The sequence below is a fragment of the Orcinus orca genome, chromosome 8 (assembly GCF_937001465.1).
Source record: "Orcinus orca chromosome 8, mOrcOrc1.1, whole genome shotgun sequence".
Taxonomy (NCBI): Eukaryota; Metazoa; Chordata; class Mammalia; order Artiodactyla; family Delphinidae; genus Orcinus; species Orcinus orca.
In genome coordinates this window covers 101,523,340-102,676,772 of record NC_064566.1, presented here as the reverse complement: position 1 = coordinate 102,676,772, position 1,153,433 = coordinate 101,523,340, and the positions used below count along the sequence as shown (strand labels likewise).

General features: G+C 47.0%; 8 protein-coding genes, 2 long non-coding RNA genes and 1 other non-coding gene across 38 annotated transcripts; 3 read left to right on the top strand and 8 right to left on the bottom strand.

The window, feature by feature from the left end:
* Positions 1 to 325,119: 325,119 nt before the first annotated feature.
* On the bottom strand, positions 325,120 to 328,059 carry LOC125965238 (putative uncharacterized protein KIRREL3-AS3). Its single transcript, XM_049713843.1, is given in 4 exon segments — positions 325,120 to 325,186; positions 325,188 to 325,221; positions 325,468 to 325,708; positions 328,024 to 328,059. Coding segments are annotated over 4 exon segments (378 nt in total).
* Positions 325,514 to 874,318, top strand: KIRREL3 (kirre like nephrin family adhesion molecule 3). 4 transcript variants are annotated; one of them, XM_004280470.3, is made up of 18 exons: positions 325,515 to 325,837; positions 328,289 to 328,717; positions 747,493 to 747,570; positions 776,608 to 776,757; positions 781,543 to 781,692; positions 827,476 to 827,633; positions 836,339 to 836,489; positions 842,644 to 842,749; positions 847,814 to 847,962; positions 849,423 to 849,550; positions 850,661 to 850,787; positions 854,209 to 854,309; positions 856,212 to 856,410; positions 857,688 to 857,723; positions 860,955 to 861,062; positions 863,084 to 863,193; positions 866,915 to 867,001; positions 867,465 to 874,318. In XM_004280470.3, exons 2-18 carry the CDS (start codon positions 328,663 to 328,665, stop codon positions 867,906 to 867,908), a joined length of 2,337 nt encoding a protein of 778 aa, XP_004280518.1. In that variant the 5' UTR covers positions 325,515 to 325,837; positions 328,289 to 328,662; the 3' UTR covers positions 867,909 to 874,318. The 4 variants fall into 4 exon arrangements, with proteins under 4 accessions (XP_049568789.1, XP_004280518.1, XP_033262845.1 ...); XM_049712831.1 differs by having other exon boundaries at positions 325,775 to 325,922; XM_049712832.1 differs by lacking the exons at positions 866,915 to 867,001; positions 867,465 to 874,318 and adding an exon at positions 864,827 to 864,922 and having other exon boundaries at positions 325,514 to 325,837.
* On the bottom strand, positions 698,036 to 698,107 carry TRNAN-GUU (transfer RNA asparagine (anticodon GUU)). The gene has a single exon. It is a non-coding gene; the product is annotated as a tRNA-Asn (tRNA).
* Positions 773,953 to 781,596, bottom strand: LOC117196844 (uncharacterized). 3 transcript variants are annotated; one of them, XR_007478587.1, is made up of 7 exons: positions 780,941 to 781,596; positions 779,577 to 779,688; positions 779,080 to 779,293; positions 777,928 to 778,214; positions 776,585 to 776,708; positions 775,929 to 776,017; positions 773,953 to 775,510 (listed from the first exon to the last, which is right to left on the bottom strand). It is a non-coding gene; the product is annotated as an uncharacterized LOC117196844 (long non-coding RNA). The 3 variants fall into 3 exon arrangements; XR_007478588.1 differs by having other exon boundaries at positions 775,929 to 776,014; XR_007478586.1 differs by having other exon boundaries at positions 775,929 to 776,708.
* A 2,524-nt stretch (positions 874,319 to 876,842) lies between the features above and the next one.
* ST3GAL4 (ST3 beta-galactoside alpha-2,3-sialyltransferase 4) lies at positions 876,843 to 950,793 on the bottom strand. Of its 12 annotated transcripts, none has more exons than XM_033406956.2 (15): positions 950,562 to 950,793; positions 949,001 to 949,175; positions 928,216 to 928,361; positions 922,244 to 922,357; positions 919,846 to 919,956; positions 884,831 to 884,903; positions 884,473 to 884,581; positions 883,973 to 884,053; positions 883,679 to 883,776; positions 883,441 to 883,501; positions 882,842 to 882,937; positions 882,556 to 882,745; positions 881,730 to 881,873; positions 877,758 to 877,901; positions 876,843 to 877,505 (listed from the first exon to the last, which is right to left on the bottom strand). In XM_033406956.2, the coding sequence occupies exons 1-15, from the start codon at positions 950,760 to 950,762 to the stop codon at positions 877,419 to 877,421; spliced, it is 1,830 nt and encodes a 609-aa protein (XP_033262847.1). In that variant the 5' UTR covers positions 950,763 to 950,793; the 3' UTR covers positions 876,843 to 877,418. The 12 variants fall into 12 exon arrangements, with proteins under 12 accessions (XP_033262847.1, XP_033262848.1, XP_033262849.1 ...); XM_033406957.2 differs by having other exon boundaries at positions 884,485 to 884,581; XM_033406958.2 differs by having other exon boundaries at positions 884,473 to 884,557.
* Positions 950,794 to 956,290: 5,497 nt separating this feature from the next.
* TIRAP (TIR domain containing adaptor protein) lies at positions 956,291 to 973,022 on the bottom strand. Of its 4 annotated transcripts, none has more exons than XM_049712830.1 (6): positions 972,260 to 972,380; positions 967,056 to 967,240; positions 962,821 to 962,933; positions 962,454 to 962,612; positions 960,381 to 960,974; positions 956,291 to 959,297 (listed from the first exon to the last, which is right to left on the bottom strand). In XM_049712830.1, exons 4-6 carry the CDS (start codon positions 962,518 to 962,520, stop codon positions 959,278 to 959,280), a joined length of 681 nt encoding a protein of 226 aa, XP_049568787.1. In that variant the 5' UTR covers positions 962,521 to 962,612; positions 962,821 to 962,933; positions 967,056 to 967,240; positions 972,260 to 972,380; the 3' UTR covers positions 956,291 to 959,277. The 4 variants fall into 4 exon arrangements, with proteins under 4 accessions (XP_049568787.1, XP_049568786.1, XP_033262844.2 ...); XM_049712829.1 differs by lacking the exon at positions 967,056 to 967,240 and adding an exon at positions 964,164 to 964,284 and having other exon boundaries at positions 962,821 to 962,944; positions 972,260 to 972,377; XM_033406953.2 differs by lacking the exons at positions 967,056 to 967,240; positions 972,260 to 972,380 and adding an exon at positions 972,570 to 973,022 and having other exon boundaries at positions 962,821 to 962,944.
* A 2,697-nt stretch (positions 973,023 to 975,719) lies between these two features.
* Positions 975,720 to 983,219, bottom strand: FOXRED1 (FAD dependent oxidoreductase domain containing 1). 4 transcript variants are annotated; one of them, XM_004280467.4, is made up of 11 exons: positions 983,060 to 983,219; positions 980,861 to 981,081; positions 979,930 to 980,040; positions 979,560 to 979,678; positions 978,281 to 978,375; positions 977,901 to 978,002; positions 977,446 to 977,522; positions 977,137 to 977,297; positions 976,909 to 977,038; positions 976,567 to 976,671; positions 975,720 to 976,383 (listed from the first exon to the last, which is right to left on the bottom strand). In XM_004280467.4, the coding sequence occupies exons 1-11, from the start codon at positions 983,142 to 983,144 to the stop codon at positions 976,129 to 976,131; spliced, it is 1,461 nt and encodes a 486-aa protein (XP_004280515.1). In that variant the 5' UTR covers positions 983,145 to 983,219; the 3' UTR covers positions 975,720 to 976,128. The 4 variants fall into 4 exon arrangements, with proteins under 4 accessions (XP_004280515.1, XP_049568782.1, XP_049568783.1 ...); XM_049712825.1 differs by lacking the exon at positions 977,901 to 978,002; XM_049712826.1 differs by lacking the exon at positions 979,560 to 979,678 and having other exon boundaries at positions 978,281 to 978,371.
* Positions 983,220 to 983,376: 157 nt separating this feature from the next.
* Positions 983,377 to 989,421, top strand: SRPRA (SRP receptor subunit alpha). Of its 2 annotated transcripts, XM_004280465.4 has the most exons (14): positions 983,432 to 983,670; positions 984,293 to 984,376; positions 984,673 to 984,836; positions 985,018 to 985,181; positions 985,414 to 985,573; positions 985,705 to 985,858; positions 986,086 to 986,177; positions 986,282 to 986,400; positions 986,525 to 986,611; positions 986,913 to 987,085; positions 987,186 to 987,399; positions 987,794 to 987,957; positions 988,047 to 988,145; positions 988,312 to 989,421. In XM_004280465.4, the coding sequence occupies exons 1-14, from the start codon at positions 983,554 to 983,556 to the stop codon at positions 988,438 to 988,440; spliced, it is 1,920 nt and encodes a 639-aa protein (XP_004280513.1). In that variant the 5' UTR covers positions 983,432 to 983,553; the 3' UTR covers positions 988,441 to 989,421. The 2 variants fall into 2 exon arrangements, with proteins under 2 accessions (XP_033262834.1, XP_004280513.1); XM_033406943.1 differs by lacking the exon at positions 984,293 to 984,376 and having other exon boundaries at positions 983,377 to 983,670.
* A 255-nt stretch (positions 989,422 to 989,676) lies between these two features.
* On the bottom strand, positions 989,677 to 1,035,799 carry FAM118B (family with sequence similarity 118 member B). Of its 4 annotated transcripts, none has more exons than XM_033406949.2 (8): positions 1,035,712 to 1,035,799; positions 1,013,641 to 1,013,733; positions 1,009,604 to 1,009,856; positions 1,000,413 to 1,000,640; positions 997,722 to 997,850; positions 996,161 to 996,446; positions 990,452 to 990,532; positions 989,677 to 990,199 (listed from the first exon to the last, which is right to left on the bottom strand). In XM_033406949.2, exons 2-8 carry the CDS (start codon positions 1,013,724 to 1,013,726, stop codon positions 990,186 to 990,188), a joined length of 1,077 nt encoding a protein of 358 aa, XP_033262840.1. In that variant the 5' UTR covers positions 1,013,727 to 1,013,733; positions 1,035,712 to 1,035,799; the 3' UTR covers positions 989,677 to 990,185. The 4 variants fall into 4 exon arrangements, with proteins under 4 accessions (XP_033262840.1, XP_012392447.1, XP_049568785.1 ...); XM_012536993.3 differs by having other exon boundaries at positions 990,452 to 990,529; XM_049712828.1 differs by lacking the exon at positions 1,035,712 to 1,035,799 and adding an exon at positions 1,034,729 to 1,034,750.
* Positions 1,035,800 to 1,035,838: 39 nt separating this feature from the next.
* RPUSD4 (RNA pseudouridine synthase D4) lies at positions 1,035,839 to 1,042,577 on the top strand. 2 transcript variants are annotated; one of them, XM_004280464.1, is made up of 7 exons: positions 1,035,839 to 1,036,080; positions 1,036,459 to 1,036,624; positions 1,037,895 to 1,038,096; positions 1,039,174 to 1,039,267; positions 1,039,342 to 1,039,486; positions 1,041,347 to 1,041,444; positions 1,041,910 to 1,042,577. In XM_004280464.1, exons 1-7 carry the CDS (start codon positions 1,035,895 to 1,035,897, stop codon positions 1,042,147 to 1,042,149), a joined length of 1,131 nt encoding a protein of 376 aa, XP_004280512.1. In that variant the 5' UTR covers positions 1,035,839 to 1,035,894; the 3' UTR covers positions 1,042,150 to 1,042,577. The 2 variants fall into 2 exon arrangements, with proteins under 2 accessions (XP_004280512.1, XP_033262831.1); XM_033406940.2 differs by having other exon boundaries at positions 1,035,863 to 1,036,080; positions 1,041,913 to 1,042,577.
* On the bottom strand, positions 1,037,622 to 1,048,079 carry LOC117196841 (uncharacterized). Its single transcript, XR_004477231.2, has 5 exons — positions 1,047,877 to 1,048,079; positions 1,046,537 to 1,046,742; positions 1,044,852 to 1,044,973; positions 1,039,135 to 1,039,361; positions 1,037,622 to 1,038,173 (listed from the first exon to the last, which is right to left on the bottom strand). It is a non-coding gene; the product is annotated as an uncharacterized LOC117196841 (long non-coding RNA).
* Positions 1,048,080 to 1,153,433: the final 105,354 nt, after the last annotated feature.

The window sequence follows — 1,153,433 nt, the reverse complement described above, 5'->3', positions numbered from 1 at the left end:
AGTGGCTCATGAAATGCTGCTTCTGGAACCAGTGACAAGGTCGCCTGCTCTGGGATAGAGGTCTGACTGGAGAGTATAATTTTGTACGGGATTGCTGAAGACAAACTTACAATGCTCATGCTCTTCCAAACCTAGGATGTAGCCCAAGACAAATATTGCAATTTGAAGGAGAAGGGGTGGGAACTTCCTATTATTAAATAAGGCAGGTGTTCTGATAACAACTGGATAGAAGCATCTCACAACTAGAAAGCACAAAGGACACTGGCTACTTAGCAAGAGAAAACAAAAAGATTACTAGGCTTTTAAGACTCTGAAACCCAAACTTTTCATTTTGTAGTTGAGGCTGGGCCTTGGGCCCTTCAGTGACTTATTTAGGACATACAGTCGGCTAGTGGCTGAGAACTGTTTTCTAATTCTCAGACCAGGACTCTTTATGTTTTCTCTCCTCAATACCCTCAACTCACTCCAACTTGCTCTTCTCTCCCATAAGAAGGAAAGTCTCCCTAAAGGTCATTTACTGAGGCTGTGCCCTCATGCAAAGGCCTCCTCCATCTCAGGTTAAGATTGTGCCATATTCTGAGATCTAGCTCCAATGTCACCTCCTTAAATAGGACTTGCTGATTCTGGGAACCAGCCATGGTGCTGTCCCTCTGCTGACCTCACAAAGCCAACTACCTGTAGCTCTGATTGCTCTGGTTCTAGTCATGTCCTGTTCCTAGTCACTCATATACTTGTCTCATCTTTGGGATTACAGATCTTCCCAGGATGAGAACTTTGTGCTGTTCATCTTGGTTCCCCCTCTCCATTCAGCACAGTGTCTTCACACAATAGGGTCCCTAAATACTTAATGAATATGTGGAACTATTCTAATGAATGAATTTATGTCCATCAGTAGCTATTAAACACAAGGTACCTGAGCCACAAGTAACATGGCAAAGTATAAAATATAGCTAAGGATGAGGCCTCTGAAATGCATTTCAGAGCATTTCCTAGGAGAGGTAGTCCGAAATATAATAATTATTGTTACTGTTATTGCCTACAATGTGCTAGACACTCTGTGACTTGGAGCATTACAAATTTATGGGCATCCTGCCTATAACAGAGCTTCCAGTTGAGACAAGATATCTTGTCCTCAAGACTCACTCTGTGCTGGCAGGTCTGATGGATTTGCCAAGCTAAGCTGGACTTGGTGGGAAGTGAAACAATTTGTCAAACTCTAAGGGGCTATGAGCATGAATGTGAATGCGAGTGGAAGTTTAATATTGTCTGGAATGTGAATCCAAAACTTCTAGCCAATGCCAGACAAACCAGAAAGGAAATAGCCTAAGGATACTGAAGTGGGCAACACAAATTCCTGTGCCATTGGCTCTGGTTAAAGATTGACAGGAGAGAAGATTGACATCCTTGATTTATAGACAGGGATATTGCCAGGTTCCCGTAGAAATGGGCCCCAGCCTCAAATTAAAGCAGTTATTTATAGGGATGAAAGGGGAATTGAATCACTAGCCCTTGGCCTCTGTTCTGAAGTTTCAGTGCTTGGGGGAAATGTATGCTGAACCAGCAAGTACAGTGAATGGGAGCATAGCGCATAAGGGCAAACTGGAATGCCTACTGATAAAATAGCCATGGTACCGGGGTCTCTGTCCTCAAGGAGATTGTCACCAGCAACAGAGGCTGAGCTCATGAATGAAGAATAAAATCTGAAATAATGTGAAAATGCACTTGGAGTAGAGGGAAACTGGAATTAATCTATGTGATCTAGACAAGGATTTGAGGATGGTGATGTGCTGACTGGGAATGATGCAGGAACCCTGGAACTTTCACAGTCTGTCCACTGTCTGCCTACCTCAGGCACCTAGTAAGTGTGAGCGCTTTCCAGACTGGTCCTTCACATTGTGTTTCCCAGCATCATGATGTTAATTCATCAGAATCTTTGCCTAATCCTCCCTAGATTAGTACTGTGGTTAGAATGTGAGGATGGCTTATTAACATGCCTCTGTCAACCCCAGTCAGCAAAAAGAAATAATAATAGATAATATTTATGAGATATTTCCTCTTTGATGAACATTGTTCTCAACTTTTCACATATACTAATTTGTGTAATTCTCATAAAGCTGCCAAGAGGTAGAGAATACAATTATCTCCCATTTTACTGATGAGAAAACTGAGACACAGAGAGGTTAAATAACATGGTTGAGGTTGCACAGGTGGTCAGTGAGGGAGCAGGGATCCTAGTCCAGGTGGTCTACTCCAGATCTTTCTCCCTGAAACTGTACAACATACACTTGCCAGAGCCGGGACTGCCAGGGGATGCCATGGTCCCCGAGGAAGATGTGTTCATGGCACACTCTCATGGACATCTACAGAGACTGGGCAACTGATTCACTGAAGCCTAATCCAATATAATCAACACTTCAATCTTCGTGCCAAGGTCAGACCTCTTTTTCTGCCCTGACTCTGTGGCAGGTGGTCTTCTCACCATTTGGGAAGACAGGGTAGTCCACTGCTTCTGTCCTTTTGCTCGGTTTCCTACTTGACTATACAGGGGCTTGGGCAGGGAGGAGGGAAAAGAGAGGAACTGCAAACTCATAAGCACAGAAAAGTTCTTATCTCATTGAATACTTAAGGTGGCAGATATCTAAGCTGATTTTTAGCCTGTGGCCGTCTTCCTGGGTCCTGAGAGCCTCTCCTGCTGTGGCCCTACACTCAGTTCCCAACACGACTATGTGCATTCTATACCTCCAGCTGCTGCTCCCTCCTTAGCCCAGGTGTACAGTATTGTCCACTCCACACTGGGTATTCCTGTTGGAATCTAAGTGCCTTCAGCGTCCCCTAGGGCAGGGTTTTAAATAATCCCAGACTGACTCTCCAGCTGTGAGGCCTACAGTCTTGTTCATAATCCCAGAGCAGCTGCTGCCTCTCTCCTTTACCCACAGCAGCTCACCAGCCCTCCGCTCTGGCCCTCTAGGTTTTCTAAGAGTGAATCAGGCATTCGTCCTCCATAACCTGTAACTGCACAAAACATACTGGAGCTGCTGGGCATGGGCTGGCAGGAGATTTCCCAGCACTCGCGTGGCCATCTCAAAGTTTCTCCCCACCAAAACCTTCCAAAGATTTGACTCCTTTCAAATGGCTCCGTCGGTGAGAAGAATTCAAGGGTCACACCACCTTTGCAGAGAAACTCAACTTGGTACCTGCCTCAGAGTGCACTGGCATCTCACTTTGACAATTCTGTTTCATCTTGGTGCTTAAGTCAAAAGTTCCAATACAGCATCATTTATTGAGCATTTATTATGTGTCAGGCACAATTATAAGTGTTCTGGATGTACTACCTAAATTAAGCTTCAAATTAATTCTATTGTGTGTTACCAATATCCATATTTTAAAGATGAGGAGACTGAGACTTACATTCTAAATACGGTTTAGTACAAAGTATAAGCTCTTAGCCATTTCAAGCAAAGGACCTGGACTTCTACATTTGCTATCTGCACCATTTTACTCTGAAATTTTACTTTCATTCCTCCCAACTCCATTAAAACAACTTTTTTGAAAGCACCAAGCACTCCCTCACCACCAGATCTCTTCATCCAATATAATTGAGCACTCCTGTTTTCTGGAAACACTTTCTTCTCTAGGATTCCAGGACCACACACTCTTCTGATTTGCTTCCCACCCTACTGGCTGCTTTTTCTCATTTGCCCCATTGCTACTTCTTCAACTGGACTCTACTTGGTCTTTGTTGTTGTTGTTGTTGTTGTTTTAAAGAGAACTAGGTGTCTCTCTTTTTTAATTATTATTTATTTATTTATTTGGTTTCACCGGGTCTCTTAGTTGTGGCATGCAGAGTCTTAGTTGCAGCATGCATGTGGGATCTAGTTCCCTGAGCAGGGATTGAACCCAGGCCCCCTGCTTTGGGAGTGCAGAGTCTTAATCACTGTGCCACCAGGGAAGTCCCTCGCCTCTACTTGTTGAAATGGCCTAAACCTCAGTCCTGGATCTCTTCCCTTCTTTATTTACATTCTCTCCTCAGTGCTCAGAGTGCTGCCTTTAAATGCCATGCTGATGCCGAGGACTCCCATATCTAAACCTCCACCCTGACCTCTCTAAGAACTAGATTTGTACATTTTCACTTGGAGATCTTAATACGTATATTAAACAGAGTTTGTCTAATATGGAGTTTTTGAAAACCTATCCCTATCCAAATATCTTCTTCCTGCCTCCCACCCAGTTTTTCTCATTAAAAAAAAAATTGCATCACAGTGCATCAATCCAAATACTATTGTTACATCCTCCACAAAAACACTGTGACTTCCATCTCCACATTTCCTCCATCATCAAATCCAATTGGTTTTATTTTCAAAGTATATCTCAGTCCTCTCCAACTTCATGGTCATCACTCTAATCCAATCCACCGTCTTTTTTTCTCCAGATTACTGTGATAGACTTCAAATAATCTCCCTAATTTACTTTTGTGTTATTACAACTCTTCACATGGCAGCAAAGGTGAATTACAGACCAAATTGCATTATTCTTTGAATTAAAACTTCTCAACATTTTTGCATTGCACTTAGATTAAAAAAGCCAAACTTGGTTCCATAGCTTACTTCTTTTTCCTTTTCAGCCCAAAGTCTTCATTTTGCTAACTATGCTTCCATTCCACTGTCTATCTTTTATTTCTGAGTATACCAAACCCTTTCCCACCACTGGAAACTTACGTTTGCTGCACATAATCCTTGAAACACTCTTCCTCAAGCTTTATGCAGTACTGGTACATTCTTCCTCAAAGGCCAACTTGGATAGCACCTTCTCAAAAAGGCCGTTGCTGACCATCTTGTTTGAAATGGTTTCTCCACTTGTTTTCTATCTCATCTCTCTCTTTTTGGCTTTCCTAATATGACCACCATCTATAAATAAATAAAATATTGTTTATCCATGAGTTTGTCTAATTGTTGGTCACCTCCACTGGTAAGTAAGCTTTAGGGGAATACGAACCTTATCTATTTTTTTCATTGCTATAGTCACATAATCTCTCATACAGTAAGTAGTCAATAAATATTTTTGATTGACTGGATGAATGAGTGAATGAAGAGATGCATGTCCGAAGGGATAAAGTAATGAATCATGATATGTGAATCGATTGAATACACTATCAAGTGGGCAACATATCAAGTCCTTGAATAAAATTGGACAAAAATGGATATCCTACAAAATATGAAATGGAAAAGTCGATCCTGTTTTCAACTGACCCCCAACTTTTCTACATATAGGTTGGCACCTGAAACCACAATATTCTCTTTTAAGGGTTCAGGGGGAAGGCACAGAGAGTGGCACTCCGGACATCTGATGAACCTGAGGCAGCCTCGGATGATGGCAGTTGGAGGGAAATGCCCTTTCCATGAGAAAAAAAATCTCCAGTAGGCCTTTAGGATCCTGCATGATCGCAACCCTGTAGACTCCACTTGGAAGATTTTAATCTGAGAAAAATGGTTTAATACATAACATGCTGTGAGCATATTTGTTCTGGAGCAGATTGAGCTCAAGTCAGATACTCCTCATGTAGAAATCCAACTGATTAATAAACAGCCACAAAATTTGGCTCTTTCTCTACAATACACTTAGGAAAATGGATGAATTTTATTATTCTACTTATTATATTTTATCAGCAAAAGTAAAAAAAAAAAAAAAAGCAGTGATTTCTCCAATCCCTCCTAAGCTGTAAAAGGAGAAAGGCAGAATGATTATATATTGCTGGAAAGAGATGCAATTGTAGAGAATTATAAATCATATTCTTTTGTTTGGTTGGCATTTTTTATTTATTTGTGTTTATGCAAAGAGCAGGAAATTTACCATAATTTACGTTCTGTAACCTGCAGTATATGTGACAGGAGAAAAAATAATCTATTAGCAAAAATGTGTTTTTCCTTTCTGGGCCGAAAGCAAAATAACACCAGATTGAAATATTCATCTATTTCTCCTGCCAGGTTTATTCCTTTTAGTGACAGTCCTCTACCCTTAAGAAACAAACAAAAACTCTTAGGGATTTTCTCAAAAGGTATTGGTCAAAATACAAAGCTTTGTCTTCTGGCCTGCTCTTTACAGATCATTAATAACTCTAGTGATGCACTTCTTTCTGAGGAGGAAAAAGATTACTTCTCTCAGGTTTGGTTTTGCTTGTAAAATAAAATGTGAGTGACCAAATATATTTTTCACAGACTCTAAGAGGGGAAAAATATGGCTAGGAAGTACATCTACAGCATTATATGCACCCATGGTAGGAACACTGTGTAGGGGAGAACTCTTCAAGTGGGTTTGCATATGCTCTGCCTTCTGAAACCACATTTAACGGCAGAATTCAAGTCTGTAAAGGAATAATGCTTGAGTGTATGATAAGGTTTTGTGATCATTTTCTCTGTATCCATTCAGAGCAAGTCAAGATGATATATATTTAAATGTTAGTATAAAATCTTTAATCTAGGCAATCAGAAAGTCATTTATATGCTGAGGGTCATAAGATGTGACATTGTGTTCCTAGGGGAATCTCGATATCATGATCCTTTCCATACAATTTTAGTTTTGTGTTACATAACCAATCCCATACTTAAGGGCAAACACAAAACAAGTAAACCCACATGTCTCTTTGTGTGTGATATATACAGTTACATAAAAAGATGCACTGAAATATTTATGCATACAAGTGGTAAAGATACAGATAATAAATAAGGGATAGAAATATTTGATATTTTATGACTATTTTTTAGAGCAGTTTCAGTTTCACAGGAAAATTAAAGAAAAAGTACAAAGATTTCCCATATGCCTCTTTCCTCCACACATGCATCCCCTTCATTACCAACTTCCTCCACAACTGATAAACCAACATTGACACATCATTATCACCCAAGTCCATGGTTTACATTACAGCTCACTCTTGTTTTTTTACCTGTGGGTCAGACAAATATATAGTGATATGTATCCACCATTATAGTATCATACAGAGTATTGTCATTGCCCTAAAAATCCTCTGTACTTTGCCTACCCACCAACCTCTGGCAACCATTGACTTTTTACTGTCTCCGTAGTTTGCCCTTTCCAGAATGTCATCTAGTTGGCATCATACAATATGTAGCTTTTTCAGGTTGGCTTCCTTCACTTAGTAATATGCATTTCAGTTTCTCCATGCCTTTTCATGGTTTAAGAGTTTATTTCCTTTCAATACTGAATAATATTCCACTGTCTGGATGTACCACAGTTTGTTTATCCATTCACCTACTGAGGACATCTTTGGTGCTTCCAAACTTGGCAGTTATGAATAAAATAAAGTTACTATAAACATCTATGTGCAAGTTTTCATGTGGACACAAGTTCTCAACCCCTTTGGGTAAATACCGAGAACCACAATTGTTGGATCATACTGTAAACTGCCAAACTGTCTTCCAAAGTAGCTGTACCATTTGGCATTCAAACCAGCAATCATTGAGAGTTCCTGTTGCTACACATCTTCACCGGCATTTGGTGTTGTCAGTGTTCCTCACTGTAATTTTCATTCTATTTCCCTGATGACATATGATGTGGAGCATCTTTTCATATGCTTATTTTTGTGTTTGCCGTCTGTATATCTTCTATGGTGACATGCCTATTAAGGTCTTGGCTCACTTTTTAAATTGGGTTCTTTGTTTTCTTATTGTTAAGTTTTAAATGTTCTTTGTATATTTTGGATAACAATCTTTTATCAGATGTGTCTTAGTAATATTTTATTCCAGTCTGTGGCTTATCTTCTCATTCTCTTGATATTGTCTTTCACTCAGTAGAAGATTTTAATTTTAATGAAGTCCAGATTTTCAATTATTTCTTTCATGGATTGATCACAGCTTTAGTACTGTACCTAAAAAAGCATCAACCTACCCAAAATTATCTATTTTTTTTTCCTTTCCTTTGTTATCTTCTAGGAGCTTTATAGTTTTATGTTTTACATATAGGTCTCTGATCCATGTTGAGTTTAATTTTGTGAAAAGTGTAAGTCTGTGTCTAGATTCATTTCTTTGACATATGAATGTCCAGTTGTGCCAGTATCATTTGTCAAAGAGAGACTATCTTTGCTCCATTCACTGCTTTTGTTCCTTTGTCAAAGATCAGTTGATTATACTTACACGGGTTTATGCTTCTGTGGGTTTATTTCTGGACTCTCTGTTCTGTTCCATTGATCTATTTTTCTGTTCTTTTGCCAATACCGCACTGTCTGATTACTGTAGCTTTATTGTAAATCTTGAACTCAGGTAACATCAGTCCTCCAATTTCGTCTTTCTCCTTCAATATTATGTTGGCTATTCTGGGTCTTTTGCCTCTCCATAGACAATTTAGAATTAGTTTGTCAACACCATAAAATAACTTGGTGGAATTTTGACTGGGACTGCATTTTATACATAGGTCAAGTTGGGAAGAACTGATCTTAACAATAATGTCTTCCTATCCATGACATGGATTATTTAGGTCTTCTTTGATTTTGTTCATCAGACTTTCATAGTTTCCCTCGTCTAGATTTTGTACATATTTTGTGAGATTAGCACCTATTTCATTTTTCAGGTGATGATGTAGATGGTATTTTTTTTTTTAATTTTACATCCCACTTGTTCATTGCTGGTATACAGGGATGTGGCTGTCTTTTGTACATTAACCTTGAATCCTGCAACCTTGTTATAATTGCTTACTAGTTCCAGTTTGTTTTTTTCTTTTGTCAACCCTTTTGGATTTTCTAAATAGACAATCACATCATCTGTGAAAAGTGACAGTTTTATGTCTTCCTTCCCAATCTGTATGCTTTTTATTTCTTTTTCTTGCTTTATTGCACTACCTAGAACTTCCAGCTCAGTGTTGTAAAGAAGTGTCAAGAGGGGACATCCTTATCTTGTACCTGATCTTAGTGGCAAAGCTTCACGTTTCTGACCATTAAATACGAGATATTAACAATGAGAGAACAGTTCAGTAAATCAGAATGACAACCCATGGTTCCCTACTTTGGGCAGCCCCATCTTACCACATTGGTGGGCTATGCTTAAGAACCAAATTACTGAAAGGCAAGGGTGGATTTACAGCTTATTACTTAAAGTTCATATGTATACACTTGAGATCATGGAAGTAGGAAGATGCAATATGCAGACTTCAAAAGAGCCTGATGCCATGATGAAAACTGGTAGAAAGAGTTTAAATGGCCATATCATTTAAAGAGAGGCAAGGCCCATTGGTATAGCACACACTAAGATACTTGCCCCTCCCACAAAGTCACTGAGGGATAGACAATATGGCTGATGGTCTTCATATCCACCACAGGCAAGACCAGTATCCTGGGAGACATGAATGCCCAACTGGGCCACTTCCTCAACATCATGGCCTTTCAGTCTCTTGAATTCATCCTCTCCAATGACATTTTCCATTCCATTCATGCTACCCATTCCTATAGTTACATCCCAGAACTTGTTATCATCCATAATTGTTCTACCTCAAAATCTCCCATCCTTCTCTTACTATTCATGTTCTTCAAATTGAGAATTTCAGTCTGTTAACCATATACTTTCACCTAATCCATCATCTCTCTGTTTTCTTCTCTTTTTATCAATGTTAGGTTACTCCTTTGTTATCCATTTCAGATTGCATGGTCTACGTTTTTAATAATATTCTTACCAATGCCCTTAAACACTCTTTTTCTCTTTTTAAATCATTTATTCTCTGAAGGGCTTAGTCTTTTGAAAACCAAAACCAGGAAGACTCCTTTGTTCCTACTCTTCCATAAGCTCTCTTGAGGTAATGTTTGAATTGGGAAAAAGAGAGAAAAGAAGAGCACTTACTGAAAGGAAAAACAAAGTTGGATAATATTTCAAAGAGAATATCTGGCCATATGAATATTTTAAGGGTTAATTTTGCTAATTAATGGGAAGGAGAAGTTCAGCTCACTCTCAGATAATGTAAAACTAATCGTAAGTCTCCCCTCATCAAGGGCCCAAGGAATAGGGTGAAGGCTTCTGATTAGTAAGACAATGATGCCCATCTCTTCTCTTGATATTTACACTTCAAGATGTCACATCTGACTCCCATCACCAAGGAAATATAGACGGCTTAACCTTCACTCCTCTTATACATACTTCTAAGCATCCTGTCATCTGTGACTTATTTTTTGTCTTTAGGGCTTCCCTAGACAATTGTTTACTTTCTTATAATTTTGTCTAAGAGTGACAGATTGTATATGCATATGAGGATGGGGTAAACTGAGGGAGTGAAAAATGTTCCCAAACCCAGCCACCCCTTAGGATGAATCCTGGCTCTGCATTTCCACCCCAGCACCCCCTAGCAGTTGCAGCTGCAGAAATGACCATGTATGCAGGTGATGGTGTTGAACAAACCTGACATTCATCCTCTGCTGGGCTTTGACAAAGCACATTAATTTCTCAGCGTAAGTAGTCTTTTTCTGGAAGTTAATGAGAGATGATGATTGTCTTCAAAAATAGAAACAGATACAAGGGCAATGTCCTAAGTTACCAGTAAGAACTAGCAGCAAATCCTTAGTTCTGACTCCAAATCCTTTTTCAATTTTTCCACCAGGTGATCCAATCTGTCCACCCTCGCTGACCATCAACTGCAGATCATTGCATTGTTCTGTAGCAGAGTCAGTGCCCATTGGAACTCCTTTCCCTCATCTGGGTGCCTGAGAAATGTCTACAACCTTCTCCCTTTCAAGCTCCTCTCTTGCTCATTTATCTCCCTGCACCAAATCTGCGGGTCTCCAGGAGCCGGGGGGAGCAAGATAACCACCTGCCCCATCATCATGCATCATCTCTCAGTTGTCAACATGGGTTCGTGGGGGCTTGCCCTTCTATTTGTATTAAAAAATCATAGCAATTCATTTAGGCATCACTGTTCCTTGCAGGCAAATGTGCGGTAACGCAGTCGACCCAATAACATGGCAGCTGCAAAGCAAATTACTGACTTGTGCTTTGCCGCCTGGTTAAAACATCCACAGCCACTTACGGAATTAGGGGCTGGAGCTGCTGCAAGGAGTTGGCACACTGTTTACAATCGTTTCCCAGCACAGACAACTCGGTCTTAGTTCTCTGTGTGGGTTGAGTGTCAGAAAGCATCTTCCACAGAGTTGGTACTTTCTATGCAGCTCTAGAGGGAGGAAAAGAGCCCAGTTGGTCCTCTTTCTGCTCTCCACTGGGACTCTCCACTGAGAAAACATGATGGCCTCTCCCAGGAAAATAGATTGATAACGTCCTCAAATAAACTATGGATTTCAATTTGTTATAACGGATCCTGAAATCTCTACAAAACAAGAACTTCTTTATCGCCCTTCTGTAGCATTCAACATTAGGGCATATGCTGTCAGGCTCTTTGCTTTTAATTTATCCTGAGAAAGACCTTCTTCTTTTATACAAATATTTCATAGATATCTACATGTAAACATTTTTAAGATTTTAGGATAAACAGAATACAAACATACAGAAGCTACTTCCATTTTTACTACACATATTAAATGTGAGGACAAAATGATCTTGGCACAAAGGCTGAGTGTATTTTCAAACCTTCCCTAGAGCTGGCTTCTCTGACCCTCAGGATTGTGTAAGGCATGATGGGAAGTAGCTTCAAGGGCAAAAATAACTAATAGCAACTGAAGGAGTTGGGCCAAAGATGACCAAGACCTTGTCCTGGGCTGTAAGCTGAAAGCTGATCACTTTTCTCACATTTCTATGAGATAGTGCTTATTAGAAAGACAGAGAAAATATATTTAAGAAGCTTCCAGTAAATACACGTAGGAACCTTCTTAAATGTGTCGTCACAGCCACGTTTGCCGATACGCCTTAAAATGACGAATTTGCTTCTGTTGCCTCAAGACATCGCATATAGCCCTTGAATTAGTTCGCTAGGGCTGCTATAACAAAATACCACAGTTTGGGTGGCTTAAACAACAGACATTTATTTTCTTGCAATTCCTGGGGCTAGAAGTCCATGACCAAGCTGTCAGAAGGTTTGGTTGATTCTAAGACCTCTCTCCTTGGCTTGCAGATGGCCACCTTCTCACTGTGTCCTCACGTGGTCTTTCCTCTGTGTGTGTTTGTATCCTAATTTCCTCTTCTTATAAGGACACCAGTCAGATTGGATTAGGACCCACCCTAAAGGCCTTATTTTAACTTAATCATCCCTTTAAAGGCCTTATCTCCAAATACACATTCTGAGGTCCTGGGGATTAGGTACAGATGAATTTTGAGGAGACTAGTGTCAGCCTATAACAGCCCTTCACAGGTGTAGGCTTCATACTACACAGCAGAGCAGAGAAGATATTTTCCTGGGGACAGGTTAGCTCATTGCTTTCAGGACTGGCTGCCCTTTAGAACCACCTGGGGAAATTTTAAAGTTATCGATGCCCAGAGCTCCACCCCCAGATGAACTAAAGCATCTTCTCATCTCACGGGTGGGGCCTGGATTTGAGCATTTTTTTTAGATGTCCACTAGGTGATGATAGTGTACATCCAGCATTGAGATCCACTGGATTCACTCAAAAGAGACAGAGGAAGGAGCTGAGGGGCACCAAAATTCCTTCTCCCAGTCTCACCTATGGTATGAATTGCTTCCCTTCTCAGGAAGATGAGTGAGTAAGGAAAGACATTGACCAGCCCTTAAGTATCCCCTTGCAGATGTCAGAGTACCTCGAGACAGGTAGCCTGGCTCGGCAGAGACACATCCATCTTGCGTGGTCGGGGGTGAGGTCTCTCCCTCCTCAACTTTCCGTGACATCTTCAAGCGAGTCAGTGGCTGGTTTCTAGTAACCGAGTCTCATTTTGCAGGGTTCGACACAACCCTGTCAAACCTTCACTCAGACCATCTCAGTGGGGCAGCACATCATTCCACCCTGTCTTTGCATCAGATATTTATGGACCATGGGAAGCTTAAGATTTAGTTCTCCATCCCCTGCACCCCTCTGGCTACTGGACCTCAATTCTGGACAGTCAGGCAACACAGCAGGAATCCACTAAACAAATCATTTTGCTTCTCCCCTGGAGGCTGATTTAAGTAACCACCAAGAATTCATTACCGCTCTGGTTTGTTTACACTCGCTAGGAACAGATAGTGCTGTGAATTATTTGGAGACACCATTTTCCCGATAAATTAGTTTCAATCTATGCTTCAAATGGATGGGCCAGCTTCAAGAGTTTCTTTTTTTTCCTCCCCCCCATTCTTTTTTTTAGGCAATTGGGTATTCAGGCATGCCATTTTATAGAGTGCAACTAATCAGGGAAATCAATGCTGAATTGGTAAAGAAATAAATAGCTTAGACCTCAGCTATATGGATCTGAAGCTGAAGGACTCCTGGATCTCAGCCCCAGCACCACCATTAACCATCTATATGAAATTTAGAAAAGTCATCTCATCTCTAATAGGATGGAAGTATTAGACTGGCCATGATTTGTACGATGCAGAATCTCTATATGAATAATGACAAATGAAGAGAGAAGAAGGATGCTGGATAGTTTTCATCTGATTGAATTAACTAAAGTGTTACTGATTGTCTGCTCTGTGCCAGGCACTGTGCTAGCCTACAAACACAAGACACAAAAATAGATGGACCAAGAAGGTCACTTTGAAGCACAGATCTTGGTTAGCACGGTACAGAATGAGGATACTGACAGGTGGTGGCACTGGTAAGGATGTCTTAATCAGATTCTGTAAAAGAACAAAATATTAGGGTTCTAGCTGCATTTATGTATATTTCTTTGGAGAATGTAAGGAACACCCTTTCTCCGGAGAAAACACAACCATAGCAAAGGTAAAAAAGTAAGAGGGAAGCCCAAACTGAACGAACACCATCAATATTTAATCACAGCCAACTAAGGGTTGTTGAAGCAATAGATATTAAGTGTAATTAAAACAAAGTATCCTGATTCCCAGCAGGGAGGTGGGAGGCAGAGGAAGGGCCTGTTCTCTGGGTGTCTCTTTCCCACAACCTGCTGGAATATTCCCTACACGGATTGTGCTGTTAGGAATACATCAGATCAAGAGCCTAGGAGCCGAAGCATGCCTTGGGTAATTTCACCTCATGTAACACATCGGTCTCTTAGCCCTATAATACATACAGAAGCATTGTCTTTCTACAAAATGGACAGCACAAAAGAGTCATCTAGCTAGCATACTAATACATGGAAATAAAGGTGCCTGGGAAAGCTTTTTGAAACCTCAATGGCTAATTTGGGAATTCTAGACTTTGTGTACTGGAGAGACACAGTAAAGATGTTATTAAACATCTCTAATGCATGAGATGCCTTACATGGAGCACGCACTCCTGTTTTTGTAATTGCTACTTATCTCAGACCTTGCATTCATGATCTCAGAGGATATTGCCAAAAGCTAATACTCTCACTGTAGCCTGGTCAGGGTTATGTGAGGCTTTCTTTTTCTTACAGAAGGATTACCTTCCCGGTCCCTTCTCCCAAACACTCTCATTTAATAACTGTGTCTCTTCTGGGCACTGTTATTAACCTGGGGTTTATGATCCCTTCTCTTGAGCCTCAGTTTAGTAATATCACCTACCATGAGCCAGGGACAATGGCATCTACATTATTTATTATGTCCATTTTGTGGATGTCAACCCTGTCACAGCCTTAACTATGGTTGTGTGTGTATGTGTGTGTGTGTGTGTGTGTGTGTGTGTGTGTGTGATAGATAATTGTGATGATAGATAGATAGATACATACATTACATACATGCATACATACATACATACATACATAGAATAAGGTCTCAGATTTAGGGCTACCAGTTCTCTATCCTCTGTTTCTAAAGGTTATTGACCATGGCCATATTCTTGGCTCACCTCTACAGGTACAAACAGTTTCTGCATCCATACATCACCATCACACACTTCGCAGAACCAGATACAGACCAATATAGAGATACTTACAGGTAAAGGTAAGCGACATTGTGACATGCCACCCCTCAGCCTCAGGCACAGCCACATGGTAGATGGTCCTTTCGTTAGACACAGATCCTCTCAAACACAGGCAATGGCCCTTGTGGGCAATCTGAGGACCCCGCAATCTATTGCTCTAGTAACATCAAGTGAATCAGAGGCAGAATTTTATTTCCCCATAACTTTTCTCTTTACCAGAATTGTGGTCTGATGTGATATTCAAAATATGCAGCCAAAAACATGTTCTGCAATCTGCTGGACTAAAGTTATTTAAGGATTATTTCTTCCCAAGAAGGAAAAAAAGTCTAAGGAAAGGGATGTATGCCCCTTAGCACAGTACATTTCAGTTTGTTGAGATCATCTCCATCATAACAAACATTGAGACACTAGGCAAGGCACAGAAGTTTTTTGTGCCTCTATTTCCCCATCTGTAAAATAAAGCAGAAATTACAATTTACGGGTAAGAGAATCTGTGTTTCATACACATTACAATATAGTGGTCAAAAATTTGCACACTGAGTTGGGGAATATATGTTCATTTATTTTAAAGAAATTCTTTGAGTAAGAAAAATAACAATGAATGTTTCAGTAATATGGGTTTCTAAATTTCCCATCTTCCATTTATTATGGGAGGGAATCAAATTCTGCTGAGTCCCCAGTGCATGCTAGTTTCCACACAGATGCTGTGGGGCTCTAGCAGGTATAAGATTATCTTGGGAAAGAGAGTCTTCAATTGTCCATAAATTCCAGAGTCATCCAGAGTGTTCTTGGTGACAGTGATGTCTACAGACATTTTGCCTACTCTTCCTGGGACCTGAGGTGGCTCAGGCCATCACAGGATGGGTCCAGGGCCTCTTCCATGGGTAAAGGGACTGTCTGGAATGCAGAGGTGTATGTGGTCTCAGGCTGGGGCAGACTGGTTGGGTGGAGAGAAAAGTGCTCCAGGACTGTCAGATAAAATTATTAGGCAGGAATCTGCAATTTAAAGTTGAGTTCAGAGTGGGACTTTCCAGAGGACAATCAGACATTTGCTTGACAGAAAATCCAATCATCTCATTTTATAGACTTTAAGGATGATGTCATCCAACCCATATTGGTATAGCTTGGTCCAGGGATGTTAACTTACTTGCCAAATCGCATTCTTAATAAATTGAAAGGGAGGAATTGATACCAAATTCTGTTGCTCAAAATCCAGTATCTTTTCTCACTGTAATGTGCTTCCCACAGGGGACTGAAATCTCTGCAGGGTCTGTCTTTGGGAAGAGTTGCTCTGTCTGCTCCATTTGTTCAAGCACAAATGAGCCATCTGAGGAGAAACATCACATTGCCCGTTTCCCTGCTAACTTACCCTCTGGACTCACAGTTGTTATGACATCTTTATTCACGTGCTGATTAGCTCGACAAATATTTCTGAGATATGTGCTTTCTATCAATTTGCGATATTGTGATTTATGTGACACATATATTTGGTCATTCAGATAACCAAAGTATATTTTTTCACATATATTTATTCCTCATCCAAGATTGCTGGCTCACAGCTCCCGAAACCTTTGGAATTTTCTGAGTGGTAAGAGCAATGAGAACATCTTCTGTTATAATATTTGGTTACTTGTCCTCAGTTTCTGAAGAGCTTCAGAGCCATAAAGGTGAAATGGGTGTCTTGTTATACAATCCATAAACTACTGGGTTTAATGTTAATCAGGTGACTTTTGAAAAACATCTAAGGATGCTCTAAGGGTGGGGGCTGGTTGCCAGAGGAACCCACCATGAGCAGAGGAGTGGAATTTCCAGCCTCACACCCTGATTTTCAGGGAGGGAAGAGAGGCTAGAGATTGACTCAATCACCAATGGCCAATAATTAATAAGTCATGCCTATGTAATGAAGCCTTCATCAAAAAACAAAAGGAAGGGGTTCAGAGAGGTTCCAGCTTGGGGAAGCAGAACACATCCGTGTGCTGCCGTGCTGGCCCCAAACTCCACGGGGACAGAAGCTCCTTCCTTCAGGACCTCACACTCTGTGTCCCTTCATCTGGCTGCTGACTTACATCCTTTAATATCGCTTGTAATATATTGGTATTCTAGTGAGTAAATGGGTTTCCTGAGTTCTGTGAGCCACTCCAGCAAATTAATGGCGCCCAAGGAGGGGGTTGTGGGTTGTGGGAACCTCCATGCTTTAACTGGTCAGTCAGAAGCACAGATGACAACCTAGGCTTGTGAATGGTATCTGAAGTGTGGGGGGGGGGGCGGGGGGGCGCACAGGACTGAGCCCTCAGCCTGTACTCTGATGCCACCTCTGGGTAGGCGGCATAGATCCAGGATATCTAGTTGGTATCAGAGAATACCAGGCCTCCAACCCTCTTGCCCTCCGCCTGTGTGCCTGGACCCAGTCTCACCACGCTCTCCTTTTCTCCTGTAGTGCTCACAGCTCCTAGCACCCATGGCATTCCCTTTGCCCTGAGTCTGCAGCGAGTCCCTTGTGTGCTTCCTTCCCCTCAGGTGGCCTCTCTCACCCTGGGCCACTCCTGGGCGTGAGGGGGTTACCCCTCCCCAGTGTTTTTTTATTCCTGTGGTGCTCACCCCAAAGTATTAAAAGTAGCTTTGTAATTCAAAAAAAAAAAAAAAAAAGGATGTGCAGGAGGAGGAAATGCCCACACTGTAATTGGTGACCCTGAACCTCTTACAGTTACTGCTCTAGACTTGAGGATACAACGTTGAAAAAGACATAACCCCCCACCCTGAGGAGATTTCAGTGTAATGAGGGAATTTGAGCAGCTGGGGAACTTAGGTGAGATTTACCAGGGGAGATGATGCCCAAGCTGAATGTGAAGGGAGGGAATAGAAGAGAAGTAGGTGGAGAGGAAGAGGATCTCATTGGTACCAGAGACAACAGAAAGTTCAAATCACAAGAACGTGAACAACAGCGCAATGTTCAGGAGAACGAGTATTTGGAGATGGGCTGGAACATGGGTGTGGTGGAAGCTGAGGCGTGTGAAGTATGTAAGCGACAAAATGTGAGGGAACTTTATACCATATTGTTAATAGCTTCAATTGTAATTGGAAGGCAATGGAAGCCACTGAAATGAGGAAGCCACTGAGATGATATAACAAAGTATCTTTTTATAAAAGTTTCACTTTAGCAGTTGTGTGAGAATGGATGGGTTGGGGAAAATCAGTTAGGAGGTTGATTCAGTGATTCAAAAGGAGTGTGGTGGATACTACGCTGTGTTGTCCTGATCCCTCTTTAGGGACGAAGAACTTATGCCCGCAGCAGCTGAGAGAGCTGCCAGGAGACAGGCCTCAGCTGTCAGCTTCTTCGAGGAAGGCCTTGGCTAAGAAAACTGCTGTGGCCAAGGCCACACATTCTCCCAGGAGCAACTCACATCTAATGACTGTTCAGGGTGGGTGCAAAGGCCCAGCTTCCCCACCCTGACTTGGGACAAAGATGAAGGACCATCCCAGCTCTACAGCTCCCTCAGGGGTCCCTGAAGCCTCCACTAGGACCGCACTGTGGCCCAGCTTCTCTTTCTGCCCAGTCCTCCTTCCTTCTGCTCAGCCCCAAGGTGTTGATCCCAAAAAAACTCCCTGATAAATGTGCACTAATTGCTAACCTCCGGTCTCAGGGTCTGCCTCTAGGAAACCAGCCTGTGACAATAAGCTTGAAGACCTGTACCAGGGTACTGGTATTAAGAATTGGGGAAAGTCACATGTCATAGACATTTGAATATTTAAGTTGACTGTTGAACCACAGAAGAAAGACCCAAGATGTTTTATTCACACACACACACACACACACACACACACACACACACACACACACACACACACACACCTGGCCTTCCATATCCACAAGTTCAGCATCTGCAGATTCAACCAACTGTAGATCAAAAATATTTGGAAAAAAAAATTTTCAGAAAGTTCCCAAAAAACAAAACTTGAATTTGCCATGTGCAGACAACTATTTACATAGCATTTACATTGTATTAGGTGTTATAAGTAATCTAGAGATGATTCAAAGTATAGGAGATAATGTGCTTAGGTTATCTGCAGATTCTGCAGATTTGTTCTGGAACCAATCCCCCACAGACACTGAGGAACAAGTATATATATCCTACATATATATGTAGGGTTTTTTCCCCCCTTTGGAGCAATCCTATCATATACTAGATGGGATTTAAAGCTATTTCAGTAAATGAAGCCACCAGGAGAGAAGAAAGAAGTCTCAGGACTGAGCCCTGAAGTTTTCCAACATTCACGCAGATCTCCCAGGGGCAGAGGCACTGGCAGGAGAGACTGAGAAGGACCAACCAGAGAGAAAGGAGGGAAATAAAGAGACAAAGGAGGGAAATAAATAGACAAAGGAGGGGAATAAAGAGACAAAGGAGGGAAATCAAGAGACAAAGGAGGGAAATAAAGACACCATGATGTCACGAGAGCTAAGAGAAAAGAGTGAAGCTGCTGTGACTTAAGTTAGAGCCTGCTGAAGAGTCTAATGAGATGAGGGGTATAATTTTCCATTGAATTTTTCAATATAGAGGCTATTGGTCACCTTAGCAAGGGCAGTTTGGGTGATGTAATGAAATGGGGGCCAAATTAAAGTGGGCAGAAGAGTGACTGTGGAAGATGTTTGTGAATAAAGATACTCACATGGGTGAAAGATGCTGACATGAAACAAGCAACAGGCTACACTTCTACACAAATCCATAGAAATTATAGAAAATGTTTATTTTAAAATATTTATTTTAAAAATCTATAATAGTACTAGAAAATGAGAAGGGGTGTCGTCAATAGGCCAGACAGTTTGAAGAATCTCTCAATAATGGAATGCAGGTTGGATTAGACCAAAGGAGGATACCAAATCCGAAACTCATTCAGAGGAGGGTTAATAGGCAGGTGGGAACAGGTGGAGAGTTGTTGCTCTACAATGGTGGATACAAAAAGCAAGAGGCAAGGAGACCAGTGGGTATTTGGCTGGAGAACAACAGAAAGAATAACCTGGGAGTTTGGCCTCTCCCTCCATCCTCCTCCTGCCCCCTTACTCAGGTACCAGGCACCACCAAAGGCAGGGCTGGAGAGGCGGAGCAGTGTCCCGTACCTGGACACAAAGGAGAGCAGTAACATCGTCTCACCAGAGTGGCTACCTGAGAATCTACCCAGTAGCAATACCTTCCCATCATCACAGAAAACCAACATTTTAAGATAGGAAAAAAAGTCAATCCACAGTGAGACATCAACATCTGAGGAACAGCAGCATCGTAAAGATAGACATTTCCACAGAGATCAATAAATAGAGATATCTTTCATACATCAGCCTGATATGATAGGATTCATGGCATGAGGCATTTAAGCACAAGTAAAGGTACCTAAATGAAAAGGCAATGCCAACATGTTAAGGAAATGAACAGAGTGCACACAGCTGTGGAGCCAGCTAGTGACACGGCACAGCTAGGTGAGGAGTAATCCCTCAATGCAGGAAAAGTTAGGAGCCATGGGGGACAGACTGAAAACTTCTAGCATATATGTAACATCAAATTGAGAAGGAGAAAGTAGAGAAATTTCAGAAGACTAAAGGATAAAGAAAATCCTGGTAGCTTACAGAGATTGAGAAGATAACCTACAAAGGAATGAGAAGAAGATGGAAATAAGATGTATCACTGGCACCACTTGTTTCAAGAAGACAATGGAGATTATCTCTAAAGTAATGAGGAAAAATAATTTTTCAATGACGATTAAAAAGTACTATTCCCAGCCATATTATCATTCAAGTCTAAGAACTAAACAAAGATATCTTCAGGAATGAAGACCCTCAAAAATGGTACTGCTGATGTGACGTGTACTACTAATTCAGGTGAATTGAAAATCAGAGAGGATGGGGTAAGATGATATATGGGCCACGTACAGCTACTTCTATTCCCTCCTGAAATCTCACTAAAATAACTCTAATGCAAACCCACCGAAGATATGAAAGAAGAAAACAGTAATGAAATTCCAAATGGTACAAATCAGACGGACAGTGAGGAAAATATCTTTGAGGCTTGAGAAAATTGAATCCCAAATGAGGAGGGAAAGCCAGGAGCAAACCCAATTTGTACCAGAATCTTCAAAAGACTCAATAACTGGGGGAGCCGGGCACGCTAGAAGCCAGTTTGAAGGGAAGGAGCTAAATGAATGAGGACTGGTTGAAAATTGCTTTAAGAAGCAGTCAGATCCTCTCCCAACCCGATTAGCTTGCTGACAGTCTTTCCCTTGCCCGAGTCCAAGACTGGAGATTTGTCTTTTGAGAGAATACAACAGCAGCTGTCTGTTCTGGTGGGCACCTGGCACAATTAGGGCAGGACTCAGTGTACTAAAAACAGAGGACTTGAGAGCGTGTGTAAGTCCTGGATACTGACAACCTTATACTATTTTTCAATTCAGCTCCAAGAAGGCTGGCAAGCAACTCTTCACCACTAAGCAGGAGACTAGTAGTCTTCTCTGGGGAATCTGACCCTGCCAAGAAGAAAGACCTATGGAAACTGACAGGAGAGGTTTTCCCACATACTGGTCTGGCCAGATCCCTCCAAGACTGTGTGCCACACACTCAGAGCTTCCAATGAGTTTTGAAAGAATGACTCTGAAAATAAGAGCTGGAAATCGAGGTCTGCGAAACATCTAAGGATAGTTTGTAACATGAAAAATAGAGACCAGAAGAAAAATAAATAAATATGGTCCAGAAAAAAAAGAGATGATGCAACGAGAAAAAAAAAATCCTCTTATCTCTCTGCTTTCATGTAAGAAGAATTGCAACCATGGAACGGGAACGAGATGTCAAGTAAAGAAACACTGGGAGCTTCAAAAGGAGGCCCTGGTAGTTATCAAAATAATGATAATAATAATAATATAGGAGAAATGGGAAACTAAGGAGAAGTTTGGAAGACAGCATTGGGGTAATCATTACCCCAAGTACCCCAACATTTTTCTGAATAGCTAGGCTCTTTTATTACACTGAGTTGATACAATTTTAGTCAAATGCTGAAAGCCACAACTCCACCACCCCCAAATGTTAATATTCTTTTCAGAAATTTGGGGAAATATAAAAAATACATTTAAAGACTTTTATGGACTCCAAACAGATAGGAAACATAGTTCAGGACCTATGGTCTTAAGGGAATTTACAGAAAATTTTCTTTTTATTCTAGTTGTTATGTATTTGGGTCTACAAATAACTCATTTGGAATCTTACTTGAATAAAGAAGTATCCAATACCTCAATTAGAATTGAAAAAGAAAATCAAATTTGTTCTCAAGAGTTTAGAAACGCACTGAATTTTAGGGCTGGAAAGAAACTTGGGAGTCTTCTACTTTAACTCTCACACAATGTGTAACAAAAAATTTTAAAAGGGATGGAAAACAGGAAAGCAAAAATGAGGAAATCAGAAGACCAGTGGAGGAGGTACAAATACAGATAAACATGGCCAGGTCAAGGGAGGGCGGGGCCTCATGAATCCAAAGGATGCTACCTAGAACTATTTGAGCAAGTGAGTGGAGAGAACAGCGTGTGAGAGGGAAACCAGCCAAGGGTCCAAGGGAGAGGATTTCTCCTCAGCAGTCTCGGACATATAAAATAAAGATGGAAAAGCAATCATCAGATTTAGCATTTAAGAGGTCCTTGGTGGTCAGCACCTTGACAAGCAAAGTTCCACAGCAGTTATAAAGGCAGACTCTAGATGGCGCTAGCCTGAGAAATGGTTGATAAATAAGAAGGTGGCTGGTGGCTCCTTTTTAAATGTTTATTTTTAAGGATGTAGGTGTGAAAGGAGTTTGCTGCACAGGTGATCTGTGTGACTTCGTGACCACCGCAATGCAGAGGGAGCTAGAAAGGTGTAGCCTGGAGGAAAGATTACAGAAGCCCACCTCCCAGGCCTGTAGTGGTTGAAAATTTTCTCAAAAACACAACAAAACTACAACAGAGGAAGAAGAGTCAAAGGCCACCAGTGGCGGGCGTCTGAGAACTCGGCTTTGTCAGAAACACCTCAGAACCTTCCTCCTCACAGGCTCAGCCACAGACATATCATAAATACTTCTGTGCCTTGAGTATGGTTGCCTTTTGGAATATTTCCCCCTGAATCTCCTCTGAGGGATCCTGACAATTGAATATAGTCGTCCCTCAGTATCCACGGGGGATTGGTTGGTTCCAGGACCCTCTCAGATACCAAAATCTGCAGATACTCAAGTCCTGTCTCTAAAATGGTGTAGTATTTGCATATAACCTAGACACATCCTCTCATATACTTTAAAGCATCTCTAGATTACTTGAAATACCTAATACGTAAGTGCTGTATAAATAGTTGCCTGAGGGCAGTGAATTCAAGTTTTGCCTTTTGGAACTTTCTACTTTTTTTTCCAAATATTTTCGACCGAGGTTGGTTATGGATGTGGAACCACAGATAAGGAGGGCCAAGTATGCTGCAGACTTTTTAACCTCAGATCTCGACCTTCTCACATTTTCTCTTTGTTATTTCAGACCTTCCCTTGTTCTTGGACTCACTTTCATTAGAACAGTGCTGAGCCCTGTGTTTCATGTCCCCAAAAAGCAGAAGCCCCACAACCAATCCTGGCAATTAGAATCCGGGTTTACGGGAAGTTTACCCCTTGTCCTGCCCAGGAAAGGAGGGAAGGGACAGGAATAGGAGGGAACAAATGATAGGAAGGGGATGGGGGGGTATGAATAGGGAACTACTCCCCTCTGTGTCCCAGATGCTAAGAGGGTAACAAGAGCTCATCCACATTCAGCGTGGTGCCTGGAGTGTGGGAAGCTTAAAAGTCTTTCAATGTTTCACAGTTTTGTTCCTTTAATAATGTGCATAGATTAAACCTAAGCAACAACAAAAAGAATCAAATATGTTATTTCTTACGGAGATTAAGAAGTATTCTCCTTGAAGATTTATTAGATTATCTGGTATCTTTGTATAAACTCAGAATTTCTTGAGATACAAATAATAAATATATTTATGAAAATTAAAAAAATAGTCAGTTGTGGCGATGGTGGTGGTGAGTATTCAGACAGAACACCAGCTCACCTGCCATCAGTCACAGCAAAAGGGAAGTGGTCCTGAAGAGGTGGAGTGGCCTGACCCCCAGTTGTGTGCCAGGCTAGTTGCATGTGGTTATTATTTCCTCTAATCTTTGCAATAATGCTGAAGGCACCAATTCACCCCAAATTTCACAGCTGATGAAAATAAGGCTTAGAGAAGGAAGAAACTTGCCCAGAGCTATTCAGTGGCTGAGGCAAGATTTGAACCAGTCTATCTGCTTCCACGCCATGGGGGAAGGCCCTTACAGCTGATGGAGAGGCCACTCCAGCATCGTAAGGCATTTGCTTTTCTGATTAATGTCACCTTCTAGAACCAGATGCCCCATCCACCATCTGAACTGAAACACACTGACTAGTCTTCAGCGTTGAAGGAGCAAAAGGTATTCCTGGGGCATTGTGCTCTCCTGTCTCCTCCTAGGAAGGGACGATCAGATTTCAGAATTTGGCGCAGAGGCCTTCTTCTCCTCCCCTTTTCCATTCTCTCCTAAATTAGTTTTCATTTCATAACAGTCATTAGCTGAGCTTTGGGAATGAAGTGTAAAAATTTCCCCTTACCTCAGAACCCTAACTGGCGGCGGTCCCTTGAAACTCCTGCAACCAGAGATCCATTTGAGCATTAAAACTTCATCAATTAGGCCTCTTTGTGCGGGGATCACGTGGTCTGCCCTTCACGCTGAGCCGGACCCATGCGGGGCAGGAGCAGAGGCCTCATTACCGGGCCTGGGCTTTTGTGAAATTCCTGAATAAGCAGCCGTGGAGTGTCTGCAGAAGGCTGCGTTTTCTTTTTCTTTTTTTTTTCTTTTTCTTTTTTCTGGTTTTAACAACCGCTTTTACGGACGATTTAACACTGTGGGTTGCCAGCTGTGTTAATGCCTTACCCCCTTCCCTTGTGACGTCCACCTTGTGAAATGGCCATCAGATGGAGAGTCCATGCCTCCCTCTTCCCAACAAAACTGCTCCTTTCTTCACACCCGGAGCCAGGGCTCCTCGCCAAGGACAAAGAGAGGTCCTTATCCTGCTTGTACCCAGAAGCAACTAAGTGCAACTAAGCAACATAGTTCATTGGTTATTGAGAAAATGTTGTAAATGGGAAGAGGGGGTGATGCCTCTAGGCTCTCTCTTGGTGGCAGACAGGGACGCAGATGAGGAGGGAGAGGGTAATCTTAGTTTCCACAACTGTCTGCAGCCTCTACACTACAGGGGCTATTTCAGCGTATTCCTCTCATCTGTTTTTGCCCCAGTTCTTGCCCATCTTTACCCAGATGTCCATGTCTTGGGTATCCTCGGGCTGTTCAAGGCTGAGCCTCATGTAACATGACCAACTCAGATCTGAGGTTTCCTTCGTCCTGTTAAAGATTGAGGAAGTGAGTTCTATCAGTTTGCTCCCTGCTAATTAGTTTCTAGGGACATCTACTATACTAAGTTCCTGTTATACATACTGATAAACCAGATTCTACCGATACCCATTAATTTACAGCTAAAAATATTAGAATACCATGTCCCATGGTCAGTATCCTCTCTACCCTCTACTGTTAAGTAAAATAGAAAACACACACACACACGCACACACACACACACACACACACACACACACATGCACACAGACTTGAAATCTATTTCAAAACTGTTGAAATACTCAGAAAATGTGAACCTGCAATTCCACCTAGAGAAACTTGAACTATGAAAATCATTAGAATTATATACCAAGATTTAGTCATAGAAAGTGCTGCTTATACAAATCTAATATTTTGAAGAAAAAAAAAAAACCCTAACTGTTCACAAATAGAGGATTGACTTAAAAAATTGATTTAGCCATGCATATTAAACTTAGATTGCTATCTATGCTGTAGAAATAGAGCATGACAATTTAAGTTAAACAAGGTGCAGTAGACTTCATTTTTTAAAAGTATGTCAGGCTAAATAACCTGAACTACACTTCTGCAGAAAAAAAAAAAAAATATATATATATATATATGCTGGGTAAAATATATATTACATGTCTCTTGAAGGCCTATAGAAAATGAACAACCAAATAAAAGAGCACTTATATTGCTCAGATTGTTTTAAATTATGATTTCCTGCTAAAAGAAAGCAGAACTTCTTGGAAAAGTAGCTGATTCTAAGTCTGGGGCAGAAGAAATAGAAGATGGGTGTGAACATCTGGGGTCCTGTTGAAATGACTTTGGAGGCAAAGCCCTTGAAGAGGCTCTCAGTGGCCAAAGACAGAGCAATTTTTGCTTCATTGAGGATACCTTGCAGATATCGTGGGTTCTGTTCCAGACCACCACAACAAAGCAATCATTGCAATCAAGTGAGTCACATGAGTTTCTCGGTTTTGCAATGCATGTAAAAATTATGTTTATACCATTACTGTAGTCTATAAAATGTGCAGTAACATTATGTCTAAAAACATAATACTTTAATTAAAAAATAGTTTATTGCTAAAAATGTTAACCATCGTCTGAGCCTTCAGTGAGTAATAATCTTTTTGCAATAGTAACATCAAAGATCACTGATTGGGACTTCCCTGGTGGCGCAGTGGTTGGGAGTCCGCACGCTGATGCAGGGTACACGGGTTCGTGCCCCAGTCTGGGAGGATCCCGCGTGCCGTGGAGCGGCTGGGCCCGTGAGCCGTGGCCGCTGGGCCTGCACGTCTGGAGCCTGTGCTCCGCAACGGGAGAGGCCGCAACAGTGGGCGGCCCGAGTACTGGAAAAAAAAAAAAGATCACTGATCACAGATCACCATAACAAATATAACAATAATGAAAAAACTTGAAATATTGTGAGAATTACCAAAACGTGACACAGAGACACAAACTGAACAAATGCTGTTGGAAAAAAAATGGTGCCTATAGGCTTGCTTGACACAGGGTTGCCACAAATGTAAATTTGTAAAAAACACAATATCTGTAAAGTGCTATAAAGCAAAGCACAGTAAAAAAGAGGTATGCCTGATATCTTTTCATTGGATTTAAATTTATCAAATATATTTAAACCTATGAGTTCCTTATTATATACACAGGTCATATGGTCTCTGCCACAACTACTTAACTCTGTCATTGTAGGTGAAAGCAGGGATAGACAGTATGTACATGAATGGACATGGCTGTGCTCCAATAAAACAGTTTATAAAGACAGGTGGCCTATTGCTCACAAATTTATTGGGATTCTGTCTAAATAGTATAAAAGCTGCCAGCTTTGGCCACTTCCTAAGTCCCATTTCTATAAGATCTCTGTGTGCGTAAATTATTATTTTTTTCTTTTTCTCCTGTTAACCTGCCTTGTGTCAGTTTTATTATAAGTCCAGCCACAAGAATTCAAGAGGAGTAGAGAGGGAAATTTCCCCCTCCCTGACATTAACCCTATCACAATATATGTACATCAAATCATTATGCTGTACACCTTGAACTTGTACAGTGCTGTATGTCAATTATATCTCAATAAAAAGAAAAACAATGGCAAGTTAAATTCATGGAAAGTAGAGGCAAGGGTTAAGGAAAAGTGTAAAAGTTAATGAAATATTTAAAAGACAAGCATCAGAGAAAATTAACAAAACTGCAAGTTGGTATTTGGAAAGAATAATAAAATTGACAGAACTTACAAAAGTGGAAAAGTAAATAGAGAGAGAAGAAAGGCATAGATTGACAGGATCAGAAATGAAAAGGTAGATAGCATCAACAAATTTTAATACAGTAAAGATGTAATAATATGATATGTTAAATACTTTGTGATAATAATTTAGAAAATTTTGATGAAAAGAATAATTTCCTGCCTGGAGACAGCTGATCTTTCTCTTCTCACACTTGACCTAGTCCACCCTCTTGCTCCTACACGTGGATTTCGGGCTTGGCCTTGTGCTTTGAATTGGCCAATGAAAGTTGAGCTGACAGTTAGTGAGCAGAAGCTTTAAATTTGTTTGCATGGCTTGGTTTTGTCTCTTGTCCTTTTCCTATCCACTGAAGAACGCCCTGTGTAGACTGAATAAGGCTTGTGGAGCTGACCTGAACTTTACGTACAAGTGGGGAGGCACCCCAGCTGAGTTCAGCAGAACCTACACATCTGTGAAAATCAACAACAAAACAAAAGCTTGTGGCAAGCCACTCAGTTATAAAGTTGTTTAGCATTATTACAGTAGGTTTTGACTAATATACCCTTGAAAAAATAAAAAGTTTACCAATATTAAAAAAGAAGAAATAGAAAATTGAAATATCCCTATATCTACTAAAGAAGAGTGTGATTTAAATACAAAATAATAATTTAAAAATAAACTTCTTTAGGCATTGATAATTTCATCAGTAACTTCTAAATTATTTAGAGAAGCATTATCAATTTTGCAAAATTTCTTCCACAGAATAGAAAAAGTGTGAACATTTCATAATTCATTAAAAAAAATTATTACCTGGATTACAAACCCTGACATGGACATTACAAGGGAAGTTAAGCCTAATGTCTCTTATAAACATGAAACAAAAATAATTAATAAAATGTTAGCAAATATAATCCAGTAATATATGAAAAGTATAATCTATCCTGGACCAAATGGAGTTTATTCCAGTTATTCAGCAATGGTTAAACTTCAAAAATCAATTATCATAATTCACCATAGGAGGAGAAAACAAGAAAATTATATAATTTTGAGAGAGGCAATAAAAGCACTGGATACAATTCTGTCTCATTAATGATTAAAAAACAGTAAATTAATAGAAGGAAGTTGCCTTATTCTAATAAATAGTATCTTAAAAAATAACTAAAAGCAAATACAATTTTATTTGTGGAATATTAAAAGTTTTCCCTGAACTAGTGACCATTGCAAGTGCAATAAATAAGAAAAAGAAACCAAAAGAAAGTATAAAAATTAGAAGAAATAAAATGATAATGGTTCAGATATGGTAAGCCTCTGTACAAACAATGATCTATAGACAAATTATTAGAGTTAATAGTGAATTCAACAAAATACTTGGATAAAAATCAATCAAAAATCTATTTTTGTACAAACAGATATAAGTGAAAATTTAAAATAAACAGTAATATTTATAATAGCATAAAAATTCAAAAAAGTCTAGTAATAGATATGCAAAATTCTACAATAAAAGCTACAAAACATTATCTGTAGAAATTAAAGAAGACCTAAATAAATGGTTAAATAAGTCATGTTCAAAAATGGGAAGACAAACTTATAAAGATGTTAATTCTACTCAAATCGATCTATAGATTTTTTTGGAAATTTCAATTAAAACTCTAGCAGAATATTTTTTTCTGGAAATGGACAAGTTTCCTTTGAAATTTATGTGGAAATGCAATAAAATTTTCAATAATAATGTGTTAGGTCAACTGGATAGCCATATGAAACAATGAATCTTCACCCCTACCTCACACTATATGTAAAAATTAATTCCAGATGGATCATAGCTTGAAAGGTAAAAGGTAGAACAATAAGATTTTAGAAAATATAAGAGGATATTTTCACGACATCATGGTAGGCAAAGATTCCTTTAATGCACACAAGCACCAACCATAAAGAAGAATATAATTGATACATTATACTATATTAAAACTAAGAAATTTTATTCATTGAAAGACACTGTTAACAGTGCGAAAATTCCATAGAGTGGGAAAAGATATTCATAGTATCCGATAAAAACCTTGCATCTAGAATATTTAAAATACTTCTATTTGTCAATATGAAAATGCAGACTACTCAAAAGAAAAATGGTCTAAAGTCTTGAACAGGCATTTTCCAAATAAGGATCCCCAATGGCCAATGGAAATATGAAAATGTACTTAATTCCTGTGGTATTGTGACTTATAATAAAAAATATATGCTTAGTCTTTGTCCTTGTTTCTGGTACAAAGATCCTAAGACCCTTGGAATTTCCTAAGTGATGGGAGCTATAAATGTGTTTTTTTATGTTAATGAAGTGACTTCTGGAAAGCTCCTAGGTAACCAAAGGATAGGGCTGGTTACCAGGGGAACTGGAGGCTTAGAACTTTCAGACCCATCCCCTGATTTCCTGGGAGAGAAGAGGGGCTGGAATTTCAATCAGTCACCAATGGCCAGTGATTTAATCAGCCATGCCTAGGTGTGAACCCTCCATAATATCCCAAAAGGATGGGTTTGGAGAGCTTCCAAGTTGGTGAACCAGAATGCTGCCATGTGCTACCATCCTGAGCCCCACACTTCATGGGACAGAAGCTCCTTTGTCTGAGGTTCTTGCTCAATGTATCTTTTCATTTGGTTGTTGATTCATACTGTTTAGTGCTCTTTGTAATAAACCAATTAGCTGGTGAGTAAATAGGTTTCCTGAGTTCTGTGAGCTGCTATAGCAAATTAATCAAACCCTAGAAGGGGTCCTTGGGAACCTATAATTTAGAGCCAGTTGGTCAGAAGAACAGGTAAAACCAAGACTTATGACTGGCATCTGAAGTGGAGGACAGTCTTGTGGGACCAAACACTTAACCTGTGGAATCTGATGCTATCTCTGGGTAGATACATAGATATCTTTTTCTAGTTTTGGTATGAGGGTGATGGTGGCTCTGTAGAATTAATTTGGGAGTGTTCCCGCTCTGTAATTTTTTAGAAAAGTTTGAGAAGGATCGGTGTTAGCTCTTCTCTAAATGTTTGATAGAATTTGCCTGTGAAGCCATCTGGTCCTGGACTTTTGTTCGTTGGAAGATTTTTAATTACAGTTTCTATTTCATTACTTGATAGGTCTGTTTATATTTTCTAATTCTTCCTGGCTTAGTCTTGGAAAATTGTACCTTTCCAAGAATTTGTCCATTTCTTCCAGGTTGTCCATTTTCTTGGCATATAGTTGTTTGTAGTAGTCTCTTATAATCCTTTTGTATTTCTGCAGTGTCAGTTGTGATTTCTCCTTTTTCATTTCTAATTTTATTGATTTGTGTCCTCTCCCTTTTTTTCTTGGTGAGTCTGGCTAAGGGTTTATCAATTTTGTTTATCTTCTCAAAGAACCAGCTTTTAGTTTTATTGACCTTTGCTATTGTTTTCTTCATTTCTGTTTCATTTATTTCTGCTCTGATCTTTATGATCCATTCCTTCTACTGACTTTGGGTTTTCTCTGTTCTTCTTTCTCTAATTTCTTTAGGTTTAGGGTTAGATTATTTGAGATTTTTCTTGTTTCTTGAGGTGAGATTGAATTGCCATAAACTTCCCTCTTAGAACTACTTTTGCTGTGTCCCATAGGTTTTGGGTCATCATGTTTTCACTGTCATTTGTTTCTATGTATTTTTTTAAATTTTTTCTTTGATTTCTTCAGTGATCTCTTGGTTATTTAGTAGCACAATGTTTAGCCTCCATGTACTTGTGTTTTTTACAGGTTTTTTTTCCTGTAATTGATTTCTGATCTCATAGTGTTGTGGTCAGAAAAGATGCTTGATATGATTTCAATTTTCTTAAATTTTCTGAGGCTTGATTTGTGACCCAAGATGTGATCTATACTGGAGAATGTTCCATGTGCACTTGAGAAGAAAGTGTATTCTGCCACTTTTGGGTGGAATGTTCTATAAATATCAATTAAATCTATCTGATCTATTGTGTCATTTAAAGCTTGTGTTTCCTTATTTATTTTCTGTTTGGATGATCTTTCCATTGGTGTAAGTGGGGTGTTAAAGTCCCCTACTATTATTATGTTACTGTCGATTTCCCCTTTCATGGCTGTTAGCATTTGCTTTATGTACTGAGGTGCTCCTATGTTGGATGCATAAATATTTACAATTGTTATATCTTCTTCTTGGATTGATCCCTTGATTATTATGTAGTGTCCTTTTTTGTCTCTTGTAACAGTCTTTATTTTAAAGTCTATTTTATCTGATACGAGTATTGCTACACCAGCTTTCTTTTGATTTCCATTTGCATAGAATATCTTTTTCCATCCCTTCACTTTCAGTCTGTATGTGTCCCTAGGTCTGAAGTGGGTCTCATGTAGACAGCATATATATGGGTCTTGTTTTTGTATCCATTCAGCCAGTCTGTGTCTTTTGATTGGGGCATTTAATGCATTTACATTCATGGTTATTATCGATATGTATGTTCCTATTCCCATTTTCTTAATTGCTTTGGGTTTGTTTTTGTGGGTCTTTTTCTTCTCTTGTGTTTCCCACCTGGAGAAGTTTCTTTAGCATTTTTTGTAAAACTGGTTTGGTGGTGCTGAATTCTCTTAGCTTTTGCTTGTCTGAAAGCTTTTGATTTCTCCTTCAAATCTGAATGAGATCCTTGCTGGGTAGAGTAATCTTGGTTGTAGGTTTTTCTCTTTCATCACTTTAAGTATATCCTGCCACTCCTTTCTGGCCTGCAGGGTTTCTGCTGAAAAATCAGCATTATGGGGATTCCGTTGTATGTTAATTTTTTGTTTGTTTTTCTCTTGCTGCTTTTAATATTTTTTCTTTGAATTTAATTTTTTTAGTTTGATTAATATGTGTCTTGGCGTGTTTCTCCTAGGGTTTATCATATATGGTACTCCCTGTGCTTCCTGGACTTGAGTGACTATTTCCTTTCCCATGTGAAGGAAGTTTTCCAGTATAATCTCTTCAAATATTTTCTCAGACCCTTTATTTTTCTCTTCTTTTTCTGGGACCCCTATAATTAGAATGTTGGTGTGTTTAGTGTTGTCTCAGAGGTCTCTGAGATTGTCTTCAATTCTTTTCATTCTTTTTTCTTTATTCTGCTCCTCAGCAGTTATTTCCACCATTTTGTCTTCCAGCTCACTTATTCGTTCTTCTGCCTCAGTTATTCTGTTATTGATTCCTTCTAGTGTTTTTTCATTTCAGTTATTGTGGTGTTCATCTCTGTTTGTTTGTTCTTTAGTTCTTCTAGATCTCTGTTAAATACTTCTTGTATTTTCTCAGTCTGTGCTTCCATTCTATTTCTGAGACTCTGGATCATCTTTACCATTATTACTCTAAATGCTTTTCCAGGTAGATTGCATATTTCCTCTTCATTTATTTGGTGTTGGTGGTTTTTACCTTGCTTCTTCATCTGTGACATAATTTTTTACTGTCCGTTTTTTTTTTTTTTTTTTTGATGAGTGGGATTGTGTTCCTGTCTTACTGGTTGTTTGGCCTGAGGCTTCCAACACTGAAGTTTGTAGGCTGTTGGGTAAAGCTGGGTCTTGTTGCTAAGATGAGGACTTCTGGGAGACCTCACTCCAATGAATATTTCCTGGGATCTGAGGTTATCTGTTAGTCCAGTGGTTTGGACTCAGAGCTCCCACTGCAGGAGCTTTGGTCCAACCCCTGGCTCATGAACCAAGATCCTGCAAGCTGCACGGGATGGAAAAAAAAAAAAGAGAACAATAACAAAGTAAAAAATAAAGTTAGACTAGGAAACTAACAGATATGTTAGAAAGAATATAAAAATAAAAATATAGATGAAACAACAATCAGAAGGTAAAACAAAACCACAGTAGTAAAAAAGAGGAGAAAACAAAAAAAAAGGTGGAAAAGGCCTTGGCCTTGGAGGGTGGGGCCTAAGTGGGGGCAGGGTTTGGTGGGTGGGGCCTATGCTTAGGACCCCACAGGGCTGGAAAAGGCCATAGGGGTGTGGGGGTGTGGGACTTAGGCTTAACAGAACAGAAGGGACCCAGGCATGCCTCATGCTTCTGGTCTCAGAGGGCAGGGGACCCGGCCTGGGCATTCAGCAGGTTTCCCAGGGTCGAGTGGATGGGGCAAACATCTTCCACTCCTCTCCCTCTCCTCTGGTCCTGGAGAGACCCTCCTGCCTGCCTCTCCTGTTCTCCCCTGGCCTCCCTCCTATGCCTCCAGGATGATTGCTGGCCCCGAGTTGGCCTCTGGGGGCCTAGGACCCGGCCCGAGAGCCAGGCAGACTTCCCTGGCTGACTGGGCAGGGGAAATGCTGGGTACGCTCCCCCATCCAAGGCCCTGAGGGTCCCTCCAGGCATGGGAACCCCTCTCCCCTCTCAGCCACACTTCCGGGGCACTGGTCCTGTCTGGCCACCACTTCTCCTCCTCCCTAAGTCCCCCCACATTCTACCAGTTTGCTTGGGGGTTCCTGCCATCTCCTTGTGTGTCAAGGTCCCCCACCAGCATTCATCAGGTGCCCTAGTTGTGGGGAGATGCGAACTCTGCATCTGCCCACACTGCTATCTTGACCCTGCCCGCCCCCAGTGTTATTTTTAATACTAACAGATTAAGGGTGGAAAAACCATATGATCACCTGAATAGACAAAAACAAACAAACAACAAAAACAACCACTACTTAATTATAACATGTCTTGGTAGATCAGGAATAGAGAGGAACTTGGAACTGTCTCCATCTTTCTAGTAGTATTTGCCAAAAAACAAAAACTGTCAATGTCAGGTTTAATTGTAAATCTTGGAAAATATTTACTTCAAATTCAGGAAAACTAAAAGAATTCTCAATCTTATACTTTCTTGTTAACTTTGAGGCTCCACAAGGAAATAAAAGAGAGATAAGGACTGTGAAGAAAGAAATAAAACTGCTAACATCGACTGCTTAAGACTGTTGATCTAGAAAACCAAAATAATATAGAAATACAGAAAAATCAATAACATTTGAATTAATAAAACTTGTCCACATTTTCTGTATGTTATACACAACTCAATTATATTTAGTATACTGGTTAAAAATGATTGTGTCACTTTTTAAAAGATATCATTACTGGAAAAACCAAATATATTAATTACTTAGGTATAAAACTAACAAATTATGAGAAAACTTTATGGAGAATATCACATACACTGATTGAAAGAAATTAAAGAAAACCTAAATAAATATATAGATATCGATTTTGTGAAACAGCAGACCCAGCATTGCAAAACTTTCAGATCTTCCTTTATTGACCTACATAACAATTTAATTCAGATGAAAATCCCAACAGTTTTTCTTTTCCTGTTTTTAACTAATGGTGCATTTAAATTTTTGGTAGAGCAAATCTCCAAAAATGGACAAGACATTTCTGAATAAATCAAATAACTTAGGAGATATTCGATCTTCTGATATTTGATATTTTCTTACCAGATATCAAGACTTATAAACTATGATAAAACTATACAGTATTAAGTGAATAGACAAATAGTAGGGAGTGAAAGACCAGAAAGTGATGTGCACATAAATGGAAAAGTGGAGTTTCATTCTGTTCCAGAGCTGGTATTTCAATTAGTGAGGAAAGGCTAAACTTTAAATCAGTGATTTTGGAGTAATTAGTTTTTCATTTAAAGGAAATGAAAATTGATTCCCATCATCTCATCACATGCAAAATATTTTTGTAGTTGGATTCAACAGCATAAAATTTTTAAAAGACAATATAGTCTATGAAGAAAATGAATAGACAAGCCAGAAATAGAGAGCTGATATTTGCAGATGTTTGTAATATTTGACCCAGAACTAGTGTAGAGAATCTGTAAAGAATAATCATAAAGTATAAACAAAGTAAAGTTAGGCAAAGGGTTTGAATTAGCATTTCATAGATGAGAAAAATGATTGGCCACAAACATAAGAAAATACGCTCAACATTATTAATAAGGAGATACATGTAAACTCATACCACGAAACAATGGGATTTTATTCTCCAAAAATTAGTAAGTCTGACAATTTCCAGTACTGAAAAGAATAGGAAATAATAAAAATACAATTCTCATGGTGACATTGATCATTTTGGAAAACAATTTAGCCTTACCTGGGCTCCAGGAGTGCCAATTTGAGGCATACTCTGGTATGTGCGCACCACAAATAGAAATTTTTAAGGAAATGTATAAATGACTTGCAGTACACGTATATAGTGGACAAACGTAAATATATATGAATGAAATCCAATTATATGATGAATCTCAGGAAAATAAAGCAACATTAAATGAAAAAAAGCCAGGTACAGAAGAATATATTCAGTATGACTCTTCTTATATAAAGTTCAGATCCATGTACATGTGATTAACCATAAAGAAAATCAAAGAAATGTAAAACAAATTTCAGGATTGTAATGTTATAATTATTTGAGGGGGGTGGAGGAGAAGTGATGCAAATGGATCAGAGTAAACTCAGGCCTTGAAGGTCCTGGTAATTAAATTTTATATGTGGGTAGCTGTTTTATTGTTTTTAAAGCCTGTATGTTTATTAAAGCATTTTTGTATAAATTAAATATTTCAGAAAGTTTTGTTTTAAATCAGGCTATAAAATACCACATAATTATAGAAAAGGAAGGAAAGAAATTATGTGGATTGTAAAATTTTCAAAAACAGCGAATTGATCATTTTAAACAAATATTTATTGAGTAAATAATAGGTGCCCCAAAATACTAACTTATGCTTAAGTAATGAGTATGCCTTTCACATATTTAATAGAAGTGAGGCTCAAAGAGGTGACTTTCCACATGTCACCTAAATGCTAAACCAATGCTTTGAACCAGGTCTTTTGATTTCAGAATTTGCTCTCTTTCTTTAATGCTAGCCTACTTTCTATGAAAATGCAGGTCTAAAGTTTGGAAAATTTGGAAAGTCTTTAATATTAATCAATATCCTCCATTATAAGGGTGTCTCCTATCAAGACAAAGCTTTTAAAAATTGTTATTAGGTGCATTATAATTTTTTTTTAATTTTGTAAACTAACATCCTACAGTGATCTCTTGAAAAACAAGATTATTTTCTAAAAATATCATATAATAATGTAATAAGAATAAGAATGATATAAAATACAGAAACTGTAATTTAGACTACATCTATTTTTTTAACTTCTATGTGAAAAAAAGAAAATCATCATAAACAAATTTAAAAAGCAAGTGGAAATTAGAAAACAAAACTGTTGATACCAGACAAAAATTTTATATCCCCAATATATAATGATCTCTGGGGGAGAAGAACAACAAAAAAAAATAAACCTCCCTCAAAAATAAATAAATAAAAAAGAAGCAAAAGATAAAATCAGGTAATGAATATGTCAATAAAGGTTAAAAATCCAAAAATGCTAATTAATCAAAGAAACACAGATAAAGAGGAGCTTTTTAAATTATTTGTTTAATCTATTAGTTTGTGAAAGACTGGAAAGATTTACAAAGTATGTATTGTAAAAGTTTGGCCATATTTCTATTTCTGTGCCCTATTGGTACTAAGGTAACTTGGTTTAAGATTTCAAGAGTGCATGTGACAATATTTTTCAAAATACAAAATGCACACACCCTTTGACTAAGCAATTATATTTCTAAAATATTTTCTAAGGGAAAAAAACCCAACAGTTTTCAAAGGCATACATATTAGGTAGTTTATCACAGCATTATTTACAATAATTAACATTTGAAAATAATATTCATCAATAGGATGTTGGTTTAATAAATTATGAGATTATGCAATGGAATACTATGCAAAATATTATGCATTTAAATAGTCATATCAATATTATTGATGCAGGAAATGTCTGCTTGTTAATTGAAGATAGATTAAAGAATTTATACCGGTTTCTCTGGATGATGAAATTTTATGGGACTTTTACTTTTTTCTTTACAAACGTCTCTATTTTATTTAACAATGATCATATCTATACATAAATTAGCAAAGAAAAACAATATTCAGAAAAACAAGAAAGAAAATAAATCCTCTAAAACACTTGCGTATTGTTAGCAAACGAGTTTTCAGGAATAAAACAGCTATTACCACTTATCAGATATCCCTTTTATGTCAAGTATGAATTTCCCTAAATTCTGAAAGGTATGCCTTAGTTACGTGCTCAAGTGTAAATAGCAAAGGAGTGATGTGGTTATTATTTTGAATGCAGTTACCTCTGGCTCTCATCAATTCATGCTCTTTCATAACACATGGGGCTCTCCACTTTGAATCAATGGACCAGATCACCATGGACAGGTTTCAGGGGATCTGTGAACCTCCTGAAATTGTAAACAAAATTGCATTTGTATATGAATTTTGAAGGGCAAGAGTCTACACCTCTTATCACAAAGTTCTTTTATATAGTCTCAAAGGATAAGGGACACCTGCCTTTGAGGGAATATGGAATCACATAAGATCATTAACTCCTTGTTATGGTGCTAGTACAGCCATACCTCATTTTATTGCCTTTCACTTTATTGCTCTTCACAGAAATTGCATTTTTTACAAATTGAAGGTTTGTGGCAACCCCTCATCAAGCAAGTCTATAGGCAGCATTTTTCCAACAGCATTTGTTCACTTCATGTCTCTGTGTCACATTTTGGTAATTCTCTCATCATTATTATTATATTTGTTATGGTGATCTCTGATCAGTGACTTTTATGTTACCATTGTAATTGTTTTGGGCCATCAAGAACCACACCCATATAAGATGGTGAACTTAATAGATAAATGTGTGTGTTCTGACCAACAATTCCCCCATCTTTCTCTCTCTCCTTGGGCCTCTGTATACCCTGAGACATAACAATATTGAAATTAGACCAAGGGTGCAAGTGAAAGGAAGGGTCACACATCTCTCACTTTAAATCAAAAGCTAGAAGTGATTAATCTTAGTGAGGAAGGCATGTTGAAAGCCGAGATAGGCTGAAAGCTAGGCCTCTTGTGCCAAACAGTTAACCAAATTGTAAATGCCAAGGAAAAGTTCTTGAAGGAAATTAAAAGTGCTGTGGCAGTGAACACACAAATCATCAAGTGAAACAGCCTTATTGCTGATATGGAGAACGTTTGAGTGGTCTGGATAGAAAAATCAAATCGGCCACAACATTCCCTTAAGCCAAAGCCTAATCCAGAGCAAGGCCCTAACTCTCTTCTGTTCTATGAAGTCTGAGAGAGGTGAGGAAGCTGCAGAAGAAGAGTGTGAAGCTAACAGAGTTTGGTTCATGAGGTTTAAGGAAAGAAGCCATCTCCATAGCATAAAAGTGCAAGGTGAAACAGCAAGTACTGATGTAGAAGCTGCAGCCAAGCTATCCACGAGAACTAGCTAAGGTGATTCAGGAAGGTGGCTACACTAAACAGCAGACTTTCAGTATAGACAAAACAGTCTTACATTGGAAGGAGCTGCCATCTAGGACTCTCATAGCTAAAGAGGAAAAGTTAATTCTTGGCTTCAAAGCTTCAAAGAACTGACTGACTCTTTTGTTAGAGGCTAATGCAGCTGATGACTTTAAGTTGAAGCCAGTGCTCATTTACCACTCCAAAAATCCTAGGGGGTCCTAAGAATTATGCTCAGTCTACTCAGCTGGTGCTCTATAAATGGAACAACAAAGTCTGGATGACAGCACATCTGTTGACAATACAGTTTAATGAATATTTTAAGCCCACTGTTGGGACCTACCTACTGTTAAGAAGAAAGATTCCTTTCAAAATAGTACTGCTCATTGACAATGCACCTGGTCACCCAAGAGCTCTGATGGAGAGGTACAATCAGATTAATGTTGTTTTCATGCCTGCTCACACAGCATCCTTTCTGTAGCCCATGGATCAAGGAGTAATTTTGACTTTCAAGTCTAATTATTTAAGAAATACATCTTGTAAAGCTATAGCACCATAGAAATCTCTCTAGTGGATCTGGGCAGAGTCAATTGAAAACCTTCTGGAAAGGATTCACCATTGTGGATGCCATTAAGAATATTAACAATTCTTGGGAAGACATCAAAATATCAATATCAACAGGAGTTTGGAAGAGTTTGATTACAACCCTCATGGATGACTTTGAGGGGTTCAAGACATGGGTGGAAGAAATAACTGCAGATGGGGTGGAAATAACATGAGAACTATAATTAGAAGTGGAGCCTGAAGATGTGACTGAATTGCTGCAATCTTATGAAAAAACCTGAACGAATGAGGAGTTGCTTCTCATGGATGAGCAAAGAAAAGGGTTTATTGAGATGGAATCTACTCGTGGCGAAAATTTTGTAAAGATTGTTGAAATGACAACAAAGGATTTAGAATATTATGTAAACTTGGTTGATAAAGAAGAGGCAGGGTTTGAGAGAATTGACTCCAATTTTGAAAGAAGTTCTACTGTGGGTAAAATCCTATCAAACAGCATTACATGCTACAGAGAAAATGTAATTTATGAAAGGAAGAGTTAACCAATTCAGCAAACTTCATTGTAGTCTTATTTTAAGAAATTGCCACAGGCACACCAGCCTTCAGCAACCATCACCCCAATCAGTCAGCAGCCATCAACATCGAGGCAAGACCCTCCACCAGCAAAAAGATTATGACTCACTGAAGGTTCAGATGATGATTAGCATTTTTTATCAGTAAAGTATTTTTTATTAAGGTATGTACATTTTTTAGACTTAATGCTATTGCACACTTAATAGACTATAGCATAGTGTAAACATAACTTTTATATGCACTGAAAAACACCCAAAATATGTGTGACTTACTTTATTGTGGTGGTATGGAACCAAACCTACAATGTCTCCAAGATATGCCTATACGTCTCTACTGCAGAAGGCAATTTGTTTTCCCCATTTTCCTACCATCCTGTCCTGCCACCCCCAGGCCCTCGTCTCTATAAACTTAGAAAGCTTTCTCTCTTTTTTTTAAAAAAATATTTATTTATTTTAAAAATGTATATATTTAAACTGTACAACATGATAATTTGATACACATATATGTGGTGAGAGTTTTCTTTGAGAATTAACAGGCAGCTGCTCTGGGAATTTGCTTCCCCTGACTGTGCTAGGGACATTTGTATACATAGCAGAGGTCCAGGCTTGGCTACCTGGACACAACTTACTGAGTCCAGTGTGTACCTATATAACCAGGGCTTTGACCTTGGTGGAGGACACCAAATGGGTCAACACCCCCTTACATTTACATTTTTTACCTTTGTTCGGTCACCAACAATCTGGCCACACCCTGGAATACTCCAGTTCAGTCCTAGCACTACCTACCCCCAGTCAGTGCAGACTCCACAGATTGAAGGTCACTTTCATAACAATGGCCCCTAATGGGACAGCCTAGAGAAGAGACACATAGGGCAAGGCCTGGGAGGGCCCCAAATGCAGAGCTTCCATATCCTTTCCTCGTAGAATCAGGGTACATCACACGCCCCCAACCCCATCATATTGATGCATTTACCAACCAGGAAGCTCACGGAGCCAGTGTCCAGAGTTTTGACTGGGGTTTTATTGTATGGATTTGATTCATTAAATCATTGGTTGTATGGTTGAACTCAGTCTCCAATCCCTTCCCTCTCTGGAGGTTGAGCTGCCTCAAAGCTCAACCCTATAATCACCTGGTTGGTCCTTCTGGTGACCATACTTGAAACTGAGCAGGACCCTGTGGGGCTCCAGGGCATGGAAGACTTTCCATGTCCCCAGTTTCTTGTTTGTAGGTCCAAGGATACACATAATGACTGTGTGGGAGTCTGTCCGCTTTGCCCTCTGCACCCCTGTGGCTGTGCTCTCCTCCGTGGCTCCAAAGCTTCCCCCCTCCACCACCCTGTCTCCACCAGTGAAGGGGCTTCCTAGTGTGTGGAAACCTTTCCTCCTTCACAGCTCCCTCCCAGAGGTGCAGGTCCTGTCCCTGTTCTTTTGTCTCTGTTTTTCCTTTTTTCTTTTGCCCTACCCAGGTACGTGGGGATTTTCTTGCCTTTTGGGAGGTCTGAGGTCTTCTGCCAGCATTCACTGGTGTTCTGTAGGAGTTGTTCCACGTGTAGATGTATTTCTGATGTATTTGTGAGAAGGAAGGTGATCTCCACGTCTTACTCCTCCACCATCTTGAAGGTCCCCCCACCAACTTATTAAATTGTTTATTTTGTTGGAAAATAGTGTTTTTAAATTTTAGGGCACATGCAAATCACCTGGGGACCTTGTTAACATGCAGATTCTTATTCAGTAGCTCTGAGCGGGACCCTAAGTGTCTGCACAGGGCCACCTACATAACATCTGGAATCCAGTGAAAAATGAATATTCAGGGCCCTTTGTTCAAAAATTAAGACTTTCAAGATGGCAGCAACAGTGCATTAAACCAAGCACAGAGCCCTTCTGAGCACAGGTCACATGCCAACGGTCCCTGGATGTGCATTTCTAACAAGCACCCTGGTGAAGCTACTGCCCATGACCCAGGGTCTATCATTTGAGTAGTAATCATGTAAACGTTCTAAATCACCTGCCCTCCATTTTGGATTTATAGTTTTGTTTATTGATTCACTTCCCTAAAAATAAAATACTTATTTGATTAATTAATCAAGAAATGTGAATGCTAACATTATCTCAGAGACCAATATTTTTGTTTGTTTGTTTGCCTTTGATTTCTGTAGGACAGTCAATAGATGTTTGTTAAATTAGTGAATAATATGGTAGATGGACATGTAAGAAATGTGTTCTTATTTTCTCTCCTTCCCTCTTTCTATTCCTTTCTTCTCCCTTCCCATCACTTCTTTTCTATCCCAAATTCTGGACTTTGAATCACCTTCTCCCCTTACTTTCAGTTCTAATCACACTCATTTCTTCAAGGAATTCCATGCTCCTGTCAAACATTTCTGTCTCTCTATGTGCATGTAACTGTCTGGATCACTCAGCAGATCCACTCTCATAACAGAAATTTGTGAGTGATACGTCTCCTTTCTAGAGAACAAAGGATTTCATTTTTAAGTATCCATAATTTGTTCAACCAACCTGTTATAGAAAATTTTCTAAAATATATTAAGCATATATATTACCTTTCAAAGAGAGGATAGAGTCTAGATCCTGGTGTTCAGCTAATATTTTATGGAGTGCTGTAATATGGTAGAACGCTTAGAGACATTATGATTGGTGAGACTACTTGCTCTTACACAAAATGACCCAGGCCACTGAAATGTTGACTTCTTACTTTTATATTTTCATGTTTTAAATATTTCTTCACAAATTGTCACCTAAAACTTCTTAGTATTGTTATTTTGTTTGGCTAAAATACAACTTTCATTGTCAAACTGTGCTTTTTTTTTTTTTTTTTTTTGGTACGCGGGCCTCTCACTGCTGTGGCCTCTCCCGTTGCGGAGCACAGGCTCCAGACGCGCAGGCTCAGTGGCCATGGCTCACAGGCCCAGCTGCTCCATGGCATGTGGGATCTTCCCAGACCGGGCACGAACCCGTGTCCCCTGCATTGGCAGGCAGACTCTCAACCACTGCACCACCAGGGAAGCCCCAAACTTTGCATTTTTAATGTGGTTTTGAAAAAATAATATAGCTAACCTTATTAAGATAATTCTTTGCCATTAACAGTAATTTATGTAGACTGACTGTAGATGTACAGAATTCACTTATGAGTAAAGAATTGAACCTTAATTTTTGGTACATGGCTTCTGTAACATCAATTTTGAAGAGTCAGGGAAATGTTTTTTTTCCTTCTGTATTCTTGATGAATCTATCAGTGATTCAGATAGTTATAGTATTTTCATGAGTTTGACTACAGTAAGGTCCCCAATTTTAACTTACATTTGGGTTCCAATTGATCACTAGTTCTCTATGTATATTTTTCAATGAATTAGTCTTCAGTTCCCAAGTTTTTTATGTTTTTAAACTCTATGAAATAGCTTTAGTCCCTGTCCTTAAATGTTTCTAAATTCACATGTAATAAATCACTTTGATACTCGACTGTTCAGAGATTGGTCATCCAGCATATAGATGATTTGGTAGCTTTTTATCTTCACTGCAACTCTCTTATATAATATCCATACATATAGAAATATACGTACACACATAGGCACACATATATACATATCACATTAAGGAGAAATTGGAAGAGAAATGAAAGAGGAATTCCTATGGTGAGCAATTTGGAGAAGAGAGTTGAGATGCCAACAGTGGTGAAATCAAAACACAGCACAGATTCCTCCTCCTTATGAGCTTATGTTTCCATCAGGATTACTGAGGCAGCTAGTGTTCCTTTTGACATTTTCTTCTAGAATACTAAAAATTTCAGACAACAGAAAAACCCTCCAGATTGATTTAGGCAAAACAAGCAAAATGTAACCCATGAAACAGCAAAGCACCTTTTTGGGCTAAGGCAGGAGGAGGAGTTGCTGGTGGGGTTTGGGAGGAGATGCTTGGTAGAAGCATTCTGTATCAATGACCCCAAAACCCAGAACCACGAATGTAAAAAGGCATCTCAGTCCAAATATGTTTTCTGTGCTAAGAAGGCTAAAAATTCCTAAAGTTACTAAAGCAGAGAAGGAAACTCAATGCAACTACACTTGGATCAGATGCATTTCAAGAGCACCATTTTCTCTAGATAATTCTTAGAGTTTCTTATCAGAAGCCCTGTTGCTTTCCAAATCCCTCTGCTTTCTCCCTGACCTCATCTACTTCTGGGCAGGTACATGCAGGAAGAGAGAAATGGCTTGGTCAGAGGCCTAAAATGGTGCATAATTCTGTCATGAATTCATCCTAAATCAACCAAGAGCAGCAGAAGAAATGCCTTGGAAAAAACCTAGAAAACACCAAGTCCTTTTTTTTTTTTTCTCATCCATGTAGCTTTGGAGCCACCAGATGGCAATGTTATAGACCAGCGCTTAGAGCCTCCAGGTGCAGTGGAAGTGTGGAAAGGGAAGGATGTATTAAAGAGAGTCCTGGAGTGTGTCAGTTCCTGGATCTCTAACTGAAAACCAGATGCAGTGCAAAGAGTAACAATGACTTAAAGGTGGATAACTTTCCTCCCAAAGTTCATTCTGAAGCAGCAGGATGCTACAAAGCAGCTTCCATGGGGTTAGATCAGTTTAACCTCACCAGCCACATCATCTGTGAACAGAAAGATGTTTTCAGAGAGTCAAGCTTTACTTGATGACTCCAGAGAAAAAGACAAAACACAATGAAACCAGTGAAACCAGTCAAAGCAAGGTCTCAAGAGCTTCAAAACACCACTATCCTCCGTTTAATTCTTTCCTTTGACAGCACCCTTCCACCAGCTGCCTCTCGTTGCAACCCATCTTCACAGTGACAACACATGCACACTCTCACATTCTAAAGGCAAAGGTTGCAGAATTATCAATAACCACACTGGCCAAACAAAGAAAGCTTTCATTGATTTCCTGTGTTGTAAATTGATCCAGATAATTTCTGTGGTTTAAGGGGCTCATAAACTCACTAGTTTGAAATAATTCGAGCATCAGCTGAGTTAAAGTTTTCTCTCTCCCTGTGTCCAGACTCATTTAACTCAATGTTTTGGAGCACAGTACAAAGGAGGTCAAAGCTCAATGGACACTTGATTTTACTGTGCTCCATTGACATATGTCTTGCTCTCAACTTTGGCTGTCTGTCTAGAATTGAGGTCAGAAGAGGAGGTTAAGGAGCAGGAACAGAAAAGAGAGTGTAAATGGAGAAATACAAACATGCTCTAATTACTGGTGGTGGGGGGGCGGGGCGGGGAAGAGCCCAAATCCAATCTCTGGTTTTGGTTCCAGGTAAGATGGAGAGAACAAAAACATACTCTCTCTCCCATTGAATGCAGCTGTACCTCCTGTACAGGATGGGTGAAGCATCATTTTGAAGACTCTAAATAGTAAATAGTGGCAGGAGGGTTGGGGAAGAAGATGAAAATGTGAAGTACCACTAAATTGGCAGGGAGTTTCATATTTTAACTCCTCTCTTCCCTAGTGTGGACACATAGTAGCATAAAATCCAGAAGTGGGCATTGACCTATGGGGAGAATGCATGTCAGGAGAAACCTGGAAAAGAATGAAAACTATCTCTATACAGAAGACATTATTTTCTATGTACAAAACCTCAAGAAATCAACAAAAAAAGGCTCCTAGAAATAATGAGTTTAGAAAGTCATGGGATAGAAGACAACAAGCAAAACCAGTCTTATTTATACGTAGTAACAATAAACAGTTGGAAACATTTTTTTAAAATAAACATTGCTTACAAAAGCTTTAAAAAACATAAAATACTTAGATATAAATGTCATGAATCCTGTACTCTATGTCTATGCCGAACACTATAAAATGCTGATGAAAGAAATCAAAGAAGGTCTAAATAAATGGAGAGTAATACAATGTACATGTATTGTATGCACATGAAGACAACAGGGTGAAGGTGTCAATCTCAAATTCATCTATAGATAACACAATTCCAACAGTAAAAAACAAACAACCCAACTGAAAATGGGCAAAAAACTTGAACAGACACTTCACCTAAGAGGACACATGAAGGGTAAAACAAAACACACATGCACAAAACGATAATCAATAATACCCGAAGACAGCCATTGTGGAAGTGCAAAATAAAACCACACATGATGCTTCCACACACCTACTAGAATGGATAAAATAAAACATACTGACCATGCCACGTGCTAGCAAGGACACAGAGCAGCCGGAGCTCTCACACCCTGCTAGTGGGAATTCACAATAGTACAGCCACTCTAGAAAAGTTGGGCAGTTTTTATAAAGTTAAACATGTATTTACCATAGGACCCAGGAATTCTACTCCTGCATATTTTACCTTAGAGACATGAAAATTCACATTCACATAAAAAGCTGTACATCAAATGTTTATAGCAGCTGTATTTATAATTGCCAACTCTGGAGACAATCCAAGTATCTTTCAATGAGTGAATGGCTAAACAAGCTGATTTCCATCCATGCACTGGAATGCCACCCAGCAATGGGAAGGAATAAAGTATTGATCAAGACACAACCACTTGGACGAATCTCAAAGGCATTATGTGGAGTGAAAAAAGCCAGCCTCCAAAGGTTATATAGTGCATAATTCCATTTATATGATACAAAAAGACAAATCTATAGTGATTGAGTATATATCAGCCTTTGCCAAAAGTTAGGGGTTGGGGGGATGTACAAAGAGGTTCACAAAAGAGTCTTTTGGGGAGATGAAAAGGTTCTGCACTCTGTCATTACAATAATCTATAAATGTGGTAATATTCATAGAAGTGCATACCCCTCAAAAGATTTAGCTTTAGTGCATGTTAATTTAACATTTATATGACAGACATTTTATAGACATTATCTCATTTAACCCATACAGCTCTCCAATTGGTTGGGTTTTATTACTCTCATGTTAAAAATGAGAAATGGGCATTTCGAATGGTTAAGTAGATAGCCAGTAAGTTGAGGGATAAAAATTTGAAAAGACAGTTGTCTGCTTTCAGAGACCATATGCCTGCCTACCTGCTCTACTATAGCTTCCCCATCATTTAATTAAAGGAGATAGGTGAGTGCTACTTAAAATATAAACTGTCTAATCACTTTTAAAACTGTATTTACAACCTAAAACTTATTTATTAAATCAGCCCTAGTAGGAGTACTTGGAACTATCTTATTAGCTGTTGGTTAGTTTTTCTGTATAGTTTTAGAAAGTCCTTCCCCAAATCCTATAATTCTGGTCTCTATTTAATTCTGATCGACCCTACCTCTGCTTATTACACATGGATAAGGCTTTTACTCTATTACATACCTTTCACAGATGAAAGGATTCATTTCTGAGGTTGTTCTATCTCGAAGCTGAAGTCTTACTCAGGCTGTAATTAAACATGGCATTGCTATTTAAACTCTCATTTTAAGAACAAGATGTAATAGTGGCTAAATCCTTTGAAGTAAAATACTACTGCATATGCAGTTAGTAGAGCTGTAGTGATACATGTCTGTGTGTGGAACCCATTGGCACAGCCCAGAGAGGACTGCCGTAGTTCTCTCCTCCAAAGGAAAAGAATCAAATTCCCACCATCAACTTGCCCTACATCATTCATGCCAAAAAAAATAAGTCTGACCCTAAAGCAAATAACTATAACACCTTCTACAATAGGCATGATCATTTTTGCCTCTTGACATGCTCACCAGGCCCTGGACCTGGCATTCCACGTCCAGGAAGTAAAACTGTCTAAAGAGAGAACACATCCAAGTTCCAGTGAATAAATCCTATATATGCCATTATAGTTGTCAGTGTTGAGCCCCATTCTAACTCACCTGTAAGAGAAAGGATGAACAGCAAGGAGCTCTGATTTAGGAATCTAAGTAAGGAGATTTGTTAAAACATACAAATTGTTCCTAACTTGCAACCCAATGAGTAAAAAGTGCCAGGGATGCATAGAAATGAACTTCCAAACATAGTTGAGTATATACTCAATTTCTTTCGCTCTACAGCCTTTCTTCTATTTGAGGATGGGTGAACATAGGAAATTCCATCCACGGCGACCCCTAAGAGCTACAATAAGATCTTTCTGAGGAAAGAAATGAAGTGCTACTTATTTTTCCAGCACTTATTGTGGACCCTAGCATATAGTAGGTGCTCCACAAATGTGGAGGGAAGAGAAAGGAAGAGAGAGAAGGAGAACAGGGAGAAAAGAAAGAAGAGAAGAGAGGTCACTGGCCAGGAGGTGAGTTATCTCCCAATTATGCAGAAAGACTGAGCCTACAAAGAACAGAAGAGATTCTCCAAGAAGGCACTGGTAGTGTCTATAATGGCTGCGCTTCTTCTCACTTTTCCAAGGAAGCATGTTTAGGAATCCTCTCACGATTACAAGGAGCTCTGAGGCACTGGTAAATGTTTCACCAACTAACTGCCGCCTCCTCTGGCAGGAATTTAAGTGAAAATAAACCCACCTCCCACCATACCAGCCTCTGTGATTTCCTGGTTTGGTCTGCAAGCTAGATGGGTGGATAAGACAACCACCATGGAAATTTCTCACTATTTTCTGCTCCTTTTCTGCACATCCTAAATCAATGACTATAACAATGATTAGTATAAATAATCTCACTAATATGATAAGAGTGTCCATTGGGCACCTACTGCATACACAGGCACTGTGCCATGTGCTTTCTACAAGTTGTATCAGAGATAATGGACATCCAGGCACAATTTATGTTTCCATGAAATAGGAGTCATTTTCTTTTTTACTAGTCAACACAGATAAGTCTTAATTCTGGGCTCAAGAGAAGCAGTATCATATGGAAAGAGAGCAGTATGCCTGGAGAAAGTGGAAGAGTGGACTCTGATTTGTTGTTGTGTGACCCTAGCTAATATCTCCCCAGATCGGGGCCCCAGTGTCCCAGTGATCGAAAGCAGAGCTTTCAAAACTTTCATGTGCATATGAATCACTTGGGGATCTTGTTCAAAGGCATGATCTGATTCAGCAGGTCTGGGGTGGGAATTCTACATTTCTACAGGCTTCCTGTGACATCAGTGCTGCTATTCCTTGGGCTGCATCTTCAGTAGCAAAGATGCAGAAGATTTATGAGGTATATTTGGTTCTACAGTACTGGACTCAGGGAAAGATTGTCTGGAGGCTGTATAAAGGTCTTGGATTACAGTTTCATAAATTAAACCCACAGCGAGAGCCAGGAGGGAGGGGTGTGTCACCTTCCAGAGCCCATGAGTCAATGGATCCCATAAGTCAATGGATCCTATGAGTGAAAGATGCCACCAACCAACCTTCAAGAAGAAAAGTCATTGAAGAGAAAGTAGTTATGAGAATGTCATGGAATCTGCATAACTTTCAATGATTTCCAGCCACATTCCCTGCTGTGAAAATGCAACATGTTTCAAAAGTCCTGTTTCATCCTAAAATCCTCCTTTTCCTTCCTGCCGCCCGCCCACACTGCCACACAAGTCAGTTCTGGGGAAAACATCCCTGTGAGGCAAACCAGAGCTCAGAGCAGGGTTGAGAGCAGGGGACTGCCAACATATGAACAGCTCAAACTCAGGTTTCTTTTTTCTTCAAATCTCGGCCTGTTCTAACATTCGAGAGACTACAGCTCATTAAGAAAGAAAGAAGAAATTCTGAGCAATACTCCTCATTCAGTTCCCCAAACAGTAGCTTTCCACATTGTATGATACCACCAGCTTTACAAGGAGGTAAACACCTGAGTGAAAAACAACAACAGCAACAAACAAACAAACAAACCTGGATTCAAGAATATTCCTGAATCATAAAATCAGTCATGTTAGCTTATTATACACCCTAGGAGTTAACTAGAAACCAGTTAATCTCTAATCTAAGGAAATAATATCGCATATCTTACTTTAATATGTTTGAGCTTTGACTGATATTTCATTTGTTCAGGAGGATTTTTTTTTTTGCTCTTTCCTGTCAAGAGACATTGGCAAAGCTATGTGTAATCAACTTTTTCATTCCTCCTGGCAAGGACTATTAGATATTAAGACAGGAGATGTGCAGTGCCTCTGTCATGGATTTGGATATAGAGCACATGGATATACAGCAGTAAAACAGGAAGTTTTTAATGAGACACCTCAGCCCCCAAATGTGACCTGTTTGAATGTTGTTCAAACTCTAGTGCCTCCACTGCTCTCCACTGGCATTTGCAAGGGGAAAGGAATTAAGCAACAGCACAGCGTCTTTCTGAGTCTGCAAATATCATCCCCCTGTGAGGCGCCTCCCTTTCCCCCTCTGGAAAATGGTGATGGGAATGACCTACCTTGTTTAATCAGTGTTTATGGTACTTGATTAGCCCCTCAGGCCAAGGCAGCTAGGTTAGCTAAGAATGGAAAGTCCTCTACACGGGCTTTTACATACCCTGCTTCTGGGAGAGATTCCATGCGCAGCTGACAATAGCAAAGTGACTTTCACTCCCATCCGCCCAGGTAGATGGAAAATAAGGAACTAGGGGAGGGAGTTAAAAATGAGCCACTGTTCCAACTAGGCTCTCAGGAGAGCAGAAAAGGGAAAATGGGCCAAACAAAAGAATGTGTATTTTTAAATCATAAATAGGCCAGCAACGTTGTATTCAGTCTTTATAAAGTGCTCTGGTACAAATCTGGCCACTAATATCCTCCTTGGCCTGACAATCTCCACATTTCTTAATGCATTTTATTTTACTACTTGAAGGATATAATAGGAGGCTTTCTTAGGTAATGACTCTACATTTGAAAGGAATTGCATAATATAAGTAATTATTCTGCTTGTTTAAAAGATGATGGCTACTTAATTCTAATCACATGGGTATTTCAGGAAAGGTTTTATGTAGCACCTTGCCCCCTGCCCCCAATAAAAATATCTCCGGTAAATATTGCTGTTCTTCTAGACCCTTTGTGTGGAGATAAACTAAGTCCTCAGCTTTCTTACTTGGAAACCAACTATTAAATCTTTCTAGCACCCAGATTCTATGAGTTTTAAGTCACTGCCCCACCTTTAGAAATGTACAAATCAAAAACTCGTTCATTCACTCTATTTTTTTTCCCAAGAAGAACTTATTGAGTATCAATTATTTGCCAGGAATTGTGCTATATATATGGCACACACGGGTGACCACTACCAAACAGCTCCTCCCTCATGGGGATTACACTCTGCTGGGGAAGACAAAAGTCAAACAATCAAACAAATAAATATCAATTAGCAAATGTACTAAGCACCAGTTCTATGAAAGCTTAAGATCAGGGTACTTAATCGGTTCTCTGAAAGTAGTATTTGAACTGAGGACTGAAGGGTCAGGAGGGATTGCAATCAGAGAGAACAGCATGTACAAAACCCCTGTGGTAGGAGAGGGCACAGATGATTAATGGAATTGAAACAAGACTTCAATCTAACTGTTGTACAGTTGCACTAATTGTACCAATGAGCACTACAGAATGTGAGAGGAGAGAGGATCTCCATTCAAGAGCGGTAGTCAGGGAAGGCTTCCTGGAGAAAATGGGACTTGGGGCTAAACTTTAAAGAAAGTGAAGATTTTAGAAAGGAAAGTATTAGGTGTTTCTGGCAGCTGGCACAGCAAAAACAAAGGTATGGAAGTATGATAGCATAAAGTATTTTATCTGCCTTTTATTACCTTTCTTTTAATTTATGTATATGTGAACTTGTTCATTTGAAAATCAAAGATATACACTGCTATATTTTAAAATTGAATTTATAAAGAGAAGGACTTAAAAAGTGTCAGTTTTTCTCATACAAAAATTAACTCAAAATGGATTACAGACTTAAGTGTAAAAGGTAAAATTTTAGAAAAAAAAATAGAACAATTTCAGGATCTAGGGCTAGGTAAAGAGTTCTTAGACTTGACACCAAAAAAAAAACAATCTACTAAAGGAAAAATTGATAAACTGAACCTCATCAAAACTGAAAGTTTTGGGCTTCCCTGGTGGCGCAGTGGTTGAGAGTCCGCCTGCCGATGCAGGGGACACGGGTTCGTGCCCCGCTCCGGGAAGATCCCACATGCCGCGGAGCGGCTGGGCCCGTGAGCCATGGCCGCTGAGCCTGCGCGTCCGGAGCCTGTGCTCCTCAATGGGAGAGGCCATAACAGGGAGAGGGCCGCGTACCACAAAAATAAATAAATAAATAAAAATAAAAAACTGAAAGTTTTGTTCTGCAAAAACCCATGTGAGGAGTATGAAAAGACAAGACAGAGACTTGGAGAAAATATTTGCAAACCAAATATCTAACAAAGGACTTGTATCTAGAACATATAAAGAACTCTCAAAACTTAACAACAACAACAACTAAAAAAAGGAGAAAATGGGCAAAAGACAGGACGAGACAGTTCACTGAAGAGGAAATACATATAGCAAATAAGCACAAGAAAAGATGCTTTACATATCAGCCATCAGGGAAATGCAAACTAAAAAGCATGATGAGATATCACTGTACACCTATCAGAATTGTTAAAACAAAAATGTGACAGCACCAAATGCTGACAAGGATGTGGAAAAACAGGATCATTTGCACATTGCTGGTGGGAATGTGAAATGTCATAGACACTCCAGAAGACCGTTTGGCACTTCCGTATAAAAATTAAACATTTAATCACTGTATGTCCCCACAATTGCCTTCTTACGCATTATCTCAGAGAAATGAAAACATACTCACATAAAAACCTATGCATGCCTGTTTCTACCAGCTTTATCTAGAATAGCCAAAAACTGGGAACAGCCCCGACGTCCTTCAACCAATGCATGGTTAAACCGTGATATATACCTACCATGGAATACGATTCAGAAATGAAAAATAACTATTTTTTTAACGCTTACAAGATTTTTTTTTAATTTTAATTTTATTGGAGTATAGTTGATTTACAATGTTGTGTTAGCTTCAGGTGTATAGCAAAGTGATTCAGTTATACATATATTTACATATATTCATTCTTTTTTTAGATTCTTTTCTCATACAGGTTATCACAGAATATTGAGTAGAGTTCTCTGTGCTATACAGTAGGTCCTTGTTGATTATCTATCTTATATATAGTAGTGTGTGTGTGTTCATCCCAAGCTCCTGATTTATCCTTCCCACCCACCCCCTCCCCACGTTTCCCCTTTGGTAACCATAAGTTTGTTTTTGATATCTGTAACTCTGTTTCTGTTTTGTAAATAAGTTCATTTGTATCTCTCTTTTTTTTATGTTAGATGTCACATATGAGTGATATCATATGATATTTGTCTTTCTCTGTCTGACTTACTTCACTTAGTATGATAATCTCTAAGTCTATCCATGTTGCTGCAAATAGCATTATTTCATTCTTTTTTATGGTTGAGTAGTATTCCACTGTGTATATACGTACCACATCTTCTTTATCCATTCCCCTGTCAGTGGACATTTAGGTTGTTTTCATGTCTTGGCTATTGTAAATAGTGCTGCAATGAACATTGGGGTGCATGTATCCTTTCAGATTATGGTTTTCTCCAGATATATGCCCAGGAGTGGGATTGCTGGATTGATATACACAACAATTTCATGAATACCCAGGGAATTATACTGAGAAGTAAAAAAACCCAAAGGTTATGTAGTGTATGATTCCATTTACATAACATTTGTGAAATAACAAAATTTTAGAAATGGTGAATATACTAGTGGTTGCCAGGGGTTAAGGACACTGAAGTTTGTACATTAAAAATTATAGGGGCTTCCCTGGTGGCGCAGTGGTTGAGAGTCCGCCTGTCGAAGCAGGGGACACTGGTTCGTGCCCCGGTCTGGAAGGATCCCACATGCCTCGGAGCGGCTGGGCCCGTGAGCCATGGCCGCTGAGCCTGTGCGTCCGGAGCCTGTGCTCCGCAACGGAAGAGGCCACAACAGTGAGAGGCCCAAGTACTGAAAAAAAACAGAAAAATTATAGAGATATTTTCTACAGTGATATTATCTTCCCTCAGAACATTTTCTTCTGACAGGTAGCTAGGAAAGTAGCAATCCAAATCACCTTAGCCCAGTAAGAATTATATATGCTTAAAAGCTAGGTATCAGTCCTTGTAAAGTCTGGTTCATTTAAGATATACCCTTAATCTCAGTGTCCTAACCCAAAGCATATGGGATTCACCAAGGACCCTCTCCTTGCAGACTGTGAACTTCAACATTTCTTCTCAAGTCATTTGAGTCTTCAGAATCTCTGCACAGGTATCCTTCTTAAATCCACAAATGCCCCATTGTTAAAAGCTTACCTCTCTAGGTTTTCTTCTTAGGGAATTTTGGCTTTATAATTCTTCACTGCTTTGTTAATTCTCAATGCTTCAAAAAGATTCTTTCCTCCAGATTTTCTAGTTTTTCTCATTGGAAGCTGTGCGGTCTGCCTTTAGTGGAAGATGAAGTCTCAGTTGCTTTTTTTGTGTTGATATTTATATGTATATATTATCTATTTATATGATTTATATATATTTATATGATTTATGCCATTTTTTTCTTTCGATATTATCACCCAGACACAACAATCCTGCTCCAATCTGAAATATTTACTCCCGAAACTTGAAAGATAAAAATTCTTTGTCCTCAGATGTCTTGAAAATATTTGTATCCCCTTTGGTTGGAATTTTTTCTGGCTGTGGTAGTTTAGTTTGCCCACTGTTTTCACTCGGATGTTTGAAGTCATTTGCCGTATTATCTCCCAGCACTCAGAGTAACTGAGGAGAACACAGCTTCATTGGATCTGGGATGTTTCTTCTTTCTTTTCCTCTTCTTCCTTTGCCTCTTTGTGTCCTTCTCTTCTTCCCTCTCCTTTCCCATTCCCGGTCCTCTTCCTCTGCCCCTCCTACCTTTTCTGTTGTACCTCCTTCTTCTTCTTTGCTGATAAGTATTTCCCCTCTGTTTCTCCATCCTGCATCTCCTATTGGTTAGATGTTGAATCTTCATTATCAATTATCTATATTCTTATTCTTTGCTTGCAGGTTTTTATCTTTATAGGTTTTCCTAATAAATTCTGAACAGTATTTTTAATTTTTATGTTTTATCTGTTCTATTACATAGATACATATATATTTCGGCAATCATATTGGTGAATTTTCCCTTAATTTTTAGGAGTTTCTTCTTGTTAGCTGACTATTCTAGTCTTATAATATTTTGTATTTACTTTAGAAGTAAAATGTCTTATCTAAGAATATTGATTTTTGTATGTATCTCTACGGAGTGGTTTTAAAATATGTCCACAAAACATTTTCCAGTCAATCCCTCAAAAGATAGAGACAAATTCCTCTCCCCTTGAGTATAGGCTAAATTTAGTGACTCACTTCTAAGGAACAGAATACAGCAGAAGTTGTCACCAGTAAAACGGCAAATTAAACAGTTTAAAATCTAGAAGTACAAATGTATATATCTTCATAACACATTTATCTGCACCCATAAGTTGTGAAATAACTTCTCTATAACAATGCTTGAGAACATGTTTAATTTAAATACAAGTTGAAATATTTTATAAAGATAATATGGCATTTGAAAATACAGGAGCAAGTTACTTTAAATTCCACAAGCTCCTCAAGGTAGCTTTTCTACAAGGAGGTAAATTAAGCATTTCTTTTCCAGCAAAGCATGACTTGCCATAAAGGACAAGGCAGAAAATAGACATAATATTCATGTCGTGGGATATGTAAGTCCATGTGGGAGGGACAGAGAGATCGCTGGCTGACGTTGAATCAACCCAAACCTAATGGTAAAAATATGCCATTGGGAGCAATCTATCCTAAGGCTTGATACATAATAGGATAAGAGGAATCCTTGCTAACTTAGTGGGAGAAATTACTAGTTCCTGATTCTATGGATATTAACACACACGGTGCTTTTTGTTTGTTTGTTTTTTAGTATTTGCCTATGTCAGAAACTGAGCAAGATTCTAGAGATATAACAGTGAGCAGAAAATAGACATGGGGCCTGATTGGAAACATATTTTCTTGAGAAAGATAGAAGCATTAATCAAATAGTCACACAATTTGGAACACAGAATTTATTAAAAATGAAAATGTATTGATGCAACACCAGTATGAGATCATAAGATATAATGTGCACATGAATGAAAGTAGACAGCAAGAAGCAGTAATCCCCACAGATTACTTAATTACTGTGAGGAGTGATAAAAATTTGATTTGTGTGGGGTTTTTTAGTTCTATAATAGAAAAATGAAAATTAGAGAGAGACATATTTTATTAAGGAGAAAAATAAACAAAATAACTCACTATCACAATATATGTAAAAAAATAAGACACTGTGTTCAAGATAGGCCAGCAAAGACAAAATAGACCACATACATCAATATGATAGTTAGTTTGTAAATGATGCCTATGCATCAATGCACAAACTGAATGTCATTTATATATGCATCAGGTGATCAGTCATGCAACATCTTGGCATTCTTCATGATTGCACCCTATTCCTTAAAAGGCAGACTACAGCATAGGAAAGAAAACAGTGATATAAATATTCTTAATATTTTTCACACATGTATTTTTAAAATACTTTTTATAAGAAAACCTATTCCATGCAACACTTTCTTTTTTCATGGACACTCCTTCTCACTAAGTATTTTTTGGGATACTCTGTATAAGCTCCATTGGGGAAATCTCTGGGGGAACATATTTTAACTTTTTATAGAGTAATAAGATAATAGAAAGTTAAGAATAGGAATGGACTTCAGGGATCATTTTAGTTAAAAATCATAATATTATAAAAGGAGAAATTCAATTTTTTTCCAGAAAATTACAGTGTTTTAGAAATTAAAAATATTCTAAAGGATATGTAACTAGACCTCTTATTGAAATTGGCACTGCACAAAATTCCTACCCAGCATTCACGTAGTGTCTGCCTTGAAGTTTTCACTATTATGTGCATTGCCATATCTGTTTGTTCAGTAAATATTAATGGATTGTTTTTGTTATGCTAGAGATAATTGCAAAATCTCAGAAAACGGGTTTGTAAGACTTCAAATAACTGTAATTAAATAAAGGATCATAATAGCAATGAGGTCACACTTGACACGTGACAATAGAGGGAAAAAAACTAAATATTATTGGAACTTCAAATATATTAAAAATTAGAGACAGTTTTCAATCTCAACTTTATAAAAATATGTTCTTTTTTTTCATGTGCAATGACTGGGATACAGAAGGAAATTGTTTTAGGTTAAAAAACATAGCTAACAGTTATAGAGGCACACTGTAAACAGCAACCAAGTATTATCAAATGTACTCAGTTGCTCAGTCTGGCTGGGGCTGATGGAATGTCTTCATTATTAAATTCTATATTTTTTCTTTTAACCAAGATAACTAACACATTCATAAACCCAAAATATTTTCTTGTGCTCCTTCGTAATTCTTCCCTCCTTTTCTGCCCTTCCACTTATTCTAGGCAAACATTTGTCTGCACTTAGCCAATATATATTTTAGTTCATGTTTTCTAAAATTTCACATATGTGGAATCATACTGTGTGTGCTTTTATGTTGCCTGGATTCTTTCAATAGGTGTAATTATTTGGAGATTTATCCACACAGTTGATGTATCAGTAGTTCATTTTTTATATTACCACATAATAGTCCATTATATGGATATAACACAATTTATTTATCCATTCACCTGTTGATGGATATTTGGATTATTTCCAGTTTGGAGCAATTCAAACAAAGCCGCTATGACCAATTCTGTACCAGTCTTTGCATAAATATATGTTTTTATTTTTGTTACATATATCAGTGGTAGTAGAAAGACTAAGTTGAATAGCAGATGTACAGTTATCTTCTCAAGGAAACTTCCAAACTCCTTTCCAAAGTATTTATAGCAATGTATGAGTATTCCAGTTGTTTTACATCCTTGCCAATATTTGATACAGTCAGTCTTTAATTTTAGATATTCTACTAGATATGCAATAATATCTCATACATTCAATTTGCATTTCTCTAATAACAAATGATGTTGATCATGTTTTCATATGCTTATTTATCATTCATATGTATTTTACCCATTTTGTTATTGGACTTTTACTGAGTTTTCTTATTATTGAGCTTGAGAGTTCTTTACATATTATGAATACAAACCCTTTATCAAACATGTGATTTGCCAGGATTTTTCCCCCATCTGTGACTTTTCTTATTCTCCTAACAGTACCATTTAAAGGGTATAGTTCTTAATTTTGACAAAGTGCAATTGTCAATTTGTTCTTTTGTAGACTGTTTTTTACATTGAGATGTCTCTATGGCCTAAAACAGAAGTATACAATTTTTTTCTGTAAAATGTCAGAGAGTAAGTAATTTAGACTCTTGGGCCACACAGTCTCTGTCATAAATAGACTGCTCTACTGTTTTAGTCTAAAAGCAGCCATAGACAATACATAATGAATTGGCATGTTTGTGTTCTCATAAAACTTTATCTACAAAAATAGGCAGTGGGTCATATTTGACCTGTGAGTCATAGCTTACTGACTCCCAGTCTAAAGCATTGTCTATCTTGGTAAATGTTCTGTGTACAATGAAAAGAATGCATATTCTATTGTTGGGAGGATTGTTCTTTAAATGCAGTTAGGTCAAATTGGTTGATAGTGTTGTTGAAGTCTTCTATGGTCAGGCCATCTTTCTATTTTAATTGCTGTCTGCTTTCTCTATCAGTTATTGAGAGAGGAGTATTGAAATCACTAATTGTCCATTTCTCTTATCAGTGTTGCTTCATATATTTTATAACTGTTACTGGGTGAACACTGTTTAGGATTATGTTCTCTGCTGAATCAATCTCTTCATCATTGTAAAACGATCCCCTTCATCTCTGATAATAATCTCAGTTCTAAAATCTATTTTGTTGGCTATTAATACAGCCACTCCAGCTTTCTTTTAATTTTTGTTAACGTGGTTACCTTTTACATATTTTTGCTTTTAACTTATTGTGTTTATATTTAAAGTAGATTTCTTGTTGGCAGCATACAGTTAGATCTTGCTTTTTTTTTTAAATCCAATATGACAATCTTCACCTTTTAATTGGGGTGTTTAGAACATTTATATTGAATATAATATGGATGGTTGTATTTAAATCTACCATCTTGTTACTTGTTTTCTATTTGTCTAATCTATTTTTTGTTCTTTTTTTTTCTCTTTTCCTGCCTTGTTTTGTATTAATTAAATATCCCCTTAAGATTCCATTTTTGTTTGCTTTTTAGTTACAACTCTCCAATATATTCTATACATATTTAACTTCTCAGAGTCTACTTTTAAGTAATACTATATTGTACCTCTTCATATAAAAAACTTACAAGTTTACTTTCATTTCAACTCATCCCATCTTTATGATACTGTTGCCATACATTTTCCATCTACATATGTTATAAACCTCACAATGCGTTGATATTATATTTGCTTTAAGCACTCACTTGTTTTTTTTATGAATATAAGCAGGCAATCTTAGCTTTAGTATTTTTTTTTTAATTTGACAAATGGTATTTTTTTAATTAATTAATTTATTTATTTTTGGCTGTGTTGGGTCTTCGTTTCTGTGTGAGGACTTTCTCTAGTTGCGCAAGCGGGGGCCACTCTTAATTGCTGTGCGCGGGCTTCTCACTATCGCGGCCTCTTTTGTTGCGGAGCACAGGCTCCAGACACGCAGGCTCGGTAGTTGTGGCGCATGGGCTTAGTTGCTCCGAGGCATGTGGGATCTTCCCAGACCAGGACTCGAACCCGTGCCCCCTGCAGTGGCAGGCAGACTCCCAACCACTGCACCACCAGGGAAGCCCTCACTTATTTTTTAAATAGATTTAAATAATGAAAATGTCTTTATATTTATCCACATAATTGCCATTTTCAGTGTTCTTCATTCTTTTTCATAGTTATAGATTTCTACACACTACACTTTTTCTTCCCTTAACATTTCTTATAATGCAAGTCTACAAGTAATGAATTATTTCAGTTTTTGTATGTCTGAAAATTTCTTTATATCACCTTCACTTTTTAAGACTATCATAGGGAAAAAATTCTAAGTTGACATAGTTTTTTTCAAAATTTGTTTTGTTTTACTTTTAGTACCTTAAAGATGTTGTTCCACTGTCTGGTTTGTGTTGTGTTTAATTTAAATATTAGAATGTATATAATAGACTAATTTTATGCTCTCAAATTCTTTAAAATGTATATTATAGTTAAAAACAAAAACTATAACATTTTTCAAGGGATATTCAATTTATGTTGACAAGTACAACATAAAAGAGGGAGGATAAAAGGACCTATATGGTGACAAAGATTTCTCTGTTTCAGTTAAGTGGTAAAATGTTAATTCTAAGTAGGCTGTGAAAAGTCAAATATGAATATTTTATCCCTTGAAAAACCCCTGGGAAAACATATAGAGAGAGGTAAGTGAAAAACCCAATAGAGAGAAGATATAAACAAAAGATGAACCATTGCTTTTTCATGAATTGGAGAACTCAATATAGAAAAGATTTAGAGTCATCCCTTGGCATATGCAGGGCATTGGCTCCAGGACCCACTGCGGATGCTCAAGTCACATAGTCAGCCCCTCCGTTCTTATCTGAGGTTCTTCACCCACAGATCCAATGAACTGAGAATGCTGTCGTACAGTATGTATTTACTGGAAAAAAAAAAACTGCGTATAAGTGGACCTGCAGAGTTCAAACCCTTGTTGTTCAGGGGTCAACTGTATATTCTTCCTAAATTTATCTGTAGATTCAACACAATTCCAATCGAAATCTCAGCAGGATTTTTTTTTTTTTGGATAAACCCATACTCTTAAGGTAATAAAGAAAGGAAAATAAGCTAGAATAGCCAAAACAATTTTGAAGAAAAAAAAGGAAAAAATTTAGAAGATAAACACTACCCAATTTTTGGACTTAACTTTAAAACTACAGTAATCAAGACAGTGTAGTATCGATAGACACAGATCAGTTGAACAGTCTAGAGAATCCAGATATATACTCACACAAACATGAAAAAATAATTTTTGAGAAAGATACAAAAGTAATTCAGTGAGGGAAAGGATAATCTTTTCAAGAAGTGGTGTTTGAACAATTAGATATCCATGTGTTAAGAAAAAGAACCTAAACCTATACCTTACACCTCATAAGTTTATTTGTAAATTGTAGAACTATAAAACTTTGAGAAGAAAACATGGGAAGAATCCTTATACTTTTTGTGTTAGGCAAATAATTTTAAAATATGATCCAAGGGTACAATCCATAAATGAAGAAATCGATTATATTTCAGTACAATTAAAAAAATAGTTCTGCAAAAACACTGTTAAGAAAATTAAAAGTCAATAATTATTTGCATTTCACATATTTGACAAAGTATTTGTATAGGCATACCTAACTTCACTGCATTTAACTTTATTGAGCTTTGTAGTTATTGCACTTTTCACAAATTGAAGGGCTGTGGCAACCCTGCATAGAGCAAGTCTATCAGCGCCATTTTTCCAACAGCATTATTTTTTAATTAACGTATGTACATTTTTTTAGACATAATGCAATTGCATATTTAGTAGACTATAGCATAGTGTAAACATAACTTTTATGTGAACTGGGAGACCAAAAAATTTGCGTGACTTGCTTTAACATAATGTTTGTTTTATTGGGATGGTTAAATCCACACATCTAACCCACAATATCTCCAAGGTATTCCTGTATCTGGGATGTATTAAAAACTCACAGGACTCAGCAATAAGAGATCGAACAACCTAGTCAAAAACAAATGGGTAAAAAATTTTGATCAGTCACTTCTCCAAAGATTTATAGATGGCAAATAAGTACAGGAATAGGTATTCTACATCAGAATGTCAGGGAAAAACAAATTAAAACCATTCTACATCAGGGAAAAGCAAAGTAAAACCATCGTGAGACTAACGTACACTTATTAGAATAGATAACATTTTTTTTTTTAAATGCGACTAGCAATACCAAGTACTGGTGAGGCTGCAGAACAGTTAGAACTCTCATACATTGGTGATGGGTATGCAAACTAGTGCAGCCACTCAGGAAAACAGTTGGGCAGTTTCCTATAAACTTAAACATACAATTACCATATGATCCAGAAATTATACTCCTGTGTTTTACTCTAGAAAAATGTTAACTTATGTTCATACAAGAACCTGTACATCAATGTCTATAGCAGCTCATTCAGAACTGCCAGAAGATAGAAACACCTCAAATGCCCTTCAACGGATAAATTAATACCCTGAGGGGCATCTGTATAATGGAACACTACTCACAAATAAAAAGGGAGTGACTATTGAGGCACTCACAACCTGATGAACCTACGTGAAGAATCCAGTCTCAAAAGGTTGCATGATTCTATTTATATGACACTTTGGAAAATGAAAAACTGTAGCTCCTAAAAATTGATAAACAGTTACTAGGAGCCAGGGAGGGAGGAGGATTTGACTACAAGAGGGCAGAACAAAGAATTTTCTTTTTGATTGATAGACCTGTTTTGATTGTGGTGGTGGCTGCATGAATCTATGCATGTGTTAAAACTCATAGAACTGTCCACAAAAAGGTTAAATTTTACAGTATGTTTATTAAAAGAATAACATTACAATCTCTTTAATGACTGCATCTCTTATTTATACCTCTGGCAAAACCAAAATCACTGAAGATCATGCTAAGCACAATTTCACTGATTTCTTTTAAGATTCTGGATAGACAACCATGTGAAAATTGAAACAATTTATGACAATGAAATACATATGAATATTTTATCAGTGTAATCAAGAAAATCATATTAAATTAAATTCATAACCAAGTTCATTTAACATGTATTACTGTTATGAATCATTATTATTGGGTAACTTGATCTGTAGTCTGTTTAAATGAGTGTAATTAGTATTACTTTTATAGTCAACCCATTTTAAAAATTTCACTAGTATCTGCAACTATTGTCAATGTTTTAATCCTGATAGTCATTAAACACAAAAGTCCCATACATATCTCATAGTTTTGGGCCTTAGTAACAAGAGAAAGAATTGTTTGGAAGTTGCATACTTGAAACATTGAGCTACTCAAGAGAAATGTTGGAAGACTTCTACTAACCCACAGTGATTTACCACATACCTATTGCATACAATGTAGTGTGTTGGAAATTTTGTGAACACAATTGCAAATAATCCAAGGTCTCTGACCCTCAAAGAGATTCTGTCTGAGAAAGACAGAATCCATGAAATGGCAGATGCAAATTTGTGAATTCTAAAGTGTTATGTGTAATACAAATAATACAAAGTAGGCTTTGGTACATAGGATAACCAAAATAATAACAAAATGCATTAGGTTTTTACAGGAGGAGGAGATTATTTGTAACTGGAAAGATCTAGGGCCTTCTTGGGAAGCTAACGACTGGGTTCCACAACAGTTAGAGACAAGGACATATTGAGACTGAGCAATGGACTTGAGATGTCAGTAACCGAGCCAGGTAACATAGGACCAGAAGCTGAAAAAATGAGACATGTCATTGGGACAGGTTGAGTTTGAGGCATGGGTTAGATGGAAATGCCTACTGGGGAAAAAAAAAATGAAATAGATGAGATTGTCAAGAACATGGATAGAATGAGAAAGAAGAACTGTGAACAAACATCTAAATCGTATGGGTTTTAGTAGGAGAAGGAATGAAGGATATAGGCTGAACAATGGCTGGAGAGGTGGGAGAGAAGACTGTATTAATCCCTGAAGGATGCCAGTGAGATACTTTTCATAGGCTGGTGTCAAGTGATGCCAAATTTTGGATAAATGAAGACACAATGAGAGACAAGAAAGCAAAAACACAAAGTAAAGATGTTTTAGGTTTAAATGCCAAGTGTGAAAATTTCAGCAACCCTGATTCTCTAGGACATGATTTAGTCTCAAACAATGGTACCACCTGAACAAACATCTGGATTACATACAGAATTGCCCCCATTTCTTCTTGGAACAAAATATCTGCTTGTGCACTGCCCCAGTCTAGAGCCATTAAATCGATACCTGTAATGGTGTCTGGACAACACCAGAGCCCAGGAGGTCATGGGAGAGACATTATTTTTCTGATGATTTGCAGTCTTCTAGGGAAAAATCACTGCAAAGAGAAATGTAGTAAGCAGGGTTTGTCTCCAGCTGTGACCAATTTCCCCACATTGCATTAAGGCATTCAGCTCCGAAGTAGCAAAGTCAGATGACTTGATCTCCCAGTATATCTCACTGGGCAGGCACGAGGGGATACACAAGTATGACGTCTTTTTCAGATCATGATTTTCCTTTTGTCTTTTTGGGCACATTGCTATCCCATCCATAACTGAGTCCTTGGAAAGTCTGTCAACAAGGTTTTGTGGAGTTTCTTTCCTTGGAAAGTTTGTCTCAAGGTTCGGATTCTGGACCTATTCTCACAAGGAATTTCTTATTTGCTATGACCTGCTCTCTAATCAATGGGCATAGAATACTCATCATGTCTGGGGGAATTATGGGTGAGTAAGACAGACTGGAGAAAGTGGAATAGGCATCTCTCTAGAAGCCCTTGTTCCATTGTTTTCAGTGGTCATACATGATAGTGGCCCCATGGGATGGACTATGACATTTCATGACCAAGAAAACACATAACAAAAATAGCTTTCCTCTTTTGCTACCCTTGCCTCTTCTTCTGGGACTTATTTACTCTCAAGACAGTAAAATACCCTCATGGAAACAGGCTAAGTGGGTTGTTCTGGTATGTGTTTTTGTTTCATTTTACTGAAGTTTTATTCTATTGCTGTGGAGACCTGGCTTGAGGGTATTGGATAAATGCTAAATAATAATCAGGTTGAGAAAAAAGAAATGGATTTGCCACCATCATGGGTATAAAGAGAACAGGCTTAATTATTGATTCTCATTCCTGCCTTGTTCACGCCTTGGCTCACATTCCAATAACTTGAGGGAGAAAAGAGTTCAGAATCTAGTAAAGCAGAAACTATTCTAAGGCTGTTATAGTGTCAGTTCCATCTTTCCTTTAATTTGGAAATGCGTTTCTATGCTGTTGTACTAGATCAATAAAGAAAATACAGGAAGAAAGTTTACCGATGTATAGTCTAGTGGCTGAAGTTGTGGCTTGCCAGGTGGAAGATTAAGCACAGGAGGAATCAGAGGGCCTGGCCCATGGGAGGTTCTGAGGCCACCTAATGCTAACTACCAATTAGAAACCTCAAGGAAGTCTTGGGGGAAGTGCTTTGGCATTTTGTAACAGTGAATTTTGAATCACTCTAGCTTTTTACTAAAGGTAGCATATTAAAAATTAATGTCTTTCCAATTTACGAAACTATTTCCAAACTCTCTCATGGTGTATAAGGGTCAAATATTCAATGAGTTAATTTAGATGGAAAAACATGTCTGTCCAATAGGCATATTACCTTTTCCACTTTCAACATGAAATAGTTCAGCCTTTTCAGTGAAATAATAAAAATAAAAAGCTTGAGCCACATGAATAACAGGAACATATTTGTAATTGTTTCACAAGGTTGACTTTCAAGATGTTTCTACCAAAGCACAGTGAAAAAGAGAATTGAGGCAATTATACATTCAATCGAGACATCCGCTGAGGTCATTCTGTCCTTCGAGACTTACATAAAATTAACTTCAACCTCTATTCTCATCTTTAATAAGAAATTCAATATCTTTGCTAAGATTTTTGCGCACATCTTAAATGTACCTTCTCATGGCTATCTGTATTTTAATTAACTATTCCCATTGAACTTGCACTTCCCTTGCCATGATTGTTCTCTTCTTGTTGTCCAGTGCTAACTTACATGCCAACACAGTCCCTTTATTCCCTGAAACTCGATTCTTAGAAGACATTTCTTTCTTTCTTTCTTTTTTTCTTTCTTTTTTTTTTTTTTTGCGGTACGCGGGCCTCTCACTGTTGTGGCCTCTCCCGTTGCAGAGCACAGGCTCCGGACGCACAGGCTCAGCGGCCATGGCTCACAGGCCCAGCCGCTCCGCGGCATGTGGGATCTTCCCGTACCGGGCCACGAACCCGTGTCCGCTACATCGGCAGGCGGACTCTCAACCACTGCACCACCAGGGAAGCCCCAGAATTACTTTTTAAATGAATCTTGCCATAATTCCTCCAGCAACCCTTACCACTGGGGAATTCTCGTTGTCCATCATTTCTTGATGGAATTCTTCCCAGTTACACCTGAACGGCTCTCAAGTTGCTTGGTCCTGTCTCATGTTCTCAGAACTCTTCCCCTCTTTTAACTTTTTGCTTCTTCAAATAAGTGTTAACATTCATGCAAAGCAATTTAACTGTCCCTTCATTTCATGGTCTTCTTCCAGAATTTCATGTTCTTAGAGTTTCCTCTTTCACACGTATGAGCAAGGCATTTTGCTAAACAGAACAGAAAGCCATCCCCTTAGGAAAGAGTCATGCTACTCCCCTAGGAGACAAAGAAGCAGTTATTTATTGTGCTTTTTAAGATTGTTTTTTCTGTATTACATATAAGTAAAGCAGGCCACATAATCAAGAATACCTTTATGTCTATATCTTAGACCATTAAGGTAGTGTCAATTAACAAATGATGCTCTAACCCTTCATTGTATATGTCATGCTTATGCCCAGCATCAGCCAGCAGCTGTGGTTACTTGACCCATGAAAATGACACTGAATTTGATGTGAGTTCCTATTAAATACAAATTAATAAACATGTGATTCTTTTTCAAAAGCTAAGCAGATTTTAAAATTTATTTATATGGGATATAATAGGGTGCAGAGTTTTAATTTGCTAGATAAAAAGAATATGTCTCACTCCACCTAACATGCTTATGGTCATACTGGGATAAGGAAACTTAAGAAATATTTCAGCCTCTGCCCCAGCCTCATTCCCTAAAGTATGACTGCTAGCTAACAAATCTTAAACTCTTAGTACTTGAAGAGGGCTTAGAGGATATCAAATATTGTCTTCCCTGGGATTCCTTATAAAATATTTTATGAATTTTTACTAGTAGAATGACAATAGTGTACTGGGAGAACATTTAATATTAGAAGTAAGGTGTATATAAGACAGGACTATGTCTTGAGCATAATATAAGCTCAACAAAGAAATGTTAATTTCTTCCCACTCTTCCCCTTAACTCTTACTGAGATGAACATTCCTCTTTTGAACTTCCACTCACTGGACATGGTTCTACACAATAATGATAAAGGAGAATATGGGTTTCCTCTTCCACATGAGAACATTTGATACTTAAAGTATCAAATCTCTTTTATATATCTTTCTCTTTTATATATCTTTCAACATGATTTTACACCCTTCACTTTCTAATTTTCCAACTCTAACGGTGTTCCTTAGTTCCTAAGATTTTTAAAGGAAAAGAACTCCAAATGTTGTCCATCTAGCATAAAACACAGTGAAGATAGCCTCTACTTTGTGCTGACAATCAAACTGTTAGTACAGCCCAAATTTGCATTTACATTTTCAGTAGCCATATCACACCATCAGCCTCATCCCCAAAATTGAAGCCATCCAAATGTATAGATATGTATATATTCTTTTTTTTCTGATGGATTGCTGTGAGGCCCTATTTCCCCCATTCTGCATTTAATGCATCACTTCTCTTACGTATAGGAATATATACATATAAATAAAGGTTTTTTCAAACTTACCCTATGCTATTGGCCTTCATAAGTCCAACCTGTCAAGATATTTTAGACTTCTAATTTTATCCAGAATATTATTTAATCCAACTCTGATTTCTCTAACTCTATGCCTCTTTTTAAACATTTTATATGATATTAATAATAATCATAATAAACAAGATAGGCAGCAGTGGAATGTTATGGCAGGCTGTTTTAAAATGTACCAGGATTTGTTTTAATCAGATACGGTGAGACACACAGACACGGACATGACTGTCATGAAGGAAGAAGTTTATATTCACAGATCCCTGGAAGCAGGAGGCACAGCACGCCAGGCAGGGCCACCCGGGGAAGCACCAGTGTCAGTAGGGAGTGAGGAGAAAGCATGGGGGTGAGACTTTGTTGTGCTTTTCATGGGAAGGAATGGACAGGGCAGGGAAGACAGAGCAGACAGGTTTGGGATTGGCTCATTTGAACAATTTCAGTGTGCTCTGGGATGCAGGGGTGGCCTTGAATTCTCTAGTACCCAGTCCTGGAGTGATTTAAGACAGGGGCATAGTGTACCAGGCTGTAGGCACCTGATAAAAAAAGGCAGGTGGGGATATGGGCCCTGAATTGCTGGCTTGGCATTTAGAGAATGTTTGCTATCTCTAGGAATTAGCTAACCCTGGGAGGGGTAGTCTCCTCCCAGTTCGTTAAGCCTCAGATGCCAGAGCATCAAGAATACAAAAAATGGGAAACTATGGTTAATACACATGCCATTAAGGTTTGCTATTCAAGCCACCTAAAGTAGCCATTAGAACAACAACAGCTTCTTTTGCACTGTGCTGTACACAACCAGCACTGTCTCCAGAACTTTCTATGAATTAACTTTAATCTTCATTATTTCCATGTAGAGTAAATATCCTTATAGAAAGATGAGCAGAAATTAAGTAGCTTGGGCAAGGCCACAAACGTTGCTGTAGAACTGGCCTGGTAATTCAGAGCTCACCTGGCTCTGACACCTAAGCTCTTTCTTTTGTGCTGTCTTAACCATGCACAGCCTGGTTTAACGTTAAGTAGCAAAGAAGATAGTGGACATGAGTCAGGTTCTGTCTTTTTCTTTTTTTTCCTTTGTTTTCTAATGGGATCACGTTTAGTGTTTTGCCATCAAATATGATGTTAGCTGTTGATTTCGGATAGATACCCTTTTGCAACAGAAGGTTTAATTTTCTAAATCTAGTTTCCTTCATGTGTTTGTATGTTTGCAAAAAAAATATTAAGAAACATATTGATTGTTATCAAATATTTTACAGCATCTTTTAAGATTATTATGGGATTTTTTTTGTATTAGAGATATGGCACGTTATAATCATATCTCTTTTGATAATATACCAGCCTTTCAATCTTAGGACAAATCCTACTTGGTCATGGTAGATGATTATGTGAAGATACCTTGAATTTGATTTGCTAATAGTTTAAGAGTTTTGCATCATTTTTTCTCAGTGAACTCACATATAGGTTTTTGTTTTTTCTTTCCTGATGGGTGGGAGTGTTCTTGTACAAGTCTTTTTGTGGCATTTGAGCTTAAGAAAATGAAGTGGAAAACACTGTCGTTTTCAATGGTTTAAAATAGTTTATGTAGCATGGAAATTATCTCCTCTTTGAAATTCTAATGGTAAAATTATTTGATTATGGATCTGTTTTGAAGACTTTGGTAATTTATTTTATATGATTGTTCAAATCAAATTTTCTACTTTTCCTTAATTTAATTTTGGCCAATTGATATTTTTTCCTAGGAAATCATCCATTTAATGTAGTTTTAAAGTGATTTAGTATAACTTGTGTGTAATATTACTTTGTATTAAAAACAAATCTCTCCTATTATGTCCTCATTTAAAAATTTTTTTGTTTTCTCTTTTTTGACTTGATGGGATTTGCTTTTTGGCCATTTTCATTGGTATTGGTGTGTTGTGTTTAAAGAAACAGCTCTTGGATTTACTGAGAAACTGTACTATTTTGTTTTGAATTCATTAAAAATCTCTCTTTATACTTATTACATGCTTTCCTCCATTTTCTTAGGTTTATTTTGTGGTTGTTTTTCTAAAGTATTGACTTTGCTAAATTTCTTTATTTTATTATTATTTTAATAATGAAAACATTTAAGATTATTGCCTCTGAGTATAACTTTGGTTGCATTGCTTTAGAATAATAAGTAATGTGTTTTTTTTTATTTCTGTTACTTTCTAAATAGCCTATTATTGTAATTTCGATTTCTTTTTTGTCCTAATAGGTTTTTTTTTTTTTTTTTTTTTTTTTGTGGTACGCGGGCCTCTCATTGCTGTGGCCTCTCCTGCCGCGGAGCACAGGCTCCGGACGCACAGGCTCAGCAGCCATGGCTTACGGGCGCAGCCGCTCCTCGGCATGTGGGATCTTCCCAGACCAGGGCTTGAACCCGTGTCCCCTGTATTAGCAGGCAGATTCTCAACCACTGCTCCACCAGAGAAGCCCCTAATAGGTTTTTTAAAGAATGTTTTAAATTACCAAATTTCTGGGTTTTATTTTTGTTTGTTTGTTAACCTCTGGCTATTAATTTACACTTTGTTATATTGTGACTGGATAACATTTTCCTGCTCAGTTTCTGACTTGAAGATTTTTATTTGTGATCTACAATCTAATCAGTTTTTATAATTAAAATTTGAAAATAAGATATATGCTCTGCGTGTAGTATACAAGGTTCAATAGATCCAGGAATTAAAATTTATTGTAATATTAAAATTGTCTATGTCTTCAAGATACATTTTAATGCTTCCTATAACAATTGCGTTTCAATAAATTTCTCATTTATTCATTTAGCAAGGGTTAATAAGCACCTTCTTTGTACCAGGCTCATTTCTAGGTGCTGGGGACACAGCAGTGAAGATAATGTGAGATGACCTCTAGGGGAGGATCCAAAGTCACACAGCAAGAAATATATGACTTGGTTATATGCACATATATACATACAGATGTCTCCCATTTTTAACATAAATTGAAACACTTCCAGAAATACAGTGCTTTCTATACCCATTGCTTTATACTTTGATTTTTATTATTTTTCTTTTAATCTTAGTTTGACAGCATCTTATTTTATTGTGTCTTCATGGATGTCACAGGGGGAGAAACTGGGACCAACAGTCAGACATTTTTTAAATGGCTTCATTTCCCCTTAATCATGCTTGGCTTATCCTTCACAGTTTCATTTTTTTATCCCTTTAAGAGAGACGTTGTAATTGAGCCATTTTACTTTCCCTTCTGCTCTCTGCATCCACGATCTTCCTCAAGCAGATTGCTTGCTCTTCCCTCTTGAACAAACTTCGGGTCCTCTGGGCTCTATCTCTCACTACAGGATGGCTGCAGCAACCCATTCCAAAAAGATTTCTGCCAACATGAAACTAGCGCCTCTGTGCTGTGCCCCTCTCATTTACTGCCCAGGTCTACCCTGAGGGCCAGGGTAGCCAGTGTGGTCCTCACCCAGTCACCACGCAGAAGTGCAGGGCAGCATCCTCAACCACTGAAGGATGAGAATTGATGGATAAGACATCTCACTTTATTCTAGGTCAGACAGACATGAGGCCCACCTCAGAAGGCTCCTCAGAGATGGGGTCCAGCCCCAGTCTCCCTCAGCAGTGACTGATTCTATAATGCATCCTTGTATTGGCTTTCCCTCCTTCCCTGTTTTACTCCTCTGCCTTGAGGTGTGATTTTTTTTTTTGCGGTACGCGGGCCTCTCACTGTTGTGGCCTCTCCCGTTGCGGAGCACAGGCTCCGGACGCGCAGGCTCAGCGGCCATGGCTCACGGGCCCAGCCGCTCCGCAGCATGTGGGATCTTCCCGGACCGGGACACGAACCCGCGTCTCCCGCATTGGCAGGCGGACTCCCAACCACTGCGCCACCAGGGAAGCCCGAGGTGTGCTCCTTGAGATTACCTCAAAATATACAATTGCACTTGAGCCTTTGTCTCGGGCTCTGCTTTCTGGGAAACCCAGGCTGGGACATCTTTCTTGCCCATCTTGCTCTGCACATAGCTTTTAAATCTCTTTACACTTTTTAAAGCATCTTTCTCAAATCTTTGTTTCATTTTAACATTTAGGCTACCTAACATTATCCTTACAACCTGGTGCTGCTCTTATGTATTCTCTTGATGTTTATTCTTCTCCTTCAATATTTAATATATATCCTTTTAAAATATGAACTTGACTTTCAGCGAGACTCATTCCTTTAGATTTATATCTTTTTTCCTTATCATTAGAAAAATTTCTCATCATATGGGTTTTTTCCTGAGTTTTTTTTTTTTTTTCACCACCCTATCGCTCCTAAGCTGTGTTATCTTTCAAGCCTCTTTCCTTAGGATCACACACCCACACACACATTCTGATTATTTTTAACTTTGCTGTTCTGAAGTCATGTCTGTGTCTTTCTAGGCTTCTGTGAATATCACAAGATTGCTTTCTCCAAACACCCTCTCATGACAGTGACCAGATTTGTTTCAATGGTCAGAGTTAAACTAGTGCAACAATTTCCCCCTTGTGACTTTCTTTACCATTTAAAATACAAAATACCAGCAAGTCATGTCATGGCTTTAACAGGATATTCCACTTTTAGAAGTTTCAGGTCTTCAGGGGATGCCTGATGGTCAGAATATTCCATTAGGTCAGTATCTTTCCCCTGAGGAGTTTTGTACCATGTTTAAGGTACATATATATGGTGGGTTTAGAGAGACTGTAGCATCCCTTTGCTATCGTAACACTTTTATTTATTTCTGATTTTATTCCATATTCAGATATGTGCCATCATGCTCCAACCTTAGGGTAAAGATTTCTGCTGATATGTGTATCTTAACATGGTCCTATTCTCCAGTCATTTCTATTAGATTAGTTTTGTTGATGCAAGGTGTCCTCCTCTATTACTACACTGTAGCCATGTTCAAATTATATATATATATACACACACACACATACATATCATTTTGTATTGAAATATATAGCCATATTTTATTTACTGACAGTGTTTGGTGTCTGACATATAGATATCTGAGGCCCCCTGATACTGTTCCTATTATATTCATTATTTTCTCATTGTGTCCCCACCCCAGGCACACCTTTTGATTTCCACAGTGTTAATTTTGCAGCTTAATCTAGGCTTTCCTCTGTCTTTTCATAAAATATTTATTTATTTTTTATTTTGATCACATTGATGAGTGTGTTTACATATTCTTCCAGGTGTTTGAGTGATGTCCTCCATCATTTCCTCAGAGAACATTCTTTTATAGTAAATCATGATGCAGAAAACCAATTTTTTCCTTATTATTAGTGTAATCAGACGATTATTTCTCATATCCTCCTCCTAGTAATAATAAAAATAACAACTATAGTTGTAAATAATTGAGTTTCTTTGATGCACTAGGCTTAATTTTTTTTATGTATATTGTATCTAATCCTCATAACAACCATGGTAGGTGAGGACTCCTGGCCCCTTTCCCGATTAAGAAGATTGAGCTCCTCTAACTACTAGTGGTGGATCCACCATTTACCCTAAGTTTGTCTGATCCCAAATCTTTTGCTCTTTTCTCTACTTCAACACATTTACTGATTATGCCTCCAAAGTTGTTTTAATGTCCGTTGGCTGCTATAATCACAGGGAAGATAGGAAAGAAATATATTTTTAAAGCCCAGGTGTTCCTAGTCATATCTCTAGTCAGGTATGCTGATTCAGTGAAGACATTTTCTATTTCTCTGTACCTCTTCTTTATTCTCTTGTGAAACAGATGAAATAAGTTGTGCTCTGAGTGCTTTGCAACACAAGTGCACAAGGAAGGCAGTCCACTTTGTAATGCATGATGTCATGTGTACAGTGGCCATTTCTGTGGTGCTCAACTTTATACATTGTGTCCTCTTGGACCCAAAATGGGATTCCCTACACCTGCTCTATTTCTCTGGTAGCACAATATGCTGCCACTTCTGCAACCATCCTGGCTTAGTCCGCTATTGGAAAATGCCCCCTTCACTTAGGTAGACCTTTCATAGTTGTTATATTTAGTACCCAGTGATGGAAGAACAGACAGAAAGATGCACTACAAATGAGTTAATTAGTAATGAAAATAGTTAAACATTGCAAAGACGTTCAAGTAGAAGACCTGAGAGTTAGATTCCTCCTGCCCACTTGCAAGTGCTTGAGAAGATGATGGAGAATTACACTCATCAAAATGAATGCCATTATTACTTAAAATTTCATTTAACTCATGCTTCCAGGAGTCCAGAGTCTGGCATGGATGATGGCTACACTGTCAAACTGAGTCTCTGTTGAGTCAAGTCAATACAAAAAGTCAAGGGACCCTGGTTCTTTTTGTGGAGCTGATTTAAATCAAAGGGATTTGGATATGATTCCAAGTTCCACCACTTACAAGCTCTGTGTTCTTCAGCAAGTTACTTAGACTCTCTGTGCCTCAGCTCTCTCATCTTCTCCAGAGTTGTACCTTATTTTCCATAGCTACCACGTAAGTCCACAGTCCCCTTGGAATCTCAAAAGTCAATGACTGGTGGGGTTTGTAAATTAGCGAGGATTTTTGTGGATGCTCTAAAAATCTCTGTAAACTTTATATCTCTGACCCCATTGCTATGGTGACGGTGAGATGGCTATTAGCTCACCAGTTTGCTCAACTCTGCAATTACTTTTTGGACAACAGTATTCATATAGTCCCAGACCTTGAGGTCTGTATCTGAAATGGCTGTAGGATATAACCTTCTTTTCCTTGTGAGAACAAATTCTTGATAGCTCAATAAACTAGTTGTTGGTTTACTTTTCTTTCCAAAAAGAATAGTGAATTTATACTTTTGTGTTTTAGATGAAACCAGAAAATCCATCTAAAAGGGACTAAGAAACTTTCCCAAGGTCATATGGTGACTTAGGTGAGAAAACTGGGGCTTAAACCCAAGTCTTCTAGACGCTAAATGTTATGTTTTTAATCTCTACACCATTATTCCCATGGGAAATATATACTTGCAAGTATATTTATTAACATATGCAAGTGCCTTATCATAAAGCAGATAAAGTTTAAGAGAGAAGTAGGGGTTTACGAGAGTGCTAGAATAAGATGTGAGGAGTTCTACATGGAATTCCACACAAATGAGCTGGGAGTGTAATATGTAACTCCGAGGAAGAAGGTTCCAAGTGGAGAACAGCAGCACCAAAGGGGTGCAAGCTCTCTGAGGACAAAACTAATCAATTTTACAAATTTGTCTCAGGGTGACAGTATATACTCTTGGAGTTCTTCATGGGTCAATACCCAATATATCATCTATTATCCAGGAGAGATTTGTCTCTGTTGTTGATGCAGTTACGATCCAATCTTTAGAAATAAATAAATATATATATATATATATATATATATAGAGAGAGAGAGAGAGAGAGAGAGAGAGATTAAAAATTGTGGTAGCTGGGTGATATATATATATATATATCACCCAGCTACCACAATTTTTAATGAATATTAATGGATGAGGAGAGGAGAGAGGAATAGAGATAGCAATGATGTTTGGCCTTGGGACATCATGCAGAACCCACCTCTTTAGTTTAGATATCCCCAGTGGACTAGATACTAGTTTTGCTGCATTGATCGCTGTTTCATAATATAAAATTTAATTATCTCTATTAGTTTACAATAAGCTTTTCTGCCTTGGGGCCTCTGGCACAGGGCACAGTTAGTAACAAATCTAATAAATAAAGAAATAAAACACGTCATTTCTTTTTCAAAAGGAAGCTGTGTTTTTCTCTATATGCTTTGGGCTCAGGGGAATTCACTTTAGCGTTCCCCAATATGCTTGTTCTTTGGCTGAGATAAGGTAGAGGTATCATCCAGAAGAAGTTTCAGAAGGGCTACCATCAGAGGCTCTAGGACTTTAAGCCGTGGGAACCATTGTGCTACTTCCAGCTGGGACCACAGTAAACAAGTCGCATCTCCACACGTGCTCTCAAGGGATTTTCTTACTCTTCATGCTTTTATTACTGGATTCCCCCTCATTACATTCCTTTAGTCCAAGAAGCATAGAATTAAGGGTCCTAACTCTGATTAATCCCTCACCTACTTACATTTTGCTTACCCAATTGTTTTCTTTGGAGCAAAGATTTCAATATTAGCCAAATTCAGGTTAACAGGTACAAAACACAGATTTTGAGAGAGAAATAAAATGTTATTGAGGATGTAATTGAAACCAAACAGAGTGGATGATGAACAATGGTTTAGTAAGATGAGGAATAGATGACATATATTTATTATTAAGCCATCCAGACTTTGGAGAAGGTGTAATAAAGGGTCCAAATATATGCTGCAGGTCTCAACAACATGCATTAAATAAGCATCTTATAAGCATAAATTATGTATAATCACTAGGTCTAGTACTTTTTAGAATACAAAGAGATCTGAGACAAACATTTTAAAGGACTAATAAACCAGGAATAAATATGAGAGATGCAAAATTATATTACAAGGGAGAATATAGGAACTTCTAAAAAATAAGGAAAAATTAAATGTTCTGTCAAAGAGCATATCGAATCTGGTAGAAGGATTGGAAAGACTTCATGGAAGAGATGGTCTAGAGAAAACCGAATGCTCTACAAACAAAATATTGAGCAAAGAAACAATTTCAAAGAGTATATTCAATATAGTCTATAAATTTCAAAAATTTTAATTAAAAATATGTTGTTTATAATATATACACAGATGAAACTAGAAAGAAAGGTAAAGGGATGATTAACACAAAAATTAAGAAAAAATATTTTTACTCTGGGGAAAGGCAATAAGATATAATTGGGTTTGGTATCCACAGTGTCTTCTGGAAAATAGGCAATAGATATGTATATTCTTAACCAGGTTGTTAGTTGATGGGCTTTGTTTTATAAATATTCTTTAAGTTGTATATAATGGTATATATGTCTTATGTAGACTCTTCTGTATTTATGATGCACTTCAAAATAAAAAGGTTAAAATATACACTTATAATTGAATTTTTTTAATAATATGGTAAAAAAAAAAGGGAAATGGCTTGCCATTGTAGAGATCAAGCTATTTGGGACAATGAGATTTTATTATAATTCTATTAAGCCTTATACAATTAAATGAAACTGAATTAAAAATAATAAGGTAATCTATTAATATTTCAGCATGGAGGGAGGGCTTTAACATCTGAAGTAAGTTAATGGCAATAGAGATTTAAAAAATAAAAAAGGAGGGTGTTTCTGAGGCTTTGAGGATGGACAAAGTGTATTGATTAGAGGTTTTTTGTTAAGCCACAAACACCAGTTCATCTCTCTTCCATAATTCAAAGGTCAAAGTTTTGGAAGAGTTGTCTGTGTTTGGTGTTTCTCATTTCCATGATTGAATCACATAACATTGCACTCCTGAAGGCCTCCCTGTATTCTAAGATCTTCCTGATTTTTTTCAACCACAGCCAGGCTGGGAATATGACAACAGCCAATCATCTCCTTTCTCCAATCTTCATACATTAGGATGAAGATGTAGGTATGGACCAAAGCAGTAGCAAGGTTAAAAGTTGGACTTTGATGCTTTAGAATCAATTGGAAGTATCTTAATAGTTCTCTATTGGCTCACTCTGTTCCAGCCACAGTAGCCTCTCCTTACTAGCTCTAGAACACTTCAAGCTCTAGCCTCGGTGCCTTTGAATGTGTTATCCTGGCACCCCTCTTCCTCCAAATAGTCACATAATTCAGTTTCTCACTTCACACAGGTCTTTGCTTAAATATGCACTCATCAGAGAGAACTTCTCAAACACCTTATCTAAACTAATACTTCTGTCACTTCCCATAACTTCACCTGACTTTTTTCCTTGATTGACATTTTTATACTTAATATCTCATATATTTAGGTGTGCATTTTGCTATCTGACTCCCACATGGAAGTGTAAACTCAATGAAAGGAGGGACATTTTCTCCATTGTTTGCTGCTATGTCTCTAGAATTTGAAACAAGGCTGTGGCACACAAAAGGGCCTAATAATTATTTGCCAAATAAATGTGTTTGTGTTTGAAAGATCTTAATAGATTCAATGGCTCTTGTGACCAAAGAGTTGGCAGGAAACTTGGCAAATGAATACCATGAATATCCTTCTTCTCTACTCTGCCTGAAGGCCATTAGGAAACTGCATGGAATGAGGACTGGATCAAAAAATTAAAGAGAACAACAGAGCTAAAAAAAAACTTCCTTTACATTTCAAGTGAGCGTTATAAGGAATCCAGAATCCCTAGTTAATCTGAGAACAGCACCTAAGGTGGGAGTTTTAATCATCCTTTTAAAGCTACCCCCAAACAAACAAATAAACAAACACAATCAATAAAAAGTGGGCTTGCAAAGCATGAGTAACATCAGGATAAGGACCTCCCCAGCCACCCTTCCTGCCCTGTCTCCCTTTCAACAAGGTTATCCCTCCAATATAAAAATGCAGTAAAAGATACGTAAGAGGTATTTTGATTCAGCTGGGCATGGGGAAGCTGTTTCAAGATTCAGATATAATAGGAAGGTTAGCTCAAGTGTAGGGGTGGAGAGGTTCTGCTTAGTTTCCCTAGAAGAAAGAGAGTCGGCAAGGGTGGAGTAAAGATGAGAAGAGATTAGGGGAAGAAGAGAAGAAAATTCAAGGGGTATCTAAGAACCAAGATTATGAAAAGGTGAGTGAAGAAGTCTCCTACTTATGGATGCTGTTTTCAACCTTGAGCTCTGCATACAATAAAGACTCCAGGAGCTTCCCTCTGGTGCCCCCATGACAGTCTGCTCCTTCCAGCAGCATCACATATGAGCAACTGATGCATAGGCTCATTTTCTTTGAGCTTCTTTGAGGTTTTGCTTAGTGAGATCATCCCACTGTGTTCATATTCTGTTTACCTATAATACTACGATATGATACTGAATTGAAGATCATTTGAAAAGCGGGATGAAAGAAAATGAAAGCTGGTCCTTACCTTGAATCACATATCAGGAGCTGAAATTAGATCCCACCTCCTGGGAAGGGAGAGAGCCTGTGTCACCCAACAAAGCTCAGCCCCCTTGACACATCAGAAGCCTCATGTCACTGCCCCCTGGGCTATGGCACCAGGGGTTCCACGGCTGTGCCCAGGATGAAAGTGCTGTCCCCAGCTTGCTCTCAGGCAAAGACAGCCTGTTTTTAATTAGGAACAGGAGCCCTTGTTAGAGTTGTATTTTTCTTTCCCTCTTTTATTTTTTTCCCAGATGCTTGATGGCAAGATGTGTGTTACATATTTAATTAAAGAGGACCTAATGAGTACTTCTAACAGCCCTGAGGTCAGAAGAGCCACTGCAGAGATTCATGCAAATGAGATGGGCTTTATTGCTTCCCTAGTGAGCAGCAGTGATGTGGTCCAAAATGGCAGAGTCCGTGGGAGCCCATCAGCTTCCAATGTCCACAGGAAAACCCCAAGGGAGGCAGGCAGAGAGGTGGGGAATAGAATTTGCAGGCCTCCGTCTGGGCTCAGAAATAAGTCTAAATATATAATGGGCGTAAGTCTAAACTTTGTGAAGAAAATGTACAAATGAACCAGCTGGGTCAGTGGGTTAGGCCCAAGAGCAACTCAAGCGGATTAAGACTCTTAGGCACACACTTTTGGGTATAGGAAAATGAATGAGGAAAAGAGTGAAGGAAGGAGAGGTAAAGCAAAGTCTGCGAAGGCTTTTGTACTTCATTTGATGGGAAATGGGTCATTAAATGACTTTATATGTCCCCTTATACCCGTGAGGAGGGCCACTGTGAAAAATGCAGAAAATAAGTGATGATGAGGGTGTGGAGAAACTGCAACCCTTGGGCACTGTTGGTGGGGATGTAAGATGGTGCAACCACCGTGGAAAATAGTTTTGTTGTTTCTCAAAAAAATAAACATAGAATTACTATATGATCCAGCAGTCCCACTTCTGGGTATATACCCAGGAACATTGAAAGCAGAATCTCAAAGAGATATTTATACACCCACGTTCTTTGCAGCGTTATTCACAACAGCCAACAGGGGGAAGCAACCCAAGTGTCTATCAGTGGACAAATGGTTAAACAAAATGTGGTCTCTCCATACAATGGAATGTCAGCCTTAAAAAAAAAACAAAAAAGGACATTTTGACGCAGGGTACAGCATGGATGAACTCTGAAGACATTATGCTAAGTGAAATAAGCCAGTCGCAAGAGGAAGGATTATTTAAAGACAATATCAAGAGTGTAAGAAATTTCGTCTACAGTAGAATAATGGTTCCAAGGTTCACCCTGGTTCTGTTCTTCAGGGGAGCAGTGGCCTTCAAGAGGAGAAGGGGACAGCTGGTTAGGGAAGTGACCAGGAGCTGGGAAAGGAGGGAGGGGTTCTCTCTGGAGCTACAGCAACGAGAGTGAATTATACAGTAAAGGGAGCCTGGGGTCAGGATAGACCTGACTCTTACATAAGGCCCCTAGAGGAGTCACATTCACAGAAACAGAAAGTAGAATGCGGTTGCCAGGGGTTGGGCGGGGTTGGGGGGATGGGAAGTTATTGTTTACTGGGTAGAGAATTTTGGTTTGGGATAATGAAAAAGGTCTGGAGATGGATGGTGGTGATGGCTGTAAAACAGTGTGAATAGACTTAATGCTACTGGATAGACTGTACACTTAAAAATGAAAAAAAAAAAAGCCTTTATATGCACTTTCTTTACCATGCTGTATTCTTATATCTGTTACAGCACTTTTCTTGTGATTTATCTGCAGACACGTCTATCTCCCTATTAGACTCTGAACCAACTCCCCTAGAGTGAGGACCTATCTCTCTGTTCTACCAAATATTCCACTGTATAATAATTGCCTACTGAGTTTCTGTCTACCCTGCCTAATTGAGAGTTGACTGAGTATGAGGGGTTTTTTGCATATTATTTTTGTCATTCATGTTTATATACCTAGCATTTAGCACAGTGTCCAGAACATAGTATGCCCTCAAAAAGTCATTGTTAAATGAAAGAATAAATAAATGAATGAATGAACCAACTGTCATCGGTTTGATTTGAGGCCAGTCTTGTTTGTTAAGCAGAAATAGTAACGACAACTGTCTTTGATATTTTCTGGAGATGCTAAAGAACAGAGACATGAAGTGCCATACCTTTACCTTACTTTTTTTTTGCGGTACGCGGGCCTCTCACTGCTGTGGCCTCTCCCGTTGCGGAGCACAGGCTCCGGACGCGCAGGCTCAGCGGCCATGGCTCACGGGCCCAGCCGCTCCGCGGCACGTGGGATCTTCCTGGACCGGGGCACGAACCTGCGTCCCCTACATCGGCAGGCGGACTCTCGACCACTGCGCCACCAGGGAAGCCCTCTTTACCTTACTTTTAAATGGTTCCCCCCAAATGTGGACAAAGACAGCCAGATAGATCGATCGATCGATCACATTCAGTACAGCACTGGCAATTATCAAATACAGATGGTGAATAGGTTGATATTCATTGAGCTGTTTTTTCTACTTTTCTATAAGCTTTAAAATTTGTATAACAAAATTTTATTTTTAAAGTGTTTTTAAACATCTCTTTCTTTCCCAGAAGTTCCATTCCTCAGGAAAACCTCAATGTGTCTCTCACATATCTGTCTGATAGCTCACGAGTCTCTTGGTACAACTGTCTTTGAATGGGCCCTGCCTCTTCCTCCTTCTGCCTGGTGGTTCCAGTGAAGAGCACGTAAACCAGTGCCAGCAAAATCACTTCTCTGTTTTGAGATCTGTCATTTTCCAAGGCAGAGAAAGGGATTAGGATTGTAATAACTAATACTTTAATAGGGTTCCTTTCAAATTAATGACATAATTTTTAAAAAGATTTTTAGAAACTGCTCAGCTTAGTAAAAAAAAAAAGAACAGAAGACCTTCATTAAATTGAATATTTATTGGTAAATCAAGGGCAAAATGCTTCCTGCATTCAAACCTTAATATTTCCCAAGCAATGTTATGGATTATTATTCTCATCAAAAGAAAGCAAAGCATTTTTCTAACTCATTGTAGGGCAAATCAAGCCAAAAAAGGGAACATTAAATAAAGCTTTGATCAGAAGTGTTTCTGCCTCTATCCTGACTCTCAACCGCAGGCTCCCTTGACTGTATAATTCACTCTCGTTGCTCCAGAGTGAACCCCTCCCTCCTTTCCCAGCTCCTGGTCACTTCCCTAACCAGCTGTTCCCTTCTCCTCTTGAAGGTCACTGCTCCCCTGAAGAGCAGAACCAGGGCGAACCTTGGAACCATTATTCTATTGTAGACAACATTTCTTACATTCTTGATATTTTCTTTAAATAATCCTTCCCATCAGCCTACATAAAAACAGAAATCACTTTTCTCTCTGATGAAATTACTTCCTGTACACTCTTTCCAATAATAATAATAATAATAACCATAATAACAACAGAAACAACAGGAAGGTTACATTTATTGAATGTTTACTATATAATGGGTTTATACTACTTTTTTTAAGGGTTAAAATATTACATATCTTTTAAAAAAATATTTATTGAAATATAGTTGATTTACAATGTTGTATTAGTTTTATACTACTCTCTTTGATTAATTATTTCAGTTAATCTCCACAGCCATCCCATGAAGTAGACACCATCATTATTGCCATTTTAGAGATGAGGAAACTGAGACACAGGGTGGTCGAGCAGCTTACCCAGGACCACCAAGCTAGGAAGGGACTGAACCATTATGGAAACCAGGAGTCTGACCAAGAACCCCTGCTTGTAACCCTCATGCATTCTGCCTCCCCTAGAGGCCTTTCAACAAGCCTCGTTTCTGCACCCTCCCACCCCTAACACCCAGAGCCAGAAGAAGTAGTCTGCTTGCACACACTGCATCATACAAACCAGTGTCCCTTCACCATGCCGAGACACCTGCTCATCTTGGAAGCCCACACCCTATTGTCCTCGTTACATATGGAGCACCAGGACACCTACATGTTCCTTGACTTCAACACGTGGAAGCCATTATACTTCTGCTATTGTCTCCTGATCCTATAGGCCAATGTTCATGCTGATCATCTTGTAACTCTAGGATCTTCAGAGACCAGCTAAACTCCTTATTGGCTCACAGTCACACATCACCGTTGCTCAGAACTGACTCTTCAACCTCCAGGGTCTTGAACTTGCAACAGTTCCTTTCTGACTTCTCTTTCTTTATCCTCGATTTCCCTTTTGCCTTTGCTTCTAGTAAAGCAGTCCTTTGTTTCAGCCATAAGCCCCAGTAAGCAGCCCATTCCTTGTTCCCCTGTAATTCCAAGGCTCCATAGCTTGCCTGTCTCCCTAGGCACCTCTGTGTTACGCTGAGTAATTTCACCACCTCAAACGCCTTGTCCACCTTGCCTTGTTTCTCCTCGACAGTTCTCAACTTTGGGAAACTACCCTCTGCTTTTTCCATTCGTCCTCCTAGGCTATGAAATGCAACTGGAGGGTTTCATAAAAACATGTCTAATCTTTGTGAAAACAAGTCGTTTTAATTCAACCCAACTGGCTATTTCATCTCATCTGAAACCTCATCACCTACTTATATCAATTCCACATCTCAGCTCCCCTGAAAGATGCCTGAAATGTACTTCCAGACCCACCCAACCCACCCACACTTCAGCAGATGACCCTGAGAATAGGGATGCAATCTGCCTTCCTTTGCAAAGGATAGCAAAAGAATGCCTTCCTTTGCTCACCCTCTCAATCAAACCTCTTATAACAGAAGCAGTGCCCTGCTTCTTCCTAAGACCAAGCTCACTACTTGGGTTCCTTTCCCACCACTTTCTCTTTTCTCAGAGATCTTGTCTTACCAAAAATCTCCTCACCTTCTGTCTTATAGCTTCAGTCATTCTTTCTTTTCTGGCTATTTCTGCTCTATTTACAAACATGTTTTTACTTCTTCTCAACTATAAGATAAAATGTCCTTCTGCTCTCTTGCTAACCTATCTTTTCAGTACCCTTAAGCTGCTACCCTATTCCCTCAACAGAGTGTATGTATGTATGTTTTCAGCCCCTGCCTATTTTGTGCTGATACCCATTCAAGAATTTCCAGATGCTCCCAGATGTCTTCATAAATTGCACAGACCCAATTTCAGAACCAACACATAAAGCTGAAAGGCCAGAGTGAGCACCTTACCACAACTAGCTGGTCCCTGTTTGTTGCCAAGTCCACTAACTACCTTAGCATCCCATCTCTTACTGAGTTAGGTCACAGATCTTCTGACTGGACACCGATAGTCCACAGAGTGCAGCTCTCATCACGGTGTGCCTCTGTTCAAGGGCCCTGAAAGGTTCTCTACTGCCATTGAATCTAATCCAGCCTCTTTGATCTGGCAGTCAAGTTCTCCCATGCTCTTAGGCATCCTAATTTTTGAGCATTATCTCTTCTCCTGTCATATATCTATTCATTTATCTGTTAGGCCGATGTGTGAAGAGCTTAAGTTCTTTTCAAAAGAGCATGTCATAGGTACATTTATAAAACAATGGTGCTAACCTCACCATGCCCTAAATACTCTGCAGAAGAACATAGTGATTAAAGGCATGAGCGTTGTGGTCCTATTAAAGCATCTTAGAATAGAACCCTAATTCTGCCCATATGGACAAATCACATAATTTCTGCAAGTTTCAATGTTCTCATGTATAAAATGGATATTTTAAGAACCAGATGAAATAATGCAAGCAAAAGCTGTCCAGAGTACCTAGCGCACAGGTGACATTTTAAGCGCTTCTATTTTTATTTTATCACACTGTTTTACAATGATGGATCTCTACTTCAATCTGGGCCCCACCCTAAGACCCTTTATTCCAAGCCCACTTCATAAACAAGCAATGCATTGATATAACAAAGAATCAGAACCTCAGCGTTTAATTGTCCTTGGTTAGAAGAATCTGATCAAGCTATTTAGGTAAGCTCTCACTTTCCTGGAGGACACTTAAAACTGTCCAAACCAACTGAAACTAGAAAACGAGCACTTGGGTTTTCTGAGCAGCCAAATAGAAGTCCAAGAACTCATTTACTAACTGGAGGTTCTTTCCTTTGTTTTCTCAGCTCTGACTCTCTGACCCAGCTGACCAGGTTCTTTCTGAACTTGGAATACAATATCTGGGTTCTGGTTCTGAATCTACCAGGGGGTCTCCCTGTGACCAGGGTAAAGTACACACATTTTCTGGGCTTTGGTTTTCTCAACCTCAAAATAAAATAAGAATTCTCCCTACCCTCACCTAAAAGCCCAGGGAATGGCACATATTAGGTGCTCAGTTAATAATTTGTTAAATGAATAAGTGAATACATGAATGAACAGCAATGAGTTATTAGATGCAATCACACTTCTAAAAATGAAATAATAATTTAAATTTACATAGCAAATTATTAAATAGCAAATGACGAGTACACCAACCACCTAGGTTCAAAGGCTTAAGGACCTTTCTTACACAGTCGACTCTCCATATCCACGGTTCCGCATCCGCGGATTCAACCAACCACGCATACAGATGGCCGACTATACTAAGCTATTGTATATAAGGGACTTCAGCATCCTCGCACTTTAGTAAATGCGGGCGATCCTGAAACCACTCGCCCGCGGATATAGAGGGATGGCTGTAGTCCCCTAACTTCCCCCCTCCCCGCACGCACCCACCCACCCCCGCCTCTCCGAGAAGCCTTCCCCAAACACTCCACAATAGCAGTGCGCTTAAGAAAAAGCACCGCAGCCATCCTACCCAGCAGCTCTGTGTGTATTGCCAGCACTTGGGAACCTAACTAAATATAAATAATTTCTCCAGGCTGTCTGTTACCAGTTCCTTTTAGCAGCAGATGAGGCCAGAGCCAGGGAGGCCCCTGGCGCCTGTCCTGGTCCCTCTGCTCTCCCGGTGACCCCAGTCTGCAGGCAGCCCCCAGAGGCGCCTCCCTCGCACGCGAGCCCCGGAGCTCAAGCCCATTGGCTCGCAAGCCTCGGCCCTCCCGGCTGAGAAGCAGTGACTGAGGTATAAACCTTGGCATCACAAAGCCCACAGCCATAAATTTCACTTACATCCAGTAAAACACAGGCATCCAATTAAACCCATAATCCTATAAACTTGCCAGCAATCAAGCTCACAGTTAAAAATGAAGACGGACAGGTGCACTCAATCAATACCACCGAGGTTACAGCCTGCAGTTTGTAGGCTGTTCCTACATGGAATCTTCCGCTGTTCGGGCTGCTGTTTGTTTTCTGCCTGGGTAGAAATAACAAATGTTCTTGCTTACTCTTCCATTACATTGTCCTGTGCACCGGAGCGCGGCTGAACCCTGAGGCCGACCAGATGTGGACACGCAGGAGAAGAGCGGTCCCTTCCTGCGTGTAGCCCTGCTCTCCACCCACCCCGCCCCTACCTGGATGGTGCCTTTCTGGCCAGACCACAGGTTTAGACCCTAGTGCCTAGAGAGTGGCAGAGAGACCCTGGGGTGTGGCCTCTGCTTCAAGGGTCTCCTCTGACCTCTGCGTCATTCCCTTGACCTTCTGACCACCACCACTGACTGCTGCCCCCTCTTCCTAGGAGCAAGTTACAGTCTGCTAGGTTGTTATAGTTATCCCATTTACAGGGGATCTAGTTTCAAGGTGAACACATTTGAGTATGAAGAAAAGAGTTAATCAGTTAACATTTCAGCAGGCTACAGCCCTCTGAAACTACAAGGGTGGTGAGTTGGGGGTGTATAACTTCCAGCACTTTCCTCCACCCTCATCCCCTGTCTCATCATGTATCTTCTTCCTCCCTTTCCTGTGCTATGTTCAAGGCTCTCTCCCCGTGTTTCTCTTCAGCCTGCCTGTCACCCTCTCCCTCCCTCGATCAATCCCTTCCTTTTCCCTTCCCACCCTCTGTGCATCTGCTCAACACCTACTGTGTGCATGGCCCTGTCTGCCCCTGCCCCTTTTCCTTTTCTTTCTTCAGCTGCACCATGTAAACCAACCTTAACCGATTGTTAAGTGAAAGTGAAGTTATAGTTTTGTCTTCAGTGTGCTCTAATTTTTCCAACAGCAAAGAAAGCGGCCACAGAAACCTCTCAATAGATTTCTTCGACTATGAATTAATATCTCCCAAAGCTTTCCTTGCTTCTTTTGCCAACTGAAATAAAGATGCGTAATAGGAAATTTAAATGATCAGTAAGGAAAATACATCTAAGCAACAACATCTAGGGCCTGTCCTTTGTTAGAATCCAAAGAGATTTTGGTGACTTACCACCATTTCTCTGTGCAAATTCCTGATGGAGTCTCTAGTTGGGCCTTCTGACTATTAGCATCTCTGATGTGGACGGCTCCTGTTAGCTCAGGTACCAGGGCCTGGCATTTGCCAAGTCTTGTTCATTATCCCGGGGACATGAGTCATCACAACACATAGAAGAAATGTTTCTGACAGTGTGCACGTCTGATCTCCACAAGCAAAAACATCAGGGAGATAGGAAGGCTCTGGAAGAAATTCAGGTCTATTTCTCACATAAGTATCTATGCTTCCCTTGTCCAGGGATAACACAGCTCTTGAAATCACAGGAAAGGGGTGCATTGGTAGCATAAAGAGGATTATTAAGAAAACCCAACCACATAGAAATGTTCTTTCCTTAAAAACCATTGCAACTCACATTCATACACACACACACACACACACACACACACACATCATATCTATGTATCTATGTATTTTATCATACCAACATGGTATTGTAGAACACTGGGATTAGCTCTATAAACCTCATTGGCTGGAAGAGAACACGAGGTTTTCTTTTACACACTTTACCTCCCAGCAAGGCTGCACGTGGACCAGAAAATAAACCCCACCTGCTCTAAGCCAAAGCAGCTGATTTGGCAAAGAAAAAGAAAAAGCTACAAAACAGGTTTTCATCCATCAGAGATATCCAGACTGCTACAAATAACAACAAGAACTGGGGTCCTGGCACTTGACCGGGTGCTTCCACTTATAGAGTCTTGTTTAATTTTCAGGACAGCCCCATGACTTGAATATTACTGTTTTTCCGCACTTTGTCAGTGAAGTGCCGTAGCTAGAACTGAGACATAAACGTGGGTCTTGTGAGTCGGAGGTTTGATTCTGACCCCTGCACCATGCCATCCCTGCTGGGTTGGGACTGACTTGACACAGAAGATAACAGGTCTACATGCCACTTGGCACATGGGCAAAGCAGACATTATCCGCAGACTCAGACCCAGAAGGGTGGCAGAGCGGCCGTTTCCCTCTGCTGCCTCTCCAAACCTGGTGACAGGAGTAAACCCCACGAAAAGGGTAGGCATTAAAATAACCCTGTTTTTCTAAGCTGCTAATAGGATTATTCAAAATGTTTAAAGCAAAATCCCAAAGCCTGTTACTGGGTTGCCAAAGAAACTAAGTCTTTTCTTTATTTTTATTTTTTTATTTAAATCTTTCTATGAATGTTGATTTTGAGTCAGGCAAACAAATGCGTACCGGTTTCTGGGCTGTGCCCATCACTCAACATGCAGGGATTTTCTGAGTAGATTTCACCAGCCCAGAGTCCCCGGGCACCAGTCCCTCCCTTTAGTTGCCCCTTCTGCCTCCCACCGCCCTTCTCTGAACCATTACAGAAACACAGAATGCATCAAAGCTGGCTCGGCAACCTTCCTGAAGTAACTGGGCAGATGAGCCATAAACAGTAATTGCGTCTTCTTCCACTTAGCACTCAGGTACTCAGCTTGGTACTGAGAACTAGTGGTTTCTGAGGGTGATTTTGTAAGTGCTCTCAAGTCACTTCAAGTCAGTACATTTTCTCCTCGCAATTAGATTTGAAGGAATGTGAGGACGCAGGCAGATTTCTTTTCTCTGTTCTGGGTTTCTGCTTTTTCGCCTCCATCACCACCACACCGCACAAAAATCCCATGCCCTGGCATGTGCACCATACGTAGTACTGACGGATGAGGGGACAAGGACCCGATTGAGAAGTCAGCCTTGGCAAAGAGAACTGCTTCTGTCAGAGGGACCAGTTAGCATAGGACCGAGTAAATAGGGCACATCTTTTTGACAAAGACACCTAGGCAGATAAAGATTGAGGAGGGAGATGCATAAAGGTGCAATATCTAGAGTAGACAAACACTTATAAACATAGGTTTACAGGATGTTTATGAAATGCAAAGCAGAGCATCTCTCCAGATAGATGAAGAGCTCCTGCATGCTTTTGCTGCTTCCTTGCCTCTACTCACATCTTCTTCCCTCCCATCTGCACCCTCCTCTTTACCTATATACCCCATGCCATGGCCACATAATATTACTGAGACTGGACTTAAATATCACCTCCTTTGTGAAAGCCTTCCCTGACCATGAACTGTACAGCCCACACCTCCGACACCCCTACTCAGGCTGCACGGCTGTCCCTCCCAAATCAGAGTCCCCGGGACACCTTGAGGTCAGCACTACTTTCTCTTCTTCTATAAAATTAGTTCTTAATTCGTTTTTCAAATTTCCAGTGCCAAGAACATATGGTGAGGCCATGGAGCACACACTCAGTGAACATCTAAGTATGGAAGACAACGAATGACTGGATGACTCAGATTGCTGAGTCCTATTTCCCCTCGGCCAAGTTTTATCTACACTTGTCATTCTTCCATATTTTTCTACCCTAAATACAAACTGCTGAAACTGGAGTTTTCTCATCCCTCTACCTGGTTTTTCAAATAATGGTAGGAAGTTACAGTGTAATAATATGATGATATTTATTTGTAGAATATCATTTCCTCCTATAACCTCATGTTCTAGCTATATGCTATAACAGACACTAGGATGATAGAGTTGCGATGGATCTAGTTGCATGGTGACATCCTCCATGGATTGTGTTTGGAGGGCTGGGTCATTTATCTGAGACATATGGGAGGAAGAATTAATATTATGGGGAAAGAGACAATTAGCATAATAGGGTCATTACATTGACAATGGTGTGGCTGCTCCACAGCCCCACAAAGCAATCAGGGTGCCCTAAAATGGGAGACTGGCAATTATAATAAAAGAAATTGAACCTACTCTACCTCCCTTTTGTAGTTCCCCTGAGTCTGGATTTCAGTCGAATTTGTATGTGGGGAAGGCTCTGAGCATATCTGCTGCACTCAGATGCCTGCATTCTTGGAGCTGAGAGACAAATGGAAGCAAGAGATGGTAGAAATTCTAGGAGGGGCAGGAGGCAGTAAAAATGCTAAGAGGCGGAAATTGGAAGAATGGTCAGTGAAAATTTCTAGGCCAAAAAATATTTGGGAGGGCTCCAAGGGGAGCTAATTGTTTTTGCAAATTATTTTTTTCTGCAAAAATTTTGATCAGGGATCTCACCTTCTATTGGAAAAATAGAAACCACTGCACGTGAAGTCTCTCACTCTCCAAACATCAAATCTACAAATGTTTCCCTTCATTTGTCTTCTTCATCCCTCATGTTACAAAGGGACATTCCAGCCACTCATTCACTCAAGTGGAAAAAAAAAAAAAAGAGTTGTCTTTGATTCCTCCTGTTCTTCCATCCCCCTCAGTCATGGAGCAGCAAATTCATAATATCTCTTGAATGTATCCACATGTTCCACCTCCCCACCATAACCCTTATCAGGTAGCACTTCTCTCTTACCTGGACAAATGCAATAACTTCCTCAGCGGTGTCTGCTTTCCACCCCAAACCTCCTTAACCTATTCTCCACACAGAAGCCAGAGAGATCTTGTCCACTTCCAAGTTGTATAATGTCCCGATAAAAACCCTCGGATTACTTTCTCTTCCACTTAGAATAAAGTCCAAGCTCCTTGCCATGGTCTTCTATGTTCTGCAGGATCTGGCCCTCATCCCTCTGTTCAACTGCTGACCACACTTTTCCTTGTTCACTAGCTAATAGGCGCTAGCCAGTGGGATTTCTTATGGGTCATGGAAAATACCATGCCTTTTTATTCATTTACTTATGGCTGAAATGCTCTTCGCTGCTATCCACTTTGCTAATTGTTATCCTTCCCTGAAGGCTTCTCTGTCTAAAGTAGACCCTTCCATAATTCTCTCCCTTATTGTCACCTGATTGATTCTCATCAATCTCTCTGATTGATTTCACAGCTTGCAATAATTTAATACAAGCGTTTATTTACCTGTTCTTGGGTCACTCCCTAGAATGTCAACTCCATGAGGGCATGCACCATCTGGGACAGTTTTGTTCGCTGGGTTTCTCTGGAGGTTCACTGTCATGTCTTGAACATAGTAGGCTTTTGGTTAGTTGGGTGGACTCCAGCAATTCAGATGAATTTAGAAATAAAAGAGGAGAGTGGTCTAATTATGAAGAAATGCACTTTTATGACTTTCAGGACATAGAACATGTTCCTGACAAGGCCTCATTTATTGAACAGATAAGACTCATTTGTAGCTAGCAGCATCTATTTGTACCCATCAGCATGCTAGTAATTAATGCCAAGTTCTTAGAAGCAGTCTGTTCCCTTAAGGAGGCAGAATCTGTGTTTAAATTTGATGGAAGTGGCCTGAGTAATAGGAGAACTTGACTATATTGTCTTGAATTGTTCTCTGATTTTTTTCACATGTAAGAGTCTTTTCAAACCAATTGTTAAGACACTTAATAGGGAGGATTTTGCCCTATATTTTCTCTCTTTGTTAAAACCCTAAAAACTGCAAACTTTTCTTTCAGTTAATTCTAAACAAAGAATACATCCTTTGTGCATGACATGATGGGTGTGTGTGTGTGTGTCATTATCCTTATCATGCAATGAATAATGTGTTAGAATCTCATATCACCTTTTAATTCAGGTGAAGAATGTATTTGTGCTGTCTCCCTCTTATTTTCTGTTGCCATTCAGAATATAATTGGAAAGAAAATATGATTCAATTCCATATAAATAGACTAAAATATGAGTTCCACAAGGGCAGGAGACAAGGTCTGTCTTGTCCGTTATTGATTGACCAGTTAGCACAGAGCACCATGTCTGCTGCATTGTAAGTGCTCAGTAAGGCCTGAATTGATATAACAATTCCTATAGGTTTGGATCATTTCCATAGGCTGTTTCTTCTGCATCTTCTTCCTGGCCCGTACTTCATTGGGCTCATGGCAAGAACCCGCAAAACAAACACTTGCTGATGATCCTTGACAGCGTAGGTTGCCCCAATTCCTCCAGCTAAGCTCTTTTTGGAAAATAATATCTTCCCAGCAGTTTCAGTGGCCACGTAGTTTATCTGCAGGCAGTTTTTTAAAAGACAGCCAAAACAAGCAAGGACTCTGAGACCCAAAAGGAGAGTTTAGTACTGTCCGGCTCATAGGGGATCCCACAGCTCTGAGCCCTGCAGGGTCCTCAGGGAAGAAAACGCTCCCATCTCGGTTCCCTCTGGCACTTCCAGAGTTAATGCTTCAAGCAGTTATCCCTGTACCTTTTCTGTTCTCAGATAACTCAGAAATGGCTGGATTAAGAATGTCAAACTTGGCCTTTAGGTAATCCTCAGTGCAGAAGGCAGCAGAGTTAAATTTGAAGGGAAAAATGGTTAAAAGATAAAGAAGTCCTGAAGCAGCAGGAGTCGGCACTTCTTATTTTAGGGACATGGAGACATTTTCAGAGCCCTTTTCATCAGTCAAGTGCCTGGATATTTTCTGCGTATTCACCACAGCCAGCCCGTCTGGTGTGGACTGTAGGAAAGGCAAGTACGGAGGGAAAGCCCGAAGACCCTCCCACGTTTGGCATCTCGCAGCTGGGGGCATCTCCATGCTTTCAGCTCTGTGTCTTTGCTCAACCATCTGGGCTCAGATCCTGTTCCTGCCACTTGCAGGCGGTGGGAACTTGGACAAATGGCTTAACCTCTTGGAACCTGTTTCTCTTCGGTCACCTGGAGGTGTTGACAGTGTCTGTCTTACAGAGCTGTTGTTTTGAGTTTGTCCATAACAATACTTCCTACAGGGCATGGTACCTGGTAACTGCTGACTACACATCATCCCTCTCGTATCATCGTCATCTTCATCTTCATCCTTAAAAACACTCATCCCTTTTCCCCTCCTCTCAGCATGACTGGGTGGCAGATCAGAACCTACCATCCTCCCCTGGCAATAATGTGGTGGCTCACCCCTCACTGCCTTTCCCTCCCCACCCTGATGTGGGCTCCTACCAGCTATTGCCTGGATTAGACACTAGCTCTCAGGCTGGCCAGTGGCCTCCAGAACGTCTCCACCCCAAATTCCTCCTACTCGCCACTTCCTTTTTCAAATAAACTCTGGTCACTCTACTAAGTGAATCTTTACTGTTGTGGCCAGTTTGGGTGTCTCATTGCCCCCATTTAGCTTATACCCATCACTGGCTCCTTGCTTAGCCCTTTTTAACTACCTAGTTTGTCTTCCCTCACATTCCCGCTTCCTCTATATAATAAATTCAGTTTAACGACACTTTCTCCATGAAGCTTTCCCTGATTATTAGCTCCAATATCTAATCCTGAATTTCTCTAACATTTTATAGCCTATTTCTCTATTTCAGGGGCATGGCTAATCAGACACTACCTTATTCATGATTAATGTATTATCCATACTAGAAAGCTAACAAGCCTTGGTTCTGTCTGTGTGATGGGGGAAGTTATTGAAATTCTCTGGGACAGTAGAACACATAAAATGGAAGTGATTGTATACACCTTGACTGGCTATGTAAAGGAGCAAACCTAAGAGAAGTCACGTTAACACAGGGCCAGATTCATTTTAGGCATTTAGTAAGCAGCAGATGCATTGTGTGGAGCTTATGCATGTCTGGAGCCCCTTCAAAGACAGGACTTTGTATTTCTTTGCCTGCTCGTGTTGCCTAGAAAAATGCCATACTTGTTATATACCCTTAGTTTATGATGATTAATACCTACTTATTGAATGAATGAATGAATGAAATATACTTGTATCCACAAATCTTTTCTATCTCAATTAATGTGTTTGCCATCCAGCTATTTTGGTGCTGTGTGTGTGTGTGCAATTCCTCTAATAAACCCAGTCTCTAAAATAATTAGAACTCTCTGGAGATATTCAAATAGACTTCCAATACCAGGTTGTCACGAAGACTGAAATTTCACCATTAGAGAGATTTTCATGTGGGTTAAGCATGGGGCTCACCCTGTAGTCTTTTTCTGTAATGCAAAAACCCCATTTCAAGGTCTATATCCATCAGCTCAAGCTGCCATAATAACATACCACAGCTTGGGAGGCTGAAACAACAGAAATTTGTTTTCTCACAGTTCTGGAGGCTGTAAAGTCAAGGATCAAGGTGCTAGCAGGGTCACTGTCTGGTGAGAGTTCTCTCTGTGGGCTGCAGATGGCCGCCTTCTCACTGTCTTCACATGGTCTTTTCTCAGTGCATGTGTGCAGAGAGTGGGAGCTCTCTCCCTCTCTCTCTCTCTCTCTCTCTCCCTTCTTATAAGGACACCGAGCCTATCCAATCAGGACCCTTAATTACCTCCTAAAATACAATCACATTGGGGGTTAGGGCTTCAATATATGAATTTGCAGGGGACACAATTGGGTCCATAGAAAAGTGATTCATATCTTTTTTTTTAAACTTTTTATTTTATATTAGCATTGATTAACAATGTTGTGTTAGTTTCAGGTGTACAGCAATGTGATTCAGTTATACATATACAAGTATCTATCCTTTTTCAAATTATTTTCCCATTTAGGTTGTTACATAATATTGAGCAGATTTCCCTGTGCTATACAGTAGGTCCTTGTTGGTTATCCATTTTAAATATAGCAGTGTGTGCATGTCCCTGGTGGTCCAGTGGTTAAAACTCTGTGCTTCCACTGCAGGGAGCATGGGTTCCATCCCTGGTCAGGGAACTAAGATCCCTCCACATACCGCACAGTAAGGCCAAAAAAAAAAAAAAAAAGTCATTCATATCTTAATGTAAATTCCATTTTCAGGTACTTTTTCCTCCCTGAAAAAGACAGCAGGCTAGGTGGGGAGTAGGGTCCTGTAAGTGGGGAAATGACTGCAGACAAACTTGATCTGGGGCTTCCTGAGCACACATTCCTTGTTGCAAAAATAGTGTCCTTATCCAAATATATTGTGCCGTCACCGTAAATTTGTTGAAGCAGCTCAGACCCCCACCTGCCAAACCTTCAGAGCTGTGAGAGAGGAGGATGAGGGCGGGCCACTTACATTTCTTCTCATGACCCCACCACTGCCATTAAATCCCAGCCCTCCAGCAGCTGCTGGAGATGGAGGTCACCTACCTACAGCTAATGGACAGTATAATCAGTTTCAAGTAACTGTCCCCATGCGTGATGGGATACTGTGAAGATCAAAGCCATAAGCTCTAACCTCTGCTCAAAACACAGAGTAGAGAGCTCTATAAGGAAAAGGACGTTCAAAACGAAGGAAAACGAAAAGCGAGTTCCCAAAACTCAGTGTGAATAAACTTCCATAAATCACTGCCAGCCCAGAGGGGTTTCTTTATTATTGTTGTTCTTTGTTGTTCTTTGTTTGCTCTCTAGTTGCTCTTAAACTAGAATCCTCCTCCTACCTTTATGTCTGTTGCTTTTTAGGATAATGATTTTTTGAAGGGTACCAGCTTGTTGCCTTGTAAAATGTTCCTTGTATTAGTTTCTTGTTGACATGAAAAAATTACCATAAATTTAGCAGCTTAAAAATAACACCTTCCCTGCCTTCCAGTTTCCATGGGTCAAGTGTCTGGGCTTAGTTACTTGGTTTTCTGCTCAGAGCTTCACCAGGATGAGACAGAGGTGTTGTCCGGGGCTGAGATCTCATCTGAAGCTCAGGTTTTTCTTTTTAGCTCACTGGTTGTTAGAAGATTTCAGTTCCTTGCAGTTGTTGGTCTGAGGCTCTCAGGTCCTAAAGGCCACCATCTGCTTCTTGTCCTCTCTACAGTTTCCTTCTTCAAGGCTAAAAGGAGAAGGTCTGCTGCTGCTTCTCTCCCCAGGGAGAGGGCTAAGCCCTTATTTAAGCTTTTCCTACTGATTGAGTAAGGTCCACCGAGCAGAATCTTCTTCCAAGTAATTGTCTAAAAGTCAACTGATTAGGTACTTCAATTACATCAGCAAAATTCTTTCACTTTTGCTATATACAGTGGGCCTTCAGTATTCAAGGGGGATTGGTTCTAGGAACCCCCAAATTCACAAATGCTTAAGTATCTTATAAATGGGCTTACACAAAATTGTCTAGTGCAGTTGGCCCTTCATATCCACCGGTTCTGCATCTGAAACCCATGGGTACCAAGGGCCAACTGTATGTAAATAATCAAGGGAAGGACTGTCCATCATCCACAGGCCCTGCCCCTCCAATGCAGGTGGTTACACAGGGAATGCACAACAGAAGGATCTGGGGTCCACCTTAGGAATATGTCCATCACGTCCTCCATTCTGGATTTGCCAGATTTGTCTGTTTCCTCATAATTAAAGTCAGGTTATAGTTTTTTGGAAAGGACACTGATAAAATGGTTTAAACAGGTTTTCCTGCCTCTAGTACCTCTGGTTCTCCTCTCACCACATTCCCTCTCATGAACACACTCTACTCACCTACCAGAGGCCTCAGAGGACATTCTACTTCTCCTGAAACATGGCAGGAGAGGAAGGCTAACAATGTTTGTCTAATGTCTCTAATCCCATCAGGATATTAGTGGACTTGGCACTTCCCCAGGGTGCCCACCCCCCAAGAGGAAGAACCAGATATTGGTTGAGTGCATAGACCCTGAAGTAAGGCTGCCTGGATCGAAATTCTGACTTCAGCACTTACTAGCAAGTGACTAAACTCTCCATTTTCCATTCAAAAAATATGGATATTCACATCCCTACATAGAGCCCACCCCTAACATTTTTAGGGTCCAGGGGAAAAGTACAAATGGCAACTTCTAAACCAGATGTCAAAATATTCAAAAGTAAACACTAAGCTAATAAATCTCTAAAGAAAACATGTTTTATCCTCCTACCTTGATAAATGCATGTTTACAATGACCTGGAAGCACAAGGTCTAAGTTCAGAATTCTCAGATTCCAAAGAGGTCCTTGCTGAAGTGAGATGCTGTAGGGGAGACCGTGAACCGTGCTTCTGCTCTTGGCGCACTCTCCTCCCCTTCCTGTCTCACCCCTGGCTCTGTCCACACTGCAGGTCACATGGAAGTAAGTTTGCTGATGTCCCAGCCCCCACAAAATGCTCCCTGTGTCCATCAGCCACGCAGAGGCCAGCCCTGGATTCGGCACCCGGATCACACTGTGAACACAGCCTGACAGCAGGGACAGACCCAGGTATAAGACCTGCTTGGAAACTCAGTTTAACTCAGGGATATTAGGGAAGGAAACCAGGGTCCCAGGTGCCTGGTAGATATGTCCCCTTGTCCTCATAGAGCAGCTTCTTACCCTCTTGGGATGGACACACCTGGAGGAGAGCCAAAAGAGATGCACTAAAGCAGGGAGTCCAGGTAGAGGCCTCTCTTCTCTGCATCTAAAGGTGAACCTGACCTATCTCATAAAATTAGAGGAGAAACGGATGAGAAAATGTGTGTTGAGTGCTTAGACCAGGGTCTGGTATGAAGCAAGTTTCAATATAGGCTAACTCATTATTCTCAGATGCACTATAGATTGAGAGAGGGAGAAATTCCCAGCTTCACCAGCATCTGGCACTGGATTCTCTTGCACTCTTGCATTTTTTAGCATCTTCTCAAACCTAAAGGCAAACAGAGAGGAAAAGCTGCAGGCAAGTTGTATTCTCAAATCAATTTCTGCAGCCAGAGATGACATCGTGTTCTAAGCCACATGTGTCAAATTAAATTCCCTACATATTCCTGGACCTCAAATAGAGCCTGCCTGACCAAACCACTGATCACAGACAGGGACAAAACACACATCTCACCGTGTCTGACAACCCGATTCCTTCTTCATTTGGACAGTATTAATTCGCCGTCTCTCTGAATCCTCATTCCGTTTATGAGTTATCCTTCATTACAGAATAAATCACGAATACATGATAATCTGGAAGATCTTGTATTTGAAAGGCTTCTTCCTGCCTTCCAAGTTTTCAGAGAGCTGTGTTGGGAAGGCAAATGCATCCCCGGCTGGCAGGCTTTGTCTTCCTTAGAATTTAGGTGTGATCTATATTCAAATGACAGTTTAATGAGCCTTTTCCTATTTCTAGAAACCTTATCACATCATTAAAGCGTAGAAATGAATAATACATCTAGCAGTTGGATTAAGCTGAACTTGAGACCTGATGCATCTTCAAAGAGAAAAAAAAAAATGGAACAGAGGCAAAATGGAGGGATGCTGAGCCTAGGAGAAGGGGTTAAGCGAGGGGTTCAAGAAGGAATATTTTTATTCTCATGCACCAACATAGGTAAATGTCACCAGCATTTTTCTAAGTCTTAATGTGTCACTCCTATTTCTCTGGGCATGGACTGGAAGAGGATTTTGGAATATGATCTGTTGCCAGGCTTCGTGGCTGAGGATGAAGGGTTCACCTGCTATGACGTCATTGTGAGCAAGACGTAAGCCGCCTGCATTAGTGTCCACACCATTCCCACCCTCCCTCTCAGAGGTAGGAGAGCTCACAGCGATTCCAATCCTGAGCCCTGGGGTTAGAACTCCTCCCCTGTCTCCAGCTGTGTGACCTTGGGTTGAAGAGCTTGACCTCTTTCAGCTTTAGTGTTTTTCATCTGCAAAATGAAAATAATAAGTGCACTCACTTTGATGGGTTGGAGAGAGGATCCAATGAGTAAGCCTAGATCCAATTCTTAGCACAGGGCTTGGTAAGCAGGAAGAGCACAATACCTTGTGGCTATTGTTTTTCATTCCTTGGCGTCTTCGCATATGCTATTTCCTCTTGCTGGGAATGACCTTCTACCTCCCTGACCATCACCCAAGTCTGCTCTCCAGCCTCAATTCCCCAGCTCTTTCTCTTCCTGAGAACGCCTACTCATCTCTCAAAACCCAGTTGAAATGTTCCCCACCACCATCTTCCCTGACACCCTGGTCAGATCAAGTGCTTCTTTCTGCAGACCGCCCTAATACCCTTACACTCATGATCAAAATAACACTTGGTTGAGATTTTAGAGTGAGTTCTTCAATGTTGGTTGAATGAATCTAGATTCACTTTTCTCTCCTTCCTGATGTGTAAAAATACAGAGGTGAGGGCACCTTTCCAGGTGGCCTCAGGGCTCTCTGTCCAATGCTGACAGAGGCACAGGTTGGTGATAAGAAATTTTCATTGGCCCAGAGCAAAGCCGTATGACAAATTCAGCCAAGACAGCACACATTTTAACCCAAACACACCCCACCCAGAGTGTAGGCATGAAAATGGCAAGTTAAGTCCACCCTAGTACCACTGCTCCGGACACAGTCTCCTAGAGATATTGGAAATAAGTAAGTCATCATTGACAAACTCCCTTTCTCCCACAAACCACATTCAGGAACTGCCAGGGTCGGTAGTCACCACTCTTGGTTCTCTCCTCCACCCCCTCTGCATCCCGCTCATCACTGGGAAACTGTTTGGCAGTTCTACCAAAGCTGATCATTGCATAACCTGTGACCTAGCAATATCTCTCCTGAGTATATACCCAACATAAATCCATATATAAGCTCACCTAAAAAGATGTACAAAGATGTCAGAGCAGTGTTATTTGGAATAGCACCAAAGAAAACTACCTAAATACCTGTAACGATGTAATGGATAAATTATGTTATATTCACATGAGGAAATACTATACAGCAATGATAATACATTTTCTACAGCTGTATGCAATAATATGAAGGAATCTCACAAGTATAATTTCGAGAAAAAAAAGCCAAGTACAAATAGTACAAATTCTATGATTCCTTTTATGTAAAGTAAAAAACAAACAAAAAAAGGTAACACTATTAAGAACCAGGACAGTGTTAACAGTGTTGCCCTTGGGGAAGGTGTGACTAAAAGGGGACTGAAGTGGGTTAAACGGTGCCTCCCAGAAAAGCATGTCCACGGCCTGACCCCTGACACTTGTGAATTCGAGCTTATTTGGAAATGGGGTCTCTGGAGATGTAATCTAGTTAAGGATCTCAACATGAGATCATCCTGGATTAGGGGGGCCCTAACTCCAATGGCTGGTGTCCTTAGAAAGGAGAGGGGGATTTGAGACACACAGAAGAGAAGGCCACGTGAAGGTGGAGGAGAGGTTGGAGTGATGCATCTATACACCAAGCAATGCCAGGGATTGCTGACCAGCACCAGAAGCCAGGAGAGAGGCATGGAACAGATTCCCCCTTGGAGCCTCAGAAGAAACTAACCATGCTGATACCTTGATTTCAGCCTCCAGAACCATGAGGGAATAAATTATTGTTGTTTCAAGCCAGCCAGGTTTTGGTAATCTGTTACAGCAGCCCTGAGAAACTAATATAAGGCATTAGAGAGGTTACGGGGATGCAGGTACAACTCTGTTTCTTGTCCTGTGTTCAGTTTATGAAGATTCATTTAGCTGTACATCTTGCTATATGCACTATGCAATGTGTATATTATACTTCAAAAAAGTTAAAAGTATATAAAATTGCTCTTTATTACACTTTGAAAGAAGCCTTCTTATCACAGTTCAGCAGTAAGAATAAGATAGGTTGTTGTCTAGTAACAAATCATCCCAAATGACCATGACAACAAAGGCCTACATCACACCCATGCGACACATCTTTTGGGGATCAGCTGTGGCTTTACTTCACATCATCTTTATGAACCAGATCAAATTTTCACTCCTACGTGAGGCTTTTCCAGAGCTCTCTAGGCAGATAAGTCATACCACAGAAGTGTCTTTCTCCAACGTTATTACTTTTATTTTGACTACTTGCTCGCACATTTATTTCTGTCGCTAGGTGTGAATACCCAGATTGCAGGAATATCATCTTTATAGAGCCTAATGATTGGGAGCACAATTTTGTATAAGACTTGATGTCAGACAAGTTTGGATTTTCATTCCATCTCTAGTGACCTCGGGCAACTTAATCCTGTTTGGTTTCAGTTTCCTCATCTGGAAAGTAGGGAGAGTACTACTACTGGCCTTATATTATTGTGAGGATTAAAAACTATAACATATGTAAAGATCTTAAAATAATCTAAGGCATATATGAGGTGTTCATTAAACATTCCCTGTATAGTTAATATGATTGCATAACTACTGCAGGTCAGGATCCTGATCTAGGGTTCTAGGATTAGTTGTAAACAAGACAAAATTCTGACCCTTAGTGGGGTAGGCTGCTACTGTTACTATTATTAGCTGTTATTTGTATGCCTCGTAGCTAGGGTGGTGCTTGACCCATAGTAGGTCCACGATATATTGTTGAGTAATTCATATTCATCCTCTGACTCCAAAATGCCAAGCTTACTCCTAACTTTTCACCCTTTCAGGCTTTTCCCTTAATATTTTTTCTCTCTTGATTTTCATTCTCATTTTTTTATGAGTCATTCCTTTTAAAAAGTTAGCTTTTTGGGTGAGTGTTTGAGCCTAATCACTTTAGCATTGCATACATAATAATCCATGTTAACAGATGCCCTATTTATGGGGAAATGTAAAGCCATGATGTGGGGAAATTATTCATCTCATGTTTTTGTTGAAGAAGCAAAACACACAGTAAATTAAGTCTGGTCTTCCTGAAATTCTGCATTTTCAAAAAAAATGTGATAGGAACTGGGGAGCACACTTGGTACAAGGTGGCATTAATTATTTAGTCATTCTGAACAGGTTTCAATTGCATTACATGGAAAAATGTAAGAGCCCTCCAGTGGCCAAATAATCCCTCTCAAATCCCAAGGGTTATTTGCCACAGACGGCATCTCCAGCTGAATGAAATGCCTGCTTCATCTTCTGTAGGGAAAGAAAGAGGGTGAGACCCTCTTTTCTTTTTTAATAGGACTTATTAAAGTCTTATTTTCCCATTTTAGAAAGGACTCTTGTCTGATTCCAAACACTGAGACAAGTTTGAAGCAAATTGTTTTATCCCTTAAAGCAGAGATAATACCTTCTCTCTGATAGCTAAGCATTGCAATCAAATAACACTTTTTTATTGAGCAGCTACTGTAGGCCCAGCACTCTGCTGGACTTTGTGGAAGGAACTAGCCTATGGAGGGAGAGGGAAAGATGAATAGAACACATAGTTTCTGTCCTCAAGGGTCTTATGGTCTGTTGAGGAGACAAGACTAACTCCTTTGGACAAGAGGGGGATCATGTATAGTGATAAACTTGACTGTTCTTGTCTGAAACCATGTTTGGCATGGTTTAGGGCAGGGGAAAGAAAGTGCCTCATAAGAATAAATAAAAAGGTATTTGCAATTTACTGATGGTAAGTACTTGTCTAGGTACTGGAGGGGCCAGAATCAATACAGACATGGCCCCTTGCTTTCTTGGCCCTTACAGTCTACTGGGGGAGAATAACCCTGAAGAAACAATTGTAAAGAGACCTAACAAACTATTCAATATCCTGTGATAAACCATAATGGAAAAGAGTATGAAAAAGAATGTATGTAGATGTATAACTGAATCACTTTGCTGTACAGCAGAAATCAACACTACATTATAAATCAACTATCCTTCAATAAAATAAATTAAAAAAAGAGAGAGATCTGACAAGTGCTGGGACGGAAAAGGTATAGGAGTTAGGAGGGCACACGAAGGACACGTCTAACTAAAACTGAGGAGGGAATAGTGGTCAGGGAAGCTTCTAGAGGAAGTGACAGTTAGGCCAGTGACTGAAATGAGCCAAGTCATGAGGTTGGGGTTAGAATGTTCTAGGAGGAGAGAAGAGAGGATGTGAAGAGCTGACAGGGGTGGGGGTGATGGGCTGTAAGGCAGAAAGACCTTCAGTATGGCTGGAGCTGAGGAAGGGGGTGTGGGGAGAGAAGGGATGGCAGCCGCGTTTCACCAGTGGGAGCTACGCTGAATCATGCAGCCATCAGATCTCAGTCTAGGCTCCAAAAATGCCCCTTCCTCCATTATCTCCCTCCCAATCACCATTCTATCTCAGCAGAACTTATTTTTCCTGGTTCTCAAATGGACACCCAATTTTATTCTTGGCCAGACTTATCTTCCAAATCTGCTCCTTGGCACCAACCTGTCTCCGGTTCCTGGTCTTTACTCTCTCATCCTATCAAGAAAATGCAATTCTTTCATGTGGCCATTTTTCAATCACTGTTCCCAATGCTATTTCCTCCTGCCTTGCAGTCCACACCCTGGTTGAGCCCCTGTGCTGGGTTCAGTCAGTTCCCAGAGGGAGTCATCAGCCAGGCTTGGGTCAGGCAGGAAGATGCTGGAACACCTGGGAAGCCATCCTATTGCTGCCTCAGGTATTTGAGGGGCCTCTTGCTGCTTTCACTCTCACCTGCAAGAATCGCCAAACAAGGAGGTGGGCGGGGGTGGTCCAACATCCAAGTCTGGACAAGAGAAAACCAGGGGTGGTGTGGGTGTGTAATTTGCTGATGGGGTGAACAGAAAATCTGTGCTGAGCCTGGGACTTGGCTGTGAAATGATATTGTATCTAATGTCACTGTGCATAAGCCCCTCAGAATGAATCCATCCATACAGACAACAAGAGAGGGTGACACCCTGTTCTGAATCTGACCCAGTGCACATGAAGCCTTGTCCCAGTAACCTGGCAGGACTCTTCCTGGTGGCCATTCAACCTTCCCATGCTTCACTGCCACCCTGCAAATGACCCCTGGACTTCAATACGGGAAAAGAATGATTCTCAAAGGGAAGTAAACACACTTTCTTTTATCATCACAGAAAACACTTTGCAAGGGTGGTAAGGAAGTTTTAGACCTTTTAGACCTTGCATTAGCCTGCAGGGCCAGGATGGCAGGCTCATTGTTTATACTTGTGCAGAAACTAACTTGAGCCCAGAAGACTTTTGCACAGTAGAGGGCAAAGCCACAGGTTCCATCAGCCAGGATCGTATTGTTACCTGCTGGCGGGTTACCTACTCAGGTGGCCACAGATCCCAGTGAGGTGAACGCGCAAGAGGAGACGCATGCAAATTTTGAAACTGAGGATGATCTTGAAACCATTAACAACATCCCCAGAATGTGTGCATCTTCATACCGAGATCACCTAGAGTTCTATGCAAATCCAGCTATTGTTAAACTTCCTGCACTTGCAACTCATTTCTTTCAGGACACATCTTCTTCAACATCAGGGCTTGTTCAATCTTTGATAACAAGATGGAGAAGGGTAAAATATATAGAGATTCCAGTTCAAACAATTCTAGGTTTTTGTTTCCTGTCTGAGGATCCTGAGAAACAAACGCAGTGTAAATTCCATCATCCTCCTATTGTGCCCATCTCCTCCCCCCTTACTTTCTTCTTATCCTCTTCTTTACAATTTTTATTTTTTATTATTATGGCAAGAACACTTAACTTGTGATCTCCCTCTTAACACATTTTTAAGGACATATTTCATTGTTAACTTCAGGCACATGTTGCATCTCTAGAATTTATTCATCTCCCATGACTAAAACTTTACACCCATTCAATAGTAACCCTCTTCTCTCCCCACCAACCCCTACCAACCACCATTCCACTCTGTTTCTTGAATTTGGAGGAATTCCTACAACTCAATAGCAAAAAAACCCAAAAAAACAGAAATCCTAATTTAAAAATGGAATTGAATGGACATTTCTCCAAAGACAGCATAAAAATGGTCAACAGGTATTTGAAAAGATGCTCAACATCACTAGTTATCAGAGATGCAAATATTCCCCCTTAGTTTCTGAATCATCTTTAGGCCTAAGGAGAAGGAAGAACAATGTCCTAGTGTATCTCCAGGTCCAAGGGTGCCAACACAGCGTGTGTGTGTTTTTGTGGGGGGAAGGGGTGTAGAAGAGGGTCAGGGGAAAGAGAGTGGGACATTGCGGTGGGGAGGGCAATGGCATCCCAGAGATTTTATTATGTGTGGGTGGAAAGAGTAAAGCCTTTTCCATCTGCTAGTCCGAGGTCTGAGTCCTGCATCTGACACTGACCATCTACGAAACCTCAGCCAAATGAGCATTCTGTCAGAGCCTCAGCTTCTTCACCCGTAAAAGAAGGAATACTAACCATGCCTCCCCAACAGTCATTGTGTGGGTTCACAAATGCAGCAGAGTGAGAAAACTCACATGGCACTAAGGCCCAGGATATAAAGGGCAATAATATAAAAGCTAGACTCAGCTGGGTGTAATAGCATAGGAAGCCAGGGACCAGAGCACACTGGCCAGTGAACATCCCATATAAAGCATTTTCATTCCCATTTAAAACAAACCGATCTGTGTGTTTCTGGCAGTCAGATACGACCCATAGCCCACCTACCTTTATTCCACAGGAAAATATCTGGCCCTGAAATGAGATTGTGGTTGTATTCTTATGGTTATTTCCTCCAGGGGAAACCCCGGCTCGGACATTCCAGATCCCTCCAAAGATACCTGGCCCGCTCTGGAGCCGGCTTTCTATTTCCAGTGGAGCCAGAGGCTCCCTCACCGAGACCGAGGAAAAACTGCTGATTCACAGCTGGAAACAATCTCTGTTTCCAGATGCTTCCATAGCTTCCTTCTACTGAGGTGGCCCTTCTTCCTCCCTGCCCTCCCCCGCTTCTGCTGCCAGCCCCAATCCAGGCACCGACAGGATGGCTGGGAAGGACCCCGGCTGAGGAGGCACCGCAGGAGACAAGCGTCTGTCTGCTCTGTCCCCTTTGGCATCCTCTCCCCTGCGTTTCTGCAGGTAGGAGCCTAACCACAGCATGATTAGGCTTTCAGGAGAGAAGCTTGCCCTATTCTAGCTGTTCAGAAGCTGGACTGGAGTCTCGTAACAGCAGACTGCTGGCCTGTGGCCCAGATCAGGAGCAAATTAGGTGGAATTTTACCTTTCTCCATGGGAGAGCCTTTTATCCTAGAGGTTAGAAACTGCAAATAGCCTTTGACTCATGCTGACCGTCTCTGCATGAGAGCCACGGGCTGCCTCCAACTCAGATTTATCTTCCAATGTTAGGTCTGAAACACAAAGTAGAGAATCAAGTAGGATGCTTTAGGATGCATTCACCTTTTGACATGAATCACAGCATTACGGTTCATGCTTGGGGAGAGATCCAAGCATCATGTGACTGGTCTTCCCCTGTTATTTTCCCTGGAAGCCCTGAGGGCCAAGAGACGAGACCAGCTGGAATGGATGATTTTTCATATAGTAGATGTCCTGGTCTCACATCCCTACAGGCAGATGTCAAGCAGGATATTTCCCAGGTCAGATTAGGAAAGAGAGTAATATGAGGTCCTCTTCTGTCCTGGAGATTTCCTCCAGACAACCATAGAAACTCACTCTCTCCACCTCCCTCTCACCAGCCAGACTTCATTCCTTTTTCTGACCATCCTGGTCAATCATCAGACTGTGGTAGAGCTGGGACTCTGAACAATTGTTTTCCTCAAATCCCCCTGTGGAGGGTGTACAAAATGCTCAGGCCTCAGTCTTCCCCACAGAAGTTCTTATTCAGTTGTTGGGGGTGCCTTTTTTAAAATGTCCTCTGGTAGCTACGTGGAAGCTCCTGGCTCAGAATCCCTACTTTAGAGCGTAGAGGGGGAGCAAGTGTGAGGCGTGAGGCCGCTTATCTTCTGGGCACCAGGAAGCGGGGACCATGTCTTCTAACTGCTGTGGTCATTAGATTCTAGCCCACCCAGTGCACATCAAGGGATTGTCTGCATAGCCATTGCCTAACAGATGCACAACACAAATACCCAAATATGCCCATTGAATCTCTGTTGCCTGTGGAAATCATGAGTCCAGGGAGAGGGGAGTGCAGAGCACCACGCTGAGATATCTGAGTCCCAGGCTTCATCCTGTCACCACCCGTGCAGATGACCTTGTGCTAGACAGACACTCTTCTAATCTGTTTCTTTACCAGTAGTAAGATGGGGTTGGAATAAATAAAAAGTTCCCCACAAGCACCAAAACTATGTAAACAATTATGTGATGGACCTTTAATGAATTCAATATTTTTTTCCTTTGGAGCCTCCATCCTTGTTTCATGGTCTAATAGTTAAACCTAAAGTTATAAGAATCAAGAATCGTAAGAGTCAAATCAAACGATAAGAATGTTAACTCTGTCATCAATTCCTATATGACTATGGCTTAGTCTCTCCTTTTCTCAGTGCTCACATGTCAAGGGTATTAAGGAAAGAAACAGGTGCTGGTGAAGTACCCAAGCCCCAGAATTAGGGATGGGACTGGCAGCTCTGAAGTTCATGCCCCGACATTATCGACAGGGCCCAAGCCCAAACTTGGTGACTACGGTTAAGGATAAAAGAAAACACTGCTGAAACTCTTAGCTACACAAGGGCCTTTTCCCTTGCAAAGGTCTTGTAAAAAAATAAGGGAGGGGAAGGAGGGGAGCAAATGGCTGTATTTGAAGTAGAATCATGAATCTACAAAGAATGTTTCCAAGATTTCTATGATGCATCAGCAGCTTCTTAAAATAACAGCAAACATTTTAGATCCATTATTTAGATTCCCTGGAAAATAAACAACAGGGTCGTATAGAATAGGAATGGTGGATTTAGCCCTCCGTCCCCATTCATGTTCTGTGTCCATGCATTTTTTTTTCCCTGTGGTACGTGGGCCTCTAACTGTTGTGGCCTCTCCCATTGTGGAGCACAGGCTCCAGACGCACAGGCTCAGTGGCCATGGCTCACAGGCCCAGCCACTCCACGGCATGTGGGATCTTCCCAGACCGGGGCACGAACTCGTGTCCCCTGCATCGGCAGGCGGACTCTCAACCACTGCGCCACCAGGGAAGCCCGTGTGCCCATGCATTTTAAAGACAGGAAACATTTTCCCAATTATAGCAGGAGCAGGAAGGAGGAGAGCTAAGTGGGCCGGCTTGGGCTTGCAGGATGCCTTGCTTGTGTGTCTGGGGTGTGCGGTCAGAACGGATGTGCTACTGGGGGGACAGTAGCTGAGCAGTCTGTAGGGTCAGGGAGGCCAATCCCTGTCCAGGCAGAGGTTCTAGAGCTTCACGAGCCCACGCGGGCTGTGCTATAGCAGCAGAGATGTTCAGAACCGGAGTGCCTTGTCCCCCAGGCTTTGTGCCTCATGCCTCAGAGTACCTCCCTGACACCAGGGCAGGGGGCTTGAGGGGTGCTGATGTGCCCTATTCAGAAAGTCTGCAAAATGGGCCCACAGCCCAGCACAAAGGCCTCACCCTACCCTGTCATAGCTCCCCCTGCAAACCAGCACAGTCGCCTCCTGGAAAACAAGGTGGGGGGACTGGGCAAGCTGTGTGTGTCCCGTGCGCCAGAAGAGCCACTAGAGCTCCTGAATGCGGGCTCTCGTGTCTCACCACACTGCCTCACTTCAGAAATGACTTCACAAACCCAAAATAGCAGCAGCCACGAAACAAAACACAGCGAGGTTCCAGCAATAAGAGACAAATCCAGAAATGAAACTGTACAGCAGAAATGAGCACAACACTGCAAATCAACCATGCTTCAACTTAAAAAAAATGAAAACAGAAATTAAAATGAAACATACCCACCAGGTATCCAAGGTGGGGTTAGGGTCTTCTCGTGGGGCTGGGACAGGGTGAGTTGAAGATCTAGGACTGGGACCCCCAACATGGCTCTGTTCTAATGAGGCAGCAGAGAAATCAGATGGAATTTGTCTCATAGCCGGCTTGGCGGTTTTGTAAAAGCATTTGGAATATGTCAGTGTTAGTACTGGACGGAGTTGTTTGAGACATTTCACCCATCAGGACACAAGGCACCTAGAATTCCAAAATGCATCCCATTCCTTTAGGTCCCAAGGGATGCACCATATTCTGTCCATGACATTAACCATGGGAGAGAGAACCAAAGTATGTCAGCTCCAATCTCTCTCATCTCACCTTTCAGACTAAATTCCTGTCTAGTAATTACTGCCTGTGATTCTGAGCGGTAATACATAGTTATCAGCAAGCACTCATCAGAGAGGTTAGCAGAGCAGGGCTTCCCACTGTAGCCTCAGAGAAGAGGTTTCATTATGTTTTTGCTGAGTTACTTCACCCTGTGGCTGTTTACAGTTATCTCCTCTCTGCAGAGCTGTTCTGCTATTCCAGGCCTGGATTACAGACCATTTCCCCTTCCTCCACTGGAAGCAGGGAGAATTCACAGGCCAGACTCTCCCCTCGAAGCGGTAAGACAGAGACCTCTGGCACATTCTTGGAGTAAGTCCTTCACTCGGGTTTCCCCTCCCAGACACACGGATCTGTGCAGCCTGAATCCTCACTTTCTAACTTTGGAGCTGAATGACCTTAAGCCGTATATGGAATCCCTTTAGGGCCCGATGTCCCCTTCTATACAATGGGGATCAATAATACCTACCTCATACTGCTTTTGTGAAGATGAAATTAAATGATATAGAGAAAATAAATAGGTCACCTAGTTAAATTTGATTGAGCGTAGCATCTTGGGTCTTGTTGAAGCTCGGGAAATGGTAATGAGATTATTATTGTTTTCTATTGAGGTTTTGTTGTGAAATTTGAAAGTAACTGATATTATGACTGAAACAATACTCAGCGAACCTGTTAGCTGCCCTCCTTCCTCCCTGGACCACTCCTCCCATCTCCAGCAAACATGCCCCACCCCTCCTCCCACCCTGGGGAGGGAAGGCCTGAGTCCGGGTACCACACCCATCTCTGCCCTCTGTCCTCTACGTCATCTCTCTCACTTCACCCACAGCATCAGTACCTTCCATACTGTGATTTCTGAGTGCTGAGGAGAGAGTACTTTTTCTCTCCTCAGCTTGTCTCTTTCTCAGCTCTCACCAAACGTACCTCCAAGGAGAGTAGTTGGTTGGTGAGAACCTACACATTCACTCAGCCCTATTTATCAGCCCATGGACTCCCACACTGACAGACACAGAAGTCTCTCCTGTTTCTGTGTTTAACCTTCTTACCAGCCCTGAGAGGCAGATAATATTATGCCCATTTTACTATGATGTCTAAAAGCCTGGTCTGGTTTAGCAATCTGTCCTAGATGACCTATGTGTGGTGGGAAGGATCAGAGAGGGTCAGGCAAGGTGAGGTAACATATGTGGAGGGCCCAGCACAACGCTGATATATAATCTCAGTAATCTGATCTTTTCCCTTCCCGTTGTCACCTTCCAGAGTAAACCACGGGGTAGAGGTGGTCCTGCCAAAATTTCACCTACCTCACCTCCTACCTCTGCACGCCTCACAGCCCATGCTGCAGCCATGATGAGCTTCTTGCCAGTACGTAAGCGTGGTCATTTTACACCTGTGCATGTTGTGCGGAAGCCACCCTCTCCTCCCTCCAGGTGCATTCACATCTTGCCATATTTTTAAATTCCTCTGATAAGAAACGTGCCCTGCAGAAGACCTAAATAGACATTTCTCCAAAGAAGACATACAGATGGCCAACTGACACATGAAAAGATGTGTCTAATTATTAGAGAAATGCAAATCAAAACTAATGAGTTATCACTTCACACAAGTCAGAATGACTATCATCAAAAAGTCTACAGATAATAAGTGCTGGAGAAGGTGTGGAGAAAATGGAACCCTCCTACACTGTTGGTGGGAATGTAAATTGGTGCAGTCACTATGGAAAACAGTATGGAAGTTCCTTAAAAAACTAAAAATAGACTTACCAAATGATCTAGCAATCCCATTCCTGGGCATATATCTGGAGAAAAACATGATCCAAAAGGATACATGCACCCAATATTCACTGCAGCACTATTTACAAGATCCAAGACATGGAAGCAACCTAAATGCCCATCAATCAACAGATGAATGGATAAAGAAGATGTGGTGTGTGTGTGTGTGTGTGTGTGTGTGTGTGTGTGTGTGTGTGTGTGTGTGTATGTAATGGAATATTACTCAGCCATAAAAGAATAAAATAATGCCATTTGCAGCAACATGGATGGACCTAGAGATTATCATACTAAGTGAGGTAAGTCAGAGAGAGAAAGACAAATATTACTTGACAGAATTTATATGTGGATTCTGAAAAATAGTACAAATGAACTTACTTACAAAACAGAAACAGACTCACAGACATAGAAAACAAACTTTTGGTTACCAAATGGGAAGGGTGGGGAAGGGATAAATTAGGAGTATGGGATTAATAGATACACACCCATCTATAAAACAGATACACAACAAGGACTTACTGTAGAGCAAAGGGAACTATATTGAATGTCTTGTGATAACCTATAATGGAAAATGATTGAAAAAGGATATATATATTCAGAATATATGATTCTGAATCACTTTGCCATAAACCTGAAATTAACACAACATTGTAAATCATCTATACTTCAATTTAAAAAAACCTATCCTATTTCCCCAAGAACAGGTGGGCATTATCTTCCTTTGCTCCAACAGCAACTCGCTACTCCATACCTCTGATTATAAATTCCATCTTTGTTTGACTCTCTCTTACTAGATTCAGAATCTTGAGTGCCAGAGTTTATGGCTTATTCTTTTTTGTATTCCTGACATCTAGCAGAAGGGCTGGCATATAGTCGGGATTTAATAAATAGTTGTTAAATGAATTAAAGCTATTGGATAAAACCCATGGAATCCCATTATGTGCTGGTACCCTGCTGACTCCCTTGAACACAGATGATGAAGGCTGAGGTTAGAGGGACAGCAACTGAGAATCTGGAAAGAAGCACACGTAAAATGAAAACCCTGCTTAGACTGTCACCAATTCAGTGCCTTGTCTCTCCGGGAGCAGGAGGGATTTCAGGTCTTTCCAGCCCCTGAAAACTCTGGCCACCCCCTGTGTAGCTAAAAAGAATGGAAGGTGTTCCCATTGGCTGAGGCAGCCTGAAGACAGCAGGACAGAGCCCTGTGTGCAGAGCTCCTCTAGGTCTCACTCTGTGATGGGAAAACCTCCACAGGCACTTCCAGGAGGCACTTTGGATGGTGATTCTGGTCCAGTTTGTGCACCGCTGCAGAGAGCTGTGTGGGTTCCATGAAGCTGCACTGGCATAAATGTACTGGATTTCCATTTTTCTTCTTCTCCTCTCTGTACATATTCTGTGACAGGACAGGCAATCGTCTGACTAGTTGTTCACAACTGCCCAGGAGCATGGCAAAAAGCCAGACCAAGAAAGCAGGGATTCTTCAAAGGCCAGGAGAAGGAAGATAACAGAGTTTCAGCCAAGTAAACAACACATGGTGGGTGGGAGGGAGCGTATGGACATAACCAACCCAGGCTGAGTCTAAAAAGAAGAGGGTGGTCTAAACCCGTAGCCTGGGAGATGGTGTACCTGTAGATGTGCCAGGGTCTGACTCACCCTCTCTGGATGAACTTGGACTTAGCAGAACTCTCATCTGCAGAATCAGGAGAATCCCATTTCATAGTCACACTATAGGAAGGATCTCTAGAGACGTTAGTCCAAAATCCCTCATTTTAAGGATGAGAGGACAGAGGCTGGGAGAAGCCAAGCGATTTGCAGGGGATCACGTGGCCACTTTGCCTTAGAGCTGGGGTGAGGACCCAAATCTCTTTCTCCAGCTTGCAATCACCCTGTTTCTTCTGAACAGCATTTCAGATTCTCAGAAGACAACTCTCTGTGCCAGACAGACTTCTAGGCTTGCTCTATGTTGAACCTGGTGACCAGGAGTTACGTACGCGCTCTGGAAGGCTAATGGCTGCTGAGATCATTTGTCTAAGGTTTGTGTCTACGAATTTGTGTTTGTGGCTTGATGCTGCATTGAATTTTAAAGTCAGGGAGTCTAAGGAAAGTGTAACAGTCAGATATGCCTTCCCTTTTTCATGCTTTCTAACCCCAAACTTGATGAGATCCCCAGGGATTTTTTCCACTATGCTTTCATTCCTGAAGCCTCCACAATTTGACTTCCTATCAGCTCCTGTCCCTTGACTGCCCTGGTTCCCCATGCCCGCATGCCCACTCACACTTACCAAACAGAAATAATTTTATCAAGTGGCCATGATGCAGATTGCTTCTAAACAGCTGGGCTCAGGAAAAGCTCTGGGGATGAGTTGGGATCAGGAGTTATCTGCCCTGGCACGTTGTATCTGGATTTGTATTCACGTGGGCTGAACGTTTTAATTAGTGCGGGCAGCCAGTCTGGTCAGAGCTCCCCACCAAATGCTTTGCTTCTTAGGTGAGTGGTCGAAAGCTGTTCTTCAGACGCTGAGTGCTCTGGTTGCTAGAAAAGGAAAACAACACCTAGGTGTCTGCATCTTATTTGTTCATTCATGTTCAACAACTCTTCATGGAGGATCTATTAAGTGTCAGGCATTGAGCTAGAATGTGGGGATTCTAAGAGCAACAGGACATAGCTCCTGCTCGTAAAGAGAGCACAGATAATGGACGTTAAATGAACGTGCTGTACAGCCAGTGGCTGGTGAACGAGAACATGTGATGATACCGAGATGCACAGGTTGTCAGGAAGACCAGAGGAGGAGCGCTTTATCCAGCCTTGGGTATGTGGCGGGAGGGAGCCAGGGAGTGGTTTCTATTGCTGAAAATCAGGGAAGTCTTACTTGAGGAGATGTTCAAAATGAGTCTCAAAGGATCCACAGGAGCTAATAAGACACAAGATGATGTTGGCAAGGCTTTCTTAGCAAAGGGAACAGCACAAAGAAATGAAGATCAGCAGCATGGAGGGGGGTGGATACGCAATACAGGTGGCTTCGTTTTCTAGAAGGGGCTGGCAGCTGAAAATCGTGTTTGGGAGTGTGTGATGGGTGGAGAAAGGAAAGGAGGAGAGATGTAGGCAGGGAGCACATACTTGATGTTTGTCCAACATTTCACAGTCTACTGTTGTCACATGTGTTGGTTCATCAGCTGACAGAGCAGCCTCATAACGTGCATAGGGGAGATGCTAGTTCTTTGTGAGTCTCCATCCCGTTCTGTCACTCACTGCCCATCCTGTCAACCTCCAGGATCTTACTCATTCTTGATCTTCCTTAGAGCTCTCTGGTCTTCCCCTTCAGTCTCCTCCACAGCTAATCCACTTCACTGTAACCCCCAGATGTTCCATTCCCTCATATCCTTGGTCCTCCTTTCTCATCCTTCCCGTCACTACAGGTGCACCCACATCTTTGTGATTACCAAATCCAAACCTCCAGCTCCAACCTTTCTCTTGAGATCTGGTCATGGATCCCCACCTGACCAAGTGGACAGCTCCTCCTGAGTAATAGGCACCTCACTGAATATGTCCAGATGTGAACTCAGGAGTTCTCCATCAGACCTTCTCTTCTTTGGAAAACTAGAACCCATTCTGCCTTTCCCCCGAGTCCTTCTTTTATCCCCAAACCTCATCAACCTGTAAACTGCATCTTCTATCAGAGCCATATCCTGCGTCAGCTCTTCTCACTCTGCCAACCCACCTGCTGTTCCCATTGTAAGAACTTCCTGTATGGATGTCCTACTACCCACACTCTCTCCCCTGGGCTGTTACTTCCAGTTTCAAAGGAAATAGATCCTCTTCCCCACCAAAAGCTCTCATTTGGTCTGTTTCCCTGATTAAAGTTCTCCATCACATCAGGGTAAAATTCTAACTTAACTAAGCATGCGTGACCCTTTACTGGCCACCCCTTAGGTGGTTCTTCAGCCTTACCGTCTACTTTTTCACCCAGCAACGCAGCACTGGTGCCCTCTCTGCATCTATCACCTTGACACAGCCATTCCCTCTGCTTGAAATTCTCCTCCTGCCCCAGATGAGATGGAGGTGCTCCTGTGTAAGCTCAGTGTAGTTTTTAATGTTTCACATTGTAGTGACTTCACTCTCTAATCAGACTAAACATCTTAGAGATAGGATATTTGTCTTATTAACAGTTGCACCCAAAAGCTAGCACAGTAACTGGTACATAATAGAAACATACCCACACATACAAACACGCACACACACAAACACAGCAATTAAACTGAATTGAACTCCCCATCTGGTCCATTTGTAGGTCTTCAAAAGTTGATTCAAATGTCACCTCTTCTGTGAAGCCTTCCTTGATTCCACTAGGCATCCAAAAAGGTTTTCAGTCCATATTATTCCACTTGTTTCAGTGAATTATTATTCCCTTTTTAATTCATCTGTCACTGGATTGAGTTCCTAAAGGGTAGAGAACAGCCACCCACCACTGAACTAGTCTAAGGTTGAGACTCAGACAATTGTCTGGTGATGGAATGAATCACCAATTTACAGAAAGGAGAACTGAGGTTTGTAGAAGCCGAGCACCTTGTGAAAAGTCAAACACTGGTACATCTGGGACTAAAACTTGGCTCTGGGTTCACAGATTTTTCGTTTAAAGCCAAAACTAGCATCTCTGATTCTACCACGTGGTGCCACGTCTGGGAAATCTCTCCATAAGGGAAAACTCTCCATCACCTCTTTCCTTGGGGAGCCGAACCTCCAGTGGTTCACATCCCAGTGCCCATGGAGCAGCCAGCCATCTACCGTGAGCAACGCCAGCAGTGACAGCCCTCATGGCTGTGCAGCAAGCTGCTTTTCCAATGATGCTTAGGAGCAAGTGAGCCGCTAACAGAACAGAAACACTCAGCCACAGCCTGAGCTTCTCATCCTGAGTCAAACCTGCACTTGACTCCAGCTTTGCCATTTCCCAGTTTTGTGGCCTTGAGCAAGTCACACTGCACAGAGCTTTATTCTCAACAATTGGAATAAAGATAACCACCCTCCACAACTGTTGTGCAGAAAACAACAGTAGCAGTGATATACACATTTTTCATATGCCTTGTTACTGTATCTCTGTGAAGATACTGACATAGCAGGGGCTCCATAAATGCTCCCCATGATGACATCAAGCTACATTTGGTCTCTACAACAGTCCGTTCTCTTTTCAATAATTTCTCTGAGCCCTGGATCCTCCTTAGCCTTCTTGGTTGGCCTTTTAGACCTTGATAGTGCAGAGAAAGAAGAATTCAAATTCAAATAATAATTTAGAGCCTCTCCGATACACAGTAGGCCCATCATGGTCCTCTTTTGCATGGTTTTTGTAATCCTTTTTGTTGTCACTTTTAACCAAATGTTTTGATATCCCCAGTGGGGGGAAAAAGACACTCCAGAGAAATCCAAGATACATGAGAGGCAGAAGAAACCTACGGAAGAGGTGTTCCTGAGGGCTCAAGCTGTTTTCCCAAATGGTCCTGTGTGGATTCCACAGTTTCCATGCTTCTCTTAAAGAAAAAAATGGTGCACTCCTGGAATTAGAAATTCAGACAAATGGTCCAAGCATCCCAGAAAGTGTTAGGTCTATTTCTGAGAATTTTCACAGGTTTAGTCACCCAAACTTTTATTTGCCTATATAAATCAAAAGTTTCTAACCTGCAAGCCAAGGGCCCTTGAAGGATATAAAGTTGCTGCAAGCAGTTTCAAATTTGTGCATTAAGGGTCATCTCTCCCCTAAAAAACAAAACAAACAAACAAACAAAACAACCAGTGCTTTGCAAAAACATCCACACTTATTTTATTTTCAAGTGCATTTCATATTGTCATAAATAAAATATGTATCTGTATAAGATCATTACTGAATTTATAATAGCTGTTTGTCACTATGCATTTCCCTACAAAATACGTATTAAAAGGGTTAATAATACCTTAACATTTTGTTGTGGGGAAATTGGCAAGAGCTGTGTTCTGCAAAATGTTTGACATAAAAAGCAATGCCAATACTAGCAAAGTTTAGGAATCACTCTTATAAGTCAGAACCCCAGGGTCTGAGTGGACCTGGCAGTTGGCTTCCCAGAGCAACTCAGAAACATATGTGTGTTGCAGACTGACCTTGAAAAACCTTCCTGCTCCCAAAGATGAAGCTTTTCGGGTCTGTCTGCCAACCTAATCCACCACACAGCCCTGGCACGAGATGCAGGGAGAGCTAATCTTTCCTCCTTCCATCTGGGGGGCCCGGGCTGGGAATGCGGTAGCAGCTGCCAGCCCAGGGCCAACAGGAGGATGAGCAGAAAAGGGCAGTGGGGCTTCCCTGGTGGTGCAGTGGTTGAGAGTCCGCCTGCCGATGCAGGGGACACGGGTTCGTGCCCCGGTCCGGGAAGATCCCACATGCCGCGGAGCGGCTGGGCCCCTGAGCCATGGCCACTGAGCCTGCGCGTCAGGAGCCTGTGCTCCGCAAGGGGAGGGGCCACAACAGTGAGAGGCCCGCGTACCGCAAAAAAAAAAAAAAAAAAAAAAAAAAAGGGCAGTGGCAGCGGCCCCCAGGAGCATCTCTGCTCAGTTCCTCCCAGATCCCTCTCCATTAGCCCTCATGACAAGGCACTGGCAGAAAGTAAGTCTGGCGAACACATGGCCAGGAGAACACAGCGGTGACGAGCAAGGTGACTAACCTCAACAAGCTGTCACAAATTAAATACTGTCTGTGCAGGAGAGTTCACCTCCCAGCTTGCTTTGGGAACAGAAAGCTGAGATTTTCCTCGCTCTGATTGGATAAGAGGCTGCAAGCCAGCTAGGTCCAGTGAGCTACACTCACAGCAGGATTGTGTCAGTTTGGCAACTAATCAGCAACGGTACACACCAGTCACCCAGGGAGGTCACTGACCACCACTTCGGTGACACAGACATGGACACTGGTAAACTGACTGAAGGCTCCTTTCTTCCCCACTGGGCACAGTAACCAACCACTGGATGAGCCACTGAACTCCCCCATGCCTGGGTCCCCGCAGGAGGAAGTGTGCTGTTAACACCTGCTTACCTTCCACAGGGAGCCTGAGCCCTAATTAAGCACAGTTTGTGAAGTGCTCTGAGGCTGCGGGAAGAAAGCTGAGCTCCAAGGGCAAATTATTATTGCTAATTAATTATTGTCAGCAGAACGATTTACTCTGTGTTTTCAAAGATAGGAGCCCTTGTTTAGTGGTCAAAGAATGCTTTCCTTGTATATTTCCCATCCATTTCTCCCACCCACAGCTCTGGCCTGTAATCTCTCAGTCTTTCTCCCCTCTTTTCCTCCTTTCACCTTTCTCAGGTCCCTAACTGGAAAGCAAGGTATCCAGCCTCCCCCTCATACCCCAGACATAAGCAGATTTTCATAAAAAGAGGATGAGAAATCCTTAAGAATGTGAATGTAAGCTAGAAAATAAGGGGGGATCTGAAAAAAATATCTGTAGTGTTGGCTGGGAAGACAGAGTCCCTTTGGGAAAAATCCATGATTAATCCTAGACAGAATATAGAGCTGAAATATGGGAGTCTTTCTGCTAAGACGGTTTCTGCCGGTGCATGATTATGACCTCTGAGGGGCAATGATACACATGATCAGAAGGAAGCATCGGAAATTCTTGGAGCAGTGAGCCTATCAAAAAGACCAGCAGCCCTCCTTTTTTTTTTTCTTGGTACGCGGGCCTCTCACTGCTGTGGCCTCTCCCACTGCGGAGCACAGGCTCTGGACGCGCAGGCTCAGGGGCCATGTCTCACGGGCCCAGCCACTCCGCGGCATGTGGGATCCTCCTGGACAGGGGCATGAACCCGCGTCTCCTGCATCGGCAGGCGGACTCTCAACCACTGCGCCACCAGGGAAGCCCAGCCCTCCTTTTTACAAACCCTTCCCCGAGCCACCCTCCTCCCCAACGAAAAACCCAAGGCCTGTTCAACTTTAATTTCTATCTTCAATTAGTTAGGATAACAATCCTATAGAATTCCTAGAATAAAGTGCGCCTATGAGATTAAAAAGAAGGAGACCAGAGGCATTAGGAGAACAAAGCAACCAAGATGGAACAATGCGTGTCTTCCCATCTTGCTGCCACCTGGCGCTCACCATGCTGGCATTTGAATCAAGGGCATTGTGGATGCAAGACAAGAGAATCCCCAGTGAACTGTAGCTTTTATGAATAAATTGTACTTGCCAAAATTGGTTGGTTGTTTGTGGACATTGATTTATTTTCTCTGATTCTTTCTGATTGTTATATTTTAGATGGTGCTTACTGATGTGAAAAAGCCATCTAGTATTGCTGATAAATCTAGAGATAACGGCAGAGGTCAAAAAAGGTAGAAAGGAAAGAAAGGAAGGTGTGCTTGCCGTACAATGGGAAAACTTTATGGGAATTGCGACCCTCTATGCCCATTTAAATGCCATTTCACCCCATTTTGTAATTGTACAATTAGCCACGTCATTTTCTGCTTTTTTTTTTTTTTTCCCTTCTGGAGTTAAGGATAGAATAGAGAACACAGCGAAAGGGTATGTTTTATCTGAGTGCACAGACATTTTTGCTGGATTTCTTTGTTATTTCTTTGCCTTTTACTCCCTTGACTCTGCACATTTGTGGGGGGGGGGAGAAAGAGAGAGAGAGAGGGATGTGGGCAAGGGCAAAGAGAGAAGGAGTGAGGGAGCTTTTGGTGTAGCAATGATTAGCATCCTGGAGGAGGGGACATTCTTCTTGAACAGCACTGAGTGTGCACACCTAACATTTTCAAGGTCATGCAATGGGAGCATTCAGAATGTTCAAGATGAGCCCAACCTGCTCGATCCCCTGGGTCTCAGTGCTCTCCGTACCGGCATCCTAGTGCCAAGTTTACATCTGGCAGGCTTTCTGAAAAAAGAGCATTGAACTATCCCAGGGGGATAGTTAGGCATGAAAGTTGAAAATGTGAGGGCCCGGGGAGGGAAGAAGGAATGGGAGGGTAGCCAGAGGCTGCTGACTGACTCTGTTTCCACCTTTGGATCACAACTCTTGAAACATTACACCTAAAATAGGTCAACAGGGATTTGGGATAAAGTGGGATAAGCTTTAGTTAATTATCCCAAATGTGCAGAATGCCTGCTTTTAAATCCTGAGTTGGATTTAATCTCAGAAGCTGAGAAGATCTTCTGACATCCAAATCCATTTGAAAATTGACTGGAGGGGCAGTCTATGCAAAGAGATAGCTTGTTCAATAATAAGGTAACAAACGCAGCCATCGCACGGGGCCAGGAAATTACAATGGCTCATCTGTGGGCTGGTTTCTGATGTCACTGAGGGAGCAATACAGCAGACAGAATGAAGGAGCAAGTGCTGGCTCTGATCATTTTCCACATCCTCCCTGTGAGGCTGGGTCTCCTCGGCAGAACAAGCCTCGTATTCAATACAACAGAGACATGAGAAGAGACAAAACATCTGCGATCGATTGGTAGGGAGACGTGAATAACAGAGATGCTGAAAATGGGGGAGGGAGGATACTTTCAACCTCACTTTTAGACACACCTTGTATTTAGAGTTATCTTGACTTTTCAACAATCTTACATGAGTGAGAGTCCAGTGGGGGTCCATTTTAAGGACGAATGTGAGCCCTCCTGAGGTATATTGTTAAAAAGACTAACTTTTGCGATAGGTCTAACAGCAAGTTGATTTATTTCAAGAACAATCTGAAAACCATCCTAGAAAACGCTTTGGGTTAACCTCTACTGATAGCTTTCTTTTAAAGCTTTCCATGACTTCATGAAGCAGATCCAAACAGACCTCCCCAATCTAGATTCTTCCCCCAACCACAAATCCATCTCACGCCCTCCACTCACAAGGCATTGCCCATAAGCGCTCTGATGCTAAAACTCTACCCTCAGGTCTCATATGGTTCTGGTAGCTTTGCATTTTAACTCTTTCTTTTCATTTTTCTTCCTCCTTGCTACACATCCCAAATCCCATGTTTGCAGAGGGCAAGAGTCATATCCATTTAGGTTTGGGGGTTCAAAATCTCCAAGAGTACCAAATATGGCTGCTGTTCAGTAAGTGGGGGTAATGAACTGATCTAACAAACATTTATTGAGTGTCCAATATGCAATGTTGCTGTTGTGTTGTTTGTAAAAGTTCAAGAGTTCTTTACCCTCAGGAACCTTGTGAAATGGTGGAAGGGAGGAGTAGAAGCAGAAGACGTAGGAACAACTCCAATAGAAGTAAAAAATAATGAGTGCCATGTCCATTGTATAAATAACATGCTGGAAGAATACAGAGCAAGAAGGGTTTCGCAGACATGACAGGCTTCACAGAGAAGGTGGCATATGAGTTGGATTTTATGGGAAGACTGGGGCTCTGCTGGAATAGGACAGGAAAGGAATTCTAGGCTGAGAAACTCTATGAACAACAGCATAGAGAGGGGAAAGTGATGGTGGTGTTAGACCACCGCCAATAGACTAGTGTCTGCTTTGACATAGGTTGCCTAGAAGAATGTGGAAGAAGCAGATCCAAGGTTCCCTGCAGAATCACTTTACTCGCCTGCTTCTAGAATGAACAAACTCTCTTCAACACCCAGGAATCAGAGAAATAAATTTCACTTGCAAAATCACCTTATCACTCCAGGGCAGAATCTACAAAATGATCCTGGGGTCCTGGTTCCCAAATATCACACAGATGAGGACCCTGAGTTTCCCAAATCTCACTCTCCTGAAATACCTAACACCCGGCCCCAACCCCACTCCCATGGGTCCTTTGAGAGGCTTTACATAATCACAGACACAGAGCTTTCTGCCAGATTGTAAAACAAGAATTTCACCTCGGAGGTGAGAACGGATATGAGAAATTTCAGCCCAAAGAGTGATTTTCCCCCCAAGGCTGTCATGAGCATCTGAAAACAGGGGTTTATAATGGAAGCACCATCGCAAATGTAACTACATTGCCGCAAAAGTGTGACACTGTCCCCAAGTATAAGCACTATAATAAGAAGAAGCATTTAAATGATGCTTGGAAGGACAACCAGGATATGCAGTTGTCTTTTTCTAGATTATCACTTCTCCCAATCTCTTCCATTTCCAGCTAAAAAGACACACAGGTTCATGGGGGAAAAACTTAGTGCAAGAACAGGAAGTTTTGTAACAAGAGAAAAATCAGTTATGAAGGGCGCTGGTCTGTGACTTGAGGCAACTGTCACCAGGATGCTGTGATAACTTCAGGGGTCTGGGAGAGTTCACCAGCATTGAATTCCTTTCTGGCCAGCCCCTGAGCCTCTCCAAGCAATTCCCAGGGACGGTCCCAGAGCCAGTTATCTTAACATTCCGTTCCAGTTTAGAACCAAGGTGATGGCATCAGGGCCTCCTGGTAGACAGCACAGGATAAAATGCAACTGTTTGCAAAGAAGCTGTAGCCTATATTAACACAAGGGAGGTTCTTTCTTCAATAGTTCTGTAAACTACTTTATCGATCTGCTTCCATAGACCATATTCTGAGATCATGCGGAATTTCATCAAATTAGTGAAAAGGTCCCAAGTCACAGAGGGGGAAAAAAAATGAAATTCTCATGCTCACATGAGACATCAGGGAGAAAAAAGCCAACGGAAAATGAAAACTACCCTTTCATCATCAGGAAACCGTAGTGTGTGTGTGTACATACATTATATATTATACATGTTTGTTTCAAAGCTATAAGCAAGTTTCCACATTACACGTGCCTATATGTATATGCTCTTGATAGAAAAGAATACCGCACCAGAGCAATGGGTCTCTATCTTCCCCTCAGGATAAATGGGGGCAATTTAGCTCATTTTGCATGACATTCTTTCCATTAGTAAGCTTCCAATCCTCTTTGAATGACTTGTTAGTTTAAAGAATAGCTAACCTTTCCCTCTTCCACATTTAGCTTAAGACCTCTTTTATCAAGGTGCATTTGGTGTCTTAAGACAACAGGTCCATCAGTATGGGCAAGTCTGCCTGGTAAACCAACCACTCGGACGCTTGCAGTGCCTATCTGTACACTTAAGAGCTCTGAGAAGTCCAATATTGCAAAAGGAAAACACAGACTTTCCCAGACTTGTTTCTCCACCACAGTGTTTAGTATTCCCCGCACACCCTAGTTATATTTTCCTAACATGACAATTATTCCTTGGAGCATATTTGGGACATGCAGGTGTGAAGTCAATGTGCACACTGCATAGAGTATAATGCAGGGTTAGGGGCCAAGGTCACTTCCCGGGCTTGTGTTTCTATGTGGAGGGTCTTACATTAGAGAAATGCAACTGGTCTCCCTCCCTCCCTCCTCTCTCTGGATCTGCCCTCTTTCATGCCCCGATTGGGGCACCTGGGGCAAAGACTGAGGGTGAGAGACGTTAAGTCCATCCAGTTCTGCGGTGAAGTTTTAGCAAGTGCCCTTGGCAGTAAGTCTAATGCTATAGTTTCCAAACTGTTTCATCTCCAAACAATAATGTTTTTCAACTCCATCTCTGACCTCTGTATCTATCCTTCAAATGATCCCAAACTTGGGATAACAGAAGGGTAGTTTATATGGTCCCTAAATTAGCCATAAAAGTGTTTTATCTTCCCTAAAGCCAATATCATTGATACAGTGTTGAGCTCTCATCAGAGGTGGTTTCTTTCCCTATCCACTGAATGTTCTCAGGACAAACCTGGTGAGTAGACTACAGGCAAAGATCTCCAAGGTAACTTTGCTAATTAAATACATAGTTCACTGGCTTATTAACGCTTAAAGCAAATCCTTTGACTTCAGGTCTTTTCATAATTTTCAAATGTACCTGTGAAGAGTACCTTGTAAGCTCTACAGACATCCCTGTTCTGACACGAAACTGGTCAGAGCCTGTCCTAGAAGCAGGTCCGGAGGAGGAGGAGAAAGCAACAAAGCCCTAAGAAAGTAGTGGGGGGATTGGAATAGATGGTACTACTCAGCACAGGGATGGAGACAAGGAAGAGGAGGCCAGAGTACTCCCAATAGATAGCTTGACTCACGCAGGCCACAAGACAACGCCCATTCTCAATCATGTGTCTGCAGGTGCTTTGGAGAAAATTCATCACCACTTCTTAACTAGATGCCTGGGGTGTATATTCTACAGATGGTGGTGAAGCAGGGTCACCTTTACATTCAAAAGTAGCATTAAGCTCGTGCTCTTCACATAAAAGCAAATATCTCCTGATCACATACCACGTGTACCTTGCCCTCTGTTTACTGTGTTATGTGCATTATCTCATTTAATCCACACAATAAGGATAAGGATAAGTAATACCTATGAGGGAGATGTGCTTATTATCATCCCCAGGCCACAGATGAGGAGACCAAGGCTCAAAGAGCTTAAGTAATTTATCCAAGGTCACTCTTAAATGGTTGGGGAGATTTTGCCCACCAGGGAATATCTGAGAACGCCCGGAGACATTTTTGGTTGTCACGACTGGAAGATGAGGGTATATGTGGGGGAAGGGTGCTACTAGCATCTAGTGGGTTGAGGACAGAGATGCTGTTTAAAATACTGTAATGCACAAGACGGCCATCTTTCCCCCAAACAGAATGATTTGGCCCAAAATATCAACAGGGTTAAAGTTGTGAAACCCTGTGTTAATATGATTTCTAGAAACAGCAGATATTTGTAAACGTACTTTAAGACTTACAAAAGGCTTTTGACCGTGTTCTCTCATATGCTCTTATAATACTTCTCTGAAGTCAGAAGAAGAGATTTCACCATGTTCATTCCTTTCACAGACAAAAACCGAGGTTCAGGTGGTGGGGACTTGTCTGAGGTAGCTGGGATGCAAGGCCAGCCCTGGAACCCCTGGGACTTCACGTCCCAGTCTACTTCTCTAGTGAGAGCCATGCTCTGATACAGCCAGGGTGGGGTGCAGGTTAGGTGTGACGTAGCCACCTCTTTCCAGGAAAGTTTATGTCCTTACAAACTCTTCCAATAGCCTATGAAGATAACAGGGACCAGATGTTTATTTCCTTCTCCAAGATATGATAGAGACTAATAATTTGAAGTTTGTGAGGCACATCTTACATAAATAAAAGTGGTACAATTTATCCTTTAAATCAATGACGATGACCTTAGCGGCAAACACACACAATTTACTAGTTGTCTCTCTTTGTTCAGTAGCATGCAGTGCTGGCAGATGACAGAAACTATATTCATCTATTTACCTGTTGTTTTTTTTTTAATTTCCTCCAGCTGCGAAAAGAGTTTTAGTTTTAAAGGAAGCTCAAGTATGCGTCCTTTGTAATTACAATCCACACCCCAGATTTCACTTTCCTATAACCAGCCCATACTCATCCTACCGGAATAGTTGGGGAAACACGGGGGGAATCATAATGCTTTTTCATCTTCCCACGTGGACCAGAACTCCCTTTAGAGGGAGTCCAAAGGAGAGAAGGGGAGCAGGGAGGAACTAACACAAGAGCACCATGAAATGTAATTGCCGTGTTTGTGATGTGCTTTGAGAATTACATCTGGATAGTATCCACCAGGAGGTAATTCTCATTCCTCAAAACTGAAGTTCTGCCCTCAATAGCCAACTGTCTAAGCTCAGATTTTCACTTGTAAGAATCTCCTCAAAAATATTCTCAGAGAAGAGGATTACAAATTTAATCTTTAACAAATCTTAATGCTAGCAAGAGACTCCATTAGACAATTCATGGGCTTTGCAATCAAATGGACTTCAATTCAAATCTTGTGTCTCTCACTTAGAGTGAGATTCAAAATGCCTACAATGACACAAAAACGTGTATGGATTAAGTTACCTAAGACATGTGGCAGCGTGACCTCCACTCCATGATATTAACATGAACTAACACATCAGGTTATTGAAGTCAGTGCCCCATCCTCCCCCTAACCCTGGGTATAAGAGAAAGAGCAGAACATTCACACTGGAAGGAGAAATGAGTTCAGAGGAGGACCCAGGCCAAACCCACAGGGCCAGAGAGAGTGTCCCTACATGGGGCAAATGGGAGAGACCCCTGGCGAGGGGTCTTTGACACTAGATACAGGTCCTGACTGTCTCCTCCACTACTCAACTTTGAGTCAATTCTGACTAAATAAGTCCCCAGGCTCCTAATCCTCTGGCCACTAGGGTATTTCTTAGGACACAAAGAGGCTGTGACAGGTACAGGGACTAGCTCCAAATCCTGCTCCAAGATTCCTCTAAATATGGCCCCGTGCCCAGCAGCTCCTGCCCAGGCCCCAGGCAAGCCAGGCCAGCCTCAGGGCCTCTCTGCAGACACCCCTTCGGTGCCTTCAAGGGCAGCAGCAGCCCCATTACGGACAAGCATTGCTTGAAGTGTACGTCATTTTAAGTCAGCCCCATCTGTTCTGGGCCCTCATTACGAATTCATAATGAACATATGTGACAATTACATCTGCAAAGGGGAAAAAAAGTAGGAATTTTGTGATTCAGGTCCAAGTAAATGCTCTTTGTGCAAGCAAGCATACTTTTGAGGACTTTACCTTTGTTTTTATCTTTTTTTGTTTTTTTTCCTGGTCCCTGAGAAACTATTTGCAGCAGATAAGGTTTAGTTCTAGGCTCAGCTTAGAGTGACCCAAAATGGGAGACTACTGCTCCCTGCACTAAGAATAAGAAATAAAATAAAGTAAAAACCAGGATGCTCCTCAGGGATGACACTGGAGTCAGGATTCAGTGAACACCTGGGCTGGAGAGCATGGACCATGGCCCTGACCTCCTCTCAACTCTGACCTCAGGCAAGTTCCTCGAAGTCTGTCCCCTCTACATAACAGGAATAATAACAGAAACTCTGCTGTAGAGTCAGGAGGGGGAAGGAGGGGTGTCAGGCAGAGTGACCCACACAGCACACGGTGTAGCTTTCAGCATTGGGTCCCAATTTTACCAAACTTGAAGTGGGAGGAGGGTTGACATCTTATAGACAAAGAGCTGGAAATAGATCTGGCCCTCTTTACAGTGGCCAAGAATCCTATAGTGATAAACTAGAAGCTTTGAAATATGGAGAGTTATTAGTGAGTGCGTGTGTGTGTGTGTGTGTGTGTGTGTGTGTAGATAGATAAATGATAGATCCATAGATAGATAAATATATACATAGATTAGATACACAGATAGCTACACAGATACATAGATTAGATAGATATACAGAGATACATAGATAGATACACAGATACATAGATTTCATAGATATATAAATAGAAGATAAATACATAGATACACAGATATATAGATAAATGATAGATAGACATAAAGATGTGTTTCACACATGAAAAATTGGGAAACCATGTTTATCATTTTAATAATGATTATCTCTGATAGCGTGATTGGAGAGACAGGGGAGGGAGAAAGTTTAGAAAAACAAACAAAAAAATAACCTGAATAAAGGCTATATGAAGACCCTGGGAATTAGTGTTCCAAAGAGTCATCAGGGGTTCAACACACGGGTGAATGTAACTAGGAGGGATTCTCTGTTCCTGACAGACAGCACAGGGAGACGTTACAGAATGTTCTGGATTTATCTGCAGGTATGTAAGCCAGGTTAGGTTAAAGTGAACAGTTTTGAAATGTGGGAAACAGAATTCATCACCTGGCTCACCCACTCCTCGGGAGTATCCGATGATGTGGAAAAGCGCAAGTTAACCCGCTCCTACTAGCAGGCAGAGGGCACCATGAACATGGCTGGGCGTCTGGCTGCATAGCCACCTCGGCAAAGGCAGTCAGAACGTGCAAGAGTCCAGGAAAGCACTTGTGTGCAAGGCTGTGGAGCTACTTAATCCCATCTGAGCACGGCAGAGAGGGGAGCTGTTTGCCTCCTGAAAGCAGTTAGAAAAAGCCCCAGGACGTGCTTATTCCACATGGGGTGGATTTAATGAGCTTAACACTTCAGTCACTTGCTTCTGCCCCCAAAAGCAAAGAAAAAGCTTAGGGCCACCTGGTGAATGGTAACTGCCAGCTCTGCATCTGGGAGCAGATCAGGTACAGCAATAATAGATTTCTTTTTTCCTAGAAGAGGTAGCAATGGACAGCTCGCAGTGCTCAGCCAGTCCAAGCTCTGCTTAGCCAGGCGTGCCGTGGCACCCATTAGCACAGGGAGCACTGATTGCCAAGGCGTGGGGACTTGGCATGGCACAGAGAGTCTGGAGGTATGCTCGGTCCCATGGGATGGCAAGAGTGCTTGGCAAATGGGAAGTCAGGCTGGGATTGATCCATGTAGAGGTACAGTGATATGTGTTAGAGGTTTGATGTCTCCTACTGTTACCCTTCACCTTGTCCCCTCCAGAGACCTGGAGACACACACAGATACCAGCTACCTGAGAACTGAATACTCCCCTTATTAACCTAAGAAATTACCGCATGGCCCTACAATGCAGGGCTTTGGGTCAACTCAGTTGCACAATACAGCTTTTTTCCTTTTTCGTTGACATCAAAATGCAGCATCTTACTTCTCACCCTATATACAAGCCTTGTCCAGGTGTGCCTACCTTGGAGAGATAGGAAATGAAAGCACCCCACTGAACCTAAGCCCAAAAGACCACGATTAAGGAAAAGGATGCTGCTGGACTGATCCCTGCCCTTTAGGTATGTAACTCCACCCACTAGCAAGGATGACCTGGTAGACCTCCAACGCTAAACGTTTGGCTTTGCTGCTTCTCCTCCTGTGGGGAGGAGGGACTGGACAGGGGGTTTAGAAGTGGTTTCTCCAACATTCCTCTGGAGCGGAGAGAGACAGCAAATGATCTCTCCTTTCTAGAAGCAGAAAGCAGAAAAATGAGTCTCCCTTTTTAATATGGTCACCCCAGCTAGTATGCAATTAAGAAGATGGGGATTCAGCTGGGGCTTCCTTTCCTCTGGGCCACCCAGGAAGGGATGCCAAGGAGGCTTTGCCACCGATGGAGCTATTTCAGGCCTCTGCATTCTGACCTCCACTGTCAGCTGAGCCCCTCACCTCCTTTTGAAGTGTCTTCACTGTGCAGCCAAGAAAATGGGAGCGTGGGGAGAGAAGCCACAACTCAGCCAGTGCTGAGAAGACTGACATTTCAGAGTAGCTCTTGTTTGTTTGGGAACAAATTAAAAGGTTAATTTAAGGAGGACTTCTTGATATGATCACCCGCTTGTACGCAAAACCTACATCATCTTTTTTTTTCTTTTTAAACTGAAACTTGGGTGATTGCATCACAGCAACTTCTAAAAATCCTCTAGTTCAATCCTCCTTCCGCATTGTATAGATAAGAGAAATGAAGGAATCCTCAAGGGTACAGGCTTTCTAAACTCTGTGGAGTGTTTTGCCTGATACCTTGTTGATGAATCAATGTCTGTCTCTTGTTATTACCTTTTTGGTATTCATTTCCTTTTTTTTTTTTTTTTTTTGCGGTACGCGGGCCTCTCTCTGCTGGGGCCTCTGCCATTGCGGAGCACAGGCTCTGGACGCGCAGGCTCAGCGGCCATGGCTCACGGGCCCAGCTGCTCCGCGGCATGTGGGATCTTCCCGGACCGGGGCACAAACACGTGTCCCCTGCATCGGCAGGCGGACTCTCAACCACTGCGCCACCAGGGAAGCCTCCATTTCCTATTTTTGCTTTATTTTATTGAAGTAGAGTTGATTTACAATATTGTGTTAGTTTCAGGTGTAGAGCAAAGTGATTCAGTTTTATATGTATGGATTCTTTTTCAGATTATTTTCCATTGTGGGTTATTACACAATATTGAATATAGTTCCCTGGCTATACAGGGAATTCTTGTTGCTTATCTATTTTATGCATAGTAGTTTGTATCTGTTAATCTCATGCTCCTAATTTATCCCTCCCTGCTTTCCCCTTTGGTAACCATAGGTTTGTTTTCTATGTCTGTGAATCTATTTCTGTTTTGTATATAGATTCATTTGTATTTTTTTTAGATTCCACATATAAGTGATATCATATAATATTTTTCTTTCTCTGACTTACTTCACGTAGTATTATATTCTCTAGGTCCATCCATGTTGCTGCAAATGGCAATATTATATTCTTTTATATGGCTGAGCAATATTCCGTTGTGTATACATATATAGATATATATCTATATATATCTATATCCACATAGATATCACATCTTTTTAAAAATTTTATTGGAGTATAGTTGCTTTACAATGTTGTGTTAGTTTCCATTGTACAGCAAAGTGAATCAGATATACATATATATATCCCCTCTTTTTTGTATTTCCTTCCCAGTGCTGTCACCACAGCATTGAGTAGAGTTCTCTGCTCTATGGGGAGGAGGTGAGATATCACATCTTCTTAAGCCAATTGTCTGTTGATGGGCACTTGTGCTGTTTCCATGTCTTGGCTTGTAAATAGTGTGGCTATCAACTTAGGGGTGCACATTTCTTTTGAATTAGAGTTTTTATGTTTTCAGGATAAATTGTCTTACTTTGTAATGTTGCTCAGTCATCAGTCCTCAAGTTCCTGCTCCCCTAACTTGCTGTATTTCCTCCTCACTCAGGAAAAAGATGAGGTGTGTGACCTGATTAATTTGGGGAAGGGTGGTGAGGAGAGAGGATGAAACCTTACTGTCCTCTCTCAATCACAGTTTAAAATTATAGCAGAGATGCACTTAAAGGAGCCCTGGACTGGATGCGTTCCTACCTAGTTCCCTTGTCCCCGGTATTCCTCCCCTCCACACCATGCATAGGTCTGATCCTGCTGGTTCCCTGTCTATTGATCTTTGGTGATGCCCCATTTGAACCCAGGTACCTGACACCTGGGGGCCTTCAGACATAATTCAATAATACTGGGGATTTTTAATGTATGTTTTTATTTCTGATAATATAAAAATTAACCCAAGCATCTTGGGGGTCACCAAGATGCTCACCTTGGAACAGAAAACTGCCAAGCAATTAAAATGCTTGTGTCTGTGTTTGTGTTTACAATGGTGATGGTGACAAGTTGTACTTCTTTCATACTGAAAGCAAATGAGAAAAGAACAGAGGCAGACTCAATACATAAATTATGCTTTCTTTCAAAGTGAAGGTCAAATGACCTCAATGTTTACCATATAAATGAAGATTTCCCAGTAGCTTGAATAGAGAGATATAGTGGAAAAATTGAGTTATCACACTGCACAGGGTAGTAAAAGTATGACAAACACAAAAGCTACACTATGGTAGTCAGTCACCCACACATAACTGCAATTTAGGCAAACAACCCAGTGTGCCATATTAACTTTGTTTAATTTTTATTTTATTGGCTTTTAGTTTCATGTGTATTTAGTTAAACATTTCTTTTGATATTTTTTTAGTTCTATTAGAGCTACAAGGACTGCATCCTTGAATGTGTTTGTACATATAAAGCTATGTAATAATAAAAATATTTTTGTTAACATTAATGGTTGATGGGTATATCAATCAGGGTGTCACCCAGGAAAGAGCTGGCACGTGTAGAAGGGTTGACCTGAAAATAATTTAATGAGGAGGATTCAGGGCACCAACAAAAGCTGGTGAGGAATCCAAGAACTAACAACAGTAGGTTCAAGAAGCAAAGGGCAGTCTCCTGGAGAGTAGATTGGAGCCAGGGCAGCTGGAAGAGGGGCTGCCTGATGGTAGCTCTATCCTAGAGATACTGGACCATCTCCAGAACACAGCACCAGAGCAGGGAGGGGACGGGAGAATAAATACTTGTCACTCTCCCCACCACCCTCTGATCACCCCAGTGATCGCCCCAGTCATCGAGAAGCCAGAGGGCAAGGGAACCTGGAGGATACAAGGCAAAGAAGAGTCGAGACTGGATTGCAGAGGGAATGAAGAATAACCAGAATAATGGGGATTTTTATTTTTCCTTTAAAAAGCAGAACATATGTTATTCCAATTTAAGAAACACTGTCTTGAAAGCTGAAGCCCGTAAGACAGTCCCCAGGACCCTCCCTTGGCTGGACTTGGCCACCTCTCCATCCTAATCTCCAGTGCCATGAAATCACTAACAATTCATAATAAACCATGTTTTAAGTTGATATCCCTTTTCTAAAATTAAACTCCCTGCCCAAAACATCCCTCTTAATCCCACCTGCTTATTTACCATCAACCTGTAAACAGCAACTCACTTTGCAAGATTCGACACAAATGTCAATCCTTCTATAAAACCCCTCCCGACTCCCCTTAGCACAGATGAAACAATTAACTCCACCCTTCTCTGAACTCCTAGTATAAAATCTGCACACTTCAACTGCACTAGCCAGCTAATTTTCTCCATGGAGGGAGATTTTAGACCAGGCAGAGCCCAAAGGACTCGCTGGTTATATGGGAAGGAGCAGAAAGAAGTCAATACCTGTTGCCTAAAATCAAGTCAAATCAACACAACCATTAAGCTCCTACCTACAAGGTCATTCACAGCTCAAAGAGAATATCTCCACAACAACCCCAAACCAGAATAAAACAAATTGAAAGAAGAAGTACTATGAGAGATCCTAAGGTCTTTCACAAGTTCCGGCTTTCTATGTAAATTCCCAGATATCCAATGGACCTCTATTCTTTGATGCATTTCTGTCCCTAAATGAATGTCAAGTGTCTGTCAGCTGATAGAAAGGGATTTTCTCCCAGGCTCATTCTGTTGGAGACATTGGCCAGTTTTGTGAACCTCTGTTGCCATGAAACAACTCTACAAATTCCAATGTTATATTTTAGTAGAAACAACATAGTACATCTCAAACATTTTTGCATTCTCATAGTAGGAAACTTACTAGTTTATATGACTTGAATTCCAGATGTGTGTACTTTACAGGTAAGCCAACAAATTTAACAGTGGCTCCTGTGAAATATGAGTTTTTCTGAAGCTCAGTTTCACCTAATGTCGTAAATGAAAAGAGGAGGGAAAAAACAATCTGAGCAAACAGGGTAGAGGCGAAGACTCTCCAGGGATGGAGGAAATTCCTCTGACCCAAATATTTATGAGGTTGCCTCTTTTAAAATTCTCTAATTTTTCTATAGCTCCTTTAAAATGCAATATGTAAGGGGTCTTCCCTGGTGGCTCAGTGGTTAAAAATCTGCCTGCCAATGCAGGGGACACAGGTTCGATCCCTGATCCGGGAAGATCCCACATGCTGTGGAGCAACTAAACCCGTGCGCCACAACTACTGAGCCTGCACTCTAGAGCCCGCGAGCCATAACTACTGAGCCCACACACCTAGAGCTCGTCCACACGCCTAGAGCTCGTGCTCTGCAACAAGAGAAGCCACCGCAGTGAGAAGCCCAAGCACCACAACAAAGAGTAGCCCCCGCTTGCCGCAACTAGAGAAAACCCGTGTGCAGCAACGAAGACACAATGCAGCCAAAAATAAATAAATAAATAAATTTATTTTAAAAAACGCAATATGTAAAATCCTAATTGCACAGGGCAAGCTCTTGTGGAAAGATTACTTTAAACTTTTACAGTATCTTAGTACTTTTATTTCCATCTTATTATAGCATCTTATTGTGATTTATCTGCAGCTGTGATTTGGTGTCTTTTAGATGTTTCCTGTGAAATTTCCCAGTCTTACCATATCTTATATATTCTGATTTTCTGGCTTTAAGCGTATTAGCTGGTACCTCTCCAATTTGAGTTTTACTATAGCTTGCCAATGTCGTTTGAATGACTTGTGAAGGTCATTTTTCATTTTCTCTTTCTTTGAAGTGAGGTACGTGTTAGGATTATTTTCACATTTTCTCACTCTGTACTTGGGACCTGCAATCATTTAACCATCATTAGGACCTCTCTCTAAAACACCACTTGAAAAGCACCTCTGTTCTGCTTTCAAGCTGGCAACAATTACCATTTCAAAATGGTCTTGATCCAGCTAACAATCAAGAACATAACTTTTAGCTTATAGTTGAAAATATCATTTATACAATTTAAAAAATCTTATTGAGGTTAAGAAAGATAATCTTCTACTTCATCTAAGTGTCAGGAAACCATATTGGTCTAGAAGCGTCACTTGTCAAAGTGTGGTCCATGGACAAGCAACATCAGCATCATCTGGCATCTACTTAGAGATACAGGATTGCAAGCCCTACCTTGTGCTTAAATAAAAATCTGCATTTAACAAAATCTTGGTAAGCTATATGCACATGCAAGTTTGAGAACCAGTGCTCTAGATAAGTTATTTTTTGATAAAGGATCTTATGCTTTCCTAGGTGATTATAATTTGATAGGTTAATGCTTTGCCTTGAGATTGCCCACATATTGATGGGGCTGCGATTTCCAGGGTAATAATTTTTCAAGGATGTCACCACATGTGCCCTCCAGCAGCCCTCAAGAATTTTCTACTCCTACATGATTTCTCTATAGAAATATTTAGAAATTACATTACTGCCTCAATATATTTCAAACTTTACTCTCATTTCACACTCAAAGGAAAAACTTTGAATAGTTTAACAGGTTATATAAAGGAAAAATAAGATTATTGGCTTTCTTTGCACAGGTACCAAGTACCAAATTCTTAACTGATTTAGTGCAATGTTTAAAAAAAAATAAGCATAAACACATATTCAGATTTATACACATAGTAATTTGATTCAGAATACACTAAGTCTTGTAATAAACTGTTCTATGATCTCACGGGCAATCTCTCTAATTCTCTGGACCATGAGACTTCACTGTGTAATGTAAAAAGTATGGGTTGGGAGTTAGAGTGGGGTTGCAACACTAACTCTATTTATTACTAATTATGCGGTCATTGGCATGTTACTTAATCTCCTTCCGTTCAGATTTAGCATCTGTAAAATAGAAACAATAATAGTACCTATTTCACTTACACTTATGAGAATCAAATAGAACAATGCATGAAAAACACCCTCTGGGCCATATGGAACACTCAGTAAATAATTGTTGTTATTGTTGTTGTTATTGTTCTTATTGTTGTTGTTATAATGAAAAATCAAATATTATCAAGGTTTCTAAAGACTGAGACTCCCCTCCCCCCAGCTAACTCAAAATTTTGTTCCCAGTGCCTGGCATATAGTAGGGTCTCATTAAATATGTGTTGAATTAATGATTTAATAAATGGATGGGTGGATGGATGGATGGATGGGTCTGGATTTCCTAATATGTATGAAAGACTTTAACTAAATGCTTACCAAATTATCTTCTAACTTTGAAATTTTGACCTATGTTATAAGTAATCCGTAGATTTGCGTTTAGCACTGATTTCCAGATATGCCCCAACCTTAAAAACAAGAATATGAGCATGTTCAGGAGAAAAATTGTGCTGTGACCAAGGATAAAGTTACTAAGAATCCTAGGGGAAGCCAGGGGGAAAAATTGTGATATCCCTGGGCCACGTTCAGCCAGTCATTCTGGTTGTGAATGTCATCCATTGTTGCTTTCAGCAAACCAGGGATCCAGAAAATAGGTAAGTGCTAATGACCCCAAGGAAAAAGCAGCCTATCTATTTTCATACACACACCTAGAAGAAATTACACCTTCCTGACAACTTGATTTAGATGAAATGTCATGAGAAAAAGAATGTGCTCAATTTTTCAAGAGGGAGAAAAAAAAATCCAGTAGGAAGCTCAGTCAGGTCTTGGGGGTAAGATTTTCTTGATACTAAGCTGACGATGCCCTGTGTATAATAACTGTCCCTTTGAATTTATTTGTATAAAAATAGTTTTCTTCCCAGGCTCAATCATTTTTAATCACTGCTGGTGCTTGGGACCTAATCCTGTGCAAAGCAAGAGCTTGGAAAGTATATCTTGAATGGAATAACCTTATTTAACCCTCACCACAACAATGCTGGATGGTGGATACAACAGGTTTAGGTATTTTTATTTATAGATGTCAAGGCTCTGAGAGGTTAAATATTGCTCAAGTGCATTTGGTAAATACTAGTGAAGTTAGGTCTTAAACCACTGATAATTGTCCCAAAGTCACTGCACAGACCAGAATACCACACAGCCTTCTGCAGCTGCAGAAGCTGGATTGAGACCAAGAGTCATTCATTCAGTTAATATTCATTGGGTATATGCTAGGTACTAAACATAGAATGATAAACAAATCAAACATAATTACCGCCCCAAGTTAAGTTGTTAGCGAGCTATATAGGCTGAAAAAAGATGAAGAAATATTGCCTACCTCCCACCAGGGCTATCCTTTAGCTATTAGATAACCCACTTAAAATATTTTGAAAAAAACATTAACCACTCAGAGTATCCAGTGATAGACTTTCAAATAGATAGGCTTTGTAATAAAGCGGATTTCCACGCACATCTGTCCTCTACTGCTTAGTTGGCTAAATGCCCTTGGGAATGTCAGGAGGTTCACTTTTCTGAGCATCAGTTTCATCATCTGTAAAAACTGAGATATAATGTACATTTGGAGGAATCATGAGAATTCAATGAACTTTAATACAAGAAAACCTAGAAGGTAGGGTTTATGACATAAAAGGAGCCATGATTTCACATCTAAGAGCTTTGTGGATGGTTATTCCCAGAAACCAGAGTGAAATGGACAACCACCAAGTGTCTGTGGTTCCAAGCATTTTATAGACACATGAGTGTCTATAAAAACTACTGAGGACCTTTAATGAAAATATAGCTATTAGAAATTATTGTGGTGCTTCTATGATTTGTTCCCAATCTGCCTCTCTATTCTGGCCCACTATTCATTTCTCCTTAAACATTCTATACTCAATCCAAACTGAATTATGTGATTTTCCTTCAATTTGTCGTGAGTTTCCATGATTTGGATGATGATGTTTTCTCCCCATAGAATGACTCTTTCCCTTCGCTACCTCAAATCTTAACTATCCAACCAGACCCAGACCAACACTCCTTTTCCATCAGACTTTCCCTGAAATACCCACCTCCTATCCCGCTGCCAGCTAAAATTCAACTTTTGCAACTCTGATGTCTCATTACAATTCATATCTATTTCTCGCTGCACTCTCATTTTCTATCTTGTATTAATGTTATTTCTGTATGTGTCTTATCTTCCCTTTTAGATCTGAACTTCCCCGAGGGTGGGAACCACATTGGATTCATTTTTGTGTCCTGATGGAACCAAGCATGGTGACTACCATATAATGAAAGTGAAACAAGACCTCATGAGATGAATGGACATAATGACGGCAGTGATGATGATGATAATGATGATGATGATGAGCAACGGATATTAATTAAAGGTTCCTATGTGTCAGCTCTTATTTTTGGGGTTCTTTCTATGGCTTATCTCATTGAATGCACTCAGTAAACCTATGTAGTAGTAGCTGCAGTTATTATCTTCATATAATGGATTACAGAATTGAGGCTCAGAGATACCAAATTACCTACCCAAAACCACCTAACAAGAACAAGGATTTTAACCAAGTTATTTTTCTTCAGAGATAGGATATAAAAATTACAATGATCATTTTTTGTGTCAACTTGACTGGGCAATGAGGTGTCCAGATTAGATATTATTTCTGGGTGTGTCTGGGATGATGTTTCTGGATGAGCTTGCATTTGAACCTGTGGACTCAGTGAAGTAGATGTTCCTCCCCAGTGTGGTTGGGCATTCTTCAGTCCATTTAGGGCTGACAGAGAGCAAAAAGGTGAGGGAGGGGGAGTTTGATCCTTTTCTTCCTGCTCCTCTGCTTGAGCTGAAACATCTCATTTCATCTTCTACCCTTGGACTGGGATTTACACCATCAGCTACCCCTGGTACTCAGGTCTTCAGACCTAGACTGGAATTACAATTTTCCTGAATTCCAGCCTGCAAATGGCAAATTGTGGGATTTCTCAGCCTCTGTAATTGCAGGAGCCAATTCCTCATGATAAATTATATATATATATATATATATATATATATATATATATATAAAATCTGTATCTATATCTATCAATATCTCCTATTGGTTCTGGTTCCCAGAGAACCCTGACAAGTACAATTACCTGATTTACCTCCTTTTTTTGTTCTTACAGTCCCATAATTTTAGGACAGCATGCCTATAATTTTAGAATTATGTAGCCTCTGAAGAAAACTTTCAGATTCATTTCTTCTTTATATTCTTTTTCCCTCCTATCGTTCAAAAAGGAGGCTTTTAACAACCACTTAGTGAGAGGGCATTTGGGGTTAATCCTGACCAGGGCAGAACTAAAAGGACACCCCCAACTGAGTGGATGCAAATCGTTGATGCATACAGAGTCTTGACTGAATCAAGTGCTTTCAACTTCCCTTTAAAAGGAGTTACTCCCCCAGGATTCTATTTAAAGCCCTGCAGACATGAACAAAAGCAGATGGCATGAAGTAGCATGACATCCATTGAAGATGGTGGGACAGGAGGGGATCCCCAAGTTCCTCCCTCATCCCACAGGTCAAGGTAATGCGGTAAATGTCGTTGCAGGGTGTGGGCACCCCAAAGAAGCAAGTATCTCTGCACCAGTTAGCATCCTACCGAAGAGATGCATGGTACATGTGATCAAGGACTAAAATGGGTGGTTCCAATAAACCTCAGGCAGAGTAACTGGGGAAAGGGAGAGAAAATAACAAAAAACAGCCTGGGGTCTGGCACAAGTGAAGGTGTAATGATGAGAGAGCAAGATGACGGGACCCTAGAATCTCTGAGCTCTCTACAACTCCACTTCCCCGTCTGGAATGGTCCTCGTGGGTTCAAAGGCAAACGGAAGCAGTACGATTTGGGGGTTCCTTAAAGTGGCATGAGCAGCATTTCTATTAAAGTTCTTAACACATGGATGGAGAGAAGGATCTCGGTCATTTCTTGACTTCCCCTGACCTTGCTTGCACTGCCCTAGCCCAGCGTCTCACTTCCACTGGGCTCCCTTTCTGGTCCGGGGTCCCATTTTCTCTGTATCCTGAATTTCCTCAGCCATTTCTTTGACACTCTCCACACATGAACACAGCACATGGCCTTAACACCTTATGGGTGCTCAAGAAACATTTATGGGGGGAGGGAGTGATTTGGCAAGGATATCTAGTCTTTGCATCTTTGGCACACAGCTAGTCAATCAATGCTGATTGGAGTGGAATGAGAGGTGTGTGGCCAAAAAAAGGTTTTTTGAAGCTCAGTGAGCTCAACTGCTTGATTTGGATAGCTGTTGTGCTTTGGCAAGAAGGTGTCCATTTCCAAATTCGAAGTGTAAATTCCATTTAATTAGTGATATGAACTAGATGGCCACAGCTGCTGTTTCTTGCAGCGGCCAAGGGCCTGGGGGGAGAAGAGCAGCAATGAGTGCAAAATGACTCAAATGGGCAGGGACTGAAGATGGTGGGCATAGATGGGCTCTGCAGACCTCTCCCCACTCCACTGGTCCTGACCTCGCGGAAGCGACATCAGAGATGCAGAGATGCAGCTCCTGGTGTATGGCCTTTAGGAAGCCCAGGAAACTTTCATATCTTTTATTCTCACACAAATATTCAAAGAGAAGCTGTGAAGCAACATAGTTTAGTGGACTAAACATATAATTTATTTTATTATTTAAACATAGAATTTAGAATCAAAAGACAGAGCTTAAGAATTTTGTTATGTTGAACAGGTAATTTTTAAAAGCTTTAAAAAAAGTCTACCCTGATAGATGAATGGTATGGGGCTTGACAAACGTTTCTGATGACAAAGTCAACTCTAAAAGAATATCAACTGGTGTGCGTAGTAAAATAAGGCAAAATGATATACATTTCATAATTACAGATGTAATTGGGATGGGGGGAAATGTAATGCAAAATTAAGAATTTATGTACACTCAGAAGTTCTCTCTTTAAGGGGAAAATAAAATCCAAGTGAATGGCTAAATTCAAAAATAATAATAATAACACCTGACTCCATCTGCAAACGCTAGCCTGTGCCATTAAGTAACCTACTTGTTGGCTTTGAGCCTTAATTTTCTAACCTGTTTAATGGGAATGACAATTCCAACCCTACGTACCTCATCAGTATACTGCAGTTATCAAGTGAGTTCATACATAGGTAAGTGTTCAGTAAAGTATCATATAAGTGCAAATGAGTTAATAAATACCAAACAAGCACCATGGCCTACTAAATGTCCCATGGTTAGGGACATTTGTGCTCAATAATCCCATCCAGTTTTCATAACACCTCTGTGCAGTTGGTATTATCCTCAATTTACAAGGCAGGCAATTAAAGATAGTTTTTATATTTGCAAGAGGTTACAGACCTCACACATCTGGATCCACAATCCCTTTTTATCTTTCAACTATTTTCATCTACTTTTTGTCCCTACTCCAGTGTAAAGGGAGCCATTGGGCCTGACTCTAATTTTCCCTGTGGTCCACATTTGGGCTTAAAGCTTTAATCTGCAGTATATTTACAGTTAGCCCTCTGTATCTTGGGTTCCACTTCCAGGGAACCGACTGTGGATCAAAAATAGTACGGACTTGAGGATATGGGGAGGGGGAAGGGTAAGCTGTGACAAAGTGAGAGAGTGGCTTGGACATATATACACTACCAAACGTAAAATAGATAGCTAGTGGGAAGCAGCCGCATGGCACAGGGAGATCAGCTCCGTGCTTTGTGACCATCTAGAGGGGTGGGATAGGGAGTGTGGGAGGGAGGGAGATGCAAGAGGGAAGAGATATGGGAACATATGTATATGTATAACTGATTCACTTTGTTATAAAGCAGAAACTAACACACCATTGTAAAGCAATTATACTCCAATAAAGATGTTTTAAAAAAAAAAAAAAAGAAAGAAATTCTGGAAAGTTCCAAAAAGCAAAACTTGAATTTGCACAGCTCTGGCAACTATTTACATAGTATTTACATTGTATTAGGTATTATAAGTAATCTAGAGATGATTTAAAGTATACTGGAGGATGTGTGTAGGTTATATGTAAATATTATGCAATTTTATATGAAGTACTCGAACATCCTTGAATTTTGTTACTGTGGGGTTCCTGGAAGCATGTCCCTCGGATACCAAGAGACAAATATACTATCCTCTGAACTACCAGATGATGCATTCAGCTCTTTAATCCACATGCTCACTGTATTTGTAAGGCATTATTTTAGGTTCTGTGGAATATTTTTAAATGTGTTAGTGGCAGTATCTTCCTTCATGGAGCTTGCATTCTAGAAAGAGAGACAAACTGGGAAAAATATTCATCATGTCATATATCACAGACAGATGACAAGCTGTGATATTGAACATTGACTATGTTTACTATATAACAAACTCTCTGCTAAGCATCTTACGTGTACTAGTTGTGGAAATAAATAAAGACCACCCAAATGAAAAAAAAGCTGGCTATGGCAAGGAGACAGTCACCACCACTTCATCGGGCAGAGACTCAAATGCAGGCAACTTTAGAAAGGGAGAGAAGGGAAGGCTTCAAGTATGCCCTGATTGGAAGTTGTTGGTATGTGCAAGCTGGCCGGTGGGCCAGCTAGAAGTGGGACACCCTGTGTGACTGGTTAGGGGAGCGTATTTGACATTCTCCAATTGGTCCTAAGTAGGAAGCAGTAGCCAAACTCAGGCAAGCTGGAAGTTGTTGCCACAGATGTTGTGGTTTGGACTAGTCACTTCCTGTATTAGTCACTGAGGAGTGTGTGTGTTCTATTTTTAGATATGTCCGGCCATTGTCCATTCGTCTATCCAGTCTCTCATAATTCACTTACAACTGTCCTATGGTACAGACACAGTATTAGCCAGTGAAAACTGAGGCACAGAGAGATGAATTAACCTGCCCAGAATCACACAGCTACTAAGAGGCAGAACCATGATTCTAACCCAAGTTTCCTCCAGAACCCCTACCCTCACCCACTACACAAATACAGTTGAATAAAAAAAAAAAGATCAACAACGTGAAAGGAAACGGGTAAAGAACCAGAGCAGACAGTGTACAAAAAAGAAATGCAATAACTCGGTATTAAAAAGGATGCTCAGACTCCACCAAATTAAGGGAAAGAGAAAATAAATTACAAGCAGATACTCTTATTATTTACCTATCTGGTTGGTAAATATCAAAAAGTTTGATGGCATACATTGTGGGTGAACTTGTAAATTAAAAAAAAGCTGTGAAGAGGAATTTGACAATAGCTATCAAAATTACAAAGACAGGGCTTCCCTGGTGGCGCAGTGGTTGAGAGTCTGCCTGCCGATGCAGGGGACACGGGTTTGTGCCCCGGTCTGGGAAGATCCCACATGCCACGGAGCAGTTTGGGCCCGTGAGCCATGGCCGCTGAGGCTGCGCTTCCGGAGCCTGTGCTCCGCAATGGGAGAGACCACAACAGTGAGAGGCCCGTGTACCGCAAAAAAAAAAATTACAAAGACAACTCTCCTTGTCCCAGCAATTTTATTGCTAGATATTTATTATACAGATATAAACCCATGAGTGAAACGGTATACATACAAGAATATTCATTGTCACGTTTATAAGAGCAAACCCTGGAAACGACCTAAATGACCATCGTTTAGGGCTGGTGCATCCATAAGAACAGGAGCGTATTTATACCACATACGGGGCACTTACTGCTCTCAATGCTTTACGTGTGTTAACTCATTTCATCCCCGTAACGATCCTATGAGGTGGGCACTCTCTATATCAGTTTACTAGATGAGTCAACCAATGTACAGAGAGGTTGAGTAAGTTGCCAAAGGTCGCACAAACAAGATTCGACTCAGGCAGTCTGGTTGCAAAGTCTGTTTTTAAACACTGTGCTATGATGACTACCCCATGGCAGTTACAAGACTGATGTCGTTCTATATGTACCAACATATAATAATCTCCAAGGTATAAAATGAGAAGAAAACACAACACAGAGCAAGCTACAGAATGGCATATATGTGTGTTAATTTTATACATAATATATAAATATATAAAATATTATATACATGATATATATGATATATATTCAGAGGGATAGACAATCTGGGAGGGGAAAGGGAACACAAGGATGAAAAGGAGATACTTCCATCATAAAAGCTTATTTTTTTGAATTTTGAGCCATAGACATGTTTTTCTATTAAAAACATAACTATAAGCACCGAATAAGCTCGTATCACTTTCCTGCTGGATATCCTTTAATTCCTTCTATCGTGCTTAGAACAACCAAATCCAGACTCTGCAGGACAATCAACAAGGCCCCACCTGATCTATACCTTCTCCCTCTGGAGTATGCAAATCTCCTTCTGGCTCACTCTGCCCAGCTTCTCAGGCCTCCTTTCAGAGCTTAAACATGATGAGCTCTTTCCTAGCTCAGGGCCTTTGCACTTGCTGTTCCTTCTGCCTAGTTTCTCTTTTCCCTCATTTTGCAGCCACTTGACTGTTTCTCATCCTACAGGCCTTGCCTTAACTTCCCAAGCAAACAATTTAAAGTTGTTATCCTAGTTCCTGTAATTTATCAAGTACCTTTTTTTATTTCTTTTTTCAATTAACACTACTCATAAGCTGTGATTCTACCTCCTTCATGCCTTTTTACTTTATTTCCTTTACCAGAACAGGACTGTATTTGTCTTCTTCTACATGACAGCGCCAGCACATTTCACAGTTCATAGCAAATAGTAGCTACTCAATAAACACGTGTTTAATTGTTTAATGAATTAACTAATTAGCCCTGTCATTCATGCAGAATGAAACCCAGCACATAAGGGGATTTGAAGGACAGGATTTTCCATTCCCAGCCTCCAGTGCAAGTAGGAGACAGGAGGGTTTCACAAGAAATCTTACGTTCACTTATTGAAAGGGGTCCCCAAAATCTTGAAATGAAGCTGTTGCATGATCTGTAAGGGAAAGATAAACGCATAAAGTTATATAGGTCGGAATTCAAATTTCTGTCTAGCTGAGAGTTCTGTGGCTTTGGGTAAAAATTATTTAACACCTGTGAGCTTGAATTATGTCATCTACAAAACTGAGATGGTGAAAATATTGTGAGGATTGAATAAAACAAAATGTGTAAATCTTGGCCCATAGTAGTCCCTCAATTAATGGTCATTATAAGTACCTCCTAATCCCTTTCCTAAGTGCCTTCAGAGACCAGAGACGACAGCAAAGGCTGCTTGAGGGTCCAGCGTCCCTCAAAGTCTGGGAGCAGGGTCCTTCCCCCAAGACTGCTGTTACTGCTATTGCTTTGAGCCTGATGATGACATGGGACAGTAGCAAACCCTAAAGTGTCATAGTCTGGCATGCATTCAGACCCCATTGTATTCTCCTTGCAGACAAAGTTGCATTTCCATAAACAGTGCACTGTGTTCCCCATGGATTGCAATTTCATTAGTATTGCCCAAGTTCTGCTGTAGTAATAAATTTGGAGCACAATATCTGCATGTTGGGTCCTTTCAAATGCTTTGATTAAAGAGGATTTGGACGTCATTTTTTTCTTACTATTCCATTTCTGCTTGGGTTGTGGAACCAGAGTTGGCTGGATCCTATGAAGCAAACAGATTATCACTGACCTGCCTCTTCCCCAGGTCCCAGAAGCTCAGAGAACCTGCATGCACCAAGGAGCAGCAGACCCCGGGACTCCAGGCCTGCTGGGTACCAGGACATGCTGTGCTCAAAATGGGCTTGAGACACAAATCACGATTCCTGGATAGACTGTCTGTCATGACTCACGTGATCAGAAAAAAGAGCTCTATGTGGCAATGTCCTTGGAGATGGTATCCTTCTAGCCCACGTGAAAGGGTATGATAAAGACTAAGAGGAGAAGAGGGAAGTTGAAATGTCCTGAGTGGCTTCGCCCAACTCACCCAATTCCAGAGGAAAGATGTGGACTCCTGGGCTACCGTTTTCCTAAGTCAGCCTTCCAGGCCCCTCAGACTTTGTGCCACCATTCCAGGAGGAAAAACTAAGTAAGGTAACCAGCCAAAGAAAGAGAGAACTCTGCCAGACAAACTCATCAGTCTGTCCTTAGGTTCCAGGAGCATGAAATGGAAATGGATGGTATCCAGTGAGCTTGCTCGGATTTTATTATTCCAAAACGTTCTGGACACTGATTGACTCTCTTTGCCTGGTGTTTAGTTTTACTTCCTTCTCTTTCTTCTTCTAGGGAATGACAACAAGATGCTCAGGGATGATTTCATTGGACAGCACTCTGTCTCCATCACAAGTCCTCAACTTGCCTCTCTCATCCCTTCTGGATGGAAATGTTCCATCTCAGAGCCGTGCCCCTCGTTGAATCAACCCAAACACACTCCTTTAATGCCTCCTCAAACAGCCAAGCTACACCCGTCAGGGAGCAGAGAAGAGAGAGCCAGTCAGTGTGGCTCTTCCTCTCCATGCTGGGGTGGACGGTATCCATCAATCTCCCAGCAGCGCTTCCCATCCTGAATGGGTTTCCATCCACTTTACAATAATACAGATGGTCTCTCTCTGGCAATATTTAGCTGCTTTGCTCCCGGCACCTTGAGGAACCCTGGCAGGAGGTGGGCCACCTACAATGAGTGCTGATGTTGGCCTCCTCCAAGCTGTAACTGAGGGATGTCTCACTAAATACTCCAGACACCATCTGTCCAGAGCACAGATGTCCAGGAAATAGACAGCTCATCCTGCAAAGTAACCATGGTGGCGCAAGGGTTAACTTGAGTAAGGCGGTGCTGGACAGGAAAACACCTGAGTCCTCCTCTTCCAGTGGTAAACTCTCTTAAGTCACTGAGCACATTTGTCAGTCTTAGTTTCTCCATCTATGAAATGGGATGACTGCTTACTGAAAGAATAGCATCCCTTTTTTTTCACATTTATCGTACACTGTTTTGAATCCTTTGGCTTCTTTTAATATGTGCAATATCTTCTCTTCCGAGGCAGCATGTTATAGCAAAAAAGCAGACAGGCTACAAGAGAGTACCAGCTCAGCTCTTTGCTGTCTGACCTTGAGCAAGTTGTTTTACTTCTTTTTGCCTCAGTTTTCTCATTTGTAAAACAAGGATTAGTGCTCTCTACCTTGGAGGAAATAAGATAATGATTTGAAATAGCTTAACTTAACATATGTATTGAAAAAGCTGTAGCCACTCCTGCTGTTACTAACAACCACCAGGAACTCACATGGCATAAAAGTCCTTCCCCTTGCATGCCTAGCACAACATTGGCAGATAGCAGACACTCAGTAAATATTTGCTAATTGATACACTTTCAAGCTTCAAGGCAGCACAGAACTGTATCCACTAGTGGTGTCATTCTTGCAGAATGATTTTATAACCCCATTAGCTTGAGAGGTAAATGGAGCTAAAAATGTTCACACCAAGAGCCATAGTATCCAGGCCCCTAAAACATTTGATTTTTCTCCTTTTCTCCATCAAGTGCCAACATGTGAGTGAATTCATCTCTCCTCTCCATTTTGATGTCTGTCTTGACGTGAAACCCATTCTGGGAATGAGCTGATGACACCCAAACCGTAGCCTATTAACACATCTTCCTCTCAGAAGCTTCTGCTATTTTGCAAAATGCCTTTGGGTGCTCTGCAGAGAAAATGCCTGCGACAATGGAATCCGGGCTTTGATCAGAGCTGTTTTCCTTTGCACTTTCTTTAGGCACTGCAGAAAGTTTATTCTCACAACAGATTGACACAGTTATCAGTGATTCTTACGGAAATCCGGTTGAAATATTGCCTCTGTTGTTCCTGCATTTCTGGTCCAAAACACTGTTCGCAAGGCCGGCAAGCCACACAAGCGCTCGTGTCCTGGCCTGTGTGCTGTCCAGCTTTTATCACATTGCATCTGAGGCTTTGACAGTTTCGTAAGGACTGGTCTATTGACCGGGCCCTCAATACCCCTGATCTGTGAAACTAGGGCCACTTTGCCACTTTCTGCAGGTCCAGCTCTACCCCGGCCTCTGAGACTGATCCTGTCCCCAAGCAGGGGGAGTACAAGTTCCCTAATTTAGCATTGAGTCAGAGTTTCTGCAATTTCCATCCTAACAACATATATTGAATCACGTAGTCTGTAAGCAAGTGGCCTGCATTATGTCATTTATTCTTCTCCACAACCCTATAAGGTGGGTAGTGGTAGGATTCTCATTTTACGTATGAAGAAACTGAAGCTCAGAGAGGTTACATCTTTTGTCAAGCTCCCTTCGCCAGGAAATATTGGAGCCAATGGTCAGGCATGGGAGCCCTGCTTTTAACCCCTTACACACTGCCGTTTCCCAGGGCTGCCTCTGGTGGTCCTGCCATGTCTACCCACTACTGTAGTCTTCTTCAGGACTGGACTTCTTGATCCTGAAGTCTATGCAGAGCTGCTCAAACTTTAACGTGCATATGAATTACTTGTAGGTGACTTGAGGAAGGAGAGGGCTTCGTAGAGAAATGAGTAATGGCAGGGGTTGGGGGGTGGGAGTGAGAAGGCATCCCAGACAGAGAGGCAGCAGGTATAAAGAATAAAGGCAAGACGAGCACAGTCACCGGGAGACCTGCAAGTCTGGCGTGGAGTCAGTTTTTCCGCAGTTCCCATCCTAATGACATCCTGGATTGCCAGGACTAGAATATCCAGATGAGGCAGGGCCTGACCATCAGAACTGTAGGCCACATAAAAAGAAGCTGGAGGTAGGCTACCTGAAAAAGGGGACACGGAGCCACAGGGCAAAGTGAAAGGACAGACTAGAAGGAGAGAAAACTGGCTTAATATAAAATCTATGTTACGTTCAAAGGTTCGGATTAAATCCAAGATGCAGCATGTCTGTCCCAGTCATGATGAGCCAAGCAAAGTGCTGGGTGGCACAAAGCTCCTGGCATCCTTGGTAGAGACACTGGTTCCCAGTGTCAGCATCCAGGCCCACATTCATTAGAATTTTGCTCTTCAAAACATGGCCCGGGACACAATATCACCTCTGTGGTCTTCCTACCAGTAACACATAACCTGAATCTAATTGTGAGGAAACATCAGACAATCTCAGATTGAGGGGCATTCTATAAAATAACTGCCCTCTGCTATTCAAATCTTCAAGGTCAAGAAAGACAACAACAGTTGAGCAATTGTTCCAGGTTGCAGGAGACCCCAAAGTCACAACACCAAATGTAATGCGTGATCTTGGATTGAATCCTGGACCAATGGGGAATAGTGCTATAAAAGACATTACAACTGAAAATTTTTGAATATGACCTATATTAGATAATAGAATTGTATCAGTGTTAAATTTCTTGACTTTGATGAATGGAAGAGAATATCTTTTTCCTTAGGAATTTAGGGGGAGAGGACACATTGTCACCAACTTACTTAAGTACTTCAGAAAAAAATATATATATCATATATTACTATGAAGAGAAAGAATTATAAAGCCAATAGGGCAAAATGTAAACAATTGTTGAATTTGATTTTGGATACAAGTATGTAGTCTTTCTGGTGCTATTCTTAGAATTTTTCTCTAAGTTTTAAGTTAATATCAAAATATTTTTAAGTTCCAAAAAATAAAATAAGAAAGACTTAAAATATATATAGTATAATAAGAAATATTGGGCATTTAACCAGTAGAATAACAGACTCAGAATTAGAATGACAGACTCTCAGGTCTCATACCAGAGCCACGGAATCAAAACCTACATTTTAACAAGATCCCCATGTGATTGATATTCACATTCAAGTTTGGGAACTTCTGCCCTACCACATCCTGGGCTGGGTACCTGGTCCTGGCTTTCAGATGTCTCAATCACAAGTCATCTCCAAGCTATGTCCCAAACTCCTGTTCATCCCTGAAAACACAATTCGGAAATCATCTTCTCTATGAAAATGTTTTGTACCCTTGCCTATGGCTCCCTTCCAGAATAATGTGCTGTGTTCAGTATTTTTCAAGGAAAATTAACTGTGTCCCCGTTTTCACATTATATTGGAATTAAGCTTCATTTTCCTGTTAAGCTAAGATACTTATTTTTTGAGTGCCCTCGGCACTCAGTCAGGCAAATGCCTGTGCTCGAGAAACTTTTGAGTGAATGAATGGATACATATTTGAATGAATAAATTCAACTCTGTGTTGTCAACCCCCATGTATATTGATGGCTCCAGGACCAAACTGCTGGAGTCTCAGAAGGAACAAGTGGTCATTTAGGTTTGAGCAGCCACTGGGGTCTCTCACCAGCAGGGAACAAAGGAGTTGGCGGGAAGAGGAATCACAACACATCGATATCCAGCCGCTAAGCCAACACTGCTCCTATGCACCACAAAAAACAAGGAGCTTCAAGTTTCCTCACAAGCCTTAGCAGTCGTATAAATTGCTGCTGGCTTTATGACCCAGTAACACATTGTTATAGTAACAATCCATTGGTAATATCTACAAGATGTGTGGGAGTTAGGAAAATACAATAAATAACAAAAGATAAGCCTAGCCAATAAAATGGTTGAATCATGATTCCTAGGAATAAAGAAGAAAGGCCAAAGAGACAGATGTCAGTGCAGGCTTGTTTGAAAGCATGTGACCGTGTTATTCTAATTGCTTTGTGCCTATAAGAGGCAGCCCTTTCTCTCGCTCTGGCAGGAGCAGGTGGGAATACAGGACAGAGCATCAGAAAGCTCAAGTGACCGAAAGGAAAGGAGAGCCTTTGGTTTGGGAGGCATGATCTCCCCACTTGCCTTCAAATGCACAATAAGGAATGGATTTATAATGAGCTGCTTCTATTCAAGAACAAAAGCAAATTTAAAAGGACCTACTAGTTATAATCCAGCATCCCAGTGTTTTCAGTGAAAGGATAATTTCGGATATCAAACCAAAGCATCCTTGGCTACGTAAGGCTGTGTGGACTTCAGGTCTTTCAATACAGACAAGGCCTACTACCACAGTACTCGCAGAAGAAATATTTTATTTTAAATCAACATGAGACTTTTTAAGAGTTCTCCCAGGAACAGGGTTTGGCCAAAAACTGGAGCTTAATTTAATGAAGGTGAAAAGTTTAAGGAAGACATATAATAAAAAGAAAGTCCTGAAAAAACAGAAGGGACTTGGAGCAGGAAAGCGTGTGCCACTAGTTGAAATGTATCGACAAAGGCAGTGAGCATATTCAAGCAATTATGAGGCTCTGAGCATCTCAGGGGATTTTCAGCAAGACTCTCCTCTGGCTGCTGCATGTGCAGGAAGCCTCTCAAATGTTCAAAGAAGAGCCATGTAATAGAATTGCTTGAGGGAATTTATTTATTTTAATACCTACTATGTGCTAGATAACCTCAGAGGCAGGCAAAATACCTTTGTTTTGCAGATACAAAGGCACAGATTTCCATGGTGTCTGCCCAAGATCATAGAGTCTTCAGAAAGGTCCTCAACCCCAAACTTGAGTGAGGCCATGACAGCCCTTTAAAAAGCTGTCTCTTTGTTTGCAAAGCAGTCAAGTCACCTCTCCTGGTATCTCTTCCTACTTACCCTCTGAACCTTCCAGCCCTGCTGGCTTGCAGACACCTGCTGGGATCTTCACTAGGGACCATTTGCATCTGCTGGCCTCCTATAGATTTTTCACTTCAATCCCCTCCTTCGATTCCAAGCCCACCTTCACTCAAGAGGTGCCTTCAGTTCCTTTTGGTTCCCATTGTAGCAGCCAAGAGCCCATACACCCAGCTCCTTTGTCTAGCCCCGGCTCTCATAGCACCAACCAAGAGAGTACAGTTTCCTAATCTACAGCAGAACCAGAATTTAAATCCAGATGTCTAACCCCAAAGTCAAAACTCATCCTCCTGTTCCATGAAACTTCTGCATAGGGGGTCTTTGTTTCTAGACATAGAACAAGAGACTCAGTAATGCCAAGTAAGTCTGACAACATAGAGATTCTAATGAAGTACTGAGATCTTCAATTTGGACTCCAGTAATTAAGAATGTGTGATTCCTCATGCCTGATAGAAAGTCCATGATCAAAAACATGAGAGATAACAAATGCTGGCATGGATGTGGAGAAAAGTAAACACTTGTGCACTGTTGGTGGGAATGTAAATTGGTATAGCCACTGTGGAAAACTAGAGGTTATAGAGGTTCCTCCAAAAATGAACAATAGAACTACCATACTACCCAGCAATTCCACTTCTGGGAATATACCCAAAGGAAATGAAAACCCTAACTCAAAAAGATATCTGCACCCCCATGTTTCTAGCAGCATTATTTACAATAGCCAAGATATGGAAACAACCTAAGTGTCCATTGATGGATGAATGAATAAAGGAGTTATGGGATATATGTACAGTGAAATATTATTCAGCCAGAAAAAATAAGGAAATCCTACCACTGGCAACAACATGGATGAAACTTGAAGGCATTATGCTAAGTGAAATAAGACAGACAGAGAAAGATAAATACTGTATGCTCTCATTTATATGTGGAATCTAAAAAACAAATGAACAGGGCTTCCCTGGTGGCGCAGTGGTTGAGAGTCCGCCTGCCGATTCAGGGGACACAGGTTCGTGCCCCGGTCCGGGAGGATCCCACATGCCGCGGAGCGGCTGGGCCCGTGAGCCATGGCCGCTGAGCCTGCGCGTCCGGAGCCTGTGCTCCGCAACGGGAGAGGCCACAACAGTGAGAGGTCTGCGTACTGCAAAAAAAACAAAAACAAAAAAAACAAAAAAACCCACAAATGAACAAAAACCACCAAACTCGTAGAAAAAGAGATCAGATTTGTGGTTACCAAATGCAAGGTGTGGGGAAGGGGATTTGGAGGAAGGTGGTTAAAAGGCGCAAACTTCCAGTTATAAGATAAATAACTACTAGGGATGTAATGTACAACATGATGGCTATAGTTAACACTGCTGTATCACATACAGGAAAGTTATTAAAGAGTAGATCCTAAGAGTTCTCATCACAAGGAAAAATGTTTTTCTTTTTATTGTATGTATAGGAAATGATAGATGTTAATTAAAACTATTGTGGTAATTATTTCACAATATGTGGAAATCAAACCATCATGCCGTGCACGTTAAACGTATACAGTGAGGTATGTCAATTATCTCTCAATAAAACCAGAAAATATTCAAACAGGAAAAAAAATATGTAATTATTTCAATGTTGGCAGACCTGAAAATTACTTTGATGTCACTTATAAGCAAATGAATGCTACAAACAGAATCAAAGAGAAGAGAGAAGAAAGGCCCAGGGGGAAAGACTCAGCCTGGTTTCCCAGGTGATGGCAATCTGGAAGGGGCCAGAGAAGTACTGGATGAATAAAAGGGTCCACACTGGAGTCTGATAAGATTACAAAAAGGACAGTTAAAAAGGAGGAAATCAGGAGCAGCTTCTTCACTTATTTCAATGAGAAAACAGTTTTTAAATATTGTGTATTATTAAATATTATTTAAAATTTTTTTTTCTAAGCAGGTAACTGAAGGTTTTGATTTGCACAGTTATTCTCCTATTCTGAAATATGTGGGTGCCCCTAAGTGCCCACAGTGCTTGTTGGTCTGAGAGCTGTGATCTAGCCTGTTTACAACATTGTGCTGTGCCTGGCACATAGTAATTACCCAATGAACATGTGGATTAGTAAATATGTCATTATTTAAATTATATACTGCTTAACTATGTTGTGTGTTTAATTATCTTTCTTTATATAGACCACAGCCTGTAAGCCTCATGAGGTGAGGACCCATGTCCCATTGTGTTTATCTCCCCAGAGCCTGCCAGAGTTACTACATAAGATAAAAGCTATTTGTCTTACATGATAAACCCCTAGTGACTAAGCCTGACATTCAAGATACTTAATAATCTGATCCAATCCAGCCTCACTAACATAATTTCTCATTAACTCACTACCCAAAGATTGTGCTTTGCTCCAGCCAAATTAGTCTCCTCCTTAGTCCCCAAGTACACCACGGACAGCTCCATTCCAGGCATCCGCATGCTTTACTATCCCAAACTAATGGACCATTTCCACTGTATTCTGTACAGCAAAGTCCTACTCTTCAAGTTTCACTTCCATTAGCTTCCCAGGACCACTCTTTTCAACACCTTTACAGCTAAGATCTCTTTGGCACCTAGTTTAACCTGCCTTGAAACATTTTTTTTTTTAAGTGCTCTGATTTTCTCAATGCTGTGGGAAGAAATATGGCAACAAAAACCATTCCTTTTACTTCTTTATACAATACCTGAAATAGAACAAAGCAAAACAGTAAGAACTGAATAACTTTATGGGGTTGGAGATGACAATAATAAAACCACACTTATGTAATCATAAATTCAGAATGTTTTTCATCTAATGTTCAAATTAAGACACCTAAGTTACTGTAAATTACTCAGTGGTTCTAAAGAAGGGATAACAGTTAGAGACATTTATTTGCAGTGCTGCTCATTGTTTAAATATACATTATTGTTAGTTTTGTGTTTTTTTAAGTTCCACACTCCTCTTTTCCCTTCTCCTCATTGTTAACTGAGGATGTGCTGTGATCTCTCTTTTCTGCGGCTGAGTAGTTAAACATATTGAAATGTCTACTCTCAGAAGTTTGTTTTCTAAGCTGAAAAGTGTAATTCTTTCAAAATTCACAAATCAAATCCAAGAATTCTCCTGCTCATATTCCATTGTTCCACAAAACGTTTAAGGACCAAATGAAGTTCTATCATCGCTGAATGGTAATATACCATTTAATGTAAGCCCTGACACAGATTCTGCAAAACAAGATATAAAATACTCATCTCTATTAAATATTTTTTTTAAAAAGAGCGCATTTTTACTCAAGGTAAGGAGTGGGCAATTGAAAAGTAAAATATTGTCAAATTGGGAGGAAGACTGATACGTCAAAACTTGTTTGAATCAAATTCTTTTGCTTTCCAAGGAACTCAATTAAAACAAACTTAAGCAGAATGGGAAGTCATTGACCGATTATAAGACCATAGACAGAGGGTGTTTTGCAGCTGATCTAAGTCAATTCATCCAAAGACTGGATGCTGACTGGGCTCTTGCTCTCACCATGCTTCTTTATGAATATCACTTTCAAATTTTCACGCTAGGTTTCTCCATGAGGCTGGACCCATGGCCACTCTCTTTACTGCCAGGGTGTAAGATAGTCTATTTCCTTAGATTTATTTTAAAAGAAGTTTGCAGAGAAAAATTCTGATTAGCTTGGCTTGGGTCTCATGACCCACCCCATGAACAGTAGGACTCAGTAGCATGGTAGTTGCCTATGGACAGAATTTTCAAAGAAGTTTCAAAGGAGAAGAGAGGTGAACGGTCCAGAAAAATACAATCGACCTCCACTATATACTTGAAGGAGAAAAAAAACCTTGTTTTCAATTCAGAAGAGTTGTTGGTTAGGATAAAAGAAAAAGGAAGAAAAAGCTTTACAATAGTGAATTCTTTCCTTTTCTACAGTGAGCCCCAATACAGAGATGAAGTACTTTGCTATAATTAAAAAAGCTCAAATCAATATCTACCATAGCTCCATCACACTGCATTATAACTTTCTATGCACAAGACTGTAGTCCCAATGACAGATGAGTGCTTTAAACTCAAGACCCTGTTATATCTTTGCTCTTGAGGCCAAGGCCAACGCCAGCATATAGTAGAGGATTTTCTACAAGTGTGTAAGTAGGGAGGGAAAAGGAGGAGAGGGAGAGAAGAGATCCTTTACTCAAGTTGCCCACCATCCAGTGGAAGATCAGGCATGATGCAAGCAACTACAACTCAAGACAGAATAATCTGTGCTAAGTAGAATTATAAAAACATCCTTCAGTAATTTAGAAGAAGTGATTTACTCTCCTGAGGAAAATCAGATACAGCTTCATAAGGAAGTTGCTTTTGAGTATTTCCATAGAAACTCTATTCAGTAACCCTGAAAAAAGAAATGGGTGTTCAGACAGAAACAACAGGTGGGAACACTGCACCACAGCCTTAAATTGCTTATACATAGAATAGGGTGACTTCAGAGGTTCAAGAAAGGACTTTTTGCTCCTTATCTCCATTAAAAAGATCTCCCTCGCCTATTCATATTGCCTGAGAATTATTCATAAGGAGCAAAGCCTTTCACTTCCTAATTAAGGATAAGTTTTCAAAATGCAAATATTCCTTGGTTTACAGTAAGGAGTAAATGACTAATAACTTGGCCTTTCTTGGAAGCTAATTGTGGTAGAAGGAAAAAGAAGGATAAAATGGAGGCATTAGGTTCTGCAGAGCAAAAAGACACTGCTGAGAGAAGGCAATGAAAGGGGAGACAGGACCCTCACAAGGTTGGAAGTTCTTGCATTGTATATTGGACTGGAAACGCACAGCGACAGTCCTCCTGATGTCGGGCCCTCTGTTAGAAAGTAAAACAAGCAACCATTGGCTCTGTTTTAGCACGTCTTAGTTTTAGTAGATTAAACTTAGGTGGGGGCTTGGCTTGACACTGAACTCTGTGCTCTACCATGGCAGTGGAAATAAGTTTTTTTAATGCAAATCAAATTAGCTCGTAAAAAGGGAGTATTTTGGATAACTGATAACTGATTTAGTATATCAGTCATCTTTTGAAACAATACACTAACAATAGTGCTATGTACCAAAGCCAGGGACTTGAGAATACATTTTATCATTGATCACTGGTACATGGTCTGATGGTTAATTTTAATGGTCAACTTGGCTAGGCAGTGGTATTCAGCTGTTGGTCAAACACCAGTCTAGCTGTTGCTGTGAAAGTATTTTGTAGATGTGATTGACATTTACAATCAGTAGGCTTTAAGTAAAGCAGATAATATGGGTGAGCCTCATCCAGCCAGTTGAAGGCCTCAAGGGGAAAGACTGAGGTTCCCTGAGCAAGAGGGAATTCTGCTTCAAGGTGGCAACATAGAAACCCTGCTGGAGGCTCCCACCTGCTGGCCCATCCTACAGATTTTTAGACTTACGACCACAATGTCAATTCCCACCAGAATTTCTAGGCTGCAGCCCTGCCCTACAGATTTCAGACTTGCCAGCAGCCACAATCATGCAAGCCTGTTCCTTAAAATCTCTCTATAGATAGATAGATAGATAGATCGATCAATAGATAGATAGATAGATAGATAGATAGATGATAGATATTCTATTCCTCCATAGAACCCTGACTAACACACATAACTGGATAGCTGGGCAATTCTTTGGGGCTCAGCTGCCGGCAGGCTGGTCTTTCATGTTCCAGCAGGTGAGACCAGGCTTGTTCTCAGGGAAGTACAGGCATGTTATAAGAGTGGAGGTAAAGCAGCAAAAGAGGGAATGGAGGATTTCCTGAGATATAGACTCAGAACTAGCACACCATCACTTCTACCGCTTCTGTGGACCAAAACAAGTCACAAGGCCAGTTTGGATTCAAGGGGTGGGACAATAGACTCTACCCTTTGATGGGAAGAGTGGCAAAACCATTGCAGGAAGACCATTTACTGGGGTGATGAATGTAGTCAATCTAAGACTCTTGGAAAACAGGCCTGCGTAGTCTTGATGATAATACAGTTATGATGTGCAACCTAATATGATGACTGCTAACCCCCTCTTGAATGAGGGCATGTGACTGTCCTCTGAGTCTCAATATTTGCCCATGCAGCCGGGCTGTTAAAAAGAGTAAATGCTGTCAGATCAAAGTATCCTGAATATAATAATAGATATAATCAATATAATAACATATAGATTGTATAGTTCTATCTATGCAGCACTCAACAGTTTACAAACTATTGTTTCATTCATTATCAGAATGAATACTTAAGTCCAGGGAAATGCTAAAGGTATAAATGGAATTAAAGGAAAAAATAAACAAGAGGGAGAAGAAGGTATGAAGAAAGAAGGGAACTGAGTCTTAGAAGTATTTCGGCCTAAAGACAAATGCTAAAAAGAGTATTTCTTTGCAGAATTCTGGGCACCTAGGGGACAATTCTGAATTAGATTTGGAGATGGATAGTAAGTAGATGAAGATGACGTATGATTTAGGAGGGATATATGGGCACCAACTCCTGGAGCAAAAGAGCAAAACAATATCTTTGGAAGATGAATTTAGGGAAGAAAGTCTTCCTAGGTGTAAGTAAAAGTATATTAAATATGGATATGTTTTTATTTGTTTGAAATGCATTTCTTCCTACCTCTCCCCCTTCTTAGAAACAGGGAGCAATGGTGAGGGAAGGAAAGGGACACAATAAAGAGTACAGGAGAGGAAAGGAGAGGGGAAAGACATGGAAGGGGGCCTCCCCAACCTTCTTCAAAATCCCCAGGAAGCCTGGAGGTGGAATCAGGGGTGTGTAATACGAACCACGAGGGTGAATGCGTGAGCTTTCCGTAGCACAACTAGGAAAACAAAAGCAGCCTGGAGATAGTCACAGCCACAGTTCACTCTGAAATGACAAGAGATTTAGGCAGATGTACTAAGATTTTGAACATCACTGCCCATCTTGGCGTGATGACAGAACTCCCCTCACAGCTGTCCCTGGAGGAAGGTCAAGTGTTAAAACATACCCAGGATTGAACAGTCTGATGGCAGCACGCAAGCCCTTTCAACTTCTCAGGGATATCAGGACAGCAGTTGGATATCTATCAAACACCAGCAGGGTCTCTGGTAGAGTACAAATCCCTGTGAAAGCACAGGTCCCAGCTCAGAGAAGTTTTAAAGGCATAAAGCCAAAGGGAGGCGAGGTCTGGGCAGCCACCATCCTCATACAGTCAGGCTGAACTTTTATAATCTGGTCACTGTGGGCAGAGAAGGAGTCTGCTTTCAGAGCAAGGTGTTTTATTAAATCTTCTCCCTCTTGGAAACGTTTCTACAGCCAGCCATCAGAGAAAAATCAGAAAAGGACGAAGTATTTTCTGGAGTGGAGAGTGTGAAAAGAGATTGGAATAAAAGAGGTAGAAGGCAGTAACAGCCGCAATCCGCCCACTCCAGCATCTTTGCCAGTCACGTTCGCTAGAGAAAGTCTCTAGCCTTGAGGGAAGGGTCTGACTCAGGACAAATTGAAGGAAAACAAAGACTAGGCTAAGTGAAAGCCGACAGACAAGGAAATCCACAAAAGAAAATCCAAGGAATGAAAGTAATTTGAAAAATTATACCTAACACTGCATATCAAAACAAATATGAATGCACATGATTTGGGGAAAGAGCACAAAACTGAAAATTAGAAGAAACTGGTTCCAGTTCTGGCTCTGCCACTTACCAGCTGTTATTTGATCTCTTTGAGTCTCAGTTTCCCCCTAATAAATGGGATCATAACCCTAGCTCACATGATTATTGTATCAAGGAGAAAAGTCCTAGGAATGTGCCTATAAATGTAGCTTTTCAAATGTTAATGTCCGTAATTGGTATTATCATCATGTTTGATAAGAAAAGGTGATTCCAGCATATAAATTTGCATATTCATTAAAAGCTAGGAAAATGCTGATGTTATAACTACAGTCACTGCTGCAGAACCTGTCACCGGCTAGATCTGTCAAAAAGAAAATTACAGAAACATGCCTGAAGTTGCCCTGCCCTCCCTTTCATGCTGATAAGAGAAATGAAAAACGGACTATATGCTTCGCAGGAACATCACTTTTACTGTCTTCAAACTAAATATTCATACTTGCCAACTCTCAAAGCTATTCTGAGACAAAGCAGAGATCACAGTTTATCTCTTGGGCTTTTAATATCCCTCATTTATATGGATAGAAAAGTTGAGGTGCATGAAGAGGGGAAGTGGCTCGCTCCAAATCCACATGTGCTGGGAACAGCTGGCCTTCCCCACCGTACAGCAGCCCCAGGAGAACGTCCCAGCTTCAGGCTAGCGGCAAAACACAGGGAAGATGTAAAATATTAAACTAATAAAGACCAAGGAGGGAAAAGGAAAAGATATATTCTGGAACATATTTTCAAAATAAGAGAGATAAATTCTGAGAAGGAAACATGTTGGGAGAACAAGACAACTGCTGAAATAAATATGAAAAGAAGACAAATTTGGGCCAGACCAAAAAGAAAACTTGAAAATATTAGGCAATGGTTGAAGAAAAGGTAAAACTGGGAGAGTAAGATAAACACCAAAGGGCAATAAATCATAGAAATAACACATCTGAGAATTATTATGAATAAAACACATCCCACAGAGTAAGTCTGCGAGAAGTAAGACAAATGCAATGTGACTAAAAAATATAGATATCATAAGGATGGAAACCCTGTTGGAAAGATAAATATCCAAAAGAACAGTGGCCTCCCTGGTCTTCCATAGGGAATCCGAGTTACATGCATTTCCTTAAGCTGTTCCTCTTGGGTTGTACTCCAGTCTCTTTCTATTTAGTACTGGAATGGAGGTCACCTCTCCCTTACCTGATAGGAGCTCTCATTTACTCTGTAAGTGACAGATGGACTGATCCCCTTAGGAGTGACACTGTTCTCCTTCTGTCACTGATAACTCCTCCCTGGGAAAAAGCCAGAGCACTGCTCTCCTATTACCAAATCCGGACCTCGTCACATGTAGGTGAGTAGCTTCAAATACGGTGTGCGTCACCGTCACCAGCAACTTGCCCACCTTTCCCCAGCTTCCCACAGTCGTCCAGATCACCTGACTCTCCTGTGAAAATCCTTGGACAAGATGGAGAAACAGTAGCTTGTCATCATGAACTTGAGGCAGGCTTTGAAGTGAGACCGGAGAAGATTTGAAATTCTATAGCCGTTGTAGATCAGCTGTGTGATGTTGAACTAGTTAGTTTAACTCTCTGCGGCCCCTACTGCCTCGTCTGGGAAATGGGAATAACAATATTCTGAGATAATTAGGAAAACGCATGTGTTTTCCATAAAAATCTAGCTGCTTTAAGGACTCAAAAAGTGGTAGCTTGTGGAATAACCACGAGTCATGACAAACATAATCTTCACCTGCACGTGGGTTCTGGGTTCTGGTGGCCTGGGATCACGCCACCACGGAATATATCAGCCAAGGCAGAGATGAGGATGGAGAGGTCCAGAGTCTCATCTCTGAAAGCAGGAATGAGTCCAATTAAAGAAATACTCAGCGTCCAGAACACAGTGATAGCCATGATGCTCACATCTGTATCACACATTACAAACGCATCAAGGGCTTTCACTCAAAGAGGGGCTTAGATTTTGGATACTGGGCATAAATGACAGGATGATAAGGCTACTTACTCTCTTTATATAACAGTTTTTTTTTTTTTACTTGCGAAGTACAATAGTTTCACATCTATTGTCTAACACAATCACTTCCACACAGTAACGAAAGTTGTGTAGGGGATGTGCATCTCGTTCTCATACGCGAGAAACCTGAGGCCAGGAGACGTTGTGACTCACCTAAAGTCACGCAAGGTCATGCAACCAGTAGGTGGCAGCTCATGGATGGCTCCAGATCCACAACAGAGGATGTAGTGCTCCCAGCCAGCCCCTCCAGAAAGAGAAACATTCATTGCTTCCATCAAGAGGACCCTCTTAGCTAAAAATACCTCATGCAAATGAATTCTCCTTGAGGGAAGAGAATACACAACCAAACATTCAGTGGGGGAGTAAATGCAGTTAATATTAAAACGGAAGCCTGGAAATTGCCTCTCTTCTCCAACCAAAGTGTGTTCCTTAGACCAGCAGCACCGTGCCACCAGCGTGCTTGTAAGAAATGCAGAATCTTGGGGTCCACTCCAGACCCACTGAAGCACCATCTGCATTTTAACAAGATTCCCAGGTAATTCATATGCAGATTAATATTTAAGAAGCACTGGTCTAGGTAATTCAGACAGGAAATCATTTCGCCATTGAGGTGGCCTGAATTCACTTTGTCGGGGAAGAGCTCTACTTTGCACAGCTGAACCAAGATGACTTTTAGGATCAACCTACCTAATTACCTACCCTCACCCCCTACCTGAGCACATCCATCCAACTGTCTATATCAGTTTGTCCACCTCAACCCCAGTTGGCTCTGCTCCTGACAGGATGTATAGAGAGACCATAGTTGGGGGAAATCTTTGCTTCAGAAACAGACTTCATAGAGCTGGAAAGGGAATGAAGTAGACCCAACCTACATCATCGTGAAGGTCTCTTGCATTCCTAAAATCCCATGATTCTGTTTCTACATTGCATTCTTGGTTTGAGCTCCTGGTTCTATGTAGCTTTCAGAACTTTTGCTTACCCTGATCTCTGACACATCCCTACTTGTCAGATATTTACCTGGGGATAAATTTACTTTTTAACCTATTTACGTGGGGATAAAATTTACATCATAGTGGACTGCTCTCCTGATTACTTCTGACCTCTGTTATCCAAAGAGTCCCCTAACAGCAATTGACTCTGCATGGTCACTCTTATTTGAACGGCTACATAGGGAACCCAGAGGAACAGTTCTTTCAGAATATTCTCGGGAGAGGCATGTTCAGTCTATGACCCAGTTTCATCTGTTTTGCAAAAGTAAGGCAGCTATACCTGGCTCTTTCCCTTGGAGATGTGGGACCACATTACATCATGCATAGGGAGGTCTCTAAGGGTCCCACACAAAGGTTCACCATTATTGAACAGTATTATTACCCTATTGCTCCTCAATTAAAATAAGTGGCACTTTAAAATGCAGTAACAGCTGCTCCCAGCAGTGTCTCCTTGCAAAGCGTTTGTGTTCTCAGTTTTTGCTTTTCCCTACAGCCTTTTACATCTTTGTTTAAACTGTGCTTCACACTCACCATTGTGAAATCCACATAATGCTAAATATGAAATGCCCAATTCAATCCAAAACCAAAAAAAAGAGCTCAAAGACCAAGAGAATGCCATACAACTCTCATACCTGGACCCTAAAGTCCCTTTACCATAAGAGTATTTTGCAGCAGTAGCTCTATGGGGTCTTCCTGTGATGCAATCAAATCCACAGGCATCACACTTGGGCCCTATAAGGAGCAAGTGGCATGCAATGAAAGGCAACACAATATGTCAACTACATATGCTTACCGTTGGAAAAAATTCCAAGTGCATCCAACTCAAAAGAGAAGGATGCTTGTGCTTATTTGCTATGGTATATTTCATGGCATAAAATAGTGTCAAATGTAGAAAACAATAAAAATCTCCAGCATAAATTAATTCTTCATAACTTCTATTCTCTTCTCAAACTTCCAACAACTCTTTCTTCTTCCTTATTCTTAGCTAATGACCTTCCTTCCTATTTCTCTGAGAGCGAGCAGAGAAGAGCTTTTATAAAGCTGTATCTATTCACATCTGAGCCCTTACTCTGCCCGCCCTTACGTTAATCACTGAGGAACAGTGCTTACTACTAGCCAAACCCAGCTCCTAACCCTAGACACCTGATCCCATCACCTCTCCCTACTCAAGAATATCACTACAGAAATTCTCTTCTCTCTCACACATCGTTCCTCATTTCTTAATTCTTCTCCACTGCTGGGCTGTTTCCATTAACATCCAAGCACATTGTAATTTTTCACACAAAAAAACAGACTCTCTTTAAATTATAGCTACATCTCTCTCAATCTACTGATCCTTTTTTATTTTGTACATTCCTTTAAAACAAAACTCCCTGGAAGTATTTGTCTATGTACACTGTCTCAATTTATCTTTTATTCCCTCCTGAACATTTTCCAATCTGGCTTTCCCTCCTTTTGCCTGTCTCCAATTAAACTGCTCTTGTCAAGGTCAACAGTGACCAACATGTGGTTAAATCTAGCTTCTAATTTTCAGTCCTTATTTCATTTGATCTATTAGAAGCATTTGATGGGATTGATCACTTTTGCCCCTTCACTAGGCTTCTAGGACTCAAAAGAACATTCTTGGTTTCTTTTTATGTCACTGGTGGATCTTTCTCAGTCTCCTTTTCTAGTCCTTCCTCAGTTCCCTGATCTTTAAACATTTGAGTGCCCATGGCTCTCAAAGGTTCATTCCCTTGATGAGTTCATTCAGCACGATGACTTTAAAATGCCATGTTTACATGGGTGACTCCCAAATTTAGGTAGCCAGCCCTGACACCTACCTTTAACCACAAATCTTGGACATCTAATAGACATCTCAGACTTAACATGCCTTGAACTGATATCTCGATCTTCCTCCTTGAAGCCACTCCTCCTGCAGTTGTTCCCTTGTCAGTTAAAGGCAACACATCCTTTATTTGCTCAGGATGAAACCATGGTTTCATCCCTGATTTCTTTCCTTCTCTCAGAGCTAATCCATCAGAACTTTTTTTTTTTTTTAATTTCTATCAAATCACTGAGAAAGTGACCATTTCTCATCAGTTACACTGTTCCCACCTTGGTCCAAGCCATCATCATTTCTCACCTTCTAAATGACCTCTGGCTTTCTGTCCCTGTCCCCTGAAGTCCACATGGCAGTCAAAGTGATTCTTTTAAAATATATGAATCAGATCATGTCACTCTTCTGCTCAAAACTTTCTAATAGCTTCCAATCTTGCTTAATAGCTGAGTCAAGTTACCACTTTCAGGACTCCATTCATGCATCTATGAAATGATAATAGTGGTACCTATCTCATAGGATAATTGTGAAGAATAGAGGCAACAGTGTTCACAGCTTGTTTAGGAGAGTTCCTGGGATGAACTAAAAGCTCAGAAATGTAAACTATCATCATCATGATCACAAATGCATTGATAATATATTTAATCAAAAGGATCAATAGTATTGTAGTCCACAAATTATAATAAGATCTAAAAGTGAAACTAGAAACTCTGTTCTACTCTCTGTCCATTATTTCTAAGGAGGCTGACTTTACATCAGGCACGCCACAAGCCCTTTTGGCCACAGGGCATCAGAAGGGATAAATATGATTACTCAGCTGGCAATGAAATTCTCTAGCAATGAAGACAAAAAGGTGATGATAATGGTAACAACCAAGTCAGTGAGGAAGGAAATGTCAGTGACAGCCACCAGAAATTCTGACAGGAAATCCATCCTGGCCATCCAGAACATCCATGGGCATCTGTCTTTCTGGCTTGTCTTCTGCCAACTTCAACTAATGGCAGCTCTACCTCTGGAGTAGAAGGCAGCCAGATATTTCTGAGAGTCTGCAGTTGGACCCTTCAATCCCTCAGGTTGCCTTACCCCTCCCCTGCCCTCTGGGGCCCCCATTTCTGCCCCTTTCCCCAGTCCTCCCTGTTGAGACCTCTTCTGCTGTTCCATGCCTGCTTTTTAAGGAGAGCTGTGTCAGCTCTGTACCGGCTGGCAGAGAGACCCATATGAAAAGGTGAGTGCATCTTTGTGCTGGCGTCTTGTGATTTTTCCCTGTGTGTGTGGTTTCCTTTTTCCCCCTAAATTGACTATTACCATTTTCCTTTTTTTTTCTTTCCCGTTTGAATAGTACCACTAATGCGATGAGAGAGAAAAGAAAAAAAGAGCCAAAGCCCATTAAAATATAACAACAAAATAACCCAAGGCTCAGGATGCTGAGGCGGCTTAAAGGAGTCCCCCTTCCCTTTCTCATTATCTCTCTTATTCAGCCACCTTCCCCAACAAAGCAGTCCCCTCCCTTCTCCCCCTCCTTGGATGCTTTTATGTTCCCCATTCAGCCGCCTAGATTCTTATATTCTCTTTCCTTTCCTTCCACTGCCCCATCCTTCTCTCCATCCCTCCTTCCTGAAAGATTTTGCTTCACAGCCTCTTTTTTCCTTTCCGCCACTTCATAGGCTATTGTTACAGGGTCCACGTACTATTAATTCTCAGCAAGAACAACATCCTGAGGACATGGTGAAGATAGTGATGGATGAAGGAAGACCAAGGGAAGCAGGAGACTAGCTATTCCTCCCCACAGCAGCCCACTAGCCAGAGGGACCAGATGATGAAAGACAAGTAAACAGTCGGAATGCAGACAGAGAGCCCTGCTGGGGGAGCAGAGAGCAGAGGGTTAAAGGCCAGCAAGGAGGACAGAGGAAACTGCCACCTTGTTGCTTGGTAACTATACACAGGTCATTAAACTCTGTGAGCCTCATCTGTAGAATGGGCATCATGAATTCTACCTACCTCTTTGTGAAGATCAAATGAATGGAAGAAGTTAGCAAAACTGCGAACTGCTATACAAAATAAAGTGGTTGTTGTGATTACTGTGGAATATCTTTTGAGGAAAAGATAGTTGTTTACTCATCCTAGTGGCCTCAGAATCAAGAGATGACCTTGCACATGTCCAGTAGCCAGTGAATTATTGTGGAATATAATTAAATGGAATTCCCATTCTTTTCACGTCTTATGTCACCACCTACATGTTTTATTTCAACAATAATCATTTCTTCTACTTCTCAAAATTACCGGGACTAAATAAAATGTGGCACTGTCCTATAATGAAATACCTCCTATGTAACCATTAAAAATTACCTGTTTAATGAGTTTGCATAGCCTGACAAAGTGCTCTGTTATATTGTTAAGTTTTAAAAGCAAGATACAAAACTGCCTAAATAGTATGTCCAACTATTTGTGTTGTATGTATATACTCCAAATATTAATATTAATATCCAAAATATTAATACTCCAAAATATTATTACTCCAAATTTTGATAGCAGTTGTTTCTGGATTGTGAAATTATGGTGTGTATATATATATATATATATATATATATATATATATATATATATATACACACACACACACACACATATATATATATAAAATAATATATATACCATTTTATATACCATAATATGTATACCATATTATATAATATATATACCATATATATACACACACATATATATTGTTGTTTAAAAGTCTTCAACAATGATTAAGTAATATTTTAATAATTTAAAGAAAACATAAAATGTTATATTAAACAAAGACTACAATGGCCAGGAACAACTTCATGTACCCTTTCCCCACTCCCACCTTACCAAGAGTACTGAGTTCTTCTAAGACAATTAGAAACTGTAGGGACAGGAAATCCATAAGAAACCAATGAGCATATGAGTTACATTGTTTCCAAGATATCATACCTAAAATCCCAATGCCTCCATTCTCTCAAATACAAACAACATCATGTCTCCAGGCAGAAAATCTGGGGTGGGATTTTATGTTAGTGAGTCCAAAGACGAGATACCATGGAGTAGCAGGCAGAGGAAGGAGATGGCCACATTCATAATTCACCTGAACTTTCTAGCATCTTCTCTCAATCATCTGGCAGTGAAGGTCTACAGGTACTAATTCATTTTTACGTCTCCTTGAAGGAGTTGTGCCCACTGATCACTGAGGGAGGTTTAACCAGTTGTTTTAACCAGTGCACAATTGACGGAGCTAACACATCAAGGTCTTGATGGAATCATGCAAAGAAGTACAACCCAGGTAGAATACAACACTTGGTAATAGCAAAGAATGAGGTGAGGTTTATGAAGAACACCACCTTTCTGGGCAAAATCTGTATTTTTATGTACTTATTGATCTTCTAAAACATATATCTATCCAAACACTGACTCATTCAATATCAAGCTCCTGAAATTCCCAAAGACAATGGGGACAGCCCCCTCACACTTGTTTTATTTATATACCAACGACTTAAAGACTCTCAATCTAACCATCTTGGTCCCATTATTTGTTGGAGGGGGCTTTTGTCTGCTCGTCTGGGACTTTTCCTGTTAGGTGAGGTACACTGAAGGTTTCTGCTTTGAGAAAAGTAAACAAAGGTATCCTCCCAAGGAGAAAGTTTAAGTATTTTAAACTTTCCAAACATTGTGGACTGAATCAGAAGGAAATACAATTGGTAAAATGTAAAATCATGGTCAGAAAGTAGGTCTCCTATGAAGCTATGACTGAAATTTAATTCAACAACTTAATGGGGAGCTAGTGATTAGCAAAATGAAGCAAGAGCTCGGAAGATAGAGAGAAATTTCTTGGGTTCCAGGACTGAACGTGTTCCCCAGAGGCAGAATTTGTGCAGAGAAAATTCCATTATTGGACCTGCCTTTCCTGGAACTCCATCACTGGAAGATAATTTTTAAAGCATGTAAACAAAAATGTGCCTACTTTCTGAAGAACCATATTGGCCTCAGATTTATATCTTTTAACCAGAAAAAACACCTCCAAATAAGAGAATCTCAGGTAATTATCCTTCAGTGTTTGTGGGCATTTTTACAAAGTTTAATTTTCTAAAAGAGCTTTGGAAAGGGTACATGGTTTGCAATATGGACCTAAGATTTATCCTAGGTCTTTAATTTTACATGGCACATTTTTGTCTGGTATGGCTACATCTCACTGAGCACCCCACCTCACCTGATCCTTTTCTAATCATGAATTAATGTATAGGACATCAAACAAAAGTCCTGTGCCAGAATCCCCCAGCCCCAGTGATGATAAAAAACATGGTGATCATTTTCTGTTAGGGTATTTAATACTAGATCGATAGATACATACATACATACATACATACATACATAGATACATAGATAGATAGATACCATTCCTGGTGTGTTATTTTTATTTCAAACTATTACCTGGGTTCACTCAGCTCTCACTAATACCTGAGTCATTTATCTTAGCTTGAACTGCAACAAAGAATTTTTTAAGGGTATAAGCTTTCGAATTTTGGTTGAATACTGCTCCTTGGACAAGTCTGAACCTTCAAAATAAATCTTTCTTTTTGATGTTGGGTCACTGAGTGCCTCATACCTTTCCTACAGTGCCATTTATCTTAGCGAATGTATTTTCTCATTGGCTGGATAAATACATACATGTTTTCTTGTTTTATTCACCTTGCAGTAGAGAGGGGAAAAATGAACTCTGACAATATAACTTGGTTATTCCTCTTCTGCCACAGTTCCAGGAAGAAAAAGTAACACAGAGAATGTCAAAACCTGGAGAATGCCCAAAGTGCAAAGACTTTTATAACTAGCTTTCACAACATAAACCACTTTGAGAAGCTTCCAGAATGGCAAGCACCATAGTAAATCGACAATGTCATCTGCCAAATGGCCTGGAGATGCAGACAACCGATGGGCTCATTAATTATGGATGACGATCAGAGTCAATTTGACTTCATTATGGGCCAAGAAGAGGAAATCATTGAGAAGCTTGTTCCTAAGGGGCCTCAGTGTAATGGGGAGTAGACGGGGGTGGGAGAGTCCATCACCCCACTTCCTCTCTCCATCTCTTTGAGGGCAGCACTGTGACCAGAACTACATGAAGTGTCTAAATAATTTAGGCCAAAGTCAAATGGTAGGAGGCCCTGAATTTCCAAAACTTAATATCTATCCGTATGGCTCACAGTTCATCAGATAATTATACTAACCTCTCTGGCAGGGAGGGAGACTGCTTAACCAAAACTGGGCTTCTTCAAGAATTTTTACCCCTGTTTTTGTGGTCTCTTTTCAGGGGATGATGCCAGCCACCCCTCTTAAGATAAAACATGCCATTGGCCTGTGGAGATGGAGGGAGGTACAGGGCTACACTGAGGTTCTCCATCACACTCACTCAGCTTCCCGGATCTTCAGCCCACTCCTTGTGTGCAGCCTCTATGTACCAGAGCACAAACTGTAGAAAAGGAATGAAGCTGAGTATCACATCTGATTGGACCTGCAGGGGGCTTTCGAGAGACAGGATGTAATTACTCCACTTGGATTGCAGCCAGAGCAAACACTTGTGTGATCACTCAGCCTCCTTTGTGTTTCTCTAGCACCTTCTCTAGCATAACCCACTGCCATTCTCCCATTTGAGCTTCAGAAGAGCATCCGTGCTTCTCCAGCAGCCTCTCTTTTAATCAATTCAATTTAACTGAACAAAATGGAGGCTGTGATATCCCCAGTGATGTGCAAGTCATTCTGGGAGTAATAAGCAAAGTCTAAGGTATAATCTACGTGATCAAGAAATTTAGCCTATTTGTGGAAACAAAATATAAATGAAAGAAATAATCAGAGAGCAATAGAAAACATATGCAAGTACAAAAATAAGGGTCCACAAGCCAATGTTATTGTTATAGCTAGATAGAAAAGGGAAGCATACACTCTCTCCTTGGCTACAGGGGACATAAAAAGTCATCTTGAATTTAGCTAATTTGTTAATGACCATACCTGTACATTGAGAAATAAATTGGGGTAGTTTAGGCGTGGTTTGATTATCTACACTATTCCAATTCATTTCTCAGTGCATAGATGTGGATTTTCTCTCCATTCTAAACCAGTTTTTTTTTTTTCAATCATACTTCTCAGGAATCACTCTTTAGCAAGAGGCTCTGTCACTATGATACTCCATAAAGCTCGTCTTCACTCGGAAATGGATGTGATTTTAGCTTCTGAGTGATACGCATCCCCCTTGATCCTTAGCGCACTGGCACTTAGCTCTGATACATACTCATGTACCTTTCTTATTAGGAGCTACAAGCAATAAACTCGTAAAAATCTCTTCTGCTCCTGTTTAAGTGTCCTGTGCAGTTCACTTATATTTATTCTTTGAAATGATTGTTTTGGACTTCTTTTTAAATGGACATGAAATGATTTGGACATTATTATTAAACCTAATAGGAGGCAAATCAAATGCAATGTTGAGAAATGCACAAGTTCATTAGTGCACACTATGCGACTAGTGTGGTCCTTCCCAAAATATATATTAGGAAAAACAGGCTCCTTTGAAGAGTATGGTAAGAAGACTACTATTTTTCAATACGATAAAGTACCTTCGCTACAGCTCAGGGTACTTGCACAAGTATTATCATGTTTGATTCTCACAGAGTTACCCTGAGGCAGATGAAGCATATTTTCTTAGCTCCACGTTCCTAGTAAAGAAACTGAAGTTTAGCATGCTCATGTGACTTGTCCAAGGTCACACCACTAGGAAGTATCACAGCCAGCTGTTTAACTGACTCCTGGTCCAGGGCTCTCTCTGCCACAATCTCTTGTGAAATTTCTAGATACCAGGTGTCAAAAACTGAGAAATTAAACGGGATAGATTTTACCCTATTTGCAAGCTGACAAATTAGACTGCCACAGTTTCATGGATGCTGGCAGAAGACATGAAGCTCCTGGTTCAGAGATAAAGGACTGTTACAGTAATCGTCATAGACAGAGTAATAGCATTTTATCCCCAGTTCCTATAGCCCAGTTCCCTTAGTGAACTGGACCAGGTGACTCCTGAAGAATGCAATAAGCTCCATTATAGAAGAGTAGCAGTAACTTTAGGGAACCAAGCCTTATATAATGTGCACTAAGCATATGCCTATCTTTGCATGTTATCTTTTTTTAAATTGAAGTATAGTTGATTTTCAGTGTTGTGTTAGTTTCTGGTATACAGCAAAGCAACTCAGTATACATATATCTATTCTTTTCCATTATGGTTTATTACAAAATATTGAATATAGTTCCCTGTGCTCTACAGTAGAACCTTGTTGTTTATTTTATATTTTTTATTTATTTATTTTTTTATTTTATATTATTTATTTATATTGTTTATATTATATATTTTATATAATAAAATATATATTTATTATATCTTTATTATACTGGACAGTGAGAAACTTCCTCTTCTCTCCATAGGGATATTTGGTATATATATATATATATATATATATATATATATATATATATATATATATATATATCCTTTAAAAGGGGTCTAAAACAAAGGCAGTCAGTCCTCTGTAAGATATGAATAAGTATAAGGGACTGATGGTGAATTGTCTCTAATTCTATATACTAATACTATGATGAGCAGGTATTATGGTTTACTTGAGTTTAGGTAACATATTTCATGTGTCAAAAACTAGTAACGGTTGGATTAGTTCCACATCTTTTCACTCTATATTCCACATTCTACTATTCTATGCTGTCTGTCCAAGGTTGAGGCAATATTTGGGGACAATTAATATCTCTACAACCATCAAATCATACCTTCTGGTCAACAACCTCTCCTTCAGTCCTGGTGTAGTAGAAATACCAAACACCTATTTCCTATGCACACATGCTACCCCCTATATATAGCAGGAAATGTATCCTAACTCTAAAGGGAGTGAACACGAAACAGATTGACTTTGATCCGATGAGCTACTTGACAAGAGTGTGAGTCCAAGATTTGGAGCCAGAGAGAATTAGATTGCACTGAATAAAATAGTAAGCAGACATTGAAATGGGTGGATGGGGACCAAGAAAGGAAGGAGAATGCTTGTGGAACCTGGAGGCTGAAGAGAGTAAAGGCAGATACATAACAAAACAGACTTATCTAATAGGATGTTTACTCTTATGTTGCACCCTAATGTTTTGTGGGAAAAGAGTCTTTGGGAAGAACTGCAAAGGTACTGAGTTTCATTGGTGAGTCTCTATGGTTTAGAGATAGTGGCAAGGCAGGGCCTCTGAGGGGAAGGGAATAAAAAAATCATACCTCTCCAGAAACTCACCAAAGTCTCAGGAAGACTTAGGATGTTTCCAGAGATGCTTTGTGCTACAAAAAGTTGACTTACATGGTCTGTATCAATTGACCCTTTTTCCCTCCAGCTTCTAGTTGGGTTCAGCCAATGGGAGGAACTGACAGAAGATCCAGAGGTGAAGTCTGCCACCAGAGTATTAATTTCCCCAACTCGCTCCTCTAACTGACTGTCTCATTCTACCTAAGCTCACAATTCTTATCAGGCCATGTTTCCCACACAACTACTCCCTCTAGCTTCATCTCAAGGAAAACCCAATTACCATCAGCGTAGAGCAAAATGCTTTCTCTTGGATTCTTAATTAGACTTCACCACTTGCTAGCTGTGTGGTCTTGGGTAACTAATTAACTTCTCTGTGCCTCAACTTCTTTATGTGTAAATTTGGGCTAAAAATAGTGGCTACATCAGACGGACGTGTGAGGATTAAATAAGAAAGTCCTCGCATAAGGTTTGGCATATAGTAAGTAGTTGATAAGCATTAGCTAATTGTTATCGTTTTATTATTGTTGTTATTGTTATTTTTCAACATCATCAGTGTGGAAAAGAAGAAGTTTTGCTCTCAAAGGCCCATTAACTTTTAAAACTGAAAGATCCAGCTAGAGATCCAGTCAGTGGCAGTGAACGAATGGCCCTCCTAAACTGGGAAAAATCTAGAACCGATCATATTCAGAGCATATTCAGAGCAGAAGTTGCAAATATTTCAATTGGCATGTCAAATATTAACAGCCCATGTTTGACTATGTCCATTCAGTTCTAGAAAAGATGTCATCTCCATATCAAGGGATTAAAATCATTGCGTGAATGTTTCCTCTATGCTGAGATTTCTCTCATATTATAGGATTCTCTATTATTAATCATTTTCTTTCATATCTTAATAATGTGATAGAAAAATCAAATTAGGCTGGTAGAAATTTCCCATCAAGCTGTATTAACTTGGTCTAGTAGAGACTTCAGTTTTCTTTCTAATGAGAATGCTAACAGCCAGCTTAGTCTGCACAGTGCATGGGTCAGACAAGCTCCTTCTTTTTTTGGAGGATGTGTCAAGAGTCATATTGAACTCATTCCCCTTTGTTGACATTTACAGCCAATCAGTTTCCAATGTTTGTCAATTCTGCCTTTGTATCAACTTATTCTCTGTTCCCGATACCAACTGCATAAAACCCTCACTAACCCTTGTCTAGACTATCAGAGCCTCCAACAAATGCTCCTACCTGGTCTATTAACACTCTAATTAATCTTCCACATTTTTGCTATATTCATCTATCAAAGGCATATTTATGGCTATATGATTTCCCTGTTCAAAAGTCTTCTATGATACCCCATTACCTACCAAAGGCAAGCGTTAGGGGACAATCTTTTAGCATGTAAAGCACTCCATGTGCTGGTCCTAAATTACTTTTCCAACCTTATCTCACACTATTCTCCTCACTAACTGTCTTTGGTAGCCAAAATGGATTTTTAAGCTATGCTGAATATTTTCACTTTGCATACTTGTGCAATATTTCCAAATGCACTCTCTACCTTCTTCACGCTGCTCTGTACATTGGGAAGCCTGACCAAAGGGGTCTTTCTTTCTCTCTGGTTTCTAGCTGGTTTAGCCATTGGAAAGCACAAACAAGAGATCGGAGAGCTGGAAGAAAGTATTAAGGTCCCCAAACTTTTGCAGAAAATCTCTTTGTTAAACTCTCTTCAACTACACAGTTTGAAGTAATTTGCACTTATCTGTTTTCTGCTGGGACCCTGGCTGATAAAGTAACAACTACAGGAGTAACATCAAGAAACCAACCCTCCAGTGTAATTCAGGGGGTGGATTTAAAGAGCATGTGGATAACCTTGAAAGAGGGAAATAGGACATTGGTTACCTGGCTTTCAATACAAATGAACTTACTTACAAACAGAAACAGAGTCACAGACTTAGAGAACGAACTTACGGTTACTGGGGGGAAGGGATAGTTAGGGAGTTTGGAACTAAGGGGTACACACTGCTATATTTAAAATGGATAACCAACAAGGACCTACTGTATAACACAGGGAACTCTGCTCAATATTATGTAACAACTTAAATGGGAAAAAATTTGAAAAAGAATAGATACATGTATATGTATAACTGAATCCCTTTGCTGTACACCTGAAACTATCACAACATTGTTAATCACCTATACTCCAATATAAAATAAAAAGTTAAAAAAACAGAGTACTCAAATTAATAACACTGGCAACATGGGACAGGTAGAAATCTGGAAGCTCTGACACTAAAATGACAATAGCAATTCTTAAGCTGTGAGGTCAGATGACACTGCTGCTGCCAGACATAGCGATAGTACATGGGGGAAAGGGCAATTCCTAGCTTAGTGCTTGGGTGGAAAATCAGAAAAATGCCATGACAGCTTTGAAGGTGGCTCTCATCCCTGTAGTTGCGCAGCAGATACGGCTGAACAGAGAAAGCTAAATATCAAAATTTTCCAGATATCTTACGTCAAGGTAAGGCCACCGGTAGGAAAGGAGTGGAATACCAGGACAAGAGAGGGGACATTTAGGCAGATGAATCAGAAGAGTCTGCGAACTCTGAATCTGCTAATCCCTCCGAAACTCCTGAATCCATGGAGACAGAGGCCCCTTGTTCCCAGCCTTATCTGATAGACTTTACCTTCCGCTGCATAAAAACTTTTAGTGATATACATGAGGCAATTACTTTACAAGGCAATACTGATTCTCCTAAGGAACCAAACTCTCTAACCACCAGCCACCCTGCATTGCCTCCAGGACCATAGCAAGAATTAGATCCCAGACAGAGAAAGCCTGATCCTGGAAGCCTCAACCTATGCAGGGGAAGAGTTGAGGACTTTGCCTGTTTGTATTACAGACTATATTTTAAAAAGGATAAAATCAGATTCTATGGGTGTTAGATCAAGTTTGCCGTTAGTAACGCCACCCATCTACAGAAGTTACAGCTCCTGTCAGGCAACCCTCTGCCTATAGCTCCCCTCTCTGGATTTCCGTAATCCCTCCCTCCTCTCAGTCTTTCAGGCTCAGGGGTAGTAAGGGCTCTCCATTGTTGTGAGCCCCAAGGTACTGCATTATAACCCTTGTTAACATCACTTGACCCTGCCCACAGCGTTGAACTTTCCTTAATTATCCTGTCTGAGTAGGCTGATTCCTGCCAGGACCCTGACCAATACACTCTCTGGTTTCATGTTTTCTTGTCATGATGCTTTTTATTCGTGCCATGCCCTCTGCTCATAATTCCTTCCTACTCATCCTTCAAAGCCCAAATTTAAAATCAGCTTTGAAGTGAAGCTTCCCTATTCCTGAGTGATATTGATTTATCCCCCCCTAAGCCATACTGCCCTTCCCACATACTTCTTTAACATTTCTTAACAATTTCTTCTTCGTATTGTTGCTAGTTCTAAACATGATGTATTTCCTTTCTCCATCTATCAGCATCCTGTGGGCAAGATTCATGTTTAATTCTATGTTCATCCTTCACTGGCCTTATCAAGCTGCTGAAAAATAATAATAACCACCTTTAATTTAATTATTTCTGTGTTTCAGGTACGATTCTATGCTCCTGTATATATTAATTTATTCAGTCATCCAACAAAGTTTTGAAGTCACCATTATTACAATGTCTATTTTACAGAGAAAGAATTGAGGTCCAAATAACTTGCTCAGGGTCACACAGCTACCAAAATGGCAGAACAGGCTTCAAGCCCAGCATTCTGGCTCCAAAGCATATACTTTTTAAAATATTTATTTATTTATTTATTTATTTTTGGCTGTGTTGGGTCTTCGTTTCTGTGTGAGGGCTTTCTCTAGTTGTGGCGAGTGGGGGCCGCTCTTCATCGCAGTGCGCGGGTCTCTCACTATCACGGCCTCTCTTGTTGCAGAGCACAGGCTCCAGACGCGCAGGCTCAGTAGTTGTGGCTCATGGGCCCAGTTGCTCCGCGGCATGTGGGATCTTCCCAGACCAGGGATCGAACCCGTGTCCCCTGCACTGGCAGGCAGATTCTCAACCACTGCGGCACCAGGGAAGCCCCGCCACCATTGCTTTTTCACCTTTGGTGCAAATGTAACACAATGAAAAAGAGAAAGAATGTCATAGAATTATTCTGAGAAGAGCTGTGACCTCCCAGAATGGGGAGTTAATTGTTTAATGAGTATGGAGTTTTAGGTTGGGAAGATGAAAAAGAAGATAATGGTGGTGATGTTTGCACGACAGTGAGAGTATGTTTAATGCCAAGAACTGTACACTTTAAATGGTTAACATGGTAAACTTTATGCTATATATATTTTACCACCATATGTTAATCAATTAATCAGTTTTTTTTTGAAATGAGTGGAAAGAATAAATGAACAAATTAACAGACTAATTAATTAATGAGGAAATAGATTTTAGAGTAGATAGCAGCCAGCCTGACAGTTGAGGTCAGACCATCTCTTTGCATCCAGTTTCATCAAACCATCCAGGTTGATGTGACCTTGGTGGCTGTGGTTTAGGTTTCAACATACAGGCACTGAACTTTCTCATTTGGGGGCCCTAGTAATCACACAGAGCTGACATCACATAGCTTGAGGGGAACCCCAATCATCTATCCCCAGCCAATGATGTAAACGATTAATTGCGCCAAACTATACAAGAACTAATCCAATTATATCAGCTATTTCTAAGACGCTGGTGTCATTACTAGGACTATGGTGAATGAGAAGGAAATTTACTGACTTTTGTGAGGAGGCTCCCTTAGGAAAAGAGAAAAACCCCTAACCCTAAGTGGTGGAAGATCTGGGCTCCACCTTACCTCCCTTCTCTTCTGTTATTTACCTTATCTCCCCAGATAAAATAATCCTGTCCTGAGTGTCAAATACTCTCTACCTGCCAGTGTTTCTTCAAATTTGACCTCTCCCTAGTTCACACTCCTACTTCAAATGCCTACTTGACATGTCCACACAGATGTCTAATAGCTATTTGAAACACAAAATAACCAAACAGATCTCAAGTCTGCCCCTTATAGAAATCTACTCCTCACCCCAGTCTTCCCCAATAAAATAAATGGTACCACTTTCCAAACAGTTTTGCAGGCTTTAGGACTAGATGTTATTCTTAATCCTTTTACTCACTGAATCAACTCACTCCTGTGTTGTGATACCCAAGTTATCTCTACTCCCCAAACTTATCTGAAATTCTACTACCATCACCTTTATCCAACCCACCTCATTTCTCCCCAACGACTGCAGAAACACCTCATTGGTCTTCCTGCTTCCACTCTTGCCCCCTACAGTCCATTCTCTACACACAGAAGCCAGAGATGCTGTTTGAAACATAAAGAATATCATGGCGTTCTCCTGCCTAAAATCTTCCAATGGTGTTCATTTGAACTTAGGATGTAATCCAAATTCCTAATGCTCTCTTACAAAACTGCATAATTTGGACCTCACCTACCTCTCACACTTCAGCTCTCATCACTTTTCCTCTTGCCAGTTACACTGCATCCTGGCTGCCTTCTTACTCTTCTCCCAATAAGACAAGCTCATTCTTGCTTTAGGGCCTTTACACTAAACGTTACCTCTACTAATACTACACTTCCTCCTGATTATTCCAGGCTGACGCCTTCATATTATTCAGACTTTAGCTCAAATATTACTTCTTCAAAAAGCTTTCCTTGACCACCCAGTCTAAAGTAGCCACTGACTTACTCATCAATCTTCATTAACTTCATTGCTTGCTTTTTTTCTTTTATTTATTTATTTATTTATTTATTTTTTTGCGGTACACGGGCTCTCACTATTGTGGCCTCTCCCATTGCGGAGCACAGGCTACAGACACGCAGGCTCAGCGGCTATGGCTCACAGGCCCAGCCGCTCCGCAGCATGTGGGATCCTCCCGGACCGGGGCACAAACCCACGTCCCCCGCATAGGCAGGTGGACTCCCAACCACTGCGCCACCAGGGAAGCCCCTGTTTCTTTGACTTTGTTCTCCCTTCCTTCTTTCCTTCCTTCCTTCCTTTCATCCTTCCTTCCTTCCTCTCTTTCTTTCTTTTTCTCCTTTTTTTCTTTCTTCTCTTTCTTTCTTCTTTTTTTCCTTTCTTTTTGTCTGTCTCCCCAAGTAGAATGGGAGCTCTAAATGAACAGAGACCACTTCTATGGTAAGTGTATTCCCCACAATAGGGAATGGCTAATACATTGCAACAATATACAGAATTACTATTTTTTTTGCGGTACGCGGGTCTCTCACTGTTGTGGCCTCTCTCGTTGCAGAGCACAGGCTCCGGACATGCAGGCTCAGCGGCCATGGCTCACAGGCCCAGCCGCTCCATGGCATGTGGGATCCTCCAGGACCGGGGCATGAACACCTGCCCCCTGCATCGGCAGGCGGACTCCCAAACACTGAGCCACCAGGGAAGCCCTAAGTGTACTAACTCTTTATTTTGCTATTTTTTTTTAATCATTGTCAATATACTGTTAAGTTCACTGAGTGAATTTTTTTATTGTAAAGTTTTATTTTACTATATACTTTAATTCTGGAATTTTCATTTTATTCTTCATTATAATTTCATTTTCTCTGCTTCAATTTCCTACTTGCTCATTCATTACTGTCTTGTTTTCTTTTATGTTCTTGAAAATAAACATAAAATCTTCTTTGAACTCTTTCTCTGCTAAATCCAGCATCTGAGTCAATCTCTATAGATTGCCCTTTCTCTTGAATGTAAGTTGCTACAATTTTGTGTTTTTTCCTATACTTAGTAAATTTGTTTTTATTTTTACTTGGTTCCAGATTTACTGAGATATAATTGACATATAACATTGTGTAAGCTTAAAGTGTACAAAACATTGAATTGATGAGCACACATATTGCAAAATGATTACCACCCTGGCATCAGCTAACATTTCCATCCTGTCGCATAATTACCATTTCCTTTAGTGGTGAGAACATTTAAGATTTACTCTCTCAGCAATTTTCAAATATATAATACAGTATTGTTAACTATCAACAGAGGGCCTGAGCTGGCTGCTCATACAGTTCCTGAGCTTGGAGGATGGGGTGGTGAGCAGATCAGGATGCAGATGAAAGGTGTTAGCAAATGTGAATACTTGTGGAGTAAAAGCTGTTGAGATTTGCAGGGAGTTCATAGCAGCTGTGCTGGCCATTGGCTTTTTTGGTGGTGAAATCTGCTGGGTTTCTCTGCAGAGCAGGTCACTGGGAACCACAATTGCTCCCACTGTGTGATTACTACTGGCAGCCCATGCTTTTCTTCCTTGTCCCCAGCTGTATCTATACATCTCAGCTTTGCCAGTCTGGGTGGGATGAAACCAAAGCAGGATCTTTGTGCAGTGACCTGAAAAGCTATGGAAACTCTTCTTTTCTTGGCAAGGGGAACCCTTTCTAGCTAGGAAGTCCCTCTTGGCACTGAGCAATGCTGGCTTCGGGGGGAGGGATAATGCAAGCAAAATAAAGCTGTCTTTCTTCTCTCCTTGTGTGGTTATTCCTAGGCTTTATGTCCCATTCTGTTACTAAGTTTCGTAAGTGGATTCCAGAACTCCCCCAGAGTTGCTTTTGCTCATTGATATTTGTAGGGGGATGGAGGCTGGGGTCCCCTATGTCACCATTTTTGTCTGCATCTAGTAAATTTGAATTGTCTTCTAAACACTGTATAAGGTATGTTGCAGAAACTCTGGACCCAGTTATATCCCTTTAAAGAGTCTTAATGTTTTTATTCTGGTTTCAGTGGCCAATTAACTTAAATAGACACACAGACTCAAAGCTGAATCTATTTTTTGGTGGGAAGAGGCTGAAACCTCTGTCCATTCTTTGTGTTTTAGCTGAGATGCTTGGAGTCTACCCTGTGAATGCATATTTCAGGGGTTAGTCACAGATTTGGGCAGTTTGTTTACTTACAGAACATGGGGTTCTCCCTCTCTGGAGCTCTCCTTCAAGAATTCCTCTTCTCCTCACTTCAAGACAGTATGATTACAGTCTTCCATTTAGTTTTTCCCACTTTGCCTAGTATGTACTGGGGTCTTTGCTCAGGAGACAAACAAACAAACATAAAACCAATCACTTGAGAAAGGATTGAATAACATTGCAGAAATTAAATTGACAAACCTATCAACTAATTAGCTATAAGGGGGTAAGAGAGAAATCAAAGATACACACAGAGTATTTCTCTTATCTGGAAAGCTTTCCTCTCCTGCACACATCAAAAGCCAATCCATCTTTCGAGGCACAGTTGGAGTTGCTTTTCCCAGTCCAACACTTCTCATTTCCACCAAAAACCAAGCAGGCACTGCTTTGGTTTGTGTGGGGCTTTGTGGAGTATACACTTTGCACTACCCAAGTTGATTTCAAGCTCTATGAAATTAAAAACGTGCTTTATGCATTGTTGTATAGTTATGGGGACAACCATAGGGTAGGTGCTTTATAAATACTTTGTGATTAAATGATTCTCCCACTAATCTCATCTCACAGTGTCTCTGATAATAGAGAAATAGCTCCTAAGCATCTCGAATCCTCACCTTGCTTTCTCACTACTTGCTGAACCTCCACTCAGAAGAAACTGCTACTCTAGCTATCAAGTTTGCTGATCCGTTTATAATATCAGGTTTTGCCAAAGTTGTCCACTTTAAAGGGACAGAAGAAATACTGCATTGAGAAGGGGGAACTATACTTTCTGAGTAGCTAAAGACCTGAAGAAATATACTGGACTGGTAAATATGTCCCTTTGAATGGCTCTAGCTTATCTTCAATCAGAAAGATGGGAAGGAAAGAAAAACATTGTCTGTGGCCATAGGGCACTCCTTTTGGCCTTTACCTCTTGATATCGGTGCAAAGAAAATCCTGTGCAGCTATTAAAAATGTTGATGCCCTAGACTGCCGGCATAATAAATGTTAATATGCAGCTGCTCACACGCAAAGGCTTCTTAGTACAAATAACAAAATGCAAAATTATAATAAATGGAGCCTCGGTACTTCTGGAAAGTTCCCAGAAGGCAGCAAATTGAAACAGCACAAAACCCCAAAACAATAGTAACAGAAAGGAAAGCCAAGTTTTCTTGGATCCCAGAGCTCCAAAGAGCTCCCAGCACAGACAGGCCAAAGAAGAGGGCAGCTGGAATCCCCTGGGAAGAAAGCCCAGGACTAGTTGACAATTTGATGGAGTCTGTTTTAAAGCTACACACACACACACACACACACACACACACACACACACACACACACACACACTTTACCCCCTCATGCAATGAGCAGTAAAAGGTAAGTCTTAAGACACAGAGAAGTCTCCAACCTTTATTCACTATCTCTTCAGAACTACCACTGCTATAGTCAGCAGTTATGTAGCTGCAAGCTTCCGCCCACTGTTCTGATAGCCCTGTACCTCGATGTTATATGTAGGCAAGTTCTTCAATATAAAATGACATTGTTCCTGCACTGGTTGTGTGTGTGTGTGTGTGTGTGTGTGTGTGTGTGTGTGTGTGCATCCACTTATGTGAACACAGGCAGGAATGGCATATGCAGAACTATTCTACCCAAGAATACCCCTCTGAACATCAGAATTATGAAGATACAATGTATTATGCCCATTTTACAGGTAGAGAAAATTGCCTACAGAGTCTTACCCAAAGGTCTTCCCATAGGCCAATCCTGAGGACTCTGTCTCCTACTTACGCACCTGTAAATGGGTTGTTATATGCTGATGAGTAGGCTTGCCATGAGAAACACTCAGTAACATCTTGAGAAAAAAGTAACAGATTTTCAAGGAGCAGCAATTGTAGGACCAACATAAAACGAATCAGGTCCTACGCTCCTCCCAACCCCACCTCCATAGAAAACCCAACCCGAACTCTAAAATATTGCACATTCCCCAAAGAGCCATTTAACACTAAGGGCCAGAAATCCTCCAAACAGGAAAGATTACCATAAAAGTCCCTGGTGTTACATCTAAAGATGCAAATGAGACCTCATATATAACATCGCGTCTGGCTTCACTGATGGTAGCCAGATTCCTGCTCGCTGCATCCCAGCCTGGTGAGGACCACTGCTCCAGGCAGTGCCCTCCTTCTTTGTTCTAAGTGCAGGGAAGATGAAGAAACCCGGCGGGTATTTTCAATCATTCGGCCTCCTCACCTCCAAACTTAAGAAAAAGAACTGGGGGTAAGGAGAAGATTAACATGCCAACGTTTTCCTCCTACCTTTTTTAGCTTTTCAGATGGAGAGAAAGGAAAAAGGTGAGATGTTTTGGGTGATATCCAAGCCAGGAAAAGTAAGATCTGAGGTCCTGCTAGGAGGAGTGAAGACTCCCTTATATCCAGAGGTGAATAATAAGACATTTCTGCTTGCCAATAGAATCTGAGGCAAATATTTATTTGCTGAGAAGCTATTCAGGCCTCTGGGGTTCTTAGGAAGAAGAAACAGGTTCTTCACAGGTTAAGGGCTTAGTCCCATAAGACTGCCCCCACCATGCCCAACACCAACACACACACTTCAGATGCCCATCACAAGTCAAGGTTACTACCTGTGCTTCTGATCAACCAGCTATAGAGCAGAGGTTCCTACAACACTTTCTTTGTGTTCAATTAATTTGCTAGAGCAGCACACAGAACTCAGGGAAACACTTACGCTTATCTATAAAAGAATAGATAAAGGATACAAAAGAATGCCCTGAAAGAAGAGGTACACAGGACAATGTATGCGGGTGGGGCATGGAGTTCCCAAGCCCTCTCTGGACGCACCACTCTCCCAGCACCTCCACGTGTCATCGACCCCAAAGCTCTCTCAACCCTGTACTTTGGGGATTTTTATGGTGCCTTCAGCGTGTCAGCATGATGGATCATTAACTCCATGTTTAACCCTTCTCCCTTCTCAAAAGAATGGGGAGCAGGGCTGAAAATCCCAAGCTTCTAATCATGTCTGTGTCTTTCCGGTGGCCAGCCCTCATCCAGGAACCCACCCGGAGTCACCTCATTAGAACAAAGGATGCTCCTACCACCCAGAAAATTACAAATTTTCCTGTGTCAGGAACCAGGGTCAAAGAACAAATATTAAAAAAAAAAAGATGCTCCTAGTACTCTTATCACCCAGGAAATTATAGCAATTTCACGAGCCCTGTGTCAGGAAGCAGGGGCAGAGACCAATATTTACTTTCTACTCTCTCACGCCATGGCACCATTTACTACTCAAAATTGAAAGGTCCTTGGACCAAAAGTTACAGATATGGCCTTCCTTAAAGGCCATAACACATGTATCCATCAGACTTAAGGGCTGCACTCTTAAGGCAGCTTTCAGAGAAAGGCAGGGAATTTGTCCGAGTTTCTGATCTCATGGCATCCCTTTTATGTGTGCCTCCATTATTTGATCAAAAACCAAATGATATCTTTGTTGCACAAATAAATGAATAATTGAATGAGTGAATGGATAAGCCTATAAATGAATTCATGAACGAATAAACAAAACAGCAAAGTGTGATAGACTATAATTAATCAGCTGAATTGTTCAAACTATCAATTCTATACTTTTATAGTTTAGAGAAAAAAGATGCTGAGCGTTGCTTAAAGTAGTCCAAGAGTTTTACTGCAGTAAGAACATTTAGACTTCACTTCATTATCTTCCTCATACCCTGATGTCACTTGTCATTTTCATGTACTCTAAATTGAAGTCACCAAGACAAGGGAAGACATAGGGAGAGGACCCAGGTCTCTGACTTCCCAGACCAATGGCTCTCCAACACCCCAGAGCCTCTCCCCAGCTGGAAAGTCGTCAGATAATTTTTTTAACATATTTATTGGAGTATAATTGCTTTACAATGTTGTGTTAATTTCTGCTGTACAACTTGAATCAGTTATATGTATACATATATCCCCATATCCCCTCCCTCTTGAACCTCCTTCCCACCCTCCCTATCCTACCCCTCCAGGTTGTCACAAAACACAAAGCTGATCTCCCTGTGCTATGTGGCTGCTTCCCACTAGCTATCTATTTTACATTTGGTAGTGTATATATGTCCATGCCACTCTCTCACTTCGTCCCAGCTTACCCTTCCCCCTCTCCATGTCCTCAAGTCCCTTCTCTATGTCTGCGTCTTTATTCCTGTCCTGCCCCTAGGTTCATCAGTACCTTTTTTTTTTTTTAGATTCCATATATATGTGTTAGCATACGGTATTTTTTTTCTCCTTCTGACTTACTTCACTCTGTATGACACCCTGAGAAAACCATAATTCAAAAAGAGACATGTAGGGCTTCCCTGCTGGCGCAGTGGTTGAGAGTCCGCCTGCCGATGCAGGGGACACGGGTTCGTGCCATGGTCCGGGAAGATCCCACATGCCGCAGAGCGGCTGGGCCTGTGAGCCATGGCCGCTGAGCCTGCGCGTCAGAGCCTGTGCTCTGCAACAGGAGAGGCCACAACAGTGAGAGGCCCATGTACGGCAAAAAAAAAAAAAAAAAAAAAAGACATGTACCTCAATGTTCATGGCAGCACTATTTACAATAGCCAGGTCATGGAAGCAACCTAAGTGTCCATTGACAGATGAATGGATAAAGAAGATGTGGCACATATATACAATGGAATATTACTCAGGCATAAAAAGGAATGACATTGAGTTATTTGTAGTGAGGTGGATGGACCTAGTGTAAGAGAATTTTTGAATCTAGCTGTGCAGGCATTCCAATAGCCACCTTGCAGCTCTGTTTTTAAGATACTCACTTCTTTTTGTTTCCTAATGCGGAAGCCAATCTATGAGGGATAATGCACCTTTTAAACAAAAATTTTGCCTGACACTATATTCTCAGAGAACAGTCAATAAATACACATTTCTCTAAAACACATATAAATGGCAGAAAAATGATTATCTATCAAGCAGGTTTGGCACCAAGAAGAAAGGTTTGCATTATCCCTGATGGTCAATCGCTTGGAGTCATTCAAAGATCTGAAACCTTAACCTCAAAATTATGATCCTCTCCAAGGACAAATGATTGTTTAACCAAAAGACAGATGGTAAGGAGCAGAGAAAACTGATATGTCTGGTCTCCAAGTGTTTCTGAGACTGAGGGAGAGTTGAGCAGGGGAGGTGATCAACCATTTGGCACACTGGAAAAGAAAGTTAAAGTTATCAAGGTCATCTGGTCCACTAATCGCTGTTGGCGGGTCCTCTCCACCACCCACCAACTCCAGAAAGGCCACTGTGTACCCAGAGCCTTCGAGCTGGTCCGGGTGAACTCTGTGGTCCCTTCACAAAGACTGACAGCGTGACAGACAGATGGCTCACATATTGACAGCCCTGCCACCTCACTGGTCATCCCTCAGTATGCTCAGAAAGGATGAAAAATGTCTCTTAGAGGAAACAAAGGAAGGAAAATAGGGAGGAACACGCCCTCCTAAAGAAAGGGTCATAGAATTTGCTTTGCTTTGATCCCTGCCCTTCCTTCCCTGTAATGCCAGTCAGATTTGGGCTCTCCTGCTAGTCTGACCTTCAGTAAGGCTGTTTTACAGTCTGCAGACCAGTACGGGCTGCTCAGCACCCAACCAGTCATCCTGTGGGTGGCTCTAGCCTTGACCGCACCCCTCCTTCTCCAAGCTGTGTCAGTCATGCCCCAGAAGCATGGACTTCACTATGAACTTGCGGCCCATATGACTGAGCTGTGTTCTCCGAGCCTGTGGCTCCTAACTCATCACCCTGAGCAAGGAACCCTCAAGATCCCAAGAGGCAATCTGTCTCTGATTTGATCAGTTACACCCAGTGTCTAAAAGACTGCAGATAAACAAGGCATTCGAATATTTCTTGAGTGAATCAAAGAAAGAAAGGATGGATGGATGGATGAATGAAAGAATGAAAATTCCTGGGACATGCAACAGTAAACCACTCCAGAAATCTTGAACTCACCACTTCACAATAAAACCAGAGCTGGATGGAATATCCCTCTTCCAATCCCTCACTTTCGCTATAATTTATGTGGCAGTTGCCACTCTGATTTATTATAGTTAGTTATTTTTAACTTAATAATGAGCTCTTTAGAGCAGAATCTGTGCTTGCTTCACCTTCATATCACTCATCCAACACATATTTATTGAATACTAAAAGTTCTGAGAGTTTTAGAGAATAAAGGCATAAATGAGGCCCAAGCTGCTTCCTCTAGCACAGATGTTGGTCGGGAAAGGATGTGTCACCAGAATCAAAGGTGTGGGGAGTGGGTAGAAGTGGATGAGAAGTAGACAGTCATTATAAGAGCTCATGTTTATTGGGTGCCTGCTGTGTAATAGACACCTTACTGAATGCTTTACAGGCGTTATCTCCGTCCTTACAAGGCACCCATGAAATCAGCATCATTATTATTCCTACTTTACAGATGAAGAAACCATTTCAGGCTTAGAATGGTTAAGTAACTAGCAAAGTAAAAGAGGCAGATTAGGGGGAAGGATAAATTAGGAGTTTGGGATTAACAGATACACACTGCTATATATAAAATAGATAAACAACAAAGACCTACTATATAGCACAGGGAACTATATTCAATTTTTAAAAAGGGCCAGGAAGACCTTTCTGACTCAAGAACCAATTTATTCCCTCTTTATCCTTCTCCCTCTCTCTCTCTCTCTCTCTCTCTCTCTCTGTCTCTCCCTAACTCTCTCTCTGACACACACTTCTGGTTGAATTTATATTTTAGTAACAATAGCCTCTATATTACTTGGAAACCAGTCTCACATGTAAAACTATTTTAGTGAATGAACTGGATGGGATAAAGTGCAATCAAAAAGAGTAAATTTATTCTTTCTTCCAGAGTCCCTACAAAATCACTCTGGATTAGTCTTCTCTCTCCCTGGGATAAAATTTCAGGAAAGTCTTAAAGCTGTCCAAGCTCCTTTTAATCACAAAAGCAGTCTCAGTTCAGTCATTGAGTCCAAAAGCATCCAGTACACTATAACCATTGGAATGCCAAACTTCATTCACGTTTAGGATTCTCCTTAAGCCCAAGCCTGAGCCCCTGGAGGCTTGCAGCCCTAGGTGACACAGTGGGTGTGCACGGCTTCCTCTCTGCTGCCCACCCTGATCTCTTCCTATGCTCCTCCCCCTGCCCAAGACCAGAGGGAATTAGAAGGAAACTACCCCATTTTCATGGAAGGCACAGTTGTAATCTGGAGACGGGCACACTCTGGATAGCAGAGGTACAATTGTTAGCCTTTTTACTCTATTTTGTTTGCTGTCTTTTGTGTTTAAAGCCCCCTGCGGAGACCTCTCACTGCCTCTCCCTTGATATGAGCAAAATCATTCCTCCTGAGACCACCTAGGGCTTCCCTTCCAGAAACACAGCCATCTAGCTCTCTTTGTGGAGGTTTTGCCCGTTTCAAGCAAAATCTCCTTCAAACATCTCCAGGCCAACTCCCCCTGTGGGATCCACTTGTGGCCCCTGGGACACATCTCCCTTTGTGTTAGAAGAGACACGTCACTCCCAAAAGTTTCTTTGTGTTGGCACCAGGCAACCAGTGCCAGCCTCAGCTTTAGTCTTCCTAAGGTGGAAATTAAATACCAGTCCTTAGGTTTCCCAAGCTCTTACGGGCTCCTGACAGGTGTTCTGGGTAGCCGCCTAGAAGCTTCCCGCACTCTGCCTTGAAGAACAAGAAATGCCTTAGTATTCCAAAAACTCCTTCCCAGCCTCTCCAGTAACTAGCCCTGTTGGGTGGAGGAGGGTGGTCCCTACCAATGAAGAAGCCGTTTCAGAAACTTCCCAGCAGCTCCTGCATAGGTGGGCTAGCACTCTTTTCTGCTTGGTCCTTGTGGTATTATTCTTCTACTTCCCTCTACTTCTCCTTTTGAACAGGAAGACTTGGAGTTTGGGCTCTACCACTTTCTTTCATCTCCTTTTTTTTTCTGTTTCAATATATATCTTAACAACAGGTAATAACAGCAACGACAAGAAGATCAGCTGTTCTGTCCGCATACCTGAAATTCTGTTCAGTGTGATTTTGTCTTTGCCCCTCCACCCCACCGCACCCCCAAACAATGAGTTTTAGAACTTTCTCTTTCCTTCGGAGGCAGGAACAAGCTTCAATTTGTCCCCGGTACTGAATTTGACTTCCGGGAAAGAATATAAACCTTCAGCCTCTGATTCTCTCCCACTCCTTTCTATTAGTGCCTGTGTCAGCAGGGTGCTGTTATAAGAGACTTTGTTACATCTTATCCAACTGTTGGCAAGTTCTGAATCTTAAAGAGAACTGTTTTGTAGTACAAAGATTAGAGTGCTTCATCGAACACTAAAAAGGGAAAGGGAAAAAACGAAGTCATCAAGAAAAGTTTTTAAAAACCCTCTCTGAGTAGGCTTATTTGAAGAGCCTGTATTATGCACTTGGAATTTACTTTAATTATTAACATTGAAAGAACACGTTCCTTCTAAGCATAGAAACTTCAAAGGGTAAATAGTGATTGGGCTTCACGTACCTTTTTCTTAAAGTGCTGTCATAACAGCAGTTGCAGCCACGCAACTATTCGGAGGTTTGGTGGTGGTGGCAGCTTGTTTTGTTTTGTTTTACTCGGTAATTGCAAAGGGCTTTATAAGGGAAGAATAATCAATACAGCTTCTACCCAGCTGGAGCAAACTGGGGCACAAACTATGACTTGGTCCAGGGTCATTCTGCCAGCCCTCAGAGAATGTCCTGCTCTGTATGCTCATCAGACTGAGGAGCTGGCTTCCATGGGGAGAGTAAAAGAAGGCATCTCTGTGTGGCAGCTTGCTAAGCGATGAATATCTGAGACATGCCAAGGATCTCAATGCCAATGCCAGGAAGAGATGGATTGATTAGTGAGACTCAAAGGGAGGAGGATACAAAGAGCTGGTGGAAACTGCAAAGAATCCAGCCAGATACTTATATACTACCTTGGATGTCCTATCAATGGCTTGGAGACCCCAAAGCAATCTTCATCATTGGTTCAGTTTAAACCTAAACTCTAGGAACACCAACCCTCCTTCCCCGAGACAAGAGAATAACCTGCTAGTTATTTGCTAGTTTCACCTCTTCCCATCTGCAGTACTGGGTGGCTGCAGTTAGACTTTCTGGTGTGAAACAACGGTTCAGAAGTCAAGGAAGCAGAGTCTCAGGTAGCACTGACCTCTTGAAAAAGGTCATCATCATTTCCTAAGTGATGGGGTAATTATTTTCCCATGTAGCTCGTATTTGGCCAGGTTTCTTTGCATTCCTTAAACAGCCATTTTCACCTGGAGTGCCCTTCACCTTGTTACCCATAGCTGAAAAGTTTCTTTACAACTGTAGTCTCATGACCTTGTCTCTGCCAATTAGATTCCATCCGGATCTCCAAGAATAACCTACATAGGAGGATGTAACATTTATGCTCATAAATCCCTGCAGGTTGCCAAGAGACCTGTCACTAGACATCCTGGAAATCATCTGCTTGGTTCGGTTGGGAGATACACACACACACACACACACACACACACACACACACACACACACACACAGAACATACTCAACATTGGTGCTTTTCCGTGATTGGACTATTGATGGATTATTCTGAAGGTGACAGAAGAATGGAGAAGAAACACGAGGTTTAGACGACACTGAGCATTTGCTCACTAATTGATTCATTCAGTAAAAATTTATCGAGTTTGTAAATTCAAAACACTCATTTGTACAGCTTCCTCCCTCAATGAACTTGATTCTATTCAGAGTTCAGCAAAACAATTACCTAATGAAATCAAGCTTCGTTGATTGACAATCTCAGCTAAGCAAACTCTGTATCCTCTTTTCTTGAATATTTTGCCTTGATTTTAGATAAATGCAGAATCTGAGGCCCAGTTCTCCTTCCAAGATCACACATTCAGCCTGATTTCAGGCCCCTCATTCTTAATAATTCCCATGTAACTGGTGTCATCATTACTGCTCTCATTGTCATCAAGAAAAATTTATGGCGGGACCACTGGGGATCTAATACTGAACCAAAAGCCTTAAGGATCTTATATTGCAGAGGATGTGCAGTCCGTGCTGCCTAGAAGCTTCAAGAGGTAGGTGTTAAATAGATTAGCTAATTAATGGCAGAGGGTTGTTTAAAAGCTACAGAGCTGGACCAAATCTGGAAAAAAGTTCTCATGCATAATCAGTTATTTTTGATTTATGGAAAATATACTCTCTTCCCCTCTAATAACAAGCAGGAAAATAGTTATTTTCTGGTTCGCCCCTGGGGATCTCTGCATACAAATAATTCAAACAAAACTAAACTTTCAAACTTCACGCTCTCCCAAGGGAATCTTCTTTTATTAGAAATAGTCACTTCAAAGGTTTGAATAAATGTGGGTCTTTTTTTAAACACTGCAAGCAATTTACATTTTTGTGTGTACATTCACTAAATGATTCTGATCAGATTCAGGGAATTTATCCAGCCAGAAGTACTATGAAAGTGTGAAACTTCATAGCACAGCGATGTCAAACAATTAGTGACAGAAATTGGCTGGGTGTTCAAGCCCCCCAAGTAAACATTGGATCAGATAAATTCCTGACCCAACTCAAGAAATGATAGTAGGAGTTTGTGTTTATGTGGGTTCCCTGCACTTCTTCAGCAATATCAAAGTCTTTTAAAAGCATACTGGTTTCTGACAAATGTCAATTTTGACAATAATAACCTGACATTTTTTTTAACATCTTTATTGGAGTATAATTGCTTTACAATGGTGTGTTAGTTTCTGCTTTATAACAAAGTGAATCAGTTATACATATACATCTGTTCCCATATCTCTTCCCTCTTGCGTCTCCCTCCCTCCCACCCTCCCTATCCCACCCCTCCAGGCGGTCACAAAGCACCGAGCTGATCTCCCTGTGCTATGCGGCTGCTTCCCACTAGCTATCTATTTTACATTTGGTGGTGTATATATGTCCATGCCTCTCTCTCGTTTTGTCACAGCTTACCCTTCCCCCTCCCCATATCCTCAAGTCCAATCTCTAGTAGGTCTGTGTCTTTATTCCCATCTTACCCCTAGGTTCTTCATGACCTTAATAACCTGACATTTTCTTTAGCACCTTATCAAAGTTTACAAAATGTTTTCTCACCCAATATTTTATTTCTGTCCTATTTAAACAGTCCCCATGAGTTTGATCTTGTTACCTTCTTATTTTATGATCAGAAAACTGAATCTCAAACTCTACAAGAATTGCACAGCTAAAATGTGGAAGAACAAGATCTTGAAGCCAGATTTTATTTGAATATATTGGAATCTGTCCTAAGCTGTTTGGGCCTGAAATTTTCAGATGGTTTTATATCAAATAGTATGAGGAGAATAATGGTGATGGTAAAAGGAACCTAATTAACCAGAATGACAGTATGTGCATTACAAATATTCTAGATTAATAGTGACCTTTCAACATCCCTTGATGCTAAGCAGAACTATATCAGTAAAAGACTTAAATCAAAATGCTAACTAGTCCTACCTTTCTAACCACTAAAACCATGCAATGTGACTAAACTAGCAAAACCCTGAGACTCAGTTAATATCCAGAGCTGATAATCATGGGTCTGCACTGGTACAGCTAGTCTAGTCATTAATGACTAGCATCCTTTCTCATGCAATTAGATATTAAATGCTTTCTATAAGCCTGACTCTAAGCTGAACAGTTTCTGATACTGTAGCTCATGGAACACTTACAGCACCATTCTGTGATAAGCATCAGCTTAAATTTTTTGTTCTTCTTTTATTTTTTGGTACATCTTAAAAAAACTGCAGAATGTCTGAAGATGATGTTCTGTAACTCACAGAGGCTTCAGCTATCAGGACACACACTAGGAAAAGCAAAAGCCAGCTATATTTAGATGGAGGGGAGTGGCAGTAGGTATTTCATACTAGGGGCAATTATAATCTACTGTATAGCCAATGTAGGAGAGATTTTTTTCTTAATCTGCTTATCTTCCATTTAGGCTTTATTTGCCTTTGACAAGACCTCTCTCTTAGCATTGTCTTGCATAATACACAGCAGAATGCCAATGAAGCATGGAGAGCTCCGTCCTAGGAATCCTTAGGAAATCATCAATTCCCCACAGTGACTGGAGTCATTGATTCCCTCCTGGGAACTGCCTTTAGAAAGAATGATCTCAGAGGAATTTAGAAGCGTTAGCTCTGTCAGTAAGCCAAGAGGGATAAAAGTAGAGACAAATTCCATTCTCAGTTCAATTTAATTCAGCGAGCATTTATTGAGCCTCACACAGTCTTTGGGATATAAGAGTAGAAGGAGACAGCCCTTGTCCTCGAGGAGTTTGCCATCTGAGGGTGAGACCAAGGGATGCTGACCTGAACAACCTGAACAAGGTCCCCAACCTCTTCGAGGCTGTTTCCTACAGAGTGGACCTACTTTGCCCCCAAAACAAGCCTTCTGCTCCCACTTGGTCCACGGAACCAGCTGCTTATGCTTGCCACCCTGTTCCCTGTCATTGGCGCTGTGTCTGGGGTATATCTCAGTGTGGTCCACTGATATTTCCCAGCGGTTCCCTGCTGAAGTCTTCCCCATTCATAACAGTTTGTCAGCTCCCCTTTGCTATGCACATTTGCTTAGCACCGCAAACACAGATAACCATAGCACTGGGGTCCCTTCACACTATCCTGCTTTTCCTAATACCTCACTGCCTTCTCTCTCTTTGTTTTTTTGTTTTGTTTTATTTTTAGAACATTTTTAAATTTACAGAAAAATTGAGAAGATAGTACAGAGAGTTCTCATATACCTCATACCCAGTTTCCCCTATTATTAACATATTACATTAGTGTGGTACATTTGTTATAATTAATGAACCAACATCAACACATTATTAACAACTATAGTCCATAGTTGTTTCAGATTTCCTTAGTTTTTGTCTAATGTCTTTTTCTGGTCCAGGTTGCTACATTATAATTAGTTGTCATGTCTCCTTAGACTTCTCTCTGCTATTAAACTTTCTCAGACCTTCCTTGTTTCTGACGACCTTGACTGTTTTTTTGTTTTTGTTTTCATCTTTATTGGAGTATAATTGCTTTACAATGGTGTGTTAGTTTCTTCTTTATAACAAAGTGAATCAGTTATACATATACATATATCCCCATATCTCCTCCCTCTTGTGTCTCCCTCCCTCCCAACCTCCCTATCCCACCCCTCTAAGGTGGTCACAAAGCACGGAGCTGATCTCCCTGTCTCTTTGTTCTCTTTTTCTTGGAAAGGGCAGAGGATCTAGATTCACTCTTTTCTTTGCAGTCATTTTAGGTCTGGTTTGTGTTGTGCCTACACATGAATCAAATTTCATAATAAATAAAGCTACTAAAGAATGAGATTCAGTAGAACAAAGAGGTCTGCCATGCAGGAGCAGTGATTTGGAAAAGAGGCTTAAGGACCAATTAAGAAGGATGATTTTGGGCTTCCCTGGTAGCACAGTGGTTGAGAGTCTGCCTGCCGATGCAGGGGACACAGGTTCGTGCCCCAGTCCGGGAAGATCCCACGTGGCTGGGCCCATGAGCCATGGCCACTGGGCCTGTGCGTCCGGAGCCTGTGCTCCGCAACGGGAGAGGCCACAACAGTGAGAGGCCCGTGTACTGCAAAAAAAAAAAAAAAGAAAAAAAGATGATTTTGAAGATGGAAAAAAATGACAGCTTACTTTCTACCAATGAGTGTGAGATGTTTGTGCAGTTCAGAAAATACTTGTTAGATTTTCTTTATTTTCCTGAATTGGAAAATACTAGTTAGATATATGTCCATTCCACACACACACAGGCACACACACTCACATACTCACACACGAAAGACACAAATTATATCGGCCAGAAGTAATATTGCCTCTATGGGAGAGGAGAAACACATATATGTCTAAATATTTCAAAGCTTTAAACCAAATAATAAACGAGTAAAATCTGTACTATTCTCTTCCCTTAATAAACATAATCCATATTGACCTAAAAGATCAGCTTTGAATTTAGAATTGTTGGACTGCTCTGAGTTCTATGTTGCATGCTGGCAGCACAGAGAGAACTGGTACCTAGCCTGTACTGCACCTTCCCACCTCTAGCTCTGACCCACATCACAGAGAGCCTCATACACACAGCCTGCACACCCAAGCAGCATTCCTACCCATGGCCAACAGCCTCCCTTGGTTCCCCACAGGGGTGTGCACATCAGAGGCGCAGAATATGCTCAGAGGGACAGACCAGAAAAGAGGGCCTTTCAGATGCAGTGAGTGACCTAAAAGTCATATGGATGGAGAATTTGGGGATCCTGGGTAGCCAGAAAATGATCTAGAAAAGGGATAAATGCTCAGAGTATGCAAGTCTCTTGGCGCCATGGACTCTTTGCCCCATGGGGAGAGGTAGGACTCTACCTCCTCAAAAAGTGGTCCATGAATTGGCATCATCCGCATCATGTGGGAGATTCAGATTGCATTTTCAGGATATCCCCAGATGAACTGAATGCACAGTGGTGTTTAAGAAGTGCTGCTCTGAAGTGTGGAGCCTGAACGTGACCTGTTCCACCTGGGTCTAAGGTCAGTGGTGGCCAGAAGCAGTGTGTATCCTTCTGTCCATCTCCTCGCACCCATGGATATCATGGAGTACAGAATCAATGTCCCCAGATTCTTCGCTTGTTGCCTGACCACCCCCTGTTATTGGTTGGCTGCTAATGGTAAATCTGATTTCATCTGCGAGTCATTCAGCCACAAATGAGGCTACCCAGTTATTTCAAGGCCATTTCCCTGGCCCGTGAATGGATGTGGAAGAACCTCAGAGATTATCACAAGAAACACAATTTTGGTACCGAAGAGTGTGCCTCCATTGGTGAGCCCAATACAAAGTAGGTCAAGAGACTCAATGATAATCAAAGCATTCTAAACTGGAATCAGCTCTCAGGTACTCCATAATGGTTTGCAAATGCAGGCTTATCTCTTCCCTGTTTAATTCCTTTCAGTAGGTGCAGGTAGAGAGAGGCTTACTTTATTCCCAAATATCCTTGAGTCATAGCCCCTGGACTCCAGTTACTAAAAACATTACAGCATTGATCAGGGCTATGATTCTGAGCTAAAGGGTGTCTATTATTGGAGGACCCCTCTGCCAGGCAACATTAAGAGTGCTAGAGGGACTTTAGAAAGATATTAAGAGGCCCTAAGATACGAAAGAGTTCCCTTGGCTGTCATGACTGTAATACACAGATCCCTGAATGAGGAAAGGTAGAGAAAAAGTGCAAACACCCTGTTAGAAAGTGAAGACACTGACTTAGAAGATTCTGTATTTTAGATAAGTTTCTTCCAATCTATGGAATACTTGATTCTGAGGTTTGGGGAAGGATCAAAAGGAAGTGACCTTGGGTCTTAGAAAATTATCTTCTCTGCCATGGGTACCTCTTCTGATCTAGGTAAGGCAGAAAGGCTATTTTTGACATCTCTGTGTTTTTATCTTTTATAAGAACTTTATACGTGTTCCCCAAAATACAGGGTTTGTCATCTGCATTTTTCCAATTCATAACCAAATAGAGACATTTGGAAGATTGAGTTTTTGTTTTGATATTTAGAGTGGGAAGGCATGTTCCAGAAATCCCATCTTTAGAAAAATGACTATCTGATTAGAGTCATTACTAATAGAACAAGTTGACATAACTCAAAGTGGAAAGTAGAGAATTATCAAGATAATTTTTTTTTTTTTTTGCGATACGCAGGCCTCTCACTGTTGTGGCCCCTCCCATTGCGGAGCACAGGCTCTGGAAGCACAGGATCAGCGTCCATGGGTCACGGGCCCAGCCGCTCTGCAGCACGTGGGATCCTCCCGGACCGGGGCACGAACCCGCATCCCCTGCATTGGCAGGCGGACTCTCAACCACTGCGCCACCAGGGAAGCCCAAGATAATTTTTAATTCAGCCCAAATGTGAACTAGAATGCCTGCCTTAAAATCACAATCCACTACATCGGAGGTTCTCAGAGATGGACCCCAGACCAGCAGCAATAACATCACTGAGAAATTTGTCAGGAAGACAATTCTCAGACCCTACCTCATACAGCTTCAAAGTCCCTGGGGACAGAGCCCAGCCGTCTTGTATTTTAACAAGATGGATCACTGGCTCTCAAATTTGATAACGAATACCAATGCAGGGCACACCTTAGACCAACTGAGACACAATCCTTTACATGGAGCCCAAGCTTCTCAGTCGTTTTTGAAGCTTCCCAACCTGTTCTGATATACAGCCAACAGCTAAGACCCACCCTGTACTGGATAATTTTAGTTTTATAGACCTAGCTCTCATGTACCTGCAAGAAAACTTTAATCCGAGAATCGACAGGCCATTTACAAACAGGGGCATGTCCTCAAAGACCTGTGCCACCAAAACACGCTCACAGAGTCAAGCTGGGGTTTGGACATATCCAGCTCAAAACTCCTGTATTTCGGGCTACCGAGCATCATTTGCACAGCTACAATTATTTCAACCACTGTTAAAAATGAGAAAGGAATTAAATTAGCTTGCAATCTTTTTACATGTTTCTAGAGAACATGTCACCTGTCACTCGGAATGAGAAGTGCTTCTCCCTGTCTCAGGATGTGGTATAATGAGGTCTCTCTCTGAGCTCTGAATGCAGAAATGTATTTATGGCACAAAGGGAGATTTATGTATTTTCTAAAAATCCTGGCAGCCAATAATTGCCTTGACTGACTCTCTAGGGCTCCAAATGCAACTAGATTGTGTTTGGATATAAATCTGGATGCACTGTAGTCTTAGCTCTGTTTCCCTCCATTAGAGGCCAGATAGGGCAAAAGGGTCTGAAGGGGGAAAGTAATAAAATTATTTATAGAATGCATAAAAATAAAATACTAAGCCAGAGAAGGCCATTTTGGTATAATCTGTGCAAAATTCTCAAAGATATCATTCATAAGTACCATCTTGGTGACTATGTTAATGAATTCTAGGATAACAAGTATTCTGTACAATCACAGCTTGGTGGGTAACCTTTTATTTTCCTTAATGTTGTAGAAAGTTGTAAGGAAAATATATTCACTAAAGGATTTGTCCCAGCATAAGAAAGAGATTCAAAACTGTTTAACATCTTCCATCTGATATTTCCTCTCTGCTCGATCATTTTATCATTCAAGAAAGTATTACTGAGAGAACGAAAAGTTGGGAATGGAATGAACATACTTCTTTGCCCAGCCTGTAACTGATGGGGCATTCTCAAGAACACTGGGGTGAAGTCAGGTGGTAAACAGTTTTAAAATCACTCTGGCTCTGAGTTGTGGCATGTATTCCAACAGTTAAATATTATAAGTGCTCAACAAGAACTTAAAAGAGTGGACACAAGTTGATCTACGAAACTGTGCTAAATAAGTTGCCCAGTCACTTTAGGAATTCAGAGGAGGGAGGCTTGGGCTTCATCCTAGACAGTACCAGAAGTTCCAGGTTCCATTAGGCCTGTCCCTACTCCAGGCCTGAGAATGCTTAGAAATAATCTGTTCTTAAAACTAAGCCTTCTTCTGCACTGTTGAATCTTGACAGGTTGTATCCATTACCCATCATTTGGAACCAGCTATAGATCATGGCCATGGGCAGGATACCAGCAGAGGCCCATATCTATGGAAGCTGGGTGAGAGAAAGCCAAGGGCCACTGTAAGTGCTCTGACAGAGGATGGCAGATCAGCACTGCCATCAATTCCTATCCTCTTGGATAGGCGAATTCATTTTGGCCACTTTGGGAATTTGACAAAAAAGAAAAAAATATTTTTTAAGTATCTGTCCTATGGAACAGAGCCAAGAGGAGCACAAATGCCCTAAAGACATTTTTTCCAACTAAATTACATGCATTTATTTTTCACCATGGGGGGCAGAATCGAAAAGCTAACAGGCTCCAGAGGGACAGAGCATACTAATTCCACTCATATTAAAGGTCCTTTAAAATGCCACTCATGCCCGAAGCACTGATGAGTTTGCTAGTTGCCCAGCTGGAGGGATGTTGCTCCGCTCCCACTGGAACCCATTAGACAGCCTATAGATAGATGGACTCTGCACGGCCACGCACGCAGCCACGCCATCCCAAAGTTTTAAAAAATTACTAAGCAATTACACAGATTTCCCAGCTCTAACAATACGACTAATGGCAGCCCATTTGTGATCGATTATTTGGCACAAGGAAAATGAAACTGTTTAGCATCGGGCTCAAAGCTCCCATAGAAATCACATTCAATTGCAGTTCATAGAGAATTGTGGGGCAGGGTTGTGTTTTGTGGTACACACACTGGGTACCACCCTCACCCATGTAACACCGGGTTTGGTTACTCATAAGGAAGCTTACACGTTTAGAGCTGAAAGCAAGCCTAGTGTGCCTACCTCTTATTGCACAGAGAGGAAACTGAGACTTCCAAATTTATGCATGAACGCATACACATGCACATATTTGCACACAGGTGTGCATGCATGCACATGTGTTCATGCACGCACACACACACACACGGTTGACCAACTGTCTCAGTTTGCCCGGAACTGTCCCGGTTTCTGCACTGAAAGTCCCATGCCCTGAAAAACCTCTCAGACCTAGGCAAACCAGCACTCCAAAACACACACATCTTTAATGAACACTATCTAATCTAAAAAAGCTACAAAGGCTGAGGACTATTAAGGACCCTTCCAAAGAAGTGTCATGCCAACAAAATTCTCTTCACGGGAAACCTAACCTAATTACCTAGGTCAGCTTGCCCTTGGAAGCAAAAGTGGAGAGACTCTCTGGATTTCTACCTATTGTCACAAAAATCAGAGCATCATAGCACTTATCACAGTTGTAATTAATGATCGATTGTACAATTGCTTGTTTAATATCTGTCACTTGCTGCTGAAATCTTCATGAGGGAAATGTGTGACCATAGGCTTGTTCTCTATCTGATGCCCACTGCCTGAAACAGTACCTGACCCGTGATAGGCATTCTATAAATATTTGTTGAAATCAATGAACAAATTAAGAAGAAAACTCTGTGGATGTGACGGTAGGGTGCTGGGTGTGTTTCATCTCAGCTACCCGGCGAAGCATTCCTCTCTATAAACAGGAAGCCCAGAGAATATGTAGTTCTCTCCCACAGGCAAAAGCCACCACAACCCATCCTGCCACCCTGATCTCAATCTTTGATTATTGTGAATACACTATTACATCTGATCGTGATAATAATAGCTATAGTAAGAAAGTCGAGTGCTTTTTGTATGTCAAGAAGTATAAGGCAGGGGTTTCATCCTGCCTTTCATCTCAGGGCAGAGTCACCGTGCTCATAGCAAAGGATATTTGGGGAAGGTTTGTCATGCTCCACTGTGTCATCATCAGTCAATGGCAGGGACTGGCGGGACTCATTGCAAGGAGGTTAAGTCCATCACTATCTTGTGATAAAAACATATGGCGTACAAGCCAGGCCTGCAGCTGACCCAGGAGGCTGAGCTCTTCCCGAACAGGACATTTGCCATGACCGGCATTGCCAAAGCCTGGAAGGGTGCCTGGCACTGAGCTCAAGAAACATCTGTTGATGGAAAGTGGATGCGGGGTAAGAAAGGATGATGATTAAAGGAAGAAAATACATGAGTGACAACAGAGATGGTGTCTCCAGTCCTGGCACAGGACATAGAGGATGGAACATGTCAAGGACACAAAGGGAGCACGTTGGGGATTTCCACACTAAACTCAACCGCATCTCAGGGGAAGAATCCAGAGTGACAGGTGCTGTGTTTCTTCACATCAGTGAAGGAATATTACCTGGCCCCTTCAGTTCAGCAACTCAGCGGAGGTCTTCGAATATGACACAAGTTCCACATTTGACTCAGCTTGTCCCCTCCATCGCCTCTACAGGAAACCTCCCAATCCAGGGGCAGCCTGTCCACTTTACTTCTCTCCTCGTCTGTTTAATTTCCTCCTACAGGACCAGGAGCAGCTCAGCTGTGGACTATGTAATTCAATAGATTCACAGATATGTCCTGAGTCAATTTTAATTCTATTTAAAGGACAGTCGATAGAGTCATCTCTGCGGCTTTCTGAGATGAATTTCATATTTCATACACTGAACAATGTGGACAGGAAAAATGGACTTCTCTTTAAAGATATATGACTTAGGTTTCTAAAGTGTTCCATGTCTGTCCCACTTCTCCATTTCAGTGAAACTAGGCTCAAACTTGGGAGCTTATTTAGAAAATCTGAATGGCAAAGGAGGCATGCATCTATACATACAGAAAGCTTTAGACTGACTGCTTTCTTTTGGGTTTGCCAAAATAGAACTGGAAGTCACATCTTTCTCTGGGATTTCTCACCCTTGTGCCTTTCCCTGAAGTCATGCTATTCCCTCTTCCTGGAATGCCATTCCTTGCCTTCCCGTATATTCTCATCTCTCCATGCTTTCAAGATCCAGCTCAAATGCCACGCCCACCATGAGGCTTTCTCTTACCCTCTTCCCTCCCACTCACCTCCACTCCCCCACTGGAAGGAACCTCCCAGGAGCATGGCCTCTCTCATCCCATTTTAGCTCATATTTTTGCTATGAAATGTATCTGTTTGTTTTCCCAGCTCATCTGCAAGTTCCTTGAGGGAAGTTTATATATCTAATTGATTTTGGTATCATCCTGTATTAGTCTTGTTTTGTTGGTTATTAGTTTGCTATTCCAATGAATATAATAAATATACCCAAAGTTTCACCAGCATACAACAACAAACATTGATTTTCCTCACTTGTGAATCTGACAGTCATCTGGGGCAACGCTTCTGAGGTCTGAGTTCAAGTCTGCTCACTTGTCTCAGCCTGGAATCCAGGCTGAAGAGGAAGCAGCTACTTGGGGGAAGCTTTCCTTCTGGTGAATCCCAGGGAACAAGAGGTCAGGCTGAGCCACGCAAGCAAGCCTCTGAGGGTCACATCTGCTCATGTCACATCTGCTTTCATGCCATAGGTCAAAGCACATCACATGACCAAACTCAAAGTCAGGAGGGAGCGGGTGAATATTCTGCACTGCAAAATCAAGTGGCAACATAATTCTGTCCCATTGGCTCTGTCTCACACCCTGCCAGCTTCTCACGATGCTTGTCTGAGTGTCTAGGAAGTTCAGTACATGCACACCCCTGTACTGAACTTGCTGTATTTCCAGCAAGCTTAAGCAGGCTGCCCACTGCTTGTCCTTGGCCCAGCACAATTCTGGAAGTTATTTGAGAATTTAATATACACGCAAGTGAGTAGGATCAAGAAAGTGACTTTTTGTGTGCAGCACAGTCTAGCTCCTGGAGAGCTCCTAACCTGGTGGGTATCCACAAAGGTCCAAAAGGGCTGGGAGAAGAAAGCAGACAGCCATTGCTAAATGATGGTTGGAAAGTTTGGGGGAAAGTCATTCATTTCAAAACATTGGTACTAGTGAGAGTATTGCCACTGGCCTTTACTACTAGAGTTCTGGAGATGAAAACAAGATCTTTGTTCTTTAAGATTTTCATCTGCTCCCACTGCTTTTTCCCACCTGAAGTGCTAATAGTCTTCTGGCCACGTCATAACCACCTCTGTGGCAAGCCTCTCTGCAGTGTCCGAACACCCGCTTGAAGGTTCACCTGGTGAATGACCAGCAGGTGTGTCTGAAACAGACAAACAACTCTAACCCAGATTTCTCTGGGACTATAAAAAATTAAAAAATGAGGGAAAGGAAAACAGATTCTCTAGGGAAGAGCCTCTTGTATATATACTCAGCTTAGCCAAGTTCAAAGTGTTCTCCATACATTAATGCATGAATACTGAGGAGTAAGTAGTATGGAAGGAAGGCTGGCACACATCTGCTCTTCCTCAAAGGATGTAAAAGAGGGGACCAGAAGAGGCCAGTCCTTTCTGGAAGGTCAACAGGGTTTGGGTTGTTGGCCAAGGTCTAGAATGCCGAGATGCTGGTCCCCAAGGCTTTGCGCTTGTCCCCAGACCTCACTCGAAGAGTGTTATTATGAAAGCACTTATGCGCTATTGGATTTCATTCCAGTCAGTGTTCAAGTAGGTTTTTAATTGTACAATAAAGTCCGTTTGTTTGATCCACGATCTCAGCTTTCTAAATTGTTTTCTCCCACACATTGTAATCCACGCTGCTCACTGCACAGTAATTAGGCAAGTCGATCACAGCCCTCGGTGCAAATTAACGAGGTTCTACCAGAGTGGGCTTCTGAGGTCTCCATGAGATACAGGAATGGTTCTCTCTATCCTCCTCCACTCTCCTGACAGATGATCAATTTCTTTAACTGGAATTGCATGTTCATTAACCCTCTCTTCCCAGAGTCAGCAAGCCCACTGTGACTTACACTTGACAAAGTGAGCCAGTGACAGGGCCATGTGGCTGGAGAGAAGCTGGGTAGAAACAGAAGTGGTTTTTGCAGGCTGCTTTGGAGAAGCACAGTGACGTTTTGAGCAAAGACAACAGTGTCAGCGGTAGCCACCATACTCCTCAGCCAGGAACAATTATCTGGGGATCGTGTGCTGCTCAGACTTTCTGTAAGTTTTCCTGATGTGATGTTAGTGGAATAACACTAACTAATTCCACTAATTATTAGTGGAATAATTAATGTATATCAAAGTGAAGCATGGCCCAAGTGGATATTTAAACAGTATTGTGTTCCCTTGTCAGATGGTTTCTTTTGCACTGCATAGAAAGCCCAAGTGAACATTTAGTTCCCCATTATGCCTTGGAAATGAACTTAGACGGCACTAATAATAGCATCACTTGAAGACATAAAGTTGAGAGACCATATTCTCCTGTGTCACCAGTATGGCATATTTGTCTTCTGCTTAATTTGCCCTCACTGTGTATTATTAGGAGTTAACACTGTAGTTTTGTTTAATAACGGGCTTCGCCGCCCATGGCTGACTCCAAACTGATCACTCAGGCCTGCTGATGAAAGTCCTAATTCATCCTTGTTAGAGCAATTAGAGGGAAATTGGATAACCGTGCGTCTTCTTGCAAAAGTCTACGTGCAGCTCTAGCCTATCCCCCAAGAGGTTAAACAAATGCTCACTATGGCTGCAAGTGAAATAGATACTTTCCTTGTAAGTGAGATAGACCAAATTAATTTAGACTTCAAGAAATTTTTAACTGGGAGCTGGAGCTCAGCCTCTCTTCTCCTCACTCCATTCCCCTCTCTGCACACGGCCAGGTTCAATGTTCTCTGCCATTAGAAATCAATTATGATGCTCTGCTGTACTACATATGCTGCCCTGGCATGAGCGACACCCCAGCATCCTGACTTCAGTTGCCTTTTCTTCTTGCCCTTGACATTTGAGTAGTCACTTGGAAGTGGAAAACTTATCAGAGCATTACAACACATCCTGTCTCCCACCGATTCCATTTGCCTGTTGGAAATACAGCCACATACGGCTTGCTTCTGCCTGGGAAGATGGTGTTTCTTCTGTGGATGGATTTTTCACCACATGGGAAAGGTTTTGGGGTAGGGAAGAGGGTTATAATGGACTAGGGAAACTAGAGATGGGAGGAAAAATGCAAAACTTACATGAGATGTGAGGAGAGATATCTGTTGTGTTACAGCAGAGTTGGTTTGGACCCAGAGAACAAAGACAAACAAGAAGCGAGTGCCCTCAAAGTATCGCAAAATTTCTAATCCCTATAGGCCGACGTTTCTGTTCATTTTGCTGTGAGTCTCAACTATGTATTTAACTTTTTGGGTCTCTTGTCTGTTTTCTTATCTGTGAAATGAGGTCCTTGTGATCTCAAAAGTTCCTGCTGACTCTGTAACATGAAAGTTTTTTGCGACAAGTAACAGAGCAAATGGAGTTTTTTGTGTGTGTCACATCATGAGAAATCTAGAGAGAAGATGCCGTTGTCGTTGGTTCAGAAGTCTGTAGTTACCAAAATCAGCGTCTCTGCAATTCTTTGGGGCTTTTTTCTCATCTTGCCACCTGATGGTCACCCAGATGGCTGCTGGCTTCCAGGTGTGACAATCACATTGTTCCATAACAGAGCGAGGGGACAAGCAAGGAAACTCCTCTTCCTGAGGCTTTGCCTCTTTTTAGGAAAGAGACGCTCTCTCCATAGATTTCTGCCTACATCTGGTTTCCCCAGGACTTGTACTTGGCCAGCCCTGGGGGCAGAGAAGCTGGGAAGTCAAGTATTACATTTTCCATCCTCTGTTGAAAAGGAGGCAAAGCAGGAGGGTGTTGAGATAGGTTCTGAGTCAACCTGCAAATCTGCCACAGGCTTTGAATCTTGAAGCGTGGTCGCCTGAAGCTTGCCTGTCTCAGACACAGAGAGGAAGGCAGTGGGCAGGCATTATTACTGCCCATAAATATTCCCATTTCTTCTCCCTTTCCAACCACACTGAGAGACAGTATTTCGCCACCACACAAAGACAGGTATAGCCAGGTAACTTTCTCTGGCCGATAACATACATGCCAAAGTGGTGTGTTTATGTCCCAAATGAAAGCATTTATGAACCAGCGTGAAATTCTTAGTGTCTTCTCATCTCCTATAGCTAGAGATGTTCCAGGGGTCAGAAGCTCCGTTAGCTTGGGTCTAGATGTGAGGATGAAATGGAGCAGAGCCCCCTGATGGCACACGAGGGACACGTAGTAGGAGTGGGGTTCGGGGAGTTGCTAGTTAACATAGTATAACTTAGAGTGTCTGGACTAAAACACATGGGCAGAGAGGATGTACTTATTGTTGAAAATTCCATAGCTACTGTGAGACCCCAGCCTAGAGCCTGGCATCTCCACCTTTTCCTGCACTTCCTTTGCACCTTCCTTCGCACCTTCCTTCACTTCTGCCCTGCAATCTTAAGAGCTCCCCCAAATGACCAAGTGCTATTCTGGCCATGGAGGTGTGATGATGGAAAAATCTGTGGAGGGGAGCGCCTTTTAGAGCTCGGTGGCTTTGTGCTGTGATGGGGACCACCTGCAGGCATTCCTTTTAACATCTGTTGATTAGATTTCTCTCTGGCTCCTCAAGGAAGGGGAGAAGGGGGATCTTTCCCAGGCTGCAGCACTTGAAATCATTTTTGTGCTCTGGCAAATGTGATGATAACAATGGCCATGGTTTTGTAACAAAGTTTCGTGGGATTCATTTTCACCATCATCATTATCATGGCCACCATGGCCATCATTATTAGGATAGTTGCCTCTACCAACATTTCAGGTTTAGGGAGCACTGCCGTTGGGCTGGGGATGGGAAACACATAATCTCTTCTCATTGAACCTACATCTTTTAAAAAGCCACCGGGATAAGCAAGTCATAGAAACCCCAGGAGAGATGGATTATTCTCACCTACAAATGCAAAGCAAGGCAGTGTAGGAGTGTGGAGAAGGGGTAGATTAGACATTCAGGAAAGACATTACTTGCTCATTTATGGACTTCCCTCTGTGACCTAAACAAGGCTCCTCTCTTGTTAGGGTGCCACTTACTCCAATTTACTATTAAATATAAAGAATATATGTACTCAAATCCTTCCTGTATTTTAATACATCCATAGAGACAAACATTGATCTTAGAAAAATCTACACAATGGTCATCCTGTCCAAGCCACGTCTGTGGGTGTGGTGAGTGTCCTCAGAGGCACCAGTTTCTCTAGACCACAGGGGATCTGATGCTTTTCCAGCCCTGTAGGAGAGAAATGGACAGGCAAGCAGGAAGGGCTAAATGGCACTAGGCTATTTATTTGCAGATATGAGCAGTCCTGCGGTGTGTGTTTATACAGGAAGACGTTGGATGGGGAAGAAGCAGCAGGGCTGGCCACAACAGTTATCAGCCTGCAACTCCTCATTTCTGGCTACAAACTCTCACACGCCACTTAAACACATTAGCACTCAGCGACCTTCCCTATATAACTTGGTAATGGTCTGAGCTTCGCCCCACCCCCACCCCATCCCCCGCCGGGGACCTGTCACATGCCCGTACAAAGACGACAAAGAGGTCCTCTGAGCCATCTGAGGAAGGGACCTCTTCCCCATTCTGAGTTCCAGGGGCTGGCATCTTCCACGGATGGATAGAACATACGGCTGGTTGAGTCCTCTAATGACTTACAAATATCATTCGGAGGTCAGTTTCACTTTGAAAGGAAATACGGAAATCAGGACTCCTTCCTGGGAGGCTGCTCTCTCTTAATCTGTTTTTTATCAGTTTTTTTTCATTCGTGTCCGTTTTCTGTTGAGAAGTACCACACGGCATTTTGTTGTCATGTCTCCTTTGTCCTCTCCAGTATGTGACATTATCTGGCTTTCCTTGTTTTTCATGATTTGGGCAATTTCCAAGCATACCAGTCAGATAGTTTCTAGAATGCCCCTCAATTTGGATTTATCTCAAAATTACTCTGGAGTGATGGGTTTGGGAAATGAATATCACAAGAGGTGAAGTGCCCTCTTATCATGTATCAGGGGCAGTATGAGGTCAACATCACTATCACTGGTGATATGAACCTTGTGATATCTTGCAGTTTCTCCTCCTCACAAAGTCACAACCATTTGTTTCCATACACTATGCTTGGGAGGGCAAGAGAGAGGGGAGGGGGAAATAAACTCCACCTCCTGGAGAGGGTATTGACATGAATTGTTTGGAATTTTTTTTTAAGGAAGATTTATCCCTTCACCACCATTTATTTATTTGTACTAGTATGGACTTATGTATATTTGTTTTAGACTCTGGGTTGTAATTCAAGGTTATGTTATTTCTTGTTCAAAGTGTTCCAGGCTTGGTCATTGGGAGCTCTTTCAAGTTGGCTCTGTTTTCTTTTGATATGCTTCAATTTCCCTTCCTCCCATCCATTCCTTCCTTCCCTCCTTCCTCTCTTTCTCTCTCTCTCCCCCTCTACCTCTTTCTTCCTTTATTGCTTTTTATAATGTTTAGCACTTTCTTGCCTTCTGCCACTGCAATATACTTCAAGCTCATCCTGCATTTTCCCTGCCCAGCCCTAGAGCAGGCATTTCTCCAAGGAGCCCTAGTTTCTTTAATTGGAGAATGGCATATAGAGACCAAATCTTCGTATTGAGTGTGCTCCTTGCTGCTGAGGTGTCACTGCTTTTAGGCCATCTCAGCTAACTGAGCTAGAAAATATACGTGCGTATACTAACCCATGTATGCCCACATATCTGTATATGTGTGTGTGCATCCATATATGTGTGTATATATAAACATGAGTTAATACTGATGTCTCTGACATGAATCCAGGATCACAGGGTTCATTCTAGCCATCCTCTGCCCTTATTGGACACTTCTTTCTCAGATGGTTATCTCTCATTTTTAATCCATTTACTTATTTGTTCAGCTCTTAACCTCCTTCTAAGTCTCCCTAATCCTTCAGTCTCTCTTGGGATCTTATGTATAATTTCGCAGCACACCATTCACATCTCATTCATAATATTTGGCACAGAGTGACTATGCATTTGATGTCTACCGCTGCTGCCAGGTTCAGTTGCCCTGAAGGCAGGACCATGATGCCTTGCTCTCCACTGTGCACTGTGCAAAGATTTACTGAATCAATCAAAGAGAGAAGTAAGAGGACTAAAGCGACAGCTGCTTTTACACAGGCCCTTCCACTCAGTCCTCATTTGTACTGTTGCTGCATTAGACAGATGGAAGGTTTCCTGTTCCACTCTCCAACACTCAATTGCTTCACCCAGTTTTATCATCTTCCTAGCAACTACTATTATCTGCCATCATCTTGATTGTTTTCTGTCTCCCCTACTAGACAGTAAGCTCCACATTGGCAGGGACCTTGCCTGTCTCCTTTACCTAGAACAATATACAACGCAAAGCAGGTACTGCATAAAAATCAGTAAATAGGAATGTTATTAACATTGTTGACTGTCTTACATTGTATCAACACAGATATCAACCAGATGTGTGATTAGTATTGTTATTTTTGAAATGTTTTGGTGACTTTATCACAAATAAAAAACCTTAAACAAAGAAAAAAAAGAAAGAAAAGAAAAATAAATGAAAACCCAAAATAGCCAATGTTAGGCTTCAATAACAAAACAACTTTTAACAGATAAATAGGTTTTGGAGATCAAAGTTGGAGTCATTTACAGCCTGGTTGGGGTTTTCTGACATTTTTCTCTAACGTTTCTTATATTTATTTGCATAACATTGTCTGTGCAAATGGCTGGTGTATGCTCTTTCCCATTTCCCCTCCATCATCTGTCTTTCCCTCCCACAAAACTTATGAAAACTTATGAAGAAACATAAATCATTCTAAATACAAACTATCTGGAGATTTGTTGGTTGAAGCAAAACAGGAGGTTGTGAGCAAGTGTGCAAAATTCCCGTGTCGATAACTCCAGTCTGTGGTCCTCCACCCATGTCCTCTTTGTCAGTTTCACTTCATTTATCTGTAAATGGCCTCACTTTTAGAATCAAAGCTTATTAATTTGGACATTCTTAAATTCACTTTAAGAAACTTTGGAAACACCCCAAGGTAATGATTGCTTTACCACCATCTGAAGAAATTGTTCACTGCTCTGGAGGTGTACAACCCTGGCCATGCATCAGAACCACCTGAGATACTCATTAAAACACAGGTTCCTGGAAATCAGACTCTACAGAGGGTTCAGCCTTAAGATATAGGCTCTAAGCCCACTCCCCCTGGTAATTCTTATTCCAGCAACGCAGTTTTGGGCTGGGCCAAGTAATATCATATCAGTGTAAACAAGTTTGTAATGGCACTGTTTAAACAATAAGACAATCTATTTTCTAGAGTTGGAATTCTGCTTATTCAAACCTCTAGTCAATTAACTTTTTTCCTCTTTTTATTTTTTATTATTTATGATTGTCAATTTTTAAATATGCTTGTTAAATAAAAAGAAGTCAAACTTACTTTTTACCATGACCCACAGGAAGAAATACATTTTAAATTGCATTCCAGTATACAGTACAAACATACATATGTGGGCATGTACATGTATATAAACCAATAGAAAATTCATAAAATAATATGATAAAGTAAAATGTAATTAATATTATATATGTTGATATGGTCAAATATCAAATAAAACATAGAAATAGCCCCAAATAAATGATACAAGAATAGTCTAGTAAAAACCCATAAATATTGACTTTGTGACCCACTAATGAGATTCAGCCTGTGATGCGAAAAACACCGAACTAACTAGTCACTACCCCAATAGCCCTGTTACCAATACTTAAGAGACATTTCAAGGACTTGAAAAATAACAAAACTGCAATTTTTTTCAATCCAAAATTTAGAAAATGAGCCCTAATTATGAGGTGCTAGTGGATTTATGAAACTGCCTTAGCACTTTGGATAAAAGGAAACGTACTAGGTACAATGTTTCACTGTTGACAGGACTACTAACTTATTCACACTAAAGCCTAACTTAACAGTTCTCTGGTTTCCCACCCTGGTTTCCTTGCTCCTTGGTGCACTTTCTCAGTGTGGACCCACCGTTCTCTGCTATTATTCACTCTGTAAGGACCAGAGTAGAACGGCCTCTGACCACACACTTTAGACGTAGGCTGTAATGAACGAATGGCGTTCTCTATTAACGGTCCCTGCACTTGAACTCGGACTTTTCTCATTTGCATCATCTCTGTAAAACAGGCAGCAATAGCCCTTCTGATGTCACCTGTCTCCTCTAGAACTCAACTTAATTTCTACCTATTCTGCAAAGTCTTGACCAAACAACGTCTGTCCAAACCAACTACCCTGGTCACAAATCTTTTCTTTTCACTTCCCATTCAAACACTATTTTGTGTTCCTGAAGGCTGTTAAGTCCTCATCTGCCTGCTCACTTTTGATTTTTCTGTCTGCCCTCATGCTGTAAAGTTCACGGGATCAGGGATATTAACTTCACTTTGCTAAATAGTGTAAATGCTGATAATGACGAGGATACATTAAATTCCTTTCAATTCCTCCTCCAGCACCTGGGGATGCCCCAAGCTTACAAAAACACTATATACAGAAAACTCTCATTCTTTTAGACTAGAGGAAGGGGGGAAAGAATGATGCATTCTTTAAAATCTGAATGAGATGCAAATAATAAAGAAGTTCAGCTGAATTTCTTTTAAATAGAAAAAAACTAAAATCAGTTTTAAAAATTGGTGTTGAATGTAGGTTCTGAGGGACCTATTTTCACAAAAATAAATGTTATATATCTGGCATTTCACATTTGATTCTAAATCAATTTTAAATGGCAGTTTTTATAAGTAATCATGGAAATAGCTAACTTTGACCAGATGTGTGTTATGGATTGCTTCATTTGAGAGTAACCTACATTGCATTAGAATTATGCCCATTTACAGAAGCCACTGAGATGTCAGGAAGTTACTTGCCCAGAGGGGCACAGCTAATAAATGCTGGGACACAAACTTTAATTTCGGAGCCCTGCCCTTAACCTCACTTTCTAAAACCTTATTATTTTTATTAACTTGCTTTGAAACCTCTGTAAAAATTAAACCTAAGACCAAATCTTTAGGAATTCAGAGGGTGATCAAAGGTGGAGAAATACTACCATACCTGCCTGGGGATATTGGAAATAAAGGAATGAACTGCTATGAACAGCTCCATCATTTTGGGCTCTGAAAACAATTCCCCTGTAAACCTTTATTTTCAACTCTTATAAATCTTAGCAGATCAATTCTGCGGGGATGCCGCTTGCTCCCACCTCACTTTGACTCAGAAGAGAGTCATTTCGGAAAGTTTCCGCTGAAACAGAGGTGCCCTTTGTGAGTTACAGGCCTGAGAAAAATTAACGTGTTTTGGTTTGCTTGTTTTGTTTTGTTTTGAAAAAGTCAAGACCTTTTTTCCCCAGCTCTCCATAAGTCACAAATAGCTTTTCTTTCAAAGTTCAACCTTGTCAGGCCGTTAATCCTCCACAAGGAAAAGTGCATGTGATAGGCTTAGAAAGGTTTAGCTTTCAAAGAAGGAAGTTATTAACTTTTACATTCCTGGTTGGCACCTTCTGGATGGCTCTGGAAGTCTCTTGGGGACTAAATACCCGAGGAGCTGCAAGATTGATGCAGCTGGGCAAACCTTTTCCTCTGTGACCCTTTGCTCTAGCCCTGTACTTTCTTTATTAGGAAGAAAGGTGTCCTGATGCAAAAAAAAAAAAAAAAAAGTCATCATAGAGCACAAGACAAGATGGAAAAACGGAGCAAAGTCCCGACAGAACACTCAGGTACTACCAGTCTCTGAGGGCAGTGGTCTCAGCATCTGAGCCCCAACTCACCAGCTCACAGGGAAATACTGTTTGTGTAGGTTGAAGCATGAAATTTAGACCTCAGATATTCTTGGACATATCAAGAAGTTAATAGTACCCTTCAAATTCATTATCCACCAGTAAACTAGATTTCCCAAGGCAGCTTTGGAAAGAAGGTAGAAATAGAATGGGGATTTTAAGTCAAAAGATCTGGCTTCGAATCCCAGCTGCAGTTTAGGCAAATCAGTGCTCCTGAGATGTTTGGTGTTTCCTCACCTATGAAATGGGGATAGTTTGGGGATGCAAACTATTATATACAGAATGGATAAACAACCATATCCTACTGTATAGCACAGGGAACTATATTCAATATCCTGTGATAAACCATAATAGAATAGAACATGAAAAAGAATATATATATATGTATGTGTGTATATATATATATATATATATATATATGTATAACCGAGTCACTTTGCTTTACAGCAGAAATTAACACATTGTAAATCGACTATACTTCAATAAAATAAATTTTTTAAAAAAGAAAAAAAGTTTAAATAAAATGAGGATAATATCCACACTTCTTCAGGTACTTATGAAAAGAGTAATAACTGGCATTTATTGAGTGCTTACTATATGCCAAGCACTGTGCTTTATGTGAGTTTTTTATTTAATCCTCTCAGAAGGCACACACTGTCATTATCTTCACTTTCCAGATGAGGAAGCTGAGGTTTACAGAGATTAGATAACTGTTTGCCCAGAGAACGGAGAAAGTTTCCCAGCTAGTATGGCTCAGAGCCCATTCACCTAGCCATGGAATACTCTGCATCCTAAGGTAACGGGTGTCAGAGCATTCTGTAAATTCTAAAGAGTGGTACAAATGTGGTTATTTGTACTGTCTTTATCCATATATGACATCCTGAGTATAATTCCAGGCTTTCCAAGTGACCTCAAAATAAACCCATGAGAGAAAGAGCAGCCATGAACCCCTGGCAGATGAGTGTGTGTAATGCAGTGATTCAGACTCGAGCATACTTCAGAATCACCTGGAGGGCTTCCTGAAACACAGATGACTGCGCCCCAAGCCCAGAGCTTCTGCTTCAGTAGACCTGAGGTGGGGTCCGAGAATCTGCATCTCTCACAAGTTCCCAGATGCAGCTGGCGTTGCTGGCCTGGAGCCTACTTTGAGCACCACTGGTGAACGGTTGAAAGCACAGTCTTGAAACCAGAAGTCAGTTTTGCCCCTTGCTGACGGTACCAAGTTTGCTGTCTCAGTCTTCTCATCCACAAAATGTAAACAATACTGATATCTACCTTGTAGATTTTCTATGAGGGTAAAATCAGTATAGCACACGTACAGGCCTTCGACTCAGACTTGGATCATAGGAAATGCTATACTGGCTGTTGCGTGTGTAGACATCAACACCTTCAGCTCCTCTGAAGCTTTCTGTCTGTCCTTGGAGGAGCTTTACCACCAAACCCTGCAAGAGTTAAATAGACCATGAAAATTTTATGTCTTTTAAAATCTGCAATTTCATTTTTTATCGAAAGGGAAATGAAGTCATACTAACATGTATCTGTCAGGGTCCCAACAGGAAACAGATGGTACACTCAAAATAGGAAAATTCCAGGAGGGTTTATTTACAAAGGGACTGTTTATGATGTGCGGATGTTGGGGAACCACAAGGGATAGTATGGTGACCTGGGGCTTAATAGCGGTTAAGCTGCTATCGCTCCTGGGCCCGAAGGAATGAGGAGGAAAGAGGCAGCTATTGGAGCCTGGTGAGAAACAATTCCTCAGTGTTGGCTGCCTTGAAAGCAGTAGTCTCGGATCAAGGAACACAACCAGCTATGTAGGCTTCCTGGGAAGAAGAGAGACCAGGGGATTAATGCTCACTCTCCTCCCAACCTCCATCCCTCCAGGGCTCCCAAATAAGAGCAAAGTTGTTTTGTCCAACAGAGACCAAACCCAACTGCAAGACAGATGCGTAGGAAATGGGATGAATCCACCAGATGTGTTGACATGAGTATATCAGTTAGTCCTTACTCCAGCCCTATACTCTCCCCATTTTACAGATAAAGAAACAGACTCAAACTAGTACAAGTAACTTGCCCAATGCCCTACTGCTTGGAAGTGGCTGGGTATTCAAGCCCAGGCAGTCTTACTCTAGAACCTGTCTAGTCAACAACTATAGTAGAGGAAGCCTCTGGAGAGAAATAACAGAATTGAAATGCTTACTCTTTGTTAGTATAAAAAATAAATACTGTAAAGGGTGAGTACTATATAGTTGTCAGAGCTAGGGCCCCAGTGACCTCATCTGTCTTGTTAAGTGTAAAAATAAAAATAAAAATAAAAGGAGACAAACTTACCTGTTACACTGCGATTACACGTTGGTAAAATATGCATACGGCCATTGATAATGTCGGCTATAATACAACAGTAGGATGATGGATGATTTTCTTTTTATTTCCTCCCTTTTCTGAAGTTCAGTAATACGGCCAGATTGAACTTACATCTTTTTAGCATAAAGGCAATCAAATAAAATTTTTAAAAATAAAGTAAAATGAAGGGCGAACCAGACAATCCCCAAGTTCCCTTGAATGTTTTATCAGCCTACAATCTCGATGTCAATCTCTTTATCTCTCCTCCTTTAATATTAAGGCAATCTTACACTTATGAATAAAGGTCCATAGACTCCACGTCAAGCCTGCAGACATCATGCTTTATGAAAACTGGGGTGATGGGGGTGAAAGAAGAGAAGTATCTCAAAATTGCCATGAAGTCCTCCAGAGCAGAAACGTTTTTTTTGTTTTTTGTTTTTTACCTTCTAGCTGCATCTGATTCAACTTCTGTAACATTTCTATGACTTTTGGAAAGATCACAGAGATTTAGAACAGGGCTGGGCAGAACCAATATGGGGAGGTATCTGCTTCTGAGGGATCCCTGTGGAAGTTCTCACTAGAGTCTTCGTTCTTGAAATGAGAGTTGGTGTGTCCCAGGATGGGCATCTTGCTTGGTATGTGGACATTGGTGGCAATGGGGAAAAAACCTGAGAAGTGAGAGTAGGATATCTCGGAGATGCCCCTGAAGAGTCTCCTCCAGGCTGTGGATCATCTTCCACAGGTATCTCCCTACAGGTGGGTCACAGAAAGTCACCCCAGTGCTTCTCCCCTGAAACAAAATTGCCCCATAAAGACAACATAGAAGGTCAAGTTTCTGCATTTCTGATTGTGATGCCAAGTTTCATAGTCACAAATAGGGGAGGCTAACACAAGACTAACTATCAATTCTTAATACAGAGACGACATCTTCTTCCTTATGTTCTCACTTGTCCACCATCCATGTCTAAAATGGTTTAGCTCTATCCTAAGCAAAGAGATTATCTAATCTATCCAATCACCCAATTTCTACTCAGCATCTCTTCGAGGTCACTGAGTCAACGATCCCTCGTTGACCTTTTGCTTTGTAACTCTTCTCAAACCAAGTTTATATAAGAACAGCAAACTCAGGACTTCCCTGGCAGTCCAGCGGTTAAGAATCTGCCTTCCAGTGCAGGGGATGTGGGTTCGATCCCTGTTTGGGGAACTAAGATCCCACGTGCTGTGGGGCAACTAAGCCTGCACACTGTAGAGCCCGAGTGCCACAACTAGAGAGAAGACCGTGCGCCGCAATGAAAGATCTCACGTGCCACAACGAAGAGCCTGCGTGCTGCAACTAAGACCTGAGGCAGCCAAATCAATCAATTAATTAATTTTTAAACAAAGAACAGCGAATTCGCTCTCAACAGGCAAAGGGAGTGCCCTCTATTTATTAAAGCTCTGAGGAGTTCCCAACATAAGACTTTGTATTGGGGACAGATAGAGGTGGATAGACAGAAAAACTAATAAGTCTTAAATTTCAGGGCCTCTCACTTGCAAGACCCCATTCCTAGGCCCTAAAACTGATGTTATGATTGTAATTTTGCATTCTTCTTTTTGAAGAGAGTCCCCCAAATTGTATACATTTCAGACATTGCAAAACCTAGATCCACCTTGTGTGTAAATGTAAAGCTTTCAGATTATTTCAAGCTCTAGAATTCACCTAGGTTTAAATCACAAAGCCAGGGATATGTTTTCTTCTACCTCTCCTCACTACCTCACAACTAGTCAATAACTAGAAGGAGAGGAACTTGGTGCCTGAACAGTTGAGAACTGAAGGGTGTCCACACTAAGGGACTGTACTTCAGTAATGAGGTGGGAAATAGGTTCAGGATGAGGGACAGTGACAGGACAGAATGATGCCAGAGCAGAGCTGTCTACCAGGCACCTGGCTCAGCACAGGGACGGAGTCCAGCAGGGTGGTTGAGACAGCATGCTTCGGGTATCCAAGGGCTTTCCTCCCTACCAAGCCTGTGATGTTGAGCCTCACAACTCAAACGCTGTGAGCCTCAGTTTCCTCATTTATGAAATAAGAATGGTAATACCTATCCCTTGAGGGATCTATGAAGACAAAATGGGATAATACCTGTAAGATGCCCAGTGTGTAGTCTGGTCCATCATAACTGCTCTGTAGACAATAGCTACTTCCCTTACCACTAAACCAGAAAAAAATAATAATGATGATAAGCAGATCATCTCAGTGAAATGTGATGTACAACGTGATGCTTTATTTAACATCTCATATTACTCCTTTGCCCCAACCTTCTCGTGTCTTTTAACAGTACATCATTATAACTACTATAATTTTAAAAATCTTATAAATGGGAAAATATGTCATGGAATTAAGAACAGATACGGAAAATGACTTGTTCAAGTTGGCACAACAATGAATTATAAAGCAAGAATTGTGAAATATTCCTAGGGAGCCCAAATAGTTCCTGATGTCAATAAAATTTATTTCAACTTATATTTATTGAGCACTTACTATATAATAGGCATTTTGCTTGATACTATGGGGGAGTCAAAGATAAGAGAGATTCTCTACTTTCAGAAAGCTTGGAATAAACCAGAGCAGATTTCCCAAAATGAATTGTTTCCATAGAATACTAGTAGTCAATAATGTTATATGAAAAATTGTTCTATGGACAAATCAATTTCAGAAGCTTCAGGTTAAACAGTTTTCTCGACTCTACAACTTCTTAGAATCTTTATAAGGATGATTTTCTTTACAAAGCTCTCAGTGGGGGGGGGGGGGAATTGTCTGCAGCACTTTCCAAACTTATTTAACCATAGAACTCTTGACTACTGTAGAATCCCATGAGTCTAGTGTTCCTGGAATATACGGAGGGAAATACTGGATTAGGGAATTAGAGACCTGCAACTAATCTACAAGTGACTCTAAGACAGATTGAGGGGCTTCAACATATTATAAAAGCTGGATGGAGAGAGCAGCTGTCTTAGTTAGTGAGATTCTGGAAAGGCTTCCAGGGGAGGTATGGTTTGTGATGGTCCTTAAGGGCTGGATCAAATGTTGTATGATGGATACACAGACAAGAGAATTCCAGGTGGCAAGACTAGTGCAAGCCGGGAAAGAAGTGAGGCCAAAAGTCTGGAATGATGGATTGGCTTCATTGAATTAGCTCATAAAATGTCTGTAGATATTAATGCATATATGTGGAAGCTAGAAAAATGGTACAGATGAACCTATTTGCAGGGCAGGAATAGAGACGTAGACATAGAGAACGGACACGTGGACCCAGGGTGGGTAAGGGAGGGTGGGATGAATTGGGAGATTAGGATTGACATATATACACTACCCTGTGTAAAATAGATAGCCAGTGGGAACCTGGTGTATAGCACAGGGAGCTCAGCTCGGTGCTCTGTGACCACCTAGATGGGTGGGATGGGGGATGGGGTAGAGAGGTCCGAGACGGAGGGGATATAGGTATACACATAGCTGATTCACTTCATTGTACAGCAGAAACTAACACAACATTGTAAAGCAATTATACTCCCAATTAAAAACAAAATGTCTGTAGATGATGCAAGGGAAAAAAAGTCAGAGAGATTGGGTGGAGACTTGTTGTGGAGTAGCGCGAAAACCACAGCAAAAAAGTCCTTGGAAGTGACGGGACTGCGACTGATCTGCACTCCCAGAAGAATATTCTGGCAAAATGCGCAGCCTGCATTGGAGTGGGGAAAGTTAAGACGTAGGGAGACCAGACAAAGGTTATCTCATTAAGCTCAGCAAGAAGCAATATGTTCTGAACTAAGGCGGCAACAACTAAAAGGCTGGGGCTGAAACATTTCTGAGATAAGATCTAGGCGATTTGACAGCTTTTGTGTGTTTCATCACATCGAGTAACATCTTTTTATAGTCATAAATGGTCAAGTTGTGTGTATTGAGTTTACAAGATTGAACTCAGTTTATGTGATTCTCAAAATGGGGTGAGCTATGAGAACATGAGCAAGTTGCTAATGGACAGGTATGTAAATTCTCACAGCAGAAGACTTCACTGGCAAGAATTGGTGACACCGGATGTGACCAGATGATGACAAACTATTCTGATCAGCCAAAAGGTGATTGCTGGGTGAAACTGACCAGGAGGCAGAGCTGAAATCCCACATGCATTTCTTTTCCTTGACTCTTAGGGCTACCAGTATCCATGTGGGTCCCTGAAACACCACTCACTTAGAATTCAAGATTCTGCAAACCTGAAACCATATTTAAAATTGTTCGCCCCGCAGTACACAAACAGACCCTCAGAGCAGTTAAAGCCCGGGGCCTCTGCTTTCTTGCAGACTAATTGGCCAACGTACAGCCCGTGACGTTGTGAGTCTAACTGCTCAGGGAGCAGCAGGCTCTCTAGGCCTCCTGACCTGGACCCACCACACAAAGTGTGCCCATCCCCGCCGTCTCTGGTGAGCACATGTGCACAGAGGCCTGTGCTCCATCCGTCAGATCCACACCCTGGTCATCCAACCTCTGAGAGGCAGATGTTTCCCTTAATTGTTGAAGATTAAAATTTGCGAACCAAAAAATGAAAACACCTCCCCCAGGCAACAATAGCCAATCAAATCGCAGGCTTTGGGAAGAAAGCTGATGATGGTGTCCTCCCCTCTCTGAGTGAGTGAATTGCCCTCCCCTGAGTTCCTTTGGCCACACAGAGGCTAGACAGTCTGTCCTTAGGGACTTGGTGCTATTCATCCTCTCACTTAGTCAAAAAAACCTATCATTTACTGTCCCCATGCAAAGCACCGTGCTAGGCACAGTGAGAGAGATTCAAGAGTAAAGAGATTCAAGTGTTGAAGACACCTCATCCCAATGAGAAAAATCAGGAAAGTCATCTCTGAGCCTCATTTGAAGACCAGGAAGGATTTGAACAGGCAAAGATGAAAACCAGGGCATTCTTTGGGAGAGAAATTGTCTAAGTAAGAAAACATTAGGCCAATAATTAAAAGCCATGTTTGGGTCTTTGGGTAAGCCAGACTGAAGGCATTGTAGAGCAATTATATGCATTTTATGACTGAATTATGTGAATAGATGAATAGATGGATCTTGGATTATTTGCATGACTGATATAACAGTAATAACCCTTTTGTATTTTATGGAAAATGTGCACGATCTAAAAGGCTTCAAAGAATTAACTTCGTCGCAGAACAATGTGCAAAATCCAATGCGAATTTAAAACACACACAGATTCTAATCGCCCTGGGAGAGGAAAGAGTCGGTTTATCAGCAATTGTTCCTAATTAGACAAGTCCACTCAATTGTCTGGCTACCCAGCTGGCAGACGCAATCTTTACACATCTACACTTGGCAAAAATGAACTACAGTTTATTTTCAATTTCCAGGTTTGTTTTGGACATATACGTCCCCCTTTGGATATAATGAGATACAATCCGAATGATAAATATCAGTTGATTAATGTATACAGGGCTTCAGTTTAATAACTGTTTAAGGAAAAATATTTGGCTATTGTTAAATCTTAATAAATGTTTTAAAAATAAATTGGCTTGTATTAACAGCTGGCTATTAGCTTTCATACTTACTATGTACTAACGTAGTGCTTTAGATTTAATACCGTATTTATCATTGTTTATTTTCACAGTTATTGCTTCGACCTAATACTGTATTTTTATTCCTCCAGATTCTCAGAGTCCTTTTCTAATGTTAACAATGACTTCTCTCTTTTTCTAAACTTCTGATGACCTCCACCCAAACACAGGTGCACCACCGGCTTCATTCAAGTGCCTACCTACTCAAATGAAGACTCTGTTTCCAGAATTTTCCAGACTCTTGTCTTCCTAGGTCATGGTTTTGACTAGGTTTCCATTTCAATGAAGCTTTGGAACTTACTGCAACCTATGACTCCTGGGGATGAAGAGCACCTGTTGAAAAGACTCTCCATGGTGTGAATTCCTCTTCTGTCCTCTTATCCTAATGTAGGGATTGAAGAGTACATTTAATGAGAAAGAACCTGAGGTGTCACAGCAGAAGGAAGGGTCGACAGTGCGTGTGACACTAGAGCCAATGATGGTAGGGCCCAGCCTCCCGCTGGAGCATCTTTTCCACTTGAACCCCTGGAACAGGTCTCGGATCCTTTAAGAGCCTCCAGTGAGAATTCAATAATTGTCTCTGTGGAAAGTACGAGTTCCCCCTAGTGCAGTGTGATAATCCTGGATAATAATAGCTCTTTCCAAGATAATCCTTAGGCAGAAGCAAAATCCAACTGAAAATGTTGTTCAGAGTCAAAACATGAGACCTGGATCTGTCTTCTATTTAGCTCTCTAAATACATCGAGTGTTTCTTTTGTCACTGCTGTTGGCATAATGTATTAGTATTACTATTCCGCTGTTATTCTCTTAATGCCTATATTTTTGTCTCTTTATTTCCTGCCAAGCCTTCATTCAATGGGCCTACTGTCCACTTTTAACCCTTACTTATCTGCCAACCAGATTACAGTTCTAAGCCTCTCCACTTTTACTACCAAGAGTCAGGACCAAACTTTAGGGATATTTCTAGAAACAATATCCTAGTGTGAATGGAGTAGATCCAGGTTTCTAAATTGCCCTGATTTTCACTCCACTGTGGTTGGACTGATTAGGGATGGAATTTCTTTTAGGCAAAATCCCCATCATATTTGTTAAGTCATTTTCACAGTATAAGAAAAAGTTGACCTTTATATGTCTATAGGCAAGAGCCCTCAGAGCAACTTCCAGTGTTGTTCTGATTATAACTCACTGTGAAAGCTCATCTTATGCGTCCACTTGCCTGGGGTGAGGATGCCCAGATAGCTGATGAAAGTTGTTTCTGGATACATCTGTGAAGGTGTTTCCAGAAGAGGTGAGCACTTGAATCAGTTCACTGGATAAAGACCTGCCCTCCTCAGTGTGGGTACCATCCAACCTACTGTGGACCCGAGTAGAACAAAAGTGCTGTGGAAGGGTGAAATTTCTCTCTCCCTTCTGGAGCTAGGATGACCATCTTCTCCTGCCCTTGAGCATGAAGCTCCTTGCAATTTAATTGGAAGAGATATAGAAGTTTTGTCAGAAGATTGTTCCAACAGAGAGTGACTCACCATGCAGTTCACATTCATGGCTGTTAGTGGTACCACAGCACTGCATGGAAGATCGGGCACCCCATCCTGAAGACCCATGCCCTCTCCATTTCTGCATACCAAGTTCCCCCTATTCTCTCAGGTGTCAGAGCTACCCATAGCTCAGTAAGTCAAGCCCCATCACTGGGAACTTGAACTAAGCTTCTAAGACTCTGGATATTATATCACCCACAAGTTCATGCTTTGCTTCTTTTCAATTTATGGGACAAACCAGATTCATAATTCTATTTTAAAATATCATAAGGCATATTGTTTCATTTTCCTTCTTTAGAGTGTAATTATTCCTAATTCCACAATTACTTTGCAAAGTGACAGTGTAGTGATTAAGAATGCTTGCTTTTAGAAAATTTTTCTTATCACCAAACTCTATAAAAATTTAACTTCCTCCCAAAATTATGACGTTGTTGGGTAGTTTTTATTAGACAATTTTGGGACTTGAAAGTTCTTTGTGACTAGTTCTCTCATATTCCAGCACATATATAATTATAATTAATTGCTTCTCTGCACATTTCCTTTTTCTCTGGAAGGAAAGAAACAGTTTTGGGGAAAATAAGAACAGTAGGAAAGGCAGGGAGGGGCCCTTTTCTTTGTTAATTGTATGGTGCTAACTGCCTGTCTGGTATACAGTCAGCATTTCAAAAGTGCGTCTTTTCAAGTGGTGTTTCTGAACAGCTGAAATACGCTATGAGACACAGGCCAGGATAAAAGGTTAGGGCAGTACATGGCTTCAAACCAGCAGCCAGTCTATGTCTGTCTCACACACGCATACACACGCTCACACACACAGACTGGGAACTGGACTCCCCCAGAGTCTGTTGTTCTGCTGGATGACATGTGCTTTGTAAGCATATGAATTGGCAAAACTATGCTCTTCACCTCCTCTGAATCCCAAGTGAGGTCTGAACCCAAAGTGAAGAAAAACCTAGGAAAACCTAGTAGCCTCATCACTCAGGACATGTCTCCCAGGGACCCCATCATTGATCATGTAGGCTCATGGTTTGGGAAATCAAGCTGCAGGTCTCAGGAGCCTCACCCTAATGTGAGCCTGGGAAAGAGGATGAGAGATAAGGTTCAGATGCCCAAAGAGCTTACGGCCATCATAGGAAGAGACTTTCCTGGTCATTAGTTTTCTCCCATTACCACAGCTCAGTCAGCCTCTTTTTGGGGACCATTGCTACAAGTAAAGAAGAGAACAATATGCCCTTTTATCCAACCGCAGTGGAAGGCTGATAGAAAAAAATACGTAGCCTGGCATTTGATGGAGACCAGAAAGATACATAATCCCTCATACGTGGGTCTCTTAATTATCCGAGGGTCAATGAAGTCTACCTAACCTTCCCTTCATTATTTCTGACTTAGGACAATGGAATTGGAAACTGAAAGCTGGCTGAAGGGCAGGGAGCAGATCCTCAGACTATTTCCAGGAGGAAGTGCCAGAAAGAGCTTGTGAAACTTCCGTTCTAGCAAACCCAAGAGGTGGGGATAATAATAGCTCGGTACTCTGTGTGCGAGTGTGTGGGTGGGTGTGTGTTTCTCAAATGCGCTAAGTGCTTCCTAGATATGAGCTCATGCAGTTTCATGGCTCCCTGGTGAGTCAGGTGAAAAGCTCTGATGTCTATTTTGCATGCGCTGAACCTCAGAGAAAGTCCCAAGTACTGAGGGACTTGTTTCCTTTGATATGCTAAGATCTGATGGACAAATATGGACTACGTCCCTACTGTGTGCCTCGAATGGTTCTGAGTGCAATAGACACACCCGGAAAGTGGGAGATACAGCCTTTCTTCGTGAAGATCTAGCACTTTGAGATCAGGAACTAAATCAATACACACAGGAAAAGAGGGCAACATGGCCCGTGGGGAGAGCCGGGCAGCGACTAAAAGTGCAGCTGAAATCCCCCCATTTCGCATCTCAGGGCATCCTTGATGGGAGACTGTTGTAGCCCTTTGGGCAATGCTACAGATACATCATTTGGGATGTGTTGGTCACTGTAGAAAACTGCCATCATGGCTTCAACTGGAGGAAGACTTCGGTGGTTTTGTTTTTGAGACTCTGGATCTGTTCTCAAGACTTGATCCACCTTGTAGTCCTCCAGCCCAAACAGCACAAGGACAAATGCACGTCCTAGAAATGCTGATGGCCCCTCAGAGATGCAGTCGGAGCCCCTAGATGCTCTGGGTGGGACAGCTGATTGGCCTGCCGTGGGGAGGGTGCACTCCTTCCCGTGAACTTGCGGCCGCGGTTCTTCCATTAACGAGCCCGTGGGTCAAACCGAGAGGCAGAGGTGGACTGGGACCCCCGCACCGCCCTGGCCTCCCGCCTGAGGGTTGCGGAGGGGAGCCTGGAGGGTCCGGCTGGGCAGGGAGAGGCGTTCCCCCCTGTCTCTCTGTCAAAAATAAAATAATAATAATAATAATAATGTTGAGGCTGAAAAGCCCATTATGGCTGGAGGGCGAAAGTAACATTTTCATTCTAAAGTCTATATGAGACATCTTCCCATAGAAAATGATGAACTTGCACATCGGGAAGTGCAAAGACTATTTAATCAAAGCCTTTAAGAAGATCAAACTTAATCATGAGATGTTAAAAAAATATACAAAAGCAGATAAGAAGAGGTTTTGGCTGCGTGACCAGAATCTGAAAATCAGAAAAGAGCCCTTTAGGTCCTTCCACGGCAAGGGAAATATGTCATTTTTTTTTTCTTGCTCAGCAATCCAATTTACTCACCCCACTGGTACGAGATGGGACTTAAATAGCATGGCCAGTCAGACAGCCTTGGAGACCTGCAATGCTCTGCCAGGGTCTTGTTCTCCATGTGGTCCTTGCTAACTGTCCCCGTTTTCTTATTTTGATTCATCTTAGGCACGGCTTTTAAAAGAAAGAGAGATAGTAGAAACGTTCCACAAGATACGAATGAGTAAGTGCCATAGAAGGAATAAACAAGGTCAGAGAAGGAGGTGGGGTTTGGGGTTCCCGCTTGCTGACCCCAAGAAAGTCCTGAGGGTTCACATCTTCACTCTTAAAACTAGACCAGGACCAGCTCCACTGAGGGCCCCATGCAGACAGTGGGATGCAGGAACACAAAGAAAGCCCGTAGAGAAAATGCGGGTGGAAACAACACCGTGAGGGCTAGATCAAGGACTGAGGATAGGCCAAGATTTTTTTTTTCCATCATGCCACACAGCTTGTGGGATCTTAGTTCCCCGACCAGGGATTGAACCCGGGCCACGGCAGTGAAAGTGCTGAGTCCTAACCATTAGGCCCCCAGGGAATTCCCAAGGTCAAGATTTTAATGCAGTTTTGATGTGTACTTTTGTCGATTCAAAATGAAGTGCACTGGGCCCAGTGTACATGGGGAAATAGTAACACCAAGAGCTACCACTGAGCATTTTCCAAAACAGGCATTTTGCCCAGAGTCAGAAAGGTGAAGTCACTTGATGAATTGAAGTAAGTCATAGCTAGAAAAAGCCAGACCTGGAATCCACCTCAGATCAGCATAATTACAGAAGCTTTGCTCTTTTACTTGCTGAATAATTCCCAATTCTTTTCAAATATAAAAACCTTTTTTTATACATACCTCTCCCCCAAAAGAAAAATTCTAGAAATTTTACAGAAACATTGCACTCTCACATGTACAGTCTGCAGGCGATACTTGGTATGCACTGACCTTCAGAGGCCCTGAGCAATCCCTTTACAGCCCCAGAGAATCCCTTTTCAGGCCTCATCTCAAAGAACTTACTATCGAAACCATTCTGAGGAAAGCAAACGTGAGCGGTGGGCAAGGATTCACACATTTGGGCTCCTACTTCCCTAGTGAAAACGGAAAGAGGTCAACTAGCAAGTAGGCTACAGGAGGTGGCAGCAGCCTCCAGCCCCCCTGGCAGCCCCTCAAGCCTCTTACACTTTTGTAATATCTTCTTCCTCCCACATGTTTGCCAGATGACTACTTTCCTGCTGTTTTCTCTCCAGGCTCCCTTGATTAAGATGGCACTGTTATCTAATCAGATTCTACCTGTAAGAAAATCACAGGGTATTCTCCCAGGTCCCTCACAGCCTGCTAGAAATGGTTCCGGGTACAGTTTGATGGACCGGGCAGACACATGAAACACACAAACACACACACAAATACAATGAGGTATCAGTGCATGAAACACACACACATAAAACACAATGAGATCTCAGCGCATGTAAGGAATATATATATATACACATGTATATACATAAGATATATATTAATAGTACTAATTATTATAGCATAAAAATGTGCAGATGTAGTTAGAGGATGGGACAAAATAGAGGAATGGTCGCCGTATGAAGTTATTTAAAGAGGTTTTATGTATGGAAGGAAATGAATTAAAAGCAGATTTTGAACAGAGGAGAGAGAAAATCAAACAAACACTCCCACGATAAGAAGTAATCATTAAGTAGTAATGAATCAGGGAGAATATGAGTTTTGATATGTCTACAATGTAGCCGAGGATAAATAATCCACATTAAAAAAGAAAAACTAAAGCAAACACAATAAGGCGTATAAAATGCCACTGCTGTTTTGCTCTCTCCATGACCTCCCAGGGGAAGGACTGCTCTAGGGAGGAAAGAAAAGGTCCCAGGACGAAGGCTGGGCTTCTCTTCCTTGGCTTCTGTCCTGGCTTCTTCTGAGCCCAGGCAGGCCCAGGAGAACCCAGCAGGAGACACGCAGGGCACACACTTCTGTCCCAACATCGCTTTGACTCCTACTTGGTAAAGGATAAAAGGTGAAAATAAGAGATTGTATAATGTCTGCATGTGCCTTTGTCTCTCTCTTGTTCAAACCTGTCACCTCCAAAGAAAGAAGTAAAAACGGGTAACAAGGAGCCTTTCAAAGGGGAGCAGTGCTGTATTCTGTGATGCACCTGGTACCTGGACTCCCCTCCCAGAAGGATATGGCCTTCTGCAACCTTGGGATAGCCATTTCCATGCTTGTTAGAGCAACTCTATAATCAGCAAATACATCTGAGGGCTCCAGGCTTTAAGCAGCCTCCCACTACTTTGGTGAAATTGCCTTTAATCTTCCCATATCACATATACATAATCGGAGACGCTTAGGGATTATGGATCCAAATCCTACAGGAAGCCACTGGGACTCTGGTGACAAGAGCAGGGGTTTTTGGATGCCAGGATATTTAGACGGTTATCTCCATAGGTTGTCTCGCTACTTTCTCATCTCAGTAGCTGGATGTGGCTTGGGGACAGAAGTCTACCCAGGTTTACTGAACACCCCTCCTCACTAAACTCTTCCACATTCACGATCTCACTTAATCCTTACAACAAACCTTCAGGGTAGACAGCTTTATTATTATCATTACTTTATCAAGGAGGAAACTACCTTGCCTAAATTCAAACAGCCAAAGGGGTTTGGGTCAAGGGCAGATGAGCCTGATCCGCACCCCAGACTTTGCACCACAGTGTGCTGGAGGCAAGAACACTTATCCCAGACACAGATAGAATGAAGGGAGGCATGCTCTTTGGAAAGTACTTTGGAAAAGGACTGTGTAGATAGTGCAGGTGTGATAAGTCAAGCATCCAGCAGACGTTGGCTCACGTTGTAAAACGAAAACTGGTCCTGGTGCTGAGGGTGTGGGGCAGAGTAGCGAGGCTGGCTCCAGCCATGTCCTGGGGACATGGTGATGCCCTGCTGGGCACACGTATACCCATCGGGCCAAAGCCCTAGTTCCTTTGGCCTTCAGCAGAATAGCAAAGCAGGAAAGCTTGACCTTGGTGTGCCCTTCTGTCCATCTCAATACCCCCTTTTTCTCTGCAGTCCTCCCTCCCCACCAACGATTTAAAGATACATCCCCAGTAACATCTTCATCGGGTGATCTTTTCATCAAAATTTTACTTAGTTAGCGGTGCCTGGCCTTTGTTTGTGCTCTCCTCCTAACCTTGGATCTTTTCTTCATCCTTCTCTCTATTCTCCCTTTTCCTTTCTGTAATAGTCCCTTACTTCCTGCTCTAATTTCTCATCTATTTTTCACTCCTGAGATAGCAAAGAGAACAAAAGAATGAGAATGGAAGTGGTACTTTGCATCTCCCTGAATGATTCATTATTTGATTTTTTTTCATTACATTCTTTGAATGAGCTTCATAAGATCTATGGTAACTAGATACCCCATTTGTGTCAAATGTTCTTTTGATATTTTGGCACTGACTAAATAAGCATTTCAGAGCATCTTCATTTCCCTTTCTCTGTTTCACAAGTCTGATGGTTGGGTTTCCCGCTAAAGAGAGGAGAAGAAAGGAAAGAGAGAAAAGATTTGCAGAAAGGCAAGACACTCAGAGAGCCAGCCCTTGTCCATTGCCAAAGGACTATTCAGGCCTTTGCATTCCTTTGAGCAAGAGGGAAGTGATCATGGAAGAAGTTTGGAACATGCCACCCCAAAATATGCCACTTTGACATGTTGATTATTTTGAGCTGAAGGCACTTGAGAAACAGCAAGTACTGGAAGGGCCCTCTTCCCTCCTCTTTTCTACTGTTAAATAACCAAAAAAAAAAAACAGTAATTTAAAAATTTCAAGATCTAATTGGCTTTATTGAATGATTCATGAATAGGGCAGCATCCCATCTAGCAAATAAAGAGGAGTTCCAAGGAGTTATACAAAATGGAAGAGGCTTTTATAGGCAGAAGAGGGAAGAGAGTGGGTTGTTTCAGCCTTAGGTAGCCTACCTACAGGGGATGGCAGGGAGCTATGTGGCAAATTTCCTCACTGGTACTGACCAGAAAATCCCAGACTGACTTGTTAAGACTACACTCCTGGGGGAAGTTGTGACTGCAGTTACATTAGGTATTAAATCTTTGTTTGCTGACGTGGGGCTTAGCACAAGTGACTCCACATTGGGCCTGTCATTTCCTTTTTGAAACTATCTAAAAGCAGGTCATAAAATTTCCTGTGAAAAATGTGCCCACTCTGGACTAGGAAGGAAAGAACATTCTTATCACCAGAGACTGGGAGTCAGCACCAGAATGGACCCATACAACCAGATCTACCAAAATAACCCTGATCTTTCCTTATATCCCCCCATATAGTTCCTAGTCACTTTCTCACAATTTACCACCCCTAGAAGCTTAACCCCCTTTTCCTTTGTCTTGTCACTTCCCCACAAATTTATCTTTCCTTGTTAAAAATGTATATAAGCTCTCAGTCCTAGCCTCTCTTTTGGATCTTCAGTTTTCCTATGAAGGCTCCCATGTGCATGAAAAAAAAAATTAAATAAAATGTGTATGCTTTTCTTCTGTTAAACTGTCTTTTGTTGGTTCAATCCATAAGCCCCAGCCACAGAACTAAGAGGGTAGAGGAAATTCTTTGTTCTCCCCTACAACATCAATTCATTGTTCTGTATACACACACACACACACACACACACACACACACACACACACACACACACTTCATTTTCTCTGGGAATGTCAGGGTTGGAAATGTACAAAATCTGTAGACCACCCATTCATTTTGGAGCTGCAGAAACTAAGAGCCAGAGGAGCAAAGTGACTTGATTAAGGTCATAACATCTGTTCCTGTTTAAACTGGGACTAGAATCCAAGCATCCTGACTCCCATTTTACAGTGTTCTTTCCACTGACCCACCTAGAAATGGAGCTAAAAATCTTTCTGCCTTTCCCTATAGTATTCATTTGGGGCTCTATTTTCCATGAACTTGTCTGAAGTCTTCTTAACGCTATCTGGTTTCAGTGTTATGCTCCCAAGGAAGAGCCTGAAGCCATAGGAACAGAGGAAGATGGGACCAGGAAGGGTTTTATTTGTGTCCTGTCTCAGATTCATGACCTCTTTCCTCCTGAGAGAGTCATAGGCCTTACCACTTAGGAAAGCGGTCTAGAGGCGAAGGACTTTGTTTTGGGGAGGGGCCTCATGGCAAGCTGTTAGATTTCCCCAGAAATGAGTTATCCTTCCTCCCACAGGTAGAGGTTGGCAGCTGACAGAGATAGAAAGGGTGATCTGGTCTGACTCTGTCTTGGACACCTGTCTAGATCTCCCACTATAGCCATCAGTGAGCTTAGAGTTGGAGTAGCTAGTCAGTGGATGTCTCAGCCGGGCCCCCACTTGCATCAAAACCTTCATTAGCCCCTGGCAGATGGACCTGGGGCCAAACTACTCAAGAAGCTCCTAAATATTATAAAGATAGCCAGTGAAAAGCAGCCAGTTATCTCTAGCACAAGATCATGGGAGAGTCAGGAATAGGACCCAAGGGTCCAGATTTCCAGGCAACAGGGCAAGCTCAGCTTTGTTCTTCGCCTCATTTTGTTTTCTTTGCCTCTGCCAGCTGTTCAGAACGGAGACATTTTTCAAATGTCTCTTGAAAATCAAAAGTTGGGAAAGGTCTTCTTTTTAATGATCTTGGCCCCCTCCTGTTAATTTCCCAGCAACGGGGCCTTTCATTTTACTTGGGGTTCAATATAAAAGGGCTTGGCTAGGGTGGAGAAAGATAGAGGAAGAAGATAATGCAGGGCTTGTGGCTGGATTCTTTCCCTTCAAACTTGGAAGATATCAGCTGCTTGGGGGATTTGCATAATTAGAGGAGCCTATGGATGCAAGGAAACTGGGGTGACCGGGGCTGAGGGAGTCTGAGGGGTGGGGGGAAGAGTCAGGTGGGGAGTGCTCCAGTGAAGAGAGATGGGTTCCTTTCTTCTTATGGAAATAATCATTTCAACTTTGCTCTGTCTTCTCTGTGACCATTTAGAGGAAGGAGGGCTCCCAATCTGCATTTAAATGAAATGATTTCAGGAAGCACAGAATAGAGTGTAGGCTTTTCATCCTCCCATCCAGGAGAAGGCCTTAGATGCATTAAAATTGACAGTTACTCTTTGCAAAAGCCAAGGGCAGTTCCCACCCACTTCCAGTGCCCTGACAGGCCACGGGCTTCTGTGGTTTGGTTTCGGGGATGGAGAAGGTCCTTTGCTCAAAGGAAGGGTCGAATGTTGTCTGAAATTCCACCATTGAATTGAATGGAACTTCCTCCCCTGTCGCTTTCATCTGTTTTTAAACTACAGATATCCCAGAAGAGGTAAAGCTCTAAGTGATTATCAGTCGTTTACATCTAGGGATGACTGGGGTCTTTGATAAGAGGTTTCCAGTCCTTTAACAAATATCTGAAAAGCGGCTGTTGCCAGGCAGGTGCTGTGCTGGTCCCCGGGAACGAGGCTGGGCATGGCCGAAAGAAATCCCCAGTCAGAGGGTGGTTTTGCTGCTCAGGACGAGGTGAGAGGGCACCCTGTGGAGAGAGAATTTAAGCTCAGTGGAAGGGACGGTGGTGCAAGAAAAAGGAAGCTGGGGAGCCTTGACCATGCACGTGTATAACATTTTTATGATTTTCCTTTCTTGTCCTAGGCTGGTCCTGTCTCTCATAAATGGCTCCTTGCTTGACTTCCAGGATAGGAGGCACCTGCCCTTATCCTGCTATCACTGAAGGGAGAGCCAGGGGCCAGGAAGGAACTGTTTCCATAAACCAGGATATCATTTTCTAAGTCTCCTCCACCCCAAAACCCCAGGGCGGCTTTGCCGCTGCTGAGAGTCCCATCCTCTTATTAAAATCTCCCCTCCAGTCTGCTTGGTCAGCATGTGAAGGACCAAGGAATATGCCTTTTCATTAAGATTATTTCTATTTCTGACAGGCCTCCGGGTGGGTCACGGGACGGACTCCTCAGGCGGTGCTGACAGATGTAGTCCCAACGCCATCGGTCCTGGTAATTACTTTTGGAGCTGGCACTCCACACACCTGCATTGCCTGGGGGCCGGGAGACCCTGTAAACCCTGCAAGTCACAGTTGGAGACAGTGTGTGTGGCAGGAGGAAGCTGGTGGCAGGTGGGGGATGGGATGCGGGGAGGGGCCGTTTAGGTGAGAGAACCTGGCGAGCACCGCATCCTTGGCTTTAAGAAGAGATGGAGGGCTTCCCTGGTGGCGCTGTGGTTGAGAGTCCACCTGCCGATGCAGGGGACGCGGGTTCGTGCCCCGGTCCGGGAAGATCCCACATGCCGCGGAGCGGCTGGGCCCGTGAGCCACGGCCGCTGAGCCTGCGCGTCCGGAGCCTGTGCTCCGCAGCTGGAGAGGCCACAGCAGTGACAGGCCCGCGTACCGCAAAAAAAAAAGAAAAAGAAAAAAAAGAAGAGATGGAGCAGGGCTTCTTGGTTTGGGGGCGGCGGGGATACAGGCGGGGGTGGGGTGGGGTGGGAGGGGCGCGTCTGTAACAGCCTGGAATATCTCTAGCTCAAAAGCAGTACCTTCGGAACAGAACCGGCTTCTCCTGTCACTGCATTTGCCCCAGAGCAAAGATCGTCACTCCGTTCTTTTCTTCTGAGAAATGACTTCTGGGTTCTGGCTTTGCTACAGAGCACTTTGAAACTTTTACAGGTACTCTGGGGTTGTGCGTGGGAAAAGGCTTGTTGTCAGAGGATGGTGGAGTATTGGAATGTCCAAGCAAGGACCCCCTTGCCCCTCACCATCTGCGGGAGGGACATTGCAAGAATTTAGGATTTGCCAGCTAGTTTAGTAGACTTTCTGGGTGGGGACTGACAGTCACATGGATCAACAGCCAGGCTAAAGCACTTCTCCCAGCCAGATAGCACTGACTGGATCTGCCTTTAGGAAGAAAATGTCCTTGTTATGATTTTTTATTTTACAGCTAAGTAAGGTCCTAAGCAGCTATGGGATTTTCCCGAGGGCCCTCAAGGATAGAAGAGGCCACCAGAGCCCTGGTCTTCCTCCCACAAAGCAGGGATTCTGCTAAGCTTGTGTTTAGGGCTTGGATACAGGACCGATGCCGTGCCTGCCGGGAAGCCATGCTCAGATTCTGGGAGGAGGGGGCAGGCTGAAGTCCTGCTGCCTCGGCTCCTAGCCTTGTGCTTACCTTCGCTGGGCAACGGCTGTCCAGGCTCCACGGGGAACACAGCACTGGACAGCGGGGACACAGTCGGCTCCACTGGAGAGACGTGACGGAGCTTCTGTAGCAGCTTTTCTTGGGGCCAGAAAAGACACTTCTCACAGTTGCTTCTCCTACAAGACATCTCTGTCTTGGGACAGGTGCCGGAAACTTGTGGCCACCAAGCCAGCTGTGCATATTTGTCTATACATTCACTTGTTCTTTGGTGTTGAACACAGCTGGGCTGACTACCTGGGCTCCCCGAAGTGGGATGCAGAGATAGACAGGACCAGACCCTGCCCGCAGGGGGCTTTCCACCCCTCTCAGGCTATGCATCCCCAGCTCTCTCCATCTTTATGGAGCAGCCCCGTCATGGTCCTTTATGTTTCACAGTTGTCATGTCCTAACTCAGAGCAAGCCCATGGGGTGGGCGCTGAGTGGCCCAAGGTCACACAGGTGGCTGGGGCCAGATGCCAGCAGAGCGCCAGCCTTCAGCTACCACACTGAACATAGATACCCGGACCAGGCTAGGAAGGGGTGTCCAGGGAGTGCTGTGGTGGCCTCTCAGAGAAAGGAGCCATCTCTCCTGCTGCCACGGACTCCTGCCAGGTGTCTTTGAGAGCTGCTTCCCAGGTGTCTTTGAGAGCTGCTTCCCGATGCTCCACCAAAAAACCTGGAAGCTTTCCTAGGACAGCTTACAAACAGGGACAAGAGGATGCTCCATTCAGATCGGCCCCTGAGTCCAAGAAGAGGAAATATTCCCCACTCCTGGCTTCTGGATACCAACCAGGCTTTCTGCCTCTAGAAGTGAGATAAACAGTGAGGCTGGGAGGGGCCTTAGAGATAATCTAGTCAACTAGTCCACCCCCATCCCCTGTTTACTGGGAAGGAAACAGAGGCTCAGGTCAACTTACAAAGGGTCACAGCCAGCAGAAAAGCAGGAGCCCAGCCCTGTTCCCCTTTGTTCCAACACTCTGCTACTTCCCGGGTTGGAGCTTACCAGGGAATCACCAATTCTGTCTTTTTTTTTTTTTTTTTTTTTTTTTTTTTGCGGTATGCGGGCCTCTCACTGTTGTGGCCTCTCCTGTTGCAGAGCACAGGCTCCGGACGCGCAGGCTCAGCGGCCATCGCTCACGGGCCCAACCGCTCTGCGGCATGCGGGATCCTCCCAGACCGGGGCACGAACCCGTGTCCGCTGCACCGGCAGCCAGACTCCCAACCACTGCGCCACCAGAGAAGCCCCCAAGTCTGTCTTTTTAAGGAGAGGGACTGACTTTAGCTTGTAATATCTATTAGGTGAAACTGGGGATAAACAGAGAAACACTGATTTGGGGGTCTTATCTTCTGTCAATCTCACCTCTTTCACAAGCCTGGTATTCGCTGAACACTGGATTCTGAAAACTCTTTTAAAGGAAATCTCTCTCTGCTGATTAGTGCTGTGCTTTGTCCTAACCAACAGCCTTTATTGAGCACACCCCACTAAGCTAAGGGTCTCCGGGGAACTGATTGTACAATCCTTGCTCTCCTTGTCGAGGGACTGAGTCTCTGGGAACACCTGGACTGGAGTTTCTCTCCACACTCTGGTTTCCACATTCTGTCTTCTCAGCTCCATCAGTGAGGGTACAGCCACAAGCATCTCGGGGATATTTTGAGACTGACCACAATCTGGGGGCTGGGGTGTAAAATTAATTCCTGCTGCCCCAGGTTTTATGAATGAGGACCCAGAGTCATGCTGGATTTTGAGTTTGAGGAGGATGCATTAGCGAGGGTCATCTCTGAGTAGGAGAGTTTACACAACTAGCAGGGGACCCGAATGGGATGGCTCTGGCGGAGATAACATCTCCAACCTGAAGAGCAGGGGCTTTGATTTACAGGCCTGGGAGTCAAATGCCTGATTCAGCAGAAGCCCTCTGTTTTATTGCGCCAGGCGAAATTCAATCATTCCCAGGGAGGGCCTTTGCCCGGGAAGGGGGAGATTCAGGCCCTTGTTAAGCTAGGATTAAATTGCTGATTTCAGCAAATGAAAACTAATGACCACTGCTGATCTCCCATTTGCAGGGGGTGCCTGCAGAGGAAACTCAGCCTCCCCAGTGAAGGGGGCTTGAACAGGATGAGGGTTTGGATGAGTTTCTGGGGATGGCCATGCTTTAGGGCAACGTTTGGGGTCTGACAGTTCAAAGGACACGTTTCCTGCTGGGGCTTACCTTCTTTCTGAGCTGGCACAGAGGGGGGAAAAGGGGTGAAGATGGGAGCCCAGGTTTCCCAGTAAGGAACTGTTACTTACCCTGGGCTGTCTTGCGAGCTTGTGCATAGGTGGCAAATCAGTTCACCTCGGCCCCTGGCAATGGTGTCACCTGTCTGAGTTTTCTTTTTGGGAAGCTTGGCAACATCTCCACCCTCTTTCCCTGATCGCGCTGCAAGGGTGTGCCTAGCCCTTGTGGTCTTTGTATATTTCCTCCCAGGGAAGGTGCGGGACGGCTGCCCCCACTTAGTGGCAGTACACATTCTCCTCTTCAAGCAACTCCAGCTCAAATGCAAATGTAACTTAGGCTGATGCCTCATCAGACAGCACGTTAGCTTGGCTTGGTAACAATCAGCTGAGACTAAAAATGAGGCTTAGCATGCACAGTAATGATAATATCTATCATCTATTGAATAATTACTATGTACCAGGAGCTATGCTAAGCTTTCTACAAACAATATCTTTCTGCCTTCCTTTTTTTTTTTTTAATCCCCAGCTCTGAGGCAGGTGTTACATTTCACGTTCAGAAAGGTTCAGTCATGTATCCAGGGTTACACATTAAATAGTCAGTTAGGAGCCAAACCCAGGCCATCTGACCGTCTCCCACATTGCTACGGGTGCTGAGGGTTGCAGCAGAAGCTGGGGAAGGAAACTTCAGAGGCGGGGAATTTTGCCTCAAGGGGAGCTGGAGACAACAAAAGAGAGCATCACGTGACGGAAACATGCACGTCCTTAGAGTGGCACAGACACCGACTCCCATCTCAATTCTGACAAGCCTCCCCCGCTTTGTGTCATCTTAGGCAACTCACTTGTCTCTGATGGTCAGTTCCTTTATTTCGTAAATAAGGATAATGATGCCCTCTTTTAGCTACCCATCCTCGGGTCTCTGCTTACGGTTTCTTTGGAAGGCTCCCTGACCTTTCACCCCACACCTGCTCTAACTCTTTAAAGGCAGGGATGAATCCAGTTACATCTGCAGCATCTCATAAACATTGAACGAATGAATGAATGAGCTCACAATGAGGCATAAAATAAGCTGGAACACAGAAGACATTCAAGAGATTGGCTCTGTTCGCCCCTTTGGTGATTTTGCCTGGGGTCAGCTTCCTTGTTAAGACTTGGAATCACCACCGTGTGCTCCTGTAAGAGAAGATGACAGCCCTCCAGGACAAAGAGACTTTTATTAACATTTCTCAGTGTCAGTCACTCTGGCTTTTGGTCTAAGGCAGCAGCGTTCAGTGCAGAGACAACATGGTACTCGAAGAGTTGAGCTTCTCCAAGGCAGCCGGGGTCCTCCTCAGCCTTCGTCTAACAGCCGTTGGGTGAGTGTTGAACAGTCTGGGGAGGTGGTCTCCCTCTCTTGGCTCACGTCCACCAGAGCACTGACCTCACTCTGAGCCAATGTGGGGTCCTCAGGGGCAGAGCTGAGAGAGAACAGCTCTTCTGTGAAGGAATAACCACAGCCCTTCCAGGGAGTCAAGTGCAACCTCTGTGAAAGTGGATGCAGAGGAGCTTACGGGAAGGATCCGATGCGCAGAGCCGTCCAGCCAAGGCCGCGGCACTTTCTGAAAAGGAGGGGGCTACATACAGCATCTCGGGGAGGTGTGGGGGAGGTACGTGGGGACGGAAGGTTGGGTCAGGACAGGCTCTATGACCACTGCCTGTCCTGCAAGAGTCCCTGCTGCTGTCATGCAAGCAGAGCAATCCCTCCAGGACCAATCCCTCCTCTCCCTCCCAAATCGCTCCTCCAACTCCCAGCTAGTTCACCTCCACATTGTGCGCTTCCCGTCAGGCTCTCTGCTCCACAAAGCACTATGTGGCAGCAGTAATAATAAAAGCGACTGTAGACAGAGATCACTCTGTGTCAGGTCCTGATCTGAGCTCCCACAATAACCCCCTGAGAAGGTACTATTATTCTCCCATTTTGCAGATGAGGAAACTGAGGCCTAGCGAGGTTATGTAACTGGACCAAGGTCACACAGGTGGAGAAGCCTGAAATCAAACCCAAGCAGTTTGGCTTAAGGGTCTGTGACCCCAGGAGACAGAGGAAGAGAGGACAGGGAGGAGAGAGGGCGTGCTGGGCAAACAGGAAAACAAGAATGTCCTGGTGGGCAGCGGTGGCCCCCTTGAAAGCATGCCCTTCACCCTCAACCTCTGGTTTCTGCGCATCTGTTTCTCCCCCTCACTACCTAGTGCTCTGCTGCTTAGGGAGCAGGACATCAGTGATGAGCCCTCCACCCGGAAGGCAACTGACCGTGTCCTCTGTCCTCCAGGTGAATGTCAGACCTGTTCGCTCACCTGGCAAGTCCAGTGTGTGGAGACACCCATCTTCCAACTGGCCCGTGGGTTCTTCAGAGCAGGATGGAAGTGAGCTCAGACATCGAGCCCCCTCCACCTACCGTTCTCCCCAGGTACACACACACACACACATGCACGCGTACACACTCATATACACATGCAACACACTCATGCAGTACACACATGCACACATACACATGCTTGTACACACACGCGCATGCACACTCACTCATGCACACACCTCCACCTTAGGGCCCCGCCACAGACCTCAGCTACTCCCCCTCTAGGGAACCATGAGGTTGCCCTGTGTCACAAGGACAGCCTCCTTCCTGTGCTCCTTCCTCGCCCGCACTGGCTTTTGACAACCCGGCAGATATTTTTCAAGCCCCTTTTGTTTTTTACTGAACAAAGAAAAGAAAAGTGTTCCTGTCATTGCTCACTGTGCTGTTCCTTCCCCCTATTAGCTCCACTAAGATGCACCCGAAGAGAAGAAAATACAATTGCATACAATTAGCCATGGGAATTATTAATAGGAGCAAGAGATTCAATCCATTCTACAAGCAATTCTGTAGTGATTTAGTAATTGATAGTAATTAAACACTAATTAATTCATTTCCTAACTAACGTATTTACTTTATTTATGGGTATTCACTTTAATTACACTTGTTTGCATTCCTTGGGTTAAGTAATACATTTTGCCATGTTTTCTGAAAATATTTATTTGAGCTTCTTTGAGTCATGCTTTGAGAACATGAGGGAACACAGACTAATTGTTCCGGATTGAGCTGAGCACGTGTCTCTCATGTTGGAAGGCAGAGCTGAGGGAAGGTGACGATTTGTTACCTCCCGGATTAAGCCTCACCTCCACCCTCACCTCCACTCCCCGAATTTTTCGTGCAGCTTTCTGACAAGCACTTTCTGAGTTCTTCTTTGAAAAGATCAGAATCTTGACTATGGGAATATGTTCCCCATGGACCTGAAATGTCAAGGAATGAAAATCCCATCTTTGGGCCTCATTTTGGAATGAGTGTAGTGACCCTAAAGAGACATGGCAGGCATGTGTCTATTCTCTGGATGCAGTGGGTTTTAGCTAGGTTAGTTAGACTCCCAGACTGGAGTACAGTGTAAGGCCCCCGCAGTCCAGCCACTCAGCTGATGCTCATGTGTCTTTATCAATTGGCCATGCAGCCAGTGTTCAGATAATTTCATTGAAAGGACATTATCCCCAGTATTCCATCTCTGAACAGTTTCAACGATTAGAAATTCTTCCTCACACTGGACCTCAAACTGTTTCCTTAAAAATATCTTCCTCCCTGACTACCCCCTACCCACAAGTGCTCTACCCACAGGGCCATAAAGAGTAAGTCCACTCTCATCCATCAGTCCATCTAATGCTTAACAATTAACATGGCAGCTCTAGACACTCCAATCCATTTACCATTCTCATGTAGAATGCATTTGTAGCCCTTCAGCATCCTGTTGGCAGAAGGAAATCTAGCCTCTTTTCATCACCCCTAAAATATGTGAATGGCTGTTGTCTGACCATCACAATGAAAAATGGAAATGACCTCACTCAGTCAAGATTCTGTACTTCTGTTAATGAGTGCATTAGCTTGGGTTGACCATATAGCAATAATGACTCACTGAGTTGTTGGTCCTTTGAGGAGCAACAGGTGGTGTGCTGAGTGTTTCAGGGGACTGTTATGAATAGTGGGTAGGTCGCAAGTATGAAAGAGACTTTTTTTTTTTGCAGTACGTGGGCCTCTCACTGTTGTGGCCTCTCCCATTGTGGAGCACAGGCTCCGGGCGCGCAGGCTCAGCGGCCATGGCTCACGGGCCCAGCTGCTCCATGGCATGTGGGATCTTCCTGGACCAGGGCACGAACCCGTGTCCCCTGCATCGGCAGGCGGACTCTCAACCACTGTGCCACCAGGGAAGCCCATGAAAGAGACTCTTGGTCATAAAAGAAGGTCTGGAAATCCCAGCCCTGGCATCAGCTATACAGAAGGAGAGGTTTTCCTCCTTGTGCTTACCTTTTATACAAACTATGTTTTACTGCAGACTGGCTGGGAGCAAATGTGTGTGCAGTCAACAGGGGAAGCAAAACATGTAGGATGAGGATGGCAAGCAGGGTCACACTCGTGATGGATTCTTCTGGCAGCAAAGTTGCCCTTTAAGGCCCCATCCTTCTGGACCCCAAACCTCCACTCTATTTTGGGAGGGAAGGAGGATGAGGTAGGGCAGCAGTGGTTGAAGTAGGAAGGGTTGGGAGAGTTGGGGGTGACCCTGGGCAGAATATCTGTGAGAAGCACATGATCCTGAGAAAAAGTGAAATCCCCTATATACTTAATTCCTATATTCAGGGCTTTCCATAAGACCATGATTGGATGTGTCATTTTTTCACTGATGGGTCTGGATGAAGACAGGATGAGAAGCTGCGGCTGTACAGCCGGCTCATTGCCCCTTCGCTGGCCTATGGAAGGGAGCTGAGCTCTCAGGCAGGGAAACTGCTGGATCAGCCCTCACCTCCGAGCACAGAGGGTCTGTGAAAGTTGCTGCCAGGGCCTGACTTCTGCTAATCGACCTTTCCAAGGAGGGCAGGAGGCGATAAAATAGCCACACAACCAAATTGTTAACAGAACCCTATTTAGGGTTTGAATTGCTAAAAGAATTGTGTTGGAGAAGGGATTGGGGGAGGGTCGTGGAAGAAAACCCGATTCCTGCCTAGACGACACACGCGCTGCGTTGGATAGTGAACACCTGGGTACACAAGTGAGGCTGCAGGAATGAGCACGCTCCCTTCCATGGATGACAGAGCATCTTCTTCCATTGGGAAGAGAACCCTCCACTTCCAATTCCCCTGTTACTGTTTGGTCCCTTAAAAACTCCTTTCATCCTATTAAGTAACTCCTGCCTGACTATTTTTGAAGTTGCAAAGTGAAGGATTTACAATTGTGTAGAAATGAATGTATCAGTAATATGGACAGATGTGGATTTTTATGACAATGGTGTGTGTGTGTGTGAGAGTGTGTGTGTGTGCACACGCACATGCCATCTAGAGATACACAGATGTGTGTGGTTTAGTTTCATCGGCATGCAGTGCAGGATTTGCATCTGCTAATCAGTTCAGGATCCAGAAAATTCTCTTCCAGTAGAAGAATTCCATTACCAGTCAGCCAGCTGTGAAATACTGTACCTGTTCCATACCTTAAAGAGAAAGGCCTGTTTTCATCTCCTGCACAGACACACACACACACACACACACACACAACACATGACCCTAGCATACCACAAGGGAAATCAGGTAAGAATTCATGAAAAAGTCTCTGAAAGGAAAAAAAATCAAGGTTCTTTGACTTTACTTTTTCTATGAACTGAAATGAGATTTTCAGGACCAGAATCTTTAACATGCTGTTTTATAATTAAGGAAGGAAGGAAGGAAGGAATGGAGGAAAGAAGGGAGGAAGGAAGGGAACTCTTGCAGACACAGAGGAGGGTGAGCTCTATAAAAAGCTGTTAAATGAATTATAATTACTATGGGAATAACAGGCATACAACAAATATATAGGCGAAATTGTCTCACCCTCTCTCTTCTCATCATCTTTGGAGAGGTGACATTTAAGCGTTGACTGGAGTTACATCCCCTGAGCCATTGGTCACTGGGATTTGGCTCTGAGAGTATAATGTTAACTAAACTTTAAGAAAATGAGAGTGTGAACGAGAAAAGAAATCAGATGGAATATAAGGGAAGAAAAATAATGAAACATTATTGAGAATGTAAGTCTAGTATCCTATTTGTTGCTAATAATGATCCTTTGGTTTCTTGTCCCCAAAACAGACCCTCTCTACATTCAATGTGAGTTGTGTATTTGACTAAATTTAGGTAAGGAGATTCCTAACCCAGAAAAATGTGTGACGTAGCCACTCCTCTTTGAGGGGAAGAATTCAAAATGGCACTCAAGCCACCCCACCACTGTGGGTGTGTACAGTCTGGAACAAGCCCGTTGCTCTGACCAGCTTTCTAAAGTGAAGTTCATAATTAAGAGTCTAATTACCGGAAGGGTCTCATTGACATGAGATGGAAGCTGGAGCAAAGTAAATGACCTGACAATTCCATACCAAATAAAAGTCCAGAAGCCTAGAATGAAGCAATATTAGCGAGGATGCCAGACAGAGTCTAATCAAGGTTCAGAACCAAGTTAAGGGTTTGAGGAATCAACATAACAATCAAAAAATATTCAGTTGGATGTATATATGTTCTGAAACATGATGATTCCACTTAGTGCATGCTCTCTCCCTGTTAACAATTTCACTTGATTTCTATTCCCTGCTTATGCAATTCTTTCCCCTCCAAACAGTCTGATGTACATCCCTAGGCATGCACGCGCTTGCACCCCAGTGAGCATACCACCTTCACCTACAAAGCCAGCTGTGTATCCATCCTCATGTATTGATCATTCCTCTCCCCTTTGTTACTGAGACACGACCTCTCACGTTTACCTCCAACTATGTGGAATCGAATGTACCAGTAATCTGGATGTATGTTCATTTTAACCTCAATGGTGTATGTACTCATGATAGCTAGGGATACAGCTTATTTTTCTTTTTCTCTTCTTTCTTCCTGAATATAGAGATTTACTTCCACCAGCCCTTTAGTCCTTTCTCTGTATGTTCCCTCATAGCAATTGCTTTCATTTATAAGCCTTCAATTATCACCTCTACACATATGATTATCAAATTTAAATTCTGTCCTGAAATCAGTCCCAAGAGCCCCTTCCAAATGTCCAATGGCTTGTGACATCCTCCATCTGAATGTTCCCACCAGAACTTTAAACTCAGTACCTCCCAGACTAAACTCACCATTTCTCCTATAGTTCATCAAAAAAGAAATGAGCTTCTCTGTGTACAGCTGTGTTGATTAAGACCCCTCTATCATCTCAGGGCCCAAACCCTCATCATCTCCCTTCCTCTTCCTCTGCAGCTGATTCATTTTTTGAGCTTTGTCAATGTCGGCTCCATGATGCTTTCTTTACCTGCCTCTGCCACCACCCTATTCAGACACCCATCACCTGCCTTCGGGGTTACCGTAATAGCCTCTTAACTGCTTTGATGCCTCTAGTCTCTCACATCTTTAATTTGACTTACAAATGCCTGCCAGAGTGATCTTCCTAAAGCACTGCTCTGATCGTCTTACTTACCGTCTAAAAAACTTCCATGTCTCCTGACTCACTCAGTCCACACACACACACACAAAACAGCTTCCTAATCTGCATCCACAGCCCCCCTCCAATATCACATAAATTGACCACATCACCCACTGATCCCTTCACCTACCCTGAGCGTTTCAGTCGGACTGGACCACCTGCTGTTCTCTGCACACTGCCATTTCTGTCTCTATGCCTTCGTTCCTGGCCTGGGGTGCAGTGCCTATTTCCACAGACACAAATCTCTGACTCAAATGCCATCTCCTCCTAGAAGTCATCCCTGGTCTTCGGCTGAAAGCAATGTTATATTCATCTGATCTCATTTATCTGTTTTTTTCTTTTTTCATGACCCTATCAATTTCAACTTTGTATTAAAGTTGCATGATAGCATCTCATTTCTTTTAGAAAACAGAAAGTCCTTGAAATTGAAGCCAATATCTTCACACACACAGCAGTTGTTTATCACACAAGCACTTACCTCGTGCCTTCTGCACAGTCAGTGCTTAATATGCACTGGATTAATGATCCTATATGAATAAATACAGGTGTCTGAATGCTCACACTTGCTCACTAAATACGCAGCCATTCATGACGACAAAAATATGAATCAATCACTCTATCAATTAATCTCTCAACCACAAGTTTACAATGTTCCCATGGTGAGAGCTGTGTGTATATAATTGCCTGCCCACATGCATTCATGCTTTAAAAGACAGAAAAACGAACTCCTTGAACAAATGGGCAATGACTCTTTCTCCAAACACTGTGAGTCACCCTAGCATGGGCACCTGCATAAAAGAAAGTGGAAACACCGATGTTTCTCCGAGAATACAGACCAGATGAAAGAGCTGCGGGGACTGGAAGAAATCCACATGCGTTGGATAGACGTGAGAGCAAGGACAGGGGCCAACCCAAGCTGTCGCTGAGGGGAGGAAGACACCCAGCCCAAGAATGTGCTTTAGAGGGAAGAAAACCAAACTGCAGACAATCCCAAAATGGCTCTACATGAAAATATACAGCAAACAACATTAACGTGGCTGGCATGGAGCTGTGTGTGTGTGTGTGTGTGTGTGTGTGTGTGTGTGTGTGTGTGCATAGAGTAGGGAGGAATGTGGGAAGGAATGAATGAATGAATTCAGGGCACCCTGATAAATTCCCCCTGGGATAAAATCCAGATGTCTGCTTCTAAGAGATAAACAGAAAGCTCTGCTGCTCAGAACCACGGCCAGTGGCTGAACATCACGCTAATCTTCTCTGCACCAGGTCCCAGGCACCGCGGCAAATGTGTGTCAAAAAAAAAAAAAATGGAGGCAAAGAAGAGAATCTCACTAAAGGCAATAACGTGAATTCAAATACTCTTTGCAGTCTGGATGAAAGGAACCCAAATTGATGTTGTTTCAAAGAGGGTATGGGGTAAGAGCAGAGCAGCAGATTCGTTTGGCTGGAGAGATGGGGAGACCTCCCTGACTAAAGGGGCAGGGACTGGCTAGCTGCCAGTGAGCAAATGGTGCCTAACGGTTGCCATGCACTCTGTCCTCCGCTGAGCTTTTTTCCATTTATTGTGTCCTTCGATTTTCTAAGCATAGTGGAGAAAAGCAGCACAGGTGCTAATACTCCCTCTCCAGGGAAGAAGTTAACTGAGGCCCAAGGGAGCCCCAGCTTGGCCTCCATCTCCTTTAGGTTTAATCCAGGGCTTTAGGCTGCTGCTTCTAGGGCATTAATGTAAACATCACCGGGAGGACGTATTGAAATCCAGATGCGAGTCTGAGGTGGAACCTGGGAGTCTTGCATTTTTCACTCTCCCAGGCGAGGCCGACGCTGCTCGTTCAGGATCACGCTTTGAGTAGCACGGCTTAGGACGCCGTATCTGGGGGTGCTGGGTTGGAAAGGCTTGAATCAATAAAACCAGACCATTAGCTCTTCATTTGAAGGACGTTATTTCATTTACACTATGAAAATTCTAGAACGTGTGTCACCTGGAGAGCCTGGGTAGGACTGGTGATCTTCGGCTCCGACAGGCGTGATCCTTCCGGCGTCTACGTGGTGACCCTGCAGACGTCACAGACTCCCTAGATCTCTGCTTCTCCAAGTGAGCAGAATCCAAGCTCATCCTCTCTGGAACCTCACTGTCACCCAGATGAAGGAGCCGGAGAAGACTCCTTGTTTTGATTGATTTGACTCTCGCAAACCCCCTGAAAGTCCCAGAACATGGAGCCCCCAAAGCAAGCTGGTCTGCAGGACAACACAGGCAAACTTGACTCCTCGTGTCCCTTCAAGAATCTCACACATGTCAGGATGGGACTCCAAGGCCCCATTGCTGACCCCACACTCTGGATCAGAGTTTAGAGAAAAGGCCAGCTTCTCAGGGACCAAGCATAGCACCTACCTGCATCCTGTCATTTAGAACATATTCCTTTGGGACTGTAGGTCCTTTTCAGCTTCAGAATGTGGTATATACACACCATGGAGTGTTATTCAAACTTACAAAGGAAGGAAATTCTGACACATGTTACAACACGGATGAAACTTGAGGACATTATGTTAAATGAAATAAGCCAGACACAGAAAGACTCATATAAGATTCCACTTATATGAGGTACCTAGAGTCATCAGATGCATGGAGACAGAATGTAGAAGGGTGGTTGCCAGAGGCTGGGAGGAGGGAGGAATCAGGAATTATTGTTTAATAGGTACAGAGTTTCAAGATGGAAAGAGTTGTGTGGATGGAAGATGGTGATGATTGCACCGCAATATGAATGTGCTTAATGCTCCTGAATTCTACACTAAAAAATGGTTTAGACGGTAAATTTTATGTTCCATGTATTTTATCACAATAAAAAATAGGGGGAAAAAGGCTTGCTCTAAAACTATAATCATTCTTGGGAGAATTGTTCAACACTTTTAAATTCTAATCACTTAACAACATCAAGGGAACTTATGTATTAGATTTCTTGTGACAACCAGCTGATACAAAGGTACCGCTAGGTTGAGGCTCAGGAGGGGTGGGCGAGGACCCCTAACGGCAGTGGTGAGAAGCCGCCAAACGCTACCATTGCCGGCTTCCCAGCTTTGCCGAAAGCCAGGTCTGTTTGTGTGTTTCCACCTGTATCCTCTGGGCTCTGCTCTGGGTGCCTGGACTGACCTCCGAACTCTCATGACCTCCAAAGGCTCCCTGGCCAGATGTGGTCCTTCTTCCCCTGCCCCTGACCCCACCCCCATGCTCCGTCTGAGCTGTGATTGGTTCACAGAGCAGCAGGTCCCTGGAGACTCCGTGCTGTCTCATTGGACATGACTTAGGGTCACTGCAGCAGTTGGGCACTGAGCAGGCTGTCTTCCCCCGCCCGTACTCAACGGGCTCACCAAGGAGATGACAACAAAGAAGAACTCCGATATCCTGCCACCCCACCCCAGGGCCTGCTACTCTTCATGGCCTCGCTGCCGGCCTCAACGACCCTTCAGAGACAGCAAACCTCCAGGAGAAATTAAGTCCTCACCAAACACCCTTTAATTTTATCCACTCGGCTTAATGAAGGTTCCAGTCTTAATGACCTCGGAGGCTTTTCGTCTGACGGTTCTGCTAGTAACTAAACCCTATGCTATTTTTCCCACCCACCACAGCCTGAAATCTCAAGCATTGCCTCTGATCTTATTTTCTATTTCTGGGCTCTGTTGCATTAGCACCTTTTTATTTCTCCTGGCATGTTTGACAGTGAGTTCAGGCTAGTGAGAATCATCTCTTTGTGCCGGAAAATGGGGATTGCACTGGTTTTCTTAGAATAATGACTTATAGTTAAAATTACCCCCAGGATGCCATAATTACATGGATGCCACTTTCTTGTTTGACAAGGTGGAGAGGCAGAGCTCAGATGCCTATAGGAGGTTGCTTGGGGTAGGGGAGAGAGAGAGAGAGAGAGAGAGAGATAAGCAGATGTGTACCCAGAGCCCCCCCAGAAAGCATGAGGACAGGAAACAGAGGCTGAAGCTTGTGACAGAGAAGAAAGCTGTTCACCTGCATCGCCCCCAGTAGGTGCCTTCTGCCCATCCAGGATGGACGGGGAAATTTGCAGGATTCCCCCAGACTTCCCACAACCATGAGTATCACACACTATGGGCATCACCACAGTATCTGAAATTCACAGAGGAAACTTCCATTCGGCCTAACTCATTAAGGAGAAGGTCTCCGCTAAAAGGGAAATGTTCTTTGGGAGGGGGTCCCACATTAATGATACAGGCTAAGTTAATTCACAGGTGCTCTACTGCAATTTTTTTTTTACATTGGTTCTTAGTAGTGAGATAAACACGATCTCACGTGAAGCGTATTGTAGAAAGCAGTGGGATATGGTGCTGTGTATCAGCCTCTGCCCACTCAGCCCGCCACCCCTGCCCCCCGACTGTGCTTCCAGTGATGGGGGCTGGGGACCCCTGCTTGAGAGCCACTGCTCCGCTCTGTCGACCTCTAGCAGGGCCTCAGGGGGTGATATCCAGAGACCGGAAGGGGGAAGATTTAAAATGCTGATTCCTGCCAAGGTAGGAGGTCAAAGGGGAAGACCAGGATGATGAGGGTTCAGGACCCCGGGGGGAATCCATGTAGGGTCAGAAACGGAGCAGAAATGGGACAAGGGATAAGATAAGTGCACCCTAAAAGGGGGCCAGTCACAGTCTAATCTCAGCCCCACCACGAGGACCTGTGTGTCTTTGGGCAGATTCCTTAACTTCTCTGGGACTCAATATCTTCGTTTCTAAAATGAGAACAATAACAGGACTTAATGTCCAGAGAGGACTATTGTGACAACTGCTCCCCCAGACCCCAAATTGCTATCTTGCTCTTCTCGTTTACAAGTCCCCAAGAGGCTGTGTTCAGCCCCTGGGGAAGGGGTCCGGAAGAGAATCCAGGGTGGCTCGGAGGCTGAAAGTGTTCAGTCTGGAGGAGTTGCCGCTGTGATGGGCCAGTGGGGTGAGCCAGGCGGGGCCCCAGCCTGCATCTGTTTGTCAGGCGCGTGAACGGGAGCCCAGCCGGGTATGTGGAAGTGAGGCGGGACCCTGAGAAAGCTGATTTTTTTAAAGCCGACTTCTAATCTGTGTAATTACTGCCACGGGGCCAAGGCACCAGGGAGGAGAAAACTTGTACACCATCTTCTCTTTTTGTTTTCCTCTCCATCAGAGAGACCTTGAGACCTCCCCAAGGTTTTGAAGCAAAATTACATTTTTTACTAGAGCAGGGCCGGCTCAGCCTGCAGGAATGAGGCTGCATCCCAGCCTCCCAGGTCGCCAGCTGAGGCTCCCTCAGAAGCAAGTATGCAACGGGCCATTTCTCAAATGACACTAATTAATGTGGGGTTTATTGGAAAAGCAAATCTACGTCAGCTCCTTGATTAAAACCCTCTGTGCTCCCCGGTGACACCATCTGTCCAATGGGCTTTTGGTAGGCGCTTGTGCGGGGGCGGCTGAGGAAGTAAGCATGTGCTTGGTCTCCGTCACCATCCCAGTCTGCTGCTCGGACTAGTCTGTCACCTGAGAGCCTGACTCAGGTTTCACCTGATCTCATGATACAGAGGGTGTGATCGGCACAGAGGACTAGAGCACAGAGACGGTATGGTCTCACGCAGGGCCCAGGAGACGTGAGTTTAAGGCCAGCTTCATCTTTTACTAGTCAGGGTACCTGACCTTAATTTCTTGGACTGTTGTAATAATAATACTGACACAAGCTTGTGCATCCTATTGTAATGGATGCTAAGGAGGCTTCTGAACCCCAAAGCCTTGCACAATGTGGCTATTCAGGATGGGACTCAGAGACACGGAGGAGTGGAAAATCGACCCAGCAACACCACGGCATGCAGTGCAAATCTTGTACAGCGATGGGGGAGAGTCCCCATCTAAACGGGAGCTGGGATCACACTGAACTCCTCTGGTGACAACTATGGAATGTGGTGTCAGAGAGATCGCCAGGTCAGGCCCCTCAGCCGCATTTTCTGACTCTTACAATGCACATGGGGGTCCCATGGAAATCTTCCTAAGCCCCACCCATCCGTGATGCCACCCCAGGGATCCCAGACCACAGAGACCTCCTAGAAGACCCCCTCCCCTCTGTGGTCGCTCAGAGCTTTCTCAATGCCACATACTCTCCACCAACGTGCTGTTCGTTTCTTTCTTATGTGCAGATGTCTTGCCTTCTGACACGCATGGTAACATCTTTGAGACTCTCGGCAGCGCACAATTTTGTGTCTGACTGGCCTGGAGGCAGAGTGCCCACAGCCCGGTGCAGCTAGTGGGCTTTAAAGTGGGTTATTGACCATTCGAGCTAGGCTCTCCCCCTTTCTCTCAGTGCCCGACTTTGTGGGGAGCCCCTGACTTCTTCATTTCCTGAGACCTGTCCCACCAAGGTTCTCCCTGCCGGCCGGAACCTTGCTGAGGCCCCGCCCCATCCTCTACCAGGATGCCTGTGCTCCATCATTCCCAGGGCCAGGCTGGGGGACCCCAGAGCCCCACCCAGGTCCTCTTCTCTTGAAGAGAAGTGACACCTTCTCCCAACCACCCACACCCACCAAAGAAAGAAACAGGGCAAAGTTTTGCAGGGTAGACATATGAGGAGGCTGCCATAAAAGATGCACCTTCAAGTCAGCAGAGCTTGTTTGTCATTCTCTTTCTCTCTCTGGGCCTCAGCTTCCTCATCTGTGAAATACAGGGCCTGGACCAGGTGACTCTGCAGCACCTCCCACCTTGAAGACCCTGCAGTCCACCAAGGAAGACAGGAGGGCAGCAGGAACCACAGGAGAGAGAGTGAAGTGCTGTGTCTGTCCCCAGACCGCGGGGCTTTAGCTCTGCAGGCCTCCCCATTCCAGTCTCTTTCCTCAAGGACAGCGCAGGCAACCAAGAACGTGTGAGGATAGCTGAGCAACTGGATCTGAACCCACTTTGTGCTGGTGCACTCACTGTAGGACGGTCACACCTGCCCATGTTTTGCACGTTGCTTTACACACATCCCCTTTAATATTTGTCAATCATACCTCAACAAAGCTGTTAAAATTGGAAAAATCTGGTTGTAAGAGAGCATCTACTTTTTTTTCCCATCATTTTTGCAGTATCATTTTGCTGTTTATATACAGGAAAGAAAAGGTAGGGGATTATGCAGGTGGATTTGTCCATGCCCTGTTTTCTTGCTTTGTTACGTCTCTGAAATACATTCCATGTTATTCTGGAAAAAAAAAAAAAAAAAGAGGGTTAAGCCCTTTGATTGGAGAGTTGGCGGTTTGTGTTCAAGTCCTGACTGTGCCTCTTTCAAGCTGTCTGATTTGAGCCGGGTGATAATTGTCCCGATCCTTAGCTCGCTCGTTTGTAACATGACATGTCTACGGTCAAATGCGACTGTGGCGGGGATTAAGCTACGCCCTCGGCACCTGGCATGTTGTAGGTACCCAGTAAGTGATAGCTCAGGGATTAAAGTAGGAGTCTGAATTGCACGGGGAAGTCACACCCAGGACCATGTGGAGTTTTACCCCGCTTCTGCGTTCCAGCTTGGCTTTGTGAACTTGTTTAGGTCATTTTGTTTGAAAGGGAAGAAATCTCCGCAATGACTCTTCAGGATCCGACGTCACGAGTGGTGACCCTTCGGGGTCCAGTGCTGGCTAAGTGGCTCCAAGTCTGATGTCCCGGGGCTTCTCTGTGCTCTAGATTTCCCCCAGTACAAGTTCTTACTCCATTTTTCTACGGGAGGACCTTAGGCCCTGCCTCTCCCTGGCCTTCCCAGCCACGCTGCCTCTGAGGCACCAGCTCCAGGCTGCGACCCCAGATTCCAGGGGGTACAAATACAGTCTGATTTCTTGGCCTCTTAAAGCTGCGTCCTGCCACTCGCCTGAGAAGGCAATTTCTTTTCTGTTGTTCTGTTGATACAGTTTCAAAGAAGTTTCCCTCGGCCGCCGCTGCCTCGCTTTTCTTTGTGGGTAGATGCAATGACTAGGCTCCTGCACGTACGTACAAGTCAATTTTCCTCTAATGATGATTTTACCTGCTCTGAAGCTTATCAGAAGAAGGGTTCACGCACCCGGGGTCTCAGCTCGGAGCTTTCAGTGGGTCTCGGCAGCTGTTCTATAGGCAGATGCACCTGTTCTGAATGTCATCAAGGTAATGCGAATATGCAAAGCAATTTGTGATGCAGGAAACCAGAACCAACAGTGGAAAAAACCATGTTTGGGATTATAAATCACTCTCCCATCAGCCACTGAGCTTTCTTTGGGATTCAGCTGAGGAGGTTCTGCAAGCAGTGGGACACTGCACCGTCCCCTTAACTGAATTCTGTTCCCTGAGAGATGGGTCCAGAGCGACATTGTTAAATCTTGCAAGAAGGAATTAGAGGGGGTTCAAGTGGAGGAGAGGCCTTAGGCAGACGGAGAGAGCGAGGGAGAGAGGGCATCTGTTGGGCAAAAGGTATCAAGGAAACATGTTTAGATCTGCTTCTATCGCTACGGCTGGCAGCTTCGTAGAGGTTTGAATGGAGAGTTCTGGAAGGGTCACTGTACATCTTACCAAGAAGAAGGGCTCCATTAGGGCTCATTAGAAACTCAAGTCTATAATCTCCACCTTAGCCAATCCTCCACTTCAAAGGGTTGCTCTTATGACTTTGAATTAACCTCTGGATGGGCGAAAGCTCAGGCTCCAGTAAGTACTGGTGATGGCCGGGCGAATTCCAAACTCGGTTTCTTGACTTCTGTAGTCCCAAGGCTGTCTCCTGAAATGCAGTCAGCACGGGGCTGCACATCTGTGTAATGGATCCAAACCATCTACTGAGATGCCGGCCCTGGAGAGTTTCTCTCTAACGAGAGCTATGCTGTTATCACTGTTCCCTTGTTTTATTTCTCAGAAGGAATGTGGATGGATACAGCATAAAACAATGCACGGCCATGCGACAGAGCTCTAAAGACAGTCACCACCCTTTCTCTTTATGACTTACTTCTCTCAGTATGACAATCTCTAGGTCCATCCATGTTGCTGCAAATGGCATTATTTCACTCTTTCTGATGGCTGAGTAATATTCCATTGTCTATATGTACCACATCTTCTTTATCCATTCCTCTGTCTCTCTCTCATATGTGAAATCTAATTTTAAAAAAATGATACAACTAAACTTATTTACAAAACTGAAACAGACTTACAGATATCGAAAACAAACTTACGGTTACCAAAGGGGAAACACTGGGGAGGGGAAATAAATCAGGAGCTTGGGATGAACATACACACACTCCTATATAGAAGATAGATAACCAGCGAGCACCTACTGTAGAACACAGGGAACTCTACTCAGTATTCTGTGATAACCTATATGAGAAAAGAATCCAAAAAGGAATAAGTACATGTATAACTGAATCACTTTGTTGTACACCTGAAACTAACACAACATTGTAAATCAACTCTACTCCAATAAAATTTTTTAAATAAATAAATTTTTAAAAAGACAGTCACCACCCTTTTACTGTCACTCTAGCTGTGTGTTCCTCACAACTGAAAACAGTTTTGAGACGAGGCTGGAATTCTTTAGGTCAAGCCATAGTGTTCACCCCAAGTTTGATAATGCCGGTAACTCAGAATTTTCTGGGAAGTTGCAGAGAAGATTTGGGTTTGTGGTGACAGGGGACACCAAGCTGGGGGCAGGTGTGGGTAAGAGAGGCCACTTTCTGTCTAAGATGCTTCTATCCCAAGGGTTTAAGGGAAGGTTCCTGCAGGATGTTGGCCCTGCGGGATAAGCAAGCCTGGGGCATCTGCTATGTGCAGGACACTGGTCAACGTCCTGCCCTCGAAGAGTTTATGCAGCCATAACAAGCTAAATAAAAGCACAAGGTGGCATATTCCAAACATAAGATGTCGGTGTGTTGAATGCCGCAGGACCTCAAGGGAAGAACTTATAGTCGGGGAGGCAGGCAAAGCCGCAAAGCAGAGGTGAAACTCAACCTGGAACTCAGGAACTGGAGTGGTAGCGGGGAGGGCATTCTGAACAGAGAGAGAGGCATGGACAAAATGTGGGGTTAGGAATGAGCACAACAGGACAGGGGGAGAGGGAGACCTCGGGGCACGTTAGCAAGCGCGCAGCAGAGTCAGCACAGAGCACAGAATGAAGAGACCCTGAACTTCAGGTCTCACTCCTGCGACCTGAGACACAGGAGATGGAGCACTGGGGTAGGGAGCCCACTGAGAGTCTTACCACCAGAGCCTGCAGGTTCTCTTCTCACAACTGCAAATGATCCATTTTCATCGACACTAGAGGGGGTTAGCTGCCAGCGTGTGAGCCCACAGGTGTGTGCAAAAGGGTGTGCCCTGGCACAGCTCTCTCCCAGCTAATTCCTGCGAGTGTTTGGGGACCGCTGAGTCTCCACTGACCTGAGAACAATGATGAAAATCACCCAAAGAGTTAGCGTGTGAATATCCCCTAGTCCCTTTCCTGATATCATTGATTTTGCTGAATGCCTCCAGACAACAGTACAAAAAAATATTTTTAAAAGCATGAGAATTCAATTAAGCGGAGATACAGATGTACCTCCAGCAAGTAGGCCAATGGGACTGTCCCCAGTAGGATGGATGAGAGCCCAGATATGAGATGTCCTCGCCTGTGAATCAGTACATCCAGGCTCCCTAAGACAGCAGCAGGGAGAGCCGTGGAGATATAAATGTCCACCATGTAGTTTCCCATCTTCCTGATCTTTCCCGTTCCCACCTGGGGCTTCTAGAGTGGTTCTCAGACTGGGCTTAGTGTCTGTGATGTGACCGGGAAGGAATGGGAAGGCTCAGGTAGAAACATCTAGGAAGGGGATTTGGAAAACGCAGTTAATTAGCTGCCTGTATATTATTTTGTCTACTTGCTCAGCTGTAATCTGAAACAGATTTGTGGTTAGGCTGTGACTATTCCTGCAGAGATCTTGTGGGGCAGGTAGTGATCTTTCTGAAACTCAAATGGGATGATGTCCATAAAAATCTCCATGGGTCCCCAATTCTTTAGGGTCCAGATCCCTTCTTAACACAACTCACTCCGTTTCCTGTACAAGGGAAATGCAGACTTCTGGGTTCTTCCAGCTGAAGAATACGGGAAATCTTCATCCTAATCATCTAGGGCAGTGACTCCGAATAAGTTTGCTGTAGACACATTTGTTTATATCTGGAAAACATTATAGCCAACTGGGAGTTGGCTACTACCTAATGAAATGTCATCATATCAGCTCCTTCCTAACCCTTCCTTTCTCCATTATAAAATAAGGATTTGGGAATAAATTACCTCTATGGTCCTATCCATGTCTAAATTTCTGTGCCATATATGTGAAATAAAACAGCTAATGCATCTCAAAGTCAACATTGGTCTTGGGTTGCCCACTCTTGGATAACACACACCTCTGCTTCCCTCCTTGGGTTTAGATCATCAAAAGCTGTCAGTGCATTTCTGCTCTCCCCCAAGGTAAGGTCATGGTAGTGACATCAGCCACAGGGAGAAAACATTCATGCCAAACAACGATGGTTCGAGTCTCCCTGAGCTCCATAGGTCTCCTGGGGAGAGGGAAGCAGGTGCAAGACCCAGAGCCTGCATTTTCTCCCAGCCCCCTGCCCAGAGGGAAGTCCGTCTCTATCCCCCAAGTCCAGTGAAGAGCTTATCCTGGAGGAAGAGACACTTAATAGAACTGACACCCTCCCAACAGCTGCATACGAGATTGGTCAGCTGTTGGCACAGCAGTTGCTACTAAGAGACCACTCTCTGCTGGGGATCGCAGCTGTATTTGCATGAACTGTCTAGGGTGACCTGCCTTCCCCAGAGGCTTCTGAACACACGCAGCCTCAGGGCTCAGTGCAGAGAAGTCTTCGTTTTCAAGGAAAGGAGGCTGTTTACCATCGATGTGATCATGCAACAGGGAGCCTGAGACTTGCTTGGCTTCTGCTGCAGCTGTGTAAATGGCTGTCATAAACTTTTCCCTGTCTGGCCCAGATCACCTAGAGGGTTACATAACCCTCTCTACTTACCAAGTGTAGAGTCAGGGAGCAACCGTAAAGATGTCACCTCCACCACAGGTGTCCTTTATTCACCCAAAGAGAAAGCCCAGGTCACAGGCACCACCACCACCACTCAGACAATGATCAGATGGCTTCATCTCCTATCACCACATTGGCATTTATAGCACCCACTTCACAGGTTTGTTGTGAAGATGAAATGAATTAGTACATTGAGAGCCCTGAGAACAGTGTCTGGCACAGTGTAACTTTGCTACAAGTGTTCACTGTTTTTTATCCATTCAATCCAATGAATACTTAGGGGGGCACCTACTCTGTACCAGGTACTGAGCCAGGACTGGAGATATAACAGTGGGTAATGAAGACCTACTTCCTCTCTGCTCTCCAGTTGCTTAGACTCTATGAGAGGAATCCATGGGCTGTCTTGGGGACCTTCTCTAAAGTACAGAAACCTCCCCTATGAGGTGGGAAGAGCAGTCTCTCAAATTCCCACTCTTTAAGGTGGTATGTGAGAAAGGTCACCCAAACTGACCTCTGCCCGAGAAGCAGAGCAGGGGACCCACCCTCTGCACCTCCCCTTGGGCTCTGCAGGGTACCATTTGTCAAAGCCAGCCTCTAAAACTATAAGCCTATCACACTTGGTTTCAATCCCATATTTACCCACTGAAAAACTAACTTTCATCGAAAACTCCAGATCCATTTTCTAACAGAGCCATTCCAGTTAGAATTAATCCCCAACTCAACCCTTTCAGTAAATTGTCCTTCATCTGTAAGAAACAAGAACAAAAATATAACGTTGAGAAAATGATCCCTCCGCCACCTTCAATCAACTCATTCTGGTACCCCAGAAAACCTTATTAAATGACGACCTAATAGTAAATGGACAGTCTCCCCAGGGCAACTAAAGCATCTCAGGCTTGCCCCCTTCTCTTCAGGCGTGGAGAACAGCTACTCAACATACTCAATGAATAACCCTGGGAGGGGCACCCAACTCTGTGAAACGCCAAGCAGATGTAGTGAAAAGTCTGGGATTCCTTTTAGGAATTAATTTTAATTGATCCACCATTCAACAAATATTGAGTACGTAGTATATGTTAGGTACTAGAGGTAAAAAGAATAATAAGAAACATCTCTTCATTCAAGGAGCTCACAACCCTGTTGGGGACACAAATTTAGAAAACGTACAATGCAGATGGATGAGCCTGAAAACAGAAATATGCATTCAGTGGCTCTTTACTGCCAAGTAATTTGTTAAAAACAGTATTCCATTGCTAACAGGCTTTCCATCCTCAAAAACCATTCTCATCTACTCTCTGGAAATTTCTTCGATATACTATGTTGATTAATGCTTTCACCTGCCATGCCCTTACCTCCTACTTCTTGTCCATAGGGTGAACTCCTATTCATCCTTTAAAATCCTTTTCAGACTACCCCAATAATTTTAAGCATTCCCTTTCCTCTACTACTTCTCTACCTTTTTCATATTCCTCTCTTTGCACATATTATTCTATAGTCTGATAAATTATTTGTATGTCCATATTCTTTACTAGACCATGTGTTTCTTTAGGGATTAACACAGTACCTAGCCCATACCAGGTATTTGTAAATGTTCATTGAATTAAACTGTGTATAAGAAATAATGGTATTACTACTATGACCACTACCATGACTACAATTTTTGAGAACTTTTATGAACCAGGCATTGTGATAAATACTTTACATACATGTCCTCAGTTTTTCCTCAAAACAACTTTGAAAGCAGGAAGTATCACAGATGGCTTCTCCAGCAAGTGATACATTACAGAAAGAATGTATTGTATGAATTACTATTTTTCCTCCATTCTTTTTTTCTCTCTCTCATACACACACACACACACACACACACACACACACACACACACACACACATGCATGTACACACAGAGAATCTTATAAGCCATCGTTGAACCTCTGTTACTATTGTTTGGAGTTGATAATTTGACTTAAGTATCTCATTTCTGTATTCCCATAGTGCCCTGCGAATGTCCATTTGAACATATCAATCTAGCATAACTATTGATATGGCTGTTTGCTTTCTTCATTAGACTATAAATTCCTTGAAGTCAGGCATGCCTCATTCATTTCTCTTATCTGAAATAAACATCTTGGTGCCTAGAACACAGTAAGTGTTCAACGAGTATTTATGGTAAAAGGAAGGGGAAAAGGGAGGAAGAAATGAAGGAAGGAGGGAAGGAAGGAAGGAAGAAATGAAGGAAGGAAGGAAGGAAGGAAGGAAGGATGGAAGGGAGGGAGGGAGGGAGGGAGGGAGGGAGGGAGGGAACAGAGGGAGGGTAGGCAATATCTGCCATGAGCCAGAGGAGTTATTTAGATAGAAAACGTTGTTCCTCATAAAACCCAAATACTCTTCCGCCAAGCAAAGGAAAAACACCATCAGTGAGCACACTGGAGTCTGGAATTGCTGAGTTAACCAATCACTTGATATAGCACTCCCATCTTATAAAGAGAATACTAAGGAATCTTGGTGAAATCGATGGCCTTTGCATCTTCAGTTGAGTTTAGGCAAAGTGATCTTTTGCTTCTAGCCCCTTGCTTTAACTACTGGACCCAGTGCTTCCCAAGGATGACCCCACTGGCCTCTCGTATGCTCTATTTCCCCAAGCAAAAGTGAGCAATACCAGTGGGAACTGAGGATCCATTTATTTAATAAGACTTTTACTACCTACTCGGTGCCAGGGCACTGGGTTCACAGAGGCCTGTCCTCTGAAAGCTCATATGTTTAGACTAGGTGGTCACACCACCATCTTCATAAATCCTACAACTCAAAGCACCCAAGGTCAGTACATCAATGGTGGTAACATCTGTGTACTCAGCTCGCCGATAAAGCTTTTAAATCTACTTAGAAAGCAAGGAGAGAGAAATAATAAACACCTGAAATTGAATTGACCTCTGATTTTAACCTAAGAATTGGAGTGACTTTGGGGAAAAATGTTATGTGTAGAACATAAATGTAAAATGTGCCCATTTCATTTTCTTCCTGCATTGTATTTAACAATTATCTGTGATAAATGCCTTTCCAGAGAGACTCTCCAGGTTTATTAGAAGCTACCTGTAGACTAGAGCCAGGCAAGCTGCATTTCCTCCCTCCCCTATTCTGTTATCTGACTGGGAGCCAACCTCCTGCAGATCCCAGAACCCCGTGACAAAACTCATCCTTCTCCTAAGACGCCGAGGGAGGGGTTGTCTGTGCTCAGAGCTCCCTGTGGATGAGGCTGCTCAGAGCAGTCCACAGGTCTCCTGGATCTCTTTCCCCATCTTCGCCACTAACAGGGACATGGTTCTCCCCCCACTTCCCAACTTCCAGGGGAGATAATTGCTCAAGGTCGGTCTAACCACCAAAGGGCCACCCATTGACTCTCAACTGGTAATAGTTTTACAGGATACGCCAGATTCCCACAGGCTGAGGAGAGGGAAATCCAGCTCCTCTGGGCATAGAAGTAAGCATTTCCCCCCATGCAGAGACCGCTGCTCCCCTTAGCCTTCACCCTGCAACTTCCCAGACACCTGTGGCTACAAAGCCCCAGGCAAGTGTTAGGTTGTCACACCAAACCTTGATGCCCCAAGCACTCCCCACCCACCAGGGCTGCTCAGGCAGCGGGAAGGGGATTATAACCTGTAATTTCTCATCTCCGTTAGTAGGTGACAGGCTCCCATAACGTGACATCCATATGGCATCACCCCTGCTGTTGAGCACAGTTTTAGGGCAAGATTCATACCACTTCTCTCTGTGCTCAAAATAGATGCCCAAAATTGGGATAGAATTTACATAAATTGGCTGAAGAGACTGTGTTCAATTAAAAAGCTTTTGTTGCCAAGGAATTTTTTTCGTTGATACATATGCTCCTTTATTGCAGTCCTATGAGGGGAAAGATGTTGGTTCTCTCTCTCTCTCTCTCTCTCTCTCTCTCTCTTCTTCCTCCCTTTCTCCATCCATTCCTCAATAAATAAAGAATGGGGAGGTGGTGTGTATCTGCCCTGAAGGCTGAATGAGCAGCGGATAATGAAGCAATCTGTATGGAAATAACAGGGAACCCAGCCCATGAGAAATAGCACGTGGTGCCCTCTTGCCTAGCCTGGGGCAGGGCAAGCTGCAAAGCTCCTCTCTGTGTGTGTTCTGGGCTCCGTCCCAGGGTGAATGGGCTGTCCCACTTTGCAGTCACCATAAATTCAATGGGATGTGTTTTCAGTTGCACTGACATGAAAAACATGCTTTTTAATCATGAAATAATCCTGTTCTTGCACAAAATTGGGCAACAGAAAAGTATAACAGAGGGGAAATTCATAGGTAATTTGATCAGTCAGTGACGAACCCTGTTAATGCCTTTCCTTCCAGCCTTCACATCAATTGTGTATATTCATGCACATGTGGGATCAGAAAATATAAATACTTTTGTAACTCAGCATTTTTAATACTGTATTCTAATTTCTTGAGCATTTTTCCATATCATACATTTTAGGAACATCACTTTTAATGGAGGTACTATAATGTATTGAACACTTTCTTTTGCATATTTATGTTATTTCCAGTTGTGTTGCTATCCCTATGTAAATATTGCTGCAATTAACAGCCTTGACTTGGTATGTACCTCTGATTACTTCCTTAGGATACCTCTGCATGGGTTGAGATTTAAGGTGTATATTTGATAGTGAAAGAAGTTGAACTGAGCTTTTCACGTGCTTTGGGACTGATTCATCTTATGATTAATGCATGCATTTTTTACAAAGCCTGTTTAGCATCAGAAATGAAGTAAGACCAGCTCCAGGCTTCTAGAAGTTTAGAGCACAGAAAACAGTCTGGAGGGCAGGACATAGGACCATGAGAGAGGAACCACTGGGTGTTTCAGTGGATGGGCAGGTCATGCCTTACTTAAAAGTAATAGAAATAATTTTGTTTTGGTGGGATTGAACTTGAGCCTTGAAACACTGGTAGAATTTTCATGGGTGGAGCCCGAGAAGGAGGGAATAGTTGTCAAATAAAAATGGTGTGAGCCAAAGGGCAGAAGCAGGAAAGCACTAGAGGTTGGGTAACTGCGAGTGTGGAGACTACCGTGCCTCCCGAAGTATCAATACGCCATTAACTGAAGAGGACTCGCCATTACCTGTAGTGCTGTAATTATGGAATCATAATTGTCCTGAATTACATGTTGCAATGATATATTCCAACTGTGTCCTCACCTCTGAACTGAAGGCTCCTTGAGGCTGGCACAGCCTTCTCTCTGCACACCTAGCTCCCGGAACATCGCCCTGTATTCTGTGCATATTCCCAAAGACTCACTGACCAAAAAAATAGCTTAAAGCTAATTGCAATGCTTGATTGGACATAATCTAACAGACATTGAGATATAACATCCTCACCTGGTGTCAGTACCTTCCCTTGGAAGTAGGTCAGACAAGGGACTGCATCCCTTGTTTTAAATCACTAAATGCTCTGCATCTCTGATAACTGGCTCTTTTGTTTTCCATAAGGACATTCCTGACCCAATATGCAGGACCTACCAAGATACCTTGCTCATAAATAAGGACTCAATACCTATTTGGCGAACTGAATTAATAAACCCTAGACTTTGCTTTGTTTATCCTCCTGGTCCTTTGAGCTAGACATGCCCTTCTGCCTACCATTCATGACCTTATTACATATTCCCGGACAGTTAGTCCAATATCAGACCAGGTGCAAAGCTGACTGATGGGGACTCTTGGCAGAATCTTCTGGTGCAAGGTTTGTTTCTCAAACTATCCTGATCATGAGACTCACCAGGGGTGCTGGTTAAATACACAGATCACTGGGACTCTTCTCTGGGAATCCTGATTCATAGGATTGGATTGGGATGCAGAAATCAGGGTTATGAATAAGCACCTGAAATCATGTTTGGAGCAAGTCTGAGAAACCTTACAAATCAACAGAGCTCTCTTGGCTATAACCAGGATATAATGGACAATGTTAATTAGCCATACTCACAAACAACTAGCTGGCATATAGAAAAGCAGTCCTGGAAAGTGGAGAGATCACTGTCAAGGGAATTCAGTATCCTGGACTCAGATCCTGACGCTAACACTTGCTAGCTGGGTGGCTTGGCACAAATGATGTAACCTCTTTGAACCTGTGCTTCTGCCTTTGTAAAATAAGGAAGGCACTGCTTGCCTCTTTCCCTTCAAAACATCTAACTGGATGATGCCTGTAAAAGTGTATCGTACATGGGAGGAATTCAGTTTGATGTCTTGACTGGAAACAAAAGCCGTGAGATGATCTGTTTGCTGGGGGAGATAAGCTTTGTCACTGTCACAAGCTATTGGTAAATATTCGCTCCACAAAAACACTCCTTGCATGCTTGTCCTATTTTGTACCGATACCATAAAGCTGGGAGGTCATCTCAGTAAATAACAATTAGCATGAATTGAGCACTTGCTCTCCATCAGGTATAATTCCAGGTGAATTACTCAGATGGACCAATTTTATCCCCACACAGCTCCATGACTAGGTGCTACTTTGATGGACATTTTTTAGTTGAGGAAATTGAGATGGGAGGTATCTTTAAATAACCTACTGAAGGTATAATGGCAGCACATAGTTAAATAACTTGTCAGAGGTCAAACGGCTACTAAGGAGCAGAGCCAGACTTTGAACACAGACAGTCTGCCTCCATGGTCCCTATTTCTGACCCCCTAAACCACATGATTCCTCAAGATGATGGGTGGTCCCCACAGTGACAGGGAGAAGAACCAAGGTCTCCAGTTACTTACTCCACTTCCCCTTTTTAAAAATGCAAAAGGGATGAGCGGAAGAGGTGAATAGGAGGAGCCTTGGGGATTTTTAGGGCAGTGAAACTATTCTGTATGATACTGCAATGGCGGATACTTGTCATTATGCATTTGTTCAAACCCATAGAATGTCCAACACCAAGAGCGAACCTAAAGTAAACTCTGAACTCTAGGTGATAATGATGTGTCAGTGTAGGTTCATCGATTGTAACAAATGTACCATCTGCTGGGGATGTTGATAGAGGGGCAGGGGGTCTACGCAGCTCTCTGTACCTTCCCCTCAATTTTGCTGTGAACTTAAAACTGCTCTAAGAAAATTAAGCCTATTAAAATAAAAATGCAAAGTGTAGCAGTTTTCTTATAGCTCATGCTATCGATGTCCATTTGCCCTCTATGGCGTTCAGCATTATCCTACATAGTTTTTCTGTGGCAGTCATTACAGAATATTAAGTCTTGCTGGAAGGCTGACAAGCACAGAGTCTAGGGGGCTCTCAAGCCAGAGGCCCTGGGGCAAACATGCCACCACCACGTTGGGGTGCTCCTGTTGGGGAATGCCTTTCGCCAAAGCGCACGCTAGGCACCTTGGCGCTGCCTCCACCTGGCCATTTCACACCTGAATGACCTGCCTAGTCCCTAAAGGCACTAGAGCTTGCTCCTGAAATCCGATCCCACCCCTCTAAGAGGAAACAAAGAGCCCAGACAAATGAAATGGATTGCCCACGTTCAAGGCAAACTAACGGCAGCGTCTGGAATAGATCCCAGCTCTCTCAACTCCCAGACCAGTGCTCTTCCAAACCACAGTGAAGGGGGAGCCACAGTGGCATCCCGGCCATCAGAGAAAACTAACCAACAAAACCCCATGAAGCACAGTGCGAAAGAGAGCCTGACGGTGACTGGAGACAGGAACAGAATGGCTCCCAGCACAGCGGCGCCCCTCCGAGGACTGCAAGGTGCCCAGGGCCGCATGCTGCCCTCCCAGCGCAGGTGCTGGCGCTGGCGCCAAGTCAGCACTGTCCTTCCCGCTGCCTGGAAGGTGGGGTGCCTCGGAAGCGCCCCCACCCCCACCCCGGAGAGGCGGGAGAGGCGAGGCTGCCGCCGGGATGGTGGCGCCTTAACTGAAACGGGCGCAGAAGAATAGGGGCGACCGCCCGCGGTCTCCTCGGCCCCGCAGAGAAGGGATGGGGGCCAGAGTCGCACAAAGCGCGCCCCGGGCCGCCTTCCGATTGCCGCCTCCCAGCGCCTTGTAGCTCTGGAGAACTTTTAATAGAAATCTGCAGAATGAAATGGGCTACAGCTGTTTGCCTTGATAAATATATTTTATGCTACATGCCTCAGCCGCCATCTGTTTGCTGATACGAGCACTTCTTCGTGGCAGCTAAGGAGAAGTCATCAAAAGGAATGGCAGGAGATGAGTTTCCGAGCAGGTAGAGGGGGAGAGGGGGGCAGGGCAGGGGGGCTGCTTCCAGGCTGAAAGGGGCCGTCCTGGGGGTGAAGGAAGGGAGCGCAGAAGCAGAACGGGGGCCGCAAGGACCAACCCACCCAGGGAACCCAGAGAACAAAGCCAGAGAAGCGGCCCACCCACGCCTCTTCAGCCATCTCCCGGGACGCTCTCACTGCATCCCAGAGCTCCCAGTCTTTCCTCCCTCCTCCTCTCACCTTTGGCCTCTAATACTAAAAGCAAGGTAATGACAGGAGTTACAAAGGTGCCTGCCTCTGAGCTACTGGTGAGTGTGCCCTGCAGCCCCTGGCATGAGGCTCCTGGCCTGTCAGTCGCACAGGAGGAGCCTGGGGCCCCTGCACCTGATGCCACTGTCCCCTGAGCCCACCTCCTACCTCCTCTGATCCGGGCTAAGTGCAGAACAGACCCGGAGAGGGACAGAGGCCAGTGCCCTGAAAAAATGTAACCCATTCCAGGACCAAACCAAATCAGGGAGCAGTTTTAAAGCACCCATGCTGGGCCCTGTGGCCGCACAGCTATCCAGCCCTGTAAGGATTGCAGAAATGGTCCAGGGGTGCTTAGAACAGGTATGGAGGAGGAGGGATTTACCCGTTCTGGAACTCTAAAATATCTTCATGACAGGCAACAGATTTGCTCACTCTCAAACCCTCAAAGCAAAAGAACAGAGGAGTCAGCATAACAGATAACGGGGAAGGGCTCAAATACTTGGAGATTTCTGATTTCTGAGAGCAGAAAGTCTGTGAAGGTGTCTTCCTTCCTTCCTTCCCCCCCTCCCTCCTTCCTCCTTCCTTCCTTCCTTCCTTCCTTCCTTCCTTCCTTCCTTCTTCCCTCCTTCCTTCCTTCCTTCCCTCCCTCCATCCTTCTTCCTTCCTTCTTACTTCCTTCCTTCCTTCCTTCCTTCCTTCCCTCTCTCCCTCCTTCCTTCTTCCTTCCTTCCTTCCTTCCTTCCTTCCTTCCTTCTTCCTTCCTTCCTTCCTTCCTTCCTTCCTTCCTTCCTTCCTCAGGGAGAGATGGGAGAGGCCAATATGACTCACCACTGTTCTGAGTGGCTCCTGTTTCTGGCATCCCACGGCATCACTTACTCCTGTGTACACCCACCACCACCACCAGTGCTCCTGCTGCCCCGACTGAGAGAAGCGCAGCCTGGCTGGGAAGTGGAGTCAGCATGTGTGGACCCCACAAAGCCCCGCACAGGAGCAGCACGTCTCCCTGGCCCACCTCCTCCCTCCACCCCCACCTGGATGCTGCCAGGGAGGAGGCCATGCTGGCCCTCCAGCTGGCAATGCAAGGGCCAGTGTCACCACCAGCTGCCTCCAATACCTCCTTCCCCGTCCTGTAGGGCTGTAAGCCTCCAGAATGAGGAGCAGGCTTTGGTATTGGAGGGCAGAGCCAAGAGGCCGAAGCGAAAGGAAAACTGGATCCGTCGTAGCAGAAAAGGGGGGACAACCTTCCAAAAACATATTAGTCAAAACAAACAGGATGGAGCTCCTGCTGCCTGGTGCCACCTCCTCGCAAGCACGTGGGCAGTGTACTGTTGGTGACATGCTTTGAGATGCTCTGACAGAAGGCACTGAATCATTGTGTACTGAAGATTGTGATGTTTGGCCCAAGAAACCAAGTGCTTTGCACGCACTTCAGAACTGCTGGCTGTTCACTGGAACCAGAGCAAGCCTCAGGCTTCATCGGAGCCCCAGTCCCAGGTATGAGGTGTTTCCATGGCACTTGGTATTTTGCAATTATCGTTTCTAACACGTCTGCCTTAGCAGAAGGAGCAGGCCGAATGTACATCCTTCTGCCCTCTGTGATGCCTGCCAGCCTCTGAGGAAGAGGTCCTGACCCCGTCATCCGCCTTGGGAGGAGACTAGCAGGGCCTGCCAGCTCCCCCAGTTTGCAGCCTCTTCTATCTACACTCGGTTGCTGGCTCCACACTCACTTCTTCTGTTACTTATCTGTCCACGTTTCAAGGCCAGCTCAAAACAGACTGCATCCATTTACTCATCCATTTATTCATTCCTCAATTATTTGTTGAGTACCTACTATGTGCCATGCACTGTTTTAGGCACTGAATATAGAGCAGTGAATAAAATAGGAAAAAGAAAATCCCCTTCCTCATGTAACTTACATTCAATAAGGAGGTAGATAAATAATAAGCAGGGACTTCCCTGGTGGTGCAGTGGTTGAAAGTCCGCCTGCCGATGCAGGGGACATGGGTTTGTGCCCCGGTCCGGGAAGATCCCACATGCCGCGGAGCGGCTGGGCCCGTGAGCCACGGCCGCTGAGCCTGCGCTTCTGGAGCCTGTGCTCCGCAACGGGAGAGGCCACAACAGTGAGAGGCCTGTGTACCGCAAAAAAAAAAAAAAAAAGGAAAGAAGTAAATGTTAACACAAGAATACAAATAAAAGACCATGAGAGATCAGAGGACAAATCAATTAATTTTCCATGAATTCCTTTCCAAAGAAGACAGGGAAGGCCTTCCAGGGAGAAAGACGTTATAGGCAGGCATTGAAGGATAAGTAGGAGTTTACCAGAGAGAAGGAAGTAAAGGACATTAGAACCGAGTTTCTCAACTAGGGGTGATTTTCTGTCCCCGGGACATTTGGTGATGTCTGGAGAGATTTTGCTTGTTGTGGCTGAACTAGTGGTGTTCCCGGCCTCTAATGGGTCAAGGTCAGGGATGTTGCTAAACATCCTACAATGCACAGAACAGCCCCCAACAAACAACTACACAGCCCAACTGTCAGTAGTGCCGAGGCTGAGAGATCCCTCATTAGAAGTAAAGAGAACAACATGTAAAAGGGTATCAAATGGTGCCAGGGTCATCTGGAAAGTCTACAGCACAGTAGAAGAAGTTCAAGTGTGAAGCAGAAATCTGGAGTCAGTGGAGGCAATGGCAGGGGATGGTGCTGGGCGGGAGGTCTGAGACAGAGAGAAAAGTCTCAACACCCCAAACTATGAAGTTTGGCTCCACAAACAACAAGGAGCCGATTAAGAGAAGCTGCAATAGGTGAAAACAACGGCTGCCAGTTACGGAGCCTCTACTCTGGGCTGGATGTTTGCTGCATCACCTCTCATTCTTAAAAGAGAGAGACAGAGAAACCCAGCAGGCAGGTATTATTATTTCTACTTTACAGATGAGGAAACAGGGAAATCAAAGCTCAGAAAAGGGAAGCTCCTTGCTCAAGGCCAGCCACAGGGACAGCTACAATAAGAGATCTCGGTTAAAGTGAGATCTACCCATCTCCTGAGCCAGTAACCTTCCTGGCAAAGCAGCCTCTCCCAGTCTGACCTGCACGGCTTCCCTAGAGCCTTCCCGCCCCTGGGATGTAAGCACAGGGCTCTGAACACCCAGTGCTGAATAAAACCCTCCTGAAGGAAGGGAAGACTAGCTAACACGTACAACCAATTGGGAATCCATTGACATCATTCCATTCTTTCTACTCATTGCCATATTTTGCATCCCAGGAAACATGCCTGAATAATCTCTAGAGAACAACTTGAGCATTTGAAAATCTTTCCTTCCTTTCTCTTTTTTTTTTTTTTTTTTTTTTTTTTGCGGTACGCTGGCCTCTCACTGCTGTGGCCTCTCCCGTTGTGGAGCACAGGCTCCGGACGCGCAGGCACAGCGGCCATGGCTCACGGGCCCAGCCGCTCCGCGGCATGTGGGATCTTCCCGGACCGGGGCACTAACCTGTGTCCCCTTTATCGGCAGGTGGACTCTCAACCACTGCGCCACCAGGGAAGCCCATCCTTTCTCTTTCTTCCTTCTTGCCTCCCTCCCTTCCCCTTCCTTCCTCCCTCCATCCCTCCGTCTTCCTCCCTTCTTTCCTTCCCTTCTTCCTTCCTCCCTCCATCCCTCCCTCCCTTCCTTCCTTCCTTCCTCCTGAAACAGTGTGATTGGCACACTTTGAATATTTACCAAAACCCACTTGCTTTCCTCCTGAGCACATAACCCGCTGACATTTCCTGGCCACCTTGTGGCCAAGTGACAGAATTCCGGCCACTGAGATCCGGGTGAAAGCGGCCTGTACCTCAGCCAGGTGTGGCCCATGAAAACCACCCATAGGCTATTCTTGCTCCCTCTCCGCATCCGCTTCGTACAGAGGTTACAGAGTTCAGTGGAGATGCAGAGGGAAGGAGCACAGGCCCTGGGGTCCAGGAAGTCTGCCTGCCACCCCATTATTTCCACATTGGGCTTGATGGGGATGGCAAGCTTTTATTGGATTAAGATACTGAGATTTGGAAGTTTGTTACAGTAGCTAAATTTACTCGCCCAACCTAATACAGGGAGGGTGGAGGACGGGGAAACAATGTAGAACTGAGTTCAAAATTCAAACAAGTGACTTCTCAGGCAGAGTCCAGAAATAGTCAGGGAAGACAATCGTCCGGGAATCAGAATCCTCCTGTGCGTCTGCCTCGCTGCCTCTGGTATGTGACACTGACATCCTCTAGATCCAGGCAGAGGCCACACTTTAGGCAGAAAGAAGGACAAAGGACAAAAGAGAAGTGCCCCTTGGTGAGTCAGCGCGGTTGAGGGGCTTGCCTAGAAGCCTCACCTAATGGGCTTCCCTGGTGGCGCAGTGGTTGAGAGTCCGCCTGCCGATGCAGGGGACGCGGGTTCGTGCCCCGGTCCGGGAAGATCCCACATGCCACGGAGCGGCTGGGCCCGTGAGCCATGGCCGCTGAGCCTGCGCGTCCGGAGCCTGTGCTCCGCAACGGGAGAGGCCACAGCGGTGAGAGGCCCGAGTACCGCAAAAACAAAACAAAACAAAAGCTTCACCTAATGACCTCTGCTCACATCTGGAGGTCTTGCCTCCTTGTAGAGGAGGCTGGAAAACATCACCCTTTTACTTGGCACCCTGCTTCCTGGGATAAAATCAGGGCTCTGTTGGGAAGAAAGAAGGGAAACCAGGTGGGTGGGAAACCAGGAGTCTTTTTTAAAAGAAGGGAGAGGATAGTGGTTTTGAATCAGAAGATACTGCCTGGGCTGGTTATGTGATGCTGGGTCCCCTTTGTGTGCTGGGCCATTTCTGGCTTTTGAGGCCTAGGAGGTAAAGGTGTGGGTGTCTGAAATGGCTCCACCCCAGGGTGCACGCACCTGCACCACCCTTTCTCAACTGCCTCTGAGACGGGTTGTGCCGCCCCCGTGTCCCTCACACGCAGCCCAAATCCTCTGCACACTCACTCCCGCCTCATTTCCCAAGAGCCCATCCTGCAAAAGATGGAGAGCATCTCTGCCTTCTCCCTTAGTGCTCTTTTCAGCAGAATCTCCCACGACAGGAAGCAAGGGCTGTGTGCCAGTGCTCTTGAGCACCCGCTGCTTCTCCCCCTTCACAGTTAACACCAGAAACACACACATTCTCCTGCCATCAGACCGAGCCAATTTCAAGTCTTGTGTGGGGTTAACGCCAGTCTCTCTGCCTCTCCTGCTTGGTGTTACTAAACGCTGTTCCCTGTGGCACTCAGCACAGGCCTGCAGGGAGAGAACAACACAAATTAACCTTGAACATAGGTGTGGGGCTGAAAAGCAGCTTTACCATAAATGAGAATTATAAAGGGCCAGGAATCGTCCCCTTGACGTTCGCACTTTGGCGTGCCACGTGGAAAAAAAAAAACAACTGTGCTGGATTTTCTGACTTTCTAACAGGACTTACTGAGGTTGATTAGACCCTCTTCTGCCACCTCCGTGCCTGGCAGCAACAGAGAAGAGGCAAGCTGAAGAAACGGAAATCAACCTGCCCTGGCATCTGTGCTCTGGGAACCAGGCAGGGGAGAGGGACCACCTAACTCAGCAACATAATGACCGTGAGCCACGGCTGGCTCCTGTAGCCTAGGCACTGGCCATGTGCGTGCTGGGATCTTAGGGATAGACTTTACATAGTTCAATAGATAATTCAGTGTCTTCCCAGAAGGTCAAACTCTCTCTTTCTGTTTTCCTCTGCTTCTATTTCATTGAGTCTGATTTCTTCCACTCCCTCTTATATGAGAAATATCTTATTCAAGACCCAACAAGGGAACTTTGGTAATCTAGGGCAGTGCTTCCTAAATGTTAATCGGTGTACAAGTCGTTGAGGAATCTTGTCCAAGTGGAGATTCTCATTCAGTAGATCTGGGGCAGTTCTGAGATCTGAACTCTAAAGAGTTTCCAGGTAATGCCGATGCTACGGGTCCAAGGACCAGCCTTTCACCTTGGCATTGCTGGCAAACACGCTTTGATTGCGTTAAGCACTGAGATTTGAAGGTATGTTTGTTAGAGTGTATCTAGCACATGATCAGGACCTTGGATGGAAGACCCTAGGACTTTTAGAATTGCTGATCCCTACACCTCAAAAGGTCATGAGTCTAGGACTTAGAGGCATATTCAAAGGCAGAGCACTCCGCCAGATGAACCCCCCCATGCAAAACCAAGGTGTATCTGAGAAGCATCCATTGTTCCAAGAGGCACCATTGACTTTACACAGGCTGTGAGCAGGTGACTCTTCATTGTGTGGTACACCTGCAGAAAGTTCTGCTTGCAAGTGGCGTCCCAAGCAGAGGGGGCAGAGAAACTTATGCTTCCTTCTTTCTTGATATCAACAAATGACTGTGTCAACAGCATCCCAAACACTGATGACCTGGGGCAAACAAGGCAGGCCACAAGGTGTTCACCAGAGGACAAATCTGAAGGTGATTTCCCTTTAAACTAGCCTCTCAATGATCACCTGACTGTGTTAGGAATGATAGTACCCAGGCCAGCACTGCTTTTCAAAGTGTCTGTGACCACCTTCCAAGCATATACCAGGTACCACGTGAAAGCGCTCTCGAGTGTAGAGCATCCTCAACAACAAACGGAGCCACTTCACCTGCCCGGTTCTTCGCCTCTAGCTTAATCTCTCCTTCTCCTAGACACTTAACTACCTCCTTCTCACCTAGATTTTTCCAGTCGTTCTTAATTCTGTCCTTGCTTCACCCTTTGGATATGATGCTTTCTAGTGCCTCCCCAATTACAATTGTGTAGCTTTAGTTTCTCTTTTCTCCATTTCTGACTTTGGATGCAAAGTACATCCTTCACCCCCCTTAGGTAAGACTCTTCCCCCTCCAGACTCTCTTCCAGGTGGTCTCATCCACCCCATGGTTTCAACTACTACCTGTGTGCTGGGGTATCCCAAATCTATATCTCCAGACCAAAGCTGTCTTCAATGTTCCAGACTCAAGTATCCACAGGCACATCAAATTCAAGGTGTTCTGGATGGCACTGATCACGGGATCTGAAAGAATCAAGGAAAGAAATAGGAAAGGACCTGCTTTTCCATTCCCTAGCTCATGAAATGACACAGTCACCCACCCAGCTGTCTTAGCCAGACACCAGGGAACCACCATTAACTCTTCTCTCCTTCTCATCCTCCCACAGCTCAATCAATTTTTAAGTCCTATAACTTCCTTTCTCCAAAGTGCTGTAGAACCTGTCATATTTTTGACCATTTTAGTGTCTTCGCACAACGTTTTCCCCGAGCTTGGGTCCTTGTCCTTCTCTTCTTCAATGGCTTATTGTTAGCAACGCTGAGGACTACGCCCCAAACTCCTTTGACTCTCCGATGGCGTATCACCATCTGTTGCCAAATGAGGGCTATGAGGAAGTGGTACATGAGTGCTTGAGTTAGGAAGGGCTCCTGGTAAAAGTTGGGAGTTTTACCTGGAGCTAGATTGCCCTTGGCATTCATGTCGTTTAGGCAACACTGTTGGGGACACTAATATTTCCCCAGGAGAATGATTCCCAGTTATTCCAAGAAAGAAGAACTACCCCTGTGACTCAGCAGAGAACCGCAAACTCTATCCACTCGTGATGTCTTTTCCCTCCAGAGATCATGTCCCTGCAGGTGAAAGTTTACCACACTCATTCCCCTCTGACTCATTTCTGGTCAACAGGGAGATGGGAGAGATGAGAGATTGTTTGGAAGAGGTTAATGAGCCCACGGGCTGCTGTTCCGGTGGTTTTCTCCCTTTCTTTTTGTCTCTCCTCCTTCCTAGAAAAGCTTGTCATGCAAGAATGCTTCACGACTAGTCTGTGAAATGCAACTCAGTTTTTGACATTGCATCCTTAAACCACATACCCCAAAATGCTTTACAGGAGCTGATAAACGATGTGAGCAGGTTGCACATTGTGTGAACTAGAATACCAAGACTTGATTCCAAAGTCCTGGATCTGCCACTTGCCCATGACACGAAGGTGGCAAGTTACTTAAATCTCCAACCCTAGGTGTCTGCGTTTGTGCAATGGCTCCCTGCCCATAATTTCTATGCTAATTATTGGAAGTAATATCAGCATTTATAAACTCTAAATCAGACTACAAAAACAAAGGTTACTACTACCGATAATAGTAAGTAGTTATAAACAAGGTGTTTTTTGGTGGGGGGAGGGCTGGTTACAAATGACTCCAAAATTATAAAATATTATAAAGAGAAAAAGATGAAGCAGAGGGAAGCTCACATGAGTCATAAAATGAAGATGACAAAGTCTTGAAGACAGGAGAGAGTTTGGTGATGAGGAGGGTCTGGTACTCAGATCTGGGGGTGGAAGGTGACAAGAGGTGGGTGCTGGGATTTAAGCCGCATCCCTCCATGCAGACCTTTGGAGGTCACGTGAGGGAGTTTGGATGTTTTTCTGAAAGACCATGGAAGTGATAAATATGTTTCAAGCAGAGAAGCACTTGACAGACTTTGCATTTAAGAAAGTCATTTATGCTGCCGTTGTGGATACTGGACCTTAGTGCATCAAGACTGGAAGTAAAGAAACCAACTTAGGACTGTGTGGCAGTGACCCAAGTAAGAGACGGCAGGGCTCAGTGCCATGGGGATGGAGAGCAGTAGATGGATTCAATAACTAAATGGGTAGTAGAGTCCAAACGCCACAATCTCATCTCTGAAACCTCAGCTCATCGACCGCAAAGGATCCCCTCTAGGAAGGCAGACTGGATCAGCAGGAAGGCACCAGACTTCTAATCAAAAGATCTGTATTTAATTCCTAGCCTTGCCATTCATTAGGTAATTAAAATTAGCTTCATGGATTTGGGCAAGTCACTTAACCTCGCCAAGCCTCAGTTTCCTCATCTATAAAATGGGGATAATAAGCATTATCCCACCTCGTCTACTGAGTTGTGAAGCTCAGATCAAATACAACACAGGAGACGTGCTTTGTGAATTGTCAAGCACTGCGTAATTGTAAAACACCATTCTCCAGAGAGGCAGTCAAACCAAACACACAAGGGATAGACATAACAGAAAAGAACGTTCAGCTCCTCATTGGAGCCTCCTGCCTGATGCTTCCTTGGCCTGCTTGACTTATATCAGGCCAGGGCTTATTTCCATGGTTCCTTAAACTTTATAAAGCCCTTCCATAGTGAGAAAACTTTGCGAGAATCTTGTTAGACACAGCAAAGACCGAAATCAGCACAAAGCTCACATATAAAAGCATTAGGAAAAAATAAGGATTTCTCCAGAGGCTCTATGTGTGCTTAAATGGCGCAGAGAGCTAAATTGTGAAATTACAAATGAGATGTGGAATGACATATTTGATTATACAGAGTTATCTGCAATGCCTCATAACATGTAAGAAATGTGACTGTTTATCTGGCACGAGCTCAGAAAGAATCTGCAGAACTAAATGAGCTCTAAGAGGACGTTCCCAAGACAGAGGTGTGCTTCTGCGGGAACCGTGGGACCTCAGGGCCTCATCCTGGTGCCTGAGACCCCCGGTTCCACTTTCTCCTCCATAAAAGGCTCACATGGACTTCATTTGACCTGACCCATTCGAGGAGAAATGAAAAGTTTATCCCTGTTTCACAGGTAATGAGACTGTGAGACTGTGTCCTAATACAATCATAAGGCATGGTCTCTACTCTCAACCAGCTGACAATCTAAGAGGGTCCCTAAGGTAGTCTGTGTGATACAGATCCCTCCCCTGTGTGGCCCAGGGCTAACCCAGTGTCCTTCATACTGTGGGAGACAGGAGAGCACAGGCTTTGGAACCAGGCAAATCCTGACTCTGCTGTTTACTAGAGGCCTTGGATAAGATCTCTTTGCCTCCCTGATCCCTGATTTCCTCCATCCTAAAGCAGGGGAACAATGCCGGTCCTGGAGTGTTGGTGGAATTAAACGAAACTTTCACACAGGGCGCAGAGCCCATGCCCCTCACACTGGAAGTGCTCCATAGCTATTAATACTCCATTCATGTTGTGGATGATGCTACGATTAAGGATGGATAGAAAGTCATCCAAGGAGTCAAGGGGTACACAGAAGGACTACTTGCCTTCCTCTGTCCTAGGTCAGCACTAAGCTCTTCATCGAAGTCCCTAACATCATTGAGGTGCACCTGAGTCCTAGCCACAGTATCCCAAGATGCAGATGTTACAGTAACAACCTAGGACATCTGAAGGTAAGAGGATCAGACAAAAGCAGGTGTCCTGTCTCTGACCCAAATTCTGCTGAAGCACCCAGAGCCAGTTTTCTATCTCCAGCCCAGCCAGCCCTACTTTGCCAGGGCCCTTTCAGAAGGAGCCCCAGCCCCCAGGTTGCCGACGTGGCAGCTGTGCCCAGCAGGCAGGTGTGCAGGCAGGAGGCACTCACAGGAGAGAACAGATTGAGCAGCACTTCGGGAAGTCTCCAGCACAGATGTCAACACAGAAGGGAGACTCTTCCCTGTGCTCCATCTTCCCACCTGTCCCAGCAATCCTAGGAGAGGGACAAGAAATTTGAGACGGATCAGAGCTGTTCATTTGAATCCAGCAAGGACCAGTGCCTCCTCTTCAAATCCAGGCAATTGAGGCTGTGACCCTGGAGGTCAACATTGAGGCACATTTATTAAAGCCCACGGGTGGAGGTCCACACCACCCCCCAGCTACGAGCGTTTGTAATCTGACTCTAGGAAGCGCAATAAGTTTTGCACAGGTGACAAAACAAATGCATAATAAATCTGTGTGTGTGTGTGTCTATGCTTGTGTGTGTGTGTCCATGCATGTGTGTGAGTGTGAGCATGTGTTGGGATAGATGGGATGAGAAGATAGGAATCCTATACATTTTAATTTGATTTCACTTTCTAATCATTATCAAAAGAATGAGGATGGGACTTAGAATAAAGAAATAGGACCTCCTGCTTTTCCTCATGCCATAAATAATTCCCAAGAAGAGTCTCTAACAGCATTTCCTAAAATGGTTTCATTTTGTAATTCTTACACACACACACACACGTGCGTGCACACACACACACACACACACACACATATACACACACACAAGATTTAAGTAAAATTTCTCAATTGGGGAGGCATCATTTGTCTAACCTTTTATCTTAGACCTTGTCATAGAAATATACTCTGGGAAACCCTGGTTACAAGATCCCCCTGGATAATCAGGTCAGACATCTTTCAGATTCTACTTAATGTCTCACCAAAGTCAATCAACAGATAGGTGTTAAACACCCACCATGTGCGGTATCCTATATGAAAATGCCCAGAAGATACGGGAAGGTCTGAGATTATTTTCTCTGCGACTACCATCATCACCACACTCTACTGATTGGCTCTGCTAAGTATGTCTCTGATCTGCCAGTCTCTCCTTGTCCCATTGCCTGCATCATCTTTTTCCCAGACCTCTGACAGGTCAGCTCAGGTGCCAGGTCCTCCAAGACTTCCTTGATCTAATCCCTAGCTTGACTCAATGTTCCTCATCTGTGTCCTCAGAGCAAGTTTACATTTTTTGTAGCACTTACTGTATAGTATTAAAATACTGTGCTTTTAGATCTGCCTCTGACACTAAACTGATTGTAACCTCTGACAGGGCTTTATAACCCTTTAGCCTATGACAGTGTCCTCCTCTCAGTAGATACTCCAGTGGCATTTACCTGCCAAAGCTTAGCCTCCATCACAGCAGGTTTCATCTGTGTTGTGTTTGCCTGTGTATCTGCTCATCTCACCTAGCAGACTTTGGGCCCCTTAAGGACAAGACCTGATTTATCTTGGGATCCCCAGCGCTGAGTACAGTGCTTGGTACCTAGTGATGAACAAATGAAAGAATGAGTGAATTACGTGTGAATGAATATATCTCTAAATTCCCTCTGATTTCTCTGAGGCTGTTTCTAATTCTAAAATAAGAGTCGATGTGTACCACGTGAGTGCACAGACAATACGTGCTATTACATCTCTCAGGAGGGGAAGATCGCTTTCAGCTAGAATGGTTGGGAAAGGTTTTAAAGAGAAAATGTGATTTAGGCTGAGACTGGAGAAGGCACAGTGTTTGGTTATGTTGATGGAGAGGGAGGACCTTCTGGAAGGAAGAGGGAGCAAGGGGACAGAGCTGAGAGAGAGCAGTCCCTCTGGCTGCTGGGCTCCTTGCCTGTTTCTGATCTGTATGGAAAAAGGAGAAATGAACTTGGCTTTTTTTCTCTTTCTTCCTGGGCATCCACTTCAGAATTCTCAGAGCAAGCATGTTCTGAGAATTCTCTGATTCGCTCTTCACACACGATCCTTCACAACTAAAGATTCTGGGGTGGGGGTGGGAGGGTCATAAGGTGACCAGCTGTCCCAGCTTGTCAGGGACTAATGCTTTCTCCGGAATCCCAGCAGTAAAAGTGGACAAGTCCCAGACAAATAAGGATGAGGTGGCCTCCCTAGCCCTTCTGAAGAGATGGAGAAAACTGAGTAGCCCAGTGAAGCTTTTAGAAACACCCCTTCCCTACTATAGGCCCTACTTCTGATTTATTTTCTCATTTGAGGACAAAAGGAAATGGTTTTCCAACTGAAGGAAAATGTTTCACCCTCTTCAAGCCGCTTTCTCTCATGCCTCCCCTCCTACTTTAGGTGGACCGCTTCAGGGCCATCATATGAAAATTGCTGCCATGCATTTACCGGCTATCGGGTTGGTAGTGATCTGAAGTCCATGTTGCCCCAATACGCAATAAACTCTTTGCTGGCCTTGGCTGGGTCTCATTTACCCTCTCAGCCTCAGTGTAGAGCACAGAGGAAACTACCCAGTGCGTATTTTTGAGCTAATGGCTGCTTTTGTTGGTTGTTTTTTTGGCCGGTGAGATAATTGTGACTCATTATTTAAAGATTCCACAGTAACTAATGGATCCATCCAAAACTGATGAGTGTAGACCCTTCTCCTGGAAACAATCTATTCCATTTGCAGTCCCCCATTTGAAAAGGAAGATGAGCCCACTTTTGCTGTTGAGCAGAAATCCACCATGTTACACCAGTTTTTAGTCTCAGGTATCAGCTCTCTAAGGCTGAAGGGCTCAGCACACCTTAGGCCACTGAGGCCCCATAACTCTCCAGACGTTCTCTCAGGGTCACTGAGGAACCAAACAGCAGAGGCCAGAGGTGGCAGTGGGTGGCCAGCCCTCTTCCCAGGCTCATTGGAAGCCTTGGCCCCAGTGGGCCATTAGGCCCCCCAAGCAACTCATGCTACATCATGCTGAGATTTGGGGGAAGGGATGAACTGACAGGGGAGGAATTCCAATTCAAGTCCAGGAAAAAGAGAATTTATGGATGAAACAATGTCAGCTGACTGTATTTTACCCAAGTTTTCATTTTTAAAATTTTCAACCCTACTGAAGTTTGAAAGTATAAAATACAAATGAAAATGTATATACCTTACCTTGAACTTCGCTCTCCAATTGCTAACATTTTGTTCTATTTGCTTAAGATCGCTGTCAACGTTTTTGCTAAACCGTTTGAAAATTATAGATATCTTGAAATTCGACCCCCGAAATACTTCAGCATGTATATCCTAAGAAGTAGGTATTATCCTACATAAGCACCATGGTTTTTTTCACTCCCAAGACATTTACCTCCTAAGACAGTGATACAATATTATCTAATATGTTGTCCATACAACATTTTCCCCAATTGTCTTAGTAATGTTCTGATTCAGGATCCAATCAAGAATGATCTACTCCATGTAATTGACATTCTCTTTAGTCTAGTTAAGTCTCTTTAATCTAGGACAGCCTCCTACTTTTTTTTTTTTCTTTTTTGGTCTTTTAAAACAGATAGTTTTGGAGTGCAGGCTAATGTAGAATATTCCGTAGTCTAAATTTGGGTGTTTGTTTCTTCACTATCAAGTTCAGATTAGATATTTTGGGGATAAATACTACGTAGGTGTTGTATCCTTCTCATTCCAGCGTATCAGGAAGCTCATAATGTAATTTTGCTTCAATATTGATAATGATGTCCCTGGCTTCAGAGGTTTAGGTAGCAAGAACAAGTGGGGCAATCAGGCAGGACATTTTTTCTGTCACTTGGTTAAGGTGATGTCTGCCAGAATTCTCCATCATAAAATCTTTTCTATCCTTTGTAGATAATAAGTAACCTATGGGGTGAGGCCATGTGACTATCCCATTCTCTAATGGAATTCATCCAGTGGATTTATCATCCACTGATGATCTCTTTCTGAACAAATCATTGCACTGGTACCTACAAGTGGTGATTTTTCTAATTCTATCATTTCTTCTCCATATATAGGCTAGCATTCTTCTGTAAAGAACACTACCTCACCACCCATGCATATACATGCTTATTTGTTAACTCTTCATCTTGAAATAATTAAAGACCCATAAGAAGTTGCAAAAAAAAAAAAATTACAAAGAGGTTCAGTGCACCCAAGCCACACTTTCACTCAATGATAACATCCTACATTATCAAAACCAGGAAACTGACACTGGCACAATGTGATTAACTAGACTACAGACTTTACATGAATTTCACTTTTTAAAATTTTTAAATTTTATTTTAGTTGTTTAGCATCCCTTTGAACTCATTTTTTTTTCATTGTGTTTTAATCTATTACCATCCTTACTCTTTTTGCTGCTCAAAATGTCTCAAGTTTGACTAGTGGAGAACCCCTTCAAGCCAGCTTATATATCTTACTGATAAGCTACCATCAGTTTTTGAGCTATTCTGTGGTTTCTGGTACAAGATATCCCAGACTCCAGATCTGTAATTAGCCATTTCTCCAAGGGGCCTTGGTTCCTTTTTTTTTTTTTTCCCCCTTGAAACTTTGATCCTGATTCCAAGCCCTGGTTTCTTTCAGTGGGGAATGTTATTTAAGTATAAGTTCTAGGGGCTAAGTGAGTTATTTGCTACTGGATTTTAGCAGAAGGTCCTTCCAGTGAACAAACCTGAGTTCAAATTGATTCCCCTCACTCAAACCCAGCATCCCAGAACTCTTCCTCCTCTTTTCATGTACTATATCTCTATACCCCTTCTCCCTGGCCCTATCACCATCAATATATTTAACTCATCTGCTCAATCCTACAATATATTCAAAACTGTTAGAATTACTATATCAATACCACTCACTGCCAACACCAAACCTACTAAGTAAGTTCAAGGTGTCTTTACAGTTCTTTTTTTTAAATAACCCATTAGGATTTACAGTTGGAACACTGGGCTCAAGAGTTTGTGAATTATTTATTTTCTGCATGGTTACATTATCAATTTGATGTGTGGTTGGCTTCCTTTGTTTCATTTAATTCAGTTTTAAGATTGCTTTGTGTTCATCCTTACTGATTTAATTTTATGTTAAAATATATGAAATGTTTATATGATTTATAAGTCAAAACTATATGAAAAGGTATATTCAGAGAAGTCTTACTATCATCCCTAATAATCTCTGCCCCTCCTCTTTCCACGTACCCCATAATGGGTAACCATTTTTGTTAGTTTGTGGTTCACGCTTCCTGCATTTCTTTTTGCAAAGCAAGGAAATAACTTTGTTTTCTTGGTTTTTTTTTTATATGTAAAAGGTAACATACTATATGTACTCTTTCTCACCTTACATTTTGCTGTCAACAATATATCCTGAAAATCATTGTGTATCAGTTCATAGAGAGCTTCTTCATTCTTTTTTACTTCGTGTGTACTCTCCTGTGTAGATGTGCCATAGACTATTCAACACATCTACTGTAGAAGGCATTTTAGTTGATTCCAACGTTTTCTTACAATAAATAACATCACAGTAAATAACCTTATCACAGTGGTTATATTTGTGGAAGTGTATCGCAGGATAAATCCCAAAAAGAATAATTACTAGCTCAAAAGGTAAATGCCTAGTTTTGTTCAATATGCTAGATTCTCCTCCATGGAGACTCACCATCTTACTCTTTGATCAGCAATTTATGAGTACCTGTTTCTTTGCCCAGAGTGTGTTTTGTCAACCTTTTCAATTCTGCCAATCTGATAGGTAAAAATTAGTAGCTGAGTGTAGTTTTATTTTGCATTTCTCTTATTAAGAGCAAGTTAGAACAGGTTTTTTTCAAGACTATTTGTGTCTATTTTTCTCTGAAATGTCTGTTTCTTTTGCTCATGTTTCTTTCAGGTTTTGGACTTTCATTTCTTGATTTTTTTTTAATTCTTATGAATACTGGGCCCTATTTTTTTTATATAAATTTATTTATTTATCTTTTATTTTTGGCTGCGTTGGGTCTTCATTGCTGCGCACAGGCTTTCTCCAGTTGCCGCAAGCGGGGGCTACTCTTTGCTGCTGTGCACGGGCTTCTCGTGGTAGTGGCCTCTCTTGCTGCGGAGCACGGGCTCTAGGCACGTGGGTCTCAGTAGTTGTGGCACATGGGCTCTAGGGTGCAGGCTCAGTAGCTGTGGCACACGGGCTTAGCTGCTCCACCGCATATGGGATCTTCCCGGACCAGGCCTCGAACCTACGTCCCCTGCACTGGCAGGCAGATTCCCAACCACTGTGCCACCAGGGAAGCCCCATTTCTTGATTTTTGAATGTTCTTTATATATTAGGGAACATGTATTATGTTCCCTATACATGTTCCCCAATACATGAATTATGTATTAGCCCTTTATCAATGATATATATCGAATATACTTTCTCCAAGTTTGTTGCTTGTCTTTTGACTTTGTGATTTTTTTGCCATGAAAGAATTTTGTCTTTTTTTAATATGGTCAAATTTATCAATCTTTTTTCTTCTTAAATCTGGATTTTGAATCATGATTAGAAAGGCTTTCTCCATACCCAGATTATGAAGAAATTCACCCATGTTTTTTCAAAAAAAAAAAGTACTTTCTTTTATATAAGAAACTACTTGTGTGGTTCTTTGTTTGTTTGTTTGTTTTTACATTTAAATCTCTGACCCATCTGGAGTATATTTTGGAAGATGGTGTAAGATATGAATGCATTTTTATCTTTTCCCAAATAGCTAATTTTCCAACATTTTACTAAAAAGTCCACCTACTTCCCAGAGCTTCCTAAGTTTGGAGGTCTTCTACACTAAATAAGCCCTACAGTCAATATTAGTCATGTCAAGACAGAAATGGATGGGTTTTCTTTTTGTGCCTTTTCAGTGTGATACTTCCAAGCCCTGAAAGACAGACATTGAAAAAAAAACAAAAAGGACCTAGGGTTAGAAACTTAGAGTTTCTAAATATACATATTTTGCTTATTTTTAGGAAATACATGCTAATGACAAATATATTTTCAAAGAAATACATGTTAATGACAAAAATTCAAATAGTACAAAAAGTTGTACGATGAAAGGTAAAATCAACCTTCTATATCAGATTGCAACCTCTCTAGAAGCTACCACCGTTACCAGTTTCTTATGTATCTGTCCACATAATATATGTCTGTAGAAAGAGAAAAAATGAGAGAGAGAGAGAGAGAGATGTGTTTTAAATGAAAGAGGGGGAAAGTGAGCTCATACCTATGAAAGACGCTTAAGTGTCAAGCATGTGCAGGTTATCGAGAAATCGAAGTTCAGAGAGGCAAAGTGACTTGTGCAAAGACCTCAGCTAGCAGGGAGAGGATCTGGATTTGAATCAACACTGTCCTCTCTGTACTGAGCTGTGGACAGGCAGGGAGCGCTGTGGCTACCACATATAAGGGGCTACTTGGAACTCCTGGAGGCACACTGTCACCCCCCAAAGTGACTAGGCAGTGGGAGCAGAGAGACGTCCAAGTTGTGACAAGAAGTGCACATATCGCGTCACAGTCATGTGCTCCTTGACAGGACGCCCGCCACGGTGGGAAAGCAGATTCATGCAGCAGGGCAAAATCACCCATCTCCAAACACTCTGAAACTTTTCTCTAGGCCCTGATACCAGGAGAGAAAAAAAAATCAAAGGAAAAACTGGATTGTGTCAAGAAACATTAGCAGCTGTGACTCAAAGATACATGGAGGGCAGTTCTGCTGACTCAGAAGGGTCCTTTTCTGAGTCACTTTGCAGCTTTTACCACACTTTAATCTTTTAGAGAAAGAAAGTGATTTACAAAGTGGAGGGGGGAGGTAAAAATAAAAGATTGCAACAGAAGGATTTGCTTCGCAACAGCAGTTTGTGGCAGCATGCAAGGAAAATACAGAGAAGAGAGCATTGTTCTTCTATTCCGGAGAGAGGGTTTTTGAATACCCAAGTTGATGGGTGTCAATTTCTGTGTATTAAAACATTCAGAACACAGCTCTTTTACACAGAAGTTCCTTCTATTGTAGTGGAGATGTATTTTGTTTTCCCATCTTTAGGGATTACAACTCTGTAGAAAAGCACGGGCTAAAAGGGGAATGGAGGAGTGGAGGGGTAGCTCCCCTGGAAAGTTCACAGGCTGTTTTTGGTTCCCTGGAAATTTTACTGCTTCTGTACGAAGGTCCTTGGGCTTCTCCATTCCTTGAGATCCTGGAATGTTGGATTGGGATGGGCCCTTCATCAGTATATGGCAGAGTTCCAGCTCATGATCAAGCCTACGCGTTCCCACTCTACTCTCTTTCCAGTACCCGCAATTATCACCTCCACAAAAGATGGGGGAGGCACTAGAATTCTGGATTCTGCACCTGAGCTAGACATGGGTACAGCCAAGGACAAGTTCCACCCCAGCACCTAACCTCTGACCTCCCAGCCTTCCATGAATTCTCCTCCTTTTCTCCATTCCTTTACCTAATTCCCTTCAACTCCTACTCTACTAAGATTCTAGCCAAGGAAGTATGCTGTTCCCACTCAGATTTTCTCATTTGTACAGTCAGGAATATTCCTCTGCTCTTCCTAGCAGGTTTCCACACCCCTTCCCATTTAAAAATTCTATTAAAAACCCATGATTTATAGCAAATCTCCCTTGAGTTTTTCAAATGTTTCAAATAACTCCATTCTCACCCTTTAGCATCTGTCTACCCATCCATCAACTGGTGTCTTTATTAGACACTTGGTATGTGCTAGGCGCTGTGCTAATAGGAGGGAAAATGACATTTGTGTAATGCTTTACAGTTTGCAAGGCATTTTCACATCTGTTTTCCTATATGATCTCCACAATAATCCTTAAAGTAGGAAGGGCAGAAATAATTACTAATCCCATATTGCAGATTAGAAAACTAAGGCCCAGAGAGGTCAGGTGGCTGCTGGGAAGTGACAAACCCCCAAATTCAAACAGAGCTCTGTTCAGAAGCTTAGGCACTTTGTATTAAACATCAAGATACATGTGTGTGCACCTGCGTGTGCCCCTCGCCCCAGTCCCCATACACAGTTGATCTTTACACCTGTAATTAGTTGTAAGCATCTTTTTCTCTGCTTTTCTAATGTGTTTGCTCTGCTCTCCTTTTAATCAATAAGGTCCCCCTAGACTGGAGCCCAGAGTGGCTCTCCGAGCTTGGTGCCCAAAGGGGTAAGGAAAGTCAAATAAATCCACGATTCTTTTTTTTTTTTAACATCTTTATTGGGGTATAATTGCTTTACAATGGTGTGTTAGTTTCTGCTTTATAACAAAGTGAATCAGTTATACATAAACATATGTTCCCATATCTCTTCCCTCTTGCGTCTCCCTCCCTCCCACCCTCCCTATCCCACCCCTCCAGGCTGTCACAAAGCACCGAGCCAATATCCCTGTGCCACGATTCTTAGGAGCGAAGCTGGATAAAGGTGTCGATTTGCGTAGATGCTGTCTCCTCTGAGATGGCAGTGAAAGGTATTGAGAGCCCTTGCAGGTGGGCTCCCTGGAGCTTTACCCCTTGAATAAGTATTAGCATTTTTTGGAGTCATTTCCATTCTGTCAACACAACCCGGAATGAATCATCTCTGTGGTCTCCATCCCAGTCGCTCTCCTGCCACTCCACACAAAAGCCAATGCAGGTGAAAAGCCCCCATAGTGGGCATCTAATTATCATCAAACTGCAAACCCATTTCTCAAGGATCCTTCCCCATTGCTAGAAAACTGGATTAATCTGCAGGGCTCACAGTGGTTTTTGCATCTCTTAATTTACTACCAAACACTCCTTGTCTCCTGAGAGGAGCTGTTTTGTTACGTGTAATTAGACCATGTACACAATCTTATGTGGGACTTGTTATTTTTGCACAGGAGGATTACGGAGCTGTCTCCAGGTGGGGAACGGTGACAAAGGGACAAAGGGACGCTGGCTGCATGTTCGTTTGCAAATCTCCTCTCGCCCAGTGCCCGAGGCTCGGTGGGGAGATGGTGGGGCTGGAGACACACGTGGGCTCAGCTCCTCCGTCTGATTGTCTGGGGCCGGGAGTCTCCAAAGATAATGGCTGAAGCATATGGTCTCTCCTGCTCCTGAGATTTTCTACCTCCCAAGAGCAAAGCCAGCAGTAGTAGCCACCACGGGGCTGAAGGGCATGATGGTGACTTTGGAGCCCCTCCTTTCCAGGACACACGCAGGGGACCAGGATATCTAGGTAGAGCTGCATCTGATTTTAGGGAACTGAGAGGTGACTGGGCTTTGAAGGCTGAGGATCCCTCCGGGCCTTAATCTCCAAGCTTAGGTCTTTTCCTTGTGAAAGCCTGATTCCCTGTAATACTCAGCATCACCCTCAAGGAAACTCTTGAAGCTCTCAGTCCCACCAGAAGCAAATGAAAAGAGAGCACTCTAGCCTGTTTCAAAACCTTTCCACTCACTCGCTTAGAACTTCCAGTCCTCACTCAGATTGTACCAGAAAAATCTGTTTCGACTTTGAGTCGATCGGTGAGAAACATCCTACATTTGTATTTGTCCTCAGCTGTCTTTATTTTTCTGTTAATGATGGAGAAGCGGGGTCTTTCGGGATTACTTAGGGTCAAGTACTTCACAGGAGCAAGAGGCGTGCTAGTCAGGAGGAGAAGGACACTTGACACTAACCCTAGACCATGGTTAGGAGGCCCTAGAGAGCGGTCATGCTCTGGATCAGAGGTCCCGGTTCCTGCTTCATCACTTACTGGCTGTGTGACCTTGGGTAAGTCATCAGCTCTCTGAGCCTCCATCTCTTCAGACATCTGAGGATGATAATAGCAGGAACATCTGACCTACCTCCCAGGGCCTTAGTGAGGATCAAATGAGATAATGGACATGAAAGAGCTTTGTAAACCATATTCCACTTTACAAAGGAAAGTTGTTGTTATTAATGATAATGACTCTTCCCGCTGGTAATGGCTGTCAGCTGGGAGTTGGGGGGGATGCTCTGCCAGCTCTGTTAAGGTCCTTTGTAAAGGACCAGACTGTGCCCTGTCACTCACCGGGAGATACCTCAGGGGACTCTGTCGGAGGTGCTGGAGGAGAGTGGCCAGGGCGCCCTGTCCCTCAGGTTTGACACAGCATAATTGTTTTGACATACGATGGAATTTGTCCTCGCATGGGTCAGAAAAAAAGCCCAATACTGATTCTTTTCATCTAATTTCAATTACAGTCATTAAAACCCTTATTCCTGAGTCAAGCCTTTCCCAAAAGCCATCAATGACAGCCCATTACAGGAGAGTTATTTATAGTGGCGCATGTTAATTTTACAGTACCACAGACCAATGATTCATGGCTTGGCATTAGTGAGAGACATTATTCAGGGGGCTGAGTGATCTCTGACATAACAAGCACTGCTCTGTATCTCTGCAGGGATGATTCAAGGCCTCAGACTTGGAGGCCAGACCCTGTTCAGAGCAGAATGCCCAGAGCCTCTTCCCTTGTCCCATTCCACCAAGGAGACCTTTTGTACTAAGTGGGGAGGAAGGCCACAATCTGCTTTGGGATTGGAGGGTGACATCTATAGGATTTCTGGCTGAGATGATATCTGGCCTGGGCCAGAATTTCAGCTTTTCCTTCTCATATTTACAGCTATTAGCATGAGCATTCATTAGACCTCGTATTATTTGCTGCTATTCGATAACTCTAAGGGGATATTTGATACTCACCTGGACTTGATGGAAAAAGATGGCTCTGGGGCCATCGCAAGCCCAGCATCCTTTTATCCAAACTACTTCAACCTCAGGGTTGTAAGTGCCACTTTGACCAATCAATATTGGGCCTTTTGATTCTTGGTCTATTTGTAGCTGAAATTCTCTCCCTTGATTAAAAATTCACCAGGAGGCAGCCTGATGTGACATTTATGAGTTCCTGGAAGTCCATAAATGTTGAATGTTAGAAATTAGCCTGAGTTGTTTAGATGATAAGAAACAATAAGCAAGTAGGAGGGCTAATATTCAACACTCATATTTTTATTGTCTATCTGTGGGACCTCACGGCAAAGTGGAACTCAAGTTCCCAGCTCTATTTTAACACAGACCATGATAACAAGTATTGAAATTGATTATGTTTGCTCTATCTTCATATAATAGTAGCTCTGCAATCATTGAGAGGATAGATTGGCAAAAATAAATGTGTGACTTCCTTATTTTGGAGTTTTCAACCACAGAGTTTTTACACTCTACCCGTGATTATTTCTTTCGCATTATTTCCTGCCCACATCCCAACGCTATTCTGAGTCTCTGTTTCCTTCTTTTAAGTGACTTCTTCAAACATTTCTACAATGTTCCCTCTGTAGGCCTTTCTGGGCCATTGATCAAGGTTCTGGGAGCTTTGTACGCTTCCTAGAAGGGCTTGTCTAGTCTAGGCTGAAGTCAATGAAAGGACAGAGAAGGTTCAATGACTGAAGCTCTAATCAACCAGTCTGAGTGCTGTTCTACTTCTTTTACTGCACGGTCATCCAGAGAGCAGTTTGTACATGGAATTCCAATTCTGTCCAGTGGCTGGTACATTTTACAAAGTACAACAAGACTCTCGAATGGGGAAACCTAGAAATGTGCTGTATTATGGACGGATGAAGGAAAGTGCGGTGGAAAGAGGACAGAGTCTAGAGCCAAGTGGTTTGAGTTGACTCCAAGCGCTATCATTTATCAGGTTTATGACCTTGTGCTTTAACCTCCTTATGCATCCATTTTGTCTTCTGTAGAACGGAGGTAATGATGATCCCTGTCTCAGAGGGTTGTTATGAGAAAGTAAATGAGTTCATGTTTGAGGGCATTACCTAGCATATAGCCTATGCTGTGTATGTGTTTGTTAAAAGAGAGACATAATTTTTATTGGAGTAGAGTTGATTTACAATGTTGTGATAGTTTCAGGTGTACAGCAAAGTGATTCAATTATACATATATATTTTTAGATTCTTTTCTCATATAGGTTATCATAGAATACTGAGTAGAGTTCCCTGTGCTATACAATAGGTCCTTGTTGGTTATCTATCTTCCATATAGTAGTGTGTGTGTTCATCCCAAGCTCCTGATTTATCCCTCCCCCTCACATTTCCCCTTTGGTAACCGTAAGTTTGTTTTCAATATCTGAAAGTCTGTTTCTGTGCTGTGAATAAGTTCATTTGTGTCATTTTTAAATTATATTCCACGTAGGGGTGTTATCATGAATTTGCCTTTCTCTGTCTGACTTACTTCGCTTAGTGTGATAATCTCTAGGTCCATCTATGTTGCTGCAAATGGCATTACTTCATTCTTTCTTATGGCTGAGTAATATTCCATTGTATATGTGTACAACATCTTCTTTATCCATTCCTCTGTCAATGGACATTTAGGTTGTTTCCATGTCCTGGCTATTGTAAACAGTGCTGCAATGAACATTGGGGTGCACATATCTTCAGATTATGGTTTCCTCTGGATATACACCCAGGAGTGGGATTGCTGGATCATATGGTTGTTCTATTTTTAGTTTTTTAAGGAACCTCCATACTGTTCTCCACAGTGGCTGCACCAATTTACATTGACAGACATTTTAATTTAAGAAATATTTACAGAATATCCACTGCTCAAAGACACAATGTTAAGCAACATGAGAATGGAGAAAATTAACAAAATATGCCTGCCTTTAAGGACAGTGTTTGGAGAGATGTAGACATACTCAAAAAATCAAGTTAGCAGAGCTGGTACATGATCTATGCAGGTGTATTCACATGAGAGATCCAAGAATGTTACCCAAGAGATATTTGAAGGGTTCCTTAAAGGATAAGTAGTATTTCCAAGGGCAGATAATGGGGGGCAGGTGGCTGAAAGCTGTCCCACTTGCACCCAGCACAAGCCCAAAGCCAAATTGCTACCCTGCAAGTCCATCAATCCCATATCTGTCTCCACTGTGGGCCTCATTTCCCAGGCCTACCTGCCTTTCTTCCTCTTTTTCCATCCCTCCCTCTACTTGCAAATTTCTACCATTGGCCTCCTCCATTTTCCTCCAATTACTTTCTTCTTATTTTATCTTTCTTTTAATCTCAAAAATAATGCAAACAATGTAAATCAATCGAAAATATAGGACACAAAATGAAAAGCAAAATCTTCTTCCTCTACCCCATACTCCCTAGAGGTAACAATGGTGTGGTGGTTTTGAAACACAGCCACAAATTCTTGAGGTTTCTCCATCTGACGGGGGCATTTTTACCCATTCCCTTGAAACTGAGCAGGCTTACAGCTACTTCAACCCGTAGAGGAGTGCAGAAGGGGAAGTATGTGCCTTCCAAGACTGAGGCATAAAAAGCCATGCAGCATCCTCCTTGTTCACCCAATACCCTCTCTCTCAGAGCCCTGAGCTGCCATATAAGAAACTCAGCTTCCCTGGGGCAGCCTTGCTGGAGAGTCTACGTGCCCACACTCTGGGCAGTAGTCCCAGCTGGGCGCAGCCTTCCAGCCTTCTCCAGCACTTACAGAGTTAACAGACGCCATGGCACAACTGATTCAACCAGCCTTTTAATGATAACTCCTGTAGTAGCCTCCAAGTTTCTGGCATTATAAAAACCAGCCATGGACATTCTTATCCATGTATCTTTGTGCAATATATGGGTATGTCTGCAAGACAAACTCCTAGAAATAACATTGCTGAACCAAAGAGTATTTTTTTTGATAGATATTACCAAATTGCCCTTCAAATAGGCTATGCCAATTTAGACTTTTCCTGATGGTGCATAAGAGTGCCTATTTCACTGCAACCTCACCAACACTGAGTTTTATCACTTTTTCATTTTTACCACTCTGATGTCATCTCTAGAGCCTTCCTTATGATGTGCCCCAGATGTATGCAGTGTCAGCGAGCGATCCCAAGTGTGACTTGTCCCCGCCTGCAAACCCAGGGGCTGAGGGGCATGTAGAAGTGGAGAGGGAGCGTTCAGGATGGTAAAGGACAAAGATAAGGCAAAAGGGCAAACTATTAATGAAAACTAAGTTAACACAAAGGTGAGCCACAGAACGCCACAGACCTGCAGAGCAGATGTTTCAGAGTATAATGAAATTCAGCTCAATGACATTCTGCTAATGGCAGGTGTTATCTGAAGTCCAGAATGACCCAGTTGGAAGAAGAGGGTTGGGGGCTTACAGAATGAGGAGGGAGGTTTGAGGAATGAAAGGAAGTTCTTTCAGTTAATCAAAGGGCTCACTGAACAGCTGGCTAAAAATGGAATATTTTATAATGATTGATTTCAACCTGGACGATTCCAGGGCACAGTCAAGAATAATGGGCCCCAAACCTAGCTGCCTAGCAATATTACCTGGAGTGCTTTTTTAGAAAAATATAGATATTTCATCATCCTCACCATCGCTTCCAAACACATACATTGTCACCATAGATTCTGATGCAGTCGGTCTGCCCTTCTAACCAGCCCGTCAGGAAATTCTGAGGCAGAACAAGGTTAAGGAACAGAGTTTCTCAAATTTACACGTGCATTGGAATCACCAGGACCTATTAAAACACAGGTTTCTGGGCCCCAACACAACAGCTTCGGATTTGGTAAATCTGGAGTGGACCTGGAAATTTGCATTTCTAGCCAGCTCCCAGGTGATGCTGGTCCAGAGGCAGAGCTTGGAGACCGATGCCAAGGCATCAGGAGCACTGGGAGCTTTCTGGAAATGCAGAAACCTAAGCCCCACCTCAGATCTCAGGAATCAGAGTCTGCATTTAAAAAGAGCCCCTCCAAAAAGAGTCATGTACCCCAATGTTCATTGAAGCTGTATTTACAATAGCCGGGACATGAAAGCAACCTACGTGTTCATTGACAGATGAATGGATAAAGAAGATGTGGCACATATATACAATGGAATATTACTCAGCCATGAAAAGAAATGAAATTGAGTTATTTGTAGTGAGGTGGATGGATCTAGAGTCTGTCATACAGAGTGAAGTAAGTCAGAAAGAGAAAAACAAATACCATATGCTAACACATATATACAGAATCTAAAAAAAAAGAAAAAAGAAAAAAATGGTCATGAAGAGCCCAGGGGCAAGATGGGAATAAAGACGCAGACCTACTAGAGAATGGACTTGAGGACATGGGGAGGGGGAAGGGTAAGCTGGGACGAAGTGAGAGAGTGGCATGGACATATATACACTACCAAATGTAAATAGATAGCTAGTGGGAAGAAACCTTAGCACAGGGAGATCAGCTCGGCACTTTGTGACCACCTAGAGGGGTGGGATAGGGAGTGTGGAGGGAGATTCAAGAGGTAGGAGATATGGGGATAAATGTATATGTATAACTGATTCACTTTGTTATACAGCAGAAACTAACATACCATTGTAAAGCAATTATACTCCAATAAAGATGTTAAGGAAAAAAAGAGCCCCCAGTGATCTGTGTGCACATTAAGCGCCACCCTCCTAGCTTACCTCTTTTGTCTCGGATACGATGCAAGGGGAAGAGGCCTGAAGGAGTGGAAAGCTGCCTGGAAGACCTGGGTTCTGGTCCCAGTACTACTACTAATGACCTTTGTGATAAAATAAATCCCTTCATCTCTAAGAGCTTCTTCTTCCTTATAAATAAAATGGCGATGCTGAGCTAAGTAATCCTGTAGATTCTTTCCTTCTTTCCTACAATTCTAATTTGGTGCTTGGCACATTGTTATGGGCTGAATTGTGTTCGTCCCAAAAGACATATATTGAAGTCCTAAGCCCCAGTACTTCAAATTTGACCATATTTAGAGAGAGCGTCTTTAAAGAGGTAACTGAGGTTAAATTGGGTCATTAGGGTGGGCCCTAATCCAATATGGATAATGTCTTTACAAGAAGAGATAGACATGCATAGAGACAGTGAGAATACATAGTGAGAATACAGCCATGTACCAGCCAAGATGAGGCCTCAGAAGAAACCAACCCTACTGATACCTATATCTTGGACTTTTAGCCTCCAGAACTGTGAGGAAATTAATTTCTCTTGTTTAAGCCTCCCAGTCTGCGTTTCTTCATTGCGGCAGCCCTAACAGACTAATATACACATATTAAGCTTTGTAACTAAATCTAGATTAGAGTCTAAATGCATCAATCTGATTTCTTATTACAACTCATTTCACACTGGACCCATTAGTTCCTGTAGGCAGATTCACCAAGAATGCCAGGGCTTTCTACACGGGCCTCAGATTTTCTAGGCAATACCAACACTGGTGCAAATTCATTTCCCTGGATTCCATATCCAAGAACGATGGAACGCTCATTTACCACCAAACACTTATCCCAATCGAATTGTCACCCCGAACCGGCGCTCCCACCAGCCCTGCCCACCCTGCATGGATTTAGCTTTAAATTTTGATCTCTGACCTTGATCTCCTTAAATTCCTCTTTTCAGGAATCAAGTAAATTACACTTCTACATCATGGTCCTGGTTGTTTCATAATTCCTTTACCCAAGAACAGGTTTACATTTATTGCATTTTCATTCAGATCTTTTTTTTTTTTTTCTCAGCTAAGCCAAGGTACTCTTATAGAGCAAACATACAGGAGAAAAATGATGAAAACAGGAACCCTCCAATAAGTGCATTCAGATGATCTCCTCACTTCACTATAGTTACTAGTGTAATACAGCTAGAAATAAGGATTCTTCTAGAATTCCTCTAGTCAAATGCAAAGACTCCGGCCTCCAAACATTAACATAAGAATTGCCACTGTTTTGGGCTTCCCTGGTGGTGCAGTGGTTGAGAGTCCGCCTGCCAATGCAGGGGACACGGGTTCGTGCCCCGGTCTGGGAAGATCCCTCATGCCGTGGAGCGGCTGGGCCCGTGAGCCATGGCCACTGAGGCTGCACGTCCGGAGCCTGTGCTCCACAACAGGAGAGGCCACAACAGTGAGAGGCCCGTGTACTGCAAAAAAAAAAAAAAAAAAAAAAATTGCCACTGTTTTGAGAGCCCTAAAGGTAAGCCTATTTTTCACAAGCAAAGGATGTATGTACCTTGGACATTTTTCAGTAGAGACACAAGTAGTCGAAGTCTCACAAAAGCAAAAAAATTTAAGACATTTCCTGAGCAATGGAGAAAATGGCAAAACTAAATTTTTTTCTTTTTTCCCCATCAAGGTAGTATAAAGCTGTGTTTCTCAAATGTAAATGTGCATGCATGTCACTTGGGATCTTGTTAAAGTGTTGATTCTGATTCAGAAGCAGGGGGGCCTAAGCCTCTACATCTTTAAGAAGCTCCTAGTGGAAGACCGCGCTGCTGTTCCATTGACTACCCTTTGAATAGCAAGGATCTAATGGCAACAGAGATCACTGGTTTCTGCAATTTCATTGATACTAAAGTTGAAATTCTAAAATTTTCTCTAGATAGGTTAGGCCACCTCACCTTAGCCAAGGTGGGGGTTTGAAAGACAAAAAACCTGGACCCCACTCACTTGGGCTCTTAACATCTTTGAAGAGGCTGGCAAGACCAGGAGAAGGCACCCAATTTGTTGACTATTATTACAAGTGGTCTGTCCCAGCTCACTCTTCTGCACTGACACAAGGAAAGGAAAGCAGATGATTGAGGCAACTGTGAGCTTAAATTGTAGAGTCTGATAAACATCCCTTCTCTACCTTTCCATGTCCCTGGAGACATTCCCTAGGCCTGGTTATAAAAGCTCAGCGGATTTCTCGCCTGGTCTCAGAGGGCACAGCAACTACAACTATCACAACTTGTGGTACCCACCAGAAAAGGCAATCACAGATGTCCCCTATGGTTCACCAAGTTTCTGAGTAAAACTATAGAACAATGCTTTCCAAACTTGTCTCTACACTTGGATCACCTGGGGAGCTTCAAAAATTTCTGATGCCTGGTGTAACCCCCAAATATTGGGATTTAATTGGTCTGGAGTGTATCCTGGGCTTTAGAATTTTTTTAAGACCTCACCCTTATCCCAAGGTGGTTTCAATGTGCAAACAAGTCTTGAAATCACTGCTATAGGGTATATTGATTGAGTGCAGGGATTGAGGTGAGAGGGAAACTGTAGTTTTCTGAAGGACTCAAGAGAGCTGTCTCTGGATTGATTGTTCATTCATTTATTCATGCATGCATGCGTGCATGCGCATATGCAACAAATAATTACTGAGAACAGACTTTGTGCCAGTGCTATGCTGGGACCTTAAGATTCAAAGAGGAAGGACATAGCCCCTGCCTTCTTGGGGTTTATGGTCCAGAAGAGATGTAGAGAAGTGAACAGACAACTCAAGTACAGGGTGGTGGTTCCAGGGTAGTGGGACTACGGCAGCAGTAATGAGGTCGTGGTGCCGTGGAATACATGAGGGTGCCACTGATGACACAGAACCATACATCTCGTGCAAATACCTCTCTGAGAATCAGGAAACCAGGAAGCAGTTCTGACAGGAAGAACAAACTGTATTCACTCATTCAACAACAATTTAGCAGCGAGCACGGTCGCGTACCTGTCATTGGGTGCATTGCTGAGCAGATTGTAAATGAAGTAGTCAATTCAAGAAATACAAAGCGGGCTTCCCTGGTGGCACAGTGGTTAAGAATCTGCCTGCCAATGCAGGGAACACGGGTTCGAGCCATGGTGCTGGAAGACCCCACATGCTGCGGGGTAACTAAGCCCATGCACCACAACTACTGAGCCTGTGTGCTAGAGCCTGTGAGCCACAACTACTGAAGCCTGCACGCCTAGACCCCGTGCTCTGCAACAAGAGAAGCCACCACAATGAGAAGTCCATGCACCACAACGAAGGGTAGCCCCTTCTTGCTGCAACTGGAGAAAGCCTGTGCACAGCAACAAAGACCCAACGCAACCAAAAATTAATTAATTAATTAATTAAAAAGAAAGAAACACAAAGCCTCGCGCTCCTCTATGAATTTTTGGATTTCCTAGTAGAGTAGATATTTCTTGTCTTTACTTGCTGGTAATCCATTCTCTCTTCTGGTACCAGAACTCAGAACTTCCTCTGAGAAACAACCACTCTGTCTGTTCTGTCTGGGGCACCTCCTCTAAGTAGAGCACCAAGTCTGCCTGACTCCGATTTTACCCTTGGACTTAAACCTGGTGTGTATGTGGACATGGAGCTGTTGGCTGCCGTCTTGCGACCAATGAATAGAGGCTAAGGATGCAGCCAACCTGGAGAAGAGAGCCAGGAAGTACAGACTGCTGTCTGATGATACTGTTTCCCTGGATGAAGCCATGTCTTTATCCCCTGCTACGTAGGCTCATAATTTTCCTTTGGGGCCTAATCCAATTTGACTTAGCTTTTCTGTTATTTGCAACCCAGTGTGTCGTAACTACTGCACCTAAAGTGGACTTTTTTCCAGGACTATTTTTTTGTGTGATTGGAAAAAAAAAAAATAGGCGCATTAATAACTGTTCATGAATTGCTCAGTTTCCTGTTTTGTGAAACTGTTTTTTAGAGATTCTATCTAACATATCTTTAGGTGTACAAATGGAATTCTGTAAAGTAAGTCAGATCATGAGCTTAGGATGTTCTTTAGAAAACTATTTAGGGAGATTGGGATTGACATATATACACAAATATGTATAAAATAGATAACTAATAGGAAATTGCTATATAAAATAATAAAATAAAATTCAAAAAATAAAGAAACTATTTAAATAATGCTACACCTAGTTAGCAGTGTAGCATTACTAACTAATGCTAGTTACTAACTAATTAGCTAACTAATTAGTGCTGCCAACTAAAGCTCAAAGAGCAGATGGAGAGAAATATTCCAGGTTGTTCTATTCACCTTCTAACAAGTACCTGAGAAAATCTTCTAGGTTTGAAGAGCCTGGGATGGGGATTTTCACTCTCTGGGTGGTATTGCTGTGTGGTTGGGGATCACAGGTGTGGAGGAGCTGGTGAGGTACAGGAGGTTCTGAGCCACAGAACCAATTAGCTTGGAGTCCCAGCAGAGGGGTGTGCTCAGCTCCTGGAGGGCCAGGATGTTTTGGGTCACAAGGTGCACCGTGATCACCATAAAGGTAATGAAGGTTATCAGGTGAACTGGAGGAGAGGTTGTTAAGCTAAGCCTACCTCTTCACCAAGTACTGTTGGTCCTTCTAAATATCTCTTAAATTGTCCTCTTCCAAATATCTTGACATTTTTGTCCAAATTCTCATCATCACTAGCCTAAACTAATGCAACAAACTCTTAATTGTTCTTCCTACTTTTAATAGCATTTCCACCTCCAGGTACAGAGTCAGTCCATCCTCCACACTGCTGCCTAAGTGGTCCAATCATGCTACCTATTTAGAAACCTTCTCACTTGTCCCATCACTTACAGAAGAAGGTCTAAGATTTGTGTCAAGGTACCTTTTGCCTCTATCTACTTATGAAGCCTCTACATCTAGTTCCCAGCATGGGCTAGGCTGATTCAAGTATTTGTTTCTATACTTACTACATTCCTTCTGTCTCAAAGTCTTCTAGGAAAACTCCTCTTCATACTTCAAAACCCAGTTCAGATATTCCCTTCTTCAGGAAGTCTTTCCAAGAATCCTCATACCTTTAAAGCCATTTTTTTCCTCCTCTGTACTGTATTTATAATTTGTACTTACTTTTATCCCCTAACATCCTGTTATTATGTTTCCCCTTCTGTCTAAATATGAGCCTCTTTAAGATAGGACCAGTTTCTTATTCATTTCTTATCTCTAATACCACGTATAGTGCCTGATGTATAGTAAGCACTCGGTAAATGTTCAGTGAATTGAACTGATTACATTTGTCTCCAAGTCAGTGTTGAGGGTGATTTAGAAAGAATCATCCTGATGACCAGGGATGAGATCAGAATTAGGTTAAGATATGATGGGGAATAGCTAAAAAAACAGTGATCAAACTTTACCTACATGTTGATGTCTCCTGTTAAAGTGTATCTAGTTTAATATCCATGTTTAGCTTTTGCATTAGAAGTAATATATTGTGACTAATACCTGAAAAAAATATATTTATAAAGTGTGTAGGTTTGAGTTGAAATCTCCATAGAAATCTCAAACACTAACTCTGACTTATACCCAAATACCTTCTCGTTTACTCTGGGAAAAAATAAGATTCCAATTACCTACCCTACATTAAGTAAAAATGTCTAAGAGAAAAAGGAATTATTTAAAAAAAAATTAAAAGACATTCTTTAATCCTAATTAGGCAAAACTAAAATTAACTAATGGAGATGATCTAGGCTAAATCCCAAAGGGTCAGAGTAGGCAAAGGGAGAGAACAAAGCTTCATCACCAGCCCACCTTTCCAACTCAGGTGACCAGGTTCGTGAGCAATGATTTCCAGACAATCCAGCACAGAGCCAGGGGCATGAAACAGATGGCCCCTCAATTTTGTTCTGAGTCTACAGTCACCCTTTTTGGATAAGCCCTGCTTGAGCTGCGTTGCCTTTATTCCTAGTAACCATTAGAGTTAACAGCATCACTTTAAACTAGCTACAGTAAAAGAAGAAAAAAAGCAAGAGAGAGGGAGCCGGAGATTGCCTTGTAAAATTGGCAAGAACTTTCACTTGCTTTTTGCTGGTACTCTTAAATTCAAGACTGGTTTCCACGTTCCAGGAGCCCTGTTTTGTTACTGACTGACACTCAGCAGAAAAGGTAGGGGGCAATGGGGCAATTCCCCCCCCCCACCATTTTACCTCTTTGCTTAGCAATTTCCTCGTTAATATAACAAGATTAGCCTTCCTGCTGCAATGAGTGTGGCTTCCTTCATGCCAAGGACACCATCACGTTCACAAGTAAAATAAATCCTTTTAAAAAAATCCGGCAATCAAGAGACAAATGTAACAACCTGGAATTTCTGGATTCTCCACCAATTTAATTACCATGGCAACAAAAGGACATGTGCCTAATTAAACTGTCAATCACACCTAAATGACAGGCATCCTATTTATACAAATGTTTACTCCTGTGGCTTGAATCAGCCCTTCTAGCTCAGGAGGCAGCAAGTGGTGATTAAAAACAAGTGACATCAGAGATCTCCACCAACTAAGTAAAGTAACTTAGCTTTACTTCGCTGCTACAATACATCTGATTCTTTTTTTTTATTAAAATTTTATTATCCTTTTAATGAAAATGCACATAATATATGTGTGTGGCTTGATCAATTTCCCCATATTGACTACATTCATTTACTAGTACCAACCACAGAACATGGTCAGCACCCCTGAAATCCACCACTTACCCCTTCCAGTAACTTGTCCCTCTCCTCCGAAGAGTAACCACTGTCCTAACTTCTCTCCACAGAGCTTAGTTTTACCTGGTTTTGTGCATTACATAAATGGAATCATTGGGAATGTACTTCTTTGTCACGATGCTGTGAGAGTCACCCACAGTGCTGCGTTTTACATGGTTCTTTTTTATTGCTGGGTCGTGTGATTGTGTGGCTACACCACACTCTGATGATCCATTCTGCTGCTGGATCCTGTTGTTTGAGTTGTTTCCTGTTGGGTTATTATGAGTAGTGTGGCCATTAACGTTCCAGTGCATGCCTCTTGGTGAAATATGTTCATGGGCCTATTGGGTTTTAATTGCTGGATCATAGGTTATGTGTATGTTGTGGATGCTGCCACATAGTTTTCCACACTGGTTGTAGCAATTCACACTTGCTATTCACACTGTCATCATGGAGACGCTAGCTACCAGACTTGAAGCCTCCCCACATGGCCAAGATGAGGCAGTGTGTTACTTAGTCTTCACAGCAGCCCCATTTTTCAGATGAGGAAACTGAGGTTAAGAGACTTGCCAAGATCACACTCAGTGACATCTGGGGCTCCACCCCAGGTCCTTGTCACCCGAAAGCTGGAGCTCTTACTCTCCATACTCAGGTCTCTCCGGTGTTCTGACTTGGTGTAGGTACCAAATGCACTGTATTCTTAACAGAACTCCCAGGCTCCTATTGTCCCATGTGGCAGAACATTTCAATGCTGGACACAAGCCTCTTCAGAACCCTCTTCTCCCTCTGACCACTTTGTCAGCATGGGTTGTGAGGAAATAAAGAGCAGAGCTCACCATCGACCCACAATGGATAAATAGCATAAACAAGGAAGAAAAATGAAGTTATAAGTCACTAAGATTTGGGAGGCTAGGAAGTTTTTGTTACTTAGAATAACCAAGCCCATTCTAACTGATACAATGAACACATTTAGTTTTGTGAAGTTAGTTATAACCTATATTTTGACAGTTCCCAAATTTTATCTCTTGGCAGATCCTGAGTCCTGAACTCTAGAACCAGTTATTCTACCATTTCTCTAAACCTTCTCTTATAAAATTATTATATATCTCAAACTGGACATGTCCAAAATGGAATTCCTGATCTCTCCTCTCCCCAGAATTGGACCACCTGCAATCTTCATATGTCAATTAATAGTAGTTACAATATTCCCATGACTCAAGACAAAAGTCTTGGAAGTATTCTTGTCTCTTCTCTTTCTCTTATACTGCACATTGAATCCATCATCAGCAAGTCGTGCATGCCTACTTTACTTTTTTATAGTTTTTATATTTGCAAAATGTATTTCAAAAGATGTTCAACATCACTAATTATTAGAGAAATGCAAATCAAAACCACAATGAGGTATCACCTCACACTGATCAGAATGGCCATCATCAAAAAGTCTACAAATAATAAATGCTAAGGAGGGTGTGGAGAAAAGGGAACCCTCCTACACTTTTGGTGGGAATGTAAATTGGTACAGCCATTACAGAAAACAGTATGGAGATTCCTTAAAAAATGAAAAATAGAGTTACTATATGATCCAGCAATCCCACTCCCGGGCATATATCTGGAGAAAACTCTAACTCAAAAAGATACATGCACCCCAATGTTTATAGCAGCACAATTTACAATAGGCAAGACATGGAAGCAACCTAAATGTCCATCAACAGATGGATGGATAAAGAAGATGTGATATATATATATACAATGGAATGTTATTCAGGCATAAAAAAGAATGGAATAATGCCATTCATAGCAACATGGATGGGATTCGAGATTATCATACTCAGTGAAGTAAGTCACGAAGAGAAAGACAAATATCACATGATATCACTTATATGAGGAGTCTAAAAAAATGATACAAATAAACTTATGTACAAAACAGAAATAGACTCATAGATATAGAAAACAAACTTATGGTTACCAAAGGGGAAAGTGGTGGGTGGAGGGATAAATAAGGAGTTTGGGATTAATGGATACACACTACTATATATAAAATAGATAACCAACAAGGACTTATTGGATAGCACAGGGAACTATATTCAATATCTTATAATAACCTATAATGGAAAAGAATCTAAAAAAGAATATACATACATATATGTGTGTGTGTGTGTGTGTGTGTGTGTAAATGAATCACTTTGCTGTACCCCTGAAACATTGTAAACCAACTATATTTCAATAAAAAAATTAAAATTTACATATATATATATATATATATATATCTCTTCAGAATGTGACCCTCCTTTGGTTATCTAATTCTAGATACCATGGCTCTTCAAAAATTCATTCTTCTAGATATTAGTATTTTTACTACCCTTTCTTTGAAATTTTCTCACAACACCCCCTCTCACCCCGCTCCCAACCTATTTGCCATGACGCTATATGGTCCTGTTTCTCCTGTACTCATCTCTTTCTTTGTAATTCACTGACAACATTTTCTCTCCCACACTTTAGCTTCCTGATCTTCTCGCTATTCTATTTCCATGAGAAAAGCAATGCTTCTTATGGCTTTTCATTTTTATTCACATTTGACAAAATGTATGTATAACAATGGTGATACTGGGGATGATTTTAGGAGGTATAGGGATGAATATTTCTCTTTTAACAGTTATCATTTTATTTTACCGTGTATTAGACAAAATATAAGTAGCACACAAAGCCTGAAATTTCACAGATATTATTGCTTAGGTGAAGCCAAAAAAATAAGTTGAAGTCAAATTACAGTAAAATATTAAATAAACAATACTATAAGAGTATGAGACAGAGGGAAACAATGTAAGTAGCACACAACTGAAGTGTAGGTAATGTACTATGGATCCTCAAATAGTAAATGCAGTCAGTTCTCTTTGAATGAACACTTGTGACGGCCACCTGGAGAGTTGCATTTGGATGGTGGTCCACCATACCTTTAACATTAATAAATGAATCTCAAATGGATTTTCACCCCAAAACCAGTTCCTCTGTTTATTCAACGATGCCCACTCTTCTAGTAGGCCAAGTCCAACAACTGGACATCACTTTTTATTCATCTCTCTCCCTTGTCCCCTTTTTTCACTAAATTTTTAAATCCTGAAATGACTGTCACATTTACCCTTTTCCTTTTATTCTCATTTACATCATCCCAAGCCATGACCCCATTATCTCATACCCAGATCATTGAAATGACCTCCAAGCTATTTGCCTGGCTCCATCGAAATTCAGTTGCATTCTGCCAATGTCCTAAAATCATCATCCTCATGTTAAAAACCTTCAGTAACTTCCCCTGAAGGCAATGTCCAAGATCCCTAACCCCATGCTAATAATAACTAGTGTATATTGAGTTTTCTGTGCTAAAGGCCTTACAGGAATTTTCTTGTTGAATCCTCATGACAACCCTGTAAGGTAGATACTACAGATGAGGAAACTAAAGTTTAGAGGTTAAATGACTCAGCAAGAGTTAGTAGGTGGCCAACCCAGAATTCCATCCCAAATAGCCTAATTTTTTCATCTAAACTGCCATGCTCCACTGTCTATTGACAAATCTAACATTCTTTCTAAGTATGTATAATCTTTGTGTCCTCTGCTCTATTTCCTTTTTCCCCTCATTTAGGTGAGTCTCATTCTTAAATATTGGGCCTTTATCAAGCCCCCACCTGGGTTTTGATACTCTACCCTGCCCCCCACCAACACACACACATTGCAAAACCACCATCTGCTACAATATCCAAATTGTACCCCTCCTTTAGGACCCAGCTCAAGTTCAGGCCCTTACTCTGACACTAATGCCAGAATTATGCTGGAAAGAAATAGATGGCTGTTCTTCCAGACTGAAAACTTATGTGCCCAGGCCCTGAATTGTTCACCGTCAGTCCTGATGTGAACCTGGCTCTGTGGATAAATGACTCCAAGGAAAGAAGCTGACATCCCCAGCCCACCCTATGAACAGGGGGACCCTTCATCTCTGAATTAAGAACATTCCAAAGTAACGCAAGTGGATACAGTTCAAGGCATTGCTTCTCAGCTTTTTATGTGCCCAGGGCCTTTTCAGCCCACTCTTTGTGTTCCATAGACATTCAGTAATCGTAATAACACAGGCTGATTTCCAAATGTGCCAGTGTTTCAGAGACAGAGAGTCAGGTATGAGTCCTGCCCAGAGAAATCATGGCCTCAGTGAGCAGTTGGTCCACCAGGATTTGTTTTGCTCACTGACCTTCTTTCAATTGTTCAATTCATTCCTTGAGCTCTTGTCCACAGAGAAACCAGAAAAGAAATAGAACTGGCAAAGATAAGCTGTCTCTTGTGTTCTTTTTGTATAATAGAAGGCCACACACGCACACACAAAAACCCTTAGAATTAGATGGAAACTTAGACATCATCTAGTCTCACCCCTTCATTTCAGAGATGACAAAACTAAGGCTCTAATAGATAAAGTGACCCACAGAGGGTCACATAATTAGTGATAATTAGAGGCAGATCTGGGATTGGAACCCAGAAATTTGAGCCCCAGTGCAGCTTTTAAATCCTAGCTCTCTTGATAGGGTTATAGCCTTGCAAACATGGACAAGTCACTTACTCTCTCTGGGATTCAGTTTTCTTAATTCTGCAATGATGCTAATGTTAATGATTACACTAACTTTGTAGGATTGTTATAAGAATCAAATAAAGTCAAGTGAAAAAAGTAGGGAGCAAGCATTTAACACATAATAGTTGCTCAAGAGACGTTCATTTATTCACCCAAATGGTTGCTGGCGGACATCCAGGAAGAATCTAGCAAAAACATATTTTCAGAGGATGACTAAAACGTTGAAGACTTAATCACACAAGATTTCCAAAAATCCAGAGAGAGCCTTGAAATCGGGATGGGGAGAAGGGAGGCTGCTGTGAGAGGGGAGATGTTTAATGGCAAAGGTGTCTCCGTTGTTTGTTTTTTAAAGGAAAAGTTGTGTGTCAGCTAGGTGACTCACAAAACATTAATTAAATTTTTTATTATTTTTATTCCCATAAAACAAACAAAGCACTTTTAGCAATGCCGAGCTTTCTGGAGACCCAAGAAAATAATTGCCTGGGTGGAACATTAATTGCTTTAAAAATTTATTTTATGTTTTAGCTTTGTTTATCAGCATGTGAAATGAGTGTTAGAGCCAAGTCTTAAGTTATGTGACACCTAACCTGGCAGGAAGAGGCAGAACTGAGGGGGATTGCTCCCCAACCTTCCACACTGCTAAGTTCAGACCTCAGCCTCCTGCTGGGTCTCTGTTTAACACGGTGAGCAAGGGTGCCTGGTCCCCAGGCTATGACATCACACCCCAGCTCTCCCCTGGACCTGCTGGCTGTCCTTGGAAGACAGTTTCTCTGAGTGCATCTTTCTGTCCTTGTCTGTTTGCTCTGAAGCATGTATGACTGACTATAAGGCTTAGACTGGGGCTGTGAGTGCTGAAATCAAATGATCAGGAAAATTCTGATCTTGCAGAAAGTTTTGGGTTTTTAAATTCTGAAAAATTTATATGCATAAAATTACAGAAAATCATTTAACAATTACCCATGGACCATCCAGATTTGCTATATGTTAATTTTTTTCCTATCTGCTTTAGAAAAACTTTTAAAGTGAAAAAATTCACAGACATCATTGAACACCCCCAAATCGTTTTTCTCCCTCCTCAGAGGTAATCACCACCTTGAAGTTGAATTTTATCTTTATATCTCTATTGTTTATATCTGTATATATTTGTATTGTATGTATTCACAAGTAATATACAATATCAATTTGTTCTTAAATTTTATATAAATCATACCATCTGCACATGTATTTTTGTAACTTGCTCTTTTCACTCAACATCATATCTTCAAGAGGTATATATGTTGATACATTTAAATCTAGTTCATTTTAACAGACAATATTTCATTGTATGAATGGACTACACTTTATCCATTACATTATTGACAGACATTTAGCTTTTTTGCAATTACTGTAAGACTGCAATGGATATCCTTGATCATATCTGCTTGTGAACATGTGCAAGATTTTCTCTAGGATATATCAATACATCTGGGAGTCAAATACTGGATCATAAGGTGTGTATATCTTCAACTTTACTAGATATTGACAAATTCTTCTCCAAAGAGGCTGCACTAATTTATATTCCAATCTCCAGTTTATGATAATTCCTGTTTCCTCTTCAGTGCTTGATATTGTGAGACTTTAAATTTTTTTTCCTAGTCAGATGGGTATAAAAATGACCTTTGCTTTAGAAGTTAGTCCTTGAGCACTAGTTTGATACCATCTGTATTTTAGGTGACCTGTTTTACCAGCAGGCCTGTTACCCTCCATGACTAACTGGGTAAGCACATGCTTATAATGGAATAAATTAATTTTTTAATGTATTTTCTTTTTTACTAACAAGTTTGCACATTTAAAAATGTTTATTGGCTTTTTGAATTTCCCCTTCTGTGGACTTCTTTTTTTTTTTTAATGTGGGTTGTTATTTTATTATTTTTTATACAATTTTTAAAGGTTATTTTCCATTTACAGTTATTATGAAATATTGGCTATACTGCTGTACAATACATCCTTGAGCCTGTCTTACACCCAATAGTTTGTACCTCCCAATCCCCCATCCTTATTTTGCCTCCAACACTGGTAACCACTAGTTTGTTCTCTATATCTGAGTCTGCTTCTTTTTTGTTATATTCACTAGTTTGTTATTTTTTAGATTCCACATATAAGTGATATCATACAGTATTTATCTTCCTCTGTCTGAGTTATTTCACTTAGCGTAATGCCCTCCAAGTCCAACCATGCTGCTGCAAATGGCAAGATTCTGTTCTTTTTTATGGCTGAGTAGTATTCCATTGTGTCTATATGTATACCATATCATCTTTATCCACTTATGCACATGGGTGCATGTATCTTTTTGAATTAATGTTTTTGGGTTTTTCCAGATGTATATCCAGGAGTGGAATTGCTGGGTGAAATGGTAGCTTTATTTTTAGACTTTTGAGAAATCTCCATATTGTTTTCCACAGTGGCTGCACCAATTTACATTCCCACCAAAAGTGTGCCAGTGTACAAGAGTTCCCTTTTTTCCACATCCTTACCAACATTTATTTGTGTTCTTTTTGATGATAGCCATTCTGACAGATGTGAGGTGATATCTCATTGTGGTTTTGATTTGCATTTCCCTGATGATTAGCAGTGTTGAGCATCTTTTCAAGTGCTTGTTGGCCATCTGCATTTCCTCTTTGGAAAAGTGTCTATTCAGTTCTTCTGCCCATTTTTTAATCAGGTTGTTTATTTTTTAGATGTTGAGTTGTATGAGCTGTTTACATATGTTGGATATTAATTCCTTATCGGTCATATCTTTTGCAAATATTTTCTCCCATTCAGTAGATTGTTTTTTTCATTTTGTCAATGGCTTCCTTTGCTGTCCAAATGCTTTTAAGTTTAATTAGGTCCCATTTGTTTATTTTTGCTTTTATTTTCTTTACTTTAGGAGAATGGTTCCAAAAAAATATTGCTGCAATTTATGTCAAAGAGTATTCTGCCTATGTTTTCCTCTAGGATTTTGATAGTATCTGGACTTACATTTAGGTCTTTAATCCATTTTGAGCTTATTCTTGTATATGGTGTGAGACAGTAAGTGGTGCTGGGAAAACTAACAGCTACATGTAAAAGAATGAAATTAGAACATTCTCTAACACCATATACAAAACTAAACTTCTGTGGATTTCTTGTTCATGTCTTTTGCCAATTTCTCCCTTGCTTTTTTATAACATGCTTGTAGAAAAATATTTTCAATATTTTGCAAATGAATCCCTTGTTGACTATGCGATATTGATTTCCACATTCCTGAACTCTCCATTACTTCTATTGGGCAGACTTGAATGTGAAAGCAGCCATGGAGAAGCACTCATGTTCAGAGTTTCCCAGGCACAGTCTGTGTTGGGTAATCACACTAGATCTGTAAAGCAGTATGGTGGAAAGACTGGAAATCAGATGCCCTACTTTCTACCTTCACCTTGACCCTGGATTATCCAAGAATTCTCAGGCTTCTTTTTCTTCAACTGTGAAATCATAGTATTAATGCCAGCCTCCAGAGCTTTTGTGAAAAGCAAATAATATACATAAAATCACCTTGGAAAATGCTGTGCAAATGCTAGCCATTATTAGTAGCAGCAACTCAAACATAAGGTTATTGTATTAGTCTGCTTGGGCTGCTGTAACAGAATATCACAGACTGGGTGACTTAAAAAATAGAAATTTATTTTCCCACAGTTCTGGAAACTAGAAGTTCAAGATCAAGTGCCAGCATGGTTGGTTTCTGATGAGCATTTTTTTTTGTGACTTGCAGAATTCTGCCTTTTTTTTTTTCTTTTTTAATTTAATTTATTTTTTATAAAGCAGGTTCTTATTAGTTAGGTATTTTATACATATTCGTGTATATGTGTCAACCCAATCTCCCAATTCATCACACCACCACCACCCCCACCACTTGCCCTCACCTTGGTATCCCTAAGTTTGTTCTCTACATCTGTGTCTCTATTTCTGCCTTGCAAACCAGTTCATCTGTACCGTTTTTCTAGATTCCACATATATGTGTTAATATATGATATTTGTTTTTCTCTTTCTGACTTACTTCACTCTGTATGACAGACTCTAGGTCTATCCACCTCACTACAAATAACTCAATTTCATTTCTTTTTATGGCTGAGTAATATTCCATTGTATATATGTGCCACATCTTCTTTATCCATTCCTCTGTCGATGGCCATTTAGGTTGCTTCCATGACCTGGCTATTGTAAATAGTGCTGCTATGAACATTGGGGTGCATGTGGCTTTTTGGATTATGGTTTTCTCTGGGTATATGCCCACTAGTGAGATTGCTGGGTCATATGGTAATTCTTTTTTTTTTTAATTTTATTTTATTTGTTCATTATTTTTGGATGCATTGGGTCTTCATTGCTGTACGCAGGCTTTCTCTAGTTGCGGTGAGCGGGGGCTACTCTTCATTGGGGTGCTTGGGCTTCTCATTGTGGTGTCTTCTCTTGTTGTGGAGCACAGGCTCTAGGCACACAGGCTTCAGTAGTTGTGGCTCACAGGCTCTAGCGCGCAGGCTCAGCAGTTGTGGCACATGGGCTTAGTTTCTCCGTGGCATGTGGGATCTTCCTGCACCAGGGCTTGAACCTGTGTTCCCTGCATTGGCAGGCGGATTCTTAACCACTGCACCACCAGGGAATTCCCTCATATGGTAATTCTATTTTTAGTTCTTTAAGGAACCTCCATACTGTTCTCCATAGTGGCTGTATCAATTTACATTCCCACCAACAGTGCAAGAGTGTTCCCTTTTCTCCACATGGTCTACAGCATTTGTTGTTTGTACATTTTCTGATGATGCCCATTCTAACTGGTGTGAGGTGATACCTCATTGTAGTTTTGATTTGCATTTCTCTAATAATTAGTGATGTTGAGCAGCTTTTCATGTGCCTCTTGACCATCTGTATGTCTTCTTTGGAGAGATGTCTATTTAGGTTGTATGCCAATTTTTGGATTTTTTTTTTTTTTTAATATTGAGCTGCATGAGTTGCTTGTATATTTTGGAGATTAATCCTTTGTCAGTTGCTTCATTTGCAAATATTTTCTCCCATTCTGAGGGTTGTCTTTTCATCTTATTTATACTTTCCTTTGCTGTGCAAAAGATTTTAAGTTTCATTAGATCCCATTTGTTTATTTTTGTTTTTATTTCCATTACTCTAAGAGGAGAGTCAAAAAAGTTCTTGTTGTGATTTATGTCAAAGAGTGTTCTTCCTATGTTTTCCTCTGAGGGTTTTATAGTACCCAGTCTTACATTTAGTCTTACATTTTATAGTGTCCAGTCTTACATTTGTATGGTGTTAGGGAGTGTTCTAATTTCATTCTTTTACATGTAGCTGTCCAGTTTTCCCAGCACCACTTATTGAAGAGACTGTCTTTTCTCCATTGTATATCCTTGCCTCCTTTGTCATAGATTAGTTGACCATAGGTGTGTGGTTTTATCTCTGGGCTCTCTATCCTGTTCCATTGATCTATATTTCTGTTTTGTGCCAGTACCATACTGTCTTGATTACTGTAGCCTTGTAGTATAGTCTGAAATCAGGGAGCCTGATTCCTCCAGCTCCACTTTTTTCCCCTCAAGATTGCTTTGGCTATTCAGGGTCTTTTGTGTCACCATACAAATTTTAAGAATTTTTGTTCTAGTTCTGTAAAAATTGCCATTGGTAATTTGATAGGGATTGCATTGAATCTGTAGATTGCTTTGCATAGTATAGTTATTTTCACAATATTGATTCTTACAATCCAAGAACGTGGTATATCTCTCCATCTGTTTGTGTCATCTTTGATTTCTTTCATCAGTGTCTTATAGTTTTCTGATTACACGTCTTTTACCTCCTTAGGTAGGTTTATTCCTAGGTATTTTATTCTTTTTGTTGAAATGGTCAATGGGATTGTTTCTTTAATTTCTCTTTCTGATCTTTCATTGTTAGTGTATAGGAATGCAAGAGATTTGTGTGCATTAATTTTGTATCTTGCAACTTTACCAAATTCACTGATTAGCTGTAGTAGTTTTCTGGTGGCATCTTTAGGATTCTCTATGTATAGTATCATGTCATCTGCAAACAGTGAGAGTTTTACTTCTTCTTTTTCAAATTGTATTCCTTTTATTTCTTTTTCTTCTCTGATTGCCATGGGTAGGACTTCCAAAACTGTGTTGAATAATAGTGGTGAGAGTGGAATTCCTTGTCTTCTTCCTGATCTTAGAGTAAATGCTTTCAGTTTTTCACCATTGAGAATGATATTTGCTGTGGGTTTGTCATATATGGCCTTTATTATGTTGATGTAGGTTCCCTCTATGTCCACTTTCTGGAGAGTTTTTGTCATAAATCGGTGTTGAATTGTGTCAAAAGCTTTTTCTGCATCTATTGAGATGATCATACGATTTTTATTCTTCAGTTTGTTAATATGGTATATCACATTGATTGATTTGCAAATATTGAAGAATCCTTGCATCCCTGGGATAAATCCCACTGGATAATGGTGTATGATCCTTTTAATGTGTTGTTGGATTCTGTTTGCTAGTATTTTGTTGAGGATTTTTGCATCTATATTCATCAGTGATACTGGGCTGTAATTTTCTTTTCTTTGTTTTTCTTTTTTTTTTTTTTTGTAGTATCTCTGTCTGGTTTTGGTATGAGGGTGATGGTGGCCTCGTAGAATGAGTTTGCGAGTGTTCCTTCCTCTGTAATTATTTGGAAGAGTTTGAGAAGGATGGATGTTATCTCTTCTCTAAACGTTTGATAGAACTTACCTGTGAAGCCATCTGGTCCTGGACTTTTTTTGTTAGAAGATTCTTAGTCACAGATTCAATTTCATTACTTGTGATTGGTCTGTTCACATTTTCTATTTCTTCCTGGTTCAGTCTTAGAAGGTTCTACCTTTCTAAGAATTTGTCCATTTCTTCCAGGTTGTCCATTTTATTGGCATTGATTTACTTGTAGTAGTCTCTTATGAAGTATTTCTGTGGTGTCTTTTGTAACTTCTCCTTTTTTCATTTCTAATTTTATTGATTTGAGTCCTCTCCCTCTTTTTCTTGATGAGCCTGGCTAAAGGCTTATCAATTTTGTTTATCTTCTCAAAGAACCAGCTTTTAGTTTTATTGATCTTTACTATTGTTTTCTTTGTTTCTATCTCATTAATTTCTGCTCTGATCTTTATGATTTCTTTCCTTCTACTAACTTTGGGTTTTGTTTGTTCTTTCTCTAGTTCCTTTAGGTGTAAGGTTAGATTGTTCATTTGGGATTTTTCTTGATTCTTCAGGTAGGATTTTATTGCTATATATTTCCCTCTTAGAACTACCTTTTTTGTATCCCATAGGTTTTGGATTGAAGTGCTTTCATTGTCATTTCTCTCTAGGTATTTTTTGCTTTCCTCTTTGATTTCTTCAGTGGTCTTGGTTATTTAGTATCATATTGTGTAGCTTCCATATGTTTGTGTTTTTTATAGATTTTTCCCCTGTAATTGATTTCTAATCTCATAGCGTTGTGGTCGGAAAAGATGATTGATATGATTTCAATTTTCTTAAATTTACCAAGGCTTGATTTGTGACCCAAGATGTGATCTATCCTGAAGAATGTTCCATGTGCACTTGAGAAGAAAGTGTAATCTGCCATTTTCAGATGGAATATCCTATAAATATCAATTAAATCTATCTGGTCTATTGTGTCATTTAAAGCTTGTGTTTCTTTATTAATTTTCTGTCTGGATGATCTGTCAATTGGTGTAAGTGAGGTGTTAAAATCCCCCACTATTACTGTGTTCCTGTTGATTTCCTCTTTTATAGCTATTAGCATTTGTCTTATGCATTGAGGTGCTCCTATGTTGGGTATATATATGTTTATAATTTTTATATCTTCCTCTTGTATTGATCCCTTGATTGTTATGTAGTGTCTTTCCTTGTCTCTTTTAACATTCTTTATTTTAAAGTCTATTTTATCTGATATTAGTATTGCTACTCCAGCTTTCTTTTGATTTCCATTTACATGAAATATCTTTTTTCCATCCCCTCACTTTCAGTCTGTATGTGTCCCTAGGTCTGAAGTGGGTCTCTTGTAGACAGTATATATATGGGTCTTGTTTTTGTATCCATTCAGCGAGCCTGTGTCTTTTGGTTGGAGCATTTAATCCATTCACATTTAAGGTAATTATCGATATATATGTTCCTATTATCATTTTCTTAATTGTTTTGGGTTTGTTTCTATAGGTCCTTTTCTTCTCTTCTGTTTCCCACTTAGAGAAGCTCCTATAGCATTTGTTGTAGAGCTGGTTTGGTGGTGCTGAATTCTCTTACCTTTTGCTTGTCTGTAAAGCTTTTGATTTCTCCATTGAATCTGAGTGAGATCCTTGCTGGGCAGAGTAGTCTTGGTTGTAACTTCTTCCCTTTCATCACTTTAACTATATCGTGCCACTCCCTCCTGGCTTGTAGAGTTTCTGCTGAGAAATCAGCTGTTAACCTTCTGGGAGTTCTCTTGTATGTTATTTGTCATTTTTCTCTTGTGGCTTTTAATAATTTTTCTTTGTCTTTAATTTTTGTCAATTTTATTACTATGTGTCTCAGCGTGTTTCTCCTTGGGTTTATCCTACCTAGGACTCTCTGTACTTCCTGGACTTGGGTTCCTACTTCCCTTCCCATGTTAGGGAAGTTTTCAACTATGATTTCTTCAAATATCTTCTTGGGTCCCTTCTCTCTCTCTCTTCTCCTTCTCGGACCCCTATAATGTGAATGTTGTTGTGTTTAATGTTGTCCCAGAGATCTTTTAGGCTGTCTTCATTTCTTTTCATTCTTTTTTCTTTATTCTGTTCCATGGCAGTGAATTCCACCATTCTGTCTTCCAGGTCACATATCCGTTCTTCTGCCTCAGTTATTCTGCTACTGATTCCTTCTAGTGTATTTTTCATTTCAGTTATTGTATCATTCATCTCTGTTTGTTTGTTCTTTAATTCTTCTAGGTCTGTGTTAAACATTTCTTGCATCTTCTTGATCTTTGCCTCCATTCTTTTCCTGAGGTCCTGGATCATCTTCACTCTCATTTTTCTGAATTCTTTTTCTGGAAGCTTGCCTATTTCCCCTTAATTTAGTTGTTTTTCTGGGGTTTTATCTTGTTCCTTCATTTGGTACATAGCCCTCTGCCTTTTCATTTTGTCTATCTTTCTGTGAATGTGGTTTTCATTCCACAGGCTTTAGAATTGTAGTTCTTCTTGCTTCTGCTGTCTGCCCTCTGGTGGATGAGGCTATCTAAGAGGCTTGTACAAGTTTCCTGATGGTAGGGACTGGGGGTGTGTAGAGCTGGATGTTGCTCTGGTGGGCAGAGCTCAGTAAAACTTTAATCCTTTTGTCTGCTGATGGGTGGGGCTGGGTTCCCTCCTTGTTGTTTTTGTGGCCTGAGGCAACCCGGCACTGTAGACTTTGGTGGGGCTAATGGCAGACTCCAGGAGGGATCACACCAAGGAGCACCACATTAAACCTCTGCCACCAGTGTCCCTGTCCCCACGGTGAGCCACAGCCAACCTCCACCTCTGCAGGAGACCCCCCCCAACACTAGCAGGTAGGTCTGGTTCAGTCTCCTATGGGGTCACTGCTCCTTCCCCTGGGTCCTGATGCACACACTGCTTTGTGTGTGCCCTCCAAGAGTGGGGTCTCTGTTTCCCCCAGTCCTGTCAAAGTCCTGCAATCAAATCTCACTAGCCTTCAAAGTCTGATTCTCTAGGAATTCCTCCTCCTATTGCTGGACCCCCAGGTTGGGAAGCCTGACATGGGGCTCAGAACCTTCATTCCAGTGGGTGGACTTCTCTGATATAAGTGTTTTCCAGTTTGTGAGTAACCAACCCAGCAGTTATGGGATTTGATTTTATTGTGATTGTGCCCTTCCTACCACCTCATTGCAGCTTCTCCTTTGTCTTTGGACGTGGGGTATCTTTTTGGCGAGGTTCAGTGTCTTCCTGTCAATGATTGTTCAGCAGTTAGTTATGATTCTGGTGCTCTCACAAGAGGGAGTGGGAGCACGTCCTTCTACTGTGCCATCTTGAACTAATCTCTCACTGTCCAGACTTCCGCCTTATTGATGTATCCTCACATGTCAGAGAGTGAGCTCTGGGGTCTCATCCTCTTCTCATAAGGGGACCAGCCGTATCAGATTAGGGCCCCACCCTTATGACCCCTTTTAATCTTTATCACCTCCTCATATCTCCCAATATGGTCACATTAGTGGTTAGGGCTTCAACATAAGGATTTGGGGGAGATACACTTCCATCTATAGCAGTGATGGTACATTGATATCCACTCATTTATTTTCAAATGGATCTAAGTTTCTTAATCTTTCATCAGGGTTTGGAGATCTAGATGGGAACAAACACCATTAATTTTGTAGAATTATCTCCAGCTTGCTCTATTCATAAGTATCATTGTTATCAAACCAAAGTTTGACCATTTCTGTGATTATCATTCAAAAGGAACAAACCCTGATGGTCAGTATTTTTTCCAATAACATATTCACTTAAAACCGATTGAGTAAAGAGACTAGACCAGTACCATCCAGTGGAACTTTCTGTGGTGTTAGATATGGTCTATGAAATCTACACTGTCTAATAGAGTAGCCACTAGACCCATGTGGCTACTGGGTACTTGAGGGTGAGTAGAATGATGGAAGAAGTATATTTTTTAAAAATTATTATTGGCGTATAGTTGAATTACAATGTTGTGTTAGTTTCAGGTGTACAGCAAAGTGAATCAGTTATACCTATGCATATATCCACTTTTTTTTAGATTGTTTTCCCAGATAGGCCATTACAGAGTACTGAGTAGAGTTCCCTGCACTACACAATAGGTCCTTATTAGTTATCTATTTTATATATACTAATGTGAATATGTAAATCCCAATCTTCCAAATTATCTCTCACTTCTTTCCCCCTGATAACCATAAGTTTGTTTTCTGCATCTGTAACTCTATTTCTATTTTGTAGATAAGCCATTTGCAGCAACATGGATGGACCTAGAGACTGTCATACTGAGTGAAGTAAGTCAGCAGAGAAAGACAAATATCATATGATATCACTTATATGGGGAATCTAAAAAAAGAGTACAAATGAAAGAGTATATTTTTAATTGTACTTAACTTTAATAATGTAAAATTAAGGAGTCATATGTGGGTAGTAGCTACTGCATCAGCCATTGCAGGTCTAGACCTGCTCCCCAGGCATGAGTGACATCTCCACCAGCTGATTTCTCCTCTTTTATTGTGTGGTCTTAGATCCCAGACTCTGCACAAGATGGTGCCTGGTGTCTCACTCTCCTCTAACAGGAATATCTGATGACCAAAAAGACAAAGAAGAGAAGCTTGAAGCTCATATGAGAATTCCAAACTAGGGAATGGGTGTGAGTGTCAGAGAATGGCATAAATCACGTGGAAAACATCAAGTTTTCACCTTTCCCATTTTTCTTTTACTTTCAGGAAATCTGAGAAATAATTCTTAACTATAGAGCATTTCCAGATTTACGATGGAGAGGTCCCCTGACAACCATGCTGAACTAAAATTCAACACACCTGAAATGAGAAGAGAAAAAAGCAGCCACTTCTTACTTCAAACGTTTTCAACTTTTAAAATTATTTTCCCTGGGTCCCAAATAAAAGCAGTTCACAGAAGGGGATTGGGGAGCACAGACAATTCAATTACCAGCCAGACTGTGAGATCTGCCATGTTAGTCCCACCTCTTATTAGGATATCTCAAGGAAAGTCAAGTTCCCAGAGTATCTGAACCTAAGAGCAATTAGTTCAAATAAGCAAGGTCCCCTAGGCTTGTCGATAAGAGGAAACAGCATCACAGATTTATGAAGCCCATGATTCCGAATTATTTGTCAAAGTAGAAGATAGGTCCAAATCTGTCCTGGAAAAGCAGGTTTGAAAATTCCAGCTTTTTCACATGGTGTTTAGAGTCTTGAAAGCTGTTTCTCCAAACTCTAAATCTGAACTTTAAACCACCAACTCATCTCTTTCACTCACTCCTGCCACTCACACACTCTCAAATTGTACTTACTGTGCTTGTGATTTAGCAAATGCCTTTGTGTGCCTGACAACATAGGCGTTCAAATGATGAGAGATATCTATCGTGCTCAAATCAATAGGCCAAACCCACACTTACTTCTTAGCTCAGAAAAAGCTTTCCATTTTCCCCTGTTAATGACCTTTAACATCTGTGCCAATAACCATCAAGCCAGGACTAAATGTCCCTGGGCTAGAGTAGGGAGGTGAGACAGGAGCCGTGAGGCTGTGGACACCTTCATACAACTCGCCAGAATCTTAAAGATTCAGAGGTCCCCGAGGAAACTGCATCCTCCCAAGTCTCCACTTCTTAGTGAAGTCACTCACCTGCTCCCACCTTCACCCCGCCCTTCTGTGCCCTTGCCCTGAGTCTTGCATGTCCTGTCCATGTGGCCCTCCAAGGTGTTGGATGTCAGGATCCAGGTTTCCATGGTGACACAATCTGGGCTCCCACCAGAGAGGCACAAAGCCAGGAGGAATCCCAATGCCTTTGCAAGAGTCTTGCTCTAACCCTATTATTCACTCAGTGGGCCCAATTGCTGTTGTTATTCCTCACAATACAGGCTGGTCTCCTGTCTAAGAATCAGAATAACAGGTGATCTGCAATGAACATCACACTTGGTTGGGAATGGATTCTAGGGCCACTCCACTCAGCCCCCACTTGGGCTCCAGAACATCCCTGAACCTCTCCCAGCCCCTCCTTTTCACCACACCATGGGGATCATAATCATAACAGACCTACGGTTACTAGGATATCTGACAGAGAATTCTCCTTAAAGGACCACCACAGGCCCAAATGGTCCTGACTCTGATTCCCTGGCTCTGTTAAAACTTACAGCAAGGAGTGAAGTAGGCCTGTTTTTCTCACCTGCTCATCTCTCACCTAGTCTCAGGAACAACAAATCATAATAGGTTTAACACTATCCATGGTGGCAATGGGGCATGTCTTGCACCTATAAATTTGAAAAAAGGAAATTAAAAAAAAAAAGTCTCACTTGGGCTATAACACAGAACAGGCAGAGGAGAGCTAGGGGGTTTGCAGTCTCTCAAAAGAGCCCAGTCTGGGCGTCTTCTGCATTGCTCCAGATTCCCTTACTAACTCGCTTTTCCAATGACAATGTGAGCCCCTAAGAAGGTCCTGCCTTGCAGGGCCCAATGCCTCTTCCTGGGTCACACTGACTCCTTAGCTATCCCTGAAATCCAAGATGCCCCTGTCTGACCCACAAACCCGCACGCCCACACACATCCAGTTTTGCCCTTTCAACCTTGTTGATCTCACCATAACAAGCAGACAGCAGGGGAAGGTAGGAGTGACTAGGCCTTACTTTTAAAGATAGGTGAGTCCCAGTGGAGGTGAGAAGCAGAACTGTTTTTCTTTGGAAGACTTGACCCTGTCCTCCCCACCTCCTATTGATGCTGAATCTGGCCTCTGTACCCCAACACTGAATTAAACCTCAGAGACAGAGTTTTGGGTGAAGTAGAAAAGAAGAGCTTTATTGCTTTGCCAGGCAAAGGGGACCACAGCAGGCTAATGCCCTCAAAACTGTGTCCTGACCTGGAAGGGGTAGTGAGGAGTTTTATAGTAATGGTTCACATAGGACGTGACCAGCTCATGGACACTCTTCTCATTGGCTGGTGGGGAGAAAACGGGGAGTCAGCATCATCAACCTTCTGGTTCCAACCGGGTCTGGAGTCTGCCTGCTTGTGGGCAGCACACTGTTAACCTCTCCCACCTGGTAGGGGTTTCAGTATCTGCAAAACAGCTGGAAGATATTGTGTGTGTATCCCTTGAGGGGGAACTAGGACCCTGCCCCAAGGCTGCACTATTGTTTCTCTTGACTGTTCCTCCCTTGTCTCTGCATCCCTTCCCTTCCCTAATCAACAGCTGTTTGAACCTGTCCGTTGGAACTCAGGGAAGGTCAGGGAGGCTGAGTAAATCCTATTTCTCAGAAATGGGGGACACAGAAAGGCTTTTGTACCCAGGCACCCCACAGGGTCCTGCTCAGTTTCACTATCATAAGCTTTGGGGGTAACTGACCAATGGCTTACTTGGTGATTTTTCCTGGAGGTTCCTGAGACCCTGCAGGGCCTACTAATGAACATGCTAGAAATCCTGTCTGTGCTGAGCAGGACTGTTTCCACCTACTGGTGAGAAACAGGAAGAGACCCTCGGAAGGAGCCCAGCAAGACAGGGCTAACGCCTGGCAGGAAACAGTCAAGAAAACCAGCCCTGGAATCAGCAGAAGAGAAAACCAGACAAAGAAAGGCACTTTAAAAACAAAAGATGGTGTGTTTGGGGGTAGAATTTGCTTCAAAGTATCACTGCATGTGGGGGATTTAGAAGGAATTCTTTCCAGAAAGGCCTGAATTTTAAAGCATCAGAGTCAAATGTTAAAAAAAAAAAGAGAGAGAGAGAGATGGGAAAATCAAGTAACAAAATAAACACGGGTTTTAGTAAAAACTGAGCTATCTCCTTAGGATTTCTTCTTAACTGGATAAAAATCGGATGTAACTTTGCTTTTATGGAAGTCTAGCCACCAGCAGTGATTCACAGCCCAGTCCGAAGGACCCAGTGCACAGCCTCCGACGTATATTCATCCCAATCCCTACATCCCTACAGCCTGTAGGCAAAGCTGCTCCCAATGGCAGAGCTGCAAGGAGTCAGAGCTATTTTCCCCAAGCATATGTTGATATGCAGAAAAGCGGACAGTCTTTCTCTATGCAAGCTGTCCTATTGAAGGCTCATTTCCTGTCAATCTTCCTTTTTTTTTTTCCACAAAGCTTTAATTTTTTGCCACAGCACTTTCTACATTTTAGTTTCCTGCAAACCTCAGGAAATAGACTGAAATTAATATCGTCAGATGCTTCTAAAAGTGCTGGCTTGGCGGCATTGCAGAACGCTTTCGGATGCCGTTTTGGGATTAAAATATACCAGTTATGCCCCCATTGTTTGTAGGAGAGATCTGGGAGAGAGATTGTGTCTGAGATTGGACCGATTTGAAATTCAGGTTTAAAAAAAATGGGAAGGGAGCCCTGTGATTTCAGACCAGGCCAAGGCAGCAGGTAAGCAAACTGGAGGAGGAGGTGAAGAACCACACCCGACTCCAGATCAGGGCGTTTTCCCAGCACCCCATCAGCGGGGGAAACTGAGGCCAAGACACCTTGTTCTTATTTTCTGTGCAGAGCTTTCAAGCTTTGGGTAAGACATCCGTGTTCTAGGGCCTCCAGATCTGACTCCAGGAGAAGCATCATGTGTCCTGGGAAAGAAGAAGAGGCGGAGCGATCTTTTATTAGCTATGCATCCTGAACCAGCAATGAGTTTTCGGAGGGGGCAACCAACTCCTAGCTTTCCTCATGTCTCTGGCCCCGAGGAGCCCAGGCCAGGGATGAGGCAGACTTATTGTCGAGGGCCCGCTGTGCCCTGACTTTCAGCAGATCCCTCTCTTTCCAGATTGCAGGTTCTCTGTCAGTCTAATGGGGAGAGATGAGTCTTCCCTCCCTTTCCGCACAAGGACATCGCAATGATAAACTCTTAACAACTATGCAAACATGCTTTGGGTTCTTGAGGGGGAGAGTGTGACATGAATCGAAGTTATTTTTATTATTGTTGGCTTCTGCATCTATGACTTCCTAAGAGTGTTAGATGAGGCCACGCTATTTCAGTATCTCCAAAAATCTATGCGAAATCTTGGTAATATTGAAGAATACTAAGGCTTTTTACACTCTCTGGGTTTCGTTCACCTTTGGAATCAGCTGCAACTTCGTCTACACCACACAGCCTCTGTTCGATCCATCCAGGAGACCTATGTATTGCACACCTAACTCGTTTCCTATCTGTCTATACCCCAGGTTGAAGTCCTCAGCACCTTCTTTGTCTCCAAATCCAACAATCACATGACTGACTGGCTTTTCTGCTCCCGGCTCTCCCTATTCAGCCAGCCTCTGCATTGCCTCCTGCTGCCTTCCTAATGCATTGCTCTAATCAGGAGACCTCAATGGTCTTTCAGAGCTCTTCTAAGAAAACCTGTATTTTATAAATGAGGACACTGTTCTCAGAAAGGCTAAGGGAATCACCCTGAGTCACCTTACTAGCCAGGGGTAGAGCTGGACCGAAAGCCAGACAAGATCACCAAATCCTAGGTCTATACTATCGTTTATCACGTTCAGGGGTCTACACTATTGCTTGTCAGCCTTCAGGGGTTCCTCAGAACCTACAGAATAAACTCAAGCTCTGGACCACTCTATGCAGCTTCATAAAATGGAAACGTGACTACAGAGGCTTAAAAATTGGGGCTCATTTTTTTCACATAAGGAGAAGTCAGGAGGTAGGTGTTTCAGAACAGATGCTGCAGCTCAAGGAGTCATCATGGACCAGATTCCTTCTCATGCCCTTTCTGCCCTCCCAAGCCTGGGCCTTTGCTTCGTGGTCACAAGATGCCTGCTCCACCTCCAGGCCTCAAGTTCACACTCTAGACAGGAAGAAGGAGAGAGGAGCAAGGGCAAAAGGCATGGACCAGATGAGTCCTTTTTCATCAGTCATCCAATGGCTTTCCCAGAAACCTCATCTAGGAGACTTCTAGTTACATGAAGGTGAGAGTTAGGTCACGTGATGCTCCTCTAGCTGCAAGGGAGCTGAAGAGGTTCATAGTTTTAAATGGACATAATGCCACACTGAAAAACATTGAGGCTCTGTTAGTGAGGAGAAAGAGAAGCAAGAATATTGAAGAGACAACTGGCAATCTCAGCCCCAAAGCCTAGTATTGACCTTCAGATGCCCTCCAGCCCCTCCCCAGCAGACTTTCCTGGTCCCACTTCCTCCTGCCTCGGCCACTCACTCCATGGCCCAGCCATCCCAGGGCTCCCGTTGCCCTCCCAAGCACAGGGTGGGTGTTTTTCTACCTTGTTACTTTTATATACCTCGTTGCCCACTTCTTTAAAACCCAGATGGAACGCCACTTTGCTTTTCCTAACGCTTGCAGTCAGAATTAACCTCCAACTTTTCTATACTCCAGTAACATATTGTACTTATCTCTATTAAAGCAGTAATCACATCCCACTCTGAAATGTCATTTACCATGCATGTATCTGCCTCATTCTTCTGTAAGCTTCAGAAGACCTAGGACCCTATCCTGTTTATCTCTATATCCAGTGCAACGTTTAAAATGCTGTATGTTCCTCAGTAAATGCCCAAGTGTTTACAACTGGAATTATTTTTTTCATTTTGCATGCATGGTTAATGATGGATGAAAAGGAACATCTCATAAAGCTGTGGAAGTAGAAAAGCTGTGGAGGTAGAAAAGTTGGGACCTTCCATCTCCCTGGAATAGTCCAGTGCTACCCTCTTTGGAGGCAGAAGGATGACTTCTGGGATCTCTCCAGCCCGTGGGCTTTGTGATGATGTCACCATCCAGAGGATCAGGGCTCTGCAGCATCAGTGACTGGTGGTTTGTTCTGCATCCTTCAAGCTCTGAACACACTAGGGTGAAACAGACAACTGTTTCTTCGCCCTTTTGGTTTGAACCTGAGCCTCATGACACTCTGCCCTGTTTTGGCTTCCAGGCTGAATCTTCATCAGGCTGAAGTGATGGCTGTTCTCTGTACCCACCTCACCGCCATCACCACCACCAGGGTTCAGTCTCTGACCTTCTCCACTTGGCTTTCTGCCCTGATGCACTGACTCTGTGGGATTCACCTCCAGATTCCTCTTCCTTCTGATTTCCAGTTGGGTTCAGCCACCAGGAGTCACCAAAAAGAGGTGAGAGAGCAGGAGGAGAGAGAGGTAGGGGTATGTCTCCCACTGCTCCCTTTCTGTTTCAGGGCTGGGTTCTGTTGTTGGTGGCATCCTGTCCCTCCAGGATTCAGCTCCAGCCACGTGGCCCCGCCCCTCCGTCTTCAGTTCACAGGACTCCACCCCCCCACCCCACCCCCACCCCCATCTTCAGGTCACAGGGCTCCACTTAACAATGGTCCCTCCCTCTGTGCTTCAGGACTGGGGTAGGGGTGGTAAAGGTATTCGCCTCCCTGAGTGCCTCAACATCACCTCTTCTTAGCTCCTGGAACCCAGCCCATCCCTCCATACACAGTTTATGAAATTTCCTTCCACATCCCATCCAAGTGCCCCTTATTTTATGCCAGGATACAGACTGGCGTGGCCGCCAAGGCCCTTGCTCCGTGTCCAGTATTAGATGTCTTCAACATGATAAGGACTATTCAGAATTTTGAACTGGCTCCACACACACATATGTGACAGTCTCCAGAGAAGCCCTGGCTAGTGTTTTCCTTGTTTTCTGAGGACAGAATGAATCTTCACCAAAGACCCGATGTCTGTCTGTTTCCACAACTGACCTACACTTGCACGCTTCAGAATGAATCTCCTTCTCTGATACAAAAACGTTTGTCCTGTCGGACGGGATTGCTTATGTTTGGGGAGATGGGGAAATGGAGAGAGAGGTGGGGATAAGGGCCTAATGGATATTAAAGTCTCTGATTAATTGTGTCTAGAACCACATAAATTAAAGAATGTTTCCCCAAAGACCTCATCCCTCTCCAGAGTTGAAAGGTATGAATGTACAGAGAGCTATCAAACAGTCACACTGTGAACTCAGAATAAACCCTTTTCTGCTTTGTCTGTGTGTTCTGGATGTGCTGATAAGATGGTAGCTTCCAAACTCTCCCCAAGACAGGCACCCGAGAAACTCAGCCTCAAGCTTGCAGAGGGCAGAGGCATTTGACTTGTTTCTTTCTCTCTCCTCCCTCCCTCCCTCCCTCCCTCCCTTCGTTCCTTCCTTCCTTCCTTCCTTCCCTTCCCCACTCACTCACTCCCTCCCTCCTTCCTTCCTTCCTTTCTCCGTTTCTTTCTTTCTCCCTTCCTTCCTTCCTTCTTTCCTTCCTTCCTTCCTTCCTTCCTTCCTTCCTTCCTTCCTTCCTTTCTTTCTTTCTTTCTTTCTCTTTCTCTCTCTCTCTCTCTCTCTTTCTTTTTCTTTCGTTCCTATTCCTTCTGAAAATGGTCAATGATACCCTAAAAGAATACCACTAAAGCACTCGTACATATTTGCACATAGAAAATGATGAATACTTGTGGACTTCAGAGTGATTAGTTCAAGGTCAGGGCTGTCTTCCTCCCTGAGGCCAGCTGAATATCGGTTACCTAAAAGTGTCAAGAGTTAATCTTTGGTCCTGTTTCCCTTCCCTATGTTTGGGCCACATTTTAAAACCTGGAGACTCAATATAGCTCGTATTTTCTCCTGTGCCCTCACCTTTTCCTTTCTGCCCTTTTACCCTGACCACGACAGCAATTACTGCTTCACTGAGAGCCTGGATCAGACATGGATGAAAAAAGCAAGTCTTGCCTTGGAAAGCAGAAGACAAAAGCAAATGAATGCTTCAATTCTTGTTTCCTTCAGGCATATTAAAGCAGACTATCACTGGAAAAAGTCTCTGAGATATATTGTTAAGTTCAAAGAAAATGTAATTGCAGAATAACATATATCATGTGTGATTCCCATTTATGCATTTGTGCAGAGTGCTTGTTCTTTTATATGTATATAAACGCATAGCAAAGGACTCCAAATGCTAATAGCAGCTACCTCTGGGAGTAGATTTGGGGCGAGGGTTGGTAAAGGAAGGTGTTCACACTTTATGTGCTTCCATAATATTTGGTTCTATAAAATTAGAGTATCTTCTTTAGTTTTTGCTTGCATAAGTAATACATGGATTCAATCACAAATAGCGAATTCTTTAACAATTTTTTTAGGTCTTTTCTTTTCCTTCTGTTCTACCAAATTAATTTTCTCTAAGTTTTAAAAATTGAGATTTCTTCACTTGAAATACATCCTCTGTCTTTTCAGGGTGTCATTGTGCTTCCTGATCATGATTTAAAATAGGTTGTAATGAATCATCTTCCACAGCAAGTTTGACTAAATCAAGTAAAAATGGTTCAAAGGAAATCAAAATTATGAATTAATCTCCTCTTCTATTACCACAATGATGCCTCTCTTATTGAGTTTTATTGCTTATGTTCTGGAAGATGGAACACAAGAGGAGAATAAGGAACCACTGGGTGTCAGGGTCTCTGATTTTACTGGGACTCATGTCAGGTTTAAGTCTTGTCTCTTCCTGTTCCATCTCAGGCCCATTGTGAGACCCCCCTGCCCACCCAGCCCACAGCAAACACTCCCTTCTCAGAATATCTGTATCTCTGAGTCACTTTCAGCTTCTCTCAAGGGCTTATACGGTTGTCCTATATGTCTCAAGAGACCATGACAGGCTCCTTGAGGACTGAATGTAAATCTTTTTCATCTCTGTGTTGCCAGAGCCTGTATTCAGTGCCTGACACAAAGTAGATGCTCAATAAATATATGTCAAATGCACATCTGAATGAATGAATACATGGTTGGTTGTGTCAAACCATGTGTCTGTTTTGTGTCTTCAACTGCATTGGAAGGTATTTGAGGACAGGGGTCAATGTCTTAAATCTTCTGCATCCTCTTACAGTGCCCTAAGAAAAATTAGCATCCAACAAATATTTGTTGATTGATTTCTCCTATTTTAAAGGATGATAAAAAAAATAGTCATGGAGATTTAGATCTTGATTTTTTTTTTTTTGCCAGCTTATTGACAAGCAAGAGGAGGAGAGGTGTATTTTTTCCCTTATTTTGTAGATAATTCCAATGAGGCACAGAAAGGTGAGACAGCTTGACAATTTAGGAGAATGGAAATATACCTCCTGACCTTTCCAGGCTAGTCTCTGAGGACCCTTCTGGCCCCCTCAAGAGCCCATTGTTTCCTGACTGTGGACTTTCCCTTCCCCATCAGGGAGCACGCCAAAGCTCAGTAGACAGCCCGTTGCTGACTGATCTCTGAATTTCAGGTAGTTAAAGTAGAAAGTGGCACTTCATAATTAGATGGTAAAGAGCATAATTATCTGAAGGCACCTTATAATTACATTCATCCTCCCCAAGCTCCTTCAGCTGCTTCAAATGGGATTTTGGTTCCTGTCCTCCTGTCCCCTTGGTTCCTGTCTGCTTCCTGTCCTGTATCAGTTCAATGCCACTGGGCCAACGTTGTTTACCGGGGATGGTTGTACCTTAATAAGGGAGGAACCCTCCAGTGGATTCTCTCCAAAACTCAGAACTCATGGGCTCTCAGTGCTACTACATGGCAAACCCTACTTCAAATCATTCTGTATATGGTGCCAGATAAATGAGATGGGAGGTTGAGAGATCATTGTGAAGCCATTAAATCTAGATGCCTCTTCAATATTTATCTCAAAAGGACTCTGTGACCTCAGTAAACCCTGCTGAGGTTCTCACCTACTGCATTAACGATTCTTCCTTATTTTGTAACCTCCAGTCCCATGACAAACAGATTCCCTATTGGTTTAGCCTTGAAAGCAAAGAAAAATCACCATCACCACCCTCCACCAAAGAAAAAGATCTGTGTTTTCCTTTCTCTTGAGGTGGAGTATATCTCCAAACCATCAGTTTCTGAGCAAGCAACACACCCAAATATAATGGCAGAGAGTGCAAACAGTAAGCTCAGCTGGAACAGCAAGGAGACTTTCAGTCAGTAGCGTAAATTGCCCACTTTGAAAAATGGCTGACTCAATGAACACCCTGTCTCAAGAAAGAAAGGAGCCGAGAGAGTCCTTAATGAAAGCAAGAAACTCAGTGTTACATCTCATTCCAAAGATGGATTCACGGTACTCCTCTCCATCCAGGTGGGTGAGTTAGTTTAGTGTGGAATTTGTCTGCCCTCCCTGAAAACTCTGGTTAGGTAATGAATTATTCCAAGTAAATTAAGTGTATCGATCCCCTCCCCTTTCTGACACTTTGCAGATATTGCTATCAAATCATGCTCTATGCAAGTGTCAGTTTTTGCCACAGACATCTGAAAAGGGGAACAAATATTCTTTTGAGTTTCTCTGAGTAAAATAAGGACTCGTGGGGTCTACCAGGTGATGACAGAGCCCTATGACGAAACCGGCTGTTTACTGTGGAGAGCTAGCACACTCGGCTGATAAGACCAAGGTCATGGCTGTACTCCCCTGTATTTCCCAGGTAATATCAGATCACAGTCACGGGTTGTATCTTAACTGGCCAATTTTCATACAAATGCAAGTGGGTCAGAAAGAAGATCAGACCACAGAGCATGGACAAAAATTGTGAATCTATGACAATTCTGGGAAAACAATCAGACTATATACCCTATGAATAGGATGTAGCACAAAACTTTAGAAACTGGAAGGAGGCAGCCTCTTTCAAGGCGAAGTCCTGCATCACTTTGTTAAGGACTTGCTTCATTGATTTGAATTCTTCTTCCCCATTATAATGACCAGACTCATCCTTTTCTAAATAATAAATTCTTAATCTAAAAAAAAAAAAAAAAAAAAAAAGGATCTTTCTCTGTCTTATCTAATTGAACGTTGTTTTTTATTTTTTTTTGGCTGAAAACTACCATATTAAGGCTGTTGAGTGTATTCAAAGGATGAATTGTCTAAGATGAATAGTCGGGCCCAGATGGCTAACAAATGTATACTATAAAGTGTTACTTTCATCCACATTAAAGGCCCTTATCGCAAACTGAAATTCTTATGGATGAAAGGATATGAGGTCTGAATTTGCTTCAAAATAATCCAATGAGCTGGGAGGAAGCATGGAGGATTAGTGAAACAGACTGGGCCATGGCATGGCTTGATCATTGTTGATGCTGGGTGATGGTACAGGGGAGTGCTAATAGCACTGGTTCTAACTTTAGCATGCATCAGAATCATCTGGAAGGCTTGTTAAAACACAGAGAGCTGGGCCCCACCCCAGAGACTCTGATTTAGGAGGTCTGGGTGAAGTCAAGAATTTGCATTTCTAGAAAGTTCTCAGGGGATGCTGATGTTGCTGGCCTGGGAACCCCACACTGAGAATCATTGTATTAAATGGAGTTCCTACCTCTGCCTGCTTAGAATCTCAAACAGCAGGAAAAAAAGGCAGAAAAGAGACACGGACAATGGGAAAAGCACTGAACCATCAACACAATTCCAATTGGACTGAGTCTGGGAAACAATAATGTTGGTTTTCCTCATTTACTCTGAACCTCTATCTGTATAATTGTTATGGAGTATGCTTTGGGACTGTGCCATTAAGCAAAATGAATAACCAGGATCTCTAACTCTTCTTTTAATACAAGACTAGAGTTAGGTTGTGGTTTATCTAGATGGGTGGCACCACTCCCCGTATTTGCCCGAGATTCAGAATGGGTTTAAAATGTGTGGTCAGAAATCTTTTCCTTTGGTCTTTCAGATGCGCCTAGTTCCAGAAAGTAGATGTGGAACTTTCTGCATCTCGTTGGGTCTAGAGGCATCAGGTGATGAAGAAAGAAAATTTCAAGCTTGAGGCTGGATGGTCACAAGGAGGCAAGTAGGACTTTTGGTCTAATTTTATTTCATTTAAACACCCTTTGGCCAACGATTGCTGCATGCCAAGCATTGAGCAACAGACTCTGGGATATGCAAAAATAAATTCCAAAAAAATGGTCCTTGACCCTGAAGAGCTCACATATAGTTTGGAAGGTAGACATGTAAATAAATAATTATACTATAATATGAATCATTATATAACTGTGGTTGTTATGAGTATGCTGTTCATTTTCAACTAAGTGGGGAAGGAAGTGAAGAAACAGTCTCAAGGGATGACAGTTCAACTGGTTCTTGAGCAATGAGCACCTGTCTATTAGCAAAGAGATGCATGCAGGGGAGAGGCACACAGGAGAGGAAGCAGTAGAAGTGTGGGAGAGTGAAAGTGGCTCCTACCTCCAATCAAAGAGTCATTTGACAGGATTAGAGTGTGGGCTGTGAAGGAGGAGGGGGCTGGCGAAGACACAGAAAAGGTATATTTGTTTGACATGCACTACACACAGCAATAAAAAGTTTATACTCTATCTTGGGGACCATGTACCCCAAGGTGGTGTATGGGGAAGATATCACAGAGCTGAATTTCAAACAGCCAAATGCGGTGGGACAGTGGGTTAGACAGTGGCAAGAGGTTTCTTTAGTCTGTAGACCAGGCAATGAGTTCAGGAGGCCATGAGTTCAGGCAGAGATGATGAAAACTCGGTCTAGGGCTCCATAGTTTAGAATATTTGCATAGGAGGCCCGTTGCTAGCATGCCAATAGAAAAGTCATGTGTGTGTTTGTGTGTGTGCACGTGCATTTGTGTGTAGAGGTTTGAATATACATAAACTTATATAACTTTATAAAGATAGATAAATATGAAATTTACATATACAACTTTTATATCACCTATCTGGACATAATATGGAGAGAATAAAAGAAGGAAGAAAGGAAGGGAGGGAGAAAGGAAGAAAAGAGAAAGGAAGGAAAAATACTGTATCTATAATAAACAAAAAAGAGAAAGTAAAGTTTGCCATCTAGGAAAAGAGCTTAAAGGGCTTCAAGTGAGACCAAGCCGCTCCCTTGGCTGCTATAAAGGTTTGGTAACTTATAACATAGGCTTAGGGTGTGTGTGTATGTGTGTGTGTTGGTGGGGGGGGGGGGGAGGAGAGGGTTATGAAAAAGAATAATGGAGAAAAAGAATAAATGCAGTATAATTTTTAAGACTTTGAATACCACAAATGAGTCACAATTTGGAATTTCACTTTCTCTTCCAATATTTTCCACATAATTAGCCCATTCATATACACAAAAAGAACACATGGAATATTCCAAAATGACACAGGACTCACTCCGAGCACTGAAGGGGGATGCTGAGACTTGCCTCCCGTACCATCCCTGGAGCAGGGATGAAGATCCTGGCCTGTGCATTCAGCTGGTGATGAGACAAGGCACAGGGCACTGCCACCTCCTTGTATAATGTTTCCCATATCTTTTCTTCCCTGTAAATTACACATGCCAGGCCTTTGCCAAGGGAGATAATGCTGCTCCCATGTGAATTGGATACTCAGTGCCCTGTATGCCTGAGTGTGTCAAGGCTAAACAGGTCTATTGTTCTTAAACAATGTTGCCAGAGAATTGTCTCCTTGTGCAGAATGATGCTGAAGAGATAAAAATATCTTTCATTTCTGTAGTGCATTGCATCTTACAGTGTGTTCCACATTTTGCAAACTATATATAGGCTCAATTCATTACCCACCCCCATAAAATACAGCCAGAGCACTGGCAGGCACATGCCAGATGTTTGACAATGGTTTAATAACAGAGTAAAGAACAAGTTAAATTGGACTCGGAAAACAGGAAATGGGATGTGGGGCACTAGGTAAAACTATGCCCTTAATCCTACATTATGTATTGAGTGCCTACTGCCTACCAGGGTAAGAGCCCGGCGCCATGGGACCTGGAGAGGCACCACTCTTACCCTCAGGGGGCCGCCAGGATATCCAGGAGGATGCACAATCAGATAGATGCTATGGTCCAGTCTGATTCATGTTAAAATCGAGTTAAAATACAAGGCGCCATGGTCCTTACTGCCTTTCAAGGGAGGTGTTTACCATTAGCCACCCTGGCATCAGCTTTCCCTCAGTTTCCTAAAAGGCTTGCATCCGATAGAATTATGGAGTGTATGTTGAAGAAAAGCTGTTCTGGAGCTCAGAATCCAGGTTGGAGGCGGAGCATGGTTCTGGGGGGAATAAGGAAAGAAGAGAAATCACAAGTTGAGCAAGTTGGGGAAAGACCGAGGGCACTCAGAGTAGAATGAAAATCAAACAGTTTGGAGAAAATACATGACCAATGAGACCAGAGGAGTCTGTGCAGATTCCAGGCTCATCGCTAGTGTTCCTGGTTGGGGGGGGGGGGGGTGTCACTGGCAAAAATCTGCCCTAAAGCCGAAGTCACTGAGTCACTGGGGAAGCGCTTCCAAATCTCTCCAGGCTGAGAGCTGTGGCTTCTGGAAAACAGACAATAGGATTTTAGGACTGGGGGGATCCCAGGGAAGTACTGTCTTATTTCATAGATGAAGAAAGATACGCCCAGGTTTATTAAGTGGTTACAAAAGGTAGCAGTTCTCAGGCCAGAACCCGGGTCCAAAGGCTCACCCTGACCCCTCACTCAGGCCCGGCCTTGGGTGAATCAGTGGTTCAGTCTGGCCCTACCCTTTGGGGGATGCTTCTGAAAGCTGAAAACCTGGTTCTTGGGGCCTTTCTGCAGGACTGCAGAGAGACTGACCACAGTGCACAGGGATTAAGGTCTTATAACCCACCTATGCAGATGTGAGCAAGAAATTTGGTTCAGATAAATGAAAAAGAAATAGCTTAGAAGATTGTGACTGCCCAGGTCAGACAGGCTGCCATCCAGGGAGAACCTCTGAAGCCCATTTGGTCTCTGGAATTATATGTAACTTCCGGCCCTTATTAACTTATCCAAGATGGGAGAGTCAGGTTACCCTGAACTCCCAGGAGGGGTCTGTTCAAAACGTGTTTAAATCCCTGAACAAGGAGGTTTTCACCAGCACTGGCAGGTTCTAAGAAAAACAAAAAGGAATGTGGTTTATAATGTATCTGTGCAAAAAATATTGCCAAGAGGCATTAAACAGGAAATTCTCCGCTCATAATGACTGTCCCTCTCATAAAACTGCCTCTCCCTCTCCTTCGTGCTATACAGGGGCCCTGGTGAACACAGGAAGATGAGGGCACATGAGCACTGCAGGAGAGCAAGGGAGCAAGCAGGACAGTGGAAACTCTAGCTGAAGGTTGGGGCCCTGTGCTGCATCTCGACCCTGCAGCTTCCTGTAGGGCCTCAGGCAAGTGGGCCCAGAAGGATTCCACTAGAAAGGATTCCAACTGACAGATGACCCTCCAGGGTAACGTCTGTCTTGTTAAAAAGCCAATGAGAAGGTTCATAATTTTTTGCCATGTATGCACCTGTGTACGCTTCGCCCCAACTAGAGGGCAAACTTTCCAAGAACAGGAGTTCACGTATTCATTCCACACATCTTCATTAAGTACCCAAAACAGGCCTTTGCACAAATCGGGGGAATAATAAATATTACAGACATTGGATGAACAGCCAGGAGGAAAGTCACTGGAAAGTGGTGATGAGTCAGAGTCTGAACTCCCACCGGCTCAGGACGCTGGACAGCGGTGCCCGGACACCCCTGTACCTGGGCCCAGAGCCTCCTGCCTCACTCTTTGTTCCTGACCTCAGGAAACAGCGGGGTACTCTTGCTGCCCAGAGACCAGGGCTTGGAAGCTGTCCGGAGGAGACTTGCACTCCAGAAACTTCTTGGCCGGGGAGCAGCAGACTCCGGAGCCAGCCCCCATTCTCGGGAGGGAGATCTCGTTCCTACCCGCTGGGCTGGGGGTTCGAAGGACACAACACCTGGCCCTGAAAGCCTGGAGGGGGCGGGAACTGATAAAGGCGGCCACGGGCTCTGCGCCAGGTGAAGAAACTCTAGAGAGGATGCCACCTGCTGGCGAGGGGCCGCGGCTCGCGCGGTGGGCGCAACGGAGACCCGGAGCCTGGATGGGCAGAGAACAAGAATTCGGGCAGTTTTCCAAGTGGCCGGTTTTCTGCTGTCTCTTCAGGGTCGCCACCTCCTCGGGTCGAGCCCAGAGACCCGGTTCTCCGCGCGGCGCGCTCCGGACGCCGAGGTTCCCAGTGGGGGCGGCGGGCGTCCTCCCCCGGCCCCCTCCCCTCGCGGCGCTTCGAGGTCTAAGCCTCCGCGCTTCTCCATCAGGTGGAGCCGTGCTGCTCGCCGCCTCCCTCCTCTGCTCCCTCCTCGCCGCGAACTGCGCGCAGGCACCTTACAGCGCCAGGAGGTTAACCGAGACCCCGGAGGAGGTGAGGCCAAGGATCAGCCCAGGCGGAGATGGCGGGGCCGCCGTCGGGGCTGGCGCCAGAGCCCGGCCGGCTGTGGGTCCTGCAGGTACCGCTGTGGTTCTCGCTGCCCCACGTGGTGGCTGCCGAAGACTGCCCTGATTTTTCCGGCACTTGGGCTTGAAAGGCCTCCTGGTCCTTTTAGAGGCAGGCAGCTCACCACTTAATCCAAGCTTTTTTCCTTTCTGCCGGAGACCAGAGGCTGCGGGGCGGGGGTGGGGGGTGGGGGGGTGGAGGGGGGAAGGAGAGGGGGATGGAGAAGGGAACAGGCCTAGCTGGCTGGGGGGTGGAGGGGGTGGGGGATCGGAGCCAGATTGAGAGTCAGGAGGCCAATCTCGGGACCATGGGGCGAGGGAAGCCAGGTCCTTCCAACCTCGGACTCCCCCCACCCCTCTTCTCCTGACCAAGAGTGAGTGTGTGTAGTTTGAAGGCACCTGTAGGTGGGCCTGATTTTGGTGGGTTGCACAAGTCGTGACCCTGGCCTCTTGATCCTGGTTTGTAGTATTTCCCTCTGGGGCTGAATTAAGCAAGTTTGGTCCCAGGCCACTTAGGAATTAGCAATCAGAATTAACAACAGTTTAAAGGGTAAATGTCAGTTAAAACATCAAATGTTGCTTTGTAAGGCACAATCTACATTCTTTAATTATTAGTCTTATTCACAGGAAGGTTGGCTTTAGGAATGACCCCCAGACCTGAAATTTCTTCCCACCCCTATAGATTCAATTGGAAAGCTCCTACTAAAGTATATTTTCACTCTTGATTATGTTATTTGACATGTTATTTAGAATTATTATTCATCTTTTGCACGTGTTTCTGATTTGTCTCTTCTATTTCATTACGTTGTCTATTATAGCAAGTCCCTGGACTAAGGTAGTGCTGACACTTTGCTTCTGTGCCTTGTTTGCTAATTTAGCTGATGGGGTGCCTCTTTTGGGTCCTCTTAGTTTCTGTTGCTCAGCATTGCTTATTTTCCCCCAAAAGTTTGCTTACAAATTTCCCTTTGATGTGTTTAACAGCCTCTAAGGGATGCAGTTAAATAAACTATTAAGAATAGAAAAGTCAACAGGGCAGACACCTACTAATTTGTAGATCTTTGATGTCAACAACCAGGTGTAAGCTCCTGATAGCACACATGTGCCCCTTCTCTCTTTCTTGTTCATAAATACTAAGGGATGTGTTTTTTAAAGTTAAGATCCACATGGAAACTTGGAATGTACCTTGCAATCAGCAAAGTCCCCAAAATATGTAATACTGTTGGAAGAAAAGCTAAGAGTTTCCCAAAACACCTCCCCAAGGTCCAGTGACTGATGAAAGTAATGATTGATTTTATAATTGCATGCCACAAATCGAGTGAGCATCTTTCATTTCCCTCTCCTTACTCATTATGTCCCCTTCTTCTGCATAATGCTGTATATTTTTATATGTTGCTTTGTAACTATCCTTACAGTTTGTATCTTATGTGTGTACTCTGCTTCCACACTAAATTATGAGCTCCTGAAGTCATGGACAGCGCCTGCAGTTTTATTTCCCCCAATGCCCTGCTTATACCAGGCATATCTAAATGTCTCTCAAATAAATAGACCTAGATAAATTTGCTTTGATATCCGGGAGGAAATAGAGTTTGATTTGAGTGTGAGTTTCATGACAGGTGAAAGACCTGAAGGTTCTTAGGAGGCAGTTGCCTGTGACCTTGGCCTCTCCTTCGCGGTAGGATTCACAGCACCTCTTGGAGAAAAGACACGCTCAGAGTGATGGGGTGCTCCTTAGAGGAGAGACTCCAAATGCAAAGCCAGCCTGCTCCCCTATCCTTAGTAGGAAATGCACAAACCAGGATAATAATAATAACAAATGGGTATGTGTCATAAATCTACCTTTTTTCCCTCTAGTTCCTTCATTTTGTTTTCTAGGAGTATGGCAAAGCAAAACCAAGGTGCAAACGTTCCCAGCTTATTACTTAGCCCCCTCCTAGGAAAGTCTCAAAAATTCAAAGCATGCTTATCTTTTCCCCAACTCCGAGACTCCTGCTGCACATACTGGCCAAGTCTTTCCTGGGGAAAGATGTACCCCCCCTTGCCTCTTGCTTTTCCCCATCCAGCCCAGTTTCCAGTCCCCCGTGCAAAGGCAAGGCAAGCATATTGTAGTATGGGTACGTGCATCCAGCCATCCTTCACTCCTTTAAACAACATTATGTCCTGTGGACAAAAAGTCACACCTCCGCTCCCTGTTCAAGATGTCTTTTGGTCAATAATGGTGGCAAAAGCTGAATTTCCCCCTATGTAGGGGGAAAAAAAGAAGGAAAGAAAGAACAGAGCCTCCCCTGCACCACCGCCACCCTCCGTTTTGCATAGATCGCCTTTCACCAAGTATTTCCTCTTTAATTATGACCTGTTTCCCCTCCCTCTCCCTCCGCCCCAGCTTCAGTGAAAGGAGCCCTTCTGTCACTCGTCACTCGCTCCCTGGCTCGCTCGCGCGCTGGCTGTGGGAGGAGCCGCCGGAGGAAGCTGTGTGCTTGGGATGCCGAGCGCCAGAGGATGGAGCTGCTCCGAGAGGGCACGTCGCTGACAAACCCGGCTTCCCGAGGCGGCTAGAAACAGGCGACTTGCCTCGGCTGGCTGCGGATCCCCTGAGGCACGGAGCCCGAGGCCACCCGGAGGGACCGACGGACAGACAGATGGTCGGCGCGAACCCGGGAGGACCGCGGCGGAGACAGGGCACCACGAGCCGCCGAGCAGGAGAAACTCACCGCGAACCCAAGTTGCCCCGCCGGCTTCCCCTCGGCGCGCGGAGGAATGAGACCTTTCCAGCTCGACCTGCTGTTCGTCTGCTTCTTCCTCTTCAGCCAAGGTAGGACCCGTGCGCCGCTGGAGTTGCAAAAAAAGTCGGCGGGGTTGTCAGGGCGCGCGAGGCTGCGGGCAGGAATGTGGGCAGGGTTCGGAAACTCGAACTGATGGATGCGTCTCCCAGTGCCCGGCCGAGAGGCACTGGCATTGCCTCTTTGCCTTTGAAAATGCAACAGAATGGTACTGTTTATTTTCCTTTGGAAGGCAGGGATACCGGAGGGGAGGGTGACTTTCTCCCCTCACTTGTCAACATCCAGCTCAAACTCCCCAATGCAAATGAGTTCTTTATGCTCCCGGTATGTTAATTAGGCGGCATCGTTGTGGCTGTGCGGCTCTGAACTTCTGGGCGCCTCCTCTCCTCCAGACGCAGGTTGGAGAAGAGGGCCGGGAGGGAGAGCTTTGTTTACGTGGCTATTTCAGCACGAATAAGGTCGGGCTGGCACGGGTGTATTCGGAAGGGAATGCGTGTGGAGGGGTCTGCGATGACAGAATGGACCGTGGCGTGATGTGCAATGTTTGGGAAAAGCTTCTCAAGAGTTTCATTGAATGTAATCGGCTTCTCTGAATACGACTGCATTCTGAGTCCTACACAGCACTAGATTTCAGGGCATACAATGAAATTCCGCCCGTGATGCTGACTGCTTCCTTTCTGCAGCTTAGCAGGGGCAGAGAAGCTGGTGGACTCTCCGAAAAGAACTTGGCCACCTCGGGCTCCCTGCCCCTGGGAGCCTTGGGGCCCGTGGGGGTGGAGGGCAGGGAGGGCCATTGGGGAGATGGATGGCCAGTGCCCGCAGAGCCGGTGGCATCCGAGTCACCTGTGGAATTGAGTTTGAGGGACAAGTCAGTCGTTTCCTTCCCCCGCTTCTGGAATGCCGGCACTGTCTCTGCCATCTGAGGCGGCATTTGTGCCAGCCAGCACAGCTCTGGGAGGAACAGGCCTCTCAGAAAAATCCACAACAGAGCACGTCCATCTGTTGATTAAATGAAGGGTAAAAGTTTTTGAGAAAGCACAGCACCGCCATGGGTGGCTGGTTTTGCAAGCAAACAGCATGTCTCCCTTTCTTCCCCTGTCAGGGAGAAGCTAGATGAGAGCAGAAACCCACACCTCCTTCCCCAGCTCCTCAGCTGCTACTTGTGGTCACTGCAGATTTTCCCGCTGTCAAACTTTGCTTCTGACCATCCTGATTTAACCTGGGGGCCCTTCCCACACCCGAGTATGCGTGTATCCCTGCTTGTATGTAATTCTAATGTACACACACGCACACACACACACACACACACACTCACGTATTCATGTGGTTTTGTGCCTCTCACCAGGGCTCCCTACAGCAGCAGGAAGATAAATTGCCTTCCCCAGAGTTTTTGGGCTGAATGAATAAGAACTGTCTCAGAACACTGGTATAGAAACATTTGGGTTCTATTACCGTCTTGTGAGATGACCCTCTTTGTTGGATGTGTGTGCTCTTGCTTAGGGGTCACACCTACACCGACACACATGCTCACTCTCATCCTCCTTTGCCTCTTACCAATTCATTCACTCAGGGAGTTACGCGTAGAATCCCTAAATAGAGGATCCAACCGTCCCTCCCCCCTACACCCAGGTTCATGGAACCAGTGCACGTTTTACTCTCTCCCTTGTTTATGTTCTTAGAAGCTTGAGCCGAGACTCCTGTCTAGATTGACACAAGAAGCCTATAGGTGTCTAAGTGCCTCTCTGGCTGTCGGAATCATCACAGTGTGCAACTCCTACTTTGCTTATTCCTTTCTCAGTACAGAGCTGTTTTTGATTGCCTCATATAAATCTTTAACTATTTACCTATGGAGGTTAGATGCTCTGCTGCTTCTATCCTAAGCCCCAAGAGCACTAGGAAGGAACCACAGCATCACGCAGTTCAGAGTTCCTTGTTGTTCCTGAGTTTTCTGAGCTTGGCCAGCTGTGCCCACCCTCCTAAATTGTAGATGCATAGTCGACGGGACTCCAAAACAAGTCTAAAGAAAGACAAGGAGACCAAAGTGGACGTAGCCAATCAGAATCCCCTACATCACCGGACATTGTAGGGTAGGTTCCTCGAGTAGATGGTGTCTCGCTGCAGGAATTAAGGGTCAAGCGGGACAATGTTTAATGGACTTCACTGGAATAGAATACCTTTTGACTTGATCCCGGGGCATTGATTCGAATGTGGATGAGTATTGTGAATTCCCCAGAGGATTCCATTTGACCCTCTACACATGTATGCTTAATTCGTATACTGTGCCCAACTCCTGCCTGGTACCATATGTGTACCGAGCTATCAGATAGAGAGGATGCACCTTCAACAGGTCACGAGAGGACTAGCCCACAGGCTTTAGGTGGCCCCCGCTCTCTCATCCCCCGTCTGCCGTTGCACCCCACCTGACACCCCCTCTGAGCCACCCGTCTGATCCCGCCTCCCGCGTTCCCTTCCTCCGGGGATGCTTTCCAAGGAAATGTGCAGAGGCTCAGGGATGGCCCTCCACTCGGAGAAAACAAATGCCCAGGGCTCTTTTGGGGGCCTTCTCTGGCCCTCTAGTGACACATCCATCTGCTGTCCGACGCCTCTCACGGCGGGAAACTGCATGTCATTTTGAAGTCGCTGGAAACACAGTTCTCATGCCTCCCATACAGAGGGGCTGCTCCCAACAGCGCGCCGAAGACTTTTAAAGTGAAACATTTAGGTAAACTCTTAACGTAAGTCATCTCAATCATCCTTTCTCTTCTAAGTTGTTAAATATTTACTCACCTTTCCTTTGTTTTCATTCCCCTTCAGAGAGTAAAATTAAGGTATAATTAATGTTAGTGATATGCTGTATCCCTTATCTTGTAAACTTTGGGCGTTTCGTATAGGTTGAGATTAAATGTGTATTGATCGTTCTTAAGGTGGCAGTAGAAAGGCCAAATGGCATTCCTCCGTTCCCGCCGTGGCCAGTGTCCCCGGGCCTGGCTCCCCACAAGGACGTGGAGAGCTGCCGGTGTGCGCTGTTTGTGGGTTTCTCTCTTGCCGGGGATGCCTCTTCCCCAGCTGTCGGGACGGCGTGCTCTGTACAGAGAGGGATAATGTCACAGCACGCTTGGCCTCCCGCAGGGAAGAGGCATGTTCTGCGCCTGGGTGAAAAGGAATCTATCCTCTTGTCATCCATACACTTAGAACTTGCTGTGTTTCTCCCTTGCTCATTTCGGTTTGCCCACAACGATTTCCTTCTGTGCCCCTCTTCATCTTCAAGACCCGCGCTATCCAGCCTGCACAGCCACGTCTTAAGTTGCTTTGGGGGGTTGATGTTCTAGCAGGACGGAGGGTGCTCTGCTTCCCGTCAGATCTCTGGTTCTGAGACCGTTCGGGGAGTGTGCAGTGGTACAATCTCGGTGCCTCCTATTCAGCCGCTCCTAGGAAAAGTGTCCTCTTCTCCACTCTCTGACGTTTTGCTCTAGCATCCTAAAGTGTCCTGTCCTGCCTTAGTAACCTTGTGGGCCTGAAAGTTCCGATTCTGGGGAGTCCAGCTCCCTTGATGGCTTTACATATGCACCACACTGCTCTGAACATGTTGGGGTGAGAGTGAAAACTTGCATTTACCTGTCAATGGCATCCCTGAGTTGAGGATTAATCCGGGGTGTCATCTCCCTGTTGGGAAGAATCTAAGCCACTTGCTTTCCTAACTTGCTGGCAGGAATCACCGAGAGGAGCTGTCAGATGGCCATCAGAGGGGCAGAGGTTCTTGGTGACACAAATCTCCAAGGGAACAGGAGAGCATCAAGCAAACAGAGGGTAAGATAGAGTGTGAGTGGAGAGAGGTAGCCAGGGGGAAGGGGACCTGGGTGGGTGACAGGAAGCATGGGAAGGGATAAGCAAGGGCAAGAGGCTTCAACTTGCAAGAAACTCCCTTGGGGAAGGCAGGGAGGGGTCTCAGAAAACAGCACGAGCACAGCCGAGGCAGCCAGAAGTATGGAGGGGATCCGAGGGGGGTTACAGGCTGAGAAGGTATTGGAAAAGGAAATTGGGAGTGAACGGCAACTTTGGAAACATTTATCCTTCCCCAGAAATATCACAGAACAAAAGACGGAGCAAGTAATAAGTGTGAGACTTCCCCCACCGGCAACCCATGTGATCTGATGGCTTGTCTAGAGGGGGAAGAATCACTTCTTTTGTCCTGGAAGGTCAGGGCACAGCTGTCAAGGGTGTGGGACCCCTTCCTTCACAGATCGCCTGGGTGAGGAGAGCTGGGACATGTCTGTTGGGCTGGGGGTGGTCACTGTGTCTGCTGCCCAGCAGGGAGCTGTCAGTTGCCAGCCAGACCTATAGAGGAGGGAGGAGATATGTCCCAGGGGGAGAGGGGTGTGTGGTGGGGTCAGGGCCTCCCCGCTGCGCTCAGAGGATCCCACAGAGCCTCCCTCTTGGGTTACAAAAGGCAGATCTCACTTGGAACATGGCAGCAGTGAGCTAGGCATGCTACCAAGGGGCAGCAGCTCCGCCTGGGGTGCCAGTGTTGGTAGGCTCCTTCCAAGCCCTGATAGGAGCCAGGGCCAGTGGGGACCTGCGGAGTAGGGCATTAGGCCTGAAGATGCAATTTTTCTTTTTTGTTCAGCCCGGTGGGGGTGACTCAGGAGGCATTATATTGCAGACCCAAAAAAGCCCATGAGTAATCCTGAGAGAATTTAAGAGATTTCAACAGCAAAATAATAACAACACTAATGATTCCTTTGATTTGCAGAGTACTTTTCTTCCAAGGAGATAAAAAGATAAACTGTTTTGGAAACACGAAGAGGGAAAGAAAATTGCCTGTGATGGAGGGTTGGGGAGGAGGCCAGGAGCATTCATTCAGGGCCTCCATGTAATTGGGGTGGGGACAGTTACACAGCCTTAGGTATCATTTCTCGGCTACAGCCCTTATCCTTGTAAGCTGTTGAGATGACTTCTAGGTGTAAAACCAGTGCAGGCTTTTTTAATCAGGGTCAACCTAGAAATAACGGGGTGCCGAATTCCTTCCCCCCACCCCAGGAACAGGGCCGTTCTAATTCAGCAGTGGAGGGGTCAGTGAGACCATGAGCTTGCTGGAATCCACCCTTGGAGTCTCACCACGGCACCGATCCTGACCTTAATGGTGGTTCTCTCAGCAGAGTGATTGGGGCCCCAGTCTTCCCTCAAGGTCAGTGGACTGTCCAACATTCATGGTGCAGGGTCTGGCTGGAGCTGCTGCCCTGGGGATGTCTGTGCCCGCCGGTTTCATATCCCATCACTTCTAGTCACAGGGAGCGGGGAGCAAAGCCTGCCAGCATCCTGTGCCAGGTTGTGATAGCTTTGCCCGGTATTCCAAATGGAGTGGGATTTTATTTCCAGCTAGGGGAAGGATGCAGAGTCTACTGCACTGAGACGGTACAGCTCTGTATGTCATCGTGGGTCAGTTTCTGTTCCCCAGGGGAAAGCCAGAATCCAGTAAGGTCGGCCCGTCAAATAGGAATATAGATATGCCTTATGGGTCATTAGAATACTTCTGTCACATTCACGCAAAGAATGCTGTGTCCTGCTCTCTGCTGAGCTTGAAGAGTATACCCAACCCACGCAGTTGCCATAGACTAGGGATCTCCACCCCACATTAACCTTAACTTTCATTAACTTTCTACTTCTAACCCACTGAAAGAGCTAGGGATCAAATATGGCGCTTTTTTTTTTTTCCGTCCTCTCCCAATGGTAAAAATGAGTATTCTGGCTGTATACTTCTAGAAGTCAGTAAATGTCAACATTAGGTAAGTGTTTCCTTTGTGTAGTTGCAATTTAGCATAAGCTGCTTGGAAACAGATGTTTTCCCTAAGCATACAATGTTTCCGTGAGGACACAGGCCATACCGCTATGAGGATTAAATAAATGTCAGCTTCCCCTGGGCACGTTGGTAACAAGTTAAAGCCACGGAAACAGTGGCCAGCACGAGTGACTCCTGCTCGTTGTAGAGTTATTGTGTTGCAGCCCTGGCTGGGGCATGGAGCCTGAGAGACGGACACTCGTCCTCTCCTGGCTGAAATCAAGCAAGGAGTAGCCACATGTAGACACCTCCCGACACGCCGTGGGGAGGTTTCTCCTGGCAGCCAAGAAGCCGTACCGTGCCCACTTTCAAGCCTCCTCCCATCCGTGAACCCCCTCTCCACACACATGCATGCCTGCCCGCACGCACGCACATACCACTTATTGCTACAGTGTAGTGATATCCAGAACTTAGAACGAATCGGCCATTTTCCTCAAATGCAGGAGGAGCTTTTCCCCTAATCTTCCACCTGGTGTTGGTGGCCTCCTGAGCAAAGTGACAGAGATTTGCCTGAGGTTGTTTTTCGATCATTGAAACCAACGCTGCCATGGCATGCATGTGTCCTCATTAAAAGGAGGTGTGCCCATCAGGCTGGATTATCTTAGGTGGTCTGCTTGCTTGGCCTGTGTTCACCGGACAATTGTTGCAAGTTCACGTTCTTTCTAACTAGTGCCTAGAAGACAGGAATTTGAAATCTGACACTGACAGCTGCAGCAGTGACAACCAAACATCATTTTCGCCTTTCCACACTCTTCCCCAGGGGCTCCAGAGGGTCTGCGTCTCAGAGGGCCACATTTCTTCCTCCTTCCTTTGTGATTAAGTAGCATTTTATGACACCAGAGCTCAGCCTGTCCACTCAGCCAGCCCTCACTGGGGGCCTCCTACGTGGTGAACACACTGTGCCAGGGACTTTTGATGAAAAGATGACTGAGGCTGTGTTTCTGCCCCAGGGGAGCTCTCAGGCTAGTCAAGGAGCAAACAGTCGGACTTGTCGTTACAATTCAACAGCTCAGAGTAGTCAGAGTGTGCTGAGAGCATCAGGAATCGCTGAAGGTATTAAGAAGGGCTGTGCAGAGGAGGTGACTTGATCGTAAAAGGTGTGTAGAGTTCTCCCGACGATGCAAAGAAAGATGGTCCCAGATGGTACCTCAGATGTGTGCACAGGTCAGAAGGCGGGACAGGATGTCAGGGTTCAGAAGCAGTGGTTTGTTTGGGGGCTAGACTTCTGGGTGTTGAGGAAGCTTGTGAATGGCCGTGAGTGCCATGCTAAATGTTTTGAGGATGGATCATCAGAATTAAGTCTATTCTTTAGAAACATCGTTAGTAGCTTATGGGTCTCTAATGCTCTCTATACCATGGGTTCAATGGACAAAAAAAAAAAAAAGAGAGAGAGACAGATCAACATGTTATTTATTCTTGGTATTCCCTGTGTTGCACATGGGGCTTAAAAAATGTAGAATTGAGTGGAAATAGCCTCACTCATCTTCCTACGTAGTAGTGTGTATAGGGATGGAAAGTGGACAGGACCACGGAGAACACAGAAGCAGGGATGGCCGAGTACATGCAGGACTGTTAGTCGGATGGAGTGCTCTGAGGAATGGGAGTTTCCAGTTTCTGGGGCCCCTGGAAGGCTAGGCAGAGGTGGAGGAAACCTAACATTGAGGACGAATGGTAAATCAGAAAGGCAGATGGGGGCAAGGATGAGACAAGCAAGAGGTGCCTGGGGACGTTCTGCTGAGGACTTCTTTCCTGTTCTCAGGAGGAAGCTAAGCTACCCTGGCTCTGGGGGAAACAAGGTTACAAGCTAACTGATTTTACTCGGAGATGCTTACAAGTCTCCAGCACCCAGTAACCTTTCATTCAAGAGTAGAGAACATCATCAGATCACATGCTCCACACTCTGGCCCGCTCTCTTCAGGAGATGGCGGGGCTGGCGGGACAAGCTCAGGGGTGAAGCCAAACCCTGCACTGGCGTGCAGGAAGAAGACAGTGACATCTCCAAGACTGTCCACAGCTAACCCTACTGTCGAAGGCTGGCTGGGTAGATGGCCTGCCATTGCTGCAAGGCTATGAGTGGAATTCGGGCCATCGAGAATGGAAGAGTCGAGATGGACAACAATGTCCTACTGTACAGCACAGGGAACTTTAGTCAATATCCTGGGTTAAACCATAATGGAAGAGAATATAATAAAGAACATATATCTATGTATACTTGATTCACTTTGTTGTACAGCAGAAATTAACACAACATTGTAAATCAACTATACTTCAATAAAAGAATAATAATAAAGTGAGTCTCCTGAAAAAAATAAATAATGATAATGGAAGAGTCAGATTGGAAGGTAGACTAGATAACATCGAAATTCTCTCCAATTCCAAGATTTCCTAAATATTATCTATTAACAACAAGCTATTTATTTTGGATAATACACTCTTCTACCATCCTCTATCATCTAGAAAGTAGATGATGGGTTATAGATCTCTTTGTCCAGCTCATTTTCTTGCAGGTGCCAGACAGATTCTTTGGGTTGTTGTTGGTGGCAGCAGTGGTAGCAATGATTATGGTATCAGAATGATGATGATGATATTTAGCGTTTGTGTAAAGCTTCCCACGTTGCACATGGCTTTCCACGAGCACTGCTTCGTTCGTCACCGTGATAACAGTGAGAGGCGGCCACTGTCACCATCTGGCCCTCAGAAAGGTTCCTTTGCTGACCGCGCTCACTCCCCATCGTGCTCACTGCGTTGTCGAGAAGCCTCAGTGCTTCTCAAGAGGCTGGCGGATCCGCATCAGCAGCGCTGACAAACGCATGAGAGGATCCTAAGCTGGGGCCTGAGATGAGCCACCTTCTTAGAACTTGTGCAAATCCTCAGTGTCTAGGCACAGGCGAGGGCTTCAGGGGGTGTCCCCTATGAAAATTGGGGAGTTGACCTCTGAACTGTGACCCCGCATTGCAGCTCTGTCTCTTTTTGATCGACTCCAGACTCTTCCTGAGCTGGTCCCTTCCTCTGTCCGGCCTTCAGCTTTAACTTGAAGGCCCGAGGTTTCCAGGCCCCTCCACCTGGGGAAATGACAGGCCAGCCTTTTGGGCTGAATGGCAGTCAAGGAGCTGCTGCTTGGGTAGCTCCTTTCGTAGCTGTTCTGACAAAAACAAAAACAACCAAAAACAGCCAGGGGCTATTCTTAACTGGTTGATTAAAATCTCCGTTTCTTTTATCGCCCTGGTGCCTAGCACCCTAGTCAGCATATGGGAGGCTATGAATAAATATCGACTATTGGAATAAAATGTGGGGGAAAATGAAAGAAAAGAACACGGTGCCTCGGATCCCCCCGCATCACCACACACCACAGCAGAGGCTGAGACGCGCCCCCCCCCGCCACTGTAGGACGGAGGAGAGACCTTGATGGTTTAAAGTGTGGTCTTGCCCTGTAGGAAGATGTTCCTCTCCCACCAAGGCCTTGAATGACCCTCGGGTCACCAGGAACACTGCCGAGAGAAACACCCTCACCCTCTGGCAGCCACGCACTCCTCCCAAGAAACAGTCGGGCCTTCTGTTCTTTAATGTGTGTCAGTTCCCATCTCTGTCAGTCACCTGCACATGTCACAGGTGATGCAGCTCCGGTGCAGCGTGACAGGCCATCTGTCACCCTCGGCAATGCTGGGAGCTATGACAGCTTCAGAGTGACACCGGGCCCCGCTGGCTCATCAGGCAGGTGTTCAGGGGACAGAGACTTAGAGCTCTCTCCCGGGGACCCAGCCCGGTGCCGCACAAGGAGTGACGGCCCCCCTTCCCTGCCTGCCTACCCTCATCCCAGAGGAAGGGCACCTGCCGATTAATCTCCCAGTGGCTTTGTTCTCCACGTCCTACGACCCGCACTTTTCTGTGCCCGCTTAAGGATGCTGGGGTCTACCCCACGTTCGCGGGGAGTCCCATTTCTTCGGGGAGCTAGACTCTGAAGCCTCCTTCTTGCATAAGACACTGCGCCCTTGTGATGGGGCCTGGGGAGACAGGGCCTGTGTTTGTCTTGGGACCATATCGGTCAAGAGCTGGCAGAGCAGAACATTGTGGGATCTGAAACCGGGTGAGCCCTGCAGTTCCTACATCTGCCTGACGGTGGCAGCAGCAGCGCTTGGAAAGCCCAAGAATGAGCTGAAAGCAGGAGGCCCAGGGCTGCCTCTTAGTACCAGGAAGAGAGTCAGGGTGCCCAGGCAACGGAGCTGGGGCAGCTGAGGGCGGGCAGAGGGCCTGGAAGGGAAGAGCAGGCCTTCCGGAGGGCAGCAGCTCCCCAAGGAGGCTCACTTCCTTTCTCCTCTTTCTGATGGATGTGAGGGCAGAGTGTTACGGGGGACGCCTATGTAGAGCGGCAAGAGGTATGTGGACACATTTCAAAATGCTCGAGGGGCTTGGAAGAGCTACAGAGAGAGGGGCTAGAGAGCCCCCGCTAGCGGTGTCGCTGTCTGCAGTGATGTCTGTCCTGAGGGTGATGGATGGGTTAGTCCTCCCAGGAGGGCGGCTGGCAGCCAGGAACCCTACTTCTCCCCGGGGAGCCCACTGCCCCCCAAGGTGTTTGCCCCTTTAATGATCTGGGAGCCAGTATTTCTGCTGCTGCGCCCCTCTGCTGCTGAAAAAGCCAAACAGACGTGCTCAAATTAGTCCTCATAATCCCTGATCTCGCGGGCCGGCTCGAGAGGAGCTACTCTGTTTTCACCTGTGGACAGAAACAGGCACCCTTTAAAAATTGCCATGTGCCACGGCTGCTCGTTTGAAAGTGTGTCTCTCCAGGCAGGGTAACCGGATCCTGACACAGACACGGCTAGCCGATGCCCTGCGCTCTGTCGGAGGGAAAGGGAGGAGTCCTCTTGGCCCCAAGAACACCTTACCTCTTCCTTTATCTTCTAGGGGGAGGTAGCTGCCTTATTCACCTTTTGAGAATTACAAGCGGGTTGGACCTCTGCCCGGGGTCGATCCACGGGTGGCATAAGCTAATATAGTGAGATGTGGGATGAAGGAAGGGTGAGGCGTCACTGGAGCATCCCTCTTGTCTTCTCTGTGTGGCCTGAGGGGCCAGTAGAACTGGCTGTTTATGTTGTCTGAAATCGTCAGACATTGTGTGACTGTCCATTAGGTTTTGGTTGCCAGTGGGATTTTATATGAGGTTTTGCTCAAGCCAGAGCAGCCTCCCACACCTGAGTCACCACCACTGTCCCTTGCTGCTTGCTCAGGAGTGTGGAGACTCACTGTCTGTCTTCCTAGGGGTGGGGGAGGGCGCAGCGGAGTTGGGAGGACATAGGATGCTCTGTCCATACTACTAACAGGCCCGCTGGTACATGGCAGGTGATACCTTGAGTATCTCATATCAGAAAAGAAAACTGTTGGCATAAGGTTTGCAAAACCTTGCTTGAAACTGCAGATGTGATGCTAACACAGGTCAGAGAGGAAAAATAGAGCTGCATGATTTGAGAATTTGCTAAAAATAATAGAGATAGCTCTCTTCCCCACATAAAAAGATGTTATAGCAAGGTGGTATGTATGTGCCCTTTGTCCCCTGCCTTCCTGGCCCCCTGATTTGGCCACCTGCTCCCCTTTTTCCTTTTACAAACACGACCCTCCCTCTGGGATCCTTCAATAGAGAGGGGAAATGGTGAGAACAGAGAAGAAGCAAAACTTCTAATAGTCTCATTGTGTTTCTCTTTCTACCACTAACACCTGCGGTTGTTGAGCTGGAACCAGCCATGGGGAGGCACTGTTGAGGCCTATGGCCAGGTCCTTTGCTGAGCTTGCCTGCATTTGCCTATTTAATCCTCACAGCAACCTGATAAAGCCAGGACTGTCATACCCATTAGCAGATGAAAACTACTGAGGCTTAGATTCCATAATTTGCCCGAAGGTCGCACCACAGACAAGCATGGAGCCACCATTGAAACACTTGGATGAAGACCCACGTCCTTTGCCGTCCATCCCTTCAGGAAGAATTCTGGTCCCACTAGTCCCTTATAAGCCACAGAAAGCCCTGGCCGGGGCTGTGGTCCTCCTCGTTCCTAACTTGTAGGGCTTGGGGAAGAGAGCTGGTAAAAATGGAAGAAATCGTCTCCCCTTATGCAAAAGCACAAGTAAGAATTTGAGAAGCTTTGCTCCACGGCTGGTGCTACTTTTGACCTCCACAACCCATCTCCAATTCAGCTTAACATTTTGAAAACCAAGTGCTGATTTCTTAACAGGAATCCATCACCACCTAACTTTTCTTCAGTGGATTAGAAAAAATGTGAAACCCCATTCTGCTTAGGGAGAGGTTAGTCTGCTGTTAGCCGTGCACTGTGAGAACAGAGCTACTTGACGGGAAGAGGCACTCAGGACATCAAAACCCTCCTTTTTGTCAAGTCTAGAAGAGTAGAAATGTCAGAAGACCACATGGTTCTGAAATGATTAATACTGGTCGTTAGGAAGAAGTAGAAAAGACTCTTGAAAAGCAGGGGAGTCCAAATGCCATTCAGACTTCGACTCTCCTCACTTTGGATCCAGCAGGTACATCTTATCTTGTGTCAGAAATTATTTCTGAATATGGCATGTACCTACCAAGACCATGCTTGAAATCACAATATTGGTTTCAGATAGACACTTAAGATAAACTAGCAAAACATGAAAGTTCTTCGAAGTTTTCAAAGCTCCTTTAAATCGAATCAGAGGAATACAGAGGAAGAATGCCAGGCAGGTAGATCTCCACATGAAAGACGGAAACCTCCTTCTTATTCCACGGCCCAAGCCCTTCAGTGGAACACACAGATCACATCAGCAGTGCACTGTCAGCTGTCGCCAGGGCTCCAAATCCACGTGGATGCCCGTTTCTCTGGGCATGAGCTTTGCCTTGGTTTTTCTCTTCATCAGACCAGGGCAGAGGTACTCACAGATAGAGATCCATACTTTACAGGTGAAAGCAGCTGAATGCTGAGCTGATCAGAATCAAGAAATACCATCAAGAGAAACAGATTACTTTCCTCCCCTTTTCTCCTGCGAATAATAATAGAATATCTACATTCCCCTCTTATTATCAACGGATATCCACTTTCTAAAATCCATACCCCTGAATTCCTGCTAAGGAAAATAAAAATATTTACACTGCTGTATTTTTAAGAGAAATTCTTCTTACATTGTCAACGTCTTAGTCTGACGTCTGAGTCTTAGTCTGAGTCTTCTTATGTTTTCCACCTTAAATGTTTACATAGGCATGGCAGCGCTGTTTACATCTTTCTTAAGGGCTGTTGCAACCATATGAACTGAAAAAAGTATTTTCAAATCCAAGTATGAATATCCTTTACACCGAACAGTTTTGCTACTTTTGTTGAGTAGGGTTCAGAGGATTTGAGTGTCCACGAGGCACCCGTGGAGGTGGGGCGTGGAGGTCACAACGTTCCTCTCAATAAATACTGAGATGTTTTAAAGGAACAGCTTCATGGACACTTGTCTGTAAAAGGAAAACGAGTGTCTGGTGGTGCGTTTTCTGGCATGGGACTCACCTGCATCCACTCTATCCCCGGCCCCCCCAGCCTCACCTCCATGTGAATCTTACTTATATTAGCTTAGGCTGTACAAGGGGTCTTGGGAGTGGTTTTTAACCAGAGGAAGTAAGGTGACTCATGGGAGCTGCCTCTAAGAGTTTTATATCACATTATCTTAGGATGACTTACCCGGTGAGAACGGACCCAGGAATCTCCATGAGTCCTGAGCTAGGAAACCAGACAAGCACCAAGGCCAAGAACATACAATTTAGAACGTGGTGGCTCTGCCCACCCATCACTGCGAAGAGCTCTGAGGATCACTCCTTTCCGGGTGACTCTCAGCCCTGATCCCCTCAGGGAGCCCGGGAGAGCCACGTGAGGGTCTGTGCTGACAGGAGAGAATGTAGCATAGGACGGCCATAGATTTTCTTCCACCTGCACTTCAGAATGTTTAAGTCAGGGCTGTATACCAGAGACGCTCATGTCCATAAAGGATGGATTTTCTGGGTCCAGATTCCGCACGTATAAAATAAGGCACCCCAAGAATTCTTGTTATGTTTTTTTAAAAAAAAAATCTTCAAGGTCAATACAACCACAGACATTGATATTTGCTTCATTGTGAACTGGGATCTGCTAGCTGCTTATGGTCATTTTATTTTTCAATTCGTAAAAAAAGATGTTCTCATCACTGGGCCTCTGGGCCTCCTTCTTCAACCCAAATCACCCATAGGAAACCAAATGCAGGAGCTGATGACTATGGTGATGGGAGGAGAGAGAGAGGTGGGGCCGGTGCCAGATTTGAAGGCACGCTCAGCGCCCCCAGGCATTTACATAGAACGTTATGGTTTCAGATCCCTTTGACATGTATTATGGTCAACTCTCATCCTCACTTTAAAAGATAAGGAAAATGAGACAGTCGGGTTCAGTGGCTTCTCTCAGGTCACACAGGTAGTCAGTGTGAAAGTGAAGGTGGAAACCAAATCCAAGCCCAGAAGTTCTTCCACTCTCCCTCCTCCATGCCCCCCATGCTGGGTTCCTGCCTCCAAGGAGCCTGTCCTTAGAGGGCGCTTGGCAGACTGGGCCCTGGGGGGTATTTCCTGCATCATCACGTGGATTGGGATGGGGTCAGTGTGTCCACGGAGAGGCAGGAGAGCAACTTGTGCAGGGAGCTCGGCAAAGATCCTGGGAAAGGAGCGATGGCTGCTTCCAGCTGAGGCACACGGGTCTCTGTGCAGAAGCTGTGGGGAAATTGCTCTTGACTGGGGCTCTCTCTTGTAAATGAGGCATAATAAGGGGACTTAGTAGCTCCAGTATAGTGAGGACTTCACCGTGCCTGGAAGCTTCTCCCAGGGCACCTGCCATGAGTCTGTCCACCAAGGAGGACCTTGCTGGGGTCCAGAGCACCCTCCACACCCCCTCATCCTCCGAGCATGTGGCACCAGCTCTAGACTAGAGGCCTGGAGTCCATTCCCTCTGTCTCGTGTCTGTGGCGTGGCTCTGGATGTGGCCTTCCTATGTAAAAGGGAACCAGGCTTCCTCTCCCACGTGCCTCCCAAAAGTGTTACTTATTGAGGAGTGCTTTGAATCGTTACGAAGCGTGCTAAGCAGAGGGGAGGTATTTGTCACCCTCTGGTTTAGCGTTTCCAGACGTGGTGAGCTGGTGCCCAAAGTCAGGACAGGTCTGCTTGGATCCTCGGTCTCTTTTCAAGGCAGGACAGTGTGTGGCTTTCTGGGGGAGCAGGTGAGGCCAGGCAACCTTTCTCAACAGAGTTCATCAGGAGAATTAAGCTCAAAAGGCCTAAAAGACATCCATTGTATTAATGAATTAATGTGTTCCCTCTGCAGCTAAAATGGTTCTAGGTATGTGCTATGCTTGGGAGAAGGGAAAAAAATACTCATATTGTTTTCTGGTTTTCCTGGTTCAGAAGAGGAACCCCAGTTGAGAAAGAGTGGACGGGGCTATATTAGTTTCCTATGGCTGGTATGCAAATTACCACCGACTTTAGTGGCTTAAAACAGCATGAATGTGTCCTATTACATTTCTGGAGGCCAGAAGTCTAAAATGAGTCTTCTGGGCTGAGATCAAGGTGTGGACAGGGCTGGTTCTTTCTGGAGGCTCTAGGGGAAATCTTTTCCTCGCCTTTTCTGGCATCCAGAGGCAGGCCACCTGCATCCCTTGGTTAGTGGCTGCTTGCCTGCCTCTCTCTGACCTCTTGCCTCTGTCACCACATCTACTGCGACTGAATCTGAGCCTCCCACCTCTCTCTTTTAAGGTTGCTTGTGATTATATCAAGCCCACCCAGATAATTCAGGATAATCTCAGCATCTCTTAACTGAATCACATCTACAAGGCCCTTTTTGCCTTGTAAGGTGACCTATTCCAGGATTAGGACATAGACATCTCTGGGGGGTTCATTATCCTTCCCACCTCAGGGACCAAAGTCAAAATTGGAGCTGGGTGGCCCCTCTTTTTCAGGAAAATGTAGGCATTCCCATCCTGCCTCTCTGTGTGAGAAATCTGTGCCTCAGTCTCCCTATCCATAAATTAGAGAGAACTATGTCCCACCCATGTATATTTATCAAGGACTTTGGGATTATCGAGTAAAAAGTGCTTACTGTGGGATGGCTGTTGTAATACCCGACTATGACTTGGTATAAATTATGCCCACGTTAATCAGTGGAGCTACTACTAGATACAACGTTCCTCTGGTCCCATGGAGGAGAGATTAGGGGAGCATCTATCAGAGTCTATAGTTAAACCTCACTAAATGATTCTTAATAGCGATTTACTTTGACTTCATTAGCACGGAGTATGGGAACGCTCCTTGCAAATATCATATAGCCTGGCCTCCTCCTGTCTTTGGAGTCATTGAAATGGAACGGAGATAAACAGCAATAGTGTAAAACAAAGGACACGTGGACACTGGGTTTTTCTACGTGGATTCGCTGTAGTAGATCTTTCTCTCCTGGCCTCTGCGTCTGGCTGAGTCTCTGGCTGGGCATGAGGCACAGGGAGTGGGCGTAAGTATGTGGCAGTGAACATGGGTTTGGAGGCTCAGGGATGAGTATGTGTGTTCTTCCACGTGCCCAAGCAAAGCAGAGTGTCTGTTATGATTGCATTAGACACCACTTTGGATCGTGTAGGTCTTGAGGTTCCATTAGTGTGCTGTAAAGGCTTCGGGAGGTCTCCCTCAGGTTAGCCATGTAAGGAATTTGGAAGCTTAGCCCTTCTTGCCCACCTCGCCACCAGGGGCCGTAAGACTCCATAGAAGACCTGGGGGCTGTTGGCCCCTTGCCTTGGTGCACGGCGAGGGCTGGAGTGGCCAACCCTTTCCCGGGCCAGCTCCCAGGCCTCCAGGATGCAACATGGGAGGCCCCAGATGGGCCTCTGAGCTGGCCCCCACCCCACGCTCACTCTGAAATCCCCCCCAGCTCTACCCCGGGAGCCCAGGGAGAGACTCCATCAGCAGGCAATGATAGCGTCTTCAGATAGGTTTACAAAACGTTCAACCCTGGGAGAGCCTGAGTCCAGGAAAGGTTATGTTGCTGCTAAACTGTCCCAAGGGGAGCATCACAATCAGCTTTAACCCCGGGGCTCTGGGGAATTAGAGGAGAGACAAGCCCTGGGAATGATTATAATCCCACCGTGCAGCGCTCCCCCTATTTATTTCTTCATATGGATGAATTTGTATATATTTGCATTTTGTTCTATCTGATAATATGCATTGAATTCAAATTGAAATGACTTGAATAGATTTGAATATTAATGAGGCATTTAAAGGCTGCCATCCCTGGCAAAGTCCCCTGGCAAGGGAGCCTGTGGTGCAGGAGCTCAGCCATCTCCTCGGGCACCCGCCCCACCAGACACCAGCACCGTAGCCCAGGGCAGGGGAGGGCCGCCCTCGGGGAGGAGGGAGGTGCCCCCCGGCACCAAGCTAGGAGCCTGCTCCACTGAGGGAGTGCGTTGAAAACAGCCCCCAGAGTGGGTTTGGCTTCTCGTCAGACATCCAGACACATGGTTTTAGCAAGGTCATGAAGGGCAGGAGGTTTTCCCACATGAAGAAAAGCCTACTGCCTTTCCGTCCTAGAACTGGGGGGGTGAGCGGCAGAGTCGTGTTGCAACCAGACAGGTCCAGGTGAGGGTAGCTCTTCCTCAGGGACCCATCCAGGTGCTGTGCTTTCTTCTGCCCTGGGTCCCGGAGCTCAAGCACATGTAACACCTCCTGGTTATTTTCTACAGGATGATGACAGTTTGCCCATGTGTTCTCAGTGGGCCTGAGGGCTGTCCGTTCTTCTCGAGGCTCTGGTAGGAAATCACTAGATACTGGTCACTGCACCCTGCCTGGACCTTGGGTTAACCTCCAAGAAGAAATACGATAGAAAGGCTGTGAACATAAGAACACCCCGTCTGGGGCTCACTGGCCATCTTTCTTCTCTTTGTCTAGACATTTGGGTAGCAGTTTGTCCTAAAAGGTGTCCTGTGGTTCCAGGCTTCAAATATTTAACCCTTAGCATCAGAATTTGTAGCCCCATCATGTAAGAATGGCGTTTTCTGGCAATTTGCATTGGGTTAATGGTTGTCTGTTGTATAGAGTATTAGGGATTAACATTTCTAAGTGATCCCCAAATTATTTGATTTTGTCCTAACTCAATCTTGGCTGGTTCCAAGTTTAAGCCCATAGCACCCATTCTAGTGGCTAATTGTGAGAGCAGGTAACAATGAGAATATACTTGGGAGTCATTTAGTTTCCTATTCCATGAGCTCTCATGTATACCCCATTTTCACTTCTAATTCAACAATCTGAAAACTAAAGTCATTGTATCCCCTGTTGTGGTCCTAATCTCAGTGAAGGCTACCCCCATATTCCCAATACCTTGTTCTGAAACCCAAGTTATCACTAGCCTCTTTCTTCATCTCCCACAGCCAATCAGCTCTCTTACCATAACACATTTTCTCTGCACCGTCTCTATTTTCTCTTCTATTGCCCAACTTGTTCTCATCCTTTTCTCCCAAAGTATTAGAGCATCCTCACAAGTTCCTCACTTTTTGTTCCGAAGTCATCCTTCACCGTCGTCATTCTTCACTACTTGTAGCTTCCTAAGATACAAGTCAGATTTACTCTTACCCATCTCAGCAAGTCCACTGGTTACCTGTAAACTGAGCCCCACACCTCGCCCTGGAATCTGAGTCTACACCATCAGCCCACACTGAAAGTGCTATATAATCTGGCACCAGCTGTCTTCCTAGCATCATCGTCTCTCCATTTCTCCTTGCTCTCCTAGCTTTAGCCAAAAAAAAAAGATGTTGCCTGGATGTACCATGCCTTCATGTCTTGGCATATGCTATTCCCTCAGCCTAAATATTCTTTCCTCATCATTTATTAAAATACTCTTCCTGTTTCAAGGCTCAGCTCAAACCTCACCTCTCCCATGAAGTCATTTCCTGTTTGCAGCTTAGAGACTGCGCTTTCTCTGTCCTCCCCCGACAATGATGTAAATATCCTGTAGTATCAGGTGATCCATCCTGTCCAGACTGCTGCTTACTCAATATCTCACCCACTCAATGGCAAGTCCCACAAGGAGAGAAACTCTAATGTTTTGACATTTTTCGTATCATCTGATCATCTGTGACCATCAACAAATATTTAATGAGTGAGTACATGAACTGAATGAGTGTAAAAGATACACTGTTGTCTAGAGCTTGTCCAGTTCTCTGCAGCATCCTGTTCGGCCCTTGCCCCATCCAGCATCTCATTGTCCTGAAAGGACACTGATGTTTATTAAGCGCTTGCTACACAGGCCAGGTGCTTCTCATGATCTCATTTGATTCTCCACAAAAACACTGAGATGAAAAGATCCTTCGTTCCATTTTACAGGTGAGGAAACTGAGTCTCAATGAGTCTAAGAAATTTGCGACGGGTCATACCTCCGGTGTAATAAAGCCAGAACGGAGGAAGCTCAAACCTTCTGCTTCCCCATCCAGTGTTCTTGGCACTACCCCGAAGCTGCCTCTATAGGCAGCCAGAGCAGCCCGATTCTCGGCTTCCCCAGTCTCTGGGTCAGGCTTCAGTGCTCTGGGAGAATGAGTTTCCCTCAAATCAATCCTGGATGCAGTTATTATTTTATAGGGATGTTGTAAGTTGATAAGGTAGCTGTTATATGTTAATAACTACTGTAATGTTGTTCTTAAGGCCTATTACTTGTGCTGGTTTGTATTTTAATGTGTGCAAAGGTGATTACAACTTTAATATGAATGTTAAACAGATTAGCTGATTTATATGTAAAATAAATAAATAAACGAAACCCATACTCTCATTTCTATTCATTTCTTTCTCCCTCTCTGTCTTCCCCCCTCTGTTCAAAAGCAGATGTGGTCTGTGGAGCACTGACAATGGAACAAAAAGAGAGTGTTTTCTGGGTGACAAATAGTGGTTATAGACGGGTCTTTTGTTCCGAGTGAATTTGGACTATACATCCTTAATAGCTGCTTGTCTGAGACTTTGGGCTTTTGACTGCATTTGGGAGATAGGTTCTGTTTGTGAATTGTGCGTTCACCATTCTTTCCCTTGAAATTGTGTTTTCCACCTCTGGGAAGCCCCCCGATGTTTTCTCAGTACACACTGGAAAGTGTGCCAAACTTTTAGAAAGGCAAGTATATCCCGAGGTATCCTGGGGCACAGGACATAGAAGGGAAGACAGATATGAAAACGAGCAATTGTGCAGGAAGTGTAGGAAGATGGGGCCCGGGGTGGTCTGCACAGAGTTATCTCTGTGGGAGCAGACAGGAGGGATGCTAACCCACTGGGTGGGGAGAGCTCTCAGAGGACACTTCCTCTAGGAAGTGGAGCTCCAGGGATGAGCTGAAATTAGCTAAGAGAGTGGCATGGATATATATACATTACCAAATGTAAAATAGATAGCTGGTGGGAAGCAGCTGCATTGCACAGGAAGATCAGCTCCGTGCTTTGTGTCCACCTAGAGGGGTGGGATAGGGAGGGTGGGAGAGAGATGCAAGAGGGAGGAGATATGGGGATATGTGTCTAAGTATAGCTGATTCACTTTGTTATAAAGCAGAAACTAACACACCATTGTAAAGCAATTATACTCCAATAAAGATGTTAAATAAATAAATAAAAGCAAACATTCAAATCCAAAAAAACCAAAAATTAGTTAAGAAAATAAACAGGGGGTGTAGGGGGGTGGGGAAGGGAGCTTAGGGGAAGGGAAGGGCATTCCAGGCAGAGGGAATGGCATATGCTAAAACCTGGATGAATGCAGCCAGTTCCGGGAATTACGAGGGGCTTGGTGTGGCCAGAACCAAGGGGCATCGAGGTCATTGGTAGCACCAGTGCTTTCATGCACTGTGCCCAGAGCCAGAAGTCAGGGAGCTTCCTGGCCTGGAAGTGTAACTTGTGTTGGATGGGAGAGGCAATAACCAGTGTATGGTTATTGGTTGCTTTGCTTTAGGATGTAATTGCTGCAGAGGACAGGCAAAGAGGAAGAAAGAGTGCAGGTTAGTTACAGAGATTCCACACATAGGGGTGGAGGAAACTTAATTGAAGGTCATTGAAACTGAAATTTGTAGAGGAGGATGAAGACACACCCATCTGAGAGGACAACAGATATGACACAGAAAGATTGTTAGTGGGAGATGAGTACACAGCAACCCCTCAAATAAAACATCAGAGAAAGAGGTACAGAAGCAACCCCGAAAGAACCACATTTTTGCAGACACACGGCACATAATGATACATTAAGTTAGCGTTAAAATCTAGCACCAAAGTGTTAACAGTTATCCCCTGGACTTGATGTCACAGGCTTGGTAGGAAGCACCTTGGAGGGGACCACGGTAAGGATGAAGCTGGCAGTACTGGGCATTAAGGAAGCACAACCGTGGTGCAGGAACCCACACACCAGGGGGTGGGAAGCGTGGTGGGCAGAATCTGAGTGAGGGTACAAAGAAAAAAGAAACAGAGGGGATTACTCTGACTATGTAGCATACAGGACATGCATGCTCTTTCCTGATGCAAAGTATAAATTGGCACAGAAGTAAGTTACTGCCATGATGGGGACCTTCAACTCCCTGGACATTGGCTGGAAGGTCAGTCCAGCAAAAGCAGAGTTCTTGACATATTTTTAATCACCTTATAGGCGGCTTGATTTCTCAGAATGTCGAGAAAAAAAATCAGTTAGGGATTCTGACACTCTGGGCTCAAGCCTAAGTAATTTTCCCTTTTTCAACAAATATTTATAGAATACCCAAAGTGTGCCAGGCATTATGCCAACAAGACATAAACCTCTTGATGACTTAGGCACACAGTAGGCACTCAGGAAAGGCATGTTCAAAGAATGCAGGAATGAATGAATGAATGTAACAGGAACCTTGAAGGAAAATGAATGCTCATCTTCAGAATTATAATAAAAACAGGACACTGAGCGTGATCAAATGCCTATCCTAGGCTGTAGGCCTATTGCTGACATCCACAGAAAAGAAAGATGTAGAAAGGGCAAGCAAAAGGAAAGGTGGTTCCAGAAGGGTGGGAGCTTCAAAAATCAGAATATACTTCGACAACACAATACCAATCATCCGGCTGAAACATTGGGCAGCATCTAAAGAAACCAGCATGGCTGCACAGACAACACCCCAAGGGGCTCAGGTTGTAACAAGACGCATAGAAAGGATGGAAGGTGGGCACCTAGCACAGGGTGAGTACAAAAGAGGAGGAGGACCAGGTGACATAAAGACCCAGACTGAGCCAAGTTTGCAGAAAAAGAAGAAAGCAAACCATTAGAAAAGACAAAATGGAGATTTTTAGTACTTCGTAAGGAAGGTGCATAATGTTAAATCAGTCACAGAGAACTTCTCCTCAGCTTCTCTTTTGGTTCTGTCTTTTCTATTATGCTTTTCATATTTGAGGGAGAATAAACTTGGTGGAGATGGAATTGAAACCTGAGCAAGGTGGTATGATGGTAAGAGTATATAAGGTTCAGAGTCCCAACGATCAAGGATTCAGTGCCAGCTCTGCCACTTCAGAAACTTGTGCCAGTAGTAACCTCTCCTGGTTCAGTTTACCCATCTATAGCACAGAGGTAATAACAAGAGTACAGATGTCATAGATCTGTTGTATAGATTTAAAAATCTGATGCAAATAACACAATGTCATAACACATAAAAAAATTCAACGAATGTTAGCTATCATGATGATGATTAGATGTTTAAAACAAATCTGATGACACGACCCAACAAAATTAACTTCCCAGGATATTGAAACAATTTGAAGATAAGATCCTGGAACCATTCTGGGTGAACAATAGTCAAGAAATAATGGAAAATATGAGAGTCTGGAAAAATACCATTTTTTTTAAGTGGAGGAGTAGATGGCAGTAGATTCTAGAAACAGCAGACAAGTGGATTTCACAGAGACCTCCGGGAAGAAAAATCTGCAGGAGATGAAGTTGATGGTTCATCAACACCCAGGAAGTCACCTGTGGTCACTTGAAACCACCTTGGGCTTGCTCACAGCAAGTCATGCTAACATCTCATTTAAGAAAAGAACTTAGTATCATTTCAGAATCTGTCTTTCCTTTGTGATGTTGTATTATTCACAAATTTGATAAACAGATCTTCCTCTGTCTCAATTCCAGAGTCTTAATTGAAAAGATTTGTTTACCGAAATCTCAGTATGAGCTAACAGTGTGACATGGTTACACACAGTGGACTCTTCTGCTGCCTCAGTAGAAAACGCTGTATTCGTATTGGGGACAGTAGCACTGGGGACAGTAGCGGTACCACTCTCTGCTGATGTGACCACACGTGGGAGGTGTGTGCTCCTCCCTGAGGTCACATCTTAGCCCCTTACAAACAAGGGCATCCGAAAAAGGCTGTGAGGGCCAGGGTGGTGAAGAGCCTGGGGATGACGCCATCTATGGAAGGGTGGAGGAATTGTGTGTTATTGAGGCAAGAAGGGCAAGACTTCAGGGCTCTCCAGCTTTCTTGTGCATCCAAATGGCCTGGGGTGCCTGTTTAAGTTGCAGATTCCAGCGACCCTTCCTTTACTGGGGGAAATTCATTATCCATGAGTCTTGGTGGGAAACAGAGGCTCCTCCCACCTCTAGGTAGAAGTTGCAAAAATGCAGATCCTGGTTTTCCCAGCCTCCCTTGCAGCTAGAGTGCAGGCCCAGGACCCAGTCACTGCTAATGTGACCCACTTCCCAGACTCAGTCTTGAGAGCTGGTTGTGTCGAGAAGAGGTTAAGCAGAGCATCCTTCTGACAGGGTTGGCAGCTGTGGCCAGATCAACGCAGGGTCAGTGTGTATTTTGGCAGCAGCAGGAGTTCTGAGGATGGTTTGGGGTATTACGTAGACTACCTCAGAGCCTGGTCATCAGCTCTTCTGAAGTTCTGTGCTCTGCCCAATATTGTTTACTGTTTATACCAGCTAGATGGCTCGTGTTGCTTGCCACTGAGGCCCCTGATGGATACAGTACTCAGGAGTGCCTGCAGGGGTGCCACATGTGTGCACACACCACACATGCACACCTTCTCTTTCTTCCCTAGTATTCTTCTCTTGCCTTGAAAAATGTTAGGTACAGCTAGCTGAAACAATTGCCGAGGGGTGGGGAAAGAAAATCCCTTTATTCGTGTTCCCTATCATCCACATAAAAAGTGACAGAAAAAGGAGCAATATTTTGCTCTGATTGCATTGATAGCCTTTAATCTACACTCTCTTTCACTCAAGCAGGATGCTGGCCAAAGTCAATGGGAATTAGATTTGTATAACAAAGGGCAGAGTTGAACCCATAGGGACTGGAGAACAATTTAGCACACAACTTATTTCACTGCCAACTCTAAGTTTTGGAAAAAAAAAAAAAAAAAGAGTCAGAAATTGAGTCCTGCGGCCAATCCGCATGAACATGTTAGTCACGGGCTTCTGAATCACAGGCCAAATGTCCCCTGGCATGAAAATCTGCTCATTTTTATGGTGGGGGCGTCTTCTTAGGACCTCTGCATCAGACAACTTCTAGTCCCACCCACACTGCCAAGTTCAAACTGACCCACCCAATGTTGAGGTAACGTTGAGCGCCCCGGCTCAGTGGCAAAGAGAGAGCTGGCTAAGGCACATGTGCCCCATGTGAAGGCTGAGGGGCCTGCAATGGTCAGCAGAAACAAGGCAGTGGTGGAGTGGGGTCAGCTGCTGCTGTGTGACAAAGAACCCTGGTGGCAGCTGAAACCAGTGTTCCAAGCTTCGGTCTGGACCCAGTTTTGTTAAAATCGATCAGGGCGATCCTGACTGAGACCTTGCCCCTCTCTGGATCTCAATCCACTTGTCAAAAACTGAGTTATCTAGACTAGTACGGTGTAGTAGAAATGGCCTGAGTTTAGGAGGTACATAACTCAAACACAGGCTTTATGACCGTGGCAAGTGACTCAACAGTGTTTCCATTCTGACATCTGTAAAACAAGGATAATGCTTTTTACAGAGTTTGGAAAAATTAAGAGTAATGACTTATACAAAGTATGTAATACACTGTCCGGCAAAAAGGGATTCAATAAATGTTAGTTTCTATTGCTCATTGATTCATTCAACTAATATTTATTGGTGCTCCCAGTGTACCAGGTACATGCCAAACTCTTGGGATGTGGTGGTTTATGTGACAGGTAATGTCCTTCCCTGCGGTGCTCACATGTTCTCGCCCTCTGAGAAGAAGCAGATTCATGTTCTGTAATTCTGGGGGCAGAAGTAGGATTCATGATCTCTTCTGTTGTCCTGTGAGTTCCTGGAGGGCCGAGACCAGCTCTAACTCTGCTTCCTGTCTGTGTATAGTAGGTGCTCAATGAGGGTTTGGGGAGGAATTAAGTTACATACCAGGTAAAATGTTACAGGTGCCAATTCCACAATGAAGCCATTCGGTGCTTTATGCTTGTTCAGACTTGGTCAACTCTTCATACTTCCAATACTGGGCAGCCGAAAGGAAGAACATATCCATCCCAGATACATCTGGTGTGTGGCTTTCCCTCTTAATTTGGGGACGGGAAACACAGCGTGGGAAGGAATATGTATGCGTAATCCCGCTCTCTCTCTACCAGGCCTTTTCTGTACAATCACCAGGTCTAGGAAATGTGCACATAGTGACTATATCCTGTGATATTTTCCAGTGAAACAGGCGCTGAGGCGTCATCCTCTCTAACTCATCCAGAATTCTCAACTTTCCAAACAAGAGAAGCCAGATGAGCTTCGGTGTCGCTTTGCAGCAGGGGGTTTCTAATCATAAATAGAAGGGGCCGTATAAATTCTCTACCATGAATCTGTCTCTCCTAGACTGAATATTCAGATGCTGCTCTTACCTCGTCGGGTTCAGTTGCTGGTCATCCTGGCTGTACAATGGACTGAGCCCAAGTCACATAGAACCTGTGTACTTGGAAAACCACTGCAAGTGAATCATTAGAGTCTTTTGAAAGAAATAGCAAGATTCCCCTGCCTCTTTATCTGTAGGCCTTACAGGATGGACCGTAGGAAAGATGCAGAAGCACTGCCTCAGTGCTCTTCGCTAATTGGAGGTGGGAGACATTGATTTATGACAGGTGCCTCCCATGATAACACCTTAGGTTGATCTCAGAGCAGAGAATCAGAACGATTTTTTTTTCTCTTCCATGGTTCCTTTCAGAGCTCTTCCTGCAGTAACTCCCCCTCCTAGTATTGCTGAGTTAAGGTAATGTGATCGTATTTTTATGGGTGCAAAAAACAAAGAGGCTCAATGACATGCCAAAGGTCAGATGACAGGATGGGGAAGCAGCACCCAGAACAGGACATAAAAAACCTGTCCAGCTTCCAGTGGCTTCTAACTCTCATTTTCACATCTAGCTGTTATCTCTTGAGAATTTCTAAGCAATTTGTAATGATTACGATCTTTTCGGTAGACATCATTATTCTCAGGTCAGAGCTGGGAAAACTGGGCACTCAAAGAGTTGCCTCTGCATCCCCTATTTTTTCAAGAATCAGAAACAGACCTTGATCATTTTTCACTAATGGTTTAATCTCCAAACCATTGCACTTTTCATGATGTTTATTCAGTTCTGTTTCTAGAATTTCTGTCACCAGAATTGTAGATAATACAGTCTGCTCATAAATACACAAAACCCACCTAAATAAGGATGTGCTTCTTTGAGCGAGATGACAATAAAGAGATACCAAGGAAGGTGAAAGCCGTTGTGTTGGGGGAATAAACAATAGATTAAAGGAGAATTGAAAAGCAACTTTTGTTTACTATTTCAGCTCTTAAAACTCCCTGAGCCCTTCAGAGCCACTGCAAGTGAAGGAGATGTTAGAGGCTGGAATCTGAGATAGAGGCCACAGCACTGCCACAGTGCCAGTCTATCCCTCTGCTGCTGTGTGGACAGACGTCTACTAGATGCTCATCAGATACTAATGTGAAAGTGTTTCTTCGCTTCCTTAGGTGTCACTTATTTGGAACTCAGCAAACATTGTTTTTGTGGAAGCAATGTTCTAAATTAGACCAGATTCCTTAGTCCATCCACAGAATTTTATTTAACTAGGAATGTGGTTGAAATACTCTGTGTTTACAATTTTACGTATAATAGAAAACACACCTGTCACCACATCAGTGAACTCATTAGCAATTCAATAATTGAATTTAAAAAAAGGTAAAATAAAAACTATTCAGTAGTTTGATATTTAATAAAAATCATATTTCTTTAGAGGACAGTATATTGATGCAAATCATGGCATTTCTGGACCCTGAAAGGTTGTCAGGGCATTTGTCAGGGTTTAAAGTTTGATGGTACAGATTTCCTTTTTTTTTTTTTATAAATTTATTTATTTACTTTTGGCTGTGTTGGGTCTTCGTTTCTGTGCGAGGGCTTTCTCTAGTTGCGGCGAGTGGGGGCCACCCTTCATCGCGGTGCGCGGGCCTCTCACTATCGCGGCCTCTCTTGTTGTGGAGCACAGGCTCCAGATGCGCAGGCTCAGTAGTTGTGGCTCACGGGCCCAGTTGCTCCGCGGCATGTGGGATCTTCCCAGACCAGGGCTCGAACCCGTGTCCCCTGCATTGGCAGGCAGATTCTCAACCACTGCACCACCAGGGAAGCCCCAGATTTCTTTACATCTAATTTAGCTCTAAAGTTATGGATTTCTGTTTCATTGATACAACTATATCACTTAGATTTACACTCACCTGTGGATGATACAGGTGACCCTTGAACAATGCCAGGGCTAGGAACGCCAATCTCCACGGGATTGAAAATCCACCTATACCTCTTCAGGTGGCCTTCTGTATCTGCGGTTCCACATCTGCGGGTTCAGCCATCCATGGATAGCGCAGTATTGTAGTACTATTTAATGAAAAAAAAATCCATGTATAAGTGGACCTGCACAGTCCAAACCCATGTTGTTCAAGGGTCAACTGTAATAAGAATGCTGTTTAATAAGGAGAATGTGAGAGACTAGAAGAAAGGGAAGAAAAGAAGAAAGAGGAGGGAATTTCCTAGAAAACTCAAATTAAGAAAAAATTAAAAGGGAGACAAATAGAAATGTGTACAGATATGGAAAGCAGCATGCCTGAAGTAGAATTAACCGAGCTGTGAAGAGTGAAAAACAGGAAGAAGGATTTTTCAAACGCATAATATCCCTGAGGGGAAGAGGATGGTGGTAGGGAAGGTTGCAATTCCCTAGTCAACCTCTAGGTGGCAGAGTCAACACCAGGCAGTTTGGCTGTTCTATGACTTGGGTAAAAGAAGGCTAGTTTCAGCTAGGTTTTCTTTTGTACTGTGTTGTCTGAACTCAGGTCGAGTTTTGCATTAACTAAGCATATTAACACAAGACTTTGATTCCTCTCATGGGTTTCACTGGAATTACATACCAACCCTTCAGTACCATTTTGTTTGCACACTTGGACCCCGGCACTGTGCTGTTCCCAGGCAGTCAAGAGCAGGGAGAAGGTGGAAGATTAAAAAACATGGAAACGCCCCCGCCTGCTGCCTCTTTCCTCGATCCAACAAGAGAATCCTGGAAAGAAGCCATCTCCAACTTTGAACAGATCCACAAAGCCATATTCCAGGAGGGCACGTCATCACTAAGTTACTCACAGTAGCCTTGTGCCATCAATGGTATGAAGACCATAGAGGCCACCGTCACAGTTTGCTGGAGGCTCTTTCACTGCTGCTGTTTCTTCCCTTTATTCACTTGGGTAGAATTTGTCTCTGAGGAGGACATTTCCTGTATCCTAATGTGGGATTGCTTGGAGGGCCTTGGACTCCCCAGGCTGCATCATCACCCTGCCCACAGCTCCACAACCCTGCCAGGAGGTCTGACTTCCTCTGCCCTGGTTCACACCCACTCGTTCTCCTGGGCTTTGCTTGGATATCATCTCCTCAGTAGCTTTCTTTCACTCTTTCTGTGAATTCCCACAGCACCCATGCCTACTCTCAACCCCATCTTAGGACTTGCCAGACCACACTGAATTGCCCATACGTTTTCCTCTGTGGTAACCCCCTCTCCCTGGAAGACTGGTGATCCTAAAGATAGAAAATCTGTCTTATTTCTCCTTCCCCTGTGCCTATGGGAGACATTCAGCAAGTGTTTATTGATTAAGTGAATAAAGTGAAACCTCCTTGACCAGATGTCCACTACACCTTTTGCCCCCAACCTGGTTTTCACAGTTAAGTGGCTTCATTGGCCCTTGAGCGCCCTCTTCTGTCCCAGCAGAAGTATGCTGTGCTCGGAGCCTGGTCCTCTGATAGGTGGTCACAGAGCAGGTGCTCAGACATCTAGGTCCAAAGTGACTCCCTCCCATCAGAGACCTGTTCCAAGGATGTGGCAGAGTTTTTCTGTATCTGATACGATGGTCGAAAACACATCTAATCACATCCTGTTAGAGCTGAAGGGACTTTAGTGATCATCCAGCCATACCCACTCTTTTTTTTACAAATGAGGGAACTGAGTGCCAGAGAGGTGTGATCCCCTTCCTAGAGTCACACAGCAAGCCTGCTAGCAGACCTGCAACTGGAAATTTCATCTTATACCCCTGCCGTTTTTCTGTGGCAAGGGGCTATTGTGTACAATTCCTGATCTGTGGGCTCCTGAGAGCCTGCTTCTGGGATAAAGTGAACAAAAAGCCTTATAAATGGGCTAAATAAATAAATAAGTATGACAGCTTACCCATCTTAGAGCAGCCTTCTTCAGGAGGAGCTTAGCACATTTAATAGGGTGCTTGTAAACAGGAGCTATTTGAATAGTTTCTCCAGCACACTGTTAACATTTATACGTGCCCCATTTCATCTGTAATCTGCTTTTACAAGGCACTGGTGAGCCTTTGATGGCAGCAATGAATGACCCAGACGGCTTCACCCCAAATGTTCAAACCAAGCTGAAAATTTGGGAGAATCTAAGGTATTCATCTCCATAAAAAAACCCAAACACATTAACTAGAATTGCTCTTCTCCATCCAAATACATTAACTTTTTCTTCCTTTTCCCTTTCTTTCTTTTGCATTTTGACATTACTGTGTTCTGGTTATTGCCCACATCTGGAGCATGGCAGCTGTCCTGTAATGTGCAAGCTGCGGTGTGTAATTTGGAGAACTTGAATACAAATATCTGTTAATTAAAAAAAAAAGTACAGAAGCATGTTTGTCAGCTTGTAATTATGTAAAGAAGAACACCACCTCCCAAACTAATTTAAAAAGCAAACTGAAAATAACTTTACCAGCGGCTTTACAAAATCCAACAACTCTGCATTTAGCCATTAAGTTTCTTCTGATTATCCCAACTTCCTTGGCAAACATCCATGAAGTTTCTCTGGGGAAAGCAAGGGGGCCCGATACGGTAATCAGGAAAGTGGGCCTGGACTGACAGTCAGGTCACTGGATTCTGTTATTTGACCCTTATGGAGGGCAGGGTTTCTCAGCCTCGGCACTGTTGGTATCTGGGGCTGGATAATTCTTTGTTGTGAGGGGCTTCCCTGTGCACTGTAGGAAGTTTAGCAGCATTTTTGGCCTCTGCTCGCTAGATGCTCACTAGCACCCACCCAGTCCCCAGTGGTGATCCACACAATGGCCCCAGACGTTGCCAAATGTCCCTGGAGAAGGATTGGGGGAGATCGCCCCCAGTTGAGAACCAGTCATTTTTATTTGCTGTATAATAGGAAGAGCACAGGGCTTGGCTTCAGAAGACGTGGGGTTAAGTGGCCATTCCGTTCTAATTATATGACCCTGGCCAAATCAGCTGGCTTTTCTCGACACCAGCTTCCTCATCTCAGTGGTGGGTTGCTGTGAAGGTCAAGTGGAATGTGGAAGATTTTCACAGGTAGAAAAGGGCATTAGGAAAATAAGTTGTTATTATTATTATTGCAAAATGGCGCCTGAGGTGAAAGTTTAGAGGAGGGCCACAGGGCAGCTTTGTGAAGTGGGAAGCGATTCCGTTACGGCTTTGGCCCGGTTAACACAGGGCACAAGCTTGTTGACTTGACCTGTTAGCACAGAGCTCTCCCACACTCCGAGACTGAAGGGGTAGGTGGGGTTTGCAGTGTTCTTCGGAGAATTGATGGACCTGGTGAAAGAGCACTGGGGCACAGAAAATCACTGAGGAGCAGCTGATGGAGATGGAATAATTTTATATACACAAGACGAAGGGCTGTACAAGGGGCTTCAGTCCCCTCCCTGTACCCTCTCTTCTCCCCGTAACAGGTCAAGAGGTGTTTGAACTACTCAGGCTCCTGTGAGGTTGTGTAAATGCCAGTCCCCAGGTCAGAGAACATTTCAGAACCTTTTCTAATGGTGTTTTAACAGTAAAGAGATTGCCCGCTTCTGGGCTGATGGGAAGACAGGTGGGTGGGTGGATGAGAAGCCCTCAAGGGCCCTTCCAGCTCAAGAATTTTAGGATTCTGGGTTCAGGGCTGGGTATTCTCGAATCCAGACCGTCCCTTAATTCATCCACAGGTTTCTGGGGAGACACTGATCTAGCAGGAGCTGCCACTCACTGAGGATGGCTCTGTGCTGGAAAGTGTACTGAGCCTTTTAGGTTTATCATCTCCAGGCAGTTCTGTAAGGTAGATGTGTAATTCCTGTTTCCCAAATGGGAAAGCTGAGGTGTTTACAGGCGAAGTAACATAACACAGAGCAGGGACACATGGTTTGTAAGAGCAAGCTTGTCATCCTCTCATCCAAATCGATTAGGAGAAGGGTCTGTGGCAGGTGGCTGGACTCCAAGCTCACAGGTACCTGGGGAAGCAGAGCTATCGAGCTGCCACTCGCAGACAGAACTGTCAGGTCCCAGCCTAGCCCACCTCCACGGCTGAGCACTTGATGGCCCTGTGGCTAAACTCTGAAGGCCAAACATTATGGGAGGGTTTAGGAGGATGCCATAATGTTGAAAATAAAAAATAAAATAAAGACAGGAGGAAGACGCTGACAGCTTGAGTAGAGCAAACGCAGTCAATACACCCGAGATAACAATTTCTGCAGAGCAGCACCTCGCCTACCCAGACCCCCAGGAGACGCAGCCGCTCTGACAGCCGCAGGAATCCTGACTTGCTGCACATCTTTTCATCTCCCGCCTGCTCCTGCCGACTTTTTCATTTTACGTTATTACATATTAAACCCTGTAAACACTTTCATTTGTCTGCGCCAGATTGTCAGTCAAATTACCCTTTTGTAACAGTATCAAATCATATAGGTATCACTTACTTTCCGGAGCCATGCAAAAATCCCATGGCAGGATCAAACAAGGATGGACCTGAACTGCTGGTCAGTACTCCTAAATTCTTTTCTTCAGACCCTGGCATCAGCTAACCCCTTATATCTATTCAAGTCAGATTGTTTTCTTTCCAAACAAACAGGATTGGGCGTGCTACTAAGACACCCACCTTCTCTCTAGCAGATTTAAAGTCGATTGGAATGACTTTGAAAATTCAAAATTCTAGAAGTTGAGCCCCATCAACTCAAGAAGCTGTCTGTTGATTTAGACAGAGCACATCGTCAAGGTTACTGTCTTGATACCCAGAACACGTCACGTTCTGTCACTTCTCTGACTGTCATTTGCTGGTGCTCTGGAATTGGTCGTTATTTCCCAGTGTTAAATACCCAAAGGAAGATATAATGAGGCCAACATGATACACAAGGAAATAATATATTCCAAAGTCAGAAAGAAATAAGGTTGTTAAATTGACCGATATTTTGGATTATCCATGTCTCCTCTCTCTCCCTTAACAAAGACAATCACAACTTTATAATATTTAAAATTCAATTTTGAGACAGCACAAAAGAAAGGATAATTGGTTCCATGAATTCAAATGCCAGTTACTTGTGTGTTAGTATTTTGTGATGTTACCAGCATTCCAGGACCCCACTGTGAAAGCCAAGGCATTCCTGAGAATTGGAATCTGATGGTAACTATTGTGCAAATAGAAGAATAGGCCATGACTCTCCCCTCCCAGTAACTACCAATGTAGTCTCCACCTCCTAAGTACGAGTTTTCAAAAGATAGAAAAGATAGAGCTTATGATGTGTAAACACCCAAAAGCCTCCTTGTAAATAAGCAATACCATTGACCAACTCAAGTAGATTTGTCAATAGTGGGAAATAAATCAACTAAATGTAAGGAATTAAATCAAGTGGACTTAAGAGTTTACCAGGAACTTTAATTAAGGCACCATCCTGTAGCTCTTTGCTGGTCTCCCCAGAGCACACTTCCCACCCTTATCTCCAATCCATCTTCTCCTTCTTGTGCTGCTTTTTCTGTGCCCTAGGTAAAGCTATTTAACCTTTCCTTGGTGCTAATGACCCATCTGTTGATCTGGGAGAGCAACAGTCTGAGGCATCTGGCAGAGGGTGGTCCTCTTTGATGAATGATTGGAAAGTACTGTGAACATGAAGTGCTCAGTATTAATATTGCTTTCCAGTGCCCTAGACAGTCTAATGAAATGGTATCTTAATCTATGTCACAGCTAATTCATTTTGGAACCGAGTCTACTGATTCAGTTTGGGGGTCACCAAGAAGATGTATTTTTCCTTGGGACAAATATTGACCTCCTGAGCCTCCATCAATATTTACCTTTTGGGTCAATAAATCTCAGTGTTGACTTTGATAAAAGTCAACAATCTCCACGGAACCTCAGGGTCTTTGTCTGTGCTGCCTTAGTTCCAAGGCTGTCACTTGATTCTGTTTTAATAAATCCTTATGTGCAGGAGGTTATAACACAAGCTGTTGGCATGCCCTCAGGGGTAAAGTAGCTGGGTGTATCCCCCAGGCATTGGCGTAGAAATGCTGAGGTGAAACTATCCCAGTGCTTCTTAGAAAATCCCTGATCTTATGTCCATACTTCTCTTCCTGCAGGGAGGGGCTTTCTAGGAGGGCCTACCCAACATGAAATAAGGTGCAGACTAGGTAGACTCCTAACAGAGTCTATCAAACTGGACGATTCCATTCACTGAGTGTTCGAAGGCTGTCTGTCTACTTGGAAGTAGGGCGCGCTGCCTACACGCAGCCCAGTGTCATGTTTGCAGACACAGGACATTAATCTGAGCACGCTGATGGTCACCAGTAATGCTCTTCATCACCAAAGAGATCATGTCGCTTTCACTCCAAACCGTGAACATGCCTGGAATAGTCTATCAGCTGGGCTGAGACCAATTGTTTTATATGTGCAGATTTAGCCATTCGGTAATGGTGTCCACTGAATATGTTTTAGGAAACTGCTGTGCCAGGCTCTTTGCCAAGGTGAGGTTTTGCTCTCAAGCCCCACAGTTGCCCACTGCCTGGTAGGGACTGAGAATACAAAAATGCATGAGGCACGGAGGGAACTTTGTAGCATAGACACAGTTGAATGCATTCCTCATTTTTCCTACTTCTTACCTCATTCAAACCCTCATACCCACACCTCTCCCATCATGAACGAGTTCAGACCAGGAGCTGGTGCTCGTGTAAATCTCTCATTGGAGTCACATGCCGAAAGGACTAAGGTCATTCACTCCAGGGATAGCTCTTCCCACCACTTTCAGACACCTTGCCAGCATCGCATCATCTGTGGTCTTTGGGGAACAGTTGGGGGAAGGGGTTGCCTTGGTTAAAGACACGAGAAACATGTTTTATAAGAGCAGGAGGGGTCTGCTTTTGAACCTATGGAGAAGACGTTATCCAGGAGGGAGGGCGGACAGTGACGAAGTGACAGATCAACAGGGTGGGTGCTATGTTCATCATGTTTTGTCTTTGCATCTAATTGCTTTCAATATAGATTTGAGGAGAGAGAATGGCTCATCACAAAGTATTCTGTTCAGAAATGTTGCACAGATAAACAGATTTCTAGAATAAATATATGTAAAACTCAAAACTCTGTCCAACACGTCTTATGATAAATGAGATTTTTTATGTTTCCCATTGATTTATCTGCTTTTAATGGGCCCATTTGCAAGCAGCCGTGCTTCCAAACTCTCAAGGATGGTGTGTGTGTGTGTGTGTGTGTGTGGTGAAGGATGGTAAAGGGAGAAAACTAGCAGTTCATTCATTTCAGAAAGCTAAGTGTTGGAAGACTAGATCTCTCCTACAGCTCTTCCTCTCTTCTCCATCATTTGTCAGTCCTATTAGTAATTCAGGCTATAAAAGCCTATTTTTTATTTACCTAGATGTTTCCAAATAGTTGAGGAAAATACATTGATGAGAAGATGAAAGGGAAGGGGCCTTTCGAGTTATTCACAAGTAGGGTCTATGTTGTCTGAATTTTTAGCTTAATTGTCTGCTTTCCATCTGCATTTTTTCTGGGTATCCCGATCTCAATCCAGGAGCCAACTCAGCAGTCTGGTCTCTGGACCGTTAGCAGCTGCCTGGAACCACAATTCGAATCAAATCAATCTTGATGAGTTTGATTAACTGAGCTCCGGGAGTTTTGCTCGGTGCTGGTTCTTTGAATCAAAACCTTAAGATCTCAGGCAGTGTGTGCTGAGAGAGCTCTAAATGTACCCCAGGGCCTCTTTAGAAAGACAGGGTTTGTCTCAGTGTCCTAGGCTCCATTTCTGAAAATGGCAAAATAAAAACAAAAACAGACAAAGAAAACCTGTTATAGCAGAGCTTGTCCTGTCCCACAGGGGGTAGTTAGGCTATTAGCTGCCCTGCTCTTAAGATGACTGCTTGTTTCTGTTTTCCTCATTTCACATTTATTCATGGAGGATTTGCCTTTTATTTATTTCTGGCAAATAAATTAACTTCTTTTTCTCCTTTCATGTTTCCTGAGTCGTGTCAAGGTCTTATCAGGTACTCCGCCTTCTTCCCTACTCCCAGCAGACTTCCAAGGGAAATCACTCATTCATTCATTCAATCATTCATTCAGACAACAGCCATTTATTAAGTATCTGATATTTGCCAAGTACTTTGCTGGGAACTGAGGAATTTTAAAAAATGGATCGATCAGGATTCCTGTCCAGAAGGAGAATAGAATGGAGCATAGAAAGACCTGCCTAAATAAACAAGTACAATAAACATTTGAAGGCATGATAAAGAATGAGCTAAAACAGTGCTAATGTGCATTAGAGGTGGGGGAGTTAGATATGAGGGGAATCAAGAGGTCAAGTCTACTGTCCTTGAGCACCAGGTGGATTCAGGGAGTGTCAGATGCATGGCCCCAAGGTTGGCTACCAGAGTGGAAGGTGGGGCATCCTTTGACATAGGGACCAGTGGAGGGGAGGCAGGTTTGTGTAGCAAGTGCTGTCATCTCCTTTGGACTCACTGAATGTGAGTGAACTTGATGTCTGGGAAGGGGTATCAAGTTGGCAGTTGAATATATGATATCGGAGCTTGAAGTTTGGAGGGAGGGATCTGGACTAAAGAGAACAATTTGGGCTATTTCCACATAAAGGTGGTGGTTGAAACAATGGGAGTGGGTGAGGTTATCTAAGTATAGCTTGTGGAGCAAGGAGAAAAAAGGCTAAGACAAAGACCCAGTAAAAAACAACATTAGGGGTGTATTAGTCAGAATTTTCCAGAAAAAAAAAACAAAACAAAACAATAAAAAAATGGAACCAGTAAGATGTATATAGAAAGAGAAAGAGATTACGTAAAAGAAATAAACTCATGTGGTTATGGAGGCTAGGAAGTCCCACGGTCTGCTGCCTATAAGATAGGGAACCAGGAGAGCCACTGATGTAGCAAGTTCTAGTCCAAAAGCCAGCAGGATGAAACCTAGGAAGAGCCAATGTTTTAGTTCAAGTCCAAAGGCAAGAAAAAGATGGATCTTTCATTCAAGCAGTCAGACAGGCGGAGTTCCCTCTTACTTATGAGAGGGTCAACCTTTTTGCTTTAGTCAGCCTTCAACTGATTGGACGGGGCCCACCCACATTAGGGAGGGCAGTCTGCTTTCCTCAGTCTACTGATTTAAATGTTAAGCTTATCCAGCAACACCCTCACAGGCATACCCAGAATACTCTTTGACCAAATATCTGGGCTCCCTGTGAACCAATGTAGTTGACACATAAAATTAACCATCACAAGGGGCAAACAGAGGAGAAGGAAGGGGCGCCAGAGACAGAGAAGGTAAAAGAGATAAAAGAGAAATGCTCTCGTTTGTAGGAATAATGCCTCAAATCACCTTAAACACCTTTTGCTAGGGAGGTTTTGTATGAGTATTTTGCATGATTGGGCAACAAAAACTATGTGTGAAAAACACTGTGCTAGGTATTGTAGGAGAATTCACAAGTGAAGGTGATTCCATACCATCAAATGTAGTGAGAGAGGTTAAACGTATCTATAGATAAAATGGAAGAGGAAGGATGGGGCTGAAAAAGTGCTAGCCAGTCTCAGGGTCTTGAATGTGGGTCCCTGTTATACATCATCACTTATTGTGGCCGGTTGGGCAGAGGTCCCCTCAGCCAGAGGATGGGAGTTGGGCTAAAATGGAAGAGCTTCTTACAGATGCTTGCACAATGTCAGAAGGAGGATAGTTCCGTGGAACACCAGCCCACGTAAACTTTACTTAAGATATGGGCTCCTCTGGGGACATCCCACGTTCCACCATTCTGTCTTTGTGCTTGATGAATGGTCATGATCACACAATTATTCTTACATATTCACACTCCCAGATATCCTCTTATTTTTTTTTTTTTCTCAAAAATCCTAAACTGCAACTACTAGAAGGGGTGAGTTAACATTTCAGTGCCAGGCACTGTGCTCTACATACATTATCTCCTTTACCTCTTCCAACAATCCTTTGAGATTGTCCAACAAGACTAAAACTGCAATCCACTTCAGATTATAAGAAGCTGTGAGGATTAAGAGACCGTAGAGGACCCCTGTTCTCCATTGTGCTCTGTAAACTGTGAAGCAGCACACAATTGAACAATCTTATTGAGTCACGTGGCAGCCCTCAAGATAGATGGCACCCTGCCCATTTTACAGAGGAGGAAACAAAAGTTCCTTGAGACTGATTTGCTAGTGAGTAGTAAAGCTGCCAGCAAACCCAGGTCTTGTGATACCCAGATAACCTGGTCCTCCAGGTTACCCACAGCTACCTGTGCAGGAAGAGGTCAAGGCCTACCCTCAGATCTTGCTCTTGTCCAGGCAGAATTCAACCCTGACTCAACCCTACGACAGAGCCAACCTGCCTCCTACGCCTTAGAAACTTCTCTCATCCAAGAACTCACCAGGTTGCCACGGTCCAGCCTTTCTTTGCAGCCTGCGCTTTTTCTCAGACTCAGAAAGTGCTGAGCTGGCAGTGCTAGAGGCTCTGTTCTCGGGTACGCTGAGCATCAGGTAAGATACGTTTGAGCTCGCACCTTCCCCTGGCAACATTTGACAAGCATTTGCCATGGAAAATTCAAAATTAACACTTGACAATTAATCTCTGACTTGAGAGAGCCGTATATACCATAGGTGTAACCCCTGGACATTTCAGTTTCCAATCTGCACAAGTAAGATAACATTCTGAAAATGAAACGTAATCGTTAACGAGCGATGTTCCTTAGGATAGGTTGATCTGCAGTAGTGAGCAGTCTGCACGATCTGAGCAGTGGCTGATGGTAAGGAAGAAGCAGGAGAGTCGGAAGAAGGAGAGAGATGAGCGTCTGGGCCTTGAGATCAGTCCCAGAGGCTGGAAGGTGGAAGGCCGGCTGCCATGAAACACTGGCCAGCTCTGTCTTCCTGGGGCTTAGCTCTGTGAATTCATCAGTCAGCAGCAGCCATTGGCTGGGCCAGGATGAGGTTAATGGAGGCACAGTGGGGAGACACCAGAGAAGCGGAAAAGGTGGTCCCTGCTATGAAGACTTGGTAATTGCCTTGCAGAATCAGACGATATACACATGAAGTAGATTAAGCACACCACCCAAGAGGCACCCACATGAGTACAAATTAATATGGGGCCTGGTGGTTGTGGGCCTGTTTTCCTGCCTCTGTGTCACCAAGGATGACAACTAGAATTGCCTGGCAGCAATTGTAAAAAGTACTTGTAGATCCTTGGTGAGAAGTCATCAGGCCAAAAGAGTGCATTGTGATTTCTTATTATATTTAATGTAAAATTGAAGCATTTGGATATTTCCAAAGTGTAATTTGTTCTGATGGGTGGGCTGACAGTGAATTGGACTGCTTCACTAGGGAAGAGGCAAAAAATAAATTAAACAAATTAATGACTGTGACGCATTCCAGGGAGGAGAGAATGCGGTTGATAATCTACCCCCACCATCGCCCCTAACAAAAATCATCAATTTTATTGCAGCCACATCTCCTTGGGCTGCTGCTTCTTATGGCTATTCTTAAAGAAAACTTGCCCTCCAGTCGTTTTCTTTAGCCCAATAAGCACAGTCACTATTTTCTCTCATTTGGAGATTCCCTCCTGGAACTATATGCCATTAAAATGCTTGGACATGTGGAAATGGGCTGAGGGAGATATGAGGAGAAGGGGATTGTCAGATGTGGAGAGATTTTATCAGACGGAATGACTCTAACATGGGATTCACTAACCAAAAGAGAAAGCTCCTGCCACGGGATGGTGAAGAGGAGAGCCAGGCCCCGTGCCTGGAAGCGTCCAGGAGGCATCGTGTGCCCAGAGCACAGCTCAATGCCCAGCCTCTGCCAACTGCTCATTGGCCGAGTGAGCGAATGAGTGAATGGATGAATGAATGAATGAATGAAGTCACAAACAAATGGGCGAATGAGCAAGACAGATGAGCCACTGAAGCAGAGAGGCGGACTGGAGTCTGGGAAGCAGGGTGGGGCAGGGGTGGGGGCAGGATGCAGGACTTGCAAGCCGGTGAGCATCAGTGGAAACCATCAACTGATGGTTGAGGGCAGCACAGAGCACAGCATGGGGTGGGTGTGCGGGCTTGGCACGTGTCTCTTGGGGCAACATGGACCCATAGTTGCGTGTCCCCTTCTTCATAGAACTTTTTACGTCTTGCATTTACTTGTGTGATCATTCATTTCATGATCACAGGATAATATTCAAACTATTTAAGAACTGGGGTATCAGTGGCACCGATCAACCAGAACAGACACAACCCCAAGGGACACCAGCTAAAAACCCAGTGTGGCCATCCAGAATACCAACCCTGACCGCATCTCAAGACCTAGGTTTTCTGAGGATGAGTATCATGTTTGTTTTAATACTTGTTAAAGCCTCAGCACCTAGCTCAAGCCTTTGATACAAATATAGTTCCTCGTTTACAGACACTGTGTCTGCTCTGGGTGTAGCAGCTACTCAATAAATACCTGTGGAATAAGTGAATGCATTATGTAGGGAAGGCATGGTCTGCGTGAAGTGAGGGAGGTTTCCCTGGCCTACCCAAACGGCAGGACGGCCTGCCTTCCTTCCGGGGGCCACATAGGACCACCCTGGGGCCTTGACACACGGAGAAGGGAGGGCAGAGGCAGATCCAGCAACCCCGCCCCCGGCAGCCCGGGCATTTCCTCCAAAGTGCTTTCCTCGGCTTGGGTAAATAACTCTGTTAATGCTCTCCAGACCTCTCCCCTTTGTTAGGGAGCGCAGTGTATTAATTAAAAACCACGGGCAGCTGTAAGTATCTCCAGAACAAGGATTAAGCCAGCCTTCTGTCAATTGCTTTCAAAGCAAGTGCTTTTGCTTAAGAAATGCTTTCTTTAGGTCTTAAAGCAATGCGCTTTCCACTGTTCCATCTCCTACATTACCTCCTTACCCTTCTGGTGCCTTCCCCTAATTCATGCTTCAAACCAACTTCAGCGGGAAGACCACAGTGAAATACCATGTGCCTGAAGCAGTGTCCCCTTGGACAGACACGGCTCACTGGGTTCTAATGTGATCAGAGCAAGGCCAGCATAGTGAGCGGGTCAGTCCCCTGCCCCTGCCCACCTCTCAGCTTCAGCTGAGTTAAGGCACATATACCATAGTCATATTAAGCATGTTTAGATGTGCCGATGAGGGGGAAGCAAAAGACAGGGCTGGACAGGGCTGGTTCCTACGTGATGTGTCTCAGTTTACTCTTCTTTTTTTGCGTCCGTTACATGGGTCGCTTACAGGATGACAGTGCACCCGGAGACCCGTTTTTGCCTTTTATGGGAAGGGACATTCTGATAGAGTGGTTCAGGGGTGAGCCAGGCCGTCCATCTACAGAGATGCAGCCCACCAGCATAGGCTCTCAATATGACTGTTCAAATGAACCGCCCAGGGGATTGAACTACGTGGCCTTTGAGGGCCCTTCCTGGGTTGAAATGTAATGTTGTGAATCCAGCTGTCTTATGAGGTTTGAGCTGAGTTGAGAAGACTGTCTCCCCTCCTTCACGGACAGGCAAGGACCATCCTTTCTGGACCATCCACTCTACCCGGCCTGTATAGTGGTTCCCCCCTTATCCGCAGTTTCACTTTCTTCAGTTTCAATTACCACGGTCAACTGCAGTCTGAAAATATTAAACGGAAAATTCCAGAAATAAACAATTCATAAGTTTTAAACCGCATGCCGTTCTGAGTAGCATGATGAGATCTCATGCTGTCGTGCTCTGTCTCACCCTGAATGGGAATCATCCCTTTGTCCAGCACATGTGTTAGCTGCTTGGTAGCCGTCTCGGTTATCAGATGGACTGTCAAGGTATTACAGTGCTGGCATTCAAGTAACCTTTATTTTACTTAATAAAGGCCCCAAAGTGCCAGAGGAGTGATGCTGGCAATCCGGATACACCAAAGAAAAGCTGTAAAGTACTTCCTTTCAATGAAAAGGTAAAAGTTCTTGACGTAATAAGGAAAGAAAAACTCGAATGCTGAGATTACTAAGATCTATGGTAAGAATGAATCTTCTGTCCATGAAATTATGAAGAAGGAAAAGAAACTCATGCTAGTTTTACTGTCACACCTCGAACTGCAAAAGTTAGGACCACAGTGCATGATAAGTGCTTATTTAACATAGAAAAGGCTTAAATTTGTACAAGATATTTGAGAGAGAGTGACAACATTCACGTAACTTTTAATGCAGTATACTGCTTAATTGTTCTATTTTATTATTAGCTGTTGTTCATCTCTTACTGTGCCTAATTTATAAATTAAAATGTATCATAGGTATATATGTATGGGAAAAAACGTAGTCTATATAGGGTTTGGTACCATCTGAAGTCCCAGGCATCCACTGGGGGTCTTGGAATGCATCCCCCAGGATAAGGGGAGACTATTGTATAAAGGGCTGGAGGGGCACGTGGGGCTGGGGGTGGGAGATATATAGGAGACCACGAGAAAGGCAAAGCAGAAAGAAGCAGTTCTGAGCCCCCAGACAATGTGTGATTTGCAGATCTTTACATTATAACAATGAATATTAAGTAAATCAGTATGTTCTCCATTGAAGTGATAATCAACCAGCTATAATAGCACAAAATATGTCTGAATTCTAATGTGGCCATAAAATAAAATGTCAAATCTGAGGCAGACTTTTTTTTCGAGAGACCTGATATGAACTTCCTGAATTCCTCTCTCATCCTCACTCGAGCGCAGGCAATGGCCGTCTCCATCCTCTGGTACCTATGGGGATGATCTCAACACCTCTGTCCCCCTCATTTGGAAACCTTGAGGAATGACTTAAGATACAAGAGATAGTCACAGCCCCTGGTGAGAATTTAGACTCTTCATACACACACACACACACACACACACACACACACACACACACACGTACACACACACACACACGTATACGCCTGACAGACCTGCATCTTGTCGTACACCATTCAGCAGATTGTGCTGTGAAACCCAGCCTCAGCAAAGAAAGAAAGGGGGAAAGAAAAGGGGAAAGAAAAGATCTAAATCAGGATAACATAAATAAGCCTGTGGCAGGCAGAGAAAAACCCAACCAAACAAGTAATAACACCAGGGAAAAGTCACTGCTGAATTTATATGAAAACAGGATGTCACAAAAGCTGTTTGAGAGACCTCTGAGAGGCAGAAATCACAAAAATTCTTTCCTGCCAGCCTGTGGTTTGAAAGTGTAAGAATTACTCTTTTGTGAAACATTGGTGACGAATTTGATTATTTTCCGTCAGCAATCAGCCTTTTTGTCTTATCATACTTAGTAGATTTGTGACTATTTCTCGCTCTCTCTCTGAAGTGTGTGTGTGTGTGTGTGTGTGTGTGTATTTAAGTCACATTTGCATCTTTGCTCTTTTCTACAGCCTCTTCTCTTTGAACTATCAACGTGTTCAAGTTATAAACAAATAAACAAAACTCTATTTGCTCTTAAACCCTCATTGTTCCTCTAGTCCCTATCTTTTTCCAACCTTTTCCAGGACACATATATATATATATAGGATAAATGCATACATATTGGTCCAAGCTCATTTTGAGCCTCAAGCCCACAACTGGCCTTTTTTTAAAGCAGAGTTTCAGTTCTTCTTTCCTTTTTCCTTTTGTCAATGGCTTCTTTCCTCAAGGTGAGTTCACCGCTGTAGATTTCAGTGGAGTAGAAAGGATGGCCGGCAAGCGGTCAGACAATTCTGTCTCTCTGCGGGACTGATGGGACCAGTACCTTTGCAGTTCCTTCCATCACTCAGAGGTTTGGTTTGCCTTCTGGTTGCTTTGTTTCCAATGTCTCATATGCCAGCCTAATGATGGGGACAGCTGTCTTCACACCTCAGATGCTATCAGCCCTTCCATCATGAGGAAGAGGTAGGATGTGTTCCTCACTGAGAACTTGGCCTCAAATCCTAGTCCCCTGACACAACAAAATCTTCTTGTTCAGGATTGTCTACTACTCTCTGAGCCACTCCTAAGTAGAGCACACCCATCCACCAGTAGCAGACGCCTCATAACTTCCTCCTCGTGCCAACACTCATGCTGGGCAGTAAGGCATTATTGAGCATTTACTGTGTGTTCTGCAGTGAGCCAGATGCTATGGGCAATAAATTGGAAATTGTAAGACATGGTTTCTGCCCCTCTGAAGCTTATGTTCTAATTAGAGAGAAAATCCAAAAATATGAGTGTCCATTATCAAAAGCTCAAAGCGTTTCTGTTGATGCCCGCGCCTCTCTTTTTAACCTCAGGTCTCTGGATTATTAGGCTTTTTCTGTTACTTCTATCTTGTCTTAAAGCAAAAGGTACATGCGGTTCTTCTCTCCCATGGCTATTCTCAGAACCTGTGCTTTATTTACCTCTTGTGGCAAATAGATGATGGCTCCCAAAGATGTCCATGCCTCATCCTGAAGGCTGTGAATATGTTACCTTTCATATCAAAAGCAGATGAGATTTGGTAAAGGATTTTAAAATGGGGAGATTATCCTGGATTATGTGGTTGGACCCAATGTAATCACAAGAGTCATTATATAGAGAGGCAAGAGGGACGGAGTCAGAGAAGGGGATGTGACAACAGAAGTAGAGGTAGGAGTGATGCAGGATCCGGAGCAAAGGATGCAGTCAGCCTCTAGAAGCTGGAAAAGTGAAGGAAGTAGATTCTCCCCCAGAGCTTCCAGAAGGAACCCGGCCCTGCCAACCCATCTTCGACTTCTGACCTCCAGAACTGTAAGACAGTAAGATTGGTGTTTTTTTCAGCTACTGAATGTGTGGTCCTTTGTTATAGCACCAATAGGAAACTAATACACAATCACACCATCCCTGGTTACCTGACCCGCATTTGCATCTTTGATCTCCTTTTCTACAGGTCACGTATTGTCAATGCATTTAGATCATAAACAGATAAACAAAACTCCATTTGTTTTTAACTCCTCAGTGCTCCTCTATCTCCTATATATTTTTCAACCTTTTATAGCCAAATTACTTCAAACATGGCCTAAGGCAGTGATTCTCAAATCTATCACCAGAATCACCCGTGGAGTCTTTAAATAATACATCTTCCCAGGCTTCCCCACAGACCTGCCTAGCTGGGGCTCCCCATCCATCACTGATCTTTGGCACCTACCACACTAGAGAGAAGATTCTCAAGGAAGTTTATGACATTGCTCCTCCTCCCTTATTTGCATAATCACTCAACCCACTGGCTTTTCCTTAGTCTGCTTGCTTTGAAGCTCTGCTGCATTTAACCATACTTCAACTTCTTCCTGAAGATTTTTTCTTGGCTTCTAAGTCCCTTTACTGGTTCGGCTTTCCTAATTTCTCCTTAACTGCTCATTTGTTTCTTTCCTAACCTTAAAGATGAGTCATCAGATCTATCTGTTTATCTATCTATCTATCATCTATCTATCTATCTATGTATCTATCGGTCTATATCTATCTGTCAGTCTAGCTATCTATCTATCCATCTGTCTATCTATCTGTCGATCTACCTATCTATTGGTCTATCTATCTATCTATCTATTATCTATCTGTCTGTCTATTATCTATCTCTCTAACTATTGGTCTATCTTATCTATCTTTCTATCTATCTATCTATCTCTGGTATTTTCATTGTTCATCTCCTTCCTCTCTCGCACGGAGCTCAGCTATTCTCATGGCACCACAGAGTCCCTCCATCTTCTGTGTGGACAACTAACTGCTAAACTTGTAGCTTCGGCTCTGACCACTCTTCTAACTCCAGCATCACTTTAACAACTGGATGCTAAACGCTTCTCTGTAAATAGCTACCCTTTGTTAAATGCTTTCAGTCTTCACCGCAACCCTACAAGATCTTAGCCCTGTTGTCACAGATAAGGACACTTAGGTTCCTTAGGAGGTTATGCAACCAGCCAGAGGTCATATCTCCCTGTGAACCAGATTCAGAATGTGCCCTCAACATTCTGTTGGTCACCAGAATTCTCGATTCTTCTTCTGACAAGTTTTCAGAATCAAACTATATAGGGAGCTGACCTCCTTCTTTGGGGGGTTCTGAAGGCCTAAGTCCATGATCATGCCTATGTTTCTTACTAAAGCCAAGAGTGAATCTATCTGTGTGTACAACTCAAAGATGATCTGTCCAAGAAAAGACACCAGCTTTTCTCAAAGTGGGGAACTCCCTATTTTTCCATTTATTTAAAACTTATCCTTCAGTGCTCAACTGAATGTCTCTGTGCACAGAGCTCTTCCAGACCAAGCCCACAGGGAAGAAATCACCCCTTTACTGAACTAAGGGTGTTCAGGATGTTCAGAATAGGGACGATATAGTAAACACTCCCGTCCACACCCATCCCAAACCCAAGTATCTGGGAACATGATTCTAGGGTGTTGCCAAAGGTGATTCAAATGATGACATATTGTATTAAACTTGGGAATACTTTTCTCTGCTATCTAGTAACTGGTTTTTCTGAACAGGACACCTAGCTTAGAACTGTTTCCTATCTCTGAGTAACTTCTCTGCTCTCATGGGACAGGAATCCTCTCTCTGAGCTGGTCTTGGAAACTCCCCTTTATTTGTGAAGGTCGATCTTTGTTCCCCAAGAGGTCATTCAGCCCAGATCTGCTTCATCACTTTTCTACCAAGGTGTTTAGGTGCTCTGTGCAAATGTAACCAGTCCTAGCTTCCCGGAATTCCTAAGATAAGTATGCAGATGGATGGTTCCCCACCCCTACCCTCAACTGTGCAATGGGAAATGGGAGAAGAGAGGGACCAGCCCTGGTCAGCACCAGGCAAAGGCATTCATTACCAGCTTGACCTTAGAGAAGGATGTATATTCCTACATGGAGGAGGAAAGTGTGAGCTTCTTTTTAATGCACCAAGCTTAAGTAGAGACCTGAAGGTAGAAATAAGAATGAATGATGGACAAAGTTGGCCATAATGAGGAAACTAGTCTGGTTGAGCTGGAGCATTTATGAGACGTGAAATTAGCTAAGTGTGCAGGGTCAGATTCTGAAGGCTCTTAACCACCAGCCATTAGCCTTGGTGTTAGGGCATTGAGTATCCTTGTATATTTTAAAGCTGGAAAGTGATCTAATGCTTAGGTTTCCACAAATAACAAACCAAAAGGAAGAAGAAAAAAGTGGCCAAATATCTTAAATTCCTCTTGGGCCTATTGCCTGAATTATCTTGGACCCCAAACACACAGACTTGTGCAGATTTTCTTGGATTATTTATTTTGGTTTGAATGTACACAGTGGAGAACTCGATGTGAGCTTGGCTGGATGCTTCAGAGAAAAGGACTGTGTTGTGTATGCATCTGTTGATGCAACTGGTACCCAGACCATCTGTGGGTGGTTCCTGCCATTCTTAGCAGCCCTCCTCTCTTGCAGAAAGAAGGCTCCTACACTGAGTCATTTGGTGGCCACTGAATTTTATTTTAGAGATGCGTCCTAAATACTGAGAGCTTCCCACTCACTATGCAGAAGAGAATGCCCTTTGAGAAGAGGATTCCTATTTGTCTAACAACAGCATGCTGCCTGGGCAATCTCTCTCTTTTGTCACAGGCTGAATGAGGACACGTTCAGCCTTTGAGCTCCAAGGGTGAGTGCATCCAGGGAATATGCTTAGCAGCCTGTTAGGGTTTGAGTCTGAACTATACCTTTATGTCCCTCTATATGTGAAGATGCGTGTACATCACCATTTCAGTGTTCCAGAAGAATCAGAATCATAAAATTTAAGAACTAGAAGGGACGTGGGAGTCCAACTGCCTACAAATCACTAAACTCCCTTTATAGCAGATCCAATTAAGAGTCATTCTGGAATGAAATAACGCCGTTTGCAGCAACATGGACAGACCTAGAGATTATCATACTAAGTGAAGTAAGTCAGAAAGAGAAAGACCAATACCATATGATATGACTTATATGTGGAATCTAAAATAGGACACAAATGAACCTATCTATGAAACAGAAACAGACTCACAGACATAGAGAACAGACTTGTGGTTGCCAAGGGGGAGGGGTGGGGGTGGGTTGGATTGGGAGTTTGGGGTTAGCAGATGCAAACTATTATATATAGAATGGATAAACAACAAGGTCCTACTGTATAGCACAGGGAACTATATTCAATATCCTGTGATAAACCACAATGGAAAATAATATGAAAAAGAATGTGTGTGTGTGTATATATATATACACACACATTCTTTATATATATATATATATATATATATATATATATATATATATATAAACTGAATTACTTTGCCGTACAACAGAAATTAACACAACATTGTAAATCAACTATACTTCGACTTTTTTAAAAAAGAGTCATTCTGCTTCTTCTTGCTAGCTTCTTCTGACGGAATACTTACCACCTTACAAAGATATCTAATCCACAGTACCCATTAAGCTCATACACTGCTTCCATACAGCACTTCCAGAGAGACTGAGTTATATGTCTGAAGCTCACCAAAAATCATACCTGCAGAGCCAGCAAATTCATATCTAGGAATTTATCTAAGGAAAGAAATGAATCAAACAATCAATTAATCAAGGTATTATATTCCTCTCAATAGTAGTAAGGAAATTAAGTGAATTACAAATCTTGCTGTAGAATAATAAATATTAATGGAGAAAACCAGTAAGAGCTAATATTTTCGGCACTTGCGCTGTGCCTTTGCTGAGAGCTTTATATGTATTAGTTCATTCATTATTCACTCAGCTCTGCGATGTTTACGGAATGTGTGTCTATGAGAGTGGGTTTTGGAGGCTGGATGGGTTGGGGATTCTGTGAACACGTTAGGGTTTGTGAGGACCAGCTGGCAGTGTCTCCTCCCTCACATCCCCTACTCTCACTTCTGAGTTGCTGTCCCGCCCCCAGGCCTCTGCCTCCCTGGAGTTGAACAAAACATTTCCCCAGTTTGGTTACACCGTGAATGGGGCCAGTTACCTTTTCCTCCCATCCTGTCAAGGCGGGCACCCCCAGGAGGTAGGATTTCTAGGAGTGCTTTGAAGAAAGAGGAAACAGCATTGGGCAAAGTTCTGAAGAAGGAAAATTGAATCCCATGGGTCTTTTACATGCATGTTAATACTTAATTGTTTTCATTGTTCTTTGGAAGCCAAAAATGCCTCCTAGCTTTCTGGACCTCACAACCCTGGGGAAGAACTGTGTTATCTGTCAGACACTGGACTGTAAACCCGAGTTTCTGCTAGCTGTGAGCATAGCCTTTGTGAGACCTGGACCTTAGCTAACATCACAATGATCAGAACTGTATCCAGGTCCCCACGAGCTCTCAGTTGAACTGCAATCCTTCTATAAAGGGGGACGGGTTCATGTCAGAGTGTCTTTCTTATGCCGTTCTTAAAAACTTGACCATTTTTTTTAATGATCAAGTATGATTTCAGTAATACAGAATTGGTTTCTTATTAAATCAAAGGAGAAAGATATCAAGCGTGGTAGGTATTATACTTTAAGTTGATTACAAAAAGCATTTATTGAGGGTTAACCACTAGGCACTGGATAGAAAATCAATTACACGGTAGTTAAACATCCAATAATATGTGTTTTAATGAACGATTCATATTTAACACCTCTTATGAAATCATGGGCTCTATTGGAGTTTGGGGGAGCTAAGCTGCAGTTGGGACGTCTGAGTTAACTCTTGAAGAGCCTGGCACCATTTAAAAAAAAATTGACACGTAGTTGATTTACAAATACATTAGTTGCAGAAATATCACTCATCGGTGGAATCTGATGCCATGTTTTGTCAAACAGCATTTCACAGCCTCATGGGAACTGAGGGCTGGTTCACTTCGGTCCTAGCATCGTGCCTCCTGACCCACACAGCTTCTAAGAGTCACCATCTAGACTAGGCTCAAAGACGACGCTGACATCACATTGGCCTGAAAGAGCAAGTCGTCATTTTGAAGAACTCACTAGGATGATGCTGTGCATTACGAAATGACATTTCCAGATTTCTTTAGGTAACTTGAAGAGCCACGGTGTCCCAGTCCATAGAGACCCACCTCTCCATCATCTGCCGTATCACCTCTTACGTGATACGTGATAACCTGACCCAGAGATCTTTGTCTTGAAAAGGTGTTTGTATGCACTGTGTGCGTGTTTAAGTCAACTCAGTTGCTATTCACGCTTTCTCTTTTCACTACACTGTCCAGTCGAATGTGGTTTCAGGATAGAAAAAGGCCATCCGGTTTCGAAACATGCCAAGACACCCACACTCCCAGCTTCATTGAACGTTGCTCTGGAATTCCCTAGCTCTGCTGCTGCTCTGGGTTCTATAATGTGTGGCTACTCTTTTCAAAGGAGTTCATAGTCTGTGGCGCTAGAATCAGACCATGGGAGAGTCCTTCAGTTTAGCCAATTCACAGCTATTTTACAGAGTTATAGGAGAGGTGAAGGAAAGAGCAAAGAGTGGAAGACAAGAAGAAAATAGCAGTGCGCATGTGGCAGTTGAAAATGAGAACCAGTGAAAGGGAGAATACAAAGTGGGTACTTCATAGGTAGAGGACGGCGGTGGGGAAGCTTAGCTCCCATGTGCGAGATGCTGAGTGGGCAAAGGACCATGGGAGTGAGTAAGCTGTTGACTCAGAAAACACCGGCTTTGGCTGACAGTATGGAGATCCCCAAACAAAGCTGAGGAAGATAGGATGGTTAGCACTTAGGAGCTTGGGCTGTGGACCCTGGCTGACTAGATTCTTTCTGCCATTTGCTAGCTTTGTGCTTGGGAAGTCAACCCCTCTACGCCTGGAGACATGATGCCAAGTACCTAGTACAAGGGCTACCACATCCTAATCACACAGTAAACCTTGGTTGAACAGTGTGTGCATAATGATATCTACCTTATATGGTTGTTTTGTCCAGATAAATTGCGAAACCCACATGGAACATTTAGTGTATTGCCTGATGGGTAATACCTGTAACATTAATAAAAACAATTCTTATTATTACACATATTAGTAGGATTCCAAGTGTTTGATTTTCTGTAGTCATTTAATCTTATTATCTAAGTGATGTCCTTCCTGATATGATTACTGGGACATATTTTGTGAGCTCTTATGATTGTGAGTGACATAAAACATGTTTTCAAGATACATTATATAAATGAATCAATTAATTTGTAGGACTTCAGAGTGGAAAGTCACCTTACTGAACATCTAGTCTAGCCTGTAGATTTTATAGGCATAGCCTGTAGATCCTTTTCTGACAATATATAAATATTATAACTAAAGCAGAATGGCATTTTATTAACGAGGAAGCTGAGGCCCAGAGAGGTTAGTTGGTTTGGGCTGGGTGACCCAGTACATGAGGACCAAATCAGAACTACAGCCCAGGTCTTGCAGCTCCCAACGTGGTAGCATGTCATGTCAACCAGATCTTCCCTTCTGGGGGACAAAGGTGGCTGGCCAGTTGCAGAGCCTGGAGGCTACTGCCTGAGATGTGACTTCATTTTGCAGTTTCAGGGTCTATACCATCATTTCAGGGGAAGAAATGCAGCTCGAGTCTATGCTCCAGGTTCCTGTCCTCACAGCGGGTGTTTGAGCCCCGGTTGGAGGGCTCTGGTTTCCTTTGTTCCGGTTCAGAATTCTTGGCGGTTCTGGTTAGGCTTCCTGACTTGATCTGAATTTCTAAAGCACCCAGCTCAGGATCTGAGATTTGCAGAGGCATCACCTAGCAACTGTCACCATAGGTTGTGGGAAGGGCACGTGAGGAGTGCCAGGAGTCAGATGAAAGAGGTCAGTGCCGCTTGGGGAGGGAAGTGGCAATTCTCCTTAGACGGCACATCCCTACTTTTTATGGCTGATGTGCTGGGTGGATCAAAGGGAATCTGCAGAGAAAAAGTAACCGGGAAAGAGAAGATGTGGTGACTGTGGGGGGACAAGAAGTGAGAAGGGTGTGTGGGGTACCTGCATCCGGGAAGCATGTGGTCTCACTTCCCTTCCAGCCTGGTTGACTCCAGCCCGTTCCCTCGGAACTTCAATCCGGGGAACCCTAGGCCAAAGGATACATGACAAGTACTCAATAGGTATTTGATGAATGAATGAATGAACCCATAAATGAATAGAACTTTAGGGAAGTTCTAATAGCTGAAAGCTATTAGAGGTCCTTAATGGACCTCAAGTGATTAATATAATCAACATGGTTGCAATGATTAATTCCAATAAAGCAACTCTAAAATAAAGCACTAACAGAAGCTTGAAACTGCAGAATTTATAGTCATCAACATGCTTATTGTTGTCACCATCTTGATGGTGACCTGCCTGGAATTGTCCCCCCTCTTTCCAGCTGCCCTAACGAGGTGGGAAGGCTTAAGTCTAGGAACCCAGCAGAGGAGGGGTACATCTGTTGTGTGTCTAATGAGGCTCTCAGGGTGGAGGAAGGTGAGCAGCTTTCCCCAAAGGCACCAGTGAGATCTGTTTCCGCACAGCTTGGGGGAACGTATCTGAAGATTTGCTCAACTGCAAGTACAGATGAAAATGATACTGAAAGGCCCCAGGCCACATTCTTCCAGGGACCTTGTGGAGACTGGGGAAAAATGACTTTTTTTCAACAGGACGGCAGTGCTGGCTGGGAGGAAGATGAGGAAAGAAGGTGTAGGACTCCTTCCTCGGTCCTTCCAGGAAATAAGCGGAGGTGTCCTCATGCCGCAGACACAGCCAGCCGTGTCAGATCCACACTTGTGGCTGAAGGTTGCTGACACGTCGCTGAAGAGCTCTAGATGCTAGGATGCCCGAGAAGGATGGCAATGGCTCTGTCATGACAAAAATCACGCTGGACAGCAGCCAGGCGGGGACGGGGGCTGCAGAGAGCTGGGCCCTGAGAATCTGAGCACGTGTCAAAGCAGTTTTATCATCGGGAAAGAAAACCGAAAGCGAAGCATAATGGAGGACTCGAGGCAGACAGGGTGTGTCAGTGAGATTTAACTTGTTTCAGAGCAGAGGGAATCGCGAGGGCCCCCGTCCTTGATTGGAGTGGACCCGCGAGGTGGGCACAGCTGGAGGGCTGGAGCTCTTCATCCCAGACGGGATGTGGCTCCACCCGTCCCATGTATCTCTTCATCAGCATCTTGAATAAAAGGCAAGTAGAAAGAGGGCAGAACATAGCCTGCAGATTAAATCTGGTCAGAGCCAATATCTGACAATCCCCCATGCTGTTAGCCAAATGAAAGCTAACGCAACTATAAATTAGCAGCTCCGGGAGCCAGGGAGGAGGGAAGTGGGTTCTCCTCCAACTCAGCTCCAGCCCAGATGGAGACAGAGACAGGAGCCCCGGGAGGCCAGTGTGTGCCCCCCAAGCATGCAGGTGTTGGAGGGGGTGGCAGGTGTGGGCGCCCCCCTTGGGCTGCCCCGCTCTGGTCTCAGAGTCGTGCCTTGTCTCCCATGGAGCCCACATGAGCGCTGCCTCTTCTGGAAGGTTTCAATGGCAAAGGCGCCCTGTCCCCTCTGAGAAAAATTGGTTCACGCTCTCATCTTCCTCCTGCCCACCTGGAGCGCGACTCTTTCCTCACAGTGAGCCCTGGACAAGGTTCCCTGGCCTGGCCATTGATATCCCCACCAGGCTGAATCCAGTGACAACGTATACCCCAAACCTTGAGACTTGGCCATTTCCCCACTTGGTTTTCACTCACCGCAACAGGATGTTAATGAAACAAAGAGGACAAAGGGGAACGCTGACGCCTTCCTTTCACTTATGGAGATGGCTCTTTAATGCTCCCCTTAGAGGACATGCCTGCCCTTGACCCCTTACATCAGTCATTCTGGTCCCCCTGACCCTGCGGTCGTGCCCACCTCCCAGCCTTCCACTCCACATGGCACTCACGCTCAGAAATATATTCAGTACTGATGCCTGTGGTTCATTTAGCTTTCGGTCTGTGATTTAATCTCGCCCTGGGCTCGTCCTCACCCGTACTCCGTGGCAGTGTCAATGTGCTCGCAAGCGTGTAAGAGGCAAAGCCGGCCATGTCTAGGCAATTCTGTGTGTACGGTGCTGTCTGTAAAGGGGCTTCTTTTGATGATGACGGTGATAATGATATCAGATCGTGCTGAGAGGGGCAGAGAAAAGCTGTGATTAGTTCCAGGAGTGAGGCTTTCTGTGGCAGAGATGGAATCTCCATCCCTCACTGAGACACAGCTTTCACTGGGAGTGAGAGGAGGGAAAGGAGGAAGATGAATGTCTTACCATGAGGGCTGCTCAAGGCCCAAAGGCATCTCAACAGCCAACCCCCGAGACCCCCAAGAGAAAGGCCCAGTGGAGAAGCACCAGGGTCCATAACACTGATGGGAACATTTGTCAGAGATCTGCAAATGAGAGTGCCGGAGCAGAGGCTTGTCCCAAGAGACTTTGTCTGCAGTAGGTGGGAGGTTGGAAGGAATATCTTAGAATAAAATCTTTTAATGTTCCTTTCCACAGCATTAGAGCCTCCTTGATGTGACAAATCGGCGCCCCTGCCTACTTTACTGCCTGCATGTTAATGAGCAGAGCCCGGGTAACAGCGCCATTGGGTGGGGACAGTTTACAAACAGCTTGGCTTTGAGATGCTCAGGGACAGAGAAGGAAGATGAGGTTGCATGAGAGCAGCAAGCCCGGAGGAGGAGGCTGCCTCCCTGCAAGCCCTGGGGTCTCAAGGAGAGCCCCCAGGGAGTGTCCTTGCTCTAGGAGGGGCCACACAGAGAGAGCCAGGGGAGACCTGAGACTCCCTTCCGCTGAAGGACCCCATTCATTAAAACAATATACAAAACACCCTCCAGTGCAGGCCACACGGCTCCCAGGATGAATGCAGGTCACTGTCCCCGACTGGCTGCCACTTCGTGGTACTTGAGTGACCCTCTCTAGCTGGGAGAACAGGGGAGGGAGTGGGGCCTGGGCTTTTGCAGAATGTGTAAGCCCTTGTTTTCTCAATCCAAGGTAACTGATTCTTTGTCACCAGGTTCTTGAGGTCACTTTGTTACCTTGACAGGGTGATACAGTGGCCAGTGTTAATCAGGCCCTTGGGAACACTGGAGATTGTGTGGTGGTGATGATGATGATGACATCATGTAACAGGTACCCAGTGCTCACCATGGGCCAGACATGGCAGTAGGTGTTCTAGATGCCGGTATTATTTAATCCTTACTCAACTATTTGCTTGATAATGCTGTGACTCCATTTTTATTAAGGAGTAAACTAAGTCTCAAAGAGATTAATAACTTGATTACAGTTATGCAAAAGTATTCATCATTGGAGGAATGTATACAGAGCTCCCTTGGACTGTGTTATATTACAGAGTACTTGAACCAGAAGGGAACTTAGATATTATCTGGCCCAACACTTTTTTTTTTTTTTTGTGGTGCGCAGGCCTCTCACTGTTGTGGTCTCTCCCGTTGCGGAGCACAGGCTCCGGACGCGCAGGCTCAGCGGCCATGGCTCACGGGCCCAGCCGCTCTGCAGCATGTGGGATCTTCCCGGACCGGGGCATGAACCCGTGTCCCCTGCATCGGCAGGCAGACTCTCAACCACTGCACCACCAGGGAAGCCCTGGCCCAACACTTTTTATTATTTGGGTGAAAATAACTGAAGCCAGGAAAGCTGAAGAGACTCCTGTAAGGCTACAGCCCTGGAAGTTGGCAAAGCTGGCGTGAAAGGCTAGTTTCTGTCGAATTCTAGCCCTTTGTTCTTTGCACTTTGGCAGACCCCTTGTCTCATTGTCTTCCCGTTTGGAGTGCTGCAGGATTTTCATTTTTAAGTAACTCGTTGGTGGCTTGTGGTGAATTAAGTGCATGATGGAACTAGAACGTCTACAAATTGGAAAATAACCAGGGGGAAGCTTGTGTCCATTGAGCAATTATAGGTGCGCTGAGACAGACAGACACCTGGGAAGCCCACCATCTTCCCCAGGGAGGCAGCCACCTCCATCCGGTCTGCCTGGGGAACACTGCAGAGTTGGAGGTGTCTGGTTCTGGTCCTGGTCCTGGGACACTTGTTCATCCAGGCTGGTACCCAAAGACTGAAAAAGGATGAAGAGGAGAGTGGGAAAATGAGCAGAGTTGAGGCCTTTCCTCTTATCTACCTGAGTGTGCCCAGCACATGCTCCAGACTGGAGGGATATAAATGTCAGTTTATGTACCACACTGGGCTGGCTGCCAGGAAACACCTGCAGAGTAAATTAAAGGCAGATTCCTAAGGCCTTCTTCCAGAACTTCTGATTCAGTAAGTCTAGGTTATGATTCATCTGTATTTTAAAAAATTGCTTCCCAGGTGATTCTGATTATCGGCCCAACTTGGAGGCACTACTGAAGGCTCTAATGTCACCAGGCAAAACACAGGGGAAGCTGGAGAGATAAGCGACAGTGTGGTCAGTTAAATAAAAGAAGATGGTGTAGGGTTTGGAGGGATGTTTTTGGTTTTGTTTTAACTATAACTCCTGGGCTATTGCTAAGAGAGACACTGAGGATGATTCCAACATTGAGAAACAAGAAAAAAAGGTTTTATGGGTATGATCCACTATTTGAATGTAAATGAAATTTTCCATAATTACAACTTCTTGTCCAACATGAAGGCTCAATTGAAATAAAATCATGAATGGTGTCTGAATTATCTAGATCAGTTCTCCTGTATGCATTGTCCCTGGTAGTCAACAGATAAAGCTTCCATCACACTAGGTAATTATCTGGATAAGTGAGGCAACTAATAACTCCACAGTAAACCAGCCATAAGTGAATTGTCTAAGTGACAACTTAGACTGATGGACCCAGAGGAGAGGAGGGAACCAGAGCGTGGTCCAAAGGGCTACATGGCAATCATGACCTCATCCGGTGCTGTCGTCATTTAAGGGCTGAATTACTGCCTATAGGAGCAAAGGTGGGGGACAAGGATAAATTAGAAGTCTAAGGTCGTCCCTCAGTTTCCCAGCAGGCAGGCTCCCAAAGTGAAGTATTATGAGCCATGTGACTGGAAGAATACAGCAACTTCAGTACTGAGAACATGGTCTTGCACATAAGATGAATGTCTGGACACTCTGTGGTAGCAGAGGGGGTGAACACACACACACACACACACACACACACACACACACACACACACACACACGCGCAGCATAGATATGGGAAAAAATTTACGTCTCTCCATTGTAAATTTAAATGAAGTCCGGAGTAGTGAAGGCCATTTGTAAGGTCTGCTGAGCTAATGGATTCATAATGACTTTTAAAGCTTCACTCGGGTAAGAAATACGGTTCATTTTTTAATTGCATATAATTATACTTTTTCATAATCTAGGGTGGCATAGCAAAAGTAAATCTACTGGCTTAGTTATCAATCTTTTTATTATCTGGAACCCTGCTGAAATAAAAAGGAAAAGAAACAACTATTGTTTTTCTAATCTAGGAAAAAGGATTTTTAATAATACTCTCAATGTTAAATGAGTTATGATGCTTTTGATGGGAAAACACTGGTTAGCTGCAACGGTTGATACTCCTTTGGGGGAATGCTCATTGTAGAAGTGCCGGGGTGTTCTGACCTACCTGTGGTGCACACCGCTTCTTGTCCTGGAGGAGTGGCATTTGATGGTCTGTTCAATAAGCTAAGCAAAGAGTCCATTTTTATCCCTAGAGGTGGACTCTGTGAAAATCTTCAAGCTTGAAGCGGCAGGAGATTGGGGGAAGGGACAGTGAAGAGCGTAGTAGGAAGTCAAGGAGGTGAAGTTCCTGGGAACATAATCAGATTTATCTTTCTGCTGGGTTTCTCCTAATGATTTTCCCAAGGCCCTCGTAGGACCCTGTGGTTCACTCAGAGTGACCCTGGGGAAGAAGATGTATCTCTGAAGGACACGGGATGATAACTTGGCCAGGAAGATTCATTGCTTTCATGGAGATAAGATTTGCTGTATTCTCAGTTTCTTGCAAAGTGGAAATGCTGAATCAATCATATGTAGGGAAGCAGCCTCATCTGGGAGGAATGAGGGCGAGTTCTGGTCTACAGGACCATGCCAAGGGAAGGAGGGACGTTTTGCTCACGCAGGTACAGCGTAGTTCTCCACATCCAACTCTCCTTGTGTCTCATCTCACTAATCCGAGAGATGCCCTCAGCCTGCGAGAGGCACCGTCTCTAGGAGACAGCAGTTGGGTGGCCAGTGGAGGCCTGTTAAATGAGGCAGCTCTCTACAGCACCGTCCCAGCCCTTGCTGAGCTGCCACGTGGGCCTGTCTTCTCCCTGGCCCAGCATCCCATGATCCCTCGAAAAGGCATCAATTCCGGTCGCCCCGTGTTTGAGTGAATCAATTATTCAGTCATTGTTGGGGAGGCAGTAACCCAGAAAGAAAAACCAATTAAGCTCTTAAAGGTTGAGCAACCCATTTGGGTCTGATGGAGATGAATGATGTTGCAGTACATCTCAGAAGGGGGAGATGACTTCCTGTGAAGAGACAGCAGTTAGCAATGAACATCTCTGAATCCCTTCAAACTATTTTTTACCATCCTCCCCTAGTCCCAAACCAACATACACATCAAGCCCATTGACAGCTCAAGGATGCTACAGCTTATGCATCTTACACCTAGAATAGCAATAATGACCATCACGGTGGTGCCTGTGGTATGTGCCTGGAGCTGGCTAAGAGCTTCTCTCACTGAAGCCTTTGCCCAGGCAGGTGCTAGGTCTGGGCTTCACCCTCCACAGGGACTCCTTTCTCCTTTTTGCCTATTCTAGGCTCCAGGAGCTGTGCTCATGCCTGGTGGTGCCAAAAAGCGGTGTTTTAATCTATACTTCTGTCTCTAGAAAGAAGCAGAACCTCACATCTCCCGTGTAGAACTCCTTTACTCCTTTACATCCTGTAATCAGTGTGGGTTTCCTGAAAAAGGTGGAGTTTAAGGTACAAAAGTGGTTGTAGACAGTGAAAAGACACTTGGGTCCAGAAAGTGTCTTTATTTTACAGTTTAAAGTATGAACATTGTGATACACATGGAAACCTTGTGAGTTTTGCTAGCTAGGGAATCCCACTAGGGATCATCCAGACCCATTTCCAAGTAGATGATGTTTTTAATCGGTGGTGACCTAGAACAGCTGGTCCCTTTATCCTAGGGCATGTGCTTTATTCCTTTAATTTCCCTCATAGCAGGCAAGACACATGACAGCTGAGGATCCTGGCACTGCCACTTGCCAGCTACTTGACCTTGAGCAATTTACTTAACCTTTCTTAGCCTCAATGTGCTCAACCACAAAATGGGTCTAATGATACCTAGTTTTCAGAGTTGGAAGAATTACAGAAAAGATAAAACTCAAGTACCTGGAGTCAGAGACCTGGTACCTAATCAGTGCACAGTAGGTGGGTTTTGTCCTTGTCACTGTTATTACTATTACATCACTAGATTCAGAAAACTGGGTACAATCACTCTTCTTCCACTTGCCGGCACTTTGACCTTGGATGACTTGTGTAGCTTTTCAAAACCTTAATTTTGGCATCTGTGAAGTGTGACTAGTAATTTCTACTTTACCAGATAGCAGTAGGTTTAGCAACAACAAACGGAAAAGCCAGCCACAATGGTTTAAACACGTAGGGAGCCATTGATCTCACTTAACAATTCTGCCAGGGACACGATGCTACAGTTGGTTCAGCAGCTTGACCTCAGCAGGACCAGCACCTGGGCGACTCTCCGGGGTTCTCTTGGCCTTTTCCACTGGCTCTGCCCTTCATGGTCCCAGTATGACTGCTGTCCGTTTAAGGCATCATCTTTGTCCTAGGCATGGAGAAGGGGGAAGAGGAAGCACAGAAGATAAACCTCTTTTTGTCAGAAAAGCAAAAGCTTTCCCTACAGCCCACCCAGCAAACTGATGCTCACATGTCACTGACCACAACGGGGATGAGGGTCAGACCAGCCAGCTAACAGAGTTTGCCATGTCTTGTAATAGGGTTGCTGAGAGAATAGATGAGCTGGTGTATGTTAAAGCATTTTGTAAGTGCTTTACCAAAGAAAGTGATTATTCTCACCCCAGCCCTTGCACAAAGCAGAGGCCAGTCAACTGGTTAAGTGATAACTTTATTGTTCAGGCCTTTTAACCCACACAGAGATAAATGGAAGGCGATGGTTGTTTTAGGACTAGCCGACAGGTCATACCCTCTTTCTGACCAAGCTGGGAGATATCCTGTTTGATTCTGTCAGCGAGATGATGTTCGAATTGGGCTTGGTGGCTTCAATTGTCTCTGCTTGATCTAACTATGAGGCCACGACCTAGATAAATACGGCAAATTTCTAGTACCGGCAGGAGGTATTCCTGAAAGACCCGTTCACCAGTAATGGGGTGATGTGAAATTAATCACAGGTAGTCTTCCTAATGTGTGCCCTCCCGTTCATGTGCCCTCATGACGTCCTTCATTAGCATCCGCTATTTTTTAACAGCTTTAGGGAGGTTTAATTTACATACAGTAAAATTCACTAAATGTACAGTTGAATGATGTTTAGTAAATGTACACAGTTATGCAACTATTGATACCATCCATTTTAGAATAATTCCATCTCCCTGAAAAGGTCCCTCATGCCCATTTTCAGACAATCCCCAGAATTGTCCCCCACCCTACACTCACGCCCGCCTTGCTCTGGGCAGTTGCTAAGCTACCTTCTGTCTCAAGGTTTGCCTTTTCTGGGCATTTCGTGTCAACAGAATTTTAAAACATGTGGTCTTTTGCTTCTGGCTTCTTTCACTTAGCATGTTGTTGAAGTTCATCCATGTTGTAGCATGTTATCACAAGTTAGTTCATTTTGATTTTTAAATAGTATTTCATTGTATGGCTATACAGTTGATGATAAACATTTAAATGCCTTCCACTTTTTGCTTATTATGAATATACTGCTACGCACATTTATGTACATGTCTTTTGTGGCCATATATATTTATTTCTCTTCAACAGATATCTAGGACCGGATTTGTTGGGTCGTGCAATAAATTTATGTTTAACATCCTAAGAAGCTGCCTAACTGTTTTCCGCGTTCTACCAGAGTGGAACATTTGTCACAATCCATGAACCTACATGGACCCATCATCACCAAAAGTCCATAGTTTAAATCAGGGCTCACTCTTGGCATTGTACATTGTATGGGTTTTGACGAATGTATAACGGCCTATGTCAACCATTACACTATCGCACAGAGTAGTTTCCCTGCCCTAAACATCCTCTGGGCTCCACCTATTCACCCCCCCTCCCAACCCTTGGCAACCACTGATCTCGTTACTGTCTTCATAGTTCTGCCTTTTCCAGATGTCATATGATTAATCATAAAGTTTGTAGCCTTTTCAGATTGGCTTCTTTTACTTAGTAATACACATTTAAGTTTGCTTCATGTCTTTTCATGGCTTGGTAGCTCATTTCTTTTTAGCCGTTGTCTGGATGTACCACGCCTTCTTTATCCATTCATCTGCTGAAGGACATCTTGGTTGCTTCCAAGTATTGCCAGTTATGAATGAAGTTGCTCCTATAAATATATGTGTGCAGGGTTTTCTGTAGACATAAGTTTTCAACTCAGTTAAATACCAAGGAGTGTGATTGCTGGATTGTATTGTAAGAGTATGTTTACTTTGTAAGAAACTGACAAATTGTCTTCCAAAGTGGTTGTACCATTTCATATTCCCACCAGCAATGAATGAGAGTTTCTGTTGCTCTTCATCCTCACCATCATTCAGTGTTGTTAGTGTTTTGGATTTTGGCCATTTGGATAGGTGTGTGGTGGTATCTCATGTTGTTTTTATTTGAAATTTCTAATGACATATGACATTGAGCATCTTTTCACATGCTTGTTCTCTAGGTATGCATCCTCTTAGGTGAGGTGTCTGATCAGCTCTTTTGCCCATTTTTTTAAACCAGGTTATTCATTTTCTTATTGTTGAGTTTTAAAAATTCTGCTTATATTTTGGATATTAGTCCTGTATCAAATGTGTCTTTTGCAAATATTTTCTGCCAGTTTCTGACTTGTCTGCTTTTGCCCATTTTTAAATTGGGTTGTCTGCTTTCTTATTATTGAGTTTTCAAAAGAATTCTTAGTATGTTCTGGATATAAGTTTTTTATTATTCATCTGATTCAGAATATGTTCTCCCAGTATGTGACTTACCTTTTAATTTTCTTAATGGTGTATTTTAAAGTACAAAAGTTTTAAATTTTGATGCAATCCAATTTCTTAATGTCTTTCTTTATGGATCATTCTTTTGTTGTGTATTGAAAAACTCTGCCTAAACCAAGGTCACAATGGTTTTCAACTATGTTTCCTTCTAAAAGTTTTATTGATTTACCTCTTACATTTAAGTCTATATGAATTTGGGGTAAATTTGTGTGATGTGAGGCAAGGATCTCAATTCACATTTTTGCATGGGACTATCCAACTGTTCCAGCACCATTTGTTGAAAAGGTTATTCTCCCATTGAATTGCTTTGGCATCTTTTTAAAAAATCAATTGGCCATAAACCTAAGGCTTTAGTTCTGGACTCTCAATTCTATTCCATTGATCTATTTGCCTCACAGTATATCAGCACGACACTGTAGGGGTTACTGTAGCTTTAAATCATGTTTTAAAATCAGAAAATGTAAGTAATCCAACTTCGTTCCTTTTCAGAATTCTTTGGGCTATTCTGAGTTCTTCCATTTCTATGTAAATCTTGGCATTGTGTTGTCAATATTTTCAAAAAAAAAAAATCCTGCTGAGATTTTGATAGGAATTGTGTAAAATCTAAAGATAATTTGGGAAGAATTACCATCTAACATTTTTGAGTCTTTCTATCCATGAACATGGAATGTTACTCTATCTATCTGAAACTAATTTCTCTCAACAATGTTTTTTAGTTGGCCGTGTACGAATTTTTCACTTTTGTTAAATTTATTCCTAAGTGTTTAGTATTTTTAGGCTACTGTAAATGGTATTGTTTTCTTAGTTTTATATTTGGATTATTGCCAGTATACAGAAAGAAAATTAATTTCTGTATGTTGATTTTATATCCTGTGACCTTGCTGAATTCTTTTATTAGTTCTAGTAATTTTTGTTATAGATTCCTTAGGATTTTTAATATGTAGGGTCTTCTACAAATAACAACAGCTTTCCTTCCATCTTCCTTCTAGTCTGGTTGCCAAGTATCTGTTATTGAATTTGAAATTTTACAGAACACTCAAAAACAGTAAAGAGGAGGTGCGCAGGGAAGATAGTGTGATGACTTGGGGGAGGAAGAGCCTGCAAATTGGGGCTGGGGTGGCAGAAGGGACCAGGGAGTCCCTCATTAGCCTGTGATGAGTTTGGACTCACTTATTCACCTTGCAAAGCACTAGGATGAAGGAACTGGTATAAGAAAGGCATGTCCAGGTTTGATGGTGGAGACTTTGAGAGTGAGACAGAAGATGCGTTATTGTTGAGCCCCTTTCAGAGAAATTGAACTACATACTCCAGTATTTTTTATTTTGTTCCGTGAAGAAATGGTTTGTTCCCTTCCTATTATTTTGGATGTCCTTTTCTGCTCAGTAGGGAATGGCTGGTACACTGTCCCTTCCAAATGAAGGTGGGGAAACAGTGGCACGAAGGTAACCAGGTGAACAGTCAAGAGGCCTTGAGAACATGAGTTTATCTGCCATCATAGCAGTAATTCCAAACCATAACAACCATGCTTCCTCTTCTCCAGTGAAGAGCCTTTTAAATAATTCCTCATTATTTATTTTTTAAATAAATAAATAAATTTATTTATTTATTTATGACCATGTTGGGTCTTTGTTGCCATGCACGGGCTTTCTCTAGTTGCGGCGAGCAGGTACTACTCTTCATTGCAGTGCGCAGGCTTCTCATTGTGGTGGCTTCTCTTGTTGCAGAGCAAGGGCTCTAGGCATGTGGGCTTCAGTAGTTGTGGCACGTGGGCTCAGTAGTTGTGGCTCACGGGCTCTAGAGAGCAGGCTCAGTAGTTGTGGTGCAGGAGCATGTGGGATCTTCCTGGACCAGGGCTCGAACCCACGTCCCCTGCATTGGCAGGCAGATTCTTAACCACTGCACCACCAGGGAAATCCTCCCTCATTATTTAATATGCAATGGCTATATGGTTATATGAGCTGTTATCTATTTATGTTGACTATTAATAAATGATTAGACCATATTGTGTGGGTTTTAATAACTCCATAGGGAGGGAAGTGTGGCCAGGAAGTGAAATCTCAAGCAATTGCACATTAGTAGGTTGAGTTATTTTTTTTCTAACACGCAGAAGCTGTTCACTTACAAGTAAATTGAACACATAGGCCTGCAGCCCTTACTTAGGATTCTGTCCATGCAAGAAGAAGGCACTCACAGCAGATGCATGGTTCCTGGTGGGAAGAACCTGCGGGGAGCAGGCGTGGCAGGGACTGCCCAAGGCAAGAGCTGATGCTTGTTAGGTTGGATGCATTGCACTGCGCCTTGGCTTTTCAGGTGGGCTGAAAACCTCCATGGGGACAGGAATGTTGATGGTCATATCTGTGTGATGCCAACCAGGGCTTTTAAAATGTATTCCTCCAAATCAGATAGGTCCCCCCCACAACTTGGCCTGCTTGACTGCTTTCCAGATAAGACCCAGGAAGGCACACTGCACCCCTTACACACATGCCCTTCCCCATTCTAGACAAACAGGTGAGAGACTATTGGAAAATCAGGATTAGAGTGTCAGCCAGGGATATTGGACAGAGGCAGAGAAAGCACCAGGCTTCAGCCACAAAATGGAAATGGACTCAAAACATCTTCTTGTCAGCAAGGATTTTCCAATCAATACCAAGCCTCCTTGCTACATACTTATTCTTTTTCTTCTTTTCTGGCTGTCTGCTGAGGGTGATGATGAATTTCTTTCTCCAGGTAGCTGTAGAAATAAGGTCCTTATACTCTCCTAGGTACCAGGTGAGAACACAGCACTCCTGGGTGTCGGCCTACCTCAGGGCTCTGCAGCATTTGTCACCATCTTTTCTCTTTGCTATAACGGGAATTGAATCCACTTTTCCAGCCTCACTGCTCCCATCTGGAAACTGGTGAATTTTCCTAGGATGCTCTAAGGAAGAATGAGTACAGGTACATGACTGTTCCCATTCCGCATTTGAATTGTTTAGACAGCCAGTCCTACTCAGGGTCCTCACTGTTACAGTTGCTACTAGAAAGCAGATTTGGACATAAAACAAATTCATTCTCTAGGATGGCCATCCTAGAGGGTTCACTAAGGACTCCCTTCAAAAGAAATGTATCGTAAGTTTGTCCCAAGCATGGATCCCACAGCACTTGGGCTCCTGGAAGACAGGGAGGTTCTCCTCTGTAAACGCCTTCTCTTTCCATAACCAACAGTGAATGCTTGTGGAGTGATTGAGAGCAAAGGACGGAGAGGGAAGGGAGGGAGGGGAGAGAGATACTGATTCCAGTGTGTCCATTTGTAAATAGGGAAGAACATTTTGTATCCTATTACAAGTTAATCACTAAAGGGATGTTGCCTATAAGCTAAAATTATACATAATGGTCCATCACTGGGGACCCTGCTTCCCAGGTGATGAGCAGTAAGCTAAAATACCTTTGTTTAGCTCACAGGAGATATCCTGACCAGGCCCACTTGTGAATGACTGCAGTGAGGAAGAAATTAACACATCCCCTCCGGAGGCTGATGGGGACCAGGAAGTGTTTGACTTTATTCCCTCGCCTTTTAGTATAAAAGGAGCCTGAATTCTAACTCAGGCAAGATGGTTCTTTGGGGGCGTGAGCCCACCATCTTCTCCGTTTGCCGGCTTCCAGAATAAAATTGTTATTCCTGGCCCCAGCAACTCATCTCTCCATTATTGGCCTGTCGTGCGGTGAGCAATAGGAGCTCTGACTCGGAAGCACGTTCATCCAATCTTGATTTCAGCACAGATGATGTGCCAAGCAGTGCAGTAGGTGCTGGAGATAGAGCAGTGCCCAAGAAACAGGCCCTTCCCTCAGGGAGCTTAGCGATGGGCTGGCAAGGCAGACACACGTGGATGATGCACGTAAGTTCTGTGCTGGGCTGAGCACAGAGGGCTGTGGGAGCTCAGAGGTAGGACGTTCAACTCCCCGAAGGTTTCTGAGAGAAGGTGAGTTGTACGCTTCTTCTATGTGGGAAGGAAGATGGCGGGGGGACATAGGGCAGAGCGAACAGAATGTAAAAGCCTGGAGACAAATGGCTTTTCCGAGTGTTCAGGGCAGCTGGGAAGAGTAGGTGTAGAAGAGGGTGGTCAGCTATGAAGCTAGTAGATGATGAAGGGCCTGAGAAGAGGCTGTGTGAAGGATTTGGGGCCTGATCCTGAGAGCAAGGAGGGCGGGGGGGAGCATGGGAGCAGTGTGACCCGATAGGCAGTTCAGTAAGCCCCCCGCATTGTGTTGCATATGGGATGGGCTGGCGGAGCAGAGCTGAATGCAGGGAGGTGATACAGGAAGATGGCAGACCCAGTGGTGGCATGGGAATGCAGAGCATCCTGTGCCCACCCCTCATCCTCAGCAGCCTTCCTCAGCATCGGTTCCAGGCAGTCACTGCAGGAAAGGGCAGAAGACTGAAAGCAAGAAAGTGGATGCATCACAGAGACAGCTTTTAAGCTTGGAGAAACTTTGAGGGACAAAGGGAAAACGCCTGCCGTGGAGCTCTAGAGCACTTAGGAAAAGTAGCGAAAGGCCTGCCCCCATCAGTAGAGTAGGGTAGCAAGGCGATGGGCATCAAGCATGGGTTTGGAGGTACTGAGGAGTAACCCAGTTCCAGCGCATTGCACACAGGGCTCCAGAGGCACGGGTGAGATCCAAACGTTGCAAAGAATGGGGGAAGAAAAGGCTTTGGCGCGCACAATAGGGTTCATTCACGAACTTACTGAGTGGCTCCTGTTACCACAGTAACATGTCAAGGGTTTTGCAGATCTGGGAGGAAAAAAAAGAAAAAAACGAAACCCTAAGTTAACAGTAATCAAAGCAAATTAGGTCACTGTTACGAGTTATTAATTTTAATGCATTAAGAAAAGTGTGCAGGGGGGAGTGAAGGGTTTGTGTGTGTGTGTTTTTTAAACATGGCAAATGGGAAACAGCAAAAAGTACAACAATAATTATGCAGAAAGCAAAGTGAAGTGTTCCATAAAATGTAAGAAATGAACAAATTACATGCCCCTTCTTCCTCCTCCCTCCAGTGTAGTTAGGGGTGGGTGAGGTGAGGAAGGGGCCCGCAGCCTCTCGTGCAATAACGAGCTCTCGGTTCATATCTCCCTGCATGTTCACGGGCGTTAGTTAAGCCAAGCTGAAATTCAGCACTGAAAAGAAAGCACAGAGGGGCATTTTTCTGGGCTGAGTTATGTTTAGTGCGGAATCGCTCTTAGGCAAATGTGCCATATGATGAGGGGAAATTGGAAGCCGTGAATAGATTCTCCAGGAACGTTCGTACCCAAGGGGACTCCGGGCAGGCTGGCTTTTTTTGGATGCTGGGCCTGGCTGACTCACTCCACAGCCTACTTCCCTGATGGGGCTCTGGGTCCCCCAGCTGCAAATCTGGGTCATGTGCGGCTCCAGCCAGAACAGGCTTGGTATGCTTTTGTTCTGTCTTATTTGGCTTCCCTTTTGTTGTTGTTGTATTTGTTTGCTTTTTATCATCTTCGGGTTTGCTCTGCATCTTTGAGGCAGGACAGAAAATTCTGCGTTCCAGATGATGTCACGTGTAGAACTGACCTCCTTTTTTCTATACACACAGTCTCCCCCTCCCCCCGACCCTCTGACCTCTTCCTGAACACACCCTCATTGCCCACATGCCCACACATTCCCCCTTTTGATCCCTGTCCAGATGGCATTTGGGTCATTAGCTGCTTTTCAGATTTGGGAGGAGAAGCTAGGACTCAACTCTGCGGCTGCATCACCTCCCTTGACTCTTAGGATCCGACCACACTGTCCTCCTGGAAACTCTCTTCTCCTTTGCCTGTAAGATCACTTCCTCTCATGTGCCTTTTCTCCTTCTGACCAACTCAGTCACAACTGGCTGTGCATCGTCCCCATTCTCTGAGCCCTGCTGGCTGCCCACATTCTTAAAAGCTCCTAAGGAATCTGTGCATCTGAACTTGATAACTCCCTCTCTCTCTCTCTCTTAGGGTGATTTCATCCTCCCTTTCTCATAGTTTTACCAATTGGGAATCAGCTCATAACTCCCAAGCCCAGAATCTGGCCTTCACCTTTCACCTAAGCTCAGAGGAACCCACTGGAGATCTCCATCCATGTAGCCCGTAAGCACCACAAAACCATTTTTTTTTAAATCGAAACTCAACTTCCCCCTCTCCTCGGTAACCTCTTCTACTTTTATCCTCCCCAAGCAAACAAAGAAAACAAAGCAATATCATATAAAACAACAGCAAAAACTCTACTTGTCTTTTATTTCTTGTTGACATTAAAACATAGCATCTGCCGGCCAGTCGTGCAGGTGAGAGGCACTTGAGTTGACCAGGATCTCACCCTCTCAGTCCCTGCACGTGGATAATACTTCTGCAGTAGCCCACAGTCCTCCCACTGTCACTGCTGTGGTTCCAGCCATCACCCTCTCCAGCTCATGGACGGCTCTCTCAGAAGCAGTGTCAGTCTACAGGGTCTCCCTTCTCTAGTCTTCTCTACACTGATTTCAGAGCTGTCTTTCCAAGACCTGGACCTGATCAAGGCATGCCTACCTAAGGTCCTAGAATAAGCTTCTCATTGCGTAAAGGATGATGTAAGAAGCATTTCAAGGTCCAGTGAAATCTGGCCCCAGTCACCTTCGCCGCCCTCAATTCTGGCCACTCTTCCCTACCCCGTGACTAGCCCCATATCCGATAGTTCCTAATGCTCCGTGCACATCCGTCTGTCTGAGCCTTTGCTCCTGATCTTCCCTCTGATGGCATCCACGCCATCTCTTCTCTACCTAGAAAATTCCTACACATCTTCAAGACCCCTGAGGCCCCCCTGAAGAGTGAATCTCCCTTCCCTGGACTCTTCGGAAAATTGCCTTTACCGTAGCACTTTTCACAATCTCCTGTGTTTAACTGTACACATTCCCGGTTCCCCCATCAGATTCTGAACCCCTTGAGAGACACCATCTTTGAATCCTCATCGAACATGGGGAAATTTATGCTTTTTTTTTTATTCTTTATTCATGTTTTATTCTTTTCCTCAACGAGATTCTCACTTACAAATGGAAAAGTTCTGAGACGTCATCATAACCTATTCAAGACTGTAGATCCCAAGGTGGCAAAGCTTAAGTGAACTGAGAGGTAGAAGTACTAGAAATACTGATCAGACAGTCTCCTCTGGAGGATGGTCTCTCTCCAAGGTCACACATTCTAGGGATGAATACTCTGAGATCTGAGAACACATCAAGGCACCAGGTGGATGACACAGCAAGCTCCTGTACCTGGCTCTTATGTGAATGTTTCTGAAGGTTCGGGAGTCAGAGGGCAGGGGGTGGGAGGGTGGACAACACTTGAAATTCTGGTTTCTTTTCTACTCTATTGTTAGGTGATTTGAGTAAAAGTCATCTCCACCTTTTCCAGTAAAATAGTCCAAAGGGAGAGTGGTCAAAGGAGAACTTTCATTTTTCATTTATTAAAATACTGTTTATTTTTATGATAAAGAGAGAAGGAAAAATGTGAGCCTGGTGGAATCCCACAGAAGTCTGACCGATCTTTTTTTTTTTTTTTTTAACATCTTTATTGGGGTACAATTGCTTTACAATGGTGTGTTAGTTTCTGCTTTATAACAAAGTGAATCAGTTATACATATACATATGTTCCCATATCTCTTCCCTCTTGCGTCTCCCTCCCTCCCACCCTCCCTATCCCACCCGGTGTGTTGACCGATCTTATGCCTAACATTGCTAAGTAAGAACAGGTATAGAATGTTGGGTATAACTGAATAGTACATATCAATATATGAGTGTATATACACGTAGTCATAAATCCAACTAATATTTGTTGAGTAGCCACTGTGTCCCAAGTGAGCAGTGTGTGTGTGTGTGTGTATGTGTGTGTGTGTTTGTGTGTGTTCCACATGCTAGGTTGGGAAGCTTTCCTTTCAGTAATTTGTATGACCCTCACCTCATCTGTCTTAAGTACTTTCTGGACACTGGGAGAGAAAGCACATTTTTTTTTCCCCAGAAGCTAATTTACCTTGTGAGTGGAAAGCTCCATTTTAATTGATTCTATATTTCAAGATCCAAGTAACCTATAATCTCAGCTCAGTTGTCAGTATTTTGCCTGCCCGGTCCCTTAGCCTTGGACACGCAGGTGGCGCAGGCAGAGAGCCACTGGCATGGCTCAGGAGGAGAAGGAACAGCAGCTCAGGGCAATAATCTCCTTTTGATTTCTTTCCCCTTCCTTTTCCTACACCCTCTCTCAAATCCACTAAAACGGGGGAAAATCCATAGCGATTAGAGAAGCTTCTGACCGAGACCTCTTTCTCCTTTGGCTTTCATTTTTTTTCCCGCACCCTCTTTAGTATTCAGAAGGCACCCAAACATCAGAGGTTTCCATGATGCTTGGCTATGCTCAGTATCCCAACCACAGAGTGGGGAGGAATTCTTACTGGAGATTTCACTGTTCGTTCCTTTCAGGCCGAGGCCAGGTGGCTTCTGTCACACTCGCAGGCATAATTCTGCCAGCGAGCCACTGGAGCAGTGATGGCAACAGTTCTGCAGAGGCAAAGAGAGCATGTAGAGATGTGAATTTAGTGGGGAGTAGCCTCTGACTGGACAAGGTACCCAGGGAGTCTCTCAGCTGTCCCGTAGAGCCGTGGGTCTACCTGGTAGAACCTGGGAAGGTGGACACACACAGGACTTCAGGTTGGCCCTACAGAGAGCTGCGCGGGTCACCAAATGAGAAGAAAATACTCAAATTAGCCCAGTTAGGTTCAATGATGATCCTGGGCTCTATGTTAGGAATATTGACTTTCATTGTACAACCCACTAGCTAGACACTTGTCTTCCCATCTTACAGAAGACAAAACTGAATTGCTTAGCTCAGGGGGCACAACTAGCAGGCAGTTGATCCAGATTTCAACCCCAGGTGTGCCAGGATCCTGCCCTTTGTTACCGATGGGCAGGATGGACCTCCAACACTGTTTTCCGGTATCTCCTACGCTCCTCTCCCCGGCCCTGGCGAGATGTGTGGACAAGGCATGGGAACACAGGGGAGTGCTGTGCAAGGTTGGGGTCATAGAAAGGACGTCAGGAAAGAGAAGCAGAGTGCCTCAGCTCTCTGCCTGCCACGCACAGGACAGGTGACTCTTCTGGACATGGATGTCCCAGGTCCTGGTGTGTCTGATTCCTGGTGGCCTCAGCCTGCCAGAGAGCCCTGTTCTCTGTCCGCTGTAGGTACAAGGAGGGTAAGTGCCTGGGAACGTACAGGGCAGAAGGGGGAGGGGGAGGCAGGTGCCCGCACAGTGGGGAAGTGGCAGAGATGGGAGGGTGGGAAGGGCAGCCAGGCAGTTTTAATGCTGATTCCCCGGGGGTGACTCCGGGATGCCGGTGTTCTTGGGCCCTGCGGAGGGTGAAGCTGGGAACCTGGCGGTCACTGACAGCAGGAAGACATAATGCCAAGGAGGAGAGGGCAGGTGGGCAAGGTCACAGGCGCTGGCATCTGCTCTCCAGCTCAACCCTCATGCTGAGTTCAGCTCAGGCCTGACAGCCTCCTCCATCTAATCTGAAAATTCCCCCATCTGCCTCAGGCGGTTCTGTGACTCCATGCCTGTGTCATGGGGCGGCCACTGACTTTTCTTGCTCTCCATTCCATCCCTTCCTCGTTCCCAGTCTCCCCTCACTGGAAGGAAGCAGCGGCCTGCTGCTGCCTGGCAACCTCATCACAGGGGCTGGGCCCCCTCTCGATGGTCAGGACACACGCATGTGCGCGCAGGATCCCAGGGCGTTGACAGCCCAGGGAAAGGGCAGGAGAGCCTTCCAGTTACCAGTGGATTGTGATGGTGGGTGGCAGGTGGGGAGATGGCAGAGGGGCATCGGCCAAACCTTTGCAAGGGCTTCCACGATCCTGTAAACTCTCACCCTTTTCCCTCGTGGAAGGAGAGAGCTGGGAAAATGAGCAGAGATCTTTCTAGAATAGTCCCTTTTAAGTTCACACACACCCTTTCCCTTTGCGCTAAGAGCACAGCTCCCAGGCATAGTTATTATTCTTTCCCTGTCTCCTCTGCCACACACCCCCCCCCACACACACACACAGTCACGCTGAATATCCATGCCGTTGGGAAGTGAATCAGGCTACTAACAACTTCTATCCTCAACCTCCAGGGAACCTAACCAGGAGGGGTGGGGAAGCCAGGTGAGGTGTCAGTGGGCTGGGGGACAGTGCATCCAGTGTCACCACTGTAGTCAAACAGTGGCGGGGCTGCAGATGAGCACGGGCACAGCCACGTTTGCTTGGAGAGGCAGGGGTTTTAATGGAGCCAAGCTGCTCCTTTTTCTTTTCCTTCTTCCAAATCCCCAAATGGCCCTACCTTTTAATAAATGCCGTGCTGGGGCCAGTTTCTGGGAGGAAGTGAACAGAAGAGACTGCTGAAGAGCAGTCTGCGGGTCTGGTGTGTGAAGCCACATATGTTCCTTATTGCAAATGGGCAAATATAACAATGACATAAAATTAATGGGCATTAGATTTCCCATGTGCCTGGAAATCCTCTCTATTTTAGATCCTGATCATTTTTTTCATTGAGCAAATAGTTTGGAGTGCTTGATAAGTGCTTGGTACTCCAACAGGCGCTGGCAGAGAGCTCTCTGCAGGTTGTAAACAGGACAGTGAGACCGAATTTATGTTGTGAAAGATCACTGTCTCTGCAGTGAGGAGAAGGGATGAGCCACAAGAGGACACGCGGGTCAGGAAAACTAGTTGGGTGGGTTCATCCAGGTGAGGATGATGGTGGCCTCAGTTAGGAACATAGGGAAGGAGCAGGGGGCATAGAGTCAAGAGATGTCTCCCGGATGGAAAGCCACTGTTTATTGAGTATCTACTATTGACAAGGCACTGTGAAAAGTGCTGGGAGTAGAGGGATAAGCAATATTGAGGAGTAAGATGAAAAGAGCTTAGTGTTGCTTTGGTCCTGGGAGCTGAGGGTCAGGGAGAAGCTGTGATGACTGATGCTCTAGTTTTGTGTTTGAACAGATGGGTAGATGGGCAAGCCCTCACAGCAACTGGGACCATGTGAGGAGGAGAAGGTTTGGAGGCAAAGCCAGTGACTTCCATTTTGGACATATCGAGCTGAAATTGGTTCTGGAGCCTTTAAGTAGAGATGCCCAGTAAACAGTTGGTTATGTGGGGCTGGAGCTCAGGAGAGCTCCAGGATTATGAAAAGAATCTGGGAAGAACCCCCAAGAAATACTAACATTTAAGAAAGGAGCAAGATGTAGCTGTCCAGTTTTCCCAGCACCACTTAATGAAGAGGCTGTCTTTTCTCCATTGTATATTCTTGCCTCCTTTATCAAAAATAAGGTGACCATATGTGCTTGGGTTTATCTCTGGGCTTTCTATTCTGTTGCATTGATCTATATTTCTGTTTTTGTGCCAGTACCATACTGTCTTGATTACTGTATCTTTGTAGTATAGTCTGAAGTCCAGGAGGCTAATTCCTCCAGCTCTGTTTTTCTTTCTCAAGATTGCTTTGGCTATTCAGCGTCTTTTGTGTTTCCATACAAATTGTGAAATTTTTTGTTCTAGTTCTGTGAAAAATGCCATTGGTAGTTTGATAGGGATTGCATTGAATCTGTAGGTTGCTTTGGGTAGTATAGTCATTTTCACAATGTTGATTCTTCCAATACAAGAACATGGTATATCTGTCCATCTGTTTGTATCATCTTTAATTTCTTTCATCAAGTGTCTTACAGTTTTCTGCATATAGGTCTTTTGTCTCCTTAGGTAGATTTATTCCTAGATATTTTATTCTTTTTGTTGCAATGGTAAATGGGAGTGTTTCCTTAATTTCTCTTGGAAGGTGTGGAAACCTAAATTGATGTTATAAAATTTTATTTCCGGGCTTCCCTGGTGCCGCAGTGGTTGAGAATCTGCCTGCTAATGCAGGGGACACGAGTTCGAGCCCTGATCTGGGAGGATCCCACATGCCGCGGAGCAACTAGGCCCGTGAACCACAACTACTGAGCCTGCACATATGGAGCCTGTGCTCCACAACAAGAGAAGCCACGATAGTGAGAGGCCCGCGCACCGCAATGAAGAGTGGCCCCCGCTTGCCACAACTAGAGAAAGCCCTCGCACAGAAACGAAGACCCAACACAGCAAAAATAAATAAATTAATTAATAAACTCCTACCCCCAACACCCTAAAAAAAAAAAATATTTCCTTGGGTCTATAGCAATACACCCCTTCCCCCCATCTGGTGTCATAGGAATGTCTTGCGTCCAACTGCCCACTCTCTCTAATATGCATCAATTAGAACACTCCCTAACACCATACACAAAGATAAACTCAAAATGGATTAAAGACCTAAATATAAAGCCAGACACTATAAAACTCTTAGAGGAAAACATGGGCAGAGCACTCTATGACATAAATCACAGCAAGATCCTTTTTGACCCACCTCCTAGAGAAAGGGAAATAAAAAAAATAAATAAACAAATGGGACCTAATGAAACTTAAAAGCTTTTGCACAGCAAAGGAAATCATAAACAAGGCAAAAAGACAGCCCTCAGAATGGGAGAAAATATTTGCAAATGAAGCAAGTAACAAAGGTTTAATCTCCAAAATTTACAAGCAGTTCATGCAGCTCAATATCAAAAAAACAAACAACCCAATCCAAAAATGGGCAGAAGACCTAAATAGACATTTCTCCAAATAAGATATACAGATTGCCAACAAACACATAAAAGGATGCTCGACATCACTAATCATTAGAGAAACGCAAATCAAAACTACAATGAGGTATCACCTCACACCAGTCAGAATGGCCATCATCAAAAATCTACAAAAAATAAATGCTGGAGAGGATATGGACAAAAGGGAACCCTCTTGCACTGTTGGTGGGAATGTAACTTGATACAGCCACTATGGAGAACAGTATGGGGGTTCCTTAAAAAACTAAAAATAGAACTACCTTATGACCCAGCAATCCCACTACTGGGCATATACCCTCAGAAAACCATAATTCAAAAAAAGTCATGTACCACAATGTTCATTGCAGCTCAATTTACAATAGCCAGGACATGGAAGCAACCTAAGTGTCCATCGACAGAGGAATGGATAAAGAAGATGTAACACATATGTACAATGGAATATTACTTAGCCATAAAAAGAAACAAAATTGAGTTATTTATAGTGAGGTGGATGGACCTAGAGTCTGTCATACAGAGTGAAGTAAGTCAGAAAGAGAAAAACAAATACCATATGCTAACACATATATATGGAATCTAAAAAAAAAAAAAATGGTTCTGAAGAACCTAGGGGCAGGACAGGAATAAAGATGCAGACGTAGAAAATGGACTTGAGGACACAGGCAGTGGGAAGGGTAAGCTGGGATGAAGTGAGAGAGTGTCATGGACATATATACACTACCAAATGTAAAATAGATACCTAGTGGGAAGCAGCTGCATCACAACCAGGCAAGGGGGTAAGTACAATGGGTGACTTGGTGGTCCATGGTATCTCAGCTGGATAGGGAAGAGAGTGAAGATGCAGGGTCTGTAGGATAAAGAGAAAGAAAGAGGCCAAAGAGGGGTTTCAATAATATCCAAGAACCTATCTGTCTTAGAACACATCCTGAGCTATAGCCAAGAAAGATCAGGAAAATTAGGAAGCTGTGAATAGGAAATAAGACGTCTAAATTTATTCTTTCAGAAAAAGGGCCCATGGCACGGCCCCACAAGAACAAAATGAACGCCAGTAGAACCTCTTCACAGGAAGACTTCTTTAACTGGAAATCCCAAATCCAGATCGAATGGATTAAATTCCACAGTGAAGTGAGGATCTTTGCATTTAGAGAGATTTCACTCTACCTTTTGTTCCTCGGAACAGTGATTTGATAGCATTATTATAATGCTGTGTACTTGTCTATGTCTAATCGATAGGTCTCTTGAGATCTACTCATGCATCTTATAGTGGTAAAAAAAGACATTTTATAGGTAGAGTCAGCAGTGGGAGAGCATATCAGACTGTGTAAAGGCAATAAAGCATGAGTGTTAGGAGCATGAGTTTTGGGGGGCAAATCTCTAACCTCGCCAGTTATTTTCTGTTTGACTTTAGGAAAGTGATGTAACCTTTCAGAGCTTTCATCTATACGATAGAGAGAATGATGAGTGCTTCATGGAACTGATGTGAAGACTAAATGATAGAATTAAATGATGAAATAAATGATAGAATTATAAACACAGCATTGTGCCAGGCGTGTAGTAATGGTTCAGTAAATGACAATTAGTGATAGTAGTAGTTCTGTTACTGATTAAGGCAGAAGAACAATCTAGACTCTACGGCTCATCCCTAGCTAGCAACACCTATGGCCCACATTTGCTGATACCAACTGAGCTGGTCCCACACGTCACCCCAGCCTGTGCCACTGCCTGTCCTCTTTGGAACCTTACAGCCTAAAACTTCTCCGCATCTACTCTGAAAGTCATGTACTCTTATCTGGCCCCTCTCAGGAAGTGCTTCTCTTCCAGAGCACGGCTGACTGTGGGAGCTCAAAAGACTTCTGCACAACAGGCCTCACTAAACCGAAGCATGTCTCGGCCACTGCGGCTCAAGCACCCAGAACAACCGGATCGCAGCTCTGGTATCTCCCCCAGCCAGAGGATCAGGCTCGCCACCCGCGTGTCGAGGCCCTGGGTGGTGGCTCAACATCAAGGACCTGGTTATCCATTATTCTAATTGTTATACCTCACCACGGCCAGAACTGCTGAGGTTTAAAGCAGTTTCCATCCTCCAGATCCATGAACTTGCCCTTGGCTTACTGAGCCCAACCACACTAGTTTAACAGAAGTGATTTTAATTACTCAACTGGAACTACAGAAGGAAGGAAGTGAGGAGGGTGTGGAGCTGTGATCAGTGTTTAAGCAAAGGGCTGGCGTTCTCCTATCTCAGGGGCAAAGCCACTCCTGATGGCTATACCTCCCACGAGCTCTCTCCCACCCACACCACAAGAGCATCCGTGCTGAGGGATCAGACATATTGAAACCCACAAAGTTTCTATGCCTTAATTCTAAAAATTACATGTTTATTTAGAACTTGGAAGGTATGGAAACCTAAGTGGATGTTATAAAATTTTATTTCCTTGGGTCTATAGCAATACACCCCTTCCCCACATCTGGTGTCATAGGAATGTCTTGCTGATCCAGCTGCCACTCTCTCCAATATACATGGATCAGGATTGCTCACACGTACTGCGATCCATTGGTAGTGGCTGCCCGGCCTTCAATGTAAGAAAAGACGCTGAAAAATAACACTGTGCTTGACTAGTAATGTCTGCCATGGGCACAGGCATGAAGATTGGAACTACCCTTTCTATGTATCTGCAAACCCCATCTTAGATTACAAACTTCTGGGAGGCAGAGAATGTATCATTTTCATTCTCTGTGTAAATGTACCTGACATATGTCATGAGTTGATGATGATGGCGACAAATATTTATACCAAAATACAGTATTTTAACTAGTTGTAGCCAGCTAAAATCTGATGATTGTCCTTTACCCCTTAAGCTTGCTCATCACCTTGTCAGAGAACAAGCAATACAGATTACAAAGTCTTCACTCCTTATCCGAAAACTACTTGGCTCGTCTAAAGCACTGTCATAAATATTAGACACCAAATTGTCAAAATAAATAAAGAGGGAAATTTTGTGGTGTGGCCAATTCTTCTCTTCTCCTACTAAATCATGTTTATTTGCTTATTTGAGATTCACTAGATGTCCCCGGCATCCAGCAATGATTTTGAGGCTCAGCTGGACACAGGCAGGGGAGAGGGAACAACCTTATGAGCCAATGAATGACCGACATTTTTTTTGCTTCAGCATCATTTATCTCACTCGAGTCGTGTGTCCTTCCACTGCTACGTCATGGGTCCCCGTCTTCCCTCTGAGAGGCATGTATATCATCATGTGCTAACCTCATAACACACATGCCAGAGATCAGCGTGGACTCCAGTGGAAGCCCAGCTTGAAGAGAAGAGTCACAAGTCCAAATTCTGCCTCACTCCTGTAAAATTCCCACTAACCTTCTTTCTAAGTTGGACTATTCCTAAGTTGGTATCCCCTACCCCATGGTCTATATCAGTGAGTTTGTTGTTTTGCTTTTTAATGAAGGAGGAAAAAGGCTTCTGCAATGAAGCCTCACGGGCTGGCTTTCTACACTGATCAGTTGAATTTGAGAATCTAGTCGTAGGCCCAGAGGATGTTCAGAAGAGTCTGTCTCTCTCATGTGCCTTTGTCTTGCTCTTTATTAGCTATGATGTTAATGAATGGCTCTCAAAGTGTGGTCCCAGAACCAGCAGGAGCAACATCCCCTGGGAACTTACTGGAAATGCAGATCTGGGTGGTCCTCCGAGACCTACTGAGTTGACAATGTGCCGGTGGGACTCAGAAATTTGTGTTTTAATAAATCCTCCAGGTGCTTTGAGGCATGCTAAACCTTCAGAAACACTGATCTCCCTGAAAAAATAGCACATGCTGAGAATCAGGTGACCTGAAATAGACTCCGGTTTTCCCACTGACCAGCTGTAAGATCGTAAATTACTCACACACTCTCTGGACCCCAGCTGCTTTATAAGGAAACTAAGGATGACTTTACCTCTGTTACCCATTCGGAGTATCAGTAGGCTACAGTTCATCAGTAGGTGTGGAAATGCTGTGAGCAGTTTGAATATATTTTTCATATGACTAGACTTTTATTCATTCATCCGTTTAACAAATATTTTTCATCACCTATATGCTCTGGGTCTGGAGGATGCTACAGGAAGAAGACAGATGAGGCCTTTGCTGTCATGGAGTCTACACTCCACCCTGGATCGTTTGTGATACTGTTTAATATTTGCAAACAGTTACACAATCCATTTTGAGATTAGGTTCAGATCTCTCACAGGAATGGGAAAATGTGAATTGCTTTTACCAAAGAGTAAGAATCAGGTTATGTCAAGCATAACAAAGCAGGAGTTGACTACAATGCAGCTAAAGCAATATGAGCTACCAGGAGAGAACATAGGAAGAGATTTAAAAACTGTCAAGCTGGACCTTGCCTCTCTACGATGGAGGCTTGGATGAATGGTACTCTAGGCCTCATCCAGCTTATGATATTCCAGTTCTGCTCTCTCCATTGGAGCCAACTATTGTGGCCTGGCTTGGACGAAACTGTACGCTATTCAGTACAAAGAGTAAAGCAAAGCATATATTTCCTGAGCTCTTTTCCAGAATCATAATTGGTCAAATCGCTACCATCTGAGATATGGGCCTGGTGAGAATAAACAAATGTTCATCAGATGGATGGACCCCAGGGCACATTTTTAGAAGCAGGATTTTAATCCTTAGCCACTATCATTGACAATCAGCTGCTTTTTCTTTTCTCTTCAATCCAGAGCTAAAATTCAATTTCCTAAATTTTATGAAAAGAAATGAAAAATATGCTGGGGGGAAAACAGTGGCTCAGGAGAGTTTTTGGACTTCAAAACCCTCAAAAATCTTTTAATGATTTAAGTGTAAAGGAATCAGAAACATACTGATGAAATTCCCCTTGATATCCACATGGTGCTTACAAACTCTGGAGGGAAAGTTCCAGCAATGAAATCTGCTATTTTTTATCAAACCCAAACCATTTGAGATGACTGGTGAACTCCAGTATGGTGCAGTCATATCTTTTCCCCAATAATCCCTTCTCCTCAAAGGCAGAAGGGGAAGGAAAGGCCTAATTAAGGAACATTGGTTTTGAAGGTCAGAGTCTTAGAGGGGGTGTCAGGTTATATCCTATGCTGAGCTGTTTGTGATGTTTACACTGACCCACAGGTGTGCTGTGAATATACAAAGTTCAAGTGCCAATTGTCTAATCTTCTGCTACTTTCCAACATGCATTTGGCAAGACTTGTTGCATCTTACGTTTGAAAACAGTAGATTTCCAAGCTGTCATAATATTGAGGTCTCTCGTGTATTGCTTACTCTGCATAATTAATTGTAAAGTGATAATTGTACACTAAGATATTTTCATTCAAACATGGAAGTGCAAGTCTCAGCATCTTTGCCTCCAGCGGACAGAAGAAAAAGTGAAGCGGTGTGTGCTTTCCAAGCATTGACAATGCCTCTCCTTTCACTGAGGCCAGCTGATAAGGGGCTTGGAGGATCTTCAGCTGGTCAGGCTTTGGCCCCTACCTGTTGTGAACCCTGTGCACTACTTTCTGTAGGTCTCACCCAGTCTTGAAAGTTGTCCCAACAAGCGTAGTCCAACTCTGGTTTCCTTCCCTCTGAATTCTGGTGGTCCGCACAATATCTGTGTATAATGTATCCCTGAATTTTGTACTCTCTGTAATTCTTTCTGGCCTTACTGTCTTTGTAAACCCTCTGAGAACAGAAACCATGCCTCATAATTCTGTGTCTTCCAAATCACCCTGCAGAGTTCTAAGAATATAGTGGCACTTGATATATACTTTCATTAGCTTGAGTGCCATAACAAATAACTCCAGAATCTCATCGGCCTACAACGAGAAATGCTGACCTCTTATTAATGTCACAAGGGGGGCTGTGGGTCAGATGTGTCTCTGCTCCACGTGACTGCATTTAGGGCCCTGGATGAAGCAGTAACACCTCTCTGAGACATTCCTTTCTCATGACAGAAGGCAGAAATGGGTCAAGCCAGATCAGACACCTACGGTCAGAGCATCTACTCACATGAGGCATCCCTCATCTTTACTCATCTTCTATCAGCCAAAGCAAGTTGTAAAGCAAAGGCCAGTGCAAACCTGACTAAGGGTTGAGAAAGGAAACTCTGCCTACAGGGAACACTACAAGTCACATGGCAATGGGGGGAGGGAGTCGAATTGTGGGGAGCAAAATACAGCCTACCCTAATGCTGCCGATGGATTGTACTCGAGGTGGGGAGAGCTGACCTGCTCTTCCTGAGCAAGGATGGATGTGCTGCCTGGTGACAAGCCGCCTCTGAAGCAAGCATGTAGGCGTCAATCACAGGGACCCCTCCCTGGCTTTGCAGACCTTACGATCCATGTACCACTGCTCTGCCCAACCACTTCCTGTGTTCCTCCGTCAGCACTTAGGTGATGGTCTCTTCCCAAGCAGACTTGGAAGGAGGTATTTTTCAAGTATTCTTTGGGTTTCAAGTAACAGAAACTGACTCCACGTGCCTAAAGCCATAAAAAATTTTGCTAACATAAACAGAAATCCAGAGTTAGGTGCTATTGAATAAAGGCTCTGGGTCTATTTTTCCATCTTTGTCTTAACTCCTTCTTTCATGGATTGCCTTTAGCCCCCAAGCAAGCCTCCTTCCTGGCCATAAGATAGCTACCAACAGCAATCTTGGCAACATGATTCTGGGTTTACATCCAGGGAGAGAGAGAGAGTGTGTGTGTGTGGCTTTCCATCACGCTCTTAAGAGGGAGATGAGTTTCCAAACACCCCTCAGCAATCCTCCCTTGCATCTCGTTGGTCTAAAGAGGGCCACTTCTGAACTGATGACTTGTCAGGGGGTTGGATAGCCCTTAGACCCGTCAGGCTCCTCCAGGGAGCTGGTCGTTTCCCTAAAGAGTATTGCTGCTATTCAACGGAGGGGAAATTGAACGGATCTTGGAGAGTGAACTGCATTCCCCAACTACATTTGGAAAATCTGGTATCCCAGATAGCTCATGGAGAAAGAATATCGGAAGATGGGCGAGATGAGCCCAGCCTCCCTGGGCCCTGCTCCTCGTGTTGGATCCACATTCGAATCAAATTGGGTAGTTCAGGCCAGAGGTGCCTTCTAAATTTCACCTCCTGTCAGCCGCTCTTGTTAACTGTGTTTGCTTGGCTGAGAGCCTTTCCAAGGGAGCCGGTGGTTCCCTAAGGATCACCTCTCATGCCTGCTTTGACTGACTGTCACACCTCAGATGTCAAGACTCAGCAGCCCCTAGCATGTCACCATGATGAAATGGCACTGGTAGTCATGATCACGAAAGAAGTCCATCACTAGTTTCCATTATCATGTCAAGCCCTTCTTGGCCACGCTTCACCTGCCACACCCATGGGAACGAAGGGAGAGGCCGGTAGTTAGGCTGATAAAGCGGGATGCTCCGTGGTGCCTCAGATTCAAAACAGAGACCCTGGACACATAATGAATGGCAGGTGCAGAAGCCCCATAGCTACACAGCATGACCTCCAGGAGGAAGGCGAAGTGCCTTGCCCTTCCTCTGCTTAACTAATAGACAGGCTGGGTTATTTCTGTCTAGCAGCTCATGGTGGGCTGACTGTTCTGTGTGTGAGAGAGGTCCTCCTGGCTGATGCGTAGTGTGGCAGGCGCTCAGGGCTGGGGCCAGTGAAAGTGCTGAAATCTTCACACACACTTGCTGGAGGAGTATGAGATGGGCAGGGGTGATTGGTATGGACAGAAGTGAAGAAATATCTCAGACGGTGGCAGACAGGGTCCCGAGAGGCAAGGAGAGGGAAGACCGGCTCGAGGTACCCGTGGGCTTCACCTTTACGTCCTGAATGCCACGTAGCTTGCTTGAGGTGTAGATTGTCCACGTATCTCTGGGGAAAGTGGCCGTGCTACTGATGGCTGTGCTTGGGTACTATCTTGTCTTTCTGAAAGGAGAGCTGGTCTCCAGACGGGCTTTCTGGAGGCCTGACTCACTTCATCTGGGCTTCTGAACCCCACCCCAGTCCTGCCAGGACTCTGAATGGTTTGGGCTCCTCCATGGGTGCCTGGGCCTGGAAGCAGCCCTCCAGGGCTTCTTTCCTGGTCTCTACTGAGTCCTCCCACTACCCACCGGGGCAAGAAGAGGAGATTGCTTCATAATAATCCCTCTGCCGCCACCCCCATCTCCCACCCCTACCACTTCCTGGAGGTGTGTCCACATGTAAAGTCATTCCTCTTGGAGCGGGGAAGAGCGAGGCCAACAGAAATCTGGGCTGAGCCTTCCCTTCTCCGGCCGTCAGTGGCCAGCAGGGCACAGAGGTAATTTAATGGTTGGGCAGCCTTAATGCTAGAATGCCCTGCTCAGTGTCTGCAACAGAATCCACATCGGATTGGGCCATATGGAGACTTCACCAGAAGATGCACTGGTTGCGTCCCTCTGTGGCAAAATCTCCATTAGGTTTTTTTAATTAGACAAATATCAGTGTTTCATTCGGGATGAGAAACTGTTTTCTGATGGCAACAACAATGCCTCTTTCAAAAAGGCAGCTCAGCATAGGGACTGCCTTTCCTCTGGGTGCCTCCTTCCCCCTCTGTAGCTCCTACTCGGAGAGGAAGGGTAGACCTGGGAGTACGTGATCATCGTTGTCATCGGCAGTATCCCGAGCTCTGCCATACCTTGGAGCTTCCTGCTTCTCATTGCTTCCCCTGCCTCCCCTCCCCTCCACCCCACCCCCTTCTGATCACAGTGACTCCCCCACCCCGCAACAGAGGGTCAAATACAGGAGGAGTGAGACTGGCCCAGGGCAGTTGCAGAGGGGATTGTAAAGCCCAGCCTTCCTTCTTCTTGGCTGTTGGAACATATATCTTTCTGTCTTGCTCACTGCTAAGCCCAAGGGTCCGGGGCAGAGCCACTGCTGGGCTCCTTCTTCTTCTGATATCATCTGATAGCAAGGACACTCCAGCAGAGGTGTTCCCTCGACCAGCTAAGCGGAGCCAGAAGTGTCGAACACTTACTGAATTCCATCAGAGTACATATACTGTTTCCTGGGAAGCGGGGCAGGAAACAGTGGCTGACGTGTTAACATAGATTGGTTCTTTGGGGCTTGGGGCCCGACCCACCTGCCTTAGTAACCATGTGACTGTGAGGATTGTGAGTCTTGGACAGATTGACAAACTTGCCCAATGTCACCATCCACAAAATGGGGATCCTATTATTTACCCCGTGAGCTTGTGCTAAGAATTGAATGGGTTAGTTTATGAAAATCCCTCAACAGGGGTCTGGGCCTTCGTAAGCTTTCCGTAAGCAGTAGCAAGGTGTATCATGAAAACGCCCTACTGACCACAAGTCTGCCCATAGGCGCCTCAAAACCTTGTTATGCCCCTTGTCATCCAGATGGGCGACTACAAAGTCCCGATCGAGGATTTCAAGACTTTTCTACTTGTTAGCCACCAACTCCAAAAAGGCCTTAAAATCCCCCCCCCAGATGATCCCTTCTTTGCAAAGTACTCCTTGGTTGACCGCTTCCTCTTCTTTTAAATGAGGGCCTTTATACCAAGGGCTGCGCCTCCATCAGATAGCTGCCCCCTTTCCCTTCCTGAGCATGAAAAGCCCACCTCCATGGAGGTCTTTTCAAAGTCTGGATGCTTCTGGGAGTGGAAGATGAACTCGTATATCAGTTGCAAGGCACAGACACATGGTAAAGGAAAGGATATCCGGTGGTAGACTCCGGGCTGAGTTGGTTTGTTGCTTTGAGTTCAGGTAGACAATTTAGGGTGATTTTAATGACTCTGAAATGTTTTATCTTTTACAATCCCCACAACTGCTGCTCCGCCACCTTAACAGATTGCTGGCTTTCCATCCCTTGCTCCCTGCCATCTTCAGTTAACGCAGGGTCCATTAGGACTTGAGAAACTTATTATTGCAATAAAAAAATATATCCTATCCATATCACAGACCATATATCTGAATCTTGCCTAACACCCTCTGGGGATTAATACATATTTTAACCCAGTGTTTTACAATGCCGATGCTTCGACCCCCTACACAGCCCTTCCCACCGATGCTGAGACAATAGAAGCAAAAGGTCATCTCTGAGGTTAGGATGCCGCTTCTCCTGGGTTTATGGAGAACAAAGCGCATCTCCCCTCCTCTGGCAGGCCTCCCAGGAGACACTGAACCTCCCAAAAGAGTGGAAGACACCACGGAGAAGGGGACCATCGTGACCCCAGTCAACAGAGCCTGTTCTCAGTTGTAAATTACCCGTGGGGGGTGCATGTGCGTGGGGTGTGTGTCTAAACTGAGATCACCATCTCATCACCAGAGCCACCCCTCGGGACCTGGTGCTCAGCTGGTGTTGCGGGCACCTTGGGTGCGCTACGCAGCGTGCCTGGTGTTTTCTCCAGCTACAAAGAGTGCTTGCTCTTTTGCTTTGAGGAAGTATCAGGCTAGCAAAGAAGTCCTCACTCAAGCCCATGGCCATTTATCCGTGATCAAAAAAGCCCGCAGCTGGGACCTAGGCTTTAGTTCCACAACCCCCTCTAACCCCTTCCTCTCCATCCCCACCTCCTCCCTGCCCCACTGTGGCTAATTCACATGCCGACCATTTCTCTAAGGATGCCCCCCATTCCCCCTCAGCCCCTGGAGGATGCAGATTACATCTCCTACCCTTCAGGGTCCTGGTTCCCTGTACCTTCATAGTGCTCATCTAACTTGTAATTACATGTTTATGTGACTTTTCCAACATTCATCTCTCTACTTAGATTACAGTTTCCATAAAAGAAGGAACTATTCTAGTTGATCTGTTGCAAAATCCCCAATTTCTAGTAATCGGACACACTTAACTGTGTTGAATGAATGAATGATTTTGAGCAAATTACTTAACTATCTTAGCCTTCATTTTTCTTAATAATAGTAACAATAGCCAATGCTTCTAAAGTACTTACCTTATGCCATGCCTATTCTAAGTATTTTATATAATAATTAATCTTCCTGACAACCCCATGAAAGGGTCACTGTTATTTCCCCCATATTACATATGAAAAAACTGAGGCACAGAGGGGTTACATGACTTGCCCAAGGTCACACAGCTAGTAAGTGATGGAGCTCCAGTTTGAACCCAGGGAGTCTGACTCCAGAGCCCCTGCCTTGGTTGGACAAAGTGATCACAAAAATCTCTTTAGCTCTTGGTATCTATGAATTTAGAAGCTACCCATTGGCATATCCACCTAGATTCATTTATTTAATAACTATTTATCAAATGCATGTTATGTGTCTGGGTACTGGAGCTACCACTGTAAACAAAACAAAGATTCCTGGAACGTACGTTCTGATGAGGAGATCAGCATAGTTAACAAACTACACAGCAGATTTGGCCAGTTAGATAAGAAGTGCTACAGAGGAAGATAACACAGGGGAGAGGTTTGGGGGTCTTGTGGGTGGTGGTGTAATTTCATGTCAGGAGGTCGAGGTAGGTTCTGTTGAAAAGGCAACACACGAGTAGCGACCTGAAGACAGTGGGGGGGTGGGGGGCGAGTCATACAGAGACCCCCGCAAGGGAAGGGCCTGGATGGAATGGAGAACGTGTAGAAAATGAGTGGGAGAGAGAGTGGGAGAGGCGAGGCTGGAAGGTAGCAGAAGCCAAGTCCTGCTGACTCTGAGTTCATCTCCGTCACTTTACACTCATTTTCTGTTTACAAGTTTGGTCCACCATTCCATTAGACTAAGGGAAAGACACATTCATCTTTTTAGCTCCCAAAGTCAGCTCTGAGCCTTGCCACAGCTGGTACTCAGAACAGTTTTTGAATTAATGGTAGAAGTGCTAGAAGACCTCCAATCCTAGACTTCTTTTCTTTTCTTAATTTTGTTGCTGAAGTTCTTTTAAGATTTATAACCTGTCCTTTCAACCTTTCAACCTTTCAGCAAAAGGTTCCTTGCCTGGCCTGGAATGTGCAAGATTTCAGATGTCTTTTTCTGCTATTTCACTGTGTTATGTGCCATTGGCAGTGACCTTCCATTTCAACTTCCTCTGTATTGCAGCCATCCCAAAGTGTGGAGAAGACTATGATAGTCTTTGGTGAATACAGTCATAGCTATATTTGTCACAGATAATGATTTGATCAAATGCAGACCCCTCCCTCTCAGGAGATGGCACCGTCTTCAGTGCAGATGTGGGAGTACGTGGAGCTTAAGATCAGTCACTGTGTGCAAATAATGGAGGGTCTGGGGATAGAGTTCAAGGGCATTTCCAACTGGAAGAGATATAACTTTGCGCTTTGACCAAATCTCAAGTCGAAATTCAAGTCCAACAGCAACTGTAATAGTGACACCCTCTACTGTTAGGTTCATTGACTGTGTGCCAGGCCCCATGTGGGTGACTGGACACACATCAGAGAGGTGATCTCATTTGAAAAAATAAGGACGCTGTGGGTTGCTTCGTAGACTTCCCTCCCTCTTCTGAACCTTTCATCATGCTTTTCCTATGTGGAATAGAATAACTCAGAAGCAGAAAACCGGGGTTCAGCCAAACCACTCTGATTTCCCTCCATGGTCCCCAGAAAGGCAGAATAAGTCATGACAAGGCAGTTGTCCCAGAAGATGTCCATCATGTCCCTGAGGCCAGATGCAGCCTCGTACGTACGTGGGGCTACGGAGGAGAGCTCTAGGGTCTAAAGGGATGGTAAACTTTCAGGATTTAATTTGTTTTATAATGTGTACAATTCACATCGTCTGCTTTTAATACTATTCCTGACTATTAGTGAATATAATGTTCCCATACATGCTAAAAACAATGAAAGGAAATGAGATCTGAAGCAAAAACACTGTTTCCTGCAGCAGGAGAATCCCCGTCTGCTTATCTGCTGGAAGGAGAGTCAAGTTATGGGCAGAGGCAGCGAGGAGATCGTTTGTAAGGTCCTCACCATCTGGGAGGCTCTGTGACTTGTCTCTTTGGTAGCCATCTTGCTGTTAATACCTCCCTTTTCTGAGCCTCAGTTTCCCTCTGTTGATAAAAGACTAAGGATCCCAGTTCTTTCCCAGCCTCCCTACCTTTGAATGCTTTTCCCTTTAGCAAAATCCACGCCACCAACAAAAAGACCTTGGCAGCTACACAAAGCAGAATAACTTTGATTTCAGAGACTAGGAGCCACGTCTTTGAACCTCCTGCCTCTTGAGTGGTCATCTGGCAGAAAGAGGCCCATCAAAAAATCTTCAAAGGAAATGAAGGGCATGGGGAGAAAGAGGACCGGTGTCTGCAGTGAGAGGACCTGGAGAGGGGCAGGTCGGAGCTGGGACCCACCGCAGTGTGATTGCAGCCTAGGGCTCTGCACACCGCCCAGCCGTGAAGCCCGCCTGGCACTTTGTTCTACAAAGCTCCTGGTTTAGCAGATAAAACGATTTTTGACCCGGAGACCTGAACTGACAACTTTGTGTACAAACCCCAAACAGAATCGCCCTGTCAGCTCTTTCATCCCCACCACGCTTCCCCACGCTGCTGCACCAGGCTTTTTGCACTGCTGGGTGTGGACGAGGGAACCCTGGGGTCCTTCGGGGAATTGCATCCCCCCTGAAGCCGCTCCCCAGCCTCCCAGCATGGAGTGACAGCCGGTTTATAGGCTCCGTGTTGTCAGGCCGTGGAGATGCGCGATAGCTCCATTTCACACATGTCTCCAGTGTTTTGTAAAGGTTCACAGTCAGACAGACAGGTTAGACAATGGTGGTGCCTTTCAGCAACCGAATCTCAAACCCATCCAGCGTGTAGGCTGAGGCTGGTGATGTGACTGCAGGTCACAAGCGCGACGGTCCAATAAGGCCTGAAAAGAAAGACCCTCCCTCCCCATTCTCTGACCCCTGGGCAGGGAACGATAAATGCCACACATGGGCTCCTCAGCTTGGAATCCCAATGAGAAAGGGCATACGGGGCATATAGGAAGTGCCTGTCTAGTGTGTTGATGAATTACAATTCTTTAGGGCTGTTTACGTCTTTGATACCATTTTGCAAATGAGAAAATAAGGCAGGTGAAGCTTAGAGGATTTCCATTCATCTCACAGGAAGTCTGTGTACCTGGTTGAGACCCACAGCTAGCAGCCCCCTCTATGAGCCCCTCCTTCATTAAAAAACATTAACCGTCTTCACCCCACTCCCCAGCTGTGCATGGCAAGTCCTGCCCTCCAGGATGGAACCCTCTGAATCAAACCTAGCTCAGCCTCTACAAATTGAGCTGTGTGGCCCTAGAGCCATCCATCCAGCAGTGATACAGAGTGGACACTAGGCATAACACTGCCCTTTTTGCCCACCCAGGGAATGACCCAGACGCCCCCAGCTTCTCCTTGGAAACATTGCCACAAATACCTATCTGAAGATGGGTTTGTACATTACCTCCTATATCTGCATCATCATCTTCATCATCATCATCATCATCATCATGTCAATATTTTTTATCTACTTGACAATAATACTTGTAGCTGTCCTAGATACCTTCAAAGAACATTTTCACAGTTTCTGTTCTCTGGGTGGGGTCTTAATGTCTCAGAGGGATAGCATCCATGCTTACAGATGCAAAGAGAACGTTACAAACATGGAGTGAACGTGGACTAAAAATAGATAAGGAAAGATTAAATATGTACATTATGCAAACCTCCCCCTCTTGACCACCTCCCCCACCCCAAGCTATAGATGTGCTAAATGATAGCAGGGGGCAGATTTTCTTGGCCCAAGTAAGAACAGTCTTATAAAACAGATGATTTTTTTCCCTGCTTGTCAAAAACATATATAGAGAGTCATCAGTGGAAAGCCATCAGCAGCTGAGCTAAGAAGCGTGGCTGAGAAATTTTAAGGAAATATTATTAGGAATGACCTCTTATTCACAAAAGATTTTGTGACCGAAAGTCTGTTCTGTTGATGTTGCTTCAGACCAGGTCTCTTTTATCAACTGTAATATCCCTAAGAGTAATCAGTCTGATTGGCGTCAGAGACGCAGTAAATATCAAGGCACAATTTAACCGGCAACAGCAAAATAGCAAGTAATCATAAATGTGTGGGCCTTTGGCCATAAAAATGCAGATGTTTACCTTGAATTTTGATTTAAACCACCTAGATTTTGCGCCAAATGAAGCTTGAAATGTATCATCTGAAGTACAGTGTCCAACAGATAAAAATAGTCCTAAAAGCTTTGCCTTTGTATGAAAAAGACGTTTCCAAGGGGATGGTCCTCTTAGAGCCAGGCAATTTGCTCTATGCCATTTTCATAAAATCATAGTATTTTCAAGTTGCAAAGGACCGTCGGGGTCTTATAATCCAGCCGCCTCCTAATGCAGAAACCCCTGCTCAAGAATTACCTCCAGGCCGGGCTTGAAATATGCTGTCTACCCAGGGCAGGTCTATTATAGGGTCACCTTGGGGAGGGTCGATTCTGTTCCAGGGTGAACCAAGGGACTACGTTCATTGTTGGGCACCTGAAGCTGATGTGAGCCTCCAAATCAAGGTGCCCAAATAACCCAGTCTCCCTAGAGGAGGTGGCAGGAGGACTGGTGATAATTTGGAAATTTCTTTGGTAAGACCATCTTCTTATTTTTCCAGCTGGCAGCATCCATTGTCATGCTGACCTATTAAGGTGATTACAGAAAGTGTTGGTGGCCCAATATATCTAATTTCCATCATTGCCAGCCTCCTGCAATCACAACCTCTGGACATGTCATAAATCCAATAGACTGAATGGCTCCAGGAGCTCAGCAAAGAGGCTGCAGCTTTTTTGTTTCCACTTAGGCCAGGGTTATGAGTAGTAATAAACTCAGCAGTCAGGTCCAGAAGTGTGATAATAGGGGGAAATGAAAAAGGGTTCGAGAAAGAAAAGCAAAGCCAGAAAAATGCTCAGCGTTCCTTGCTTTGCTGAGTTCTCAAATTCATTAGCAACCCCAATTATTCAATGCCTCAATTTTAATCTCTAATTAAACACAGACACTATATCTACGGTGGGTGGAACTTAAGTGGCCTCTTCTTAATAATTGTGCAACTATGATCCCTGCATTGTTAACCCAGAAAAAAGAGGGAAAAAAAACTTTATTAAATAAAAAGAAAGAAAAGAAAACCATGAATGCCTAAAGCTCATACCAAATGGTAATTACAGAGAGACATTATTTCCCTCTAAATATAGCAAAGATGACTACGAGGCTTCCAGCATTTTCCTGTAATAATTTCTTAAATCAAAAGCATATTTGCCGATTTGAGGATGTATCCCATAGCTATTCTTTCTGGAATAATTAGACAAGCTAGAAGACAACAGGCAGAGGTACAATATGTTGCTGGCTGAATGATGAGACTATTTTCTGCGTATTTCACAAGGTTGAAGAATCCTGGGCTTCCTTTAAAAAAATGATTATTCGGATGAAGTAATGAAATAAATATAGACAGAGATGTTGGATGAAGTATTTTGGTAACCAGATTTCTGTTTATTTAAAGAAAAACTCCCTGAGAGAGGGAAGGCACATCTACATAGCCTCAGAAGGAAATGTGATTAAAACACAGGTAGGAGGAACATAGAACACAAAAGTGCATCTCTTCCACAATGATAGGCATGTAAGAACTAGATTGTTCCATACAGGACATCGGAAGAGAGCCGCGTCCTAGTGTCTGCCCAGCATCTGTCCACTTCCTCACACGCCGCATTGTAGTTGTTGGTTTTCTCACTCATCTGCCCCATTGATTGTGGACTCTTGAGGGAAAGGAGTGTGCCTTTCACTTTTGTACCCACAGGAATTAACACCTTGCCTGACACACAGCAAGTACCAAGTACGTTAAACAAATCTGCTGCATTAAGGCAGTTATAGTTAGGAGTACATTCTTTTGAATTCCCTTTTGTAAAGTCTTAAACTAATTTTATGAAATACACACTTCAAAGTCATGAGAGAATGTATATTACATACATACATGTACATGTGTGTATATACATATTTCAAATAGGTTAACTTGACCCAAAGAATCAAACTAAGAGTAAGCCAGGAACTTTAAGCAATGGGAAGGAAACTCTTCCTCTATAGGAGAGACACAAAACTATGCTCCTTGGCCGGAACTGGGTCTCTTTTGTCAGTTATGTAGACCCTTCCACCAACTGGGTGTTTCCTTGCCAGGGTCAACCATAGCGCCTTTAGGTGGCCCCAGAGCTCTGTGCACACTCCATGAAGGTAACACCATTGGACCAAGGCTCTGTGGGTGTTTCTGACTGGAGGGTGACACCCAGGGACCAAAATGTGCTTTGTGGACCCCAGAGTGCTGGGCATTGGAGGTGTTACTCATCGTCCTGTGGGGGAAAAGAATGCGGCTGCAGAGGTTCTGCTCCAAGGCTCTTAAAATGTTTCCCATTGCAGTAGGGGTGTCCCAAGAGCCACCTGGCAACCAGCTGGGGTCACAGCTGTGAATTATAAGATGGCATCAGTGCCAGGCAAACTCATTGGCTGTTTCTTTGCTTCGAGGAGGACAACCAATTATTGAAAGAGTTTGCACTGGGCACCCTCAAGATGCATGTATTTTATTGAGACCGTCAAGTGAGAAAAGGACTTTTTTAGTCTCTACCCTCAAAAAGTTTATAGTTATGTAGGGGAGATGAGTTCGAATTACAAATCCATGCTTGTCAGCATCATATGATGGCATTAGACACCCAGTAAGGTCATAATTCAGATGACTTTATGGGGTATCAAGGGCTTTTAGCCCCAAAAGAGGTTCCCTGCAAGTTTATGACTGACCCAAGCCATCACCCATTCTTTCTCCAGTCAACATCCTGTTTCTTTGCTGATCGAATTGACCCTGAGTGCCCTCTGACTCTCCACATATCCTTCCCGAGAAAATGGGGCTTGATTTGCTGTGACTGTGCAGATTTTTCAGACTAGCAACTAGCTGTCTCCTCTTCGAGAAGCCCCCTGCTCCCCAAGGGAAAGTGGACGGCTTCTTGCCACAAGGGTGAAGATGAATCCTTTGTCAGCTTTTCCCACAGAAAAGAAAAATGATGAGAACTGAACACTAAAAAGAATCTGTAACTTGAAGCAGGTACCGTGTACTGGTTTGAGCCAATATCCCAGCAACCCTCTGTTGGTTCCATATTTTGGTCTTTGCCATTGATTTCTACCTTGAGTCTCCTCCAGGTCCCTTTCTTCTCTCCCCTCCTCTCCTAACTTGCCCTCTTTTCCTATAGTTTCCAAAAAAAATCAGCTACTTGACTTAACTTGCAGTTATTTTGAAAGTGTCTTTAAATAAGCGCAATGCATTCCTTCCAACGAAATACTCTGGAAGAGCTCAACAGCCCTGAAGATACACAATCAATACTTTGCCTGAACCATTGATACCCTTGCCCATCACTTAAATATTATTACAGAAAAGATTTCAACAAGATCACGGCACATTATACTTTAAAGTTTGACTTTAAAGGATGTCTGGGCCTTGCTGAAAGGCATTGGTAATGGAATTCTTTATCTCTGAGCTTAATTTATTCTGAGGAGAATAGGGCCATTATCTTAAATCTATTTTTTTTTCCAACAGAGAAAACAGGCCTCAGAAGTCCAGCACTTATAAAGAAATTATTGTTTAATTACTTTTTTGTTTAACCCTTTGCAGAAGGAAAGGGAGTGGGAATGCATTATTGGCAAATGAATATGCATTCCTATTGGGTTGCCATCAATAGACTTCTAGTATTTCTTTTCTTGTCATTTCTATTCCTATGCTTCTCGGCATTTCTCACATACAAGAGCTCTGCAGTCAAGGAAACCTGAGTTGTACTGAATCCACTTTCTTTTTGAGCATGGGTGATGAAGTGGTCTTTGTTGAAGAATGTAAGCAATCGGTAACTGAGGGATTAGTGTTCTGGTGTTAGGCTCCATACTTGGTGTAAATTAGACACGCGAGAGCTGTGTGTTGACACACCTGGGAACAGACACACTTGCCTGTAGCTCCTTGACTCTGGCAGGGTATCTCCACTGTGCAAAACACCTGGTTTGAAGAGTAGAGAAAATTATCTATCAACGGACTCCTCCTTTTACAAAACAACAACCACCAAGCAGTTAATAGGCACACTGTTGCTTCCCTCCCTCCCAGCAAATTTGCTTAACTGAAGGGCAGTTTGGGATTTGTAGAAGGAGACTTGAGCTCCAGAAAAGACTCTAAGAAGATGCCATATGTCTAGGACCTCTTCCAGGGTCTCTACTTGCTTCTTTTTTTTTCATTCTAATATGTAAAACTCAACCACTAGGCCCCCATGACACATTTTGGGCCAGGTTTGGTGATCACTTGTGAACTAAATAGAACCAAATATTATAGAACTTCAGGAATAGCTGCTTTGCTAGCCTTAGGCTTCATCAGCCTCCCTAATCAGCCCTTTTGCTTGATGGCATCTTTCCCTCATCCCTAGGATTCATCTGGTCAGACACGCCAGTTGGTGAGAATGGCATGGCTTTCCAGAGGTTGAGGGGTGCTCCAACTTTGAGGAAGGTTTGTCTTCCACTACATTCTTGCAGATTGATTAGATGGAAGGAGAAAAGTAGGCACCATTATAATTCCAGGATCAGAGAGTTTATCAGCATTTCACATCTAACTTTCAGCTGCACTCCTTCCCTTTCCTTTCCTTCCCTTTCTTTCCCTTCCCTTTCCTTCCCTTTCCTTTCCTTTCCTTCCCTTCCCTTCCCTTTCCTTCCCTTTCCTTTCCTTCCCTTTCCTTTCCTTTCCTTTCTTTTCCTTTCCTTTTCCTTTCCCTTCCTTTCCTTTCCTTTTCCTTTCCTTCCCTTTCCTTTCCTTCCCTTCCCTTCCCTTTCCTTCCCTTTCCTTTCCTTCCCTTTCCTTCCCTTCCCTTTCCTTCCCTTTCCTTTCCTTTCCTTCCTTTCCTTTCCTTTCCTTTTCCTTTCCCCTCCTTTCCTTTCCTTTTCCTTTCCTTTCCTTTCCTTCCCTTCCCTTTCCTTTCCTTTCCTTTCCTTTTGTTTCATTTCCTTCCCTTCCCTTTCCTTCCCTTCCCTTCCCTTCCCTTCCCTTCCCTTTCCTTTCCTTCCCTTCCCTTTCCTTCCCTTTCCTTTCCTTTCCTTTCCTTTTCCTTCCTTTCCTTTCCTTTCCTTTTCCGTTCCTTTCTTTCCTTTCCTTTCCTTTCCTTTCCTTTTCCGTTCCTTTCTTTCCTTTCCTTTCCTTTCCTTTCCTTCCCTTCCCTTCCCTTCCCTTTCCTTTCCTTTCCTTTCCTTTCCTTTCCTTTCCTTTCCTTTTGTTTCATTTCCTTTCCTTCCCTTCCCTTTCCTTTCCTTTCCTTTCCTTCCCTTCCTTTCCGTTCCTTTCCTTTTCCATTCCTTTCTTTCATTTCCTTTCCTTCCCTTCCCTTTCCTTTCCTTTCCTTTCCTTCCCTTCTTTTCCTTTCCTTTCCTTTTCCGTTCCTTTCTTTCCTTTCCTTTCCTTCCCTTCCCTTTCCTTTCCTTCCCTTCCCTTCCCTTCCCTTTCCTTTCCTTTCCTTTCCTTCCCTTCCCTTCCCTTTCCTTCCCTTCCCTTCCCTTCCCTTCCCTTTCCTTTCCTTTCCTTTCCTTTCCTTTCCTTTCCTTTCATTTCATTTCATTTCCTTCCCTTCCTTTTCCTTTCCTTTCCTTTCCTTTCCTTTCCTTTCCTTTCTTTTCCTTTCCTTTCCTTTCCTGTCAGTTAGGGTACGTGACACTTTTTTCTTTTTTTATTGCTATTATCAGAGATTTTGTGTTTGCTGGTTGCTGGGTCACATTTTACAAGTGCACATGGCTTGGATGACCTCCATCCACTTCTTAGCTATCTTCACATCTGCAGAGTGAAAGGCTGTAAAGAATCCAGACCAGCTCTTTTTCCATCAGCCTCTCTGGATGATCATTATCTGCAAGTCAGAAAGTCAATGCACTTCCCGAATCGGAGTCATATATGTAAGAAATCTCCATTTCACAAGAATGTAGAACATCTCTTGGGTTTCTTTCCATCCAGGTGGGTCAGTTAGTTTGTAATTGAGTCTAACTGACCATCTACCTTCTGTTTGCCTTTACTACCTAGAGTCACAGGGAACTGAGAAGTGGGAGAGATTTTCCACCTGCTTTTGAATCCCTGCCCCATGACCCATCTTACAGCATCCCTACTGATTGTACAAGATATGTAGGTTCAGAGGACCATTGGAAAAGGGAGCCTGGATTGTAATCATCAGAATCACCATTTATGTTGGAATTTACATACTCCATGTTCTAAGTTAATGTGCTATCTTTTTAATTGAATATAAGCTATGAAGACTTTGGCTAATCATATTTCTCACCTAATGGACATTGTCACCCATTTAAAAAGAACTCTCTTTTCTATATTTTTTTACCTTTATTTCTGGTCCTCACTCCTATTTCCCTATCTCTACCCCTAGGTAACTATTCTATGTTTAATATATGTCTTTGAATATATATGTAAATATGTAGCATTTCCTATGTGACTGACTTTAATTTACCTAAATGACATTGTACCACATATATAATTCTGTTTTCTTCTTCCACCCAACTCTATGTTTAAAAATTGCTATTGTTCATGTTTACCCAGTTATTCTCTCTAATTGATGCAATTATGAAGCTGTATTTAGCCATTCCTTTTTTTTTAGCCATTCCCTTTTGTTGGATCTTTAGGTTGCTTCTGTTTCCACTCCCCACTACCATGAACCTGTTTGAGAATTCTGGCATTCATACACCCAGACAAGATTTCTGGGTCTTAGGATAAGTAATTTTATTAAGTACTGCCAGGTGTATTCTAAAATAATTGACCAGTTTACATTCTCACCACTAGTTCACAGGGGTTCCGTTTCCCCTCCATGTTCACTAACTTTCGGTATTCTCCACTTTTCTAGTTCTTGCTAACCTAATTGGTACAAGTAGCATTTCATTGTTACTTTCACTTATTCTCATTACTGATAACTTTGATGTTAAATCTTTACTCTCAACTGTCCACAAGATAGGAAGGAGTAGCACCAAAGAACAGAACCAGGGTCAACAACCTGAGGTTGCCCGAAATGGAACACTTGGGCCTACGGGGCAGCTGTTCAAACTCCCCAACTTTTCTGAGCTGCAGGCCTCATAATGACTGCTCTACTGCTGCAGGAATTCAGTGACTCGATAGTGCTTGATGGGCTTGGACAACCCAGGCATCTACTCCCCCTTCCTCAGGAGAGGCAAAGTTACGTGCCCTCCCTGGACCCAGCTGCAACTGGAGGTGTCATACATCAGTGGATATGTGCAGACTCACTTAGTTTAATGTTTCTGTCAAAGTAGCCCACAAGTGCCATCTTATCAGAGGATCAATTTCATATCAGAGGATCATTAAATTCTTTTTTCATGAGAATAAAATGGGCTTTTGCTGCTGCCTGTTGTACTGCTGCTCTTCTGAAACTGAAGATGAAATCAAAGTGGAAGAGATTTAACCAAATTTTCCATCTTCAGAAAATAAGCTCCACTGTAAATGTATCTTTGATGTGGCATTGTGCAACACGGAGAGAGGAGAAATAAAAATATCCTAATGATTCTGTTATACACAAACAGGGGGAGGCTGTAAATTTAACCCTCTGTGGAAGCAGCATTTCACTCTCCTTCCCAATGTCAGTGAGGTAGGGAGTGGGGTTGGTTAGGAGTTCGATAGGTGAGTGACAGAGGTCTAACCCATGATAGGCCGCGCTGGGGTCCAGTTGAATTGCACATTCATTTGTTATTTTTTCCCAAGTAAGAGAACACTTGGGGAAGGCTTCCGATTTTCTATGAGGGTTTGAGCACCTTCAAGGGAAGCCTTCCTAAGCTGTGTGATCCAGGGCTGGCCTCATTCCAAGACTGACCTCTTCATCTTGGAGTTTCCCATCAGCCTGGGAGGAAGGCTCCACCCCCAACCTGGTAGGCCTGGGGCCAAATTTCTGCTCTTCCCAGCAGGGGCACCTGTGCTCCTCCGGTCCAGTGGCCAGAAGGGATTGTTTTAGTTATGAAGTTGTTTGCGGTCCATATTTGTGAGGCATTTTTCTTAGGCTGATAACTTGGATTGTTGCAAAAACAGGAAATAAAGAGGTCAAGGCGCAGCATGCTGGGAGGAGATCAGCACAAGAAAGGCACTTGGGGCCCATTACTCACTGCAGCTCCTTCCCTGACCTTTTCCTAGGGTCCTGCGATTGCAAAGTCCTAGAAGAACAAATGAACAGAGCCAGAAGCATCAAACAGAAGCCATGGTGATGCTTATGAAAGTAGCCCTGGGAGGAGCGCAGTACTAAATGCGATTGGGGGTAAGGTGTGTAAACAACAGCAAAGGAGAAAATGTGCTTGGATAAGAAATAAGGAGGAAAACAGACACAGAGATGAAACCTATGGTGAGAGTGAATTCTCAAGTGCTAGAGATTACTGACCGCACCACCCCTCCCCCAGGGGTCTGAGCAGAGTCAGAACTCTGGGTGGCATTACAGTCCTGGCCAGTTCACACAGTCTCCCATATCCTGGATGGAGGGCACTGAAGCCGCCGATGGGACCCACATATTTTTGTAGGGCATCTGTGCCATTATTCCATCCACTGGGAATACCCCTCGCTCTGCCTGCTTCTTAGATTTTGATGTGTTCTCCATTCCGAGTAAAGAGCAGAAGTCTTTAGAAAGCATGCCTGTCCGTGGTTCTGCAAGGACCACGGTTACCTGGAGGGGGTGTAGAGGAGAGCCCGTGAAGCCCGCTCAAAAGCCCAAAGCCCAGTATTGGGAGAACTCAGCGAAGCCTTCTTACTGGCTCAGCTTTGCTCTGAGATGCTGCCCTTTCTCAGGGCTCATTTTCCCCTTCGCAGACTAGCGAAGAGGCAGTTCTGCCTTGGATGCTGTGGGGTTAGTTGCTTAGCTATCCAACCACCTGGCAGTGGATTAGAGCAGTCACGGTATCCTGGAGAATCACGTCTCTGTGATTAATGGAGGCCTTGTCTTTTAAAAGGCCCAGCTACATTTTATATTTGCCATAAGCCATGCGTGTGCTCTTCAGAGAAAACAAGAATAAAAAAAGCCATTTGCAAGATAAGTAAAGAGAAATGTAATCCCTTAGTGGAATGAAGGGTGCTTTGAAATGAATGGGGGATAATCCTTTCGTTGTCTGTTACAAATGCACTGTGCTTCTGCATTATCTGGCTATGAGAATGTGCCATTCGCTCTGGTGACAAAGTCACTGCAGTTTCTCCTCTTGATGTCATTTTAAGCGTGTGCTACAAAGTAGTGTTTATCGTCTGGGGTCTGAGGCGTCTGCCCGATGGGGGCAGCTGGGTCGTGTGGCCACTGAGGGCTCCTGACAGGATGAGTTCTGTTTCAGGCTGTAAAAGGGAGGCTTAAGGCAGGGATGGAACGAATGTCCATCCCCCACCTGCTCCAGAGGTGGAAGGACCTGGCGCTCTATTCACAGGGTCTTTCAGTAACCAGAAGAGTCATAACTCAGACCCTCGCTCCATCTAAGACCTGGGACTCATCTCCTGCTTCCAGGATCTGGCATGTAATTCTCTTAAAGGGAGAGCAGGAAAATTCCAAGGCCTTCTCAGAAGTTTTGCTTTGAATGTTTCTTCCTTCCTCCCACCTCTTCTCTCAAGCCCGCTCTGCTTTTCTTTCCCTTCCTCCCACAAGAAAGATGCTCCTTGTTGGGAGGAAGCTATCATGGAAGCACTAGGAATGATGGCAAGCTGCAATATCTGAGAATCTCTGTTCCTGAGAGTTACTTCCTCTGAAGCTCAAATTTTCCCATGCTAATCTGTTGATTCTCACAGAGAGCTTTGGAGCCCTACACCCTGTAGATTCCCAGAGAAGATGGAGTGTGATATGAATGATTTTATATCTCCCACTCTTAGTGCCTAGACAGCTCAAGAACTCATCTGATCACTGGTCAAGAAAATATTGGAGGGACGGGGGTGGTGAATGATCACGTCACTTCCTGCTTTAAAGGCTCCAGTGGCCTCCAATGGCCAAGGACAAAAATGAAGTTCTGTGGCAGGGTCTGCAGAGAGCTCCCTGCTGCAACCCCAGCCTGACCAGACAGCCTCAGCTGGTACCACCCTCCTCTTGTTCTTTTAGCTCTTGGCTACTTTTTCTCCTGGGACCCTCATGCATGCTACTCTCTCTCCATTTCCTGTTTGTCTAATAACTTCTACCCATCCCTCACAGCCCAGCTGAAGCGTCACTTCCTCAAGGAACCCCCCTTGGACCCAATGAGTAGATCGGGCCATCTCTTCTTTCATGGCACCCCATAGCTCTTTATTTTACTTAGTGTGATTAAAAATGAAGAATCAGTTAGGGAATTTGCTGCTTGCTGTGGTCTCCTTACACTGATACAGGCTCAAGAGGCAGGAAGCATGCCTGTCTTGTTCACCACTATATCCCTACACTGGGATAAATACTTACTGTACTGAGCAAAGACATAAATTAAAACAACCCTAGCTTTCTCTAGTTTGCATATATAAACCTCAATTCATCACTTCCTTTCACTCCCTTAGAAGGAAGACAGGAAGCTTGATTCCCAATAAAATCACATCATCCTCCGAGGTCGCCCCAGACGTGATGATTTAGGCATGTCAGGCCTGGAAATAGATTTTGTCATGACTTCCTGCAGCTGCACCCTGGGGAGAATTGTGCTGAGTCTCCTTGAGGTTCATCATTGGCGTTCCTACCACCTCATTCAGCATCCAAAAGCCCACACAGAGCACTGAGTCACGTGTGGCTCTGGGCTAGGCATGTACAGAGACCGTCTCATGGGTTTGCATTCTACCTCCTGAGAGCTTACAGTCTAAGAAATAGAAACTGATTCTAGAAATAGTAACTGTATCTAGAATATCCTGGCAACATGATCAAAACCTGAAACTATGAATGTTAAGGCATTTATAACATACATGTTTAATAATATAACATTTTTCTTAGCAGGAAGGAGCCAGTTTAAGTGCATTTGGAGGTAGGAAATGGTTAGCTGGCTGAGACAATTAGACAAAGAGGATGTGGGGCTTGGAAGTCCAGGCCAAAACAAATGATTTTCTCATAATAACCCAGATAGCCAGGGCTTCAAGAGGGTCAATTCCTCCAGACTCTAAAACTTCTAGCCTTTCAGGTGGCTGGTTCACTGGTTCTGTTTAGGGCATGAGCTCAGCAACAAATTAAGTAAAGTGTCCCCAGTAAATGCTAATAAGTCCCAAGAGGAAACAGGGGCATCCCCATGCATACCAAATGCACTCATTAGCATCCCTGCTATTATGAAAGATAGCAGAGTGACCTTGCAATCATTAGAAGCTTAAAATGCTATGACTTAAGTTTAGGGGGATACATATTACATTGTAAAACCTAATTAGTGTTACCTTTGCTAATTGCTGCCTAGCACTGAGCTGGATAAAATAAATGCATGATGGACGTTCCAGGGCGACAGACATAACCCCATCACTGTTTTTAAAGGAAGTGAAATTATAGGAGAAGCGCCGTTTGAAAAAGTGTTTATCTGAATTGTTCTGAGTGGTTTGAAGGAAGCGGGGAAGCGTGGTCAGTGAGTGGATTTATCTGCATGAACCCTAAATGCTGACGTCTTCTCTGGAGAACATGGTTCTTCTCCTGTGCTTCTCTAATGTGAACTCAGGGATGCCAAACAAGAGGGGAAAATTACTATGGTACCAAAATCCCTCCCCGGCATGCAAACAGCTGTGCAGGGAGATAGTGAAAGCGTGTCTAAACAGGCAGTTAGAATACTCAGCACTGGCCCAGCCCAGACCCGCAGCCGGGATGTCAGGCAGTATGCTGTGTCCAGGGCTGGTTTTTGTCCGCTAGACCAGCTGGGCCTGAGTCTCATTAACACGGGAGACCCAGTGGGCTCCCTGCACTCACATGGGGTGTGAGGAGATTCACAGCCCCTTTACCATGCCGGGGCTGACGTGCGCGCCGTGCCAGGGGCACAAAACTCAGATCTGACCACAGTCTCTACCCTGTTACTGCAGATGACACCAAAATAGCAAAAAAGGATTGGCCCTCCACCCACACCCACCCAAACCACACGCACACACACACTCACTCACACACACACACACTCACACACTCACACATACATACATTCACATACACACTCACACACACACGCAGCCTTGCCTTGCTTCTAGCTGTGCTCAGCATTCATAATAAAGCTGTGAAAGGGAAATCATTTTCTCAGGGTTGTCATTTCTTTTTCCTCCTTAAAGATAAGTGATAGCTGATTTTTCCAAGAAAAAAGTCTGTCACTGTGCCTCTCTCAGAGCCCCTCCTGCGTGTATCCTAAATGGCACAGATTAAAATCAAGTCCTAGATATTACAGCCAGAAGCCGTTGTAAAGATAGTTTAGAGCTTTGTTTTCATGGTGGGTTCTGAAGAGGGCTGGGGTGCTCCGAGGTCCCCCAGCCTCTGCTGGGGCAGCAGGGTAGGAGGGGGACCAAGAAAAGCAGAGCATGCTGGGACCTCCTGCCACCAGACCAGCCCCTCTTAGCTATTTTATATAATGAGTTTGCACTTAAAATTTCATTTGGAGAAGAAAACACTTCCACTGCTAAAAAATGGTTGGAAATCACCAAGGCCATTGAAGACCTGGGAGGCTCTGTGACTTCCCTCAGGCTGCACCCCAATGCTGGTAGGGCCGGGACCGGCATCCTGGCCTCACGGTTCAGTGATCTGTCTCCAGGTCGGGGTGGAAGGAAAGTGAAGAGTGCCAACTGCTCCCAAATCCGTAACAGGTGACTCCCTAAATAACGTCAAACCCAGCCTTACTTTTGCAGACATTCTTAGGTGGTCTTAGATAAGATGCCTTCCCCTGAGCTAGACTTCCCAAGGATCGTGCTCCTCTTTCAAGGATAACAGGGACCTCAATGAAGGGGGGAAGGGGGTTAGCTTTTGCCCACTAACGCTGCTCCAGCATCACCTCCACCACTGCTATAGCTCTAGGCTCAGCAGGTCCTGGTGGCCGTTCTTCTCTGACTCAGCTGGTCGAGGCTGGATTTCAAAGCTAAATTGCTTCCCTGTGGTTTCCGGCGTCTGTGCATTTGCCTTGATTGTTAGCCCACGTGGCTTCTCTGGGGTCGCCTCCTGCCATTTGCTGCCTGACAGTGTTAGTGCAGCAAGACAGACTAGCGGCCGAGAACCTTCTGCATCTGCAGCCCAGGAGTCCCTCCATCCAGCGATGGTGGGATCTGTCAAAAGCAGCAGGATTTCATAGCGCTGCTATTTCACCTGCTTCCTCCCCCTCACTGTGCTTCCTCCCAGCTCCCCTGTCTTTAAAAGTACTGAAGATAAAGCAAACAAACAAACAACAAAAAAAAAAACAGAGCTGCTGATAATTAAAATTAAATCTTTGTTCCACCAACGTCTGAAACTCTGGGAAGTCATTATCAGAGTCAGACAGTGATATTTTGATATTCCAGAATCTTTTTGATATGAGGAATAAAGTTCTAAGGCAGGAGAAGATAGAGCACCATGCTATTTCCTAATCAGCCTTTATAATTTGCAGTATCTTGGGACTCTTCTCAGATGTTTCCACTGTGGCTTATGTATGCTTCAAATCCTTGTGCCATTAAATGCAGAAGCTGGGCACTGAATTAATGAAGGGAGCTTCAAAAGCGTACCTCTTTGGCAGACTGAAGATCTGAGGGTGGACTCAAAGAGGGTGATGGGGCTTTGAAAATCCCTAAGCACAAACAATAAACCTCATTAAGTAAAGTCAGTGGAGTGGGCTCAGGAATGGAATAAGGCAAGTGGGGGACAGAAGAGGCAAGACAGACTGAGGACTGGCTCAGTTGAGGGGGCTGGGTTTGGAGTGGAAAGCATTGTGTTTGGGGAAATCACATGACCCCAGAAGAAGCCGTGTTAAGGAAAGTAGTCAGGAGGATGCTGGAAGAACCCAGGGTACAGGCAGCCACCACGAGGACGGTGATGGTGATGGCCTTCCGGCACGAGCATGCTGTGAACTAGAGGCGCTCTGAGTTTAAGAGTGGGGCTGCCGGCTCCTGTCTTACTCACCCCAGCAGCTTGAGGAATGTCTAAAGAAGGCAGAGCTTTTGAGCAGGGTCTGTAAAGGAAGAGAGGAGCTGAGGGCAACTGCTCGGCCATCCAAATGAAGTCCCCAAAGGTTGGTGAGGTTGTGAGTCACCCTGTCACACAGAAGCTGAGCTGGGACTTCCAAAACCCTCAAGGCACCTCTGTGTGCAGTCAGGGAGTAGGAACCTTAGGGAGTTGATCGCTGTTCAATGGGAGAGTTCTTCATGAGATTCCACCGAAAACTGGCCAGCACTTTGGACGATCAGAGTGCCAGACCAGTGGGTAGAGTTTTCAGAAGTATCTTAGTGCCACCGGGTAGTACGTGGAGACATTTCATTAGGACACAGCAGGAACGTGAAGAAGTGCTCGGTGCTGGAGCCCATGCTTCTCCCTCTAGACCCTCCTGCGGGAAAGCCGAGACCACTGGGCCAATGCAAACCCTTCCTGGACCATCATTGCTAGTCAGGGCCATCTCTCGTAGGTACCAGGCACTCCCTGGGTCCAGGTGGGAGGCCAGTTCTCTCGTGAAGCTTCTGAGCACCACAGAGCATCCCCCTCCACTCCCAGCCCTCTGCCTCTAATAATTATATCTTCATTTTAATTCAAGAATTTAACTACAGAGATAAATTTAAATATACTGACCCTTTCCCCTAGAATGAAAGGACGGAAGATCCTCCACCAGATAGTTACATGTGGTTGCAGCTGGGGGTTTATTTAAACTAATTTTATTATTCATGACACTGACAATTTATGCAGTGAATGCAATTATAGGCTATGATTGGCTGCCACCGCTAAGGGCAAAAAGTGTCACTTCCCTGGATATGCAAGAAAGAAAGGCAGAGGATATTAGAAAAATAATCAGTCACAGGGATATTTTTTATGAAGTGTTCCCCCCAAAACCTTCACTGAAAAAGAAAGGCTAATTTAATTTCCCAAACACCCTGCAAAAGATATCCAATTATCCACTCCTAAATTGCTCTCATAATTTCTCCAAAGTTCTCTATTGTTTATGCCTCTGTGAGTTCTCCTCTGCAAGCAAAGAAGCTGTCGTCTCGATGTGCAAGTCCCAGTAAAACCTACACACGGTGATGCTCTCGCTGCTGGGTTCTGAAGGCGTGTGCAGCCTCCGATACGTTTGTCCGTTTAATTAGGAAGTATTTGAGGAGCAGACTTGAATTGTTATTATCTACAGTTGGAGGAGGAGTAGAGGGAATTGACTTTTTCTTCCCCTTTTTCCTAAGAGGAGCAGTTAAAAAATATCATTGAACATCAAATCAAGACTAACTGTGGTGCATCTATACAGTGGATACACCTTGGCAGTAAAAAGCTGTGCGTTACTGATACACCCAACAATGTTAGATGAATCTCAAAATAGTTATGCTAAGTGAAAGGAGCCCTGCAAAAAGGAGCTCCTAGCATGTGATTCCATTTACATAAAGTACTAGAAAAAGCAAACTCATTTTTAGAAACAGCAGATCACATAGTTGTTTGAATGGGAGGGAGAGAGAGAAAACTTTGGAGGGAGTGATGGAAACGTTCATTATCTTGATTGTAGAGATGACTTCACAGGTGAATACATGTCAAAACTGATCAAATGGACACTTTAAATACGGGCACGTTATTGTATGCTGATTAGACCTCAATAAACCTCTTACAACAAACACACACCCCTAGATAGATCTTGGCTCCAGCATTTACTAGGTATGTCAACTTAACCTCTCTGGATGGTGGTGTACTCATCTGTAAAGTGGGGATGATAAGATCTTCTCTACCTACCCCGCAGGGTGTCATGAATGTCAGCATGAGAAAACAACAGCCCAGGTATATACGTACTGATAACTTCACAAATGGACTTCCTCAACCTCAATCCCTGGAGAGGTAACAGGGGTCAGTGCTACTGTCCCAGCCTAGCAAACAGTCAGCACTCAGTCTTCGTTTAATTGAAATGATGGACGTCTGATGTTTAATGCTTAGTAAACCTCCATTGGCACCACAGAGTCTAATTATTATCTATTGATTGAATTTCTGATAGGGACTCATAGAATCCTGAAATAGCACATCTTAGGATGGAAGGACATCAGGAGAGCCTCGGCACTGCAACCTAGTCTCAAACAGATGAGACGTAAAGACGTCTAGTACCTGATTTGGGGCCCAGCCTTTAAAAAGGATGCTTAAGCATCCTTTTTTTTTTCCGGTACGCGGGCCTCTCACTGTTGTGGCCTCTTCCGTTGCAGAGCGCAGGCTCAGCGGCCCTGGCTCATGCGCGGCATGTGGGATCTTCCCGGACTGGAGCAAGAACCCGTGTCCCCTGCATCGGCAGGCGGACTCTCAACCACTGCGCCACCAGGGAAGCCCTTAAGCATCCTTTTTAATGGAGGAGAAAGTGGTGATCAAGACGAAATTCCTAGAACTTTCTATGTGCTCTCCTACGCTATTCCCTACTATAGGAATTGATCAGTTGAGAGCCTGGTGTGAATCTGGTAAGAGCCCTTTAAACTCACAGCACAGCCAAGTGGAACTGCAGTGGGGGAGCTCCTGCACTTCAAAGCCTCTTGCAGACCTCGGAGAGCTCCAAATTGTAAATTGTCTGATGCCAGCCTCGTGGCTGCTGTCTACATTAGCATCCCAAACTCTCAGAATTTTCTCCCTAGCTTCCTGGCAATCAGTTCAGCCCACTTGATCACACATCTGCCTCTCTCCAACCAGTACTAAACATTTGTTTATGTCGCCCTTTGCAGATCTCAAAGTACTTCCGTGTAATTATCACATTTAGTCCTCACCTTGGTTCTGTGGGATATTTAGGATAGATCCTTCTAGGATTCCTCTTTGTGGTTAGAGGAATTGATGCCCATGTCAATGAAAGATTTGCCCAAGATCCCTCACTGAACAGAGTAGAGAGAAGAACCAATTCTCTACCTTCTAACGTTGTTTCCCATACTCTCTCTACTCACGCCATCCCCAGGGAGATGGGTGACCTCACCTCCACTGAAGGCAATGTTATGCCTATTCCCACTTTTCAGATGTGATGGGGAGAAGTAATGTGACCTACGTAATAAGGTCACCCGGTGGCTGAGTGGGGATTAGGTCCTGGCAAATGCAGCCTCCTTTCCACTCTACCAATTGCATCTCCAACACAGGCAAAGCTTGTTTTATTGCACTTTGCAGCTATTGCATATTTTACAGATTGAAGGTTTGTGGCTATCCTGTGTTGAGCAACTCTATCAGAGCCATTTTTCCACCAGGACTTGCTCACTTTGTGTCTCTGTGTCACATTTTGCTAATTCTCACAATAATTCAAACCCTCCACCAGCAAAAAGATTACGACTCACTGAAGGCTCAGCTGATAGTTAGCATTTTTTAGCAATAAAGTATTTTTAAATTAAGGTATGTATATTTTTTAGGCATATGCTATTGCACATTCAGTAGACAACAGTGTAGTGTAAACATAACTTTTATATGCACTGGGAAACCAAAAAATTGGTGTGACTGGTTTTATTGCGACGTTCGCTTTATTGCAGGGGTCTAGAGCCGAACCCGCAGTATCTCCGAGGTATGAAGTTCATTTCAAACTCTTGAAATGTGTGTGTCATTCTGCTGCCTTTACATTCCTGGCCAGGTTTGGGGAACCCTAGGGGTGTCAAGAGATGGCGGGGAAGAGAGGTTGAGAAATGAAAACCGACTCAGTGGACCAGCCCAGATCCCTGCCTCTCCCATCCCCTCCCTGTGGTGATGGATGGGTTGCAGAAAAGCATACCTCACTCCTTGCCGAGGAAAGAGCGGTGACCCTTTTGTCTTCAAGAATTTGGAAAAATAACAGCATGGAAGCTAAATTTGGGCAGATAGGAGAGTCCTCCCTAGAAAGCACACTGACCGTGACCATAATCAGTAATGCTCCTTTCTTCTTAGCCTCCAATCCCCAAAGCATCACCTGCCGTTCCACCAACAAAAATATGCTTGTCTTTTTGTCTTAGAGTGATGAGTGCATGCTTGTTCTAATATTCATGGGCTACATTCAAAACTGAACCAGGGCAATTATCAAGAGTTTTGGAAAGTCAGACTCAGTTGTTTCAGATGACACGATACCTCAATTATTCAGAGGCCACCTTTTCCAAACTGCCTTCTATAATTTTGTGTCCTGTTCACCTTGCATGGGTCCCTACACATCCCCCCCTCCACCATCACTCTGCCTTTCCCAAGGTCTTCTGGGAGGCTAGTCAAGGTGAAGCAGTGCAGGGCAGGAAGAATGATCTCTAACTCATGTGTTAACCTTAGATTTTGACTTTCCTGAGCCCACTTGGAACCATTATCCTCTTTTCTGAATGTTGAAGGTTTCTTTTTTCCCCCGAGGAGATATTTATGAAACGGATCACCATTGGACTGTGAATTTTCCTGTCAAGAGGTGGGACAGAATAAAGAATGTGACCGTTATTCTCTGCTCATAAAAGCGGCCTCCCTCCAGCCCCTTTGTCAGTTATTCAAGACAATCTAAGCCCTCCTGGCACTGGGTCACCCTGCAGACGGGTGCTCCCCAGTCGAGGCCCAGCCCAGCATTCGGTGCATGGGACCAAGCTGTCCACTGATGGCAGCGCTCAGCTCTCCAGCCCGACTGTTCCATAATGCTCTAATTAACTACTGCAGACTTCAGAGGACCCACTAACTGTAATGGAGAGATCAACAGAGGCTGCACAGATTTAGATGTGCATACTAATTACTGAATTAGCCATCGCCTGTTTTGGAATGTAATGCTGGAACATGGCTGCGTTTTCAGGCAGAAGACCTTCAGTTTAAGAAAAAAGTTCATCTTTTGGGAGAAAAGTGAGCCCCACTTCTTCTCTGATGAACAAGACCCTTTTGTTGGCACCGGTAGGTGATAAAGCGAGGGCTGAGGCAATGCAAATGAAGCGGGTACATGAAGTACCCGTGCACCTAGACCTCAGGGGAGACTCTGAAGGGGAAGACAGGGGCTGCTTAGAATGGATATTAATGAGGACTTTGATATCAGGGAGGGAGCCATGCTTGGCATCTGTGTGTTTCACGGCTGTACCCAGACCACGTTTCTGCGTCTTCTACATCTAGCGTGCACCACCATCTTGATGCTAGTAATGGGTCAAAACCACTTAGCATCTTCGTTAGGACTAGAAGGAACAGCATGGGGACAAGCTATGTCAAAGGACAGTGAAGAGGAAAGGGTGTAAGAATCAGGAAGAGAGGAGAGCAAGGGCTGAGTGAGAAGACAGAACTCAGGTGAGAAACAGATTTGGACAGGTGAAGAAAAGTAACTATTTCTTAGTCCCATTCCTTATTTTTACTGATTAGCTTCAATACCCCGTAATCAGTGGATTCAGACAGTGGCGAAATCATGCTTACCCTGTGAGCCTCATAATTTTTTAGATAAAATATTGGTTGCCCAATAGAAAAGTGAGACCTATTTTTCAAAGCCCCAAATACCCTAGAATGAATGAGCACAATGGAGCAGCCCGAGGCATCCAACGTGAGAAAGCTCCGGAGCCAGCTGGCTGCCCTCTGCTCTGGGCTCCACCTAACTGATACGGTCTTATTCAGAAAAGAAAGGACTCCCAGTTACCACGAAAGAATTGCCTGCAAGACAATAATAAGGCAGATTCAGCATTTCTGGTTTTTTCTCCGTTGGGAGATGATGATGCTAACGATGATGGTGTTGGCAATGATGGTGCTAATGACTAATGCGTTCACACACAATGCAAACAAAACTTAACAAGATCTAAGGGACGCTGGGATTCTAGGATGATCTGTCCTTAAGCTGTCTTTTCTAAGAAATTCAATACATTTGATAAGAACGTGCCTGAAAAGTTCTCAGAATATCCATTTGGGGAATAGGCTGCATTTTCATGCCTCCATCCTTTCCCTGGGGAGGCTGTGCTATCAATGAGACCGACATGGGCGTTGCCGAAGATGTCACCACACTGAGATTCTTTATGTTTCCCACTGTCTTCCTACTTGAACGTGAATCTTCTCAGACTTGACACACCTCTGCCTTTGAGATCGTTCTCGCTGCTGAAATGTAAAAATGGCGGGACTGTTGTCCAGGACGGAAGAATGCAGTACCCATGGCCATCTCTTGGCGTCAGATTCCTCTCCCCTACTCAAAGCTTTAACAGCCTTTGAAAGAACCCTATACCCTACCACTGCCCAATCTGAAGGGGTGGGGGTGGGGGCTTCTATATTAACACTAAATCCACGGAAGGGTTTTCTATTTAAAAACAATATCCTAGCCTCTTAACCTTTTGCCCCCTTCACCCAACATCTATTCACAAAAGGTTGGGTTAAATTATGAACCCCGGATGCTGTTAAACTTTGCACATGTTGTGTCAATTTTCTTAATTTGGAGAAACCCCATTGCCGAGCAACCCCCGGTTGTCTTTCTCATATTGACTGACCGCTGCACCTCTGTGCTAAAATATTGTTGTGCTTGTTGTGCTTTTCTAGATGAACTTTTCCACTTCATTAGCCTCTGCGGAGAGGTGACATCGTTGCTTTTGAGCTCTCCCACAACCTTTGCAAATCTCCTTGTCTCATTTCTCTAGGAATAGGCCTCAAAATCTGTCATCTAGCTGGTCAACTAATTAGTTTCCTGGGTCATGACCCTTGCTTGCTCGATCGTTTGTTACACTCCCCCATAGAGCACTGAGCTGTCCTGGGCTGCAGAGATGCGCGACCTGTATCAGTTTTGTACATGTGCCTGTTACCGACCTGCCCAGCCTTCCTCAAGACTCTCCAAACACATCCTCCCTACATCCTGACAGCCTGGCTTTGTAGACCTACACATCTCTCTGTGCTTGGACTTGGAGCCCAAACTGTAAACTTTTCACACTCATGTATTGGGAGATACCTGAAGCTTGGGTCGACTTCATGTCAGTATAAAGAGAGATTTGTCGAATAAAGTGGTCTAGGGTCTGTTCATTGGCACCTTCTAAAACAGTGTTTCTCCAATGATAGTCCAGAGCTACTTCCAACAAAATCATCTGTAGTGACTGTTTAAAATGCAAATTCCCAGTGGCTGCCTCCACATTACTGAACAGGGTTTCTGGTAGTGGAGCCCAGGATTTTAACAAGCTTTACAAGTGAGTCTTATACACGCTGAGAACCACGCAGTATTAGAGAACCTTTTTTTTTTTTTTACTTTGGAAAAATATTTATTCTATTCACTGAAAGGTAAATCAGTTTGTAATAAATCCCTCTAAGTTTGAGGGAAAAAACTGATGAAGAAATGCATCACGAGGTCGTTCCAATCTGCCCTGCTTTTTGTCCAGTTCTAAGGGGCAGCAGTCATCCTAGGGCTTCTCTCCACTGCAGTTAGAGAACGTTTTTAAACTGGTAGACACGAACACTTGTTTGTTCATCTATACAGGCCTAATGCTTCATAGAATCTTAAGGTTGACATGTGTCATAAGCATCACTGAAGTCATTTGTGCCATCTCCCAGGGAGCGCACACTTCCTCCAGTTTTATATTTGCAGAGATAAGGAGCTTATGACTTCAAGAGACCTCCACTGAAGCTGCTCTAATGATCAGAAAGGTCTTTGTACCGATTCAAAGCGTCCATCTTCCCCTCTCAGTTCCAGTTCTGACTCTGAATAAATATGTAATGGCCCTTCTTCTACACAACACGCTTTCTAATACCGGATCATAAATTCAAACCAACAAGCATTTTGGAACATCCTTCATGAATCCATAAGCCAACCTGTGTTCAGCTTTGGAATTCCAAACCTAAGTTTGGTGCCTAATGCTTGCCCGTGAGATTTTTATATTGTGATGTGGGGAAAAAGAAAACTCTATGTAAGGATGTGAATGCTAAAATAGAGGTGTATGAGCATGCTAAGGAGAGAGCAATGAATTATTCACTGCAGTAAAAGTACACATCATGTAACTTGAAGAGAGTGTTGGATATTTTCCAGGTGGAAAAACGAGTGAAGGGCATTCCAAGGTGCCAGCATGAGTAGCATTATGGAAATTGTGATGGTGACCGTGCACTTATGAACCAGTCCAAAGTTGTGTGTGCATAGAAAGTAGGTGGACAGGATGCAGGGAGGAAGGTGACAGGAAGCAAGAGTAGAAGCAATGTGTGGGAACGGGTTGTGAAGGGCTGTAAATGCTGTGTTGTTTGGAGATATCTCTCACCACCCTGGTGACCTGCTTTGCCGTCGCACATTGCCTTGCTTTCCTCCTAATGATTACTGGCTTCTCCATGACTCTCTACAACACGTGATGATTCTCCTATCTCCTCAACTGCCAAGATGTTAGGCTCCTGATTCAGTATCTGATTCAGTCCCTGTTTGGAAGAGAAAAAAGTAAAGTAACAAACCCTGAGGACTTTCACTTAAACAGGAGGAGGTTTTTTACTTATAAGGATATTTGCTCTAATGGGGAGCATGCATATATGCTGAGTTGGGGTGTTAGCAGCTGGGCTCAGCGGGCAGACCTTTGAGGTCTATCTAAACTCTCACCTCTTGTCTCTCCTGCATAGTCATCAAATGTCCAACAGATCATATCCAGGGAGGTGAGGGGCTTTGCATCCATGGACCCTGAACCTAGGAACTCCAAAAGTTTCTTTGTTTGGGTGACTTTTAAAGTTTCTGTAGAACTGGAAAGCTGCCACTCAAAATGCATCCATTAGTCAGTCCAAGCATGTGATAGCAAATTTTCCACCAGTCAGGGAGTCACAGAAGGGGAGCAAAATCAGCTCTTCACTGCACTTCAGACAGCCAAGAACGTCCAGGATGGCTCTTGCCATTGCATCATTTGTTGGCATCACCACAAAGCATGAAAAATATGGAAATAAGATTGCCGACAAGCAGAGGGTTTAGGGACATAGTTTCTGCCTGCATTCTGCTTTCTGCTGGGATGCCTCCCTTCCCAGTTTCTCTTTGTGCTGAGAACCAGAGCACTTCCGCTGGTTACAATCTCACACACACAAAGGGCAGGGTGGACAACCCAGCCAAGTGTTTTATAACAGCAAAATGCAAATACACAGGTATGATTTGTGCTCTGAGTTCAGTCAACCAGGGAAGTGAACGCTGTAACTATGGGGTTAGATTTACGCCCACCAGCCCACCCTACGGTGCCTTAGCAGGATGAAATTCTAAAATGTCCTGTACTGAACAGGAGGTCTGCAGTTCCCGATCTCAGGAAGAAGGTGAGCTATGCACCTGCTCCTACTTTAACAAGTGGCTGGCAATTTTTAGATACATTTGAAAGGATCCTTCAGTGAAAAGTGTTCTCAGAGAATGTCAAGAGTCCATGAGTCAGGGTGAGCAGAAAGTTTCCAGCACTAGAGTGCTCATTCCCCAGATGTTCCAGAGTACAAAGAAATGATATGGAAAATGACCTAATCAGGGGCCGATTTAGGACTGGACCCCGCCCACTCTCGCACCCCAGGAAAGCTCCAGAGTGGATCTTCTGTTCTCCAAGCGCTGCTTAGCTCATCCTACTTTTAGTTCAAAGTAATAAATACATTTTTCCCCAGACGTTTTGACACTCGTTTTTTGAAAACCAGGCACCCCTTTTTTTAAAGTTGCATTAAGAGCTTTAAGCAAAAACAGCTCAGCCAATTGCTGAGACAGGTCTTAGCCTAGGACCTTCTGTCTCAGCGACCGTGACCGAGGGAAGCATAGTAGGGTTTGTTCTGAACCAGGCTCCTTGGCCCAGTCTGAACTGAGTGTTTGTCGTGCCAGCCTGTTCATGGGCTCTGCAATCTTTGACAAGGGCACGGCTCTGGAGGAGCTCGGAGAAGGGAAATGGGATCAGCTGGCACCGAGAGAGGCCCCATTAGCAGAGCACGAGGAGAAGGGAGAGGCGGCCGCACACAAAGTTCAGCCCATTTATGCCACTTGGTCCCATTCCGCTAATCAAAGATACACTCCCATTAAGTACATTACACTGACACTGTGATTGGTGGAGGGAGCAAAGTACTTGTCAGCTGAGTGAGTATTGGCTGTCACTTCTGTTATCCAGCTGCCTGCTTATTTGCGATTTTATTTTCAGATGTGATTGACAGTTGGATGGCTCTGACATTCTCGGCGCAAACATACAGCCTGTTATTATGCTTGCATTAACATTTTTATAAACACACGGTGCACATTGGAAAAGTAATTATGTGTCATCACTTCAGTGCTTCATCAAAGAAAAGTTTACTGTGTAATTGCTCTGTGATTTACCTAGGTAGAATGTGTTACATTCCACAAAGTCTCTCTCTATTTAATAGTTTACATTTACTCTTTAAAATACACAAGATCCCTTCCCAGGGGCTTCCTTGGTCTAAAATAAACTTGGCAATATAATTTAGCTTTCCATAAATATACTTAGATATTACTGTGGAGTACTTTTGCATAATAGTTATTTAATGCCAAGTGTAAATATGCAGTGCATTATGCTGGCTGGGCTATCAAAAAAAAAAAAAAAAAGAACTTTCTGACGACAAGGAAAAATAAGATATTGTTACCTTGGTTCCCACGTTAAGAAAACGGCCTTTTGCTCTTATATTTATATCCATGCTTTTCACAATGACATCTAATTTTACAATAAAGTAACTTGAGCTGAAGCGCCGAGCAGTAGAATCTAAAATGTTGGTTCTTGTTAGCTTTTCAAGAGCTCTTCTGATGTAGCACTGAAAGAGGTATATTCTGGAGGAAAGCACAAATGATTGCAGGGTACTTGGGAACCGAGACAAAGGGACTGTTTGACTGATGTTCCCTCAGTGGGATCTCTCTGAACAGCTGGATATCTAGGGAGCAAAAGGTAGGGGTGGATGGGTTGAAACAAATAGTTGTTGAAAGCCCCCACCAACAGAATCTCAAAACATAAATTGCTTTTATGGCTGATATCGGTCAGGCACTTTGATTGTCATGTGCTTTGTAATTACTGAGGAGCAATTCCTTACAGCTACAGCCAAGATCAGAGAGGTAAAGCTTTCCTAGGATGCTTTGCACATCTGGATCAGCCTCCATCTGAGAAAGGGTAGGCACGGAGAAGGGACAGAGAGGAGAGGGTGGGCCAGATGACTTTCCTACTCAAGGGGTCTCCTTGGGCAGAGCGCTTCCCAGTAAATACCACAGCTTCCTCCTTGAACAGCTGAGATGGAGCGTGGGGCAGTGGTCTATCCTGAGATGGGCCAGTCACTCAGTAAGAGATGTGGTGGTGTAGGTCTCTGGAGATACAAACTTCTGGGTCATGAGACCAATTGAGGCCTTGAAATGGTCTTTACCATGAATCCAAGTGGTCTCTTTGCCAAAGGATTATTTGTTGGATGACCCACTCGGTACTGTACCGACGTTAAATGAATGAACCACAAAAATCTAAGTGAAATCCAAAGGCTTTTGATTCTCTGGCTATTTCTCCACTCTTTTGGGATAACTTATGCCTGCATGGAAAGTGGTTTAGCAGTGAGAGAAGCGGGGAGACATGGTAGAGGTTGCAGGCTGATCTTGAAAACGAAGGTGGGAAGCTGACATTCGGACACAGATAAAGAGGAGCAGTGAAAGTGTCAGAAGTGGGTGAGGGCCGTGGTCTTGACCAGAAGGGCCTATAGTTATCCCAGTAGCATGACATCGATTCATCTGGGCCTAAAAAGCAATGGCAACTTTATCAGCTGCTTCCTCAGTGCAGCTGGCAGCCACAAAAAAGAAACAGTTAAAACACGCATTTCCAGATGTGTATAATGGTTCAATAATTCCACATCAGTGTATATTAATCCTCTCTGGAAATTGGCATTAACTCGGCTTTAGCACCAATCTAAATAAACACGTCAGCTCTTAGAGCAGGGGTTTCTTTGCATAACAGCTGCGTAGAGCATCTGCATCCTGGTTATAGGTTCCCTCTACGTTACCTCTGAAATGAGCTCCACTCTCCCACTTTACATTTAGCCAGACTCAGGATATTTCCTCCTTTTGCTGTCACTGATGAGAAGAAAGATGCCATTGTAATTGCCAGTTGGCCTGTGGAGTAATGCCCTGTAATTGACAAAGATTGCTTAGCTGCAAGAAAGAAAGATACACTGTTTAGGAGAGATCATCTTCAATATTGTATTTAACCCGCACTCTTTTTCCACTTTACTTTTCACCTGAGCCCTGTAAAAGATGTCTTCATTCTTTGCTGTGCTATTTTACTCTTTGCGGGAGAAAAAAGAAGTACAGTGAGGTCCACGAGGGAACACTTCGTCCCTTGGGAGTAATTTCACTGAGTTGGGAGACTTAAAAGCTTTAATATGGTTATATGCTGAACAATCCAAAAGCAGAATTTGTTCCCCATCACATTTAACACACCCTTTGGCCTACCAGTCCCGAGGGTGGCCAAGGCTTATGCCGTTTTTTAACCGTGCCTCAAATTACTAGGTCAGGTCTTCACATCTTCATTATTCTCAGAGGGTTTTTTTTTTTTTTCTCCTTTGCTCCTGAATTCAGGGTTGTGTTACATTTTTCCTTGAGAATCACATTGACTTTTTTTTTTCCCAGAGAGCTTTAAAAAATTGCACTGTTAGAAAAATATATATACAGGTTAAAATTCATTTTTCATGTCCTTTCATACTTTATTGATATTTTTTCCCTCGTTTTTCTTACAAAAGAAAGTTTTAATGCAGTTTTGGGGAAAAAAAAAAAAAAGCAGTCAGCAGTTGCTCCCTCCCCCGGGAGTAAAAATACTGGACACCTTGCTTAAGAAATGCAACAGCAGCTGTATATAATGGGAGTGGGAGGTGGTGAAACCCTGTTAGTCACCTGTAACTCAACTCTTCCTGTTACACACTATTTTAATAGCTACAGGGGACTTTTAACTCCCCACAGTTTCTAACTGTGCAGTAAAGTTTAAATGTCCTTAGCGGAGTTTTTGATGTACCTACGGGATGTTCAATCTGAAGATGGAATAATTGTGTCTAAAAGCTAACACTACCTAGAGAATATGTATCTATCCATCTATCTCTCATCCACATACATACCTGTCTCTCTCCCTGTGAATGAAACGTCGTGTGTGGAGTGGAAAAACACTGAGTTAGAAATCAAGGGTATCCAGGTTTTAATCTCAGCTCTAAGTCTCTGGGCAAGTTATCTCACCTCTTTGAGTCATCTGTGAAATGAGAAGCTTGGATTATATCTCTAAGGAGAAATCCAGCCTTGACATTGCAACTGTTTAGCACCTATTACATTAATATTCTGCCTTCCCATGCATTAAAAAAATGTAAATGGTGAGCTCAAGATTGCCGTTATCACATACTGCTGTATGCCACTTCCTTTATGTTATGTAGTTTCCGTCACTCCTGTGTTTTTGTACGCCATCTTGAGCCCAGAGATATTGTAGCAACAATTCAACCACTCTCTCCCTGTTCAAAGTTATACTGGCACATTCACAAGTTATGCTAGACAAATAAAGTTGATAAATTGGAATGATTTTCTAAATAACCCAAGTCAAAAATGCTTTCATCTAAATCAATTGATGCTGAAATTATTTTAGCTCCCAATGTAATTTACTTCACTTTTCTGGGGTAGACCCGTGTGCATTAGGTGTGTCTGGGAAATTGAGGAGAGAGATGAGTAAAGGAACAGATACTTTCCACTGCAGGATCACAGATCTTCACTGTAAACTGCTTGGGTGTTATAGGTCAAATAATTTACTTCCCCTGCCCCCTTACCAACCAAACCCTTTCCATTCAGACTTGCATTTGGTTTGAATGTACAGAATCCACAGGAAGATTTGGAAAATACAGTCGTGCATTGGTGTCCACAGGGCATTGGTTCCAGAAACCGCCCCCCACAGATACCAAACTTCACAGATGCTCAAGTCCCTTACATAAAATGGTATAGTATTTGCATATAATCTACACACATCCTCCAATACACTTTAAATCATCTTCAGATTACTTGTAACGTCAAATTCAATTTTTGCTTTATGGGACTTTCTAGAAATGTTTTTTTAGCATTTTCAATCCGTATTTGTTGAATCTATGGATGCAGAACCCGCAGATACGGAGGGCTGACTGTACTTGTATACACGCAACCCAGTTTTCATATACGAGTCCGGTTCCAGGTGTAGCTCAGCTCTTGGCTGTGGCCATTCCAGAGAACACTCTTGCCCCCAGTGGGTCCACACTGCTTGCTATCAGCTAAGAAGCATACAGTGCTATTTCTCAATCCGTGGTCTCTTAACAGAGCTGGAAATCCGCTTGGTCTCCCCCTTCCCGTTCAGACATCTGCCAAGTCTCCTATCCGCCCAGGAAGGGGTCCCCAGCCTTGCCTTGGCCAAGTGCCACAAGCAACGTCGATATTTATGCAGACTCAAGCAGCCTCCCGCCCCTCCCTTGTCCGTTCTCCCTTTTCTTTGGTCCTCATTAATACAACTCTTTTCATCATTTCAGGGTTAGTCTGTCTTAAAGCTTTCTGTCATCTCCTGTAGGCGCTATCAATTATGAAATAGTCCAGCTTAATGATAAAGTCATTCTTTTTTTTTCATTCATTAAAAACTATTTACTGAGTGTATACTGTGAGCCAAACCCTATGATAGATGCCGTGGGTGCAATAATGAACAGCACAACGTCATCTGTACAAGCTGACCAGCTATGTGCTTATTTTTCCCTGAGTGTGATAGGAGATTCAACTCTCCAGATGGTCACCAAGCTGCTTTATACCACAGTGACGCCCCTTCTCCACATTTCTCTTTTCTCTCATCAATGCCTTTAGTCTGGGAAACTGATTCTAGTGAGCCTGCACCCAGCAGGTGCGTTTCTGCAGGCCAGCTGTAGCAAATCTTGGTCAGTAGAGAGAACTAATGCTGATTCTGGAGAGAAAAGACCCAGGCCTGGTGTCAGTGGTCTATTGAGCCAGTGTGGTATTTACGCCCAGAAAGTTCTGAAGGGTAGATAGAAAGATGTACTTTGAAATGACTATTTCCAACACGAGGTCGCCTGGCACACCCTGCCCCCCATCACCAAAGTCAAGCATGGCTGTGCTGTGCTCACCACTTGCAGGGAATCAGAGATTTAATTTCAGTTTCACCTCCAAGCCTTTGCCTGTTTCTAATGTCTTATGATATAGGGACAAGTCCTCCCGTGAAATGCCATGTTTTCTCTCCAAGTATTCATCTCATTAATGATCGTGCTGCGTTACTCTGTTTTCCCTGTACTATTCTGTAGATCATTTTTGCTATGTAGATACAAACTCTTTGATATTATAATTGTGAAGTACATATGAAGACAAATGCATAGGGCATAATAAGAATGGATTGCCAATAAAAGCTGAAAAACAATGAACCAGTTTTAAAAGTGACCCCTTATCCAGAGCACTGTCACTTTGAATGCTCTGTGGAGGCCCTTGGATGGAAGAAGCTTACTTTTAGTCTAATGTTGATAGAGGTTTGACTTTGGTAGCATCTTAATTATCTGATAAAAGCTAGAACCCTGTGCCTTGCTTACCTCTAATGTCTAATGCCTTCTACTGCCATTAAAATTATTGCCACGGCTCCAGAGAGAGAAACAAGAGATAGCGGCATGGATTTCCAAGATGTGAATTAGAATTTAAAGAGTCACTTGGTTTTGTTTAAACAAATTACAAAAATAATGGGTTGCCCTTAAAAGGTCTGTTTCATGTATTGCTATCCTTCACTTGTGACACCCCTGGCAGTGCTATTCCCAATATTGTATCTCCCGTTAGTTGCTAGGGAGAATAGTGATTTCTGGGGGTCTCATCTGTGTTTTTGTCACTTTGCCTCTGATTCTGAGGAGCCGAGAGAGGATGTTCAGTGTCACACCTGGAGGTGCGCAGAAGAATAGAGTGGTTGACTGGTTGACGTAAATTCAAAAACTCTGAATTCACAGAGGGCTGGGAAAATATAGAATGGGGCCAGAAATTGAGATGGGGTCCCTTAGAGGCCAATGAGTATTCCTAGAATATGCAGGAAGCAAGACGAGCAGACACAGACCTCTGCCAGGTCAGGGTCAATCACATAACAGGAGAGCATGATGTAGACTGGCCCATTAGCTGTGTGACCTTCCCAGGTCACTTGACCTCTCTGGACATTCATGTCTCTGCTACAAAATGAGGAGGCTGGACTGGGTGTTCTCTGAGGTTGCTGAGCCTTTAATATTTCATGAGGCTCTGGGGGCTGGAAGTTCACAGCCATGCGTCCAAGCAGAGCCAAGCGGGAGGCTGAATTCTGAAAACGTCCCCTCTCAAAGAGAGAACGTGCCTGCGGAAAAGTATTTCAGCTGACCCAATTCCCACACTAAGGCAATAAGGCCCGGTCCCATATGGCTAATTCCTCCCCAAACTGTGTGTTTGCCATCACGCAGACCTACCCTGAAAATAAAGTGTCTAGGCGAGTTTCAGAACCCAAATGGAGCAGAATGCAAATGAGCAAGATAATGGTGAAAAGTACATTTACTTTGAAAATTCTTTCAGATGCAGTCTTCAGCGGCAGAAGCACCGCGAGTGTTGATTTTTAAACTGCGCCACTTCGCGATTCAAGCATGTAATTTTTACCTTGGATAAGAGATGCCGTTTATTGAACGCCTTCCTCCACTCCTTTTTTTTAACTTTTTTTTTTTGCTTTGGCAAGTACCTAGTCTTGTTTGCAAGCACGGTTGGAGATCTGAGATACAGGATTTTCTGTTGGGTTGCAAAGGAAAGGACTTTGACCCCACTGTAAACCATGACCTAGGTCCCCGGAGGTTAGGAGAGTTCCTGAAGACCCTGTAGCTACTTCGTCTCTGACTCCTATCTGTTTTATGCCAGCTGGGAATAAGAAAGCGAGAATGAAACCAAGGCCAGAGGGTTGCATTTGAGTAACAGTTGGGCGGGTACCTTGTATTACCTTGGTACCTGAAGTATACACAGCACAGCGAGATGCGAAGCTGTGGACATTATTGGGTTAATCTTGATGGTGCAGACCCCCAGGCTGGAGAGATGGGATTCCTTAGGGGAATTTTTTGGGAGCAGAGAGAATGAGAGGTGATCTTGGTGTCCTAATCTATGGCCTTGCTGATTGGATTAACCTTCTAATTTCCAATCTTGGCATCCTTTAATACTAGGTAAAGAGTTACTGTTTCTTTGCTTGAAAAAGCATCTGTCCTGCACACAGGTAGTGGAGTCAGGCCAGACAGATGCCTGGATTCCTCCTGTCCGGGAGGTCGCTGGTCCCTGAGTACTTGGAGGTGTCCCAAAGGCCTTTGTGCCAGCTGTGAGTCACTCCTCTCCTTAGCTTTTTTTCTTTTTTTTTTTTTTTTTTTTTGCGGTACGCGGGCATCTCACCGCTGTGGCCTCTCCCACTGCGGAGCACAGGCTCCGGACGCGCAGGCTCAGCAGCCATGGCTCACGGGCCCAGCCGCTCCGCAGCATGTGGGATCTTCCCGGACCGGGACACGCACCCACGTCCCCTGCATCAGCAGGTGGACTCTCAACCACTGCACCATGAGGGAAGCCCATCTCTTAGCTTTTAATGCGTTGAAAAATAATTTTCCACGGGCCAGTAATTGTATAAAAATTGCTTTTTCTTTAAACAAGGATTATGCTTGAACATTTTGAGCCAGAAGAAAAATGTACAGAGGGAATCATTAATTTTGAATAAAAACACTTACTTTCCCATAGCCAACAAGGGAGTGAGATGTGAAATTGGTGTTTTCTCCAAGCAGCCCAGCACTGCTCCCCAGTCTGTTTGCTTGATCTATTATCCAGTCACCTGCAAAGTTGAATGTCTTGTTTGGCCTGAATCTGACTTTTATTCTTTTCCCTCTACCTATTTTTTAAGGACTGTGTTATATGCATACCTCAGACTTCATTTGCATCCCATTAAAGTAAAACATTTTAAAGTTCTTCACAGCAGAAGTAAATCTGACAGACTTTATGAAGCTATTATACCTGCAGGTATTTTATACTTTTAAAACACATTCTTGTCAAGCTATCTTAATTATATTATTATATGTACTTTTGAACTTGTATCCGCTATTCCATGATATATTACACTTTTGACAGAGCCCTCTGGAAAAGCTACAATTTCTATCAAAGTTCTTTGGCTGCACAAAGGTGTATCTGTTGTGGGCTCTGGAGGTATTTGTTCATCTACACACTGGAATGTGTAACCATTGATGGAGCAGGCTGCTTTAGTTTTCCATCCAGGTGATGACACATGGCCAGTGGCTTTCAGGACCGGTGGCCAGAAAAGTAGCTGATCTACAGCCGCCTAATAACTCAGCTTCAGAAGTGAACACTGGCCATGCCCTGGAAGCCTTCCAGGCCTGCTCTTGGAGTTGGGCTGCCTTTCAAAAGACCACAGCTATCGTCGGGGCACTCTATGGCACACCAAGAACGCCGAGGGTTGATCAGTATCTTGTTCCTTTCTCATGTCTATACAACACCGTGTGGCCACACGGAGTAGGAAAGTGCCCCACTCACAGAGAAGATGAAAGCAGGGCTGGGCTGGGCTGGAGACAGAGAGAGCAAAGCTCGAGGCTCCGTAGAACTGTTTCAAAGGTAACACAGCCCGTGGTCCCTTTGAAGGGCCGCTGCGTCTTTGAGGTAGCCACTCTCTGCATTCAGTGCAAAGTGGGGGGCACTGTGGTCTGTCCCGGGCAGCCTGACCAGGTTGGGGGTTATCCTGAATTGGATGGACCATGCCTTCTCTTCTGCTTCTGATGGCAGGGCGTCCTCGTGGTGCGAGCTCTGTGAGAGCAGGCACAGGGATGGATGTTCTGTTGACCTGTGTCCCCAGCATCCTGCATGGGCCCTTGATGAAACGTGCTGAATGAGGGCTGAGATGGTTTCGGGTCCATGTGCACCAGGCTGTCTGCCTCTGCTGGGCTTGGGTTTTCCTTCCTTTTTACATTGACCTGCTTTCCGTATCCTCTGAGAGCTCCTCCCACACACTGCTGATCTGAGGGACACAAACTCGTTGTCATGGACGTGCTCAAGCAAATCCTGCAGAAGCGATTTCTGCTTCCAGGAAGAGGCTGGTGCAAATGACAAAAAGGCCCTTTTCCCCTACGTCTAGATTCTCTCATAGCGGGTCTACAGGGTAACTCAGCTCTCCTGACGAGAGGCCAGGAGAATGACAACAGCTTTATTCAGAAGCCGTATCATTCTCTTGCATAAAAGGTTTTATCCCCTTCTTTTTCACGGTCTGCTGATCCCTGTGAGGTGTATCCGTATCCGGCATTGTTGAAAGTGCAGAGAGGGTAGGTGACTTACGCAAAGTCACACAACATAATGTAGCATGGAATGCTCTATACAGACCAGCTTGCCTATCATTCATGCCATGAGTCTCCCCGTGATTGCCTTTGAGCTCAAAGGTGGCTCTGCATGTTCCCCTCCCACTCAGACCTAGAGGTCCTTTATCAACGGTGGAGGGAATCACTTGTTTGTGCTTCCTCTTCCTTCCCAAGAACACACAACCATAGTCTGGGCGTCAGAGCAGAAGGCCATGTGCTCAGCAGACCCTGGCCGGCAGGGCTCAGCTGTTTGAGGGATGGAGATTTCTTCTGAAGAGTCTATTTGGACTGTTTTAGGCATCATCTGTTGGCTTTACCAAAGGAGGCTCCACATATGCTCTTGATGTCTGCTCCTAGCTCCAGACCCCAGGCCAGGCCAGCTTCCAGGTTGACGGCAGACCTGCTTGTCTGGAGAAATGTGCTCCGTGCCTCTGTGCTCAAGTAGAATAGTTTGGGTCCAATCTTTCTGTGAGGCAAGAAAAAAATCCCATTGCCCAGTGCAGAAAACACACATCCCAGCTATCACCGTATATATCCTGTGGCCCGTGCAACACCCTGCTCCAAGCCCTCCTTTGTTCTCTGTACAGAGTCCCAAGGCCTCCACTGAGCACAGACCATGCACGGTGCACCCCTTCTCCCGTGCTCTCCGCTCTCCCTCCTGGCAGATGCAGGAGGTGGGCGCGCCCCAGGCCTCCTGGAGTTCATGCTCGCATTATCACTGCTGCCTTTGCAATGAGTGGAATTGGAAGAGAGGTTGAGGGAGCAACTGTTTATCCAGTTAGGGGCCTGCCAAGCCTGGCGTGATGAGGGTGTGGTGAAGCCAGGAGGACCTACAGTTGGAGGGGTTGGCATGGGCCAGACCAGGAAGCTGCGTTCTAGTGAGATGTTTGACTCTCACAAGGTGGTACTGGATTTTTGGTGACGGACCCGCCTTCTGGGGGACTTGCATCTTTAGGGGCAGGGACGGAAGCCTCAGGGGGAGGGCTCCAGTTCTGCTTTAGCGCTTTAGCTCTGACCCAGCAGTGGTGAGCCATGTCTGAGCGACGATCCACTTGGCTGGATGGGACCTCCAGGCGGCCTCGGCCCCTGGAAGCCAGGCTGGTTCCGTTGTCACCTTTGATAATTATATCCTAAGCAGTAGTCAGCCATCTAATGGATCAACTGTCGAGTATATGGCACAGGCAGTCCTGGCATCTCAAGGAGGGTGTGCGGAGTGGGCCATGCTGCTGAGGAAAGGAGGAAGATGCACTCTGCTGCCCTGGCAGAGTATGAGGCTGGGCCAGAGAGGGTGCGGCCTTGGCCTTGGACTGAGAAGAGCCCCGCCCCAGGACAGGGATCGCCTGGGCCACACACTCGCCAGCACTCACCCCTGCTCATTAATCACGGTGTTCTCAGGCCCCAGTTTCAGAGGAGGTGTTCGTCTACACGTGGACCAGGTGAGCTTTACTGAAGGTAGCACTGTTTAGGGACATTTGAAGCTGATTGAGGAAAGGGTCCCGGTGATGCCATTTGAAAGGCCACTCACGGTTTGTACAACAGGATAAATAAAATAATGGACTGATTACAAGGCACTTGTGAACACTGCGGCTTCGGGAACTGAACTTTTATCACTTTAGAAGCCAGAGAAAGACATAGGGATTAGGTTGCTTTTGGACAGAGGGGTATTTTTTTCTGTTAACACAATCCAATTTAAAGACCATTCATGGGGCACCCACTCTATGAGCGGGATTTACAGTAAGCACTCAACGTGGCACAGCCCCTGCTTTAAGGACGTTACAATCCTAGTTTGGAGTGGGGTAAGGTCGGGGGCTGATAAATCAAACACCGGATGAGCACACCATGAGCGCGATGCTGTCAGCCTCCTGTGAACATGTACGACACTCAGAGCTGAAGGTTGACCTGATTTACGACACTTGAGCAGAACCCATCTGGACAACTCGGGGAATTGATCTATTAGCACATGTGCCTATCTCTACAACTAATAAAGACCCCACTGCCCTCCTTTGGGTTCTCCCAGAAGTAGACGCTCCAATTCGAGAGCAAGCAGTTCGTTTGGGACGTGATCCCTAGAAACACTGTAGGAGAAGGGGAGGAAGCCAGAGAAGGGAAGGCAGCCAACAAACAGTTCATTATGCAGAAGTCACCGTGGGGCAGCCAGAGCTCAGGCTGCCCAGACCAGGGCTCCGAACCAGCAGAGCCAAGGAGCAAGGAAGCAGGGCCTTTGACCCCCTGCTCCCATCTGCCATTGCTTGAGAACTGCTTCTGCCTGAAAAGACTCCCTCAGGCCGAGGGTTCCACCACAGACAGCCTCTGCATGTAGAGTTGAATGCTGCTGAGAAGATAGAGCAGGGCACCAGCCTCGTCAAAGACGATAATAAATAATGACCAGATGCTACATGTATATAGGACCTCCACTTCTGCACTATACTCCCAGACTTGGTCCCATTTTACCCCGTGACCAGCCCGTGAGCAAGGCTGAGCAAGCGCCATAGCTTAGCAGGCATCATGAAAAAGTCTAAGCAAAGCCCAACCCGACGCTCCAGAGATCGCTAAAGAGTGAAGGTGAGGAATCAGGGGCAATCTTTCTCACAAATGTGCCTCTCCCCCTCGCTCCACCTGCGGGCACATTGCCCATCCTCAAACCCCACTGGCCCCCTTTCTCCTGAAGCTCCCTCCAGCCACAATGGGGACCTACCTTGATCCTTTAATCCCCCTTTCCCACCGTGTACCACGCAATCAAGCAAGAACAAAAGGCTGCCTTTCTTAGCTCTCTGGTTGCCTCTTTTCAGGCTCAGCTTTGCCTCCTTTGTGGCAGGAAGGTTTTTGATTCCCTCCTGTCCCCCACATGCCTAGCATGTCATAGTGTGTGTTTAATAGACACCTGCTTGATGACCTTGAACTGGTCCAACATCAAACTTCCCTAAGGAGAACTGGCTATGCCATCCTACCTGTGCCCCACGGTCTGCCTTGAGCACTTTTCCATAATGAGAAAAGAGAGAAGTTTCCAAATCTGGAAGCTCTCTGGCCAATCAATAAAGGATCAAATTTATATTGAATGCCTCTTGCTTATCTGGCTCTGAGGTTAGGTACCGTAGGGGATACAGGTATATCCGGCATGAGGGGCCTCCTTAGGGAATCCACAGTTTTATTGCGGAACTAAACTAAAACCCAAAAATCAATCACCTCAGAAGTAATGCTGGACTGAGAGTCAGTAAAGGGAGTGATTAAAGGCTCATCAAAAAAAAAAAAAAAAAGGCAGAAAGTCTGGTTTTAGATTCTGGCCAACGTACTTACCTCCTAACGGAATGTAAATTTAAATAATTACCTCACAGGGGCTAAGCCTCCATTTTTGTCACCTGGAAATATTAACAGCATATCCCGATGAGGTTTGTGAGAGTGGAAAGAGGTATTGCGTGGAAACCACATGGTGCCCAAAAATCACTCAGTGAAATGTATTAGTATTATTATCGAACACCGGTATTATCTATTCTCTAATTCGAGTCACTGCTGACTCAAAGTGCTATGGAAGTTTGGGGAATTGAATAAGCAGAAAGGCTTAGTCATGGAAAGAGGGATGGATGAAGTGGGTGTTAGATTGGCCCTTGAGAGAGTTTAGAAATGGGAGGGAAGGGAGAGAGTCTTCCAGGCCAGGAGAACAGCTGGACGGGAAGTTGATGGCAAAGGTGTGCAGTGTGCAGGCATCTCGGGGCACCTGGCCCCAAGGGGGTAAATGGGAAGGCAGTCAGGCGTGCAGGTGCTGAAAGCTGGCATGCCTAGAGAGGAGTGATTCGATTTGCTTGGGGGAATGGCGTGATCGTGGTGGAGATTCAAGACAGTGATTCCTATGGGGTCGAGGATGGTCCTAAGCGCAAGAATCTGGGAACGAGGAGAACACGGGTTGTGGGGAGGGAGGCCCACCCTGCCTAGCCAGGTCAGGCAGAAGGGGAAGCAGAGTGTCCCTGCAAGACGCAAACTACTTCCCTCTCATTCTGTTTCTTCCTGAATGCCGGGCAATCTTTGGCTTCTCCATAGTGTTTAGACAAGAGTCTACCACCCTCCCCCAATCGCTCTCCTAGGAGCCCAATCAGATACACAACCGAAGCACGCATATTTCTCTTTCTTCTATTTTTGTGCTCCAAAGATGGCCTGACATTGGTAAATCACTGCAGCAGGCTTTAAATGATGTATGAAATGAAAAATGCCTTCCCTGTGTATTGGGAGGCTCCTGCCCAGCAATGGGTTGGCTCTGCTGGGCTGGCTACTGTATTATTCAGCTCAGAGGCAGCCAGAAACTCAGTGGAGGTGAGAAACTCAGGATCACAAAGGAAAACAAAGTTAAAAAAAAATTATTCTAAGGTAATAAAAATATCTACTGAAACATTTACATGCCTTTCTCCCTGTCTCTCGCCTTTTTTTTTTTTTTAATTTCTGCTAAAGCTTTTTGGATAGGAATACTTTTTCTCTGCTTCTTTATGCATTTTTCTCCCACCCAAGTGTCTGCTCTCATTCCTTAACTTCCCCAAAGACAGAAAAAAAACTTTGTTTCAGAGGCCTGCACAGTTGATGGCATTTCTGGTCCTTTTCTCAGGGACCATTTTTAGTTTGACTTTGCTCCTGTGAGTAGTTCAGGACGGCCAAGTCGAGAGGGACTTCCTCATGGCCCAGGTAGACTCCCACCCCATGCAGTGTGGCCCTGCAAGGGGTACAGGATGGTCGTTGCTGCAGCAGCCTGGGTCTGCTTTAAAAAGCCTCGGAGGAAACTGTCCACCTGACCTCTACCCCAGGATCTGCTGAGCCCAGGCTAAACGCATCCGTGATCCACTCTGTGAACTCCATCAGTGCAGAGAGCACCAGGCAGCCTCGACTCAGAGCAGCCGCCTCGTGCCTTTCAGACAGAGCTACAAATAGACTGAGGGCCTCCTCAGTCTGCAGGGAGAGCGGGCTTGATCAATTGGCTTTTAGCCGATGAAATACTTATTGACGGACTTCTAATCTTGGCGCAGAACAGTCAAGAGGCATTTTAGCTATAGAGGGTAAATGGGATCATCTCAGGATAAATTTAGCAACGTGGCCTGGGGGCAGAAGAGAAAGAGGCTTTGGGATCCAGGAAACACGAAGTTAGAGCCTCTCTGCGCCTGGAGGCAAGTCGGGTGAGTCCGTCTGCCTTGTCGGAGGGGCCCTAGGTGTGTGTGCTGGGGTTGTGCACAGGTGCTTGCAAGGAGGGGCGAGGAGGAGCTCCATGCTGGGCGCTGGGCGTGGAAACACGAACGTGACACGCACACTGTCTGTGCCTACGTGCAGGAAAACACATAAGGGAGTAGAAGACTGTGGAAGAGCAGCGAACGTGCGCATGCGCGGGACAGAGGCAGGGCCTGGAGGGCTCGGAGCATGCGCCCTGCGGCCGCGCAGCCCGGACTGGCACCCTGGCTCCACCAGCTTCAGGGGCACGCAGTGGGGCAACACATCTCCCCACTGTCCCTGGGTCTCCTCCACCGTAAAAGGAGGATAAATCGACACCAACTCAAGGCTTATGGTGAGGGACAAATACATGTAAGGCACGTACTTCAACGAAGTGTATGTCACTATTTCTTATGGGGAGAAGAGCAAACCAGGGACACCCGATCTGGGGAGGACCCGGAGTCTGAGACCAGTTCACACAAAGTCAGCTCGAGTCTTATATTTGCTTCTGAAAGGAGAGGGGCCACGGACGGTCATCCCTTGGTATCCGTGGGGAATCGGTGCCAAGACCCTCACGGATATCGAGATCCACCGATGCTCAAGTCCCTTATATGAAATGGGTTCTGCATCTGCGGATGCAGAGGGACCACTGTGCTTTCCCAAGTAATAAGAATTGTAGAACTCTGCCGCTGCTCTCACCTCCACCATGTGGCCATCACGTGTCACCATGTCAAGGCAGATGTCCTACAAGGCACATGACCCTCCTACTCCCACTCCTGTTTTTCTCCAGATTTCACAGGGGGGAAGGGGAGGGGTGATGCTCCAATATCAGCATCCTTAGGCTCATTCTGGAAGCCATTGTCCTGTCTTGCAGGAGACAGAGATTCTGGGGTGGAGTGGAAGACTGAGTTTGAACTGGGTGTTACTAGTTTCTTAGTGGGCCTGGGTTTCCTCATCCATAAAATGGAAATAATAACTCCAACTTCTTGACTTCACAAGAGACACAGAGAAGGAAAAGGCTTTTAAAAACTGTAGTGTGTTCTATACTTTGCAATACACGTTATCTGTCCAGACCCTCTCTTCAGCCAAGTGTTGAGCTTCCGGCAGGATGCACAGGGAGGAAGGAGGGGGAAGAAAGTTAATACCCGCTTCACCACCTATGTCATGCGAGCCAACCCGGCCGTCAGTGGGTTAACACATGGTGCAGCCAGGTAGCAGCAGTCCCCGCAGGACTTGTTCCTGGCCACCTGGCTCCAGGAGAGCTTTGGCAACCAGTTGAGACCTGTAGCCCCCTTTACTGTGTGAGCTTTGGCATAGGAGGGAGGTAGGTGGAGGAATAGCAGCTACTGGGGGTTCTGAAAAGCCCAGAAAACCTCCCCTGCAAATCCAGCTTCATGTGACTTCGAAGACCTCAGCTTCACTGACTCAGTTCCTCTTCTCCCTGCAACTGTGTGCGCATGCAAGCACGCACGCACAAATGCACACGCATTCCCCCTTCCATTCAAATATCCGGAACCCTGATTGGGCTGAGCTGTCTTCCTGGGCAGCTGAGAAGAGAAGGCTGGACCCCAGCGCAGAACAGCAGCTGAGCAGTCCTTGGTCGTTTCCCCCAGGTAGCACATTCCAAACCAGCAGCCCAGATGCTGCAGAAACACCTCCGTACTTTCTTCCACACCTCCGTGTAGGGGAAGAAGGCATCGAGGCCATGGCAGTCAGGCAACAGCAGGAGCTGCTGACAGCCTTTCAGACAGAAGGGAGCATACAGGAAAGGAGGAGGCCAGTCCCTAACCATCACACTTCCTACGCCTGGAATTAACGCCTTGTCGCTCACAGCTCTGGTCTCCCAATGCTGGCTGTCATGGCCATGGAGCAGGTGTGATGTCCAGGAACGCCGTGGTCAGGGAGCCACAGCAAGAAACTGCCAGAGACATCCCACTCTGTCTGCTTCTTGAGTGCCTGGCAGTGTAGGTTCAGCCTCAAGGGTCTGCACCGTCAGAGGCATCACTCTCTGGCGGGTTGATTTCTCTGTGCCTTCTCCATTTCTCAGAATTACAGAATGCAGAGCTGGAAGGGACCTTGGTGTTACCGATAAAATAACATCCAGTGGGGTTAGAGTAGATGGTAGGAGTAGAGGCTAGTAACTGGAGACCAGAAGCCAGTGCCTGCCTCCTGGTGCAATGCTCTTTCTGTTGCCTCAGCATCGAGAGACCGAGTCTCCTCATTCATCAGGGCTGCTCACTGCCAACGAGGGACAGAGGCTTGAGGCCCCCTTCCAAGCCCACTGCCCATGTGTCCATGTCCATTAAGCCAGCACACCTGGTGTCTGCTCAGATAGATTCAGGTTTTCCCAGATCCCAGGAGGAATGGAGATTTTGTCAATACCCACAGCAGAGGCGCTGGCTTGGTTTCCAGTAAGAGTCAGTGAAGCTGGGAAAATTACTCATTACAGTTTTATTGATATTCACTTCACTCTGCAAATGACGTGGGATGGTTCTGATGGGATGTCTTAATGGGATTGGCTGAGTATCCATTTGGGTGGATGTGGGTTAATGGGGCTGAATAGACTAAAGCGTTCAATTGCATCGGCCCTATTCCCCAGGCATCTCCTCCACCATCAGGAGCAAAACGACGGGACAGTGCCCAGCGTGATGCTTGGGGGAAGCACTGCTGCTCAGGAAATCCTCAGATGTCTCTTCCTCTCTCTTCTTCCATCACCTGAGTAGCATCCAACCTCTTTACTTGGTTGTGGCTTTGTTCATCAGGGCTGCTCACTGCCAAGAAGGGCAGGGGCTGGAGAGGCCCCTCTCCAAGGCTGATGCCCGCCTGCCCAGGTGGCCACCTGCATATTAAACTGGTTCTGATACTAATGGTTTAAAAGCAGGTGACTGGAGCTTCATCTTCTGCAGAAAGATTTCTTATCACCTGGTACAATCCAGTGCACCCAGACATCTGTGACAGCCTACTGGATGAACATGTCCCGTGGACTAACCCCAGCCCATCCCTACTCCAAATCTAGGAGGCAGAGAAGTAATGACTAAACAGTTAAATATGGATTCTCTTTGACTGCCAGACAAAACTCTAATACACCAACATAATTAAGTTCGGAGCTGCATTTGGGTAGCCTTCCGTAATTTCTGTGTATGTAATTTCCATGTATCATTCCATTTGATTCTCACCGATATCCTGTGAAATAAGTGGGGTTAGAGACATCTTGTGAATTTCCTATGTTGGTTGTTTGCCCGTTTACAGGCTCAGATACATTCCCCATCCTTCTGCAAAATATACCTCCCAGACTTCCTTCCAACTGGCATCTGTGTAGGTTTAGCCAACGGAGCCTCTGTCAAGGGATTAGCGGGTAGAGAAGAGGTGAAGCCAGTATATTTCACTCCTTCCATCCTGGTTTGGGTGGCCTGTAGTTTTGTCTCTTTGGTGGTCTAGTTCCCACTGGGTGGCCCTATGCCTCCAGCTTTGGCCTGGCTGCCACCTGCTGCTAGCCTTTGGGCGTCCTCACCCTCCCCTTTTAGACTACCTGGTATGGGCTCTGTCCACCTGGCTGCAGCCTGACCAGTACATTACCAGAAATGATGAAACCAAGCCCAGGGCAACATAGCTACCATGTACCGTGTCGTTATTGCAAAACAAGTCCTCATACTTCCAGAACACACCCTTTCCCAACCCATGTGAGGGCAAAGAAAAGGGGTCAATTTAATAGCAGTTAATACAACTCAAAGTAATACAACTCTAGGGAACCCAGAGGGGAAAGCACAGACGTAAGCAGGGGAGCACAGAGGAGAGGGAGTTTATCTGCAGTTGGGGCATCAGTAAAGGCTTTGTGGATGAAATGACATTTGATTTGTGTGGGATATGATTGTGCTGAAATTTGGTGTGAAAGAAGGAGATACTGTTTCCCACACTGCAGAGAAGGGTCAAGTGTGGGACACCCGACTTTCAAAGTGCCCACGGCTGCTGCCCTGCATTTGTCCCTGTGCCCCCCTCCCCATGACTACCAAGATTGTCAACCTCCTCTCGCTGGTCTGCCTGTCCATTCTCCACCCTCTGTTAGGAAGTGTCTCTCTAAAAAGCACACATCCCACCAAGTCAGTCTTCTGTCTAGACACCTTTGATGACTCCCTGTTGCTGATGGGACTGGCCCAAGCCCGAAATCCAAGGCCACGTGGGGACCAATCACCAAGTCTCCAGTAGCCCATGTGCTTCTCTTGCTTTGCTCAAACTCTCCCCTCTGCCTGGAATGCCCTCCTTTTTGTTTTCATCCAGTAAATTCCTTCCCATCACGTAATGCTGTTAAAGGATGTGACTTCTGTAACTCTCCCTGGCACTTCTACCTGAAACACAAACACAGACAACCTTTTTGGTGCTCCCAGAACCCATTGCCCACACTTGTATTGAATTGTATCAAACTGTCATATCCTTATGCATTTACCAGTCAGTTCCCACACTAGGAGCTCATAGCTCGTCTTCTACGTCCCAGCACCACACACCCAGTAACTGGCACATAATAAATGCTCATTAAACATCTGTTGCACTGAAATGAATTCCATTGTTGTCCCTCCTCCTCATTTCCTTGTACTCCCTACTCCCCTCCTGAATTCCTCTACTTAGACTAGAGGTCAGAAGCATCTGTCCCCTTCCACACTGCGGTGGGCTCTCAGAGGCATCTGTGGGGCTGGGAGAGGAGAATGCTGAGTATCCCCTGACACTGACACAACTTCATTTGGGGTGTGCTTTTCACACAACAGTATGTTGATAGAGTTGAATACAGTTGGCAAGGTAAATAATAGAAGGGAAGAAGGAACTTAAGAAGAACATTAGAAAAAGAAAGATTTATTCTCAACTGAGATACAGAGAGATAAAAATGGAGCAAGGCAGGTATGCTGGGAAGAAGTGCTATGTTGAGGGAGAGAAATAGCCAGACTCAGGCTGACGCTGGTGCTGTGACTAGCAGTCTCCCCCACCCCGTGGCCTCTTGGTCTACCAGCCATCTTCTCCTCACTCTGGTTCACTCGCAAGTTGCCCTCTCTTCCAGGCAGCTGGGCTGACTACACCTTGGGAAGAAAGTTCTTTCCACAACTGTGCTCTTTCTCAGGGTTGGGTAGTGCTTTATCTCTAATGGCAATTAAATTCATGTATGGTTAGGCCAACGTTTTCAGTCATTTCCCTGTGTATGTGTATGTGTGTGTGTGGTTCTCCCATTAGATTATTAACAAACTCCCCAGCTGGAAGACCATTTCGAGACAGTCCCTTCCTTGTCCCTCTTGGCGTGGCTCCCTGCCTGTCCCTTGGACACTGCCCACTGTCGTCCAGTCCAACCGTCCCTCTGTGTACAGAGAAGTTATATATAGCACCACGGTTAGAAGCATAGACTCCGAAACCAGAGAGCCTGGCTCCCAATCCCAGCTCTGCTAAATGTGGCTCTGCAGCCTTTCGTGAATTTACGTCTGCTTCCTCATGAGTAAAAACAGGGATAAAGATAGGAGGTCCCTTCCTTCCCATCACATAATGCTGTTAAAGGATATGACTTCTGCAAAACTCAACACTTGTCCTTGCAGAACTTCCTTAAAATGTGTTTGTGCCCCAGCAGCTCATCATGTAAATTTGAGGGAAACCAGAATCCTTGTCCACAGCTTGAGTCCTCAGCGGCTGAGACCTCTGTTCTGAGATCTCAGGAGCCCCAGCCAGGAGCAGTGCAGCAGCCTTGTTTAAACCACACTTCCCTCCTAAATTCTTATCCCCAGCAAAAACCACAATCTCCCCTAGCAGCCCGGCATCCTACCTCTCCAGCTGTGCACCGGCTAGTGTGCAAGTCCTTCAACACAGCCAGCCCTGCCCCTCCTCCTTCTCCGCCCCGAAACTGAAAGACACACACACACACACACACACACACACACACACACACACACACAGCTGACCAACCTCCTAAGAGATCAAAGCCAAAATATGAGTCTGCCTTGTGGATGACAGACGAAGACTCACATTGGCTGTGTGTGTGTGTGTGTGTGTGTGTGTGTGTGTGTGTGAGAGAGAGAGAGAGAGAGGGAGGGAGAGAGAAGGAGAGAGAGAGGAGAGAGAGAGAGGGAGAGAACATGCTAACATGCTCTCAGGGGTCAGAACCTGGAGTTTAAACCCTTTTGCTGATGACAAACATGCCCAGTGGCAAGCAGTGTGCCCCCGGCCCCCCACACACACCCCGTTCTCGGCATTTATGGTGGGTCTCTAGTGTATTAAGAGAGAAATGCATCTGGCAGTCTAACATCCGCTGTTTAAGTCCTCTTGCTTTGTGGAATCAGACCCAGCAGCCCCTCATAGTGGCCAACTCTAGAGCATCCTTTGACAGGATATGGGGCATCCTTCAAGGTTAATGAGAGAAAAGCTCCTTTGGTCTATATCTGTGTATTTTGCTGCCATGACATGAGAGCTGAAATGGACCAAATTGCTTCCCAGCGTGAGCCCACAGTAATATTTCTCCAGCTTTGTACATGAGCCTCTTGGCCTGGTTGGCTGTGGTGGTTGGCAGGTAAGTTGTGCCCTGGCCAGGTGCCAGCGTGTTAGAGCTGTGTGTCTGTTGCTAGTTCATCTTCAGCACCAGCTCTGTACCCTTTGGCTGTCTGGAGCAGGGCTGGGGCACCCACAACGGATAATTTCCCCGAGGTATATTGTGGGGGGCTTCTCTGCCTCCCTCTGAGAGCCTTCCACTGCCTCCAGCCCCTGCCACCCTTCCGGGCACATCCCCTGCAGCTCTGGAGGACCAGGCTCACCCCTGCACCCCAGATGAGCAGGTCTGCCCAGAGACCATCCTCCCAACACATCTGCTGCCTCCTTGGGAATCAGGAGAGGAGTGTCTGCTCTGGGTTCTGGATATGCTGCTTATGAAAGGTGTGACCAAAGCGGAAATACCTGTGTCAGATCAGAGTCCCAGATGCAGTCTCTAAGTAAAGATTCCTGAACAAGTGCTCCCAGGAGAAACAGGCAGGAGAAAGGGCTGCAGATAGAGATGGAGAAGAAGCCAAGCAGGAGTGTGATTTTAGGCAGAGCCCCAGTCCCGCTAACCCTGCAGAAAAGCTCTGGAATGTAACTTACACCTTAGGGCGTACCTGACTCTCAGCAAGCACTCATCCTGCCACACCAGCCGCTGGCTAAGGGCCCCAAGGGGCATAAGCACTCTCAGGTGTCTCCCATTCTCTGAAGGTTTGGGTGAACAGTGAGGCCAAGTGTCTGCACCGCCCAAGGGCAGCGGTGTCCAGAGACCTGCGGGTGTGGGCCGGTAGGAGCAAAGCACGCAGGTGGGTAGGGACAGTATGTGGGACCAGCAGGAGGATGCAGGGGTCTGCGTGGACCACCAGTCGTACCCGTTGCAACCGCAAACCCACTGAGTTTCATGGCCCTCGGTGTAAATGGAGGATACAGATAGGTATGCCATAAAGTTGATGTGAGATCCAAAGGCCGTCACACATGCATAAATGTCAGCGCCCTTTTTTCCCGTTCACCTGTCAGGTTTCCCGCCTCCTGTTGACAGTTGCACTCACTTAAGAAGCTGAATGCTCATGATATAATGTTAAGTGGGAAAAAATTCAGGCTGTAGGGCTGTGTCCGTGGCATACTCGCCATCGTATAAAATTCTTAAATATATATATATATATATATATGAACATATATAAAATTTTATTGGAAAATACTCAACATGCTAATGGTGATTATCACTGGGTATTGAAACTATGAGTTGTTATTTTGTCTTTATACTTTCCTGATTTTTCTACCGTAAGCAAATGTTATTTTTATTTTAAAAGATCACTTTAAAACACCAAGGCTTAGAAAGGTCAAGCAGTTTAAATACTGTGAGAAAAACTTAAAGACCATCTTGTCTTCACCTGTTCCCACCTCCTACGTTTAGATGCAGAGGCAAAGTCGTGTGGTTGGGAGATTTTATCTTTGGTTCTTAATCCCCATCCTAGCTATGCATTTGCATTTCAAGGGAGATCTTGGTGGATACTGCGGCTTAAATAAGATTAAACGGGCTTCTTTACTGTGGAATTTTCCAGAGCCTTCAATGTATTAAGGTGCATCCTGACTCTGGAGATAAGTAGCCTACGAAGTGTTCTCGCACATTACCCAGCGCTAGGACCCTTTCCTCAAGGATCATTTGAGGCACTTTCAGCCCAGGACCAACTTCGGGAAACACCAGGCTTAAGGCAAAGAGAAGGAGAGCTCTCGGGGCAGATGTTTTAGGGGCAGGCACATCTCCCCAAATCTCCTGCTGGCTCCACAGCTCCTGCCTCCACCCACAGCCTGGACCGGGTTCGGGAGAGTCCAGATCCTGAGAAGACCTGATGAGTGAGGCACGAGTGCCAGCAAAGGTGGTGAGAGGGAGGAGGAAAACGTGATCCGTCGCCCCCAGTTGTGTCTGGTCATGTCATGTCTGGCTAGACCTTACCCAGAGGTGGCCAGAGGAACCTTGGGGGTTGAGCCCCCCAGAACGGGAAAGGCTGGTGACTGGACCAGTGGGAGAGCATGACCCACTGGGCGGCCAGAGCCTCGGCTTTCACAAACTGTGGACATCATGCTGCTTGCTAGAAAGCAGGTCTGGGTGGCGAAATGGCAAATTTGTAAAATAAGGTCAGGGGGCCACCCCAAGATCAATGTCTCTGAAAGCCAATATAACACGGCGATGATGCGCCCAAGCTCCTTAACCCAACTCCCCTGCGATGAGTCCTCTTCCATCGTGCTCTGGACCCTCAGGCTGGGGCTGAACTTCTCTGCCTCTGATCCATCCTCTGTAACATGGGCATTACGTGAAGACAAGGATGACTCTACATCTGTAAAAGATTATTTTAATGAGGACTGTGGCTAGTTATTCCATGCGGACAGAAAGAGAGGTTGAAATGACTGCAGGAAAAAAATTGGAACCTTGTGCGTTGCTGGTGGGAATGAAAAATGGTCCAGCCACTGTGTAGAACAGTGTGGTGGTTCCTCAGAAAATGAAACAGAATTGCCGTATGATCCAACAATCCTGCTTCTGGGTATACACACAAAAGAACTGAAAGCAGGGACTCAAACAGCTCTTTGCACATTATTTACAAGAAGCAAGAGGTGGAAGAACCCAAGTGTTCATCGGTGGATGAATGGATAAACAAAATGTAATATAGCCATACAATGGAATATTATTCAGCCTTAAAAAGAGAGAAAATTCTGATACATGCTGTAACATGGATAAACTTTGAAGAGATTACGTTAAGTGAAATAAGCCAGACACAAAAGGACAAACACTGTATGATTCCACTTATCCTTTATAGAGACAGGAAGATTGGTGGTTGCCAGTGGAGGGAGGTGGGGGAACGGATAATGCGGAGTTAGTATTTAATGGGTATAGAATATCAGTTTGGGATGACGAAAAAGTTCTGGTTACAGATGGTGATTATGTTTGCATAACAGTGTGAATGTACTTAAGGCCACTCAACTATACACTTAAAAATAGTAAAATTTTATGTTATATATATTTACAAAATAAAAAAAGAAGTCTCAACATTAAAGAGAAAAATAGAATCTAAAAAATAATGTCAACCCCATGGGGAGTTGGGGCCATAGGTCAGAAGGAGTTTTTCCTGAAACTGGAGGCCCCCTGTCCTTCAGGGCTTTCCAAGTGGACTTGGGTGAGATAATTCCTGTACCTTGGTTGTTGATCCAAGTGTTGAACTAATTGACCTTGGCGATCAAGCACCATGAATTTTCCACCCCACCATGAATATCATTAAGACTGAGAAATATATTGTTAAATCTCTGACATTTAAAGTCCCTGTCATATATCTAGAATGAAACATAGAATCAAGTGTTCTGCAAAATAGGTCCAGAGATCTTGCAAGGAGGTCAAGAGAGTGTTTTTCTAAGTGCGTGTAAAAAATAATTTTGACAATTTTTACAGGATTGGTACAATGCCATGAGAAGCATATGCATGGTGGCAAAAACTTGGAGGGAGTCTGCTTAAATGTGAAGCACTCTCTGAGGCCGGCAGAACTAGGGGGTGGATTTTTTCATGTTTTAATTTCTTTTGTGTTATCAAATATTGTTTTAATAATTAATAAAATGGACAAAATGATAAAAGTAACATTTGAGAAACTAAATGCATGAAAAGCATATGAAGACTGACATCCCTTCTTTTACTCATTTAAAAACCCAGGGCTTCCCTGGTAGCACAGTGGTTGAAAGTCCTCCTGCCGATGCAGGGGACACGGGTTCGTGCCCCGGTCAGGGAGGATCCCACATGCCGCGAAGCGGCTGGGCCCGTGAGCCATGGCTGCTGAGCCTGCGCATCCGGAGCCTGTGCTCCGCAACGGGAGAGGCCACAATGGTGAGAGGCCCGCGTACTGCAAAGAAAAAAAAAAATACCAGATATGGGAAGTGGGATGAGCAGAATATCCTGCTTAATATAAATGAAAACAGCTCCTCATATTAAAAACTCAAACTACAGCCACAGGATAACTCCACGAGATGGCGTTCACAGAATCGATAAAACTCCAGTTTGTTTGGAAAGTCAGGTTGCCTATATGCCAAAATACATATTTTGCAAATTGCTTAATTTACATTTGAAAAGACCCAACCTTAATTCTTCAAGAAACTGAATAGAAGGACTGAGAGAAAGGAAAGGAAAAAAAACCCCAAAACACAGCCATTTAAGCATCTTTTTTGTCTCTGCAATATACATAACTTGATTGAAATTGATAGCATTTGGAAAAAGGAAAGATTTTTTTCCATTAAGAAAAAAAACAGCAACAACACAAAAAACTTGCCAGAGTTACATGAAACCTTTGTTGTCAGTGAGGTTTTACTGACTCCAGAATAGTGGTAACACACATTCTGACAGGGGTGCACAGCCTGCCATTGCTTTGCTGTGGTGGGACCTTAACCCTCATGCTTCCGTTTCCTTGAAAATTAATATAATAAAAGCACAGCAGATATTTTGAGCTCAGATACAGTACCTTGAATTTGAATTCACAAGGTGCTTTCTCTTCTGTCATCACATCACTGTGTCAGTGGTGCTCTCAACTCATCATATCGGAGCAGAGAAGGCATAGGCTTTCGAGTCCCAAAGCTGGGTGACCTTGCACAGACGACCTCTTATCTCAAGACTAGGTTTCCTGGTTGCAGTGAGAAGTGAGGAAATGTATACATGTGGTGTTTGGCACAGAGTAGGTGCTCAGGAGTTCACCCCTTTCCTGCCATGCACATAGAAGACAGATGGGCTTCAGGGAGAATAGATGATTGGTCTCAGGCTAGACAGCTAATAAATGGCAGAGTTGAGCCTGGAACCGTGATCTTCTAAGTTCCATCAGGCCCAGTGGCGTTCCACTGAGTTCCTCCCCTCCTTCTTGTCCAGAATTCCTGAAAGCTGTGCTTTATAAAAGAATGGCCGATGGAAAGTAGCTGGGTCGGGTGGGGTGGTGGAGAGGCCATGGCCCGCTTTATAGCTGCTCCTGTGTCCCCCGCCTAGTTGCTGGAACCACCTGCACGTGGGCACCTTCATGGCCCCAAGGGAGCTCAGAGGAACCATCCAGCTTTGCACTGTCCCATCAAAAATCAACAAATAAAGAGCTCGCCTCCCTGCCAGGATGTCTTAATCGCTCTCACTGGGGGCCTGAGTCCACCATTCACAGCCCGCAGGCCAGAAAAGAGAGAGAACCACAGCGGGAAGACAGGGTGGGTGCCCCGGAAAAAGGCACCTTGGGCTTGAGGGGGTTGAGTAGGCGGCTCCCCAGCCAGCAGGAAAGGACGATGGGTATGCTCTCTCTGGCTGAAACGAATGGTGTGGCTTGAGAACGGGGGGAAGGGAGCAGATATTACCCAGGGTGACTCTCAGGGCATCCCCCTTGGTAGTCCCAACAACTTATCAACCACACATACGTGTTTGTTTAGCACCAAAGCCATGTCACTGAGGAAGCTTCCGCGCAGCCAGGTAGAGAGGTGCCTCCCCCCGTGGATGCGTCACATGTGTCCCCCAAATGCCTGCCAGAGCCTACTGGTGTCCGTCAGTTTATAAGTCACGTTCTGCCCCCGGTCCAGGACTTTTCCCACTGTACCATCAGGATGTCACCTAGGGCAGCACAGCCCAATGACCCACACACTCAGGTTTCCAAAACACAGCCCTTTCATTCAGTACACACGCACTGGCTATCTGGTCCATGTGTAACTGGACACAGACAAAATGATTTGAGATCAAAGCCTTCTCTGTACAGAATCCTTCTCCTTCCTGACCCTCAGAGCTCCTACCAGAGAACCTAATGCCCTGGCACCTTCCACGTGGGCTGGAAGTCATCTGAACTCCAGCAGGTGGCGCTGCTCTGCGTTTGACTTGGTGTGCAGTGTCGATGAGGCTCAGGGCCTGTTCTACCCCCTTGTCTTGTGGTCTGACTGCCTCTGCGGCCTGGCTTTGGGTGTGGGGTCTCCTGGTGGACCAGGTGCAGTTTTCTCCCAATCACAACCCTCCGGGGTCCTGGTCTTTTAGCCTCACTCCCCTGCACAGTTGGGGCCCCTCACAGATTCCCAGACCCAACATGTCAATCGCTTGAGTCTGTCTTTTGAATTTGGTAATAAACCTTTGCCAAAGTACTGTTCTCTGGAGTCCTGGCGAAAATGTCCCTCTGTTGGCAGCAGAGGTGGTGACAGGGACCGTCTGCTCACTCCCACCCGCAGACCCTTATTAGTTTGTGAGGTTGGCTCATGGTCACCACGGAAGGGGCAGGGAGCCTGAGCCCAGAGCCATGAGGTCCAAGAGGAGGAGGGGTCCGGAGCCTCCATGGGGATGGGCCTGGGTTAGCTTTGCCTCCATCTTCCATCCTAAGGAGGCCTCCCCGTGGTCCTTTCCCCTCCAGAGGACAGGAGCAGAGCTGCAGAACCCCAGTGGTTTCCTCTCTATCTCTACTTCCTCCTCTGAAAAGTGGGAATAATAAAGTCCACCTGCCAGGGTGCTTGTGCCACTCAATGAGATAACGCAGGGGAAATCTCTCTAGAAAGTCCGAAGTGCCCGGCAGGCGGTGGCTGTGGGCGCTGGGCCTTCACTGTTTAACTCTGCCTCCTCTGCCCCAAGCCCAGGCCAGACAGACCTCAGGGGCCTCACCTTCCACTGGTGGCCCAGGAAAGAGGCCCTGCTGCGACCTGACAAAAACAGATAGTTTGTGATTACTATTCACCTCTTCTTTTAGAAAGCGCAATGAATAAAACATATGCAGTTCATGGACACTAAAGAGCCTTTTCATATCAATTTGGGCGGAGTTGTCAGCTTTGATTTATTAAGTAAAGTTCTGAAACAGGTTACTGATGGGCTGTCAGCCTCCTGGTAACGGATGGGCCTCAGCTGGCTGCGTGGTGACGGACTTGCGTCCTGCCCCTGCCACCTTCCAGAGAGGCAGCCCTTGAAGACGCAGCGCACGTGTGAAGGCAGCCTTGTGCTCTCTTGATGGATCTGCCCATTTTCCATCACCCCTGCCTTTGGTCTCTTTCTGTCTCTGCAGTTCTCCCCGCCCCATATTAGTTCTCCTCCCTCAGAGCCCTGTCCCCCACCCCACCCCTGTCGCCAAGTGCTTGTGACTGGAAAACATCGCTGGGTGTTTCAAGCCTGCCTCCTTCCACATCTGGTCAAGGTGTCCCATCGGTCAGGAGGGCCAGGGTGGCTGGGAAGACCCTCTAGGAGCAGGCTCGCCTGGAGACCCCCATTTCTTTGCCAGGCTCCATGGTCTCTTTCACAGTGGTCAGCACTCTGGTCCCTTGTTCATAGTACAAGCCACTAGGCTGTGTGATTCCTGAGTGGGGCTGAGGCTAGGCAATCCCACGCCGAATGCAGGAGGTGGGGCTGGGATCGCTCCTTCTTGTAGCCAAGGGTCGAGTGAATGACTCACCCACTCCAACCCCCACCATGAAATCTCTTTTTTTAATTTTTATTTTATATTGGACTATGGGAACTCTGCTCAATATTCTGTAATAACACAAATGGGAAAAGAATTTGAAAGAGAATAGCTATATGTATATGTATAACTGAATTACTATACTGTACACCTGAAACTAACATGAAATCTCTCTCTAACATGAAGTAAGCATTTCACCAGCACCTATATACTTGGAGATCTTCCCAATTCCCTTGACCTCCAGGCAAGAGCCGACACCCATTAAGCTGCTTCAGTGGGTTTTCTGTTAGTGTTTTTCCTTGGTTTTTGTCCTGCTCAGAGACCATATCTTGGTCACAGAGAGCTGTTCTGTGTTGCCCCTTGCTGCCCTGATGGTACAGGATGTTGTCCTAAAAGGCAGGAGAGAACGAGGATGTCACTCTACAGAAGTAGGGACCAGCCTCTCAGTTAGGCTTTGGATTGTGTATAGTGAGGCAGGGAGTCTGTGGCACAGTTCTTCAGAGTGCCAAGTAAATGCCTTGCTTTTGCAGAAAGGAAAGAAAAAAATCTGTGATGCTCGGTCTTTCTGAACTTGACCCATATTCTCTTCTGATTGGGAGGTCAGCTCTCAATCCAGCTGGAGGATGTCATACTGAGTCAAACTCATGGTCAGCCCACTGTCTGCCTGTGACAGGGGCCGATAGGACACTGGGCCTTTGACGGGTGGTAGTCCAGTCCACTTTCTGAGGATAAACACGGGTCCCCATCACCCATGCCTTGCCCTTCCCAGCCCCTTAACTGTGGCTCTGTCATCTCTGTGCCACCTCTTGGAATGTGTCCTTTAGCCTCATTGTATAAACCGTCACATGAGGGCCAGAGCCAGGTCTGACCATGAAGCTCTGTGGATTCCTCTGCCTCCAGAGGAGGGACCATCAGTCCCACCCTAGCACTGCGATCCCAGAATTAGATCCCAAAGGAAGGCAATCCATGAAAGACATCAGGGGACTCAGTCTGAAAAAGAAGAGGGTGGGCCCTAGTGTAATCATGGTCTTCCAGTGGATACGTGCTTATTACAAGAAGAAAAGGGCAAGATGTTGGCCTCTCCACCTGGAACAGAGTAGATGGAAAAGCATTTGTATCATGGAATCCTGAGAGATTTAGACTTGATACAGGGGCAGTTTTCTCATGACTAAGAGAGTTAGGTCCTAAACAAGTTCACAGTTCTTTAGCGGTTCAGACGCAGACAGCTGAGCAGAAGGAACCATGTGGCAAGGGGAAGACTCAGCACTACGAGTTGGATGTACCATCTCAGGCCGTGGACCTGTGTGCAGAGACTGACGTAGACAGGGCTCCACACGGCAGCCCCATCCAGCCGGGCTCAGTGATTCTTCTTCTTGCCACCTCCTCCCAGGAGTGCTCTATTCCTCCTCTGTCCCACCTCTTCACTGCTGCAGAGATCAGCAGAGCCTGGACACATCCAACCACTCCTCACCTGCCCCATCCTTCCTGGCCCGGAGCCCATCTGGGGACACAGGCTGAGGGGGAAAAGGGGGAGGAAGGCTTACTCCCTAGGACTGCCTCCTATTTCTCCTTGTTTCAACCCAAAGGCTCATTTTGACCATATATGTAGCTTTGTCTTCTCCTGCAGAACCTAGTTAGAAAAAAAGACAATTGTTGGGTAGGTGCACATAAGAGTAAGGATTGTTCACGATCCTTTCTAGCCAGCTGGGAGGGAATCAAAAAGACCACTGTCAACGATAATTAGAAAGCGTCCCTAGACACTGAGCATGGCTCTGAAGCACAAAGACGACGTTGCAGGGCACACAGGAATGAGTAAGTTTCAGGTTTATTGCTGCAATTAATTGAACTGTAATGGATATAACTCTCTTTCAATAAGCAAACACTTATCAAATACTCATGATCCTTGGTCCTGGGAATACAGATCAATAAGGTGGGACTTCGACCTTTGAGGGCCCAACTGTCTAGTGGGCCAGACTAACATGTAAGCAAATAATGAAGCCTAGTAATCTGATAAGTATTCCAGAGAGATCTACACAGTATGCTGTAGACACCAGAGGTGGGATTCCCTTTTTTTTTTTTTGCCATGTCACGCGGCTTGTGGGATCTTAGTTCCCCGACCAGGGATTGAACCCACGAATTCAGCAGTGAAAGTGCTGAGTCCTAAGCACTGGACAGCCAGGGAATTCCCAGGGATTCCCTTCAGAATGCCTCCTCCATTCCTGGCACTGTGCTGAATGCTGGGGATGATAAAGAAACAGATATAGGCCTTGCCCCTCGAGGAGGCTTACAGTCAGCTGAACACACCCCAATCTGCCCGGGCAGCTCAGACAGGGCTCCAGGAGAGAGAGGACCCAAGGCTTGGAGAAGGAGCTTCAGTTGTTCCACAGACACGCAGGGAACAAGGGCTCTCTAAACAGAAGAAACAGAAAGTACAAGAATGTAGAGATGCGAAAGCATGACCTACTTGGGGAAGTATGAAACACTTCTTTGCTTCTTCTGTTGTAACCCTAGCCCCAACTGTCCTTTCAACTCAGACCCGTGAGTAATGGGAAATAGGACTATGTCACTGAGATACAGTTTGAAAACATTAACTGAGATCCTTAGACTTGACCGCGGGCACTGGAACATTCTTGAAAATTTTGATTAGGATGAGTCCGTTCTCTTGTCCATGAGACTCCTACAGAAATCATACATAAACCAAAAGAAACTGGTCTGAATTTCAGTAAGTTCTAGAGCTGTGCTTTGCATGAATTGCCTCTTTCTGCTAATAGGAACGATAAAAATAATAACTCTCTCCTAGAACCCTGTCTCCAAAATGGCATGAAAAGGCAGTGATTACCAGCGTCAGTAGATACCCATATAATTTAATCCCCGTAGTGGATCTTATTTTTTAATGGATCAATCTCCCAGGGATTTCTCAATGTTCATGTCCCCAGTGAGAAGTCGATTTTATTGCTCTAGCCGTGTGTACTTTCCTTCCTGAAGTCAAGAATACAGAAAGCAATCTGTAAGGCACACAGCAGGAAGAGGATGTATCCTTGTCCACTTAAATATTCATGGTAGCTTGCATTTTGCTTCAAAAAGACCCTTGTTTATTTAGATAAGATTTAATTTATTCATAATTTACCTAAATTTGCAGGCGCATGCATGTACATTTTAGCGTGTAAGTAGCATAATACATAAAACATCACTGAAGCATGCAAATCGTACATTGACAGCAGCGGAGCCCGCCTGGATGTTTTAGGGAGATAACACGTTTCCACCAGAGCAAAGACCTGAGCACAATGGCCTGGGATTGTTTGCCTGTAATACGATGAGTCATCATTATCTTTTTACCCAAGGCACACTTCTCATTAAAAACTAAAATGTATGTGATATAAAGTGATGCCGAAGAACAGCTTTCAGAAACCAATGTTGTGCTTCCTCCTCTTCTCCCTCGTCCTTTATTGTTGTACAGCCGACCCCTTCTCTCCTCTCAGCCCGCAAACAAAATAAAACAACATATTTCAATGGCCTCTAAGTTCCCGGTTAATTAGTGACAACCTTACATTCCCATTCGTGTATTCGTTCATTCAAGTAATATCCATTGTCCACTTGTTGCATAGAAATACCATTCTCGGCTATTCCAGCAGCCTTGTAGAGCACCTGATCTGTCTTCTCCACAAGACAATGAGCTCTCTGAAGGCAGATGCTGTGTCTTGTCCTGAGACAGGCTGGGACCTGAGACCTGGGACCCTTTGCTGCAGTGCTTGCTCCTGGACAAACATCTCCTCAAGCAGCAAAATACAAAGAAACTCTAAGGGACTAAAAATAACTGCATGTGTGAGCAGTTGGGGCAAATTATGGACAACAAAATACAAAAAGACCAAAACATACCCAAAAAACCCAACTGCCACTTCTGAAGAGCCAGTAGCAAGAACAGGGTGTTGGGAACAAAAGCGGGGTACTGCGTGTGCCCCCTGCACTCAACACCACCAAAGGGGTGGGCAGACTACCTAAACCACCCCTCCAGGCTGACCCCTGGACCTGCCCTTACCCTCAACCCATGCAAGGAATCAGCTTGCCCCCACTCAGGGAGAGAGCAAAGGAACCTGTTGCTTGTTTTTGTTGGCCCCAATAAAGCCTTGCCTGAATTTCTTTTCTGGCCTCTTATCAATTTCTATTGGTTGGGGAAGGCCAAGAACCCTGGTCAGTATTCCGGTGCCCAGCCCTGACCCTGGCATATTGTAGCTGATGGATAAATGTTGTTAATGATCTGGACCATTGTTTTCAGCAGCATATGGGAATTCTTAGAAATAGAGAGAAAAAGGAACTTTTCATGAAAGTTTTTGCCATGAGAACTTTCTCGTGACTTGTCGCTGGTCATGAGTCTGACAAGTCCTTCATCCTGACTCTTACGAAAGAAGAAAATCCCAGTTCTCGCCCAGAGCTGGCAACAGTGTGCCTTCCCTTCTTGGTATGCAGGGTTTCTCCAGCCAGAGCACCGTTTTTAGGCTTTGGAGGAGGAATTGGAGAGACAGAATCTGAAGAGAGTGTAAGAAGATTTAAAGGAAGGGGATTTGTTTGGAGTCTTTGCTACCTAAAGGCATTAAAACTTTATAATGCCAAACAATCCCGTTTTTCTTTATTTATGGATCATATATTCCCCCCGTTATTACTGTCATATATTTTTCCAACCTGACAGCTGGTAACACCGAAAATTCACTGCTAGCAAAAAATGCCATTTACCACTCTCTCCAAGATAATAATTTTAGAATTAAAGGAAAAAATACATATACATGTCTATGCAAAAATACCCATATTTATTTTTAGCCCCTGAACTCATACTCCAGACTGAATATGGATTGGGGGTCTAGAATCACATTTTGATCAGAGTTCAGGGGGATTCTTTTAAAAACATAACCCTCGAACATCCTCTCTTACCTGTTAGCTATTAACTCGGGTAAGAAATATCAGAGCAGGTCATCCTGGTTTCCCCAGAGTTGGTGCAATTTAATTTCAATTTGTCAAACGTGGCACGATGGCAGAGATTTATTTTTCCTCTTGATTTATTAGAAATATTCTAAAAGGGGCAGTCTGTCACTCAGGTTATTTTAGCCAGTCCTCTTGTTGAAGTTTCTTTTCCTTTGGCTTACAATCCAAATCCGCAAGAAGGGGAAAAGCAACCCAAGAGATAAAAACCACAAGGGGGAAAAAGAAAGAAATCAATGTGTTTTAAACCTGATGACAGGATGGGTTGTTTAAATTGCTTCTGCACATTGATTTAAAGCACGCCCAGTAGAAACCTCGATTATGTTAACAATCTTTTCCCTTCATTTCAATCACTGTATTTGCTGTATCTGATTACCTTCGGAAAAATGATGTCCAAATATAATGTTGAATACGATTTTATTATTATTATTTGTTAGAATGATGGCAATGACTTAGACGTCTGGGGACAGGATTAGTAACATAAATAATGTGAACTCCAAATAGCCCAAGATACTGATAAATCAACTGCATGTTTAACTATAGGTTATGTCCTAGATGTATTTCTGAAAATGTCAGTTCTTTCAGGCTTCAGGAGTGCAGAGAGATAAGAGGTAATCCTGGCCATAGACTGCAAGTGGTGGGAAATGTCCTCCCATGTGAAATGAACAAAGCTTCCAGTGTGAGAGGCTGTGTTGTGTTTTGACAAAGTCACCTTTAATCTCAATAATTTGTCATTGAGATACCATTGCCAAGGCCGCCGACATCTTTTGTAAAAATACTTCTAGTTAGCCTACTTGTACTTCAGCTCAGAGGCAATGGAGCCGTTATTTCCCATGTTGCTTTGATATTTGCACACCAGTGTGACTCCCTGATGGTGGTTAGGATTGGAAATAATGGGAAGTGGTCTTTCCATTCTGTACCCATATCTTAGACAGATCTGGCTCCCGAGTAACTGTTGTGGAAATAACCCAATGATGAAGAATCCAACCGACCCATTCACTAGGTTTCTGTTTCTGCTCTGAGTCTAGCACCATCCTTATATATGAGGATTGTTGTTTTTCATTCAGGATTGTGAAAAGTTATCTGACCATATGTGAAAGTTTGCTTTTTTGCACACTGAACACGTGCTTTCACGTATGCTGTGTCCTTCAATCTCATGAAGCTGGTTAGATTTAACCCATTTCACCATTGAAGAGACTGAGTTTTAGCCAAAAATGTCACTCACCTAAGGTCACCCACTTGTTAAACGCTGAGATTAGATTTGAACCAAGTGTTGTTTTTTTTTTTTTACTCCAAACCTTCTATTCTCTTCTCTACACCACATTACCCTGAAGCTGTTGTTTTGTTCGACTCACCAAAAAATACCTACTGAATAGCTTCTATATGTCAGGCCACCCATGTTCGAGGCGCTGAGGATCAAAGCAAGTACCCACTGAGCCTACTCTTAGGGGCACAGTACAGAGATTAGTTTGCTGTGTGTTGGAAGAGCTATGCACAGGGTATCATGAGGGTGTATCCGAGGTCTCCATGTCCACCAGGCTCAGGGAGAACTTCCTGAAGGAGCAGACCCTGTGTCAAATCTTATGAGACACTTACATGATTCCTCCCTCTGGGCAGTGTCCACCTTGTGCACGTAACTAGGAGGTCTGTTGACCCGTTCTGCAATGAGGAGGTCAAGGACAAACCTATGAACGTTTTCTCTTCCCTACACAAGTCAGAGGAAGCCGACCTTCTTGCTAGCATGTTCTTTCAGGAGGTTAAAAAGGAAAAAGAAATAACTCTATCCTCTAGGCATCTCAGACAGGCATCTTTAACCAGTCAATACAGTAAACACTTTTTGAACTGTTTGGTTTAACTGAAGTTCAAGCAGCCTGTTCATCTTCCTTATAGCTGCTTGACTCAGATGCTTATCATATACCTTAGAATCCTGGTAGGGAGAACAAAGGCTATTTATCAAGGCTCTGCTGGAGTCAGGATTTATACCAGGCAAGAATCTTAAAGGTATCAGATTTAAAAGTGAGTCTATGGCACCTTTATTCTCTGCCTACCAAATTCCCATTCATTCTTGTGTGAGTTAGACCCACCCCCTTGTGTATAGTTAGAGAGAACAGCCCTCGCAAGAGACCACCTTACTTCTGACATCAGCTGGAAGTCCAGGAGGGTCCCCCAAACCCCCATCAGGTTTGATCATTTTCTAGAGTGACTTATCAAATGCACTAGAAGCTGTTATAGTCATAATTAAGGTTTTCTGCAGAAAAAGGATTAAAATCAGCCAAGGAGGGAAGACCTCAGGGCAGAATCTGGGCAAACACCAAATGCAGAGCTTCATTTGTCCTCTTCTTGTGGAGTCAAGATGGTCACTTTCCTGGTGTCCACATTTAACAACACACAGGGAGAATTGTCAACCAAGGATACTCACCTGAGCCTCAGTGTTCAGAGCTTTTACTGGGGTTCCATTGCTAAGGCATGATTGGTTGATGGACTGATCAATTGCTCTCAGGGTTGATCTCAGTCTCCAGGTCCATTGATGCCAGGCAACCCAAAGCCCCCAACCTAAATCACATGGTTAAATTGCATGGTGTGAACCAAAGCCCCCCAGACAAACAAAGGCACTAAAGACACTGGCCAAGACATTGACAACAGCCAGACCTCTCTGGGGGCAAAGTTAAGTAATTTACGGTCTCATTCTCAGTACCAGCTCAAAGATGCACTCCGCCGTGCAGAGTCTGCTTTCTCCCTCTGAGTCCCCGCAGCACTTTGTCCAGGTCTCTGTTTGCGCTGATTGCATTGTAAACTCCATGGAGCTGGAGACTGAATACTCGTTCTGCCTTCAACACCCAGCACCTATAGGGTCAAGCACGTAGTATGTGTTTAATAAATTTTAACTGGGTTGGATTTTTCTATTCGATGAAGAAACTCATCTTTAGATTTGTAAAGAGTTTGGATCTTACTAGCTGCTTTTCTTTTGTTTTTCTGGTGGACATTTATGGGTTTTAGGTGTAATTCTGCCCTTACACCCAAGTGCAGGACATCAGAAATATTTTTTAACTTTCTACCAGCCTGTAAAACCCTCGGCTGTATCTCAGTTTCCACTGATGGCTGCAGAATCTTCTTAAGCCGGAGCAAATGCCATACCCCTTCCTGGGCATGTCGATGACGTTTATAGGAGAAAATAACTTCCAAGCCCTGGGAAGTATAGAGTCCAAAGCAGCTATTCCTTGCTTTGTGTTATTTCTCCATTTGGTGACGTTATTAAAGATAAGTCTGCAGGAGAATTCAACCCACTGAGAATGAAGCACAGGACTTTGAGGAGAAAAACTCCACTATCTTAGGAACAGCACATTTCAAACAAAATATAAAAAGGAGAGAAGTGGCAGGGAAACCACTGAAAAATGCACAACTGGATGCACCTGGGTCTTTTTCCCCTGCTATCTGTTTGTTGTTGCATGTTTGTTGTCTTGTGGGTGGAGCTGCTGTTCTCTGAGCATGAAGAGTAGGCGGAACGCTCACAAAAAAATAGCAATGATTCGCTTGCACTGAGCTTATAATTATGTGCCAGCTGTGGAGTGTTCCTAGTGTGTCTGCAATGGTGGCGCCAACTAGGGGCCACTCTGCCACCTGTGCATGTGAGAGTGTTTCGTCAGTGCAAGACCGTGCAGCTTGCCATGCTCCCTGTTAGTGAGGATGGGCTGCAGGTCTGTGTCTGCTGAGACACCTGTCATGAGAATTCTCTTCTTTACAAATTGGGGAGATATTCAGTAATGGCATTCGGAGTGCCCCTGAGTGATCTGATTTCCAATTTTTTTCTCAATAGTGAGCTGCTGAGGTGATACACAGTGTCATTGGCTGTTCTCTCTCCTGCCAAGAGCCAGGGTCTGAGAGTGGAGTTTCTTGGGGCTTGTGAAAGGATGGGAAAGTCCACGTTGTATCTATGACTCAGGCTTTTCTCCTGGCCCCAAATCAGATTAGGTGTTAACTGTTACACTAATGAGTAGTTTCACCCTAGGTTGGACCTCTTCTGGTGGCTACAGTCATCTGGAAGGTACACTCTTGAAAGAAAGCAGTCCCCACCCAAGTTCCAGGTCATGTGAGCTATGGTACCCTCAGAACCCAGCCTGCAATAGGAGGTCACGTGATGGGGTGACCCTACAGAGTGCCTCCAGGGATTGTAGGTAATCCAGCCTCAGACCACAATTTGAAATTCTATCTATATCACTGTATATGTAATGGCTGCATTTCAGCTATCCCTGGTACAAGATTATGATGTAGAAAAACTCAGAAAACAAACTTTCTCCCAAATGCTGTCCATTTGGGTGGTACATTGGTGGGACGGGGGAGGCAGAGCAGATGCTCAGAGCAAAAGAAGTTGAGAAAAAAGATGCAGTGGACCCTGAGGGCTAAAACAGACTTTCAAGGGAATGAAACCTCAAGAAGTGGCTGGGTGTTAATTCTTCCTCACAAGTCTGAAGTCAGATGTAGGCTGAACATCATTTTCAAGAGTCTAAGGCTGAGTCAGACCTGTAAAAACAACGCACAAGGAGAAATGTGGAACTCAGGAAGACAGGAACGATCTGTGTACGATTTCAAATCAAGGCTTTGTTGAACACGGCCGAGAGCTCCGCGTGTCAGCAGCCTGTTCGTCTGCTTGGAGCCGCACCGTGCTCAGGGGACTAAAGGTGTGAGACGTTCATTCTTCATACATGGTAATGTGTCACCGACTGTCTTCACAACGGAATTCCAATTTGCATGTTTCAGTGCAAAGGAAACACTTTAAAGACTCCGTCCATCACCGCCTTAACGGAGTACTGTTGATATTCCAAAGGGTTCTTATTACGTGGGCGCCACAGATGAGCAGACAGCAAGACAAAATATAGCTAATACAGCAAATGTTCAGATAGAGGTAATAATGCGTTCCTCTGTCCACAGGGAGGTGGCCGTGTGGACCTGCAGTGGCCGACTGGTCTGGGGACCCTAGGTGCATCCCTTTTGCCATAAACGATATGAGCTTTGCACTTGGGTGTGCCCATTTGTGATATGCGGGGATGCCTATTTCGTGCTTTTAAGGGCTTGTTGCCCCGTGAGCAAAATACTTAACCGAGAAAAGGGAAGAAGATTGGGCTGCAGAGGAAAGCAAGCTCGCTTCATCCTTGTGCTGTCTGCAGGAGGTCAGGTGGACCTGCGTGACAAATTGCTTCTGTTTGAAATAGTTGGAACTGAGCATCTCGGAGACTAGATAAACGAACTTGAATGATCCCGTTAGGAGGATAACAGCAGTGAGAAGAGGGGACAGACAGCCGTGTGCGGGCACGTTCCACTGGTGTAAAGGTGGTGTGGCAGCCTGAACCTCGGGATCCTCTGCTTTGGATTGCTTCAGTAGAGACCTTTAACATTTTTTAAAAAAGTTTTATTGGAGTATAGTTGCTTTACAGTGTTGTGTTTGTTTCTACTGTACGGCAAAGTGAATCAGCTATGTGCATACATATATCCCCTCTTTTTTGGATTTCCTTCCCATTAACATTATTTCAGTGTAGCTTGATCTGGGCACTACGGCTGAGTCCCCTTGAACACATCCATGTTCAAAGGAACGTGCCATCTGGGCATCAAACAGAAACACAAAAATAAGCACTGCTAGGTCTTTGAAGAGTGAGGGTGCCAGGGAAGAGTCCAGGCAAAAAGGAACAGGTTTTCCTAGGTCCCAGTAGCTGCATCGTGGGCCATGCTGACCCTTTCAGAACCCACGTCTGCTCATTATGACATTCCCAGAACACAAGCCCAGTGCTACCTCTGAGAGCAGGGCCCTTCGAAAGGAAGACCCTCTAGCGATTTAAATTTCCAAGAGTAATACTGTGGCCCCATGAGTTTATTCTTCATCTGATTCTACCCTAATGAGATACACAGCTCTGGCTCTGAGTAGTTCTGAATGTGCAAGGGATCTGCTGTCCTGAAAAACAGGATATTCCTTAGGATAATTTCAGCTACTGGGAGGGGCAGGAGGCTTGCTTTTCTGTGCAGCCTCTTCCAGGGATCTCCTTACAGGAATAGGTTTATTATAAATTTTCACATGCTCATTTATTATTTTCTCCAACATATTTATCTCCCAAGTGTATAATCATCATGTGAGCTTCACTTTAAAAACAAACATGCATTGACTTCTAGACCTTATATTAATAGATGCTGTTTATTCTCATTTAATGCAGCCCTGAGCCGAGGGAGAAACATCTATTCACACAGTGCACGTACATATGGTGGTTTTGAACATACCATCAGGCACAGCGATGACTTGACTCTGTTCTTCCATTCCGACCCCCACTTGCTGTGGAATCTGGGACACGTGCTCCTTTTCCTATTTTAAAAGAAAATGAAATATTTGATGGAGAAATAACATTTAATTTTTGAGAGTTTCCGAGGTTTAAATAGTATGAGAAGTAAAAGACCAATTAAATATAAAGATTTAAGGAGTATATTATTTGTACAATTGTAGAGATAGATAGATAGGTAGATAGAGAGAGAGAGAGAGAGAGAGAGAGAGAGAGAGGGTAACGCTTGCTTGTCAATGAGTTACATGCCATGGAGGCAATTGCTAAATAATGTTTTACAAATAATAAGACATTTCAAATGCTCAATCAATAGTATGAATGTGTCATTAGTTCTTTGACCACCTACTGTGTCTAACTATCACCCTAAATTATTTCTCTAAACTTACAACCATTGCTTTAATAGGATAGTAGAATCCCTTCAGGAAGGATTCCAGGCTCAGTATCCTTCAAGCAAACAAACAGAAAATACAGATTTTTCTGTTGTATGTAACCCCAGATTATAAGGTACGGGTACCAATTATTCAAGGACATATTCGGCAATTGCTGAACCAATTAAGGAGGGTTGTAGTTGTCACTTCTAAGGTGCCTTGGGACCTTCAAAACTATGTACCTATTTTTTTGGGGGGAAATGGTTCAAAAGAATGCTTCCTGGCTATGCAAAGGTCACCCAGTGGCCTAGGTTGTTATTTATTTATTTTTTAACATCTTTACTGGAGTATAATTGCTTTACGATGGTGTGTTAGTTTCTGCTGTATAACAAAGTGAATTAGCTATATGTATACATATATCCCCATATCTCCTCCCTCTTGCGTCTCCCTCCCACCCACCCCCCATCCCACCCCTCTAGGTGGTCACAAAACACCGAGCTGATCTCCCTGTGCTATGTGGCTGCTTCCCACTAGGTATCTATTTTACATTTGGTAGTGTATATATGTCCATGCCACTCTCTCACATCATCCCAGATTACCCTTCCCACTCCCCATTCATTCTCTACGTCTGCGTCTTCATTCCTGTCCTGCCCCTAGGTTCTTCATAAAGTTCTCTTTCTTTTTTTTTTTTAGATTCCATATATATGTGTTAGCATACAGTATTTGTTTTTCTCTTTCTGACTCACTTCACTCTGTATGACAGACTCTAGTTCCATCCACCTCACTACAAATAACTCAATTTCATTTCTTTTTATGGCTGAGTAATATTCCATTGTATATATGTGCCACATCTTCTTTATCCATTCATCTGTTGATGGACACCTAGGTTGCTTCCATGTCCTGGCTATTGTAAATACAGCTGCAATGAATATTTTGGTACATGACTCTTTTTGAATTATGGTTTTCTCAGGGTATATGCCCAGTAGTGGGATTGCTGGGTCGCATGGTAGTTCTCTTTTCAGTTTTTAAGGAATCTCCATACTGTTCTCCATAGTGGCTGTATCAAGTTACATTCTCACCAACAGTGCAAGAGGGTATTTTCTCCACAACCTCTCCAGCATTTATTGTTTGTAGATTTTTTGATGATGGCCATCCTGACTGGTGTGAGGGGATACCTCATTGTAGTTTTGATTTGCATTTCTCTAATGATTAGTGATGTTGAGCATCCTTTCATGTGTTTGTTGGCAATCTGTATATCTTCTTTGGAGAAATGTCTATTTAGGTCTTCTGCCCATTTTTGGATTGGGTTGTTTGTTTGTTTTTTTATATTGAGCTGCATGAGCTGCTTGTAAATTTTGGAGATTAAACCTTTGTCAGTTGCTTCATTTGCAAATATTTTCTCCCATTCTGAGGGTTGTCTTTTTGCCTTGTTTATGGTTTCCTTTGCTGTGCAAAAGCTTTTAAGTTTCATTAGGTCCCATTTGTTTATTTTTGTTTTTATTTCCATTTCTCTAGGAGGTGGGTCAAAAAGGATCTTGCTGTGATTTATGTCATAGAGTGTTCTGCCTATGTTTTCCTCTAAGAGTTTTATACTGTCTGGCCTTACATTTAGGTCTTTAATCCATTTTGAGTTTATTTTTGTGTATGGTGTTAGGGAGTGTTCTAACTTCATTCTTTTACATGTAGCTGTCCAGTTTTCCCAGCACCACTTATTAAAGAGGCTGTCTTTTCTGCGTTGTATATTCTTGCCTCCTTTATCAAAAATAAGGTGACCATATGTGCTTGGGTTTATCTCTGGGCTTTCTATCCTGTTCCATTGATCTATATTTCTGTTTTTGTGCCAGTACCATACTGTCTTGATTACTGTAGCTTTGTAGGATAGTCTGAAGTCCGGGAGTCTGATTCCTCCAGCTCCGTTTTTCTTTCTCAAGATTGCTTTGGCTATTCGGGGTCTTTTGTTTTCCATACAAATTGTGAAATTTTTTGTTCTAGTTCTGTGAAAAATGCCATTGGTAGTTTGATAGGGATTGCATTGAATCTGTAGATTGCTTTGGGTAGTATAGTCATTTTCACAATGTTGATTCTTCCAGTCCAAGAACATGGTATATCTCTCCATCTGTTTGTATCATCTTTACTTTCTTTCATCAGTGTCTTATTGTTTTCTGCATACAGGTCTTTTGTCTCCTTAGGTAGGTTTATTCCTAGGTATTTTATTCTTTTGTTGCAGTGGTAAATGGGAGTGTTTCCTTAATTTCTCTTTCAGATTTTCATCATTAGTGTATAGGAATGTAAGAGATTTCTGTGCCTTAATTTTGTATCCTGCTTCTTTACCAAAGGATTCTCTATGTGTAGTATTATGTTATCTGCAAACAGTGATAGCTTTACTTCTTCTTTTCCGATTTGGACTCCTTTTATTTCTCTTTCTTCTCTGATTGCTGTGGCTAAAACAAGGTGGACAACCTTGTTTTTTTCCTGATCTTAGTGGGAATGTTTTCAGTTTTTCACCATTGAGAACAATGTTGGCTGTGGGTTTGTCATATATGTCCTTTATTATGTTGATGTAAGTTCCCTCTATGTGTACTTTCTGGAGGGTTTTTATCATAAATTGGTGTCGAATTTTGTTGAAAGCTTTTTCTGCATCTATTGAGATTATCAAATCATTTTTATCCGTCAGTTTGTTAATATGGTGTATCACATTGATTGATTTGCATATATTAAAGTATCCTTGCATTTCTGGGATAAACCCCACTTGATCATGGTGTATGATCCTTTTAATGTGCTGTTGGATTCTGTTTGCTAGTATTTTGTTGAGGATTTTTGCATCTATGTTCATCAGTGATATTGGCCTGTAGTTTTCTTTCTTTGTGACATCTTTGTCTGGTTTTGGTATCAGGGTTATAGTGGCCTCATAGAATGAGTTTGGGAGTGTTCCTCCCTCTGGTATATTTTGGAAGAGTTTGAGAAGGGTAGGTGTTAGCTCTTCTCTAAATATTTGATAGAATTCGCCTGTGAAGCCATCTGGTCCTGGCCTTTTGTTTGTTAGAAAATTTTTAATCACAGTCTCAATTTCAGTGCTTGTGTTTGGTCTGTTTATATGTTCTATTTCTTCCTGGTTCATATTCGGAAGGTTGTGCTTTTCTAAGAATTTGTCCATTTCTCCCAGGTTGTCCATTTTATTGGCATATAGTTGCTTGTAGTAATCTCTCATGATCCTCTGTATTTCTGCAGTGTCAGTTGTTACTTCTCCTTTTTCATTTCTAATTCTATTGATTTGAGTCCTCTCCCTTTTTTTCTTGATGAGTCTGGCTAATGGTTTATCAATTTTGTTTATCTTCTCAAAGAACTAGCTTTTAGTTTTATTGATCTTTTCTATTGTTTCCTTCATTTCTTTTTCATTTATTTCTGATCTGATCTTTATGATTTCCTTCCTTCTGCTGACTTTGGGGGGATTTTTGTTCTTCTTTCTCTAATTGCTTTAGATGTAAGGTTAGGTTGTTTATTTGAGCTGTTTCTTGTTTCTTGAGGTAGGATTGCATTGCTATAAACTTACCTCTTAGAACTGTTTTTGCTGCACCCCATAGGCTTTGGGTCATCGTGTTTTCATTGTCATTTGTTTCTAGGTATTTTTTGATTTCCCCTTTAATTTCTTCAGTTATATCTTGGTTATTAAGTAGTTTATTGTTTACTCTCCATGTGTTTGTATTTTTTACAGAGTTTTTCCTGTAATTGATACCTAGTCTCATAGCGTTGTGGTCAGAAAAGATACTTGATATGATTTCACTTTTCTTAAATTTAACAAGGCTTGATTTGTGACCCAAGATATGATCTATCCTGGAGAATGTTCCATGAGCACTTGAGAAAAAAATGTATTCTGTTGTTTTTGGATGGAATGTTGTATAAATATCAATTAAGTCCATCTTGTTTAATGTATCATTTATTTTCATTTTGGATGACCTGTCCATTGGTGAAAGTGGGGTGTTAAATTCCCCTACTATGATTGTGTTACTGTTGATTTCCCCTTTTATGGCTGTTAGTCTTTGCCTTATGTATTGAGGTGCTCCTATGTTGAGTGCATAAATATTTACAATTGTTATATCTTCTTCTTGGATTAATCCCTTGTTCATTATGGAGTGTCCTTGTCTCTTGTAATAGTCTTTATTTTAATGTCTATTTTGTCTGATATGAGAATTGCTACTCCACCTTTCTTTTGATTTCCATTTGCATGGAATATCTTTTTCCATCCCTTCACTTTCAGTCTGTGTGTGTCCCTAGGTCTGACGTGGGTCTCCTGTAGACAGCATATATACGGGTCTTTTTTTTTATATCCGTTCAGCCAGTCTATGTCTTTTGGTTGGAGCATTTAATCCATTTACATTTAAGGTAATTATCGATATCTACATTCCTATTACCATTTTCTTAATTGTTTTGGGTTTGTTAGTGTAGGTCTTTTCCTTCTCTTGTGTTTCCTGCCTAGAGAAATTCCTTTAGCATTTGTTGTAAAGCTGGTTTGATGGTGCTCAATTCTCTTAGCTTTTGCTTGTCTGTAAAGGTTTTAATTTCTCTGTTGAATCTGAATGAGATCCTTGCTGGGTAGAGTAATCTTGGTTGTAAGTTTTTTCCTTTCATTCCTTTAAATATGTCCTGCCACTCTCTTCTGGTTTGCAGAGTTTCTGCTGAAAGATCAAGGGGATTCCCTTGTATGTTATTTGTTGTTTTTCCCTTGCTGCTTTTAATATTTTTTCTTTGTATGTAACCTTTGATAGTTTGATTAATATGTGTCTTGGCATGTTTCTCCTTGGATTTATCCTGTATGTGACTCTTTGTGCTTCCTGGACTTGATTAACTATTTCTTTTCCCATATTAGGGAAGCTTTCAACTATAATCTCTTCAAATATTTTCTCAGGCCCTTTCTTTTTCTCTTCTTCTTCTGGGACCCCTATAATTTGAATGTTGGTGTGTTTAATGTTGTCCCAGAGGTCTCTAAGACTGTCCTCAGTTCTTTTCATTCTTTTTTCTTTATTCTGCTCTGCAGTAGTTATTTCCACTATTTTATCTTCCAGGTCACTTATCCATTCTTCTGCATCAGTTATTCTGCTATTGATTCCTTCTAGAGAAATTTTAATTTCATTTATTGTGTTGTTCATCATTGTTTGTTTGCTCTTTAGTTCTTCTAGGTCCTTGTTAAATGTTTCTAGTATTTTCTCCATTCTCTTTCCAAGATTTTGGATCATCTTTACTATCATTACTCTGAATTCTTTTTCAGGTAGACTGCCTATTTCCTCTTCATTTGTTTGGTCTGGTGGGTTTTTATCTTGCTCCTTCATCTGCTATGTGTTTCTCTGTCTTCTCATTTGGCTTATCTTACTGTGTTTGGGGTCTCCTTTTCACAGGCTGCAGGTTCATAGTTCCCATTGTTTTTGGTGTCTCCCCCAGTGTCTAAGGTTGGTTCAGTGGGTTGTGTAGCCTTCCTGGTGGAGGGGACTAGTGTCTGTGTTCTGGTGGATGAGGCTGGATCTTGTCTTTCTGCTGGGCAGGACAGTGTCCGGTGGTGTGTTTTGGGATGTTTGTGCCCTTATTATGATTTTAGGCAGCCTCTCAGCTAATGGGTGGGGTTGTGTTCCTGTCTTGCTAGTTGTTTGGCATGGGGTGTCCAGCACTGTAGCTTGCTGGTTGTTGAGTGGAGCTGGGCCTTAGCACTGAGATGGAGATCTCTGGGAGAGCTTTTGCCATTTGATATTATGTGGAGCCAGGAGGTCTCTTGTGGACCAATGTCCTGAACTCGGCTCTCTCACCTCAGAGGCACAGGCCTGACACCCGGCCAGAGCACCAAGACCCTGTCAGCCACATGGCTCAGAAGAAAAGGGAGAAAAAAAAAGAAAGAAAAAATAAATAAAGAAAGAAAATAAAGTTATTAAAATAAAAAAATAATTATTATAAATTTAAAAAATTAAAAAGTAATAAAAATAAGGAAAAAGAAAGAAGAGAGCAACCAAACCAAAAAACAAATCCACCAATGATAACAAGTGCTAAAAACTATACTAAAAAAAAAAGGGACAGACAGTACACTAGGACAAATGGTAAAAGCAAAGCTATACAGACAAAAATCACACAAAGAAGCCTACACAGACACACTCACAAAAAGAGAAAAAGGAAATATATATTTGTTTATAAAAAGGAGGAATAAACAAATCTACCAATGATAATAAACTCTAAACACTAAACTAAGGTAAACATAAAACAGGAAACAAATTAGATTCAGAAAACAAACCCCAAGTCTACAGTTACTCCCAAAGTCCCCCGCCTCAATTTTGGGATGATTCATTATCTCTTCATGTATTCCACAGATGCAGGGTACATCAGGTTGATTGTGGAGCTTTAATCCGCTGCTCCTGAGGCTGCTGGGAGAGATTTCCCTTTCTCTCCTTTGTTCTCACAGCTCCCAGGGTTCAGCTTTGGATTTGGCCCAGCCTCTGCGTGTAGGTCGCCTGAGAGCATCTGTTCTTCGCTCAGACAGGACGGGGTTAAAGGAGCCGCTGATTCGGGGGCTCTGGCTCACTCAGGCCGGTGGGGAGGGAGGGGCACGGAGTGCAGGGCGAGCCTGCAGCGGCAGAGGCCGGCGTGACGTTGCACCAGCCTGAGGCGCGCCGTGCATTCTCCCGGGGATGTTGTCCCTGGATCCCGGGACTCTGGCAGTGGCGGGCTGCGCAGGCTCCCCGGAAGGGGGGTGTGGATAGTGACCTGTGCTCGCACACAGGCTTCTTGGTGGTGGCAGCAGCAGCCTTAGCGTCTCATGCCCGTCTCTGGGGTCCGCGCTTTTAGCCGCGGCTCGCGCCCGTCTCTGGAGCTCCTTTAAGCAGCGCTCTTAATCCCCTCTCCTCGCGCACCAGGAAACAAAGAGGGAAGAAAAAGTCTCTTGCCTCTTCGGCAGGTCCAGACTTTTCCCGGACTCCCTCCCGGTTAGCCGTGGTGCACTAACCCCCTGCAGGCTGTGTTCACGCCGCTAACCCCAGTCCTCTCGCTGCGCTCCAACCGAAGCCCGAGCCTCAGCTCCCAGCCCCTCCCGCCCCCGGCGGGTGAGCAGACAAGCCTCTCGGGCTGGTGAGTGCTGGTCAGCGCCGATCCTCTGTGCGGGAATCTCTCCGCTTTGCCCTCCGCACCCCTGTGGCTGCGCTCTCCTCTGTGGCTCCGAAGCTTCCCCCTCCGACACCCGCAGTCTCCGCCCGCGAAGGGGCTGCCTAGTGTGTGGAAACCTTTCCTCCTTCACGGCTCCCTCCCACTGGTGCAGGTCCCGTCCCTATACTTTTGTCTCTGTTTATTCTTTTTTCTTTTGCCCTACCCAGGTACGTGGGGAGTTTCTTGCCTTTTGGGAGGTCTGAGGTCTTCTACCAGCGTTCAGTAGGTGTTCTGTAGGAGTTGTTCCACATGTAAATGTATTTCTGATGTATTTGTGGGGAGGAAGGTGGTCTCCGCGTCTTACTCTTCCGCCATCTTGAAGGTCTCCCCCTTAGCCTTCTTATACCACTCTCATTAACACAAGACAATTTGGGATCTTCTGATGCTGTAGATCTCAGCAACCTCAGCATATGATTTTCTTTCTTTCTTTGGCAGAGAACTTTCATCTTTTCGCTTCAGGGAAGCACTTTACAGCTTCTCTTTGGCATATCTGAATTGCCAGCATCACTACTCTGGTGCTTTGAGGCCATTATTAAGTAAAATCAGGGTCACTTGAACATAAGCACTGCAATACCGCGAGGCGCTAAGTGACAAATGGCGGGATGCGCTTAGGTTGTTATTTAGAATAGAAGAGGATGATGATGGATGGATGGATGGATGGATGGATAGATGGATGGGTAAAGCATGGAGAGAGAGAAAGAAAGAGAGGTTGATTTAATAAATAATGAGCATATCCTCCAAGAAAGCTGTGCCTTGAGTTACTTTACTGAGCCCAGCATTTCTTTGGCCGTCACTCTCGTCCTAGAACATCATCTTAGTGAAGGTGAACTTGCACCAGTGAATAGATAGAATAATAGCGATCTCAAAATTGAGCTTAAGCCACGAGCTGTCAGTAAGTGCTGTGCCAGGCATTTGCTACATGCTCAATAACCTTAAAGCAAACATCACTGTCCCTCTTTTCCAGATGCAGACAGTGGGGCCCATACAGAATAAACGATGAGCATAAGACCAGAGAGCTAGTAAGGGGCAGTGCCAGTTTTCAATCCCAATTTTGTGTGATCCACGATCCATGCTCTTAATCCCTATGCTGAGGTTTAGCATCTGTAGAGTCTGGGTGATGATAAAATCCAGGATGGTATTCTTCACATATGTGAAGTCATATGTGGATGTACTATTTGGCCACAAAGCAACATTCCAGTAATTATGATGTGATCTTTCTTCTAATTGCTCTAATGAAGGACCAAGGGTGATAAAATGCATGGAGGGCCCAGGCTCCAGTCATCAGTGACATAAACAATAATACCGTCCCTTGGCACAGGTGGGTGCACTGTTAGGAAGACATCACCTCAAGAGCTCTCACACTTCAGCTGCTATGCTCAGTGAGTTTTGCATCCAGGCAGTTAGACAATGAATGCATCTGGCACCGCCAACACCTTTCTGAATGCCTGCCTGTCCAATCCCTGCTTAGCTGGCTCTTAACAGCTGCACTGAAATCGAAACATTAAGACAGTCATCGAAACATGACTGTCGCCAAGACACCTGTAGAATCCAGGGATGCAAAAGGATAAGCCCCTCATTTAATTGTAAACGGAGCTTCTGGCGGTCCGATTCAGAGGACCGTCACTTAGAAATGTTAACACTGTTTATTGTAGCATGCCTGGGATAATGGCATTTCTCAACATCTGTTTTCATTTAAAATTTCTACGTTGCCTTTGTGTTCCGTTCTGTGGACGCCACTTGGTAAGGATGCCGTTCATACTTATGAAGCAGGAGGATGGAAAGTGACAAGTGGGAACCCAAACGAAATATTATTAATAACTATTTGCAGCTGCTGCTGGGACTTGTTGAGTAGCTGCCAGCGTCGCTGACAGAATTCATCTTGCAAAATGTACCTATGATGAATATCAACCAGGAGTGATTAGCAAAGGTTGTTAATTCATGAATGACTTGCAAGCACACCAGCCACTCAATCGCCACCAGTAACAGGATGCATTTTTTTTTTCTTGTGCAAGGCAACCAGGAGCTTAAGATCATAACATGGTCATCATTGTCACACTCTTAGCTCTCTTTTTGTACCTTGATAGGTTTAGTCTGGAAGACAGATAAAATGAAAGAAGCAGAAGTGTCTGCATGTTCAGGGAAATGAACTGTGGAAAGACCATGCACATCTTTCCAGGCTCACATCAAAACTCACTTCTTCCCAACAGGCTTTTTGGCAACATCAGCCTTCTGGAACCCTCCCTTCAGGCTCTCTCTGCACTCATCTGACTCCGTCACACTCATTTATCAATAACATTTAATCGTATTTTACCTTTTATGGTAAAGCCTTATAATTGTGCATTTCTTCTCTTCCTGTGTGTGCTGCAGGTTCTTAAAGGGTATCCGTTTTCACCTCTTTTCCTCCATCATGGCCCCACCAAAACTCCCATGCTTGGTCCCTGACACCTAGTCATTCTAGGTGTCTACATGCTGTACTATCCCACACTGTGTTTTTTAAACACTTTTATAACTATTTCAATGTAATTGCTTTCTTTGTATCCTATATATTTTGTTTTATATTTGAAAACATTATTCTGAGAAGAGGTCCATAGTGTCGGCAGATTGCCAAAATTTAAGAATTCTTGTTCTGGTTCAGGTGTTCAGACTCTAAGCATAATTTTGAGGGTGTTTCATACCCAAGAACCCCATTTGTATTGTTCTACCTGGAGCCACAGTGTCGTAGCCACTAGATGGTGGAAAGCATGCTGGGGTAAGAATCAGAAGGCCCATATTTATATCTGGATACTGCCTATGGATAGCTGTGTGGCTTTGGGCAAGATATTACCCTCTCTGAACCTATGTGTCCTCATAGCAAGTCTTAGGTAATATAATTCCTGCCTCACCAGTTGTCATGAATAGAAATGAGATCATTTATGTGAAAACACCTGCACAGCTAGACCTTCCCTAAACATTTTTTGAATCTGATTCAAGGCCGTGGGCTCTTCAGTCCATTTGCATATGCAGACATCAGCTCCTAGGACTGACAAGAATGCTTTCTTGTCTCCCTCCTGCTGCGACTTGGGGGGCCTGCCAGGAAGCTTGGGGATGGCTCTGACAGCGAGGTGCCAAGAGGAAACCTGCCTCCATTTCCAGCCCTGTCCCCACAGGCGAACCAGGCTGAGCCAAAGGGTTCGCAGGGATCAACAGGAAAAGGGAAAACAATTTGTTTGGGGGCCCTAGAGTCAGATACTCAGCATGCTGGGCTGGCGGGGTTTTTCAGCTTTAATCAACATCAAGTTGATCTCATTTTGAGAGATGCCAACAAATCCAGGCTATCTACAGGTAGCTCCGGCCAGACATCCCCGGCCCTCCACCTGTTTGTTCCCTGCCCCTTCCCTGCCCTCCTGAAGGCCAAGGGCACCAAGGTGCCTGGACTGCTGTCCTGGACCCAGTTGTCAGCATTCTCCTCTATGCTTCAGCTGGGAGCAGTGGGCAGCAGAAATTGTGTTTTCTCTTTCTGTCTTGACAGGTTGTTTTTTTTTTTTTTTTCCTCCTCTCTCTTCTTTTGTTGAGCTGCATTTTTCTGAAAATTAATTAATTGTGACTGAAAGGACTGCAGACAGAGAACCCTGGAGACTGATTTCCCCCTATTTATCCAAGGTATCAGCCTGGTGCTAGCAGGGACACACCAATGAGACCAGAGTTAAATAGCTTCTGTTCTCTGAGGAGCTCAAAGCACTTTAGAAACATGAGCTCATTTGGGGTCCGTTCTGACCTGGATTCAAAGTGCCCCACGATCCTCCCAGGACACAGATGTCTAAAACAGCCCGCATTCCTGCTGAGGCCATTCTGTCTGCCTACAGTCAGAAAAATGGAGGCATGAAGCCCAAGTAAGATGAGCCTATAATGAAAAGCAAATGCCCTGAAGGTTAGATGAGGAAATATAAATTTGCCCGCCAGCCCCCCACCATGTCCTCCAGGCTTTGGTTTGTGCCTTAGCTGAAACAGAAGACTTTCTTTTCAAAGGATCAGAAGAAATCATGAATATGAAAGCACCTAGCATGATGTGTTGCAAACAGTGGGTACACAATAAATGTTAGTTGAATCCAGAATGTGCAGAGTGACGCAGACCAGTGGGTTCAGTGCTTGTTGTATGGCCAAGGATGGACAGTTTAGTCCCTTACATCCGACTCCCATTTCTCTTATTCTGGGTTATCCCTAAGGAATACTAGATTTATGTGGTGGATTACAGAGGGTCACAGAGTCCTTGACATTCTTTCCATTGAGAGGTGCGGTCATTGGATCCCATTGAATCTGGGCAGGACCTCTGGCTGCTTTGACCCCCAGGAAATGGTAGATGGAATGCTGTGTGTTTCCTGGCCCAGCCCTTAAGAGACTACCTCTGCAAACACTCTCTCTGGAAGCCCTGCTCTAAAGAAGTCCAAGCTAACCACCTGGAAAGGTTATGGAGAAAGAGCGATGCTGGCCAGCCCCCAGCTCTCTCTGCCAAGCCAACCCAACCACAAGGAACATGAGTGAAACTGGCTTGGACCCTATACTCTAGACCAACTGAATAACCCGGATACCATGTGGAGCAGAAGAACACTCAACCAAGCCCTGTCTGAATTCCTGACCCATGAATCAGGAGCTCTAATACAATTATTTTAAGTCTCTAAGTTTGGGGGTATTTTGCAGTACAACAATAAAAACCTCAATGCTACATGAGTTATGAAAAGTACCCAGGTCAGACCACCTTCCTCAAGAAGACACATGTGTTAAAATTAAATTGAAACAGGAATTGGGCGGGCTTCCCTGGTGGCACAGTGGTTGAGAGTCCGCCTGCCAATGCAGGGGACACGGGTTCGTGCCCCGGTCCAGGAGGATCCCACATGCCGCGGAGCGGCTGGACCCGTGAGCCATGGCCGCTGAGCCTGCGTGTCCAGAGGCTGTGCTCCACAGTGGGAGAGGCCACAACAGTGAGAGGCCCGCTTACAGCAAAAAAACAAAACAAAAAAACAAGGATATCTAAAAAACAGGAATTGGGCAAAGTCTGTAAGTGCAGGACCTCCTGGAATTTGAGAAATGTGCCTGGATTGCAACTGGGAAGGGAAAGTTCTAGAGCGGTGGACAAGGTCCCTCCTCCCTTCACCTTTCCATATAGCAAAGATAATCGTTGTTATGTTTGAGGACATAACTAAGTGCTTTATGGAACAGTAATACCATCAGCGAACCCTTACCGTGTGTCAGAAAGCATTCTGGTACCTCACACGTATTGGCCATTTCTTCCTGACAGCAATTCCACGAGGTAGCTCTCACTTTCATCGCCATTTTACACTTGAGAAAACTGAGGAGCAGAGAAGTCAAGTATTTTCCAAGGTTACAAATTTAGAAGTACATTGTAATATTTAATTCTCCCATTAACCCTATTGTTGCTGTAACAGATTACCAGAAGCTCTGTGGCTTAAAACAACACAAAGGTACTATCTTCTAGTACCTATCTTCTAGTTCTATCTTCTAGTTCTGGAGGTCAGAAACTCCAAACGGATCCCACTGGGTTAAAATCAAGGTGTCAGCAGGGCTGCCGGCCTTCTGGACGCTCTAGGGGAGAATGTGTCTCCTTGCCATTTCCAACTTCTAGGGGCCGCCTACACTCCTTCGTTCCTGGCCCCCTAATTTCATCTTCAAAGAAAACAATGACCAGGCAAGCCTTTCTCATACTGCATCATTCTCGCAGGCACTCTCCCGCCTCCCTCCCTCACTTATGAGGACCCTTGTGACTACATCAGGCCACCTGGATAACACATCTCAAGGTCAGCTCCCCATCTCAAGGTCAGCTGAGGAGCGACCTTACTTTCATCTACAATCTTAATCCCCTCCCCTTGCCGTGTAACGTGACATGTTCACGTGCTCCAGCAATAAAGACATGGACATGTCTTTGGGGGAGAGGAGGGAGGGGTATTATTCTGCCTACCACACCCTGTAAGATGGGAAAGGCTAGGTCTCCCTTTTATAAATGCGGGAGCTGAGGTTCATGGCAGTTCAATAATGTTTCCAAGGTCACACACACCAAATGTCACTTCACCTGAAAACCGTAGGGCTAAAAAGCAGGAGTATTCTAGAAAAAGGCCAGGTAAGCCCCTTCCAAAAGCAGGGATGTTATTTGGAAGTGGACTAAACAAATCACCACGCCTTTCCACCAGTCCGTGGAAATGTCATTTTCTATCAGCTTTACTGTGGTGAGAGCATTATTGGGGGTTTCCCCCCTGCCAGCTTCTCTAGCCTGAAAAAAAGAGAGAGAAATCTTGTCTAGGAAAACCCCTCTGAGAGTGCTCACTTATCTGTCCGTGAGAATTGAAGAAACACCATTTCTCATCTCCAGGAAAGGCTTCCGATAATGAACTCTGTGATAAGGGGACTCCATTCACCATGAAGCCACAAATCATTCCAGCATATCAACCCTGTCAGTCCCAAGGGAGATAAAGAGGGAATGTTTTGGAGCTCTTTAAAAATATTTTGTGTGCCTCGGACCTAGAAAGCGCCAAATGTGTCCCACGTGGCACTTTGCTCGCCCTGCCTCGAATGCAAGGCTTGCTGTCCCGCACACGCCAGACATGGCGGCCAGCCAGACACCTGAGGGAGTGTCCTTTAATCCTCACCAAAACGCCCCCGGGTAGCTGTTACCCTCTCTTAGTTTCCACATTTGCAGAATGGGGATAAGTCTGCTGTCGACAGCCAGTAAGTGGCAATAGGATGCGAACCCAGCTCTGTGTGGCCCCAACCCCGTACCCTGGCCACTTTACCTTCTGCCCCCCACCCTGCTTGCTCTGCCCGCTGAGCCTCTGCTCACTCCTCGGTCTCCCAGGGACACCATCTGTCACTACACCTCCCATCCATCAGAACCTCTCATCTGCCCTTCCATCCCACCTCGCCCACCAAGAAGCCTGCCCTACTTTCTCCTACTTGGTTCCCTCCTTTGGCCAAAATCCTCTACCTCTTCAAGTGCAGTAGCCCGTAGCTATGTGTCTTTATTCATCTCCTTCCCTGGGTTTGAGTCATTCTCCCAGGAGAGGTTGTGAGCACAACTGGGACAAAATCCATCCCTTACACAGGATTTCCCTTGAGTTCATCATGGACCCACCAGAAGATGAGGGGCACAGGTGTTTGATAAGGGTAGCCTGAGCTGCAGATTGACCTACTTTATCTTCAGAACATCTTGGTTATTATTTAAAGAAGCTTACTATAAAGTTTCATTCAAAAAGTTAAGGAGCTTGCTGTACACCTGAAACTAACATAACATTGTAACTAATTTTTTTAAAAAGAACGTTAAAGAGCACACGTAGCACCCACAGCCAGTTCACTGCTGGGTTCGACCTCAACCTCAGGGGTCCTGGCTCCCACTGCAGCATCCCCTCTACCCCACGGGCCAGCTGTAATCCTTTTCTTAAAGAAAATTGCTACGCAAATAAAATGGGACAGGGATTATGGAGAACATTATGGAGAACAGTATGGAAAGTCCTTTAAAAAGTAAAAATAAAACTACCATATGATCCAGCAATCCCACTCCTGGGCATATGTCTGGAGAAAGCCATAATTCAAAAAGATATGTGCACCCCCAGTATTTATTGCAGCACTATTCACAATAACCAAGACGTGGGAGCAGCCTAAATGTCCATTGACAAGGAATGGTGTGGTACATATATACAATGGACTATTACTCGGCCACAGAAAAGAATGAAATAATGCCATTTGCAGCAACATGGATGGACCTGGAGATGATCATACTAAGTGAAGGAAGTCAGAGAAAGACAAATATCATATGATATTGTTTATATGTGGAATCTTAAAAAAATGGTACAAATGAACTTATTTACGAAACAGAAATAGAGCCACCAATGTAGAAAACACACTTATGGTAACCAAACGCAGAAGCGGGGGAAGGATAAATTGGGAGATTGAGATTAACTGTACACAGTACTATATATTAAATAGATAACTAATTCAGACCTACTGTATAGCACAGGGAACTCTACTCAATATTCTGTCATAACCTATATGGGAAAGGGATCTAAAAAAGAATGGAGATATATATATATATATATATATATATATAACTGATTCACTTTGCTGTACACCTGAAAATAATACAACATTGTAAATCAACTATACTCCAATTTAAAAAATAAAGTACTCCATTAAAAAAAAAAAAAAGAACCACTGCTTTATAGCAGAATTGTTCATTGTTGCTTCTGAACCTGGCGAAGGGCTCTAAGTTATATTGATAAGTTGTCTGCAGGTAAAATCCTTTTGACAGCCAGAGAGGTTGGCCAAATTTTCCCTTTCACCATTACTCAGAGAGGTGTATGGAGGACCATATCCTCCAGTCAGTCTTCCAAAGTCTGGCCTGAGCCCCACCCAAAGGACCCTGCACATAGTAACTCTGGGAGGAGACCCGCTGAGATGCTCTGATTGGGAGGCTGCCAGGAAGAACCATCCATCAGTTCTGCTGGTGACAGCGGCAGGATGCAGCAGCCCCCGCGGTGGGCCTGCCAACTCTGCTGTCCACACCTCGTTACACCTGAGAAATTGACATCCTGTTGTTCTGTTTTGACACGCTGGGTGGAGCCACATCAGATAGTTGCTTCCTGTATTTTTCCTCTTTCTTCATGTTGCCCTAAGCAGCACACGGGGATGGACCTGCCCTCAGAAAGCTCTCATGCCCCTCAGCCTGGGAGAGGGTGGTGTACCCTGAGAGACACCCCCATGGGCAGGAGGAGCCTGGCAGACTAGTCCATCACCCCAGGCTGCCTGGCAAGCTAGGGACTCCAGGCTTTCTGCCACCCTTCTGTTGACGTCATCTCCTGGGGTCCCGCCTATCCTTCCACTAGGCTGGTGGGGGAGTAGATACCTAAAGCTGCCCACATGTCCTTACCAGGTACATGCCTTTTCCTGCTCCTTGTCCCCTGGCCCACCATGTAAGCTCAGCACAGTTCAGTAAAATGTATTGGGTGTTCACATGGCCCAGGCCCTGGGCCAGGGCAGGGATGTGGGGATACATTCCCTGCCATTGGAGGGTTCAGCGTCTAATGATGTCTTGCATTCAAGGAAGTTGAATGACTGTAAAACTCCCTGCAGAATTTGGGGACCAGAGACCAAGTAACGGACTCTAGGTGGAGGCAGGTCTGGAGTCAACAATTACAATCACTTTGTCGTCTATATTTGGGGGAATCCTGACAATCAACAAGGATATCTCTACAGTATTTCCTAAGCCTCCACATAAGGATCTCTCTCTCTCTCTCTCTCTCTCTCTCGCTCTCGCTCTTGCTCTCGCTCTCGCTCTCTCTCTCTCATACACATGCACACACACACACACACATACCAATTTCTACTTTAAACAACATGTATAGTAAAGTGGAATGGTTAACATTTTATTGTCATCCTATAGCATTCTGGGTGCTTTGTATACAAACTTTTATTTAATATATGCAACAACTCTGTGAGATATATGGCATTGTAATTAGGCGAGAAAATTGAGGCTCAGAGAGAGGTTAGGGAACTTGCCCAAAGTCACACAGCTTGTATATGACAGAGGCAGAATTCAAGTGTCTGCCTTACTCCCAAGCTGGTAGAGCACCTCAAACTCTGCCACATGGCCTCCCTATAGACACGTATTTGCTTCACTGTTCACCCTTCCTAAGTCATTATTTGCCTTTTTGATGAACCAGAAGCAGTTGCAAAGGGCTGGCCTATCGTCTGTGCCTCTCCTTCCCACTGGAGGCCCCCGGCCACCTCCCCAACTGTGAACACATTTCACGTGTCATGAGGCTGACTGCTCCCCTGCCGTGCGGTGCGCCTGGCCTAGACTCGCCTCACAAGCTGATTTTGAACAGATGCTCTCGCCCACCTGAGCGCCGCGTGCCAGGTGTCTGCTAGGTCTCAGCATCCTCGAAAGGTTCCTAATACTCCCAACAAGATTGAGCCGCACTTCTGTAGAACATAGTGACCCTCCTAATAAGCTTGGGCTCTTTCGAGGCTCTTCTGCTGAAGCCACTGATTAGAGAGCTGACTGGCCCACCTGAGTCATTGGTGAAGAGAACCCCCCAGAGCCAAACAGAGGGGTCACTGAGATCTAGAGTCTGTACCCTTGGACTGTTAGGAGTGAGCGAGTCAGAGCTTCTTCCCCGTGGGTTACCAATGGGTTAACACAGTGACCCCTCAGCCCTCAGATCAGGTGGAGCTGGGACAGCCAGAGCCCCAGGGAGTCAAATCCAGATTTGAGCCCATCACCTGTTTATTCCATGCACCATAAAGATATTATCATTTTCTCTGTGTGTCATGAACAAGTTTTGGGAGCTCTAAACGGGGAGCTCAGTGGAGCTTCCTGATCCCTTTGACACGTGGCATTGGGTCTGACTGGTCTTCTGTATGTGACTTCATGAGAGTCATTTTGCTTTCCCTTAGACCAGAAGGATGAGAAAGCAAGGTATCCCCTTCCGGTCAGAGTGGGGGGGCGGGGGTGAGGTAACTGAGATAAAGATCCTATGATAAGACATCAGAGACTTGGTCATGTGGATGTGTAATTGGTCAGAGGAGTGGCAGGAATGGCCCATCTCTCCGTCTGGCCCTTCGCATAAGCAGAGGAAAGAGCAACATTGTTATTCCATCCTCTCTGCCTCTGGAGACTGGGAGGCAGACGCCCTTGCTCACCTGCAACCCTCGGCCAGCAATGGCATCTAAGTCACCATAAGCTTTTGCTAACTGGTTTTGCCATGGCCACTGCCCTCAGCACGCTGCATCCTCCCTCTTTGGAAACCGATTCTGACTCAGAAAATCTGCATTTCTTTCCTTTATACTTGACAGTTGCAAAAGTAAACATCTGCAACACAGTGTGCACTGTTTATCCTCTGGTCTTAGATGGGCTGCTTATACACTTGGCTTTTTTGCTGTGTATCGATGGCCCAGCCGTTTAGATCTTTTTTCCTTTTCTGTTAATTTCAGTAGAGTTGGCTTTTTCCTCTTTGGTCTTTTTTCCCTGCACTCCTACGATTACGTGCTCTTTTCCTGGGCCCTGTTTTTAATGCAGCGGGTTCTCCCTTTCATCAGGTAACATGCTCCCTGTAACTGATTTTGATCGTGCCCAGTGTAAATACACTTGCTTAACGAGGCTCTGCTCAGCTGCTCCTCTAGGTGCCAAGTCTATGATTAGAAGGAATGCTGTGCTTGTGCCATTTCCACATGCCTTTTCAATAAATCACTTATTTCTCTTCTCTGAGTCTGTTTCCTGGACAATTATTGATTGTGGTGAGCCTCCCACGGCTCCCAGAGTAGCTCTGGTCTGGAACAACATGGCAAGCAGGCCTTGGAACAGACAAGAGCCTGACATTTGCTTCTGCTGACCTCCCAGCTGGGGTGGAAGAGGGGTGGGTGAAAAGAAGATTGACAAGCAGCCCTGAAACTTTGTGAGCACTTGGGAAATCCCTGGTTTGGAGATTTGTACTTGGATCTGACCTTAAAATTCAGCATTAGGGATTATAAATGAAAACATAGCCAGAACTTTCTTTTTCCCCCGCGGGTCTCCAACTGTACAATTCTAAGTGGTTCTAACACACTTAATTCAGAACTGAGGCAATGAATCCAGAGGAGACAGATGAAACCTGCCTTCAGCCCAATTCTAAATCCAGTGGCCATTATAATCCTGTCGGCTTGTCAAACAGTGGATTTCTCACTCTACCTCAGAAAATGTAAACTCAGAAAGGAGTCTTGCAACTAGAGATTATCATACTAAGTGAAGCAAGTCAGAAAGAGAAAGACAAATACCATATGATATCACTTATATGTGGAACCTAAAATATGACACAAATGAACCTGTCTACAACATAGAAACAGACTCACAGACATAGAGATCAGACTTGTGGTTGCCAAGGGGGTGGGGGAGTGGGGGAGGGATGGACTGGGAGTTTGGGGTTGGTAGATACAAACTATTACATTTAGAATACGTAAACAACAAGGTCCTACTGTACAGCACAGGGAATTTTATTCAATATCCTGGGATAAACCATAATGGAAAAGAATACAAAATATATATATATATAGATATATAGATATATAGATATATAGATATATATCTGTATAACCTAGTCACTTTGCTGTACAGTAGAAATTACCACAACATTGTAAATCAACTCTACTTCAATAAAAAATAAATTAAAATATACTTCTTTTAATCTTTAAAAAAGAAGTCTTCCCCCCAAAAGGGGAAAAACAATTTGCCTCTTGTCTGTGAAATTTTAGGATAACTGAACTGACATACCTTTGAATGATAATGAATAAGTACTGTTCTTATTTGTTATTTACCTACTTTCTAATTTTAACATATAGCACTAGTGATAATTACCAAATTCTATATTTATAGAAAGCTGACTCTTTCTTAAGAATCCAATGGGGCAATTATCTCCATACTGTATGTGCTATTTCTCTATAAATGTTGAAGATTCAATAATTACCACTAGAACTTGCTGTGGCATTTTGAATACGGATACATAATAAGGAAGGAGGTCATTTCTTCATTAATATTCAAAACACACACTAATTCCTGCTTTTCTCTGGTGGATGAGCTCAGCTCTGGGTTTTGTAAGAACTTTACATAAGCCAGTTTAAAACTCTGTTATCATGTGGCTTTTACTTATTGAGAGTTGATAAGTGCTGTAATAAAGGGAAAAGAGAACAAGAAGTATATCTTATAATAAAAATAACAGCTCCCACTGTTATTATATATCAGGTATGGTGTGGCTTCAAATTTGTCCTCTTCATTCTCTCAATACCTGTACAAAAAAGGCATTACCCTTCCCCCATGTTACAGAGAAGTCAATTGAGCGTTCAGAGAAGTTAGTCATGTGCCTGAGGTCACACAGAGGAGTGACAGCCAAGAACAGAAGCAGGACTGTCTGGTTTCACAGCCTCATTCCTTCCACCCAGTCACTGTGGTGGCTCAGCTGGAATCTTGGTGACCCCAGACTTTTCAGTGGGGAAATAAAGTGTGTCGACGGTTGTTATGGAAATGAGCTCAGAAGCGCTACTTGCTCCTGTGATCCTAGAGAGGGACGATGAATGTATAAACCAGAACCTTCCGTTATCTGTCTCAAGTAAGCCATCACCATAAGAGCCGACCTCCAGAGCCAAAAGAAGGGATCAGCGGGTTTAGGTACTTCCGTGTCCATGATTAATCCTCTAAATTTAGGGTAAATTGCAGGAAGGTAACCTAAAAGAACTTATTTTTGTTTTGGTTTGTTTTGGCTGTGTTTTATCACTTTGTAGATTTTGAATAAGAAGCTTTGAGTGAAGGACCCCATTCACTGACTCATTACTGTGACCTATTTGCTTGAAAGTCATCATAGATCTAAACCTCAATACAAATGATCTAAGCTCGTGAGTCCTAATGGCAAAAGGGTTCGTGCTAGTCAAGGTGCTTATGAAGATATTAAGGCTAAGCGAACAAGGGAATTCGTTCTTCAGTCGCTCTTTGGGCAGAATTCCCACTCACTGCAGTGAAAGTCAAGTGGGCCAAATCTCAAGGTAATATTTTGGTCCAAAATACTTACAACTTTTTAACTGAAAATATCGTCTTGGCAGCGTGAATATGTGGGAAGGAGATAAATGAGGGACCGCCTGAGGAGAAGCTAGCAACAGGGATCAGAGATTCCACCAATTTATTTGCTTCATACACAGGTGGTGAGAGGTGCTTTGGACTAATGAACATGTTTTTAATGATTTTGAAGTGAATGCCAAAGCCTTGTTAATGCTCCAGCCACAAAGGAAAACAAGGCTGCAAATGCCTTCATCTCCCTGAATCCTGGGTATCTGAAGGCACAGTCCTTAAATCAAGTTATTTTCAGCTCAAATCCATTGCTGAATTATTTTCGCTAGATAGCTACTGCCTCCCTAAAATCTTGCAGTGATTACAAAGAGAGGTACATCCTATTTCGATGATGGAAGCCAGTTTATGGATCTGAACTGGGGAAAACAGGGCCTGACGCAGAGTGAGCTGTGGCTAATGAAATGGAGAAACAGGCATCATTGCTTGATCTGCCCGTCATGCTGTGCTGTGCGGTCCTACCTGGCCGTGGACTCCCGCTTCCCGTGTGAGGGAGGTGAGCAGGCTCCCAAGGCCCCTTTCCCCAGGACAGCGCCATGCTCTCGGGCAGGTGAATGGAGATGGTTCACACAGGGTCTGAGAGACAGCGCCCAGCCCAGAATGTGGACTACAGTCGAGCTTGATGGAAATGCAGGTACTGATTGCTTGAGCCTGGGTCTCAGCGAAATAGTAGCTGCTCATCCCAATGAAAAGAACTTGAATTTCCAACACAGAGGCTCAAAGTCCAAGCAAACTGAGAAAGCTTAATTACTAACAATTTCCTTTCATCTGTAACCCACACAGGTTGGAGTCTAGTCATCAAATAGTCACTAGTTATATACAAATAGATAAACAGCAAGGACCTACTGTATGGCACAGGGAACTACAGTCAGTATCTTGTAATAACCTATAATGGGAAAGAATCTGAAAAACAATATATGCATATATATATACATATATATGTACGTATAACTGAATCACTTGGCTGTACCCCTAAGACTAACACAACGTTGTAAATTAATAATACTTAAATTTAAAAAGTGGTTATAAAAACCAGTCACTAGCATTTGTGACATGTGTACCATGTGCTGAGTACTGGAGATGCATCTCCAGTACTTGTGGACGTGTTGTCTTACCTTTCTAGAATACCTTGTTCTGTCCACTAGATAGCATTCAATGCAGATGCTGTCAGAGCTCATCAAGAAGTGCTGTCATAAAGTGTGAACACATTCTGGACAAGCTCTGCTGCCTAAACCAGAAGTGCTTGGCAGCCTGCCCCATCACTGTGCCCCCCATTCCTCGCCACTACAACATCAGCTGCATCTTCAAAACAATGTGAACGAGAGCCTACTCTATACACAGCTCTGTCATAAATGCCCCAAGTACCCAAGTAGGAAAGTAAAGGTCTTTGGTCTTCTGTTTCTTATGATCGCAATAGAAAGAATAGGTTAAGTGGTAGAAAATAGCAAACTGTTTGCTTAATAGGTAGAATCTATTACATCTTGACATCAAGGTGAATTGTTCAAATAGAAATCAAGTTTAAAAATTCTCCAATCCTGGGACTTCCCTGGTGGCGCAGCAGTTAAGAATCCGCCTGCCAATTCAGGGGACACGGGTTCGAGCCCTGGTCTGGGAAGATCCCACATGCGACAGAGCAACTAAGCCTGTGCGCCACAACTACTGAGCCTGCGCTCTAGAGCCCGCGAGCCACAACTACTGAAGCCCGCGCGCCTAGAGCCCATGCTCCGCAACAAGAGAAGCCACCGCAGTTAGAAGCCCACGCACCGCAACAAAGAGTAGTACCCGCTCGCCACAACTAGAGAAAGCCTGAGCACAGCTACGAAAACCCAACACAGCCAAAAATAAAAATAAATAAATAAATTTATTTTTAAAAAATGTTTAAAAAAAAATTCTCCAGTCCTAAAAGTGCCATAACCTTCTCAGTGAAAATAGACGGTCTGTGATGTGTCAGTATCAGTGCTGGAAGAATGGGAGGGCTGGATTGAGAAATTAGTCTCTTGACTGTAAATTAATGTTTTGAGGGCTTGGTCTGATTTGTTTTAGTCTTAGAGAAGTCCATTGCTAATGTGGAGTGCTATAAAAGAAGGCATAGCTGTCACTGGCACTGTTCCTGCCCAGTGCCCACTGGCCCCCAGTGTTCATTCACTCATTCACTTGTCTGTCCATCCATCCAAACAGTCAACAGCTATTTATTGAGAATTCTTCATGTGTCAGGCCCTTTGTAAGGTTCTAGGGACACAGCAAGAAATAATTCAGACACAGTGCCCCTACCCTTAACAAGATAGCAACCACATGGAAAATTCAGAGAAGGACCACGTGACTCCATAGCAAAGTCATTTGGTTTCTGGGTCAAAGTTCTCCCTGGAGAAAGAGCATGATGGGAGGGAGGGCAGGAGAGTGCTGAGGAGGACCTGCTTGAGAAGAGCAGCCTTCTTAGAACAGGAGGAAAGAGGCAATTGCGAATGTGAATGGGCCCTGGTGACACACCAGGCGTGGAGTTGCTTGTGCTGGCTTCTCAGAGCCTGGTCGCAGCAAGAGCTTAGAATCGGGGATTTAAAACTCCCGTTGGTCCCTCAGCAGGGACCAGCACATGCCCAGGGTTGCCGGCTGAGCAGACAGAGAGCCTAGGTGGCCGACGGAAGGGAGCAGATGGGGTTTGTCAAACGGGCTGCACAGCTCGTTAGCAAGCTCCCTCCTTCCTGAGCACACTCTAACATTCACCCAAACAGCTGCAGCTGTCAGGGAGACAGCTCAGAGCTGGGGGGCTTCAGACAACGTCCAGAAGAGTATCATAGTCTCAGGGTTGCAGCCAGGACCGCAACAAAAGGTGGCAACTGCTCTCTCCTGCTCAGCCTCCCTGATTAATTTGGTATTTCAGACTCAGTAGCCCATGAGGTCTTCATCTCTTTCAGTTACTCCTCCAAACAGATGTCCATTTTATGAACCATTCCTGAGCCTTGCCTTGGGAGCCAATTCCCCTCCTCCACATGAATGCCTCTGGCTTCAACCAGTTTCCAGAATGTTGCCGATGCCCAGGTACAGGGCTGAGCACAGAGAAGGTCTCTGGGCTGAGCGTTTTTTGCCTTATGGTTCCATGCTCCCATTTATGGGATGTTTGCAAGACACGTAACCTAAGGAGAAAAAACACATTACAGCTTGGAAACGTACAGAAATCAGAGATTCTGGAGGGACCCTATGGGACTTGAGGGCTTACACAAAATGTTTTAAAGTGCTGTCCAGAAAGAAGGCCCCTTGGAAAGTCCTCACATGTCTTCAGGAAGCTAATATATGGTAATCAGAGCCGTGTGCAGCGGCTGTAATTTTCGACAACGTAACAAGAAAATTATCGCTATTTTCCGCTGTTGCTGCATATTCCTAGGATCCTTGCTTGCTGGAGAGGCGTGAATAGGAGATTTATTTTGTATTGTTAGACTGTCAAGGCACTCTAGAGCAACAACTTTTAAATGATAACTTCCCAAGCTTACAGCAGTTGTGAATTACATGCTTTTAGTCCAGTGTACTTGAGGGGCTGACAGCTCTCCCCTCCCCCCTCATCCTTCACTCGGTGCCCTATATGATCAGTGACTGAACACGCTGCCCTTCCCAAACCCAATGGGACCATTATGAAGAATGACAGAAATCTATTTAGCCACGAAGCGAGCTGAGGCAACTGACGTGGCATCGCAGAAAGAGAACTGTTTCACACCTCGGCCCCCGGGGGCCCGAGGAGAGCCTTCTTTGCCAAAATTGAGACCATCTCGAATGAGCTGAATGTGAGAAAGGATTCTGAGGTTGGGTGGGGGAGAGAGGGAGGGATGTGCAATGAGATGGGACACAGTTTCAGGGAAGTTTTGTCAAATCTTCCACCTTAGCAGCCACTTAGTCTTGGGGGCTGCCCAGCCACTCCCTAGAAGCGGGCGTGATAACAAAGCTTTGTACAGGACAGCACCCGATGTGCTTTGACCTTGACCTCTAAGCAGCTGATGACCTCTGTGAGCCCTCCAACCTCTCCAGTTAGCATAGAGGGATTGAGATAACGAACTAGTCTCTTGAATGGGGTTACTAACAGATGATCAGTCTAAAGACACTGAACACAGCAATTTCATTTTTTACTCCTGCCTCGCCCTTTCTTTGCATCCACATAGCACTTAGAGCTCTCCTTATTACACGGGCAACTGAGGTTACTGAAGTGTCTCTCTCCCCATCTGCCCACTGGATTATACAGTCCTTTGAGGGCAGGGTCAGTGCCTTATTGGTTGTCTTCTGTGTCACCCAACACACTCGGCACTTAGTATGCACGTAAATAAATGGTCATTGAATTGAATCAGGGTCCCAGCTGATCATAAGGCCATCATCCCCCTTGATCATGCCCCTTCTTGAGCCCAGAGGAGGTGGTGTTTTCCCCTCAGCCTCCTGCCTAATTGCATTTGCTCCTGGGCCCGTGAGTCAGGGCTTGTTTTCCAGATTGGGTGAACCTCTTCTCTCCACTGCCCCTTAATGAAGGTTCTGCTGAAGCCAAGGGCTCGTGTTGTGACACTCTTATGGTTTACTCCTGCCTGCCGAGTTCGAGTTTATTATTAGAGGCCTGTACATAAGGGCTGGCTGCTTGCCTTTTTTTTTTTTTTTTTCCTAAGGCAGCTAAAAACAGAATAGTTGCATTTGTTTTGAGGGGGGAAAAAGAACAAGAGATTTTGCAAACAGTTATAAAAAAAAAAAACCGAATTGGTCCATTTTGGAATCTCCCGACCTTGACAGTGTCCCTCTAATGCTCTATAAACATTTGTTTGGGGTATTTAGTAAGCTGCCAGCTGACAAATGGCAGAACTTTTGCAAGAGCCCCTTATCTTTTCTAGAACCACTGAGATGGCAAAGTATATTCTCTGTCTCCACAATTCACTCTCTATTTGCATGTGGAAATTGGAAAGCAAGTTGTTTTTCTTCGTTTGCATGACAAAACTCAGACCCCAAAATACAATCCAGCATTTAATTTGAGCTAGTTAGTGAGTGCAAAAAAGGACCTCCGCCCCCGGTTGGCTCCCTTTTGCTGCTGCTGTTTCTGCTGTTACAATTGAAAATGATGTATAACGCTGAGAACATAAAATACCTCCTTGGGCAGTGCTGCGGTGAACCTGGGGAGTCGTCTGCCTCAGGAGGTCACGGGGAAAAAACAAACCCCATGAAAATCTGCCTTTAAGACCTGAATAACCGGGTTTCAACTTGGTAGAGGCCTCCCCCCAGCATGAGAAGGGGGCCACTCAGCCCTGGGCAAGGCCGGAGTTGCTAGAATGACCCCTTGGAAGCAGACCCTGATCACAGCTTGCCAAAAGCGGATCATGAGAACGAACTTAGGACAGGTAATGTTTAAGTAAGCGCTCCCCTTGGCTAATGACTCCGCCGCGGCATCCTCCAAGGACAGTGGTGCTCTGTTCCTTTCCCCTCCCAGCCTCCAGAGGGTGCTCCTTCCGCCAAACTGCATGCAACTGTTCCTGCCCCAGGGCAGTAGCTGCTCCCTGCTGCAAGGAAGGAGTAGAGGGCAAGCAGTAGAGGGCACTTCCAGTCTGCAGCGAACCCTCTTTCACTCTCCTTGAGACATTCACCCACTCCACCTGTATCCAGTGCTGACTGTGGAGATGAGCACCCTGCCAGCCACTGAGGGACGCAGATAGCCTATAATGGAAACAATCTGATTCTCTTACTCAATCAGTTTGCTGTACACTTGAAACTAACACAACATTGTAGATTCACTATACCTCAATAAAAAAATAAAAAAACTTATCAGAAAAAAAAAAAAAAAAGAGGATCTGCTCCATGCCCTCGGGGTCCGATGAGGGAGGCAGGAAAATGAACAGGCACTTGTAACGCCAAGCGAGTCCGTGCAGTGAAACTTTGGAATCAGAAATTGGGTCAGATTCTGACTCTGACATCCAGAGGTTCTGTATCCTTGGGCAGGTTACTCACACTCCCTAACTTGGGTTTCCTTTCATCATCTTCCCCTAGGAGTGCAATGAGCATTATATAAGGCAACATATGTGAACCATCGAATAGCGTGGTACTAAGTGCTGAAGTAGTCACATCTGTCCCAATAAAGAACAACCTCCAAAGAGGAGTCCCGACCCGTATCGCAGAGCAGACATGTGGAATAACCTCAAAAGCCTTCTAGAAATGCTTAAAAGACCATTTTGCAAAATTCAGGTGATAGGTGAGGGGAAAAGACTTTCCAGGCAGAAGAAGTGACAAGTTCAAAGACCTGAAGATGAAAAACAGCAGAGCATCATTGGGTACCTGCAGGTGGTTTCATGTGAGGACCCATTCGGCAAAGCTGGTGTTGGCTGTCGTGGTGGGTACATGTCCCAAGGGGGGTCAGGATGACTTTTTTTAAGTTTTGAATTGAAATGCATTTTAAAATTTTTTATAGTAATATATGTATGAGTGGTGAAACGTATAGCTAATGAGAAGCTCTCAAACACTAGAGGCTGAGGGTAAGTCTGAGGGCTGCCTGCCAGTTAGAACATCTGTTCCCTGCAGAGAGGGGGAGACAGGGCTGGACAGTCTCATTTACCAGAACTATCCTTTCTCCTAACATCTTTCCCACCACATGGAAATGCAACCATAATTCACCTTGGTGATCTGATGATTCTCTGTGCTGAGTTCCAAAATTTCAGCGTGAGTAGTTCCCTCATCAAGTGAGAAGTGTAGGGTGTTACCAGGGAGGGTCTGATAGAAGAACTAAAACTCTGGCAGGGAGTAGGGTCTGAGCCCTCCGCCCTTCTACTTTCTCATACTGTATCCCACTCCCAAACATGCCTGTGTACTGGACTCTCTCTGGGTCTCAGTTACACCCCCTCTGCTGAAAGCAACATGGTTAATATCTGATCCTCACCTAATAATACTACAGGCAGACCTCAGAGGTATTTCAGGCTGTGTTCCAGACCACCCCAATAAAGCAAATATCACAATAAAGGGAGTCACACCAAATGTTTGGTTTCCCAGTGTATAGAAGTTATGTTCACTATACTGTAGTCTATTAAGTGTGCAATAGCCTTATATCTAAAACAACATGGCATATACCTTAATTAAATAATACTTTATTGCTAAGAAATGCTAACCATCATCTGAGTCTTCAGCAAGTAGTGGAAGTAACGGCAAAGATCACTGATCGCAGATCACCATACCAAATATGTTAATAATGAAAAAATTTTGAAACTTTGCGAGAATGACCAAAATGTGACACAGAGACACAAAGTGAGCAAATGCTTTTGGACAAATGGCGCCATTAGGCTTGTTCGACATACAGTTGCCATAAACCTTCCATTTGTAGAAATACGCATTATCTGTGAAGCACAATAAAATGAAATATGCCCGCATTGTTATCCCTAACTTATATGTTAGAAGTCGAAGGCGCAGCAGAGGTCATATAACTTGCCTGAAGTTATCCATAGCAAGTATGCCATGGAACTGGCGGGCGGCACTCCAAAGCCCAGGAAAAGTGACCACTATACCGAGTTCCATCTCTGGCTGAATAAAGGACTTTTGTGATTACTATTTGAGCTTCCTCTCATGGAATAATACAGTCTTAGGACTGGAAAGGACTTATTCTCCTACACCCGCCCCCACCCCCTGCCCCACCCGCCCCCCACCCCCGTTTATAGATGGAGCTCGGCAGGAGTAAGAGATTGCTAGCCCAGGGCCCCAAGGCTACTCTGGAGGTAGCCTTGGTAAAGGATTGCATTTGAAGGCAATCTCTTCTTTAGTATTACCATCACTACTAGTACTCAAATTGCTGTTGTGAGTATATGAGGGAAAATATTACTCATGTTCTTATTATCTCCATGAGGCCCATCAAGGCTGAAGAATCAAGACAATAGCCCTCCCTGAAGACCTTCGCTGGGTCTGCATCTTATTCATTCCCCAGCCTCTCTTTTTGTTTGTTTTTCTTTGCTTCTTCTTTTTTCTTTTTTGCAGTTTGAACTCAAATTGGGATGCAAGGTCTGGATGTTCGGACAACTGCTGGGCTGGTGACTGTTCAGGCATTTAGTTTGGCACGTGACGGGCTCCGTGTGGATTTTAAAAGTTTGTTGAAATAGTGGAAGAGAGGAGTTGGGGACACAGGCATATTAAGAGGACAGCCAAGGAGCAGGCGACACTAGGACACGTAGGCCACCCACCCCACCACTGCCCACTGGGTTGGGTTTGAGCCTCTGGTCCCATGGAGATGGAGAGGGGGCTTGGATGCAGAGGCTGAGCTGAAAACTGTCTGAGGTCTAGGGTACCAATAACTCCTCCTCCCCTCCTTCCTTCCTTCCTTCTTTGTTTTTTCTACCTTCCTTCCCTCCATCTCTCTCCCTTCCTTCTCTCTGTCTTTCTTTCACTTACATGATAAACAAATATTGAATGTCTGTTACATACTTTGTACTGTGGAGATTAACAATCACCCAGAAAATAAATGTTCTTCAGATGACAGGATGACCGGGTGGGGAAGCATTATTTAATTTATTCCTAAATGAATAAGCAGCAACTTAGAAACAACAGTCTGCAATGAGATCAAGGTTTCTTTTTGGGGGGGACGTCACATCACACTAAACATTGGAGTTCAGAGCAAAACCGGATGAGGTGGGTTGAGGCTGGTAGGGGAAATTGTCCAAATAGGGCACTAGGACCTTTGAGGAAGATGAGCAGGACATTTGAGTAATTAAAGCCGCTCCACCCAGAATGGCTTCTAACAGGGGAATCTCCTTCCCCTCCCCAGGTCTATTTATTAATGAGAGGTAGCCCTTCTCCCCACCTTTAGGACGAGACCTAAATTAATAAACAAGTCTTCTATGGTTTCTAGAACACTTGTCATCACTGCCTCATTGTTTGTATTCATCTATGAAGGAATTAATCTAAATACAAAGATGCTGTTTTAGTACATTAATGTATAAATATATACACACATATATATGTAATTGTTTCATTATAGGTTAAGACCCATCTACAAAAACTCCTCAGATGTTATGAACTGTTCTCCTTAAATGATAAGGCTTAAATCTTTCTTCATCTCAATCCCCTTGCAACCCCTCCCAGAACCAGACACCCGTCCAACCTCACCTATCCTTTGATCGCAACCCTTAGCTAAGAAATGTCCAACAAGGCACTAAAATGTGATTCTTGACCTTTTTTGTATCAGCGATCCCTTGGAAAACCTAACTAAATCCTGGATTTTGCTCCCTGGAAAGATGTGCCCAACATTTGCAGATGGTTTATCCACTCTTAGGGATCTGAACATTCCCAGGTTGGGAACAGCTGCGTGGAGCAAAAGTCATTATATACCAATGACTTTCCAATTTCTGTTAGTAAATATCGTTGTAAATGTGACCTATGACTTTTAGTTTCATTCAGCGGACAGATGCCCATATATTTTTTTTAATTTGGTTGTACCTGTCTTAGTTGCAGCAGGCAGGTTCCTTAGTTGTGGTTCACAGGCTCCTTAGTTGTGGCATGTGAACTCTTAGTTGCGGCATGCATGTGGGATCTAGTTCCCTGACCAGGGATCGAACCCGGGCCGCCTGCATTGGGAGTGCGGAGTCTTACCTACTGCACCACCAGGAAAGTCCTGCCCTGTATTTTTTTTTAACAAAAAGAAGTTACAAATGAAAACAGGGAAGCATATTTCGTAGTTTCTTTCTCCCTCACTAAGATGATTTGTCAAAAGATATTTACCCACAGTTCACCCCCTCCTCCTCCCCATCCAAAAACCAGTTTCAGACCTATTTCTCAAGCTGAAGTTCACCAGGGAACTCAGATCGGCTTCCTCTGACATCTCCTCATAAGCCCCTAAATGGATCACCTGCCCCTCCTTCCACGAACAAGAGGAGATTTGCCATCGGACAGCATCTTTCAGTTTGTAGGCATTTCCCTTCCACCCTTACGTATTTAAGGAAGAAAATTGCCACTTATTTGTACAGAGTCAGTTGGCTTATGTGCCATAATAGGCTTCTCCACTCTTGCTTCTGCCGGGAAAAGGTCATCTTCAGACTCTTGCACTCCACGGAACTCAGGGATTCTTGACAGTAAGTAGAGAAATCACACGCTCCTAAACTGTAATTTCCTTCTTGGATTAAGACATCACCGGTCACAGGTGTTTGGTTTCAGCAGGTTTATTTTCTAACACTGCTGGCTACTGACTGGCATGTACATTGTACCTCATGTGCCCTTATCGAAATACAGCCAGAGTGTCTGAGACACACATAAGCACGAACCTACATGCATACTCCCAAGCAAACATGTGTGCGTACACACACACAAACACAGACACGCACACACACACACGCCCCTGTCTTTGCTCTTTTCAGTTTGGATAACTCTTCAGCATACCACTCAGCAATATCTCACTGCAAAGGGCCCTGTTCCAATTTGATTTTATTAGCCGTTGCCTTGGCAACAGATATAGAGGTTGTATGTGTGACAGTAGGATCCCAGGTCCCTATGGAGCTCTTACCCTTGAATGTATCTAGTTTACAGCTGAGACAAAGTGAACATAAAACAAGCAGGTTAGAAAAGAAGTAAAACCCATGTAGTGTCCAGCTGATAGTACAGTTGCCCAAGGGATGCAAGTGGAAAGTTAGCTCTGATCATACTGGGATGGAAAGCCTCCCTTGATTAAGCAGTCATCTTCTCCAGCTTATCTTCACCCGGAGACTTAATAACTTACAGGAGAATTTCATAGCAGCCAAGTGTTATAATTTTTATATATTATAAATCCCACTAACAGTAGGATTTATAATACATATTCTTCCAGTCCTCTGACAGAAGGTAAGAGTTTCCTACCCTCAATCCTCTGATGATGCTCATGGGACCGGAAATGATGCTCCGCTCTCTTAGAGACAATCAGGAGCTTTCATCCTTCTGTGCTTTTGCAGGAGCTGTTCCCTCCGTTAATAATGCTATTCCTTCAAATCTGCGTGTGGCAATCTCTGTTCCTCATTTTCAGGGCCCAGCTCCGTTGCGTTCGTCCCCGTGAAGCCTTTACATATTCCTCTAAACAGAATGGCCGTAGCACACATCAGGTCCCACTGCAGTGTGAACGTGCCTTGTGGAACCGTATGTTACAGTCAATCCGTTAAGCCCGAGCTCCTTGGACTGGGCGTTTCAGAGGCCAGGTGTGCCCCTCAGACTGTTGTCTGCTCCTCCCAGCACCTGGCATCCTGTCTGGGCTGGCACATCGTTTTCACGTTCTCAGTGTTTCTGAACTGATGAGTGGAGGAATCAATTAGGTGACTCTGTAATACTCATTTAGGAAGCTCCCTGGGAAAATGGCTCCCTTATATATAGAAACCATTTCTCATGCTGTGTGAATGGTGAGTCTGGGACTAATGCCGTCTCCCTAGGCTGCGCTTCCTTTGTTTCTGCTCCCACCTGCCTTCGCCGTGCCTGTGTGTGGGATGTTTAACTTGGTTAGCTCCTCCACTTGATATAGGGCCAATGCAAAGACAACCAGAAGCAGGCGATTAAGGCAGCAGGTGAAAGGGAGTAGTAACTGGGACGTTGGAACTGGATTCCTGAATGTCTGCTCTCTTTCCTCTTCTTCTCTGTCACAGCCACAGACAACTGACTGGTGGCACCATCTGCCCGTGGAATAGTAATTGATCAAGTTGTAACCCACTGACTGGGGATGTAGGGTGTTTGGAGGCAGTGGAGTGGAATCTTGTTTTAGTTTTTCTTCTCAGATTTTAGGATGGTTCAACTTTTTATTTTAAACAAATTAACGAAGAATGTTTCCTATGATAGGCACTGTGCTAGGCATGTGTGTGTTTCTCATTTATGCCTGCCCCACGCTGTTGGGTGGGTATCATGATTCCATCTTACAGATGAGGAAAAGTGTCTGGCCAAGGTCCTGCAGTTGCTAAGCAGCAGAGCAAGGATTTGAACCCAAGGCCTCGGACCCAGAACCCTGTGGTCTTTGCACTGCCTCCCAGTGCTAACACAGCTCGTATTGGGGGAGAATTGTTTTCTCATCTGACTTCCACATAGTAGAGATTTGGGGATGGGTACCCCATACCAAAGACCCATGCATCATGAGGTACGTCTTGGGCTGTGTGCTCAGATGCTACATCATCTATATCCATGCTCATACCTGTGGCAGCAATATCCCAGCACCTGGCCTGGTGTTTGACGTAAAGTGGAAATTCAAGAAATGTTTGCATAAGTAAATCAATGAGAAATGATGTATCTGTCTGATGTCCTCAAAGACTCTGAAACCATCAATTAAATTAACCATACTATAACTCTGAAGATAGAAAAGAACGCGAGTACATTAAAAAAAATAATTTCCAGGGCTTCCCTGGTGGCGCAGTGGCTGAGAGTCCGCCTTCCGTTGCAGAGGACACAGGTTCGTGCCCCGGTCCCGGAAGATCCCCCGTGCCGCAGAGCAGCTGGGCCCGTGAGCCATGGCCATTGAGCCTGCGTGTCCAGAGCCTGTGCTCCGCGACGGGAGAGGCCACAACAGTGAGAGGCCCGTGTACCGAAAAAAAAATTTTTTTTCTACAAACTTACGGTCACCAAAGGGGAAAGGGGGGGATAAATTAGGAATTTCAGGTTAACAGATACACACTACTAAATATAAAATAAATAACAAGGACCTACTGTACAGCACAGGGAACTACATTCACTATCTTATAACCTATAATGGAAAATAATCTGAAAAAGAATATATATATGTGTATGTATAACTGAATCACTTTGCTGTACATCTGAAACCTTGTAAATCATTTATACTTCAATTAAAAAAAAAGATTAAGGGTTTCCCTGGTGGTGCAGTGGTTAAGAACCTGCCTGCCAATGCAGGGGACACGGGTTCGAGCCCTGGTCTGGGAAGATCCCACATGCCGCAGAGCAACTAAGCCCATGTGCCACGACTACTGAGCCTGCGCTCTAGAGCCCGTGAGCCACAACTACTGAGCCCACATGCTGCAGCTACTGAAGCCTGCGCGCCTAGAGCCCATGCTCCACAACAAGAGAAGCCACCGTAACGAGAAGCCCGCACACCACAACGAAGAGTAGCCCCCGCTCACCGCAACTAGAGAAAGCCCGCGCACAGCAACGAAGACCCAACACAGCCAAAGATAAATGAATTAAATAAATAATTTTTTTAAAAAAAATTAAGCCAAGGTACACAACCAAGGAAAGACTCAGGTACTACTTTAAAGAAGATAATCACATTTTGAACTTCCTATCTAATTTAGTACAAACATGTTATGTCTCATAAAATTTTTGAGGAAAAAAATCCATAACTTCTATGATGACAATGTTGATAAAGAATTAGGAGTCATAAGCTTCCAGAATATTTTAAAATCTGAGACACATATAAGTAATATAGACTTATCTCAGATGTAGGGGATCCCCAGAAATCATTCTGAAACAAAGTTTTTAAAGGTGAAAAAAAAAAGATTTTCTATAAAAAAGGAAACTTAAATGTAGGGGTGGAGTTTCTAGCGAATCCTCGGTTGTGCAGAATGAACTTAGTTAACCATTAATCCACATGTTTTTCAAGCACAGAAGTTAAAGTTTTACTAAAACTCAGAAAGCCCAAGGAGACTGCAGCTTTGCCCTTGTCAGATCTGAGGGCATGCGTGCACCCGAGATGCGAGTTCCTCAAGGGCCAGCGCTCCTTCGTGTCCCTGTCCCTCACCAACCCTGACAGCCAGCAGGCATCCTATCAGCTGGAGCTTCCAGAAGCTGCGGCTCAGAGCCCAGCCACTGCTCTCTGCCATCCCATTATCCCCCGTCACAGCCGCATCCCCTGTATAATGATCCCTGGCTTCCCGTTTGCTTCCTGATTGTCCGGGGCTTGAATAGTTCTGTTTAGTCAGAAGGCCTGGAGGTGGCCTGTTTGTATGCTGGGGACAGAGTGCTGCGTCTCAGTCACTAACGGAGCTGAGAAGGTGCCCAGGGCTCATTATTCTTGAGGGAATCCTGAAGGTCACAGCCCCACAGACGCTGTTTGCAGGCAGATGAGGCAGGAGGGAAGCATATTTAAGATATCTGAGAATCCTAGCACTTGGTTGTTTGTTGTGTGTGTGTTTTTTTTTTTTCTACATGAAAGAGGTATAAGGTTTCTGGTATTGCACTGCAGTTAAATCTAAATCAAGGGAGAAATCCCTGCCTGGAGACCTCCATACCTGTGGCCGTTTGTGCCATTTACACTAACACCCTAGTGAGATTTTCTTTCTCTAGGTGCCCACCTTCTCTAACCCAGGTTATCATAGTGCAACCCCTGCTTTATCGTGACAACATGGCTTTCCCCAGGCCAGAAGGTGGAGCTCAGGCAATGCAGAGAGCTCAAATGAGGACACAGGGTTGGGCCAGCTTTCCTGTAGATGAAGAGGGAGGCCCTCGGTCCCACTTGGGTCAGATTCTAAATGGCCCAAATTAATTAGTTTTCTGTCAGTCTAGACCACTTCCCTGAGATATCCCAAGAAATTCTTAATGATGCCAAACCTGTGTACACAAGGGATGTGCCCTGGTTGCAGTCCAGGCCCCAGCCCTTTGAGATCTGGTTACAGGTGACCTGGGGCTGTGTTAAAAATGGTCTGCGTCTCTGGCTCCCGTTGGGATCCCCGGGGGGAGTTTCAAAGCAGCTCCAGGGCTTGGAGTCCCACCCCCAGAGATTCTGATGCATTGGTCTGGAGCAGGGCCTGGGCATTGTTATTTGTTTGAACTCGTCATATGATTGGAAAGAGCAGCGGAGTGGAGACCACCCCTCCAAAGCAGCTCACGTTCTCACGCTCACCCCAGCATCCCTAGGCCTGTTGGCCCTGGAACCCCCAGGAGGGCAGCCTCCACTCCTTCGGAAGCGTCCCCATAAGAAATCACTCACAGCAAGCCTTGCATCGTTCCTACTGGAAGTTTATCAACATTGGGGGCAGAGGGGTTTCCAGGGGTGAGGAAGGGTCTCTACCATCTCTCTATCTCTCTTCCACTCCTCTGGCCCAACCCCTTTCCTCCCTGCTGGCCCCCCTCTCTCTGCAGAACGACACCAGATACCCCCCTAGTTTTCTGCTAAACTGTTATTTCCACCTGGGCTCAAGTTCCCAGGAATCTCCTCTTCCCCCAACTTCTCATCATTTTATTTTTCCAACAAAAACCATTCATACCCAAGAGAAATCTGGGAGAACCTGTTACTATAATAATGTTTCCTCCTCTCCATAATACACAGAAACATACACACACACACACACACACACACACACACCCCTCTTTGCAGTTCACCAAGCACCTGTGTGTAAGTCCTCACAGGTGCTCCGCTGTGATAGGCCTTATTGTATTCTTTGTTTTATAGACTGAGAGGCTGAGACACAGCAAAACTGAAATCGCAGAGCCGCTGAGGATTTGAACCCACCTTTAGACCCCAAACCCATGCTCTTTCCTCTTAGAGCACTTAGAGCACTTCTCAATCAAAAAAGCATTCCTTAGGCTAATGCTTCTGCATAGCATTTCTCTAAAGAGATCCCTGAAGATGTGCCTGCTGTCCAGTTAGAACCAGAGACACCAAAAAGACTGGGAGAACCTGAAGGACAGGCCCAGAGTGAGCCATTTAGAGGCTCCATGTGTTCAAACGATGGTCTGCGGCCCCCGTGTGCCCCCCTGGTGCCCCAGGCCACTATGGACTTGTAACCAATACTAATCCACCACGTCAGGAAAGGAGGCTGCTCTGAGACCCTCTGCTCATGCTAAGGAGGGTCTCTGCCATTCTTTTAATGAAATAGCAAATGGCAGGTTCTTTCCCCAAAGAAATGTGTTCCTAATTCTTTAGCAACCCTGGCTTTTCTGGAACCCAGCACATCTGTTTCTGTTGCCACTGGACGCGGAGCCCTGGGCAGGCCTCCTAGGAGGAGCCCTGGATGTCAGTCAGCAGGTTAGGGACCCCAGCAAGCGATATGCTAAAGGTTCTGGCAATGGAGCAGGCTGAGACAGACAGGAAGATTCAGATATTTTAAAAGAGAAAAGAGCTGTGTGCCTGGGATCCCAGAGTGGTGGGGGGAGGCTGTGAGGGCCACCGTTGGGGGCTCCTGAATTAGGGAAGCAGAAGGGGGCTGCCCGGGGGCCCCGAGTACAGGGATATCTTCCCTCTCCACCTGGCTGGGGTGGGTATAATGAGCCATCACTTCCACAGTCATCAGCTTCGCACAGTAGGGAGTAGAAATCCACCTGCTCCGAGATATTCCCCTTCCTCCTTGCCAGGCACACAGGGAGGCAGAAACCACAGAACAAACCCGTGCGTTACTTTGCAGTGTCCACAGGCCCTCAGGATCTGTGTGGACATGCAGATGAATTGTTTCAAGCGAGTCTGAATGCAATTATTTCATTTTCCTTCCCATTCCGAATTGTTGATGTTTAGAAATAAATTGCTCCCGGTGCTTCTGATTTACAAGGACAAAATGCAAATGCAGAAAACAGGGTCAGTGGAGTGATTTGAATTTCCATTACAATTACAGTTCTTTTCAACCATATGATTCTGTGCTTTCCTCATCTACATCAGCCCGGTGCTGACAGGGCTTGGAGGCTGAGGCCCACGCTGCCACCGCTCCCTCAGCAGCCCTGTCACTTGGCCCCAACTGCCGCAGGCTACCCCGTGGATTAGGACTAAGCTCCACAGTCAGCCACTAATCAAACTGGAGTGCCCATCAGAACTTGTTCACCCTTCCCCGGTAACCGATGAAGCTGGAGGGTACCAGACACTGACCAGCAGATTCCGCCTGCCAACAAGAGCCACGCCTTCAAAACCATCAATATTAAGCAGTTCCCTGGGCCAGATACTGTGCTAAGAACTTGATGTGTTTTATACTCACAATAGCTCTGTGAAAGGTTATCATTAGCCTACTTTACGGATGAGAAATTGAGTCTCAGAGAACTTAAATAAGTGGCAGAGGTGGAGGTTAAATCCAAATCGTTTAGATATTCAGAGCCCATGTTCGTTTTCCCTGCACGATGGTGCATCCCCCAAATTCGGTGAAGGAAAGCTGAAGTAACACCCCCAGAGTCTTGGTTTGCTCATTACAGGTGGTCCTGAAACTGGGCTTCAGGGAATCTGAAGGATGCTTTTTCCCTTTCCTTCCCCTACAGGCACCATCTCCCCTGCTAAACAGTGTGCACAGACATGCACAGTATCAGGCTTTCTGGCCCCAGCCCTGATATGACCCCGCACCCCAGACACTCTGCGTTTGGGATCTTCCCCACTCCCCACTCTGTGCTGGCTCCCCACCACTCGCAGGCAGGCCTTTTTCTGAGCCCCAGCACTGTGACACTCTTGCTTTCTGAGCTGCGGCTCTGCCTGGGAGCATCAGCATTTATAAACAGAGCCAGGGACAGGGTGACACTTAACGCAAGAGGGGATCCACGCCAACATCTCAAGTGCCCTATTACCCAGTGGGCGCCTGTTCAGCATTTCACTCAGGAAGGAGGAGAATTTCAATCTCAGTGGCAGAGACATTGGGGCATTTCAAATCACACCCCTTAGGCAACGCAGCCTGTTTAAGGAGAAGGCTGGCTCTGCCGTCACGGTTGTGATGTCCCCTCCTCCAGCCGTGCTGGCTGGCTCTCCAAGGCTCTCCTCCTTCCTTCTAGATTCAGCAATGCCCTTGCCCAGTGCAGCAGGACAGGACCGCAGAATGAAATCCCTCCATCCAAGGGAAACTTCAAGGCCGTGCCCTGGGCCAGGAACTATCACCAACTGAGCCCCTCCCTTTTTATCCCATTAGCCAGGTTTTTTCAGTTCCCCCATTTTAATGTATAATCAGTCAGGTCTTATTTGGTGTCTCGCCTTTTTTTCCTTTCCCTGTCACTCCCTGGGTCATCTCTAGAGACTCGAGAGTATGTTCAGGATTCCAACTTTATTGCATTAGCAAAAATAAAGTCAAGCCTACGTCCCCCTGTGGATACAAAAGTGTCCCAGTGAAAGGTTAGTCTAAATCACAAATTAAATGAAGACATGATAGCAAAGTGGTTTATTACTGATTGTATGAAAAACAAAATAACCAGAAAGGTAATAGTTCAGCATGAAAAATGTGCTGTCATTTTTGATTCATGCTTTTCCCAAAGCTTGCGTGAGCCTTTACCCGGCGTGGGAATGAGCCCAACATCGCCGAGGCTGGGCTGGCGTGGGAGAGCTGTTTCTCTACAGGGACCAGGTGGGGAAGAAGAGTCAGGGTTCAACCAGCTCTGTAATTAATTTTTTTTCATGAATAGGCTTTATTTCTTAGAGCAGTTGTAGGTTTACAGGAAAGTTGAACAGAAAATGCAAGTACTCCACATACACTCTCCCCACCCCTATTATTAACATCTTGCATTAGTGTGGTATATTTGTTACCATCAATGATCCAATATTGATATATTTTCATTAATTAAAGTCCCTAGTTTACACTAGGGTTCACTCTTTGTGTTGTACATTCTATGGGTTTTGCCAAATGCATAATGACACAGTATCCACCACTATGGTACCACACAGAATATTTCACCGCCCTAAAAATCCCCTGTGTGCCATCTATTCATCCCTCCCTCCAAACCCCCAACCTCTGGCAATCTTTGTACTGTCTCCACAGTTTTGTGTTTTCCAGAATGTCAATAGTTGGAATTATACAGTATGCCACCTTTTCAGATTGGTTTCTTTCACTTAGCAAAGATACATTTAAATTTCTTCCATGCCTTTTCATGACTTGAGAGCTCACTTCTTTGTGCCGCTGAATACTATTCCGTTGTCTGGATGGACCACAATTTGTTTATTCATGTACCTATGGAAAGACATCTTGGTTGATTCCAATGTTTGGGAATGACAAAAAGAAAAAAGAAAAAAAAACTGCTTTAAACATTTGCGTTCAGGCTTTTGTATGAACATGATTTTTCAACTCATTTCAGTAAATACCTCGGCAAACAATTGCTGGATCAGATGGTAGGAGTATGTTTAGTTTTGTAAGAAAACACCCCGCTGTCTTGCGAAGTGGCTGCACCATTTTGCATTCCCACCAGCAATGAGTGAGAGTTCCTGTTGGTCCGTACCTTCCTTAGCGTCTGGTTGTAACTTACTTTCAGAAATAACCAGGTTACCATATTTTTGTAATCATAAAAGCCGACATTTTCACACATAGTCTCTCATTTGATCTTTGTTACCACCCTGTAAGGAAGCTTTTATTATCCCCATTTTATAGATGAGGACACTGAGACTCAGGAAGATTATGTGAAAAGCCCAAAGTCACACACTAAGTGACAAGAGCAGGGCCTGGAATCCAGTCTTCTAAGGACAAAGTCCATGTTCTCTTGCTTCTATCCCCCTGAACCAGCCAAAGAGATGGTGCGCAGGGGGGAACTATGGACCCAGGCCGGCAGGTTCTACAAGGCTCTTCCACAGTTAACTTACTCAGGAGATAGACTGAACAAGTCCTAAGGGTACCTAAAACATCTTTCAGATAAAATTTTATATTCAGTGTTTAAAACAATTAACTCCAGCCATCATGAGAAACATCAGAACATTGTTGGACTTCCTTACCATTATTTTTTGTCTTAGAATTGTTTTTATTTTCAAATAACAGAGGAAGGCACATGCTAATATTTTCAGTGTTTAGTGCCCTTTAAAGGTTTCAATACAGCCCTGATCTCCCTCTGTTCACACATCTCTCATCCTATCCTTGGAAACTCAACTATTAGAAATTCATTCATTTATGCCTTTATATAACTTTCCAGATTTTCAGTCAGCACCTATTAAAATCCAGGTACTGGTTAAGAGTGAAGAGAAGCAGCCTGTGTATTTGGATTGCAAATTTATTCACAGTAGAGCTCAGGAGTTACTCCTATCTACCTATTCCTTATCTGAACTTCTCATGAGTGGGCTTTTGGTTCACTCCCATACACTTGAGCCAATGTAATAATTTACACATTTGCCCTAGTTAATTCTCAGTCTCTTTGAGTGAAATTGTTCAGTCTCTCAAATTGTGCCCTCTTCCTGCAACAGCTCCCTATCACATCCTCTTTGGAAAGACTCCCGTGGCCTTGCATTGTTTCTTCTGTGGGGTTCACTGTTGGTGAGCAGTGGTGTCCTCCTGGTGCCACCATGAGTCTTCTGCTGAGCCCCTGATGACATCTGGTCTACCTCACTGTTACCTGTCTCTTCTTTCTTTCCTTTTCACCCTCTGCCTAACTCATCAGACCCTTGACTCAGCATTCATGTGGAAGAGAATGAAGGAAGGTTCAAAAGGGCAAAGTCACCCCTCCCTCAGCCCACCTGAGGTCTGGTGGAAAGATGGAGGAGGGCGGTGGCTGGTTGAGCCAGGACCCCAGCCTTATCCACTGGCTCAGAAACTGTTCTCAGACCCCTTTGCCTACAAATGCTGGGCTGCAGCCTCCTCCCCTCAGTCATTCCTTTTCATAAGTGCCCTAGAAATTCATTTTTTTTAAAGAAGGGCAAGAAAAGGAAATCGATCTGCATGATCTGTTCAATCTTCTGCAAATCCCATATCCATCAGGAGCGGCCAGGCTTCCATTTCCCATGAGCTGAGGCCCAGCTGAAACACCCGGGAGCAGAAGTCCGGTGAGATGGTAGCTGACTGCATTAGACCCCGGCCAGGGACGATGAATCGGGATTTTTTATCGTAACGCTCTCTGCCCTTCCTTCAGGATTTAATACCTCAACTCTTTCGCATCTCTTCAGGTCAAAAAGATAACAACCAAACCGTCAGTACAGGCCCCCCAAAACGTGCACTGTTTCCTCAGGAAGAGGTTTCCTAAACACAGACCTTTCTTCGGAAGCATACAGGGTATGCAGGCGGCAATTTCTGATCTTCTGTTCACAGAGATGGTTTTTCTCTCAGCTTCCAGCAGCAGAAAAAGGCCATTCCAGGGACCACAGTTTTTTCCTCCAAAACCTAACAAGTGACCTCATTTGCATTTGCATTCTCATTTGCAAATCCCCCCACCACCAGATTTAGTCAGTATATTATTTTATTCCTAATTTTTAAAAGAACACAGCCCATTTCCAAGCAGTGCACAATAGGCGTTGTTCTCGTTTATGATGTTTCCATCCATCACTGGCTCCTCTGGGAGCAGGAGTGGGAACAGGAAACAGAGGCAGAGCCTGGGCCAGCGCTGGAGACTGGGCCAGGGACCACCGAAGAGTACCCTGACCCATGTCCGAGCCAGCGGTGTTCTCACCACATCTGGGCGAGCGCTGAGATCATCTTTCCTCCGACTCACGGGTGGTGATGCGTGCTCATTATTTACTCATCCGTCCATATGCTGTTTAGGTTTACCTCAGGCTGGGTGGAACACCTGCCAAAACAATCAGAGAAAACTATTGATCAAATGGTTGGGTTGTTATTAGAGTGTGTTTTTTTTATTTAATGAAGCATGAATTGAGCGCTAACGATGTGCTAGGTGTTATGCATGTAAAGGTTTTGCAACGTTTATGCCTATAAACGTTGCAATAACCCTATGAATTCGGTTTAACTAGTCTCACTTGATAGATCAACAAACTGAAACTTAGCAAGATTTAGTTCTCTGACCAGTTGCACCAAACGAATCAGGGACGAGCCTCTTTCCATGAGAACCGTCGGGCTACGACTTTTGACTCTGTGCCTTTCCTTTTACTATTCACCCATCCTTGCATCCATTCATCATCTGATATATATTTCCCAAGCATGTGGACCAAGTCTGTTTAATTTACTAGCATCTGCCCAGGACCCAGTGCAATGCCTGGCCGTCTCAGATTGAGAGAAGAGAGACACGTGGACCAGAGACAAGGGAACAAATCCGTGGGGTTGGTGAGAGGACCACACAGACAGAGTGGGCGAGGGGAATTAGAGATGGTTCAGAATTCCAGCCTGGGCAACTAGGTGGACAGAGATTTTAGTTACTAAGATAGAGAAGACTAGAAAAGGATGTGGTTCTTGGGGAAGCAGTGTGATTAAAGAAGTTAGTTTGGACCAGGGTCAGTCTGGAGTGTCTGTGACACATTCAAGGGAGAGTGTCAAGAAGGCAGCTGGATACAGTGGAAAAGTTTGGGCTGGAGATGTTGATATGGGGATTGTTAACCGTATATGATGGAACTGATGAGATTCTTAAAGAGAGTACAGCATAGAAAGGAAAGGTTGAGGTCAGGGGCCCATGTTTAGGAAACAGGAACCTGCCAGGGAGGCTGAGAAGAAGCTGAAAGAGAGGGATGAGAAGGAACAGCAGAGCACTGTCACCCAGGCTGAGGGGAAGTGCGTTCAGAGAAGTCAGGAGGAGATGACGGTGTGGAATTTTTCCTGCAGCTCCAGGAGGGTAGAGGCCGATGGACCCCAAGATCTGGCCACCTAAAGGCTGGCATTCATCTTGAGTTTTTGTAGCCATAGGGGAGAAACCAGAAAAGGTCGGCTCAAGAGTGCATGGGAGGGCTTCCCTGGTGGCGCAGTGGTTGAGAGTCCACCTGCTGATGCAGGGGACGTGGGTTCGTGCCCCGGTCCAGGAGGATCCCACATGCCGCGGACCGGCTGGGCCCGTGAGCCATGGCCGCTGCGCCTGCGCGTCCGGAGCCTGTGCTCTGCAACGGGAGAGGCCACAACAGTGAGATGCCTGCGTACCGCAAAAAAAAAAAAAAAAAAGAGTGCATGGGAGGCAACAAAGTGAAGGTAATGTGTATAGATGACTTTCGGCAGAAGTTTTCCTGAGAAGGATGCAGAGAAAGGGGATGACATCCAAGATAAGAGGTGGAATCTAAGGGAGATTTCGAGAGTGGGTGGTAATTGACTATGAGTTTGCTTGCTTTTTGTCTAATGGGAATGATCCAGGGAAGAGAGGAAGGGCTTCAAGAAGCAAGAAAGAGAGGAGGTAGCTGAGGAATCCTTGCGAAGGCAAGAGGCGATGGACACAGAGCACATGGTGAAGGCTTGGCTTCTTTCACAAGAGACACTAGTTGTGAGAGGACAGAAGAAGGAAAAGATGTGGTAGGTCTGTGGATTTCGTGGTGGAAATATCTAGTTGCTCCATAAAGTATGAGCTTCGTCAACATTTGACAAATCAATGTTAAGTGCCCACTGTAGGCACTAGAGGTGCAAAGGGGATTAAGAGAAGTCTTTGCCCCTAAAGGGCTCATGGTCACATGGGGGAGACAGATACCTCGTCACATGCTGGAGGTCTGCACAGGACGTGGAGTGAGTGGCAGTGGGGGAGAACAACCCAATCATCAGATCAAAGAGATCAGCTTGAGTTGCTGGGCAGGGTGCCCAGGCTCACACACTAGTAGGTGCTTAATAGATGTCACCCTTTGATGATGACAATTATTTAGAATTCTGATTTTCTACAAATGGAGGTCCTGATTTGGGAACTGAAATCTACAAAACAGCCCTTGATTTCCCCTTCCTTTTCCTATGATGCTGCTGATACAATGTATAGCTGCCTGCATTACTCCAGATTGAACTCTGACCATCTCCAGATCAAAACAGTTTCTTTGATAGTGATTGTAAGGCCTTTGTGGAGAAGTGGTGATGATGGGTCTGGTGGGGCTAAAGTTGGCTTTTAACCCAAGCGTCATGCAGACTACAGCTCGGTCTACCCTACATCCTTAAAGCAGGCCTCTCTAAGGTGAACTTAACACTGCAGGTTTCCCTGCAGCCCAACACCCCAAGGGGTGGCTGTGCTGCCCCCTTGGACCTCTTTGACAGGAGTGTTTGCACTCTGAAAAGTTACTGGTAGGAAACAGACAAGGGAGGCAAGGAAAGGAGCCTGTCCCTGGCTCAGTCTCAAGGCCAAGGGCCTCAGACCCTGCAGAAATGCAGAATGCAGCTTGTACCCTCTAAGTCAGAACAGTGAGAAGAATCATGTCTCGGCCAGTAGAAGTGAAAGCCCAACGAGAACAAGATGAACACAAAAGAACTCAGACCTGCAGGGCGGCCCTGAGAGGCAGTGTCTGTGGGAATGGAAAAGAAATGATTAGAGATGATTTCCTTCCAGATTGCGAGGGCAGCAACTGAGCTGTTCTCATCTTTTTCTCAGCCCCAGCTCCATCCCCCCATTCTCCCGCACCCACAATGCCTAGCAGGTGTCAGAGGAGGCAGAATATGTCTTGGCTACGAGTATAGGCTCTGGGCCAGGCTGCCAAGTTTGTCATATATCAGCTGTGGCAAGTCTTGAACTCTCAGTGCTTCTGTTTCCCCATCTGTAAAATGGGAATGATGGTGGTAATAATACTAGTAGCTGTATCATTGGGTTGTTAAGAGGATGAAGTGGAGTAGCTCCTGGCACAGAGTAGATAGTTAATCAATAAAAAAAAAACTGGATAAATGCCACAAGGAAGCAGGGCCGAGAGTGGTTGTGTCGGAATAGACGGGCTTCCACTGTGAGAAGACAATCCAGGGAGGCCAATTCATCAGGAGCGTTCCCTTTGAAGGCAGGCTGTCTCTGCTGGCTGACAGGATGGCAGCCTCGGAAACAAAGGCCCAGGCGGAGAGCATCTGTGCTTCACTGGGTGGTGAAAAGGAAAAGAAATAACAAGAAGCAAGGACTGTATTCCTGAAACTGGCTGTCCAAGCTGCACCATCTCTGCCTCCAAACTAAGGAGCTGCAAGAACATTTACATTCATTAAAAATTTATCTTTCCAGGAAAAAAAAAAGACCAGTCTTCTTTTCCTCTAGTGAGAAACATGAAAAGAAGATGCTAGAAACTGGCGTGAAAAGTTGGGTCTCCCTTCTTTATCTGTGGGAAGGAAAACAGTGTGATGAAAAGTTCCGTTGTGTGTTTGGGTGTGTTTATGTTGAGTTAGGTGAGGTTTGTTTGAGCTTATTATTCTTAGCATTTGGCAAGGATTTAAATTATGTGAATGGTGCGATATGATTAATCGTGCAAACTCCACGCACATAAAGCAGGCTGTTTCCTTGTGGTCCACACATTGCAAATCAAAGAGAATCCTGAGAACATGTACAATGGAGAGGACAAAACCCATCCACCTGGGGATTGATTGGTTCCATCATTTCATCATTCTGTCGTTCATTACATCAGCTGTTCCCTCCAGTCAGTGTCCCGGTGGCTTGGCTAAAATTACATCTGGCCCATTTTTTCACTGATGACGTAACTGGACACCCCGGGCTGGCCCTTTCCTTGCTATTATGCAGGCAGACGCCCCAAACCCACTGTGCTCCATCAGCCAAGAGTTCCTCTAACTACAGATAAGGGGATGCAGAGAGAGACACTGCCTCTCCCTCAGACCCCCGCTCCCACGGCTGCTACTGATGGCTCATCTGGAAAGGCCAGCTCCATTTCCTGTCCTCTTTCATACTGGTCTTCATTCCTGGCCGCCTGTCCAAAGGCTCCAGCCCAGTTAAGAAATCAAGTGAGGACTTCATCCAAGGTGCCCTGCAAGCAGGACCAGCCTAACTAGGGCTCCACCGCTTCAGCCCAGGGAGCCCTGGGGAGGGGAGCCACGGCTCAGAAGTGGACAAGGCATCTGCTTCATGGCTGCACAGCTGTGAGCAGTGTGCAAGCCTGGAGTTGGCCAGCTTCCCCCAGGAGCCTAGATCGACAGAACGCCAATCACTTTGATGAGAACAAGGCCCCCCAAACTGATCCTGGAGGAAGTCAGTATGTCCCTGTTAGGAAATCATCACACCATTTTTCCCAGGCTGTGTTCACTTTTATGTTATTAATTTTTATTAAGGTTCTTTTATTATTGATGACCATTATTATATTTTTCTACACATATTATGGAACCCCACTCTACTATTCATATGCACTGGGGGACAGAACTTGACATGTTTCTAAAATAATCTCTTCCATTAGGATGTAATATTACCACATCATAGAAAATTTGGAAACTAGAGAAAAGAAAAAAGAATCAACTCAAATCCCATCAGTCTAATACAAACTCTATTAGCATTTTGATGAATTTCCTGTGAGTCTTCTTCTTATGCATATTTTAACACAGTAGTAATTATCTTTACTTATATTTTTATCTTCCCTTTTTTGTTCTTAGCATAGATTTCATATGCAATTTCCATATTATATAATTCTCATAAACAATCATTTTAAGCGTTCCATAATATTCCATCAAATCTATGAACCGTAATTTATTTAACCCTATCTCAGTGATTGAATATTTAGGCTGTTTTTGCTATTACACTTATAGATTTTTTGGTATTTAGAATTATTTTCTGAGAACAGATTCACAAAAGTGGGATTACTGAGTCAGAGGGTAGGAACATTATTTTGACCGCTGATACACACTGCCAAATTACTTTCTAATGCGTGTTTTAGTCTAACCATATTCCGTAGGCTTTTTAGTCAGCTGCGTTGTTTTTATTTTTGGAGAGGGGAGGAGACATATGGCCCAGGAATGGCATCGATATGGTGACAGTCTGGGCTGTCTTGCTCTTTAGAAAGAAGGCCCCTCGAGAAGGCCCTTCTCATGCCCTGGAGCACTTCACACCACAGGACACTTGGCGAACAAGGAGGAACAAACAGGACCTCTGACCGAGGAAGAGGCAGCCTTGGAAGAAACATATCAGTGTGTCTCTTTGTTAGGGTGAAAAGCAGGAAATTAACGTCAGACTTGTCATGCATAATTCAAAATGCTTGTTTCTGCTGCATTAAGACATTTTCTTACAGAGAGCCACCTGGCCAGCTGTCACCAGGTCACATGTAAATAATAGAAGACAACACTCTGAGGGCATTGCTCTGGATGGATCCCCACCTCCCCTGCCCCCCATGCTTTCCACACCTCTTTACTCTCATGGGAGGTCAGTAGGGCTTGGTGTAAGATTCTCCCCCTACTGTATCCCTGTGAGCAAAATGTAATTAAGAATCCATGAGATCCTCATCTTCCTTGACACACCTGGCTTTTCTACCTTCAGACAGGTAGAAAACCAGAGCTGTCGTTGTCCAGGCTTGGAAGGTAATGCTGCTTTTTTCTTTTTTCTTTTTTTTTTTGCTGTACGCGGGCCTCTCACTGCTGTGGCCTCTCCCGTTGCGGAGCACAGGCTCCGGACGTGCAGGCTCAGCGGCCATGGCTCACGGGCCCAGCCGCTCCACGGCATGTGGGATCTTCCCGGACCGGGGCACGAGCCCGCATCCCCTGCATCGGCAGGCGGACTCCCAACCACTGCGCCGCCAGGGAAGCCCGGAAGGCAATGCTTCTTGAAGAGGAATCCACTGGCCAGTGGTGGTTCATGAGGTTTCTTCTGGAAACTCATAGTTGACCGGTGTCATACATCCATTTATGATGCAACTGACTATTCTTTTATTTCTAGCACAAACTAGTACTGTGTTTAGATGCAAGACAAGCTCTAAGAAAATTGGCGATAGAGGGTAATTCTGACTTTAGGACTGCCACTCAGGCTGTGCAGGTTGTCCATTGCACAAGAGTACCTGGCTTGGGGGGGAGTGGTTGGGGGAGGAGGTGGCAAGTAAGTTAAGACTGATACCTAGCCTACTAGCTACTACCCAGTATATACCCCCTAGCATGAGGCTATGCCCAGGTAATATTGTTATTCTCGGAGTACCATTTTTTAAATGAACTTTTTATTTGAGAACAGTTTTGAATTTACATAAGGATTATAATATAATACAGAGTTCTCACATACCCCCCACCCAGTTTCCTCTGTGGTTAATATCTTCCATTAGTATGGTACACTTGTTAGAATTAAGGAATCAATATTGATACATTATAATTAAATCCATGCTTTATTTAGATTTCCTTAGTTTTTACTTAATGCCCTTTTCTATCCCAGCATCCAGGATACCACATTACGTTTAGCAGTTTTGTCTCCTTGGGCTGCTCTTGACTGTGACATTTTCTCAGATTTTGTTTGTTTTTGATGACCTCGCCAGTTTTGAGGAGTCCTGGTCAGGCATCTTGTAGGATGTCCCTTGGTTGGAATTTCTCTGATGTTTTCTCATGATTTAGACTGGGGTCACTGGCTTTGGGGATGACCACAAAGGTAAAGTGACACTTTCATCACATCATATCGAGGGTGCATTCTATCAACATGACGTCACTATAGAGGTTAACTTTGATCACCTGGCTGAGGTCATGTTTGTCAGGTTTCTCCAGGTAAAGTTACTCTTTTTTTCCACTTTTCATATTGCTTTAGAAGGACATCACTACATGCAGCCTACAGTTAAGAAGTGAGGAGTTATTCTCCACTACCTCAAGGGCAGAGTATCTACACAAGTTATTTGGAATTCCTTTGCATTGGAGATTTATCTAGCCTCCTCTATTTATTTGTTTTACTTATTTATTCAATCATTGATTTATAATAGGAGTCCATACTCTATCCACATTATAGTTATTTTTTGTAAAGCTTCCTCATTTGTTGGTGACTCATCAAAAGCAGCTCCACAATTTCCTTTTCTTCTCCAGAGCTAAGGTGGCAGATGAAAGTGGGTGGGCCAGGTGGTCTGCAGAGCCCCCGGGTGCCCTTGCATGGTGCATGGGCCAAAGGGAATTGAGAGGCACCATTCAAGGTCACCCTCCTCCATGTGATCTCTGCTGCTGTGGGAGAACAAATGTTTTTATTAGGAAAGGAGATGAGACCCATTCTTCTTAGAATTTTAGTGTCAGACAAAACTTTAAAAATGAGGTCCAAATAATTTTTTAATGACACAGGGAGAATGCTTATGATAATTTAACATTCAGGGAGAGGAAAAGCATGTTACAAAATTGTTCGACTTCACTCTGCAATACACTATGTACAGAGAAAGCGGAATACACCAAAATATTAACAATGGTTTCCTCTGAGTGGTGGAATAATGGGTGTTTTTAATTGTCTTGTTTATACTTTGATATATTTTCCAAGCTTTCTGTAATGAGTACACATGACTTTTATCATCTGGAAAGGAATGCTGAGAAAAAAATTTAAAGATACCTAATCCAAGTCACCTCCCTATTGTAGAGATGAAGAAACCAATGCCTGGAGAGATTAGATTGTTTCTCAACATGACACAGATATTAAATCGAAAGGTCAGGAGCCCAAGTGCAGCGTAGAGCCTATCTTCTCCACAGCTCCCATTAGAGAGTATAGCACGTACAAATTAAGCCCTAGGGGAATATCACCCCTACTTCCACCCACACCACATACCCATCCACAACCCCCCTTTCACCCCGATCCAAAAAGCCAGGGTTAAAATGGCTCCCAAACCCTCGCTCCACTTCACCCAGAGACCTAGGAGCTCTTGTCATCTCTAGGAAGGGGAAAGGAACTTTTATTTAATATCTGAGATAGGCAGGCATTGTGCTGGAACTTTATAACTCGCTGAAACCCAACAGCGAGAATGGGAAAGGGAGGGTGGGGAGAGGAAGACTAACACGAACTCATAACAAACTAAGCCATAAGGCTGCTTCATCCCCATTTTACAGATGAAAAGACTGAGGCACACTCATGGCCACCAGTAGCAGAGCTAGGATTCAGACTTACCCCAGGCTTTCTGGCCCTCCTGTGGACACCATTACCATTGAGCCTCCCTGCTGCACTACGTTTCAGGTGCATATTCAAGGCTCCATAGGTATTTGTTGAATTCATATAAAGACCTCAATTGTGTCCCATGCCTGAGATTTCAGCAGGCTCTCAAATCTCACCCTGAGAACACCTGACAGCCTAGCACAGGTGGCCTGGCCTGCATCCCGAGGTGATGGATATGATGCCAGATGTGGGCATCTGGGCGCTTCTGGGTACCCATTTACCTTTGCATAGGACATCCCCCAAGCTTGATGACCTGTCAAGAGGCTGCTCAGGGAAGATATATACTGATGAGAAATCTCAGCCTCCAGGTTCATTTTTCAAAGAAGCCAAGCAAATCTGGTGATTTATTCTCTGTCATTCTGATCCCAGCGTATGTTCCACATCAGGTAAGTGAGATAGAAGGGATGGTTCAGCAAACATTAAGTTAAAAGAAACCCTGTCGGGCTTCCCCATGAATAGCTGTTTTTTATTTAAAGCCACAGAGTAATTAATTACACTGAGTAAAAAGCTATGGCTCTCTCCTGCACCATACTTCTCAAGTGTGTGCAGCAAGAAGACGCTGTTCTTACACAGTCGCGGTACACATGCCCGCGCTGTCTTGGGATTGTGCTGCTTCCTTATTTTATTCCTTCTCATCTGCTGTCCCTTCTTGTTTTCCTTTGAATCTGAATCCCTCCCTACCTCTCTCTCCCTGTGCTTCCTGCCCGTCTTCCCTTTCCTAATCCTTCTCCATCTCTTCCCTTCGCTGGGACTCCCGTTTCTGGTCTCAGATGTTCCGTCCTCCCTTGCACACACGACCTGGGGCTTCCCACCGCCAGTGCATGCAGCCAGGCTCAGCCCAGCTCCCCCTCTGGTGACAGACCTAGAACTTGTTCTCTCCATCCCTGCCAGCTGTGCATCTGCTCCTGAAGATGGTATACATGGTAGCAGAGCACTTAGCTCAGTCATTTCTGCTTGATCCTAAGAAGGGACCTGTACCGTGTGTCATTAATTCATGAAACTAATCTGAATAGGAGAGAACGTCATGACTCTATTTGGTTACGATGGTGACTGTTGTGGATGGAGCCATGTAGATGGACAGTTGGGAGGAAGGAAATAAAAAAAAGTATGGAAGGACATTAGCATCTCATTCATACATACATTCAAGAAGCGTTTATTAAGCACATACTGTGTGTTCAGCTTGGTGTCAGATGCTGAGAATATGAATATAAAGTAAAATGAGATTCTGATTCTAAACATTCTAGTTGGTGAGCTACACATGAAAATAACAATTATAAATACAAAAGGAGACCTTATAAATAGTGATTGGGCAAGGTTTTCTGGGATGACAGGAGAGGATATTATCATTCAGGTGGGGAAGGGAGAAAGAGTTAACATAGGTTTCCCAGGAGATGATCTTGCGGACAGTGTTGGAAAGGAAATAAATGTGTTTTAGGGAGAGAGAATAGCCCTGTTCCCAGTCACTGAGAAATAAAGGGTTGAATCTTGTTAAAAGACCCACTAGTAGAGCATGGATGGGACATGGGCGAGGGTGGGAGACCCACGGAAGAGGAAGCTGCAGGGTCTCAGGGGCAGGTCATGGAGCCTTATAAGCCCTACTAAGGAGTCCAGACTTCGGTGTGTGGGCGATGGGGAACAACTGAAGACATTTCAGCAAGGGAATAATATGGTCCATCATACATTTTTGTTAAAGCACTCTGACAGGTGTGTAGATTGGCTTATAGGTTTCCAAGACAGGTGGCTGGAGACGACCCTTCAGATAAGAGATGATAAGGCTATACCCACAGCAGCGGTGATGGGCAAAGATGGCAGGAGCATTTGTTGAGTTTCTGCTGTGTCCTAGGCACTGAGCTAGATGCTTTCATACGTGTTACCTCATGTGTGTGTTCAGAAAGCATGTACACAACTGTATAGCTCGTCACACCAAAACTGAGCACACAACTGGTCGACTATAAGATAATAAGAGTGACAGTTCTTCTGCACTGAAACGGTATAAATGGGTCCTTGAATGGAATTGAAATAGCTTGTGTTGGTGTTTACATGGACCACGTGATAGCTTTTGTTCAAGAAGAGCTAATGCGCACTCTCCGTACATCGCTTGTGGGAATGTATGTCGGTACAACCTTTCTGGAAAGCAGCACGGCCCTACTTTTCAAAAGCTGTAAAGTATGCAATTTTTGTTCCAGCAATTTCTGTTCTAGAAATTCAAACTAAGGAAAAATGAGGGATGTGTGCAAAGATTTAACTAAAAGGATATTTATCGTAGCATTGTTGTCATAGCAAAAATATAAAAGCCATACAAACTGCAACAATTGAGGCCTGGTTAAATACGCTATAGCACAACTGTACAGTCACATAGTTTGCAGCCTTTCAATGCCATGGTGTGGAAGTATATTCACAGACATGGAAAGATGTTCGCACAGATTTAGCTTCTCTTCAAAGATGCAGTCTAAATAGAAATGGGTGATTGCTATGCAAACACAACTTTAAGACAAATCCCCTGGCATCCCCTTGCACTAGTTTCCAATATATTTTTAAGTGGAGAAGCAAGCTATAGCACAACATATATAGCGTGATCCCATTTTAATTAAAAAGAAAAATATGTGCGTGTGAGTCTCATGAATATATAACCCTAGAAAGGGTGGCATGATATCTACTGAAATGTTAAATGTATTTATCACTGGGTAGGGAAACATAGGGGTTGGATCATTTTTATTTTATTCTTTTGGATTGTCTATAGTTTTTTCATTTATTTGTACAATGAGCACATATTTCTTATACTTAAAAAAAGAAAATAGGAGGAAGGAAATCCATCACAGTCCTTACAACTGTGCAGAGGGTAGACTTACCCTCTTGTTGCTTCGTTTATTCAACCATCCTGCTTGATGTACCTATTATTTCTAGGCATCATGGAAGGTACCAGGGATGCAAGGATAATGAAGCATGATTCCTGTCCTCAAGGAGGTTGTAATCTAGCAGGAAAACTGATTAATAGATAAATAGTTAGAACATGGTGCAGTAGGGAAAGCAATGCTGGAGGTGTTTACATCATTTGATGGGCTCACAAATGAGTCCTGTAGGTGATTAAAAAGTGACTTGCATTGGGTGGTTGTCGTTCTGCCCTCCATGCATCTCGTCTTGTCTTGTCTTGACTGGAAAAGAGGCAGCGTGGTGGGTGGACAGAGTACTAGGTAGGAAATCGGCTCTGGTCTGGCCCTTCAACTAACCCAGGAAACCATTTTCATCTTTGTCGTTTGGTGTACAAGACCCTTCTCTGCTTCCAACCTACATTTCCAGTCTCATCTCCCACTCTTGCCTTCATTAACTCTGCGTCCTGCTTCTCACCTGAACTCGCACTGTCCTCTTGACCTTCCAGACCTTTGAACAACTTGGTGACTTGAAACATACTGTTCTCTTTACCTCGAACCCAGCCTTCTCTACCTCAGCACCATTGACCTTAGGGGCCAGATCATTCTCGGTTATGGGGGCTGTGTCGTGCCCATGCCTTGCAGCATCCCTGGCCTCCACTCTCTAGAAGCAGTAGCCACCCTCCAGTCGTGATAATCAAAAATGTCTCCAGACGTTGTCAGATGTCCTCTGGGGAAAAAAGTCTCCCCAGGTTAAGAACCACTGCAGTCACCAACCATGTAACCTCGGAAAGGTCACTTAACATCGCTGGGCCTGAGCCATCATCCAGAAAGTCGGGGCATGGAAACAGAAGCAAGCAAATGTCCTGTGGCTGTGATGGTCTGTGGTTCAGTCGGGTTTTCTGGGCTCCTTGCATCTTCTCCACATCGTGCTATGGGTTAAGGGGACACTGGGAGAAGTCCTGTTCCTGCTGTCTCAAGTTGCTGGAGAAAAAACTGTACATATCAAACAATTAACAAGCAACAGGCTGCAGCGTGTAAACTGAGTCCAGTTCTGAGGCCCTGAGGGTTCCTGCCCTGCAGTCCGGCTGGTGATGCCGTTCCGGGGCCCTGGGGCAGTTTCTCTCTTGACATTTGAGCTTTGGTACCGCTCACACGTGGCAGTGCTGGCTGACATCTCTCAAGAAGCCACATGGGGCATCTATGGTTGCAAATCCAAATTTCCGAAACCTCACGGAGGCCTCATGTGGCCACTGCTGTCCTGGGCTTCCAGGGGCTGCTCCGGGCAGTGCCATGAAAGCTGGGCACCGCTGGCTGGGTGGGAGGCCCCGTCACCCAGGGCTCATCTGAAAATGCTTCCTGTGGAGAAGAACAGCAGGCAGGGGATTCGGTGAAAGGAAAAAGGACATCCACTAAACCATCCCCTCCGTTCTCTTTGGATAACCATGAAGTTTTAACAGTCAACTTCTGTGACTCCAAAATCCCCAAGCTTTGGATAGACACCCTGCATTGGGTCGAGCTACAGCCTCTTCCTAGAGAAGGACTCAGTCTCTCCCAAGGGACCTGGATTAACCCTGGTGTTTGCTCACGTGGTATGGAACCCAAGGTTGACCCGGTCTTGCCGTCAATGTCCTGAAACACTGTGTCTCTGCTAAGGCGTATTTCTCTAGCCCTTGTTCATCACCTCATTTGACTCCCAACCACGCTGGGAAGTAGGTGGCAGTGTCTTTATTCTACCAGTGGGAAACTGTGGTTCTGCGAGGTTTCATCACTGAAGATGGACAGAACCAGGACCCGAAACCCAGGTCTCTGCCTCTCTCCATGCTCACTGCCCGGCCCCTCAGGAAGCTCCACCTGAAACACACATTCCCTGCCCCCTGTTCTTCACTCCTCCCCGTGCAGGTGTGAAGGGAGCCTCGGAGAGAGAGGAGGGCATGGGACGGAACCCCCTGCAGACAAGCCTGGACCAGCTTCTAGAGGCCAGGCCCCAGCAGAGCAGGCAGAGGCCCAGGGAGCCCCCGAAGAGAAGGCTGCCCCACCAGCACCTGGGCCAGGCCTGACCGCCCTCTGGGGCAGCTGCCAAGGCTCCCACCGTGCTCTCTGGAGCCTGGCCCCTGCCCCTCAGGAAGAGCAGTGGTCCTCCAGCCTCAGCACCCCAACTCCCCCCAGCCACAGAAGTCAGGAGCCTCAAGGCAGCCTCTTGCTCCAAGTTCTTCAGGTAAAAAGAGCAGGGACATTACCAGCGTGATGTGAGAGAGCCCCAGACTTGGCTTGAGAAGAAGCCAATTCAAATCCCAACTCATTCCCTCATCTACAAAATGCAAATAACAGCATTTCCTCCTCCAAGATCTGTGTTAGACTTAAAAATAAAAGGTAACTATATTCAATATCTTGTAATAACCTATGATGGAAAATAATCTGGAAAAGAATAAATATATATATTATATATATATATATAAAACCTGAATCACTTTGCTATATATCAGATGCTATCACAACAATGTGACTCAACTATACTTCAATTTTCAAAATGGCAGTGGGGGGGCAAGGGGGGAATCACTGCCACGACCAGCACACACAAAGAATCACATACATAAGATACTTTACAGTACCTGGTCCATGAAAGGCAATTTTTTTTTTAATCAGGACATGTTTCTTGAGCACTTATTATGCACCAGGAATGAGAACAGGCCCTGAGGACCTGGGGGAATGAGACAGGCTCCGGGCATCCTCGGTGATCTGGAGAGCCAGGCAGGGCCTGATGGGGCTGCTGTTTGGAAAGCTCAGAAGGAGGGGGGCAGCTGTCATGGGCACTGTCCCAGGACTCATATTTATCTCCTGGCGAGTCGAGACGGGCTCCTGGGTCAAGGAGCTCCGACCACCTGCCTTCCCCATACAGAGCTGGCATTACTGGAAGTGTCCATGCTGCTGGGGAAGATCTGTAACTCGATGCGTCGCTCAGTGGGACTGCGGAGAATTCCATTTTGCTATCGGGAGGCGCCTTCCAATGCATCCATCTGAATTTTTAAATCGATGGACTCCTTAAGTGAGCACATCTGGCAGACAGCTCCTTCTGCCTGTCTCCCACAGCTTGCATGTTCTTTGACAAACCACCAGGAGGTGAATGCAGTGATTTCTAAGGAGGACCTATTCCGGCACCATGGAGCTGGTCATTTGTTGTTTACCCCAACTGCTTAGAGCCAATAAAGCCTAGTGGACAACTGGTTATCGATAGCATGATGGGAAACCCTGTTGTTCTTTTATTAAGGTAAACCACATTTGGGACTCCTGGGGTGCAGCAGGGGTCCGTTCTGGGGTGCCGTGGGGTGGAGCAGCTCATAGGCAAGAGTCCAAGACTTGTTCCAGAGCCGCCAGGAGAGGAATGGCACCTTGACCAGTAGAAGCTTTAGAAATAGGGGTAGGAGGCTGGGCCACAGCAGGAGCCTGCTGTCAGCTTACTTTCCATTGAGGGTGCAGATCCAGTTGGCCCGGAAGATGGGTCAGCATCTCCGAGAGAGCCCTGCCCTGCAGGAGCCAACCCAGCCCAAGCGCTCAGCTGTCCAAAGGAGAATTTTGCCAACTGGAGCTGAAAGAACTTGACAGGAGTCCCACTCTGCCTCTGCCCTGGGGGGAGGCACAGGTCATGCCGATGCAGTGCTGCCGTGTAGCGTGTGCAGCCCACACCCACTCTCAGCTCCCCCCACCGTTTGCACGCTGCACACACGCCCTGCACTATGTTTGGGTGAGTGCATGGGTGGTGTTCCGGGTACGGGTAGCCCAGAGCTCTGACGACCAAAGCAAAATTCCGTAACTGAAGTAAATCCAGATCACTTCCCCCTCCACTTGCGTATCTGAGGGCAGAGCCCATCCCAAAGGCCGCGGAGGCCCCATTCTGCCGCCAGGGCACCCAGTGCACAGGCTCTGGGCCCCAGCGGGAGGTGACTGAAGTGGCCACTGGCATGGATTCTGAGTTCTTTCTCTCACCTCCTGCACACAAAATAGTCCTTCCTAAGGCCTGTTTTCCTGCTGGGTTAGGGCCCTTGTCCCTAACCCCCATCTCTACTCTTTACCCCTTCTTCATTTATTTATATTACCTGAAGATTCCACGCCAGAGCCTGGACACAAGTCCCTAGCAGAGCACAGGCCACGGGGAAGACATTTGGTAAAATGGGCTTCCCTCCCATCCCCTCCCTCTTTCCCTCCAGGTTTTGGTGTTCACTCTGTTACCCCCAGGAACCCCATCACTTCTTCCAACCCATCACAGGCCCTACAGCCCTCTGCCCTGGCCTCGTTCCTATCGGCCAAGATATTTAAGGGGCAGGGAGAGTAAAGAGGGGACCAGTATGTGTCCTGCTGCCTGGAGATTTGGAAAGTCCCCAGAAGTATCCAAAGAACTGAGACTCACAAAGGTTTTTGCTTTCCATCAATCACTCACTCAGTACTTACTGTCGGCCAGGTTCAGTGTTAGGGACTGGGACGATAGAAATGAATAAGGCATGTGGGTCCCAGGCTCCAAGGAACTCACAGGACACACACACACACACACACACACACACACAGCTTGACGCTCTTCCTGTGTCCAAAGCCAGCACTCTCAGAGCAAGGAGGACTGTCAACTGTATCCATTACTTCATGTCTCTGCAGGGACCTAGGTTCTAGACCCCATGTTAGTTCTCATACCTCGTTGGGCCTTAAATTAGTCAGAGTTCCCCAGAGAAACAGAACCAATGGAATGTGCATATACAGAAAGAGAGATTTATTTTAAGGAATTGACTCACAGGATTACGGGGCTGGCAAGTCTACAGCCTGCAGGGTGGGCCGGCGGGCTGAACACGCAGGGCAGAGCTGCAGTAGGAGTTCGCAGGCCGTCTGCCGCCAGGATTCCCTCTCACTCAGGGGCGGCCAGTGTTTGTTCTATTCAGGTCTTCAGCTGATTGGATGAAGCCCACCCACAAGTAGAGCAGTTGGAGGATAATAGGCTTTACTCCAAGTCCACCGACTTCAATGCTAAATGCAAAAAACACCTTCGCGGAAACAGCCAGGATATGTTTAACCAAGTATCTGGCCACAGGGATCAGTGGACACATGAAATGAACCATCACTGTCCCGTTAACTCAAGAAATTGAGCGGCAGTGAGTTGGAAGATTCCTTCATTTCCGGTGTTTTAGGAGGCTAGCAGCTCTGGTAAACTAGACTCAGACAGTGCTTTCCCTGTTGGAACGTTTTAGAGAAGCAAGCTATCCTTAGGGGTTTGCCCCAGATCAATGAGGCCACCAAATGACTCCACCATGGACCCCTCTGCCCAGCTGACTCCAGATGACGAAACCTCAGGACGTGACTTTGCTCGGTGGCCTAGTTCTAATGTTCATGGGAATCACCCGGGGACCTTTCAACCGAGCGGTTTCCAAACACATCTGTGAAGATTCTTATGTGTTAGATGTGCCATCGTGTCGGGGGCCTGGGCCCTAAAACCTCCCCAGCAAGAAAGTAGCTACTTGGGACCTGGGAAGAAACACCCCCGGGGCAGGAGGCTGCCAAAAGTACCATGACTGCCTCCCCAGGAGGCGGCTTGGTTAAGGAGCCCCCAGGCGACTCCATCTGGTGCGATCTGTGGACACACTTTGAGATACGCTGGCCTGGCCTCTTCAGAGCATCCCAGGCTGAAGTAGTGAGGGTTGAGGGGTGAGTTCAAAGCGGGTAGGTAGGTGCCTTTGGAAACACATCAGTTAGCAGCTTGCCACTCCCCTCTGCTCTTTCCTACACGTCTCACTGCTCACCTGTCCCTCCCACCCGGTGGCTGAAACTTCCTCCCCACAAACCTCTCCCTCAAATTATCCCAAATCACAAACCAATCCTGCTGGGGGGGAGGGAAGGTGCCCACCTGTACGTGTGCTGCCTATCACTCTCTATCCCAGAAACCCTCTTAGCAGCCTCGAGCTTGAGGGTCTGCTCCTCCAAAAAATGACCAGGAAGGAATTTAGCATCCTTCCTGAGCACCGTACCCCAAAATCTTGCTGCTCTGGTTTGCTTTTAATTTGTAGCATCTCTTTCCTCCCAAACAACACTGGGAGATTTCATCAGACCTGATGATTTGGAGTCTAGACTAGATAAGAACTCCCATCAGTGAGAGCTACCCTGGGTCTGTCTGCCCAGGGAAGCAGCTGGAGCCTCCCTGCTCTCCAGGCAGGTGGGGAGATTGTGGTTCCCTGAGATTGCCCTCTCGCCTCCACCGTAAGTCAGGCAGCAGGTGGAGAGGAAGGGGTTTAGGGAACAGGACTGGGTCAGAGGATTTTAAGATATAGTTAAGGCAAGAGGATGCTGCTTTCTATTGATAGAAGTGTACAGATGGGCCTCAGATCTTTGGGTCAGGAGTTGATGCCTGCAGGACGGAAGCCATGTCTGGCCGGATTAGTCTGCACCAAATCTATTGCTTCACCTGAAAATGTTTTTTAATAAAGATGTTGATTGGTGACCAGATAATCTTACTTTGGTCACTTCTAATGGTTCGTAGCCACGGAGGAAACCAGTTATTCATTCACCACCTATTTTTTCTAACTGCCCACAGGCACCAGGATAGAGCCTGGCAACACAGTGCAGAGTAGGAAAGACAGTGATTCCCTGCCCTGGGGAAAGCCCACAGCAGAGCCGGCAGGAGAGGCAGGCAAATGATTAGTCAGATGGAGGATGAATAACAGCTTAAGTACTTGGAAGGAGAAGTTCAGGGAGTACTGTAGCATGGGAAGGAGTACGGGCTCCCTAACCAAGCGCTGCAAGTTCAAATATTTCTGCCAAATGGTCTCAAACAAGGCTAAACCTCAGTTTCCTCGTCTGTTAAAAAAAAATAATAGGGCTTCCCTGGTGGCGCAGTGGTTGAGAGTCCGCCTGCTGATGCAGGGGACATGGGTTCGTGCCCCGGTCCAGGAAGATCCCACATGCCGCGGAGCGGCTGGGCCCATGAGCCATGGCCGCTGAGCCTGCGCATCCGGAGCCTGTGCTCCGCAACGGCAGAGGCCACAACAGTGAAAGCGCCGCGTACCGCAAAAAATAAATAAATAATAATAATAATAAAGTGAAGGGATGAAATGTCTTTCCTTGCCAGGTGGGTTAGTGATGACTGAGATACAAGGGTCAGAGCCAGAGCATCTCACACAAGACTTGGTCTGTATCCCTTTGCAGCAAATGTTGGTTCCTCTTTCTGACCCTCCATCTTCCAGTGGTGCAGATGTCCGTTCCCTTGCCTGCCCGGGGTGAGACGTGGAGTCCAGACAAGGGCTTCAGGAAGAAGCCAAAGTGAGTCTTCCTCCAAGGCTGTCTTGAGGACGAGTCCCAGGGGGTCCCATGAAAGTTGAGGGAGCCTCTCTCGTCGGGCGTGACTGGGTGGAAATATCAGGTCCTTCAAAGCCTGTGCAACCAGCTGCCCTGTAATCACTTGCAACAGAGACATGATGTGCTTCGCCTTCCATTTTATAACAATCAAGGCATTTTTTAAAAGATTCTGTTAATTGCCATTTGCAGACGATTATTATCTATTCAGAATCCCCTGGCGCAAGTGAATCACACACTGTACATCATGTCTGAGCTCTCGCAACCTGTTCACTGACCCCAAATGCCGCTGGGACTGGAGAGACAGGAAGAGAAAGGGGCTGAGTGGCAGGGAAGGGGCAGAAGTCTTGGGAGGAAATCAGAAGGCTCCTTCGGGTGTCTGTAGGTCGGAAGCGGGTGAGTCGATTTATGATCTCTCTGGGGTATGTTTAAGGCAAGAGAAGAGAAAGGTAGCGAGTGGGTGGATTCTGCTCACAACTGGCGCAGCAGAGGAGGGAGGACCCTGACCAGCTTGCAGCATGGAGGCTCCACCCCACACCCAGCTCGGGCTCCCAGCTGCTGGCTCCATCGCTGTTCCAAGTTGAGCTGCAGTTATCCTGACTCTGAGGCTTGGAATGTGGGAAGGAAGGAAGCTGGACATGCCGGCAGAGTCTAGCCAGGAGTTTTTAATGGAATCTGTAAATCCTCCCATAGAGGGAGTTGGGAAAAACAGTAATCAACAGCTGTTACCCACAGAGTTCTAGCTATATGCCCAAAGCTCTGTCAAGTCAACCCAACTAGTTATGTATTGTTACCTTCACTTTATAAACGAGGAACCGAGCCTCAAGGAGATTAAGCCAGTTGCCTAAGATCACACAACTCGTCAGTGTTGAAATCCACATCTTCTGATTCCAGAACCCCAGATGGAAACTGTAGTATTATATTCTTCTGCCTCTCCCCTGGGGGCCAACCTATGTAATCTCACCAAAGACAAATTTTTTCTTCCTTATCCGTCACAGGGCCCAGCATCAAGCAGGGTATTCAGGAAACATTTAATTAAAAGTTGCTAAATGAAGGAAGGAAGGAACCAGGGGATTGAGAAGTCTGTCTGTGCATTTCAATGTTAAATGGAAATATGCAAAGTGCATGAATATCATATGCAAATCAACCTCTCTCATTCTCATCAACTGCCTGTATTGGCGTCGCATTGGAGAGAGGAGAGGGCTGCGTGGGTTTCACTGGGATGGGCTTCCCTTCTTGATGACAATATCTTTCAGTCATGGCTCCTGTTGACTTGAGCAGATATTGTAGGATGTGTGTGACTCCAGCCTCTTTTGGTCATCTTTCAAAATTCTATCCATCCTTCAAGATTTGCTTCCACGGAGTCTACCCTGACTACTGGCCCTGATTGAATCTATTAACCCCCTTCCATGTTCTGGGTCCTTTGTTAGAGGAGACACTTGTAAGCAGGTAAATCTATTAGACTTTGTGCAAAACAGAGGTGTGTATGAAGCATAGGAATAAGAAAAAGGAGTGATGGGCAAGAGACAGGGCCTGCAGGAGGGTCAAGGGAGGCTTCACAAAGGAAGAGATACCTGAATGAGATCTTAAAGGCTCTGTTGGAGACTGACAGGTAAACAGGACAGAGAGGAGATTCCAGGGGACAGCCTACACAGAGGCATGACAGTGTCCCACAGAAATGTGTATTTTGGAAGCTACGAGTACTATTTTATTTTTAATGATTTTGAAACATAAACCAGATTATGCTATTGCCCTGCTAAAAATGCTTCACTGGTTTCCACACACAGAGAAAGCAGTCTTGACACGTTGCCATGGCCTGCCATGTTCTGGTCCCTGCCTTCCGCTCAGACTTACACCAGGTCCCCCTGCTCCCAGATTCATCAAGCTCCAGCCACAGCAGCCTTCCTTCTGTTCCTGAAGGATACCCAGCTCATTTGCACCTTAGGACCTTTGCACTTGCTATTCCATGTGCCTGGTATTCTCCTTTCTCAGCTCCACTCCCCCGCCCCCATTTTGGGGAAACGATGCTCATATTCAAGTCTCCGCTCAAATATCACATCCCCCAAGAGTCCCACTCTGACCACCCCATCCAAAGTACTCTTCCAACCCACCTTCAGTCATCACCCTGTTTTACTTTCTCCTGTGTACTTCTCACTGTTTGAACCTACCTTATTTATTTCTTTACTTTTTATTGTCAGTCTCTTCTCTAAACCGTAAGTTCATAAGATCCTCAGCCTGCCTGACCCATTCACATGCATTCCCCAGAGATCAGGGACACACAGTGCCTGCACCTAATAGGCCCTCAGTATTTGTGGAATAAGTGGATGGATGGATGGATGGATGGAGGGATGGAATAAATAAATGAATGAATGATTGTTGTTGGACAAGGCTGATATAATGAACCATAAGGATGGAGAGACATTCAGGGAGCCAACCCCACTGGACTTTGGATGTCATGCAGATCATTTATCCTGTAGCTGATGGGGAAACTATCATTCTCCCCAGACAACTTAGCATTTGATTATCTCTTGCTTTGCATTGGCTTTTGAGAGTTTCTTATGCCTGAACCTTATCTCACCAAATCACCAACCAGATAGCGTGAACCAATTTTTGCAGAGAACTCTACGTCGTCCTTCTTTTACTGGGTTTTCATGGGCAAGTTTCTCCTTGTAAATCCCTCTAGCACTTGATTGAACATAGAGTAGATTCTCAATAAATATCTGTTAACTGATTGAATGTCTGAGGTGGTCCTTCAAAAGAGTAAAAAGAAGGAAACTGACATATCCAGCATGTTGATGTCTGGACACCAGGCTAGGGCTTTACATACTCGGTCTCCAGAGCTGCCTTATGCAGTGTGTGTCATTAGCCCCCTCACGGTCAAACTAGGGCTTAGAGAGGATCGACAGTGGGTCTTACAGCTGAGAAGCAGCAGGGCCGAGACCCAAGCCTCAGGCTCAGAACTCTTTCCGTTGTTCCATGTTGCCCTGCAATCCGTGCACAGTCCTGGCCTTAGCAGCCCCTGGGAGCGTCTGTCCCAGAGGCAGACTCAGTGGCCACAACTTAGGCAAGAGCTCAGTGGGCTCCTAAGTGTATCTGGAGCCTAATCACTAAGGACGTGATTAGACCTCTTGCCCTGAGGATGCCCCCAGCCCCCTCCCATTAGATTTGGTAGAAAATGCCCTTGGAGTTTCCAAGAGGCCCTTTGACCATGGGGCTGGGTGCCTGGTCTAAAACACAGAGAGAGGTAGGCTGATTCCTAGGCTTGCTGTCTCTTCCTGTGTCCTGGTGTGTACTGCCAGACCCTCCGTCACCCCCATTTGAGCCTGACACCCCCTGGGAAACCCAGTACTTCCACCAAGAGGCTTCTAGCGTTGTTCCTAAACATCCAGGCTCAGCAGGAGTCTGGGAGCCTCAGCCTCGTACGTCTTTGTTGTGTTAAACCAGCCTGCATATCTCATGTTGAATGTTCCGCATCCCCATGATGCAGCCACGCCTCAACCCCCTACTGTCTGCAGAGCCCTCAGTCTCTTTGCCTGGACCAGTCCCTGATGGCCAGACAGAGTTAGTGCTTTGACCCAGCTCTCTGTGCCTCAGTTTGCCCATATGCCAGATGGAGCAATCTCTTTCTCTCACCTCCACAGGGGAGTCCTAGGGACTAATTACTGTAAGCAAATCACTTTAATCATCATAATTATCAACAGCACTTTATGATCCCCAGTCAGAAAGCTGATCGTTAAGTTCTGCGACACCCCTTCTTCCCTGCCCAAGGCAGAAAGTTAATTTTGTAAGTGCCTGTTGAGATTATGAAAGCCCCAGCAAAGAACATCCGGGAACAGACTGCATTTGGGGACATGATCATGGGATGACACTGCTGGCTCCACCATGGTTCCCTAAGACCCAAGTGATACCTTCCCCTTCCCAGAAAACGTGTTCGCTGGGTTAGGGATATATGGTTACACGCTTGTGTATCTTTTTAGTGAAATAAAGGAAAATGAAAGAGGAATAATCCCACTTCTTAAGAGGAGGAAAGAGAGAAAGAAAGCAAAACAGCACAAGATTTCAACCCTGCCCCCTCTCTCCCCAGTTTTTTTCTTCTCTATGTAGGAGTGAGTGTTCTAATTCTGCAATGCTGTCATTACTGTAATGGGTTTGGCAGGTCCATATTACAGCCCCGAGGCTGTCAGGAATGGATGACATGCTGTCTGTTACGGGCTCCTACTCTTCTCAGCCAACCGAGGGCCAGGAAGGCAGGGGAGGAGGTGGGGGGCAGAGAGACTCCGGTTGGTTTAGGCATCCTAAGAGATTATCATTTTAACCCCCTCACAACATTAGGGATGAAATGATACTAGATGCCACCCCTGGAGGGCTGGCAAATGCAAAGGGTTATGGGGATTGGAAGTAACCAGCATTATGAGGAGGTGAATTAACTCCACTGAGAGCTACTTTCCACGGTGGCCAAGCTCAGATTGCTTGCGATGGATTCTGTAGCACAAAGTGGAAACTGCAGAGCACTGGGTTATGGGGCTTGGTGGGAAGGGGAGCGGGGGATGCTGCCTTATCCAGGTAGCAAATTTAAAAAAAAAAAAAAAGTTTTCACTGGGGAAAAAAAAAGCGTGAGCTCGAACCTAGTAAGAAGCTGGCTCTAATCACTTCCTTACCTTTCAGCCAAGTGGCAGGAGCGGGAACGATTAATCACCGTGAGGAGTGAGGTGGGTCCCACTCTCTCTGCTGAGGTCAACTTTGTTGCTGTGCAGCTCCTTCTAAAACTGCCTGGTTCCCTTTGCCTGACCTTTGACCCCTTAAAGGGAGACAGTGAAGAAAATTATAGTAGCACCCTCTTCCCAGGGCCCTAAGGAAAAGGGCTTTCTGCGATCAAAAATAACTGTAGAAGTAAGTAATGGTGTCCCGGCAATTATCAGAACATTGTTTTTTTGTTTGTTTTTACATCTTTATTGGAGTATAATTGCTTTACAATGGTGTGTTAGTTTCTGCTTTATAAGAAAGTGAATCAGCTATACACATATGTATATCCCCATATCTCCTCCCTCTTGCGTCTCCCTCCCTCCCACCCTCCCTATCGCACCCCTCTAGGTGGTCACAAAGCACCGAGCTGATCTCCCTGTGCTCTGCGGCTGCTTCCCACTAGCTATCTATTTTATGTTCGGTAGTGTATATATGTCCATGCCACTCTCTCACTTTGTCCCAGCTTACACTTCCCCCTCCCCATATCCTCAAGTCCATTCTCTAGTAAGTCTACATCTTTATTCCCATCTTGCCCCTACGTTCTTCATGACATTTTTTTTTTTAGATTCCATATATATGTGTTAGCATACGGTGTTTGTCTCTCTCTTTCTGACTTACTTCACTCTGTATGACAGACTCTAGGTCCATCCACCTCACTACAAATAACTCAACTTCGTTTCTTTTTATGGCTGAGTAATATTCCATTGTATGTATGTGCCACATCTTCTTTATCCATTCATCCGATGATGGACACTTAGGTTGCTTCCATGTCCCGGCTATTGTAAACAGAGCTGCAATGAACATTTTGGTACATGACTCTTTTTGAATCATGGTTTTCTCAGGGTATATGCCCAGTAGTCAGAACATTGTTTATTCCACAGCCAAAAGCTGGAGCCACAGTCCTGCCTGAAAATAGCCTGAGGAGCACCTGTGATGAGGAAGCCCGCCTGCCGCGTGCCCCATGAGGGCCAAGGAGCAGGTGCAGCAGTGGACTTGCCGGCCGTAAGGCGCCCCTGGTCCTCAGGAGGACATGGGTGCATTGGTCTAGGTTTTCCCTTTGCTCTGCACTGTCTGCCATTGGGAGCTGGCCCAGAATGGAGAAATACTGGGAAGAGAGTGGAAAAGGACACAGGGACTTAGCTCTGTGGGGTTTTAGTAAGTAGATAAATCCATAGGTGAACTTGACAACCATTAGATCAAGACTTTCCTATTTCAGCCCTAGAAGGTTGTCCATCATCATGGCCTCCATTTTACAGATGGGGAAACTGATAACCTAGCCAGTAAAAAGAGTTTGCAGAACCATGGAATATGGTTGGCCTGGGGTATTTGGTGATCATCAGGGGCTTCTGAATTACCAACCTGTGGCCGCAGAAGGCTGGGAGACTCTAGGCACTTTTTATTACACTCTGATCTTTCACGAAAGGCTTCCGTTCTCCATCTCTAGGATGTCATATGGTCCCCTTGTGCTGTCTCTAAGCTGATACCTTTTACTTTTTCACCTGTATACCAATTGATTACACCCCAGAATTCTTCAAACTGCAGCGAGGAACCCTTTCACTTGACAAACAGAGATGAGGTATCAGTGGGAGTGACACTTAGATGGTTCGGTGCAGACGATCCAGGAGTGTGGGAGTCTTGGCCTAAGGCTCAGTCTTAAGGGGACCTGCCCCTTTGGGTCATGAAGTTAGATCACGGAATAGCCATGTTCATGGGGCCCCAGAGGCCGACAGCACAAGCCCCACGCTCCACTCATGTGTAAAATAACTTATCAGGTTGGCCCAAGACTTTGTTCAGGTTTTTCCATGAGATGATACAGAAAAACCCAAGCGAACTTTTTGGCCAACCAAATACAAACCCAGCATTCCGGACCTACAAGTCCAGAGAGAGGGAGACGGTGATAACCAAGATCACATTAACGGAGACCCATGGGATGAGTGGGGAATTGTTTTGGGGGTGGAGGTCTAGCTGTCATTGGCACATGGAGGGCTGGCAGGAGACTCCTGAGGTGGTGGGAGTGCCATAGAGAAGGAGGTGGGCATCGGAGATGGATGTGAGAGGAGAAGGTCCTCAGTACCCCTGGAAAAAGTGCCTCTGCTGGGAGCAAACCGAGAGCAACACAGCCCTGAAGCCACCGTGCCACCTGTTTGTAGGACAGACATTCGTAGCTTCCCCTGAAGGCAGAACGCAGCACAGTGCAGTCATCTTCTTCCGTCAACATCTAGCTAAGGAAGGTGGTGAGAGGCAGGACGCAGGGCAGAACCGATACTTGCTGAGATCACTGGCGCTGCTGCTTTCGGCCCGTTGACCACAATGACCTGCTGTCTGATAGCTTTCCTGGAGAAACTGAGTTATGTTTCATTTTGTCCCAGGGTATACGGGTGAGTGGGTTAGACAGGGGGAAGGTTAGCATTCTATTCATTCTGATCTGAATCCTTTTTCAAACTCAAATGGCATACATAATCTTCCCCTTAATTAGAGCTTCTGAAATATCACTGGGCATCTGTATAACACCACCTTTCCTTGCTCTCTACAGAGAAGGAGGGTGGGAGAGCTTGGCTGGGGAAAGAGGTGGTAGGGGGTGTGTGTGCAGAGTTGTAGGGGAAAAAAAAGATACGGGAAAAGAGAGCAAAGATTCAGGGGGCAGAAGCCAGGGGAGTTGGAATATTGGCTGGAAATTAAGTGGGATCCTTAATCAGAGTCTGATGTTTTCAGAGAAGAAAGGGAGTGAGAGGGGGGACAGAGAAACGGAATTCACTCAGCACCTACTGTGGGTCAGGTGCTTTAGGAACATTCCCAGCTTACGTGTGCACATGTGAGGGGGGCTGCTTGCATTATCCTGACCTGACAGATGAGGAAACCGGGGCTCCAAAGCCTGGAAACTCATTCAAGGTCATATAGCAAGAACGGTGGCGGGTGGGGGCAGACTTCAGTCCTGTGTTAAGGGCACCACGCTCACCTGTCCCCGAGGCCCACCTCTGCTTTGGCCTCTCCTCGGGGGCACACTACCTGAGTGACTTATTAGGCTGTTCTCACAGATTCTGTGTGTGTGTCTTGTGGCTCCAGAGAGACTAGCCCCCTCAAGCCAAAGGTGTCTGTCAGCTGTCAGCTTTGTGATATCTGTCGCCCCCTGCACCCCCATGCCGTCACCCCTGCCCCTCCACCAAAGCACCATTCAGGGCTCAGCAAAGGATGAGAAGTGAGCAGAGCGGCTCTGCCGGGCCCTCGGCACAGACGTGCACCTTCCTGAGGTCGTTGGCCTTGTGTACTGAAGATGACACTGCAGCCACAAGGCTGGCCGTGGAGTTGTCACATTATGGAATGCCAAGCTGGAAGGAATTCCAGCCATCAGGTAGCCTAACTCCCTTATTTGGCTCGGGAAGATAGAGAGTTGTTCAAAATCACACAGCTGGTTAATGGCAGAGCCAGAGTCAGCTCTCGAACCCTGCCTGAGACCAGACCATGAGAAGAATGTGTCTGGGAGTCAGGACGGTGTTCCTGGGCCCCTGGCCCCCCTCCTCCTACCTTGTCATGCTCTCAAACTTCAACCCCAGGAGCGCAGAGTATGAGTGGCCTCTGAGAGTGTATCTCCAGAGCTGTCAGCCACAACCAAAGAAAACAAAGGAGAAATTTGGGGCCAAGCGTGGTTTGGAAGGGACTGTTGCAAAAGATGGCCCCAGATTCCACAGCGTTGGGTCCCAGCTCCTACTTAGATTGTACCTGCAGGGACCCTGCCCAGCAGATTGACAAAGGAGAACAAGACAGGAACCCCCATCCCAGGTCCCGCACTGAAGGTCTCCATAGCAAAGGTTTCTGTTTAGGGTCATGTGACAAAGACCCAACTTAGCAAAGCTGTAAACCACAAAAGCGTTCATTTTTCTCATATGTAGTCAGGAGGTAGGCAGCAGAGCATGACTCCCATCTCTGGTCCCCCATGCTTTCTCCAGCTGCCACTGTCGTGCCCAGATACCAGCCGATGGGAAGGGGAGAAACAGAAGGGAAGCACTTGTCTCCTTCTCTTAAGGGCAGAGTCCAGAAGTTGTACACATCCCTTCTGCTCACATCCTGTTGGCCAGGAGTTGATCGCATAAGGGACAAGGGCAGATGGGGAATGTGGGGCTTATTCTGGGCAACCTCATTTTCTCCTAATATTTAGGGTGTCCTTTAGTAGCAGCTAAAAAAGCAGAGAAGAATGGATATTAAAGGACATCTAGTGGAAAAAAAAAAAAGACATCTAGTAATGTTTGTCTCCGTGAAGAGATTATTTCTAATGAAGCTTATGCATCTTCTTCGGGAGCCCAATGCAACCCAGCTCCCCCAGCCAAGAGAGGGATCCTTCTGCAGGGCATCCCCAAAGGAAAGGTGAGTGAGCCAAGATGAACAGCCAGCAGGCCCAGAATAAATTCAATTATGGGAGATTCAGAGCTACATATCAGAAAATGAGATTGAAAGCAGGGAGCAACCTCCTGGGGAGGCTCCCTAAGAGATCTTATAGGAAAGAAGATAAAACCAAGAAGAAACAGCACAGATCATAACTCTGCTCCAGCCCCCAGGGGCTGAGTGCGGTGCTCACTGGTCTACCTCCTACGATTCAGTGATACACAGACACTACACGGTAATTACATTTGTACAAGATTAGTTAGCATTAAGAGTAACTGCGTCCCAAAGTAATAACACTATAACCATATAATCTGCTTTGTGAGTTAGGCTTACATTTGCTTCCTAAATCCTCTTCCCACTTACTGATCTTGACATTACTCGGGGGGCGGGGTGGTGGGGGAGGCAGGAGGAATGGACTCTAGACACTGCCCTCTGCTGGTGACCAGCGGTGAATCACCATCTCTGCAAGTCTCAAGCAGTAAGAAATTGTCCAGAGAGGCCAGTCCACTGCAGTCCCCCCCAGTGAGCCTCAGGGAGGGAGAGCTGTCAGTAGCCTTTGCATGGGCAGAGCGCCGGGGCCTGACAGGCTGACTGCCATCCCTCTTCCCTTATTTAGGCCGTGCATGACCCCGAGCCCCTGTCAACTCCATTTCCACCCAGAGTTTCCATTCTTCTCAGACTGGTCAAGACAAGGACTCCAAGCCCTAGCCGACTCCTCAGAAGAAGGGGTGGGTTGGAGGAAGTGGACCACCTCCATGCCCATCCCAGGCGTCCCCCATGGTCCAGCATCAAGGAATATGAACTGATGAACTGACCTTCAGCTTCTTATCCCATGTATGGCTAGCAGTATTTGTCCAAGAGGGCGAAAATGGACAAGAGAATAACCACCTTCCAAGCTACCCCAAACCAGACTGACCACCTTTAATAGTAACTCCTAAAACGTGTGTGGCACTTCCCAGCTTATAAAGCATTTCCACAGCCATTGTCTCATTTCATCCTCAAGACGATCCTATCAATAGGTATTATCACTCCTGTTCTATTGCTAAGACTCAGAGAGAGAAGTAGCTTGCCCAAGGTCAGGTAGCCAGTCAGTGATGGAGCTAAGTCTGGAGTCCTGATCATATGTCAAGTCTTAGCCTTGTTCTAGTACATCACAGTGGCCTCCCAACTCCTAGCAGACCCTGAGTAGAGCACTAGCATTAATGGGTGTGGTGCTATGTTACAGTGGGTATGTCTTGCTCTGTGATAATCCTCCCGTGTAATCTTGGGTTTCTGGTTGATCCCTCCAACTATGATGCAAGTCAGTGAGAACAGGGACTGACTCTTACCTGCTCCTTTGGATCCCTCCAGAGTCAAGCTCAAGGTGGAACATAAAGGAGGTTCTCAGATCTGAGTGGATTAGTTGTTGATGGTCCACAGAAATGCAAGCTGTAAGAACATGCTAGAATGAAGCCATCTGAAGGAGCAGCTACCAGGAAGGAGTGAGGACGGTGCAGACAGGCTGGGCGTGGAAGGCTCCCATTCTCTATGACAGCTCTCCCTTTCCTAGTACTGTTGGAGCTCTGTTGGAACATATTTGATGATCTACAGTTCTCAGTATGGGAGCAATGAACAATAAGTAGGAGCCATGAGCTGGGAGCCTCCCCAAAATTCCAGAGTGGTGACCAGTGGGTGACTCCCAGCCAAAGAGGAGGGAGGAGAGGAGAATCTCAGGCTGATCAGAACCATGCCTGACACATCTTAAACACCCAGTAAATAGTTGTGATTGAATGAATGGGGAACCAGAGCAGAAGGTTCTTGGGAATAAGGAGAACTGTGCTAGATAAAAATCAGTTGCATGGGAAATCTCAGAGGTCTTTATGTCTGTGTAGGGAGTCCTGGGGTTGAGTTGGGTTTGGGTAGGGTGCCTTTGGACGCTAGACCTGTGTTTGGGCTGGCTTAGCTGGCATTACATATTTCCCACTTCTCCATCTTGGCCATTCTTCTCTGAAAACACCTCATCGTATTTTATTCCAGATGTATTTCCTTACCCAAAGAGAATTGAATCTCTTTTAGAGATATTGATAATTGTATTTCAGAAAAGCATATTTCTTATTGTCTGAATAGAAAAGTGTATAAAATGTTAGGTGTATTTATGTCCAATTCTTATAGTCATAGAAGTTCCTTATGTCATAGAAGTACCTTCTCTAACAGTCTATTTGTTCATACAGCTAATGAGCTTTTCCTTCTAGAAAATTCTCTTTAAAAGCAGGCCATCCTCCTGGCCACATCATCATATATGTTGTCTGCTAATGATTGCCAAAGATTTTTCTTTTATCACTAGCCCCTATCAGTAAAAAATTTAGCATATACCCAGAGTATATGCATTTCTACATAAATTATACACATGTACTCCAGTTCCAATGTATTATATGCATTAAAAATATATCTGCAAAATAGGCAATATAGAATTAAGAGATGAAGTACTTTTTTTCCTGTACTCCAAAGGATCAGATGACTTCCCGGGGTGCCCACAGCCCATTTTGGAGGCCACTGCCTTACACAAGATGACACCCAATGCACCCAAACTAAACATAATCAAAGAAGAATTTTACGTTGTTTTCCAAATCAGTGCTGAAACATCTCATTCCAACAGGTCCCATTCCATCTTGTAAGGGTTGAAAAAAATACCAACATGCCACATTTCAGATCGGTCAAAGCTTTTTCTGCCCCAGAAGCAGTTTTGAGGGAGAAATTGTCATCTAACGCTACAGTTATGCAAATGTGATAGTTATTTTTGACACTGGTAAATAATAGTTCTGTATGCACAGGCACTGTGTTCTTATCTTATCATGCAAGGTCTCAAGTCATAATTTAGATGTACGTAAGTGATTAGCATTTTGGAGCTATGGTAAGCAATTTGTGCAGTGTTCCCCATCTATCTTCTGCATTGAAAAGGTGATTAGCACCTTGGGGGTGGGGAAGGGAATACCTAACAAAATGCTTCTCTGATCAAGGCAAATCAAGCTGGCTGACGGATGATTGGCTGATGTACGTATACAAGCCATACCCTGGGTTGTCCTGTGTTCATGTTGGAATTCACAAAGGCTGCTTTTATCAGAAATTCACCTGACTTTTCTTCAAATGGTATGAAAATCATTACCCCTCAAAATAGTATTACCACAAATTATTTGATGCAGAATAAAAATATACACGCAACACTGGTAATACAACAAGCATAGTACTGTTATACAAATCTTTAAAAGACTACAAGACAGCATTGCCAGCCCACTCTAAAACTAACTAATTGAGAAAGATTCCTTTATGCTAATACTTTTAATTGCCTGGGCAGCTTTATAGAAAGGTCAGTTACTGGCTAGTACTTTGAGAAGCTTAATAGCCAAAACCAGGAGCCCAGTTAAATAGTGTCACAGCGGGAACACTGGTTCCTTCCTGCATGGCGGTACTGGATGTCTTTCTGGCTAATTAGTGAATCACAGCCATTGTGCAAATGAGCACCTCCTGATTGGCAACAGCTTGTATCTCTCCCCACCGCCCATGCAAAATGAGGCCAACTGAATGGCTGTTTGTAGTCCAATGCAGAACGAGGGAATGGTAACGTATTAGAGCCAGTCTCCTTCAGAGATCACATAGTCTAACTTCTCAATTTACAGATGAGGAAACTGAGTCTTCAGAGATTAGGACCCTTGCCTAAAATTCTTCAGTTAGCTAGTGGTAAAGCCATGCTTAATTTCAGACTTTTAAACTTCTAATAGATTCTGTTCTTTTCTGCCTTTAATTTTTTTTTCATCTTGGAAACGTTGGGATGCTACACACAGAAACTCATGAGACCCTATTATAGTGACAGGGAAACTAAGGTTGACAGAATGAAGTGTCACCAGATCAAGGACTCAAGAGACCTGTCATTTGAAGGACCCTAAAACCACAGACTCTCTGCCCATCACATGGGAATTGAGCCTTTTCCCATGCGAAAATTCCTGGGTCATCTAACACCACCATGAAAGGACATAGACATGATTTTCATGAGTCCTTGAAACACTTCCCCACAGTGCTTAGGAAGTACCCAAGGTTTTCCTATTTCCCCACACCCCCGGAGTTCTGAGCTGAGGCCAATGGCTTCAGTCATAGCAAATTTGGATTATGAAACCTCTTCTCTTCTGAATTGTTGGGACTGACTTTTTCTTTTCTTTCCTTTTCTTTTCTTTTTCCAATTCCTTTGTAATCATCTCAAAGCCAAGTGCTCATTTCCACCAGAACTTTAAACATTGTGCCTCTGTGTAGCACAGCTTTTAATTTTCCTCCCTAACAGAAGTGATTGTTTATGTTGTAAATGCCACATTAGTCTCCATGAAGTGGAGATGGAATTGATTTTCATTTCAGAGATTTCACAGCTTGCCCCAGAACTTTATGCTTGATTGCCAATGCTCAGAAATGCATGGGCTTCTGAGAGGTTCAGACATGATGTGTGTAATATGGCATATAAAAATGTGAGAATTGGAGCCGCATTTGTTGGGAGACAGACCCCTGTGTCTCAGTAGCTGTGCCTGTCCAGGTACTCAAAGAAAAACAATGCCTTGAGGGACTTCCCTGGTGACACAGTGGTTAAGAAACCGCCTGCCAATGCAGGGGACACAGGTTCGAGCCCTGGTCCAGGAGGATCCCACATGCCGCAGAGCAACTAAGCCTGTGCGCCACAACTACTGAGCCTGCGCTCTAGAGCTCGTGAGCCACAACTACTGAGCCTGCACGCCACAACTACTGAAATCCCTGCACCTAGAGCCCATGCTCCACAGCAAGAGAAGCCATTGCCATGAGAAGCCTGCACAGAGCCATGAAGACCCAATGCAGCCATAAATAAATAGACAGATAGATAAATTTATTTAGTTATTTATTTTTTAAAAATGCCTTGAGTAGACGTGACACCTTCAAGAAACAGACTTCAGTCTCAAGTCAGCTCACCCAGAGTACCACCATCTTTCCCCTCCAGAAAGCTCTGGAAGATTTATTCATGGATCCCTTATTTCAACAAGCATTTCCTGAGCACCTGCCCAGAGCTGCTTGGGCATTATAGGAGTGAAAGGAGGAGTAGCACGCACCTTGGGAAGTTTATAACCTAATCGGGGAGAGAAGACGCAGGATGCCACCAGCGCATTTGTCAGGGACACGTGGATGCACTCCAAACTGATTTCAGAATGTACACTGCTCAAAGCAAAGGAAGGGAAAAGCTACAGAGGCACATGAGGGATGGAGGTGGAATGAAGGGCAGATGTCAGATTGACCCAAAGGAAATGTTTTATTTTTGCTTGTCTCCCCTGCTGCTTACAGAGCTACAGCCCCCTCCTCCTTGGGAAAGCTGTTGTTTTTAACTGCTGGAGCCAAGATGACAGATGGTTCCACTCTCTTTCAGAGATGTGAGATAATGCCACTGGCATTTCATGGGCTTGGACAAATACTACATCTGTCCTGGTCTTGGTCATCTATTGGCCTAATCATCCAGAGAGCATGCCTTCCAAAGGACCCGCCTTACTTTCCTGGAAGCCCCTTCCTCTTCAAGAACTCCTTTGAAGCTGGAGTTTTTAGAACAAAGTTAACATTCAATACAATATAATTAAGATATTCCCTATCATTCTATTGACTATTACATTGGACAGACCATTTTAAAGGTCTACATTTTCATATGGGGTGGACAGAATGACATCTCTGTAGCACACTACTTTTTTTTCTGTGCAAGTTTTTTTATTTTCTAACACAAATTTCAAATGTTTTCATTGAAGTATAATTGACTTACAATATTATATTAGTTTCAGGTGTGTAACATACTGACTCAATATTTTTATGTATTACAAAATGGTCACCATTATAAGTCTAGTTATCATCAGTCATGATACAAAGTTATTACAATATTTTTGACATGTATATATATGTAATATACCTTCAAGCAACTTAGGCTGCTTCCATATCTTAGCTATTGTAGATAATGCTGCAATGAACACTAGGGTGCATAAACGTTTTCAAATTAGTGTTTTCATTTTCTTCAGATAAGTACCCAGAAGTGGAATTCCTGGATCACATGGTAGTTCTATTTTTAATTTTTTGAGGAACACTACTTACTGTTTTCCCTACTGGCTGTATCAGTTTACATTCCCATGCAAGTGTTCCCTTTTCTCCACATCCTTTCCAAAACTTGTAATTTCTTGTCTTTTTGATAATAGACATTCTGACAGGTGTGAGATAATATCTCATTGTGGTTTTGATTTGCATTTCACTGATGATTAGTGATGCTGAGCATCTTTTCATGTGCCATTTGTAGTACCACACAAATATTAGTATTATCTATTCCAGTTCTGTGAAAAATGCCCTTGGTATTTTGACAGGGATTACATTGAATCTATAGCTTTCTTTAAGTAGTATGGACATTTTAACAATATTAATTTTTCCAGTCTATGATCATGATATATCTTTCCATTTATTTGTCAAATATTCAGTTTTTTCACTGATGTCTTGTACTTTTCAGAGTACAGGTCTTTCACCTCCTTGGTTAAATTTATTCCTAGGTATTTTATCCCTTTATTTTATTCTTTTTGATGCAACTGTAAATGGGATTGCTTCCTTATTTTCTCTTTCTGATAATTTGTTATTAAGTGTATAAAAATGCAAAAGATTTCTCTATATTAATTTTGTACCCTTTACAAAATTAATTCAACTTTTTGGAATTCATTTATTAGTTCTAATAGTTTCTTGGTGGAGTCTTTAGGGTTTTCTATATGTAATATCATGTCATCTGCAAATAGTGACAGTTTTACTTCTTCCCTTCCAATTTGGATGCCTTGCATTTTATTTTTTCTTGTTTGATTGCTGTGGCTGAGACTTCCAACACCATGTTGAATAAAAGTGGCAGGAGTGGGCATTCTTGTTTTCTTCCTGATCTTAGAGGAAATGCTTTCAGCTTTTCACCATTGAATATGATGTTAGCTGTGGGTTTGTCATATATGGCCTTTATTATGTTGGGGTATGTTTTCTCTATACACACTTTGTTGAGAGTTTTTTATCATAAATGGATGCTGGACTTTGTCAAAAGCTTTTTCTACATCTTTTGAGATGATTATATGATTTTTATCCTTTGTTTTGTTAATGTGGTACATCACATTGATTTTTCAGATATTGAACCATCCTTGGATCCCTGGAATAAATCCCACTTGATCATAGTGTATGATCTTTTTAATATATTATTGAATTCAGTTTGCTAATATTTTGTTGAAATTTTTTGATTCTCTGTTTATCAAGGATATTGACCTGTACTTTTCTTTTTTGTAGTGTCTCTGTCTGTTTCAATATCAGGGTAATGCTGACCTCATAGAATGAATTAAAGAGTGTTCTTCCCTGTTCAATTTTTTGGAATAGTGGAAAAGGACAGGTATTAACTCTTCTTTAAATATTTGGTAGAATTCACCTGTGAAGTCATCTGCTCCTGAACTTTTGTTTGTTGGAAGTTTTAACTACCGATTCAATTTCATTACTAGTAATCAATCTTTTCAGGTTTTCTCTTTCTTCCTGATTAATCTTGGAAAATTGTATGTTTCTAAGAATTTACCCATTTCTTCTAGGTTTTTCAAATTTTTGGCATATGATTGTTTACAGCAGTCTCATGATTATTTGTATTTCTGTGGTAATGATTGTAATATCTTCCCTTTTATTTCTGATTTCATTTATTTAGGTCTTCTCTCTTTTTTTCTTGATGAATGTGGGTAAAGGTTTATCAATTTTGTTTATCTTTTCAAAGAACCAGCTCTTAGTTTCACTGATATTTCCTATTGTTTTTTATTCTTTATTTCATTTTTTCCATGCTGTTCTTTGTTATTTCTTCCTTCTACTAACTTTGGGCTTTGTTCTTCTTTTTCTAATTTCTTTAGCTGTAAAGTCAGCTTGTTTATTTGATATTTTTCTTGTTTCTTGAGGTAGGCCTGTATTGCTATAAACATCCCTCTTAGAACTGCTTTTGCTGTATTCCACACGTTTTGGAAATTGCATTTCCATTTTCATTTGCATCAAGATATATTTTGATTTCCTTTTTGATTTCTCCATTGACCCATTGGTTGTTTAGTCTCCATGTGTTTATGTTTTTTCCAGGTTTCTTCTTGTAATTGATTTATAGTTTCTTACTGTTGTGGTCAGAAAAGATGCTTGATATCATTTCAGTCTTCTTTAATTTATTGACACTTGTTTTATGGTCAGACATGTGATCTATGCTGGAGTTTGTTCCATGTGCACTTGAAAAGAGTATGTATTCTGCAGTTCTGGGATGGAATGTTCTTTATATATCTATTAAATCCATCTGGTTTAATGTTTTATTTAAAGCCAATGTTTCCTTATTGATTTTCTGTCTGGATGACCTATCCATTGATGTGAGTGGGGCATTAAAGTCCTCTACCATTATTGCATTCCTGTCAATTTCTCCCTTTACATTTGATAATATTTGCTGTATATATTTAGGTGCTCCTATGTTGGGTGCCTAAATATTTACAAATGTTATATCCTCTTTTTGGATTTACCATTTTATCATTATGTAATGCTCTACTTTGCCTTTTGTTACAGTCTTTGTTTTGAAGTCTATTTTTTCTCATATTAGTATTGCTACCCCAGCTTTCTTTTTGTTTCCATCTGCATGGAATATGTTTTACCATCCCTTAACTTTCAGTCTGTGTGTGTCTTTAGATCTGAAGTGGGTCTCTTATAGGCGGCATATAGAGAGGCCTGTGTTTGTTTGTTTGTTTTTTTAATCCATTCAGCCACGCTTTGTCTCATGATTGGAGCATTTAGTACATTTACATTTAAAGGTATTATTGAGAGGTATGTATTATTTCCAGTTTGTTAATTGTTTTCTGGTTGTTTTCATAGTTCTTCTCTGTTCCTTTCTTCTTGTCTTTGTTTCTTCTTTTGTGGTTTGATGAGTTTCTTTAGTGTTATGTTTGGGTTCCTTTCTCTTAATTTTTTGTGTATATATTGGAGGTTTTGGTTTGTGATTACAATGAGTTTCATATATATCAGCCTATATATAGCAGTTTATTTTAAGTTGGTAGTTGCTTAAGTTTGAATACATTTTAAAAGCACTACAGTTTTACTAACCCCTCCATGTTTTATGCTCTTGATATCATATTTTACATCTTTTTATTTTGTGTATCCCTTAATACTTATTGTAGTTATATTTGATTTTACTACTTTTGTCTTTTAACCTTCATAATACCTTTTTAAGTGGCTGCTCCACTGCCTTTGCTATATATTTACCTTTACCAGTGAGATTTTTTTTCTTTCATAGATTTTCTTATTACTAGCTATGACCTTTTCTTTTCTCTTAAAGAAGACCCTTTAACATTTCTTGTAAGGCTGCTTTAGTGATGGTGAACTCCTTTACTTTTTGCTTTCCTGGGAAACTCTATCTCTCCTTCAATTCTGAATGATAACCTTGCCGTGTAGAGTATTCTCGGTTGTGTTTTTTTCTTTTGGCACTTTAAATATATCATGCCACTTTCTTCTAGCCTGTAAGGTTTCTGCTTAAAAATCAGTTTATAGTCTTATGGGAGTTCCCTTGTGTGTGACTAGTTGTTTTCTCTTGCTGTCTTTTAAATTGTCTCTTTATCTTTAAATTTTGCCATTTTAATTTTAGTTTGTCTTAGCGTAGTTCTCTTTAGATCCATCTTGTTTGGGACTCTCTGGGATTCCTGAAACTGGTCTCTTTCCTGCCCCAGGTTAGGGAGGTTTTCAGTCATTTTTTCTTCAAATAAGTTTTCTGCCTCTTTCTCTCTCTCTTGTTTCTATGAAACAGCTACCTCTCCCAGTCTTGAAGGCATGACCTTGTGTAGGTGCATCTGCTGTGTAGACTGTGTGTGCTGGGTGGCTTTGGCAGGCTGGGTGGAGCAGAGATGGTCATGGTCTGGAGTGAGGAGGAGAGGTCCCAGGGTAAGCCATGCAGTGTATAATTTACATGGCAGTGCTGGCGGATGGAGCCTTTTGCTGGAGGAGATCAGGAAATCTTATTTTGAATGATTATCATTATTGTTATTATAAACCATTCTACTTAATTATAACTAGCTCCATTGAGTTATAAATATGTATATTTTAATGTTAACAATATGAGCTTTATTGGCCAAAGACATAATCAGTGATTAAAAGAGAAATCTCTTGATGTCCAAAACAGCCACACTAAATTAATAATAGTGTGTAAAGATCCCCAATTCCACTGCCAGTCAATGAACGAAATTTCTTTACATCAAGTTAACAACTGGGTGTGATTTAATATTTCTGAGTGAGACTTCAAGATTGAGTGCCGGGTCATGCAGGCTGGTGCAAGACTCTCTCCCTGTCAGTCTGTCTGTCTATCTCTCTCTCTTTCTCTCTCTCTGTCTCTCTCCCTCTCCCTGAATGGCAGATGGCAGGCACACATGTGCAAGGTAGGGGAAAGGGGGTGGAAACAAGTGCAAATAAGTGGTATGGAGAAGAGTTACTTGAAGCTGTCAGGGAGACATGTTTTGACAGAGAGAGCTGGAATTAGTTGGCTGCCAGGGGAAGCTCTGGAGCAACAGGAAATGGGTGGGGGGGCAGCATAGACACTCAGGGAAGCGTCTGTTAGTATGCAGACCATTTCCTATGTAGGCCTTTTTCTTCTTTTTCTCTGTTTTCTCTCTCTCTCTCTCTCTCTCTCTTTCTCTCTCTCTCTCTCTCTCTCTCTCTCTCACACACACACACACACACACACACACACACACACACACACTTTTTGGTGTGCTTCTTCTTTAAACAGAGTAGGGGGAGGAGGTGGCTTTTTCAAGTCCAGTTCTCATTTTGTGTCAAAGAGTAGTATTGATTTTCCACCCATGACTGCTGAAAATTAAAATTTCTTCATGAAGCTGGGTTCTATTCTTGTTGTGTTCCTTATCTTTTTAAATATGATTCCCTGCACTTCAAGACTTCATGGCTAAAATCATAATGAACTTTCCCATCCACGACAGTGCATGGGATCAAGAGAGATTTGCCTGCAGGCCCAGTGTTTGTGGCTGTAGGAGGGGCGGCTAGGGCCTTGGGCTGCAATAAATGTTTTTCCTCTGGTTACTTAATGCCCTATCTTTGGGCCACAGGCTTATTGACTTACTACTAATTTTCCTGTCAGGATAATTCTTCCAATCAAGATTTAAAACAAACTAGGAGGTTACTGAAGTGCTGAGATTAAAGCCTAATGCTTCCTTTTATTTGATTAAGATACTCTTATCTGGTTTCTTTGTGCCCAATTTAGACTCGACACAAACCTTCCTTAAAGGGCCAGGCTTGTTTGTTTCAAGCAGACACTTTCTTTCACATCTGCCTCGCCTGCTGTGTATTTGCTCACTGGGAAGAAGAAATAGATTATTCCCCCCTGAATCAACTTTCAGGCAGCTGCTCAGGGCAACTTTCTTCAAGGTCTTTCCATGGAAAAAGAGACAGTCATTTCCTAAGCGGTGATTTGGGGTGACCTATATTTTTGGAAACTATTGGATTCACCATCACCTCCTCTTCTTCCGACATGTGGACCCAAAGCCTGAATAGAGAACTGCACTTAGAGGAGAGATTATTGAGAAAGGAGAGACAATCTGGGAAGAACACAGCATGTTCCCCTGACACCACTAAATGCACAGACTCACCATGACTTTAAAGGTGGTCTTTCAAATTTATCTCTTGTCCCCCTTGTTTGCTTCGCCAATGATGTTGAGTCCCTTCACCAGTATCTGAGGAAGATATTATCCAGCTTATAGCCCGGAAACCAAGCAGACTTTGCCCATCCCCTTCTGTTATTTTCTGTATATGTTCATTTGAGCCCCCAAGAGAAAGCTCCCCAACCAAACATCCAGCCCAGCTACATAGTCTGAGTTGAAGGCCAGAGACAGACACACAGAGAACATGAAGTTAGTGAGGAAGGTTCTGGGGATGCTGTTTTCAGCACTGAACATCTTTATTTTCCACCAAGTTTTCTTTTAATCTCTCTTTCTATTAAAAGTCTTCTCAGTGCTAATGCAGTAAATTTAGATCTGTAGCCAGATGCAGAGGAAAACTTTTGGCAGGGAATACTCCATCAAAAGACATTGCAAATGAAATATGCTCTCCCTTGGGGATTATTCTACAGTTTAATTTAATTTGACATTTCAAATTAAATTAATTCTAATGGTTATGCAGTTTCCAGGGAAAACAGACTTCATTTATGATGTTCTGCCACCAAATTGTTTAGCAGCCATCATACATCTCACGTTGTTAACTAAGAAAGATAAATAGTGACAAGGTAAGCTCTTCCCCTCATTTCCCAGTCCCGGCCTTAAATAGAGCACAAGGAAATCCTTCCAACATCATATGCTACCTTACTGGGCAGCATAAATATTTATTAAGACCATTATAGTTAAGACTAATACTATCTGTGGACCCTTCTAGCTAATCATTTCCTAGCATGTGATGAAGATGTATGAAGCCTCATGAGAGGAACAGATGTGATGATTCCTGTTTTATAGACCAGGAGGCAGGTGGTGATGGGATTTACCCAGCCTCACACAGAGCACCAGGATGAGAGGCAGGAGCTCAGATCCAGCCCCCAGGTTCTCAACCCTCCACTGTGTCACGTTATGCTCCCTGCTTGTAGCCCTTCACTTGGCCTTAATATGATCTGAACCAGGTCTGCACTGTCCAAGCAAACAGAAAATGAAGTCATTACTGAGGAAATGAATCAACATAGGCATGCCATCTGGGGAGCTAAGGAGAAGAAGACTCATGTCCCACAGCTGTCTTTTATGTCATTTTATTTTTTAGATTAACAGACAGAAAATTGCCTCTTTTCTTCAGTTGCCATTTTTGTTTGTTGTTTGTCCTAAATAATCTAGGTTACCCACTCTCTTTTGTGAGTGTGGTTGCCGGGAAGGGAGCCCTGCATCCCTTTGGCGCAGGAAGGAGCTGGTGGCCCCTCAGGGTGACTACAGGACCCTCCTGCCTGGTTCTGGAAAGGCTGATTGGCTGTGAGCTGGAAAGGAAGATTCAAAGCCCCGCCAAGGCAGCGAGGGATGCTTGGTGATCTGATGCTAGGTCACTTGGATTGGAAAGGCTTCCTCCAGTGTGGAGAGTGGGCAAGCAAACATTTGCCAACATGTTATGTCCTGGGGAGCTTTTTTGCTTGTTTTTCTTCTTTCTTTTAGAGCATAGGTTTATTGAACGCATGCTGTTCCTTGAGTCTACTAACCACATGTCCCTAAATGTTGCCTGGAGGAAGGCAGACCATTTGTGGAAGGCTTACGTCTCTGCTATTGCGTTCGTGCCCACTGGCCACATGAAAACTCCAAGGCTTCGCTGCTAAAACAGAAATTAATATTATCACAAGAGACGGTGGCAGAGCACAGAAAGCTAGATTTACAGCAGTTCATTGCTACTTCCTTCAACAAAGGACACAAGTTTTAGAGAACAAAGGGAGTGTATCTGTACCAACATCTCATGCCATCAGCACTGTTCAACTCAACCCCATTTCCTCCTAACATCCACAAGGAAACAACGCATATGCCTTTATCCTTTTTTATGCCTTCACTTTAGGAGAGTTCCTTTTCAGGGGCACAGCTAGGAGAGCCCATGGATTTAGATTTCCTTGACAGGAGAAATGGAATTTTCATTCCTCTGACATGTGAACCTTTAGGGGAAAAAACAGTAATTATTAGAACAGTGATACTTGGTACAGTAGATGCCTGTAAATTGTTCCCAAACATGAAAGGCTTCCGTGTCCTATAGTTCTGCATTTGTTTTCAGGTACAACACCCAGTGGGCTTATTCTGTTGTAAGGATAATGCTATTATGCCATCAATAGTAATAGCACAGTAATAATAAGGTAAACGCTGCGGCTACATAATTAACTCACCAGCTACTTAGCACCTGGGATCTCCTGAATTCATAAATGCCTAACTAAGCCTGACATTTTTTAAAGCCATCTTTTCAGTTCTTGAAAAAGGAATCCACAAAATCCAAAAGTAAGGAGGCCCCTAAAGATTTTTTTTTTTTTTTTTTGCGGTGCGCGGGCCTCTCACTGTTGTGGCCTCTCCCGTTCCGGACGCGCAGGCTCCGGACGCGCAGACTCAGCGGCCATGGCTCACGGGCCCAGCCGCTCCGCGGCATGTGGGATCCTCCCGGACCGGGGCACGAACCCGCGTCCTCTGCATCGGCAGGCGGACTCTCAACCACTGCGCCGCCAGGGAAGCCCCCCCCAAAGATAATTTTGAAAGCCAAGACCTATAGCCAGATACCTGGTTGAAGAGAATCATAAAGGCTGCAATGTTTCGAACACCTACCAAGAGCCTGGGAAATGTTTAAATGCAGCATCTTATTCCATCTTCACAACTCAGAGATAGGGGTGCCTGTGCCCACTTTGCAAAAGAAGACACTAAGCCACAAGGAGGTGAAGTCACTCGGTCAAAGTTGCATGCCCAGGCAGAGTTGGGATTTGAAACCAGTTCTTTTTTTGCTGTCAAGCCCAGATTCTGACTGACTGTATATAATTCTCTGGCTGCCCTGGTTACAGATAAACACAAACGGAGGAGACTGGACTTTTGTCTCTCTCTTTCTATTCATCTCCTTTCACTTTTCCCTTTGCATTTTTTCCCCCTCTTTGGCTTTCTTCTTATAATCAGATAGACACTGGAATTTTACACTAGCTCTCACCTTTATTTTTTTCTTTTTCGCTTAACAAAAGTATTTGGTAAGAATCCATTTGCAGCAGGTTTTGTAACAATTACTTTGTACAGTTTTTTAACCGATCGTCCCTCTTTCCCCTAAGATCTCACATTCCAAAATTATTTTAACTCTCTTATCAAAATTATTTTAACTCTCTTATCAAACTCTCTTATGTGTAGAAAATGATCTCTCTCTGTGACAAATACTAAATGAACTGAGTTTATTTAGCCAGCAGAAGAGAAACTTGAACAGTGTTTTTAAAACAGCTTTCAAGTTTATAACAGAGATATTGAAACCTTCCCAGCTGTTCTCCACTGCTAGCAAAAACAGAACAGAAGGAAAGTGGTTCGCTCAAAGCAATAGACATTCTGATTATGTGTAAGAACTTTCTGGCTGTGAAGAATTGTTAGACAAGGACATGGTTTACTGAGGCGGGTTGTCCTTGGACACCTTTCTGAATAGGACGGTTTGCTTTCTGGGGCCTTTTAGACTTAGGGGGACTAGTTTGAATGAGCTGAGTAGACGCTGAGTCCAGGCTGAGTCCTCAGCTCATCCAGGCTGAGTCCTCTCACTGTACAGAATGTGTTTAGATAGTTTGTCTACACTGTCAACACAAAGTGGAAGTTTCACCAATTTTCTGGTAAATTCTGAAGCACAGATCTAAGATAAAATATATTTCATCTAAAGGATCCAAATTGATTTCTCTGTCCAAATCACATGTATACACATCCATATAGAGAAACTAGACAAGATCGTATTAAGGTAACAAACTTAATTGGATTTATAAAAATCTCTAAATGTTGTTTGCTTTTTAGAGGTAGGTGCCATGTAAGTGTAAGCCATCTCTAGAATGATAGCCACTATGCATTTTATTAGCACAGTTATGGAAATGGAGACAGGTGAGCATTAGTCACTAAGGACCTGGGTTCAGATCCTCGTACAATTCATGTGATATATCTGAGAGTCTGCTTTCCTCTCTATGAAATGAAAAAGATTACTCCTATTTCCTGGTATGGGGAGAGGGAGCTTAGATTAGACAGCATTTGTACATCACCCCTCAGAGTGCCTGCCGATACCAGTTGGTTCTTTCCTAATAAAATGTTCCATGGAACCTCTTGCACGGTCCAGCCCAGGAGCCCTGTAAGGCCTCACTGCTGCATTCACCGGCAAGTTGAAACCACATCCCTAAGCCAACTTCCCTCCCACCCCCAGTCTGGGCCCTCGTTTCCAAAGAGGAGAGGAGAGGAGTGCTCCTCTCTGGTTTGGAGCTCCTACATGTTTGAGCACCGAGTATTTTTACAGCCAATGTGTCATAATTGAGAACATTTTTATGGCATCTCTAAGGAATAGGTGTATGTTCAATGGGATGGGTGTTGAGGAGGAAGCACCGTAGTAGAAGCAGTGAACTGGGGATTAAAGGACCCGAGTTCTAGGTGCAGGGTTGCCAAGGTGATTTGGGGCAGGTCACTTCACTGCTCTGTGCCTCAGCAGCAGTTAACATTTATTCTGTGCCTCCTGTGTGCCAGGGACCTGCTTACTACCTTCATTATTTTCTATATCCATAGTACCCCGAGGTAGATAGACAACACACCCTTCCTTTTACAGATGGGGAAACTGAGGTTCAGGCAAGCTGGGAAGGACCCCTGATGGCCGGTGAACAGATGAGCTGACATTAGCACCCATGATGCAGGACGTCATAGCATGAACCTGTCCCACTCCACAGCCCTGACTCAGTTCCCTCGTGGGAAAAAAAATGAGATTAGCTGAAGTTCTCTAGGGTCTTCTATGTCCCGGATAGTTGATGAATCTAATTCTGGATTCCTTCCCAGCCTCACAGCCAGCCTGGACTCATTAAGGGCGGAGTCATAGAAACGATCACAGCCATCAATTTCCACCTCTCTCACCCCCATCCCTTCATTTGTCTCCCTTCCTCTCTAAAGACTATTTGGAAGTTCACTTTTATTTCCTTCCCTGAGACATAATTGTTGACAGTTTTTTGAAAAGAAGGGCTTTCTGGTGAGGGGACAGAATCGAAAGAGTACTTTGGTAAAAACGTCACTTGAAAAATGATCCTATTTCCTTTGGAGATGCTCTTGTAACATTATTATGAGCCATCTGTTAAGCTCCTCTCCCCTTGCATGACCTTTCTGGTGTTCAGTCCCCCAGAGAAAACCGGCAGGAAGGGAGGACGAGCCCTCCTCATTGGGCACAGAGGAATGGGGCAGTGCTAGTCAGTGCATGTAGCAAAGGTGTAGACAATCCGGGCCAAGCGCAAATACCAGCAAATGTTCTAGGGATTAGCAGATAAGTTGCATCAGGAGAGGGCCAGGGTGCCAAATTTCTATAGCCGAGAAAGGATCCAACTCCAAGGGGACACAATCATGGTCTATAAATACCTTTACAAAAACAGTATAAATGAAGTAAGGGAATTAATCAATCGTGTCTCCAAAGCCAGGGGGACAAGGTGCACTAGCCCTCAGTGTGCAGAGGGAGATGGAAGGCACAGTAGTAAAAAGTTCAGAGCTCAAAGGGGTAATCGGGCAAAGGGCTGGGCTCTCCAGGGGAAGTGGCCATGATCCACTGCTGTCTGGAGACCGGGGCAGGAGGAGATTAAATGCGAATTGAGCCGGAGTCCAAGGAGGCCCAACAGGGCTAGATGGGGGTCAAACAAGATGACCCAAGTGGTTCTTCCACCTATGATTCAGTGAACTGAGGAGTAATTACTTACTCTTGCAAATTGCTTGGTAAATACGCTGAGTAAATCAAAGAAGCATTTTCAGTAGCAGAGTAGCTGGGGATGAGCAGATTGGCCGCAGATTCCAGAGAGACCCCCAGCGCTGGGTTTGTCAGTGAGACTTTTTGTCATAACTTTGGATGGCACACCTGTCCCGGTTTAATCCACGGTTATTAACCTGAGAAGCAGCTTCCCTTGTCAGAGGGCAGGCACTCCACCGAGGGCCTTATCCGGCCTCAGCCTGCCTGGCCCTGCCCCTTCCAGAAGAATCTTCCTCCTCTTGCCTCCCCACCACACACTCTGCCTGCCCCGCCCTGCCCTTCAACAATATGAATGGCTCCAGCCTAAGTGCTTGACCGGAGTCAGGCCTCTCCTCCACAGAGCCTGTTTAGGATGGCCTGAATGCCTGCTGGGAATAATTCTAGCCATAGGCAAGCTCAAGAATTATTGATGAAATAACCTTCTGGGGCCTGAGTCTGGGGTTTTGCAGATGCAACGGCAAGATTATTGTTTAAGTGGGGACTTGATCAGGCGGTGACCTAGAACGCGTTTAGTTCCTTTATTGCTTTCGCAGCTTCCTGGGGCTAACACTGACTTCTGCCACGGAAGCCCGGGCAGCTTGTTGGGAAAGGGAGTGAAAGGAAGTGGATGGTGAGATTGTCTGCACGTCCAGGAGGCCAAAAAGTACCGAGGCAGCATCTTGCCCCGGGATGAGAGGGCCCCGGGTCTCCCTTGCGTCACCAGGACTGGAATGGCGTAAAATAATTCAGCTTTGCAGCAAATTGCTGTTTTCACCTTAAAAGCTCAACCTCACCAGGTTCGAAGAGCAGATAAATCAATGACGAGGGAGGTGGTTATTAAGGGAGCATCCCCTAACAGGGGCCACAGTGCTAGGCTGGAGACAGACCTAGAGGAAGGTCATCTGGGAAGGCCACGTCCAGGGCCAGAGGGGCAGGAAAGAGGGCAGCACCCTTGTGGTGTGGGCTTCAGCTGACCATGGGTCTCTAGGGGGCAAGGGCCACAGAAAGCACTGTCTGAAAAGAACCGCTCTGCAACACATAGAAAGGGGTGTAGGGGTCTTGTCTCTCCTCCCTGCACAGGGTTGTTTCCTCACCCATTCATTTATTCACTCAATTTGTACTGAGTACCTACCCTGTATCAGGCACTTTGCTAGGTTTGGAGATTCCACAATGAATAAGATCGTTTCCAGTCTCAACATGCTCAAGGAAGATGCACTCCCAATCACATCGGGTCCTTAATACCACAATGGAGGGATAGACAAAGCCTTCCCCATGGGCACAGTGGCAACTGCCGAGAGCACTGCTTTGTAGAAAAGTAACACATGAACCTTTGAAGGGTGAATAGGAGTTTTCCAGTTAGAGAAAGACCATCCAGATAGTGGCAATGAGATTGCATGACTTAATCAAGGAGTAATAAATGGTCCAGGAAAACTGGGGTATAGAGTGCCTAGTGGGGAAAGCATGAGATGGTATAGCTTTCAGTATTAAGGTCTTATCGCACACTGGCTACATGGCCAAGAGCTCTGTTTCTCTTATTGTATTTAATCCTTATAACAACCCTCTGAAGTTTAGAAAAATTGTGTAACTTGATGAGGGTCACAGCTAGTCAGGACAGAGTAAGGATGTGAGATCTGCTTGCCTGGGATGAAGCCACACCCCAAGCTCTATGCTATTGAGTCACGTTAACTGAAGGAAGGGCTAGAAGGCTTGAAATTTTAGAATCCAGTGCACCAGAGCTATAAAGTATGAAGGCCAACCTGCTTACCGGATAGAGAAAAAAAACAAGTTAGTTACACAGCTGAAAGAATTCCATTCATTTTAAGAAAGTCCTTCAGTACCGCATTAAGAAGTTCAAGGAATTCCCTGGTGGTCCAGGGGTTAGGACTCTGTGCTTTCACTACCGCGGGCCCAGGTTTGATCCCTGGTCAGGGAACTAAGATCCCACAAGCTGCATGGAACGGTCAAAAAAATGTTTTTAAGTTCAGAATCACTGAAGGCAGGACATGAGCGTGTCTGTTTCAGAATATACTCTAGAGGCAGCAAGGCCTATTAGAGCACAGTGGAAACTGAAAGCAGAAAGGCACCACTTATACAGAGTGTGGTCCATAAACCACTCACCTTGGAGCCACTGGAGGCCCTTCCCCCAGACCTACCTAACCAGTTGTTCTAGGCCAGGGGCTGGAGAATGTATGCTCGTAAAAATCTCCCCATGTGATTCATAAGTACAATGGTGTTTGAGACCAACAAGTTGAGAAGTGATTGAGCTATCTGATATCTGCAGTACTCCAGGAGAGAGATAGCAAGGGCCTGGATTTGGGCAGTGATCATGACAATGTAGAAAGAGGCAGGCCTTCTTTTTTTTTTTTAATTTTATTTATTTTTTATACAGCAGGTTCTTATTAGTTATCTATTTTATACATATTAGTGTATATATGTCAATCCCAATCTCTCAGTTCATCCCATCACCACCACCCCCACTTCCCCCGCTTGGTGTCCATACGTTTTATCTCTACATCTGTGTCTCTATTTCTGCCTTGCAAACTGGTTCATCTGTACTGTTTTTCTAGGTTCCACATATATGCGTTAATATACGATGTTTGTTTTTCTCTTTCTGACTTACTTCACTCTGTATGACAGTCTCTAGATCCATCCACGTCTCTACAAATGACCCAATTTTGTTTCTTTTTATGGCTGACTAATATTCCATTGTATATATGTACCACATCTTCTTTATCCATTCCTCTGTCGATGGGCATTTAGGTTGCTTCCATGACCTGGCTATTGTAAATAGAGCTGCAGTGAACACTGGGGTGCATGTGTCTTTTTGAATTATGGTTTTCTCTGGGCATATGCCCAGTAGTGGGATTGCTAGGTCATATGATAATTTTATTGTTAGTTTTTTAAGGAACCTCCATACTGTTCTCCACAGTGGCTGTATCAATTTATATTCCCACCAACAGTGCAAGAGGGTTCCCTTTTCTCCATGGCAGGCCTTCTTTCGTAGAGAACTTTTGCAGATATATTGTCATCAGGATGTGGTTGGATGAGGCATAAAGAGAGATTTCCAAGATCACGCTGAGGTCTCCAGCTTGGGTGTCTGGGTAGCTGGTGATGGTGATGCATGGAGGTTGGAGTTTTAGCTTTGAAAATCTTGAGTTTTTGATGTATCTGCAGGATATGCCAGTGGAGATGTCTGTCCAGTCATCTGAAACTCCAGTGTGGAACTCGGAAGACAGGAGGCAGAACATGGGCAGAGATAGGAATTTGGGAGCCTTGATTGATTGCTACATCCTGCATAAAGTTGATCCTGCATGAGGCAGAGTTCATCACTTTCTCTGCCACATATCCTTAACACCTGTACAACACATATCCCACCGTGTTGTACCTATTTGCTTTATGTATCTGCTCGTCTACTAAACCACAGGCTGATTAAGAGCAATGTCCATATGCCCAAGTGCCCAGCACAGCGTCTGGCACACATGAATTTCTTTAAAATATCACGGAATACGTGTAAGAGAATAGAGAATTAGACAAAATCGAGAAAAGTTCCAAAGACCTAATCTCAGGGACCATCAACATTTACAGGATGGGTGGAAGAGGGCAGGACTACAGAGAAACCTAACAAAGGGTGGTTAGAGTGGGAGGAGGGAAAGCAAAAGAAACTAGTGACTGGGAGAGAAGAGAGAAGAGAACTCTTCAGCTGCTGCAAAGAGGCCAAGCAGAGGCTGGCAGCGGTGACAAGGAATGTTGTCCCTTTCACGAGTAAGCCTGGGCTGCTACAAAGATAAGCCCCAGACACCAAGCCTGGCCTCTGCCATTTTCATCTGGTTCTTTCCTTACAAGTCCAAGCAGCCCTGGCATTGTGAGGGTGAGTGGTGAGGCCATGAGAACCCAGAATGTGTCAAGCAATGAGGTGGCCAGAAGAATCCAGAAGGCCACTGCAGGCCAAGCTCTCACGTGGTCCTCCCATATGCATGCCACACAGATGGCTGGGAAGCTCAGCGGTTAGACCACCTGAGACCCCCTGGATACATTTTTTCTTCTCTCCCTCATCTCTGGCTTTAGTCCTATGGGCTTCTTTTCATGCATGTGTTTGGGAATTTGGGGGAAACACAAAGAACCACTGGAAATGGCCATACCGAGTATACCAAGTATTTACTGTAACACAGCCTGGGGAGTTTGTTTGGTTTTGCTGTCTTTCCTTTTTTCTTTTCCTTTTTTCCTATCTTGGTCTTATCTCACTGGCCTCAGCTCACATGACCACACTGTAAAATTCTATTTTGTCTTTTTTTCAGTTGTTGAAATGTGAACCAAATGCTGTTTTTAATGAATTAGGAAATTGTTTAGGCTTCTCTCTCTCGCTCTCTTTTTTTTTTTTTCTTTTGAATTTCTGTAGGGCGTACCTCAAAGCTTCAGTTGGAAGCCTGCAATTTCAGAGTCATTTTCTTTAGGCAACAGAGGCTGCACTGTATCACAGAGATATCACCACAGCTCAAATTCAAAGAGTCTGTGGTGGAGGAACCAGGATACTGGACTTGGAACATAGGAGGGTGATGTTGCGGGAGGTTCCCTGAGAACCTCTCAAGGAGGTGGCCAGAGGCAGGTGGCCAGGATGGCAGGGGTGCCCACTGGTGACCAGGGTCTCCTCTTTCAACTGGGCCTCCAGCCAAGAATATTCAACTACCCAGTAGACATTTCCACCATGATGGCTCCCATCACCTCAAACCTAAAATGTCTTGAACAGAGTCGATCGCTTTCCTTACTGAACCAGTTCTATTATTGTTTCAATCTTTATTTAGTGTCTACTATGCGGCAGACAGAATTTTAAGTGTTGGGGTCATGGTGTGCAGCAAAGACACAGTATCTGGCTCCTGAAGCCTACACTGTAGCAGGGAAAGCGGATCTGAAATATTGTTGCCATTGTCCTGAGCGCTGTAAATAACCGTAATAAGAGTAACATTCATTGAGTCCTTACCGTCTACCAGACGCCATTGCCATCACCACTGGACATAGACAGGGAGCCCGGACATAGTCTGGAGGGTCAGGACAGGCTCTGCACCCTCTTCCTCTGCCCCATGGAGTGTCCCCCTTGGCCACCATTTTTTCTCAGACACACACTGTGGAAACTGAGGTCTCTGCCTCTTCTGTCCTTCCTCTCTAACATCACCAAACATGGCTCTGCCTCCATCACCTGTCCCTCCTCTCCTGGCCCTCTCTGGTCCAGCAGCCTGGCTCCCCCAGGTGGATGTCACAGCAGCCCTGGCCTCTCTGCCTCCAGCCTCCCTTCTGTCCTCTCTGCTCTGCACATCTCCTCAAGATGAACTTTCAGAAAGGCTGCTCCCTGCTCAACATCTTAGTCACTTATTCAACAAAGATTTATCAGAGGGTCTGCCTCACTCAAAAACTCAGGTTACACCACTTCAAAAACAAGTTTAGACTTGTAAAAAGCAAGTCATCCACTTACTTATTACAAGACTGTCTTAAAATCAGATGGAATCACTTTACGTGTGCATTCCTTCATAGCAAAATCATTGTTAAACTTTATGAAATAAAAGACTAATAAAACATAAAAGAAATCGGGTTATATGTTTCAATAGAGAAACTGATGCCAACTGTGGTCCCTTGACTAAAGACAGTCCAACCTCCTTCACCTAGCACGCTTGCCCTCCCCCCATAGGCCAGCTTTCCAGGTTCATCTCCACAAATGACTTGTTCACCACTTCTCCAAACACAACTTCTGCCTTCCTGGGCCCCATGCCCCTCTCCATTTCTACTTGTTATTCAGAAATAAGGCCCTAATCAAATGTCACCTCTCCATGAGGCCTTCCCTGATGAAGCCAAGAGGAGGTGCAGAAGTAGTTTCTCCCATCACTGAATTTATTCCGAGATACATCCTCAGTGCCCATGCCTGCCTGTGTGTGTCTGACACACTCATATGCATGCCACGCAGATGGCTGAGAACCCCTAGGAATCCCTGTGTGTACCTGCCGTTGGTAAACCTTGGCTCTGCTCCAGGAACTGTGCTAAGTGGCCAGCCAGAGTCTCTCTTGTATTCATCACAACCCTTTAATGAAGTGGGCATCATCATCATATCCCCATATTACAGATAAGATCAAAGAGGTTAGGTGAGTTGCATAAACAAGGTCATACCGCCAGTAAGTGGCAAAGCAAAGGTTCAAACCCAATTTTGACCTAATCCCATGTATGTAATACTACACTGCCACTCATCAGGCAAGAATTCCTCTTTAAACAATCATGTACCTCGATTGCCTTGTACAGTGCTTCTTGTGCAGTATGCATTCACAGTTATATCCCAATACCTCACACAGAGTCCAGAACGTCTCCTGCATGTGCAGGGAACACCCGTGACTGAATGAATGGGATTGTTGCCGGGCGCCCCCACAAAACTTCGGAATGAGAACAGCTGAAACTGGGGCCTGAGAGTCTCTATGTTGACAAAAATCCAGGTGATTCGTACACGGCCAGCCAGCCCTCCCCTGTCCACAGACTGACATTACGACACTAGTCCAGCAAAAGACACGGAGGCCCACAGTAGTTAATCGACTGGCCCAAGGTTAGCAGCCTCCCTCCCACCCCCAAGCCATTTCTGCTGGCTGGAGCCTTTATAGTCAGCCCCTCTTAGTGTCTGCCTGGCTGGAAGATAAGATACTAACACTGGGCAGAAAGCAAGCCCGTATCTCCGTCTGTCCTGTCTAAGGGGATCTTAAATTGGATTTCCTGACTCTTTCCTCTGAGGAGGTGCTTACTAAGGCCTCATCTCAGAGAAGCTGAGCAGGGGACAGCCTCTGAGCAGCTGACCTAGAAACTCTAAACCGCAGCAAACCAAGTCTTTGACCTGGAAGTGCCTTGTCCTTGGGTTCTGCTTAATGCAGATCCATCATCTTCAGAATCTCCTCCTTGCCTCTTCAGAGAGGAGCCACGTTGCCCCGCTACCAGTGTGTCAGTGACGTGATAAAGCGGTTGATCAATAAAGATCGGGCTGCATAACCTCTCTCTGAAGCTGTGTTTGGCCTATCTGGTTTTAAAAGCCACTGTCTACTAATTTCTTAGCAGCTGGGGTGATGTATTCAAAAGAAAATAAGATTTGGAGTTAGACCTACCTGGACTGATGTCCCAATTCAGCCACATACTGGCTGTGTGATCTTGACAAGTCACTTGCCCTCTCTGATCCTCAGTTTCCTCATCCCTATTGTGAGGAGAGTTTAATGGGAAATCTCTGGTTCCCTCCAGTTCTGACATCTAGGGTCTGTGTTCCACGGCCTGCAGTGTGAGCTCCTCCTATGATCCAAGTTCAGTGCGATGAACAGACTCAGTTCTGCTTCATGTTGGCCATTCTGTGTTATCAGTCCAGCCCACTGAGGCATGAAAATAAATCAGAAGCAATGAGAGGCTAGGATACATTGTCCTTCCATGAACACCACCCTCCTCCCAACCCCCAGTCCTGCCTTGATAATAACGCTCCCCTGCATACAGACAGACAGCACGACTCTCTGGGAAATCCTCGAGAAATGCCATCCATATGTTTCTGAATCATTTACACTGAACCCATCATAATATTGTTATTTGAAGATCCATCTACATTTGTTCTAAAGGCTTATTTTAAAGCTTATGCAAATGAACTAGATTAAGGTTGCATTCTGGAAGCTGAGGCTGGAAAATGGGAAGTTCATTTTAAAGCTTGGTGTAAATAGAGTTTCCCATGTGTTCCAAATAGTGCTTCCTCCTTAGACCAAGTGTCCTCCATTCAACGCCCCCCATAACCTCAGCCCGAGAGAAGTTCTCTGGGAGGGAAATGCTAATTGGTGGCAGTTAGGAGTAATGGAAAGAGCTAGGGAACGGTAGTCTAATTGTCTGCCTCTTAACTAGCCTCATGGCATTGGGTGAGTTACCCAATTTTCCTAGGTTTCAGTTTCTTCATTTGGGTCCCACACAAGACCTCTGTGGTTCCCTGATGTAGGCAGCATTAGAATTGCCTGAGGACCAGAGTCTGGGCTTCTCGCCCTGATCTACTGAATTATAGTCTCCAGGAGTGAAGCCCCAGAGTTGGGATTTGTCACATGTTCCGCAAGTAATTCTGATGTGCGCCCAGATATGAGAACCACTAGCTTCGATAATCTACAGGGATCTCTCCTCGCTACCTACAAGGTTCTACGATTTGTACCGAAGTATCTCTTTTCAACTCATATTTCCCTACCTGCCTCCTGCACTCTTGTATGTGCTAAAAATTCCCATTTATCATATGGCCTATATTGTGGACTCTCAGGCATTTTCTTTGAAGAATCTTGATGCACTTGTTGAACTCTGGTTGGATGTAAGAAACCATCACTTATCACCCCGGCACACTCTGACGGGGAGGCTGAAGCTTGGAGCTCAGTATCTGGTGGCATTACAGAGCCCCTGAAGAGTCATTGTGTCTGCGTTACAGAAGCTAGCAGACCCCCTGATGAACAAACACAGCTGCATCAGTAAAAGGACTTGCATATTAGCACCCTTCTGTCTATGTAGGTGTTGAGTGAGTAGCATTATGGGAATCTGCATTAGAACTTGGGTCTGTGCTCCAAAGCACTGGTGAAAATGGAGATGGGGGGAGAAGAGAGAAGAGGCCTGTGCTTTGGAAAGGACACCTTGTCTTTCCCCTGAATTGCCTCTTCCTACCGTTGAGAACAGAGAGTTGGCCTGTGTTACGTAATGCCCAGGATGGTTTTCCGTTCAGTGCCCGCAGAAACGAGCCCCTCGTGATGATAGCTTCTCCCTGGGCTGTCACTTTCCCTGTTCTCACACAGCCCCAAAGTCAGCGCTGTTTAATGATATTTCCGAGAGTCTTGTCCCTTGTTATACCATGGAGGACCCCCCTGGGACAATGTACATCTCCTGCTCAATGAGTCTGGCTTTCTCCAAGCAGCATGACCTCATTTTGATGTAAATCTGGCAAGGGTTACCTTCTCTGCTCCCAACAAGGAAAGGATATACCTGAGCCCAGCGAATTTGTCTAACTTTGTCTTTCAGTCCATTTTTGTGCCTCCGCCCCACCTCACCTCCTCATCAAAGCACCAAGCGCCCCCCTCCCGGACCCTACCATCTTTCAGTCTCAATCAAGCTATGGGATTATTGTTTTATTAGTCTTCTTTCCCAAGATAAGTGAAGATGCTGGGACAAAGCAGTGTCTTACCCATAGGGATAAGTTGCAAATATAAGCAACATGCTTCTGGGTAGGAGAGAGATCTGTGAGCGAGGGGCTTTCACGTGACCCCCAAGTCAGGGCACATTTGTGACTGCTGAAGTCTGTCTGGAATATCCAGACGGACTTTTCTAACTTCCAGACGACTGTGGCACCAAAAAGTAGAACAAATACCATCTCCACTGAATTTAGCAATAGAGCAGTTTCGTTTCCTTCAATCCTATTTATAAAACCGTATTTTACACCATTGCTTCAACTCAGCTCCATCTGCAGTTTCTTCCATTAATCACAGTAGAACTCCCCACTGTAGCTTTCATTACCTGCTCAAAATGAATGTGCAGAGAAAACATAATTAGGTGCCACCTTTTAAAAATAATATCTTGAAAACAGAGCGATGACTTAAATAAAAAAGAAGGAAGGGGGGAAGAAACACCATTTGACTAATGGGCCAAATTACCTCAGGTTAAGCTGGATTTTAAATCAGCTTTTTCTTTCTCTCTTTCTCTCTCTCTCTCTGCCCCCAGCCCTCCAGTGAATCATGACAAATTTAGAGTTCAGCTGGATGGATGATTAGATTTCCTCGTCTCTGCTGAAACAATGACATATTTCTATAATATTAAACCCGTCAAACTGATCAAAGTGCAGTGTCAAAATTCTAAGTGCTTTCCTGTCCAATCCCCTGTGCTCTGGCAAACTGGAGCACATTTTATTTGCCAGCCCTAAATTCCCTGAGGTTTTTGAAACCTGATCCCTGCTGCCTGATTGGCGGGGGTTGGTGCCTTTCTCCTGGACGTGTTTGCCACCATCCACATCGCTGGCGGGAGTATTCCCCAAGGGCCGTCCCATCCACCAAGCCCGACACACGCCTTGACTGTTGTTTGCGCCTCCTTCGGCCTGAAATACAGACTTTGTACGTTACCAAACCGAGTGGCTGAGCCAGGCAAGAAACCCTCGGGAAGAGTGCGTTAGGTGGTATAAGACCCAGGCAGGGTTCATGGTTCGTGGTGCTACCTGACACCTGGCCCGCGACCAAGGGGCCAAATGCTACTCAGGGGCTGCTCAACTTTACCCAGATTCCTCCGTTTCTTCTCCTGTCAATGAGAGTAATTCAGTAACGCCGGCTCAGCCTACGGCACAAGGCTGTTACGCTGATGAAGATTAAGTGATTTATGGAGAACCCCGTAGCCAGGCCGGGATGAGATCACATGAACACTATTATGAGTGTCATCCCATGCTCTGTGGGCAAGTTATCTGTGGAAGTCAGGCAATTTGCATCAGTGAATCCACAGTTTAGACACTAACGTGGAGCAGTGGGGAGAGTTCAGCTTCGGAGTCAGATCAGCCTGGATTGGAGTTTCCATTCTGGCGCTTTCTAGCTGTGTGGCTGTGAGCAAGTTACTTGGTCTTTCGGAAACACAGTTTCTTCGTTTGAACGATGGAGATAACACGTACCTGCCTTTTAAGATCGCTGAGGTGTTATAAGAATTAAATGAAACATATATTTAAGCACCTGGAACACAGTAGGCTCTCAGTAAATGATAGCTTTATCTCTGAGTGCTTTGTTTCCTAGACATTGTCTGGAAGAATAAGGAAACAGATGTCGCTCTGTCTTTAAGGAGTTTCTTGTCTGACACCAGGTCCTGGGGAGCTGGGGGTGGAGTTCATTTCTTTTTTTTTTTTTTCTTTTCTTTATTGGAGTATAATTGCTTTACAATGGTGTGTTAGTTTCTGCTTTATAACAAAGTGAATCAGTTATACATATACATATGTTCCCATATCTCTTCCCTCTTGCGTCTCCCTCCCTCCCACCCTCCCGATCCCACCCCTCCAGGCGGTCACAAAGCACCGAGCTGATCTCCCTGTGCTATGCGGCTGCTTCCCACTAGCTATCTACCTTACGTTTGATAGCGTATACATTTCTTCTTCCGTAAACTTTTTTTTCAGGTAACTACCTGACTCATGAAGCAGTAAACCTCTTTCTGGGTTGTCGTGGGGTTTTTTTGTTGTTGTTTTTTAATGTTGTTTTGTTTGATTTTGGCCTTCTGTTCTTAAGACCTGCTAGGGCTAAAATAGGAAAGGCCATTTCGGGGAAGGGAAAAGGATGGAGAGAGCCAACAAGGGGTGGCTACAGTGACTCCATTTCTTAACAAATGAGAAACAAGCTCAAGATTTACAGATTAAGTGCTATTAATTACCACCCAGCAAATATTGAACCACAATGTTGTGCTTCCAGAAAAAAAAACAGGAACCTCAGCCTGGTTACTAAAAGGCTCCATTAGCCTGCATGAACATACATCCCACTCGTGTGGCCGCATCCCATTCATGTGAACATGCATCCCACTCGTGTGTCTCTGAGGACTCCAGGGGAGGCACAGGCAGGGCACACCAGACAGGGTCTGGCTGGGTGCCTCTAGGAAGCCCACTTGCCCCTGTGGCCCATGTCTGGAACAGTGGCGAGGGGGAGCCCTCTGCCAGGAAGGACCAAAAGGAGGCAGAGGACAAGAGGAGGTGGGGTAGGTGGGATGGCCAATGGTGCTGTTGGGGGATTCTCACCTTGTAATCAAAGACACGTCGGGTTTTGTTCCTTGGCTTAGCTGTGGGCCTTGCATACTTTGTAACTAGCACATGGGAAGCCTTAAGTATACTTGTGCATTTAAAATGTCCTGCCCTGACCAACCTTGTGCATACACAAGCCTCCTCTAGCTCACCATGTCCCCAGATGCCCTCATACACTGGAGGATGCCAAGATGGGGAAGAAGCTAACACACATTGATGGGTCGTCACCTTGCTAAGTGTTCACATAAGTGATCTCATTCTGTCCACCACTGGGATCATTGCCATCGTTGTATGGTAGGGAAACCGAGACTTCAAGATGTTGAGCCCTTGCCCAGGTCCTTTACCGGGATCCACATAAGACCCAGAAGCCCCGGTTCTCCTCCCCCCACAACATGCTGCCCCACCCCTAGACCCCAGGACGATGGGGGCTGCTTGAGTGGTGGGAGAGCAGAAGGGTGAGCTCACACCCACTCTGCCTTCTCCCTGCCTCTGTGGCCACTGCCCTCGGTGCTCTGGAGCTGAAGCCACCAGCACACCCTCTGCCCTGAACGTTTCCTGCTTCCCTCCCATGTTCCTGGACCCCAGCCCGATGCACTGACAGCCACCATTGTCCCCGAAGTCAGCCCCCCAATCAGGAGGACGCACTCATTCTCCCCTTGGCGAGTGCCTCTCTACTCTGTACACTCTCACCCAGATTCTGCCAAATCTGCATCCGAAAATTGCCAGATGAAGCAAAGTGGGAAACTTACTATTTGAGAAAACTCTAGCCTTTTTTTCTTTTCTGAAATCTGAACAAGGGCAGTGCTCCTGGAGATAATGTTTTCTGATGTAACAAATTGCTGTCTCCCTGAATAACTAGAGAGAGCCTTTCCCTCCCACGCTCCCTGACAGCCAGAGTAGGGCACACCCCCTGAGTTCTTTATCCCGGGTACCACAGGGACATGTATGGTGACCCCCATCCGCCTGTCTCCCTGTGACCTTTAACCCTACCCCCACCTCAGTTTTCTCATCGTAAAATCTGGAGGCTGGTCTACACAAGGGTTTCTCAACCTCAGCACTATTGACCTGTCAGGTAGGATGACCCATTGTTGCAGGGACTGTCCTGTGCATTGAAGGATGTGTAGCAGCACCTCTGGCCCCTGCCCGCTAGATGCCAGGAGCACGCACCCCACCCCTCCATCTAGTTGTGACAACCCAGAATACCTTCAGACATCGTCAGACATTCTCTGGAGAACAAAATTACCCCCAGTTCAGAACCAATGGCCTACTTGATCGCCGAGCATCCTTCCAACGTCCGAGTTCTCTGCTTAGAAGGTGTATGAACACACAAAGAGCTTGGATAGGGTTGGTTGACTCGAGGTGGACCTCTATTCAAATCACAGCCCTGGCATTTACATTTCAGCTTTTTATAACGGGTCAAATTACTTTGCTTCTCTGAGCCTCAGTTTGCTTATCTACAAAATGGAGATGATAGTACCTATTTCATAGGGTGGATTGAAGAATTCAATGAGAAAATGTATATAAAACATCTGGCACATAGTATATAGCCCCAAAACATTTTTCTGTTTTTGTATGATTATAACTGAAAGTAAGCCAGATCATCTGCTTTCTCTGGACAGTCCCTCGTGTGACCCAATTCATACAAATTCACACAAAGCTGTCCAGCCAGCTTCAATACCTATGCAAAGAAAGAAATTAATACATGTATTCAATATTGCTATGTCCTTGCACTACATTAGCTGTGGAAACTCTCAGGCTACATCAGGGATGTAAACAGCAGTGAGAACTAATAAACGCAGTGATAGCTATGGGCAGAGCCAGACCCCTGTCAAAGTCCAATGCCTTTGGAAATGGAAACATCGAGGTATTTATTTTGTACCGTCAGTATCGGGAATGATCCCTCTTATTTTGCCATTCACTTAAGATTATCCATTCCTCTGTTACCCAGGAGAAATGGCGTACAGGAGACGGGAAGGGATGAAAAGTAGTTTTTACCTGGATTTGTTCACTCCCAGTGAGTTCACGTCTCCTCTTTGGCTTGGCTCTACCCAAAGGGCAATTTACTTCAGTTCATACAGAAAGAGAAATGGAAATAATGTCTATCCTTAAACCAGAGTTACAGGTTTCGATTTCCTCTTCTCTGATAGCCGTCAGTTACCTTCAAAACCACCTTTTCCAGTAAGCCCCAATTCCCCAGTGCACGTTGCGGAGCTCACACCCCCGGTCTGGCCTGCCCCACGAGAGGTTTTACTCTTCAGTGGAAGTATTGAGCAGTCGCCGGGTTCCCGGCCTGGTTTCTATATTGTGTCAACAAAGAGTGGACGGAGGAGGCTGGAAATGGGGCTGATGGAAACTCTCCTTTCTCTCTTCCTGGTTGACCATCCTTCAGTCTCTGCTGCTCCAGGGTCCCCACAGTGCTCTCCTGGCTTTGCTGGTTTCCTTTGCTATTACTCACCTCCCTGCTCTACTCATCGGCCTCTGATTCACGCTCAGATCCAGTCATATTTTGGCATGCCTGCAAAGTGCTGTTCTCTTTCATGTATTTCGTCTCACCTAGCCTTCCCAGGAACTTATTTTACAGATTTACAGAGAGGTCAAGGGTATCGTCAAAGGCCATCACTAGGGATCGGTAGAAATGAGTTGACGTGTCCCCCAGCTCTGAGTCCCAGTGCTTGTTCCTCTCTCCAGCAGCGACCAACCACAGTCTCGACAGGAAAACCCTTTCTTCTTTAGGATGGGAAACATCCCCTATGAGCCTCTGCACTACAGATGCTGCGATTGGTCCAGGCCATGCCGGTCAGCCCTGCCCTTGACCAGAGACAGAAACAGGGCTGGACCAAAGGACAATGTCATTCCCTGAACATTAATGTCCACGTCTTTTAGCCATCATTCCCTCGGCCTCAATTAACATCCAACCACCCCTTCTGTTCCGCCTGGCGAACTCCTATTCATCCTTCTAGAATTAGTTCAAGAATCATTTCTTCAATTAAACCTTCTCTGACCTCTCCATGAGTCTCCCCCTCCATGTGCCTTTAGCACTGTGAACACGTCTCTAGCAGGTGACATTCCACGTCTTATTTATTACTTTCCGCAATTCCTAGGATACAGCAATACTCAGTCAATGTTTCTTAAATGAGCAAATGGATGAATGGAAAAATGGCGGGGGCAGGGTGAAATCTCAAGCCAAATAACAAACACAGTATTTGAACTACTATAGAAATGGCCCAAGAAAAATCTACCATAGATTCTGAAAGTAGAGCTTTTTTCTTTTTTTTCTTTCATGAAAGCCTGGGAATTTTGAGAGAGAAGCAGAGAAAGGTCTGTTTTCTTCCCACCCACAGGTTGATTTCCTTTAGTACAATGCTTCTCAAGCTTTAATGGGCACACCAATAACCTGGGGATCTTGTTAAGATGGAGATTCTGACCCAGTGGTTCTGGGATGGGGCTCCCAGGTGACCCTCAAGCTGCCGGACCACACTTTGAGAAGCAGACTCTGATTTCTTCTGGGCTGCCTGCGTCCTACCTTGTCTGAAGTTGCTGGCCTGTCACTCTGAGCCTCCAGTAGGGCCAGAACACCCTGGCATCCCTTTGTCAGCTTGGCAAAGCAGCTGTCTGCTGGTTTATTTACTCCCTCCCATTATCACCAGGGGAAGAGAATCCGTAGACATGCCACATCTTGTTTACAATGAGCATCAGAAAAGTTAAAAGTGCAAGTTTTAAAAAAAGATTGCATCAGCAGCTCCTTAGAATCGCACATATCAGGGAAAAAATGGGCTAAAGGAGAGTCATAAAATATTAAATGACACTGTGTCAAGACACAGATAGGGGCAGAAAAATAATTAAAGTAAACAGCACATCAAAACCCTGGCTAAAACCATTATTTAAATTGAAAGCAAATGTAGGAACAGATCATGTAGCCTTGTATAAATGTGTTCCCAAGAGCCTTTTAAGAATATTAATGATTATGGAAGTATAATGGCTGCATATCAATGATCATGTTTACAGCAAATGACAGCTCAGAGGGAGAAGAAAAGAGTCTAGATCCTTCCGAAGATGCAACCGGTTTGATCTTCCCTGCACACTGTGTCCCTCCCGGGGACAGAGGGAGTGCTGGGAAGATGATGAAGGTATCCTGAGCTAGCTTTCCTGCGGTGCGAGGGACAGAAGGCTGCTTGGGTGGGGCGCCTTGGCCGTGACTGTGGTCCTCCTCCTGGTCCAAGACACCAGCTGAGCTCCTACTGTGTGTCTGGCCCCTGAGTCCTTACCATCTCTAAAAATACTTCCCCACCTTACTTGAAAGTTTCTGAAAATTTCAGCGGCCCCAAAACCAGAAAGGGAGACTCTAGAGAACTTTCACTGACTTTTCAACAAAGGGGCTAGAAATTCCCTGGCTGAATTGGAAGGTTGTACTCTTATCAGAGGTGAAATACTCCAAATATCTCAAGATGCCTCAGTGCCCAGTATTCATTTCTTCAGTATTCACAACAAGGGCCAATCTCCCTCCTCTAATATTGGACTTCACCAAAACTATCTGAGAATCCAGTGGGTAGGCAAGCTATTCAGGGTCCAAAATGAAGCACTGTTTTCCCCTTAGGGTTCAGCCTCTTGCTAACTTCCGGTTTGCTTGGTTTTCTGGTGAGAGAAAGGGCTCCCACTGGGCCTTTCTTATCTATGGCCCTCTGGGATCAGATTCCAAATCTCTCCTTAGGATTCTTCTTAGGCAAAGTCTTCTGATGGGCAGCATCCCAGCCTCAAAAGGTCACCTTCCTAGAAGCGTCTCCTCTCTTCTCCGAGATGGCAGCTGAGCCAGAGATGGTGTCCTGGTTCTGGGCCAGGCTTCCCAGGCCAACTCCAGATCGGGAATTGGAGGGAAATGCTCAGTCTTCATTGCCTCTCCGTCTCTGCTCCAGCCTTCCTGGGGCTGGTGATGGATTGGACTGGCCCTCGTCACGAAGCTGTTAAAGCCTACCTTACCTAGTAGGAAGCATAGTCTTATCCGGCTGACCAGAGAGCAAGAGTTTTGACCCCAAGCCCAGCTAACAACAAAGCATTGCTTCCCTTTCTGTGCTTATATTTTCTCAGGGTGGCTTCATGAGGAGTGGACAGGATTGGGGTATTCCTGCAACCCTGGACTCAATATAGAACTTACCAAGTTGTTACATTATTATAAACTATGAAATCATTTTATTATTAATAATAGCTTCATATTAACTACTGTATTATTCTAGCCATTACTTAAATCCTCCATCCCAAATTTCTGGCTTCAATTGCCATTCCTGCAGGAACCCTGAGTGTCCTAAGGGACACATTGATGAGGCCCCGAGGCAGGGCGGCGAGGAGGTGACATTAACGAGATCCCCACTCCTGGCGCCCCAGAAACCCACCGAGAGCCACTAGTGGGACCCTCCCTTCATGACTTTATTCACCTTCCGGAAGCCACTTCTCCCTCTCCTCCCTGCTGGAGGCTCAGCCCTCAGTTGCATCCTCAAAGAGCTACCTGCATCAAAGCGGCCACTGTTTCCAGCATCTTGCCTTCCTGGTCCCTTTTGTTCTTTGCTTTTGATCTGGCATATGCTGGGGGCCAGGCTTTTGTCTTTCAGCTTGTGAATAAATGGAAGCACTTGGGCGGCAGCGCCAGCCGCTGCTTAGCTCCTTGCTCTTCCCTAACTGGGAGCGGGAGGGGTCAGGTGGCTCGGAACCTACTTGGGTCTCCTTGGGGACATCGGGTCTGGTGAGCAGTGCAGAGCTTGGGCGTCCCAAGGCCTGAGTGCCAGGCCCGGTCCTTCCAGACACAAGGGGTGGCTTCACCCACTCATTCACCAGGCACGGTTCAGGGCGCTGGTCTGCAATGACCAATAAAACCACCTCTCAAGGAGACTGCAGGAATGTGAGAGGTACACATAAGAATGCACACAAGCCGTGGTGCAGGGGACACTCGGCTGAAGCTTGAAGGATTAAGTAAACACTGGCCAGACGCAGACAGTGAACCTGGTGCGTGAGCCCTGGTGGGACAGGGTCATGAAAGAGTGTGATTTCCCCAGCGAGCTGCAAGTTCTCCCCATCTGGCTGGAGCAGAGAATGAGGGGAAAGCCGGAACACGGGGCTGGAGGGGTGGTAGGCAGGGGCCATATCACAGAGAGTTTGCAAACTACAGTCGCCCTCTGTATCCACGGGTTCCGCATCCTCAGATCCAACCAACCACCATTCAATCAACCGGGGATCGATAATATTTGATAAAAACAAATTCCAGAAAGTTCCAAAAGCAAAATTGGAATTTGCCAGACACCAGTAACTATTTGCACAGTGTTTACATCATGCTAGGTATTGTAAGTAAGCTAGAGATGATTAATCTAGAGATAAAAGTATACGGGAGGATGTGCGTATGCTATATGCAAATACTAGGGCATTTTGTATAAGGGACTGGAGCGTCTGGGGATTTGGGTATCCATGGGGGCTCCTGAAACAATCCCCCGTGGATACAGAGGGAGGACTGTATGCTAAGAAGTTGGGAAGTGGAGAAATGCAGGTGAATTTGTTTGTGGTTAAGAATTCTCTCAGGAAGCAATGAAAAGAGTGGTTTAAAGGGGGAGCCTGAGGTCAGAGAGACCAGTTAGGAAAACTTGGCATCATCTTAGCGAGGGTTTTGTCAGCTCTGCACCATCCACATTTGGGACTGTAAACACTTGGGGGGGTGGAGGCTTGTCCTGTGCGTTGTAAGATGCTCAGCCGCATCCTGGCCTCCACCTGCTGGATGCCAGCAGCAACCACGCAGTCATGACGAGCAAAAATGTCCCCAGACGTCGCCAACTATTCCCACAGGGGCAAAGTCTCCCCCGAGTGAGAACCGTTCATCTAAGCAGAGGATGATGCAATCCTAAGTATGGTGTGACGATGGGGGCAGATTAAAGACACATGTAGGAGTCAAGCTGAGAAGGACTCGTGACTTACAGATAGTTGTGTGTATTGGGGGGGAGGGCTGAGGCCAGGATGACCCCGAGATCTTCAGTGGATAACTAGGGCATGTCGGAGGTGCACTGAGATGTGGGGGAGAGAGGACAGAGCAGACTTGGTGGCAACGGAGGTCAGGCTGTTTGGACACACCACACCTGAGGGCCTGTGGGTCTCTGGGTTCAGGGTCCAGTAGGCAGTTGGCTCCATGGGACTGAGGGTCAGAGCCCAGGTGTAGGCGGAAGACACAGATTGCAGGCTCTGGGATTGATGAAGCTGCCCCCAGGAGGGGTGTCCTGGAGAGATGGGGGCCGAGGATAGATCCTAGGGACACCAACATTCAAGGGGCTGGGAAAAGGACAGAGGAGGACGGTGTCCCAGAAAGAAGACGGGGAAAGAGAGTTTGCAGAAGAAATGTCAAGGAAGGGAAGGGAGGAAAGTGTCCACTGATAACCTCAAAGGGTTTCTTTTGGAGTGAATGTGAAAGATCTGTTAAAGGTTCACAGTGCAGGACAAACATGCTGGCGCTCGGTGGCCTAAGTCCCCCCACCCCCCACCGCTGCCGCCACTGACCAGGGCTCCCTGGGCTTCTGCTGCCTCCCCAGCTCATAAAATACAGGTGCATGCCCTAGGGGTGGCTGCACTGCAGCTCGTCTGTGCCCCTGGGGGTGCCCTGGGCCTCACAGTGGCCACAGCAGGACCCAGGCCCATGCCCACCTGGGAGCACCGGCCAGCCTGTCCCCTGGGCCCCCTGCTGTCTCCAGGAATCCAAAGGCCAGGAGTGGCTCCTACGCCCTGTTGACCCGCCGACTCCCTCCAGGGCTTTGTGAGCTCCGCTGCAGTGACCTAGAGGAATGGTCCAGATTCCCACTCTGTGTCTTCTGCATCGTCCCTAAGACAACCCTCCCCAGGCTCCACTCCGTCCTTTCCTCCTTTCTCTTTCCATACTTTACCCATGCACCACCCTCTTCCCTGAAAGAATTAGGGTTTTTGTTAAATCAGAAATCTTGTGTTTCTTAGAAGTCTGTTTCCCCTGCTTTATTAGGCCATCTCTTTCCAGCCACTCTCTTATCCCACCTACGATTCAGGCAGGACTCAGGTGAGGCGAAGGGAGAGGACCAGCTTGTGTTTGTCTGGCCTGGGGTGGGCACCCATCACCCCAGCCCGATCCAAGCCCCAAAGCATGCACACCTGCCCCCAAGCCTCCTCCTTCGGGGTCTCCCCAGCAACCGGACAGCCCACTGCCCGGCCCAGCCCCACCATTCCTCCCACCCCTCAAGCTTCAGAGCCAGGGCTCTGCTCCCCAAATGCAAATGGCACCCCCGGAATGGGGGCAGCGAGAGATCAGAGCAGGAGCCACGGGAGAGGGGAAGGGCGGTGGAATCAGCGCTGGGTGTGGGAGGGACTGGGTGCAGAATCTTTTGCCCGGAGGACCACGTTACTTAATGGACAGACCTGCCCCTAAATCCTTTACAGCCCTTACTCCATTGATCAGTACTCGGGGCTTCTTCTGCCTCTCTTGCCCTCCCTGTACAAAGTCCAGGTTGTCCAGGGTTTCTTGGGTTCTACGTCAGCATCACTCAGCCTGGAAACTAATAACCGTGTACAGCAGGCAGCCAGCTGTCTACCCTGTATCATTTCAGCTCAGGTGAACAGACATCCCTAAACTCCGTATGGGCCAGACAGGGTGCTTAGCACTGGGATAGAGCAGGAGCTCCCTGCCCCTCTGGGGCCTACACTCTAGTGGGGAAAACACATCCATGGACACCGCACTTTAGTATGTGGGTAAGTGTGATGTGGGTGCTACAGAAGGACATCCATCCCCAAACCCATTCTGCAGAGGGGAAAACTGAGGCTCAGGGGCTTGGAGTGACTCAGCCAAGGTCACACAGGGTCCTCTGACCCTGCCCCTCTGTGGTCGTGTTTATTTCACTGGGACTGGCTGCCCTGCTGTGACAGCCATCTTGTCCACCGGTGGCCCTGCCCTGCAGCATCATTTCCCCGTCACGTCCAGCCCCTCTGATTCTGCCCCCCACTCCGTGACTCTGATATGCCTCATGAGGAACTGCCTTCGCCCCATGTCCTCTATGATGTGCTGGAGGCTCCCAGGCAGCGTTGCCCTGCTTCTCTCCGAGCTGTGGGATGTGGAGTCTTCGGGAGAAATACTCCCACCTGGGGCTGCTCTACTCCAAGCTCTGGGCCACCTCATCCCCGGGCTTGGGGGACCAAGGGCTCCAGGTCAGCATCGTGCAGGCTGCAGGTGTCTCCACTGTGTCTGAGCCAGGTTAGTCACCCAGATACTGCTGCACCTCACCCCAACTCCCCACCCCCCTAGGAAGCCACCAGTTCAGCCCTTCTGTCCTCACAGACACAGTGCTTCAGTAGCAATTGTAGAAATGGCTCAAGCGAAGTCAAATCTGATTTTCTTTGGGGAGAAAATTGAATTCTCCACTTTGTGAGGTAGACAGAGAGATTAGAAGAAGGAGGACCAGAAAAGCACGGCTCACCCAGGGTGGGACAGCCAGACACTCCAAGGGAGGTGTCCATGCAGATCGGAAATGCCGGCCCGGTGGGCCGGGCCCTGGGGGAGAGCCGAGCAACTCTCGCTCTTTGAGCCTCATGGAAGCCAAGTCCTCCAAACTGAGCGTCGTCACGAAGCCAGAGCACCACTGTCCATTTACTGCCTCATTTTAATTTTAAGATCTGTGAACTCTGAGGCCTTTCTTCTCAGGCTGAGGCCACCAGAGGCAAAACCTCAGATTTCTGGTGGAGAACATGTTCCGAGGGAGTGTGCAGGTGAGGAAGAAGAGGCAGAGCCTGAGCTTCTGCGAATCCAGGCTGGTGGCAGGTGAGGGACGGCCAGCCCGCTGGGTGCAGGGAGTGTCCACATGGGATCGCCCTCAGCCCCACCTCTTCTGGGGAAACACCTGCTGTACGTGCGCCTTTGCTGTTCTTCTCAGTCATTTCACACACGTGTATTGATGGTTTCTCCCCAGGAGGCTCTGTGCTGGGCACTGGGAATTTGGAGCTAAGGTCCTGTCCTCATGGAGCTCTTAGTCAGGTGGGGAGGATGGACTTGTCTACAGTAGCCACGACACACCCTGCTGAGACTTCTGATAGAGGTGGCCCAGAGGATAAGGTGTCTCAGAGGAAGAAGCAGTTGACTGCCCTATAGGAGTGGCTGAGAAAGAGAGGAAACTTTTCAAGAAAGGGGGCATCTGAGCCAGGCCTTGAAGGATGAGTAGGAGTTTTCCGGGAAAAACGTAGAAAGGGGGCATTCCTACCACAAGCAATAGCATAAGCAAAGGTAAGGAGGCACAAGACACATGGCATGTTCAGAAATGGTGTGTGGTCCAATACAGAGTTTCACTGAGAGAAGGGAAATGGCAGGGGTGGGGAGAAGAGGCTGGAAAAGTAGGCTGAAGCCACTCCAAAAGAGGCATCTTGAGAAGTTTAGACTCTTCCACGAAGCCAAAAGTTTACCCCAGAGAAGTTCCAAAAGAAACAATGGGGCTTCCCTGGTGGCTCAGTGGTTGAGAGTTCGCCTGCCGATGCAGGGGACACAGGTTCGTGCCCCGGTCCGGGAGGATCCCACAAGCCACGGAGCGGCTGGGCCCGTGAGCCATGGCCGCTGAGCCTGCGCGTCCGGAGCCTGTGCTCCGCAGCGGGAGAGGCCGCGGCGGTGAGAGGCCCGCGTACTGCAAAAAAAGAAAAAAAAAAGAAAAAAGAAACAATGGGAGATTTATGAGAGAAAATTCTAGAAAACATGTCAGAGCTCTTCCATGGATTTGTGAGGGATTTATAAGTGCTCCCCTAGAATCACTGAATGTCAGAACTTTAAGAAACTTAGGACAGGATCTCTGTGGTTGTCAAGCTGGGTTCAGCGGAGCCCCAGGGTTCCACGGAAAGGCCTTCGAGACCCACTCCAGGATGCTGGGTTTAGAATGAGAGGGAGGGCGCTCAGGGTGGTGGTCTGCAGGGCCCCAAAGACAGAGACCACCAGCCCTGAACATGTTCTCCCAGAGTCCTCCAGCAAGGTCGGCGCCCTGATGGTCCGTGCCCCTGCATCCTCCAAGCAAGGCTGGCTTCTGAGGAAGCAGGAGAACTATTGAGCACACATCCTCCCAGAAGAAAATGGGGGGCCAGCCGGCTTGTGAGTGAGCAATGGCAAGCTGATAGGCATGATAATGTTTTTGTTTATGGACCGGCAACAATGAGATGTAAGGAAATGTCAAAAAAAGTCCAGGTGGGTGTTAGCACAATTCCCAAATGCGATGGTTTGCTTTGTGCCCGGAGTCAGGGAGTCAGGCCACTGATGCACAGGGCACCAAAATGAACCCTTTTGTTTTGCTTTGATCGCTGCTGATAGCACACCCTGCCGGAGATATCATAGCTTTGATCTCTCGCCACTGATGTTAAGTTTCTGGAGCTCAGTAGCATCTCCTTGAGATTAATTCTTCATGGCACTGCCGGCACCACGCTGTCCTCTTCCATATACATCACACCCAGTCACACGTCCCTCTGGCCTGCGCCTCGGTGGTTACCCACAGGCTTAGGAAAGAACCCCCTATGTCCTCCCCTCCAACCTCCCCTCACCAAAACCCACGTTTGTTAAAGCCTTGGTAAAATGAAAAGGCCATTAGGCAGACAGCAGAAGACAGGCCTTTGATTCCTGAAGCAGTCACTTTTCAGGCGAATTCCTCACCTCTCCGAACCTCAGTCTCTTCATCTGTAGAACGGGAATGAAAGTACCTACCCCCACACGCAGCACACCGCCTGGCACGAAGTCAAGGCGCCATAAATATTCATCAAATGAATGATGAATTGACCGGCTGATCTGTGATACAGGGGAACGCAGGAGAGTTGCTATTATTAAGGTTATTCACATTTAGTAAGAACTCTTGGCACATAAGCAAGGCTCAGTCTTGCTTCCCAGGCTCAGCATTCAAGAGGTCTCATTGGGATTCAAAAGGGGAAAGAAAGGCCTCAAGGAGAAAGGTGGCTAAAACACACACCTGGACTCAACCTTGGCATGACGTATCTGCTGAGCAGCGGAAGAGACCTCAGCAGCCCTCGGGGAGAGAAAGGTTTCACTCCAGCTAGAAATTCATAGCGCCCACCCATCTCATCAGCAGCCCCTCCCGGATCCTGCCTGGATCTTTGGAGAAAGCTGATAGGGAGTGACATGGCTCAGAACCTCCAGGGTGTCCATCTGCTAGCTCACTCACTCTGCATCTCATCCATAAGAGGAATGAACTCTGACAACAAGTCTGCGTGTGTGTGTGTGCGTGTGTGTGTGTCTGTGCCTGTGTGTGTGTGTGTGCTGGACCAGGGGCCTATCTTGTGATGACGTTTGTGTACCACAGCACAGGTGTTTAAGGTATAGAGAAAAATGAACCAACCTCAAGGAGATGGAAACCAGAAATCTTACATAGGAACCTATCTTCCCATGGCCAGGGTAGGAGAAACCTACTTTTGAAGGGTGACCTACTTTCAGGCGTCATGTTTTTCTCCCCACTTGTCTCTTAGGTCACCCATGGGGTGAGTGAGGGCAGGGTGTGGTCTCCATCTCTGTCCTTGTCAGGAGGCTTGGGTCTGAGAAAGAGCCAGGCCAGACACAAAGGCTCAGAAGAGGCAGCTCCAGCGATTCCTGTTCCCACTGAGCATGCCCGTGGATCCGTCTACCTGCATCTCCTTTCATCATCAGAAAGCTTCGTGAAAGCAACCAGCTCAGAGTCTGGTTTCCTTCAACTGTGTTCTTGAAGAGAAGAAAATTCCCAGGAACCCCAGATGGGGAGATAACTGTTCTGGTGTTCACCATCTCTTAAAGGATTCTGAGTATTTTGTTGGTTTGGGGGCTTGTTTCCCGAGTTCCAAGTCCCAGAAAGCATTTGTGCTGACCCCTTTCCTCCTTCTTTCCCTCCTCCTTTCCTTTTTCATATCATATAGGATCATTTATATAATTCAACAAAAATTAATTGAGCATCTACTCTGTAATCAGGCACTGGTCTAAGTGCTAAGAATATAAACACAACACACAGTTGCTACTTTCAAAAAGCTCACAGTTTAGAAGGGTAGAGGATACTACGTTTGCTTTCGTTGCTCTCCTAGGGCCTTTATTTTATTTATTTATTTTTTTGCTTTGTTTTCGTTTGGCTTTGGGGTTTTTTGGCCACACCATGCAGCTTGCAGGATCTTAGTTCCCTGAGCAGCGATTGAACCTGGGCCCCCGGTAGTGGAAGCACTAACCACTGGACAGCCAGGGAATTCCCTGAGGCCTTTATATTAAAAGCATGGAGGAGAAGGGTCCAGGAAATGGTTTCTTGCCCAAGGTGAGGTGCTAGGTAGTGTCAGCCCCAACTTTTTACTGATTCCACAGAGCCTGTGAGTCAGGAAGCCACAGAGAATCCGTTTGAAAAAAAAGGATACCTCTTCATAGCAGAATGTGATGGACAGAGCACGGCCCCTCCCCATCCTTGCTTAACCATTTCTGGCTCCCTCTCCACTGCCCCACCCCCATGAATGCAGTGTCCTCTGGTTCAGCCCTGCTCCCTTTTCTTTCCATTGTATTCCGCAGACACAAGAGCCCTGCTAAGTAGGAGGGCTACCAGGGTTTCAGTGGGGAAGTCCAGCTGTGTTCACTGACGACCTACCCCGTGCCCAGGCCACAGGCATTACGCTAGATGCCTGGCAGAGATGACTGGCCCGCAGTCCCTACCCCCAAGGGTCTCGGTCAAGTGCAGGAGCCCTATCTGTGCCAGACACTGCAATACCATTTCCATGGGCAGCCATAGATGATGAAAGAGGGATAGAGAGGCCAAGTGTGGATACTGTCTTGGGCAACAAAGGATGGTTTCACGATAGAGGTGACACCTGGAGCTTACCATGTAGTGAGAGAAATGAGATTTTGTGCAGAAATCACTTTGCTCCAAGGTAAAACTAAAACACCATGGAGCAAACAGGAAGGAGCATATATCTGGTTAGAAGATAAGGAGTTCTTCATGAAGAGGTGCTCTTGGAGCTGGACTTGGCCAAGGGGTAGAATTTTCAACATTATTCCCTCAGCCAGTATTTACTGGACAATTATCATGGTCTTCCAGGTCAAGAGGAATGCAATGATTTAGAAGAGAGACAAAACTTCTCACCCTTATAGAGTTCACCTTCTAGTAGAGAAGACAGAAAATGAACAATGTACATTAGCTAGAGAAGGGGTTCAGCAAACTTCCGGGGAAGGGTTAGTTAATAAAGAGTTTACCTATAGGGCCCTATGGTCTCTGTCACAACTGCTCAACTCTGCTGTTATAGCACAAAAGCAGTCGTAGGTACGACTGTGCTCCAATAAAACTGTATTTACAGAAACAGGGAGTGAGCTGGACGTGGCCATAAGCCATCATTTGCCACGCCCTGATAGAGTGTGTTAGATAGTCAGAAGTGCTCAAAAGAAAACATAAATCAGGAAGGTAAAAATAAGTGAGAGTAGAAGGGGGTGAAATTTTAGTAGGGTGGCCAGGGAAAATATCCCCAAGAAGGTAGATGCGACTTCCTGTAGAAACTGAGGGAGAAGCTATGCTGGTGACCAGGAGAGGAGCCTTCTGACACAGGCAACATCATGTCCAGACCTCTGGGTTCAAGTGTCAGTGAAGAGTGATGCTTGGGATGTTTGCAGGCAGACAGATTTGACAGACTGGGGAGAGATACCATACGAGGGAGTCCTAATTTTCTTCCTAGGAAAGGACTTCTCTGCAAATTCCTCTCTTCTGACCAGAGCAGACACAAATGGTTCAGAAGTACAAACAAGCTTTTCAACTGGAAGGCGCCATCCTGGTATTAGCCACATAGAGCTGTCCTGAGACCAGGACAGTTCTGGGGGCCCCAGTGGCCCTGCCCAGGCGTGAAGCTGCACTTATCCCCCCAAAGCACCCCTGTCACTGTCCGTGCTTCAGTGCACAGGCCTCCTCACCAGGCCCTTCAGCTCATCCCCCAGCTCCTGTCTGCAAGCCCCGCGTGAAGCCTCAGCGATTGGTCCTATCTTCTTCTTGCGGAGCAGGTTCCTTAGAGAAGATGCAGGGGAAGCACCTGCTCTGTGCCGCGCGTTGTGCTGGATGCCTTCCTGCCTTGTTTACTCCTCAGAACCGCTTAAAGAAGGAGCTAGGAGGACATGGAAGCAGGGACTGTCTGTGACATCTCCACAGTCTAGTGGGTTCGTGAGTGTCAGGAGGTGAGATTAAGTCAGGACCCGACGTTTCTTCCCGTCGCCGTGATGCTCCTCGATCGGTCGGCCCTGAATGCACTTTGCCTCCCAGCCAGAATTGTTCTCATTTCATGGCCCCTCCCAGACCAGCTCAGCTGGTGCCCAGTTAGCTCCTTCCATAGGAATCCCAGTTTCTTTCTTCTCTCGGGTGTATGAAATAGACCCTTCTTCCAGATTCTCCCAGCCCCTGCCCTTTTAATGTGTCGGACCTGATGCCCGCACTTCTCTGCCCTTTCCTGACTCTTCCTCCCCTCCTGATGCCCTCTGTCTCCTTCCATTTTCCCAGACATCTTCTTCCACTCCATCCCTCCAGCATCACCCCCATGCCCACCAGACCCAGCCACAGGCCAGCCTCTTCCTCCCTGATTAGGGTGCTATCACCTGCTTTTCCCAGAACAGTCCTGGCATTATTATTAAAACTCCCCATTCCCTCCCCAAAGCATCTCTGCTCAGATGATGAATGCCTTCACCTAGACTGAGCATGGCAGTGAACACTAATTTAAACCTCTTGGATCTAAGTTGAAAATAATTTTCAGTTTGTCACAATTTTCTACTCATCTAATTTTTTTTTTCCTTATATCATCCGGCAATCTAGCAGGTTTCCTTGACGTCTGGATTTTTAACTACTGTGGTAATACCTTCTTGGAGGGATTTTGGGCCTTGGCATTTCAAACTCAATATCACCAGGGTACCAGGCAGATACATCCCTTAAGCAAGGCCTCGCCCTGCAGCATGCCCCTATCTACATGCAAGCAGCCCTGTAGGGGGGTGGAGGGACGGGGAGGGCAAAACTTCGGAGTCGCTCTGGATCTAAATACATGCCCTCAGCAAATATTGATTGGGCACCTACTATATGCCTGGGCACCACCTATTTTGAGCGCTGGGAACACAGGAATGGACAAAACAGAGTCCCCGTCCCCAAGAGCTCACATTCTAGTGGCAGGAGACAAACGATCCACACATAAATATATGAACTTCTCAGGTGATGAGAAGTTCAATGAAGAGAAATAAGACAGAGTAAAAGAGATAGCGGGCAGAAAAAAATAGTAAGGACCGAGATCCAGAGGAGGGAGCCTGCATGGCGTGTTTGAGAAATAGCAAGTAGGTCAGTCCGGCTGAAGCAGAGGAAGTAAAAAGATGAGTAGTAGCTGAGATGGGAAGAGTGAAGGCAACATCTTGATCCTGAGCCACTGAAGGGTCTGAACAGAGGGGCAATGGGCTCCGATGCACACTGTGTACGGATGGCGTATCCACCGTGGGCTGGGAGGAGGCTGGAGGGGAAAGGAAAGAATCAGAGCGTCTCCTAGGAGCTCTCACCCAGGTGAGAGACAATGCTGTCTGAGACCAGGGAGGCTGCCACAGAGATGGTGAGAAATGGTCATTTTCCAAATAAACAATTGAATGTGGAATGTTAGAGAGAGGGATGACTTCTGAGGCTATAGCCTGAGCGAGAGGAAGAATGAAGTTGCCGTTTTCTGAGTTGGGGATGATATTGAGAGGATCAGGTTGGGGGAGGTGGGCAGGGTGTGGAGAGGGCAGGCTGGGATGCATGAGTTTGGGATTTTGGACTTGGCTTTGGATGGGTTACGTTTGAGATGCTCATAAGACTTGCAAATAGAGATGTCAGGCAAGGGGATGGTCTTCAGCATGTGGATGGTATTGGAAGCCACGGGACTAAATGAGATAACCTAGGCAGTAAGTGTAGACGGCCAGAGATGCCCTGAGGTCCTCCAGCAACTGGGAATAATAGAGGCGGGGTAGGGGCTTCCCTGGCGGCGCAGTGGTTGAGAGTCCGCCTGCCGATGCAGGGGACACGGGTTCGTGCCCCGGTCCGGGAGGATCCCACATGCCGCGGAGCGGCTGGGCCCGTGAGCCATGGCCGCTGAGCCTGCGCATCCGGAGCCTGTGCTCCGCCACGGGAGAGGCCCAGCAGTGAGAGGCCCATGTACCGCAAAAAAAAAAAAAAAAAAAAACAGGAAGAACTGATCAACGACGCCCACTAGGAGTTGACCACTGGATTTGGCAGTAACCTTGAAAAGAACTCCCTCAGTGGAGAGCTGGGAACCAAATCTGAGTGAGTGGGCTCAAGAGACAATGGATGAAGGGGAATTGGAGATGGTGGGAAACAGCCCTTCTGTTCTGTAAAAGAGAACACAGAATAGGATCTCTAGCAGGAACAGGGTCGAGGGAGGTTTGTCCATTTTTTAAAACTCGGAGATATCGCAGCATCTTTGTAAGGAGATGATTAAATGAGAAGAGGGAAATGGTGGCACTGGAGAGGAAGAGGACAGAGTTTGGATCAGTGTCCTTGGGTGGGAGAGAGGGACTGGGATTTAGCGACAAAGAGGAAGGTTTGGCCTCAGGGGGAGAAGGACTCAGGAAGTCCCTCTAGTATCGCACCAATGGGGGTGTCTGGCCAGCGTGCGCTACCCAGAGCCCAGGAAGCTCTGAGAGGGCCCTGGTGAACTTGGCAAATCACTTATTGTCTAATTCTCAGTTTCCTTGTCTTAAATATTAGCTGGCCATGCCCACCTCAAATGACCATTGTGAAAAGGGAATCAATTAAAAGAATATGTGCAGAGTGCAGTGCTTACCCCATTGTAGGGGTTCAGCAAAGGCCGGTTCCTCCTCCCCTCCCTCCCCAAGCTAGCGCTCCAGGGTTTCACTGGGGACATCTGACTCATCCTGAGGAACGTGGATGGTCCTTCTGCTTCCATTGCTGCTTCGAGGCCAGCAGGGCTGAAAATAGGAACAGCCAGGAGCTGTCGTTCTCCCAAACACCCTTTTGTATATTTGTCTCAGTAGATTTCTGCCTGTGTGTTTGGTGAGTCATTCTTCTATGACGATTTTTCATTTCTGTGCGGTCCTGGAGCTGAGTTCTGTAACCCACACCTGCTTGCTGCCAGGATCTTCAAAGAGCTACTTCCCACTGAGTGGAGCCCAGCCAGGGATCCCCATTCCTCCGCCGGCGCCACAGGGCAGGGGCGGGAAATGCCTGGTACCATTCCAGGACAGCCTGCCTGAGCCTGAGACAGAGGGCAGCGGTACAGCTACAGGAGACAGAAGTCTCCCTCCTGACGGCCTGAGGGCAGCCAGGGTAGGAGAGAGACCCAGGCCCGGGATGCAAACCCTCGTCCTAGCCAAAGCTCTGTGACACTCCTTTGCCCAACTAGGAGATCTGTGAATCCCTGACCCAGAAGGACTGGGCTCTTGTCATGAGGAAAAGGACATTTTAACTTCCCTCCACAAACCTCCCGAGGAAAAAATTGAAAGTTCTGTCAAAACAGGTTAGCCTATTAGCCATCACGGCTCACTACCATCTGTATTTGTTCCATTTGTGGAGTTTATGACAGTTACCCACATTAATTATTTCGCTGCTAAAGTCCCTTCTAATTTCTGAACACTGTTATTTCTAAGAAAGATGGATATTAAATATGCCACACATCAGCACAGGGTGGCATTACAGCATGCTATGAAGTTCGGACGCCAAGACTCAGCAGAAAATAACTTTGCTTTTTGTAATCGCAATAAAGTGTTTTATTTTGTGGCTCAAAATGAAGAATAGCATTGATGGAGATGGATTTCTTAGTTTGGCAATGACCCTGAAGTCACCAAGAAAGACAGGGGCCACCAGCCTGGGGTGGGTGGGCAACCTGAGGGCAGAGATGGGGGGTGGAGGAGAAGATGTGGGGACAGTGATTCCCCAAGTGGTCCCACAGCAGACCTGCCTGAGGGGGGTTAAAAGGATCCGTTTCCAGCAAGAACCCTCAGAGATTCTGGTGAGGAGTAGCCAATGCTAGAACATTCTCTCACTGCTGGTTTGCACAGTCCCTTGAGCCCCCATGAGAGAACTTACAGATGGTGGAGGAAGGTGGAACCCCGAGGACAGTAGCCACTTGCAAAGAGCTTTATCTTACAAACTGTGGTCACACATCACTGGACATCATGGCAGACTTGGAAAGGAGCCTTTATTACTATGATTACCAGGACAAAACAAGTTACCCTCCTCCTAACTCCCAGCCCCACCCCCCAAAGAAGACAGCAGTGGGTGAAACAGCTAAACCCCAAGAAGGCAGTCTTGAAGGCAAGGTCCAGCCTGAAGGCCGTTGGAAAGCAAAGAAAGCTCCCTCTGTGGAGCTCTTTGCTTAAAAGTAACATTTGAGATTCTGATCTGAACGGGATTTGCTAGGATTAAATGCTTCCTCAGGAACCCCTCCTGCTCAAGCCCGTCCACATCCTCTCGTTTGCTCATTCATCAGAAATGTACCACACAGCTACATGCATCAGGCTCTCTGCCCGGCCCCAGGCCAAAAGTTAGGAATGAGACACGAGTCATCTTTCAAGGGATGGACAGCTAACCAGAGCAACAAAGTCCATGGTCACAGGTTGAGAAAGGGGAACAAACAGATACTGATTGAGAATAACAGGTAGATTCCATTTAGGTGGAGTCCAGGAAACAGTGAAAATCAGCTGGTACAAATCAGCCCAGTCAGCTGTTGCCCTCCCGGATCACAGACTAAAGCCACACAAACTCAAGCTAGCAAATACCTCCTTTGCCTGGCGTGGCTAGTTCTTAGATCAACGTGGTTGCTATTTCTGCTGGGGAGATAGCTCCCCCTGGTGGTTGGAGGCCTAAGTTTTTACGTGTATAGGACGGTATAGGAATCTTCTGTGCTAAATTGGTCCCTTACCTGGGACAAGCCCAGCGGTCCATGAAAGCAGGCACTTGCCTGTTCCCCTGGAGTATCCCCTGGAACTCAGGGATAACTCCTTTATCCCTGAGTTCGAATCCCAACCTACCTACTTCCTCAACGTTGTGATATGGGACAAAGTTACTTTAATTCTCAGAGCCCTCGTTTTCCTCAACTTACATAAAAGTGAGCATGACAGTTCCCTGGTGGCCTAGTGGTTAGGATTCCAGGCTTTCACTGCCGCGGCCCAGGTTCAGTTCCTGGTGGGGGAACTGAGATCCTGCAAGTTGCAGAGCGTGGCCCAAAAAATGAGTGTGACAGCACCAGTGTGGTGTTGGCATAAGGACTAAATAAGGTAATGAAGTGACACCTAGCTCAGTGTGTGGCACTAGCAGGTCCTCCAGAGACGTCGGCTTGCTTTACTCCTCTTAGCTCAAGATTTTCAAAATCTTCCTTTGCAGCTCCCTCCCCTCCCGCCTCCTCTCCCAAACTCCCATCCTATCCTCTCTCTCCTCTTCCCTGGCTCCCTCCCCTCTTCTCCTCCCCTCTCCTTTCTTCCTCTCCCTCCATCTCCTTTCTTCTTTCCCCTTCTTTCCCCTCACCTGCCTGTGCTCCTCTTTTTTCCGCACCCCATCCCCCACCCGTCCCATGCCCAACCTCTTGCCAAAGCATCTAAGAACTGACACGGGCACATTGAGGGTGCTCTCCGGAGATAAATCGCATCCTTTGCTAAGTCAAGCAGGAGCCATCTTCCGCTAGGCAGTAGCTCTGCGGATGGCTCTTGTATTCTTCGGAGGGGCACCAAGCGCCCTTGCGCACACTTCACGCTGGAACACTAGCCCTTCCGCCGCCCCCTTCATCCGCGGTGGCGTTTGCGCATGCTCTGCCTTCCCGTTCGTTCTTTTCAATGCGCTCTGATGTTTGCAGGCTCTGCCTTCCTCTTTCCCTCCTCCTTTGCTCTCCTGCCCTCTTCCTCCTTATCTTCCTTGCTTTTCCCTTCCGTATCATTGCGTGTGTTCACTGTCCCTTGCCTCTTGTTTTTGATTTGCAAAACGGCCCATGTTCCCCTTTCTTTCCAAACTGCGTTTGCTCAGGCATCCTGCGATGGCTCTTCCCTGACACCGTAAAAGCCTTTTCATCTCCATTTAGAGCCACTTGCCCTGATCATATCTCTCTTCAAGACCATCACACTGATGAGCCCATGTGGTCTCTAGCTGTCAACAATCCCCAGGAAAGGAGAGCCCGTTCTTAAAACTTGCTTTTTAGGGTCTCCCTGGTGGCGCAGTGGTTGAGAGTCCGCCTGCCGATGCAGGGGACACGGGTTCGTGCCCCGGTCCGGGAAGATCCCACGTGCCACAGAGCGGCTGGGCCTGTGAGCCATGGCCGCTGAGCCTGCGCATCTGGAGCCTGTGCTCCGCAACAGGAGAGGCCACAACAGTGAGGCCCGCGTACTGCAAAAAAAAAAAAAAACTTGCTTTTTAATTTGGGGACCCCTTGGGGATCAGCGGGTGCCGGGTCAAAGCCACCGACTGGTCAAATGGGCCAACTGGGCCCTGGGATCTTTGGGAAGGAATCTGGAAAGCACTGAGTAGTTTTGTTTCCTTCCCACACAAGACAGATGGAAGGGGTAAGTAGGCCAAGACTGCTTTTCTCAAGTGATTCTTTCTCTAACAGTTTTCTTTTAGGAGGAAGGAAACAGAGTTATCAGATGACAAAACAGAGACATCAGTTGTCCAGGGTTTGTTCCTGGGGTGGAGGGACAGGAGGCTTGCACAAGGACCCAATGTTAGAGTCCCAGGCAACGCAGTCACATGGAAAGCTTGTGTGTGAATTTAGAATTTAAAATATATGTATGTATTAAGTCCGATTCCTCACACTGTGGCTTGAGGCCTATAGGGGAAAGAAGTCCTACAAGTGAAACTCCGCTAGCTATCCAGAAGAAGGCATCCCTTCTCTACAGGGGGACTTGGTAAATGTGATCCCTCCCACCTTGGGGCAACTTGGGGACATCCCACTGTCTTGTTGGATTGCCCTCAAAGCAGATTCTGAGATGCACGTGGTTCGTCTGGGGGGCCGGGGTGGTGATCCCAGAAAACACTGCTGGGGGGCAGGGAGTGAGCAAGAAAGGGAAGGAAGGGAGCCATCGAAGGATTCATTGTCACTGTCGCATTAGACACTGCTGTGTGTATTGTGCTCTGGCCCACAGGGCAGCTCTGGGGCATAGGCTTCTCCCATTGAGAAGCGAGGAAATTGGGATATTTGTCCTCATGAAAACCATTCATCATTTGTTGAGGGCTGCTTCCAGGGCGATAACTCCGGCACCCACCCCCTCGCCCTGTGCACAGACTGAGCGAGTTTCTGCAGCTGGAGACAATGCCCCCTCCGCCAGGCCCTGCGGAGGGGCACAGGTGTTTGCACAGGTGCTCCTACGGGCGGCGCTCCAACAGCATCCATGCTTGGCCTGTACCACATGCCCCCTCATTCGCGCTGCTCTAGCCCAGGGGCAGCACAGTTTTTCTATAAAGGGCCAGAGAGCAAATACTTCAGGCTCTGTAACCAGCCTCTGCTGCAAGTATTCAATTCTTCCGCAAGAATTCAATTCAAATGCGGCAGGATGGGGAGTAACAAAAGGCAAGTAGGGCACCCGGGGTGTGAGATTAGAGGCGGCGCTGGCTGGCAGGGCTGCGGCTGGGCACTTTCAGTGCTGCACCCTGGGCACCTACTTCCCTTACACTAGTCCCGACCCAATAAAGTGCAAAAGCAGCCCACCCAAACTGTGCCCCACACGGGTGCAGCTGTGTTCCGATAAAACCACATCAAGTCCGGCAGACAGCTGTATTTGGCCCCCAGGCCATAGCTGGTCCACCCCGGCTCTGGCCAGTCTGGTCTCTGAGGTCCTCCGAGCACCCTGCTCCTTCCTGCTCTATCGTTTCACCTGGGCCTTTCTTTCTCCGCCTGCAGGTCAGCATCACTTCCTCAAGGAAGCCTTCTCCACATCCCCGGCCAGAGCAGATCCTCCCCTAGTAGGCCCTCACCCCCTCCACTCTCTTTCAGAACAACTTATCACAGTAGTAATTGCATAATTAACTGTGTAATTAGTTGTTTAATGTCTGTCTCCCTCCTCAGAACATAAGTTCCCATCAGTTACTAAGGCCTGTTAAGTCTGCTTCCTAACATGTTTGGAATCTTCCTTCCTCATTGCCTCTACCATCACGGCCCTGGACCAGGCCTTTGTCTGGTCTCACCTAGGCCCCTGCAACAGCCTCCTGAGCGGCCCTCCTGGGTGTGTCCCTCCTCTGCTTAAAAGCATCCATGGCCCCCCTGTGCCTTCACGAGAACCCGTTCAGCCCTCATTCGTCTTCCAGCTTCAGCCAATCCCTTTGCTTCAGTCATGCTGAGTTACCGGTGGTCCCTGACTTCCTAAAAGAGAAGGCCTCCAGGCCTTGGCATGGGCTGGCTCCCCTGCACGGATGCCCTTTGTCTCCTCTCTGTGCATCCCATCCGTTCAGGCAGTTCACTGAGAGGCCTTCCCGGGCCATTTGTCCTCACACCCCACAGCACCCCCAAGTCATGTAGGGCTCGGCACCATGGGCCTCCTCAGCTCCCATGCTTACCCAATTCCATGTTTCTTACACTGTATTACAGCTGACTGTCTACCTAATGTTGCCCTTATCAGACTATGAGCATCCTGAGACCAGGAGCCAAGTATCCAGCACTCAGCACCCAGCACCTACCACCTAGCACCCAGCACCTACCACTACCACCCACCACCTAGCACCCAGTACCTACCACCTACCACCCACCACCTACCACCTAGCACCACACCAGAGCTTAGGAGGCTCTGAATAAGTGGTGAATAACCAAAACCCTTGGAACACCTAAACTGTAGCTTTTATCCAGATGACTGGCAGGGGGCTTGAGTGGCCTCTGGACCTCCCATTACTTTGTAGGAGGAGCAAAGATGGAAAAAAAGGGGGTTTGGGCCCAAAAGTAGCACTATCTTCACCTGCTTTTCTCTACTGGTAGCTTTTTGGTTGTCACCAACTTCAGAAAGCCAAAGGCCCAAACTTGCAGGCCCCCGGTCCCCTTCCCCTCCCTCCCACAAGCCTGACGCGATGAGTGGATAGGAGCCCTAGATCTCGATGTCAGGGGCACAGGGCATCGCGCCTGGGCCCTCACCTGCATCCCAGTTCCTAAGGAGGAGGTACCAGCACCAGGAGAATAAGGGTAATAACCATAGGCCTCCATGTTACCTTTTCCTCTCACAACCCTAGGAACCAGGGAGGACATGCTGAGTGTACTGAAATCCAGGGGCTGGAGAGGTGGGGCAGGCGGCAGGAGTGGCCCCCTGGCTTGAAGAGGCCCTGGCCTTTGGCCGTCATAACCTCATCCAGACGAGAGGCCTCCGAGCGTCTCATCCCTCCCAGCCCCTGCCTCACTCAGAAAGGCCCCCTTAGGAATTGCTCTGATAAGTGAGGACAGCCCCGTCCCCACCCCGTGTGCACAGGCACACACACGCACACACACACGCACACACGTGCACACACGCACTCCCCACTTATCTGCAGCTCACATTTCCTCGTCCTCCGGGCTCCTGGCAGCCTGCTGTACTGTCACTTTTATCATTGCAGATAATTCACATTCAAACAAACTGACTCACCAGAGACACAGAAAGAAAATGCTAGGAGAGTGGGAACACCATAGCTCGCTGCTTTGCTTTCCCTTTCCTGGCATCTTTCATGTTCAAACAGGACCATCGGGAGAGGGGCTTGGCCGGCGGTGGTGGCAGCCCAGGTACCACGGCACTGAGGAGCAGTAGGTCGGTGCCACTGGCGAGTGGTCTTCCTGGACCCCAAAGGAGGCACTTTCAGTGGAGTGCCAGTTTGTTCGTGTGACTGGAATATCATGTTCTTAGGGGTGTTACTGCTTTCAATAATAAAGTGCTGCATAGCTGGCCTCGCAGGTGGGAGGGAGGCTCTATGGACTAGCTAAGCCCTGGCCTTTGCCTGCAAAGCATCATCGGGAAGTGGCGACTGTGTTAGAAATCCCCACCTTTCTAATTAGATCTCTTAGCCCATACCTGCTAAATCAAACTTCTACAGGACCAAAGCTTTCCATATTTTTCCTTACAACTAACATGATTAGTTAGTTAGTTAGTTCTGCTAACTATGTGGGAACCATTGATTTAATCAATTATACTAAGCATTCTCCTTAAACTCAGGTGGTTTACTTGCTCACACATCAGGCAGGATGGAGATCCTTATTTTGCACTAACTTGGTCCATGAAAGGATGGAGCAGAATCTTTTCTCTAAGGATCCAAAAGCGTGTCCCAGTGACCCGAGGTTAGCATTTGCAACCTGAAGCCCAGAATATTCGACAGTTAGGTGATTCATTTGATTAGTGTAAACCACAGATTTTTTTTTCTTGAGGGAAGGTGAACTTGGCCAGTTTCTCCCTATGATGAGTTGAGGAGAGACAGCTGCAGCTCCCACTGCCCAGGGAGGGGGCACCTGGCACCCAGGGCTCCCCTTGCCTATTCTCCGAGGCGCACCTTCCCTGAATCCCCCAGCTCCATCACACCCTCCTCACTGTGAGGACGTCAGGCAGGTTGAGACTGTTGCCATGCATTAATTAAAGGTTCACTAATTATTAAAATGACGCTTATTGAACTCGGAAATCAGCTTTTGTGTTGGTGGCTCCTGTTGCCCTTTAGCGATTCTTTTCGTTGTGATTGACTGTGATCTGTCTGACTTGGAATCACTTTTCTTATTAAACTAAACCAAACCTTGATGTGAGGCACTTAATTATAACTAAGACTAATTTGCTTCCCCTCAGGGCACCAGGGACTCCAAGTCCACAGAGGGATGGGGGAGCCCCACGTCTGTGGGCAGAGGAGGGACGCCCTCCCTGGGAGGCTTGAAGGGTGATGGTCATTCATGCAGAGCCTCGTTTAGAGAAATATCCCCCCGAGCTCCATCTGCACGCATGTTCACTGGAGCTCTAAGCACCGCCTTCTCAGCTTATTAGGAACGTCAGCTGCCCTGGAGGGTTGCTTGAATGAGATTGAACCATCTCGGGAGCTAAAGCTGGCTCCCCATCTGAATACTTCCAGGACCAAGCTGAATATAAACAAGGAGGGGCGGTGGGTTGGTGGAAAGGACACTGGGCTGTTGCTCCTCCCCTTGGCCCTGTGAAGTCTTGTGTTTCTGACCCCATGAGGGCGTGAACATGCCCCTCTAGACAAGGCACTGCTCCTAAAACCCACCTGGTGGTCAGGTAGACAGGTCTGGGGCTGACGGCTGCCAGCCTACCTGCTGACCGGCACACATAACACGGAAGCATGAGCACAGGTTTCGCGGGTAGGAGACTGGGGTTCATTTCTGAGAGCTGAGGCTCATTTTCCGTGTCTCCTGGGAACCCTTACTATCATTCTGAGCTTTGGATCCCCATATCTCTAAAATGGCTGTGACAGTAACTACCTTGCGGAGTGTTTATGCGGATTAGAGATAATGAATGTGAAATGCTCGCGTGGCAGCGTGACGCTTGGCACATAGAAGATGCTCAGTAAACCGGGCTCCCATCGTCAATACGCACCCCCGTGCCCCGCTGCCGCACTCCCCTCCCCCACGTTTTCAGCCAACACCTGCTCAGGCTCCTGTGTTAGTCTGCTGGGGCTGCCATAACAAAGCCCCACAAACTGGGTGACTTAAACAAGGGAAGTTTATTTTCTCAGTTCTGGAGGCTACAAGTCCAAGATCAGGGTGTCAGCAGATTTGGTTTCTTCTGATGCCTTTCTCTTTAGCTTGAAGATGGCCATCTTCTCCCTGTGTCCTCACATCGTCCTCCCTTGAGTGTGTCCGTGCCCTCTTCTTATAAGGACACCAGTCATGTTGGATTAGAACCCTCCCTAATGACCTCGTTTTAACTTAATTACCTCTTTAAAGACCCTGAACCCAAATACAGTCACATTCTAAGGTACTGGGGGTTGGGACTTCAGCACGTGAATTTGGGGGGACACAATTCAGCCCATGATAGCTCCCCACCACCACCATAACCACACGTTAGCAGATGCTTGTCTGGACTTTAGCCTGTCTTTCCTGTTTGACCACACCTTCCACCACAGGGCCTGCCCTGCCACCCCACCTCCTCCAAGAGACCTTGATTGGAACAAGTTTCCCCTTGGGGTAGAGTTGGTGGTAAGACCAAATAGTCAAATCAGAGCCATATTATAGGGGGAGTTTTAGATGCCAGGAAAAGGACTTGGAATTGCTCTAATAATTTCTTGATCCTTTTGCTTAGGGATATAGTAAAACACACCTCATAAGGTTGTTGACAGTCTTAAATGAAGTGAGCACAGGCTGTAATGGTGCCCGATGCAACATAGGCGTTCAAATACCAGTGCCCTTCTCTCTTGATCGGAAGGGGTGCACTGAACACAGTGTTACAGAAGAGTCATCCGGCCGTGATGGCACAGGCTGTACTGGTGGCGGCGGGGTGGGGGTGGGGGCGAAACTGTGGGATTAAGATGGATCATGGCAGGAACAGTGGGCTAAGAAGAAGAAACCTTCAAGAGACACCTGAAGGAAGAAGCACTGAATTTAGGGGCAGCTTGGATACGAGGAGGGCACAGTGAAAAAGAAAGGGAGAAATGATTGTTGATCCCACCATCTTAGACCTGGCTTAGTGGAGAGCGGTGCACTTGACAGAAGGAGAAGCTGGAGGTCATGCAGGAGGGGAAAGGAGGCCCCTGGAGGCACTGGAGAAATGGGGCGGGAGGTCGGCTCAATCAGCAGAGGAGTGCAAGCTGAGATTGCCTTGGCTTCTCAGTCCCCTGGTGCCTCTCCTGGATGTGGAGCTGCCCACCTTCCCGACCACAGGAAGCCCAACTGGGAACTGCAGCTTGTTAATTAAGCCGTTGTTACTGATGGTGATGACCCCGGCCCTGTGATCCCCGGGCCAGGATTTAAGACCTGAGATAAAGGACTCCAGTTCCAGTGTTCCCCTCCAATCATTCCCTTGAAAAAGAAAATAGGGTATTCACAGCTGAATTACAGATCTACTTTGCCATTCCTTCTCAGATGCTTGACTTCAATGGTCATCTTGCCTGCTTTTGTGGCAATACAACATTGTGAAAAAGAAGAAGCACAGGCTGATAAGGTTTCGGGCGGCATGAATATTTTCTGATTCCCTAATCAGGGATTTCTTTCACATGTGAAAAGCAGGTGGAAAAGGGAGAGAGTTTATTTCTTGGTCATCAAATGGTGCACAGATGCCCTAGGACCTGTGGAGATTATCACCTTAGTCAGGGACACCTACAAGAGGTCCAACCATTGTGTAGTCTGCACGCCGCTTATTCAACCAGGTTGCCCCATTTAACACTGCAGGTGAGTGAACAGGCAAGAGAATGAATGAGCGTGGATGTCCACAAGAAGAACTATTTTCCTGGAGGAGTCAGGAAGAGGCAGCTCTTGGCCCCGGGTAGAGGGGTTCCCAGGAAAGTAAGCAGAGCTAATCACGGTGACCAAGAAGAGCTTCGGAGCAATTATCTAAAGGAATTTTTCTACTGGAGAGAAATGATCCAGGGAGGGAGACTTCCTAAAGAAGTGCGTCAAGGACTCAATGGGAGAAAAGAATGGGTTGGATTGGAATGAAACGGAGGTATTATGACTCTGGGGCTGGCAACAGGGCTGAGTGCCCCAAACCCTGGCTCTAAAGCGAACTGCCACCCCAGAGGAAGTGCCCGCCAGAGCAGCTGAGACGCAGACTTTAGGTGCTGGCAACAAACAGAGATCAAGGGAACAAAACAGTACCGAGATAGAGCCAAGTACGTACGTGGGAGCTAGTATATGATAAAGGGGCGTTTCAAGGCAGTGAGGGCAAGGTCAATTATTCCATAAACGTTTTGAGCAACTGGCTAGACATTTGGGAAGAAAAAAGTAAACAGGATCCCTTCCTCACTCCTTATACCAAAACAAATACCAGCTGCATAAAAAATAGACAAAACCAGAAAACGAGAGAGAAGGAAAATGTATCACCTGCGTACATGTGAGTGTTGGTCTACACAAAGTCGGAGGCGAAAAAGTAATCTGTGAAAAAAACATTTGTAACACAAATGACAGAGGGCTCGTTTCTTGTGTTTGTCATCTGAGAGTTCTTGCAATTCAATGAGGAAAAGAGTTCTTAGAATTCAATAATGAGAAAAGCTCTTATGAGCCAGTAGAAAAATGAGCAAAGGACATTAGCAGAAAATGAAAAAATAGCTAATAAACATGTCAAAAGGCAAACCACTTCAGTCACCATTGAAGAAAAGCAAACTAAAACAAGGCTGGTTTTTTTTTTAATCTATCCGACAAGAAGAGATTAAAAGTTTGATTATATCGCCATGCCATTGTGCGCAAAGGTATAGGGAAGCAGGCACATTCATATACTTTTGGTGGGAGGACAAACTGTGGTGGGACACCTTTGGAGGATAATTTGGCAATATCTGTCAAAATTTTAAATTCACATATTATTTAATAAGAATTTTATCTCTAGGAATTTAACCTAGAAGTATATACTTAACACATGTCCACAAATACACACGTACAGGATGTCTATTGCTGTGCCCCTGCTAGGAACCAGATATAACATAACTGTCCTTTAATATGATATTAGTTTTATAAAATTATAGCCAATCAGTGCATGACTACGTAGTTATTAAAATGAATAAATCCATCCACATGATTTAGTACAACGTGCTAGCTTAAAACAAAAGCCACTATTTACTATCCTTCATGGTTCTGTGGCTTGGCTGGTTTCAGTCCAGTGGTTCATTTGCTCTGTCTGGTATCACGTGGGGCTGCCACCGTCATCTGAAGGTTCGACTTGGCTAGAAGGCCCGGTGGTTCACTCACTGGGAGCTCAGCTTGTATTCTTGGCCTCGTGCCTCAGTTCTCCATGGGTCTCTCCATGGGATGTGGACTTCCCACAGCATGGTAGCTAGATTCCAAGAAGAAGCATTCCAAGGACATGAAAGCACAAACAGCAGATCTCTTCAGGCTGTGTCTCAGAAGGTATGCAGCATCACTTCCTTCACATTTTATGGGAGAAGCGGCAAGGTCTTTGTAGCCACCTAGTCCTCCATGGTGTGTTTTCCATATATACACATATATCTATGTATACATACCTGCAGATACATAGATATATATAAAATTTCTGGAATGATGCACAAGAAACTGTTTATAATTTTGGCATCAATGGAAAAGGACTGACCTCTTTATACTGTTTGTATTCTTACTATAAGCATGTACCATTTTATAATTTGGAAAGAAACTTTTTAAGAAAACCAAACCCATTTATTAAGCCAAAGCAAGCTATATTCAATAGATAAGCTGTCAACTTAGCACCCACATATAAGGTTTGGCCCCAAGATTCCTCCCACCCTACTCATGCAGCCCTATCCCCCCGAGGAGTTGACTGATCATTTGTAGAGGCAGAAAACTGGCCAAAAAATAAAGGGTAGAGGCTTTTTGTCCCAATGGCTTGGTTTACGGAGGAAACTATTGCTGCCTTGTGGGTGATGGCCAGTTGTGAACCTCGGGTGCCTTCCTTTTGGAGAACCCGTGGCTTGTTTTGTCCCCAACTTTAATGTGCTTCCTGTGGGAGGCCCTGGGATTGGTGTCATGATGGAGCCAAAACTGCCTTGCTGATGCAGACATCCGGAAGTCATGGAAACGCGGGTGTAAGGAAGGACTCAGACTCCCCTCCCAGCCCCAACTTGTGAAAACCAAGGCATCCGAAAACAAAGAGCCCTCTGTCTACGGAGAGAGTAAACCTGAGCCAGATACACACACGTGCATGGGCACACGCATGTGGATGAGATGGTCTCCCCGAGGAAGACTCTGCAGGGCTGTGGCCCCCACTCTGAATTCCACCGCTCTGCCAATATCTCTCGGCCAAAACTTCTAAGTGAGAGACAGTGAGCCCCTAGTCAGCTGAGACCCGTCACTCCCTGTCTGAATGACCTCAGACAGGTTGCCTAATCTCTCTGGCCTCAGTGTTCTCATCTGCAACGTGGGGATAAGGTGATAACAGTACCCACCTTGCAGGGTGTTGGGGGGCAGGATAAAAGGGGAGTGCTTAGCACAGAGCCTGACACATAACAGGTGATCAGTAATTGGTCACGGTGATGCTGCTGCTGTCGGTGATGACGTGATTTCATCTGCTTCTCACAAGAGCCCCCTGAGCAGGGCTGCTGCACCGTACGGCTCTCGGGGCACCGTTCATCTGTGGTATGTGCAGCTGGCAACCCTTGGCCTTGTGCAGTACACAGTCTGCACAGCTGCCCATGGTAGCCTGGGCCGTGAGACAAGCCAGACGAGGTGAACAGGGAGGAATCCAGGTCTCCTGGATCCTCCCAGGCCCCCCACCCCATCCTGCTGCCTCTGCTGGCCTGAGTAGTTTCACAGCTCAGAGAATGTGCACTCCGATCGCTTCCACTTTGGGATCCACAGTCACCAGAAACCGTCTTCCCGCCGCCCTGAAAATAAAGAGGCTCCCCCAGAGCAAGAGCAATAATTGTCTTCAGGGCCTCCAACTGGACTAAGTGACAGCTGCGGGTACGACCCCAAGTGAGCGAGGCAGAGCCAGGCCTGTCCACCCACCCCGCAGGATTTCCCCTCCTGGGGACAAACTGGGCACAGGGGCACCCAGCTCTGCCAGTCCTCTGCCAGGGCCCCCTCGCTCCCAAGGCAGGCTGGGCAGAGAGGGGCCGCATGGGCACCAGGGCAGGAGAGCCGAGCAGGGGGTTGCCGGCCCCACCAGGCAGGGTGCACACGTTTTCCTCTGGAGCCGCCGGGCGCATTGCTTTGCTCTGCTTCGTTCGGAAGAGAATGGGTGGTCTGCCGAGGCTTTGGGGCTCTGCCCGAGAGGAGTCGATCAGAGCGCAGGCCGGGCATCATCTCCCTCCAGCCTGACACCAGCCTGCAGAGCAGGCTCCTGCCCATGGCACATCCGGCCCCAGTGACACGCCCCCTGCCTGCCGGACTTGGGCTTCGAGTGAGGGTGCGACATGGGCAGTGATGATAGTAGTAATCACAGTGTCATGTATTTCTGAATTCCTGTGCAGTCTTCAAGGAGATTGTGCTTTCTTTAATTTGCCGTTCAGCCCAAGGTTGTGTTAATACCTGTGCTGCCGTCGGTGAGGGGTGTCCTGACTGACAGGATCCACGCTGAGCATTGCACCTGAAACGTCATTTCATTCTCACAACAGATCTTCGAGGCAGGTATTATTCTTGCCCATTTTATAGATGAGGATGGTAGTGGGGAACAGAAACCTTAGGAGGCATTCCTAAAATAATGTACCTAGTTAGCGGCAGAGGCCAGATTCAAAGTCAGATATCACTGGGTTCAAGCCCACATTCACAGCCATTACGAATTATCTATAAGTTAAATAGGGAGGTACTGTTATGACCCTGTTTTAATGAAGGAAATTGAGGCCTAACAAAGGTTAAAGAACTGACCCAGGGCCATGCAGCAAGTTCATGACAGTTCTAGGAGCCAGGACCTGAACAGCATTGACTAGTCTAAGAGTCTTAATGAAATAAAAAATTTTAAACCCTAAGAATTTTTTACGGCACCTTCACAGGATGTTCGCCTTCCTTGTTTATAGATGGGAAACCTGAAGGCCAGAAAAGGATTCGTCCACACTCTGCCCATGACGGTAGGGGTATCACTCCCCAGCAGGCTGGGACCGGGCTCCAGGACTCCTCCCGGGAGCTGCCCCTGGGGGCCCAGCCTGTCTCCTCTAACAAAGGGGGTTCTGTGGGCCTCTGCACCCCTTTTCCCTTTCACATGCTGTACAAGTTCCCAAGCACAACAGGAGAGAAGCTGCTTTTAAAAGCACTAACCTGGTGACTTTCCGAGGAGTCTTCCATTTCCAAATGACGGGCCGCAGGATGACAGGTTGCACGCTCAAAGCCACCAAGGAGAAAGAGCCATTGACTCAGAGCCTTTATGCCCCGCTGCCTCCCCGCTGCCTCCCTTAGATGTCCTTTGGCAGCAGCATGAACACAATGCCCGTGGCCCTCCCCTCATGACAGAGAACCCAGGGGCTCGCGGCTTCTCCTCTTGCTGTGTTGACATTTGGATTTATGTCAAGAGATGGGTGCGTAGACCATTCACTTGTGACGTCAGCTTATCTAGGAATTCATCATGAAATTGGGGAGCAGGTCTCACACCCAAACACACACACCCCCAATCATGGGATTCATTTATTGTCAAAGGGACTGCGTCCCTGAGGAATGAACCTTGGTGTTGGAAAGTGGTTGAAATGCGTTGAGATAATTTCTTTGGCGCTACCTTGTTCAAATGGCCTTCGCCTGACAAGGCAGCATGGCTTCCGCAAAGAGACACTGACTGACGCTGGGGCTTTCAGAGGCTATTTGGGGATGAATAGGCTGTTGGGCCGGCTTTTGTGGGCTCTTGTTAAATGAAATGAAGCTGGAGGCCTTGATTCTGGGCTTTGTCTACACGGCCAGATGCAAAGCAAAGAGTTGCTGGGAAGGGCGGAGGCAGGAGCTGGGTTTAAAGGGACTGAGCTCATTTAGCACCACCGGGGAAGGTTGGGGATAAGCGCTCTGCCTGGGAAGACCTCAGGGAGATATTTGCCCACCGTACACTTTGCACATTGTGGAACTGGGAGGAGGTTGCAGGAGAAGGGGTTGAATATGCTGAATGGTGGCATGAACCTCACAGAAAACACAACGCGTCGCCTCTCCACCTCTTGAGGCCAAGCCCCCAGCCCTCTGCCCAGGTACACTCGGGCAGGGTCCAGCCATGGGAGAGCCTCGGCCTGGCAAGAGGGCCAGTGCACCCCAGCCTGGTCCAGGGACGGAGGCAGAAGTCAATAAGGGGCGATCACGGTACGTGCAGCACTATGCGATCAGCTCACATCATTTTCCAGCCCTGCTGCTTGGAGGACCTTGCTGGGTTGTTAAGAAGAAAGGAGGGGAGGGGGAGATTAGGCCACATGAAAGATCTGTGGGAGCTAAGAGTATGAGGCCACTCTGGTGGGTGACCTCATGACAGCTCCAGCGGTAGGACGGTGTTTCTCTCTCACCGACATGCCCTCTCTGGAGTCTAAACACTTTCAGGCTCCTGTGGGATACTTTGCTGACTCCTGGAGCTGCAAGAGGAGGATATAAAGGGATCTTGACCATAATCCATGTTCCTTCGTGATGACCTCTAAACGGGGGGTGGTTTGAGACCTTAGGTGGGTATCCGGTGGTATCTTGGATTCAAGACGTCGACTTTCAGCTCTGTCCTCTCGGAGCAGTGCCTTTAACACATGGCTTTTTACACTGCCCTTTCACTTATTCTGCATTTCCTGAGCAGCTAGCACGTGCCGGGCACAGTGTCGGGGCTGGACGGTGCGATGATAAACAATGATAAACAAATAAGGCATGCTTTCCTGTTCTTGAGTTCACAATCTAGGGACAAATATGGACACGTAAGTTATTAGGATCCCATAACGTATTATAACAAGTTATAATAAAAGAAAAACATGATGCTGTGACAGTAACTGTTGGATGAGGGAAGGTCTAGAAAGTTTTAACAGAAAAAGGGACTTTGGAGCGGGTTTTTGAGGATAAATGAGAGGTAGCAAGGATGAGGGGAGGGGAAGATATTGCTGACAAAGGGACAGCATGGACAAAATCTCAGAGGCAAGAAGGAGCAATACACTGGCAAGAAATCAGAGGTGCAGGAAGTGGTGGCGTTCTTGCTGGGCACTGTTTACCCTCCAAGAAGGCAAGGCAGCAGCCAGCCAGCAGCTCCCAAGTCTGCAGAGCCTTTCACATACAGGATTCTCCTCTGATTCTCAAATCAGCCCTGTGGCTATTAGCCCCATTCTACGGATGAATTATGAGCTTGGGGTTATACACAACTTATTAGCTGCAGTGCTAACGAGAAGGGGGGAGAGGAGGGAGCTGCCAAGAATCTCTACACAGTCATCCCTCGGTGTCCCCAGGGCACTGGTCCAGGACCCCCAAGGATACCAAAATCTGCCGATGCTCAAGTCCCTTATACAAAATGGTGTAGTGTTTGCATATGACCTACGCCCATCCTCCCACACACTTTAAGTCATCTCTAGATTACTTATGATGCCTAAGATAATGTGAATGCCAGGTACATAGTGGCCAGCGCACAGCAAATTCAAGTTTTGCTTTTTGAAACTTTCTGGTGCTATTTTTCCAAATATTTCCAGTCCGTGGTCGGTTCAGTCCCCAGATGTGGAGCCCATGGATACAGCGGGCTGAGGGCAGTCTTCTCCCGCCAGAGTTGGCGGCAGCTTCAGAGCAGGGGGAGGAGGGGTGGAGGAGGGAGTGAGCCAAGGTATCCCTTTCATTGATTCTAACAGGAAGTGAACTCCTTCCACATAAATGGCTCCAAATTCTCTTCAAGTATCAATCAAGTTTCCAAATGATTTCTCTTAGACCCTGGAAACCGTAGGTGGAAAGGGAATGATCACCTGTCCCTGCTCCTAGCCACCCGGAGAGCCCTGGGAGCCCCCCAGGGAAGTACCCCTTCTCAGGGCAGTGATCATCCCTGTTTGGGCCACCCTGCTTCTGTTCACGGGGGCGCTATCCTTCCTGTCATCCAAGCTCAAACTCTTGGAAGTCAGATCCGACCACTCCTTTCTTCCCGAATCCTCGGAGTCACAGCAACGAACTGCTAATACCTCTTACCTCTATCCATTCCTTTCCGTTTGCAGCACTGCACTGCTTTAGCCCTAAAATGCACCCACAGGCCGCCCTGCTTCCCCTTCTGCCCCTTTTCTCCCACTGCCGTCCACCCATGTGACTCCAGGAGATCACATGATCTGAGGCAAAGCTTCAGCTTCTTCATCCCCCTCCACCATTCAAAACCATTCTAGCATCATAAGTGCTCAGCAAACGTTTGGTGAATGACATAGTCTTGAGGGACGCTACACTGCCTCCTCAGGGAAGCGCAGAGCTCTCTGCACCCAAGAGCCCTTCTACCACCATGTCCAAGTCGCCTTTGCCGCCTTGTCTTCCACCACTTGCTCGGACTTGGCCTGCTCTCCAGAGAACCGGGCCATTGCTCTCCTCCACTCGGAGCTTGTACTTTCCTACACTACTTTGATCGTGGCTGTTCCTCAAACGAGAAACCTCCTTCCCAGTATCCTCACCCATCTCCCTGTGGCAAAGCGGCTTCCCCCCTGTCAAGACCCCAGTGCAATGCCACCTCCTGCAGCGAGCCATGCCAGGTCACTCCTAAAACATGTCTGTTTAAGAAGGGAAGAGGAGAAGCGTGTTAACTTACTCGTCTGCGGCCACAAGTCGCGTTAGCTCTCTGTATCTCCTTTTTATTCATCTGTTAAAAAATAATAATATTCACCGTCTTTATCTCACAAAATTGCCGAGAAGATCAAATGAAATCATGTACATGAAAGTTTTTAGCAAATGATTGTCGGGGGTTAAATAACAATCGTTATTATGCCTATATTATAATAATTCTTATGCATACATTTTTCTCTCCTTGATAAGCTCTAGATCTGCCCTGTCTAATACAGTCCCCACCAGCCACATGTGGCCCGTGAGCGTTGAAACGCGGCCAGTCCACACTGAGAGGGTGCTGTGAGGGCAAAGATACTTAGCAGATTTTAAAGACAATACTAAAATAAGCAAAATATCTTTTTAATACTTTTCATCACAATCACATGTTGAACTAATAATATTTTGGGTGTATTAGCTTAAATAACACATATTACTAAAATAAATTTCACATTTCTTTTTACTTGTTTAACGTGACTATTAGGACATTTAAGAATTCCACATACGACGTGTTATATTTCTATGGGACATCACTGCCCTAGAGAATGGGAAGCGTGTCATATCCGTCGTTCAGAGCTCCTTGTGGGAACACTCTCAGTGTTTGTCAACGAATTGTGATGTGAGTAAACACTCAGCCTCCCTGGGGGAGGGTTGGCTGTGATGTTGGATGAGTGGGGACGAGCTGGGGAGGGGCTCTGGCTTTGCCGTCATCGCCGCCCCATGAGGCTTCCCTGGCCCCATCTGCCTGTGGCTGTCACACCCCAGTGGCACCCCACACCACCACCACACCCCTCAGCCTTCAGGAGGCACTCGGGGTGCTGGCCTCATTCCCACTTCCACCCGTCCTGCCTCTCTCCCAATAACTAGGAAGGGAACCATTGATTGGAAGGAAGGGGAGGTGAACTAGGGTGTGACTTTTTCTACGTGAAGGTAAAACTTACCGATGAACAACCTGCAGGCACCTCCCTGCACAGCATCCTAGGACCACAGCCCCCTCACGTCCCTCTCTATGGAGCAAGGGTATGGGAAGCCCTTTGCTTCCTGGCCACGAAGAGGCAGCGACTTGGGCGGGAATCTTGGAGCCTTTCCTACTGGGCTCCATGCTGGAGGCCACCTGTCTTCTCTGGGACTCACTGCCAGACCAGGGAGAGGAGCCAGCAGCAGTTGGAGTCACTCAGAGCCCTGGATGGGACACTGAGCGGTGCTCCCCAGGCGGGCAGGGCTGGTGCCGAAGCCAATGCCTCAGGCCACCGACACGCCCAGCCCCCCCCCACACACTGGGCTCCTCGCCTTGCTTTTGGATTCCTCACTCAGCAGAACCCTGGCTTTGGTGCCCAAGACACACTAAAGGGATAGCCCTGAGCAGATGGCCTGCCACCTTCAGGACACAGGGGCCCCTGTCTCCACAAGCCCCTCCTTGTCTACCCAGGGCTCACCCACCAAAACAGCCCACAGAGGAGAACACCCAAAGTTGGGATATCCAGGGTTGGTGTGTTGTACTTTCTTTATCATTTAGTTCAGATATTCTCTAGTTTTCATTACGACTTCTGCATTAATCTGATTCTTGCTATTAATTATTCATAATTATTAATCTGATAGGCTATTAATTTCCAAGTATTTGAAGATTTTCTAGTTATCTGATTCTTACTGGTTTCCAGTTTAAGTATACTATGGTCATATGAGGTTTGCTTACAGAGCAGCATGATCTATTTTGGTAAATGTTTCCTGTGCACTTACAAAAAACATGGTCTTTTTTTGTTGGGTGCAGTCTTTTATGTGCGTGTACATGTGTGTGAATTATGCCAATAAAAAGATCATTTTGTTCAAAAAAAAAAAAAGCAAAGTGGGGATATCATGTGGGCTTGCCTCCTTTTGACTCCATCTTGGGGTTTGAATAGATTGTAAGGCTTTTTAAAATAGAGTCTTAGCAGGCTTAGGAGAGGGATTTGTCTCTCCTGAGTGTCTTTTCTTTGGGATATGTGTCAGAAGGATTCTTAAATCTTCAAAAACCCTCATTTCTCCATGAGCCTGAGAACGTGGTAGCAGTAAGGCACAGTAAAAAACCGCTGATAGACAGATGGAATGCTGTAATTATACACAGGAGGGAGAGAGGGAGCGTTTGCTGAAATTATTAGTGTGGGCAGACAATTAGAGGCTTTTCCAGGAGATTACACTTTTCCCTCCCATCTGCACTCCATTTAGGAGTTTTTACATTCACAATGCTATCTCCTCCTCAGCTGTGCCATTTGCCATTTTGCCCAAATTATTATTGTGCTTGACTTTGCGTTTGCTCCGACTTCACCAGTGTTCCCGGCTTCTCCTCCCGGCTCCCACTCTCCCTACTCATCACTTCCAATCTCTTCCCCCTTCACTCTCCCTTCCTCCTACTTCCCTCATCCCCCAGCAGAGAGCCGAAAATGTCTATCAAGAAGACGGCTGCTTCTTGGTAGGCTGAGCCGGATGCGATCTAATGTGAAATGCTAGGAAGGAGGTCAGAGTGATCTAGAGCCCTGCTTCCTGCCCTGGGACCCACGCTGCAGCCGCGGGAGAAGCCGGGGCCCCAGGACAGCGGGGCTGGATGAGTCTGGTTTGGAGAGGGAGGAAAGAATCTGTGTTCTCTCTCTATCCAATTACACCGGAGCTCAGGTCATTAGGATGGGCCTGAATCTTCTAACTTCTTATGAGCCCAAGGCTCTAGATCCCACAGCTTCATTCACAATAATTACTCATTCATTCATTCATCCAGCACAGGGTCTTCCAGCGGCTATTGTGCTCCAGCCACAGGGCTTAACACTGGAAAGGTAGAAGAGAACCAAACGCTCTGAGTGAGGGCCTGCAGAAGGTACTCCGGCAAGCAGGAATTATTGTTTTCACATTCTAGATGGGAAACCAGGTTCCAAGAGGTTGCGTTACTTGCCCGAGTCAGAGACGCTTAGCGCCAGATCCCGATCTCCGGCTCCAAGGCCAGTGCTCTCCACAGCGTCCCCCTGGCCCTGGAGAAATGGGGTGGTCCTGTAGCAGCCCCCTAGCAGCCCTGTCATCTTCTAGATAAACAAGCGCGTCAACAATTACGACAGCAAGTGAGGAGGGCCGTCATCCAGGGGACGAAGGGGTGCGGGAGCCAGGCCGAGGGGGTGACTAACCCTTTGCCAGGAGCCGGAGGGGCGTGTGCTGGAGCAGTGGCCAAGGATGAGCAGACGCCGGGGAGGGAGAAAGGCAGGGAGGGCATTCTGGGCACAGGGGCAGCAGGCACGGCCAGCAGGGCTGAAAGGAATGAGGTGGGACTTCCTTAATGCATTTCTTTGTCGTTCGGCCCTTTCATATACATTATACTACGCAATCCTCGCGGGCGGCCCTAAGGTAGACATTGCTGTCTCCATTATACAGATGAAGAAACTGAGGCTCTGGAGGGGTGGGTGACTGGCCTAGAGAGGACGTGGCACAGTGGAGCCTTTACAGGCTGGCATTTGTGTGGAGGGTGGCTGGAGGGAGACCCAGCCTGGAGGCAGGGAGATCTGTCAGAGGTCACATCCAGAGGTCAAAAAAGGAGGTGATGTGCCTGCTCTAAAGCTGTGGAGGTGCAGCAGGATTTGGTACTGACTGGAGGTTGGGAATGACGGAACAGCAGGAGTGGAGGATAACTCGAAAGTTACTGCCTAAGACATTGGATGGACTGTGTTGCCGTTAAACAAGCTAGGAACCCAAGGAGGGAGAGAAGGTTCTGGAATAAAAGGGCACGAGGGCAAATTAGTCGAGAAGGAAGCTTTCGCCATGGAGGCTTTCTGAGGCAAGGTATCTGAGGAGGCAGCTGTGTCAAGGAATTGGAAATGTTACCATGGATCAGAGACAACCTCAGTCCTTCCCCACCAAAAATAAATTTAAAAATAAAGTCTCCCAGGAGTGTGACACTCTACGGAAAAGGAGGATTCTCCAGGAGTCAAGCTTCCTCTCCCCGCTTCCTCTGCCTCTCAGATTTCTGTCCCAGGCCCTCCTTGCGAAGCTGCAGAGCCTCGGAGACACAAAAGCCCCAGACAGGCAGTGGCATGTAGACACACAGACAGAGGGACCCCACACCAAGGAGCTGGCTCGGCCTGGTCAGAGCTCTCTGACTCCCACATGGAGGGTAGCAGAGGCCAGCACAGCTGGCTGGTCGTGTTCTCAGGGGCACAGGGACATCAGGGCCTCTGGAAGTGTCTGCTGAGCCTGCAGAGATGGAGGTGCCTTGACGAGGGGCCTAGAGGGTGGAGCCTTGGGAAAGGGGGCTGTTGGTACAGATGCCAAAGTTACCCACCAAATGGAATTCAAGCCACCACATGACTCAGAGACTTGCAGGGCGAATCCTAGTGGCTTTGGGGCCTCTGTGTGACGGGACCATCAATTAATGAAACCACTGGGCTGGGAATCAGGAAACCTGATTGCAGTTCTAGTGCACCTACTAACTCTGTGATCTCAGACGGATCGCTTTCTCTCTCTGAACCTCAGACCTCTCCCAGCTCTGTGAGTCCTCTGGCCACACAGACAAGAGAAACCCCAGAAATACCAATGAGTTAGAGCAGTGGTTGGCAGACTTTTTCTGTAAAGTGCCAGATTGTTAATATTTCCGGCTCCGTGGGCTCTACAATCTCTCTCACAAATACCCAACTCTGCCTTTGTAGCAGGAAAGCACCACGAATAGAACCCAAACAGGCATGACTGCAACCCTCATACAGCTTTATATACAAAAACTGACAGTGGCCAGATTAGCCCACTGTTTGCTGATCCCTGACCCAGAGCATTCTGGGCACAGTGAACCGTACATGTAATCTTCCAATCAAAGCAAAGGATGAGGGAGCCCGCATCCTCTCAAGAGTCCATGGCAGGTTCAGGAGATGAGACGAGGTCAGATGCTAACCTCTCTTTCAGCCGTACTTAGAAGGGAATTTTACATTTAGTGAGCACCTGCCCTATACTGGGTCAGACTTCACATACACAATGACTCCATCGTCATTATTATTAACAACAGCCCTGTGTTAATAAACTCTCTTACAGGTTAGAAAAGGTGGCTCATAGAGGTTAGGTAACAGCCCTAGGGTCGCATTGCTTGGAGCAGAGTCAGGATAAAACTTCAAAGACTTGGGATGGCATCCTGCCATTCATTAATCCCCCAAAGCAGATTCTTCTTTGTTCGAAGGCTACTCGCTGCCCCCAGACCTGCCCTCTTAGCAGCTTTCCCCGCACCCACCCAGCGCTGACGGAGATCTGAGCAATCATCCTCTACACTTTCCTTGCTTTCTCGGCAGTATTTCCCTTCCCCACTTTTAAATGTCATGGAGCGTGATGCTGACACAATCAGACAGAATCCCCAGTCCAGACAGCCCTGCAGCCAAGGGAGACACAACTCCAGAACACACTCGCGGAGATACAAAGGAAAAGTGCAATTCACTTTACATAGATTCCCATAAATAAGCAATAAAACAGGAAAAGCCATTTTCAGTGAGCATTTCCAAGGTTTGATGAGCTAGGAGTTCAGACTGGGGGAGAAACAAAGAGCCTTTTTCATTATTTCCCCATCCCTGCAATTGTCTTTTACTGCCTGCCAATTTTGAAAGGGAAAAAAGGAATGTGGCTCCCTTAGGGATGGAGTCTGTTCTCCCAGTGCCTGCTGCAACCTGCCAAATTCCACGTCCCAGTCGTGCAAGTGTCACTTTGAGAGCTGTGCCTCTGCTCTTCTCCCTCCAACCCTGCCTGCCCTGGGCTTTTGTCATCAGGTTCACGGGGAAGTGACCCTACTTCGGTTTATACTAACATGGAAAGTTACACAGGCTGTCACCGTGGACCGATGAGATTTCCCCTTTGTAAACTCACCTGATTTGAAATGCTGCTACTCTGCCTACAGGTATGCATGTGTAAGTGTGTGTGTACACATGGTGCACCCATGCGTCAGGCAATGTACACCTACATGTTCAGTCTGTTTGGAACCATGCCCCATGTCATGAGTCACACACTCCTGTGGCATCTCAACATAGTCTCTGTTTCCTTATTGACTTTTAAAGCATCCTACCCTCCCGATTGGAAGTTTTCCACATTATAACTTCGCACAGTCCACCAGCATTTTTGACAACTTCCTCTGACTTTGCTCCTCGCCTCGAGTCCCTGCCATACTTAAAACCAAAGAATTGGCTGTAACCAAGTTCTGGTTTCTCTACTAATATCAAGCCACTCTTTCCATTTCCTGAACTCACTGCCCTTCCTAGGACTATTTAGTGCATGTAGAATCCCAGCAGAGTGGCCACTCACTGAGGCCATCCTCCATAGCCATGCTGCAGGCCTGTGTTATAGACGGGTCACACAATTTAACATTTGATTTTATCTTATCATATATTGTTCTCAAGTTGTTTCATCTGTGTTAGACTACTAAGCTCTCTGAAGACAAAAAACTGCACACATACACATAGACATTTCTCAGTCAACCTCTTAGTAACAGCTAGCTGTTGCTGTGTAAGGAATAATGCCAAGCTCAGTGGCTGGAAACACTATAAGCACTTCTCATCGCTCACCTAGCTACGTGTCAGCTGGGCAATTTTGCTCATCTGGGCCAGGCTTAGCTGAACTTAGCTACTCAGTCATCTGTCTGTAGCTAACCTGGAGAGACTGAGGAATGGCTGGTTTTAAATGGCTTCACTCACATATCTGGTGGTTGTCTGACTGTTGATGGTTATTACAGTCATACCTGGGCCATATGTTTGCCAGGATCCAGCATGTTGTCACAGGCCTGTTCACACAGCAGCATAAGGGCTCCAAGGGAGCAAGTGGAAGCACACAAAGGCTCTCAAGGCCTCAGCTCAGAACCAGCACACCCTCACTTCCACCTATTGTCTTGCCCAAGTAAGTCACAAGACCAGCTCAGCTCCAAAGGATGAGAAAATAGACTTCACCCATCGATGGGAACTTCTGAAGAGTCATATTGCAAAGCATCTGGGGCCAGGGAGAGGTGGAGAATTGGGGACGTCTTTGCCATCAGTCTGCCATACCCACTAAAGGATGGATATGTAACATAAACCAGCACAAAATCCAAAACTCAGTTCTATTGTGATTATACCCATTTATATGTTCCCATCCTTCTTTGTACCTAGCTTTGATCTCTTCCAAGTTTGGCCATGGTGGGGTCATCCCAGGGCCCAGCTGCAAGTCAGGAGGAGAAAGTCTTTGTTGCTGCCAAATAGATGATCCAATTGAATAGGATCAAGGCATGAATTTCATCTGTTGTTAGATGAGCCAACCTGTGAATTCATTGGATGGTAGTAAATCAAATATGAATCCGATAAGTTTCATTACCTCCTTTAATAAGCCATCAACAAACATTCAAGTCTTCTTCAGTCAAAAATGCTGGCCTGATCATTGCCCAGAGAAGAGCCCAAGGATCAAGGGGAAGGGGTTTAGAAGGGATTGTAGGTTCCACCCCACTGGCCAGTCTCTATCCTCCATGCTAAGACTGAGTAGTCATGTGACTTCAAGGCTTCCTTCAGTCCAGATCAGGGCCATCTGGGAGGTTTCTATTTGTGGCCTTTCTCCATTTCATGAGTACCAGTGAGCCCAGTTGAGACATAAATGAATTAAATACAGCCACTAATCACACACTCTCATCTTTAGTCTGCAACTGGCTCTTCTGATTTATTTCTTGATTTATGTGTTTGTTCACTTATGTATTTCTTTTGTGTGGGGGGCACAGGGTGCGGCAAGGTTGTTATGTTGGAGTTTTAGGAGTTGTGTGATTTTTTTTTTTTTAATGCTCATTGAACCTGAGATTCTTCTCTTGAAGATTTGGCAGTATAAGCGAGTGCTTATAAAGTATGGCTCCTGCCTTTTTTAAGTTTTTTTTTAAATTGTAGTAAAAAGATAACATAAAATTTGCCATCTTACCCATTTTAACACATAGTTCAGTAGTGTTAAGTATATTCATATTGTTGTGAAGCAAATCTCCAGAACTCTTTTATCTTGCAAATCTGAAACTCTATACCCACTAAGTAACAAGCTCCCTTCTCCCCACACCCCCCAGCCCTGGTAAACAACATTCTACTTCCCATTTCTATGAACAGAATTCCGTTGTATGTATATACCGCATTTTGTTTATCCATTCATCTATAGATGGACATTTGGGCTGCTTCCATCTCTTGGCTGTTGTGGATAATGCTGCTTTGAACGTGGGTGTGCAAATATCTCTCTGAGCCCCTGCTTTCAAATCTTTTGGTTATAAACCCAGAAGTAGGGTTGTTGGATCATAAGATAGCTCTATTTTTTTTTCATTTTCTGAGGGTCCTCTGTACTGTTCTCCATAGCAGTTGCACCATTTTACATCCCCACTAACAGGGAACAGGGTTCTAATATCTCCACATCCTTGACAGCACTTGTATTTTCTGGTTTTTTGATAGTAGCCATCCTAATGAGTGTGAGGTGACATCTCATTGTGGTTTTGATTTGCATTTCTCTGATAATTAGTGATGTTGAACAAGTTTTCATAAACTTGTTGGCCACTTGTGTATCTTCCTTAGAGAACTATTCAAGTCCTTGGGCCATTTTTAAGTTGGGTTATTTGATATTTTGTTTTTATTGTTGCATTTATGTGTTTTAGTACTATAATAAATGTCCATTCAGTCACCAACAAACAAAACTCGAACACTGATGGCAACTGTGTAGTAGTCCCATCTTCCTCTGCCCAAAGTTACTAAGCACTGTCTTAAATCTTATGTTTGCTATTGCCTTGCTTTCCTTTTTTTCAAATAAAGTTTTATTACAGCTGCATATTTTCTTTAAAAAAGAATATTTGGGATTTGGTTTGATTTTAACTTTCGTTTATTTTATGTATTTTATTTATCGTATAAAACATTATTTATTTTAAGTTATGAATTTATGTATTATGATACAAAGGGTATCAGGCAATATTTATTATTTGGAGGGCTTGCTTTTTTAATTCAAATTCTACTACTAAGACAAGTCCACAGTGTTGCGTGTAGCTGTTGTTCATGCATTTTAGCTGAGGTTTATTGTTGCGTCATATTCCCAGAGCACAATATAATTATCTATTCTTCTGTCAGAGTACATTTGTATGGTTTCCAGGTTTTTGCTGTTTATGGATAGCGCTGGTATGACCGTTCTCGTACACATCTCCAGGAATACGTGTACAAGAGTTGTCCTTGAGTGTTTTCCTGGGAGTGGGGCTGCTGGCTTGTAGGGCATTTGAATGTCCAACTTCACGAGATGATGCCAACTGTTTCCAAAGTGGCTATACAATTTCACACTCCCACCAGTAACGTACAGACAGCTCTGTAGATCCATGTTCTCTCCAACACTTGATATTGTCAAACTTCATTTTTAACAGTGAACCGGGTGAGGATGGTATCTCATGTGCCATTGGTACGCATTTCCCTGATCATTAATGAGGTTGAACATTCCTTCCTGTGTTTATTGGCCATATGTGTTTTTTAATCAAATGAAAAGCTTCTGTTCATCAAGACACTACAAAAAAAGGGAAAAACAAGTTACAAACCGAGACGAGTTATAGCTGCCAAAAGATTTAGTGCGAAAAGTATCTGCAAGAAAAGGACAACTCACCAAATAGAAAATGGGCTGAAGAAATGGCAGGCATTTCACAGAACACCCCCCCCCAGTTATTACTGTTAGCCATAAAGATGTGTTTCTATTCATAATGCCTGCTGGTCATATGGTGGAGTTTTCTAACATCAGGTGGAAACTTCTTTCAGTGTAGACACAGTTTTCTAAAGCCTTGTCCTCAGCTAGTTCAGAGATTAGTCAGACAAGCCTGCTGCTTTCCCCCTTGCCAACTAGGGAATTTGTCTGAGTCCAGAAAAAAGTGTTCACAAGGAAAAAACCTTGAAGCCAAGGGACTCTCACAGGTGGTTACCTAGAGACAGTCAAGCCTTAGAAAACCCTAAAGCTGAAGGCATGAATAGCCATCCATTCCAAGGAGAACTAGGTTACATTTTCCCCATCAGGGCCTTTCCAGAGTATTCCCAGGGGAGGTGGGGAATCTTTCCATCTCTATTCACGCACTGAGGAAAGGGTGATCATTTCTCTTTCTCTAAAATTGCTCTGAGATTGATGACCAAAAAAAAAAAAATCTATGTGGAACTAATTTCTCTCAAACATTCCCTGGAGCCAAAGAAACGGTTAAGTATTTAGTCTTTGAAGGACTTCCCTGCTGGGGTGAGGTTTCTGGTGAAGAGTAAAGAGAAGGAGGGTAAGATAATATATTGAATAAATAAATGCATTGAGGAGAATGGACATGAGCTGTCAGTAATTTTCAGCATGGTCTGCACTGCAGAGAATGCCAAAATGGGACCATTCTGGAGGTCAGCCTGGGCTCCCCTCTCCAGCTGCCTCCAGACTTCTAGAGGGAAGGTCCAAGTGCGAGAAAAGCAGGGAGGCAGAGTGGTAAATAGGGACTAAAACAAGAGTCAGCACTCACACTCCTATTCCTGTGTCACTAGCTAGCTTTCTAAGGTGTTGCTTGCCATTTGCAGTTGATAGCAAGTATCTTCCCATATTTATTCACTTACCTGTCAAGGGTACCTATTCTCTGTGCAGCAGTGGGAAATCTTGAGTAGGAGATTATGCCTTTGGTGTTCACCTGTCAGTCCTGGGCTCTCCTCTGCTGGATAGGAGAGCCAGGGAGCCACAGAAAAGTGACAGGCAGACAGGTAGCTAGTTGCAGTGACTTGAAGCAAAACTAACTAAAAACTGGAGTCTTGCAATGGAAGCTACCAGAGGAACTGGCTAACAAGATATCTTTTCCAATCTCCAAGCGGGGTTGGGATGGAATAATTAGACATGTCTACACTGGAGAGTGTCAGGGTAAGACAGAGCCAGGTGACAGGATGGGCAGCTGGAAAGTCTGAAGGCTTATCCTCATTCTGAACATTGGAAATGTCCTCTTGGGAGCTTGAAGGAGCCTAGCCTGTGCTCTCCCACACATGCACTGGAGAGGATGCTAAGTGAGAGGCTGGAAAATGCAAAACCAGATTTCAGCATTCCTGTGGCCCAATGGGGTTATCTTCCAGGTGCGTCGTTGTTCCCGAGTCTAGATGCAGAAAATTCCTACACCACATATTCATCTCAGAGGCCACTGGCAGAACACAGTGGCTCATTTGAAAATCATCTTTCTTAACTATTTCCAGGATTCTTTCCAGTTGCTAAAACAGCAAATCACAGATTGTTGACATTGCCAGCAGGATCACAGAGGTTCAGCTTATCACCTGGTGAAGATGGGGCAGCTCATGTTACTACATCATACACCTCTCTCTCTCTTTCTCTCTCTCTCTCTCTCTCTCTCTCTCTCTCTCTCTCTCACACACACACACACACACACACACACACACACACACGCACATACACACACACACTTCTACATCGCTTCCTTACAGCCAAGCAAAAACAAGATTGGGAACAGAAAAAAAAAATCTCTCCATCCAACCATCTTTTTGCTTTTATCTCCCCCTTCCTCATCATCCTCTCACTCCTCTTTGGGGCTGAGAGAGCTCAGGGTAGTAAGCATTCCATGTTATTAAGCAAAAATGTCTTGTGACAACAACCATGTCATGTCTGAATCTTCCAGTGTTGACAGAGACAAGAACAGAGCTAATGAAATACACACATTTCCTTCCATACAGGAAACTGGAACAGCAACAGAGCTTTAGAAACAGACACTGTCCTCCCTACAGAAAACTGACATCATGTATTCAAAGCCAGTAACAACAATTCCTTCCTTTATTGTTTAATTACGAGCTGACGCAGCCAAGATAAAGGCCCCACCAATCCAGGGCTCAAAAATGCCAATCACTCTTTGAAGAAAGCTGAGGCTTATTCTCTGCTTTTATTATATTTGTTACAATTTGAGTTTGTTCAGTGGTAAATGCAATATTGACATTTAGAACCCCTAGCAAAAAAAAAAAAAAAAAAAGATAGACAGATAGAAAGAAAGAAAAGGCAACCAAAACATCATTTGCTTCAAATCCTTGAGCAGTTTCCAACTGGAGGCCATAGGAGTTTCCTCACTCTTTTTAATTTGATTTCCCCTCCCCCTTTCCAAACATTCCCACAGAGGCATGTTTTCCAGTCAACAATGTACCTGCAATCAATATCTCTTATGTACAGCATGCATGCAATCATGTTCTAAATGGAAAGGGAGGGTTCTTGAACGCACTTGTCAAGACCATCTGGCCGTGGCCAGAGCTGGATGAAGAGGTAGCCAGACAGCAGAAGCGGGACAGGTGGGAGAAGGATGCTCTCCGAGGTTCCTGATTCAAGTGTTGGCAATGATGCTGAGCTCTCCAGCCACAACTGTCTTCAAGCCCCAATTATGTCGGGTTTCTTGGTACTGGCATATTAGCAGAGGCAGGAGTTGTTCTTAAAGAAGTTCTGCGTCTTCTTCCCTTTGACATTTTCATAAATAAAATTGTTTATCTCTCCAATGTAACCAGTGCCCAGGATCCCTTTTATAGTTATTAAACCTTTTATTTTATTGTCCTATTTTTTGTCTTGTTTGGTAGTGGGGAGGGGCTTCTCCCCTGTGAGCAGTGGAGTCCAACTCGGGCCTGCCCCTCCCTAAGGCCACACTCATGCCGCCATGGCCATGCTTCTCCCTTCGCCGGCCAGTATCCATGGGCTCTTCCAGTTGTCTCTAGACTGCAAGCATGTGGGGATACAGGCCTTGTAGCCTCCATCTCTGCATCCTCAACGTCCAGAACAGTGCCTGGCCTGTAGGAACAATGGAAGTTTGTTGAATTAAGAGGTTAAAAAACAATGCCCTAGTCAAGCAATCAGTCAACCCATCAATGAACAGAGCGTGTAAGAGATGTTCACAGAAACATGTTCCAGTAAAGTAAAACCCTCTGGAAGCTAATAGAAAACTCTAATTTCTCCCTCCCCCAGAACTGGCAGCTCCAAAAGGCTGGGGGAATTTTGAGAAGCTTTGGTCTATACTTTTGTGGTTTCCCCACACGAAAGCTTCCAACTCAGTGAGATTATCTTGATTCCAAGTTCTATTGGTTCAAAAATAGAAAAATTTTTAAATAACTTTGGGCTAGGTAAATTTGGGGCTGTTATATTAGTGGGCGTATGTGTGTGTGAGTGTGTGTGAATTCTTCCCTCTCTGTACCAATCAGAGGAGATTTGTTGATGCAATTGACCCTTGAGTCAGTGCTGTATTAGCTTTGGCAAGAAAGCCAGAAGAGAAAATAACGGCTAGCTCGTTGCCGGGCACAAAACATAGCTCTGCAAATGTTTGAGATAACATTGTATAAATTAATTAGCTCCTTTCTGTGGCATGGTCTTTCCCAAACCCATTCATGAACTTGAGCCCTCCTAGGTGTGTCCTGAAGTTAGGCATGTCCTACCTATGTCTGCAGCCTATCTCTTGCCTCTCATCCACTTGAATCCCACCTCCAGCCATGCTCATTACTTGCACTTCCAGGAACGCTATGCCCTGCTGGACCTTCACGTTTTTTAATGTGATGCCTCCTCTTCTCCGTGTGACCTTCCCCTTTATCCTCTACTTGATAACACTTACTTACCTCTCAAATTTTAACATAGGGTCACAAGCCCAGGAAACTGTCCCTCACCAGCCCCCCACCCGGGTCAGCACCCCACTGCCCACCCAGCACTGTCTCCCTCAAACCCTCAGCACCCAGGACTCCCACTGTCTGTGTACCTTCCTTCCTGTTGGAGGCTAAGATGATGTCTCTTGTCTCTGTATCCCAGCACCAAGCATCATGCCTAGACTGGTCCATGAACGTTTACTGATGAGAGAATACATGGATGAATTAATGAAAGAACGCTAATACTATAGAAAGTCTGGAGGTGGCCTTGAGAAGCTCCACAATACATGGAAAGCTGCCTCTAGCCTTGAGCCGTGAGTCAGAAAACATGGGCAGATAGATGGGCTGTGGTGAAGTTCAAAGTGGGACAGAAGGGCAGAGACCCCTGCCAACAAGCAGGACCAGAGGGAAAGGAGAAGCCTATGCAGTTGGGGCTGCCTGAGGCAGTCTTCGCTCAGACCCCAGGAATGGGGCCACGGAGCCAGAGCAGAGAGGACTTTCCTGGTCTAGAAGGCATGGGAGCAAGCTGTCCCATGGGCCAAGAGGAGAGAAGTTTTTACATGGGGACTAGATGCAGCGTCGGTCAGTTGTGAGATGCTACGTGAAGAGGCTCGCGTGAAGGAAAAGGCTCGAGCGGCCCCTGACCCCAGTGAGTTTACCATCTGATACCCAGGGGCGTGAAGGGGCTTTCGAAGCTACCGCTGAAGGACATGCACCGCTCTGCACAGGCAAGATGCTGCCAACAGTGGGGAAACAGTCACCATCGTCAGCGAGAGATCACATGAGATGGAAACGACCTGTCACAGCAGTTTAATTCACCTACTGTATTTTAGAATGTTTTAATTAAGGTTTACGTGTTACCGTTATGACTGTAATCCTGAGAAGCGCCAAGCCTGCCCTGGCAGAGGGAAGAGAGGAGGAAAGCACATCATAATTAAAATAATTAGTAATCTAATCTCATTAAGTATAGATTGTTCATATCGTTGCTGTTATTAGGTGCTGGGGGCAGACCCCTTTCCTGAACCAGTCCCGTCAGCTTGTGTAGAGGTGGAACGCGCCGCGGTGCCTGAGGAATCCTTCCGCCTCATATAAGGCAGTGACCCCCATCTCTTTCCCGTAGAATTTCTGCCTCCACCTCTCCTTCAGGAAGGTCTCCTGCACAGAATCTGAGTCGTGCTGGGTTTGGGAAAGGCTCTGTGTTTGGCTGTGTGCCCACGCCTGCCCCTGACTCCCCAGTGCGGAGCTGCGTGCTCCCTCCTCTGCTCTCGGCCCTGGAGGACACCGCCCCGGTCCTGCCTGCAGGGGGCGTGTTCGCAGGTCCTGCTCCCCCACGAGGCCCTGAGCTCCTTGAAAGAATTTACCGTCTCCTTCGCCTTTGTATTTCTTCCAACATCTCTTTCCATCCCAATATCTACAGGAATGTGTGTATCATATTGCTTCAATATTGGAGCAAGGAGGGGGGAAGGAGAGAGAGAGGGAAGCGGGGAAGGAGGGAGAGAGGAAAGGCAAGGAGGAAGTGGGTGTGGAGTGAGACAAAGGCAAAGAACCCTGTTCTGCTGAGGGTCACTAGGGGCCTGGACCAGCAGTGCCTCCGCCTTCCCAAGTGCCCAGCCCCTCACACACACACAGCCAACCTGCTACCTCTTTCCATTCTTCAGGGGTGCAGATGACTAATGAATAGCAAAGCAAAGTGATTAGGTGGCCTTTACAAGCTTCAATACCTCCCAGGGTATCTATAAGTCACTCTGACATCATAAATGCCTTCTCGGAAAATGTAAACAAAAGAGGAGACCCACACAAAAAATGAATGTAATTCTAAAGTGCTTTCTCTCTCTCTCCCTCTCTCTCTCTCTTTTGTTTTGTTGTCTGTTTGGTTTGGGTTTTTTGTTTGTTTGTTTGATCACCAGTGAGTAAAGTTAGACTTGCCTGGTAGGGGATTAAAGGATTCTGAGCCCAATTCCAACATTGGCATTTGGGAGGGGAGGTTCCCACACCACCCCCAATTCTCTGCAACCCCAGCCAGGTGTCCTCACTCAATTCTGACACTCTGCACAGAGACAGCATCCGACCCCACAGGTTAAGGGCTCAGTCCCACAGACCGCCCCCCACTTTAGATGCCCACTGCAAGCAGTATATCCCCAGGTTACCCACAGCTTCTGTCCGACTTGGCCATGCGTCGGAGATTCCCACGACCCCCTCCTCGCGTTTGATTAATTAGTCTCACAGCACTCAGTGAGACACCTGCTCATATTTACTAGTGTATTAGAGGATATGATAAAGGATACAGATGGATAGCCAGATGCAGAGATACAAAGGGTGAGATCTGGGAGGGTCCCAAGCCTAGGAGCTTCTGACACCATGGCCGTGAGATGCATCACCTTCCTGGATGTGGATGTGTTCACCCACCAGGGAGCTCTCCAAACGCCCTGCTATTGGGATTCTTATGGAGGCTTCATCATGTAGGCTGATCCATCATTAACTCCATTTTTTCCACTTCTCTCTTCTCAAGAGAATGAGGGTTTAGGGCAGATAATCCCAAGCTTCTAATCATGGCTGTGTCTTTCCGATGGCCGGCCCTCATCCAGGAGCCACCCAGACTCACCTCGTTAGAACAAAGGACGCTCCTATCGCCCAGGAAATTACAAGGGTTGCAGAAGCCCTGTGTCAGGAACGGGGGTAACAACCAAATGTTAGAACAAAAGGTGCTCTTAACACGTAGGAAATTACAAGGGTTTTAGGAGCCCTGTGCCCGGAACCAGGAACAGAGACCAATGTATATTTTTTCTATTGTCTCACAGGGATGTTCACCCAAATAATGAAGGGACACAATTGGTCAGATGAAGTCATACAGTATTAGATGCAATTTACCCTGATCGTTTCCCCAATATTTCCCCAGAGCCCTGAGGTTTCATGAAGGTGCCTTAGGACGATTTTGAGTTTGGGGGAAAGTACGTTCAATCGGTAAGTTCTGCCTCCATATGCTTTTATGTAACAGCTCTTTGTGTAGATCTCATCTGTGAAAAGAACTCTTCTATTTAAAATAACAGCAACCTGGGAATTCCCCGGCAATCCAGTGGTTAGGACTCCAGGCTTTCACTGCCGAGGGGCCAGGTTCAATCCGTGGTCTGGGAACTAAGATCCCACAAGCCACGTGGCACGGCCAAAAAAAAAAAAAAGTAAAATTACAGCAACTTGGAAATCCCTGATCTCATCCAACTCCCTGTTTTAGAGCAGAGGAAATAGGTCCCCAAGGTCAGGGGAATCCCACAGCTGGCCGGTGGCAGAGCTGGGCAAGGATGCCGCATCTGCTGACTCCAGCCCTGGCTCTTTCCACTGCATCACACACTCCCTTCCCCTCGGCCCTGCGCCGTCCGTGTCCTGATCCAGGGCTCTGAGCAGCCTGGCCTGAGGCCTCTCCCCATAAGGGGTCCCACTCACCAGGCATCATGTTCATGCCGGCCCAGGCTGTGGGCAGAGGCCCAGAACCGAACCCTGGGCTCAGGCTCCCATCACCCTGGGAAGGACCTGCGAGGCCCAGAAAGGGACCAGGCAGGAATCACCTTGGGATCCGGTAGACCAACCACAGACCACGGTTGTCTGGGGCCCAGCCAGTGTTTCAAGAACGCATCTTGTTTCTACTCCGAAAGCAAGTTGACCTCCTGAGAGAGAGAGGGCTGCCAGTCCTGCTGAAGGGAGCCTAATTGGAGATTTCGCTGCTCGTAGACAAAACAGAAAAGGGGCTGATGTCAGCACTCTTATTTTCAGCTCCTGTTCTTCAGACCCACTCTCCTGGGTCTCTGTGGTCCCTGTGCTCCATAGCTAGCATGCTAGCTAGTCATTAACATTGCTCAAACACGACTGTGTGTCAGGCCATGTGCTGAGAGCATTACTTACCGAATCTTCTGTTATCCTCCCAACACCTCTTCAGAACAGATACCATCGTGCTTCCCATTTTGCAGAGAAGAAACAGAGGTTTCGAGAGGCCTGGTGACTTGCCCAAAGTCACATAGAGACCCTGTCTGCAAAAACCTCTGTATGCCCCAGACCCACGGCTCTGAGTCAGATCCAGAAGCTTTTCCCCATGTGGACCGCAGCTATTTGGGGGAACTCTCCTGATGTAACGTAGTCTGTCATACTTACAAACCATCCAACTATCTCAACATTCCAGTGCTTTAGCATCCCATTTCTGTCTCTCAGATTCAGTTCATGCCCTTGGAAGTAGCTCCAAGAACACTTGTCCCACCCTCTGTCCCAGTTTTGGGGTCGGAAAATGTGAGTCACAGTACCCACATGATACAGATCAAAGGGCTTGACTCTGATTCTCATCTCTAAAAATACCTCATGGAAATATACCTGAAATTCTATCATGAGTTCTCTCTCTCTGTCTCTTTTTTTTTTATCTTAAACATTAACCGTTCCTGCATTATTTTCTTAAAATACCAATACCCCTGAAGCGTAACATGGTAACTTCATAGCATCTTAGGGTGATTCAGTATGCCAGGTTTCCTGTCCTCTCTGAGAAGACTGATGAAGTAAATCACCACTCAGAGATCATCACTCGTTGGTAGGAAAGGACCCGAAAGAGGAGTGGGAGGAAAAAGCAAACACTGATGTTCTCTGTCTCACCAGGAGCTGGGCCAGACGCTTTGTGCCCATCTCAGTTTATTCCTCACAGCAAGCACATTTTACAGGTGAGGGCAGTGTGATTCCAAGAGGCTGTGATACCTGCCAGTGTCACCCATTCCAAGCTAGAAAGAAGAGAAAGTGACTGTGGGGCTGGAAGAGATGTTTCACGACTACCAGCGCGTGACTGTGTGTCTTGCAGACCCCGCGGGTCTAGTGCCTGGAATTTGCGCACGCCCTCCACGCTGGTTTTGTGCCACCCGCTCTTTCTTCTCTCGGGTTCTGGTGACCTTTTCAGTGGTTAGGGGGAGGAATATTTTATTGCTTTGCATCAACTAATAGATAACAAAGAACTTTAAATCTGGGAACAACTGAAGATTTATTCCAATTTTGACATCTGGTCTCCTGATTCCCAAACTAATATTTTCTCTCTTCCTATGAGATGGTATGATGTTTGAAATCTAATGTGTAAAAGAATTCTGAACAGTCTTTCTATGGCATGATTTCATTTTTTTAAAAGGTACATTTGATTTGCTTGCAATGTGTTTCTTGTCTGTCGGGACCTGGGATGCTGAAAAGCAGAGTCCTCAGGAATACTGATCCAATAGTATTAGCCTTACAGTTGCCTTGAAGCACGAAGGAACAGGAGTGGGATTAACATTAAAAGAAATTCAATTAAGCAAATAGTGACTGAACACCTACTATGTGTGAGGCAGTGCACTAATCCCGGGGACAATTTGCAAAGCTCGAGCATCAGCCTCCAGGTTGTATCACTGATCACGTGTGTGTGTGCGTGTGTGCGCACAAGCGTCTCTTTGTGCACACATTCCCTTGGGCGCGTGCAGTTCTCCACTTTTCCCATGGTGAACTGAAATAAATAAATCCCCATAAACTGCCCCCCTCGTGAGCAACCTTGGAAATAAGTCCTATTTACAAATATTTCATCAGCCCCCTACTTCCAGCCCCATGTTCCCCTGATGACTGTAGGCAATAACATGAATAAAACTCAGAATGATTTCCTTCTACTGGGCATCAATCATCGCTTTCCTGGGCAGATAGGTAAATGATTCAGTACCAGGCAACCTGGAGGCATTAGGGAACATCTGCAAACTCTACAACTCTGGAGCTTGGACCCTAGAGAGCCTAGCTAGGGAGAGGATAAGCTGGAACCAAGCGGGGCACCAGGGGCACCTTTGGATGGCCCTGACGTTATTTCTCCCATTTTACCACCTAGGTGGGAGCTACAAGTCCCTTCAGTCATTGCTGCAGAAAAACATTTTGACACGAACTCTCATACATCATGACGGAGGTTACCAAAATGCACACATTTGCCTTAGCCGGTTTCATTTACTACCCTTTAAATTATTCCTCAGCCTTGCAAATCTTGCTGTGACAGACAGAGCAGGGGGTGGGGCGGGGGAACGACTAAGTGTTCATTTTTCACATAATATATTCCAATCCTGTTAGGTCGTGCTGCTGAAGGTAATACTTCTGGCATTCATTTAGTGAAATTGACATTGATGAATGGTTAATTATACAAATTACATTCTTATTAAATCCCCTAGAATCGGTGCCTTAAAATTTTCTAGCTATGGGCTTCTTATGGTTGATACGCTTTTTTTTGCTCTGAGTAGCTCCTCTGTTGGCTCTGTTGTTAAGACTCACTCTGCATATTTTTCCTCCTCTAAGAAACTTTGAAAAAGCATTAAGAACCCCCTAGTTAAGGCAATTACTGCAGATAAGTTAATCTGCATGGGATGTTTAAAGCCCAGTTCTTGCATATGTTTATTCTGATTTTTTTCCCCTCTCTAGACAGTGTCTGCCCTGGAGGTGGTAGAAAAGAGGGAAAATCTCTGACTCCTGCTGAATAAGGGTCTGAGGGGCTGGGAGGGGAGAGAATCAGCTGCATAGACAACTCCCTCGACTGGCTGCTGGCTATGCATATACCTAATGAAGTAGATGGTGTGCATTGGGCTGGTGGGAAAGAATCAATAAGTGGTCCCTCGCATTCGAAGTTATCACTCTGAGATGTGTTACACTGAGAGCAGCCTGCTTCTCGCCCTTTCACTGGGGAATAGAAGGATGAATCGTATCGTTAAGAGAACGTTTCTTTCTGTCACCCGGACTGGTCACCAGACAACTGATAATCTGCTAGGCAGCCGTACTGAGTAGGCACTTGGGGGAATTGGGAACAGTCTCAAGGAGTTCACACGTTTTGGGGACATTCTTGTCAAAGGACAAATGCAAACTTGGATTGTTTCCTCCAACCAGAAGAAGCAACAGAAAGAAGTGTTGCTGGGAGGACAAGACCCGGTTTTCAAAAAGCCATCGTAATCTTTCTCAGTTTTCAAACGCCATGAAGAAGCTGCTTCCTGCTGTGGACTCACAGATAGGAGGGGGGCTCCGCTGGGCTCCACCGGCTCAGCTGGGGGGCTTCTTACTCCAGGGCTCTCTCTGGGGACATTTCTTCTCCTTGAATCCACGTCACTCTGACCATCAAGTTGGCTGGGGCAGGTTAGGTTCTTTTGCCTAATTTCGACCTGTAAGTAAACGTGGCTTGTGTGGACTGTTTGTGGTAGGCTGGGGCAGGGGGGAGTAGGCTGTGTCAGATCAGCAGTTAGACTGAAGCTCACCTTGTTTCAGTGGGTCATGTGGGCAAAACTTGGTTTACTCTGAGTCCTAAGTCAGCCAGACTTTAAGCAACACTCATTCCCAGGCATCGGTGCTCAAGTGAAGCATCTGCAAAGTCACAGAGCATAATGGTTAATAGTAGTAACTCTCTAGAGTCAGAAAGATGGGTTCAAATCCAGACTCTACTCCTTCCTGGCTGTGTGACCTTAATACACTTAAACTCAGTGTCCTTATCTACAAAATGGAGGTAATAAGAGCACCTGCTTCAAAGGGATGTTGAGAAGCTTCCTAACGACGTAAAACACCAAAAGTATGTGCAGCAGCTCAATAAGCGAGAGTCATTTATATTAGATAGGAATGTGTTTTCAGCTGCAAGTAACACAACACCCTTCTGACTGCGGCTTAAACCATAAGGACGTATACAGGAAGCTTAACAAAAAGTCCATGACTAGATGGTGTCAGAGGTGATCTGCCAGCTGAGCTGACTGAGAACCCAGTCTCCCTCTATTTTACTATTCTACCATCCAGAGCATGTTACCTCTTTGGTTTTTTTCTTGGAAAAATACTGTATTTTTAAATTTTTTTTAATTGAAGTGTAGTTGATTTACAATGCTGTGTTAATGTGTGCCGTACAGCAAACTGACTCAGTTATACATATATGTACATTCATTTTTCATTTTCTTTTCCATTATGGTTTATCCCAGACTATTGAATATAATTCCCTGTGCTTTGCAGTAGGACCTTGTTGTTTATCCGTTCTCTGTGTAATAGCTTTTAACAAACGTTATTTTTTAGAATAGTTTTGGGCTCACAGGAAAAGTGAGTGAAGGTGCAGATGTTTCACCTATACCCTCTGCGCCCACACACGCACTTGCCCCCCTATTATCAACGTCCACATGTTACCTTTTCATCCTCATTCTCACCAGATGGCTGCCAACGTTTCAAGCATCACAACCACATTCAACGCAGGAGGAAGGAGGAAGGGGCAACACCAGCAAACCTTTATAACCTGCATTTCCTTTTGCTTCAGAAAGAAAAATATCTTTCCTAGACACCCCTCAGCAGATTTCGTTTTCCATCTCATTAGTCAGAACTTGGCCATCTGCCCAGCTCTTTGCTACTGGGTGGGCAAGAGGGCAGGAAGTCAGGAGTGGCTTTTGAGTAGGTCTACCATCAGTATCATCTAATTCAACCTCCCGCCTTCCCGTCCTAGGACGTGAAGCTAGGCCCAGCCATCTTTCTTTCTGCTCTTTAAGGGGTGCGTGGCCACCTCCACTGAGACCCTCTCTCTGTGCAGGTTTTGCCACTCTCCTGCTGGAAGGCGTGGGAATGGATAAGACCAGGCAAAGGACCCAGAAGGGTCCTTACTCCTAGAGTCCATTCACTTCTGAAAGGTCACTTCCTTAGAAGCAGAACAACTCTACCACCATGACTCGGAGAGAAAAGTGCCTCTGCACTTCTTGTCTTTGATCGGTATGGCCTCAGATCCCATCCCCATCTCTGCTGGAGTCCGCTCATACAACCACGCGTTACGATTTTAATTGTACAGCAAGGAGGGAGATGGGACATGTTAATCAGGTGTGCAAGCTCAGAGAGTGAATGTAATAAATAGACTATTAAGTTAACAAAGTTTTCGCCTTCACTAGTGAAAGCCGCCATCTATCTTGCGTGGTTTTCTGCATGCTTCATTACCACATATAACCGTACTGAAAAAATATGCCTTCTCCTTTGTAATGAGATGATAAATTCTCCGCGGCGGGGGTAGCAGAGCCTTGACTCTAAAGGTCCACGAAGCTGGAGCATGGGGAGGGGGTGTCTGTCTGTGTCCCAGGGCCTGACACTGATGCCGGTGACAGGGCAGGGCTTTGGTGGTGACAACAGCCTGAATCCAGTCCTGAACATTCCCAGGGCACCAGGGTGCCTGGGGGCTCAGATCCTGCCACTCCCTCCCCCCTCACAGAGAAGCAGTAAAACAGGGAATTTCACCCCAACCCCGGGCAAACATCAAGTTGTTGCTGGAATCAGCTTCACCTTGATCTGGTCCAGCAGGTCCCATGGGCATCATTCTGGGAGTCCCACTCATGCGACTGCTGGCGGACTCTTTGTCTTCTCTCCCTGACCCATCCTGCCTGCAGCACTTAGCAACTCAGTAGATGTCCATCCCGGCTCTACCGCTCACGGTCTCGGGGGCCTTGGCCAATCCACTTAATCTCTCTAACTTTAGCTCTCTCATCTATAAAATGGGGTTAATACAGCTACCTTTCTGGAGAAGTGGAGAAAATTAAATGAGAAAATGGAAAAGCACCCAGCCCTGTGCTTGATGCCAATATCCTTCGTCCAGAGTGAAGATTCAGTTATCAGATAAGATAATGAAATCTCTTTGACAGTTACAGTAAACCACATATTACATGGTTCCATTCCTATGCAATGTTCAGAACAGGGAAATCTAAAGAAACAGAAAGTAGGGTAGTGGTTGCCTAGGGCTGGGGAGAGGGGGCTGAAGCCAAGTCTAAAGGGTTAGGAAGGCTACAGCGAAAGAATGTAGGGCTTCTTTTGGGGGTGATGAACATATTCTAAAACAGACTGAGTTGGTAGTCATATATATTTGTGAATATACTAAAAACCATTGAATTATACACTTTAAATGGGGGAATTGTATGGTATGAGAACTACTTCTCAATGTAACTATTAGAAAAGAACCATTCACTCTAACCAGGACATGGGAGCAACCTAAATGTCCATCAATGGAGGAATGGATAAAGAAGATGTGGTACATATACACAATGGACTATTACTCAGCCATAAAAAAGAACAAAAGTGGGCCATTTGCAGAGGCGTGGATGGACCTAGAGACTGTCACGCAGAGTGTGCAAGCAAATATTCTATATTAATGCATATATGTGGTATTTAGAAAAACGGTATGGATGAACTTATTTGCAAAGCAGAAATAGAGACACAGATGTAGAGAACAAACATATGGATACCAAGGTGGGGGGTGGGGAGGTGAGATGAACTGGGAGATTGGGATTGACATATACACACTACTATGTGTAAAATAGAGAACTAATGAGAACAGAGTGTATAGCACAGGGAACTCTACTCAATGCTCTGTGGTGACCTAAATGGGAAGGAAATCCAAGGAAGAGGGGATACATGTATATGTATAGCTGATTCACTTTGCTGTACAGCAGAAACTAACACAACATTGTAAAGCAACTGTACTCCAATAAAAAAAAAAAAAACCTCAATACCTTTAGAGTTGGTAATAAAACATATTTGAAGCGCAAAAGAAGAAAGAAAGAAAACATTATAGTAGCAAAAATGGTACCATGTGGTAGCATGTGGCTGCCTACGGGCCTGAGACATATCTCTGGTCCAGGCACACGGAGTCCAGGACCACATCAGATAATCTTGAACTTGAGAACTCAAAGGCCCCTCAGAATATGTATCCCCAGACTATCAGGGGAAGCTCTTTAGAGAACTCTCAGCACCTTTCCCAAACCCCCCAAAACCAACAAACAAGAAAAAATACATGTAGAGTCACTAGTTTGAGAGACTCAGGTCTAAGAGCAGCATGGTGGGGGTCATTCTCCAGAGCCAGCCCAGCAGCCCCAGGGGGCAGGAGAAGCCCCAGGGTGGGCGGGGATTCCCCCATGACTGAAAGAGGATGCAGAGGACGGACATGATGCAATTCCCTCCAGGATATTAATGGCATTTGCTCGGGCTTCTCACCTCCTGGAACTCCCTGGCTCCGCCTGCCCCTTAGACGCTGTGCCCCGACACTGTGTGTTCCTTTTCCGAGGTGAACTCACCTTTGCCCATGAGATCCACTCTCACCCTGATGCTGAATACACCCCCATCTGTAGCTCCAATCAGGTCTCTCTCCAGAGTTCCACACAGAGACCTAGACCCACACCCCATCTCCAATCCAGTCTGCCCCAAACAACACCTGTCATCCTCTCCCGTTCTCAAGCTTCCTTCTCCTACTGGATTTCTTATTCTAGTTTTATCATCATCCATATATTTCTCAAACCAAAAGCATGGAGTTGTCCTCAACACCTTCCTCTCCTTCTGTCTCTCGGTTAACAAGTTCATTCCATTCTGCCTACAAAATAGCTTCCTCTTCTTTGCTTGGCTTACCTCTGTGGCCTCTAAGTAGTTTCCAAGCCTCCAGTCTCTCCTCATTAACCCATTACCCAGACAGCTGCTGAAGTGATCATTTGCCTGCCTTGAATGGCTTCCTGTTGCCTACAGAGTAGAGTTCAGTCCCCCGTGTGTGGCTTACAAAAACCTTTCATGAACTGAGCCTGTGAGTGCATTCTTTCACTCCCCACCTCTGCCATGATGCACTCCCAGTCAGCCAGGAAGCAGCCTCTTTGTTCCTGGGAGTGACAAAGACAGCCGGTGGGCATTGGGATGCCCCCGCAGTACCTGCTGGTGATTGACCCCTTTGTCCCCACCACCTGCAGACCCCCAACTAGAGAAAAACGGTCGAATACTGCTGCCTGCAGGCTTCAATCCCATGACATCCAACTCCTCTCCCAACTCTCCTCCTCCACCCCTAACCCCTACATGAAAGCAGATGTAGGCCAAAGCTAAAAGTTTTTTGTAGTAGCCTCCATCCAAACTTGAGGGCTTTTGACATACAGAATTGAGCCGTAATTAAAAATATGCCGAGTGCATAATCACAGAGCAAAGCAAAGACGGCCCAGCCCGTTAGGTCAGACGTGCTGAGTGCTGTGGAAGAGCAGAAATCCACTTCTAAAGTCATGAACAGTAGCTGGAAAAGTAAAAGGTCAGATCACTGGCTCAGTGGACTTGATTATATGAAACGAGTGTGGAGATAAAGCCCCCAAAGCTGGGATGGTGTGTTTAAGAGATAAATGAAACCGGCAGGAGAGGGGCGATGCTGATGTCATCCCTCAGAGGATCTCAGAGGCCAGCTGGAGTGGGCAGACAGCAAGCCTGGAGGTGAGGGCCTTCCACAGACGCTGAACTTGGGAGTGACCTAGTGGAGCCAGGTGCACCTACCTCCTCTCGACCAGAGGCAGACCCCTTCATGTGTGCACTGGTTGACATCACCTGCACCACTGCAGTCGGCCCCCTACTTTTTTTCGAGTAGAAATAAAACTCACTCCATCTCCTCAAGCCACCCAGTAGTAGAGACAAGAGGGACATGTTTTTATTGCCATCCAGGCTCGGGGGCTGGGGAAGCGTTCAGAGAAAGCAGATCAGCTTCTTAGAATCCATTGATTGTGACCATCTCTGAAATAGAAGTTAAAATTCTTAGCCCCCAAGCAAAGCTCCTGCCATCCTTTCCCACTAACCCCTTCAAATACTCTTCCCTTGAAATTTGGAAGAGAAACAAAAAGACCGTTTTCCTTTTGTGGGTCCCCAAGCAGTACATGGGCTTGGGTGACTGCGTGATTTCTTGTGTGAGCTCAGGAAGGAGGGTGGGTACTGGGCCCCAGTAACCTGTGCAGCAGCACTCCCCATAGCGGTGGCCACCTGAGCTTGTTCAAGCCCCTCCCTGGTGCCATTGCTTTGTCCGGACGTCTCACCATGGAATCAGGACTTACAGGCAAGGGTCTGGTGCTTGGTAGGTGCATAAGAGGAACTTGCAAAGGCCGTGAAATTCTGGACAGAGATTACTTAGCATGCTTGTGACATCCCATCCCCTTGAGATAGAGATTGGGGATCAATCTGACAAAAAAAGGTAAAATATAGAGTCTTTGAAGTTCTTTGCAAGCTACAGAATTCCAAAATATTGCTCAGAAAAGAACTGTCCTTCCCTTCTTTCTATAACATTACAGCAGAGCCAGACCGTCCCCAATGCAGACCCTTATAAGCATTGAAGATTAGAGTTTGAAAGGGCCCTTGAAGTCCTCTCATTTGAGCCTCTCCGTTAACGAGTGAGGACGTGGGGACCCAGAAAGGGTTCACCCAAGATCACACAGTTAGTTAAGGGCAGAGCCATGACCAGAAGTAGCTCCATTCCCAGAGAAGCCTCCAAATAGATGAGCCTTACTGGTGTATGCTCTGTTAACCCCCAGCCCTTCCATAGTTAACTCATGGAAAAACCTAAGTGTGGAGGGAGGGAAATACACCCTGGTGTTTAGAGCTTCTTTACATGCTTCTATGAGCAGAGCAAGGATTAATCAATTTCCCAGTGGAGGAAGATCTTACTAACCCCAACCCAGAATTCTTCCTGGATTGGGAGAATATTCCAAAAACTCCTCACTGTTCTGCTTTGGAAATCTCACATAGACACATATGTGATGAGGAAGGCCCTGGGCTCCCATTTGTTTTTCCCTGCCCAGTCCCTGTGCCAGCCCCAACTGTGGCGATGAGTGAAAACACAGATGAATTTTGGAAACATATTAAGAAGCAATTATAGATTCCTTGCATTTAGATGCTTCCTCCTTCCCCTTGGGTCCCAAGAATTAACATAAATGCCTTAGTCAGGAGAAGCTGTGAAAATACTACCCATCTGGATCTAATTTTCAGAGCTGCTGGGCTACAAAGCGACCAGAGCTAAAGGTCTATTCATAAATTTTCCTCTTGGTGTCGCCTGCCTGAGCCCAAACTCTGCCGGCAACCCACCTGTCCTGACCAGATAACAGATGGGACCAGCTCAGATTCTGCACACGCAGCACAGCGCTCTGGCTGACCAAGCTCTCTCTCTGCCCTTCCCAGCCAAATGTGGCCTTGTTTCCTTGAACTTCGTTTGTCTGGGTCATCTGCTTTCCTGTACATCTTTGCGAGTGTGGCTGTCCAAATCAGCTGAATACAAGTACTCATTGTCTGGACTTGCTTCTCCTTTGGCTATTCAAGCCCTTGACTGCATTGCCCCTTCCTGGACCCAGCTGCACACCTGGGGACCATTTCTTTTTTTTCTTTTTTTTTTTTTTTTTAAGATTTTTTGATGTGGACCATTTTTTTAAGTCTTTATTGAATTTGTTACAATATTGCTTCTGTTTTATGTTTTGTTCTTTTGGCCCCGAGGCATGTGGGATCTTAGCTCCCCAACCAGGGATCGAACCTGCACCCCCTGCATTGGAAGGTAAAGTCTTAACCCCTGGACCACCAGGGAAGTCCCATGGGGACCACTTCTATCTTTACTACTTTCCCAGGAGAGCAAGGAGGGCTAGGAGAGGAGGAAACTCAAGCCTGTTTATTATATTACTTTCTGTAATTTGATGAAGAGCAGATTACTAAAAATTGGCTAAAATACAAAGTTTGAGACTTCGAGGTTAACTCAGAGCAATTGGGACACAAAACAATGATTCAAATAGGAATGAGAGAGTTCACTGCCTAACTAGTTAGCTGGTTTGTTAGTTTAGTTAGGTGACAAGTAAGGGAGGAACTCATTGCTATAGATACAAGGAAAGAAATACTCCACCAGTTATCTGGCTAGATAGTAAATTCCCTAGGTACTCTTAGGACTGTTTTTATTATCTTTGTATCCTCCTAGCTATGTGCCTTAAAATTCCCTGTGCTTCACCTATTCAACCCTCTCCTCTACCCAAGCCTTTGGTAACTACTTATCTGTTTGCTCTTTCCATAGATTTGCCTTTTCCAGTGTCATATAAATGAAATCAAACTGTATGTAGCTTTTGCAGACTGGTTTCTTTCACTCAGCGTTATGTATCTAAGATTCATCCATATTATGGACTGATACCTCATGTCTTTTTACCACTGAATCATATTCCATTATATGGATTTACCCAAGTTTGTTTATCTCTTCAACTATTGCTGCGAGTTTTTAATGGTTATGAATAAACTTGCTATAAGCATTCACACATTTTTATGCCCACATGCGTTTTCAAATCAGTTGGGTAAATCCTAGAATTACAATTACTTGATCATATGGTAAGCGTATGTTTAGCTTTGTAAGAAACTCCCAAACTGTCCTCCAAAGTACCATTTGCATTTCCACCAGCAATGAATGAGTGTTCCCATGGCTCCACATCTTTGCATTGTCTTGTCAGCTTTTACGATTTTAGCCATTCTTATAAGCATGTAGAAGTATCTCATTGTATTTTTAATTTGCATTTCCCTACTAGCAGATGATATCGAGTATCTTTTCATATACTTACTTGCCATCTGTATATGTTCTTTGGTGAAGTGTCTGTTTGGATCTTTTGCTCAATTTTTAATTGGGCTGTTTGTTTTCTTATTGTGGAGTTTTAAGTGTTCTTTGTATGCTTTGAATACAAGTTCTTTACCTGATATGTGATTTGCAAATATGTTCTCCCAGTCATTGCTGATTTGCTTTCAAAAGATCACTGTTGCCTGCTATGTGGGGCATTTTTAGGGCATTTTAGAGAGACCAGTTGGGTCCACACAAGAGCTGATGGTGGCTTGGACTAGAATGGCAGCAGGTAAGAGAAGTGAAGAGATTCTAGATGCATTCTGGATCGAGCACCCATAGGACTTTCTGGCGTGTTGAATACGGAGGGAGAAGGAAAGGGAGGAATCAAGACAAACTCTTAGAAATGAGGCTTGAGCCACTGGCTGGATGGTGTTACCGTGTACCAGCAAGCCAAAGACTGGAAGAGAAACAGACTGGGGGTTGAGGGGTAGGAGTTACAAGTCTGTTTCGGATATGTTATAGTTTTCAATAAGTATCAGACCTCCAAAAAGAGATTCAAAAAGACAGTGGAATAAACAAAGCTGGAGCTCAGAGGGTAGGTCAGGGCTGGATTTATAATTTCAAAAATTGTCTGTATAATGGTATTTAAAGCCTTGGAATTTCATGCAATTACCCTGGGAGAAAAATTGAAGTGGAGAAGAGGGGAAAGCTCACAGCCAAGCCCTGGTGTCCTCCAACATTTGCTGGCTAGTTGGGTAACCCGACTCATAGGAGGGCTTGAGTGAGTCATGCAGAGTTAGCAAGTATTCAGAGCGTGCCACTGAGACCTGTAGCCTTGTGCCAGAAAAGATGGATTGATTCCAAACCAGGAGTTGAAAGTCTAGCCACCCACAATTAACAAAGACACCCTGAGATACACATAAGCTATTATGATAATTAACTACAGATACGAAAAGGTTGAGGAATATGCTAGTGGGTTAAAAATAGATGGGGCTCAAGAGGGGAAAGTTTCCTGGAGGAGGTGGTCTAAGATCTGAAAGCTAAAGAAGAGACAAGTGCCCAAGAAGCAGAAAGACCGTGTAAGCATTTGAAACCACCTTGGGACCCTGGACCTAGAGGCGCCCTTTACTTTCACCTGTTCAGTGCGTCTAGTGACTTCCCAGAGTAACCAAAGATGGGCAGTCCTGCAAAAACAAACAAAAGAAAGATCTACATACCCATGCAGGGGAAGCCAAGCAATAAAGAGCAAGCGAGTTTGGGTGAGACATTTCTCTAGTTAGCTCCGCACTGGGAGTAGGGATGGAAAATCCTAACAGGTGGAGAAAGCTTCAGGACATTGCTGGAAACCCCTTCCTTTGGCAGAACGTTCCTACTCTGTACACACAACCTCAACCATGGGCGAGAAGGGGAGGGCTGACATTTTTGTTAATTCTACAATAACCGAATGCCCACAGGAATAGACTCTCCATTGCACACTCAGGGCTGCGGGGTTTTAAATGGACCTGAAAATTATTAAAACCCCAGGTGAACCACCTGGGGCAGTTAAATTTTTGAAAAACAAATGGCCTGCCACAGCTTTTTATAGATTTGAGATGGCAAATGGCACGGTATTAGCTGACTCTCAGCCATAATGAAAACCAAGCAGGGGCCCTTCTGTCATCTGGGGCAGTCGGGAAGGAACTAATGAGGAGGGGCAGGAGGAAAGGCCCCCATGCTGCCCGGGGTCCAGTGGACAGGCCTCTTCTTCCTGGAAGAGGCAGGAAGCTCCCCAAGCTTGGGCAGCCCGTCCGACCGTGGGGGAAGGGAGGCAGTCTGGGGAGAGGAAAGTCCAGCGTCTTTCTGTAGCCATTGCTTCCGTATCACGCCTTCAGGAGGTGCTGACGTTTTTCTGAGACAAGGTTCCCCGTATTTGTCATCACGCGTGAGTGTGACCGAACAGTCCTGTCCCGCACCCTGGAGGAAAGAAGCTTCAGGGTTTCTCTCCAGGATGCAGGGAGTCCAGGATTTTAACTGCGTTGTCCCAAGATCAGGAAACAGCAAACCTTCCCAGACCGGCCAGATCCAGGACCTGAGGTCTTTTGTGAAGTGTTCATAGGGTCACTGCACTCCTGCCCAAAGTGAGCAGGTTTCCCTAAATATCATTGGCCTTGTTTGTTCCTGAAAAGAGTGCCACACGCGCACACGCACGCGCGTACTGACACACACATGCACACTCATGCACTTCTCAGAAATGTTAGTTGTGAACATCCCAAATGAGGTCCCAGGAGGGGTCTCAGAATCCAGGTAGGACAACGGTTCCTCTGGGCAGCTTCACTTGAGATTCTCTCTGGGAGCAGAAGCATGGGCTCACTTGTTTGCCGAATCCATCACAGCAAAGTCGAAGTCATTACAGCCATGGCCCTCCAGGGAAAACAGGTTATGAAGAGGCTGCGTTTCTCTCTGTATTCTCCCCCAATCTTCCCTCCACCTCACATTTGGAGTTGAAAACTCATCCTTAAAACACTGCTGCCTTCCAGGCAATTCCCTTCTGCAAAAGTCCATTAAACACATCAGCTACACCTATGTGCAAACAGCCCAGCTCTCTCGAAAGCCACATTATTGTTGTTCCAGAAGCACTTCTAGGCAGGCAGTTCTGAACCAAAATATTTGTCAAGCAACTTAATATTCAACCTTGTGCATACAGTGCTTCTGAACAGTATTTGCAGGTGGAAATTGTTTGTCTAGAATTCAAGAGAATGGAAATGGACTTTTGCAGTGATTGAATTCATTAGAGGCACATTTTCTGACTGTTTTTTTCATTTCTCATAACTCCCAACTTTCAAAGTTATTTCCTTGAGATGCTTTGTCCTACGACATGGAGTCATTTGGAGCTTTTTTTTCTCTTTGCTGTTGGGTTTTTTTAAAAAAAACGTAGAGTGATGTCTTTCCCTGAAATAAATTGGACAAAAAGATAACAGAGCTATTGACAAATAAAAATGCCTTGTTGAACAGGTTTCCTGGTCACGACAGCATTTCCTAGGATGGACGTCAGGTATCTGAACCTTGTAAGACTCGGGGGGATCCCTGACCCCAAGGCTGTCGGTCAGGACCTCTCCCTCCCCAGGAATCCTTCAACAGTTATTCTCCCATTCCAGACCCAAAGTGCATATACCCACACCAGCACTGTTCATTGATCAGCACATCAGCTCAGTGACTGGCTCCTCAAGAACATGGGCTTTTTTATTCCCCTGATGAAAGACCTCACAGTCGATCCAAATAAAAATGGGAAAAGCAAAAACCCCACCAGAGAGAAAAAGAGAGCTGTATTCAGCTCTAAGCGTTAATATCACAGGGCGAGAAAATGAACCGTGTTGGGAGGGAGACCCTGTTGGATAACCAGGCAGCACAAATCACTCATATTGTTTTCCCTGTGCCATGGAAGTGAGAAAAGTGTTTCTTCATTGTTCCTAAGTGAAGGAAATGGGTTATTGTTCAATCAGCTTGGCTGTAACTTTCTTCTCATTAGATTTGTCCCATCTTGGTAAACCCTTGGAAGGCTCAGCAGCCCCGGAAGAGCGCTAAGGGCACTCGGCTGTCTATTCCTCAGGAGCTGGTTATGCAGTGGGTGGATCACACACACGCACACTTTCCTTCTTCCCTTCCCTGCTCTCAAGATCTTCCTTGATCACTCATCGCCGCAGGAAGAGGAAGCTGGTACCCGGACAGGAGCTGGAACCCAAGGCTGTCCGTTGTAGATAGAGCGAGAAGGAAGATAGCAAGATGACTTGAAATGAATTGCCAGGGAGAATTGGATACCAGGAATCCATGATCTTCCTGATTAGCCAAGATCCCACTGCACTTCTTTATTGTTGATTAAATGTTTCCTCAACTTCTATAAAAAAAAGAAGACAGATGGCTCTGAACCAAGGGTGCAAATCAGCAACTCCTGAGCAGCTCTTTCAAAATAAAAATGCCCAGATCTTCCCAATCCGGGGACTCTGATTCAGTAACAACAAAAACAATAGCATGTATGTGCTCATACTTACGTAGCATGAGTAGAAAATTCTAAATTCTTTATATAAATTACTTCATGTAATCCTCAAAACAGCCCTAGGAGACAGGTTCTATTATGGCCCCCATTTTACAAATGGGAAGAAATGGACACACATAGAGTTTAAGAAACCTTCCCAGGGTCACACAGCTGATAAGTGCTGGAGGTATAGGCCTCAAACCCATGTAGGGAGTTTCCAGACTCTATGCTGTTTACCATTAGGGTTTTCTTATATTTCTACTAGAACATCTCCTGAAATGCATACCTGGCTAAGAGCCACTGTACTAAAACTGATTTTAGATATTCTCATAGTACAACGTTTCCCTCAGAACTTGCAGCCTCAGGTGGCAAAACATACATGTGACACAAAAACAACATCCCACAAACATCACTTGCAGATGGCATGAGCTGTGTTTGGATTTTCTTGTTAATGCACGTCTATTGGTTCGTGAGTACCAATGACTAGGCTCACATCAGAAGGACGTTTACCACAATACAACAAAGTTTTACAAGGAACTACTCTGCTAACAAAGTTTTACAAGGAACTACTCTGCACGTAATACAGAGGATACGTGCTGAGCAAAATATGGTCTCTGCTTACCGTGTGAAGGGGAAAAGAGACACACCCCAAATAATCATAATATCATAAGTAACATATGGAAGGCCGTGGAAACCTAGAGTATGATCACAGTTAATTCTGCCTGGAGGGGACAGCATGAGGGCCTTCAAGCTGGACACAAGGGATGAGCTTCAATACCTGCGGGTGAATGTTCTACCCAGGACATTCCTGTCGAGAACATAGTGTTCATGGACCAGGAAGCAGTACCCTGTGGCTGCAGCTAAGGATGGAAAGGGATGCAGTTCAGCCAAGTGTCATTGAATCAACCTTTGAGGGACCTGAAACAAGGGAACCAGTTTCCCAGATGTCTTGCAGGGTGTTTGGTCCTGTCCAAAACATCCAAATATCTGCTGACCAGATGCTCTGCCGGACATTTGGTCCTGTCCAAAACTCCATAAGATATTTGGTCTATGCCAAAGGGGCCTTGAATTTGGTCCTGTCCAAAATACCTGTGATACCATGCCAGATGGTTTTGGACAGGACCAAATACCAAGGACCTTTCGGAGTAGACCAAATGTCTCCATGGACATTTTGGACAGGACCAAATATGACCAGATATCTGAGGACCTTTTGGAATGGACCAAACATCTTATGGACAATTTTGGACAGGACCAAATGGTCCTCCAAATATAAAGGACCTTTTGGCTTGGACCAAATGTCTCCTGGATGTTTTGGGCAGGACCAAATGTCTGCCAACCCCAAGGGAACAACAGTGGGCATCTCCAAGAGCTAATTGGCCTTGGGGCAGAGAAGCGGCACAGTAGAGCTGGTAGAGGTGGAGATACTCTGAGTAGCTCTTATATAGAAATGACCCCAAGAGGGTGAATTCCTTAGTCCCTTTCAGCATCCCCAGCCCCCACAGAAGACCTGCTGCCTTCCCTCTCTCTGAAGCTGCTGTACTCCTGTCTCATTTAGAGTAGGCGGTGGGGGGAAGAAGAAGCTTTTCTCAATGCTGAAAAGTGAAGTCCAGCCCATGAGGTTTCATGACTTCCCTCTCCACCTCAGCATAGTTCTGTTTTTATTCATTTCCTGTCTGTCACGTCGGACAAGTGTAGGTTCTCTGTGACCCTCTTTGTACTTTGCCTGCTACGTATAATAGGTGCCGGGGGTGATGATAATAGTGATGGAAAAATGCACATGGTCCCAGAAAAAGTACACATCCTCCCTCTGACCCTTAGATTGGTAATAGAGGCTGGAAGGTGCACTAGGGTTATTTCCACTCAACTTGCTCTAAACGGCTCCAGTATTAATGGAAATTTTAATGAAAAACTAAGCCTTGATTAGGTTGCGATGCAGAATTCCCCCACTAGGCAGAGTCTGGTTAATTTCCCTTTTGCCGGGGGCATGGGTTCACATAACACACACACACATACACACACACACTCAGCAAACTCCCTCCAATCTCCAGGCCAGTGACCCTCATGCTTTCTTCTGCTAGCTTAACCCTCGAGTTTTATACAGGATTGCGGTGGCTCTCCCATGCCTATCATTGGAGCAGGTTCAGAGGTTAGGAATTGCCAGGGAACTCCAGAGGGAACGTCCAAGTTCTCTCAACCTCCTTCAGCTGCTCACATGGAATCTTGAAGTGGCTACAGGGATCAATAGGTTCAGAGGTAGAAATCCAAGGGGCGGCTAGGTGCTGTGCCCCTCTCTTTCTGGGCAGCCCTGGAGTGCCACTCCTCACTTCCCTGGGTACCAGCTATTTTTACAGCTTCCTGAGAAACACCGAAGCATACGCTCCCAGGAGATGTTTTAATGATGACAGGCAGCTCCATCTATCCCTGTGCAGTAGAAACCAGCACCTCCCTAGGGAGAACCAGGAGTTGTAGGAGAGAAGCAGCCAATGGCTTTGTCTTGCTAAAGCCAGACACGATGTGGAAACTTCCTTCACGGCCCCCTGCCGCGTCCAGGCATAGGCCACACTCCAGATCCTCATGTGTCCCATGGGCGGGTGGGCAGGAGCAGTGAGGCACCAGCACTCTTCCCACTGCTTCTTCTTAGTCCAGACCTGAGCAGCGCCCTGACACCTGTTCAAGAGCATCTCTGCCAAGGAGAGACCGGTGAACAGGGAGAGTGGATTCCTGACTCCTGTTCTGAGTAGAAATACATGAGTAAGAAGAGAGATGGAACAAAGAAGGGAAAAAGAAAAAAGGAACAAGTAAAATGCAACACTCTAGACAGCTAAAGAGCCTGCTGTTAAGAACCCATTTGAAGCAAAGGTGATGCCCTGGGCCTCTTCTTATTCTCCTCCCTGTAAGTCCCTTCCTTGATAAGTCACGCTCTGCTTTGCCCTTTCCAGCTTCACCGCCTTCTGCAAGGGGCCTGCCCCCTTTTCTGGTTTCTTTGATGGTCAACGGGCAGATTCCCCCAAGCCCCTGGCAGTTGTTACGGTTCTGGGCTCTTGGTCATAGCAGGATGCTTTTTCTTTTATTAGTCCCTAATGCTGCCGTTCACCAGTTGCCCGACTCCTCTGTGATTGCTGACGGAAATACTAAATTTTCCTAAATGATAACTCTTTTCGGGGCTAAGAATAAACACAGCTTTCACCTTTCAGACGCTGGTTGCAAAAAAACTATTCAGGGAAAATCAATCCTATTTCTCTTCTCTCAATAGGCTTTTGGCTCTCTCTGTGTTTCTCTCTTCCCTTCCTATTCGCACCTCCCTCCCCCGCTGCCGTTTATTTGCTGGCATCCTAAGGATGAAAAATCCTTTCAAAGGCTGGATTTGGTCCTCAGCTTTGTGAATTGAACCAGGGCCTCCTGTTTTCTCGCATATCACAGTACAGACCTTTGCTCAGGTTTTCTCAACCCTAGTTGCGCACAGAATCTCCAAGGTACTTTTTAAAATTACCCACATTGTGGGCCCACCTTGGACCAATTAGATCAGAATCTTTAGAGGTGGAGCCTGGGTGTTTATTTTTTATGCTCCCCCGGGTCATCTTAACGTGCAGCCAGCAGTGAAAACCACTATGTCTGGCGCCACCCCCAAAGCCATAGACAGCTGTCCTCAGAACCCTGTACGTGTAAACCTCACAGCTCACATCCTTTGGTTTTGTTAAGGGTTGAGGTCAGGGTTGACCTGCCAGAAACACAGTCAGCAGACCCTCTGGCTGATTGCGAACCCACTGAAAAGACCTCATGAGTACAGATTGACCCCAGACATAGGCTCTCTGACCTACCGAGTAATGTACCTCCTCCTTCAATTACCTTTCAACCTAGATAATTCATTTCTCATTATTATTTTGGACAGAATACAGACTTGTAAAAGTTGTAGGGGACCCCTCTCATGATTCTTGGAAAAGGCAGCTCATGTGCCTGTGTGACAATAGTATCTGTTCTCTTTGTGATAAACAGCATACCACCAAACAATGCTTATCAGAAAACCACATGAGGCATGCCCCACTGCTAGTTGCTATTTATTCTAAGAGACAGAGTCTGTGCCATTTGGGAGCTTATGTCATAAGAAAAATGACACCATCCAAAACACAGTTGCCCGGAAGGCAGTTACAACTCTGTGCTGTCTTTTTTCTTTTTTCTCTTTCTTTTTCTTTTTTTCTTAGGATGTTTTGGTTTTGAGATCTATTTGGAGTATTTCACCAAGATGTTAAATGACAGAAGAGTGTGTCTGTGACACGTAAACAGCGGTGGTTTCTTTGGAGTCTTGGTTTCTACAGAGGCTTATTCCTTCCAAGCCTTTCATCTGGTCTCACACGATTTCCCCATCTCAAATGCGGTCTCTGTCTCATCCTTGCTATGCAAAAGCCAGAGCAAAGCAGAGTCGTTTGCCAAACCCCATCTCCTGTAGCTTCCTGGATGGTGTTAATATACAGCCCAAGGAAAACCATATTGCATCTTTTATTGGTTCTTGGAATGGCTTCATCCTTTACTAACCAAGCCTCATCTGTCTCAGAGTCGGTGCATGTTCTAGCTGTGGGACAGTTTTATGGTTTACTGCCTTGGCAATCAATGTGACATGCTGAACAAGATTGCTTTCTCTAGCCTGGTAACAGGTCATCCTCAAAAGTTTGCTGCTCCTCCAATGGGCATCTGCCTGACGTTTCCATCCACTTACGTGGCTCTCTCGGGAGCTCTTATCATCCAGACAATGGGTTCCCTTCTTGGAAATGGTCCAAAGCACACAGTCAGTTCTCAATTAGCCATGCTAATGAAGGCGAGCAGTGGTGCAGATAATCCGAAGTAGCAGATTATCTGAAAATCGCTTGTATCGGCTTGGGAACAAACGCAATGATGCAGTGCATGTGAGTGTGTGTGCAGGAGTGTGTTTCCCAGCAGTGTCACATTTTCCATGGATTGTCTGTGTCTTATATGCAGCAGAGTTTGCATTCCCTAAGGTAACATCATTTGGAAGCGAGAGTGAGCCTCCCACCTGTATCACAAGTAACAGAGGGAAGCCAGCCTGGAGTTACAGATGCCCCCGAAGGTATCTCCAGAGGTGACCAAGAGGGCCATGGGCCTCTGTTTCAGTAGTTTTGTGGGTATCACCGGGCTAGTCCCTTCCCACCAGGGCCTGCTTTGCCCTCCATACCCGCCATGGGGTGGCTGGTGTCCACTCTCTGTTCCAGATCCTGGCAGGGCTGTTGGGAGTTACTCGCAGCCACTCTCTCTACAGACTGCACAATTACCCCTGCTTGGTGGCCACACTGAATTTTGATTGCCCCCTTCAACCCTGGGATGCCACCTGGGATGTAGAGCCTGTTAGATGCTGCTGCAGAGTAAGCATCTCACAACCCCAGCCTTTCTTGGAAGTTGATTGCAAGTTCCTAAGGGTCAGCTTGAAAGGAACCACATGGTGGGAAGTGGTTCTCAAATGTTATTGAACATAAGAATCACCAAGGAGCTTGTTTTAATTGCGCATATCTGGGCTCTACTCACAGAAATTCTAGTTCACATGCCTGGGGTGGGTCCTTCAGTTTGCACTGTTGTCAAGCACATCACCCTTTGAGAGACTCCCTCTGAGAATCTCTGTTTACAGGACCCTCTGACTCTGCTTCTGATTGACAGTGGGCAGTGGCTTGAGTGAAGATGAACATCGGCCTTTTCAGGGTCTTTTCTTCCACAAACCGTTATGTTTTGGTCAGAGTTTGACTTGTGATGGGCCAGTAGAGACCATATATGCAGGGTGGGGCAACCCAGTGGGCTGGGCAAAGTGTCCAGACACTTGGGTCAGTGCACCTTCTTCCCAGCCTGACCATGCACGGCCAACCCACAAGCCACAGAGCCTTCTTAAATGATGCAATAATAATAGCTACTGTTTATTGAGTACTTATGAGTTAGCCAGCATTATTGTAAATGTTCCACATGAATTTTCTCATTGAATTCCCTTAATCCTAAGAGGTGTTATTCTTATTTGGGGAGGACCTGTGGAGAAGCTATCTCTGTCTTTGTAGAGCCAATTTTAAAATAAGAGAAAAAAATAAACAAACCCAGCATGTTTGAGATTCTTGAAGGAAAGACAGCATGTAAATCAACTAATTATCATTAACATTCATAACTATATCCTTGCAGGCAAGAGGGGAAAAGTATGATTTTCTGTAGCTTTCTAAGAGATGGTTAAGACTAGAGCAATTAGCTAACTAATTGGCCAGTTGAAATGGTTTTCTGTGATCCTCTTGACAGATGCCCACTGGCCTATTCTCCTTGTGAGATATAAGGGTTAGGTCAATCCAACAGCTGTGACCAACTGCCTAAAATGGGGTTGTCACTCTGGACAATTTCCCATGCTTCAGAGATCTGGGTGGACAGAGTAACAGGTCCAATGGTTTATTTGATCACTGACTTTCTAAAATAAACGGTAAGATTCATGGTCACCTAAAGAACCCTACTCCTGGTAGATAAAGCAAATGTTGTCAGTCTCGAGACAGAACCAAGCAGGGTATAATGGAGAAGCAGGCAGTAAAATAAGGCCCAGAGGCAACAAGAAGAAAAAACTGTTGACATGGAGCGCTAAAGACAAAGGAAAGGTTTTAACAAGATGCAAATCCCATTCAGGAAAGCTCTCCGACTCAGTAATTAGTCTACCCAGGAATGTAGGGCTGGTGAAGTATAAAAGATCAATAGGTTAAATACTTTAAGTTGTTTAATCAGATACTTAACACAAATCAAATATTACCTTATTGAGGTTATAAGGCTAAATGAGGGCACCGTGGTGGTGAACATTCATTACTGAGATGCCAGTGGATCATGAAAATAGCAAGATACATCCCTGAGTCACCTCCAGCCCTGAGATGAGGAATTAGATCAGAAAGCCTGTGCAAGACTAAAGTGGCATGTGTGCTTTTTCTTTAGGAATAGCTCAGGGAGTTGGGGGTTATGAGTTTCCCCAGAGAATTAAAGGTGCCAAGTCCTGACATGTATAAAAGTGTATTTTAAAAAATTCCTTGAAGCTGGATACAACTACTGATGTGCAAAAGTGAGGCAGGCATCCACAGTATTCAGGACCATGGAAAGTTCCCCTGTTCTTGTAAGACAGAGCCTTCTCATTCCATGCATTACCATGACAGACAAGGCAGTGTTAGGGTATGAAGCTGCGAGTCAGTCATAGAAACACTTCTCTGAGAAGGGATCCCATGGGGATAAGGGGTCTACCAGACCCGTCCAGAAGTGGGAGAGCTGTGACTGAGCCACAAAGGAGCTGAGTGATCCTCAGGCTTTGGAGATACCGATCTTCACTGTTAAATTCATGGGCATCCAGTGGTGAGAGCTTTGTAGACTGATCATTACCTGTGCTCTGCCAACTTTGCTGGCCTTGATCTAGTCAAATTACGTCCTTGTCTTTTCCAGCAGATAGTGGTAAAGCCAAGATGGAATTTTACTGAAAACTAAGAGGAAGCAAAAGGGAAAGGAACAATAGAATTATGAATGTATTACCGTCACTAAACACAGGGTTCTGTATCGACACAGTCAGATTGCACAGCTCCACCTGACCCCATCTGCAGAAACCCCCACTGGTTCCCACTCCTTCCCAGAGCTGACACAGAGCCGTCTGTGGGGTGGAGACAGACAGTCTCTGTCTTATTGTCCCTCTCCTTTTACTCCACCTCAACCCCCATTCATCTGCAAGCCCTGGATTTCCACAATTCCTGGCCCCTCTCCGGGTGAGAAAAGGAAAAGAACTCTGCCCATTCTCTTCCAAAAAGCACATCCCTGGGCATCAGTTCCACCATCTCTCACCTGGCAAATCTGTGTCCTGCCCTACCTGGAGGCTTCCCCTGATCACCTCTCTCTGGCTTGGTTTTCTTGGTTCACCAAAACATGTTAACTAGCAGGGTATTAAGCTGGACTCTACTTTTTTGGAAACAAACCATCATTTCTCTTATATTCTAAGCCTTTGGTTTTCTAACTGGGGCCCTCAGAGCCTTGGATTCCAGGAAAGTCCAAATTGCCTGTACAATCAATAGGGAGGCTGAGCAAGCAAGGCCCAGGACCCCACCACCCCTTGACACCCACTGCCTGGTACCTTACTGATACCAATTTTATATGTTGAGATCCCATGTAAAACCTCATCTGAAAAAAAATCTACTACTTAAGAAAAAGAAATTGGCAGCCATTATCCAAAGATTTCTAGAGACTCCAGTGATAGCATCTTTTATTCTACTTCCTTCCCAAAAGATAACAAAACAATCATAATAATAACTAGCAATTGTTGAAGCCTTGTTGTGAGCCAAGGCTTTTCAATGCACTGTCTGATTTAAACCTTTCTGCAAATGAAAAAACTTCCTTCTGCTTATGAGGAAGCATAAAGACGATGGTGAGAAAGCAGTGGAAGACCTCACAGGTACGAATGGCAGAAGCAACAAGCATCTCTCCAAACTCTTGGTCCTTCCGACCTCACTCAGCAAACATTGCTCTCATGAGCACCTGCTGTTTCTGGCTCCAGAGACATCTCCAGTTTTTGACTCCTTGGTGGAGCATAGATAATTGACAGCCCAGAGTCCAGGGAACCCACAGGACTTCCCGGCTCAGGTTCTCATCTCTGCCCACTTCTGGAGGATTCTAATTAGCTTCCAACACCTCCTCCACTCTTTCCTGGGTCCCACCCACCGTTTAGAGTCACACTGTTTTATAATGACAACACCTGAGTCAGTAACAAAATGTTAGGGAAAAAAAGAGCAGGAGGAAGTTAATTTTGGCCTCAAAAGCCAAACAAGAGCTAATGTTTGCTATTGCTGCTACTCTGGTTCCCCCCACTTTAGCAGAGTGGGCGGGATTTCCATCACAATATTACCACCTAGAGACCTCAGCCCAGACAGGACTAAGGAGATCAGGCCACCAGGACTTTCCCCCTCATTCTGTGCCCACTGAAACAGCTTTGACACAGCCTTCATACAGCTCTCCAGGGCAGCCTGCCACCCCCTGCTCCGGAGATGACAAGTGTGTCATGAAAATTGTACCTCCACTCTCTTCTCAAAGTGGCTTCCTGTCCCCAGAGTGAGAGCACGGTAGCTCCCTTCCCTGGGTAGCTCCCTCCTCTGGGTAGCTCCCTTCCCTGGGTAGCTCCCTTCCCTGGGTAGGAAGGAAAACAACTCGAGAGGAGGAGGAAGAGCTTTTGAGTTGACAAGTGAAGTGATTTTTAACCTTCCAAGTTCAGTTGTTTGCGGGGGGTGGGGGGGCGAGGAAGGTATCGGGGGGGAAGGTGAAGGAGAAAAGAGGCAGGCATGATTGCTTCAGCAAGTCAGACTTTTCAGAGAAACAAAGAAGGCATTTGTCAGAGCAGAGAGCTCTATAAACCCACCGAGAATTCAGGCAGTTAGCACCTTGGCAAGCCCCTGCCTTTGCAAGCTGTGACCTAATTTCAAGAGATACCACCTATATTGTCTCCCAGATAAATACAGGCAACAGTAAAAGCTCTCCTGGATGAGGCTCTGACATCAGGAAAGATTATCCCAACTCAAGTGACTAATCCCCTTTCTTACCCTTTTCCCCATAACCCAACCCTGTCCCCTTCGCTCTCCCTTTCACAAATCTTTGTCAGAGCTACCAGATCACAATCTGCTAACACAAAGAGACAGACAGATGTGCTCCACCACCACCTGTCCACGGTGGGTGAGACCCGTGTTTAATGCAGCCTTGGCCAGTGGGTGAGCGAGGAACGTCTCTCAACATCTTCTTCCATCCTAATTAAAATCTGGCAGCTTGGGCTGTCTTTTTAAAGCCAGGAAAGACCAAGGAGTTACCTCTGGGGTGAATGAATGGCCCTCTGCAGACCCCTGACCTATTACCTAATAGGTTACTAATAAAAGTTAGGGAGAGGAGGCAAGGGCTTTAAAGAAGCAAATCCTTAAAATACTCATGGTTTAGTATAAAATTGAAAAATACTGAGGCAGTGTGGAAGGGAAAGGGTGTAGAGGTTTAGATACACAAGTTTACATTGAGTCCAAGGGTCTGTGATTCTCAGGGGCTGAGACCTCCTGTGGTGTCAGGCTATGTGGCTGCAGTTGGAGAGGTCTGGAGTGATGTGGTCCAAGCTCAATGCCCCCTCCAGACAGATGTGGAAGGGGCTTTCATGGCCATTATGTTCTTAGGTGGGGTGAGGGGTGAAAGGAGAGCATCTATCTGAAACAAGGGAGCTTCCTAGATCATACACACTCCCCTTCATCTTTGAGTTAACAGTAGGAAACGCCTTTCTTGGAGGTCTTCCCAGAAAGACCAAGCCTGTCTCCATCTTCAGTATTTTAGAGGCAGATGCATGGAGGTAGGAAAAAGGGACAAAGTATTCACTTATAATTCCTTTCAGTTTAAGTATTCTAGATCCATCTTCTTGGGATTGATTCTTCATCTTATCACTGAAATGGAAAAAGTCCTGGATGTGATGGAGAAAACTCATCCTTTAGCAGCTTTTAGTGATAAAATCAGTATCCCCAGTAGAGCAGGGGCCCTCCACCCTCTCTCCCGGTATCCTAGCCGTGAGCCCTCCTTCATCAACCTAATGATACTGAATGCAGAGATCGAAGTCAAAGAGATTCTCAAAGTAGAAATTAACGCATCCAGGCTTCTCTTGGAACCAGAGGTCGACGGTGGGGAGATTCAAGGAGGTTGAACTCTAGAATTGAGGGCTGTGGCCTCACTGTGACTAAGACTGGGATGTGTGCTAGCTTTGGGTCTGGTGTGGTGGAGAATAATAGAGAAGTAAAAGACTCAGCCACGCCCTCCAGGTGGTTCTGTGTAGGGAGAAGTTGGGGGATCTCCCCCTGGATCTCCACATAGGCATTTGCAAGGTATTTTTTCAATTACCCTTTATGGTGCGACTGAGTATGGCTATAATAGAACGGCGTTGTCATTTTCTATATGATAGCACAGAGACAGGAGAAACTTCAAGAGCCTCCTGCCCCTTCCTACTTCCCTTTGCCGGGTCTCACTGTGCTCCCCCTGTGCAATGTCAGGGAAGCTTCAGGATCAGTTGTAGTCTTACCACATCCTGCCCAGCTTCTCCCACTAGGCACACGGGCTCCGCTCACTGCCCTGGCGAGCAACGTGTCACCCTGAATGCTGCCAGGACAGAGCTGGGACTAATTGTCCAGGTGAGCTAGAACGGAACTCAAAGTGAGGCACCTGGAGATTTCTGTTTATAGGATGCCTGCCTCTGTGGTTGCTTTTCTCACGCGATATCTGGCGTTTGGATTGCACTTGACATCTTTCAGAGCAGTTCTATATCCATTTCCCTATTTGAATGTCATGACCACCCTGTGAAGTATCTTCATCTTACGGCAAAGAACTGAGACACTAGAGAGAGATTCCCTCAAGGTCAAACACCTAATTACTACCTGAGACCTGGAGCCTGGCTTTCTCACTGGGTCCAGCTGGTGCCCCTTCTGCCATCCTGTTTCTGCCCATCTTTCAAAGAGCAATTCACATCCCACTCCCTCTAGGAAGCCTTCCAGGACCTCGCCAGGCCCAGTGCTGTCTCCTTCTGACTGTACAAAGCTCACTGTCTGCATCTCACTTGCCTGGTATTCAATCACTCTCTTATTTACTTAACTTTTCAGGTGTGTACATATATTCTTCCAAGAAAATTATAAACAAGGTGTCTGGCATACGCTTTATTATACCTGCTCCCTCTCTCCCTTCCCCCGTAACAAAACCCAATTAAGAGTATAGGAGACATTTAACAAATACCAGCTGCTGAATGCATGAATGAATGGCTTTTTTAATCAGATATAAATTAAACTGGTGTCTCATCCAAAGCAAAACTTCTTTTTTGCATTAACCCCTGTGGAGCTTTTTCTAATGGCAGTAGAAGACCAGGGAGGTGGCTGGTCCTTTTGTAGCTGCTCCACAGAAGGAAACCTGAGGGAGGGAAATCTGAAGACCTCTGACCTGGTGGATTTCCTGTGGAGTAAAAATTTGGTATTAAGATTTCAAAAAAGAATAACTCTTCAAAGTTCGCCATTTGGGGTGGTAATAATAGGGGTAGCACTAATGAGGTTATAATAACATCCCAGATGTTTGGGAGACAGTGGGGAATACAGGAGGCTGTACTGCATAGTGATTAAGTGCAGGGCTTCAGAATCAGACGTCCCCAGAGCCCCAGCCCTGCTGCTTACCGGTTGAATGAATGACTTTGGGCAAGTTACATGACCTCTTGTCCAGAGTTCCCTGACCTGTGAAGTGGAGATAATAATAGTATCTATACCATAATAATAGTATCTATACCATAGGGGCTGTTACGAGGATGCAATGGTATAATGTATATAAAGTGGCAGCCACACTGCCTGACATTTAGCATCTGCCCAGTGTACGGTAGCTATTGTTACTATGACCATAGACTCCCTGGGTGAGCTTGGACTGGGCCCCTTCCTGCCCAGGCTCATTGGCCAGAAGGTGCCAATTCCACATTAAAAAAAAAAGAAGAAGAAGAAGCAGAAGATCCTGGGGCCCCTATCCAAAGAAGCCCATCCTTTTCTTCTGAGGGGCTGAAATCTCAGCTTTCAAGTGACCCCCCAGAAGCACGGGTTCTTCTTAAAGGAATTCTCTGAACGGATCAGAGACCACGTGTGCCTGTCTCCCTCCTGGCTCAGAGTTAACAAGCCCCCGCCATCTCATCTTTTCCCCTTCTGTTAGAACAAGGTCGAACTCCCCTTTTCACCTCCTTCTCCAGTTGGTGTAATTACTTCCTCCACCTTGTCTTAAATATCTGAATTCAAAAACGTTAATTAGGGACTTCCCGCCATTTTATGGAGGTGTCATGATTAGACCTATTATTTCCATCCCAAATGGGAAAATTGAACATCGACTGCTTTATGAACACTTTATCACAATTAATGCTGTCTGCAAAGCTTCCCATTTATTGGGTGCCCTGGTATAATCATTCCTTATATGTGTTTCAAGACCTTGTACAAGTACAAATAATTTAAACTAATTAGCTTATTATAAAAAAGGAATGAAAACAAATGGCACATGAATGAATTGTGAGGTTTCATATGGAATTAATATCTCCCTAATACCCACAAATTTGGTAAATTCCTTATGCATCTATAATCAAACCTGATGAGTCCCCTAGATAATTCAGAAGTAATTATGCATGAACTGCTGCCACTTATTTTAAAGTGCTACCAAAATAAAAGATTTATCCTCAAGATCCAGTTAGGCTCCAGGATAACTAGCAGTAACCAGACATGTCCCGTCAAAATCAGCCATATAAAAATTACATTGGTTTTGCCTCCCCCCAATGCCTGCACTGACATCTGTAAAAAGCAGACGCAAGCCTCCGCAACATGGAGGTGAGTTTTCATTGGGATTTGTTTGTGAGATTTGGGGTGATGAGAAGGGATCCCCAGTTGGAAAAGCCACCAGGGCCCAATGAAACACTGCACACAGTACGTGATCACCAGCTTCCAAGAGCCAGTCTTGATCTAGTTGAGGGATCTTGTAACAGGGAACCATTTTCTCCTTTCAACGTCGATTGCAGTTTTTTGGGTTTTTTTTTTCTAATACTACCTACCCGTAGTGAAATCAGAGGCCTAAGTTTAGCAGGCTTATTCAACCAGGTAAAATGAAATTTTCTACCCTTTGAACTACCATAGCTTTTTATTTATTTCCAGCTTTCTTAAAATATAGCTCATTATTTATTTTCAGACATAGCTCCTGTTTGTATGTTTCTTAAAGACTATGACAGTGCTATTTCTTAAAGACTATGACAGTGCTATTTATTACATATAGTCATTACATATATGTGTGTACATATATACATATATATAATAAATATTTACTAAATATCTCTGTGCTAGGCACTGATATATCAATAAGTAAAAGAGACAATATCTAAGCCTTCACAGACTTGACATTCTAGTGGGGGAGACATAAAATAAACAAAAAACTGAGATAAATAATATGTCCGATGGGGATAAGCACTCCAGAGAAAAATAAAGTCAGGAAAGGGATGTGGAGAAAGGGATACAGTACAAGAGTGGGGTGCAAATTTTAAATAAGGTGGTCAGTCCCTGAGAAGCTGACAACTGAGCAATGTCCTGAAGGAAGTGAGGGATTGAGCCATGTGGGTCACTTAAGGGCAGGACGTCTCAGGCAGAGGCAACAGCTAGTGCAAAGGCCCTGAGGCAGGAGCGTGCCTGATGTGCTCAGGGAACAGCAAAGAGGCCACAGTGACTGGAGCAGAGTCAGCAAACGGATGAGTAGGGGATGAAGTTAAAGAGAAAACAAGGAGGCAAGACCAGGTAGGATGCTGTAAATCATGAAAGGGGTTTTGGGTTTTATTCTGAGATGGTTAGGGATGGAGAAATAACACCATCTGACTTCAGTTTTTAAAAGCCTCGCCCAGGGCTTCCCTGGTGGCGCAAGTGGTTGAGAGTCTGCCTGCCGATGCAGGGAACATGGGTTCGTGCCCCGGTCCGGGAAGATCCCACATGCCGCGGAGCGGCTGGGCCCGTGAGCCATGGCCGCTGAGCCTGCACTTCCGGGTCCTGTGCAAAAAAAGCCTCGCCCAGACTACGCCGTTGAGAGTGTGGGACAGCAAGAGCAGCAGCGGGGAGACCAGTTAGGAGGCTCTGGAAAGAATCTAGGTGCAGGCTCGTCGTAACTTGGCCTAGGGTGTAGCAGTGGGGAGTGTGAACAGTCAGAGTCTGAGCTTGAACACTTTGAAGAAAGAGCCGACAGGATGTGCTGACAGATTCGATCGTCTTTGTAAACTTTTCGGCTCCCAGAAGCATACTATATACCTAGACGGTGCTGAGAACTGTTTGCTGAATGAGTAGACTAAACACATGTGTAAATTATTCAAATAATTTGGACCTCATCGCCGGGTGGGGGGAGGTGAGTGGAAGGGGGTTGGGGTTGAATTTGATTTGATTAGAGGGAAGAGAACACACCACATACCCCTCAGTCTCTCTCCCAGGGCTGAGTTGTCTTACCTAGTAGACACTCATTAAATATTTGTTGAGTAAGTGAATAAACTAGTTAATTAAAATGGGTGTGCAAAACCTGGGACCTTGTTCTGACTTCCAGCTGAAACCCCAGCAGATAGGCCCTGCGTCAAGGGGGGGCTTCTTTCTCTGGCCCCTGGCAGAGTTGCAGGGGTAAGTCTGGGCTTCATAAATATTGCAAAACGGAGCCGAGGCAGAGCTGCCCAGAAAAGTGCCTGAAATGATCATCTGGCCTCCTGTTTGTCAGTGGTGGGAAACGAGAAATACTTTCTAAGTGCTTAAATGTCATCATCATTACTAAATTGCTGTAGGAATAAAAATTCAGTTTATACTATTGAGGATCATTAAACTCTCTTCTGAATCTGATACCAAAATTGAAATAATTGGCTCGTCGATGGTACAACACGGAATAGAACTATATCGGCTTGTCAGGGGAAGCATTATCTCAACATGAAGGATGGGACAGGAACTTGAGTAGGTAGATCGGTTTGGTTGGCAGAGGGTTGCTGTGTGGCAATTACAATTGACAGCCCAGATCATGATTTAAAATACTTGGAGCACAAATTTAGAGTTACAGGAGAATAAATGGATTTTGCAATTAAACCAGAGTTTGAAATCCATTGGCTTTTCCAAGGCATGGTTAAATTCTGTTTCAGGAAGTCAAGTGCAGATCTGACATACCGATACTCAGTGAAGAGAAGGTACCAAATAAGAACAAAATAAATAACAATAATAACAGATTGAGCTACAGTCCAAGAACAAAGGTGTGTTTTAAATGAACATTATTACTCACAGATGCCGGAGCACAAACCCAGACCAATTCAGTGCTGATTCTAAGGTAGAGAGAGACCCACTGGGCGCTCATATCTTAACCTGCAGATGCTCATGCTGACCTGTGAGGGGAGGGGCAAGCTAATTAGCTGCTGGTTGTAAAGCATTATTGCTTTGCTGAGTATTATTATTTTAATAAAAGAGGCTCATGAAAACGTCTCTGGTGGTAACTCATGAAGAATCATTTCGAGGACAAGAGTACTCATACATCATTCTGAGTGCCGCCTATGTATCTGAGTATCAACAGAAAATTTACTGTTTAAACATAAATCTCTGGAAGAAGTTGAAGTTAATTAAAAAGGTTTAACAGCATATGCATTAGTATTAGCCCTGGCCCTCTTTAGCATGGAAGGAAGGGAAGGAAATAAAACAAGGTATGTGAAGAAGTAGTCAATGTAGGCATTTAATTAAATGTGGTCCAAAGTGTAGGCAAAGATACCACTTTATCTGCCATTCAGAGCCAGGAAAGAGAATGGGAGGCAGGGAATGTTCCCTGAAGAGCGATTCATGTTTTTAATTAACAGAGGCTTTGAGCGTCCTTCCTACATTTTTTTCTTTTGAAACCTAGAATTTCATCTTGTGCCATGATGCTTCTGTTCAGATGGGGGAGGCCTCTGGCCAACAACTGTAGCCCAGTTTAAGTACACATCTTCTGATTTCTGCCCAGCTATTGCTCACCGATTGGTTCATTTATGCCACAAATATCTGTAGAGCTCTGCATGACCCACGGAGCGCTATAAACTGAGGGGCCTGCCGAGATGGGCTGGTCTCTGCCCTCCGATGGCTCACAGTAGAGAAAGACTGGCATGCCAACCAAGAGCACCACGTGGTAAATGCTGAGAGAGACACACATTCCAAATGTGGGATCACAGATGAGGACGTCTGGGTCCATGTAAAAACTGCATGCTTAAGTTGGCCCAAGCCTGTGACTGCAGGAAAACCAACTTGGGAATATTTCGTTGCTTTTGTATTCTCATACCATCAGTCTGCCTGCCTCCATTTTCTGGTTCCACTCTCATTCCTTTGTCCTTCCTAACTCCCAGCCTGCATCCCTCCAATGCTAGCCTCAGGTTATGCCACATTCATTCCACTTCTGCTCAGTTATTCTCTCACCTATTGTTCAACATTCTTACCCCATCCCTCGAGGTTCACCCCAAGTCCACCTCTTCCATGACGTGTATCTTGACTCTCCTGAGCTGCAGGGGTGCATAGTAGGAGTTGGAATGTTTGCCATTTGTCAAGAGGGCTGGTCAGAGCACCAGAATCAAACTTTGTGTGGCCAGCACCACACACTGTAGCACTTAAAATAGTTGATGTCTTTATAACCTCTTGCTTATTACTTGATTCAAAGATATCTCTTGACCCTCCGACTTAAGACTTTAAGGCATTTATAAGAAATCAACAAATTTATCCTTTATAGTGCTTTGCCCAGGCTCACTTCAATTTGATCTCTTTGCCCCAATAATTCCATCCATTATAACATCTGTCCATCCTTCTCACCTCATCTACAAGTTTTCTGGACACGACCCTGTCTTCCTCTAGGATTTTCGCACAGGTTCTCAGCCCTCTCCTCTCTTTCTCGTCACCTCCTTCATCCTTGGTGACTTCTGATCCTTCCAAGCCACTGACCCCTTCAGTTTCACGGCCCCTTCACTCCAGTGACCTCTGTCTCTACCTCTTCTGCATTTTGAAACTCACAACTCAGAATTACTAAACATTCAGATTTTCAGCTGTCAGAACCTCTCTCTATCCTTACCCATTTTGTCACTCCCTCCCGACCTACTATCTGGTTTTCCCATAGCCTTCCATCTTTTCCATCTTTTCCTGTTTTCCCACCTCCCTCCCTGGCTTCACTCAGTCTGAACACAACGACCACACATTTTACCTCTACTATTGCTAACATTCCAGAATTTCTCAACTTTTTGTCCTTCTACCTGCTTGACTTTGCAGCCCCCTATTCTCAGGACCCACGATGCGCTGGATCCACTTCAATTCAAGCACACTTATCCCAAACTAAGAGTTACTTTATCCCCTTCTCGCTCACACCCTTCCCCACGCTTTCAGTCATCACCCTTAAGAAGATGATTCCACATCCTTACCTCCAGTTCTAGACCATGCCTGGCCTTCAGGCGCATAGTTCCGGCTATATATTGAACATCTGTACCTGGGTTTCCTGCAAGATTTCTAACTGACCACCTAGAGCATAGCTTACCTTCCTTCAAAACCTCTTACCTTTTTCTGTGTTGCATGAACTATAGTTGATGTCATGGTCTTCTCACTTATCTTTCCCTAAAGGTTCAGGGTCAGGTTTAAACCTCCCTCTCCCTTATTCTCTACATCCCATTGGTCACCAGCTCCTATTGACTCTGTTTCTCTTTCCTTTGCTTCTATTATCACTAGCCTTGTTAAGCTCCTTATTTAATCTCACTGAGGTTACTGCTGCCTCCAAACTCATCTCGCTGTCTCCAATTAATCTCCAGTATAATCCTACTCCTTTGATTGCCATATTGATTTTCCTAAAATATTGCCACTCCTTTCTCTAACATCTCTAAAAATTTACTGTTGCCCAAGGTTCAAGTCCATACTCCTGAGCATAGCAATCATACGCCACAGTAGACCCTAAACTATATCTTTGGTCTTATTTCCCACTAGTCCTTGCCTCTCTGGTGTGACCTACTCTTTTCTACTTCAGTGTTCATGCTGTTCCCTCTGTCTGAAATAGCTTTTATCTACACCTGTCGAAATCCTCTTCTCAGATACTGTCCCTCCCAACTATTGGTGAGCTTTCCTCTGTGTTTCCCTAACATTTTCTTTATTTATAATTCATTCATTCAACTAATATTTATTAAGCATCTACTATGTGCAAAGAACTTAAATATACATTATCTTATTTCATCCTTACGCTAATCCTGTGAGGGAGATATCATTAATATTCTCCTTATATAAATAAGAAAACCAAAGCTAAGTGAGTTTAAATTTCCTGCCCAATATCATAAAGTCAGTAAGGGTGGAGCAGGTTTGCAAACCTAATTCTAATGCTCTTCACATCAGCCCGGAGTTACCATTCCTTTAGTACAATCTGCCTTGCATTGTATGGGAAAAAGAAAGAGAGAGAGAGAGAGAGAGAAATGGAAGGGAGGGATTGGAGACCGTGGTCACCCAAGGAAATCAGACGTGTTCTTCTTAGACTGAGATCTTGCTTGGAAAGGGCAGAGGAGAGGGAGACAACAGAAAGAGGAGGACAGAGTTCACATTGCTGTGAGTCTAGCTTGAGCTTGGCCACGTGGTAATCTGCTCTCACAGAGAGGCAGTTTCATTCCCCTCCTGCTCCCAGTAGGAGTCCAGAAGCAAGCTCAGTGTTATCTCCCAGGAACGCTTTGCCTCATGTGGGTGCAGCCACAGTATTTATAGGGAAACCTGGCACAAACAGAGCCGCTTACTGGTCTCCAAAGAGGGAACAGTGAGAAAAAACCACCAACCCTGGTGAGACCAGTGCAGGAAAGAGTTTGAAACTAGGACTAAAAGGCAGGGGAGCATCTGTCGAAATCTGTTACTTAACCTGCTAACAAGATTATTGGTGCGCCCTCTGTTCCCATGGGTGGTGGAGATCTACCCTTTCTGGGGGGCCTTTGGCTCTCCATGAACAGCCCAGCAGCTGCCCACTGGGACCTGAGCTCCACCTGCAGCATCCAAGGACATCTGCACATTTCACAGGGAGGCTCCTCCCCACTGGACACCTGTGGTGAGGGGTATCATGAGCATCTCTGCATGGGTCCACGCGGCACCTGGAGTAGCAGGACTGAGCCAGGGGACTCTGAGGTCGAAGGTCAAGGAGGGGAGGAGAAAATGGCAGGGAGAAGAGGTCTGTGACCCAGGGGAAGATGAAAGGAGGGGAACCCAGGAATATTCTTTCTTGCTTGCCTGTCTCATGGGCTACTCCTCGCACTGAGCTGGGCATCCCTAAACACAAAGGTCCCCGTGGTTCACCCTGAGATTCAGGAAGAATTCAGCAAGAGGATGCCTCTTTAAGACCAAGTTGTGTGGTTCAGACGCAGTGTGACGGAGTGTGTTTATCTGACTCTTGGACCCACCTAGCCACACTTTTCAGGTGCAGGCAGCCCAGAAGGAAAAGCTGGCTTAATTCAGAGGCCAAATTCTTCCCTCAATCTATGCACGTAACATATGCAGCGAGCAGACTGGAATGATTTTGATGTGGATAATCTGACTTGACAGTCTTGTCTGCTAGTTCCAGATGAGGACATCTTTCAATACTCTGTGTGTCTGTATGTGTGTGTATGTGTATGTGTGTGTGTGCGTGTGTGGTGTGTTCCATCAGTCTTGACAGCCTTCTTTCCCAAACCAAAGTGGGACCCCAGGACCCCCACCCCTCCACTGGCCATGGCGGTTCCTCCAGGTGGCCCAAGCCAGTCTCCAGGCTACAAATGACAGGAGCTCTCAGGGACCACTCAGCAGCTGAAGGGAAGTGATGGGCTCAGAAAAATCATAGAACGTCTATGCCTTGTCTTTCTTAGCACAGTGCGGGGAGAAATAAAGCAGTAATGGCTTGGGAAGGTGGGAGATGAATTGTCTTCTCTGGGCACATTCATTTCATATTCATTGTCACAGTACTGATCGTAATGAAGTTACTTAGTATTCATGCAGATGTCACGCCAAGTTCCTCCATAGATGTTTTACTGTAATTTAGCATAAGTTAATGGATATCTGTATTAAAGTGTTCCCAATTAAGCCAATGGCCTTTCTAGTTTACAGGCCAGATTGGATTGGATAGCCATGAAGTGTAAGCAAACGAAACCTCCCCAGGTCCCAGCTTCAGAGGTCAAATCTGAAATGAGTTTAGCTCCTTCTTGTGTCTGTTTCACAAGAATCCTAGTGGCTCAAATATAGCTTTGTAATTGACTGATCCAGACAGATGAGCTGGAAAGTGGGTGATTGATGGGCCCAATATATTTGAGCAACATCAACACTGGGGAGAATACTAATTACACAAGTCAGGCCAGCCAGCAGAGCGGACACAAGAATAGAGTCAGGATTAGCGAATCGCATCTCCAGCCCACAGAGCCCCGAGACTTGCGGGAACTGTCCTGGGATGCAACTGGTGGTCATTTAGCATCTGTCTTTGAACTCTCCTAGATTAGAAGCTGCCACGTTAGAAATGGCTTATTGCAGTCAGCGGAGGTACTTTTCAAGGCTTTTCAAGGGATTGGGTTCCATTAAAAAAAATACAAACAACTTTTAAATGAGGTTTGGTCAAGCAAAGGAACTTTTTTTTTTCTTTTTTCCTTTATGCTTACCCAGAAGTAGAAAAAGAAAAGGACCAAAACATTCAAACAGAAATACAAATAGCTGTCTACACCTTCACTGGAGATAGGACTGATTCAGTTAATATATAAGGTTTCTTTTTTTTCAAATGTTATCAAAAGGTCAGAGCCAGTGGCCTTTGAAGGCAAATCTCATCTGACAGAGGTGGCCCTCCAGAGCTTAAGTCTCCAGATCCGTTAGCACTGAAGCGTTTCTTCTGAGTGGGCTTTTGGATGGTTGGGGCCCAGCCAAGTCACAAAGAAACTGTGGACTTTGGCAACACAGCCCAGGACTGAGAGACACCAGCGGGACCAATGGAGATTCCTCACACATTACTTGAGAATCTTAGTTCATCCAACAAGAAATTATTAAATGGCACTCTTCCAGGCCCTGGGGACACAGTGGTGAGCAAAACAGAGCTTACTCATTCTAGAAAAGGAAGTGGGTAATAAGTCCATATCCAGACACTCCGCCTTCTGTCTGCAGAGAGACTGGGAGATGCGTCAGCACCTGGCTCTTCAAGACTGAGGTTCTTTGGAACAGTGGTCCCCTCACAGCAACACCTTTCTCAGCAAGGTTCCTACACTCAATTGATTTCAAGCCCTCAGCCTGGACTTCCGGTCACCAAGGCTGATCCATGATCAGGACTGGCTGTCCTGGCTGCAGGACATGACTGCAGTTATGAGGAAGTATAGGATGAGTCAGGGGAAAATAAAGAAGAGGGAATTATCATTGGACCACGGGGCTATCCTCCCAGGCCATCTACGGCAAGACAGCTGCCCCACATCTGAGTGATTCTGCTTGAATCGACAGTGCCCCCCATCCATACAGTAATTGTTTCTGCTTATGTACACTCTGGGAGCCCAGGCCAGACCCAGCACAGAATATAGGACAACTCTCATAGCTTTGAGAGCCTAGTTGAAAAGGAGAGTTGGTGAAACATTGGAGGAATTTCTGGCTCTCCTAAGGAGATCAACTTTAGTTGCAGCCAGAGAACAGACAAGTAGGTTTTTCCAGCAACAGGAGATGGTGGAATGAAAGAGAAACATGGTGGAGCTCTGGATTCTTTAAGAACAAGAGAGGTGTTTCTATTCCCATCTCTCTGGCAGGGTTTTCTTTTAGGAAAATCCTGTCAAGAGGAAGTCACATTACCTAAATGTTCTGAGTTCTCTGATTCCAAAGCGAAGTCGGTTATTGTTCCTGTCCTGAGCTCCCCATTCGCAGGACATTACAATTCTCCCCACACGTTGGAGCAGGTGTAAGTTTTGTAAAGATTCTGGAGCTCACTGATCCTGGTACCACACGTGTGCCAATGAAAGTGAACACTGCAAAGCTCAATGCTCTTCATTCCTTGATCTTTAATTCAAGTGTCCCCTTCTTCAGAGCAGCTGTCCCTTTCTGCCCCTGACCCAGATGTCTCTCCTCAGGCTCCCGTGTATCACATGGGAGCATGTATCACACTGTACAGTGATCTCAGTTTAATTCCCAGTCTTCCCACCATCATCTGTGTGTCCCCAAAGCCGGGCTAGGCTTGGTACACTGTAGACATTCTGCAAGTATTATTAAATGAATAACCGGATGGATGGATGGATAGACAGATGTTGGAGTCACTGATTATTAGCTTCTGCTAGCCAAATCTTTCTCTGCACTTTTATCCTTTTTTAAGTGACCGACCTTCAAAGGTAGCCAGCCTGAGGGAGAAAAATAGGTCCCCATTTTCCAAGTAGGATTTTTATCAGCCCAGACAGCACTAAGCCATATTTTTAATCAGGATTTAGACCTGGTTCTTTTTTTTTTTTTTTTTTCTTTTCTTCCAGGAGTAGGAATTGAAATAAACCCATAGGTAGGATTTGCAAGAGGACAAGCTAGCTAAGTGTGCCTGCTGGTTCTGAGCACACGGGTAGGCAGAGGCAAGGGTAGACAACGGGTAGGCAGACAAGAGGCTGGAGAAGAGAAAAGAGGAGGCTGCCCGGAGACTGACCCATATAGTGCTAAACAGGGAATGTGGCATCTGCAGTGGGAACATGAGGCCAAAGGCCATATGAGGAGCAGACATTGTTATAAATGCATCTGGAGCCTTTGCATTCAGAGCAAAACAGAAGAAGTGACAAGAGGGTGGTTGCAACATGATTCACCCATGCTGCCACTGCTAATTACTGAAATTTCCCAGGTAATCTGAAATCAGCCCATATGGAAAACAAAACAGCACACCCATGAGGAAGTTCTGTCCTCCACCCCGGAAAACATGTGCAGCTAAAAATCTTCCTTTAGGCTGGATCTAGGTTTTCCAGACTATAGTGAGGAGGTATCGTGATGCAGCGAGGGATGAGGAGGAAGGGCTGAGTCGTCTTGGAGGGGGGGGCAATCTCACCACCCTGCCTTCCTCCCCTCCCCTAAGCAGGCTTCAAGGCCGGGGAAATAAGCGGAAGAAGGGAGGTAACCTGGTATTTACGAAGTACCTATCCTCCTAGGTGCTTTGACACATCATCTCTTTTTATCCCTCCGTAATGCAGTGTAATAGGTGTCACTCTCATTGTACCGATGAGGACACAGACTCGATGACATCAAGCGACTTGCCTAAGGTCACACGGTAAGTAGTTAAACCAGGATTCAAATTCAAGCTCAGATGATCTGGACTCCCTGTGGGAGTCACCACACTGTCACCCCTGTCACCCCACTCTGAGGAGGCACAAAGAGCTCAGCCCACTGTCACCCCTGTCACCCCACTCTGAGGAGGCACCCCACTGTCACCCGTCACCCCACTCTGAGGAGGCACCCCACTGTCACCCCTGTCACCCCACTCTGAGGAGGTACCCCACTGTCACCCCTGTCACCCCACCCTGAGGAGGCACAAAGAGCTCGGCCCGTCCGGCTGAGACCATAAAGAGCAGCAGAGCAAGGACCCCAGGCGGACACTGAGAGTGCTGCCAGAGCGCGCTGTAAGGGGTGTGGAAGCACCACAGACAGTAGTGCTGGGTCCAGGAGGGCGACACGGAAGACCAGAAACCAGCAGAGAAACCGGAGAGCACAGAGATCTGGGAGGCAGGAGGAGGGGCCAACACTCGACATTCTGTTTGTGAGTATAAAAGCGGAGCTGCCACATACCCCGTGGCTTCATACACTTCTCCTGTCAGGGCCCATTCTAAGGTCTGAGCATCACTGAGCCCTCTCCTCACTGATCCTCACAGCTCTCTGAAATGGGTACTCTCTCCCAATTAAGCAAAGATGCTTAGCTCAAGAATCAAATAACAACAAGGTCCACATTTATTAAGTACCTAGTACATGCCATACCTGTGTATACCTGTATATCCCTTATCCCATAACTCTATGAATATCTAAGGATAATTCCATTACCATTCCTGTTTTTACAAATGAGAAAGCTGAAATTTGGAGTTTTCTGTGATTTCCCTAAGATCCTAAAAATAATAAGCGGCAGAGCAGAGATGTCTTCCCGTGTCTGTCACACGAGGGGGCGGGACTTGAGAGCTGATTTTGACTCAGGGAGATCCGAGTCTCACAGGAAATACATCACTTCCTTCGCTGATCCCTCCCACTTCCTGCAGGCCTGTCGAGCCTTCCCGTGACTCAAAAATAGCGAAGTTATTCACAGAATTTTTTAGTGTTTTCACACTGGGAATGAGAAAACAGGGAGGAGGTCTCGGGGGGAAGGCAGGGCCTCTCCTTCAGCCCTCATGCCTGGGATACACTCAGCTCTTTATAAGGTATTTTCATACCTGTTGGCTCTTCAGACTCTCACAAAAACCTAAGGTAGGTAGAGCAGGTATTTCCATCCCCATTTTACTGATGAGGAAGCTGAGGCCCCAAAAGTTTTCGCAACCTGACCAGATATCCAGTTGGCATTAAAGCCATGTCCTTGGCCTACGTCTCTCTGGCTCCTGACCCAAGAACTCTGCTCCTTCTGATCTGGCAGGAGTGCTCATCCCTGGGACACACAGTGACCAGCTGAGAATGCATCCCAGCCTCCAGCCATCTCCACACTCCCAGTCCCTTTCCTTCCAGCTGTCTCCAGCACCAGGCCTTTGACCACTGTTCAGCCCCAGCCCCACTGTTCTGTGGCCCAGGAGCCTGGAGGTGCTAAGGGCCTTGGAGCCCCTCAGTCACACTGGCCCTTTTAATGAGGAAGCTTCTCTCCTCCTGCTAAGCCTTAATGTAACCCACAAGTCCAACCTCTGTGGGACCAGGGAGGAGAAAAAGTGGGGACAGTGATTTGCTCTGGACCAGGAGGGGATATACCTCTACCTTTGAGACTTAGAGGATTTTTGTTTTTGTTTTTATTTTTTTGTTTTCCAAACCACCGCACAGCTTTTTTTTTTTTTTAATAAGCAGATATTCATTATTTATTTATTTATTTATTTCTGGCTGTGCTGGGTCTTTGTTTCTGTGTGAGGGCTTTCTCTAGTTGTGGCGAGCGGGGGCCACTCTTCATCGCGGTGCGCGGGCCTCTCACTATCGCGGCCTCTCTTGTTGCGGAGCACAGGCTCCAGACGCACAGGCTCAGTAGTTGTGGATCACGAGCCTAGTTGCTCCACGGCATGTGGGATCTTCCCAGACCAGGGCTCGAACCCGTGTCCCCTGCATCGGCAGGTGGATTCTCAGCCACTGCGTCACCAGGGAAGCCCCTGAGACTTAGAGGTTTTTTAAGGCCAATCCTTAAAAGAAAAAGTGTTCGTTGTGCACAATCTCAGACTTAGCATTATTCCTGATCTAGGAGAAGTTTAGGGTCAAGTAGGGCCCAGAAGCTGGAACTGGCCGCATTTCCTAACCAAGCACAGCAACTAATACTCTGGGCTACATGAGAGGCTGTTCTGGCTTTCTTCCCTGGGTGCACAGACCCTCTCCCCTCCGCTCCCCATAGAGCAATGAGCCCCTCTTGAAGACCAGAGAGGCAAGAGGTATTATGAAAAGAACACTAGCCAGGGCCACCATACCCAAGAGGGGCCAGACCTGTCGCCCAGGGCTGAGAGTGGCTTTTTTTTTGGAAATCTCATTCTTTACTGAACAGGGAGCAAGTGATACTGACTGGGGGCTGGAAATGGGGTGTGAGGAGGGCTGGATGAGGGAGACTGTGATCCCCCAACACATTCCTGCCAGGTATACCCAGAGCCAGGCTAACCGAAGACACCTGGTTCCCTTTGGTACTTTTTTGAGAAGAAAGACCCAAGAATCAAGCCTTATTTCCCACACAAAGCCCCCCAGCCTCTCCAGCCCAGTGGTCTTTCCTCTCAACTCCAGAGTTGTTCCAGCCCAGCCATTTTACCTGCCCTGTGAGCCATCACCTGCTTCACCTTGATGAGGCCCATCTGTGTCCCAGGCATCAGGAGTGAGGCCAGCGTTCACCCAGGCAGGCCAGCAACTACAGTACTGTGACAAGCACAGGCTTGAGTGGAGTCTCCTGGCTTGTGCCTAACCAGCTGTAAAATAGGGAGGAAAGAGGGCACCTTCCTCATTCAATTATTATGAAGACTAAGTGGAATCATTCATGTCAAGTGCTTATCACAGAGTCTGATATAAAGTACATGCTCAGCTGGGAGGACTCACCACTCTCTCTCGGGGAAAGCAAAGTCAGGTCCAAGCCACCTACTCGTTGGCAGAGCAGAATAGGCAACTCATGCAAATCATCAGCCTTCTACACTGGACCAGGAAAAGAGATTCTTCTTCCTTCAAATAGGCGCCTTGGGGGAAACTAAGCCAGATCACCAAACCAGCTCTCCAGAGCAAGAGGAAAGGGCTCCCGGCGGCCAGGCCTGCTTCACTTGGAGTGGACTGTACTTCAGTCCACTGAAGGAGGCTGGAAACGCATCTGAACAGGGACACTGTGGCAGGAACGTGACTGAACCATGTGAAACAAGGTCTCTGTCGGATACAGCCATCCTTCCTGTCCTTTCCATATCTACGCTGTAGATAAATTGTTAGCACTCGGGTTCTGCCTAAATAAATATATTGCTGGTACAAAAGTATGCTCTGATGGATGATGAAAAAGGAAGACAAGATAGTATGAATTTTACCATCTGAGGAATAATTTCTTAAAACATATTTAGACCCCAAGTGGCATAGGGAAAAAAGGATCAGTGAGGGGTTAAGTATATTCCTCACACAGGCAGCCAATCTGCAGCTGAGGAGGCTGAAAGAAAACAGAGAGCAGCCCTTAGCAAGCTGGGAGCTGTCCGAGGTGCTGACAACAACCGTCTGTAGCCTGCGTGCCCAGAGCACCAGGAGGCAGAAAGGCGGGGCTCAGATGAGTAACATGTTTCCCCAGAACTGGCCAGCTGGAGACAGAAGCTAATTCAGAAGGATTAAAAGGGGTACAAAATAGGAAACATAGAGATTCCTACCTCAGCAGGATGCATCGCCCCGTCACAACACTGCAACAGCAGCTGCGTCCCTGTATTGCCTGTGTGTCCAGGTCAGCTCACACCTGTCATGAAGCAGACAGCTGAGCTGTAGTGCACTGCCCCTGAGTGGACGTACAAGGTACCTGGAAGAAATGGAAGACAAGGGAGGGTCCAGGGAACAACGTGAACAAGGGTTCAAGCAAGTCCTACAAGGGCTCCAGCCAGGTTGGCCGAGGGGCCTGGACATGCTGCTCTCCCCTGTCTCCTGGGACCCACGGCCCGGCACCGCCGTGCCCCTCCACAGGTCTGCTCTGTAGGCAGAACAGAGAAAAAGTGGCACAGGAACGGGGCTGGCAACAGGGAGTGCGGTGAGCAAGAAAGAAGCAGACACAAGAAAGTAACTGCTCAGTGCTGAGAGCGTGGGGGGGATGGGGGAGAAGGTAATCTGTGTAATTGCCAATGTGTCAGTCACAATTACTCACCAGCAAGAAAAGTAATAAAGTTTCATTATTCACACCTTACGTGGAACAAGCTATTCAATGCTGCCTCCCTCTGAGCCAAATAATGTGATAATTTTGGAGATCATAACTTAATTGAACAAGGAATTAATAATCTCACGTGTGGACATTTTCCTTTCATGTGTGTGAACCAAATCCCGAGGTTTTCTTCCCATTCTCTGGGCCACAGAGCAGTCAGTCACGGAAGCAAGACGCAGGCAGATTTCTCACCTCAGGGAGAGACCCACAAGGTGAAGTCTCTCTTTGTCTGGGGTTTCTTTAGCCCAGAATATGAGCCTTGGTGAGAGAAATCCAGTTAAATATCCATAAGACACTGCTTGATATTAGTGGTTCTTGAAGTGCGTGGTCCCCAGTCCACCAGCACGAGCATCACCTGGGAACCTGTTAGAAATGCAGATTCTTGGGCCTCCCAGACCTCCTAAACCAGACACTCTAGGGCGGGGCCCAGAAATCTGTCTGATAGCCTTCCAGGTTGTTCTGATGCCCAGTAAAATTTGAGAACCACTGTTTTATATAGTCTAGGTGGCCTGGAACCCAAGCATGAGGGGTTTCTGGGAGTCTGGGCAGCCAGCCCTTCCCACAAATGGCTCCAAATCAGAAAGTGATGAAGAAGAAAGTGAGGCATGTTGCACAGACCATAAGACCAGGGGTCAGGGACCCAGGCTTTCATCCAGGATCCCCAACTTGGGGCAAATTACATAAACTCACTGAGCCCGTTCATCTGCAAAATAAGGATAACAATTCCTGCCTCTTCACAAGATTGCTGTGGGCATAAAATGAGCTAATGGATTTGAAAGTGTTGTGAAAATTACAAAGTGCTACACAAAATTGAGGGATTGTTATTGTGTCAATACAGGAAGAGGCTGTGACAGCGTGACACGTACTCCCTTCTGCTACGGATGCAAATCACTTCAGGGTGAACTGGCTCCGCCTGCACCGCCTCCTTCCCACGCTTCTCCCTCACGTTTTCTCGCCTCGTCTCTCTCCAGCTCCCGTTTTGCACACACAGTCATACCTGCTCTGAGCAGAGCCCGTGGAAGTGTGACTTGGGGAAGGGGGAGAGAGGGGATCTGCTCAGGACCTTCTACTTTTACATATGAAGGATTTCTGTCTGTGAATAGAAATATTGTGCCGAGCCTTGAGAGTTCACGTTCTTGTAGCATACTACCTGCTTCAAACCCTGGCTCCACCATTTACCAGCTGTGTGGCCCTCAGCAAGCTGCTTAGTCACTCTTTGACTCCGTTTCCTCCTGTGTAAAATGACAATAATAATAGATCATAGCTGAGGAATTCCCTGGCGGTCCAGTGGTTAGAATTCCACACTTCCACTACAGGGGACGTAGGTTTGATCCCTGGTCAGGGAACTAAGATCCCACATGCTGCACGGCACAGCCAATCAATCAATCAATCAATCAATAAATAAATAAATACATCATAGCTGATAGAGACATGTGAGGATGCTCAATAAAGAGCAGAAAGGATGAAGGAATGAACAGATGAATGAGTATTAACTGGATGCACAGACAGCTGAATAAAGAGTGAAAATGAAGTAGCCACTGTGTCATATATGAGAAGAAAGTTCTGTTCCATATATACGAGCAGAAGGGTCCATTCCATATATGTAAGAAGAAAATTCCATTCCATATTTGGGTGTGGGGAACACTGGGCAGGGGTGGAAGCTGACATTTCAGGCAGGACACATCAAGGAGAGAGTGCCTGTCTCCCAGTCGGTCAGGGGCCTCAGAGTGGAGTAGAGTGGAGTAGAGTGGAGTGGAAAGTGAGGTATGTCAAGGGATAATCAGACCTGCAGTGCAGCTGGTCACGAGGTCAGGTCAAGGGCAGCTCACCTTTTGGGGCCTCTGTGTGTGATAGCACTAACAGGAGTCCGGGACCTGGTGGGGAAGAACACCAACCTAACCAGGCAAAAAGACCAATCAGGAGTCAAAGAAGAGCTCCTTGACTGGGGGCAGGGCACGCATCTCAAAGTTCACCTGTGTGAGGTGAGGCGAGGCACCTGTAAGAGGAAGCCAGGCAGCTAAGCCAAAATCAGAAACCCTACTCAGGGGCCAGCTCCAGAGAGAGGCAGGGAGGTAAATCATCACTGGATAAGAAGGATCCTGGGGACCTGGCTAAGGGACTGTATCTCAGTGGAGTCCTCTCTAGCTCTGGGTCAATGCCCTACTCACTTTCCAGCAAAATCTTTGAAATGAGTCTTCACAGCCAACAGGGAGCAGATAAAAGGTGGAAGGCCTGAAAGAGGGAGAGGTTCCCATCAATTACTAGAATACCTGCTTCAATTCTTCGCTAAATATTAGAGAGAGCACACCCCTTAAATTCTTGTCTAGTTACTCAACTGCAGTGGCCTTATCTATAAATAAGAATAGCACCTGCATAAGACATCTGGGGAGGAATGAACCCCACCCCCGCCTTGCCCCATATACACACACACAAAGGGCTTCTATTCCACCCTACACAGACTTTCAGATAAGTTTAAGGACTATCATTGGATCCTGGGAAGCTAACTCACTACCACTTTTCCAAACCCACTTATCTACCTTGAAATAGGGACCTTTATCATCCACAAAACTTTACATTCTGTTCCATATCAAAGCTGGCATCCCAGGAATAACCTGATGCCAACAGGATCCTTCTGACCATGTGTCCAGTGGGAAGGATGGCCCTGGAAGAGAACAAGGCAAAAAAAAAAAAAAAAAAAAAAAAAAAAACAGATGACACACTTGAAGGGGGTAATCTGGAGAGAGTTTAATAAAGGGACTGTTTGCAAGACTGTGTTCAGGAAGTAACACAAGAAAAAAAGAGCCTGGGCTAGAAAGAGAGGCGGCCCTTACCGCCCCTGCCTATGGGAACGAGGGGCGGGAGTGTGAGAACCAGGGGTGAGTAGAGGGAGTGGTTAGAGGGAGGGGAGACCGAGGAAAGAGAGCACCTCCTAGAGTAGCCGCCTTAACAAGGAACTGCGAACTCCAGTCAAGAGACAGACCAGCCCCAATGATCTCACAGAGAGAGCTGGAGGAGGAATTGGTTCAACCTTGTTCAACCTCTGATGTCCTGCTGAGGCCTCCTCATCGGCCAGACCCAATCCAAAGCCTATGGCAAGGAAGTCTGCTGATGGGGTCCACACACTTCAGATTCCCAGGGCAAAGGAGCAAACAGGCAGTTACCTTCCAGCACAGCAGTCACTCCATCCCCAGAGAAACAGGGCAAAGCCCTTTCTCACAGCTGCCTTTGCTCCCCACTCCATTTAGCCATTTGGAAAGAAACGTGTCATGAGTGACCCAAGAAACACCCCTTTGGCCCAGAGGTCCCTCAGCTGGTCCCCGAGCCCTCACCCCAGAGCTTCACCCAGGAAGCTTGGGAGGCTGGAAGCTGCCACTCATTCACGAGCCCGTGTGGATCCCCGCTGCGCTTCCCAGGGTGTGGACACCTGCCTGGCTCCTGCGAGCACAGCCCTGACGCACCCCCACCCACATGTGCGTGTCCCCTGTCAAACCAAGTCTGCGTGGCGGGCCCATGCTAGAGAAGAGCGCTACGTCCCCCAGAGAGCAGCTCAGTAGAAGGACATATGAGACACACACCTTTTGCACAGGCCTGTTCCAGAAGCAAGAAATATGCCTCATGGGTGGGGGGTGGGGGCAGGTGCTAAGGAGGGGCAGAGAGGAAAGGGGAAAACTAAAAAAAGAGAAGCCTTGGAATTAGAATCTTCATCCTGCCTCCCGTGGCCAGCCCTCCTGGCTCTCCCCTAGGATGTGCCCTTTAAATGCTCATTACCAGTGATTCACAAATGGTGTGGTTCTGATGCCTCTGCTGAGTCATCAAAGTTTGCCTCCCTGCTACAATTAGACACTTTGACAACATCCTCAGCCGCTCAGATTTTACCCAGGAGCAAGGAGTCCCGACGGGGCAATGAGGAGGGGACTGGCTCCAGGTTGCAGTCTAGACTCCGGGCATCTGAAGACTGGGGGAAGACGGGTGTGCTCAGTATCACCCTTCCAGCAGAGGCGGGGAGGATGGCCACCAAGTTTCTGTTTTCTGGTAGGGCGAGACAAAGAGGAAACAGATGTGCCCTGCCCCGGGGGAGATGCGGGTGAGCCCTCAGAGGGAGGTCTACAGAGGGTTGTTGGAGGGAATCGTGAGAGCACCCACCACTGCTGTGAGAGCCGTGAGGGTGAGATGTACCGCTTTCCTGCTCCCAGGGCACTTACTAACTGCCCATTGTGCGCTCTCAGGGTCCAGAGTTTAGACATGTGCTCAGAATACAAGGGTGGGAGCAGAGGGGAGGCGCGGGCTGAGTATGTCTACACTGTCACTGGGAGGTGAGCTGCTCCCCCGCCAGAGCCCTGGGTGACGCTCCTACAGCCAGAGGAAGGAGAGTATATTTCCTTCCGAGATCTTCCCATGGAGAAGGTGAGGTTGTCTGGGCCTCCAAGGACAAGGAGAAGGTGCTGGCAGGATTAGAGAGGGGAGAGCAAGGGCTCCATGAAATGAGTGATCAGAGGATGCGGCCAGGAAGCCCTGGAAAGACAGGTGAGGTGTGTTCCGAGAAACACCACGGGACTAACCTTGCCTGAGCAAAGAATTCTCCCCGACGTCCCCAGGTTAGAACCATGTTATGGTCTGGTTATATCATAGTATTGTGGGGTTTTATCCCTCAGAATTTCCATTTTCTCATTAGACCCACTCAACAAGCCTGCGAGGTAGGTAGGGCTGCTACCGTCCCCATTTTTATAAAGGAGCCTGGGCCCTTGTCTTAAGTCCATTTGGGCCGCTATACAACTTAGCCCAGACCAACGTTGTGGCTGCAGCCGCAGGCACAGTTCTGCAGGCTGGAAGGCTGAGATTAGGGCGCCAGCGTGGTTGGATTCTCGGTGAGGACCCTGTTCCTGGTCATGGCCTCACATGGCCTTTCCTTGGGCTGTGCAGAGAGATCTTGTCTCTTCCTCTTTTTATAAGGACACTAATCCCATCATGGGGGCTCCACCCTCACGACCTCCTCTAAATCGAATTACCTTCCCAAATTCTACCTCATAATACCATCACAGTGAGGATTACAACTCCAGCCTGCACATTTGGGGCAGGGGGACACCCAGCCTTGCCAGGTGGTGGGAGAGATAGCGTGAGGATCCAGGCCTCCTGATTCCTGACCACACTGCCACCCACCCTGTCCTGTCGCTACACCAAAGAGAAGAGCCCTCCACTGGGCCCCGCGAGTGCTCTCTGATCATCTGACATCCCTCTCATCCTGCCAACAGCCCCCAAAAAGAACATCCCTCCCCCCTGCCCGGCCGCCAATGCCATCTCCCTCCTCTTGAGCTAATGAGGCAGCAGGCCCCACTCGGTGTCCCAGTGACAGCTGCTAGGAGCATGTTTACCGACGCCAACCGCTGGACCTGACAAGATGTGTTAATTAGGAGATGATGTAGCGCGGTAGGACACATCGGCCTCATGGCAGCTGGACGGGCAGCGTCAGTCACCATGGAGCCAAGGAGGCTGCCACGACATCCCTAATTAAGGCGAAGCTTGTCCCCCTCACCAAGCGACAGCCCCAGACTTGGTGAAGACGGTACCACTGGTTGTCCCAGCAAGGGCCACCCCGAAGCCTGCCCGACCAATAAGCTTTGGCTACAGGGCTGCCTGTGGGACCACAGACAGGATAACAATGCTTCCACCAGGCTTCCAAGGCCCTTAGCAATCTGGCTTCAATCCTGCCACTCCTTCTTGTGCCCCCAGTGATTCTAAGCATCGTGCTATCAATCACCTTTCCCAAGCAGGCCCACTCACACATCTGTGAACTCATTCAGTTCTAAGGCCTGAAATTCTCTGCTCTCCACCTCCTTCTCCTTGTATGGAAATAAAACTAAAACTTAGGGACTTCCCTGGCGGCACAGTGGTTAAGAATCCGCCTGCCAATGCAGTGAACACGGGTTCGAGACCTGGTCCAGGAAGATCCCACACGCCGCAAAGCAACTAAGCCCGTGCGCCACAACTACTGAGCCCACGTGCCTAGAGCCCATGCTCTGCAACAAGAGAAGCCACCGCAATGAGAAGCTCGTGCACCGCAAGGAAGAGTAGCCCCCGCTCGCTGCAACTAGAGAAAACCCACGCACAGCAACAGAGACCCAACAGAGCCAAAAATAATAAATAAACTAATTTTTAAAAAGACAAAGAGTTACTTTAAATTTAAAAAAAAAACTAAAACTTAGAGGTTCAGCTCAAATACTGCCTTCTTATAAAAGCTTTGCCTCATTCCTTCACACACACGTACAAGTGTACACACACACACACACACACACCTTCCTTTGAAGGTGAGTTCAAAATTTTTATTATTCTTTTTTTTTATTTTTTATTGAAGTAAAGTCGATTTACATTGTTGTGTTAGCTTCAGGTGTACAGCAAAGTGATTCGGTTATATACATATATAACTGAGTATATATATATATATATTCTTTTTCAGATCCTTTTCCCATATAAATTATTACAAAATATTAAGTAGAGTTCCCTGTTCTATACAGTAGGTCCTTGTTGTTTATTTTATATATATAGTAATGTGTATATGTTACTCCCAAATTTCTAATTTATCTCCCCCCCCACCTTTTCCCCTTTGGTAACCATAAGTTTGTTTTCTGTGTCTGTGAGTCTGTTTCCATGTGTAAATAAGTTCATTCATATCATTGTTTTAGATTCCACATATAAGTGATATTATGTGATATTTGTCTTGCTCTGTCTGACCTACTTAGTATGATAATCTCTAGGTCCATTCTTGTTGCTGCAAATGGCATATTTCATTCTTTTTTATGACTGAGTAGTATTCCATTGTGTATATATACCACATCTTCTTTATCCAAAAAATTTTGTTATTCTTTAATGAGACATCAGCAGGCTGATATGCACCAGTACAGCATTACCAGGGCCAGTTGTTAAAATACTGGAATATTTTCATACTGACAGATAAGGAGCTGCTGGCCCAAGCCCCCTCACCCAAGCTGCTTCTACTATTCCCAGACCCTCTTCCATGGCACCTCTAACTGTCCAGCCCCTAAGGGGTTAATTCTTGGAACAAAGGGCTCTGCTTTAGCCCTGTGGCCTGTGTCCATTCTGATTGGTCAATACACTTGCCCTGTCAGTTATTAAATATTTGAATATCAACCCCACTCATCAGTCTGCAGGATTGATATTCAGTCTACGTCAAAGCAGGGTGTGCTCTTTCTTCCATTAGAATGTCAGTCTCTATTCCCCTAGGGGTCCATGGTTACACATATGCCCAGGGCCACTGTTTTCAAAGAACTTGGTGGTAAAAAGGCACACACACACACCCTAAAATCCCCAAAATGCTACTGAGTTGAGGCTCTGCTTTTCTGCCTCTAGGTCTCAATTCCACGACAGTCCATCCTTAGACCCAAGGCTGCAGAAATATGTCAGACAGGGCCAATGTATGTGCCCTAAACCCGACTGATGGCTCCCACCCCACAGCTTTCTTTCTGTTCCAGAACACAGTCCCCCATTCATTGGATAAGCACATAGAGAATACCTATTGTGTGCCCAGAAGTGGGATATAGAAATGAAAGAGGCACATGCCCTCACCACAGAAGTTCAAACTGCACTGGGTATAGACAAGAAAACAAACACAGTACAACAGGAAGGCTGTTATAATAGAGATAAAATAAAGGCTGAGTGGTGTCCTGTGGAGTCTCAGAGGAGGAACTGCTCCTAATTCTGCACAGAGAGGCAGGGGTGGTTCTCAGAGTGGGAGAGAAGAGCTGGCTCTCTTTAAGGATGGGTAGGAATTTCCCAGGCAGCAGATGGGGGAAGATGTTGAAGACACAGGGAATTTCGTGTACAAAATATACAGAGGATACGAGGACACAGAAGGATCAGCAATGACCAGAGTGGCTGGGAACAGGAAGGGCAGGACATCAGCCTGAAGACAGGGGGTGAGGTTGAGGACCATCCCAATGAGTTTATCCTGTCTGCAGAAGGGGCTGATGGAGGTCTTTATGCCAGGAAGTGACAAGATCAGATTCATCTTGTAGCAAGATAATGTGAGTAACAATATGGAGACTGAATTGGAATGTAGAAAGATTGGGCAGCCTGCAGAATTTGACTGAAATGGGATTTGTTTGTGAGTAATTGATTTCTTACAATTGCTCTGAGGTTTTTTACAGAGCCTTTTTAGAAGGAAATATCACTTGTTTCAGGTCATATATTCAAATAGCTTGCATCAGTCTACCTAAAGGTAACTGAGAGTAGACCTGGGTAAGAAATTCTGAGACCTAGATTCTAGCCCAGGCCATGAATACCTCGCTGTGTGACCTTGAATAAGAAACTTCACCTCTCTAAAAGCAGTCACTGGGATCATACACTTAAAGTAGTCCCGTGCCCAGATCACAGGGCATGGGGTAGGAGCTGCTACCCAGCGCCCCCTGCTGCAGGACTAAAGGCATTAGGCTTCAGTACTATCAGGGGCATGTAGTGCTTCTGGCTGAAGAGGTGGGAAAACCTACCCTATTCTCTGCAACAGGATAGGGTCTGACTTCCCAGGGCCTGGCAAGCTTTCAAGATAAGAGTGTAGGATACCTGTGCTTTCTAATAATCAGTGACCTTTGTGATGAGTCACTAGGAAATACTGTCATTTCCTAGTGAAATGAACAGTCACCTCTGCTTCACCACCACTACCCTATCCCACCCCAATTCCCAGCATCCTCACCTTGGTAGGTCTTGACAAAGTACAGGCCACCTCCCTAAGCCCTGGATCAGTATCCAAGGGTCCCTTCCGGCAGCCCCGCCCTCATGGTTGGCCTGAAGTCAAGCATCTTGTGGTTGCCCCGCATTACATCATGACAGACGTTATTGATGCCTGGGAATTACTCAGCCCTTTGAAAAATCACAGCCACTATATTTGTCTCCATTAATATCCATGGCAGCACTTCAGTGAATCAATAGGATACTTAATGCTGAATTACACGACATGCCCAGGCAGGCTGCCTCTGTGGAGCATAATGTCACCTGAAGAGCATGGGAGAGTGTTCCAAGCCCAGTGTGACCACACCCAGACTAGGAAGCGGCGACCTGGCATACATATGCATGTGTTTATCTGCTAGAAATGAACCACAGATTCTTGGTCTTTCCAATTATAATTGGTTTTTTAAGCATCTGATTGTGCTTTTCTTTCCTTTCTTGTTTAAGTGAATCATGTTTTGTGGTATGAGAAAGACCTGGAGATTGGCTTTTTTCCTACTAGAAATCAGAGGAGAAGAAAAGAATCACCTGTCTAGGGAAAATAACAGATGACCCAGCTGCACAAACGTACCCCCATTCTCTGATCTCCCCCAGTGTTCAGGACAGGGCCAATGTATGTGCCCTAAACCCGACTGATGGCTCTTCTACTATTGATTTGACCCACGGTGCCATTTTCCTCGTTAGTAGCCTGACCTGTCCTCCAGGGATCTCCAAGCTCTACATCACCGTCCATCACCAGTGAGGACAGTCCTTCCCAGGCTACGGTTATTGCAGATGAAGGGAAGGGTACCTCTTTTGTCCTCCTCATTTCAGTGTCTGCCTCTTCGATTCGGACCAGTTCAAGTATATTATTTATTGAATTCAGACAACTGCTCACTTATTTTCTCAATAGGCTAAAATAACTACCTGCCAGCCCCTCCTGAACTGAGGGGAAACAGGGGCATAACTTTTATTGCTGGGTTCAACACAGGCCCCGCTTCACGGCAAAGGACTTTTCCAGTTGGTTGGTTCGTTTTCTTGAGGGCCTAGAATTTCACCATACATCTTTGTCTGCTAGACTGATATTTAGTCAGTGACTTTCTCCTTGCCTCCTTTGGCTGCTATGCTCTTTTATTTTAAGAAAGCAAAAGGAATGCCCTGCACACAGCCTAGCCCTGACCCCAGGCACCCTTTCTATCCTTTCTGGCCTATCCCTTAATGCCCCTTTTATCTTCCTTCTCACTCTAGTCTGATTTATCCTTCTTCTTCCTGATTGAAGGTTCACACAGATGCTTGTCTGATCATTCCAGTGGCTGCAAAATCTCATCAGCGCATCAGGCAGCCAACATCACAAAATACCAACGCAGCCCCTTCAAAGACCTTGAAATTATAGTACAGGAGCAACAAACTGAGAAGAGCACATTGGAGGGAGTGCCCATGGAGATGCGAGAGAGTGAAGAGTCGTCGTCTTCCCCGACCCCCGCCCCCGCTTTATCCATTTGCACAGAATCCAGGCTGAGTCCATTTGCTTTGGGGACGCTGCTCCCCGAGGGGCTTGGCTCGTACACTACCAAGGAGGGGGCGTGTTTTCTGGCAAGGCAGACTGCGCATGTGCAGAGAGCCTTGGCTTCCCTTCCACGTGACACATTATTCCATCTTCCACCCTGGAGGTGGGTTTTAGAGAGGGAGAGAGGAAGCAGGCTGTCCCGCTAGCAGGTTTTGGCTGTGTCACCGTAGACAAATGACTACCTACTTCTGTTTTCTTATCTCTAAAATGGAACAGAGGTTGTCAGGAAGATCAAATGAGATAGTTAGTGGGTAAGACTTTATAAATTATAAATGTGATATAAATGGACTCTGAGAGTCACACTGCCTGGGTTTGAATTCTGCACCCACCTCCCTAGTTGTGTGACCTTGTGCAAAACAACCTCTCAGTGCTTCAGTCTCCTCATTGTAAAGCGGGACCCAGATAGTGCCTGCCTTGTGAGATCTGTTGTACGGATTAAAAGCGGTAATAGAGATGAAGCACTTGCAACAGTTTCTGGCATGTACTTAGCACTCTAGAGAGCGTGGCTGCTGTTATTATTTTCCCCTTTTAGAATTCTACCTCCTGGGAGTCAAGATCTAGCCTCCCCTAAAGTGTAATGAAAGTGCCAAGTTAACCGCCTAGGGACCTGATAAGGGTGTGTGAGCTCTTGTGGTGGTCACAGAGGGCACTGATTGCTGTCCTGCCCAGGGGTTATCAGTAGCGGCCCTTCCTCCAGAGAGACCAGGAGTATCATCACTCAAAAGCCAGACCCCGCTGCGCTCCTTCCACCTTCACCAAGATCCTCGTCCAGAGAACGGAAACTCAAGGTTCAATGTGAGATGAAATACGTTACCACTTTTAACAACATTTAGAAGGTGCCTCTGAAGAAGAGTAATTAAAACAGCACCCATATTTGTGATAACTTTTTCTCTAAGAACACAGGGTTCTCCACTGGCCGGTTTAGCACGTGAACAATTACTGTATGCAAAGTACCTTAAAGATGCAATACGAACCACAACTCCCAAGAGAGGTTACCAACTATAGCAAAATAGTGACACAGACGCAATCCCAGATATGTCCTCTAATCTGTGCTGAGACCCTGATTCCCACACCTGCCAGCGCCCGGCCAGCACATGGACAGTACCTCAGAGCTGTCTACTCCAGAAAAAACACAACTGACAGCCCCAGGGACTGCAACCCCAGGTCCCCAACTCCGCAGCCAAAAAAAGAGCATTTTCCACCCGTGTTGGACAAGATAATTATCTTCATAAAGTTTAAGAAACATGATAATGGATCTCATCTTATATAGCACATTAAGTTTAGAATTTAGTGCAAGACAGTAAAACAAATCTAAAAATATAAGGCACTACAGTAGAATCAATAGGGATTGTTAGGAGCAGAGTGTTATATCGGAGGCGATAAAGCCTTGGAAATCCAAGAAAACAATGTTCTAGTAAAACTACGATAAATGACTGATTTAATTACTTGGTACATAAGTTGGTATCTCTATGGGTTTTATAGTTTCATGGGATAAAAAACATGCACATCAGGGATCCATCCAAGATAATTCTTATAAAGAGCATATCCAAGAGTAGTATCATTTTGGCAATTCATGCTTTTAAATAATAGAATATTATTTTCTTCATAGACCTACTTTTAAGCCTCTCACATGCTTTTAAGATTTCACTTACCATTAGATGATCACTCTGAAGTTTCTCAAGTCTTTGAGCACATGAAATTACATCACCCGTGCCCTTCTCCTACTTCATAGAACAGCCAGGCTCGGGAATTCCCACGGGAACTTGATATTCCGAACTCTTTTTCATTTAGCTGGGTATAATTCCAAATGTTGGTTTAGAAAAATAGGAAACCATTTTACCTGAAGTTCTTATCCCCTGTTCAGATAAACCAAATCGAAAGGGGCTCTCCCCATCCCCGCCTCAGAGCTGTTCTGAATAGTCAAACAAAGATTAAACTCTTGATTTAAGTAGCTATATCTGAGCAGTAATTAACATGAACATCAATTTTTTTTTCCTTTGATATGATATGGTACTGGAATTTAAACCCTGATGAAGGTGCCAAAATTAACTGCAATGGGAAATGAATAATAATTATTTTAAGATGACTTTGCCCTTGGCATTAGCTCACATTGAGCCCTTTTCCAGACTGTGCTCTGCCCTTAAGAAATCTGCAAGTCAGGCACACAGGTCAGTTCCAAGGATCTATGAGTCCAAGGGGAAAAAAGGAAAAACCTCGGCTCTATGCCCGTGTCTCTATAGGTTCTCACCCCTGTTAGTTGGACACACTCGTCTCTTCCCTAAGAAAAAAGCAGAGGTTGTCTTCTCTGGGTTTGGATGATTTATAAGAAGTTAAGGAAGGAATTTCAAGTGGGGTGTGAGGCAGGAAGAAGACATCGAGACCTGTATAGGCATTTGAAGCAGGAGGGAAGAGGATGAATGTGGAACCAGAGAAGGGACTAATTGTAGCTTCTCCTCAGTGTAAACATCCGTTGATTTAACTTCCTAAGGCAGTGGTTCTCTATTTCTGAGAGCAATGAAAATTTGAGACCTGAATGAAAGCCCCGGGCTCACTTCCCAGAAGCGCGCACACAACACACCTGTGCACACACGTAAGGACACCATTGTGTCTGGGGTGTGTGGACCCATCCAAGGGCCCAGAAGCCCCACATTGAGAACTCCTGTATGCTAAGGACTTAGTCTAATACTCTTACTTAGTGACTGTCCATGGAATTAACAGTACCTCTGAATCCTGGGCTTGTCAAAAGTATGGGTTTTTTAGATCTCATCAAATTTCCCTTTTATGTACGAGCAATATTTTGCAAACGTTAGTTTTCTGCTGCCCTTCTATTTGTCATATCCATTTACCATGTCCATGCCACAGTACAATACCTGTACTACTACTGACAAAGTTTTTCTTCAAACTAACTTATTCTCCAAAAGAATGTTTGATACTGGATACCACATTTCGAAAAGGTCGCGGACATGCAGGCTATGATGGTGCAGATCTGGTGGCACAGCTCCAAGAGGCCCATAGTGAAGGCAATACAACTGCAGGACTGGATACGAAGGAAGGTACCGTTGGAAATATGGCGATACTGCACATAACAGAAAGTTTCCAAGTGAAGCGACAAGTTCTTTTAAGTGCAGCTGAAGCAGCAGAGGTGATTCTACGTGTGGACAACATCATCAAGGCAGCACCAAGGAAACGTGTCCCTGATCACCACCCCCGTTAAGCATTCCCATATGCTATTGAGCCCTGGACCAGTTCATAGTAAAGTTGTGTTTGAAAGACTTCGACCTCCTGAAAGAAGACTATAGAATTGAAGTTTACCTGTGACTGTTATATCCTTAAGATTGGACATTTAACTGACCTTCTATCTGAACATGGGTCTAATTTATTTGCTATTTCATTTTCCATAAAATTCAGTTGATTTAAAAGTTCATTTTTCATACTGTGCATCAAAGTAAAAATTTGAACAATTAAAAAAAGAGAAGGGGCTTCCCTGGTGGCACAGTGGTTGGGAGTCCGCCTGCCGATGCAGGGGACACGGGTTCGTGCCCCGGTCCGGGAAGATCCCACATGCCACGGAGCGGCTGGGCCCATGAGCCATGGCCGCTGAGCCTGCGCGTCCGGAGCCTGTGCTCGGAAACAGGAGAGGCCACAACAGTGAGAGGCCCGCATACCGCAGAAAAAAATAATAATAATTAATTAATTAAAAAAGAAAAAAAAAAGAAAAGGTCATGTATAAACAAGAGATCAGCCAATGAAGAATGACCAGGTGAGGAGGAGTCTAGAATCCGAAGTACTAATTGAAATAATAGGGAAAGTTTAGAAAGAACTAAAGGTAAATACAACAGCTGATAACAAAACTTCCAAGAGGGAAGTAGCCTTGTTTTGGGTTTCGTGTTGGTTTTTGGTGCAGGAGTCATTACTAGAAGAACCAAGTGTGAACAGTAGGAAAGGGAATAATCTTCCCAACAGTTAGGAGTGCCTCCTTGCCATCCAGTCTCCACATAGTATCTTTTTAAAATATGAATCATATTATGTCACCTTCCCATTCAAGCCCATCTGATGGCTTCCCACCACACCTGGAATAAAATCCAAAGCCCTCACTATGGCAGGTGGGCCCTACACCATCTGGCTTCCACCTTCCTCTCTAGGTTCATCTTCTCCCCGTCTTCCTCCAGCTTGATTGTTCTCCAGGCCACTGGCCTTCTTTCATGTGACAAGCTCATCTCAAAGCCTTGCCATGTCCTGTTTCCTCTTCTTCAGATGCTCTTCCCTGGATGTTGGGAAGATGGATCCTTCTTATCTTTTAGATCTCAGCTCAGCTGTCAGGTCTTTAGCAAGCTCTTCCCTAACTGTTCAATCTCAAGTGGTCCCCACACCCAAGCACCCTCTGCCACTGTTTCATTCTCTCCAATGCATTTGTCAGCACCCGAAACTCCTGTTCATTTACTTTTTATTTTCTAATACTTGTTTCCCCTGCTAGAAATCAAGATCCATGAGGACCGGCCCTTGTCTGGCTTGCCAGCTTCTGGAATAGTGTCTGACACAAAGTAGGCATTTATTAAATATTCCTTGGGTGGACCGATGAGGAGTCAAACAGCATAACTTCCTTGTGAAGTGATTCATGAGTCTTCCATCAGTAGAGGTGGGTGAATCCAGTCACAGCCCTTATCAGGGATGCTCTGAGAAGCTCCTAGCATTGAGTAGGTAAATGAGTTGAACTCTAATTTTCAGTGCTGAGGTTTGCATATTTCATAGGCTCACGTCACAGAGGGGAAAGAGCATGACCAAGTCCGACGGGCCTGGGATTAAGTCTTAGTGTTGCTACGTATGCATGGGGGACTCTGGGCAAGTCACTTAATCTCCCTGGACTTCAGTGTACTCCTCATCTGAAAAATGCAAATAACGAGACCTGTCTTGCTGGGCTGTGGGGAGTATTTAAGAAGATAACACGTGTGATGTACCGAACTTGGTGTCATGTGCCTACTCGGGATGCAGCATAGTTATGCTGCATAGCTTCCTCCACAACCTGTCGACCTTTGACAAGAAGCCTGATTTGTTGGCAATATTCAAGCTAGAAGAATTTGTGGAGGGCATCTTCTTTTCCTGAGAAAATAATATGCCGCTTCAAATTCTTTTTGAAAGTAAATAAGTGTCAATTCTGAAAGACAGACATCAAAATGAATGTGTAGCCTTGTATCTCTGACCCAAAAAACAGTTTAACCATGCTATTGATGTAGCTCTGAATTTCTCTGTGGTGGGTCTGGGGGTTCTCTCTTCTCTCACTCCTTCCCTGAGGGTTAAATGACAGACAGGGCTATGTTTCTCCCTGACCCACCATCTAATTGCTCATGGACCAAATCCACATCTGTTTGATGATGAGAGCACCCTTCCAACCTGCAAGAGACCCAAATCCACCCATCCTGTGGACTGAGACTATGGCCTCAACCTGGGCAGGCCAGGAGGACCTGCTCCCAGAATTCACTTGGTAAATCAGGGTTATTAGCCCAGGAAAGCCTCCTCAGAGGGCATTCTCCTAAGTCCCCAACTTTAGTCCAGACGGCCCTCAGGTATCCCTTCTGGAAGACAGCATGATATAGTGAAATGAACACAAAGGGTTAAGTCATGCTGAGATAAGACTCACTCGCTCTAGTTTCTTATTTCATCTTCAAACCCCCGACTCGAGCCTCAGTTTCCTCATCTGTAATATGGGAACCCTATCACCTGTCCCATATGTTGATCAGCAACTAATGGGATAGTGTATGTTCAGTGCCCAATTCTCGAATGTTTGCACCCGTCCTTCTCCTTACCATCTCATCACTACCTCCCCCAACCCCTCCAGAGAAAGGGTGACGCCTCTATGCCTAAGAAACTTAACAGGAGGGTAGTCACGGCAGCCAACTGAATCCCCCCTTTCCACGTGAAGTTTGATTTTGGTCATGTTTAAGAAGGATGCCACGACCTTTAATACTATGCACCCTGAGTTAAAAGAATCCCCAAACCCAGCAATGTGTCCCCCCCCTTTCCTTTTCCTGCCTCTCCTCGCCCTGTGCGGGCCCCTCCCATCCGTTCTCCCAAGCCTCCATTTCACAGTGCTCCTTGTAGTCTTCCGCTAATTGGCAGTGCCATCAGGAATATTATGTCTCTGCCTTTGGCTATGCCGTCACTTTGAAGAAAGAATTCCTGGGAGCACTCCCTCCTTCATCTGCTGCTTCCACCCCTCCGACTCAGAGCCAGAGCCCCGCGGTAATGCAATCACTGTGTCTATGAGACATGAGCGAAGAAGTAGCACAATGTTCATGGCCAAAGCAGTTATGCATCTCCCCACCAAGACCCAGGACTAGTGTCTCCATTCTGTCCTGTCACCAGGGACATACAAAGGAGTCTGATCCCCGGACACATGACCGTGGGCCTTAATGAGAAATGCAGGCAGTGGCAAAAGAGACCACAACATCCATTACCTGGAGATGACCACACCTACCAAGAGAGCATTCCATCCTGGAGCCTGTGCAGCACAGGTAGTGAGGCTCTCCCTCTGGACCAGACCAACACCTTGCTCGTTGGTGGAGTCTGGGTAGAAGGCGGATGGGAGCAGTAACCAGGTGACCTAGGACTTTAAATATCTGCCTCCTCTGGCTCCATTATCATCTGGGACCAGCCTAGCTCAATCGGTACTCACTGCCGTGGTATCATCAGTTCACCCAAATAGTTGTGTATCTTCAACCTGAGCACCTCTGGGACTGGGGAGCCCTCTATCCCCCAAAACAGCCCACCCAGGGTGCTGGCAGGCAGGGTAACACAAAAGTTAGGAGCAAAGGTTTTGAGTCAGACAGGCTTGAGTTCCCAGCCTGCCTCTGCTACATGCTGGTGGTAACTTTGCACATTATTTGACCACCCTAAGCTCTGGTTTCCTTTACTCTAGACTGGGGTAATAAATAGACCTACCTCTTAAAGCATTGGAAGAATTAAAGGAAATAAGAAGAAAAGTGCTTTGCCTAGTGGGCATTAATGACAGTCATGAACCATCATAGAAATAATAATAAACATTTCTTGAAGACTGTGTCAGGAAGTGGATTAGGTACTAGGAATACGGGGTGACAAAGACATGGTCTCAAGGTAGAGAAGATGGTCATAAAAGCAGGTGACAGAGAGTATGGGACCATAGCTCTATATTACAGGTCTTCCTTATAATGCAACAAAATCAGTTTCCCTGACTCTCTACTCACTGGCTCAAGTTCAGCCCCCCTGGAACATCTAAAAATCACTCCAAACCCTCTTCCACATGACAGCATTTAACCTCCTGAAGACCTCAAATCATGTCCCCCCTAAGTCCCCTCTTTTCTAGGCTAAACAGTCCCAGTTCCCCTCTAAAAATAATAAGCCTGGCTTATCTTTCTACATGCCTTTCTCCAAGGAACAAAAGGTATATTACCAGCCCCAGCTCATTCATCTTCTCAGCACAATGGGCCCACAAAGAAAGGAAGATTTACCTGCCCTAGCCAGGCCTGATACCGAGAGAAATTTAATTCCATTTGGGATCCCTCCAGGGTCCTTCAGCTGAGACACGTCAGACCCCAGCTCAGAGGCACTATCCAGTGATTGTGACCTTCTTTTCTATTTCACCAGCTTTGGCTGGTGAGACATCACTGCCCAGCTCACAGCATCAGGCAACCAGAAACCCAGAGGAACCTTTGAGATCATCTGGGCCAGGGGTTATCTGCCTGGGCTTCATCATAGAATCTCCTGGGGAATGTTTAATAAAGACACCGTTGGACAGCCCCATTCACCCACAAGAAATTCTTTTTTTTTTTTCCTGGTCGCACCGCGTGGCATACGGGATCTTAGTTCCCTGACCGGGGATCGAACCCACGCCCCCTGCATGGGAAACCTGGAGTCTTAACCACTGGTCTGCCAGGGAAGTCCCAAGAAATTCTGATTTAATTGATCTAAGGGCCTAGGCATCAAAATAGTTTCCAAAGCTCCCCACGGCATTCTAATACACAGCCAGGATTAAAAATCCACCCGTCTAGCTCACCATTTCCTTTTGCACTTGAGAAAACTGTCCAAAGAGTAGACATGATCTGTCCAAGGTCACAAACTAGTTAGAGGAGAAGGCAGGATTAGAAGTCCTGGCTCCTGCTTCCCAATCTAGTATCTTTTCCACTAGGCTATCTGGAGGTTAACATCCTGACTTCAAACTAGAATCCAGGAGGTGTGCCATGAGATGCTATAGAGAAGTAGACAATGGACCTTACTCTTCCAAGCCCTAAACCCACCGTGTTAATCCCGCCCTCTTTTCTAAGTCTTTCTTCTCCTCCCTCACCTCTATACTCCAGTCTTAAAATGTGTTGTCAAAGTGACATCCACAAAGGGAGAGCTCTATTCAGTTTTCAGCCAAAAGAATTACACAGGAAAGAACCTCATCGTAAATCAAAAGCCAAAAGCAATTCTTAAAACCAAATTAAGGTCCTAAGCGTTCAGCAAAGCCTCTTTAGAAATCAACCCTTCAGGTTCAGTCCTCTGCTAGGAAAAGGCTATGCAGGGGTGGGGGAAGAAAAGAAACAGTATTAAAATTCCAGAAATGTAACCTGAAATAAATAAGTGATATTTTCTGGCCAAGGTAATGCCAGGGTTTTAGTTTCCAATGTGATAGAGCTACTTTACATTTTAATAAATGCACATTGAGAAAATAATATTATTGCTCTGATATTGGGAGATTATTTGTGAACATAAAATATTAGAACTTGTCAGGAAGGCATTTATTTTCTTTTTCCTTCTTTCTCTACTGCAATATTCTTTCCCCTAATGAAAGATGATTGCAAAAATAATTATATCAAACAGTAGCCAACACACACAAAATAAATGGGGAAAAAAAAGAAGGTTATCTGGCACTGGATTGCAAACACAAGAAGGGAAAAGCGTGTGTCAGAGCAAGGGGGGATAATTGCACATCAATCTGATGATTACAGAGTGGGTGGAAAAAATTAAGGCAACTGATTGGCTGCTGAATGTTCAGTTCCCAGATGGAAATCAGAACATGGATCAGAACTCATTAGTCAAATTATCCATTTCCTGTATCCATGTGGAAAAGCCAAAAATGTAGATGGAGTTCTGTGTTTGAGAAAATACTCTAACCTTAAAATGCTGCCACGTGTGAGCCCGTAATCATGGAACTTTGGGTCCATAGCCAGTTTCCGATGGCTCTTGAACCCCTGAAATTATGTGTATTCATACATACACACTTACCTGGAGAGAGATTCTATGGTTTTTAATATACTTCTAAAAAAGTTGTTTATCAAAAATAATTAAGAACCACTGAACTGCTCTATCCCCTTCATTTGAAAAATAAAATAAAAATAAAACTGTTCCCAGAAAATAGTTGGGGAGTTCTGCAAAAAGTTAAACATAGAGTTACTCTGTGACCCAACAGTTCCACCCTTAAGTATGTACCCAAGAGAACTAAACACCTATGTTCACACAAAAACTTTACACAAATGTTCATAGCAGCTTTAGTCATAATAGCCAAAAGATAGAAACTCAAATGTCCATCTAATGCTGAATAAATAAACAAAATATGGTATGTCCTTCATACATGGAGTATTATTCAGCCATAAAAGGGAATGAAGTAATGATACAGGCTACAATATGGATAAATGTTGAAACCCTTATGCTAAGTGACAGAAGACAGTCACAGAAGGTCACATATTGTATGATTCCATTTATATGAAATGTCCAAAATGGTCTTTTTTCTTTTTTTTTTTTTTTTTTTTTGGCTATGCCGTCCGTCTTGCAGGATCTCAGTTCCCTGCCCGGGGATTGAACCCGGGCCCTGGCAGTAACAGTACCGAGCCCTAACCACTAGACCACCAGGGAATTCCCCAACAATAATCAAATTCATAAAGACAGAAAGTGGATTAGTGGTTGCTGGCGGGTGGGTTGGGGATTGGAAGTGACTGCTACAGGGTACAGGGTTTATTTTTAGGGTGATGAAAATGTTCCAGACTTAGCTAATGATAATGGTTTCAAAATGATGTAAACATACTTAAAACCCACTGCACCGTACATTTTAAAAGGGTGAATTTTATGTTAGGTGAACTATACCTCATTTTTTTGAGTGTCCAAAACAAAAACTTATGCACAAGTTCACCAAGCAGTAGCAGAGCCAGGTCATAGGAGAGCACACTGAGAGCGAGTATGAGATAAGGAAGATTAACCCAAATTGATGTCATGTGTATTTATTCACTCAAATATTGATGGAGGCTCATTATTTATACATGCCAGCACACCTGGGCCCTGCCGACCCCGACCCCATAGTGAAGCAATAGACGTACGCCTACTCTCTTGGACTGACATTCTAGTGGGAGGGAGATAGTCCACCAAACTCACAACAAACTGTGTAATTACAATAGTGGTGCAAGATGTGAAGGAGAAGCACAGGTGACATGAGTGTGTAACAGACCAGACAGGGCAGGGGGCAGGAGGCCTCCTTGAGCAGGTGGGTCTAAGGGGGTAGGAGCCCAGCACATTTAAGGAACTAAAGGAGATCCATGTGGCCAAGGGCACCAGAGAAGGGCAGAGGGGTGTGTCAGGGTCTAGAGAGGCAGCAGTGGCCTCTAGACCAGATAAAGGGTTTGGGTTTTGAGCCTAAGCTGATGGGTCTAGCTGAGACGTGATCTGTTCCTAAAGCATCAGACTGGCCAATGTGGGGAGAACGGATGGAGAGAGGCAGCATCATTGTACGGAGGGCAGTTGGGAGGCTACTGTGGTCTTGTCAGCCAGAAAAAGGGTCCAGGGCCAATGTACCCAACATGCATGCAGGTTGGAGGGTACTGATGGAAAGGAACCAGGAAAACCAATTTGTGCAAATGCTGTTACAACATCTGGGCTCTGCCACACCTTCAAGAAAGATATAGGAAAGTGAAAAATGGAGTTGATGAGGTGGGAAACGGTTATCCGCAAAGTCCGGTTTGAAGAAGCACAGGCTGAAAGGGAGTGTAGCTTCCGTGTATGTGTGCTCACCAGAGGTGAACAGAGACCGTGGAGTGAGTTGAATAGAGAACCACCCTTGACGTTTGAAAGAAACCTAAACCTGCAAAAGACGTTATCCCTGAAAGGTGTTAGAAGTTGAAAATGTATGTCGGTTATAGAAGGAAAGTAATGAGAAGGTTTCGAAGGTGGTAGTAACAATAACAGTAATAATAGCTAGTACTCACTGAGCATTTCGAGAGAAGAACTGGGCCAAACAGGTCACACGTGTTATCTCACTTAATTTTCCCCCGGGGACCTCCACGTGAGGGATGTCCTGTTACTATGGTCACCTCTCAGATGGAGCCACTGGGACTTCAGTGATGTCACTTTCCCGAGGTCGCAGGCCTAGGAAGAAGGGGAGCCAGACATTCACACGGCAGCCTGCCTCCCGCACTGCCCTCTCGGCCCCTAAGGCCAATGACCTAGTCCTCCCATCTGGGCCTCCATCACAGGTGGTGGAGGCTATCAGATTCCTCCTGAATCTTAGAGATTATGGCTAAGAGTCCCAGCCTCCAGCCCCTGCCCAAGTCAGGCTACGAAGGCCAAGAGGACCTTAGGCTCTGTGAGGACCTGGTATTCCCTGAGGTCAAAGTTCCTGCCAGGGCTGCAGGGACCTGGCAACCAATGAAACTGCTCTCAGGGAGACGGAGAGCCCTCCAAGTGACCACAGAGAAGCGGATTTCTCCAGCAAGTCCTGCTTCCCCTTTGCCCCATCTGCAGTCCAGGCCCTTCCAGGCTCTCCTTGTCTCCCCCGACCCCACTGGCTTATAGGGCCGGAGCCTCACACTTGCTTTACGGCCTGTAGCCCTTCTGTCTACAGTGAGTAGACAGAATAGACAAGGTCAGCTTCTCATTACCATGACCACCCGTTATCCTAGGGATGCCCCCTTTGCCCTTGTACCCAAAGGTTCATTTGTTAATACGAAGCATCACTTAGGGAATTGTTTAACAGGATCCTCTTCCAGATGGGACCTCAAGATGCCCCACCCTCTTGCCACCTTTCCAACGACCTTCTGAGGGGATATAAAGTGGCCTAACCGGCTAAGAGCGCAGGCTTTGGAGTCAGGCCTAGATTTGCAGCTGAATAAATGAGTGACCTTGGGCCGATTTATTTAACCTCCTTGAGCCTCAGTTTCTTTGTCTGCAAAATAGAAATAATAATAGCATCTTCCAACAACATTGGGCTGTTCTAGGGTTTCCCTGAAACTACCTACATAAAATCTTACCTCTGTGCCTGTCACATAGTAATACTCAATGAATGTTCGCTGCTCTTGTTAATAATGGTTAACAGAATAAAGGATCACGATAGGGGGGAGTTAGAACAGCGATTCTGTGTGTTAGACTCGCCTAGGGAGCTTCTAAACCACTCAATGGGAGGTGCACCCCATACCAATTAAGTCGGAACCTCTGGTGAGGAAACCAGTTGTCAGGGTCTGTCAAAGCTCTCGGATGGGGTTTCCCTGGTGGCACAGTGGTTGAGAGTCCGCCTGCCGATGCAGGGGACACGGGTTCGTGCCCCTGTCCGGGAAGATCCCACGTGCCGCGGAGCGGCTGGGCCCGTGAGTCATGGCCGCTGAGCCTGCGCGTCCGGAGCCTGTGCTCCGCAACGGGAGGGGCCACGGCAGTGAGAGGCCCGCGTACCGCAAAAAAAAAAAAAAAGCTCTCAGATGATTCCAATATGCAGCCAAAGTTGAGGACCCCCAGAACAGGATGACCCGCGATCCCGTTCCCCCCCAGCTCTACCCAGATGAATGTAAGTCAAGTGAGCACCGGAGAGCAGAGTTTCCCCCAGAATGCCCAGAAGGTGCTGAGCTAAAAGTGAAGTCTCCCCTTACTCTAGTTTCAGACACACCCACCCACCTGTCTCTCCCAGCCGCTCTGGGCCTCAAAGTCACTTCAGGTAGGTTGGGAAGGAGACCTTCCTCACACATCTCCCAAGGCAGGAAAAACTCTAGTCAGCCAGCCATGTTGTCCCTCTAGGATAGACCAAAGAAAATCATAAGTAAGAGATGCTACATAAACAATGTGCAATTAACCCTGCCACCAGCCCCGGGGAAGACACGCGTTAGCTGTCTTGGCACAAGGCTAAGCTGAGACCTGAAGGAAGCCACCTGGGGTTGCACAAGAGTGGCAGCTAAACCTCAGTCCTTCAGAAGCTGCCCCTCCCTCCCAGCCGCCTTCCTGGGGTCCCGGCCTCAGCAGGTGGATGGACGGCTGTCAATTTAGCCCAAGTAAATGTGGAGTTAGAGTTGGCGGTAACTTTAGCCCCATCTCCATCTCCACGCAAGGTCTTTCTTGTTCTCCTACAACACTAATGGCATTTCTCTTCTATAACTGCCCCTCTGGCTGAGTACTACCCACCCCGACAGTGATCATTTGTTTATCAGGGGCTCAACGCATCCTCAGCCTGTCTCAGGAGCTGCCCTGCTGGCTCCCTACTGTCCTGCCCCAGGCTTCACATCCTCACTGTGCATCCTCATTGCCCATCTCGGCCTCAGAAGCACACTCCCTGCACCAGCGCAGTGAGGCCCCAGGAAACTGCAAATCACATGTGCTAGTTACCAGCTGACAAGCTCGCAGGGTACCCTACCTCTGGACCAGCCTCCCCTCCCCTACCGGTTGAACTCCCGGCCCCGCCCGCCACCACCATCCCCTTAGGCAGGAGGGCTGAGGAGGGGCCTGTCCTTCCTGGCTGGATCTGTCCTGAATGATTACAGGCTGAGAAAGGAGCTCTGTGATTAAGGAAGCCATTTGGGGGAGGGGAGAGGAGGTGTGATCCTAAAACACCTGCCTGGGACCCACTCAAGTAAGGGCAGACATGTGCCTCCCACAGACAGAGGAAGGGCTCCAGGGGCTAAGCGCAGTTGAAAAGCAAGGTTAGTGAATTTAATGAGGTGATGTTAAGCAGCTTAATGCAGCTCGATAGCCTGGGGCTAGAGGAGGGGCCATAGCAGAAAGTCAGAAGTTAAGGCTGTAGTAATTAGATTTCACAAATGCCATTGTTATTGAGCCTGCCAGGTGGAAGGGAGGCTCCCCGAGGCCGCTTCTGAGATGCCCCACCCAGCTGCCTCCCACCTCTCTCTCCCACCCGGCCCGCCCACCCTCACCCCAGCACCGGTCCTGGACCCGCACCCGGCTCAGACCGCCCCCCCCGCCCGCCCCTTGGGGTGGTAAAGGGTGTCGGGGGAGCGGCAGCTACCACTCTTCCTCCTGGTGGTAAGAGGCCGGCATGGCAGGCCCGTCAGGCGGCAGAATGTCTCAGGGGACATCATGCCCTGGTCACTGTGACAAGGTGTCAGTCCCCAGCCTTGCAGGGCTTACCCAGCAGTGACTGTCCTGAGCTGAGTGGCGATTGGCCTCAGGGCTCCTATTGGTAGCAGCGCCCTCGCTCTTCACCTGTGCACCCTGCAGAGCTAGGATGCAGAGAGGAAGTGGCCGGAAGGGAAGGGAAGGGAGGGGTGGCCCGCCTTGGAAGGATTTGGCCTTCAAGCAAGAAATGGAGGGCTCAGTTTCTCCATCTGTAAAATGGCTCATTGCACAAGGCCCCAGGATGTAGACTGCAGTAGTGAAGGCTCATGTTGACCTTGCTGCTGGAGGTTTAGTGCTCTGAGGACAGGGGAAGCCACCGGGTGCCCACGCGATAACAGGGAGCCATTAATACTGGCTGTGATAGTTCTTGAACCAGGAAAGCTACTTATCTCCGGGCGGGCAAGAGGGAGCTGAGTTCCTGCTCCCAAGGGACAGCCCCACCTGTGGAGAGGCTGCTCCCTCCAGTGGAAGGCAACGGTTATGGTCAGCGAGCTCGGCCCCCTCTCCCCTCCCTTCCGATCTCGTCTTCAACCCCTCCTCTCCCAGCCTGGAGCTTCACATCCCCACCAGAGGGCAATCCCAACCATCACAGACTCACGGGATCTGACACCAAAATTTGATAAAGGGAGTTGAGTTGATTGCCTCGGTTTCCTTTCCTGTAAAAGGAGGCAATGGGCCCACCTCAGCCCTGCTACCCCATTGTTCCCCTGTGCTGGGGGAGCCAGAACCCCACCTCCTGATGGCCTCCTGGAGGGGCTGGTACTCCTGAGCCCGTGACAAGCCCTGTGGCTGGTTCACAGCCGCCCGCCTGCCTGCCCCTGCTGGGAGGGCCCCCTTGGAAGCGAGCAACTGCTTAATGAGGTAAACACGTGCGTGAAATTACAGAGCTCTGGGATCCAGGCAGGTTCTCAAGCGGCTTATTTCAGCTAGAAATTACCTGCAGCCTGCCCCCTCCCGACACATCCGGGGCCCTCCCCCAGCCCCCAAATCCCTCCCTTCTTTGCTCAGTCTAAGCTTTTAGAGGAGAAAAAAAAGGTGTGGAGGAAAGCAAGCCTGTTGATGCATGGCAGTTTGGGCAAGTTTTAAGGCCTCTGCAGAGTTTGAGAATGTCGCTGGAATGTTAAACATGCCGCTGGGTTCCCTCCGCCACTGCCTTGAGCCAAGTCCTGGGGACTGGGACTCTGCAGCAGCCTTCCCTGCTGCCTATGCTGGAATGTCTAGGGCCTCAGGCTGGCATCAATCCAGGATGTGTAGGGCCTCCTGGGATGTGGCCCTGTGACCAACCGAAGCTGGTGGAAGATGGTTTCCAGGGAGCCTGGACTCTCCTCCCCCGTAACCCTGTGAAATTGACAATGATGATGGTAATAATCTCTAATGTTTCTTGAATCATTCATGTCTCAGACCCTGTTCTAAAGGATTTGCACATCCTAACTTGTTCAATGCCCACGACAACCCTATGAGACAGGTATTATTATTTCCCTGTATTTTACACATGAGGAAACTGGGACACAGAAAGGTAAGATAAAGTGACTTGTCTAACGTCAGAGCCAGTAAGCAACAGACCTGAAATCTGAACCCAGGAATTCTGGCTCCAGAGCCCATGCTCATAAATACTATGCTAAGTTGTTTCTTCATAAAAATAGTATTTTTAAATTAGTATGACTGGCTCTGATTTGAGCACTTCTATGCTGGGCACTGTGCAAAGACCTTGGCGTACCTCACGTCAGGGAATGCTCTCAACAGCCCTACAAGGCAGATGCTATGAACTCCTTTTCCAGATGAAGCATTGGAGGCTCAGAGAGATTAAGTAAGTAGGCCAAAGTCACACAGGTGGTGAGTAGATGACGGGGATGCCTTCCCGAGTTTGTCTGAATTCAGAGCCCAAGCCCACTTGGAGACAGTACCTCCCAATGCTCCCTTCCAAAGGGGACAGTCTGAGTGCCTCTTTCTCCTGAGCTGAAGAATGAATGCAGGGTCTCTGGGTGTCCCTCTGCCTGTGTGCCTCTGATCTGACTCTGGAGAAAAAGTGCAATGAGAGAAATCTCTGCTTAACTCCCAAGAGGAACCAGGTTCCCTGCCCTCCCAGCCCTTGGCTCTCCACTGATATGCCCTGTGCTTGTCACCCTCATCCTTTCCCCCAGCCCCCAGCATCCCTGCTCAACCCGGGCAGGGATGTGCAGCTCCAGGCAAGCGTGACGGAAATGTATGGCCAAGAATGGTGATGTATTTATTAAGTGAATCCGACAATTTTCATTAACCCAAGCAGACATTATTAAAACATGCCGGTTGTCTCTGGGAGGGGAAGTGCCCAGTGCAGGCTGTGAGCCAAGCCCCTGCTTGTATGCTCCAAGCCACTGAGCGTGGGCTGGGCCTCCCTCCTGACATCCTGCATCTCATCCATCGCTTTCCATGAGGTGGGCCCCATCCTGAGCCCCCATGGTACTCCCTTACAGCCGTCACCACAGGACACCTCCGTCTGGCATCCCTCTGGGACAGGCATCCTAGACCCAGGCGGCCTGAGGCCCAGAGACCACAGGTACTCCATCCCTCCCCCTGCCTGCACCTGAAGATGGAGCTGCCTCGGGGCCCCTGGGCGACTACATTAAATGCAGCACAGTAAACCTGACCGGAGTCCCGGCAGCGGCTGAGGAGGCACCACTGGACATGTGGTTTGGTGTGGTCCCCACTTTCTGGCCCACTAGGTAGAGTTATCCCTGGGGGCCCAGTAGGGGCAGGTGGGAAAGCAGGGGTGCCAGAGAAGATGCAAGAGGATGGAGAGGAACCGAGTAGAAAGAGCAGGACCAAGAAAGGCGGGAGACAGGCTGTTGGGACGGGACCTCCCCTGCGCTGTGCGCCGCCTGTGATCATGGGTCTTTGCTGAGGTACAGGAAGTAGTAATAATCCACGATGCAATTTACAGTGTGCCGTTTTCATAGGCCATCTCCTCTGCTCCTCATAAGTCCTGCTGGGAGGGTGATAGATCGGCCTGGTTTCCCTCGTGTGCCGAGGGTGAGAGGAAGCTCAGAGAGGTTAAGTGACGCAGGCGAGGTTGCGAAGTCGCTAAGCGGCAGCTCCGGGACGGTGCCCAGGCCTCCGACCCAGCATCCAGCCTTGTTTCACGGCCTCACCTCGCAGACGGCTCCTTTTACTGAGTTCCAAACTCTGGTGTCTGGCAGAGTCGAGACACTGTTCGGAGTCTGCCGTTCTGCACAACCTCAGAACCACGCGCTGTGCTCCAGGCGCTCAGGCCACGTGCTGTGCACACCTGCCCACCCATAGGAGCTCAGGCCACAAGGCCAGCAAGGACCGTGCTACCCTGACTGGTCACCCGGCTCTCCATCACCTTATCTACACAGTGAATTCTCTACAGGCCCGTGGAGGAGACTAGCTAAACGCTGTGCACGTGTCCAGCACAGCCTGGCACACAGTAGGTGTTCAGCAAGCAACGGCTCCTGGCGTTCTGCTAAAAGACCAGGGCAAAACCTATGCAGTGCGGCCAGGATTTATTGACCGCTCTGGTCTCATCCTGGTTTGGGAACAGCGTGTTGCAGACTTTCAGGGATGGTCTCCTCCCATAAGTACACTCACCCTTGTCACCTCCATGTCCTTGTTTTTGGTTGAGAAATGCAGTCGTCATAATACTGGACACCCTGAGGAGACAGCACAAGGATGGGGCTGTAGCTTATTCATCTTTTATTCCCACTGCCTAGCATCTTTCCTGATGTGACGGATTATCGATACATGTTAACAGGTGGATAGAAGGGAGGGAGGAAGAAAAACTGCCCAGTGAACAGAAAGCGGATGGATGATAAGAATCTTGACATTCTGTGGCTGCACTACCATCTCAACAGATTCAGTCGCCTCTTCACAACAGGACAGCGCAGGTGCTGCTTGGTCCCAGAGTCAGTGGGGAGAGGGGTATCCAACTGGGGGACATGGGTAAAAGCCTTGTGTTGGGGAGTATGGGTCCTATGCCTACTCCCTGGCCTGTACCACATTTCTTTTCCCATCAGCAGGCCTGGCCAACCCAGAGCTGCCAGCCCTCCAGAGCCAGGAAGGGTGACGGCCACAGCTCCCCTGCCAGCACGGTGGCTGCCTGACGTCAGGCAGTGCCCAGGGAGCGGCAGGGCTGTGCTGCTAGCAGCAGGCGCCGCCACCTTAATGCTCTGATACCTGGCCCAGCACAGCTGCACAGGCGGCAGAGACCCGCACCCATTCCTTCCCTCTCAGCTTGTCTGTGGAGAGGAGGTAACAGAGGGGGGCTCCCCCCTACTTCCACGCCCCTCTCTGCCTTGGCAGGGCTCCTGTCCCCACCCCACCCCTTCCTCCCGTGACCTCTCCTTCTCTAGGCTCCGGGGCCACTGCGGCTCCCTTATTTATGGGGAACCAGGGCTCTCGCCACAGGGGAGGGGGATATTTCTCTCCAAACCAGCTGCTATGAAATGCTGCCAGGAGGGAGCCAGAGCTGGCTGGAGTCCTTACCTGCCTGCTCATTGGTATTCGCCGTGAATTTACTGTTTTAATCAAAGCACTAAGTGAAACAGGGAGCTCTGGTATCCTCACCCTGGCACGGCGGGGATCGGCAGCCGTGGAAATCTGTAGAGGATTCTCAACATTACGGCCCATCCAATGCAAAATGGATTCCCTACTCGGAGTGTGGCCAGAGCCCTCCCCCGCTGGGCAGCAGCGTGATGTAGCTTGTAGAGAAAGGATCTCAGGCTGGTCTCTAGGTCTCAACCACCCAGACTCAGTAATTATGTACTGAGACCCCTGCAGACACAGCTGAGTGAAAAAGGCCTGCGTCTCCCTTGGCCACGCTTCCTCGGGCTGCCCCTCGCCGTGGCCTTAACCTTTCCCAGAGCAGTTCTCGAAAAGCTCATTCTCTCTTACTTGTCTTTCTAGCCCACAAGGACTGCCCCAGAACAGAACAGCAAGCTCAGGGTAAACGGGCTTATCAAGACCATGGTTCCCAAGTCCAACGGAGGGTCCCAAATCGGAACCCCAGCTGAAGTGACTCAGGTCCAAGGCTAGGTGGAGGCTTCACGCTGGTGGTGGAGCCACAGTCCTGTGATGGAACTGTGAAGCCAAAACACCTGGATGCAGGCCCTGAGTCAGTCACTTACGTGCTGTGTGACTTTAGGCAAAGCGCTTGCCTCTCTGAGCCTGTCCCACGTGGCCAGATGAGGATGGCTTCGCAGGACGGTTGTGAGGATGATCAAATGAAATAATGTACGTAGATGTGCTGTGTAATCCATGAGGCGTTTGACCGAGGCACGTTGTTATTGTGGCATCGCTGGCGCAGGTGGAAAGTACAGAGGGCCACAGGCCAGGCCTCGGAGAGCGGAGTTGGAAGGCCTGCTTCCTCCCCAGTAACCCCATGCACCACAGGCTCCCAGACCTAGAAAGCTCGGAGGGCTAAGGTCTCCCTGCTGGAGCCGCCTCTGATGGCGCACACACAATGCTCCCCTCACCCAGAGCGGCGGCTTTACCGTGCATCAAAAGGCAAACAGAAAGGCTACTGGGGCTGACCTCTCTGTCACCGCTCCTGGGGAAAGACTTTGTTTTGTGAGGAGGGAGGGGAGCCAGTCCCCATCTCGGTAAACAAACTCAGCCTTTCAATTAGCTCCTGTGCGGTGTTGATCCTGCAACGGGAGAGGCCACTGCCCTGCCGGGCCTCGCCAGGCCTCGCTGGTTGCTTCTGTGACTTTGCCAGGAGAATCAAAGAGGCAGCCTTGGGTAACCTTGTTTCATCTCAGATGCTTACAGGATCCCTTGTCTCCTGAAACGCGTGCTGTCCTGTGTGCACAGCTCTCGGGCTGAGATGTCCACTTTTAATACAGAGGCCTTACGGAGAGCCAGATCCTGAGGAAGGAAAGATGGAGCTGGGAGGGAAGGATCTGGCCTTCGTCCAGAGCATTCTGTGTGCCCGTGTGGAGACCGCGCTGAGGGGGACGGCGTGGGCCACCCGCTGGCTATGCCTTGTTCTCTGCTCTTTCCTCTGAATTCAAACATCTCGCATGGGCATCTTGAGCGCGCTATTTTAGAAGATGGGTCACATTTCGGGGGGGACATCGGGAACAGAACTCCAAAAACAAGCCTAGCGGCAGAGGTTGTGGTTTGGGACTGAGCAGGAGACTCCAGACTGGTGTCCAGGACGTTAAGGGGGCAGGATGAATGGCATTGCAGGAGGACAGAGAAGAATGGACGGGCAGCGCAGACAAGGTGGGGAAGACAGGAAAAGGGCAGGCCTGCTTTCCCAGATTATCCTTGGCGCCTGGGGTAGAAGGACTGGCTGAGCAGTGAGGTAGAAGGCTTCTGTTTACAGCCATCTATCTCCCATAATTAGCCATTTAGGAAGAAAATAGCCTTCAGATTCAAAGGTAAATTGACTTACATTGGGATAATAACGTTTGATTGAGCACGGGAAGTTCATCTTTAGAGTATGAGAGCAAACAAATTGCTCTTCTTCCCTGGTGCTTGGGAAGAAACAAGATGAGATTGCAGGTGCTCCCAGACCTGTGTTCCCATCTCCTGTAGGCATAACCTGGCCCAGGGCTTGGCCACCGAACCGAGGGTGCCCACGGCTCAGTCCCCGCTGGTTGTTTCCTGATCCTTGTTTTGGAGGGTTTTTAGACTATATTGCATCACACTGATGCAGCAATCCCTTACGATTGTCTACAAGAGCATGAAGAGACATGAATTCCCTCCCTTAGACAGAGGCTGGTTCATAAATACATTTCCTTATTGCTTCCTAGATTGGAGAAATGGCTGTGAGCTTTGGCTTCTGGGAACACAGTGGGAGCAGGGGGAGGGAGGCAAAGGTTTTTAAACTTTGCTTCCGACTCTGGTTGTGAAATCTTGGGTGATTTTCTGTAGACGTCACTGCATTCTGAGCTTCTTAGGATGGAGGATTAGGGAAGGGATGAGAAAGTGAGGAGGGAGCGTATACATCCTGAAAATATGTACTGATATAGATACAAACTGACTGGGACTCACGGAATAGGAACGCTCCCTGGAGAAGTCAGGTAGTTTTTTGGGTTTTTTTTCCAGAGGAAGAAAGTTTGAGTCAGCCTTCGAAAGGTAAGCATGGAAGTGAATTATCAGAGATGCACACAGACCCCCAGGGCCTCGTTGGTCGGGCCTCTTCTGGCACTTTGGTTTCTGGCAGAAATTCAGATTATACTTAGGTTACTAAGAGAAACCAGAAATCACTTCCGTAGAGCTTCATCTCAGCTATGTCTTTCTTCCACTTATTCTGATGATGTATTTTTAGAATAGGGGTAAAGGGATGTGAACAGCCCATAGATTAGAGCGTGTGTGCAGATATGGGTATGTGTGTGTGTGTGTGTGTGTGCGCGCACGCATGAGTGCACTACTACAAGTGGATGTGAAAGGTTTAAGTCCTTGAGTCTAAACATGGAGGAGCAAAATAAAGAAACACATTTTTAGGCTAATAAAGACCTGTGTTTGTAATCTACTACTGTGGAACGAAGTACCCCCAAATTAGCAGCTTAACGCAGTACACACTTCTTATCTCAAAATCTCTGTGGCTTAGCTGGGTCCTCAGCTTCTGTGGAAGCCAAGCCTGCAGTCAAGGTATCGGCCGGGCCTGCCGTCACCTCAAGGCTCTCCTGGGGGAGGATCTGTTTCCACGCTGAGTCCCGTGCCTTTTGACCCCATTCAGGCCTCTGCAGGCTGTCGGATTGACGGCCTCCACTCCTCGCTGAATGTTGGCCAAAGACCAACCTCAGTTCTTGCCCCATGGGCCTCTCCTACAGGGTGGCTTTCTGCTGCAAAGCAAACCTCAAGAAGACAAGACAAAGAGTATGTGTGCCACCTAGACACACCCAGAAGTTACAGTCCTTTACCACTGAGTTATAGCTGTGACCTCTCATCACTCTGGCCATATTCTCTTCACTAGAAACAAGGCACTAGGCCCAGCCCACACTCGAGTGGAGGGAGTACACATGGGCTCGAAAACCAGGAAACAGGATCATTGGGACCCTGCCTTGGTCACACAGGCCCTGGGCTTCCAAGTCAAAACCCCTGAATGTGGACCGGGACAAGGCAAGCCCAGCCAGGGGTTGAATTCAGGAACAGAGCCCCAGTCTTCTGGTTCTCTCCCCACAGCCTTTTCAACTGCAGAGAAGATCACACATGAGAACGGTGGTCAGTGGATGGGCTGGAGCCAGGGGAGTGTCCTGGAGAAGACCACCCAAAGCTTATCTACTCAACAGCTGAAGTAGGTCCCCTGCAGAGGACCGTGGCGATCCCAGAAGTCTTCCCCAGGCTTGACAACCCCCTAGAGGTTTTCATATGAAGGAAAAAAGAGGTTTTCTTTTGAAAAAAAGTGGGCCTCAGTTTCTACACAGGTCCCTGTCTGCCTGACCCAGATCCAGCCAGATGCCAGGAGAGAAGGGGTGAAGCAGAGAGCCACAAAGGGGGTATAGAGGAATCAACAGCCCAAGAAGAGTGGCCACCTTTTCACTCTAAGAATTCAGGCAACAGAGGAGAGTCAGGGGATGAAATCGCAGGCGCAGCAGAAAGCGCCTGCCTTGGAGAGAGCCGCCAGGGGCCAAGACACCAAGCTGGAAGAATGCAGCTGAGACAATGGACGCGCTGAAAAGCCCTGGAAATAGGGCGCACAGAGTCCCGCTGCTGGGACGTCGTCACAGATTAATAAGGTTTTTGAGGATTTCCGAAAACGTTTCTATGAGTCAGAGCCTAAGAGGGGCCAATGTGGGGCTCTTTGAAGCGTCCTTTTCAGCAGCTTGAAACGGCAAATGTCTCTGCACCCAGCAAGGAGGGGCAAGGCCTGGGCGAGCCAGGAAAAGCTATTGTGTCTCTAGAAAATGGGAGCCCACAAGGGGACTTTATAACAGCCCCGAGCAAGCCATTGAACTTGGAAGGCGGGCACATGCCTTAGCCCGGGAACAATCTACCCCAACAATGCGAGGGAGGCCGCCACTGCTCAGATGCAGAAAATCCATGATCTTCAGACTGCGGGGGATGGCATGCTCAGAAGCCTAGAGTAGGCCCCAGAAGTCTGAGATAACGTTTACAAGGCAAAGCAAGAATTATTATTCCCACTGTAGAGGTACAGAAACTGAAGCTCAAAGACATTTCATGATTTATCCAAAGTCTCAGGAATAAATGATAGAACAGGCAATCATTCTGTATCGTTGGCATTCAATAGTTAGTAGCAGATATCCAAAGCACCAGTGGCATAAGCAAGCTAGGGGTTAATTTTTCTCTCACATAACATGAAGTTTGGAGGTAAGTAGGCAGCCCATCCTTAGCACTGGCTGCCATACTTGGTTTATACCTCATGGTCCTAAAACGGCTGCTGAAGCTCCAGCTATGGCTCCACATTTCAGGCAGGAAGGAAAAAGAAGAGGAAAAAACAAAATAGATGTACCGTCCCAGGTAAATCAGCCATCTTTAAAGAATGGTTTCTGATTATATCTCATTAGCCACCTCTAGCCGTTCAAGGGGGGCTAGGAAATTCATATTTTTTAGTTTAGTTACATTTCCTCCTCAACAACATAAGGATTCTGATGGTAAATAAATGGGAGAATGTATATTAGATAGGCAAATTTTTTTGCTGTAAGATCCAAATATCCTGAATCTAAATCCAAAATTCTGTCCACTACCTACACTGCCTGTGGTGACCATGGACAGAATGGCCCAGACTACTGACTAATACCATGTCCCCTGACTCTAACGCAAAATCAGTGGCTGCCCTGAACTATCCAGCACCCAGAGCATTCCGCTGCCCAGCACTGGTGTTGCACGAAGGACCCCAGGAAAATATGACTGTGCCCCCTAAATCCTGGCCCCATTAGCTGTGGGCCAGCCCAGATCTCCCCCCGAAGAGGTGCCGTCTCCTCCACTCGAATGAACTCATATCTCTACTTCTGTTAGGGCCGTGCAGAACCAGGCACAGGCCTTTGCTGCCACAGGAGGAATATTGTGGGATGCTGTGGAGGAATGAAGTAGCTGTTGTGTTCCACTCTAGACAGAGCTGGATTTCCAAGTGATAACGGTATCGGACAAGTTACATAGAAACGTGTATGCCGGCATCAGAGCAGAAGAATGGCAGTCAGTTGCATATATGTTTATTAATTCCCCAGCGATCGGGGCAAGCTGCCACGTTCTGCCCCATTGATACCAACTTGTATTCCATGTCAGGGAAGACAAGGGTCCCATTTTTCACTCATGCAGCAAACAGAGAGCCCACAACTAGTCATGGGGGTAGGAACGTGAGCGAGCAGAGTGGGGCCACTTTGAGACCGAAACAGTTTGGAGCTCCCACTGGAAACAGTGACTCTGACGGGAGGACAATGTGACAGGGTCATTCTTCCCACCAGCTTCCTCTTCCCCCAATTCCAAATTTCTCCCTATGACATTTCAAGTTGCAAGGCTCCCATCTCAGAACTTTGACTTTGAATGCCTTTTCATACTGGCCTTGAAGAAGATGGTGTCACCAGTGACCTTTGTAAAAGACCACGGGGACTTAATTAAAACCCAAACTTGGCCACTTAATTCAGACGATCCTGTCAACTCCTGGGTGCTGGAGGGAACTCAGGCTCGTCAGCTTGCAGCCGGCTGCTGGCACTGCCCCTTGGTGTCCCCACGTTGTGGAGCTGCAGAGTGACAGGCAGGCTCTGGCCCAGGCCCCAGGACCACTGATGCCGCTCTTGGCGAGAGCGGGGCCCAGCCACTGAGAGCTGAGGGGCTCTGTGGAGAAGGGGAGGAGCCCATCGGGGAGACCGAGGCATCTGTGCAGGGAAAGGGCCTCAGAGGAAGAGATTGGGGGTCACACGGGCTTCCGGTGACGGCGAGTCTAGAGCAAGGGCATTCCTCCTATGTCCTAGCTTTCCTCTGAGTGACTCAGCGGAGGGACTGGAATGCATATAATGACCCCATCCTGCTCCCTCCTCCTGCTTTGAAGATTCCAGCGATGGGCAGATGACTGTGCCCACACGTGTCCCCTGGGCCCTGGAAACCGTACCCTGGGCTCTGCCTCTCTCTCCCAGAACCCGTCCCCAGAGGCCACGAACTCATCTGGAAGGCCAGGTTGGAGGGTGGTTTACTTTATTGGTACTGGCTTTTATTCCTGCTTCCCAAAAGACGAAAGCAGGGCGCGTGGTGCGAGAGATGCTGTGAGGAGCTGTGTGCTCCTAGGAGAGAGTGGGTGGAAGCATCTTCTCACCACAGCCAGTGTGTGCCTGCTGGGAGATGGGAGGCAAGTTCCTTTCCAACCACATCCAATAACTGCATACTCAATGCAGCTAAGAAACATGGAAAGAACTTCTCAGAGGTCAAATCAGCTGCTTGATCCTAGGTCCAAGGTCCTCACGTTCCCATCTCTCCCCCTACAGAAGGAAGAGCGTGAGGGAAAGGAGACCTCAATTCCGGTACTTCTCCCACCACTAACTGTCTGTGCAACCTTGGACACGTTACTTAACCTCTCTGGCCCTCAGGTGCCACCTCTGTAAAGTGCAGTGAATAATATTCTGCAGGTGATGAACTTCTAGGTTTTGTTGCACTTAATTCATTCATTTGAGAGTTTGCTAAGCATCTAGCATATGCCAGGCACTCACTAGATCTGAGCGTAAGACAGTGAACAGAGCATTCTTGCTACACTCCTTCATGGACATAGATGCTGGACGTCAGAGTTACTGGGACTTTCTGGAAGGGAACCCTTGAAGTTGGTGAACAGCTTCTGGAGAAGACAGCTCAGCCCCGAGGCGGGATCCGCCACCACTGCTTAAATGGCTTTCCCTGTGGTCCATCAGAGCCTAAGGCAGAGGGATTCATCCTGGGAGGTTTTCCTGCCTTTCTAGGGGCCAAGACCTCGGCTGCTTCCCCCAGCTCCTAAAGGAAGAAACCCTTTGCCAGTCTATGGCTCTGGCTCTTAAATCATAGCTTATTACAATTCTTTATGACCACGCACACACCAAAGAAAGCTTTGGAAAAGCAGGTGGTGCCTGTGCCTGGAGAAGCTTCTGGGAAGAAGCTCCTGGCTCACTCTGTTACTACCCGTCACCTAAGGCTTTGTCATTTCTTGTCATTCCCCTGTCACTCTCAAGGGGGCAGTGTGGCCTGGCTGAGGGGACTGAAGGGCGGGTGGTCAACGAGGTCTTTGGGAAAGGAAACCTCATTCTAGTCCTGTCTTTGTCACATACTGGCCGTGTGACCTTGGGCAAAGCACTTAAGCTCTCGAGTCACAGCAGCGTCATCCATAGATGGTACCAACAGCATATACCTCTCAGGTTGTGGTGGAGATGAAATGAGATGATTTACGTAAATGCTTGGTAACTTAATGAGGCTCAAATCAAAGGTCAAGTGTTACGATAGGAAGACCCTGACAAGGGAGAAAGAGGCCGAGACTCAAGTCATCAGCTGAGCAGGTATCTCTCCAAGGCCTCCACGTCCTGGTGTCGCCTCCTGCGTATTCCCGTCCCTGTGTCCTCCCACCAGGCACGGCTGGACTCGGCTCCTCCCAGGGGCTCTGCAGCTGCCCCGGCCCTGTCCCCACCTCCAGTCTCTGGGGGCCAAAGAGGAGGCTAACTTGGGCTCCTTTGTCTGCCCGCAGCAGGCGTCCATCCCTGTCAGGCCCCTCCTCCCTGCTCGAGTGGGTTAAGTGACTTGGAGGGAGAAGAGGAGGTCGATGGCGTAGCTCTCGAGTGCTCTCCAGCCGGGCTGGCGGCCCGCAGACCTTGTCATGGGGGCCACAGCTGCGGGGACACAGTGCCACGGGCAGCCGGGGGGACCCTGCATCCACGTGCAGTGCCTGCTTGGGAACCACGTGCTACGACCAGGTTCTACAACGGGTCGACCAGGCGCTACGATCCGTTGGGCCCAGGGTCCCAGAGCAGCTGCAAAGTGGCTTTTGCCAGGAAACACCTCTCCCCCAGAACCCCACCCCGCTGGCCCGGGGGGCTGAGAACTGCACGGCGGAAGGCTTGCAGAAAACACCGCGTAGACCCTAAACGCAAGTTCCTTCTCTGTGGCTTCAGAATTCTATATGATCTTTAGGACAATGATTTTTTTTTCCTAGGTTCTAGTCAGGGCCTCTATCTTTCTATGAGGACCCCTGGCTAGACAGAGAAGGGGAGTTAGCCAGGAGGATGTGTTAGAAATCAGAGAATTGTAGAGCTGGCAGGGGCCTTAGAGAGTTTCTGCTGCTGCTTCTTTCTACCCTTAAAAGTCCCAGTCATGAGGCCTCTGGGGCCCAGAGAGGTCAGCCGACTGGCCCAGACCCTCCAGCGGTGGACAGCCGGGAAGAAAGGACTCTCCCCGCCCTGTAGGGCTGAGCCCTACCCTTCACCTTCCTCCTTAGCTTTTAGCAACTCCCCATCCCTCCCAGCCCACCCCTCTGTCTTCCTCCTTCCCCAGGTAGAGGAGTCCCACGTCCTGGTATGTGGGACACTGCACTGCACAGCCCTGTGCCCGGCATGGGGGTGGGGACTTGGGAGTGGAAGGGACACACACTGTGCCAACGCAAGATGGAGGGAAAGGAGTCGAGGGATATGAGTTCTTTTCCCCTTTAAGGCAGAAGGAAAGACAGAGCTCTGCACATGAGCCACTCCTCCATCTCTCCCTGTGATTTGCCTGTCAGTCGATGAGCAAACACCTGCCCATCCACAGGGCACAGGTGATGAAGTGAGGACCTGGCCTTTTCCTCCAGAGGAGAACAGTCAGATTGCATCTCCTGATGCCCCAAGTACCACTGCAATGATGACAAACAGTCGGATGGGTCAACCTGCACAGCTTCCGGGGGGGACGGATGAGACCGATGACTTCCCAGCTTTTGCTGGGGGGGTGGGGGGGCGGTCAAAAATCCTTTTGAGGATCTGCTAAAAGCTATGGAGACGATTGTTCTCCCTCCCTAGAGCTTTTATGCACATTCACTCAAAATTAAGAAATTGCACGAGTCCTGCAAATCACCCCATCTGTGCATGCCCAGACCCCAGCTGAGGACGCTGTTCTAGATTGTCTCGCACATACAGGGCAGTGTGGCCACAGGGAAATGACCAGCAGGCACGCAAGTGGGGCTGACAGACAGCAGGGAGCAGGCCAGGCGGGAGTTCCACTGCCCATCCTGAGCCCAGAGGGGAAGCGGCAGCCTGGCAAGTGCGGGTCTGCTGCTGCGTCCACTTAGCACCCTGCCCTGCTGCCCCCATGAGCAGTAGGGGCTGCGGCTGGGGCCGGGGACAGTGTGACACTCGGCCCGCTGCCGTCAGCCAGAGAGAGCTAGCAGAGTGGAAATGCCGGCGCCCCTGCAGCCCCCCAGGTAACGGTGCTAAATAAAGGTAATTTTCACGTCACCAGCTAGCAATGGCTGAGCGCACGAGCACTGGCCACAGAGTCAGTCACTCACTGGGCTTGCTGTCGGGCAAGCGCTCTGAAGAGCCACCTGGCCCGTGGTCCGCGTCCACACAAGGATAACCTGCAGAGAACAGCATCTTGGTGCCATGGAAAGCCTAGCCCACAACATTTGCTTCTTCAAAGCCCTGGCGCTTTTCCTGTCGGAGAACCGTTCTCCGCAGAAAGGGTGGGCTCCACGGGCTTCTGGCCGAGGAGCCGTTTGTGCAAGCGTCCTAACGTGGCTGGACCACATGCCTCCTCCCCTCGGCCCCTCCTGGCTCCTAGGCACCCACAAGGAAGGCCTGCCAGGCCCTCTGCTCTAGCCAACAGCCCGCTTCTCATTATTTCAGGCCCTTTGCCCCTGTGGCCACACCCAGCTCCCCACAGCAGCTTTCACTTCCAGGAGCACACACGGCTCAGCCTGGGACTGGTTCCAAACGCATTTCCTCCCCGAGGCCGCCACAGATGGACCTGCCAGGCCTAACTGCCCTGGTTCGTTTGGCCCTGACCCAAACAAAAGGGCTACTTACGCCCAGCCCCAGGGAACACTGCTTCCTGTGCAGTAGGCTCACCTGCCATGATTTCTTTGCCATGGTCCTTCCCATCCTCATGTGTTCCGTCTTTTTCACTGAACCAGACTCCTCAAGGAAACTGCCTCTTCTAGACCCCAGTCTTCTGTGGGAGGCCACACAGTGTAGGGGAAGGATCATGACCTTTGGAATCAGCTGAGACTGTCAAATCCTGGCTCCCCCGCTTCTTAGCTGTGCGACTTCAGACTTTGCTCTGCTTCGGTTTTCTCATCCGTAGAAAGGAAACGAGGATGCCTGCTTCACTGTGTCCTTTACAAGGAGTAAAACAATAACTGTTGGGAAAATACCTGGAACAGGGTCTGAGACATCATAGGTGCCTAGCTCACTTAAGTCCCCATCCAAGGGGCCTGACAGCGGTTCTAGAATTTTATTCCATGGCCCACCCAGGGCTGCAGACAAGCCCTTATCCATCGCAGGGACTCATCTCTGGAGAGTCCAAGGCAAACAGCCCCCAGACCTAGCATGCAGGCCCCAGAATCTGTCAGTGCCCTGAGGAGATGGAAGGGGAGGGGGTCTCTTGGCCCAGCAAGGGGCCTGGGGCTGCTTGGGCTCCAGGAATGGTGAGCTGTGTGACCTTGGGCAAGACACAGAACATCTCTGAGCTTCCTTTTCCTCATCCTAAGGAAAATCACCCTGTCAACTTCAAGCATTATTGTGAGGAACAATGTCAAGTAGGGCGGTGTCCCGGGCCGTATAACCAGTTGGGGTTTACCCTGCCCAGACTCGCTCCCTGCCAGAACGCATGGAAGGTCACCCTGGGATTTATGCCTGGAGGTTAAGGAATTCTCTTGTTAAAGTGTTTATACCCTTGGGTTATGGCTGGTTACAAGCGTCAAGCCAATTGCTAGAGTTGAACACCTTAATACCATATTAATGTATTAGATCACTTTCTAATAAGGCAAGTGCCCCAGGAGGTGGGGTAAAATGAGACACACAGGAGAAGCAAACTGTGGTGAGAGAAGACACAGGGAGAACAGGGGAGGAAGAACCTGGGTGGCGTACCCAGCCAGAGAGGGTCCTGAGAAGCCTGAGCTCCGGGCTCTCTGGTAGGTGGAGAGAGGGGACGAGGTGGAGACCGAAGCCAGGGAGATGACAGGGCAAGAGAAGGTTTTACTCCCTTGAAAACTTTTCTGGCCATATGTCCTGCTTCACTCCATCCCCATCTTCCTCCCATCCCCCACTCCACCTACACACTCCCAGGGAACATCACGATCTTCAGTTACCGGGTGCAAAAGCCCTGGTTTCTACTTCTTCTCCCCCGTGGACGTGGACAAGCAGGCACACTCCTCCCCCCTGCCCGGGATGACAGAGACTACGGTCTGTGTCCCCAGCTTCCTTGAGCTGGGGACAGCAGCCCCCGCCCCCCAGGCACAGCTCAGGTCCTAATTACACCCTCCATCACTTTCCCACTGAGGCTGAAATAGGGACAGATCGCTCACCAAGCAGTGGCAGCGAACTTCACAGGCCGGTTCACCTCCATCCAGCCCCCGACTCCCCCGGGACCAAGTTCTCTTTCATCTGGAGCGTTCTCTCTGTGCCACAGCAAAGCCAAGTGCAGCCATCAGAGACTAGGGGGCAGGAAAGGTGGGCTTTGGCCACACAAGAGGGCAACGAAAAGGGCTTTACCCACAGTGGCTCATTTCTGGAAGACCTGGGGACTTAGGACTGGCTGATAGTTGCCAACCCGGGGACTTGGGGACCAAGAAAAGTGAGTGCAATCTTAGACTGCATTAATTGCAAAATGATGCTCAAAACGTAGGGACATGATGATGTGTCCCTCGGCTTTGTTCGGTCAGGCCACATCTGGAATTTTGCATTCAGTTCTAGAAGTCGGTTTGAAAAGGGATGTTAACAAAACAGACCAGGGTGGTTTAGGTTGAAGGATCATGTCATATGAGGAAGAGGCAGGATATATGCAGTGGTTCAGAACACAGATCTCCAGAGTCAGCTTCTTGGGCTCACATTTGAGATTCAATAAATGCTCAACAAATAAACCAGCATTAGTATTAGTATGAGTAATTACTATGAGTATTATCATTTGTACCTGTATCAGTATTAATATTTGTATTTGTATTCATACTCACGTTGGTACTGGTGTTAGTGTGGTCACCCAAGGATACTCTGTGCTGCAGTTGGACCCTGGTCGGTATTTGGGGGGAGCCCCGCGCGGAGGATGAGGTGCAGTAGAGAGAGGGGCTCTGGGCTGTAACTGAAACAGGACTCAGCTGGCAGCAGGGCCCAGGGATGGCACCTGCCCAAGCCCGGCGGGGTGAGGACACGGGCAAGGTGAGGCGAGGCGGCGGGACACAGTGGGCCGAGGTGCAGGGCATTTCTGCAGAGCACAGGTAGCGGGTGCCCCAGTCAGGAACCTGAGGCTGGGGGGTCAGGGGCTGCACTCCCACCCTCCAGGGAGTGTCCACACCACTCGGGGCCCAGAGAGGACACGTGTGCTTTAAGTTCAGAGACGTGGGAGTTCTTCCCCCAGCACTGCCACTTAATGAGCTGTGTGACCCAGTGCAAATTACTCCCTGAGTTCCCGTTTCCTCATCTGAAACTGAGAGTGGATGCTTCAGGGGGCTGTGGGGAAGGGGAGGCACTTAGCAGGACCCGCGCACTGCACCGTGATGGAGTGCCAGCTCCCTTTGCACGGCAAGCAGGGAGGAGCGCGAGCCGTCGGCGGTAGAGCTGATGCTGCCCCCACCTGCAGGCCCCTGCCGCCTTGGCCAGAGTGACGCTGGTCATGGACAAAGCGGTCTGAAAGTCCTGCAAGAGTCAGAGGACAGCTGCGCTCCCCACGCAGGCTGGTGCGTCGGTTCCCTCCACGCAGACCCAGCCTAGGCTCTTCAGCTCTGGAGGGCTTGGAGGGCCCTTCAACTGCCGCTGGGTTATTTGTTGTCCCTGTTGTCACGAGGAACAGAAGAGAAATATTGTCTCCAGCTGGAACCGCAGGAGGCAGACACCTCAAGAGGCATCGGCTCGGGGCGGCAGTAATTGCTCTGATTGGAAGGTTGCTAGGAGGGACGGGGAGGCGCAGCCAGGTTGCCGGTGCCCAGGGATTCTGGGAAAATCCTGGGGGCCTGTGGCTCCCTTGAAGAATGGGCGCCGGGCTCCACGCACCAAATTGCTGTTATTTCTTTCTGCCTGCAGCAAACTCCCTGCTGGAGTGACGGATGCCCTGGGTTTCCTGGGCCTCCCTCACCTCGGTTATCTCAGGAGACAGAATTCTAGCCCCGCTCATAAATCCAGTCACTGGACACATATATCCTGAGTGCCTACTAATTGCCAAGTTGCGTTCTAGGTGCTTGAGATGTGCCAGAGAACAAAACAGACCCCTGAACTAAGGAGACAGACTCTAAACAAAACATAATAGATAAGTAAATTATATAGAATGCTGCAGTGTGTTAGGTGATGGGCTACAGGGTAGACAGAGCAAAATAAGCTGGTGCGAGAGTGCCAGGGCAGGGCACCCCAAGAGAAAGGTTCCACAGGGCTCCTCTCCTTCCCCTCCCCACCCAGGGACGCCCAGCGAGTTTCCACCAAACCACTTCTGGTTGCTGTTTCAGGGAAGGAGAGCCCCGGCCTCCTCCAGAGTCCTGTTCCCACCCCGACCTGCCAGGGCAGCCCTCCCAGGTGGCTTACATTTTACAAAGCACTTTCAACATGGAAACTCCCATTTAATCCTCTCCCTAAGGACACCCGAGGCCAAGGGTGCTTATTCCCATTTTGTGGATTAGGAGACAGGGGCTCCCAGAAGCTGAGTAACAAAGACCAAGGTCACACAGATGTAGTAAGTGGTGTTGCCCAAATATGGCCAGGACGTGGACTCACATCCCAGCTCTCGGCCACCCTGCAGCGTGGCTCTCACTCCCCAATCTCGTGCCACCCAGAACAATCCCATGAGCCAGGAATAATAAAGCCCATTTTGCTGATGGGAAACTAAGACTCAGAGAGTCTAAGTAACCTGTCTTAAGTCACACAGCAAAGCAAATGGCAGAGCCAGGACTTTTCCCAGATCTGCCTCCAATCCCAGGGCTCTCTCCCTGCCCCACAGATCCTACAGCTTCTTACATCAGCTTGTCCTTCCTTTCTCCGAGCCGTCTCTGCACCCAGACCCTGGCTCTCTTTGCATTCAATCACCCCCATGAACACTAAAAAAAAAAAGAAAGAAAGATGGCAATAAGAATTGTGTTCAACTATTTTACTTAAGTCATAATCATTCCTAATCTAAATTTGCAGGAATGTATTACACAGTCTAATCATTCACATATATTGTACTGCAGTTTCAATTTAGTGAAAAGTAAAATCCATTCAGAAGGCAGAAATACGTTCAATGAACATCGCCCAGATTACAGTCCTGCAGTTGATAAAGCACAGCCGGGTTTTTTTGACTCAGGGGTTGGTGCTGTCTGCTCTGGTTTGGGAGCGTTTCCAGAAGCTCCGCCATGTACGGTTAAAGGCTGAGGGAGTCCAGAGCAAGGTGGACGCTCCAGGCTGCGGGGTCAGGGCAAGGAAACGGCTATGGGTTTGGACTCACCGCCCCTGATGGCCCAGACACCCGGCTGGGGTGTGCTAACCACTGAGCATCACCGCCCCACCCCACCACTGTCCCTCCAGCTCTGCTCCAGCCCAGACTAAACGTGCCTTCACCTGAACAGAACATGCTCTTTCTGACCGCCGGGCCTTTGCACGTGTCATTTCCTGAGCTGGGAACACTCTGCAGGCCCATCTTATCTGCCCGTCTCCCATTTGTCCCTCAGGTTTCAGCTTAGATGTCATGTCCTCTGTGAACCTTCTCCAAGAACCACTGTATCTAGTGGTGACTCTCCTGCACATCATCATGGTGCCAGGCTCCTGTCATCAAAGCAGTGGCCACCCTCTATCTGGCCGCTGTCTGGCTGTCTCTCCCACTAGACCACCAGCTCCCTCATGGCAGGGCCTCTGTCTTGTCCCTAAGCCTAGTCCTGGTAGGAGCTCAGTGAATATTCATGGGGGGGGGGGGATCAACAGTCCTGAGCCTTTGCACACCGATTCGCCCTCCTCCGACACTTTCAGAGACCTGGCCACATGCCTGCCTCGAGACTTCCCTGTGAGCTCGGCTGGGTGTCCTCCTTGTCTGTCCGATGGACCTCAATAAGCCCCCAGCAGGTCAGTGGCCAAGTGATGCGAAAGCCGGGCCTAACCACTGGCTCCGAGCCTCCCCCTGCACTGCCTTGTGATCGTTGCCTGTCAAGACAGGGAAGGGGCAGCGGCCAAGTCCGCACGGCCCAGAAAAGGTGGGAAGGCTAGATGTGGCATCATAAAAATTGACTTTGAGGCCAAAAGACCGGAGTTCAACTCCCACTTCTGCTTCATCTGTCGTGTGACTCTGAACAAGTCATCTGATTAATCTCTGAGCCTCTATTGTCAGGTTTATAAAAAGGAATGACAATACCTGCTACCTGTCTCCAAGGGTTGTACAAAGATCGAATGACAGGCAAAGGGTGAGGAGGGTTACATATTTCAACGTGGCAGTGCCCGTGTGAGCATAGAAGCCACAAGACACCCCCCAACTCATGTACAACAAGGGGGGCTCAGCCGGACAACCTTGTACTTGATCGTGAATCTCCAGCTCCAGTCAGGTTACCTAGTTGCCCAGTTACTCCATGAAGATTTAGACCAGGGAGGTGGCAGTGCTCAGCAACGTGAGTCTTACTGATTTGGGCTCTGAGTCCCTCACGAACTGGGACACATGCACGGGGGCCCCTCTGATTCAAGACCTTCAGGTGCCTCTTCCGGTCCAAACATCTTGCTGTGTTTTCCCAAACACGCACTGTCACCTGAGCTCATCCCTCACTTCCCATCATTGAAACGCGGCCCCATCGGGCAGGGATCCTGGGGCTGAAAGATGCTCTCCAACAGAGAGTTTGTTTTTAAAGAGGAAGTAAAGAATAATGTTCCTGTTCTAAGCTGCTGAGGGAATTGGGAAGGCAGACGGACATTACTCAGGCCGGAGTCTTGCCAGGCCTTATGATATCGTATTTATTTGCCAAGAAAAACACCTCCCTCACATCTCTCAGCCAGTGAGGGGGCCCCAGTGAGGGGGGGCCGGTTTGGGCGGAAGGTTGAAGACACACAGACCTCGTGGCCTCGTGATAACGGCAGCCATTTCATTAATAAAGTACTGTTTAGCTGGACGGACCCCCAGAGTTTGCCAAGCATTGCGGACAGGTGAACAGACGGGCATGAAGGACTAGGCCCAGATCCCTTCCTTCCCTCGAGCCCTTTTTGCCATTTGGCGTGAAGGTGGAAAATCAAGCAGTTTCCTACCCAGTCCTCTGCTTCTAAACACTGTTAAGAAAAATGGGACAGATGAACCTATTTGCAAAGTAGCAATAGAGACACAGACATAGAGAACAAACATGGACACCATGGGGGGAAGAGGGGGAGTGGGATGAATTGGGAGATTGGGATTGACATACATACACTATTGATACTATGTATAAAATAGATAACTAATGAGAACCTGCTGTATAGCACAGGGAACTCTACTCAATGCTCTGTGGTGACCTAACTGGGAAGGAAATCCAGAAAGAAGGGGATATTTGCATACATATAGCTGATTCACTTTGCTGTACAGTACAAACTAGCACAACATTGTAAAGCAACTATACTCCAATAAAAAAAAATAGATCGCAGAAAAAATAAAAAGGATAAAAGCACATCCTGTGAATAAAGGTCCACAGACTGTCTTGGTAAGTGTTCATTCCTTTATGACACACTCCCAGGACCCACACAAAAAATGAGTCCAGAGTTGCCTGATAGCTGATGTATTGAGTTCAGTGGCCGTTACTGGGGTCTGGCCCCCTGCTGGTTGTGAGACGCTCGTGGGACAGACATCTGACCTGCAGCTGTAACTAAGTCATGATGAGGAAGTTCTTCCCAGATCTTAACCAAACCCCTCCTACATCAGCTTCCGTCCAGTGGGAGGGAACGGGGAGAGCTGGTAAGGCCGAATCTGTTATCCTGAGCACGTGGTACCGGAGGAGAGTTGAGCCCATGTGGAATATTTGGAAGAGGCACCTTTGCTGTACTGTATTCTGCTGCCTGGACGGCAAGACTGGGCCAAGCCCGCGATGGGGGCCAAGCCAGAGAAACATATACAAAATGGGTTTTCAGGCCCCTGGGGACCGCGTAATGGGAAGGGAGGAAGTGGGTCATCTGAGAGTCCAGGAGCGTGAGTTTTGACAAGCTCCAGGGTCAGCAGGAAGGGAGACCATCAGTAGGAGTTGCCCGGACCGCGTAGACCTCTTGTACAGGATCTAGATCTGGGCAGCAAAGGGGCGGGAACCCCAGTGCCTGGGCTCTGGACCACAGGCTGGATACGCTCTCCCTAGTAGCCAGACCGTGCTCCCAGGGTCCATGTGTATTATTTTTTTGCCTCTCTTGAGCACACAGCCCATGCCTGCAAGCGTGCACCGGACGCCCTGACCCCCGCCAATCTGCGGTTCTCGAATTTCTGTCACGAGGACGGCTTGGTGGCGGTTACACCATCTCATTTTCCTGGAGGTCCTGAGGGGCAGCCACCAGTTTGCACACGCTAAATGTCAGCTACGTTAAACTAACACATTCACATCATTGGAAAACCCTGTTTACACATAATAAACATGGGGATAGACGCCACAGAGGAAATAATAGAGTATTGATTAAAACAATGGCCTGTAATGCCTTCTGAAAGGCTGGCGATCCCCAGCAGCTTCCGCAGCGGCCCTGCTCACTGGCAGCCTCCCTCCCGGGCAGCCTCTGGCCGCCACTCCCCAGACGGAGGAGGTGGGCGTTTCCGTGGGCCTTCCCCTGAGGAGCCCTCGCTGCAGGCCGGGCACTGTGCTCAGTGATTGATCTCGTTTTATCCCCATAGCAGCTCCTCAGGTGGGTGGTATTGTTATTTTCATTTTCCAAAGAAGGAAGACGAGAAGTTAAATGTCTTGCCTGGGGTTGTGCAATTAATAAATGGCGGGGCTGGGAGTTGAAGCTGGGTCTGCTAAGTCCATAGCACATCCTATCCACATTAATTTAGCCTCCTTTGTGTATTGGTTTTATATCTAAGTATGTAGGTACGTAGACGGGAGTGAGGGAGAAGTGCCTTGTGTTAGGCCGTACGTTAGGCGCTGGGGGTCTGGACAAGACTGTTATCGCTGACTTGGCAGTGTAGGTGGCACGGCGGTCTGTGAGCAGCTCCACCTTAGCTATGATCCCAGCTCTCCTGGGCTGGGAGGAAGGCCGGCAGTTTGGCAAACCTGGAGGTCTCAGAATCTCAGAAATGGTAAATCTCATTTTGGAACGGTAACTCGTTGCCCTAGAGCGGCTGGCAAGCCGAGAGCAAGGGCGTATTTTCCCTGGTAACCACAAACCCCCCAGCGCCGAAGGAGTCCACAGCCAGCTGAGGACAGCAGGAGGGTCTGTGACCACAGGTCAGTGGGGCAGATGGAGGAGGCTCCCGCCGAGAGGGCACGGAGCAGGCCAGAGGTGTCAGGGTTGTTTTCCATGATGACGAGTAGCTGGTGTTGGGCAGCGGAAGATGGGGGTGTCTGGTGGCCAAGAATGGACAGCAGTATCCCCCTCACCCCCCGTCAGGCATCAGAAGCTCTTCTCTGTGCTGTCATTTACTGATTGTGTGACTTTGGGCAAGTCACTGACACTGTCTGTGCCTCAGACCAGGAATAGGGATAATCCTACTTCTTTGTCAATGTTGTAAGGACTTAGTAGGGAAATGAATGTGACCGCAAGAGGTGCTGACCTGTCGTGCGGTCAGCTCTCGATGGACCTGAGTGCAGAAGGGTTGCTCGGTCCTCATGGGACCCAGGCCTGTGGAGACCCCAGAGACCTCTCTGCATTCAGCTTCCCCCTTCCCCACCTGACCCGGAGCTGAGGGTGTCCGCCTGTCCCTGCCGAGCGGCTGGATTTGGAAGGTAAATGCACAGCGTTTGCATCTGCTGAAATCCTTGCTTTGCAGTGTTTTGCTTTCTTCTGCTGTAGCGGAGGATTTCCACTAAACCCTTCAACTGGGTCTGGATTATTGCTTCCGGCAGCATCAGGGGAGCGCGTTCTGATACCAGCTCACACAGGCAAAACACAGAAAGCAGAAACACAAACCGGGGCTTAGGGAGGCTGGTGAAGGCGGCCACGGGGGCAGCTGGCAACACTCGGCAGCCTCGCAAACAGGCATCCACAGAGCGGGCAGTCGTCGGGAAGGAACCCTCGTGTGACCCGAGCAGGGAGGTCACGGAGAGCTCAACCCCTGGTTGGAGAGATGAGAAGCCTGAAGTTCAGGGAGGTTCAGTGATTTGGTCAAGGTCACCTGGTAAGGCCAGATGAGGGCCAAATAAAGGGGAGAAGTCTGGCTTTGGAATCAGACAGACTTGGGTTACAACCCTTCTGCCACTTAGCTGTGTGACCTTAGGCAGTTTGCTGAGTCCCGAGAATCTGCTTCCCCATTTGTGAAATGAGGCTATGAATACCTACCTCATAGGACCAGGGGGCCACAGGCCAGGTCTGGTCTATCATAGGCCCTCAGTAAGTGGGAGCCCTTTTCCAGCACACTCTCCCCTCTCCCTTGGGGTGTCTCTGCCGCATCAGGACACCAGCAGCTCTCCGTGTGAGATGCTAAGTGTCTTACTCTGGTCCTGAGGCCCAGTCCTGGCTCAAGAGGAGACTCCTGGGTTAGGCCCTGGCCAGGTGAGCTCTGGCACTGAGACCTCCGCTGGTGACCGAATCATGGTGGCTGTGCTGGGGGACAAGCACCGGCTTTGGGTTTGATCCAGATCTGGGTCTCCTGCCCTCTGGCTGTGTGGCCCCAGACAATGGAGCCCCTTTGCCAATCCTCAGTGCTATCCGAGTTAATGGAGATAAATTGCATGAAAAGAACGCAAGGGTACAAACGTGCTCGTGGATGTGGCTGTCCCTTTCCTTCTCAGAGTCAGTAAGCCCAGACCCACTGGGATACGAGAGGCTGGAACTTTCACAGTTTCTAAAGCGTGGGCCTGTTTTAGAGACAGAAGAAGCAGGACATGTGCAGTCCGAGGTATAGAAGGCTGCAGGGCAGGAGCAGTTTGTCACTGAATGCAGAGGACCCTCCCCGGGGTGGATGGGTGGGGCAGCGGATTCTGGGCCACAGGAGCATCATTACAGCCCCTCCCCCAGGGCTTGAGAGCAGCAGACACATGTGCACACGTGCTCACTCACACACCCGCACACTCTCACACATGCGAGACACTCACTGTTCATTGCGTGTCCACCCCACAGGGACACGCGTGCCTATCTTCCCAGCCATCCTCCCCTCACGGAGGTGCACACACACACTCCCCCTGTGTGAGATGCCCAGGTGGAGGTCACACCAAGGTCAGATCACCGTCTTTCCTCTCCTACACGTGTGAAGCAAGGATTCCTCCGGGGAACTCCCATTTCGCCCTCCTCCTTCTTCTTGAGATGCTGAGGAAGGAGTAGTGAGTGAAAACAGGGCCCTGAATGTGCAGAGAGGCCAGGGAGCCCTTCCTGGGCTGCTAGCATCCCAGGTCCCAAACTCCCAAGGGTTGTTTCTCTTGCAGAAGAGAAAGACCGTCTGCTCAACTTCTGAGTAGTCAGTTGGAAATGTGATTGGCCTTGTTCTGTGTGGCCCTGGGGGCAGATGTGGGATGAATGAGTCACAGCTGCAGGGCAGTGGAAGACATTTAAGCTAAATATAAAGGAATTTAAAATGATTTTAGTTTTCCAAAAATGAAAAGCACAGCCTTGCAAAGTAATGAGCTGCCTGTCACCAAAAGGATCCAAGGGGAAACCATGGGACTACTCCTCAGAGTTGCTATAGAGGGGTTCCTGCACCTGCTGTGAGGGTGAAGCTGAGTGACCTCAAAGGCAAGGAGTCATCACTCAGCATCTTGCCCAGCTAGTCTCCCTGAAGGCAAGGATGAAGCCTAGAACAGAGGAAGGACGGCCAGTTTCTAGGATGCTGGGCTCCAGTAAGACCCTCCCCCACCCTGGGTATTGGACCCTCACTGATCAACAGGTGGCCCAGACCTTCTTCTTCCCTGGGTTCTGCCCCCTGTCCCCTGCCATCGACCTGAGTGCAGAAGTCCAGAGACTGAATCTGTTCCAGGGGATGAAATTTTGATGAATTTATACCCAAACTCCCTTAGCTTATTGATCCTAGAGAAAACATTCATCCTTTAAAGACCACCCAGCTGCGTACTTAATCCATGGGCCACACACCAGCTCGACAGGAAATGCTGCGAAGGCAAACACGTTGCAAATCTTTATGGAAAAGGAGCTTTACGACATTCAGGTCCGCTCTTCCCTCCAGCCGGCAGGACCTCCCTGACACGTGGGGAAGTGCCCACAGAGGCCGAGGGGCGGTTAGAGGCGGTCACGGCTTCTGAGCCCACTTGGCTGCTGGCTGCTGACAGCTGTAGGACTGGTAACTAGCATTTACCTGCCCTGAGCCTTAGTTTTCTCCTCTGAGAAATGGCAGACTAACAGAGCCCTCACCAGTTCTGTGTGGAGTAAATGACCTAACTGTGTGTCACGGCGCCCGGCACACAGAGCAGCTCGCTAAGCCTGGTGCCTCGTCCTCTGGTTTACGTTCCAGCTCAGAAAACCTCATCTGTGGCTCAGAAGTCTCTGGCACCGCACCTCAGCTGATTAAAAGGCCCCAGAAACAAAGCAAGCGGGAAGAGAGGAAGCAGACTGACCAGCACGTATGTGCGTGTGCGCCCACATTCAGCCCAGCGGCCACTCCGGCCCCAGCCTCACGCAGGGCCAGGTGTGGTGCCTGACACACACCCTGCCAGCGTGAGGTCAGCTCTACGGACAGCATTTTGCAGATGGTGTTGCTGAGGCCCAGTGACTTGTCCAAGTGATGTGACACTTCCTACCACTAAGTGATGCGTCTGAAACAGAAGCTCGGGAGGGCAAAGCATTGACTGTCTGTTCACCACAACATCAACAGCAAGCAAAACCGACTCAGAGTGAACGCTCAACAGATGTGGAAGGAAGGAATGAGTGAATGAATGGTGGATAGAAAAAAGAATCAGAGATGAAATTCTGAATGACTTGAAACTTAGCCACATAAGTCTGACCTCCATGTAAGGCTGATTCGGGCACGTTTCTGAAAAAGGAAGGGCCAGCGAAGGAAGAAGATGCACAGAGTCCTGTTCTCAAACCACCAAACAAACTCTCAGACCTAAGACCTCCCCTCAGTCCCCAAGACATAAGGGTAGATAGTCCCAACCATTTAAGTCACTCATATGTGTTTACTGAGTGCCTACTCTGTGCCAAGCTCTGTGCTAGGTAGTAGACTTGCAAGGATCAGTGGAGATGGTCCCCACCTACAGTCAACACGGGTGGTGCAAAAGATAATACACCATCCTTGCTTCCACACAAGTCTCATAACTACAGTACTTGCAAGGTAGAGGGGTGCCCAGCTGCATGAATGGGTGAGAGAGGGCCACATGGAGAGGGAGTTCCCTGTGGGAGGTCTTGAACTATAAGTGGGACGGGACAGATGTTTGCAGGGAGTACAGGAATCCCTAGTGGAAGGAACAGCGAGGTCCAAGGCACAGAACTAGTCATCACAACTAGCCCTTTGGTGGAGGAAAGGGCAGGTCAGGAAGCAAGACTGGGGAGGGACGCAGGGGTGAGCATCTCTGCCATCCAGGACTGAATGACGCAGCCCTGCCCCTGGTGGCTCTGGACTGATCACTCCCCTCCTCTGAGCGTAAGTTTCCTCCTCCATACAAGGTTGAAGGGGGTGATTTCCAAGTTCCCTTCCGGTTCTAACATTCTATGACATTTCTGACTAATGCACAAGATCAAATATGTACACAAGACCAAAGGCATAAGAAAATACACAAAGAAACGTGGGTTAATCTAGTGCAAACAGAGTAAGACCCGAATAGCGTGGCTACGCTGGCAACTCCTGTTATACCTGTGGAGTCCTCCCCCAGGTGTACATTCTAGTTCCCAGAACCCCGTGGTCCCTCCCCAGCCCTCAAGGAAGGGGAGGTTCCCAGTTGTCCCCTGGGAAGTCTCACCCATGTGAGCCAGATGCCCCCAGTTGGTGGCACAGAAAGAAGCAGTCAGGAGGGCCCCGCCCTCTTCGTGTTTGGCCAGGGGCAGGTCCTGAAAGTACACCTCAGCCCACAGGGCTCCTGACACTGAGAAAACAATGCTTCGGTCAAGGGTAGTGGAACACTTTCATAGCCCTCAGTTCCCTAGAGTCCGCATCAGTTCTAAGCTACAGTCTCCAAGGAAGGGGCGGTCTTCAGACTCAACAAAGCCAGAGCGCTCTTAGGGACCCCTTTGGTGAGAGGTTATTAGTTTGGACGGGAAAGCACCAGCCCCTTGGACAATACGTGAAAGCCACAGTTTTCTCCCCAGAAAAAATGTCTGCTTACACCTCCAGAAGAGTGTAAGAGCCCCTGATGGAGGTCCCCGTGAGGTCCTCAGACACCAGGTTAAGTCTCCTATCCTAGTTCAAACTCTGTATTTTGCAAATGAGAAAATTGAGGCCCAGAGAGAGTAGGTGACTCACCCAATATCACCCAGCTAATTAGAGCAAAGCCAGATCCCCAGGAAGATTGGGCCAGCGTCTGCCCCAAGCAGGGAGGCTCCCAGCAGGGCACAGCACCACTGGCACCTGACCTGGAGCTGGGCCCCTAGCAGAGCCATGGCTCAACTCTGGCAGGCAGCCGAGGAGAGGGGACCACCAGTCTCCCCGGTGGGCAGGTGCTCTCCTCTGGGTATTGGCCGGTCCCCAGAGCTTTCGGCTTCTGCTGCCTCTCTGTCTGTGGTCTTCCCTGTGGCCCCAGCCAGGAGAAGGGACTTGGGCCACGGCTCCCTGGCTCTGCACCCTCCAAGCATCCAGCAGGCTCCATTCCACTCTGCACACAGAATGCTCCTTAGGCAAAACCAGGAGAACTGCATCTCCTTGCTGGCATTTGCAGAGCTAGCTGCCCACATGCCCCCATAGTGTGAGCAGGAGACCTGGGCTTGTGAGTGCTAAAATGCTATGCGGTGGGGGTAAGGGGGGGGTGGGGACAAGATTTAATAGAACTCAGGCTGTGAAGTCAGACAGACCCAGATTCAAACCCTGGCTCAGCCACTATACAGATGAGCTGACACCTGGCAAGTTATTTAACCTCTCCAAGACTCAGCATTCTCATCTGTACAATAGGATCACGATGGTACCTCTTCAGAGGACCGGTGTAAGAATTAAAGGAGATAATTTATATAAAGTACTTAACACCATACCTGGTAAAACATTTTTGCTGCTTTTGTCACACTTCCCAAGGGGTCCCCAGTGTTGCAGAGCCCCACCTTCAGAACCTCACACCCAGCTACTGGCTGACACCCTGGTAACAAGGGTAGGGAGAAATTCCCCCTTCCCGCTCCTCCAAGTATTTGCTAAAGAGTGCAGCAGGAGGCCTCCACAGAAGGCTGGGAAGAACTTGCCACCCACTGAGAGGTCGTGAGTTTGCACCCACCCTTGGAGATTTCAAAGCAAGTCAGTCCTGACCTTTCTGGAACGGTCAAATGGCAGTCCCGCCAGGTGGCGAGAGAGTGAACACATGGTCTCCCATGGCCCTCTGCCATGCGTTTCTCTGCCTGGACCCGGCAGCTTCAGCTCAATGGTCAGCCAACACAGGATGAGGCCTGGAGGTGTGGTGACTCCCCTGAAATGAATCGGAAACCACAGGTGGAGGCCCTCAGTCACATCTATGAAAGGCCTGGAAGCCAGAAACAGGGTAGACAGCCCTCTCCTCAAATGTTAAGTCTCCGCCGGTGGTGAGCTGGTGACCCTGTTCTCGGGAAGGAGAGTGGGCGGGGGAAGAGCCCTGACGGCCCCTCTGCCGATTGCCCCGGTGTGAATACTCCCACCGTGACCGATTTGAGGCTGCCTCTGTGGCATCATGGAACACAGTTGTCAGTGAAAAAAGTGTTGCCTGCCATACCAGTAAACAAAGGATGTTGCAACCATCAAGCCATCCCATTACAGCTGCCCCTACAGTGAGCCCTGAGGGAACTCAGGATGGAAACGTGATGCCCACCATCTAGCAGTCAGCCACGGCAGTCCTCCCCGACGGTGCGCCCTGGGCATACTCAGGATGAGACAGCACAGGATATGGGCCTCACGGAGCTGAGGTGCATATCAAAGGAATGAGCCCAGACTTTTGCATCTTCCCATAGAGAGAAAACCAGAAAAGTACTAAATTCCTTAACTTGAGATGTCTGGTTTCCTTTAACTTACTGTAATCTTTTGATGTTCAGACTACCTGGTCTTTTTTGCAAAAACTCCTATCTATACTGGCTCCCCACCAGCCTCTTCCGAGCAGTCTCTCAGAGCTATCTGAAGGGCTGCATCTCAGGTTTAAATCTTCAGTTTTGTCTGCCAAATAAAACGTAATCCTCAACTTTTCTGTCGTGCATTCTTTTCAGTCAACGCAATCATGGGAAGAGATACCCACGTCGTCCCTCCCAAGCTGGTGCTCGGTCCCCACTCCACCGGCTGAATGCAGCCTATATCCCAGGCCCACAGGACAGGCCAGGGGACTAGGGTCCTGGGCTCCAGTCCCACCTGAGTCCTTGTGAAGAACAGGCCCTGGGCAGCTTGCCCTGAGAACAGTTCTTCCTTCTACTGAGTTGCCACCTGCCTCCCTGTAATCTGCACCCGCGTCCGACCTCTTGCCAAAGCCCTGCGATCAGTCTCCTCTCTCCTACCTGCCCAACCCCGATCCTCACCTGTGCCTCTTTCAGCTAGGCTTCCAGTCCCTGGCTGACCTGGCACCATCTCCAGGTGCTACCAGCTTTGTCTGTGTGCCCCTTAAAGGAGGGCTTACAGAGCTGCGTGCCACCTTCCCTGTGTTCTGAGCAGTGCCAGGTGGAAACTTCCATCCTCTGCTTGAACTGGATGTGTCGTGAGAGGCTTTTTATCTGGGTCTGTCTGAATATTTGTTCTGACTCCTGACTAGTTTCGAAGACCCCCGAGAGCGGGTCTTAACCTCCTTTCCCTGCCCAGTTCCTAGTATTCACCCTGCACTCACTCTGCAGTTACTCACAGCAGCTGGCGAGGTTGGCAATGACCGTCTTCAGGCCTTTTGCTCTTCTGATTCTGCACAGCACCAGCCTGGGACCTACACTACCATGCCAGCCAGGAGTGGCCGCCCCATCAGGACCACCACGACCCAGGAAGCTGGACACAGCCGCCCCCGAGCTGCTATGGGCATCATCTTTACAACAGTTTGGAAGAAGCCTTGATTCAAACTACAGAACCAGAGCCCTCAGGCAAACCTCCTGCCTAGAAAACTTTATTCTTTTTTTTTAATATTTATTTGTTTATTTGGCTGCATCAGGTCTTGTTTACAGCACGTGAGATCTTCATTGCAGCACGCAGGCTTCTCTCTGGTTATGGTACATGGACTCTAGAGTGCACGGGCTTAGTTACCCTGTGGCATGTGGGACCTCAGTTCCCCAGCCAGGGATCAAACCCACGTCCCCTGGGTTGGAAGGAGATTTTTAACCACTGGACCACCAGGGAAGTCCCTAGAGAATGTTATCATTGTCTTGACTTGTAGCACACCCCTGCTCTTTTTTTTTTGGCCATGCCGCGCAGCATGTGGGATTTTAGTCCCCCGACCAGGGATCGAACCTGTGCCCCTGCATTGGAAGCACAGAGTCCGAGCCACTGGACCACCAGGAAAGTCCGCCCCTGCTCTTTATAACGGTATATTATGTTGCTGTTCTAACTAACTCTTACGTATGGGGCACTTGCAAGGCACCCAGCCTTGGTTGCGTGCCTTTGGACAGGTAATAGGGACACACCTCTCCTTACCTCCCAGCGCTCTGCATCAGTCTCCAGTCCTCACCACAGACCAGGAGGTCTGCATTCCACAGATCAAGGAAACAATGAAGGTGGACCCTCAGATCAAGAGCCCAGGGACAGCGGAAGGCTCCACACTACTACTGTGTGACAAGTCTCACAGACCGTGGGGTCAATGGTCCAAGCTTCCTGGGCTGGCTTCCCTTTGTCTCAGGAGCAGGGAGATGACCTGGCTGTCCCGTCCAAAGACTTCCTGCTCAGCAGGCCCCTGGGTTTAAAGGCCCCTCTGTGTCTTAGACTAGCCCACCTCACTGTGCCCTCTGGCCAGAGAACCTTCTCCAGATTAATCAGAGGTATAAATCCTCCTGCAGGTCAGATCTGAGCCACCAGCCTCCTTCCCATGGCTGTGATGTCCTCTGTGGACTGGCCGGAGCCTGAGTCAAGGTCCCTGGTGGTTTCTTATGGGCAACAGGTCACACCTGTTGGGATCATGGATCCCACCGCCCACGTGTACTGAAACTTCTGAGCTCCATTGCCCCCAGACAGAGGAGGAGTGGTCCAGGTCTTTCCTGGTACCACCCATGCCTGCTCCCAGAAGTAGTAAACAGCCCACGGGTGACCCAGCCAGCAGGTGGTGAACAAATACCATTTTCTCTTGAGGGGAGAATGGTTTAGGTGTCAGCTGGAGTCTAGAATTCCTTCCCATTCTCCCACCGTGATATGCAAGCATGCGCCTTCCTCTCCCTCTCTCACACCGTCCCAGCAACCGCGCCCTCTGCCCTGGCAGGGCAGGGTTGCCAAGTTGATAGCCCCGATTGGGGTCACCTCTCCGGGGCTTGGCTACTGACGTGTGCAGAGCTCTAGCAGCCCCTGGCACGCCTATTAGCAATCAGCCTCCTGCTGGGCTGGCCTCGTGATAAATAAACTTTCATGTTCTTACTAAGTGATGGCTGGTGGTTCAAAATCGCTACCCTGGAATTGTTTGAGGTTGATTCCTTAATCAAAGCTCTCAGGCTCTCCTCCACCCCCTCACTGCTGAAAGGTTATCATTAAAGAGAAGAAAGGCGCTTTGATTTCTGTAGCTGGGCTGCCAGCTTGGAGCTGGGGCTCTGGGGGGAGGTGGGAAGACTTGGTTTTACCCCAAGCCTTGTGTGCAAATCTTAGCTCTGCCAGCACCAGCTGGGCAACTTGGGGCAAGTTGCAGAGCCTCTCTGATCCTCTGTACCCTCCTCTGGGGCTGTCTCAGGTATGGTGAGGCTCAAGGAGACCTTGTGTCTGACGGGTGCTTCTAAGCCTGCCAAGCCCTGTAAGTGTGTTAGTCCTGATACCCAGTCACAGCCATATTCTCAGACCCATGTTCAAGTCCCTTAGGGGCAAGGGGCTTCCATGGAGCTTTCTGGAAATAGTGGACCGTCCATAAGTCACCTTGGACAAGAACATGGGATTAGAACCAGCCCATGGCGTTCACCCTAACCCACTCCCAGAGGTATCCCCCAGAAAGAGCTCAGCCGGTGGACCTGCCTCACTCTGTCTTCCTCGCCTGCCCCTCTCCTGTCCACATCTGTGCTTTTTGACAGCAAGAGAAACACGGGGCTAGGGCCCCCATGTAGCTAGATAAATAATTACTAAATAAATAAATGAATAAAAATAAACAAAGAAAGCCTCCAGGGAGCTAGAATTGCTGCCATGCTGACAGGTAACTGGCAGATTCGATTTCATTATAAGATACAGAGCTGTAATGGGGTATGTGGAGCTCAAGGAGGATTGCAGTAAAGGGAGGACAGCAGCGTTCCCTGCCGTCCCCGCCGGCTCCTCTACGGACCCCACCATCCACTTTCCTGCCTCGCCGGGTGGGCGGGAAACTGGGCACTGCCCTGGGGGACGAGGTCTGGCCAAGCCTGGCCCTCCCCTCCTCGCCAGCCTCACCCGCAAAACGGCCCAAGTCACGATGTGCTAGTGGACAGCCCTAGGTCGGAAGTGTGGACGGAGGGGCAGAGTCAGGAGGGCTACACACTCACTCACACTCTCCTCCTCTGCCCCAGGGGAAGGTGTGCAGCTTCTGAATGGACACAGCCCACGCAGCCAGGCACGGCATGGTGACCGGACTGTGAACTAGGCAGCTGTGACTGGCCTGGCCTGGGGACAATCACGTGCCACCACCTGGCCTCCCTCCTGTCCTGCTTTTCTACCCAGAAAGTGGAGGAAGCGCCCTCCAGCTCACTGAGGCCTAGTCTACCCCCTTCCATCCCAAAGACCCTAAAAGACCCTCCCCTCCCCGCACTCCTCGGACACATTTCCCTTCTCTCTGCCCTCTTCCCTTGTGCCAGGTGAGAACTGACGTCTCCCTCCACCCCAGCCCTGTCCAGTGGGATGTGGGCTTGAGGACAAAGCCTGGCCATCCCCACCTGACTCCAGTGAGAAATGCTTTAAATCCAGCTCATGGCCTTTATGGGACCCTCCTGGTTCTTCCTCAGCCTTTATGATTTTATTTGGGCCATAAATGGGTGACGGGGGGGTTGTAAGCACAAAACTAAACAGCAGCACTGCTCCTCTCGTCCCCCACCCCCACTCCCACCCCGCCATGCTTCCCTGCCCTACCCTCGCCCCCTGCCTCTCTGGAGGCCACCCTTCCTTCTCCAGGCATGACTTCCCAGGGACCTGGCTCCCACGGGGGCTTCTCAGAGCCCCCCGACCACCTGGCAGTTCCGACCTAATTGGCCAGCACCCTCTGGACACACGTGGTCCCCTTCCTCCCACTGGGGTCTGTGCGGGTCACCTGAGCTGTGTGTGCGGCATCTAGGCTACATCCTGGCAGAAGGGCACAGCCTGGGCTCTGGGATCAAATGCACCTGGATTTTAATCCTGACTCCTCCCCTTCCCAGGTGTGTGACTTCAGAAAAATTACCTAACTTTCCTGAGCCCCACCTGATCAATGGGGCTACGAACCTGTGTGACTAGCAAACCACAAATCAGTCTTACATTCATAGCCTCTTATGGGGGCTCTGCCTTCTGGCTTTAGATCTGGTATTGAAGAGAAGGGCAGGGGACGGGGTGGGAGCACGTGGACGTGGGGAGACCTTGCAGGCCTCCCACTGCCCTCAGCCTTAGTCACTGGGGACTTTTTTGGTCCTACTAGAAAAAGGAGAGGAGAGATGCCCTCTTTCTGCCTGGCCTCCTGGCGTAATTAACTGCATGTACCAGGCTGAGCATACCCAGGGGCAGGGCCACAGCTCTCGAGCATCGGCCCCGTTCAAACATTAGTCACCAACCCCCAACTTGCTCTTAGGAAAAGTCTAAAAGCCTTCCAGGCCTATGGCCTTCAGCAGTCCCCGTTCCTCACAGGATAAGTAGACTGATGGCAGGCCAGGGCGTGGAGGGGTGGCCTTCATCATCTCGTTTCTCTGTCACGCTCCTCCACAGAGCAATTAAGCACTGGGATTAGATATCCTAAATCAGAGATGACTGAGGTTTTCTCGTACATGTGATAAAACTGCTTCCCATAAAACTTCTCCACCAACATTATTAAACTTCCCCCGATTCCCTGCACCTCTCACAAAAAGATTATACTAGTAGCACGAAGAACCTCGTTTATAGTCAGTTTTCTTGGCCTCCACATTTACTAGCTGTTTGACCCTGAGTGAATATTTAATCTTTTGGATTACCAGTTTCCTATTATTAGGAACAATAATAGGACTTACCTTACAGAATTTTTACGATAGAAAATAATGCATGCAAAGTACTCAGCCCAGAGACTAATCAATCATAAGTAATCAGTAAATGGCAACTTTAATTGCACTGGTGAATTAAGTGAGCTTGCCCCATGGTGGGTGACACCAGCCAGTGGAGAGGGGCAAGGCGAGGCCACGTCCAGCCCCCAGGGGAGGGGTGGGCAGCCAGTGTCCCAATTCCAGGGTGCAGAGGGGTGTGGTGGACTCTGCTGACCCTGGGGTCTGCATGGATGCCCAAGTGGCCCAGAGGAAGGCCACGTCTGGAGTCAGCTGGTGGCCGCGTTGGAACTCTAAGCAATTAATCAGCTGGGAGAAAGACCCCCAGGCAGCATCTGAGGGTAGGTGAGGAGTCGTATCTCACAGAGAAGGGAGACCAGCATGGAAGCCACCAGGCACGGAGTCAGGCACACAGGTGTGCCCAAGCTTCACCACTCACAGCTGAGGGACGCTGGCAAACTCCTCACCCATCTAAAATGTCCAGTTCTTTATAAACAAAGACAGGAATAATAATACCTAGCTTCATAACATCTGTGTGAGGGTGAAACAAGAAGAGGAAAGTAAATGCCCAGGGCTGTCTTTTTCCTGCCCACGAGGTACAGACTCGGGGCAGTGAGCAGAGATTTGGAGAAGCTGGAGGACTGGGGACTACATAGGACCCTGCAGACACATGGGATCTGGGGCCAGGAACAACACAGACAGTCATGGGCCCCACAGCTGGTGGTGAGGAATTTGCGGATATGCTGCCTGCCTTGGCCACACTGGGGTAGGGCCATGCCAGGCAGTAAATGGCACGGCTGAGGCAGCTGAGAAGGCGGGGGCTGGCAAAGGGCTGCCGCGATGTTGGTCCTTGCTATTGTAGGGAGCCGCAAGGCGCTTACCATCTGGGGCCTGAAGGAGCCTTGCTCCCTGCAGGAGGTAGTGAGGATGGGCTGGTGGCCACAAAAATTTTTTGGAATTATCACAACGATTGCCAACTCTTCCTAAAAGAGGGTCACTAGATGTGAGCTTTTTTTTTGCGGTACGCGGGCCTCTCACTGTTGTGGCCTCTCCCGTTGCGGAGCACAGGCTCCAGACGTGCAGGCTCAGCGGCCATGGCTCATGGGCCTAACTGCTCCGCGGCATGTGGGATCTTCCCAGACCAGGGCACGAACCCACGTCCCCTGCATCAGCAGGCGGACTCTCAACCACTGCGCCACCAGGGAAGCCTTAGATGTGAGCTTTTTCTGTAATTCATTGTTTCAAAAAATTTAATTTAAGATCACGTGTGTTTCAGATTTCTCTTAGAAGAATTTAATTGGTATGTAATAGCATAGTTAATTAAATACAAATCAATTGTTTAAGAGAACTAATTGATACTGAACATGAACAGTGAAAAACTTAGTTCTAATATAATTAACTCATTAAATAAGCAATGAAAGAGCAATTATGTCTTTACAACAATGTAAAGTTTATAGTGCTTTAATAAACTTAGCATTAGCAAGCAATGCAATTCAAAAATTATGAAACAGGTATTATTGGTCTATTAAATATTACTTGTCCTAGAGGCCCAGAGCCACGCACTAGACAGGATTAATAAACCTTTACTATCCCACTCTTCAGGACTCTTTCCTAGAGAGTTTGATCAGAAAACTGTGATCTTTGCATGATTTATGGGCACCCTTATTGCCTGGGATGTGAGTAATTATGCTGAAAACAGGACTAGGCAGACCCGATGCAGAAAGCAGTTCAGCAGAATCATAGTGAGAATTTGCCAAACGTGAGACTCCAACATCCTGCCACCAGGGGGCTACCACCGGGCAGAAAGGCTTGTGATGAACAATCACTTACGAGAGAGGCCATGGGTACAGACACCCAACCAAGGCAAACCCCAGACAAATCTGCAGCCCCCCAGGTCCTTTAGGAGGCCCACCCCACCACTGAGCTCCTTTATCCTCGTCGGGACCCCTACAGCAATTATTGCCGTTCATGTAGAAATGACTCCAGCCCTGCCTCATGACGCTTCTCTAACTGAACCATTGCTTGTCTTTGACGCTACCTTTTCACAGGTGTATGCCTTACATAACCAACTGGATCATAATCTCATTGGGAGAGGAAGCTTGTGTTACATATTTTCGTCTTAGCATCGTGCCTCTCGAGTGTTCGTGGGTCGGATTTTATAGCTGCCGCATTTTGTAAATACTTGCTGGTTATGGAGGGGTGGTAGCCGTACTATAGCAGAGGTTACCTGTATCATCCCACTGCTTTTTACATAATTCATCACATTACGAATTGGTCTACAGACCAAGATATTTGCTCTCCGAGGTCAGTGAAGCTGGTTAAAAATGTATTTCTTCAGATCTGAACTTGTGCTCATGTAATCATCCAGGACCTGTTCACTTGGGGATCCTTCAAATACAGGAAGTCCAAAATGCACCGTCATCACATGTAACCTCATAGGCTTCCTTTGTCAATCACTTCCTTTGGGTCATCGTTGTGGTGTGTGGGTTTTCTCTAGTGGCAGTGAGCAGGACTACCCTTCGTTGCAGTGCACGGGCTCTAGGCACGTGGGCTCAGTAGTTGCAGCATGCAGGCTCTAGTGTGCAGGCTCAGTAGTTGTGGCACGCGGGCTTAGTTGCTCCGCAGCATGTGGGAATCTTCCCGGACCAGGGATCGAACCGGTGTCCCCTGCGTTGGCAGGTGGGTTCTTAACCACTGCGCCACCAGGGAAGCCCTGTCAATCACTTCTGACCCAGCCCCCTCACTTCCTGCAGTCTTCCCCACTAAAGACCTTGTGGTTGCCATTGTCCCCTTCCCCTGCCTAAGCCACTCTGATGCTTAGCCCCTTTGTCTCGGTCAAGAACATCTCTCCGAGTCACCATTTCCTCTCAGTCGCCAGCACCTCTGGTCCTGTGGTCTCGCCTGTGACACCCCCTGACTGGTCCTCCTGACTCACTTCACTCCTCCAGCCCAGCTGACTTGTCTCTGCCACACTGACCTTCAAAGATGCCACCTAACAGCTCATTATATCACCTTGGACAGGGTATTTCACCTCCCTGAGTCTCCCCTTTCATAGCTGTTTAAAAAAAAAAGAAAAAAAGGAGGGGAAGGAAGGGGATTTGATGATCTCTAAACCCCAGTCTGATACTCTGTTTCTGTTTCCTGAACTCTCCCTCATCGGTACTTCATTCGAGGAGGCCCTTTTCATCAAATACTGTCTCATTGGATTTGCATGGCAACCATGTGAGAAGGGTTTTACTACCAGTATCCATATTTCGTAGATGAGAAAACAAGCCCGGAGAAGTCCTGAGGACTGTTAAGGGCTGAAGCGAGGCTCCAGCCGGCAGTGGTGGTTTTACAGCACACGTGGCCTCCCCTACCCCCCAGGGCTCCCCTGTGACTCCAGCCACGTCCAGCTGACGTCTTCTCCACCTGCTCTCTGGAACTATCTGGGGAGCTATTTTCAGCCCCTGCACTGCTCTCCTGTGTCAAGGTGGCGGGGATGTGGAAGCTCTGAATGTCCCTCTGAGAAGCCCAGGGTCCTTTCACCTGCTTTCTCCTCTCAGGCTGTCTTGGGAGAGCAGGAAGAGGGGGCACATGTCATCCCATGGCCTTCCGCCAGGAGTGTTCCACAGTCTCCCAGCTGCGCTCCCTTGTCTGGTCTTACCTTCTCCCAGCCACATCTGCCCCAGTGCTAATATGGTCTTTATAAGACGCAAGTCTGGCCTTTCTTCTGCTAAGCATTCTGTAGGAAAAGTCCAGACTCCTAGGCAAGGCTCACCAGGTCCTCCAGGTCTGGTCCCTGACTCTGTCTCCTGCCTCGTCTCACTTTCTCTTCTCCCGAAATCTTTGCTGTATCCACACCAAACTGCCCGCCCATCATGCTCTATTCTTGTTAGGTCGGCTTCTGGGGACCTGCTCCATCTAACAGCTTCAGGTGATAAAGTGTTAGTCCTCAGCAGGCACCCCTGAACCACTGTGACTGGGCACGTGGGACAGAAGGGCCCCCAGATGCACCGAATAGCCTCAGAAATGGTGAGGGATAGCCATAAAAAAGGACAAAATAATGCCATTTGCAGCAACATGGACGGACCTAGAGATTGTCATACTGAGTGTTATCGCTTATATGTGGAATCTAAAAAAAAGGGTACAAATGAACTTATCTACAAAACAGAAATAGAGTTACAGATGTAGAAAACAAACTTATGGTTACGAGGGGGTAAAGGGAGGGAGGGATAAATTGGGAGATTGGGATGGACACACACACACACTGCTATATATAAAATGGATAACTAATAAGGACCTACTGTATAGCACAGGGAACTCTACTCAATCCTCCGTAATGGCCTATATGGAAAAGAATCTAAAAAAAGAGTGGGTATATGTATAACTGATTCACTTTGCTGTATACCTGAAACTAACACAACATTGGAAATCAACTCTACTCCGATAAAAATTTAAAAACAGAAAGAAAGAAATGGTGAGGGAGAAGGACGTGGTACCTGTCCATTGTCACCAGCTCGATCCGTGGTTACTTCACAGCTCATTTGTTTCTGGCTGGGGCAATTAGCAAACACTCTTCTAGCCAACGTCATCCTCACGCTGGTAGCAGGAATGCTCACAGCATCCTGGGTTGCCACCAAGACCCACAGCTGCCCTCCCTCCCCACCCGCCCTGTTTCCCATCATCTCTTGTGCCACCACCCCCATTGTCCCATCTTAGCAGCCCCTCTGGCCACTCTCCAATCAGTTGGTGCCTCTCACAAGCCTTTTGAGTGGTCGTGCGATGCTGCTCCCTGCATCCCCTGTGACCAAGGGATGGGAGTCAGAGTCTTGGCCAATGGAAATAGCCAGGTCCTATAGAAGACCGGCTTCTCCCCTCTTCCTGTCTATGTTAGCTTGCTAGGGCTGACGTGACAAAAAGCCACAGACTGGGTGGCTTAAACATCAAAAATGTATTGCCTAACAGTTCTGGAGGCTAGAAGTCCATGAAAGATGTTGGCAGAGTTGGGTCCTTCTGAAGGCTGTGAGGAAAGGCTCTGTTCTAGTCCTCCCTTCTTGGCTTATTGATGGCCGTCTCCATGTTTATATGTGTGTCTGTCCCAAATTTCCCCTGTTTATGAAGACACCTGTCATATTGGATTAGGGCTCCCCATTGACCATTTTAACTTGATTACCTCGGTCGAGTCTCTTTGTCCAGATATAAAGGCACATTCTGAGGTATTGAGGTTACGACTTCAACATTGGATTTGGGGGGACACAGTTCACCCCACAGTCCCAGCCAGGACCACTGATCTCTGCTGTCTCTTCTCTGTCTTGAATCATGGCATCAGCAGCCCTGGGATCCCGGAACCTACCCTAAGAATTAGCCAGAAATCAGACCTGGATTCTAGCCTGAGCACTGTCACCAACTGTGCTTTGGCCTTGAGTTGTCATTTTACTTCTCTGAGCCTGTTTCTGAAACCAAAACGGAGGAAATCATTTCCTCCTTGCGTGCTTCACAGAGCTACTGTGAACACCCAATAAGATAGTGAATATGACAGCATCGTGAAAAAATAAGTATCCCACAAATGTGAGGTAATATCACTGCACTATCATTATGATTACTCGTAAGAATAAAGGAATCCTTGGGCTAGAAAAAGTCCCATCCTCACCCTCTGAAACTGAAGGAAAACCATTCCATTTAGGAAGCCATCCCTCTTTATTCCTCCCGAGAGGAAACCTCACGCTTCCCAGACTCCTGTTCTGATGAATTACAATGTTCATTCACTTCAGACCATCTGCATCTACCTAATCCACTGTGCCAGGGTTAAGCCCTCCTGATTCCATTCTGGCCCGGGTCGGGGAGAACTGATTACTACCCATTAAGTCAGACTTTTCCTGATCCGTTGCCACGTGCCAGGCACTGTGCTTAGGGCTAAGGACTCTGAGCCTAAAAAGGCACTATCCTCACCCTTCTGTTGCTCAGTCTAGAGGCCGGGAGTTCCTGGGGTGCAATCTGGACTTCTCCCTAAGAAACACACCGCTTCCCAGGGAATGTTTCATTGTGTAGCAGCATTCCCTAATTCTTTGTCCTCCTGAGACAGCGGCCTCCACATCCCCATCTGCAGGTGACACTGGCCTTCTTTGCTCTGACCTGTCCTTTAAGCCGGGATGACTCCATTCACGTCCATCATTTCCCATGGGTACATTTGGTGCATCTGGTGGTTCTGCTACTGATTAGTCCTCAGGCAAAGGCTGCAGCCCCAAAGTCTACGTGGAGAAGACCCCATCATCTTGCTGTTCTAAAATACGCATCTAGGACCCTGACTCCACCATCGGTCCCATGCCATGTGACAAGGAAAGTCGCAGTCTGGTGGCTGGTCTAGATCACAAAGCGAATGATGGATTCACTTTTGATTGATTGACAATCATTGATTCACCATGATTGTTCAACAATGATTGTTCTTTCTATCACATTCTTTCATCTCTCCCGTAATAGCCTGGTTGATCTGGCTTGGTGACGTTTTCCCAAGAGGATGCCATAGGTTCCTGCTTCCCCCCAGCTCTCTCTCTGGTCAGTATCTTTGACCACACCCATCCTCCACACCTGTGTTTCTAGATTCTCCTCCCCTCCCTCACTTTGGCCCCTGGCCTGCTTCCTCATGTGGAAACAATGACCTCTAATTTAGCTCTGCAATATCTCTCCCAAGAACACCCCAAATTTTCATATATGGATAGCTAGATAATTCCCACTTCGCTGATCCCCCAACCTGCTCTTTCTTGCAAAGATCCCAGTGGCTTCTCCCCACTTCTCAGTAAAGACTCAGTCAGAGAGCCCTCTCACTTAATACATTTCTGCAGTGTGCTTATTAGGGCCTTGTAATGTAGACGCCTAAATAATTAAGACTAACCCACAAGTGTCAAATTAAATGAGCCAAATACATTGAGAAATTGCCTGGTCCTCCATTTCTTTTATTAATCAGGTTTTTTTTAAAAAACTTCTTTTCCTGCTCATTTGCAAAAGTCAGACATGGTCAGTGAGACTCTTACTTATAATAACCGTGCGTATGTGCAGCCTCTTTCCCTGGGCGATTCCCCCGGGGGCATATTATATATGACATAGGACAGGGTCGGTTGCAGTGGCAGAGACAGCCAGCCCAGATAACACAGAGTCAACAGGTTGTCCCCGGTCTCGAAATCTTTAGGAGAATCATGCTTCTTCCATTTCCTTGAGAGTCGAGGGGACTGTCCAGGAAGCCCAGCACGAACACGGGCCAAAATCCATCCAGCATCTGCCGCCCTCCACCCCTCAGTGCTCACCTGGGCTCGTTCCTGGACTCAATGCAAGAACCCAGGCTCCGTTTCTCATTAGGAGCTGCTACAGATGTGCTTCAGATGAGCGTAAGAAGTCAGTGGAAAATAGAATAGGAATCATCAGCAATTGTATCATTGTGATGATGAACAATATGCATGCAATTATAATGGGCTGGTTAACTCTGCCTGTCGTCAGCATGTTGAGGTTTCAATACAGCTCCAGGCAAGAGGCTATTGTCTGCTGGAGCTCAGAGCCTCCCCACAGCTTGGGCTTCCGCTGGCCCCCTCCTGGCATGCCGCATTCCTGCCTCTTGAAGGTGGTTGTTAGAAAGGATCCACAAATATAGTAAGTAAACATCAAAGGGCCTTTGATCCGCACGGCTTTCAACAGAGCAGGAGCCCCTGAAGAAAGGGCCAAGGCCTTGGATGAGGGAACTTAACATCGTCAATTTGAGCGCCTGAGATGTAAGGCTGTTTGAAGTGAGGGCGTTTTGGCCGTGCCTTCAGACAAGCGTGGAGGGAAAGGAAGAGAAGTGAGTGCCTTTGGAAAAGGCACGCTCAGATCTGCTTCTCTGCTCTTTACTGATAGTCAATAAACCCCTTTAAAGAATCAGGAGATCAAAGCCTGCGACCTCCTTGGGCCATGGCTTCTGCCACCGCCCACCACACTTTGTTTTCCTCTGGGGCTGGAGCCCCTGAGCTCGACTTAGCCGTGTCTCTTGGGCCCTTTCATCCTGCTGCCCAGAGAGGCTGGGCCTGGGCCACAAGAGGTGGGTGGAGGGGTAGGGGGCAAAACGAGCCCAGCCTCTCTATGCTCTGACAGCCTAGATGCAGACTGTCTAGGGCTCAGAGGAACACCCAGTGTCGTGGGAGAAGCTGCTGTGACACACCCCTCAGGGGGAACCTCCTTCTCTAAGAAACCGATGGAGAGAGTATCTGGGCATCCAGAAAGCTAGCAAAGCCTGGAAGGAGCTGCAGGCACGTCCCCACCTCCAGAAATCATACCCCTTATCCATTTACCCAGTTTATGGCAGCTGCCACATTTGTACGACTCCAAAGCAAAGAGGGAGGGGCAGGGAGTCTACAATAATCATGGGTAGTCACTTAACATCTTTGAACTTCAATTTTCTCATCTGCGTAATGTGAATAGTAATAACCGATCTGCCTACCTCATGCAGTTGTTGTGAGGGTCAAAAGAGAAACTTGGTGTGGAATTGCTTCAAAGCCCACAAGTGCTGAAGACAGGTGAGGAAGAAAGGATAAATACCAGAGAGGAAATCTTGCCCGGTTGGCTGAGGTACTCCAGTCCAACGCTCACACACAATGAGCACCGATTTACAAAATATCGTAGGGGAGAAAATGGTCTCTTGCTTTCGCTACCTGGAATTGTTGTTCTAACTTGTTGTTCCATTGGGTCAAAGTCTTGTGGGACCAGAGTCTATGTCTTACGTCTCTCAGCCATCCTCACCCCTGTGCTCTACACTGTGTTTACACCTCATAAGTGCCGGATGACAATGCTGAATTGCGCCTGAATATAAGGATGAACAGGGATCCCCAGCCCCAGAAATTCACTCTCTCCCAAAAGATAGACTCCTTCTACCTACACCTTGACCCCTGTGTCTTCTTCCAAATTTACCCAATCACTCCTTTGGCCACTGTGTCTAGTTGTACTGTTCCATCCTGGACACCGCTGGTTGGACTCTGCCTCTTCTCTGGCTTGACAACAATCTCAGTGTGATCAGAGCATAGTCCCTATGCCTGGGATATATAGGGCCTCGTGAACCTATAGAGTAATGGTTATGAACATGGACGCTGGAGTCAGGCTGCCTGTGTTCAAAATCCCGGCTGTGCCACCTACCAGCTCTTTCACCTAAGGCTGCCTGCTTAATATGTCTGTAAATGGGGATAACAACGGCGTATACCTCATAGGGCTGTTGTGAGGATCAAATGATGAAATTATTGGTCTTAAATTATGTCTGGACCATAGTAAGTGCTTTCTAAATGTTTGTTAAGTAATTAAGTAGCCCTGTTTATAAGAGCAACAAGCTTTACATCCCTTGCACTGACCCCTGACCCATTCCCACCTCACCGACCTCTGCTTTTCTTCCAGAGCTGGGGCTCCAGAAGAGAGGATGCTGTCTGGTGCTGGGCTACATGGCCAAGGACAAGTTTCGGAGAATGAATGAAGGTCAGTGAGAACCCGCCCTCTCAGGGGAAATGGGGAGGGAAGAAGTTATGCCCTACAACTACGGTACCAGGAAAAAGAGCTTGGGCCATTTCAGAAAGGACAGTGGACACATCCGTTTGGTTTCCGTGAAGCCGTCCAGCTAGTAACATGGGGAAGAGGACCTAATGCCTGAAGCACTGTATGCTGATTCACGAGCATGCTTCATATGCTATCTTCCCTCCTCCCTTTGTGCCCCCTCCTTCTCTTCCTCTCTCTTTGTTTCCTTTTGGTCCTCAGCTACCCACCCAGTGCAATTAAATCTGCTTCTATTATCTTTTCTAATCTAGACCTCTCTGCCCTTTTCCTTAATCATTCACATGTCTTGGACGCTTATTGAATTAACGGCACCTCACGGGGCATTTGGGAGGATACTATACAAGAATAAGGCAGTGCTTCTATTCTCAAAGAACTTCCCCTTGAAAAACTGCCCTCTTTTCCGACTCCATTGGCCCTACCTCTCCCACTTACTCATAGGTCATTCTGCCTCCCTCTAGCACTGGGTCTTTCCTCTGAGGTTTGACTGGGCCACAGAAGGCTGGAGGAAGGTACTGACATTGATGTGGAGGCTAGGATGTGAGAGGAGTGCTGTCACTTACGGGCCTGCTGTAATAAAGAGCCAATCTCCTCATCCCCAGCCATCTGTCTCCATGCAGTTCATAAGCCTCTCCATCAGATGCCACAGACTGTTTGTCAGGCTTCAAAAGTAGGTAAGCAATGGCTGGGGAGGCCATTTATTCAATAAAGTCAGACAGATGAAACCCTGGCTTCTCACCAACCCAGCTTGCCGTGAGCTGGGCCCCTCCCCACTCAAGGACCAGGGTCCCTGTAGCCTCATTCCCATTCCAGGCATGAAAAAGGCAGCTCACCTGTACCATCTTAGCCATCTTCCTATGCTCTTCCTTAGCTCTTCCTATGCTCTTCCTTCGCATCTTCCTATGCTCCTTAGCTGGCTCTCCTCCCAGCCCACAGACCATGACACCCACAACCCCATGTGCTCCCCAGACCTAATGCCTCACCCGCTGTAGGTTTGTTGCCAGCACACATCATACTGACAGTTTGACAGCCGTTAAGCCAGCACAATTAAACATAAAGACTATCACCTCCCCCGTTTCAATGCCTGTCTGTGTAAGAAGGCAACAGCCTCAAGAAGCTACTTCCTCTTTGTCGGAGCTCCGTGGCTGAGCACAGCCAGGGTTGAGGGCTGCATTTTCTGCATCCAACCAGTCAGTATCCCTTCCTGACTTTTCTCTTTCGCAGCCTACCCCTCCCTTCCCAACACCACGTTCTTGAGAGCCGAGGCAGTAACATCTAATTTGTAGAAACTGACAGCATGCCTCTGTCCATGGTGCTGAATAGACACATTCTCTTGCTGGCAATGCTCATTAGAGAAGCTGAAATGAGGGTCACAGGGAACAGGGGTGCCAAAAAGTCAGGACTTGGATTGGATTTGAAAGCTCAAGCTCTGAGTGCCTGACCTCAGTAGAAGGATACTGACTCAAGATCTTGGGGCCTAAAAAAATTCATATCACAAGGCTGATGAACACGATTTGACTCCCTCCAAATTTTCACAAGTGACTTGGGCTGCCATAACAAAATACCATAGACTGGCTTAAACTCAGAAATTTATTTTCTCACAGTTCTGGAGACTGGAAGTCCAAGATCAGGGTGCCAGCATGGTCAGGTTCTGGTGAGAGCTTTCGTTCTGGTTTGCAGACAGCAACCTTCTCACTTAGTCATCACATGGCAGAGAGAGAGAGAGAGAGAGAGAGAGCGCTCTGGTGTCTCTTCTTACAAAGACGCTAATCCTATCAGATCAGGGCCCTACCCTTATGACCTTATTTAACCTTAACACTTTTGTAAAGGCCGTATCTCCAAATACAGTCACAATTAGGGGTTAGGGTTTCAACATAGGAGCAGTGGCGGGGGGGGGGGGGTGCAGTCGGGGAACACAATTCAATCCATTTCTTTGCCATAGCAGAAATGTACGATGGTAATACTCTGAACCAGAGGTTAGGAAAATGGTAAGAAAAATAAATGCAGCCTTAATATCTCCTTAGACTTTGTTCAAGTAAAGAAGGAAGGAAGAAAGTCAGGGAGGACTAGAGGAGGACTTGGAAACACGACCAGCACCAGATGACTTCTGAGGACAGTTAGCCTTACTTTGTGCAACAACTAAGCTGAGGCGGCATTTTAAACTGTTTTTTTTCTTGTTAAAAATGGAAGATGCCAGAACAATGCCTCTTCTCTCTAAGTGCCCTCTTCAAACACACACAATCCATATAAACGGGTTATTCCTTTCAACTGACTGTGGTCGACCTGGTTAGGAATGCTCTACCCCAATCTATACCCTCCGCCAGTGAAGACAAACTGAGAATCAAGGAAAAGGCAACAGAGACAACGGCAATAGCCAGGAGGTAACAGAACGGCTAAGCCCCAGCCCTGCCTTCCTCTGTGCCTGTGATTCTCGCCCCTCCCAAATACCCCCCCCCCCCGCCCCGCACACATTCAGGCTCACACACAACAGCACATACAGTAGCTGCTGCTGCTTCTGGGTAAACAAGGAGACAAGGGGGTGGTAAGCAAGTGAAACCACCATGTGTGAGGAGTTACAAATCTCCGCTAACAGAGGAGACAGGATAGGAGGCGGGTGAGTCACTGGGGCAGAAGGAGGGATGCCGGGGGTGGGGGGGGTAAGCTTTGGCTCTGGAGGGGTGGGAGGCTTGAGGAGGGGAGGCGGGAGGGGCCTGGAAAGGAAAAGAATGTTTCTCTGCTCCCACTCCAGCCAGGCTTACTGCCCCGAGTGCCATATTATACATTTTTTTCTCTTTCTAAAGCTCACATGCCCAAACTCCAACATGTTTGCACATAAGAAAAAAGCATCGGCAAGCATGGGGAGCTGTTTTATGGTTTATAATTATCTTGTTCCAATACTCAAAATGATTATAACTTCCACATATTAATAATTGAACTGGAATCGCAGCTGTGACATAGATCAAGAAACAGACATCTCTGTCCCCGCTGCACTACACTCCTTGGTGTAAACTGAACAATTGGTAGAAGAGTTTTAAAAATGATAATTTTTTCTCCCGGGTGTTAGAATTAGTGAGACATTGGAACAATTAGCTGCCTCTTCCATCAAAAATAAGGCGGTGAGCATTATATTTGCAATTTAGAATAAAAATAAAAGACCAACTAGTGCTGTATTAAAGCACATTTGTTCTGTTTAACAGTATCTAACAGGGTGTCTGTCACCCGGGGAGAAGTCGTTCCCTATTTCATTTGTTTCCTTAATTTGGTATCTTTTTATTTTCTTTTCCTTCCACTCTCTCCTCGTCACTACACTCCCCCCAAAAATAACAGCTTGAGAAGAAGCAAGAGAAAAATAATGAATGAACAGGAACTTTATAGATCTGGGGTTTCTCATAAGCTAGAGTAAATGCAACTGGTGCCGTTAAACTACAAAAAGCAATACAAAGAAAACACTATTCAAAGATCATTTAAGGGGCTTCCCTGGTGGCGCAGTGGTTGAGAGTCCGCCTGCCGATGCAGGGGACGCGGGTTCGTGCCCCGGTCCAGGAAGATCCCACATGCCGCAGAGCGGCTGGGCCCGTGAGCCATGGCCGCTGAGCCTGCGCGTCCGGAGCCTGTGCTCCGCAACGGGAGAGGCCACGACAGTGAGAGGCCCGCGTACCGCAAAAAAAAAAAAAAAATCATTTAAGGAGGCATGTGATAGCTAATGAGAGGTTTGCTCTATTTAGGAGCACGTAATAGCTTCTCGGGTAGAATCTGCAGCATTTGCAGGAATGGAGGTGGTTGGTAAAACATGTGTGTGTGTGTCCTTTCCTGTTTGGACTCAACACATCTGAGGCGTCAAATGGAGATATGGACAAAAATCAATGAAGGGCTGTCAAGAAAGGTGCAAATAAAGACAGACTAGGCATGGGACTATTCAATTTGTTTGACATAATTGTCTTCATGTGATTAAGTACATGGTGCTTTAAGTAGGAACAGCTGGAAGGAGATCATTTATTTATTCATCAAACTTTCAAAGAATACCCACCATAAAAATAATACCAATCTTTCATAGTAAGTGCCAGCCACTGTTCTAAGCACTGGAGCTTTAAAAGTAAATAAGACACAGCCCCTGCCCTCCCGCTCCCAATAGAAACACACAGGCGCATCTCAGTGTTCCTGTCACCTCCACAGGGGGTCCTGCCAGACCACCTTACCTAAAGCAGATACCCCTCTTGCCCCCACCATTGTGCTCCATTGTGACAACCAGCCTATTTACTTTGTGGCACTTACTCCATTAGACTGTCCCACCTAAGAGTTAGCTTCAGGAAGGCAACGGTCCTGCTCCCACATTTCCTTGCCAGTCCCTGGGCCTTAGCCCAGTGTCTCGCACATAGGGAGTAATCAATTTCAATTTAAGTAATTAATGAGTGCCAGGAGTGGCAATGGAGGAATACCCAAAGCCACCCACAAGGGTAAGGTGGGTCTGGAGAAGGAGCTCAGGAGGCAGAGCATCCTGACGTAGAGCACGAGTCTCCACATCCCCAGCAATTCCATAAGCCTTACCTCTCAGCCTCTCCTCCGAGGCCAGTGCTACAGTCCCTCCGGGGAGGCTGGGACCCGGGCAGTTCAGCCAAGCGGAGGGCTAGGAGGTGAGGCCACCAGTGGGGTTGTCCGTCCTGTACCCACCTGCCCTCCTTCCTCACCCCTCCTACTGCTGGGCCACCTTGTCATCTGGGGCATCACTAGGCAGGTATTTCCCATCAGATATGCAAGGGGAAGTGCCCTAACATGACACACACACACCCCATTCCCTTTCCTCTTTCCATCCTCCCCCGATTACCTGATTACCCATTTCTCCTGAAGAGCCCAGAACCACTCACCTGCTCGATGCACACTGCTTACCCAGGGCGGATCCTATCCAAGGGCAGAATAGGAAGCTCTCACGTAGTGTCAGATGAGGGGCTCTGCTTGCCTCTCAGAAAGCCCAGTACTCCTCTCTGTTAGAACCGTGAGCAACTCTAGCGACTGTAGCACAACCCACCCACCCAGGGAGATCTGGGACCATGGAGGGACTCGCCCAGGGTCAGTAGGAAGTTGCTGGAAGAGCCAGGACTACAACCCAGCTCTCCTGACATCCAGTCCAGCCCTCGTTGAATTTGGAAAGAGGAGGCTGAGGCCATGATCGGAGGGGAAGCCCCTAAGGCTTTGACTTGAAAATACAGAGAAAGTGGAAGGGGCAGGAGAAAACGGGGGCAGAAGACAGGAAACTCCCCAGCTGATGTGGGAGAAAATCAGGAAAGACGTGGGGAGGGAGACACAGGCCAGGGAAGACCCTTTCTTTCTATGGAACCAGAAAAGGCTACTGGGCCCTAGGACTCTAGAAGGGGGAAATGAAGGGGAAGTAAGGAAGAGGATGCTTAAAGGAGGAGAGGGGAAGCCGTGAAGCCCTGGCCTCCCTGCCCGGGGGTCCCTTCAAGGCCAAGGTGGGCCTGCCCATGAGGCTCTCGTCCTCTCTCCTCCGGCTGCGCATCTGGTGGGCAGCAGAGTCCCCAGACCTTCAGAATCACAGGGACCGGCTGCTTCTCCCGGCTCAGTGAAGGGAAAGCAGATATGCCTCCCAGCACTGTCACTTTCATCTTCCCAGAAAGAAACAAGTGCAAGTGATTAGCAAAGACAGCTTCGTTGACTGGGGGTGGGCCACTGCGGGAGGGGCGGGAGGGGCGGGAGGGGCAGAGGAAGGAGAAGGCCTGCTCCATGGCCACTGGTCCACACAGGCTCAGGCTGCAGCACAGCCCCTGGGGGCACCATCCTCCTAGGCCAGGTTCTGCATGCCAACGTCCTTGCCTTTCAGCCTGTGAGGGAGACAGAGCCCTGGAGGATGAGAATCCAGGCATCTTGAGCAGCTCGGAAGTTCTTTGGGGGGGCAGGGGCACCCATCCTCTCCTCCTGCACCCCGTTCCCTAATCCTTAAGAATGAGTCTAACACGGCCACTGCTCCCCGTCCGTCCCCTCACAGAGTGGTAATGAGTAGAGGTGCCCCATGGGCATGTGTATGGCCTGGGGCAGATCCCTAAACCCCGGGATGATAGATAACCTCTTAGTGGGCAAAACTGGGTAATGTTGTATATGATCTCCGTTCCGTCTTTGAAATGTGATGATTCAAAAATCTACCCCGGCTCTCAACACCCTGCCACACCCTCTTCTCACCCCCCACCCCATAATTTTAAATGCTTTGGTCACCAAAGAAACCAGCACTAGGAAATTCGGCAGCCTCAGAGGCAGATGTGTGTCTGTTTCTGTCTGTCCTTAGAGAATGAATTCGGGCCCGTGTCAGCTGGACCCTGGGTGGCTGGGAGGCCGTCGCGCTGGCCTGCAAGACAAGCTGCACTTACTTTTTTGGCGGCGTGGGCAGGAGTCCGGTGGTCTGGACTTGGCCCGGGGACCTGACCCAGGGGAGGGTGGGTGGGCTGACACTCGAGCTCCTGGCCCTCTGCCTGTCGTCCCCCAGAGTCTGGCTCATGCCGAGGGCCCACCGTCATTTTCCTGAGACAGTCCCTTCACCGCCTGCCAGGGCGCCCCGGATACTGGCTAATACCGTCATTTTGTTAGTTGGAGCTTTTGGGTGCATTTCTTCTTATTTCATTTTTCTTACTGATGTGTTTTCTTCCACTGGGGCTGCAAAGCTCATTATTTGTATAACGTGCCTGTTTATTATTTATGGCAAGACTCAGGTTTCCAGGGCGCTTTATGATTGTTATTTAATTAGCTCGGCGCCTTGGAACAAGGAGCCCACCATTTCCATTCTCCTGCCTCCATCTGACAGTGGATTTCGGAGCTTTTCCCCAGACCTGTTCCTCCAGCCACCAGCCCTCCCTGCTGCTCTAAGGCGAGCTGGGGGCCATCTAGACCACAGACCCTGCCAAGCTCCTTTTCAGACTTCAGTTTCCCTCACACCCCTCTCCAATCCTCCGCAAGACCTAGAAATGTTACCTCCCGACTGTCTCTCGAATCCGTCCACCTCTGCCCATCTGACGGCCAGCGCCCTTACCCATCGCCAACGCCCCCTGACCAGGACTGCAGCTGTGCTCTCCTAACTGGTTCCTTGTGTCCATCAAGCTCAGCCCCTTCCCTCCCAGTTCTTCTTCCATCCTTTAGCCACAGCAATAGTTCAAAATGCAAATCTGAAAATGTCACTTTCCTCTTGAAAATATTTTAATAGGTTTCTATTGCCGGTAGGGAAAATACCTAAATGCTCGGCATGTTTTATAAGGCTCTCTGTGACCTAGTTGCTACCAACCCCCTTGGCCTCATGTTGCCCCCTTAATACTCTGTACTCCAGTCACATCAGCGTGCTTTTGGCTCCTCCAACAGGGCATATTCCCGCCTGCCATACAGCTTTTGTCTACACTGGTCCCCCCTCTTAGGATACTGGCCACGCTCGCCACACCCCATCCCCAAACCCTTCACATAGTGACCCCTGCTCAATTTTCAGATCTCAGCTGAAGTGTCACTTCTCCAGTGAGGCATCCTCAGACCCACCCCTCCCCAGTCTCGATCAAGTTTCTGTGTTACATGGTCTCATATTTCTTTCCTTCCAAGGGCTTAGCTCAGTCTGTACATAGAAGTGCATTTTGCAATTATTGAGCCCAGACCTGTTTCCCTTCCCAAGTCTGTAAGTTCTGCTTGGTCTCCATTATCTCCCAGGATAATGTTTCATGGCATCATGTTTGCACAAAGTAGACAATGAAAGAAGAGCAAGGACAGTGAACTTCTCTGCCCCTGGGCAGTGGCTCCCAAGATGCTGGGACTGGGCAACTTGAGAATCACAGAGGAAACATTAGAAATCACCTGGAAAAGAGGAAGCCGAGACTCAGAACAGGGATGGGCTTGCCCAGAACAGCACAGCTGGCGAGCGGTACAGCGAAGGCTTGAACCCAGACTCCTGAGCCTAAGTCCACTCCCCTCCCAGCTCTTCCATTTTTATTTTAGGCATTCAAGCTTTGCTGCCTAGAGCTTATGTTTACTTTATAGGTAAAGAACTCTCATTTTCTTGGACCACTTCTGGGGGTGGGGGGTGGACCATGTTTTGAAAGAGACAAGGACCTCTGGAGAAAAGGAAGGGAAGTAGGTTTTTTTGATACAGGGGTATGTTTTGACATGAAACGTATTCCTATGAGCCCAGTACTGTGCCGGGTACAGGAGCTTCAGAGGCTGGATACAGCCTCCGTCCTCAGGAACTTCATCCTCCACTTGGAGAGATTAGACATATTTCATGTCAAGTTGATTTTGGGGTTGTTTTGGTTTTGTTTTTTCTCTTTAGCCTTGTGGTTAGTATGCTTAATGGTTAAGCACTGTGGCTTGGGAGACACAGAAATTTAGGTATCGTCAGGTTTAGAACCATATCTGCAGGTTTAGAACCATATCATCAGAGATTCTCAAGGCCAGAAGGGACCCAAGGTCATCTAGTCTACACCCTCTTCTGATGGCTCAGTATCCCTGCCAAGTACCAATCCACGTAAATACTTTTGAGTACTGTGGTGCTGCGTGCTCATTCATTCACCAACCATGTATTAAGTGCTAACTCCATGCCCAGCACTGTGCTGGGCCCTTGGCATGTAAAGACACAGTCCCTGTCCCAAGGATATCACAGCAATTACAACACAGCGTCATAATGGCTGTAACCCGGTGTGTAAAGAGCTATGGGAGCAGAGAAGAGGAATCCAGTCAAACTGTAGGCCAGGTGAGCAGGGCCCAGGAAAGCCTCCTGGAGAAAGTGATACCTGAGCCCTGGGAACAAATTTTATTCTAAGAGGCTATTGTAATACCTGCACCCCAATGTTCACAGCAGCACTATTTACAATAGCCAGGACATGGAGGCAACCCAAGTGTCCATCGATAGATGAATGGATAAAGAAGATGTGGTTCATATATACAACGGAATATTACTCAGCCATAAAATGTAATAATAATAACGCCACTTGCAGCAACATGGATGAACCTAGAGATTGTCGCACTGAGTGAAGTTAAGTCAGGCAAAGAAAGACAAATACCATATGACATCACTTATAGGTGGAATCTAAAAAATGATACAAATGAACTTATGTACAAAACAGAAACAGACTCACAGACATAGAAAACAAACTGTGGTTTCCAAAGGGGAAGGGGGGGAGGGATAAGCTGGGAGATTGGGATTAACAAATACACTCCACTATATAAAATAGATAAACAACGAGGACCTACTGGATAGCATAGGGAATTCTACTTAATACTCTGTAATGGCCTATATGGGAATAGAATCTAAAAAAAGAGCTCATATATGTATATGTAGAACTGATCACTTTGCTGAAACTAGCGCAACATTGTAAATAACTATACTTTAGTAAAAACTTAAAAAAAAATAAGAGGTCATTGCAGCCTATGCTTGAATCCCTCCAAAGACAGGAAACTCACTGCCTACCAAGGCCATGGGCAGCTCCTCGGCCAGGCTCTTATAAAGGAGTTTCAAATAGAAAACACCCCTTCAACCCCGAGAGTCTACAGTTTTGTCATTCTGGCTGCACTGGGGACAATGGGACCGAGGGACAGGTAGCAGCCACTGGCCAAAATCCCGGGGTCTCACCCCACGCCACCTATGCCCTAAGTAGGCATCCTTTCCTCTCTCTGCCTCCCCTTGCCCATCCTCAGCCAGCCCCAGAGGCTGCATCACTGAATGCTGAGACCCTCCCTCCACCCTCCTCCCCAGGGAGGGACAGTCTGAATAAATGAGGGTGCCTAACGGCCTGCGGTACCATAAAGTTTTAGAGCTGTGTGCCGGAATGAGCAGGTTCAGGCCGAGATGAATTATCCAGACCTTTTATGAAAGGAGAGTCAATAAAAACCTGACTCAGAGTGGCCGTGTCACACCACCGAGCCCCGTGCTCTGGAAATAGTAATCGGCGGGTGCGTCTCCCCCCAGTCCATCTGCTTTCTTCCCTATACCTTTCCTTCTCCAAAGTATTCGTTTCCATGGTAACTGTGTTGTTACGGGTGTGGGAGGAGTTTAATGACATTCAGAAGTACCAGATCAAGTCCATTTATATAATGGTTTGAAATACACATAATGGCCTGTGGCATATAGGGCACGGTGACAGTTTCAGTAACTGCGTACAGACTGTGGGATAAATAGAGCGATGTGACACTCCCCCCAACCCCCAAATCAAACATACCAGGAATAACCACTATTCTTTGTACAAGAGCAGAACTTCTCAACCATTACTCAGGAAAGGGTCTCAAAACACAACACCGAGCTGTTCTCTCGTTGAGGAAGGATGCTGGCCAGACTGTGGGTCCTCTGCACCTGCCAAGGTTTGACCAGGTGTCAGGTGGGGCAGGTGCAGAGGAGAGGAAGTAGCAGCCGTCCTGCCCTGGGAGCCCCGGGCACCCGCCTCGGCCAGCCCGCGCTAGGACATGGGCTTCAGGTGCCTGTGCTTATGGTTCCTTTCTGTCTGATTCAGAAAAGACTCATCAGGTACCCACCGTGTGCCTGGCGCTAAGGGTGATGTGGTGATGAAAAACACGTAGAAGAGGCCCTTACCTTAGCTCGGGTTCCCCCAGAAGCAGACCCTAAGCACGGACTCATCCAGGAGGTGCCGACAGCGCCAGAAGGACGGTAGGGCATTGACAAGAGAAAGGGAAGGCGTCCAAAACAGAGGGTACCATCAGGTCCCTGAACGGGGGGCAGCTGGAGCCTCATCCCAGTGGGGGGTTCTGGGAAGTGCTGTGGAATCCATGCCTCACAGTCAGGCCACCCGAGGATCTGGCTTATCTACAGAGCGCTCTTGCCAGTAACTGGCTGAGGGCTGCTCGGGTCGGGGTGTTCGCTCCCTGGCACTTCTGTCCTGCTCTTTGCAAGGACAGGGTGGCCTCTGCAGCTGAAGAGGAAGACCTCAGGAGAAGGGCAGCAGATGCTGGCAGCTGGGAGTCGGCCTGAGGGATACAGGTGGGGCACTGGCAGAGTCGGCTACAGCCCCCGGGGAATTTTGAGTCCAATGGGGAGACCGGCACATAATGAAATAGCCGGAGGCAGGGTGGTGGGAGAGCTAGAGGGGGGTGCAGGTGAGATGCTCTTGGAGCACAGAGGTGGCGGGAGCCATTTGTCTGACTGCAGTAAGACTGGAGGGACTTGGGGAGAGCGGCAGAAGGGAGGGGGCAGCTAGCCCGCAAAGCTGTGGGGCTAGGGAGGCACTTTCACACACATGTCTTCAATCCTCATGACATCACAAAGTGGGTGGTGTTAGCTCCATTTTGAGGACAAAGCAAGTGAGGCTCAGAGAGATTAAGTCATCTACCAAAGGCATGGAGCTAAGATTCAAACCCTGGTCTTCTTACGCCTACTCTGCTTCGGGGAGCTTTGTGTATTTGGGGAGATGGGGATGGGGTAATTCCCTCCGTCACTGTCAAAGGCAGACGTGACCAGAGCCTGTTGTGCATCCGTGTAGATTTCTCCCCTTGGCCATGGACTGCCCACTCCCGTATCTCCCCGCATTGCACTGTCCATGGACCCACACTCAACCAGTCAGACAGCCCCTCTGATCCCGCCCCAGATGTAAGCAGGACTGACTGTACCTAATATTGAGTGAATTATCTGGAACTCACAGCCCTGCGGGTACAGGAAAGAGAAGAGGCAGCCTGAGGGGAGGGCTTCAGCTCTAACGGCCCCGCGAGCATGTCTGCTGCCTGTCGCCCTCCCAGCCCTGCTCCAAACTCCACTGCCTCAGGAAATATGGCGAGGAGGGATCACGTACACGCATTTCCCTGGAGCAGCATTTCTGTAGCAGGTTAATAGTTTTTCTGTGAAATAGAGTCTGCATAGTTAAATAAGGTAGGCAGAGGCTGGGTTAACTGATTAAAGAAGTCTCTCCTGCTGAACCTCTCAGAGCCTTTACTATGCCAAAGGGCCTGGTGAACCCCCAAAAGGAGGATACGGTTCTCAGAGTTTCCCAAACTTACTTGACCACAAAACGCTTTCCCTAGAGCACGTTTTAGGACTAGGATTTCTTGGAATCCACTTTGGGACATAATGGTTTAAGACCAGCTCTGCCACTGAGCTTTGTCAAGTAAGAATAAATGAAGCTGCCTCATGAGGACCAGTAAAATCATAGGGATGAAAACTCTTTACAGACTATAAAGGAAATGGTGCTACTGTTTATTCACATAAAACAAACACACTGAGTTTCCCAGAGAACATTTCATTCGGAGTCCAAAATAATAGTAATAATAATCATTAATAATGTTTTTTAAGTAATAAGTTCTGCTCCTGACTAGGCATGTGACCTTGACCTTGATCTCTCTTGACCTATGTTTTCTCATCTGCAAAATGGGTGTACTCACGACGCTAGCCCTCTTTCCTCCGTGAATTTGTTGCAAGGATAAAATACGCACAATGGTTGTACGGGTGCTTTGAGAAGGCATAAAGCACCATAAAATGCAAGGCATTATTATTAGTGTCCCAGGTCAATACCCTCAATTCAGTCCCACTTGTGCTCAGACCAAAGCAGGAGACGTGTTGGGGGAGGGGATCGGCTAGTGGGAGACATAACAATGACTAATAATTTTCATCCATATTTGTGATGTTAGGAGCCTTGTATGAGCATGTCACTGAGGGGAGAGAATGAATATTTCATGAGTGGGCACTAAATGTAGTATTAAGATGAGATGGACAGAAAGAGCCCCGCTTGCCTCCGCCTCCAGGTGCAGCTGGGAAGTCAGCACAGGTCCAGGCTCATGAGTGGCTCTGGGGAGCAGGGCACCCAGTCAGGAGGGAAGAGCACAGCCCTCAGCACAGCTGGGGAGCCGTCCAGCTCGGACTGGCCGGGGGACTCCTGTCCGGGGAAGCAGGAGAGCCAGCGCCCACTCCCCATTCCAGGTGGGTAGCCTTGGGCAAGTGACTGTCACCAGCCTGGGCCTCCACTTCCACACTGTAAAATGGGGTGATAAGATCAGCCCTGCACAGCTGCAAGGTCTCAATCCAAGCTCGATTGTTTGGAAGACGGCTTTGCAATGCGCTCAGGTGGGAAGTGTTATTATTCATGGATTCACTCGGCCACAGCCATTGGACACCTACCATGTGCCAACCACTGCCACTGTCACAAACACTGTTGGCACCATGTGTTACTACTCCCACTTTCTGCATGAGGAAAGAAAACCCGGGAAAGATAAATAACTTGCCCAAAGCCATACAGCTAGTAAATGGCAGAGTCCGGGGCGGTATGAAGCCCAAACCCTTCATTCTACACCGACGGCCCATCTTTGTCTGGACTTCTGCAGAACTGGTAGGTACTCAGCCTCCACCCGCCAGCAATTCCCTATTCCATTCATGCCTTGTGCTCCCCCTACCTGCCTCGCCATCCCCTCTTGGCCCTCCAGGATACCCTCCCTTTGTTTTCCAACCCCTACTCCCTTTTTCCAAGTCTCTTTTAAAAGGTCTGTCTCCCATACGGTGGTCACCCTGAGGTTCTAATTTCCGTCCCCATCCATCAAGACCTTTGCCTCCCAAGACCCTGGGCAGCCTGTATCTCTTATCTGGACCAGCCATCGAGTGGTGTAAAGATTGAACGCCTCCCCCTTAAATGCCCTCAGAAGATGAAGCAAGGACAGATGGGGCAGTGCCAGGGATAAACCCAGCCAAGTCTTCCCCGCCTCCTGACGGATGCCTCTGGAGGAGGCTCCTGGCTCTCTCCATCCGCCCCACAGCATGAGGACACCACCATCCCTGCAAATCTCTTCCCTATAGGGCATAACTTCCGTGTTATCTCAGCTCAGCCCTCCTCCAGAGATGAAGAGATTGTTTTAAACCTGCCGCTCCACTACCTCTGCTTCTGGCTTCCAACGTCATTAAGTTTCATTATAACGAATAAACACCACAATGACATTTATAAGTTACCACTGAGCACAGAAGCACAAATATGAAGCAGATAAACTGGACGTGATCCAAATAATTACTGCAGGCAATACTGGGCTTAGTTTGAGCTGGCAGCCAGGTACCGAGTAATTTATTAGATTGCATAAGGCAGTGTTGCACGTTGCGTTTTTCATTATTGTGTCTCTTCCCCTCTCCGCGGTCTAAATAGGTTAGAGGAGTTTAGACAGTGCACTGCCGAACAAAGACAGACTTTGCTCAAGCAGATGGAGGCTGGGAAGTGTCCAGGAACGGCTGCTTCCTGACCAGCACAGCACTTGCGAGAGAAGAGAGGGTTTCAGATTAGCTGGATTCTGCCAGCCAAGGACAGTTCCCTCTACCCCGCACCCACTGGCCCAGATACAGAAAGAGGCCCAGTGCAGGGAATAAATGGAAGGACTGGATGGAGCCCCCAGGACACCAGGCCTGGTTCCTGCTGCTGGCTTCCCGCCGCTGGCTTCCCGCCGAGTTCCTATGTGTTCAGCCAAAGACTCTCTCTACCAAAAGGCCCTCCAGAGCCCCGGGCAGCCCCGGGCAGCCGCAGGGCCCAGTCCCAGACCTCTCCTGCTATAAAGAAAGGGGAAGGAAGCAGTCTGCCGCCAACTCTGAGAAACAAAGCAACGAGAGCTGGCTACCAGCTGCCACCGCCCTGCCAAACCCAAACTCATAAAGTTTGATTCAAGGGGTTACGATACCTCCTATTCAGAGTCCCTCCTGCCCCATATTCTCCAGGCTTAGTAAATTAGCCAATAAGCAGCAAGGACCTGTCGTTATTGTGCAGTTAAACGGTATTTGCCCAGTAAATCCTGAGTAGAGTACTAACGGTGATATACAGGAACTAATTACGGACAGGAATTCTCTCCCCAAAACATCAAGTGGTACCGGATATTGTTACATTTCGGGGAGGAGGCTTGAAAGCTGCTCTGTTCTCTCCAGTGAAGCCATGAGTAGCTCTCCTATCAGAGGAGTCGGCCCCTCCAGGGGCACTTCAGGTTGGAAACAGAGACGTCCTGGGAGAGCCTTCTCCCAGGAAGACTCCCATTCGCTGCCCCCAATCCCGTGCCCAGTAGAAGGCTGGGCACCACCTGGTCCTCCTTGGGTCACCTTTGCAACAGAGAAGACGCTCCACATCACAGCGGCTGTTTCAAAGGCCCGAAGCTCCAGCCCTGTAGGACATGGAAGTCACTCCTCACACGGCCCTGGATTGCGCTAAGAAAGCTATTTCAGGGGGTCAGCCTATGCAAAGGGCTTCTGAACAAGGATGCAGCAGGGTGGCCCGTGCCTCTGCCTGGGTGTGAATGACTTTTGCCCTAAGCTGTCGTTTACGGAGCTGATCTCAGGCCCAGGGGCTCCCCAGGAGGATCAGAGGTTTCTTGGCTGACTGTGGTCTGCAGGTGGGACAGGGCCTGTGACCAGCAGCGAGAAGCAGATGTCCCTTCAGCTTCCAGTGTGTTTTGGGAGCACAGCTGGGGGCAGCTGGAGGACACAGTAGCCAGCCTCTGCTTTCTGAAGAGGAAACCACACAGCTCAAACACTCTCAGGGCTTACCGGGGACTGTCTAGTAAACAAAGGCCCATAACTGGAGTCAGATGGTTCAGACACCAGCCTCCAGCGCACATGGTGACCTTGGATGGGTTTCTTAACCTCTCTGAGCTTCCATTTCCTAATCCGTAAAGTGGGATTGATTCTCTCAACCCCTCGGGATTACTGATGTGAAAATAGCTTGCCTGCAATTGAGGCTACTGCTTCCAAGGAGTAGCCCATCCCACCCCATCCTTCTGCAACGCCTGGGCTCAGTGACCCAGCCTCAGCCTCCTGGAAAGGAAGACAAGCCCTCAGCCCATCTGGCACCCCCAGCAGCCTGCACACTCCCTCGCCTTCCTCTCAAGGTGCTTCCAGCACAAAATCTCTCCTTTACCAACATCTCCACTTCAAACAATCAAAACAAAGACAGGGCAGTAACTGCAAGTTAGTTTTATTTTGTTTCCTTTGCTGCTGCATTCTCAGGGTTGAAGCAGATAATCGGAGCCTTTCCCAGGGCCACTGTTAGGCGGTGACAGGAGAGGCCGTGTGACACAGAAGAGGGCTGGCATGGGGCATACACTTGCATTAGGACCTTGGCTTGCCATCACTTTGAACCTCGACATTCAAGTGTCTACATCAGGACTGATGATAGAATCTTTTTGACAGGATGTCAGGGGAGTAGGTTAAGTAAAATAATGTAAGTGAAGAGCTTTGTGATGTATAAAGCATATACAAGAGTTAGTTGTGGTTAATATCCTAGAGCAGCCAGAAGACAAGACCCAGAATCCCAGGGCTGTGAGAAGAATCGCCTTTTTAATTAGACACATATATAGTCAGCTCTCAGGTATCTTTGGCAAATATCCCCATTCCTGGCACATGCTCTCACGAAGATGCTTAATGAAGTCCTCTGTTAACATTTCACAGCTTCTTATTTTTTTCTTATTTGCATGCAGCCCAAAGGGAATGAAAGTCCTCTAAAGGCAAAATCAGCTAAGATCTCCATCCCGTCCTGAAGGAAGTGTGAGCCATAAAGACAGCAAGCCGGGGAGGGCGAGTGGACGAGTACCAGGGGTGATGTTTTCCACCCAGCTGAGCAGGAGGCCAGAGGGAGCTTCATCGCTGGGTTTTTGTGGCTTTTCATAAGTATTAAAAATTCCCTGGGGCTTCCCTGGTGGCGCAGTGGTTGAGAGTCCGCCTGCCGATGCAGGGGACGCGGGTTCGTGCTCCGGTCCGGGAAGATCCCACATGCTGCGGAGCGGCTGGGCCCGTGAGCCATGGCCGCTGAGCCTGCGCGTCCGGAGCCTGTGCTCCGCAACGGGAGAGGCCACAGCAGTGAGAGGCCCGCGTACTGCAAAAAAAAAAAAATTCCCAGGACATCAAACACATCCATATTCAAACATGAACACCAAAATGCATTCCAGCGTTGAAAATAAACGTCACTTAGGATTATTCATTATTTTGAAATGTCCATCATTTTGGATTATTCATACCTTTGCTCCTCTCCATTAACAAAGATCATGAAGAGTGGATTGTCAAATCTACAATGAGGTACCAACTCACATCAGTCAGAATGGCCATCCTTAAAAAGTCTACAGATATCAAAGGCTGGAGAGGGCGTGGAGAAAAGGGAACCCTCCTACACCGTTGGTGGGGATGTAAGTTGGTACAGCCACTGTGGAGAACAATACGGAGGTTCCTCAGAAAATTAAAAATAGAACTACCATATGATCCAGCAATCCCACTCCTGGGCACATATCTGGACAAAACTATAATGTAAAAAGATACATGCACCCCTATGTTCACAGCAGCACTATTCACAATAGTCAAGACATGGAAACAACCTAAATGTCCATCCACAGAAGAATGTATAAAGAAGACATGGTATATATGCACAATGGAATACTAGTCAGCCATAAAAAAGGAACGAAATAATGCCATTTGCAGCAACATGGATGCAACTAGAGATTATCATACTAAGTGAAGGAAGTCAGAAAGATAAAGGCAAATACAATATGATATCACTTATTGTGGAATCTAAAATATGACACAAACGAACCTATCTACAAAGCAGCAACTGACTCATAGACATAGAGAATAGACTTGTGGTTGCCAAGGGCGAGGTGGGTAGCAGGGGGATTGGGGGAGGGATGGACTGGGATTTGGGGGTTAGTAGATGCAAACTATTACGTATAGAATGGATGGACAAGAAGGTCCCACTGTACAGCACAGGGAACTATATACACTGTCCTGGGATAAACCATAATGGAAAAGAATATAAAAAAGAATGTATATATGTGTGTAACTGAGTCACTTTGCTGTACAGCAGAAATTAACACAACATTGTAAATCAACTATACTTCAATTTAAAAAAACAAGAAGAGTGGATTGTATTTGGGCTCTAAGAGGGCACAAATTCAGGACATTGCACTGAGATGATCTGCTTCCAATCAGGAAGGTCTTCAGCAGTCACAAGAAGATTCTTCCATAAACACCAGGTCTGAGTTGTTGTCGCTAATGCAGTGTTTAGTGAGTGACCCAGAAGTAACCCGTGCTTCAAGGCCAGGCTGCCTCAGCCACAGTGTCCCCTGGATCCCCAGGCCTGCTTTGCATCTGTCAGTGGGACACAGCAATGTTACCTTTCCTGGAACACCTGGAGACCAGCAAAACTGCCCAGGTCCTTCTGATTCCAGGAGCATTTAACAGAGGGACCTTGGGGTCCACTGCAGGGGCCCAAGGGGCCAGACTCTGTCCTTCCATCTCCACCTCAGTTCTGTCTCCAACCACGTTATACACTGAGGTTCCACACAAGATTCCATCAACAAAAGGGTATGTGCACTAAGAAAAGTGTGGGAGCTACTGACCTCATCCAGGATTTTCACTGTGCAGCTGAGAAAACCACGGGATGCTCAGAGACAGACAGCAGCTTGACCAAGGCCACACAGGGACAGAGCCAAGATGGGAAAGGATGCAGTCCCTCTGAGCCTGGGCTGTTTGCCCACAACAGTGCTTCTCAGATGTGGACCAAAAACCACCCGGGAAGCTGTGAAAATCCAGATTCCTTGGCCCAGCTCGGACCCACCATCTTGAAATTTCTGGCTTGATGCCCAGGAAACTGTATTTTTAGCAAGTTCCCCAGGTGATTCTCATGCATACAGAAGTTTTAGAACAACCCGCAACTGGCAAGGCCTATACCAGCATACAAATGATTTTTTTAAGATGTTTGTTTTTTAAAGAACGATTTAGGGGCCTCCCTGGTGGTGCAGTGGTTAAGAATCTGCCTGCCAGTGCAGGGGACATGGGTTCGAGCCCTGGTCCGGGAAGATCCCACATGCCACGGAGCAACTAAGCCCGTGCGCCACAACTACTGAGCCTGCGCTCTAGAGGCCATGAGCTACACCCACTGAGCCCGTGCACCTAGAGCCCATGCTCCGCAACAAGAGAAACCACCGCAATGAGAAGCCCATGCAATGCAATGAAGAGTAGCCCCCGCTCGCTGCAACTAGAGGAAGCCAGCGTGCAGCAACAAAGACCCAACACAGCCAAAAATAAATAAAAATAAAAATAAATTTTAAAAAGTGATTTAGGACATAGATATTCCCCAAATAGACCAAATGGTCTTAGGAGATTTGCTTTTACTTCCTTGTCCCTCAGTTTTATTCTTTTGGGCCTTAGCACCCACCCACCCACACACACAAAATAAGACTTTGGATAAATCAGAACACAGAACATTAGGGCTGAAAGGGGGAACCTAAGGGATTGACTTCTAGTCTAAACCCTGCATTTACAGATGGGAGTTGAGTCTCAGAGATGGGAAGGGTCAGGCCCAAGAGCACACAGCTAAGAGGTGGCAGATGCAGCACCAAACTGGTACCTTCTGGGCCTGGGTGCTCACAGTTTCCTATGTCCGGACAGCATCTCTTATAAAAGGGAACAGGACTCGCTGGACTTCCTAGGGCAGGATCCGTGGCCCCGCCTCCAGCCGAAGCCGGTGGCTCCCAAGCTGCTGTGCTCTAAGAGGGCACCACAGGAGCTCTGTCTGCCTGTAACTGATGCCTGCAGCTACCTCTCGGGCTAATGACCATCACTGCTCTTCAGCCCCACTTTCTTTATTTCATGCTACTACCTGAACCCAACAATGGTTCAGTGAGCACATATTCCAATCCCAAAGACACAAGAGCCCGAGACTCAGAGAAATAAGCGGGCTTAGCCTGGGCCCCTGGCCAGCCAGCAGGAGGCCTGGGATGTCCTCCAGTGTCCTAGCCTTCAGAGGCTGCCCGAGTGTCTCCCATCTCTACCCTCCCCCATCGCCACCACCTAAGCCCACACTGCTCTGCCCTTCCCATCTCGGTCAGACTCCAGGATGACCGCAGGCAGGGATGGATGGGCGCTTCACAGGCACCGACGCGCCAGTATTTCCAGCAGCCCTTATCAGTGTCTTCTTGGCATCCAGAACTTGGCTAAATGGATGGGGGGCCACCTCTCCCAGCCACTAATGAACTCAGGGCAGGCTCGGGCTGGGGCTACAGGCTGAAAATCAGGAGGCGAAGGATTTATAGTGCCTTTGGAGTCACCCTGCCTCGGCCAGCCCCATTGTTTTTCATTAGAGCCCCACGCTGTCCAGGATAACCTTGGCAGACTGCGTGTCCTAGGGAGAGCCGTGTGAGGTTGGGAGAATCACAGCCTTGCCCGGCTGCCCCAGCTCAGGCAAGGAACGAGGTGGGAGAACGTGCCCACAGTACTTCTGCCCCTCATCCAGCCCTAGGAAGAGTAGTCACTCTCTCCCGTGTAAGCCCCAATAAAAATTCAACACAATTTTTGGAACGTTCATGATATTGGCAAGCTTCCCCTCACCTGTGTTTCAGAGTCAAGGCTACCAACAGCTGCAAATGGCAATGCTGGGGTTGAAAGTATGTCCCAGCCTCTCTCCCAGCAGAGGTCCAGGAGAAACAGACAATGGAGAGAAGGCTTGTCTTCCACCCCTGCCTATTCTTCTGGCTTCTCTGTATTTCCAATCCTGGTCCAAAGGAAGGAGATTGACCTCTTTCCATCCCAACAGGGCTCTAAGCCTGTGCAGACCTTGACAGGAGTTAGACGTGCCACCCGAGGCAGTTGCCCCCTATACTCCCAGCCTGGAGCAACCGTGTCCCTCTTAGTCACATCAACACCTGTAACTTTCCAGATTTGCAGATGAGTTCTCAGGTCAACACCCAATGAGAGGACACGTAGCGAAAACACTTCTCCCACTGCCTGAGCCATAGTGATGCTCAGTAAGTGTGAGTGAATCCCACCTCCTTCCGCCAGACGCAAGGATCCAACTCCAACCAGGGCATCTTCTCTCTTCTCCTGAGTGATTCCGGGCCCCTCGCCACAAACATATTTACAACTGAGCTCACTGCCCTCCCCCAAACCTGCTTCTTCCCCTGAGACAGCAGTGGTTCCAGCAGTCACCCATTCACTCCGTTCTGCAGGCCAGGGAGAGGGGGGCCTTTAGCCCTCTATCCTCCTCGTCCCACAACAAATGCTATCAACTCTACCTCCGTTGGTTCCTAAATCCATTTCCTTCTTTCCACGGCTGCCGCTTCAGCCTGAGCCCTTAGGAGCAAAACCCTCCTCCTCAGTCTTCCTCCCTTCAGTTTATCCTTCCTCATCCACCCTCCTCACTGTGGCCACTGTGATCATTCTCAAACTCAGGCCTGAGCCTGTGGGTCAAAACCAGTAATGGGGGCTTCCCTGGTGGTGCAGTGGTTGAGAGTCTGCCTGCCGATGCAGAGGACACGGGTTCGTGCCCCGGTCCGGGAAGATCCCACATGCCACAGAGCGGCTGGGCCCCTGAGCCATGGCCACTGAGCCTGCGTGTCCAGAGCCTGTGCTCCGCAATGGGAGAGGCCACAACAGTGAGAGGCCCGCGTACTGCAAAAAAAAAAAAAAAAAAAAAAAAGAGTAATGATTTCTCATTAGTGCAAACTTCTTACTGTGCATCCCAGGGCCTACGCAGCTGGACCTACCACGTTCTCTCGATACACATCCTACATGCATAGAGGCCACACGCCCATCACACCAGGCTCACAGTGAGAGGGCATGCAGGATCCTGTGCGCTTTCCTCAAAGCGTCCTGTTCATTCTCACAGACAACCCAGCAAGCATGATTACCATCCTATGGGGAAACTGAGGTTCAGAGTAACTAAGAAATTTGCCCAGGGTCGCACAGCTGTAACAGCACAGCCAGAGATCACGCCTGGACCATGTGACATCCGTGCTTTTATTCCCTGAACGCGTTCTGACCTCCTCGCTTTCCTTACGCCGTCCCCATCCCAGGGAACCTTTCCTCCTTGCCCTTATCTTGCTTACCCTTCCAGGCCATTTCCAAAGCCAGCCCTTCGGCAACTCCTTTCCCCATTCTCCCAGAAGGAAAACTCTTTCTTCCTTGGGACTTTCTTTTTTTATTATTATTATATAAGTTTCAGGGGAACACATAGTGATTCACAATTTTTTTATTATTATTAGTTTATTTATTTATTTATTTTTGGCTGCACTGGGTCTTCGTTGCTGTGCACAGGCTCTCTCTAGTTGCGGCGAGTGGGGGCTACTCTTCATTCCGTTGCGTGGGCTTATTGCAGTGGCTTCTCTTATTGCGAAGCATGGACTCTAGGCGTGCAGCTCTCAGTAGTTGTAGCACATGGGCTCAGTAGTGTGGCTTGCAGGCCCTAGAGCGCAGGCTCAGTAGTTGTGACGCATGGGGCTTAGATGCTCCGAGGCATGTGGGATCTTCCTGGACCAGGGCTCGAACCCGTGTCCCCTGCCTTGGCAGGCAGATTCTTAACCACTGCGCCACCAGGGAAGCCCTAGTGAGTCACAATTTTTAAAGGTTATACTCCATTTATAGTTATTAAAGAATGTTGACTCTGTCCTCTGTGTTGTAGAGTACATCCTTGCAGCTTACTTACCTTATCCACAGTAGTTCGCACCTCTTAATCCCCTACCCCTCTCTTGCCCCTCCCCCCTTTGCTCTCCCTACTGGTAACCAATAGTTTGTTCTCTGTATCTGTGAGTCTGTTTCCGGTTTGTGATATTCTTAGGACTTTATACCTCACTTGCGGCACCTTTTATTTTAGTTCCCTGTGCACGTATTTGTCGCCTCCAGACACTAAGCTCCTTGTCGTGCAAAATACATCAGTCCCTCCTCCGCATCCCCACACCTGGCCAGGTGTCTTGGAGATTGATGGGGTGGGACCTGCCCCTGTGTGTGGCCAATGGCACATCCCTGGTACCATTACACCCCGTAATGATCCGTCTTATTATTAGTCAGGGGGCTAGGACATAACCCCATAACCCCCAATTCCGCTCCCCTGAGTAGGTCACAACAGGGCATTCCAGAAATTCCCCAAAACGCATTGTCCTGCATTAAGAGCTGGCCCTGTGCTGAGCCACAGGATAGCAGCAGAAGTCAAGACTTGGGCCTCCAGGCACGGTCTGAGCCACCTGCCCTGGTCCTTTCCCACCTGCCGGGCACTGCTGGTGTCAGCTGAGCGCTGGGCTGGCTCCTGCCTCCCCTCCCTTCCACCCATCTGTTCGCTTCTTGGACCCTGTGCAGCTTCCCTTAATCTCATAAGAGGCAATTTGCGTGCTCCGGGCTGGGAAAAACCTGGCAACAAATAATCCCCGGTACAAGTATTCTTAAGCCTTCCCCAATTGGTCACTAATAGCAGAACAGACGGTGACATTTGCGCCTTTTCTGCATGGTTGACCAGGTAGCTCTGGGAGGCTGAAACCAGTAAAGGCAGGGCTGCAGGAGGCTCAGATGCTCACCTCTCTCACCTGCATGACTCATGGGAAGAAGCTGATTCTAATCGGTCCAACTTCAGATTTGCAAAGCCTCCTTTCCCATCCCTGGGACCCCTCGTGGCTCCGGTTTTAATAGTCCTGGGCTCAGGAAAGACTCACGAATAGTGATGAAAATTAGAACAAACCTTTATGAAACACCTTGTGTGTGCCCAGATCATTTACACACGTGGCCCCTCAGCCTCACGGCAGCTTTGCAAAGTAGGTGTGTCACCCCCATTTTATAAATGGGGAAACTAAGGCTTAGAGTGGGTGAGGAATGTGCCCCACATCATACTGCTAGTGACAGGGCTGGAGTTCCTTCCCAGGCCCGCCTGGTTCTGTGTTTTTTCCACTGTCCAGGACCCAGACCCTGGCAGGTGACCCGTTAGGCACTCAAAGTGGGTCCCTGAGGTTACCCGTCACTCACACCTTTGCTTGTAGTTTCCCTGCCACAGAAGGACATCTTTCTTCCATCACATCCCCGTACCCTGATTCCTCCTCCAGGAAGCCCCTCTGTTTCTTCTCCCCACCCCTACGCTTGCAGCAGGCCTTTCTTAAAGCCCCAAAGAACTTTACGTGACCCCTTTAGGAGACCCATCACCTTCTCCCTCACGGTCTAGCAACTTGGGTCAAGTGCAGCCGTGCACAGACTCTCAGTAAGTTTCGCTGAATGTCCTGGGAGTTGCAGCAAGCAGGACTTCAGCCGGGCTGCCCCCGCATTCAGGAACAGGGGTGGCAGTGACGCCCCCCAGGGCATCAGAGGAGTCCTCACTCCACCTGCTCCTGGACCCCAGGGCATCCTCGGGGCATCACTCAGCCTCTCCCTCCTTGCCGTTCCCTCCCCGCTGAAGGAGCAAGTGAGGGCGGCTGTGCACTGGGCTCCACAGAAGCCAGGCAAGCTTACCAGGTGGCCCTGACATTCCTGTCCAGGTCTGGCTGGGATTAACGCTAAGGGCAGTGGCCACCTCCCCTCCACCTGCTACTGGAGCAAAGGCCTGGCCAAAGTGCCCAGAGAGACGGAAGGAAGAGGGTGAGCACACTCCACACCATCTCCCGAGGGGGGTGCAGGGGATATGGGGACATCAGCACCCCTGCTCCCCGCATCAGCCTTCAGTGCAGAGTTTGCCCCGAGGCTGTCTCTCCTGTTACACTAACTAACCCCACAGCCCTTGCTCTCTGCACTAGTGCATGCGGACCCCACAGAGAGCTGCCTCTCATACCAGCATGGGACCACCTGACCACCAGATCAGTGACTGGGGAGAGGCACAGACTCAGATACCTGTAGGTGTGGCAACAGACTTACGACACTGCAGTACCGGAATGTGTCCGCAGAAGATCTGGGGTTGACAATTATCGGAGGAAGGGATGGGTGAGCGCCATGGTCCCTCTGAGCCTGGCAGGGAGGACCCCGGCCACCTTGGGTGTGGCTCGCTGGGCCCTCTTTCTGCCTGTTCCACACACACACACACACACACACAGAGAGAGAGAGAGAGAGAGAGAGACACGCACACACAGGCACAGCCAGAGTCGGGCCGCAGCACCACGAGCTCCTGGAAACTTAAAGCCTTAAAGATTGTCCAGACCACAGTCCCTTCCAGGGGTCTCTACAGTGACCCTGACAGCAGAGGGAGGCCTTGGCCTTCTCAGCCTACATTTTAGTCCCAGAAAAAATTCCACTACGCCCCCTCGCAGAATTCTCAACCAGAGGCTTTCAAAGATTCTGAAAGAATAAGAAGAGTTTGTTCAAGCAAAATTTTAAGTGGTTGACAAGGAACAGAAGCAGAAAAGGTCCGGCTGGAGAAGGGGTGAGGCCTACAAGTCAATTCATTCAGCCACACACACACACACACACACACACACACACACACACACACACGCACACGTGCATACACCATGGCAGCCAGGCCCCTGGAGCGCGACTGTAAAGGCATCGCTCAGGGTAATCTGGCCCTTATAACCTCAGCCAGCAAAGTGCCTCTTCCCTCCCCAGGAAGTAACTGGGAATTGCGGGGGGACCTCAGATCGGAGGCCAGGGGTGTGTGAGCTCATAGAGCCTCACGGGGTCTTCAGCGTTTTAAATGTTTTCCTGGAAGACGGTGGGGACCTCCCCGAGCCCGATGGTGACGGTTCACTCCGTGCCAAGGTGTGCTGCGGGTCCCCAGAAGAAGACTGAGGCGAGGGGCTGGGCGGTCAGGGGCGGCCCCTTCGGAGAGCCTGATGGGCTGAAGGAGGCGAGACAGAGAGCGGGGGGTGGGGCGCTTTGGAGAACAGTCTAGAGAAGTCAGAGAGAGGCGCTGAGCAGAAAGCAGCGGGCAGGGAGCAGCCGGCAGCAGGACAGGTTTGGAGAGAATCTACGCAAGATGCTGCCCAGGAGGTTATAGAAAACGATCATTTGCCTTTCACCTCTCTAGACTGGAAAGCAGGAAGTGAGGGAACCGGTGAGGAGATTCTCTGGACAAGAGCCTGCCCCCGTGGTTGCACGCCGCATCCCCAAGGGCTCCTGAGCCCAAAGAGGAGGCCTCAGGGCCTGTCCCACTGGGCCATCCCTCCACCTCCTCTCCATCCTCTTGCACTGCAGCCTTCATCTCCTCTAGAAGTGACACCTGACTTAGGTTCTGCTTGAGAAAAGCACCTCATTGACTCGAAAGAGAAAAGTGTTTAGTGGCTCGTATTTAATGCACAGAAGTTAACAGTATGCTGGGGACTTCCCTGGCCGTCCAGTGGTTAGGACTCCATGCTTCCACTGCCGGGGGTACGGGATCAATCCCTGTCGGGGAGCTGAGATTCCGTATGCCGCCAGGTGCACTCACTACGCCCGCCCCCCACATAATTTGCCAACCATGTCCTCTGGGGCAGCTTTATGAGACTATCCAGTGAGCCTGTGTCCCTCCAGAAACATTCTTTCCATAGAAAAGCGGAGGGGATGCAAACGAACACAATGTGAAAGCCGAGAAGTCTCTCTGAAGCCTGCTAGGCCGCGTCGGGAGACTAGTCCCCTCGAGGCCGGCTCCTACCTCCCTGCCCCCCAGGCTCCCTTCCATCGGCCCCCACCCCAACTCCTGGCTCTGAGGCAGCCTCCAGGGTGAAATAGTGACCACTTAGTGTCCACCTGCACGCCTGCTTCTGACAACCTCTCCTCCCAGCCCCTCCAGAGCCCGGTTTCCATGGTGACAGCCCCTCTTCTCCCTGGGACACTGCCACACCCGTCACCCTTGGGCTCCTCACCCTCGCCCCAGCCCGCACCTTGGTCTGGGGATGCTTCCTGCACTCCAGCTCTCCGGGCACCCTCACCGACACCAAGAGGAAGCGGGACTGGGGTGGGGTGGCGGGGAGACCAGCCCAGTTCCCACCGCAGGCCTCCCTATTCAGGGGCATTCTGGGGGCTCAGGCTCCACTGCTGAGAGCCAGCTTATCCCAGCCCTGGCTCTCAGCTGACAACCCGATGCTTCTCTCCGATCACACAATCTTCCGCAGCTACTGCTGCTGTCTTGACACTGTCCTTGCAAGGAAGATGCTGAGACAGAAGAATGCGCTGTGAAATCATCATTAGAGCCTGGAGAAAGAGGCTGGGAGAGGACCGGTCTCCCGCTCACTCATCCTCTCTGCATCCCAGCGTCTCCCGCCCCTCTTCCTCCTCCTGTTCTCCCTCTGCCTTCTCTCCATCTCTCTCTTCCTCTCCACTCCTGCTCTCCTGCTCTCCTCACTCCCCTCCCTCTCTCGCTCCTTCTCTGGTCTCTCCCTCCCTTTCTCCTCTCATCTCTTCCCTCCTTCTCTCTCTTGTTTTGGTGCCAGAAACAGTCTAATTACAACAGGGAACTTGAAGAGACAGAAAGGAAGGAAAAAAAGAAATCCCACCCCACCACACATAGCTGATGATAATGTCCTATGAAATCTAATTTATAAAGCTCAAACCAGAATAAGAAGTGTTACTCTCCCAATTCAGGGCCGATTTGATTTTTAATGAGATCCCTCAGAGACCCGGCCAAGATCTCATCAGGCTGAAAACTCAGCTACCTTCCCGCCTGCCACAAACTCTCCAGTGTGGACCTCTGTCTCTCCTCCACTGCCATCCCCAGTGCCCCTTGGAGGCACACGCCAGTGGCTCCCTTCTTAGGGCCGTCTGCTGCTGAGAGCTTGGCCCTAACCGAGCCTGGGGCTCTGTGTCCCCAAGTTGGACAGCAGCCAGTGTCCAGGACCTCTGTGGCCACCTCTGACTCTCTCCAGGGGGAGGGGCAGCCTGCCCACCAGGTCCTGTTTTCCTCGGCCGTGTATCTGCATCTGCAGAGCAGGGGGTAGGAAAGAATACAGGCTTAGACGTCATGAGCCCCAGGTCAAACCCCACTCATTAGCTGTGTGACCTTGGGCAGGTTACTTTCCCTCTCTGGTCTGGGTGTCTTTACTATAAAATGGGACTAGTCCTGCTCTGAAGTGTAATGACATGGGTACAGGAGGGACAGCATGGGAAGCACAGATGGTACTGTGGGCCGGGAGCTCAGTGGATGTCAGTGTCCCATGTCCTGTTGTCCATTCAGCTGTGGCCTCCCAGGGAACGTGGGTCACATCACACCCCTTCTTCAGCAATCCCTCCAGGATGAGACATAGGGACCTGCATGCAGTAGATGAGAACATGGTCCTTAGAGCCAGAGAGTCTTGGATTCACTGCCCTGGTCCTGTCACTAGATGCTCCCTGGACAATTTAGTTAACCTCTAAGGCTCAGTGTGCCGAGTGCCTGTGAAAAGGGGTTAATAAGGCTCCACACAAGTGCTGCAGGGATGTGACGGCCACAGAGAAGGCCCACAGGGCACGTGGTGAGTCACCAACAGGCGCAGCTCCTGTTACTAATTTTTTACCTCCTTGGGCCTCATTTCCTCATCTGAAAAATGGGGATAAAAATAGTACCTGCCTCATAGGTTGTTAGGAGGATGAAAATATTAACAGGCTAATATTTGTAAATCTTGGAACAATGCCTGGCATATTGTACCCAATGTGGGTGTCTCTGTTTAATAAAATATGAACTGCCTACCTTAGATGGTTCAGGGAGGTGTGTATGGGCAGGTGTGGGTTCACACTGATGATTTGCTCCCAATGACAGAGAGGCTGGCACAGGGTCTGCTGCAGAAAAGAAAGAGACAGGAGACGATTACCTGCTCACTCAACCCCACCACCCCTCACACTATACCACCCCTCATCCCGCCAAATTTGGCCCTAGGCCCATCCTGGGAGCCACTAAAACTATGATATTATTGATATTTCTTGGATTCTCAGGTTTAACCAAAGCACACCACGCCCTATGCCTGTTGCCCTCTTGAAGCACACCCCGCCCCCCCAGAGTGCTTCCAACTGGGGGTCTCTCTCCTGCCTCTGCCCCCTTGTGGAAGTAGGCACCAGGAAGTGGCGTTAAGGGGAAAGAGGAATAACACGTGCCAAGTGCAGTAGCACATGGCCCGTTTTGGGGGCTGCAGGATGGCTGGACCACAGCGTGAGTGCGCTGGGGTTGATGGGCAGGGAGCCTGCAGCCGGGGCCAGCTCCTGCAAGCAGGCGATGGAGCTGGGGGCAGTGAAGAAGCCGCAGCTGGGCCCCAGGCAGGTAGGGAGGTGCTCTGGGGGTCCTTGTCCCCCAGGGCAGCCTGGGCTCTGCTTCCATAGCTCGAGGGGAAGCCCTTCCAGCAAGTAACTGACCGTTGCATTCGTTTCCTTCCTAGGTCAAGTGTACTCCTTCAGCCAGCAGCCCCAGGACCAGGCTGTGGTATCGGGGCAGCCGGTGACACTGCTGTGCGCCATCCCTGAATACGATGGCTTCGTTCTGTGGATCAAAGACGGCTTGGCTCTGGGCGTGGGCAGGGACCTCTCAAGTGAGTATCCCCAGACCTCCCCAGGAAGGCCTAGAACCCGCCCCTGCCCTACCCACCCACCCACCCCCTCCTAGGGAACCCCATCTCCAGAGGCATTTGGGGATTAAATCTCAGCTTTCATTGCAGATCCCACGGGCAGAGGCAGGCAAGGCAGGCCCTGGGTCCAGGATGCATGGGACTTTGCGGGCCCCTCTGACTCCTGGGGATGAATTATGAGTAAACCCTCAATTGGGGCAGTCAGTCCTAAACTTAACACAGTGTTGCCCTGGAGGGTCCATTCCAAAGTCAAACATGATTCACATAAAGCCAGTTTTCCAGAAGTAAAGTGTTCCTTTTCCTTGGTCCAACATGTGTTCCCCACTTAAGTCACAAGTTAAGTGTTGTTCTTCCCTCCTTCCAACCATTAAAGGGAGCCAAGTAGATTGAAAACGCGAAGAAACCTGGTTGGGTTTAGGGGTCATCATGTGATGGGGAGAAAAGAAAACCAGTGTTTAAAATAAATTCCAAGCCTCGTTCAGCCCACCACCCAGGCTGGTATTCAGCAAAGATGCGCTTGTGGGCTCCCATGGTTGTTGATGGCTGACGTCTGTGCTGCCTGGTTGGTGCCCACGCCCCATCACCTGTTAACTATTGTAAATGTCAACGCTTAAGCCCACACAGACGTTTTTCCAATCCATCCTCTCCTCTGGGAGGAAAAAGAATGAAATCATCCTCCTGGTCACTCACCCATCAGCCATTATTATTCTCCCCTGAGGAGGGTAGGCATGTGGCTGTTTGCTAGCTTAGCATAAACTGTAAAATGCAGAACGAGGAATGTGGGTATCCCTGTGGTTGGGGAGTGTCTGGGGGTGGAGAAGGAGAGAAGAATATGTGTTCAACTGAGAAGTAGCTTGGCCTCTCTCATGGTGTTCAGCTGCAGGAAAATAAAAATCGAAGTGCACTCAGGAACATGATGGTTGGGAAGTTAATATTTTAAAATGTGAGTTATGTCTTGCCAAAAATGTGTATTGAAACATTATAGCAATGGTCAATAGTATCACAGGGTTTGAGTGCTGCAGCCCAGCTGAGCATGGATAAAATACACAATCACATCTCCAAAATATACTGTGCTGCCATAAAATTTAAGTATTGTGGGAACCAGCCAATTTCAGGGACTCTGAACCCCCTTACCGCAGAGGAACTGGGGGAATAATACGATCTTCCCAAACCGAGTCCTTCACGCTCCACGAGGCTCTGAGCTAGCCCAGCACTGCTGCTGGTTAAGGAAGCTCTCTGGGTTCCCGGTCCGTGGTTTTCAGCTTCCATCAGGGACTGGGGGCTTGTTGGGTCGGTGAAGAGGAAGCCCCAGGTCACCATGGATGGTTCATAGAAGGGTCATCGCTGCATGGATAACTGACCCTCTGGCATCTACTTCCATGAATGGCTTTCTGGGATCCAGCATTGGGTCCTTCTAAGTGCTGGAAGGCAATGGGATCTGATGAACTGGGATCCGTTTCCTCTCCAACTTGACTCCATTGATAGAAAGAAGGTCAGTCCTCTCCTTGCAGAGCCAATAAACTCAAACTCTTGGTAACGTGTTTTCTCTGTATTTGATCACTTGTCCCAAAATAGCATCATGACAATAATGACAAATGTATGCTCAATAAACACTGTTTGCTTGCCTGATAAGAAAGTGGGTGTAATAGATCTCAGTTCAGTTCAGGAAGTATTTGCCGAGCACCTAACACTGTGGGGGAACTGGGGCCCATGTTATGGGGTTTCAGCCTGCTACAGCTCTGCCCGCTTCTATTTTAAATGTGTGGCCCCATCCAGTCTACCAGAAACGATGCGTTAACTAAAGACCTCACTATCTTTCTGGTCACCAAAGCTGGAAAAAACAGTCGAAGGAAGTGATTTATAAATACACTCCCTCATACTGATGGAACATTTTTCTTCTAAGAAGCTCAAATATTTCTCAGACATTATCTCATAAATCTACAATCATCCACGGGTAGAAAAAGAAGGCTTTTCCCCTTTATTTGGCAGGTAAATAAAATCACAGCTGAGAAAGAAATTGATTCAAACAAATACCCAATCCCAATGCATGGGACCCTGGCTCCTAACCCCAAAAGCCCTTATACCCTCCTCAAAACAGGGACCTCTCTGGCTACCCTACGTCATTGTTATGTTCATTTAAACTAGCATTTATAGACTACTTACTGAATGCCAGGTACTTTACATAGATTATCCTATCTGATCTTCACCATAACTCTGTGAGATACTAGCATTGTCCCCACTTTACTGACAAGGAAATGGAAAGGCAAAGGAGTTAAAGTAACTTACCCAAGACAACAGAGCTAGGCAGTGATAGAGCTGACGTTGGAACCCAGGCAATTTGTCTGTAGAACCCAGACTTCCAATAACTTTGCCTCCCCTGGAAGTAGCAAGAGAGTATTGATGCTGTGGAAGGAGCTAGAACTTCCTCAGAATCTGTGCTTCTGGGCCTGTGCTTTGCGAAGATACTGCCAGTCTTTGGGGTAGCATCACGGCTCGCTGCCTAATTATGCAAATACAAACAAACCCATCACTGATGTTTTCAGCAGCTTATGAGAGCGGAAGCCTGCTGTTGACGGCTTGCAAGTCAACAAAAACACAAGCTCCGGCCAAGATGCCTGCAGGAGACCAGGGGCTAATCACAGGACAGTGGGATCCAGAGGCTGGGCTGGAGGGCCTGGGGCAGTGAGCCAGCTACGTTGAGGACAGCCGCAGCAGGGTGAGAGCTGGACTAGGACCCACTTCCAGCCCCTCACCCAGCCCCAGGGAGAGCCAACTTAACTTACCCGGGCTCCTTCCCAAAGCCCAGCAGAGGGCAGGCAGGGCAGGCAGGGGGGTGGCCGGGCTCTTGGGGGTACAGCTGACAGCCTTGTAGCATCTCCAGCCAGGCCTGAACAGCTGTGGAGGGCAAGACCACTTGATGGCATGATGGGGACAATGCTAGTCGTGAAAACGTGAGCCTGAAAGGCTCAACCGCACCGGATGCACCCCAAAAGCATACTGGGGAGTCTGGTGGAGGATCACAGCTACCTCCACTGACCAGAAATGGGTGCTGCATAACAGCCCACCCCCAGGGAGCCCTGCCCCACCTCTGGAAGACCCTTAGGTTATGGGGGGGTAAAAGGGGCCTAAGAGCACCAACACTTCATCCAGGGTAGAAATCTCCTCTGCAGTATTCCTGACAGGCAATCATCCCATGTATGCTTGAATACAGCCAGTGATGGGGACCTCACTACCACCTCTGGCAGCCCAGATCTTTGTTGGACACCAGTAAATTGTTAACAATATTGTAAAGTATTTCCCCACGTTCATTCTGACTCTTGGTCCTAATGCCGTCCTTGGGAGCTACATGAACACATCTAACCCCCACTAAGAGACTTGGAAGTATTTGAAGAGAGCTATGGCACGTCCCTCTGTCTCTGCTTCTGTCTCTTAAGCACTAGTCTTCTCTATAAAAGGCCAAATGTGGGCTTCCCTGGTGGCGCACTAGTTGAGAGTCCGCCTGCCAATGCAGGGGACACGGGTTCATGCCCCGGTCCGGGAGGATCCCACATGCCGCGGAGCAGCTGGGCCCATGAGCCATGGCCACTGCACCTGCGCATCTGGAGGTGTGCTCCACAACGGGAAAGGCCACAACAGTGAGAGGCCCGCGTGCCGCAAAAAAAAAAAAAAGGCCAAATGTGCCCAATTCCCTCCTCCTATGGCACGTTTCTGAGAACTCACTCTGCCCTAGCGAAAGCCCTTCAGAAAGAGGAGCAGTTTGGGGCTGCTGGAGGCTGGATGGGCCTCTGAGGGGAAGAAGGACCCTGTGAGGCACTGGTGGGGGGGAAAGCAGAGCTCTGGGAAGAGGACTGATGGAAAACAGGTCCTGCTGGGAGAAACTAAGGAGGTCGAGGGTCCAAGACCCGGGAGAGAGAGGCTCTGCCCGTCCCGGCAGCCACGACTCACGTTGGCATTTACATTCAACCCGCAGAGCATCAGGAAAGCCGCTTAATGATTTATCATTCTCAAGCTTTTATTTCTCTGTTATTCATTGCCCATGGTGTAAGAGGCCCCAAACTTTTAAGTATCCTGAGTGCCTCCTAAGTGTTTAATCAGGCCCTGGGGTTCAGGGGGTCGTGGTAGGAATGACCGGAAAAGAGCCACTTACAGTTCCAAGTGACCAGAGGTTCCTGGGAACTGGTGGGTGGGCCTCGGTTTCTACTTCCTGTCCATCCTGAAACTAAAGTTTTCCCCAAAATGACTCCTGATCCTTTCCAAGTTTTTTTTTCCTTCTTCTCTCTCCTTCTGACTCTGTCTTCTCGGTTTGTATATCTCAGCCTGGGTCTCTGTCTCTCTGTGTGTCTCCTTATTAGGATGCATGTCTGCTTTGCAAACCACAGTGCCGAGCCCCCTGCTTTCCAGCGTGACAGCCCGCTGTGTCTGTCCACATTTAGCACCCCTATCTCTGCTGTCTCCTTCCCACTCAATAATAGCTTCCCCAACATTCCTAAACTTAAAACCTACAGTACCCTTGTACACACACACACACACACACACACATATGCTGCCCCAGCCCCCTGGGGAAACTCTCTTTTGTGCTCCTTATACTGAGGTCAGGGCCCTGTGCAGTCACCTCCTGCTCTGCCAGCCCCTAGGACCAGCCCCGGCTCGGGTGTCCCCGCCATCCCCCGCTGTGCCTGTCTGTCATGCCCGGCTCTCCACCCCCGCCCCAGCCCTCCTGATATGCTGAAATGCCTGCCGTCTCCACAGGTTACCCACAGTACCTGGTGGTAGGGAACCACCTGTCAGGGGAACATCACCTGAAGATCCTGCGGGCAGAGCTGCAAGACGATGCTGTGTACGAGTGCCAGGCCATCCAGGCCGCCATCCGGTCACGCCCCGCACGCCTCACCGTCCTAGGTAAGAACCGTCCGTACGCTGGGCTGAGGATGCTATGGGAGGCACCCTGGGCTCAGCTCCAGAAGCCAGGGGCCAGACTGGAGGGGCCTCCCCACTGGACAAAGCCCCCCGGCATCGTCCCACAGGGCTCTGACCACTGCTGCCCCACTGGTTCAGTCCCTCCCCACCCAAAGGGGGAAAATGAAAGTTCCTGCCCCGGACGTCAGAAGGCCAGCACCAGCTGACCTCTGACTTTGCCCAACCCCAGCGTGTTTGACTGCCACTTAGGGAGTTAAAAAGGACTCCTGGCTGCTTATTTATTGAATCAGGAAGCATGTTCTGCACACGTGATCCATGTGAGGTCCTGTGCTCGGTGACGGAGATCCAGAGAAGAAGGGGACACATCCTCGAGTCCCTTCTTTCTGAATTGCCCTCCCCTGGTGCTGACAAAGCCCCATCTAAAACCCTCCCCTGTCAGACTCAGCACGGAGCTCAGTTCTCTCCATGATTTCAGCGTCCACAGGGACCACCCCGACCCTGCTCCTCCCCACCTTTGCTGCTCCCTGGGAATCCCGGCTCTCCGGTGGAGGCCCGGGCTGCCTACGTCATCCCCAGGAAAAGTCATTTCAGGTTCTTATGCTAAATCACACCTTTACCCCTTGGTCGTTCTCCATCTTGGCTTCCCAGGAGCCCAGCGTCCCTGGGACATCCTCCTGAAGAGGTCCCCGCTCCTGACTCGGGCACACCTGCCTGAGACCAGGGGACGGGCTCATCCACCTCTCCAGCTGCGTCGTCCCAGTTTAGAGTTCAGCCCCTGTCAGCTGCCTCCTCCGGCCAGATGTTAGCCAGGAGGCAGGCCCTCTGGGAACCACGCCGGCACATAAGTAATAATAGGTCACGTCTGCATAGCGCTGCACAGCAGACCTCTCAGCACCTCCACTTATGTTACCGCGCCTGTTCCGACGCCGGCCTGCGGGACGGGGACTGTGGCCCCCGGGGGAGGGTCTGAGGCTCAGAGAAGCAAAGGACACGCATGGGGGATGGCACACAGGCAGCCAGAAGAGGGAAGTCCCTCCCACCCCCGCCTCCTGCAGCTGTTGTGAAGTTTGACAACAGGGTCGGCAGCTGGGGTGCTGCCTCCTTGCCGCCGGCTGCTCAGAGATGAAATATTTACGAGGGTGTCAGGTTATCTTCAGATCTACACGGCCAGCACACGGGGTAGACTGTCTCAAGCACAGCAGCAGACTGACCCTGGAGGACCACTTACCCAGCTCAGAGCTTGGCTTCTTGAGACGGGAAGGAGGAACCGGGGGCCAAACTCAGAAGCCCCCTCCCACCTCTCAGTTTCCCCCCACCTGCGATGGAAGGAATGAGAAAAATAAACCTGCTCTGGAGGGTCAGCAAGTTGGGATTGACCAGGAAGTGGGCCTCCTGTGTTAGAAGGAGAGGCTGCCACCTTCATCTCTCCTGAGATGTGGCTAAAATGGGACCCGGTCTGTAATCGCTGTGGGGATTGAGGGAGGAGAGAGGAGGATTTAGTGCCTAATATATTTTCTGATCTTTAAGGATTGCAAAAGGCCATATAGATTTGCTAAGTGGAATTGTAGAATCTTCACCCCTTCCCTTGTACCCCTTCTAGAGGGTCCCAGAGATGCTAAAATGAGAGGAACCTGAGCAGTGCCCACTCCTGACTTCACGCAGGACGGAAAACAGATGGAGACTTCTCTGGTTCTTAAGTTCACATCCTGATATCAGAGCTTCAACCTGGTCATACCCAGCCTGTCACAGCCTCCTTTCCTCTCTACTATCTCAGGTGACAAAGTCCACATTATCCCAAATGTTTTACAGATAAGGAAGTTGAGGCTCAGAGAGGCAAAGGCTCTCATGGGAGGTCACACAGCTTTATTAGCCCTCAAAATAGACCCCAGATTTTCCAACTCCAAACCACTTATGTTACCTCGCCTCTTCCGATGCCAGCCTGTGGGATGGGGATTGTGGCCCCAAATGAGGGTCTGAGGCTCAGAGAAGCAAAGGGTGCTCTCTGCCCGGTCTCCACATCCCTAAATGCCCTGAGGATTGCCTTTGTCTGGCTGGTTAAGAGCCAGGCTTCTGAGAGCAGGGCCTCTGGTTCTGATCCGAACAGACTTAATTTTGTCTTGGGTCATATCTAAAAGGCATTCACTCCCCAGTCTCCCTCTCCAGAGGCCTGACCTGGCACTGGCTTCTGGCGGTTTGGGGTGGGAAATGTTTCACAAGTCTGGAGATCAGTTGAAGAGCGGGGAGGCAGAGTTTCCAGGAGACCCTAGCAGGATGGCCTGGGTAGAATTCCTGAGGCCAGAAAGGGAGACTGAGCTGGCATTTGTCCATCAGCCTTTCCTAAGGTCTCCACAAAAACCACTCCTCAAGCTTCCCCAGGCTCTGCTACATTCCCCCCTGACTCCTCAAGGCTACGCTAAGTCCCTACTCCCGAGTGGTCCTGTGGGTCCCAGCCCTGGCCTGGCCCTGCAGGACTCTAGCTGAGTTTCTCAATGGTATACAGCCCCACCTACTGCCCTGGAGGGAGGCCCTACAGGCAGAAGCTGTCCCAGCCTTCTGGAAAGGGAGCCTGGTCTATTCATGGTGGTGGATAGACAGGGCTTCTCCTGTCCCAGCAGAGAGAGGGCTGTTTCTACCCTGGGCAGCCAGCTTCCCAGCCAAGATCCCATCTGCTTGGCGGTGACATCTCAGCCTGGTAAACTGTCCCAGCCATATCCCCAAGGGGGGCGCTGCTTCCCTATGTTCCAGGAATGAGAGAGCTTTCTTAATTTAGTCCGTATTTGGCCTGAGATAGATGTTTAATTAAATAAAGTAAGAGCCTGATTAGAACCTGCAGAAGTTGTAAGAGCAGAATCGGATGGTATTCCAGCAAAATTGCAAAGCAAACACTTTGGCTGGAACAGAGGGAGACCCGCAGGGGTCTTCCATCAAAGCACCAAGTGAGAAGGGCAAATACGAGAGATTATATAGCCAACAGATGTGCACTGTTAAAATATTCAACTGCCGGCAGCCTGCTTAGAGAAGTCAGAGGGCCAGCTCAGAGTCTGCCATGCTCCAGGGAGGGCATGGGGACCCGGGCCCGGCAGCCAAGTCTAGAGTCACAGACACATTAATTAGCCTTGTGTTCCCAGCTCTCAGATGCAATCAGGCAAGGAGCAACTGTGAGCTGAGCATTTCCTACCTCAGGGAGACAGAGGGAAGGAGCCAGGGGACAGAGAGGAATAAGGGGAAGGGGCAGATGCTGTGAAGTTGAGCGAGGCAAGGACTGGGTGCCCTTCCACCCCACAGAGCACCTCTGGAATCATGATGTGAGGGGCAGAGCCACAGGCTTGGAGGCAACAGTCATAACCCTGCCACTAACCAGCTGTGTGACCTTGTTACTCAGCCTCTCTGGTCCCAGTGTCCTCATCTGTAAAATGAAGGTGGTGATAACTAAGAGGACCGATTACCATGAAGAACCAACCAGCTCCCAGAAAGCAACGACTTCTGCAATAAGGAGCCCAACTTGCTCTACCAGCTATTTTCGGAAAATCCCCCACTGGAACCCGAATTCACGTGGTGCCTGAGTCATAGACAGTAACTGATGAGGGTATTTTAGGCAACATCCCACTTTGAGGCTACAGAAAGGACCTTTCAAAGTCCTGCCCAGCGCTGGGATTCTGGCTGTACACCTTAGCCCCAGAGCCCGCCTCCACATCCAGCTTCCATGCACACCCAGCCAGCTCTGCCGGGACGCTGCCCGGGACCCCCAGCACGTGTGCAGAGCTGTGGTGCAAGGGGAAGAGGCTGTGCCGAGAACCAGAATACCTGCCTGCCGCTTACTCACTGTGTGGCCTTGGGCAAGGTCCTCAGAGCTCCTTCTGGGCCTCTGGTTCAACTCTATAACCAGTACTTAGTACAGGGTAGATACTCAGTAACGTTGGGGATTTTTAAGGAATGAGTGAATGAACGAATGAGTGATTGAATGAATGGATGGAGTTACTGGTTCTTCATCTATAAAATGGGGATAATAAAAATATCAATCTCTGAGAATTGTTGCGAGCATGAAACTGACACACATGCCACTAAGTGGCATGCACTTTCAAGTTACACACCCAAGCACACTGCTGCTTCTCCCACCTGCCGGAACCCCTGAGTTGAAAAATACCACAACGGTTCCAGGGCCAGAGCTGTAAGGGTGATATTGCATGATGTGATCCTTCTAACTTCCTGGAAACCCGGAAGGCAGGGATTTGGGGGACCCAGAGCAGGAAGACACGAGCGCCAAGGATTTGATAGACACGAATTATGTGCCAGGCACTCGAGATTCATTAGTAAATGAGAGAGAAAAGCACCCCTGCCCCGGTGGAGCTCATGTTCTAGCAGAGAGAGAGAGACAGTCGATACATAATAAACATTAAGCAAGTACGTTGTGTAGCTGTGTAGGATATCAGATGGTAACAAGTGCTATGAAAATGAAAGCAGAGCAGAGTAAGAGGGATTGGAAGTGGGGCGGGGGAGGATAGTGGATGTCAGGTTAATTATTAAAAGGGGGATTTTCCCAGTATTCCTATCCTATTTCCCTCTTCTTCCTGGTCTGTTCTAATATTAACTCAGCTGTCTTGTGGCTCCCATTAGAAATAAAGCTTCTTACAACCTCAGTGTCCATCAACAGATGAATGGATAAAGAAGATGTGTCACATATATACAATGGAATATTACTCAGCCATAAAAAGAAATGAAATTGGGTTATTTGTAGTGAGGTGGATGGACCTAGAGTCTGTCATACAGAGTGAAGTAAGTCAGAAAGAGAAAAACAAATATCGTATGCTAACACACGTATATGGAATCTAAAAAAAAAAAAAATGGTTCTGAAGAACCTAGGGGCAAGACAGGAATAAAGATGCAGACGTAGAGAATGGACTTGAGGATATGGGGAGGGGGAAGGGTAAGATGGGACGAAGTGAGAGAGTGGCATGGACATATATACACTACCAAACGTAAAATAGATAGCTAGTGGGAAGCAGCCGCATAGCACAGGGAGATCAGCTCGGTGCTTTGTGACCACCTAGAGGGGTGGGATAGGGAGGGTGGGAGGGAGACACAAGAGGGAGGAGATAAGGGGATATATGTATACATATAGCTGATTCACTTTGTTATACAGCAGAAACTAGCACACCATTGTAAAGAAAGAAAGAAAGCTTCCTAAGTCAACATGAATTATTTAACTCTGATGGAGAGTAAGTCAGTTTAAATGAAGAAGACATCTTTAGAATGACGTCAAACCCCAAATACTTTGGGGCAAACGAATAAGGTCCAAATGTGTCTTCACTTTGTGGGTTTTTCAAAGCCACAAGCGCTGTCTGCAACTCTTTCAGCAGGGGAGCTGCAGGGCAAGGTCTCTAAGTCCACACTGCTGGCAGCATCCCCCAATTCCCAATCCCCTAACCTTCTGGGTAGATGGGTGCAGAGAGAGACGGTACGTAACTCAGGTCCTGCAGCAAGGGAAGGCAGAGCTGAAACAGAGCCCAAGAGCACTGGCTTCTAAATTCATTCTTCCAGAAGTTGGTGGTGAGAAAGCCACCCGGTCACACTTTCAGTAGGGGATGGTCTGAGTGGCTCTTCACGGGTGAGGAAGCATCTCCACAGAACAAAGCCCAAGCTCCCTCCATGGCACGCAGGCCCTCTGAGGCCTCCCCTCGGCTTGCTCTCCAGCCCCTGCTCCAGGATAATGACCAGCTCGCAGCGGCCTCCACTCACCACACTCCTCCCTCCACTCACATGTGCTTCTGCCTGGAGCGCACTTCCCACCTTTCTTCCCTTGGCTAACTCTTGCTCACCTAACAGGATTCATCTTAGATATCACCTCCTCCAGGAAGCCCTCCCTGAACCCCATGTGGCCCAACCATCCCGACTCCTTAGCCGTCCATCCCCACCTCAATCACAACGCTCGGCACATTACATTGAAAGTCACTGTTCACACGTCTGTCTCCCCCACTGAGTGTCTAGGAGGCAGTGAGCAGCCCTCACGCCAGCACAGCTCAGACACATACCAGGGGTTCAGTAAGTGTCCATCGGGGGACTGTAGTGATAGGGGTGGGGCTGACTAGGGGGATTACACAAAGAACCGTACCTGGCAGACAGTACGCCCTCGATACATGGGAGAGTTGTGTTGTGCTGTGCTGTGTTCACAGAAGCAACACGGCTTCATGGTTAAGAGCCCAGACTCTGATAGCCAGCTTGCCTGCACTTGAAACCTGTGGCGTGACCTTGGACCGTTATTCAGCCACTCTGTGCCTCAGTTTCCTCGTGTGTAAAATGGGGGAATCGTTGTACCTGCCCCCTTAGTGGTATAGAGCAGATTTCATGAAATAATACATGTAAGGCATTTCTCACAACAGTGCCTGGTATGCAGTAAGGCATGCAAGTGTTGGCTGTTGTTATTATCCCTCTCGTTGTTGTTGTTACTATTATTCCTGCAACCTTAAGAGACACCAACAAGCAACTCCTCCTTCCTGGGGGATCAGGTTCCGTTTTCTAGAGAAGCTTTTCCATCCAATACAAAGGCAGAAATCCACGAATCCTGCAGGCCTCTCATAGCTCGCGTGCCTGGGAAGACAAGCAGAATTGATTTCCTTATCTCCTCATTAAGCCTGCTTTTCCTGGGGCCCAGCCTGGTCTTAGGTGCCGTGTCACATTTCTGCTGTGTGCCTGTTTCCTGCCACATTCATTACCCGGCAATCACCTGCCAATTGGGGCAGCAAACAAGCCAGAGATGGGAGAGAGTAACGAAAAAAAGCATCCTTATCTCCCAAATTTCCAGATGGGAGATGTGCCTGAGCCGCTGTGCACCTCACCCCATGCACACCTGCCCCTGCCGCCGGCTCTTTCCTCTCCCTTCCTGCTCCTCTGCCCTCTCAGGGACCCAGGCCACCCCCAAGGTCCCCTGGGCCAGAAGCGGATTCCACCCCTCCCCCTCTTTTTGGCCAGTGCCTGCCCCTCTTTGATTTCTTGGTTTAACTCTGTGCCCACCTGCTCACGTAGCTTACGTGGTGGGCGTGGCTTGGGGTCATTGAGTTACTTGGAGCTGACAAATGGTCCCTCTCTTCCAAATTATATTATAAGCTCCCTGAGGGTGGGGTTCTGGTCTCTGAGGTCCACACTTGGGTTCAATGCCATATGGCCTCCGCGTGGCTGCCCATAGCCGTTGTTGATGGGGGATCGGGGGAAATGGAGGATATTCCTGGAGCTCTCTGTAGCCATTAGGTGGAGGTGCATTGACTTCGGAGCTGAGTCACGATGGACCCTCCCTCCTGCTGTGAGCTCACACCGTCCCCACCGCACCACCGACAGTCTCCCTGTTCCTCTAAGCGGCCATGTTGCGTGGAGAGGAATGGCCTCTCTGCCCACCCCCATCTCCCTGTTCTTCACGTCAGCCTCAGTAGGATGTCAGGAGAGGCCACTGCTCCCTAGCCAGGGCCCATCCGTCATGGTGGCAAGTGCGGGGTAGAAGGAGACTCACAGATGCTGGGCGACTCCCAAGGCTCCAGAGGGGATGGGGACCCATCAGGGACGGAGGCGAGCTCAGCACTTCCCCTCCTGGCCTGAACGTAGGTGGCAGGGGGTAGGCAGGGGCCTCTCCAAGAAGGAGGAGACCTGATACAAGGACGAGCATCCCCCACCTCACCCCACCCGCCATCGCCAAGGGCAGCTGGAACAGACTCAGCCAATGATGGGAGAGCTAAGTGGTCCAAGTAAGCGGCCTTGCCGAGGTGGCCCAGATGCCCAACACGACCTTGGGAAGTGCTCACCGCTCAAAGCACCCACACGACCACCCCAGGGCCAGCCCCTCCCCTCCCTGTTCCAGCATCTCTTGCTTTCAACAGCAGCACAAGGGAAGGCAGGGAAGTTGGCAGGAGGCCCGGGTCTGCTGTATGCAAGGCTCTCAGCCCCCTGCTCCTGGCCCTCCACCACTCCATTTCTAGTTCTGCTGACCCTCCCCTCAAGTCCCCCACCATCATTAAGCGACTTAGGCTGTCCAGGGCAGCCCTGCAGTCCTGAGGGTGCCTCCACCATGTCCGGGGCACCGCCACTTCTCCAGGTCCAAGCCAGACAAGGGCTCTGGCCTGGAAGTCAGGAAACGAGCATCGTTGCTCCAGTCCTGCCACGGAGCAGCCGTGAGACCTGGGACCGCGCTGCTTAACCTCTCGGGACCCACTTTCCTCCTCCTTGGGAAAAGCAGGAGCTGGAAGGATGGCATGCAGATCCACTCCACAGTTTGTGCTTCTCCCTCATTCCGTCATGGTTTAGGGAGCATTGTTCCCTGAGTCCTTCCTCCCCTGCTCCTATAGTGAGCAAGGGAAGAAGGACTCAGGGAACAATGATCTTTTTTTGACTGAGGTCAAAAAAGCAAATACACTGGAGCAAGGATAATATGTCCTTCCGCTGCTGTAACCAAGCATGACCCTGGGAGACGCTGAACAGGCTCCAGCGCTCAGCAAAGGGGAGCGTGGGCTCAGACCATGGAGATTTGCGAAAGTCAGGACCTTGATCCTCTGGTGTCAGCCCTTTACCATGGAACCACCTGCTCCATGGCTACACATGAAATTCCAGCCACTTCCCTGTAACTTTCAGAATGCAGCTGCCTTGAGGAGGCCCTCACCAGCTCTGCCATCACAGGGCTGCCTCCTCTGGCCTGGGCGTGGCCTCCAACATCCCTCCCACCTGAAAAAGCACAAGCAAGAGCCCACCTGTCTCCGGGTGCCCACCTGGGTCTTCAGTCAGGAAGTCCAGCTGGCCACTGGCCATTTACCAGGCCCCCTGTTTATGCATCCAGACACACAATGACACCGTGCATCAAGGACAAATGCACTGGTGTGTGCGTGTGCACACACACACACACACACACATACACACACACACACACATGCACACGCACACAAAGTTCAGAGCTTGGCAGACTCATCAGTGCCTCCACGGTGAAAAGACACAAGAACCCTCACTCAAGACAATAGTGACTGTTGGGAAATAGACAAATCTCGGTGACCCCGCTCCTCGTCAGGCCCAGAAAAGAATGGAGTAGGTGAAGTATGACACCCCCAGCACGAGGCCCACTTCTCCCCTGATTCCCCCTAATGAGGAATGAAGCAGAGGGAGGAGTCACAGCCAACTGAGAGGGGCGAACCCAGCCAGGCCCCCAGGAGCGAAGGGCCTTCTCCTGGCTCCAACCTGTGGGGCAGCATGGGTGTCACCCCCAGGACTCTGCCCGAGGCCAGCCCTGGGGAAAGCCCGAGAGGCTGGGGTGGACAGGGGGACCTTGAAAGGGTAAGAAGAGCCACTATTTCTCCTCTCCGACCTCAGCCCAGGCCTGGGACGAGGGTTTCATGGCCAATTATGGATTTAAAACTAGCAATGAATCTCCATTACAGCATGAAATGAGAAAGAAAATGCCACTAAGTGGAAGCAGCCAATGGGCAAGGGAGGTTAGAGGTGAGGTCACACAACCCAAGGCAGACTCACGGGGGCGCTGTCAAGAGAACCTGCATCCCGGGCCAGCAGAGGAGCCCACGATGCCGGCCAGCAGAAGCCGGGAGCCAGTCTCTCCCTGCGGGCAGTTTTCTGCAGAGGAAGGATGCCCAGAGCCACCTTGGGACTGGGAACGGCCAGAGCTTTGTTATTTTGCCGCTGTGTTGGGATGAGCCCTTTATTGTAGGTCCAGCTAGAGAGGAGCATTTCGGGAATCTTCACCCTCTCCGTCATCCACACAGGGACCTTTTTTAAAATTCTCACCATCTCTGGCAGGCAGGCCTGAGGTCTCCTTTTCCAGATGACACCCAAGAGGCCCATTCACTTGCCCCGGGTCACACCACAACAAAGAAAAAGAGCTAGAACCTGAACTTGGGTCTATCTGGCTCAAAAACCCTTGCCCTTTCTGCTGTCATGCCCCGCCCCTTTCCCAAAACTCTGTTCACAGTGACTGCTGCCTGACTCCTCCCCTGAGGATCACAAGTCTCTTTCCAGCCCCAGGGAGCTCCAGGAGCCCTGTCTGAGCCCTCTCACTGCCCAGGCCCCCAGAGGCAGAGAGGGAGCCTGCACAACAAACCAACGGCTCCAGAAAACCTGTCCCGACCTGTCCCGGCAGCCCTGTTCTCCAGATGTGCCGTGGGAGCCAGGGCCCCTGGACCCGCAGCACCCGTTTCCCATCCCAGTAAGTCTCATTGTCAGGGGACTGCCCGCTGCTTCTTTTCCTGTCGCCCTGGGCCTCTAAGTTATTCTGTGCCTGTGGAGGAGGTTTGCCTAAGTGGGAGGTTCGTAGGCACCCAGAAGCCCACACAGCTGCCTCTGTCTCGCAAAAATCAATAGCTGAGCCCTACAGCCCACGAAGGCTGGCTTCCAAAAGAGTTTCACATTTTCACAAGTCCATCAAGGTGTTTGTAAATGTTTGTAGGAAGGGAGAACTTTCCATATGTAAATATGTCAGGAAAGGTGTCAGCAGCTGAGAAATCACTCAGTGCCAGGAACACCACTGCAGCCTCCTGGGTGGAAGGGAAGAAACAGGGGAGCGGGCTGGTGGTCCCACGGCCATCCTCCCGGAAGAGCTGGCCACGCTCTGGCCGCAAACACGCCCTCTACTCGCTTCCCCTCTGTCTACACACAGAGAAAGACACACGTTCAATAAGGTGATCAGGAAAACTTGTTTTGCAGAGGGGTCGACTGAAGTCAAAAAAAGAAATAAACTGGAGGGTGCACGATGCCTGGGAAGAGAAAACTAGTCCTTTCTGACTCTGCAAGACAGAGAATGGCGGGCTGTGAGCAAGGGTCACCTGGGACTGCCCTGTCCCTCCTCCAGCCCTAGCCTCAAATACCAACTTGACCTGGGCAACAGTTCTACTAAGGACCACGAGAAGCTCCCCCAAAACCAAACCTTGATTAGAGAATATTAGAGATATAAGTGTTACCAAAAGTGGTGTCTAGCTGCTCGCTGCTCGAAAGCTAATACTCAAGAGGCAAGATTGGCGGAAAGGAAAGTTTGCTTTATTCCAGAGGCCGGCAAATGGGGGAGAGGACAGACTCTTGTCCAAAGGTCGACTCCCCCCTGTCAATTAGTGGGCAAGAGCTTCTAAAGGGGAGTTTCCAGCATTTGTAGGCAGAGGGAGGGGGCTACATGTAGAAACGGCACAGTCAGCTCTGACACTCATCTTGAAATTGGTCATGCGGTCATCTGGTCAGTGTCATCTTGACTGTCTTAAGCACAATTAGTCTTCAGTTCCAGGGTCGGTTTGTTCCCATTTCTTTGAGTCCAGTTCTCAGAATTGTGGCAGCTTACGTCATGGCTACAGCCTGGTCACCGTGCAGTTAACTTCTTCCACCTGGTGGAGGTTTCAGTATCGACCAGACACCTCACAGAATATGGCTCAGAATATTATCTATAGCCTTTGAGGAGGAACTAAAGGTCCTTAACTTTGCTTAGTGACTAAACTATTATTATTTTGTCCTGTTTGGCTGTTTCCCTTTGCTTCCGCATTTTCTCACTTCTCTGATTAAACTTCTTCTTCGGCTAAAGTTTATCTACAGACAAAGGGCAGGCGGAGGACATGGTGGGGAAGGACCACAGGGTCCTTCTCCGTTTCAGAAGGAACCTGCCAATCAAGCCTTCTTCCCTCATTACGTTTTTCAACATACATCTGTGTACCTTCTGCACACCTGGCACTGTCCTAAGCATGGGAAATATACGTCAGTAATCAAAACAGACTAAAATCTCCTGACTCCGTGGAACTTCTATTCTAGCAAAGAGTTCATCAATCAAAAATAAATACAAGAAGAAAATATTATAGTTTATTAGAAGGTGGTAAGTGCTATCAAAAAATGTAGAGCAGAGTATAAGGAGTGGGGTTTCCCGGGGAAAAGAGCAGGTTGAGCACTCAGGGTAGACTTCCCAGAGGAAGTGTCCTTTTTCACCTTCCCCTTTATTTTTTAAGAGTTTTATTGAGGTATAATTTATATACCATGAAATCCACCCATTTTAAGTGCACAACTCAATGATTTTTAGTAGATAGAGTTATGCAACCATCACCGTAATCGAGTATTAGGCCATTTCCTAGAACGATCCCTTGTCCATCTCTGCTCCCACCTCCAGACCCAGCAACCACCAATCAGCTTTGTGTCTTCATAGGTTTGCCTTTTCTGGATATTTCATATAAATAGACTCAAAATATGTGGCCTTTGTGTCCGGCTCCTTCAGTTAGCATCATGTTTTTGAGATTCATCTGTGTTGTAGCAAGTGTCCCTAGTTCACTTCTGTTTAGTATCCCATTGTATGGTTTGACACATTTTGTTTATTCCTTCATCACATGATGGACATTTGGATTGTTTCCAGTTTGAGGCTGTTATGAATCGTGCTGCTGTGAGCTCTCACATGCAAGTCCAAGTGTATGTATGTGTTTTCAGTTTTCATGGGTAGATTCCTAGGAAGTGGACTAGCTAGGCCGTGTGGAAAGTTTATAATTAACTTTTTCTAAAAAGTGCCAAAGTGGCACCAACCTTGAATTCCTGGGGAAAATCCCATTGGGTCATGGTGTATAATCTTTTTTTATGGTGCTGCATTCAGTTTGCTAAGTTGAGGTTGAGGGCTTTCAAAGTTCCCAAAGTGACTGCATCATTTTACTCTGTTCCCACCAGCAGTGTATGAGAGTTCCAGTTTTTCTACATCCTCATCAACACTGGGTGTTGTTTGGCTTTTCTGTTATAACCAATCTAGTGGGTCAAAGTGGTGTTCCACTATGCTTTTAATTTGCATTCGCCTGATGACCCATGTGTTAAGCATCTTTGGATCTGATACTTATCCGTTTTTAATTTTCTTTGCTGTGTTTATACAAATCTTTTGCCGTCTTACTATTATTGTGTTGTAAGAGTTCTTTACACACTCTGGATACAAGTCCTTTATCAGATATATAATTTGTGAATATTTTCTCTCAGTTTGTGGCTTGTTTCTTCATCTTCTTAATGGTATCTTTTGAAGCACAGAAGCTTTTAATGTTAAGCCCAATTTAGTATTTTTTTTCTTTTATGGATTGTGCTTTTGATATTCTATCTAAGAACTCTGACTAACCCAAGGTCACAAAAATTTACCACTATATTTTCTTTACAAGTTTTACAGTTTTAGCTCTTACATCTAGTCTATGATTCATTTTAAGTTAATTTCTAGGTAATTTGTGAGGTAAGGAACTAAATTCATCATTTTTGCATAAAGCTATCCAGTTGTTCCCCAGCATTGTTTGTTGAAAAAGACTACGCTTTCCCCCACCAAATTGCCTTTGTCAAAAATCAACTGACCGGAACTTCCCTGGTGGTGGGGTGGTTAAGAATCCGCCTGCCAATGCAGGGGACACGGGTTCGAGCCCTGGTCCAGGAAGATCCCACATGCCACAGAGCAACTAAGCCCGTGCGCCACAACTACTGAGCCTGAGCTCTAGAGCCCGCGAGCCACAACTACTGAGCCCGTGTGCCACAACTACTGAAGCCCACGTGCCTAGAGCCCATGCTCTGCAACAAGAGAAGCCACTGCAGTGAGAAGCCTGTGCACCGTAGCAAAGAGTAGCCCCCGCTCACCACAACTAGAGAAAGCCCGCACACAGCAACAAAGACCCGATGCAGCCCAAAATAAGTAAATAAATAAATAAATAAAATATTAAGAAATTTTTTTAAAAAATTAATTGACCAAAAATGTAAGGGTTTATTTCTCAAGTCTCAATTATGATACATTGATCTATATGTCTATTCTTATGTGAGTCCCACACTGTCTTAATTACTAATAGCTTTATTTTAAATTTTGAAGCCAGGAAAGGAAGGTCCTACAATTTTGTTCTTTTTCAAAATGATATTAGCTATTTTGAGTTCCTTGTATTTCCACATAAATTTTAGGATCAACTTGTCAATTTCTGCAAAACGGTTGCTGGAATTTTTATAGAAATTGTGCTAAAGCTACAGAGCAATTTGAGGAAAATTGTCATCTTCACAATATTGAGTCTTCCAATCCATGAACATAGAATACGTCTCCATTTAATTAGCTCTCTAGTTTTTCCCAGCAACATTTTATGGTTTTCAGTGTATGTCTTATATTTCTTTTGGTAAATTTATTCCTAAGTATTTTATTCTTTTTGATGCTATTCTGAATGGAATTGTTTTCTTAATTTTACTTTCAGATTTTTCATTGCCAATATATAGAAACATGATTGATTTTTACATACGGATCTTGGATCCTGTAACCTTGCTGGACTCATTTTTTAGGTTTTAATAATTTTTGTGAATTTCTTAAGATTTTCTGCATGCAGTATCATTTTGTCTAAGAATAAAAATAGATTTACTTTTTCTTTTCCAATCTGATGCCTTTTTTAAATTATTGGACTGGCTAGAACTTCCAGTACAAAGTTGAACAGAAGTGGTGAGAGCAGACATCCTGGCTTTATTGCCAGTCTTAGAAGAAAGCATGAAGTCTCTCACCATAAAGTATAATGTTAGCTCTACTTTCTTCATAGATGCCCTTTATCAGGTTGAGGAAGTTTCCATCTGTTCCTACCTTGTTAAGAGCTTTTACCATGAATGGTATTGGGTTTGGTGAAATGCTTTCACTGTATCAATTGAGATGGTCATGTGGTTTTTGTTCTCTATTCTATTAATATGGATTATATTAATTGATTTTCAAATGTCGAACCAACCTTGAATTCCTGGGGAAAATCCCATTTGGTCATGGTGTATAATCTTTTTTATGTTGCTGCATTCAGTTTGCTAATTTTGGGTTGAGGGCTTTTAACTATATTCACAATGGACAATGGTCTGTAGTTATTTTGTGATGTCTTTGTCTGGCTTTAGTATCAGAGTAACAGTGGACTTGTAGAATGAGTCAAGAAGTGTTCCTTCCTCCTCTACTTTCTGGAAGATTTTGTGAAGGATTGATAATATTTATTCTATAAATATTTGATAGAATTCACCAGTGAAGTTGTCTGGGCCTGGGGTTTTCTTTGTGGGAAGATTTTTCATTGTTAATTCAATTTTTTTACTTGACATAGTTCTATTCAGATTTTCTCTGTAGAAGGTGGCTTCTGAACAGACTTGAGAGGTGAAGAATTTAGCTGTGAATCTTGGGGGAAAATCTCTACTTGAAGTGAAAAAGCAGAGTCATTGAAGGATTCTAAAAAGAAGAGTGACATGATCTGACTTACATTTTAAAAGCCCCACCCTGGCTGCTGGATTGAGACCAGACTGTAAGAGGACCAGGGAAGGAGACCTGTGAGAGACTCTTGCAGTGATGCAGATGAGAGGTGAGGGGACTCGGACCAGGATGGTAGCAGTGGAAGCAGTGGACCGCAGTAGAAGAGAACAGCAGGAACCAAGGGCAATGCCAAGGATTTGGGAGTGAAGTCTTTTATCCTTATACAACTGGATGCAAATTCCTGAATGAAGATGTGCATTTCCAGGGAGAGGTTTCACATGTTCAAAGGAGTCAGTCAATAAGCTCCCCAAAATTTAAGAATGGCTAATCTAGACCAAGATCTTCATTTTTAAGAAACTATGGCTCAGAGCAGTTGGGTTATTTCCCCAAGACCACTCAGCAAACTAGCAGTAAAGCTAGGGCTATCCCAGCTGCCTTGCCCACCACCTCGGGAATTTACCTAATGGTATGTGTAATCAGAACCTCTCCCCACCAGTCCAATGAGACCCATTCACTCCTGCCTAGGGGCACCTATGGGAGAGAGAAGGAGTACAGAAACGGCCCCTCCTCTGTGCCCAGCTTCTGGTGCCCGCCTGCCTCCCAGGCCAGCGTGCCCTTCCCAGTGCCCACGTCTGCCTTCACAGTCACCTGCCCTCCTTGCCCACAGCCATTGGTCCATCCAGGATCCGCAGGCTCAGAACCCGCCCCCCAGGAAGACATGAGAGAAAGCCTTTCTGCCACTCCCAGCTCCCTTTCCACACAGAATCGCAGAAAAGCAGCAGGTTATCTGCCTAAGAGAATGAGAGCCCTTGGTTTTTATCTGTGCAGGAATCTTACCTGAACAGGTTCAGATGGCAAGAGTGAGAGAGAAGAAGAATTAAGGGCGAGGCAGGTGAAATGTTGACATTATTATTACTTAAGTACTGTGATGCTTTTAGTTCATGTCTTTATACCTGTGACACCCAGTGAGGGGAAATCAGCTTGGCCCGTTACCTGAGCCACACACCCACCACCTATAAATCTTATTAAAAGGGTTCCATTGGCGAGACAGAAAAATAATTAAGGCGAAGGGAGGTTCATTGTTGATGTTATTATTGTAATACAATAGTCTGTTCAGTTTCTACACCAATGAAATGCAGCCGAGGGACATCACTTTTCAAGATTACGTTTCCGAGATGCAAATCGGAGCGCAGAAAGCTGGGCTTACAGACGAGCGAGTCAAACCAGGAAACATTTCCAAGGCTGTGGCAGACTCTTAGGGGCTTTTAAGCTCACAATTTACCTTTTGACTGCATTCTATTTTCTTGTGAATCCTTTATTTCCCACTTATTTACTGACCAGAGATACAGCACCAAAAGGAAAAAAAAAAGAGAGTGATTCTCCAGCCCCTGGTCCTAAAAATCAATAGCAGATGGTTCTCTGGAGGGAGGATGTTAGCACTCGCCACTGTGAACGGTGCTTAGTTGAATCGCTTTCCCTCCGAGGTGTGCCCGCCCAGAGGGGATGGATTCTTCTAATGGCCACCGGACAGAGGAGCTGCCACATCTTATCCTGCCCCAGGGAGTGGGCTGGGTGCTGTGGGCAGCATTCCCAGGACAGTGCCCTGGGCCTCGCACACATGAGGAGTCTGGAACTCTGTCCAGCAAGATGCGTCAGATGCCTCCTCTGTGTGAGGCGGTGTGGCGTAGGCCAAAGAATGAGAGATATCAGAGTGGGCAGGGACCCTAAGACTCGCTGAGCCCAGGCTCACGAGTGGCAGCTGGCAGGCGAGATCCGGCACACAGCCGCATCTGGTTGGCTCCCAAAGCATCTTTAGAGTTTCTTAAATTCATCGCCAACATTTCAGGTTCTGAAGGGTTATGTATTAAAGATACAGATCCTGGCTTCTCTTGCAAAGACCCGGCAACATCAGGCCCATTCGCCTGCTTGGCAACATGTGGGATGGCTGCTCTCTTTGGGGCAGTGCAGCTGCCAGCCCCCGCTCACCTGGGGCGCTCCAGGCATCCCATTACCTGCACTGAATCTGTCGCCCCTGATCCTGCCAATCCCAGACCTGCCTTCAGGGAGCTCACAGGGAGAATCAAAGGTTAAAGGAGAAACAGGAACGGGAAAGGAGAGGAAGCAAGGCAGAAGGCCAGCCGCACCCAGTCGTGCCAGGGGAGTCACCAAGTGCAGGGTTGAACCCGTTTTAGGTGAGGTTTCAAGTGTGAGGAGAGTTTGGACACTTCAATCAGTTTGGCCTAGAAGAGTAGAAGCCTATTCCTTCCCTGCTAACAGAGGATCTCTTGTAAAGAGCCCAGAGCTTGGAGCTGAACTCTCTTTGCCCCTCACTGCCTGGTATGGAAATGCCCCGTATAGGGTGGGGCTCAGAAACAGGACCCAGGATGGGCTGGAGCGGGGTCTGCTCCGCAGGCAGTGAACTAAGCAAAATGACTCATGTTCCTCAACATGGCCAAGGAGAGGCTCTTCCCCGGTTAAGCTTGCATTCCAGTTAATAGAGTTATCATCAACATCATACCCAAATCAGCACCGAAAAAGTAAGAATGCATTAAAAATAGATCCCATTTTCAATTGAATGAATGTGAGTCACCAGAATAACTTGTGAGCAACCTCGTTTGATCCCAAATGGGCTTTGGCTCCAGGCCCTTCGTGCTGCCCTGGACGATGGGTCTCTGAGGACTCCCAGTGGAGCCTCTAGATCTTGCTGTCCCATATGGCCGCCACCAGCCACAAGTGGCTATTTAATTTCCAATTAATTAAAATTAAATAAAACTAAAACTACAGTTCCTCAGTGGCACTAGACCCACTTCAAGTGCCCAATAGCTACATGGGGCTCTGGGAAGGCTCGTTTAAACAGGACTCACAGGTTCAAAGACTTGGACCTAGAGGCGTAGAGGTCAGCTTCCCATACCATTTGCATTGATGTCATAATGCAGCCAGTGAGTGGAAGCTTCTCATTAATTCACTCACTGCTTTACTCACCAAGTCTTTATTAAATTCCTACTATGTGTAAAGGCATCATGTAGATGCAAAGGGGAGGCATAAAACATCGTCTCTGCCCTCAAGGAGTTTATCACCATGGGAAAGAGAAAACATACAAACGATCTAGCAGTCATACACAGCAGAAGGAAAGAAGTGTTTGCGTGTGTAAACAAAATACAGAGAAAGTTCGTTTCAACTGAGAAAGTCTGGGAGGCCTTTGTGAGGAAGTGACTATTGAACTCTCCCTTGGAAGAATGAGTAGAATTTTAGTAGACTAATTATTTAAATTACTTGGTAGATTATTTAAAAATAATCAGGGGGCTTCCCTGGTGGCACAGTGGTTGAGAGTCCGCCTGCCGATGCAGGGGACACGGGTTCGTGCCCCAGTCCGGGAAGATCCCACATGCCGCAGAGCAGCTGGGCCCGTGAGCCATGGCCGCTGAGCCTGCGCATCTGGAGCCTGTGCTCCGCAACGGAAGAGGCCACAACAGTGAGAGGTCCGCGTACCGCAAAAAAAAAAAAAAAAAATCAGGGAATTCCCTGGTGGTCCGGTGGTTAGGACGCCGCACTTTCACTGCCGAGGACGCAGGCTCAGTCCCTGGTCGGGGAAGTGAGATCCCGCAGGCCACGTGGTGCGGCCATAAATAAATAAATAAATAAATAAATAAATAAATAAATAAAAAGACATGCAAACTTGAGAACATCTGCTGAGACTGGGACACTAGAAAGAGTGATGCTGTTTAAAAGAAATAATCATAAGCGGGGAGCCATGGCAGGTGCTTGAGGAAGTTCATCACCAAATCTGATGGCCCCAAGGAAGAGAACCACACGTTGTATGGGGCATGGACCTGGCAGGGAGGCACTGGCTACTTAGATCCTGGTCAACAGAAGTAGGACAACCAAGACTTTGCCAAAGCCCTCGCTAGAGACAAAGAAGAAAGAAGTGCCCAGAGAGAGGGCACCGAAGTGGGGGTGAGAGCCACCCCCCTCGATTTCCGTTAGCCAGGGAACTCCTATGAAAGCCTTTCATCCCATTCAATTCAACTATGATTTTAACAGTACATATCCCGTGATGCCTAAGCCATGTACAGTTTCTTTAATGATCCAGAAGTTTCCATGCCGGGCTCCTGAGCCACTCACTAATTGGCATTTGCTGCACACCCACTGAGGGCAGCCCTGTGGGGTGAGAGACCTCAGTCTCTGATGTGCGGGGAAAAGTGCCACCACAGGTGCCAGGTGACCCGGATGCCAGTCGGGCTCTGTCCCCATGGGTCCACCCACCTCCTGGCCTCTGAGCCACGAGTTCCTCTGAGTCTCTTTACTCAATGGAAGCTCAGAGGATGAAAACCACGGATGTGAGGTCGCCCACTCCTCACAAGCCCCTTCCCCTGTGTCTGTGGCTCCCAGCAGCCCCGGGGGCTATTAGCACCTCCCTGGGAATATTTAACTGAAAACAATTTCTAGTCAGGAGCTGTTATAATTACTAAGTAGATCTGATTATAATTACCTCTTGCTGCCATCCCTTACCTGGCGCATAAGGTAGGACTGGGCCTAGTGACAATTAGCGGCAAGGCTTTCCTGACACACTGGCTGATTAGGAACACAATTGCGGGGTCGAGGGGAAGAGCCTGGCTTATTGGAGGGAGGCTGCTCTTTACCGAGGAATGTCACGATCAAATTAGATTAGAATTAATGCGGGGGGAAAGCGGAGTGCAGAAATGCACATTTTTTCCCTCAACCATCTCCTCCTGATGACATCATTTGGAGGAAGAAGCTGAACTCCCTGCTGTGCTCCCCTTCTTTCCCCCATCTCGGGTTTTCGGGTTTCAAAGGCCACCCCCACTGCCCAGAGTGACGCAGCGGACATGATCAAAAGACACTAGTGTGTGACTTTGCGAAAATCACCTGAACCCCCTGAGCCTCAGCTTCCTCATCTGTGAAATGGGGACAACGCTTGTCTCTGAGTCAGACACCTGCCGTTACCTGCAGGGCTCTGGGGCTGGGGGCTCACTGTGAGCCAGAGACCACGGCTTAATCATCTGGGAATCTCCAGGCTCAGCCCCAGGCTTGGCTCACAGAACGTGCTGGTCACTGAAGGAGGAGCCACACTAAAGTCCTATCCAGGACCCATGGCGGGGGCGTCTCCCTCCCCAAGAACGGCAGGCACCGCCAGGAGAAGAAAGGCCAGCGGAGACAGGGTTACGCGCTGCTGGACACTCTCACCCATGCCCTCGGCCGCTTCCTTCACCTGCTTAATAAAGTGACACCTTCTTCGAGTAGTTCACCGTGAAGAGAGGAAATCTGGGCTTGAGTATCTTCATCCAAGAAGAGTCTTCTAGGCTCCCTGAGCAGAGAGACGCTCTAACAGCCCTGGAAGAGTGCAGTGTGGCCACTACACGATCAATCTGGTGGCTTGGGCTGGTGCCCTGGGGAGACCCGAATGATTTTTTTTGAACCTCCCGAATTACCAGGCGGGTCCACCCTCGACCTGCTCTATGCGGGTGAGAGACGGCAGAGGCGCCCGGCCCACAGAAGACAGCCCCTCTTGTTGTTTCGGCGACAGGGGGACACTCATACACGCACACACACGAGCACACACACAGCCAAACAGGCCCTAAGCTCAGGTACCTGCAGAGGTCAGCCCCGCCCCATGTAAAGTATACTAGTTTATGCAGCTGCTCCGGCTAAGTATTTGACTTGCTACCTGAAAGGATGCTCAGGGGAATCCAGGAGTGCTTGCCTCTGCCGTCACCCCAGCTCCAAGAGTGGGCCCTCTGCTCCCTCCTCCCTCGGTTCCTCACCAGCAGGACCCCTCCACCCTCTCGGGCCCCCAAGAAGGAGCTGTGGGTGATCGTGGCACTCAGGTGAGGGCAACCCCCGCTCCCGGGGGGTCCAGACAGAGTTTCCTGGACTTTGGATCTGTGTCTGTCCCCCTTGGCTGACCCCTGCTTCCGCAGCCTGGACACCCATGCTTACCACCCCCAACTTTTCCAAGGGCTCCCTTTCAGGGTGCTGACTTGGAGGACATGGGAGTCCAAGGCTAGCCCTCGGGCCCTTGATATCCACCCTGGATTTAACCTCTTTTTCCAGGAATGGCCCCCCTTCACCCGACCTCCCCAGAGTCCTTCCTTCCTGCTGCCTCCATCACACCCACCCTCACTCCGAGCTTGGCCGAAGACTTGGGTTCCCACGTGGTGAGCAGTGAGTTGGAACAGAGCCATGAGTGGTAGAGAAAGCAAGGACTTATTATCAGATCCCTAAGCCCTAGTACCGCCTGCCCTTGTCCGCATCGCTCGGACTCTCTGACCCTCGGTTTCTCATCTATAAAATGAGGATTAAGAATACCTGCCCTACCAGCCTTCTGGGTTATCGCAGAGAGAAAGGTAACTGTGTACAGGCAAGCACGTGACGCGCAGCTCGGGGCCTCGTGATGTTCTGAGCGCAGACATCCCTGCAAAGTCTCTGCCAGTTCTCTATGGCTACATAACAAGTCATCCCCAAACCCAGGGGCTTAAAACAGCAGGCATCAGTTACTAGATGCTCGTAGTTTCTGCAGGTCAAGAAGCTAAACCCAGCTCGGCCGGTCTGTTCTGGCTCCGGCTGTGTCATGGCCACAGAGCCCAGTGGGGCTGGGTCATCTCAAAGTCTTCTCGATTTGCATGTCTGGTGCCTGGGCTGGGAATATGTGAGCATCAGGGGGCTGGAGTGCCAGCTCCTTGGCCCCTCTCTCCATCTCTGTGTGGTCTCTCCACGTGGTCTCTCCAGCACAGTGGCCTCAGGGCAGTGAAGTTCTTACACAGCTGCTTAGGGCTCCAAAGCACATGTCCCACCCCCAGTGGCAAATGCACCAGAAGTGCCCTGTTGCCCTGGGGCACCCAGAGCAGGGTGGGGTCTCAGCCACCTGGCCCTTGGTCAGCCATCTGCATGGGGAGCCCGTCTCCCTGACACACAGCCTGCCCCGCGGGCTCCCACCGGCCATGGCATCCTGTGGCCAGAAGCCATGTGTGGGCACCTGCCGACCACACACCAGCCCTGCCCTCTGCGGGGAGTTGCTCTGGGGCTGGGGGCAGGGAGGGCAGGGCAACAGACACCTTTTCTGCCTCCAGTGGGTTCGAGGGAGGCGGGATTTAAGACCGGCAAATAGGAGGTCAGTTTCTCAGGATCCCAAACCCAAACACGGCTTTGACAGGCTGACCAGGCTGGCACCTACCTCATGCTGCTCCAGATTCTCATAGCAAACTCACAGAGTCTGAGCACGCTCAGGGGACACAGCAGGAGCGGCAGAGCTGCAAAGGCACTGGGGACCAGGAGTGTCTGGCTGAGGACCCGCCTCCCTCCAGCCCCCGCTCTCCCCACTGCAGGGTACCCCCTCACTCATCCTCTCCCAAGCGTTAATCACATGATTCTCTCTCTTCCTCTGTGTGGAAGACGCCTCTCCTCGCTCTTCTCCACCCCACGTGCCGCCCAGGCCCCTCCAGGCCTCGGCCTTCCCTGTCTCTGATTTAGGGTCCCTTCTAGGTTCCCATGTGTCCTACGCTCCCCGTGACAGCCCTCACCACACAGTCCTGTGCTGTGTGGATGTCTTCCCACCTGGACTGCATGTCTCCAGTGGTCAGGGCCTGGTCTCCCTGCCCTCTGCTCCCAGCACCGAGCCCAGGCCCAGCACATGACAGCTGTCAGTAGAGTCCGCAGAACAGATGGATGACCACCAAGGTCACCTATTAGCTAAGGGAGTTTACCTTCCGCTGCAACTGTCCAGGTCAGCTCGGACTGAGGGAGGAGCGGCCAGAGGACTAAACCAGGCAGGGTGCCCTCCGCTCCTTTCCCTCCCGGCTGCCCTGCCTCAGCTTGGCCAGCATTCCCAGCAGGGACACGTAGCCCTCCCCTCCTACCTTGAACAAATGAGTTCATCTCTGAGCCCCAGTTTTCTCGTCTGATAAATGGGCATAAGCATAGCTGCCCATCTCAAAGGTTGTTATGAAAATCAGACGAGTACTGAGCGTGAGCATGAACTGTGAAGGTCTGAAGAGAAGCTCAGGGCTCTCACCCTGGCACAGTGCATGCTGCCCAGAAGAGGGGTTGGCGGACGTCTCTTCCCAGCTCTGCATCCAGTGACGACACGTCGGCAGCTTGTAACTGGCCATAACGGGAGGATTTATACCCTAGAAATTGCCAAACATTACAATCAGGGTTTGTTTGGTGTGTTGTGTAGTGTTTGGAGAGCGGGGTTTACAGCGTGCCGTTGCCCTGGCCCCTCCCCTGTCTTAATCTGTAAAGTAGGAACAAGTATTCTTGTCTGTGCTCACTATTCAAAGAGGCTATTTGAAATGAATGGAAGCGCACTGGGCTCTTCAGCAAAACCAGGCTGGAGAAGCCCCAAGAGTGAGCCATTATTTCCTGTAATTAATGTCCCTTAGTATAATCACCCTTCATCATAAAACAGGCAAGAGCAGTGACAGAGCTGTGACTCACATCAGGAACCAGGCCCAGACTGGAGAGGCTGAGGATTGCTCAGCAGCCTCCCCAGGGGCTGGCCTGGACATGGGCCCCAGAGATCACTCATGATTCAGGCCATAGGCCACCCCAGAGGGCTGGGATGATGAGGCTGAGCCCCAGGGGGCATGCCTCTGCCCCAGGGTCTACCCCTCACTCATAGGTGACCTCAGGCATCTCACTTTACCACTTGAGCCTCCAGGGATGGGCAAGAAGATGAAATGAGATCCTGTGTTGAAAGCCATTGGAAAAGTATAAAGTGCCAACCTAATGCAAAGTAGGGACCATGGGTGCAGAGGGGGCCTTCCAGCAGAGCATGAGAGCTGGACGTGGCCTGATGGGATGCAAGTCCATCCACCCATCTGCAGATGGGAGAACTTTATCCCCCATCATATGCAGCTAGTAGGCGGTAAGCCGTTCGGATAAGCACCTACTGTGTGCCATTGCTTTTCTGAGCACTAAAGATACAAGAGTGACAAAACAGAAAAAGTCACTCTTCTCCTGGAGTTTCCACCAGGGTAAGGAGACAGACAAACAAATACTGTAACGTCCTGAGTGTCATAAAGCAAAACGAAACAGGAGGAAGAAGAGGAGAGGGGTGGAGCAGAGGTGCAATTTTATGTGGAGAACCAGGGAGGGCCTATTTGAGGGAGTAACGTATAACCGAAGGCCTGGAGAAAGCGAGGGAGCTAGCCAAGAAGACATTTGGAGAAAAAGCATTCCAGACCTGGGGAGGGCAGAGGTGGGTACAGCAAAGGCCCTGAGGCGGGAGCGTTCTTGTCATCTTCCAGGAACAGCGAGGAGGCCTGCATGGCTGACTCAGAGTGAATAAAGGAGAGAGCCATGGAGATGGGGTCAGAGGGAGCCAGATGTTGTGGGATCTTGTAGATCACAGTAACGATCTCAGAGTTTACTCTGCTTAAGGTAGAAACCAGCAGAAGCTTCGAGGAGGGGGAGACATAATGCAAAGAGGATCGGCTGCTATTTTGAGAAGAGATCATGGGGGACTGGGGGCGGGGAGGAAGCAAGAATGGATGCAGAAAACCCATTAAGAAGCCACTGTGTGGTCCGGGTGTCCCGTCCTGGTGACCTGACTGGGACAGCAGTAGTGCAGGTGTGAGAAGGGATGAGATCTGTGTATGTTGCGACGGCGGAGCCACAGCAGTTGGAATGTGAGACACAGAGCAAAGTCAAGGGCACACAAAGGTGTCCGGCCTGAGCTGCTGGTAGGGGACAGTTGCCATTTGCTGAGACACCGGGAGGAGAATCCAGTGTCCCGCGCCTCAGGCAGCGATGTCTTCTGTCAGGAGAACCCCTAGAGGGGCGGGGGCTCCCACACAGGCTCACGGGGGGACCAGAGCTCCACCAGCCTGACCGGGACCCTGCTGGAGCCCTCCCTCAGCAGCCACCCCTGCCTGCACCCTCTGCACAATTTGAGAGCCACGGGCCTGCGAGCATTCACAGGGTCGTCTCAGCCCCAGACATTGCTGCCAGCATGTGCGAGGCTCTGAGAAAGGACCCCGGGTATAAGCCATCGTCCAGGCCCTCAGAAAATTCAGAGTCTGCTGGGGGAGGCGACTTACGCACCCGTGAGATGGTTCCACGCAGAAACGAGGCCAGCAAGAACCAGTGGGACAGTGCGGACAGTCAGGGAAGGCTTCGGAGAGGACGCAGAACTTGGGTCTGGAGGAGGAACCATTGCGGGGTCAGCTGGAGAGGGTGGAGGGCCCTGCAGGTGGGCAGCAGAGAGGGGGTTCATGTGGAGGACCTTTGGTGGCTCGGAGGGCAGGAGAGGGTGGGGCTGCTCGTTCAGCCCTGTTCTGCAGGCGGGGGGCCCCCCAGAGGTCTGAGCAGGCAGACGAGTGTGTGCAGGCCACCGCTAAGCTGTCTGCCTCCACACGCGTCCACTTCCCCCGCTCTCTCCCCACACTCCCTCCCAGCCCCCAGCCCTGCCGGGGTCTGAGCAGCAGGGCGGAGGCCTGCCTGCAAGATGGGCGGTAAGAGGAGCCGGACCAAGTACGCAGCACCTCTTGGAACCGGTCAGTGCCCAGCCCGGCCGCCCTGGCTGAGCCTCACCCCTTCCAGGCACCAGCTCAGAGCCTGCAGGAGCCCTCTGCCCACTTGGCTTCTTCCTGCCTCCCTGTTCCTGAAACCTGGGGCCTCCCGGCCTGACTAGGGTGAGTGTCGCTGCACTGAGAACTTGATGGATGGCCTCGGGAATGGACGCTCGTCTCTGTCTGTAGAGCCTCAGAGCCCATCCATCTTCCCTTGGCAGCCTGTTCCCGCCCCAGTGCTCACCTTCCCGGGGACTATTCCAGGCCTAGGTGGGTCCCAAGAGCCCGAGGGGTTGGGCTGTGTCTTGTTCCCACCAGGGACAGGAAAGAAGGGCAACTTCGCTCCCTGCAGAGCATCAAAACAGGTCCAAGTTTGGGGCGATGCACAGAATGTAAGGGGCATCCAAAACCTCAGTGATCTAGATGGTATTTTAAGGCAATACTTTAAAAAATCAAAGTTAATGCAAAAAAATTAATTTCTGAAAAAAGTATCAAAATATTGAATAAAGACAGGAAACAGTAGCAACACCAAGCCTAGACATACTGGAGCCTGAGGCAAAAGGAAACAATGTGTGCCCCTAACTCCATGATTCCCTGTATTTTTAAATAGTTAATTTTCTTTTCAGAACATTAAAGTACTTGAAAAAATATTGAAACATTTAAAAGTAGATGTATTTAAACTCACAACGTTATTTTATTTACAGTAGAAACAGAGTTTATTTGGCTTTGATGGAAGCAAATACATCAATAATGATAATAATCTATTTCCCTTTGCTTCTCTCATTTTTCAGTTGAAAAAAAATGGCCATGTTTGATCATTTCTCATGACCAAGTGACCATCTTCAGTCATTTTTAATTAATTTCAGCTTCACAATCCTGTCTTTATTTAAAATCGTGATAGTTTGTTCATCATGAATACTTTTGCATTTGTCTTGGTAATTTTTTTTTTTAATTTTCATTCAATTATAATTTATCTCCATTTCTGAGGTTCTGGGCACACCCATAAACTTCACGCCCGGCCTTGAGTTAGAGCAGAGGTATTGGACCACCTGCCCCCAGCCTGAAACAGAAAAGGGTTCCAGGACCCGGGGCTAGGGAAGGGGGCATTAGGAATAGGCCAGTTCTGGGGCAGCCAGCAGTCACCGTGCATCTGTCCAGGCGAGGCCAGCTAGGGATGGTGAGTTCAAATTTTGGGTGGCTGCAGGGTGAGGTGCCGTAGGGAAATCTTCCTGGACCTGAAGTTCAGTTTCCAGCTCAGATTCCCGCTGTGTGATGTCGGGCAACTCTCTGATCCCTGCTGGGCTCTTTGCTCCTGAGTCCCAGAGGGCTGTTGAGACCTGCCCTGTCTGCCCACCTCTCTGGGTCATGGTGAGGTTCAAGGTAAATAATACTAATGATCGCCCCGTGCTGGGCAGCCAGGGCACCCGAGGCTATTCCACAGCCTCTCTGGTCACTCAGCACAGTGTCAGAAAGTTCTGCTTCATGTCTGACTTAATTCCTCCACCCTCCCTCCCTGGTCCATCTCTTCTGGAAGACCAGCCTAGAGCTCCCTATTCAGTTCTGCAGCCATTGGCTCCCAGCTGGGGCTCCGAGGCGGCCACCTGAATACCCCTGTCCTGAGCATCAGAGAGGGGGTCCTGGGGGCTCAGAGCAGTAAGAGGCCAGAGTCTACCCTGCACAGACCGCCTCACAGCCGCCTTCAGCACCTAGATACTTCACACCGTGAACAGCTGGGAGGCATAAATCACTTGAAGGAAAGGCCCTTCAGAGTCAATTTATCAAAGTTTGATAGGAAGCTGTAAACATTGCCTGCCGCTGTTCCCCCTCCAGACCCTGGCCCTCCCCACCCCCAGTCCGGCCCCCTCCCTCCCCAGCCCTCGGCCCCTGCTCTCCGCTCCCTTCGTCAGAGAACCGGAGGGGCAGAGGCTAATTGGGGGCAGGGAAGAAACTCCCCTGGCTGTGGGCAAACTAATGAGCAAGGCTGGGAGCGGACACAGCCCACTGGGGCTTCGGGAAGCCATCAGGTCCACCGTCTGCCTCGGGGCCATGCCGCCACACGTATGCAACTCATCCCAGACAAGGGAAGACCAAAAACAAAAAACAGTCTCCGGCCATTAAAAAGAATGAAATCATGCCATTTGCAGCAACATGGATGGACCTAGACATGGTCCTGCTAAGTGAAGTAAGTCAGACAGAGAAAGACAAATATCATATGATATCACTTATAGGCAGAATCTAAAGAAAAGGATACAAATGAACTTATTTACAAAACAGAAACAGACTCACAGACTTAGAGAATGAACTTATGGTTACCCGGGGTGGAAGGGTCAGGGGGAAGGACAGATTGGGAGTTGAGGATTGACATGTACACACTGCTATATTTAAAATAGATAACCAACAAGGACCTACTGTAGAGCACAGGGAACTCTGCTCAATACTTTGTAATAACCTAAATGGGAAAAGAATTTGAAAAAGGATAGATACATGTATGTGTATAACTGAATCACTTTGCTGTACACCTGAAACTAACACAACATTTTAAATCAACTATGCTCCAATATAAAATTTTAAAAAATGTTTTTTATGTATAAAAAAAAAAACAGGCTCTGGAGAAAGAGAGAGAAGCCCCCTCTCCCCTCCCTAGTTCAGTGCTTCCTCATGTCTAACCTCACTCCCTCAGGCTGCACTTGAGCCCCTCTTCCCTTTAAGTGCAGATGGAGAACATATACAGGCCATCCTCTATGTATCGATGACCTCTCTGTTACTGAAGGTCCATTGTAAGTTATCCTCCTATATGATAAGCCCCAGGAAACTGAGTCAAGCAAGGATGGGAGCCACTGGGCTCATTTAAGGCAACTAAGAAAATAAAAAGTCCGGATTCTGAAATCACCCTTTCCAAAAAAAACCACATCTGCGCTGCAGGGCACCCAGAGAGATGGGTGCTGGTAACCAAGACCACAATGTAATGCCAGGTCTAACTCCAAAAACAGCCCTGCCTCCCTGGCCCAGTGGCCCATCCACGGAGGCAGTGTCTTAGCCCCCAGGAGTTCTGAGCACCTGCGAATCCCATGCCCCACCTCGTGAACAAGTCCAGGCTGAGGGCTGCTTCGTGCAGGGAAAGCCCTGCCCACCTCTCCCGGGACTGCATCCAGTGAATGCAAATTAACTCTAACAGGAGTCTAAAGTAAACATGGTCAAAAAGGAAAGCCACCTTCCTCCCCTACACACACACACACACACGCACGCACACGCACGCACACGCACACGCACACACACACACTCACAGTGTGTTCCAAAGTCAAATGCAAGTGATACTTTCAATTATATACCAAATTTGGACTATCCGTGCCTCTGGCCATGAATGTTAGTGGCCATCACAGAAGCCGACTGTGGCTTTAAGACACATCCAATACATATCACCCCAAATCCTCACTGAACACCTCACCCCAACCGCTCCTCTGAGCAGTGGATGGGCTGTTCCCCAGCAGCACGTATATATGCAGCACTGACACCCCAGATTCCTTCACAGTAACGGTGATGTAGATATGAGCTGAAACCCATACATTCTGATCCCAGGACGCTCCCAGCAACTCGGTGCTGTCCTGTCTCCTTTTACAGAGTATACACCGTGCTCAGAACGCTTTCCACAGTGAGTCAATTGCTAATCAAAGGAAAGGGGAAGCCTTAGAAGGGAGCCGGTGAAAAGAAGCATCCAAGGGTAGCTAGGCGCAGCTAACAGGTCCCAGAGAGAAGGTGGTTGAAGGTGGAGAGTGGGGAACACAGAAGTTAAAAGACTTGTCCGAGGTCTCAAGAAATCCAGGGGACACCAGCTGTCCTGGGTCCCATTTGGTGACTCAAATCCCTGTAGCCAACTCCAAACTAGCAATGCCCTAAGACTGGCCTGTGAGTCCCACATGGAGTGCCAATGGGGCCAAAGGGGACCTTCTGGAACAAAGCAGGTCCTCGATACATCTTAGTGTTTATTAATGTTTCTAGATCTGCTCCTTTCTAAGCATCTCCATCTGGAGGCTTTGTTTTTTCTACCCAACCCCGCTTCGTGCGCATCTCTTCCTACCTTTCACTCGTTTACTCCACGCTCACCTCTTGAGCACCGGCTCTGTGCAAGCTCTCGGCTGGGGCCGGAGAGACAAGGAGGAAAATGACAGGGCTGCTCCCCTCAGGAAGTCACCCCCAGCCAGGCTCCTGGACTCAGCCACCTGCGAGGTGCAGGAGCTCTGCAGGAGCGAAGGGGAGGCTCTCAGCCAGCTCAGCCCCATGGCACCGGCAGAGGCACCGGGTCACACAGGGATGAGCCTGTCCCCTGCCCCCACCAGCACCCAGCCACAGTGTAGTGGGGGTCACATGGGAGGCACTTCAGCAGAGCTTGCAGGTCACATAGGTGCCCACAAGTCAGAAAAGAAGGATGGGTGTTCCAGGAAGAAAGAGCCGCCCCCTAGGGACGTGAGGGCGACCACGCAATGGGGTACCTGCAGGCAGGGAACCCAGCACAGTGGCTGCACCTCGGAGGTGTCGGGGCAGTGATGGAGAAGGACTCACACACCCCAGAGGAGGGCCCCTCCGCAGGGCCAGCAGGGGTGAGGGGGGCCAAAGGAGACGGGGAGGAAAACATCACTCAGACTCGGAATAAAGAGAATCTATCTTCCAGCTGAGGTCTGGGCACATACCAGTGAGTGGGATTTTTTCATCCTGAGGGTTCCATCAGGATCACCTTCCCCAAAGGGTGGAAGGGGTCTGAGTGGACTCCGGGGGGTCGAGGAGAGTGGGAGCCTGTGGGGTCCAGGCTGGAAGGAGACCCAGGAGTGCATCAGAATCAGGGCCGGGAGACAGCTGGCCCAGGAGGCTACCACCCAGCACGGGGGCGGGGGGGGCGGCCCTCCATCCTGGGGCCAGGGTACCTGAGCCCTCACACTGCCCCAGGCTGCCCAGCCCCTGCTGAGGAGCTGCCAGGTGGAAAGGTCTCTAGACTTGAGGTCAGAAAGGTGAGATTAAAATCCTCCTTCTTCCACTAAAAAGCTCTGAGGCCTGGACACCAGCTCTGGTCCCTCATCCCTGGAACGGCAGCCCTCACCCACCTCTTAGGGACGTCACCCAGTGGGTGACTAAGGCTGCACCTCGTAGGTTTGTAATAATTGACATTGTAAGGTAGAAAGTTAGTCTAAACGTTAGGAATGTCTGGGGAGCAGCCTTCTCCATCCCAGGCCAGAGCACCACCCAATTCTGCACCTTGTCACACTTACCTGCCCCGTACGGCTTTCTGGGCAGATCTGATAAGTTTGTCCATGGCCATTGTCACCATGAGACATCAGGGCTCTTTCCCCGTTGCTTCCCTTACCTTGCACATAGCATTTTTTTCCCCCAACTTTATTGAGATATAATTGACTTATAATAATATGTGAGTTTAAGGTATACAGTGCATTGATTTGATACATTCATATATTGCCTGTGATTACCACCACTGCGTTAGCTAACACCTCCATCCCATCACATATTACCCATTCTTTTTAGTGGTGAGACATTTATGATCTACTCTGGTGGCAATATTAAAATGTATAATACAGTGCAATTAGCTATAATCACCATGCTGTACGTTAGATCCCCCAAAACGTGTTAACCTTACAACTGGAAGTTTGTACCCTTCGACCAACATCTCCCCATTTTTCTCACCCTCAGCCCCTCGTAACCACCACTCTACTGTCTGTTCCTCAGAGTTCAGCTTTTCTCAGATTCCACATACGTGACATCATACAGTACTTGTCTTTCTCTGTCTGAGTTATTTCACTTGGCATAACACTCTCAAGTTTCATCCACGTTGTCACGAATGGAAAATTCTCCTTCTTCCTCGTGGCTGAATGGTGTTCCATTTTACATAGATATATATATCTTCTTTCTCTATATCGAAAACGTTTTGCAAACCACATATCTGACTTGAGCTTAGCTGGCACCCTGCCTCAACCCCAGGGAGCACCCCACAAATCAGGAGACAGGGCAGCCGACATCAACCTTAGCCGACCCAGCTCACGGCCACCCCTGCCGAGGACCTGCTACAACCCGCGCCGTTCGTGTGCTCCCTCGCTCAGTCCTGCACCACGAGAAGCCCATACTGGCTCCACTTTACAGATGAGGAAACTGAAGCTCGGGAAATTTAGAAACTTGCCCAAGGTCACCACGTAAGGAGGTTCCCAGGTCTGTCTGAGAGGAAAGACAGTGCCCACTCTTCACCCTGACACTGCTTCCCTGGGGCCAGAGAGGCAGGGGTTGGGTGGTCCCAAACCCAGCCCACCGACACCAGCAAACACAAGCCGTGGGCGTGACCAGAGGCAGATGGGGAGGCCATCCCTGCCCCACCGTGAATCGAACCCAGAGCACGGAGCAGGGCCAACATCTTCTCCCGGCCAACTACCCAGCTCTCCTCCGAAAGGGCGGTATTCTGATACAGAGCACACTGGGGCCAAAACCACCCCACCCCGCCGCAATTTCAATGCGGAAGAGGGGGCCGCACTGGGAGAAAGGCCGCGCCCCCCTCCTGTGCACACCGCCTGCAGTGCACGCTGTGATGGCCGCCTCCACTTCCCTTCCCCCTTCCAGGACAGAAGGACTCCTTGCCTCAGCTGCTGGGCTGTCGGGTGGCCAGCTCTCTGCTGAGTCCTCTCTGGGGATTACCTGCAGCCCAAGGGGAGGAAGCCCACTGCCAGTGACTGGGCCCTGCAGGGCACAAAGGCCAGCCTGCCCTCCCGGTTTCATAGCTTCCTGTTGGGTCCGCTGAGATCTTCAAGGTGCCACCACCGCAGTCCAGACTGGCCCCTCTGTCCAGTGCCACCTCCCCGGTTCCCATCAGGGGTGATCCAGAGAGGCCTCCCCACTAAGCATCCTGAGGGCTCTATCTCGGGCTTGGCCTACAGGACCCCAGTCTGCACCGCCCCCTCCTGCACCCTCCCCAGGACGAGCATGGCCTGATTTCCCTCCGGTTGCAGAGAGGCCTCAGCCTTGTCACGTTCCACATCGCAGCACCCTGGCAGATTGTAAAGAGGGAATGTTCACCTAGAAAGTGTGCCCTCTCCGTAGAAAATGCCATGCAGCGCTCACCAGTTTCTGAGGAGAAATGTGCTCTCTCTCTGTGTGAAAAATGAGGAAGACGGGAGACTTTAAAAATATCTATAATGCTAAAGTACGGAGGAGTGGTGAAGCGCTTTTTGCAAGGAATTCTAAAAGAATTGCCCTTTTTCAAATTTAGAGACTTGTGCTTTTCCAAAAACAGGCTCAGAGCAGAAAAAAAAAAAACCTTGACTTTCTCCTCTTAAGGATGCTGGCAGATACTGGGTTTGGTAAATTTGCATAAAGTTGAAAGGTACGTTTAGCGGTTTTCTGGGATTCCCTGAAATGAATTTTTGTGGCGAGAAGCCCAGAGAAAGCGTTTTGCTTTTTTCCTTGCCTGGCGCGCTGCTTTACAGTTCCCCGTGACGAGAGACAGTGTGTTCTGTCTGTTCCCGTTCATCATTTTCCCGAGTGGATGACTTGCCCATCGCTCAGCTCTGTCTCTTCTCGTCCCGCCTGTCTGACCCTGCGTGTCCCCGTCCCTGAACTCTCTCTGTCACTTCTCCATCCTTCCCTGCGCTTCCTCAACCAGCTACCACAGGGAACAAACACACATTTTTATAATGCAAAAATCAGTGTTCCTAGTGTCTCACGTTAAAAGCCAATTATTAGGATTTCATGTGTTTATTTTTTAAGCCCCTTAAAGAGGCGACCTTTTCCCCGTGCCCCTCAGTCTTTGTGAGACTCCTGAGGCCCCAGGTGTTGGTCGGGGAGGTTCCACCAGCCTCACTTCCCTCCTGAGTGAAGCCACGGAGCCTCTTGAGGACCCGGATTTGACAGATGGGCGCCTGTTGCAAAACCGACCATATCAGTTCTGCTTTCTGCTTCCGGGACCGACCCAGACACTCCCGAGTCCCGCGGTGTTTTGCTGGGTCAGGATGGCCTCCTTGAAGCTGTTAACGAGACAAAGACCCCGAGACAGCTTCTCGCACAGTTGCAGCCAGACAGCACTGAGGTTAGGAGAGCACTGCCAGGCCCCCAGGGGCCTGGGCCAGACTCCTGGGCCCCCGCACCGTGAGTCGTATCACTTGTTCCAAGTGGATCTGCCGCTTTGTGCCTCGGTTTCCCCATCTGTAGAATAAGGCATGAGGTTACTGTGAGGTTGAAACCCGTAAACGGCAACCCACGCCACCACACTAGATTCTCCCCCGGACCCAGCCATGTTGGACAGGAGAACCCCAAAGTCAAGGTCAGGACGAGCCAGAGAGCTTTGGGAGGTGCTGCAAAGCAGATATTGACCTGAGAAGGGCATTCAGCCCGCCCTGTGGCCATCTGCACGGCAGCCGAGCTGGAGAGGGAGAAGTCCCTTCCTCCGCAGGATGACCCACCTCCCACGTGGCAGGAGGGATGTCCTCCCCTGCCTGCCCTCCCGCCCCGCCCCCCACCTGCCCCAGGGTTCCACGTGCTCTCCCACCCCACCCTGTTCTCCTTGCTGCTGCTCTTCTCACAGGTCGCCCTTTCCCATCTGGTTTCTCCCTCTGGCCACCAAAGGGTGCTACACCTGCTCTCCACACACCATCACACATCACCCACCTGCGCCATGAACACACACACAGACGCACACATACACACAGCCCTCTGCCTGCGTGGAGTCCGCCATCTGCGCCCTCCCCCTCCCCCTTATCTCTCCTTCCCTCTGCTCTGCACACATCCTGTGATTCATTTGTGTACTTGGGATTAAGGAAGCATCTGTCTCCTCACAGACAGCGCCTCACTGATGAGATGGCTCAGACCCTTTCAGGGTTTCATCGGAAATAAACAGAGTGCACACCCTTCCTCATTTGAGGGGCGAAACAAGTGACTTTGTTTGACTTTGCCCCTACAGCATCTGTCTCCCTTGCCGCATCTCTCCTCCCTGGGGGCCCTGCCCATCCTGGCCTCTTACCTCCTGCTGTCGCCGTCACCATGGTGATGGTTTTGTCGGTGCTTTGAGGCAAGGTGCTGACCAGGCCACCTAGGGAGGCTGAGGCCAGGGTGCAACACAAGGAGGTAACAGAGCAGGAGGTTGAAACGAGCAATTTCACATGTAACTGCTGCTCTCCGTGTCCACTTATTGAACAGACAGTAATCGTATCGGGAGCTAATGAGGGCTGAGTTCTTCCTGTGGTGTCAAGCTCTGGGACAAAGCACTTGTATTAACCCATTTCATCAGCACACAGCCCTGTGAGATAGATACTGTAATATCTATGCCATCCATGCTATCTTGCCCACAGTCACGCAGCCAGGAGCCAGGAGCGTGGCACCTGCTGCCCATCTTTTCCCTGCGTAACAGGATCTCCAGGTGAAGCGCGGACTTCCCAGTGTCCAGACCTTTGCAAGTCGCTGGAGTCAGGGACCCCTGAGCTCAGCTAGTCCAGGGCCCCCCAGGCTGGGGGCAGGGCCAGAGCTGAAATGCAGCCTCCAGCCCCCTCTCCTCCTGTCCTTCTGCCCCCAACCTCCCAGGAAAAGTGTCTGGGCAATGGTGCCACAGACTCCGTGGATGACACATCTTAAAAAGACCCTATGTACATCTTACCCCAAATCTTCTTTAGGTAGACCTGACTGGGAGTGGAGACGGTCTGAAGAGGGGGGAAGGCACTCACATTTATTAAATTACATATACCTAATTAACACATGTATAGCATTGCCAGATAAAATGCAGGATGCCAGTTACGTTTGAATTTCAGATAAACACACTAAAAATTATTTGCAGTTTATCTGAAATTCTAATTTATCTGGGCGTTCTGTACTTTTATTTACTAAATGTGGCAAACCCTGCACATCTCCCAACTCCGCTGCTTACTAGCTGCGTGACACGGGGCAAGAAACTTAACTGCTTTGTGCCTCCATTTCCTTGTCTCTAAAATACGCATGACCACGTCTACCTGTATAGCGTTGTTGTGAGGATTAAATGACTACTTTTATGGCACTGGAAGAGCTCTGGAGTTCGGGCTGTTAACCATATTATTATTATTTGTTGTTGTTGTATTCTTATTACTACACCCAAGGTAATACGCTAGGAGGTGGTAAAAATGCAAAGATGTATTAAGACTCCTCCTGGAGCTGTAGGGAACCTGAAACAGGTCCACAGATCAAGTAACATGGACCACGGTGGGTGTCAGCATGAAAGGCTAGTGCTAAGGGAGCAGGGGATGTTTGCTTCCAGCTCAGTGGGATAAGACAAGGCACCAGCTAACCAAGATTTATTGAGGGTCACTCTGAGCTGCACACGGTACTAAGTACTGGGATAGAAAGAAGAACCCGGCAAGGGCCAGCCCTCAAGGAGCTCACAGCGATCGGGCAGCCGACGGCAATGGCACCAAGGGCCACACGAGCTCATGGAGATGGCACATGGTCTTAGGGCAAGGGCTGAGATTGACAGAGGGCTTCCTGGAGGAGGTGACAGTAAAGAATGACCAAGAGTTAACAAGGCAAAGGTGGCCTTTGAGCTGCTTGGAGAGAGGATGGTATTCCAGCCTGTTAAGAATTGGGGTGAGGACATTCTCGGCAGAGGGAACTTCACAGACCCAAGCATGTGGTTGTAAAGGTCAGGCTATCCTTGCAGAGAGGTGAACAGACCAGTCCAAGGAAAGCACACGAGAAAGAGCTGGAGAAAGAAGGCCTAGCTGGAGAGAGCCTTGGACGCGCTCCATGCGGATGAACTGGGTTTTATCCCGGAGCAGCAGGGAGTGATGGACATTGTGAGTAGCAGAGATGGAGCCTGTGGGACAGTCCCCGACCATCACGGAGGTGGAAAGGGCTGGAGCGGAGCGGAGAGGGTCGCGGCCATGGGCCCAGTGCTGGGACTACTACAGGAGCCCAGAGCTCCGAGCCATCTTTCAGGAGCAAACCAACAGTAGGTTACTACTGAGTGCATCGGTTAGCTTTTGAAAACTTAATGATTCTGTAAGCCAGCGATTTGGCCGAGCCCAGAGGAGATGCTCGTCTCGACTCCACACGGGGTCAGCGGCACACGCACACCTTTGCAGCCGTCTAGCATAACGGCCTCACTCTCATGGCCATAGGATGTGGGGAGACTGGAGAGGGAAGGGGGCCAAGCAGGCAGGGCAGCAGATCACGCCTGGGGAGCAGCAGGGTCTTCACCCCGTGTCTGGTGAGGACAGGGCAGGGAAAGCGGAGAGAGATCTCTGCTTCCCCAAGGAAACAGAACACCAGACTCACAAGCCCCAGGAACTCTGCCCACCATCTTTCAAGGGAATGAGCCCAGCCTGCTTGAAGAACAAATAACCTCTCTACAACACTGGACCACTGATAAAGTGTTTTCCCACACTGCATCTCACTTGATCCTGGGAGCTACACAGCAAATCTGGTTTTATTATATAGTCTGTTCTACAAATGAGGAAACTGAGGCACAGAGAGGCTAGGAAAGTTGGCCATGGCCACATGCTAGTAAGTGTAGGGCTCAGCATGTGAACCCAAGCTGCCTGACTTTCGAGTTAGCCAAGGAAAGGGAAAGTGACAGTTGGGGAAGAGTGACTTATTCCAGGAGTTGCAGGTGATTCTTATCCATAAGAACAAATTAGAAGTGGTGGAAAATGAAGCAGAAGGGATTGGCGAGAGCCACGAAGTTCAGACTTTATCCAGATGGCAGTGGGGGACCTTTGGAAGATTGCAAACAGAGGACTGCTAGAAATGCAGCAAATGGTGAGTGAATGAATGACTGAGTGGATGGGTGAATATCAAACCTTTGCAAAGATCACTCTGAAACAGTGTGGAGGGTAGAGCAGGGGGTGTTAGGTATTGTAACCCAAGTAAGAAATGATAAGGGCCTGAGACAGGAAGACTGCTGGGGATGGAAAGGAAGAGACAAATCTGAGAGATATTTCAGAGAATTAACCAGGATGGTTCGTAATGCCGGATGCAGGAGAGTGGAATTCAGAAAGACGTGCAGGTTTCTAGCTTCAGTCATTGAGTGGTGGTGCCGATCCCCCAAATAGAAGTTCTGCCTATTTGGGATTTATCAACGCGCAGATGTTGGCTGCGTCCACAGGAAAGCCATGTGCTTCTCCACGGCTAGTGCACAGAAGGACGTATGCAGGCCTGAGAATCCCTGGGGAAGAACACCAGTTACGGGTGGGAAGAAGACAGAAAGTAGCATCCAGAGAGGATGGGAGAAAACCAGAAGAGAATCCTAGAGGCCAGTTTAGGATTTCTCTATTCCCCCACTTGGTCTTTTTTTTCCTTAGTACTTACTACCAACCAACATTGTATTATGTATTTACCCGTTTATTGTCAGTCTCTCCCACTGGAATATAAACTCCACCAAGGCAGGAGTTTTGCGTCCCCGCTGGTTTGAGCAGGGCCTGGCACATAGTAGATACTCAACATGGATTTTCTGAATACATGTCTAGTGAGCTGGGCCTGAGAAGCCAACCCTTAAAAGCAGGCGCATCCCGGTCGTGTCTTTACAGACTGCGGTTCTGCACTTTGGCCATTAGGTGGCGCATCAAAGTGAGCGAGGAAGCTGGAGGCTGGGATCGCATGGCGCCCAGAACCTGACAACGGGGCAGAATGACAAAAGTGAGCAAAGCGTGGATCTGAACGGCAGAAATCATTCCTCCTCTCCCTTAGCAGACATCTCTCTCCAACACAAACTGCAAGTCAGGCTCGTGCGTCATCGAGCCGTCGGAAATCAGGCTGGGGGACGGGAGTGCGGGGTCTGAATGCATAGGGATAAAGAGTCAGGACTGGGGCAGGAGGGTTGACGGGACGGGCTGTGAGGCACAGCCCCAGCTTCACGGGCGGCTCTGGGTGCTGCTCTGATGCTGGCAGAACATATCACAGGGGAAAACAAACCTGGGTCTCAATCCCAACCCTACCCCTTACCTGCTGTGTTAACCCAGCTAAGTAATTTGCCCTTCTTGAGCCCCAGTTTCCTAGTCTATAAAATGGAGGTCCTAAGAGCACCCGTTTCGAGGAAAACTGAGAATGAAACAAGAGGGCCCTTGGCCCAGTGCCGTCCACATAAACAAAACTAAATGTCATTCTTAAAAATTGGACCTGATAGGGCTTCCCTGGTGGCGCAGTGGTTGAGAGTCCGCCTGCCGATGCAGGAGACGCGGGTTCGTGACCCGGTCCGGGAGGATCCCACACGCCGCGGAGCGGCTGGGCCCGTGAGCCATGGCCGCTGGGCCTGTGCGTCTGGAGCCTGTGCTCCGCAACGGGAGAGGCCACAGCAGTGAGAGGCCCGCGTACCATAAAAAAAAAAAAAAAAAAAAAATTGGGCCTGATAATCAGTATTTGTCTAGCCGTTTACAAAGCTCCCTCCTCATTCTTCATATCATAAAGGTAATCCTCAAAACAGCCTGCAGGTATCTTTATCACCCCACTTCCCAGACAAGAGGGCAAACATTATCGGATTACATATGTAATACAGCTTGTAAAGGGATGGACTCGAGCCAGGTTCAGCTCAGCAAACATACATGGGATAACCCTGGAGCGTCAGGTGCTCTGCCGGGTGACGAGGACAGGACGGGTGAGGTTGCAGTCTAGGGAAAGACAAACACACTCAGATCGTTTCCATAGAAGAGGTGAGCTACTGAGACAGAAGGAGGCCCAGGATGCTATGGGATCATAGACAAAAGCCACTTGGTCCAACCTGGAGATCCAGAAAGACCTCATGGACTGAGCAACCCCTTAGCTATATCTGGAAGGCTGGGTAAGAATGATCCAGGAGAAGAAGGACCCCAGCATTCCAAGGTAAAGAACTGCCCAAGCAAAAGAACCTGTTATTTTTATGTTTTCGATGCGTTGGGTCTTTGTTGCTGCACATGGGCTTTTTCTCTAGTTGTGGCGAGCAGGGGCTACTCCTCTCAGAGGTGTAAGGGCTTCTCGTTGCGGTGGCTTCTCTTGTTGCAGAGCACAGGCCCTAGGCGCACGGGCTTCAGTAGTTGTGGCGCTCAGGCTCAGTAGTTGTGGCTCGCAGGCTCTAGAGCGCGGGCTCAGTAGTTGTGGCGCACGGGCTTAGTTGCTCCACAGCACATGGGATCTTCCCACACCAGGGCTCGAACCCATGTCCCCTGCATTGGCAGGCGGATTCTTAACCACTGCGCCACCAGGGAAGTCCCAAAGGGACCTGTAATGAAACACATCCATACTGGGGTCCACCTCTAAATCTAGTGTCTAGCGAGCAGGACGCTACCCCCAGGAAGTCATGGAGGGAAAGGCACCAACCAGCACAGAGGTCCCCACACGTGTTCTCACTGTCCAGTGAGCCTTTTCTTCAAAGCACTTATCGGTTTGTAATCAACCTAGGAACCCTCCAGAGCAGTGTTCCTCAGACTTTAACGTACATACCAGTTATCTGGGTCGTTTTTAAGCGCAGATCCAGATTCAGGAGCTCTTGAGGTGAAGCCCAAGCCCGCGTTTCTAACAAGCTCCCGGGTGATGTGGAGGCGGCAGCTCCGTCCTGGGAACACGCTTTGAGTAACCAAGTTCACCCTACCGGCTCAAGAGGGCAGGCTGGGTCTGGCTTTACTCAACCACTATGGGCTCAGATTGGGGCGTGAAAGAGGCTGAAAGAAAGACGTGGAAACATCAATTTCAGGAGGGAAGGAAGGAATGCTGGCCGTGCACCCGGGACACTGGGAGGAAAGAAGGTTCTGGAGTGTGGGAGGTGCTGGTTAGGATGAGCTCGGAGGCCCCTGGGGGTCCTCCCTCCCCTCCAGTCAGCTCCCCCACTCCCAGCACAAACTCAGTCCGCTCCCTTCCTGACTCCCTGGGGCCTGGGGCTGAACACTGACCCCTAAAAGCAGAGAAAAGCACCATGGAAGGCACACCTCGTCTTCCCTCCAAGCCAGAAGCCCTCCGAGGTGCCACCCTGCTTGCAGCAGACCTCTCCCTAGCCTATGATCCAGAGAAATCAGACGGGGGTCCCTCCTCGGCCGAGGGGTCTAGTGCTACCGAGAAAACAAGCTGAGAACCCCACCACCCCAAGCCCTCCCGCCTGGGCTTCTCCTTTCCAGAAATGGCAGGAAGCAACCACTCCCCAAGGTCCCACCATAGGGAGTTCCTGTCCGCGCGAGGGGTGGGAGGCACCTCCTCTTTGCCCGCCACCCCAACTCTACCCACCACCGTACACACACGGCATAGAAACTGCTGGCCTCGGAAGCAAACGCCCATGCCAGACCCCTCACCAGGGATCTTTCATTTATTCATTCAACAAACATTTACTGAGCACCTGTGTGCCAGGCACTGATCTAGTGACCAAGAGAGACAAGGTCTTTCTTTGCTGTCAGGCAGCCTCCTTTCCATAAGGGGAGATACAAATGAACCCAGTAATAAAGAAGCAAGGGGGCTGGTGTGACAGAGAGTCATGAGGGGCTGTTACACAGGGTGGCCAGGCCTCGAAGAGGACGTGGCATTTAAGCTGCACCATCACTGACAAGGAGAAGCCAGCAAGACAAAGACACAGAAAAGAAAATTCCAGACGGAAAGGCCCTGGGGCGGGGCGTGGTGAGGGCTGAGTGGCTGAGTGGAAGGAAGCCGGGTCCCAGAGGCAGGCCAGGACCAGGGGTGCAGGTGCTTATAGACAACAGAGAGGATTTCAAATTACGTTCCGGGGACAGTGCAGAGGCCCCAGAGAGCTTGGAGCAGAGCAGTGACCCAACCAGACTGTGTTTGAACAGCCCACTTGTGGAGAAGGCACTGCACATGAGTTGAACAGGACCCGGGCCCGCCCTCCAGAGAGCTTAGCATCTACGAGGTGCTCCCGGTACTGATGGGGTGGGGGGATGGCCCGCTGACCGCCCCACCTCTGCCCCTGGCAACATAAGCTCCGTGTCCGGGCTGCTGGCCTCTGCGGGCAGATGTGTCCCATCCCCCATCTCTGGGGACCAACCATCTGGGCTGACAGAGCATCTGGGGAACCCTGGAAGCCCAGCGGGCTGGAGGGGGCCACTTAGGTGACCAACTGGACTTTGGAGGAGACCCCACAGCGCTGCCCATGGCCTGACGCCAAGAGAATTTTCCCAGCCTGTTCGGGCAAAGTTGACCAACCGGGCAGACCAAGACCAAGGAGTCAAATGAGCTGGGTACAGAGTCGGTGTACAGTTCCAGAATGAGGCGGAAGCCCTCTGAACCAGCTCCACTCTACTCTCTGTCCAGCCGATGTCCTGCAGGAAGGAGAGTCAGATGGTCACCCCTAGCATATGCTCTAGTGCAGGAGGCCTTCTGATCATAGGAGCACGTCTTAGAGATAGCTGTGGGGCTGGGGATCGGTCCCATACAACTTTTAGCCACAGAATCTCTTGTTGCTGTAAAATGGTATAAAGAACACTAGTACATAAAACAGGTGAAAGCTTTACCGCCCAGATGGAGCCAGGCTGCACTTCCCCATCCCCTCTTACCCTCGCTCCCTGTGACTCTGGGCAGCCACCATGCTCTCTGGCCTCATACACCTCCCCTGTGCCTCCCTGCCCGCCGCTCCACTGAAGCCCGCTTCCTCTGGGCAGCAGAGTTGGGAGAAATTCCTCAGGGGCTCCCTCCCACACAGGGAGCGCGGGTCCTCCACACTGTACACCCACACACGTGGCACTGTCTACACGGCTGATGGCCAGAGATGGGCAGAGCAAGGAGGAAGGCCCCCAGCCGCCTGCCCAAAGCCCGGATGACAGGAGGGTAAATGGCAAAGAGCCAGGCGCCCCCCGCGACTGTAGAACCCTAATTCGCATGATGTGCCCCTTTCAAATGCAGCGCCCCAGAGCCAGCCCCTGTCCCAGGGAGGGTGTGACCCCCGGGCTGCCTTCCAGCTCCCGGCACCCGCTCTGCCCCGGCTCAAGTCCTCCCAGGTCTCAGTCACCCAACAGCTAATGCACTTTTCCTGATCGACATCAAGCTCAACACCAAAACCGTCAACTATTTTTATCTCCGGATTAATCACAAAAGGTTAACGCTTCCACCTTCCTGTGATTAAAAAATTAGGAGACCAAGCTCTATAGTGGTTCAGGATAATAACGAATCCTGGGAGGGGGATGGGTGAATAATGCATCTCCAGGCTCGGGCTGCTCGAGACTTTCTCCCCTCCTGGCCCCCCAGGTCCGGGCCCGGGTCTGAATGGAGAGGTGATGAGTCACCCCCCTCCTGTCAGGACCACAGCTGCCAGGAGGGAGCGACTGTTGATTTCTATTCAGCCTGCGGGCCCCAAAGCTCCCCCCTCCTCCCCCTCCCCCCTCCCCCGCCCCAGCCCCCATCCACACCCCTCCTACCCCATCTGGTGTGCACCGAGGCGAGGGCCGATCCCTAATGCATGGTTACGTGAACGACCGGCGTGATAACCACTTACTTGGGAAGACGTGTGCGCGTGCACGTGCGCCTAAGCATCGCACGGCACAGTCCCGCTCCCCTCTCCCCTCCTCTAACCCGACATTCCAAACGCAGCACTAGCCGTGATCACAGGTGGCTACACGGAGCAAAGGCCCAGAGACACTATATTCTCAAACCCGGTCACACAGCAGAATCCTCTGTGAGCTTTAAAATGCCCTGATGCTCTGGTCTACCCCCTGAAATGGGGATTCAGCTGGTCAGGGTGTGGCCTGGCGATGGGACGTTTAAAACCTCCCCCGGAATATTGTAAACTGCAGCAAGAACCACTGTCTCGGGCCCAACAAATGTCAGTGCTGGAGGAACGTGCCAGATCCCCTGTTGTACTTTCACACTTTATATCTGAGGAAATAAAACCGGGCAAGGGACTGCCTTCCCGCTTCGGCCTCTGATTTAGGGCACTTCCACGATCTCGCCCCCTTGGCTCAGCACTGGGGAGGCTGCGGACACAGGATGGTCAGGTGTTGGTTCTGTTCCGGAAGCTTCTTTCCAGTCTCCCTGGCCTTCAGCAAGCTCTGCCTGAGCACATCCATGGAACAGCTCGAAAGCCGCCACCCGGAGAGAGGGGGCCGGAGCCCAGCGCAGCCCTCCCTGCTGGAAGGGCCCGCCCAAAGCAGGGAGATAAAATCCCCTCCCCAGCACTATAAGGCCCTCCTTAGCCTCCCTGTGGCTCTCTGGCCCACAGCACCAAGGAGGTCTCTGGCACTAATGAGGGGGTGAAGGGTGGGCGGGGTAGGAGGCTGTCTTTACTGTCCGGCCCACACCCACCGTCTGCCTGCAGCCAGGTCCCCCTAGGAGGCTGGGCAGGGCTGAATGAGGCCGACTTTCTCCCTGGGCCAGGATCGCAGTGGAGTCCTGGGGCTGACAGAGCAACTTGGAAGCCGGGAGGGTTTTTTCCCTTAGGAAATAGAAACTTGGGGGATGGCACTCGCCAGGGCTGTAGTTCTGAACCAGGCGTCCTGGAGGCCGGAAAGGGAGGGGGCAGAGCCACTAGCTGGAGGCGTGCTGCTTCAAGTACTCACCTGGCCCCAGGGTCTCCTGGAGTTTCCTGAGGAGCCTGGCAGGTGCCAGGGCAGGGATGGGCCCTGGGGAGTGGAGGGAAGCCAGCAGGTTGCTGGGGGTGCGCTGGGTGGGGAGGGGCTGGAAGGCAGAGCTGCTGGGTCTGGACGTGCCTCCACTGCCTGGACAGGCTGCCTTCCTGCCCACGGGCCCAGAAGGTCGCACAGGGCCTGGCTGGAAGGATGGACTTTCTCTGGCTACTGGGCAAAGAAGGCCCTTTGCGTGAGGACCCCAACTCTCACCTAATGACCCATTCACTGAGCAAACACGCAGCTCAGCCCTCCTGACCAGCCCCGCCTTGGGGAAGAAGGCCAGGGATTCCTCAGGTGGTCTCCAAGGAGCCCTGCCCCTTCTGGTTTGTCCAGGGAGGAGAGGCAGGGAAAGCAGAGGCCTGAGACCCTCGTGCGTCCACAAGCACAAACCTCAGAAGAGGCTCTGTGACCTTAGGCCAGTCACTTAACTTCTCTGGGCCTCTTCTCCCAACAATGGTCATCCATCATCATAACTGCCCATCCCGCCTCCCATGGTCGTCATGGGGATCAAAGGCGTGACTGTACTGGAGTTAGCAAACGTGTATGGCGCTTCCGCCAGGCACCGGGCCCTGTGCCGGGCGCTACGGGAGGCGTCACTCTCCCCCTGGCAGTCCTCGTCTCGTGGCGGGGACCACGCTGCTATGAAATGGGGTGGAAGGACCAGGCAAGAGAGATTCATTCTGACTCTGGGATGAGGGAGAGTAAAGTGCTAAGGAGATGCCCAGCCCTCTGAAACACTGTCTCAGCCTTGAAAGGTCGCCTGTCACCTGTCCCCTGCAGGGGAAGCAACCAGCCTGGTGCTCCAAGTGTCAGGGGACCTGCTTCCAGCCCTGGCTCTGCCACTCATGCACTGTGTGACCTTGAGCAAGTCACTTGGTCTTGCTGAGCCTCGGTTTCCAGATCTGTGTGATTGGGATAATAATGTTTACCTCGCAAGATGGTTGTGAGGATTAAATCAGACGACAGATGTGACACTGCTTTGTTTTAAAAGAGGGAGAGAGAAGTTAAAAAGAATGATCTGGGCTTCCCTGGTGGCGCAGTGGTTGAGAGTCCGCCTGCCGATGCAGGGGACGTGGGTTCGTGTCCCGGTCCGGGAAGATCCCACATGCCGCCGAGCGGCTGGGCCCATGAGCCATGACCGCTGAGCCTGAGCATCCGGAGCCTGTGCTCCGCAATGGGAGAGGCCACAGCAGTGAGAGGCCCGTGTACCGCAAAAAAAAAAAAAGCAATCCAGGCAGCCGTGCCGTGCTTCCCGATCTGCAAATCACAGCTAATGACGCCTGCCCTGTCCCCTCACGGGCTGCCGCACGCGGGATGAAATGATGACATGAGAGTCCTCTGCAAATAAACACGCGATGCCTGTGTCAGGATTACTGCTGTTGTTGCTGTTATTGTTATCCTACAAGGGGATTATACATTTTATTAAAGAATGATAATTACTGTTGGTCATCGGCTCCATAAAGTCCACCCAGCCCTGCCCGAGGGGAGGGGCGCCCTCAGCCTGACCTCTCCCCTCCTCTCCCCGCAGTGCCACCTGACGACCCCGTCATCCTGGGGGGGCCTGTCATCAGCCTGCGGGCCGGGGACCCCCTCAACCTCACCTGCCATGCAGACAACGCCAAGCCTGCAGCCTCCATCATCTGGCTGAGGAAGGGAGAGGTGATCAATGGAGCCACCTACTCCAAGGTGAGGCGGGGCGGAAGGAGGGGAGGGGCTGCAGGAGGGGCCGGCTCTCCCCATCTCCCTGCAGCTCTTGCTCTGCCTGTAGGATTTTCTGTCACCTTTTGTTCCTGGCTCGTTGTCTCTCTCTGTCTTTTCTCTCGTGCGCGCACTGTCACTTTCTCTCTTTTTCTCTCTCGTGCTCTGCCTCTATTTATCTGACCTTTTCTGTCTCTCCTCCACTTTCTCTCTTTCCTGGGGTAATCGCTGAGCTTGGTCACCCTAAGAATAGAGTATGGTCAGAGGAGAGGACTCAGGGACACAGGTGGCCAGGGCTGAGGGTTGCCAGATAAAATACAGGATGTCCAGTTAAACGTGAATCTCAGGTAAACAATAAATAACTTTTCAGTGTAGGTATGTCCCAAATATTACGTGGGCCATACTATGGGCCATATTTATACTAAAGATTATGCATTGTTTATCTGAAATTCAAGTTTAACTGATGTCTGTATTTTTATTAGTCGATCTGCCCACCCTCCCAGAGCTGCAAGGTGAAGCTCTTTAGGTTCCTTCCTGTCCCAGGTGCCTGGCTTGGGGTGGGGGAGGGGTGCTGAATCCAGCCCATAATCCCTTACCAAGCCCTGCATCTGCTGTACCTACCGGCTGAGGTGCTTTTCTCTAATTTACACAAGGTGCCAGGAGCTGGAAGGGCCCTGAACTGGCCCCTGTATTTGTCATGTTTTTATTTTCTATATTTCATGATGCTTTGACATCTTGTAGTTGAGGAGGGACGGTCCCTCCTAGGGCTCGCTAATCCCTAGAGAGCAAACACCTGGGAACAGGCCTCTAATATGCAAACCAAAGCACCCTGGGTCCACAGCCTCACCCCCTCCTCTATCAGGCTCTTGCGGTCCCAGGCTCTCTCCCCCTACCCTAAGTCACTGCAGAGCTGGATACCAGGTAACCAGAGACCACCCCTATAGCCTAGAGCCCACGGAAATTATTCTAACCCTCCAACCCTAGACCTGTTCAGCTGCTTACCCTGCCTCGTCCATTCTTTCCCACAGAAACCACAGTAAAGGCTGCACCTGTGCTTTCCCCTCGCTCCCTCCGCCTCCTGACTGACCAGGTGCCTCCTGGCGGGGCCAGTGCTGTACATGGAGTCGTGTGCCCCCTCCTCTAGGGAGCTGAGGAACAACCTACCTTTTCTTTTTTCCTTTTTTGGCCGTGCCGTATGGCTTGTGGGATCTCAGTTCCCCAACCAAGGACTGAACCCACAACCTCGGCAGTGAAGCCCGGAGTCCTAACCACTGGACCGCCAGGGAATTCCCCAAACTACCTTTTCAATGGCCACCTTCTCCTGATCTGTCAGCCTCACCAACCCTGGATAAAAACAAAATCCTCGGCACGTTTTAAAACAGCTCCCACCAAACTCCACTCCAGGATGCTGTGAGTAGAGTTCCAGGCGGCATTGACATACCCCGGAGCCGTTAAAGGTGAACGGGACCTTGGGGAGGGCTGGCCCGACTCCCTGATCTACAGACGAGGGAAGTGACGGCCCTTCTCACCTGATGACGGTCCTCCCAACGGCGGGCCTACTACTCCTCTCCGGGCAGCCTCAGACACACGAGCAGCTGCTCAGAGACTGGATCAGGCTCTGAGGCGGGAGGCCCAGGCCTCCAGAACCGTGGCTCTCCTTTCCCCTTGGCCCTCCTTGGCCTCAGAGAGCAGGAGGGGCATGGCCTGCTGCCCAATCCCAGTGCACCAACTTCCTGGGCCCCGGAAAGATGAGCACGGCCTCCACCATCCACGGTGGATACGAGATAGGACCATCCCTCCTCTGAGGGAGTGTCCTTCCTGTCCAAAGCCGAAAACCCAGCCAAGGAATCAGCTCCAAACCTGCAGATTGAGGCCTGGGCCCCTGCCCCCCACCCAGAGCTGGTGCCAGACCCAGGACAAATGCCTTCCCTCGGGCACGAGTCCATCCAGGGGGAAGCTGCTTTACTGTGAGAGAAATCTCGCACCCACATCCGGAGCTGGAGCCACCGTGCTGTGTTAGGAAATACAAAAATACGACACAGGGATGGATCACCCAGATGAGGGTGAAGAAGGAAAGGGCTGCTCCTTCAGTCTGGGCATCTGTCCAGTCCCTCCCTGAAGCTGGACCAGCCTGGCCCCTGCCAAGATTTCTGCCCTCAGAGGACATGCCCCCATCTGGGGAAGAGAAAGGTCCGGGTCACCCTGCTGGACCTTGCCCCCAGCACGTTGGCCTCGTCCATGAGGGGAAGACCCCTCCGAGAGCCCAGCCCCGTGCCCCTGCAGACCAGAGCAGGGAGGCCACGCTCCACCCTCTGTCCCACCCGACCCTGTCACCCTCCCGCCGGCCCACGGCCCACGACAGGAACTATAGCACCACCAGCCAGGGCCCTGGGATCCATCCCTACTGTGTAACTTCAGGAAAGTCACTCCCTGAGCCTCAGGCTCCTGTGTGTAAAACAAAGGGGCTGGATCAGACACTCTGTATCAGTCTGTCTGGGCTGCCATGATAAAATACTACAGACCAGTGGCTTAAACAACAGACATGCATTTCTCACGGTTCTGGAGGCTGGAAGTCCAAGATCAAGGTGCCAGTGAGGTTGCTTTCTGGTGAGACCTCTCTTCCTGGCTTCCTATAGACAGCGGTCTTCTCACTGTGTCCTCACATGGCCTTTCCTCTGTGTGTTCAGAGACAGAGAGAGAGAGAGAGAGAGATCTCTGGTGTCTCTACCTCTTCTCATAAGGACTCCAGTCCTATTGGATTAGGGCCCCACCCTTATGACCTCATTTAACCTTAACTACCTCTTTAAAGGCCCTATGTCCAAATATGTGCCACTGGCGGTCAGAGCTTCACCATATGAGTTCAGGGGTGGGGCGGACACAATTCACATATAGCAGGGACCTGCCAGGTCTGACAAGCTATAAACCTGTGACTTGGGGCACACGGAGAAGGCTGGATCCTCCAGCCATACTCATGTGGCATCTGCTCTGGGGGCTGCCAGAGCCCAGCCCTCTGCTGCCCCCTCTTTCCCCAGGACTGCACGTGCCATTGACCTAGGAACTTCTGAAGTCCCAAAGGCAGAGCAGCCCCAGACAGGCTATGCAAGAGAAGGAGCCAGGGACATGAGCATCTGAGAGAGAGACAGAGACAGAGAGACAGGGAGAGAGAGAGGTTGAGAGGACACACGAGTACACAAAGTCAAGGAGGGTCCACCGTCTACAGAAAAAAATCCCACAGGGCGGCCCTGAAAGCCCTCATAGCTGAAGCCTCAGTATTTACCACATGGTGGGTGGTTAAGCCCGTGGACCCAGGGGGCTGGGAAGCCTGAATCCAGGCTCTGCCTCCTTCTAGCTCTGTGACCACGGGCAAGCTCCCTAACCTTGCTGTGCCTGAGAGTCCCCATCTCTACCATGGGAGCCACGGCACCTGCCTCAAAGGCTGGTCGCGAGGCTTGAATGAGCAGAGTGCCGGGCAGGGGGAAGCAAGGCTGTTAGGATCACTGCCTTCCCTCACTTGATCCGCAAGGTCCCCATGGTGCACACTGCCATCCACATTTCCTGGGCGAGTGTGACAGTGTCATAGTAGAGCAGGCCCCACGATCCTACCAACTTGGTTCAGACCTGAGCCCCATCGCATATTATGGTAACTTCAGCTCTCCGCCTCAGCTTCCCCATCTGCAAAACGGGAGGATGATAACTGCGGACCCCTGTTAGGATTGCTTTGAGAGGTAGAGAGAATAATGCGTTGAAAGCACTGGGTAAAGTGCCTGGCGTAGAGTCAGGGCTTCGTAAAACGTTCGCTGTTATTACTGGGCCCTTCCTCCCAGAGCCCCGTCTGGCTCACCCTGTTCTCCCTCCGCAGAGGTCACACAGCAGCCCAGGTTTCGTGGGGTGTTCATTTTGCTCCTCCACCGTGCGGCCAGCAGGGGAAGGATGGGCTGGTGGGACTGAGGATGGCATCACAGAGGATGGCTAAGTCCCTCGCCCTGGGAGAATCCTCGGGAAGAGGATACAGCAGCACAGGCTGTGGAGCCTCTCCCTGGACCCACGGCCGCCAGAGCCCTCGCGGCCCGGGTGCTTGGGTGAGGGCCCGCAGCTCCCAGCAGGTGTCTGGCTGCAGAAGCAGGAGAGAGGATGGTGGGGCCTCTCTCCAAGTCCTCTCTTTCTGGACACCCAGCCTCAGGCCGTCTTCTCCGGGCCTGGCACCAGAATGGAGGCCACCTGGCATTCATCGGGAAGGCAGACCAGGGGACGCAGGACAGGTTGTGGAAGAGGAGAGGAGACAGTCTGGGCTGAGGCCAGAGAGAAGTCTTCCATGGGAGCTAGATCCCTGCCCCATCTGCTACTACCCCAGCAGCTGCCACACTGGGGGATGAGGCCTTGACCCGGATGCGCACAACAGGGGGAGGGTCGCTTGGTCTTAGGATGTACAGTCGTGTACATCTCTACCTTGAAGCCCCTTACCCCCCAGCCCTACCCCACTGCTTCCTCCAGCTTCAGACTGCTGCCTGCCCAAGGGGCCACCCACCCACCCCCAGGACCAATGAGCCTCATTAGGTTCCACGCTGGGCCCTCACTGGAGCCCAGCTCTGCAATCTCTCCCCTCCAGTCATCCCAGTAACCCCATCTCATCTGTCCATCTTAGGGGCCAAGAGTCTCTACTCGGTGTGCAGCTGCCACTCATCCTGGCCTTCTTTGTGAAGAGCATCCTCCCTGGCCCCAGGGAACAAAACTGGGGGTTGGTCCCTGAAGACACAGGGTCTGGGGCAAAAGGCACCGTGCAAACCTCCACCTTCCCTGACAGCGCTCATTCAAACCACATAACAGGCACCAATGGAGTCCCCAGGCAGCTATAAGAAGGGGAGGCAAAGAGACGATTAAAAAAACTTGAGGGACATGGCAGGTGGGCGAGGTGAGTGAGGAGGGAGAAGAGAGGAGGCCTTGTTGCCAGGCAATCAGGCCGGTTCAAGCCCTTTCCAGGCTGTTTGCATATCAATGAACATCCTATATTCAGCACCAGGTTTGGGCCACCCACCCAATGCATTCCCTCCAAACCTCCATCCTCCCTCAACTGTGGTCACGAGGCCTCCCAGCTCTTGGGGCTCAGCCTGGCTCTCCACTGCCCAGCTGAGGCTCCAGGGGCTTTGGAAAGAGCAGAGTGGTGGCAGCTGCCCACACTGGATAACCTCACACAGGGTGCAGTCTGCCCCTGGCCAGCCCAGCTCCCCCACTACCGCTGCCAACTGAACGCCACGTGCCTGCCCTCAGGGGTGGGATGGGGGGCTGGATGCACAGACAGGAAGCAGCACAGCACAGGCAGGGTCCAGAGATGAGCTCTAAGCCTCCCACAGACACTGGGACAGTCAGGAAGGCTCTTTGGAAGCAGTTAGTGGACCAGAGGCTGGTGGACAGGCTCACAGGCCCTGGCATGTTCACCCCTGTGCAGGTGAGGTATATAGGCCCCGCTCCTGGTCCATATCTGCACACACAGGCGGCACCCGCAGGAGAGGCCATCAGGGTCACACTAGTGCCCACCAAGCTGGAGGGAACGCTGCCCCAGGCCTTGGAGGTGGTGACCCCAGAAACAGTGATTCACCGCTAATAACCCACTTACCCTCCTGAAGCTGAGTGTGTGCTTACAACGGTTTCTCAAGCAGAAGGTGGCAGCCTGGAGGTGCGTCTCCAGAGCCAAGTTCAGGGGAGGGAAGGGGCAGGGAGGACAGGGAAGTGACAAGAATCAGCAAATGAGAGAGTGTCCACCTGGCCTGGACCTGGAGGCCACAAAGTCCCAGGGTTTCATTTGCATGTGAGAACAGTGGAGGTTTATAAGAGAGGAATGATGGAAAAGAAAAGAGAAAGAAAGGAGAGGTGAGGAGATGCAGAAGGAAAGAACGAGGGAAGGAGGAAAACCAGGGTGAAAAGACCAAGGCCCCCTCTTCGCCCTGCGCTCGGCTCCCTCCCCAGGAACGCGTTGTGGCCTCGCCTTCACACCCCCAAGCGGCCCGTGGGGAGCGGGCGCTGAGCTCTCCCCCGGTTTAATGAACACATCTCCCCTTCTCTAATTAGGCGGAACAAACAACTTGAACCAGAATTTTTATTTCCCAGAAAAGCACACGCCCGGACACAGTAAATATGTCATTAATCATCATTCTGGGCGAGGAGCGCCCTGGGTGCGGGGAGCGGGCAGCAGTCAGGGGCCTAATTAGGAGCTCGGCCCCCGGCCCCCCTCCCACCGGCCCTGCACCCCTCAAGTAGATCAACCTGAGGGGTGCCTGCAGAGTAAAATGTATGTAAATGCCCCTCGTTAGCACCACGGAAAAGTAAAGAAAAAGGAGGAACAATACGATCTCCCTCCCTCCTCAACCCCAGCCCCGAGGTCTTCTTTTCATCCAGGAAATTGTTGATTATCGCTTGGTTATTTATAGACGCGGGAGGTCAGCAGAGACGGAGCCAGCAGGTTACGGTGGTGCGGCCGCAGCTCCCTGCTCCGGCTGGGCGGGGCTACACCGCCCGCGCGCCAAGCCCTACCCCCGGGGGCCGGCCTCCAGGTTAGCGCCCTGGCCCTGAGGCTGAGCTCAAGACCCTTACCCCACCGGCTTCTGGGACTGACCGTAGCACCCTCCCCCAGCCCCTCTCCAAGATCCCTCTGCCCAGGGCTGAGACCATCACCCCACGTCCCAGGAGAGAATATGGACGGGAACAGGCCTGCGCCCAGGCCGTTCTACAGCAGAGGAGAAACAGGCCGGGACTACTGCCCTGCTCTGCAGATCTCTCCGGCATCTGAGTCTGGCTTTGTCTACAGCAGGACGCGCCGTTCTGGACCGAAGCTCCCATCCTGTTCTCCTAGTGTTGGAGGGTACTGAACTGAGGACCTAGAGGCAGGGTCCAGCCGCCTGCAGGTCACTGCTAAACTCGGAAGCTACTTAATCATCTAACTGTTCCCACCTTTAAGTGGGGATCACACCACCCGGCTTCCAGGTCCTCAGGAAGCTGCAGTGGGAGGGTCATGGGCTCAGGGCTCACCATTCTCAAGTGCAAATCCCAGCCCTGCCCAGCAAGTTCCTGACTCACTTGGAACTCAGTTTTCTCTTCCGTTATTTAGGAGACAAGGCTCCCTTCCTTCCAGGGTCCTGTGAGGATTAGAGAGGATGTCATGGTTATTTTCAGGGAGGTTTTGAGGAAGTAGAGTCTGTCCATCTATTCCTTGGCTCCAGTCATGGCAAAGTAAGACTGCATCCGGCACCCCCTGCTGCAGGATCAAGTTCCTTCCTGGGGTGTACTGAGCAAGTCCAGTCTCCCCACCTTGTCCCCTGAAGTGACCCTCCTGCACACTGCACCTCCCCAGTATGCACCCACCTTCGTGGGCCACCAGGGAGCTCAGGGTTCGGGGCAGTAAACGGCTGCGGAAGTAGCTGGAAGGGGGCTCAGAGGAGGGAGGGGGTAGCGGCAATGATGGGAAACAGCAGCTGTGAGGAATGACCTCGTGGTCACGGGGAAGACAGGAGACCTTTAGGCTTGCGTTAGTTTCTAGGGCCACGGTAACCAAGTACCACAACTTGGTTCTTCAAACAACCAAAATGTGTTGTCTCACACTTGCAGAGGCAAAATATCAAGGTGTGGGCAGGGCTGTGCTTCCTCCAAAGGCCCCAGAGGGAGAATCTTCCTCTCTTCCAGTTCCTGGGGGCTCCTGGCTTTCCTTCCAGTTCCTGGGGCCTCCTGGCTTTCCTTGGCTTGTGACATCATCATTCCAATCTCTGCCTCCTTCTCGCCATGGCCCCCTTCCTGGTTTCTCCCTGTGTCTTTTCCTCCTCTTACAAGGACACCAGTCACTCGATGTAGGGCCCACTCTACATCCAGGTTGATCTTGTCTCAAGATCCTTAACTAATTACTAGTTACTTAACCAAGTTGTGAAGGCCCTATTTCCAAATAAGGTCACAGTCTGAGGTTCTGGGTGAACATGAATTTGGGGGGATACTGTTCAACTCACTCCAGGACCCTCTTACTTATATTATCACCAACTTGAAGTGAGTTTGATCAAGCTCCGTAGCCTCTCTTGATCACACCTGTTTTCTCACCTGTCAAATGAAAGACGATGCCATCTGTCCCGCCTGTGGCTTGGTCCGAGCTCTAATGAGGTCAGGAAGTGAAACGATTGAAAAGTTGAAAGGGTTTGTACAGGTAAAGTAATGAAATGGTCAGTGTGCGTCGATTCTGCCCACATCCCTCGCAGCCCCGCCCTCACCCCCACCCCCCAATCTGCACCCCCTTCTACAGCCTGCGTCATCCCCAAGGGCCACAGCACCTGCATGTAGCCCCCCATCTCAGCGCTTCCTGCAGACCCAGAGACACCCCAGACCAGAGGCAGAATAGTTACAAGTTCATTTCTACATAGAACCTGGTTTCCGTCAGGCCCAGCCTGGCTTCTTTTATGTGTCAGGGTGGGCAAGTCCAGGCTGATTTTCACACATGCTGGAAAACTTTCCAGTTCCTTGTTCCAGCCGAAGCCCAGCACTCGTCTGGGCCAGGGAGCCAACGGTAACTCCTGGCTCTGCGTGGAGACGGGCTCCCCTGGGTGTGCTGAGCTGACCCACCTCCATCCACAGGGCTCCCTCCTCCTCTCCAAGACTGGCACGTGACCCACCCAGGCCACCCCAGCTGAATGACGAGTGACAAGGGCCTTCTCTCCCCCCTGCAGACCCTGCTTCGCGACGGCAAGCGTGAGAGCATTGTGAGTACCCTCTTCATCTCCCCCGGCGACGTGGAGAACGGCCAGAGCATCGTGTGCCGAGCCACCAACAAAGCCATCCCCGGAGGAAAGGAGACCTCGGTCACCATCGACATCCAGCGTGAGTACTGACCCAGCCCCCCGCCCCTGCCCGGAGCACGGGTTGGGGGATGTAGCCAGGCCAGAGCCATACCCCTGCAGGAGGGCTGGAGACAGGACCTGGGTCAGTCAACCCCAGGGGCACCCAAAGGACCATCTTGTCCTTCTTACTGTCAGAGATGAGGGTGACAATCTTCTTAAAAACATCACTGGGGACTTTGCTGGCGGTCCAGTGATTAAGACTCTGCGCTTCCACTGCAGGGGGCACGGGATCGATCCCTGGTCAGGAAACTAAGATTCCTCCTGCCACGCAGTGCTGCCAAAAAACAAACAAACAAACAAAAGAAAACATCACCGATGAGGGTCCTTTACAAGCGACAAGTTGAAGCCCCATTTCCATACCTGTATGAGGTAGAACTTCCACACCGACAAATAGGGTGGTCAGCCGTGGCAGTGCCGGCCCAGCCGGGCGGCCTCACACCCTCCCTTGGAGAGGAAGCCAGAGCAGAGGTGCTGGGAGCACAAGGGGCACCCAGGGCTCCAGAGTGGAGGCACGGCACCAGGCCCTGTCCTGGCAGCGTCGGTCAGGGAGAGAAGAGGAAGAGGAAGAGGAATCATCGCTCAGTCAGCTCGTACTTTGCCCGTATTATCTCATGTAATCTTTTTATTTATTTATTTTTGGCTGCATTGGGTCTTCATTGCCGCGCGCCGGCTTTCTCTAGTTGCAGCGAGCGGGGGCTACTCTTCGTTGTGGTGTGCGGGCTTCTCATTGCAGTGACTTCTCTTGTTGCGGAGCACGGGCTCTACGCACACGGGCTTCAGTAGTTGTGGCTCGTGGGCTCAGTAGTTGTGGCTCGCGGGTTCAGTAGTTGTGGCTCGCAGGCTCTAGAGCACAGGCTCAGTAGTTGTGGCGCACGGGCTTAGTTGCTCCACGGCATGTGGGATCTTCCCGGACCAGGGTACGACTGCGGTCCCTATCTGGGAAACCGAGGGCCCCCAGGCCGCACGGGTTTCTGAGGTGGGCATCCAGCTCTCCAGAGCCCACGCTGGGAACTCTTCTTGTAGACGTCCACACCGGGAGCCCTCAGCCAGGGTCAGTTATTACGACGAGCATGAACAGTGACACTTTAAATCTCCTCCAGCATTGCATTCCCAAAGTCCCTAAAGGAGACTCCTGAAGGTCTAAAATCTCTCTACGGTACCCGTCGGCCTCCGCAAACAAAGGTGAGCTCAACACAGGGCCCCAGCAGCTTTGCTCTCCATACTGGACTGACTTAGGTTGGAAGTGTCAGCCCCCGGAAGTCGACTCTTCTTCTGTTAAACCCCCCTCCCTGCCACAGAGCATGAGGCCACCATGAGCTGGTGGCTTTGGTTGGAGTCTCTGAAGGACAAGGCCAGAGCTGTAGGTTGGCATTTGTTTCTTCCTTGCCATTTTACTCATTTTAATTCAAATCCACCTAGAAACACCTCCCAACAGCCCTGGCTCATCTAAGTGTCTGCATTCTGTGCTCCACGTGGCTCTCCAGGGATCTGGGGTCTGCAGGGGCCATGTCCTAGGGCTTCCAGGGCCCGCCTTGGGAGCCAGAGAACAGACTTCTCCCAGTGTCTGGAATCCTGGCAGGTGACCTTTAGGTTCCAGAGGGCGGAAGAAACTGTTGAAACCCTCACATGGGCTTGCTCCGGACACCTAGACACAACAGCTGAGGCCTTGGAGAAGGTTTTGTATTTGCCATTTTCACCAGCTGTTAACACCCCCCACCCCAACCTGTACCAGGCAGAGGACTCTGGCCAGGTCTAGGACCAGGGCGATGGGAGGAAGGCCCTCGCTCTGAAGGTCATGTAAGTTCAGGGTCATGCTGAGAGGGATGCCTCTCTCCCCAACCCCAGTCCAGGCCTTGGCTGTCCACAGCCGCCTGCTTCCTCCGTGCAGCAGGCGTGGCATCAAGCAGCAGGCCCAGCTACGGAAAGGAAGCGAGATGCTGGAGGATGGAGTGGTCCACATCCAGAGAGGCTCCACCACCCACGAGCCATGCGGGCCTAAGCTGGACACCTCACCGCAGACATGCCAGTTCCTTGTCTGATCTGACCGAATGACATCCGAGTTCTCTTTTCACCCTGAGATTGACCGTGAATCAGAGCTCTCTCAAGATACAAGCCAAATCTGAGAGGAATGAGGGTGGGAGACACAGACATCCAAGCCTCCTATAACAGGCTGCCAGTCGTGGCCACTGTGCAGCGCCTCCCCCCTTTGCCCACCAAGCCCCCAGCTGGGCAGGAGACCTATGCCAGCCACGGAACCCTCACAAAAGAACCACCTGGGCGGCTCCTGGGCCCCGGCAGGAGAGACCCAGGGCAAGGGGTGTTCCTGCTTCCTCCAGTCCGCTATCCGTCACACAGCAGAACCTCTTCTGTCAACAAGAAAGTCATCATCATGACAACAGCCCACCAACTACTAAAACACATTCCTCTAAACACACTCTAATGAGATGATCAATTTACCAGGGCACGCAGATGACAGTCTGCACGGGAGGAGGTCGCCGGCCTTGCCAGGTCTCTGGACTTTGCTGGCCTTCTTTCCAGGGACAACTCAGCCACCTGAGGGGGGAGGCATCGGGAATGAGGTCGGGCTGAGGTTGAGAACCCAGGTGCCCGGTTTCCTAGGTGGGCCCCGTCCAAGGCAGTCTAGCATCGTGGTTAAACCCATAGCATCCTTCCTGGTTTGAATTCTGGCTCTGCCACTTACTGAGTGATGCCGACCTGATCATTTCACCTCCTTGTGCCTCGGTTTCCTCATCTGTGCGCGGAGGTAGCAGCGCTTGGCTCACCCGCTGGCGGCGAGGATTACATTAAACCATTCGGGTGGTGACCCTAGCACAGCATCCGGCACCTGTCAGCTGCTGTTACCATGCACAGGCACGGGGGTGCAGCTGCCCCTCCCCGATGCCCCCAGCCCCAACAGGGGGAGGTCTGCATCCATTTGTCCCCTCTCCTGAAGGTGTCTGCGTGCGCCTGCCGAGCAAGAGAGCACGCTCTCGCCACGCCCTCCCTCCTGCTCTCCCCCTGCCCCTGCGTATCCCTTTGTTCATTCAGTAAGCAGCCAGCTGTTCACTGTGGACACCACGGGCTGGATCAGAGCTGCCTTTCCAAACCTGCTCATTTTCTCAGTCAACCAAGAAGCAACGAAACTCAGCAAAAACACATTTGTTGTTTGTTTCCCTTGGTCTTTAGATGTTACCCAACGGAAGACAAAGCCCCCAGATTGAGTAATGGGAGAGAAAGCTTAACACCCCCAAAGCCTTGCTACATCTGGACTCTGCGTACAGCTGCCAAGTTGCAAATGGATGTGCTGTACAATCACTGAATCACGGAGTTTCTCACCCCCTCCTCGATGTAATACTTCCCCTGAAAACACACACACACACACACACACACACACACACACACACACACACACACGGGCAGGTTGCTGATGGAAACACTAAAAGACTCTCAGCTGTGACATCTGTTCAATGTGATCTCAGTTCCACCAGCTACATCAAAGCTGCCCCCTGCAAGTTATTCAGCTGACATCACAAATGGGATTAAAATCGTGTTTAATAGTTGGATATGACATAAACTATTTATACCTCTGGAGCCCAGTAGACTACTGAGAATTCACATCCTGCACGTGCAGAGGAGAGGGGTGGAGAGACGAGCACGGGCACCTCTGGGCCTCGGGTGGGAGCACAGGTGAGACAGGCAAGTGTGGAAGCTTCCCAGGGCCTGTTCGTTGGGGTACCGAGCATGTTGCAGAGAGGTAGGGAAACTGCAGGAGAGGGGTGCTCACAGGATAAACTGAGAAGGGCAGCTCTGTGGTGGAGGAGGGGAGCAGGCAGCCCGAAGGGGGTCCTCCATCAGGTGTGCGCCCCGTCTCCCTGCCACCAAAGCCTCATCACTTTATAAAGCACATCCAGGTGAGGGCAGACCTCCTGGAACTACCCCGCAAGTTCTGTGGCGGGTTTCTAGAGGCCATTGAACTAGCCCTGGAAGCCGGTGGTCCTCGGCTGGGTGGGCCGGCACCAGGGTGACGGGCAGAAGCCAGGGAGAGGCTGCAGGGTTCTGGGGGTGCAGCTCTCCTGGGAGGTGTGGGGAGAGCTCTCACGGAGAGTCCTGTCCACACATCTTTGGGACCACTGGAATTACGCTTTAGAAACCAAGATTGAGATCACTGAAGTACTTCCCTGGTAATTAACTCTCCAGAAAAAGGCAGACAAGCCAGCTGTTCCAGTAGCAGAAGCTCGTGGTCCCCAACCAGAACCCGGGGATAATGTGGGGAGAACAGCCCCAGCTCAGTCTCCACCTGCTGCTCAGGAACCAGCGTTCTCTCCCGTGTCTTAACAAGCTGTCTGCAGACCCCAGCACAGCCCCTGGGGGTCATCTCCCTGGGCCCGGTGCCCCAGCACTGGCAGCTTGAGCACCAGCAGGGCACAGGGAGGCCGAGTGGCCAAAGGATCCCAACTCCGGGGTGGGTGAGGCTCCGTCCACGGCTGGGCGTCTGCACAGATGACTCTCTGAGGGGCTCAGGGACCACCCTGTCATCTCAGCCAGGAGCTGGGCCAGGCGGCTGGGGTCTCGCTCCCCTGGTGGTGCCCTTCACATGCATGCAGAGGGGTCAGCATTTTCTCGATGGTCTCTGAGAAACCGACTTCCTCACTTCTTTTTCTGAAAATGGGCTGAACCCCTGGAAAGTTCTCATGCCCTTCCAGCACATTGCCGTGCTTACTGGTGAGGTCGGGCTAGAAGACATGGCCCCGGGGCCTGGCTAGGACGCAGGGACCAAGCTGCCCTCTTCACTCAGCCTGGAGCCGAACTCCAGCCAGACCTCCAGGACCCGACAAGGAAGAAGGGCGGGCACTGGCTGTCATCGCCCCTCCCCTGAAGCGCAGATGCCTGGGGTGCTGGGGCCTGGGCGCGTGCCCAGGAGCTGGAGGATGCCCAGCTTTTAGAGCAGGTCCCAAGGCTGCTTCCCTGGAGCTCAGGAGGGCCAGGCCGCCTTGGGGCCTCTCTCTGGGCTGATTCCCGCCTCTAATCTCTGCTGTCATCCCTCCTCCTCTTGTTCCCATCTCTAGGTCACTCCGTGTCTGTTTCTCCCTCTTTTCTCGGTTTCTCATTATTTTGTTTGGTCCTTCTCCCCAGCACCCTATCATTTTCTGTCTCCATCTGTTTAGTCTCCCTTGGTTTTTTTGCCTTAAGTCTAAATTTTTTGTCTGATTGTGTGTCTCTGTGTACATGTCAGTCTCTCTCTGAACCTGTCCATCTCTGCTCTCTGCTTCTCTGGGTTTCTGCCTCGTTTTCTTAGTCTGCCTCTGCACTTTCTCTCTCTCTCCCTCTCTCTGTGTGTCTCTCTCTCTGTGTATGTCTCCCTCTCTCTGTGTCTCTCTCTCTCCCTCCCTCATCTCCATGTCTCTCCTATGTAGGCATCTCTCTGCCTGTCCCCCCCCCTCCCTTCAGCACGGATCTGTGTGTCCCTGTGTCTCCCCGTCTCTCTCCCCATCTCTGACTTCTGTCTCCTCTACCTCCGACCATTTCGCACTTCAGAGCTGGGCTTCTCGTCATGTCGAGTGAGAAAGACGAGCCCAGCCTGGGGAGCTGAGGGCTGGGTGACACCAGTCAGCACTCAGCAGAGATGATTAGGCTGATGAAAGGGTGTAAATGCCACTTCCAAGGCAACAGATGCAACAGAACCTTTACACAAAGAGACACGAAACAGATACTTCAGAGACAGAAAGTTAGTATTTAAAGGGGCTTAGTGTCCACATCCCCCTCTGGCCTCTGCAGCCCCTCTTCCCACCTCTCCTTTCCGCAGTGGTTTGTTCTCCCAAGGCTGGAAGGTGGACAGTACGCTCTGAGGCCCAGGCAGCCCTGCTTCCTGGCTGACCCTCCGTTTAAACACCGGCCTTGAATCCACAGCGGGAGCCCTGACCCCACCGCCAGACGGCCTGAAATCCGGCACTTCCAGGGAGGGAGGGAGCCCCCTGCCAAGGCCCCCAACTTTCTGGGGACCCCCAGGGGAGTGGCTGCTCTGAGGGTCCCAGGTGGTGGAATCACTGGCCTTTACCCTCATGTTCTCCCGGGGATTCAGCCCCCAAACCGTGAACGCAGCTCCCCGTCTGCAAGGACACCCCTTCTCTCTGCAGACCCCCCGCTTGTCAACCTGTCGGTGGAGCCACAGCCAGTGCTGGAGGACAACGTGGTCACGTTTCACTGCTCTGCAAAGGCCAACCCCGCCGTCACCCAGTACAGGTAAGAGCCCTGCTGGGGAGGCCCAGACCGTGGCGCCCTGCACACCCCTCCTTGTCGCAGGGGCATCACCTGTGGTCCTGGGTATCCAGCACGGTGCCTGGTCCACTGTGGGTGTCCTCAGCACACCCGTTCACCCCTGGCCAGGTGGACTTCTCCTTTCCTTCATGAGCACACACTCCCCTCCTCTGAGGCAGAAGATTTCACTCCTTCTGTTTGAACAGCTTGTTTACCCCTTATTTCTGAAAGGAGGGAAAGAGGCTCAGGGAAAAAAAGCTGAAACAGCCAGGAGAACAAGCATGATCAATCAGCATCTGGATTCTAGTCCTGTGCTCACCAAACCGTTCTCCTGGGGGCGTCGGGTCTCCGGGGCAGCCAGCCCTGAGCGGCGGGTACCCGGAATCCGTCATACCCTCCGCCCCTGTGCAGCCTTTGCTCACCACACTGATAAAAGCGTCACTTCTTTGCGCACGCCTGTCTTTCCCTGTGGACTGAGCTTCTTGAAGGCGGGCCCGCAGTTCGGTCACCTAACAGCTCTCAGTGGAGCACTTGTGTGGCAGGCACTCGGCGCTCCAGGACATTAGCTCGCAGACTCCGTAAACACGTAGAGCAGCCCCTCTGGGCACCCTCCTGCCCGGGCACCATCACCACCCAAGACTTCCAGACACAGAGCGGCCTCAGAGGTGCTCCGGGGTCTGACTCAGACACTCCCCTCCTTGAGGCATCTGTGCAACTCACCATAGCCCTCACTCTGCCCCGTCCCTTCCCCCAGCCCACACCTGATGGAAGAGCCTGGTGTCGCCTCCACTGTTGAGATGGGCTATGAAGCCCCAGCGTGAGCCAGTGCCAGGAATGCTGATGGTCCCAGACTAGGAAACAAGTCTGCCAGTGGGAGTGGAGGACAGGGGAGACGAGAGGCAGTGCGGCCCCAGAGGGCAGAACTCGAGGAAATGGGCCAGAGGGGCAGCCAGCGATTCAGGCTGGACATAGGTGGTGCCCCTGCAGTGCAGATAATTAACGCTGGAACCGGAAACCCAGGAAAGGCTCAGAGTCTTTATCCTTGAGAATATTTTTAAGTAGGAGGAAAACCCGTCCGTCCTGTCGATTTCACCAGTCACTGGGCTAGAGGCAGGAGAAAGAGCAGACGACCTTCAGGCACCCTGGAGTCCTACAGCCCCTTAGGTCCAGGGGGCAGGTCTGGTTTGACTGGCACAAGTGACAAAGGTGCAGAAGGAGATGCCCAAAGAGTCTCTGTTTTTTTCTGAGCTTCCACCCTGTACCTGCAAGACCTGGGCTCAGTCCACAGGTGGGCTTCTCTCTGTTGTCTGCTCTCTGCTCGCAAGCACTAAACACCGGCACCATCTGCCCAGAAAAGACCTCTAACGCCAGTTTCCCTGGGCAGGCCTTCTCTCCCACTGACCCCCCGGGGCAGGCACACCCACATTCACCCTCACATCGTTGACAATAATAAGGTATAAATCTACGTATGGAGAGGTCATCAGAAAGCAAATGTGGCAAGATACTAACAACTGGTGGATCTAGGTGAAGGGAATATGGCAGGTACTTGGGCCATTCTGGTGACTTTTCTATAACTACAAAGTTATATTTAGCTTCCAAACTAAAAAGTGAATGAGCCAGGACGTGCAGGTTTCCCCAGGCTCTGGGCACCTGTGGTTCCCCTCCATACTCATCCTTCCCTGCAGCTCAGAGCCTGGGTCAGCTCATCACACACAGAGGAGGAGCCAGAGGTTCAGGCAGGCCCCCTGCAGATATGCACCTGTCCTTACTTGCCACCTTTCCTCCTGAGCTTCCGATTAGCCACAGGCCCCCAAAAGGCTTTGGTGCGAATCAGGCTCCCTCCAGGACTCCAGAGGCTCTCAGGGAGCCCTTCTGGCCTCCAGAAAAATGTGGGAGAGCTGGGGTGGCCCGGGAGGAAGGGGGTGCAGGGGCCATGGCAAGCGGAGGCAGACGTCTGTGCCCACCCCCAACTGGCTCAGCCCCTTGGCCTCAGGAAGGGCTCACCCAGCAGGCAGATGGTCCTTCTAGACGTGGTGTTGGGATCCGAGAGGAAAAGCCTTGAGCAGATCTTGGCACGTAGGCACATCGATTTTTCCCAACTGACTTTGACAAGACTAAGGGGTCTTTGTTTCTTAACTTCCTTTGGTCTTATTGCTTCCTCCTGTTCCGCATAAGAGGCTGTAATCTTGGAAATTAGAGATACGCCCTCGTCCACCCCAGCACCCAGCAAGGGGCCCTGGGGGGGGGGCAGGGGAGCCCATCCAGCTGGACTCAGCAGTCACTTCGGCTGCCCCACTGGACCAGCGGCCCCGGGGCGAGCAGAACAGGCCCACACGCACCTGAAGCGCATCTCTTCCGGCCTCTCTGCTCCCCTCTGAGGCTTTGAGGGCCACCCCACCCGGGCAGGTGACAGGGCGGGTCCCACCGCCCAGAGTGAAAGGCAGGGCTATTGAGAACAGCCTGTCAGCCTTGACACACCAGCCTCCCGATTGTGTGATATAAATAATGAATCCTCTTACATTCGCTCTCGCCAAATTAGACATTGATTGGGAAAGGTTTAATCTGACGCCCGTCTCGAGGCAGTGACAGCAGCAGTGGCAGCAGGGGCGTAGGTGGGTGGTGGGAGAGGGAAGGGACAGGAGGAAAGAGGAGAAGGAGGAAGTGAAGCTGGAAAACAGAAGAGAGATGGGAGGGGAGACGGGAGCGGGCGGGACTTGCATCCCGGCTCACCCCTGGTCGTGTGACCAGCTGCTTCAGTGAGTGGTTTGAGCTTCTGGAAGGGATGCCTACGAGGGACTTTCTGGTGTGGGAGGGGAGTAAACATGGGGAAGAGAAAGACTGGCTGAGTGGGATGTGAGCAGGGCACTGTGGGGCGCCCCCCAAGGCTCTGCCCCACAGCTGGCCTCCTGTGGCCCTGGGAGAAGACGGCATAAGACTTCCTTCTGCCCCCCCTTCACCTCCAAGGTGGAGACGGGCCCTGGGGGCTGAGAGCCGCAGCCACACAGCAATCCGGCATCCCTGAAGTCTCCCTTCTTTGGCTCTGAGAGGGCAGGCCAGCCTGCTCTGGGGAAGAGGAGACCCGTGTGGCCTGGACCACTGGGCTCCGGGCCTGAGGATGCCCCAGCAGCTCTGAGATCCTCAGGGCCCCAGTGGCGGAGCTTTCGCCCTTCTTACACTATGAGAGGACCCAGACAGGTGGGGAGAAAGCCCCCTTTGCCCCAGGAACCCCCCAATAATGGAAGAGGACTGCCCAGCAGAGCCTGCTCGCTGGGGCCAAGCCCACCCCTGCCCCAGCATCTGGAGCTGTGGGCAAGCAAGAGCAGGGGTCCGGGCAGGGCAGGAGGGGCTCACCTGCCTCCCCCCAGCCCAGCCAGCTGCCTGCCCCACCCCCCAGCATCCCACCGCCTAAATCTTCACTGCAGCAGGGTAGATGGAGTAGGGGCTGGACACCGACCCCCGACCGTGTGTCTGGGACTGAACTCAGCCACCCCAGGCGGGAGCTGTACCTGACTATTAAGTCTGGTCATTAAATTAAAGTTAGAGATTGAAATGGTTCATGAATAATTCATAATAGTTTGTTGGGAAGCTCCTTCGGCTCTCGGGGAGCTATGGTTCGCTCTGTTGTTAAACTATAATTGTTATTATTGTCTTCTGAATAACGACCCCATGTTAATTTGAGATAATAACCGCATGGTGCCAGCCTGATGCTCCCTGCTGTGCCGGGAGACGGGCAGCCTCCGGCCAGACGGGCAGGCTGAGTGGGGGCCGGTGGAGGGAAGGGCAGGAAGGGCAGGAGACGGGCCTCTGTGGCCCCAGGAAAGGCTCCAGGAATGTGGTTACAGGGGACTGTGGCCCCAGGGTAACGACTACAGGGCCAAGGTACCTGCGCAGCTCTGGTAAAGACATGCACCCCAAAACAGGCCTGAGCCACAGTAGGAAGAGCCTGGTCGGAAGTTCTGTGATTTTAAAAAAGTCTTATCCGCAACAGGAGTAAACCAGGGGAAGCTCTGAACTCTCTCTCCTAAGGCATCTGTAAGGAAACCCCAGCCTCACGCACACAGGCACACCCCCCCCCCCCCCCACCCCGGCCGCACTGCCCCACAGGTAGCAGGCTGCCCAGCTACCGGTCCAACGCAGTGATCACCGCCCCTGAGCCGGGTCCAAGACACAGATCAGCCAATTGGCCCAGCAAAGAAGTCAGCACAGCTGTCTTCCCATCCCCCCTCCCCCGCCCCCATCAAACCAGTGCTGATGGAGCGCAGGCCTCTGAGGGGCGGAGCCTGGGTGGGAGGCAGAGGCTGGGCAGGAAACAGAGCAAGTACCATGGGGCAGGCTGAAAGGACTTTCAGAGACAGAGGGACACCATGAGGGGACCGCCCCCTGCCCCGCCCCCAGGGACAGGAGTCAGGACAGGGGGGCGGAGAGAGCTGACCGAGCTGGGGAGGGAGCAGTCAGGACCACTGCTCACACCTCTCCATCAGCTTCTCGCCTTGTCTGGAAATCAAGCTTCCAGAGCCCCACGCGTGTGTGCAGGAGTGCGTGTGTGTGCAGGAGTGCACGCGTGTGTGGGCACACACCATTAGACCTGGGCCTCTTCGGTCATGGATTTGGCTTCCTTCTTTTCCAATGTGGCCCAGGACGGTCCCCCGCCACCCCCGAGAGAGCTCAGAGCAGCAAGAGGGCCAAGCGGTTTGGGGACTGACAGCTGGGTTAGCCATCACCTGGCCCGCCAGGTGCGCTGACCCACTGAATAGTCAACCCACCTCCCTCCAGAATAACCCACTAGTCGAGTGCTGCCGGCTGCCTGGTGACCCACGGACCAGAAACCACTGCCCCCGTCACCAACCCCACACCCCTAGCCCTGGGAGTAACCCCTCTGCAGAGGGTTCCCCTGAGGGACCGCTCGGGGGCCTGCCCCACGCTGCCCCTCCCTGGGCCTCGTTTTTCTGCGGGATGGATGCGTCCGGCTCCCAGAGAGAAGAGCCCCCCGGGCGGGAAGGACGCCCTTGCCACCGGAGGTCCACATCAGCCCGGGCGCCTGCGTTGCAGGTGGGCCAAGCGGGGCCAGATCATCAAGGAAGCCTCCGGGGAGGTGTACCGGACCACCGTGGACTACACGTACTTCTCCGAGCCCATCTCCTGCGAGGCGACCAATGCCCTAGGCAGCACCAACATCAGCCGCAATGTCGACGTCTATTGTGAGTGGCTGTTTAGGGGCTTCCCGGGCGCACGCGCACTGGCTGGGCGCTGCTCGCGGCAGGGGGAACCGCCGTGGCCTCGTTGCACGTGACATAAGAGTGCCTCACAGGCTCGTAATCCGTGCGCTTTACGAAAAGCTTCCCTCGTGTTTATCTCCACCCTCATAGTCACCGAGGGAGGGGACCTGCCTGGCGGTCCAGTGGTTAGGACCCTGCACGTTCACTGCCGAGGGCGCAGGTTCAATCCCCGGTCAGAGAACTAAGATCCCACAAGCCAGGCGGCGTGGCCAAAAAAAAAAAAACTACTAAAAAAAAAAAAAATCACCCGGGGAGGCTGGACTTCTTCTTCCCAGTACCCAGATGAGGGGATGGAGGCCCAAGGTCACGCAGCGAGTAAGTGGCAGAATGAGGACTGAAGAGGGTCCGCCTCTCATCAGGGCCCCCCCTCTTCCCCAGTGGCCAGGAAGGGACCCTCGGGGAAACAGCCCACAGCTGTGGTCACAGCGTTGCGCATCAGCTCATCCACTGCCCTACAGATTTAGACGCACTTTTGCGGACCTCATGCCTGGCCTGGCCGCCCCCTCGCCCGTCCGGGCCTCAGCAGAAAGTGCTGCAACTGCCTTTTTGCACCAAGGGACTCATCTGGGTCTCCTGGCCCTGATTTCACACCTTCTGCTCCCTGAAAACAGCTGTCTGCACACCCTCCCGTCACCACCCCTGAAATCCCAGGGCTGCACCCACTCTGGGAAGCAAGGCTTGGTCTGCAGGGGACTCGGGTTAGGGCGGGTGTAGGGCAACAGAGCCAAAGGCCACCTGCTTGGTGGATTGAAAAGGAGGTGGGGCGGGGCTGGACTAGAGAGTAACCTGGGAGGGCGGCCGGCGCGGGGGGGCACCTCCAGGAGGCCTGGCCTCCCCACTCCTTATCTCAGAGCCCTGCAGTGGCCCTGCGGGGCCCTGGGTGGGCCCAGGGAGCTGGGCCAGACGCACGGGTACCTTGACTCCCGGTCACAAGGCTGAGGCCTGCAGGAGGTGGCCAGTTGACTTGAAGGCAGACACAGAGAGATTCTGGGGTGGGGGAAGGACCCTCTGCCCCCACACTGGGGTCAGGGGGGCTTCCTGGGACCAGGACAGAGGGAACAGGGTGGGAGAGCCCTTGGGGGCAAGTCCAGGCAGAAATGGGACCAGAGCCGCTTTTCGGGGCTGGTTGGTGCTGCCTACCCCCATGGTGGGCCCGAGGGAGGCTGGGCTGGGGGAGAGGGGTCTCCTCCTTACTGCCCAGACCCGGGCCCAGACCGGTAGAGGACTGACGCGGAACGGAAGGGAATGGGCCGGAGTGGAGGGTCGTGGCACCAATGGTTCCCCCTCCCCCAACCAGAATGGGGGAGGGGAGGCAGCAGCAAGGAGGGTCCCCAGAGCTCCCAGCCCACGAGAGCCCTGTCTCCTCCTTCCTCCCATCGCAGTCGGACCCAGAATGACCACGGAACCCCAATCCCTGCTCGTGGATCTGGGCTCCGACGCCGTCTTCAGCTGCGCCTGGACAGGCAACCCGTCCCTGACCATCGTCTGGATGAAGCGGGGCTCTGGTGTGGTGAGTCCGCAGCTCAGACCCTGGAGGGCCCTGGAGGGGTGCGGGGTCCACAGTCCAGGAGGGAACTGCCTCCCATGGCCCCTCTCACTCTTAGATCGGGGACGTTAGCCTCCCATGTAAACTGAAGGAAGGAAGGCCCCAGAAGGAGGAGAGGGAACCCCCCAGGTACCCACACGTACCCACCTTGGGTCTAAACACATTCAGCCGGTGCAGTTCTGCTTTATCCTGAGCCTTATAAGAAAAGCAGGTGGTCCCCAAGATGCTGGGGCGAAAAGTCACTAGAAAGGCTTTTTCGCTTGCCCCAAATAGTTGTTACCCTTTAACTTTGGGGTTAAGCCTTGCTTTCTTCCTGTGTTCCCCTTTTAAAGTGTATGTGTTCTTTAGTGTGCCTAGGAGTTTCAGACATCCCTCCTCCCAGGAGGACCAGTGAGAGCCTTGGGCAGGGAAGCAGGGGGAGAAGCAGCAGAAAAGTGGCTTCTGTGTGCCCTACTGTGTGCCAAACACTGCCCTGTCCTCTGAGTGTCACTGCGCCCATTACAGAGATAAGGAGAGAGCCTCCAAGAAGATAATTAACACCCAAAGCCACACAAGTAGGCACCGCTGACGCCGGGATTCCCACTCAGAGCAGCTGTTGCCAAAGCCTGTTTTCTTTTCATCACGCCAAACCTCATCCCAAAGGGATATTGCAAATGACTCAGGAAAGACAGATCTGGGACCCTCAGAGATGCTCAGCGGCAGGATAGCTTCACCCCTGGCCAGCCTGGTACGGGCTGGTCGGCAGACCCCCTGGATGAGGAAGCCCTGGGGGCCCCAGCCAGGGAGGCCCCCTCCTTCTCTCTCACCCCCGCTTTGCGTTCCCACCCTTCAGGGCTGCCGCTGGGGCGGAGCTGTTTCAGCCTCACGGGGTGCTCTGTGCCGTGGTCTCCCGCACCCGCCAGCCCGCCGGGCACACTGTGTAAGAAGACTTCCGGCTCCCACCCCACCCCCTGTTGTTGCTGAGATGCTGGAGACTGTGTACCCTGCCACCCGGCCTGCCTCTCAGCCTTTCTGGTTCTGAGAGAGAGAGCGTGGCCCCTGCCCTCGGGGTCTGACCCTCCCCACTCCTCCTAGGTCCTGAGCAATGAGAAGACCCTGACCCTCAAAACTGTCCGCCAGGAGGACGCGGGGAAGTACGTGTGCCGAGCTGTGGTGCCCCGGGTAGGGGCCGGGGAGCGAGAGGTGACCCTAACTGTCAATGGTAAGACCCCACTCATGCCAGGGCAGGGCTGGAAGGGGGCCAAGAGGGTCCCTGGTGTTGCCCCAAGGGGCACACGTGGGTTCTGGGCCTCACATCCACCTCCAACTGTGGGTCCATAGTGATTACATCCACCTGTTCCAGTCCGTGTCAGAGCCCAGCCCTGGGGTGACAAAGGACCTGGGTGGTTCTCTGGTCACCTCCCTCCTCTGTGTTCCTTCTAAGGGGTCTCAGCCCTGAAAGTGATGGCTGATGAATTTATTCCTGGCCAGGAAAAAGAGTCCGAGAGCTACTGGGCAACCAACATAGATCCCATATCTACGCTTCGACCATGACCTGGGCCCCGGTGGAGAATTTAAGGGGGCATCTCCATGACTCCTCGTCTGCCTCTTCCCATTTTTAGAGCCACTCAGTGAGGAAGACCTGCCACCATCCCCACAGGGCCAAGTTCGGGGGGGGGTCCCCTGAGGGCAGGGAACTTGTCTTATTATACGTAATAAGATCACCACAGCAGGAGAGTATTGCCATCTCTCTCCAAGAACACAGTGTGAGTTACCAGATGACTGGTACATGAGACATTCAGGGGACGGGGCCTGGTTGACGGGATGTAGGAGGTCCCAGAGAAGCTGGGACCTAGCTCAGGTCAGACCCGAGAAGGCTGTGGCACCAGGACGGAAATTCGATGTCCCTGCCTTTATGTGTGCGTGGGCCACGCCGGCAACCGACGCGGCTGGTCTGAGAGGGTGAGGATGCTAAGACAGCTCCCTCTGTGTTTCGAAACGTCCTCCTTCCGCTGGGTTTCGGTTTCCTTGTGAGGCCTCTGCTCCCGCATAGTCTGTCTCCCAATCAAGGCTCTGAGCCCCAAGAGGAACCAAGCCACAGACCCACGTCTGTAGGGCCTCTGCTTCCTGTTCCAGACCAGGGCCCTAGTGAGGGGCTGAGCCAGGGTCCAGAAATCAGCCCAGGTGGCACACAGCTTCCTCTAGTCTCTGCTTTGCTAGAAACTAAAACCAGCTTGGTGCGGTCCCCATGAGCCAGCCCCCCTCCATCTCTTTCTTTGCCTCCCCCCTCGCCAAGAGTCGTGGCAGCCCCAGAGGGAGGGTGAATCTGCTCAGACCCCGGAGCCATCTGTCCAGGGCAGATCCCCGACTCGGGAGCCTTCCTGCCTTTCCTACGTGTCCCCAGGACGCCACCAATAAATTGGCGCTGCAGGGCTAAAAATAACAGCATCTGATCGCACCTCCATATATCCATGGCAACATGGGCTGCAGCCTTTTCCTGCCGGCTCCAGTGTCTGACACTCGGCTCAGGCGCTAGGCCCTGGTGAAATCAGCGGCCTCCCCGGCTACCCACCACCCGCTCTGGGAGGGCGCTGGGAGTCGTGCTGGCCCATGACTACGGCCAGCTCAGCTCCGATGGCCCTGTGACCAGCCGGGCTGGGGACCCTCAGACTCACGTGTGGCCCCCGGGGTCCCCAAGCCTGAAGCTTTTAAATGAGCATCCTCATTTCTGGGGAAAACACGACGGATAAAGGAAGGACTAAAATCCGTTGTCACTTTAGACTTCCAAGCATTTCCCAACAGGGATTCAAAGCGGCTTCTTGAGGAGGGAACGCACACCTCAAAGGGACACTCCTCTTGGACGGGACACCCCAGCCTGGGCCCTGGTGTCTATCCAGGGTTTAAGCTGCACTCGCCAGCGTCGTTCTTTCCAACCCCCGGCCTGTGCCTCCAATCCTCTGACACAAGCTCCCCTAGGCTGCTAGGTAGAGAAACACCCAAGAGATTGGAGTGAAGCGAGGAGGCAGTTTGCTTGTTTCTGAATGAGGGTCATCATGCCCTGAGGCAGGAGGATGCAGGAAGTGGCCCACAGAGAGGAGCCTGCCAGCCGGCACGTGCGTGGACTTGGGAATGGACTTGTCTATACCTGTGTCTGGAGAATAGGTGGGGAGGGGCGGTGAAGCCCTTTGGGCAGGCCTGGACTAGGCTGAAGGAATCAACACTATGAACAAATCCAAAATGAGATGAGGTTCTCATCAAAATGCATCCCGGCCGGGAGGTGACTGCTGGCCATCGCCCTTTGGGGAATAAACTGGCCCATGATTTGGCTCAAACCCGGGATTTGCAAGAAGGGGGAGATAAACCGTACTACTGCTGTGTTCTGCCTCTCCCACCCCCCTCTACCCTTACCCCGATTCCTGTTTTCTTTTAAGAAGCCCTTAAATGTGTATGCATTTACCTGATCGTTTTTTTTAGAACAGCTGATGACACCGCCCCCCCCACCCCAGGGAAATCCTAGCTCCTGGGGAGTGAAGGGGAAAAGGTTTTACAGGACCATCACTTTCAGCCCGGCAGCAAAACAAAGCGCCAACCAAGGTCCTAAAACATGAAGCCTTCCTGCCTTTTGGCCAAAGGCTTCTTGGAGCTAAGGTTCCTAAGAGAGGAACTCTGAAGGCCCCCTGAGGGTGGAAGCCCTTATCTTGAGGGTCCCTCATGTCTGCCTCTCCCATCTCCAAGACGTTTCCCTTCCCAGCCTAAATGCAGTCATTTGGGTTAGTTAACAGGCAGAACTGGCCAGGAAGCACTGCTGGAATCCTGGTGGACCCTCCAGGCTGTCGGAGGTGGTAAATGAGCCAGGTGTCCCCAGAGACATCCATAAACATGACCCACGCACGCACGCACGCCCGGGCGGGATAGGATAATGTCAGGGTCAGCTTTGGAGCTGTGGTCCCACCTGGGCTGGCCAGGTATGTATGTGGCGTGCAGAGCGATGAACTAAGGGATCTCCTGAGACACATGTGAGATGAAGTCTGTGAAGGTGCCCAGCCCAAGCCATGTATGCCAGGTGGGTGGGGGGGTGATTCCCCGCTTCGCCGCTTCGCCGCTTCGTGGAGGAACATCTTTTACTTCCCTTCCTGCCTGGTTTTCCTGTCCTGCCGAGGACACCGGTTTGTTAGGCAAGCGCGCCCTCTACTGGAGACACAAGGGAATGGTTTGAAATCCAACAGCTGGCTGAGGTGGAGGTGACATTACATTCCTTCCTCCCTGACACCTCCCCCACTCCCTTCGCAGGTGTACCGCCTCCTTCATAAAGGTTTCCCCACCTGCCGGGTAGAGTTCTTCTCTCTCGTGTGAAGTCGGTTAGCACTTTGCCTGGTGCTCACCTCCCCACTCCTGTGACAGCTCTTGATGTCTCTGGGCGTCCTGACCTAGAGGCACTCACTCACGATCCCTCGAGACGTTTATGACTGAAGCTTCATCTATCTCTGAGTCCCCTGTCTCGCCCGTCACCTTGCATATACAGGCCTCCAGTAACTGTTTGCTGAACGACTGAATGAATGTATAAACTTCTGAACTTGCCAAGAGGGGCCCAGCCAGGGCCCACCCCCTCCCGAATCCCTGATGTGATGCTGTCTCCCCAACAGGACCCCCCATCATCTCCAGCACCCAGACCCAGCACGCCCTCCACGGGGAGAAGGGCCAAATCAAGTGCTTCATCCGGAGCACGCCGCCACCCGACCGCATCGTGAGTGCCCCGGGGCGAGCAGGGAGGGCCAGTGGCACGGCCCCCAGGCTGGGCAGCCTGGTGGGTCATCTGTGCCTGCAGCCGCTCCACCATCCGGCTGGTCAGTCTTGCCTCTGCACAGCCTTTCCCCGTCGGGGAAAACTATTCCTGCCTTGTGTCTCTTGGAAAGGCATCACGAAGACAAAAATCACGGGCAGTCTCCTTTCTCAGGACAGGCTGTGCTCCTCGCCTGCGGGTATATTTAACTCTTCTCTGCCTCTCAGCTGTGTGCCAACACAAACGGTTCCGACCAAATTCTGCATCTTGGGGGCAGAGGGCAAGTGAGGGCAGCAGAAGGGAAAAAATGATTTCTTACCTTTCCTGGGTTCAAGGCCAGCCTTTAGCAAAGTTGCAAATAGGATGCAGCTTAGAGTCAGCAGACCTCTCTCTGCGCCTCCACAGCCCTCCTCTGCTTCGATGCCCGTGGAGAGTGCTGCCCCAGTTAGCAAGTTTCCCCTCTGAAAGCGTCACTCCCTTCTCCCCGCCCCTCCCCGCAGTGCAGCTTGGGCCGCCTGACTGGCTCACACGTAGCCCTCCCAGGTATTTGCATTTGTAGAAGTGGGGGTCTCCCACCCAGGTTCCGCTGACACTGGTAGAAGCTGGGGCGGGAAAACAGAGAGAGGTGAGCATCTCCCCGCACTGTTGGGTGTCGGGGGAGGGGTGGAGACACTGTTGTCTGCAAGCCCAGTGCCCAGGCGGTCCTGCCAAAAGGCCGCCCAGGTCAAGTTCACAGGGCAGTCTCACCTTTCCCCAGGGCGGCAGCACCTGGAGGGGCGTGGGAGGCACACGCCAACAGCTAAGGTGTCACCCTGTAGATGAAGGCCTCGTTAGAGCACTGGTGCGTTACACACTTCCTCAGGCATTCAGTTCATTCACCGTCTGAGTCACACAAAAAGGGCAAGGGTCCACGCGTAGAACTAATGCCTACGCCTCCCTCTTCCCTTCACTCTAATCTTTTTAAAGTGTAAGTGTAACACGTGCTGGTGTCGATAATATCCTGTTCACTACTGAGCATATTCACACTGTCTTCCTCTTCGTGGAAATGGAACTCTAGGCCAGGGGTTCTCAACCTGGGTGGTTCTGCCCCCAGGGGACATTTGGCGACACCTGGAGACATTGTAGGGTGCAGCTAAACACCCCACAGAGCCCAGGGCAACACGGTGGGGCAGGCGGTGACAGTGTACAGGAAAGGGCTCTGAGAAGAGGTAAACGCTCACCGGCCGAAACCAAGCTGCACTAAGGTTCTCACAAACGCAGCTCTCTCAGAGCGTAACGTCTGTACAAAGACATGCACAAAGTAACCAAACCAGACTCAGTCAGCCTGGGGCTGGCCTTCACCACCATCTGTCAGGGGCCCCAGCTGACGGAGGGGCTCCCATCGCCGCCCCAGAGCCCCTGCTTGCCTGGGAATATGTTCCAGCAAAAAGCCGCGTAAGGCCCCGTGTCGATGGAAATACCCTCTGAGGTGGCCCAGCCTCTGTGTGTGTACGTGTGTGTGCGACGTGTGGGGCGGTAGGTGTACCCGTGTCGTGATGTGTGTGTGCGCACACGTGTCTGTGCTGTGTGTTGTGACGTGGGTGTACTTGCGTGTGCACGTATTGGCACTGTGGGTGGGACGGTAGGTGTACCCGTGATGTGACGTGTGTTTGCGGGCACTGTGCTGTGCGCACACGTGTTGTGGTGTGTGTTTGCGGGTGCTGTGCTGTGCGCACACGTGTTGTGGCGTGCGCGTCGACCTGTGCCGTGTGGCGGTGAACGTGAGCGCGGGCCTGGCAGCGTCCGCCCGGGAGCAGGGAGGCGGCACGGTGGTCCTGGCGGGGCGGCTCTGGCAGGATGTCCTCCTAATTCTGCGCACCTGGGCAGGCCTGGTCCTGGAAGGAGAACGTGCTGGAGTCGGGGACGTCGGGCCGCTACACGGTGGAGACGGTCAGCACCGAGGAGGGCGTCATCTCCACGCTGACCATCAGCAGCATCGTGCGGGCCGACTTCCAGACCATCTACAACTGCACCGCCTGGAACAGCTTCGGCTCCGACACGGAGATCATCCGGCTCAAGGAGCAAGGTGGGGCTCCCCGCGAGGGCAGGGCCCCAGGCAAGGTCCTCCGGGGCCCTGGGGGGGACAGAGCGCCTACACTTGCGGGCGGGTAGGAGGCCCTTCCTCACCTGCCACGCAGCCGCTGCCGGTCAGCCAGGCCCCCCGAGCCCAAGGGCACTGGCCTGCACCAGAGCAAGAAGGAGGACAGCTGCCCAGGTGCTGGCCCCTCCGCAGGCGCCGCGTTGCCTAAAGGCCCTGGCTTCCCTGCTCTCAGCAGTTCCCTGGGGCCCTTTGGGGGCATGATCTCTGAGCAGTGTCCCCACGGGGATGCACCAGGATGGGCGTATTAGGGAACCTGGCCCAGCCCGTTAAGACAACAGGCCAGTCCAGTTGCCCCAAACCCGAGGGTGCCCATGCTAAGCTAAGGAGTGGCACTTGAGCTGTCCAATCCCTGGTGTGTAGGGGACTGGCCTCAGGCTGCCTGCAGCTCCCCATGGGGACACAGGAGACACTTGGAGCGCTGTGCTCTGAAGGAGACCCCGGCCAGCAGGGCAGCGCCGGGCAGAAGGGCTCAGAGCTCGGAAGGACTCAGGCTCGGAGGGCGGGGGGCCTCAGAGGGGCATGGAGGGGGTTCCAGAGAAGTGAGGCAGCCAGCCAGTGGCACACCAGGTCCTGAGATGGGCTGCAGATCTAGCCCCTTGGCCAGCGGGGTTAGTCCAAGACAGACAGGAACGGTCCAGGGGGCCTCGGCCCTGGCAGTCTCCGACCCCTCCAAGCTTAAGGCCCACCCACAGGCTGTCAGGCCTTGGAAGAGATTCTGGGCCAAGCAGGTGGTCTCAGCTGGGCCCCTGGGGCCGCAGTGCTGCCCTGTGGATCACGCATTGCTCCCAACACCTCTTCCCTAATAAGTGCTGCTTTGCTAATGCTTTGCACATAATTTGCATAATATCATCCACACGTCATCCCAACCCTCCTGGTCCACTGTTGCCTCCCCTCCGTGTCTTCCCCTCAGCGCCCCACCCCTCTACCCACCCCTTAGTGTTCTCACCCCCCCTCCTCAGAGCCAAATCCCACCCCAGCCTTGACCTCTCTCTCTGGTCCCACCCGTCTGGAGTCCCTAAGTCAGTCTGAACGAACTCCGGGTTCAGTTCGGCCAGCCCGGATCTGTGGGGCATCCTGGAGATGTGATGCAGGAGGGAGCCCCCGACCACCCCAGACCCTCCAGAGGGCCGCCCCGCCCCCATTCCCACCCCACCCTGGCCAGCCAGACCCTGGCTGTGGACTCTTGCTTTATTTCCAAACAGGTTCGGAAATGAAGTCGGGAGCCGGGCTGGAAGCAGGTACGAAGGAGACATGAGACTCCCCGGGATGGGGGAAGGGGCTGCTGGGCTAGAGGGGGAGGAAGCCCAAAGTGTGGGTCGGGAGGCCAGGGCAGCCGCTAACTTCTCTGCCCTCCCCCATCTTGAGACTTTAGTGCAGTCAGAGCAGCAGGGAGAGAGCCTCCAGGCAGCACGGGTCTAGAGACCCCGAGACCTGTCTCGCTGTTGCTGCCCCCCCGCCCCCCCACCCCCGCAGGCTCCTGGCAGCCCAGGGCACTTGCTCCTCCCCCGTCTTTCCTCCCACCCCTCCTCTTCTGAAGCCCTGACTCCTCCCCCTGGGGTCAGCTCCCCCCCACCTGACTCCGCTTCTCACCATCACCACCAGCTTGGCCATCGCTTCCAAGAACACCTGGGCCGCCCAGCCCGGCTATGGCCGGCGTAATCCATGCTGACCCCGTGCTTTCTGCTGGCTGCCTCCTTCCCGCACTCCTGCATTCCCCGTGGAGCTGTCATCTCACCACTGGGCTGAGGCCGCTGGGCAGTGCCTCTCTCCCCGGGAACTCGGCAGCAAAAGGGGTCACCAGGCTCCCTGGGTTGAGTTGCTCTCTCTTGGGACCCCACAGGAGACAACTGCCCCCCACCCTCCAGGGAGAAACCCAGAAAAGAGAATCAGGACATGGCAAGCCAGACCCTACAGGGTCGGCAAAGGCCATGACGAAGATGAGGGGTCCCCTGCCCTAGTTCTCCCGCCACACCGGCCCAGGAGGCGCTTCAGCAAGTCCCTGGTGGGTCCCGCTCAGCCCCTCCCCTCTGGGCGGACGGCCCCTTAAAGAGCAACAGGCCGGGCACAGGCCAGCTCAAGGCGGGCACACAATATCAACTCCCGCTGTGTTCTCCCTGACGCCCCTCAGGGCCACTCCTGGTGCAGAGCTGGTGTCACCCTCTGTCTCCATCTCTTCTGTGCCTGCACCCTGGGCCCCCCGCCCAGGACCCTCTCCCTCTGCCCCCGCCCACGCACTCAGGACAGTCCTCCAGATAAGATGGCTACCACCACGACCCCCCGGCTGTTAACAACTTAAGGAAATGTGGACGCCAGAGGCATAGCTGCCTTAGATACCGCTTCCCTCGTTCTCTGGTTTCACAGACCTTGAGGCCCAGAGAGGTTAAGGACCCTTCCACCGTCATCCTTTGGCTCTGAGCTCAGCTGAGACAAGACCCGAGTTTTCCAAGGAAATGCCCTAGGAATCTCGGAGAAACTGAATTCAACTCAAATCAATAAAATTCAAAAGCATGGAAGCAACGAACTTCCAACGCGGCTTTCCTTTCCTAGAGGAATTCAAACCTAGAGACAGGGCCGTCTCACTGTCAGAGCAAGCTCGCAGGGCTGGCGAGGTCAGGTCCATTGTCTCTCCCCTGACTGTTGAGACCAGCCCAAACGCCTCCCATTTTCAGTCCCCGAGTGTTTGTCGCACCCACCTCCTCCCCGTCGCCTCCCCTGCACCCCCTACAGGGGTCTCGGGCTCCAGTAGGCAGGTGATGAATGCACCAGTGTGCCAATCCTGGGCTGGAAGGAGAGCCCCAGCCTGACGGCCAACACTGCCAACCGTTGGACACGCGCTCCTTCCGGGAGAGGGACCACACCCCCTCCCAGCAGCGTCTCCAGGGGCCAGGGTCTGCGGGGTTCTTCCTTTCTTTTGCTTTTTAAAGAAAACGACAGCGAGAGGCGAGAGGCCAACCTCCAGCTCAGGACAGATACCTGGAGTCCCCAGTCATCCACACTGAGAGCGTGGGGTAGGGGCAGCAGCTGAGTCTCAAAAAGGGACTTTCTTATCCTTGTATCTGCTGCGGTCCTCCTTCCCACACAGACACGAGGGCAAAGGCTGGGATCGGTTTGGGTACCAGGCTCTGTCCCAGCCTTTACCTGCCTGCATTCACCCATCTAAACCCCAGACGCGCCCCTGAGGCAGGCACTGTAATTATCCTATTTTACAGGTAAAGAAAAGAGAGGGTAAAGTACATTGCTCTGGGCTGTACAGAGGACGTGAGATTTGTAGGATGCCATGGGATGCAGTGTGCGGAGCTGGGCAGGATGAGGGGGGCGGATAAGAGGAGACGTGGATTTGCACTGGCTCTACTGTAGCTGTGTGTCCTTAACCAAGTCACTTGACATCCCTGGACCTCAAGGTTTCCATCTGTAAATGGGAGGCTTGGACTCTCTGAGCCCTAAGCTCTCCTGCCCCTGCATTCTCTAGTTCTAACCCCCCATGGACTACTCAGGGCCCCACGTCATATGCTCAGGCCCCCTCTGCAGACACAGAAGGGTCAGGACTGTCTGGAAGAGCGCCCACCCCAGCCTAACATCACCCTCCCCACCTCCATCTCTACTTGGCTAGGGCAGGAGACAGAGTACAGGAACTCAGCAGGGAGGGAAGCTTTGCCTAGCTGGAGTTCCAGGTGCCTCTCTGGCGGGGTGGGGTGCCGGGATTCCTGCCCAGAGGACTGGCCCAGGAGAGGAGGGGGCAGGACTGGGCATCTCTCCTTAAAGAGGTGGGGGGAAGGACTTCCCTGGCGGTCCAGTGGTTAGGACTCCGCGCTTCCACTGCAGGGGGCACAGGTTCGATCCCTGGTTGGGGAAGTGCATGCCATGCAGCGCGACCAAAAAAAAAGAAAAAGAGGTGGAGGGAGCTGTGATCCTGCCCTCCGGCCCCTACGACGTGGCCCCTGGCTGTTACCACCTGTGATGCCCAGGTCCGGAGGGGAAGCTGCCTCAGACCTGAAAACTCTCTAAAAGCTGCTTGTCCATTGTCCACCCTCTGCACCTGGGAAAGGGAAGAGAAGGAAAAAGCGAAGCGAACAAACAGCGGCAGTGACCCTGGTCATTTTCCAAAGAAAAGCCAGGACTTAACGACTCTCCTGGTGTATCACCTCGGAGAGCTCAGCGTACCAGCCTTGCCTCTCACCTCCCACGCTCCCCTCCCCTCCCTGTGTCTGCGTGCCTCTCTGCCCCCACCACTGCTGCCATCTTTCCCAGGTCTGCCCGCCCTCTCCGCCACACCGTGTCCCGCCCGAGCTGACCCCTGTTGGACTGTGCCCGCGCCTGCGCAGGCCCCTGTGGCCTTTCCCAGGAGTGCCCACGTGCCGTGGTCTGGCCCCAGCTCGGCAGGGGCTGTGCCCGAGGAACTGGGTGAGATCTGGGGGGAGAGAGCGGGCTGCCCCAGCTCCCTCATCAGCCTGCTTGCTTCTCTCCCACAGAGGCTGTGCCGATGGCCGTCATCATCGGGGTGGCCGTAGGAGCTGGCGTGGCCTTCCTCGTCCTTCTGGCAACCATTGTGGCCTTCTGCTGTGCCCGCTCCCAGAGAAGTACGGGAGGGAGACCCGGGAGCTCAGGGAGGGGGGCAGAGAAAAAGGCCAGCTTAGACTGCCCCGGAGTAAAAGCAGGAGTACAGCGAGCAGGGCCCTACCAGTGCTGTGAGCTGTTGGGGCAGGGACGGGCCTCCCGCATCTTTTCACAGGCGACGCTTTGCTCGGCATCTGCTGCAGAGCGGGCGCTCCACTGCGGCTGAGCTGGACGGAAGTGAACTTCATGCACCTCAGACTGAACATACACAGCACTCTCCAGCCATCGGGAGCTGTACTGAAACCCGGGGGTGGGGGGGTGGGGGAGGTGACCTTTGCCCTCCAAGATCTGCTAGTCGAACCAGAAAAGCAGGTCACCCACACAGGAAAAAAAAAAGGGGGTTCAGGGAATTGCTTTGGGGGGACTCCTAAAGGTCTTTTAGTTGTTAGCCATAAAATGCTGGGGTTGCGCTTTTTTTTTTTTAACATCTTTTTGGAGTATAATTGCTTTACAAAGGTGTGTTAGTTTCTGCTGTATAACAAAGTGAATCAGCTATACATATACATATGTTCCCATATCTCTTCTCTCTTGCGTCTCCCTCCCTCCCACCCTCCCTATCCCACCCCTCTAGGTGGTCACAAAGCACCTAGCTGATCTCCCTGTGCTATGCGGCCGCTTCCCACTAGCTAACTACCTTACGTTTGGTAGTGTATATATGTCCATGCCTCTCTCTCGCTTTGTCACAGCTTACCCTTCCCCCTCCCCATATCCTCAAGTCCCTTCTCTAGTAGGTCTGTGTCTTTATTCCCGTCTTACCCCTAGGTTCTTCATGACCTTTTTTTTTTCTTAGATTCCATATATATGTGTTAGCGTACGGTATTTGTTTTTCTCTTTCTGACTTACTTCACTCTGTATGACAGTCTCTAGGTCCATCCACCTCACTATAAATAACTCAGTTTTGTTCCTTTTTATGGCTGAGTAATATTCCGTTGTATATATGTGCCACGTCCTCTTTATGCATTCATCTGTTGATGGACACCTAGGTTGCTTCCATGTCCTGGCTATTGTAAACAGAGCTGCAGTGATGCACTCTTCACTCGTGTGTGCCTGGAGTCTCCGTCCTGGGCGTAGCTCTGAAGTTACGTGTGCTAGACAGACACGTGGAAGGGTAAATGGGATGGTGGAGACGGTGGGAACAATAGAGACTGTCTTGTGGCCCCGCCTCTTCCACCCCGTGACCCTGGGCAAGCCACAGCCACTCCAGGCCTCGGTTCTGTCCTGTGTAATAGCAAGGGGTCGGCTGATGTGACTTTCAGGGCCCTACCCGGCTCTGACATTCTATGAGCGGAAGGCACAAAAAGAATAATCAGGGTAAGCCTGCTCCCTCCTCTGCTTGGCAGCCTTCACGTGTTGAAAGAAAGTCGCCTGTGTCCTCCCCTCCAAGCTGAGCAGCCTTGCTCTCTTGAGGGCCCCCCGTGATGCGGTCTCAGGCCCTCCCTCACCACCCGCTCAGTGGACATCATGGGGGAGCATATTTCAGCAGGAGTTTTCTAACAGAGCTCTCCAGGTATAAATCGGCTTCTTCCTCTAGAAGCCGTAAGCTCTCCATTACGGAAGCTGGACCACTAGTGCAGGGACGTTTCTGCTTTGGGTGGGAGGTTGACCATGGGATCTCAAGGTCCTTTCTAACAGATGTGTGATTCTCTGAACAGAGAGATCAGAGCCCGGTAGAGTAGGTCAGGGAAGACTTCTAGAAGGAGGTGAGAACTTAGTAGGATGACCAGGTGGCCGAATGGTTGGGGATGACCACCCACGCCACGGGAGAGGCAGGGAAAGGCTGAGGGTCGTGCAACCAGGAGCCAGCAGAGAAAGTACTCTGAGGTCCCAACAGCCCACGGCACGTCCAGACAGGTTCTATTACCAGGTGGGCCCTGAAACTGCTGAGTTCAGGGGCTGGAGGGGAGGGGAGAGCTTGACATCTCAGGCCCTAATGCCTGAGATGACAACTGATTCTGTCGTCTACACTTTCCTATTTTATGGCCAGATCTCAAAGGTGTCGTGTCAGCCAGGAATGACATCCGGGTGGAGATTGTCCACAAGGAGCCTGCCTCTGGCCGGGAGGCTGAGGAACAGCCCACCATCAAGCAGCTGATGGTGAGAATGTCATCTTATCCCCGCCCCACCCCGACCTCTGCGCCCTGAAGCTCCCAGAACCAGAGGCTTCCTGATGCTCTAGATGCTCCTGACAAGCAAAGCATCAGGCAAGATGTGCTTCCCCCCCCGTAACAGGCCAGGCACCTCCAGGCAGACCTAGGAGACACTGGGGGTTGGGTTCCAGCCTGCAATAAAGCTAGTCACGTGGAATTTTTGGTTTCCAGTACATGCAGAAGTTATGTTTATCCTATGTACTGTAGTCTATGAAGTGTGCAATAGCATTATGTCTTTAAAAAGGTACCTATCTTAATTAAAAAATACATTATTGCTAAAAACTGGTAACCATCATCTGAGCCTTCAGTGAATAGTAACATCAAAGATCACTGATCACAGGTCCAGTGGTTAAGACTCCGCGCTTCCACTGCAGGGGGTGCGGGATCCCATGTGCTGTGAGGCGTGGCCAAAAAGAAAAAAAAAAAAAGATCACTGATCACAGATCCCCATAACAAAGATGATAAGAATGACAAAGTCTTAAATTCTCAAGAATGACCAAAATGTGACACAGAGACACAAAGTGAGCAGCAGATGCTCTTGGAAAAATGGTGCCAAAGGACTTGTCCTCTGCAGGGTTGCCACAAGCCTTGGATTTATAAAAACTGAGATATTTGTGAAGCGCAATAAAACGAAGCGTGCTCGTATTCTCAGCCAACAAAGATTTATTGTGTGTCTACTATATTGTGCTTGGGGTTCTCGGAGACTCAAAGGCATCTAAGATGCAGTCCCAGCTTTCAAGGGACCCATTGTCCAGTAGGGAGAGAAGATGTGCATAATTGCCATAAGATGTTGTGACATAACATATAATCCTCCACACATAGATATTATCAACATCCAGTACATGCCCTGCTCCCCCCATCTCCCCAGAAGTCTGCAACAAGCATAGGTTCCTCTTCGGGGACTGGATGGCTTTAAACTCATAATTTCTCCAGCAACCCCAAGGCCGCTTCTCCTCCCGAGCCCCCTCGATGGACCGTCACCCATCCATCTGTCCAAACAAAATCCCGGAAAACTCTGCTAGAAAACTCCGGTGCCTACTGTGTCACAGTTATAATATGTTGGAGTAGCAGCTGCAAGCAGGTCGGTCAAGAGCATGGGCCTCTCTGTGCTTCAGTCTCCTCTTCTAGGATAGGATGAAGGTCATGGTACATGGGGTCGGGGTGAGGGCTCAGTGGATGAACCCCTGAAGAGGCTGGAGCCAGTGGAACACAGTGAGGGCTCAAGGAACGGTCGCTATTTGCTTTGCTGTGAAATCACCTGTTTCCTTATCTGTCTCCACTAGACGGTGAGCAAGCTGCCTTACTCATCCCTGTGTCCCCAGAGCCTTCCACGGTCCCTGGCAGTTGCTCACCAACGTTTAGTGAATTGAAATGACGTTTTCTCTGCTGCTCGTCTTCTATCCAGTTGATTTTCAGGTCCCGACAATTCCACTTCAGAATCTTTTCAGAGCTGTGCCCCTGCCTCTTCTCCACTATAACTCCTAAGTGCAGGCCTCACCACGGCTCCCCTGATCCATGACAGCCTCCTCCCAAGTGGTCCCACATTCTAATCTTTCACCACTTTACTCTCCACCCTCCAGAGTCCCACAAAGGGTCCTTCTAAGATGCAAATCTGATCCTGTTACCGTCCTACTTAAAGACCCTCGGTGGCTCCAGACCTACCTGATATTCCAGCACCAGGCGGGTCATCAAGACCCTTCAGCAGGAAGCGGCTTCCGGCCTGTCCAGCCCCGTCTTCCTGCCAAATGCATCCAGCCCTCCAACACCCCAGAGAACTTGCAGTTCTCAGCCCTCGAGTCTTTTATACCTCGGAGGCTTCGCACTGCTGTTCCCTCGGCCTGTTGATTTTGTCTGTTGAATTTCACATTCTCCTTCGAGAGTCAGCTCAAATGTCACCTCCTCCACAATTTTCCAGGCTTGCCCCACCGTGGCTGGCAGAGCTATGCACTTCCTGGTGCTCTCCCCAAACACTCTGCATGTTCCTCTTTCATAGTGCATTTCTCTAATTACACGTCAGCCTCCCCAAGTATCCCAGCGTTCCTCAAAGACAAAGAGACAAATGTCTACTTCGCCCAGACCTAACATAGTGTCTGACACAGATGAACGGTCAGTCTTACAAGGGAGGGGACCACAGTCCAGACCTGGGCAGGAATGGACGTCTCTGTTGATGAGATTGATTGAGTCTAGTGTGAAAGTACCCACGCCTGTCCTTCATCCCCTGGGGACCTTGCATTCCCTCTCACTGGGATATTCTGACTGCCTCTGACTGTTTCCACACCATTCTCCAGTCCAGACCCTCAGGGAAGGGGGGGGGTCACTCAGTCGTCAGTTAAGAGTGGGAGATAAGAAGAACCCGCTGAGGGCTCCCCTTGGGGAGACCTTCGTCCAGCCACTCCCTTCACCCCCGGCACCGATACAGCCCCAACACTGAGGAGAGGCGGGCTGAGAAGCTGAATCTGGTGGAAGAGAAGAACTCAATCCAGATAGAGCCACAGCACTTACTGGAAAATGAAAAAAGCAGCATTAGTGGGGAAGTGACAGGATGGAAGCACGCTGGCTGATTCTGTGGGGCTCCAAAAAGAGATCAGGAAAGTGAGTCACAAGGGAGAAGACACAGCCCCGTTCTGAGAGTGGGTGGGAACCTGGCCCAGATCATGTCATGTGCAGAAGGGATACATGGGAAGAACATTCTGTGCCACAGGACAAGAACCACTGTGGCTGTTCACATTCATAATAACCCCACCGTGTGCCAAGCGTGCTTTACTTTTCACCTTAAGTCTAATTATTTTTTTAATTTCCAGTAGTTTAGCGCCTTGCCGCTTCATTCATTCATCCGACATAAACATAACAATTGTGACAGTCCTACTGTATGGCACGCGCCACGCCGGGCACCGGCCAATCAAAGAATGAATAAAACACAATTAAATATGATTCCACTCCGGAAGGATTTTGGTCGATGACCACAGTGTGTAAGGCGCTGCACCAGGTGTGCTGGAGAACCAAAGAGAAACAGGAAATGATCTTGTCCCCAGGCTCTCTGGCCTCTGTTCGGGAAGATAACTTCGAATAATCTAAGTCCTTGCTGTGAATGGCAGGTGAGGTCCTAGTTGCCAGCACCTCAGAGGTGGTTATTCACTGATTCCTTCTCAAGGCCGTCATGAAGCCTAGCCCCGCTGAGGAGCTGCGGGGCCCGGACCCCTGCCCAGAGGTTCTGCAGTTATTTATCTACAAGCCCAGCTCCCTGATGAGCACAGCTGTTCTGTAACGTCTCCTGACCTCTGTTTGCCTGGCCCTGAGCACAATGCCTGGCCTGAAGTCAATAAAGGCTCACTGAATTGAACCGAATCAAAGCAAGATCTCTGGAGGAGATAACCGTAGCCCACGGGAAGGAAGACGGTGGTGTGTCTTAGAGACCTGCCCTGCACCCACCCACCTCTGGGTCTCCGGCTCTCAGGAGGGGTGGGGCTAGGGGTCCAAGAACAACAGTGAGATCTGGAATCTCCTCCAGGCTCTTGTCACCTGCCTCCAGGGGCCAGGCAGTGAGAGGTGGCGGGGAGGGGAGGCACAGATGGCAAGCATCTTTTGAGTGCATTTCTCCGGCTTTTCCTTGGGGGAAGTGGACGATTAGCCCACCTCCTACCCACTGAGCAGCGATTTCTGGGTTGTAGATGGACCGGGGTGAATTCCAGCAAGACTCAGTCCTGAAGCAGCTGGAGGTGCTCAAAGAAGAGGAGAAGGAGTTTCAGAACCTGAAGGTAAGAAGGGCCCTGGGTTACGACACGCCTGGTCTTCAGCTCTGATGACCCAGGCCCCAGATCCAGGCACAGATAGAAGGGACAGTCCCCCACAAAGCCACCTGCTCTCTCGCCCCAACACCAAGGGGCTGAGAGAGTTAAGGTTGAGCTCTCACGGTTCTCCCCTCCCACGACCTCTTCACCAATAACGTTTTTAATACCGTTTCCAAGTTCCGGACTAAAACAAAAAACAATGAAAGCCTGGCTTTCACATGGCCTTGAGCTGCCCTGAAATAACAAAACGTACCGGTCAAGACCCCACTTGAACACCTGCCAGCATCCTGCCCAGGCTGACCCTCCCGACCGCCCCCACCAACGCCTCTACCGCTGTCCCCTTCCTCCTGTCTGTCCCTGGCCCTCCCCATGGACGGTGGGACTGGCTCCCGTCCGGTGCTGTGACGCCGCTCTCCCCCCGGCCCCCCAGGACCCTACCAATGGCTACTACAGCGTCAACACCTTCAAGGAGCACCACTCGACCCCCGCCATCTCGCTGTCCGGCTGCCAGCCGGACCTGCGCCCCGCGGGCAAGCAGCGAGTGCCCACGGGCATGTCCTTCACCAACATCTACAGCACGCTGAGCGGCCAGGGCCGCCTCTACGACTACGGGCAGAGGTTCGTGCTGGGCACGGGCAGCTCATCCATCGAGCTCTGTGAGCGGGAGTTCCAGCGGGGCTCGCTCAGCGACAGCAGCTCCTTCCTGGACACGCAGTGTGACAGCAGCGTCAGCAGCAGCGGCAAGCAGGACGGCTACGTGCAGTTCGATAAGGCGAGCAAGGCCTCGGCCTCCTCCTCCCACCATTCCCAGTCCTCTTCCCAGAACTCCGACCCCAGCCGGCCCCTGCAGCGGCGGATGCAGACTCACGTCTGAGGATCCCGGGCCGAGGGCGGGAGGGCCGGGGAGGGCGGGGCCTCGGCCTGGCTCTGCAGAGACTTTGCAGAGGACCCCGGAAGCAGCCGCCTCCACCACCCTCCTGGCAACCCCGATCAAGCACAAATGCGGGCCCAGCTGCCGGGCATCGGGGCGTGGAGGTGGGGACGTGGTCAGAGGATGCCGCTGAGCGCAGTGTGCTCCGTGCTGGCCGCCCTCGGCCCCCGGCCCTTTCCTGGCGGCCCCTCCTCTACCTGCCCCTCCCACAGGCTCCGGAGGCAGCTATAACTCTGCTTTCATGAAACTGCCGTCCACGCTCCGGGCTTCGGAGGAGCTCTGCCCCTTGCCGCCCGCAAGCCCTCCCCCGACTCCCACCGTGCCTGTGCTCCTGTACAGCCCCGGGGAGCAGGGCGTCAAGTGCTTGCCGGCACGGAGCTGCCCCAGAGACCTCAGCGCCCCCTGCCCCTCCTGGTCCAGACTCCAGAGGCTGAGAAGCCAGAACGGCCCTGGCTGACACACTGGCCCGGAGCCCACCCCCAGTTTGTTCGGTGTTTTGTGTCCATACCCTTACAGTTCTGTCCTTGGACTGGATGCCTCTCAACTCTGAGGTGGGACTGGCCCAATCAGAGACTGGTGTTTGGGAGGGAGGGGGAGGGAAGGAGGGGGGAACGTGACACTCGGGGATCCCTCGCCAGGCTGTGCGACTCAGAGCCTCCCCACGCGCCCCTGCTTCGTGTACTCCCCTCCTCCCCTCTGCACATTCGGAGTCAATATAAGGAGTGTGAGCTTCTCTGGTCAGGGTTCTTTAAACAGCCGTTGGAGAGACTGTGTCCCAGGATCTGTGGGGTTTGAGGGGACTAGGGGGCAGGCCTTTAAGGTGATGAGACTCACCTTCTCAGCTGAGCCTAGATTCACACAAGGAACCATGGTCCTGTCCTCAGTAAGGCTCCTGGGGCAAGAGAGAAAGCATATCTGCACCTCACTCCTGCCTGCCACCTGAGAATAAAGGTTAGGGGTCCTTCCTCCAACAGATGCGTTCTACTCTTTTGTTCCTGCAGAGTCACAGCAAGACCCCAAGAGCTCAGAGGATGCTTTGGGAACGCAGGGTTCCTTGCCCTGCTTTGATTTGGTTTTCCCAGACAGTGGAGAGCTCTGGTCATGGTGACAATAGGACCTATGGGCAGACTCCTCTCCTTGCAGATGTGCCCAACCCAGAGGGCACACGAAACCAACCACCTGACTCACGCCAAATACAGCTCAGGGGCAAAGGGGTCAGACTGCACATTGGAGGGGTCCTTCTAGGCCTTTCTCTCAGCAATATTCTGCAAGGGCGGCTCCCTCCGTTGGGGGTTCAGGGGAGGAGGCCCTCTTCAAAGAGCCTGTGCCACCAGGCAGCCCAACGCTCTGAGACTCAAATGATGTTCTACGAATGGCTCTGTTTGGGTGGAAAGCTTGACGTGGTGATGGCAGACAGGCTGGGGTGGATAAACAGGGCCAAGTTAGGATGCTACCTCTGCAAGTAGGATTCAGATAGAACTCTGGAGAACCCACACTGTCCCAAAGGTTGGAGATTCCTCCTCAGATTAAGACCCTTCTCCTCCAACCTTCCCTGGGAGTCCTCACCCACCATGGGAACCTTCATCACAAAAGCCTGTGCTTCTTTCCTCCACTGATGCCTTGGATGGCCCCAACCCACAGATGGTATACATAGCCTTAGCCTTCCTAGAGCCTCCACCCAGAGGATGTTTCTGCTTCCACCATATTTCCTATTGCTTCAAAACCCTCCACCTCCTTGGATATCTTCCTTTGCAGCACCCAAGCCTGAGGTAGTAGAAACTGATGAGAAATGTAAGTGTACATCCCAGCCCCACATCCTGCTCCTGGTACCATTTCTGGCCCAGCACAGATGCCTGTGGGCTCCAGGTTAATCTTGACAAGTTCTCTTCCTTCCCATACACGTTTTGCCTTTGCCAGCAAGGAGTAAGGCTCTAAGATCAGATGCAAAATGCCTTGGTGTGCTAGAATAAGGAAGAGGATGCCCTAAGAGGATCTGTCCATTCATTTCTCCTAGCCTTCCCCACCTTGGAGGTGGGCGGGACATCTCCTTCCTAAGCCTCACCACAGCCTACCTTGCCCCTCACCCCCTGCCCACATCCTCCCCCCGTCACACACAGCACTTATAATAGGATGGAGGTACCCATTCTTTCTTGGAACCCAAGGTTATGGCACAGAATAACCTGGAGAACAGGGAAGAAATCTGATCTCCTGGAGAACAGAACCCTCTTCTCCCTTGGGAGCCTCAGACACTCCCAGGGTGGGAACGTGGACATCACGGAAGATGGGGCTGCACAGTCAAGACTCGGCTACACGGGGCCCACTCCCTGAGCTCTCTCCGAGGCACAAACACAGCAAAGAATTGCCGAAAGGGTAGGAGATCACAAGTAAGGCCCTGGTGAAAGAGATGAACATAGGCAGGGGAAATCAGTAGGCTCTGGTGGCCTCTGGACCGTTGAGGCACTGAGAAGGATGCTGGACTGAGCAGTGTGCATCCTTAAACCCCTCTGACTCCATTTACTTCTCACGTAGGAGTGAGGGGACAAGAAAGCTGGTAAAGGGAAGTGTTAAAAAAAAAAAAAATTAAGGCAGTGGGAGGCCCTGAATTTCCTTGTAGGTGATTTCAAGTTAACTGAAATGAGTGCTTCACGTTTGTAATCATTTAATTCTCACAATTCTACCAAGTATTACCATTTTACAGACGAGGGAGTGAACTTAAAGAAGACCGGCCCAAGGTCACAGAGCTAACAAGTGACAGCACGAGATGTAAACATATGATTTCCTCTGTGAAATGTTTCCATTCTACAGTGCAAACCCAAGGCCACTTTCATCCTAGAATAAGATGAAAACGGCCGACGCTGAAGGCCATGAGCTGGGACCCACTCGGGGGCAGGCTGAGCAAGGACAGGCCACAGCTCCAGTAGGAAAACAGGACTGGCATCCTCCACCGCCACTCCCCAAATGACCTGGAAAGACCACAACTCCCTGGGAAAGCTCGTCTGTGTATCAAATCACCCCCACCCCTCCCAAGGCCAGGATCCAGTTTTCTGATAGCTTTACAATTCGTTACTGGCTCCGAGTCACTGGATGGGGGCCCAGTTTCTGACTCTCAGGCTCACTATCAGTCTGGGAAGGCCAGGGTTATTTCCATCACGTCTTCAACTTTCATGGAACAGGAAATGGTCTCATACAAAGCACTAGAGCACCACAGCAAATCCACCTCTGATGGAGACTACTGAAACAGTGCTCTAAAGGAATAGGCCTTGAAGCTGCCTTTGAGCTTCCGGAGTAGAGAGGAACAGGGGGAAATAACAGCAAATGTGAAGCAGCCCTTGGGAGATTTCTCAGAACAGGAGAAAAGAGCCAACAGGAATTCTGCTTCTCGCTTCCTATATGGGGGCGGCATACACGAGGCACCGTGGCCTTTGCTATTACGGGATCAGAACTGAAATCGCCAGGTACACACTCCAGGAGTCCCATCAGCCCTTCCCAGGTATTGTACTCTGTTTATGATGGCGCCAGGAAAAAAAGACGAGGGGGAGTCCTGTGATCAGTCTCTTCTCTAGTAAGTTTCCCTATAAAATCAACCCTTGATTAAAATAAAGGTATAAATATTTAAATAAAAACTATCCTAATTTGCATAGAGATTTTTATTTAAAATACCACTTGGGGTGCCTGCTTTAAAGAAACATGAATGTTTAGACATAAACTGATGACATCTCAACTAAATCTTGACGTTTACTTTCCCTTTAAAAAAGCCTTTTAGAAGCCTCTTATGGAAGCTGTTTTTAGGAGCTGTAACCACAGGCCAGCTTCAGCATTGAAACTACAAGTGATCTCTAAGAGTCACTGATAAAGCATTCCCTTGCTCTGACAGTTACTTCTTACACCCAGTAAGGCTGTAATCATCTTTTCCCCAACCCGCTATGTTTCCACCTTCCTAATTAGGTCATAAACTGGGAAAAAACAAGTAAGGATTTGTTTTCCTGGATGAATCCACTTGTGTTTTAGGGAGAGGACCGCCCACTCTTGCCCTCTCTAACTGCTGTTCTTCCTGGATCTGTCTCCTCTTTCTCTTTATCGGCAAAGTCTTGGACATACACGAAAGCTTTCGGACCACAGGCCCTGTGGTTTCATGCCTACCCCAGCCCTCATCTTTAAAAGGCCTTCTGTGAACACATGCCATTCACAGGATCCATTGTTGAGTTTTCCCAGGTGCCCATATCTGCCTGCCATTCCATGTTCCCAGAGCTCCTCTCTGGACCTCTGCTCGGCCCACCCACAGGGCCGGAACAGCCGCAAACCTCGGGCCAAAAGCCTCCCTTGAGCTCACTGATCAGGGAGCCCCGGTCACACAAAGGAATCTCCTTCCACTGCTTCTCAATCTATGACCCTTGGAAATATCTTGGAATGCTACGAGAACATTCATATAATGCTCCTTAATAGCTGTCTTCTTTGTGGTGAATCTAAAGTATTCATGTTCAAAGACAAGGTATGTGAAGTCTCAGGAAACAGGTCTTCTTAGGCAGAAGTGGGGTCTTATTCAATAGACCTTCTCTGAAATCTACTCCCCATTATGCAAGAGGAAAAGTGCTACTCAGGATAGGAGCTGAATATAGGGATTCATTCCCCCTGAATGGATTCATCTCCCCTCAACTAGGCAAAGAAAAGTTCAAGGGGACTGAGCTCAAGATACCACCGTCACCACCTTTGTAAAGAAATTAAAGGGCCACAGCCTTGCTGCCCAAGGACTAGAAAACAAATTCATGACACTAATGGGAGAAATATGGAATGAAGAAGGCATTAGAGATAAAGTGATACAGATAAGGATTCAGGACTTCTACAGCAGAATTTTCAGATGAGAATTTCCTGAGTTTTATTTAAAAGTTTCCCTAGCTCTCTTGCCATGGAGGGCTGCAAGTGGAACGGAAATCTACAGAGAAAAAGAACAGAACTGGAGAGAATCTCCCTACCGGACTTGCCCTCTTGTGATATTTTTCCTCAGGAGAGAAACACATTTTTAAGCAAGTGAAGACACTCCTTAAGTGTTAAAGTTGGTGATGTACATAAGTAGTGTTTTAGGAAACCTCAGAATAACAGCTTAGTTCAGTAATTCCAACTTCGACTCCCCTGGGGTGATTTCTCTGATTCACTCCGCCAGCTCCACCCTTCCAGTCTTGCAAGATTCTCCAGGGGAAACAGCGCCTCTGTTGAGGGGTGCAGTACTTTCAACTGGTCTTCCCCGGGAACCTGAAATCTGGCTCCCAAAGTTCAGTTTTCCTTAAAGACTTTTGTCAGATCCTCTGTGCTGACCCTCCTAGACAGGACTGTGGTCTTCCCAACCTGCTCCCAGCAATCCCTTTACTTTAAGAGGTGGAGCCCTCCAATACATTTGGGCTCCCCCCAAATCTGACATTTAATGAGACCCAAGGTTCATCTCCCCGCTTCATTTCCCGGGTGCAGGATCTCCACAAACTCTAACAAGAGAGGGAAGCTCCCTGAGGAAGAACTGGACAGGAAAACAGGCTATACCTACTGACATACACACACATAGATCCCTCCTCAAACTTTTAAGTTGGAAAGATTTCCTGGAACCACGTCTGGTACAAAACCATGGAAATGCTCAAAACTAACAACAAATAGTTTTCTGAAGCTATAATTAAGACATCAAAACGGTCAGATGGTTTAGCGGAGAGCTTACCAACCCTGAAGATGTACTTCTCAACTTTAGTTTAGGAACCTACCCTGGTATGCCGCATGCCATGGAAACGGGATAATGCCACCCAAGAAATCCCTTTCTCCAAAAACCCCTAAGAGCATCTGACTTCAACTTGAAAGCCACTGCCAGAGAGCAGTTTGAACTCACAGTTCTTTGTTGGATTCTGCAAAGCCTGCATTTGAGTCCTCTCACCAATGTCTTAACCTTCCTCTCCTTAGCTTGTGGGTGACTTGAAGACAAAGACTTTTCTGTAATTAGCCATACCTGGGCGTACGTTTGGCTCTTCAGATGGACCTCAGTTGTTCCATATGCTTTCCGGTATTTTCCATTATGCAAGGTAGCTTTCCAATCTAATATTTATGTCATACTTTACAGCCTACACAATGTTCTTCCAGACATATTCCCACTAGATCCTTAAAACTTCATTGTGAGACAGGCATGCGTAATCACTAGTTTACAGTTTACGTGGCAGAGCACGGTTGTGTATGCGCTTACACCTAACTGCCTCACGGACAGAACTGCTTCCGAGTTCAAACTTTTCGCAGGCTGGCCAGTCTCTGGGGTAAGGCAGTTGGATGTATTCATGTCCTCGGAAAGTGTAAATAAAACCCGAAGTGTTCAAAATTAAGACACGCCACTTGATGTGAATATAGAATATCATTTCAATGTGTTCCCGGGCTAGATAAAGACCTAAACTCTGTCTTGCCCAGCTAGGTGGTCGCGCTGGGAGTCCCGCGTCTTCTCCAGGCCTCTGTGGAGGAGAGAGATGGACCTCACAGTCTACACTGCACGGAGCAGATATCCTCCGATCCCTCCCAGTCCTAGTCTGTTTCACCCCCGCCCCTGCGATGAAGTCAACGTAAGTCACGTGACCGAGGCCCAGCGGGAGCTCAGAGGAGCCCAGGGAGACACCCGCTGGGAAAACCGCGGCTCCGCTGCAAACCCGGCAGACGGGCGAGGCCTCAGCGGCCGTTGCCAGGCCCGGAACCGGTTGCCAGGGAGGCGCCGGCCTCTCAGCGTGCCGAGAGGTTCCCGGGCGCTCCGCGCTGGAGCGCCGCTCTGAAGGGGCCAATCCCGCGCCCGCGCGGACGACGCATGCGCGTCCCCGCCTCCGCCCCCCCGCCCGCCGAAGAAAACCGCGCGTGCGCCTAATTAACGCGGCTCAAGGACTCCGGGGATTAGGTTGGGCTGTACACGCAGACTGAGTTGGAAGAGGTTCGTGAGATCATCCTGTAGTCTAGACGACCGAAGCAGTGGTTGCGGGTGCTTGTTAGAATTCCAGATTCCTGGGCCGTACCCGCAGCGGCCTGGGTGAGACCCGAGAATCTCCATTCTTAGATTATGCCCAGATAATTCCGGCAGAGGTGGTCCTCATTGGCTGGACCCTCCCTCTTGTTTCAAGGGATGTAGGAATTGGAGCAGAGACGTGGAGAAGTGATCAGCCCAGGGTCGTCCAGAATTAAGTGACAGAGCCCGGTGGAGGACCCGGATTTGTGGACTTGCACCCAAGTGCCTTCCCTCTGCTGTGCCCTGCTTCCCCGCCTGTCTCCTTTTCGGGGCACGGTTTAATCGGGACCAGACAGGCTGGCTGGCAGGCGGTTCATTCACATCGGTCGGGCTAACTGAAGAATGAAAGTTCCTTTCTCAGACCGCCAAAAAGCCCCATCCAGCAAGTCCACATCAAAGCTCCACTGCCTGCTCCTTAGCTGAGCGATGCTGCCTCCATCCGCCTAGACTGGGGCAACCTGGGCCAGTTTGGGGAGTATACACCCCCTCCCCATACACACTCCTGTGTGGATGTGATTAGTCTGCATGTGGTATCACAGGCTTCACGCAAGAATGTCAACCGCTCCTGTGTCTGCATGCGTGTGTGTGGAGTTTGGGGCGGGGGTATGAGTTTGGATTCTGGCTCGAGTTTAGGCACATTCAGTAACAGGCAGTGGCCCCAGTCCAGCTGGATCATATGTGCTGACAGCCACTTTCAATGGCCTGGACGGGGAACTGGACACTCCCATGCATACCCTTACGAGAAGCAGCTGGAGAAGCACCAGGAATCAGCAGAGCTGAGATCCCCGAACGTACTCACGCCTGTGACGCCTGTCGGAGTCAGCAAGGCCCCCCAGGACAAAGCCTGGGGGACGAAGCTGGCCAGTGTGGTGGAGAGGGGAGGGGGCTTGGGGCTGCAGCCCAATCTGCTTTCAGAATTCCCTGTCTCCCCTGGGGGGAGAGCAGCTAGCAAAAGTGTTCTGCCAGGCTTCTGCCCATCCATTGCAATGGGTCCTCTGTTGCTCCCAAATCTCTGCCCCTCTTTATCTGTCCTGTCCCAGCCTTGCTGTCTCAAAACCTCAAGGCCTCAACTCTTTCCAAGAAAGCCAGGAACACAGCTGTGAGTCCCTTTCCCTCTGGGGGAGGTCCAGCTCTCCCTCCTGGCTCCAGATGTAAAGGAACAGCTGTGAGAGTGGCAGGAAGCCCACTTGGCAGCTAAGCAGGGCCTGGGGAGATGAGGAACAAAGCAAGGGTAGAGACAGGCAAACAGCAGGGCTGTATCAATTCTAGAGACTGGGGGATGGCAAAAGCATTTCATCCCGTGGCTCCGCGACTGGCTGACAGGCCTCGCCAAGCCCTCAGACGCCCCCCATGCCCTGCCCATCCCAATTCTGCTGCCTGGGCCACTGGCAGGACTTTCTGTAAACTCCATTTTATGATTCCCACTTAATCTGAGAAGGGAAACTTGGCTTTCTTTGTGTGTCTCCACCCCTGTCCTCAAACACACACCTCCCAGAATGAGATTTTGGAAAAGAGGCTGGTGAGGGAGAGGAAGGGAGGTGGAAGAGGGTGCTGGCGCTCCACCCTGGCATCCTCCTGCCTCTCCCTACCTCTGGAAAGTAAAGCAGGATGCAGATGCCAGGCTCGGTGTCCAGCAGACAGGGCTGCTTGGAGCACCACTTGCTCGCCTGCTATGCCAGGGTGACAAAGCACGACTTGGCACCCACCAGGCACTGTACTCAGTAAATAATTATTTCCTGAATGACCCTGGCCCACTCTGGGTCTCAATGGGTCTTTAACAAGCCTGTCCACTGCCGGGAGAGGGACCCACTGCTGTGGCCCACTACGCATCCGTGTCTTCTTTACTCTGAAAGGACACAGGGTATCACAGCTGCTTCTGTTTTAGGAAAAATAGTTTAATAAGTCTGAAACCCCTTTTAGGTCCTCTCCTCCACAGAAGCCCTGTGCCAGTGCTCTTCCCATGCCCGCTGGGAGGGAGCAGCCCTTCTCTGGAGGGCACCACCTGCTCCGGGCACCGCCCGCTCCAGACGCCTCGCCCTCCTGGGAGGCCTGCTCTGGGTCTAGGCCGTAGTGGGTCCATCACTTTTGTGTAAAAAGTGAGCAGAACACTGTAATATGCCCCCTTTTCTGGATGCCATGGGGCCAGCCCACAGCATGTTCCTACCCCTTAATTAAATAGCCCGTTAAATAATCTCCCGGCGCTGGCAGAGAGGGGATGCCACAGCAGCAAGCCCCGTGCCTGGCCGGGCTCCTGCTGCCTCAGGGCCGCCACCCTGACTCGATCTGGCCTCCACCGGAGCCGCCAGGGACACAGCCTCGTCTCAGACCTGGCCTCCTCCTACCCACCACACAGGGGAGGGTGAGTCCAAGCTGGGACCAGGCACCCCCCATAGCCATGGATGGGGGCACTCAGCAGGGTGAGCAGACGGATGGGTACAGCTCCTGCCCAGTCAGAAGTACGTGAGGTTCTTGACGGCTCCGATTTCCAGCATCCGCTTGATGGCCAGGGCCTCTTGGGAGACATTGTGGCCTGACCACTGTGGAGACAGCCAAGGAAGCCAACTGAGGAACTCCCAGGCAGCTACCTGGCCCTCCCCGTAAGCCCACACCCCGGGAGCTCCGTTCCCCACGCCGGCTCTCGGAAGGAAGATAGAATACAGGGGACGCTGGCCTGGGAGTCCAGATGCCTTGGTTCCAGTTCTGACTCTCTGTGTGACCTCTCGGTGAGCTATCTCTGGGACCACCCTCACTCCCTCAGGATCCCCAGTTCACCAGCAGGGACCACTTACCACCATGGACTTGAGTGTGATATACTCATAGTAGTGAATGGACTGCTTTTTGTGGTGGGCGTCTGGGTAGCCAAAGCCAGCGATATGCACCAGGTCACAGAGGTGGAGGGCCAGGGTGATGGCCAACAGCCCTGTGGTGGGCTTCTGAGGGACAAAGCGTGGGGAAGGTAGGTATTAGAGGGAGCCCGCTCCTTTCAGCGCCTCTAGGCCTGCGTTCTGCAACAGAACCTTCTAGTATCATGGAAACGTTCTGCATCTGTGCTGTCCTGTGTGGCAGCCACGAGCCATACGGGGCTCATGCAGCTAAGGAACTGAACTTTTTATTTTATTCAATTTTAATGAAAATTTAAATTTAAATAGCCACATGTGGGGAATTCCCTGGTGGTCCAGTGGTCAGGACTCCGTGTTCTCACTGCCGACGGCTCGGGTATGATCCCTGGTCGATGAACGAAGATCCTGCAAGCCGTGCCTTGCAGCCACAAAACACACCAAAAAAGCCACACGTGGCTCGTGGCTACCATACCGCATACTATAGCTCAACACGTCTGGGGAGGGTTTGGGCCTTTGGGGATGATGATGGCAATCAAGATGACAAAAATGATAGTAATAATAACATCTACGATTTTCGGAGCACCTGCTATGTGCCAGACACTATGCTAAGTGTTTCACCCCATATGCCACCTCATCCAGTCCTCACAAAAACACTTTGAGGTACGTAGTATTATTAGCCCCATTTTCCAGATGGGGAACTGAGGCTTACAACCGTTAAACAAGTCACTCAAGGAGTGGAAAGGTTCTGCTCTCCGTCTTGGAGAAACTCACCTCTCCTGGAAGCCCTGAGGCTCTCACATTTCCGGGCTGTGTGCCCTTCATGAGGGTGGGCTCTCCCTCCTATAAAGTGGGGACAGCAGTACCTCCCCCACCCCCTACCGTATGGGCTGCTGTGAGGACCTCACTTTCTCCACCCCTGAGCCATCCACGGGGATGGGCCACCTGATATTCTAACCTCACAAACCTCCCTGCCTTCCTCAGCAGGGATGACCTGCCTTCCACTCCCCAGACCTTGTCAGATCCCCTAAGGCCAGGTGTTCCCCAGCTTCCCTTTCTGAGCTCTCCTATCTTTTCATGTCACTGCCTGCCCCAGCCTTCCATTTCAGCCCTGTTGCTTTTACCGCCAACTGTGTTATCTCATCCGGTTCAGACCTCTGCCAAACCACACATGCGTCACCTTCTAGCAAACTCTTCTCTTCCCGTGTATTCCTGTAACTGTTAAACATATTACCATCCACCTAGTTGTGCTGGAAACTGTCACAAATCTCTCAATTTCACCTTAAAAGAAATGCTGTAGCAGAAGAATTCTAAGATGAAGCCCAATGACCCCTTGCCCTTGAGAGTGTGTGTAACCTATGAATATGATGAGATATATTACATTGTATTATATTGCTTAATGTGGCACAGTAGACTGTAAAATAGATAGTCCTGGTGGGCTTGACCTAATCTCATGAGCTTTTATATCTGGGTCTAGAGATCAGCAGTGGAGGAAGTGCGAGGTGTGAAGCACAAGAGGGTTTATCACGCATTGCTGGCCTGAAGATGGAGGGGACCAGACAGCAAGGTATGCAGGCAGCTCTTACATGCTGAAGGTACCACCCCTAGGCTGAAAACCAGCCAGGAAATGGGGACCTCGGTCCTGCAACCACAAGGAACCAAATTCTTCCAACAACAAGAATGAACTTGGAAGCAAATTTCACCCCCCGAGCCTCCAGAAAAGAACGCAGCCCAGCTGCCAACTTGATTTCAGCCTTGTAGACCCTGCGCAGAGAACCCAGCCATGCCGTACTGGACATCTGACCTCCAAAACTATGAGCCAATACATGGGTGTTGTTTCAAGCCTCTAAACTGTGGTTATCTGTGAGGCAGTGACAGGAAACTCAAGTTCATCCCTTCCTCTCCCTCTTCCTCCTGCCAGGAGCTGGGTTCTGGTCCTAATCTCTGGCTTCCCTCTCTAGCCTTCACCCTCTGCCACCAGGGCCAGAAAACTCCTCTTTGCTGCCCCCCACCCAACTCCATGTGCACTAGAACTCAGTGCCAGGGGCGTTGTTTGGTCTTGCCAAATGAAATCCCTTTCCCCAATTCTCTGCTTGATGGGCCCCACGACCCCTTAGGGCCCAGCTCCAGTACCACCTCTTCCAGTGGCACCACCTCCAGACAGCCCCAAGCAGAGTTCCGCCCCTCCTCTGAGACCCCGCAGCACTCGGAACAACCCTCGATCGGAGCGCTTTGCCATTCCGGGCTGCATCCTGCATGTCTATTCCGCTAGACCGAGTCTCCTTAGGGCAGAGGGCACGTCTTATTCCCCGTGCGTGCAAACTTGGGGCCTGGCACTGAGCAGTCACAAAAGCAGGCATTCAACTTAGGAAGCTGGATCGTAGGAGATATTCAGTAAAGAAGAGAATCATGGGGAGCTCCCTGTTGGCCAAGTGGTTAGGATTCCGGTCTTTCACTGCCGTGGCCCAGGTTCGATCCCTGCCTGGTGAGGGAACTGAGATCCCGCAAGCCATGCAGCGCGGCCGAAGAAAAGAAAAGAAAGAATAAAATCGTTTATTCAAAACTTGGCAACCGTTTATCGAGCATTCACGGTGTGCCAACCTCCATGATAAGCACGTTACGTAATTATCTTTTTAAATTCTAGAATGGCTATAAAAGGTCAGTACTCCTATTTTCCCCACCCCACAGATAAGAAAACCAAGGCTCTGAGTGGCTGACTGGCCCAAGGCCATACAGCAGGTAGCACCGTGAGTCCTGTCTATGTCTGATCATTACTTCTTTTTTTTTTTTTTTTTTTTGCGGTACGCGGGCCTCTCAACTGTTGTGGCCTCTCCCGTCACGGAGCACAGGCTCTGGACGCGCAGGCTCAGCGGCCATGGCTCACGGGCCCAGCCGCTCCGCAGCATGTGGGATCCTCCCAGACCGGGGCACGAACCTGCGTCCCCTGCATCGGCAGGCGGACGCTCAACCACTGCGCCACCAGGGAAGCCCTGATCATTATTTCTGTCTCCTACCTCACACAGCCTCTTTGAGGGCTCAAAGATACGGTGGAAGTACCTGCTTGGGAAGCTACCCAGTGTGCCAAAACCCGCCAGCAGAAGACCACTAGGGAGGGCTGTGCGAGCCGAAACCAAAACCAGAACTTGTAAACTGCACCCTGACTTCCCAAACTGTCACACCTACCAAACCATGATATGCAGGACCAACTGCATTCTCACATTCTTTTAACTCCTTTAGACCAATATGCGCCAAGACTGGACCACAGATGAAGTGATCAAATGTAACCACAGGGCTCAGCCTGGGCTCCATATCCTAAACATAAGATTACTGACTGTTGGGACTGCCCTGGCGGCCATGGCTCACGGGCCCAGCCGCTCCGCGGCATGTGGGATCTTCCCGGACCGGGGCACGAACCCGCGTCCCCTGCATCAGCAGACGGACTCTCAACCACTGCGCCACCAGGGAAACCCAGGACTCCACGCTTTTACTGCCGGGGGTGCGTGTTCAATCCCTGGTCGGGGAACTAAAATCCCACAAGCCGTGCGGCCTGCGGCCCCCCCCACCCAAAAAAAAGAAGACTACTGACTGTCCCAGCAAATCCCCAGTGTACAGATTCTGATCAGCGCCTGCCAAAGGCATCCTCTTCTTCTAGCCCCCAAGCCCTAAACATACCCTTCCCTGACTCCCCATTTTGGAGATGCCCCAGAGCATCTCAAGAGTATGTGCCCTCCCTTGCTGTAAAAGCCAGAATACCTGCCTCTGATGACAGGTGTGCGCCTGGGGGCCGCGTGCTGCCGTCTCTGCTATTGTTTTCCCCTTGCCTGGGGTCCTCCCTGGCCTTCTGGAGCCTCTAGGAAGTCCCTCCTACTTCCCACAGAGAGCCCCAGCCCTCTGGCTTCCCGTCCGTCTGCAGCCCGTCGTCACCTGCTTAATCTTGTACGGCTGCTGTATCGGCAGGCTCAGCAGTTTGTCAGCTGCAATCTCCATGAAGAAGGGGTTGAGAATCCGAATCTGTTTGGGGTTGACGTCCCAGATGAGGGGAGGCTGTTTCCAGAAGCCCTTTCGCACCTAGGCGGGTGGGGGTGGGAGGGAGAGAGCCAGTGGGTTGAAACGGGGAGGGGGAGGGGCTTCTCCAGGGGACGGGGCCCCTGTGTTGACGGCACAGGCCCTCGGGAGCGCGGGGTGACGGGAGGGACGTGGAGGCCTACACCAGAGGTGGGAGAGGAGACCAGAAGAGAGGAGGAGGGAGAGAGGGGAGCGGGGCACCCCCCAGGGGAGGCCAGGTGCCATGGTGTGTAGAGTATGGGCTCCAACCATTGCCCGCTTCCAAGTATAGCCATGCAGGTAGAAGGGGCCAGCTGAACACGTGGCAAAAAATGGACAGTCGGACAGTTCAGCTGTCAACTGGATGGCAAAGAGACAGAGCGGACTTTCTGGAGTCCACCTAGAAGGACAGAGATCTCGACTGTTCTAACTGCCTCCACCTGGAGATGACTACCAACTGGTCCCTCTGCTGCCAAGCTTCTCACCGGCAAACATATTTTGGCAGTTCTTCTATACCAAGCAGCCTCGAGCTTAGGGTGCCCTTCGCTGCTGCTGTCTGACCCCTGCAGTAGAGCACTGAGCTCACACCTTCCCCTTACTGGCTCCTGAGGCCCGTGGGGCACACGTGATGGAGCGGCAGGGCCTGACCAGGGCGGCGCCCCCATCCCCAGGCTGCGACCTCACCCCCGCCAGTCTCTCCGCTTACGCGCTTCTTATCACTCAAGATGCTCTCAATCCAGTGGAAGTCCATGGCCTTGAAAGCTACCATGACAAGGAGCGTGTCAGGGTTGTCCTCCACTTTGGGATTGAAGTGGGCGGATTCAGGGTAGAAGAGACGCATGGTGGTCTTGGAGCCCACATCATTCTCGTAGCCAGCCACCGGTGCGCTGTTTAACCTGGGAGGCAGGGAGGAGGATGCCCGTCACTTAGAATCCCACTGGGTCTGTTTACCGTCGCCCCCAAACAGAAGAGGGAAGGGCGCTCATACAGACCTGATGACCACGTCGTACTTGTTGATGGCCTCTCCCAGCGAGCTGTTGCGCAGCCGATGCCCGTTCCCCACCACCACGCAGCGGCGGCACTTGAGGCTGCCCCGGGAACAGGGTGGTAAGACCCAGAAGGAGCCCCTGCTCCTGCCCCGGTCTGCCCAGGCCCCCTCAGCCCCTCAGCCCCTGGCCCCCACGGACCAGGCCTCTCCAAGGAGTCCTGCTTCTGGTCATGCCGAGCCTGCAGCCCTGGGCTTTCAAGGGGGAGGAAACTGAACAGAGCACGGAAGAGAGAGAGGAGGAGGGAAGGTGCCTGGGGAGTACCAAGAAGAAAACCCCACTTCGGAGCCCCCGACTGCTGCCCAGGCCTGCCTGTCACCACGGCAATACCCTCAGCAGCTTCTGCCCACTCCAGCAGCCTGGCACCCAGGTTCAGCCGCCGTGGGGACTGGCACGCCCGCCTCCCCTGGAGACAGGCAGCCTGGTACCCAGGCTCAGCCGCCGTGGGGACTGGCACGCCCGCCTCCCCTGGAGACAGGCAGGCTCACTGGGAGGTGCCGGACCATGACGGTTTCACACTGGGGCAGGAGGGAGGGTCTCCTCACCTCTGGATGCTCTCTGGAACGGAGTAGCTGGTGACGGCCAGCACCCGGAGCAGTAGGTCTTCTACAAAAGAGCCGCAACGAAGGGGCTGATCTCCAAAGGCTGTCAACCCTCCCTGCCCTGCCCCCAGGATCTAGGCCTGGCTGAGAACCTGGGCGCTGGGACCACGGACAGCAGGAAACGGGAAGCTGTGCGGCCAAGGCGAGGCCACCGTGCCCACCTGACCAGGCGGATACTTACCACTCCCCTTGGTCCCGTAGGGCAGCTCGTAGGCAGATGGCGTCTTGACCCAGAAATAATCCTTAAGCTGCAGAAAGATGGGCTGTTCTCGGGAGTAGCTGTGCCGAGGTGAAGGCAGGGTGGGGATGAGAAAGAGATTCATCTTCATGCCAGAAACTGGGTCAGACCCCTGACTCACATTACGTATACACACCGAGGCCTCTCCCTCCCTCACAGGCTGCCCCTGGCCCACGTCCACCAGCACGGTTCCCTCCATCTAGCCGGCACCCAGGCCCACCCCGCATCCTCACATACTTGCCAAAGAGCTTGGAGGCCATCCTCTCCGCCTCACCCTGGAGGCATGGCTCCTTCTTCCCTGGGATGGGAAAATAAAAGCTGGAGACAGAAAAGGAGAGAGGCAGGCGCTCCAGTCAGACCTCCCGGGCCCGGGGGCCAGCTTTCCAGGCAGCCTCCACCTCCTCCCAGGGCACGCCGGCCCCAAGGCCCCGGAGAGCGACTCTCCGGCTGCACCGGTGTCAGCCCAAGTCCCACTTTGAAACCAAATCATTGCAAAGCCAGTTCTTTGTTCTCCTGAACTCCCTGGGTGAGGACCCCGGGGAGTCATCCCAGGTCCTACCCCCCAAAACCCACCAACTCCCCTCACAGAGGATCCTGGGCTAGTAGTGTATGGGAGAGGTCATGCCCTGGCTCTCTGAACCCTCCTGTCCCCCCACTAGGTCCCCACCTCATGACGCTCCATCCCTGAGCCCGGTTCCCAAGAAGAACCCACGGAAGGACATGAAAGGTGGACTCACAGCTCAATGTACCTGTCTTCTCGGGAGATGGAGTACCATACCATGACGACCAGGACCAGAGCCAGCGTGGCCAGGAGTTTCCAGCCTGCAGGGCGAACGCACGGAAGAGCTGGAAGCAGAAACAGGGAGGCACAGCCCCAGGCCACCTTCTCAGCTGCCTCAGCTGGGGCCCCTGCAAGGCCGGCTCACAGCAGGCCCTCGCCTGGCCCTAGTTCTCTGGCTCAGGGCTTGGACCCAAGTGTCTCTGCCGTCCTTCAGGATGAAGACAGGGGCCCCTGGCTCCGTGTCGGTCCCTCCCCAACCCCTTGCTTCTGGGGAGCCCACCCCGCAGGGTGGGGAGCTCCTGGGGAATACTCACGGGACTTGCTGATCATGTTTCTCAGGTGCCAGGGTTCCTGGGGAGAGCTGTCATCCCGGCTGCCTCGGGCCACCTAGGAGGCAGGAGTCACAGGTGTCTGGTCAGCACCACGAACACTGTCGCCTAGACCCTGGAGCAGGGCACACCCACAGCCTGCCTCTTACCGCCTCCAGAAAGCACCAAGCTGCTTCCAGGGCGGCCATCCAGGGAGTGGCCCTCCTCACCCTGGGCATCTCCCTAACCCCTCAAAGGCAGCATCAGCGGTCCAGGCGGGGCCTACGCCCCACAGAGGGAAACCAAGTCCCACCCTTCACGAATTCCGTCCCAGGCCAGACCAGCCTACCACAGCCTCCCCGGCATGGTTCCCCCCACTGTGTCCTATCCCTCACTTGGACCTCGGAAGGGTCAGCTCCAGGAAACAGATGTACCTCCACCCATTTTCTACATGAAAGTTAAGCTAACTGTACAAGGGCGTGATTCACATTGTACACAACTGAAGTTTATCTTTTCTCCACATCCAAGGCATTCCCTTGGTTCTGGCCACCGTCCACGCCTCCATCATCAATCTCTCACCATTCCACCTGAACAGATCTGCTCGGGCCAGGCCCTGGGGTGACGGTGGGACCATCAGATGGTCCACAAGTTCTCTTGCAGCCCTTCTAGACTCTGTCTGAGTCCGAACAGTGTCCGAGCCCTCACCACCAGGTCCATGGGGGAAACTCAACGGAGGCAGGCTGTTTGAATAGGAGCACGGAGAGTGAGAAGGGTCTGGTTGGTCAGAGGAGAGAAAGGAGACCCTTTCAGGTAAGGGCAGAGGCTGGCAAGGTGAGGACAGGGCTGTGGGAGGGGTGAGTTGCTACATGCACATCAACAGCGAGGTCCCTCCAGTCGCAAAGCCAGCCAAGGGCCATGCTTCTGAGTCATCGGGAAGAAATTTCTGCAGCTTTCACAGCCACACAGAGAGGCACGGGACGCGCGCAGAGCGCCAGTTTCTTCTCTCCATGACATCCTCCCCAAGGATCTGGGTTGTAGGAATCAGATGGGCCACATGCTAAACACAGATTCCAGGGCCCTTTCCGGGGATAGCTTCAGCCAGCTGGGGTGGGACCTGGGATGGGCATTTTCACAAGCTGCCCACGTGGTTCTTTTGAAGGATCAGGAAAGGGAGGGAAGCCCTAGTGTTTGTGCTCTTTTGGGGAGAAATGAAAAATCTCAAATTATTTCTCAATGGTGGGGGACCGCATCTGGACGAGGTCTGGTTTTGGTTAGAAATCATAAATCGATTATCCTCCATAACACTGTCCTGTTATGGAATCGATGCTCTGCTCCCAGGGGCACTCCCCAGGCTCCACCCTGAGTCCGCAAATACCCAAGAATGAGAGTGTTGAGGGAGAGAGAAAGCCGGGTGGGGGAAAGGGATAGGGGTGGGGACCAGAGCCAGATGTTTTCAGCAGGGTCAGGAGGGCCCATCTCTGAATCCCAGTGGGGATGGGGGCTGGTCCTGTCCAGTAAAGAAGAGCTCTAGGGTTGTAATCAGCAGACCCCAGTGAAAGTCAAGACCTACTGCTTTTCCGAGGGTGGCCTGCCTCCCCGACCTACCCACAACTGCCAAGTCATGCCCTACCACGTTATCCCCTTCACACGCTTCTCCCGATCTGTAATTCGTTTAGTTACTTGCCCTCTGTCTGTCTCCCCCACTGCACATAAGCCCTGTGAGGGTAGGAATCGGGTCTGTCTTATTCCCAGCTTGAGCCCCAGCACGTAGCACACTGCCTGACACACAGCCAGCGCTCAGCAAGTATTGAATGAATAACGTGTTGCGTTATCTTGGGGGAGTCACTTTTCCCTCTCTGACCCTCAGTTACTTCAGCTGTAAAACTGGGAATTTGGCCTAAGAAATGCTTGTGACTCAAATATATTTATCAGATCTGCAGCCTGAGCCTCACCAGGGACCTTATTAGAAATGTATAATCCCGGGCCCCTCCAGAGGCACAAATCAGAAACTGCGTTTGCGTAAGATCCCCTGATGACTCACACGCACATTCAAGCTTGAGATGCGCTTATCAAGATGGATGTCCTTGACCCTGGCTGAATGGGAGGATTGCAGTATCTGGGTCCCATAACTGGAAATTCTGACTTAAGTGGTCTGGCCTGGCACTGGAATGTATTCAAGCACCCAGGGGCGATTCTAACCCAGCCAAGGTTGAGAACCACTGGTCCGGATAATGGCGAAAGCACGGTTCTCAATCTTTGATGTGTACGTTCTGATTCAGTGGGTGTCGTGGGTCCAACATTCTAACCGGCTCCCAGGTGGTGCTCTGCTGCTAGGCTGGCACCGCACTGAGAGTTGCAAAGCTCTAAACAAGATCCTTCAGGCTCTCACATTCTTTACATTATGAACTGCAGCCTCTCCCACCCCCCGTGCTCTCAGTCCTTTCTGATCAGGATTCAGTTCAGCGTACTCCATCTCCCCGTAACAGCAGGTCACAGCACTCGGGGCACAAGGCAATCACCTGAGAAGCTGAGGCATTTACTGACATCTAGACCCCACTTTCCAAGTCTTATTTAATTGGTTGGGCATGGGGCCCAGGCATTGGCCAGTAAAAAACCAACCAAACAAAAAAAGCTCACCTTTCTGGTGATTCTAACATGCAGCCAAAATGGAGAACGCTACAGAGAGTGTGTTGTGCAGTAACTGAAGGTCAAGGACTCAGCTGTCCTCAGTGAAGGAGGACTTTGGTGGTCGGAGGTGATGGGTCCTGAACAAGACAACTACTCTTCTTTGACCTCTTCCCCAGTAAAGTTCTGCAATTTCCTCCTAAACTGTGCTGGTCTTATGCTAAGCAGACTGGCTAGTCCTGGGGTCTGCTCTGAGAGACCCCCAGGGATGTCATCCACCCACCCACCCCCTCCCTTTGCTGGCCAAGCCAAGAGGATGGCTCAGCCCCCAGGATTCCAGGGGCGCGGGCTTCTTGGGCTGCCTGCTGCCTCTGGACAACAGGGAGCCTTCTCCCAGCAGCCGTTCCCCCCCCCCCCCCCCCCGCCGGGGACAAAAGGACAGAAGAAAAGTCACAGCAGGGTACCTGGGCAGGAGAACAGAAATCTCGTCCACTCATGTCCAAGGTGCAGCAACCTCTGCCTGCCACCAGCTGCCCAGGAGACTGGCTCACCCGACCCGCTAGGTAAAGCTGACCCCAAGGCGGGAAGGCTGTGCGCCCTCCCGGTGCTCTGCTAAGAACCACAGCGTCCCCCGCTGCAGCGAGGCTGCTGAGCCCTGCCACGGAGTCGCCAAAGGGCAGAACTGGAGGACGCGGTGAAGAACAGAAGCCTCCTGCTGCCTGGCGCTCAAAGCCTCACACAGCAAGTACTCAGTGGGTACCCGCTGTACCAAGATGAACAGAACTGGACGTCACCCATGGACATGGCATGACGCCAGGCCCCTCCAAGCCCTTGGGCCCATCAGAGGGCTGTGGCTTAATGTTCCTGAGAAGGGGGATGGGAAAACCAGTGGGGCAGAAGCCGTAATCCATGTCACTGTCCCTCAGTCCTGTGGGGAAAACCCGGAGCTGCCTGCCTGCCACCTCTAGACTCACCTGCCACTCCTGGCCCACCCGGATACTGGGTTGGGTCCCCGCCCACCTTTCCAGCATTGCTCCCAACCAGTGATCCCCCTCGGCCTTGCTGCTTCCACCTCTCCCCCTTCCTCCGCTCCCTTTGACTCAGAAACATAGTCAAGTCTCCCTGTGCCTAAAACAAAACAACCCCCCTCTCTGCTTCTGTCTCCTCCTCAAGCTACCTCTGCATCTCCATCTCGAGCTCCAGTGGTCAGACTCCTTAATCTGTGCTACATGCTCGCTTCCCACTCGACCCTCTGCCCTACTCCACCCCTGATCCTTGTCTGAGCTGAAATCACTCTTGCCAAAGCCTTCAGTGGCCTCCTAACGGTCAAACCTGAAAAAGATCTATTCTCGCTCTTCCCCGTACTCTGAAGCCTTTGCTACGAACAGGCCGATGCTTCCAGGTCAAGACTCTCTCCAGGTTTCCTCCAAACTGGCTCCACCTCCTTTAAGTGCTGGCATTCTCCAGGGAGCTGCCCTTGACCCTCTGCTCTTCCTCTACTTGTTTACACAGGCCAGGTTCATTCATTTTCAGAGGCTTAACTACTACTCAGACCCTGATGATTCAAGCTCTTTTTCAGCTCTGTAATTTCTCTCCTAGATCCTGTCCTAACATTTCTAGTTTTCTATGGCTCATCCTCCCTGGAGGATCTTAAACTAGTCACCCGTAACACGTCCACAACTGGACCCGCGTCTCCCCGCTCCCCCCCACCCCACCTTCTCATCAGCTCATCCGCCCAACATCTCCTTCGCCTTCGCACCATCCCTACGAAACACTACCCATTCTACCCCCAGTTCCTCGTTCCAGCAAATGTTTGCTGAACTCCCACTAAACGCTCGCCATTATAGGAGGCACTGGGATGTAAAACTTGATAAAGTTCAGCGCAGCGTGAGGGCCACATAGTCTAGAGCCTCAGAAGTACTTCGGAAAGCAGGCTGCATCTCCTCTTCTTGAGCCACAGGTTGATTCCAGATCTCACCCCAATTTATCTGCTTCCTAACTGGTCTCTTCACCACAAGTCTTTCCTCACTCAAGCCTCTTCCTCAGAACTGCCAACACAGTATCTTTTTCAGAAACGGTTTGGATCAAACCACCCTCCTGCTCCAATCACTCCCCATTCCTTCAATGAAAAACCAAAGCTTTTTAGAGGCAACCAGGGCACTTCAGTCCCAGGCCCCAAGGCCTGCGTGTGCATCTCGGAGCTCCTGCCACGTGCGCTGCAGGTGCCGTCTTCTTCCACAACCCCACCTCTGCACGGGCTTTCCTCCAGCAGGGAGACCCTACGCAGCCCCCGTTAGCCTCAACAATCTCACTCCTTCTGCAGCACCGGCCCCTCCTCTACGAAGTGTTTTCTGACATTTCTAAGCAATGTTTTTCTTTCCACAAAAAATTGTTTATATCTTGATTTTCACACTTAATAGGTAGTAAACCTTTTGTATTATATAATTACTATTTTCATGGCTTGCCCACTATCCTCTGACCTCTGAAATTGGAGGCTTGTTTATACCAAGAGTCTACCAGAGCACCTAGAGAAGATGCTTTATCACATAATATAATTTTATATCACATTATTATGTGTTTTCGTATCTTGCCCATGAGACTATGACCTCTGTGGTCCAGGCCTGCATTATATCTTCAGACTCTATTACAGTGCCTAGAACGTAGCAGATGTTTTATAAGAATCTGACACACGAGTAATAAGATGAGACTAAAAATGTATTACATCCCTGACTGATCCTGACATGTATTGTGCACTTACTGTGTGCAACACCAGGGGGGTGCCAACCTCATTGCCATTGCTCTGGGGACCAGGTGAGTCATCACTGTGGAGGCTATCCTGTGCACCACTGGGTGGTTACCAGCACCGTGACCGCTGCCCACTAGAGGCCAGTATGACCCCCACTCTCCAGTTCTGACAACCAAATGTCGCCAGACATTACCACGTATCGAGAGCTGCTCTGCCAGGTACTCTTAAGGGCTTTCCAAGTATGATCTCAACCCTGTGAGTTAAACACTATTATTACCTCCATTGTGGAGACAGGGAAGCGAGGTGCAAAAAGAGTCAGCAACTTGCCCAGGGTCGCCGAGCCGGTGAGGAGCTTAGCTCCAGAGGCGCGTTCCTAACTCCTGCCCTCCGCCGCCCCTAAACCATCCTGTGACGACGCCAAGATCCTCAGAGGGCCCACCTGCAGCCCTCTGGAGCAACAGGAGGAAGCTGCCCGCCGTCACATCAAAGTCCTTCAGAGGCTTCTGACAGCTGAGAGGAGCCTCCTGCTCGCCTTCCCAGGCGAGTCGCCTGGCCCCCTGGAAGCCCTCCAGCATGTCTTCAAAGCCCGCAGCTGTATTCATGGGATCACCAATGCCCTCCATCTGGACACCAGACTTCCACAAATGCTGGCAAAGACCGCGTTCACTTTCTCACGGCCATGCCGCTTCACTGGCAGGGAACCAACACCCCTCAGCTGGTAAGCCAGGTCTCCTGCGCCCTGATCTCGTGTGGCTACCCTCTGGAACCAAAGAGCAGGACTGTGCTACTACAGCTGCTTGCAAACGTCTCATCTCGGGAGTCGCCTGCCATGTTTCCAGCCTGTTGAGGTGTGTGAATCTCGACAGTGCCAGCTAACCCACAGCGATTCCTCTCAGCTTAGAGTCCTCTGCCGTTATTCCAGGGGGCCTTGAGCTGGACGCTGACCTTAATGTAACTAATACAACTGCGAGGTGAGGCAAGGTGAGGACACAGGCCACTGGAGTCGCACTGTGTTATGATCAGCCCCTCTTGGGTGTCGTCAACTAACCACGATTCTCCAGAATGGATCACCCGTATCACCTCTCCTCAGCTCAGAAACCCTCCATGGCGCCCATCCACTCAGAAAGAAAGGCCAAGCCCCTGCTCTGACCTGTAAGAATGCACGTGATCTCCCCACCAGCACTTCTCTGCTCTCCTTCCCCACTTCCCTCATTTAGTCTGCTCTACTCAGACGGGCCTCATTGTTCTTGACTGGGCTCGGCCCACTCCCTCCTCTCTGGCTGTTCCTTCAGCCTGGAACGCTTTTCCCCTAGACACAGGCTTGGTATCTACCCACTCAGTTCTCCACTCATCTTCTCCACCTCTGGTCAAAAATCCCCCCTACACCTCACATTTCAGATCCCTCTCCCTGGCTTGCGAAAAACTTCGGCTGTCGTTTTGTTCGATGCTGTATCACCAATGTCTAGAACAGTGACTGGTACACAGCAGGCTCTCGACACAAGTTTGTTGAATTAACTTACTCATCGGGAACTACACCGCCACAGAGCAGGCAGAGCAAGAGGGGAAGAGGCGGTACCAATAGGTCAGATACCCACTCCAGCCCCTCTGGCCTGGCCGCTGGCTAGACACAGCCTGAACAGCACAGCGTGACCCGCAGCCCCAGTAGGGAGGGAGCTGGTCTTGGCCCGGGGCTCTTGTGAAGCGGCAGAGGGCAGAGTAACTGACCAACTGCCTCAAGGCCCCCCAGTGGGCAGATGGGGCATCTCTCCAGCCATCTAAGCTTGGAGGAAAGGGGCTGCAGAGGCTTCCACCTGCAGGGCAGGAAGGCTCTCTGCTCCCCACCTTGGGGGTCCACAGGATACCCTCCACCCCCAGCAGGTGTCTCCAACAGCCCAGGCCTGCAGCCTCCTGCAGAGAAACACTGTATTCTCCACTTCAGCAGCTACCAGTCACAAGACACCACAAAGAACCACGTGAAGATCATACTTCTGGAGTTGGCCAGGGTGGGGCTCGAGCTTTGAATTCCACTCGCTGGGTAAAAGAGCTTAAGTGTAGTGACGGCGTGGGGAGTCAACAGTACAGGTTCATGCCCACAATAAATTAAGAAAAACTCCGGTGTGGCCGTCAACCTGCTGCGCCAGGCTCCCGGGCACGATTCCCTCCTCCTATCTCCCAGCCAGGGGCCAGTGAATCTAGCCCCAAGAAGCCAAAGCTGAAGGCCCTACAGGAACTGGGGCTTGAAACCACCAGTACGGCCAGTCCCCTCCCTCCCTCCGGCCTCCAGATGCCCCTTCTGAAGATGGTGGACTGCACCTGCCCCGCCGCGCCCCAGCCGGTGAGGTGGCCGCAGCCTCACGTGGCCGTGGAGGACTTGCATTGCGGCTAGTCAGCGCTGAGGAACGCTGTCTGCGGGGCCCATACTCGGGATTCCAAAGACTCACTACAAAACAGAGTAAGTAAACTATCCCCTTAAAAATTACTTACATTGAGGCGGCAGCCATCATTGAAAAAACACTTTTTCAGGCTGTTTTGTGACCAGAAAGCACAGCACTAAGGACTGAACCGTACATGGAGCAGAACTGGGTGGCCACTGAACTGAAGAGGTCCCGGGTGACCCCCGAGGCCTCACCACACTTCCTAAACACACCCTCCCCTCCCCAAAGATAAGAATCTCAGCTCACATGCCCCCATCTGCACCCCAACCCCGTTTGAGGATGGAGGACGAGGCAAGGTTAGTGCCAGGAGTTTCACATCTGAGTCCTTGTCAGGGGGGTCGATTACAGTATAAATGTTGGGGGGATCTGCAATCATCGTTGGGACCCAAGCACAGGCTGCTCTCCCCAGCCACCCCTCAAGGATCCTGGCACTCACGCTTCCATGCTTCCTCTTGGCACCGGGTCCCAGATTACCCAACCACTCCCTCAGTCTGTCCCACCCGGTCGCCCTGTTTCATTTCCTCTGTAGCAGGAACACCACAGTGTCTCCCGTACTCACAAGATCATAGGACCCAAGAAAGCAGGGACTTCTTGTGGCCCACAGTATCTCCAGCACCAAATGAAACACCTGATGTGTGGTAGGTAACTGACGAATACTGAAATGAACAGATGTCTAAATGAATGAGCAAATTAGCAGAACAAGTGTGAACAGAAGGTTTCGCCAAGTTAAAAATTTCCACACCCTTACTTTGCCACGACCTGGTCAAACAAGGGGCCAGGGGCTTGTCAGAGGTCAGCCCAGGACCTGGCAGACCCAACCGGTGCCACATTTGTTGCCAAAGGCACATTGCTATGCTCACAAACACACCCTTATACCAGAAGGTGTTGTTTCTACAGAACTGGCGAGGGTTAACCTTTGACTCCCTTTAATCACTACCAGCTCCAAGGTTGCTGGACAACACTGCGAGCTGATGTCCGTATACTCTGTGGAGTCCAAGGAGAGCTAGGTCTGGAGACACCCTATTACCCAGGAAACCTCCTTTCCTCCTTACTCGCTCAAGAGGGCCAGCCTGGGCTAAAACCCCAGCCAGCAAGCCCCAGACCTCCAAGTACGCTTGGTCTCCTGGAAGCAGAGGAAAGGGGTTTGGACGCAGACCTGAGGTCCAACCCAGCCTCTGTGATCACAGGCCGGCTGTCCCTGAACAAGGTCCTGTATCTCTTGGGCCTCAGATTTCCCATCTGTAAAATGGGAGTAGCAAGAACAAGTTCTGGGAGGTGTGGGAGCCTCAAAACATATCCCAGGATTGAAAGCCTTAGCACCGGCTGAGCCCAGAGCAAGCACTGGGCCCCTGGAAGCTGAAGGTGACTCCTGGTCTGGGCCTCCCCACAGTGCGTGGCAGCGCCTCTCCACTCCAGGTCTGCCCCAGGCCAGCACGGGGAGCAGTCCAGAGCTCCCACCTGACACCACAACCACGACTGCACTCACCTCTCCTCTCAGCCGCTGGGTCCACTGCACTCATGGCACGCACGCAGCTGCCCAGGCAGACGGGGGACTGCCACCCAGACTCTGCCTGCACTGAACGTGGATCCCACGTACTAGCCAGGTTCAGGGTTGCATCGCTGGGGTGGGGAGGATCATGGGATGGAGGAGAGAGATGAGGCTTTGTTGGAGAAGCCACTCTCCCTTTCTGGGTACAGCACCTCCTAGAGAAGGTGCCCAGACTCCTGATCAGAGCCCTCTCCTGAGTGGTGCCCCCTTTGCAGAACAGCTGCTCACAAAGCTCTTCGGTCACAGGCAGAGGCAGTGGTACAGTGGTGCAGAGTTCCAGCCTTGGACAAGTCAGAGAAGGCATATCATCAACAAATACCTGGATGGAGCAGTAATCCTTCCAACCAATTAAGAAAAAGACCAAGGAACCAAAGAGAATATAGCAAAGGACAGGAAAAGCAATTCGCAGCTCAAACCCACAAACCTAACAAACGTGGAAAGATGTTCAGCCTCATTCAGTGACCAGGGAATGCAGGTTAAAACCGAATATCTTGCACATTTCGCTGGCACAGGCATTCATTGACGTAAAGGCTTAGAGTTCACTGACATAAAGGCTTTGTTCATTGACAAAAAGTACTTCATAGTATCTAGTAAGGCTGAAGGCGTGCATACGCTATGAGCCAGCAATTCCACGTCTAGGTGTATCCCAGTGTGACCTGCCTTTGTACGTGTACACACACTAAGGATGTTTACTGCAGCACTGTGGCAACAGCAAAAGAATGGAAACACCTTAAATGTCCAAGAGTGGAGGGATGGCTGAATAAACTGTATCATCACACAACTGAATACAGCCATTTAAACTGAAGAAAGTACTCGCTATGGACCTATTAGGATAAGCCTGATGTTTAAGGTTTTCAAAAAACTGTAAACAGATACTTATAGTATGGTCTCATTGATTTAAAAAACACACAAGACTATCTATAGCGCGTGTGAGCTAAAAGAATTTAAAACAAAACAAAACATGGAGGAATCACCCAACTCTTGGTGACCATTACATTCCAGGAAGAGATCAAGTAAACTGGGGTGGATCGTGAGGACGGGGATTAGTTCTATTCAGACAGAATATGCAAAAACATGAGCATTTGTAAATCTGGCTGTCACATGGGATTCTATTATCTTTTATATTTTGAAATATTTTTATACTGAAAAGAGGGAGTACAGATTTTAAGATGAAAATTCAGAAGCTATAAAAGATAAATTCAACAACATAAAGATTTAAGAAGCAGAGGGCAGCAGGAGAAGGGAGAGAGAGAGGATGAACAGTTAAAAAACAAATGACAAACTAGGAAAAGTATCTCTGTAACATAATATGTATCAGACCAATGCATTCCCTTAGCCTGGAATGTGCTCATGCAAGTCAATAAGGAAACAAGTCAACAAATCAGACAGAGGAATAGGCAAAGGACATGAATGAGCAGTTGACAGTACCTAATAATAAAGGCACAGAGGAAAGACCCATTCTTCACTGATCGTAACAGCAACGCTCCAGAGGCCTGAGAGCACACGCTGCTTGGGGAGGTGGGGAAACGGGCCCTCTGTTAGATCACAAGTGGATCAGGGTGACCTTTTTGGAAGTGACCTGGCAATATCTGTCAAAATCCCCTTAGCCTGGGAATTCCATTGCTAGAAGTTTATTCTACAGAAAAGGCTCCTATATTTGCATGAACTTTTCTATCACAGTCTTTACAGACAGCCCTATTTGTGACAGTGAAAGATGTAAATGACTTGAAATTCTACCGAAAATCCACAAGGACCCGTTTAGAAGCATAACCACACAAACAACGAACGGAACGCTACGCAGCTGTGAAAAAGAGGATGCAAATGCATGCACGCCGACACCAGATTATCTCCCAAGTACATGATGAAACTTTAAAAAGGTGGGTGGAGAGCAGTGTTCTGTGTATCTCCAATGCCCTTTTAACAAAAGACTTACACGCATATATGTGGATATGTCACTAAAGGAATAGATTATTCAAAGGATGCGCAAGAAACTAAGGGGGCAGGGGTCTAGAATGGGGGAAAGGCCTTCTTTATATCATATACCGTTTTATTTATTTATTTATTTATTTATGTATGTATGTATGTATGTCTGTGTTGGGTCTTCGTTTCTGTGCGAGGGCTTTCTCCAGTTGCGGTGAGTGGGGGCTGCTCTTCATTGCAGTGCGCGGGCCTCTCACCGTCGCGGCCTCTCACATTGCGGAGCACAGGCTCCAGACACGCAGGCTCAGTCGTTGTGGCACACGGGCTCAGTAGTTGTGGCTCGCGGGCTCTAGAGTGCAGGCTCAGTAGCTGTGGCTCGCGGGCCTAGCCGCTCTGCAGCATGTGGGATCTTCCCAGACCAGGGCTTGAACCCGTGTTCCCCGCATTGGCAGGCAGATTCTTAACCACTGTGCCACCAGGGAAGCCCCATATACCCTTTTTAGGTTTAATTTTTTTTAACGGGTGAGTGTGATACACTTTCAACTAAAATTTTGCTAAAAGGAAAAGAGGAGAGGGAAAAAAAAAAAAAAAGGAATGTAAACTCTGGAGTCTCACACACCCGGACCTGCATTCCAGACCGACCACTTATTGGCTGCACAAGTGTTGGATCCTCTCTGGATCTCAAGTTTTCTGCTGCATCAAATGGAGATAAAAACAGGGCACTTCCTTCTAGGGTGGGTGGATATGCCAGGTAAGAGGGGCTCTAAGGTTGTTACCGGGGAGAAGTAGAAGCAGCTGGTCTCAGACTCCAGAATGCGCTTCATCTTTCCCCCTCATGGATCCAATGGACACAGGCCATTCTTCTCTCTCCTTATGTTCCACTCCGCAGACAGGGAACAGCAGGGGCAGGGCCACCAGGCACAGCTATGCAGACTGGGTGTGTGTGGCCAGGCCTGGGTAGGGAGTGAGGGCTGAAATCCAGCCCTCCCTTGGCTTGTCAAACCGTCACCCTCGTGCAGGGCTGTGTCCAATCGCAGAGGTCATTCATTCTGCTTTCCGTAAAGGCTCTGTACAGGCTAGCAGCAACATCATTTACAGCAGAGAAATTTAACCCTTCTCCAGAATCCTTGCCAGGTTATAAAGAGCCCAGGGAAAAGATCTGGGGGTACATAGACCAGGGGCGGGGCGTAGCCATTCGGGAAGTTGGTACAGTCATCCCATCCGTATTTATCTTTTCATGTGTCATTTCCTCTGAATTCGCAGGAACACCCTGTTTTACCAGCAGAAGTGGTTTCTAGGGAAAGAGTCCTGCCACCTTTGGCCCATCGACACCCACTTCGTATACCTTGGGCAGCTGAGTGATGTTCTAAGTGAGGTCACCCTGAGATGAATCCTGAGTGGGGGAAGGAAAGCCAAGGGGACACACCCTTGCCCCGCCTGCCTGCTCCTCAGAAGGGCTTGTCTGCAAGAACAGCCCTGTCCCAGGGCAGGTTTGGGGTCCTGAGGCCTCCAGGGACACGGTGAGGCTGGGCAGTCCAGAAGAAACAGGAGCTGACAGGGACTGCGGGCCTACTGCACCCAGGGCACAGCCTCAGGCACTGAACTACAGCAGGAAACAAGGTAACAGGCCTGTGCTCCTGGAGTGCACACCTGGGGAGCGGGGGGAGGGGTGGGGGGAGACACCTGACAACCACATAGATAAATAAGAAAAGGTGCCACGAAACACACGGTGAGGGCTTCCCTGGTGGCGCAGTGGTTAAGAATCCACCTGCCAATGCAGGAGACACGGGTTCGAGCCCTGGTCCGGGAAGATCCCACATGCCACGGAGCAACTAAGCCCGTGCACCACAACTACTGAGCCTGTGCTCTAGAGCCGACGAGCCACAACTACTGAGCCCACGTGCCACAACTACTGAAGCCTGCACGCCTAGAGTCCGTGCTCCGCAACAAGAGAAGCCACCGCAGTAAGTCTGTGCACCGCAACGAAAAGTAGCCCCTGCTCAGCGCAACTAGAGAAAGACCGCGTGCAGCAATGAAGACCCAACGCAGCCAAAAATAAATAAAATAAGTAAATTTATTTAAAAAAAGAAGAAGAAGGAACACACGGTGAGGCCATCAGAACAGGGCAGTGGAGCAGAGGGAGATGGGGCAGCACCTTGGGATGGAGTGTTGGCAGGTCCCTGAGGGGCTGACTCTTGACCTCAGACCTAAGCGAGAGGCGGTCATGGAAAGGTGGGTGGGGGAGTGGGAGCAGAGGTTCCAGCCCGAGAGAAGAGCAAAGACCCTGGGGCCTGTGGGGTGTAAGTAACAGAAACAAGTCCAAAGTGACCGGAGACAGTGAGGAAGGGCCAGTGGCGGTGCCAGGGAGACCCGCTGGCCGGGTGGTACAGGACGTCACAGGCCACCCTGGAGCCTGGACGTTACTCAGGGTTCCATGAGAAGTCACTGGAGGGTATGAACAGAAGAGTGACACTCTGGATTCATTTTTTAAAGATCCCTGGGGCTGTTCAGCAGCTCTTGTGCAAAACCTCATTTAATTTTTTTTTCTCTTATTTAATTTTTAAAACACTCTGTGTGGTAGTCCTCTTTCATTCTCATTTACAGATGAGCAAACAGGCACACAGAGGTACATTAAGGGTCCCGGGGTCTCCAGAAATAAAGAATTCAAGCAGTCTGAACTGCTCAGAAGCCCTACACTCTCTGGCCCCCATGAATTGGGGGGAGCTGTCTGGGGTGGATCTAGAAAAGCTCCTGCATCTCTAGGGCCTCAGATTTCCCATCTGTAAAATGGGAGTAGCAAGAACAAGTTCTGGGAGGTGTGGGAGCCTCAAAACATATCCCAGGATTGAAAGCCCGCAGCCTTAGCACCGGCTGAGCCCAGAGCAAGCACTGGGCCCCTGGAAGCTGAAGGTGACTCCTGGTCTGGGCCTCCCCGCAGTGCGTGGCAGCCCCTCTCCACTCCAGGTCTGCCCCAGCCCAGCACGGGGAGCAGTCCAGAGCTCCCACCAGACCCCAAAACCACGACTGCACTCACCTCTCCTCCCAGCCGCTGGGTCCACTGCACTCATGGCACGCACGCAGCTGCCCAGGCAGACGGGGGACTGCCACCCAGACTCTGCCTGCACTGAACGTGGATCCCACGTACAGGCCAGGCTCAGGGGGCGTTGGAGTCCTCAGTGGCCAAGCCGCTCTCCCTTTCTGGGTACAACCCCTCCTAGAGAAAGTGCCCAGTCCCACGGGGCGTGGCCCCAGACCTCCAGCCAGAGCCAAGCTGTCCCCCTCCCCCGGCAGCTCCAGGGGCAGCACCCGCTCCACTTTGACCAGTGCCTTATTTGCAGAGTGGTGTCCCCTCTCCAGAGCTGGTACTCCCAAAGGCCCCCAGCAGGGACGCTACAGGGCCAAGTTCAGTGCACGCCTGAATTTCTATCAGGAGCCCACCAGGGTCAGAGTTGCTGAGGGTGGGATTAGGACAAAAGGGGAGGATTGTGCAGGGTGGTGTGCGGCGGGGCAGCACGGCCTCTGGGGTGGGGTTTCTGGAGGAGAAATGAAACTGCGGAGAATGAAAACAAGACCTCCGTTTCCTCCATCAGCCTGTCCCCTGGGAACAGCGAAGCCGATAAGAGAGACCCTTTTGAGATCGTTTCACATCAGTAAGATGTTTCCACAAATCAGCTGTTTATACAACTCTCCTGGAGGTAAAGGTTACCAATGAGGAAGGGGAGGGGCGGCTAGCATTCTAGGTGTTGCTGGGGAAGGTGCAGACCTTCCAGTCTGACCAGTGGTCCCTCTGGGGCAGGGCCAGGGCAGAGCAGGTGGGACTGCTGGCACGAGGGCTGCCAGGTCATCAGGGATGACCCAGAGCCTCCCCTGCCAGGGGCTCACGCAGCCCCTGTAGGGAAACAGGGAGGCAGATCTGAGCACGCACAGAGCCGGGAGGCACCCAGAGGACACTCTGAGCCCCTTCCCAGCCCAGCTCCGCTCTGGTCCACTGAGACCCTCCGTGTTGAAAACCTACAAACACACCTCTGAGCACAAACACACGAATCCCTGTTCAAGCACAGGAGCACAGCCCAGAATAAACATGACCCCTACACACTCACACACACACTCACACACACACACACACACACACACCTCTCCCCCTCTCCGCCCCCCACCGCCCCCCTCTCTCCTCCTTCTTCCTCCTCCCTGCTGGCCCCACTTCCCGCCACAACGGACAGCTTCTGGGGCCTGCTGGGCCTCCTCTGCCAGGGCGCTGTCTTCCCCCATCTTTCGAGAAGGGCACTGCCCACCGGCTTCCTTCAACTTCAGCTCCGGCTCCAGCGAAGTTTGTTTGTCAGGTTGCAGGTCCCTTGGGTTGTCACCCAGGGACCTTGAGATTTGAGAGGGGCCAGGAGTGGCTGAGCCAGTCCTCTGGGGATCTTGTCATCTCCAAAAGTTGAGAAAAGGGGAGCCCTGGGCTCCTGGCTTGGGGCGGCCAAGCCCAGCTCCCGGGAAGGGAGCCTCACCCCAGCTGTGTTCAGAGGTACCCGGGAATATGGGTTGTCGAGCAGGGGGCTGCAGGAAAGCAAAGAGGGGGGGACACTCGGCCTTGTAAGCGTGTTCCCGGGGCCAGGGGAGGCAATGTCAGGCACGGGGCAGAGGCCGCTGCCCCGGGGCAGGGCACCCCCCCAGTGAGCGTTCACTCACCATCCTCCTGGCCTGTCCCAGCCTCTCTGCACCTGCACCTGATCTTCATCTTCCTGCTACCAAGTCCAGGAAACCCCTAGGCCTTCCCCTGCCCACCTCCCACCCCATTCAAGCCCTTTGGGGCTCAGGCCCTGAGGCATTAGCAATTCCAGACTCATCCTGGCTCCCAGTCCTGGGGGAGGCGGAGGGGGGCAGGACTGGGGCAGTCTGGGCCTGGGGACTGAGGATTCCAGTCTCGGGCTTGCTCGGCAGGTTTGGGCCGTGCCCACGCCGCCTCTCCCCAGAGCTGCTGGCCCAGGGTCATAGAGGGTGCCCCTGGGCGGGCACCCTAGATCTCACGGAGGGCGGTGCCGGGGGTCAAGCCACGAGCCAGAACCCTGGGCTCTCTGCCACTCACGCCCAGGAAAACCCCGGGCTTTGCCAGCAGCTCCTCCCCTCTGCCCTTCTGGGAGCCGTTGTGGTCCTCAGGCTGGAAGGGCAGGAGCTGTCAGTCCCCTGCGGCCTGCGCATGAGCACCACCCTCAGGGCCAGACCACTTCCTCTTTCCGAGGAAGCCTGGTGCCAGAAGCTGGCTCAGAGAAACCGAGGCACAGAGGAGACCCTGAGAAGGCCCAGGAGACTGCGCCACCGCGGGGCCCTGGCCCCTTCTGAAGGTGGGAGGCCAGACAGGCGTCCCCATCCATCCTCTTGGCCTCTTCCACGAGCCCTTCCTCCTGCCTAGAAGCTGTCAGGATCAGCGTCCTGGGACAGGGTCCCTCCTGCCCCCAGGAACACACCCAAGCCTGGCCAGTTCACCTGGCCTTCCCGGCCTGTCAGTCCAGCTGTTCCGGAAAGAGAACATTTTCTTCTCACTCTATTTGGACAGCTGCGGGGACAGTGACAGTGAGAAGAGAGTGTCTGATTATTGAGGGGTGTGGTGTGCAGGGGACAGGGCCACAGGGCCTCTGAAGTGGCCGAGGGTCTGGAGCTGGGGAGGCCCCAGATGGGGGGCTGCGTGAGGGGCTGGGAGGCCTGGGGCCACCCGACAGGGTCAGCGTCCCTCAGCAGCACCATCAAGAGAACAGCTGGAGGGGCTTCCGGCCCAGGTCCGGGGCTATAGGAGGAGGGACGAGGGGCTTCCGGCCCAGGTCTGGGGCTATAGGAGGAGGGACGAGAAGCCCAAGGCACCAGGGAGACCGATTCCCATCTTTAGGGAATGTGCTCGGTTACAGGGTGGGGTAAGGATGCCTCTGAGGCCCAGCCCCAAACCTCCTCTGGCCTCACTCCTGGACTCTCCTCTGGCCTCACTCCTGGACTCTCCTCTGGCCTCACTCCTGGACTCTCGGGCCCAGCAGCCCCTCCTCTGCAGGTCCAGGGCTGACAGGCGGGGCTCCAGAAAGGAAGACAAGGCACCCACAGGACAAGGCCAGAGGACCTGGAAACGGAGCTTCCTCCGCCCTGGGAGGCGGGAAGTAGGCCCGCGGGGTCAAGCCAAGGCTCTTCCTCCTGCCGCTGCCCACCCTCCCTCCTTCTCGATGGTCGTCTCTCTCCCTCCCCTCCCCACCCCTCCCGGCCCCTGTCCCCTTTCCAGCCACCCATCCTGCTGTCACCTTGTCCCCATCTCCAGCTCCTCCTGCCTGCCTCCCCCGCCCCAGTTATGTAAGGGGCCTGAGAACACACAGAGGGAGCTTTGTTGTCAAACCAAATCCATACGGAGCCGGGATCGGCCGGCGCAGCTGTTCCCCATTCCCTCCGCCTTGTCAGGGGTGAGGCACCGGGCAGGAAGCCCCCCCACGCCTCCATTGGGGGAGGTGGGGGGCAAAACACACTGGCCCCAGGGCCCCCAGGCAGCTGAGTGGGTGGCCCCGGACCAGCCACCACCACGTGGGACCACAACAGGGGAGCAGCTGGCCCCCAAGACAGAGGAAAGCCTCAGTGCAGAGCCAGGGCCCCAAAGCCCAGAGAGGAGAGCTCTGGGCTAGGAGCAGGGCTGCACAATGACGGCCTGGAGGGGGGCCCAGACCCACACCAGTGGACCCCATTCTTGTCCACACGCGGATGCAGGCCCATGTTCTCTCTGCCACACAAGCCGTGTACATACTCTCCCGCGCACACGCACACACACGCGCACACACGCGCGCGCACACACACACGCGCGCGCTGTGTGCGCTCACCTGGAGGCATCTGAGCAGAAATCTCCTCCCTGCTCTGATCAGCCTCCTCCATCCCAGCAGGTACCTCTGGAGAGAGGAGGGTGGAGGGCAGAGGTCAGAAGCCAGAGAAGCTCCACCAGCCACCTCTTCTGTGGAGGCCCTCTGGCTCCGGGATGAGGTCCTGCCTTCCGGCCCAGGAAGATGTCCAAGAAGGGAGGTGAGGGCCCAGGAAGCTGAGCTTCAGATCAGAGCATCCGCACCCGGGGGCAGGCCCTGTCCCTTCACCCAACCCGACTGCTGCACGAGCGTCCCGCTCGAAGATGCTGGGGCCGCCAACAAGAGGAGGCGCTCCTGAACCTCCACGGCTGCAGGGCACCCACCCGAAGTCCAGCTGCCACATCAGGCAGGACAGCAAGGATGCCGGGGCCTGGGTGAGGCGGGGGCAGAGGCACAAGGGAAAGAAGAGGAGGCAGACACAAAGGAAGAGGGATGGCTCGGGGAGGAGCTGAGAGAAATCTGAAGGAGAAGGGAAGGAAGGCAGGCGGGTCGGAAAAAGAGGAGAAAGAGGAAAAGGACCAAAGAGGGGACAAGAGGAGAAGGGGGCGTGTGGACAGAAGGGCCCACACCTCCTGCAAGGATGCTTGCACACCCTCTCAGCCGGACAGGCGGGTCCAGGAGAAGCAGCACAGGGCGGGGGCGTTTCCAGAGCACTGGTCCCAGCCCACCCAGTCCCACCATCAGCCACGCCCCAGGGGTTTCAGCCTCAACAATCCTGGATCATTGGAACCAGAGGGCAAACCAGGACCTTGGAGAAAGGAGAGACAGGGGTGGGATGGAGCACAGGAGAGGCAGCCCCTGTCTGGGGGAAAAGTCGCTCTGAGACCTTGAACAGTAAGTTACTTTTCTGAGTCTCAGCTCCCACCTTTGCAAAAAGAAAGAGTTACCGAGAGGCTACCACGTGCCAGTGCGGTGCCGGGTGCTGGGGACACGATGGGGAGTCAGACGGTCACGGGTCCTACCCGACAGTCTAACATCAGCCAGGACCTCTGAGGCCTCCCGAGCTCGCCAGTGTCTATCATCTGTGCTCTGAGATCCATCCCATGAGCTGCGCTGCGGCAGACGCTATTAGCCCAGTTATCGGATGGGCTGATGGAGAACCAAAGTCCCAGACCTGCCTGAGGTCACACAGCTGGGGGCGGACAGAGAAGACAAAGGCCACCTGCCTGGCTTCCTGGCCCCGAAGGAAGGCACTCTGCAGTCTTTGGGCCGCACCCTGAATCACAGAAAACCCACCAGCCAGCACTTACAGAGCCAGGCCCCAGGTGCTGGGACATGATCTGAAACGCACTCTGGTTCAGAAGTGAGAAACCGAGGCTCTGTGTCAGGCCCAAGGCTGTGCAGCCCTGCCCTCCCCCACCCGTCTGAGCTCACGGGTGGTAGGGTCCCCTGATGTCACAGGCTGGGACCTGTGGGAGGGTGGGGTAAGTGACAAGGGTGCCCGGCCGTCAGGGGAGCCTCAGAACAGGCTCGAGTCGGATGCAATCTAGGAAGGGGACTGCCAACGGCGCCCAAGCCTCCGTCAGGGGACAGTGGGAGCAGAGGTGGGGAGCTGAGAACACGCGGCTGGGGAAGTAGAACAGTCTGACCGGCGCCCAACGGAGGTTTTCAAATAAAAAGGGTTTTAAGCCGAGACACCCTCTCTCCCACTTTCAAATGAGATTTTATGTGGAAACCCAATACGTAGAAGGAATAAGAGTGGAGTCGTTTGGGGTGAAGCAAGAATGGGGGCGAACCCGCCTCTTGAGCCCTCACTCCTGAGCTGACACCCCAGAGGGTTCCACCCCTGGGGAGCTTTTCGTGGACCCGGATAAGGGGAGAGCTGACATTGGGCAGGAGGGGAGGTTAGGACCAGTCTGTGCAAGGACCCAAAAGCATGGCTGAGGAGGGGATGGGGGCAGGAATGTGACCAGCTGCCCCTGGCATGGGGAAGTGGGAGGATGCCCTCCCGGTGGGCAGACTCCTGCCCACCCCACCCCCAGGGCTCCTGCCTGCCTCTCCTGTGTCTGAAAAGGCTGCCAGGCCAGGCTCCAAACAGCTCAGCTGTCAAAAGGGAAACTCTTTGCCCTTCACCCCAAGAAAAGGGGGAAGCAAAGCAGGGACACAGTGAAGACACTGTAGCACTTAGTATTTGTTAGACATCATTCCAGGCATGAAGGACACGGCAATGAGATGACAGGCTCCTGGAGCTTACGTGAAAACCCTAAAGAGTCAGGGAGGAAAACGCCTTGAGAGTTTTCAAGCCCATTTCACACCACACACATGCCCCTCCAATGCCTGCATCTCCTCTGGACCGTCCCTGCCAAGGTCACGGGTCCAAGCTTGAACACCTTCCGCCGCAGGGCACTTGCCCCCTACACAGGCAGAGGCCTGCTCCTGAGAGCTCCAGATGGCCACACTGAAGACCCTGGGTCCTCCCCACCCAGCCTAGGCAAGGGAGTCCACAGAGCACTGAACACACCGTTAAACGTGCAAGTTTTACTTTTGATCACGACAAAATATGAAGCTTCATCTCGAGTTTTGCTGGTTCTGAGTCAATTGCTCGGAACCAAAGGAAATGAGCCGTCTCCCTTCTCACCTGCCCAGAGTTCCCAGGTCCCTGGGTCTCTGGCACCGCCCGTCCCCTGCTTTGCTCCCCTCCCGTGACCTTCAAGCGGTGGGTTGCCAGGGTGGGCCCCTGCTGGCCCCCACTTCTGTCCTGCCATCCCTTCCAACCAGGCCTCCCTCCTCCTGACCTGAGTGACCTCTGAGGAGCAGAGGGGAAGCAGGTCTTTGAGGAGCCTCTCTGGCCTCGAGCCAGGCCAGGCCAGGGTCCAGGAGAGCCCCAGAGCAAAAGGTACTGTGGCCTGGCAGGAATCTGGGGATGCCAGATGCCAGGAGCAGCCACCTCGTCCGGGTCCCCGCGCTCAGACCCCCGGAGGACCCCTCCCCTTCCCCACGTGTCGCCGTGGTTGCCGGATGAGGCCTTGCAGCCTTGTGGGCGGCAGCGGGGGAGCCACATTTCCAAGGAATAGGAGCCGATGGGCAGGCCAGATGGAAGCAATTACCGGAGGGAAAGGGGGAGAGGTGGGGGCCGGCAGGGGCTGGGAGGGGCCGCAGAGGGGAGGGAGGAAGGAGAGCCCAGCCCTGCCCAGCTGAGAGAGGCAGGGGATGGGGAGGCAGGACCGACAGGACAGACGTGGGCTTCGGGGCTGCACAGAGCCCTGGGCTGCGAATCGGGAGGGCTGTGTTCTCGTCACCCACACCCGGTGGCCTTGAGCAAACCCTGTCACACCTCTGAGCCTCGCCCTCTTCATGGGTCACAGGGCAGGGGAAGATGAGCTTGCAGAGTTGCAGGGCAGTAGCGAACTGGGCTGAAAAGTGCAGGTTTTGGACACAGGCCTAGCTAGGAGTCCCAGCTCAGCTGCTTAGGAGTCGTTTGACCTTGGCCGAATGGGTTCATCTTCCAGAGCCTCCATGGCTTCAGTTACAAATGGGCTTAATGAAAGGCCGTGCTTACGTGAAGTGACGTAAATAAGTGGACAGCACTTTTTTTTTTTTTTTAGGTTTATTGGGTCAGGCTTTTAATAAGTGCTCGATAGATAAATCATAACTAGTTTTGTTATTTACTAAGTCCCGTTTTACTATTATAAGGACAGGTATTTGCAGAGGCTGCACGGGCAGAGGACACAGGGCAGACCATGGACACAGGAGCATCACCGCAGGCCCTAGAACGTGCACCCCGGAGGAGGGTTTGGACCCACGCAGAACAACAGTGCGCGAGCCCGGCACTCTGCACACTGCTCCGTGCCCTCTTTCTAGCAACCATGGTCCCCACCCTGCCCAGGAAAGCAAGATCCTGGGGCCCCTGACACACTGGGGCTTTGAAGTGAAGCTGCAGACAGGAAGAAGGGGCCATCCTACGGCCAGGCCTTCCTCACCCCCGCGGCCCAGGGGGCCACCCCCCCGGCCACCCCCCGGCCCCAGCGGCACCCTCCTCCCTGCTGGGCTCAGGGCAGAGGCCAGGGCTTCAGATTCTAGAGCGTTCACATCATCTCTCTGCAGGATGGCTTGGCGGGGTGTGGGGTGGCAGAGATAAGGCAGTCATCCGGCTGGAGGTCTCCCGGTCCCAGGCAAGGGGCCAAGATTAAAGTAAAACCTGCAGCTTGGGATGGCCTTCCTCACGCTGAAGAGCGATCCACCCAGTGCAGCCCCTGGCAGAGTTCACCCCGTGCCAGCCTCCGGGGCACCAGTCGGAGGCCCGTGGCACCTGGCTGGGGCCCACGCATCACACACAGCTGCTCCCACTTGCAGCTACATTTGACCACTTCCTCTATCCGTAGAATAAAGAGCGTCACTCACACTCACATTCACACACACACACACGCGCACACACACACACTAGGAATGTGATACAGGTCAGGAATGAACGTGAGGCCAGGGGTGGCCGCAGCCCCTCCAGGGGCACTCAGAACACTCGTGTAGAAGTGCTGAGCACCTCTGGGAAGGGGTGACAAACGAGAGAGGGGAATTAATGACTAGAGGCACCCAAACCTGCCTGCCCTAGTCATTTCCTCAAGGAAACCAAAGGTTTCAGGTCAAGGCCAAGAGTCGAGAAGGAAGGAGGACCCGAGGTCGAGAGGCATGAGAAACCAGCTCGTTTCTGCAGGGAAGTGTGCAACCCCAGGGCAACTGAGGAGTCAGGAGGGGGAGGCAGGCCCTGCATGTTTTCTGGGTGTCCCCCCACCTGACTGCCCTGCTCCCTGGCACCGAGGGTCCAACTCCCAGGGCCTGGGGACTCAGCTGGCTTGTGGTGGATGCCTTGGGCATAATCTGTAGGTCTGGCTCTCAGACTCTGGGACCCTCTGGGACATTGATCTGAAGGGTCCCTTTCAGGAGGCTGGAGGTTCGCACCCCACCATGGGCTGGGACCCCTTTGTGTCATTCTGAGATGGAGGGATCCCTTCCCCACGACGGCGGGGGCAAACCTTTGAGCTGCTCTGAGAGGAAGAATTCGCCCAGAGAACATACCCAGGTAGGGTCTGGGCGGGCACCCAGTGCAGGGCAGATACCAGGCCAGTAGGGGTAAACCACAGACGGCCACAGGTTGAGCTGGGGCACAGGAAGGGGGGACTGGCCTCTCTGCTCCAGTTGGTGAAGGGTAGGGGGGCCTCTTTCCAGGATTTGTTATATAATTCTGAAAGGAGCAGATTCTCGGTTCTCTCCAGAAAACTGGATCCCAGAGATCTAAGAGGGCTGGCAGGGTGGAGAGGCTGAGCGAGTCTGTTTCTGAGGAGTGGGGACTGAGTCACTGCTCTGGGTAGGGAAGGGGTGAGGGAGGGAAGGGAAGGCGGCCCAGAAGACGCCGAGGGCTTCCTTGGCCTGGGCCTCCACTCACGCCCGGGCCAGGGGCCTGTGGCTCTGAGCACAGCCCACTCCCAAGCCACAGATGCCTCTCCACCCACAGTCCAAGCAGAGGCTCCCGCGCTACTTTCCTAACTCCACCTCCCGTCTACCCTCCCCTCCTAACCCCTGACCACCCGGACTCTGGGGGAAAGCCCCCGACTCCTGGCTCTCCCTCAGCTGCTGGGAGGGAGACCCAGGGCTCAGGGGACAGACTAAGATCTCCCGCCCAACACATGGATGCTGAGGGATGGAGGCACGAAGAGCACGTGCAGGGGAGACACAAGCAGAGCCAGGAACAGGCTAGAGGGACCTGGGCCACCTCGGCTTGGGCAGGGGTTATTCACAGATGAGCTCCCGGCAAAGAGAAAAAGCCCCAGAAGTTCATTTCTAGGCCCCAAACAGCTGGCGCCTCCCAGGCACCCCCTCTAGAATTATGGGGCAGCTTTGGTGAGTGTGGAGAACTTTGGAGAGTGCGGGAGAACCGCTGCTAATAGCAAACACTCACATACCTCCGCCTCTGTGCAGGCACCTTCCACAGTGCCCAACGCCTTTATGATCCCCCCTCCCTGCCCCCCCGTGGCACAGCAAGGCTCAGGAGAGCACGGTATTGGTTTGTGCCTCTGGTGACACCCTAGCTGTACCAGGCCCGTTCCCAAGGTTCCGCAAAGAATAAGTCTGCCTGAACTTGGCTTCCACACTGTGCCTCCCCGCAGCGGTGGAAAGCACAGGCTTCTGTGAGAAGCGCATGGGGGTGCCAGCCTGTGGGTGGGCATGAGGTCACATGGGCACAGCTGAGCACCCGGACGGTGCCTGTAGCCCCAGTCCTCTGGCAGGAGCCCCCAACCCCAGCACTCGGGACCCAGTCTGCGGAACAGACGGAGGAAGTGGCAGCAGTAGGTCAGGCCTCCTGGGCCCAGAAGGAGCCTCCCCCAGGACTGAGAATGGAGGGGGCAGTGCTGGCAGACATGTTGGCAGCTCTGGGCTGCCTGGGAGGTCCCAGCCAGCAGGGGCCCCAGGGGGGCACCCAGCACAGATGGCTGGGCCCAGCGATTCTGCCCCCAGCTGGACTCCACCTTCACCCCAACCCCATCCCATCCCACTGCCCACCAACCAGGCAGCTCTGTGGCCCAGTGGCCTAGGCCCAAAGAGCCCCGCAACGTGGACTGGTGTATTGGGCACAGCCAGCCTGCAGCTAGCAGCCCCACCTTTGGGCTCTGCTTGGTGACCTTGGGTCTCCTGCACACAGCCAGACCCAGCAGAGCCTGCCACTTGCAGGCAAGCCAGCCCAGGATCTCCTGGACTCGGTGGGGCAGTTGTGGCCAGAAGTCGGCTCAGAGGATGTGCAGGGGTGGGGGCTAGAAACTTTCCAGAGAAGAGGACCGTCCCGTTTGCTCACTCCCAAGGAGCAGAAAGAATCGGCTTCCCGCGAAAAACTGGTCCAGGGCAAGGGATCCCAGGGCTATGGCCTCCCCACCCGGCCCCGGCCCCGCGCGGCGCCCACGTGCCCGGCCCGACCACCTCCCCGGCCGCGGCGCCGGGCGGGGAACCGGGCAACCGGGCAACCGGGCAGCCGGGACCCGGAGGCGCTCCCCACCCTCCCTCGCGGGCCCCACGGGGACCGGCCGCCGCGTACTCACCCTCGCGGGTGGCGCGGGGCGAGGCAGGACAGTTCCGCGCGCAGCTCCGATCCGCTAGGCGCACGGGCTGGAGGCGCGGCACTGGCGCGGCGGCTCCGCTCGGCCCGGTCCCTGTCCCGGGCTCGGGGCCGGCCTGCGAGCGGGTAAGTCCGCCTGCTGGGAGGCGGGGGCCGGGCACAGGCGGGAGGCGGGGAATGGGCCGGACACGCTTGCGCACACGGCCGGGGAGCCGACTGGGGAGCGGGCGGGCAGGAGGAGGAAGGGTGGGGTGGGGGAGGAGGAAGGACTCGACTCGGGAGATCCTGCTTGCGGGCGGGGCCGATGCCGGGGGCTCGCGATGGTCCGGGAGCCACGGAGGCCGGCGGAGAGGGCAGGCGGCGGGGCCAGGAGCGAGGGGCGCGGAGGGGTCGACCGACCGGGCAGGCGCGGAGGGGCGGGAGAGGAGGCTGGTGGGGTGAGGGTTGAGTTCTGGCGGGCGCAGCCTGTGAGTGGCACCAGGATGGATATGCCCAACGCAGCCTCTGTACACCCTCCTGGAAACAATGAGACCCAACAAAGGGTTCTCCGCTCTCCCACGCGATGAACCGTGTCCTTCCCTCGCTCGGGAAAGTGAGGCACAGAAGAGGGAGGGCCACCTGCACTCCCCATGCACGGTGGCCAGGTGCCCTGGACGGAGACCTGGACCCTCCCTCTGCCCTAGTCTCGACCTGCCACCCCCAAACTGCTCGCTCTGCAGCCTCTTTGCACACCCTCTCTTTGGCCCTGAGAAAGCTTCTCAGTTGCTGTTCCTTACTGAAGGCGCCAAACATCCTGTCTCCAGGGGAAACCCCATCAGGCCCTTACCCTGGTTCCTGGGGCCACCCACCCCAATCAAACCTGGGAACTACTCAGGCCGAAGAATAGTCCAAAAGTCACCCGCAGGACAATCCCCACCCCCCGAGACACTCTTTCATAGGTGCACAGCATTTACTGAGCGCTTAGTGTGAACAGCCTGATGCTGGGGGCTCCAGGGCTCCAAGGAAAAACGTAAGACACGCCCCGCCCCCCCCCCCCGGAAGCTTACTAGAAAGAAGGCTCACAGTGGACTCCCACTCAAAAATAAGTTAGGACATAAAAGCTTTTGCACAGCAAAGGAAACCATAAACAAGATGAAAAGACAACCCTCAGAATGGGAGAAAATGTTTGCAAATGAAGCAACTGACAAAGGATTAATCTCCAAAATTTACAAGCAGCTCATGCAGCTCAATAACAAAAAACCAAACAACCCAATCCAAAAATGGGCAGAAGACCTAAATAGACATTTCTCCAAAGATATACAGACTGCCAACAAACACATGAAAGAATGCTCAACATCATTAATCATTAGAGAAATGTAAATGAAAACTACAATGAGATATCATCTCACACCAGTCAGAATGGCCATCATCAAAAAATCTACAAACAATAAATGCTGGAGAGGGTGTGGAGAAAAGGGAACCCTCTTGCACTGTTGGTGGGAATGTAAATGGATACAGCCACTATGGAGAACAGTATGGAGGTTCCTTAGAAAACTAAAAATAGAACTACCATAGGACCCAGCAATCCCACTACTGGGCATATACCCTGAGAAAACCATAATTCAAAAAGAGTCATGTACCACAACGTTCATTGCAGCTCTATTTACAATAGCCAGGACATGGAAGCAACCGAAGTGTCCATCAGCAGATGAATGGATAGAGAAGATGTGGCACATATATACAATGGAATATTACTCAGCCATAAAAAGAAACAGAACTGGGCTTCCCTGGTGGTACAGTGGTTGAGAGTCCGCCTGCCGATGCAGGGGACACGGGCTTGTGCCCCTGTCCGGGAAGATCCCACGTGCCGCGGAGCGGCTGGGCCCGTGAGCCATGGCCGCTGAGCCTGCGCGTCCGGAGCCTGTGCTCTGCAATGGGAGAGGCCACAACAGTAAGAGGCCCGCGTACCGCAAAAAAAAAAAAAAAAAAAAAAAAAAAGGAACAAAACTGAGTTATTTGTAGTGAGGTGGATGGACCTAGAGTCTGTCATACAGAGTGGAGTAAGTCAGAAAGAGAAAAACAAATACCGTATGCTAACACATATATATGGAATCTAAAAAAAAAAAAAAAAAAGTGGTCATGAAGAACCTAGGGGCAAGACGGGAATAAAGATGAAGACCTACTAGAGAAGGGACTTGAGGATACGGGGAGGGGGAAGGGTAAGCTGTGACAAAGTGAGAGAGTGGCATGGACATATATACACTACCAAACGTAAAATAGATAGCTAGTGGGAAGCAGCCGCATAGCACAGGGAGATCAGCTCGGTGCTTTGTGACCACCTAGAGGGGTGAGATAGGGAGGGTGGGAGGGAGGGAGATACAAGAGGGAAAAGGTATGGGGACATATGTATATGTGTAACTGATTCACTGTTATAAAGCAGAAACTAACACACCATTGTAACACTATTATACTCCAATAAAGATGTTAAAAACAAAAAATAAGTTAGGACAGGATGTGACCAAGTGTAAGGTGTGCGTAACTGACAAAGAGGGTTCACGGAAATGCCAGCTCAGGCTCACTTCAGCTGAAACTGGAGGGTTTATCTGCTAAGAACATATAACAGAGGAAGCTCTACGCTGCGTAAGCAAAGTGGAGAAGGCAGGGTGAAGATAGAGGGCTTCAAGTGCTTCCACAGGTGACTCTCCATCCTAAGTCCCACCTTGCGGGTGGGAAGTCCCACATTTCCCCAGTGTCTAAATTATGCTTGAATAGTGCCTTTGGCTTTTTCAATCAAGCATTCATCCAACGAATGTTTATTGTGTATCAGCTCCAGGTCTGGCACAGTGACTAAAGTCTCTGCCTGGGTCAAGGTTAGAGGAAGAGGGAATAGCCTTCCTGGTACGTGGGTGGGAAAAGTGGCCCACAGAGAGTAAGCAATCACCCAAAGCGACTAGGTGAGTGTGGCAGAGCTGACCTGAGAATCAGCCCAGCTCCTAAACTTTGCAAACTCCTTAATGAACTAGATCTAAACACAGTTGGCAGTTCTTGTTATGAGCCATGTAAACTTCACTCTGTGGGAAAACAGAACTGAAGGGCCAAATTTTGCTCCTGGAGACCTGATTTCCAACTCTGCCTCGGTCACTAAGTAGCTTTAATTTTCTTACTAGAAAAAAATGGAAATAACTGTGCTTATTCAAAGGGATGTAAGTTCAAATGGATACACATTTGCTCTGGCAGTATAAGGTGCTGTATAAGTACGTGCTTTTATTATGCACACGGAACCAGTAAGCTGTATTCAGATCTCCTCCCTTCCCCCTCCCCCAGCTTATCCCAGACCTGGTTACTGGGTGCCCAGAAGCTAACTGAGATCCTGACTCCTCCCCTTAGGCCACAATGTGCTTAGAATTTTTTTTTTTTTTTTTTTTTGCGGTACGCGGGCCTCTCACTGTTGTGGCCTCTCCCGTTGCGGAGCACAGGCTCCGGACGCACAGGCTCAGCGGCCATGGCTCACAGGTCCAGCCGCTCCGTGGCACGTGGGATCTTCCCGGACCGGGGCACGAACCCGCGTCCCCTGCATCGGCAGGCGGGCTCTCAACCACTGCGCCACCAGGGAAGCCCTGTGCTTAGAATCTTTTCCCCCAGTTTCTTAATGGCACAGCCAGATGCTTAGCTGGCTGCCTAGAACCCACATCATCTGTGGGGCAGGAGGAAAGGATTCTGGTACTTTTCACCTGGAGCCCCTCCCGGCTCCACTGCCCCCCTTGCCCATCTACAAGGCACTGGGATTTGCTTAGCAAGAGGCAGTGTGGTGGGACAAGCGGGGCTTCGGCTTCTAAAACTGTTCCTGTCGGAGACCAGCTGTGCCAAGGGCGTATCAAGACACCCTGAGGGTCAGTGGTCTGGGTCCTGGTCCCCTTCCAAGCCATGCTGCCTCCATTCCCACCTCCTCAGCGCCCCCTTTACCTCTCTGGTTCTGTCTCTGCTGTGGAGGAGGTGGCGGACAACACTCTGCTAGGGCGACCAGGGGGCTTCTCTCTCTCTAGGGTGTCTCTCTCTCTCTAGGGAGTAGAGGGAGGAGACAGAGGAGCAAAGGGCAAGGGAGGGGCAGGTGCATCTGGAGCTGGGAGGCCCTGGACTTGTGGCCCACCCCCGGGCAGGCAGGGGTGTGTGTAGGAGGCGTGGCGCCCTCGACACATGTGTCTCACAGGCTTTTGGCTCCTGTCCTTCACATGTGCCACGTTAGCATCCTGCCGACCAGGAGGAGGGAACAGCAAGATGCCGTTTGAGGAAGAAATAAACCCAATCCAGCATCTCAGACGCTTTTAAAAATAGCAACTCCGGGATGGTGTTTCAGCTCCTATTTTTATCAGATTTATATGGCTGGACGCTGGAGCTGAGCTGTTCCCAGGGTTCTCAATAGCAGCGGACATCACTATTGTAGTCTTAGAAACCTGCCGTAAGGCGAAGGCTAAAATGCACTCCAGGAACCTGTCGGCTGGACGGGATCCTTGAGAAGCCACTGCACACAGCCCTTGTCTCTTTTGGGGCCATGATCAATTAACCACAGAGAGTTTATGGCTTGCTTTTTGCCTTCAAGTCTCTTGGTTACCATGACTTCAGTGCATAATTGAGGATTCACTGCCTTCTAATCCGGAAGTCCTTTTTAATATCTAACCCCAATATACTGGCTGCGTCCTTTAGGCCCTTCTCGCGGTAGAAAAATGGCAGGTAACATTTATAGGTCTTACCATGTCCACAAAATCCTCTTACTTAATCCTCACAAAGCCCCTCGGGGTAGGCACCGCTATCACTCCTAGCTTACAGACAGTTACATAACTTGCCCGAGATCATATCTGGTTATGGTGCAGGTTCTGTGCCAGAGTCACCAGACCATGCTGGCTCTCAAAGGAGGCGGTTCCAAACACTAAGCAATTTCCCCTTCGCCTTGACTTTCATTTCTTCCTCATGATCCTGAAGGAGAAACTGGTCAGGGTACTACCGGACGTGTGTGCCCCATGCTAGAAGCCAAGTTCTAGGTCCCGGCCGCGCTGAGCCACTGTCTCCCTGCCTGCTGGCCTCGGCTTGTGCTGGCCACGCGGTTCTCAGGCTTCAGCCCGGAAGTCTGGCTTCTCTCGGCATAAGCCGCCACAGCCCCCCCCCCCGGGTCTTCTCAAAGCACTCGTGTCCATGGAGTTACTGTGTAATTACGTCTACGTGGCTCACTAAATTGTAAACTCCAGGAGAGCTCTAGCTCCATATTCTTGTCTAAAAACAAAAAGTAGGGTCGATATTCAAAACCTTGTTGATTGAACTGAAACACTGTAGTCCATGCTTATTTTTTAAGTGGTTAAAACTTGGTAACTTCAAGTTTATAGAGACTTTGGAATCCAGTGTAATTTCAGTAAGAATATGGAGCGAACACAGGGCTGCCAACATTTATTTTGCTAAGTGAGGATTTTTAAAAAACAACTACTGTTAATTATCAGCATCTTCTTACAAAAGAAAGACCACTTTAGGGTTCAATATACGGGTCTGGAATAAAGATTTAGTCCTTTCTGAGAAGGCAGAGTTAGCAGACCCACGTCAGCCTATTCAGAAATAAAATAGATACATTAAACTATTTTGGAATAGAAGCATTACAAGAGAAACATTTTCAAATATTACTTTGTACGTAATCGTTTCTTGATTTGTTTCTCCATTTGGGGATCTGTATCCAACAGAGTCAGGCAATGTGGAGCTAACTGCCCAACTCCGCCTGAAATGTTATTTTTCTCAGTGTCCTGAAGGAATGCTGACAGAACACTCAGCAATTCTGCTCTATGAGGAAACCTCTGGGCAAACAGAGAGGAGCCGAGGAACAGCAGTCCTGTCTCCAGTTGCTCCCCTCCCTCCCCAACCACGCCGGGAAGAAAGTCGACCAAGAACTGGGGCCTGGTGGCCGGTGGGGAGCCCTCCAGGACTTATCTGGGAAGGTGACATCTACCTCCGGGAGAGCAGGGACACAGGCGCGCACACCGAGGGCACGCGGCTAAACACACAAGGACGTCCACGCTGCCAGAGAGGGCTGGCGCTGCTCGTCTTGCTCAGGACGCTCTCTCCGGGGCGGCGGGATGCTGGGTTCTGCTAAGGGAAGGCAGGAGGAAAGCCAAGGTAGAGGAGGGGGTGGTTCTCATTCTGCATCCCTCGGGCTGAGGACCGTCTGTCCGCCCACTAGCCCGGAGGCTGGGAGCTTCTTTTTAGTCATCTCTGTATCCCCAGCACTTAGGACACTGTCTGGCTTGAGTCCATCAGCGAGTCAAAGCTTCGGACTCCACCACAACCATGCCACTTTGCACGTTGGTTTACGATCACCCAGCACATCACTCCATAGTGGATCCTCATCCCCGTTCCCCTTGACAAAGAAATAGGTTCAGGACGCCTCGGGTGGACACCAGGAAGAGACCATTTACCACTATCTAGGGCAGCGCTTGGCCTGTAGTATGTGTTAAATAAACACGCAAGGAACAAATGAGTGGCGCTCGGCTCTGACTCCAGTCTCCTGGCTCTCAGTCCAGGGGATGCAGAATAAGAGCTACCCCCTCGTCTGCCTCAGCTTTCCTCCTCCTTTCACTTTGCGGGACACACATCCTGTCTCCCCTGAGAGTGTGTCCTGAGGAAACGAGACCCAGTAACCCACAGCCCCATGCTAAGGAGCAAACGCCAGCCCCTCTCCAGCAGTGTGATCCATCTGTCCGCTGGGCTGGGAAGAGAGCCTCCTGTGTTTAACTGCATGCCGTCAACGTCTGCACCCGAGTCCCTGTCCTGCTGGAGCAGTGGTAGATGTCACCTTCCCAGATGAGCCCTTGGTGGCTCCCTACAGGCCATAGCCTTGGACACTGAAGTCCCCTCCTGGCCTCGCGATTCTATGGACATTCTATTCTATTCTGTGATGCTGGTCATACCTTGCACCCAAGAACCTCAGGGCTTTCAGACCCCACTGCAACCGTGTCACTGTGCCCTGTTGAGACACTGTGTGTGTTTGGTCTTCTGGCTGCGCCCTGCGAGTTGCTGTATCTTCCTGCCCAGATGACAGACTCCAGGCCACGGACTCCCTGACCGAGAAGCCACGGCAAAGGCAGGCTTCTTGGGCTTTGCAACACCTGACTCTTCTTAAGCCCCTCCCACTTCCAGGAGCGGCCACGCTCCATCCTTGTCAACAAGGGCGTATCAACAGGATTGGCTCACACATGGGAAATGTGACCTCAGTGCTGGGGAGAGAAAGAGGAAGTACTGTTAGAAAGACTCTATCGATTACGCCCACCAGACAGGTGGAGATACAGTAAGTGGGAAGAAGGCAGAGCGCCCCGTGGTGGCAGAGCAGGAAGGAGTGAAAGCGGAGGGAGGCTCAGCTGGATTCCGGATGCGAAGACAGCCAGGACAGGTGCACGGGGGCCTACAGAAAGCCCCAAGCCCTCCGGGCCAGCTGGGGCTGACCCCCAGACACTCACCCCCTTCTTAAGACCTTCCCCCTCCGGAGTGGGAGGTTCTGCCCACTCCGCTTCCCCAGCAGGCCACACCGTGGGTCCACACCGAATGAGACCGATAGTTTATTCTCATGCTGGAAAGAAACCAGTAGAAAATATATTAAAAAAAAAAATTCACTTGGTGCTAAAATCCGGCTGCCCTTCCCCCGCCCCCCCCCCCCCCCCCCCCCCGCCCCATACACATCAGTGCTCTTCTCCGACTCAGCTTCTCTGGGCCTCCTGCAAGAGCGTGAGGAGGGGGTCATCAGCTCTGAGGGCAAAGGTGAGGGTGCGGCGGCCGTAGTGCTCGGGGTCCTGCTCCAGGTTCTCGATCACCTCGGCCAGCAGGTGGGCCCGCTCCACGCCTGCACCAGGGGCCTCGAAGCCCAGGGCAGTGAAGTGCACGTGCAGGTGGTAGTAGGAGGGCAGGTAGTGCAGGTACACGCGAAGGCGGTCTCCCGCCACCTGGTAGCGCTGCAGGATGGCTTCCTGGCAAGAAAGGGGAGGGTCGGGGAGGCTCACCCTGCTGCCCACACACCGGCGCCAGAACCCCCTCCTGCCCACGGCCCCGACCAGCCTCTCCACCCGCTGTCGGCTTCGGATCCCTGTCTTCCATTCTTGGGAGTCAGCAAGTGCAGGTGACAGCAGCAAAGCGGAGGCTCTTTCTCCCAAGGATGGGGACGGTGGCCTCGATCCGGCTTCCCCGCTCCAACCTGGTAAAACACCTGCTTCCTCACAGTTGCCACTGGGCCTCTAGGAAGTCTCGGTGCTAAGGACAGGCCCAGGTTTCCAAGACTGTGGGGACTATCCTGCCCTGGATGATTTACCAGACTTGTATCATCAAGTAGGTGGGAAGAGGCCTTGTTTTCCCTTTCAGCATAGAACAGAGTGGAGCTGGGCTGCGGCAGAGCTAAGGGCTTGGTGGCAGAGAAAGGACAGGGGAGGGGACGCGAGCAGGGCTGCCCTGGACAGACCAGGGAGTCATAATCGGATCATCAAATTCTTGCAGGACTCCTGGTGGAAGAGGAAAGCATCACCTTCGGCCCTGGCTTCCTTTGCCTGCCCCAACCTTGCTCAGGGGTAGAGCTTTTTCTACCACACCCCCTTCAGGAGCCTCCGAGGTTGGAATTAAGAGGAGACTTAATTTCCACTGTAGGCAAATCCCTGAGGCCGCAGGGGTGAAGAGAAAAAGACAGGGCCTCAGCGTGCTCAGAATACATCCTGGAATTGTATTCTATTCTGCATTTGGCGCTCCCCCAGGGATCTCGGCAGCAGGGTGACACCAGGACCAGGGCACCCAAAGGGCTTCCTGGGAGGTGCTGCCGGAACTGCCAGGGCAGGCGCAAGTGCTGGCCCAGCATCTCCCAGGGGCTCTGCATCCAGAGGCTGTTTCAGCAGAGAAACGAGTTACTGGGAAAAGAGAAAGGCAGCCAGGGGGATGGTGACGTGGGCATGCGGGGCAGAAGGCAGTCGGCACAGGACAGGGAGGGGCCGCAGGTGAAGGGAGAGTGGCCCCAAGCACAGCCCCTCCTTCAGGTCTGCGGCAGAGCCTCAGCAGCTCTTGTTGAACCTGACCTGGGGGGGGAGCCTCTTCCCCGCTGGGCACCCTGGTGACAGCAGGCCTGCCATGGAGGCCGCATCTTCTAATGTCTCAGGCTGAGACCAAGCCCACAGAATAATGGAATCAGAAGGAAGAAGGACCCCCTCCAGACACCGAGGCCCAGAGAGGTGAAGTGACCTGCCTGAGGTCATCCAGTGGGCTAAGGTCAAAGTGTCAGAACCAGGACCAGGACCCAAGACTCGAGACTCTCTTCCCCCATCTCCCCTCGCCCCCAGGGCTCCTTTTAGCAACGCTGGAATTTCATTGGATTCAGCAAATCTCCCAGAGAGAAAGTATCCCAGAATGCCAGGTGCTAGAGGATGCAGTCTCTTCCCTCAGGGTAGATGAGGGGACACAGACACACGTCAGGTCGTGCACCATCTACCCGAGAAACACGTCTGGCATGATGTGGCTGTCGTGAGAGGGGCGGTAACCCCGGGATGGGAGGGCATCCCAGACGTGACCTGCAGGACACAGGCAGGGAGCAAAAGCGGGAACCCGAGCTGAGGAAGCCCGTGTCAGGTGAGGCAAGGGGGCTAAGAGTAGAGCTAGAGGGCAGGGCAGGACCAGGAACAGGGGCCTCGTGAGGCCCCCTAAAAGCCTTCATGGGCCGCTGCACGGGCATTCAGAGAGGAGCCCTTTTCACGAGACAGCCTTCTGGAAGGGGTGAGGAAAGGGGCCCAGGACACAATGGAACTGGAGTGTAACTCCCCGGGGCTCCGGCATAGATCCGGCCCCGGCAGCTCACCTGCCCCTCCTGGAGGATGTTCCTGAGCAGTGGCAGGTGCTCTGGGGTGAGGTCCCGAAGCGACTTGATGTCCCGGCGATGGCAGATGGCAATCAGATACAGGTCATCGAGCTGTGCGGAGACAGGCAGGGGTAAACCGGGCTCAGCAGGGGACAGGGCCGGGGAGGCTGCCAATCCCGGAATTCCGCCCAGAAACCAGGAAGCACCCACACCCCAAGGCCTGCAGTGTCAGCCACAGCCAATCCCAGGGACCCCGTGGCAGGACCAATCCCCAGGCAACGTGGGCGTCCTCGTGGCCAGGGTGAGTGGGACAGTCTAAGGGACAGAGCTTCTGTTTATTCTTCCTGCTAAAAAATACCATATGAGAGTATTTACATACTCACAGCTGATGGGGAATGAGCGGCGGGAAGGAGGTTCAAGAAAATGCCAAGCACAACTCTTATGGTCTAATCGTATGTACAGAAGTAACTGCTGTAAGACATAAGGTGATACGAGTGCAGGAGGAAGAAGGACAGACTAGCTAGGGTGATCCCGAGAGGCTTCCTAGAAGAGAAGGCAGGGCACCTGGGTCTTGAAGAAGAGGTAGGGTTTGGAGAAAGGGCACTGAGGTAGAGGAAAGCAAAGGCTCAGAGGCAAGAAAGTCTAGGGCATCTAAGTGGGAGAGTAAACAACTCCATGTGCCTGGAATCAGAGGCAGGCGAGGAAGTGAACAGGCATGTGGCGGGGGGAAGGGAGCCTCAGGCCAGCGGGGCAGTGAGCTCCACCACGGCTTCACCCTCTCCTCCCTTCCCCTATCTCACAGGGCTCACAGACAGCCCTTCCTGCCATCCGTCCTGAACGCTGCCTTGCTGAGGAGCTGGAGTTCACAACAGTCCTGAGACCCAAGGCCAACAAGGTCTTGAGCCAGAGAAGAGCAAACGGACTCTTCCTCTTGCCCAGAAAACCCTCCCAGCCGTCTCTGCTTACCCAAACCCTGGCCTTGGCCAGTTTCACATCCTCGTGCAAGGCAAGCCCCAGACACCAGGGCTCCAAGGGCCAAGGCATGGAGAGAACCCAGCAGCCCTCAGCCCTGCAATCTGAGCTGCGAGATTCCTCAATAAGATAATCTGGGGACCATGAGTCACCCAACCAAATCCCCAAGGGCCCCAACTTAAAAACTTAGAATGACATTTTCCATATGGTGCGGGATGTCCAACTGTGCCTCTTCATGCCAACAGTCTCTCCATGCCATACACATTCTTCTCCTCCAGGGCCCTAAGAATCCAGGCTTTCTGCCCCAGACCTGCTACAGATGAGCCCAGTGGGAACCCCCCGGCAGATGGCTAAGCTGTGCCCACCCAGGCCTCCGTTTTGCCTACAAGTCCCTTCTGGGCTCTTCCTTCTCACGGCCTGTGTCCAGGACTCTCGCACTAGCTAGGGGCCCAAGGAGAAGTAGGAAATAAAACTGCTTGAACCTGGAGTGTGTGTGCATGTCTGTGGGTGTCTTCAGCTGTTCCACGTGTCACTGTCACAGGACTTCCAAATAATAGTAGCATTTATTTTAGATGGTATCTGCTGATGAATCCCAAACATGACATGAAATCACACCTCTCTGCTCCACTGGCATCGAGTGAAGCATGAAGGCTGTGCCGGGTATCAGCTCACGGGATGGGCGAGGGAAGGAAAACAAACCCATTCTTTGGGATCAGACGTGACCCTGCATTTCCTGCAGGCAGCCAAAGGGCCCCAGCCCAGAGATACCAGTGATGGGCCTCACAGTGAGGTGAGGAAGGAGGAGAGAAGGCGGCCAGAGGCTGCAGAGGACAGGAGGGGCGGTGTGAGTGAAGACGGCTCCCGGGAAAGCTGCTCTCAAGAAGGTCAGGGCAGGGGCCGCTAGGGGGCCAGGCAGCAGAGCTGAGAGGCTTGGAGGAGGGGGGTGCCCTGGGCCACCGGAGGCCTCCTCTGTGGCTCGGGTAGTGCAGGGGACTCCTCGGGTCGGTCACCCTACTTTCTGCCGGCCAGTGTTGCAGACCATGGGCCTGCCTGGATCTGCCGGTATCCAGGGCACGGGGAGAGGGTGAACCGTCCACCTCAGGGCTCCAGGTGCTCCTGGAAGTGAGGGTGCAGCTCCCCAGCTTGGCTGGTAAAGGAACAGCCCGCGAGGTCATGGATGCAAACACTGCCCCATCCTCACCCCCAGGGTGGGAGGTGAGCCAGAAAGAGGCTTTAACTGGCCCATTAAAGTGTAAACATTTGTTTTAGGTGCTCCCACTGCAGAGAACTCAGGCCTCGCCTTTGGTTAATTATAATCTGCTTAGAGAGAGCGAGCAACATGAGGAGGAAGGGCAGGATTAAGGAGGCCCAGCGGCCTGGAGCAGGGCACTCAGAGGCCAGAGAGGCCCAGCACGAAATCCGTTACCTGCTGCTGGTTCCACTTGAGGTCGGGGATGAGGACAAAGCCATCAGAGGGGTCTGGATTCTCAAAAACAATCCGGTCGGCTTCAGCCTTCCTGTCGAGAATATTGTACACCCACTGGAAGGAAGGGGAGAGAGGGGGTTCACAGACCAGTCCTTTTCCCTGAGAGACACCCCACAGTGGGCCAGGTAGGCTCTCAGGCCTCCCCAGGAAGGACAGCCAAGTCTGAAAGGGCCACTATGCTCGGGGGACCGACACTCAGGCTGTCCTGTTCCGGGGAGCTACTCTTGGGGGTCCGGAAGGGACTCCCCCTCTCCCACTACAGCCATCCCCACAGGGGTCACGGCAACTCAGACAGGGCCATCTCTTCAGGCGGTTCCTGGCCGGCACTGTGCACGTGCTCTGCTCTGGCCTCACAGGCCTGGTCTGCAGCCGCCCCTTCCACTGCCCACAGGACTCGGGAAAAGCGTCCCATGGGTGGGCCCTGTCCCACTTTATTCAGGACCACGGGCAGAGAGTCAGGCTGGGAGTTTCTTCTGCAGAGGAAGTCCGCTACACACCAGGGTGGGGAAAGGCTCAGGTTCTAGAAGTTAGTGTGCTGGGTTTCTCAGCCTGCTGGGATCCTTGTGAGGGCTGGGGTTAGCACCGCTGCCCCACCTGGGGACCCAGCTGACATGCACCCTTCGTGACAAAGCGGAACAAACGCCACGTGGAGAGGCGATTACACAGACCTTTCCTGTTAACCCCAGGCTGCCAGCTCTCTCACGCCCTTTGATTAGCTGCTGTCAACAGTCTTCAGAGGACACTTCCTTGGGCGCTGTGTGAATCCCAAGGGCATCACTTTACCATTAAGGTCCTGGAGGCCTCTCTGAAGAAGCCAGCCTGCAGGGAGGTTAAGATAAGAAGGCCCCTGTTCTCACGGGGATCCAACCCCCCAGCCCCGGCTCTTCTCCACTTCCCCAGAGGTCTGAGAGCCCTTTGCCAACACGACTTCCTTCCAGGCCAGTGAACTCTGTGCCTGAAATCCGAGAGCGAACCCTGCTGGAGAGCCACAGAGAGGGCAGGAGCTGGGCTCATACGGCTGCCCCTTCCGCCCCGCAGTCACGAAGGGCCTCAAGCTGCCCGAGCGGTGGATGGGAGGCCAGGGCGCCGACACGGCCAGGCCAGCGGAGGGCTCCTCTGCCCACCACCAGGAACGCTGGTGCAGCAGTGTCAGTGAGGGCCAGGGCTACACACATCCTCCCCCATGCCCCGCCGAGTCCACATCCTCTGCTGTCGGCCAGCAGGGCCAAGGCCAAGTGCAACTGTCTGAGATGCAGAGCGAGGAGGCAGAGAAAACCTGCCTGGGACAATCTGGGCCTCCCAGACCCCCTGGTAAGACCCACAGCCCGGTCACAATATGGTCAAGAAGAGCCTGGCAGTGCCACTTGTTGGGTGGAGTCTGGGGGCCGCCCAGCAGTGGCTTCCTCGTGCAGCACTGGGGCCAGAGCGATGCACAGCCCAGCAGGTGGAGAACATTCCAGGGAGGGACATTCCAGTCAGAATGTCCTCTCTGACTGGAACTCTCTCTAAGAATGTGCTACTGGAGAAAAAAAGCCAGCCGGATCCTGACCTGAAACCTCCCAAAAATAAATGGGAGGGAGGGGATGGTGTCCCTGCGTGGAGAGCCCTGGTGTGGCCCAGCCTCCCTGGGGCCCTGCTTTTGCCCACAGATAAGCAGCTCTGCCTCCGCCTGGAAAGCAACAACATGTCGTCTGGGAGAGAATGAACAGACTCTGGAGCCCAACAAGACTGGGCTCATCTCTCACTTCCACCACTAACTAGCTGCACGCTGGCAAAGTGACTTCATCTGGGACTTCCCTGGTGGCGCAGTGTTTGAGAATCCGCCTGCCAATGCAGGGGACACGGGTTCAAGCCCTGGTCCGGGAAGATCCCACATGCCTTGGAGCATCTAAGCCCGTGCGCCACAACTACTGAGCCTGCGCTCTAGAGCCTGCGAGCCACAACTACTGAGCCCGCGCGCCTAGAGCCCGTGCTCCACAACAAGAGAAGCCACCGCACTAAGAAGCCCACGCACCGCAACGAAGGCCCCCGCTCCCCACAGCTAGAGAAAAGCCCGCGTACAGCAACGAAGACCCAACGCAGCCCCAAATAAATAAATACATAAAGAACTAGCATCTTTAAAAAAAAAAAAAAAGTGATTTCATCTCTCTAAGCCTTGGTTTCCTCCTTCCTCAAAAGGATCTAATAACACCCCCAAGTGAGGGTTGTGGTGCGAACTGTACGTGAGAAAATGCGTGTGAAAGTGCCCAACACAGAGCCCTGCCCAGGGAGGCAACTGAGAACAAGGAAGGTGCTGAGAAGGCTCCAAGGGGAGGTCAGGCTGGGCTTGCCCGAGGCTACAAGACCGACTGTGGAAAGGCAAAAAAGAAAGCGGATGAGAGCAAAGGAGGTGCGCTGAGGGGACCACGTGCGGGGCTGGAAGGGCACGTGAGGGCTGGGAAGGTGTGCTGTGACGAGCCTATCTCACGGGACCACCCTGTGCGGCAAGCCCGTAAGGTGGGCACTGTCGGGGTCCCCATATTGCAGGGAAGGAGGAGGTAGGTGCAAGGAAGTTCACCCAAGTTCACACATTCCGACCCAGAGTCCGGCCCCAGAGCCCAGGCTGCAGGCCACATGGGTAAGCCCTCTGGGAGAGCCGGGAGAGGTCTGAATACACAGGATGTCTCAGCCCAGATGAGAGAGGCAGGAAAGCCAGGGAACAAAGTCCACATGAATCATAGGGGTGACGTAACGGAGAGTAACACGCTGGGAAAGCAAGCCCGGGAGCCTCGGCCCCGCAGACGATATGGGGGTGCTGGCGGCTTCTGGACGCACCCGGCACGACTTCTTCCCTGTAGGTGACACTGGCAACTGACCCAGGAGCCCCTCTCCCCGAGCCCCCTCTTCACTATCCTCCTGCTCTTTTTTGCTGGCCCCTCTCCTCCAGCCGCCCCTCCCCTGCCTGCGTCTCAGCCCCACACTCTCCCGTCCTCCCTGGAACGGCTACCTGTGTGGGCAACGGCGGCCACCACTCTGGCGCCTTTTCTGTGCTGGAAATGGCAGCAGGCACATGATATGTGGCACGGCTCTCAACTTCCACTGGGACCCCAGGAGGGAGGTGCCGTCGGTCACATTTTCCAGACAAGGAGACTGGGACTCAGAAATGAAGGATGAGATCGCGAGGCTGCGGGGCGGCAGGACTAGAGTCCAAACCCTGGGCCGACGCAGAAGCCCTGATCAGATGACTCACAAATCAGCCTCCAAGGCTCCAGATGCAGACACCCCACCGCATTTTTTTTACTGGGAAATTACAAGCACCTCAAATTTGAGCAGCCAAATAGGGTAGTTGGCTTAGAGCACAGACGCTGGGGCCAGACCGCCTGGCTTTGAAGCCAGTCTCCAAAGGCCTGCTGTGAAGATACGATGCCTGTAAAATGCTTAGGACAGTCGCTGTTCTGTCACCTCGTGAGTTCCAAGAAGTGACAAACTAACTCACCGTCCTCCACGTAAACCACTCTGCTGCCCACGCCCCCGTGCTGGCTAACAATCCGACTCTGTACCATTCATCGCCCAAGCTACCCCTGGACTCACCCCAGGCCCTTCCCTCACTGCTCCAAATCACCTACGTCTACGCCTTAATCGCAAGGGAAGCCCCCCGCTGCCTCTGCCTCGGTTCAGTCTTCCTCCTTCTTCTACTCTCACAACTTCCAAATGATTCTTTAAATCTGATCACGTTACCCACATGCTTCAAACCTTTAACAGGACGCTCATCGCTTTGGCAGTCGCCCACAAATCTGACGATCATTAGAACAAAAAGATTTTTTTAAATGCGGATTTCCCAGCTCTACTCCCAGCTCCATTCTGACTCAGTAGATATGGAGGAGGGCCCTGTGCTCTGTATTTAAAAAAATCTAACCAGGCCATCCTGACGAGCAGCAAGGTGTGGGAACTCCTGGTCTCCTGGACAAAGTGCACAAGCCCCTTTGTGGCCCCCACCTGCCTTCTCCTGCCCGTTCCCAAAATGCATCAAATGGGTCCAGTCCTCTGTGCCCCTATACGTGCTCGGCCCTCTGCCTGGAATGCCCTGTCTGCCTCTTCCAGCTGGCAAACTTCTCTTTGTCCTTTAAGACCCAACTGGAGGATCCTCTCCCCTGTGAAGCCCCCCACTGTCTGGGCTGATCACTCCCCCTCTGTGTCGATACTGTACCTCGTGTCTAGACCGCCAAAGTGCTCATCCCATTATACTGCAGTTACCAGGTTGCATGCCTATCTTCCTTACAAGACTGTGGGGACGTTATCAGTGTTTATCTTGGTGACCCTCCAGAGCCCAGCACAGGGCCTGGTACACAGGGGATGCTCAATAAATACAATGACTATTGCCAATTAAGCTGGTGCTTGTAAACTTGCTAGAAACAGCCGAGAAAGAATACATGGGAAATTCCCTGGCGGTCCAGTGGTTAGGACTCGGCGCTTTCACTGCTGTGTGCCTGGGTTCGATCCCTGGTTGGGGTACTAAGATCTCACAAGCCATGCGGTGCGGCCAAAAAAAAAAAAAAAAAAAAGAATACATGAATGCTCATGTCAAGCAGAAGTTGGTAGAGCAGAGGGGTTATTATTTCCCAAGAGGATCTGCACAATGGTCTATAAGAAGGTATATATACGACTCGTACCAGCTGTATTACAGGCTTCCTCTCTTGAATCCCACACACGTGCAACCAGTGCAGCAGAACACACATTCCAGGACATCCCCCCGCAATCTCAGACACAGTCTAGGAAGATGGAGACATATTTCCCTTCTACTTAGAAGACAGAGCAAGTGCTGGGACTTCTTTACAAAAAGGAAAACATCAAGCCACTGTGAGTTAGAGCAGCCCTGTGCAAATAATGTGCAGGGCGCCACGGCCAGCAGCTGGGTTGCGTCTGCCCCAGGGGACCCCCCACGCCCTGCCAACCTCCCGTCCTTCCTCCTCCCAGGCACAACCCACCTCCCGAGACCCCACAGACAGGACACCCTCCCTCCTCCGGGACAAATGGCTGTGAGCTTCCCACACTACGTCCCACACCACCGTAGCCTGCATCTCGGGTGGAGTGTGTAGAGATACTCTACAGGAGAACGCCTGATGCACCACATTATCTCTGAGCGTGCACGTGGGACCAATTCCAGGCAGAGGCTCTGGCTGGTGCTGGGCACAGACCCAAGAAGTCGGATGTCTTAGCGAAATGGCCTTGCACCTGGCCCAGTTGCTGAAGACACGTCGAAGGTGCTCCCAACCCACGGCCATCGCCCTGGGAGAAGAGGCCCTGCACCGACCCCCGAGCCTGCCCCCTGCAATGGATGCAGGGGAGCAAGGGAAGGGGGTTTCTACCCTGTGACTCAGCTCCTGGAGGCTGGTTTGCTGTGGGTGAAACCAGGGATAAGAGTCTGGATGAGGAGGCCTAACCAGCACCCGTCTTTACCGTTCACAGACCCCCGGCCAGGGCAAGCCATTCTGAGACCGTATCAAGGCTACTGTAAGTACTTAGAAATTCTTTCCACGAACTGGACTGCTCTGAGATCCCCGAGTGCCTCGGCGGCGTGCCCAAGACCGCTGTCAATTCCCTTATCAACGAAGGTGACTATCCTCTCCGAAGCAGCGACAGCCTCAGCCCGGCACTGTCTATGCCATCTATCCTGCTTATTCTTCTCCACAGCACTCACAATCTCACGTTTTGTGTGGTTACTTATATATTCACGCGCCGACACCTGAACAAGGAGGTAAGCTCCGTGAAGGCAGGGGCGCCGCTGTACTCTCTGCTGTGTCCCGTGGCCTGTGCTGTGGGAGAGCGCTGGACCCTGGTACCACCTCGACAGATGCTTGAGAAGATACACTGGCCGTGGGGACAGCACTCCGAATCTGACCCGCGGGGCTGGCCCAGGCCGCGGCGGCCAGTACCTGGATGCTGAGGCTCTGGGACTCCAGGTGCGGTAAGGTGATGTTCTTGTAATCGTCGCCCGTCTCCCGGACCAGGCGGAGGTCCCGGTGCAGGTACTTTTGCAGGTGTTTCTCTGTGGCAGGGTAAACCACGGTTGTCTTCACGTCTGCAATGACACAACACAGCCCGGGCCACGGTCAGCCACTCTCTCCACACAGTCCTGCCACACTCTGACCCTGACAGGCACCACGGAAAGGATGGGCCCGGTCTCTCTTTGATTCCCCAGTGAAGGGAGCCAAAGACTAAGAAGTTATGTTCACCCACGACCCACTCCCACGAGGTGCCTCGTGCCATTAAATTCATGACCTGAACCACACTCGGAATCTGGAAAATGTACGGTTTTCACTGATGGGTCACTAGGTCCCTCATCACCCTTAACCCTAGCCCTTCCCTCTTATTTTCTAGGCACAGGAATAAAACGTTTCTGTGGTTAAGACTCCGCGCCTCCACTGCAGGGCGCACGGGTTCGGGGAACTAAGATCCCACATGCTGCGCAGAGTGGCCAAAAAAAAAAAAAAAAAAAATCCAGGCAGCCTCCTTAACGCAGAGCAGTGCAGCACAACAGTGGCTGAAGGCGCAGACTCTGGGGCTGGACCATCAGGGTCCAAGTCCTGGCTCTGCCTGCTCCTCACTTGGGACCCCTGCCCCAGTCCAGGTGCTTACCCTCCCTGTGCCCCTACTTCTCCATCTGTCAGCTGAGGGTGATAATAGCTCCTAGGTCATAGGGTTGGGAGGACTAGCAAGTTAATACCTGTGGAGCTCTTAGAACAACAATGACTAACACATAATAAATACTGGCTATTTTCAACCCAGGGTTACCCAGTCTTGACTTTGGCACCATCAACATTTGCACCTAGATCATTCTTTGCTGTGGGGCTGTCCTGTGCATTGCAGGCTGTTTAAAAGCAGGGAAGGAAAATGTTGTCTTAAAATCAGTTGGGATGTTTCTCAAAGGACCCAAGTCCTCCCTGACTCTAGATTCACATGTGCTCTCCCAGAGAGGTCCCTGAGAGGAGCGGCCCAGCAGGGGCATCGGACACTCCAGGAAATGCTCAGACTCACCTACATACCCAGAACTACCAACCTAGGTCTGAGGACATAGGCGATTTTCATGCTCATTTCACAGGTGGGTAAAAAGAGTTCACAGGGATTCCAGACTCATTCGACACCACGCTGTGGGATGGGGCAGAGACAGGACTGGAACCATGGTCTTCCCGCCCTGAAGCCTGCTCTTTCCACCTCTGCCTGAAGGCCCATATCGTCTTCCAGCAGCTGAGTGCGGGCGTCCAAAGGCGCAATGCCAAGAGCGTGATGCCTGGTAGAACCAGAGGCCCCTGGCCCGTCAGCTCTAGCAAGCAGAGCAGCGCAGCATGGAGACACAGGCTGGCATACGACTCTCCCCTTCCTGGCTGTGCCACCTTGGGCGTTATTTAATCTTTGAATCTCAGCTTCCTCATCTATTTATGGTGCTCATAAAATCTAATTGACAGAGAGTCGTTGTTATCGTTAAACAAGGCATGTCAACTGGACCCACGTAAGCGCTAAATAAACGTCACCCCGCTTCCTAGGAATCTCTGGATCTGACCTGGAACGGGAGGCACAAAGTCTCCTCGCAATCCTCTGGGCACTTCTCACTCCCACCACCCTCTAACAGCCCAGGGTCACAGGACAGAGATCAAAGGTCAAGCACACCAAGCTCTCAGGAGACAGGAGACTGCTGAAATAGAGGGAATGTCAGCACCTTGGCCCTTGCAGTGCAGCCTGCTGGGGAAGGACGAGATGCTGGCAACGATCAGCCTGGGTTCAAATCCTGGCTGTGGAACCTTGGGCACGTGAGAAGCCAGTGAGCAGCAGGTGGGAAACCTCTAGAAGCTGCCCTCCACCTGCACCCCATGGAAAAGTGCTCCTCCAGTGCTGGCTCTTACTCTCCTTGTGCCGCCTGGGCGGGGCAGGCGGAGAAAGGCGCTCCCTCCGGTGGGGAGACGGGCCGGGACAACCTAGAGAAGAGCCCGGCCCCACTGGCAATGCACACGCAGCCCTGGGCTCCCGGCCTGGGGGCCCCTGGCCGCTCCACACTGGAAAGCCACGGGGCCGATGGGCTTGCCCGCCTGCCAAGGCTGGCCACAGACCGCCCCCGCCACAGAGCCCTGGGAAGCGGCCCCTCCTGCCCTCCCCCCGGCAGCAGGGAAAACTAAAAAGGCACTTTCCGGGGCTTCCCTGGTGGCGCAGTGGTTGTGAGTCCGCCTGCCGATGCGGGGGACGTGGGTTCGTGCCCCGGTCCGGGAAGATCCCACATGCCGTGGAGCGGCTGGGCCCGTGAGCCATGGCCGCTGAGCCTGCGCGTCAGGAGCCTGTGCTCCGCAAGGGGAGAGGCCACAGCAGGGAGAGGCCCGAGTACCGCAAACAAAAAAAAAAAAAAAAAAAAAAAGGCACTTTCCAACTGCTCACTTTCTGCCGTCCTGTTTCCTTTCCTGAGACCCGCCTGCCTGGAGGAGGCGCACCTTGCTGCACTCTGAGCCCTGCCAGAGCCAGTCACCCCTCGCCCGGCCTCGGTCAGATCCTCGCTGCTGGCATCAGGGTGGGGATGCCCCTCCAGTCTCGCCCAGGCCCTGCTCCAAGCCCACTGACCGCCACTCTTCCCCAGCCGTCTCTGCCCCAGCCACAGAGACCCCCTTACACTCCCCACCGACTCCCACCTCTAGGCCTCACACCTGCTGCCCCGTCTCATTCCCTCAGGCCTCCGTCCAAAGGCCAGCTCCCAGACGGCCCGACTAGAGAGGCACCCCTTACCTCCCCACACCCTGCCTCCTTCACCCCTCACTGCCTGACGATGGAGGACATATTTACTGTCTGATTCCCCCGTTAGACGGACTCCCCTGGAGGACAGGGATTTTTGTCTACCTTAAAATTTTGTTTTATCATTTTATCCCCAGCACCTGGAAGAGCGCCTGGTATACAGCAGGTACTCAACAAATACTGAACAAATGAAAAAATGAATCTGGCCTTTTTAGACCTTAAACCCAGGAAGAGCATTTCTTGTCCCAAATGGAATAAAACCTCTCTGGGAAAAAAAAAAAAAAAAAAAGGTCAATATATTTCCCAATGCTGAGTTTCTCACTGGCAGCCAAAAGCAAACTCTGGTGTTTATCCAAATGACCTGCAACTGAGCTTCACGAGGAATCTGGGCGAGAGTCAATGCCCGATAAATGCTCAAACCATCGGGTGAAAATACGTCGGGGAAGAGGACATCCACTCAGGGCCTCAAAAACATCTCCTCAGAGATTACTTATTAATTACAGAGGCGGACACAAAGTGACTGGAGTGAACATCACTCCTCACGGGATGAATGGACGCCCTGGGCCTCCTGGGCTGTGCCGTGGTGTGTCCGCCAAAGCGCATAGCCTGCATCCAATCGCGAGGCGACATCCTCCTCCCAAACCCAGGGGTGCTCTACGGAACAAGGGGCTTCACAGCGCTTCCCAAGTGTCCAAGTTAGGGCTGAGGGACTGCTCCAGATTACAGGGCGCTAGGGGCTGGACTGGATCCTGGACGAGGGCAGGACGGGGGTGTGCGGGAGATTCCTGCTTGAAAGGGGGTACTGAAACACTGGCAAGATTTAATAATGGTCTCCACATCACATAATGGCTTTGTATAAATGTGGAAGTTCCCAAAATTGATCATTTTACTCTGGTTCCTAGGAGACACACACTGGCGTGCTCAGCACTGAGGGGCTACCACGTCTGCAACTTAGTTTTCAATAACAGAGCGAATAGTAACAAAATATTATTATATGTGTATGTGGAGAGAGAAAAAGGAAACGTGGCCAAATGTTAACAAGAGGTGAAGGGCTTTTTAAGGGAGTTCTTTGTACTATTCTTATAGCCCTTCTGTAAGGTTGAAAAATTTTTTCGAAATATAAAGTTAAATAAAAACGTGTTGGTACTCTCTAGACTCTGGGTGCTAACTGCCAGTGGAGGTGCCAGGCACTGTCCTAAGCCCTGCATGCATATGTACCCACTCACTCCCCACAGCCAGTGTGAGACGGGTATGACTTTGGTCCCCGCGTCACACACGAGGAAGCTGAGGCTCAGCGCTGGGCATCAGCCTCGGCACCACGTACCAGCCGCGCAGGTCAGCAGACGTGGCTTCACCCTCCGCCTGGCGCCCTCTCTGCCAACCCGTTTAGCAAGTTGACTTAAGGGGCCACCTACCCAGGATGAGAAGTACCTGGAACCTCCCAGCCCAGAAGCTTCTCCCAGTAGCTACAGAAGCAACAAGGGACTTCCTGACCCTGCCCTCCTCCTGGCATTCTTAAAAAAATCAACTCCAAAACCAACACCTCAAGAATGTTCCCAACCTACTGAGAGCATCCCTGACATTCCTTAAAAGGGCTTCCTATTCGTCATGCTTCTTCAAACTTTGCTTTTATTTTTAGTTTAAGGTGTGTTTGCACATAGGTTAAAAGTCAAACAAAGCTTGCTTTTATGTTTTCTGCCCCCTTCTGAGCACCATTTTCAACGCTTCCGGCCATTTCCTTGCTTTCATACTTCCATAGTTCCAAATTACAAACACTTTTGTAACTCGTTCCACCTTGATTTTTCAGTTTTATTATTATTCATTAACCTCCCATTATGGAAGGTAAGGATTTAGCTCTTTTACCAACTCTATACCAAAAGAGCGCGCGTACGCATGTGCACACACGCTCTTTCTACCCCATCCTCACAACACAACCAGATCACAATTTTGGATAAATCAGTACTCAACATCAATACCATTATGATGATGTAAATGCTGTCTACTGCTGAAGAGTACACTATGACTGTTTTTCCTTTTCAGCACAATTTTTGGTATACAGAGTTAGTATTTACTTTTTTGTTTTCTTTTCTATAAACGTGTCACTAATTCATCCCCACATCCACTTCCCTTTTTATAAAAATCTCCTCTTGATGTTACAACTCATCAGGCACAAGAGCAACAGTGTGTTCACGGAGCCTGCAGGTGCCCCGTGCAGAGCTGTGGCCTGGGAGCTCCGAGCACTGCCCTCGCCCCCTCTCTTGTGCTGGGTACCTTGTTTCCCGGATCCATTATCTTCCTCTTTCACATGTATGTCCTCATTTTACTGAAGCAGTGCTTCTCAAGCTTCAGTGTGCATCAGAACCACCTGACTCAGGACGCCTGGGGTGCGGTCCAAGAATCTGCATTTCTAACAAGTCCCCAGATGCAGCTGCTGCCGCCGGGCCAAGGACCATACATCAGGAACCACGGCCCTGGGCTTCCCTGGTGGCGCAGTGCTCAAGAATCTGCCTGCCAATGCAGGGGACACGGGTTTGAGCCCTGGTCTGGGTAGATCCCACAGGCCACAGAGCAACTAAGCCTGTGCGCCACAACTACTGAGCCTGCGCTCTAGAGCCCGCGAGCCACAACTACTGAGCCCATGGGCCTCAGCTACTGAAGCCCGCGGGCTCTAGAGCCGGTGCTCCACAACAAGAGAAGCCCGTGCACTGCAACGAAGAGTAGCCCCCTCTTGCCGCAACTAGAGAAAGCCTGCGCACAGCAACGAAGACCCAACACAGCCAAAAATAAAAAATAAAGAAATAAAAAAAAAAAAAGAACCACGGCACTAAAGTACAAACTCAAGATGCGTCCAGAGATATGGCGCAAGGGAGATACATTTAGAGACTTGGAACACCTGAAAATGTCTTTACTCTACTGTCGCACTTAATTAAGCGCTTGGCTAAAGAATTCTAGGATGGATAGCAATGACCCTCCAAGTCTGAAAGCACTGCTCTGTGACCGTCTAGACTGCAATGCTGCTAAGAAGCCTGAGGTCATTCTGACCCCCAAACCTTTGTACTAACCGGTTTTTTCCCCGTTGTCCCCCGTGTCCTGATGGTGTTGATGGGTCTTGGAGCGGGTTTATTTTCCTCCATCGAGCTGGGTAAGTGTCAGGCCCCTTCAATCTTGAAAATCATGTTCTTCAGTCCTGGGACTCATTTCTTTGATTATTTTCCTCCCCATTTTCTCTGCCCTTTCCTTCTGGAACACTACTTGCATATTTAACTTCTTTGATTCATCTTGTAGTTTTTTTTCTCTCCCATTTTCCAGCTCTATGTCTTTCTGCTCTACTTTTCAGGAATGTTTCATCTTCTCTTCTGTTTTCATTTCTGCTGCATTGTTTAAAATATTTATCTATTTGGCTGCAATGAGGTCTTAGTTGCGGCACATGGGATCTTTAGTTGTGGCGTGCAGGATCTAGTTCCCTGACCAGGGATCAAACCCAGGCCCCCTGCATTAGGAGCATGGAGTCTTACCCGCTGGACCACCAGGGAAGTCCCATTTCTGCTGTATTTTTAATTTCTAAGAGCTTTAAAAAAAACTTCCTTATTGATAGTATCTTGTTCTTTTGCTTTCTATATACCATAATTTCTCTCTGAGATTAATGAAAGTCTTTGAAAATTCCTTCTCCCTGCGTAGTTTCTGTCTCCTCCGTCTCTTTCTTTTCCTTCCTTCCTTTTCCTTGTCCTATCTTTTTTAACTGAGGCATTACTCAAAAGTCTGCCACCTGGTTTGTCCACTCACTCATATGTTAAGAGTAGAGCACTGAGTCGCTGGCGGCAAGCCTGCGGACACACGAGCGCTCACCTGGAGCCTCCTTTTAGGATCATCGGGCTACTCCTTTGCATGATGGAGCCCTCAAGAACTTAAGTCTTTTCTCTTGGGCTGGTCAGATTCCCCACATGATTCTTCCGGTTTCCTATGTGGAGGTAGGAACCTGGCAGGCAGCATTCTGAGCGATGAGGAAGAGAAGCAGGTGGCTGGAGGGGAGGTGGCCAGGGGTCATCTCAACACTAAACGTGCTGACTTCCACTTAACCTTCTACGTGTTGGTACCATCACCCCACCCTCACCGGCACCTAGAATCTCTAGACCCATCTCTGGAAGGAGCAGTCACCAGTCCTGTGAAGCGGGAAAGAGGATTTTGGCAGCCGAGGCTCAGATTCCCCTCGGCTGGCTCAGGTTTCCCCTCTCAAACCTGCCACGTCAGTTCCTCCTCCCTTCGCTTCCTTGGTTTGTCTCCTCTCCCTCTAGTCTTTATGGGTTAATTTTCTTTAAAGGGAAGTCCTTTCATGCCATTTCTCGTGAGGGTTTTAAAGGAAACAGGTGGGCACTTGAACTGGCCCCTTTTAACTGGAGCCCAGGTCCCTGTCCTTCTGTCTCCCTTCTAATGCTTTATTTTTCTTCTTAGCCGTTTACTGACTACTCTTGACCTATTTGTTATTTACGGTTCCTCTCCTCCAACTGGACATCAGCTCCTTGAGAGCAAAGACTCTGTTTTGCACACTGGGTGTACTGTGCCGGAAACAGCACCTGACACGTGTTGGGCCCTCACAATACAGTCTACAGAACAGAATGTATGCCACTTTACTGATGTGTGTGCGTGTACAACTGCATATACATAAGCACACACAGAAAGAAGTCCGAAATTCAGGACATATTCCAAGATGGGACGTTATCTCTGGGCAGTGGAGATGTGTGTAACTGTAATTTTTAAAATTAGTTTTTTTGGGTATTCATTACATTTTCTAAAACAAATATGGATCACTTCATGACAAATATATTAAAAACAGAAAAATAAGCCACCCCTTAAAACTGAAGCCCAGGGAGGTTAGTAACTTACCCAAGGTCATACAACTAGTGAAGTGGTGGGGCTGAGATTAAACCTAAGAAGTCTGACTCCTCTATGCAATAGTGCTTTCCCTGCTACAGGGCCTTCCTCTTCCAGGCCTTCTCCTAACAAACCTGTACTGCAGCCACTTTCTCCAAAAAGCAGCCCTATCAGATGGGAGAGACGCGATTAGTTCCAGCCCCTCCTGGAGACACGTAAACAGCTGTCAGCAAAACCCAAGAGCTCAGTGAGGTGCCAGAGCGATTGGAGCTGCAGACTGGGAGGTCCGGGAGGACGTCAGCGCAAGAGCCCAACAACGTGACGCTCGCTGCTCGCTGCAATGCCCCCTGGGAGTGCAGGGAAGCAGAAGCTCGCTCCCCTCAGCGCCGGGGGCCTGTCTGAGGAGCGGCCCCAGGGGGTCCGCTGAAGCCAGATGCTGGGCTGGAACAGGCTCTGGAGGGGAGCACAGAGGGATGAAGACGAGCCCGCGGACAGCCAGGAATGATGGCTGCTTCGACTTCCGTGGGTGGTACCAACCGCCCTGCCGCCCACCCACTGTGACAGTGATGGACGGTGGGGAAGGAGGCCTGGGGCAGGGTGGTCGCCGCCCTTGTGGGGCTCAGGGCAGCAGCTGTTTCCCTACAGGGATGCTGTGGCGGCAGGAACGGTCACACCAACACACCCCAGATGACAGCAGCCCCGTCCACACCCGCTCCCTCTCCGCAGCCTGGTGTGCCCATGGCTAGCCCAGAGCTCCGTCCTGCCTGTCAAGACCCTTAATTAGGGTCTCCTGAACATCCTTCTCCAACAAATAAAACCAACCCTGTCCCCCGCCCAGACACGAGAGCCCAACTGCTTTCAGAGGCAGGGCTACAGACAGGAACGAGCAGCCGGCTTTCCTGCTCTCTGCCAAAGCTCGCTTAGCCGAATCCCCAGGAAAAGGCTGTTGCACATGAAACATGAAAATGCAAACCGCAGACAGTCTGCTCTCCTTCCCACACACATGTTCAAACAAGCCTGCTTTCCAGCGCTGCAGATGACTTCTCCCCGATGAGGTCATCGCTACGGCCCAGCCTGTGGCTTCTGCCCTCCCTCCATTATCATGAGCTGGTTTCAACTTACCTGACCCAGATGTGCAGGCTCAGGGGAGCAGGGGAGAAGCAAGAGCAAAGCGTGAGCGGGCTGGGAGGCCCACCCCACCCTCCGTCCACAGGAGCCAAGCAGACCCCCGGGTGATGGGCTGCCAGACCCAGGCTGGCAGGGCACCCCATCAGAGCATTCCTAGAGAAGGTTGGCAAGGGGAGAGGCTGCTGGGGGGTCTCCCGGGACTTGCGTTTTCTTTCCTCCTCTTGGGGACCTCCCCCCGGCCAGACAACACCCTCCCCAGCCCTGGTGTCATAGAGACCAGGGAGCAGGCCGGAGGCTGGAAGAGGCGGCCCGGGGCAGGGTGTGCACTGTCCCACGCTGCAGGACGCTGAAAGTACTCAAGTGAGGTCTGAAAAGACCTCCAGATCAAGGATAAACAGGGCTGAAGGGTGTGGTCAGGATCCTACTGGAAAGAAGCTTCAACCGCCCCACAGCAAACCTCCAAACAGCTAACTACCTGTCTCAAGGAAAGCACAGAGCTGCCACTGGAGACAGAGGAGAGGCAGACGCTGATTTTAGCAAGACCCTGGCTCCGGCAGGCTCCTCAGCGCCCCCTCTCCTTGGTCCTCCGAGGCCCGGGAGGGTCAGGAGGGGGTCTGACAGGACCTGACCTGACGGCCCAGCCACAAATTCAGTGACTCTGAATGCAGCCCCAGGGGTTACATCCTTTAGGGATGGGAACTGCTGTGGCAGGACGGGAGTTGCATCTGAACAGAAGGATGAGAGCAGATATCTAACGAGATAATGGAGCTGCCATCGACAGTCCTGGCAAGACCCTAACCCCACACGTGGGAAGAAACTGTTCTGGGGCCCAGCGGACCAGACTCTAAAAGCTGTTAGACTGAACACTCAGGAGTCCCAGAAGACGGCCTCAATCTCAACTTCCGGTCTGAAGGCATCTCCTTACTTCACTCTGAAAGGAGCAGAGGTGCCAAGTCTCAGGGCATCCTGCGTGGGCTGGCGCGAGGCGAGAAGGTGGAGGGCACAGGACACCCCACCTCCCGGGGAGCCACGACGACCGGAATTCTAGGCCTTCGCTCACGGAGAAGCACGGATCAGAACCAGGCCGCCCAGGCTGAAGCGGAACCAGCGCATGGGTAATCCACCCTCGCCCACTGGTCCTGAGTAAGCTGACTTTCTGCTGACTCGAGCCTTAAGACTGCCACAGAGTCTTGGCGCCTTGCCCCATCTGAGAGACTGAGAGAGCGCGGTGGCCACATTTCAGGAGCTCAGGATCTAGCCACGTCTAAATAGGCTCTGAACGCACCAGCTCTTCCCAGCCTCGCAGAAGCCACAAGTCTAAGCAGAGAACTGAACAGAGGCCTCTGCTCCAGCTCTTCCCAGCCCCGCAGAAGCCACAAGTCTAAGCAGAGAACTGAACAGAGGCCTCTGCTCCCAGCTGGTGAAGGAAGAGATGGGGGCACGGAGGAGGCCACACCCGAGGGCTCTCGGAGCGCAGCTGGCAGGGGAGGGGCAAGCGAGGCCCGTCGGACAGCTGAGAGGAAAGCAGAACCCAGATTCTGGGACAAGAATTCTACTCTGGTGGTAGCGGCCTTTCCATCTTGAAGTTTCTGCTTGTTGTTATTCCACTGTCCCTCAAAGCCCCAGAGAGGGCCCTGGCTTGCTGGTGTCAGAAGCTCTGAAGCACCCAGGGAGAAAGGCAGACAGAAATCTGCCATCTTTAGGCGGCCTCTGCTGATGAAGAGAGACTCCTGTGGGCTGGCTCGCCTTTCCCCTGCCCCATTAAAGAAGCCCCATGTCAAAGCCCAGCTAGCTGAGTCCACTCCGCAGCTCTGTCCACACCGCTGTCCTCACCGGGAACAACCTTCTGCCTTCACGTCTCCAGGTGTGGGAGGAGCTAACTGTGCACGGCCCACCCCGCCAACTCCCAGCATCACCCGTCCATGGCCACACACTCTTGACCAGTATCTCCCAGGTATGTCTGTGCAGCTAAGTGTAAATCTCCAGAGTTTGGGGTCTGCGTATTTGGGGGTACACAGTACTTGTTGATGAACTGACAAGCCCCATGCAATGAGGGTCATTCAGGCTGTGAAGTAAGGACATAGCCAGAGGCCCCAGTCCAGGCTAATCTTTTGGTCTGCTTCTTTGTTTGGTTTGTTTGGGGATGAGGTTAACGTCCTAAAAAATCTCTAGCAGAGCATCACGTGATTATATTCTCAAATAATTCAGAAGTCTAACCCCTAATCCTTTTCATTGGCATAAACACCAATAATAGTTCGGTGCTCATTATTCCAGTCTTTTCTTGAATGAATTTACATATACATGAACACATGTACATAGAAGTCTATTTTTTAAGCACAAGAGGGATGAGTCTTTAGGGGTTATCTGTGACCTCAGAGATCTCCCATGACAGTCCATACAGACCTCCTCCCTCCTTTGTAACAATTGCGTTGTAGCCTAGGCTGCGTACGCACCATGCCTATTAACCCTTCACACACACAGGGTCACTTAGGTTGGTTTTGGTTTTATTTTTCATTTTTTCTATCACAAATGATGCTGCAGTGGACATTCTGGCCCCTCTTTGTGATATGCATGAGTGACTGTCTAAGTCAGACACCTAGAAGTAGGAACGCTAGGTCAGAGGGACACAGGTTTCAATGTCTCATGGATCTGGCCATGTCTGACACCCCACCCACTGTGCATGAGCACCTAGGACTCGCTCTGTGCAAGGGAGTCTGGGAGAAACGAGGTGTCTGTCTCAGCTCACCAACACTGGCTCCATCTGGCCACGGTCTCAATGGGGTAACTTCTCTATGGCCTAAGCTCCCTACACCTACAGAGCCCCACCCAGCATATTAAGACATATGTGGAAGGTCCCCTTCTCCTATTTAATAGTGACTCTCAGGCCGTTTCAAAAACCCATACAATGGCACCACAGGAACCAGAAGAGGATGTGGGCTCTAAACAAGCAGGGACAGAGGACAGGATGGGAAACGATGCTGGAGACTGGGACCAACTAAAGGCCCCCTCTAGAGAAGAGCTGTACCAACTGGCTCCATCCATTGCCTACCTTCATCCTAGGGGCAGGCACTTAACGCAGATGCAAACAGAGGAATGTGCTCCAAAGATATTAACCCTTGGGCTGGAGCAGGGGTAGGAAAACTCTTCTTAGTTTTCTTTTCTTTTTTTTTTTAAACAACTCTTGAAAAATGTAAAAACCATTCTTATCTCATGGGCCATACAAAAGGAAGCAGGCCAGATCTGGCCCATGAGCCATGGTGGACAAGAGAGCATGCAGGCTCCGGAGCACACACTGCTCAAACTGCACACTCAGGCAAGGCCAGACGGCCGACAAGCCCCACTCCCCATCTGCACAGCACCGGGCAGCTACCCACCCAACAGGGGCCTATTGTGGAAACAGACCTACCTATCAGCTCACTAGACTATCAGCCTGGTTCTTCATTTTTAAATACAAATGAAGCAGGAATTCCCTGGCGGTCCGGTGGTTAGGACTCTGTGCTTTTGCTGCGGAGCGCCCAGGTTCGATTCCTGGTCGGGGAACTAAGATCCCACAAGCCACATGGTACGGCCAAAAAACATTTTTTTAATAAAATAAATACAAATGAACTAACATTCACCAGACACTGAGGGAAAAACAGCTGAGGGAAAAAAAGAATGACCAAAATAAACAACCAGAACCAGATCCCAGAGGAAATGGGATCATTTAAGGGTCAGGAGATAATTTTTAAAACAATTCTAATTAGTGTGTCAGAGAAAGTTAACCCAGTTTTGGCCTCTGTGAAGCAAGAGCAACACGCTATGAAAATGAAATAATCGGAGGACCAGAAGAAAGAAAATTAAAATGGTGGCTCCCAAATGAAAACCTTCTCTAGGAGGTCTGGAGAACAACGTCAAGACCATCTACCAGTCTACAGAAAGAAAACACAGATGGGAAAAGGAAGAGAACAGAAACAGCACATGGGACTGAAACCGTGCACCTCAGATTGGGACTTGAACCCACGTGGCCGGGACTCAAACCCAGCCAAAACCCACGATCTTCCAACTGAGATCACACACCTGCTTTCAGGACTTAAGGAAGCTCAGGTTCTTGATGTCTCATCACAGAAAGAATTCAGTAAGAGACAAAGTGATAGGTAAGAAGTGGATTTATTTAGAGAGAAACACACTCCACAGACAGTGTGGGCCATCTCAGAAGGTGAGAAAGGCACCAGGGTGTGGGGCTGTCAGTTTTTATAGGGGTGGGTGATTTCATAGGCTAATGAGTGGGAGGAGTATTCCAGCTATTTAGGGAAGGGGCGGGGATTTCCAGGAATGGGGCCACCGCCCACTTTTTGATCCTTATGGATCCTTGGAACTGTCATGGCGCCTGTGGGTGTGTCATTTAGCTTGCTGATGTGTTACAGTGAGTGTATACTGAGGCTCAAGGTGTAGTGGAAGTTGACTTGTCTGCCATCTTGGACCATTTGGTTCTCATCAGTTTATGTCATGTCCTCGGGCTATATCATTCTTTCAAAGGCTGTGCCCTGCCCCCTTCCCTCCTGTTTCAGGACCAATATAGGAAGTCTAACAACTAATAGGATTTCCAGTAAGAGGAAATAAAGGAAACAGAGAGAAGGAAATTATCAAAGAAATAATAGAAAAAATATTCAGAGTGAAAGGCTAACATAAGACTTTAAATTGAAAGGGTCCAAAAGTACCCAGCAGAGTGAATGAAAAAAAAAAAAATCCAACCTAGACACAGCATTACAAAACCCCACTACACTAAAGATAGAAGACATCTTATATGCTTCCAGAGAAGGAAACTAACAGAGCAAACAAATGACAACAAAAAGCGAAGTTAGCTACAGAGAAATGACAATTAAACTGGCATTGGATATCTTATTAGCAACAATGCTTTATTTAAGAGATCAATGCCTTTAATATTGGGAGGAGAAATAAATTTAAATTCTGTATTCAGTCAAATCATAAATTAAAAGTGAGGGCAGGGACTTCCCTGGTGGTTCACTGGTTAGGACTCCACACTCTCACTGCCAAGGGCCTCGGTTCAACCCCTGGTTGGGGAACTAAGATCCCACAAGCCACGTGGTGTGGCCAAAAAAAAAAAAAAGTGAGGGCAAAACAAAAGATTCAAAGTTTTCCTCTCATTTATTCTTTCTGAGGAAGTACTTAAGAATGTACTTCAGCTAAACAAGAGTAAAACAAGAAAGAAAAAGACGCAGCATCCAGAAGACAGTGGATCTAACCCAGGAAAGCAGCTGTGGAAGGGAAGTCTGTTGGGAGCTCAAGGCATGCCTTAAGAATCAGCTCTCCAGATCGGAGCGAAAAGAGAAGAGCATTTTGGAAACAGTGTTTCCGGAAGGAAGGAAGGAAATACATAACAAATTATTGAAGTAAATGACTAGGTAATTTCAAAAACAGAGTACAGGTCCTCCTCACCTTATGATGAGGTTACATGCAGATAAACCCATCCTAAGTCGAAAATGCACTTACTACACCTAACCTACACCATACCTCAGTCTAGCCTACCCCGAACGCGCTCAGAACACTAACGTTAGCCTACAGCTGGGCACCACCATCTAACACAAAGCCTATTTTATAATAAAGTGTCGCTATCTCACGTAATTGAATACTGTACTGAATGTGAAAAACAGAATGGCTGTCCGGGTACAGAATGGTTGTAAGTGGTTTGCCCTCGTGATCTCAGGGCTGCCTGGGAGCTGTGAAATACAAGTACAGTACAGCTGACAGAGAAGCTGGGGGACAGCAAAGGACAGAAGAGGTGCTGGGAAGGGAAGGCCGGAGGCTTCTCACCGATACTCTCCCCCAGCACCGTGATACAACCTATAGTACGTGGAATAAGGACTAAAGATTTCGATATATTTAGGACTCCAAAGGCAATTAAGAAAAAAACCCTGGAAATAATAATATAAACATCAAAAATTGGGAGGAGGAGGGAGGGAGGGAGGGTGAGGAAAGTGCAAAGGAGCTAAGACTTCCATCCTGCACTGTGGGAAACTGATGGCAAAATCGATAAACCAAGAAAGAGCTGCATAAGCGCACTGCCCAGTTCAGTGTCTCGAGGAGGTCACCAGAAGCACTAACCCCAGAAACTGTCTTAATGGTACTTACTTCTGGAAGGCAGAGCCTGGGTGGGCCAGACAGGCCAGAGCCTGTCTCTACTTGACCGTGTGACCGCACGACTTTGATAAATGCCCCAGCCTACCCCAGACATTCTTAGTCAGTAGGTCCAGGCTCTGTATTCAAGAAAGCTCCTCAAGCAATTCTGATGACTGACCTCTGCATCCCATTCAGAGCTGAGAAATGATGATTTTATGACCTCATCGGATACCGAAGCCCCCTGAGGTAGGCTAGTCGGCTACTCGATTCCTCATTTCTCATTCAGAGAAACTGAGTCTCAGAGCAATTCCGTGATGTGGCCCTGAGCCTGAGGTACTTCTCGTGTTGGGTGACGCTGGCGCCCTTCCCCACCCTGCTCTGGTGCTGTCCTGGCCGAGACCTGTCTGGCAAGGCTTCCCCTGCTGGTCACGGTTCAAACTGCACTTGTCCTTCAGCTCAGCTGTGCCGGGAGGGCTGCGGAGGACACCCGAGGGCACGGGGTGAGAGGCCTGTGCCAGTCTGTGCCGAAGCGGAGCCACGGAGCCTGGTACCGGCCCTGTCCTCCAGTCGTTGGAGGAGGCCACATGCCACCCTCTTCTGCCCGCTGGCACTGACCCGAGTGGGCACCGCACAGCACGGGGCTCCCTCGTCCACAGAAGGCAGAACAGAAACAAAAGTCTGCTAGTGCCCCAGACCCAGAGGAAGGCAGGAAGCCTTAATCAAACACTTTTACTTGCAGCAGCAGTGACTAGAAACCAAACTTGAGAATGAGGGCAGAGCCCTGCAATGCACCTGGGGAATATTCTTAGTTCTTCCAAGGACTTGGCAGTTTTTCTTAACTTTTAATTGGGAGATATACTGTAAATATTAAATGTGTGTGTGTGTGTATATACCACACATATATATGTATATATACACACACACACATTTTACATACACACACATATGTACATAAATAGAAAATATATACTGTTTAAAGACCTAAAATAAAAGAACATCCATGCATGGAGCACACAGCCCAAGAAACAAATATTACCTGAAGTCTCGGCCCTGCCCCGCCAGGGATAATCACTTTGCTGAACTGGGGGTTAATCATTTCTCTTTTTGTCTTCCTAGTTTTATGAGGCATGAATGCATCCCCAAGCAGTGTATTGTTTAGTTCTGCTTGTTTTTCAACGTGATCTAATCGGAATCGAGGAATCACACGGTGAGTATTTTATGTCTTGCTTTTCCGGCTCTGTGCGTGTAGAGCCTTCCTTCCTGACGTGTGTAGCTGGGTGGAGAAGTAGTCCGGTGCAGGACTTACTTACTTACTCTTATTGTTAGTTGTTATCTGGACTATTTCTAGTTTGTCCTATGCTGCCAGGAAAACTCTAATGAGAGTGGCTGGCCTTTTAAAATGCCCCTCCTCCAAAGCCCCAGGGTTTGCCTCTGTACAGAATACCGGGCCTGTAGCTGGATAGCTAGAGTTCTGGGAGTTCCCTGCAACCACGAGAAGATGGGATTCCCAGGGGTCCCTCTGCTCCCTGGCCCGGCCTCACTCACACACAGAAGCCTTCTGCTCTGAACCTGAGATTCCCCACCCCTGCTCTAACAGCAGGGAAAACAATGGCCTTTTCAGAGGCAGTCCGGATTTCTGAGTCACACCCCTCTCCCTACTATCTGCCCCCTTCTTCCCAGGTAAGAGAACAGAGTTCTCAATGAAAGGGCTCCATTGATGGGCCACAGGGCGTGAAAGCGTGAGAGCCGGAGCAGGAGGGGGCCAGGCTCTGCCCTGCCATCTGGCCCACACGGTGCTCACATTTGCCACATGGCTACAGGGGGAACAAAGGAAGCCGGACCGTGGTCAGGGCCAGGCGTGCTTCCCTCTGTTACATATATTGTTCCATTTAAGGCTCATATAATTTTAAAGGTGGAAAAACAACAACAAAAGATGACTAACACTTCTGAGTCCACACCGTACGCCACTGTGCTGAGTGCTTCAGATACCTCATCCCAGTGGGTCATAACCCATGACAGGGGTGAGGAAATTAATTTAGGAGGTTAGGACCAGCATCTAAACAAAAGGAAACAGACAAGACTGGAAGGAAGATGAGAATACTAGAGCGTGTCCCGTAAACTAAGGGTAAGTACTGTTTTGTGAATTCTTTCTGTACCTTATATTCACATATATTTATCTCTCTGCACTGGGTCACAATGTAAACTATATATCTCTCACTGTGGATAGAGGCTAAAAAATCTTAAAACACCCTTTCTTGTCTCATTTATTTCATAACCATCCTGACGTAGGTTCAGTTACTAACCTAATTTAACAAGGAAATAACTGCAGCTACTTCCTCGGCTTCATCTGGGCCACACAGCTCGGTCACCAACCACCCACCAGCCTCCCGCTGCTCTGTTTCTCTTTACTCCCCCAGAACACGTGCTGCAGCCTCAGCCTGGGGCATTCTCCCCGCCCCTCTCACCAGCTCTTTGCACAGCTGGTTCCTTTCCATCCTTCAGGCCTCAGCTTGGGGGTCGTGTCCACAGAGCCCTGGTCCCCAGCCCGAGCAGCCCCTCTCCTGTTCACGGCCGTGTCGATGTGTCTCCTTGTTGCTGTCTGACTTCCCCACTACGACTCCAAAGGAGGTAACGTCTGATGCCCTCGCCTGTGTGTACCTGGCAGCAGGCATTCCCTAATCTGTTGGTTGAATACAGACACTCAAGTTCTCACAATTGGTAAATGGCAAAGATAGGATCCCAGCCGGGGGAGGGCGGACCCCTTGACCCCTGCACTATATATGAAAACTGCGAAACAGCACCAGTAAGTGTTAGCGCTTGGCTGGGTCGGACTTCGACGCCTGTGCTCTATTAGGTCAACGGGGTAGGGGGGCCATGGGGGCCTCGCTGAACAGCCTTTTGTGGTCGGCTGAGAACTTGGAAGGGGTGAGTGAGGAGACAGCAAAACCTCAGGCTAGAAGAGAAGAAGTCTGCCAAAGAACAGAGAAATACCAGAAGAAGTCCTCAGAGCAGCCAGCTGAGAAATGAGCTGGTGACTGGGACTGGAGAGGCGGGGCCGAGAAGCCTGAGGACCAAGGCCAAAGGAATACCCTGGCCGTGCTGCCACCTCGTGGCTGTGGAATGCTTGGCCCACAGGAAACAAAAGAGAGGTGGGCTGGTCTGTGGGTTCATTCTTCAGGGGTCATTTACTGAATACCTGATGCAGGCCTGGCTGCTGGGGCCTGGAAATGAGTCTGACACGGCTCCAACGTCCAAGGACCGCTGTTCCCTACATCCGGGCAGTGACCCAACCCTGAGAGGTTTACTTCCCCCTTTTCACAGTAGCTTGTGGGGTGCCCCCTCCCCAAAACAAGACTGAGAGGGCAGAGATGACCTCTCATTCGTCTCTGAAGCTCCAGCACCCAGCACAGGGCCCAGCACATCAGAACAGTTACAGTGGCTACAATTTAATAGGTGCTAAGTGCTTCCAAAGACAGCGCATCAGTTCCCACATTTTACCTCTGAGGTACTTACGAGACCACCAAATAGAGATGTCAAGTCAGTGTTTATTTCAGTATGAGCCTGGGGTTCTTGGAGAGGTCAGAGATGGAGAAATAAATGTGAACACCACCCACAGATGTGCTCAAAGACCAGGACCTCTCAACGAGTTTCGTGTGCATGTGACTCACCTGGGGTTTTTGCTAAAATGCATATTCTGATTCTGCGGTCCGGAGCGGGCTCTGAGAGTCTGCATTTCTAACAAGCTGTCAGGCGATACCAATGTTGTTGGCCCACAGACCACACTGTGAGTGGGAAAAATCTGGAACAGAAGTTGACAAACTATGGCCAGAAGGTCAAATCCAGCCTATGGCCTGTTTTCCTACATCCAGCAAGATAAGAGCAGTACTTTTGTTTTTAAAAAGGTTAAAAAAGAAAAGAATATGTGACAGAGACCACTAGTAGCTCACAAAGCCTAATATATTTATCTCTGGTCCTTGATGGAAAAGGTCTGCCAATCCCTGATCTGGTATGTCATCCAGGGACAGGAGGCACAGCGAGATGAGAGAGGGATGAGGGTGGAGCCCTGAGCCAGGCTGTTATGACTTCCAAGTTGCCATGCCTAGTTTCAGTAGGAAAAATAAGAATATAATGCACTGTTTGTGTGCGTCTGCTAAAAAGGCAGTGAGCCCTGGAAAAGGTGAGCTAAAACCTGAGGCTCCCAGGTAGGAGTGTACAGCACTGGGGAAGAGGTGCAGACATCTCCGGGGCTGAATGGGGACGAACACCTGTCATCTTGATAATCCACTGCCTCTTTCAGCGCTTATCCTGGAAAAAAATGACAAAAATAGAAAGACGGGGCAGTAGCCACCACCCACTGTGTGCAGCACCACAGAAGTACATGTGCTGAAAAAAATAATATGAAAGGGAGTTCTACAAGGTTGCTCTGTGGAGCAAAACCTTCTGAATTTTGGATGAGGGTGGGGAGGATGGACAGAGAAAAGGGTAAGGCAAGGGCAAGGGGTGCAGCAGAATAACGGTCCCAGAGCCTGTAGTTTGGGGGCTGCCCCACGTCATGTTTGACTACAGTGTTTGGCTACTGTCATGCTTCGTCACGCTGTGTTGACGACTATGTCTGCTTAAATGTCAGCGCCTGAGAAAGCAAATACAGCCGTCCATTTCCGTCAACGGGAACCGATCAATCTGGCCCTCTTTCAACAAAGGACCGGGCTCTTTTGCTTCCAGCCGTGAAAAGTTTGCTTGTCTCACATTAAGCATTCACATATATTTCCGAAGGACAACAAGAGAACCCTTTCTCGGGGGTGCAGAAAAGACTAAGTCTATCCAAAAGACTGTGGCAGGATATCCGTAAAGCCAAACTGTTCTTAAATGTTGGAGGACAAATAAAGACAGAAGGATATTATAAAACTGTCCTGGGCTGCAAAGCACATTCCAGAATTTCCTGGTTGGAAGGAACCTTCAAGGTCAACCAGGCTGCCTCATGCTTCCCACGAAGCTGCCTCCTGAATCTAACCGTCTAAAGGAGAAAAGCTCACATCGCGTCTGGCTTTAGGCATGGAATCTTCTTCTTCTTCCACTTCTTCATAAATTAAAAAAATACTTGCAATCAAAACCAAATCACTGCCTTTTAACCCACAAACTCCTGCCCTTCTCAAGTCCTTCGTCAATCACACTGTCTCCCCCCTAGAAAGTGAGTTCCTTCAGGGAACTAACTGATCTTGCAGCACCCAGCACACTGCTCATTCCACAGCCGCGTGGTGAGCAAGTCCTCAGTCGACTAAAAAGATCTCAGTTTCTCTGCCACCTTTTTGCTGTGTGATCTTAGACACACAGCATTAACCTTCCCAAATCGCATTTTCCTCACCTGTAAAGTCCTATCGCGATAGGGCCATTTTGAAGACTAAGTACAATGACACATGTAGAGTACTTAGAATGGTGGCTAGCACAACAGTAAGGGTTTAATAAGTGCTGACAATCATTATTACTCAATTAGTAGATGAAACCGTTCTATCCTATGAATCACACTCTCACCCCAAAACACATCACACCAGAACTGGGTTTCTCAGCCTCGGCACCGTTGCCATGCCTTTGTTGTGGAGGCCCATCCTGTGTTTTGTAAGATATTTAGCAGCATCTCTGGTCTCCACCTTCTAGGTACCAGCAGCACCCCACCTCCCCAGATCTGACAGCCAAAAATGTCTTCAGAGATTGCTCCTTCCTCCACAGGGAACCACTGCACTAGAATATGCAAATCAGTTGTGGAGTGGTCACCACACCCCCTAATTCCCCACCATCCCACTCTCCCCACAGGCAGCCACCTCCACCCCACGTGCTCACCACTCAGTTGCCTTGGAGGGAACAGGTGATAGGTGCTGTAGATATCATTGGAGAACTGCAGCTGGAGCTCAGGGCTGCCCTTTAGGAGCTGGGCAACGTGGTCCACCTGAAATGGTGTCTTCTCCAGGATCACAATGGCATCCTCTCCGTCCCCATCCCCAGAAGCCTCATTAACCTGTGGGTGAGACACCATCAGTGGGCCCAGGGGCAGAACCACAGGTGAGGCCTGGAGAGCAAAGGTAAAAGACGTAAAAGCTCCCAGGGCCTCTGCAATCCCAACACCTGGGATTTCCTTCCCTGCAGTCTTCCCTCTGGGGAAGTCTAGCCGACGGCGCCCATGTTTCTTCTCCCAGAGAAGGCATCTCATCAACCCAAATCCTTGTGGCAGCTCTCACATCCTCCTTCTAAACGATGCAAAGCTTCTCAGCTGTCTTCTAGTTTAGGCTCACAAGGCCTCTGTCGAATTCTCCCCATTTTACAGACGAAGAAACTGAGGTCCAGAGACGACTGCTCGCCCAAAGTCACACGAATAGTCAAAGTTGAAACAGAAACTAGAATCTGGGTATCCCAACAGGCTTCTAGGTCGAAGGTTCTCATGGCTAAAATCTTCAGCAGGTGCTGCAGACTGAAGACAGGTAGGGGTGAGAGAACCAGACAGAACCTTATAAAAAACAAGTTGCAGGGACTTCCCTGTCAGTCCAGTGGTTAAGACGCCACGCTTCCAACGCAGGGGGCGTGGGTTCAATCCCTGGTCTGGGAACTAGGATCCAGCACCGCCAAAAAAAAAAGAGAGAGACACAGAGAGGCATGGAAGCCTCGGCCAGGTCCCCCTGATGCTCTCAAAAGTGAGAGCTCCTGCCAGGAGTTCTGGAGAACCCTTGGCCAGCGTCCTCACTAGTTCTTGAGGTGGTCTCCAGTCTCTCCTCAGCCCCTGCTGGAAAGCTGAGCACATGGCATTAGAGGCAGCGGTGTCTGCCTACCTGAAGATACTCTGCTCTCCTGAAGACCAAGGATGGTAACTTTCATCACTACGTCCCCGCACCCAGCTCAGTGCTGGACTGTCAGAGCGTGATATGTGGAACTGAATCACCAATTTAATAAACTGTCTCCTCGGCTGCGGCTGGAGTTCTTTATAGCAAGGATCAGACTTCCCAGTCTCTATGTCCCTACCTGGGGCCTGATGAGCAAGACCGTCCGGCAACACTTGCTGGGTTCCTAGCAACTTACAGGTTTAATGAATGACTGATGACTGCTTAGGGACTTCAACATGTGATTATGAATCGGCAATACACTCTACAAATGTTAGGTTTTTTTAGTAAAAGAGGAATTAGGAAAATTAGCCCTACGCGTGTTAATTCCCTTAATTTCACAGGTAGTCTTGCCTCCTCCACGAACTAACCTCCCTGCATTTTAGTGCACTCTGCCTTCCCCGCTCCCCACCGAGGAATGTGCTTGGTATTTTCCGAAGAATCTAAAAAAAGAAGAAAAAAAAAAGCCGCCTCCGAGGCGACGATTGGGTCACTCCTTCCCGCATCCCCTCCCCAGGGCTGCCTAATGGTACCTTCCCGTGTAGGAAAATGATTTTGTCCCGCGCAGACTCCCTCAGCACTTTTTTCACTCTAAAGCCGGAGAAAGGTAAGCGGACAGGGGCAGAGGTACCATTCCCAACGCCCGCTTCTTTCCCCTCTGTGCTGAGCGCCTCCGCCTCCTCGGCATCCACTTCGCGCTTTCTCTTGTTGGGCTGCGGCGCTGTGTCCGCCATGCTGCCCGGCGGGAGGTGTGCGCCTGCGCGAACCCGGCCGCGGCCCCGCCCCTCCCGGCCACCTCCTCCCACCTCGGCCAAGGGGCGGTGACTACAACTCCCGACGTGCTCCGCGCCGGAGGCCGCATCCCTTCCGGCCTTAGGGAGCCTCGGAGCGCTGATCACTGGGATCCACCCGGAACGAGCGTTTTAATTCAAGTTACCTCCCCTTGGTACCCTGGTGCTAGCCGGCCGAGTGGAGGCCGGTGCTGAGGGCAGCGAGAAGGCAACAAGTCCCTAAAGAGGCGGGCTAGAGAGGCTGCAGGGGAGAGGGCTGCCCCAGCCTCCCAGGGGCAGGAGCCAGAAGACGCCGTTTGGACTCAATGCGTTGACACTTTGGTTGAATGCACATTTTAATCAGAATTACACCCACATTGATTAGAGTGGAAGGGATGTTTCAGAAATAAATCTGTTGAGCCAATCTATTTCTTGGTCAATTTGTTTTTAGAGCAAGCCCTTAAATCATTTCCAGTTTTCATTTTACAGAAATGTTCATCCTATTCAGTTCTCAGTACTTTTGGCTGAAAAGAAAGGTAAGTGAACAGGGACTGAAATACATTTCTAAAACCTCCAGCCTGGAGGCTCCTGCCCCTCTGTATCCACATTACTGAACCGAGTTTGTGTGTGCTCCCCCCAGCCCACCAGTCTACCCACCCTGGGTTGCGGTGAAGGAAAGTAGCAAGGCTCTCAAGGTAGGGCCAAGCAAGGAGAGTGGGCAGCTCATGCTCAGAAGACTTGAACTCCCTGATGACTTTCAGAGATGCGATTTTAAAGACAAGATGAGGGAGAGGGTCATGGGTGCCTGATAGCTCCTGGACTTCTTCTGATTGGTTGGTGGTGATGTAACTAGGTGGTATTTCTGGAGTCAACATCAACCTTCTAGTTCCAGAGAGGCTGGGAGTCTACGCAGTTATGGTCAGCACGCGGTTTGCAGTTAACTTCTTCCACCTGGTGGGGGCTTCAGTCTCTGCAAAATAACTCAGGGATATGGCTCAGGATATTATCTCTAGCCCTGGAGGAGGAACTAAGGGTCCTTGACTTTGTTTTATGGCTAAACTATTATTATTTTTGTCTTGTTTGACTGTTTTCCTTTGTCTCTGCATTTCCTCACTTCTCTGATTCAACTTGCTCTTTGGAACTCTGGGAAGGCCTAGGAGGCTGAAGGTTTTCTACAGACTTGAGATGGGGGTAGTGCTGGGGTCTGCTCCCAGGAAGGCCTCACAGTGTCCTGCTCCGTTTCACCCACTTTGACCATGTGTCCACCGTGCTACCAGGGTTGTGATTTGCAGCATGAATATGATTCATCCATCGGAGTTTCTTTTCTTTTTTTGGCCATGTAAAATTTTTACTGATAATTTCTCTGCAACCTCCCAGTGCTCGAGCACACCCTTCCAGGGACCAATGGCACATCAGCATCATCTGAGCAGTGAGCTCACCCCTGCTGAAACCTGCCAACTGGAAAAAAAACGCACAATGTAAAAGTTAAAAGTTATATTTTATTCGGGGACCTTACTGAGGACTACAGCCCGGGAGACGGACTATCAGGATAGCTCTGAGGAGCTGTTCCAAAGAGGTAAGGGAGGAGCCAGGATATATAGGAGATTTTGCTGAAAAAAAAAAAATGTAGTTGAACATCAAAAGGTTACTATTAGGGGACTTCCCTGGGGGTACAGTGGGTAAGACTCCACACTCCCAATGCAGGAGGCCCCGGTCCGATCCCTGGTCGGGGAACTAGATCCCGCATGCGTGCCACAACTGAGGATCCCCCATGCCGTGATGAAGGTCCCACGTGCCACAACTAAGACCTGGAGCAGCAAAAATAAATACATAAATAAATACTATAATTAATTAATTAATTTAAAAAAGATTACTGCTAATCACAAAAAAGAGACATCTCAAGTTAATGATTTTAGTGCTTGTCTGTGTATGGGAAAATGCAAGAGTCTGGGCTCCTTGGAATTATTCCTTAGATATGCATCTTAACTATCTAGGGCCGGTATCCTCTTTTTCTCCATCCTGAATTCCCCTCAGGTGCACCATGGGGTGGCTGTGTGGCTGATGGCTTGATGGTGGCAGTATTTGTTGTTTACTGAAATGGCAGGCGACATTTTTTTTGTCAGCAAACCATTGGTATTTTCTACTCGCCACCCTTACTTTTTAAATTTTTTTTAATTTGGTGGGAGGGAGCATATTGGGTTTTCAAAGCCCTGTTGGGTGAGCTTGCACTAGTCCAGTTAAACTTATAGCACTTTCTCTAGCTCCTCTTCCCCGTCCCCCCATAAGCATGAGTGACCAGCTGGGCTATTAGCAAGACTGGTTGAAATATGGTGGCTTTGGTGGAAACTTCAGGAGAGTGAAGTCTCTGCTTTCCAGAAAAATAATTGTCACTCAAAGTGAAATTTTTCTTTGAAACAAGTTTTTTAAAAAAGAAAAGAAACAGCTCTCAGCCTTAGTGCCATCTCCTGAGAAACCTCCGTGCCATGAGAGCGAAGTGGAGGAAGAAGCAAAGATGCAGGCTCAAGCACAAAAGAAGAAAGATGAGGCAGAGGTCCCAGTAAAATCATACACCCATGGAGGCCACAGGAGCAGAAACAAGGGAAGCCAGAGGCCAGGGATGCTGGTAGAAATTGTTGGGCTGCATACCTACTGTCTAGAACTTGTCTCAGTGGATCTGGAACATGTATGCCCATTCTGATTGCCTCGACAACCTTTGAGAGACCCACCTTGCTCACATCAAAACGACCCCTTTTGGTCCTTTGCCCTGGACCTGTGTCATTCTGTACTAGTTCTGTTCTCAGTTGCGGCTGAAGGTAATGTGTACAGTAAATCATCTCTTTTGCTGTCTTAGCTGAAGAAAAAAAAAGAAAAGAAAAGAAGCATACACTTGGCCCTTGAACAACACGAGTTAGAACTGCAGGGTCTCCATATACTCAGATTTTTTTTTAATAGTAAATACTGCATTACTACATGAATCCACAGATACGCGTCCAGAGGGTCAACTGTAGAGTTGTAGCTAGTTTTCTACTGCACAGAGGGTTGGCGCCCTTAAGCCCCACATTGTTGGAGGACCAACTGTATAATGCTAAAGAATATGCATAAGGTCAGAATTCTACTCGTAAGAGGGCCTGGCTCAAGGAAAAGATGAGCTCATAGGGAGCCTCAGCCCCCAGAGGACCTGCTGCAATACCAGACAGCAGAGTGTAAGGGACCTTTACAGCAGTAAATCTTCACTTGGCTTCAGAGGCATTTGTCTGCTGATAATTTTTTAGTTCAGCTTGTTTGGAAACATTAGAAGGCTCTGCACTGTCCTATCCAATAGCCATTAGCCACATGTAACTTTATATTTAAATTAATTAGAATTAAATGAAATTTAAAATTCAGTTCCTCAGTCATACAACCACGTTTCAAGTGCTTGATAGCCACGTATGGCTCGCATGGCTCGTATCACATTGGACAGCACAGATGTGGAACATTTCCATCACCAAAGAAAGTTCAACTGGACATTGTTGTATTAGAAGGTTGTTACTGGGAAGCCCTAGTCTATAAGCATCAATCCTTCCATTTTCTTGTGGAATCTCAAAACTTCTCCCTTTTATTTTACTTATTTGTTTAGTTTAGTTTAAAGAAGGACTAGACACTTCCACTTCAGGTAGTATGGCAGACTAGATATTCTAAAAACAATCAGCTAAAAACACCTAAACATTCTGGATGCAAAATTTAAAACATCCCTTTGGTTACATTCCTGTGCTCCCAAGAAAATAAAATTTTCAGAAACAAAAAATGTGGGAGCACAAATCTATAGAATAGTAAGTGGGTATTGAAGCTGAAGTTCTAAGGGTGATGGCTTGTTTCTAGAAATCTAGAGCCTCGGGCTTTAAAATGTGACGTTTAAGGCGCAGATCTGGGCTCATGCAAGCGAGGAGTTGGAAGAGAAAACTTCCCAGCGAGCCAAGATCTCTAAAGGGCCCCCACCTCAATGAAAGGGCCAACTACTTAAAAAGTAAAAGAAAAGCTGCCCTACTAAAGGAGACAAGATGTTTAGGAAACTTACCTGCCTCAACATCTGGCTCCGGAGGGGAGAAGAAAAAAAAAAAGACAAAAAACCCTGAAAATTTGTAATCACAGGCCAATCTCCATGCAGGTTTAGAATTCAGATTCATACTGCCTACATGATCCGGGAATTCAAACTGAAAAATCTATTTCAGCCAGTTTTGTATTCTTCACTGTTTACGCCAAATCGACTCCAGAAGAAATGAAAAATCTAAATAGATCTATAACTCTTTAAGATACAGAAATTGGAGTTTTAAATCCGCCCCACTCTCCCCCTTGCAAAACACGCTAGGTCCAACTGCATTTGCAGATTAGTCTACTAAACATTCAAGGAGCAATTAATTCCAAGCTTTAACTCATCAATGAATAGAAAAACGGGACCACTCCCCAATTATTTTAGAAAGCTGATATAACCTTGGTAACAGAGCCAGAAAAGGATAATACAAGAAAGGATAATTATGGGCCAATCTTACATATGGATATACATGTAAAATCATGAAGAAAATGTTAGCAATCTGAATCCTGCAATTTAAACAAAGGTAATAATACATCACGATCAAGATAAGTTTACCCCGGGAATATAAGACCAGCTTAACATTAGAAAATCTAATGTTATTCACTGAATTACCATTTAAAAGGGGGAAAAAAACATCATTTCAGTAGATGCGGAAATTTTAGAATATATTTCAAACCCATTCAACATAAGTAAAACTCATAATCAACTAGAAACAACAGGAAACTTACAGCTTGTTAAAAAATATGTACCAAACCCAAAACGTACAACAGATACCACGTATAATGGTGAAATGTCTGAAGCATTCCCTTTGAAATCATAATTTAGACAAAGTTGTCACTTTCAATATCTTAATGGTGGTCCTAGGCAGCAGAGAAAGATAAGTTTTTGTTTTGTCTTGCAAATTATATGATTGTCTTTATAGAAACCCAACAAAGTCTATAGTCTTATAGAATAAATAATTCAGTAGTTTGCTTATATTAAATCAATATGGGGGACTTCCCTGGTGGTCCAGTGGTTAAGACTCCACGCTCCCAATGCAACGGGCCCGGGGTTCAATCCCTGGTTGGGGAACTAGATCCCACATGCATGCCGCAACTAAGAGTTCGCATGCCGCAACTAAAAAAAAAAGATCCCGCATGCCGCAACTAACACCCGGTGCACGTAATGAGAAGCCCACGCACCGCAACGAAGAGCAGCCCTCACTCAGCGCAACTAGCGAAAGCCCGCGCGCAGCAACAAAGTCCCAACACAGCCAAAAACAAATAAATAAATTTATAAAAAAAAAAAAGACCCAGTGCAGCCAAAATGAATGAATGAATGAATGAATAAAAATATTTTTTTAAAAAAACCTTTTACAGTAGCAACAGAAAATATGACATACTAAGGAATAAATCTCATAAAAAATGTGACTGACCAATATGGAAAAGATTTATAAAGTTTTTATTGAAATACATTTAAAGACATGAATAAATGGAGACATGCCATTTTTATTAGGAGAAAGATTCAATATAATTAAAAAATCTATCCTTTCCAAATTAATCTCTCAACTCAATGTAAGTCCAATAAAAATATTAACTGGCCTTTTCCTGGAATCTGACAAACTGAATAAACAATTTACATGAAAGAGTAAAGGAACAGGAAGGGTGGAAGTGATTTTCATGATTAAGAGGAATGGGAAGAGCTGACTATTAAGTTATCCAGGTTTACTAACAACAACAGTACATAAGCCACGGTGCCACTGACACAGGGATACATCAACAAAGGGAGGAGGCTGGAGAACCCAGGAGCAGACCCTCACGTATGACAACGTATAACAGCAGTGACATCACAATCAGTGGGGAAAGGATGGACTAGTCAGTAAATAATGGCTATTCAAATGAAAAAAAAAAAAGTATCTCTAACTTATAAACCAAGAGCTACAAAAACAAACCCAAACAAAACATCCAGGTGGATTAAAGACCTAAATGTGAAATACTTCCAGAAGAAACTACAGGAGTAGGGAAGATTTCCTAAAGAAGACACAAAAAGCACAGACTACAAAGTAATAGATAAAAGTTTTCACATTAAAAAATAAAGCTTCTGTTCTTTAAAAGATACTGTTATATGGTGGTCATTTTTTTTTAAACTTCTAATAATTTAGAGAGACATACTTAAATATTTAGAATAAAATAATACCTGCGATGTGCTTCAAAATGATCTTCGGTTGACTAATGGGTAAGGTTATTATTAATAAAAGCTTATCTCTGAGTTGGTAATTGTTGAAAGTGGGTGATAGGTATATGGGGGTTCATCAAACTTCCTTCTTCCTTTTAGTGTATGATATATATATTTTTTAATAAAAAAAGTCAAAAGGAAAAAAAGAATATTATGACAATGGGATACCAGTGTTCATCCACCAGCTTATTAAACACTTAAAAAACTGATAAGTCTAGGGAATTTCTTGGCAGTCCAGTGGTTAGGACTCGGTGCTCTCACTGCCGGGGCCCGGGTTGAATCCCTGGTCAGGGAACTAAGATCGCACAAGCCGTGCAGCGTGGCAAAAAAATAAAATTTAAAAAATCTGATAATTCTAAATGTTAGCAAGAACATGCAAAAGTGGCAACTCTTATGCACAAATGGCAGGAACATAAATTGCACAACCAATCTGGAAGAAAATTTGGTATCTTCTACCAGAACTGAAGGTGCGCACGCTTCACTACCCAGCTGTTCTCCATCTAGGTTAAATCCTAGAAAATCTTGCTCTTGGAAACATACACAAGAATAAAAATGCTCACAGGCTCATTGTTTTCAACAGCAAAAAAACTGGAAACAACCAAATGTCCACTTGTAAAAACATGTGCGACTGAATAGTGGTATATTTACATAACGGAATGAAAGTGAATTTACTGCAGCTCCATGAATCAATATGGACACATCTTACAAACATGGCAAAAAAAAAAAAAAAAAAAGAGGAATTTGCAGAATATAACACCATTTATGTAAAGTGTAAAACCATGTAAAAGTTAATATATTGTCAGGGATGCATACATATGTAATAAATTTCTAGAGAAAAGCTAAGAATGATAAATTCAAAATTCAGAATAGTGGTTACTTCTGGTGGGAGTAGGGAAGAGAATGTAAGGGCACAAAGGGAGCAACATGGGGATTGTGAGGTTTGGCTTCTAAGCTGGGTGTTGAGTACGTGAGTGTACACTGCATTATTCTTTAGTCCTTTTGTATGTAATAAGATAATTTGTAATTAAAAATAAAATTTTTTCACAATATATACAAATAGAGAATCATGTACAGTTAAAACTAATATGTTATATGTCAATTATATCTCAATTTAATATATATATATATATATACATTTTTTTCAGTAAAAGGAGGAGATGTGGTGGGGGAAGAGGGAGGAGAGACACAAAAGTACACATCAGGGGAATCATAAATTCATTGCAGTTCAACAACCAAGTTTTACTAAGAACGGATGAATGAAACTCTGCCTGTCCTACAAGGTAGACCATCGATCTGCCAGAAGAAATACACTGATTCCTCTGAGTGCAGAGGTGAAGGAACTACTGTAAAAGCAGGAGTTCTAGCCAGATGCCTGATGAGGCCCCCATATATCAGAGCATTGGTGGGTGGGCTTTTGATCCCAGCTAAAGGGTCTGAGCTTTCCTCCTCTTTACCCCACCTGCTCCCTCCCCTCTTCTGTCCCCTCTTCAGACTCATTTCTAGGTGTGAGTCTTTAATGACAGGCGTGCAGTGAAAACAAATACAGGACAGTATTTGTCCTGTAGACGTGCTGAGGGCATCTTCCATGCAGCTTTCGGAAGTGAACGACTCACTGGGAGACGCCGGCAAGAGTGTGAGTGTGAAAGACGCTATACCTGTTGTTCTCTCCTGACACCTGTTCAGGGCTTCCGCAGGCAACTGGGAAAACCCCCCAGCTGAGGCGCGCAGTCCAGGCTTCCAGCTCCTTACTCAGGTGAGCCACCTCTTCAGGAGGAAGGCACCTAGACACCAGTGCCCGATTCCAGGGGAAGAAGACATGGGCACGATGTGCCAGGCTTCACGTCCAGTCACGCAGGAGGCAGCGTGTGGGTGATGTCTTGGTATCACGCTTCCTTCCACCTCCACTTTCTGGCTTCCCCAGGCCTTCTTGGGGGAGTCCCCAGCTCCCTCACAGCCTTCCTGGGGGAGTCCCCAGCTTCCCCAGGCCTTCCTGGGGGAGTCCCCAGCTTCCCCGGGACCTTCCTGGGAGCCCATGGTTATGGAGGCCACAGACAATCTGATCCCAGGGTCACATACAAAGTGCTGCAAACTTACTCCTCACAACTTGGCACATGTATGGAACCCAGGGTCCTAGGCCCTCTCACTCCATTTCCAGCTTTGCTCCAACTGTCTGCATCCGTGTTGATGTGAGAAGTGTCAGCTGAGGGTCTGCAGATCTGAAAGGGACGAAAGAGAATCACATGGCTCGTCACCCTCCTCAAATCCCAGCATCTCTGTTTCCCCCATATGTCCCTGTCTTCGCTACCTTTTAATCTATTTTACTTCTAAACCCACTGTAATACAACGCCCCTCCCTGGATACGCTTATGGTAGGCAATTCTTTCCTATTATTTTGTACCTGTTTGCGTTACTAAACCAGGGTCCCTCCTGGCATTTTCCCAGCTCTTGGTGGCCATCTCCAACCTGACCTCAGTGAGGGAAACCTAATACTATTAATACTAATAATGATAATAGTGACTTATATTTATTGAGGACTTGATAACGCGCTAGGCCCGGCCTGTCACAAGTACTTTACATGTGCCAGGCCACGTTCTGAATTTACTTAGTGTACATACTTATTTAGGTATATAGTTTCATTCTCATTTAACCAGTGAGAAAACCCAGGCACAGAGCAGTTAAGTAGCTTGTCCAAGTGACACAGTTATTTTCCCAGAGCCTGCATTCTGAACTACAGGCAGACCTCAGAAATACTGCAGGTTCAGTTCGAAACCACCACGATAAAGCAAATATTGCAATAAAATGAGTCACACAAATTTTTTGGCTTCCCAGTGCATATAAAAGTTGTGTATACACTTTTTTGTAGTCTATTAAGTGTGTAATAGCATTATGTTTTTAAAAACAATGTACGTGCCTTCACAGAGAACTATATTCAATATCCTATGATAAACCATAATGGAAAAGAATATAAAAAAAGAATGTGTATATCTATATCTGAATCACTTTGCTGTGCAACAGAAATTGACACAACCTTGTAAATCAACTACAATTCAATAAAAAATTGATAAAAAATACAATGTACATGCCTTAATTTAAAAATGTTATTACTAAAAAAAAATGCTAATCATCATCTGACAACGCAGGGTTGCCACAAACCTATTTGTAAAAAAAAAAAAGCGCAGCATCTGCTAAGTGCTCTGAACTGAAGCCTGTAGTAGGCCACACTGGGTGTTTCCTAAAAGCCCAAGTAGAGCAGGCGCTATGGCTGAAGCCCCTTCCCCTTCTCCCTTCCCCGTAACTTACACCGCGTGACAGCCTCCTTGACTTGGCGAAAGCCACCGTCGGGACCCCAGCCGTTCACGAAGTACATGAATCGGAGCTCGGCGGGGTAGGCGGCTCTGCTGAGGCCTGACATCAGGGGGATGGTGCGGCCCTCCGCCCCGGGGGCCTCGCTCAGCGCCTGCAGCATCTGGTACCTGCACCACGGGTCCCGGAGGAAGCCCGGTGTGATGAGCAGCACGCGACAGTGGCTGTTGCTCAGCGCCTGGCACAGCTCGGACACTATGGCGCCGCCGGGGTCTGCGTCGCGAAGCTGCAAGAAGCAGCGCAGGCCGTCAGCGCTGCCCTCCAGGTAGGAGACCAGCTCCTGGGCGGCCGCCAGGTCCTCCTCGCTGTGGCACACGCACACATCATAGTCCTTGCTCCAGCGGCCGCTGCTGCTGCTACTGCTGCCGTGGGCGCCCGAGTGTGTCGGTGGCGGGGTGGGAGACGCCTCTGAGCTGGGGCCCAGGGGTGGGGGCCTGTCCGAGGAGCTCGGCTGTGAACCGTCACTGCGGGTGTTTTCTGGGGAGACGGGCGTCTTTGTGGGCTTTCTCGACAGGGCCTGCCTGAACCAGTCTGCGGGGAAGAAGCACTGCTGAGGCCTGGAGCTTTCAGCAGGGGTCTCCTGGCGACCCCCCAGAGAGGAGCCACCGCGGGGAGGAGGTCAGCCCATCTCCCCTGTCCACCTTCTTCTCACAACTGCTGCTCTGCTACTGTGTACATCCCTCAGGACTTGCCCCAAAGTCTCCCTTATCTTTAAAGGTTTCGGGAACACATAAAAACTCTGGCAGCTTTATAAGTCGGCAGGGATGTAATGCCGGCCTGTCTTACCATACTGCATATTCTGAAGGTGCCAAGAGAATAGATCTTAAAAGTTCTCATCCCAAGAAGAAAATCAATCTGTAACTATGTATGGTGATGGATGTTAACTAGACTTGTTGTAATGATTACTTCACAATGTATACGCATGTTGTATCATTATGCTGTACACCTGAAACTAATAGAATGTTGTATGTCAATTATACCTCAATAATTTTTTGTAAAGCTTTTGGTATAACAACAATATGAGGGGGAAAAAAAGGAAGAAAGGAAAGGAGGGAGGGAGGGAGGGAGGAAGGAAGGAAGGAAGAAAAGAACTCTGGCTGTTTCACAAGCCTGATTGGGAAAGATGGCTTTGCTCCACACCCTTCGATTGCTGGTACCCCCCTAGCCTATCCTAACCAGAACTTCCCACAAGCTGACTAGTCGACAATCCGTGAGTCAGGAAGTAGAGCTACGTTAAGCTGGTAAAGATCAATTAGGCCCCAAACCCACTTTCAGCATTGAGGGGAGGTGGATTTAGATTAAGGGGCTACCCACTATGGGAGGGAGAGAGCCAGGGATTGTCATCTGTTTGGCCCTGAGAAATCCTAGCTTGTTGCTAAATGGGTAAAATGGAAATGTGCAAAAGGACCACTCACTGCCCAGGGTACCTGAAGACCTTAGAGCTGAGTGATCCAGGGCCACACTTTGGAGTGGGGCACACAGATTTGATTGTGGACCTGCTACTTGCTTTCTATACGACCATAAGCAAGTCAGTCTATGTCTCCACTTCCTCTTCTGTAAAATGGGTTCATTTTAGTTGTTGTTGAAGATCAGCGGAGATAATGCAGTGTCTGGCATATTGTGAGTCCTCCAAATGGTTTCAGCTCAGCTTCCCCATTTTGACCGGGACAGAGAGTGTGGTGTCCTGGAGGTTGATTTGTTTTTTTCTCTCTCCTTGGCTCCTACCTCTGAATGGTTCAGGGCGATTTAGTTAAAAAGAGACACCCTTTTAAGCACTCAGCACAGTGGTTTCCAGGCTGGGAAGACTAGCTGAGCACACTTGGGAAACCTGTGAGCCAAAAGGACTGAAGGCTCCCTGATGCACGCCCCCTCACTCCCCACAGAGCCTGTGGGCACTGAAGTCAAAGCAGGACCCCCCCACGCCCACCCCGTCAGCCTCCCTGCATCTCTCCAGGGCCTGTGTTTGGGGGCCAGGTAGCCTCCAGGAATTAGGAGTCTGTGTCCACTCACCAGCCATTTTGCCCAGAGGCTTCTTGGACCTGGAACAAGGAGCTGGCATGGAGGTTGATGATGCCATAGTGGTGGGCTCCAAACTAACCCCATGAGATCAGGCATTGGTAAAGTGGGAGAAGGGAGGGGACCCAGTCTTGACCTCATCCAACATCCATCCTACAAGAGACAGACAGAAAGGATCACAAAAGCTGTACTTAACCTTACTCCCAGTCCCAGTGGGTGGGCTCTGGCATTTCTTTCTCCCTTGGTGCCTGACAGAGGCTCAGTCTCTCAATCGGTCCCTCATCCCTTAGGGGATTAGGGACAGACACCACTGGGATCAGGTTGCTAGCTGAACCCCGATCTGTGCAGCCGTCAGACTTACAGGGTATGAGCTCAGCATGACCAGCAGAGTGACTGTTCTCTGCGCCACCTGGCCAGGGTTGCATTCGGGATCTGGGGAAGGGCGGCTGGCAGGCAGCTCGTTGTAAGAACTTCCTGTGTAAATGCTGAAATCAGAGAAGAAGGTCTGTTACTATTTGGACAAATAATTATGTATCAAGGTAGACAGATGTTGAGCAGTAGAGAGAGAGCACGTGTAAGAAACCTTGGGGGAGTTTTCCTCCAGGTCTGCCTTCCCCTGAATAACTCCCTCCCTCCATCCACCCACCCAATCTCCCTCCACTCCCTCCCTCCCTTCCTCTCTCCCTCCCTCCCTCAGCTGTACATAGTGGTAAAGGCTGCAGACTCTGGTCCTAGATCTCATCTCTTATGAACTGTAGCCTCTGGTAAACTACTTTACTCTTGCTAAACTTTAGCATTTTTGGTTTTTTTAATTTATTTTATTTATTTATTTTTGGCTGCATTGGGTGCTTGTTGCTTGCTGCACGTGGGCTTTCTCTAGTTGTGGTGAGCGGGGGCTACTCTTTGTTGCAGTGCACGGGCTTTTCTTCGCGGTGGCTTCTCTTGTTGCTGAGCACGGGCTCTAGGGCGTGTGGGCTTCAGTAGTTGTAGCACGCGGGCTCAGTAGTTGTGGCTCGTGGGCTCTAGAGCGCAGGCTCAGTAGTTGTGGCACAGGGGCTTAGTTGCTCCGCGGCATGTGGGATCTTCCCAGACCAGGGCTCGAACTCGTGTCCCCTGCATTGGCAGGCGGATTCTTAACCACTGCGCCCCAGGGAAACCCTAAACTTTAGCTTTTCCATCTGTGAAATGGAAATAATACTACAGCCTGCTCAGCATTACTGTGAAGACTACATGAGATGATTTATGTAAAATGCATGGCTTAGAAAATAGTGTGGGTTAGTATGTATTTAAAATAATCTAGCTATTGGAGGGATCTATTCAATGTTATTCCAAATTCTGGAAGGTTTTTGGTTTGGTTTTCTTTTTTTGGTGGGGGTGGGGAGAGAAGGGATTGTCAAACGGCATCTAAATTTATATGGAAATGCAAAGGACCATTAGACGGGCAAGCAAAACGCCATGGCCATGTTCTCTTCCCACCACAATGACCTGATGTCCCTGATGGTGGAGGCTCTTTCTGCCTAGGTTTCTGGGAGGACATTGTGTGGAGCAGAGCCCACCCTGGTCCAAGATGGAGCCACTGTGTTCTAGTGGCTTCTGAAGATGAAGGGCTGGTGGAGAACTTGGTTCTAGAGCAAGGACTGCTTTCTCACTATTTGATGGATCTACAGAGGTCAAAACAACCCCCTCCCACATCCGGGAACTCACAGAGAAAACGGCTTGTCTGAATAGACGCGCTGAGATAAGAGTTTTCGAAATTTAAAGAATGTCCTTCAATGTTGGACAAAAATGCTTCATTCTGCTAAATGCTGAACACCCTTATGCCAAGCTGATGAAGAGAAGACAAGAGATACTGATGATTCATGAAAATATATCAAAGTTCAAAAAAAAGGAGAACTTCAACTGCAGCAGTAGTGGGTGCAGGGGTGCGGGAGCAGAAGCAGGAGTGAGACGGACTCGGGACAAGAAGCACATTTGAAAGAGCAAAGCAGAGAGCTGCTAAGCGAGCCAAAAAGACGTGAAAAGGGGAACATTAACAAGGACATGCGTTTCTTTTCCTACCTAATATTCTTTGGATTTCAGCCCCTAAGTGGTGAGATTGAGGCAGTGCCTGGTTAACCACTGTTAGGTTTTGAAATCCTTTTCCTGGTCAGGAGTCGCTGTTTCTTGACATCTTCATTTCAACCATTCAAGATGTCCTTCCCCTCCCCACCCCGCCCCCAGCAGTAGACACAATGTTACTTGCTTTTTATATTATTTAAATCTTTTTTTCAATTGTGTTCTAATTTGAAAATTCATCATTTGGCCTTGATACACTTAAAAACTGGAGAATCATTTGATATTTTTAATGACAGCCTAAAGGTTCAAAATTAACATAACACTTAACAGATGTAGATAGATCTAAGTTTCAGTTTCTCATTTTATCAAATGACGTGCCCTTTTGGCGATACATGCTGATTTGGGGTAGCTGCCATTTTTCATTGCTTGTTGAAGAAGAAATCCAATTGCCCAACAGCCACTGGAAGTGGATTGGTATAAGCCCTAGTGACTGATGTTATGGAAAAGTTCAAACACAGGAAATAGCATCTTTGACAAAGGATAATTGAGTAAGAATGCAGACCAGTTCCATTAACTGTATACACGGTCTACTTCCTAGAGTCTAAACCATACTGCATTTTCCTTGTTACTTTTTCAGTTCTGTACAGCTGAGGCTGTGGAGCCATCACATTCAAATACGATTAATCTTTACAAGATTTAATAACAGTCTATATCGAGATATGGTCGAGATATGGGAGACATAGTTGTCAGGCAGGTGAGAAGATAATGAACCCAAATCTCCAACTGGAAGCTCTCATCCCTCACTCTGTCTATTCTCTGATTTGTTATGTAGTCACTTTTCCCTGTGCTTTGAAGACATTCGTCCAGTAGAATGATATAGACCTAAATACCTACTTTGTAGATAATTACAAAGACTTGATAGAAGATTAGTAAAGAGCTTCTTCAAAAGAAAAAGAGGGCTTCCCTGGTGGCGCAGTGGTTGAGAGTCCGCCTGCCAATGCAGGGGACATGGGTTCGTGCCCCAGTCTGGGAAGATCCCACATGCCACAGAGCGGCTGGGCCCGTGAGCCATGGCTGCTGAGCCTGCGCATCCGGAGCCTGTGCTCCGCAACGGGAGAGGCTACAACAGTGAGGGGCCCATGTACTGAAAAAAAAAAAATAGAAAAAGCAGTAGCCTGTTACCATCAGTGTTTTTAGAATGCTTTTTCAATATTACATGAAGGAACTTAATATGTGAGGTAAATACTGTAAAGTTTCACTGTATAAAATCCAAAGTGTATTAAGTATTATTCAATATCTAACTGGTCTCCAATATCTATTATATAGGGAATGTTCTGAAACCTATGAAGGCGTATGATTATGTATCTTATATAATTCGTATCCCATTTCTGTTAAGCTGGAATCACTGTCCGTGGTGACAGCACAGTGGTCCCCAAAGACACACACATCCTAATCCTCAGAACCAGTGAAAATAAGCTACCTTACTTGGCAGAAGCTGACTTTGCAGATGTGATTAAGGGTCTGGAGATGGGAAGATTAGCCTGGATTATCCAGGTGGGCCAAATGTAATCCCAAAGGTCTTAGAAAAGGAAGACAGGAGGGTCAGAGTGAGAGAAGAGATGTGACAACAGAAGCAGAGGTGGGTGTAGCGTGGGGCTGTGAGCAAGGAAGGTGGCAGCCTCTAGAAGGCGGAAAAGGCAAGGACCTGGATTCCTCCCTAGAGCCTCCAGAAGGAATGCAGCCCCGCTGATCCACTTCAGACTGTGACTGCCACAACTATAAGATAATCAATGTGTGTGGTATGAATCCACTACGCTTGTGGTACTTTATTACAGAAGCAATAGGAAACTACTACACCATGTTTGATTGTATGTGAGGCTAATGAATGGGGAAAGCATTGAATCTGAGTGCTAAAAACTGGTCTGCTTGGGACTTCCCTGGCGGTCCAGCAGTTGAGGCTCTGCGCTTCCATTGCAGGGCGGGGCGCAGATTCCATCCCAGGTTGGGGAACTAAGATCCCTGCATGTCATGTGGTGCGGCCAGAAAGTAAACAAAAACCGGGTCTGCTTAAAGATTTAAATTGTTTGAGGGAGTTTTTCACTTCTTTGATGGATAAATTAGTATCTACTCTTCATGTGATTTTTGACTTTAAGAACACCGGTTTCAAAGGCTCCAACACTGGCTTCTCAAACATTTGCTGAAACGCTTGTCAGGGAGGATGCGTTAGAACTTGCAGGACAATGTCTGTAAAAGTGCTGCAATTAATTGTTAATAGCTAGAGAGGCACAATACAGTGTTTCTGAGGAGTTACGGACTGTGGTGGACAGACCCTAAGGTAGTCCCGTGTTCATACCTGTGAGTGTTGGGCAGGACCCATGACTTCTTACCAATAGAATATGGCAAAGGTTGTAGTATGTCACTCACATGATTGTGTTATTCTGTAGGGTGTGTGTGTTTGCATATGTATATAAATGTATATACACATCATATATACAGTAACAATTGTGTGTGTGTATATGTGTATATACATACAATTCATACATATGGTATGTATATTTGTTATATAAGATGTGTATAGGGCTTCCCTGGTGGCGCAGTGGTTGAGAGTCTGCCTGCCGATGCGGGGGACGCAGGTTCGTGCCCCGGTCCGGGAGGATCCCACATGCTGCGGAGCGGCTGGGCCCGTGAGCCATGGCCGCTGAGCCTGCGCGTCCGGAGCCTGCGCTCTGCAACGGGAGAGGCCACAACAGTGAGAGGCCCGCGTACCGCAAAAAAAAAAAAAAAAAAAAAAGATGTGTATATATAAATATAACATATAAATGAATATTATGTACATATGTATGTATGTGCATGGGTGTAGGTGTGGGTGTAAAAATTCATCTTAGCAGACTGGAGAGAGACTCCCTTGCTGACTTGGAAGAATTTCCCATGTCATGAGAGGGCAAAGTGTCAAGGAACTTCAGGCAGCCTCAAGAAGCCAAGAGTGGTGTCCAGCTGATGGCCAGCAAGAAAGCAGACCTCAGTCCTACAACTTCAAGGAGGTGAATTCTGCCAACAAACAACAACCTGAGGGGGCTTAGTAGAGGGTCTTTCCCCATTTGCATCTGTGATGGCACTACAGCCCTAGCTAACACCTGGACTGCGGCCGGGTGAGACTCCAGCGGAAGACTCAGACAAGCCTTTCACGGGCCCTTGACCCACAGAAACTATGAGATAACAAATAGGTGTTGGTTTAAGTTGCTAAATTTGTAGTATTTGTCATGCAGCACAGAGAATGAATACAGGGACCAAACAAAATGATGGGTTAGAATGCCAGTTCCCGGGCCCCATCCCAAATCTACTGAATCAAATCTCTGGGTGTAAGGCTTGGGAATGTGATTTTTAAACAAGTACCCCAGGAATTCCCTGGCGGTCCACTGGTTAGGACTCAGCTGTCTCACTGCCGGGGCCCTGGGTTTGATCCCTGGTTGGGGAACTAAGATCCTACAAGCCGTGCAGTGTGTCACAAAAAACAAAAACAAAAAAACCCCCCAAAAAGCACAAAAGCCACAAAACAAAAAACAAGTACCCCAGGATTCTGACGTAACTAAGGATTGATCTAGTGGGCTGCAGCCATGGCTCCTAAACTAAGCTGTATTATCATTATCACCTAGAGGGCTTTTAAAAGTATAGCTGCCCCGTAAATTCTTATTCAATAGTTCAGAAGTAGGGCCCCCAAATCTGTATTTTTTAAGAGCTCTCCAGGTAACTCTGACACAAGGAACCACTCGTCTCGATTTATATAAGCAGTGGAATAATTGAAAATTGCCTGGCAAATCTTGGGATTTGATTTTGTGAAATAAATTTCAAACTACTAATTTTGCTATAAAGTCAGATTTAAGATGGGACTCTAGCAGGCAGAAAACTGAAGTCTTATAACCTGTATTAAAGTAAACCATTGTGCTGAAGTTTTGCTAAATATCTAACAAAGTACATATGCTTTCAGCACTACATTTTGTAAATTCTGAAGACGTTTAAACATGTCAAAAATTTCAAATATATGTGTGAGTGTGTGTGTGTATATAAAAGCACCCACTACTTTATTTTTATTTAATATTTTGGCCGTGAGGCTTGCAGGATCTCAGTCCCCGGACCAGGGATCACACCCCGGTCACGGCAGTGACAGCGCTGAATCTTAACCACTAGGCCACTAGGGAACTCCCTCAATTTAATTATATATCAAAAGTATTGTTACTTTGGTTGTTAAAATCTAAAACCTTAGCTGTATTTTAGTCACATAGGAATATATCTTACTGACCAAACACGGAATGTGAAGCATTTTAATTAGTGTTGCTGCATTTTGCAAAATGTAGCAAATTGGTCTTTGGAAAACAGTTCCTTAGTTTTAGAAAACTGCCTTAGTTTTGAAACTATGCCACATGCGTACTAAAGGTCATTTTAAACTGAAATGGTGTGAACTTATTTTGTATTTACTTTGCTGTAGGTCTCAAGTAAATACGCAGGCATTGAATGTAATATAGATTGTGCCAGCAGTGAATTTAATGACGGATACAGTTTACAAATTATGCCTTTATACATTAGTTCCCTTTTGAGCTTACAAAATGACTGCTCTTTATATATTTTTGAAAAAGGCTTTGGGGGGGCAGTTAGATTTAAAAAAAAACTAAGATTTTTAAAGAGGAACTTTAAGAGGACTTCCACTACCAGAATAATAAAAACTTACTATAAAGCAACAGTAGGTTTAAGATCCTAGTGGGATATTCGCATGGAGACACATGCCAAGCCATATGTTTAAAATGAGTCTGGAGTTGGAAGAAGGCGGCAGGGCCAGAATTATAGATGCGGTAGTCGTCAGCCTGTATGTGACAATTCAAATCATCTGGGGAAAGTGTAGCATGGAAAGAGACAAAGCATTAAGGAATACCTACAGTTAAAAGACGGAGAGGAGCAAGTTTTACAAGCAGACACATCAGGAGAACGCAATGTTATGATAGGCAAGGAAAGAGAGTTTTGAAAATGAGATGGTGTTTACAATGGTGTTGGTGAAAAATGTCAAATGGCCAGTGAGGATTAAGAAGAAGCATTTGAATTAGAAAATTAGGAGATGACCAACTGCCTACACAAAACCCCACTTTCATTTAGAACAGAAACTAGATTATGAGGAACAAATGATATGCCTGCCAGAAAATGAAGACAGTAATTATACACTTTTAAAGTTTTGCCTGTGAAGTGAAGGGAAGATGTAACATCATAGTATAAATAGAAAACAAGATTTACTGGTTTTTTTCTTTTTCAGGAGATTTGAGTATGTTTATAACACTTTTAACTAAATAGGCTGACTACAAAATAGGTTGACTATCACACGTAATTACTTATTGAAATACCATCCCAAGTTAAAGCGCAATGATTACGTCACATGCTTAAAAATTTAACAGAAGACTGGCATTATTTTCCAAAGAATCATGTCAGAGAACATGAATTGTAGGAACTGATTCATGAATAGTTGTCTTATTAGAGCAAATGAATCAGCAATGTTTAGCTTTAAGAGTCTGTTCCCTAACTTTTTATAATATCTTCATCTTTCATTAGCAAATACTTCATTAATATCTACTTCTGTTCATATTTAACCATAACCAGACAGAAAGTCTTAGTAATGTCTGGGGACCAAAGAAAGATGAAAATTTGCAACCTGTATCTTCCTAACAGAGAATAATTTCAAATAACTTAAAAGCATGTTGTTCAGAAGTATTTACCAGAAGGAAATAGTAGTAACTCTAGGCTATACAAGTCTATATTCTTATTGGAATACCTGCGTTATTACTGCTATTTGTGCTATTTTAAAGCCAGAAATTTTATTATTTTCACTGGGCCTTTCTTCTTTGTTAAAATCTACCTTCAACTTGGTTTCTTAGTAAGGACAGTGAAAGGCAATCTCCTGAGAGAGAGAAGATATTTTAAAAATACATATCCAATATGTCTCATATCCAGAATATTTAAGAACTCTTACAAACTGGTAAGAAAAAGAGAGACAACCTATTGGAAAAATGGGCACAAGAACTGAACAGACACTTCACAAAAGGATATCCAAAGGCCCAACAGATGTATGAAAAGATGCACAGTTCATTAGTCGCCAGAGGAATGCAGATTAAAACCTCAGTGCAACCCCACCTCCCACTCACTCAGCAGAATGGCTACAATGAAGAAGACAGACAATATCAAGTATTGGTAAGCATGTGGAGAGACAGAACTCATATACTGCCTGTGGGAGTGCAAATTGGTAGGAGGACTTTGAAAAACTGTCTGGCGCTATATTCCGCTTCTAGGAATGTACCCAACAGCAGTGCTAACATATGCTCACCAAAACACAAACATAAGAACGCCTCAGCAGCACTATTTACAATAACCCCAAACTGGAAACAACCATACCCATCAATCCTAGTATCCGGTAGAATGTAGAAATAGTGGTCTATCCATACAGTGAAAAATTACACATCAATGAGAATACATGAACGAGTGCTAAATGCAACGGGGTTCAATCTATATATTGAATATAAAACACCGTACACAAAAGTACATAAGTAGGATCCCAAGTGTCCAAAATTCAAAGCCAAATAAAACTATTTTATGATGTTAGAAACCAGGATAGCAGTTACCCATGTGTGAAAGTAGTGACTGGAAGTGGGCATAAGAGGGCATCCGAGGAGTTCCCTGGTGGCCTAGGGGTTAGGATTCCAGGCTTTCACTACTGGGTGCCAGGGTTCAATCCCTGGTCAGGGCCTGAGATCCCACGAGCTGTTTGGTGCGGTCAAAAAAACTCTGGAGTGCGAGTAATGTTTTATTTATTCTGGGTGCGGGCTGCACAGGAATGTCACAGGAATGTGACACTGGGAAAGCTGTACACTTAAGATCTGTGCACTTTTCTGTGTGTGGGTTGTATTTCAATTTTTAAAAAAGGTTTTAAAAATAACTAGATGTGACTTCCTCTGACAATGGGTCATTCCTGACCCTCCGTGGCCCCTGGGTTAGATGCATCAGCTTGGGGAGTGTGTACTCCATCCTCCCCTCTCTTAGCTGCACTTGTCAGGGTGTGTGTGGTTCCTAGTGCCCCCAGGAAGAGGACGAGGGCTGACTCTGTCCTGTTCAGTGCTGTCACACGATGCCCAGCCCATCGTAGAGGTTCGTGAAATGACTGTGGAAGGGATGGCTCCGTAGGCCTGTAACCCTAAGTAAAGCCCTGTTCTTGCTGAAACACTGTCACAAAGGCCATCAGAAGAGCAGAGGGAGAGGCTGCGACAGAGCAGAGAAGGACGCGAGAGCCTGGAAGAAAAAGAATCTACAGTTCAAGACCGAAGCCACCTGAACCAGGCAGGCTCCTCAAGCTCAAGGAGGGCTCCCTGCACGAACTTCTTGGCGACAGAGAAGGTGACAGCTCTCTCTGGGGGCCTTTTCACCCGTTTCCGCGTTGTGGGTGCTACGAGCGGCCAGGTGAAGGGGCGCAGAGGGGACGGCGGTGAACCGGCCGGAGGTGCCGCAGGGAGGGGGCAAATCCGGGACCGATGACCGGGGACCGGGGACCGGGCCGCTAACGGGGCCGAACGCAGGGGTCCACTGCCCGCGGGAGTCCTGCCGGCCCAGCCGCCTGCCCGCCCCGCCCGCTCGCCTGCCCGCCCCGCCCGCTCGCCTGCTCGCCCCTTCCGCGGGGCCCCGCCGCTCCCGCTCCCGCCCGCGCCTCCCCGAGCGCTCACCTGCGCCGGGGTGCGCGGGGCGCTACCTCGGTGCGGCCGGTGCGGGGCACGGGCTCCGAAGCCCGGCGGGCCGCTCGCCCACGGGAAGTGCAGCCGGCCGCCCGCTGCCCCGGAAGCGCCGAGAGTCCCGGCCCGCGGCTCCTCCTCCGACCGCCGCTCCCACGCCCCAAGCCCGACCCGAGGGGGCGGCGGCCGGGCCCTCCGCGCCCGCTCCCCCGGGCTCGCAGGGAGGTTCGTGGGCATCTGCGCAGCTAAGGACCGGGCGGAAGCTTGGAGATAAGTCTTTCCTCCCGAGTTCCCCAAAACCCACCAGGAGAACCTGCAGCCTCGGCTGTGTTCTCTGTCGCGGACACAGAAAGAAACTCCTTACTTCATTCATGGAGTCTTCTCGACGCCTTGCCAGGGAAGCGTTTATACCTTTTTTCTTTTTAGGCAAGTGAGGAAGATGATGCCGGACTTTCCCAATGGCCACACACAGTCAGTGGTGAGGCGGAGAGGCCGGCGGCCTTGGCAGCCGTGAGGGCAGCCCCCGGGGCCGGGGCGCCTGGCACGCTCCCCTGAAGTTCATGGCCCAGCGGGTACGGCTCCGCGGGCACTAACGCCTGGCCGAGTGTGACGGGCAAACGGTGGCGAGGCCTGGCTTAGAGTGAAGGGACTTCTTAGCGTCCTCGGGATGTTGATGAGCGGCGTGAAGCACCCAGGCGGGGATACAGCACCTGGCATTTCCCAAGCTTGTTTCACCCCAGAGGGAATGTCAGTATCTTCCTGAGCAGTGTTCCTCGCATGCCGGTTTGGGAAACACGCCTACTGCTGTGCAGGTGAAATGCTGGAGCGTGGAGGTGGTTTAATAGGGCCGATCTGAGATTCATGATCTCCCTTTCAATCTGATTTCCTGCTTTTCTCACCAGCCAGCGAAAAGGAATTAGTGCTACTCCTGGGAGGGAGTGTGGTGTAAGGCCATACCGGGGGAGCTCAGGAGTCAGATGGCTGGGGTTCATATCCAGGGCTCATCACGTTAGAGGTGAGACCTTGGGGAAGTGCGGGGCTTGTCGAGGTTCACTTTCGTCATGGAAATGATATCTGGTTCCTAGTGTTGTGGGAAGGAGTAGATGAGATAAAGCCTGTCAGACAGCTAGCCTAGTGCCCAGGTGCTCAGAGTAAAAGGGTTCCTTTTACTCTGCATGGGGTATACCTCCATTTTCCCTGCCCTGTGCCTGTGCTCTGAGGTCCCCTCCACCCAAGGTGTCCTCTTTTCCCAACTCTGCTCTTCAAAAACCCCCGTCTTCTGACAAGGGTCATTTTTGCAGCTTATGCAGAACTTTTCTTAACCCTGCCCTTCCCACCTTCTTCGCTGAGATCCCCTCTAGGACCTTAAGGTATTTGGAACTTGTGCTCAAGCAGCTTACCTCTGTTACAGTGAAAATTCCCTGAGGCCAGGGATCGATCTGGCTCCAGTGGAAGCAAAGAGGAACTCAGGTAAACACACTGAGAGCCAAGGATAGGACAAGCATAGGACAGCCAAGCTCAGTGCTGGGGCAAAGGTGAAGGCTAGGTCCCAGTGTCCCTCGCACAGGGAAGACAGGTGCAAGGGTAAGTGCTGTCCTGTAGCCTGAATAAAGCCCTGTGGGAGTGCAGAGGGTTCATTACCGCCTTCCTAACAAGCGCAGCATTTGTTGTCCTGGAGGAAGCAGCTTCTGGGGGAGGAGCCAGATGAAGGCCTTTTCCCTCCGGACCAGTAGATAGGGGCATCTGTGCTGAAGGAAGGGTGAGTGGATACTGGGCACCAAAGGAGGCTGCCTTACAGGGTTAACACGGACGCTGGGTTTAGCCAGCTTCCCTGGCCCCTGGCCCCTGGCAAGTTTCCTCTCTCTCAGCGTGAGTTCATTGAGTTCATTCCGCATTCAGGTGGCTCTTCCTCTTTTGCTCACCGAACTGGTCCTGGTTCTTCCCCACCCATCCTCACCCCCCAACTCAGGGGCTTCTACTGTTCCCAACTGATGATCGGGAGGTCCACCTCCATCTTTTATGTTTCATTCTTCTCCCCACAGGCCACTTAGGGAGGGAGTGGGCACTTTACTAGCTGTCTCTACTCCCACTCACTTCTCCCTCTGAACAAGTATCCACACTCAACCCCACTGGGTGCATTTCTCCCTGGGGCTGCCCTCCGTAAGGTCCCCATGGACCCTCTTGATACTGAATCCAGCCCTCATGTGTGTGTTTATACCACTGACACTTCCTCCCAGGCTCTGGAGACACCTCACTTTCTGGGCTTTTCTCCTGCCTCTGGCCACCTCTTCAGCGTCCTCATCTCTTAAATATGGCGGGAGCCCCTCCAGCTTCCCCCCGCCCCACACCAGTCCCCTATTCTTCTCCCCTCCCAGGGTGATGCCGTCGTTCTCCTTGACGCCCACATCTCCATCTACAGCCCACATCCCTCTCAGTGCAACCGTGAGTCAACCCCTATTAGATGTTTCTACCAGACGTCCTGTAGGCAGAGCCTTAACATGTCCCAAACTGTCCCACTCACTCTGTCCCTCACACTGCTCATCTCTGCGAAAGGCATGACATCCATCCAGTTGTCCAAGCCAGAACCCTGGAGTCTTACGTGACCCCATTTCTCGCTGCTAAGTTGCCTCTCGGGTCCGTGCACCTCTTGCCGTGATGGTGCCGGCCTGGCTGTCTCTGCCACGTGGACTATAGTGACAGCCTGCTGTCTGGTCTCCTGCTTCGGCATCATTCTCTTCTCCACAAGGCAGGCAGGCTGATTTCTCTAAAAGGAGAATCTGATCATGTTGCTTCCCTATTGAAAGCCCTTCAGTGGCCCCTGTGCACAGAAAAGCCAAGGTCCACAGCTGGCTCTTCAGGCCCCGGCCCCGCTGTGCCCCTCACTACCTCTCCATGACCCAGCGGGGACACACCACCCGAGTCCCTTGAATTTTGCTAATTCTTGGCCCCAGGCCTTTGTATATACTTTTCCCTCAGCCTGGGATCACCCTGCGTTCACTGTGTTAAACTGCTCATCCTTTAGGTTCAGCTCAGAGGTCACCTTCCCTGGGAACCTTCAGGGAGAAACATCCGGCTGGGGTGAGGCGTCTGTGTCCTGTGCTTTCTCCCAGCACCGCAGGGGCTGCGCTGTAGCTGACCCAGGGGCGAGGGGCCGGGCACAGGTGAGAACTCTCCAGGGAGAACACATGCCATGCTTTGCCTGCTGGTATATCTCTAATATGTAGCCCTGGGCCTGCCGAGAGTTGGAACTGAATACATAATGAATTGATGAATGAACACCTTCCTTCCCTCTACAGTCCCCCCCGGTCAGGAACTCAGGAAAAGGAGGCACTAACGTGCAAACCAGACGCCTAACACCCAGGATTTAAGAGCGCTCCTGTGCTTCTCCCAGCCCGCTATCAAAGGCAAGTGGGGTAACATGAGGTGAAAAGAGGAAGGGACAGAAGACTGAAAGGAAGGTGTTCATCACGTTTCTTGATCGATGAAAAGGTTAAGTAGACAAGTCCATAGACCTGGGTCGGGCTGCCCCAGAATGCTCCCTGCCTGGGCTCTGCCGACAGGGGCAGAGGCAGTCTTTCTGGGTCGGTCCCACGAAGGAGCCAGTCCTGGGCCACGGTGCTCAGGTCCTCCGAGGTGTTCTGTCCGGCTGGGCTCCTGGTGGGTGGCATCAGCCTGGGCCATGATCAGTCCTGGGGTCCCACCCCATCGTTCTCTGTCAGCCTGGGCCTTAGGCAGTGTTTGGCCTGCCTGCCCAGCCATACGGGGGCAGGATGGCCTGGACGAGAGGGGGGCGGAGGAGACCCTGGTGGTGCTGGGGAGCAATCTAGCAGTGAGGCGGTGTGAGCACGGGCCAGGGGCGGGGCTCAGATGATACAGTGCTCTTGGGCCTTCTCTCCCAAGTAAAAGCGGCTGAAGAGGAAGGGGCTCAGGTTGATGGTCTGGAAGTGGCCCTCCAGCATCACCTCTGCCACAGCCCGGCCCACGGCGGGGGCCTGCTGGAGCCCGTGGCCACTGAAGCCCGTCGCAAAGTACATGTTGACGACAAGGGGGTGAGGGCCCACCACGCCATTCTGGTCAAAGGTGTTGTAGTCGTAGTAGCCAGCCCAAGCGCGCCGCACCTGCGGGGCACAGGACGCGGTGCGTCGGGAGGGCTGCCCCGCGCTCCGCCCCACCCACTCCCGGCTGGGCTCGGCGCACGGTACCCTCCACCACCGCTGAGCGCGCTCACGGGACGGGTCCTGTGAGGCAGGGGCCCCAACGGGGCCCAGATGCTCTGGGGTCATCTGTCTCCATCCAGTTACCTTTAGAGTCTCAAAAGCTGGTACTCTCTGGGCCAGATGGGGCCACACCTTCTCCTGGAAGAAATCATGGTCCACTTCCAGGTTCCCTGGGTCTGGTTCCTCCTCCTGGGGGCAGAGGTGGGGACAAGGCTTACGTTGCCCAGGACACACATCAGACCCAGGCCTCGCTGGCCTCTTTAATCTGTCCGCTTGGTAAGTGGTGGATGGGGGTAAGAGACCCCAAGTCAAAGCCAGAGGGGACCGTGACATCAGTACCAGCACTAGGCCCGCCAAAGAAGCCTGACTGCTCAGCGATACCCGGTCTCTGTCTTCTCCCCGGCACCCCGACCCCACAGAGCTCACCTCAGCGGGGCTACAGCCGCCCAGGTAGTTGTTGCCGAGTCCTTCCCGGCGGAAATAGGCTCCGCTGGGGTCTGCGACAAGCGGAGCCTCCAGGCCTGGTCCCTGGGGGCAGTGCCACAAGTACACATATCTGCCGTGACCAGCGGCGTTAGAAGCGGCGAGAACAGCAACTCCCTTCCCCGACTCTCCTCTCACCCCCACCCGGCTCCACGGCCCTGGGCAAGTCACCTTTTCCTCGGCTCCACGGGCAGCTTGGTACCCTGAAGAGTACCAGACGGCCCCTTCCCAATGCCAGCCAGCTCTGCGATTCGCCCAGACCAGGCTCCCGCTGCATTGACCACTATGGAGCATTCCACGGGCTGGTACTCCTGGCTGTGGTCCACCTTCACCTATGGGCACCAGAGAGGGGGGTGGAGGGAGCAGTCCAGTTCTTCCTGAACCTCAGTTTACCCACACTGGAAGTGGGTAGCAGAAGATCAAAATGACAGCTGTTACGTTTCTCATTAGGTAAAGGAGACACCTAAGCTGGGAACTTACATGGACTTCATGGATCCTTTTCAAAGTCACCTTCTCCCCGATGGCGGTCTCCATGTGGTTAGATGAAGAGACGAAACCTGCATGAAAAAGGAAAGGAAATAAGCCCTTGAAGCCTCAAAGAGGAAGGAGATGGAGATTCCACTGGTTTCCTGAGGAAAGAAAGCTGGAAGGCTGGAAGCTTTCCCATAGACACTGAAGCAAAGAGACAGGGTAACCGGGATGAACTTGGCCGCACAGGACAGGAGGGTGCCAAAATCTTCAAGCAGATCACGAGTCACGGCCAAATGCAGTTAGGAGCCAGGGTCAGGATGCCCAGGACCAGTCCCCAGGGGAGAACCCCCTGTCCTGAGAAAGCACAGCCCTTGCTCAGCCTGTGCATGAAGGTAAGACCCTGTCTGGGCTGGCGTCCTGGCTGGCAGAGGTCACAAGCAGTGGACATGGGGCCGCAGACTCACGTGTCACCTCTCCGTGGCAGAAAAGGACCCCCATGGACTGGACCTTTCGCCGAAGCCCCTGGAGCAGACACCAGGGGTCAAACCAACCTTCGTTCTCCAACCCTGTGCGGAGAACGAGGATGCGTGAAGGCGGGCTAGGACCCTCCTCTCCTGTTGTCTCTCCTGCACCCCTAAATCTTCTTTAGGGCTCGTAAGCTGGGGAGTCACATTGACCAACTGCACCAGAGTCAGATCCCGCGGAAGGACAGAGAGCCGGCCCGGCCCGGGAGAGGCCCTGCAGCCAGGAGGGAAGCGCTCCTCCTTGACTCGGCTGCAGGGTGCCGAGACTCCTAACCTGAGGCGCCCCTCAACCCCTGACGCCCTCTGCACGCAAGCCTCACCGTAAGATGCCAAAGCCACTCCCTCCATGTTCATCCAGGGAAACTTCTTCCGAAGCTGCTCCGGAGACATCAGGCAAACTTTGGCTCCTTGCTGCCTGGAGAAATGTGTGGGTCTACGTATGTGTGCTGGGTGAGTGTCTGGGGGGAGAAGTATGGGCCCCAGCTCCACAAGTCACTCCTCTGCCCCCAACTCCCCACGTATCCTCCTTGCTTCCTGGAAAAGAGCAAGCTCCTAGTCAAGGCTCTTCAGCATCTGACCCCGTTTCCTTTATGACACCCTGGCCTCCCTTTGGCCACGCTAAACGCCTTATTACCCCCTAACTGTTCCTCGTGCTTTCACAACAGGGCGGGTCACTCTGTTCCCTCCACTCCTTCTGCCCAGGACAGCCTTCCCGTCCACCTCCTAGAACAATCCTGCTCACCAGCACAACTGTCTCCTTCTGGGACCTTCATGCCCAAAGACAGCATTGTATGTGCTAAAAGGACACACTCACAAGGCGAACTGCCTGGTTCAAGTCCCAGCGCCACCACTTACTAGCTCTGGGGGCCTCAGTTTTCTCACATGTAAAATGGGCATGTTCTGATGATTAAACAAGTTAACATTTATAATGCATTTAGGACGTGACCTGATGTCACTAGTGAAACTCGTAGAAGGTTCTGCTAAAGGGTCTCAGGCACAGAGATCAGGCTGCCTGCGCAGCCATATGGGGGCAGGATGGCCTGGACGAGAGGAGGGTGGAGGAGACCCTGGCACGGTGCTGGGGAGCAATCTAGCAGTGAGGAGGTGTGAACCCGGGCCGGGATTAGAGCCCAGGTTAACAGATGGGGCGTTGGGGCCCAGTGATGAGCTCACAGGCTCATGAGCTCACAGGCTCAGATGATAGTCCTGACTGACGGGTCATGAGACCCACAGCCTTTTACACGAGTCCCGGTATGGCCGGCAAAGCCTACGAGCTTAGCTCTCTGGCTCTTAGAGAAAACATTTGCAGATTTGCGGGCCCCTCCCCAGAGATCCTGACTTATTAGGAGGGATGTGTCCTGGGTGGTTCTCATCACCTGGGAATTTAGGAACCACCGCGGCAGTGCTTTGTCCGTGTCTGTGTTACAGCACTTAGCACAGGGCTTCGGAGGTTTGCCCGTGCGCGTCTTCCTGACAGACTGAGCTCCTAGGGAGCAGGGCCTGTCTCATTGGCTCCGTCACCCCGGCTCCTAAAGTGAGTCAGAGCCCACTGCGTGCGGGCAGCTGAGACGCAGCATGGCAGCCGTGCCGGGCGCCCACCTCTGCACTTTCACGTTGTTTTCCATGATCGTAGCCCCCTCCTCTGAAGCCAGAAAGAGGTAACCAGAGGGGTTGAACTGGAGGTCCAGGGGAGGGTCATCGACCACGGCCAGGTACTCCTGTGTGCAAAGAAAAGCTCCTCCAAGAAGCTGACTTCAAGAAGGGAGGGAGAGCTTTCCTGGCTTTCTCACCACAGCCCCCGGGCTCGGTGCCCCGACCCAGAGGGAAGCTCTCTCCGGGCACCGCCGCTGGGAAGAAAACCGGGGGTTCCAACCCCTAGCTGCCCATATGCTCGCCCAGCCAGCTGGGCTGCTCCCCTCTGGGCTAAAGGAGGGGTCAACACCCCACCCCCAAATCTCACAGCACGTACATTGATGTTCCGGAGAAATTCGACTGAAAAGAGGGAGAGCTGGATGTTCTCAGGCAACGAGAACTGCTGACGAATCCCACCCACAGAAAGCACGGTGGAGGCCTGGGAATACTGTGGAAAGACAAGAGAAGGCGATGTGGGCCCTGTTCCGTGTGAGCAGAATACCGTACTGGAGGGTGAGAGTCACATACGCAAAGTTAATTTTTTTTTGGCCACGCTGCTGCTTGGGGGATCTTAGTTCCCTGACCAGGGATGGAACCTGGGCCACCTGCAGTGGAAGTGCGGAGTCTTAACCACTGGACTGCCAGGGAAGTCCCACGTGCCCAAAGTTAAAGGGGAGTCCTACTTGCAAGTTTATAATCTAAACTTGCAGAAACCTATATGCAAGTCAACCAGCAGCCCAACCAGGACAACAGCTATTAAAATCCTTATTAGAAGATACACAGAGCAGAGAGGCTCAGTCAGCTAAAAAGGGCTGGGCGCCGTCGTACAAAACGGTAATGGCCTGGAAGTGCAAGGCAGGAGACGGACGTGGAAAACAGAGGGATGTGGCCACAGGAGCAAGATTCGTGACTAGCTGGCAGTGCTAAACAGGAACAGTTAAAGAGCAGAAACCTCAGAAGTACTGTAACCTACAAGGGCGTCGTGACAGCTGTTTGTGTTAACCACAGCTCGAATGCAGGCCAGACCTCTGAGATCTCGAGACATACAACGTTGTGAAATTTGCTTCCCAAAGCAAAAACCTTATTGTCAAGGTCTCTGGTTTGAGGGAGGAAGAACATGTGGCTATTTCTCAACAAGGGCCAAAGCACAGTCCCTGCCCTTTGGCCCTGCAAACACTGAGGTCTTTCCTCTTCTCTCCTCCCCTCGAGTCCTTAAGAAAATACGGGCCTGCACCCCACTCCTGACTCTGCCCCACCCCAGACCTCACCGTGTGGTCCCGCTCCACCACCAGCACCCGAATGGCACCTTGCCGCTTCTCCAGCCTCTTCAGCCAATAGGCTACGGACAGGCCAAGCACCCCACCGCCAACAATCACCACATCGGAGTGTTCAGGGGGCAGGTGGCTGGTGTCACACAGCGGACTCCAGGCCCCTCCAGGAAGGACGGACTGGATCTTCTTCTTAATCTCCGACACCTTTCCATGCCAGTCTGTGGGATACAGTTATGGTCAAAGAGGGCCATACATCTCCTTTCCAGGAGGTGGAGGGGTGGGTGTGTTAGAGGATGGGCACAGGGAAAGGTGGGCTAAACGGAACACCGAGTGTTCAGTCCTCACTGCCATTCCTTCTCACGAGGTCAACTCGCACCCAGCAGCACTCCACAGCTTGGCTTCATGTTCTCTACACCAGAGTCTCACTTCCTTTGAGTGCATTATACCCAGCACTGCAAGATTCAACTTCCTAAAACCGACACTCTCTATTCTCTCCACTGGCTAGGGGACTTACACGTATTTCTCTCCTGTGCAGACCTCTCTCTCCCCTGAGCCCAGGCTCCTGGACCAAGAGATCCCGGCACACCTAGAGCCGCACTGCCCTCTGAAGCACGGACCTCTGAGTGGCACCTTATCCTGGATCTCCATCGCCAACAGCAAACCTACATTCATGTTGTCTGTTATCAAGTCCTGATGACTTTGCCTCTTAAATATCTCCCCAATCTCTGTCCCCTTTTTTCCCCATCTCTACCACCACTGCCCTAGACCAAACCACGATGTCTCTCCCACCTAAACTGTTAAAAGCTCCTGTTTCCACTCATTCCCCTCTTGTCTAACCCCCCAACTTCTTTTCTATATCACGGCTAGAATGATCTCTTCTAAACACTAATTTAATCACACACTCTCTTGCTTAAAACCCTCCAGTGGGTTTCCATTACCCTAAGGATAAAAGTCCAAAATCTTTCACGTGGCCTGCGAGACACTGCATGATCTGGCTCCTGTTTGCCCTGTCCTCCCTGAACGCTCCAGCCTCAGCCCCTTCATTCCCGCCACAGGGGATCCACACAGGTGTTCTCCCTGCTTTGAAACTCTGTGCCCACTTCTTTGCCCAGCTAACTCCTTGCTTCCTTTAGATCTCAGCTCAGTTATCATTTTCTCAGGGATGCCTTCTTTCCTGACCCCCTAGACTGTGCCAAGTTCTCCTGTCATGATATCTCATAGCTGCATGAACCACTCTTTTGCAGCATGCAACACACTTGCAACTTTGAGTTTATCTGTGATTGCTTCATGCTGTACTATGTCTACCTTCTCCATAGAATCTCCAGTCTAGAACAGTACCTGGCACATCCTAAGTGCTCAATAAATATCTTGAATACATGAATCCTTTTGTCTTTCACACCTAACTCATGAATCTCCAAGTCTTCTCTCACTGTCTCCAATTCAAAGTTCAAACTCTTCTCTGCATTCAAATCCTTCTTTGATCTGGACTTAACCTTACCTGTCCTGAGTACATTTCATACTACTACTCAAACTCTCTATCTGGATGGCCTTTGCTGGATCCCTTGCACAAGAACAATACTTTTCTCCTCCTAACCTTTGCTCAGTTCCCCAGAACCTGGAACTCATGCTTTCCTTGAGCCAGTAAACATCATCTTTCAAGGCTGATCTCCGTTCCCACCTGTTCCATGTACTGCTATAATTACACTAGCTATTGGCACTGGCAGTGCAGGGTATCCTCCGAGTTGGGTTCTCTCCAGTCTTGAACCGGTCTACTAAAGCCTTCCCTCTCCAGCTACACTTCAGGCACCTGCAGGACATATATCGAATCCTCTCTTTCTCTTCTTTCCTCCTTCACGGCCACAACACTAAGCACAGCATCCTGCACGCGAGCAGGACTTCATGCACTTCTGTGCCACCAATGAATCTGCCTGGCTGCTATTCTGGTGGTAAGTTCAGGCACAGAAGGATCTGGGATATGTCACCTGAGAAGGGCAACACTGGGATCCATACCCCTGTCCAGGCTCTACAAGCTCCGGCAGGCAAGGTTACCTCCTGCTCCCAGCGACCCACTCTCTTCCCAACGCGGACCGGGACCTCGAGTCCTGAAGGTCACAGGACTCGGACCGGGACCTCGAGTCCTGAAGGAGATTGGGAACACCCCAGAACCACGATACCCTCCGCTGCCCTCAGCTTTACCCAGAGTAGAGCCTTCTCTGTGTGCGCCTAGCCCCCGGCCCAAGAGGCCCGGGCCCAAGCCGAGCCGCAGCGCCCTCCGAATCATGGCCCTGGGGCTCTCGGCAGCTAGGATTGGGGCGCCCTACCCCGGCAAGGTCCCAGCCCGTCGTCACTGCTACGCGTCGCCTGCAGTTCATTCGAGCGCGCCCATTGGCCAGCGGCCCCTGCGGGCCCCACCCCTCCACCCTATAGGCGGCCGTACTGTCCCGTAACTGCCTGAGAGCCCCGCCCAGGCCCGCCCCCACCCGCCATTGGCGTGCCCGGCGTTACGTCAGACCTACGCGTCCGCTGGCCGAGCTGGGGAGGGACCCAGGGTACTGCGCTAAACGGAAGTGCGGCTGAGCAGGTTTCCGGGGCCGCTGGTGTGACGTGTCCCGCGCTTGGCGCAGCAGGAAGCGGGGGCGATCGCGGCCTGAGTTCCCGGCGCCGGCCCCGGCTCTTTTCCCGCTGCCGCCATGCTCGACTTCTTCACCATTTTCTCCAAAGGCGGGCTAGTGCTCTGGTGCTTCCAGGGCGTGAGCGACTCATGCACCGGGCCAGTTAACGCGTTGATTCGTTCCGTGTTGCTGCAGGTACTGCCCCCGCGGGATCAGAACTCTGGGCTCGTCCCCCTGACCCGGTCCCTAGTCCCCCCTCGACTGATTGCGCGCCTCCCTCCCACCCCGTCGGCCCACCTCAAACCGGCCGCTCACTCGTAACTGTGACTCCACTTTTTTCTCCCGCCCCCATCAGACCATCCCGCAACTTTGCGCTGTCCCCTCCCCCTCCTCTTTCTGGGACTCTGGCCGGAATCCGTAGTCTATTGAGACTTAGCGTCGTTCCCTCCATTCGCCCCCAGCAGCTTGGTTTTCTGTTGTTTCGAAGGCCGGGTGAGATAATGGCTGGAAAAACGGCCTTTAAGAACTGTAGATAGTGTACAGCTGCTAGTAAGTCTGATTGTTTATATGAGATGAGGACTCCTTCCCATCTGGCTCGCACGTGTCCTCCCCTCCCACCTCTTTGCCCCTTTCCCCCAAGCTCGGTGTCTCCTTTTCTCGCAGGAGGAATGCTGAAGAGCAGCTCCCCTGAATCTTCTTGCCCTGGGGACAGGTTTGAGTTTGGGGGAGTGTCTAGTTCTTCTCCAAAGGCAATCCTGGAGAGGCCCAAGTCTACGTGTTGGGACAGTCTGAACTCTGAGACATACTCTTTTTCCAGGAAAGGGGAGGTAACAACTCCTTCACCCATGAGGCACTCACGCTCAAGTATAAACTGGACAACCAGTTTGAGCTGGTGTTTGTGGTAAGTGGGGGTATTTTAGAGGGGCAATGATTATAGTCACCACGGAGTCCTGATTATTCAGAAAACCCTGATTAATTGCACCCAGTGTTTACGATGAAGTAACTGAGAAGACACGGAGGGTGGAGGGGGAAAGGGGAGAAGCTCTCGGGCCCAGTCAGAGGGCTTGGCTGCTCCTAGGTCAGGGAAACCTGCCAGGTGGCCGAGCCAGTCTCTGAAGGGCTAGGCTGAGTTGGCTTCCCTCTGTTCTGGGCTGGCATGTGAGCAGATCTCTTGGCTCTGTTTCTTTCCCTAAACAGGTAGGTTTTCAGAAGATCCTAACACTGACGTACGTAGACAAGTTGATAGACGACGTGCACCGGCTGTTTCGTGACAAGTACCGCACTGAGATCCAACAGCAAAGTGCCTTAAGTCTACTGAATGGCACTTTTGATTTCCAGAATGACTTTCTGCGGCTCCTTCGGTGAGAGGCCTCCCCTCTCCAAAATAGTCTCTGTGACTTGAGCTTCCTTCCTTCCCGAGGGCGGGTGGACGGCAGTATGTTGTGGATTGAAAGGCACTCCTGAGTTTGCTGCTCCGTTCTGGTTATCCTCTGGGTGTGAGGGCCCTTCTCCTGCATTTGGACTGTTCCCTTTTCTCTTTAGTGAAGCGGAGGAGAGCAGTAAGGTCCGTGCTCCCACAACCATGAAGAAATTTGAAGATTCTGAAAAGGCCAAGAAACCTGTGAGGTCCATGATTGAGACACGGGGTGAAAAGCCTAAGGAAAAAGCCAAGAACAGCAAAAAAAACAAGGGGGCCAAGAAGGAAGGTGAGTTTGAACTTGGACACCTGGGGGCATGAGAAGTCGTTAAGGTGGGCTGGAGTGGTTTCCCGCCCCTCCCTTGCTCCGGTGCCCACCACCCTCACCGTCGTCCCCGGTCCTCGCGATCCCCTAGATGTTTGTTCCTAGTTTCGTCTTAATGATTTGGAAGGCTTTTCCCTATTTGTCTGTTTTGTTGGAATTTGGTCTTTTTTTCCCCAGTGAGTTTTCTCCTTGACAGGTTCTGATGGCCCTTTGGCTACCAGCAAAGCAGTCCCTGCAGAAAAGTCAGGTCTCCCAGTGGGGCCTGAGAACGGGATAGAACTTTCCAAAGAGGAACTGATCCGCAGGAAGCGAGAAGAGTTCATTCAGAAGCATGGGAGGGGTATGGAGAAGTCCAGGTGAGCATTCCAGCTTTTGCCATACGTACTGCTATCTAGACATGTTGGGGGCGAGGGAGTCCTTGTCTCTGGGGTGGATGTTTCCTCTCCTGCTTCTTCATCGGAACCCTTTGTGCTGTAACCCTTTGCAGCAAGTCCAGTAAGTCAGATGCTCCCAAGGAGAAGGGCAAAAAAGCGCCCCGGGTGTGGGCACTGGGTGGCTCTGTCAACAAGGAAGTCCTGGACTATAGCGCTCCTACCGCCAATGGGGCCCCCGAGGGCGCCCCGCCCGAGGACATCAACTTGGTAAGAGGCAGCAGGGCCAGAGTGAAGGCCAATGTTAATAAGAACTGGGGGAGGAAGGAGAGATGAGGAGGGCAGTACTCTTGAGTCCTTGGCGCGAGGGGTGAGTTACATTTGGAGCTTCCTGAATCGAAGAGGTGGAGCAGTGTAGACAGGGTAAATCCAGGCTTTTCCCCCCACAGCCCATCGTGTTCTTGATCCCATCTCCTTCTTTTCCGCATACCCTCCAGATTCGAGGGACTGGGTCTGGGAGGCAGCTTCAGGATCTGGACTGCAGCAGCTCAGATGACGAAGGGGCCGCTCAAAACTCCACCAAACCTAGGTAGGAGATCCGAGGTGGTGGCTGGTGGGTGTGGCTCCAGAACTGAGGCGGCGTGGCCGCTGCCTGCTGGCCGCATGTGCATCTGTAACCTTCTGTGCCTGCAGTGCTACCAGGGGGACTCTGGGTGGCATGTTTGGGATGCTGAAGGGCCTTGTGGGTTCCAAGAGCTTGAGTCGTGAAGACATGGAATCTGTGCTGGACAAGATGCGTGACCATCTCATTGGTGAGTCAGGAACGGGTGGACTCGTGTTTCTGGGGTAGGGACGGTGGGGGGCAGAATGGCTGTACCATAGGGGTTGTTCACTGCTGCTGGAGCACTCATACCACGCCTTTCCCCCTCTTCTCAGCTAAGAACGTGGCAGCAGACATTGCGGTCCAACTCTGTGAATCTGTTGCGAACAAGCTGGAAGGGAAGGTGATGGGGACGTTCAGCAGTAAGTATCTCCCTGGACCTGGAAGTGCTTGGGTGGGCATCACACACCCCAGGGGGCCACCGCGTCCACCTCCGTTCTTACTAGGTGCGTGACTTTTGACAAATCCCATAACATAAATTTCTATTTCGTAACTTGGACTTTGGGTGTCGATGAGCTCTAAATTAGGACTAAAATGAACGAATACTTGTAAAGTGCCTAGGATTCCTGGGCAGGCTCCTAGTTCCTTTAGCTCAGAAAGGGGCTGGGCATTCCTGGAGCACATGACTTGGGCTTCACTGATACACCTCTGCCCCCACCTCAGCGGTGACTTCCACCGTCAAGCTAGCTCTCCAGGAGTCCCTGGTGCAGATTCTGCAGCCGCAGCGCCGTGTGGACATGCTCCGGGATATCATGGATGCCCAGCGTCATCAGCGCCCTTACGTGGTCACCTTCTGTGGTGTGAATGGCGTGGGGAAATCTACTAACCTTGCCAAGGTCGGTGCAGTTCCGCAGCCCGTCTCTGACATCATTTCTTCACGCTGCATTTCCTGGCACCTCTGGGTCTAGGTGACAGTTTTCTTTGCCTCTTTTGCAGATTTCCTTCTGGCTGTTAGAGAATGGCTTCAGTGTCCTCATTGCTGCCTGTGATACATTCCGTGCTGGGGCTGTGGAGCAGCTGCGGACACACACCCGACGTCTGCACGCCCTGCACCCCCCCGAGAATCACGGCGGCCGCGCCATGGTGCAGTTGTTTGAGAAGGGCTACGGCAAGGACGCTGCTGGCATCGCCATGGAAGCCATTGCCTTTGGTACAGTGCACAGAAAGCTGGGGGGCTTGTCTGGGCCCCTTTTCTCCTTGGGTTCTCTTGGAACTTGCAGAGGACCGGGGTTACCCTACCACCAGCTTTCTGCGCGGTAACAGGTCAGGATTAGTGACATGCCGTGATCTGCTTTGGGGTAATAAGTGTAGTTGCAGGCAAACCTAGTATATTTGTTTATCTCTATTTGGTCACCTTTACCTACTGCCACCCTTTTCCTAAATATGCTTGATGGCCGAGTATGGGAATTTTTTCTTACGCTACCTTGTAACCTAAGGAAATAAACAGGTAGACTTCTAATATGGCCAGTTTGGGACTTCCTGAGAGGAAAGCTGGAAACGTGACAGTCCAGGAGTTTTGACTTGACCACTTTTTTTCTCTCTAGCACGTAACCAAGGCTTTGATGTGGTGCTGGTGGACACAGCTGGCCGCATGCAGGACAATGCCCCTCTGATGACTGCCCTGGCCAAGCTCATTACTGTCAACACACCCGACTTGGTGCTGTTTGTGGGGGAGGCCTTAGTAGGCAATGAGGCCGTGGACCAGCTGGTGAGGGCTAGGGCTTGGTTCTCTTTCCAACCTCAGCTCTGGCCACTTGAGGTGCATCTTATACTTAACGTCATGTTCCTCCTTTCCAGGTCAAGTTCAACAGGGCCTTGGCTGACCATTCTATGGCCCAGACACCTCGGCTCATTGATGGCATTGTCCTTACCAAATTTGATACCATCGATGACAAGGTAAATATGGACGACACAGGGCAGAGTGGGACTGGGAGAGGGGAATGGCCATCCTTCACAAGGGAGCAGAGGCTCTAAGGGCACACTGGCTCCAAAGCCTCCTGTTGCTTAGGGGGTGAAAAGGAGTGGCCTGGAGTTGACTGGGTATCCCCTTTCTCTGCTTCAGGTGGGAGCTGCTATTTCTATGACCTATATCACAAGCAAACCCATCGTCTTTGTGGGCACCGGCCAGACCTACTGTGACCTACGCAGTCTCAACGCCAAGGCCGTGGTGGCTGCCCTCATGAAGGCTTAACGTGGCTCTTGGCCAATACCAAATCACCGCTTCCCCCCAAAGCCCCCATCCCTGTATCAAGAATGTGCTTTAGAGTATGTGAGCAACTTGTCTTCAGTGTAGTTCAAAGGCAGAGTGAGGGAGCTCCAGGCGAGGGCTTGCAGCCCCTCCTAACCCCACTCCCTGTTCAGCCCAGCCTCCCTCTGCGAGGAGGGCCTAGTCATGTTACAGTCACTGCCCATTACCTGCCCCCAGCCCCATGCTCCTCCCCCTTCCTACTCACTCAGGCATCCCTTTTCACTCTGCCTACAGACTCGGTCTCATTACAGCTTTGACCAATGGTTAGAAGATCCAGCACCAGAGCTTTGCTAGTTAAGTGTGGTCATGGGGACGTCCGAGCATCATCCCCTGCTCCATTAGATAAAGAGACTTCCAGAGCCAGCTCTGGGTCTTGAGTGGCACCTCCCCCTAGGATATACACAGCTTTCAGGTCCCTGGGGCCAGGACGACACCCCCACACTGTGGCAGTGTATGGCCTGTTCTTAATTGCTGCTGATTCCAGGATGACCCCTGGCCCCGTTTCCCCGAAGCATCAGCTAGGCCACAGTGATGTGTTACAGATGAGTGAAAGAGGAGTCCCTGCTCCCCTCAGAGATGAAGGGAGCCGAGCTGCAGTGCTGCACTGGGCTTCTCAGCCTCCAAGATCTCCTCCCACTTTCAGAATCCGGACATAACTTTGCATGTTCCCCTTCCCGGGAGGAAACCAACTGTCAGAAGGGGAGACACACTGCCCCCTGCCCCTTCTTCACCTGGGATGGATCCTGGCTTCTCCTCATCCTCTACAGTGCCTGGTAGACAAGTGCTACGTTGAATACAGACCTTGTTAAGACTTGTCCTGTAGCTTGGTATTACAGATGTGCTCTTAGTGCAATAAGGTGAAGGCTGTCTGCCCAGAGAAATACATAATTTATATAAGAAAATAAATTTCATAAATAAATTGCCTTTTAGGTCTTGGAGTTATTTTACAGGAGGATTCAAAACTAAAATCCTACATCACACTGTAGTTCTAGGATTTATGTAAGAAGGGAAGCAGGAATTGATAATGCTGAGGGATCAGGTAGGAGTAAGTAGTTGTCCCAAGAATGAGGTCACCTTCCCCCAAGGTGAAAGGAGAGAACTTTTAGAACTGAAACGGCTTCTGTATCTTCGCAGGCTAGGGGTTTTCTAAAGTGACTCAGAGTAGAGCCGGGGCCCTGGGAAGTAAATGAACAAGCTTTCAATACAACTCAATTATGTAAAAGACTGTACACTGTAAAAGAGCTAGAAAACCAGAGCTTCAAGCCATGTTTTAAAAGTGCCATTAAGCGTAACTGAAAAACCAAGCATAGAGTACAAAACTGCAACAAGGGCCGCGGCGCTCCCGTGGCATCTAGATCCCGAGTTCTTCATGCGGAGCTGTGGCCACGGTCGGTAGAGATGTCCCTGCTGTGTGGACGTAGGCCTGTCCAGCCTGGGGGTGGGGCGGGGCGGCCTCCGGGTCCCTTGTCACTTGGGTATTGAACTGGAACAGGCCGCAGAGGATCAGGAAGCAGCCGGCACTGCACGAAGGGGTAAGCTGCGACACCCGCCCACTAACCCCGGCCTTCAACCTCTGCGTTCTGGTAGTTCCTAGGCGCTGTTTTGGGTTCTTGTGAGTTTACTTGTTAAACACTGTCCACGGTAGGCCCTTACAGCTTGGGCTAATGGTGGTGATTCCTCTAGCCCTCTCATGTACTACAGTCTGTGGAGAGAGAAGGGAGAGAGTTAAGTGAAGTTTCACAAAACAGGTTTACACATCTAAAGCTGCAGAAATTTAAGTCAAGCTTAACCCTTCAGAAGACAAGACACAAGATACTAGGAAACTTGTAACAGACTTGGTGGGAAAATACAGACGCTTTAATAGGTAGGAGAGGTTCTCCAAGGTCTTAACTAAGTTCTGGGAAAGCATTTTCTGCTGACAAACTGACAAATAGTAGAACAGGAAACAGTATACCTCTCATTTCACTGTGTGCTGTCGATGAGCCATTTAGCTGGCCTTCTGAGCCATTTAGCTGGCCTTCTCTTACCGTCCCTGCTAAACAGAACATACACCAGTATCAGATATTTGGCTGAAAAGCTAAAACTATTAATAATAGAAAAGCAACCAACTAAAGGGAGATGAAAGTACATGGTCTGACTAAGAAGGATGACATTATTTAGGAATGCACACGTTAGGCAGGACAGTAAACCAGTTAGTCTTCACACTGTTGTATTAAACAACAGGGAAGCAGTGAGGTCCCTGAGTACACGGACATTACTTGTGAACAAAACAAGTGTGCTTGCTGTCCCTAACTAGTCCAGAAGGCCAAGTTTAGGTAAAAAAAACTACTCCAGCTGGGGTCAGGAAGCAGCGTGCAAGGAGGCAGATTCAACCAAGTACAAGAGTGAAAAGGAAGCAGCGTGCAAGGGGGCAAATTCAACCAAGTAGAAGAGTGAAAAGTAGCAGACACGCCCACGGTATAAAATGGGTTTAGAGCTGTGCCGTCCCACTGGCCACATGTGCTGTTTAGTTTTAAATTAAATTAAAAATTCTGTTCCTCAGGGAACTCCCTAGTGGTCCAGTGGTTAGGACTCCAAGCTTCCACTGCAGGGACCTGGGTTCAATCCCTGGGTGGGGGACTAAGATCCCGCAAGCCAAGTGGTGCGGCCAGGAGAAAAAAAAAAATTCTGTTCCTCAGTCACACTAACCACACTTCAAATGCTCAATGGTCACATGCGGCTTGTGGATACAGCACTGGACAGAGAAGATTACAGAATATTTCTATCATTGCAGAAAATTCTATTGGACAGCACTGGGATAGATAATATACAGGAAGAGGTTTAAATCTGAACACACGGGAGGAAAGAATAGCAATCAGAAACATGGCCAATTAGAATATAAACAAAAGACAGCACCCAAACACACAAACTGGTATTCCTCTCTTGGAAAGCACTTGAGCAGTATTTATCAACCACTAAAATGTTCATGCCCTTTGACCTAGTAATTACACTGAGAACCCATCCTACTGGCAAAAGGAAAAACTGTACCATTCATTACAACAGTGCTTACAATAGAAAAAACTAGATACTGCCTAACATAGGGGAATAATTAGGTAACTGTGACATCCACACTGGATTATAACACAGTCATTAAAAACACTGGTTATGGGCATTTTTTACAGAGCCAGAACAAAAAATCTTAAAATTTGTATGGAGACACAAAAGACCCCGAATAGCCAAAGCAGTCTTGAGGGAAAAAAAAAGAGTTGGAGGAATCAGACTCCCTGACTTCAGACTATACTACAAAGCTACAGTAATCAAGACAATATGGTACTGGCACAAAAACAGAAATACAGATCAATGGAACAGGATAGAAAACCCAGAGATAAACCCACGCACCTGTGGTTAACTAATCTATGACAAGGGAGGCAAGGATATACAGTGGAGAAAAGACAGTCTCTTCAGTAAGTGGTGCTGGGAAACCTGGACAGCTACATGTAAAAGAATGAAATTAGAACACTCCCTAACACCATACACAAAAATAAACTCAAAATGGATTAGAGACCTAAATGTAAGACTGGACACTATAAAACTCTTACAGGAAAACATAGGAAGAACACTCTTTGACATAAATCACAGCAAGGTATTTTTTGATTCAGCTCCTAGAGTAATGGAAATAAAAACAAAAATAAATGGGACCTAATGAAACTTAAAAGCTTTTGCACAGCAAAGGAAACTACGAACAAGACGAAAAGACAACCCTCAGAATGAGAGAAAATATTTGCACATGAATCAACGGACAAAGGATTAATCTCCAAAATATATAAACAGCTCATGCAGCTCAATATTAAAAAAACAAACAACCCAATCCAAAAATGGGCAGAAGACCTAAATAGACATTTCTCCAAAGAAGACATACAGATGGCCAAGAAGCACATGAAAAGCTGCTCAACATCACTAATCAGAGAAATGCAAATCAAAACTACAATGAGGTATCACCTCACACCGGTTAGAATGGGCATCATCAGAAAATCTACAAACAATAAATGCTGGAGAGGGTGTGGAGAAAAGGGAACCCTCTTGCACTGTTGGTGAGAATGTAAATTGATACAGCCACTATGGAGAACAGTATGGAGGTTCCTTAAAAAACTAAAAATAGAATTACCATATGACCCAGCAATCCCACTACTGGGCATATACGCAGAGAAAACCATAATTCAAAAAGACACATGCACCCCAATGTTCACTGCAGCACTATTTACAATAGCCAGGTCATGGAAGCAACCTAAATGCCCATCGACAGACGAATGGATAAAGAAGATGTGGTACATATATACAATGGAGTATTATTACTCAGCCATAAAAAGGAGCGAAATTGGGTCATTTGTAGAGACGTGGATGGATCTAGAGACTGTCATACAGAGTGAAGTAAGTCAGAAAGAGAAAAACAAATATCGTATATTAACACATGTATGTGTAACCTAGAAAAACGGTCCAGATGAACCAGTTTTCAGGGCAGAAACAGACACAAAGATGTAGAGAACAAACGTATGGACACCAAGGGGGGAAAGCCGCGGGGGGTGGTGGTGGGATGAATTGGGAGATTGGGATTGACACATCTACACTAATATGTATAAAATAGATAACTAATAAGAACCTGCTGTATAAAAAATAAATAAAATAAAATTCAAAATAAATAAAAGGTTACATTTTAAATTTTAAAAAAAAGGTCCATATGAAAAGAAATCTAAAAAAAAATACTGGTTATGAAGACTGCAGCCATGTGGGAAAATGTATGATGTATCACTGAATAAAAAAAAGGACCGGGGGCTTCCCTGGTGGCGCAGTGGTTAAGAATCCGCCTGCCAATGCAGGGGACATGGGTTCGAGCCCTGGTCCGGGAAGATCCCACATGCCGCGAGCAACTAAGCCCATGCACCACAACTACTGAGCCAGTGCTCTAGAGCCCACGAGCCACAACTACTGAAGCCCACGTTCCTAGAGCCCATGCTCTGCAACAAGAGAAGCCACCACAATAAGAAGCCCGCGCACTGCAACGAAGAGTAGCCCCTGCTCGCCACAATTGGAGAAAGCCCACAGGCAGCAACAAAGACCTAATGCAGCCAAAAATAAGTTAATTAATTAAAAAAAAAAAAGTACCAGGAGTGTATGTGTACTTTGTTTACAGCCATGAAGAAATGCACAAGGAAAACTTACCTGAAATATACCAAAGTAACTGCTTCTATTACAGTAATGAATTATAAAAGAATTATTTTCCTTTCCCCATTACTTGGTTTTTCTGAAATAAATGTACCGGGATCCTACAGAATCTTCTGAACCCAAGTAATTCTCACTACGCAAAAGCGAGTACACAGCACAAAGCAAGGCACACAGCAAGAGGCCAGGGTTAAAAAAAGAAAACATCAGCAAAAGACCTCGGACCTCTCATCGGTACTTATCTATAGAGAATCAAAACATAACCACGGATGGAAGGTAAGCTTGACCGGTCTCAAAACAAGAAAGTGTTTTTAACCTAAAACCGCTCTGCTAGATTTTAGATCACAAACCTAGCTGACCATTCTAATAAAGCCCCTGGCCACACTGAAAATCCTTGATTTTTAACAATTCACAATACCTTAATGAGTGATAACTTTGAGAAGAGCTGCTCTGTTAGGAAGCCCATGCAGCTAATGAAAGAGTCTGTGCTGCTCCACAATACTTCTGATGGTTTTTGTCAAGAAAAGACACAGTGTAAGAGGAACAGCTGTCCAGCAGGATTTTGTTCTTTTCCACCCTAGCATCTTCCCCGGGTGGAATAGCTCAGAACGCAGATCAAAAGAAATAAGTAGAGCTTGGCTATGTACTCCTTGCCCAGTGGAAAAAGCCTACTGAGAGTCCTATGTGTGGGCAAACAGCAGAAGAATCTGGAACACTGCAGGACAGCAGAAAACATACCCGCAAGAAAGAATAGCAAATTGTTTTCACAAAAGAGATAAACCAGAAGATTTGTCTTTTTAAGGGTTTTTTAAAAAAGTCTTCTGGAAAAAGGGTAGACCTAGTTTTCAGCGTTCAGTTATGGTGATGCCTTTTACAGACCTTGTTCCATCGAAACACAGCCATGGATAATAAGAGCTTATGGAATTTCTCATCGCAGGAGAATTCCACTTGAAGCAATCTGATTCAGAAGAGAAACCTGGGATTGATTATTGGGTATAGGACAATTAAATCAATCTATTAATCTACTAATAGACTAATAAATTAATTAATTAATAGATCAATTTAATCTACTAAATTACCTGTACCTTAACAGGCTCCCTAACATGTATTCAGATTGACAATGAAAATGAATACTGGCACATGACTTTTCAAGAACATATTCTACATACAGCAGGAAAGTTCCTTTGGAACTGTGTGGTGAGTCAGAATGGCCATACCCTGAGGCCCGGCTTTATTCAAACTGAGATTTTAAAAAGCATTCTCCAATTTAGCTATACCAAAAGGTTTTGCATTTTGTAGATTAACTGAGAACTTGCCTGGAGCCATTAATAAACTGAACCTTTTATCCCCATTTGGCTTTCCTGTTAGAACCTGGAGGTAAAATGTCAAGTGAGTGGTACCCCTAACCTCTGACTTTAATTCCACCATAACAGTTTCCAAATAGCATTTTCAAAGTGTGTTTTTTATTTTTCTGTTTATAAAGACAACGCATAATCATAGAAAATGCTAACATAGAAACAAAATATTAAAAAAAACACATTAAATCCTACTTCATAGAGATAACCACAGTTAATTTAGTAAACTTCATTCCAGATATTTCTCATACAAGCATACAAAAATAGACTATATCTACAATTTTGTATGCCAGGGACTGACCATGGTGGCATTTTACAACCGTTTTCTTTCTTTTTTTTTTTTTTTGTCACTCACAGTATTATATCTCTGACATTATTTTGGCCAGTAAAAGCATTTTTTCTTTTATGGCTTCTTATGTATTTCATCAATTAATAAATGGTGTATTTATAGAATCCCCCATTTTCTGGAACATTTTAGATTGCTTCCAATTTTTGCCATTTATCGACAACACTGATTACATCCCTACACTTGTATCTTTGTGCAACTGTGTAGTATAATTGTGCAAGTATCCCGTGATCTCCTTAGGAGAAACTTCTCCTGAGATAAATTGTATCAAGTGGGATTTCTGGGTCAAAGGTTTTAAACTTCTGAACATATTCCAAATTTCCCCTTCAGAAAAGTTGTACTAACTTTACCTTCTCACCAATACTACATGAATGTATTCCTTTCCTCACGGCCTTAGGAGAAACTTCTCCTAAGATAAACTGTATCAAGTGGGATTTCTGGGTCAAAGGTTTTAAACGTCGGAACATATTCCAAATTTCCCCTTCAGAAAAGTTGTACTGACTTTATCTTCTCACCAATACTACATGAATGTATTTATTCCTTTCCTCACGGCCTTAGCCGAAAGGGAGTTATCATTCTTCTCTATTTTGAAATCTAAATTCTAATTGCATTTCGCTGATTAATCTGAAGACTAACCGCCATCTCCCTTCATAATCTGGTTAGGATTATATTCCTCATCTTGGTGATGACTTTACCCACCACAAACACATAAGAGGCTGAAGAGCGGTTGCCCTCCGACCCCTCTCAGTCTCAAAACGCATCTTACCTGACCTTCCCCTTGTGGAGATCTCACATGTCAGTCGCTTGAAATACTCTGGAAGGTCAGCATATTCATTTCCATAGGAGATGACTTTAATCCCTTTGTCCAGCATGTTTTCTCGAAGCTTCTTGAACTCGTCCACATCTCCTCTCCGAACCAGCATGAAATGTTCTAAGTCAGATTTGTGCTTGACAGCCTCCAGAAAAAGGGCTTGGAAAGTGGTGTCATCCACAGTCCAGCCACAGCCCAGGAAAAGGAACGACTTGTTTTCATAGAGCTTCTGAATCTCTCTCTTGTAGGAAAAGAAACATATTAATGACACGTGAAGACATGTCTGAAACAAGAGTCAACAAGGTCATAACTGCTGCATTTAGCAGACTGTGATGACCGATTAACCAGCATTTAAGAGGGGAGATGCATCCCCGTGAAGGAGTCTGACCTCCTCATTGTTTATTATTGTAACTTGATGACTGTCCTAAAATTGTATCTTTACCTGGAATTCTCCTGCAGGCTCTCTATTCAGGGTCTCACTGGTCTATGGCTTACAGTTTATTTTTTAGATCTATGTGCCCAGAGGCCATAAGGCAATGAGTAGTCTTCAGTATAGCTTACTCTTCCCATTTTCTTGAGCATATCTGCCTTTTTTGCTTAACAGAATAAGCCGTGGATAACTAGAGAATTCCATCACCAGATGTGCTCAAAGAAAGCCTGACACTTAGAATATTAATATATACATGTGTGTATACATTTATATACGTGTGTGTGTGTGTGTGTGTGTATATATATATATATCTCACACACTACACATATATAAATATAAAAATATTAGAAATGATAGTGATGACAGATGCAGCTATAACACGTCAGGGAAAGAACAGGTGAAAAAAGGTCCCCTTATGCTTCAGAAAACATCACATTTTCTTGGTCTTTTTTCATAAAGAAAGCCTCCATTTTATCACCCTATCCAAATTTTTCTCTATGTTTTCCAGTGAGCAATAAGTGAATAAGTGTGATGATTCAATATAAAACCATCACCATTTATATAAAATCTCTTTAGAATGTACGCCCTAGTAGTGACTGGTCAGTGAACAGCTGCATAAATTAGCTTTGGCATAGAGAGGGCCATTAACACTATATATACCAAACGATGAAGGGCAGTAAGTCTTCTCTGTATGTGAAAATGACACCAATAACAGAGTGCCATCTGCTGGGTGTCAATCAAGAACAAAGTAAAACCTCAGAGTTTGACACCTGAAGAGATGTCTGACATTTCCAAAGGTGGCATGTACACCCACAAGTTAAGAAGCACAGGAAAGAATGCTTGGCCTTCCTTTTTTTTTTTTTTTCCGCCTCGCCATATGGCACGTGGGATCTTAGCTCCCCGACCAGGGACAGAACCCGAGCCCCTTGCATTGGAAGCACAGAGTCTTAACCACTGGACCCCCAGGGAAGCCCCGGCCTTCCAATTTTCATTAATGAGAAGAAACTGTTATCCCTGGAAGACCAGTGGTGTATTTAGAGGTTTCCCAGGAAGGCTTTCCCGAGCGGCAAGGTCAGCACCACTCACCATAACTTCAGTGTTCCTGAGCACATTCTGATAGCCAGCTGGGTGAAGGACAATGCCACTAGGGTTGGTGTAGACCCCATGGATGTGCAAGACGCTCAGCTTCCGCTTCTCCTGAGCCCACTCGAGGACCTGCACAACACAAACACAGCTCAGCCAGGCGGGCAGGGCTGAGCACTCGCTTCAAGGTCCCAATGGGCAAGAGGCTCTTCTGAGGACTAGGCTTCTGACATAACTCTCCAGCTTCCTGATACTACAGGCCAAGAATGTGGCCACCCGACATGGCCTCCCTTTCTACTTCAGGCATGACTGTTAGGAATGAAGGCAGCAAGTCTGGTGATTTCTCTTTGAAAGCAACAAGCAAAAATGAGAATTTGTTTGTCTAATTTGCAGGAACCACAGGGCTCTTTCCACTGGTGACACACATGACAGCTCTGGATGACCATTTCAGGAAGGATCCCCGAGAGGTCAAACCTTGTATCGATGCCCTGGTCTAGTCCCCTTTCACACTTACTCCAGGCTTGGCCATATGGCTTGCTTTAGCCAACGGGGCATTAGCAGACAAGAGCAGAAGCTTGGAAAACGTTGGCACAATGAGTCTTCTTTCTCTTTTGCTGCTTGTGGAACCCAGCTACCATGTGAAGAAGTCTGATGGCCCAGCCGACTGCCTGCACCAACAGACACGCAAGCAAGGCCATCTACCACCACCTGGTCTGGCCCCCAGAGGACTGCAGCCATGTGTGTCACTTGCAAAACCGGCAGAACTGTCCAGCCGAGCCGATCAGCCCAGCTCAAGTAGCAAATTCACATTATCACGGGCAAATGAAACATTGTTTTAAACCACAAAGTTTTCAGGGTGATTTCTTGTGCAGCAATTGATAAGCGATAAAAGAATCACTTCAGTCACCTCTGAGTTACCTAAAAGGCTACCAGTGAAGAACGATTATTTAGATGACAATGATAATAAGGGCCAACTGGATCCCATGTTTCCATTTTCCCAAGGACTTGAGACAGTATAAATTTATTTTTAACATTCTAGAGAAATAAGGTATGCATTAGGGAAAAACAGTCAGGAGGCACAGAGATTTAGAATTAGAGTATTACCAGGCTCTATTCTGACTGCCAGTCAATGGCTTTAACCCTTAAACTTCAATACTGCCCCTAATGTGGACTAAAATACAAAGCAAATCTTGAGACTCCAGGGTGAAAATGAGAAGGAAAATTTCAAGTCTGACTGATACCCATAACTTTAAAAAGGCCCTTACGCTTTTGATGCTGGTCATGATCTTTGGAGACTGTATCAGAAACAGCATGGAAGCTGTTTCTTGCCATTCATTTTTTAATTTCATTCAACCATTTATAAATTCAAAAAATATTTACTGAGCACCTACTATGTACCCAGTACTATCTTAGGCATTAGGGTAAGAAGGGCTGACATGGTTCCTGTCCAAATGGGGTTGCTATTCCTCTGGGGCAAACAGGCAGAAAACAAACAAACCAAGATGAAAATGGAAAGTTATATCAAGTGCTTCATTGAAAATACGAACCAAAAAATAAGGTGGGTCCTTTCTTAATTAGGATGGTCAGAGAAGACCTCTCAGAGGAAGTGATTCGTAAGTGAAGACTTACAGGTGAAGAAGGAGCTGGCCATACAAAGCATGGAGGCAGCAGGTGGAAAACACTCCAGCCAGAGAAAACCAGTCTTTTCGGCACCATTTCTCTAAATTGGATTTCCTTTTACGACTCGACTTCAAGGTCAGCAAAATCACAAGACTGGCATTATAGCTACTGCTCTGGCAGAGGCAGTGCTGTGACATGAGTGCCCGTGGGGGAGTCATTTGTCTCTTCAAACTCTACTTAGCTGGGTTCTAAGTGGGACACAAAGGCAGGCTCCCAGGAAAACGAAGTATGAAGGCAAATTACAAAAACTACAGGGCAGGACAAATGAGACCCTGTGGCGGTTTATAATCTGTTTGGTTCCCCCGCCCCCCTTCTTCAATCATTACGTCTCTGACACCTTTTTATGGCAATGAAAACATTTTCCCTTTTATGGCTTCAGTGTATTTCATCAATTAAATGGTGTTATCTATAGAATGTCCCATTGGTGCTAGATTTCAAATTACAACCTTTGGTGACCATTCTAATAAAAGCCTTCTCTCATTAGATGACATAGATGGACATCTGTAATTCCATATTATGGGAGATGGCGTAGGTATAGTATGGGCTACATTAAAAAAAGAAGTCTGCTGAGGTGTCCTTTGAATACTAATCTCAACCCAGCTGTCATTTGGCTTGAAACGGGCTCTCCAGACATCAAAAAGTAGCTTTCGTACATTTCCAACAGATGCCGTGAACAATATATCCTAACAGAGAACTCTAAATCAATACTGCACCCACCTGATATTATCTAGTGTTAAAAGATTTACATCTCACAGTTCAAATGGCTTCCTATAATCTTGCTTAAGATCGGGTGAAACTGTCAAAACTCACAGAACTGAACACTTTTACGATCTGTGCTTTTAAATGTACATTGATTTTTATCTCAAAAAACTAAAATCCAACCAGGGATAACAGTCTCCCTTTCTACCTCTCCATAAATGCCAGTACTATACAATATCCCAACCAGAAAACAGTATTTCTCATGAGGATACAATCCACTGGCCTGAAGAGATAAACTAATCCTTTACTTTTTACCTTCTTCTCATCAGTAAGGTCAAGGGATTCAAGTTGTTTTCCCTGATCTGCTGCATACAGTTCCAGGAGATTGTCAAAATTTGTAGTTAATACCAGGGCTCCATTTTCCATCAGGTGGAGAACTGACTGAAGTAGCTGTTTACCAGAATCTTCCATCTTTGACTCCAAGTCATCAAATACTTCATATAAACAGTCCTTGAAAAATGTGGATCGAACATTACTAGTACGCTGGGGAGGGATATAAGAGAGATAAGTTAGTTCTAGCATTTTGGTAGGTCATTTGTTTCCATTAAATAACAGCAACTTTTTGAAGAGTGCTTTGCACTTATACTGTCTCTGGGACTTCCCTGGCAGTCCAGTGGTTAAGACTCTGTGCTTCCACTGCAGGAGACACGGGTTTGATCCCTGGACGGGGAACTAAGATCCCACATGCCGCGCAGCATGGCCAAAATATTAAAAAAAAAAAAAAGTAAAATACTGTCTCCCTCACAGGGTTCTAATAAGGAAAACAGGAGTATACATGCCCGCTGCCAGCTCAACGCTTTAGCACACAGCAAGTGATCCGCACTATTACATCATATGCAAAGAAGCACACGCTCTCTAAATAGGCAGTTTAATAGAATGAAGAAGATGGGCATGGCGAGGAGAGGTGACTACTGTCCAGACCAAAGGAAAACTGGGGCAGAAAGCACAGCTCCAACTACCCTTTAAGGAGGCCTCAGGTAAGAATACTTTCTGTTAAACTTTCCGTATCTAGGGCATAACCACTAAAAGACAGCTCTAAATGTGGTTTAACATGTCTTTTTCTAATCCTAGGTGCTTTTTACAGATGCTGATGGATTCAGGACAGACCGCTTACCTTCTCCCTGCCTGTTTTTTTCCCTGGTATAATTCAGCCACTTGTTTACAAGGCTGCTAGGGAGAATATTCAGTACATGATAATGGTTACCAAAAATCTTTATTTTGCAACTGTTAAAAATACCAAAACTAATCAGTTCTGAACAGACTCCCTATTTCTTAACAAATGTTCATTTAGATAACTGTTTTCCCGGGTTTGTTTTGAATACTACAGGTAAATATCCCTGAGAACTAATGAGGAAATATAATACCAATCTCAAGTGGGAAGTTGGCTTTCTAACTTAAAAGGCAAAGTGATCCCTAGACAAAAGGAATTTGAAACAGGAAAGTAGCTTTGCAGTGTGCTATGACAAATACCTGATCCCTATCTTATTCTTGCAACACCATTCCATTAGATAATATCTAAGCAAGAATCAGTTCTTAAAGGCCCCATTATTCCCCATTCAAACTCCAAGTAACTGCAATTAGCTGCTAGATAGCAGACTAGCCATAATCCTCCTAGCAGTCTCCCTACCCTCCTGGTTTGCCTTGTATACCTTTCTAATAGCACTATGCGCCGATAAAGATCTGTTTCCACGGAACCACGTAAGTAGATTCATAAAGCACACTTCAATCTGCCGAATGTGCTTCCTATTTTTTTCAAAGTATTTTATAAAATTATCCATTTTTTCATTATACCTTCCAAGTGAATGGTAAATTATTTTCACAGGAGACAAATGAGAGCACAGAGGTGAAACAGTACCTCTGCCTGGTGATGACACACCCAGAAGTTTGTCTAGCTCTGTCGCTGTTCTCTGCTACATTTACCACAAGACAGGCTTCTCACTGTACCCTGTTGTCAGTGGGCTCAGACTCCTTTCTAGGGCTAACTAGATGGAACAGCCCACGATTTATGTGGCTAAGAATGGGGGTCACGTTTTTCAACTTCTGTCCGCTCTCTTTACATCATGGCATAAATTATTACGTCACATATTAGCAGACCACAGGCAACCAAGGAGGGACTCTAACACTTAATCAGAATGAACAATCTGATCAGAAACGAACAGTGAAGAAACTGAATTTCACTACATGCAAGAGTCAACTACTATTGAATGCCAGGCACTGTTCTAGATTTGTTATAAAAAATATGGTGCCCCTTTAATGTCCATCAACATTACGATCCATGTACCCTATAATCTTGCAATCTCATTTCTGGGAATATATCCCACAGACGTAATTGCAAACAAATAAAATGACATATGCAACATTATCACTGCTCTGTTCCCTGTGACAGTAAAAGACTGGAAATAAGCCAAGTATCCATACACAGGAAACTGGTATGGAAAGATGTCCAGGATATACTGTCACGTAAAACAAACAAGTACACGTCAGTATGTCTAGAATGCTACCTGTTGACATGGGGGTGGAAGCAATGAAATAAGAATAAATAGAATCCCATGTGCTTGTTTTTACAGAAAAGAACAATGGAAGGATACTCAAAAAGAGTGGTGACCAACTGGGGGCAAGTCGGGGAAAGGAGGTAGACAAAGCCATGGGTGCGAGTGAGATGCCATGATGGATGTACACCTTTTATATCATTTTGTATTTGTGCAATGTGTATAAACAATACAAAACCCATTCAAAAAATGAAAATTAAGTTTAAAATTAAAGAATATGGTGACTTTAAGAACTTCCTCATCTTTCATACACACACGGTTAAACAACACTAATAAGCCAGCACCAGTTTAGTTATCATGCACACAGATAAAAACACCTGGGTATACGAACAGGTAAGCATGGGTGTGCGATATACTTCCTTGCTTCTAAGAAAAGAAATACAAAAGGTTAAATAAAGTCTGGAAATAAAAGTCATGAGCCACTTATTTTAGCTAACTATCTTTGGGTCCTCTTTCAGTTATTACATTTTGCATATCAACACAGACAGGAAGGAAAGCGGCTTCTATAGCTGCATCGATTTCCTCAGACTTAAAATCAACTTTTTCTCTCTTGAAACAGGTGACCCTAGAACTGAATTTCCCACAAATGGCCTCTCTAAGTAAAGACAAAAGAATGAAAACAAACAAGGAGGTTCCAAGGTCAAAAGGAAATGCCAAACTCCCACACATATTTATGGACATTTTCTCATTCATTTAAAACAGTGAACTGAATCCAATGTTGCTTCATTTCCTCCTACCCTGTAACTCCCATCCTTCTGATCCCAGACATAGTAAAAACTACAAAAAAAAGCCTGACTCATTTTCACCAAGGTTATTAACATTTACAGTGCATTTACTATGTGCCAGACACTTCCCATACATTTTCTCACTTATTTTTCAAGTGGGATAAGTAGCATTATCCCAGTTTTACAGGTGCAAAATTAGATTCTGAGACCTTAAGTGATTTGCCCAGGGTTCCAGTGCCTTTAAAAATGGCACAGTCTTTCCGGTTCTGAAACCCGAAATTTTTGCAATGGCATTTCCCTACTGTAAGAAACTGGCTCAGTAGATGGGCCTATTAACCCTGTCATGTTACTGTTGTTTGTTAGATTCTTAAAAAATAAACCAAAAAAACCAACAACAAAAAAAAACCCCAAAAAAGGACATTTTCAAAGACACACAAAAGTAAAAAGGAGAATATTATCTCTCCCCGCTTCCACAGTGCTCCCCCCAACTCCCCTGCTCCCAAGTACCAATTTCAACAATTATCACACATGGCCAATCCTGTTTAACCTAAACTCCCCTCCACCATATCCCACCCCCTTCACTGAATTTTTTCTGAAGGAATTCCCAGCCATCATATCATTCAGACACTTCAACAGTTTCCTTAAAGATAAGGATTCCCATTTACATATAAAAAACAGTCTGCAAAACCACTATCACACCTAAAAAAATGCAATAATATTAATTCCTTAATAGCAAATACTCAGAGAGTCTTCATATTTACCCAAATGTGTGTTATGTGTGTGTCTCTCTTTTAAGCCTTTGGGTTGCCTATATTTTTTCCTTACATATCCCCTATTGGAGTGGTTTTCAACATGTGGCCCATGGATTCCTAAGATTCTTTTTTTTTAAAAAATAATTTATTTCTTTACTTATTTATTTTTGGCTGCGTTGGGTCTTCGTTGCTGCGTGCGGGCTTTCTGTAGTTGCGGCGAGCGGGGGCCACTCTTCATTGCGGTGCACGGGCTTCTCATTGCAGTGGCTTCTCTTGCTGTGCAGCACAGGCTCTAGGCGTGCGGGCTTCAGTAGTTGCGGCTCGTGGGCTCACTATTTGTGGCTCACGGCCTCTAGAGCGCAGGTTCAGTAGTTGTGGCGCACGGGCTTAGTTGCTCCGTGGCATGTGGGATCTTCCTGGACCAGGGCTCGAACCCATGTCCCCTGCATTGGCAGGTGGATTCTTAACCACTGTGCCACCAGGGAAGCCCTCCTAAGATTCTTTAAGGGGTCTGCAAAGTCAAAATTATTTTCATAATGGTATTAAGGCGATATTTGTCTTTCAAACTGTATTAATATTCACACTGATGGTACAAAAGCAATGGCAGGTAAAACTGCTGGTGCCTTGGCATGAATCAGGACACAGGCACAGTGGAACCCAGCTGTGCCAGTAATCACAGTAGTACTCTTCACTACCAAAGACTTACAGTAAGAAAAGAATGCCAGTTTCACTTAAGAATGTCCTGTAAAATGAAGCAGTAAAAATTATTAATTGTACTAAATACTGACCCTCAAGTACATGTCGTAATATTCTGTGTAAAGGAAAACAGGAAGTACACACAAAGCACTTCCCACTCTGATGGGGTCTTGAGGCCAGACACTCTCGTGATGATTTTGAGTTTTAAACTGAACTAGCCACCTTTTTTTCATCAAACATCATTTTTACTTGAAAGAATGACTGGCAGACAAACTATGATTATTCAGATTTGAGTATTCTCAGCATTCTTGCAAAAATAAATGAAGTGAGCCTGTCATTTCGAGGAAAAACTAGCCAATGATCGCTGCCATTGTTGCCAATGATGAAAGCTGAGCTTTCAAGCAAAAATCAGATTTTTAGAAAACTTTTATCTGCCACCATGAGCTTGACAGCTTCCAAATACCTTTGTGATGAGATTGGTGGTGATATTAATGGATGCAATTTTTTTGGATGGTGTAATGAAATGTGTCAAAATCTAGAAGATACGTACACCTCAGTGAAGCAGTGTTTTTCCAATGGGTAATGTTACAAAACCGTGCATGGGTAGAAGATGGATCATGGATCTTAATGCAACAGCATAAGGGAAGTTCAGATTCCATATCACCAATAACATGGATATGATCTGATATCAGATTCTTTATGGCTATTAATCTTTAGGAAGCCATCACTTACTGCATTTTTGGTGTAGTATCAACAACGAGTATCTACGTTATCCAAAAAGACTATTAAAATACTTTTCTCTTTTCCAAGTATGTACCTGTAAGCCCAGATTTTTTTGTATAGTCAAACCAAAACCTCACAAAGACACCTGACTGACTACGTAAAGCAGATATGAGAATCCATTTTCAATTAAGCCAGACATTGAAGAGATTTGCAAAACGTGAAACGATACCACTCTTGTCACTAATTTATTTTTGTTTTTGGAAAATATAGTTGCTTTTGATAAGCACATTGTTTATGTTAGCATGTAACAGGCTTATTATTATTTTTAACGAATTTAACATTTAAAAAATGTCTCAGTTTTAATTTTCAATATAGTGAATATGAATAGACATAACCCACATAAACAAGAGCTGTTTGAGATTCTCAGTAATTTTTAGGCGTATATAGGGGTCTTGAGACCAAAAAGTTTGATAATTGCTACTCTATTGGAACTGACACTACGACTACACTTTAAGGTGAATACTAAATCTTCATCCAAAGATAATTAGTGACTCCAGTTTGATGTTTGGTTAGTATACATTTATTGACACTGACTTTAAATCCTCTCATTACTTTCAATCATAACTAACGCACCTAGCAAGGTCATGCTTTCTAGTCTCAGGAGACCTTTTCAAAGGATGAATGAAGGGTCCAGCCAAGTGGCACGGCACCATGCAGACAAGACTTGCTGGACTAATACAGCACTCTTTGTCCTCACGAGCTCTTTCTTTCTTTTTTCCCCCAGAAAGACAACATTTTTATTACCGGGCTGACACACTTCTTTAATACTTTTCCCTTATATTTTGGGTCTATATACTCTTTAATTACCTTTTTATATGACAACAATTTTGTATTTGTTTGAACATTAAAAAATTATGCTTCTTCTTTTCTCTCAAGGGTACTTAGCAGATATTAACACAGCCACCCTCACTTTCATTGACTACTGTTTGAATCCTACAGCTTTTCCATCCTCTTACCTTTATCTTTAACAGCTTTACTGAGATATGGTTCACATAACATACAATTCACCTATTTGAAGTGCACAATTCAGTGGTTATTTGTATATCCACAGATATGTGCAACTGTCACCACAGTCAATTTTTTTTTTTTTTTTTTTTTTGGCTGTGCCACGCGGCTTGCAGGTTCTCGGTACCCCGACCAGGCATTAAACCCCAGCTGCAGCAGTGAAAGCCCGAAATCCTAACCACTAGGCCACCAGGGAACTCCCCATCACAGTCAATTTTAGAAAATGTTCATCTCAAAAAGAAATCCCATCCCTTTACTATCACCCTCCTGCCCTCCATCCCTGCTCCAGTCCTAGGCAACTACTAAACTACTTTCTGCTCTAACAGATTTCCCTACTCTGGACATTTCGTATGAGTGGAATCCTCTAACATGTGGTCTTTTGTGACTGGCTTCCTCTCAGCGTAATGTTTTAAAGCTTCGTGCACATTGCACCATGTAAGTACTTGATTCCTTTTTATTGGCAGGTAATAGTCTATCGTGTGAATATGCCACATTTTGTTTATCTATTTGACAGCTGCTGGACATCTGCACTATTTCCAGCTTTTGTCTATTATGAGTAATGTTATAAAGATCTGTTTATAAGTTTTTGTATGGACACACACTTTCATTTCTCTTGGGGGGGTGTGTGTGTGTGTGTGTGTGTATGCACAAGTGGAATCGTTGGGTCATATGACAACTTTATTTATTTGTTTGAGAAATGGCCAGACTATTTTCCGTCCTGTCTGCACCACTTCACAATCCCAGCAGCGTACGAGGGTTACAGTTTCTCCACAGCCTCGTCAACATTTATTACCCAACTCTTTGATTCTAGCTATCCCAGTGTGTGTAAAGTGGTATCTGACATAGTTTCTGATTTGCATTTTTCTAATGACTAATGACGTCAAGCATCTTTTCATACACTTACTGGTTATTTGTATCTCTTCCTTGGAGAAATGACTATTCAAATCCTTTGCCATTTAAAAACTGGATTATTTTAAATGCTGGAGAGGGTGGGGGTGGGAATGTAAACTGGTGCAGCCACTATGGAAAAGAGTATGGAGGTTCCTTAAATAGAGCTACCAAATGACCCAGCAATCCCACTCCTGGGCATATATCTGGAGAAAACTCTAATTCAAAAAGACACACGCACCCCTATGTTCACAGCAGCACTATTTACAATAGTCAAGACATGGAAGCAACCTAAATGTCCATCCACAGATGAATGGACAAAGAAGATGTGGTACATATACACAATGATACTACTCGGCCATAAAAAAGGATGAGATAATGCCATATGCAGCAACATGGATAGACCTAGAGATTACCATAGTAAGTAGGTCAGACAGAGAAAGACAAATATCATATGACATCACTCACATATGGAATCTAAAAAATGATACAAATGAATTAATTTACAAAACAGAAACAGGCTCAGAGACATAGAAAACAAACTTATGGTTACCAAAGGGCAAAGCAGGGGAGGGATAAATTAGGAGTTTGGGATTAGCAGATACGAATTACTATATAAGACAGATAAACAACAAGGTCCTACTGGATAGCACAGGGAACTATATTCGATATCTTGTAATAAACTATAATGGAAAAGAATATGAAAAAGAATATATGTATAACTGAATCATTTTGCTGTACACCAGAGACTAATACAACGCTGTAAATCAACTATACTTCAAAAACAAATTAAACTGAAAAAACTGGATTATTTGCGTTTTTATTAAGTTATAAGAGTTTTTTTTAATACATTCTGGACACTACACCCTTATCAGATATATGGATTGTCGACATCGTCTCCCATTCTGGGGGCTGTCTTCTCACTTTCCTGATAATGCTCAGTGAGCCTAGTAGTTTTTACAACTTTGGTGAAGTGCAGTTTATCTATTTTTTCTTTTGATTCTTGTGCTTCTGGTGTCATGATTAAAAAACTACTGCCAGATCCAAGGTCATGAAGCTTTAAAACTACGTTTTCTTCTAAGAGTTTTATAGTTTTTAGCTCTGACATTTAGGTCTTTAATCCACTGAGCTAATTTTTGTATATGGTATGAGATGGAGGTCCCATGAGCTCTTTAAAGTCTATTAATTTTTTATACTGTTCTAGGTTAGTAACATTTTACCCCAATTAAGCACAAAGAAATGAAAAGACAAGTAAAAGGCCCTAAGTTTTTGAATGAGTCATGATCTAGGAGGGAATTACCAATACTTTTAAATGCCTTTCAGGTTAACACTTAATGACACTTCTTTCCTATGGGCCCTAGGGCGTAGGGGGAAAAAATCAACACTGATAACTGACTTTTTAAGGCATAAGAGTTACATTTTTTTTCAAGGTGCACTTAATTCATTAAGCTTTAAAATATGCTTTGGCTACTCTACTATTTCCAAATATATCTTAAGTGAATCCTGATTTTTAAGACATTTTTAAAACGAAGCAAGACAAAGAGGCCCTTAAATCATTCAGGAATTGATTTCCAGCTCAGTTTGCTAAAACGCAGCAAAATTCCGTATATATATATGTGTGACTGCCTTTAAAAGGAACATTAAAAACTGGCGCTGCTTCATCCACAAAATAAGAATTATCTCTAATCTTTCTGAGGTTCCCTGAAAGGCATGGATGCCAGGGAACACAGCTTTTATAGTAGTGAGTGTAGAAAAAGTAAATTTAAAACACAGCAATAATGGGACAGTGGTCTCATTTTGTACAAATAAAGGCCTCAACAACATTATCATCACCATCATCACCAACCCCCTCGCACCACCACCACCACAACACACTGAAATGAGGTCAAGGTAACTACCATGATTCGGGTCCATAAACTGACATTTTGCAGAAGAGCCAAATGTTATGCAAATCTATAGGCTAGAAACATAAATCTCCTTATTGCGTTCAGCATGTGTGTCTGGTTTTAGGAAAGATCGAATGCCAGGGCTCACACAAGGGTACTCACAGGAGAGAGTTTCTGGATGAGGTCATGGGCAACATGGACAAGGTTCTTGTCTTCATGGAGACATTTCTGAAATTTTTTGCTCTCCTCATCTTCTAGAAGATCAAAATCAATGGCCGCATCCAGTAAGGCCTGAATCAACCCCTTCCAGGATTTCAGGGCTGGGACCTGCGGTGCGACTGCAGCACTGATGCCCGTTCCAATCACCAGCACGAGCTCCCGAGGCTTCTTCGTTTTCAGGCTTGGGAGCAGCTTCCTGAAAAAGTCAAACAAATGAGAGGACTGAGAACGTCCAACAGACACGAGGCACAAAGACCGTCCAAAGCCACGGTTTTCAGCTCTAACTCCTACAGCCGCAAAGATGACAAGCACAGGCTTGATGCCTTTCCAAAGTAGTGTGAGCACGGTAGTGCCAGTACGTGTTGAGAAAGTAATAACCCTACTGTGGAAATCCTAAAGAGCCATCGTAAGACCGATCTTCTCAACCTAAGAAAACCCAATATCAGGAAAAGGTCCAACTATCACCACTCAGTTGAGTTTTGAAAACTAAACTATATTTTAAACAAACATAAATTTCAAAAAACATGTCTGATTTGATTTGGATTCCAGAAAGAAAAGAAACCCCCCACATGTGAAATTCCTATTGTTGAGAAATGCAAAACAGGAGATGAAAGAAAAGCCAATAAAAAAAACGTAAGCCCAAAGTTTGTGAACACAAAGACGAAAATGAACATGACTAAAGCTGAGTATGAGATAGTCAAATATGGGAACACATTTGCCTTCGGCTTTGTTCTAGATATCCTCAAGCAGGAAAAAAAAAAAAAGTGGCCAACAAAATTCTGAAAACACAAAAGCCTTACATACCTAAATAAAGAAACAACTATTCAACGGATATGACGGAAGGTGGAAAACATTCCTTTCTTCCCGTGATAAACACTGAGTTCTGTCCTGACTTCTGTGTGAGATAATTTTTGTGTTTTGGTACAAATTTTTGTGTTTTGTTTCTCCACGCCCCCTTCATCCTGAAACTATATTAAAATCTGTTTGAAATATGTTTATGCACTTTAATTTAAACACATGCTGATGGCATGTGTTTTCCTAAGAAACTGCCCTTCTCGACCTTTTGCTCACATAATACAATGAACAGAAAAAGGATTTGCATGTTGGCATAATGCAAGAAGGGAAAGGTACTTTTAGCCTTGAGAAAGCTGGTTTTGAAGAAACCACCTCTAGAACTGCCTTCCCTATTCCCAATTCCATGAAAAACTCATAAAGCACCATACACATGGAGTCCCTGGCCGCAAAAGCTTAGTCTGCTGGGGAAGACTGATAATAGACATTAGAAGCAAACAGTGAAAAATGCCATTTCAGTTCAAGGGGATCAAGAAAGTGAAGCACACACAAACATATACTTAAAAATTTCTAGAAGGGAGGGACTAGCAGATGCAAACTACTGCACACAGTATGAATAAACAAGTCCTATTGCACAGCACAGGGAACTATATTCAATATCCTTTAATAAACCATAACGGAAAAGAAAAAAAAATTTCTAGAAGTATTCATAAGAACTGTAAATAGTGGTTAACTCTGGGGATTGAGGAGAACAGGGATTTTTGTTTTCCATTTGAATGTGCTGTACTATTGGAATTCTTTACCTCATACATTATAGCTCTGAGATGTGATTTTTCCAAATTTAAGACTTCCAGTTAAAAGGGAAAAATTTAACAGTTATGTTTCACCTCTGGTTCTTCCTAAAACACTAAATAGTAGTAATTTTTTAAGAAGGCATACATTCATAAATAGCAGAATAGGAAAAGATGACAAAAATAGGAAAAGTAGACGAAAGAGGTCAATAGATTTTAGAAGCGGTCAAGTAAGAGCTGATCCCCTCTGCAGAAGCTTGGAAATGTTCAGGCACAGCTGAAGGTGGAGGGTCAATTCGCTGCAAGGCTGTGTCAGAAGTGGTCAGAACTCTAGGACAGAAGGCCTGTCCTCCAGAGAGCTTCCACCAGAGGGTTCTGTATCTGAGAACACCGTGCACAGCTTGGGGAGGGGGACTGTGTACATTCTGTATAAGAAATATGAGACTCTCCCCTGCCCCCTCTCCTAAAGGAAGACTCCCAGACGTTGGCAGTCAACCTTATGCCTGCACCTCAACCTCTTGGGGTCAGGAGGTGGGAGGAGTTCCCTTTGGGGAAAATGGCCAGCATGAGAGAAAAGACCCACAGAGTCCGGCAGGCTGTGGAACCTGGCCCATGCTTGTTACCCACAGGGAGGCCCACCAGCCACCAAGCCCCTCGTCACACACAGAGTCTCCATTGGCTTTTCAGTGTTTTCTCTTAAATATGAGCAGAAAAATAAGGGTCACCTTACCTTTGAACAAAATCCCCAGCATGAGAGTTATACCCAAACAAACCAGCAGATAGAAAGGAACTTGGGGGAAATAAGAGACCATCTGGGAAAGGGGAGAAAAACTGAAAAGGAAACAGTGACATCCTGACATAGATTTTTTTTTAAAATGGCATCTGTGCAACAGAACAGGATGCTATAAAAAAAACTGGGCAAACGAAAAGATTTCTTATTTCTATACAAAAAAGACAGAAATAAAAAATTCATAAGGTTGGGAGATACAACTGAGAAAATCTCTGAGAAAGTAGAATGATAAAAACAAAAGTGATAGAAAGCTGTAAGAAAATTAGAGACTTATCCAAAAGGCCCAACATCTGAATACCAAGAATTCTACAAAGACAGAATACAGAAAGAACCGTAAAGGAAATTATCAAATCAGTAACACAGGAAAATTCCTCCAAAGTGAAATTATTAGTAGCCTGCTTGAAAGAGTTACCTGATATCCAGATTCATGTGAAGATGTATCATTGTGAAATTTCAGATTACTGAGAATAAAATAACCATACTTACAAGTTTCTAATGAGAAAAGAAAAAGAAGTCATATAATACAAAGGACTAGGAATTAGAAGAGAGTGGCTATTGTGGCAGGAACACTTAAGATGTTAGCAGAGAATGGGCAATGATTTCATTAACGGTAAGGAAAATGAGTCCGTATCTGAAGTTCTACACTCAGCCAAATCATCAATGTAAGAGTACGATACAGACATTCTCAAATGTCTCCCAAAACTTTTCTCCTCTGAATCCTTACTAAGGAAGCTAACGAGATGTTTTTCAGCAAAATGAAGGAGTACACCAAAAAGGAAGACATAAGATCCAGGAAACAGAGGGTCCAATACAGGAGAGATGTGAAAGGAATTCCCAGGGTGACAGGAAAGGAAAACGGCAGACAGCAGCAATGTGGCAGGCCTGGAGCACAACTGCCCAGAGGGAAGGACCCACGGAGCAGCTTTAAACTTGCACATTACTGACGTGTGTCAGCAGATTAGGAGATTTACGCTCTATCACAGAGTTTGAATTTAAATTGATAGGTTCAAAGAAAACAAAGCAAAAAAAAAAAAAGAGACAATCTTTAATAACCTGGAGGAAAAAATGGACAAGGAAAGAAACATAATAACACATTAGGCTCAGCTATGAATACTATTTATACAGTCATACAATGTAAATATTAAACCAAAAATTGTGATATAAAACACACTAGGAGGCTGTGAGGAGAGTCTATGGTGTGTTTGGGGAGGGCAGCTGGGGATGGATGAGGGGAGGATTCAGGACAGCAAGCCTAATCCTTACCTTCCATAATTAGAAACAGGTAAAACCCAAAACTAAGAAACAGCAGTACACATGCAGTATTAAAAATCTGGATGTAAATATTAGAAGAAACAGACAAAGTTGAAAGTGATTACCTCGGAGGAGGAGGTGAGGCACTATGAGCCTTAAAGAACTGTCTTTTAAAATTATATAGATTTCTGACCTTGATAAAAAACAGAAATTAAATGCAAAATAAAAACAATTTTTATATGAAGGCCAATATTAATTAGTGATGCCAACTGGGATGTAGGGTAAGTTCATTATTTTTCATTATCTACCATCAGTGGTGATTTCCTCTGTTCCTCGGATCCCCTTCCCTTGTTTACCTGGGCTTTTTGGTGGGAGGTGCGCCATCACTCAAGAGCTCCCAAATCTGGTCTATAGCCGAGGCCTGGCTCCCTGTAGAAGCCATCCAGTTTCTAAAAGAGATTAAACACCACGGACCACAATTAGATGTGTAAAGTATATCATTCAAAATAGCACATGCATTAAACAGTTTTAATAAGCTGTACATCCTAAAAAGTGTTCTAGAGGTATAACCGGCTTAACGGAAATTCATTAATTAATGTGTCCCAAATTTAAGGAATTAAATTCATCCAAAGGAAAGTAACCTCAAAATTATGACTTTGGAGCTCTATATTGTTATCCAAAGTATACAGATATATATAAGTTCTGAAGGCTTCCCCTCCCCCTCCAAAACCAAACAAAACCAACATCAACTCATGTCAATTGTTGGCCATCACTTTGTGGAGCCTAAGAAATACCTGCTATTCTCCCATGAGACAGGCTTGGGGAAGACTTTGAGGATAAAAATAACCCACGAGGATTTCCCTGGTGGCACAGCGGTTAAGAATCCGCCTGCCAATGCAGGGGACAGGGGTTCGATCCTGGCCCAGGAAGATGCCACATGCCGCGGAGCAACTAAGCCCGTGCACCACAACTACTGAGCCTGCGTGCCACAACTACTGAAGCCCCTGCACCTAGAGCCCGTGCTCCGCAACAAGAGAAGCCACCGCAATGAGAAGTTCACATACCGCAGCAAAGAGGAGATCCCACTCTCCGCAACTAGAGAAAGCCTGGGCACAGCAACAAAGACCCAAAGCAGCCAAAAATAAATCAAAAAAAAAAAAAAAGATTTAAAATTAACCCACGGGTAAGTGTGCTAAATGCCCCCAATTATCCTTTACTTTCACCTAAAGAAATCACTGGCTCAAGAATAGAATAATCAATACTAATTTGCTGATTGTTGAACATCCCTTGTTGCTGGACAACTGTGTCCTCACGGGCAGTGAGGCATGACTCTCTAGCTAAACAAAGACTGGGTTCTGAGACACTATGAAGAATGGGAAAGGTATTACCAAGCAATTATATTCAGGTGATAACTAGACAAAGTGAAAGAATTATTGTGGATTAGAATAAGACCAATAAAGAGAAGTTTTAACTGCTCAAAAGTTTACTAAACTTGCTAAATATAAGGACTGTTAATTCTAAAATAGCAATACGTTAAATATTGTCCCTCCCCCAATAACCAGAAGACAATACATATTACCAGAGTTTTGGACTTTTTAAAAAAATTTATATTTATTTATTTATTGTTGGCTGTGTTAGGTCTTCGTTGCTGCGCGTGGGCTTTCTCTAGTTGTGGTGAGCGGGGGCTACTCTTCATTGCCGCGCGCGTACTTCTCATTGCGGTGGCTTCTCCTGTTGCGGAGCACGGGCTCTAGGTGTGCGGGCTTCCGTAGTTGTGGCACGTGGGCTCAGTAATTGTGGCTCACGGGCTCTAGAGCACAGGCTCAGTATCTGTGGCGCACGGGCTTAGTTGCTCCGCGGTGGGTGGGATCTTCCTGGACCAGGACTCAAACCCGTGTCCCCTGCATTGGCAGGCAGATTCTTAACCACTGCACCACCAGGGAAGTCCCTGGATGTTTTATTACCTTACATTGTCAGTACTTAGAAACCAAACTACTAATAATTACTTGAAGCTTGCTGTTTTATCAGAAAGCTTTTTTCTTTTTTAAGACATTTTTAAAAGTTTGCTGAATTAGTTTTTCTGGTAAAGAGAAGGCTAATTTCCTCAACTCATATTCCATCACACATACTGGAATTCTTTGGTATCATAATCACTTGGAAAATAGGGATTACAAAATCCTAACAGTGAGTGAGGAAGTAGACCATCTTTCCAGTCATATCTTTGGTTCTGTTGGTGAGAAAGCTGGGGCTCAAGAGAAGACAGACAAACTACTTAACTCAATAAACCTTGCCCTACCTTCATAATCATCTGAGATGCTTGTTAAAAGTATATGTTCTTAAAGATAAAGTCTATTAGTTAATTTAAAAGATATTATATGTTCCCAGGCTCTACTCCTAAATTACTGAACGAGAATCTCCACAATCTTCAGGGGATTCTTATGATGAGACAAACAGGGAATACCTAAAAGAAATGCAAACAATTTCCCCACAATCCAACGTTTTGCTAAATAAAGGATGCACACCACATGCCACACTCCCTTCTTTTACATGTACACATCACTTATTACAGTCTCACAGCTTCCCAGTTGCCAATACCAAGAGTTAGGAGTTAACTGCCATTAAAATATTTCCATGAGGTTTTTATTTCTCTGAAGTCTACCTATGCTCTAGACTGGAGAAGTCGTGGCAGGAGTGGGAATTTCTACCACATATGCGACAACCCAGCAGTTTGGGGATGTTTTTTAAAAGAACACAATGAAAAGTGTTCATTATGCTCTTTCTTTAAATATGGCTCTATAAACCCATCTGCAATCTGGACAAACTACACTCATGTAGAAAACACTTTGTCTTGAGAAAGCTGAAAGTAAAACATAGAGAAAAGTTAATTTAATGTTCATTAAGTTTTGAAGATGGACATCTTCATAATCCAATGTTTAATTCAGCTACTAAACCAGAGTTTTAACTCTTATATAGCGCTTACCACGTGCCAAGCACTATTTACAAATATTAACTCATGTTATCCCCATAACCTTATGAAGTACTATTACTGCCCCATTTTAGTGATGAGAAAACTGAGGCACAGAAAAGCTGGGTACCATAATTCAAACCAAGGCGGTCTGCCTTCCAAGTTCATGCTCTTAATCGCACTATTACAACCTAAAAACATTCTCCAAGTATTAGCTTCTCAGCTTTTTTACCCCCCGTTTTTAATTTACAGTCCAAAACTATCAAAGAACGGAGCTCCCACATTCTAGAAAGCAGATTTACTTGAAATAATTGTGATGCTTCGTAGCGGCTACATGATTAGGTGCTTTGTTGATGCAATCACGGCAGCTGGCTAAATTCAGGAGCTGAATGAAGCCATTTTTTTCCGGTGATAAGCACTATTTGTCACGTACCTCCCACCACCAACAACCTACCAGAGCCCTAGATCGGTCCTATCATTTTCTCCTGGAAAGTATGCAAGGTCATTCTGCTGGATTCTCTTTTCTGACAGATGGTCAATTCTTAGTGTCAACACCTGAATACTAAGCTTTTTAATTTTTTTCGTTACAGAGCCAACTGTTATGAAGGTCCATTCCATCTACATAATATAAGAGAATTAAATATGGCCGACAACTCTTGACAAGTTGTTACTGGAATGTTCTCGGCCCTCTTAGGAACTGAGCGAGAAGTAATTCAATATGCCCACATTAAATCTGACCATACATTCATTCTGTTTTCTAACAGGATAACATCTTTTCTTCAGTCTAAAAGATGGCTCATATGATACAATCTTACATGTATACCTCAGTGACGTCTAAGCATAAACCGTATCTTATTCCTTTTAGAGTGTTATTTCAGGAAAAGAAAAATCTATTTTACCCCATTGTTTACTCTAAACAATCTGCAGGTACTGCTAAAGAGGTTCTAAGCTAATTGCAAAAATCTTGCACAGAATTCCTAATATGCAGCAACTAGTTCACACATTAATTTCTTTATGTGATCACTATTTGAGTTTTCATTTTAGTGGGACTTAGCAGAGGTGGAAAAAGCTTTTCTGCCACAAGAAAACAAAGGCAATTACCTGTGCCAGTGTCTTCATTACCCCAATTACTGCTAATAAGCCACTGAGAAATCCTTTAAGGCCAACAGAGTTCAGCAAAATAAAAGTTAGACGTTCGGTAAATGCCAAGACAAGTAACCTCATTAACAAACTTTTTAAGGCCTAAGTCTTCATATCAGATAGGATACTTCTACTTTGAAATCTGTCAGCTTGGCAAGAAATAGAATGCTTATATCTGGTGGGTGAAAAAGGGAAAAATCAAGGCAAGTGTTCTAGGAAAAATCCATTAAGAAACACGGAAAAGATAAGAGAAAAAGGACTGGTTATATGCATGAAATTAAGATCGTATAAACTAGCAGTTGTAGATTTGAAAACATGAAAGAATTCCAGCTCCTCCTTTCACAACATCTTGGTGCTGGCGAAGATGGCAAAATCTAGCTGCTTTCTTCATGGAGGGATGAGAGTGGGGTCTCCCAGCCGCTCTCCTCACGCTGATCCGGGGGTCTCCCTGTGCTTCCAGTGTGTGGTCTTCAGCCCAAACAAACCACTGACATGCCAGAAGGAACACAGAATAATACACTTTCAGATATGGGTGGATGGAATAAAAAGGAGAGAAAAGTTCTAATGATGGCATTTTTGCCTGGAAATAAAAGATCTACAAATGACTAGCTTGCAAAGATGGTACATTCCTTGTTTTAAAAGATCAGTTGTATTTATAGCAAGCTTTCCCCTCTTCCATTAAAAATAATAATAAAATAAAACAGTGACTGAAATAGAGACTGGTTTATTTCTCTATCATAAACATAGAAAAGGGTTAACTTTGTTTTTTAAGGGAAAAGACAGTCATCCCCCGACTTGGAAGAAACCAAGCCCCTCTGATTGTGGCTTTTGGACTAATTTCAACACATCTGTTTTTTTAGCAACTATGGGAGAGGAAAGAAGAAAAAGATAGCCAGTGTAAGGTACTACAAAAGAGCACCGGACAAGCTTGTTGACAATGTAACAAATTAACTAAAGTAGGTTACTAACGCAGTTGATGAATTCAGTTCTATAATGTAGATTGCAGCCTATCCTATTTGTTTTGTATAAAACAAAATTTCCATTTTCTTCCTCCTCATTCATACAAAGAAATGGAACTGATATATAAGAACTGTATCTAGATGTGCCAGGATGTGATCCCTCTGTGTACCCCAGTCTTGAAGTCTTTCCTCTACCTCTGGTTAACCTAGTTTGCTCCTACTTTTATCCCTAAATTGTATGTGCCTGACACCCTCTACCTTCTGTTAGATAAGATCTGTATCACACTCATCTCCTGAAAATTTGCTTTAATACAGTCACTGATAAAATGCCAGATTGCTACCACTTATTCTTGGTATTTCACCAGCAAACAATGACCTATCAATGAAAAATGTGAGAATGAACTCATAAGATATAGGGTTTCTGGAAAGACTTTAAGGATTGAGACGTATAATCACAAATTCCAGAAAGCCTTTCAACTCAAGTCCCAAAATAAACTACACTGGTATTCCAGGCTCAAGAGCTGAGATGTTGTTTGTATCATTTATTTTCAATTATAAAACCAAAGTAACACAGCATGTACAGGGAACAAAAGTGTTTCAAGAAGGAGTAATGGAACATCCAAATTAAAATCTGCTTTGAATTAGAAGTTGGTGATGGAAGTTGATGATTTTACCATGCAAAGAATGATAACTAATAAATTCCTTCTTTGTCACTGCTTTCCCTCCTGTGAAGCTTCTGAGAAGCTTGTATCTGAGACAGTATATCCTGAAAACAATGACACATGTTGCTAAGGAAGGAGACTTTAAAAATATTTAATACAAATATTTTCCATGGGGACTTCCCTGGTGGTGCAGTGGTTAAGAATCCTCCTGCCAATGCAGGGGACACAGGTTCAATCCCTGGTCCAGGAAGATCCCACATGCCGCAGAGCAACTAAGCCCGTGCGCCACAACTACTGAGCCTGAACTCTAGAGCCCGCGAGCCACAACTACTGAAGCCCTTGCACCTACAGCCCATGCTCCGCAACAAGAGAAGCCACTGCAATGAGAAGCCTGAGCACTGCAACAAAGAGTAGCCCCCGCTCGCCTCAACTAGAGAAAGCCTGTGCGTAGCAACACAGCCAAAAATACATACATAAAATAAATTTATAAAAAAAAAGAAATATGGTCTTTATTAAAAAAATAATATTTTCCATGTATCAAGTAGTACGATGATACAAACAATTTCATCACAAGTAACCTAGGCAATTCATTAAAAATAAGATTAAATAAATCTTCAAGGGTAAGATTTTACATTCTAGCCAGTCCTTGAAAACTGAAGTCCCCTATTAAGACAGTGTGAATTATGAATGGCTGGACCCTCAACTGCTTGCTTCTCATGCCACCAAGAGGACACACAATGTGCCACATACAGACGTAGGTTCCTTCAAGTCCGGGCGAGCTCAGGCCATGTCACCATTATAGAGGATTTCTCTATGAGCTGAAATGTGACAAGTTGTAAAGAAGGGAAGACTTTCCTGTCATAATAAAAATTAAAATGTTTAGCAAGAATATCCCACCTAGTTTCCACTCCTTTTTACTTTCTTGAGGATTTCTGACTTAAACAGCACTGAGTTTGAAAAAATTTTTTTCAAGTTGCATTTTGACATGGAGCTTGGCAAATAATTATGGTTAAAAACTTCAAGTGAACTGTGAACTGTCACACCGTGTGAGACATCTCAGAAGTCGATTGTGGCCATGTAATCCAAAACCCGTTCACAGTAAAACCAAGGACAGAATATAGGAAAGATACACAAAACAGACCTGTCTTCGCACAATATCTTTTTTTTTTTTTTTTGCGGTACGCGGGTCTCTCACAGCTGTGGCCTCTCCCGTTGTGGAGCACAGGCTCCGGATGCGCAGGCTCAGCGGCCATGGCTCACGGGCCCAGCCGCTCCGCGGCATGTGGGATCCTCCCAGACTGGGGCACGAACCAGTGTCCCCTGCATCGGCAGGCGGACTCCCAACCACTGCACCACCAGGGAAGCCCCGCACAATATCTTAAACTGACATAACGGATAAAAAAAGAACTGAATAGACACCCATCTTGGGTTCTTAATTATGTTTAAAACTCAATTATCAAAATACCCAGTAAAGAGGGATTTTGCAAAAAGCTTGCTGTGAGTGCATTCAATCTTTTCATTCTGTCATTCAACAGAGATTAAATGTCTATGAAGTGCTCGCTCCTGAACTTCCCACTCAGGATGGCAATGGAACTGGAGGTCTACAGAGGTCATGGCATTTCCTTTTAAAGAAAAAGAGGGCAGGGCTTCCCTGGTGGCACAGTGGTTGAGAGTCCGCCTGCCGATGCAGGGGACACGGGGAGCCGCTGGGCCCGTGAGCCATGGCCGCTGAGCCTGCGCGTCCGGAGCCTGTGCTCCGCAACGGGAGAGGCCACAGCAGTGAGAGGCCCGCGTGCTGCCAAAAAAAAAAAAAAAAAGAAAAAGAGGGCAGACCATTACCTTTTGGGGTGATGCTTATGCAGTCCTATCTAAAGGAAGGAGAAAAAAGGCCTTGCAAATTTTTCTAGGGCCCGTCTAACTCAGTTATATTAACCTGTACCATTTTCCTTTTTTACTGTGAGATGAATGTAGAATGTTTTGTTTCAGAAAGTCAAAGACGTGTGCTTCTCAGCATTTTCTTTAGTGATCATACCTCATCTATAACCTCATGGGAAACTAAACTCAAAACAATAAACAGCAATTTCGCAGGGAGGACTCAAGTATGAAACAACCATGACAAATTGGGAAAGGAATCAGTAAGAAAGAAGTTTAAGAAACCACAAAAGGATACTCTGAAAAATAAAATTCAGAAACATGGGAAAAGATCAGTTATGGGCAAGTACGGCAGAACACCTCCCTGGATAAACTAAGCCTGGTCCTTTATAAAGACTACTGTATATGCAAAACAAAGATGATACTGAATATACACACCAACACAATACACTTGACATGCGTGCAACTGTGGCAGCATTCTTCTATATTAGTATTGATCACATAACCTGCACCCCAACCCCGCCCAAGTACAAACGCCCCTCCCTGTCTCCTGCCTCCTGTCTGTAGAGAAGTTGAAGTCTCCCAGGCCTCTGAGTCACAAAGGAGCAGGCTCAAGCAGCTAACGATCAGGACAATAGAGTTACAGACTCAGTGTCTGATGCATGTTCCTGAGTGGTTTTACAGATACCGTAACTGCCACCTGAGGGGAAAGGCTGACTGCATGATGACCAGACTGCAGTTGTGACAAACCACTCCATCTTGAGCAGTACGGAATCTACGGCTAGCACAGCGCCAAGAACTGACCTTAAGAGAATGGGATTAACACTACTGCTGAAAATAATCTGCATCTTTGTGGGCATCAAAATAATTGTAGCTTGTTCTGCCCCTGTATGGAAACGGACAACTACAACTGTGAGAAAAGAGATGCTACAGACCCATGTCAACATCTTCCACTCTAAGAATACGACACCCTAGGTCAGCAGGAAGAAGTTACAGAAGACAGACCTTTGCCCATGATCCCACAGAAATGGAATGATGTTCTGACAAGTGGGGATTTGTAAGCAGCATTTGGAAGGAAAGAGCTCTCTGCAGGAGGCCTCTTTGCCTTGTCACTAACCTTAAACCAGCCCCCAGCGCCCCCCACTCCCCCCACCCCAGCTCTGCTCATCTCCAGCCCTAGTACACCTTTCAGATCTTTTGACCACGTGATACCCTGCCTAATCCTAGTCTGTTGGTTCTTTCCATAGATCAAAGGAGTAGAAATGAAGAATAAGTAACAGATAACCAGATCTCTTCCCCAGCTTCCCCTTCAGTAATCCGGCGAACAAACTGTGAACACGACAGCATCTAAAGAAAAATCAAGGGAATTCCCTGGCAGTCCAGTGGTTAGGACTCGGCGCTTTCACCGCCGTGGCCCAGGTTCAATCCCTGGTGGGGGAATAAGATTCCCACACGCTGCACAGCTGGGCAGGGGGGATCATCACAAGACATCAGCAAGCCTGCACACAGTGGGATGTCGATCACTGTGACCCGCTACGTGAATGACTGACTGGGATTACTTCCCTTTTTCCCTTTAAAAACTTTCACAGCCAATCAGAATCTTTGGAGATGGTTTTGGGGGGACACTGAGTCCACCACCTCTGCAGATTGCAGGCATTCTATAATTAAAAGCAACTTTCCTTTCTACCAACATTTCTCTCTCTCTTAATTGATTTCTAAGTGGCCAGCAGCCAGACCTGATTTGGTAACAGGACCTTATGAAAGTAGTGTGCCTGATTTAGGTCACAAACTTAAGAAACACATGGAAAATCTCACTAAGTCAAAGAACAGAAAATATAGATCACCAAATGAAAATGTTAAAAAAGGATTTGGAGCAACTGAGCTTGAAAGAAATAAGGGAGGTGACCAAACCTACTCTTACAGGGCAGCTTCTCCCAGACTCAGCCCAATCTTCACCCCCATCACTGCCCCTCTTGGAGATACGTGCATTTGGCACCTTTGCCATCCTTTGCTGTAAAACAAAGCCTTTGGCTTTTAACCTGAGATCTCTAAATTGGAAAGGTAAATTTTCAGCTTTTACTAAATGCTAGGTCATATGAGCTTGTGATCTATCATCAGTTTCTCATTCACAGAAAAAGAGATTTTTTGCTTGTTTGTTTAGTTGCCCTTTGAAATGAATTTAAGAAACTTTCGTGTTACTTTGGAATTACCTAAATCAAGTTAAGACATGAGTCGGGGTATTTATAGATTACCACCTGCAGAGCATTCACAGAATGAAAATTCTTTCCCTAATTTATTCACTTATTTTGGCTTATGAACTTCTGAATTTGACTGAGAAGTCTGTTCCTAAAAGGCTGAGGAACTCCCTCCCTCCCTCTAGACCTGCTGGCTTCTTTACTGTTCCTCAAACAGGCCTGGAGCACTCTGGCCTTGGGGCCTTTCTTTGTATGACTGTTCCTTCTGCTGGATCTTCACTACCTCCCCCCCCCCCACCCCGCCCCCTGCAAATCCGCACAAGTTTCCAATCCTTTGCTCAAGTCAGACCTTCTCAATGATGCTACCCTGACCACCGTATCTGAAGCTGCAGGCTCCTCACTCACTGCATCAACTGCTCTACTTTTAATTTCATAGCACATACCACCCCCAGTATACTAGTTATATTTATTAGTAGTATAATAAAGATATTAATTACGCTTATTATTTGCCATCTGCCTCCTCCCACTGGAATATAAACTCCTCAAAGGAAGGGATCTTTGTTTAGTTCACAATGCAGCCCGAGATGCTAAACGGTGCCTGGCACAGAGTAGGCACGCAAATACTTACTGAAATGAAGTAACTGAAATCTAAGATGTTGCTCATGATCAGAATTACAAGAAAGAAATTTATCGTGCAACAGAGAATGCATTTCTAATTAAAAGAAACACCCTGTGACTGCTTTTAATGCAACTAGGACCATAAAAGGCCATTTCTTTTTAAAATGGAGCAAATGGGAAAAGACAAATTCCTGTGAAAATTGCGTGCACAGTAAATCAACATTCAGGCTATCACTTTTCAGATACACCAACAGTCACAACAGGGAGTGAAGGTAATCTGATTCCAGCAGGCAGAAGAAGGATTTCAGACTTAAAAGTTTTAAGACTATCTCTCTGACACTAAATGAAAAATTTTAGACGTAAATCATTTTATTTTTATAACTCAAGTTTCTGATATCTAAGATGTAAACTGATGTAGATTCTTAATGCAGGAACTCTTTCTGGCAAACAACTCAAAGACCTTAGTATTTAGGGCTAAGAAACCAGTTTCTTTTATTTAATATATTAAATCTATCCTAAGTGTTTTACAACTAGAGAGGAAGAAAGCAGCAAAAGGGATTTCAAAACACAAATTGGATCAAGTCATGGTTTAAAATCACTCAAAGGCTTCTCTGGGTTTAATAATACAAAACTCCTCATCCTGCCTGCAAGACCTGGCCCGGCCTCTCCAGTCCTCTTGACAACATCCCTTCCAGCCCTCAGCCTCACCCACACAGAACACATCACACACCTTCCCGGCTCACACAGTCTTTGCTTAGAGCGCTATACTCTGCCAGTGAAACAGGAGGGAAAGGGGCAGGCACAGCCTTTGAAAGAATAACATAGCCTGAGGACATGACATAAACTGATTAGAACCAAATGGGTCCAAGATGGCAGACAAGTCAACTTCCACTACACCTTGAGCCTCAGTATACACTCACTGTAACACATCAGCAAGCTAAATGACACACCCACAGGCGCCATGACAGTTCCAAGGATCCACAAGGATCAAAAAGTGGGTGCTGGCCCCATTCCTGGAAATCCCCGCCCCTTCCCTAAATAGCTGGAATACTCCTCCCCCTCATTAGCCTATGAAATCACCCACCCCTATAAAAACTGACAGCCCCATACCCTGGTGCCTTTCTCACCTTCTGAGATGGCCCACACTCTGTCTGTGGAGTGTGTTTCTCTCTAAATAAATCCACTTCTTACCTATCACTTTGTCTCTTACTGAATTCTTTCTGCAATGAGACATCAAGAACCTGAACTTCAGTAAGTCCTGAAAGCAGGTGTGTGATCTCAGTTGGAAGACTGTGGGTTTTGGCTGGGTTCAGTCCCAATCAGGATTTAGGCTGGGTTCAAGTCTCGGCATGTGGGTTCAAGTTCCTATCTGAGTTTTACACAGTTTAAAAGCTACATGCAGCGAATTCTCAGTCCCCTGAGTTCTTCCTCTGGCCTGGCATGATTATATTCTGTATATGCTGGTAGAGTTTAAAATGACTGGAACTGTACTAGCCACAGCAAATCCACTGCTTTGCAGTCACAAGCTGTTGAATTTTCATGTTAAAATACCTGTTAAATGCCAGGCATTGGGCTAAAAGTGATACTATTACCGCATCCAGTTCACCTCCAACAAACACCATGTAGTGTTTACAGTGAGCCAGGCACTTTTCTGCACTTTACAACGTTCACTCCTCTATGAAGCAGACACCATCACCATCACATGTCACAGATATCACAGATAACGGAGGCACAGAGACATTAAGTAACTCGCTAGCGGTCACATGGCTATTTATTACACAGTAGATACAGGATGCTGATGCCAGAGCCCACGTTGTAGAGACACAACTCAATACTGTCTCACCAAAGATGACTAACGTCATACCCTTAAGGGCCAAACCCCTGAAAAGTCTCCATCTTTTAGGGGCAACGGAACTGTAAACATATACTTACCAATATGGCAAAATTCAATGAAATAGTTGAGACTTATTTTCCTTTACCTCTTGGAAGCATCTGACACTTAATTCCATTCTCACCTCCCCTGGACACTGTGTTTTCCTGGCCTTCCTCCCAACCCTTCTTCCTCTGCCCATTCCCTGAATGTGGACTGTCTTCATGGCACCATCTGAGGCTCTCCAGTTTAACCACTTTACCTACTCCCTACTCTCCCTACCCCACTTACTCCGATGGTTTGGCCTCCAACGAGGCCAACTAAATGCTAATGACTCCCAAATTTGTATCTTCAGCTCAGATCTCTCCTGTGTTTCAGACCCATGAGATACCTACTCAGAAGTTTCATTACAGCCCTTCAAAACTCAAACATACTTTTAGACAGTCCTATTTCAAACTTAAAGATCAAAACACAGTTCAAAAACCTGCTCCTAATCATGTGTTGGAGGTCTCTGAATGGCAGAAATAATCTCTGGGAGATAGGATTACAGGTGATTATTTCCTTCTTTCTGTCTCAAGCACTAACACAAGTATTTATTGATTTTGAAAGAACTGTCATCTACTTTAGGAAAGTTCTTGCAAGTACCTTCCCTGGATCAATCTCAGTAATCCCTTAAGAACAAGAGAATGATGGACCAGTGGGAATGTAGGAAAGTGGCTAAGCTTGTAACTGTAAACTAGCTGATATTCTGTTCAGGGTATTTGGATTTCTTCCTAATAAAAAATTAACTGAAAAATATTCTCTTTGATCTGTAAATGAACTGAGGAATGAAAGCACTGTTTAGACCTGAAACAAGAATCTGAAAGCTCCAAAAAGAGGTTATTATCTGCCACAGAGGCCCACCAGAGCTAGAAAGACTAGGCTGATAGAAGAAACACCTTTAAAAGCATTGCTTTGCAGAGCAGGCAGCATCAGTCTTAAAAAGTGGTCAGTGAAAATAATTAAGGAAAAAAGATAGATGAGAGAAAAACAGGTTAGGGAGACCTAAAAACATACTTTAATAAAGAGCGAAGGAGGTCAATGCAAGACTGAGGAGTCACAGGGAGAGACAAGAGGGCTGGATGGCCTGGGCCCCGAGGTGGGGACAATGCATGGGGGCGGAGGGAGTGGGGGAAGGCACTTCTGTTTTCTGAGAAAACGAACAGGTTGCATGTAGGCACCCGGGAATAAGTTTAGGGTACAGCGAAGTAGAAAGAACAAGCGATCCCATTTGGTTCTGTGAAGAAAAGCAGCTTTCAGGAGGAACTCTTGGAGCAAGTGTAAGCATCCTGGTTTCATGCTGACATCAATTCAAAAAACTGTATTCTTAAGAGTTTGCCCCTGCTTTTACACCACACGTTTTCTTATACGTAAATCCCCTACGGGTTTTTTTTTTTTCCTAACTTTTCTTCCTTCATTTACCTTAGTGTCTTAGTAAAATTAACTTTTTAAAATACTAAGTACTTGTGGATTCACCCAAAGAGCAGCAGAGCATGTTTCTAGAGCAGAAGAAAGAGAGAAGCAGTGCATTTCTAGTGACTGAGGCCAGTGGGCGAGTTGGGGTGATGGAACCGGAAGTGAGCAGAGGGCTGGACCCTCCAGGTCCCCGTGGACATGCCTTAGTGGGGTCTAGAGAGCTGTGGTGAAACGCTAAGTTCTTATCACATTCATTCTGGCAATAGATCTCAAACCTGCTCCAATGTGGAGAGCAGGAAACTGAAAACTATAATGGGCTCTCATTAAAGCTGTCATATCCATATGACAAGAATGGATATTATGAAAAATGATCAAAGGAAAAGAAAAGATCGGGAGAAAAATCACAGGAATCATAGAAGAAAATGTCCCCGGATTGAAGGACATGAATTTCCAGAATGAAAGGGTCCACGGAGCACTCGGAATAGTCAATGATGAATACCTGCACCAGGGCACATCATCGTGAAACTCCAGACCACCAGGGATAGAGAGAGTATCTTCAAACTTCCAGTGAGGGAGAGAAGAGAAACCAAACCAACAAAGCAAGGTTTCGTAGAAAAGGTGTGAACCACCACACCTCCAGGGCACTTACAGATACCGGGAAGTACAACGAGGCCTTCAAAACTCTGAGGGAAAATTATTTCTAACCTGGGACTCGATTACACTTCCAAACTATCAAACAAGTTTGTGGGCAAAATAAAGTCTTTCAGATACTTCTTAGGATGTAAGATGTGAGCCAAGAAATGGGACGGCATGGGGGCCAGCCCAGGAGGAGAGTAAAGGTCAGTTCCTGCATGATACTGACAGGAAGCAGCAAAGGGAGGAGGAAGGTGATGCAGGGCTCCAATAAAAAATGGAAGTGATACATTTGAGCCCAGAGATAATGTTACTGCTATGAATGTGATTAATACATTAGTGCATTTGGAAAAAAATTAACATAGGTAAGTGAAATAACCAGGCAAAGGTGAGCCTACACACATGGAACGGCAACGCAGGATCACCTGGCTCAACCAACGGTGGACAACATTGGGCAGAGGTATAAATACAGGAGTGTCTGCTGGGCGGGCGGGAGGGAGGGAGACTGATTCCTGGGCCCTAACTCAGCATTCACGGAATCAAAATTTCTAGAGGAGTGATCTGTAGCTTTAAGCGTACCTCAGGTGATTCTTATCATCAAGCAAGTTGGGGAAATGCTGACTAGTACTTCGGGGTCAGTAAACTCAGAGTGGATTTGGTTTTCTGAGTCAGTTAACAGTGCAGCTCTCTTTATAACAGTTAGTGTAAGTCATTTTCATTAAACCAACAATATCATTAGAGCAAACACAGCATATTCCAATCACTAACAATTAATACACACATACACACACACACACACCCAATCCACATCTTTTTATATGGTCAATTAATCTATGACAAAGAAGGTAAGAATACACAATGGGGAAAAGACAGTCTTGTCAATAAATGTGTGGGGAAAACTGGACCGCTACCTGCAAAAGACTGAAAGTGGGCCACTTTCTTACGCCATATACAAAAATAAACTCAAAATGGATTAAAGAGTTAAATGTAAGACCTGAAACCAAAAGCTCCTAGAAGAAAACATAGGCAGTGCACTCTTTTGGTCTTAGCAATTTATTTTGGATCTGTCTCCTCAGGCAAGGGAAACAAAAGCAAAATAAACAAATGGAACTACAGTACATCAAACTAAAAACAGCCTTTGCACAGTGAAGGAAACTATCAACAAAACAAAAGGCAGCCTATGAATAGGAGAAGACATTTGCAAACAACATCAGGTAAGGGGTTAATACCCAAAATATACAAAGAATTCATACAACACAACGTCAAAAAAACCCAAACAACCTGATTAAAAAATGGGCAAAGGACCTGAATAGACATTCTTCCAAGAAGATATACAAATGGACAACAGGCACATGAAAAGATGCTCAACATCACTAATCATCAGGGAAATGTAAATCAAAACCACAATGATATTCCATCTCACACCTGTCAGAACGGCTATCATCAAAAAGACAAGAAGTAGCAAGTGTCTTTATGGTGAGAATGAGAGAAAAGGGAACTCTCGTGCACTGTTGGTAGGATTGTAGACTGGTGCATCTATTATTACAGAATATTGTACAGAGGTTCCTCAAAAAATTAAAAACAGAATTGCCATATGATCCAGTGATTTCACTTCTGGGTATTTACCCAAAGAAAAAACACGAATTCGAAAAGACACATGCACACCAGTGTTCACTGCAGCATTATTTACAATAGCCAAAATGTGGAAGCAAACTAAGTGTCCACCGATAGATGAATGGATAAAGAAGATACACACACACACACACACACACAGGAATATTACTCAGCCATAACAAAAAAGAAATCATGCCACTTATGATAACATGGATGGATCTAGAGAGTATTATGCTAAGTAAATAAATCAGAGAAAGACAAATACCATATGATCTCACTTACATGTGCAATCTAAAAAAACAAAACAAAATGAAAACAGACTCACAGATACAGAGAACAGGTGGTTGCCAGAGGGGAGGGGGGCTGGAGGTGGGGGAGAAATAGGTGGAGGTGGGGGAGAAATAGGTGAAGGGTACGAAGAGGTACAAACATCCAGTTATAAAATAAATAAGCCACAGGGATGTAACATACAGCATAAGGAATATGGTCAATAATATTCTAATAACTTTGTATGGGGACAGATGGGTAACTAGACTTAACGCAGTGATCATTTCATAAAGTATGCAAATATCAAATCACCATGTTAGCACACCTGAAACTAACATACCACTGTATGCAAACTATATTTCAATTTTAAAAAGCCACATCTTTAACTTACTGATGAAATTTTCAAATGCTACAGAAAATAGGTTTATTCAACTTAACCAACTATCTGTTGCAAAGACCTTCTTGAATTTCTCTAGGGATCCTCATATCCTCTTTTATCAACATGGCTGAATAATCCCTCAATTTTCCATTGTCCATGTTCTGGAAACAGTTTCTAGGTTCACCCTTCCAGTGTATATTCCTTTTCCCATAAGATACTTGGTCATCTTCATTTATATAAATGCTACAAAATACATAGCTCTTTAAGATGTTGAAAATGCTCCAATGTAACATTCTTGTTTTATAATCATAAAATGCTGACTAATAATGTGAGTACCTACTACACAGTAGGAACCAGATACACTTATCTTGCTGCTCATCACAACAATCTTATCAGGTAGGTATTATTGGTTCCACCGCACATATGAAGAAACTGAGGCTGAGAAGATTAAATGCTTGTGAATAACAAAGCATGATGCAAATCCCAGTCTGTTTTTGAAGCTCATGCTGTTTCTAAAATACTCATTTCCTGCAAGCACTGGAATTTCATTGGTCATCAGGTTGTTTACTCCACCCCCCTTTTTGGACGAGAAATTTAGGGTACAAAACTTTGAAGTGATTCCCCTAAATGGCAGAATGAAACCAAATTCCATAGCTCTTGACTCTTACTCTATTTTTACTCCACAAATCTATGCACTGATGCTATACTAGGTGCTGGACAGGGCTAGTATTTATTGAGCATTAACTACGTATGGGGCTCTACAGGGCTTTAACCAGCATTAACTCACTCGATCCTCATGGTGGTCTTAGGGTAGACATTCTTCCCATTTTACAGGATAAAAAAAACTAAAGTGAGAGAGATTACGTAACTTGCACAAGGTCACACAGCTAGCAAGTGGCAGAGCTGGATCTGAAACCCAGCCTACATGACTCTGAAGTGCAAGCTTTTAGCATCTCTAAGGTTTACAGTCCACATTATCTCTTCTGAATGCCCATATGGTTTTAGTCTAATTAAAAGTGTACACATGATGTGTGGACCCTTCTTTCAACCTGATAATTCAAACAAATGAAGTGTTAGAAAGTGAGACCAACAGGAAAATCTGTACACTGACTGGTTGCTTGGTGATACCAAGGAATATATTTTTTAAGGTGTGATGATGGTATTGAGGTTACGTTGAAAACTAGTTCTTATCTTTGACAGATACATACTGAAGTGTTTACAGATGAAACGATTATTTCTGGGATTTGATTCAAAACCATTTGGGAGTTTGGGCCAAGACTGGCCCTGTGTTGGCTGGATGTATCAGAAGCTGGCTCATGGGTACATGGGGTTTATTAGAGTTTTCTCTATCATGTAAACGTTTGAAAATTTCCACAATTCAGAAAGAATGCACAAAAAAAAAGAGAAAAAGATGAGAAAAACCATGTTATTTTAACAGTATTTGGGAAACAGAAATATGAATAATTTTCCCCCACTCTACTTTTTGTATTTTCACATTTTCTATATTACTTTTATAATGGAAAACATAAAATAAGCTACTTAAAGAAATTCCCCCCCCAGAAAAAAGAAATTCCCTATCTTCTAAAAATAGGCAGAGCAAGTCTGCCCATAATCTAATGAGGTCAAAGCATCATGACGAAAGCATTTCCCAGCCCTTTATCAGTTAACTACCATTCACACACTTTAAAAAAAGGCCACTCTTTAAGGACAAGTATGGTCTTTAAATATTAAACTAGCCAAGAGCATAAAGGTACATAAGGGCAAAACAGATTAGACACAGACTTAAGAAAAACAATTATGGTAACTAGACTTGTGGCGGTGATCGCTTTGTAGTGTGTATAAATGTTGAATTATAATGCTGTACAACTGAAACTTAAATAATAATAATTTAAAAAAGAAATTAACCCCCCAAACCAGATATGGTCAGGTAAAAATGGGTTACATTTCAAGGGATAATTAATATATAACATGCTTTGGTTTAAAAAAAAAAAAAAAGACTAACTAGTGATACAGTTCCTCTTGATAGTTAGGCAGAGATTGGGACAAAGACTTTGAATGTGTAATGCTGACCTTTCTAATGGTCACATGGACCACAGGACAGGGATCCCCTCGCCAGTGTATGGCCAGGTGGGGATGGGACAGCCACAGATCACAGGCCAGCTGTCTTCTGTGGGTCGCCGCCAGTTTTCCTCAGTGACACAACAATAATTTCCATGTGTGTCACAGTATGAAAAAAGTTTGGGAAGCAGTGTTAAAGCTAGACCTGCCCTGACATTGCTCAAAAGCTGAAAAAAAGTGAAACAAGGGGCAACAGTACAATGGAATCTCTTTGAAATGCTGGCATGGAAAAAAGAACGAACACACATGGTATAGGTCAATACCATTGTTTTCTAATTTTTTTTCTATCTGCACTCCTTTCCACAACCCACCTAGGAAATCTGAAGGTGTATTCCAGCAGCACTCAATGAAGTAACCTCCAAACATAAATGTTAGCTCAGTGGCATAAGGTTAAATTGTGGGGACAGGATTAAAATCCTGGTTCTCTGTGCCAATGCTAAATGTACTCAAGGTAAGTCTGAAATAAATTCCACTTGTTAAGAAAGAGAAGCACTTAAGCGTCAGTGGAAAATCTTGATAGAAGCTTAGAGCTAGTAAGGATCTTCTTTTAAAAGACAAATAACTGAAGCCCAAATTACTCGCTCAAGTTCACAAGCAGCTGAACTGGGACCAGTCCCCAGATCTCCCAGCTGCCGACAACTGCTCTTTCCAGGGCACCTCCAGAGAACTGCTAATTGCTTCTTTGAATCTCTCTAAAACCATAAAACAATATCCAAGTACTTCCTGCTCCTCAGGGAAACTGAATCGCTGGTTAATCTGCAACTAGCAAATCGCTGTTCAAGGAACCAGAATTTAACCTCATGCCACTAATTAACCTTAAATTTGGGATATTTAGACACAAGTTCTTTTATTAGTCCCTGTTTGTATTTATGAAATAACAAGAAGGCTTTGTTGTTCTTGCACAGGTTAGAAAATATCCTTAAAAACAAATTATCAAGTTCTTCTTTATATGGTTATGGGGGGCACATATTATGATATATCAAGATCTAGGGAGATAAGCCACGTTCATACTCTGTAAGAATGAAGACACCACTAATAGAATTTCCCTCCTTATACTGAGAAAACAGTCCAGATAAGAAGAGCCCCCAACCAAAAAGAGAATATGAGATTAGTGCAGAAGTGGAAAAATGCACTATCTAAAACAGGATTACCTGAATGAGGAAGAGAAAGGAGGTAATATATATCTTTACATAAATTCTTGTGTACTGAGAGCAACTCTATTTCAAATCAACAAGTGGCCAGACTCAAAGGATAAACATTAAGGAACCAAACTTCTGTACCCACATTGGCTAAAGCTGTACTGTGATACCAAGCAAACAAAAACTCTGAATTCTTCAAATTTCTCTTACAAAGTTTCAACAAGAAAAACCTAAAAGTTCCTTCTCCAGAAAAAAAGAGACCAGTGTTTTTATGCCTAGGCACTATAGTGTGTGCCTTGGGTTAACCTGAAACCCAAGAACACAAGCTCTGTGTCACTGACAATGACATCTGAGTTGGTTCTTCATTTTGTTTCCTGCCACAGAAGGCCAATTCTGCAGGAACAGGGGTCACTTCTTGAATACCATTAAGGACAGGTTAAGGCAGAAAAAGGCTCCCCAGCTCCCCCCCCCAAAACCATAAAAGTCCTACACCTAAAACAGGCTTGTAATTAATGTAACGATACGAATTTAAGTCCTGATGTCCAAATTTCAGAGTCCCTGGAAAGGAGTCTTCACATACTTATGTAACACGTGATGTGTGACTGCTTAGTGAAATTAGAACCTGGGTCTGGGACATTATCAGTAAAAGGTAGTAATTCTCAACTTCTCTAGATCTGTGTCTTTCCTGGGAATTTGCAGGGGGAAAAAAACAGTAGGAGAGAAGCTGTTTCTCAATCTCCCTTCGAATTCTTCACATTTATACCCCGACCACCTCTCTTATTACAGAAACATACACAGTTCTTCTTTCCCCCTCTTTACAAATACATGTACTCCTACCTCCAATCTTTAGGTCAAAAATGGACAGAAATTAGATAATTCAAAATGTTCAGACACACCTAACCCATGCCTCTGACGCACTTCAGCCAGCCAAAGGATATTTGTGAATTTACTCTGTACCAGATGCGGGGGATAAAAAAAATGAATGAGTCCTTAAGGCACTCACAGTTCACCAGCAGCTGTCAATAGTACATCTTGACCTGTACAACTCAAAACCAATTCACACTCAAAGGACAGTACAGTGTAGGGTAAAAGACCAGTGAACGGGGCTTCCCTGGTGGTGCAGTGGTTGAGAGTCCGCCTGCCGATGCAGGGGACACGGGTTCGTGCCCGGGTCCGGGAAGATCCCACATGCCGTGGAGCGGCTGGGCCCGTGAGCCATGGCCACTGAGCCCGCGCGTCCGGAGCCTGTGCCCCACAACGGGAGAGGCCACAGCAGTGAGAGGCCCGCGTACCGCAAAAAAAAAAAAAAAAAAAACAGTGAACGAAGCACAGCCTTTCTACTGAGCACTCAGATTGCAGCTTCCTAGCTGATTTCCCAGTTATCAAAGCCCTCTCCTTTTCAATCTGTCCTGCATTCAAATGCCAGATTCATTTCCAGAATTCCACTTTCAAGGAGTCTCTCTCCTGCTCTAGCATCTTCAAAGACTCCTCCCTACTTACCACATCTAGTTCAAACCCTTCTTCCAGTTAAAGTCTTCTATAGGCTAGCTCCACTTACCTGTTCAACTTTATCTCATGCTCTACAGGGCTCCCTTCTGCCAATCCCTTTTAGAGGAGTAGGACGCAAACTTAATTCCACTACCTCCTCTAACTCCTCAGGCAGCCTCCATCCTAAGCAGTCTTAAAAACCGTTTCCTCTATCGTCAGCACAGATCCGTTAATTTCCTGAGATCTCGTCAGGGCTCGGCATCAGCTTTCTTCTTCATAAATGGCAGGTCTGTTCCCAGGTTCTTTTAACATTACTATCCCAACCAGATGTTCCTCTTCCCTGCCACCCCTTAGTGAAGTCCCAGGATCTTGACTTAGTGAAGTCCCTGGCAGTTTGGGCATGGGAGTCCCAACACTGCACCTTGTAAGAGAAGGAGAGGGTCTGGAGCAAGTTACAAACCAGGGATGGAGAAAACGAAGGAAGTGGAAAAGGGAAGGGAAGATTCCTGCTCTGTACTCTGTCTTTTCTCTGGAAGCTAAGGGGGGAGGGACGGGGGAGACGCCACGAAATGAATTCTTGAAGGCGGCAGAAGAAACTCAAGGTGCTCCCTAGGAACAAAATATGGACCCGTGGATAACGGAAGGGCTCCCCATCACCCCTGGGAGAGAAGAACTAGTTACAACGTGAAACAAAGAGGTTGGGAGTCAGGAGATGAGGGGTGGAGAGGCTTCAGAGATCCCGCGTCTCCGAAGGTCGAGCGGTAAGGAAAAAAAAAAGGACGCGAGGCGTCCCTCGAGGGACTGGCCGAGCACCCGGGACGTGGCTGCCAAAACGGACGAGGTGGGCGCCTCAGACGGCTCTGGGGCGAGTGTCCATGGGGCACGCTTCTCCCGGGGGCGGGGAGGCGGTTTTGAGTGGCGTCGTCTCTTAAAGGGAGAAACGGTTTCCCAAGGTAGGGACCTCCGAAAATGGAAGCGCTGGGGACGCGGAAACGTTAAAGCGTTGAGGCACCGGCATTTCCCAGCCCCAACCCGGCTTCTCCACTCACTCACCGCGTCTCCTCCGAACACAACCGCTCCAGTTGCAGCTACCGGCCAACGCAGCCGCACTTAGCGCGCCTCGCCCCCACGTGACTCGCCCGGGACCCCGCCCCGACCGCCCCACGTGACCCTCAGGGCCCACCTACTCCCTCCTCGCTCTAGTCCGTCTTCTGCGCGTGGGCTTAGCTCGGCAAGATGGCGGCTGCTAGCTGTAATGCGCCTGGCGTCTGGGTCCGGGGTTCCTGGCAGCGTCTGGGGAATCTCTTCACTTTCGTCTCAAAGCCACTTTGTTCCGCTGCTGCTGCCTCTCGGCCCCTGGATGCCCAGCGATTAGCGGAGAGGCTTCGAACCCAGAAACAGGAACAAAAGACAAAGAAGCCGGTGAGCCCAGAAGGACCACAACTCCCAAGAGGCAGTGCGCTCACTGGTTTCCCAGGCCGGGAGGGAGGTGGGAGGGTCCTCTGACACATGTCAAGTAATCAATGTCGAGGACTAGTGGTGGGAGAATGGGGAGAAAGCGGAGGGGAGAGGTCAGAAGGGTGCGGTATCTTCCTGTGGGCTGGGTCTCTGGCTCCTGCCGACCCCGGCCCTAAGCTCTACGTGGGTACAGGAGAGACACACCCACCCCTGCGCTCAAATTACTCGGGGACGGAGCGAGTCTAATGCAAAAATACAGGCATTCCCTTCCCAAATTCTCACCCAGACTTACTGAAAGTCCTCCCCACCAGGCATTTACCGTCGCTCCTTCTCTCCCCGCAGGTGCCCACAAACCCTGTTCAAAGGAGAGTGCAAGAACTACTGCGGTTCACAGAGCAGCTGCAGCGCGTCCACCCCAACGTGCTTGCTAAGGCGCTGAGCCGAGGACTTATCCACCAGGACAAGGACCTTGTGGTCATCAATAAACCCTACGGTCTCCCTGTGCATGGTAAGCAGCATGTGGGGAAGGGAGGCGGGCCGCTGCTGCTTTGTGCTACACGTAGGGGCAACTCTAACATTACTCGGGGGGCTCTCTGAAGCCTTGCTTTCAAAGTAATTAAACTTTTGTGGGGTACTGTCCTCTGTGAGGAACCAGTAAGGACGCAGAGATAAATAAGACAGTCCCCACCTTCCAAACATCTGGCAGCCAGCAGTGATTTATGGAATTTGCTGTGTGCAGACCTCCACCGAGGATTGCTATAGAGAAGGACAAAGGCTGTGTGGTTCCTGTCTTCAGATTATTTTCCATCGGAACTGGGAAAGAGGACATAACGTGTGTTGGTGTATACCTAACAAAACCCCAGGGTGCCTACAACTTAATGGAAACCCTAATGTTTTTGAATAAATGTTAAATGTAGTCAGAGACAGCTAGGGTGAGTCAGGAAAGACTGATAGAAAAAAATGCATTTGTGGAAAGGGTTTTGCTGGGGGAATAGGCATATTTTAGCTAGAAGAACGAATGTTTTGGGGGGAGGTATGGAGAAGGTTGTACATGAAAACAACAAATTAAATCAGACATTGCCGAGTGCTTTGTATGGTTTTTTTCCTCTCTTGATCCTTCCAGTAGCTTGCCTTTCCGTTCCCCAAGAGATAACTATTATCAAGATATTTACATTTTATAGATGAGAAAACTGAAAGTTGGAAAGAGTACGTAATCTGTCCAAGGTCAATGGCTAGTTGTGAGGGTCCATAGAATGGAACCCAGGAATGTCTCACCCCAAAGCCCTGCCTCTCAGCTCTTCTGTAATGCCTCAGGAAGGCCTCATGGTCTTGCATTTCTCACTAGGGTTTACTTGGCAAATTCTCAAGCCTTTGTTTATATAGTGAAATATCAGATCTCATCATTTTGGTTGCTAATTTTAGTATGAGTACATAAGTAGATTAACTATATATATATATATATACACACACACATATAGGTCTGAGGAGAAAGCCACGTGCTCTAGGATGGTGCTTTTTAAACTTTAATATGCATATGAGTCACTTGGGCCTTTTGTTAAAATGCAGATTTTGATTAATTAGTCTGGGTTGGAGGCCTGAGATTCCTTTCTAGCGAGCTCCCTGGGCAGACTGATATGTTTCTAGTCCCTGGACCACAATTCAGTAATAAGGCTCTAGAAAGCATTTACTGTTAATCCAGTAAGGACTGTTGTCCCAGGTAGAGGTCTTTGGTGAGATCTTTTCCTGGCCTCTCAAACCTCTGGCTTTTTCCTTCGTAGGTGGCCCTGGGGTCCGGCTCTGCATCAGTGATGTACTGCCTGTCCTGGCGAAGATGCTTCACGGCCACAAGGCAGAGCCCTTGCATCTGTGCCATCGGCTGGACAAGGAAACTACAGGCGTAATGGTGTTGGCTTGGGAAAAAGACGTGGCGCATCAAGTCCAAGAGTTGTTTAGAACCCGTCAGGTGACAAAGAAGTACTGGTATGAAGCCCATCGATAGCGGTCGAGGTGGTGTAGGCACCCTTCCATCTATTCATCCGTTCATAGAGCAGGAACTCCTAGTAATAGAAGGCACTGTACTCAGACATGTGGGCATATAAAAATTATAGGAAACAGGTTTAGTGCTTAGAATATTAGAGTCTGGTGGCATAGTGGTTCCTAATTATGGCTGTACATAAAAATTATTAAAAATTAATTATATGAGTATACATGATTTCATTCCTTTGGTAAAATGTCAGACAACAGCAGTAGTGTTAGGTCATTAGAAAGGGTCAACTCATAGTTACAACTCAGTGTAGGTATGATAAAATGTATCAGATAGCAGCCTAAACTGCTACCAATCTGCAGTGGGGTGTCCAGGGTGTGCAATGTTATATCTGGGCTTGTGACTCCTGGGCCAGTGATTCTGTGTTAGGCCACCAAGTACCCAGGAGAGCTGATTGACTGACTGGAAGAGGCATGGACATAAGGACAGATTAAAGAGTCTTCTGCCTGTCTGTGGTGTGACGGAGGGAAACCTCCAACAAGAGGGACTTACTGAACTATGGTTGGGATTCCTGTGACTTTTCTGAGCACAGTTCCTCTGTTTTATTGACCTGGCAAATAGGCAGGAGCGGTCCTGTGAAATTTTCACTCAATTCATTCATTTATTCATTTATTCCATATGCAGTTCGAACTTACCATCTTTTATTATTTAAAAAAGAAAAACAGGATACAAAACTGTATTACCCTAGTTTTCCTTTAAGCTGTACATACTCATTTTTAAAGGTTGGATGAGTGACAGTGTTATAAATACAATTTTTTTCTTGTTTTTCTGTTTTTTCCCCAAATATTCTACAATCAGCACATATTAGTTTAGTTGTAAAAAAGATAGGCGTATAAGGATAGTGTCAAACTCTCAGGCTAAGCACTATACCAAGAGATCATTGGGACCCTCTGATCTTAAGACCTGACCGCAGTAGTGCAGGAGGTCCAGAGTTAAAACCTCTAAGTAGCCGATGCAAGGAGAGCCTCACTCACCTTTGTGGCTTAAGCAAGGGTCTGTGTGTGTCCCCTCAGGGCCATCACGATGCGCGTCCCGGTGCCCTCAGCGGGAGTCGTGGACATTCCCATCGTTGAGAAGGAGGTGCAGGGCCAGGAACGACACCACAAGGTGGGTGAGCGCCTCCAGAGGGATGGGTTTGCTGCTCTTTCTTCGAAATTGTGTCCTGATTTCTTTGGCTCCAGATGACGCTGTCCCCGAGCTACTGCATGGACAATGGGAAGATGGTGAGGGTACGGACCAGCAGGAACGCACACCTGGCTGTGACTCAGTACCGGGTGCTGAGCAGCACCCTCTCCTCCGCCCTCTTGGAGCTCCAGCCTGTTACCGGTGAGGGTGCCAGTGTTCTGCAGTGGGTGGAGAAGCCCCACTGCCCCTCAGCTTCACCCAGGGCCTTGTGCCAGGCTCCGCCCCTCCCCTGAGCAGCTGGTATTATGGGGACTCTGGGATTGCACCAGAGTGTGCTTCCAGTGCTGATCTGAGGCTGGGAGCTTCCATAGGGATGATTGTTTAAAACAGCAGGTAGGGGCTTCCCTGGTGGCGCAGTGGTTGAGAGTCCGCCTGCCGATACAGGGGATGTGGGTTCGTGCCCCAGTCCGGGAAGATCCCACGTGCCGCGGAGTGGCTGGGCCCGTGAGCCATGGCCGCTGCGCCTGCGCATCCGGAGCCTGTGCTCCGCAACGGGAGAGGCCACAGCAGTGAGAGGCCCGCGTACCACAAAAAAAAAAAAAAAAAAGAAAAAAAAACAGTAGGTAGCAGAAGGATACAAATAGTTTGCTTTAGGCAGACTCCTACTCTTAATCAGTTTCCTGGGTGGGTGAGAAATATTCAGTTAAAATGATAGAATAAATCAATTCTTCCTTCAAAAAATAATAAATAAATGGTTTGCTTACGTTTATTTAAAAATTTGCAAATTAATTCCTCAAAAAATGAAGCATAGGATTACCCTATGATCCAGCAATTCTGCTTCCTGTATATATGCAGAAGAATTGAAAACAGGGATTCAAAGAGATATTTGTACACCGGTGTTTATAGCAGCACTATTCACAATAGCCTAAAGGTGAAAACAACCTACATGTCCATCAACAGATGAGTGGAAAAACAGAATGTGGTACATCATGCAGTGGAATGTAATTCAACCTTAGAAAGGAAGGAAGTTCTGACACATACTGCAGCATGGATAGACGTTACGACATTATGCTAAATGAAACACAAAAGGACACATACTGTATGATTCCATTTATATGAGATACCTAGAGTAGGCAAATTCATAGAGACAGATAGTCGAGTAATGGTTACCAGGGGCTGGAGAGAGCGGGGGGCGGGGAGTTATTGTTAACTGAGTACAGAGTTTCAGTTGGGGGCAATGGAAAAGTTCTGGAGAGGGACTGTAGTAGTGATTGCACAACAATGTGAATGTACTCAGTGCCACCGAACTGTACTCTTAAAAACGATTAAAATGGGACTTCCCTGGTGGTGCATTGGTTAAGGATCTGCCTGCCAATGCAGGGACACAGGTTCAATCCCTGGTCCGGGAAGATCCCACATGCCTCAGAGCAACTAAGCCCATGCGCCACAACTACTGAGCCTGTGCTCTAGAGCCCGCGAGCCACAACTCCTGAGCCTGCGAGCCACAGCTACTGAAGCCCACACGCCTAGAGCCCGTGCTCCGTAATGAGAGAAGCCTCCGCAATGAGAAGCCCGTGCACCGCAACGAAGAGTGGCCCCTGCTCGCCGCAACTAGAGAAAGAAGACCCAACGAAGCAACGAAGACCCAATGTAGCCAAAAATAAATAAATAAATTTATATTAAAAGAAAGGATTAAAATGTTAAATTTTATGTATATTTTGCCACAGTAAAAAAAATAAATGTACAAAGCAGTACTATTTAGTGTTATACAACACAATTATTAAAAAAAAAAGCATGGCAATGATAGACACCAAGTTGATAGCAGTGGTTATCTGTGGTGGAAAGGGAACTGTGGTGGCGAGGGGTACTTAGAGGCTTAACAGCATTTATAATGTTTATTTCCTAATAGCCTATTGTTTGTTATATTATTCTTTATACCTTATTGTAGTTGGGGCTTTGCCCGTTTTACTGTCCTTTGGTTTAATATGGTTAGAAGCAGATGCCACCAGTGGTATTGTTTCAATAGCTACTCCTAAGTTTCCTCCCTCTCTTTTTTTAAAGGAATAAAACATCAGCTTCGAGTTCACCTGTCTTTTGGATTGGATTGCCCGATCCTTGGTGACCACAAGTACTCAGACTGGAACAGGCTGGCCCCCCAGGTAATATACGTCTGCCCCAATATGCAGCAGAATAAGGGGGAGAACTTATGCTTTCCCCTTGTTAAGTCCCTGAAGTGAGTCACAGCAAAGATGTGTTGATTGTCTTCTGACACAGTACCATGCTAGTTATCTAGCTTCTGGAGAAATTGAGAAGCAGTTAGGAGACTTTCTGAAGGCTCAAAGCAGGCTTTCACGCTACAGCGAAAGAGCCTTGGTGGGAACTTTGTTTTTTGCTGTTACAGCCCATTCTCTTGGAAAGCCAGAGAATTGGCCAAGGAGAGCTTCCCTGGTGTGATGGGTTTTCTCATACATGGGCTCTGAACCCTTCCTAGAAATGGCCCCGAAGCAGGCTGTCCATCACTGTGTCTTCCGGGAGTTAGTGAGGGGGCCCCGTGAGTGGAGGTCTTCTGCCCCCGCACACTGGAGCTGTTGGCCTTGCGCTCACGAGCTCTTTCCTCTGCACAGAAGCTGTCCGCCTGCATCCTGAAGAAGCTGGGGCTGCGGCAGTCCAAGGCCCGTCACATCCCCCTTCACCTGCATGCCTGCCAGCTGACTCTGCCTGCCCTGCAGGCTGGGAAGGAGGAACTCAACTTGGTCTGCAAGCCTCCTCGATATTTTGTCCATTCCCTGCGCCGTCTGGGCTTAAAGATGCCGAGTCGGGATCAAAATGGGGACGAGGAAGCCACACACTCAAGAGCACAGTGAAGACAGTTGGGCAGTTTGCCCTGAATTCTTCTCTCTGTTTAAGAGACTCTGCTAACTTCTCACTTGGGACAGACTCCAGAAGAGCCAGGTGTGATGAGTTGAAGAAACAGCTGCTTCAGGGCTCTTACTGGGGACTAGTGTCTGTCTGTCGACACTCTGGCCACATGCTGGAAAAGCCAGCAGGCAGTCTCCCTGCTTCAGAGTGGAAGAGAGCTCAGGACCAGGAGAACTAAAGCACAGAATCTGTGATCAGGAACTGTTTTTACCCAACAATAAAGCTCTTGGTCTGTCAGAAAAGTTCCTGTGGTTGGAGAGAACATAATGGTGGTCTAGCTCATAGAGATTCAGAAGCAGCTTCTGCTGTCCTCGTGGAGCTGCAGGATCTATCAGCAAAGCCTTCCTGCTTTATTTGTTCAGTCTCAGATTTTGTAGCCAGCGATCATAGACTACAAGGATTCCCTTCAGCCTCCGCTCGGGCCCCTTACTGTGCTAGTGACTGTGGAGCCTGCGAAGGGGTGTTCAGTGAGCAAGCAAAGCAGGTGTAAATGGCAGGCAGATAACAAAAACGAGTGGAGCAAGCAGGGTGTAAGGCCATGGTGGGGAGCACCCACCTGTCTAAAGAGGGCAGTTGTTAGCTCCAGCTGAGGGTTGCTCTGTGGGAATAGATCTTCTAACTTTTTAATTAATTAATTTATTTATTTGGCTCTACCAGGTCTTAGTTGCGGCATGCGGGATCTTTGTTATGGCATGCAGGATCTTTAGCTGTGGCATGCGAACTCTTAGTTGTGGCATGTGGGATCTAGTTCCCTGACCAGGGATCAAATCCGGGCCCACTGCATTGGGAGTGCAGAGTCTTAACCACTGGACCACCAGGGAAGTCCTAACTTTTTTCAGAGAGTCAGGAAACCCAGATATTTATGTGAAATCTCCCAGTATATTGCTAACTAAATCAGAATTTTTAAAAAGACACTTGGATAGCCAAGCAGAACATATTTGTAGGTTGGATTTGGTCTGCAGGCTGCCTGTTTGCAGTCTAAAGAATGGTGTAGGGCTTCCCTGGTGGCGCAGTGGCTGAGAGTCTGCCTGCCAGTGCAGGGGACACGGGTTCGTGCCCCGGTCCGGGAAGATTGCACATGCCGTGGAGCGGCTGGGCCCGTGAGCCATGGCCGCTGAGCCTGTGCGTCCGGAGCCTGTGCTCCGCAACGGGAGAGGCCACAACAGTGAGAGGCCCGCGTACCGCAAAAAAAAAAAAAAAAAAAGAATGGTGTAGAAGTTTGGGGAAAGGGATCATCTTGAAAGTTCTGGATCAGTAGTTGGCATTTTAGCTCCATGTAGCATCTGTCCTTTCTAGACTACGGGATGGCTTTGATTAATCTGTAAATATGTGGTTGTGAGGGGGCTGCCGGTGTTTTGAATCTCCTTTGTTTTGGAAGCAAGCCTATCCTTGGGTCTCAGGAGGGAGATGCTGAGCCGAGCACCCCGTGGGAGGAAGTTATCCCGGCCACCCAGCTAGCTCCCATCTTATTTCTTGCAACAGTACCATCTTGCAAACAAATACACCTCATGTTACTTTGGCTGAGCTGAGAAAACTCGGAGTGACAGCACAGTTGGGGAGAAGCCCCAAGAACAGTCGTTAGGTGTTCTCTCTGTGTTGATAATACAGCTTTCTAAAAACCCACTTTCCTGTTTCCATGATGCCTTTTACCATGCATGATGGATTGAACTTTAAAAGCACAGATGAAATAACTGTCCAGTAAGTCCCCTACATACGAACGAGTTCCGTTCTGAGAGCATGTTTGTAAGTCCATTTTGTTCGTAAGTCCAACATAGTTAGCCTAGGTACCCAACTGACACAGTTGGCTATATAGTACTGTACTATAATAGGTTTAAAACACTTTTCACACAAATAATACATAACAAACAAAAAATAAACATTTTAAATCTTACAGTACAGTACCTTGAAAAGTACAGTAGTACAGTACAACAGCTGGCATCCAGGGGCTGGCATCGAGTGAAGAGGCAAGAAGAGTTACTGACTGGAGGAGGGAGAGGAGGTGGGAGGCGGTAGAGCTGAAGGGTCGTCAGCAATAGGAGACGGAGGACAAGCTGCAGTACCAGCTGCATCACCACTGCTTTTACTCTTGCTTCCAGACATCTTGAGCTTGAAATAAAGACACTGTACTACTGTACTTTATACAGTACTATACAGTAAAGTACACAGAAGCACAACCACTTACAGAGGATGCAGCCATGTGACAATGTACGCCAGACATGTGAACTAACTTACGTGATTGGACATGCAGACGCACGTTCGCATCTTTGTAAGTTCGCAACTTGAAGGTTTGTATGTAGGGGACTTACTGTATTTGTTTCTGTAAGGCCTAAAACTGTTGGCTGTTGTTTCTATCTCTAGTAAACCATGCTCCTCGAGATAAAGGTACAAGAACGTGACACTTAGAAAATACTGATAATTGACTTTGAATTGGGGAGGCAATTGAAGAAGACCCCTGGTTTTGTGAGTGTTTGGAGAAACCCCAGGAACCGCCCCCAAAGGGACCAGGCAGTCCAGATGTAGGGCAGCCCGGGCTGCAGGTGTCGACTGGAAGAGGTGAGACAGCACCAGCCTGCAGCAGTCTGCTCGCGACATTCCCGACTGCTGGGTGGCTAGGGCAGGGCGTGGAGTGACAGTGCTCTCCCCTTACCTGTCTGTGTTTTCTAAGTCTTGCTGGGTATAGCAGTTATCCAGGATAATCTAAGAGAACTTTTATCCCAGGTTGGCGTGGCCTGGGAAGGTGGGCTACATCCAAGGGAGGCTGGAACATGCCTAAAATGAAATATTGGTTAGAGCCAGTGAAAAGATTGGATTTGGTATTAAATCATATAATTAATAAGAAAGTAGTTTTTCATTCTTTTTATTAAAGTTCTACATGCACATGATTTTTAAAAAAATCAAGAACTAAAAGGCTTATAATGGAAAACAATGTCCCTTGCCCATCTGGGCTTTTATTTTTAGCTTCCCCACAAATGCCCACTGTGAGCCTCTGGGAAGAGCCAGCTGCTTTGCTTAGGGGGCTGTAGGGCAGACTCACCCCAGCACTCCCTGCTGCAGGGAGCCGCTACCCGCCTGCTGCTCGCCAGCTAGGTTTTTTCCAGGCTGGGCACCCCCCAGCCTGAGCCGGCAAGGTACTCTCCTCAATCATCACACCGTACCTTGTCTTTACATTTAGAACCCATCTCTCCTGCTCTGCCTCCTCGCTCGCTTTGATTCCGTGAACTCCTCTCGCATCTCCTCACTTGATTTCCTTCCAGGCTCCTTGAAGGCTCCAGCCTCAGGGCTCCGTCTGCATCCAGTTTCTCACCCAGGTGACCTGGCAGCAGAGCTGGATCGGTTTTGGAAACCTCTGCCTGTATGCTGCTGCCTCTGAATCTCTCTCTGACCTTGGTCTCTCCTGTGAGCTCCTGATCTCTATATCCATTTGCCCTTGGGCGTCACCCCTTGAGATTCTGTACCGGCCCCCCAGATCGTGCTCACACCGCTCGTCTTCTCTCTCCAGACCTGGTCGTCCTCTCCTGCTCTTGCCTTAGTTAAATGGTATCACCACTGTCCTGGGAATCACCCTCAACTCCTCTCTCACACCTGCCCCCAAATCCAGTTAGTCACCAAGTCTGCTCTCCTTCCCTCTAAACCCCTTCTCTGAATATGCACTTACGTCCTACTTCCCCGGGCACCAGTGTCACCCTCCCCAGCCTTCAACCACGAGGGGATAGAGGGGGAAGGTGGAGTGGCAGAGCCGTAAGAAGTAGGGTCACAGGCAACCTGCTCGTTCCCACAGAAACCAAGCTCAGGGTGTGCTGGGACCATCCTGGGTCCCTGGGCTCTGTACAGTGGAGGGCTGGCGTAACTACGAAAGAACACCACAAAACACACCCCCATGTTTTCTCAATCGGCTGCCCTTGGCTCTCTGGGCCACTTTTAGCTAGAGCTCCCAGTAGGATATACAGACACGGCCTTCTGTCTGTGCTTGTGCGGAGCATGCCCTGTGGGTGCAGACACCTCTTCCCCCAATGGGACGGACAGCACAGTGTACTTCCCACACCACCTGCCCAGAGTGAGGCCAGACTCCACAGGTTAAGGGCACAGTGCTGCACAGGACTCCTGTCCAGACACCAGATGCAAGCTCGGGGGTTCCCAGGCCACCGCACTTCCGACTAATCAAGGGGAGGAATGAGCTTTCCACGGCCCTCTTAGGGTCCCTGGCTGGGTCTAAAAATGGAACTGACAGATTAACAGGAGAAAAGCATACACATTTATTTGCTACAAGTTTTACGTGGCATGAGAGTTTTCATAAAGAAATGAAGGCCCACAGAAACAGACCCAGAAAAATACCTGTGTATTTTCGCGCCAGCTTCGATGAAGAGTGGCCCGTCAGGGAGAAATGTGATGGGGTAGGGGGAGGAAGTAATTGTAGTAACTGGGGACAGCTTCACAAGGCCTGTTAGTTAGGATTCTTCTTGGCGACTCAGTCTTTGGAGATACAGACGCTCCTTTTCTCCAGGTATGGGGAGGGCACCTCTCACATGACGGTTTATGACCTGTTTCAGGGAAGAAGGGCAAGGAGAGGAGGAGGTCAAATCGAGTTTCCTGCTTCTGCTGTTTTCTCAAACTTCTTCAACGTAAAATATTCAAGGTGCCAGATTTTGGGGTAGCATGTCCTCAACCCCATCACCAAATAGCTAAAAATTCAGGGGTTCCTGCTGCCTCCTCAGGCTCGATAATCCTCTAGCATGACTCCCAGAACTCAGGAAAGTGCTATACTTACTATTACAGGCTTATTACAGCAGTAAAAGAATACAAATCAGGACCAGCCAAAAGAAGAGACTCATGGAGCAAAGTCTGGGAGGGTTCGAAATAGGAAGCTACCATGGCCTCTCCCGGGGGAGTCAGGACGCATCGCCCTCCTGGCACACGGATGTGTATTGCCAACCATAAAGGTCATGTAGCTTCAGTGCCTGGAGTTTTTACTGGGGTGTCGTCATGTAGGCTTGATTGATTACATCACTGGCCACTAGTAATTGAACTCAATCCAACTCCCCTTTCCATCCCGGAGCCCGAACCCTCTAATCACAAGGTTGGTCTATTGATGTGGCCTCCACCCTGACACTCTCCACGGGTTACACAAATTGTCAGGGACCCACCGTGAGTAACGAAGACACTCCTATCATTCCAAGGATTTAGAGGCTTCCTTCCAGGAGCCAGGGACAAAAGCCAGGCAAATTCCTTACTCTACAACTTCGTTTCCCCTCTGTACCCCCAGTTCCCTGAGTCATCTCTCCATGTCCTATATAGGGACCCCTTCGCCTGTCTCCTTGGTGGCTGTCTGTATAGATGCCTCCATCAGCTGGGGCCTTAGGCTCCTCTTGGACCAGCAGTCTTGAGATATTTCTGTTCACTTCCTCTCTCGAACACCACGTGGTGCACTCTTATGTGCTACGATCCACAGCGTAGATTAAATCCCTGGGGTTTTAATCAGGGGTGATCACACAGTAGGGTGAATCTTATTTTGGGGGGATTTTCTATGCTGTGTGTTCACAGTTACAGTAAACATGTCCTAAATACACAAGTACCCCATGCCTTCCAGCCCACGTCAGTCCATACACGTGTGTACTCCACACACACCACAAGTCCACACTTCATATCACCTCCCTTTAACACTCCCCCCAACTCACCTCATTGCCACTCTTCACACCTGTGGGGCTCTTGACCTGCCGCTGCTCGCACTGTGGACTCCTCAGTGGGTGTGTGCAGACTGTCTTGTGGGAGCCAGACTAGGAGCGGGGAGACTGGTGAAGAGGCCCACGCCATGGCCCAGCTGACAAGTGACGGTGGCTGCACGAGAGTGGGGCCCTGGGCGCGCAGTAAACAGGCTCAAGATACAGCTGGGAAGGAGCATGGGTAGAGTTGATTAGGGGTTGACGTGGGTGGGGTAGGGGGAGCGTCTAGGGTGCCTCCCAGGGAGCCTGTCTGAGTGGTGGGGTAGATGAGGTGGGTTGACAATAAAAGGGGGAGGAAGAGGTTTGGGGTGGCCGTCCCAGTCCTATGTCAGTGCTGTTACACATCCACACATCCAAGAGGGAGGAGCGGAGGGTGGCGGTTACCCCGTGTCCCCAGAGCACTGCAAGGTGTGCCCATCTTCATCATTCCACACTTACTACAGCGCATCCTAACCATTACCTGTAGTCACGTCTGCCTTCTCCCAGCCTGTGAGCTTCCCGGGGGCAGGCACCAGGGCTTTCATCTTTGTGTCTGCCCCCCAAGCCCTATACCTGTAAACCCTTGTAAAGTGGCTACTGAACAGAGAGGCAGCCCTAGGTCTGTGGTAGCTCTCAGGCTCTGGAGCCAGATGGGCTCTGGGTTCAAACGGCTCTGATATTTATTTGGTACGACTGTGGATAATTTATTTAACTTATCAGAGCCTCAGTTCATGCACCTTCAAAATGGGTATAATAATAGTACCTCTATGACACAGATATTTTAAGGATTAATTGAAATAATTCATGTTAAGTTCCCAGAAGAGTTCCTGACACGGCAAGCGCCCAATTAATGTAATGTTAGGTTAAAGCAGGTTAAATTTGCCATTTTTATTGAGGTAAAATTCACATGCTTTATATAAAATTCATCCATTTAAAGTGTAAAATTCAATGGTTTTTGTATATTCCTAGAGTTGGACAACTATCACCCCAGTCTAATTTTAGAATATTTTCATCCTCGCGAAAAGAAACCCGATATCCATTTAGCAGTCACTCCCCATTCCCGCTCAGCCAGAGCCAGCCACTCTCCTATTTCTGCCTCTATAGATTTGCCTATTTTCGATACTTGATATACATAGAATGATGCAATATATGATCTTCTGTGCCTCTTCTACTCAGCATGTTTTCAAGATTCATCTTGTTGTAACGTGTCAGTATTTCACTTCTTTTAATTGCTGAATAATACTCCATCGTATAAGTATGCCGAATTTTGTGTATCCATTCATTTGTTGATGATCGTTTCCCCTTTTTCGTATGAATCATGCTGCTATGAACATTCATGTATAAGTTTTTGTGTGGGTGTATGTTTTCATTTCTCTTGGGTATGTAACTAGGAGTAGAATTGCTGGGTCACATGGTAACTACAGGTCAAGTGTTAACTCTGCTCAACACTTTGTAGAACTGCCAGCCTATTTTCCAAAGGGGTTGCACCATTTTACACACCCAATTTCTCACCAACACTTGTTATTACCTATCTTTCTGACTATGGGCCTCCTAGAGGATGTGAAGTGGTTTCTCACTGTGGTTTTGATTTCCATTTCTCTGATGACTTATGATATTGAGCATGTCTTCATGTGTTTATTAGCCATTTATATATCTTGTTTGAAGAAATGTCTTCAAATCCTTTGCCCATTTTTAAATTGGGTTTTTTGGTTTTTTTTTTTGCGGAACGCGGACCTCTCCCTGTTGTGGCCTCTCCCGTTGCGGAGCACAGGCTCCGGACGCGCAGGCTCAGTGGCCATGGCTCACGGGCCCAGCCGCTCCACGGCACGTGGGATCCTCCCAGACCGGGGCACGAACCCGTGTCCCCTGCATCGGCAGGCGGACTCTCAACCACTGCGCCACCAGGGAAGCCCTGGGTTATCTTTTTATTATTGTAAAAGTTCTTTATGTGTTCTGTATGCTAGTCCCTTATCAGGTATATTATTTGCAAATATTTTCTCCCTTCTGTGTGTTGTCCTTACATTTAAAAAATTATAACATTTGCAACACAAAAGTTTTAGATTTTGAATTTATATCTCCTTTTGTTGTTTGTGCTTTTGGTGCCATATATTAAAAAAATTGCCTAATCCAAAGTCACGGAGATTTAATCCTATTTTTTCTTCTAATAGTTTTCTAGTTTTAGCTGTTACATTTTGGGCTATGATCCATTTTAAATTAATTTTTCAGTATGTTGTATTAAGGTCCCTAACTTTGCATGTGGGTAGCTAGTGGTCCCAGCGCCAGTTGTTGAAAAGATTCTTCTTCCTCCCATGGAATTGTTTTGGTAAGCTTCCATTTTTGAAGGTCACACTGGGTCAGATATAGATAATTTCATAGGGTACAATTTAGTTTTATTACAGTGTTAATCTGAATGAAGCAAAATGAGAAATAATTGTAGTTTCCCATTTTGCCACCAGATGGCAACAGTCTCCCAGATTTCTTATCCCTCACTGGGCCGAAAGTGGGAACACGTTTTATAATCAAGTATCCTCCACAAGAGTCTTTCCCTGTTCTTCTCCAACCTCCTGAAACCCCTGACATTGGCTTCCCCAGCATTGTAAATCTCGGTCCTTTATTTTTTAATTTAGCTTAAACGTGGGGTTTTCTGTTCTCAGGTGGAGAGTGAGGTAGTGGGGGGAGGTCATGGTTTAGGCTGGCCGAGTGTATTCCAACTAGAATAGGACTCGTAAACGCTCAGTTATAAAAGTACTACAAGTTCATTATAGAAATGAAAAGTATAATCAAGCCGTTCTCAACTGTCAAAAAACCTCATGGCTACACTCAGATAAGAGTACATCTTAGGTGGGATGACAAAATGACATCCAGCCCTATAACGGGGGCCCTGCCTTATCAACCCCAGATCTGCATTATGGGCCCCAGCCCACCAATCATACGGCCTGCGGCACTGCCCCCGGCACACCAGGGGAGACGCGAGTGAGAAGTGAAAGAGCTTGCTTACCTTCCTTTCAGGAATAAATACCTTCTGCTCCGAAGGTATTTATTTATACTCACTGGCCTCTCTTGCCTGTTTCTCAAAGTATTAGCCGTTCTGAAGTCCCAGAATCTACTGGGAGGAGTGTTGCTACATCCTGACCTCCGGGCTTCCTAACTGTGCACGGGGTTGAAGGGCCACCTTTCCTCCCAATTCCCCTAGAGACAGCAGATTTTACCTGTGAATTCTGTTGATGGGGCCCGTTCCATAGTCTGCAGGCTCCATTCATTTATAAGACATTGCTACTTTCAATTTTTCACCAATTAAAATAAAAGCCTAACGGAAATATGCATTTACTCACCACGTGGTTGCACAGCTCAGCTGAAATATCAAGAGTTCTTAGCTTTTGGCTCAAGGTGGTAAAACACTGCCATCTCTTTGTTGATCAGAAGCGCTAATTGATATGTATGATTTTGACTAACAAAAGCAGGTCGATAAAATGTCATTTAATAAATAATGGGGGGAAATAAAGATGGCAGGCTTGGAAGCCTGGGCTGCGATGATGTGCCTCAGGTGCCAGACATGTGTGCTTAGCTGCCGGCCTCCCCTTCTCCACTGTTGCTCCGGGGGCGGGCCTCATTCCTGCACCCCACGGGCTTTCTCACGTGGATTTCAGAGTCCTCAGCTCCCTCACTGCTCCCACACCTCCCACCTGCATCTGTGGGCTCTGAACCCCAGCGTCAGAGCAGACTGTGAACCCCCTTTTCCCAACACCCACTGAGCAGTCTGTCCCGGGGGAGCCGAGACAGTGGCTGCAGGAGAGGACAGCTCTGACCGCCGGGGCTGTGCTAACCTGAAGCTGGTCTTTCAGTGCTCTGGGAGCTATTACCGTCTGTCCGTCAGCAGCTTCAGGGAGCCAGAAGTGATGATCCGGACCCATTCAGGGAGCGAGCAAGGGGAAGGGGTCCCCACTTTGATGTGAGCAACAGGGTCAGGGAGGGAGTAGGAGGTGAGAGCCAGGGCTGGGCTGCTGGCGGCAATCTCCTCTCCCAGCCAGGCCTCCACACAGATGCCAGCTTGTCTTCATCACCCCTTTCATGTCTCCCTTCTCTGGGGCCAGGTCTCCGCCCACGCCTCTGGACTGCCCTGGGCTCCTGGTCCCACCCCTCCAGCCCGTGTCCCAGATGTGGCCCCATCGCCTGCGTACACACCCTCCTTGGAGGGGGAGTGAGGAAGTGGGTGGGCAGGTAGTGCCCAGGGTGGGGACCAAACCCACCTGCTTCATCTGTCCTTGATTCTAAGGGGCAGGTGGTACCTCTTCCTGCAGGAAGCACCCAGCCTGAGAGAGAAGAGAATCTTCCATTTGGAACCAGAAATCCCAGGGCCGGGAGGGATCTCTACCTTCTGCTACATTCGTAGCAGGCAGCTGCCCAGCCTGGCCTTGCACACTTGAACGGCAGGAACACTATCTCCTGAGGGTCCCGCACTCATGGGTGGAGGGAGGAGATGGGAGAACAGGGAGTGGGGCAGGGAGATGGAAGACAGAAGGACAAACAGAGGGAGAGAGCCACCGGCTCCCCTTACTGTGGCCAGAGTCACACACACACACACACACACACACACATACCTCTTACAGCCAGGCCTGAAAGGCTGTCAGCAGCCGGGGAGTCTGGCCTTTTTCCTGTCTAAAGTTACAGAATTTTCCAGAAGTTTCCCTGTCTTTTTTTTTTTTCCTGGCGTTAGAAACCAGATTTTCTCCTGTCCCCCTACTTCTCTGGCCTAGAGAAGAAAAGCCAAAGAGGGAAAGCAAGCAGACAGAGGGCCTGTGGTCACACGGAAGGCCAACCCTTCCCTTCTTCCCTCCTACTTGGAGTTCCCGGAGCCTAACTGACATTACCTGTAACATCCAACACCTGTTGCCCACACGGAGCGTCTTGCCTGTGTTAACTTATTTAAAGGACAGCAGCCCTGAGAAGAGAGGAAAGAGCATCTCGTAATGGAGGATGATTCAGCTGCATCTTATTTTTATTCTGCTGATGGCTAGCTGGGTCACAATCTCTCAGGCCTCAGTGTCCTCACCTGTAAAATGGGTAGGATGGGGCAAAGTCTATGATCCCAGTCTCTAGCAAAGACAATCTCTGAGATCACTTCTAGTTGCAGGACCTTGAGTCTGATTGTTCTGAGACCACTCATTTGGAAGAAGAAACAATGCCCTCAGCCCCTCGCCTGGAACCCACAGGGTTTCTGCCTAAGAACCTTTAGCATCTCAGAGAAAGACAGTGTAATCACTCAGTATTTGAATCCAACTTCGGAGGCTTGCCTGTTGAGCCTCCCAGAAGGGCCCTGGGGACACGGTGTCCTTAGCATTCTGCCCAGCACCTGGGCTGGGAGGCACGTTCCCACTGTCCCAGGCAGTGAGTGATCACAGGAGAATAAGAGCAACAGCGAGTAGCTTATGCTGAGTACTTACTGTGTGTGCTGTGCTGTGTGTTTTATCTATGTGATCTCATTAAATCCTCATAGCACTGCCACATAGTAGGTGTTTTAGAGACCAGGAAATCGAGTTAGGCAAATTGCCCAGTGGCTGGTAGCTTGGAAGTGAGGGGGCTGAGAATTGCACACACGTTCTTATCCACCGTGCTATTGTGGGCCCGATTTCAGACGCAGTCTTAGATTTTCACCAATTTTTCCAGAAAGGAGGCGGGTCTCTGGTTAGGCTCTTTGGGCCATTAGCATGATTTTCTGGAGTCCTCACAGGATGAAGAACAGCCCTAAATATGCTACCTTTACTACAGTTTGGGGGAGAAGTAGGAAAGGAAAAGAAGTTGGGTCCTCCCTACCTTGAGAAAGACTGGGGGCTTCCCTGGCGGTCCAGTGGTTAGGACTCCATGCTTCCGATGCTGGGGGCATGGGTTTGACCCCTGGTCGGGGAACTGAGATCCCACATGCCGCGTGGCGTGGTCAAAAAAAAAAATAAAAAAAGAGAAAGACTGGAGTCCCAAGCTGGACCTGGGGGTTGCCAGGCAATGACTGAGCAGTTAGAGCCTCAGGAGGGAATGTGAGGAACCCCCCACCGTAGCTCAGAAGATCACCCTGAGAATAGGGTGGGAACACAGGTGCTTCCCAAACTGGATGGTTCACCAAAGATGAAGCTGGAGACCTTGGGAGTGGAGGACATGGCAGACACTCCCAGGCAAGCCCCCTGCCGGGAAATGAGCAGATTCAAGGGACAGCACAGCATCACGGGCAGCCCCCGAAGAGCCTTGGATTCCTTGAGACGTGTGCGGTGGTTTGAAGGTGCTGATATGTGGCCAGGACTCCTGGGTTCCTGATTTGCAGGCCAGAAGCCCAAGATACCGGGGATAAGGGAACCGCCAAGATCTGGCCTCAAATCCTTTCCCTGTCCCCGAATTGGAGGGGGAGGGGAGAGGTTACTATATCCAAAGGTTTCTTTCCTTCCCATCCTCCAAGCAGGTTCACTCAGCGCCCAGCATCACTCATCCCTGGACAATTTATATGCCACCAGCGGTGCTGTCTGGTGCAGGGAGAGGGAAGGGGAGGCAGAGCAGGGAGGAGAGCAGAGGGGAGCCCTGGGGCGTGGGGGACACTGGCGGCTTTGTCTCCCATGCCCACCTTTTGGGGGAGGGGCGGGGGTTGTCGGCAGCCCCGCACCCTCTCCGGCACACAGCCCTGAGTCTGGGTCAGGGAATTAGATCTCCTCGCCTCCCCAGCATGAATGAGCCCTGAGAGGCCGTGACAAGAGCTGTCAGGGCTGGTGTCCTGTCCCAGCAACTGCTGACAAAGCCAGGCATCTCAGGACACCTGGGAGAGACAGGGCCGGGAGAGCAGGGTCCAGGGCCCGAAGGGGGCGGTGCAGATGGGGACACAGCAACCTTTGGGCGCACCTCACCAGCGCTGGCCACGGAGAGCTTCCTGCCAGGGGGCTCTGTCCCTGACCTGCCTCCCCACACTTGGACTCTGCACGCAGTGTCCTCTGCCCTCCATCCCCCTCCCTGCTTCAACACCTGCTCAGGGCCAGGCTCTCAGCTTCTCTGGAGAGCTCGTCCTGCAGGGGATGAGGGTGGGCACGAGCTTCAAGGTGAAGCAGGTGACGGTGACTGTCTTGGCCTTGGTCCAGTGCCTGCCCTCCTGGCCTCTCCTCTCAGCTCTGTGCTGAGCGATGCCAATCAGCTTGCCAAGTGCCGGAGGCTGAAGCTGAGAAGCGTGTGAACCAGTGGGGGATGTCCTCATGGGTAGGATACCCGGATGACCCACAGATTCCCCACGTGGGCCTGTCCTGGGAGGAAGCTGAACCTCTGTGGGAGCTGGGCCTCCACCAGAGAGGAGCAGAAACCACCTGGGGATCGGCCTTGTCGTGGTCCCCAAGTCTTCCTGGGCCCTATGATCCAACAACCCTACACGAGCAGGGGCCTTACTGGGCTTGCGTTTCTGCCTGGTGAGGACGTTCTGGGCACTAAGGTTCTAGGCCCTGAGCCCCAGCCCAGCTCATCCCCAAACCAAGAGTCCAGGTAACTGCAGCAGCGGGTGGGGCGGGTGACAGCGGCCGACAGCTTCTCTCCAATACGCTGGCTTATTAGCAGTGCATGGCCACCGTCTCAGCAGGAAACTTGCCCAGGACTGCGTTCTACCCGCTCTGTCTCATATTGTCCAAAGAACAGTGCCCCATCACCAGCTGTCTCGTCCGCCCCTCCTTCCGGCCAGCCCTAAAATCAACCTGTGGGCTCCAGGCCAGGGTCTGGGGTGGCAGGAGTGGGAGAAGGCATCTCTGACCTTGCAGCCCCTGCAAAGGGGTAAAGCCCCAGGGAGACCTGGAACCTTCCTGGTGCCTGGGAACTCAGGGTCCTGGGAAGGCCTCAGAGAATCCAGGCGGGTCCCCTGAGTCACAGCAAGGCTCCAACTCCTCTTGCCGTCAACAGAGCTGAACCTGGACAGAAGCATAGGAGCAGGAGGTACAGTTCCTGCACCCAAGGGGCTGGCACTCTAGTTGGAAAGACAAAAATGCAGTGCGGGGCTTCCCTGGTGGCGCAGTGGTTGAGCGTCCGCCTGCCGATGCAGGGTACACGGGTTCGTGCCCCGGTCCGGGAAGATCCCACATGCCACGGAGCGGCTGGGCCTGTGAGCCATGGCCACTGAGCCTGCGCATCCGGAGCCTGTGCTCCGCAATGGGAGAGGCCACAGCAGTGAGAGGCCTGCGTACCGCAAAAAAAAAAAAAAAAAAAAAAAATGAAGTGAGAAGTGATCAGGAGTAACTGGTGAGCTGAGGCTTCTGACCTGACTGTGCCGTATCTGTTCACTAACCCCACTGGGCCCAGGCTCTGTGCTGGGCAGTGGTGATGCATGTGAAGTTGCAGCCCCATCCTGCAGAGCATGTTTCAGACACACACAGGGTGTTATGAGGTCCCAGGCAGTGCAGGTGCAACCAGGAGGGTTGGAGCTCCAGGTGGAGGGAGGGGAAGGGCGTCTCCCAGGAGACAGCAGCAGGGATTACAGGTGGGTCTGCAGGGGTTTTGGTGTAGCTGGAGCACAGAGCTGGGGCAGGAAGAGGCATGGCTGGGGAGTGGAGCAAGGGCCTGGTGACCTGCAGGTAAGGGAGTCTGAGGGTGAGGCCGGGAAGCCCAGGGCGGTGGGCAGTCGTGGGCAGTCTTGGGTCCGAGCTATGGGGACTGGGAGGCCTGAGCCACGCACTTAGGCTCCGGTGACTAAAGGACAGTTTCCTGAGCTGCCTGTTTTACCGTCATGGCCCCAGCAGCCGCAGACAGGCCACCTCTCAGTCTCAAAACCCCCAGAGATGCCCTGTCCTTGGCTCTTCTTGGGTCCGAGGTCCACACTCAGCCCTGCTATGTGCCACGTGGGCCTGGAAGGAGACTGGGAGGGTCAGTTTGACTGGTGGTTCTTAGGGTCTTTCTTGCCCTCTCCAGGGGCTCTGTTCCCGATGCCCCACAGACAGCCCCACCCAGCTGGCTGGACCCTGGAGTCTCTGGCTGCAGCTGGAACCTCACAGAGATAACGGGGAGGTTTGCAGAGGCCTCTAGGGTTCCCATCAGGAAGATGGGCGAGGAAGGCATCCACTGACAGGCACACTCCTGGGTCCTGACCCGGGACTGAGGCCAAGAATTCTCATAGCAGAGTCAAGCTCTGAAATGTGAGGGGCTGCCCATCATCTGTCTCACTGCCTCTGCCGTCGTCTCTGCTATGGTCTCTCTCTATCCCTCTCATCCTCTCTCACTCTGCCTCTGTCTCTCTGTCTTGCCCCATGCCCCGTCTCTGTCTCTCTGTATCTGCCTCTCTCTCTCTCTCTCTCTCTCTCTCTCTCTCTCTCTTTCTCTCGCAGCTGTTGTTTAAGTCCACCCCTCTGCTCTTCCCTATCTAGTGCCTTTTCCTTCCTATTTAGACCTGAATCTCCCCTCCTCTCTCTCTGCCCAAACCATCCCCAATTTCTCTGTCTTGATTGGCTTTCTTTGTGTGAAGTCCCTCCTCTCCTCTGGTGGCAGCTACAGCCACATCCTCCCTGCAGCCCCCCGTACAGCAGGGGTGGTACAGGGCAGGCCCAGCAGCCTCATTTGTCCCCAGGACCCCCTCACGGAGACCAGGAGACCACTGGGCTCTCCTCCAGGCATTGGGAAGCCAGCCCTGTGGCTGGGGGGTAGTGGGGGGCGGGCTTTAGCTCGCCCAGCAAACAATCGAAGTACTAAGGTGCCTGCCCGGCTAACGTTTCCAGCCCAGCCCCCTTGCCCTCTCTTCCAGAGGGGCTGCCTCCCCTAATCCCCTCCTGGGTGGAAATGCTGAGCCTCCACCACCCAAAGGCTGTCACCAAACCTACACTGAGTCCCCAGGTCCCACATACAGAGTGTCCCCTCTCTGCTGTGAAGGGGGAGGAGGGGGGAAGGGGAGGAGGGGGCATCTGTGTGCGTGGAAGCTTCTCTCTCACCCCCATTGCACTCCCCTCTGCCACCAGGCCGGCTGAAGCCCCTCCTTCCGATGTCAGTATAAACGTCCCCATCTTGGAGACCACCGCCCAACCCTCCGCCAGACTCTGGGTCCTTCTGCGCAGCCTGACGCGCCTGCCCCATCACATAGGCCCCTCTGTGTGATGTGCGTCCCCTTCAGACACAGCCCGCCTGCGGCTCAGGGGAGGGAGGGTTTACTGAAAATCTACAATGGGCAGGTTGCTAAACTAGGATCTTTCATACCATCTACCTGATCTAATTATCCCAGGAACTGCAGATGGAGGGAACCCGCAGGAGGGAACTGCGGATCAGAGAAGCGAACAGTCAGCCCCATTGGCAGGGTGATCTCCTTTCTCCACGGCCACCACCTCCTAGGACCCCCGCCTGAAGGCCTCAGCGCTGACTGCAAAGTTCAGTCTGTGCTAGCCTTCAACCTGCGGTTCCCTGCATTTATAAATATCCGAGTCTAACAAACATTTTTTTTGAGCTCATTCTCTACCCCAGGCTTTGGGCTAGTTTAGGGGCTGGACTTGCCAAACGGGATGTGGGTGGCACCTCCGGGAGGTCACCTGTCTGCCTCTGGACCGCTGTTCTCCAGCAAGTGTTTGTGTTGCCACCCGGCCAGGGTTGAAGGGAGGAGGGGCAGGGGTGGGCGTGTGTGTGGGGGGGGCTGTGGGTGAGAAGGGTGGGTGGAGGGGCCTGGGGTTAATGAGGTGACTGCCACTTGTAAATGAAACAGAAGGCTGCGCAGCTTGTGTGAACTCTGACCTCTCCTGTCCATCTCGCCTTTCATCGGGAGCTTTACGAGTGAGCAGCTCCCTCACCAGGGACCCACCGCAGCCTGGGGATGCTCAGCCCCGGGTAGGGAGAAGGAGGGCTGGGGCTGGGGCTCAGGCTAAGGTTCACTGGAGCCCCTGCACCTCCCGCCTCCCTAAGAGGAGCTCTGGGAAATAGAAGCGGGGGCTGGATTTCAGAGGCATAGATTGCAAACCTGGAGACTTCTAAAAATACAAACTCCCAGGCCCCATCCCCAGAGCTTCTGGTTCAGGAGGTTTGAGGTGGGGCTTGGGAACCTGTATTTTTAAAAAGCTCCAATGGTGATTCTTAAAAACAACCAAGTTTATAGGCAGCACGTGGAAGCAACCTAAGTGTCCATCGACAGATGAATGGATAAAGAAGATGTGGCACATATATACAATGGAATATTACTCAGCCATAAAAAGAAACAAAATTGAGTTATTTGTAGTGAGGTGGATGGACCTAGAGTCTGTCATACAGAATGAAGTAAGTCAGAAAGAGAAAGACAAATACCGTATGCTAACACATATATATGGAATCTAAAAAAAGAAAATATGGTTCTGAAGAACCTGGGGTAGGACAGGAATAAAGACGCAGACATAGAGAATGGACTTGAGGACATGGGAAGGGGGAAGGGTAAGCTGGGTTGAAGTGAAAGAGTGGCATGGACTTATATACACTACCAAATGTAAAATAGGTAGCTAGTGGGAAGCAGCTGTATAGCACAGGGAGATCAGCTTGGTGCTTTGTGACCACCTAGAGGGGTGGGATAGGGAGGGTGGGAGGGAGACGCAAGAGGGAGGAGATATGGACATATATATATGTATAGCTGATTCACTTTGTTATAAAGCAGAAACTAACACACCATTGTAAAGCAATTATACTCCCATAAAGATGTTTAAAAAATAAATAAGGGCTTCCCTGGTGGCGCAGTGGTTGAGAGTCCGCCTGCCGATGCAGGGGACATGGGTTCGTGCCCGGGTCCGGGAAGATCCCACATGCCGCGGAGCAGCTGCGCCCGTGAGCCATGGCCGCTGAGCCTGCGCGTCCGGAGCCTGTGCTCCGCAACGGGAGAGGCCACAACAGTGAGAGGCCCGCGTACGCAAAAAATAAATAAATAAAAAATAAATAAATAAAAAATAAATAAATAAGGTGAGCCCCTGTGGAAAAAAAACAACCACCAAGTTTAGTAAGCACTGTCTTCGAACACACAGCAATGTTGACGGGCCAGAATCATCCTCTCGCCGGGCTGGGAAATTCCGGTTCTCAGGGATACTCGTTGGCTCCATCTGTGGATGTACCCACACATCAGATACTGTGCTTCGTGTTTCACAGCCATTACCCCTCTGTGCCCTTCACATAATCCTGCAGGGTAGAAGGCGTTATCTCTATTTCAAAAATGGGATGGAGATGAAATAACTTGCCCAAGAGGACACAGGACTGACATTTGAAAATGTTTCCACCTGACTCCAAAATTTCTGTTGTTAAGTAGATACTTATGCCATTGCCTTTATGGACCTATGTAAAGGTTGCCATTAATTGAGATATCCAGTGTGTAGGAACCAAGAAATCATGGTCTTACTGCATTCTAAACATAGTCCTGGGGCCAGCTTTGGACTCCATGACTGAATACGGCCCCATGAGGCAGAGACAATTATCTAGCTCGTGATTATATCCCAGAGCCGAGCAAGGCCTGGTTCGTAGGACGTGCTTAATAAATCCTCGTCAAAGGGGTAGTAAATACTGTAAAAAAGAAAAAAAAAAATAGAAAGGACCCTTGATACAAAGTGTAAGGCGGCCCCTTCTACATTGGATGCCCCTTCATAAAACAAGAGTTTTCTCCTTTTTCTTTTGAGCAGCAGAAGTGGGTTTGGCTGAAAAAGATAGGCTCTGGGGAGGGTCCCGTGTGTGTCATAGCTATGGGGACAGCAGAAAGCGCCTCTTCCCTCTGGTCTGTCGCCCTCCTGCCTGCATCCCCGAGGGCAGGTTGCGGTGGGATCCACCGCCCTCAGTGCCACTCTTCCGGAGAGGGTATCATCCAGGGCTGCCCACGCCTAGAGGCCGGGCTCTGCAGGGCCCATGCCCAGGGCGATGCACCGGCAGCTTTAGCATAATTTTGCCAGTGCTTTATTCATTCAAACATTACTTTTCAAAAAGAATCATTTCTGGAGCACCTCCTACTTTATATAGGCACTAGCTGTATAAAATAGAAAGGATGTGGTCTGGGATGGTAAAAAGCAGAGACGATGGGGAGGTGGGGCAGGGTAGAAATGAGATGTGAAGATGGGATTTTTCCGCCTGGGGAGGAGAAGGAAGGCTGCTGGCTGCAGGGGCTCCAGGGGAAAGTCACCACTGCCTTCAAAGATCTGAAGGGAGAGGCCTGGGGATGAGGACAGATGACATGGGAGAAGATGAGGCCTTGGGGCCAGAGCGGTGGCAAAGTCCCACACGCTAAGATCTTCACACACGGAGCCAGGAAGGCTGTCCCAACGATTCTGCCGGCGGGCACAGCCTTGGGATGCTGGAGTCCTCCCCACAGACACTCCCCCTTTAGGCAAAGGGCCAATTAAATGCCTTACAAACCAGGATACTTTTAAGGACAAACGTGACACTCAACAATCAGCCCCGGACACAGGCTTAAACCAAGACTGTCTGCAGGCAACCAGGACTGTGGTCACCCTACTTATGGGTCACCCAGCATCGGAGTCGGGGGCCCTGGAAGCCAGGACTCCCGGCTCCTAGTTAATGGTAGAGCGAGTGGCAGCAGCGGGATGTGGAGTAGCGTCCTCCCGGGGAGCCTCGCAGGGCAGCGGGAGGGGGGACGGGGAGGCAGGCGCTGGGCGGGGCTCTGAGCCCGGGCGCCAGGCTGTGGTGAGAGCGCTGCTCTGTGGGGCGCTGCGACCAACCCGACTCCACACCGCAGTGAAGCAGTAAATAAAGAGACTCGGTAGCGTAATCGCCCCGGGTGGGGGGGTTTGGGGGGTACTGGGCGGAACCACTCCTCTCCCACCACTGCGGGACAGCGGATCGCGGGAGGAGGTGTAAAGGGGCTTCGCAGCACACGCTTTCCCACCCTTCCCCCTCCAGTCAGCCTGAAGCCAGCGATTCCTTTTTGTCGCCTGGACCCTCTGCAGAACCTTTTTTTTTTTGGTACGCGGGCCTCTCACTGTTGTGGCCTCTCCCGCTGCGGAGCACAGGCTGCGGATGCACAGGCTCAGCGGCCATGGCTCACGGGCCCAGCTGCTCCGCGGCATGTGGGATCTTCCCGGACCGGGGCACGAACCCGTGTCCCCTGCATCAGCAGGCGGACTCTCAACCACTGCGCCACAAGGGAAGCCCCTGCAGAATCTTTTGAAAGCTGCCGGCCTTCTTAGAAAATGCAGAAATGCGCTCCCACGTACTATTTTGCAATTCCAGGGGATTCATGGACCCTAAGAATCTCTATCCTAGGAAATGATGAGCTTCCCCCAACAGCCTTATTGAGACTTCACAATACCATAAAATTCACCTGTTCAGAGTGTCCAATCCAATGGTTTTTAGTATATTCACAGAATTGTGCAACCAATACAATTAATTTTAGAACATTTTCAGCACCCCGACACCCTGCATTCATCAATCCCAATCTCCCTTTTCTCCCCAGCCCTAGGCAACCACTAATCTGTGTTCTGTCTCTAAGATTGGCCTATCTGGACATTTCATATAAATGGAATCGGGAAAGCACACGGCTAGTGCACCATCACTCACCACATACCTGCCTCCGGTCCCATCTCTTCCGACACGCGCTAACTCTCTCCAGTATCCAGGTGTTCAGTGTGGTATCATTTCATCCTCTGCCTCTCACCTCTGGCACACACATCTTTTGGTGTAAGCGGGTCTTGTCCCCACATTTCTTTGCCTGGGCTGATTCTGCCAAAGGCTCAGTGGGTGGTGGGCTCTTTCTGCCTCCTGTCTTGTGGCGTGAAGAGGGGAAGATGATTCCCAATGATCTCTGTCTCCCATCATCCCCACCCTTGTGTAGTCCCCTCCCCTTGCGTGTGCACAGGACCTGTGAACTAACTTCTAACAAACAGATGCAGCAAAGGTGATGGGATAGCACCTCCTTGTTTGTATTACATAAGGTGGTGACTCCCCTCTCGCTAGCAGACTCTCTCTATTGCCTTCTTGGTTTACACAGAAGCAAGTGGCCACTCTGGGGAGGCCCACTTGGCAAGGAACTGAGGGCTGCTTCAAACCAGCATCCCACAAGGAATGGGATCCTGCTAACAATCTTTCTTGGAAGTGAATCCTTCCCTAGTTGAGGTTCAGCTGAGACCTCAACCCTGGCCAACAATGTGATTGCAGCTTTGTGGGAAACCCTGAACCAGAGGACCCAACCAAGCTGTGCCTAGATTTTTGACCCACTGAAACCATGAGATAATAAATGTATGTTGCTCTAACCACCAAGGTTGTAGTACTTACACAGCAATGGATAACTAACACACCTCTCATGTTAGTTTTTCCTGATGCCTGTGTTACCCTATCATAAAGGATGTTCTTCCCAGACAAGGGGGCATGCTCCCAGATGCTACTATCTGTACTGGCTGTCAGTTAGCATCTGCAGAAGTATACATCTTGGCCTGGGAACCCCTGTCTGAGGGAGCCTTGTCCTGGCTGAGCTACCCAGCCATCCTAGAAAATGTGGCCACCTGGACAGCCCCAGCATAGGGGATAATGCCTAGGAATTGACAATTGTCAATGAGGTTACAGTAAATGGCAAGAGAGAATTCACATCCCGAGATTCCCTATGCCCATACTCACAGTAGGGACTGTTTCATATTCTTTGCTATCCCCGTGTCTCTGGCATGTAGATTTGCAGTTAGTAGTTACTCAGTACACGCTTGCTGACTCATTTGATCCAGTCATTCCTGAAGTTAAGACTGGGGCTGATGAAGAAGTACCAAACCCCACCTATTACCTGAATTTCAGGACAGTCCATCTGGCACAAAGTGCGGGGGCAATGTTGGGCCTTTGAAGAGGACTTGTGGTCCTGGGAGTGTAGAGGGAGGTGTCTGGGCAAAAGAAGCCAGGTGAGTGATGACCCAAGTTGGCATCCAAACCTGCAAGGAACACACCTTTTCCGTCTAAGGCTTTCAACAGTCTTCACCTTGACCTGGAAGTCTTGGGGAAAGAGCAGAATGGTTTTGAAGAGACATCTCACTAATTTCTCTGGGTCTTCCACTCTCTCAGGAAGCAGAGGAGTAGAAATTGAAGGAGAGGGTTGGAGATTTCAGCTGTTGGGCTCTGAGATTCTGGTTATGTTGGTAAGCTTTTCCATTTCCTTCTCAGAAATTAGAATTAGATGGAAGTAACCTTTGAACTCTAGAAGCCCAACCATCTCATTGCATAGATAAAGAAACCAAGGCCCAGAAAGGTGAACAGACTCACCCAAGGTCACACAACCAGTTGGTTGCAAGGCTGATCCAGAAGCCAGTGCCTCTCCGTATTACTCCCTTCTCTCTTCCCCTTGAATGGGAGCAATTCATAGCCATGGGAGCCAGGACATTTTATGTAGATGCGACCACAGCCAGGGACTTTCCACACACAGGGTGAAGCCGGCTGAGAACAAATATGGGAGTGCCCGGGACGTGGCCTCTCTCCCTGCCCTCCCTGGAGGTGGTAAGAGTTGGGAGTTCGGCAGCAGCGTGAGGCATATTGTTCATATGTTCTCGGCTGGGCAGTCCTGGCAACATCTCTTCATTTCCTGTAAGGGAATGACTTTTCATCTCTGAGCTCAACCTCACTTAAGATGGGATGGGGTTTGGGGCAGAAAAAACTGAATCCCCCAGAGTAGAGCCCCTTCCCCCTGACCCAGGGCACTCTGGTGGGCTGGTGGAGCCAGCAGTTGAAAGCAAGGGGCCCTGTCCGTTGGGCTCTGGGCCGAGATCTGAGAGGCTGGAGGAGCAGAGGCAGAGCAGGGCCACTCCTCCAAGGCGTCCTCCCAGCCTTGGGCTCATAGTAAAGAGCCTGGGTCTTTCCTCTTTCATTTAAGACTAGCTGGAGGTTAAAAATCATTTTCTCCCGCCCCAGCCATGCCCATGTTGGCTCTCATTTCAGATGACATCATCTGGGAGCCTCTTTGGTCCCCCAAGTCTCATGAGGTGCCCTCCTGGGTCCATATACCCACGGTGCCTGTGCTGCCCCCTTTCAACTGTTGCAGATGCCTGCCTGCCTGCCTGTCTGCATCCGCCCACCACCCAGACTCTGATGGGGAGACATCCCTGTACGCAAATGAGAATGATGGGATGAGGGAGGGAGAAGCCGATCCCCTCATCTGGTCCCACCAGGCCCCTGGAGCTGGGATGCCCAGAGGTGGCAAGGATGCCAGGCCTTACTTTCCCCAGCAGGCCACCCACTGGGAGGAAGTTGACCTTGGGTCAGGCAGCTCCCAGTGAGGGTCAGGGTGTGAGCCACCTGCCCGCCGGCATCCCCTGTAGCTGGGGGATAGGTCTGTTGGCCTTGAAGAGGGGACCTGGGCTGAGCCCCACTGTATCACCTTGAAGATGGAGACTTTGATTGCCATAGTAACACAGCACATTACCTGACAGTTAAGAGGTATTCCATAATTATTCGAGAGGTAAATGAAACATAGCATTTCAGGGGCCTTTCTTCTCTGGCTAAAAATGCCAGATAAACATTCCTCACGTGCTATGATTTCCAGTGCTTGCCTCGTCCTGGCTTCTGTCTCCTTTGAGTCAATCTCTCTTAAAATGCAGCCCCCAGAACCCACAGCAGTTCTCCAGGGCGGTGTGACCCACAAAGCTGAGCTGCGTTGTCATGTTGCCAAGTGTAGATACTGCTTTTCTAGAAGGCGACCTGAGGTTTTCAGCAGCTTCGGAGAACTCAGCCTCCTGTTGTGCCTATAACTTACCAGAATCCGGAAGTTTTTCTTCCCAAATTCATTCTACTGGCTTCCCTGTCTCACCCTTATAAATGTGTGTGTGTGTGTGTGTGTGTTTGAGAGAGAGAGAGAGATTGAGATCTAAGTGCAGGACCTTGCATTTGTTCCTATTAAATTTTATCTTGCCTGACTTGTGCTATACATCCAGCCTACTGAGATCTGGAGTTTTTTGACCAAGAAGTTTTCATTTTGCTCTCAGACTCCTACCTGTCTCTGACTCTCTCTCCAAAATTGCCAGGACGTACTGTGTACTCAGCACGTGCCAGTAGGAACCTAATCACTTTACGTGGATTTTTTTTTATCCTCCTCACAACAACCTATGAAGTAGATACTTTTATTGGCTTCATTTTATAGATAAAGAAACAGGATTTCCCAAGGTTACAAGAGTTCAAATTGTGGAGCAGGAGTGTGAACCCATCTATCTGCCTCTAGCCCATTCTTGTAACTACCACAGTATATGAACCCTATATTTTCATCCAAATCATCCACTAAAATGATGGGGAGGAAAGACTCAGGGGCAATACTGCCGAGGCGATAAACATGGAAAAGCACATAAGCAGGGAGCTACCCGCGTCAGAGTGAAAATTCCAATATACTAGAATGCGAAGGGAGATGAAATCGTCTATTTCGTGCCACACATACCCATTCGCAAGGCACCCAGGAACTCCATGGAAAAGAACTCAGATATCTACACAGATGGCCAGATCCATCTGCAAGTCTGTAAATGCAGGGAGGCAAAATGGGACCGAAAAAAATCACTCAAAGCCAAAAGTATTGACCATGGCCTTTGTACATGCAGTCCCTTTACCTGGACACCTGTTAACGCTCCTCACCCCCCCGGCCCCCTCCTCCCCCCAGTCCCTTTGCCTAGCAAACTCCTATTGATAGCTTAAATATCACTCTTTCTAGAAATTCTCCCCTGACTCCCCAGACCATTTAGTGCAGCTGGTATAAGTTCCTGGAGCACCTTGCACATCTCCTAAATGCTCAGCACCCTTGGAGTAACTCACTCCTTGTCTGGTTTCTGCTAGACGATGAGTTCCATGAAAGTAGGAACCTTACCTGTCCTGTTCTCTACTCTGACCCAGCTCCTAGCCTGGCCCAGAGCAGGCTCTTCTTGGAAAATCAGTGAATAGATTTTGAAAACAGTAGGTGGAGGCAGAAGGAGGGAGGCGGCTGCCATGTCTCTCCTATGCGGCCCTGGCCCCAGCCGCTCATCTTCCTCTGCCATCTCCCCCAGCCCTCACCCTGCCTCTCCTGCACGCCCTTGCTTGGGCTTTGCTTGATGCTCACTCGAACTGGTTTTCACCATCAACTAATGTTAACAGGAAAGGGAGGGCCCACAGAGCTCAGGTCAGCCTCTGCCTGAGCATGGCCCTGGCCAAGGAACGCAGCTGCGCCCTCCTTCTGCTGTAGGATATTGATGCTTTCTGTCTCAAGCCTGCCAGCTTGGTCCGGCTGTGACTCTGAGATATTTTTTGTCTGCCAGACCAAGTCGGTGTTGGGAAGCTTTTAAACATGGCATTCATATCACAGCCATCCACCAATGACTCTGAAAGTGAGACTGGGCCTTGGGGAAATGGGGCTGTCCCTGTGCTGAGAATACAGCACCCTGGGAGTTACCACCTGGACTCTGCACCTGCATGTGGCCCTTTTCTGATCACAGCACCAAAATGAGGCCAAGCCTCATGGGTCTTCCTTGCATCCCGCTGGAGCAGCGCCAATTCCCCAACGAAAGGGAACCAAAGAAGCCAGCGAATGGTTACGTGCTTAACATAGAATATTAGGACTCCTGGCGCCCTTACACCTGTACTAGCTTTTAGTCAATTAGTGTTGACTGTTTGCTGTGTGACAGACATTACACTGTATGTCATCTCATTTCTCCTCACAACTCTGTCCTGGATCGAATAAAAATCACTATCTCCATCTTGCAATTGAGAAGACTGAAGCTCAGTGCAGTTATATGGACTGGCTTCTGGGCCTCCCATCTTTGCTGGGTCCCACGCTCCCTCTGCTGCGCCCCGCGGCTAGCTCCAGAGGGCATCCCCTACTGCCCCGGCCTTGGGGCCACTGGGTGCGGAGTTGCTTTTGACTAGGGTCAGATGTAGAAGCCAATCAAAAGCACCACCAGGCACACAACTGTTTTGGGGAGCTGGCAAGTTCCTTCCTCGGCCTTGGAAACATTTTCCAAATATGGGGAGCCATCTGTTTGATGATGTGAGAATTGGGCAACTTCCACCCTCATCACGAGCTTGGCAGCAATGGGAAGCAGGTCCAGGAAGAGCCCTCGTGTATCATAAAGGAAATTTAAGACGTATGTTTCTCATTCATTTACTCCTAAGTCATCAACATGTTGGTTTTAAAGAGGCCTTTGATGTCCAACTCACTTTCTGCTCTTTTATGGGGGAGAGAGAGAAAGGAAGTCACGATTCTTTAGCTGTAAATTGCCCAGTTTGGGCAAAGCTGGAGATGATCCAGGACCCCAAACACCCGAAGAACCGAGGCAGCTCCAGGCAGGGGGATGTTTTAGGAACGCAGACGGGACTCATTCTCATTCCAAAAAATGCACATTGAATACTTGGTGTCAGGCATAGTGACAAGTACCAGATAAACAAATCAAGAGCCTCTTCCATCAGTATTAGGGGAAAGTAGGAAGCTAGACATCTAAATAAGTTACCGTGCTGCTCTCCGGTAGGTGACTCCCCTGCCTGCCGTCAGCTTCTGCAGCTGTAGCCCTAAGCAGCAATGCTGTGATGAAGAAATCGTGGCTGAGAGGACAGGAGCCATGCCCGAGGTTACCTATGCAGGGGATGCAGTCCTGGAGCTGGGACTGGGATCTCGGGATCTCAGCCGTCTTTCTCGAGAGCTCCTGTTCTTAACCTCTGCTCCCTCTAGGAGAAGAGGCGGTGTTACCTAGGCAGGGAGAAAGGAAAAGAACTCTCCAGGTGGAGGAAACCACCCCTGAGAAGGGCCGCAGCAGGGAAGGGCATGTCACATGTAAGAAACAGAAAGGCCAGGGTGGGGAGCGCAGGAGAGGGGCCCACGGGGAGGCTGGAGAAGCTGGGGAGGGCCGGGCCTGAGGGCTTTGGTGCCAAGGCAAAAGCGTGACCTCTAACCTAAGAGCAAAGGAAAAGCACTGGAAGGTTGGGAAAGCTCTCCAGGTGCCTCAGGGTTGAGGCATTCAGGGTTGAGAACCACCGGGGCTAAGGCGGTGGCAGTAAAGGCAAAGGAGAAGTGGACAGACTGGAGAAGGACCGTGGGCTTCAGTTTACAGGACTTGGAGTGTTGCCTGGTGGGAGGTCAGGGAGGTATTGAGGATGAAGAGGGGAAGGTAAGTGATGGAAATAGAGACTCGCCAGAGAGGGGTCCGGAGACGTCGGATTTTAGGAGGTGACTGCTGCGCTGAGGCTCCCATTAGCACCAGAGTTTCTGTCTGAGGAGTGAGCGCAGCTGTGCCCTGAAGGTTGTCCAGGCTTTGAAATCAGATCACTTTTGTCCTTGGAACCCAAACAGCCTAATGAATTTGTTTTTAATATGACATGGCAAGTGTCACAACAGAGAGAGAAATATCAATAAAATGCTAGAGCTGCTGAGTGAACCGAGGGACTAATTCTGCCGGGCACGTCAGGGAACACTTCACTACGGAGGTGACATCTGAGCGGTTCTGGAAGGGTCGTAGCTGTTCTCAGGCGAAGAAGGAAGAGGGTGTCCTAAGCACGTAAGAGGGCACAGGGTTGTAAAGGACCCGTCGAGTCTGGGAAACCCTGGGAAGTTCAAAGTGGCAGCGATGTAGCTGTGTCTGGGAGAATGACCAGGATGTGATGGAGAGACAGGCTGGGACCAGCTGAGAAGGGCTGTGGAAGCCAAACAAAGGATTTGGATTTTCGTTTCGGTTCCGCTCCTCTAATTACTAAGTTCTCCTTCTCACAGGACTTGGCCTTTGACCTTCTGTTGGGGGCCTATGAACACAAGAGAATCCTTGGCACCAATGGGCCCTTGGAAGTTCATCTTATCCGTTCTGCTGTCCTTTGGGGTGCCAGATCTCCATAGCAGTTGTCCTGTGATAGCACGGCTGTTTGTTTCCATTTTGTTTGCCCAGCAGGCTGAGTTCCTTAAGGCAGAACAGCTCTTCCTCTTTGTGTGAACCCTTCCTGTTTATGTGAACCCCTCCTCCCTAGCTCAGTATCTAGCTTACACTGGGTGCTCAATTACTGTTTGATAGATTAATAAATGAATGGTAAAGACAGTACATTTCTCCTAAGAGTTCGGAGGAAGTAGGGATCTCTCTGCGCCAGAACGGTCAGGAAGTTTGACAAAGACAGTGAGGCACCTACCGTATGCCTAACTTTCAGTGGTGGAAAGTGGGAACCAAAATAATGAAGTTAGAAAGGGGTAAGTTGGGTAGGAGAAGGGTCTGCCATCACCAAACTCCAGCTAATATTTTCCAGTTGGAGCCATGGCCACTTACTTGAAACACAATGGATTCTGGGACAATTGACCAGTGAATTGTTCAAATGGGTGGCCATGCATTGAGTCACGGGGATCCTGAGTCCATCCCGGGCATTCTCTTGGGTTCTGGAGCACCAGAGGTTGCTCTGGTTTTTCTGGAGTTCCCTGGGATCCCACTCTCTCCACCAGAGACTGTGCCCCCTTCTGAGTGAGTCCCTTTCTCTCTCCCTCAAATTAAAACAGCTAATTTTAGACACTCCCTGATTACTCCTCTCTGGGTCTCATTAGTGGAATTAAAACCTTTGGAACCTCAGCCGGAGGAGGAGCCACTTTCATTGGTCCTGGTCTGTTTTCCATCTCCACATGGCTGTTGATGTTGGCTGCCTTGGAGAAAAGCAAAATGAACTCTCTCCGTAAGAGAGCGGACCACAGGCTGTTGGCTGAGTGCCTAAACCAGTGGGTGATGGGTGAAGGCACACGTATCCAAGGGGATATGACCACCTCTGGTGGCAGGCGCATCTTTTGCTCACAGTACATCTGAAAAATGCATAGGCATTCTTTTTTTCATTTATATATTCATTCAACATTTAGTGATCGCCTAGCATACACCAGACACTAAATTATCCCATATCCCAGGTTCTTAGGATACAAAAGCATCTAACAAATGGGTCCTGCTTGTCAAGAATGTACAATCAGGTGGATGTGATGGAAAAGCATTTGACGACCAACCCACGGGGCCCACGTACAGGTATGTGAAGGGCACTCATCTTTGAGTGTTACGGTCCAGGTTGTCTAAGGATTTTACATGAATTTACTCACTTAATTCTCCCAATAACTCTATGAGCATTGGGGAGGACTACCTAGCTTAGTGCAGAGTGGGAGCAAATAACAGGTACAAAAGGGAAGCAAGAGCATTCCAGGCAGAGGGACTTGCATCCGCAAAGATGTGGAGGCCCCACGTGCAAATCAAGTATGGGGATCTGTTTACCTCTTCCTGCAATTCTTTTCCTCTGTCCCAGAGGAAAAAAAAATCCCTGCAGGTATCTTGCAGTTGTGATACCTGTTGATTACAAGATGGATTTCAAACATCTCCAGGGCATTTTTATTCCACCGAAAGCAGTCTCCTGCAATAGCTCTTGTCTCCTGCTGGATTTGCACCTTATCTAACAACAACCCGGCTGGGAGCCTATTAATCTGCTCACCCCCACTGTCACCATTTCCCTCTTTCTTGCTCCTCCCCCTGCTCGTGTAAATTGATCCCAGAAGCATTCTTTTCTCACTTTTGATCTAGAGCCTCCTAGGTTGGCTCTTTCCCCTCCACTAACATAGCTCGTTTTCCCATGAAACTCATCATCGGGGTCGCGCTGTCATCTCTTCTCTTCGAGTCCTAGTCACCCTGGGACTGTCCTGAAGCAGGATTAACAGCCACAAGACTTCAACAAATACAAGATCAATGGGAAGCAGAGCAGTGGCGGTTGGTGTGCCTCCATGCATGGCCTGGGCTGGACACCGTAGAGTCCAGTGTCTTCTGTCTGACAATGCGACGCCCAAGTCAGGATTTACGTGGAATCTACACCAAAGTTTTACGTGGTACCCAAACCCTAGCGTAGGAAACGGAGAGGGGATTTGTAGAGGGAGGAGACTTGCAGCACAATTTCAGTCACAGAGGAGATACTTCTGGAATCACTGAGAAAAGCGACCCTGGGAAGACAGCAAAGTTACGAATAATGATGTTTCCCATCCCGGGTCAGACGGCCTGAGAATCTCAGCACATCTGACCTTCACTGCCACTTTTCAGGAACTTAAAGGGCCAAGGAGACATGGCCCTTTTCCTCTCTTCTGCATGTCCTTTGTCCTAAATCACAGAGAAGTTCTGAGCCCCAGCCTGGGATGAGGAAGACGGGGAGCCCTGAATCTGCCCTCAGAGGGGAGAGGGTGGTACCTCTCGAGAAAGCCAGCTTCCCTCCCCCCTGAGGTCTTGGCTGCACGTAATGATCCTCTCCAGAGCACTTGAGGCCTAGAGTCCTTTTTAATGGGAACAAGAAACTCGTAAATCCCCAAGCCAGACTCCCTTGGAAGCTCCTGGCTCAGCGCTCGCCTCCTGGGCTCCCTGCCACGGGGAGCGTCTCGCATCTGCCCACCCTCTCTCCCTGCAGACTTCATGCATTGACTCCTGACTCTGGCCAGGCAGCCTCTACCGCCCGGCCAAGGCCTTGGACCTGCTCTGGCTAAGATGGGTGAGCATCTTTGGGCAGAGCTAGAGCCCTCAAGTCCTTCTGAAACTTGAGGCTGTTGGATCGAGAGATACTGACCCAGCATTTTGAGGAAGGTCTGAGAGATTAAGTTTGGAGAGGTCCCAGACAGCCATCAGACCAGAAGAGCTTAGATGAAATCTACCTACAGTCCCCTTTCGTCAAGTGGAGGCTGCGGCACCCAGGTCCCCCCATTCCTTCTGTGGCCCCGTCCCAGAGGGCTGATCTCCCTCCAGGTCCAGCCATCTGTCCGGGCGTCTGTCTCTCTTCCACTCTGATAAGGGGGCTCCTGGCCCCTCCCCTCCCCTCTTCCTTTTCCAGTCGCTCTTGTCCTTCGACTAGAGGTCATGAGCAGAGACGTCCAGGTGCAGCCTCTGCTGGGCTGAGGGCAGTCAATCCCACACTGTCAGGCAGATCTGTCAAGAGGGCTTTAGGGTTTGTAATTAGGAGGGCCAGCTGGCCTCCTTCTTTAGTCTTTTCTGGCCCCTCACCCCTCCACCCAGCACCCCTGGCTTGTAACTTGACATTTTAAGGTGGAATCAAAAATTAAAAAGAAAGAAAAAAACGAAGGACGACTAACCTCCACCCCCTCCCCGTGCTCTAAAAATTGCCTTGTGCCAGGTCTTACTTCTTGACTCCTGGTGTCTTTAGATGTCCTCAGAATTTGCAGGGGAAAGTTTCTGATGGAGGAAACTGATTCCTGGAAGTCGTCCGAGGAGGGAGGTTTCTCTCCTTTCTGTTATAGCAGGTCAGCCATGGGGCTGGGCCTGGATCCCAGACATCCCTGTGTTCCGGCCTTGATTGGAGCTAACTGGGTGGAAACAACCAGGAAGGCACCGGGAGCCCTGGGCACTGGTCAGGCTCAGACCCTAAATTGCAGGACGACCTTGGACCAGATTTTTCTCCTCTCTGGATCTCAGAGTGTTTTCATAGAAATAGGAGAACACTTCTGCTTTTGAATGTACTTCGGATAAGCGGCTGTAGGAAAAGGAGTGATGGTTGCTAGTAGCAGTTCATGTCATAGGTAGATGGTGTCTTAAAGGATTTCATGATGGAGCTGGACTGTTTTGATTTAAACATGGAGAGGAGGGGACTTCCCTGCTGGCACAGTGGTTAAGAATCCACTTGCCAACGTAGGGAACACGGGTTCAATCCCTCATCCGGGAAGATCCCACATGCTGCAGACCAACTAAGCCTGTGGGCCACAACTACTGAGCCTGCACTCTGGAGACCGCGAGCCACAACTATTGAAGCCCACGTGTCACAACTACTGGGCCCATGTGCCTAGAGCCCATGCTCTGCAACAAGAGAAGCCACTGCAGTGAGAAGCCCACGCACCTCAATGAAAAGTAGCCCCTGCTTGCAGCAACTAGAGAAAGCCCGTGCACAGCAACGAAGACCAAACACAGCCAAAAAAATAAATAAACACGGAGAGGATGTTGGCCTTGGGGGCCGGGAGGTGGTGGCGAGAGCGGCTGGCTGGAGAAGGTGGCTGAGGCGGGACCTACTGGAAGTTCCCGAGTCCAGGCGGGTCCAGGCAGGTCCACGGCCTGTTTTTGAAGATCCATTTCCTCTCCCAGGCCCGTTCAGAGGAAACCAGACTACATGGGCACAGAGTTCTAGAAAAGAGTTTCTTGACTGTTACGGCAAATCTGCCTGCAGCTCTCTGTCTGCACCTCCTGGGTCTCACTGTCTCTGTGGGAACCTCCCCGCTTTGGGACTCAATTACTGGAACGTCCAGGAAAGTTTAATTGAATATTTGTTTTGAATACAGGAGCCGGGGCCCAGGCCTCTGATTCGGGGAAGCCGGGCACAAGAGGAGACCTGTGCCTGCTTTTCACTCCGGATTGGAGACCTTTAATTGTGCTGAGAGCAGACAGGGGGACTGGGGGATAATGAGTCTGAAGTGTGTTTTCTCCCCAAACTGCCCCTTCCTCCCTCCTCTCTCCCTGCAGAGGAGAAGGGTTAGGACAACGGGCTGCAGGCTGTCCTGGAGTCCTCCCCGGGCGCTCTGCACTCTGGGTCCCAGCCCGGGTGTCGGGAGCTGGGGTTGGAGGACCCACACTTGTGTCCAGCAGGTGGGGCGTGCAGGTTCCTATGTGTGTGAGGTCATCACGGGGCAGGGGATAGCGAGGAGGCCCCTGAGGAAAGCCCCTGGCCCCTGCGCATGTGACAGGGATGCTCTGGTCAAGAGAGCAGTGATAGCAGAGCCCACCGGCTGGGGCGCCCAGCTGGCCACGTGCGGGGTGATTCTTTGAGCCCTGACAAATGCCATCGATCGCTCTCTCTCCCTGGAAGGCATAGTGTGAGCCATTCTTCATCTACACTGTCCTCACGGCGGCCCCTGCAGTTTCTCAGCCTGGCCCACCTTGGGAGAGTCGGCCCAGGAACCGGGGCTTCTCTGGGTGTCCCCTGTCCATCGTCCTGAGGCCCCTGTGAACATTACTGCTTATTATCTGAGCGGATTCGAGAGAGGCCCCTGACTTGGAGAGGCTGGGGGACTGGCCCTGGGTGGCTCCCCTCGGGCTCTGCTGGTACCAGGTGTGGTCGCGTGGAGAGGCTCTCCTGGTAAGACAGGTGCTAGTGGCCGTGACCTTAGAGCCGGACAACTAGGTCATAAGTCACTTTCTTAAGGCCACACGGCCAGCTCCAGGCAGAACTGGGATTTCACCCAGGTTTGTCTGCTCCAAAGCTCACGCTTCCCTTTACACCATATGGAGATGCAGGATCAAGGGGTGAGCGGTGGGGGGGCTTCACACCAGGCTAGAGATGAGGACATTTGGTTCCTCTACATTTTTCTCTGAAGCAAGATTGTGAAGAGAGACATGAGCTTCCTGCAGGTGACTCTGAGTCACTAGCGGTGTGAAGACGGAAGCAAGTGGTGTCCATATCAGACTCCGGTTCTCCCTTCTCTGCATCCCCCCGGCCCTGGCCCGTGCTGAGATACCAACAGCCCATCACTGAGCATCTGTGTGCCAGACCCACTGCGAGCACTCCAGTGGGGTAACTCACTGGCAAGGGGGCCTCACTTGATTTTAAGAGGGAGACTGAGGCTTGGAGATGCTGAGTAACTTCTCTCACTCAGGGAGCCAGGGGCCTGCCTTCTGGTCCCGGCACTAACCACTGAGCCATGCAGCCCTGAGGGGAATGCTTCCAGCAGCTCCACTGCCACGTCTCCAAAGGGGCAGAGAGTGGGAGGGTCACCATCCTCTGGTCCTCAGGGGGCGGCACCTCTTCCCTCAGCTGCTGGCAGCCCAGAGATCAGAAGAGGCAAGGTTGGCCCCGCTTTGGTGGGGAGACCCCTCCCTCGTCGTGCTGCCCTCCGGGCCTGGTAGCCGCAGGGTGACCCGTGGCCGGGATTCCAGGGCTGTGAGCTTCATCAGTGCCTCACAATAAGGGCTTACGGCAGCCCCAGGGCACAGGGCATTTGTCGTGGCCCTGGTGACCGTGGGGTGTGGAAGGGGCAGGATGTGCAGCCCCTGCATGTTGACCTGACCTCGAATGGAGGTGACAACACACTCGGACCTGGAGCGTGTCACTGTGGCTCCTTTGCCTGACCAACGATCTGACTGCATCTGCCTCATTCTTAAACTCTTTGTCCTTCTATCAGTGTGTTTATCAGGGAGAGGGATGAAAGGTGGAGGAAACCCGAGGTCCGGAAAGATGGAGAAACAGGAGGAGATGGAGTAACAACAGACCTAGGAGTTGGCCCTGTGACCCTGGGGAGGCTCCCATTCATGGGCTGTGCTGTCCTTGTTCTCCCAGACCAGCTGAGCGAACTTCAAACCCACGACTGAGGCCAAGTGGAGCTGGGAGGTGCCGAGCCTGGCCCCCCTTGCAGTAAACAGTAGTAGGAAAAGGCAGCTGTCTGTGTATAAACTCAATCTCCTTAGTCCTGGAAGCCTCTGACTCGGGGGCCCACAGGCTTGGAGCAGAGAACACTGTGGGCAGAAAAATCCCGTGTGAGCTGTGACTGCCAGGCCCCAAGCATTCTGCTGCCCCCCCTCGCCCTCCTTCACTCTCTGGACCTGCCCTGCTGCCCTCCCCTCACTCCCGCCGGAGCCCAAACACAGCCCAGCTGCAGTAACATCAGCCACTCATGACGTCCCCTGAGCTCCTGCACAAACAGAGCAGGTCTGTAGGGGCAGGGACGTTGTGGGGAGAGACCCGCAAGGTGGGATAGGGCTTTCCTCAGGGGTTGAGCACTGTGAAACGTGCCAGAGGAGGGGTACAGGCACTTTGGACCCCTGCCATCCACGGGGATACCCTGAGCAGACCCCTACCGTGAGGGCGGGGCGGAGGCGTGAGGAGTTTTGGCTCAGGCTGGAGTCCACTCTGCAGGGACGGGGCGCTGAGGAAGGCGGCAGTGCGGAGGGGGCATTCCGTCCATTCTGGCATTAACTGTTTATGTAAATAATATGCAAATTGGCCCTTTATTGTGTTTTAGTCAATAGCCAGGCATTTTTTATCTTTGACTGGGAGCTTTGGTCTCCGTAGGTCCCAGCAGGTCACCAGGTTGGGGTCGGCGGGAGTCAGCTTCCGAAAGAGGAGGTTAGGAGGGGAGGAGTCATCCCTTTCCTCTACCAGTAACTGTCACAGCCCAGGGGCTGCAGGGGACTGGCATCGGACAGGCCCTGGGAGTCCCTCCCGGTGGGCCCCCTGAGGGCAGCTCTGACATTCACAGGCTGGGTGTGATGGGGCTGGCGGGAGGGAGGGCTGTGCTGGGCCTGATGGATGGACCCTGGCAGCAGCTCTAGCCGCCCTGTTGGGGGTTGGGGCCCAGGCTCTGCAGAGCAAGGTCAGGCTGAGGGCGGAGGGGGCTCTGGTGACTGAAATGTCCACGGGATGGGGGACAGGGGCTGTTCCGAGGGCTGGTGATGGGAGGTGGGTGTCTGAGGGGAGAAAGGACAAGTCCCGTGTGGGCAGCGGACTAAATGACACTCTGGCTAGAGAGGACCACCTTGAGTTGTACTGCTAGGCTTCCTAAGGGGCTAGTGTGACTGTATTTTGTGTGGGTATCAGGGTGCCCGTGTTGGGGAGGGATTGGGTCCAAATGCAGTACACAGGCCAAACAGGTATTGCCTTTCTTGTCAGTATCGTCTGCCCTACCCCAAACACACACACACACACACACACACACACACACACACAGAGCCCCTTTTCATTAAAAAAAAGGACTTTGGTTTCCATGGAAACCTGATCACTTAGATAACGGAGGTGTCTAAACTGACATTCTTGGCTGTAAATCATGTCTCTCCTCCCACCTGTTTCTCCAGTGCCCCAAGTGCAGTGTCAAATTCCCTCCTGCTCAGTCCCTGAGGGTCCACCCTCTCCTGTACAGGCTCCACAACCCTTCCTCCTTATATGCCTGGGAATTGCAGTGTGGGAATGTGGAGGGCAGTCCTGTCTGTTTCTGCCTCATGGTCACAAAACTGGGACCCAGTTGCCTGTCCTCAGAGGTCAGAGGCTGTGCCGTATGGCAGGGGAGCATCCAGCCCTGGGGGAAATCTGTGTGTCTGAGTTAGAGGGACTTGGGAAGTGGGTGGACCTTTGTGGGAACCCAGAAGTGGCTGTCACCGCCTTCTCCCTTTCCAACCTGTTCTGCACCCTCACCATTGTGTGGGCATCATCTCCCAGAAGCCCTTCCAGGGCCCTGAAATCCGAGGAATTTGCCCAGCCTGCTGGTGAGAACGTTGCTTCATCGAGGTGAACGTTCTCCAGGATGGTGCAGGGTTGAGGCAACAGGGCTGAGGCAGGGCCAGCCGAGAGCTGTCAAACCGGCTGCCTCCTCACTTTATAAATTCCCCTGCCATTTCCCCAGGATACCTTGATTCTGACCTCGTGCAGGGAGCAAAGTCCTTTCTTTGTCCCCTAATAAGCAGCCTCGGCCATCGCTGGCCTCCAGCTGTTCTGTGGCCCCTTGGGCCCCACCCCCTCACCCTAGAGGCTCTTTCTCCCTGTGAAGTCTCATTAACTGGAGGCTTAGGGCCAAGGTGGGGCTCTTGCAGGCCACCTCTCTCCTTATTAGCACAATCATTTCTGTCTGGTGTGATGGCCCGAGCTTCTCCTGGAAGCCTGTCTGCACGGAGGCCCCTCAGAAGCCCTGGAAGCACTGCCTTGTGTCCTCAGAGTGACCAGGGCTGTTTCTACCCTGTGGTCATTAGTGCAAAGTGGCTACGGGTGTGGAAGGACTGCCTCGGTCTTCTCAGGACCCAAAGGAAACAGCTGCTGTTGGATCAGATGCAGGATGATGGGTCTCCAATACCTTCTCCCTAAAAGCCATCCCCTGCTCTTCTTTGTGAAGAATTCCTTTCCTCGTGGTGTTTGCCCACTGTAAACTCAGGACGCCCAGAAGGTACTTTCCTGTGTGCACACATTCTGTTCCTGCACACAGCTCTCTCCCTTCCTAAAATTCAGTGCAAAACCTGAGCTGGGCCAGAGAAATCTCACGAGGAAATTTGGGGTGCTCTTTGCAGGTGGATTTCTCCCTGGACATCTGCGTGGAGACTGGATTTCAGGCTCTTCTCTGTACTCTCTGTACACCCAACTCCCGGACTTCAGTCTGCAAAATCCAAAGTCCTTTCCACTTCCTCTTTCTAGAAACAGTTGTGTGGTGGTTAAGAGTCGAAGAGGTGCAATCAGACAGGCCTGAGTGCAAATCCTGCTGCTGCTGGGTGACAGGGAACATTTCTGAACCTCTCTGAGCCTCAGTTTCTATGTCTGGAAAATGGGGGTTATGAAAGTAATATGGAGCATGACAAGAGAGAATGCCCGTAACACACACAATATTAGTTGTTACCATCCTGAGGACACTCAATGTTCATCTGTATTATACGTAAACTCTGAGGGAGGATTTTCCTCTTCTGCTTGAGCCAGGACACGGGATTGTGTACATTTCCCTCTTGCCTCCATGCAGGGGAATTCCAAAATGGCCCAGAAAGTTTGTTTCAGCGGGGAAATGTGTTTCTTTTTCTAAAGAAGATATGCAGGTAAGAAAGTGTCTGAGAGGATCCACAAGGCCCTGGGAATATTGGGAACAGGAAGGGGAACGCAGTGGCCACAGGCAGGGGTAGGAGGAATATGCTCCTTCACAGGTCTTTTTGACTCTTTGTTCTGTGTTTACATCATACAAAACTGCCTTTTAAAAAATGTATAAAATTTAAATATTAGAGACACATAAAAGTAGACACACACTGAGATAGCAATCCCTAAGCTTTCTTTTTTTTTTTTTTAATTTACTTTTTATTGAGGGACTTCCCTCGTGGTCCAGTGGGTAAGACTCTGTGCTCCCAATGCAGGAGGCCCAGGTTTGATCCCTGGTCGGGGAACAAGATCCCGCATGCATGCTGCAACTAAGAGTCCACATGCCGCAACTAAGACCCAGTGTAGCCAAAATAAATAAAAAAATATTTTTAAAATTAAAAATTTTTTTATTGAAGTATAGTTGAATTACAATGTGTTAATTTTTGCTGTACAGCAAAGTGACTCAGTTTTATATATATATATGTATATATACATTCTTTTTCATATTCTTTTCCATTATGGTTTATCACAGGATATTGAATATAGTTCCCTGTGCTATACAGTAGGACCTTGTTGTTTATCCATCCTATACGTAATAGTTTGCATCTGCTAATCCCAAACTCCCATTCCAACCCTCTCATATCCCCCTCCCCCTTGGCAACCAACAAGGTTGATCTCTATGTCCCTCATTCTGTTTCTGTCTCTTAGATAGATTCATTTGTGTCATATTTTAGATTCCACATGTAAGTGATATCATAGGGCATTTGTCTGTCTCTGACTCACTTCACTTAGTATGGTAATCTCTAGTTGCATCCATGTTGCTGCAAATGGCATTATTTCATTCTTTTTTATGGCTGAGTAGTATTCCACTGTGTATAGGTACCACATCTCCACATCTTCTTTATCCATTCATCTGTTGACGGACATTGAGGTTGCTTCCATGTCTTGGCTATTGTGAATAGTGCTGCTATGAACATAGGGGTGCATGTATCTTGTTGAATGATAGTTTTGTCTGGATATAGGCTCAAGAGTGGGGAAACCCCTAAGCTTTCTCAATTCTCAAACCTTAAGGTGTTCGGCTGTCTGGTTGGGCAAAGGGCCGATTGTGAGGGGTTCTTCAGAGGAGAAAGTGATGTGGGGACCGAGCGGTAGAGGGTCCGTGGCCCCAGGGAGTTGGTGTAGGTCTGTTTGGAGTAATTTCCTTGGCAGGTTATCTTTCGCCTAAGTGCCTTGTCCCAGTGGCTCCTCTGTGACCTGGATGCAGACACTCAACATCTGTGCGGCGAGCTCTGCTCTGTGGGGAGTGAGGCAGGAATTTGCAGCCAGGGCCTCTGGAGACCTCCTTGGGAGCCTTCTCCCCTGCAGGCCTTGCTCATTCGTTAAAAGTCTTTTCTTCAGGGTTTAGCTCAAATTCCACCCCTCTATGAAGTCTTCTCTCTTCCTACCGAATCAGAGTTCACCTCTCCATCCCTTCGTGTATTTTTTTGCTCGTTTCTCTATTCTAGTTTTTCCTCCAGCCTGTTTTACATTATCTTTAGTCATTTGGGTGCTAGGCCCCCACTGTTAGTTTTGAAGTCCCCCAAGGACAGAGACCATGGCTCAGACTAGTTCTAGAGTTCCTGGCTCAGGGCCCAGAACAGGATAAGTTCTCCATCAATGCTTGTGAAGGCACGAGTGAGTGAGTGCATAGCTCTTAGCCCTCAGGACCTCCTAGACAGGCCCTGATATGTCCTGTCTCTTTGAACCTCAGTTTTCCACCTGGAAAATGGGAATTGCAACAGTGGAACCTCCTGTGAGAAATCAGCTGGGTTGTGCTAAGAGTCTCTGCTGTGCCACTGGCCCTGATGGATGCCTGATACACCTGGGCAGTGCCGGTCCTCTGACTTCCTGTCAGCTCTACTGTGTGCAGATTTTGCCTTCTTTCCATTTCCCACATGGCTCCTTGGTGTCACAGGTCATAAACTTAGCTGGCATTAGGCTGGGCCTAACTTTAGGGCCCATCGCCACCAGACACGGAGTAGTTAGCCCAAGGAATCAGCCCTCAGCCCCCCTCCCCAACTGCTCCCCAGCAGGGCCTCAGGGCAAAGCTTCCTGACTCTGCCCGCCTGCTGACGGCATCAGGGCCAGTGCTTGGAGGCGTGCATGAGGGGGCCTGTTGGAGGCCTTGAGGAGTGTCTGCTGTGAGCCGGGTGATGCCACTCTGACACGCCGACCTCATGTCTTCTGCTCTGACCCATTTTTCATTTCCCACTTTATGCCCTTCCTCCTTTCTCCTTCCCTTTTGCTTGCCTCTTCTCCACATCACCCACTGGCTTAAATCTGCAGACGGTTGAGGGATGTGTGTGGGAGGAGCTGGGTGGGCGTGGAAGGAACATCCATGTCCTTCACGGATCTCCCATCTCTGGCGCATCATCTGGTCCTGCTCCTAGGAGGAGCTCGTGGGTTACGCTGAGTGAGAAGAGGCTCCGTTTATCCTATCTGTCATTCCTTCCTGGTCCTCCCAGCTCCGCCCCTAAGAGGCCCACTGGAGTAAGGGTCTTGCAAAGGGTCTTCTGTGAGCAGCACATTTCTGTGAAATGGATACAGGGCCTTACAGAGTCCATCAATCCTGCCTCAAATGAGAGCTTCAGTTCTTACCCCAGAAAGAAGACATCTTCTCCCATAGCACAGTAGGAAGCCAGGCATCTTGGGGTTGGGGACATGCAGTATAATGTCACTAAGAGCACAAGGACCATCCCAGGGCTTTATTCTTTCCTTTCCCCAGTCACAGAACAAACACTCCACCCTCCCCCGGGTAGTGGAGACCCAGGGCAGAAGCAGCAGCAGCTGGTGAGATGCTACACCCTGCACCCACGGCCCTGCCCAGGCGGTACCCTTCTTCCTCCTGCCTCTTCTGTATCTGCTCCGCAATCCTCAGCACCAGCGGAAGTGCCTTCAGATTTATATGGTGCTATTTGCTGGCCCTCTGCCAATTAGTGACACTTTGAAATTCCCTTAAATGACGCACTGCTGCTCTGACAATAAACAAGTCATTAGCTGGGTCAGAGGGCAGTTTCCAGCTGGATTTGATTCATTGTTTCTAAAGCGGCTCAAGAGGCTCATTAAGATGCAGGGTCCCCAGCCCAAGGCTCAGGAAACCCCTAAAGTTGGAGGCAGATGGGGTTTCTGCGCATCCAGGTGCCAGGTCACCGTGTCACCTGCTTTCTCCTCTGATCCCCCATGAGGCTTATCCCCACCCCTGGGAGGGATACTGACTGCCAGCCGAGCCTCCACGCCCCATTTCCTAAGACACAGACATGGGACCAAGGCCTCCCAGGCAGTGGACTTGGAGGAACGGCAAGGTATGGTAAAAGGAGGCTGGTGGGTGCGGGGGGCGCTGGGGGCGGAAGGAGAGGCCTAGGTATCGGAGGAAAGAGAGGCCACAGGGAGATAGAAACTCTCATGGGTGATTTGGGGTGGGGAATATCTGGGGGACACTTGAGTGAGAGCCTGACTGTTTTCTCCAGTTTATGTTCTTACCCTGCAGCTTCAAAGGCTGTCGGACCTGAAATGGAAGTTGGAGATCGCCCAGATCCTCTGCTTCTGTTTTACGGTTGCAGAATCTGACACCCCAGAAAGGTGAAGTGACTTTTCCACGTTCTCCCACTCATAAGTGCCCGAGATCAGACTAGAATGACGGTTAACTTTTGGTCCAAATCTCTACCTGCACTACCTCCTAGGAAAGAACCCATAGCTTGGAAAAGAGCAATGAAGTGTCCTGCGCCAGTGCCAGTGCTTACTTCTGCATCCCTCCTCCCTGGATCACCCTGCATGTCCCCGGCTTATGGGATTCTGCACAGACGAAGGGGTCAGGGTCATGTGTGGGTGCCTAAGGGTTTCGTCTGTTTGGATGGTTAAGGAAGGAGGCTGTGACAGAGCACTGTGCTAGGCACTACAGGAGCGACAAAGATGAAGTAGGCAGGCTTTTCAAGAAGTATTCGGTCTGTTTGCAAAAACTCATGACTTAGAACGCAAAGCGCAATGAAAAAAAGTTCCTAGGAGATAAACATGGAGCTTAAAGTCTGAATGGTAAGTTCCACAAGCTGAGCCACGATAATGGTGCCATGGGGGATATCAGATTAGATGCAGTCCTAGGTGTTAGAGACTATGGTTCTGATATCAACAAGGGGGAAGGTGACAGAATCTCTAGTTCATAAGAGGCAGACAGCTAAAATAGAGAACTGTGAAAAAGCTGAGACCCTGTGAGGGATGCATCCTCAGAGAAATCTGGACCAGAAATATATCACTCAGGGCCTGAGGGTAGTGGCAATTAAGCTTGGGCTTACTGGGGCTCAGAATAGAAAAAAGTCTCCAGTGAGAAAAAGAAGCTCCAGGCCCAAACCATATGTGACTATAGTGTCTGAATTTCCACTGTTGGAATTCCCAAGCTGAGAAATTAATGTAAGAATAGATTCCAGACCAGTAAAACTCATGGGGTATCAAGAGGAGGAAGGACAAGACGACTCTGGAGGAATGTGCCCCAGAGCAACAGCATTCTCACAGCAAAATATAATCCCCTTTGAAGTTGCACTAACAATAAAAAAATTGCAAACCACATGAGGAAACAATATGCCATGAGGGAAAGTCAGCAAACACAGCAAACTAGTTTAGCATTAATAACATAAAATAATATAGCAATCTGAAAGAGACCTTAAAATAACTATGTTTAAAATGATTAAAAAGGTGAAAAAGCAATACAAACCATAAAGGAAGGGTAGAATATTTTGAAAGAGAACAGGGAAATTTGTAAAGAGAACCAAATGGAACTTGCTAGAAATGAAAAAAATAGTCATTGAAATAAAAGCTCAATGGATGTGTCAAACAGCAGGTTAGACAAAGCTGAACAGAGATTAAGTGAACTGAAAGATAGATCAGAGGAAATTACTCCAAATGCAGCACAGAAAGTTAAGGAGAGAGAAAATAAGAAAGAGAATCTAAGAGTCATGGAGGGTAGACTAAGAGAGTCCAAACTAACCTACAAGGAGATGCAGAAGGAGAAGAGCAGAGAGAATGTGGGAATGGCAATATTTAATTTTCCAGAATTGATGGAAGACATTCATCCTCAGGTTAAAGAAATTTGGGGAGTTCTGAGGAGGACATACATAAGTAAATCCACATTCAGATATGTCAGATATGGTGACACTGGATTCAAAGAAACACAATCAGAGTATAATTTTGCCCATGAATGTCTGGGAGAGTTCATGGATCACTGAGGCTTAAGCCGGAGTAGAATTTTAAGATGCAGAGAAGCTGTGGAGGAAATCTAAGTAGTAGGAAAATAGGAGACTCCAGACTGTCGGACTAGTTTCTGAACCGGTTTTAACACAACTTGTTTTGAATTAAGTTACCTAGACTCTGGATACCTGTCTGTTAACTGAACGTTTCAGGGGACCCTCCCCTGCTCCGTACCTTCACTCAAACCTGGTCTTTGATCTTCCTGTTCGGGACCCCTACTCTGTCCCTGAGATCCACCATGATTCCACAGCCCTGGGAAGAGTCCTTTCTGAGACCAATCATAACCATCTTGCCCTCTGAGGCCTCCCCCTCCTTTTGGGGCTGAGTTGAAATTGGACTATCTAACCTTCCTTCTGTCTACTTGGGGTCCTTCAGGGCAAAGAAAGCCCCTGCTCCGAAGTGGACAGCAGGGGCTCGCTCTGCTGCATCTGTGTCTTGTTAGCAGTGCCAGGGGCTTCAGAGGAACAGAAAAACCTGGCCATGGTAATTGGCTCATGAGAGCTGCATGTTGCTGGAGGGGGAGGGAGGGTCTGGAGAGGAAGAGGGAGAGGGCTTAATGGGAAGCAAATGCCAGAGAAGAGCCCTGTGTAGACCCTCCCCCAATTCAGGGCCATTAGCATTCCTCAGACACCTGCAGGCACTTGGCCTTGGCTGGGTAGGGGATGTGTTGACTCCTCCCTGCTGGTGCACAGAACAGAAAGATGAAGTTTGGTTCCAATTAAGGGGGCAGGGAGCAGGGGTGGATGTGAGATAGGAGACCTCTTTCTTGTATCTTTGAGAGCATGCGATTTTATTTGACAGTTGTTGGATTCTACTTCACCTTGTGACTGTTTATGGTGTCAGGGAAAGAGCACTGGGCTTTAGGACCAGATGACTCTGGGTCTGAGCACCAGATGATCCCCTTCCTGGCTTTGTGACCGTAGAAAAGCACCGAATCTCTGTGGTCCTCTGTGAGGATAATGACGGAATAATATCTACCAAACAGAGTAACGAATAAATAAGGTAGACCGCCTGACGGCACCTAGCGGAGTACTTATTATGGTAATGGACACTCAAAAAACATTAACTTTCTTTATCCCTGGATTGTAAATCCCTTTAGGGGAAGGATAGCACCTCGTCCATCTTTGTAACCCCTGAAGTGCTTCTGGGAGTGCCAGGCACACAAAGTAGACTGTTGAGTAAATGATGGAGTGAATGCTCTACACACTTGAGCTCCCAGCCCCCATGCTAGTCCAGGTCAAAGGTTAGCTCAGAAGCCTGAGATGCCAGGAAGGGAAAACACGGTCCCTAAAGTCACTGACATGAGCATGTGGCAAGCTGGCACCCAGCCAGTAGAAAGGCAGTCTGTGCTTCCTTGAGGCCACTTGAAGAATTCATTCCATCTGAATACTGGGGATTCTAGGTCCCTCTTGCAGGGAAGGAACTGTGCTGGGAAGTAGGAGGCCGCCTTGCCCAGGGACCCAGCCTGGCCCAGGAAGGACGGCTCCTTCTTCTACTGCTCCCACTCGGTATGTGCAGATGCCGTGTTGGGATCAGCAAGGGGCGGGCTTGTCTGAGGCTGGAGGAGGGTGAAATGGCCTCTGGGGTTGGCGCCCCTCCAGCCACGAAGGCCTTTGGCTGGGGCTCCTCTCCACCTGCTCTCCAGCTGCTGCTGGTGGAGCCCCGGTCGGCTGCGGCATCTTCCACGCATCTTAAACCTGTCCTGCCTCGGTGCCAAACATCTGTAGAGTGAATCCACTGGCCGTTTATTTTCTGTTTGTCTTGGGTGTGACACAACCTCCATTCTTCACTTCAATGACTCTTCTCTTTATTATTATTGTCTCAACCACTCTGTTTATTTGCTTTGCCCCAGTACAAACCACTTTCGCTCTCTTCTCCCAGATTGGCCGGGGCCCACGCCAGCGCCCCCTGCTTCCCTTCCTCCGCAGCTCTGGGCCCTCTCCTCTGGCATCCCAGGGCCCTGCTCTCTGCTGGGAACCTCATCAAACCAGATGTGGCTTCCTCCTCCTCTTCCTCTTTCTTCCCCTGATTTACCAAGGGCTGCAGGGGGTAGAGGGGGAGGAGAGGCTCTCCACCCACATCCTGCCCCCCCCACCCCTGCTTCCCTGCCCAGCTCCAAGGCCCAGGCCTAGGGGAAACAAGCAGTGCAGGACAGGACGTCTGTTTAGTGCCAACAGTGAGGCATGGTGCTGGGTAAGCTCTTACCCCTGGGAGCTTAGCCAGCAGGGGGCCTGGGTCCCTTCTGCAACGCAGCTGCCCTGGAAGGATTTGGGCACCATCAATGACATTAAGTATCCCAAACTCTTTGACCACAGACTGTTTCAAGGCCTCTCTGCCTCAATATGTCCTGATTGGCAATATCTTGCAACTGGTTAGTACTTATGGACTACGAAAGGCCTTTACTTTCAGTCTCTGCCACCCTCCCCATAGCCCTGGAACGCAGGGCTGTCACCTCCTCGTGGCAGAGAGCTCTCAGGCTCTGGCATCATTCTGTTGATAAAGACCAAGTAAAGGTTTGAACCCAAGTCTGGTCTGATGTGAAGAATGGCTGATTAACTTAAAAACTGGGTCTGCCTTTCTCCACCCGGCCCCTTCTGTTCCAACACGTGGGAATGAAACTCTTTTAAAAAATAGAGTCTGGGTGTGGAGGCATCAGCCAGCCTGAGACACACCTCTCTCTTTCTGGAGTCATTTCTACCTCTGGCCACGACGGGTCATTGGAATTTGGCCTCTGGGATTACCATTGTGATTGTTAGAGGTGATGTTATAGCTTTCACTGGGCAAAGAATATTGGACTGTATGAGGGAAGAGGGATGTAAGAGAAACCGGAGACAGTCCATCATCAGAGGGGGCGTGTGACCTAGGCTTAAGGCCCTACAAAAACTCACCGATTAACTAGCTCAACCAGGGACCAGGCCAGGTTTTTCAGGGTTTGAGCTTTTCTTATGTGGTGGTTAGGCTCTCTTTAAGTAAAAGAACTCACAAGTCGGAATACAGAGTTACCAGGGCCCCTCCCAGGGCCTTGTAAGGAGCCCGTGCAAAGGTCGTTCACTTCTTGGAAAATCCGCCCCAAGTGGAGCTCAAGAAAGTTCAGACTGAGCACGTAGGTGGATTCTCGGTGGAGGTTATAGTTCGGAACAGACCAGGGCGGTGGTTCTCCACCCTTAGGGGGCCCAGGACACACCCGGAGCTTGTGTGAAAATGCGGGCTGGGTCCCACCCTTGGAAGGCCTGCTTCTGTGGATCTGGGTGGGGACTTGAAGCCTGCTTATTTAACTCTGGGTCATCCAGAGCCGTCTGATCCTGGACATCTGGGGATTCAACTCTAGGAAACACTGGTCCAGCCCGCCCCTGTAAGGTGGTGATGGTGGAGAACGGGAGCCTAGTCACAGCCACAGAGCCGGACAGCGGCTGAGGCAGAGCTGGGATCTGGGGCCCGCGTCCCCGGTCCATGGCGCCTTCAGTTTGCCACGCACCTGCTGCTGAAACCTCACTTCCTGAAGAAGCTGGGTTATTAACGTGGGGAGTGGAGACGTGACGGGTGCGACGCAGGGAGAGGCGGGGGCGGTACCGGAGGGAGGTTGGGCGGGACACGCACAGCCCACCTGCTTGGGACTCTTGAAAGCGGAGCGACCCTGGGCCCCGAAGGCGGTACCCAGGCCCTGGGGAGGAGACATTTAAGTGCTGGCAGGTGCCTTAGGTGTGGGGCAGAGCCTCTCCCAGAGCAAATGCCCAAAGCCTTCCGGAGCTCCCCCGGTCAAAGGTCACCATCAAAGGATACAAACGTTCTCATTAAGCCAAAATATGGACTGGTCTTGATAAGAACTTTGTTTGTTTTGGCCGGAGGTTTAGTCTAAACACGTAGATGACTGTCGTCCGCTGCCCAGTGCGTCTTTTGTTCCCCAGGAGTCTCTTCTGAAGACCCATTACCCAGCGAGGAGACCGCGGGTGGGGAGGCCGGCTGGCCCCTCACAGCCTCAGTGACAGAGGGGACGGTGGACGAAAAACGGCTGGAACGGGGGAGACACTCCCACCCGCTGTGGGGCCCAGAGGGACCTGCCCGGACCAGCCCCCAGCAGGCCTGCAGCCCCAGTGCCCCCAGTGCCCCCAGGGCTCCGAGCAAAGCAAGGAGGAAATTGCTCGAACTTTCAAGAGGGCTGAGGAGCCCGACGGGCCCAGATGCCCTTGGCCAGGGCCTCTCCGCCACACAACCCCAGGGGCCGCCAGCCCCAAAGTAGTGCAGTGACCAGGTGGCCCGCTCCTGAGAGCATGGCTACTTAGTCTGTGCCCGCTCACGGGGAGGAAGGGCGAGGACAGTGGAGAAGGAGGTGGAGGAAGGATGGAAGGAAGGGAGGGAGGGAGGAAGGAAGGAAAGAAGGGAGGGAGGGAGGGAGGGAAAGAGGAAGGATGCAAAGAAAGAAGGGAGGGAGGGGCAAATTTTCCCTGAATCCCTACTTTGTGTCAGGCCCTGGACTGGGTGGGACGTTCAGGTGGGCAGGCCAGAGAGAAGGATGGAGAGTGGGCCAGGGTGGGAGAGGGAAGCTGCCAGAGGAGGGCCGAGCCCCTTGAAAGCTGCTATTGTTTGAGGTCTCTGCTCAGAGAAGCCCCAAGTAAAAAGAGCTTGTTAGAGAGGGCCAGGCTGGAGACAAGCGGCTCTCAGAGAGTCAGTGAACCGTGTGAAATGACTTAAACTAACATCCCTGACTGCACTGGGCCGGGACCCAGGAGTCAGACCGTGTGCTCATCAGAAATTCATAGAAGGTGCCCCGTGGCTCGGCTTTCTCCGGCCCCCTTGTTCATTGAGTGGTTTTTTCTTTCCAGTCCCGCGGCTCTGAAAGGGAGACAGGGGCTGCCTGATGGGGAAGATCAAGTGGCCTTTGAAAACCTCTCTTGGAGTTTATTAAACCCTGGGGCCGGGGCAGGATGACCTGGAAGCCCAGCGAGGTCTGGCTCCACCCCCCTGGGCTCCCCGTAGGGAACCTGGCCTGTTCTCATGTCCCCAACCTGGCAGGCCTGTGCCAGGCACAAGGAGCAGATCCTGGAGGAACTGGAGTGAACACCCGCATCATTTTCCAGAAGATGCGGGGGAGATGCTAGGGAGGGGGCCTGAGGGGGCGGAGGCCCTTCACTCCCACGAGTGACACGGCCTTGTCTCCCTGTCCGCAGGACAGTGTCCGCTTCCTGCTGGAACTCTGCTCCCCGAGGCTTCTCCAGAGTGTTTGTGGTAGTGGTCCACACAGAGGAGAGGGGGCGGAGGTGAGGAATCACAGGGTCTCTAGGCTGGGTCACGGCTCAGTGACCGAGTCAGGGCAGGAATGAGGCTTCTCAGATGAAGCCTCAAGTTCCCTGGATCTGGCGCCCCTCCAGACGGAGAGATACACCTGCTGGGTGTACCTCCAGCTCCAGAGGGACTGGCCCGGCTGAGACAGTGCACAGAAGTGGGGTGAGAGTTGATGTTTAGCCCAGAAAGCTCTTGTGAAAGTGCTTTGTGAACTGTGTTGACAGAAAGCATAGTTGCGGTGTATCCGTTTATTCCACAAGTGCTCACAGAGGGGCTTCCGTGTGCCAGACGTGATTCTAGACGCTGGACAGAAGCGGGGAGCAAAGCAGGTGGGGAGCTCAGGGCACGGCACCTCTGGAGTCGACATCCTGCTGACCCCCGGGAATGACCACGTGGCTCTGAGTCCGGGGGTGAAGGAGCAGAACCAGAAGGGAACCACGTTCAACCACAGCCACGTTCAACCAGAGCAGCTCCTTTGACCCACTTACATCCTGGGATTCTGCGTCCGTGTTGGATTTCTTTTCTTCTTCTTCTTCTTTTTTTTTAATATGTATGTATGTATGTATTTATTTATTTTGGCTGCGCAGGCTCCTTAGTTGCAGCACGCGGGATCTTTGTTGTGGCACGCGAACTCTTAGTTGCGGCATGCGTGTGGGATCTAGTTCCCCGACTAGGGATCGCACCCCGGCCCCCTGCACTGGAAGCACGGAGTCTTACCCACTGTGGAAGTTCCTCGATTTCTTTTGAAAATGTAGTTCGCCTTATTCAAAAAGTTGAGGGACTTCCCTGACGGGCCAGTGTTTAGAACGCCGCGCTCCCACTGCAGGGGTATGGGTTCGATCCCTGGTCAGGGAACTAAGATCCCATGTGCTTCATGGTGCAGCCAAAAAGGTTAAAAACCATGAATCAAACCCCCTTCAGCACCTTATTCTCATCTTTTCTGTCTTGTTTCATTTACTGTGCCCCCTTCCCAGATCCGTCCCAGGCTCCTTCTTCCTTCTCTCTACACTTCTCGCCCATAGAGACTGATCTTTCCCAAGCTGTCTTGGGATTTGGAATCCAGTTTGTCTCGGCCCCGTTTTATACTTCCCCTGCAAACAAGTTCAAAGTCCTTTACAGTTTTTCCCGAGTCTCTTTCTTGGTAACTGTAGAGAATAAACGGTTGGGGACAGTCTGAAGATATAAATCTAGAGTTCAAAGTCATATATGGTAACTGTCCCTGGACCTCGAATAGATTGCAAGATACAAGAAATGGCCGTATTTCCCCTACATCGTAGGCCTCTTTCTCCAGGGCCCAGGCAGTTAACAGGCAAGTTTAAAACACTTACCTCCCAAGTTAAGGCCAGCCCTCATCTCCTGTTGGAATTATGGGCCAGTGCCTTGTCCTATGGGTCCAGGAGGCCACGAAGGATGGTTTGGGCAGTGACGGTGGTGGTCCTTTTAGCTTGGCTTTCTTGGAGTCAGACACCAACAAAGTCTGGGCTAGCAGGGAGGTTTCGGCTCATGTACTGACTCTTCCTGATTGCGGTGGGCACCTGGAATGCTTTGTTTAGACAGCTCCTGAGACTGTGTTGTTGTTATTATTATTATCAATATTATTAGGAGAATTATTACTCTGAGAGCGTTATTATTGACTTGTGATACCTGCCGTGGGCACAGGCTGGAGGAATGATGGAATCGATGCTGTTTCTCCCATTCCTGAAGCAAATGAAAAGAGGGAAGAGTTACAATGCTCATGCTGCTCGTATTTTTTTTTACCAAAAAAAATAAAAAGAGAGAAAGAATGATCTGACAGTGAGACAGAATATGTGAATGCGGGAACTGTGTCCCAAAGTTGGTGCATGTGTTCGCTGCATCTTCCTTCATAGAATCACAGTTCTTGGCATGGACATATATACACTACCAAACGTAAGGTAGATAGCTAGTGGGAAGCAGCCGCATAGCACAGGCAGATCAGCTCGGTGCTTTGTGACCGCCTGGAGGGGTGGGATAGGGAGGGTGGGAGGGAGGGAGACGCAAGGGGGAAGAGATATGGGAACATATGTATATGTATAACTGATTCACTTTGTTATAAAGCAGAAACTAACACACCATTGTAAAGGAATTATACCCCAATAAAGATGTTAAAAAAAAATAAATTAATTAAAAAAAAAAAAAAAAAGAATCACAGTTCTTATAGCCGGTAGGAACTCCCAAGAGAAATTATACCTTAGTGGTTTTCAAACCCTTCTTTTACAGGCTTGCAATGGTAAGCCTTTCTTTCAAGGAAATCTTACATAAAAGCAAACAAATCCAGCAGATGATGTGGAGCTGCTCTGGCTGAGATGGGGAGCTGGATGGCGGCCCTGCCAGCTGTGAGCATCTTCCCTCCCACCACCTCCCCCCTTCCTCTCCCCGCCCTCTGCTGGCTTCCCAGGAGCTCCTTGTGTTCCTTGGAGCCCATCTGAAGCTACTAATCTACCCCTCCTCTCTGCTTTCAGGGGGGTATTTTAAAATATTGGGTTGGCCAAAAATTTCGTTTGGGTTTTCCATAACATCTTGTGGCAAAACCCAAATGAACTTTTGCACAGGAGAACGAGTTGTAACTCAGGAGTCTGAGTTAAGTTAGACTGAGTTGATGCACAATTATCCCGGCAGCTGTGTCACGTTTACACACCTCCATACACACCATTGTTACCCCAAGCTGCATCCTCACACTCTCTCTGGTCCCCTTCTCCGGAGCAGTGAACCACTTCCTGCTTTTTGTCTTTCTAACCTTACTGGCCCAGGCTGCTCCGTGCCTTGCTGTGCCTGCCCTTATAACATGGCCCCATCCCCTGCTCCATGCCCACAGCTCAATGGGGATCACACATCCTGGACCCCAGCCTGGGCTGTGTCTTGGTGCCATGGGCCCCTCCCTCTTCCCCATCACTTGTCCACCTCTCTTTGCTCTAGAGGTCCAGAGTGACCTCTAATTCCCTGCATGTGGGATGGGAAGAGGGCAACGGCAGCCCAGGACTGCAGAGGACGAACCCTTTGCTACTGTGCTGGGACCAGCTCCTGGCTCTGTGCCCACAGCTCACTCTGTCCTTCCCCACCTCCTCCGTCTCCTAACCTGGTCCCTGCCCTTGTGTGTACTCACTTTCTGATGCACCACCTGGTTCTCTTACCTACTACTTTATGCTTCTGTTCATTCTACTCCCTGAAATGGCTTTCTGTCTGAACTTTTTTCCTCCGTTTCATCGTAAGGGCCTTTCAGAAGCCAGTTTCTTCCCAGGAGCTTCCCTGGATTGAAGAAAGGTAGAGTTATGTTTCCCTAATATTTCCACCCATCCATCCATACTTAGCACAAAACCCATTGGCACGTTGTACTGGGCATCATGCCAGGGTTAGTTTACTTTGTTCTTGAGCGCTGAGCTCTGGTGTCGTCCTGATTTATTTTGTGGGCTGTGTGCCTCTGCCTCTGTCCGCATATGCACGGCTGTTTGACACTGTACCCCCTAGGCAAACATTTAATACAGAGAGTACAATGCGAAAAACGGACCATGTAAAGGGCAGGAGGGCTGCGTGTGCGGGCCAGGCTGGGACTGATGTGGAGAGAAGGTGGGATGAAGGGGGTGACTTGTAGTGCGGGTTCTTTATTTCTCCTTGATGGGGAACTTTGGGACTGTGTGTATTAGCTGGACTTCCCAGTTCCCACCCATGTCTCCCCTCCTGGGTTGTGTCAGGGACCCTGGCTTTGCTGACAGCCCTCTCCTTACCTCCCCACACTCTACCTTCCCAAAAGACTGCAAGGGCTGGCTGCAGTTCAGTGCTTGTCAGCTAGTTCGGTGGGAAGGAAACATTAAACACTCCAAACACTGCTTATTGGAGCTGGGTAAACTCAGCACACCACAGTTTACTTTGCTGTCAGAAATCCCTTGGCTTACCACAGAGCAGAACCCCGGAGGACCTCTGTCCCTCCCCCTCCTTCCCCACCCACCAGAGGAGACCCCCGCCTCTCTTTTTCCAGCCCGAAGCCCTCTATAGTCCCTTCCGGGCTTCAGCCCCCATCTGACCTCTTCTCTCCTCCCTCCCCCTGCCCCCCCCATCTCCTCCTCCTGTCTCTTTCCATCCAACTCTGGATCCTTCCTGAATCCTCCTCCAGACTTTGTGTCTTTCAGCAGCCGAAGGCCAGGGGAGCTCACCCTTCAGAGCAGAGAGATGGGGCAAGGGAAGGTCAGGTCCAGGCATTTTTTAAGGGACAAAGAGAGATCAGGATGCACCCTCTTTTCTTCCTCACTCCACACAGCCAGGCACTATGAACCCTCGATTCAGGAGGGGCAGGAGTTGAGACAAAGGTGCAGAACTGGAACCAGAGGTGGGTGGAATGTGCAGGCACGTGAGAGGCACTTGGATGAGGCTGGAGGCGTGGCTCTGCCGCTCAGGCTCCTGGGTAGGTGCCTGGAGGAGTTTTGAGTTAGGAAGGAGGGTGTCGCCGATGTTGGACCTAGCTTTGCATTCACTCAGATATTCTTGGACATGACAGCTCCCACCTCCCTGCTGGCCTCCCGCATCCCCACCTCTCCAAAGACATGTGCAGCCCGGCCAAGGTTTTCTCTTTGGCTCCACTTGCAAGTGCAAACCTTGTGGGCTTGAGATGAAACATATGCTGCTCTGGAATGTGGCTATTAGCCAAGGAGATGCTCAGAGGCCCCTGCAGAATTTGCAGCCATCTGCCTGGGATTGGGGGCTGGGGGGTGTGTAACCGACCATCTGGGGCCAGGAAGGAGCAATGGAGGCCGAGGGCACCTTCCTTCTCTCCCCCGCACTTAGGACCAGGGCCTCTTTCAACACTTGAGTGGATCTCAATGTACTGTATTTCCTCCCCCTGGGGAGACCCAAAGCCAGGCTCAACCTCAGATGCCACAGGCCTGCTGGCTCCCAAATGAACAGGTGCTGATTAGTGTGGCATTTTCATATTCTCTGAATGTAATTCACTTCCTGCCCAAAGGCACAACCAATTGCCCCTGCATTCTTCCGCTGGGACCCAGCCACATTTTCTGCTCTCCCTCTCCGACTCCATGTGACTTACAGTCCTTACCCTCTGCAGCTTTTGCTGACCCTCTCCTACAGCTCCCTCTGGCCTCACAGGCCCCGATGACCCAGCTGGGACACCTTCCTTTAAAGCAGTCCTCACTGGTCCTCCTTGGCGAGGTCAGAGAACAAAAGCTCAGGTCCTGTCCTGAGTTTCTCCAAAGCGCAGAAATAAATTTCTTGAAATGAGGATTCCCGACCCTACTCCACAGGACGCCCTGCCTGGGTTTTCTTGGATGATTGCAGGGCCAGGCTGGGAAGTTTCTGGCAAGGACTAGTCACCAGGGATGGATGGTTTGTCATGACAGAGAGGTCATGGCTGGCAAAGACCCCACCAAAGTCACGGGTCAGAGAGCTCCATTCTGGGAAATTGCTGGGGCCGGGGTCGGGTAAGGAATTCTTAGGGGTTGGCAAGGGCCTTGAAGATTATTTAACTCAACACTGTAAATTTATTATTATTTTTTAATTTCTGGAGAATCTAAGACCCAGAGGGTGAAGGCTATTTTCCCGAGGCCGCTCCGTGGGCCAGCAGCAGAGCTGGAATCAGAAACAGGGGCTCTTGGGCTTCCCTGGTGGTGCAGTGGTTGGGGGTCCGCCTGCCGATGCAGGGGACACGGGTTCGAGCCCTGGTCCGGGAGGATCCCACATGCCGTGGGGCAACTGGGCCCGTGAGCCACAACTATTGAGCCTGCACTCTAGAGCCTGCGAACCGCAACTACTGAAGCCTGCGCGCCTAGAGAAAGCCTGCGCGCAGCAATGAAGACCCAACGCAGCCAAAAATAAATAAATAAATTTATATATAAAAAAAAAAACAGGGGCTCTCAGCTCCCCATCCAGTGCTATTTTCACAAGACGCCATCTTACGTGTCCCTCTGTTGAGAAATTTCACCCTGTCCCCAGAGCGCTGTGGAGGTGACAGTTCTTCCGTGGCGGTCCTGCCCCCCAGCTTTCGAGATCCACTCCTGAGATGGTCGGATTCTCTGAGGATGAATGTTACCCATCCCTCCATGAACCCCAGAACCACATGGGGGGTTAGACACACCTCGGGAGGGATGTGTCTGCTTCTCAGAGAGTTGTTTCTGCATGTTCAGCTTCTGCTGCCCTTGTACATGTTTTGTACCTCCTGTTCCACCCCTCAGCCACGGCTCATTCGACCAGGAGTAAATGCCCAAGGCCAGCCGGTACTCTGGCGGAAACACGGCCAATCTGTTTTTCTTTTTAAGAGTTTGAAAGAAAAAAGCACAGATTCTGCAGCCATTTAGTTGGAGGGGCTGGACTAAAACTTCTCGTTCAACCAGGACTTGAGTCAGAACCATCTGGTGACACCAAGGGCAAACCAAGTAACACACGGAAAAGTTGAGGCAGGAGACTCTGTAGCTATGAGGCCTGGTACTTCACTTATTTGGAATCTCTTTGTCCTCCAATAGCTGTCCCTTTATCCACTTTTTATATGTGAATGGGTTTCTGCCCCTTGTGACCCAAAGTGCTTTGACCAGAAGAGGAAGGGAGCATTTTAGCATAAAAGTCCCCAAACAAGCCCAATTCAGATAAGGCTGGACTACAGCTGCCAATGGGCAAGGTGCATTCCCACCCTGTCAGGGCAGAGGTGGGACTCTGGGAGTGGAGCATTTGGGACCACTGCCTTGCAGTGTCAGGTTAGCGGGGAGGAGAACTGGGCCACAGGCCCCTACTCCCTCCCCCATCTTCCTTCAGGAAAAAAGCTCCTCTGTTGTGCGGACCCTCACCTGAGAAGCCCTCTGTATCCTGTTTCACCTCCTAGAGAATGTTGGAATGAATATAACTCTACCTGGTGGAGAAACATCCAGTGTATCCTCTGCTGTTACCCAGTATTACTCTCCTCTCCCCTGGAAATACCAGTGTGTTTGTGTGTGTGTGTGTGTGTGTGTGTGTGTGTGTGTGTGTGTGTGTTGGGGGAAGGCAGGGGTGGTGGAGAGATGGGGAGATGGTCAGCTGATTGCTGGAATGTGGGTTTGAGGGACAAAGATACAATCAGCTCCATCTAAGTTGGTTCAAGGACTTGGGGGTTTGGAGGAGGGTGACAGACCCGAGAGTATGCCCCACAGTGGCTCCAAGCACAGAGAGACCAGTCCCACCTCAGGACTCCCAGGCACCCTCCCATCTGGAAGACACAGCTATATCTTGCAGCAAAGCTACCATCTGCCAGCCAGATGAGCGGTACCTGTGAAAGATTCCCACATCAAGCCTTGTTGGGCCAATGCCTATTCCAGAGCCTGCTGACAACAGGAAAACCATCTCAGAACTACATTTCCCAAAGGACTCAGAGATGCCTGCCCTTGAGAACGTAGCGAGGAGCTTGATATTGTATATAGACATCTCAGGAAGGACTGCTGCAACAGGAGAGGGACAGGAGATGGCCAGGACGAATAAGGGGAGGGTTTAGGGAACAAAAGCAGATTCTCAGAAAGAGGTCCCTACCTCCTTCATAACAAAAGTCCCTACCATCTACTGAATGCCTCCAAAGTGCCAGGCCTCTTACAAACATTAGTTCATTTAATTCTCACAACCCTCCAGAGAATGCATCACTTCCCTCATTTCACAGAGGAAGAAAATGTAGCTCCAAGGGGGCAAGTAAGTTTTCAAAGATCACGGGCTGGCCAGCCTGCCTGCTGCTTCAGGTCTCAGCAAAACAGAATGTCTTCCAGACACCAGGAGACCACTATGGGGAAACATTGATACAACGGAGCTCAAAGGGAGTAGGTCAACTTCAGACCTTGGTCTTGGTCCTCCTGGAACTGATGGTCCAAAGAGGAAAAGGCGAAGAGCAGAGTTCCTGAAACTAACAAGTGTCTTTTTTTTTTTTTTTTTTTTTTTTTTTTTGCGGTACGCGGGCCTCTCACTGTCATGGCCTCTCCCGTTGCGGAGCACAGGCTCCGGACGCGCAGGCTCAGCGGCCATGGCTCACGGGCCCAGCTGCTCCGCGGCATGTGGGATCTTCCCGGACCGGGGCACGAACCTGCGTCCCCTGCATCGGCAGGCGGAATCTCAACCACTGCGCCACCAGGGAAGCCCTGACAAGTGTCTTTTTAAATAAACACGCCTAAGTGTGTCCAGAAATGCGGGCCATGCTTTGAAACAGGTCCTTGGAAAGCTGTGTTCTATCAGATCTGCTCTCTGGCAATGGCCTTCAGGGCTTAGAGCACATTCCTTGGAAAATCTTCATTGTGGTAAATCTTCCTCTTCCTCGTCTGAGGCAGATTTGATTTTTAGGGCAAGAGCCAGAAGTCATTTCAGATTTGGGTGAGTCTTCAGACTGGGCTGTATCATTTCGGGTCCAAGTGAGGTGTGACCCTCCTGCGGGAAAGTGCCCGGTGTCAGCAAAAACACAGCGGAGCCCTTGGGGTTTGTTGGAGAGGTCGGCCCAGGATCCCATGGTGACCAGCGCGTCCTTGCAGGGCCCGCGGGGAGGACTTGAACAAGATCTGAAGGTTCTTCAGAGGGAGAGACGCGATCAAACCCAATCAGGGCATAAGTAAAAACACACACGGTTCCATAAAGTGGCCTGGGAAAGACGCCACGTTAATAAAAGGAAAAATGCAGAGGAATGTGTGAGGAGGGAGCCACTGAGAACACGCAAGCGCCTATAAACTCTGCTCTGCAAACCCTACCCCTCATCTCTGCTCCAACTTGTTTTTCGTTTAGACTCAAGACAAGCCCTAAAGAAACCCCTGTTTGTGGAGGCAGCAGAGGGTGGAGCTGGACACCTGGCTTGTGTCTCGCCTTTGCTGGTCCTCTGCGTGCCCCCTGCCTAGCCTCTTCCCTTCCACACGTCCCAGGGGCCAGCTGCCCTGAGTAACATTCCCTCCAGGATGCCGTAGGAGCACGGCCGTCTTGGCAGGCCAGGGTGCTTCGTGTGAGGAAGAGGGTTAGCGTGAATGGGGTGCAGGAAGGCCATTGTTTCCATGCTGGTGCATTCTGAAACACTATTTATGTCAAAAGAGTCATTTTCGCCTTCATCTCCCCAAATTGGCCTTGGGAACCAGCCAGTCTGTGGGCAGCCAGCCAAAACCTCGTCATATTTCCAGGCCCCAACCCAACAGGAAATGGGCTTGAACGGTAGTCAGAGGGTAGCTCTCAGGTGGAACTTCCTGAGGGTCAATAGTCAGAAATGTGAACACCGACGACAGTTCAGAGGGGAAGGAGGAGAACTGGTCTGTACTCCAGAGGGGCTCCTGGTTTATGAGTGGGTGGGACAGACACTGACATGAGCATGAAAACAAAACTGAGAGAAGATACCGCGAAGCTGAGTGCATTGGCAAAAATTATCAAGTAAGCACTTAGCCTTGAGGAAGCAGCAGAGAAAGAACCATGGGAATGGACAGACTAGCTAGAGTCTCCTGGTAGCACTCACAGCAGTTCTGGGGAGAAGATAAGTCTTACACTGGAGACCTGAAGCCCAGAGAAGGACTAGGGGTGTTGTGGAAATGGGGGCAGGTGGGCATGCTTGGGGGACAGCATTTGCCGCGCTCGGTAATGAAGGGGCAGAGCTGAGCTCGGGAGACAGGCAGGAGGCTACGTCTTGCCGACGTGGAGGGTTGAACTAGTGTCAGTAGCACAGGTAGTTTGTGCAAATAGTTTGACTATGGGGAGGGTGGTTGTCAGTGATTAAATTCTGAAAGAGTGACCTAGGAGGCCACAAAAGCATCCAAAGATTCCTGGAAACTGAGCCGCGCTTCTGCCTCTGTGCCTGGAGGAAGAGACCCAGGCGCACTTGACCCTGGGAGCCCCTTCCGGCCTAGGAAGTTCGTCTCCTTGCTCTGTGATGATGATGAAGCTCTTCAGTGCTCCAACCCCAACTTCTGGGGTTGTGACTGGACACAGAGCTGGGTGGATTGTCTTTGCTTAGGAATCTCTGCGGGGACCCAAGGAGCAGGAAGCAGCTGAGATGCCGCCAGTTAACACTGCAACCCGAGTACCCTCTAAAAGAGGCTCAGCCGGAGACCTGACAGACTCTGCATTGTTCAGCCGGACAGCTGTGGGCAGCTGCAGGGCTCCCGGGGCTCCCCAAGCATGGGGACTGGGATGGCCTTCATCGCAAGCTCACAGACATCCTGTGAGATCAGTGGAGTGCCAGCCTGTCTAGCGTGGTACCTGGGTTGGGCAGTAATCATGGGTCAATGACAATCAAGGACAGAGACCTTTGAGAGCTTGTCTTCTAACCTGAAAGAGATCATGTTGATGTCCTGGAAGGCTGGAAAAAGGAGCCGAGAATGGAGGGACCAGCTGGGGTGGAGTGGGGGCAGCATCCTCCTGGGGTCTTTGGAGCAGCTGGCTAAGTTCTCCCTACGCCCAGCCCAAGCTCCAGATGGCAACGGGCTGAGTCATTTTCCCAGTGACTTGGGAAATTGTCTCTCCCCGAGGGGGAGGTCAACCTGAAACTGAGTCAAAGAACATACAGTTTCAGAGCAAGAAGTGACCTCAAAGAGCATCCAATTTGTGACTTTCACATTATAATACCTAGAAAAGTGAGGTAACCCGCTCGAAGTCACACCCCTCATTAGTGTCAGTGGCAGAATTTCGAACCCAGGTCTCTAGGTTTGAAGGCCAGGGATCAGGCCAATGCTACTTAGGATGAAGCCACTCGATCCAGCTTCCTAGAGGCTGGCACAGGCCAAGATTAAGGTGAAAGGGGCAGGAATTGGGCAATACAGTGTGTCCATTTCAACATAAAGTGATCAACGCACAAATGAGATGCAAAATTAGAGGTGAATGAGCATTACAGATGGGGGTGGGGCAAGGTGAGCCCAGCAGTGGGAAGAGCACGGGGCTCTGAGTCAACAGAGTGTGGTTTAGCTTCCTAGTCTTGTCCACTATTTAACTGGGAAAACATGACAGTCTTTCTGAGCCACAATTCATTCATATGTTAAATGGAGCTAAAAATACTGCAGGATTCTCGTGAGAAATAGCATATATGAACGTACCTAGCGTACGGGAATGGGCTAGGTTGGGAGAGGTATCGTTGGGATTCTCCCAGTTCTTGGAGCTTCTCAGCATAAGAGGCAAATCCGATCATTGACAAGGGTTTCTGCTTCCTCTGGGACATGTCCAGGTTCAGCCACAGGAGCTGAATTAGGGCAAAATTCAAGGCCCGGGTGGGAGTTCAGCTACACAGTGAGGAGCCTTCAGAATGAGGGCTTCCAATCTCTGGTTTCTGCCCCAAGAGTCCTGGCCTCCCCTGAGAGGGTGCCTCTTGCAGAGCAGTGAAGCCTGATACCTCTCCACCTGAACAGGGTCCCTCTCGGCTGTCTGGAGGGGAAGAGTGGAGTCAGGAGGAGAGAAGAGGAAAGGGGGGCTGCCAGCCATGAGGCCACATGCTTCAGCCGAAGCCACTTGGAGCCGCTTGGACAAAGGGACCCACAGCATCCTCTCTAGCGGACCTGATGGTACCACTCTCCTGACTTTTTTAGCAGCCTTGGGCGGGAAGTTATGGCTCAGGAATTAAACTAGGGGAGCAACATGGGGTACCTAGAAGGGGAAGGGTTTGGAGAAGGGAGGGTCTTGTTGTGGTCCAGACCAGAGCAGCAGCTTTTCATAGGTGAAAGCCCTGCTGTTCAGGCTGAGGTCACTCCTGGCACGAGCCCCCCACTCATTGCAGACGTCTGCAGGTCTGTTTTAATATCTGCAGTAACTGCATTCCTAAGCAGGGTGGGTAAGAGGCTTCTGGACAAGACTGCTTTCCATCAGAAATTATTCAGTTCACCAGGGTCAGATATTTTAGAGAGAGCTGGATTGTTTTTTGTTTTTTAAGGAAGAAAATAAAAATTCAGAGAGAATGACTAAACGCAGGAACTAGAAGCAGGGAAAGGTCCCGAGGACTGGAGAACGGAAGAGGGACCTTGGGTCATAGGTGAGGGAGAGAAAGGAACAAAAGATATAGGTAGCAGGTCTGGGGAAGAGCCCACTTTCTGGGTCTAGCCCAGCCAGACCTTTCTCAGATCCTGATGAGTTTACCCGTAACCGTCATTCCTTCACCCATCCACTCAGCCCACACTTGCTGCTACTCTGTGCCAACTGCTGTGCTAGAAACGCAAAGAAATCATATTAGTTATTTATTTCTGTGCAACAAATTACCATAAAACTCAGTGGCTTAAAACAATACCCGTTATCTCATGGTTTGTGTGGGCTAGGAGTCTGAGCACAGCTTTGACCAGGGCTGGAGTCTCGTCTGAAGGCTCAGATGGGGAAGGATCCCTTTCCAAGCTCACGTGATAGCAGGCAGAATTCAGTTCATCGAGGGTTGTTGGATTGAGGGCCTCAGCTGCCAGCTTATCCTCGGCCAGAGGCTGCTCTCAGCCCTCGCCTTAGGGCTTCTCCAGCAGCGCACAAGCTGGAAGCAACAGAGCTGCCTAGCAAGTCGGAAGTCACAACTTCACGTAACCTAATGATAGAAGTGACGTTGCCTCACCTTTGCCATATGGTATTGGTTAGAAGCAAGTTACAGGGCCCTCCCAGGCTCAAGGGAGGGGATTACACAGGGCTGTGAATACCAGGACACAGGAATTGTCCAGGACCATCTGAGAATCTGCCTGACACCGACGTCCAATGGTTTCCTGCCCTCAGGCAACTCAGAGTCAAGAATAACGACAGTTATAACAGTAATGGCAAATGTAGTGTACTTATATGAACTTATAGTGTGCCAGGAACTGTGCTAGGTTCTTTTATATATGTTTGCTTTTAATCCCTATTTAGGAGGTACAATTACTATCTTCTCTCTAGGTTAGGGAACAGAGCCTCAGAGAGCTCACAGCAGGGAGAGATCTAGGAGGTTTTGGACTCGAATTTGTCAGACTTCAAAGCCTTTGCTCCTATCCCGTCATTCCCTGTCTCCCAGATGAAGGGCAATATATAATATGGGCAGGGCTAGACCGGTCCCTGTATTTGGGACACCGGGCAGGGCTTTCAGAGATGGGGACACAGGAGCACAGCTCCAACAGCAGTGGGACCCTAGAGGGAGTCCAGGGGGTGGAAAAGACACGGTCCTTTGCTCTTGCGGAGCCCTTGAGGCTCAAGTGGGGAACCGGACCCAGGAGCAGACCCAGGGCACTTGCTGGGAGCCGTAGCATGTGCAGACGAAGCAGCTGTTGGAAGGAGCTCTGAAGAGACTGGAAGCTGGGGGCTGTTTAGATTAGTTTTCTAATTGGTTGAGTGTTAGCAAAGCCTCTTGTGTATACAATAGGAATCGTTCATCTTGTCTATTTGTACATCCACTCATGTTCTGTCACTCCCTGATCTGCTCAGCTGTCTGCCTCTTACGGTCAGTTTTAGTCCAAGAGAGGGTTCAAGTCCACAGGACGGGATGCTTTCTACCCTGCCCGCAGCAGAGGAAGGCAGTGGGAGGAAGGGCAGCGGGAGGAAGCGGATTCCAGAACACCCCACTCGCATCCCTGCCCTTGTCCCTGCCTGCGTGTCCCCAGCTAGTCCCCCTTCCTGCAGGGCTCATCGTCCCCACGCCCATTTCAGTCATCGTAACCCATACATTTGTAGCAAGTGGCCTTACATATGTCACCTGGTAGCTTCACGACAAACCTGGAAGCTAGGCTTTGTTTTTGCAAATGGGAAACCCAAGAGAGAGGTCAGATGACTCGCTGGTGTCACCCATACAGCTATTAAGTGGTTGACCCAAGCCTTGAACTTAGGTCCCACACTCTTATTTTCTTACACGGTCTGTCAGTCCGCCTCACCCCACACACCACATCCATCGTGCAATTTTCTTGCTCAAGAAACCATAAAGGGTCCCCTTGGCTGACTGTATCAGTCCATCCACGTGCTTTTGCCCACCTTCCAAGGCCCTCTAGTACTTGCCCAGCCCCTGCTCCCCCTATGAACCTAGCTTAACTTTATCACGGGCTTCTGTGGGACTGAGCCTGGGTTCCCTGACTCCCTGAAACATCTCCTTCTCGAATCAGATTGGCATCTTTAGATAAGGGACCAAGGTAGCAACTTCTCCCACCATCCTCCAGACCCAGGCACAAATTGAGTATTTACGCCTTAATCAAGGAGGGAAAGATGACCACACCGCTGAGAAGATGGCTAAGGATATGAGGGCCTCTTTCTGAGGTAGAAATGAGCCAGCTGCCTGTGTGGGCGCCTGCCTAGGTCATTACAGTAAGTCCCCTACAGATGAACCTTCAAGTTGCGAACTTTCAAAGATGCGAACATGCGTTCCATCGACAACAGGCGTGAGTGACATTGTAGCTTGTCCTCCATCTCCTATTGCTGAGGATCCTTCAGCTCTACCGCCTCTTGCCTCCTCTCCCTCCTCCAGTCAGTAACTCTTCTTGCCTGTTCACTCGATGCCAGCCCCTGGCTGCCAGCTGTTGTACTGTACTACTGTACTTTTCAAAGTACTGTACTGTAAGGTTAAAAGTGTTTGGGACTTCCCTGGCGGTCCAGTGGTTAAGACTCTGCACTTCCAGTGCAGGGGGCATGGGTTTGATCCCTGGTTGGTGAACAAAGGTTCCACATGCCACACAGTGTGGCAAAAAAAAAAAAAAAGTTTTCTTTATTTTTTGTGTTTTTTATGTTATTATTTGTGTGAAAAGTATTATAAACCTATTATAGTACAGTACTATATAGCCGATTGTGTCAGTTGGGTACCTAGGCTAAATTTGTTGGACTTACGAGCGCGCTCTTGGAACGGAGCTCATTCTCATGCAGGGGACCCATTGTATTCACTCTCCTCCCAGGTCTCTCTTAGCCACTTCCTTCCCTGGAGCCCTGTCTTAGGCCTCTAGGTGTCTGTTAACGATTTTCTGTCACACATGTACTTAAACACACATATTTAGGGGGGAGAGGTGGGGGAGAAGGAGCTCTTTACATATGGTGATGCTCGTGTCAGACCCTGGGCAGTGTTGGCAAGGGGATGGTCCATTCCTCAATAACACGCAACCAGACTTGTTTCTTGGGAATATCATTCAGAGAATTAGAAAAAGAGGACTATACGAATGAGATAAACAGTCAGTTAGTGAGGTGTTGGTTTCCTCGATCACTACGTCTTATATATAACTATATATAACTATATATACTATATAACTTATATATAACTATACGATGCATAGCTATAGCTACTATTGATTAAGCGCTTTCTAAGGGCCAGACATTTTACTACTAATGCTCTACAAAAAGGATCGTATTTAGTCTTCAAAACCATTCAGTAAAGTAGCATCACAGAGCGTCAATTTTCATCCCTGTTGGAAATTGACGCTCACAGAGGTGAGGTAGATCGTTCGAGATGACACAGGAAGAGTCAGGATTTGAACCCAGGCTGCCTGACCCCCAAGCCTTTGCCCTTAATCTCTGATGCCAGTGGATGGCCTCTGAGCAGTTTTTTTAAAATTTTTTTTTCTGAGAGAGACTCAGTAATATGCCTGTTTCTCCTCTCTGGCTGGGACTTGGTAAGAGGGAGAGAGAAGGTTGGGGTTCCTCCTTCTTTTCTAAGAAGGGCCCGGGGTCTGGGTTTCTTCCCCGCCTAGCACAGCCTTCTGCTTTGCAACTTCGTGGAAGTGGGCAGCTGGCAGGAGAGCTGCATTTTTTAGGTCCCAGGCTGCCTTCTTATCTCAGGGAGCCTTGATTTTCGCTCCTCTATCTTATCTCAGTTCAGGGCCCTGGTGATGGATTTCACCTCTGGCATTTGGAGAGTTGCTCCTTGCCAAGAGCACTCCCCTGTAGACAGATGGAGAAGGAGACAGCTCTGGGTTCCCCACTCTGGGATCCACCCTTACCTCCCCCGGCTCAAGCGGAGAGAGGGGGGTGTTGCTCTTTCTGATTGGAGAGGGTGAGGTGGGACTCGGAGGCTCTGCCTGGGCTTCCCTGGTGGTGCAGTGGTTGGGAGTCTGCCTGCCAGTGCAGGGGACACGGGTTCGTGCCCTGGTCCGGGAAGATCCCACATGCTGCGGAGCGGCTGGGCCCGTGAGCCATGGCCGCTGAGCCTGCGCGTCCGGAGCCTGTGCTCCGCAAGGGAGAGGCCACAACAGTGAGAGGCCCACGTACCGCAAAAAAAAAAAAAGAAGAAGAAGAAGAAAACTGCCTTTCCTCACCCAGGACGGTCCTTCCTTGAGATGTGTTAGGGGAACAGGAGGGGAAAAATAATAGTAATATCAATGCGGTACTTTCCTTTTTGTTATGATTGTTCATATGTCTTTCCAAATTTAATCTTCACAACAACTAAATAAATCAGCTTTTGTATTCCCCTTTTACAGATAAGGAAACCAAGGCTCAGTGGACTAGAGTCACACAGACAATTAGTGAAGAGTTGGGCGTCCAACACGTGTCTTCTGACTTTAAATCCTGTGTGTCTTCCATGACACATCAAAGAGGAGAGAGTTTTCTCTTTGGGGGAATGCATCTCCCACATGCCTTCTCTTCATTTTTACATCTTCAAAACAGAATTGTGGCTTAGATCAGGGCGGCCCATTCCTTTGCAATGCTGGACTTGAGTGAGGGAGTGTGGCCAGCAGGAAGGGGTGCTGTGTTGAGAGAGGGTCTGAGTGTCTAAGTTGGGCAGACATGAGGTGGAAAGTCACTCTAAGAAGGAAGAAGGTGGATGTCAACCCCTTTTCGTGCCTGGGAGGGAATCAACAGTGAGCTTCTCAAAAAAAAAGCCTTGAAACCCTTCAGAAGGCATCATGGCGGGGGTGGCACACCGCCATAGAGGCCAGGGCTCAGGAGAAAGGAAGGAGAGTAGCATTAGTGAGGTTCCCTGTGTGCCAGGCATGGGGCTGGGGAACTTACTTGTTTGATTTGATTTACGTAACAGTCTTATAAGGTGGGTTTCATGATCCTTGGTTCAGAAGAAGCTGAGGTTCAAAAAGCTTAGATAATTTGCTTACGGGCTAGTAGCTGGTGAAAGGTAGAGCCATGATTCAAATCCAGGATCTCTGACTCCAAATCCATTAGAAAACTAGAAACCTCTCTTTCTCATATATCCTGAAGTGTGGGGAAGTGGGATTTCTCTCCTCCGGAACCAGAAGAGCCCCTTACAGATGGCAGCCTAACCAGGTAACCTCTACTTCCTAACCCACCCTGTGCACCTCCTGAAGATTTAGGGGGAGAAAATACTGACAGGGCGAGTTCAGGTTATTTGTAGAAAGAAGCCCAGATGCCCCCTTGCTGGCCGAGTGTAAGTCTGCAAGGACAGCAACCATGCCTTATTCATCTTCGTGTTCCTGGTGTTTAATGCTGTGCTTGGCAAACAGTAGGGGCTCCATAAATGCAGGCTGACTTGGACTTTTAAGTCTTGGGGCTCGAAACTATAGAAGCTATATTGGCAGACTGGCCCAAAGTACACGAATTCATGGAGCAGAACTCAGGGAAAACTACGGAAGGGACAGGATTTTTGAAGGAAACAGGAACTGGGCAGTTAGCGGGGAGGCTTGAAGTCAGCTGTTGCACAAAGTGCATCTTTCCTGGGGTTGAGGAGACCCGGGTTCCAGTCCCGGCTCTGTCACGCACCAGCCGAGGGACCTCGGGCAATTGGCTTCCTCTCCGCGAGCCTGTTTGCTCCTTTGTAAAGTGAAGGGTTGGACCAGTGTTCTAAGATGCCTTTCAACTCTAACACGGCAAGGCTTTTGAATCATTACCCCCCACACACCCACTCCAACAGGTTCTAGGGGAAGACCATGAAAGTCGCCTCTTAAACAGAAAAGTTTCACCTCCAACCAGGATGAGTGAGGCGCCGTCCTCCCGGAAAGGCGAGAATAGACTAGACGGCATTAGTCAGATATTTTCAAGTCTGGGGGTGTGGCTGCTTTTAGGGCGGATGGGCCCCTTTCCTAAGGCTCATCTCTATAGACAATGGGACTCAGCCTTCAGTGCCACCAGAGGAGCCACAGGCTTCCCCAAGGTCAGTTCACCCCAGAGGAGGATGGAGAGCAGGAAACCACCGAGCTTGGGGTGATTCCCAGCTACCCAGTGTGCTGGCCATCTTCCACCCAGGCCTCACTTGCACAGCTAACTGTTATGTCTTCCTCGGTAATTTAGCACTTTCAGACAGTTATGGTTAGACTCTGTTTATTTTTCTAAACCTCACAAAAGCCCCTTAATACAGCAAGGGAGTGAGCCGAGAAGGAGAGGGGGCGGGGGAGTTTTTCTAGAAATATAAACTCAAGGTTCAAACGCTCTTCCCCATCTGTAGGACAGCTGTTGTGGCACCCCGTCCATCCTGAGAGCTCCGGCATCCCATTTCCAGGATCTCTTGCTGGCTCCCCTCCCCCCATCATTCCTTTGAGGGAATGTGGCTTTGAGATCAAGCCCCGGAGAGCTGCCAGCTACTGCCACCTGACACAAAGCCTCACCGCCCTTGCCTAAGTCTTTTCCCTCTCCATCCTCACTAGGGGGTCAAGAATGGGGATGTTTATTCCTTGAGGTAAGAGCAGCGGACATGAGGGCTAGAAAAAGAGACTTCTCCGTTACATGGCTGAGTAGGAAGAAGTTTGGGGTCCGAGTGGGCCAGCCCCTAACCTAACCTAACCTGGTCTAATTGAACATAGTCTAACCCTAATCCAATGCCCCAGGTGGACTTCTTGTTTTCTTCCCCAGGAGGCTGCCATGTGTCAATTGCCCAGCTGTAGCTAGAGTGGTGGAGGGAAACTGGTGTCATTGAACTTTTGCTGAATGAATGGATGAATGAACGCATGGATGGATGATATCTTAGAGAACTGATTGAAGTTTCAGCAAGAGACAGGAAGACAAGGCCAAGACTGTGTAGCTCACCAAACGCCCTCATACCCCTTGGGAAGAAGAAAGATTCAGATGGAAGAGGCAGAAAAGGATGAGTTTAAATTGAGGCGTGAAGGATAGAGAACTGGAGAAGTAAGATCGGAAAGGACCCTAAGGTTTGAATCCATTCCAAACCTTTATTTCTTCAGGGGAGACACCAAAAGCCCGAAGGGACAGAAACCTTAGTGACCTCCTTAAGGTCACAGAGCCGGACTCTGAGGACTTGCGTCTCTTGATGGTCTTGTCCCTGACAAAACACTCACTTCGTCTTCTCCACACTCACCTCAAACTAGTTGATTCCAGAAAAGCACCTCACCTAACCTGGGATCCTCCTTTTGGGGCTTATTCACCCTAAAGTAGTTTGTACTTACCTTGAGTTTACTGTTCTTGAGCCATTTTGGACAGAAGGATGGGTGAGGGTAGCAGAAGCCAGCCATATGGGGACTCCTTTAACCCAGGCTGGCCCCATGAGAGGTTTCCTAGAAGTTTCCAGCGGTCTGCGTACATGGGAATTTACGCAGTCTTGAACGAAGGTGTTCAGACCTTGTCCGTGTTCAAGGACTGGGACACGGACGTACATTTTACCCCTTCATAATTATATGGGTGTCCCAAACAGCGCCCATCGCTCCCAAATCCCAGACTAGGATTTTCTAACCAAGAGTGTCATTAGAAGAAAATGTAATCCACATGTGTCTGACTCACTGATCTCTAAGTTATCTTAATGTTTGACTCTGGGAATGGTTTGATATGTAGTCTGCTTTTTTTCAACTCTTGGATTGGTGAGTTGGCCAAAACAAAATAAACAGCTACCCCGAGAGATGGAAGGAAGCTTCAAGTAGAGGCGTGAGCTGCAGGCTCCCCTCCCAGGCCTACCTGGGGAGCACACCAAAAACCCGGAAGCATACCCCAATTCATCTCACCCCCAGCTCCCCTTCTGCTTGTACTTCTGGGATTCTGAGCCCTACTACGGAAAATTACCCAGCCCAGGAGGTGGTGTCACCCCAGATTTACGGCACCTGATCTCTGTTGCACCCGAGAGAGTACACAGAGACCCCATCAGGTGAGTCTCCACAGCCATTCCAGACCTTCACCACTCTTGGGGTCTTCTCAAGACCCCAGTTTCCTCCATGCCTGTCGCTCTCTGCAAACCTGCCTGCCTCCCCACCCCTCCTCCTTAGTAGGATGCTCTGCTAACTGCATCACCTTCAGCTCCTGTCTGCCACGCCTACCTCCTGGCTCCCTCACTCAGCAGGTGTTGTCCTCAAGATCCTCCCTCCCCCACCCCTCCTGCCCCGGTAATTCTCCAAGAAAATCTCAAAGTCTGTTTCCTGGGGAACCTGACCGGAGATAAGAGGGAGTGTTTCAGGCACAGGAAACATGTGATTGGGATCCTGTTTTTTCATCTGTCCTCTGTCCCATTTCCTCCTCTTTCCCCCCTGAATCTTCAGACTCCACCTCTCCTTAGCGTATATACTTCCTCAAGTCCTTCCCATGTTAAAAAATTAAACCTACCTTGTACCCGCAGTCCCTCTCTAGCTATGACGCCACACATCTTCCCTCTTGATCAAGCTTCTCAAAAGAGTGACCTGTCATCGCTTGCTTCACCTCACTCTCACTCCTCAACCCAGAGTGCACTCCCCCAAGTCACCACCAGTAGGCGCTCCTCAGTCTTTCCCTTACTGGACTTGTCAGTGGTTATTTGATACGGTCGACCTTTCAGTCTTAACGTGCTTTGCTCCTTTGGCTTGTGGGGTACTGCTCTTTCCTGACTCTTTCCACTACTCTGGAGGAATCTGTTTAGTGTCTCTTGTGCCCCCTGCCGCCTTCCCCCCAACTAGATCCATACATGTTGGTGGGGTTTCCATGCCTTCCCTTCTCACTCTACATACTCCCCACTTCTGGCTAAACTACACCCTCAGGCCCCTGACCCTGCATCTGCACTTCCAGTCAAGGTCTCTCTTCCGAATTCCACCTGAAGTTCTCTGAGATAAAGCAGGACTCCTGAACAGGACTCTCTCTCCCTTTGAATCTGCTCACCTTTCTGCAGACCCCTACCTTGGAGGAGGGTGTCAACATGTCCCCAGGGCCTCCTCATCTCCAGCATCCAATCAGTCACCCAGTCCTGCCAATTCAACCTCTTCAGCATCCCTCCCCTCCGCTCTACACCCTGTCCCCACCCCCCTCTCGTCTTAGTCCAGCACCAGCTGCTGCTTCTTTTTTTTTTTTGTACATGAATGTTCATGGAAGCTTTATTTCTAACAGCCCCAAACTGGGACCATCCCAGATGTCTTTCAACAGGTGAATGGTTAAACAAATTATGGTACCAAGGGTAATACATAGAAAGAAACAAACTATTGATACCTGCAACAACTTGGATGAATCTCCAAGAAATTATGTTGAGTGAAAAAAGTCAATCCCAAAAGGTCACATGGTGTATGATTCCCTTTATGTGACATTTTTCAAGTAACAAAATTTTAGAAATAGAGGGCAGACTAGCAATTGCCACTGAATAGAAATGAGGACGGGGAAGGGTGGGAAGAAGGTGGGTGTGGTTATAAAAGTACAACAGGAAGGATTCTCATGATTTACTTTCTTTCTAACCTTTAAAAAATAAATAACAAGTTTATTGAGTTATTGATATAATTCACATACCGTACAATTCACCCATTTAAAGTGTATACGAATCCATGGTTTTAGTATATTTACAAATATTTGCAACCATTCTTACAGTCAATTTTAGAGCATTTTCATTACTCTAAAAAGAAACCCCATAACTACTTAGAGGTCATTCCCTACTTCTCTCCAACTTCCCCCAACAGCCCTAGGCAAACACTAATCTATTTTCTGTCTCTATAGATTTGTCAATTTCGTGTATTTCATATCAATGAAATCATGTAATATGCAGCACTCACTTTTTTTTTTTTTTTTTTTGCGGTACGCGGGCCTCTCACTGTTGTGGCCTCTCCCGTTGCGGAGCACAGGCTGCGGACACGCAGGCTCAGCGGCCATGGCTAACGGGCCCACACGCTCCGCGGCATGTGGGATCTTCCCGGACCGGGGCACGAACCCGTGTCCCCTGCATCGGCAGGCGGACTCCCAACCACTGCGCCACCAGGGAAGCCCATGCACTCACTTTTTGATGGCTATTGCTACAGGCTCCCGACTGGTTTCCCCTCGGCCAGTCTCGACTGTGCTCCATCCATACCACAAAGGGCAGCAAGAGAGATATTGTTATGAGACAAATCTTGTCCCTCAGTTCTTCACTTCAACTTCTCCAGTGGCTTCCCATCGCTCTCAGGGTAACATCTCAATTCTTCAGCACAAAAAATCCTGTGGAATCTGGTTTCTGTCAGTCCAGTCCCACCCTCGTCTTTATGCTACAGCAACACTGAAGTTCATTGTTCTAACTCCCAGGACGCAGCGGGTTTCTCATGGCTCTGCGTCTTTCCACTTGCTCCTTCCTCTGCCTGCGTTCCCGTTTCTCGGCTTGTCTGCCTGGAAAATGCCTATTCATCTTTCCAGGTGCAACTCATGCGCTTTCCTTCCGGTAGCTTTCCCTGATTTCTTAAGGTGAACTGGAACGCTCTTTCCCTCATCTCCCTCTGCTAAACTTGTACCTGCCCCCATGGGGGTCATGATCTCACTGTAAGTGCCAGTGTGAAGTTGGAGCCTCTGTCTAACCTTTACTTCTAAGCTTCTCGAGAGCAGTGTCCAGATCTTTTCACCTTTGTATCTCTTATACAAGGTGCAGGGTCTGGCCTTATAATAGGCACTTGATAAATATTTAATTGGTAATTATGCCTAGCTTTTGTTAAACACTCTTAATAAGGTCAGGAGGAGTGCTAAGCACGTTAACACCCGTTATGTGATTTAGTTCACACAATTACGATTACCCTATGAGGTAGGTGTCATTATCCCCCTTTTAAGGATGGGAAAACTGAGGCTTAGAGGGGTCCATCAACTCTCCCAAGCTAGTAAGTGCCTCAGAAGAAGGGTGAACCATGCTCCTCATTGAACGTGCGTGTGTATGCTGCTGCTTGCAGTCCTTCACGCTGATAAACACTCAGTGCAGGGGTTCCGTTGTAGCTCCCAGGAACTGCCTCCCACACTGTCTACCCTGCCCTAGCCCACCAGTGCTTGCACTTAACGGGCCTCTACCTGTTAACTCGGGCCTTGAGGCCAGCACTTGGTGAATACTTCCACATTCTCAGTTCAGCCAGTCTTTTCTCCCAAGTCAAAATCCTTTCTTGCTGCTAGAGTTCCACACCCCTGCCCAGACTCTTTGAGATCTGATGCCCGGTTTCCTGGTCTCCTGGCTAAGAGTTCTGCTTCCTGACTCTTGCAGACTTGTAGCTGGCAACACTCAACGATGCTTGGTTCCCAGACATGTCTGGCCAGTAGGTCTGCCTTGGGCCTTCGGCTCTGGTGTGCACCCCAGGCTAGGCCACACCCCCAGCCCTGATCTGAGCACTTCCCACGTAGACCCAGTGCTCTTAGCATGCTTGCCACCTAATCCAGAGCCTCCTTGCTTTGCTCTGAGTCTCCCTGCCCTGAGTTCAGACCCTCTTGTCTGCTCACACTGACAGCAGCTCAGGGACCAGACAGCCAGAGGAGACAGAGAACAGAGGGAACTCTTGGAAAAGGCCTGTGAGTGCCAATCAGGGACACACTGGGACAGAGGATGGGTGGGTCAACTCTCTCTGGTCCTCGTCCCCCACACCTGCAGTCGGAGAGCTCACACCTGACCTTTGGAGCCACAGGCCCACCTTCTGTGGCTTTCTTATCCCTCCATCGCTGTTTGTTTGTCATTAGGGCAAAGTTACATGGCAAGTACGAGTAACATGCTTCTGACAGCAGGAGTAATATTTTAAACCCAGCTTTGATTGCTATGTTAATGATCACTTGTATCTGACGATAGCGATTATATTAACGATATGCAATCACTGATGAAGAAAACTTGGACTTTAGAAATACACTGGGGCCAGATTGATCTGAATAGTGAAACTACTTTAAATGCTAATGCCTCAATTTTGTTGGTCACTTTTATTATAATGCACTTTCACACATATGATCTTGTTTCAACTCAGTTAATTTTTTTCATACAATAAAGGGGAATACAGCTGGGATTGAAAACCATATCATCGTCACCCATCACTGTGGATGGCAGCAGAGCGAGTGCCGGAGGCTTAATATACAGCATTTGATTCATCTTTACAGCAATCACCTAAGATGAGAATTTTGGAGACAGAAGAAGTTTGGTAACTTACGTACTGTCCCGCAGCTAATAACAGAAAGGCCGAGGCCTGAAACCAGATCTGCCTGGTGCTAGCGCTTATAGCCCTGTGCTCTGCCCGCCGCCAGGCCTGGTCTCCATCTGTGCGCCTGTGCGCTAGTCCTGCCGTGTGCTCTGGGCTTCAACGCAGGTTAAACACCACCGCCTCCCCACCCCTCAGTTGCCTTGATTTTCTCATGTACTAAACACAAGTCCTGGGACTTCCCTGGTGGTCCAGTGGTTAAGACTGGGAGCTCCCAAGGCAGGAGGCCCAGGTTTGATCCCTGGTCATGGAACTAGATCCCGCATGCCGCAACTAAAAGATCTCACATGCCGCAACTGAAAAAAAGATCCTGCAGGCGGCAACAAAGAGACTGCCTGTCGCCACTAAAGACCCAGTGCAGCCGAATAAAAACAAAACTAAACAAAACAAAAAAACCCACACAACTCCCTGGTGTTCATCTCCAGTCCCTTTGGCCTAAGGTATTTCGCCTCTGCTGTTGCCCCACTGGAACTCAAGCTCTAGGTAACTGATGTTCCCATCTGACTTACTGGTAAGGTGCCTGGCGCTCAGCTGTGAGCTGGTTGTCACAGGAAGCCGCCCTTCCCAAGCATAAGACAAGGCAGCTCCTGGGAAGCTCCAAGGTCAGGCCAGGGTGACAACACAGTGAGGACTCTTCCTCCACGTGGCCCAGGCCTCGTAGAGAACGTCATTCCAGAACGAGGCAGGGACTTCGCTATCTTCTTGCTGTTTCTTGAGATTCAGCTGGATCTGGATGATGCTTGTCTCCTTTGAAACATCCTGACCACAGAGGGCCACCAGGGGTGAAAATGACCCAGAAGATTGGCAGGGGCCTTTTGGGGGAGGGAGAAAGGGTTCTGATCCTGCCTCTGGAAGACCCATTCTCAAGATCTTGGGGAGGTCATCTTCTCTTCCAGGGCTTCCGTTGGTTGAACTAGTTATTAGATCATCCTGAAGGTGCCCTCACAGCCCAGCTGTCCTTAAGGCTGACCTCTGGGGTTCTTAGAAGAGACCGGGACTGGGGCTGCCAGAGCGGGCCTCGATGGAGCCTGTGGGACGGGTCTCCAAACCCTGAGGTCCCTGATGGTCCCAGCATCCTGGCGGAAGGTGGCAGTCTCAGCCACAACGCTGAAAGTAGCCTGTCTGTTAAGGCTGGGGCCCGGCGGGGGCTCCGCGGACGTCAGTGGGCACAGGCGTGCGAAAGCGTGCAGCGTGCGAGCGTTTGTTTATTCCAGGAGCGGTTGCTAAGTCGGGGATGTTTGCCAGCAGAGAGCTGCCTGAGTGCCGTGTTTGTTTACTTAAAAGAGCCCAGGGAAGGACAAGGGAGAGACAAGTGCAGGCTCCATACAACCAGAGATGGTCTTGGGGCCACTCGGAAGGGTCCCCGTTTACGGTGCTGCTGGTTCGAGAGCGCCCCCTTCAGGCCCACAAGCTCTGGTGTACCTTCCTCACCAGCTGCTCTACTGCCAACCCTCCACCCAAGCCGCGTAGAATTGCTAATCCCACATCATCCCTTCTTGCTGGGGGTCTCCTGGTGGCAGGGTCCTAAGAGAAGGTGGAGGAGAGCCAGGAGGGACTGGGGTATAATGACAGAACGGCTAGTTCTAAACTGGGCTCCACTGACCATAACTGCATGGCCTTTGCAAGTTGCTTCACCTCGTCGGGCCTCACCAGGTTCCCCATCTATAGAATGAGGGTGATTTCAGAGTTTCCTTGCAGATCTGTGTCGTATCTTTCAGGAACCGGAGACCTACGCCAGCTGCTTCCCATCCCGTGGGACCTGTAAGCAGGTCCCGCTACTCCGGTCTCATCTCACTCCCATCCCCTCCAGAGAGCACTCCCACCCCTTAGCTTAAGACTGGCCTCAGCCTCCTAGCCCCCCACCCTCCGTCTTCCAGGTTACATATTGGTCACATGTTCTCTGACTTCAGGAGAGAGAGAGAGAGAAAGGGGACAAACCAACAAGAGACCCTCCTGATTCCCTGTCCGCCATCAGCCTCAGGCCAGGCAGTCCTGTTTCCCCAGAAGCCGGAGCTGGCTGGAGTTCAGGGCTGGTACTTCCCAGCTGGGTGGCCCCAGGGGCTCCCCAGAGGCATCTCCCTTCCTCCCGCTACCCTAAGGCCCCAGCAATGCGTCTGCAAGTCTCTGAGGGAGCACGGCCCCCCAAACACAGGCTGGCTGGCAGCCAGGGCTGCTGTTCCGGCTCTTGCACCAGCCAGAGGGGTGGCAGGAAGGCCCTTTTAATCTCCTGGGAGAAAGATCCTTGGCAAACAGAGAAGAGTGAGTGCCTGCCCTCTGCCCCCACCCTGGGGCCATGGACTCCATACCCCAGAGTCTTCCAGGCAGGCTTCGCGCCTCAGTGCTATGCTCACAGCCTCAGGGTGCTTGGGCTGGGATCCCAACTGGGCCTGTCGGGTAGGAGAGGGAGACCGGGTTCTTCCTTTTCAGGTTAAGGCTCTTGTGTAATCTATGGCTGACCTGTGTTCCTCTCAAAAGCCCAGAGGAATTATGAAGAAAGAGGGTAGGTGGGCACATTTTGCCCTCCAGGCTCCAGCCTTCTCTAGCTCCCATCAGCCTGTGGCTTTCCTGACAGCATTTGGAGAAGCGGCCATAAGTGCTAGGCTCAGGGCTACTAATTCCTTCTCCTCCTTACCCAGCTCCCCTCCACCCACCTCTGCCCCCAGCACACACAAACACACACACCCAGAGTCAGCCCTCTGCCCCTGAGGCTGCCTCTCCTGCTGGTGCCACATAGAAATGGATGAAGAGCTGGAAAAATCACGCCAGGGCCAAAGAGGTTCAGTGTGGAAAAAGCAGGGGAGAGAGTGAAACCAGATATTGAGAAGGTAGCCAGGGGGGAGGTGTGCCCCACCCCTGGCAGACCTCCTGCTGTCCTCCCTCGGAACCAGGGCCTGGGTGGGGGGCCCAGGCCCAGGCCCAGCCTTGGTCTGCCTTTCGCCCTGCTTGCTCATCTGGCAGGCCCCTGCTCCTCTAGGGCCCTAGTCCCAGATCTGGGAAATAGGATTCTTCCCCCCCGAGACAACCTCGCCCCTTGCTTGGCTGTCACTTGGTGAGCGAGGTACCAAGGGTTGAGCTATTTCTTGCTTTCTCCTACCTGTCTCCGCCTCACCTCCATATCCTTCCAGCATGGTACCAAAGTAAAGCTTTGAATTTGGGATGTGCGTGGGATGGATTTTGCTCTTCCCAACAGCAAAGGGGAAGTAAATCTGGTCTCAATTTGAGACCTCTCTACAGTCCCAAGGGAGCTGGTACCACTTACCTCACTTGAGCCTGGAGGGTCCTTTAAGGGCCACTGCCAGGCCTGGCTCAGCACAGACCTCAATGCAGGAGGGGCTGGCGTGTTGCTCGCTGACAAGGGTCAGTAGGTAGAACTCCCTCGGGTTCCCCCCAGGCCACAGCGTGGTTCTGGCATTCCCAAGGGGAATGTTCCAAACCAAGCAAGGTCCACTGTGTCCAGGTGGACCATTCCCAAACCCATTTCTATCACGGATCAGTTTCCAGAAACTTCCCAAGATGGGAAATCACAACTGAAGCTGGTTGTTTAGATTGGAAAATCTGAGTATAATGTCATTAGAGAAACCAGAAAGTCTCCTTACGTGAGCTTTTGCTCCCTCGGCCCGTCCACTCCTCTCTCCTGAGCCACGGCCATCAGCAACTTGAACACAGGGCTTTCCACTGTGCCAAGTGCTCCCACAGTCCCTGCCCCTGCGAGATAAGTGATCCTTTGCTCCACCCAACAGAGGCCGGAACCGAGGTTGCCCTGCCCTGGGGCCCGCCTGAGATTGTACAAGCAGCAGGTGCAGGCAGGGCCTGACTCGAAATCTTGGGTTCTTTCTCTGGCATCCTTTCTGCCGGCCACCCGGAGACGTGTGGGGGAATCAGAGGCCCCTGATTATTGGAAGGAGGAAGGGGCTGACTGGACCGCCTTCCAGCTGGGTCTTTGGTGGTGGCCTCGGCCTTCTTAGATCTTCAGGAGGCATCGCCAGATCTCCTTCCTCTGTGTCTGCCAGGCGAAAGCTTGTCCTTTTCTTCTCTCTCTGGGTCACCTGCCCCAAAGAACCCCTGCTCCTTCTCTTCCTCTCCACTCCTTCCCCCCAATATTTTCGCCCTTACTCCGGAAGAGAGGGCAGGGGTCACCCCAGCAGACATGCCAGCATTCCCAGGGTGTCTGGCTCTTACACTGCCTCAAGAGCCCTCATGTTTGCTTTGTCTCCATCATGGAAACTGAACTCTGTTGGATGCTTTGGGGCTTCCCCAGTACCTTCCCCAGTACCTTCCCCCACCCTCAGACTTACTGTGTGACCTCAAACAGGAATTTAGACTCTTCTGCGCCTTTCTGTTCTGGAGCAGAAGGATAAGGGAACCCAAATCTAGACTCAAGAGGCAGAAGTGAGGTTCACAAAATGTATCCTTTTTTCCAAAGCAAAAGTCTGTTCCAGTCCATCTGGTCCCCTAAGGCAGCCATTCCCTTCACCCGATGACCTTAGAATCCCCACCCCAGGTCTCTGAGGGAAGGTGATGGTGAAAAACCCAAGTTTATCCCAAGAAATGCAGTGAATATCTTGGAGGGGATGGGGTGGGGAGGAGGTTTTATCCAAAACACATGTTATTGCCACTATTCTAGTTATCTTGGATATTTCCTGCATGTTTGTCACCATGGCAACTGACTCAGCACAAAACCTTGTTTGCTGGGCCCTGGAGTCCGGCAGAGAGGCCATGTGGTGTCAATTTGGGCCTCTTGGTGCTTTTCTGTCTCTCTGTCTGTCTCCCCCAGCTTGTGTCTCTCTGTCGTTTTGTCTCTGTCTTTCCTCAGCCTGTCTCTGGGCCTCTCCGTTTTCTTTTTCCAGGAAATAGCTGCTCCTGCATCCCTGGGTGATGTAGGTAGAGCCAGTGGCCTGCTCTACTCACCCCAAACCCTCCCTCCTCCCGTCCTGGCAGTCCTTGACTAAGGATGTCCCAGAAGGGATGGGAAAACCGCACGGGAAACGCAGGAGACAGGCCTTTGGTGGAGAAGGGGCTCAGCCAGGCTCGGGGCTGTTTGTTTGACATAGACCTGGGCTCCCTACCCCCCGAAGGTCCCTCGGGAGGGAGGGGTTTGGGTTCTGGGAGGCGCCCATTAGCAGGAGGTGGGCTTCTGCTCTTTTTCTCCCTGTGTGTGGCAGTGCGGTGTCCCTGGCTCTCATAGCCTTCGTTCCCTGGACGTTCGGAGACGAGGTAGGTGTAGAGTAGCAGATACGGGGAAAGAGCTAAAACTCACACGAGAGAAGCAGAGGAAGTCTGAGGAGTGCCCCCCAGTGGGAGGGGCTGTGAGGTCTCTAGGTGCCCTGCTCTCCTGGGGGCCCTCCAGCTTCTAGTCCTTTCTCCCCAGCTGTGGGGTGGGGCAGAGCCATCACAGACAGCAGTGGCCCTCTGTGGGAGCACCAGGCAACAGGGAGGGTGTTGACCACAGCAGCATGTGAGGGAGCTGGGCCAGCCGTCTGGAAAAGGCCGAGTGACCAGACAGAATATAAACAGGCAGCTCCGCGGGAGGTGAGGGTGTCTCCTGGCTTCCCCACCCCCTCCATCCCTGGGTCTTCCTTCCCTTCATGCCCAGGAGGCCCAGGCCTGCCAGCTGCTCTCCACCAAGTGGCTGCATCCACACCCTCTGGAGAAGCCTTTCCAGACCACCTTCCCAGGCTCCACATTTGTCCTTGGCTCTTTCTGATCAGGCCTGGTCCCCACCCCCTGAGCAAGGTCGCCCCAGAAAGTGTATGGACCCAGATGCTCAGGCAGGGTTGGCAGCCCTCACGGGACTGCTTGGAGGAAAGAAGAGAAGCGGCGTCGGGCTCAGAACCGGGGGGCTGAGTCAGAAACTGCCCTTGCTCGTCATGACTCCTGCAGGCTCAGCCCTCAAGGGTGATGGGCCCCGGGATGAAAAGGGAGAGAATGGACGGGCAGCTGCTGGGCGGGGCCCGGAGGGTGGTACCCTATTGTCACAGGGCCAGCATCCTGAAGAGTACAGCACATTAGCCTTCTTTTGGGCCAGTGCCATTCCAAGGAGGTCCACTCTGATGGATGGGCCAGAGGAGCAGGGAGACAGAAAGGACAGCAACAGCATGGCACTGGGCGTCGGCCAATAGGGTACAGGGGCCCTCTGGGCTCTGGGGGACCTGGGTACCAGGGACCAGTCCCAGGGAGAGGGTCTACCAAGAATTACAGGGCGTGTCAGGGCCTCAGTCATATTGGAAGGGATTCAGGAAAAGCTCTGTTCCCAGCGAGGCACTGAAAGGCCACATGGGAAACTAAGGTAAGGCCAAGTTGGCAGAGGCTTGGGGGAGACAGAGGGTGGGCAGGCCTAAGAGTGCCCCGAGTGGTAGAAAAAGCAGGAGTTATAGAACCGAACAGACATGGCTTGATGTCCAGCTTCACCATTCAGCCTTGGGCAAGTCCAAGAATTCTCTGAACCTCGGTGTTCTTACCTGTAAAATAGAGAAAATACCAATTTTACAGGTTCTCATAAGGAGTATCTAAGATGTTCTTTAGAAAGAAGAGCGTCTAAGATCCCATGGGAGGTGGCTGATCTCCCTTCCCTGGAAAGGGGGGATGATTCCACACCCTCCCCCTAAGACTAATGCGTTTCCTGGTTTTGTTAGGATTGGTCCAGAACGTCTCTGGGCTAGAGTGGAAAGGGTGGGTGCTGACAGCTGAGAGGACACAGCAGGGTTCTGAGCCCGGAGAGCAGGCACGGGGGGTGGGATGGCTGGCCCCCACCCGGTGCACAAGAGGGTAGTTGTATGTGAGAGTAGTTTGTGGGGAGGGTCCCCTGCCGGTGTGCTGGAAACGAAGCCGCAGTGTCCAAATCCGCCCCTCCTCGAGGGGGTCGTGCAAACCTCACTGAGTCACGGGCAGGCAGAGAACCCGAGACCATGGTGTTCAGGAAAAGCGTCCCAGAGGATCAGAGGACCCAGCATGTGGTGGGGTGGACGCTTGACCCAGGCAGCAAGAGCCAGGGTGTGAAGCCAAAGCTGGAGATGGGGTGGCCTGGGCATGGGACAAAGGGCTCCGGGCAAGCTCGCGGCAGGCAACAGGCCAGGCTGCGGATAGACACGCCGGGCCACTAGGCCTCAGGGATGGTCCCTTTTTCCAGCCGGCATCTCCAGCTCCACCCAAAGTCCAAGGCAGTAACCTTTAGTCCTCACGGAGCCCTGCTACCTGGAGTGAGTGAGTAGTCCTCTGCGGGCCTCTGTTTTCCTGCTGGACTAGTGATGCTGAGGACAGAGAAGTGGGTTGTTAAGAGGAGGCCGAGAGCAGGTGCCCCGAGGGAACTGCTGGCTGGAGCAGCGCAGGCCACAGGAGAAGGGCGGCATGGGCTGAGGCAGCTGCGGATGGCTCCAGGGCTGCAGACGCGGCGCCAGCTCACCCCACGTGGGGCTACAGGGGTTTGGGTGGGAGGGAGGGGCCTTTCACTCCTCCCTGTCCTCTCAGCCCGCCCCATGGAGACCACAACTCAGGGCCCAGCTGTCCCCTCCCAGTGACTCAGGCTTTGGCTGCCCTCCTGCCCACACCCAAGGCGGGTCCGGTGCCCCATAACAGGAAGGGCTGTGCTCTGGGTGCAGAGGAGGGGCGCTGCTGAGGGCCTCGGTGCAGAAGGAGAGGTCTAGGCGGAGAAGTCCTTGCACCTTCCGGCTGGGTCACCCTGTGCCACCTGGGGAATGTGGCTTTGGGCTGTGGTGGGAGTCTGTCCTCCGCCCTCTGCCCTGAGCACGGCAGGCCACTTGTTTCTCATTAGCAAACTGCACGATGTCATCACCGCGGGGTGGATGTGCATTTTTGTCCTATTTGCTGGAGCTGTGGGTAGATGGTGAGGACATGCAGGCTGAGCCAGGGACAGGGCCCGTGGGACCCAGGGCACCGGCTGTGGCCACGTGGGGCAGAGCCATTGGGGGGCCACAGGAAGCCACGGTCCCTGAGGGAGCCCAGGGGCAGCTTTGCAAAGACGCGGGGAAAAGAGATAGGAGGAACCAGTGATGCTGGGATTATAATTATTGGCTGTAACTGTTGTTAATAATAATAATTAGCCTTCATTTCTTGAGGTCAGGCACAGCATAATCCCACGAGAGACACCAAGAGACGAAATCACGGGGCCATCTTAAAGTTCTGCCCACCACACCTGTACTACACATTTACATTTCTGTTCCTTAGAAATTACTTCCCAGAGTCCTGTGTGTTCCTGGCAGCCCTGGTGGGGATAGACCACCAGGGGAATTTGCTTCACAGCCAGGCTCAACTCCTTCCCCTTCTTGACCTCAGTTTCCCCTCAGAGAACTCAATTTAATTCTTTAAAATCCATGTGTATGAATTGGGCACCAGCACAGCACGTTCAAGGGCCTTACTCTGCCTTGTAGGCTCCCAGGTGCACAGGTGGAGACTGACATGTATGTAGGAAAGTGCACAGGGGCCTCGGTGGCGGAGACAGATAATCACGACACCCTGGGGACCAGCAGAGGGAAGAGACTAGTTGCTATTTGAGTCTAAAGGGCCTGAGGGAAGACTGGGAAAGCTCAGGGATGAGGAATGATTTGAACAGGACCCCAAGCATTTGGATAGGCCAGAATCGGGAGGACTGTTTGGGCAGAGGGAACAGAGCCAGCAAAGCCCGGCAGGGAGGGGTCCTGGTGCACGCTGGGGTGGCACGTGCTGCTGGAGGTTAGGGAACCTGGTATTTGGGGGTCGGGGAGGAAGGGGGAGGGGTGGCATCGTTCAAGAAAGAGGCAGGGGCCAGACTGGAGGCCTTCCCAGCTCCAGCAGCAGGAGTAGGAGGGCCCGCAGGCCCCGGAGTGCTGAGTGGGAAACTGAGCTGCCAGGGACATGGTGCAGCTCCCTCAGCTCTCGCAGCCAGTACGGCTGCGACGGGGCAGTTGGGAGGCAGCCTACCATGGCGATGGAGCCAGGAGTCCTGGGGCTGGCTCTACCAGCTGCTCATGGAGGGACTCTGGGCCACGTCTGGAACATTGAGGAAGGGCAAGGAGCCTGAGTAGGTAAGGGGCAGAGTGTGTGTGTGCGCGTGTGCAGCAGATCACATAGGGCCTTGCAAGCTGTCAAAGAGACTGTGGTTTGTATCCTGGGTGAGGCGGGAAGACTGTAGAAGTTTCTGAGCAGAGCACTGGCATGATGTGCCTGAAGTATCCAATGGTCATTGTACGTGCTCAGCGGCGGGCATGGTTTGTGCCCAGGGCTGCCAGGGCACGGGATACAGGAGCACTGCATGGTACAGTCTCTATCCACAGAGAACTACACTCTGCTGGGGAGACATGGCAAGGCGATGCGGAGAGTGGCAAGATCTAAGGCTTTAAGACGCAGGAATCTGGGGTTGAGTCTTCTCTCTACTGCTTCCCAGCCTGGAAAGTTATCCAAGTTCTCAGCTACCGCAATGACCACACCTGCCTGATGGGGTGATTCTGGAGCGTGGCTCGTCACAAAGTACCACATGCAGAAATAAATAGTAGCCGTGTTATTATTTAAATAATAGTACGCGGTAGCCTTAAACTCCTCATCCAAAGATGCAGGTGGCAACTGATGGTCTGGAGGCTGGGGGCCTCCTCAAGGCAGGGGAGACGGCTGACCTTCAGAGGCAGCAGGAATCAGGAGGTGGAGGACGGGACCTGGCAAAGCCCAGGGACAGGAGTAAGCGGTGTGTTCTCCACAAAGACACAGGAGGTGAGGTCAGCGTGACATCTCACACGGAAGCTGGGGGAGGGGGGAGGCATGAGCAGGCGCTGAACTAAGCAGGTGGGAAGACCCAGTTCTGAAGAGCATGAACTGGAATTGTGGAATTGGAAGTGACAGGGAGCGGGAGGGGAATTGGATTCGGGCCTGGGGGGCGGGGAGGGAGGAGCGGGACAGACCCACAACAGGGCCAGAAGGGCTGGGATGGGGTGGGCCCTGGACAGGTGTCTTGACACCCACGATTGCCAGGCAGGAGGAAGCAGGCCTGTTTGTCCTGAAACCTGATCTTTCCGGCAGCCGTCCCCCTCAGCCTGATGGACCACGGAGGGGATGGGGGGGGGGGTTGGCCGGGGGGGGCGTCCCTTCCGGAGGCATCATTTCCACCAGCATCCCAGCAGCTCTCTGAGAGGACAGGAGTCCCGAGTGCCTGAGGGGAGGGACACAGTACCACTCTCGCTGGGTGCAGCCCCCAACTTTTCTCTTCCCATGTTACGCACCCTGGGGTCTGTGCAGCCTCGTTAGGTTCCAGGCCGGGGATGCTCAACCCGGTCACGCCAAGTCCCCAGGTGTCCCTGGAGGCAGTTTTGGAGGTTGGGGAGTTATTTTAGTGTTTATAGAAACATCTCATAGAAATCATATTTTCTATAATAAGATTTACTCCTGCTCACCCTTCAGATACCAGCTTAAACGTCATTCCTCTGGGAAGCTTTCCTGACCTTTTACATGTCAGGTTCCCAGCAGGAACAGATGGCTCATTGCAACCAGGTAATTGAGAGTTTAAGAAGGGATTATTGAAAAAGCTATTGGCAGATATAATATGATATCGCTTATATGTGGAATCTAAAAAAAAAAGAACGATACAAATGAACTTATTTACAAACCAGAAACAGACACACGGACATAGAGAACAAACTTAAAGTTACCGGGGGGATGGGTTGGGGGGATGGATAGTTTGGGAGTTTGGGATTGACGTGTACACACTGCTATATTTAAAATAGATAACCAACAAGGACCTACTGTATAGCACAGGGAATGCTGCTCAATATTCTGTATTTACCTAAATGGGAAAAGAATTTGTAAAGGAATAGATACATGTATATGTTAAAAAAAAGAAAGCTCTTGGCAGTATTAAGGGATACTAACAACAGCATCTTGAGCCCTCGGCCACCTGTGGCCTAAAGGGACAAGGGGAAGGGGCAGTGACTGGAACCTTGCGAGACTGGAAGTGATAGAAGGGGCTGCCTGGCAAGTTCTGTGGCCTTCAGGAGAGGATCCATGGTGGCTGATCAGAGAGGGAACTGACACCCTCCTCAGCCAGGGCATCCCACTGGTAAAACCCACCTGGAAGCTGGACGGCAGAGGAATCCCTCTGATAGAGTCCTAAGTCAGGCCTTGAGGTCTGGGGCAGGGTGACCCAGGAGTAGAGTGGATTTGGAGGGACAAAGGAAATTATCCACCTTACCTCCTGTGTTAGTCTTCTCGGCTGCCATAATCAAATACCATAGACTGGGCTGCTTACTCAATAGAAACTTATTTCTCATCATTCTGGAGGCTGGAAGTCCAAGATCAAGGTGCTGGTCAATTTGGCCCCTGGTGAGGGCTTTCCTCCTGGCTTGTTGATGGCCACCTTCACGCTATGTCCTCACATGGCCTTTCTCCAGTGCACATGGAGAGAGAGCTCTCTTTGTCTCTTCTTATAAGGGCACTGATCCCATCATGGGGGCCCCACCCTCATGACCTCATCCAACCCTCATGACCTCCAAATGCCTCCACATGGTGGGGTGTGTGTGTAGGGCTGCAACATATGCATCTGGAGACACAAACATTCAGGCCTTAAAACCTCCCAAGGCTGTGTTCAGTGTCTCCTGAATCTCCCATCCAACCCTGTGCTTACCTAGAACATAACATTGTCATACTTTATCGTAATTGGCTTTTTCCTTTTCTGTATCACCTGCAAGGCTTAAATCTTCCTGAGGGCAAGGGCTATGGTTTATTCATATGTGCTCAATAAAATTCATTGGGAAAAATGAATAAAATTGTTGCTCAGACTAGCTAAGACATCACATTTCTTTACTTTGGCTGAAACTGCATCTTCTCAATGTGCCAACAGTAGTTATGTCCAGCAATCAGAAGCTTGGATCAACAGTTATGTAGGCCTGCTTATTAGAACACGAGGCAGTAAAGCAAATTAGTAATTTAATGAATAAAAAATCCTTCAAAACAGTTCATGGGGTGAGAACGGGAACAATAAAAGGAGTCCTTGGTGATGAAAAATCTCTGAAAATACCCCATCAGTCATGATGGGTGGGCCATTCCAAGGGTGTTCACATAGCCTGTTGTAACTCACAACAGAACAATGCATGGTCCTCCCAGGCCCACCAGGCCCCCAGTTATAAACGGGGCTTCCGTGGAGTAGTCTCTGTGGGCCTGTCTGCCTCTTTCTATCTCCACTGTCCCTGTCAAGCCAGGCCACCAGTCCTTCCTCTTAAACTACTGCCCACTTTGCCTGGGAGTGAAGTCTTACCATTTCCCCTTCTGTCCTACTCCTGGTTACAAAAACACAAGCTTTGACATCTGGCCTGCCTTGTTTGAATTCTGGCTCTACCACTTACTTGCTGTGTGACTTTGGATGACTTACTTAACTTCTCTGAGCCTCTTCATTTGTAAAACTAGGGTAACTGTGAAGATTAGAAAAGATATTGCACCTCCAGTCTAGACTGCGGCTCTAGGAGCCTATCAAATCCCACCATTTTCCATTCTGGCCACCACCCTCCACCCCACCTCCTTTCTTTTCGCTACCCAGTAACACTGGATTATGCCATTCCTCTACTCAAAACCTTACCACGGCTTCTAATTTCACTTAGAACACAATCCAGGTTCCTTATGGGGCTGCGAAGTCCCCTATCGTCTCACAGCTGCCCTTGTTTCCTCAACCCAGACTCTTTTCCTCCCACTTGTCCCTGTCATGTTTCAGATCTCAGCTTAAATGTCATTTACTCAGAGGAGGCTTCCCAAAACCCCAGAGTTCCCTGTTGTGTTCTCACGATGGCCTATACTTTCCCATCACAGCACCCATTGCATCTGGTGAAAACTTGTTGCAACTCCTCGTGTGATGGATTGCGGCCTGGCTGTCCGCTCCACCAGGAGCTTCATGAGAGCAGGAAACTTGACTGCCTTCCCCACTGCTGAGTCCCCAGTGGCCTGTGCAGTTCTGTCCAATGCATATTTGTTAAACGAATAACAAAGTAAAAGGTCCTTCCTGGAATGCCAACAAGCTTGTTGGGGAGACACAGACTGACACAGAAAACTATTCAGAACGACGCAGGGTAAGTTGTGTCTAGCCATCTCCAGAGAGCGTGGCCCTCACCCTTGGGGCTTTAGGAATTCAGAGAAAGGAAGAAAGGGTATTAGCTACTTTGGGAAGACTCTGCTTGAGGCCACGCATTCCAGAGAGAAGGAAGAGAGCAGGAAAAGTAACATTGGTCACGTGTCTACAGCATGCCAGAAACCTACCACACTACATCTTCACAGTTATCTAGTTTTACAAAGGAGGAAACTGAGACCAGAGAAGGTAAGTAAATCATGCGAGGTCACACAGCAAGTAACTGGCAGAGCCAGGATGTCATACCAGGCAAGCCAGATGTCAAAGTTTGCGTTTTTGTAACCAACCAGGCATAAGACAGGAGAGGAGGTGTAAGGCTTTACCCAGGCAAAGTGGGCAGTGGTTCAAATGGGGCTTATGACAGAATAGCTTCTCATCTATGATAACTCTGAAACTTGGGTTTGTTCTGATACTGAGTCCAGGTCTTAAATGCCACTTAGGTACATGTAGGTTCTGAGAGGTCCAACAACAAACAGGGCAGTTGGGCCCACTCAGAGCAGCTGCAGCGCTTGGAAATGGCCTGAAATTGGACAAGACCTGGAATGAGGGTCTGGGCACTGCTCCCAGCATCTGACCTCGGACAGAGACAGCAGAGCTGTGGTTTGGGAGGTTTTCCTTCCTCAGCTAAGACCCACTGGAGCCTGTTATAAGGATCCAGGTAAGGGAGCTAGGCGGTGCAGGGTGGGTGCTCCTGTCTTGCTGAGGTGGGGGAGGAGCAGGAAGGGGTCATTCCTGCTCGGCTGACCTCAGCTGGGTAATGCGATCAGCCTGTCATGGTTCCAGTCCTGATTCGGGAAGAACAAAGAGGCCAGGCCCCTCTGCCTCCTCTGTCCCAGGAATGCAGCTGGGGCCAGGCTGTGACCAATCGGGAATGCAGGTTGGGAGCGCAGCGAATGCGGTTTGTACAGCCAGCCGTTCATGCCGTGATGGGAGCGGGCTCACAAACCTGGCTGACATGCCCCTGCGCTTCCAGCTTTGATATCCCAGCCCTGCCTTGGGGGAGCCGCGCATCCCCAAGCTGTCTGGCCCCACCTGCCCTGCTGTGGCCTTTGCGGTGGTCGTGGGGTGGGGGGTAGGAAGTCCAAATCCATACGCCCCACCCCCAACGATGCTGTCCCAGTTGCAGGCATCCCCTTGTCCATCTCGGTCCATCTCGGGAAATTTGAGAAACAGGCAGAGGGAGGGAAGGGAGTTCGGCTGAGCCTCCTGCCTGCTCCCCAGGGTTGGGAGAGATGGGTGCACAGACAGGCAGACGGGTGTCCCATGGGAGAGGCTGCCAGGACTCCGCAGCTGCCTCTGGAGACGGGTCACAGAAACCTGCTGAGGCCACCCCCTCGGGGAGATGGATAATGCTGGGATTGGGGGGGTCTGCCTCCTGGGATGACGGCTGAATGCTTTCTGCATTCCGAAGCTCGTCACCTCCCCTCCCCAGCCCAGTTCTACCAGTGTGGGGTCCTCTGGGGCTGCCTTTCTCTGCCCTCTCAATTATCCGCTGCCCCCTCCCCTCCCACCTCCTCCATGCTCCCTGCACTTCCTCCTTTCCTGGTGTTAGCAGTGCAGTGCTTTACCGTTCACAAAGCACATTTATACACATTAGATCATTTGATCCTTAGAAGAACCCTACGCAGGAAGGGAAGGAGGAACAGAGGAAGCAGAAGCTTCTGGGAGCAAGAGGTTTAAGGCTATTAGATGGCATGCTCACATGGATGTTCCAGTTGCCTCAGATGTTGGCAGGAGCGGAGATGGAGAAGGTGTCAGGGAGCCAGGAGCTAGAGTAGTCCACCCTGTGGGGACCAGGAGCTCGGAAACTTTCTATCCCCAGTGCCCGGAGTATTGGGGGCACTTAGTAAATGTTCGTCGACTGATTGAATATGCCTGGTGTTCTCTTGATATCCCTGCCTTCTACTTGCTCTTATGAAAAGACCTGAAAGCCACACTGAGATGTAAGCAACTGGTGATAGTTTTCAGACGACGACTCGCAAAGGAGTCAGTTCTGTGTTACAGATGTTATTCCAGTGAGCAGACACTGGAGACTACAGTGGGAAGACCCAAGAGACAAGGACAGAGGAGAGGGCTTTCCCAGGCAGACCCCTGGCCTACCAAGGCTTCGGGCCTCCCAGCTAGGGGTCACAGGAAGGAGACTTTGATGGAGCAGAAAGGAAGCCCGGGAGGAGCTCTGGCATCCCCTCCAAGGTCCCCATCTCAGAGTCACAGAATGGGAGGGGCTGAGGGATCTCAGAAATGATATAGACCTTTGATTAAAAAGAAGGGATGTATCCCTAATTTCTCCTGTTCTGTGTGGTGGCTTTATTCACTCAGACCTTCGGGCAGCTCCTGGTGTTGTCATCCCAGCTTCCTAACCAGAAAGAAAACAGGGCTTCTCTCTCCTGGATCAGGTTGGTGTGAAGGATCCTGGGAACGGACTCCACATTGGTCCAGCTTGAGGGGTGTTCACCACCCTAGGACCCATGACGGTGGCCCTGGAAACAGCATGACCCTGTGAATATTTGGACTACAGGTTAAAGGATGCAGAAGGAGGAAACGGCTCCCCAAGACAGAGGGTGATCACATACGTGGCCTCCATTTGAACCCCGAGCTAGGCAATCACCCCACACTGAGTCTACTACAAAGCAAGTTCTTTACAGCATTTAGACACATTCTGTTGTTTATCCATAGGGAAACAGGTGAGTAAATTATGGTACCTCTTATGGAATCCTATGCAGCTGTTAAAAAGATTGAAGAAGAACTGTATATCTTTAGATGGAAAATATCCTTAATATATTAAGTAAAACATGTTTCAGAGCAGTCTGTATAGTATTATTTATGTAAAACAAAGCAAACTAAAACGCTATACATCTATATATATTTAAGTATTTAAAGTTCACTTTTTAAAAGCTTGAAAGGTAAGGGGAGAGATAAATTGGGAGATTGGGATTGACATATACACACCAATATATATAAAATAGGTAACTAATAAGGACCTACTGTATAGCACAGGGAACTCTACTCAATACTCTGTAATGACCTATACAGGAAAAGAATCTAAAAAAGAGTGGAGGTATGTATATGTATATCTGATTCACTTTGCTGTACAGCAGAAACTAACACAACGTTGTAGATCTACTACACTCCTATAAAAATTAAAAAATAAATAAATAAAAAGTTTGAAAAACTTTACGCCAAACTGTTAATAGGATGACCTCTACGTATGTACATATTTAAAAAAATTTTTTACCAGAGGCATATATTGCTTTTGTATTAAAAAAAAATGAATATACACAGAAAGGAAAAGGCCCAATGTTCATAGTCTGCAGATAAGGAACATGCAGGACAAAAAAATTAAACGACCCTGCACAAAATCACACACAGGAAAATAAGAGCCCTGACCTTCAAACTGCCCAGGAGGTGGCCTTCTTTAAGCACCTGTCCAGTCTAGGAGCAAAGGATGGAGGTGGTGGGAATCAAGGGGAATCCAGGCCAGACGGCAGCAGGGATGCAGCCATGAGGAAGGAGAGAGCCTGAAGTACAGGAACGGAATGGTTGTTGATTCTGTAATTTGCTGATGCCGGGGACCCCTCCCCACCACCCCCTCCTCTGCCAGCAAACACTGGCCTGGGGACACATACATGTGAGGGCCAGGAATGGGTTAACCCAGAGTCTTACTGGTGAGGGAGAGGTCTGGGTCTTCTGGAACATAAAAGGAACTCAGTGGCTCCTGGGGGTAATGAAAAGTGAAGAGGCTCAGGTCCGAATCAATTAGATTCTCTATCTGAAATGTAAACCAGGTTCCTGCCCAAATGCCCCTTTCCCTCGTCCTGATCCTGGAGTCCCAGAGGAAGAAAAAGAGAACAATGCAGCCTTTGCAGCAGCTGCCTTTTGGAGGCCACAGCTGTCTACTCTGTGGAGGCCCCAGCCCACCTGGGGAGCCCGCCCTCTTCCTTGCTCCTCGGTTCCACTGACACTGAGCCCTCAGCTGCCAGGGTTGCCCATGATAAGTCCTAGCTCCAGAGCCTCTGCCCAGCACCCAAGGACAGCAAAGAGATCTGGGGGTCCTGCTAGGCATTAGGTGCTCAGGTAATTATGTCAGTAGAAGCCCCCAGCACAGATCCCAATGCCTGAGCATCTCCCTACAATTCACAGCACTTTCCTCACAATTCACAGCACTCAGAGTTACAATGTCCATCCAGCCTAATATGGTCTGATTCCATTACCTTCTTCACCGTTCCACTTTTTCCAGGTACCCTCTGAGCGTCCGCATCAGAAGCTTCCCTCCTGCTCACTCCTGGGATCCCCTTTATCCAGTCTCACTTGTTCTGAAGTAGGGATGAGAGTAATTCCAGTTCCAGCATTTTCTGGCTGTATGACCTGACAGTACTTAGGAACATTTTCTTCATAAGCCTTTCTGGGCTTTGGTTTCTCATAATATAAAATGGGGATCAGAGTGAGGAATAAATGAAGTCATGTGTAGAAAGCTAAGAGCTAAGTAGAGCTGAGTGTCAGATCCCTTTCCCCTGCCCCTCTGTGCCTCACGCCTACCGTCAGTGAAGGGAATTAACAAGATCTGCTAAAGGACAGGGGGTAGCTGGGGAGAGGAGACCGGTGGGGCGCTCAGACCAGGAGAAGGTGCTTCCTGGGAGCGAAGGTAGGGATTCTGGCTGGTCCCATAGACCAATCACCCCCAAAGAGGAGGGTGACGGTCTGCTGCAACGGGTCTCCCCGCAGAGATCAGTTTCTCGGTCGCCAGGTGGTGGGAGACAAGACCACAGGAGAACGGCAGTGGTCTTCAAGCACGTGTGGGTACCCACGACAAGACAAGGCAAGCGGACATCAAACCTGATTGTAGCTGATGTGGCAGGGTCAGGAGTGTTGGTGGTGGAAACAGGATGGGGAAGTAGCAGGAGACCAGGGCTCTGCCATGTACCCACTGCGTGACCTGGAGCAGGGGGCTTCTTGACTGTCTGCTCTGTAAGGGAGGGGTGAGACTGCAGCCCCAGGGCAATGGTTTTCGGACTGTACCCTGAGGGGCACTTCCTGAAGCCCTGCCGAGCCCCACTTCTACATATTAGGCTTCTGAGCCCAAGACATGTTGGAAAACCCCACTGGGAGCTAGAAACCAGGCGGTGATGAGACAGGAGGTGTGTACATGAGAAGGGTTCATGGAGAAGAAAAAAATCTAATGAGAATGAAAACAAAAAAGTCACTAGGTTTGGGGGCAGAAGAGAGGATGATCCAAAAGACAGACAAGGGAGACACTGGGGAAAATTAAGGGCAGCCTGGGTGAAGAGCACAGGCCCTGGGTTCCATGTATTGTGTGACCTTGGGCATGGTTCCTCTCTGCCTCAATTTCCTTATTTGCAAAGGAAGATAGAAATGCTTTCCTTATAGGGTTTCCACGTGGGTTAAATGAGCAAATACACATAGACACAGTAAGATATTAACAGAGGGGTTGGGACATGGAGAGAAGTATGGTGAGGAAGAAAGGCAGAGTCAGAGAGACAGAGAAATGTCAAATCACAGGGGGTGAGGGACACACGTGGAGACTTGGGCATCTCAGGGTGGTCCCTGGGGCCTCAGAACGTCAGCTTCCTCCCCCACCCTGGGTCTGTCTCCCTGACAGTGTTACCAAAGTCACACTCACCCCTGGACACACACACACACACACACACACACACACACACGACCTTTGGGAGGGGTCTTTCTGTTTTCTCTATCTTAAGCTTTTTTTGTTTTTCTGAATACTTACTATTTGCTAGACACTGTGCTGAGAACTTTACATGCCTTATATTACATAATCTGCACAGTAGCCCTGAAAGGCAGATAGGTACCATTTAGTAGCCACATTTTACAGACGTGGACACTGAGGCAGAGAGAAGTTAGTTAAATAGCTGGTAGGGGTGAAACCAAAATTAAGGGGACACCAAGCTTTCACAGTGACCCAGCTAGTGTATGGTTAGTGTTCATATGCTTAAAATAGTATCTGACAGATCATAAAAGCTGAACAACTGTTTTATCGTCATCACCATCATTATGGCTGTGTCTTGGCAGGCAGTATAGAACAGTGGAGATCATATCCAAGCATTGGCTTGAACTTCTGGTTAAAGATGGCAGATTAAACACGCTCCTTAACTTCATTCCTCCTGAAATCCCATTAAAACAAAGACTAAAGGAAACAAATAAACAAACAAAAGTATAAACCCACAAAGACATGGGAAAGGAGACAACAGCCACAAAATTCTGGAGGCTAGAACGCACATTTAATAAATGCCATATTAATAAGTGGAAACTGTCTAAGCAGGGCTGAGAAAGTTAAATCCTGACTCACACACAAAAACTCCAAATCATATCTCAGAACCCCCAAAGACTCAGGAATTAGTGATATAAGATAATTCTAGAAGGGAGAGGGGCAAAGTTAGCGCTGAAAACAAGGAGATTAAAAGTTTGCTCAAAAAACAGTAAGCCCCAGATCCTTTCCCCTACTCCATGTTCCCATCCCTAGCAAAGACCAGACCTTTCTAGAGGAGGGGAGATAAAACAGTTTCTAGACAGGGGGTATCATGCACTATTAGCAAGTACATGAACACACGGGAATCAAGTGCAAGTTTACAGACTGAATGTTGAGACCACCAGCCTTCTTCCCCTAAATGTTGAAAGCCAGGCTTATACTCTCCAGGCAGGAGACCACGATAAAGTTTTTCTGAGAAATGTTATCAGATGACATCAAGAGTTTCCCAAAGGAATGTCCCAGTGAGCACCCTACAGTTGACAAGCCCTACCCGTGCACAGATAAGCACCCCATGCTGCCTTTCAGTATTCAGTCCTAAGCAGTCAACCAAGAAGCACTAGATATTTGAAGAAACTTTTAACACGAAAAGCAAAGGCCCAACAAACAAACAGAAGACAAAAACATCTTGGAGAAAACAGATTATGTGAGGAGAAGAAAACTTATATTCTTAGAAAGATGTGATATTGCATCTAAAAGATAAGAATGGGATACTATAGAAAAAAGGAATTCTCAGAGAAAAAAAGAGCTTATGAAAATTAAATGTGATAGAAGAAAAATTTTAAACTTTTCTTATGATGATTGAAAAATAAGTTGAGGAAATTACTCAGAAAGTAGAGGGGAAAGTTAGGAGAGAAGAAAAAAAGAAAATTAGAAGATGTACTCATTAGCACTAACCTCCAAATTACAGGAATTCTAGAAACAGATAATAGAGAAAAGGAGGTTAAAAATAATCAAAAGCATCATTCAAGGAAATTTCCCCAGTCTTAAAGATATGAGTTTCCACACTGAAAGAGCTAACTGAATGCCCAGAACAACCAATGAATTACAAAAACCAAAACACAGAAAGCTATACCATGATGAAATTTCAGTGTGTTAGGGCCAAAGAAAGTATCTTACAAGGTTCCAGAGAAAAGAAGCGGGTTTCATATAAAGGAATCAAAATGACAGTAGACCTCCCGACAACAATGGAAATGAGGAGACTACAGAGAAGGGCAACCACTTCCAACCTAGAATTTTTCTACTCGACTAAACTCTCCATCAGGTGTGAGGGTAGAAGGAAGATATTTTCTGTTATGTCTCCAAATTTTGTCTCCCACAGACTCCACCTCAGGAAGCTACTGTGAAACGTATGCTCCACCAAAAATCTGGGAGTAGACCAAGGAAGAAAACATGGCGCCCAGGGAAAAGAGGACCCTGTATGAGAGAGGAGGGAGGCCCCAGTTAGACAGTGAGGAGAGAACCCAAGTCAGCAGCTTTGCAGCCAGCCTGGGAAGCACCCGGTCCAGCCAGAAGCTCCGGGACCATCTCTTCAAGAAAATGAAATGAATAAAATACCTAAGGAGTTTCAGCATTTGGGATGATCGGGAGGCAACATTCAATGTGGGAAGAGTTTGTCACTAAATTAGTGACAAATACATAGAACGAAACAACTAAACAAACAAAAACAAAGTGATTTTTAACTCCAAGAGAAAAATTTAGCAGGAAAAGGAAAACAATCATTATATACTTAGCATCTGGCTGTGAATAGTGTTTATATATTCATAATAAGGTAAATATTGAATGTTGATCTAACCAAAATCATGATCTAATTACACTGGGAAACCGCAGGAAACGTGCGTGGGTGTGTGGCAAAAAGGGCAGAAGGATTTGGCCAAAGAGAGAGAAATCCTCCACTTCCATGATGGGGAATAAAGTGATGCCTACATTAAAAATTTTTAAGAAAAGTCTAACACTGAAAAATTAGAAGTAGTGATGTAAGCTCTCTACTTCGCAATATGAAGGGAAAGAATCAGTTAAAAGGAGTTGAAGCAGGAACCGAATGGGGCAGGAGCTCTGCTGTATTTCTTATCAAGCCTTGCAGAACTTGTGGTATCTTTAAACTATGTGCCAGGAAAATGGTTATTAAAAAAATCAAAAAGACAAAGAACAGAAGTAAGAGCAGGAGGGGAGGAAAAGAAGAAGAGCTCAGAAGAGTCCAGTAAAGACCGGGCTCTGCAGTATTTGGGGCAAATTATTTAGTTTCTCTGATTTCTTCCTCAAAAAAATGGGGATAATAATACCTAACTCACAGTGTTCTTTTTGTCTCTGTATAGTTACTATTATTTTTGGAACCACGGACAGAGCCATCCAAGGATTAACCCTAGTTTTCTCATCTGGACAACGGAGATAATCACCTACCTCATTAGGTTGTTGACAGATTAGGTGAAGTAACTAAGGTCAACCTCAAATGCTTTTGGAACCAGGCAGAATAGAACTGCAGTCACACATCTGACCTGATGCCCAGCAATGACACTTGCATGTAGAGAGAGGTTACTCCACGAGGGTCTCCGTGCGTGGGGTTATCCCCTGTCTTCACAGGCAGAATGTCCTTAATCACCAGACCAGCCATGTGCTCCTGGGGAAACAAACAAACACACACCAAGCAACGTGACGCATGTGAGTAATCACATCTGGGCAGGGCATAACGTGCCAGAAAGACTGTGGAGCTTTCTGTACAGCTTGCCCACTTCCAAGAAAGGTCAGTGACGGAGGACCAACAGTAACCCGGGACTTCAAGACAGAGAATCTTCAGGTCTCTACTTCACCAACTGGCCAGTCATTTCCTTTTTTTTTAATATAAATTTATTTTATTTATTTATTTATTTTTGGCCGCATTGGGCCTTCGTTGCAGTGCGAGGGCTTCTCATTGTGGTGGCTTCTCTTGTTGTAGAGCACAGGCTCTAGGTGTGCGGGCTTCAGTAGTTGTGGCACATGGGCTCAGTACTTGTGGCACGCGGGCTCTAGAGTGCAGGCTCAGCTGTGTCCCACAGGCTTCGTTGCTCTGCGGCATGTGCGATCTTCCCGGACCAGGGCTCGAACCCGTGTCCCCTGCATTGGCAGGAGGATTCCCAACCACTGCGCCACCAGGGAAGCTCTTGGCCAGTCATTCCTTGAGATTCTGTTTCCTCACTGTTAGATTGAATTTGGTAGTTAGAAAACGGACCTTACTGTGTGGTTATCATGGAACTTAAATGAGATTATTTGTATGTATATTTAAGTGTGTACCTACTCTTTATATGCAAATGACTATTTTCAAAGAAAATACAAATCCAGACTTCGTAAGGATGGACTTTATTCAGGAAGGAGTATTGCCAGGTTGGGGGAGGGGAAGCGACTGCTGTAGTAGAAGAACATTGTCGATTGTGAGATTTGCAAGCACCTTAAGAGTTGGGCAAAAAAAGGGATTTTCCTTTCCAAAGGGGAGTAAACAAGGCTGGAAAGAACCAGGGGTAGGGAAGTGGGATGGCTGAAAAGGTTGAATTAGGGGACAGCAGATCAGAGAATGTTTTACCCTGAGACCAGCCTATTCTCAGGACAGTTGGCTGGCGGAGGGTGGGCAGAAGTTCAGGGTCCTGGAGGAGGGAGAGGAGTGTAACCAGAGTTCCAGTCATGAACATTTTGTTCTGATTGATGGAGGGGGGCGGGTGGGGAATAAGCTCTTTGGATAATTTTTTTGAGGCAAGGAAAGGGAATTTTGAGGGTGTGTATCTGGCCTTGTCACAGGTAATCAAGAGCATCGTGAAGTCTTTCTTAGTCATGTGGGGAAGGGTGGTACTTTTCAGTAGCCATCTTCTGGAGCGCAAAAGATGAGGGGATTTCTTAACTTTCACTGCTTTCCAGGATCTGACGGCTCAGGTGAAATTTGACATCGTCACCATCCATATGCTGCCTAGTAGTAGCAGCAGAAGCAGTAGTAGTAGGCGTAGTAGAAGTAATAGTAATGGTAATATACACATATAAAATGAGGCTTAAAATAGAAACGAAACCCCCAAAACCATATAGGGAGGAAGAGGAAAACAAAGACTTATATTGTATTTAGTTTAGTCCTAGGCTTCCTGGCAACTAAACAAAAATGAAAACACTGTGATTCTCATTGATAAAAAGCAAACAAAAATAGGAAACCATTTTTAAGTGCCAAATTCGAAGCAATTTGTCCTATCCAGGCAAAGAATCACAAGGACCCAGAATGAACGACATTATGCAGAATTCTTATGATAACTTCTTATGATCATCCTCAATAACAATTGATATGAAGACATTAAAACATTGCTGAATGAAAGCATTTCTCTGGGAACTAAACTTCTGTAGTCTAGAAATATAGTCTTCTCATGATGAAAATCATAGTTTCTTTTGTGATGCTTTTAACGGAAACAAGGCTAGAAGACTTCTAATCCTCACGACAGCCCGGAAAGCAGATGTTATCACCCTCCTTTTACAAATGAGAAAACAGAAAGGGTGAATGACTTTGCCAAGGCCACACAGCCAGAGGTGGTGGAATCACCATAAGGTTCAACCCCTTTCCATTAAACCAGACCACCTCCAGCTTGATACCTGGATTTGTTTTATGATATGGTTGACCAGCACCCCCTTTAGCCAGTCTTCAAATACCAGTGGTCTCAGGCAGGCTTGGGAGAGGAACTTGACAGTAGTTCAGGCTTCATCTCCCATGTGAGTATCCAGGGCTCAGACACTCTCCTCTAACTGAACGGAGACCCTACAGGTTCTTTTCAGCTTTCATCTTACTCAACTTTTTTTGCAGCATTTGATGATATGGAATATCCTTTCTGTTACAGCAGTAAAATGAAATAAATTGTATTCAGTAAAATTGTTCATTCTTTCTTCTTAGCAAGTCACAGTTTTGTGTTCCCTGGGGAATGGTTTACTTGGGGAGCAACTGGGGTTTTCAAGCCCAGCCACTCACTTGAATCGCTGATTTTCTCTCTGTGGTTGTGAAGGAATCTGTCAAAGCCAATGTCAGGTTGTTTGAGGTTTCCGCTAGCTTCTCATTGGCCTTGACTCAATGGACAGAGAATGGATCACATAAGAACAGGATAGATCCCTGGTTGTCAATGTTCATATAAATCTTTCATTGGATGCCACCATGAGAATCGAAGTCCTCAGGCATCAGAGCAAATAACAATTTAGAACATTCTAAACCATAACACCATTCTGATTTCTTTTTTTTTCTTTTGTCCTCCCCCACCTTTTAAATTTAAAACTTTAAAAACATGTACCCCAATAATCTGCTCTGGGATTACATAGGGATGAATATCCTTGCTTTAGAAATAGGAGGGGAAGGAGTCCTCTAACTGAAGATGTGATAGGCCTTCTGTTTGCCATGATTAGGAGTACAAAAATTGAAGGGACCAAGGGTCCTGGAATCCTACCATGTTGGGTGACTTACTGCTGTTCTAAAACAGAATTACTATCTGGGGCAGATATCATCCTCCAAAATTGAATTGGCTCACCTAGGATAATCCCACAGATCAGATTAATCAGTCTAGCAATTTAGGAGTATATTTACAATTAATTTTCTTTGCAGAGTGATGAAAGCACTGCTCCAAGCTAGATCTTCTAAGGGAGAATTTTTGAGATTTTTCTATGACGGGGTACAGTAGTTGATGACTACATTCCCCTCTGGACATTGTCAAGACCAAAGTAATTTTGATCATCCTCTATGGCCATGCTTTTCAAATGGAGTTCATAACATCATGAGGGAAATAGGCAACATGCCACAGGGGGATGTAAATCCAGAGGATGTGTAAGGCTCATTTGCTGAGAGTATCCTTTTCATAAAGACTGGTAGTGAGAAGTTTGAGTAATTTAACAGATAGTAATTTATCAGAAGCAATTACAGAGTATAAAAATAGTTTTATGAAATTTTAAGAGAAAGTGCGAAACTTTAAAGGGATTTCGTGCTATTGACAAGCTACCTGTCTCAGACTCCTCAGGCTACACAGAGATTTTTCATTATTGGAGGGTAATTGTTCCTGGGAAATGGTCACTGAAAGTGAATCCACATAGAATGAGGACCAAATATTTCATAGTAAATAGTAGGGGAAAAAGGGTAGATTAAACTTTTATATTGAAAATCATACAAAAAATGTGAAAAAGAAGTTCATTTTACCCCATGTTTAACAATATGTTAAGTTATAATTGCAATCATGCAGTATTTCTTTAAAAAGCAAATGATGATTTAAGCTTTGGAAGGATTTTTGGCAACACGGTGTGAGACATCACCTTCCTTTCCTTTTTTTTTTTTTTAAACATCTTTATTGGAGTATAATTGCTTTACAATGGTGTGTTAGTTTCTGCTTTATAACAAAGTGAATCAGCTATATGTACACATTTATCCCCATATTCCCTTCCTCTTGCATCTCCCTCCCACCCTCCTTATCCCACTCCTCTAGGTGGTCACAAAGCACCGAGCTGATCTCCCTGTGCTAAGGCTGCTTCCCACTAGCTATCTATTTACATTTGGGAGTGTATATATGTCCATGCCACTCTCTCACTTTGTCCCAACTTACCCTTCCCCCTCCCTGTGTCCTCAAGTCCATTCTCTAAGTCTGCATCTTTATTCCTTTATTCCTGTCCTGCCCCTAGTTTCTTCAGAACCTTTTTTTTTTAGATTCCATATATATTGTTAGCATACGGTATTTGTTTTTCTCTTTCTGACTTACTTCACTCTGTATGACAGACTCTAGGTCCATCCACCTCACTACAAATAACTCAATTTCGTTTCTTTTTATGGCTGAGTAATATTCCATTGTATATATGTGCCACATCTTCTCTATCCATTCACCTGTCGATGGACACTTAGGTTGCTTCCATGTCCTGGCTATTGTAAATAGAGCTGCAATGAACATTGTGGTACATGACTGTTTTTAAATTATGGTTTTCTCAGGGTATATGCCCAGTAGTGGGATTGCTGGGTCGTATGGTAGTTCTAGAAAACTTCCTTTCCCTTTTGACTTTCACAGCAAGATCATAAAGAAGGTTATGTTTGCAAAATGTTCTAAATGCCTGTCAGCATTCTCAAGGGAGTTAAATCCTTTGTTATTCAAAAATTATCTTTTAGAACACCTATCAAGTTAACAATTTTGTCAATTTTCTCTGTAATTATGAGTGACCTGTCATTTTCTAAGGGCTTTGCATGAGTTTCAGTGGTTATCTAACACCACTTTCATTGACTTCACGAAATCCTGCATTTTGTGCCAGATTGCCGTCATCTTTGCATTTTTGGGTCAGATATTCACCGCATCTACCACTCAGACCACCAGGCAGACTTACAAACAATGACTCAGACCACCAGGCAGACTTACAAACAATGATGCAGATGCAATGCGGGGGTGGGAGGGAATGTAGAGATGAATGCTAGGCTTAGGAGGGAGGCTAATTATATAAGTGGTCTATTCATTAGAGAATATTTTCACATCATGATGACATTTTTCTCCCCTACGTAGCCTCAGAAACTGCAGGGACTCGGAGACACTTACGTAATGAAGAATCCATGCGTGTGCTTTGATGGAAAATGTAGGATAGTTTCTACCACATCGAACTTTGGGAAATTCATTGACCACTTGTTTATGGACTATAACAAAATGAGTTTCTAAGGAAAAATCCTTAGAAACCTTTACTTGGGGGCACTCCTCCAGCCTTCCCCTGTGACACTCCACCCTGGTGAGAGTCCTGGTTAGACACCTTAAAAACAATACCAAAATTGTTACCTGCTCAGCTGGTTTCTATACAAATGGATCTAATCCCATTCAGCAACAAAGAACATCTGCATTTCAGGGTCTCTTTATAGAATATAATATTGAACTACCTGCCATCCGTCATCTTTCAAAGGTGACATTTATGGAAGATTATCTGAGAAATAATGAATTTATCCATTTCTTCAAATTTTAAAATTTCTATCTTCTTCAAGCAGAGGTTCCAGTTCTGGTCTAAGCTGTATCTACCATTGCAATTTGAGACAAGCCTAAGCAAATTTGGCAAACTGGTGAGGCAAGCCGTCTAGAAGTCTATTTGCATGAAGGACCAAGGCACCTCCCAGGAAATAATCCCAAGGAAAAAGAGAGGAAGACAGGTTTTATCTCTTCACAAAGCTTGGTGTCGAAGGGGAAGAGAGAGGATTTCCTAATACAGCCTGTTGGGCAGGGAGGAATAATCATGTATACAATATTCTTTGGGTTGTCCCCTGCCTTGTCTGGGCCTAGGAAAGGAAAAGGGGTAGCTTCACATAAAATTCGAAAGAGTTGTTTTCATTGTAATTTTGCTCGATATCGGGACACAGACTGCCTTGCTTTGGTGGATTTCTAATAGAATATGAGGCAATGGAGAGAAAGGCATTTTCTCCTTTTCAGTTGAGAGCACAGTGCGGTGTTCTGAGGGCTTTCTGAGAGCTCCATCTCACCCTGAACTTGAAGGGAAAGAGTGTCAAAGTCCAGCGTAGACTATGATGCTGAACAGGTCTGGTGCTCCCTGTGACGCTGCTGGGGCCCAACAGAAAAGGCAGCTGACGTGGGATGTAGGATAAGCTGATACCAGCAGAGGTGACAGTGTCCAGTGGATGCCCTGCTGACTGGACTGGTTTGTGAGTGCATGTGAGACACTCCCTGGGCTCTCCTAGGAATAATTATGGGAAGACTTTGCAGAGAACTAGAAGTCCTGCATCCGCGGGTCTGAACAAGAGCCAGGAGGATGTAGACTGTTTTTGCTGGGATGTCACCATGTGTTCCCCAGGCTGATGTGACCAGAGCAGGATGGTGTAGCAGATGCTGTCAGCACCCTCCCACACCTCCTTGGTTTGTACCACTTCAAGGCACACTGGCCCACATGCCCCTGCCAGGACCTGCATCTCTTTGCCTGAGGGATTTCTCTGCCTGCTGGGGCCTGCTCTGTCCACCTGCGTGGCAGGCTGGAAGTGCCTGGGAATTAATGCTCCCAGGAGCAGCCTTCAACCAATGACTGATGGGAGTTGGTATACAAATGCCCCGGCTCCCTCCCCACTCAGGTAGGATAACTCTGAGCCTGTTCAACAAGCCCTGAATTTCCAGTGGGGTAGGCTCTAATTTCCCTTTTTAGCAACTAACTTGATAATACATCTTTCAGGGGGGTCTCTTTTCCTTTTTTAGCTCACTTGTCTACCCTCTACCGTTGTTTACTGGCATTGTATCTCAAGTAAATGACATGTATTTGAATTCTTTTCTTAAAATAAAAGAATTCCTGCTTCTAGGGGAACCCAAACTAAGACAGATGGGTTACACTTGGAGGAAACTAAAGCAATTCTTTCAGGTTGTTTTATCTTGAATATTCATCAACATGTTTTTGCTTTTTTGGGGGCCGTGCTGCAGCTTGTGGGATCTCAGTCTCCCCCAAAGGATTGAATCCAGGCCACGGCAGTGAAAGCCTGGAATCCTAACCACTAGGCTACCAGGGAACTCCCCATCAACCTTTTTTTTTTCTTTAACATTTTTATTGGAGTATAATTGCTTTACAATGTTGTGTTAGTTTCTACTGTATAACAAAGTGAATCAGCTATACATACACATATATCTCCATATCCCCTCCCTCTTGCATCTCCCTCCCTCCCACCCTCTCTATCTCACCCCTCAAGGAGATCACAGAGCACTGAGCTGACCTCCTTGTGCTATATGGCTGCTTCCCACTAGCTATCTATTTTACATTTGGTAGTGTATATATGTCAATGCTACTCTCACTTTGTGCCAGCTTATCCTTCCCCCTCCCTGTGTCCTCAGGTCCATTCTCTACATCTGTGTCTTTATTCCTGTCTTGCCCCTAGGTTCATCAGAACCTTTTTTTTTTTTTTTTTTAGATTCCATATATATTGTTAGCATACGGTATTTGTTTTTCTCTTTCAGACTTACTTCACTCTATATGACAGACTCTAGGTCCATCCACCTCACTGCAAATAATACAATTTCATTTCTTTTTATGGCTGAGTAGTATTCCATGGTATATATATGCCACATCTTCTTTATCCATTCATCTGTCGATGGACACTTAGGTTGCTTCCATGTCCTAGCTATTGTAAATAGTGCTGCAAGAACATAGTGGTACATGTCTCTTTTTGAATTATGGTTTTCTCAGGGTATATGCCCAGTAGTGGGATTGCTGGGTCATATAATAGCTCTATTTTTAGTTTTTTAAGGAACCTCCATACTGTTCTCCAGAGTGGCTGTATAAGTTTATATTCCCACCAACAGTGCAAGAGCGTTCACTTTTCTCCACACACTCTCCAGCAATTATTGTGTGTAGATTTTTTGTTGATGGTCATTCTGACCAGTGTGAGGTAATACCTCATTGTGGTTTTGATTTGCATTTCTCTAATGATTAGTGATGTTGAGCATCCTTCCATGTGTTTGTTGGCTATCTGTGTATCTTCTTTGGAGAATTGTCTATTTAGGTATTCTGCCCATTTTTGGATTGGGTTGTTTGTTTTTTTGATTGAGCTGCACAAGCTGCTTGTATATTTTGGAGATTAATCCTTTGTCCATTGATTTGTTTGCAAATATTTTTTCCCATTCTGATGGTTGTCTTTTTGTCTTGTTTATGGTTTCCTTTGCTGTGCAAAAGCTTTTAAGTTTTATTAGGTCTCATTTGTTTATTTTTGTTTTTATTTCCATTGCTCTAAGAGGTGGGTCAAAAAGGATCTTGCTGTGATTTATGTCAAAGAGTGTTCTTCCTATGTTTTCCTCTAAGAATTTTATAGTGTCTTGCCTTACATTCAGGTCTTTAATCCATTTTGAGTTTATTTTTGTGTATGGTGTTAGGAAGTGTTCTAATGTCATTCTTCTACATGTAGCTGCCCAGTTTTCCCACACCACTTATTGAAGAGGCTGTCTTTTCTGCATTGTATAGTCTTGCCTCCTTTATCAAAGATAAGGTGACCATATGTGCATGGGTTTATCTCTGGGCTTTCTATCCTGTTCTATTGATCTATATTTCTGTTTTTGTGCCAGTACCACACTGTCTTGATTACTGTAGCTTTGTAGTATAGTCCGAAGTCCGGGAGCCTGATTCCTCCAGCTCCGTTTTTCTTTCTCAAGATTGCTTCGGCTATTCGGGGTCTTTTGTGTTTCCATACAAGTTGTAAAATTTTTTGTTCTACTTCTTTGAAAAATGCCATTGCAAGTTTGATAGGGATTGCATTGAATCTGTAGATTGCTTTGGGTAATATAGTCATTTTCACAATGTTGAGTCTTCCAATCCAAGAACATGGTATATCTCTCCATCTGTCTGTATCATCTTTAATTTCTTTCATCAGTGTTTTATAGTTTTCTGCATATAGGTCTTTTGTCTCCTTAGGTAGGTTTATTCCTAGGTATTTTATTCTTTTTGTTGCAATGGTAAACGGGAGTGTTTCCTTAATTTCTCATTCAGATATTTCGTCGTTAGTGAAAAGACACAGACTGGCTGAATGGATACAAAAACAAGACCCATATATATGCTGTCTACAAGAGACCCACTTCAGACCTAGGGACACATACAGATTGAAATTGGGGGGATGGAAAAAGATATACCGTGCAAATGGAAATCAAAAGAAAGCTGGAGTAGCAATACCCATATCAGATAAAATAGACTTTAAAATAAAGACTATTAAAAGAGACAAAGAAGGACACTACATAATCATCAAGGGATCAATCCAAGAAGAAGATATAACAATTGTAAATATTTATGCACCAAACATAGGAGCATGTCAATACATGAGGCAAATGCTAACAGCCATAAAAGGGGAAATTGACAGTAACACAATAATAGTAGGGGACTTTAACACCCCACTTTCACGAATGGACAGATCATCCAAAATGAAAATAAATAAGGAAACACAAGCTTTAAATGACACATTAGACCAGGTGGACTTAATTGATATTTATAGGACATTCCATCCAAAAACAATGGAATACACTTTCTTCTCAAGTGCACATGGAACATTCTCCAGGATAGATCATATCTTGGGTCACAAATCAAGCCTCGGTGAATTTAAGAAAATTGAAATCATATCAAGTGTTTTTTTCTGACCACAGTGCTGTGAGACTAGATATCAACTACAGGAAAAAAACTGTAAAAAATACAAACAAATGGAGGCTAAACAATATGCTACTAAATAACCAAGAGATCACTGAAGAAATCAAAGAGGAAATCAAAAAATACCTAGAAAAAAATGACAATGAAAACACGATGACCCAAAACCTATGGGATGCAGCAAAAGCAGTTCAAAGAGGGAAGTTTATAGCAATAAAATCCTACCTCAGGAAAAACAAGAAAAATCTCAAGTAAACAACCTAACCTTACACCTAAAGCAATTAGAGAAAGAACAACAACAACAACAAAACCCCAAAGTTAGCAGAAGGAAAGAAATCATAAAAATCAGATCAGAAATAAATGAAAAAGAAATGAAGGAGACAACAGCAAAGATCAATAAAACTAAAAGCTGGTCCTTTGAGAAGATAAACAAAATTGATCAACCATTAGCCAGACTCATCAAGAAAAAAAGGGAGAAGACTCAAACCAACAGAATTAGAAATGAAAAAGGAGAGGTAACAACTGACACTGCAAAAATACAAAAGATCATGAGAGATTACTACAAGCAACTCTATGCCAATAAAATGGACAATCTGGAAGAAATGGACAAATTCTTAGAAAAGTACAACCTTCCAAGACTGAACAAGGAAGAAATAGAAAGTATGATCAGGCCAATCACAAGCACTGAAATTGAAAGTGATTAAAATTCTTCCAATAAACAAAAGCCCAGGACCGGGTGGCTTCACAGGTGAATTCTATGAAACATTTAGAGAAGCGCTGACACCTATCCTTCTTGTACTCTTCCAAAATATAGCAGAGGGAGGAACACTCCCAAACTCATTCTATAATGCCACCATCACCCTGATACCAAAACTAGACAAAGATGTCACAAAAAAAGAAAACTACAGGTCAATATCACTGATGAACATAGATAAAAAAAATCCTCAACAAAATACTGGCAAACAGAATCCAACAGCACGTTAGAAGGCTCATACACTATGATCAAGTAGGGTTTATCCCAGGAATGCAAGGATTCTCAATATATGCAAATCAATCAATGTGATACACCATATTAACAAATTGAAGGATAAAAACCATATGATCATCTTAATAGATGTAGAAAAAGCCTTCGACAAAATTCAACACCCATTTATGATAAAAACTCTCTAGAAAGTGGGTATAGAGGGAACCTATCTCAACAGAATAAAGGCCATGTATGACAAACTCACAGCTAACATTGTTCTCAATGGTGAAAAACTGAAACTGTTTCCTCTAAGATCAGGAACAAGACAAGGTTGCCCACTCTCACCACTATTATTCAACACAGTTTTGGAAGGTTTAGCTACAGCAATCAGAGAAGAAAAAAGATAAAAGGAATCCAAATTGGAAAAGAAGAAGTAAGACTGTCACTGTTTGCAGATGACATGGTAGTATGCATAGAGAATCCTAAAGATGCTACCAGAAAACTATTAGAGCTAATCAATGAATCTGGTCAAGTAGCAGGATACAAAATTAATGCACAGTTAATTAACTTGTGCATTAATTAATTAATGCACAATTAAATACAAAATTAATTAATTAATGCACAAGTAAATCTCTTGCATTCCTATACACTAACAAGCTATTTTTATAGAGTTGCATTTTAATGTTAATGCTTTTAGTTTTTATTGACTAAGCCCAGAATCTGCCAAAGGAGTCCAGTTCCTTCAGTAGCCAGCTAAAGACATAGTCAATTCTGTTATACAGCACTTCCTATATGATGTTCATTGTGAAAAATTTCTTCGAAAATTTTAAGGTGGAAAATGTTTTTGCTTAGTCTGAGAAGCTGGTATAATTCTTGTATTCTGATAAAGAGAATTAGATACCAGACCCTCTACCCCCCACAGCCCTGCCTTATAGGAAAATCAGAAGTCACTTTGGAGTCCAGTAACAGTAAATACATAGAACTTTATCACCTGCATCTATAGACGTCTCTTCCCTAGTCTGGATTTCTGTTAAGGTATGTTTTCTCTGGTCCTGGTAATTTATTCCCGTTTATATTTACCTCTCTACTTTTTATGTGCATCTCTTCATAAGCTTCCTCAAATCTTCTGTGGAACTAGTGGGCATATAAACAAGGTGTTTGATAAGCATTTATTTAGTGAATTACATTTGGATGCCAACTCTGCAGAGATATTTTCCTGAAAATAGAGATCTATGAATCTTTCCTCCAGAGCATCTTACCCCTTAGGGTGTTGCCTTTCAAACTTTCTAGATTCTGTAATTGTCTCTTTAGCTGAAATCTTACAGGGAAGCTATATCAAGTAAATGTAAGCAGACCTCTGGTTGAGATGTGTGGCTGAGAGAATGGGATCCCCTCACTCAGCTTGGACCATCCCCTTTCTCGTCTCTGTGAATCACCTCCAAAGCCCTAATTAGGTCCCTGAGGGTTGACAAACAGCAGGTTGACAAACAGCTTTGGAGAAGACCCAGCAGGATGCAGGATGTAGCCCTGCTGTCACCCAGGAGTGGGACCCCTCCCTCCCGTGGGCCCTGTCTGCCCAACGGCTGAGGGGTGTCCTCCCCGAGTTTACCTTAGCCCAGGTGCTGACTCACTGGTCAAGAACTAGCCTCCCGGCAGGCCTCTCCCCTGGCCACCCGTTTGTCACTTCATGTCTATCTGGACCTTCTTCTGGCCCGCCTGACACTGCTCCCGGCTCCCTTGAGGCTTTGGTGAAGATGGCAGCGTTGAGGCTGCAGAGGAGGTGAAGGGCCTGGGGACTCCGCGGGGCTGGGGGTGGAAGGAGCCTGCCTCACAGGCCCCCGGCTCTGCCTGTTTTCTGGAAGCTCTTGGTTCCAAGCTGAGACTCATCCCCTGCCCACCCCCCCTCCCAATGTTTGTCTAATGAGGAAACATTTCTGACCCAGACAGTTAAAAGTCCTGCCCCTTCGCCTCATTACTGCCAAGGCCAGAGCTAAAAAGGTGAAAGCTGGCAGCCTTGGGCTGCCTTCAAATTGGCAACTACCCCTCCGGGTCTGTGTCTCGGAGGCCCGGCCTCTCAATAGGGCTGTGTTTTCAGTCCTGGTTAAACAAAGCCGGGCAGTCTCCCTCCTGGGCCTGAGCTCCCCATTCTCATCTTTCTATGGGGGATTAAGAGCTGCTCTCTTGTTTGGGTGTCACTCTGCCTTTGAACCCCTGTGGCTTCATCTGGTTTCAGGCTCAGCTTCCTGCCAGGAAGTGGATTTACCTCTGATTTGTTGTTACTCTCTCCACAGGACGACGCCCAGGGGGATGGAGGATCTTCCTCCCCGGGGACCCCACCTCGTGCGTGCCCTCCCCTCCCCCTTCTCTCTCCTGCCTGCGTCCCCAGAGCTGCTCCCAGCTACCTCCTCCGCACCCTGAATTCTCCTGCCGTGCCCGCGGAGGCGGGGACTCTGAAGGGGGGCCCCGGCCTGCTCACTCTGGGGGCACGAAGGCCAGCGAGCTGGAGATGATACAGGCTGGACATGCGTTCACCAGGCTGCGGCAGGAGAGAGCCCCAAACTGAGTGAGAGGCTGGGTTGGGTCCCTCTCCAGGGTTGGAGTCCAGGAGTCTCTCTCTCACTATCTTCTTGAAAACCCCAGAAAACGGGTGAAAGGGGTGTTTCTGCCTCACATGCTAGGCTTGCACTGGAAGCCAGATCTCTTGAGTGCAAATCCAGGGCTATTTCTATCTTATCACTTTTTAAATGTGTATTTTACCTTTATTTGCAATAGATAGAATCTTACAGACAGAGGCCTTGAGGGATGGAGTGTGTGTGTGTGTGTGTGTGTGTGTGTGTGTAGGTGTGTGATGTAGGAAAGGGGGCTGAAGGTCAATGGATGTTAGGTACATTGACATCCAGGCAAAGAGAGAAGATTTTTTTCTGGAGGGGAGGCTCTTGTCCTTATTCTAGAAAAGATCTTCTAGAAAACATCAAGAGAAATATCAAAGTACAGTTTGGCTGGCATTCCTCGTAGTGTATAGGAAGTGGTTGTCCAGCAACCAACTAAATAACTTCTGCTTTACTAACCATCAGGGAAAGGTGAGCTTTGGCAGTAAGAATCCACATGGGCCCACATTTCTGGAAATCCTTCTCAGGGCCCTGGATATCTCCCTAGATCTCAAGGAAGAGAAGCTAAAGAAAGGTGGTGATCTCACCCAGGGGAGGAGACCATCTCTGGATCAGGACAGGTGTTTTTCCTTGTTTGTTTTTATTTTGTTTTACGTGCCATCCCCTACACAACCTGTTAAGGGAGAAAATCACCCCCTAAAACTGGGAATGAGGAATCTGCGGGGCACTGAGATGAAAACAGATTCAGGTGTGGGGCAGGGAGGACAAGAGAGATGGGTTGGGGGTCACAGAAAGTAGCTCATGGGAGGAGGAGGATGGTGTCAGGCAGCGAAAGGTTAAAGGGCAAAAGGAGCTGAAAAGGGAAGTGTGGCCTGAGTGGATGAGCAGAGGCTGAGAGAAAGCCAGCAGATGTCACCCTCCAGGGCCTGGCCCTCCCCTGCGCGCAGGTCGTGGGCCCTGAGGGTGCTGGCCCAGGCCCCTCGGTCGCTCTCCTCACAAAGCCTGGGCTGTGCTCTTGGAAGGGCACAACCCTCCTGTCCCCAAGGTCCTGGCTGGAGCCGCCAGCCCTGGGAGCTGCCAGCCCTGGGAGCCTCCCTTTGGTGACAGAGGCCCCAGATTTGTGCCAGTGCCCAGACCTAATAAGCAGCTCGTTGGAATCTGAAGAAGGACCAGCGCGCAAGGAGACATGCTAATTAAAGTGATTGCTGTTCTTTAATTAAGCAATCATCCCCCCAAAGAGGGCATTATCATGCAAATAGAGCCCTCTTGGGTGAGGTAAGGGCTTTGGGCAACAGCTGAGGTCTGTTAATAAGGCCTGAGAGCGTCCGAGGGCAGGGATCCAGCACGCCCCATTGACTGGGTGGCGGAGCCCGGGAAGCGATCACGCCTCACCGCGCGCCCTTTGTCTCTCCAGGCGTGGGCTGCCGAGCATCGAGAGACAGGGACCCCGCACCCCCTGCTGCTGTCCCCCTCCTCTCCTCCCCTCGCCTTCTCTCCCAGAGAGGCTTGCAGAGCTGTGCAGACTGCAGAGGTCTGTGGGACAGTGTCTGGTTTGGCCCTTTGTGCAATTGACGCCCCAGTTATCAGAGCATCGGCGCAGAAGGGTTGGAATGAGGTGGGAATGGGGGCTCCTCCGTGTTCGTAAACAGGGAAGATTCTACAGGAGGATGAGCACCATCCAGCCGCTGTAATAGATGGAAAGAGACGGAAATTAGCCACCCACCCGGCTGACTGGGGCAAACTGCTGTCCCTCTCCAAGACCCAGTTTCTCATCTTTGTTTTGTTTTGCTTTTTTTTTACACATATATGTAACTATTCTTTTTCAACTTCTTTTCCCATTTAGTTTGTTACATAATATTGAGCAGAGTTCCCTGTGCTATGCAGTAGGTCCTTGTTGGTTATCCATTTTTTTTTTGCGGTACGCGGGCCTCTAACTGCTGTGGCCTCTCTCGCTGGGGAGCGCAGGCTCCGGACGCGCAGGCTCAGCGGCCATAGCTCACGGGCCCAGCCGCTCCGCGGCATGTGGGATCTTCCCAGACCGGGGCATGAATCCGTGTCCCCTGCATCGGCAGGCGGACTCTCAACCACTGTGCCACCAGGGAAGCCCTATCCATTTTAAATACAGCAGTGTGGGTGACTTTCCTGGTGGCGCAGTGGTTAAGACTTCGTGCTTCCAATGCAGGGGGCTCGGGTTCGATCCCTGGTCAGGGAACTAGATCCCACATGCATGTCGCAACTAAGAGTTCGCATGCCACAGCTAAGAAGCCTGCCTTCTGCAACTAAAACCTGGCATAACCAAATATAAATAAATAAGTATAGCAGTGTGTACATGTAAATCCCAAACTCCCTAACTATCCCTTCCCCCTCCCCCTTCCACCTGGTAACCCTAGGGTTTGTTCTCTAAGTCTGTGAGTCTGTCTCTGTTTTGTAAATAAGTTCACTTTTATCATTTCTCTTTAGATTCCACATATAAGTGATATCATACGATATTTGTCTTTCTCTGTCTGACTTACTTCACTCAGTATGACAATCTCTAGGTCCATCCATGTTGCTGCAAGTGGCATTATTTCATTCTTTTTTAATGGCTGAGTAATATTCCATTGTATATGTGTACCACATCTTCTTTATCCATTCCTCTGTCCATGAATATTTCAGTTGCTTCCATGTCCTGGCTATTGTAAATAGTGCTGCAGTGAACACTGGGGTGCACATATCCTTTCGGACCATGTTTTTCTCCAGATACATGCCCAGGAATGGGATTGCAGGATCATAAGGTAGTTTTATTTTTAGTTTTTTAAGGAACCTCCATACAGTTCTCCATAGTGGCTGTATCAATTTCCATTCCCACCAACAGTGCAAGAGGGTTCCCTTTTCTCCACACCCTCTCCAGCATATATTGTTTGTGGATTTTTTGATGATGGGCATTCTGACTGGTGTAAGGAGATATCGCATCAGTTTCTCATCTTCATAACTGCCTGACACGGTTATCATGTGGGTAAATGGTTGTGAACACACCAGGCTCAGGGCTTGACACCTAACCCAGTGGTTCCCGACAGAGGTGATCTTCCCCCCAGAATAAAGTGCCCAATAAAACATATCTTTATCTTTTTATCTGCTAAATCTGGCAACCTTACCGCTGGGGACATGGGCTTGCCTTAGAGATATTTGGGTTGTCACAACTGGATGACTGGGGGCTACTGGCGTCTGGTGGGTAGAGGCCAGGGACACTGCTAAGTGTCCCACAATGCACAGGATGGCATCCACGACAAAGAGTTGTCTGCTCCGTCAGAAAGAGAAAAACAAATATCGTATAACATCACTTATATGTGGATCTAGGAAAATGGTACAGATGAACTTATTTGCAAAGCAGAAATAGAGACACAGACGTAGAAAACAAACTTATGGTTACCAAGGGGGAAAGGGGGGGGGTGGGATGAGTTGGGAGATTGGGATTGACATATATACACTACTACGTATAAAATAGATAACTAATGAGAACCTGCTGTATAGCACAGGGAACTCTGCTCAGTGCTCTGTGGTGACCTAAATGGGAAGGAAATCCAAAAAGAGGGGATATATGTATACATATAATTGATTCACTTTGCTATACAGCAGAAACTAACAGAATATTGTAAAGCAATTATAATCCAATAAAAATTTTTTTAAAAAAGAGTTATCTGCTTTAAAATATCCACTGGTGCTCAGGTTGAGAAATTCTGACGTAAGTAGCACCCAAGAAACCCGAGTTAGATGAACAGGTCATGAGGCGATGGCACATTTTCTGGAGCAGGACCTCCACTGGTGTGGCTGTAAATCACCTTGGGACCAGCTCTTTAGGTTTTTCTGCTTTTCTTGAAAGGAAGAGTTTGGACAATTGTGTTTTAAGTAACTGAACGAACAGACCGAGGCTGAGTGGTACCCGTGCTGGGAGTCCCGTGCAAGAAGGAGGACCAAAGAAATTGACTATGAATCCAAGGAGCCTCAGAGACAACACAAAGCCAGCTCTGAGGTAAGAGGAAGGTGAGCCTGCATGAGAAGAGGCACCAGGGCCCAGCCGATGGTCACAGCAAGGCCACTGAGAGCAGGTGTCAGTGACTCCTGGATTGTGAAGAGGGAACCAGACTCACACCTTACCGTTGACAGTAATAGTAATGGCGTAGCTAACACTTGTGTTGTGCTCTCTGTTCTAAGTCTCACAACAGCCTAGGGGGTAAGTACTATTATGATCCCCATTTTGCAGATACAGACAACAGGTAATTTGCCCAGGGCCCCATCCTAGTAAGAGCCAGGATTTTAACAGAGGTAGCGTCTGAGGCTGGTCCAGCCGGGGAGCTGGTCTGCTGTGAGACTTCGCTGTCTTGCTGCACGGGAGTCAAGCCCTCGGCTAAATGCCCTTGTGTCTGCTGAGGCCACTGAGTGGTGCCCA

What these genes read in the sequence shown, in the direction of transcription:
- RPUSD4 (XM_004280464.1), top strand. Translation starts at nt 1,035,895, where the DNA reads ATGGCGGCTGCTAGCTGTAATGCGCCTGGCGTCTGGGTCCGGGGTTCC. An exon ending in AACAAAAGACAAAGAAGCCG is followed by an intron (nt 1,036,081 to 1,036,458) that starts GTGAGCCCAGAA and finishes CTCTCCCCGCAG; the next exon opens with GTGCCCACAAACCCTGTTCA. An exon ending in GGAACAGGCTGGCCCCCCAG is followed by an intron (nt 1,041,445 to 1,041,909) that starts GTAATATACGTC and finishes TCCTCTGCACAG; the next exon opens with AAGCTGTCCGCCTGCATCCT.
- KIRREL3 (XM_004280470.3), top strand. Translation starts at nt 328,663, where the DNA reads ATGAGACCTTTCCAGCTCGACCTGCTGTTCGTCTGCTTCTTCCTCTTC. An exon ending in GGGAGCCGGGCTGGAAGCAG is followed by an intron (nt 857,724 to 860,954) that starts GTACGAAGGAGA and finishes TCTCTCCCACAG; the next exon opens with AGGCTGTGCCGATGGCCGTC. An exon ending in AGGAGTTTCAGAACCTGAAG is followed by an intron (nt 867,002 to 867,464) that starts GTAAGAAGGGCC and finishes CCGGCCCCCCAG; the next exon opens with GACCCTACCAATGGCTACTA.
- TIRAP (XM_033406953.2), bottom strand. Translation starts at nt 962,520, where the DNA reads ATGGCATCATCAACCTCCATGCCAGCTCCTTGTTCCAGGTCCAAGAAG. An exon ending in GCCTCTGGGCAAAATGGCTG is followed by an intron (nt 960,975 to 962,453) that starts GTGAGTGGACAC and finishes TCTTCCCCGCAG; the next exon opens with ACTGGTTCAGGCAGGCCCTG. An exon ending in CAAGGAGGCTGTCACGCGGT is followed by an intron (nt 959,298 to 960,380) that starts GTAAGTTACGGG and finishes CGTCCCTTTCAG; the next exon opens with ATCTGCAGACCCTCAGCTGA.
- SRPRA (XM_004280465.4), top strand. Translation starts at nt 983,554, where the DNA reads ATGCTCGACTTCTTCACCATTTTCTCCAAAGGCGGGCTAGTGCTCTGG. An exon ending in CAAGGGGGCCAAGAAGGAAG is followed by an intron (nt 985,182 to 985,413) that starts GTGAGTTTGAAC and finishes TCTCCTTGACAG; the next exon opens with GTTCTGATGGCCCTTTGGCT. An exon ending in GATGCGTGACCATCTCATTG is followed by an intron (nt 986,401 to 986,524) that starts GTGAGTCAGGAA and finishes CCCTCTTCTCAG; the next exon opens with CTAAGAACGTGGCAGCAGAC.
- FOXRED1 (XM_004280467.4), bottom strand. Translation starts at nt 983,144, where the DNA reads ATGATTCGGAGGGCGCTGCGGCTCGGCTTGGGCCCGGGCCTCTTGGGC. An exon ending in AAAGGATCCATGAAGTCCAT is followed by an intron (nt 977,298 to 977,445) that starts GTAAGTTCCCAG and finishes TGGTGCCCATAG; the next exon opens with GTGAAGGTGGACCACAGCCA. An exon ending in GCGGCTGTAGCCCCGCTGAG is followed by an intron (nt 976,672 to 976,908) that starts GTGAGCTCTGTG and finishes CTCTGCCCCCAG; the next exon opens with GAGGAGGAACCAGACCCAGG.
- ST3GAL4 (XM_033406956.2), bottom strand. Translation starts at nt 950,762, where the DNA reads ATGGCGGACACAGCGCCGCAGCCCAACAAGAGAAAGCGCGAAGTGGAT. An exon ending in AAACATGATCAGCAAGTCCC is followed by an intron (nt 884,582 to 884,830) that starts GTGAGTATTCCC and finishes TTCTGCTTCCAG; the next exon opens with CTCTTCCGTGCGTTCGCCCT. An exon ending in TCTTGAGTGATAAGAAGCGC is followed by an intron (nt 881,874 to 882,555) that starts GTAAGCGGAGAG and finishes CCACCCGCCTAG; the next exon opens with GTGCGAAAGGGCTTCTGGAA.
- FAM118B (XM_033406949.2), bottom strand. Translation starts at nt 1,013,726, where the DNA reads ATGGCTTCTACAGGGAGCCAGGCCTCGGCTATAGACCAGATTTGGGAG. An exon ending in CCTCCCACCAAAAAGCCCAG is followed by an intron (nt 1,009,857 to 1,013,640) that starts GTAAACAAGGGA and finishes TGACTTTTTCAG; the next exon opens with GAAGCTGCTCCCAAGCCTGA. An exon ending in ACCTTACTGATGAGAAGAAG is followed by an intron (nt 997,851 to 1,000,412) that starts GTAAAAAGTAAA and finishes TGTGTTGTGCAG; the next exon opens with GTCCTCGAGTGGGCTCAGGA.